We start from the raw sequence: 1,153,433 nt of genomic DNA on the forward strand, positions 1-1,153,433 counted from the left end.
CAGACTCGGTAAGTTTGGAGTGAGATCTAAGCATTTGTTTTTCTGACAAGTTCCCAAAAGATGAAGGTAATATCGTTGGTCCAGAGACCCCACTTTCAGAACCAAGGTCCATTAGCAGTTATTCACAATCCTCACTGTGCCTCAGAAGACTTCTTTGGAGGTTTTATAAACTCCTGATACCTAGGCCCCAACCTAGATCCAGTGAAACAAAATCTCTGGGGTTGATCTTGTCAAAGACTTCTCAAATCTGGATCCTAGTTAAAGCAATAAGGGTAGATTTTATTTAGCAATAACTATTGAGATAGAGAAGAAGGTCCAGCATGAACTGAAACCAAATTGTCAAAACAAGCATCTAGATGTGTTAAGCCATCTGGGTTTGATAACTGGCACTTATTCAGAGGAGAAACAAACTTTTCCTATCTTTTTTGTTTGTTTTTAAGATATTCTTTTTAAGTAATCTCTACACCCAACACGGGTATTGAACTTACAACCCCATGATCGAGAGTCACATGTTCCACCCACTGAGCCAGCCAGGTGATTCAAACTTCTCCTATCTTTAAAGCAAGAGGCAGAAGAACAAGTTAGAGCATCCTGCAGCCACCAAAGTTAGGCCCCTACCCCCCTGTAGGGGACTGGGAGGTAGGGCAAGAGTTAGCTTTTTGAAAGTTTGCATCTCAAAAAAAGATTCTTGAGAAGACTATTCTAGGTGGTAGAGATTTACATCTCAAAGGGACAGAAAAGATTTATAGTTGCAAGCTTTCTAAAGTAACTGCTCTAAGAGAGGGTTAAGGGGCCCTATCTGCCTGTCACCAGGTTTTGGCTAAAATAAACAGTAAAATCTCCTGACAGCATTGAGCTTTCTCCAGCAGGAATTTAAGGGGGCTGCTGTTATGATCCCAGAGATGCCGTCTTGAGCTGTTAGAAACTATGCTAGTGTTTCTTCAAGTCTCTTAGTGTGTGTGGAGGATGAGGTGAGGGAGCAGAAGCATGGATGAAATAATTTAGGCAGAGTCTGTAGGTTTTACAGACCAAGGTTGAGGCCTGATTGAGAAGAGGACTTAGAGGAGCCTGAGTAGAATTTGGTCAAGAAAAGAGTTTGGCATCTGTATGCTGAAGCTTGTCCATAGATGATTCTAGTGACCACGGTTAAATAATAATAATTCCTACAGTAAGGAGATTTACAATACTTGAAGAAAGGCAGTTTGCTTAAATGTATTTCTAAGTTATTCCTAATACACAACTGCAGAAGTGATTGGCAAACAGGAAAGATTTCTGCACTGCTCTATGGTGTGGACATACAGCATTTCAGAGCAGCTGCAATTACCTTGTATTTCGTAAAGTAGCATTTCATTCAAGTTCCAAATCAAGGAAGATAAGGGACTGAGCAGTAACTGCAACAAACACCCCAAATTCTTTTTTCCTTTTTTTCTTCAATATTGAAAAAAAGGGACATCTGATTATTGGCTGTGAGAGACCTAGTACAAGCCTTTACCTCTCCGTGTCCAGAGTTACCCCCACACCAAGGGAGAATCATATCAAATGGCATCTCCTGGCTGCAGCACTTTTGTTCATGGGAAGTTATGCTAAAATACATACCAGATGCATCATTGAATGGGATAAGGATTAAAAAGAAAATGCAGTCTAACGGCAATTTCTTTAATAAAAATAAACTAATTGTGAAATCTGCTATGGACTGAATTATACCCCACCACACACAAATTCATATGTTGAAATCCCAACCCTAAACATGACCATTTGGAGATATAGTTTTTAGGGTTAAATGAGGTCATAAGGGTGGGATCCTAATTTGATAGGATTGGTGGCCTTATAAGAAGTGGAGAGTGGAGATCTCACATGCATGCACTAAGGAAGGTCATGCAAAGACACAGTGAGAAGGCATCCATCTGCAAGCCAAGAAGAGGGTCCTCACCAGGAACCAAACTGGACAGGACCTTGATCTTGGACTTCCAGCTTCCAGAACTGAGAGCAATAGATTTCTGTTGTTTAAGCCATTTAGTCTATGGTATTTTGTTATGGCACCCGAAGAAGACTTAAGACCAGACCAATTGTTGGTTCTTTTTTCATTCATTCATTCATTCATTCATTCATTCACTCACTCACTCACTCACTCATTCATTCATTCAACAACTATCTCTCTTTTAGGCACTGGAGATTTAGCAATAGTTCAAGTTCTAACCTTTGAGAAGGTTCTATTCTAGAGAGGAAAAAAATCAAAACAATAAGTAGGTATGTGAGAAAGGGTGGTCCATGCTATGGGAAAAAATAAAGCAGAGTAAGAGAGATGGAGGAATGTGGTCAGGGAAGGCCTCAATTATCAGATGACTCTTGAGCAGAGAACTGATGGAAATGAACCATGGATTATCTGAAAGAAAAGGATCCTAGGAAGAGGGAATAAGTGCAAAGATCTGGAAGTAGAAAACACTTGACAAATTCAGGAGATAGCAAGGAGATCAATGTGGCTGGAGCTGAGTAAGCCAAGGAGAGCATAGTTGAGTGACTTGGGGGTAGGTGCATTGCACAGACTCTTGTAGGTTTGTGTTAGGACTCTAACTCCTACTCTGAGTAAAATGGGAAGCCATTGAAAAGTATTTGCATGTAGAAGTGATATGAATTTACTTCTAGTTCAGATGACTCCCTCTTACTATTGGCTAAATGGTGGTGGGATGGGGAGAAGGCCAGAAGCAAGTTTTGATAAAACTGAATAGAGGCTTATCAAAAGTTTTAGTGTATTTTGGTTTGGCTTTTAAAACAGCTAATGGATGCATCTTTTGGAGGGGCTCATGATGATTCTGTTCATATCCTTTGGGTAGTAACAGATGAAATAGAAAATAAATTGCATTTTTATTTACACCCAGGAGCTAGGATTTATTTCCCTTTTGACCTTAAGTTTAGGCTCTTTCTTTTTTTTCCCAAATCTTTATTTAAATTCTAGTTAATATTGCTTTCAGGAGTAGAATTTAGTGATTCATCACAGTTCTAGGATCTAAGATTCTTTTTGGTTCTTCAGCAAACTTCACTGCAGCCTGTTCGGTGACCTTTCTCTCTGTACCCTGATAGACCATTGATTTGCCTAGACCATTGATCCTAGGGCTATTGGCACTGTCTCTATCCAACTCCACCCTGCTGTTTGAAGTAGTACTTCTCCCACTAGAAGTGCACATAAGTCCTCTGGGAGGATTTTGTTAAAGTGCTGATTCTGATTTGGTAGGTCTAGAGTAGGGCACAAGGATTCTGCATTTCTAGCCAGTTCCCTGAACCATACAATAGTATGGTCCTTGGACGATACTTTGAATAGCAAGGTATTAGAGTATTCAAAGGATCCTACGCATTTCAGATTTGTGTGAGGAAAATAAAAACTGCATCAAACATGTACAATGAGAAATCTGTTCTTCAGTGCATTTCTATTGAGTGAGACTACGGGGGCCCAAAAAGGAAACTAAATTATTATTTCTTCTTTTTTCTAAGCATTAACTTTTAAATACATAGATACTCTGTTTTGAAGGGAAGGGGAATGATTTTTATTTTAACTGATTTTTGTAATAGGTAATGCATTCACAGGACTCAAAATATACAAGATAAAGAGTGGTCACAGGTAATACCTCCCAATTCTCACTTTGAGCACCTAATTCCCCACTTCTGTATTCTTCTAAAAAATATTTACTTAGTCTAAGTAACTACATGTGTATGTTTGCATATAAACTTGGCCCCATTTTCTCAAATAACCTGCCTGCTATTCTGAAGTTTACTTTTTAAATTCCTAATAGGGATAATTTCATATCAGTACATTATTCCTTATTATGGCTGTAACATGCCATCAAATGGATATGCCATAATTTGTTTAACTATTCTCAAAAATAATTTTAAATTAATATAATTGGAACTGACAACTCTAAAAACTGCAAATGAAAAAAATTATAACCCCATTTTCTAGCCATAGAGGAAACATATTTATACACACGATTAAGACTAAATTGTTATTATTCCTATAATAAATTCAAATTTTTATTAAATATTTCAGAAAATTAAAAGAGTTACATTTCAGTGGTGATAGTTAAAAAAAAACAATGTTGGTGTCTTCAGGTATGGAAGGGATTCTCTTGGAATTATGAATGGTGTGTTAGGAAGTTATAGTAACTTGTTAAAACAGTGGTGAATCACTAAAAAATCTTTGACAGTATATAAGTGTTTATGGAGAATTCCAAAAAATGTAACTTGTTGCCGTGGAATTATTTATGCACTTTAGAGTCTTGCATGCTTAAATGTGAGCAGAATCATGTATAATGGTTCAGAAAATTCCATTCATCGCCTATCTATATGATTTAGCCTCTTCACTAAGTAGATCTTCTCTCTCCCCTCCCCCATACCACTTACATTTTTCTACTGCTTGATATAGCAAAACTATGTTTCTTTCAATTACCTAAATTCTATTTACCTAATTCTCCAGAATTAGTTATCTCTATCTTATATCCAGTGAGATCTAATTCAGTCTCATAGAAGTAAAGTTGATATTTGATGGTGTTAGAAGTAGAGGGTTTTTAAAATTATAGAGTAAAATTGACTTTTTTTAAGAATTATATGAATTTAAACACACGTATGTATAGATTCATGTAACTACAACCATAATTAGGATACAAAACATTTCTTCCACTTTCTCTAAAAATTCTCCCTCATGCTATCCTTTTATAGACATATCCTACCTCCCTATACAATAGCTGATAGCCACAGTTTTTTTGTCCTTATAATTTTGCCTTTTTGAGAATGTCATAGAAATGCATAATACAGCATGAAACTTTTTGAAACTGCCTTCCTTTACTTAGCATAATGTCTTTGAGATTCATTGAAGTTCTTGCATGTGTTAATAATTTGGTCTTCTGTAATGCTGAGGACTATTTCATTGTATAGATGTACCACTGTTTATCCATTTACTCAATGAAAGGCCAGGAGTTGGTTATAATTTTTAGAGACTATGAATATAATTTCCATAAGCATGGTAGAGACTTTTGTGTGAACATAACTTTTAATTTCTGTAGTCTAAATATCCAGGAGTAGGATTGCTGAGTCACATGCTAAGTGTTTAACTTTATAAGAAACTACCAAACCGTTTCTCAAGAATTTCTGCACCATTTTGTGTTTCTGCCAGCATGTGGCATTAGGTTATCGTACATCCTCTCTGGCACTTGATATTATCAGCTTTTTAAATTTTAATCATTCTAATATATATGTAACGATACCTCATTGTAGTTTTAATTTGCATTTCCTTAATCGTTAATAATATAAACATCTTTCCCCATTCTTATTTGCCATTTTATATACTCTTTGGTGAAATGTCAAAAAAAATGTCATTTTTTAAAATTAGGTGTTTTTTTTAATGAGTTTTAAGAATTTTTAAAATTTGTATTCTGAATGTAAGTTATTTGTCAGACATGTGATTTCAAATATTTCTTATTTTGTAGCTTATCTTTTTATTCTCCTAACAGTGTCTTTCATAAAATTCAAATCTTGTGCAGTCTAATTTATTAATTCTTTTCTCTTATGAATTGTGTTTTTGGTGTCATGTGTAAGAACTTTTGCCTAACCCCAACTCATGAAGATTTTATACTAAAATTCTTTAGGATTTTATCCTATCCTATGAAAGTTTTATAGTTTACATTTTACATTTAGATCTGTGCTATATTTTGAGTACATCGGTGCGCAAAGTATGACTTTTAAGCTAAGGCTTTTTTTTTCCACAAATGAATGTTTAATTGTTTCAACATCATTTCTTGAAGACTATCCTTCACTGAATTGCCTTTGAACCTTTGTAAAAAAAATCTATTTTTATGAGTATATATCTGGACTTTCATTCTGTTCTGTTATCTATATGTCTATCCTTTTGTTAATACCAGTGTCTTCATTATCACAACTTTATACTAAGACTTAATAGTGGGTATTGTGATTTATCCAATTTTTTTTTTAAGATTTTGTTTATTCATTCTTGAAAGACACACAGGGAGAGGCAGAGACATAGGCAGAGGAAGCAGCAGGCTTCCTGCAGGGAGCCTGATACAGTACTCTATCCCAGGACCCCAGGATCATGCCCTGAGCCAAAGACAGATGCTCAGCCACTGAGCCACCCAGGTGCCCCTGGGGTTGGCTTTTTATGTGTCCAAAATGTCATAGGCATCCACATCTGTGTCAATCCATGAGTAAAATGAGCATGTAAATGAGCCACCCAAGTGCCCCCAATTTTATTCTTCTTTTTAAAAATTGTTGGGGGAGGGATCAGTCCAATATGACACTATAGGAAGATCCTGACCTCCCTTTCCTCCCATGGCCACACTAAATCTACAGGTACAGATGAAACAATTCCCTCAGAAAAAGACCTGAAAACTAGCTGAACAGCTCCTTCACAGCAAACAGTAAAAGGGCAACATCTAGGTTGGTAGGAGAGGCAGAGATGCCTTCCCAAGAAAAACTCAACCCCAGCTTGGTGACCCACAACTGGAAGGGATCTCACAAATCCAGAGCTTTTCCATGAGGAATGTAGGATTTGTGCTTTATATCAGACACTCCAACCCTTGTAACCTGCAATGCAGTGACCAACTCCCATAATGTCTGGCTTTGAAAACGATCAGGGCTCATATCCAGAAGACCCAACGGGCTGTAGGAACCCGAGATACTTCTTTAAAGGGACTCACATAGGACTCATTGCCCCAGGACTAACACAAAGACAGTCGTTTGAAAAGCACCTACACTATACATGAAGGATACTATTTTCTCATCTTAAAACATCTGCCAAAGGGGCAGGACCTCATTCAGAATCTCTCTGGGAATGGAGGCTCTGGCACATACCATTTTCATGCTCTCTATCTCCCTCAATAATGCAGGCTCTCCTGCTTTCTTGCTAAAGCCACAGACATGCCTTTGCCTTGTGCTCTCCTATGGCCCTATGAAAGCTGGTGGGTGCAACAGAAGCACACCACAGACTTGTGCTCTCTTTCAGCTATGCAAAAGTCACCATGTGCACACAGTACACACAGAGGATGTTCCTTGATTGCCTGGCTTTGGTGGCCAAAGGGGCTTGTGATCTTGAGTCCTATATGACAGTAATAATCAGACAAAGTTCTTAGAAGTCTACCAAACCCGGGGATGGCTCAGTGGTGTAGCGCCCGCCATTGGCTCAGGGCGTGATCCTGGAGTCCCAGGATCAAGTCCCGCATCAGGCTTCCTGCATGGAGCCTGCTTCTCCTCTGCCTGTGTCTCTGCCTCTCTCTCTCTGTGTCTCTGTGTCTCTCATGAATAAATAAATAAATAAAATCTTAAAAAAAAAAAAAGAAGAAGTTTACCAAACCCAAAGCACTAGCTTGACAGTAGACTGAAATACCTGGTCTTTCTGTGAAAAGAGCTCCTATCAGAGAATGTAGGCTATCTTTGCACTCTCCCTTGGCTTCAATTCAGCTTGCTGGTATCTCCCAGAAAGGACCTTATACACTTATTTGAAGCCCTGATTTTTCTGTCACTCAGGAGATACTACCAGATTGCCTGGCCTAGAGACCAGCAGGTTTTATGATTGCCCATGGATTATATATATTTGTATACTGTAAAAGCTACTGCCTGAAGGTCTAGCTTCCAATCAGCCTAGAACTAGCTGGTGACTAAAATCTTTCTCTTTGGAACACTGACAAATCTTGGCACACCCTCAACAACTGGGAACAATCAAATAGGTCAGACTGCTTAGAAAAATCACAAAGATATAGAAGGAAAAGGTTAGGGCAAAGTTGAAAGATATCTCCTATACTAGGTCCCTCCTTCAAGAATGGGAGACATAGCTGTTTCACCTCATAAAGAGAAACGAAGTCAAGCAAAAGGAGGACACAGAGAAATATGTTCCAAACATACAACAAGATAAAGCCTCAGGAAAAAAACCTTTTTGAAATGGAGGTAAGTAATTTACCTGATAGAGTTCAAAGTAATGGAAGTGAGAGGAATTACAAAACAGAAAACAATGAACAAAAAATGAGTACAGGGCATCCCTGGGTGGCTCAGTGGTTTGGCGCCTGCCTTCGGCCCAGGGCGTGGTCCTGGAGTCCCGGTATCGAGTCCTGCATCCAGCTCCCTGCATGGAGCCTGCTTCTCCCTCTGCCTGTGTCTCTGCCTCTCTCTCTCTGTCTCTCCCTATCATGAATGACTAAATAAAATCTTTAAAAAAATGAGTATATACCTACCAATAATTATTTTAAATACAAATGGACTATTTTCTAATCAGTAGACATAGAGTTGGATGGATTTTTAAAAACCAACATGATCCACCTATATGCTTCTTTTAAACAACTCACTTCAGATATAAGGACACACAAGATCGAAAGTGAAGGTATGGAAAAAGAAGTTCCACACAAATGGAAACCAAAAGAAAGCTGAGGTAGCTATACTTACACAAAATAGACTTTAAAACAAAGACCGTAAGAAAATACAAGGAAGAAGCATAACATAAAGTGGTCAATCCAATAAGAGGACATAGCATTGGTAGATATTTATGCACCCAACATAAAAGCACCTAAATATATAAAGCAAATATTAACAGACGTAAAGGGAGAAATTGACAGCACACAATAATAGGGGACATTAATATCCCACTTACATCAATGGATAGATCATCCAGATAGAAAATCAATAAGAAAAAATTGGCCCTAAATGACACATCAGACGTACATCTGGTCTAACAGATATGGAACATTCTATCAAAAAACAGCAGAATACACATTTTTTTCAAGGGAACATGGGAGATTCTCCATATAGATAATGTTAGGCTACAAAACAAATCTCAATAAATTTCACAAGACTGAAATCTTATAAGCGTCTTTTCCAATAACAGTTGTGCCAAACTAAAAATCAATTACAAGAAGAAAACTAAAAATCATACATATGTGGGGATTAAACCACATGCTACTGAATAACAAATGAAATAACCAAAAAATCAAAGGAGAAATGAAAAAATATCTTGAGCAAATGAAAATGGAAATACAACTTACCAAAATCTATGCAATGCAGAAAAAGCTAAGAGGAAAGTTGAGAGTGATACAGGTCTACCTCAAGAAACAAAAATACTGTTAAAGCAACAAATGAATTCAGTTAAGTTGCATGGTACAAAATCCACATGCAAAAATCTATTGTGTAGCAATGAAATATCAGAAAGAAAAATTAAGAAAATTCCATTTCTAATTATATTAAAAATACCTAGGAATACATTTAACAAAAGAGGCAAAAGACCTGTACATCAGAAAATATAAAACACTGATTAAAGAAACTGAAGAGGACACAAATATAAGGATATTATCTGCTCATGATTTGAAGAATTAATTTTGTAAGAATGTTCATATCACTCAATCTACAGATTCAATGCAATCCCCATGAAAATCCCAATAACATCTTTCACAGAATCAGAAAATTTAATCCTAAAATTTGTATGGAATCACGAAAGACCTCAAATAGCCAGAGTAATCTTGAGAAAGAACAAAACTGGAGGCATCATGTTCCTTGATTTCAAACTGTATTACAAAGCTAATGTGATCAAACAGTATTAACACAAAAACAGACACCCAAATCAATGGAACAGAATAGAAAGCCCAGAAATAAAACCTGGTGTATTTGGTCAATTAGTTTACAACAAAGGAACAAGAATAAACAGTGGGAAATGGACATTCTCTTTAGTATTTGGTATTGGGAAAACTGGATAGCCACATGCAAAAGATTATGACTAGACTATAATTTTAGACCATACACAAAAATTAACTCAAAGGCTTAAATATAAGACCTGAAAACCTAAAGCTTCTAGAAGAAAACATAAGCAGTAAGCTCCTTGACCTTTGTCTTGATGATGACTTTATAGAACAGACTCTAAAAGCAAAGGCAATCAAAGCAAAAAATAGGGACACCTGGATGGCTCAGCGGTTGAACATCTGCCTTTGGCTCAGGGTGTGATCCCAGGATCCAGGATCGAATCCCACATCGGTCTCCCTGCATGGAGTCTGCTTCTCCCTCTGCCTGTGTCTCTGCCTCTCTCTTGTGTCTCTCATGAATAAATAAATAAATAACCCTAAAAAATAAAGTAAAAAATAAACAAGTGGGACTACATAAACAAAACCATCAACAAAATGAAAAGGCAACCTACTTAATGGGAGGAAATATTTGCAAACCATATATCCAATAAGACATTAATTACTATTTAAAATATATAAGGAATTATATAACTCGATAGCAAAAAAATTGATTTAAAAAATGGGTAGAGGATCTGAATAGATATTTATCCAGAGAAGACTTACAGATGGCCAACAGGCACATGAAAAGATGTGCAACGTCACTAAAAGTCAGGGAAATGCAAATCAAAACCACAGAGAGACACAACCTCAGACCTGTTAGAAGGGCTATTATTAAAAAAAAGAGAACAAATAACAGGTGTTAGCAAGGATGTGGAGAAAGGGAACCCTCTGCACTGTTGGTGGGGATATAAATTGGGGTAGCCACTATGGAAAAACAGTATGAAGGCTCCTCAAAAAATTAAAGATAGAACTACCATACAATCCAGAAACTCCATTCCTGATATTTATCCAAAGAAAACAAAAAAACTAATTTGAAAAGATATATGCATCACTATATTCATTGCAGCATTATTTACAATAGCCAAGATGTGAAAACAACACACATGCCCATTGATGGATGAATGGATAAAGAAGATACGGTGTGTACACACATGCACATGCACATGCACACACACAGAGTGTAGAACTACTCAGCCATGCAAAAGAATGAAATCTTGTCATATTTGACAACAGGAATGGTCCTTGAAAGTATTATGCTAAGTGAAATAAGAAAAACCAAAATATCGTATGATCTCATTTATATGTGAAATCTAAAAAACAAACCCCAAAAAAACCCTCATAGATAGAGAACTGGTTCCTGAGGTAGAGGAGGTTGAGGTATGGGTAAAACAGGTAAAGGGGGTCAAGAGGTACAAACTTCCAGTCATAGATAAGTCACAGAAATGTAAGGTACAGCGCAGTGAGTATAGTTAATAATATTACAGCATATATTTGAAAATTACCAAGAGAATAAATCTTAAAAGTTTTCATCATAGAAAAAAGCAAAAATTTTTTAAGACAAAGCAAGAAACTCTTAATTAGAGAGACCAACCTGATGGTTGCCAGAGGGGAGGTTGGGTGGGGAGGATGGGTTTAATGGGTGATGAGGATTAAGGAGTGCACTTGTCATTATGAGCACTGGGTGATGTATGGAACGGTTGAATTACTATATTTCTATACCTGAAATTAATATAACACTGTATGTTACCTGGAATTAAAATAAAAAAATTTAAAAAAGAAAACAAAAAATTTTGTAACTTTGTATGGCTCACCTTTTCATACATATTTTATAAATAAGCTTCTCTATAACTACAGAATTAGAATTGTGCTAAACTACAGAATAGTTGACATTTTTACAATCTTTTACAATCCATGAACATATATCTTTTCATTTATTTAGGTCTTTTTTGAGTTCTTCATCAGCATCTTACTGTTTTCAGTGTAGGACCCCGTATGTGTTTTGTTAGATCTGTAGTCAAACGTTTCATTTTTTGACTCTATTATAAATAATATTTTTAAAATTTTGGTTTCTAATTGTACATTAATAATTTATAAAAATACGATAGGTTTTTATGCATTGACTCTGTATCCTGACCTTGTTAAACTTAATTATCATGAGTTCTAGGAGTTTGGGTAGATCCTTTGGATTTTCTACATAGACATTTATGTTGACTGTTGGTAAAAATAGTTAGTTTTTTTCCATTCCAATCTGTCTGCCTTTTCTTTCCCTTGCTTTATTATACTGTCAAAGCCCTCCAGTATGATATTGAATAGGAGTAGTGAGAATGGACATCCTTGTCTTGTTTCTGATCTTACCGTCCTATGTTTCACCATTGAATTTTGTCACAATTGAGTATTATGTTGTCTATCTTTGTTTTTTCTTTTTAAATGTCCTTAACTGGGCTCCTGGGTGGCTCAGTCGGTTAAGCATCTGCCTTAGGCTCGGGTCATGATCCCAGATCCTGGGATAGAGCCCCACATAAGGCTCCTTGCTCAGCAGGGAGTCTGCTCCTCCCTCTCCCTTGGCCCCTCCCCTGGCTTGTGCTCTCCTCTCTTTCACTCACTCTCTCAAATAAATAAATGCTGAGAGCTTTTTATCAAGAATAAATGTTGAATGTTGTCAAATGCTTTTTCCTATCAATTGATATGATCATATAGTTACTTTTAGTTTGCCAGTGTGGTCAATTACATTGCTTGATTTTCTAATATTGAAAGCCTGCATTCCCAAGATGAACCGCTACCTTCCCTCCATTGATTATGGTATATTATTCTTTTACATATTGTTGAATTTTATTTGTCAATATTCTTCATTTTTACATTTATGTTCTTAGGAGATCTTGGTCTATAGTTCTTTTTTTGTACTGCTTATCAAGTTTTGATTTCAGGGTTTGTGCTGGCCTCATAAAATAGGTTGAGAATTATCCCATCCTCTTCTGTTTTCTGAAAGAGATGGAGTTGGTGTTATTCTTTAAATGTTTGATAGAACTCACTAGTAAAATTAACTAGGCTTACAGATTTCTTTTTCTAGAAAATTTCAAACTCATTTCAATTTCTTTACAATGTAGGCTTTTACTAAAAATTCCCATTTCTAGTTTTTTTTTTAAACCTTGACCTCCAGAAAATTAATGCCCACCTAGTCATTAATGTTTAACACACAATTCAGCGTACTAGTTGGTGAGAGTAGTTTCAAAGGAAGGAAAAGATGTGGTCCTACTTTAAAATAATTATGGCACAATGTTGGTGAAAAAGTATTTTCAAATGGATATATACAAATATGTGACTAAGAAGAAAGACATAGGGTAGAACAAAGGTTAAGAGCATGCATTAACTTTGGCAAGTGACAAATATATTTGGTTCTGTAACCTCGGGCAATTAACTTCTCTAACGTTTTTTTCCCCTCCTTTGTAAAAGAGGAGTAATACCATACACATGGTTGAGTTATTGTAGGGATTAAATGAGTTAATGCAAAGGATTCATACAAAGTAAATACCTAGTAGCTATCATTAGTGTGATTTTACTGGAAAAATTATAACTGTGTATACAGAAAAGAGAAGAGAATAGTACCATGGATTATCAGTAAGTACTTTCCATCCCTCTAGAGAATTACATAACTTAAAGATTTTTAAGGAAATTTAAGTGCTTATGCTTTCAGTTTTATTACTCTGTAAAACGTTAGCACTTAATGATTTAAAATTCATAAAAACTCTACTACTTCCAACTTCTGCTCTAGATTTGTAACTTTTTTCTGCCACATTCTAATTTTTTAAAACTTCATGTGATTATCAAATATCATAATGTAGTCTCTTATTTAATAAAAGTTTGCTTGCTCCTCTTATCTTTTCTTTCTAAATCAAATTCTTCAATCTACCATGCTCTCCCTCTGTCTGCCCTGTCCAGTATATTGATACTTTTCCTGCAGAACAATTAGCAGGACCTCTGAGTTTGAAGACACTATCCACTTATTTCTGTAATAAACAAGATTAAAACAAGCTGACTGATAAAAGAGGAATATCAAATTAGCTTATAAGTCTGTTCACATGAGAAGCAAGAAAGCAGACTTGACTTAACTTTAGATATGGTCTTTTAGTCATATTAGTCATTATGGCCTCAGCAGAACTGATATGATTCTGTTTAATCAGTGTTTCCCATCTTTTACTAAGTTGCTTGCTTTATCTTTCCTTATATCTTTGGTCTTCAAAAATGTGCAGTCTCATTAAACCCTACTGTGGATATAGAATTAGGTATAAAGTGTGAGGTAGATGATGCTATAAAAGGAGAGGAGGAAGAGATTGGTGCTGTTGGAGACATAAGTAGAAAATTTAGAAGGCGATGGATTTTAATGAAGTTTTGAAGCTTGGGAAGCCTCTGCGGAAAGCAAACAAAAGAAAGTTGGTAGTGGGTGCTCTGGATTGCTGGAAGATGAACAAAGGCATGCAGATGCAGGAGAGCTTGGTGTTTGTACAGACACATGGTATCGGGATGCAACGGTGAAGGGTGGATTTGCAGGAAGAAAAGGGATGGAACTTCAGTGCCTAACGTGTATTTCAGGCAAAGAGAGAGTAGGCAGGGAAGGCTATAAGAACAGACTGTTTAGAGAAGCGGTATAGCTTATAGGTCCTGGAGCCAAAGTTTCCAAACTAATCCTGGCGCCACCACTTATTAATTGTATGGCTGGACAAATTGTCTAAATTCTCTCTGTTTCTTCATCTATAAATCAGGGATAATAATGGAAACTTCTTCGTTTGGGTTACTGGGCCTGGCTCATAATAAGCTCATATAAATGTTAATTATTATTACCATTTCTATAGAGAAATTAGTTGGAGAGTCAGGGAAGGGTCAGATGATGGAATGTTTTGAAAGCTAATAGAATTTAGAGATCATGTGAAAGACTACTTTTTTTTTTAGTCAACTGAAAATGATGCTATTTTTGATGTTAACGAATATTGGCTTTTAACATCAATCAGATATGTTCAGCCTTAATTAAAATTTTATTCAGATTTTATTTAATTTTCATGTTACACTGAACTTCTATCTATATTTAAAAGGATGATGGGGAGCCTGGGTGGCTTAGTTGGTTAAGTTTCCAACTTGATTTTGGCTCAGGTCATGATCTTGAGTCATGAGATAGAGCCCTACGACAGTCTCCGGGCTCAATGGAGAGTCTGCTTTAGATTCTCTCTCTCCCCCAGCCCCTCCCTACCCATGCATGCCCCCCCCCTCTCTAAAATAAACCTTTTTAACAATTTAGAAATAAATAAATAGCAATATGATGATAAACCAAGATGCTAAAACCCAGGTCAAAATCTTATTGTTTGATATTCTTTGACTTTTTGGACTCAAAGGAGGAATATTATCCAAAGAGAAAGGGTCGCTAATATACAGCAAAGATATAGATGAAACAGAAAATTCTGAAGGGGAATTAAATGATAGGAAGGTGAAATTGTAGACTGAGGGGTAAAAATGGATTTGGGAAAAACAATCATGTATAAGAAAACTACAGTCTAAAATTTAGAGGATGATAGGTATTTCAGAAAAATTTGAAAGTTTTAAAAACAGCAACAAATCAGGGGGACCCCTGGGTGGCGCAGCGGTTTGGCACCTGCCTTTGGCCCAGGGCGCGATCCTGGAGACCCGGGATCAAATCCCACATCGGGCTCCCGGTGCATGGAGCCTGCTTCTCCCTCTGCCTATGTCTCTGCCTCTCTCTCTCTCTCTCTCTGTGACTATCATAAATAAATAAAAATTAAAAAAAAAACAGCAACAAATCAAATGCAAGTTAATACTGAGATTGAATTTATTTAAATAGGATAAGCACCAAGCAACAATAATAATACGGAAAAGGGAACATGTACATGGAAACACACTCAATATTTTATATAAAACTTGCCTGAGCTGGATACCCCTCCAACTCTTTCCCCTTCCCCATGTTCTCCAATCTTGTAAATGACAGACTAAAAATATTATCTCTTCTTTTTTCTTCCAAGGATGTCTTTATTTTAGAGTCTTAACTTTTTTTTTTTTTTGCTTCAGGCAGGTCAAAGTTATATTGAATTTCAAGTTGGGTGAGAATCCCCACTCCCAAGGCTACACACCTTCTGCTCCCAACACTACCACCTTTGGGGAGAAGTCCTAGGCTCAACAAAGGAAGAGGATGGATTGTCCTCTGGGAGAAAGGATGGAGGCCAGTTCTTCTGAGAGGGTTAGGTTGTATCTCAGAGCAGATGATTCTTCTAAAACAGAAAATTGTGCCCTTACCCTCAAAACTGCTCCTGTCCCAGTCTAGGCCATTTCAACAGTTTTTCTACTCACTCTCTGGCTCTGGTCAGAAACATGACATTCATTTGTGACTTCTTCCTTCCTCTTATATTCACTCCAATTCGTTACTAAGTCTTGTCCATTCTGCCACCAAAATATATTTTAAATCTGCCTACTTTGCTCCATCTCCATGGCCATCACTCAGACACCACTAGCCTAATGTTTATGCAAATTAGAAAAAAGATTCCCTTCCCAGGGCAGATGCTGGGGCTAGATTTCAACTTCATTTGCCATCTTTGTGCAGGACATGATCTCTAAGACCTGCATGGTGGTCCTGAGCCCCAGTCCATGACATGCTGCTCTGTTGTAATCACCTTCTTACTTTTCTGCCCACATCCACTCTTGTCTCCTTCCAACCTATTCTCCACACAACAGAGGGACTACTTTTAAATCCCCACTTTTACTTCACACCCTCTTTAACCCTTCAATAGGTTTCTGCTGCTATTAGAATAAGATCCTGAACCCTTACCACAGCCTACTAGGTTCTGTATGGTCTGGTGCCTGGTTCCTTCTTTATCTTTATTGGCACGGGTTCACCTTGATAACTTGCAACCACACTGCCTTTTTTGGTTCCTGAAATTTGCCAAGCTTCCCCCTTAGCTCAAAAGACTGCCTGACTTAGCTTGGTTAATTTTTACTCTTCCTTCAGGTCTCAGTGTAAATGTCACTTCTTTATGATAGCCATCCCTGAACCCCAAATCTAAAGATCTCCTCATAGCACTCTATTCTTTAGTGATACTTAACACATTGGTAATTATATATTCACTAGTTATTTACTTGTTAAATATTCTTTTCCTACTATATATGCTAAACTCCTTAGGGCCAAGGATCATGTCTAACTTAGTCCAGTATCTTTCATTCACCCAAGTTTCTATTCAAGTTCATCCTAAAGGTCTTCTCTATGCCAGTGACTATACTAGATGCTAGGCATAGAGAAGTGAATAGACAGATGAAGTCCTTGCTCCTTTGAGGGAAACATAACCAATCAATAAACACGTAAGCAGACAGGATGATTACAGATTGTGATATGTGGTACGCAGGAGATTGGGCTCTTTCAGCTCAGAAATATGTCTGTATGAATGCCAAATGTTTTGTTTAGGACAGAGCTAGCTGCTAAACATAACTGAAGAATTTACTTTGCTCATGTAAAGCCCAAAACAAATATTCCTGATGGATGGATGGCTCTCCTCCAAGTGGTAATTCAGGGACTCAGGCTCCTTCTAATTTGTGTTCTGCCATCTTCAGCATGTGGCCACAGAAGGGAAACAGCATGGAAGATTGATTGTGAAATTATTATTATTTTTTTTAATGAGCTAAATCTAGATGGTTATACATAATTGCAAGGGAGGCTGGAGAACATAATGTATCTCTGCACTGAGGAAGAAGAGTAAATAGATTTGGGGATTAGCACCTTCAACAGTACATGGCACAATACTGGCATAATGGAGAAGCAAAGATAAATTAGAAATGGAGCTTGTTTTAAAAAATTTTATAATCTTTGGGTGTACCTAGAAATCAGTATTATGTCTGATTTTAGTATATTGAATCTCCAACCCCCAGGAATCTAGAAATAGTCTTTAAGATGGAATCAATGAATTTGTGTATCTATTTCTCAGAACAACAGTTTTATTATTATTATTATTATTTTAAAACACCACAGTTTTAAAAAAATAACCTTTTTGTCCATTTTAATTCAGGGTCCCCTTCAAGGTTTCCCTTTTTATTTCCCATGGTTTTTAGCCTGTCTCAAATCTTGCCACTTCACAGCCTCTCCATTCGTAGGTTTGGATGATTGCATTAGGACAAGTCCCTAGTCAAGGCAATGGAACGGGTCAGAAGTGAGAGATACTCTAATGTAGCTTTGAACTTGTAGACGTGCACCTAAATCACCATGTAAATCCTTCGCATATATTTTATGGTATTCTTTATAACTGCATGCTCCGAATTAAACACTGTAGAAGTTTTAATTATTCTTTGGTACCAAAGCACACACATGGTCACATGTCTGTGGTAATCTGTATTTAAAGCTCTTCTATTCTTAACCTGGTTTTCATGTCCTGACTGCATCTTAGTATGAAAAGCACAGACACACGGAGCTCTGAGGCACTCCGTCAAATCAGAAACGTTTACCTGTTGGCTTAACTTTAGACTCCATTCAGGAGGGATCTGAAATCTATAGAGTTTAACCGAGGACTCTGACAGAGATTTTTTTTTTTTTTTTTTAAGTGAAACATGCCTGAATCCATGGCAAATTGGTTCTAGTTTACTCTTGCTAAGAGAGACTCCTCCTTGAGGTGGTCGGAGGTCGGAGGGCACGAGCCTGGACAGCAGTTTCGCACATCGGGTAAGGAAATTTAGCGCGGCAGGTGGAAACCCTGAGCTGCTGAGAATGGGCGATGCGGCTGCCTCCGTGACCCCCGGAGCAGAAAGGACTGCACTTCCACTCATGGGATCTTCAGGAAGTCGGAGAAGTGGAGGCAGCGTAGCCTGGAGTCCTTGCCACCTCGCGGAAGTCAGGGTGCCCGGGGTCCTCCGCCCTGAGGTGCGCGGAGCCGCCGGGAGGTGCCCGGCGCCGCAGGACGCCCGCCACGCCCCACGCCGCCCTGCAGGCGAACGCAGGAGGCGGCGAGGCCCCGCCGGGCCACCGTAGCGCTGCGGCTCGGGCCTCTCCTCCCGCACCGCCCTCCGCCCCCAGCCTCCCCGCGCCGCGGCAGCTCTGGGCAGGCAGCGCCGCCGCCGCCGCCGCTTCCTCCTCTGCAGCCGTTCGGCCGCTGCGTGACGCGTCGTTTCCTCCCAACATGGCGGCCGGGGCAGGTCGGCGGTGATGGAGGCCAGTCAGCGGCCGCGGCGGGTGCTAATCCCCACAGTAGCCAGGGCAGCCGTGCTCTCTCCGGGCTTCTGAGCCGCCGCCGCCGCCGCCGCCGCGTCCCTCGGCTCCCGGCAGACGGCCGCCCGGGCTGGGCTCCCTCGCCGCCCCTGGGCCGGAGGGGCGAGTGAGGGGGGGTTGGCCGGGAAGCGACCCCAGACCGGGACGAGCGGAGGTCCGACGGGCGCGGCCCTCTAGGGGCGGCCTCTCAGGGCTGGGGAAGACCCCGGGCCCCTCGCCCGCACCGCGGCTGCTCCCACCTGCCGTCCCTTCCTGATCCTGCCGCTGCCCTCCACGCCTCCTCTCCCCCACTTCCACCCCCTCTCTTTTCTCTCTCCTCTTCCTCCCGCTCCTCCTCCCCTCCAGCCGCTGGGAGCCGCGGGTCGGACGAGCCGCCGCCTCCTTCTCTGCGTCCATGTATGAGGGGAAGAAGACGAAGAACATGTTCCTGACCCGGGCCCTGGAGAAGATTTTGGCCGACAAGGAAGTGAAGAAGGCGCATCACTCCCAGCTGCGCAAAGCGTGTGAGGTGGCGTTAGGTGAGCTGGGAGGAGGCCCGGGGAAGTGGTGGGGGGGCGGGGAGGGGGGGGCGCGGCACCCGCCCCGGGAGGTGGGGTCGTCTGGGGCTGCGGTAGGCCGGCGCCGCCGACCTCAGGGAGCCCGCGTGAAGCGCTTTGCTCGGCGGCCGGAGTTGACAGTAACTCGGCTGGATGCGGGGCAGAGACCGGGTGGAGGCGGAAAGGGCAGTTAGCTAGGCTTGGAACCGACTTGAGAGTAGGAGAGGATTTTGCTGGTGGACCGTGCGGTGCGGACAGGCTATCCCCCCTTTGTGATGAGCGGAAGAGGAGCTGTTGTTTATTAGCTTGGAAATTGAGGTGGAGCTGATTTGTTAAGATGGGGCGTGGGAAGGGTTCCGTATCGTAATTTCGATAACTTTGTGGTTCCGGCGTGGTACTTTGGGAAGATAGGCCGAAGTTGTTCCCTTGTTGACAGTCTTGAGGAGGAGTCTGCAAGAGGTGTACAGTCCATCCTGACATCTCTCTGCCTCCGCCACAGGAAAAACAGTGATGTTGTATGTGACTGGGCTGACCTGGAAGAAGACGACCAGAGAGAGGTTAAGGGGTGGGGGTGGCGATATAAAAGCGAGGAAGGAAGGGAAGCACCTTTAAATATGCTGGCTCTAGTGACAAGGAAGGGAGGGGTTTGAAATGGGGAAAATGAAAAAGACAATGACACCCACCAGCCACATGTCTGGACAGTGGCAGCTGCTCTCAAGCTTGAATTCTGATTTATAGTTCAGAGAGGAGATGTAGCGTACCGAAGCCTATAGCAGAGTAAATCCAAACAATACCTGTAGTGAGAACAGGCAGATGAGGAATTGTTAAAGGGGGAACACTGATCTATTGCATCCGTCAAAGATGAAATCTTTTAAGGAAAGACCAGGACATTTAACACAAAGAGGAATTCCTAATGCTTCTGTTTTAATTTTATAGCACTGGAAATAGACTATATCAAATTAACAAGAAAATGAAGCTTGTTAAACGGGCTTTGGGGAAAAAGTGTTCTTGAATGGAGTAAAATCCAAAATAGCTTAAATGCGTGCTGAAGTAAAAGGTGAAGACAGGAAAGGCCTTTTAATTATTAAAGTAGACTACTTTTTAATCTGCTACAATAAGCTGTACTGTTTTTCTTTCTTTTTTTTTTTTTTTAGGTATTTTAAGGTAATGATTTGAAAGATACTACTGAAAAAATTTCATTAAAATATTTTTGAATCTTTGGTGTAGTGGGTTTAAGTTTAGTTATTTGGCCCTTCATGGATCAGCAGTTCATCTTTTTTATTCTTGTAGTTAATGGAAGACTGTTCTAGGTGGATGAGAAGACATTGTATAGTGATAAAAATTGAGTTTATATCTAGATACTAAAGGAGTAATTGTTACATTGGGGTGGGATGAGGGAAGAAATGATTTTTAGAGTTTTTAAAAGAATTATGTCTAGGTTTATAATAACTTGCAGGCTAAGGAACTTAAGAGATTCAGACTAAAGTTTTAGTTTGAGACCAGATTTTCCATGCTAATTACATTTTTAATATATTATAGATATTAGACTGACAAGATAGTGTTTTGTATACATATTTTTTTTCCTCTCCAAAATGCCAGTATAAGTTGAGTGTGTTTTAATAGAGAGTTCAGTGGAAGGAAAATCTGGGATCCTGGGATTAAATCCCAGTTCTGTTACAGTGCAGTATAGTCAAGGCTTTGGGCCTTCGTTTCTTCCTTCCTTGTAAAATTAGGATAGTGAACTTTATTATTGTACCGTTACATCCTCTCTAATGTTGTATGAACGTGAACGCACCGTTGTGTTAACTTGTGCACTGAGTATTCCTCCCCCTTTTGATTGCCGTCTTCAGAGATTGAGGGCTTATGGCTTGATCCTTGCTGTATCTAGATGTAGGAGCTACTGGGTAGTGTGTGTGCTAGCTATATGAGGAATCGTCTATTGCAGATTTTGCTGGTTTTACCTTTTTGCATGCCTTTTCCATTTAGTTAGGAGAAGCTTATTATAAGGGATGTGACTACCCAGGCAGGGGCTAGGCAATGCAATACTTTATAAAAGATGTATAAGGTTTTTTCTCACATTTTATAAAAATTGCATCTAGTTTTCATGCAAAATCTCATTGAGCAATTTCAAGGTAGTTAATCCCTGATGAACTTTGTCTCTTCTTCTAGTCATCTATCTAAATTATTGCCACTCATAAATTGATAGGGATAACCCCTTTCATTTTTAAAGAAAGTAATGTTTTTGTTTTGTTTTTTTGTTTTTTGTTTAGAAAGTAATGTTTTACAGTGAGTTGGTGTCTTCAAATATATATTGTCCCTGGAAACTATTATAAATCTCCTCTCTGCTCTTGGTTATTGAGAATCCAGACCCACTTTGGTCTCTTGATAATCTCTGTGGCCATCAAGCAGGATGGGAAGGTAAACTGGAATGGACTGGTTTGGTCATCTCAGATCTAGATTAGGTTATGAGTGGGTAGGACTTGTATGATGGAAGTATAGAAGCTAGTGCTATAATCCTTATAAATATACTTTCTAAATAACCTTTCTGACTACACCTGCCAGCATTCTTCCTCCTTCCCACCCCCAGATATTTATGGAGCACTACAGAGGAGCTGGAGGAAGATGGACAATTAACAGGAAAGTATATAGTATGTCAGACTTTCAATCCTTTTGTGTTTTAAAGTTACTGGCAGATGAGATTTCAGAAAACTGGTATTCAAAATTCAGTTACCTTTTAACAGTGGCCAGTTACAGTTTTTCTGTAAATAAATCATAGTTCACCACATATTCTTAATAAAATGTTTTTTGTTTTTGTTTTTTTGTTAAAGCTTTTAGCAAACCTTATCAAGATTAGGGGAGATTTTACTTTATTAAAACAAAATACGTTCCCAAAGATCGTACAAAAAGGAAATTACATTTTATTTTCACAAAAAGAAAAGTAAGGAAAACTTTAAAGGGTATGCAGATTATTTAAAATTTTTGTCAAATTATCTTACATTTCAGACTTTATTTTAAATAATGATTTAAAAAAAATATTCTCATCTGTATTGTTATAATCAGTGTGAAGTCCACAGGCCCAAGAACAGCTCCAGGTTGCCCTCTCTTGGTACCTGCCCGGCTACAGCTCTCTGCAGCTAAGAGTAAACTCTTCCAGGCTGCCCTAGCTTAGCTTGATCCATTCCTGCTCTCTAGAATCCTGAATTAAAAATAGTCTGGCCATCTGCTGGCAGATGAGACAACAGCTGAGCTATTTTTAGTTTCAAAGCATTTAGGATTGTTGCAGGATCGGACTTGAAGGTAGCATTGTTTGTCTCACGGGAGGGTACATTTGGGCCATATTCCAATGTGGCCTCTAAGTTTCAGGAGTTTCTTTGATTTTAGAGCAGTGACTAGTTAAGCTTCCGCTTCTAACAGATATCAATGAAGATACTCTACAAATGTTAGGATGAACTAGTTCAAGGTTAGAAGCTGGCACTGTTATGGAATAGAAGTGAAAAAGGTTACCACAAGAAGGTTTTAGAGGCAAGGGAGGCATGCAGGGGCCATCATAAGGGTGAGATCCCTTGAGATATGGGAGAATGATGGAGAAAAAGAGGACTTGTGAGGGAAGTAATTTTTATATTAGACAACATATGAATTTGTGTTGTTTATCATATCCTAAAGTGATCCTACTGATTTAGTTCTTTTAATAGTCTGTTACCCAAAATTATAGTTATCCCCAGAAATACAAATATAATATTTAGTCTAAAAATTTACAGCACTTCTTTCTGTACCTCCAATCCTGCCCTTATTTTGGTTAGCAGTGTTGCAAAAAGGGATATATAGGTGGAGAGGAATTACTTGCGTGCTGTTTACCCTAATTTTATGCTACTTTTGGTAATATCAATTTTTGTTACTCTTCACCTTTTAAGGAAAAAAGTGATTCATTCCCAAGTTATATCCTGCAGTGTCCCTTTTAATTGTAATTTAAATCAATTAGCAAGTCTCCTTTTAAACCTTTTAAACCTTCCTTGATATTTAAGGTATAAGGTGTTTTCAGTAAGTCAGGCTGACAGAATTTTTGCTATAGCTAGGATAAAAGAGTAATGAATCAAATGATTGATGAAAAGATTCTATTAAATTTGAGTGAAAAAATACATTTGGGTTTCAGTGTATATTCTTTCCATTGTGGAGATTTACAATGCACATTAACATAGTTGAGATTCTGAAAAGTCCTCTAAGAAAGATATCTGCTCTATTTGCTTATTGAAGTTTTTCTTATTTGACCCTTTTCAGTGTCTTTTAACACTTCTGTGAAACATTGTTCCTTGGAATTTATTTTGGGACCCTATTCAAGGGAAAGAAAAGCCCTAATTACTGATAACATAGAGATACAATAGACACAGTAGCCCTAAGTATAGATGAGACTATTCTTCAGAATAGTCATTGTGTTTTGGGAAGCAGCTCTGTTGACAGGTAGGAAGAAGAAAGTCAGAAATAAGGAGCAGTTGGGAAGAGTGGTATCCCATCATAGGACTGTTTGCTTACTAGCTCTCTCTGTTTCCCATCCCATCCTATGGAAAGCAACTAGTTGTCTCTCCTGATAATATTTAACTTGTAGAGAAACGTCTGTGTGGTAATTGTTTTTTCAAAGCAGAATAAAAATATATTGTGAATAGGAAATAATCTGGGGGAATATTTGTCATATTCCTTACAAAGTGGAGGAGGAGATATTTGAAAAGGGAAAAAATACATGAAAAGATTGTCACCATTCAAATTTAGGTGTGTTCTTCATCTAGATATTGATTGAGCTAGCCAGATAATTGTGTGCCAGATACTGTTCCAGTGCTGGGCATACAGTGCTGAACCAAACATGCTTTCATGGAACTTACTTGCTAGTTCATGGAGGCTAACAGTAAAAAACAAATAAACATGGATTGTTGGATTGTTATTTGCTGAAGCAGTGGTTTAGAAGGGTAAAGGGAGAATGACCCAGGAGTGCAGTTTTAGATAGGGTTGTCAGTAAAGGCCTTTCTATGAGGTGACATTTCAGCAGAGAAGTGGAAGAAGACAGAGATTTAGCCTTTCAAATACCTGGATGAAACAAAAAGAGGTAACAATAAGACAAGTGTATGCGTGGTACTTTCCAGGAAGAAAGGAGGTTTATGCGGCTGGGGAAGAGTGAGAAGATAGCGGTAGGAGGGGAGAGTGACTTTGGATTTTATTGTATCTATGATAGAAGCCACCCGGAGAGTTTTGTGTGAGAGAATGATGTAGCAGATTTACATCTTAAAAGGCTCACTTTGGCCTGAGATGGTAGTGATTTAGGCTAGGCTGATGGGGGCAGTGAGAATTGGTTGCTTTTTGGAATATATTTTAAAGGAGTCCATGGGATTTGCTGACGGGTTGCTTGTATGACAACAGTCTTGTACAGAGCTACAGGATTCTTGGAGAGGGCATTCAAAATGATGAGGGAATACCAGGAGAGAAATAGCCTTTGGGAAATAAGTTCTAATAAACATTTTCTTCTAATCCTTTATATGTATATGTAATTTTTTAATGATAGAATTTCCTGATGATAAAATAGGCTACTTTCTAATTAGAAAAGGACACAATTAAAATGATAGGATATTTCCAACTGAGAATGCACAAAACAATTTCAAATTTGAGTTGTTAGGTTTTTTTCAGTGAAGTTTTTTCCTAAGAGAACAAACTTTCACATAGTTAATAAACAACTGGCCTAATCCCATTTTAGAATAGAATCTTTGCATATTTATTTGTTTATTATTATTATTTCTTAGATTTATTTATTTATGTATTCATGATAGACATAGAGAGAGAGAGAGAGAGAGGCAGAGACACAGGCAGAGGGAGAAGCAGGCTCCATGCCAGGAGCCTGACGCGGGACTCGATCCCGGGACTCCAGGATCGTGCCCTGGACCAAAGGCAGATTTAAATTAGTTGAGGATCTCCAGATGAAATCATTTTGGATTTAGGGTGTGTCTAAATCCAGTGACTGGTGTTCTTATAAGTGGAGGAAGGGACGGGGAGATACATGAAGAAGGCCATGTGAAAATGAAGGTAGAAATTGGAGTTATACTGCCATAAATAAGCCAAGGAACGCCTGTAGTCACCAGAAGCTAGGAAGAGGCAAGAAAGATTCTTCCTTGGAGCCTTCAGAGATACTGTAGTTCAAATATCTGAGCTCCAGAACTGTGAGTGCAAATTTCTCTTGCTTTAAGCCACCAAGTTTGTTAATGCAGCCCTAGAAAACGAGTGGAAGTTCCCTTTCCTAACTTTTCAGACCCAGTTTGATTTGAGTTGCATTTATAGAGTATACCATATATGTGTTTAAAACAGTCAAATGCAGTCTTTGGCTGATTTCTGTTTCAAAAATCTAGAAGACAATTATTCTGAGGCTTCAGTGTGTGTGTCTCTTGAAAAAGTTCTTTATAAAAGGGTCCTGGGACCAAGTATTTAAAAGGTTAGTATTCTTTTAGTATTTCTGTTTTGCTTAAATTTAGACTTGATATAACTACATTGGCCTATATATAGTCTTGTTATTTTCTCATCCAGGAAAGATTGTGAAAAAAATCTATAAAATATTTCATATCACATTATTACCTCTGGCAGTATCTTTAGAAAAATTCACATGGGGCAGTTGATATTTTTCTCACAAGTTTGAATCACTTAATCAGCTGTTAAATAACTTTATCTATCTAGAACCTTGCTAAGAAATGAAATAATAAAAATATAAGCTGACAGTAAGTATCATGTCTTCACTTCCAGGTATTCAGAGGAGAGTCCAAATGTCTTTACGCTGCCTGTTTATTTTTAATTATATATAAGTCCAATGAATTTGGCAGTTTATCCTTCTTTATTTGTTGTAAATAAAACCTTTTCTTCAAACCACTTTCAAAAGTAAAACTGGGGAAAGATCATTTGTGACACTGCTAAGTGAAGATAGCCATTGCTAACCTTAAAAAAGAAATTTGTTGATGTATAATGTACATAATATAAAATCTGCCCTTTTTTGAAAAAATTTATTTCATCTTGACACCCTGTATGAGGCTCAAACTCACCCAAGATCAAGAGTCAAATGCTCTTCTGACTGAGCCAACTGCATGCCCAAAGTCTGCCCAATTTAATTGTAATGATTTTTATTAAATTCATTGAGTTGTACAGCCATACCATAATCTAGTTTCAGAACACTTCCTTTACCTCAGTAAGATCCCAGTGCCAGTTTATAGCTAATCCCTGGTGTCACCCCCAGTTCTAGGTATTCACAAATATATTTTCTGTGTCTAGATTTGCCTTTTTTGTATATTTCTTGTAAGTATCATCATACATATATAGTCTTTTGTGTCTGGCTTCTTTCACTCAGCATGTTTTTGAGGTTCATTCATGTTGTAGCATGTATCACTGTTTCATTTCTTTTTATTAATGAATCGTATTCCAGAGTGTAGATGCACCACATTTTGTTTATTCACCAGTTGATGGACATTTGGGTTGAATGAATAATGCTCCTGTGAATATTTGTGTGTAGGTCTTTATGTGGACCTAAATTTTTCTTTTGTATAGTTACTACCTAGGAGAGGAATTGCTGTGTCATATGATAAACCTTTGTTTAACTTTTTAAGAAACTAAGCTTTTTTCCAAAGTGGCTGTACCCTTTTATATCCTCATCAGCAGTGTAGGAGGGTTTTTCATACATCCTTGCCAGCCAAAAATTATTACTGTCTTTTTTTTTATTTTAGCTGTCTTAGTTGACATGAAATTATTTCTTTGAAACACTAGTAACTTTTTGAAGTGTTTTTTCTAGACCTTATTCTGACAACACATACCACAAACACACATACGTACACATACACTCACAGATGTATTCTTCAAAAATTGAGCTCATTAATTTTGTAAGGCAATAGTAAGAAGGAAAAGAAATAGCTTATATTTATTGTTTACTGTATGCCAAGTTCTGTGCCTATTACTTTATTGTCTTTATCTCAGTTCGTCCTCCAAACAACCCTATGTGTTTAGGTGCTATGATTATCTGCAGTTTGCAAAAGAAGAAACTGAGGTTTAGAGCCTATGTTTGCAGAATTAGAATATGAATGAGTCTTTTTGGCCCTAATGCGGTGCACCCCTCCTGCACCCTTACTCATAAAACTTTTTTTTTACAATTAACACATTACAAATAAGGAAAGAAGGACTTCTATGAAAACAAAGCTACTCTTAAGAAAGAGAAGGGGTGGAGATGCCTGGGTGGCTTAGCAGTTTAGCTCCTGCCTTCGGCCCAGGACATGATCCTGGAGTCCCAGGATCGAGTCCCACATCGGGCTCCCTGCATGGGGCCTGTTTCTAACTCTGCCTCTCTCTCTCTGTGTCTCTCATGAATAAATTAATAAAATCTTAAAAAAAAAGAAGGGGCAAAATACGTAACAACTATCTCACAACAGTACAGAGAAATAACTGCTTTCTATATTTCAGTGACTCTCAAGGCTCTTTACACACTATATGTTAATAATAGCATCGTTGAGTCTGTCATACAAAAAATCATTTTATTTGGTGTTTTGCTTAAGTCAGCCAGATTTATATGTATTTCTGTATATATAATATTTTAAACAAAATTTTAAACTAAGATTTTAATACTTTAAGCCATTTGGAAAACTCACCTGTTCTGTGACACTCTTAAAGATTCTGGTGGGGATCCCTGGGTGGCGCAGCGGTTTGGCGCCTGCCTTTGGCCCGGGGCGCGATCCTGGAGACCCGGGATCGAATCCCACGTCAGGCTCCCGGTGCATGGAGCCTGCTTCTCCCTTTGCCTGTGTCTCTGCCTCTCTGTCTCTCTCTCTGTGTGACTATCATGAATAAATAAATAAAATCTTTAAAAAAAAAAAAAGGATTCTGGTGATCTTTTATGGTACCTGAGTTCCTCATCTTTTAAAAATATTCTTACTTATCTTAATATTTTGTAGCATTTTCAAATCATTTTAAAAATTGAAATAAAAACAAAATCTTATTAAAATGTTATAGGAAGTAAGACTTTATTACCTAAAAATAACTGGTTGTATATATCTCATTGTCTTCATAAGCATAAAATTATTGTGGGGTACCTGGATAGCTCAGTTGGTTAAGTGTCCACCTCTTGATTTTGGCTCAGGTCGTGATGTCAGGGATCTTGTCAAATCCAGCTCTGTGAGGTTCTGCGTTCAGCAGGAGTCTGTTTGAGATTCTCCCTCTCCCTGCCCCCCCCCCCCCCCGCCGTGTGCGCATGCTTTCTCTCTAAAATAAGTAAATAAAACTTAAGTAAATATAGTTATTGTGTAATTGTCATAATTTTCAGTTGTATGATCTCATCATTTCATATGCATTTTCTATATATGTATTTTGTCTTCCTACCAAGAATTTTAATAATGTTTTAAAGTATGTTTTTAGTTTAGGAACATTCACTTTTAAATTTTGCTGTACAAATGTTTCTTATATATATATTTGTGTGTATATATATTTATTAATCCCTGCAAAATTTATTGTTATGTATGCAGAATTATTTACATTAAACACTAAGGTTGAGTTCGCTGGGTGAGAGTATGGTCATTTATGGCTCTTGTTCCTCAGGTAGAATTGTCATAAATGTACTCTTACTTGTACTGGGTGCAAGTATATAGCTGACTACTGAGGAAAATAAGACCGGAATATTCATTCTCTTTAGGTTGATTGATTTTTGACTTATTTTTATGTAACCATTGCTTTTCATATTTCTTTTGCAATTTTTTTTCCTGTTCTAAAAGTAGAAAATAAAGACCTAAAACTCCCCTTTATAAATCAGGATATGTATACTTTTGTTTTCTATAGATTTTTACTTTTTTGGTGCTTATTTTCTTGAATTTATTAGGATATAGTTGGAGGTATTTAATAGGTTCATTTTCTCCCTGTGAATTGATAGGTGGTAAAAAAGTTACAAAGTTAGAAAGCATTTTATTACTTCCTATGCTATTGATCATTCTCATTTTTATTAGCATAGTACCTAACACGGTATCTGATGGGGTTGATTAGTCCTCGTTGCCTCCTATTTATTTTTTTTATAATGTTGCTTGAATTTTCCCCCAAATTTTACTTTTTGTTCTTTAATGTTTACTTTTAGCATTTTATTAATGTAATGGTAAAGTCAGCCTTTCTTTCATTTTATTTTTATATGTAAGATAAAAAGTGTTATAGTTGGAAAGAAGTTGATTATTTTATGTATTTTGTTGGGTTTCTGCTTTATTCCGAGTTTTAATTCTTACATAGTAATTGAGAGTGTGTTCAATGAATTCACAAGCCAAAGGTTATTTGTAATTTCTAATGTGCTTGTATGTTTAGAAATGAAAATGGAACCACAGTTTAATAGTGAATAGAAATAAAATGTAGTATGTGTTGATACCAGTTAATAATTAAATTAACAATACTTAACAATTAAACTTTTAAAATATGTATCAGTGCCCAAAGTAGGTATTTTATTATGATTAGAGAACAGAGGTTTTAGAGTGGATACTTTACAACTATTTTGCTACAAGACACACGGACAGAAATTAAACTTAACAGAAGGTATTTGTTTTTATAAAGCAGTGATGAATCTCTATGTTTGTATATATGACGCGAAAGCTATTCTCTCTGTTCTCACCCCAACCCCATTTCTGTGGCTGTTGGAGAGGACTCTTGAATGGCAAATTAGGAAGAAAGGTACTTTTTTTGGTTAATATACACACTTCTTCACTTAAAAAGTCAACAAATAGGCCAAAGTATGGTATCTTAAACTTATTTATGTGATTATGTGTTTATATATTTGTTGAGTTATATTCCATTGGAAATAGTTAAAACAAGTATTTCTTCAGTTTAGTTAAAACAAGTATTTCTTCAGTTTATAGTTTTCTTTTACATTTCAAAAAGCATATTGGATTAATATTCCAAAATCTGATTTCCCTATAAAAAAAGGCATTCAAATTATCCTTACAATTATTTTTGTTTGGTTGGTTTCTCTTGGTTTGAATGAAAAATGTCTTTAGGTGGATGCCAGGGTGGCTCAGTGGTTGAGTGTCTGCCTTTGGCTCAGGGCGTGATCCCAGTCCTTGGATAAAGTCCTGCATCTGGCTCCCTGTGAGGAGCCTGCTTCTCCCTCTGCCTATGTCTGTCTCTGCCTCTCTTTGTGTCTCTCATGAATAAATAAAATCTTTAAAAAAATGTTTTTAGGAAAGATTAGCCTTTTTCTGGTTTATTACAAAACTAAAATAATATGAATATTTACTGAGCAATTTTAAATTATATTTAAAATTGAGTATCCCTTGAATTTTCTTTTTTTAAAGTTTCCCTAAATGGTTTCTACAAATTTGGTCTCATCAAATACCACTTATAAAAAATATAAACAAATAAATGACAGTGAGGACTGATTCATCAATCAGATAACCATTTCAGGCACTATGCTAATTTAAATTGAGAATTGACTGACGAAATAAGATGTGGTAAAATGTCTTTGAAAATGCTCATTGAAGTTTTCTGTCTTTAACATTTATTAAAATTATGTGGTCTTTGCCTAATAGCAAATAAGGAGCTTTGATTGCCACTCATGCATGCCTAATGCTATTCTGTGTAATTAAGATCTCTTATTAGTTTGCATGACTAAAATTTCTTAATGTAAACTTTTTGTTGATCCATTAATGTCCCCAAATATTTTGTCTAGGATAGTCACTGTTAATAATTTGGCTTTCTGGGAGATGTATAAGAAAATAAAAATATCTTTGAGTTTGGAAATTAAATGTCAAGCCTGTTTGCTTTTCCTCAGTTTTCCATGTTTGTTTTTTAAACTTTTATCCTGAAGTTTTCACTTAAAAAAGTTATCACAATATTTCAGTTCCTTTTTTTGCAACCACTCCTTTTATGTTTATTTCCTACCTGATCCTTCTTATCTCTCTTCCTCTTTTCAAACCTCAGAACCTGTGAGCATCGACATATTAATCCACTCTTGATTAATAAAGACATATTTTATTTTTTATTTATTTATTTTTAAAGATTGTATTTATTTATTCATTAGAGACACAGAGAGAGAGGCAGAGACACAGGCAGAGGGAGAAGCAGGCTCCATGCAGGGAGCCTGATGTGGGACTCGATCCCAGGACTCCAGGATCACACCTCGAGCCAAAGGCAGATGCTCAACCGCTGAGCCACCCAGGCGTCCCAATAAAGACATATTTTAAAGCAATTGAGACAATTTAAAAATCATCAGAAAGTAACCACGCACCTGGTAGTATCTCTTGATATGATCTCCCAAATGACCACTAATTTGTGGAAATGAAAGAAGGTTCCATTCCATTGTGGAAAACCAGATTAATGGCAGTCCGTTACTAGGTCTGGGAGGAATGAGAAGAAGGTAAGATAGTGAGAGATATCCTAGGTATCTAACAAAGCTGTCTAACATAGGGATAATTCTTTTTTCCTAAATGAAAAAATGATTAATTTGAAATTGCAAACAAAGTAATAACCAGAAATGTATTGAAATGGTTGCCCTAAAGAAACACCTGTGCATACGAACTGCCATATTCTAGGAAGAAAAAAACACAATGTAAAGAGATTCTTATAAGTCTCAATCTACAGATATTATTTAAAATTAGGGGTAAAAAAAATCCCATAAATATCTAGGCAGAGAAAATAAACTTCCAACGAAGGAATTGTAAGTTTAAGATTGCAAGGGAGAATTTTACCCTAGGTAAACTTAAGTAATAGGAATTTGCTGAAAATCATAGAACAGCAACAGCAACTCTGCTAATAAAGTCAAATATACTGTTTCATTATTTTTTTAAATCTATGCCTTAACGTGCTTCTCTGTCTTTTTTTTCCTTGTTCCTTAATTTCCTCTCCTTTTCCTGTCTCTTTCATCTATATCCACTCTTTTCTCTCATTCCCTGTATTTCAAATAGTATTTTTCTTCTTTTTATTTCAATAACTTCTAAAAATTGTTAGAAAATAATCAGACATGTTGTGAAGATATCTGTACAAATTTATCCATCATTGTGCTCTCTATAATTATTAAAAGTTCAAACTAAGTTGTCAGCAATATGGGATTGTTTAAATAAATAATGGTATTTGGAATACTACAAAGCACTGAATAGTGACATGCTGGAAATATATTCATTTATATGGGAAGATCAGGCTTCATCACTCATTAGTTTATGGTAAGAAAGTTTTGTTTTTCAGTTAATGCCATCATGCTCTTTCTTGTTTTGATTACTCAAAATGGAGAAGGAATAACTGATCTCAAACAGACTTTTGGCTAGGAACTACTTATAATTTATGTCTCTGGTAATCTAGTGAATATCATATAAGAATTAAAAAGTCTTTCTTAGAAAAGTCCATTGGTTACTGTATCTTTGAAAACACAAAGGAAGCCTTAGTTTTCACCTCAGATAAACCCTAAGCTACGAAAAATTTACAGGTTTTAGAAGATCTCCTTTCCATGTAGGGTATCCATTGTAGCCTTCTAATAAATACATTTAGTAAAGGTATGAAAATTGATTGAATAGAGGTTTCTTGATATTTATAAAGGTCTATTAGTGGTATAAACTTCGTCTTGCAAATTCTTAGGTCTACATCTATGTCTACTAGAGTATTGGAAGGAAAAGGGCTCCCAGAGCAGTGCCCACCTTGCCCTCTAGGTGTGTTCTGCTTCAGCACGGCCTCCGGCCTGCTAGTCTTGGATGCTTGACCCAGCTCAGCACTCAGGGCAACTTACAACTCTGCCTGGTCCTGGGCCATGAGGTCAGGGAGGGGCTGCTCATGGTCTAGGCAGACCTCCCTTTAGTTCTTAGAGGACAGAAGGTGTGACCTGTGTGCCAATTACCTTCCATTCAGTCCTGTGGATGACTGGGGTGGGAAGTTGTAAATAAATGCCCTGTGGCATTTGTTGTCAGTTCTCAACAAAACAAAATAAAACCAGTACAAGTGGGCCTGGGCAGCTTAAACCACTGTTGTTCAAGAATTAACTATACAGGGATGCCTGGGTGGCTCAGCAGTTGAGCATCTGCCTTTAGCTCAGGGAGTGAACCAGCAGTTCCAGGATCTAGTCCCACATCGGGCTCCCTGCATGGAGCCTGCTTCTCCCTCTGCCTATGTCTCTGCCTCGCTCTCTCTGTCTCTCATGAATAAATAAATAAAACCTTTTTCAAAAAAGAACTATACAGGGGTCCCTGGGCGGCTCAGTTGGTTGGGTGTCTGCCTTCAGCTCACGTTGTGATCTCAGGGTCCTGGGATCAAGCCCCTTGTCCCGCTCCCTGCTGAGCAGGGAGCCTGCTTCTTCCTCTCCTTCTGCTGTCTCCCCTCTTGTGCTCTCACTATCTGTCAAATAAAATCTTAAAAAAAAAAAATCCACTATACATAGAATCTGTCATTTATGAAGTATTTTCCTGCATATTCCAGTTGAGTCACAAAATAATACTTTGCATTGCTGATGTTTTTAGTCTCTTTCAGTGAGCCAAAATTTGTGTTCGTTCTATTGTGTAATGTGATTACAGCTTGTTTAGTTTTGAGATGATGAACTTCTGTGTTCCTTCCCTTCCTTACCATTGGTAAATTTCTCCTCAGTCTTACTCTCATATTATAGCAACTCAGTATTTATTTGCATGTATAATTATCTCTTTTAAAATGCAGGTAATCTTTGGGAATATTAAACATATTAGTTACTCATTTGTTGGTGCTGTCCTTAGATTTCTGGAGAATGCTTTCTTGGCTTCACCATCAACCTGAGTTTTGCCCATTGAGAGAATGAGAGATTTGACTGAAAAAGGAGAGAGAAAATGGATTAATTTTGGGACATGAGACATTACAGAACTGGAACAGGCCTGAAACAAGCTCCTTTACAGAACCTAAGGATAGCAAGATGTGGATAAGAAAGAATAGATGGAAAGGTGCAGAATGGTGAAGTGAGAAAGTATTAAAAACAAGCTTTACTTTACAGCACATAGGAACAGTGTATACTATTTGAAATATGTCAGTACTTTTAAAATTTTGATGGTGATAGTTTCTTTTGTATGTTTGGGGGATAATGCCAATTATTAGCTATTTTCTGTTAAAGAGACAGGTGGATTTTGCCTCTGTGGTTATTTGGGACAACCTAATGTTTTGTATTTTAAATTTTGTCACTGTGAACTGTTGATTTTGCCACATGGTTAAAAGCCAGGTGCATTAATAAACATTTATTGAACACCTTCAGTGTGTCTTATAATTTTATTAGATACTGTAGATGCTGGAGATCATGTATGCTCTTGCCTTCAAGTGGCTTTTAGTGTTCTTGGGGGAAATAGATTGCAATAAACAGATGTTATAGGTGATACACAGGTGCTATTGTAGACGTATATAAAATTGATGGAAATCTAAAGAAAGAATTGATCAGTTCTTTCCAAGAGCAGTGGTTGTGTGGGAGCATGGATCAGGTATAGCTTTATAGTAGAATCTGTCTTAGACCCCACGCTTGCAAGATCACCAGATGACTGTACTGTGGAAGAACGTTATAGACAGAATGAGTTGCTTGAGTATAGATGTGTGAACTAGTATGGCTATCCCTTGGCAGATGCAAGAAGTTCAGTGTGACTGACTAGGGTGTAGTTTGATAGAGTGGATAAAGAGAGAAAGGAGTCTGGGTAGACAACAGGGGCCATGCTAAGGAGTTTAGACCTTTTCTTATATAGATGGTAGAGTGCCAAACAAAGGAGTGAAATGATGGTGTTGCAGTTCAAAAAGATCACTGTTGGCATTTTGAAAACTAAATTGCTAGGGTTCAGAATTGTAGGCAGTAAGACCATTATATATATATTTTTTAAATTTTATTTTATTTAAATTCAATTAACATATAATGCATTATTAGTTTCAGAGGTAGATTTCCAGTGATTCATCAATGTGTGTAATACCCAGTGCTCATGACATCATGTCCTCCTCAATGCCCATCACCCAGTTACCCCATCCCCCCCCACCCCCAGCAACCCTTACTTTGTTTCCTATAGTTAAGAGTTTATCTCTTATGGTTTATCTCCTTCTCTGATTTTGTCTTATTTTATTTTTCCCTCCTTTCCCCGATAATTCTCTTTTGTTTCTTAAATTTCACATATGAGTGAAATCATACGATTGTCTTTCTTTAACTTATTTTGCTCAGCATAATACCCTTTAGTTTCATTCGCATGATTGCAAATGGTAAGATTTCATTTTTTGATGGCTGAATGATATTCCATTGTGTGTGTGTGTGTGTGTGTGTGTGTGTGTATACACACACACACACACACACCACATCTTCTTTATCCATTCATCTGTTGATGGATATCTGACCTCTTTCCATAGTTTGGCTCTTGTGGACATTGCTGCTATAAATATTGAGGTGCTGATGCCCCTTCAACTCACTATGTTTGTATCCTTTGGATAAATACCTAGTAGTACAGTTTCTGGGTCATCGGGTAGCTCTGTTTTTAACTTTTTGAGGAAACGCCATCATATTTTTTTCAGAGTGGCCGTGTTAGCTTGTATTCCCACCAACAGTATAAGAGGGTTCCCCTTTCTCTGCTTCCTCACCAAATTTGTTATTTTCTGACTTGTTAATTTTCGCCTCTGGTGAGGTGGTAATCTCATAGTGGTTTTGATTTGTATTTGCCTGATGCCAAGTGACGTTGAACATGTTTTCATATGTCTGTTGGCCATTTGTATGTCTTCTTTGGAGAAATGTCTGTTCATGTCTTTTCCCCATTTAGCAAGACCATTATATTAATAACTGTTGGCATAGCCCAGATTTGAAGAATCAGGGGCATCGACTTGAGGCCCCTATGGAGAGCTTAGATCTCAGTAAATCAGCAGGACTTCCTAACTGGGTTTGAGAAATGCGGGAAAGGAAGGCATTTAGGATGATTGAGGTGTCTCTAATGTGATTTTGGGCTCTTGGATCCATTTACCAAGAAAATGACCACATTTAAAAGAAGGAATTGAGGAACAATATGGATTCAGTTATGGTTAAATTGATTTCAAGGCACATGTGGGACATCTAAGTAAAGATGCTTAGTTGACAGTTTATAACATTACAAAAGCTGAGGAGAGAGTTGAGCTATAGATGGAAGTTTAGGTATTAGATCCTTTTGGAGAAAAGGAAACGTATGTTAAATTGCCCAGTAAATTTACTCTCATTTATTTTTTCAAGAAACATTTGTTAAGAACCTGTTTGTTCTAGATTTTATGCTAAGCCTGATAATATAAAGATCTAAAGGATGGCTTTTGCTGTTAAGAAGCAAATTGTGGGAGATGGATACAGAAAATAATTTCAATATAATAAGGTAGGCTGTGGAAATAGAGGACTGTAAAGATCTTTTTTTAAAAAATATTTTATTTATTTATTCACAAGAAACACAGAGAGAAAGAGAGGCAGAGACACAAGCAGGCTCCATGCAGGGAGCCCGATGCAGGACTCAATCCCGGGTCTCCAGGATCACACCCTAGGCCGAAGGCAGCGCCAGACCGCTGAGCCACCTGGGCTGCCTGAGGAGTGTAAATATCTTAGCCTGGAATTGCAGGGGGAGACTTCTTAGAGAAGACAGCTGTTTATTCTAGAAGGATGAATGTGTGTTAGGAAAAAGTGGGTGGGCGAACTATACTTGGGAAGGAAGAGTATCATTAGGTAAGGGATAAGTAGCTGAAAAAACATGAAGTTTGGGAGAGAGTTACCCAGAAGATTGGCATTTTAAGAGTCTTAAGTGTGAGGCAGGAATGGTAGGAGATGAGGCTTGTGGGCAGTATTATAGGTGATGGTGAGCATGGACAGAAAACTAAAAAATAAAGATTTTTATTTGGGAGTGACATAAAACATGTAGCTGAACCAGTCTTAAAAGGTACTTGCCAGGCAAATTTGTGGTGGGGGTAGATTTCCAGGCATAGGATATAGTTTGAGCAAAAAGCCTAGAAGTGTGAAATGGTAGGTCACTTTGGGGGATTTAGAGTGTTTTTTTAATATTGGAGTGTGGAATGCAAGGAACAATATGCAGAGAGATGGGAGTGGTTGAGAGGGGCCAAATCTTGGATGACCTCGTGCTGAAATTTGTTCTGTCAAAGATCACTCTGGCACTGATGTAGTAGGGCTCAAGAAGAGAGATGAGGAATCAATAGACCTGATGAGAGATAAGAGCCTGACTTAAAGATGTAACAGAAGGAATAGAGAAGCCATGTTCAAGGAATTCCAAATGTTCTCATCCTTGGCTATACACCAAGAGCACCAGTGGAGTGTTTTTAAAACTGTAATCAGCTGTATCACAATACTGGAGATCCTGTTTCACTAAGTCTGGGCATGGGCCTGAGCATCTAATTTTGCTTTTTAATTTTATATTTTATGTTAACATAAGTAAAATTGAGTTTCTGTTCTATGTGTGTGTACAGTTACATGAATTTTAACATGTGAAGGTTTCCACGATTAAGACATCAAATACTTAAAGCACCCCAAAAAACTCTCTTGCTATTTCTTTGTAGTCACAAACTTCTCCCCATTTCTAATCCCTGGCAATTCACTGCTCTGTTCTGTGTCACTATAGTTTTGTCTTTTTGAGAATGTCACATATATCAAATCATGTATTATGTAAGCTATGAGTTTGGCTTTTTTCATTCAGCATGCCTTGGAGATCATCCAAGTTGCTGTATGTATTAATAGTCTGTTCCTTTTTATCGCTGGGTGATAGGCCATCATACACATGTACTACAGTTTATCTGTCACCCATTAAAAAAGGACATTTGAGTTGTTTCCAGTTCTTGTTAGTATGACTAGAGCTGCTGTAAACATTCATGTATAGACTTTTATTTGAACATAAGTTTTCATTTCTCCAGGATAGGTACCCAGGAGTGGGACTGCTGGGTCATATGGTAAGTATATGTTTAACTTTATAAGAAACTTCCAAACTGTTTTCCAAAGTGGTTGTACCATTTCACATTTTCATCATCACTGTTGGAGAGTTCCAGTTCCTCCATTTCCTCACCAGCTCTTGTTGGTGTGTATATTTTAACTGTATTTAAACTATTTTAATAGGTGTGTAGTGGTATCTCATTGTGGTTCTCATTTCATTTTCTTAATGGCTAATGATGTTGAACATCTTTTCATGTATTTATTTGCCATGTTACATCCTTTTGGTGAGGTGTCTTAAGTCTTTTGCTCATTTTTTAGTTTGGTTATTTGGTTATATGTATAGATTCCATTTATTTAAAACTACATATATATACACACTCACAAGTCCATTGTCAGATATGTGACTTTCAAATAACTTCTGTAGCCTACCTTTTCATTTACTAAACAATGCCTTTCACAAAACAGAAGGTTTTAACAAAACACAATTTGTTAATTTTTTTGAATTTCTCATTGTTCCAACATGGTTTGTAGAAAAACTATCCTTCCTTCATTGCATTGTCTTTGTACCAGTGTCAAAAATCAATTGGCTGTATTTCTTTGGCTCTGTGTCTGGACTCTCTAATCTGTTTATTGGTCTCTGTGTCTGTCCCTTCTTTGTTTTGATTTGTAACTTTAAAGTCTTAAAGTTGGAGATTGTATTTCTTCCCACTTTATTTTTTTTATCAGAATTATTTTATCTATTCTAGTTATATTGATTTTCCTTGTAAATTTCAGAATCTTTATTTACAGCAAGTTCTGCTGGCGTTGTGATTGGCAGTAAGTTAAATCCATAGATCATTTTGGGGAGAATTGACATCTTTATTATTTTGAGACTTCCAATCCATGAACATGTGTCTCTCCTACTCTTCAGTTCTTTGATTTCTTTCATGTTTTGCTAGGTTTACACTTAAGAATTTCATTTTAGGAGAAGCTATTATAAATAGTATTGTTTTTTAAGTTTTGGTTTCCAGTCATTTGTTGTTAGTATATAGAAATTTGATTTTTGTGTGTTAAAAGTTTGCTAACTACATTTATATGTTCTAAGAGTTTTTCTTTGGATTTCTTGGGATTATTTTTATTTTTATTTATTTATTTGTTTTTACCTGCATAATCATGTCATCTGTGAATAGGAATAATTTTATTCCTTTTCAGTCTGCATGCCTTCTTAATTTCTTTTTCTTGCCTATTGCTCTGACTGGGACATTCACTGCACAGTTGAATGGAAGCAGTGGTGATAGACATTCTTGCCTTGTTCCATATCTTGGAGGAAAGCATTCAGTTTTTCACCATTAAGTTTGGTGGTAGCTGTAGGTTTTTTGTAGCTACTCTTTTAAAAAAAATTTTATATAATATGTATAATTGTAATCGTAGCATATATATATAATTTTATATCCAGATATTTGCATTTAATATATAATTGCCATTTTTTCCATTCCATTAAATATTCTTCCAAACCATAAATTTTTTCCTACAATAATAAGTATTTATTCTTATGCTCATGGATCTGCAATTCTGGATTAGGCTTAGTTGACCAATTCTGCTTTAGGCTGCAGGGGTACTGGGCTGACTCTATACCACATGTTCCTGATTCCTCCTTGTATTTTTTTGTTTGTTTGTTTTTTAATTCCTGTTGTAGCTAATATACAGTATTAGTTTCAGGTGTACAGTGTAGTGAGTCAGCAATTCTGTACATTACTCAGGGCTGATCATGATAAGTGTACTTTTAATTCCCTCTACTTACTTCACCCATCCCCACCCACCTCCACTCTGGTAACCATTTGGTTTGTCCTTTTTTTCTTTGTTCATTTGTTTTTTTAAAATTTCACATATGATAGAAATCATTTGGTATTTGTCTTTCTTTGAGTTCTTTCACTTAGCATTATACTCTCTGTATACATCCATATTGCTTAAAATGACAAGATTTCATTCCTTTTTATGGCCTAATAGTATTCTGTTGTGTTGATATATCTACATCTTTATCCATTCATCTATCCATGGGCAGTTGGGTTGCTTCCATAATTAGTCTATTGTAAATAGTGCTGCAGTAAATATAGAGGTGCATATGTCTTTTCCAATTGGTGTTTTTGTATTCTTTGTGTAAATATTCAGTAGTGGAATTACTGGGTAATGGATTATATGGTATTTATATTTTTAGTTTTTGAGGAACTTCCATATTGTTTTCCACAGTGGCTGTACCAGTTTGCATTCCTATCAACAGTGCATGAGGTTTCCTTTTTCTCCACATCTTTGTCTACGCTTGTTTCTTGTGTTTTTGATTTTAGCCATTCTGACAAGTGTAAGGGGGATTATCTCATTGTGGTTTTGATTTGCATTTCCCTGATGATTTGTGAAGTTGAACATCTTTTCATGTATCTCTTGACCATCTGGTATGTCTTTGGAGAAATGTCCATGTTTTCTGCCCCTTTTAACTGGATTATTTGGGGGTTTTTTGTGTGTTACATAATTTCCTTGTATTTTTTGGATACTAATAGCCCTTTATTGGATAGTCATTTGCAAATATCTTTTCCCATTCTGTAGGTTGTCTTTTTATTTTCTTAGTTCCTTTGCTGCAAAGAAATTTTTATTTTGATGTAGTCCCAGTAGTTTGTTTGCTTTTGTTTCCCTTGCCTTAGGAGATTAGTTTAGAAAAATGTTGCTACAGCCAATGTCAGCGAAATTATCATCTGTGTTCTCTTCTAGGATTTTTATGGATTTTATGTCTCGTAGGTCTTTACTCCATTTTGAGTTCATTTTTGTGTATGGTGAAAGAAACTGGTCCAGTTTTCCCCAACTCCATTTGTTGAAGTGACTGTCTTTTTGCCATTGGCTATTCTTGCCTCCCTTGCTGAACATTAATTGGCCATGTAATCATGAGTTTATTTCTGGGTTCTGTTCTGTTTCATTGATCTATGTGTCTGTCTTTGTGCCAGTACAATAATATTTTGATGACTACAGCTTTATAATACATCTTAAATTCTGGGATTGTAATACCTCCAATTATGTTCTTCTTTTTCAAGATTACTTTGGCTACTTGGAATCTTTTATGGTTCCATAAATATTAGATGATTATGTGTCTTAGTTCTGTGAAAAATGCTATTAGTATTTTGATAGAGATGGCATTAAGTGTGTAGATTGCTTTCAGTAGTATGGACATTTTTAACAATGTTCTAATCTATGAGCATGGAATATTTTTCCATTTGTGTCATCTTCAGTTTCTTTTATCAGTGTTTTATAGTTTTCAGAGTACATGTCTTTCCCTCTTTGGTTAAGCTTATTCCTAAATATTTTATTTTTGGTACAATTATAAGTGGGATTATTTTAATTTCATTTCTGCTATTTCATTATCAGTGTACAGAAATGTAACAGATTTCTGTATATTGATTTTTGTATTCTGTGACCTTACTGAATTCATTGATCAGTTGTAATAGTTTTCTGGTGGAATCTTTTGGGGTTTCTATACTTGGTACTATGTCACCTGCAAATAGTGGAAGTTTTATTTTTTCCTTACCAATTTGGATGCCTTTTATTTCTTTTTCTTGTCTGATTGCTGTGGCTAGGACTGTCAGTACTATTTTGAATAAGAGTGGTAAGAGTTTGTCTTGTTCCTGACTTTAGGAGAAAAGCTTTCAGTTTTTCACCATTAAGTATGATGTTAAATGTGGGTTTTTCATATATGGTCTTTAGTATGTTGAGGAATGTTCCCTCTAAACCTACTTGGTTGAGGGTTTTAAGCATGAATGGATTTGTATTTTGTCACATACTTTTTGTTCATCTGTCGAAAGGATCATATGGTTTTTGTCCATCCTTTTGTTGATGTGATGTATCAATAGATTTGTAAATACTGAACCACCCTTGCATCCCAGGAATAAATCTCACTTGATCGTGGTGAATGATTTTTTTTAATGTATTATTGTTGGATTTTGGTGTATAATATTTTGTTGAGAATTTTTACATTTGTGTTCATCAGCTATGACCATCTATAGGTTTTTTTTGTTTTGTTTTGTTTTTTGTACTATCTAACTGGTTTTGGTATCAGGGTAATGCTGGCTTCATCTGATGAGTTTGGATGCTTTCCTTCCTCTTCTATTTTTTGGAATAATTTGAAAAGAACAGATACTAACTCTTCTTTAAATGTTTGTTAGAACTTACCTGTGAGGGTGCCTGGGTGGCTCAGTAAGTTCAGTGTCTGCCTTTGGCTCAGGTTGTGATCTCGGGGTCGAGTTCTGCATCAGGCTCCCTGGAGGGAGCCTGCTTCTCTCTCTGCCTATGTCACTGCCTCTCTGTGTGTCTTTTATGAATGAATAAATAAAATCTAAAAAAATAAAGAACTTACCTGGAAAATGGTCTGGTCCTGGACTTTTGTTTGTTGGGAGCTTTTTGATTACTGATACAATTTCATGGCTGGTAATCAGTCTGTTCAAATTTTGTGTTTATTCTTGTTTCAAGTTTGGAGAGTTATATGTTTCTAGGAATTTATCCATTTATTTCAGGTTGTCCAGTTCGTTGGCATGTAATTTTTCATAATACTCTTTTACATTTCTTTATATTTCTGTGATGTCAGCTGTTATTTTTCCTAGTTCATTTCTGATTTTGTTAATTTGAGTCCTATATTTCTTTTTTTAATGAGTCCGTTTTATTTTCTCTTCTATTTCTTGGTTAACCCATTCATTGTTTAGTACCATGTTATTTAACCTCCATTTATTTGTGTTCCCTTCAGATTTTTTTGTTGTGGTTGATTTCTAGTTTAATAGTGTGGTTGGAAAAGATGCATAATATGACTTCAGTCTTTTGGAATTTGTTGAGACTTGTTTTGTGTCCTAACGTGATCGATTCTGGAGAATGTTCCATGTGCACTTGAAAAGAATGTGTACTCACTGTTGTTTTTGGGTGGAACCTTCTGAATATATCTACTAGATACAACTGGTCCAACATGTCTTTCAAAGCCACTCTTTCCTTGTTGAATTTCTTTTTGGGTGATCCATTGATGTAAGTGGGGTGTTAAAGTCCCCCACCCCTCAATTGCCATATTACTATCAATTACTTCTTTATGTTTGTTATTAGCTGCTTTATGTGTATTTAGGTGCTCCCATATTGGGTGTGTAAATACTTAAAATAGTTATACTCCTTTCTTGTTAGATTGTTACATTTGTGATTATATAGTGTCCTATTTTGTCTCCTGTTAAAGTTTTTGTTTTAAAGTCTATTTTGTCTGATATAAATATTAGTACCTTGGCTTTCTTTTTACTGATATAATATTAATACTTTGCCTTTCTTTTTACTTTCATTTATTGATAAATGCTATTCCATCCCTTCACTTTCAGTCTGCATGTATCTTTAGATCTGAAATGAGTCTTGTGGGCCTCATATAGATGGGTCCTGCCCCCTTTTTTTTTTTTTTTTTTTAAGATTTATAATTTATTTATTAGACACACAGAACGCAAGCAGGGGGAGTGGCAGGCAGAAGGAGAGGGAGAAGCAGACTCCCTGCTCAGCAGGGAGCCTAATGCAGGTCATGACCTGAGCCGAAGGCAGACATTTAATCAAATGAGCACCCAGGCACCCGAAGTCTGCTTTTTTACCCAGTGTGTTAGCCTATATCTTTTGATTGAAGCATTTAATAATTATATTCAAAGTAATTATTGATAGATATGTCCTTACTGCTATTTTGTTACTTGTTTTATGGTTGTTTTTGTAGTTCTTTGTTCCTTCTCTTGTTCTCTCACAGTTTGCTGGCTTTCTTTAGTGATATACTTGGATTACTGTCTTTTTTTTTGCATATGTGTTACTGGTTTTTGATTTGTGGTTGTGTTAAGTTTGTATATAACATCTTATGCATATAGCAGTCTATTTTAAGTTTATGGTTGCTTAAGTTTGAATACATTCTAAAAGCACTAGATTCTAATTTTTTCCCCTACCTCATGTTCTAGGTGTATGGTATCATCATACTTTAAATCTTTTAATTTTGTGAAGCCCTTTAATGCTTTTTATAGATAAACTTAATTTTACTGCTTTTGTGTTTTCTTTTTTCTTTTCTTTTCTTTCCTTTTTTTTTTTTTTTTTTACTCCTACTTATGGTCTTTCCACTTAGAGTCTCCTTTAACATTTCTTGTAGGGCTGGTTTAGTGGTTTAACTTTTGTTTTTCTGGGACACTGTCTCTTCTATTCTAAATAATAGCTTTGCTGAGTAGAATATTTTTGGCTGCACATTTTTTTTTCTTTTAGCACGTTGAGTATATCATGACACTCCCTTTTGGCCTACAAGTTTCTGCTGAAAAATCAGCTGAAAGCCTATAGGATTCTCTTTGTATGTAACTTTTCTTTTCTCTTGCTGCTTTTAAGATTTTCTCTTTATCGCCATTTTTTGCCATCTTAGTAACTATGTATCTTCATATGGACCTCCTTGGGTTGATTTTGTTGAGGGCTCTCTATGCCTTCTTGTTCTGGATTTCTGTTTTCCTTCCCCAGATTTTCAGCTGTTGTTTCTTCAAATAAATTTTCTGCCTTGCTTTCTCTCTCTTTTTCTTCTGAGATCCCTATAATGTGAAAGTCATTATGCTTATGCTTGATAGTGTCAGAGTTCCCTAAGTATGTATTTATTTTTTATTATTTATTTTCTCTTCTGTTCAGCTTGTTTGCCTTCCTTTACATTGTCCTCCAGGTCACCAGTCCTTTCTTCTCTTTCTTTAGTCTACTATTTATTCCATCTAGTGTATTTTTCATTTCAGTTATTGAGTTCTTCACCTCTTATTGGTACCTTTTTATGTTTTCTTTCTTTTTTAAAGGTCTCATTGAGATCCTCCGCTTTTTTTCTCACATCCAGTATCTTTATACCATTACTTTAAATGCTTTATCAGGCATATTACTTACCTCCATTTCGTTTAGCTCTCTTGCTGTGATTTTGTCCTCTTTCATTTGGGACATGTCCCTCTGTCTCCTCCTTTTGTCCAACTCTGTTTCTGTGTCTTAGGCAAGTCATCTATGTTTCCTGCTCTTCAAAGTAGTGGCCTTATGAAAAAGAGGTCCTGTAGTGCTGTGCAAGTGCATGTCTCTGCTTACCAGAACCTGGCACTTCTGGGTGTCTCCTTATATGTATTGCATGGACCATGCCGTTGTGGCTGAGCCCTTTTGGTCCATTTATCTGCAGTGGCTCTCTTTTGCCTGTTGTAGGAAGAATTTGTTCCCTCTGTTTTTAGTGGGCCAGTATGTGACCACCTTGGGTGTAAATTGCATCAAACCAGACATTTGCTAGAGATTCAGTATCACCAGACTTCAGGAAAATGTGGGGGTGAGGCACTCTGTGCCAGTAAATAAGGATGGGTTTGCTGTGGGAGGGGATTTGGACTCCAGGCCTCCTGTGTTTGCAGGAGAACTCAGGGGCCCGGTGCCCTGTTAGCAAGCTAGATAGTGAATGTTGGCACCATGCTGGTTCCTTGAGGTATCATTGGTCCATATATTTATGTGAGGGTGGGGTGGAGTGGGGTAGGGAAATGGTGCCTGCCAGCTACATTGTTCCTAGAGAAATTTCCGAGGATCCTTGCCCCCTTCTATCCGTGCTCTGCTATTGATAAACACATCTCTCCTCTGTGTTCCCCAGGCAGTTTTACAAACTGCTGCTTCTATGTTGTGTCTCCAAGGAGCTCCTTTTTGTGTTGTCTTTCTAAGGGCAGAGACCCTCCCTCCCCTGCTAATTTTTAAAGTTCCAGGTGTTAAGCCTCATTGTTTATAAAATTGGGGAAATACAGCCCCTCTGGTTTACAGAACTAAATGTTACGGGCATTTGTCTTCTTTATGCAGGATCCCTTGTGTCCGTCTGTCTCCCCCCTTTTCACTCCCATAGTGTCCTTCCCTTCCAAGACAGTCCTGTGGTCTGTTTAGTTCTTTACCATGTTTCCACCTATCTCCTATCCTTTTAGGTGTTACCTCTCCTTTACATTTAGCTGTGGAGAGACTGTTCTGCTAGGCTTTGGGTCATTTGCTGTTTTTTTGTTTTGTTTTGTTTTGTTTTGTTTTGTTTTGTTTTGTTTTGTTTTACATTGATATGGCTGTTACCTAGTATCTGTGGGATGAGATGAGCTTTGGGTCCTCCCACTCCCCAATATTCCCCAGAAGTCTTTTATAACTACTATTAAAAGTTGAAGAAATGCCTTTCTATTGCTAGATTACAGAGAGTTTTTTTTTATTATGTTGAGTTTTGTCAGATGCTTTTTTTCTGCATTAGTTGATATGGCCATATGATTTTTCTTCTTTAGCTTATTCACATGGTGGACTACATGGTTGATTTTTTTGAACGTCAAATTAGCTTTAGCTCCTTGGAATAAATTCCATCTGGTCATGGTATATAATTTTTTTGCTAAGTTACTGGATTCTATTTCCTAATTTTTTTTAAAAGATTTTATTTACTTATTCATGAGAGACACAGAGAGACAGGCAGAGACAGAGGCAGAGGGCAAAGCAGGCTCCATGCAAGGAGCCTGATATGGGACTCGATCCAGGACCACGGGATCATGCCCTGAGCTGAAGGCCGATGCTCAATTGCTGAGCCACCCAGGCGCCCCTATTTCCTAATGTTTTTGTTGAGGATATTTACTTGCGTATTCATAAGTGGTAGGGATCTGTATTTTCTTTTCCTGGGCTACTGTCTGTGTTTGTGCAGTGCAGTTTTGATAAAACCCAGGGTGAGGTCACATTTGACAAGTTAAGTTCTCAGTCCTGCACAGAGCTATCCTCACTCAGACACCAGCCCTAAGCTCCAGAGGAATTTCTAGGCCCAGACCTGTACTTCTAACCAACTGGCTGCACATTTGAAGTTCCCATTCCCCACCCCCACCTCCCAGTTTGCTAGAACAATTCACAGAACTCAGGAAAGTGCTCTGCTTAGCATTACAATTGTATTGTAAGGAATACAAATCAGAAGCATCTATGAGACCATAGGGTAATGTCTGGGAGAGCCCTAAATGCAAAGCTTCAAGTCCTCAGGATTTACCGCCTTACTGCCATGTCAATATATATCACCAGCTTTTTTCTCTTTTGATAATAGACATCCTGACAGGTATGACCTGGTATCTTCTTGTTTTTATTTGCATTTCCCTAAGGATTAGTGGTTTTGAGCACCTTTTCATGTACCTCTAGGCCATTAGTGTGTCTTCTTTGGAAAAATGACTTTTGAGGCCTTTTGCCCATTTATTAACCAGATTGTCATTTTGCTTTTGAGTTGTAGGAGTTCCTTGTACATTTTGAATGTTAACCCCTTATTTGATACATGGTTTGTAATATTTTCTTCCATTCTATACATTGCCTTTTCATTTTGTTGATGGCTTCCTTTGCTCTACAGAAGCTTCTTAGTGTGATATAGTCCGACTTGTTTATTATTGCTTTTGTTGCCTTTGCTTTTGATGTCAAGTCCAAAAAATCACTGACAATGCCGTGTGGAGAGGCTGACCCCCTATGTTCTCTTCTACGAGTTTGTCTGTTTCAGGTCTGTTAATCTTTAATTCATTTTGAGTTGATTTTTTTTGTGTGTATGGTGTAAGATGGGGTCCAGTTTCATTCTTTTACATGTGAATATCCAGTTTACCTGCACGAATTATTGAAGAGACCATACTTTCCCCATTGTATATTCTTGGATCCTTTGTGGAAGATTAACTGACCATGCATGCATGAGTTTATTTTTGGATTTTCAATTCTGTTTCATTGATCTGTATGTATCTTTTTATGTCAGTACCATACCGTTTTGACTACTGTAGCTTTATAGTTTGAAATCAGGAAGTGAGATGACTTCAGCTTCATTCTTTCTTAAGATTGCTCCGGTTATTTGGATTTTTTTGTGATTCAATACAACTTTCAGGATTTCTTTTTCTATTTTTGTGGAAAAAAATGTGACATTTTGACTAGGATTGCCTTGTATCTGTGGATCACTTTGGATGGTATGGACATGTTAACAATATTAATTCTTCCAATCCATGAACATAAAATATTTTTTGTTGATTGTGTCACTTTCAGTTTCTTTCATTAATGTGTTATAGTTTTCAGTGTATAGGTTTCACCTCCTTAAATTTGTTGCTAAGTATTGGGTTTACATAGAAATTTTCTAATAGTTTGGTGTCAATGTATAAAAACTAATTTTTGTGTATTTTGTATCCTGCAATTTTACTGAATTCATTTATTAGTTTTAACAGTTCTTGGGTGAACTCTATAGGGTTTTCTACATATAAAATCATGTCATCTGTAAACAGTTTTACTTCTTTCTTTCCAATTTGAATGCCTTTTATTTCTTGTCTAATACCTGTAGCTAGGACTTCTCGTACATTATTGAATGGAAGTGGTGAGGATGGGCATCTTTCTCCTCTTGATCCTAAAAGAAAATTTTTCAGCTTTTCACTGTTGAGTGTGATGTCAGGTATGGGCTTGTTATATATGGACCTTATAGTCTTTATTATGTGCATTCCTTCTGTACCCAATTTTTGGAGAGTTTTTTTTTTTATCATGAAAGGATGTTAAATTTTATCAGGTGCTTTTACTTCATCTGTTGAGGTGATTTATATGCCTTATCTTTCATTTCATTCATGTAGGGTATCATACTGATTGATTTGTGTATTTTGAACTCTCCTTACATTTCAAGAATAAATCCCACTTTGATATCTTTTCTCATAGAAGTAATTAGTGCTACAGATTTCTCTTTCAGCACAGGTTAGCTGTGTCCCATAAAACTTGTTTGTTGTAGTTTTATTATTATTTATACCATGTATTTTTAAGTTTTACCTGGGATTCCCTTTTGACCCATGAATTGTTCAGAAATATGTTATTTAATTTCCAAGTGTTTAGAAATTTTACTGTTCCTTGATTCCTTAGTTTTATTCCATTGTGGGCAGAAAATATACTCTTTATGATTTTAGTTCTTTTAAATTTGTTGAAGTTTATTTTGTGGTCTATGATATGGACTATGTTGGTGAATATTCATGGATATTTGATAAGGATGTGCATTCTTTGTTGAGTAGAGTATTGCCTGCTAGCACCACCTTGCGCCATTTTATTCTTCCTCTGTGCTGCCTTGTGGGTTTGGAAGTACAACTGCCCATTCAGCCTCACTGACATCACTTTTGTCGGAAAAGCTTAAGGTCACTTGTTCTGTCCCACTGCCACCACGTGGGAGTGTAAGTCCAGCTACCCCCTTTAGCACCATTGACACTGCAGAAGCAGTTTTTGCTTCAGTCTCTGGTAACAGTTGGACAGATAATATTTAAAAGTTTTCTATTTTGCTGGCTGCTCTTTTACTTGTCTGTTGGGCTAGAGGGAGTTGGGTTTTCTTGAGGCTTTTTTTGTCTTTTTGGTCTGTGCCTGTTAGTAGTTTCTTCAGCATGCTATCCAGGGTATATAGGAGGCAGAAAGAAAACCTGGGGAATTCACCACTGTATTCTTCCTCAAGTCTCAAGGTCCCAAGGCATTTTTGCCTTCTCTCCCATTCAGTGTTCTTTCAGTGTATTACATGCCCTAGGATTTCTTAGTTATAAGAGGTTAGACTTTTGAGGAATGGGGCTTACTACATCTTGGCCAAAACAAAATTAGGTCTTTTTCTTTTTAAATTGTGAAATATACATACCATAAAATTTATGGTCTTAACCATTTTTAAGTGTGCAGGTCACTAGCGCTGAGTACGTTCACATTGTTCTGTAACTGATCTCCAGAGTTCTTTTCAAATTGTAGAACTAAAACTCATTACCCACTAAACAATTCTTTCTTCTCCCCTCCCCCAACCCCTTGCAGCTATTCTTCATTCTACTTTTTGTCTCTATGAATTTGATTACTCCAAGTAATTCATAGAAATGGAATTCATACAGTATTTGCCTTTTTGTGACTGGTTTATTCCACTTAGCATAATGTCTTTAAGGTTCATCCATGTTGTAGCATCTGTCAGAATTTCCTTCCCTTGTATGGCTGAATGTATGCATACATTGTATTTATATACCACATTTTGTTTATTCATTTATCTGTCAAGGAAATGTGTTGCTTCTATCCTTGACTGTTAGACATAATGCTGCTATGAGAACATGGATGTACAAATACCTCTTCATGACCCTACTTTTCATTTTTTTGGGTATACTCAGAAGTGGAATTATTAAATCATGTCATATTTTAATTTTTTCAGGGATTGCCATACTGTTATCAGTAGCTGCTGCACCATTTTACATTCCCAGAGACAGTGCACAAGTATTCTGATTTCTTCATATCCTCACCAACACTTGTTCCTTTGGTTGTTTTTTTGTGTTTGTTTGTTTGTTTGTTTGACAGTAAGCCATTTTAATGATGATAAAATGATATCTCATTGTGGTTCAGATTTATATTTCCCTAATTATTAGTGATGTTGAGCATCTTTTCAAATGCTTGTTGGCCATTAGTCTACCTTCTTTGGAGAAATGTGTATTTAAGTTCTTTGCTCATTCTTAAATCAGGTTGTCTGTTTCATTGTTGGGTAGTCATATTTTTTTAATATAATTCTGAGTGTTAACCACTTACGAGATCTATGATTTGCAAATACTTTCTCCCATTCCTTAGATTGACTTTTCACTCTGTTGATTACATCCCTTTATGTACAGTTTTTAATTTTGATGTAGTCTAATTTTACTTTTGTTTCTTATGCTTTTGCTGTCCTATCCAAGAAATCATTGCCAAATCCAATGTTAGAAAGCCTTTTCTCTATATTTTCTTGTAAGGATAAAAGTTTTAGCTCTATATTTAGGTTTTTGATCAATTTTGAATTAGTTTTTGTATATGGTGTAAGGTAAAGGTCCATATATGTACATCTTTTAGCATAACCCTTAGTTTTAGAAAGATAAAACTTTTAATATTAGAAGTTGCTACTAAACACAGAATTCTAAAGAAATTTGAGTTGGTTAAGAATTTTCTTTTTTTACTTTGGTGACCTCCTAAGGCTTTCTGCAGTATTGCACATCTTATTTAAGCTGCTCTTTTATAGAAGTTACATTACTGTTTAGGTTGTCTATGGTGATTATGAATGTTGTATAAAAAGCAGAAAGAACTAGTAAGAGAAAAGAACTAGCATTCTCTTTTTGGTTTTTTTTTTTTTTCATACTGTTCATTCAGATAGATGCCATGATATGGTGAACAAAAGCTGTGTAACTGTCTTTTTAAATTCTATTTCTGATTCTACCATTTATTAGATCTGAGACAAGAAAATAATCAAGTCTTTTTGGGTCTCCTTTCCTCATAGGTTATTACAGGAGGAAATGAGACAATATATGTAGTAAGTAAATGCTCTTATCCCCTACATAGTGGTTGGCAAAGAGATGTATAGACAATTTATGTACAAAACCATAAGTATCTACATAATATTAAGACAGTTTTGCTTAAATCATTTGGTTTTTCAAAGTAAAGTGGCAGTTAATGCAAGCATATTCCCAGAGGAAAATCTATTGAGCTGAACACATATAACTCATACCCCTTCCATAATATATGTTATACTTTAATAAATTTACATTAAAAATAATGTGCATAGGGAAAACATTATACATTATAAGGTTAACAAGCATTTTCTACATAGTGGTATTATGGTTGGTATTTTTTTTCTCCTTTATACGTTTCTGTAGTTTCCAGGTTTTTGAAAGTGATTGTGGGTTTCTTTTATAATTATTTTTTAAAAGAAACTTAAAGGGTAATTTAGTACTGAAATATTTGTAAATGGTATACCTGTATTTTGCTTTAATTGAATTCATTGAAGAAGAGGAACAGGAAGTAGTCGGGGGTGTTTAGGTGAAACAAGGTAATTGTTTAAAATGGAAAATGGGACGTGGGATTGTTTATTTATTTATTTATTTATTTATTTATTTATTTAGAACGTGTCTGGTATTTTCCATAAAAAAAGTTTATAAAAACTGTTAGAAGAGTGCACAGTGAAATAGACTTAATAAGCACTCTAGTATAAGATGACTTTTTTTTTTGGAGGGGAATAATTTTTGGACAATAATTTGTCTCTGGATGCTGAAGCATGCATAGTATTTCACAATTATGAGAAGCTTTTGTTTTCTGGGCTTACAGGTTCCTACATTTTAGCTGAATCATTTTAACTGGGCTGAAATTCACTTATAGAATGCACATGAAATGTCATTTGCTCTCTACTTTGTTACAGATCCTTCATCCCAGTCATGCATGTTTGTTTGTTTTTTAGATATATTTTACATATCATAGAATTCCCTTATTTCTAATCTACTTATGGTTTTTTGTTGCTATTTTTAGTAAATTTACTGAGCTGTGCAGCCATCACTGCAAATCAATTTTAGAACATTTTCATCACTTTTATAAAATCTCTCCTGTCTGTTAATGGCATACTTTCTCTATAGATTTGACCCTTCAGGACATTTCATGTAAATTGAATCATATAGTATATAGTCTTCCGTGTATTACTTTTTTCTTAGCATAATGTTTTTGAGTTTTATCCTTGTCCTAGCGTGTATCCGTATTTAGTCCCTTTTTATTGCTGAATAGCATTCCACTGTATGGAGTTGATGTGTTTATTGGTTCACCCATTGGTGGACACTTAGATTGTTACCAATTTTGGGCAATTATGAATGATGCCACTTTCGGCATTCACATGCAAGTCTTTGTTGTGGATTTATGTTTTTATTTTTTTGGCTAGGTACCTAAGAGTGCAATTGCTGGGTTATATGGCAGTTTTATGTTTAATTTTCTAATGTTTTCCAAAGTGGCTACAGCATTTTACTTCCCTCCAGCAGTGGATGAGGGTTTCTGTTTCTCCCTGTCCTCCCCAACATTTGTTTATTGTATATCTTTAGAATGTAGAATAGCCATTGTAAGGGCTGTAAAATAGCATCTCATGGATTTGATTTGCATTTCCCTAGACTAATGATGTTAAGCATCTTTTCATGTGCCTATTAGCTGTTCATGTGTCTTGCTTATATGATGTATATAAAGTCTGTTCAAATCTTTTTGCCCATTTTTTAAATTGTCTTATTGACGGTTATATATCTTTACCAATTGAACAACACCCTATGCACATTCATATCTTCTCTTCTCTTGCTCTTTGTCATTCCTTTCTTTTTCAGTACTTTGTACCTTCCTAAATTCTTTTTACTCCTCAAGGTTTAGTTCAGATACCACCTTCTTTTCGAGGGCTTTCCTGCTTAGCTATTACTTCTACTTCTCACTTTCCTGGTCTCTTATACTAATTATTATTTGTTCCTTGAAAATTAGTACCTAATTATTTTAAAGAGTGGAAAAATGTTAGCATTGGTGAACTTAAAATTTGCACTTTGAAATACTGAGTTTCTGCTCTGGATTTGGTAATTTATAATTTTTCTGAAGCGTGAATTTGAATCGGTTGTGCATTACTTTTCAAGGCTGGCCTGAGGAAGTGAGTCACTTAGCTAATAATTAAGGTTAGCCACTGCCTAGGAACATGGCAGCTATGGTTTCTCCTTACAAGGCAAATTATTTGCCATAGACTTATTTACAAATTTTAGGATTTTTTTTTAAGGTCTGCAGACTATCCTTTCTCAATTTCTATGGCCTGAAATTATCTTGAATTTTAAAAATTACTTTTATGTATAAGTTATATCTTCTACTGGATTTTATGATCATTTATTTATTCATTCAACAATCATTTACTGAATGTCCACTTTGTTAACATTGGCCCTGTCACTGAGTGTGTGATCCTAGGTGTGTCACTTAGGTTATCTCTCTCTGTTTTCTCTTGTATACAATCAGAACAACAATAGCATCTATCTCAAAGTTGCTGGAGAATCTAGTAATAAATTTTAAAAGCACTTGTAGTAGTACCCAGCACTTGGTAACTACTCAGTAGACACTAGGTGGTTATTATGTGCAACTTGTGATAAGAACCAAAGATGCATTGGTGCATGAGACTGACAGGGTCCCTTTTTCTGCATAGTTTATAACCTGGTGAGAAATCGAAACACAGAACAAGTACTTCACTACTAAGGAGAACTAAAATGTCTCATAACCTGAGCCAAAGGCAGATGCTTAATTGACTGAGCCACCCAGGCTCCCTTCCTTGTACTTTTTAATATAAATATGTGTAAAATTTTGCTGGTCTATGCTGAGATACTTTTGAGATTTGTTTCTTTGAAAAATAATTTTATTTGTGTGTCTACTACTTGTAGAACCTTCTGATAAAATCATAAATGTATGATTACATGAGATGTTTGCTACTATGACTACAATGAGCATAATTTTTTTAGAGACTAGATACATTATTGGAAAATTTTGTGTAGTGTGAATATTTAGAGGTTAAGTAATTTTCCCTTCATTTTCATTTTAAGATTAGAGCTGCTTTTATGGGGAAAAATAGTCTCCAAGATAAAAAAATCTCAGAATAATGCAAAAACCTTTTCAGTAAGGGAACATTGAAATTGGAAATTAATATTTATAGATTTAAAAGTAAATGGGTGCCAGCCTTTAATATTGGGCCAAGTGAAAAAATATTTACCAAAATCTTTATTGTCTTCTTTGCTTAATTTTTTAGTTTAATTTCTCAAAAAAGTTAAAATATACACATAGTGTGAAGTTTAAAAAGTACAAAGAGAAAGATAAAAAATGTTTTCTCCTGTTATCTAGTCACTTGATTTTTTTCCCTTTAGACAAACACTATTAGTATTTCTAGCAAATTCATTCAGTAAGGGTTCACACACTTATATATAGCATATGTGTTACTTTAAAAATTTTCCCTATTGTCTATTTTAAGTGGAACCTTTGTACCTTTATCCCAAACTTAAATACTTTATCTTTTAATATCCCTAACTTTGGGCTATTTGTTTTTTGTTTTTTTTTTTTTAAGATTTTATTTATTTATTCATGAGAGACACAGAGAGAGGCAGAGACATAGGCAGAAAGAGAAGCGGGCTTCATGCAGGGAGCCTGCTGTGGGATTCGATCCTGGGACTCCAGGATCACGCCCTGGGATGAAGGCAGACACCCAACTTCTGAGCCATCCAGGCATCCCTGGACTATTTGTTTTTAAAAAGCTCTTATAATTGGAGAGAGTTGAACATCTATGAAATGCTTTCAATAAATTTTTCAGGAGGGGAACGCCTAGGTGGCTCAGCGGTTGAGCATCTGCCTTTGGCTAGGGGTGATCCTCTACGAGGAGCCTGCTTCTCCCTCTGCCTGTGTCTCTGCCTCTCTCTCTCTCTCTCTCTCTCTTTGTCTCTCATGAATGAATAAATGAAATCCTTTTTAAAAAAAATTGCCCAGGGAATCCCTGAGTAGCTCAGTGGTTTAGTGCCTGCCTTCGGCCCAGGGTGTGGTCCTGGAGTCTCGGGATCCAGTCCCACATCAGGCATGGAGCCTGCTTCTCCCTCTGCCTGTGTCTCCACCTCTCTCTGTGTCTCTTGTGAATAAAAAAAAAATTTTAAAACTAAAAAATTAAAATTGTTCAGGTTGTTGTTACTCAGTATTTATCACATTGTTTTTATCACATTTTTTAAAAAGATTTTATTTTTTTGAAGGAGTGCATGTGAGAGAGAGCTCAAGCAAAGGGAGTAGCAGAGGGAGAGGGAGAAGCAGGCTCCCTCCTGAGCTGGGTGTTCCGCATAGGGCTTCATCCCAGGACCCTGAGATTGTGACCTGAACCAAAGGCAGGTGCTTAAATAACCAAGTGAGCTACCCAGTGTATCTGTTGTTTGTACCTTTTCATATTTAAAACTTGGCAAAAAAAAAGACTAAACCCAGCTAAAACAAAGCACTTTCATACCTACCTCTTTGATAAACCTCGTATTCTTATGGGATAAACAACTAGATATTATCATCCCCATTTGAAAACTCTATATACTAAGGTTTAAAAAGTTTATACAGTGACAGACCTGGGGTTTGACTCTTGTCTTTTGGGGCCTTCAACCCATTTCTTTCTAATGTATTTCATTTCTCTGACCAAGCTTGAAATAGAACCCAGGGCCCTGACTTACAAAGCAGTATTCTTTCCATGACCCCCAAAGCTGCTGCTTCTGCACATCTTATATTGAGCAGAATCTATGAAATGTCTGATTGTTTATTTACCACTAAGGTTGTTAACAATTAGTACAATAACTCTGTTCTTTTTGATTTTCACTGTAGTCACTGAAAGTTGTTGACAGTGAACAGCCACTGTGTTCTTTTCTATCTAAATATTAAGTTCCATTAAAGGATAATTTTCATAATTCATGGTTTCTTTGAATGCTTATTTTCATTTACTGAATTTTCTTATATTTATCTATATTTAATACTTTAGTGTTATTAGGCAGGCACTTGATCTGAATTTTGTTGAGATTTTCATTTTTTATTTTAATTAAAATTTCTTAGACATAAAGTCTGGAGTGGAAGAAAAAGTTAGTGACTTGGAATATTTATCACTCAAGTCACATTCCTAGTTTTGGTTTTCATAACAGCGGGACTCCTACTTCTGAATTAATAAGCAGCATATGGTTTTATTTGTTAGAAAACTAGTTGTGATAACATTGTGAAATTAATATTCTTTTTCATTAACAAGTTATTGAAACTCAGCCATTTGCTTTGGGCTTCTTATAAAAACCACACTTAAGTCATTTTGCACCTCCCTTGAAGTGTAAGTCTCTTCAGATTTTTTAATCTGTAAAATGGGCATGCTGCTAAGATTGTGTGCTATTCTAAGAATAAGATGTATGTAAAACAGCTCTGTAAATTGTAAAATACACAAATATGAGGTACTTTTTGTTTATTAGACTTGTTCCTATTCATGTGATTTTGGTGGGCTCATTATAGTTTCATCATCTTAGAAAATATTTCTCAAGGATCTCAGTATCGTTTATATGCCAGGCATTCAAAAATCAGTTTCTGTCTATTAGGATTTATAATCCTAGTTTTAAGTTATTTATTTTGGAAAAATTATTTAAATGCACTTGAGAACTTAAATTACACATTATTTTTGGCCAGAGATCAAAGCCTAAATTTTAAAAGTTTTACAATTGTACAGTGCCTTTCTGTTAGAGATAATTAAAAAATTTAAAGATGTAAAGTTAAATACGGAAATTCTAATTTAAAGTTATTTGTAAGCTATCCTTTAGGTGGCTTTTGTTGTTTTATGATGGAAACTTCACTTTTCACCTTTACTTGAGAGTTTCACTGATATTCAGACAATTGAGGTCAATAATAATAACATTTTATTTTATTATGCTCACAGATTCTCTGTGTGTTGGGATTTCAGTTAGGGTGTGCTGCTGTTCAACAGTTTCTGGGGCCTAAGCTGAGAAGACCCAAATGTCTGGGTGAGATGTGAATGGGTGGGAACCAGAATTCTCTAGAGACTCCTTTACTTATCCTGGGCTCAGCTGGGATTGCTGACTGAACTTCCATGTGGCTTATGCTTGTCATATCAGGGCTGCTGGGTTCCAAGAGTTAATAGCATTACAAGAGAATCAGTACTAGAGTAAGTAGCCACTTACCCTTCTTTGACCTAATCTTGTAGTAGTTCTCTGTTGCTTTCCCTGCATTCTGCTGGTTGTAAATGAATCTCCTCGGGGAGGATCTATATCTTGGAGGGATTCTGGCAAGGTCACTTTGCAGATGGGCAGATTCATGGGAGATAATATAGTGACCATCTTAGAAAAAATACAATCTGCTACATAGTGTCCTGATTTTCAAATTTATAGGTCTTAATACCTACTGGATAGTGCCACTGAAACATTTCAGTGACTTAAAATAAAACACTACCAACATGTACCTCTTCTTCACTCCTGCTCTTTTACCTCTACTTTCTCACATAGTGAGAAAACTGCATTTTATGTATAAGTTAATGGTACCTCTGCTATGTAGTTACGCAAGCCAGATCTCTTCTTGCTAACACTGTTTCTCTAGATAAGTGAGATTGTTTCATTGGTTTTCTTTCCAGGTGTTCATCCCTATTGTCACAACTTTAATTCAAGCCATTGCCTCCTCTTTAGGTTATTGTAGCATTCTATTTAACTTGTATATTTTAATTTAATCTTTAACTGTATGAAATGTGGTTCTAAAGTCACACAATTGGCTTTGAAAAGATAAACCTGGTATATTATATACATCCAAAAGAATGTTATTTCTCAAAGTAATTCCTACATTTGTACTTTTTAATGTTTTTGTTTAAAGTTGCTTTCATACATAGATATTGTCATAGTTGATCAAATCCCTGTTCTTAATTGATCCTATATCATCTTTATAGTTTGAGTTACAGGATTCTGGAGACTAATGAAAGTTACGTACTCTTTTTCTAGAATAATGCTTGCACACACACACAATTTGAAATGGTTCAAAGAAGTACTAAAGTTAAGAACTTTTGTTTTGTGGTCACATACCATTCTTCATACTTGGCTCCAAGCCAGCTATGATTAATTGGTAGTTAGAATATGATTCCTTTTCTAGAGAATTTTCCTTCTGTGAGGTAATTCATTTAAAAGAAAGAAGCAGGCAGGAAAGAACTGCAAACAGTGAATTCCACAAATATTTTTGAATACTAGCATTATTATGATAATGGATGCATATCCTCCCACACTTACTTCTTTGAAGGAGACAGCAGTTTGGGTGTATAAGTTCTAATGTGTTTATTAAAAACTATTAATTTAACTTATAAGATGTTTGCTTAGATTACCAGTTTAGTTTGCATTGAGTAAATACTGTTCTACCAACTAAAGATGAAATGATGTCATGAGAAGTAGCTATAAATCATTTATAGTGTATAGGTAATAGAATTTATTGAATTGTGTTGGTCTTATTTTGAAGTTTATTTGTATCTTCAGGGGTTGAAAAGAAAGCTGCTAAGCAAGTTGTTAGTAAACATTATGAGAGGGAATACTTAATACACTTAGGAAATCAGTCATAAAACTTGTATATAATTAGTTATTTTTCAGTAAATCATTCCTTCCCGAAGTCCTGTGCCTTATCAACTGTGTTCACTTGGTTCCAGTTATTTAATATACCTAAAGGAATAAAATTCACATTTCTTCCAAAGTACTTCAAGTCTAAATTTTTATTTATTTATTATTATTATTTTTTTAAACATTTTTTTAAAGATTTTATTTATTTATTCATAGACACACAGAGAGAGAGGCAGAGACATAGGCAGAGGGAGAAGCAGGCTCCATGCAGGGAGCCCGATGTGGATTGCAGGGAGCCCGATGTGGGACTCTATCCCGGGTCTCCAGGATCACACCCCAGCCTGCAGGCGGCGCCAAACCGCTGCGCCACCAGAGCTGCCCTCAAGTCTAAATTTTTAATGCTAATTTACAATGACCCATTTCCTCCAGTTTTAATCTTTCTATATATATAATGCTGTGGTTGTGTTTCATGGTTTTCAAAATTTTTATAAAACTAGTTCAAAGGAATAGGGAGAGTAAATGGCTAGAGAGAAACTAATTCCTAAAAGAATTTCAGTAATACAGTTTTTTTAAAGGGTTAAAACTGCATAGTTTAAAACCCTAAATATCACTAAACAAATTGATCATCTGATTTTTAACTTCTTTCAGCTCAGAAGTGATGACTTTTCTTAAGACATCCAATATTATCTATTTGTGTTGTCTAGTGTTTCCAAAGCAGTATGAAAAGATATTTTGCTGACTGCGGTCATCCTTGTCATGATTCTGACTTTAACAGCAAAATACTTCACAATGAAGCACTATGTGGTTTTTAGTTTGAGTACACTAATACTTCTTAATTTGGTGCTTTAATATTTTTTTCTCCCGGTGTGTTTTCTTTAATAATTGATAATTAATTAGTTTACTTCTTGATTCTACTGTTGATGCCAACATGAAGCAAACTGTAACCAAGCCTTAATTTATTAAAATAGGTAGTTGCCTCAAGAACTGTATTACTGGATATTCATTATAAGAAAACTGAAAAGGAATTCCTTTTTAGCATTCACTGAAACACTAGTCCAAGAATTCTTATAAGTACAAAAAATGGATGGATAAAGCCAAAGCCATGGTAGGTGAAACCTGTTTTCCACTCGTTTCTTTTAACTGCTTTATAGCAGTGATTCTTAAATTTGTTTGTCAGAATCCCCTTGAAGCTATCTAAAAACACACTCTACACTTACAGTACTGATTCAATATTTACTGATTCAGTAAGTCTTTGGGTCCTGGTGGTAGTGATGCTGCTGATCCTGAGAGCATACTTTGGGAAGCACTGCTTTATAATGTTTGTCCTGATAATCGTAGAATGAATTTCTCAGTACAGTTGCATTAGTTAATAGTAGGTTGCTTAAATATAGGATAGTGTGTCCTGTATGATACCCTAAGACAAGCGAAACTAGTTTCTGGATCACTGCTTACTAGCTGTTTGACCTTAAAGTTATTATTTAACTAAACTGATCCATAGTTTCCTTCTTGATAAAATAAAGAGTTGTCCTTTGAGGATGAAATTAGATAATGTGTGGAAAAATGTTTTAAACTCTACATTGTTGTGCAAATAAAAACTAGTATTGCATATTCTTTAAAAATTTCAACTTGTTTTAAAATATTGTGGCTTATTATATTGTTACTTTTAGTATTATGACAAATACTTATTTTCTGCCTCTTCCTTATTGCCCCTTGTCCTTTTTTCTTTTTTTTTTTTCCCCTTGTCCTTTTAATCTTGATTACTTTTTAGTGACAGTGTATTTCAGCTTAAGTGGCCTCAAATGGCTTTGAAAAGAAACATATTAAAATGAATACATAGTCTTTTTTTTTTTTTTTTTATAATTCACGTATTGTACCTTTATTTTTGAAAATGAATACATAGTCTTAATGGGACTCTAAAAATACAAACATTTTGCAGGACCAGAAAGATAACCCATGTAAACTATGTTGATAATCAGCGGGAAGAATTGTATTTCTTCTGCAACCTTTAAAGATTTTATCAAAACATTTAAAACTTTTTTACTGTGGGTTATAAATGTATAGGGAAAGGAAAGAGGAAAACTCATATTTAGTACAAGATAATTTAAAACATTAGAAATAGTGAGTTAAATTGTTTTCTTCATTAAAAAAAGCTTTTCTAGATCAGTTTGAACAGTGTTTGCTTTGTATAACTTACAATATAAAGATAGAAAAATATATAGTACTATCTGATTTAGAGAAACATCACATTCAATGTAGCTTATGTTGGGTATGTTTTATTTATGTTTAATAGTTTTAGACTATTTAAATACGGACATTTAGGGGCGCCTGGATGGCTCAAGTCAGTGAGTGTGCAACTGCCGATTTTGGCTCAGGTCATGATCTTGGGGTCCTGAGATTGAGTGCACATCAGGCTGTGTGCTCAGTAGGGAGTCTGCTTGAGATTTTCTCCCTCTGCCCTCCTCATCTAAAATAGATAGATAGATAGATAGATAGATAGATAGATAGATAGATAGATAGATAGATAGATAGATATGGACATTTAAAAATAATGGAATTACAGAATAAAATGGTTCATAGAGTCTTATAAGTTTCTTTGAACCATAATGTTTTAGAACTGAGTTCAGCAAACCATTTTTATAAAGGGCTTTTCAGGCCAAGAAGAAAAATCAAGGATATTATATAAGTACTTACATACTAAGAGGAAACAAATTTACATAGATTTTTTGTTGATGAGATTCCAAATAATCATAATTGAGTATAAATTTTGTAATCCTGGTCTAATGAGAATTCTTTTAGGTGGAGTAACATCACTCTTCACTAGATTTGAAAGTTAGTGTACCCTATTATCAAAATGATTGCAGATACTCAGCTGTAAAAACTATTCTTAAACTCAGGAAAACAGGTGGTGCGTGGCTTTGGCACATGAGCCATAGTTGTTGACTGATGTTTTAGAATATAAGGGACTTTTGCAGTCATCTAGTAGTGAAGTGAGGGTTGTTTCCTAAGATCATACAGTTATTTAGTAATAGGCGGTGTCAAACCATAGTGCTTTATAAAATGAACTACTTCTGATGTTCTTAACGAATATATTATTAACCAGAATACCCTATTTCCTGCTTATTTTATAAATGGAAATTCACCTTCTACAAAAATTGCCACCTTACCCCTTTCCCTACTTTATATCTTTTTTTTCCTTACTTGAATTTTGCAATACCTCAGCTTCTTAAATAATAATGATAATATTTTAAATGAAAAATACGGTTTTAAAATTTTTAATGAAGACTTGGGACAGTTTATCTTCCATTCGTCTGTACTGTATTTTTTAAGATGATTTAAATTATTTTCAATTATATGTATTGGTGAACTGTACAGTTTTTTTTTAACTGTACAGTTTTAATAGCCATATACAGATCTTTGGTATGAGACATTGTGAACTTTTATTGAGTAGTAGTTTAAATACCTATGGATACTATTTTCATATTGTCCCCCTTCCACTTCTACCACTGGTAAAAAAATTTTAATACTCTATTTAACACATTTGATCAATATTCATAGATATACCTATGTAATAGAGTGGTTAAGAAACCAGCATCTGGAATTAGATTATCTAGTTGTGAAACCTGATTAGACATACACCCAAGCTATGTAGCCCTTGAGCAAATTATTTAACCTCTTTGTGCCTCACTTTCCTGATCTTTAAAATGAAAATGCTAGTACAGACCTCATAGGGTTACTGTGACAGTTAATTATGCTGGTACATGTAAAATGTAATAGTGCTTGGCACATGGTCTGTTCTCAACAACTGTTGTTTACAATAATAGTAACTGTAAATGTTTGAATGTTTTTCTTCCACATTTCAAACAGGTTTAATCAATTAAGCAGACACCCTAGCCTATTAATTAAGTCTAAGTGTCTTTTATTAACAGGTAGGATTTACCTAATTTACCTCATAAGTTATATACCACAGAAGGGAAAATTTCCCATTGAACTGGGTATGTGTATTTTACAGTGCTGTATATAGTCCTAAGTAGAAAAATTGGTTAAGTATCAACACATGTACATGGTCAAGAGGTTATAGTCCTGGTTTAATAATCTTGAGATAATCACAAGAATGATATGTTGAGTCGCCCCCCACCCTTCACTGAACATGTGCCCTGTATTTTAGAACTTGAATACAATATATATAATACTCCATTCTGAATGCTTCTGGTTGGCATAGTTACTTGACCAAAAAACATTCTACTTTGAGAAAAGAAATGCTTTGGGAATTAGTAATTTACAGTTGTACCTATCCTTCTGGTTATTAACATATATTCTTTGTATAGCTTCATAAGATGATTTGTGTAATTAATACATTTAATAGCAAGAGAATTTTAGTACTGAATTTTCTTTTGAATTTGCATTCTTTCCAACTTCTAATAGACGTTACACATTAGTTTGCAAAAACCTGTAATCAAATTACTTGATGATCTTTCTGTTGTTAAGTTTTCTAACATATGCCTCTTTTTTCCCCCGCAGAGGAAATAAAAGCGGAAACTGAAAAACAAAGGTTCGTGGGGTTTCTTTTCTAGTAAAAATAATTTGCAGGCATATCAGTCTTGGCTAAAATACTTAAGTGGCAAATTTTCTGTATATCATCTTTATAATAAAATTAATAAAAATTATTTTTAAGAAATAGAAGCCAAAAAAGTTCTCATTAAAAAGTATATAAAGGTATTCCTGAAATACCATAGATACTTTGTAAAGTCGTTGCATAAAGACTTTGATTCATATTTAGAAAGTTTACTAAACATTTAATTACTTGTAATTTAAATACGTTTTAAGTAATAACTATTTTTTTTTCTTGCATTTAGTTACAGCTCTGGCTACTAGCTTTTGAACTGTAGCAAGTTATAATTTCTCTAGGGTTTGCTTACCCTTATGAAATATGGGAAGATGACAGTTGGTTTAGCAAAATTCCTTTTAGAACTGAAATTCTGTGTTTTTGTGTGAGTTCATCCTCAATATGAAAAGTGTGATACTCTAATCAAACCCTTCTTTTTCCTTTAGTCCTCCTCCTGGAGAAGCAAAAGGTGGATCAAGTACCCTTCCACCAGTGAAATCGAAGACAAATTTTATTGAAGCAGACAAGTACTTCTTACCCTTTGAATTGGCATGCCAGTCCAAATGTCCCCGTATAGTTAGTACATCTCTTGATTGTTTACAGGTATGTATAAAATGGCATTATCTAAAAACTATTTAATTTGAATGTGTTTCTAATTAAACATTACTCACAATTGGGATTCATTTTCCATTAAAGCCTTGAATATTCTCTTTGTGATAAGAAACCAAATGGTTGCTTAATAATTGCAAATAGGATATTCCTAGTTTAAGGGTAACAAAAATCATTAGTTAGCTTAGTGAGATACATTATCTTTACTTAGTGTTGATTTGGTCTCATTTTCTATTAGTGAAATGCAAAAGCTATAATACGTTTAACTTGCTGATGACTTTACATACATCATTATTTGCGATGATTGTACTAAATGCCTGCTGTTTTATTTAAAGCAGGAGGTTAATATGGACAAGTTAGTGTTTATATTCACTGCTGGACTGTAGCTCTGATTTTTATTTATGTCAGAAAAATTCCTTAAATCTTTCATCCTATTTTATTTACACACACACAGAGACACACAGTATTCTTTTAAGATATATGTAAAACTTCCAGATGGGAGGGGTCTTTCTCTTTTCAGGTGTTTTCACTGTTTGGGAAATTATACCTATTGAACTGACAATTCAGTGGCTAGGAAAAGACTATATTCATATGATTTTTTTGGGAAGAGAGATGAAATTCATTTGATTTGTGACTTGTCTTTGAAAAATTAAAATTATGGTATCTATGGCTTTCAGGGCTATAATGGCTGATGAATGAATAAATCTATGATCTATGATTTATTATAGCCAGTGCATGGAAATTGGATTTTCTGCATTTTCACAGATCTGATGTGGAAAGAGATTTTGAGTCATTTATTTATTTTTTATTATTTTTTAATCTTCTAGAAGTTTATTTATTTATTCTTTTATATATTTTTTTATTGGAGTTCGATTTGCCAGCATATAGCATAACACCTAGTGCTCATCCCGTCCATTGCCCCCCCTCAGTGCCTGTCACCCAGTTATCCCATCCCCGCACCCACCTCCCTTTCCACTATGCTGTATTCGTTTCCCAGACTTAGGAGTCTCTCATGTTTTGTCACTCTCTGATTTTTCCCACTCATTTTCTCTCCTTTCTCCTATTATCTCTTTCACTATTTTTTATGTTCTCCATATGAGTGAAACCATGTAATGATTGTCCTTCTTCGATTGAATTACTTCACTCAGCATAATGCCCTCCAGTTCCATCCACGTCAAAGCAAATGGTGGGTATTCGTCGTTTCTCATGGCTGAATAATATTCCATTATTCCATTGTATACATATACCACATCTTCTTTATTCATCTTTCGATGCACACTGAGGCTCCTTCCACAGTTTGGCTATTGTGGACATTGCTGCTATAAACATTGGGGTGCAGGTGTCTTGGCTTTTCACTGCATCTGTATCTTTGGGGTAAAACCCCAGTAGTGCAATTTCTGGGTCGTAGGGTAGCTGTATTTTTAACTCTTTGAGGAACCTCCACACAGTTTTTCAGATTGACTGTACCTGTTCACATTCCCACCAATAGTGCAAGAGGGTTCCCCTTTCTCCACATCCTCTCCAACAATTGTTATTTCCTGTCTTGTTAATTTTCCCCATTCTCACTGGTGTGAGGTGGTATCTCATTGTGGTTTTGATTTGTATTTCCCTGATGACAAGTAATGCGGAGCATCTTCTCATGTGCTTGTTGACCATGTGTATGTCTTCTTTGGAGAAATTTCTGTTCATGTATTTTGCCCATTTCATGATTGGATTGTTTGTTTCTTTGCTGTTGAGTTTAATAAGTTCTTTATAGATCTTGGATACTAGCCCTCTATCTGATAGGTCATTTGCAAATATCTTCTCCCATTCTGTAGGTTGTCTTTTTAGTTTTGTTGACTGTTTCTTTTGCTGTGCAGAAGCTTTTTATCTTGATGAAGTCCAGTAGTTCATTTTTGCTTTTGTTTCATTTGCCTTCATAGATGTATCTTGCAAGAAGTTGCTGTGGCCAAGTTCAAAAAGGGTGTTGCCTGTGTTCTCCTCTAGGATTTTGATGGATTCTTGTCTCACGTTTAGATCTTTCATCCATTTTGAGTTTATCTTTGTGTATGGTGTAAGAGAATGGGTCTAGTTTCATTCTTCTGCACATAGCTGTCCAATTTTCCCCAGCACCATTTATTGAAGAGACTTTCCTTTTTCCAGTGGATACTCTTTCCTGCTTTGTCAAATATTAGTTGACCATCGAGTTGAGCACCCATTTCTGGGTTCTCTATTCTGTTCCACTGATCTATGTGTCTGTTTTTGTGCCAGTACCACACTGTCTTGATGATCACAGCTTTGTACTACAACTTGAAATCCAGCATTGTGATGCCCCCGGCTCTGGGTTTTCTTTTTTCAGTATTCCCCTGGCTATTTGGAGTCTTTTCTGATTCCACACAAATCTTAAGATGATTTGTTCCAACTCTCTGAAGAAAGTCCATGGTATTTTGATAGGGATTGCATTAAACGTGTAAATTGCCCTGGGTAGCACTGACATTTTCACAATATTAATTCTTCCAATCCATGAGCATGGAATATTTTTCCATCTCTTTGTGTCTTCCTCAGTTTCTTTCAGAAGTGTTCTGTAGTTTCTAGGGTATAGAGTCTTTACCTCTTTGGTTAGGTTTATTTCTAACCAAAGAATCTTATGCTTTTGGGTGCAATTGTAAATGGGATTGACTCCTTAATTTCTTTTTTCTTCTGTCTCATTGTTAGTGTATAGAAATGCCAATGATTTCTGGGCATTGATTTTATATCCTGCCACATTGCCCAATTGCTGTATGAGTTCTAGCAATCTTGGGGTGCAGTCTTTTGAGTTTTCCCATGTAACAGTATCGTGTCATCTGCGAAGAGGGAGAGTTTGACTTCTTCTTTGACAATGAATGCCTTTTATTTCTTTTTGTGGTCTGATTGCTGAGGCTAGGACTTCTAGTACTATGTTAAATAACAGTGGTTATTCAGAGTGAACATCCTTGTCGTGTTCCTGATCTTAGGGGAAAGGCTCTCCGTTTTTCCCGATTGAGAATGATATTTGCAGTGGGCTTTTCATAGATGGCTTTTAAGATGCTGAGGAATATTCCCTCTATCTCTATACTCTGAAGAGATTTGATCAGGAATGAATGCTGCATTTTGTCAAATGCATTCTCTGCATCTATTGAGAGGATCGTATGGTTCTTGTTTTTTCTCTTGTTGATGTGATCTATCACGATGATTATTTTACGAGTGTTGAACCAGCCTTGCATCTCGGGGAATAAATCCCACTTGGCTGTGATGAATAATCTTCTTAATGTACTGTTGGATCCTATTGGCTCATATCTTGTTGAGATTTTTTGCATCTGTGTTCATCAGAGATATTGGTCTATAATTCTCCTTTTTGGTGGGGTCTTTGTCTGGTTTTGGAATTAAGGTGGTGCTGGCCTCATAAAACGAGTTTGGAAGTATTTCGTCCCTTTCTATCCTTTGGAACAGCTTTAGTAGAATAGGTATTATTTCTTCTTTAAACGTTTGATAGAATTCCCCTGGGAAGCCATCTGGCCCTGGACTTTTGTGTCTTGGGAGGTTTTTGATGACTGCTTCAATTTCCTCCCTGGTTATTGGCCTCTTCGGGTTTTTTATTTCTTCCTGTTCTAGTTTTGGTAATTTTTGGTTTTCCAGAAATGCATCCATTTCTTCTAGATTGCCTAATTTATTGGCATATAGCTGCTCGTAATACGTTTTAAAAATTGTTTGTATTTCCTTGGTATTGGTTGTGATCTCTCCTCTTTCATTCATGCTTTTATTAATTTGAGTCTTTTTTCTTTTTATAAGGCTGGCTAATGATTTATCCATCTTACTAATTCTTTCAAAGAACCAACTCCTGGTTTTGTTGATCTTGCCTACAGTTCTTCTGGTCTCTAGTTCATTGAGTTCTGCTCGAATCTTTATTCTCTCTCTTCTTCTGCTTGGTGTAGGTTTTATTTGCTGTTCTTTCTCCAGTTCCTTTAGGTGCAAGGTTAGCTTGTGTATTTGAGTTTTTTCCAGTTTTTTGAGGGATGCTTGTATTGCAATGTAAGATGTTCCCTCTTAGGATTGCTTTTGCTGTATCCCAAAGATTTTGAACTGTTGTATCTTCATTTTCATTAGTTTGCCTGAATCTTTTTAAATCTTCTCTAATTTCCTGGTTGACCCATTCATCTTTTAGCAGGATGGTCTTTAACCTCCACGTGTTTGAAATCCTTTTAAATTTCTTCTTGTGATTGAGTTCTAGTTTCAAAGCATTGTGGTCTGAAAATATGCAGGAGATAATTCCAATCTTTTGGTATCAGTTGAGACCTGATTTGTGACTCAGTATGTGGTTTATTCTGGAGAAAGTTCCATTGTGCACTTGAGAAGAATGTGTATTCAGTTGTGTTCAGATATAAAGTTCTGTAAATATCTGTGAAATCCCTCTGGTCCAGTGTATCATTTAAAGCCCTTGTTTCTCTGGTGATGTTGTGCTTAGAATATCTGTCATTTGCAGAAAGTGCCATGTCAAAGTCTCCTACTATTACTGTATTATCTAAGTATGTTTTTACTTTGGTTATTAATTGATTGATATACTTGGCATCTCCCACATTAGGGGCATAAATATTCATGATTGTTAGGTTTACTTGTTGGATAGATCCTTTAAGTATGATATAGTGTCCCTCTTCATTCTAACGAACAGTCTTTTGGATAAACTTTATCTCATATGAGGATTGCTACCCCAGCTTTCTTTTGAGGACCATTTGAATGTTAAATGGTTCTCCACCCTTTCATTTTCAGGCTGAAGGTGTCCTTAGGTCTAAAATGAGACTCTTATAGGCAGCAAATAGATGGGTCTTGCTTTTTTATCCAGTCTGAAACCCTGCATCTTTTGATGGGATCATTTAGCCCATTCACGTTCAGAGTAACTATTGAAAGATACGAATTTAGTGTCATCGTAATACCTATTCAGTCCCTGTTCTTTTTTTTTTTTTAAGATATTATTTATTTATTCATGAAAGACACAGAGAGAAAGGCAGAGACATAGGCAGAGGGAGAAGCAGGCTCCAGGCAAGGAGCCTGATGTGGGACTCCATCCTGAGACCACGAGATCACACCCTGAGCCAGGGGCAGGTGCCCAACTGCTGAGCCACGCAGGCATCCCTCAGTCCCTGTTCTTGTGGATTATTTCTTTGGGCTTCCTCTTTCTTTTTCAGTGTCCCCCTTAATATTTCTTACAGAGCTGGTTTGGTGGTCACATATTCTTTCAGTTTCTGCCTATCTTGGAAGCTCTTTATCTCTCCTTCTATTCTGAATGAGAGCCTTATTGAATAAAGCATTCTTGGCTGCATGTTCTTCTCATTTAGTACCCTGAATATATTATGCCAGCCCTTTCTGGCCTGCCAGGTCTCTGTGGAGAAGTCTGCTATTTATCTGTTATTTCTCCCTATATAAGTTAAGAATCTCTGGTCTCTTGCTGCTTTAAGGATTTTCTCTTTATCTTTGGAATTTGCAAGCTTCACTATTAAATGTCGAGGTGTTGAACGGTTTTTGTTTTTTTTGGGGGGAGGAACATCTAGATCTCCTGGATCTGAATGCCTGTTTCCCTCCCCAAGTTAGGGAAGTTCTCAGCTATGATTTGTTCAAATATGCTTTCTGGCCCTTGTCTCTTTCAGTGTTTTCTGGAACCCCAATTATATCTAGATTCTTCCTTCTGAGGCTATCATTTATTTCCCTTAACCTTTCCTCATGGTCTCTTAATTGTTTTTCTCTTTTTTCCTCACCTTCCTTCCTTGTATCAAGTTGTCTTCTATGTCGCTCACACTTTCTTCCACCTCATTAACCCTGTCGTTAGGACATCCAATTTGGATTGTATCTCATTTAATTGATTTTAAATTTTGGCCTGATTAGATCTAAATTCTGCAGTCATGAAGTCTCTTGAATCTTTTATGCATTTTCCAAGAGCCACCAGTAGCTTTATAGTTGTGCCCTGAATTGGCTTTCTGACATCGAATTGTAATCCATATTCTGTAACTCTGTGGCAGGGAGTACTGTTTCTGCTTCTTTCTTTTGTGGTGAATTCTTCCTTCTAGTCACTTTACTCCGTGCAGAGTGGCTGTATGAGCCGGCTGAGTCAAGAATATCAACCACGACCTAAGTAAATTTCACCCTAGATTGATTCTGACAAGGTCAGAGATCAGAAAATGAAAACAAAGATTAGAACAAAATAAAACAAAAGGACTACAAGTGAAAAACAAATTTTAAAACAAAGTAGTGAAAAATAAAAGGCCAAGAATCCCAAAGAAGAAGAAAAAAAAGAAAGAGAAAAGGAAAAAAAAAAAGGGAGAGGAACTAGGAGATGGTGGTGGTGAGGAAGTTGTAGTGGCGAGAGCGGTCCTAGAGGGTGATCCTCTTGGTTCTGAGTGTATTAAGTTCTGTATGTTAGAAGATGCTCAGTCCCAAATTTATATAAACTAGCAATACTTGTAGAAAGCCCCAACATTGACCACCAAAACATAAACAAGATAAAAGAGGGGGGCAGAATGGGAATGAAGAGAGAATATCTCACAGAATAAACCAGCACGGTATTCCACTTGGTTCAGGGTGCATGCTGATCATGTTTTAGAAGGTGAGGCAGTGAACACAACACAAAACAAAAAAAATATGCTGTATATCTCCCAAAATTAAATTGAGTATGTTGCAGGGAATCTAGAAGTGGAAAATATATCTAAGACAAGTAATTGTAGAAATATGAAAGTCAAAAAGGAAACTTAAAAATGAAGAAGTTGTAAAATAATGTAGTTAAGGTGGGAAAAGAGGAAAAAAATATTGGAAATTTTTAGCCTGATATAAAAATGAGTTGTACTGGAAAAAGGGGGGGAAAAAAAAAGGAGAGGTACCCTCTAGTTCTATATATTATAAATTGCTCAACTTCCCCTGGAGCTTTCCAGTTATCTTTGGTCAAGAACTTGCTCTTCCCTGGTTCTTCAAGCTGGTCTTCTGGGTTCTGGGGGAGCAGTCTGCTGTACTGAATCTCAGGTGTGTGTGCTTGGGTGGAGATGCCTCACCCCTGCCAGGTGCAAGGCTCAGTGGGAGCTGTTTGCCGGGTGAAGCCTTTGTTCCCTGGCAGCCCGCCTTTCCCCAAGCACAAGGTGAAACGAGGAAAAACAACAATGGTGGCAGCCAGAATTCCAGCTCTGGAGTCGTCTCCCCACTAGTAACTAATGTAGTCTTTCAGTCCGCACTGGCCTAAATGTTCCCAGCCTGGCATGGGTACATGGGTGCACTGATTTGCACAGCTTGCAGGGCGCCCAGTGGCAGAGTTCTCGCTGTCCTGTGCCCTCCCCGCTTCCGCCTGTCCCAGGGGGAACACAGGATTGTGGACTTTGCTCAGCACCCTGGGATCCAGGGCCCTATGCTGTTGAAATTGTGTTCCCAGTGGCCGCGGCTTCCGAAGGCAGCAGGGCACAGACATCTCTCTTTGGAGCCGGCCCACCTAACCGACTGGCTTCTCCCAAATGCCCTGCCAGCTTCTTGCTCCAGCCCTTTACTGAGATTGGTCCACAGTTTGTGGATTTTTAAAGTTCCCGCTTCTCCAGGCCTGGGCTTTCCTGTCCTGGACGCTTTTGTCACCTGGCTTTAGCCTAGTTTCTCTTGGTGCCGCTCCCCTGCTTGATTTTTTTTTTTATTTTATTTTTTCTGCCTTCCTACCCTGCTAGCAGCCAAAACCCTTCCCTCCGTAGCGTTCCGGCTGTTCTCTTTAAATCTCAGGTCAAAAAAAATAAAAAAATAAATCTTAGGTCGAATTCGTAGGTGTTCAGGATGTTTTGAAAGTTATATAGGTAAGTTGGTGGGACCAGGTGAGTTGAGGACCCTTACTCTTCTGCCATCTTGCCCATTTAAATGTGATAATACAACTTTCACAAAAGCAGTATCAATAGTGATTAAATAGAAAGCAGTAAGCTACTCTCATTCATCAGAGACAAGGTCTAAGGCTTGGCTTTCTCAAAATGTTGCCTGATTGTTTTATTGTGGTTATTATGTTTCTGTGGTTATTATGAATGTAAATAATTTTATGTGTTTGTAGCTAATAAAGTTTTTTTCATGAAAGTTTGGTATAGCCTTGGCTTTGATTTTACTTTAATGTTTTTATATGAAAGGTTTCATGTATATTCAATTATACACTATAGTTTTAATGTATATTTAATTAGCATATATGTATTAGTTTAATTAGGATCTTTGTTTTTCAATTTCAGAAACTTATTGCTTATGGTCACTTGACTGGTAATGCTCCAGATAGTACAACACCAGGCAAAAAATTAATTGATAGAATTATTGAAACAATTTGTGGCTGTTTCCAGGGTCCTCAAACAGATGAAGGCGTTCAATTGCAAATAATAAAGGTAATTGATTATATAGTGAATTTGTCATTCACAATCTCTATTTTTTAAAATCTGAAGCTATTTATCTTAGAAATATTTAGAAAGGTCATTTTATGTGCTTTCCAGCTGTAGTTGAGGTCTTTTAGTTGCTTTTTAGATACCATTTGAGGAGATTTTGTTGATTATCATCTAGAAGATTATATGTCCAGTGGGCCCTCAGAGTCTCCCAGAGTTTTTCAGTTTCTGAAATGTTTGCTGTATATATTCCATCTTTTGAGTTTTAGGGCCCATGTGATGGTCCCTGTGACCCCTATACTTTCTTTTGTACTTTTCTAGACCCCTTATAGTCTGCCCTCTATTTGTGCACCGGCTTTCCAGATTCCCTTGTACCTATTCATCTGCTGTACCTACTCAGCCAATCTTTGTGCTGTAACTTACCTGGATGATTAAACTCCTTAAAAGAAAAGTCACTCAGTTGTTTTTTCAGTCTCTTATATGTTTTGAATTCTTAAGGTGACTGCTAAATGGTTTTGGTGATATATTTGTAAATCAGTAAAATTTTCCTATGCTTTTAGTACTTTCGAAATCATTTACATGTATAAAGTATTTTTCGTATGTGAATATAGCCCTTCTGAGCCTTTCCGTTTCATAGCTGTATTTACTTCACAAGTCATATCTTTATTCTAAAAAAAGCTGCCTAATCAATTGGCCTATCATTTGCAATTTCTTATCACTCATGGTTTATTTAGCATATACTTAGTGCTGACTCTGCATAGCTTTTGTTATACAACATAAAAGGAAAGAAAAAGGAGTTCTTGCTCTTGAGAAATTGCAAGTTACCCTAATGTATGAACATTCACGTAAGTTAAAGCTATTGACTTTATTGAAAGATTCACTTAGGATGATTTTAAATGCTTTACTCCAATTTAATCTGATATTTTAAAACTTTATTCTATTTGTAAACCTCTTCAACAACAACAGCAGTACATTTATTGAGCTGTAAGAAATATCTCAGAAAAATTTGGGAGTGAATAAGAAAATGTATCTTCCAAAGTTGACAGTCTCATTCAACAGATATGTCATATGAAGCATATCTGTGTTCTGCTGCAACAGAGTTAGTGCTGTGCATTTTAAGAAACTAAGTAATCTTTTTATTAAGATGAAACTTGGGCTGAAACAATTTAATTGAATAGTTTTCTATAGTTGGGTTTGGATTATTTGGAAATTACTGCCAGGTGATGATATGTATTCAAGGCTGGTAGAAATTCTTTTGGTGTATACTGAAAATTGTGTACTGGTGTCTGAAAGCTTAAATTATAAAAATATTCATATTTTTGTGCTAAAACTCTGGATGTAGAAAATTGCTTCAACTGTGTCTTTCTTTTTAAAGGCTTTACTTACTGCAGTAACATCTCAACACATAGAAATTCATGAAGGAACTGTACTGCAAGCTGTGAGAACATGTTACAATATCTATCTAGCAAGCAAAAATCTCATCAATCAGACAACAGCCAAAGCTACTCTTACTCAGATGCTAAATGTTATCTTTGCACGCATGGAAAACCAAGCGGTAAGTATTAAGAAAGAGAGATTGTAAAGAATACCACAGGCATCAAATACAGAAACGAGTTTATAGGGATGCCCAGGTGGCTCAGCGGTTAAGCGTCTGCCTTCGGCTCAGGGTGTGATCCCGGAGTTCCAGGATTGAGTTCCACATCAGGCTCCCTGCATGGAGCCTGCTTCTCCCTCTGTGTCTCTACCTCTCTCTCTGTATCTGTCGTGAATAAATAAATAAAATATTTTTTAAAACGAGAGAAAAGAGTTTATAGGGAAATTACAGTGAAATCTTTTGGCTTACAGAGAAGAATGTTTTCCCTTACAGTTCTGCTTGAGATCTGTGGCATTATTTTGCTTTGTTTTGAGGTTTACTGACTTGTTTGACTTTGGAATTAATTTCTTTCTTTCTTCTTTCTTCCTTTCCTTTCCTTCCTTTCTTTCGATTTTCCTTTCTTTCGATCTTCCTTTCTTTTGATCTATTTATTCATGAGAGAGGCAGAGACATAGGAAGAGGGAGAAGCAGGCTCCCTATGGGGAACCTGATGTGTGGAACTCAATTCCAAGACCCCGGGATCATGACATGAGCCAAAAACAGACGCCCAACCACTGAGCCACCCAGGTGCCCCTGACTTTGGAATTTCAAACATATTTTTAGTTGTTCACAAGTAGAATTTGAAAGACATTTATTGTCATCATCCTCATGGAAGTGTTTATGAATTGATAATATTTTTATTGTACTCAAACTTAGATGAGTTTAATGTAGATATAAAACTACCTAATTTGATCTCTTCTGCTATAAAATTATTTAGTCATTAAGTCCTCAAAAAATTATGTATCTATATTGTGGAAATACATTTGAGGGAGTAAGAGATCAGCTAAAGAATCATTTATACATATTTTTAAATTGTTCAGGTCTTCATAATTACAAATCAACCTCTAACTTTTTTTGGAACTGATTTTAAACTTCAGAATTACAGAGAGCTCTCCTTTACCCCTCTTTTCCTTAAATATCAGCATTTTTTATAACCATATTATAATAATCAGAAGGAGGAATTGACACACATTAGTGTTAAATAAACTACAGAACCTACTTGAATTTCACCAATTTTCCTACACATGTCCTTTATTTTGTTTCAAGATTCAATCCAGGATCTGACATTGTACTTAATATAAGTTTAGTAGATGATAGGGATGTTGCTGAATACCCTGCAGTACACAGGACAGCCCCTCTCCACAATAAAGAATTATCTGATCTAAAATGTCAGTAGCACTGATACTGAGAAACCCTGGCCTAGAAAGTATAGAAGTATATAGAAAATGCTTAAAGGTTTGTTTTCATGCAATAACTATTTATTTATTTATTTATTTATTTATTTATTTATTTATTTATTATTTTATTATTTTATTTATTATAAGAGACACAGAGAGAGAGAGAGAGAGAGGCAGAGACACAGGCAGAGGAGAAGCAGGCTCCATGCAGGGAGCCTGACGTGGGACTCAATCTCGGGTCTTCAAGATCATGCCCTGGGCTGAAATCTGCGCTAAACTGCTGAGCCACCGGGGCTGCCCACATTTCTTTTTTTAAAGGATATTTTTAGAGTTTCTATGACACTGGATTAAATAAAACTAGAATTCAACACCATGCTTGTCTGTGATTCCAAAGCATGTGTTTCCTCTACTAAACCATAGTGCCAACCTGTTGAAAGTTTAGACTGAGGGTGGGAGTGGATTATAAGTCATAGGTTCTTCACTGCTAGTTTGGAAATTGACTTTCTCATGAATGTGCTAAAGTATTGGTCTGAAAATTCTGTTCCAATTCCAACTGTGCATCTAACTATGCCCGTCAGTTTCCTTATCTATAAAATACAGAAGTTAGATCATGTGTATTATAAGGTTATTCCTACACTTTAAGTATTAAAATATTTCAATTTAGATTGATTTTATAAACTCATATTTTCACATAAACTGGAATATTACTAAGAAATATGAAATGTTCATATTTGGCACAGTAAAGTGTTTACCTTTATGGAAATTAATTCTGAGAATCATTCTTATTAGGCCATGAGGACCAAAAGAGATGTGTCTAAAAGCAATAAAGTGCTAAAAAAAAATGTGAAACCCTGTGATCTTGATCATTACTGTTTTAGCATCTTGTAAGTAAGCTAGTTTTATAGGTGGTATTGTATGACAAGTATCCTAAAATAAAACACAGATATTTGTCAATAAAGGTTTTTCATCCTTATTAAGATGACTGAGCAGAGACATAGAAGTACTCATTGCTGTTTTATTTATTAAATGCAGTTTTATTATTTTTAATTAAAAAGACATTTGACAACATGACATAATAATATGTTACACTGACAGTTTCCTCCCTCTTGTTTCTAATTTGGTCATTTCTGACTCCCTACCCCCTATAGGTAACTATTATTATTAACTGCTTTCTTGTGTATCTAGATTTTGTTTCTGTATATATTAGTAAAAATGAATCTGTTTTATTTCCCCGTCTACTTTTTCCCTTCCTTAGTGAAACTTTGATTTTAGGAAAATCCACTATTGGCAATAATCCAATTATTAGTCTGAAGCTATTAAAATTTATTTTGGTTTTTAAATTTTGTTTAGGTTATACATTCACATGATTGAAACACCAAAAATAGTGAAGAGAAGATATATACTGAAAGACTTCTATCTCTATCCTTATGTGCCAATTTCCATTGCTCTAAGAAGTAACCACTATTACTTGTTTTTGTGTGTTTTTAGTATATTTTATATTTTTTCTTCTGATGGACAAAGTGGTACCTTATATATAAAGGGTTTATAGTTGAATATGATACCTCCAAATTTTAAACAACTTATTTTACTATTATTAGAAATTATTCTATTTCTTTGCAGTTGCAGGAAGCCAAACAAATGGAAAAAGAAAGGCATCGGCAGCATCATCATCTTTTACAGTCTCCAGTAAGCCATCATGAGCCCGAATCACCTCAACTTAGATATTTGCCACCTCAAACTGTTGATCACATGTCCCAAGAACATGAAGGGGACCTTGATTCCCATACAAATGATGTGGATAAAAGCCTTCAGGATGACACAGAACCTGAAAATGGATCTGATATTTCCAGTGCAGAAAATGAACAGACTGAAGCTGATCAGGCAACTGCAGCTGAAAGTAATCTTTTTGAGAAGGGGTTGTGGGGCGTGTGTTAAGGGAAGAGTGTAGGCATGGATATTTGGGAAAGAAATGTGGAAAGGGTAATATGACTTAATGAATATCAGACACATTATGTTAATGTGAATTTTTCCATCCTACATGGCGAAGTTAATTGACTACAACACATAAGACATTTATTAATAATAGTGTGCATTCATTAGCATCTCATGAGTAGTATGATTTACAGACTTGTCTTGGAGGAGATAAATATATTACTAGAGGGGGTCATAAATGTCTGCTAGCATGTGATACAGGAACTTCAGTTTTCTTCTTAAAATTAGCTTCATAGTGACCAACGACCTATTTTTTTAGTAAGGTTTTCTGGAATATGAAAGTTTGAGGGCATCAAAATGTTACTGGTTTGGGAAAATATTATAGTCTATAAAGTACTAAAATTAAATATGAAAAGAAATCTTTTGAGTAACCACCTGACATGCGAAAGTATTTTTACATCCTGATGTGTAGCAGTCACTGAAATTGAGATGTTCTCTGATAGTATTTTTCTAAGTAAATTTATTTATAAGAAAAGAGTGGGACACCTGAGTGGCTCAGTCCATTAAGCCACCGATTCTTGGTTTTGACTCTGGTCATGATCTCAAGTTCCTGAGAAGAAACCCTGAATTAACTCCATGCTCAGCATGGAGTCTGCTTGAGATCTTTCCCCTTTTTTCTCCCCCCACCTTCCACTCTTCCATCTTCAAGCACTCTCTGTTTTCTCAAATAAATAAAATCTTTTTTAAAAGTGGGTTACGAGATAACAAAAAATTAAATTACATTTATTTATTGTACTAATTTATTTCTCTAAAAATAATCACATGAAGTCATCTTTCACCCCAAACATTATTTTGAGCTTTAGCTGTTCTATAAAACCTCCAGGGAGTTGGGTTGTTCCCTTTGTTCCTTCTTAGATTGGTGTCAAAAAATGACGGAAATTCTCTTGCCTATTCACTCTGTTTGCGTAGAGGTAGGATGGTTAGGGCTTAGTAACAGTTTATCTGAATTCTGTATTTTTCTTTGAGAAGAGACTTCTGTAATATATTTTCAGCTCTGGATTTTTTTTTTTTTAACCACACATCTTTTTTTATATAACAATACTGACATGAACATCAGCAGTGGCATGATTGGATGCCTTTTCACTATTTTTCATAGTGCTTTATTCTTTATTTTAAAAGGGATAATTTCCATAAATCCAAGCTAATACTCAAGTACACACAGTACTCAGGCTAATAGTAAATCTGTATTGTTATGTGATTTACATTTTTCTAGTCTGCCCTTGCCAGAATTTTACCTGCTTTTACTGCGAGTTTATAAAAGGGCTGATTGAAAGAGCTAATCCCTAATAGAGCTGACAACCTCCTTCTGCAACCCTTTGTTTGCTTCCTAGAGTTAGGAGTCTCTCATTGTTTGTCTTCGTCTCTAATTTTTCTCCCCTGAGTTTACCTCCTTTCTAGTTAGGAAATTTTTTGTCAGAAGAAACAACGTGGGCTGAGACCCATAGAATGGAAGCATCTACTGTGTATGAGTCACTTTATAGGATACAGAGTTATAAATAAAACATAATTCACTGTGTCGTAGTAATGATTATTTTGGCAGTATAGGTGTTTGCTCCCAGCAGCTGATAAGGAAAATTCTGCCTGAGAAGCATTGGTTAAGAGTGCTCCGGAGTTAGATTACCTGCTTTGAATTACATCTCTGTCACTTATTAATTATGTGACTTTTTGGACATAATAGTTAGCTTCTCTAGTGATTTCCTATATGTAGTAAATATTACTGTTATTCTAATCTATTTCTGTTAGATAATTTGTGTGAGAATTGACTCTTGATTTCACTAGTTATTTTATACACATATTAGTGACTGTGTATATTTAAGTTTTGTTGAACTAACTTTCAGACTTTAGATCATTTTAGCCAATAAGAGCACAAAAATACAAAGCTTAGGGGCACCTGGCTGGCTCAGTCAGTGGAATCTGTGACTCTTGAGACTGTAAGTTTAAGCCTCATGTTGGGTATAGAAATGACTTAAAAAATAAAATCTTAAAAAATATATAAAAGCCTAAGAATGATGGAAAAAATATTTTGTCAAACATTTATATTTTTACTCCACTGAAGAATCTAAGTGTTACTGTATTTGAATTTTTTATAAAATAAGTTTACTGATTTGGTCTCCTTATTTATCAAATTCCCCTTGTGGCATTCAGTATTTTATAGAATATAGCAAACATAGGAGCAGTGAACAATAGGGAGGACAGGCTTCTGGAAGCCAGAATCATAGGTAGTAATGGGTGTGGGGATGGGTATTTTAGCACTATAAACTTCTTTTATAGTATAACTATACTTCTTTTAAAGTATAACTACCTTTTATAGTAATGGGAGTGTGTTTTATAGTAATGGGGGATGGGTGTGTTAGCACTATAAACTCATTTGCAGTCTGATGCCATTTGGAGTAGTAGAACAGAACAGGGTCCTGGATCTCAAAGCATCTCAAAGTGCTAGTTGAACCTTCCTTAGATATTTGCAGCATTTCAAAAAACCCAATGGAAATCCTATTTTTATCTGTAAGCTAACTCTGGAAAGTCAAATTTTATCAGTTTTCTCTTATGCTGTTCAGAAATTCTCATGGGCTTTTCAATCATTTTGATTGTTAAATTGGGGACCAAATTCTTTTTTACTTATTAAATAGAGTTTTACAATGGATATGTAGATTCTTTTGGGGAAGAAAAATAGTAAGGAAGGGCTGGAAAGTACTGGTGGATACCCAGATAGCCCTGTCTCTCTTCTTCAAGGATCTCACAAATATTAAGGCACAATGACGAGCTTGTTATTATTGATGAACTGGGCTAATCAGTGTAGGCTTTAATTACACTTAATGTATACTTATAAGAGTTTCAGATATGTTAGAAATGTTTCATTCAAAATACTTTAAAATGTTTGGCTCCTAAAGGAATAGTCTAGAAAATCCACTTAAGTTGAATGATCATTTAGTAGTTTGTCAAGTGAATCATTTTTTAAATTGACTTGAATTTATAAAATATTTTAAATTTGATTTAGTTATGAATTTTGAAGGTTTAACTTATAATAGCTCCTAGTTTCATGTATCAGATTTTCTTTTATTCTTAATTTTTAAGAAAGTTTTTAATTTTAAATGTTTGGTAAAGTTTTCCGAAAAAGCCAAAATAATGTTTCCTTGGATTTTTCTTTTTTAAAGCATTATCTAAAAATGACATATTATATGATGGAGAAAACCATGACTGTGAGGAAAAGCCACAAGACATCGTACAGAGCATTGTAGAAGAAATGGTGAACATTGTTGTTGGAGGTAGTGTATTTCACTCAAAATTGATTTCTTCTGTCTTTGATGCTTCATCTCACTTGGAGGCTATTTATGTAATGTATGGAGCAAAAATATAAGCTCTTTCTCAAATTAGAGTGTGTGTATAGAAAAAATATTTAGATATCTTTCATTATAGAAGAGTTACTCTCTTTTTTCTCTAGGTTCAGTTACAATCTTTTATAAAAATCCATTATTCCCCTACCCCATTAAAAGTTGATGCCATTTCATTTTTTTGTTTTTGTGTTTCGTGGTAGAGGTATATTCTTTATCCTCCTAAATGTGCTAAACTTGATAAACTAGAAAATATTGAATTTGATTTGGTTTTAAGTATTCATGTCTTTTTAAGAAAAATCGTGCTTTTTTATACCTTTATTATCACAACCAAGGTATAGTTGTTATAGAGCCAAGTCCTATCTTATGGATTATATTATAAAGATGTCTTAAAGTTTGTTAGGAATTAAACTCACATTTTCCATAAATAGTATTATTTATAGATAGGATTAGGTTTGAGACTAATCCACTGAAGCTTATTTAGTTCATAGCATCTTGCCCAGAACTAAGCATAATACCTTGCTACATATACTTTTAGATGTACGATTAAATGTACTATATGGCTCCTGAATGAGAATAATACTGTTTCCACCATACCTAACTCCCACTTATAACATCATTTCTAAGAATATATTTTCTCCTTTAATGCAGCACTAGAACCAGGCATTCATCTGATTGCCTTCTCTTTTTTTTTTATCTTCTCATTCAGCAAATACTAAGGAAGTGCTTACAGTTGTGTGGCACTGTAGGAGGATACAAAAGTTAATCCAAGATAGACCCTACTCTGGAAGAAGGGGGTTCTGGAATATATGTATGTAAGACTAATATAAGGTATAGAGTAATAAGTGCCATTACATAGAAATAGCTAACATCCTAATAAAATTCAGAGAAAAAGTGATTATTTCTAGTTAAAATGAACCAGAAGAGTTTCATGTAGGAGATGATACTTGAAATTAGACTGGATTCACACAGGTCTAGGGATGGTATTTGATGTATTGAAAACTTTTGGTTCAAGTGTAGAGGAGAGGGTGGTTTGGGAAATGACATGTGGTTTGGCTGACGTATTAAGTATGTGATGTCATAGAATAGTAAGGTTAAAGAAATCTTGAACAAACTTACTAATTAAAGATTTAAGATTTTAGACTTCATTCCATCACAAAATGAATTAGCATTAAGGATTTTTAAACTAAGAGGTGGAATGATTAGAATTATGTTTTAAGGGATCCCTGGGTGGCGCAGCGGTTTGGCGCCTGCCTTTGGCCCAGGGCACGATCCTGGAGACCCGGGATCGAATCCCACATCGGGCTCCCAGTGCATGGAGCCTGCTTCTCCCTCTGCCTGTGTCTCTGCCTCTCTCTCTCTCTCTCTCTGTGACTATCATAAATAAATAAAAATTAAAAAAAAAAAAAGAATTATGTTTTAAGAAACTAGGTGGGGAAGTAGAAAGTACAGTAGGAAATCAGTACAGTAATGGAATCCTCAGTACGACAGAAACAGTGGAAATGGAGACGAAAACGTGAATGAGAAGTGAGATAATGCATGTTAAATCAAGAAGACTTTACAGCTGGGATCCCTGGGTGGCTCAGCGGTTTAGTGCCTGCCTTTGGCCCGGGGCGCGATCCTGGAGTCCCGGGATCGAGTCCCATGTCAGGCTCCCGGCATGGAGCCTGCTTCTCCCTCTGCCTGTGTCTCTGCCTCTCTTTCTCTCTCTATGTCTATCATGAATAAATGAATAAAACCTTTTTTTTTTTAATAGAAGATTTTGCAACTGATTAAATATCTAGATGACAAAGAGAAATTATAAGGTATCTCAAAGATCCCCAAGATACCTCAGGGTTTTGTTACTCACTAGAAGGACTCAGGACTCCTCATATAGTTAGACTTACCACTAGAATTTTTACTGTGTGAAGGTACAGTACAAAATCATCAGGAAGAGGGCAGCCCGGGTGGCTCAGCAGTTTGGCACCGCCTTCAGCCCTGGGCATGATCCTAGAGTCCCGGGATCGAGTCCCACGTCAGGCTCCCTGAATGGAGCCTGCTTCTCCCTCTGCTTGTGTCTTTGCCTCTCTGTGTGTCTCTCATGAATAAATAAATAAAATCTTTAAAAAAAAAATCATCAGAGAGAAAAGGTATATGGGGCAATGCCTGAAAGGAAATCAGATGCATACTTCAAGGAGTCCTCTCCCAGTGAAGTCACACAGGAGGCTTTTAATTTTTCCACATCAGGGCAGCTCATTAGACCCGTATCCAGAGTTATGTAGGCTCCTTCTGCCCAAATTTCAGATTTCCACAAGGAAAGCTGCTTTTCAGCATAAACCATATTTTTTGTACAAATAGTTTAGGTATGGTGAACCACTCTTAATAGTTCTGGGAATAGTGGGAACCCTTCCAAAATAAAATAAATTACGGGGTGCTAGCGAAGGCCCAAAAGCCCTATAAACTTAACATGAGGGAAGAAAGAGCATTATGTACCCATACATTCTTTAAAAGTTTAATAATATATCCAAGGGGATGGCAAATTACATTCCATGAACCAGATTTGGCCCATTGCCCGTTTTTGTAAATGTTTTCTTGGAACACATGCTCATTTGTTTACGTATTGCCTATACTGGCTGTCTTTGCACTACAAAAGTAGAACTGAGTAGTTGCAACAGACCATATGCCTTCAAAGCCTAAAATGTTTACTAACTGGCCCTTTGCAAAAAACTTTACCAGTCTCAAATACATATTAATTCAGAGTGTGAAGTGAAATTTCTCTCATTTTTATGCAACTTTTTACTTAGAGCATTTTCAAACCTAGAGAAAAGTCCAAAGAACAGTACAGTGAACCCCTGTGTATGCCCTTTCTCTAGATTCACTGGTTGTTAAGAATTTTGGAACATTTATTTTATGTGTCTTTAAATGGACCTACATACATTCGTATATGTAAATATGTGAGTTTTCCCCATCTTTGCTGAACCTTTTAAAAATTGGTTATGTATATCTTGATACTTCTAAATACTTCAGCATATATCTTCTAAGAATAAAGGCATTCTCATACATAACCATAATTCATTTTCACACCTAAGAAAATTAACACTATTTCAAGAATATCTAATATAAATACTACATTTTAAAATGTTCCCAAATTCCCAAAATGTCTCTCTTACATCTTTTTTTTCCTTTTCTTTTTTAAGTGCGGGACCTGATCTGAGTACACTTTCGCTGCATTTGGTTTTGTCTCTTTGGTCTCCTTAGTTTAGAACAAGTCTTCTTGCCCCTTCATAACATTTACCTTTTTTTAAAAGAGTATGAAATTATCTTGTAGAATATTACACATTTTGAGTTGATATGACAGTTTCCTGAATTAGTTTAAATGTATTTGACAGGAATACTGCATAGGTAATGTTGGTACTTCTTAATACATCATGTTATGTTAATTGGTGCATAACAACAAGTTACTCCTATTAGTGATGTTTGATCACTTGGTTAAGATGATGATGACCAGCTCTCTTCATTGTAAAGGAGCATTTTTCCCTTTATAACTGTAGTTGACATTTCAACGAATGACATGCATTGGAACTGCATGGATCTACTATATGTGGATTTTTTTCCCCATAAATATAGTCCTGTGAATGTAGTTTCTCATTGATTTTCTTAATTTTTCTCTAGTCTACTTGATTATAAGAATTATAGTATATAATACATGCAACATGAAAAATATGTGTTAATCAACTATATGTTATCAGTAAGGTTTCTGAGCTTCAGTAGGCTCTTAGTTAAGTTTTGGGGAGTCAAAAAATTACACAGCTTTTCAACTACACCACAGGTTGGTGCCCCTAACCCCTGTGTTGTTCAAGGATCAACTGAAATATAAAATAATTGGAGAATAATACTTTGAGATCATAGAAGGATCCATTCATTTAGTGGTTTTAGCATCCATTGATGATCCTTGATTTACTTAGATGCTGCATTGGTTAAAAATAGTGATTTCATAATTTCAACATTAATTGACAACTTTTTTTTTTTTTAATTGACAACTTTTCTATGGACAAGACCGCCTCTCCTTTAAAAAAAAAATAACACTGTGAGCTCATGAAGTCTTTTGTTATTCAGTGTATTCTAATCATTTGCCATTATTCTTTGTTCCTGATCTAGGCAATAGGAATCGAGCTCCTTTGTCTTTCTGATGTAATCTATTATCTTATGAGCATTTCCTTCTTTTCTGGAACAGCAGGATGTTTTAAGTTAAATGTTCAACTTTCCCTTTCCTCTGACCTTGAATCAGTTACTTCTTTAAGGAGTTTTTGTTCTTAGTGGACAGTTGTATTTAGAGACTAGGTGTACTACTCATTGCTACTGAGGTGTCATTACTTCTTAGCCTTTCCAGTGTACAGAAATAAGGTGATCTACAGTCACAAGTTCATATTGATAGTTCCAGTTCACATTCAGTGCCACTAGATTTCTCTTCATCCTTCTGATATTTCATATTTGTATCTCTCTCTTCCCCAGTTAAAAACCCAAGTTCTCAGCAACAATGTACCATTACCAGCAACGACTTACTAATTTAAAGTTCAAAATTCTTTTGTATGTGTGTATTTAGAGTATGTCCTACTAAGAGTAAATAATAGCTATGCTATATGCAATAACACAGTTTACAATAGCAAACTGTATTAACTTTTATTGATTTAATTTTATTTATTTGAAGATCACTTGCATGAATCAAAGTAAAAATTATATAAAACATTAATTCAGAATTCTTCCATCCATTCCTTCCTTTGCTGACCTAGTTTCCATAGGTAGCCACTTTCATTAGCTTTTAGTTTATCCTTTGTTTTGTGTTTGTGTGTGTGTGAATTTCCCCCAGACTAACAAGCAGGTACTTAACATTATTTCTCTTTCTTTTTGGCAAAACACTATGTCTACTCCCTTTTTTCGTCTTCCTTTTTTTCACCTAATATTTACTAGAAATCCTTTTATTTTAGGTGATGGTTGATAGAGATTTTCCTTATTTTTTCTCTTGGCTCACTCTCTGCATAATACTCTATCATGTGGACATGTCATAGTTGACTCAACCAGTCCCTTACTAACAGGAACTTTGTTTGTTTCCAATGTTTTGCTATTACTAGTAATGCTGCAGTGAATAACCCCTTACATCTGTATTGTTTCTTACTTGTGGGGGTTTATCTTGGTGAAAGATTCATAGAAGTGAGATTACTGGGTCAAGTGGTAAATGAATGTGAAGATTAATTAGCTATTGCTGAATTTCCCTTCATAGATATTGTACCATTTTGCGGTCTTATTTTTTATTTGTACCATTTTGCATTCTTACCAGCAATGTACCTGTTTCTCTGTAATTGCCAGTGGAATTTAAACTTTTGAAATTTTGCCAGCCTGTTAGGTGAGAAATCTATCTTACTCTATTTTTTTTAATTCTAGTATATTTAATGTTCAGTGTTACATTAGTTTCAGGTGTACAGTATAGTGATTCAGCAATTCAATACATTATTCAGGGCTCATCCTGTAGTGTACTCTTAATCCCTTTTACCAATTTCACCATCTGTTAACCATTAGTTCTCCATATTTAAATAAGAGTCTGGTTTTATGTTTGTCTCTTTTTTCTTTGTCCATTTGTTTTATTTCTTAAATTCCACATATGAGTGAAATCATATATTTGTCTTTTTCTCACTTATTTCACTTAACGTAATATCCTCTAGATCTATCCATGTTGTTGCAATGGCAAGATTTCATTCTTTTTTAGGGCTAAGTAATACTCCATTGTGTATATATACTACATCTTCTTCATTTCTTAGTTTGGTTTTAATTTGAATTTCTATGGCAGTGAGATTAAATATTATATCAGATATTTGGGCCATTGTATTTCTTTTTTTTAGTGAATCATCTTTGCATATCTTTTGTTCATTCTATCAGATTTTAATTTTTCTGTTATCTTTGATTTTTTTTCCCTTAGTTTTTAAGAATTCTTTTTATATTAGGATTCTGAGATATATTTTACAAATAATTTCTCTCATTTTATTGTTTGTCAAGTCTTTTGACTTTGATATGGTGTTTTTTGCTCTGCAGGAGTTGTGTTCTTTTTTCTTAAATATTGTTCATGCATGTCTGCATACATGTTTTAAAATCTAAATGGGAACACACTGTACTTACTGTTTTATAATCTGCTCTTTCAAATTCTGTAGTTTCCATTTTATGTCAGTTTGTATTTTATTACTCTGATGGTCCATAATTTATTTAAATAATCTCCTATTAATACTAACATTTAGATTATTTCCAAGTTTTTGCTCTTTTATGTACACTACTCTGAGGAGCATTCTTGTTATAGATATCTTTTAGCGCTTTAGGATCAATTTATTAAAAGAATACTTTTGAAAAAGGAATACTTCGATCAAAATGTATGATCATTTAAAATTTATACACAGTGCTTTGTTTAATATTGCTTTACTGGATGGATTATTTCTTACTGTTGTATTTTGTGTTTCTTTGATCACTGGCAGGGTCAAAACACAGGCAGCAGTCATTATTTTTGTAGGTTAAATATTGGTAGTTTCATGGTCCAACTGAATAACCAGGGGCTATTTATACTTTTCTAAATTGCCTATTCATGACTTTTGCCTGTTTTTCCTTTTAGTTTTTTTATTTGTTTGTTCTTATTTCAAGGATTGTTCACATCAAGAAACTAGCCCTTATTCAGTGTAATGTAAATATTATTTTCTAGTCCGTTTTTGTTTTGTTTTCATTTTGTTCAGCATTTGCTTATGTTATTCCAAGCAGATATTTGACCACACATAAAAAATTTAACAAATATTGTCTTTTTCTGTTATTTTTTTTTTTCTTAAAGATTTTATTTATTTATTCATGAGAGACAGAGAGGCAGAGACATAGGCAAAGGGAGAAGCAGGCTCCTCACAAGAAGCCCAATGCAGGACTTGATCCTGGGACTCCAGGATCATGCCCTGGGCCAAAGGCAGATGCTCAACCGCTGAGCCACCCAGGCGTCCCAAATACTGTCTTTTTCTTTGTGAATTCTGTTTTTGTCTTGCTAAGAATGGGTTTTACCACCTCAAGATTACAGAAATATTCTGCCAATAAATTTTTCTAATATTTTTATTTTTATTTTTATTTTTTTAAAGATTTTATTTATTCATCAGAGACACAGAGAGAGAGGCAGAGACACAGGCAGAGGGAGAAGCAGGTTCCATGCAGGGAGCCCGATGCAGGACTCAATCCCGGGACTCCAGGATCACGCCCCTGGGCTGAAGGCGGTGCACTAAACCACTGAGCCACCCAGGCATCCCATATTTTTGTTTTTATTTTCTGAATTTAGATCTTTAATTCATCTGAAATTGATTTTTCTGTATAGTATGTGATTGCATAGCTAACCAACAGAATCCTTTCTTACCCAATTAATTTGAAATTCCAGTTTTATCCTACATGATTCTGCTTGAGTTTCCTTTACAGTAACATTGAGCTATTTATTTATTATCTAGTGTTGAATTGTTTAAAATATTTTAATTTTATAGTACACTTTGATTTCTGTAGTGCAAGTCCCCAACCCCTGCCAGTCAATTTTTTGAGACATTTTCTTATTGTATCTCTACATGACTTTAGAACCCATTGATTAAATTAAAAAAAAAAAAAAGTTTATTTGGTGATTGGCATTGTGTTGTGTGTGTTAATTTACAAAGTTAACTTGGGGAGATATATCTTCTTTGTAGTACTGAAACTTCTTATCCAGAAACATAAGTTCAGTCAGTCAGATCTTCTGTGTCACTCAGTAAAATTTCATCCTTTGGCTCTTACACACTTCCTGTTAAATTATTTCTATATTCTTTGTTTTAGTTTTTTTTTTTTTTTTTAATTATTCATGAGAGGCAGAGATATAGGCAAAGGGAGAGGCAGGCTTCCTGTGGGGATCCTGATGCAGGACTCGATTCCAGGACTCCAAGGTCACACACCCTTAGCTGAAGGCAGACGCTCAACAGCCGAACCACCTGGGCGTCCCTAGTTTTAGGGTTGTTGTTTGTTTTTTTTTTTTTAAGATTTTATTTATTTATTCATGAGACACACACACACACACAGAGGCAGAGACACAGGCAGAGGGAGAAGCAGGCTCTATGCAGGGAGCCCGATGTGGGACTTGATCCTGCGTCTCCAGGATCAGGCCCTGGGCTGAAGGCAGCACTAAACTGCTGAGCCACCCGGACTGCCCCTTAGTTTTAGTTTTGATATTATTTTGGATAAATCATTTTTCCCCCCACTTTCTACTTTTTTTTTTTTTTTTCACTTTAACAGTTTTTATTTGAAGTCATATATAAGATTATTTTATTCCTGCATCTTCTCAGTTGTTTCTTCCTTATATTTGCCCTTTTCCTAATTGGTGAGATTTGGCTTTACATCAAGGATGTTTTTGCCATCTTTGTCCGGTTTTAGTCTAGTGTTAACCAGACTTTTTATGCTGGAGTGAAAGCCCATATGGACAGTTATACCACTGACTTTCTCTGGCTGTATTCGTTCAGTGTAGATGCTCCGTTTCTCCTGTAAACCTGGACTACTTTGCCAATTTGCTGACTTTTGTGGTGTCCTCACAAAAATTGTACTTCATCATTCTTTTGAATGGACATGGATTGAACGTTGTACTTCTGTTGTCTCAGCTTTTGTTGTTGTTGTTGTTGTTGTTGTTTTGGGGGGGGGTTTGTCTCAGCTTTTTGGAAAGAAGGGAAGACATAATCTTCCTGTGAATGTGGGAAGGTGCTTTGAAATACCTTTACCGTTCTTGGTCCAGACAGAAGTCACAAAGGAACTGAACTTCATTTTTTGGCTGCTGGCACTGGCCACAAAAGGCTCCCACTTCCTAATTTAATTGGAATATAGAAAAACCCTTATTTTTCTATGTTTGTCTTCTACTTATTCACCTTTGAACTCTCATTGTTTCTAAAGGTTTTTTATTTGATTATCTTGGGTTTTCTAGGTGAATAATATATTTTGTCTTAATTTCTTCTTTTTACAGTATATTTATTCCTCATTTTTGTTCTTTTGTTTCTATTATAGAACATTGGTTTGAACTTCTAGAAAATATTGAATAGTGTGAATGATGACAAGGAACCTCATTTTGTTTTTAACATTACTGCTGTATTTCACCAGTAAGTTTGATCATTGCTATTGTCTTTTGGAAGATACTCTATCAAATTAAGTGTGGATGTGCGTGGGTATAATTTTACTTTTTTTAAAGTCAAGATTAACTTGAATTTTATCATGGCAGTGAAAAATACCAGACTAACAATTATCAAACTTACTGGTGAAATAAAGCAATAATGTTAAAAACAATACATTTGTCTCTTTTTTATATTTTTCATAGAAATTTCAGTGGAATTCATCAAAGGAGAAGTTAATTTTTAGTGGACTCAGTTTACTCCCTTGAAAACAGAAGTCTGCACTTACTTTTAGGGGACAATTGGAGGGAGAATTAGAGGAGAAGACATAGAGAATAGTAATATCTAACTCTCAAGTATTTTCTTTTTTTTTTTTTCCTCCAGTATTTTCTGTGTATCTATGTATCCCATATGATTTTATGTGCTTTACTTACGTTTATTCATTTAATCCTTCCCAAACACTGGGATATTTAGGTGTTGTTACTATTCCCTTTTTTACAGTGAGAAAATTGAGAGATTTTAAGTTAACTTGTAGAAAGCAGTAAAGTGAAGAATATTTTCAATTCTTTGAGAAATTTCCTAGGAAAGGGGGAAAGAAAGTATCAATGAATATTGATTATTCCTCTCAGAAGTGTGAAAGAAAGGAGAAAAATGGACAGTAGTGGAGGTATAGCAAGAGTTGAAGGAAGATTTTTTTTTTCCAGTGGAAAGATTTGAGTATGTTTTGAGTATTGGAGAAGATTCAGTCATATACATGAGATTGAAAATATAATGTTAGAAGAAAATATTTGAGGGGGGAAGATACTAATGAATGTAAGAAGAGATGGATTTGAGGGTGAATAAATAGTTAACTTGAGAAATACAAAGGAATATTTGAAAGAAAAAGATTGTTGATTTTTTTGGGAAGAACTTTATGGTGGGACAAGGGAAACTGAAATAGCCTATGTTAAATTACCTACTTCTTAGCTAAGTAGAAGGTGAAAGTCCTTTGGTAAGGGAAAGTGGAGGAGGGGCAGTGGGAGGAGATGTAATTAGGTGTTGCGAGAAAGTGAAATAAGTGCTTTGAGGGATGATTATCAATTTCTGATAATCGTTGTTAAATTTTTTATGACTTCTTCCAGAGAATACATTGCATATTAAACATTTTTATATATGTAAGATATCTATAATAAATAATATATATATTTTAAAAGTTCTAGCAGTATCTAGCACATAAATACATATATAGTATGCATATAATATATATATGTTAAAAGTTACAATAGTATTTAGCATATCTAATATTAGCATGTTAAAGTCTCAAAAGGTCCATGGGAAAACTACTGTTTTGTGTAATGCAGAGTTCCCCAAATATATTTTATTACTAAGTATCTTTTTCATGTACCAGTTTTTAATTGTAAAACATACTTTTAAATCATCCAGTTTAATGTATCCAAGGTATTCTAATTTGGAGAGAAGAAAGCATCTTCAGAGTTGAGACACCAGATATATATACTCCTTTCATCACTGAATCAGTTAAAAATTGGGCTCATGTTATCATATATTGACAAAATAATAGCTACCATTTATTGAGAACCAGTTGTGTTTTTCAGTATTATATGTATGTAGGGTGTGTGTGTTTCAACGATTCCTCACATTTATTATCTTTGTTGCTGATGAAGAAACTGAGACAAAGAAAGATGAAATAAGTTATCCAGTTAAATGGGGAAACATGATTGAAACACAGAATTTTCATATTCCAAAATTTGCTCCTTATAGTATATTTCCATTGCTTATAGTTCTCCATTCTTTTTTCTTTTTTCTTTTTTTTTTTATATAGTTCTCTTTTAATTGGTAGTGTGAAATGAGCAATTTCCTGCCAGATGGCTGAGTTATGGCCACAAACATGTATGTATTTCTTTTTTGAAATAACATACATTACATGTAGAGGAGTTATAAGACCTGATATTATTTGCATTATCTGTTCTACTGGAAGTCATTTATTTCTGTTTATATTAATTAAAAGTGTAATTACTCAGAGTGACATGCTGAAAAATATTCAAGGAGTGTAGGCCAATTTTTCTATACCTATGTTCTAAAGAATATATTATTAGAGTTATTAATAGGTATTCTAAAAAGAGGAAGAGGAGCTCATGGTAAAACAGATTTTGGAAACACTGCATATTATATAGCCTCTTCAGAGAGCAAATTAAAGGCTATAATAAAGCTATTTCCCAGCATTTCTCTAACTTACTTGATAATGAGATTTTTTTGGGAGGAAATCTCTCTTATCTTCTTAAGGCATTAGCATTCATTAGAACCAAGTTTAGTACATGATAATATAGACTGAAAGTAAGCTTCTGTTTTGGCACATCCCAGTTAGCCTTTCATCAGCTGAGTGTGTTTCCTAGCTAGAGCTACTTAAGGATTATATTTGGATATATTCCAAATGCATACTTACTACTAAGTATGCTAACCTTTAAATGGTGCCAGTACATACTATTTCACATTGCTTTTTTGCTACTGTTGCATTTTAAATACTCTTTATCCTTTTTCAGTACACTTCAGTTAAGTCAGATATATTTGCATGCTTTTTTCTTCATACCATTTTAGATATGGGAGAAAGGACTACTATAAATGCGAGTGCAGATGGCAACGTTGGAACTATAGAAGATGGTAGCGACAGTGAAAATATTCAAGCAAATGGAATTCCAGGAACACCAATTTCTGTTGCATATACACCGTCTTTACCTGATGACAGATTATCTGTCTCTTCCAATGATACTCAGGTATAAATGGGGGGGGGGTAGAGGGTATCTTGTTAATCTTATAAATTTATAGGCTACCAGTACCCTGTGGTGAATATGTCCAATTGATAATGCTGGCTGATTATAGTTAGGGAAAATAAAAACTTGGGTTTTTCTTATTGATATAAATTAAAGCAGTTTATTCCCTAAATATATTGATAACTAAATTCTCAACTCTAAGTTATTTCGTATGTGTTCACACTTCTCTATGCCCCCCCCCATTGAAATTGCATTTAAAAAGACCATTTTTATCATGTATTCATAGGACAATTCTAGTATCATTGGATGAGAATTTTAGAAATCTAGGGAACTTTATCTTACTTTCATTCAGGGCTACAGTGGAATCTATACAATGGTAATGTTAGGTTTTCCTCATCTTCCCTACCCTATACCCTATATGTTTCCCTACCCTTTAGTGTGTTCTTATTTTAGGTAAGGGAGTCCTACCCTAAATCATTGCCCTATGTATACGATTCAGATTTCTTGGCTTTGTTGCCTTGACAGTTTCTGTTGTTTTATAAGTATCTGCACAGAGTAGATAAAACATAAAATAGGACAAAAACATAAAACACCCAGTGATAGGGAGTGGAAAGTATGGTTTAGGCCATGGGTGGGCTATCTTGTCAGGGTATGATGTGCCAGATTTTGTTAAATATTGGTATGAACTGGATAAATTCCAAATTTTGGTGGCAAAGAGAGAATATTTTTAAAGAGTATATTTTTGAGGGTGCCTGGGTGACTCAGTTGGTTGAGCATCTGTCTTTGGTGCAGGTCATGACCCTGGGGTCCTGGGATCAAGCTTGGAGTCCGGTTCCCTGCTCACTGGGGAGTCTATTTCTCCCTCTCCTTTTGCCACTCCTTCTACCCATGTGCATGCTCTCTCTCTCTCTCTCATATAAAAATCCTTATTTAAAAAAGAATTTATTTTTAAGGTATTAATTTATTGCAGGGGAGGAGGGTGGTATGTCAAACTAAAGAGAAATGGTTTAGCAAATTCCTCATCTCGTTTCTCCTCCAACAGAACCCCCTCCATAGAAGGCTGAAATGATTTTATACTGGCAAATGTCTTTATTTACATGGTATGTTAATTTGTTTAGGAATCTGGAAATTCTTCAGGACCTTCACCTGGTGCTAAGTTTTCCCACATTTTACAAAAGGATGCCTTTCTAGTATTCAGGTCATTGTGTAAACTGTCCATGAAACCACTATCAGATGGACCACCAGATCCAAAGTAAGTTATTAGCTAGTCTTGAAAAATACAGTTTTTTAAACTTGAAACTTAACTTACTATAAGATAGATAGTCTTTGGATTTTCTTTTGTTCTTCTTGTCCTGTAGAAACATCAAAAATATAAACTGGGATTATTTTGCTTTTTAAGAAATGTATTTGAAAAACAATTCCAAAATTGCTAGATACCTTATACTGTTTCCCAAAGCATACCAACAGCATTAGAGAATTGTACCTGGTTGAACAATTGAAAGAATTCTTATTTCGGTATTATAAGAAACTTTGGAGTTAATGTAGCCGTGTTACATGCAGATTCATGCTAGGTTTCTGAAAGCTACCAGTTGAAAGGTAATAAAACCTAAGAGAAATTTTAAAATTCATGGTGAAAGATACTACATATTCATTAAGGTCTGAAAAATGTCCTAATGTGATACCTTTCTCTGTGGGAAGCAGGAAGCACTTTGAGATAGAAGTCACTTATCTGATTCCTGTCAAATATATTAGTTTAAACTGTAGGAAAGTGCCATTTTTGTAAGCCATGAATCATCAAATATCTTTCATTTCATATGAGTCAAATGTAACTAATTTTTGCTTGAGACCGAGTTTGGGCACTGTTAGCCATACCTGCCTAATGTTGCAACATGATGTAATACAGCATGACAATTCTAGGAGAACTTTTTGGAGAAAGAAGTTTTAAAGAAGGGCTGAGTAGCTTTGAGAAAAGGATATTGAAATGGGAGATGTAAGCAATACTACTTCATTTTTTAAGACCTTAGAGCATTTCAGTTTCTAAATGTCACCTAAGAAGAAAGATTAGACACAGTTATAATAAAAACTTTATAAGTTTTGGGAAACCACATTTGTTCTATTTTTTATTTTGTCACACTATACTGATTCAGTGAGAAACATTTTTAGGCCCTAAAGCCTAAAATTCTAAAATCTTTAGGCTCAAATCCTGAGAGTCAGAAATAGAACATTGATTTTTTTTATATTTTGGAAATATAAACTGTACAGAAAAAGGATTAGGGTTGTTAGATTGCAGTATAAACTTGATTATACCCTGTGTATAAGAATACAAATTTTTAAAATTTCTTATTCTGTGAAGGGAAAAATAACCATGTCATTGCAAATTGCTGAAGACTTACTTTAAGGGGGAAATAACTTAAGAATTTTGTATTATTGCTGAAGGTCATCTTTGCCATGATTCAAAAATGCTATTAACCTTAAAAGTTTCAGATGTTTAGTTTTCCAAATCAATTTTTTTAAAAATGTGATTTGAAAAACTGTAAGCAGAAAAGGGAGAGTTCTTTAAAGTGTCCACAACAAAAAGAAATTACATGATTTTAAGGAGTATTCTTTTGGGGGTGGGACTTCCTTTAGCACCTTATAAAGAATAATCTAGTTTTGGAGAGCAGCAATCTTTAATATTACAAAGGATTCTTATGAGGAATAATGTAAATTAGTTCTCCTCCTACTCAGTGGATGTAAACCAAATATTTAGGAAATTTTGTTTGAACATAAGAAAAAGATCTTTTTGGTCATCAGGGACATTAAACATTGCAATTGAATATGGAAGAAATCAAATTTTCCATCCCTAGAAATTGTTCATTTTCCAAAGGGAATATATGGTTTCTTACCTTGAATGATTTCTTTCTCCAAAATTAATGACTTATAGTTATATCATTTTCTCTTTTGCCTTGTTTCTCTTAATATTTTGTGATCTTGCTGACATGTTTTGGGAAATGTTAAGTTTGAATTATAATTTGAAACTACCCTGTGAAAAACTGCAGACCTGAAATTTCTAGCTGCTTTTGCCTGTAAAAATGTACATAAGACAATCCTTTGATCATTTTTTCATAATATAATGCCTTATAGATAGTAGGTACTTAATAAATGTTTAAATGGTGCATGAATAAATCCACGAGTTGTATTGAGCACATACTACGTACAAGGCAGTTTGTTAGAGCTGAGGATACAAAAATAAAACATAACAAAAACTTATGTGCAGGTTTTAATAACTATTGGAATTGAGAAAAAGATGATACAATAGCTAGGCTAGAAAGTAGTAGTAATACAAAAGCCTTGGAAGGCTTCAACATGAAGGGAAAATATTTCACCCATGTCATATTTTCCTGTAGCTATTCATAATCTTTCTTCTCACTGTTTCTAACTTGATTTATTTAAACATTTTTTTTGGCAGGGGGTGTATATTTGTTGCACATAGTCATAGATTCAGAGGTATAGCCATCTTGGAAAGTGGATATGTAATAAATAGCAAGTGATGATATTATTGGTTTCACTTTTATTTCAAAGATGGCAATATATTTGTGATTCCCATTTACATGAAATTAAATATTTCTTGTTAGAGTTTCTTAATCTTTGAAATACTCAGCCCTTAAAGCCATAACATTTTTAAGACAGAAATCAGGAACAATTAAGTTTACTATCCGTGGTGTGAATGTGATTGATACAGCATTTGAAAAAAATAGAAGAATTAGCTGCTAAAGCATTTAAGCGTGTTCTATATTTGAAAAGTTGCCTGGGATCCAGTCTTGGTCTGTTGGCCTTAAGAAACTTGTTTTAATGGGAGAAAAATTATATGTGTGAAATCTGATAATTATAATGCTCTAGATACTGATCAGAATATGGCTTAGTATATTGATCAGAAAAAAAGTGAAAATTTAAGCTGAAAAGGTGGATTTTTGCATTTCATTATTATGTTTAGAATAAATGGTAAACTGTTAAGAGATAGAAATGTTCTAAAAGCCTTTATTTTTCAAAAAAGAAAATACCTTTAAATGGTTATTGAAAAAATAAGCTTGAAGTAGTCCTATATAACTTATTCATGCAACTGGAACTTTTTATTTTGTTTAAGGCTTTTGAGTAACATACCTAGGAAAAAAGTACATTATATACTAAACTGTTAAATGTTATATACTGTGGAACTATTATATACTAAATAACGGCACATAATCTGGGAAGTTCATGATGATTTCTAAAAGGTAAAATACACTGTGAAAGAAAGGAACAAGGAATAATCTTTATTTTTCTTGTCAAAAGGAACAATAAGTTGATTTTAAATATATGTGAATGATTGTTTTTCCATATAAAAAGCTTGTGAAATTATGTAGTACTTGAGAACATAAGTGGAACTACTCATTATTAGTGGCAAAGCATATTTGTGTACTGTACTTTTTTTATGTGGTAGAGTTTTCTGTTCTTCTCCATTTAAAAGTGTATGAAATTATGTGGTACCAGGAAATATCTTTGAACAGTCTTTTATTACCTTAATGCTAAATATGTCCATATACTGTGCCTTCTTTTTTACATTTTAGGTCTCATGAGTTACGATCCAAGATTCTTTCATTGCAGTTACTTCTATCCATTCTGCAGAATGCAGGACCTGTTTTCAGGACAAATGAGATGTTTATTAATGCTATTAAACAGTATCTGTGTGTTGCACTCTCAAAAAATGGAGTCTCGTCTGTTCCAGAAGTTTTTGAGCTTTCTCTTTCCATATTTCTCACTTTGTTGTCAAACTTCAAGACACATCTGAAGATGCAAATTGAGGTATGTTCTGCATTTAGATATTGTTGGGTATTTCATTTGTTTCGTGTTTTAAATCAGATTATTGATCCCTTAGAAACTTTTTCAGAATGTAAAATAATAATATTTGTGTATTGTCAGGTACAGTTGACCATTGAACAATACTGCTTTGAGCTGGGTAGGCTCACTTATATGTAGATTTTTTCAATAAGGTACAGTACTGTAAATGTATTTTCCTCCTCCTTAGAATTTTTTTTCTTAATGATTTTCTTAGTAACATTTTCTTTTCTCTAGTTGATTGTAAGAATATGGCATATAATACATGTAATGTGGGATCCCTGGGTGGCGCAGCGGTTTGGCGCCTGCCTTTGGCCCGGGGCGCGATCCTGGAGACCCGGGATCGAATCCCACGTCAGGCTCCCGGTGCATGGAGCCTGCTTCTCCCTCTGCCTGTGTCTCTGCCTCTCTCTCTCTCTCTGTGTGTGTGTGACTATCATAAATAAATTAATTAAATAAATCTTAAAAAAAAAATACATGTAATGTACAAAATATGTGTTGAATGTTTATGTTGTCAGTAGACTTGTGGTCAGTAGTAGGCTAGGCTATTAGAACTTAAGTTTTTTGGAGAGCCAGAGTTATATGTGGATTTTCAATTGCAGGGATCAGTAACCCTAACCCTCACATTGTTCAAGGGTCAGCTCTGCTGTTTTTATTTTCATTTACTCATTCGACTAACATGTGCTTATGAAGTACTAAGCACTGGGTAAGTGCTAAGAATACAAAATCAAATTAAAACACAGCCTCTGCCTTCATGGAATTTATAGTGGTTGAATGAATGATTCTCTGGATGTTTTGAGGTAATTTGGTCCTTGCAATAATTTTGCCATTGTTTATATGGTATGTAATAGTGAATTTGGTTATCTTAAAAGAAAGCTCTAAACATATACTATATCTACATGGTTTTAAGCCATCTAAGTTTTGGGCACTTTAGAGAGGCTGTTGAGATGGTTTATATTTTTAGTGTTATATTTTAGGAATTTGAAATTTTAATTTTTGCTTTGTATTATTTTTCTAATGTGCAAGTGATAAATTATCATTTTCCTAGAGATTTGAGGTGGGTAGAACAATCCTATTATACTTTATTATTAATGCTCTACAGTATCTATTATAATTTGCATAGAATATTATGGAAATAAGACAGAATAAGGCCTTGGTATTTTAACTGAAAAGTTTTTAAACTGGGGCCAAATTTTGAACAGGAAACATTTCTGGTGCATGTATATTGTCAATTTTAGTTTGTCTTATGTCTATTAAAATAATGGAAGGCATTTAACTAGGAACAGTTGCTATTTTTTGATAGTTTTCCCATTATCTTCAGGAATTACAATTAAAAGAGATTTAAAAAAAAGACTTTTGGAACTTTTACTTCCATACTAACCCAAAAGTCTTTTCATGTGATAATAAAGCATTTAAATTGCCATTACGTCATTTTAGAAGACTGTGCATTTATTTACTTAGAGATTTCTGAACACTGGGACTTAATTTCTTTAAGTAGTTTAGTAGACTGAAATATAAATTCTTAGGGAACAGCTATCACAAAGATCATTTAAATTGAGATTACTATTTTTGTAGATTAAATTTGATATACAAAACTTGGAATATTTTAAATTTGGAAGCACAAATTTAAAAGAAAATACTGGTAAGAAGTTTCCTTTCTCCTCAGATGGTAGATTCTCATTACAAAATTGTTGTAATACTGATTTGTATTTTTAAAGAGATCAGGTTTATTTCACGGATCAAACAAGACAAGTGTAGATACGCTTTTGAAAACACTAAACACATTCAAATGCGGGATAAGCTCTGTTCTAGTTGGAGAAAACAAAGCCAAAAAACCTAAATTTGCAAAGCAACATTAAAATTGTTATTACTTGGGGCACCTCGGTGGCTCAGTGGTTGAGCCCCTCTGCCTTTGGCTCAGGTCATGATCCCCGGGGTCTTGGGATTGAGTCCTGCATAGGGCTCCTGCAGGGAGCTTGCTTCTCCCTCTGCCTCTGCCTTTCTTTCTGTGTCTCTCATGAATAAATAAATAAAATCTTGTAAAAAAAATAAAAAAAGAAAGCAAGCATAGATCAGTTTATTCACAAGACAAAAAAAAAAAATCACACCTTGAAAAAAAAAAGATTGCTATTACATAAATGTTCATATTTTGAGAATATTCATTTCAGAGTTTCTATAATGTGATTTTTTCCACAGACATTAACTTACATGTCTACATCAGAAAATAGTTAATACACAACTTTCCAAGAAAATATTTGCAGACAAAGTGTTTATGATATTGCTGTTACACTACATGTATTATATTTTAGGTGCTCTATAAACCTTTAAAAATTTGGGTTTTTTTAGAGCCCCTGTTGATGGGCATGTTGTCTTAAGTTACAGTTATAGGCTATTGCTTGTTAGTACGATTTGATAACTCAAAGAGAGTAAAGTTTTTATTTTCCTCTTTTTCCAAATGTAGGGGTTTTATTTATTCCACAATTTGGAGAGTTCTAAACGTTCTTTTTATTTGTTTGTTTAGTATAATTGATGTTAACTATATTATACTAGTGTCAGTTGTACAACACAGGGATTTAACATTTGTGTACATTATAGGATGGTCACTGCAATAAATCTAATTACTACCTGTTACCTTACAAAGTTAATACAAAATTATTAACTATATTCCCCATGTTGTGTATTACATCCCCATCACTTGTTTTTCCAAGTGGCAGTTTTTCCTCTTACTCCCCTACACCCATTTTGTACTTCCACATCCTCACCCCTCTGACACCTACCAGCTTGTTCTCTGTATCTGAGTCAGAGCTTTGTTTTCTTTTGTTTTTGGTTTTTGGACTCCAAATGTAAGTGAAATCATGGTAGTATTTGTCTTTCTCTGCCTTATTTCACTTAGCATAGTACCTGCAAGATAAATCCATAATGTTGCAGATGACAAGATTTAAATTCTTTTCTGTGGCTGAATAGTATTCCGTTGTATGTATATATTATGTCTTCTTTACCCATTCATGGACAGTGAGATTGTTTCCCAATATTCTCTGTTCTTAAATAATGCTGCAATAAACATAGGCATCCTGTATATTTTCTAATTAGTATTTTCATTTCTTTGTTTAGATACCCATTAGTGGAATTGCTGGGTTATATAGTCACTCTAGTTTTAATTTTTTGAGGAACTGCCATACTGTTTTCCATAGTGGCTATACTAGTTTACATTCCCACCAATAGTGCACAGGAGTTCCCTTTTCTCCACATCCTCACTAGCACTTATTTCTTATCTTTTTGATAATAGCCATTCTCACAAGTGTAGGGATATCTCATTGTGGTTTTGATGTGCATTTTCCTCATGGCTAATGATGGTGAGCATCTTTTCATGTGTTTGTTGGCCATCTATATTTGTCTCCTTTGGAAAAATGTCTATTCATATCCTCTGCCTATTTTTTAATTGTTTTTTGCTATTAAGCTGTATAAATTCTTTATATATTTTAGTTATTACCCCTTGTTAAATATATTATTTGTAAATGTTTTCTTCTATTTAGTCGGTTGCCTTTTTGTTTCATTAGTGGTTTCCTTAGCTGTGCAGGAGCTGTTTAGTTTATACAGTCCTATTTATTTATGCTTTTGTTTCCCTTGCCTCTGGAATTAGATCCAAAAAGACATTACTAAGGCTGATGTCAAAAGCTTACCACCTATATTGTTTCTAGGAGTTTTATGATTAAAGGGCTTACATTAAAGTCTTTAATCCATTTTGAGTTAATTTTTGTAGGTGGTGTAAGATAGTGGTTAAGTTTCATCATTTCACATGTAGCTGTCCTGTTTGTCCAACACCAGCAATTAAAGACACTGATTACTGATTTAATCTCCTTACTAGTAATTGGTCTATTCAGATTTTCTATTTCTTCCTGATTCAGTCTTGGAAGAATTTATCCATTTCTTCTAGGTTGTCCAATTTGTTGATATATAATTGTTCATAGCAGTCTTTCGTGATCCTTTGTATATCGGTGGAATCCACTGTAACCTCCTATTTCATTTCTGATTTGATTTGAGCCCTGTCGTTTTTTTTTCTTGGGTTGTTCACCTGAGGATTTGTGAATATATGTTATCTTTTCAGAGGATTAACTCTTTATTGATAATTTCTATTGTCTTTTTAGTTTTTCTTTCATTTATTTCCACTGTGATCTTTATTATTTACTTCCTTCTACAAAGTTTAGGTTCCATGTGTTCTTTTTAAAAAATTCCTTTAGATGTAAAGTTGTTCATTTGATATTTCTCTTGTTTATTGAAGTAGGCTTCTATTGCAGTGATTCCCATCTTAGGACTGCTTTTGCCGCTACATCTTATAGATTTTGGTATGTTATATTGGCTTTCATTTGACTCAAGGTAGTTTTTGATTTCTCCTATGACTCAGTTGTTCAATAACGTGTTGTTTAATCTCCACTTACTTGTAGTTTTTCGATTTTTCTTTTTGTAATTTCTAATTTTAAGCCTTGTTGGTTAAAGTATTATTGGTTGGAAGTTTTTTTTTCTCTCAGCACTTTGAAAATCTCATGTCATTCCCTCTGGCCACACAGTTTCTGCTCAGATACCTTTTGAGAGCCACTGGGTTTTTCCTTATACACAACTAGTTCTTTTTCTCTTGATGCTTTTAAGATTTTCTCTGTATCTTTAACTTTTGACATTTTAATTATAATGTGTCTTGGTGTGGACCTTTCTGAGTTTGTCTCATTTATAATTCTTTGGGCTTCCTGACCTGGATGTCTGTCTGTTTCCTTCCCTCAGGGAAGTTTCTAGCCATGAATTCTTCAGATAATAACTCTTGTGCCCCTTTCTCTTGCTCTTCTCCTTTTGGGACCACTATAATGATAATGTTCTTCCACTTGATGTTGTTGTCCCTTAAGTGATCTTCATTTTTTTAAAACTCTTTTTTCTTTTTGCTGCTCTATTTGGGGAGTTCGGCTGCCCTGATTTATAGGTCCCTGGTCCTTACCTCTTTGTTTCAGTCTGCTGTTGAACCCCATTAGTGTACTTTTCAGCTCACTTAACTGTGTTCCTCAGCTCTGTGACTTGTTTGTTATTTCGTTTTCTGTCTTTTTTAAAATTCTCACTATTCCTGTACCACGTTCTGTGAGCATCTTTATAACCATTACTTGGAATTCTTTATCACGTAGGTCACTTATCTCCATATCATTAAGGTCTTTTTCTGAGGTTTTTGTCTTGTTATTTTGTTTGTTTGAAATCTGTTTCTCTCTTTCCTCATTTTGCTTGACTCTGTTTGTTTCTATGTACTGGTGAAACAGCTACCTCTCTGTCTTGAGGGAGTAGCCTTATTCAGGTGATGATCCTTCTCATTCAACCTTGCCCTAGCTCTTGATTGTCCCTGGAACCTTTGTGATTACCTAAACCACTTCATTTATTCTTGATATGCACCTATTGAGGATGTGCCACATCCTGTCAGTGATCCATGGGGAAGAATCTCATTTAACACCTAGTTTCAGGCTGTTTGCAAGCCACTCCTCCCCCAGGCAGCAACTTTTAAATATGCAAATATATACAGTCCTGTTCTCCAGACTAGGAGATCTGAAGATGTCCCCTGAGTGACAGTTGCAAAAATCCTTACTCCAATGCAGTGCATAAGCTCCTTTCTGGGAAACCTTGTCAAGTTGTAGCAAGGCCAAGGGGAGGTGCAAAGCACGGCTTCTCAATGCTTATGCTCCCAGGGAGGAGCTTTTTAGCCTCTAAATGTGAGGGAGGCCTGAAGCCTGTTCCTCATGCTGAAGCTTCCAGGCTAAGTAAATACAGGAAGACACATTGTGTTTCAGTCCATTGTCTGTGCAGTGCCCTCTGGAAGGTGACATGCCAAGAATAGTCTTTCTGATTGTTACAGTCCCATATTGTTCTGAATGCCAGCTCTCTTGGCCACCAGAGCCAGGCAGTCAACTGGTATCTACTCTGTAGATTGTGTACACCCACTGGCTGTAGCAAAGCAGTTGGAGAGGATAGGGGGAGGGGCACCCTTGCTGTCTTCAGACTTCAGAAAGGCAGTGGGAAAATGTCTTGATTACATGTGCCCATGGGTTTCAGCAGTGCTATGACAGAGTGCCTTGTCTGTGTGTCCTCTGGCTTTAGGCTGAGTGCAGGAGAATGCCACAGCCACTTGTGCTCACCAGCCTCAACCAGGGGCAAGGGAGCACTGTAACTACCCATGCTTTCTGGCCTCAGCAAGTGTCATGTCCACTGCTGCTTGCTTGTCCCAGTGATGGCCTACTTCTTCATTCATGGTACCTTTAGAGTGTCTAATCTTTTCACAGTGTACTTGTCCTAAAAGAAATACCTTACAGTTCCATTTTAAAAGTTAGGTCCAAACAGCTTAACAAGTATTTGTCTTAACAATATAGTCTCCATTTGAAGAAAAATAAGATAAATTTTTTTAAATGATGTTTTTATTTTTAAGTAGTCACAATTACTTGACTACCAAATTGTATGTACCTGTTGGACACTGCCCAACTCCTCAGACTGTGGAATCCACTTGGACACTGCCACTCTTATTTCCTGTTCTTCATTGACTTTCATGCAGTGCCTGCTCTTTATTATAGCATTCACTAAAACCCAGGTTTGCAAAAATAATGATGTCACTGAAAGGAATGTAGTGTGATGTAATTGATCAAATGTTGAAACTGAGCAGTCTTGTGAGGTATTCAACAAATGTAATTCTTCTGAATTTTCCCTCAGAAATTGTCATAGCATTCCTCTTTGTTGGCTGCAGGGGTGCTTTGGGGCAATGTTTAGGAGTGTGATCATAAATATTTACTGAATGCTTGCTCTATGCCATGCGATGTAGATACAGTGCTTAGCAAGAAAGACCTGGTCCGTACCCTTTTCACAAGTTAAGCTCTTGTAGGAAATTCTGCTGACATTAAGGAAGTAATAGAAATATGTTGGATTTTGTGAAAGAAAAGTGCATTTTAAGGGTACCACACCCAGTTAAGAGGGAGAAGATGTTACCTCATGTTATCAGTATGAGTTTCTGGACCACTTAAGCAAGCTCTATAAATGTTAACGTGTGACTTTTGGTTTTCTTTTTCAGTCATCCTTTCTTAAATTAGCCACTTTTCCAAAAGAAATTTAAATCTAAAAATTCCTTCTTGCTCTTAAATTGTAATTTATTTAATTAAGTTGATTAACTCCTTTTGACATTATATGATGTAAAGAATAGTGAGAAATAGTTTGTTGTTTTCAGACAAAGATTTCCAGTATATGAGTAATTATAAAAATATCATAATGTAAGAAATTATTTTTATTGTGTGGATTAGAGCATTAGGTACATTTAAACCTAGGAAAATTAGATACCTGTTATAACGTCTGAAAAACATAACTGATGAATAAATTTATTCTTTTGGGGGGATTGAAAAATGAAGTATGAGTTATATTGGTTTTGTAAATATGTTCACAAAATTCTTACTCAGAGGAGTTCCACATCTTTGCAGATTTCCTTTGTGGTGGCTGTGTGATAGCAAACAAAACAATGTGAAGTACAATACTCCTACCATAGGGCTAGTTTAAGTCACACACCCAAGTTACTTAGTCCTACGTTTCAGAGATGGAACTCAAAAGGAGTTGAACTCCAGAGGAGCCTGGGTCCTAATAATCTCTGCTCTACAGCTTTGGAATATTTAAAAAGTGATCACATATGAATTATAAATAATATTTGAAACAGAAGTTTTCCCCCTCATCACAGGTGTTCTTTAAAGAAATTTTCCTCTACATTTTGGAAACTTCTACCAGCTCATTTGATCACAAATGGATGGTTATTCAGACATTGACAAGAATCTGTGCAGGTATTTGAAATTATCCTTATTATTTCTTTTTATTAACAGATACTTAAGAGGCCAAAATATGCTCATATACTGATGCCTTTTGTTAAAAGTAATCTATTATATTATTACAGATGCTCAGAGTGTAGTGGATATTTATGTAAACTATGACTGTGATTTAAATGCAGCAAATATATTTGAAAGACTAGTAAATGATCTATCAAAAATTGCTCAAGGACGGGGCAGTCAAGAACTTGGTATGAGTAATGTTCAGGTAAGACCTTTAAAAGCATTTTCAAATTTAAACTTGGTCAAGGAAGAGCTATGTGTTTTCTTAAAAGATCTTTTTGTTTTTATTCTTTTTATGAATTTGTAGGAATTGAGCCTGAGGAAAAAAGGTTTAGAATGTTTAGTGTCAATTTTGAAGTGTATGGTTGAGTGGAGTAAGGATCAGTATGTGAATCCCAACTCTCAGACAACTCTTGGTAAGGTGACATCTTGAGTTACAAATTCTTTGTCATTTCAAGTACATGGTATTTTGAAAAGGATAGTTCCAGTTGCCATTAGGCCATTTTTGTGACCTCCTCTAGCTGATAAAGAAACAATCTGTGTGAGTTAATATGGCTTTAAACTTACAAATTTCTGACTTAGTTATCCAAACTTTTTTGTTTCTAAATCTTCCTAGAAATATTTAAATATCATGTTAAAGTGAAGCTTTAACATATTTATGCAGCTTTGTGAAAAGGTAATTATAGAAGAAATCTACACAAGCAAATATGTTTTAAGAAGATTGACTTGTTCACCTGTGTTTGACATTTACCCTTACTAGGAGAAAAACTCATAGCTACAAGGCTACCATATAGTATTCTGTCAGTCAAGAATTTTTTGAGGGAAAGTTATTTCTCATGAGGCATGAGCTGAGAGCAGAAACCCAGTGGATACTTAGCACTGCAACTGCAAAAAGAACTTTTAATGGTGCAAATTATACACATTTTAATTTCAGTATGTTTTAATATCAAAGTATATGGTTTGTGATGGTACTCAGTATTTTGCTTGTATTGCATACTCATCTAAGAAACATGGAAATGTCTTGACAATTGTTTGGAGTTTTTGTTTTCTTTGTTTTTTACCTTTTACATTTTTTTATTTGAAAGATTAATTTACTGTATCAGTCTTTCTACTTACAGGTCAGGAAAAACCCTTAGAGCAAGAGACAAGTGAGATCAAACACCCTGAGACAATAAACAGATATGGAAGTTTAAATTCCCTGGAGTCAACATCATCATCAGGAATAGGCAGCTACAGTACACAGATGTCTGGCACTGATAATCCAGAACAATTTGAAGTCCTAAAGCAACAAAAAGAAATAATAGAACAAGGAATAGATTTGTGAGTGTCCAATTTTAAGGAGAAATGTTATTGAATATCCTCCTACTAGTACTGTATTACCCTTGCCCTGCATTTCTTTACATCTTCAGGTTATTTCTGTTCCTTTCTCATACCACCTTTCATTGAGTAAAACTGGGTGCAGTTCTCCTGCATTGAAGACTTCTTAGTAGTTCCTTATTCAGCTCTCCTTGTTTATTGCAATCTAGCCAAATAGACCCTTATAATGTACATTAAATTAATTTTGCAGCATATCTTAAATACTGTTGATGAATATCATCTCTGTAGTTTTGTATTGTTTATTTAGTAGCTCAATTATAAAATCCCCCATTATATTTCCTAAGCAGATTACAAGTCAAAAATTTACAGTATGAAACTTCTAATAGCTAGCTAACATTGTTGCTTTATAGGTTTTATATTTTCCAGTTGGGTTACAAATGTGCGACTCTTGTTATTAATCTATTGTTATGAATTTCATTTTTATGTGTTAATAAGGTACTAACCTCCTTTTCCAACTTGGCTACTCTGCCATTCCCAGATCTTGTGAAGTCAGTTTTCCCACTAAGTTGTATGGCATCAGCCTGCTCCTGGATTATTTCCTATCTAAATAGAACGTGCTGCTTTTATTTCTCTAATTGCCCATCTCTTTCAAAGAGAAGCTAGGGAAAAATGAAGTTGCTGACATTTCTCTGTGGATCTAGCTACTATAAACTTAAAAACTCCCTTGTATATTTACTTGGTTTGCTACTTGTACTGTAAAGCATTTCTTCCTGACTTTTAAGCAGTGCCTTTTGGTGAATGATCAAGTTCCATTTTTTTATTGTTAATGTAAAAACAAAACAAAAAAAAACAACAAAAATGTATGTACGTTTATTGTCATAAAGTTATAAAATCTCACAAAATTGCCTCAGGAAATAGCCATTAATAGTTCATTCATTCCAGTTTTTTAGTCAATATTTATCAAAGTCCCATCTGATACTGACATTATGCAAGGTCCTTGGGATACTTGATGAATGAAACAGCATGGCTTCTGAGGGACTCGAGGATCTAATATGTGTAATCAGACTTTTATATTGAAATTCTCTGCAAGTGTTACTCAGCAAACATCTATTTGGGTTGGGACTATGTGGCAAGAACCATGAAAGCATTGCTTCTTATATTTAAGATTACAGTGTAAATATGGGCAAAAAATATTTTTCTAAAATAGTACTATGTATATTTAGTCCATAATCATATACAAAGTGGTGCCAGGGTATGATAACTCTATTTGAAGTACTTGGGAGTAAGATGGAGTGGTCATAGGACTTCAAAGTGGAGGTTTCCTTAGTCTGTAGTCCTCCTTTCAGCCCCTGGACTTGTTCTCCGCTTCATACTTTCATGAGAATTCTTTCACATTGCTGTATTCTCATTACACTCTTTTATGACTTTGGCACCACTCTGTCTTATTTCTCCTACCATTCTGACCATGCCGTCTCAGTCTTGTTATGGACTATTTATCTCCTGCATATAGCTTAGCATTTCCAGAGTTTTGTCCTTCAACTCTTTTCTTACTTTGTAATTTCTTCTGAGTGATTGTGGTCTTTTTTATGACTTCAGCTACTACCACTCCCCAAGTGTTATTTTAACATAAATACCTCTACTGAAGTTCAGGCTCATGTCAGTAATTGCCCGTTGGACATCTCTGTTGTCTGTGGCTTAGCTTCTCACACTCAGTATGTCCATAGCCAAATTTATCAGTCTCTATTCTCTCCATAATCAGCCTCCCCAATACTCCTACCCAAGAAAGAAATGACAAACAGAAAACTACTGTTTCTGTATTTCTTATTTAGGCTAGTAACCCCAGCATGCTACCAAATTTATAAGCTAGAATCCTGAGAGTTACCTAGATTTTCCCCCTTGAAAAATCACTAAAAAGTCACTAAATCTTGATTGTACTTGCTAAACATCAATGCTATTTATCTTTTCTCTCCTCCCACAGGTAAGTCAAACTATCACCATTTCTTGCCTTGACTCATATAATCTTTTAATTGGCCTGTCTTTCTTTGGTCTTAATTATTCTATAGTCTTTTCTCACACTTAGCTAAAGTGAGCTCTCTTGAATGAAAGTCAGCTTCTGTTTCTCTCCCTTTTTGCTTTTAAAGAATAAAGTCACACTTTTTTATAATGGGATACAGTACCCTTCATGACATAGATATGCTGGACTCTAAGCTACATCACCTGCCACTTCTTTAGCTTACTTCATCCTTCCAACAATGCAAAGCTGTTTGTTATAATGTCATGCTGTTTTATGCTGCCATGTGTTAGTATGACCCGTTGCTCTCTGAGATGTTTTTTCTTTTTATGAAATACGTAGTCATTCCTCAAAGCTCAATTTCACAGTCACCTTCCCCAGGAAATATATCACAACCATCTGTGTTAGTTACTTCCTCTTCTATGCCATCTCACCTTGTCAATACATTCATTAGTTACTGTATTTTACTATTAGAATTTTTTTAAAAATCAAGTTTATTTTATTAGGGAGAAAGCCTTCAGAAAGCAGAGATTGTGCTTATCTCAGTGAAAAATGTTTGATTTTAATTTATGGTATGAATTAGGACTTGACAGGAATCATTCAGACAGGACAAGTAAGGACATTGCAGACAACAAGAATGACCTGTGCAGTAGCACAGGAGGGAGGAATGTCTGAGGACTGTTGGGCAGCATGGCAGAGGCAGGTACTCGAAGGAGATGAAACAAGAGCATTGAATTGGATCCAGATTCCAGATTCTCCTTGTAAATAAGTTTTTGTCTTGTCTTCTTCACTTTGGCCTGCTATGTATTGAAAGATTTTAGTCAGAGAAGCAGCAGCAGCAGCAGTAGCAGATTTTTGTTTTGGAACAATGACTTGACCAGTAACCTGAAGGATGGATTAGAATGTCAGCAAAACAAAAGATAGCAAGACCATTTAAGTACTGTTACCCAGGTGGCAGGTGATGAGGGACCAGAATAATTTGTGGTAAAATAAAAGTAGAAACTAAATGATGTGGAAACAAGGAGGTGACCTTTGAACTGAATCTGTAAGCATGAAGGAGTTTCACAATGAATGGAGCAGGTAAAGGACATGCAGACTACAGAAATGCACTCTGCTTAGGGAATGAGAATAGGATGAGGGGATAAACTGGAGCTGTATTGAGAAAGACTTTGTGTATCAGTCTAGTCAGTTTTGACTTGACTTTGAAATCTTTACTTTAAAAGCAGGAAATTTAGAGTTAATCCATGGGTATACATGGAATGAACCAAGATTACTTGAGCATTAAGGAGAATATAAATATTAAAGGCATGAGATAGATAGTATTTATATCCTTACTCAAAACTTATCCATTATATGACATTATCTCAAAAGTCTGTGAAATAATCCATATCATTGATAGAGATAGCCTTTTGCTTCAGACTTCTGAGAAAAGAAAAATAAAACTTTGCATAATGTAATAAGTTTTGTATATTCATGCACTGATTATGTTAAATAAACTTATTTTCTAAGTGGTACTAGAAAATTAATTTATTATAGCTTAAGATCTTCTTTTCAAATAGTTTTCTGTTTCTAATGTTTCTATTAACTTTAATATCATCTAGGTTTAATAAAAAACCAAAGAGAGGAATACAGTACCTCCAAGAACAAGGGATGCTTGGCACTACACCTGAAGATATTGCCCAATTCTTACATCAAGAGGAAAGATTAGACTCTGTAAGAATACTAATTTTTTCATTATAACCTTCTCTATAAAATTCCTTTTTAAGTTAATAATACATACTGTTTCCCCTTTAAGATGCCCTTCTAAGTATGTAAAACTTAAAGAATAACCTAATTTTTCTTAATTTTGCCTTTTAATTTTTCTAAACTCAAAAAGACTTTTTTTTTATAAATAGATTTAGTATGTTTAACTTTCAGCTTCACGTTTGATATAGTTAACCCTGTAGTCAAAACCTGTGAATCTTATACATTTTTCTGCTGCTTAAATGTCTCTGTGGCAAGTGTAACATTTCATTAGGATATCAGTTTTTTTTTTAATCTTTTGTCCTTTAGACTCAAGTGGGTGAGTTCCTGGGAGATAATGATAAATTTAACAAAGAAGTCATGTATGCATATGTGGATCAACATGACTTTTCAGGAAAAGACTTTGTTTCAGCCCTTCGTATGTTTCTGGAAGGATTCCGTCTTCCAGGGGAAGCTCAGAAAATTGATCGATTGATGGAAAAATTTGCTGCAAGATACCTTGAATGCAACCAAGGGTAAGCAAGATTCACATTCAAGTATTTATGATTGCCAGCTATATCCAAGAAGCTATGTTTGGGAGCATCAGAAGATTCATCATTTCCTGCCGCCAGAGAACTTATATTGTCTATGATCTAGAAGTGATAAGACAATTCCATTAAAAAAACAAAACAAAACTGTAGTATAAGCTAATACATAAATCCTGAAAGAGAAAATTATGGAGCTTCAAGATGTTTCATTCAAATGCAGCTGTGAAACAATAAAAGTTTATAACATGATACATTTATTTTTCCAGACAAACCCTTTTTGCTAGTGCAGATACTGCTTATGTTTTGGCTTATTCAATTATCATGCTGACCACAGATCTTCACAGTCCACAGGTATGTACTATGTATAACAGATAGTACAGATTAAATAAGTTATTTGAATTCAGTAAGCAGTCATTAAAATTTTAATCTTATTTAGTGAAACCAGTCACCAAATTGAGATATTTAATTTGGTGTAGTATTCATTTTACAAATGTGGTTTCTGGGGCCACTTGAGGTGGCTCAGTTGATTGAGTGTCTGACTCAGGGTCAACCCTGATCTCAGGGTTGGGGGATGGAGCCTTGTGTTAGGCTCCACACTCAGCAGGGAGCCTGCTGAGATTCTTTCTCTTTCTCTGCCCTTCCCCCAGCTCAGTCTCTCTCTTTTCTCTCTCTCGCTCTGTCAAAATAAATCTTTTTTTTTTTTTTTTTTTTTTTTTTAATTTTGAGAGAGCAAGAGAGAGTGCATGAGAGCATAAACAGGGGGAGGGGCAGAGCGAGAAGCAGACTCCCCACTGAGCAGGGAGCCCGCAGTGGGGCTGGATCCCAGAACCCTAGGATCATGACCTGAGCCGAAGGCAGAGGCTTAACTGACTAAGACACACAGGTACCCCTAAATAAATAAATAATTTAAAAAATGCAATTTCTGGTAATAATTCTAATTAGACTTTCAGATATCTATAAAATAAGTCTGTATTTGTTTCATGATTGATAGCTGGATAAAGCTTAAGATAAATTTTAAGAATATGTATATAGTTCTTCTGCCTATACTTATTACAACATGGAAAAATGCTATATATGAACTTTATTTTTTCTTTTAAACATTTGAAACTTAAACAATAGGGTGGTTAGTGTGGGAATCCTTTCTGTGCCCATGACCCAACTTCTACAGTTACCCACTATGGCCAGCTCACTTTGCAGATAATTGTTTTTTTTAAAATTGAAGGTCTATGGCAACTCTGCATCAAGCAAGTCTGTCATCACCATTTTTCCAACAGCATTTGCTCATTTCAGGTCTCTGTCACATTTTGGTGATTCTCACAATATATCAAACTTCTTCATTACTATTGCATCTGTTAGGGTGATCTGTGATCAGTGATTAGGACTCGTTGAAAACTCAGATGATGATTAGTATTTTTTATCAGTAAAATATTTTTGAATTAAGGTATGCACATTGGGTTTTTTTTTTTTTTTTTTTAGACGTAATGCTATTGCATGCTTAATGGGCTATAGTATAGTATAAATATAACTTTTATATGCACTAGGAAACAAAATTCATTTGACTCACTGCATTGCAATACTCACTTTATTGTGGTAGTCTGGACCCAAACAGTTTCTCCGAGGTATGCCTGTATCTTCAGAGATGTCATAAGATCTCCTGGATTTTGTCCATCTGGGTTTTTGGAGATAAAAATATTTTGGCTGTGCTAGTTCTCAAGTTTGGTGACAGGGCTACATCCTATAAACTACAAACTTATACTCTACAGATTGATCAAGGTATGCTATAGGACATTCCTGTTCAGGGTGCTCTTAACAAGACAATATTCAAAGGATACTTCACCTGGACCACCTAACCTTCATTTGCCATGATGAGTCAGTCAGAAAGATTGTTACCTGATTTTAAATGAATTCAGCTGTTACTGTGCAGCCAGTGTTAATATAAAATTAGCTTTTAAGTCAGTATAACATATTTATGTTTTCCCAAACTAAGATTTGAATCTTTTTGATACCATCTGTTTTTAATACTTGTCATGGTCCTTTTTAAAGACTCTAGCTAGAGCTCTGAAACCTTGGGCAAAAACAAATAATTTCATTATTTGATTTCCCGGTTTCTTACTATAAATTACTTATGTGCCCATCAGAGAAGATGAATTAGCATATGCCAGGATAGGTCTTTTCTATATTGCCTTTTTTTCTGTGACTGTTTTCATTTTAATACATATTTTGTTAAATATTTTCCCTTTCCTGTCCTCAAAGTATTTATAAATTCCCTTTTTTAAAAGAGTATTCATAAAATAGTATTTTTAAAGTAAGTTTTAGGAATTATAATGGTTTTTCATTTTTAGGTTAAAAATAAAATGACAAAGGAGCAGTACATTAAGATGAATAGAGGTATCAATGACAGTAAAGACCTTCCTGAAGAGTATTTATCAGCCATCTATAATGAAATAGCTGGAAAAAAGATATCACTGAAAGAAACAAAAGAACTCACAATCCCTACAAAATCAAGTAAGCAAAGTAAGTATCCAAATCAATTGAATTCTGATTGTTCAGGAGGAAAATTATGGTTTCCTAAGAGTTTTTTACTTGATTTAAAGAAAATCAGTTATTATTTTAATGAGAAGTATTATACAGTTTGCTGATCTGATTATATTTTTTTCCACATTCTGAGTAAAAATAGCACTGACCAGTGATCAACGGAAAATGCTACATAACATGCATGGATTAGTGTGCATTTAATATATACTTGTCAGTTTTTCAGCAAATCTCAGCATGGATTTGGAGGTTAGCAAGACTGCTTATGCAGCCTCAGTAGACTTTAATTCTGTCTTTTTCTGCCACCTCATTATCTATACAAGTAACACAATTCTATCCATCTATTGTTACACATAAACACAAGCTGGAAGTCGGAATGATTCAGGGAGATGGGGAAGTTTAGAACTGTGAGGGAGCTTGTGGAGTTGGAAATCACTCCTTCAGATGTGCCACACATTATATTGTTACAGAGGTCCTAGATCTAATCAGCATGAGAAGCCAACTGTAGGTGGCTTCATTCTAGACATTCTGTGCATGTGGACAGTGGCAATTAAATCAGAGCTAAAATCTGACTATAAAAAATAAGATGAGGGTAGTGGCTCAGGAGTATAGCAGTAATACGGAAAGAACACTCTTGCGTTTCTGAGCACTCCACTTGGGAATGAAATCTCAAGCTTTATCTCACAGAACACATTGCAGTAGCACAATTCTGTCGACAGGAGAGGAACAAAAACCCATGTGATATGTGTATTTCCAGAAGTTGATGAAGAATTATGAGAGTCAAGGGCTAGGTAGGTGTTAGAAGAAATAGTAAAGCATAAATGGCCTTATCTTATGGAATAATGTAGAGGATGATTCTAAGGAATTTTAGTGCTCCCCTCATTTTATCAGTGAGGAAACTGAAGTCCAAAGAGGTTAGGAAACTTAGAATCTATAAGCTGAGTATAATGTAAAAAACTTCTGTTAAATCTCTATCTAAAACCCAAAGAGTGGCAAAGCCAAATCTTGACTAGGCATCCTTGGCTCATCATATTGCAGTCCAGTAGCAATCCGCAACTTACTCGATCGTATTATTTTTATCTCTTCTCCTAATAATATTGTTAAATATGCTGCTCAAGACTTCACACCGAAGGAGATGCCAATTCTCTGGTTCAGTTTTCTTCTTCAAACCTGTAATAAAACGTCTTCTATCCTTCTTTCTCCGGCCTATTTTATACATGATGGTAGAGTATCAATGAGAAGCAGCGGGCAGCCTGGGTGACTCAGCGATTTAGTGCCGCCTTTCAGTCCAGGGCATGATCCTGGAGACCTGGGATCGAGTCCCACGTCAGGCTCCCTGCATGGAGCCTGCTTCTCCCTCTGCCTGTGTCTCTGCCTCTCTCTCTCTCTCTCTCTCTCTCTTTGTCTCTGTCTCTGTCTCTATGAATAAATAAATAAAATCTTTAAAAAAAATGAGAAGCAGGATATGGAAAGGATGTGGGTGTACTGAAATACTAATTTCATTCTGGAATGTTAGGGCCACTCTTTTCTTTTTAACTCAGAAATTGTCATTTCAAGCCTGTGTCATCCAAGGATGCCCTTGCCTTTTATCTTTCTCTCCCTATTCTCCTATCCCATGTTTGGGTTGTTTCCCTAGTAGTTTCACTGTGGCAGATTTATACCCACTCTCTTCCCTTCTTATAGGTTTTCCACTTATCCCTTAGTTCAGGATTTTTTTCTCCCATTTTTGAGGTATAATTCATATAACATAAAATTAAACATTTTGAACAGTTGAGTAGTATTTAGTACATTCACATTGTTGTGCAACCACCACCTTTGTAGTTCCAAAACATTTTCATCACCCAAAATAAAACCTTGTACCATTAAATCTAACATTCCCTCCCTCTTCGCAGCCTCTGGCTAACACCAGTCTGCTCTTTTAATGGATTTACCTACTCTGGATATTTTATATAAATGGAGTCATACCTTGTGTGATCTTTTGTGTCTGACTTTTTAAGACTATATCTAATTAGTATTAATTGATGGTATTTATTTTATAGTAAAAAAGCACTTAACATGCTTTATATTTTAAATACTGATAGTGTTTGTTATTTCAGATGTAGCCAGTGAAAAACAAAGAAGGCTTCTCTATAACTTAGAAATGGAACAAATGGCCAAGACAGCAAAAGCTCTCATGGAGGCTGTGAGCCATGTTCAGGCACCTTTTACAAGTGCAACACATTTGGAGCATGTGAGACCCATGTTTAAGGTAAGAATTCCTGATAACTTTTGGTTATGGTATACGTTTATATATAATTTTCTTCAGCATGTTTTTAGGTTAAGGAAATACAGTGATTACAGCCCATTAATATAGACCTGTACGCAAAAGCAATGTTATTTAGAATATAGCAGATATAAATGTTTTCTTTAAGAGAATGTGAAAACTTATACATATTGGCGATAAGTATATGATCTTAAGAAAAGGATGGAAAGATTTCAGAGAATGATCATTAATTCTTGGCCTGGTTTTCTCCACATGAGTTCTGTTCAAACCTTTGGAGTTACCTCAAATTTCAAAGTGATCTTGAACTTCTGGCCTAGGAACTCACATGAGGGTTCTGAATATACCTGGTACCCAGAGAGGAGAGCAAAGAACAAAAAAAGCAAGCAGTGTTTATGTTTATAGGTTCATCTAGTAAGAATGCTATTTACTGGTTCTTTAAAATTTGAGTGCTTGTTCCTTCGTTGCTCCTGTTCTTTTTTCCTATCCTTTCTCAAAAATTTGAGAGTAAGTAAGCAGTGAATTGATCAGAATTACAGGGAAATAGAGGAGAGTCTGGTCAAGTGTGAAAAGGGAAAAGGAGTAAAGTACATTCCAGTTTGTGAGACAGTGTGGTAAGATGGTCTATGGGGCTAAAGATTGTAATTAGAGTTTTCATTCATATATTAAGTACACCTATGCATGGGCAGTAAAAGATGACTACAACATACCTGTTTTCTTTTAGCTCTAAATTTTTATAGTTCTACGTCTAATGTCTGTGAGGGGTAACATTATTTCTAAAAGTGGAAGAATTGTAGGATGAGGGAGAGAGGTGTAGGGGAGGAGTAGAACCAGCCTTATCTTTGAAATAATAAAGTGATATAAAAATACAAGAAACACTTTCTCTATTACAAAACATTTTATAAAGCAGCTTTTTGGTTTATTTTGAATAGTCTTACACTCTTGATTTTCTTCTCAAATGTTTTTGGTTGGAGGAGGTAGAGAATGAAAAAAAAAAAAAACAGAAGAAGGGGTTCTCCTGGGTGGCTCAATCGTTTAAGCGTTTGACTTCAGCTCAGTCATGATCCCTGGGTCCTGGGATCAAGCTCGCATTAGGCTCCCTGCTCAGTGGAATCTGCTTCTCCCTCTACCTCACACTCCCTCCTCTCTCTACCTCACACTCCCTCCTCTCTCTCTCTGTCAAATACATAAAATCTTTAAAAAAAACAAAAACAGAAGAGGGAGCCAATCATAATTCTATCACTCAGAAAAAACTTCTGTTAATGTTTATATTATATACTACTTTTTAAGTCTTAATTGAATAATTGTGACTGTACTATACATAGAATTTTGTATCTTGGTATTTATTATATAAGTATTTTCTTGTATCATTAAATTCTTCATAAATATTTTTGATTATTCTCTAGATCTAGTTTACTTAAACATCTTCTAAGCTAGAATTAAGAATCTCTCCTCTTATCACGGTTTCTACTTCCATTAGCCTCTCCACACATCCTCATTTCTCATCCTTATTATTATAGTGTCCCAACTGGTATCTGTAGGTCTATTTTTGTGCTCCTCTTATCCATTTACAGAAGCTAGACTGATCATTTTAAAATACAAAATGAAATGTTGCCTTCTTCCTAAACTAACACACCTGCAACATCTACAGCCTTGCATGATCTGGCTCCACCTGCCTTTCCAGCCTCATTGCTAGGTTTCTTCTAACTTTACTGGAGTCACACGCTAGCAATTCAGTTTCTAGAATGTCCTAAATTATTTTCTCTTCAGAGTATTCTTATAAGCTGTGTCTTTTGTCTAGAATGCTCTTTGCTTCTTTGCCCAAATAGTTTTCACCTTAAATGTTACCTTCTCAGACAGTTCTGCCCTACCCCCACCATCCATCTTTGGTCCCTTTTCATAATGTGCTATGCTTATCCTTCATTGTATTTATAACAGTTTGTGTTTATACATTTACTTATTTTAAAATTTAATGTCTGTCTCTTTACTAGACTTTAAGTTCCATGAGGCAAGGGACTGTGTCTGCTCTGTTCATTTTTTCCCAATGTCTAGCACCATTCATTCTTGGCTTTGTAGTAAGTGCTCAATAAACAAGCATTGACTAGCAGAATGAGAGATTTCTAGGATGTGATATAATATTAAGGTATACAAATATTATTAAGAATCTTTTTAAATATTGCTAAATTGTATTTTACATTATACATTTATGAACAGATAATTTCACTGACCCCTGGATATTATTTAGGTATAGTTTGATAGGAAAAATCATTGTCTTTTAATTCCTAATGGAGTTAAACATATTTTTCACTGGCTTAAGGACCATTTATACTTAGTCTTATATAAAATATTGCACAGGTTTTTGAATAGTTGTATTGTTTCCTTACTTACAATAGAACATGTGATTTATTACTTCCATGTGGTACTTCATATTTTAAAAGTACTCCACTTCGTATGCTTCCCAGAGCATCTGTCTATAGTGGCAGTCCATGTTTTAAGGAGGAAGAAAATGAGGTTCAGAGAGATTAAATAAGCAGCAAACCTAGGACTAGAAATTAGGTACTGTGGCTTATGTTCCTTCGTTTAGAAATTATATACTTTAACTTCTAAACTTTCTGATGTTACAAACAAAACTTTGGGTAATCCTTTGGGTAATGTTTTTCTAATAATCTTAAAAGCTTTTTAGATCTTTTTAAAATTCCAGGTGTCATTTTTACAGCACACAGGTATAAATCTTTTTCATCTCTGTAGTTATCTAGGTACAGAGTTTTGCTTCATTAGAACTTAATTAAAAGCAACAAATACTCGCATTAGTCAATTCAAAGTCACACAGGCACACAACAATGTACGCACATGTTTTGATGTTAAAATTTTCAGTAGTCCAAGAGTAGCCCTTTTTGTTTAACTTTACTAGGTATTCACTGCTGCCTACTGGTAAATATAGTATTTGTTGGTTTTTGCAGCTTGTAACAAAGAAATATTTTATCGAACTGTATTTTTAAGTATTGGCCAACTAGAAACCAGAGATATGTTTCAGTGTAAAATATTTGACTATAAAAAAATGTAAGGCTAAATGGTGTCCAGGGAACAAGTGTAAAGAAAAAGAATAATGTAATTATTGCAAGTAGAAAATGACTAAAAGAATTTTCTTAGAAATAAAGTGTGAAATACTGCAAGGGACAAAGCTTACAGAGAGAAATGAGATCTGAAACTAGGGGTAAGACTAATATCAACAGTTCCCATTTCTTATTGACGTTAATAATTTATAGATGCTGTGCTCAAAATATACTTCATGTCCTCTACTGAATTTGTAGTTTTGCTGTCCCACTTATTTAAGCCCAGGCAACATTATGTAATTTTTCCCCAGAAAAACTCATTGCTTTTCTTTAAGAACTTCCTCAAATCATTTATTATCTGAAGCTTTTGATAAATATTAATATATTGCTATCATAAAATTAAATATCACTTGATGTTCACTATATAGTTTAAATTTTTAATTTTTCTAGTTGGCTTGGACACCTTTTCTGGCTGCATTTAGTGTGGGCCTGCAAGATTGTGATGATACTGAAGTAGCCTCTCTTTGCCTGGAAGGTATAAGATGTGCAATCAGAATTGCATGCATTTTCAGCATTCAGGTAACAAAGAATTTTGCCTTTGTAGCCAGTCTGGAAAACGTAAATTACTTAGGTCATTACTATAATTAAAAATATTTTTTGTGTTTGACTTACTAAAAACCTAATCTCAAGTTTATAATGGAATTTAAATGAATCTAATGTTTAAATTTCCTGAAGCTGTGACAGAAGGGGTAGCTCTATATTGATACATCTGGAATTCATCATAATAATTTGGTTTGCAATTTTTTTCTCTATAAAATATTAGCTATATCCAGAGTTTCTAAGACTCTGAATTTCTATGTTAATTTGAATATCTTACTTAAATATGTTGCATGTTCATACTTACTGGATCATATTTTTCCTACTTATGTGCTTATATAGATTACTTTATAACTTCACTTAAACCTAGGGAAAGTCATCTTGAAGAGAACTAAGTATCTAGTACTTACTTTTCATGAAGACAAAGCCCTTCTAGTAACTTAAATATTTTGATAATAAATTTTAGCAAAAGCTTGCTTTAAAAAGAAAAACCCATTTCACATTTGTTTATGAATGTTATGGCTTAAAAAGCACAGCCTAGCTGTAGAGAAAAAAATGAACAAATTTACAAATCAGGTTTCTGCTGGTCTACACAGTACTTGAAACATAAGCACTCCAGAAATGTTTTTTATTATATGAGTTCATTTGTTGTCACTAAAATCTCATCTTGATTTGACATCTCCATTGCCTTAAATTTTAGAAATTCATCCTTTTCTACTTCGTTTATAATCTTAAAATAAATAAAAACACTCTAGTTTGAGGTATGTAATTTGTCAGTCAAAAACTTACTTAACAAGTAAAAAGTTTGTTAGGGAATTAGAGATCACTCTATTGTGTTTATAACAATGTAAGTGTACTTTTCTCTTTTTTATAGCTGGAAAGAGATGCGTATGTCCAGGCACTAGCAAGATTTACCTTACTTACAGTGAGTTCTGGTATTACTGAAATGAAACAAAAGAACATTGACACAATAAAAACACTTATCACAGTGGCTCATACAGATGGAAATTATTTAGGAAATTCATGGCATGAGGTATAAGCTCTTTATTTACAACTCTGTAATTTGGTTTATAAAATGATTTAATGCTAAATATTCTACCACTGACATGCTTAAGTGTTTGGAGAAAAATTAACTTCGTACATTCAGGATACATTTATTTAGCTTTTTATAATGTATAATGTAGCCTGTATTTAAATCCTGGCTGCATACACTAAAGTATTGTTGTAAACATTTTTAACATGGAATTTAATTTTTTTTTTGTTGTTTTTTTAATAATGAAGATTCTGAAGTGCATCAGTCAGTTGGAGCTTGCACAACTTATAGGAACTGGAGTGAAACCTCGATACATTTCTGGAACAGTACGAGGCAGAGAAGGATCTCTTACTGGAACAAAAGATCAGGCTCCTGATGAATTTGTGGGTCTGGGGCTAGGTGAGAAATTTTTTAATTATTTTTATGAACTATCAAAGATTATTAATTTGTTCAATATATGTAAGTTTATTGTAGCTGTGAAACACAATTGGAGGGACATGATAAAATGCCCTTTGACTAACCTTATGGAAAAGCAGGAAGACCATGGAGAGAATTAGACCATTTTTGCCCGATCTAGTTTGCAAAATTAAATTACCCTTAATCTAAATCTCATAGTTGGTGGTAGGAGAAAGGTACAATTTAAAATGATTTGTTTTTAATGCTGAACAGGTAACTTAAATGAGTGAAGACTTGTATAAGATGACAAATAGTTGGGGCAACTGGAGAAAGCATTCACATTCAGATTTTCTAAAGGCACTATGCAGTTCTTACCAATTCTTACACTTGTATAGAAACTTTCCCATGGTTTGTCTGATTGGTGTGGCCAGGAACTTGCAGATTTAACACAGTAGAATAAAGGAAAATATTAGTGAGAATGGCTACAGAAGAACTAAAGACAATACATTTTTAGTCCTAATGGAAAGCATACCACCAGGGAAGAAGCAGTATTTAGACTGTCTTTGGGGTTTGAATTCTTTTGTACATCTTCCTTACTGTGTACAAGTTACTTTAACTTTCTGAGCTTTGGTTTCCACTTCTGCAAACCAATAGAAGTACCTACCTATAGAGGTCTTAGGATTAAATAAAAATGTGTAAAATGGACTTAGTACAGTGGCTGGTGTATTAATGGTTTGTGGATTGTTCTCTCTCCATTTTCCCCACTCCACTTCCGTCCAAGAAATCTAGAGGCATGATTTAAGGAGAGCAGGAGCGGGGGAAAGAGCAGAAAAAAAAAAAAAAACACATATCTGAAATGAAATCTAAGAATATTTACCTTTTAAGGTTTTTCTTTTACTTTAGTACTATATTTCTAGATATAGTCTTTTTGTCTTTTAGTGATTTCTCTGTTGTTCCTCGCAGTAAAAATTCATAAGAAATACAAAAAAACTTTGTGTTTGAAAAATGATCCATAGGGAAAGAAGAAACACCACGACCATGTTGTGCCTTCAAGTCGAACTAGGGACAGTTATTTGCTAGTGATATTTCAGCTGTGGCAGCCAGCAGTGGAGTTCTTACCCCAGCTGTATCTTAGATGCTCTGGTTCTGGGAGGTGAAGGTACAGACCTAATAACTTGGTTACCCAGCAGGTTTTAGAACTGGTGAGCACCTTCATGGTGACTTACATAACCTGAAAGTGTGATATACAGTTGAAAAGTATTTACCAACAAGTGAAATGAATGTGCCTTGATTCAGTAACTTTTGAAAGGCTTTTTTTAATTTGTTTTTTGAAAAGGGCTTGGGAGTATAGGAATGCTAAAATAATAACAGGTGCAAATTGCCAGGGCTTAATTTTGGCAAGCAGTAAAAGTAGGTTACACTAAAAATAAAATACCAGGGGAGTATTTTATCTTCTAAAAGTTTTAGTCAAAGAGAAATAATGATACTTGCTGATATTGCTTCCTAGTATACTAGAAAGTAAATTAAAATTAATTTGATCATTACTGTTGAGCTACTTAAGTTGTTAGGGATGAGATAACCTACCTTCTCACTTCAGGAAAAGGGAATTTACGTAAAAATAAACACTTTCTGGAACTGGAAATGAAATACAAAATTCAGACTTCCAAGCCACTCAAGCAAGCAGCCATATTCTTCATCTGTCTATCATACTTTATCTAGATTTCATCTCATGTCATCTACTTCCCTTTCTCACCTGCTCCATTCTCCATTCATTCCTAATTGATTAGGTCTCTCATTTTTGAGTCTATAACCTAGAGGGATTCATTCTGTTGATTTGGCCCCTGTTGGGCAGAGTATTACCTTTAGGCCATTTCATTGGTTATCGGCTAGCCCAGTGTAGCCCAGTGTCCACCTCTGTCCATCTGTGCCCTGTCACTTACTCAGGCAACAGAGTTTTTCTTCAGCAGGATGCTGTAGTCAGAATTCAAGCTAGAAGAATATGTAGTCCAGACGTTGGAGGAGATGTAATCTCTGTGTGTGTGTATGTGTGTGTGTGTGTGTGTGTGTGTGTATACCTACATATATATATATATGGTTTTTAAAAATAATATCCTCCTTTATTGACAACATCCATCTCCAGGTAGTCCATGTAACCACATTAATAGGGCTGACTGGAGGTTTATTGGACATTCTGACTGATATGATACAAGTCTGTATTTCTACTTTTTGGAAACATGAAACTTTTAGTTATTAAGAATACATAGCATATGATTATTAGAATTATATGCATACTATTCTTTTAAGGTGTATATCAAAGTTTAAAAATTCAGTGGTTTGGGGACACCTGAGTGGCTCAGCATTTGAGCGTCTGCCTTCGGCTCAGGCCATGATCTGAATCTAGGGATCGAGTCCCACATCAGGCTCCCTGCAAGGAGCCTGCTTCTCTCTCTGCCTATGTCTCCGCCTCTCTCTGTGTGTCTCTCATGAATAAATAAATAAAAATCTTAAAAATAAATAAATAAATAAATAAATAAATTCATTGGTTTTGTCATATAAATCTTAAGTGAATATTCACACCTACCTCTTTGTTCTTTATCTGAATATTTGTGGTTTTGAGTAATTTGGTAAAGCTGAAACTATTAGCCTATCATGTTCCAGTGTTATACAGAATTTTGAAAGATTTCATGTGCTTTTAAATTAGGTTCTTTGGATTGCTAAACATTTTATATATTTTTTTGATTCTTCTAAATATATTTATTAATGATTACAGATTATTCAAGTATAATAAAAGCTCTTAAATATAAAAATAAAAGCTTTCTTGGAAAGACATTCAGATAATATGCAAAGGGACTTTTGTGGTGATGGGCATTACTTTTTCTCATATATTTTTCTTCGTTAAATTCCTGTAGTGTGCTAATGTGCTTCAAGTCAAGTGTTGCTTGACCCTATTTCCCTAGGTACCCCCATTCTCTGTCGCTTATTTTAGGCTTTCATCCTTGTTCACTTGTATTAAATAGACTCTTTTAATTTGTCTTTCTAGCTCTTGTATCTCTTCCTATTTCACTGTGTTTTACAGATATTACCAGAATAACTTTTTAGAAAATAGGTTGCATCATATCGGTCTTCTAAAAGGTCTGTTGTTCCCTGTTTATAATCTTTTTTAAAAGATTATTTATTTGAGAGGGAAATAAAGCAAGGGGGGGGTGAGGGACAGAGGGAGAGGAGCAGACTCCCCATCAGGCAGTATACTCCCCTAGGGTATACCCCAGGACCAAGATCATAAACTGAGCTGAAATCAGGAGTCTGTCACTTAACTGACTGAGCCACAATACAGGTGCCCTGTATTGTTCTGTTTTCAAAAGCAATACATTAAACATAACAGTCAAGGTTCTTCACATTTTAATTTTAGCCCGTCTTTCCAGCTTCATCTCCTTACTACTATTCACTCCCTTCTCTCTCATCCCCAGCCAGATCCTCCATTATGGCTATAACCAAGTGTGTTAAAACGTGTTTGCTTTCATCCTTCTGTTAGTTTACATATGCTGCTCCTTCTACGTAAATTTTCCTTTTGCCTCCTTTTCTACATGATCATCCTTCTAGGTCCAACTTGAATTAATATGTCATCATATATGAAACCCTTCCATAAGCTAACAATCCTATTCTCTCTTGCCTACCAGAATTAGTTGTATTTAACAAAACTTTTATTATATGTCATTAGTTTTATCTTAGTGATGAAGTAATTACTACGTTTTACTAAAGTTGGTTGTAAGTCTGTCTCAGTCTGTCTCTCCTCATAAATTATAAACTCTGCAGTCAACAATCACATCTTTTTCACATTGTTTAGTTCCTGGAAGAGAATTTAAATTCAGCTGCTTTAAATAATATCATCTATTGTGGCTGCATATGTAAAGGCATTTAGTGAGTGTCTGATCAGTTTAGTCAACAAATATTTGTTAACATCTGCTTTAGACTTAATATTGAGTGAGGTCGATTAATAACAACAAAAAATGTGTATGACTTGGTTCCTTGCCTTAGGGAGCTTTTTGTGCTGAGAAGGCAACATCAACACACCTGTAGTAATTTATGAGAAACTATATGGAAGAAATCCTGATTTGACTGTTATTTAAACAAATGCTTAGTTCAGAGGAACAATGGGAGGAATCCTTCTTGAGAACTCAAATTGGGTTTTAGATAATTGAGGGATAGACTGAACAGACATAATGGCTAGAATGTTGCAGGGTACTGCCTTAAATGCTAGGCTTAAAAACTTTATGCTTTATCCTGAAAGTAATAGTAAGCAAAATGAATGTGATGATATAGAAAAATTAACCTGACAGGAGACTGAAAAGAGAGATTGAAGAAGGGAAAAATTAGTAGCAGGGAAAACAGTCAGGAAACTGTCCATAAATCTGGCCCTGAAATTATAAGACTCTAACCTAAGTAGGAATGAGAATGAAGGAGTGATACTGAAACAGGTCAAAAGAAAGATTTAATGACTGGTGGGGGTTAATTGGAAGATTAAGAGTTTGAAAACTGGGAAAATTGTTTTTGCTGTCTGGCATAGGGAACCAGTTTTTGAGGGAAAGAGAAATGGTTCCTTTGAATGAGAAAATATTAGAAAATTCAGGTAAAATTTCCAGTAAGTGTTTGTAAATAGAGGACTAGAGATTAAATGACAGGGAGATCTAATGGAATTGAGAATCATCCTAAGGAAGGTAGCATTGGAACTACAGTTAGTGCTGTTTCTTAAACATTAAGTGAAATTATGCCTACTGTCATTAATTTTGTGATCTGAATTCCCAATGCCCCTAATTTGTTGATCTCTGAGCCCAATTTGTCTTTATAACCATTCATGTCTATATGCCACTTAGTATAGCTAATTAAGCACATTTGGCCTTGATATAGGTCACTGATGCTAAAAACAATTATTTACCAAAAGCTTGCTTTCTCTCATTAGGAAAATAACTGATTTTGGAAGTATGTTTTAGAAATGTAAGTGTATTCTTCCACTGAATATTTTCAGACTGAAATGACTCTCTTTTATGTGTGGTAGTTGGAGGAAATGTGGACTGGAAGCAGATAGCAAGTATTCAGGAATCCATCGGAGAAACCAGTTCTCAAAGTGTTGTTGTTGCTGTAGATAGGTAAGGTATTTATTTTATTCCCTTTTCAAATGACCATTGGTTTAATTCTGTAGCATTTAGATACATTTTGCTCAGTAGTGGTAAAAAAAAAAAAAGGAAAGAAAGAAAAATCATTGCCAAAATAACTTTCCTAAAGTTACCTAAGACTGTATTGTGATATATGGTGATTTAGGTGATGAAGTACCTATAATTTTGCTCTTTAGATCATGAAATATAGGAAGGAGATAAACAGTATGAAAATTTAACTTAAAATAGATATTAGTGAACATTAAGAAAATGGTAATCTTGATGAAAAAGAACACATTTTATTTCCTTTATAGAAAGCTAATTGCTCTTATTATCCCTATATGAAAATGGAATGTAATCTTTCAAGTCCTATTTGATATAAGACTGCATTCTGGGTAAATGAAGGATTTGCTGGCAATTCTTATAGTAAGCTTCTTTGGAAAGGACTTTGGAATTTGTATATTATATACATTATCATATTTAGTTTGTTTTCTAAAAGTAAGCCCATACTAAGTATTCCTTTGAGATTAGCTTTTTCTGGATGAATGCCCATATATTTGAAAGTTAACATTTTACAACACTGACATTTAAATGTATTTATTACTTCTGATGAAACTTTCAGAAATATATGCATTTTTTTCTTGGTGCTTGGAGACTTCTGCTAATCCAGAATTATTTCAGATAAAACTTAATGCTCTAAGTACAGACTGAACAAGAGTATTCAGTGGCTGGTCACCATGGAAATATTCCCTGCAACTTTTTCCTTGAAAAGAACTCTTAATCTCCACTTGCTGACCTTTTTTTTTTTTTTTTTTTTTTTTTTGTGAGGGAAGGAGGTCATTTGCCTTTTCCTTGTGAAGGCTGAAGAAAGATTGCATATCCTTTTATACCCACTATATAACTTGAAGGCTTACCATGTGCTTGGCACTTTTCAAAGTGCTTTCCATGTATTACTTCATTTAATACTTCTAGTAACTTCATGAAATGAGTATTATTATCGTCTTTAATTTACAAATGAAGAAACTGAGACAGAGGGGGCCTAAATAACTTGATTATCCCCACAACTAATTTTGACCTGATTATTGTTGCAATAACTGTTTCACCCACAGAGAATTAGGAGGAGTGATGTCAGGACATACACTCAGGCAGCATATCTATCTCTTGAGTGTATACGCTTAGCCTCTCCACCACTCTGCTTGCATGTACAACTGGAGAGGAGTGTAATAATCTGCTCTTCTGACAGGGTAGCTTGTTTCCAAATGATTTTCTTGCCTTGCAAAAAATCCTCTTAACTATCATAATGAGAATCTCTTCAGGCAAGAGTTAACATTTTACCTACTATTTATTTCCATAGTTTATTTTGTATGACCATACCCAATTCTGATTTATCTATCCATCCACTTTTTGTTGCAGGGAGACATAGAATTCATTTGAATAAATGATATGCCTCTCCATTTTAAGAATTTAAGATATTTTAGAGAAGTCTGAAACAAATTGTTAGTACTTTGTTGTCTCAAATTTGCCATCACCAGATAGCTTCTGCAGTCCTAAATCCAATATCCAATTTGATATAAAACCTCAACATTTAAATTTTAGCTTATAGTAAAAGCATTAAAAGTTATATCTTTGATTTACTATAAGATACTCTTGTGTGATGCATTTTACTTTCTCATTAAATTTCTTCCTGAATTTCTTTCTCAGTATCTGAGTATATTTTTTTATGCAATATTCTGACTCTAATTCATAAGCTAAGTCAGTTAGATAACCTGGGTAATTCAAGTCAGTGGTGCACGTAGTCTTAGGCATCATCCTGGAAAGTTCTATACCTGTCCTGCAAAAAAATCATTTTCTTGTCCTTAGGTTTGTTCTGAATAATCTGTTATGACAAGTATAGAAAATAAACATGAAAAATCATAGTAATTCTTTTTGCTTAATTATTTATAGCTTCTGTTTCTTAAGAGAAAAAACATGATTCAATTAAAAGTTATTTTGTGCAGGAATAGATTTTATCCAGGAATGACTTACTGCTAAAAGTTTAAAAAATAAAAAAAAGTACCATAGTTTTTGTTTTTATTAATTTTAAGCACACAGATCTAGCTTTATATTGGCCTATCTCACACTTTGGAACATTCCATCACCTATCAGAAAATACATGTAGCACATCCCCAGTTGTGTTTGATCATAAATACCCTCCAATTAGGTCTAAAAAACCAGTGTTACCTCATATTTTCACTGTGAAAACTTTTTACATGTAGTTTGCCTTTGCATTGCATACAGTTTAAAGTTTATTGAGGTCCAGAATCGTCAGGTTTTGTCAACTTTTTTTGGGAGGGGTGGGTATTGCTGCTTTGCTTTCATTTTGTGGCTGGAACAGTAATCTATCATTTTGTTTTCCTGTTCATGCTTTTAAGGATATATCTTTTAATAATAACACACAGGATTCTCGTGCTTCAGTCCTTTGCTTTTTGTACAGGGAATGCAGAATCCATTTCATAGACTGATTTTATGAAATATAGCCCTGTTCTATTGCCTTAGTTTATGAAGGCTTAACTTTACATGCCTCCACAGACTGCTTTGCTCTACCATGTGGTTTATCTGTAGTGGAGCATGACAAGAAATAAAGTGACCCCTCAGAGGCTACTTGAATGCCTTTTTTCAGGATGTATGCTCCTGAAATAAATTCTGTCACCCTGAGTCTATAAACTTGTCTGCGACTGGTATTTCTTTGTCCTTATTCTCCATGATTTCAGGGCCTTCAATTTGTTGCTTCTTTCCCACGTAGTTGCATATAATCTCCATCTCTGCCACTACTCTTTGTCATTAACTTCCTTCTCAGTTTAAAGAAAATTTTTTCCTTCTTCCTTTTCTTGCTGTTTCTCCTGTATACTATTTAGTTTTACCTCCGTGGTATTTTTTTTTTTTATAGCCATTGCCTATGAGAATATATATGGTTTGAGAAATCACCTAATGACATTTATAATGTGTACCTAGCTATTTTCATTTTTGTTTATGCAAGAAGTTGTAGGCTTTTTATATTTTTAATTTCTGGATCCAGTCTAACCACTGGATTAAATGGGGTCTTATTATTCTATTCCCTCCCCGACCCCCATGGTATTCGCAGCTAGGTCTTTGAATTATTTTGTTGTACTGACAAGAACAATAGAGGAAAACTTAAAATATTCCTTTAGCAGATCAGATTCTGAGTCATCATGTTGTTGGTTTTTAGGCTATTTTTCCTGTCTTATATTTGTTACTCATTGCCAGGATACATGGACAGACATTCAAGGGCAGTGAGGTTAAAAAAATCATGATATACTCACAGCATGGATATAGTAGACATTGTAGGAAAAAAACAATATACTCTAAATGTTTATGTTTTGTTATGTTTATGTTTTCAGGTAAGTGTGAGGCAGTGTATCAGAGTAGTAAAGAGGGTGGAGTATATCCATCCTGATTTGAATCTTGGCTGTAGCACTTACTAGTTCTGTGACTTTAAGGAAGTTATTAAATATCTTTATGCCTCAGTTTCTATGTTTATAAAATTAGAAGTATACCAGTTCCTACTTCACAGGGTATTTGTGATTACTAAGTGAGTGGATATATATTATAAAACACTGAGCACCCACTTTGTGATTGTTGGTAGCTATTACTGTTACTATGATTACATACATACATACATACATACATACATACATTTATTTATTTATTTATTTAAATTTATTTTAGAGAGAGAGCAAGCAGGGGGGAGAGGCAGAGGGAGAGAGCATCCCAAGCTGACTCCACACTAAGCACAGAGCCCGACACGGGGCTCAATCTCATGGCCCTGAGATCATAATTTAAGGTGAAACCAAGAGTTAGTTCCTTAACTGATGGAACCACCCAGGCGCTCCCAGTTCCTTTATTTCTAAGCTTAATATTTGACCTGCTCCTGCCTTTACCTTTTTGCCATGCAAATCCTATAGTACACAATGTAAATTGAGGAGTATCAGTTCACTCTGGAAGGTACATTATACCTTTGGTTACAAAACCAGGGCATGGTTAAGAATATAGACCTTGAAAGAAGACTAATAGGTTTATGCTGAAGTCTTTTCTGAAACTTCAAAACAATGAAAAAGCTCAGTGAAGAAATCTGGGCAAAGCTAGACAGGACAGCTTAACTATAAACATTTGAATTTTCCAAAAAAAGTTATTTAGCCATTTCTTGGTTAAACTATTGGAGACTGTTTGCAATTGCTTGTAATTTAACATAAATGAGTTTTCTAATCAAACATGTTACCTGAAAAACAAAGAATTTTTCATCTTAGGACATGTTTATTGCTAGTAGATAATCAGGAAGAATTGAAAAAAATCCTCTGTTTTGCACTGTGCCAATTATCATTTAGTTTTACAATTGATATTTTTCTTATCCTTAGAGTCTCATAAGCTATTGATCTAGTGTTTGTAAACTTACTAATAAAATTACAACAATATATTCTCAATTATATGCAAAGGAGGGAGGGAGGAACATCCAAACTATACTTGTTATTAAATGATATGATAAAATACTAATTTGACTGCCTTATTCTTTGTTACCTTAAACCAGATTTAAAGTAGCAAGTACCAAAAAAAAAAAAAAAAAATTTAAAAAAAAATTTAAAAAAAAAATAAAAAAAATAAAAAAAAAAGTAGCAAGTACCTCAGGCTACTTACTTTTTTGAATTGATGAAACAGACATAGGACTTTATAAATTTTTGAATTATGTTTCTTTCCTTTAGAATATTTACAGGGTCTACAAGGCTAGATGGAAACGCTATTGGTAAGTATATATATTTATTTCATTTATAAATTGTTTTTTTGGCTAAAAGTCTTGAAACTTAAGCTAAACAATGTAAATCTATTTATATTATAGTGGATTTTGTCCGTTGGCTCTGTGCCGTGTCTATGGATGAATTACTTTCCACTACACATCCAAGAATGTTTAGTCTACAAAAAATAGTAGAAATATCATATTATAACATGGGAAGAATAAGATTGCAGTGGTCTCGAATTTGGGAAGTTATTGGCGATCATTTTAATAAGGTATTTAAATAGTTATAAGATTTGCTTACATTTATAATTTTAAACAATTCCTTATAATCTAATTGAGACTTTTTCCTTTTCTAGCTTTTTTAAATTACATTTTTGTAATTGAAATTAGAAAACCCTTTGAATCCTTTCTTTTTAGAAGTGATTGCTGCAGGTTTTAAGAGTTTAGTTAAAATATGTTTCTCTTGTTGAGAAATTTTGTTAGTACACCTAGTGCCTTTGTGGAGAATCTTAGGATTTACCTATCTACGCTAGTCATTAGTCATATATTTTTTCTGAAAAATGAAGAAATAGATTTTCACTGCTGACATTAGCACCCTATATTTCTGTTGCCATTACAGGTTGGCTGTAATCCTAATGAAGATGTAGCTATTTTTGCAGTAGACTCCTTGAGGCAATTGTCAATGAAGTTTTTAGAGAAAGGGGAGCTTGCTAATTTCAGATTCCAGAAGGATTTCTTAAGACCATTTGAACATATAATGAAACGGAACAGGTATTATATTTGTTGAATTGCTTAATATCAGAAAAATACCATATTATTTCCCACAGCAGGGGGAAAATCAGAAGAAAGGAAAAAAAAAGCTGATGGGTTTTTATCTATATGCATATCCAAGCAATGATATTAATATTTTAGGTCTCCAACAATTCGAGATATGGTTGTACGGTGTATAGCACAAATGGTTAATTCTCAAGCTGCTAACATTCGGTCTGGATGGAAGAACATTTTCTCTGTGTTTCATCTAGCTGCATCTGATCAAGATGAAAGCATAGTGGAACTTGCATTCCAAACAACAGGGCACATTGTCAGTGAGTATTCTTCCGGCTATGTTCAAGTTAAAAAAATAATACAAATGTAAAATCAGGGGTCTATTCTAGGTTTTAAGTTTACCAAGTTTTGCCTATAGAAACAGAGTAAGAATAATGACATTGTTACTACGTTATTATAATTAACATTCATTGAATGTTTACTGTATGGCAAGTATAGTATAGTAAGCACTTTGAATGTGTTTCCTTTGGTCTTTACAGCTCTATGAGATAAGTAGCTTCATTATCCCTTTTTAAATAGATCAGGAAACTGAAGCCCAATGAGGTTAAGTGACTTGTATAAAGTGCATCATGGGGTTAGGATTCAAAGCCAGGGAGAGGTTTTTGACTGCTACATTATAATATTATGCCACTACATTACACTAGCCTCCTTTGACTTTAAAAGAGAATGAAATCCTGAGGATATAGGTTAAGCTGTCTGAAAGATAATAATGATGACCATTGTCATTTTTCATAGATTAAGAAACTGAAATACAGATAGATTGAACATAATTTTGTATATTCACTCAACAACTGTTGATTCAGTACCAGCTGTATACCATCACTGTAGTATGTGCTGGCTTTATAGTGTAAAGAAAACACAGACCTGTGTCCCTCTCCCCACTACTCAAGACAGTCAAATAAGTGGTAATGAGAGACACGAAGCCTTGTCTGTTAGACATCAAAACCCTTCACCTTTAAGCATGCTTTACATCTAGGGATTGGTGTTTTTTGGTACAGTTAGGAATAATTGAAAAATTATAATTATTTTGATATATTTCCCACCCTTTTAGCTCTTGTGTTTGAAAAACACTTTCCAGCGACCATTGATTCTTTCCAGGATGCAGTGAAGTGTTTGTCTGAATTTGCGTGCAATGCAGCTTTCCCAGACACAAGTATGGAAGCAATTCGACTTATTCGCCATTGTGCAAAATATGTGTCTGATAGACCTCAGGTATAGCATCATTTAGTAAACAAAATTTTGCTGAGTATTTATTTCCAGTCTGAGATTGAAGTTTATTGGTGAATTGAGGGGATATGAAGCATTATTATTTGAGCTTGATTCTGACTTAAGTAGTTAGTAATGATAGCTATCATTTATTAAAAGTATCAGATGTTTTCCTAAGTGTAATGATAGCTGTCTTTTACTAAAGATGTCAGGTGTTTTTCTGAGTGTTTGATGCGTATTAACTCATTTAATGTTAACTTTATGGGATATAGGTAGTGTTATAGCCCAATACAGGTAAGGAATCTGAGGCACAAAGGAGTTAAAAATTGTGTCCATGATTGCAGGGCTAGTAAAGGAGACCTAGGGTTTGAACCCAATCCTATGTTTTTAGCCATGAACCCATACTATTGCTTGCATGTTGTACTGTGCAGCACTGAGGTTGACTGTGGATGAGTGTGGGCTTAAGCACTGAAGTAAAAAGTTGAATTGGCAACCTGGCTGCCAACCTTAACTTGCATATCTGAATGTATCTCTGTAATTGTCATCAAGAGAAGTGATTCATTACAGATTTGATAGTAAGATTTTCTTTACTACATACAAATGTGTATGTATGGGGTGCTTAGTACTTTTTTTACATACATTGACTCATTTGACCTTTCACACTTCCCAGGGTGGCTTGTATGACTGCATGTGTCATAACCAGGGAAATAATAAAAATGGAAGCCTAATGTAACCTGGTGAATAGAGTAATACAGAAAAGCTGATCACAGAGTTGAAACTAAAACCAACTTCAGCTTTAGTGCAGTCCTCTTCATAGGCAGTTATAGTCTTAAATTGCTCACTTTTGATTTGTAAAGAATTCAAAAAGATTTTTGGAGAAATAATATACAGGTTTTATGTTTTGCCTTAAATATATCTACCTTTCTTCTTGAAGGCTTTCAAGGAGTACACAAGTGATGATATGAATGTGGCACCTGAAGACCGGGTGTGGGTCAGAGGATGGTTCCCAATTCTCTTTGAGTTATCCTGTATCATCAATAGATGCAAATTAGATGTAAGAACCAGGTAACAGTCATTGCTTGTAACTATAATTTTGAAAGGCTCATTTTGACTTAACTTTTCTTATGTGAACATAAGTTTAGTAGTTGAAGGCCATAAGTCCATAAGTCATGTGTTTTATCACATATAGTAATTATTTGATAGGCAGATTTAAAAATGTTAATGGAGCAACAGTAAAAATAGAAATATTACTTTTCCTTCAGATTATAGTCTAGCATACTACTTTGAGTTTTAGCTTTTTTGTAATAGTTTACACATTCTGTCTTTTCATACATTTGTTTCTAATTAGAAATTGAAGTTAGTGGGAATATTTATTTCCTGATGAATGCTAGAAGAATTTCCAAATCACATCCATGGTGGACTTTAGATAAAGAACCATTTCTCTTTGAAGACTGGTCAGTAACACAGTTTTGAATAATGTAGGTCTATTAAAAAAAGAGATGAGCTCTTTCAAAAGTATATTCTTAAGAAAAGATCTATATGAATGTGCAGAATTTGGTTTTTTTTTTTTTTCATTTTTTTCATTTTTTTTTTTTTTTAAGTCCATTTGTAAAGAAACTATTATGCTTATAGTATAACTGGATAAGCATTCAATGCACACTTCTTATGTTACAGCTCCTATCAATCCCATATAAAATTTTTATCCTACATATTTTACTGCCAAATTGAAATGACTGATTTGTATATCCTGTTACCTGTCAACAGGTGCTTGAGACATCATGAGTTCAATTATATGTTTTTAAAAATCTGTCTTTTAGGGGAGAATCAGTCATTTGGGCAGTTAACTTTATTGGATTTTCTAAAGTTGGAAAGAGTAAATACAGACTTGTAACATATCAATGATAGAACTATAATGAAAGAATGAATCTTTCCTTCTTCCCCTTATGCCACAACCCCCCTCATCCCCATCCAAGGTGGAGTTTGATACATATCCTAAGAAACTTCATTTTTATTTGTCATAACAGAAATTTTTATGAAATTAGGTAAGTAATCCAAAATAGGACTCAAACCTTGGGAATTTGTCATAGAATTTAGAAATCACAAGACATTGAGAATTGTTTGGCAGTGGACCTGTTAGGAACTTGATAAAATTCACGATAGCCCCTGACTCATGTAAACTAAATTATTGAGATTTACAATGTAAATGTAAATGTCATACCAGGGCAGCCCCTATGGCGCAGCGGTTTAGCACTGCCTGCAGCCCTGGGTGGTGTGATCCTGGAGACCCGGGATCGAGTCCCACGTTGGGCTCCCTGCATGGAGCCTGCTTCTCCCTCTGCCTGTGTCTCTGCACCCCCCCCCCCGAATAAATAAATAAATAAATAAATAAATAAATAAATAAACCTTTAAAAAAATAAAATGTAATACCACAATTTGTATAACAGGTTAATTACATAGTACTTTCACATGTGTTCCCATTTGATTGCCTTAAAATTCTATAAATTTAGGGTTGGTTAATTAACCTAAGGTGTCGAATACTCTTTTTCCCTGTACCAGCAACTTAAGTATTGCTTTCAAAAAGATTTCTGGAATAGTGAAAATCCTTGGAAACCTCTGTAGGTCTGTGTTTGATTTGTGGGCCATGAAGAAACAGGATTCCCACATCTCCTTACCCCTAGCTCTGGGAGTTAGCATCCAGTTACTAAGAGTGGGAGGAAATGGATTTCAGGCTCAGGAAAAGGAGGAAGAGGGAGCCTTGTTTCATTGTAGGGGGAATCATGAATTTCAACAGGCTTTTCCCAAAGCAGAGAATGTATTTCTTCCACGGGAATTTTCTTATTATGGCTCCTTTACTTTTTCATTATATACATTAGATATCTTACAGATCATATAAACTGCTGTGAACTCGCTGTACCAGACTGTTATAATATGCTTTACACGTTTATTTAACAAATGTTTATTTAGAGCCTGCTATGTGCCAGACGTGTATTAGGCCCAGAGGTAACATAGTAAATGAGTTGGACTGTGAACCAATCCTTATGGAGTCTTTCAAACATTTTGTTCTGGCTTACCATCAGACCTTTTCAGAAATACAAACCTTTTCTAAATGGAAGGATACCAATTTTGCTAGAAAAAAGTAGCATATAGAAAGATTACGTTTTTTAATGCATTGTTATAAGAAGGGATTATTATTTAGAAGAAGATATTAAGGAATTAGGAAGGCAATGTTGAGTTTTAACTTTAACACTTAAAAGACAGTGAATGTGATACTGAGCAGTTTATTTGTTCAGTAAACACTCTGTGCCTCCTGAGTGAGAAGCACTCCTCTATGCCTAGGATATAGAGTAGGAAATAAACTGCCCACATGAATATCTTAGTGGATCAGCTTTATAAATCCTTTTCTTTAGAGATCCTATATGAATAATTACAGGGTTAGCGAAAAAGTCCTATAACTCTTTGTAAAAGATTTCCCAGAAACTAATTTTATGGTGATCATTCACAATCTTTAATTTTATTTACAATCTTAAATTGCTGGAATGATGAGTGGGAATGGAAGAAAAATGAAATAAAATATTTTAAGGCTAAGGCCTTTGGAATTTTTTCCTACATGACGCATTCCAAAGAAACCTGTTCTACAGCGGAAATTTCTTAAAACTGAATATCTCGTGTTAGTTTAAAACCATTTCAGTAGCTTTATGACCTCTAAAATCTATTTTAAGAGAATCTGATATGGTATACTTTTTTGTATTATATTTTTCCACTTGTGTTTTTATCATTTTAGGGGTTTAACAGTAATGTTCGAAATAATGAAAACTTATGGCCACACTTATGAAAAACACTGGTGGCAGGATTTATTTAGAATTGTTTTCAGAATCTTTGACAACATGAAATTGCCAGAACAACAGACAGAGGTAAGAGAAAAAAATTTTCATTTGACACAGTCAAGTTAAAAGCGTTCTTAATATTTTCTCTAATAGTTTAGTAGATCACATCTTAAAATCTTAAATCTTTCAAAAGAGAAAAAATTCCTAGCAAGTTTTTCATTGTAATAAAAAGTATATCTTTATCAAGAAAGAACACTATTTGTGCATAGAACTGAGTTATAATGAATCGGTTGTTTTTTATTTTTGTTGAACTTCCAGTTTCTTCATTTTAATATTGCTACAACTATAGACACCAATAACGTTTTTTAGCATTCATAGCAACTTCTTATTCTGAAGTGAGTAAAGAATACATAGTATTCTTTTGTTTCTTGTATTTCAATGTCTTTTACTAAAAACCAATTATAGTGTGCATTTCATTCAATGTAGGGAGAGAGCTTCAAGTTTTCTTGTTTTGTCCCATACAGCTATATTAAATGCAAACATTAGAGACTTTCTGACCTGCAAGAAGTTTTACTTTAGATCTGTGATTTTTAAATCTACAGGTTGACTCTTACAGAAAACATTAATAAGTAGACATGTATATGCACTGACACAAAACTGTATATGAAAATTTTATCAGCGAGTCCAGATTAGTCCTTTCTGTATTTGAGAAAAATAAATTATTTAAACTTATTTTGTATGGCCTTATTTACCATTTGTAGTATTTTCAAGTAACCCTACTTCATGAAAGTTTTATTTTAAATTTATGCTAAACCCACTTGGTTAAATTCTTATTTCTCTTTTATGTTCGGTCATATTGTGGAGCAAGGCCAGCTGTTGATATTCATGCATATTGTTTGAGAAGTCATAATGTTAGTAGCAAGACAATTCAGTAGTAATTTTTTTTTAGTAGTAATTTTTTATAATCAAAAATAATGCAGAAATAGTTATTTTATACATAATTTGTTACAAAATAACAGAAAAATCTCAGATACTGAGTTGAGGTGAGTGTAATATTCTAGAGGGAAGTAAGCGCTCTGAGAGGAACATGGACAGGCTTAGCTATTAATTATGCAAACATATTTCTTTTTTAATACTGGTGGTTGACAAATGGTCTAACCTTTTAATGACATTTTTTCCCTTAGAAAGCGGAATGGATGACTACAACTTGTAATCATGCACTTTATGCGATCTGTGATGTATTCACCCAGTATTTAGAAGTACTCAGTGATGTACTTTTGGATGATATTTTTGCTCAACTATACTGGTGTGTGCAGCAAGGTAGGTATATAGCAAATAGTGACACAAAGTGTTAAATATATGACCCTGGTGATATATAAATGAATTGCTCTTTTCTTTTCCAGACAATGAGCAGTTAGCACGATCTGGTACAAACTGCTTAGAGAATGTTGTTATTCTGAATGGTGAGAAATTTACCCTAGAAATCTGGGATAAAACTTGTAACTGCACACTGGATATCTTCAAAACCACAATCCCACATGCGTAAGATTTTATACAACTTTATTTGTATCTTGAATGATAGACATAAAAAGCTTGATAGTAACTAGTGATTTTTTTTGACAGATTCTTTTAAAAATACCTCAGTGTTCCATGAATTTTTATTTATTGCAAATTGGACTCCTGTAAACCATAACAAATATTTGTACTAAATTCTTTATAAACCAAACACTTTTGTCTCATATGGTCATTGGTCATGTTGAAGTGATTCTACTGTAATAGGGTTTTATTTATCCAGATTAAAGCAAGCAGTGGTTTTGAATTTAAACAACAACAACATATATTTCATTACTACGATTTAATAATTTAAGGAAAATTTATTTGCAAATATATTTTATAGTTGTCATCTTCTAATGATTTAGTTCAAAATTGAATTGTAGTGAAGGAGTAGTTATCAATGGGGAAACTAAGACATAGTCTCGCTAAATGACTAATAGCACCTGGATTATTTGTAGGACATACTTCAGTTTACTTCCCAGCTCAACCTTTGGGGCTATCTTACCTACACAAAGTTTTACTTTAGATCTGTTTAATGGGATGTTTTAAATCTGAGTTAAAACATCATAAGTAGAGACATACGTATGTACTGGCATAAAACTATATGAAAACTGAGTTCAGATTTTTAAGCATCATAAACTTTTTCATGACCTGAGTTAAATATGTGTGCATTAGTATGATCCCCTTGTAAGTATCCTAATAAGACATTGTAAGTCAAACGCACCTCTAGGAAAGTAACCTCTAGGTGAGTCTACACAAAACGGACAAATACTGGTCAGTTTTTCTTATTTTTTGGTGCACATTTTGTTGGAACAATGTACTTGACAAATAATCCATTTTTGTCAGAGTTTATTTGTCCTTTATGTCAAAGACAGTCCGAATTCTTGCCTAGCTATTGTCCCTGTGAAATCTTAACAAAAACCAGCCAGGCTGAACATTCTTTGTTTTGTTTTTAGGAACTGCTTCTGTTTTAATTTATTGAATTACAAATTCAAATGAAGATGCATGATCTTAAAGATCATCTAATAAACATTTCTTAATAGAAAATAACTGCACCAGAGTTCTTTCCATATTGAATTGAAATGATGTATCTACCATCTGTCTACTCCATTCCCCAGGAGCTCCTGCTTCTCAGAAGCAAGAACTTGGGCCTTAATCATCTTTCTATTCCAAGTACCCAATCCAGGGATGGCAAGTTAGTTTCTTCTTTTGGGCCAAATTTCGTTTCATTTATTATTATACATTTTAAAAATATAATCTAAAGAGTTCTATCAATTTTTGAAAATTTTTCTCCAACTTTTCTCAGTCTCACTTAGAAAATATTTAATGACAATACTTAGAAAAAGTGAGTTTAAAGCTTTTGAAACTTTTCAGAAGTGTGTTGTTGTTTTTTTAACTGATGACCACAGTACAGTTTTAATTATATGCTAGTTAATTGTTTTCTGGAAATACGTATTTTAAATTTTTTACTAGATTTTTTCAGCAAATAGTTTTTAGCAGTAGTCAGAGGAGGATTATATTGTTTTTGGCATATTCTTACGACGTTTTTATGCTGTTTCAAAACATATTGGATGTGTCATGTTTCACATTCTCAGTGATTGGTGTGATTTTGATATTTTAAAGGCTTTTAACCTGGCGTCCCTCTTCTGGAGAAACTGTTCCCCCACCTCCATCTCCTGTGAGTGAGAAACAGCTGGTAAGTTTTCATATATAAAGCATTTAAAATTGCTGGTGAGTAGTAATTTTACCTGGGCCAATTCTTTTATGTGAGTCCAGGTCTTTTAAAAAAGATGGTGTAAATCTACTGTCCAGAACTCTTAGGTTAAGCTTCATTTCATGATGGTAAATTTCCCAGGTGGCTAAAATTTATCTTTGTTAAGTGCAATGAAAGAGGTATTTTAAATTATTTTATAATATAGATGCTCTGAGACATACAGCAAAATGATGTCAAGAGTATTAAAAGGCAGATTTGAGATTATGTAAGGATTTCCATGCCAAGAGGCACCTGGGGACTCAGTTAAGCATCCAGCTCTGATCTCAGCTCAGGTCTTGATCTCAGGGTCGTGAGTTTAAGCTCCACATTGGGCTCCATGATGGGCATGGAGCCTACTTAAAAAAAATAAAAAGAATTATAAAGGATTTCCATGGCAAGCTAAAGATATTATTGGAAATTCACTTTAAAATTTGAATTTGGATACAATTTAACCTATAAGAAATATTACAATAACAGTACAAAGAATCCTAATATACCCTTCACCCAGTATATTTGTTTCCTAGGTCTGCCACAAGATTACCACAAACTTAGTGACTTAAAACAACAGAAATGTATTGTTTCTCAGTTGAGGAGGACAAAGGCCCAAAATTAAGGCATCAGCAGGGCCACATTTTCTCCAAAAGCTTTAGGGAGGGATCCCTGGGTGGCGCGGCGGTTTGGCGCCTGCCTTTGGCCCAGGGCGCGATCCTGGAGACCCGGGATCGAGTCCCACGTCGGGCTCCTGGTGCATGGAGCCTGCTTCTCCCTCTGCCTGTGTCTCTGCCTCTCTCTATCTGTGTGTGACTACCATAAATAAATAAAAAAAAAATTTAAAAAAAAAAAAAAAAAAAAAAAAAAAAAACAAAAGCTTTAGGGAGACTCCTTCTTTGCTTTTTTCAGTTTCTAGCTAGTGGCTGTTGGCAGTGATTGGCCTTCCTTGACTTGTACACACATCATTCCAATCTCTGCCTCCGTTTTCACATGTCTGTGTAAAGTCAAATCTGTATATGTCATATCTGCCTTTCCTTTCTCTTAAGGACAGTAGCCATCTCTTATGTCTATAAGATAAAATATAAGCCATCTCATCTCAAAATCTTTTATTTAATTACATCTTTAAAGACGCTATTTCCAAGTAACCTTCATAAGTGCCAGAGGTTATAGCTTGGATATACCTTTTTGGGGCCGCTGTTCAACCTCTTGCAGTTTACCCTCTTGCACCAAAAATTCAGGTTCATCTTTCAGGCATAATATATTCATCCCATCCCAATATTCCATAAAGTTTCAACTCATTATAGCATCAACAAGTCCAGAATCTGACCTAAACATCATATCAAAAGCCCCAAATCTCATCATCACAGTCATCTAGATCAGGTTTGTGGTTTCTTTGGGGGGCACCATCCCTCCCCATGTGTGGACCTGTAAACCTAGAAAACAAATTACCTGCTTGTGAATTACAGTGATGGAACAAGCATAGGATAAACATTCTCATTCCAAAAGGGAGAAATTGGAAGGAATAAAAGGGTCCTATTCCTAAACAAGTCAAAACCCAGCAGGGCAAATTGAATTCATAATGTTCAAGGCCTGAGGATAATTCTCTGTACTTTGATACTCTGCCCTCAGGGCCCACAGCTTTTCCTATGCACCTGCAGCTCTGCTCTCTAAATCATTTCTTCATAAAGGTTAACTTGTGTTTGCAGCCATGTAGCCCATTTTCCTACCTGTAGAATCCCAGAGATCTGATTACCTTCCTTCATTTTATCCTATGTCTGTCCCTTGCAGTCTTAGCTGGCTGTGTTTCTGCTGGTGTATCATTCTTAAAATCCCTGTGGGTCGGGTCTCCTGTGTATGTCAAGAGGGTTATTCATGGGTCCTTTCTGGATAACTTTATCTCTCTTTCTGGTTTCTGCTGAAATGTTTGAATGGATCCATTGGATCCATACACCTAATCTCTTCCAACAAAAAGTTGTTTAAATCCGAAGAAATGCTTTCATAACAATGAATTTTCCAATTTTAGCATCCTTCAAAATCTGGATAGGCCACAATCCTCCCAAATTTTCAAGTGCTAGTTCTTTTTTGCTTATTAGTTCCTCAGTGTATCTCCTAGCCTCACATTTTTGTGTAAACACCAAGGAGAAACCAGGCCGCACCTTTAACCTTTTGGTTGGAAATATCCTCAGCTAAATATTCAAGTTCATCACTTACAAGTCCTACTTTCCACCCAGTAATACAACACAATTCAGCCAAGTTTTCTGCTACTTTATAACAAATATCGCCTTTCTTCCATTATCCAGTAACATGTTCTGGAATTTCTTCTGAGACCTCACCTGAAGCACTTTTAACATATTTCTGTCCACATTCTATTCAGTGACCATAGGTACATTCTTTTGGGTGACATGTTCTGGATTTTCTTCTGAGACCTCACCAGAAGTACTTTTAACATATTTCTGTTCACATTCTATTCAGTGACCATAGGTACATTCTTTTGGGTGACAGAAGAAAAGATTTCTCTATTATGCATTTCACCACCTTCTGCATTCTTACCAGAATCTCATTTAATGTCTGTGTTGCTACTAACAGTCTCTTTAAGACAGTCTAGGCTTTTTCTGTCATATGCCTCAGTACTCTTCTGGCTTCTACCATTACCCAATTCCAAAGCTACTTTGATATTTTTAGGTATTAGTTACAGCAGCATGGTACCAAAATCTGCATCAGTCAGTGTTCTGCCAGAGAAATGGAACCAACAGAAAATACCTATCTATTTGTGTGTGAGTGTGCACGTGTATATATATATATATATATATATGTTTTTGTGGGTATAATATATGTATGTGCATAAAGCTACCTCTTTTTTTAATTTAAATTTCACAGAATTGGCTATGCAGTTATAGGCGCCAATAATTTTAAATCTATAGGGCAGGCTGGAAACTCATGGATAGGAGCTACAGCTACAGAGTCCCCAGGCAGAACTACTCAGGAAGACCTGAGGCCTTCCAGCTGATCCCATGAGGCTTCGGCCATTTATTGAGGATAATCTTTACTTAAAGTCTACTGACTGTAGATGTTCACCACATCTACAGAGTACCTTCATGGCAACACTTGCATTAGTGTTGAACTGAGTAACTGGATCCTGGAGCCTAACCAGGTAGACACATAAAACTGCATGACCCCATGTTTCTCCAGATGTTATCATTTCACTATGTTTGCTTTATCATTTCCTCCCTCCTTCTTTCCTTTTTCTCTTGTTGTCTCACCCCACACACACAAACTTTTCAGAATTCTTTGAAAGTAAATTGAAAATAAGATGTCCTTTTACCCTAAATTCTTTAGTGTTTTTCTTTAAAAACAATAACAACACATAACCACAGTGCCATTAACAAAATCAGGAAATTACCATTGGAACAGTACTATTATTTAATCTGGCTTTACTTAATTTTAAACCCTGGAGCACAGAGGTAGCATATTAGTGTCCATTGATGGGTTTGTGCCCCAACAACTTTTAAATTTCTTAACTAATTATCAATGGCTAAAATACAGATTTCACAGAAAAGTACTGCTCTGAATTTATCTTGAGAGAACTGTCACACTAGTACATTGGGGCCACATTGCTCCATGACGCTGATCTGCAGGGGTTGTCTGTTCATTATAGATACACCACTTACGAAGTCCTGTTTCAAAGCCTAGAATGAGCTTGCTCCCATTTTTGTTTTTCTTAAATTTGGCCCACCGCCTGCTTGCTTTGTTTTTGCTACCTCTGCTGTATAGTATAGTAGTTTGCAGTGTGGGCTTTGATGCCAGACCCAAAATAAAATCCTGGCTCTGCAGTAGCTAGCTCTGTGGTCTCAGCAAGTTTAACTAACCTCTGTTGGAGTGAGTCTTTGATGAGAATTAAGTCAGGTAACGCACATAAAGTTGTTGGAACTGCATGTGCTGGGGTAAGTGCTCAGTGCCTGGGCTGCTGCCAGGTTCCACAGGGGAAGCCAGCAATGCTCTTTAGGACCAGCTCATAGTCTCCTATGTGGCTCCTTTTCAGAGCTGCTGCTACTACTACTACCACTTCTTTCACCCTGCTTTCCTTTGCTTTCTCTTCTCTGTACAACTTACAGTTTACCAATAAATTGCAGTACTTTTCTCACTACCATTGTCAGCTGAATATTTCTGCTGTGCGCTAAAGGACTGCTTCGTATTTATTTTTATTTGTTTTTCTCATTAAACTTTTGTTTTAATGATTCTCAAAATTCTGCGACAGATTTTTGGTCAAGTTGTTCCCATTAAAAAGTACTGACTTTAAAAACTAAGGACTTAAAATTGCCACACACACAGGTCCACAAAACATTCTCCTTTCCTTTTGAAGGTTTTACAGTGCATTGTTATCATTAGCCAGTCTTTCACTATTAAACATAAATGGCCAATTGATTCAAACGTTTCTGATTCTGTTCTTCAACCACTAAGACTGAGGTGCCAAATATTAGAGATGATACTCATTTCGCCTTCTGAGCAAACTCGACTTTACCAGTTCCACCTGCCTTCTCATCCACTGTTTGATGACACCACAGCAGCCATTGGTCTCATTTCATGAAGAGCAAAATGGCCACAAGGATAGTCAGAGAAGCTCTCAACACACACAGGCTTGTCAGGAGCCATATCAATGATTCTCCTTCATTTCAGCAAATGTGCAAACAGTATGACCTGTGACAATCCAGCACAGGTGCCTATCCACCACGGATTTGGTGAAGGGGACTACTTGTTAAAAATAGAAAAATACCTAGTCATTGTAAAAAAAAAAAAAAAATTTTTGTAGAGTACAGAAGAAAATACGGTAAAAAATGCAAGTCCCTTTTTATACTGCCCCCTTCAACTGCAATTCCAGTATTAATACAGTGATATATGTCCTTCCAGCAATTGTCAGTACATTTCTATATGTAGTTTTTCAAAAAATGAAATCTTATTTGGAGATTGGGGACTAACATTTTGTATTTGGAATATCTAGAGATGTGTCCACTTAAGTACATAGAGTTTTCTTTCATAGGAGCTCCTCCTTTTCCACTAAACGGTCCTTTTTTAACAAGGAGTTCTGGCCATACTCTGTACATAGCTGTTCTAAAAAAAATGCACAGATTACCTAAAAATCATCCTTATTTACATTGGCTAATTAGAGAAACTGAGAAAACAATATACCTTTTTTTTTTTTTTAAGATTTTAAGATTTTTCTTTCATAAGACACAGAGAGAGAGAGGTGGAGACATAGGCAGAGAGGGAGAAGCAGGCTCCCCGTGGGTAGCCTGATGTGGGACTGATCCCAGGACCCTGGCATCACAACCTGAGCCCAAAGGTAGACACTCAACCACTGAGCCACCCAGGTGCCCCCAATATGCCTAACATAAAAAAAAATTCCCTCTGATATAAAGGAGAATTTTTAAATCCCCAATACTGTGACCTAGTTTTTGTGTCCATTTAGTTTTCTGGGGAGAAGCATCTTAGAAATCATTAGAATGTTCAAAAGAGCATTGACTAAAAAATGACCAGTGTCTAAAAAAATTTAAAAACCAGTGCTTTCAATTAAAACAACTTTCAATTATATTCAGTAAGACAATGTATTTTTTATTTTATTTTTATTATTTATTTTTTATTTTATTTATTATAGTTTAGTTTATTAATTTCCCCCTTAAAATATACTTCTTAAAATATATAAGTTAAAAGGAGACATTTGTTTTTTTATAGTTAATTTTAAACAAACATTCCCTTAAAGGGTTTATAAATTTAGAAGTGTTGTTATATGCATTCTTCCATTTAAGTTTTTATCTAAAAGTATTATAGGGCATCTGGGTGGTTCAGTCAGTTGACCATCTGCCTTAGGCTCAGGTTATGATCCCAGGGTCCTGGGACTGAGCCCTGGAGTCGGGCTCCCTGCTCAGTGAGGAGTTTGCTTCCATTCTCTTTGTCCCTCCCCCAAGTTGATACACACTCTCACCCCTTTTCTCTCTCTCTCTCAATTAATAAGATCTTTTTTAAAAAATAAAAATAAAAGCATATTACAGGCCATCATGGCCAGAGAAATTACCTAACTACTCAATTGGTTCTATATAATTATTATGAAAGGCCTCTTGTATATTAAACACTTATAAAGAATACAAAGATGAGTAAGAACAATTATAACTATAATAATATGGCTTTAGATTTGTGTAGCACTTCACTGTTTAAAAAATGTTTTCACATTTGATGCTTTCAGCAACTTTTTAGCTGTTTGGTACATTATCCCCATTTTGTATGGAACAGCAAATTAAAAATTATAAACTGTGATATTTTAAATCTAAGTTAAAATACTGTTTTGATTAGCACTGTTTCTTGGGAACGCAAGCCCCTGTTGCTTTTCAGAAAGCCAGGTGAGGTCTCTTCCAGCTAAGACTGCTAGGTCAGAATTCTCAGTTCCTTTGAAAATCATGTTTTGGATTCTGTCTGGAGTGTGTTGTATTGCTATCACAAAATAAAGCTAATAGTAATGCCAGCTATCCTATATTGTCTGACACTGTGCTAGTGCTTTCCATTTTTTATCTTATCCTTAATCGCTTACAAGGAAAGTGACCTCTCCATTTTCACATCAGAAAACCTTTGTTCAAGTGTTCATTGGTTTTCCAAGGTTCCCCTACTGCTGGAGTCAAAGGCTGATTTAGTTCTTTTGGACATAAACGTCAGCTTTTCTTCACTACCACACTTGTAGTTAGTCACCTTCTCACTGACCTTTCTGGTTGCCAGTTCCTTTGGGTGACAGAACATGTTTTCTTTAAACTCACCCCTACAAAGCTTTCCCGAGCTCCATCTACACAGGGCTTGCAGAAACCTTCCCCACCTGTGCCATACGTGTATTCTGCTTAAACAGATTTAATGACATTTCATGGGTATCACTGACTAGGTTTTCCATACAGTGAAGCTTAGCGTTTTTACCTATTGCTTTTGGGTGGTCCCAGACCGAGACAAATAAGGGTCAGAAAGGAAACTTTTCTCTTAAAGGTTGTCAGCTCTTATTGATGCATAGGTTAACTTTAAATAATTTTCTCATTGTGTATATAATCACACTCTGTGTAGAATGTCCTCTTCATAGTGACATACGTAATTTTTTTTCAAAACTGTTTTCATCTGTAAAGCTTTATTCTTTGTACTTACAATGAATTTTTTGTTTTGTTAGGATACAATATCACAGAAATCTGTAGATATTCATGATTCTGTTCAGCCAAGATCTGCAGATAATAGACAGCAAGCACCTTTGGCTTCTGTCTCTACTGTGAACGAAGAAGTCAGCAAAATTAAACATACAGCAAGTGAGTTATTTCTCCTAATAAAAATAGTGTGTTTTGTCTTACATAGGAAAAGGATGAAATGTTTGCTTTTACTTTGTTATTAATAAATATGTGCTGTAATTGATGGCATGGTCACTTTGTTACTGTGTTTGTTCCAACTTGGACATCCACTAACTGTAGTGTACCCGCTTTTTCCACAGATGCTTGTAGCTAATGTTTGTGTTAGACACAAGTCTTTTCTCGAGCTCATGAGTCTTCTCTCCAGTCCCTTCTGCATGTCAGCCCCATATTCTTTCTGCAACAGTGGGGCCTGACAGGCCTTTCTCTAGAGTGCTTTCTAAGCAGGAGCACTCAGCTTTCTGTGGAGCTAGCTAGCCTTCTTTACATTCAGCTGCTCTACACCATGTCTCCTCTGTTCACCTTCTTAGTTCTTTTCACAAAGCAGGGGAACCTCTTCTGTTTTTTACAAAACTGATCCAACTTTGTTTACTGAAGGAAAATTCTAACACCAAGGAAAAGCCATCTCCTTTCTAGAGGAAAACAGGACGACATTAATTGCTTTTATAAAATGAGGTGAAATGCACATAAGAAAAGTAACCATTTTCTGGGCACCTGGGTGCTCAGTGAATTGAGGGACCAGCTCTTGGTTTTTGCTAAGGTCATGATCTCTGGGTCCTGGGATCGAACTCTGCACTCACCTGTGGGTCTGTTTGATATGCCCTCTCTTCCTGTGCCCTTCCCCCTGTGTGTGCATGCTATCTCTAAAATAAATCTATCTTTTCAAAACAATATTTTCAGTACATTCACAGTGTTGTATAATCATCTTGATGATTAATGATGCTTAGCATCTTTTCATGTGCTTATTGCCATTTGTATGTCTCTTTGGAGAAATATCTATTCATGTAATTTGCTTATTTTTATTTTAATTGGGTTATTTCTTTTTGTTGAATTGTAAGTTTGTTACACACTCTGGATACTGTACCTATATGACATAGATGATTTGCAGATACTTATATTCTCCTGTTGTGTAGGTCTTATCATTTCTTTGATAACGTCTTCTTATGCAGAAAGTTTTTTATTCTGATGAAATCCAGATTATCTGGGTTTTTTTTGTTGTTGTTGTCATCGTCGTTCTTTTAGCATCATAGCTAAGAATCCATTGCCAGATCTAAGGTCATGAAGGTTTTTCCTGATGTTTCCTTTTAAGAGTTTTATTCTTTTAACTGCTACATTTAGGTCCTTGATCCATTTTGTGTTAATTTTCTTTCAAGGAATTTTTTATTAATCCTAGGTGCTTATACTTGAGAGAAGACAGATTTGGTGTCGTACTTGCAAGGAGTTTCTAGCTTTAATCACTGTGTTTTGCTAACTTTCTAAAAGGAAGATAGGTAGTGGTCAGTGGCTTATTTTCTGTTTTTATTCTTGTTCTCTGGAGAGTGGCATGGCTTGTGCCGGAATCCATAACAGCTTTAGTCTGCCCTGGAGCATGTGATGAGGACAGAATAGTGCATGGCTTTTCTCTTAGCCAAGACTGAATTTAAATATACTTGGCTTTGTAAAGGAAGGACATGATTATGACACATGAGAAAGTTTTCACATGACTAATCTAGGAACATACCTTTTACTGAAGCAGAGTGCTTGCTCCCCTACCATCCTGAGCTGAGGACCCATGCTCCTTTCCTTCTCTCAGACATCCTGGCTCTCTTTCCCCTTGAAGTTCTTTAGGAGAAGTTCACCATGGGCTTGTTGACTCAGAGTAGGTAGAGCTGGGGGAAGAACAAGTGGCCACCATTTTCCAATTAACCCTTCCACTTAGTGGACGCATGATGCTGACTTTATCCTACTCAGAGAAAAGAATCATAACAAGGCCCTGAGTACTTCACCCTATCTGCAGGGCAGCTAGCTAGCTCATTCTCTCTGTATACTTTCAGAAGACACCACTGCCCCATCTAGCCTCTGCTCAATACCTGCTGTCCCACTAGTTAATCTTTGTCTGGTTTGGGTGAACCAGTGAAATGGTCACCTAATATAACACTAACAGTGTCAGCCAACCTTTGTAAAATTTGTCCAAATACATATTGTCCACAAACACGCTGCTGGCTATTGCCAGTGAGTCTGAAGTTAAGATCCTTATCCTCCAAGGACACCAGAAAGCAGGGAGAGGCCCAGCTTCACCTGTTCCATCAGAGTGAAGCCTCATCAGCTCATCAGGAGTACTCTCAGTTCACCTTGCTGAAAGCCCTTCCTGCCCTTAAGCAGCTGATGTTGGAACTGATGAGAAGACATCTTGTCAGACATCAGCCTACTCCCAAGTCTCTTTGGGAGTTCCAGCTGTGCGGCCAGGAGCCTTCTGCTCTAGGCTCTGAGTTTTATGACTTGAATGGGGGAAGTGAAGGAACAACTGGCACTTGTCAGCTCTATGTGTCACTGCTATGAAAAAGACACTGAAGAGGAGGAGACAGTTATGGGACTTGAGGCTGCTTTTTCTTTCTTTCTTTCTTTCTCTTTTTCTTTCTTTCTTTCTTTCTTTCTTTCTTTCTTTCTTTCTTTCTTTCTTTCTCTTTCTTCTTTCTTTCTTTCTTTCTTTTTTTCTTTCCTTTATTTTTTTGACATATGATACAGTAATAAGTATTAAATACAACAGCATTTCTGAAAACTACCTGGTAGGGAGCCTTTATTAATGATCTCAATAAGAATAAATTTATGCATGTTGTTTTGCTACTCCTAAAGTCCCTAAAACATGAATTTAAGTTCTACAAATTGGTGCCACAAAAGGGAGTTTGTAATTAAAAGCAAAAGTAGAGACTGAAGGATTATAAGTCATCTAGTGCTGAGCAATTGCCCTAGTGGTTAACAGGCTGCTTCTCTTAGGCAGTCATCTGCCTCCTGGAAAGCTCACTGGGAAAGCTGGCTCTGACATCCCAGGATTCAGGTATGACTTTGGGCCTCCCTTTGAGCCACATGTCAGCATTGCTGAGCTAAGCTCTTGCAGCATCTCAGTAGTTGAGTCCTCTTTTCTGACCTTGTGCTTCTGCATTTGCTTAACTGGTATGGTCAGTGAAATGGAAAGTTCTTCTGTAAACACGTCCTTATAGGCTGGTGGATTGTCAGAAATTGTTGAGCAGATTTGTTCAGGCTAGAGGAATTAGCTGTGTTTCATCTCACCTGTGCAGTGTGGAGAGCATTTTGTTACTTTGGAATTTGGTTAGTTTTGTGACCATGTACTTAGCATAACTTTTTATAGACTTCTTTGCTTATGGGTGCATTTGAAAATACAGTTAGCTGTAACTTCTAACCTGGATCGAAATAAAGCATTCTCTGGTTAACCCGCAGTATTACCCCATTTGTCCTTCACTGTCCTTCACTTCCTTTCTCACAATTCTGTTTCCTGTTGTTTTCTCTTGGTATAGGTTTTTATATTACCTATATTCCAAGGTCAGAATTGAGTTCTGGTAAATGCTTATTAGCTTTTAATCCGTTTGTTAGGTTTTATCAGAGAATAACCTAAATCTTATTATAAAAATTGTAGTGGGACCTTTTTGAACATTATTTACTCTTCTAAGTCATTCGGAATATTTTTGTTTACTTAAAAAATTAATTTTCTAAGTCTTATCTAAAAGTTAAAGTTTTATTGAGTAGTGCCTATATGCAAAGGCAGTATGTCCTCAGTGTGATATGTGCAAATAACCTTCATACATATGAATGTTTCCTTAGCATTGTAATGTCATAGAAATTATAAAGAATTCAAAATAATTTTTGTTTGCATGTGCATTGGGGTGGGTTTCCTCACAGAATTTCCAGAACAAAAATTGTTTGCCGCCCTGTTGATTAAATGTGTTGTGCAGCTGGAACTCATCCAGACTATCGACAACATTGTGTTCTTCCCAGCCACAAGTAAGAAGGAAGATGCTGAAAACCTAGCTGCTGCACAGGTATGGATGGACATGGGAGGACAGCTGATTTTACATTGAGTATAAAGTTGGATTTCAGTCTGGGCTTCCGAGCAGAGATCACACTAGAGATTTGTTTGGGGGGCTCTTCATCATAGAAATGCCATTTTAAACCATGGGACTGAACGACATGCCTGAGGCAGTAAGTGTGGACAGAGTTTGAGAGGAGGGTGGGGGACTGAGCCATGAGGCTTCTGTGCTTAGAGCTGGTGTTAAAGAATTGGTAAAGAGCCTGAGAGTAAGAATCCTTGAGGCAAGGGGAGAGCAAGAGACCGAGACCGAGGTGTTCTGGAAACCGAACAAAGAAAATGTTTTAAGGAAGAGAATGTGATCATCTCTGTGAAATGCTCAATGGGACAAGTTATATTTCATCTGAAAATCACCCTCTAGCAATTTGGTAGACTTCGGTGACCTTGACATTGTGTTTAATTGTAATGTTGAAGACAAAAGCATTATGGAAATGGGTACAAGAGAAGAACGGAATTGCAGACAGCAAATATTGATAACTCTGTCAAGGGGAGTTTTACTCTAAAGGGGAAGAGAGAAATAGAAATAGGATAATTGCTCGAAGAGGATAAAGGGTTTGCTTTGTTTTGTCTTTAAGATTGGCAGTATTGCAGTATTTTCCCTGATGAGTGTTCTCCAGGGAGGAGAGAGAACTGAATGCAGAATGCGGATAGCATCTAGTGCCAGTCCCTGAGGGGGTTGGCCACGCATGCATCATAACAGGAAAGCAATAAAGTGTGTGGGTTATTAACACAGGAAGGTTGGTCCGTTCACTGGTGGGAGGTCTCTTCTGATAGAGATGAGAAGAAAAATCATCCACCAAATAAGGTTGGGAAGAGACTTGTCGTAGGTACTTGAAAGAAGAGGAAACAGGAGCTAGTCATCCAGGAAAGCAGACAAGGGCAGTGCAGGATTGCGGGGTAGCACCCAGGGCCTGCTGGGATTAAAACTGTTTTCTCCAGTCATGTTTGTTGTGTGGGTGTAGATTGGAGTAAGTGTTTTGCCAGCCAACTAATCTAAAAAGAGTGAGGGATTATGCAAGAGAATATTATAACCGGATCCCATGGAGTCTAAACTGAGAAGAGGGGTGAGGAATGGTGAAGGGCTGTGGGCTCTGCAGGGGCAGGACTCCTGAGGTCAGGAAGTAGGAGGGGGGAATTGGAAAGGTACTTGATGACTAGGATGCATGGAAGGAAGATTCTGGAAATTTAAGTAACAAAAGAAGGACCTTTTCCTATTTTATGTTGAAATAAAAGAGGTTAAGTCTGTGACTTGCTCGTAAAACTGATCTTTGAGGGAGCCTTGAGTTCTAAATGTACTAAAATTTGTGACTGTGTGTGTGTGTGTGCGCGCGCGCACGTGCGTGTGCTGTGGTGATTTGTTTTCCAAAGAGAGATGCTGTGGACTTTGATGTTCGAGTTGATACTCAAGATCAAGGAATGTACCGCTTTTTAACATCACAACAACTTTTTAAGCTACTGGACTGCTTATTAGAGTCACATAGATTTGCAAAAGCATTTAATTCCAACAATGAACAGAGGACCGCTCTGTGGAAAGCAGGTAAGCTGCACAAGTACCACATTTTGATGTTCACCTTTTTTTTTTTTTTAATTTTTTTTAATTTTTTATTTATTTATGATAGTCACAGAGAGAGAGAGAGGCAGAGACACAGGCAGAGGGAGAAGCAGGCTCCATGCACCGGGAGCCCGATGTGGGATTCGATCCCGGGTCTCCAGGATCGCGCCCTGGGCCAAAGGCAGGCGCCAAACCACTGCGCCACCCAGGGATCCCTGATGTTCACCTTTAATGGTTGTGCACCAGGGGTGTACTCTTACCAGAATTCATTGATTTTATAATCCAGGCAAATGCATTTCAGTCTTAGAACTTTTTACCTTTAATAGTAGGAAGGCAGTCTACTAGGCAGGCCTTTCTCTGATCTGTAATAAACTTAATATACTAAAATACATATTACATATGATACATTATAATATGTAATATAATAAGCTGACTGTTAGAGGAGATGTGTTTTCCCCTTGTTTGTTAACAATAACAATCTGTTATTTGCCTGATTTGACTGTTTATTTTTTCATCTTGTTCACCCAGCCTGGGTCTCCTTGTTGATATTGTTAACATACTAAAAGCTGCCCTTTTAAGAAAAAGTGTGTTAAGTCCCGAACATGAAATCTTGCACATGTATTCATTTTTTTTGAAGATCTTATTTATTTATTCTTGAGAGAGACAGGCAGAGGGAGAAGTAGGCTCCATGCAGGGAGCCTGATGTGGGACTCCATCTCGAGTCTCCAGGATCACACCCTGGGCTGCATGCAGGCAGCGCTAAACTACGCCACCGGGGCTGCCCTTGCACATGTATTCAAATGATCTCTCCATGCTTATCTGGGAGTGGCCACACTCAGAATGGAAGTGAATGTTTTGAGGGAGGGAGGCCTATATTTGAACAAGTTGGAAAATGCAAATATGATTAAATGTAATGATTATACTGACATCTAATTTTTTATTTAAGAAATAGTTATTTGGTGCCTATTAGGTAACAAATAGTACTGGAAGAGAGAGAGGCAGTAGAATATGAAGAAAACAAGAAGGGAGCTAATGTTTATTAAACATCAAACTCTGTAAAATAGTGTCAGATACTTTATATTTGCATATTTTTTAGATCTAAAATTGTTTAATTCCCAAATAAGTCCATGGCTTTCTTCATCCTCTTCCCTTTACAACCTAACCTCTAGGAAGAGTAGTCTGTATTTTTTTTTTTTTTTTTTTTACCCTTTATTCAACCCACGTTGTTTCTGCCATTCAGCTGGGACTGCTCCTACTACAGTCCCCAGGCTCCAGGTTTCCGTGTGCTCTGGGCCCTTCATGGTGCCCATAGCCTTTTGAAACATTCTCCCTGCTGAAGTGGTCTGGCCCTGCTCATCCAGGAGCCCTCCTATAAGCTGTAATAAGCTTTCAAGTGCAGTTTCACTGGAAGAGTTTCACTTTCCCAGGCCCCCACATGGTTTTGCATCCCATCTCCCCCAGCTTGAAAGGACAGGAAATTTTAAACATAAAAATCGCCTTCCATTTGGGCCTCCAGCCTGACTTGATTTCCCCCACATCCTCAAGGTGTGCCTCCTCTGTGCAGCTCTGTCCCTGTGGGCCACCTCAGGGGTGCTGAGGCCCAGAGCTCAGGGCAGCTGTGCTTTGTAAGCAGCAGATGCCAGAGCTGAGCGTACATAAAATATCCCTTCACACAAGGCGGTTTTGTCTTTCTGTAAGATGTCTTCACAAATTAATCCTGGAAACTTCCCTTTTCTGCAGGCTTCAAAGGCAAATCCAAACCTAACCTTCTAAAGCAGGAGACAAGCAGCCTGGCGTGTGGGCTGCGCATTCTCTTCCGGATGTACATGGATGAGAGCCGGGTTAGTGCCTGGGAGGAGGTCCAGCAGAGGCTTTTAAAGTAAGACTCTTGGCTGAGTTTCTGCCTTTGACCCATGTGTCTGCGGCTGCATGGTACAGAATAGGAAAGGGCTACTAGATTTGCACTTGGGGTGGAGTCCATGCCTCAGCCCCACTGCAGGACTGTGCAGACAGCTTGGGGCCCAAGGAAGAATTCGTGCAAATTAAATACAGTCTTAGAGATGGATGCACTTTTGCACATGAGCAATTGGGGGGAGACATGAGCAATTCATGTCTGTTGCTGCTGTGGGACAGGGAGAAAGTTTTCTCTCTTAAAATTTAAAACTTCAGAGTTTTTAGGCCTTTTCATGTCGCAGATAACTATTTTTAGAAATAGATCACATGTGAAAGTGAAAACCTGCTGGCCTGCATTTAGTTTGAAAACATATTTGGAGTCTTGTTAGTGTTATTTTTCTTGCATTCTATTTTTACTTCATGACAACTTAAGATTCCGTCCTTCAAATTTTAAACTCCTGCTAAGAATGAAACATGCCATTCAGGAAGAATGCTGTCTTCTGCATTGTATTTTTTTATATTCTCAGGAAATATGTTCTCAGAGACCAAGTAAGTACATTTTAAAACTTTGAGAGATGACTTAGTCCCTGTTTCCCATTTTACAGATGAGACTTTTAAGACCCAGAAGCATCTACACCTTCACAGTGCATAACCTGCAAAGCCACCCCAGATTTCAGCCTCGGTTTCTTGACACCAGGCTTTAAATGTGCTACTGCATAGGGGCTCTGAAATTCAGTGAAACTTTTAGAAAAATAAGTTTCCTGATAAATTGCAGCAGCTTCTTTTAAGGTCTGGTTTTCTTCTTAATTTGAAAAGGATACGTTTATGTTGGCACTAGTTGGTGTAAGCAGACAGACTCTAACCAGTTCTGATACAAATAGTCCCACCCGCCTCGTCCCAGCTGTTGTCTCTGTGAACATCCAGAGCAGCGGGTATGGAGCGCTTGTTAAAAATGAGTCTTTTCTGTTAACAGTGTCTGCAGCGAGGCCCTGAGTTACTTCCTCACTCTAACATCAGAAAGTCACCGGGAAGCCTGGACTAACTTACTGCTCTTGTTTCTCACTAAAGTTCTAAAGATAAGCGACAATAGGGTAAGTATGAGGTGTATTCTCCAGCCCAGCAGGTCTAGCCTGACCAGCATTGTGCCCAAGCCAGAGGCAGGGGCGCCAGCTTGCAGGCCCGCTGCCCCGGGGGGGGGGGGGGGGGGGCATTGAGCAAAGCCCAGGCCATGTTGCTGCTTGTCCTGGAGCACAGGGGCCTGTCTCATTGGCCCTGCAGTCTTCGCCCTTCTCACTGTGCTTTGTTCTCTGATCAGTGATTTTGTAGGGGATCAGTAACGAAGGAATCAATCCTCCCCCACACTTTGCAGTTTCCATCCTGACCACTGAAGTCTCTCCTGCCCCATTTTGAAAACTGCCATCCTGCCCAACCTCTAGCTTTATCCTCTGCCCCTACACCTGAGGCTGTTTCTGGGTCCCAGGCCCAGCCCTTCCTTTGGCATATTTATTGGTTCCTTATAACAGAGCCTCTAGCAAATGGGCCATAAACTCATTTAACAATTTGAAGCCAATAGAAAAGATAAATTAAAATATTTATATTTTATATATTAAATATAAATTCTATTTTATAAATCTTTATAAATTAAAATATATAACTAAATATAAATACATATTTCAGACTTTCAAAAAATACATGTTTCACTCTTAAAAAAAATACAGCAACTTACAGCTCGCATAAATGGAAACGGGTTGCCATGATCCCTGAATTGGTTTAAAAATGCAGTGAGGTAGCCTGAGATTTGGGACATGGTGGTTAATAGCACCCCAGAGGGGCTGTGCAGTGCGACTTGGTGCCACGGGGATGTTTATCCCAAGTCATGTGCTCTAGTCCACATGCATTTCCTTCCGACTCCTGGGCTGGATAAAGCTTGGAGAAGTGACCTAAGGCATCGGCAGCCATGTGGCCGGGAAGGACTCCGAACCCCAGCATGTCTGGTTCCACTGCAGGCTTCCTTGTCCCTCCTGGGGTGTGGAGAGCAAAAAAGGGGATAGGCAGGCAATTTGTATTCAGAGATTGAGGAACTCCAGCAAAGACGGTCATTTCAGTTAAACTATAAACGTGGGATGTATATTTGCCTGGACATTGCAATTTTAATATGGCAGTATTTTTCCCTAAAAATTAAAATTTTCTTTAACAAATAAGATTGTTTCAATTAGTCATAGCTTATAAAAACTCAACTCTGGTTCTTGCTTGTCTTCTTACTTTCGCTTTTTATCCAGCAAAAGCAAGAAGTACTAAAAGTTTGTCATAAGTTTGTCAAGGAAATATAATGGAAAATATTTTTCAAAGTAAGAATAGATAAGTGAATAATGTTTGTGATAAGTGAGTCTTTTGACTACTGCTCTTTCAGTTCCATAATCAGTATAGTCATTGCTTTATGCAGATGCCTTTCCTCTGTCCTCACTGATCAGTGCGGGGGCCCCAAAGTGGTTTGACTGTAAAGGCATTTTGAGCTTCTGTGGTTTGGAATGCAAGCAGTACTAATGGAGAAATTTATCCCCCCTCCCCCCCAGTTTAAAGCTCACGCGTCATTCTACTACCCTCTCTTATGTGAAATTATGCAATTTGACTTGATTCCTGAACTTCGTGCCGTTCTTAGAAGATTTTTTCTGCGAATTGGAGTAGTTTTTCAGATATCACAACCACCCGAACAGGAACTTGGAATAAACAAGCAATGATGGCAACTTGGTATTTTTCTGTTGGCGTTTACATCCCTCTGCTCTTGAAAAGGACCCTGGAGCTGAGGTTTCCTACCTGAAAAATGGTTTCTCTGAATTGCAGTGTTTGAGGGTTACTGGTAAAGATGCTTAGAACTGTAACTCAAACTTGCAACGCTCCAGTCCCTGTTTAGTCATCTGGTGGATTCTGTTTGTCATATTGGGCTCATGTTGAGCAGAAAGCCTGTTTCCACAGTGTCAGCTCGTGTTCGTGTGTCCTTCCCTGTCCTTGGCGGTAGGGAGAGCCCCACATATTTTTGGCAGGTGTGGAAGTAAAACTTTACCCAAAGAACTACAGATGTAAAGATTTGAACTTCTGCAAGAAGTACAACTCAGGAGAGCTGTATTTTGAAGGATAAAATGTTTATAATTGGGGGGTGGGGGGGGAGAAGAAGAAATTATTGTTCATGGTAAAAGATATTTAGCAACTATGGTATTCTTATTCTGAAGATTTTTGCACACTCAGGCTATCTGAGATACTGGTAATCATCCTTCTGTGAAAAATGTACAGAGATGCAGGTCTGTAATATAAAAATCTTAAACATTATATAGTTCTTCCTGCACTGTTTTATTTTAATTTCTTTATTTTCTTAATCATTTGCTAAATACCTATAATATTTTGTCAAATGCACTAAACATTTGGGTTGAACTTTTTGTCTTTTTTATTTTGTGGGGGTTTTGGTTTTGCCCTTGGGGGGGTGGAATTTTGAGGGTTTAACATGCCCAGAAAGCTGTTGTGGCTGACACTTGTCATGATCAACAACAAAGGTAGAAAATCCTCCCACTGACCTAACTACCTGTAATATACTTCTCTTAGGGCTTCTAAAGATGAGCCATTAAAATAGAGTTGATCCTTCATGGACCGAAACTTGAATCACTGCAAAATGAATCTAGGTTGCTGTCACTTTTTTCTTTTGGGTGGCGGGGCTTGTTGTAGATTTTACTCTATGTACAGAATTTAATGTTGAATATGTTAAAATAACAAACCTGGCATGGTTGGGGGAGTTAGATTTACTGGAAATGTATTCATACTGTGAATTGTGCTCTGATGGTTAAAAAAAAAAAAAAAAAGATTGTCAAGCATTCCGTATTAACAGTGGATGTAGAAAATTTTTTCAGATGGATAAAATGTATATGGTACAGATGTAAAGTTTTCTATGTAAAAAAATTCTGTACAACTTTCTGTACAATATTGATTCTCATCTGGCATATTCTAATCAGGTTATAGGTCAATAAAGTTTTTGGATTATTTCATCAGTGCAATCAAAACCTGTGTAATCTACAAGCCCCATGTTTCATTAATTCTGTGTTAAAAGCCGAACAACTCGGCCAGAGAAAGAACCAGAAATTCGGTGTTCTTCAGTCTGGTATTTTCTTTCCAGTTTTTGGCATTAGGATCATGCATCTTTCAACCATAGGATATTCATAGTTAAAATTTTGTGTATTAATAACCCAAGCAAGATAAGGCTATACCGTTTGTGAAGAAGAGCAGACGTCCCATTTGGGGTACTGTGTGTCCTAGGAGTTAGTTCAATTGTGTGGTACAGTGGCATCTGAAGAAAAATGGAACATGACAAGATAATGATTGTGTTTCAAGTATTCAGGCTGCTCTCATACCTCTCTTACATGATGTTATTGAACAGTGCATTTAGAGGTATTACCATATATTCTTCCCCCAAGACAGCCCTGTGCAAGCCCAGCTGGATGCTAGAGCTGGGAGTCGCCCACCCTGGTAGCTGGGAACCACCATGACTTCCAGTCTGTCTGAAGGGTAAGTGTTTCAAATGACCTGGTGGTTATTTTATGGTATGGTATCAGGACCCTGTCTTAAGACAGAGGCTTTCATGATACCTTCAAATGAAGATGTAAGAGGAAAAACCTTCACAGTATTAAATATAAAATCTATATGCAGCTAAAATTCAGAATGGAGAAATTTCACACTGCAGTAGACCTGTCTGATCCTGTCCACCATTAGTGGCAGTGTGCAAGAAGTAGGGCCTGGGGGCGTTCTCAGCTGTCCTAGTACTGAAACCAAAGCATTACTTCCCAGAATTTGTATTAATCTTTACTTTTTAAAAAATACCACTTACGAAGGGACAGAAGACTGACTCACTCACTTATCCAAGGGTCTGTGGTGGGCACAGCAAGGATTCCAGTGTCTGTCCTTGACCCCTGGGGGTTCCTATCTCTCTCGTAACTTCTAAAACACTTTGTCAAAAAAAAAAAAAAACACTTTGTCTAGAAACCTCAATTCCAGTTAAAATAAGAAACTGAGACTGGTAATAAGTAATTTATTTCTATCAAGTGGTTAAGTCATATAAATTAAATTAGTAAATGTAATGTCCTCATTTGCATAAAAATAGAGGCAGAAAGATGTGATTGATATTTAGTATATGGCTCATGGGTGGGAATAAAATCAGTTATGATTCCCAATACTTGGAAATAACTAGCACATTTGATTCATTACCTAGCAACTGAAATAGTCACAGCTGTAACCAATGTATTTATTAAATGAATTATTTTGAATAGGAGGAACAATGGCAAATGTACATACAAGCATATTCTGGTTTTACAGTATTAAGACACTTGTTTTATTCACCTTACCTTACAGGCAGAATTTAAAATAATGCACATATGGTAGTTGATTCCAAGAGTTCATTACCACCCCAATATATGGCAAAATTGTGCAAAAATAATTTTATATAATTCTACATTCTATAAATTAATCATTGCCTTTTATTTATATACATAATATACATCATTATGTATCATCATGGGAAAAAATAGACCTTTATATACAGATGGTTGTGTAAGAGACTTCTAGGTAGGGGCCCAAAGTAGCACAAATATTAAGTTTCAGATGTGACATTCCTTTCACCTTAAAAAGGCACTGCTGAGTCCAACACCGATTTATTTTAACCGTGGGCAGTAGACAGGCCCTGCCAATTGTAAGTGCCTGGTTTTCCAGGAACCTGCCGCTGCTCCCGGTTCAGCTGCTCTGCCATAAACCGTTTCAGGGTCTCAGAGGTACCTGGGCGCAGCCAGGGCTCGGCTGCTGCAGAGTCTGAGCCATCGTCCCCCATGTGCTTCATGTCATCAGGGTCGACCAGTGAGCTCTCATCATCTGAAAGAGGCAAGAGGCACACTGGTGGCAAGGAGGTGAAGCAAACACACATCTCCCTTAATTTAACCCATTCCAGCCCTGCAGTTCTCCATAGTATTTCATTCTACACAGTACTGTTTTGTCCAGGCCCCTTATCTTAGATGTAGGAAGAAAATGGTCAAGTGAATAAGGTACAAACCCCACAGGGATTCCAAAGATAGCAAAGGAGACTGTAGAAGTGTATGCAGTCTTAAAAACTTAAATTTAGCAAAGTTTTAGAAGTCAGTCAAACCTGTTAATGCTTTAAGGAAATGAAGTCCTTTTAGGAAAGCACTAGACAGGCAGACAAGAGACAAAATTACTTCCATTCTTTACCTAATCTAGGAGGCTGGTGTCTAACTCCGTTAAAAGGTAGATCCTTAATTTTTCATTCTTCAATTGCATGTACTCAACTTCTAGATCTGTATTTTACTTATTAGATAGAATAGGAAAATCTGTCTTCCTACCCTGTGATGTCATTTTTTTTTTTTTAAATTACATCTCCCGGTCTGTGAAGGATTAGCCCAGCAAAGGGCTATGTGCAGTCAATTTAATGAGCAATCAATCCACATCGTACCAAAAAGCTCCTGTTTGAAAGGACAATGTTAAAAAGAAGTTTAGAAGTTGAAAACCTGTAAGAGATTCTTCAAATGTTCTATTTTCTCTCAATTTAAACAAACATATTCCTGTTCAATATTAATTACCTCTACTGGTTCTAAAAGAAATTGAAGAATAGGTCATCCTCGGTACAGATATGCTCCATCAGTTTACCGTATGTGCTGGCATCTGGTGTGGTATCACCACCAGTACATCTGATACCCTGACTGCTGGAGATTGTAGGAGTATTAGTTTTAAATTAATAAAGTGTTAAAGATAGGAAAATCACTATTAGAAAATTACTGTATATAGCTCAACAGACTAAAGGGAATTTTCCCAAAAGATCACTCTTTCAAGGGGCTCACTAGCTGCCTAAGGAACCATCCTGCCTGCCTGTGCTCCGTGAGCACACTTCAACCTGCTGCTCACCCAAACAAGGGGAGACCATGAAGCCCTAATGAAAATACCACACCCGGGATCCCTGGGTGGCGCAGCGGTTTAGCGCCGGCCTTTGGCCCAGGGCGCAATTCTGGAGACCCGGGATCGAATCCCACATCGGGTTCCCGGTGCATGGAGCCTGCTTCTCCCTCTGCCTATGTCTCTGCCTCTCTCTCTCTCTGTGTGTGTGTGTGACTATCATAAATAAATAAAAATTAAAAAAAAAAAAAATACCACACCCTTGGCTTCTATTCTAAAAAGAAACCACCTGAGGCTATTTTGCTTTGTGGTATTGAAAGCCAAGCAAAAAAGTAAAAAAAAAAAAAAATCTTCAAAGTACTATAAATTTATAATAGATGTGTTATCTAAAGAACACCAAGTTTTCAAGTTAATTTCGGATAATCCCCCACTTCAGTAAGGGAAGTGAGGTGCTGATACTAACCAGCATCTTTCCTGCTGAAAGCAAAGAAAGCTTGGATATATTTAATAAAAATTCCATCTGTTTAGAACCCACTCGAAAAAGCATACCCTCCGGTAGAATCGGATGCAAAGCTGATCCAAAGTCCAGGTTTTCCTGGATAGCGTCTATGGTTCTAGGCCTTATAACCCAAAGGGATTTCAAAATTCATCCCATCTCTTCTCCCCAGCCCCAGCCATTAGTGAGAACTTCCCTGTAAACAGGTTTGAGTTCTTACAGAAATATGCTGTAGTCCACCAAGACTGGCTATTTACCTGTATTAACTGGTTTATTCTGAATTTCATTCAGTCTTCGCATCCGTTCCTCATTTTTCATTCTAAGCTGATCAATATTTATGCTGGACACCGATTTTAAAGAGAGACCATCTGGTGGCACATTAGGATGACTGTTATCCTACAATTAAAAACAGAATTTCAGAAACAGTCATTACTAAAACGTTAATCAGTGAGCCTAAAAATATTCTTGCCCCTGATAAATGTACAGTGTGCAGAATAAAAACAAATGGAAATCTGTAGCATTTATATTCTAACCCCTGGTGTTTATTTATGCAGGCTCAGATGAAGATCCAGCACTTGTGATGATATTTGAATGCAGCCAGGCTGGGTACAAGTGGGGAATTAGAGTACCCAAAAGGTAAAAACTGAAACAACGGGTCTAGAATCAATGAAGCTAGAGTAATCAAGACAGGGTGGTAATGGCACAAAGACCCACAGATCAAGGGAACAGAGTCCACGAATAAGCCCATAAAGTTTACAGACAACAGAGCCAACCTAATTCACTAGGGGAAAGAAGAGCCTTTTCAACAAATGGTACTGGAAGAAGTGGATTGTCCACATGCAAAGGAATGAATTTGGACCCCTACACCTCATATTAGTTATAAAAATTAACTGAGTGTATCACTGACCTAAATTCAAGAGCAAACCCCTTAGAAGAAAACACAATTCATGGTGCTGGGTTAGGTAACGGTTTCGTAGTGAGGTGGACCTCATCAAGATTAAAAGCTGCTGTAGTTTAGTGGACACCCTCAAGAAAGTAAAAAAATAAAAAAAATAAAAATTAAAATAAAAATTAAAAAAAACACACACATACACAAAATGAGATTAAACTATGCAAATCATCCATCTAATAAGGGTTGCGTCTCAAATTTTATGTATTTGAACTTACAAATCAACAACAGACAACCTGATTAGAAAATGGGCAAAGGATTTGCACAGACCTATCTTGAAGGTACTAAACATCATTAGGGAAATGTACATCAAACCCACAATGAGACACTACTTCACACTCCCTAGGATGCCTATAACAAAAGAGACAGTAACAAGTGTAGCCATGATGAAGAACCTGGACCTGCTGCAGTGCAAGTGTAAAATGGTGCAGCCACTTTGGAAAACAGTCTGGCAATTCCTCAAAACGTTGACCATAGTTACTCTACACCCCAACAGTTCTCTTCCTAGGTGTACATGCCTACTCATATAGAGTAGTCTAAGAGGATAAAGCAGACTTTCCAATAAATGTTTATTAGTTGCTTCTTGTACCTTCTCTGAAATCCAAATAGCCTGCAACTGGGAAGGAGGAAGATTAGGGGGTGGAATGAACATTCCTGAACATTCTGTACCAGGTACTACTAGACCTATAACCACTTTAGGAGATAAAAAAAAATACTACCTCAAAGAAGCCAACAACCAGAGTTCAATGACCTGCTTAAGCCCAGGGAGCTATTTGGTGGTAGAGCCTACATTTAGACCTGTGGCCACCTCTTTCCAGAGCAAGTGCTCTTTCTTTACTGGACCACGCCAATTTAGCATGGGCCAGAACCCAGAACTTTCAACTCCTAAACTGAAAAAAGAAAAAAAGAAAAAGATACTTCATACGTACAAAGTCCAGTCCTTTCAGTTTGTTCCTCCTGCGCTCCCTTGCAGAGGGAGCTCCCTGGGGAGGGAGGATGTCATCTTCAATGGCAGGATATGTCTCGCCATAAGCACCTAGGAGGACCACACAAAAGAGGTCTTAAACATCCACTATTTCAAATCTTTTTGCTCCAGGCTAAACCAAGACTCTTTCTCAATAGCTTTAAGGTATTATTTACATATAATAAAACTCAGATACTACAAATGTTCACAGTTCAGTAACTTTTATAGAATTGAACAGTCATCATTACACTCTAGTTTTAGAACATGCTTGTCACCTCAGTTCCCTTGTGCTCACAGGAAACACAACTCCTACCTGCCAAGCCCCAGGTAAACACTGAGCTGCTTTCAAGCTCAGGAGATTTACCTTTCCTGAGATTCCATATAAATGAAGTTATGCAGTGTTATATTTTGTGTCTTCCAGGTAGCATACAAATAGGAAAGCAACTGACTTATATATTAACCCAGTATCCTATAACCATGCTGTATTATTAAACCAGGGTTTCTTTTATTGATCAGATTTCCTATAATCATGTCATCTGTGCACAAAGACATTAATTATTTCCCCCTCCCAATCTAACTCCTTTTCTTAGCACATTAGCCAGGACTTACACAATGATGTTTAGGAGTGGTGAGAAGTAAACACCAGCAGTCGATTAACGCATAAGATTGTATGTTAAATATATATCATATATATCCTTACAATAAAGGAAGAGAAAATGTTACTGAGAAAATACATTTACTGTACTGTATTTACTGGGAAAAAATCCACATGTAAGTGGATCCACACAGTTCAAACCCATGTTGTTCAAGGGTCAATTACATATTGCAAAATGTTTTGTTTTTTTAAAGATTTTAATTATTTATTCATGAAAGACACAAAGAGAGGCAGAGGCAGAAGCAGGCTCCATGCAGGGAGCCCAATGTGGGACTCGATCCCAGGTCTCCAGGATCACGCCCTGAACCGAAGGCGGCGCTAAACCGCTGAGCCCCCCAGGAATTTCTGCAAAATGTTTTTGACAATAAGGCTAACAACCTTTGTGTATATAGTATGGTTAACTATAGTCAACATGCTATACACTTAGATCCTCAGAACTTTCATCTAGGTTCTCTCTCTCTCTCTCTCTCTCTCTCTCTCTCTCTCACACACACACACACACACACACACACACGCTTTACCCACATTCATTAGAACCGTGGTAACGGTCAAGACTGTGGGATATTTGTGGAATAGCAAAGACAGATTGCTGTACCTTTGGTCTAGTATAATGAAACAGTCCAAGACATCATTCTGAGTGTTCCAACCTCTCTCTTTATTGTTAACACGAACAGGTCACATTTCCCTAATGCCTCCAGAGATCCTCCCCATCCCTGTTTCCTTCTGATTTCTCTACCTTTACTCACTCTCCACAATATGACATCATGGAAAGGAAAAACTCATTAAAAAATAATTATAGGGTAGTTTGTAATTTTAGTCTCATGAAATACCACTAATATGTAGGAGCTATAATTCCCAGATGGCCCTATAACAGCATAAATGCTTATGATCAGGTACATAATTTTAAGTGTATATTACAGTACTTAAGAAGAAAGGTAAAGGTACCATGAGATTTTTTTAAGACTAAAAATATTCTTATGACCTTTTAAAATTTAAAGATTCACATGCATTTTTAAGAAATAATAGAGATCCTTTGCATACTTTGCCCAGTGGTAACATTTTGCAAAAGAAGAGCTGTAGTCTCATTCATACCCAAGATACTGATACTGATAAAATATCCTTGATCCTGATCCACTGGTCTCTTAGCACTATTCCATGGTATGGATGTACTACATAACCGTTCACCTACTGAAGGACATCTGGGCTGATTCCAGTTTATGGCCATTAGAAGTAAAGCTGTTATGAAATTTCATGTACAGATTTTTGTATGAACCACTCCTATGACTTCTAAATTTCATTTTGGCTATAAAATTCTCAAAATCAGAATAAGTCATTTTGATGATTATTAAATTAGAATATTCCCTTTGTACCACTTTGCAAAACAGAGAGTAAAGTACTGATTTTTGTCAAGTACAGAGAAAAATACTTAAGTAATATTTAACCTTTAAAGAACTAGATTGGTAAAATAAATATAACTCACCAATAAAAGCACTGTCAGATTCCAATAATGAAGTTTTCAAGAAATCATCAGAGTCTTCTCTGGACTAAAAGAAAGATCATATGTTAATGATTTTTATTAGTCCTAGATGGAAAAACAGCAAATTAGCACCAAGAGACACAAGTCTCCACGCTGTCCCCCAAATTAGCAAAAAAGGATGGGGAGAGGTAGGACTGGCTACTTGCCTCCTATACCACATTCCAATGCCCCCAAATTACAGAAAATAACTATTTTATTAAGGGTCACAATACTGCTGACAAAAAAGTACAAAGCAATGAACCCAATTAAACATTAAAAGTCTTTAAACCATTGCCCAGATTCATTCATTCAATAAATCTGTATAGCAGACTTACTATGTCCTCCATGCAAGGAACAAAGATAAGAGTTTTTGCTGTTGAGTGGATCGTAATACCATGGGGGAGAGGAGGAGGCAAGTCCTCAGATAATGATAGCCCTATGTGACAGCAGCTATCACAAAAAATATAGCACAGATAGGGAAAGAGTGGAGGAAAAAATAACACTAGGATTGCACTTGTGATGAGCTCTCAAGAGGTTAACAGACTTACATATAGGAGAATAATATCACCTTATATGCTGGAAGGAGCCTAAAGTCACCTACAACCACTTCCCCAACAGATTGCTAGGATAGGCTAGAACACTCCACTGAAGAGCTATTCATTAATTTCTAAATCTATTCCACTGATACACAACACTGATTATCAGAAAGCTCTTTTCTTTTACTGAATTCTTCTATATATTGCATTTAACTTTCCTTTTTAACTTAACATCTACTGAATCTACTTTTGCTTTTTAAGCGTGAACAGCATCTAATAGAGCACGGCATACACACTGTGCCACCTCTCTTCCTCATCAGAGTCCTTCACATAACTGAAGAGTGATCCAAGTCCATGCAAGCTCTATCTTCTCCATGACAACCTGCACCACTTTCATTTGTGTTTTCCACACAATCCAGTTTCTGGGAAGATGAAGAGCCCAAATTTATTAGCTTTTTGTGCCGAGTTTCAAACTCAGCAAAATATGGTGTTACTAATCCAGGATTTGAACCAAAATCCCAGCTGTTACATTTCAGTATCTTTTCCCTGAGAAATGTGGCTGCCATATACAGAGAAACCCATGACCTACAGAGCCTTCAGGAATAGGTGTGGTATGGGGACGAGGAGGAGATCTCAAGACTAGCCTAGTTTCAAATCTAGGCTTTGCAGCTTATTGACTATGTGACCAGGGGCTAGCCGTTTCCTCTTATGTCAAATAGGGATAAGGATGCCTTATGGTGAACTTCAGAGAAATGTCAAGAATCTGGCACAGAGTGGTCTCTCTGTAAATGGTAGCTGTTAGCAATGTCATATTCAGTTCAAACTGAAGTACCAAGAGCTATCAACTGGTTACCCTGGGCTACTAAAACAGCCAAGCCAAGCCTTACCTTTATAATCTGAAAATGCTGTAATGCTGTTTGTTATTTTAACTGGAAAATTAAATTTATTTCCAGTGTCAACTTTTCTCCTGAACTCTTATCTGTCTGCTACTTGCCAGTCCAATTGTTTGTCTAAAAGGCATTTCAAAACTTACCATGTTACTTTGTTTTTTTTAAGGTTTTATTTATTGGGCAGCCCTGGTGGCACAGCGGTTTGGCACTGCCTGCAGCCTGGGGTGTGATCCTGGAGACCCGGGATCGGGTCCCACATCGGGCTGCCTGCACGGAGCCTGCTTCTCCCTCTGTGTCTCTGCCTCTCTCTCTCTGTGTGTGTCTATGAATAAATAAATAAATCTTAAAAAAAAAAAAGGTTTGACTTTCATGAGACACACACAGAGAGGCAGACACAGGCAGAGGGAGAAGCAGGCTCCCCGCAGGGAACCTGATGCAGGACTCGATCCCAGGATGCCGAGATCACGACCCAAGCCAAAGCAGACGCCCAACCACTGAGCCACCCAAGTGCCCCAAAACTTACCATATTTAAAATCAACTTCCTAATCTTATCCACTCGCAAATCTGTTTCTCCTGCTTTGCCACTGCTATAAACTGCAAATCCCAACCCAAAGGCTTGAAGTCCACCTTTGACTTCTCATACTTCACAGTCAATGTCAAAATTCTATCCGGTCTCCTTTCAAAATGAATCTAACCACTCTGAGCACTTCCACTGCTCCCACCTGGGGCTAAATCACCTTATGTCTTGACTAGACTATAGCAGTAGCCTTGCCACTATTCTGCTTCAAAATTCTAGAAGCTTCTCAACACATTCAGTGTAAAAAGCAAAATCCTGTGATAGGCTCAGAGGTTCCATAGTCCAGCCCGTCACCCCTCTACCCCATCTGCTCCCACCCCCTACTCATGGCTCTCCAGCCTCCCCAGCCTGTTTACTGCTCCCTGTGTGCACCAAGCCTATTCCTGCCCAGGGCTACTGCCTAGAAACCTCTTCCTCCAGATGTGTCCTCAGGGAATTCACATGGCCACCTCCCTGATGCCCTTGCTTAAATGTTACTTAACTCTGTGAGGCCCTTCATCCCCATTTTATTTCACATTATAAATCCTGTCACCCAAGGATACCCTGTACCCCCTTTTCCAGGCTATCATTTTCTCCAGAACCCCACAACTTAACATAACATTTTATTTGTTTATTGTCTCTCCCTCTCACCAGAAAGCAAGCTCTCTGAGGGCAGAGATTTTTGTCCCTTTTGCTCACGCCAGTACCCCCAGCACCTTAGCATCATACCTGGCCCACAGTAAGTATTTAATACAGATCTGTTGTATGAAAGCAGCTCATCCCTTCCCTTCATTCAGTCTTTGCACGGATGTCACCTCCTCAGGATAAGAGTGATGCCCTTACCTTGCTTACTTTCTTAACAGGCCTCACCACTGGTTAACATTATTAACTCCTCCTTCCGCTGCCACTAATGATGTTGACAGCAAACACACTGCACTCATGGGCCAGGCCCCATGCTAATATATTATTTCACTTAATCCCAGCAACAACCTGAGCTATTTTTTATTTATGTAATAAACACTTATAGAGAAATTACTTGCTAGGCCTATCCCTCGGTGCCTTGCAAATAATAATTTAATTCTTACAGCCACTCTCAGAGGTAAGTAATATTATCCCATTTTACAGATCAGGAAGCTAAGGCACAGAAAGAATAAATATCTTGCCTGAAGCCACACAGCTAAAAACAGACCAACGTGAACAGCCTAGCTCTAATGTCTTACAATCACAATATACTTCATATGACAATATGCTTTCTCTCTGCATGTTCTACTAATATATCCCTACCTATGCACTACGCAGATGAGACAAGATTTTTTTTCTTAATTCAATATTCAAAAGTGGTTTACTTACTTACCATATTCCTAAATATTTTATCCCCCAAACATTAGCTTGAAAAACTATAACTGGCTTCTTACCATTCTGTGGTCCCGTACTTTAGCACTTGGGATGGCATCCAAGTCAACTGTCATTGATGGGGGAGAAAAACAAAACTTTAAAAATAAAAATTTTTAGAATATCTTTTGTGACCAGCTCTCTACCGTAAATTCTTTTTCAACTATCACATTTTAGAATGTTAAGATATTACTTATTAACAAATATAACTCAGCATCCATTCTAGTTGAATAAAATTTTCTTCAATTCACATTAATGAACAGAATGAGTAGAATCATTGTGAACTTAAAACTGATGCCTATAAAGAAGATAAGGTAGGACTTCACCATCTTCTCTCATATTTCCACAATCTAGGTAGAAAGTTGCTTGAGTGGAGTTACACACGAGCCCCTCACATGGAACTAGTTCAGCCCCAGGCACTGGGTTCCACAAAGACTCTGGATCAGATATCCCAAAGGCCCGTATTGGATTTGACCAGTGTTCCTGTGTGTTCCCCTGAATAGTACATTTTGTCCTTCAGAGACTGCTTTTGAGAATGAATAGGCTACCAATGAATGAGATAGCCTGTATTCCTTAGAATATTTTATACAATGTTTGTGATTTTTTAAGATTTTATTTATTTATTCATGAGAGACACAGAGAGAGAGAGAGAGAGAGACAGAGAGACAGAGAGGCAGAGACACAGGCAGAGGGAGAAGCAGGCTCCATGCAGGGAGCCGGACGTGGGACTCAGTCCCGGGTCTCCAGGATCACTCCCCGGGCTAAAGGCAGCGCTAAACCACTGAGCCACCTGGGCTGCCCTGTTTGTGACTTTTTATAGTTAAACCATATTCTTATGAGTTCAACCATCACAGAGTTTAATGGCAGTGGGCAGGTGGCTGCTGTGGAAGATGGATACCTTCGGTGCTAAGATGCACCCGGTGTCCCGCCGGCGACCACCTAATGATACTATGCTGTCAGACAGTGACCTAGGAGACCACTGTGAGAAACTCGGTATACGATGAAGGACTTTCCCTACATCAGTCTTTACCAAAGTCCTGACCTGGCCTAAAACGGTACACAACTTACTCCTGTGTACTGTCTTATGGTCAAAAAAGGTTCTTCAGATTCTGCAGGCCTAAGAATGAGAATGTCTTCTCATTTTTATTACTGGGTTGTTGTGATTTTAGGACTCCTTTTCCATGGCCGCCCTCTGTGGCCTGCAGGCTGGCAAAGCTGGTGAAATATGTGGGAGGGTCGTGTAGGACACTGAGCCAAAAGAGCCCACAGATGCTACCTCCACTCTGCCACCAGGTGCTCCCCCACCCAAACTTCCACACTCCCAAGGGACCCCAGATCTCTCCTTTGCAGCACTCAGCACACTTATGCTTATTTGGCATCTAACTTATCCAACATCTAACTTGCTCCTTGACAGCAGTAGCATATTTCACCACCACATCCCCCAGATATGGGTCAGTACTTGTGTTCACTGTAGGCACTCAGTAAGTATCTGCTGATTGGCTGGTTATTCAAAAACATATTCATAGCCCAGTCTCACTGAACAGATTTTATGTCCTATCAAAACCTGTCAGACACATAGGGCAAAGAAATGCCCCATAGGGCACTGGTGTGTTTGCCCAGCACTCCTTCCCTGAGCTCCTTCTTCCTGCTGCAGATGTCACCTGGCCTATCTGAGGTACTTCATCCTCCTCGCTATAGTGAATGGCTGGGCCCAAAAGGCCATGTGAGCATGGAGCTGCCAGTGGAGGGAAGTTGCCTGGGACTGTATCAATACCAGAGAGGAAAAAAAGCCAACAACAAAAAAAACCCACTGATACTATTTGAGATAGGAATGATTATTTCTTACCTTCAGCACCTTCCTGCATCTTTATTTTATTCAGTTTCTTCTGCTGCTCTCTTAGTAGGGCTTGCTGCTGAATCTCCAAGGTGTGGTGATCTCTTGGAGGATCCGGGTACATGAATTTCAGATCAACTCGTGTTTCTGAATCTAGTACAAAACATATATTGCCAAGTTCAATCTTTGTTTCCAAACGATATTTTATAGAACTTCACTGCAAGTAACCTATGAGTAACCTAATTTCAAAATCAAGGAACAATTAAAATAATAAACTATCAAAGTCAAAAAGTATTAAAATTATCATTAAAACTCAAAAACAGGAAATTAATATTCTTTAAACAATTGCCCTTTCACAAACTTATCAACATTAAAAGGAAACCTCCCCTCGCCCCAGAACAAGCAGTAGCTTACTATGCATTCTCTGTCCACACCTTCCCACTCCCCAAGATGCTCCCAGAGCACACAGCTGGGCAACTATGTACAGGGATAGCCAAGCAGTTAGTGACATGGCTACAACTCAGGCAGCCATTAGGCGCTGTAATCACAGCCAATCTCAGAATATACTGAAAAAATCAAAATATAATGTTATTGGCCAATTAATACTTTAGCCTTTGCAAATATCATGCAAAAAGCAAAATAAATGCAGACTGGCTGGAACTTTAGGAGAGGTATCATTGTTGGAAGAAACAATCTAAGAATTCATCTATGCCACAAGTTCAAGAATATCAAGTTATCAGAATGAAAACGTTAAACCTTTATTTTTAAATCTTAAGAATAAAAATATAGTTCATACATTTAAAAAGCCTTGAAATTATTCCCTTTGTTCTACTAATTATACTGCTGGAATATAATTTAAAGAAAGAATCCTAAAAAAAATAATAAAGAAAGAAAGAAATGACTCTAAATATGTAAAAAGCTTTATGATCAGAAATTATAAAAATTATTAAAATAAAGTAATAGTGTAATATAACAAAAACATGAGAACCATGTTGAATATCTAAGAATTAGAAAATGGCTAAGAGCAAAGTTAACAGAAGATATTCTGGACACATGAACTTGGATTGAATGGACCCTGACTTGGCTATTTCCAGACTCAGTTTCCTCTCTGTAAAAAGAAGAGATATCAACAACTGAATCACATAATGAACAAGGACTTAATGTGGAAATAATACAAGGAAATGAATGGCTCAATTTTATGGTGTAAAACTTTTTTTGTTCTCACAATCTCTTTATACTCTTTGAGGACCCCAAGAAGCTTTTATCTATGTCTCTCTCTCACACTCACAAGCCTTATTAGAAATTAAAACTAAAAAAAAAAAAAAAAAAAAAAAAAGAAATTAAAACTAAAATTTTTAAAATGCAAGAATACATAAATGTGTTATGAGCGTTAGAGCAATGAAGTTGTCACATGTTGTGTAACCTCCAGAAAACCTGTACACATGTGTGAGAATAAACATGAAAAAGACAAATAATGTCTTAGTTTATAATAAAAACAGGGTTCTTTTTTTTTTTTAGATTTTACTGATTTCACAGAGAGGGAGAATGCACAAGCAGGGGGAACAGCAGGCAGAGGGAGGGAGAAGCAGGCTCCTCACCGAGCAGAGAGCCCAACATGGGGCTCCATCCCAGGACCCTGGGATCATGACCCAAACCCAAGATAGATGCTTAACCAACTGAACCACCCAGGCACCCCAATAAAAACAGTTTTAATTGCACAGGTCCCATGACCAAACTCTGAGACCCACTGGGTTAATACAACGTCTGGCATATAGTAAATTATCAATAAATGATAGCGTTAAAAAACAACAGTAAATGTAATTGGTGACATTTATAAATCTAAATGAAAAACAAAAGAGAAAAGTAATGGTTATATCTTGTTTTTGTTTTAATTAGGCTCAGAAAGAAGATTAGAAATATGAATGGTGTTTATATTTAGGTGGTTTGAGTAAGGAGATTTTTCTATCTTATCTGTGTTTTCAAAACTTTCTGTAATAGATACTACTTTTAAAAACAAAAAGAAGAAAAATCAAAATCTGGTTCATCCAGTATAGGTCATATGACCACATATCCAGCAACTTGTCACCTCAACTCCAACACTTGTTCTATTAAAGGTACAAAAGAATAATCACATGTAATACACATTTTTTGTTCCTCTACTCATTTTCGGTCTCCCAGGCCCCTGTATATCCCTGGCAATCCTATTTCTCTACTAAGCTTTCTCTCCTCCTTCTAAGTGCTACATCAAATCTACTCTCTTCCTTCAGAAATCCTCCATTTGTTCCTGCCTACTCAGGGACCCTGCTCTCATCACTCCCTCTCTCTACTGTACCCTACCCCACATTAGCCATCCTAATAAGATCCCCCAGCTCTAGACCCTTCACTCCTCCCTTTCTCAGCCAAGCTTCCTCCAGGGCTTGTCTTATGCTTTACTGCCTCCAACACTCTGCCTCCTAGTCAATCCTCATTCCAAAGTTAATTGGCTTCTGAAGCCCTAATTTCACCAGAAGAGATCTAAGTGAGGTCACCAATGACCTCTCATCCAGCTGACACTTTGCAATATTCATCTTACATGATCCTTTCTCCCTAACACAATCTCTTCCCTCAGCTCTCAAGATACCACATTCTCCAGTCACTGTGGCTGTTCCTCCTCAGGCTCCTTCCTAAGCTCGTCTTGCCCTGTCCCCCATCCATTAATGACAAAGGCCACTCATCTCATTATTCTAACTCCTCTAATCCACTCCCAAGAGGCTGTAACAGCTGTACACTCTCCAAAAGAAAAGAGCTAGACCCACTAAAGCTTCATCTACCAGACTGGTAAGCTGAAAACTCAAGCATATAGATAGAAATTTTACTCATCATTTAAAATAGGTATTCTAAATGAAACTTTACTTTTAAAAAAGGATACAAATAAATACTTGAATAAGGGCAGAACACAGGTTGTATCTAAAAGAGTAGCATTCTACTCACCTCTATCTTTCAGCTCATTGAAGTCATGAATATTCTGAAAAGTAGTAGCATCTAAGCCCTTAGGTGACTGTCTTCTGACAGGAGCTTGCAGCCGATGCCTAGCCATGTCAAATATATCCATGGGATTCCTTTCTCTTTTCCTACAGGTAGATGACAAATTTTGGATATGCATTTTAATAGGAAGAGAATCAGAGTTCACCTTTAACTCCCTGAGCAAGAAATCTGGCATCTTACATCACAGTATATTACAGAACTTTAACATCTGTTATTACAACCTCTTATATTAAAAAATATGGTAAAATTCACTGTAATCTTTCATGATCTTCCGATGCAAAGTATCCTATTAGAAGAATATAATGAGTTAGCTTTACCTTAAAATGTTCACATAGTAGAGAGATTAAATATTGGTTTTTCTGACCTCAAAGATTATAAAGACCAGCTCTGCTATTTACTGGCAAGTTTGACCTCGATTTCATCATCTATATGATGCAGATGATGTCTAGTCCTTCTACTTAAGTGAAGTTATATACTGTAAAGTACCCAGCACTGTACCTGACTTCTGTTAGGTAATCAGTAAGTGTAGTCTTCCCCTCAGCCTAAAATAAAAATTATACAGAGAAAAATGTACACACCCAATACAATGGGTATGAGCCACAGTCTCCAACACTAATTTTACAATGGGCTTTCAGGGAACTCAATACCTAATTGGTTAATTTTATACTCTATTCCTCTCGTACCTAGAAAGTTAACCTACTAGGCAGGTGGCTTAGTAAGCGAGTTTTCTGTTAAGGCTTTGGGGGAGTGACTGACTATAAGAGGAAAGGGATGGGAGACAGTGTCTCTAGCACTACAAAGAAAGACCTATCTCTGTGCTTCCACAGCACTAGAGAGGGCCCCCTCTATTTCTTCTATAAATGAAGCTTTAAGATATAGCTGTCAGAGACTTGGCCCAACTCCTTTCATTTCTTTGTTCACTAAATCTTCCCTAAGTACCTAGATGGAGTAGCTTGGATCCCAAAAGGCAATAAATACCACCTCTCTCCTGGAGTCTCTTTTCAGGGGAGAATAAAGAGTCACAAAAATGGCCCTCTTGTCAAGGCTGACACAGACCTCTAAATAGAGAACCACCTAGGATGATAGGAACTGCAACAAAGATTCATTACATTGCAAAACAAATACCAAAGCCTTCTAGGAGGCCATTAAACTGGACTCCTGCCTAGTTCCCATTACTGCTAAAAGTGAAATAGGCTGCTAAGAATTAGATTATCAGATCTTTCTTGGATATGAGATGACTAATGCTTGTTTTGTGTCTAACACAAATAAGAGTTCAATAATGTGAGCTTAATTAATGAATAAGATTCTTTCTGTGAAACAATTTATAAAATTGGAATGAAGAATCAACTGAGATATCTGATTATAATACATATTAAAAATTATACCAAAGTACATGTATTTAACCAATTCTTGCTAAATGATGGCAATTCTAACATATATTCTCTAACTTAAGTTAGCATGTAGAATTTACAAGGTACTTTCAAACACATATGTATATTTTTTCTTTACTAAAATCTCATGGTTATCATTTGCAAATAAGAAAACTAAAAAGCTGCCTGGTCTGTCTTATATTGGTTTGCCAAAAGAGTACAGTGTTCAATTTATGAATGAAGCAATGAAAATACATGTCAATAATCCACTATACTGAAGTAAATATGCATGTCTGAATATGCAAAGCTGCAATAGTTAACTAGACATTTATAAGATCATAAAATAAAAACAATACTGACCTCTCAATTACTTAGAAGTAGTTGATAAGTAAAACAGAATTATTCACTGAAAATTACCACCTTGGGTTAACATTTCATTATCTAGCCATTCTGTATTCTCGAAATTTTCTCACTGTGTTTACTTAGCAGAACATGCTTGGAGGTTAAGCTGCTATATTAAAATCTTACCATATACTAGACCAGAGTCTTAAATATCAGTATAAAGTTAATAAACATACAAATTGATAGACCAGGAACAAAGACAGATATGTTTATGATGTAGTACACATACATATATTAAATTATCTAGCTCTGTAAACTAACAGAGCCCAGAGGCAAAGACATCCAATAGCAGCAAGCACATCTAACATCCAGACCTTGTTTCTAAATATCATTCTCCAAGAAGAACCATGGCTTCCTAGAGAAATGACTGATGTCAGGGAGGTGGTAGGGGAAATACAAGAAGATCCTGGAGTATCTCTTGTAATACTAGAAAATACAGAAGTGCCCAAAATGGACAATAGATTATATTCCAAAGTACAAAATAAATATACACAAAACACAAGAGAGATAAATAAATGATTAAATAAATAAAGGGAAGAGAAGGGACAAATTTTTTTTAACGATTTATTTATTTTAAATAGAGAAAGAGATTGAGTGCGAGTGGGCGAGCAGGAGGAGGGGCTGAAGGAGAAAGAGAGAGGCAGACTCCCCATGAGCTCAGAGCATGACCTGAGCTGAAATCAAGTCGGACGCTCCACCAACTGAGCTACCCAGGCATCCCAAGAAGGGACAAATCTTTCTTATGAAAAAATTCTAAATAATATGCATAGATAACCAACCTCCCCACCGAAGATGCAGCTTAATCTCACCTCCTACCCCTTCTTGTGAGTGTGCCAAATTTATTGATTTGTGTCCTGGAGCAGAGAAACCTGACAAAATTCTACTTTAACCACATGATGAAGGTTCCCATCCCCAGGAATGTCCCGTAGATGCCAGGTATCCCCACGATATGATGATGTGATGAGAAGGCCATCCACTTTGTGCTATTTTTTTCCAAAAACCCTTAGCACCAGTCTAATCATGAGTAAACTTCAGACAAATGCAGACTGGGGGACATTCTAGCCAGCCAATACCCCCCCTCTAGACTGTCACAGGCATGAAGATAAGGAGAGACTAAGAAACTGTCCCAGACCAGAGGAGACCAGGATACATGACAATTAAATGCAATGTGGTACCCTATATTGTTTAGATTCTGGACAAGTAAGAGAGCATTAAAAGAAAAACTTCAGAAATCCGAAAAGTATGGAACTTAGTAGTAATGTTCCAGTATCAGCTTTTAGTGATAGTCATACTCTAGTAACACAAGATGTTAATAATTGAGAAAACGGAGTGAGGAGGCATATGGAAACTCTGTACTATGTTTGCAACTTTTCTTTAAAACTATGCCAAAATAAATCACGTTTTTTAAAATAAACCCTCTTTAAAAAAGTGTGGTAGTTACGCACTATATTGACTTTACAACCTACAAAAAGACTGCAACTGCAATTTGAAGAACACTATTTTAAAAAATTTGAGTCATCTTGGCAAAAATGATCATAAATGTCTGATAGTGAGTTATTTTGCTAGAAAGTATTTTAGAAAACAGATTGTTGAATGAAAATGTAAAAGATAACTTTAAAATATAATTGTTTATAATTATTCTAACTCTGAAGTTTTCCATTCCTATATCATTCCCCACCCCAGGACTAAATTTCTATGCCTGATTTTGTTGAAGACTAAGATGGGAAAGTAAGAGACCGATTTCATAATTTTTTAGTCGTTTCAACTATCTCTTTCCCAGCATGCACTTCCCTACCACTTAGATTAGCTTACAAAGCAACATCTGCACCTATTTGCCTTGCGCACATATGGACTGAAATCAGTCAATTATCTTCATTCACTGATTTCTGTGGTGAAACAAACTGTCCATTCTAAGATAGAGCTGGAAGAATGACGTGCCCCCTCGGAACTCATTTTTTACTAAGTCGAATCCTGTTACACATTTCATAGTTAGAGCTACTATTTCTGGTATTCCTTTAAGAAAGTGCTACTTCTTTCTTCCTCCCGGATTCTAACATCTCACACTACCACCATCTATATAAATATATTAGTGGCAGAGGAAGGACAGCTAAAACACTCAATTTATATGTTTTATATTAGGTTAAATAAAATTCATTAAATATCCCATATTTTTGCACTGAATATAGATTCAACAGGTATGGATAAATGTTTTATGAAGGCAACCTAATCTACATAAAACTCAAGAATATGGGGATCCCTGGGTGGCGCAGCGGTTTAGCGCCTGCCTTTGGCCCAGGGCGCGATCCTGGAGACCCAGGATCGAATCCCACGTCGGGCTCCCGGTGCATGGAGCCTGCTTCTCCCTCTGCCTGTGTCTCTGCCTCTCTCTCTCTCTCTCTCTCTCTGTGTGACTATCATAAATAAATAAAAATTAAAAAAAAAAAAAAACTCAAGAATGTGAATCTAAAAGCATATTGGTTAAAGAAAAAGCTCCTTTACCAAAAAAGAGAAGAAAGAAGAAAAGAGAAAGAAAACCTACCACATTACTACAAACACAAACAGACTTAATAAATCATATGCTTTTTTTGGATTAGTTGCATTGAGTCCCTCCCCTAGGATATAATTATTAAGCTACATTTCTTTTAAGGGAAAGGCTATTTCAGTCATTACAATTTTACCAACAATCTGTTAAAATCTTTCTCAAGCATGCAAACTAACCATTCTAATAAACGTGATTTTAAAATAAAGACTGATTAATCCTGTTCCAAAACTGTAGAATGATTGAATGGATTCTGGTTAGCATGTAATTCCTTTTCCTGAATATAAGAACAACAAAACACAGAACAAAAAACACAAGTTGTAACTTGCCTTATGTGAATTTCATCATCACTGTCCATGTGTAGCAACCGGCCTTGCAGACGCCGCTCTTCGCTACGAAGCTGTTTTCTCATTTCTGATAACTCCATAATTACATTTTTTTTCTCCTCTGTAAATTCACATTAATAAGTAAAAAAATAAGACAGGTATAAAAAGAGAAGATTAAACATTAAACATAAACTGACTTATAAAACTAAAATGCTCAGAAAGACATCTTTATTAAAGTTATTTTTAGTGTTTTATATATACAGATCATATTTATGAATACCAGTAAGATATACACACCTATTTCTGAAATACAAAAATTTCCAAAGTTAAGAATTATTCTTAATGGGGGGGGAAGAGTACACCTACAACGGGAAGCACAAGAGAGTTCCTTTGTGGTAGTGCCACAGTTCTTGTTTTGTTTTGGTTTTTAAGACTTTATTGTCGTGAGAGAAAGAGTGATAGAGCACAAGCAAGAGGGAGAGGCAGAAGGCGAGGGAGAAGCAGGCTTTCCATTGAGCAGGGAACCCGATGTGGGTCTCAATCCAGGGACTCTGAGATCATGACCTGAGTCAAAGGCAGATTCTTAGCCACTGAGCCCCACAGGCGCTCCTGATGTCACAGTTCTACAGCTTGATTGTGTGGTAGTCACACAAATTATCCATAATACAAATGTACAGAACCACACACAAACACAAATACATATCAATTACTTTGTGTTAAAACTGTGAGACTGGATGGAAGTCTGTACAGCATACCAAATGTCAATTTCCTGGTTAGTGTTCTATGTAAGATATTACCACTGAGAAAAGCTGCAGGAAAGGGTACACAGGGACTTCACTGTGCTCTATTGTAACATTCCGTGAGTTTATAATTATCTCAAAATAAAAAGCTTAAAAGAGAAGTAGTCTAGATTACAGACTGAATATTAATAGTTAACTCTACCTTCTGCACGTAGCTGGTTTCTCCTGGCAGGTACCGGAGGAGACTGTGCCCTGGACATGGAACTTTCCTGTTTAATAATCATAACAAAGATATACTCAGTATGCCTTCTCTACAAAGAAGCTTGAAAACAATTCTTTTTTGAAGTAACTATATGTGAAAGAAACCAGACTTCCCACTATCCTACCTATACACTTACCTACATGTATTTTTCCTTCCCATCACAATGGAAGGGTCCTCCTTGGTCCATCCAAAAACAATCCCTTCACCTATTCTCTGTATCTGGTAAATTGACTCTGACCTCCTCCAATCACTCTCTTTTCTCAGTTTATGCTTAAAAAAAGAATCTCCTCCTTCATCACTATCTACTGTCCCTTCTCAGCTATCCCCTCAAGAACAGATGCCAGTACAATGTCTACTTCCTCATGCCCATTCACTCCTCACCACATGGCTACTGCCTTTGCTTCTACACCCTATCACTCCGCTAACACAGCTCTCACCAGTCACCAGGTGACCCCAAGTGACACAACCAATGGGCATTTTACACCCTTCTACTTGGCCAGTAGCAACTGATATTGCCATTCTCTGTCACTTTCTCTATTTCCTTTCTCTGCTTCTTAAATATTTAACTCCCAGTGTTCCATCCTCAGCCCTCTTTACTTCCCCCAAATTCATCCTAGATGGCTGTACTCATCTGACAAGGAACAATGTTAATGGCTCTCAAAACTACAAAACCAGTCCAGAGTTCCTTACTTAGCCACAACCTATATTTTCAACCACCCACTTTATATAAATCTCACAAGAAACTTGAAAGTCGTCACTAATGCCTACCCCCCACTACAGTCTGTAAATGCCATTATCTGTGTTTCCTAAGGATATCTTGGATTTGTTATCCATTCTCGGTTCTTAATGTCACTGCCTTTGTTTAAGTCCTCAAAGTCTCACAAATGGACTTCTGCAAAACCACTATAACTCGTTTCCATGTTTATGGTCTTACTCGACCTCTAAAATACATCTCCATAACACTGTCTTCTCCAACTGATGACACGTGTCATTCTCCTACTTAAAGTATTACAATGCATCCCTATTCATTATCTACCACAGACCTACTAATCAGAACCTCAGAGGGTGGGATTCAGGACAATGTTCAAACATTTGCTTTGTCTATTCTGGTAATTAGCCCCTTTGGTATCCACTCATCAATGGAAATAAAATCAAACCCCTCAGCACTCTATACAACATCCTGCTTATGTTCTGACCTCTACCTCTCTTGTCACCCTGGTCAGGCACTGAGGCCAGACCAAACCACGGTGTATTCTTCTCCATGTGTGCCACATGGCTTACACTTTCTTCCACAATTTTGCACATGCTCAAAGTCCCTCTTCCTCCTCTTTATGGCAAATTGCTACTCATTCTTCAAGAGTCAACTCAAGGAACAATCCCTCTAGAACATTTTCCCAGCTCTCTTTTGATAACAGCTCAGTCTAAAGTATAAGGGATTTCATTAGCATAACTACAGCTAGCCAGTTGATATATTATCAAAGAAAACGCCTCCTTGAGGGGCCTGGACAAGAACCATTTGCTAAATTATAATCTGTCAAAAGAATTTAACTTAAGGGTACCAAGTATTATCAATTACAGCTGATGCAACAAATAAATACAAACATCATCTATATTTCAGATCTGAAAAAATGTGATCTAAATATGATGAATAAAAAAAATTCATTCAATTCCCCTAATCTAAAATAACTTAGCTAAGATGAACAAATCAAAAGAAAAAGCATATACCTGAATAAAGGAACTTATAATGCTGTCAACTGAAGGAGGTCTTTGAAGTTTGCTTGCTATTTTGTTCTGAAGAGCAGGAACTACAGGAGAAGGCTGTCTCAAGCGCTGGGGGAGAAAAATTATATATATACACACACACACACATATATATATACACAATATACATGTATACATACACACATATACCAACATATGTATGTATATAAACATACACACATATATGTATACATATATATGTGCCTGTGTGCACAAGCACCCCTAACAGTTAACAAGACCATTTAGGAAGTTCAGAATGCTACTGCCTTTTTTTTTTTTTTTAAGATTTTATTTCTTGGGGGGAGGGGGGCTGTTCAACCCCCTACACTTAGAATTACGTGTGAGGGAAGCTATATCATCTCTAAATTTCATTTCTGGACAATAAAGGGTCTCTTAACAATATCCGTTAGGGAAAAAAAAAAGATTGTATTTCTTTATTTGACAGAGAGAGAAAGAGAGAGAGAGTGCACAAGCAAGGGAAGCAGCAGAGAGAGAGGGAAAAGCAGGCTCCCCACAGAGCAGAGAGCCTGACGCAGGGCTCGATCCCATGACCCTAGCCTGAGCTGAAGGCATATGCCTAACCAAGTAAGCCACCCAGGCGCACCTGGAATGCTATTTCTTTTATTTAATAAAGTACTTTAAAAAAAAAAAAAAAGCCAGAACTCAATTGTGTAAGATCAAAAACATCAGGTATGATAAACATAAATTGATTTAGATACTTTTATTAAAAGAACAAGACTCTCAGAACAAAAATATTCAACAAACTTAAGTAAAGCAACATCATGCCAAGTATCAGGAAAATAACAAAAACAAATAGAACTAAGGTAAACATCTGTCTAAATAATAAAAGAAATAGGACAACACGAAAAACAAAAACTTCTGGAAAAGCTCTAAAATCTAGATCCCTTGTCACCAAGAGTATGATGAGGAAATTTTCCAGATCACAATAATATTCTACATCTCCAGAAGAAGTAAATCAGGGTTTCTAGTCTACAGAGTAATGAAGCTAACAGTTTCCAACTTCTCATGAAAATCAAAATGCAAAAGGACCCATAAAAACTCTCAACAAAATGCAATAATTATCTGGTTAAAAAAACAAAACACCCAGACCAGAGTATATGTATGGATGTTAAACTGTTCATTTTGCATGGTACAAAATCAAATATTACTTTCACTGGTGACTTTGCTAAAATTAGAAATATAGGAGAAAATCTTTTCTTTTAAAAACACTAGATGACCACAAGCAGAATTGTAAAGACAATATAAACCTAAAGGACTGCAGAGGATAAAGCTAACATAGCATACTCCACATAGTAAGAAAACAAATAACTATCAAGGAAGCATAAACAAAAAAAATTAGGATAAAAATAGATGGATTTGGGTATCACCTTTCAAAAGATTACAATTCTCTAATTAGGATAAAAAAAAACAATTTAAAAACATAAAACTAAATTCAACAAAATATACAAGCTAAGTAAAAAATAAATGGTGACACAAAAGTAAAAACTAAGAAAACAGACAACGTATATATCAGGCATACATAAATAAAGGAAAAATTATAGCTAGCTTCATCAGTGAGAGCAAAATACAGGGACACCCGAGTAGCTCAGCCATTGAGCATCTGCCTTAGGCTCAGGGCGTTATCACAGAGTCCCACATCGTGTTTCCCTCAAGGAGCCTGCTTCTTCTCCCTCTGTCTATGTCTCTGCCTCTCTCTGTGTCTCTCATGAATAAATAAAATCTTTTAAAAAAAATGAGAATAAAATTCATTAAATGTAACAAAGCTGGCTTAAAACTATGCTGCTTCACAATTGAACTATAGCAGTCATAAAACTGTGTATTCCTAAGGAAAGTATTTTCTTTTAAACGTAATAAAAAATGGGCAGAAACACAATTGTGGAAAATTAACAATTATCTTTCATTTTTAATCAATTTTACAAGAAAATATTTTGTGTTTTCCACTCAATTTTGCTACAAGCCTAACATGACTCTAAAAGGAATAAATGCTATTAATTTTAAAAATGAACAAATGACATTTGAATAATATTTTAAAAGGCAGAATAAGTATATATATCCAACTTTAAGAATGAAGGTATTGTCTAACATTACTAGAGCAATGAAAATAATACAAAAAACATAGGTGTTACTTATAAATTCTCTTTTAAACAATGTTTCAGCAGATTCTAATTGCAAACACTTATTTCTATTACCATAAAAGCCTGGGGTGAGAAATCAAATAGTGTATCTGAACCAATCAGAAATGGCTCATGTTGTCTGTAGTAGGTTACACATTAAATAGTGTACCAAACCACATGATAAATACACTAGGAGAACCCATTGGTTAAAAAGTGATCTTTTTTGTGAATGCTACTTAGAAGAAATAAGGTCTTGTATAAATCTGTATTTGTGAAAACCATTTTCTTAAATTAAATTGGGCTAAACCTACAGCACATACAGTTTTTCAAGGTATGGTCCACAGGCCAACTATATCTGAACCACTAAGAATGCTTGTAAAATGCAGATTCCTGGATTACCCTCAGACTTCTTAAAATCAGACACTTTTGTAGATGAGACCTGAAGACGATTTTTTTAAATATTTTATTTATTTATTCATGAGAGACAGAGAGAGAGGCTGAGACACAGGCAGAGGGAGAAGCAGGCTCCACGTAGGGAGCCCGATGTGGGACTTGATTCTGGGACTCCATGATCACACCCTGAGTCGAAAGAAGACACTCAACCGCTGAGCTACACAGGCATCCCTGAAGATAAATTTTTAACAACCCCCCAGTGATACTTATGCACATCAAATTTTAAATATAGCTTTGTACTATGAGCAAGGGTGTAAACTGGAGCTTCTTAGGAGCAAAGTGGCATCCCAGAGAGAAAACCTGTCTGATAACTTTGATCCACCACACACATGACCATGAATATCAACCAATCTCAGATATGGACTTCAAACCAGTCCATTGTGAGCCACTGGTGGTTTTTTTTTTTTAAGATTTTATTTTATTTATTCATGAGAGACAGAGACAGACAGAGATAGAGATAGAGAGAGAGAGAGAGAGAGAGAGACAGAGACACAGGCAGAGACAGAAGCAGGCTCCATGCAAGGAGCCCGACGTGGGACTCAGTCTCCCGGGTCTCCAGGATCAGGCCCTGGGCTGAAGGCAGTGCTAAACCGCTGAGCCACGCGGGCTGCCTGAGCCACTGGTTTCTTTTTTCACTTCCAATCATCAAGGATAAAAGTATAAACCAGAGGAAACATAAATTACTAAATACACGAAAAAATTTTTAAAGACATTACATAATTCAAGTCCAACTTTTTTTTAATCAGACCCAACAGACATATAATTACTTTGACAAATTGCTACTAAAGTTTCCAGACATTTAAACCCCTTATACTCACTGGGGTGCAAAGTGCAGCAAATTGCAATGACATGACCTATACAGGAAGTTCAGTGTGCTGAACCCAGAAGAACCAAAGCATCTCCTCCACTCTTTCCCTGTTGCTAACAATGCCACAGTGAAAGTGGTTTAAAATACAGGTTTAATTGACATTTTTGCTGAAAACTTACCTTTGTTTCTTCCCCAATTATATTTTCTCTTGCATAGTAGTGCTGAAGCTGCAGATTATGTTTTTCTTCCTCTTCTTTTTTCTTTCTTTCTGCTTCTTTTCGTCTTTCTTCAGCTAACCGAATAAGCTCTTCATTTTTTAGCCTTTGCTTTAAAATAAAGAGAAAAATACACACTCCATATATACATTCTATAGTCCATTCATATATCTGCTGTCTTATTTGTCTGAAATAAAGAGATAAAATTGAAGATACAGATGACACAGTATTCTTTAACAAAAAGAAGTTATTTAACAATAAAGTACTAGGCATCTTTTATAGTATCCTAGAATCAGCCCAATTTTTGACTTAAAAAAGTCATTTATTTCTTAATCTTTCACATTAATAAAATAGTGTCCAATAAATGGATATTGACCCATTATTTTCTAAATGTACTCTAGGTCTGTTCTCTGTAATACCTTTTCAAGTCAAAATAAAGACTGTACTTTCAGGGTAAATAGAAAAAGAAAGGGAAAAAATGCACCTCCTCCTCTTTCTCCCTTTTCTTTTCCTGTTCCTCTTCATACTCTTGTTGAATTCGTGCTCTCTGTTCTGCAAGTCGTTTTTCTTCTTTTTCTTCTGCAATTCTCAGTCTCTCTCGCTCTGCTTCCTCTCTTTGTTTCTTTTCCTCAATCTAAAGAATTAAACCTAGTTATTACTTTGTAAAGCTACTGAAAGTTAAAATATCATGCAATATTTTCTGGTATCCTGTGAATTCAACATCCATACCCTCTTTTTAAGTTACTAAGTGTTTCGGTTTCCTTTGCTTTATTAGGGAGGCTACATGATGTAATGCTGGGTTATGAGTAAAGTTCCAGCTCCATCAGATACTTACACACCAAATAACCTTAAGAAGACAATCTTATTCAGTTTTGTCGCCTGGTAAAAGGTGATGATTTCCAAGGAGTGGTAAAAGAATTGAAGTGAAACAATGTATATAAAAAAATTTAATTTCCCTGTTTACACATATTCAGGAAATAATTCATGATTATATCACTTTATAATGATCGTTACTATTATGTTTCAAAGTTCCTTGGCTTGATTAGTATCCTTAAACAACAGTGTAATATTTTAGCATTTAATCATCCCTTATGCAAGAATCCCTTCCCCAAAACATCCTTTCTTCTTTCCTATCTACTGGCAAGTGGTGAGGTAAACAAAGATCTTAGCCACAAAGATTCATAATTTTCATCTGGAATGCCACCTGGCACCTATAGTGCCGCGTACTCTGGATAACTATTCTAAGGCAAAGTCTAAGATCTGAAAGGAAGAGGACCCTGATATATAGCCTATATCCTCTACGAATGAGGTAGGGAAGAATGACAGCAAAAGTACTGGGTATTCGTGATACCAATTTTAAGGTTATCAATAAATTTTAGTTACTTTTAAATATGAAATGGTTATGACTAGTCACATTTTCATTGTTCTTGTCTACATTTCCTCTAGCTTCAGGGTTGTTATATCTAGTGCTATCAATCTTTTCAGTTGTAAGAACTTTACTCTTCTTACATGTCCCACTTCACATGCTAGGTCTTCTTCCAACACTTCTTTCAAACAACACTATTAAATATGCACAATCCTAATATTTAAAGTTCTAATAAGGCACACTTTTTTAAGATTTTATTTATTTATTCATGAGAGACACACAGAGAGAGAGAGAGAGAGAGAGAGAAAGAGAGAGAGAGGCAGAGGCAGAGGCAGAGGAAGAAGCAGGCTCCATGCAGGGAGCCTGATGTGGGACTTGATCCCGGGACTCCAGGATCACGCCCTGGGCTGAAGGCAGGCGCTAAACCATTAAGCCACCCAGGCATCCCCATAATTGTTTTTCCAAGTACACTATACCTAGACAAAAGGTTCATGATGCACTATACAACAAAACTTCACATTTAACACTGTTTCCCCTACTTCCTATTCCACGAGAAAAAAAAATCACAGTCATAAGGTCACTTCTCCATTAAAGGTCACATCATAAATGGATCACACACCTAAGAAATACACAGAAATGCCACTCCAACAAAAATGCTACATGGCAGTTCAACAGAAAGAGGAAAGCTATCATCTAGGTCAGTTGTTTCCAAACTGTGTAATATCAAGGTGCTTCGAGGGTCCTACAAATATTTTATCAAATTTTATCTTACAGCTGAAAAGATTATTTCTAAAGCTTTAATTAAAAATGACACGTAGGGACGCCTGGGTGGCTCAGCAGTGAAGTGTGTGCCTTCGGCTCAGGGCATGATCCTGGGGTCCTGGGATTGAGTTCCACATCAGGCTTCCTGCATGGAGCCTGCTTCTCCCTCTGCCTCTCTCTCTCTGTGTGTGTTTCTCATGATTAATAAATAAAATTTAAAATAAAAATAAAAATGACATGTAAACACTCATATTCATTACTTATCAAATTTTAACCACATGAAGACTTCTGCATTAACTTCAACAGTATAGCTTTTTTATGCATACATGGAGATAAAGCATATCTTGCCATCTTTGTATATAGATTTTGTACATTTTTGTACATTTTATAACATTTCTTTTAACATTTAAGTTTGGGGTACTTCTTAACTGATACTTTAGTGATGACAGTAATAATAAATACCACTTAGATATTTTAAATTTTCTTAGGGTTTTGTGTTACATTTTGCTTATGAGGGGAAAAGCCCCTTGCAGGGCTGCTTAAAAAAAAAAAATGTAAGCAAGCCACCCTTCAAGAGCAATTTATTCACAGATACACCAAGGATTTACAGGCTGGGAGAACTAAAAGCTAAACTTACTCTAAAACTGATATAGTCAAAGCTTCCCCTATTACTAGTTTTTCCAGAGGAAAAGACTCTTAGAAGCCCTCTAGATATAGAAGTGTGTACTGCAGATATGATACTTCAAGTCAGGAGATGCGGGTCCCAGCACTGGCCTCACGATTTGCTGGCTCTGCCACCAGGGGTGAGCCTCTTAGCCTGGATGTTAGTTGTATGTCATAAAACAGAAATAATACCTTCCTCAGAGAGTCTGAAGATTAATGAGATTAATTATGCAAAAGTACTTAATAAATAATAAAAGACTACATAATTTCAAGATTGTTTTTTCCCCCTGAATTCTACCCTAAACCATGCTAACAACACTTGCTAACTATAAAAGGAGTTATATAATTTTGACTTGCTGTCATCTTGGTAGCATACCACAGGGTACTTCAAGTTCTATAGGTGACTCTGTGACCTTTAATCAGCTGCTACCTGAGTGTTCAACACCATAGAGATTTCTGATGCCACTTGTCTTACATTCAATATCTCTATTCATTCTGTCAATCCCTACAAAGGTCTTTCCATCCATTTCCATTGTTCCTACTCTAGTAAAATACCCCTGCTTCCAATCTTTTAAATCCTCCAAAAATACATCTTAAACACTAATGCCAGATCAATCACCCTCAAAAGTATATCCATTACGTCAATGCCTTACTGAAGATTAGGATTATAATTAGGATTAGAATAATTAGGATTAGAAAGAGGACATGTTTGAGTAGAACCTTATTAAGAGTTGGGATTAGACTGGATAGCCTTAGATGTCAGACTAAGGAATTTGGATATTTTCTGTAGGAAAGAAAAGCTAATACCAGATTTTGAGTAGCAAAGTATAACATGAGAAGTCATATCAAAGGAAGACTAACCAGACCACAGGATTAATCTGATACAGGGATATAAGTGTGGGTGGGAAGGGGTGTGGAGGTAAGGAGAGAAGAAATTGTGAGTCCTTCTCATTCACCTCAGGCTCCACCCCTAGTATTCGGCACAGTGGTAGACACACTATGGATGTTCAATAATTCTGTTTGCTTAACAAACACTGGATACTGAAGTATCTTCCTCTGGGCATTTCTACTATTTTAAATGCTATTGGCTTACATACATAAATGAGGCAAATAATTGCAAAATGTAATTATATCTGATTTTTAATAATTTACAAACTACACTGAGTCAAGGGTATATCAGTTGGAAAAAAACTATTTTCTACTAATACATAAGCATCTAGAAATATTCATTCTATGCCTAATAAGTGAATATTTTATTAAGTCATTCAGTTTAGAAATGTCAGCATTCTTTAACATTTAACGATTTAATACAGTTTAGAAAACATTAAGACAACTGGAATGCCTAATATGTCTGTTTTCCTTTTTCAGATATAAATCAAATAATATCATTTTAATACTACCTACATCTGATGTATATTAGATATCTTAAATAACTGTGAGGTATTTCAGAATTTATTCCCTACCCTGTGAATAAAATCTTTGCAAGTTTAGTTTATTACAATTCTAACAAAACTCTGAAAAAATGATAAAATAAGCACTTCACCTGAAAACGAAGAAAATTCTTGTATAATTCTTGCTGTTTAATCTGAAGTTCAGTTGGAGGCTCACAAAATATATTTCCCCGAGCAAAAGGAGAGCTCTGTGTTTGCATGTAACCTTGAAAGAGAAATTTTACAAAAACATACTGTTACTCAATGGTTAGAAAACATAAAGGTTAAAAAATAAAGTTTGCTAGTAAGTCCGTATTTTGAATAAATGTGCTAATTATGGAAGTCCAGAGGTCAAAAATCAGAAGGAGGCTGAGATTAGAATCTGAAGACCAGATGAAAAGTAACAAGAGAAAGAAAAGTGAAACGAAAGTAAGATAGTTGAAAAATCTACAAAGTTTATACCTGAAAGACACCGAGGAAACAAAAGGTAATAGCGTAAACAACTTTCAATGCAGCAAAGACTTTAAAGTAAAATTTATAGAAAGAAAAAAAGTACATGTTTACATTTTTATGTAAATACCCTTTTCTTAAGAATATACTTAATTATATATTAAAATCTAATATGCATAGATGTATTAAAAATTTGTTTTAGAAAATCAGTAATTCCAAAAGTCTTTCCATCTATGGTTCACAATAGATTAGAAAGCCAGCTCTGCAAACATTTTTTTACAAATTAGAATGATTCTTTTAATTGCTGCAATATTTGTATTTAAAAATTCTATCAAAGTAATGGGATATAAACATAAACAATAAAAATATGCTATATGTTCCTATAAATAGAATTACACATTCTGGGGAAGGATTAAATGATTTCATAAGACAACCTGAAAAACAATATATTTAAATTTGTCTCACATAACTTTTTATATTATTTTTTAGTTACAGACTCATTCTTATACCATCAATCTAAAGCATTTAGTTCCTCTCACTCATGCTTTGCAATTTAGCTGCTATTTAGGCCTATTTTGCCTTTGTCTTTAAATTTACTAATGCCTATTTGAATGGATCAGCAGAGGGGATCCCTGGGTGGCGCAGTGGTTTGGCGCCTGCCTTTGGCCCAGGGCGCGATCCTGGAGACCCGGGATCGAGTCCCACGTCGGGCTCCCGGTGCATGGAGCCTGCTTCTCCCTCTGCCTGTGTCTCTGACTCTCTCTCTCTCTCTCTCTCTGTGACTATCATAAATAAATAAAAAAATAAAAAAAAAATAAAAAAAAATTTGAATGGATCAGCAGAAAAATCAATACTTAAACATTAAAATGTTATAATGAAGAGGTTGATTAGCAAAACAAAATCAAGTTTTTAAAAAAAAGGCTTTTATAAAATAAAAAACATCACAAAAATAAAAACATAGGGAAGCACATGCTCTAACCCATGGAAATGTATCTAGGCATAATGATTACCTAAACACTAAGTTTAAGTCAAATTAGTATGGACTTCATAAATATGATTCTTCATCCTAGAACCATAAAGTAAAAGAAAAACAATGAATTTTAGGAAAGGCCTCAAACAGGCCTAATGAAGAGAAAATGTGAGAAGCTAATGAACTTTTAAGCACACATTATAACATTCAATTTTCAGATATAGTCAAGTTCCCTAAGGCCTTTAAAATACTAAATGCCACATATACATGTGTATGTGTACACACAAATATACATATACAAACATACACACTCTCATATGCTAGCACAGCAACAAACTACATGACTGGATAGTTTCTTACATTCAGAAAGTCTATTTTAGGTTATATGGGAACTTCAATACACAAAAAAAGGGAAATGCCAGCATTTTATGATATCGTACCCTTTCTTAAATGAAAGCATCTTGCCTATAATATTAATACCCAAACCCTGGCAGTATACAAAAAGGAAATGGGCAGTAAATTCTGCTGTGCATTTTCAATCACCAACCCTGTGTGTTTTCTTAGGAAAGAGTCACAGAAACTTGACTTTGTTTTTGCTTGATAAGCAGAGCTACATGCCTAAATTGTTATTACTATGATAGAGATAGTTCTAGGTGAAGACAAAACTACAAATAATACCAAGTGTGGAAGAAAAGGGTAGAGAAGGAGTATGTAGAACTGAAATTTCAATACAGACTAGCAGAAGAAACAAATGAAAAGAAAAATAATATCAAAAAGAAGTCAAAATTTTTATTAAAATTATTTAAAAATAAAAAAATTAAAGATTATATAATAAGTCAGGGATATCTTAGAAGGACTTTTTTTTTTTTAGAAGGACTTTCTAATGTAAAGTTCTCTTCTAGTCTAAAAATCAAAACTTTAGTGGAAATACAAAGGCCAAATTTGTAGTAAATAAATGGTTACTTTTATAGGCATTAAAATACAGTACAAGGTCATATATTCTTTAAATTTCCTTTGCTTTTAAAATATGTAACACCTGATAAACAGAGATGATGACAACTTTTCCTCCCAAGTCATAATAATTTTCTATTTATAGAACCTTTAATTAAAGTATGTTGTCTGATAGCATATCAAAGAAGAAAGAGAGATGTGACTATATAGTGAATTAAACCTTTTAAAAAATTAAGCTCCATTTCTTTGTCTTCTGTGGTTTTACAAGGGAGGGCAAATGATCACAAAATAAGCAAACAATGAAAATAAGAATTAAAATAAAATATAACAAAAATAAGCAATTTCTTTGTACAATATATCATTTCACATCTGTGTTGTGTAAAGAGACTATTTGATTTTAAGAAAGTCCTCCCACCAGCAAAATAAAAATTAGAGCAGCAGCTAAAGTATACACAAGTAAGTTATAAAGCTGAGAAGAAACACATAGTATTAGGAAGCAAACTATATTTCCCTATTTACCTTTTTCAAAATACTTAAGAAAAGGTATTGTAAACAACATAAATAACATGTGATGCTTTCTGGCCCAGTCTAATAACCAAATTCTCAGAATCACAATATGAACTTTGTCAGACAAGAGAAGAGAAATGTTACTGAACTTTAGAAATGTAAACAAACAAACAGAAATAAATAAAATGTGCTTAAAAACCTGAGTTTTTATTTGTAGAATCTTCTAGGTTCTCAGCATTTGAGGTGGCTAAATTTTGGTCTAGAGATACAACAGCCCTTTTATCTTCATATGTTCTTGCATCTGGGTTATGGTAGGCATCTATATTTTGTCTGTGCATCCTATTCAAATCAGCTGAGAGGGAAAAATAAGCCATTTATTTCAACAAATACATTTTTATAATTAGTATGCTTAATACATCTTCTTAAAGTAGAGAATCAGAGAGAAAACAATAGGACAGAGTTGGAATTATTTGATGGTATCTTGGTGCCCTGAAAACAGAAACAGAATTATTAAAACTTGTAAGATTTTCAAAAAAAAATTCTGTAAAATAAATTCAAAATCCATAGCAACCTTAATAATATGCAGAGCTTTGACAACCCATAAAAAGTATATTCATATCTATGTTACTTAAGAACTTGCAATCTCTTTAATACAGAACAAACAGCAACAATTCAAAACAAGTCATAGCAAAATTTACCCTTCATTAGCATTCCTAATGAAAAAATATAATCACGTAGTGCAGAGTTTCACAACAGATCTGTAAACTCTTAGCCAGTCCTCTCTTAAAAGATGGAGTTCAATTCCCTTCCCTTTAAAAGCACAGTTAGTAGTTCACTTCTTATGAATAGAATATTATAGGCATACGACTTCCAAGGCTACTTCATAAGAGACATTATAGTTTTTACCTTGCTTGATCTACTGGATCATTTACTCTGAAGAAAGCCAGCTATTATATCGTAAGGGCACTGTTGGAATCCTATGGAAAGGCCCACATGGCAAGGAACTGAGGTTTCCTGAGCCATGTGAGGGAGCCATTTTGAAAATGGATTCTCGGGATCCCTGGGTGGCTCAGCGGTTTGGCGCCTGCCTTTGGCCCAGGGCGCGATCCTAGAGTCCCGGGATCGAGTCCCGCGTCAGGCTCCCGGCATGGAGCCTGCTTCTCCCTCTTCCTGTATCTCTGCCTCTCTTTCTCTCTCTGTCTATCATAAATAAATAAATAAATATTTAAAAAAAAAAAAAAAAAAAAGAAAGAAAGAAAGAAAATGGATTCTCCAGTCCCAGTCAAACCTTCATATGTCTATAGCCCTGGCTGACATTTTGGATTCCAAACTCATGTAAGATCTGAGACAGAACCACCCAGCTAACCCATTAAAAATTACTGAATCACAGAACTACAAGATAATCAATATTTGTCATATTAAAACATTACATGTTGGGTAATTTGTCACACAGTTGATAGCTCACATCACAAAAATCTGAGCACGCAAGACCAGATCAGATAACAAATCAACTTAAAAACAGACTGAATGACCACACAACTTCAAAGCTTAACAAATAAATAGTTCTTCTCCACAAAACAACTGCAATAATATGGCAGCAGTGAAGGAGAAAAACCTGTACACAAGAAGTGTTCACCAGGAAGCCTGTTATATTCAAGAATGTATTTTGGAAATGAATTGCAATTAGAATACCAGACAGAACATGGCTAATAACACATAAATGTTACCAAAGAGAATAGTGTTCAGAACCAGGGATGTTAACATCCTGTTGCATCATTTGAACAGGCTGGACTTGCAAACTGGATAGGAGCTTCAGAGATGAAGATGTGTGAGAAAGCATAATAAAGAAATAGGAAAATGTGAGAAACAGGTGCAGGTGGATAAAACATGAAGAGTGTAGGGACACCTGGGTGGCTCAGTGGTTGGGTGTCTGCCTTCAGCCCAGGGAGTGATCCTGGAGACCCAGGATTGAGTCCCATATTGGACTCCCGCGCGGAGCCTGCTTCTCTCTCTGCCTGTGTCTCTGCCTCGGTCTCTCATGAATAAATAAAATCTTTAAAAACAAAACAAAAAAACATGAAGAGTGTTCTGGTAATATTAAAGTAGTCCAGCCTGACTAGATCACAAAACACATGTAACAGAGCAATGAGAGATAGAGAGGAAAATGTAGATTACATGCCTGTTCTGGAATATTCTAAAACACAAGCTGATGGTTCTCTATTTTGTTTTATAGATGGTAGTGAAGACAGTCTTGGTAGTAACAGAAGTAGTACTAGTAATAATGGCAGCTAGAGAAAGAGAATAGATGAAAGGAAGACTGTATCTAATTCAAGGAATATACAATGTCAGAAGACAGTCCTAGAACAAAGCTCATGTTCACAGACCAAGATGAGTTTAATCTGGTTCATAATACACATCTCAATAAATGTCAGTTAAAGAGAAGACAGCATCTCACAGAATGCACATGACTTAGAAGGAATTATCAACCTAGTTCAAAGAAAATAAGGACTGAGTAAAATTCACCGAATTGGAAATCAGGACATCAGTTATTCCTGAAAATATAGCACCAGTAGAGCAGTAGGAGCTAGAAGCATTACGGAATATGGAACAATAAGAGGGAGTAAGAAGTGGAAGCAACAAGTACAAACTATTCTTCAAATGTGTTTTATGTAAGTATAGCAAGGTCAAGGTTGAATTTTTGTGTTTAAAAATACACAAACTTAAAAAAAATAAAAAAATAAAAATACAAGAACCTAAGTATGTTCATAGGTAGAAGGGAAAAAATAAGTAGAAAAACTGAAAACGCAAAAGAGAAGGGACTAGCTGAAATCAGATACTGACTGCAAAATAACTGCCAACCAACAAGATTTGGTAAGGACAAATTAGCTAGGTGCTCCTGCAATCATTCCCAAATCCTGGGATCTATCTGGATATGGGAGGTAAATGAAAACAGAAAGATGATGAAATTGAGGTCATGAACAGCTGTGGTCCCTAAAAGTCACCAAATTAAACCAAAAACAAATGGAAAATCACTATCTCATCATCCAAAATTCACTAGAACAGCTAATATTACTCTATATAAATGAGAAGTCATTATGAGTAACAATACATACAGTATTCTTCCATTTTCTATTACAAAAGTATGGTATATCAAACTCATTCCTTCCAAGTTGATAACCAGAACTCTATTACCAAAATAATTAGTGGTTAAGGAATGCAATCTCATTTTGATATTCACTTACACAAACCATAAATTAAGAGATAAATGTCCTATAAGTATAATAAACTTCAAAATGAGTAATGTTTTACTTTACTGGTGTGATTATACACAATACAGTCCTCTCATTTAGAGAAGTCAGTATATTTATATAAAAAACTGATATCATCAGAGTACATAATTATTTGAGACTATCAGATTAAGCAATCAAGACAAATACATATTGCTATTTATCAGAAAAAACTATCAATCAAGCAGTCACTCTTTGCTTATCTTTCTGTGAGGTGGTAAAATAAAAGGTTTTGAAATCAGCTAAAAATCAAAATTAAAAAAGGCACTTTGGTGAAAAGTATAATTTGCCAACTGCAAAGATGTCACCAAAAACTGGCTTTTACATCAAATGTGTACCATGATGTCATTTAATATAAAATTGCTAGCATTATAGAATAATTCTACACAGAATAGCATAGCAAAAGAAAATATTACAGATTCATGAATGGGAAAACAGTTCTACTCTCTGAACAATTTATCAGATCAGGACTAAATTATATGATAGCTACAGGTAAATAATACAGGTACTTAAATTTTTCTACCCCTTATTTTATTATTTTTTTACAAACCTAAATATTTTGAAATTAAAATTAACTTTTTTTTTTTGAAGACTTATTTATTTTAGAGAGAAGGAGACCATACACATGCACGATCAGGGAAAGAAGGAGAGTGAGAAGCAGATTCCCAGCTGAGCACAGAACCCACTTGATTCCACAACCCTGAGATCATGACCTGAGCAGAAATCAAGAGTCAGATGCTCAAGTGACTGGCCAATCAGGTGCCTCATAAAATTAATTTTGTAAGTTAGCTGTTCTTTAATGGAAAATATCAAAACATTATAAGAAAATGACTAAAAAGATTTCTATGGGCCTAGGATTATTCAGCAATCATGACTGATAATACAAACTTTTTATAACTCAGAGAACTAAAGAAAATTTCCAACCTAATTTGACTATTAACACATATTTCAAAATAAAATACACGGGCTTATTTAAAAAGATCAGTCTTCAAGACAAATAAAAATCTAACTGGTGGGCAATAAATCTCATGAACTTAAAAATATTAAAATAACAAAAAGATATTCTCTGAACAAAGAGAATATATACTAATAGTGAAAGAAAGTTACCTGGAAAATACCCAGATATATGGAAACTTTAAAAACTCATGTCTAAATAATTAATGAGTAAAGGAAAATCACTAAAATTAGGAAAGTATATTAAATGAAAATGAAAATACCACTTATCAAAATTTGTGATACATTTAAAGCAGTACTCAAAAGGAAATGTATAGCATTTTTAAATGCATATATTAGAAAAGAAATCAAATCATAATCTAAGCTTACACGTTAAGGAAACAGAGAAAATTAAGTACAAAGCAAACTAACAGAAGAAAATAATAAAGATGAGAGCAAAAATAAAGGAAACATGAAAAGAAAATAACAGAGAAAAATCAATGAAAACCAAAGCTAGATCTATGAAGAGATAAAAAAAAAAATGAATAAACCTCCAGCAAGAATGGTTCAAAGAAAAAGAACAAATTACAAATATCAGGAATAAAAGAAAAATAAACTATCACTATAGATCCTACAGACATTAAAGAATAATAAAATACTGTGAACAGTTTTATGCTAATAAATTCAGATACTTAAATAAAAGATTAAATTCCTTTAATGATTCAAGCAAAAGTTCACACAAGAAGAAAGAGATAAATTGAATGTCTTTTATCTACTAAAGAAGTTGAATTCATGGTTTAAAAACTTCCTCTAAAGAAAATTCGCAGCCCATATGTCTTCACTGGTAAATTCTACCAACAGAAAAGGAAACTTTTCCCAACTCTTATCTGTGAAGCTAGCATCATCCTGATACCAAAACCAGACAACAACACGAAAAGAAAAACAAATATCCCTTATGAGCCTAGCTACAAAGATCCCTAACTATTAGTAAATCAAATTCTCTAATACAGAATTTTTTAAAAACACAATCAAACATGGACTAGCTATGGTTTTTGCCAGGATGAAAGAGCAGTTCAACATTTAAAAAGTCAGCCAGTGTAATTCACTATATAGCAAGCAACTGAATAAGAAAGATGAAGTTATCATTTCAAAAGATGGAGAAAAAGCACTTGACAAAATTCAATACACACTAATGTGAAAAGTATGAGCAAGAATAGAAGACAATGCCCTAGACCCGATTTAAAAAAAAAAAAATCTGGGACAGCCCGGTGGCTCAGTGGTTTAACGCCACCTTCAGCCCAGGGCCTGATCCTGGAGACCCGGGATTGAGTCCCGCATCCAGCTCCCTGCATGGAGCCTGCTTCTCTCTCTGCTCATGTCTCTGCCTCTCCCTCTCTCTGTCTCTCTCATTAATAGATAAATAAAATCTTTAAAAAAAAATCTATGAAAAATCTACAGCCAATATTACATTAAATGGTGAAAAGACTGAATGCTTTCTACCTTAAATCAGACAAGACAAGGATATCTGTTCTCATGATTTCTAAGTATTGTGCTAGAGTTCCTAACAGGTGCAAAACACAACCAAAATAACTAAAAGGCAATCAGATTGGAAATGAAGTAAAACTTTGCAGATAACATGACTGTCTACATTTTAAAAATCCCAAAGAACTTACACATACACTAAAACTAATGAGTTAAAAGAACATACAAAAATTAACTATATTTTTATACACTAGCAATGAACAAATGGATACTGAAACTATTTAATGTGTCATTTAATATTTAAAATAGCATTAAAACACATGAAATACATATGAATACAATTAACAAAATGTCACAATATCTGAAAATTGTAAAATATTGCTAAAAGATATTAACTAAGAGTAATAAGTACAGAAATATTCCACATTCATGGATCAAAAGAAATATAGTTAAGATTGCTGGCTGTCCCAAATTGATCTTTTTGTCAGTGTAATCCTAATGAAAATCCCACCACATTTTTTTTTTGAGGTTGATAAATTGATAGTAAAATTTATATGAAAAGGCAAGGGAAGTAGACAAAACAATCTTGAAAAAGAAGAATGAAGTTGGAAGACACACTTCTCAATTTTAAAACTTACTACAAAGCTACATTAATCAAGAGAGTATGATATGAGCAGAATAATAGACATCTATCTAGATCAATGGAACAGAACATAAGAGTTTATAAATAATTTTATGGTCAACTGATCTTCAACAAAAGTATCAGGGCAATTCAATGTACAAAATGTTATAAAATGGACTGTAATTGTAACACAACTCTGAATATAACTAAAAACTCCTGAATTGTATATTTTAAAGGGATGAATTGGATGGCATGGGAAATGAGATCTCATTAAAAGCTATTATATATATAAAAACAAATAAGACAGAAAGAAGAACTATCAGCTTGAAAGTCTCAATAAAGAGACATGACGACTACATGTAATATGGGATCCTATACTACAGCCTGGAACAGAATAACAAAGTTAGGGGAAAATTCAAATAAGGTCTATAGTTTATTTAATAGTACTGTACCCATCTTAATTTCTGGTTTGGGACACTGTACTAGATTATGTAAGATGTTAATATTATGGGACACTAGGTGAAGGGTACATTTTATATCTTTTTCCAACTCTTCTCTAAGTCTTGAATTATTTCAAACAACAAAGTTAAAAAAAAAAAAAAAAAAACGAGTTATCCCACCTACTTCATAGGAAGGCTAAAATTTTAAAGACTAACAAATACAAGGACTGATGAGGATGCAATGCAACCAGAAACTTTGTGCTTTGCTGGTTAAGAATGCAAAATGATATAACCACTTTGGAAAATGGTCTAGCAATTTCTTAGAAAATTAAATATAAAATAAATAAAAATTTAAAAAAAAAAAAAAGGGATCCCTGGGTGGCGCAGCGGTTTGGCGCCTGCCTTTGGCCCAGGGCGCGATCCTGGAGACCCGGGATCGAATCCCACATCGGGCTTCCAGTGCATGGAGCCTGCTTCTCCCTCTGCCTATGTCTCTGCCTCTCTCTCTTTCTCTCTCTGTGACTATCATAAATAAATAAAAATTAAAAAAAAAAAAAAAAAAAAGAAAATTAAATATACCCTTACTTACTATACATCCCAGGAAATTTCATTCCTGTGTGTTTTCCAAGGAAAATGAATATTTATGTGCACATAAAGACCTGAAGGTAAATGTTTATAAAAGCTTTATTTATAACAGCCTGAAATTGTAAACAACCCAAATATCCATAAAAGGAAAAACAATTATGGCACCTCCACATAGTGGAATCCTATTTAGTAATAAAAAAAAGTAGAGAACAAACATATACAACAACATGAATAAATCACTAAAACTAAGTGAAAAAAGACACAAAAAGCAGATCAGAGATTGGCAAGTATAGGGTTGGATAAATTGGAAATGTTCTATATCTTGATTTTGGCAATGGCTGCTGGAATCAGTTGTCAAAACTCACCAGATAATACAGTTAAAAAGGGTGAATTTTGTCATATGCAAACTATGTCTCAATAATCAACATAAAAACAAAAATCTAATGGGGGCAAATACATACACAAAAGAAATACAATCAAATATACATAAAGAAACCTTTAATCTTACTATTAATCAGAACTATGAGATACTTTTGCTGTTTTTCAAATTGGTTAAGTATTTTTTTATTTTATTGATTTTTTGGGAGTAGCTTTAAAAAATTTTAACATATGACAGATTCATGTAACATCACCATAATCAAGATACAGAACAGTTTCATCACCTCAAAAAACTCCATCATGCTATCTCTCTTTATAGTTATTCCCTATCCCCAGCCATAATAATCCCTGCAACCTCTGATTTGTTCTCCATTCTAGGTATATAACCATTAGAGAGGGGCTTCTTTGACTTAGCATAATTTGCTTGAAAAGTCAAGTTATTATGCACATCAATAGTTCATTCTTTTGTTGGGTAGCAACCAATGGTATGAATGTACCAAAGGCTGTTTATTCATTCACTCACTGAAAGTCATTAGAACACAGTTGTTTTTTGTAATGAGAACTTGAAAAACAAGTTTAATGAATAAAAAGTTAAAAGAGGAAACAGATTTTTAAGTGTACAAATAATAAAAATGAAAAATATTTATTTTAAAAGGATTGATGCAAAAAAAAAAAGTTGATGCTATTCCAGTTATATGGGAAATAGATTTTAGTATTTATTAATAACTACTTCCCCTTATAAAGAGATCTTCCCTAGAAGCTAAGGATGAACTTTAAATTTCCTTAATTTCTTTGTAATAAAAAATAAAACAGGAGTAACTAGAAAAGCCAGCAGCCAAATTAAAGTTAGCCAACAGAAAGTACAAAGGTTATATGATTTTGGTCATTACATGAAGTAAAGTAGAATGAATATAGATCTTTACTACATATTTCAATATAATAGAAAAATTACCTGCCTTCCCTCCCCTCTCTAAAATATATCAGTCACAAACAAATTGATACTCTTTAAAGGATGAATTTAACTTACTTTGAAAATATCATTTAAAAAATAGTTTCACTGTATTTGATAAAACAGTATACCTTTTCTATCTCATGGCATGACTATAGCATTAAACAAGCAAAGCAAACATTACTGATAAGAATCAAAACCTCAGAAAAGTCTGCTTCATTATTGTTAGGCCAAACAATTCTAAAACAGTATTTTATAATTCAATAACCCACACTTATCCTACTCGCTTCCACCAACTAAACACATACACAAACAACATAATTGTATTGTGTGAACTGGAAATAAGCTTAGAAATAAGCTTGAAAGTCCTGAGCAAATTATTCTATTCCTGTGTTTACCAAAATTTCAGTCATTTACGTACCTTCTTCCTTAAATCCTATGTTTCTATCAATTCACAATCTAAATTAACTGCAGCAAGACTGACTAGATACTTATCAATCTCATATCCTCCTCGTGGTTGCCTTATAATTAGGTCTGAATATTGGAGCAAAGACAAAGCGATACTCCTCCACTTCTAGGCCAGAACCCCCACAAAACTCAACTCATCCTCCTACCACTGAATTCTGTTTGGATGCTAGAAGTGAAGGATTTCAAAATGGAGAAATGACACAAAGAAGAGTCCTGGATTCCAGAGTCACTCTTGGAGGAGAACCACCCAAACAGCATCAGAATGTGACGTGAGAAGTAACTTTTACTGCATTAAACCTTAAGCCTCAAGCGTATGATAATTAGGGGTTATTTGTTACAGCACTTTTTGTTAAATGTCTGAACTAATGCCTGTACTTTAAAAGAAAATGTTAGAGCACTATCCTTAAATGAAAAACCAGTGTTTTTGTAATATATATTCAAATAAATATTTAACTTCTAAAATAAGAAATGTTTATCTATGTATCACCTAAAATCACCTCATCTACAAAAGAGTAAGCTCTAGTCTTCAAAACCGTGAGCAAAACATGAGGTGAAGATAGAAAAGGAACAAATCCTTTGGGAAGAAAAGAGTTATCTTAGTAATTTAAGTGGGCCTCACATTCATCTTTTTAAAAAGTCATCTTTAACAAAGAAACAAAATCATAATATTTAAGAACTCTTAATAATTCAATACCCGAAAAATATTCTTACATCCCTCAACTATCCCTACAGTAAAGTGTAATATCTAAAGAACATGAAATCTACATTTGTACCATTTAATAGGTTCCTTTAATTTAATGGGTTCCTATTATTCATTTCTTATTTCTAATAAAACCATTTTCAAAAACTCATCTTTGTCTATTTTTATTCTTTAAAAGCTAATCAGAGATCATCCTAATATATATAACAAGTCATAAGACCTCTTTTTTTTCCAAAGTGCAGGTTGTTGTAGTTTCTACACCAAACATTTTTTTAAAGAGAGGGAGGTAGAGAAAGGGAGGAAGAGAAAGAACATGAGAGAGTGCGCACATGTGAGAACAAGGTGGAGGTGGGGGGGGGGGGGGGGAGGAGAAAAAATCTTAAGCAGGCTCCACACCCAGCATGGAGCCTGACATGGGGCTGGATCTTACAACCCTGAGATTATGACCTGAGCTGAAATCAAGAGTCAGATGCTTAATTGACTGAGAGACCCAGGGACTCTTCTAGATCAAACATTTTTGAGAGTTCATAATTTAAAGACAAATCACTATGATTCTGCAACCTACCAGAAAGTTTCTGAGATTAGGTCTTTATTTTTCAATGGAGTCCTTGCACTGTGCAGGTATATGGCATATATGAAATACCACATTTCACAACTATTCCAGATAACTTATTTTAAATATGTCTTATTAGCTTAAAAAAATTTAATAAGAGTTTTCTTATTTTTACCAGGATATTTTTTAAAAATCTAACTACTAGCTTGGGTAAAAAGCTTGACAACATGAGCTTTCCTCTGAAATTAAATTATTATCATTAAAGGATGAAAAACATGTAACAAAATTAAATGAATATTACCTCAAAAAAAAAAAAAAAAAAAGACCTCTTAACCTGTCATTATGCTTATTACCAAATATCTCTTTTGCATTAAGCTACACAAAAAGAGACCTTGTCTTCCAGGCATGATTCTCATTTTTTCTATCACCTCATTCTTTTAAAAATTTAAAAACAGTTCAGTTTCTTTTGAAAACAACAAATCAATGGAATTAGCATACTTATCAGATTTCCTTTTGCATCTCTCAGAGGAGCACCACCTCCACCTTTTCCCCAGGGGTTGTAACTTTTCATTTCAGCTTCTAATTTAGCTTCATATTCTTCTTTTTCTTCACGTTCTCTCTTTCTTCTTTCTTCTCTTTCCCGAATCTTGGTAATATTAAGAAACATTTACATAAGTGCTGACACATATTCTATTACAAAAAGTTTCGTTTTAATATCAGTTTTTATTTTTCTTATTAGAGAAAAAAACTGGATTTTTTTTTTTTTACAGTCGGTCTCACTATAAAATTTAAAATCACAAATCTATGGAATACCCAATTTAAAAACACTTCCTTGATTAGAATAAATAGCTGTTGGTCCCTCATATCTTGCTACTAGAATCTTTGCAGCCACTAAGGCCAATGATTCCTCCTTTCCACCTCCAATTTCTCCCTGAGCCACTCCCTCCCCTAATCTCCATCAGTTGCATGAGGACCAATAGGATTTCCCAACTTTCCTTTTCCACCTATCCTTTCATGGGACCAGGCCAGCCACAAACTTACTCTCCACATCTGACCAAACCTACTCTACCCTGGGCAAACTTCATTCCCAGAACTCAAGAGGTTGAAGGTTCAAAGCTATTTAGACTTCTGAGCTACATTAAGTACAATTTTATCAAAGTATACAAAACAGTCTTCTCATCATCAAGTATAAACACAGGGTTGGTCTCTAGGAACATATAGATAGGCAATGAACAAGTATCTACATCTTGGAAAGTTACTTTAAAAATTATGACCACACACACACACACACACAGAGAGAGAGAGAGAGAGAGAGAGAGAGAAATCATAACCACATGCATGGAAAATTTAAGCACCCACTCCAGCAAGGCTAAGAAGTTATCACACACATGAAATAAAATTCTAAAGTTAGGAAATGTAGTTTTGTCAGCAGTGTTTGCTCATTTGAAAATAGATATATAAATTTAGTCATTTATTTGTAGAAAACTACCACCCAAAAAATAGTTGTAATTCCACAATTTTAAAAAAAAATCCATTTTTAAGGATGTTGTCCATGTAAAAACTGAACAAAAGGAGCTTTAGAAGAAATCAAACAGGAACTTTATAGAAGAGTACTTCAGATGGACATACACCCACATATACTCAGCATCCTCTCAGAGATATATCCTCCAAAAACCCGTATACATTTGATATAATTACTTTTAAGTAAACTCTCTTTAAATATTACAAACTACAATAGAACTCGTTCTCCTCCTCCCTACAAGTGTTGTTCTTTTTTCTCTTAGTTCATATTCATAGCCTCATTTTTCATGTAGACTACAGCATTCAGAATCATTTTCATGTCCTCTGTTCTTTCTCATTCCCTGTATCTATGTCTTATCAATAGATCCCAGAGTTGTCTTTTGGATGTCCTCCCATCTTCCCCATCTAGTCAGGGCCTCATTACCTCCTGTCTGGATTCCTTCAATAGTCTACTAAAATCTGCCACATCTCTTTCCTAATCATACACATTCCAAATAGCTATCCTCCTAAAACTTAAAAGTGTCCATATCAACTATTCGTTTCACTTTCTAGCTTAAACTTTCCTCCCATAGGCTGAAAATTCCTTATTAGTTAATCCTTCACAATCCAGCACAATCTTAACACTTCAGCCCCTTCTCCCACATTAATTTCCATTGTCTGAATATACCTAGAATTTAAAATCTATTCATTGTATAACATGCAGTTCAAGTATCAACAACATATGAAGCCCTCCTATCAATTATTCTTTTATCCTATGCTTCCAACAGTATTCTAATCCATCAGCATCAAAATTTATCACATTGAACTATAAATGACTAATATTGTTTTCTCCTCTGCCAAACTGAGTTCTAAGAGAACATTGTGCTAACACATAAGATGTTCAACACTTAAATAAACGAATAAAGAATGAATGAATACCTGTTGCTGCAAAGCTTCTTGGTAAGACTGAAGTGACTGTTTTGAAGGCTTTGGTTTATCTTCAAAAAACAATCCTGAATTTATTGCTCGATCACTTGTAATTTTCAGTTCATTCTGTCCAACCATATTCCTACATCAAGTACACAATAATTTTAATCCATTTATGACAGAGTAAGAAGACAACACTCCTTTGAAATGGCATAGCATTTAAGTAGATTTGAAAACAGGGAAAAATATTTCTCTGTAGGTCAAAGAGATCCTTAAGTAAATGTCCCTTACCAATAAGCTCTCAACTGTCTCTGTTTTCCGAATTAATGGAACTTTTAAATTTATTAGATCTATTTCTTGACCTATGTGGCAGTTACAAGGGGGTAAAAACTTTGTGATAATTCATTAAGTAGTATATACATGACTCATGCAATTTTCTGAATGTAGAGAAGTAACAATATGGTGGAAGTCTCCCAATATCATAATTAATAATTTACTTAATAAATGTACTCTAACATAAAGTAATAACTTCTTAGCCATTTCAAAAATAAGATAAAATTACAGTAAAAAATCTAACTGTCTCAAATAAAACTCAAATTTTTGAGAAACTTGCAAGGAATCAAGAAAGGAAAAATTTAAGACATAATATGGTTACATAAATCTCAAGCAATAAAGTGCTATTTGTCTTAAATACAGGAATGCAGCCACTTTGAAGAAAGCAATATATTTAAAAATCTGAATTATTGAAGATAAACTCAAATATTAGTTTAATAATTAAACTGTAATTATTAAAGAGACTACAAAGGCTTCTCATCTCCAAAAACATTATCATTTCAAAATAATGAGTTCCTTTTGTATAACTAACTTAACCAGTATATTTACAACCTTTTATTAGAATAAACAGAAATATCTATATATACTGTCACACTGGATCATGAGAGGATAAAAGGAAAGATGAGGATGGGGCCCTGGGTGCAGGTGGTTATTAAGCATCCAACTCTTGATTTTGACTCAGATCAAAATCTCAGGGTCATGAGATCCAGCCCCAAACTAGGTGTGGAGCTTGCTTACGATTCTCTCTCTCCCCCTCTCTCTCGGTTTCCCCTCACCTCCAAGAAAAAATTTTTTAAAGAAAAGGAAAGATGATGAGAGCCAGAGCAAATGGTTCCTAAAAGACCGTATACTTTTTAAGAGCTAGGGAGCTCTGCATCTGCAAATGGATAAAGTTGAAAGGGCTTATTTGAATAAGACTAATCTCTTAAAACAAACTGGCTATAAATTATATAATCTAAAAGAACTTCTCAAACTCAACACCAAAAAAAATTAAAAATCCAGTTAAGAAATGGGTAGAAAACATGAACAGACATTTCTCCAAAGAAGACATATGCATGCCCAACAGGTACATGAAAAAATGCTCAACACCACTTGGCATCAGGGAAATACAAATCAAAACCACAATGAGATACCACCTCATACCAGTCAGAAGAGTGAAAATTAACAACTCAGGAAACAAGAGATGTTGGCAAGCATATAGAGAAAGAGGAACCCTCCTTATAGCGTTGGTGGGAAAGCAAGCTGGTGCAGCTACTCTAGAAAACAGTAGGGAGACTCCTCAAAAAGTTAAAAATAGAACTACCCTATAAGCCAGCAATTGCACTAGTAGGTATTTACCAAAGGACACAAACATAGCGATCGAAGGGGAACCTGTGCCCCAATATCCCAGTGTTTATAGCAGCAATGTCCAAAAGAGCCAAACTATGGAAAAGAGCCCAGATATCTATTGACAGATGAATGGATAAAGAAGATGTGATATATATACACAATGGAATATGACTCAGCCATCAAAAAGAATGAAATCTTGGGATGCCTGGGTGGCTCAGGGGTTTAGTGCTGCCTTCCGCCCAGGGCCTGATCCTGGACGACCCGGGATCAGGTCCCACGTCAGACTCCCTGCATGGAGCCTGCTTTTCCCTCTCCCTGTGTCTCTGCCTCTCTCTCTCTCTCTCTCTCTCTGTGGGTGTCTTTCATGAATAAATAAATAAAATCTTAAAAAAAATGATATCTTGCCATTTGCAATGATGTGGATGGAACTAAAGGGTATTACGCTAAGTAAAATAAGTCAGAGAAAGACACATACCATATGCTTTCATTCATATGTGGAATTTAAGGAACAAAATAGTTGAAGATAAGAGAAGGGAAGGAAAAATAAGACAAAATCAGAGAGGGAGGCAGACCATTAAGAACCACTTAACTATAGGAAACAAACTGAAGGTTGCTGAAGGGGAGTAAGTAGGGAGACAGGATATATAGGTATTGGACATTAAGGAGGGCACTTGATGTAATGAACATGGGGTGTTATATGCAATTGATGAATCACTAAATTCTACCCCTGAAACTAGTAAGACACTATGTGTTAACTAAACTGAATTTAAGTAAAAAAAAAAAAAAAAAAAAAAAAGTTCCTTTTTATGGCTCAACAGTATTTCATTTATGTGGATATAACACATTTTGTTTATCCATTTACCAGCTGATAGACATTTGAACTGTTTATACTTATAAGTATTTATTACAAATACTGTTATGAACATTCATATACTAGTCTTTGTGTGTATATACATTTATATTTCTCTTAAGTATAGACCTAGGAGGACAATTCAAGTGATGATAAGCATGCTTAACTTTTTAAGAAACTGCCATTTCCTGCAACTGCTTTTTATATATTGATTTTGTATTCAGCAATGCTGCTAAAAACTATTAATTCTAATATTTTTACCAGTATTCAAAACATAAAGAAATAAAAAAAATAAGTGAATTTACAGACACTTTTTTTTTCTCTTTTCACTGAGTCATTATACATATTACTGATGATATTAATGGCTTAAAATTAGTAGAATCTCTAGAACCCTGCCCTGCTTTATGAGACTTGGGATGAAAATTGTGCCAAAGATGGTTCTTAGTGTTGGGTAAAGCTGGATTCATGATTCCTCAGCAAATGAAGGCTCTTCTTCCTCCCTCCTTTCCTTCCTTTTTTTTTCCCCCATCTTTCTCTGGTGATCCAGAGTTCTTACTACTTAGAAATCATCCAGACCATGAAGTATACCATATAGATGATATAGTCAGATTTATTGACATGCAAGAAATGAGCATGACAAAGTGGTTATTAAGGACAATGCCAATATCAAAACTGGAGAAGTGGATGACACTCTCAACATCACAGGAGATAATTTGTTCTTCAGTGTAGCCACAGATGCCCATCAATGATATCTCCTAATTTTGGGGAGGGGAGTCTCTGACATTTCCCTTGAAAATATGATTAAAGATTATCTTTCATTGCAGAAATACACACACACACACACACAAATTATGCATACAATATTTCAATGGACTTCTATAGCCTCTCTGAAACTTACACACCTCAAGTTAAATCCTAAACATTTTTTTCAGCTCTAAAGTTCTTTAATTTGGTCCTGAATAGACCTTGCCCACCAAAGAGATACTTGTATAGGTGTAAACATCAGTTAAACAAAATAATTATACCTCTTCTGTTATCACAAATCATTACAGTGTAAATGTGATAAGTTTCCTAAAGTGTGGCAAAGAGTTAAGGCTTTGAAACCAGACAAAACTCCTTTAGATTTCTATCTTAACTGCTTATTAACTGAGGACTTAGGGAAGTCCCTTTTTATAGCTGAGTTTCAATTACCTCAGTTGCAAATATTGACAGAAATAATATATATAATGACAAGACAGTAGCATACACTAGTTATTCAGTAATTTGAAATTACTACTATTATCACTATTATTGTTTTAGTAAATGTATACCCAATTTGGACAATTAAAATTCTAAGTACAGGGATCCCTGGGTGGCGCAGCGGTTTGGCGCCTGCCTTTGGCCCAGGGCGCAATCCTGGAGACCCGGGATCGAATCCCACATCGGGCTCCCGGTGCATGGAGCCTGCTTCTCCCTCTGCCTGTGTATCTGCCTCCCTCTCTCTCTCTCTCTCTGTGACTATCATAAATAAATAAAAATTTAAAAAATAAAAAATAAAAAATAAAATTCTAAGTACATATCATCCATTAGTGAATACAATTTTGGGGATATGAATGGCAGACTTACAAACCCATTTTTTACACCATTTTTATCTATGAAGTAAGCCGTGTTAAAGAAATAAAATACTGGAATAAAGACAGATCACGTGCACACCAAAATAGTTAACTGAATCACAGATTCCTTCCACCTCTAATTAGGCTAAAATGCTTGAAAATAAATACATTAGAAAATGGTTTGTAAGAAATTAAAGAGGTAATTCTACTACTTGACTGTTATTATATCACAATTTTATACTTTGTAATGTGGCATTCAGAAAAACAAAATAGAAGAATGACAACTTAAAAACAACTACACTAGAACCCGGTTCATGACTAACAATAAATGGACATGAAGGATCTTACAGAAATGAGTATTCTAAAACTGGGAAACAGGGATCCCTGGGTGGCGCAGCGGTTTGCCGCCTGCCTTTGGCCCAGGGCGCGATCCTGGAGATCCGGGATCGAATCCTACATCGGGCTCCCGGTGCATGGAGCCTGCTTCTCCCTCTGCCTGTGTCTCTGCGCCTCTCTCTCTCTGTGACTATCATAAATAAATTTAAAAAAATTAAAAAATAAGAGAAGTATTAATTTATTAAAAAAATAAAAAATAAATAAAACTGGGAAACCCTTCCATGATGGCAAAGTAGGAACCTTTAAAAATCTGCTACCCCATTAAAATATTGAAAACATTGTTAAAAATTGTCAAGATCAACTTTTTTATAATTCTGAAAATTAATGAAAGGCTTGCAACAATCCAAGAAGAATTATAAAAAATTAAAAAATAAAAACTTTCATTAAGAACAATAATATTTATGGCATCTGAACCTGCCCCTTCCCATTCAACTTCTGCCTAGCTTACTGAAGCCATAAAATACAACAGCCTGTCACAGAAGGCAGCTATAAAAATCAGCAGCCCACAGCCAATGGAAATGTAAAACAGGTTTGGAGCTCCCCAAACAGCCAATCTCTAAAAAATGTGACCTTTGACCTATCTGGAAGCTCCCTGGAAGAGCACCATTCTTAAGGCCTGCCTTTATTTAATGCGTACTTAGAGCTTGCTCAGTATAAATGTTCTTATCATGAAGTATTTCTAGAAAACAATCAGCAGCAATTGTTCCACATTACAGTTACTGTGGCAGCAAAACCTGTGGAGCAAGCAAAAGGCTAACCACCACCGACAAAAATTTTTATTTTTTTAATTAGGGAAAAACATATCCATAGTGGCTTGGAAAACTAACATATTCTTATGAACCTAGAAAGCCACATGCATATGCAGAGCTTCACAGATACCCAGAAAATCTGTGAGAACATTCTAATCTTTCCTTCTGGCTGGTATTGAGAAGGAAGTAAAGGCTAAAACTGAGATGAAAACTGCTGGAGTATTGTACTGAACATGCCCCAATACAAAATCAGAACACTTAGGGATCCCTGGGTGGCGCAGCGGTTTAGCGCCTGCCTTTGGCCCGGGGCGTGATCCTGGAGACCCAGGATCGAATCCCACGTCGGGCTCCCGGTGCATGGAGCCTGCTTCTCCCTCTGCCTATGTCTCTGCTTCTCTCTCTCTCTGTGTGACTATCATAAATAAATAAAAATTTATTTAAAAAAAAAATACAGAACACTTAACAACGATTATTAGACATTTATTTTAAGTCATTTAAGGAAATTTAAGCCCTTTAAGGCAATCTCTGTCCAGTCATAACCGATTAAGCTAACTCAGCAGAGGCATCAATAGTCACACATGACAAATAATATAAACTTTACAGAATTAGTTCACAACAGTACTTTAAAAAGAACCACAATGACAAATAGCAACAACAATAAGCCTTAGGGAAATGAGAAAATCTGATTCCACAGTTGCCACATTTTATCTTTTTAAATGCCCAGTTTACAATTAACAAAAAAATTTTATATGAGACTAACAAAAGAATAGGGAAGTATGGACCATATACAGGAAAAAGAAATCAGTCAATACAAACTGTCCTTGGGGAACCCTACATGTTGGACTTATTGGACAAAGACTCTGAATGAGGTATTACAAGTATCTTGGAAAAACTAAAGAAAACCATATCTAAAGAATTAAAGGAAAGTATAAGAACAGTGTTATACCAAATAAAGAATATCAACAAATTATTTTTTTAAAAAATGATATTACAGAGTTGGAAAGTACAAAAACTGAAAAGAAAATTTCAGTAGAGGGTCTCAACATCAGATTTTAGCAGGCAGAATAAATCATTGAATTTGAAGTTAAGTCACTTTAGATTACCCAGTCTGAAAAACACAAAGAAAAAGGTTAAAGAAAAATTAACAGAACTTCAGAGACCCTGTGGGACACCATCAAGTATATCAACATATACATAATAGGCATCTCAGAAAGAAAGGAGACAAAGAAAGGAACATAAAGAATGTCTGAATAACAGCTGAAAATTTCCAAAACTTGATGAAAAATATTAACACATCTAATAACTCATCAAATTCTAAGCAAGAAAACTCAGAGATCCATACATATATACATTATAGTCAATCTGCCTAAAGACAATGAGAGAACCTTGAAAATAGCAAGAAAATAACAAATCATCATGTACAAGGTATCTTTAATAAGATTAACAGGTCATCAGACACCATGAAGACCAGAAGGCAATGAGACGACATATTCAAAATGCTGACAGAAAATGAATTTTAACCAAGAATTCTACACCCAGGAAAACTATCCTTCAAAAATAAAAGCAAAATTAGAACATTAAAGCTAATCAGGCCTTTAATAAAAACTCAGAAAAGTTATCACTAACAGATACATCCTATAATAATGAATGTAGCACACTACATATTGTGATGAGGATACACCTGACAATAACTGCAGTAAACACAAAGAAATAAAGAACACCACTAACAGTAACTACAGGAAGACAAAGATAAAAGATATCACAAATATATTCTTTTTTAAAGATTTTATTTATTTATTCATGAGAGACAGAGAGAGAGAGAGAGAGAGAGAGAGAGGCAGAGACACAGGCAGAGGGAGAAGCAGGTTCCATGCAGGAAGCCCAATGCGAAACTCGATCCCGGGACTTCAGGATCACACCCTGAGCCAAAAGCAGACCCTCAACCACTGAGCCACCCAGGCGTCCCTACAAATATGTTTTTATTTGCAACTCTATTCTTTCTAACTTAAAAGGTAAATACACAAAGAAACAAACAAGAAAGGAAAAGAAAGAATTATAAAACTGTGCTGATGAGTTTAAATGTATAAAGATGTAATTTGTATGACAACAATGGCATAAAGGAAAAGGGAAGTAATGGCATTACAATGTAGAAAAAAATTTTTTTACTATTTTTAATATTGACCTTAAACTCAGTTCTTTTAAATTAACACAGTAATTTTAATCTGTAACAAAATACACACACACACACACAAAAAAAAGAAAAAAAAAAAAAAAACACAAAAATCATACTAAAAGGAATTAAAAAGGAATCCTATAAAATATTTAACATAAGGGGCTCCTGGGTGGCTCAGTCAGTTAACCATCTAACTCTTGATTTCACTTAAGTCAATATTCAGAGTCCTGAGATCAAGCACCAAATCAGGCTCTGTGCTCAGCAGGGAGTCTGTTTCTCTCTCTTCCTCTCCTTCTGACCCTCCCCCAGCTAGTGGGGACACACTCTCTCAAATAAATAATATCTTTAAAAAATATTTAATATAAAAGAAGGCATTAATAGAGGAACAGAGAAACAAGAAAGATTTTTTAAAAATAGCCGACAAAAATTCTACCTTAGTAAGAATTGTACTATATGTAAATTTAAGCAGAAGATAGCAGAAAAGGGTGGACTGAGGTTGTGGGGGTATACTTAGACTAGGATGCAGAAGTATGCTGTCTGCAGAGACACACTTTAAATTCAAATACACAAATAAACTGATGGTAAGACATGGAAAACTATATACCATGCAAGCTAACCCAAAAAAAAGAACAAGAGTAGCAACATTTATAACAGACAAAATACACTTCAGTTCAAAAACTGTTACTGGACACAAAAAGGAATCTTTTATACTGATAAAAGTTCAACTTATCATTAAGAGATAATAATGAAGGGGATCCCTGGGTGGCTCAGCGGTTTAGCATCTGCCTTTGGTCCAGGGAATGATCCTGGAGTTCCGGGATCAAGTCTCATGTCAGGCTCCCGGCATGGAGCCTGCTTCTCCCTCCTCCTGTGTCTCTGCCTCTCTCTCTCTCTCTCTATGTCTATCATAAATAAATAAATCTTTAAAAAAAAAAGAGAGAGAGATAATAATGATAAACATATATGTAACATAACTACAGAGACCTACATATAAAAAGCAAAAACAGAACTGACGAGAGAAAAAGACAAATCAAAAATAGTCAGAGACTTCAGTACTTCACTTCAAATAATAGGACAATTGAACATCTGCATGGAAGGTCAACAAGGAAATACAGAAAATAAACAATACTACAAGCCAACTAGATCTAAGACACAATGATAGAATGATCCACTCCACAACAGAGTACATTCTTCTTAAGTCTATACAGAATTCTCCAGGACAGACCATATGTTAGGTTATAAAACAAGCCTCACTAAATTTAAAAGGATTGAAATTAAAAAAAAAAAAAAAAAAAAAAAGGATTGAAATCATACAGAGTATATTCTCCAACTGCAACAGAATTACATCAAAAATGAGTTAAAAAAGGAAATTTATAATTCTGTTGGGAATAAAACAATACACTCTAAAGTAACCAATACATCAATGAAGAAATCAAGAGAAATTGGAAAATACTTTGAGATGAATGAAAATGAAAAGACAACACGCAAAATGTCAGAGATGCTATGAACAACACTATACCAACAAATTAGATCAAATTAGATACCTAGATCAACATCATAGATATCATTGACACAGGTCAATCTTAGATACAAACTACCAAAACAAACACAAGAAAAAAATCTTAAATAAACTGATGACAAGTAAAGACACTGAATTAGTAATAAAACAAAAAACTACCCACAAAGAAAAGACGAGAGCCAACTAGTTTCCTAATCAATTCTCCCACATTGAAAGAATTAACAACAATCTTTCCCAAACTCCAAAGTAAAATGGAAAATGGAAAAACACTTCCAACTAATTCTACTAGGCTAGTACTATCCTAATACCAAAATGAGACATGAAGAGGCACCTGAGTGGCTCAGTTGGTGGAGCATCCACCTCTTGATTTCAGCTCAGGTCATGATCTCAGAGTTGTGATCAGCACCCTGCCCTCCCTGGCCACCGGATGCCATGCTCAGCTCGGAGTCTACTTGAAATTCTTTCTTCTTCCTCTTTTTCCCTCCCCCCACCCACACTTTCACACTTGCATGCTCTCTCTCAAATAAAAACTTTAAAAACAACAATACTAAAAACAAAATCAGACATGAAAACAAAACTAAAGACTAATATCACTCATAAACATAGAGGCAACAATCCTTAAAAAAAATAAGCAAACTGAATAATCCAGCAACACATCATAAAAATTATACTTCATAACCAAGTGGGATTTGTCACAAGAATTCCAGGTTGAGGGCAGCCCGGGTGGCTCAGCAGTTTAGCACCGCCTTCAGCCCAGGGCGTGACCCTGGAGACCTGGGATGGAGTCCCGCATCGGGCTCCGCATCAGGCTCCGTGGGAGGAGCCTGCTTCTCCCTCTGCCTGTGTCTCTGCCTCTCTTTCTCTCTGTGTCTCTCATGAATAAATAAATAAAATCTTAAAAAAAAAAAAAAGAATTCCAGGTTGATTTAATATATGAAATGAATCAATATAATACACCCTATTAGTAGAATAAAGAACAAAACCACTGAAGCATCTCAATAGATGCAGAAAAAGCATCTGGCAAAATTCAACTTCTAATTTAGAAATATGCTGAAATATGTATGCTAAATACATTTATAATGGAAACAAACAACAAAAAATAGAAGAAAACTTCCTCAAGCTGATAAAGGCAATTACAAAAAACCCATAACTAACATCACAATTAATGGTTAAAGACTAAACAAATGCCTATAAGATAAAGGAAGAAGTAAAATTATCTTCATTACTGATGATGTAATCATGCATGCAGAAAATGCCAAGAAATCCACTAAAAACTGTTAGAACTAAGAGTTTAGCAAAGTTGCAGGATATAAGATCAATATACAAAGTTCAACTGTACTTCTACAAACTAGCATGAATAATAGGGAAATGAAATTAAGAGAACAATTCCATTCACAACACCTAAGAGTGTTAAATACTTTGAAATAGGGATGCCTGGGTGACTCAGTGGTTGAGCATCTGCCCTCAACTTAGGGCATGATCCCAGGGTCCTTGAGATAGAGTCTCACATCGAGTTCCCCACAGGGAACCTACTTCTCCCTCTGTGTGTCTCATGAATAAATAAAAACCTTTTTAAAATTAATAAATAAATAAATAAATACTTTGAAATCAATTAAGCAGAAGTTAAGCAGTGTAAAAGTTACAAAATATCACTGGAAGAAATTTTAAAACCCCAAATAATTTTATAAAGACATCCCACATTATGGATTAGAGACTTAATAATGTTAAGATATAAAAGTAAACCATAAAGAAATAGAAAGCCTGAAAAGACCTATAACTAGTAAGGAAACTGAATCACTAATCAAAAATTACCCTGATATCCAAAACGAAAAGGACGCTATAAGAAAACTACAGGTCAATATTGCCTGTGGCCACTGATGTAAAAATCCTCAATAAAATACTAGCAAGCCAAATTCAAAAGCCTATTAAAAGAATCAAGCACCATGATTAAAGGGGGATTTATTCCTGGAATACAAGAATGATTAACATACAAAAATCAATATGCCACATTAATAGAATGAAGTGAGGAAAAAAAATGACCATCTCAATTGACGCAGAAAAATGATTAAAAAGTTAACAATCTTTCATGATAAAAGCACTCAACAAGCTAGCAATAAACTACCTCAACATAATAAATGCCATATTTAAAAGACTGAAAGCTTTTCCTCTAAGATCAGGAACAAGGCAAAAGTACCCACTTTCTACTTTTTTTGAACATAGTACAGGAAGTTCTAACCAGAGCACTTAGGATAGAAAAACAAGTAAAAGGCACCCAAATTGGAATGTAAGAAATAAATCTCTGTTCATTGATGATGTATGTTACATATAGAAAACCCTAACGATTCCACACACAAAAAATACCAGTTAGTAAAACAAATTCAGCAATGGTAGGATACAAAGTTAACACACAAAAACCCGTTGCATTCAATACACAATGAATAATCTGAAAAGGAAATTACAAAAACAATTCCATTTATAATAACATCAAACAGAATAGAATACTTAGGAATTAAGTAAACCACAGTGTGAAAGACTTGTACAAACACTGAAAACTACAAAACGCTACTGAAACAAATTAAATAAGATATTAATAAATGGAAAAGTACCCCATTCATGGATTAGAAGGTTTAATATTACTAAGATGTCAATACTACCCAAAGTGATGTGCAGATTTGATGCAAATCTTATCTAAATCTCAATGATATTTTTGCAGAAATAGAAAAACTCTTACTAAGATTTTATTCTCTCAAGTAATTCCAAATAGTCAAAAAAATTTTTGAAAAAGAACAAGCTACAGAACTCATACCTCCTGATTTTAAAACTTACCACAAAGCTACAGTAATCAAAACAGCATGGTACTGGCATATAGAAAGACATAGAGAACAAATGAATAGAGAGCTCAGAACTAAATACATTCATGTAAAGTAAAATAATTTTTGCAAGGGTGCCATGACCATACACAATAGGAAAAGGACAGTCTTTTCAACAAATGATGCTAAGAAAATGATATTCACAAGCAAAGAATGAAGCTGGACTCTTAACACTTAATACCAAAGTTAATTCAAAATGGATTAAAATCCTCAAAGTAAGACCCAAAAACTATAAAACTCTTAGAAGAAAATATAGAGCCAAAGCTTCAAAATATTGGATTTGGCAATAATTTCTTGGATAAAAAAAGAAAAAATAGGCAAATTAAACTTCATGAAGATTAAAAATGTGTATGCATCTATAGTGTTGCTAGACACTACCAACAGAGTAAAAAGGCAACACAATGAGTAGGGGAAAATATTTGCAAATCATATATCTGATAAGGAATTAATATCCACAATATATAGAGAACTCTTAAAATTCATCAACAGAAAAAACAAATCACCCAATTAAAAAATGAACTATTAAGTACTTAAATAGACATTTCTTCAAAGAAGACAGACAAATGGTCAATAAGCACATAAAACTTCAGTCAACATTAGTAATTGTAAGGAAATGCAAATCAAAAGTACAGTAAGATAACACTTCATTAGGATGGCTATTATCAAATAAAACAAAAATAACAAGTGTCGGTGAAGAGGTGGAGAAACTGGAACCCTAATGTAGAGCTGATGGAAATGAAAAATAGTACTGCTGCAGTAGAATACAATACGGTGGTTACCCAACAGATAATTACCATATGATCCAGCAATTTCACTTCTGGGTATATACTCAAAAAAACAGAAAGCAGAGTCTAGAAAAGACACTTGTAAAAAAAATAAAAAATAAATAAATAAAAATAAAAATAAAAAATAAAAAAATAAAAAAAATAAAAAAGACACTTGTACACCCACATTCACAACTGCATATTCGCAACAGAAAAACATAGAAGCAACCCAAGTGCCCACTGATGGATGAACTGGATAAACAAAATGTGGTATCTACATACAATTAAGTATTACTCTCAGCCTTTTGAAGAAAGTCTGACTTGTATCACAACATGGATTAACCTTGATACATTATAGTAAGTAAAATCACCAGACACAAAAGGAGGAGTAACATGATTTGACTTCTATGAGGTATCTAAAGTAGTTGCAATCATAGAGACAGAAAGGGGCAGAAGGGGGAATAGAGAAATGTTTAATAGGTACAGTTAGTTTTACAAAATGAAAAGAGTTCCAGGTGGTGGTGATGGTTGCACAATATGAATGTACTTAATAACATTGAACTACACACTTAAAATGCTTAAAATGGTAATTTTGTTTGTGTATTTTACTACAATAAAGAAATTGAAAAAATATATTAAAGAGATCTATAGATTCCATATAATCTGTACCAAAATCTCAACTGACATTTTGCATAAATCGACAAGCTTATCCTAAAATTCACATTGAAATGCGAAGGACCAGCAACAGCAAAAGCAATCCTGGAAAAGAAAAATAAATTTGGGGAACTCATACTTCCCTAATTTCAAAACTTGCTATAGTACTACAATAATCAATATTCCTGGCATAAGGGTAGACACATAGATGATTGGAACAGAATACAGAATCCCAGAAACAGACTCACATAAATACATGTCCAGTGAATTTTGACAAAGATGCAAAAGCAATTCAATAAAGGACAAATAATCTTGCTAACAAATGGTGCTGGGCACCACTGGACACCCAAAGGAGAAAGAAAGAAAGAAAAGAAGAAAAAAAGAAAAGAAAGAAAAGAAAAGAAAAGAACAGAAAAAAAAAAGAAAAGAAAAAAAAAAGAAAAGAAAAAAGACCTTCAATCTAAGCCTCATATCTTACCTAAAAATTAACTCAGAATGGATCATGGACTTAAACAAAAAACTACAAAACTTTAAGGGGAAGAAGAAAAAAAAAAAAAAATCTTTGGGATGTAGGCCTAGAAAAAGATTAGACTTGACACTGAAAATATGACACATAAAAGAAAAAACTGATAAGTTGAGCTTGATTAAAAATTTAAAACTTTTGCTCTCTGCAACATGCTACTCAAAGGATGAAGATAAGCTGTAGGGTAAGAGAAAATATTTGCACACCATGTATCTGATAAAGCACTAGTATTTAGGATATATCAAGAATCCTCAAAAACTCAATAGTTAGAAAAACAACTACTCCAATTTAAAATGTGTTAAAAAAACAGGGCGCCTGGCTGGCTCAGTCAGTAGGGTATGTGACTCTTGATCTCAGGGTCATGAATTCAAGCCCCACATTGGGCATGGAGCCTATTTAAAAAAAAAAAAAGTAAAATAAAATGTGTAAAAAAAATCAAGAAACATTTCATTAAAGATTTATAGATAGCAAATACATGAAAAGATGTTAAGCATCATCATTATTAGAGAAATATAAATTAAACCCCCATGATCTATCATTACACACATATCAAAGTGCCATAAACAAAAGTCATGACACCAAATGCTGGTAAAGACGTAATGAAACCAAATTCTGAATACACTGCCAATACAAATGTGAATTGGTACAGTCTCTGTGAAAAGTCTGGCAGTTTCTTATAAAACTTAAGTTATAACTACCATATAACCCAAAATAATACTCCTGACCAATTTTCCTAAAGAACCAAAGACTATGTTCATGCAAAACCTATACATGAATATTTATAGCCACTCTATTCATACTAATTTAGATGTCCTTCAACAATGTACCACAAACTGTGGTATAAACATACCATGAAATGCTACTCAGCAATAAGAACAAACAATTTATACATGCAACTACTTGATGAATCCCTAGGGAATTATGATTTTAAAAAGTCAACCTCAAAAGGTTACATAAATGATTCCATATTTACATAGCATTTTTTAATGACATTAAAGACATGCAGACAGGGGATCCCTGGGTGGCGCAGCGGTTTGGCGCCTGCCTTTGGCTCAGGGCGCGATCCTGGAGACCCGGGATCGAATCCCACGTCGGGCTCCCGGTGCATGGAGCCTGCTTCTCTCTCTGCCTGTGTCTCTGCCTCTCTCTCTCTCTCTCTCTCTCTCTCTCTCTCTGACTATCGTAAATAAATAAATAAAATAAAAATAAAAAATAAAAATAAAAAAAAAAAAGACATGCAGACAGATTAGCTGTCCCTAGTGGAGGGAGGGAATAGGGGCAGGAAGGAATTAGGTATGGCTGAAAAGGGCATTATAATGGATCCTCGTGATGATGGTAGTGTTCTGTATCTTGACTGTATCCAATGTCATATATTTGGGCTGTTATTGTTCCACAGTTTTACAAGAACTTAGCATTAGAAACTAGGTTAAAGGTACACAAGATGTCTCTATATAATTTCTTATAATTCCATCATGGGAATCTATAATATCTCTAATAAAAAGTTTAATTTTGGTATCCCTGGATGGCTCAGAGGTTTAGCGCCTGCCTTCAGCCTAAGGTGTGGTCATGGAGGCCTGGGATCGAGTCCCGCATCGGGCTCCCTGCATGGAGCCTGCTTCTCCCTCTGCCTGTGTCTCTGCCTCTCTCTCTTTCTCTGTCTCTCATGAATAAATAAATAAAATCTTTAAAAAAAAAAAAAAGTTTAATTTTAAATAATACTATAAAATATACTTATTGACATGGAAAAGGGGTTTATGATATATTGTTACTTTTAAAAGAACAGTATACATAATATAACATGATTTGGTGTACAGTGTGTGTATGATTTGTGACAACATAAGAAGATTTCCTGGGGGAAGAAAAAAAGAAAGAAGACTTACTGAATGCTTAGATACACCTATCACTGAATGAATGGGATTTCAGGTGATTTCAACTTTTTGCATATGCTTCTTTGTATTATTATTTATCAGTAATATGTATGCATGACTTTTCTAAGTGAAAGTGAGATTACTCTTAATTTTTTAAATGTACTATGAAACACTGACTTAAAAGCAATACATGAACATACTGGTTATGCAATAATTGACAAATTAAGTTACACCTGTTCTGAAGGGAAAAAATAATATAGGTTCTATGAAAGACAAATTATTTTGAAAGAAATTATTTTAATAACTTACATAATAGGCTGTGCTGGCTGGTGGGTGACAGGAGCACTAACATAAGCTGCAGGCTGTACTCCCATCATTCCTGAACCATCTTAAAAGAAAACAAATTTATTTCAGAGTACCCATTTATCAACACTTTATTCCTAAAGAAAAAATCACATATTGAATACTATCTAAGGGAAAAATTTCATATTTCCTTCTCAGGAGTTAGCAAAGAACATTGCAAGAAACCACAAAATAGATATTTCTTAAAGCTAAATAAAAAAACAACTATGAAATATAGCTGAGTTTTAAACTGGGCGTTTTTAAGTCAATAAATATGTAATATTTGAATTAAGTAAAGCTGTGGCTTTAACTTATTTTTGCTAACATTAAATAATTTTCCTGACTGAACCACCAGAAAAAAAATGTTCAACCTATAGATAACTTACAATAAGCAAGACTGGGATCCAAAGTATTCCTGGCCCCATAAAAATAGTATGCATCATCATAAGGAGTACGATAGTTAGTAGCCAGAGGTGGTAGCAGGGGAGGAGGTGGCAGAGGTGCAATCCTATATCAAAAAAAAAAGGGGGGGGGGGGACTTTTCTCATATTTCATTGCATTTTTAAATCAAAACATAATTCTTTTGCACAATTTTGTTGAAAATCTAATTGCTGCTTTGAAAAGGCCACCATCTTGTTTTAATCTCTTATCAAAAATTAGGATTCAAAAGCAAAATATTCTACCAAATTTCAGAATTTAAGGTATAACATATATAAGATGAAAACTTTGAATTATAATAATCAATTAATATCTAATTAACATATATATATATATTATATGCCAGTATTGAACAAACATGGTCCCTGTCCCTCATAAATAATACAGAAATAAACAGGCAGTTACAGCACAGTATGTGAAACAATACAAACAGACACAGGGTGCCGTAGGAACATGGAACAGGGACATTTCAATCATATGGGGAAAAGAGGAAAGAAGTAGTAAGGCTTTCTAGAAAAGACAATGCTTTGGGATGCCTCGGTGGCTCAGTGGTTGAGCATCTGCCTGCGGCTCAGGGCATGATCCTGGGATCTGGGATGGAATCCTGCATCAAGTTCCCTGCGAGGAGCCTGCTTCTCCCTCTGCCTGTGTCTCTGCCTCTCTTTCTCTCTCTCTCGAATGAATGAATGAATGAATGAATGAATGACAATGCTTCAGCCATGTTGGTGGAGTCACAGAGAAGGATAGTGCAAGAAGAAAAGGCAAAGTATAAACAGGATTAAAAATAGTTCCATTTGACTGAGGGGAAAGGGCCTATTTTTTTTAACTCTAAAATAATTTATTGTTCTTTCAAAGGTAAGTCAGCCATAATGTGAAAGAGAAGCCACTTAAATATCAACAGTAAAGAATGGACATAATGCTTTGTATCTCATAAAGTTAAAGCTTCTAAAAACCTCTACTTCAGCACTTGATTGATTAGGAAAATCTCTATTTGCATCAAGGCAATATTTTCCAATAGTAAAAAATGGAAAAGGCAAATTCCTTTAGATGACCAGAAAAAGAAAAGGAGACATCTTAGAATGTCTTCCCTCTTGAGTCTATCTTCACAGGTTATCCCTTGTTGTATACTTCAAAATAATTTTGAAGAGCTAAGAAGGCATTAAAGTTCTCTCCAGTCATTGATATTTTTCACACTTTACTGGTAACTCAATGTGTCTAACCTTACTAAGTGTTGCCTGGATATGTCAACAAAGCAGTTGAGAAACCGCTATGAAAGGAAACCAACCGCCAACATCATTATATCTTAAATTTGGATAGAGATTTATATAGAATTTTTTTTTAAGATTTTATTTATTTATTCATGATAGACATAGAGAGAGAGAGAGAGGCAGAGACACAGGCAGAGGGAGAAGCAGGCTCCATGCAGGGAGCCCGATGCGGGACTCGATCCTGGAACTCCAGGATCACGCCCTGGACCAAAGGCAGGAGCCAAACCGCTGAGCCACCCAGGGATCCCTGAGATTCATATAGAATTTGACCTTCACAACAACTCTGTAAATGTAGGAAAGAAAAAAAAAAGACTACTATTTCACTTTTACAAATAAAAAAACAGAAGTTTAAAAGAGGTGTGGTATTCCCAAAATCCAGACAGTGGAGCCAACTATTTTAATCCCTAAACCAATGCAGAGACCATCATACCATGCTCTGTAATTTCAATCTTACCTAGTGCTTTAAGTCAGGGAGTCATTAGATCAAACAAACAAAACACCTAATAAACACGGTACACACAGTGCTACAATTTGTTAGTAAATAAAAGATAAGATCAAGTCCTACTGAAAGAAAGTATAGCATAGGAAATATCAATATTAAAAAGGAAAAACACCTAATTAAACACATTCCTATAATTAATACATTAATAGTAAACAAAAAATAAGCTCAAATCTTACTAAGGGAAGAAAGCGCATATCCGAAAATATCAATGTTAACAAGAGAATTTTCTTTATGTGTAGTCTAGGACAGCATGATGCCTTCTACCTATAAAAACCAAATCCCTTACCCTAATACCTAAATTACAAGTTTTATATTGTCAACACTTTTTATTTCAGGTATTTGAGTTGCATAGCCTATAAGTAATCACAGAGAAAGAGTTTAAGGAAATAGAATCTAAAATAAAGTAATATATACAAAAGAACCACATAAGAAACTTTTTTCTATTTAAACTCAAAGAAGTAATCAGTGTTTGCCAAGTGGAAATTATAAAATTGAAGAAAAAGTATAGCTTTTATATGTTAAGAGTTTTTAATAATAGATATTCTAAAATGTATCCTAAAACTAAATACTAAATTTAGTTTGTTATGCATTCTAAAACTATTAGAGCATCTTTAAACAATAAAAGAATGTTATAAGGATTTCCCTTGTTTTTATAAGAGAAAAGACTAACAATGCAAACAAATCTGAAGAGAAATTCTTTCACAGAAGCTGTTAATCATACAAAAATCTCTGAAGGACAACTTTATCTACTTCACCAAATCCTTCTGAACATAAAATATAATGATACCTTACCTAATTCCCAAACCAAAACATTTTAAACAAGCACCTGGGAGGCACCATTTCACCAAGGGTGCAGCTGGATCCATTGTGCAAATCTTCATTTTGAGATGGGATGGAGTGAATTGATGGGATGGGTGGGGCAGATGGGGCAGATAAAGGAGGGAGAGGCGTCTGGAAAGCTACTCTGGGTCTTTCAGGTGGTATCATCTCTTCAAAGTGTCTTGGTGCCACACTAAACTGCTTTAGTCTATCAGGCTAAAATAAAGAAAAAAAATCTGTTACATGTAATCATAAATTTAAAAGTAGAAATTTAAAGGTGGAAGGGAGCTCAAAAGACCCTCCAACTCAGACTGCAAACAGGCACTTAAGTTAGAGAATAAAGGCATTTTACAGCTATAATAAACTTTGAAGATCCAATCCTTAATTCTATATACAGGGTAATTAAGGATCCCTGAAAGTAAATAAGGTTTCACCATTAATAAATAATGAAGCAAAGACTAGAGCCAGATATTAATTCTAAATATAAAACTCTATTATCCTAGAAACATTGTGCTATTTCTCTATCCAACTGCCATTTCTGACATAAGTGTTCTCGAGAATGGTCAGCAAATGTTTTCTATAAAAAGCCAGAAAGTAAATATATCAGGCTTTGCAGGACATGCAGTTTCTTCAGAACTACGCAACTCAATCATACCAGTAAAGTAGCCCAAAACAATATGTAAACAATGAAGGTGTGCTGTAATAAGACTTTATTTGTAAAAATAGGAAGCAACGAGATTTGGCTATAATTTCCTAACCCCTGCTTCAGAATTCATTTATGTATCCTTTTCTAAGATTTGACATCAAAAGTAAACCCAAAAGTAATGGTCTAACTATTGTACCTAATGTTTTTTATTTATTCTCATAAAGCAACTTGAAACTCTAAGTTGTTTCATTCAAATATAAAGAATGTCCATCAAACACTAATGTAGCTGTAAAGCAAATGTTTAACTACCACATTACATTAAAAAGTTCAAGATTTTAAAAGAAAGTTTCTAACTGTGAAAACTATTTCAAAGGTATTCACTGATAGAAGAAAATATATTTAGCTTTGGAATTATCCTTTCTTCCCCACCATGTTTAATCCCTCAGAAATGATTTCTCAGATTAATCTGAAAGTTTTATTCTATGGGAAGTCAAAAGCACACTGGGGAAATAAAGGTACACTGGGAGTAATACTAGTACAATATTAAACTTCTTTAAATGGATAGGATATATAATTCAGATATATACTGCTTTAAATCAATAGGATATATACTTAGCATAAGTAAGTGTACTAAAAGTTGCCTATCATTGAATAATTTTAAGTTGCTCTATTCTTTTTAAGAATGAACTTTTTAATGAAATTAAAGTGTCTTTAGTCAAAGACAACAACTTGCCTTAGCAAATTCTACATATCTCACTACCAAAAAAAAGCACATTTTAAGAAGAGCAATAAATTATTACCTCCTCCTTACTTAACTGCAATGATGTAATTCACTCCACTTAATGATGAGAATTGCAAAATTGAAAACAAGATTATTATGTCTCTAGTTTTATAGTAAATAAAAATTACTAAATTGCTTTAACAATATAATCAATGATTTCAGTTTCCATGGAAATCATTCTAAGAAAAGTGATAAATTATTAACACCTGTTGTAAATTAAACTGAGATAACTCTCCCTCGGATAGTACATGTAAACAAAGCAGAAAGAACTAATTTAAAACAACTAAAAGGGCAGCCCGGGTGGCTCAGAGGTTTAGCACCACTTTCAGCCCAGGGCGTGATCCTGGAGATCCTGGATCAAGTCCCACTTCGGGCTCCCTGCATAGAGCCTGCTTCTCCTTCTGCATGTGTCTCTGCCTCTCTCTCTCGTAAATAAACAAATAAAATCCAAATAAATAAATAAATAAATAAATAAGATGTACATATGAAAAAGGAAAAATTATCTTAGAGGAATAAATGAGTTAGGACTCACGTTTTATGAGGACTGAATTTATTACTATTCAAATTGGTCTACTATTATATTCCTATCAATATCTTCTACCTCCACCTGCCATCACCACTGAGGCTTATTTAAATGGAAGAGTAAACGTTAAAAGATGCCAGGAATCCTTACCAATTTCTCAGGGTCTCGTACTCCAGAAGCTGCAACGCTGAGTTCCATATCTTTTTCTCTGAACAAAATTAAAATTCTATGTATTAAATAGTTGTAGTAAACACTATCAAAATCATAATCATTATTGTAACAAACTTAAACACAAAGTCCATACAATAACATCTTCGAGTACTAGTAATTCCTTTAACGGACAATAAAGCCTTAAATAATTCTGAAATACTAAATTTTTGATTTGGTGTGAAGTAAACTAGATTTCACATGTAAACTGACTTACAATAAATCTTAAAATCAGTGCCTGGAGTACTTCAAAGTCTCAGTAATTTGTACAGAATAAAGTACAGAAGACAAAATCTTTATCTTATAAAACAAAAATGCTGACGGTTCATGTATGTTTTATTGGCAAAAAAGATAAAAAAATTAAAAATTAATACCATACTTTTTAAGTACTTAACCAGAGTTTGTAAGAAAATTATGTTACAAAAAAAATTACAATGATGTTGAAAAGAACTAATATAAGGAAGTAGATACTGGCTTTCTCAAACATAGAGGCAAAAAGGTAAAACTAGAAGATAATAGTAGGTCTCGAATTCTCTAGACTAAGATATCTATTCCTAATTATAAACCATAATTACTATTTCACAGGTATTTTTACCAGAAAGATTACAAATACTGAGACTTGTATACTATATATATCTGTGGATTTATCATGATTACTTTTTATACTATATCAGTGTGCTTATCATTTTACATTGTTAATAGACAAAATAGTTACATTTTGTATTTGTTACTATGCATGAGATAGTACAGGGGGCATGTAGATAACATTGAATGCTTCTCTAATTCAAAAATTGAAGAAATTAATGAAGGTATGCAAAAGGTCTGTTATATAATATACAGTCTCATTTGTTACCTATATAACACAATAAATGAACACTCATATAGTATTTGTTTTATTGTCCTAGCTGATTTACAATGTAGAGGCTGAAAAGGAAGTGACTTACAAATATATTATCATCTTAAGAAAAATATCCCATTATTTTATTATATAATTGTTGTCACCATGTCATTTACACAAATGCATTTTTTTAAATATTTTATTTATTTATTTAAGACAGAGAGAAAGGGGGGGCAGGTGGGATGGCAGGTAGAGGAAGAAGGAGAGAGAGAATCTCAAGTGGACACCACAGGGCCAACTAAGGGCCCAAGGTGGGGCTCCAACACATGACCCAAGATCACAAATGGAGTTGAAATCAACAATCAGAAACCCAACTGACTAAGCCACCCAGGCACCCCTACACAAATGCATTTGAAGTTCAAAACACCTTTTTTAAATGCAAACCTTTCATTACCGTCTCTTGTTCTTCTGTTGTTCAGCCATTTGTTCCAACAGTTCTAGTCTATATTTCTCTTTCCTTCTCTGAATAAGTTCTCGATCTTCACCTCCTAGAAAGTGATTTTAAGAAAAAAATGTTTTTAATTCTTAAGCAACATCTCCAACTAGAAACTCAAATTTTTAAAAACCTCCATTTTTAATTACAAATAATTAATGACTACATCTGCAGAATATATAAAAAGGCAAAATTGTATATTACCTCTTCAATTAATTTCATAATTTATGAATATCCTTTACATGTCAATCACAAGACATATTACGCTTTCCCAAATCTCTAAACTTAATCAAAAACCTTAAATAAAGGAATATTCTAGTGGCTCAGTCAGTTAAGTGGTCCAACTCTTGATTTTGGCTCAGGTCACGACCTCAGGGTGGTGGGATCCAGCCCTGCATGGAGCTCTGCACTGAGGATGGAGCCTACTTTGGGATTCTCTCTCCCTCTCCTCTGCCCCTTCCCACCATCTGCATACACACTTGCTATCTCTAAAAAAATTTTTTTTTAATTTTTAAATTTTTTAAAAAGAGAATAACGCCCATCCTCATTTTTCTAATAATTGGGATAATATCACCACTAATAACTCCTATAAGCCCTTTAAATTTAACAAGTGTATCCGAAAAGAACATCTCAAGAGCAACTGATCCTTTGTTTTCTGCTAATGGCAAGAACATCAAGCTTCAAAACCTCATATTACTTTGAATGATCATTCTCACTTATTCACTTCATATACAGATCCTCGCTTTATTCTCACCATCTTTAACTTGGATAGGATCTGTCTACATTTCACCTGGATTGGAGCAATAACCTCCTAATTAGTCTCCCCATTCTTCCTCTCTCTGCCCCAATACACCCAGCAAACTTATGTAAGATTAACTGTCTTAAAATACAACACTAATTATATGGGCACCTTGCTCAAAATCTTCAATAGTTCCCTCAATACTATTTAAAAAAAAAAATCTGAGTATCATGTGAAAATCAAGTTGTGCAAACATTTTAGATTCACAGATTATTACTGCATTTTTTTTTTGTTTTACTTACAAGTGATTTAGTGATTACTGTGATTTTTTTTTTTATACTACAGCTGACAATGTTACATTAGTTCCAGGTATACAACATTGATTCAACAAGTCTTCACATTATGCTATACTCACCAGGAGTGTAGTTAATATTCACAACCATATGTTTTTGACTAGATTCCTTATGCTGTGCCTTTTATTCCCACGACATATTCATTCCATACCTGAAAGTTGGAATCTCCCACTCCCCTTAATCCATTTTGCCCATTCTCCCACCCTGCTCCCCTCTGACAACTATCACTTTGTTCTCTATATTTATAGGTCTGATTCCAAATTTTTGTTTATTCGTGTGTTTTTTAAGATTCCACATACAAATGAAATCATATGGTAGTCATCCTTCTCTAACTTATTTCACTTAAGCATAATACCATCTAGGTCCACCCATGTTGTTGCAAATGGCACAATCATACTTTTATGGCTGCATAATATTCCATTGTCTGTATGAACCACTTCTTCGTTATCCATTTGTCAACTGATGGACACTTAGGTTGCTTCCATATCTTGGCTACTGTAAATAATGTTGCAATAAACATAGGGATCCATATATATTTTCAAATTAGTGTTATCATTTTCTTAAGAGTAAATACCCACTAGTGGAATTATTGGATCATACGGTATTTCTTTATCTCATTGTGGTTTTGATTTCCCTTTCTCTGATGATAGTGATACAGAGTATCTTTTCATGTGTCTGTTGCTCATCTGTATGTCTTCTTTGGAAAAAATTTCTATTCAGGTCCTCTGCCCATTTTCAATTGATTTTTTTTTTTTTTTTTTTTTTTTGGTATCCAGTTCTAAAGGTTCTTTATATACTTTGGATATTAACCCCTTATCAGATATATCATTTGCAAATAACTTCTCCTATTTCAGTAGGTTGTCTTTTCATTTTGCTGGTGGTTTCCTTTGCTGTGCAAAAGCTTTTTTATTTTGGTGTAGTTCTAAGAGTTTATTTTTGCTTTTATTTCCCTTGTCTTAGACATTTCTAGAAAGATGTTGCTACATCTGATGTTAGAGAAATTACTGCCTGTGTTCTCTTCTAGGATTTTTATGGTTTTAGGTCTCATATGTAGGTCTTTAATCCATTTTGAGTTTATTTTTTAGTATGGTGAAAGAAAGTAGTCCAGTTCCATTCTTCTACATGTAGTTGTCCAGTTTTCCTAGCACTATAAAGAGATTCTCTTTAAAAAATAAAAATAAAAAAAAATAAAGAAACGATCTTTCCCCATTGTATGCTCTTGTCTTGTCACAGACTAACCATCTATATAAGCGTGGGTTTATTTCTGGGTTCCCTATTCTGTTCCATTAATTTATGTGTCCATTTTATGCCAGTTACCACACTGTTTTGATTACTATAGCTTTGTGGGACTATCTTGAAATTTGGAATTGTGAAACCTCCAGTGTTGTTTTTCTTTCTCAAAATTTCTTTGGCTATTCTGGGTCTTTTGTAGTTCAATATAAATTTTAGTATTATTTTTTCTGGTTTTATAAAATATTCTATTGGTATTTTGCTGGAATTGCACTGAATCTGTAGATTGCTGTGGATAGTACAGATATTTTAGTAATACTAATTCTTCTAGTAGTGCCTGGGTGGTTCAGTTCGTTGAGTGTCAGACTCTCAGTTTCAGCTTAGGTCACTAGCTGAATGTCATGGGATCTAGCCCCACATGGGCTCCATGATCATCAGAGTCTGCTTGAAATTCTGTCTTCCTCCCTCCCCTTCTAACCTTGCCTGCATGCTTGCTGTCATAGATAGATTAGATTAGATTAGATTAGATTAGATAGATAGATAGATAGATAGATAGATAGATAGATAGATGGATGATAGATAGAATCTTAAAAATACTAATTCTTCTAATTCATAAGCATGGAATATCTTTCCATTTCTTTCCTCAATGTTATTATTGCATATCTTAATGACATAAAATAACCTCCTAATCTAAATATGCATCATCTGAAACATCACACAATTGCTGGACATCAAAAATGCAACTGAGCAGCAATTTCTGTTCTACCTTAATTATTAGTCTCCCTATCATCAGTGAATATACAGCATCTAAGTGTGCCCTTAAGCTTAGATGTCAGCAAGAGTGAAGCTCCCATAAGGAATAACATGAAATACATTAAACTTAATAATAATGTTTTATATCAAAGTAAATCGATCCATTCTCCTTCTGATCATGATAGAAGTAATAAACAGAATTTAACATCCCACCATAGAAAGAAAACAATAAAGCTAGGCAAAATATGAAATGTTTTTCAGATACTGCACAACAGGTAGGATAGGACTATAATACCTGAAGGAAGGAAAATGAGGTGAGCCCTTTAACCAATGCCACTTCTGCCTGAATGCAATTTCCAGACCATAGGTACAGGGAAGGAGAACCTAAACAAAGCCAGGAAACTTAGCAAATCAGATAAAGATCAAAATTCAGGAAGCCTAAAATGTCTGGAGTTTTAGGGCGAAGATTCAAAAAGAAGCAAAAAAAAAAAAGAGCTTCAGGGGCCACCTAGGTGGCTCAGTCAGTTAAGTGTCCAAGTCCTGATCTCAGGGTCATGAGTTCAAGCCCCATGTTAGGCTCCATTCTAGGCATGGAATCTACTAAAAAAACAAAAAACAAAAAAAAACAAAAAATCTATGCAGGGGACCCTTCAGACTTTACTGTGCACTAGTCTATAAATTAATAGTATAAAATTCCATTAGGCTGGACAAAAAACTGAAAAATTCTTGGATATTCTCAAAGTAGAGAGAAATTCCAGCTCCACCTTACTATAAAGGAGTTCTCAGTGGTCCCCTAAGGTATTCAAGGAAGACTACCCCCCAAAAAAGTCATTTGGTAGTAATAGGGCTGGACTGTCCCTAGGAAGAAGCTACTCTAAGACATCCCTAGCAAAGCTTACAATAAGACCTCAAAAAGAAAAAAAAAAAAAAAAAAAAAAGACCTCAAAAAGACTGGTTTTTAAGTATCAGAAAAATGTTACTGTGGTAGGCAAAATTCTAAGAGAGATCCCATGTTCCCTGCTTTCTGATGCTGATTCCCTGTATAAACCTCTCCCCTTGAGTATAGGCAGGACTTATGACTTGCTTTCAGCCAACAAAATATGGCAAAGGCCAAAGGAATTTGCTTATGTGATTAAGGTACAAATTCTAGATCAAAATTCAAGTCTGAATCAAAAGAGAGACTGTCTTGGGCGGGCCTGATACAATCAGGTAAAAGCCCTCCCTGAGTTTAGATTTTCCTTGCTAGCATAATAAAGTGAGCAGCCATGGTAAGGAAGCCCATGTGGGAAGAAACAATGGATGGCCTCTAAGAACTGTGGGTGGTCACCACCTAACATCCAGTAAGAAACCAGGGCCCTTAGTAATACAGCCACTAGAGTAAATGAATTTTGCCAATGATGTGAATGGGCTTAGAAGCAGATTCAGATGAAAAAACAGCCTGACACTTTGATTATAGCATTGTGAGTCTTGAATAGAGTCTTGAATCTAAACTCCAGACACACAGGCACTGTGAGATAATGTGGGATGTTTTGAACCACAAAATTTGTGCTCATATGCGATGCTGAAAACAGAAAACTAATACAACGACCAATAATCATTCGAGATGTTAATCAATAGAAAAAACATGTAAACAGATGATAGAAAAACAAAGATATTAAATTAGCTATCATAACTATGTCCAAGTATTTTTTTTTAAGGAAATATATATATTTTAATTTTTATTTATTTATGATAGTCACAGAGAGAGAGAGAGAGAGAGAGAGAGAGAGAGGCAGAGACACAGGCAGAGGGAGAAGCAGGCTCCATGCACCGGGAGCCCGACGTGGGATTCGATCCCGGGTCTCCAGGATCGCGCCCTGGGCCAAAGGCAGGCCCCAAACCGCTGCGCCACCCAGGGATCCCTATGTCCAAGTATTTAAATAAAAATAAGAACACAGGGCCACCTGGCTGGCTGGCTCAATAAGTAGAACAAGCAAGTCTTGATATTGGGGTCTTGAGTTCAAGCCCCACATTTAAAAAAAAAAAATCAACTGGATTTTAAAATAAGTAAACTTATTTACTTATTTGAGAGAGAGAGAGTGCAGTTGCGAGCAGAGGGAGGGGTCAAAGGAGAGGGAGAGAGAGAAAATCCACAAGCAGACTCCCCCAGCTGAGAGTGAACCCTGACACAGGGCTTGATCCCAGAACTCTGAGATTATGACATGAACCAAAACCAAGAGTTGGCCAACTTAACTGACTGAGCCACCTCAGTGCACTACCCTCCCTTTCTGAGATTTATTTAAAAATCTACTTTCTAAAAAAAATAGGAACATAATGAGGAAGAAATAGAATGTTACCAAAAAAAAAAAAGGGGGGGGGGGGGAGTTCTGCTTCTACTTAGCAGAAAGCTTTAAGAGAACACAGCTCAAACCCTACAATGGGGGAAAAACAATCATCTATAAAACTGTAACTTTTAAAAAGCCCATCAGAGAGCTGAGGTTATAAGAAATTAGGTAAAAGTAAATTCCAAAGGGTATAAAAACCAATCCAAAGAGAGATGGGATAATCCAAATTTTTTTTACCTTTCATAGAGTATGGAGAAGTAGGCAGCTGCCTTAAAAATAGGTAGGAAGGAAATAGCTGGAATGTTAATGAATTCTTATAGGCTTTTGGTGGGCTAGAGTAACAATGTAGATTCTCTGGAAAACCCAGACACAAGAGGAATCTGCACTCACTTCTCCACCTCCACCAGATGCTTATGATAGAGACTGGAGATAGGGCAACATGAGATACATGAAAGAGATCTTTCCGAAGCCAAATAACACTCTATGCTTTCTAGATACTTCTTTCATACAAAGCAATGGCCATATGTATTGGCTGAAGAGCAGAAAACCTGCTAGACCCAGCATTCTGCACTTCTATAAAGCGAAGTTCTGTTACTATCAGGGGAAGGGCAGGAAATTCTCACACAAACCCTCCACACACACAAAGGACAGTTTGGCTACCACTCTGGGAAGCATCAGGAACACTGATAGAGACTCATTTCCAAGAACCAGATATACAGGATCAGCCTAGCAACAAATAAAAAGCAACAGCAATCACTCTGTCAGGGTCAAATAGGTCCTGCTGAAAACTGAGGAAGGTGCAGGCACACTAAGAATATCCCTCCAGCACTCCAGGCCCCACACTAAGAACAAGGTAGTGAGAGAATTTAAAACTTATTTCTAAACAAGTGGTAGAAAAAGAGCTAAAAATGATTAAATACGCACAAGACATGAACATCACTATCAACCAACTGATCTACTTGACATTTATAAACCACTACACTCAACACCCATAAAATGCATTCTTTCAACTACAAACTAAAAATTCACCAAGATAAACTATAGTCTAAGCCATTAACAATATTTTTTAAATTCAAATTTGAAAAAATTGAAATTATACAAACCTTTCCAGACCATAAGGGAATTAAACAAGCAGACAGTGATTAAAAAAAAAAAAAAAAAAAGGGGATCCCTGGGTGGCGCAGCGGTTTGGCGCCTGCCTTTGGCCCAGGGCGCGATCCTGGAGACCCGGGATCGAATCCCACGTCGGGCTCCCGGTGCATGGAGCCTGCTTCTCCCTCTGTCTATGTCTCTGCCTCTCTCTCTCTCTCTCTCTCTGTGTGACTATCATAAATAAATTAAAAAAAAAAAAAAACCAGGAGGAAAATCTCAAATAATCCATGATTCTTTTATGAACTCCACAATATATTATTATTTTTGCTCTAAGTAGTCACGGTCTTAATTTTTAAAATAAAGCAAAAGGCTTCAAATGAGGTCCCTGGAGCAAAATCATAGGAAGACAAATTTCAATTCAAATGAAATGAGAATTTTATACCAATCAGATTGTGCTATCTCTGGATTTCCCAATGGGTCCACACACATATAGGCCAGGGGGGGAAAAAAAAAAACATGAGACAAATCACTGGATTAAATAATTTTAAATGGTTTATTCCAAGCAGTAGAGTCTATTATCTTACCTAATATTCATCCATAATTCCTAGATTGCAGTAATGGCTAATTTATACCATTCAACCTTAAAATTTTAGGGTAATCTACTTATTGATAAAATTGTCAGTGGACTTTCAACAAAGAAATTCATTTCTCCAATTTTTATTATGTTTAACAAAATACATCATAAGAATGAAGCCTTTATTCTGACTTAGGTTACACTGGTAAATTCTCACTTAAAGACATTACATTAGAATAAAACTTTAGGGGCGCCTGGGTGGCTCAATCAGTTGAGTGACTGGCTCTTGATTTCAGTTCAGGTCATGATCTTGGGGTTTTGGGATCGACCCCACATCGGGCTCTGCACTCAGTGGGAAGTCTGCTCAAGGATTCTCTCTCTCCCTCTCCCTCTGCCCTTCCCTCTGCTTGTGCTCTCTAAAATAAAAAATACATCTTTAAAAAAATAAATCAATAAAAATCTAGTTGCTATGCCCTATTATCTCACAATAGCCATTTCAAGAAAAGAAAGATCTGAGAATATCATGCAATTAAATATCTCTAAGCCAAGATTTAAATTACTGACCGCTTTCACACTGAATGAATCTAAACTTTTATCCAATTTTCTCACATACTTCACTTGAAATCAAATTTCATGTTATTTTTTCTAATAGTTTTTACACAGAAAACAGACCACTTTTCTATTTTAAAGTTATACATAAGAAATAAGTAAGGCTCTCTCTTTACACTGTTTCTGAAATTATGACAAGTAGCAAATCAATATCCTTATATGAAACAATGACCTTCATTTCTGATAAAATAGAAAATTTGGATTATGATCATGATTTGTACAAAATATCTTCTCAGGAACTACATGGAAAGATCATAGGAAAGGATGTTTATCAAAGGATAAAAGGAACTAGCAAGGAAACTAAAATGTCAGGCAGTTCTATACTAACTAAAGAAGAGAAAGAATGAAGAAAAAAACTGTCACATATAAAACAGAATATAAGAAACAGCCACACTACAACAAAGCTACTGAAATTAATATTTCACTTATCATCTATAGAAAGCTCATTATTAAAGTTATTCCATTTTAAAATTATACACAGGGCAGCCCGTGTGGCTCAGCGGTTTAGCACTGCCTTTGGCCCAGGGAGTGATCCTGGGGACCCAGGATCGAGTCCTGCGTCGGGCTCCCTGCATGGAGCCTGCTTCTCCCTCTGCCTGTGTCTCTGCCTCTCTCTCTCTCTGTCTCTCATGAATAAATAAATAAAATCTAAAATAAAATAAAATAAATAAATAAATAAAATAAAATAAAGTAAGTTAAATAAAATAAAATAAAATAAAATAACATAAAATAAAATAAAATAATACACAGAGCTATATACAATATACATTAAATGTTTAGCATAGGCCCTATCATAAAGTAAGCACTAGATAAATATTTTCTATTATTAGTAGCAGTAGTATTAATGACAATACTGAGTTCTCACCAAAGAACTTTTCTACAACAGTTTGCAAAAGTTTAATCAACTGGAAGTTTTATACGTACCAAAGAGCATTCCCGCAAAAGGACTACAGATCTCTCGGTTAGTAGATTTGGATGGTTCATTGTCTCGAGCACTAAAACAAAAAACAAAAAGAATTACAACTCAAATGAAATTGTAGGAACGAGCTATAGGCCTTTCAAAGTACTATGGACACTATAATGGTCACATATTTTTAAAGTCAGGGTAAAATCAGCATGTTCTCTCTTTAAATAGTGGGACCTCAATAGATTCAGCCTCTATAAACATATAACCTTTTTCTTCAGCTTACATCACTGGCTCTATAGATTCCCAATAAAATTTTTTTCATAAGAACAGTCAAATCAGTAAGGAAAATGGATATAAATACACATAAGTCCTAAATAAAGAGGAGAAAGGAGATACCTATTCACACAGTTGAGAAAGAAGAGCAGCTCTTAAAAACTCCTTCCTTAAAATACAGAAATAAGAGGGGGAGCTGGGGAGACAACTGACTCAAAGGAAATCTAATCAGACCCAAACAACAGATTATCTTATCTCAAGCACTTCTATATATTACTTTTCTTCAGAGAAAACAGACGCTTTTCCTGACATATGACATTATTTTCTTCATTATACACTATAGATTCCGAGCCATTTATACTTATGTATAAGAAAGCCACCAAAATGATAAAAACTATCAACAGAAAGAAAACGTGAATATAAAATACATGTGATTTCTGTTCTCTTTGTCAAGACAGAATTATTATGAGCACTAATTTTACAAAGTAAGCATAAAAATTACCTAATCAATAAGCTGAAAATGAAAAAAAAAATTTTTTTTTTCAAAGGAAAATTCACATTGCAGGAACATTTTCAATTTATTTCTAGTTAATTTATATCACTCCCATAACTCTAAGATATTTTAAATTGATTTTTAGTGGGATCCCTGGGTGGCGCAGCGGTTTGGCGCCTGCCTTTGGCCTAGGGCGCGATCCTGGAGACCCAGGATCGAACCCCACGTCGGGCTCCCGGTGCATGGAGCCTGCTTCTCCCTCTGCCTGTGTCTCTGCCTCTCTCTCTCTCTCTCTGTGACTATCATAAATAAATAAAAAAATTTAAAAAAAAAATTGATTTTTAGTCCATTAAACTAGATGCTTATTTCTCCTTTCATTATTTCAAACAAATTTCTATATACTTTATAATTATAGGGAGTTCTTTGGAACACCGTGGCATACTAATAATCCAAACCTGCTGTTCAAAAGAATGTTGTAAAGTACTATAAATTTTCATTTAACACAATTCTCCCCCCCTCCTTCTTTTGTTTCCCTTTAGTTCTTTTCTTATTAAATAAGGAAAGTTATTAACATACTATACCTTTCTACTTATTCAGCAAGCCAGTTTTAGCAGGTGCTGTTTCACAGTGTAAGGACTGAATGACAGAATTTATATTATATACTATACCTTTTATTTCCAGCAGATGAAATGCGTATGTTTGACTGCTCTGTGACATCACCACCATAGTCCTTAGGAGGCACATTCCCTCGTCTGTTCCCGTACATCCTTAAAAACACATTAGCTTATAAAGCTTGCTCCACATACAGTGGACCTTCCTATAACCCTTTGGTGTTTTTACATTTGATATGGGAAATGTTAATGGGAACAAAGTGTTATAATGAAGTTTTACTGCAAACACATTCAAAAATTAATTTGAAGGAGATTTACTTCACATATGATTTCCTGGTTAATAGGAGAAACTGAGAGTTTAAATTCAATATTCTTTAAAATAAAGTTATAAATTATTTCAATATAACTTCTAACTTTTAATTTCAAATTATGCATATACTAATACTTTCCTATCATTCATTTAATTCAAAAAATTAATTAGTACCTACTACATGCCAAATACTATTTATTCTAGGCACTGGTATATGAACATGGTCCTTGTTCTCATGAAGATTATAGATCAATTTCACAATGAGATCTCTTTTTTAAACAAAATTCACAGATTTTAGAAATTACTTCACTGCATATACAAACCTTTTTGACTTAAAAATATGGCAGCTGTCTTACCATTAGATTAAATCAAATATAGCAAGGCACAACATTTGCTAACACTGTAAATCACATGAAAGAATAAATATTAGCAACAGGTGAATGGCAAACATTATAAACAAATAGTCTGATACATGGGTTAAAAATGATCACTTTACTCACAAGATCATAGACAACATAAAAGAAAGATCAGAATTTCTTTTTCCTTAAAAATCCTTTTCAGAAAATCATCTTAAAATTTTTTCATTTAATCTTTTTTCCACTTGGCAAACATTGATTTCTTTAGCTTAATTCCTCATACCAGAGAAACCAACATGACTTTTTATCAGCATCCATGAAAATCAGCATTTCACAAGTTACATTTCTTCATGTGGTTGTTAAGAAACTATTTTCTCTCAAAAAGACTACTAGAGAGAAATATAGCTGTTAAAGTATTATTCAATATTTAGGTGAATTTCATTTTCCCATTAAGAAAAATGGCAATTTTTAGAAGAAAAGGAATTTATTCTCCACAGAGCCAGCACAGAAGTCTTTCCTCGGGGGATCCCTGGGTGGCGCAGCGGTTTGGCGCCTGCCTTTGGCCCAGGGCGCGATCCTGGAGACCCGGGATCGAGTCCCACATCAGGCTTCCTGCATGGAGCCTGTTTCTCTCTGCCTCTCTCTATCTCTCATTACTAAAAAATAAATAAAAATTAAAAAAAAAAAAAAGAAGTCTTTCCTCATTTGTGTCCATCACATAAGCACTGTCAAAATTATCTAGATAATTGAAAAAACTATCCGAAATACATCTTCATCATAACTGACTTGGCATGATACATAAATAGCTCCCATTTTTTAGCCATATCTACAGAACTCTCCACAAGCCCTTTCAAAAAGCAATGTCAAATTATTTCAATTTACCAATGCATAGCTGATTTAATATCTAAAACCGATGTGCTCAAGTCTCTGTTTTAAACTGACATGTCAGTTTGGTGTCTCTCATTCCCTATTTCTACCACTTAAAGAACTAGTAAATACAAACTCTGATTCAAATTTGTAATTAATAATGCCAGGCAACCAGATTTAATTATACTTTTCTATATTAAACATGCTTGAACAAGAAAGAGTTAACAGCATAGGCCTAAAATTGTCAACCTTTAAGAAACCTATTTGGGGGCACCTGGGTTGGTTAAGCATCCACCTTCAGCTCGGGTCATGATCACAGGACCCTGGGATCAAGCCTCGCAGCAGGCTCCCTGCTCAGTGGGGAGCCTGCTTCTCCCTCTCTTCCCCCGCTCATGCTTTCTGTCACTGTTCTCTCTCCCAAATAAATAAGAAAAATCTTAGAAAGAAAGAAAAGAAAGAAAAGAAAGAAAGAAGAGAAAACAAGACCTATTTGGAAGCCTGGCCCTGATAAACTGATAAAGAGTGAGTCATGCCTAAACTATTTCTACAAACAATACAGTTTATGCTGAAGATCTGCTTTCCTTCAAGAAGCTCAGAATTTTCATATATCCTCAAAAAAGGGTGCTTATGTGACCAGACCTCAATAAAAACATTGGGTACTGAGTCTCTTATGACTTTTCCTGGTAGACAACATTTCACACATGTTGTCACAATTCAATGCTGAAGGAATTAAGCATGTCCTCTGTGACTCCACTAGGACAGAACTCTCGGAAACTTGTGCCTGCTTGCCCTCAGACTTTGTCCAAGCTCCTTTTTCCTTTGCTGATTTTATTTGGTATCCTTTCACTGTAATAAATCATACCCATAAATATAACTACATACACAGAAGTCTTGTAAATCCCCTTAGTGAATCACCAAACCTGGAGGTGGTCTCCCATGACCCAAAAGACAAAAGTAAGTAAATGTGTTGATGTGGCAAAGCGGTGCCTCAACAAATAAAAGTTTTCATATACAGAGAAACAAAGTTACAAATTTTAAAAAACATACCTTGTGATTAAACCAGAATTAAAGGCTACTTAAATATACAAAATTCTTTCTAAAATTTATCCAAGAGCCTGTGACTTCCTGCATTTTCAGTTAAGTTCTCTAAAAGCAATATTTCGACTTTGCAATTCTACCCTAACTTTATGCAGTTGTACTGAAAATATGCTACATCCAAATCATCTGTATTAAAAATGTTTCATATGGGACGCCTGCGTGGCTCAGTGGTTGAGTGTCTGCCTTCTTCTCAGGGCACGAATCCTAGGACCCCAGGATGGAGACCCACATCAACCTCCCCTTGGGGAGCCTGCTTCTCCTTCTGCCTACGTCTCTGCCTCTTACCTCTGTGTCTCTCATGAATAAATAAAATCCTTTTAAAAATAAATAAAAATAAAAAATGTTTCATAGGTTCTTCGGCATAAATAGCTTAATAAAGTAAGCATCATAAACACAAAAGGTCATTTTCAAGTCCATTCTAAATTAAAGAAATTTAAGAAATTATTTATGTATAAAGTCATGATCTCTTTGTTAAATTCTATAGTAAAATCACAAAGTTTTCTAACAAACAATAGGGAAGATAGCTTAAGGTGTATTCACAACAGGCTCTGTGCTAAGCATGAAACCTGCTGAAGATTCTCTCTCTCCTTCTGCCCTTTCCTCCTACTCTATACACACTTGCTCATTTTCTCAATCTCTTAAAAGCAAACAAACAAACCTTTACCGAGACAGTGAAGTTCTCCAGAAAGAAATTGGTGAAAGCCAATGGTGTTTTGTCATTTCTATCTCCTCTCTTCAATTCTCTCAACATTAAGGGAGACCAACAAATGGTAATAGCCACAAATAACGAACTCATTATATTTCTAAGAGCAATCTGATTCTAATTAAAGTCCAAGAGTTCAATTTGGGTCCAGTTTGTCCCTGAGAAGTCCTTTCTGTTATAGCTTCTAATACCAAATAAAAACTATCCCTAAGACTCAGAACCAATCTACCTAAATATTTTATGACTTTAAATCCATAGATTCACTATTCACACCTCAATCCACTAGATTTTGTCAGAAAGAGACCACCTCAAAAAAGAATTTGCTTTCTTAAAAAAAAAAAAAAATTTTGCTTTCTTTGACATACCAAATCAGATTTAACTGAAGTAATTTTAAAAATTATAAGCGGTTTTACCATCCTACTATCACACACACACAAAAAAAAGTTACAAGTATGTTAAATGGAAAAAGGTTTTTCTCTATTTCCTGAAAGACATGGATCAACAACTTTACTGAGGTTCAAATCTCAATGCCCAAAGAGACTAGGTATAAGCTATAGGCCAAGTTTACTCTAAAAATTAACACACGTTTACCTTTAAAAAAAAAAAAAAGTTAGTCTTACAGAAGAAAAGCAAACTTTCTAAAACCACTGGTTGTCCCAGCTAATTTAAATATGAATGACAATTCCTAAATAATGAATAACTTCTCTATTTTCCTTAACAAATCACAGAATCAAACTACTTTAGGAACAAATTTACAATGTTTGTGCTATCAAGAATAACACATCATAAAAAAATATTTACCATCTGTTAGTCCTGGATTTATAATAGCTCAGAGAGAGGGGAAAAAATCAAAAAAATTAATAAAATAAAATAAATAAAAAATAAATAAATTTTTAAAAAGAGGGAAAAAAATCAAATTTCTCCTTACTTAAAAAAAATCATCTAATTCATAAAATGGATATACCACCTTGTTTTGATATAAAGAATTTCTCAAAAAAAAAAAAAAAAAAAAAAGAATTTCTCTAACACAAATGAATTCTGCTATTAGGGGTACTCTCCTAATACTTAGCTGTTAACTATGGGTTACCATTTTTTCAGTATGTTTTTTCTATTATCAAGCCCATCTTCAAAATGGAGAAAAAAGTTATATTAAAGAGGCCATTCCAGAGATAAATGAAAATTACTATATTTTAGAGAAAAAAAATAAGTTCTAATGAGACACTTCTCCTCATTTACACCTTACATATTAAGCATGCACATTTCTTAGAATGTCTCACATTAAGCAAGCACGTACTCATCTATGTGACTAACACACAGATTCTAATTTCACATGGAATGTTATTTCAGAATTTTATTAAATGACTATTAAGATTACAAACTAACAAAAATCAAGAGTAAAATAGAATGGGAGTGCTAACTGCATTAATTACATTAAAACTTTTAAAAGCATTTTTTAAAGCTAAGTTTCTTTTACTCATTAACATTGGTTATAAGTAAACACAGTAAAGTAATATATTAACTTCTACAGGTCAAGTTAATAAATAATAAAGACCAGGATGATCATATTTAAAAAGAGCCTACAAATTTCAAAGTATAATGAAATACACCATTACCTTCAGCCTCTAAAAGTTCGTAACACATAAATTTTAGTCAAATTGTAAATATTTATAAATAAATAAGACATACACAAACACACACACATATACAAAGAATGTAAGTGTCAAGCAAAATACTAACTACCTTGTTAACTATTTTAAAACACTGGCCGGTGATTAATGATGAGTTCAGAAGTGTAACATCATTCCTAGGCTTTAGCTTTCCCATATTTAAAATGGGCACAGTAGTTCACTAATGAATACATTATGGAACATGAAATCGTTTATGGGATAATTAGAAAAAAAGTGAGACCAAAAATATAAAACTCAAAAATTGTTCAAAATTAAAAGTGAAATTTATCATATGCTGGCTTTAAGAAGGAAAGAACAAGAGAAATTTAGAAAAATGAAGGAAAATTAATTTTGTACTTCTCACAGTTATAACTATTTTTTGTCAAGAATTTCTGGTTTATAATATTACTAATAAATACTTAGACTAAAAACAAGGAACAATATTACATACATAATGTATGATAAAGGATTAATCCATTGAGAGGAAATAACAATTGTAAATATGCACCCAAAATAGGATCACCAAAGTACATAAAGTAAATATTAACAAACATAAGGAGAGAAATTGACAGTAATATAATAACAGTAGAGGTCTTTAACACCCCACTTACATCAATTGATATCATCCAGACAGAAAGTAAGAAAACAGTGGCTCTGAAGAACACATTATACCAGATGTACTTAACAGATATATAAAGAATATTCCATCCAAACATAGCAGAATACACAATCTTTTCAAGTGCACATGAAACATTCCATAGGATAGATTACATGCTAGGTCACAAAACAAGTCAGAATGAATTTAAGAAGACTGAAATCCTAATCAAACACCTTTTCCAGCCACAACAGTATGAAACTAGAGACCAATTACAAAGGGAAAAAAGAAAGAAAAAAAGAGAGGGAGAGAAAGCAAGCAAGCAAGCAAACACAAAAAATGTGGAGGCTAAACAACATTCTACCAAGCAGTGGGTCAGTGAAGAAATGAGAGGAAATCCAAAACACATGGAGAAATATGACATAGTGAAAAGTTCTAAGAGCATCTACAGTTTCACAGGCCTACCTCAAGAGACAAGAAAAAAAACTCAATCTAACCTTATACATAAAGAATCTAAAAAAAAAAATAACAAACCCATGGGGCATCCCAGGTGGCTCAGCAGTTTAGCGCCGCCTGCAGCCCAGGGCGTGATCCTGGAGACCCAGGACCAAGTCCCACGTCAGGCTCTCTGCATGGAGCCTGCTTCTCCCTCTGCCTGTATCTATGCCTCTCTCTGTGTGTCTCTCTCATGAATAAATAAAATCTTTTTTAAAAATAAATAAATAAATAAATAACCCAAAGTCTGCAGAAAGGAAAAAACAAGATCAGAGCAGAAATAAATAAAATGGAGACTAAAAAAACAATAGAAAGGATCAATAAACAAAGCTGTTCTCTGAAAACAAAATTGATAAACCTTTAGCCAGACTCATCAAGAAGATAATAAATTTATTTATTTTAAATAAATTCAGAAATGAAAGACAAGTAACAAATAACAACACAAACATACAGAGAATTTTAAGAGACTACTATGAAAAATTATATGCCAATAAATTGGGACAACCTAGAAGAAATGGAAAATTCCCAAAATCATATAATTTTCCAAAACTGAATCAGAAAGACTCAAAAAATCTGAACAGATCAATTTCTAATAACGAAACTGAACTACAGTCACAAAAGTTCCAGCAGGGGTGCCTGGGTGGCTCAGATAAGTGTCTGCCTTTGGCTCAGGTCATGATCCCAAGGTCCTGGAATCAAGCCCTGCATTAGGCTCCCCGCTGAGCCTGCTTCTCCCTCTCCCCTCCCCCCGCTCATGTGTACTCTCTCTCAAATAAATAAAATCTTAAAAAAAAAAAAAAACACAACTTCTAACAAACAAGTCCAGGACAAGATGGTTTTCCAGGGAAATTCTACCAAATAATTCAAGGATGGTTTGATATATGCAAGACAATCAACCTGACACATCACATTAACAAAATGAAGCATAAAATCCATATGATCACTTCAACAGATGCAGAAAAGGCATCTGACAAAATACAACATCCATTTATGATAAAAACTCTTGTTAAAGTAGGTTTAGAAGGAACATACTTCATCATAATAAAGGCAATACGTATAACATAAAGCTATAATACAGATATTAAAATAGACATACAAATAAAGTAAAAAATAAAAATAAATTTAAAAAAATTTTAAAGGCCATATATGAAAAACACATGATGAAAACTGAGAGCCTCTAAGATTGGGAACAAGACAACGATGACCATTCTTGGCACTTTTATTCAACACTGCACTAGAAGTACAAGTCACAACAATCAGACAAGAAAAAGAAATAAAAACCATCCAAACTGGTAATGAAGAAATAAAACTTTCACTATTTGCAGATGATGCCAAACTATATACAGGAAGTCCTAAAGACTCCACCAAAAAACTATGAGAACTAATAATCAATTCAGTAATACAGCAGAATAGGAAATTAATATAGAGAAATCTGCTGCATTTCTATAAACCAATAATGAGTTGGCAGAAAGAAAAAAAAATTTTTCATCCTATTTACAATTGTATTGCATTAAAAAAAAAAAAAAAAAAACCTAGAAATACATTTAACCAAGGAGGTCAAAGACCTACACTGTGAAAACTATAAGACTCTGATGAAAGAAACTGAAGATGACACAAATGAAAAGATACCCCATACTCATGGACTGGAAGAAATAATATTGCTAAAAATGTCCCTACTGCTCATAACAATCTACAGATTCAATGCAATTCCTATCAAAATGCCAAAAGCACTTATCACAGAATTGAAACAAATATTCCTAAAATTTGTACCAAACCACAAAAGACCCTGAATAGCCAAGAGAAACTTGAAGAAGAACAAAGCTGGAAGCATCACAATCCGAATTTCAAGATAGTACTATGAAACTACAGTAATCAAAACAGTATGGTGCTAGCACAAAAATAGACATATGGATCAATGGAGCTGAACAGAGACCCCAGAAATAAACCCACACTTACAGTCAATTAACATGACAAAAGAGGCAAGAATCTACAATGGGGGAAAAAACAGTTTCTTCAGTAAATGGTTCCAGGAAAACTGTACGACTACATGTAAAAAATTAAAACTGAATCACTTTCTTACACCATACACAAAAATATACTCAAAATATATTGAAGCCCTAAACATGAGACCTGAAGCCATTAAACTCCTAAGAGGAAACATAGGAGTCTCTGGGACATTAGCCTTAGCAACATATTTATGGATAGGTCTCCTGAGACAAGGGAAACAAAAGCAAAAATAAAGTATCAGGACTATACCAAAATAAAAGGCTTTTGTACAAAAAGGAAACCATCAATAAAAGAAAAAGCAACCCACTGGAGATATCTGCAAATGATTCATCCAATAAGGGATTAATTTCTAGAACATATAAAGAACTCCTACAATTCAAACCAAAAACCAAATAATCGGATTAGAAAACAAGCAGAAGACCCAAGTAATCGTTCTTCCAAAGAGATATACAAGTGGCCAACAGACACATTAAAAGATGCTCAACATCACTAACAATCAGGAAAATGCAAATGAAAACCAAAATGAGGTATCACCTCACACCAGTGAGAAGGACTAATATCAAAAAGACAAGAAATAATAAGTGCTAGTTAGGATGTGGAGAAAAGGGAACTCCCATGCAATGTGTTGGGAATGTAAACTGGTGCAGCCACTATGGAAAAACAGTAGGGAGATGGCTCAAAAAATTAAGAATAGGTATACCATATGATCCAGTAATTCCCCTACTGGGTACTTAACTAAAGAAAATGAAAACATTGGGACACCTGGGTGGCTTAAGCAGTTGAGTGTCTGCTCAGGTCATGATCCTGGAGTTCCAGGATCGAGTCCTTGTATTGGGCTCCCTGCATGGAGCTTGCTTCTCCCTCTGCCTGTGTCTTGCCTCTCTCTGTGTCTCTCATGAATAAATAAATAAAATCTTAAAAAAAAAAATGAAAACATTAAATTGAAAAGATACCTGCACCTCTATGTTTATTGCAACCTTACTTATAATAGCCAAGTTATGGAAGCAACTCAAGTGTCCATCTATAGATGAATGGATTAAAAAGATGTGGTATAGATACAGAATGGAATATTAGCCATAAAAAAGAATGAGATCTTGCCATTTCCAAAAATATGGATGGACCTAGAGGGTATTATGCCAAGTGAAAATAAATCAGGGAAAGAAAAATACCGTATGATTTCATTTATATGTGACATCTAAAAAACAAACGAACAAACAATAAGAAACAGACTCGTAAATACAGACAATATTGTTGCCAGAGGGTAGGGGCATGGGAGGAAAGAGCTAAATAGGTGACAGGGATTAAGAGATACAAGCCTCTAGTTATAAAATAAATAAGTCACAGAGATAAAAATACAACACAGGGAATATAGTCAGTAATATTATAATAATGTTGTATGGTGACAGATGGTAACTACATGTATTTTGGTGAGCACTGCATAACGTGCAGAACTGTTGAATCCCTATGTGTGCATCTAAAATGAATATTAACACTGCATATCAACTATACTTATTTAAAAAATTTTAATAAATGGTTAGAGCAAGAGGCCAAATGCAGTTACATACTTCTACAGTCTCAAAAATTTCACTAGTAAGTAGTCATTTTTCTTATCAACCACTCTGCCTCCTAAGTAAAAACTACTAAATGATAGATGTGAATTTTGATTTGCTACAATTAAGGTATCTACAAATCTGAAATACAGAAATTCAATTTTAACCTCATGCTAGAGACATATGTGGTAAACCTTACATCTAGAGATATAAGTTTATGCATTAACAAAATGGAAGTAATACAATGATTTAAATTTGAAGACATACTTTCAAATATTTTAAGACATGTTACAGGAATTTTTTTCTCACTCATCCTCATGTTTATCTATTCTTAAAATACTACTTGGGGAAGATTATATGAAGAGAGTTCATTTTTTCATTTATGGAATACATAAGAAAAAAAGCTCTCAAATAATTAGGCTGAAATTCATTTGTTCAAGTATAAAATTATCACAGGATATAAATACAAATATAATAGATTAAAATATATTTTAAAAGCAATCATAAGTTTCTTGAAATTCCAAACTTAAAAGGTAGCATTATATTACACTTCAAAGAAAAACAGACACCACAAAGAAAAAAAATGGTTTCATGTACAAAGGCAAAACCAAGAGTCCAAGATTACCTGCAGTTCTCTATTTGAGAGCTCTTTTAGTTTTAGGCAGCCTTTGACTATCTTTAGGTATAAACATTTTCAAATATAAAACGTTATAGGATTTGGAGTATTTTCTGAAGTACAGTTAGATTCAAATCAGATGTAAATGACAAGTAGCATTGCAAAATTCTAATCCTCCACTCATATCACTTAAATCAGGATGATTATTAAACAGATCGGGTGAGAAGGCCATCATAGCTACAGAATAAAGAGTAGAATATGACAAACTATAAAGATTTTGTGTTATTATTAATAACTAGAATACTTAATGTATAGCATTATGTCTCAAAATTTTCTAAAATATTTAAAAAGTAATCTATTTGGACTAAAGAAACAGATCCCATAAAATCTTCAAAATTTAAATTTAACCCTTTCAAGTTAACAAGTCACTGACAAATATGGACTCCTGACATATTTCTATCTCCAAAAGTTTGTGACAATACAGCAAATTTTAAGTATTAAGACAAATGACTTAATAAAACAAAACCCCCCCTATAGCAGTTAAGAAATTACAAATAGTGTCCCCAAAATAATCATCCCAAAGAACTGAAAAGCATCAGAAAATCTGATAGTAAAAACCTGGTATCGTTTCACTTAAATGTTGAATACGTGACTTAAAAACAATGAAATATATTGATAAATGTATTTAGAGCATAGGAACATTAACGGAATAAGCTGTATTTCATCTACTTTAAAATGTCTCATGTATCCATACTTTAACATCTGAATCTGGGATTGCCATCAACCTGGTTTTTAGTCAAGTTATTGCAATGTGGAGTTCTTTTTTTCTTCTGTCAGTCGTCTAGGGGCACTCTGAATCTGAGACAACCCTGAATTCTTGCCTGAAGTTTTTTAAATACTGGCAACATGAATTTCAGACTGCAAACCTGAATCAGTACTGGCTTACAGATCAAATCTCAGAGGTGTTTGTTTTTTTTTTTTAATCCTCCCATTCAGTGCAAAGGTTGAAACATGCAAGTTTCCTTTCTGTCCCCTTCTGTGAAAAAGTTTATTTCCCATTTAATTTTACACGAAGGTTGTAGTCTTTCAGTGTCCCAGTTTGATTACGGGTCCCTTTTTCCCCCATCTTGGAGGTTTTATTTGTTCCTTCAGTGGCACATAGAAAATAGTGGTACAACTTCAAACTGATAGCATCTTAGAATTAATCAAATATGTAGATAAATGAAACTGCTTCTCCCTAACATACTGATAAAAAGTAACGACATGAATACTAAGTAAATAAAGAAAATAAATATAAAATTGTAAATACCTGTCATTTGTATACACTCTCAAAAGTCTTCTATCAAAATCACTTTCATATCTAAACCTCTCGTCCATTTCTTCACTTACTTCAGGATCTTGATCTGGTTTATAATACTGTCTATCAAAAACACGATCGTCATTAAACCTGCGAAATCTTCTATCTGGAATGTCAGCTTTGTTGGCAAACCTTTGATGTTTTTTATTGGGTATGCCCACTTCTTCATTAGTTTTTTTAATGATTCTTCTATTCCTTAATTCAATGTCATCATCTAGTTGTCGATATCTGTCTTCCTCCAGTCTTCTTTGGTTTAGAAGCTCTTCATATGCCTCCGAAGGAGTTAAGACATTTCTTCCAAGACCCCCTGAATTTTCACAAGATGTCTGTATTTGTGAAGATAAATCAGGCTTACCCTGACAAATAGGTTTTTTATTTCTTTGATTCTTCTGCTGGTCAATTAAAAAAGAAAACAAGAAATAGATCTTAGTACAATGCTATTTCTTAGAAAATAATTAAACCCTCAAATGATGCTTAGTCTACTTACTATCTGAACTCCAAGGCTTAATTACCAAAAGAAATAGCTTATCTTTAGGAAAAAAAAACCTCAAGGAAATGCTATCTTCAAAACTTACTAAATATCATCTAAACAAGCAACAGCAATATGGGTAAATAGCTACAAAAAGAGAGGATAAATTAAATGCAAATTCCTATCCCAGGAGATAGTAGGCATATTTTGGCAGGTAATATAGCTTCAAAATACTTCAAATTAAATTCTTAATACAAAAAAATATAGAAAGTGGTCAATTTTTTGGCCCTATTGATATCAATCCACTACTCTTAAATTTGGAAAAAAATATATATCTAGAAATTGTCAATATTTTAAAAATCACTCAAAATAAAAACTAGGGGCTCCTGGGTGGCTCAGTCCATTAAGCATCCGACTCTTGAATTTGGTTTAGGTCATGATCTCAGGATCATGAGATCGAGCCACATGCCAGACTCCATCCATGCTGGGTATGTAGTCTGCCTAAGATCCCCTCCCTCTCCTCCTGTTCCTTCCCTGCCTCCCTCCCCTTACTGTTCACTCACTCTCTCTCCTCCCCCCCCAAAAAAAATTAAATACAAAGTAAAAACTAAACACCACTTAAAGCCAATCTCTAAAATTAAATCTCCCCCATGATGTTAAAAAGTAGGATAAGTTCTTCAATATGTGATAAAACCATTTACCAAATATTAAAATTCCCAAAAAAAATAAAATAAAATAAAATAAAATTCCCTGTATTTAGTTCCATTTGGCTTAATCTTTACAATATTCACGTAAAAACCAAGTGAAATGTTTAACATATAAAAATATTTTCAAGTAAGTACAAAATATTCAACCTCTGGTGTTAAAGATTTACTTTAAAAGCAAACCTACCTCGGTACTACTCTTTTCTACCTGTCTGAACCTGTCAGTGGATTCCTCCTTACCCCTGAGAAATTGATTGTATTCCTTGTTGCGTTCAAGTTTCAACCTTTCCTTAATATAAAAACCAAAAGGTAATGTTAAAATTCCAACTTCAGGAAAAAGTACCTTTATGTCTAATCAAACTCATACAGACTAAGAGATCTTACCCCAAATCAAGCTTTCTTAATAATTTCAAGGATACAAGTAGTTGCAAGGCACAAGAGAGACAGGAAGAGGTCTCAAACCACCAATGCAATTCCCCATATCCTTTCTCGCCACATGAAAATAAGCATTACTACATGCTTAGGTGCAGGTTAATACAGGCAGTCTTTAATAGAAGGGAGCTGCTTCCATCAAAAAGCATTCATAAATAAATCTGTCCCACTAGTAAATGCATGAATGTGCTTGCCAGGAGATGTTATTAGCATGTTTCCAAGGAGATCTGACCAGGTTACCTTCCTTCTTTCCTTCTCAAGACACCTCCTGCCTCTATTCCCCCATCTCACTCACAAAAGACCTACTACTAATCATTTCTTTCACAAGTATCAAGAAGGTTGATTACATTTTAAACATAAAAAGGTAAAATTAGGGATCCCTGGGTGGCGCAGCGGTTTGGCGCCTGCCTTTGGCCCAGGGCACGATCCTGGAGACCCAGGATCTGGTCCCACATCGGGCTCCTGGTGCATGGAGCCTGCTTCTCCCTCTGCCTGTGTCTCTGCCTCTCTCTCTCTCTCTCTCTGTACTATCATAAATAAATTTTAAAAAAATTTAAAAAAAAAAGGTAAAATTATCACAGACACTAAAATATTATAATGTAAATGTTCTGTTGAAACACATGCTACATTAGGAAATGTTTTTAAGCCTTAATATCTCCAACTATCATTGAAAAAGCACAATCTAAAAAAAAAAAATTAAAGATTTAACTAGGTCATCTTTTGAAACTTATTATGTTTGTCTTATGTACTATGTCATGATGGGTGACCTAGCTTGGAAATTGAGTCTCTACCAGAGGCATGCAGTGTTTTATCACTACCACCTCTGAAAAGTAAGTACATGTATTCATAGAGTGAATAGAAACACATTCAAAAAGCCCCAGACCTCACCCCACATCAAAGCTCAGTATACTCTCATCCACTTATGTCACTGAAAACCCTGATGCACAGCATTAACTTCACAGAAACCAATGCTGAAAAATGTAAATTCTAAATACTCGATTAATTCACGTATTAAACATATATCACATCATTATAAACATTATGTTCAAAAGTTCTGTTAAAAACAGCACAACTAGAGACCCCACAGATTTTTTTAAAAGGCATATATTCAAGAATGGGAAATGATATAATCTTCTGCTTGTATTTAAGTCAGGAGTTCATTCTTTAATTATTTTGACACCTCAAAAAACTAATACCCACAATAACTTCCTATCCACTTACCTTGGCAGATAGCCTCTCATCAATAGGAAGAGAAACTCCAAGAGTAGATGGATCTGCTTCACTTGTGGACAGAAAATTTTTCTGTAGGTATACACATTAAAAAAATATTAGTTTATTGCCTTTATAAAATGTTTCATAAATGTGTCTTTACATTCTATTTTCTAAACTATTACATTATACAGAGCAAAAGAATGAAATGGAGATGAAGACAAAGTACAAAAGCAAATAGAAAACAGAATTTTCTTCCAATCAGCAAGTCCCTTAAGAAGAGAATCACATCTTAATTTTCATTTGCAACATATATATTCTAGATGATTAAAAAGCATGGGTAAAAGTAAACTCTTACCCAATTTATATTTCTTTTCTAAGCCACATATTCCTCATTCTCAGTGCTCTACTATTCTTTGGCAAACTTAAGGCAAATTCAAACTTCCTCACCAATATTCACATACCTGCCGCAGTAATGTTTTTTACTAATTTTCCTGCAATAATTTATGAGGGGATGTCCATTCAAATGCCAAAAGATATTAACTATGAACACTGTTTCCTTATGTGTACTTCCATTCTTGTTCATTAAACACTCAGATAACAGTGTATTAAAACAGCATATGACCAGGAATCACAAGACTGGACTCCAGGACTAGCCTGGACTATTATATATATACAATATATGATAATATACTTACTTAGTAAAGTAAATTTACTTTAATAAGTAAATAAGGTATCACTGAGTCTCAATTTACAAATAAGTTGTGGTACAAAAGCTAATTTGAAAGTTGGTTGTATAGAACTCTAAACTTATTTGTCCAGAGAAAAAAATAGAATACCTGAGTAGATCCCTGAGTCAGTTTAACCCCTATATAAAAAGTACACTATAAACCTAGCCATTTTGTACAGTGATACATGTATAAAAAACATACTCAGAGTTCCAACCCTAGGAAGACAGAGATACAGCATCCCCACTCCTTCATTAGGCAATTCCCACTCCCAACAGAGGCCCAGAATGATGTTTGAAATTTTCAGGACAATGAAAAAAAAAAATAAACAATAAGGACCATATAGTGAGCTATTCAAAAAGCTGAACTTTAGACATTGTCTCATTCATTCAATAAATACTGATTGCTAACTATGTACCAAACTGTTCGATATATCTGCGATTCATCAATGAAGAAAAAGAAAGATCCCTACCTAAAGCTTATATTCAAGCAAAGAAAAACAAGAAATAATAAACATAATGAAGAGTATGGTATGTTAGAAGATGATATTGAGTGTTGTGACAATTAAAAAGAACAAACTACAGTAGTTCAGGCTTCTAGAGGATGGGAGTGAGAAGAACAGAAATCTAGTGTTCCCTTTTGGACATGCTCAATATAAGTAAGATACCCTTAGATTTCTAAGATAGGTAGTCAAATAGAAAGTGTGAGGTTCAGGAGAGAAGTCTGGTCTGGAAATATACATTACTAATTCAAATTAAAAACTGTTCTTCTGAGAATATGTTCTCTCTGTACTTTTATATTTTTTTTAAAAAAATATTTATTTATTTATTCATTCAGAGAGAGAGAGAGAGAGAGAGAGAGGCAGAGAGGGAGAAGCAGGCCGGGAGCCCAACGCGAGACTCGATCCTGGGTCTCCAGGATCACACCCTGGGCCGCAGGAGGCGCCAAACTGCTGCGCCACCAGGGCTGCCCTCTTTGCACTTTTAAATGGTCAAGTGTCTTCTAAAAACTGGAAAGAAGATGGTAGTTGTTTAATGGTTCTCGGTAAAATTTAAGCATTTAATTTTTTAATTTAAATATCCATGTAATTCAAAAGTCTAGAAGCCACAAAAAAAAAAAATCTAAAAAGAACAGGATTTGGAAACTACAGATTCTAGGGGTCAAGGAAGCCACTGAAGCCACCTACCGAAATCCTATGTAATTTTTTTTCCCCCATGCGTTCCTTTCCATGCCCAGGTACCTTCTCATACATCAACCAAAATTTGTCTCTTGCATATAAGGGACTATTGCTCCTCTATCACAAACATATTCTTGATAACACAATGTTGAAAACTCCTTTATATCAATTTGAATTTAAAGATTTGTATTTCTTGATCTTTTTCCCGTTTATAAATGCAATTTCTTCCTATGCTTCCTATCATCATTCTTTTTTAAAATCTTATATGTGACACACCTGGGTGGCTCAGCATTTTGAGCATCTGTCTTCGGCTTAGGGAGTGATCCTGGAGTCTGGAGATCAAGTCCAGGATTGGGCTCGCTGCATGGAGCCTGCCTCTCCCTCTGCTTATGTCTCTGCCTTTCTCTGTATCGCTCATGAATAAATAAATAAAATCTTTTTAAAAAATAAAATCTTATATGTTATGGAGGTACCTGGGTGGCTCAGTCGGTTAAGCATCTGCCTTCAGCTCAGGTCATAATCTCAGAGTCCTGAGATCAAGCTCCCTGCTCAGCAGGGAGTCTGCTTCTTCCTCTCCCTCTGACCCTCCTCCCCACTTGTGCTCTGTCTCAAATGAAGTTTTTTAAAAAAAAATAAAAGGAGGGCAGCCCCAGTAGTGCAGCGGTTTAGCGCCGCCTGCAGCCCGGGGTGTGATCTTGAGGACCTGGGATCGAGTCCCACGTCGGGCTCCCTGCGTGGAGCCTGTTTCTCCCTCTGCCTGTGTCTCTGTCTCTGTCTCTCTCTCTCTCTCTCTCTCTCTCTGTGTTTCTATGAATAAATAAAATATTTTTTAAAAAATAAATAAAATAAATAAAAGAATAAAATCTCCTATCTACAAAGTAATGTAAGATCCATGAGTGAAAATGGCAGATATCAGAGGAAAACCCCATCCAAAAAGGAGTGGTGAGAGAGGGGGAGAATACTGAAGTACAAGGCCAGGGAGATAGGCTAGAACATGAAAGACTTCACATGCCATGCTAAGGAATATGTATTTTTATTCTGAAGGTCAGTGAGGAGACACTGAAGTATTTGTAATGGACAGGATGATTCTAGAAAAGTAGGGTGAAGAACAGATTGAAAATTAGTGGAAGGAGAGGAGCTAAAAATCTGTAGCAGTAATTTAAAATAAACATAAGAATCTCTAATATGCAGAATAGTTTTAAAACAGTTACCAAGCTCTTCACAGGCTGCTTAAGAAGGTATGCTTCACACATACCAAATTAAAAATCTAATCTAGGGGCACCTGGCAGGCTCATTCTATAGATCATGCAACTCTTAATCTCAAGATCATGAGTTCAAGCTCCACACTGGGTGTGAACCCTACGGGGAGAGGGGGGAGAGAGAGAGAGAGAGAGAGAGAGAGAGAGAGAGAGAGAGAAAGAAAATAAATAAATAAATTTCCTTTTTAAAAAAATCTAATCAGATCCTACCCTATCTACTTACATCATTATTTTTTACTACTCTCAAAAAGAATCTACTCTAACCGACTCAGACTGGCAAATCACATGTTTCATTCATACAAAGCAAAAGCCTACCCTCCAAGTCCTTCCTTCTCTATTCCCCATCTGAAAAGCTTCTGCTCCTTGATCTGCCCTCCAGAATATCCAAATTCTATCCATTTTATATGTTTTACAAAATAACACGGTGAGGTCTTTCCAGATCAATACAGCCTTTTCAGTTACCTCAACAACCAGATTTAAGACCCTTGAAGACAGATTCTTCTTCATAAGTGCTTAAAACGTGTTGGTTAAATGAACGGATGTGTGAGATTCTTTTTATAAAGTTCTATAAAACTATAATGTTTTTGTTTTCCAATATAAATTTACAAATGCAATCCATGGATTTGGGTGCAAAAATAGTGACAACACAGTTAAAAACATCTTAGAATATCCTATTATTTTGATTGATCTTAATGTGATTAGCATAATTTGAAGAAAAAACTGGCATGCTGAAAACAAATGAGTTTATGATAGCTGTGCAATGTCTCTAAAAGATGCATAAGAAAGCAACAAAAATAAATGCAAAGCAGGAATCATAAAGAATGCTTGATTGTACTAATGAAAAATTATAATGTATAGACTGCCATCTTGGTAAAAGCAAGGATACAAAATGTTATCATTCAAAAGTCTCAAAATCACAAGTGAAGTTATTTTCATTAGTTTGAGAGCAACATCATAAATGAAAATAATTGCAAGCTAAAAATTAAAAAAAACAAAAACAAAAAACATTTTGCAGGCAACCCTACCTTCCTTTTTGCTTGTGTAATACCCTGAAGTCAAAGAAAACAAACCAATGATAAAATATATTCAAAGTTCTTTCTCTCCATGTGCAAATCAGAGTAAGTAAGAGATCACTTATACATTTGGAACAAAAATTACAAAGTATTAAAAAACTATAGAATATCTTGGGATGAGTAGCAATATCATGATTGTTTAAAATAATTTGATAACCTAAAAAGTAAATTGCATTTCAAAACTTATAAGAAATCTTTAAGTTTAGCAATTACAGAATTTAACCAAATATAGTTAAAACAAGGGTTCTGCTAAGTAAATAGATTAAACCATAAAGCAAAGACTTTGGCAGCTAAATAAATGAAGTTTTCATAAACTTAAACTGGCAGGAAAATAAGTAGCAACTAGAATTCCATGTGTCATTTTAATCCACAGTCATGGGGAATGGAGGAGTAGGGAATTATAACAGGGCTATTTTAAACCATGGTAACTCTACAGAAAACAGGAACAATCAGAACTCACAATCTCATTTAAAATAAAAAACCACTACCCTACTGTAAAGATCAAGAATCTGTTATTTCATGGCACCAGTCCTGAGCATCAGTTTTTTTCTACCACTGTCACATATAATCCCTTAACTTTCACATTAACATCCTGTTAGGTATCAATGAAAATCTAAAAATTAACACACATAACCTTAGAAAATAAATTTAGATGAATTCTGAAGCATAAGATCCAGCTAACAGAATGTATTACCTGAGTAAGATAGCGTCTGTAATCTTGCCTTAATTCTTCTTTTAGTTTATGTTTCTTCCGTTCATAATCTTCCCCAAGTGGTAAACTTAATCCATAATCAATTCCTAAAAACAAAACAACTTAAGTAACATAGCTCACTTTTAAACCAATCCCAATTTCAATACAATCTGATGTCACCAAAGCACAGTAGGAAAGAACACAGTCATGTTGATTCTGAGACTGGGCTCAGGATAAGAAATTGTTTATTTAAAATGTTTCAGCAGTTCATACATTCACACCTATGGAAAATATCCCTCCCACCCATGAAATCCAGTCACCCAGTTCTCCTGCCCAAAACAACTAACGTTACTGTTTCTTGTATTTCCTCCCAGAGACTTTACACATCTATAAACAGAGACTTTTAAATTACTCTGTGTGCATATATCTGTATATTTACTTCTTCCCACTTAGATACATGGTTCTGCATTGTTTGGCATCTGGCTTTTTCACAGAGCACAAAACTAAAGCAAAGGAAAGCTGATTAACTTTATTTCTTCACTTAATGCTACTGAAATTCTATAAAAATAAATACCTACCAAAAAACATATCTGCAACAATTTTAAGGTCTGTTTTCCAGTTTGTGAAAATTAATAATGTGATTTGTTTTACTCTAAGAATATCTTTGTTATAATATGTTTCAGAAAAAATTATCAAAACTTATGTGTGGGGAGGAAAAAAAAACTGAGTGTGGCTGAGGCTGAAATTTCCAAAAACTTTTAAAGTTAAGCCACCAAATTCTGATTTCATATAAATTGATATTAATTTTTATTGTAAAATATACATAAAATTTACCATTTTAACTGTTTTCAAGCATACAATAATTCAGTGGCATTAAGTATATTCACAATACTGTGCAACCATCATCACACACACAAAACTAAGGCCATTTCCAGTTTTTTTTCATCATCCCAAACACAAACTCCACAGAAGGATGTTAATTTTTTTAAGAAAAACTTTAATTTTGAGTCATGTTTCCTTACGTAGAGTTCAAATTCAAATTACATTTTGGGGTGATGACAATAGTGATGGCTGTACAACTTATAAATACACTAAAAACCAGAGCTGTACAATTTCAATGGGTAAACTTTATGGTATGTAAACTATATCTTGATAAATCTGATATCTTGATAAATTATATACTTCCAAAATATTTTTAATAGTAAAATACTATGTCAAGAAATACAGATCCAGATGAGTATTTAGATTTTTGAAGCTCCTCTCCTTTTTTTTAGTCCTACTATATAATACCACAGTATTAAAAATTTGACATTTCTAAATGAAATGATTTTCCTTAATGATTCAGCTACAAAGAATACAGATGAAATAATTAACCATAGTTTATAAACTGGTATGGGTATCACTATTTTTGTGTCTTATTCCCTCACAATGCAGCTAAATGATGGGACTTTTCATAAAAGTGTCATATAACTGCTTTATTACATCACTGAAATATTTCAGGGGGAAAGGTCCAAGCAATATAAATATAAATGGATGTCTGCTGATTTTATGGAATACTAAATTCCACTTTCTACCATAAACACCATGGAATTCTCTTGATAAACACTTTTAGCCTACATAATCCTGATAATAGTGAGTAAAGCAGGTATCCTTAGGGATGCCTCTCACTCGTGCTCCCAACTCTCTCCTAAAAGAATTTAAACTATCCCATAGCTTAGAATTTTAAATCATACAAGAAAGCATTCTTTCCTTTCTATGTGAGAGAACACAGAAATCTAAACCTTAAAGATACAGAATTTAAGCCTAAAGATAGAAATAGTTTTGATTCCCACATTCAGAATGGAGTATCACACATAGAGCTAAATTATAAAGTCAATGAAGGTAAGGCCGTGTTTTATTCAATTTTATTTATTTATTTTTTTTAAAGATTTTATTTATTTATTCATGATAGTCACACAGAGAGAGACAGAGAGGCAGAGACACAGGCAGAGGGAGAAGCAGGCTCCATGCTGGGAGCCCGATGTGGGATTCAATCCTGGGTCTCCAGGATCGCGCCCCGGGCCAAAGGCAGGCGCCAAACCGCTGCGCCACCCAGGGATCCCTTTATTCAATTTTATAATGCCTGGTATATATAAGAAATGTTCAATGAGTAAATGTATAAATGAATACATGAATGAATGCCTAAATAAAAGGAAATAATGAGAGGAAGAGAAAAAGCACACAATTCTAATTTATTTCTGCTTTTAGGCAGTCTGCATGGACAGGAAGTATGATCATAACTAGTAACTAAAGTTGCTTATCTCTAGTCACAATAGATACTCTATTGTGGCAAGGAGAAAAAGAAAATGCTGCAAGGATGATGCCTCCCAACATGTTAGGATTTCCAACACAGGGAAGCAATAATTTACAACTTTCTGAAAAGACATTTAAGGTAGGTTTTTAATACAGGTTTTCAATTCTGCTTGGTGGATTTATGTGGAAGAATAGAAATTAAAATGTGATTTTCACTTATAAACTACTATATATACTAAGTTCAATTTCATTATCAAGAGTATCTGGCTCTTACTATTGACACATAGTATTTGTAATAATTGTCTTAAAAGACAAGGAAGAATGCATACGGATTGCCTTCTGAACTACTTTAAATTTTAAGTTTAAGATTTAGTCAACAAAAAATACTTTTTAACTGTTATTTTTGTCATCTAGTACCAACATTTTATGGCATTAGAGGTAGGTCAGAGAAATAAAATTAAAAACTGTAGGAACACTTTAAATATTCTGTTCATTTTAAACTATGCATTAACTATGACATCTCAATTGACTTAATGAACTACAAAACATGGTCAGACTTACTTATTCAGAGCAGTTGTCTTATGATGGTTCTAGTGGCAAGTAAAGCATTAGTGTCATCTTAGGGTCATTTGAAGTGATGTCACTTCAAGTACATCAGTGACTCTAAGACAGTTAACATTATGCTTCAGAACTATATTAATCACAAGTATTAGTTTCTACAGTAGTTTTGGGCTATATAAACTATTCAAAACTAAAGTATGCAATGTTTTTATAATTAATTTACCTAACATAGCACTCATAATAAACACTTTATGTAACAAATTACTATGGAACACTTAGTTTTTTTCTTTTGTTGTACTACCATGAGAAGTTATTACATAAAAACAATCAAGACCAATTATAGGAGATAATAATTGAACTTTCCATAAGCAGGCAACTTCTCAACAGACATGATTGCTTTAACTGAGAACACTGTACTCAAACTTTAGTATAAAGAGGAGTATTATACATGACTCATTTGACTTGTACAAAACTGAACAATAGCAGAATGTCTGATATTCATTCACAATAAGAGAAATCTAAGACTACAAATGCTAAAAAGAATGACAAAAATGTAACTAAAAATTAGTCAAAACAAAAAAACAACAATTTCCTGTTGTCTATAGGACAACAGGAAAATCTTTAACATTAAATGTAATTTTTTAGCTTTATCTAAACCTCAGAGCTGCTCTGCGGTTTAGCGCTGCCTTCGGCCCAGGGCATGATCCTGGAGACCCAGGATCGAGTCCCACATCAGGTCAGGCTCCCTGCATGGAGCCTACTTCTCCCTCTGCCTGTGTCTCTACCTCTCTCTCTCTCTCTCATGAATAAATGGAAATGGAAATGGAAATGGAAATGGAAATGGAAATGGAAATGGAAAGGGAAGGAAAAGAAAGAAAAGAAAAGAAAAGAAAAGAAAAGAAAAGAAAAGAAAAGAAAAGAAAAGAAAAGAAAAAAAAGAAAAGAAAAGAAAAGAAAAAAAAGAAAAGAAAAAAAAGAAAAGAAAAGAAAAGGACGGCAGCCCCGGTGGCGCAGCGGTTTAGCGCCGCCTGCAGCCCAGGGCGTGATCTGGAGACCCTGGATCAAGTCCCACATCAGGCTCTCTGCATGGAGCCTGCTTCTCCCTCTGCCTATGTCTCTGCCCCTCTCTCTCTCTGCATCTCTATGAATAAATAAATAAAATCTTTAATAAAAAAAAAGAAGAAAAGAAAGAAAGAAAGAAAGAAAGAAAGCAAGCAAGCAGGCAGGCTGGCTGGTTGGTTTAAGAGACTGAGGCAAGAGGACCTGGAGATTATTGACAACTCTTTTGCTACAGAGTCACCTAGAAATTGACAGTAGCTGGAGGAACATAAAGGATTTATAAAATAGGAGATATTACAGCAATGCTTGTATTCTGACATAAATGATCTAATGGAAAGGAAACATAATTTATGATCCAGAATGTAGATGAAAACTGATGCAGTGATAATATTTTCAGTGAAAATGGACAGAATGCTATTTAAGTAGAAGGGGTAGTCAAAGTTGCAATGACAATCTATAGTAACAGGAGACAAGGCAAAATATACAGTACAGATGACGGTGAGCTGGCAGATACAGGGTGGGAGACAAGGGTAAGTTCTAATTGCTTCTATTTGCAGTGAGATACAAGTAAAACCATTGGCAAGGGGATGGAGAATGGAGTTTAAGGAGGGAGGAAAGAGGAAATGGCTGTCTTATAGAATAGGATAGCACTAGATTAGGGAAATGTAATAGAATCACCAACAGCAGTGAGGACACACCTTAGGTCAGCAGTCAGTACTTCAAAGAAAGAACAATTACATGGTTCTGGTTTCTCTCTACCCAAATTCAGCTACATACATACCAGCACACAACGAGTGCAGAATTGGATTTAACAAGAGTTGAGATTTTCCCAAATAGAAAGTAAGATAAAGGGAAAAAGAGGCAAGAAAGAGGAGAGTGTGCAAGGGAGTCAATATACTGGACACAGAATTTAGGCTGCATAAGGAAGGAAATAATGAGAGTAGGGCCTTTAAGGGAGAAGAATAAACAGACAGTAAGTCCTGGTAATGTCAATTATTTGGTATACTTGTTGGAGGCAGGATACAAAAGAAAATTAGCAGAAAAAACTGGAAGTAGTCATTAAAGAAAATATTTGCAACTTTATTCAGTCACTGGTAACAGAGATCCAAGATGAGACTGTTGGAGTGGGTGGCTGAGGAAGAATGGAAAATATCACAAGATGAAGAAGTCAAGAAACTAAAGAGGTAATAAATGTTTAAGGAATCAGATGAATGGCTTGAATCTGTAAATAACTGCAGTAAGAACCAAGTGAGCACAAGAGACCAATGTCACAAATTTCAAAGGTGTTGGGATTATAGCGAGGACAGGAGACATGATAGTATGGAAGTCCCAAAAAAGAACATGGCATTTACTCCAATTCCAGCTTAAACAAGGGAAGAATACATAGCACAGCTTATGGCACATACTGAGCACTCAATCTAGGATAGTTGGTAGTAGTAGTAACAACAGCAGCAATAGCAGAAAGAATAGCAGACTTTAATATTTTTATTGATCTTTCAAACATCAGGATCCTTCTTAATTATCTTTATTGGTTTCCCTTGTCAAATATATAAGGTATCAGTCAGTTAAAGTTTTCTGGCAAATCCCAAAATACTGATTTTAAGCACTTTCTACCATGGAAAGCAAAGCAATCTTTCCCACACAAGCCCAATTTTTAAAAAGTGAGGAATAATATACATAACAAAAAACACAATCTTAAGCATATTGCTCAATTTGTACAAATGTATGCTCTATTGTAACAACCCAGATTTTTTTCCACATCACAAAGCACACTTACATTCCTTCCCCATCAATACCCTCTCCAGAGCTTATAAGTGTTCAGACTTCTATCAATGTGGATGTGTTGGAGCTGTTCTTGAACCTCAAAAAAGCAGGAAGTTTGTGATCTTTTACATTTTACTTCTTTCACTCAATATTACATCTGTGAGACTCAGCCACATAGCTATATGTGGCAATGGTTCATTCTTTCCAGTTTGTGTCTTTCATTATATGAATATCTCACAACTTTTTTTAATCCATCTTACTGTTAACACATTTGAGCTGTTTCCTGCTGTTTAGGAGAGTGGGGGAAGCACTAATATGAACAAAATTCCATTGACATTCTTCTAGATGTCTTTTGGTGAACACATGTATTTCTCTTGGCTTTATTCCTGGGAGTGGAATTCTTGGGTCATTAGATAAGGTCACAGAGTTTAGCAGATATTGCCAGTTTTTCAAAGTTGCACCGTTAGCCATTCCTACAAACAATGAATGAGTTCCAGTTGATCCACATCCTTGCCCACTCTTGGTATTGTAACTTCTTTAAATATTAGACATTATACTTGTGTGCAATACTGTCTCACTATAGTTTCAATTTGTATTTTCCTAACAATTAATGATGCTGAGCACTTTTGCAATGCATTTGGATTTTCCTCTTTTGAGAACAGCTATTTAAGTCTTTTGTCCATTTTCAGAACTGCGTGGTCTTTTTATTATCTAAATTTTATACATACAGATGTATACATACATATAAACCTAAGTAGATTTTATACACATACCTATGGCTGCCTTTTCCCATTCTTATGTATTGTGATGAACAGTTCTTAATTTTAATGAAGTCCATTTTATCAAACTTCTCTTTTATGATTAATTCTCCTTGTGTCTGATTTAAAAAATCCTCACCTATCTCCAACATCTCAAAGACATTCTCATATGTTTTCTCTAAGAGCTCTATAGTGTTAAGTTTTACCTTCAGGTCAGTGATCTCTCTTGAATTAATAGTCTATGTAGTGTGAGGTACAGGTTAAAAGTTTCTTTTTTTCCTCTTCTTTAGTATGGATGTCTAACTTACCCAGCACTATTTACTAGAAAGACTATTCCTTTTCCCACTGAACTGCAGAAGCACCTATGTCATAAATCAAACATCTGTTACAAGCAGGTGTGTTTCTATCCTCTTTATTCTGTCCCAGTGGTCTGTCTAAACTCCTGCCAAAACTAAATGGTCTTAATTACTATAATTTCATACCAAGTCTTTATATATAACACTAAGTTTTCCAACTTTGTTTCCAACTTTTTCTTCAAGAATGGATTTCCAAGTTCTTTTTACTTCCTTATAAATCAGCTATCAAAAAGCCTGCTGGTATTGCACTAATCACCAAGCACACTGAAATGGTGCAGCAATCTTACAAATCAATGGGAAAATTGAGTTCTGTGATCTTCATGAACTTTTGCCAAAGAGGAAGAAAAAAAAAAAAAAACCCTCTCTGTCATTTATAAACATAGGGAAATAAGAAAAAAGAAACTAATAATTAATAAGAAAAAAGAAACTAATAATTACCTAGTACACTGAAATTTAAAACATCAGAAACACTGAGAATTAAAATATTTTAATTTGGGCAGCCCTAGGTGGCTCAGCAAAATTTAGTGCTGCCTTCAGCCTGGGGCCTGATCCTGGTGAACAACATTCTTGTAGACGTCTTTTGGTGTTGAAAGACTTCTAATCTACAACCATAATGGTCTCTCCATATACTTGCACATTCTTTCTCTGATACATTTTGTAGTTTTTCATGTGTAAGTCTTGCGCATTGTGTTAAATATACTTTTTTTAAAAAAGATTTTATTTACTCATGAGACCCAGAGAGAGGGGTAGAGATATATACAGGCAGAAGGAGAAGTAGGCTCCCTACAGGGAGCCTGATACAGGATTCAATCCCAGGACCCCAGAATCATGACCTGAGCCAAAAGCAGATGCTTAACTACTCAGCCGCAGGTGCCCTGAGAATAATTTTTTAAATGCAATTTAAAGGACTAATTTTAGTGTCCATTTGGCTGGGCCATGGTACCCAGATATTTGGTCAAATGTTATTACGGATGCTTCTGTGAGAGTGTTTTTTGGGTGAGATAAACATTTAAATTGGTAGACACTAGGTAAAGCAACCTGCCCTCCATAATGTGAGTTGGCCTCATCCAATCAATGCAAGGCCTTAACAAAGACTGATCTTTCCCAAGCACAAAGGAATTCTGGCAACAATCTCCAGACTTAGAACTGCAACATCAACTCTTCCCTAGTCACCAGCTTCACAGCTTACCTGGCAGATACTAGACTTTTCAGCCTCCATAATCACAAGCCTATTCCTTAAATACTTTTCTCTATAGATATGTATGTGTATTTATGTATTATATATATATACATATACACACATATACATAAAATATATGTAATATTAATACATTTTACTTTTACACACACACACACACACACATCCTAATGGTTCTCTGAAGAATCCTAATACAGTGACATTTTTTAATTGCTGGATTTGAAGATTTATCTAAGTTTAACCTAACATTTTTTTCATGTTAAGGAGAACATATTTGATAAATTTTAATAATTCTTTAAATCATGAAATTCTATCAAATAATTTACTGAAAATATTAATTTTTTTAGATTTATTTATTTATTCATGAGAGACAGTAAGGAGAGAGAGAGAGACAAAGAGGTAGAGACACAGGGAGAGGGAGAAGCAGGCCCCAAGCAGGGAGCCTGATGGGGACTTGATCCCGGGTCTCAAGGATCATACCCTGGGCTGAGGGTGGCACTAAACGGCTAAGCCACCCGGGCTGCCCTGAAAATACTAAATTTCTTAATGGATTTCTTCTATGAATTTAGTTTTTTAAAATAAATTTCAACATTGTCATATTTAAACGCCAACCTCTCTACCAAGAGACATACTGACTCAGTAAATCTTCACTTAATATTTATTGAGCACCACCCATATGCCAGGTATTTTGCTTTGCTAGTCTTGGGGTGATGAACAGGTATATAAATCCTTGCCCAAAGGAACAGCGTCTAGACAGTATACAAGCAAGCATATAATTTCAATATAATATGTGCTATTTGACAACTTCCATAACCCACTGCAAGTACCAATTTGGTATACAATGAATTTTCTTTTCACCCAGAGATAAAGGCTGGTTAAGACAGTTTTATGCCCAGGTCTACGTTACCTTTTCTAACTCAAATTTCAGTTTCTTTTTTGGAGTATAACAGGCTATTTACTGTTTACAAGTCATTTCTAAGTTGCAAAAATTTTCTCTTCATGTTTTATCCTTGTATTCCCCCATTCAATCATGGCTGCCACAATTAGACAGACAGAAAGGGCAAGGACACTTTTGTCTTGCATCTGTAATGAAAACCTTAGCAGCAGACAGTAACTGCTCCAGGTCTGTCAAATAGATGCATCCCATTGCTTCTTAATCTCAAAAGGTTATGGTTGTGCCCCTGTATTATAAGTCACAAAACTAGTATTTTTAAATACAGAACAGAATCCATGCTACCCAATATAGAAAATGAAGAAAGGGTTATATACAAATACGCATATGTACAGTCTAATCATGAAATTATATATAAGATAATGCTTAAGAACAGAGAATGGAAAAGGGGGTTGAAAATGTCACAAATTTTCATGTTATACTGTTCTGTACTTTTGTTTTTTTATTCATTTTATTTAGATTAAATTTTCCAACATATAGTATAACATCCAGTGCTCACCACATCACAAAACTCTCCACTGTCAAATTATTTTACATTTTTCCCCATGGTGACAAACTATATTATTTGAACTAATTTCTTTCCAGTTTTACTGAGAAATAATTGCTATCTATTAATGTGTAATCTTAAGGCATACAGCTTGACTGATTTATATATACTGTGGAATAACTATCACAATAGGTTCTGCTAACATCCATCTTCTGGTTTAGATACAATGAAAAGTCAAAAAAAGAAAAACCTTTTCCTTCTGATGAGAACTCTTAGGACTTCCTCTCAACAAATTTCCTATACATCACACAGCAATGTTAGCTATAATCATCATGCTATACATTATTTCCCTACTATATATGTATTCACTTATTTATTTTTACTTAAATTCAATTAATATATATTATTAGTTTTAGAGGTAGAGGTCAGTGATTCATCAGTCTTAGATAGTGACCAGTGCTCATTATATCACATGCCCTCCTTAATGTTCCATCCCCTCAGTTTGTTTCCTATGATTAATAGTCTCTTATGGTTTGTCTCCTCTGATTTCATCTATTTTTTCCTCTCTTCTATGATCCTCTGTTCTGTTTCTTAAATTCCACTTATGAGTGAGATCATATGATAATGGTCTTTCTCTGATTGACTTATTTCACTTAGTAAAATACCCTCTAGTTCCATCCACGTTATTGCAAATGGCAAATTTTCATTTTTTTGATGGCTGAGTAATAGTCCATTGTGTGTGTATGTGTATCTTCACTATCCATTCATCTGTCAATAGATATCTGAGCTCCTTCCATAGTTTGGCTGTTGTGGACATTGCTGCTATAAACATTGGGGTGCAGGTGCCCCTTCAGATCACTACATTTTTATCTTTGGGGTAAATACCCAGTAGTGTAATTGTTGGTTGTAGGGTAGCTCTATTTTCAATTTTCTGAAGAACCTCCATACTGTTTTCCAGAGTTGCTGCACTAGCTTGCATTCCCACCACCCATGCAGGAGGGTTCCCCTTTCTCCACATCCTTGCCAACATCTGTTATTTCCTGTTTATTTTAGCCATTCTGACTGGTGTGAGGTAATACCTCATTGTGGTTTTGATTTGTATTTCCCTAATGCCAAGTGATGCTGAGCATTTTTTCATGTATCTGTTGGCCATTTCTTTGGAGAAATGTCTGTCCATGTTTTCTGCCCATTTCTTGACTGGATTATTTGTTCTTTGGGTGTTGAGTTTGATAAGTTCTTTATAGATATTGTATACTAGCCCTTTATCTGATATGTCATTTGCAAATATCTTCTTCCATTCTGTTTATTTTTAAACCCTAGCACTTATTTATATCATAACTGGAAATTCAAACCTTTTGTTTTTTGGGGTTTTTTTTTTATTTTTTTTTAGTTTCTTTTTTTTTTATTTTTTTTTTATTTTTTTATTTATTTATGATAGTCAGAGAGAGAGAGAGGCAGAGGGAGAAGCAGGCTCCATGCACCGGGAGCCCGACGTGGGATTCGATCCCGGGTCTCCAGGATCGCGCCCTGGGCCAAAGGCAGGCGCCAAACCACTGCGCCACCCAGGGATCCCTATACTCTCTGCCCCCACTATTCACCTACCACAAGTCTGGTCCCTTTTTCTGAGTTTGGTTTTGTTTGCTTAGATTCCAAATGATCATGCAATATCTGTCTTTCTCTGACTTACTTCACTGAGCATAATGCCTTCAACTCACCAACAGTGTGCAAGAGTTCCATGTCAGCATTTGTTATCTCCGTCTTTTTTATGATGGCCACTCTAACAGACATGAGGTGATCTCTAGGTAGTTTTAATTTGCATTTTCCTGATGACTAGTGATGCTGAGCATCTTTTCATGTATCTTTGGTCTAATTTTAAGGCCACAATTATTCAAGCAAGTCAGTAACTGAATGCTGATGTTATAAAATTAATCAAGTTATATATTATTCTCTAATAAGATTCAATGTGCAAAAATAATTATTGCTTCAGTTGGCAAAAACAAACATTCTTATGAAACCTAAATTCTACATAACAAACAGAATAGTTTATTTTTGCAATGGGGACCTTCATTCATTCAAAAATCTTCTTTAAACACTAATGTGCCAAGCACTGTGCTAGGCAGCAAATATACAATGGCATACCATTGCAGTACAAGAGACAGTTGAGTAAGTTCAAAACTACATTTTAGGGATGCCTGGGTGGCTCAGTGGTAGAGCATCTGCCTTTGGCTCAAGGCATGGTCCCATGGTCCCAGGATCGAGTCTGCACTGGGCTACCCATGGGGAGCCTGCTTCTCCCTCTGCCTGTGTCTCTGCCTCCCTCTGTGTCTCTCATGAATAAATAAAAAAGATATTTTAAAAAAAACTACACTTTAAGGGGAGAACCAATGCAACAGGGCAGAAGGCATAAATAACCAGCACAATCTGGGAAAAGTAATAAAAGGATAAAATTACTATACAGGAAACAAGAATACATTGGAGTTGTGCAGGACTAACATGATCCTATTTGTTTTTTGAAAATATTATGAAGGGCAATGCAGAGACTTAGCGGGAGGGGGGCTAAACCATAAAACAAACAATACTAGAAAAAAAATCTTAGAGACAGCATAGGCCTGCATAAAATAATGTTTGTGGGATTAGAGAAAAATAAACCTATTTTTAAATTTAAGCAGTAGAATCAACTGAACTTGCGTAATTACTTGTTGTGGGAGGCAAAGGGACGATAGGAGTCAAGGATGACTAGGCAAACATCTCACCAAAATACCAAAAAGTTTGAGAAGAGTAAAGGTAATCTTGCACATGCGAATTCTGAGCCCACAACATCCAAGTATAGACATCCAATAGAAAATTAGATATAGGGCAGCCCCAGTGGCGCAGCGGTTTGGCGCTGCCTGCAGCCTGGGGTGTGATCCTGGAGACCCTGGATTGAGTCCCGCATCGGGCTCCCTGTATGGAGCCTGCTTCTCCCTCTTCCTGTGTCTCTACCTCTCTCTGTGTGTCTATGAATAAATAAATAAAATTTAAAAAAAAATAAAAAAATAATTAGATATATGGGTCAGGAATGTAATTAAAAATTGGATTGGAATATGGATTTAGGAGTCATGAATACACTGATGATATATAATGCCTATGAGTGGATGAGGTCAGCCAGAGAATGTAGGAAATGCAAAGGCAAAGGACATAGCCCAAAGGAACACCAATTAAGGAATAAGTAGAGGTCATGGTCTTTAGACTTTAAATTCTCCATCATTTGTTCATATAATAAAGAATAATTCTTCAATTCTTAATTCTCAAAAATCTATATTAAAAAATAGAAGGTCACAAAATAAATATTTATTGTGCACCAATTATGTGCCAGTCGTCTTTTCATATGTATTCAATTAACGCCACAATAACCTTTTAAGATAGATGCCGTCTTAAGAAAATAGCTTAAATAACCTGTGCCAGGTCACAAAGGCATGACAGATACAATCCAGAGCAAGCTGTAACTCAGAATTTCAGAGTCTGTCTAACCTTACTGTGTAAAATAATCTACTATTAAACTTTTGTAAAATTATCTCTTGCAACAATCAAAATTTCAATTCAGGGCAGCTGGGGTAGCTCAGCGGTTTAGCACCGCCTACAGCCCAGAGTGTGGTCCTGGAGACCCAGGATGGAGTCCCACCTCAGGCTCCCTGCATGGAGCCTGCCTCTCCCTCTGCCTGTGTCTCTGCCCCTCCCCCTCCTCTCTGTGTATTCTCATGAATAAATAAATTCTTAAAAAAAAAATTTCAATTCATAAAAATTTCAGGCTAGAAGATTACCCAAATTTTTATGTTACAGATAAGGAAACTGGGGTCCTTAGAGATAAAAGAGCTTTTCTAAATACTAAAATTTAAAAAGAGCTTGGGGGCACCTAGGTGGCTCGTTGGTTGGGCACTGGACTTTTGATTTCAGCTCAAGTCATGATCTCAGGGTCCTAGGATCAAGCCCCGCATCAAGTTCCACACTCAGCAGGAAATCTGCTTGAGATTCTATCCCTCTGCCCTCCCCCCTGCTCACACTTGCATGCATTCTCATGCTCTCTCTCAGATAAATAAATAATAAGAGCCTGAATAGTCAAAGGAATCTTGAGAAAGAACAAAGCTGAAGGTATCACAATCCCAGATTTCAAGATATACTACAAAGCTGTAGTCACCAAAGCAGTATGGTACTAGACTAAAGTAGAGACATGGAGAAATGCAACAGAATAGATAGCCTAGAACTAAACCAACACTTATAGGTTCAATTAACCTATAACAAAGGAGGCAACAAGATACATCTATAAAGCAAGGGAAACAAAAGCAAAAATGAATTATTGGGACTTCATCAAGATAAAAAGCTTCTGCACAGCAAAAGAAACAGTCAACAAAACTAAAAGACAACCTACAGAATGGGAGAAGATATTTGCAAATGACATGTCAGATAAAGCGCTAGTATCCAAGATCAATAAAGAACTTATTAAACTCAACACCCAAGAAACAAACAATCCAATCATGAAATGGGCAAAAGACACAAACAGAAATTTCACCAAAGAAGACATACACATGGCCAACAAGCACATGAGAAAATGCTCCGTATCACTTGCTATCAGGGAAATACAAATCAAAACCACAATAAGATACCACCTCACACCAGTGAGAATGGTGAAAATTAACAAGACAGGAAACCACAAATGCTGGAGAGGATGTGGAGAAAGGGGAACCCTCTTGCACTGTTGGTGGGAATGTGAACTGGTACAGCCACTCTGGAAAACTGTGTGGAAGTTCCTCAAAGAGTTAAAATAGAACTACCTTACGACCCAGCAATTGCACTGCTGGGGATCTACCCCAAAGATACAGATGCAGTAAAACGGCAGGACACCTGCACCCCAATGTTTATAACAGCAATGTCCACAGTAACCAAACTGTGGATGGAGCCTCTGTGTCCATCGAAAGATGAATGGATCAAGAAGATGTGGTCTATGTATACAATAGAATATTACTCAGCCATTAGAAACAACAAATATCCACCATTTGCTTCAACGTGGATAGAACTGGAGGGTATTATGCTGAATGAAGTAAGTCAATCGGAGAAGGACAAACATTATATGGTCTCATTCATTTGGGGAATATAAAATATAGTGAAAGGGAATAAAGGGGAAAGGAGAGAAAATGAGTGGGAAATATCAGTGAGGGTGACAACATGAGAGACTCCTAACTCTGGGAAACAAACAAGGGGTAGTGGAAGGGGAGGTGGGCAGGGGGATGGGGTGACTGGGTGACTGGCACTGAGGAGGGCACTTGACAGGATGAGCACTGGGTGTTATGCTATATGTTGGGAAATCGAACTCCAATAAAAAAATATACAAAACAAAACAAAGAAGGCAAGAATATACAATGAGGAAAAGATAATCTCTTCAATAAATAGTGTCAGGAAAACTAGACAGCTACATGCAAAAGAATGAAACTGGATGACTTTCTTACACCATACATAAAAACAAATTCAAAATGGATTGAGACCTAAATGTGAGACCCGAAACCATAAATTGCTAGAAGAAAACAAAGGCAATAATCTCTTTGACGTTGGTCTTGGCAAAATTTTTCTATATAGTTCTCCTAAAGCAAGAAAACAAAAGCAAGGGATGCCTGGGTGGCTCAGCAGTTGAGCGTCTGCCTTTGGCTCAGGGCGTGATCCCAGGATCCAGGATCGAGTCCCACATCAGGCTCCATGCAAAGAGCCTCTCTGCCTAGGTCTCTGCCTCTCTCTCTTTCTCTCTCTCTCTCTCTCTCTCACACACACACACACACACACACACACACACACACATCAGGCTCCATGCAAGGAGCCTCTCTGCCTAGGTCTCTGCCTCTCTCTCTTTCTCTCTCTCTCTCTCTCTCTCTCACACACACACACACACACACACACACACACACACACCAGGCTCCATGCAAGGAGCCCCTCTGCCTAGGTCTCTGCCTCTCTCTGTGTATCTCTCATGATAAGTAAATAAAATCTTAAAAAAAAAAAAAAAAGCAAAAATAAAATATTGGGACTACACTAAAATAAAAAGCTTTTGCACAACAAAGGAAACCATCCACAGAACAACAAGACAATCCACTGAACAGGAGAAGATATTTGCAATTGATTCATCCAGTAAAGGGTTTAATATCAGAAATATATAAAGAACTTACATAACTCAACACCAAAAAAACAAATAACAGAGTTTAAAAATGGGCTGAAGGGGCACCTTGGTAGCTCAGTGGCTGAGCATCAGCCTTTGGCTCAGGTCGTGATCCCAGGGAATTGAGTCCCACATCAGGCTCTGAGCAGGGAGCCTGCTTCTCCTTCTGCCTTTGTCTCTAACTCTCTGTCTCTCTCATGAATAAATTTAAAAATCTTAAAACAGGGGAGAGGGGACTGAAAATAGGAACAGACATTTTTCAAAGAAGACATAAAAGATGACCAAGAGACACATGAAAAGATTTTTCATCACCACTAATCAGGAAGGAAATACAAATCACAACCTTATACCTGGCAGAAAGGCTATAACCAAAAACAAGGAACAAGTGGAGAAGAGGAGAAAAAGCTTGTGGAGAAAAAGGAACCCTCATGCACTGCTGGTGGAAATGCAAACTGGTGTAGCCACCATAGAAAACAAAATGGAGATAGCTCAAAATATTAAACATATGACCCAGTAATTTCACCACTGGTTATTTAACCAAACAAAATAAAAACATTAATTTGAAAGATATATCATCCCTAAATTTATTGCATCATTATTTACAATAACAAGATATGAAAGCAACCCAGTGTCCATAAATAGCAAATATATTTTAAAAATATGGTTACATATATGAAATAGAATATTAGCCATAAAAAAGAATAATATCTTGCTACTTGAGACAACATGGATGGACCTAGCAGGTTCTGTGGTAAGTGAAATAAGTCAGAAAGAGAAAGACAAATACCATATGATTTCACTTAACATGTCGATCTAAAAAAACAAATGGAAAGAAAGATTCTTAAGTACAACAAAGTGGTAGTTGCCAAAGGTGAGGTGGATGAGGGGGACAGGTAAAATAGGTAAAAATCCAAACTTGCAATTAAAAATAAGTCACAAAGATGAAAACTACAGCATAGGAAATAGTCATACTTCAATAATGTTGTATGATAACTATATTTATCATGATGAGCAATGAGTAATGTATAGAATTATTGAACCAGCAAGTTGTACACCTGAAATTAATGACACAATATAATATATAATAACATTATATTAACAATTAATATATAATGATAACATAATATGTATTGTACTTCAAAAAAATCTCTACATATTTTCATAGCAAACCATATTCAAAAACTCAGTATAGCTGCAATATTAACTTCTGTAAAATTCTAATGTAGTAATCAATAATTAAAATGGTCATTCACCAAATAGCATTTTGTATCCTCTTAAGTATCCCTGGTTTCTAAATAAAAGTCCTCCATTTTCGGGGTGCCTATCTCTCACAGATACATAAATTTCACTCAAATTTTTCAATTAATTTTGCTTATGTTATACATGCTATTATGATTTCCATAGATTATAAGGGAATATCATTTAAAAAGGGTAAATGGGGGCAGCCCCGGTGGCACAGGGGTTTAGCGCTGCCTGCAGCCCAGGGCGTGATCTGGAGACCCTGGATCAAGTCCCACTCTGCATGGAGCCTGCTTCTCCCTCTGCCTGTGTCTCTGCCTCTCTCTCTCTCTCTCTCTCTCTGCATCTCTATGAATAAAATCTTTAAAAAAAAAAAAAAAAAGGGTAAATGGTTCTCAGTATGCATTATATTTCCTTTGCAGACAGTAGTCATACAGACAGTAAGATTCCAGAAAACAAAGAGATACTGGGATTCCAAAGAAATTTTTTCTGACAAGACAAACCTCTTTCACAAGAAAGCTAAGAATACTTTAAAATCAATTCAGTATACCTAATGACATACCTAAAGAACTCCTGGTGTGTTGACTGTTTGGTGGTATGTTTTCCTTAGCCATGGAGATTAATAGTTTACTGTTTTCAGAAAACTTCTCTGATGCCTTTCCCTGAAAGAGACATTATGTTTACAAAAGTAAAGGGAAAAATCCACAAAATACACACTCTATCTCAATACTTTAATTAAATGACTTGACAAAATTACACAATACATCATGGAAGAAATTTAAATGTGAAGTTTGAGGAATTAACCAAAAGTATTTAATACTGTAATAAATGCAATAAATTCTAATTAAATATAAGAATTCATTTACCAACAAATATTCACTAAGTTCCTATACATAGTTCCTAGGCACTAGAAACACAAATGAAAAAAACATGAGAATCTCTGCAATCATGGAGTTCAAACTACTGAAGGGACAAACAATAAACACAATATGTAATTAAACTATGGTAATACGTAGAGAGTAAGTGGTAAGATCTATGGGGAAAACACTAGAGCATGGTAAGAAGGGCCATAAATGATGCAAGAGGGACTGAAAGACTTGACTGAGCAGTGATACTTGAATTAAGACTTAAAAGATCATGATTGGGACACCTGGGTGGCAGAGCAAGTTGAGCATCTGCCTTTGGCTCAGGGTGTGATCCTGGAGTACCGGGATCAAGGCCTGCATTGGGATCCCTGCATGGTGCCTGCTTTTCCTTCTGCCTGTGTCTCTGCCTCTCTCTGTTTCTCTCATGAATAAATAAATAAAATCTTTTTTTAAAAATCTGATTTACATACTATTTAATATGAGAAATTATAATAAAATTATATTTAAGACTTTGTAATACCCTTTCCAAACACTGTAAGATTGTACTAAGTGGAGAGTTGTTAAACCCATAGACTTTGGGGCTGAACATATGATGGTTCCAATCATGAATCCACCACTGTATGCACCTAGAAGAATTACTTAACCCCTTTGAGCTTCACTTTCTTGATCTGTAAAACAAAAATATTCTACTTACTTAACAGGGATATCATGATTAAATAAAATAATACATATAAAGTCCTTGACACAACTCCTTGACCAGAGCAGCTACTAGAAAGAAGGCAATGTAATATGATGGTTAAGAGAGTAAGCACTACATACAGCAGGATATCAGGAATCAAAGCCTACTTCGACTAATTCTATAACCTCCTCAGTTTACTCATTTAGAAAATGAGCATAACAACAGTATTTATCTCATAGATTCACGTCAATCATAAATGTAGCCTCTTAAGACTAAGCCTTATCCATGAAAGGAAAACACCTGAAATAAAGAAAACTCTACCCAGTAAGGCTATCATTCAGAATAGAAGGAAAGAGAGAGTTTTCCAGACAAGCAAAATTTAAAGGAATTCATGACCACTAAACCAGCCTTATAAGAAATGTTAAAGGAGATTCTTTGAGTCGAAAAGAAAGATCAAAGCAGGAATAAGAAAAGTAGGAAAGGAACAAATTTCACAGGTACATATAAACATAGTAAGACAGAATAATAATCCTTTATAAAACCAGTACAGAGGTTAAGGCACAAAAGTAGTAAAATCAAATGATCTATAAAAATCAGTAATGGGATTCACAAAATAAAAGAATGTAAAATATGACACCATATACCTAAAACATGAGGGAGAAGGAAGTAAAAATTTAGTGCTTTTATAATGGATTCAAACTTAAGCAATCATTAACTTCATATAGACTGCTATTTGCATAAAATGTTATATATAAACCTAATGGTAACCACAAATCATAAACCACTAATAGAGGGACACCTGGATGGCTCAGTGGTTGAGCATCTGCCTTCAGCTCAGGGCGTGATCCCAGGTCTGGGGATCGAGTCCTACATCAGGCTCCCAGCAAGGAGCCCGCTTCTCCCTCTGCCTATGTCTCTGCTTCTCTGTGTCTCTCATGAATAAATAAAATCTTTAAAAAAAAAAAAAAAAAACACTAATAGATACACCAAAAAAAAAAAAAAAAAAGAGAGAAAGGAATACAAGAATATCACTAAACAAAGCCCATCAAACCACAAGACAGCAAGGGAAGGAAGGAATAAAGAATTATAAAAACAACCATAGGGCAGCCCCGGTGGCACAGCGGTTTAGCGCTGCCTGCAGCCCAGGGCATGATCCTGGAGTCCCGGGATCAAGTCCCACGTCAGGCTCTCTGCATGGAGCCTGCTTCTCCCTCTGCCTGTGTCTCTGCCTCTCTCTCTCTGTGACTATCATTCATAAATAAATAAATAAATAAATAAATAAATAAATAAATAAATAAATATTTTTATTTATTTATTTATTTATTTATTTATTTATTTATTTATAAAAAATACATGGAGACAAATGAAAATGAAAACATAACGGACCAAAATCTTTGTAACACAGTAAATGCTGTTCTAAAAAGCAATTTATAAGCAATGAACGCCTACCTCAAGAAGAAAAATCTCAAAAGAATAACTTAACCTTACATCTAAAGGGCTAAAGAACAAAATCCAAAACCAGTAGAAAGATGAAAATAAAGATTAGAGCAGAATTAAGTGAAATAGAAACTAAAAAACAACAGATCAATGAAACCAGAAGCTGGTTCTTTGTGAAAGAAAGAAAAGAAAGAAAAGAGAAGAGAAGAGAAGAGAAGAGAAGAGAAGAGAAGAGAAGAGAAGAGAAGAGAAGAGAAAAGAGAAGAGAAGAGAAGAGAAAAGAAGAGATCAACAAAATCTGATAAACCTTTAGGTAGACTCACCAAAAAAGGCTCAAACAAAATCAAAAATGAAAGAGGAGAAATAACCAATACCACAGAAATACAAAAGCTTATAAAAGAATATGAAAAATTATATACCTACATATTAGACAACCTAGAAAAAATGGATAAATTCCTAGAAACAATATGTTACAAATATGAATCGGAAAGACACAGAAAATCTGTACAGACCAATTCCCCGCAATGAAACTGAATCAGTAATCAAAAAACTGCCAAAAAACAAAAATCCAGGACCAGATGGCTTCACAGGTGAATTCTACCAAACATTTTAAAGAAGAGTTAATACCTATTCTCAAACTATTCCAAAAAAAAAAAAAAAAAAGAATTGGAGGAGGAAGGAAAGCTTCCAAATTTATTGAGGCCAGCCTTACCCTAATATCAAAATCAAATAAAGGCAATATAAAGAAAAAGAATTACAGGCCCTCTGATTAACATAGATGCAAAAATCCTTAATGAAATATGGGCACACAAATCTAACAATACATTTAAAAAAATTATTCACTATGACCAAGTGGGATTTATTTCTGGGATGCAAGGGTAGTTCAACAGTCACAAATCAATCAACATGATTGACAAAATCAGCAAGAGAAAGGATAAAACATGATCATTTCTATAGATGCAGTAAAAGCATTTGAGACAAGGTACAATATCCATTCATGATAAAAACTCTCACCAAAGAAGTTAGAGGGAACATACTTCAATATAATAAAAGCCATATGTGAAGAACCCACAGCTAACAACATTAACAGAGTAAAATTGAGAACTTTTCCCCTAATATCAGGAACAAAACAAGGATGTCCACTCTTACCAGTTTTATTTAACATAATACTGGAAGTCCTAGCCACAGCAATCACACAAGAAATAAGTCATCCAAATTGGAAAGGAAGAAGTAAAACTTTCACTATTTGCAGATGATATAATACTATGTATAGAAAACCCTAAAGTCTCCACCAAAAAAGTACTAGAACTGATAAATAAATCCTGTTAAGTCATAGGATTAAAAAAAAATCAATATACAGATACCTGTTGCATTTCTACACACTAATAATGAAGCAGAAATCAAGAAAATAATTCCATTTATAACTGCACCAAATAATAAAAGATCCAGGAATAAACTTAACCATAGGTTAAAGACCTATGTGTAAAAACTATAAAACACTGATGAAAGAAATTGAAGACAACATGAACAAATGGTTAAATATTTCATGCTCATGCACTGGAAGAATGAACATTGTTAAAATATCCATACTTCCCAAAGCAATCTACAGATTCAATGCAATTTCTATCAAAATACCAACAATGTTTTTCACAGAAATAGAATAATCCTAAAATTTGTATGGAACCACAGTGCAAATCAAAACCTCAATGAGAAAGAAAAAAAAAAAAAAACCTCAATGAGATATCACTTTACACCTGTCAGAATGGCAACAATCAAAAACACACAAAAAACAAATGTTGGCAAGCATATGGAGAAAAGAATCCTCATGCACTCTTGATGGAAGTGCAAACTGGTGCAGTGTATTCCACTGGTGGAATACAATATGGAAGTTCCTCAGAAAATTAAAAATAAAATTACTGTATGGACAGCCCAGGTGGCTCAGTTTATGGTCACCTTCAGCCCAGGGCCTGATCCTGGAGACCTGGGATCGAGTCCCACGTCAGGCTCCCTACATGGAGCCTGCTTCTCTCTCTGCCTGTGTCTCTGTCTCTCTCTGTGTGTGTCTCTCATGAATAAATAAAATCTATAAATAAATTTATTTATTTATTTATTTACTATATGATCCAGTATTTCTACTACTGGGTATTTTCCCAAAGAAAATGAAAAAAGTGAATTCAAAAGGATATGTGCAACCATATGTTTTTTGCATTATTATTTATAATAGCAAGATATGAAAGCAATCCAAGCATCTATCCATACATATATACATATACATATACACACAATGCAGTATTGCTCAGCCATAAAAAAGAATGAACTCTTGCCATTTGCAACAACATGGATGAATCTAAAGGCTACTGTACTAAGTAAGTCAATCAGAGAAAGACAAATACCATATGATTTCACTCATATATGGAATTTAAGGAAACAAAGAAAAAAGACAAAAACAGGCTCTTAAGTTTGGAAAACTGGTGATTGCCAGAGGAGAGTTAGATGAAGATGAAGGGCATTAGGAGTATACTTAGAACGATGAGCCCTGAATAATGTATACAATTGCTGAATCACTATATTGTACACCAGAAACTAATATAATATTGCATATTAATTATACTGGAATTATAAAGATAAATAGAATAAAATAAAATAAAAATAAAGACTAAGACTTTCCATAATTAGCACAAAATAAATGTTAGCTATGTAAGTAAAAGTCCCTCATAATTAGACTGTCCATATTACTTATCATGTCAACCAGATGCCTATACCTTTGCCCAAGACACATGCTAAACCAGATGAGACATAGGGCAACAGTTAAACCAGGATTATGTTATCAAGCCAATATATATGGTTACTCTGATTACAATGGACTATATGATGGGCAAGATTAATTCATATCCTATATTTTATCAATATACTGAGCTCAAGAGAGAAGGTGCCACATCTGTCTAGATTAGTGCCATAATAGAGCTTAGCATAGTACCTAGCATAGTCTTAATAAGTATTTACTAAATGGATCGATCATTCTTTCATCAAAATTAGGAAAGCTTAAGAAGTCTTTTTCAAACATTGCTTTCAGAAACACTTGAACAGGGATCCCTGGGTGGCGCAGCGGTTTAGCGCCTGCCTTTGGCCCAGGGCGCGATCCTGGAGACCCAGGATCGAATCCCACGTCGGGCTCCCGGTGCATGGAGCCTGCTTCTCCCTCTGCCTATGTCTCTGCCATTCTCTCTCTCTATCTCTGTGTGACTATCATAAATAAATAAAAATTAAAAAAAAAAACAAAAAAAAAACACTTGAACAAATTCTAATCTGAAAAGTATACCAAAATAAACTATTCCAATAAATTCACTTTTGTATATTAAAAATTTAAGAGCTGATTTATTGAAGTACTTTTCACCTAGAATACATATAGTATGAGAACTTATTTTTATATCTACATTATGAAAATTCCTTTTACTAGTAGTGAACCACTTCTAGCACAGCAATTATTAATTAAACCCTAATAGGAGAGAAAAAACTGTGACATACAAAACACAACAGAAAAACTTCATTCATAATCAATTCAATCTTGTCCAGAATTAGGCTTTCGGACTCAGAGTGACAGGACACCCAAACAAAAGTATGAAACAGAAGATTCTCACTCATTGAAAAGGATGTTTTGCACCTACACAAAACTAATCTTCAGAGACAATTTTAATGAAATATGTTGGAAAAAAAATTAACAACTTTACCTTCATTTCCATGTACGGTGGATCACTTTCCAATTCTGCTTTATCTTTGGCCAGTTTGGCTTTTCGCTCTTCAATAAATTCATCCAAATTATCAGCCATTTTGCAGATACTAAAAAAAAAAAAAAAAAAAAAAAAAAAAAAATCAATGAGCACAGCTATATCACAGTATTTTTAGGATAATTAACAACATACAGGCTTAGCCCACATTTAGTATTATTCAATTTCACTTACCAAATTGAAAAATTCAAGTAAGACTGACCAAAATACACATGCTGGCTTCTCTCCCAACTACCGTGAAAACCTAGGACATACATTAAAATATGTGAAAATAAAAAATAAGCACAACTATCATTTTCTCTCTCACACGCACGCACACTTTGACACTTTGATCCATAAGTCAAAGCACTTTTTTTTTTTTTTTTAAGTTTTGGGTTTTTTCACTTGTGTTTAACTATTTGGAGGTAATTTCAAACTTAACAAAAAAAAAGTTACAATAAGAATAGCTCGAATAGGGTGTCTGTGTGGCTCAGTCAGTTAAACATCTGCCTTCAGCCCAGGTCATGATCCCAGGGTCCAGGGATGGGAGTGCTGCATTGGGCTCCCTGCTGAGCAAAGAATCCACTGCTCCCTCTGCCTCTGTTCCCCTCACCCTGCTCATGCGCAGCACGCTCGCTCTCTCTCTCTCTCTCCCTCAAATAAAATCTTAAAATAATAACAGCACAGTGAACACCCATTTATTCTTTACATATTTTCTATTAAGATTTTGCACAACTTGCTTTGTTCTTTGGACACACAAGCATATTCTCTACATATACAATTTTCTCTAAAATTTTTCAGGGGGTGAATTACATACATGAGGACCCTTTACCCCTCAACACTCAAGTGTGTATTAAGAATTAGGTTGTTCTTTTTTTTTTAGGATTTTATTTATTTATGACAGAGAGAGGCAGAGACATAGTGAGAGGGAGAAGCAGCCTCCACACAAAGAGCGCAATGTGGGACTTGATCCTGGGAGTCTGGGGCCCTGAGTCAAAGGCAAACATTCAACCACTGAACCATCAGGCGTCAAATTAGGTTCTTACAGACCTCAACAGAATTATCGACTTCAGCAACACGGATTTTTTTAATCTAATCTACTGTCTGTGTTCCAATTTTGCCAAATGACCTAACAGTGTCCTTTACAGTTTATTTTTCTCTCTCTCCAGCTCAAGATCCAGTCTAGGTCATGTGTCATTAGCCTTTCTTAATTTGGAACATTTCCACAACCTTCCTTGGTCTTTTATAACCTTGTTTTTTTCATATGGCTCACCTAATATCCACACTTCCCCTTTCAGGGTTTGCCTAATTTTTTTTTTTAAAGATATTATTTATTTGGGACGTCTGGGTGGCTCAGCAGTTGAATGTCTGCCTTTGGCTCAGGTCATGATCCCAGGATCCTGGGATGGAGTCCCGCATTAGGCTCCTCACAGGGAGCCTGCTTCTCCCTCTGCCTATGTCTCTGCCTTTCTCTCAGTCTCTCATGAATAAATAAATCTTAAAAAAAAAAAAAAAAAGACTTTATTTATTTACCTGAGAGAGGGAGTGAAAGAATAAGAATGCACGTGCAGGAGCACACAAGCGAGGAAGCAGCAGAGGGAGAGGGAGAAGCAGATTTCCTGATGAGCAAGGAGCCTGACTCGGGGCTCAATACCAGGACCCTGGGGATCATGACCTGAGCCAAAAGCAGACACGCAACTGACTGAGCCACCCAGGTGCCCCATCTAATGTATCTTTTTAACCTAAATTTAGCTTATGCATTCTCAGGTGAAATACTACTTAGGTGGTGATGTGTCCTTTCAAAATATCAACAATATAAAGACACACATGTCCATTTGTCCTTCATTGGTGATTTTTTTTAATTTAAATTCAATTTGCTAATATAGAACACCCAGTGCTCATCCATGAAGTGCCCTCCTCAGTGCCTGTCACCCAGCTACCCCATCCCCCCACCTACCTCCCCTTCCACAACCCTTTGTTTTCCAGAGTTAGGAGTCTCTCATGGTTTGTCTAATGATATTACTTTTGATTGCCTGTTCTACATGCTGATTTCTTCACTATTCCCTTGTAATAAGCAGCCCATAGGGAGATACATTTAGACCATGCAAACACTGCTCCTAATCAAAATTTCCTGGATTTAGAATCAATTGGTGATTTTTAATTGATCCAATCTTTCAATCTAGATGGCTACAAAATTCTAATTTTTCATTTCCACCACTCCCTGCATATTTACCAATTGACACTCTATTCTATGAGCCCCTCCTTCTTCCACATGTATCTATCAGCTTATTATCAATATGGACTCATTAATTCCTTTTAAGATTTTATTTAAGAGCGAGTGTGAGCAAGAGAGAGCATGAGTGAAAGAGAGCACAAGGGGGGAAAGGGCAGAGGGAGGGGGAGAAGCAGGCTGTCTGAGAGGGAACCCATTGCAAGGCTCCAGGATCTTGACCTGAGCAAAAGGCAGATGCTTAACCGACTGAACAACCCAGGTGCCCCCTATAATTCTTCAGTAAGCCCTGAGTTGTTTTCAACTTAATAAGATGTTATTCCTATTGAGGAATAATTTATATGCTATAACATTTACTCACTTTACTGAACAGTCTCCCTAGGTTTTGGTAAATTCAGTTGTGCAATTAATACCACAATCACTTTTTCTAATGCCTTCATAAATCCAGAAAATTCCTGTGTCCTTCTGTAGTCAGTTACTCCTACAACTCTTCAGGTAACAAAACAGGTCTGTTTTGTCTTTATGTAGAAAGAATAATGGTTTGAATAATGTAGAAATTTCATGTAATTGGATCATACAATATGTAGTCTGGCTTCTTGCACTTAAAAATGTTTCTGAATTGCATCTATCAGTTAAGTAGGTGTTTTTTTAATTGCTAAGTAGTATTCCATTGTATGGAAATATCAGTTTACTGTTTACCCATTACTGGATAGTTGGATTGTTTCTAACTGGGGGCTATTTATGAATAATGCTGCTATGAATATTTGTGTACAGTTTTGCATGGACATATGCTTTGAGTTCTGTTAGATACACACCTAGAAATGGAATTACTGAGTCATATATAATATTTATGTTTAACATTTTGAGAAACTGCAAAACTATTCCTCTAAGTATAACATAGCTAGACCATTTTACATCACAACTGACAGTGCATCAGGGTTGCAATTTCTATATATCCTGTCCAACCCTGGGTATTTTCAGTCTATTTTGATCTTGGTCATTCCATTTTTGACATGTAAGTCATTGGATATGTAATAGTATCTGATTATGGTTTTTACTTGCACTTTTACTTTTTTCTACTAAGAATTTTTTTTTTTTTTTTAGAGTTTTAGGCTCACAGCACAATTGAGCAGAAGGTACAGATTTCCCACATACCCCTTGCCCTCACTCATGCATAGCCTAATTATCCCCACCAAAGTGGTACATTTGTTACTACTGATCAACATACATCAATACATCATTATGACCCAATGTTCATAATTTACATCATGGTTCAGTTTAGGTGTTATACATTCTATGGCTTAAACATAGGTATAACAACATCTATCTACCAGTACAGTTTCATACATAATAGCTTCACTGTCCCCCAAATCCTATGTTCCATCTCATTCATTCCTCCCTCTACTCTGAATCCTGGCTACCATGGATCTTTTTACTCCCTCCATAGTTTTGCCTATTCCAGAAAAACAGTTGGAATCATACAGTATGTAGCCTATTCACATTAGCTTCTTTCACTCATATGTATTCAAGGTTCCTCCATGTCTTTTCATGTCTTTGAGGTGCATTTCTTTTTAGCACTGAATAATATTGTATTGTTGGGATATATCACAGTATATTTATCCATTCATGAATTAAAAAAAAAAAATGGTTGCTTCCAGGTTTTAGCAATTACGAATAAAGCTACTGTAAACATCCATGTGATGATGTCTTCTAAAGACCAAAAGTTTTTAATTTGTATGAAGTCCAATTAATTTGTATGAAGTCCAATTAATTCATTTACTAATTCATTTTTCATCCCTTTTGTATCAATTGTGCTTTGTGTCCTATGTAGGAAATTTTTGCCTAACCCAAGAGCACAGATACTTTCTTCTACATTTTCTTTTAAAAGCTTTATAGTTTTCTCTTATAGTCAAGTCTATGACCCATTTCAAGTTAATTTTTGCAAATGGTGCAAATTAAGAGTCATCAAGATTTAATTTTTTTTTTCTGTATGGATATAAAATTATTCTAACATTTTTTTAACTGTCCTTTCCTTATTGACCTTGGGATTTTTTTTTAATTTTTTTTCAAATATCCATGAAACTTACTGATTAATTAGATGCATAGCAAGAAAGGAGTCATTGAGGACAAAACTCTTAAGTGCTGGGAACTAAATGTGGATGGAATCCTGAACAGGAATAAGCCACAAGAAGCTGGCTGGCTGATAGAGTCCAATGCTTAATGGACTGAGCCACGCAAGTGCCCCTCTTTAACACTTTAACATCCATTATAAATTCTAAAATTGTTTTGTAACCAGAGTAATATTTTTAAACAATGGTAGTATGTATTATACATGCCATAACTAAAATATCAGACTTATTAAATATAAGTATACATTTAATCATTTCTAATATTTACTATCTGATGAGACTATAATATTTTTGATATTAAACTGAAGAGTCAAAGATACTAACAAGCTTTCTCCTGGTAACGCCCTCCAAAGACCACCAGGAACACCACTGTGGTTAAACTAGTTGGGTTTATTACTCATTGCATCAAGGGATACATCCTTGATACATACCATAGGGAACTCTGGGGTAGCTCAGTATTAAGGTGTTAGAAAAGACTAATAGGGTTTGTGACTTGTTAGGTAATTTGGGAGCAGAGAGTTTTGCTCAGGATTGAAGGCTGTCAAAAAGTAAAAGTAATTCTATTATTGGACATCTCAGCAAATCTTATCTAAAGCTGTAACTGGTTAAGAAGCAGCCATCACTCATCAGCCAGGAGAAAGGATGCTTGGTCTTTTGTGGCTTGGACAACATTCATGTTTTGTCTACAATTATGAGTGGTATTGTTTTCCTCTTGATCCATCACTGACACAGAGCTTTGTCAAATGTTGATGTTCTATACAACTGTTTATCTTCAGCGGAATTACAAGCCTAAGCAGTAGTGTGGCAAGCCAGTTCATAGCAACACGAAGGCCTTAGTGATAATACAGCCCAGCTTCCAGCTGTCATGACCCGTTTTTTTCTTTTTCACTCCTTCAAGTGTATGACAACTTATATAAAACATATTACAGCTACAAACTTATTCAAGATTTAGTGGATCACATAGACTGAGTTGACTGGAACAGCCTCTGTACAAAATAGATTAAGAATATTTATAATTTAAAGATTAAGTTACAAGAAAAATCAGCCAAAAGAAATCTAAAGGGGTTTTTTTTATCTTCCTTCACACTACAGTGAAAAATCACTCACAACTTAAGATATTATTACCAAATTGTTTTTATCCCAGTAGCTATGTACATAGTATGTGGATGATAAACAGTTTTTAATAAAACAGTTTAACTTGAAAGATCTGGATTTGAAACCCAATTCCATCACTAATTGACACTGTGTGATCAACCTCAATATGTTCCTTAACTTCCCTCCTACTTTCCTCATTTGTAAAATGGAAATAGCTATTCCAGAATAAAAAATAAAATAGCACATATAAATGTGTGGCACACCTGGCACTGAGAAATCAACAAATTATAGCTGTTTTATTAACTCTGATTTTCATTGTACTCATATACATCAGTAATCACTTTTTTAAAGAAAGCCTCCAAAGTACACTGGAATTTAAATCATAATCTAAATTATGGTTATCATAATCCAAATCAACATGTCAAGGAAGGTACCTGGGTATCTAGTGTCTGCCTTCAGCTCAGGTCAGGATCCCAGGGTCCTGGGATGGAGCCCCTTGTCAGGCTCCCTGCTCAGTGGGGAGTCAGCTTATCCCTCTCCCTCTGCCCCCCCCCCTTTCATGCTCCCTTTCTCACTCTGCTCAGTCTCTCAAATAAATAAAATCTTTAAAAAACAACAAATCAATATGTCTAAATCTGAAACTTACCCACTTTATGTTTATTGTATAGATAGAAATACAAGCAAATCAGAACATGTTCTCACTGTGCTAAGCCTTGGTGAATCTAAAAAAAACAAGATTCAGGAAGAACTTAATAGGTCCAATTCCTTCTCCCAGTTTTTTCAATCACAAAGGGAGAAAATGTTCCCATCCTTTTCCCTTCAAGTGAAATGTGAATTTCCTCCCCACTATGGAACCGTAAGGAGCAGTAAATATTCCTCTCCCTTAGAAGAGCACTGTTCAGATGCAAGGGGAATGCAAAGTGTAAGATATGGACCCTGCCCTCAAATCTGGACAAGATAACGCCCCCTGTCACATGGCTACATCTGGCCAGATTTGGGGTTAGGGAGTGAGATACCCATGAAAGATCCAGCAGCAATATGAAGAAAGCAATTTGACTATGTCTGGAATTCAGAATATGGTCCAGGAGTGGAAGGGGAAGGCTTAGTAGTTTTTCAGATAATCATTACAGCTACAGGAGAAAAGGATGTTTTGAAAAAGACCCTAGAGTCAGAGAATAGGGCTGAGAACAGAATAGCAGGAAGGGAGAACATATGTCTGTGGAATGCAGGAAGGAGCCTGTGAAACAGTCTTAGAAGAAAGAGAAGGAAAAAAAAAGAAAGAGGAGAAGGGATGAGGTGAACCTGGACAATGTTGCTCATTTCCCATCCATCCAGAGATATTTCCACCAAATGAAAGGTACTTAATCATTTTCTCTTGGCAAATACATCCATGTGATCAACTTGCTTCCATAAGCACACCCAAATTTTGACAAATCTCTGTAAATGTTGCTAACAAGTAACCGGGGGGAGACGAAGGTTGAGTGTTAGGATACAGATAAGAGTTAATATATAAAAAGCACAATTAAGTTTTTTTAGCACCTTCATTAACGGTGACAAAGAACAGAAGCATAAATTAGATGGCCTTTAGGTTATGCAAAATTACCAGAATACTTACTCAACTTTGCCTTCCACTCAATAGAGCAGTGGGAATGCAAGTCAGAATGATGTTAAAAGAATAATCTGAAATCTCCAAGTTTGTAATAAGAAAGTCCCATTTATCTGAGAACTTCATTTGGAAAAAAAAACTGTGCTGAAACCATTCTGTTTCAATTTATCCTATTTAAAACCATCTGCTCCCTTTCAGAAGGTCATCTGTACGCAGGAGACCTAAAATTTCATCCCTAGGGAGTATTTTCAGCAGCTAGTTAACCACCACAAAGTCTGTGCCCTCCTAGTGAGAAGAAAAAGAAAACACCATCTTACTGGTGTCCGTGGGATTCCCTCTTGCTTGTCAACAAGACATGCCATTCTTTCATATAAAACAGAACCTCTCTGAGGGTATTTGAGTTTTTACAAACTTTTATTGGTTGCTATTAGATTCTTGGGATTTTCTGAGAAATGTCTGGAAAGAGTGTTGGTTTGCATTACCTCCCGGAAATGCAAGGTAAACTCTTCAATCCTACAATCTGAGAGCCAACTTCTCTCGAGAAAGGAGTCCCACTGCTAACTTTTACTGAAAACTGGATCCAAATCCCAGATAACAATCCTAAAATGAAGGCAACGAGGAGATGTGAGCTCAAGGACCCAGCACCGACTTCACAGGGCTGTGGTAACGGGAGTAAATTTTCCTTGCAAAGCAAAGCGCTGAGAACCGCGCCGAGCGCACAAACACTCAATAAACGTTAACCATTAATCAGCACCCGGGGGGGGGAGGGGGGGGGAGGTGCTCCGGGAAACTCAGCCCCGAAGCGGAGAGCCAGCTGCTGGGTAGGGAAGGCGCGCGGGAGCTGTGGGTGGCGGCCCAGTTAAGAAGCGTCAACCCGTCGTCAGGCAACCGGGTCTCCACAGCACCCAGAGCCGCGGCAGAGCCCAGCCCGCGCCCCCGGGACGCCGCCCCCGAGCCCCCGGGCAGCAGCGAGACCCCCGCCCGCAGGAACCAAGCACCGCCCCCGGCCGAACCGACCAGGATTCTGTACCTCCGACCCCGCCCCCCGCCCTGAAGCCCCGAAACCCCGACCTCAACCCTGCAGCTCGGGCAACGCCCCTGGCCCGGCGGCCACGAGGACTCACCCGACAGGGACCGCCGCCCTCACAGACCCCGTGAAGTCCGGCTCCGCGGCCGGCGTGGCCGCCGGGAGCCCCCGCCTCCGCCCCCGCGCCCGCGCCGCCAACCCAGCCCAGGGACACCCCGCGCCCACCCCGGCCACACCCCGCCAGGCCCGCTTCCCTTCCGCGGCTGCCTAACGCTTACTCAGGAGAGCCGGCTTGCGCTGGGGACGACGCACAGAGCCCCAGGGAAGCTCTCCGCAGGCCGAAGAGGTGGCGACGGCCGCCCCGCACCGGAGCACCGTGACAAGCCGAGCGGCCCCGGCTCCGCCTCTTAAGCCGAGCCCTCCTCCCGCCCTTCCCAACGGCGAATGCGGCCCCGCCCCCACGACGGCCGCCGGGGTACCGTCGCGCAGTCGGAGCGCCCCCTCTCGCCCCGGAGGCCGCACAGCAGGCTCGCCTACACGTAGGCTGGGTGTATCTGGCCCTTTGCCTGGTGCCTCTGGTCTGTAGTGGGAGCTGTTAAACCATGAGAAATTCTTTCCAAGCTAAATCGATTCTAGCCCCTCTAGACCTTCCTAGCCGCATTGCTAGCCGCAGCCGCCGTGGAAAAAAAAAGATAGGGGTGACAGGGAAAAAATGTTTGCACACCTCCCCTGCGTATTTCTCCTCTTCCTGGAGTCTGGTCATCAATGTTTTGTCCTGGGGGTTTTTATTTTTTTTTTTAAGATTTTATTTATTTATTCATGACAGAGACAGAGAGAGAGACAGAGACACAGGCAGAGGGAGAAGCAGGCTCCATGCAGGGAGCCCGACGTGGGACTCGATCCCGGGACTCCAGGATCACGCCCTGGGCCGAAGGCAGGCGCTAAATCACTGAGCCACCCAGGATTCCCCTTTTTATTACTAATTTCAACATGTTCGGTTCCCCCCAATACTGAACGGCCATGTGCCACACGAGAAAAGAGATCTCTAGCTTTCCAGCAGAGGGGAACTAAGAATGCTTTGTCCTAAGTTACTTTGTAAGAGGGTTTTAAAAACAAATTTTCTTCAAATGGAAGTTAATGTCGAAACTGCAGGCAGGGATGTGGATTCAATAATTCTAATGTTTTTAACTATTTGGCACGTACCGTACTAGGAGTGGAGGACACAACCCAGAGCCGCGTCCTGAACTCTTAAGCTTTTAGTGAAAAGAAAAAAATCCAAATAAATACATTATTACAATGCAACGTAACAGTTCTAGAAGCACCTACAGACGTTTAGAGACATCTAAAAGGAATCATTATTGGAGAGCGGAAAAAGTCAACATTTCATGGTAGAGATCCCTGAGCTGTTTTTGAAGATGAATTTGAGCTCCCAGGCAAAAAACAAGACAACACAACCGCCAGGGGAGAGTATTTCAAGCAAGGCTGACCACATATGCAAAGTTTCAGGATGATTAAAGATGAAGCAAGCAAGCAAATAAGTGAAATAATTAAACACTGCATTAACTGTTGGGGGGAAAAAAAAGTTGCTGAGATTAATTTGGCCTCGGGGATAGGAAGTGGTCTCACACCTTAAACGAATTGTTAAGAACTGGGTACTGATCTTTTCAAAACACTAAGAGCTCATACAGATGTTAATTTTTACAAACACGACAAAAGACCCTGTCGTAGCCTTCCACGAGTCTCCACAGCTTTCTTGAAATGCCGGAGAACTGCTCTCTTAAGAGACCCTTAGAGCCCAACCAAGGGTCCTTTGAATTTTACGCATGTGCAGTGACTCATCTGGAAGTAAACTGGGATGCCAGGTGTATCTTCGTCTCAACCAGCATCCAAAACTGCTTATGTCTCAAGTTTTTCATAGACATCCTTATTTTTGTAGGCTTTCAACAAACATTTTGTTTAAGGTACCCACACACCCACACGAAAACAGGTCTTTTTTTTTCCCCCAACACAGCCTAAAGAGCTAACCCACTTTTAATATGGCCGAGGCCGCGCCTGCGCAGTGCGAACAAAGAGGACCCGTTCGTTTCTGGCATAACGTTGCCGTGCCCTTCTTCCGGTGCGGAAGGCTATACCATTCTCACGCTCCGTCATTGTGTTTGTCCTAATGCGCGCATATAATTTTCTAAGATAATATGTTCTCGTTTCAGCCACAGGAGGATTCCTCTGTCTCTATTATGTAACCGCTGTTTGTATCGTGGCGTCCCGGAAGCGCTCCCGCCATCCCCGAATGGTCTGTACTGACTTCACCTCCGGTTCTGGGTGTCATGGCTGCCTCGAGAGATTAGTACGAGTTTGCACCTGTGGTGGGAAGGGTCCGAAGCCCACACCCAGGAACCTAGCCGAGTAAAGTTGCGTCTTGGTTGTGGAGGCGACAGCTTCTCGGATTCCACGGCGATGGCGGCGTCCGGGAGTGGTATGGCTCAGAAAACCTGGGAATTGGCCAACAACATGCAGGAAGCCCAGAGTATCGATGAAATCTACAAATACGACAAGAAACAGCAGCAAGAAATACTGGCGGCGAAGCCCTGGACTAAGGAGTGAGGAGGTCCCTGGCGAGACGCAGGGGATGGGAGGGGTGGCGGGAGTTTAGGACACCCAGGGGAGTGGGAGTTGCAGAGGGTGGGAAGCTAGTGTTTTCATGGACAGGGAGAAGAATATGCACCCGGGAAATTTGGGTCCACCTTTTTCTCCGCAAGTAGAGTCAAAGCCCTTCTCCTGGGTCTTGCTTCGATTCCCCTTCTTGTCTCTTTAACCCGTTTGCCTCCAGGGGATGTAAGGGTAAAGGACAAACGATTATAATTTCTCATTTCTCAATATCTATATTGTCATATATATGCCACACACTCTGCCTTAAGCCTTGTGTTGATATACACCTTGTTGAGACCTCTAGCTTATCTGAGACTGGAGACTGCACCCATCTTCAAAAGCCAAGTCAGCCCTGGCGTCTCTAACTATAAGCCATCTTTTAGACATTTATAAATCGATTGTTGATTGCTGATAACTATTTCAGATACAAGGAGGCTCCACCCAGGCTCCCAAAACGTTACTCCACCAGTTAACATGAACTAGAAATTTTATCAATAGAGTTTAAAGCTGTTTGCCCCTTAGCAAATGCCCTGTGTCTCTGGGAATGATGACAAGTGAAGGACTCTACCCACAGCATTTACCCTTAGTGTTAAGGGAGAGTAAAAAGAGCAGTCTTCAAATGGAGAGATAGAAAGGACAGCAGTGATCAACAACAAAACATTCTTCCATGTTTATCGAGTATTTAATATGGGCTGAGCACTGAGCTTAGGAATTTCTATAATATATTATTTAGTCTACATGACAACCCAGTACTGTATTTTCATTCCTTTTTTGGAAATAAGAAAATAAGCAAATACGAGTAACTTACTTCATGATCAGACTGAGGCAGTGAACTCTTAAGTGAGTAATAGACTAAAATTCAAACCTCACAAGTGTCCCTAGTTTGTTGACTGGCCCTAGAAAATTTATGTATCTTCATTTTTTACCTGTAAAAAGAAAATTAGACCCACCCATTGGTGATTTCATAAAGATTAGATGAGATAATGCATTAAAAAGGGTCTACAATGTATGTAATAAGAGCACAATAACTTTTTTTTTCTTTTCCCCAGTGAATAAAGACCCAAGATTAATTCATGTCTTGACTCCCAAGACCAGGTCTCCATATTTTTCAGTTGTGATTGAAATCTGTGGGCAGACATCTTAAAAAGGCTTCTCAGGAAAGAAGAAGGAAAAAAAAGTATGGGAGGGTGGCTTCTTAAACACATTGACCATATTATTAAAGACAGTTTGCTTAACTCTATAACAGGCTATGCATTTAAGGTTGCTATACTATAGACTACCAAATATTTGAAAACTATCCGTGTGCCTTATTGTCTGATTGCGGCTCTAATTATGTTCATCCCAGCGATCTTGAGCTGCATCAGTGAAACGGAAAATGTAATTTTATTCAAGAGTAGTTTAGTCACATATACATATGACAAACTTTTAAATAGTGATCAAAACAGAACTAAAGATATTAGAGCTACTTTTTTCATTTTGAGGCTGATAACACAGAAAGAAACAACACACTGTTCTTTGAGAGTAAAAGATGGGTTAAGGCTAATAACAGCTAGCACTTAATATTAAGTTTTGGTATGTGTGAGGTAGTAAGATAAGCATTTATGTAAATTATTTCACTTTATTTCTTCCTAACAACAAATCTGTGACCTATTCCTATTTACAGATGAGGAAACTAAGGCGTGGGCATGAGGTGATTGTCTCTAGGCAACAGCTAGCATGGCAGGGCAAAGACTCAAACTTAATCAGATGGATGTCAGAGCCCACATTTGGATGTCAGGCCAGAAAGTTAGGCCTGAGAATCTTTAGGCACAACCATCCAACTAGACTCAGAATCAGAGATTTGGTGATTCCAAAATTAATGGAGAAAAAGTCTATTGAATTCTATGTAATTCCTTTCTACTTGAACAGCATATTTAAAACAGCATATTTTAAAAAACTATTTCATACTTTTCCCCTAAAGAAATACTTTGCAGGACCCAACATGTTTTTCATTTCCAGCCCCCTGCAAGAACTCTACTTCCCTTTTCTTTCCCACATTTCTACACTCTTTCCCCTTTCCCATCACTGTAAGTTCCTTCAATACTTGTTTTCTTTACAAAAACTATCTTTGAAATTGTGTTTTATATAAGTTAATTGTGCTGTACTTTTGTTTTGTAGTCACCATTATTTTAAGTACTGCAAAATCTCAGCATTGGCTCTACTGAAAATGGTGATGCATGCCAGATCAGGAGGCAACCTGGAAGTGATGGGCTTAATGCTGGGAAAGGTGGACGGTGAAACCATGATCATTATGGACAGTTTTGCTTTGCCTGTAGAGGGCACTGAAACCCGAGTAAATGCTCAGGCTGCTGCATATGAGTACATGGCTGCGTATATCGAAAACGCCAAACAGGTAAAAATGTTGCTTAAAGTTCAGTAATTCTAAGAGTCTCATGGAGACTCTTGAGTTTCTAAACTTAAACTATCCTCGTTACATAAGGTTTATATTTTATTTTCAACAGTGTCTATGTAAAATGTGTAAGAGGTTAGCATGGATATTTTTAAATAAATTCCCATACTCAAGAGAATAGATCTTAAAAGTTTTCATCATAAGAGAAAAAAAGTTGTACCAAATGTGTGGTGATGGATGTTAACTACGTTTTTTATAATGATCATTTTGCAGTACATACATATAGTGATTCATGATGTACACCTGAACTAATACAATGTTATACATCAATTATATCTCAATAAAAAAAAATTTTTTTTAATTCTCACACTCAGTATCAGATATATGTTTAAAACCAAAATTTGGAAACAACCTAAATGTTCCTGAGTATAAAACTGATTAAGTAGGGATGCCTGGGTGGCTCAGTGGTTGAGCATCTGCCTTCAGCTCAGGGTGTGATCCTGGAGTCCTGGGATCAAGTCCCACATTAAGCTCCTTCTATGGAGCCTGCTTCTCCTCCCTCTGCCTATGTCTCTCTCTCTGTGTGTCTTCGTGAATAAATAAATAAATAAAATCTTAAAAAAAAAAAAGATAGTACACTTGGGACGTCTGGGTAGCTCAGCAGTTGAGCGTCTGCCTTTGGCTCAGGACGTGATCCCGGTCCCAGGATCAGGTCCCACATCAGGCTCCCTACAAGGAGCCTGCTTCTCTGTCTGTGTCTGTCTCTCTTTGTGTGTCTCTCATGAATAAATAAAATCTTAAAAAAAAAAAACTGATTAAATAGATTATGGTATATCCATACAATGAAATGCAAACCAGCCTTTAAGAAAAATAAAAATTGCAATGCCTTGGTTGCTCAGCAGTTGGGTGCATCTGCCTTCAGCTCGGGGCGTGATCCCGGAGTGCCAGGATCGAGTCCCACAACGAGCTTCCTGCATGGAGCCTGCTTCTCCCTCTGCCTGTGTCTCTGTCTCTAATGAACAAATAAATAAAATCTTCGGAAAAAAGAAAAAAAAATTAAAAAATTATCTGTATATTTTATTTACATGGAACAAACCCCACAATATTGTGTCGAGTTGAAAAAACAAAGAGCACTGTACGTGGTATGTCATTATGTGTGTTTCTATTAACTTACATATATGCAAAAATACATCTGCAAGATAGGTATGTAAGCAGCCGGCTATAGAGGTAACATGTGGGCTGAAAAACTGGCTATTGAGGGAAAAGGTGGGAAGGATACTGAATAACCTTACTGTACTAGTATCTTGTTGAAGCTTCAGGTATTATAGTTTGGGTATTATCTATTCAAAATAATCTTTTTTTTTTAACTTGAAAGCCACATTTGCTATCAACTGTTCTGCATGCTATTATTTTACCATAGTGCTATGTAAACAAATAAATGACAAGTGTCTCTAAAATTAAACAGAAACCTCAATCTTTTTTGTCCTCTTAATTTGTTAGGTTGGCCGCCTTGAAAATGCAATTGGCTGGTATCATAGCCATCCTGGCTATGGCTGCTGGCTTTCTGGAATTGATGTTAGTACTCAGATGCTCAATCAGCAGTTCCAGGAACCATTTGTAGCAGTAGTAGTAAGTATTTTTGCAACCAGTCTTATTAAGTTCTTCTTGAAGAATTATTTAAGTAAGTACACTGAGAAATAAAAACTGTAGTAAAGCACAACAGTCTGGTGTCATTATACCTAGGATTGTATCTGAATTCCACCTCTTAGAAGCTGGGACTTATGTCTGAACAAGTTAACTAACCTCTCTGCAACTCTTCCCCCACTCTGTAAGATGAAGGTGATCACAGCACCTAGGTCTCAGTTCTCTGCACATAGTAGGCATTCAGTAATATTGACTGAATTGAGTAACTCAGGAATTGATAGAGCAGCTCTTGCTATGCTTAGAGTGGTTTAGATGCAATCCAGATTACTATGAGAAAGGTAGAAATTGTTCATCTAATAAAAAAACTTTCGAAAAAGAGATGAGCAAAACTTCAAATAACATTCTTCAATAGTATAATAACTAGATATAATTTCTATTAACTATGAGAATTCTGTACTCAACCACTTTATTCAACTTCTTTGGTATTTGGTTTGGTTATTTTCTTTCCTACTCTATTCCTTTTTCATTATTTTAATCAATGTTGGTGTGTGTGTGTGTCTGTGTGTGTGTCGTATGCATGCATAGTGTTATATATATCATATGTATTTCTAAGTTTAATGTTTAAACAAATGGAAGTATATAAAAATTTTATAACCAGCAGATGATAAATATATGTTTCTTTTAGATTGACCCAACAAGAACAATATCTGCAGGGAAAGTGAATCTTGGAGCCTTTAGGACATACCCAAAGGTAATTTTTAAAATTCGAAGTCCTTTTAATTTTTTAAATGACTCCTTTTTAAGTCATGTTATGCTTAATATTCTTTTTGTCCTAAAACAATTTGATAATATTTACAAAATAGTCAACCAACACAAATTGTCTTAAGCGAAAGATAACACATTTGTGCTATATATTGCTAAGAAAGCAGTTTTTATTTGTTAATAAGTCTCTTTGTGCCCATGACATTCTGACAGGTACTTCACAAACAAGCTAATACATCTATTTCCTTCCCTGTAATCTGAAATAAATATTAACCTATGTGTACATCCTCTAAGGACAAGAAAAATGAATCTGTAAACCAAATCCAACCATCAACCACCAAATGGGGTTGAGGGAAAGTAAAAGCAATATATAAATATATAATATATATACATATATTTTATATATATATATACTTTGTACTGGAATGTTTAAGTTCAATACATGGCTCCTCAAAATTAATGTTTCTATAAATGGAAAGCTGCATAGAAAGTTTTTTTTTTTTCTGTGTGTGTGTGTGTATATGTGGCTTTTTTTTTTTTAATCTTCTATTTTCTTCATTTTTGTTGAGGGCTACAAACCCCCTGATGAAGGACCTTCTGAGTACCAGACTATCCCACTAAATAAAATAGAAGACTTTGGTGTACATTGCAAACAGTAAGTCATTTTTAAATGTATCTGATGCCACAATCATCGTAAGAAATCTTAGTCCAAGCCCCTAATTTTACAGATGAGAATAAAAGTTCAGATGAATGCATTTCATAATCCTTTTAAAATTGTAGGAAGAATATAAAACTTGATAGGATAATGTTTGAATTTTTATTAATAATTGTTTTAAGGTAACATGTTATTTACCTTTCACACAACCATAAACATATCAATGTACAAGATACTTGGCTCATTAATGAAATTAACAACTGAAAGAAGTTTTATTCAGGGCCAGCCTGATACTACCTTATCCGTAAGCCCACAGAGTGTCCCAAGTTCCATTCATTCATTTCTTTCTTTCTGAGAGAGATTGAGAAAATGCAGGAGCAGGAGGAAGGAGCAGAGGGAAAGGTAGAAGCAGACTCCCTGACTATCTGAGGACCCCGAGATCAAGGCTTCAGCTGAAGGCAGCCACTTAACCTACTGAGCCACCCAGGCACCCCTCAAGTTCCATTTAGCAAAACTTCATCGTAAACATTTTCACTCCAAAATTTAAAGAAGCCATACTGAAACCAATGAATTATATACTTTTTTTTTTAAAAAAAAAAGAATTATATACTTTTTTTAAAATAGTGAGGGCTAAGGTACATGAAATTACATCTCAGTTTTTAAAAGTGTTAAACCAATGATAATGGTTTTCTCCACTTTCTAAGTATATCTTGCCACCTCACATTGACCCACCCACTACATTCTGGAGCCTGAACCAAAGCACTAGCCTTCTAACTAGGCTTCCAACTTCTTCCATTCACCCCTTTAAAGGTCTTTTGTCAGCCAAACTGATTCTGTTAAAATGTAAGTCAGATCAAATTCCTCCTTCTCCAGAATGATTTCCTGTATCATACTCCTTACCTTGGGCTACACAGCCCTATGTGATCTGTCCATACTACCTTTCTGAGCTCATCTCCTATCACTAAACCTTTGCTCTCTCCAGTCCAGCCATAGTGGCCTCCTAACGGTTGTCAGATGTGCCAGGCAGCTTTCTGCCTCTGGGCCTTTGCACGCTATTCTCTCTGCTGGGAAAATTATTCCTTATTTCCATGAGGCTCACTAACTACTTCAGTCATGGAGTATCTGTTTAAGGATCACCTTAACAAAAAAAAAAGAAAAAAAAAGGATCACCTTAACAGAATGTTCACTGGTCACCCTGTCTAAAATAACACCATCCAATCACTCTGTGTTACAGTTTCCCTGCTTTATTTTTCTCCTTAGCACTTGTCACCACCTAAGTTTTTGCTTTCTTGCTATTGATTCCATTATGTGAACCTCATGACAGTAGACTTAGTTCACCACAGTATCCTAACATTTAAACAGGGCATGGCATATAGAAGGGTGGGCACCCCTCCAAAAAAGTTACCTAAATGATTATCTAGGGTACCCTTTTTCCATAGTTCCTATCCAACCTTTAGGAAAACCTTGACTACCCATGTGCTCTTATTTTTCTGTTCAGAAATTTTTAGAAAATTCTAGAATTTCTAAAATTGAGTTTTAAAATATATCAGTCATCCCTGACATTTTTGGGAAAAAATTCTTTTTTATTTTTCAGTTAGAGACTTGGAAATAAATCACATAATTTGCCCTACTGGAAAAAAAATTTAAACCATTCCAGTTTGAGAGAATTGCTCCTAAGCATGGAAACACCTTTGCTGTGATACTTTCTCAGAATAATAGTCAATTTTTTTTTTCATTTATATTGAGTTATAGCGGTAGAAAAAGCTTACACCATTAATACCTACACTACTTTTCTCAACTACCAACAGTAACTTTTGAAACAAGACTGAGGCAGTCTGTGCATTCTATTTTACTGAAATACAAGTCCGTTGGAGAATAGCCACTTTCTAGTTATCTACATTGCTAGAGTCTAGAATTTTGAACCTGGAATTGCTAGGATATTCCAAAATGTTCTCTTGGGATCAGTTCCTAAATAAGAGAAAATAAATTTTTTCATAGGGCAAATAAGAATTTATTTTTGTTTAAAATCTTTAATGAAACATAGTGCCAGGTCGAAAGAGCAGGGGTTTAAAGCAGACTGCTTATAGATCCATTTCCTAAATTATTTAGTGATGAGGTATTATTTGCAGTTTACATTGTTTTTTCTTTCCTACCTTAAATTCCACAAATATTGCACAAAGTCTGTTTAAAACATAGAATATAATGTAGATATTAAATATTTTTAACCTTGAAGAACCTTAATGAAAATAGGACACAAAGTGTTGGTTTTTTTTTTTTAAGTTAGCTTATATGTTGTCAGTATTCATGTAGGAACATGGTTTAAAGAGTAAAATGGTTCTATGACGCTTAATTATGAAAAACAACAATTTTGTACCATTCCCTTTCTCATTCTCCAAGGCAGCCACTGAAACTATTATAGTTATTCCTGTAAATATTTACCCCGTATCTTCAAACAACATGCTGATGGTGCTACTTGTTGATTTTCAGTCCTAGGCAGTATCTATTATTGACTTCCCCTACAGAAGATGAAGATTTAGCTCCACAAATAATTTTGAATGTTCTTCTTGTTTTCAACTCTACTACTGAGATGTGCAGCTAATCACTACATATTAGACAAAAAATTTCACTGCATCAACCTGTGGAATTAAAACAGCAATTACATTAAGGTGATGCATAAATTTTAAAACAAACTCTTACTCTAGAACCTCATTTGAGTTCTCTTATTTTCTATCCTTTATAAATCCAAATATCTGTTGCTTTATTCATCCTCTCATCTCTTTTTTCCTCAAGTATCAGAGATACAACCTCCTTCTTTCTAAGGCTGACCTTTCTACTTGAGCCCCTCATCCTGTCCCGATAGCTAATCCCCATACTCCTAGGATCTCACTTCTTAAATACTCTTTAATGTCTATAGTCTGGATGTATGATACAACTTTTCATATCCTTTCTCTATCACTTACTAGTTATATGGCTTTGAGTAGAGTCTTTGTCTCTAAATGTTTGTCTATAGACTGGGAATAATAAATGCTTTGTGTGTATGGTTATAGGACTAAATGAGAATATGTAAAGCACCCAAGAAATAATAGGTGCTCAAGAAATACACTATTCCCCTTCACATTTCATTAGCCATGTCCTATCATTCTTCAGACCTGCACAGGTATCTTAACCTTGCAAAGACCCTCACTTAATTCTGATGTCTTAAATTCTTATTCTTTATTATTTCTTCACTCCCAAATTGAATCAACAAGCATTTCTTATTGTGTCCACATGTCCTTATCTTTATCACTAACCTGAGTCTGAGCCTTTCCCTCTTCACATCTGCTGGGCTGCAATAGTATCCTTTGTGGTCTCCCTGCCTACTATTTGGTTTCTCTGCAACACATCCTATCACAAGCCAGCTTTCTTAAAAAAAAAAAAAAAAAAAGGTGTTTCTTAAAACACCTCTTTGGCCATATCATTGCTCTGCTCAAACACCTTCCGTGAGTCCTCACTACCTAGAAAATAAAGTTTAAATGTCTTTTTTTTTTTAAGTTTGTATTAAGTTCCAGTTAGTTAACATATAGCATAATATTAGTTTCAGGTGTACAATATAGTGATTTAGCGCTTACATACAACACCCAGTGCTCATCACAAGAACCTTCCTTAATCCCCATCACCTATTTCACCCATCCTCCTACCCATGCAGTTTAAATTTCATACCCTTTTATGTAATATCTACCACCAAATAGACCCCAACAAAGCTTTCTTGTTTCCCCTCACATAATTACACTACTCTTGCTTAACTGTCCAGTCATTTACTTACTATTCTTTCATGACTTTTGTATTTTTGAGTCAATTTTCCCTGCCTAATGCCCTCCTTGATGTCAACATATCTACACCATGGACTCATGTAAGGGTTACTCTCAGTCCTGCCTTCTTCCTAGGGCTTCTAGAGCAGTTCTGTCTACATTAAGAGTATTCATTATCTCTAACATTTAATTGGTAAGTGATTAATTTTATACATGACTATAACATCACTTATTGTTAGTTAGTATATACCATTACATTTAATTTTGTGGATTCATACCACATCTCTCCTATAAATAGTAGTAAGCTCCTTAAGGTAAAAAAAAAAGTCCCCTTCATATCCACTGATGTACAGAACCTAGTGAGATATTTAAATATTTATTACTTTAAAAATACATATTTTCAATACATGTAACCAAACATTTCTTGCTCTCACTGATTATAAAATAGGCACCTTTGGTAGCAGTATTTTTTTTTAAAGATTTTATTTATTCAAGGGAGACACAGAGAGGCAGAGACACTGGCAGAGGGAGAAGCAGGCTTCTCGTGGGGAGTCTGATGCAGGACTCCATTCCAGGACCCCGGGATCATGACCTGAGCCAAAGGCAGACGCTTAACCACTGAGCCACCCAGGCACCCTGGAAGCAGTATTTTTTGTTGTTGTTGTTGATGTTCTTAATTTTTTTTAGGCATCCTAATGATTCTAATTTAAGGTTTGCTTTCCCAAAAAGCAATAGGTCCTACTTAGGAGATTAGAAAAGGAGAAATTGGAAAGCCACATGTCATTTTCAGTATTTAAAAAGCCTATCAAAAATTATCATTGACTCTACAGAGGCAGTACATTAAGTTTATGTGCTATTGGCTAGAATTTATGAACTCAACATGGATAAACATATGTCATACAGAAGTGTTGACTGGTTATTGATAAGTTTTGGGGAATTTCTGGGCTCTACAGCGGGAAGAAATATAATACAAGAAAGTTCAGTTAACAGAAGATTTGAAACCACGCCTCTGAAGAGTAAGGAAACCATGGTTACCTATTGTTCTATTGGACTAAAAACTAAAACATAACTATGTGGATATAAAATGTAATTCACTTAAATTTGACCATAACTTATATGATATGGTTGAATTTTAATTAATTTTACTTACTAAATGTGTCCTTTTGTTTCATAGATATTATGCCTTAGAAGTCTCATATTTCAAATCCTCATTGGATCGCAAATTGCTTGAGCTTTTGTGGAATAAATACTGGGTGAATACACTGAGTTCCTCTAGTTTGCTTACTGTAAGTACTCTATTTCCAAGGGATGCATTTGAATTTTATCTAAGCTACATAAGTTATATAATATCTGAAACTTTTTTTCATAGAAAAGCTGTATCTGATTTGGCCAAGACACTAGGGCTGGGGTCAGATTCTGCACATGACCAGAGCTGGATTGGGATAGTAGGCCAAGCCAAGATCTGTGTCACATACCATTCAGACGAAGTCCAAATGACAAATACATGTGGCCAGATGAGGGTGAAATCTGCCCCTGCCTTAAAGATACAGAGAGAAAAATGCAAATACTGCTTTTTGTTTTGTCAGGTGACTCAGGTAGGACCCCAGTTACAAGTGACAGGAGACCAAACCAAAATGGCCTAAAAAAAGAATCTTTTAAGCAAAGTAGGACTTACTTCAGGAGTAGGACTTACTTCAGGTATAGCAAGTTTATATTCAAACAATATTTTAAGGTCTTGGTTTTTCTGTCTCAGCTTTGCTTTCATGTCAGTTGGCTTCAGTTTTGGGCTTCATGTGAAAACAATATAGCAGGGGTGCCTGGGTGGCCCCTACAGTTCAGCATCCAACTCTTGGCTTTGGCTCTGGTTCTAATCTCAAGGGCATGAGATTGAGCCACCTGCTCAGGCTCTGCACTCAGTGCAGAGTCTGCTTGGGGCTCTATCTCCCTCTGACCCTCCCATTCATGCTCTTTCTCTATAAACTAAATAAATCTTTTTTTTTTTTAAAGAAAACAAGATTAACTTCAGACCTTCCAGCCTCTCAGTTTCTCACTTTCAGGCTCAAAAGAGAAGGTCAAGATACACATACTCATGCATAACCACAGGCAAAACGTCTATTGTGTCTGAGCTTTATTTAGGTCACATGCCCATCCTTAAACCTTCTCTGGGCCAAGAGAATGAACACCATGACAGTCTGTGCCAGGGCAAGTACCTCACAGCTGGGCTAGGGTAGAAAAAACTCTTACAGGGGATCCCTGGTGGCTCAGCGGTTTAGTGCCTGCGTTCGGCCCAGGGTATAGTCGTGAAATCCCAGGATCGAGTCCCACGTCGGTCTCCCTGCATGGAGCCTGCTTCTCTCTCCACTTGTGTCACTGCCCCTCTCTCTGTGTCTCATGAATGGATAAATAAAATCTTTAAAAGAAAAAGAAAAAACTCTTACAGGAGCACATGGACTAAGAATTAGGAAGAGTTGTCCCCAGAAGGAAATCAGAATATCATTAACTAAAGTAGCAGCAGATACTAGGCAGCAAAAAATAAAATCACTATGTGATTTTTTTTCCAATATATCATTAAAACCTAACATAATATTTTACAAGCTTCTGTCTAGAGCTTAGTCATTAACAGTTGCTTTTCCTTTTTTTTTTTTTAAGAGGGCCCCCTCACATAGTATGTAGTACAGCATAATGGTTAGAACCACAGAATTTGGTATAAGATAAATTCAGTTCAAAAACAACACTGGCACTTTACTAATTGTGTGACCTTCAGAAAGTTATTTAATGAGATTGAGCCTTTTTTGGGGTTCAGTGATAATAATCCCTACATCACGAAGAATGCTGAGAATTAAATGAAATTCTTTTTCTTTTTTTTTTTTTTTAGGATTTTATTTATTCATGAGAGACACAGAGAGAGAGGCAGAGACGCAGGCAGAGGGAGAAGCAGGCTCTCCATAGTGAGCCTGCTGCAGAACTTGATCCCAGGACCCTGGGATCACAATCTGAGCCAAAGGCAGACGTTCAACCACTGAACCACCCAGGCGTCCCTGAAATTCTTTATATAAAGCAGTTAACAAAGTGCCTGGCATATAATAAAGCCTCAATAAGCTATTATTATTTTTTGTGTGGTTCATAGGAAAAGGCCTCCCTTAAGCATATTTTCTATGATTTTATTTTTTTAAAGGTTTTATTTATTTAGAGAGCATATGTGTGTGTGTGTGAGAGAGAGAGGGAGAGAGAGAGAGAGAATCCCAAGCAGACTGTAAGCATGGAGCTTAACATAGGGCTCAAGCCCACCACCCTGAGATCAAGCTGAAACCACAAGTTGACACTTAGCCTGACTGAGCCACCCAGGCAACCCTTTCTGTGATTTTAAATAGAGCTCTGACAGGCTTTCTGTTCTTATTTCATAACCTCAACAGTCAGAAGTAGCAAATTAAAAGGAAAGAAAGTAATCATTACAGCAAAGATGAATTGCTTCCTTTGTGCCATATGCTGCTAAATGCTTTGTATGAGTTGTTTCCTTAGAGGCAAGTATACTAATGAGAGCCAGAAGTGACACATGATGGCAAAGGAAGAAAACGCTAAGACCAGAGCAGTCTGAACCTTTGTGTAAAGGCAAACAGCTCTACCTACTCAGCCTGTGATTATTGAGGTCATTAATAATCAAGAAAAGGTTCTATTTTTTTCTTTTTTGTGTTTGTATATATGGTACATTGCAGCATCTTAAGAAAAAATTTATAGGACACCCAGTTTGCTCAGTCGGTTAATTAATCTGCCTTCAGCTCAGGTCAGGATCCCAGGGTCCTGGGATGGAGCCCCACATCAGGCTCCCTGCTCAGCGGGGTCTGCTTCTCTTTCACTCTCTCTGCCCCTCCCCTCTCTTATACACACACTCTTTCTCTCTTTCTCATAAACCATTAAAATCTTTCTCTCAAACCAATAAAATCTTAAAAATTAAAAAAAATTATAAATGTTCAGTGCATCTCTTTCTCTAGCTAAAGCATATAACCCAAAAGCTACCAGAAAAAAAGTTCTTTTCTGTTTTAAGAAATTAGTCCCTGTATTCATTTTCTGTTAAAATGTAATTGATGACAGTTTTTTATGAAAAAAAATGACATCTTTTCTGATTTAAGAAATTAGTTCCCTGTATTCATTTTCTGTTGTTTAAAATGTAATTGTTGTCATTTTTTTCATTAAAAAACTGTCATACTAAATGCTGAAATTTCAACAAGAACAAATAACAAAATTAGCTAACAATTATTAAGCCTTTACCAGGTGTAATGGACAGTCCTCAGAGCTTTATATACTTTATATACATTACTTAATTTAGTCTTCACAATAACCTTTATGTAGAAATTATCATTGTCCTCTTCCCATTTTCAGAAGACGATAAAAGCACAGGAAAGTAAGGGAGTTCTCCCAAGGCCTCCCAGCTAATCAGTAGCAGAGCCACAACTGAGACTCAGGCCTGTGTACTTCAAAGCCTCTCATAATAACAAATATTAGATTTAATGAGTCAAAAAGAATAATTCCAAATTTAATCTTAAAATTATAAAAGGGGGAAAACTCTACACTTGAACTGCTTGAACTCTGGAGTCAGTTTTTACAAGTAAATGTGATTTCTTCAGTGACCATCACACATTTCATGTTGGAATTCTTTGTAAATGAAACATTCTAGATAGAAAAAACTACATTAAAAAATACATATGTATATATTAACACACACACACACACTAACAAAATACCATTTCCCCTACAGAATGCAGACTATACCACTGGTCAGGTCTTTGATTTGTCTGAAAAATTAGAACAGTCAGAAGCCCAGCTGGGACGAGGAAGTTTCATGTTGGGTTTAGAAACACATGACAGAAAGTCTGAAGACAAACTTGCCAAAGCTACAAGAGACAGGTAAGAGCAAATCTATTCCTGCCCCTAAATAGTTCCTTTTGTTTCAAAATTTGCACATTATAATAGGATTCGAACTCCTTAAGTTTCAGCTTACTTACAACTTGGAATGGTACCTGAATATTAACTTCTTAGGGACCTTTAAGAGTTGTCAAATGCAAATTATAACTTAGAGAATTTAGGTAAAAACATTAAAGGCTTAAATATCTAAGTAATAGAATGAAAAACTACCAATCATGTTTTCTAGATCTAACTAGAAAGTGTAATAAAGAAAACCAATCCATCATTGGATCTTATTAAAAAAAAAATTCTACAAAAGGATGTTCAAATCTATTCTAAATCATCTCTTGAGGGATTATGTTGAGCTTTCCCAAATTCATAAAATTTCACATTTTTATGAAGTTTTAAGTCCCTAAATATCACAGAAATGATTGCATCTCTGTACTGAAATTATCCTAAATACAGTGATTTAATGTCCCAAATTTCACTACCAGGAATTTTTCAGGAACAAACTTGGAATGTGTTCTCTTGATAACTTAGGAAATAATCAGGTGGCCATTCAGGTGCAGAAGATTGGGAATTCTACCTAAATAACATTTACTTTTCACAACAGTTTGAAATTTGATATGGTAATTAGGGGGCAGAGAGTAAGGAAAAACAATGTTGACATCTATATAGACTGATACCTTGGTATCTTAAAAACTGGACTAGTCAATAGGAAAGAGAAGGTAAGGTAAAATGTGTCAGGAGCAGAAGCCAGTTTGAGTAAAATTATCTCATTATTTTCCTTGAGTTTTTAGAAGGTATAGAGCTAGTGGCCTGGATAAAAATTCTTTCTTCAATATTAGGTCTCATTTTTGGTACCTTGACTAAGTGTATGTTTTTGCTCATCTATATATTCTTTGTGATTTGTAACTTTATCTACATTTATATCTCAGTTCTTTAACAAGCAAAAATTTCACAATGGTTATATCTCCAATTACATAAAAAGAAAAGTAGGAAAGACCAAAGTAGTAGTACAAAAGTAGAAAATTTTCCTTTTTTTGGATAACTTCATAAGAACTGTATCTCTTCTGAATAGTGTGGGGTTTTATTGTTTTTTGCTTTTTATTTTTTATCTGTTCTAAAATCTCACCCACTGTAACTCTATTTGAAGGATGTTTGTGATTATTTCAGAAAAAAAGCATAGGATTCTTTATAATCTCTTTTTTAATTATTCTAAGTAATAATAAGGAATAACAAATTTCAGTATATTTTAGGAATTATTCTATAATTATGAATTACATATAATTTCAGTCACTTTCCAAGACAGAACTTTTCCCAAAAACTGTTGATAAGTAACAAAATTAACTGTTATGAATTATATCAAATTTTACACTCTTCTCTCAAGAAGGTTCTAGTAAATACAGTTGACTCTTGAACAGTGTGGGTTTGAACTACATGGGCCCACTTATACATGGGGTTTTTTCTATAAATACAGTACAGTAATATAAATGTAGATTTTAGTACTTCTCTCTAGTTTGTTGTAAAAATACAGTATATAATACATGTAATATACAAAATATGTGTTCATTAACTGTTTATGGTATTGTTAGGCTTCCCATCCACACTAGGCTATTAGTGGTTAAGTTTGGGGAGAGTCAGAAGTTATATATGAATTTCAAACTGTGTAGAGGATTTGGTATCCCCCTAATTCCCATGTTGTTCAAGGGTCAAGTGTAATGAATGAAATGGTTAAAAGACATGTAGAAGGCTAAAAATCACCAGAGTAAACTGTAAATTGTTGTGGTTTCTGGAGTATGAATAGAAATGAAAATTATTGGGGGTATAAGGATGGAAAAGGGGGGGGACTTGCATGATCAAAACAGTTTTCAGTTCTTGTGACATTATGTGATGTGTTTTTTTCTTTCCAGCTGTAAAACTACCATAGAAGCTATCCATGGATTGATGTCTCAGGTTATTAAGGATAAACTGTTTAATCAAATTAACGTCTCTTAAACAATCACTAAGTAGTACTTTTGACTCAAAGCCAGTATAAGAAAAAATACTTAAGTAACACTTTAAAACCAGTTACCAAAACTGATTAGAAGTATAAGGTGCTCTGAAGTGTCCTGAATATTAACATCGTGTAATAAAACTCTTTAAAATGAAATTGTTCTTTTGTTATTTTGTGGAAGTCGTTACATTATTTTCCAAGTATCCTTTACTGTTCTTGAATATAAAGGAAAGAAACATTTATTGGAACCTTCCTATTTTTTTAAAGAGTCTTGCCCTCCCCCCCCAAAAAAAAGAGTCATGCCCATCTAAGTTGAAGAATTTCAGCACTTCATTTGCCATACTGATTATCAGAGCCACTTTTCAATTCACCTATACCTTCTTTTGGTAGTCCATTAGTAAAAATATAATGTTAACATTTTTATGTTCTTATGAAATGTTAACCATGTCACATCATAAATTATTTTCCTAAAAATTAAATAACTTAAGACAGAACCTAACATAGGTTATCTAATCCATTCAAATATACCAAGTACCTTTACTGCATAGGCCATTTTACTCTGCAGATAATTCTGAACAAGAGAGACAAGGCCACTGTCATGTTCTCATGGAACCTACCATGGAGGCTAAAGCTAAGGGAGAAACAGTGTGCTAGGAAACTCAGGAGGAACACTTATACCAGGGAGGAGTTACCCAGGCAGACTTCCAGAAGGAAGTGACCTAACATAAAGCTGAAATTTGAAAGATGGGAGGACTAGCTAAAAAAGCATAATGGGGAGGCAAGAGAGTAAGAGAATGTAGATAGCAACCTGTAGAAGGCCAGAGGCAGAGAGCAAGAACCTAGTACCTTCAAGAACTGATACTCAAAAAACAAAAAAAAAAAAAAGAACTGATACTCAGACCTGAACATAACAAGAGATGACTTTAATCGGTAAGATGAGGGTAGATTCTGCAGAGGCGCTTTGGACTTCTATTCTAACATCAATAGGATGTTAAAGAGTTAAACAGCAGAAATGTACTAGATTGATGTTTCTAAGAGTACTCTTAAGAGATTGAGGGTGAGAGCTGGCTGAAAGCAAATGAAATGACTTGTGGAAAACAAAGAGTGAAAAGACCAGACAAATCATGGAAGCATCAATTATAAAAATAGGCTGAGAAGAAACTTTAAGAAGTAATTTACCAGTGACTTGACATGCTGCCAAGACATCAGGGAAAACAACGCCTAAAGTTTTCCATTGGATTTAGCAATTACATAGTCTTTGGTAAGATGAGGAAGCCCATTAACAGTATCCAAATACATTCTCAGACAGTTGGTGATACATTAGTATTTTGGTCTTATTTTGAAATGCCTTTTTTTTTTTTTTTCTAAGTAACCTCTATACCCAATGTGGGGCTCAAACTCCTGTTCCTGAGGTCAAGATTTATGTTCTGTTAACGAAGCCACCCAGGAACACCTCCTTTTGTATCTCTCTTAAATAGGCACCCCTGTTTTTAAATGATTCAAACCTCCCCTCCATTGTTACACCCTTTAAAAAAAAAAATGACTACTCCCAAAGAGCAGCCAAAATCTATTTACTGCCATAGCCTTTTCAGCAACACCTTTAGGAACACTGGACAAGCTTGTTGAAGTTTCATTCACAGGATTGAATGGTTAAAGTTTTTGACAGTCACCATGAAAACATACTAGCAATTTTCATTCTAAGGCTTACCTTTATCCACATTTAATTTTTTTTTTAAGGTATTTATTTATTTATTTATGATAGTCACAGAGAGAGAGAGAGAGGCAGAGACACAGGCAGAGGGAGAAGCGGGCTCCATGCACCGGGAGCCCGACGTGGGATTCGATCCCGGGTCTCCAGGATCGCGCCCTGGGCCAAAGGCAGGCGCCAAACCGCTGCGCCATCCAGGGATTCCTATCCACATTTAATTTTACATTCATTATCTAAACAAATTCATTACCTTGGTGTGATGCAAAATGCCCATGATAACAGAATTACTAGGAAAAGAAAGCATTTCAGTCCTGACTTAATTGGACTCATTTTGAGAAGTCTCCACATTTCAGTTATGATGCATTGATTGGAGATAAACACACACACACACAGTTGCTTAAAGGATAAAAACATGTTGGTTTACCTCACTCCAGGGTCCAGAATCCTGTTTGGTTTAGGCACAACTGGATTAGGCTTCCTGTTAAGGGTTCTCAGCTCTGCCCTCCACATGTTAACCTAAACCTAAAGCTGTATTCCCCTAAACTGGCTGCACACCCCACCATCCAGTTAGGGTAAAGTGTCAGATTAAGGTTCAGAGTTCACTCTGGTCTAGTGGACTATGAGCCTACCCCTGAAATTATATTTAAGGACTGGTTTAGACCAATTAAGGGCCACGCCTAGAGGAAGGAATGGGGCCAATAATCTGCAATAATTACTACACACTGAAGTTAAATAGATAATACAGAGGCAACCAACAATGTCCCCTCTACTCAGTGGTCCAGCCCAAACTAAAATGACTGAAAGGAGCATGTGTATTTTGTTTTAAATGTACTTGCTTTATTAAAAAAGCAAGATCCTTTACAAATATTTTTAAAGTACATTTTTATAATGTATCATGATCACTTTGGGCACAAGTGCTCCAATTCACATTAAGGAGCTTTTAGGAGGGAATACCTGGGTGGCTCAGCGGTTTGGCGCCTGCCTTCGGCCCAGAGCATGATCCTGGAGCCCCGGGATCGAGTCCCACGTTGGGCTGCCTGCATAGAGCCTGCTTCTCCCTCTGCCTGTGTCTCTGCCCCTCTCTCTGTGTCTTTCATGAATAAATAAATAAAATCTTTAAAAAAAAAAAAAAAGCTTTTAGGAAATCGGGGTTCAAGCGCAACCATCATGAAAACTAAGTTGTGAATTGGGATTGTCTTTTCCTGCAAAATATTATCTTACAGTCTTGAGCTATTCAGGAGCCGAAAAGAGCATTTTCTAAGTGAAGACTGTTTTTTGTTCAGAGATAGTTTCTCCAGCTCTTTGGTGATAATATACAGGAAATGTCACTCGTCATCAAAAGCTTAACCCCAGTGTCCAAATAATAAGACTGGAGCCAGAGCACCAACTGGAATAGAAAAAGAGAAGTCAGTGGATAGAGAATGGGGATTGAGACCCATGGAGGGGACATACAGCAAGATCCTAGAATCAAGGGTTTTCCAAATTGTCCAGATATTTTAAATATTTTAAGGTCTTTGTTCCAAACAATTCAACAGTACTTTCTATGGAAATTATCGAGAATTTATGCATTACTACCATTTTTTTGGCTACATTATCCAATTATGAAGTGAGTACTTAATTCTACAGGTTTTATTTATTGATTACCAAAACACCACACAAGTTGTTATTTTGAAATCAGCAGTACTACCAAGAACAAAAACCAATAGGAAGAGAAACTGCTTGTGCTCCATTTGTTTCAGAACTTGGAAAATAAGCTCTGAGACCAAACATCATGCACTCCATTTTAGGGATCAAGTCTGAAGATTGTTGTCACAAATTAGTATGACTACCTGGTATTCAGCGTTTTGAAAAATCACTGCATTGCACAATATAATAATAAACTGCCCAAAAGTGCAGCCATATTGAAAATAAACACAGAAGAGCAAGAGCAGAAGTAACTATACAATGAGTCACAGAAACTGGGAGTTGAAGTACTACATATTGCAGAGATTCAGAGTTTCCAAAAACTGTTCTATGAGTGATGAGGTACAGATGCATAAGTCATGCATGCAGAGAGGAGTTCATTTATATTGCTAAGTCTGCAGTGTATCCACATGTAGCTGAATAAACTGAACTGAACAGAAACTGTTGAATTTCCAAGGTCTTTTTATATATTTCTGGATTGTTTTAACTATAAACACCAAAGATATATATCAGTGAGCAATGTGGGGGCAGGAGATGTTTGGTTTGTTTTTTTCTTTTTTTTTTTTTAAGACAGGAAAATATACTACACAGATAATAGCTCTTATTTTTATTTATCCTTATATAAAATAAGTAAAAGATGATTATGTTCAAATTATGAAGGTTTTTTTCACTTTAATAACTGATGTATCTATGTAGTTGTGTTTGCAAAATATTAGTTAGAAAATTGAAAATCTAATTGTGTGTTTTCTTGTCCTGTTTTCAATAAAAGTTCCAACAGCAAATAAATTAACCTTCTTGGGGAAAAAATGCTAGTTTAAGGATTTCGATTAACTTCTTCTGAGATACTCCGTCTGTAAGTTTCTAAAAGTTTCTAAATCTTTTATCCAAATATTAGTGGAAGAAATACCATCTATCTTTATAAATACAAAGTTATGATCCACTTATTTTAGAAAACTAATAACACAAAGTTCAAGTCAACTATAACCAAACTGGCATATTTAAACTTTTGATCTCAGAAGTCAAAATATTACAAAAATAAAATAAGGAACTCTGTCATTTGGGGTCAAATCTGGGAGGAAATAGCTAAAATCATAGCTTGATAACTAGCACCAATGATTAATTGCTTTTTCAACATGTGGATTATCTTGGTGCCAAAAATTATGGAACAATTGCCTAACAAATTGGAGAGTCCCTGATGTCTGTACTCATATTTTCTTTGGATTATACTAAGCAATTATGCTAAACTTTCTAATGACTAAAATGGTATTGTGCCTTGGGGTACATTTTGATGAACTACAGTTGTACTTTTCATAACCTAAGAAGCATATGCATAAAGAAGTATATTGTCCAGAATAGAGCTCTATGACCTTTATGTTAGATTACAGAGAATTATAAATATCTTTCATATAACTATGAATATGTTTACTATTAATAGTCATTACTTTATTTACCTTCCTGAAAAATTAGTTGGTAAAAGCTCATCTCCAAATCAATGTTTGATTTAAATGGTTCCGTTTTGGTTCCTAGAATTTGCTACTTCATACCCTATCCTCATATTCCATTTATTATTTGTAATAAATTTATCTTTATTATTTGTACTGTATCTTATATATTAAATAAATCCTTCAAAGCCATATGTGTTTAGCTTGAATCTTGTTCTTCAACTCCTATGTAATCCATCCATCATTTCTTGCATGTGTTTCCAGACTTTTATCTTAAGATTCTGGGCTTAAATAAAGTAACACAAATTAGGCTAAATAAGAAATTAATTTATGATCTTATATTATGAGGACACAACTATGGTTGAATAATTACAACCATCTGAAGTGTTATCCCCAGGCCTAAAAATAGGTTATTAACAAGTGCTTTATCTATTTCAGTAAAAAACAAAACTGAAACAAAAGCTATATTAAATACGAGAATTTGGAACACAAGTAGAAATTATATTTTCTAATTCTCACAGGCTCTTGTTGCCAGATTTCTGAGAGCATCTTTGATAATACTATATCATTTTAATATCACATAAGAACAATTACATTTCTTTTTTTAAAGATTTGATTATGTATTTGAGAGAGCACAAGGTGGGGGTCAGTGCAGAGGGAGAAGAGGGTCAGAATCTCTAGCAGACTCGCCACTGACCGCTTACGCCCAACATGGGCTCAGGACCCTGAGATCATGACAAGAGCCAAAACCAGGAGTCAGAAGGTCGCCCAGGGAACATTACATTTTAATCAAGATCTTGAATTTCGGCTTATAATAAAGTGGCAACTGTTCTCTCTTCCAAATTCTAAATATAATAGCTTTTTCTAATAACAAAAGGAAATTTTACACTCTGCCTTATGGGTTAAATGTTGCAGTGTATCAAAATCCAAATTTCTCACTGTGGCTTAAGGGCTGATCTGGTTCCTGTTTTTCTTTCATTCCCTCCTCCTCCCTTCAGAATAGGATCCAGCCACAATGTCCTCTGGGTCCTTGTGCTCATCCAGTTATCCCCGCCCACCCCTCACCCCTCAAGCCCTCAAACTGGCTGCTTCCTGGGCCTGGAACACTTCCTCTCAGGCTCTCAGGCCTGGCTTATTAGGCTCCTCATTCTTCAAGTTTCAGCTCAAATTCTGCCTCCCTGGAGAGGCCTTGCCTTCTTATCTCCAGAAAACACTTCTCCCTTCCCTCCTCCCTCCCCACTTCTACACCCCAGTTTCACTCTATTTCCTTCACAGACTATACCACAATCTGAAATTATCTCATTCATTTATTTTTTTACTGTCTCCCCTTACTAGAATGTAAACTCCATAGGCCTGAGGACTTGGTCTAACTTCTCTATCCCCAGCTCCTTGAAGAAGGGCACATGGAGTACTTGGTGAATATTTGTTGGATGAAGAAATAAATGCAGTGGACATTTAAATTTGTTTTTAAGAAACACTAACAATATTTGTTTTTAGAATGACAAGATTAAATCTGTTCATGTCTTTGTACGGGAAACTGCCTTTTGTTGCACTGTGCGGTCATTATAAAATGATTGTCTTTTCCCAAACTTCTTAGTAGATTTGAAACAAAAGTGGAAAAAAATTTTTTTGTCAATCAACAGTTTAAGGGGCACCTGGGTGGCTCAGGTGGTTGAGTATCTGCCTTTGGCTCAGATCACGATCCCGGAATCCCAGATAGAGCCCTGAGTCGGGGTCCTGGGATAGAGCCCAGTGCTCACATCGTGGGGGAGTTTGAGGTCTCCGAACAGCCGAGGCCGAGCACCAGCAAAGGGGATGATTTTTTGGCCATAATGGATGAGTTATAGCTGTACTGGCCGGGAACCCCCACCACTCCCCCGGCTCCAGGTGGGATGGGCTGCCCCATAAGGACCCAGGGGATGCCCCAGGGAGCAAACCGAGGCTGCTAGTTCTCTGTTGAGCCAGGGGTTACCTCCCATTCCTTTTTGTGTTGTAAAGAACTGTGCAAGGCTCCTTCCAGTCTGGAAGGCACACATATACATGTTTTCAGCTTTAAAAAAAATAATTAATGGGGCTCCCTGCTCAGCAGGAGCCCCTCCACCCACTTGTGCTTGCTCTCTCTCTCAAATAAATAGAATCTTAAAAGAAAAAAAGAATTTAAGAGTCACTATTGCAGAAATATGAAAAGGGCCACACACTAGCAAAAAAGCACCTGCTATTCTCAAAAACAAGCATGAAGGAAAGGAGCGCTTTTCAAATAAGCAGACCTTCCCTCCCAAAAAAAGGCAGCCAAAAAAATGTATAAGCAACTAAATAAAGTATATACAAGATATTTTCACTGATTTTTAACAAATCACTGTGAAAGACATGAGAATAGAGTGTGTTACATTGCTGAGTTTCACTGTTAGCCTCAGTCATCACCAACTACTTAAACTTTTGCTGAACTTATTATTGGCTTGATCAACTTCAGCAAAGTCTTGGATCTATATTAGAAGTTCCCCATTCCTTATCCAAAAGACAATTTTTTAAAATTCCTAAAACATGGGGTGTTTGAGGTGGCTCAGTCAGTTAAGCCTCTGACTCTTGATTTCAGCTCAGGTCATGATCTTGGGCTCATGGGATTCAGGCTGGAATAGGGCTCCTTGGGGCATCAAATCCCTCATTGTGTGCTCTGTGCTGGGCCTAGAGGCTGCTTGGGATTCTCTTTCTCCCTCCCTCTTGCTTGCTTGCTCTCATAAATTAATTTATTAAAATAAAATTCCTAAAACATAAGCAATGAACTGTTCTGAAACCTAAACTTACTCTAAAAGTGTTAAGTCCCTTTCTTATAAATGCTTTCTAAAAGACTCAAACTAAAGTGTTAGACTCTAAAGACAGATGTTTCAGAAATATAGAACATTACATAAATTAGACTATCAGTAGCAATATTTACAAAACTACTTTTCAGAAAATATTTTAATATAAGATGTATTAACTGTACGATATATGACATTAGTGATTTTCAACTTAGATCCCTCAATTTATAGTCACATCTCATACATGTTATATTTATTACAACTTGACCCTCTAGTGGAGGATGAAAGTGATCCACTTTAGAAAAGATATTTTGTACATTAAACATACTAGAACTTGAAATATAGAACTTGAGAAAAAGTCTTTGTGTATTAAAATTAATAGAAGTTAAAAAATATAACACAACTAACATTGTAATTGTATTAATATAATACAAATAACAAAGTTATTTCACATCCACTCTTGGGTAGTGAAGGAGCAATGGAGAATCTATAGCTGGATTTGAAAGTAGTTTCTGAGATTAAGTGAACTTACCTGGGTTCAGTTTTGACAGGTTCACTTTAAACGTGTCTCTAAGACATTTCATTTCGAAGTGAAATGAATGTCTAGCAGCCACGTGGATACATAAGTCTAGAAATTAGGAGAAATGCCTTGGATTGTTTTATATGTAACCTACGAAATAATCATTTACATTTATAGATTACATTATATAATAAATGACAGGGATCCCTAGGTGGCTCAGCGGTTTAGCGCCTGCCTTTGGCCCAGGGAGCGATCCTGGAGTCCCGGGGTTGAATCCCACGTTGGGCTCCCTGCATTGGAGCCTGCTTCTCCCTCTGCCTGTTTCTTTGCCTCTCTCTCTTTCTATGTCTATCATGAATAAATAAATAAAATCTTTAAAAAAGAAAAATAATAAATGACAGAAGTCAGTTACTAAGTTTTTAAAAAATTATTTATTATTGGTGCCCATATTGTATAATCATGGTATTAGAAATCCATGAAGCTCTCAATTAAAAGATCATCTCAGGTTACAGAAATCAGGAGTGATACCTGAATGGAAATTGCCTCATCCATAAGCAAAGGGTTTCCTTTGTATTGATTCTACAACTGCAGCTTCTATAAACGGATACTTCTTAAGAACTCTTTCATTCTGGGCAAAGGGCGGGGGGCAGTTAGCGCCGCCTTCGGCTCAGGTGTGATCCTGGAGACCTGGGATCAAGTCCCATGTCGGGCTCCCTGCTTCTCCCTCTACCTCTCTCCTTCTGTCTCTCTGTCTCTCATGAATACATACATAAAATCTTTAAAAGAAAAAAACCTTTCATTCTAACCTAAAACTTCTGGTAGTCACTTTATTTCCTTTGAGCTTCCTCTCCAAATATCTTATGAAAATAGTAATCATGTCCCAAATTTCTAAGCAAATCTTCCCTCAACGGAATTTTCCATTGCTCTCTGTATTATTTATTGCTGCATTAAGAAATTACCCAAAAATTCAGTGGCTTAAAACAATATGCATTTATTATTTCACAGATTCCATGGGTCTGGAATTTAGGTCCTCTCCTTCAGGTTCTCTCATAAGGCTGCAATCAAGGTGTTGGTCAGACATGAGGTTTCATCTAAAAGTTCAACTGGGGCAGGATTGACTTCCAAGCTTAAACAATAGGTCTCAGTTCCTCACTGGCTGTTGGCTAGAGGTTATCTTCAGTTCCTTGCCACATAGGGCTCTCCTAAATGACAGTTTGCTCTATCAAAGAGTGCAAGCCAAAAATGCAATAGGGAGAGTCTGATAGCAAGACAAAAGTAACAATCTTTTGTGACCTAGTTGTAGAAATAACATTTCATCAACTTTGTTACATTGGTTAGAAAAAGTCACAAAATCCAGCCCACATCAAGGGGAAGGGGTCACACAGGGCATGGATACCAGGATGTAAGATCACTGAGACCATGTTAGAAGTCTACCTATCACACTCACGAATATTTATCAATCTATAAGGTCAAAACAAACAAACAAAAAAAGTTAACTCCAATAACTGCTAATTTTTCTGTATAAAGCTATGTGATGATATACAGGTCTAGGCTCTTTAATTTGTTGGTTTCTCAGTGACAATATCTAATCATTGAAATGTTTAGTACTTCACACAGGGCTATATAATATGTACTCTAGAAGGTCAGGAAATATATACTAATGGACAAAGATAGACCAATATATGGGGAAAAAATGTGTGTTTCTGTCTAGAGGTACTTGGAAACTCTAGTGGAGACTTAAAAATGTGCTTTGTAGGGATCCCTGGGTGGCGCAGCGGTTTGGCGCCTGCCTTTGGCCCAGGGCGCGATCCTGGAGACCCGGGATCGAATCCCACGTCGGGCTCCCGGTGCATGGAGCCTGCTTCTCCCTCTGCCTGTGTCTCTGCCTCTCTCTCTCTCTCTGTGACTATCATAAATAAATAAAAAATTAAAAAAAAAGATTTAAAAAAAAAATGTGCTTTGTAGTACTATTCTTCCAAGAGTGCCTTTTAAAATGACTCTCAAGACTTCACATTATTTTTACAATACAAATTTACCAACATCTGTCAAAGTGTAAATCCTAAGAGTACTTTATACTGAACTTACAAATGTGTCACTGAAGACAAGTATTTCTTGTAGTTAAAAAAAAAAGTATTTCTTGTAGTCTGCCAAATTTCTGCCACATTGGAAAATAGACAGATGATTGTTTAACACTGTATGCCACTAGACAGGAATTATATTTCACATCTTAAGGAGAAAATACTTTCCCTTAAGCTTAATTTGTTGCATTAAAAAAAAACCTAATTAGTAATTTGGCGATTTTAAAAAAGATTTTATTTTTAAGTAATCTATATACCCAACATGGAAATCGAATTTACAATCCTGAGATCAAGAATTGCACGCTCTACCAACTGAACCAACAAAGTACCCCAGTAATTTGACCATTTAAAAAAATTTTTTTTTTTTTTTTTAGGGAGAAGGGAGAGAGAGAGAATCTGAAGCAGGATCCATGCCCAGTGCAGAGCCCCACTCGGGGCTCAATCTCTCTCATGACCCTGAGATCATGACCTGAGCTGAAACCAAGAGTCCAATGTTCAATGAAATGAGTCACCCAGACACTCCATCCACAAAACTATTTTAAATAGGAGCAGTCACAAAGAGATCTCCAATTCCATGAAGACCAAAACCCAAAATGACCTTCCAAAATAATTTTATTTTAAAGAACTGATTACTGGGGAAAAAAAGAGAAAAAGTCATAATCCTACCATCAAGAAATAACCATTATTACATTTTTTGGTATAGAGGTACAGATCTGTATAGATCTACATCTAAATCTATACATCATAGATGTAAATATATAGCCTTTTAGATATTTAAGTGTGTATATAATTTTACCACAAATGAGATCACACTTTTTTATTTTTTTAAAGATTTCATTTATTTATTTATTCATCAGAGGCACACACAGAGAGAGGCAGAGACATAGGCAGAGAGAGAAGCAGGCTCCATGCAGGGAGCCTGACGTGGGACTCAATCCCGGGACTCCAGGATCACACCCTGGGCCCAAGGCAGGCGCTAAACTGCTGAGCCACCCAGGCATCCCCACATTCTTTTTTATAATGATATATGTGTCCTTCTAAAACTTTTTATTCTTTCGGAACCCCTCCTCTTCAAATTCTTCCGTAGTATCTGAATCTAAATTATTAATTTCTGAATCACTGAATTGTGTTCTCATAATAAATTTCACTTCTGATGACTCTGTCTCTGAAATGTTTTTTTTTTTTTAAGATTTTATTTATTTATTCATGAGAGAGACACACACAGAGAGAAGCAGAGACACAAGCAGAGGGAGAAGCAGGCTCCATGCAGGGAGCCCGATGCGGGACTCAATCCCAAGACTCCAGGATCACGCCCTGGGCCGAAGGCAGGCACTAAACCGCTGAGCCACCCAGGCGTCCCTTGTCTCTGACATATTAACCAGCTCTGCTTCTCTCGTCCATCAAAAGTAGTTGGCACAATTACTGACTTCCTATTTCTCTTTTCCCTACTTTCTCCCTCACTACCATTTATGACCGCATGGTTTCAGTGATTACTTCTATTCTGGAAACTATTAAACCTATCTCCCTTCACACTTAACATGTATAAACCAAACTCATCCACTTCCCCTCAGATTACTTGCCACCCCTCTTCTTTCTCTAGTATAATTCCTTTACTCTAGCTAACAGCCAGAAATTATCTTCAACTTCTTCCTCTTTTATCCTATCAATCTTTATTAAATCATGTTTCAAGATGCCTCCTAAATGTGTTCATTCCTTGCCCCTTCCTTTGCATTCAACCTAATCCAGGCCAATATTCTCTCACAACTGGACTTCAGCAACAATGTTCAGAATGGGGTAAGGGTTCATCTGTCTGTATTCCCCTATCTTTCCTCCCAGGCTTCTCTTACTCTAACAGTCAGTGCTGTCTAAGGAACTTGAGCTTGAAATCAGGAGCCCAAGGGTAAATTCCCTCTCTGGCACCTCAGATGTGACCTTCGGCATATTTTTTGCCTTCCTCCAGGCCTGGAACTTTTCTTATTTGCAAAACGACAAACTGGACTGTCGCGTGGGCTCTAAGTCGCCTTGCAACTCTAACAGTCTTCTACTCTGATGCTTCTTCGCTCAAGAAGGGCAAACACAGCCTCCCACCGCGGCCTACACCCACCCCTCACCCTCTCCCACCAAGATCACCGCTGTGACTGTTTTCCAGCTTGCATCGCTCACATTCAGACGGCTCAATTTACCATATCCACTGTAAATATCAGTTCCTTGTTCTACTGTGCTTCTTCATTTATAAATTATTCATTTTTCAGACATTAATGGAGTGACTGCGGATGTACAAGGCACTTTGCTAGGTCCCTGGAACAGAGAAATTAAAGACATAATCCTCGCCCCTCAAAGAATTTACCATCTTACGGGAGACACTGGGTAACACAGATATAGTAATGTGTTAAGTACTATGTTAAATCATTTAAAATATCTTCGTTGTTTGGAGGGGCAGAAAAGACTTGAGTACATAGGAAATCCTCAGAAAGGACGTGCGAACTCCAAGCTGGGTCCTTGAAATTCAAAAGCGTGTCCTGGGATCCCTGGGTGGCGCAGTGGTTTAGCGCCTGCCTTTGGCCCAGGGCGCGATCCTGGAGACCCGGGATCGAATCCCACGTCAGGCTCCCGGTGCATGGAGCCTGCTTCTCCCTCTGCCTGTGTCTCTGCCTCTCTCTCTCTCTCTCTGTGACTATCATAAATAAATAAAAAAAAATTTAAAAAAAAAATCAAAAGCGTGTCCTATTGCTACCTTGAAGGGCGATGAGAAGGGAAATTTAAAGTAGGGCATATTGGGGCAAGTGTCAGACTGGAACACTGGAGGGCAAGAAGCAAGCAGTGAAGCTGGTCAAGAACGAACTGGAACGCCACCCTAAGGACTGCAGATTTTACCTGAGGAAAGTGTGGAGGATGAGCTGTACTACGGTTCAGACGATTACCTGGTCTGTTACTGGGAAAAGGTTAGGGTTAGTTCAAAGCTGACAGAAGGACGATAATCCGGTAGGGGGGAATTGTAGCCTACCGAAAACTGCTTTGGCCACAGTTTGGTTCACGTAACCGCCAACAGGACCGATGCCTCGCGGCCTCGCCGAGCCAACCGGCTCCGCCCGGACCCCGTCCAGCGGCCCTCAGCCTCCGGCCGCTCGCGTCACAGAGCGACCGGCGCCCGCCACGGCGTTGGGCGCTTCCGGAGACATCGCGAGATTTCCCGGAAACCCTGTCCCCAGCAAGAGCGTCTGGTCGCCTGGCAACCGCACCGCGCCGCCGAGGAACCTGGCACTGAAGAAACTTGACTTCCAGACTCCGCTCCTTCAGAAAGTGGTGAGGTGCCTTCTAGGGAGAGGTGGGGGCGCTGAGGAAGCCCTAGAGCCACGTTTCTCAAACGAGCCTGCCTGCCAGTAAGACTTTGCTGGGTCAATGGTTAACATGAAAATCCCTAAGCCTTATCTCGGAGGCATCTAGAATTTCCAGAAAATCAGTCTGGAAGCTTTTGTGTTTGAAACAAATAGCTAGAATCAGGCAAGGTTGGGAAACAGCTATAGAGAAGGGAGACGCAGGTGCAGAGGTGGCCGCCGGGCTGAGGGAGCCGGATCTCTGAGTACAGATCTGAGTTTGAAAAGGTGAAAGCCTGAGAGCCAACCCGGCGATTTAGTGCATTGGGAAGTCAGTGAGCTTGGGGCTCGCTAAGGGAAATATACAAACTAAATTCGGAATCATCGGTTACCTGTAATTTGTGGGAGCCCCAAGAGATAAATTAAGCCAAAGGGTCTATTAAAATGGATTCCCAGAGCGCCTGTAAAGCAGCTCTCTGTCCCCCCTGGCAATCCGGAGAGAGAGAGATATCCTAGGCAGGAGGAACCCCGAGACAACAGGTATCTAGGAGTGAAAAATTATGAAAAAGCTGTTTCTCAAACTCTAGAAAATAATGAACCTCTTTTAAAAGAAAAGCAAGAACACCCCACTAGTGTTGACATAATTATTTTTATTATAATGTTCCAAAATGTGTCCAAATCCAAACTAGGTTCAGTTTAACTATCTGAAGCTTATAGTATCCCTAAAACAAACAAGAATACCAATAACGTTTAAATTCATGTTACATTAACAAGATGAATGGTGGTGTTTTGATGAAACTAAATCCTCTCTTGTGGATTTGACTAATACAATGCAGATTTTTTTGAGTGAAGTGTGTTATGGGTTGATTCAGTTATCTTCCTTCCCTTATTCAAGCCCCTGGACAGTTTTCCTATAGCTTGTTGATGAGGTCCATTGGCCTTCCCTTGGTTTAATAAATATTTCATTTATATACCACATTTGCCCCTTTACTTTTCTAATTATCTGAGAGAATTAAATTTATTTCTGTACAAACACCAGTTTGTGTACTGGAACCTAGAGACAAAATCCATTTATAGCTTAGTCATTCATGAGGATTCAGATGATCCAAAATTTACCTGTTTTAGCCCAGCTTAGAAAAGAGAGCCAGAAGCAAAGTCTCATATGATAACACTTTTGGGGGGACTGTAATCGCAGGGGAGCAGGAGAGAAGGAAAAAAGGAATGAGAGATGGAGGAAGAATAAATATAGCCCTGTATATAAATCAAAGGACCAGAGCTATTTTCTGTGAGAACTTTTGAAATGGCTATGTCTTCTAAAGTCTTTGGGGAGGGGGAGAAGGGAGAATAAATAATTTGTGACTCCTGTCTCCCACCCCCTTCATAGTACAGGGTTGCTCCTGTTTGGCAACCTGTTTAGCAGTTTCCTGCCTCAGCTGTAAGAAAGAAATTCTGGGGGTTTAACCACTTTAAGATGTGCATTTTCACCACAGTTATCAATGTAAAAATGATATTTGAAATTTCCAGAGTAAGTTCTAAAATTTTAAACTAGGATCTAAAGAAATCATGTTTTAAAATATTTTAAATATTTCAAATATTTTTTAAACATTGTATTTCTATACACTAGCTCCAGATAATGTGATTCCTAAAAGAATGTCACTTGCAATATCAACAAAAATATATGACCGCTAAAAATGACAAAAAAAATACACATGGCTTTGTAAGAAAATTATAAAACTATTGAAAATCATTAAAGAAGCACTCGTAAAACAGAGAGGCATACCATAGTGATGGAAAGGAGGACTCAGTATTAGAGATACTTCACAAATTGTTTACAAATTCAGTACAATACCGAGTCACCTGGGTGGCTCAGCCGTTGAGCGTCTGCCTTTGGCTCAGGGCCTGATCCTGGGATCCTGGGATGGAGTCCCGCATCAGGCTTCCCAGGTGGAACCTACTTCTCCTTCTGCCTGTGTCTCTGCTCTGTGTGTGTGTCTCGTGAATAAATAAAATCTTTAAAAAGAATTCAATGTAATTCCTAATAAAATCCTGACAGAATTTTTCATGGAACATGGCAAGTTGATTTTAAAATATATATGAGGGATCCCTGGGTGGCGCAGCGGTTTGGCGCCTGCCTTTGGCCCAGGGCGCGATCCTGGAGACCCGGGATCGAATCCCACATCGGGCTCCCGGTGCATGGAGCCTGCTTCTCCCTCTGCCTGTGTCTCTGCCTCTCTCTCTCTCTGTGACTATCGTAAATAAATAAAAATTAAAAAAAAAAAAGAAGACTTCTTCAAAAAAATAAAAAATAAAATAAAATATATATGAAAGAGTTAAGGAGGAGAGGATTCTGGGAATATGGCACAGTAGGAAGCATCTTGTTTCTCCACCTACACAACAACTGCACTGACAGACTCTGGTGTAAATATTTTGGAACCTGGAGTCTACTGAAGGCTTACAACTTCCAGGGGAAGACTTAGACAATGAATATCAACAAATTTTGGTCAATTTCAGCTGTACAGCAACTATCTATTCCCTACACCCAACCCTGTAGCAGGAAGCTATGCAGGGGTTTCTGGAGCACCTTACAAACAGCTTGCAGAAGCCAAAATGGGCAAAAAACACACTAGCCACCAAATATCAAGGATCTGTCCTCTGACCACCAACTGCTGCCTCTGATCACAGCAATGCAGACAAAACTGCAAAGCAAAACCTAAACATGTTTACAAAGAAACAAAGCATAAAACATGAACAGAAAAACCCCAATACATTTGACATTAAAAATATATAGCTTTTGTTTTTTTAGAAGATGCCATTAAACACAAATTAGAAAAAAAAAGGAGAAAAGACAAACTATAATTGGGGAATAGATATCTGGTGCATATATAATCAGCAAAATATCAGTTTCTGATAAAAATACAAGTGTATCTAAAAATTACTTATAAAAATATAACCCATAATGAAAAATCGGTAAAATATAAGAAACCACAATTAATAGAAAAGGAACTCCAATGGTGATAAACAGGAAAAAACTCTCAATCTCTAGGAATTATAGAATGCAAATTAAACACAGGGAGGAGATGAAACTACTGATCTTGCTATCTTCAAATCCCCTCTTTGTTTTATTTTCATATATATAAAGATCTGAGGAAAAACAAAAACAGTATGAGATATCACTTCACACCCATCAGATTGGCAAAAAGCCATTATCAACTGCTGACACTGGAGTAGCCTGCACTATAAAACAATAGGAATGTTCTTAGCTGCACTGGTAAAATTCCTTTAGAAAACAATTTGGCAATTGAATAAAGTTGATAATGTGCAGCCCAGAAATAGCCACTTCTAGTTTTAAACCCTAAAGAAACTTGCACATCAGCTAAAAATGACATGTATATAAGAATCCTAAAAGCAACACTGCAAAGGAAAAAAACAACAGCCAAAGATCTATCATCAGAAGAAATAAATTACCTACAATAGAATGCTACATAGCAATACAAATATTCTAGAGCTATACACATCAACTCTGATGATTCTCACAAACAAAACTTTAAGCAAAAAAGAAAGTTGGAATCAGAATAGTAACATTTATGACTGTAAAAATATATTTTAAAAAGAACTATATATTGTTTAGCTATACATACATTTGTAATAAAAGTATAAAGACATGAATAGAGACATCTAACTCTAAACTCTAAAAATAAGAGAATAAGGAGAAAGATATAGAAGTGTTCCAAATGTATTTATAATGTTTTATATTTTAAGGTGGCCTGTAGGTCCATGAGTGTGGTGTTATTCCTTACACTTTCTTTTTTTAATTTATTTTTTATTGGTGTTCAATTTGCCCACATATAGAATAACACCCAGTGCTCATCCCATCAAGTGCCCCCCTCAGTGCCCGTCACCCAGTCACCCCCACCCCCTGCCCACCTCCCTTTCTACCACCCCTTGTTCGTTTCCCAGAGTTAGGAGTCTCACATGTTCTGTCTCCATTTCTGATATATTTCCCACTCATTTTTTCTCCTTTCCCCTTTATTCCCTTTCACTATTTTTTATATTCCCCAAATGAATGAGACCACAAAATGTTTGTCCTTCTCCGATTGACTTATTTCACTCAGCATAATACCCTCCAGTTCCATCCATGTCAAAGCAAATAGTGGGTATTTGTCATTTCTAATGGCTGAGTAATATTCCATTGTATGCATATACCACATCTTCTTTATCCATTCATCTTTCGATGGATACCGAGGCTCCTTCCACAATTTGGCTATTGTGGACATTGCTGCTATAAACATCAGGGTGCAGGTGTCCCGGCTATTCCTTACACTTTCATCATGAAATTTAAGGCAATATTATTTTTACTTAATTAGAAACTTTGTTCAGAATATTATCGTCATGTTTGAAATTTGATCTGTAAACAATAATTTTACATTTTTGTTGTAAAATGAATTCTGAAAATGCCAAAAGTCTACAAAGATTTAATAATTTTATTCTATAGATTACATTTTGCACTCTGGACTATCTAAGGATACATTCCATATCTTCAAATATTTTATTGTGAGCTTTTTATATAATGTAGCTTGGGTAGTTCTATCTCAATGTATGAGAATGCAAATTGAATCTATCTTTTACTAAATTCATTTTTCCTCCTAAGCATTGAGTTCATGTCCAGAATATGACACAAATACTAAATTCATTTTTCCTCCTAAGCATTGAGTTCATGTCCAGAATATGACACAAATTTAAGTGTTTGGTGGCAAAATTACAGATACTTTAGAAAAGTAATGCTCAATTTTAAACTATACTTTAAAAATACAATAAATTTTATAAAACTGAGACATTTATCACTTAAATAGCTATACTTCCTGGATGATTGGAAAAGATTTTTTTTTAATGTATGGACCACATCTGGATCTCTTACATAAAGCAATATTTTATTAATTAATTTTATTAATAGTATGTTCCCCTTATTTAATAGTCCTAATGTATTCCATATAAAACTGTGAAGTAAACAGTATTCATCTTTCTGTGAACAAAACAGTAAAATAATAATGGTAATAGCAAACATTTATTGGCCTATGTACTAAGCACCATGTAGAATATCCTATACATGATTATCTCATGTAATCTTCACAATATCCCTTGGAAGTAGGTACCATTTTTATGCTAATTGTATAAGAAAAAGAGGGAACATAGGTTCCTGGTGCTTACCAGCTTATAAGGCTGTGTTCTTATACTGACTGATCAGAAAGAGAAAGCAGAGTAAACACACCAAATACACCTCAGCCCAGGCCCTCTGCCTGGTCTGTATTATGAATGGGGAGGATACAGGTTAAAAAAAGAAACTGATATACCATGACCAAGACTGCCTGACCAAGGGCAATGGAGCCAAAATTTGAACCAGTTTGGACTGAAAACCACTGTATTATGTTGCCTCTCCGTGGATTACAGTTGTAGTAACATGACAAAATTTCAACGCCAGTTCCATTTTCAAATATTTTTGTACCATTGTCCTACGTACATACTTAAGGTTTTCATACAATATGTTCTGATTTGAGGGTTTAGAAAATATGATCAACATGGGTACTATGGAAAAAGGAGCCAGAAGATCTGATCTCATTCTCAACTGCCACTACCTTGAGTAGTTTGATACAAATCTCCAGGCCTTAGTTTCTTCATGAAAACCTCAGATGATACTCCTCAAGAGAAAAAAATCCTTTAAAAGATGCCCACAGTAATAACTCAATATTAGTGAGAGGAAAAGATTTGTAAGTAGAAGTGAATGAACATTACATATTTAATTAATTTTGGTGTTTTAAATCTTTTTATGGTTAGACTTTTATGGTTATAGACTTAAGTTTATAAACTTAGCAAATATCTAAGTGCCTTAAAAATGTCTCTGAAATAGATTATCAAATAGTTTTATATAAGAAATCTAAAAAGTCAAAATAATTTTTCCTAAATTGCATGTACATAATACTTCTTTTTTTCTTTTCTTTTTAGAAAGTTGGGCATAAAACAATGCCTAAACCTGCTTTTGATATGGTATCAGAACAGAACTATTGCTGAGAGTTTGATTTATAGAAACCATGGTTCGACTAACCTTGGATCTAATTGCCAAAAATAGCAATCTTAAATCCCGAAAAGAAGAAACCACTTCACGATACCTGAAGAAAATAACTCACATAAATTTTTCAGACAAAAATATAGATGCAATTGTAAGGATTCTGAAATTATTTCCTATTTTTAAATAATTAGCAATATTAAGTTTAAAAATTATTCTCAGAAAATACCTTCTTATTAACTATATTTTGATCAGTCAAATTGGAAAATACTTTTAAACTATATTTTGATTAGTATATTGTGTTTTCATTTTAATTTCCTGCTTTTGGTGTTAAAATTATGAAAATTAAGTCTCTATAAAATATACCATTGTGATTATTGAATACATGTGCGAAATATATATGTTCCCCTGAAGTATTCTCTAGTGTAGCAAACTAGATTTGAAAGCATATGTTGGAAAATAATTTCAAAGATAACACTTTTGTATAATTCCAGATCCTTGGAATATGAGGGTTTTTAAAATAAGATAGTAAGAATTAACTATAGGAATACCATATTTCAAAACTTTAACAGTGAAATCTTTTTCACTCATAATTTAACTGATTATATATATGTAGGTCATTTATACAAGACAAGATTATGTTTAGTTAGATATACTCTGACACTATATTTTCTCTGTGTTAAGCAAATTCTTGGCTTTAATTTGGGAAACTTAATTTAAAAGGAGCAATATCCCTTTTAGGCTATTTGTATTAGTGTCCTTTGTCTATAATAAAATGCTAAAGACTATAAATGCAAGAAATTTCCTCAGAAACACAAGGTACATGAGGGCAGAGATGATGTCTGTTTTGTTCACATCACTCTAAATCCCCCATCCAACACAACACCTAACCCATGTTAAGTGCTTAATAAATGTTTATCAAAATGAATTAAAGAAATACCAAAGTCCGTGGCACAGTTGTCCATTAAGACTTTTTTTTTCAGAGACTCTACCAAATTCCTATTCTGTATTTCTTTACAGTTTCTTAGTGATCCTTCTCCCCATTAATCCAATTGCCCAGGAAACTATTTCATCATACCATTACAGACTTGCCCTCTACAGAGAGCCTCCATTTAATGTTCTTTTGTCTCCTAACAATCAGTGCTCCTTCGGTGTAGATGATCTTTTTTAGGCAGAAAGCAAACTAGTTAAAGTATAGTTAGCCCTAGAAAAATATGGGGGTTAGGGACACCAACACCCCCACACTCCCCAACGTCCTACCACCCAACACAATTGGCCAGAAGTCTTGATAATATAAAGTCAACACATAAATTGTACTATATAATATATTATATACTATATTATTATAATCAAGTAAGCTAAAGAAAAGAAAGTGTTATTAAGAAAATCATAAGGAGGAACACCTGGGTGGCTCAGTGATTGATGTCTGCCTTTGGCTTAGGTTGTGATCCTGGGGTCTTGGGATCAAGTCCTGCAGGGAGCCTGATTCTCCCTCTGCCTATGTCTCTGCCTCTCTCTGTGTCTCTCATGAATGAATAAATAAGATCTTTAAAAAAATCATAAGGAAAATACATTACAATACTGTACAGTATTTATCAAAAAATAATTCATGTATAAGTAGACCATGCAGTTCAAATCCATGTTGTTCAAGGGCCAACTATAATTCATACAAAGGGGATGCTTGGGTGGTTCCGTTGGTTAAGTGTCCCACTCTAGTTTCAGCTCAGGTCGTCATCTCATGGGTCATGAGATTAGGTCCTATGTCATCAGGCTCCACACTGGGCATGAAGCCTGCTTGGGATTCTCTCTCCCTCTCCTTCTGTTTCTCCCCTTACCCTATCACACATACCTGTACTCTCTAAAAAAAAATTCACACTAAGATAAGAATAGCCTGTAAACTTAAAATTCCCAAGATGTGGTTATATTTTTAAAAATCTTGTTAATAAAAACTAAGATAGTTTTTAAGATTTTATTTTTTTAAAGTAATATCTATGCCCAATGTAGGGCTTGAACTTACAACCCCAAGACCAAGAATTTCATGCTCTACCAACTGCACCAGCCAGGCACCCCAAACTGAGATATTTTTGAGCATAACTTCACTTTACCTCTTGCCTACTTAACTCTAGGCTGACTCTACCACCACATAGGAAATGGCAAACTTTAAAAAATACCTTTAATTATTTTCTTATCTCAAGAGTAACTAATGTGCATTTTTATGAAATATATATATAAAAAGAAACTGACTTATAATCCTATCATGCAGAGTGATAATGTGTATTATCACTATTAATGTGTAGATGATGTCCTTTCAATCTTTTTTCTAGGCATGTATTCATATAATTTTTCAATAGTGGGTCATATTGAATGTACTGTTTTCATTTTGAGGTCTAAAGAAACTAAAGGATAAACAGTTCAACAGTATTCCTTTAACAGCATTATCATAGTTTATTAATCTATTGCCCTTGATTATCTATATAATAGCTTCCCATTTTCAGTATTAGAAACAATAGTTTACTTCTAATCCTACAGAAAGATTAAGACCTGATTTATAGGAGTGCCTGAGTGGCTCAGTCAGTTAAGCATCTGCCTTAGGCTAACATCATGATCCCAGGGTCCTGGGATTGGCCCAAGTTGTTGGAGAGCACTTTGGGGTGGGGAGTCTGCTGCTCTCTCTCCGTCTACCCTTCCCTTCCTCCCCTCTCACCCAACCCTGGCTCCTTCTCTCACTCTCTCTCAAATAAATAAAATCTTAAAAAAAAAAAAAAAAAAAAAAAAAAAAAGACCTGATTTATAATGTTGAAGCAATAATTTGTTAAATGCTTCAACTTCTAGAGGAATCTAATTGCTTCCAAGGAAAACTGCTTGTGCTAGGAAAATCTTAACAAATACAATTTTATTGGTATAGTTACAGAATACTAAAACCTAGAACTGTTTTTATAATCATTCTAGTCTTCTTTTGACTGTGCTAAGAACAGAGAAATATTGTTCCTTTTATATTAAACTTAAGGAAATTTGCAGAATGATTAAGAGAAAAACTTTCTTAAAAATAAACTTCTGGGATGCCTGGGTGGCTCAGCGGTTGGGCGCTGCCCTTGGCTTGGGGCATGATCCTGGGGTCTAGGATGGAGTCCCCGCATCGGCTCCCTATGGGGAGCCTGCTTCTCCCTCTGTGTCTCTGCCTCTCTCTCTCTCTCTCTGTCTCTCATGAATAAATAAATCTTTAAAAATAATAATAAAAAAATAAAATAAATTTCTAAGTCTTCAGGAGAAATCAGGTATGACCTGTTTTTGTTTTCCTTTTAGGAAGACCTCTCTCCTTGCAAAAATCTTACTGTTTTATATTTGTATGATAACCGTATCAGTCAATTGACTAACTTGAATTATGCTACAAATCTGACCCACCTGTACCTACAAAACAACTGTATTTCATGCATAGAGAACCTCATGTCATTAAAGAAACTGGAAAAACTGTAAGTGCTTTTGTTTTTAAGTATCATAATTGTCATCATTACAGGAATATTTTTGCGTGTGGGCCTTTCCATTATCTGCAGCTTTATGGAACAGGCCTCAATTTTTATTCTTATAGCATTAGTACAAAATAAACTGTTACCCATGTAATACTTGGCGATTTGTTTCATTAAGCATGATATACTTTTCTTTAGCAGGAGGGTGAGTTGTCTTAATCACTTATAAGAATACCTAAAGTATTTAAAAACTCAACTGGTGAAAAAAGGTTTCCATGGAAACCAGATGAGTTCTCCTTTCAGAATTACACATCTCAAAGGGGCAGGATCCTAGAGTCGATAATGTTACTTTAGATTTGATTGTAAAAAGGCATTTACTGCCTATAATGATTTTAACTCAAAAATCAAGTCTGGTATATTCAGTTTTCCCAGATTGGAAGAATTAAGAGTGCTTCTCAAAAAGTGAGCCAAGAACCTCAGAATGGGAATAGAGTGGGATAGAAAATGCTTATTAAAAATGCAGACTGCTGGGGATCCCTGGGTGGCTCAGCGGTTTGGCGCCTGCCTTTGGCCCGGATCGAGTCCCGGATCGAGTCCCGGATCGAGTCCCGCGTCGGGCTCCCGGCATGGAGCCTGCTTCTCCCTCCTCCTGTGTGTCTGCCTCTTTCTCTCTGTGTGTGTGTCTATCATAAGTAAAAATAAATAAATCTTTAAAAAAATAAAATATAAAAATGCAGACTGCTGGGCTCTAACCTAGGTAGCCCCAAAACTTACCATATTTAAAATCAACTTCCTAATCTTACCCACTCGCAAATCTGTCTCTCCTTGCATTTTTAAACCCACCACCTGGGGGGCACCTGGGTAGCTCAGTCAGTTAAGTATCTGCCTTCAGTTTATGTGATGATTTCAGGGTCCTGGGTTTGAGCCCCATGTTGGGCTCTACGCTCAGTGGGGAGTCTGCTTCTCCCTCTCTCTTTGCCCCTCTTGCCCTCACTTGTGCTCTCTCAAATAAACAAAATCTTTAAAAAAAAAAAAAAACAAAAACCTACTACCCAGATAATTCTTCATCCTAACATATAAAAGGAGTATTGGTAGATCATTTAATAAAAACTATTCCAATTCTCTCACTTTAAAAAAAATAAACATATTTCTTAGACTAAATTGAGAGAATCATATAAATAAACTTCTCATTGATTCATTACAGTGAGAAGATTCTGCGTATTTCCACATATATAATTTTCACTTGGCTCAGTGATTGTTATGTTTTTATCATGTTTACAGACCATGATGTTCTCAGAATGTCTATTTAAAATTGCTTTATATTTTGTAGGTATCTGGGAGGCAATTACATTGCTGTTATAGAAGGTTTGGAAGGAGTAGAAGGATTAAGAGAGCTTCATGTTGAGAGTCAGAGGCTTCCCCTTGGAGAAAAGCTTCTGTTTGATCCAAGAACTCTTCATTCTCTGGCAGTAAGGTCACATTTGAGTATTCTGACAAAGAATATAGTGATTAATAGTTTAGTGGAGCAAGAAGGTAGCAAAAGTATATTTGAACATTATACATACCCTGTATGTTTATATGGCCAGGTGAGAATTTATTTGAGGATTGAAACTAGGGATGCCTGGGTGGCTCAGTGGTTGGGCGCCTGCCTTCTGCTCCGGTTGTGATCCTGGGATCAGGGATCGAGTTCCGCATCAGGCTCCCTGCGAGAAGCCTGCTTCTCCCTCTGCCTATGTCTCTGCCTCTCTCTCTTAGTCTGTGTCTCTCATGAATAAATAAATAAATATTTTTTTAAAAAACTAATTTTTCTCACATAATTTCACAGAGACTCAGCAGCTATAAAGTGGGAATAATAATGCCTGCCTCCAGGGTATCAAAAGGATCAAAAGAAGGATGTGAAAAGGTTATGTCCTTATTAAGTTCTAATCCAGATGTCAATACATTCATAATTTCCACCTTGGTGATTATCATGATTCGAAATTTAAAATTTTAGGAAAAAGCCTAAGGAAAAAATAATGCACAATAATTTGGCAAATTTTAAACAATCTAGAGAACCATGATGGTGATAAATTGTTTTCTCGCTGGATTCTGATTTGGTAGTACGTTGCACTATATATGGTCTGCCTCATCAGAAGCAGCAGCTATGTGACCTGACACCCATATACACTGTGGAGGTGTCACAATTAGTTGAGAAGCCAGAGGGCGCAATGGAAGCTTTTACTAATTCTCAAAATGGGATTTGTTAGGAAATTGCTACCTTCAATTCTGGGGCAAGAGATGTAAAGGGAACATGGTTGTTGTGTTTATAGATTTTTTTTTTTTAGATTGATTGATTGATTGATTTATGATGGACCTAGAGAGAGAGAGAGAGAGAGAGAGAGGCAGACACAGGAGGAGGGAGAAGCAGGTTCCATGCCGGGGGCCCGACGCAGGACTTGATCCCGGGACTCCAGGATCACACCCTGGGCCAAAGGCAGGCGCTAAACCGCTGAGCCACCCAGGGATCCCCATGTATTTATAGATTTCATTGGCTTTATTTTAGAGGGCCCAGAAACAGAGGGCAATATAAGGTTTGTGAACCAAATTTATAAAAATTGAAAAATAGTGCTTTAAATTGGAAAAGAAAGAAGTGATCTGGGATACCTGGGTGGCTCAGTGGTTTAGCATCTGACTTTGGCTCAGGGTGTGATCCCAGAGTGTCGGGATCAAGTCCCACTTTGGGCCTCCTGCATGGAGTCAGCTTCTCCCTCTGCCTGTGTCTGTGCTTCTCTCTGTGTCTCTCATGAATAAATAAGTAAAATATTTTTTAAAAAGAAAGAAGTGATCTGATTTCTATCCAACCCTCTCCCTATCCTCCCTATAGAATCAACTGTGTCTCAGCTCAACTCAACTGACCCAAAAAGATTGATTCCTCTTTTATTACAAATAAAGTAGTTATTTGTAGTTTTATTACAAATGCCAGAAAAAAACATTTTTGTTTGCTTAATTTTCGCACGTATTCAAGCAGATTCCAAAATTCTAAATACAAGGCATAATTTTTTAAGTTGTATTTACAGTCTTAAAAAGTATCAGGAAGTATTTTCTCTAAAGGTTGGCTATATGAATGCTTTGGTGGGTAGACTCAATCTTGGTAGAGATCACTGGGCCATAGATTTTAAGATGACTTCAGTTTAGTGCTGCTCTATGTGTATTTGTGTTCTAATAGCTGATGTTGATACTTCTGCTAATTATTATTTTAAGTGTCTTCTGAACATATGGGTTATCAAGAGAAAACTATATAGAGAGATAAAGATAAAAATTAAACCATATAATCTTTTATTCTTAGTCATGTTTCTTATTTAGGAAAACAGACAAAAACAATTTCTTCCTATTAAGTAAAATCTTAGTGATATTTAACACAAAATGATAATTTGCTTAAACTAAAATAAGCATTTTTCTACACTGTGTTATCATTTGTTGGGGCATTTTTTTCTTTCTTTGCTTCTTGAGTCCCGGCTTCTTTTTCTATTAATTTCTTTTATATTCTGGAAGAGGAAAATCAGACTTATGAAGGAACTTTAGACAAAAATAATAAGTCACGTCACAATTACTAAAGTCCTAAAAGTCATGTCTGAAAAAAGTATGGTATGGAAACAAAATCTCCATGGTTTTTAATTTTCTTGCCTAAAGAGCAAAACAGTCTGAACTGATAAATCTTAAACTTTTCACAGATTAAGATTTCTGATTCCTATATTTAGCATTTAATTTACTAATGCTAATTTATCTTTCTTACAGAAATCCCTCTCTATATTGAATATCAGCAATAATAATATTGATGACATAAGAGACCTAGAAATACTAGAGAATCTTAATCAGCTCATAGCAGTTGACAACCAACTTCTGCATGTAAAGGTAGTGTAAAGAAAAATTAATTTTAAATTATTTCTAAGAAATTGTGATTAAAAAGTATGTTTTTCTAAATATTTATAAAATTTATCACTTTAAAACTATTCTGAAAAAAAATAAAAAAAAATAAAAACTATTCTGGATTTACTCTAAAACAAGCATGTGAATCTCTACTTCTTAATGTATTTATTTGCTTAATTCTGCCCTGTTACCTGGTTTTCTCTTCCATACCTCAATGCCTCTACACCTCCCCAACAGAAAGAAGTTTCTCTGAGAAGGAAATAATGTACTTTTCCTCTCTGTATTATTTTTCCATCAAATGTTTCCCTCTAAATCTAGATTTCTTACCACTTAACTCTGATCTCCCAATGAATGAATTTCTAGTAATTGATTAGACCTGAACTCTCTCCTGATTGCTCCTCTTTGGGGAAGTACCTGGATCTTGAATTTATTCTAATTTGCACTAGCTATATTCATATCATGTTATGTCATATTATACCATATTCATTAAATTATTTACTCATTCAAATATGTACTGAGCACCTACATGTCTATCAGACACTGTACTATTTTGTGTGGATGGAGGAAGAAAGACAGTCCTGGGGCTCAAAAAACACATAGTCAACAAGTAACAGGATTACAATGTGATTCTGTTTTCATAAGTATTGGAATAGCACTAACTCAGCCTGGGGCTAAGGAAGGCTTCCTGGAAACAGTCATCTGTAAGCTGAGCCACTGCCATGACCTCACAGTTTCTGGTGTAGCAATGGGGTAGGCTATGGTATAATTTCTTTACATGGAGCCACAGGAGCAATGAAGGGCTTCTTTCCTCCATAAACAGAACTCTTGTTTCCAAACTACTCCTAGAGAGCTATCCAATGATCTTTAAAAAGTTTCCCCTGACTTGTTTCCAAATTCAGAACTATTACCTAGCTAGTCCTGTAACTACTATAAGCAGTAGATAATTGCAAAAATATTAAATGTATTATATTACAAATGAATTCCTCAAAATACCCAAAATGCCACTCACAGATGTTTAAAATAAAAAGATGAATAAGGAAGCATGGCTCAATTAATTGTTGCAACTTAGATTATGAAGGATGTAAGAAGTTCATGGGATAAATTCAGCATTCAAAAATGTTTTAAGTTTTGGACTGCTCTTCTAGATTTTTTTCCCTGCTGGACATTTTGTATTCATCAGAATTATTTAATTCTTATATGATTTTGTTGTATTTGTATCAGATATGATTTTGTGATATATCAACAGCCTTATATGAGATCCACTGTACATGTATATGATTCTAATCAAAGTGACAGAGCCTGGAGTCTAGGTTTTGGTTAAGTAGAGAAGACCTGGGTTGTGTATAACATTCTCTGTTCAAGGGATGACCGGGTTATTCAGTGGTTGAGCATCTGCCTTCGGCTCAGGGTGTGATCCTGCGATCCCAGGATCATGTCCCACTTTGGGCTCCCTGTCTGGAGCCTGCTTCTTCCTCTGCCTGTTTCTCTGCCTCTCTGTCTCTCTGTGTCCCTCATGAATAAATAAATGAAATCTTTTTTAAAATTCCTTATTCAACACATGGAAAATGAGGACAGAGCAGCCAAGCACAAAAGCTCACTTTTCCTGGAGAGAGAAAGGTGGAAAATTCTAGTCTCCCCAGTTGGCATCAATCTTAAATGCAGTGTATGTATTTTTTAAAAATGTTTTTGTAAGCCAGGTTCTACACACAATGCTTGGTAATGAGTGGTGAATATGTCTTAAAAGATCTGATTGTTAATTTTAATAACTACCAAGATTCATTTCAGTTATTGTCAGTACTCTTAAACCTTATTTGACTATGCATTTAAGATTTTATTTATTTATTGAGAGAGAGAGAGTGAGCACAGGTGAGTGGGAAGAGGGGTAGAGGGAGAGAGAGAGAAGCTCAAGCAAACACAGCACTGAGCCAATGTGGAACTCAATTTCACAACCATGAGAACATGAGCCGAGCTGAAATCAAGAGCTAGACACCTAACCAACTGAGCCACCCAAGTGCCCCTCTATTATGCTTTTAACTCTGAACAGAAAATGCAAGTTTGATAACAGGACAAATATACTAGCCTCCAAATTATCCCAAAGGAAGTTTTCCTGAATAACATTAAGATCAAGCTATTTCACCTATAGTGATTATTCTTAGTCTATGTTAATAATGCATAACAAGGAGTAAATGTGTGACCAGAATAAATACTTTCATTGATGGTGATTGTTCAGTCCAATGATACAAGTTTAAATAACCAAACCCTTATTTTTTAAGACTTAACATTACCATTTCTGGGTAGTTTTTCCTAAACACATCCCCATAAAACTAATCTATTAAAAATATGATATTATATGTGCCAGGCTCTGTTCTAGGCCTTCAGAAAACATGTTCTAGGCACTGAGGATACCATGAAAGACAGGGTCTCTCTATCTTCTAGGAGCTTACATTCAAATGAGACAGGGGAGGGAACAACAGAAAATAAATAAGCAGAGAAGACTGAGAAGTGGGCTATGAAGATATTAAATAGGATAACATAATGGAAAAGAGATTAGTAGATATTTTATTTTATTAAAGATTTTATTTATTCATGAGAGACACACAGAGAGAGAGAGAGAGAGAGAGAGAGAGAGGCAGAGACACAGGCAGAGGGAGAAGCAAGCTCCATGCAGGGATCCTGATGTGGGACTCGATCCCAAGTCTCCAGGATCAGGCCCTCGGCTGAAGGCAGACGCTAAATCGCTGAGCCACCCAGGCTGCCCATTAGTAGATATTTTAAATCAGTTTATCAAAAAAGGCCTCTGAGGAAATGACATCTATGCTGAGATCTGAAGAATGATAAAGAACAAATTTGTGCAAAGAGCTAAGGAAAGAACATGCCAAATACAGGGAACAGCAAATGTAACGATTCTGAGTATCCTAGGAACAAAAAAGAGGCCAGTTTACTGTGATGGGGACCCTAGTGCCTAGTTTAGTCTCTAACACATTGTAAGTTCTCAGTAAATAATTGTTGAATGAATGAATAAGCAACAGTTAAACATGAGATTATGCCAGGTCATAAAGATCTTTTAGGCCATAGTTATGAGTTTGACTTTATTCTAAGTGCAATAGAAAGTCAATGAAAGGATTATATATATATAATATATATATTAAATATATATATATATTTAAGATTTTATTTATTCATGAGAGACATAGAGAGAGGCAGAGACACAGGCAGAGGGAGAAGCAGGCTCCCTGCAGGGAGCCCAGTGTGGGACAGATCATGACCTGAGCCAAAGGCAGACCTCAACCACTGAGCCTGAAATACCCGGCATCTTGAAAGAATTATATTTTTACAAGATTTCACGGGATGCCTAGGTGGCTCAGTGGTTGAGCATCTGCCTTTGGCTCAGGACATAATCCCGGGGTCCCAGGATCGAGTCCTGCATCAGGCTCCTTGCAGCGAGCCTGCTTCTACTCCCTCTGCCCATGTCTCTGCCTCTCTGTGTGTGTGTGTGTGTGTGTCTCTAATGAATAAATAACATTTATTTAAAAAAAAAAGATTTCTCTATTGGCTATGTGAAGAATGGGTTGCAAGAATTACAGCAAAGAGCTCACTTGGAAAGACTACTGCAGAGGTTAAGAAAAAATGCTTCCTTGGAGATGAAAAGGAGTGGGTAGATGGAGGTATATTTTTTTATTGAACCTATGGAGCTTGATTAATAGGACGCACATGAATAAAGGAAAGTGAAGAATAAACGATGAATCCTTGTTTTTTTGTGTGAAGAACTGTGGTAGCCTTTACATGTTGGGAAATACAAGGGAAGGAATAAAAGAATTCCTTCTATTGAAATGCCTACTGGACACTGAAATTGACATATCAAGTAGGCATTTGGAGTTCAAGGGCAAGGATAGGAAACTTTAAGAGTCAACAGTATTAACAGGATATTTAAACCCATGGGACTTGGTGAAAGACAGTAAGGACAGAGAATAGACAAGGCCAGAAACACTCCAATATTTAGAGATTATTTAGATGAGAAGGCACCAGGAGAAGTCAATGTGTAGAAGAAGACAAGAGAAAAAGAAGCTTCAAGAAAGAGAGAATGTCTACTTGCATTTGATGCTGTTGAGTGGTAGACATGAGGGCAAATAATACATAAACAGAAATCCACTAAATTTGGCAATAGTGAGATTATACCTGGTCAAGTATTGTGTTTTTTGCATATTTCAGAAATGGAGTGCTTTAACAAGGCTTTGCACTTTTTCCTGTGACCAAAGCCACATGAACCTCTTAGAAATTTCTTTCCATTTTACAGCTTGAGAAACTTCAGGCTTTTCATGAAATATTTCTCCATACTTAAAATTTCAATATGTAAACTTAATGATAAGAAAAAATTAAAAGACTACTTGGATAGAATATCTTAAAAATAAAGTTAACAGGGACAGGTTTAATTTATGAAGAAGTTGAACCATACAGACTGTGGTTCAAAAATCACAGTAGAGGGATCCCTGGGTGGCGCAGTGGTTTGGCGCCTGCCTTTGGCCCAGGGCGCGATCCTGGAGATGCGGGATCGAATCCCACGTCGGGCTTCCGGTGCATGGAGCCTGCTTCTCCCTCTGCCTGTGTCTCTGCCTCTCTCTCTCTCACTGTGTGCCTATCATAAATAAATTAAAAAATTAAAAAATAAAAAATAAAAAAAATAAAAAAAATAAAACAAAAAAAAAAACAAAAATCACAGTAGAAGGTAATGCTGAAAATGGATATTTAAACTGAAAGTATACTGAAATGTTAGAGGGTATATGCTTTCTTCCCTCTTATGCATACAAACCAGGCTTTACTCCCCAAACTCCTTCCTACATGGCTTAAAAATCCTGAGCAAGAGATTGGAGGATTCCTCTCGAAATCGACCAGCCCAAAAGAAAACATTTCCCAATTCTGACATGTAAAAGTTTCACAGGGAAGGGACACCTGGGTTGTTCAGTAGCTTAGCATCTGTCTTAGACTCAGGTCGTGATCCTGGGGTCCTGGGAAAGAGTTCCATATCAGACTCCCTGCAGGGGGCCTGCTTCTCTCTCTGCCTATGTCTTTGCCTCTCTGATTGTGTCTCTCATGAATAAATAAATAAATAAAAATCTTAAAAAAAAAAAAAAGAGGGCACTAGTGATGAGCAGTGGGTATTGTATGTAAGCGATGAATTACGGAATTCTATTTCAGAAACCAACATTGCACTGTATGTTTACTAACTAAAGTTTAAATTAAAAAAGAGTAGATTAGACACTACAGAAGAAATTATCAGTGAACTTAAAGCTGTAGCATTCCAACTACTGAAACTGAGGTACAGAAAGTAAAAACACTAAAAAATGAACAAAGCCTCTGTGGTTTGTGGAACATAACAAGTATTAAAACATGTATGTAAATAGAGTCCTAGGAGGAGCAGGGGAAATACCAGGGACTAAATGTGTGTATTCCTTAAAAATTCATAAATCAAAACCTAATCCCCAGCGTGATGATGTTTGAAGGTAAGGCCTTTCGGAAATAATTACGTCTTGAGGCTGGAGACATCATGAATGGGATTAGTCTTTTTTTTTTTTTATTTTTTTTTATTTTTTTTTAATATTTTTAATTTTTTTTAAATTTTTATTTATTTATGATAGTTAGAGAGAGAGAGGCAGAGACACAGGCAGAGGGAGAAGCAGGCTCCATGCACCGGGAGCCCGACGTGGGATTCGATCCCGGGTCTTCAGGATCGCGCCCTGGGCCAAAGGCAGGCGCCAAACCGCTGCGCCACCCAGGGATCCCGGACTAGTCTTTTTAAGAAAAGAATAGACTGTGGCTTTCTCTCTAAGCTATGTGAGGACCCAATGAGAAGACAGGCATCTACAAAACAGGGAGAATGCTCTCACAAGATCACAGTATCTGCCAACACTTTGATCTTGGACTTCCCAGCCTCCAGAATTGTGAGAAATCAATGCTTGTTGTTTAAGCCATCAAGTCTATGGTATTCTGTTACAGCAGCCTAAACTAAGACAGAAGCAGAAAATAGCTCTAAAGAAATAGTGGCTTCAAGGTACCCAGAATACTCAAAATCTTCTTTAAAAAAAAGGTTGGGGGATCCCTGGGTGGCGCAGCGGTTTGGCGCCTGCCTTTGGCCCAGGGCGCGATCCTGGAGACCCGGAATAGAGTCCCACATCGGGCTCCCGGTGCATGGAGCCTGCTTCTCCCTCTGCCAGTGTCTCTGCCTCTCTCTCTGTGACTATCATAAATAAATAAAAAATTAAAAAAAATAAAAATAAAAAAAAGGTTGAAGATTCAGTTTCCTGTTTCAAAACTTACTACAAATCTGTAGTAACTAAGACAGTGTGGCACTGTCATAAGAATGAGACTGGGAATCCAGAAATAAAACTTCACATTTATGTTAACTGATTTTGACAAGGGCACCAAGACAACCCAATGGGCAAAGAATAAATAGTTTTTTCAACAAATGGGGCTCAGATATTTGGATAGCTGCATATAAAAGAATCAAGTTGGAACTCTTCTAAAACATAAACAAAATATTCAAAATCGGCCAAAGACTTAAATATAAGAGATAAAACTATAAAACCCTTAGAGGAGAACTGGGATAAATCTTTATGACCTGGTATTAGACAAAGCTTTCTTAAATACAACACCAAAAGCATAAGCAAAAAGAAAAGAAAAAAAAGATAAATTAGACTTTAACAAAATTAAAAACTTTTGTGCTTCAAAGAATAACATTAAGAAATTGAAAAAGACAAACCAGGAGACTAGGGAAAAATATCTGTAAATCCTTTTTATGATAATAGACTTGTGTCCAGAATATATTAAAAAAACACTTGCAACTCAACAACAAAAAGACAAACAATACAATTTATTATCCAAGCCATTTATAAATAGGCAGAGAACCTGAATAGAATATTCTACAAAGAAGATATACAAGTGGATAATATGCACATGAAAATATAATCAACATCATTAGTCATTAGGGAAAAGTAAATCAAAACCACAATTGTACACCACTTCACACCTGATGAAATAGCTATATTTAAAATGATAGATAATAATAAACATTGGCAATAATGTGGAGAAGTGGGGTGCCTGGGTGACTCAGTTGATTAACTGTCTGACTCTTGGTTTCAGATCACATAGTGATCTCAGGATCCTGTGATTGAACCTCATGTTGGCCTCTGCACTCAGCATGGAGTTTGTTTCAGATTCTCTCTCTCACCCCCACCCCTCCCTGCTTGTGCATTCACACGCACGTGTGCACTCTCTCTCTCAAATAAATAAAATCTTCATAGATTATCAATTTTTTAAACAAAAATAATAACCACAGATCATGGTGTTAATGACATGTAAAAGTAAAATGAACAATTACAATACCACAAATCACAGGGAGGGAGGAAATGGCAGTACACTAAGGTTATAGATGAAGTGATGTCATTATTTGAAGAAAGACTGTGCTTATTTAAGGATGATTGTTCTAAACCCTAAAGCAACCACTAAAATAACAAAGATGTTTATAACTAGTAAGTCAATAATAGAAAATGAGTTGCAAAAATAGAGGGGAGCAGGAAAAGAGGAAAAGAGAACAGATAAGACAAATAGCAAGATGGTAATGTTAAACTCAGTTATATCAGTAATTATATTAAATGTAAATAGTCTAAACAATCCAATTAAAAGGCAGAGATGGCAAGACTGAATTTTGAAAATCCAGTGATGTGCTCTCTGCAAGAAGCACACTTTAAATATATAGGGGCCCCTGGGTGGCTCAGTTGTTGAGCATCTGCGTTTGGCTAAGGTCATGATCCATCGTCCCACACTGGGCTCCCTGCAGGAAGCCTGCTTCTCCCTCTGCCTATGTCTCTGCCTTTCTATCTGTGTCTCTCATGAATAAATAAATAAATAAAATCTTTTAAAATATATATATAAATATATATACAGGTTAAAGTAAAATTATAGGGAAATATATATACTTAATACAAATAATAAAGTTAGAAAGCTGGAGTGACTATATTAACATAAAATAGAACAGACTTCAGGATAAGAAACAGATCATGAAAATTTATAATGAATAAAAAGTGCCAATTCATTAAGAAAACATAACATTCCTCAATATTTATGTACCTAATAACAGAACTTCAAAATGCAGAAAGCAAAAATTGGCAGAATTGGCAAACCCATAATTAAGATTTCAACACTCTCTCCAAGTAGCTGGTAAATCAGTAAGGATATAAAAGATTGGAATGACACAGCCAACTGAATGAATCTAATTGCCTCTCAGAACATTCCACCTAAAAACTGTAGTTGGAATAGTCACCAAAATAGTCCTTATGTGGGCCATAAAGCAAGCATCAAAAACTTTAAGGAACTAAAATTTTATAGATTATGTTATTTAACCACAATGGAATTAAATTAGAAAGGAAAATAAAAGGAGATTTAAGAACACACTTTTTTTTTTTTTAAAGATTTATTAGAGAAAGAGAGAGATTGAGGGGGAGCTGCAGAGGGAGAGGGACATGCAGACTCTGCACTGAGCACAGAGCTCAACATGGGACCCTGAGATCATGATCAGAGCTGAAACCTAGAATCAGACGCTTAACCAACTGAGCCACCCAGATGCCCCTAAAAACATTTTTCAATAACCTCTGGGACAAAGAAAAAAAAATCACAAAGGAAATTAGAAAATATTTGAACTGAGTGAAAGTAAAAGCAAAAATTTGAAATTTGTGGGATGCAACAGCATAGTGCTTAGAGGGAAATCTATCTATTTAGCTAGATAGCTAGCTTTAAATGCCTATATTACAAAAGAGGGAAAATGATCTATTTTCCATCTCAAGAAGCAAGAAAAGTGGGGAGCCTGGGTGGCTCAATTGATCAAGTGGCTACCTTTTGCTTCAGGTCATGATCCCAGAGTCCTGGGATTGAGTCCCACTTCAGGCTTCCTGCTCAGTAGGGAGTCTGCTTCTTCCTCTCCCTCTGTGCCCCCCCCCCATGCTCTCTCTTGCACTCACTCTCTCTCAAATAAATAAAATCTTTAAGAAAAAACTCAAGAAAAGTAAATGCGAATTCAGTTCAAAAGAAGGAAATAATAAAGGTAATAGCAGGAGTCAATGATAGAGAAATATAGAGTGACTACAGAAAGATCAGTAAAACCAAACGCTGACTCTGAAAATATAAGTAAAAGTAATCAATTCTAGGTGGAATGATAAGACAGAAGACATGAACAATATCAGAAATTTTAAAAATATCACTATAGTTAAAAGGATAATAAAGTAATATTATAAAGAAATTTATGCCAATAAGGTTGACAGCTTAGGTAATATAGAGTCCTTGAAATACACAAATTAGAAGAAACAAATCTTTTTTTTTTTTAAGATTTTATTTATTTATTCATGAGGGACACAGAAAGAGAGAGAGAGAGGCAAAGACATAGGCAGACGGATAAGCAGACTCCATGCAGGAAGCCAGATGTAGGACTCAATCCTGGGACTCTGGGATCACACCCTGAGTCAAAGGCAGACACTCAACTACTGAGCCACCCAGGTGTCCCAGAAGAAACAAATTCTATATAGCTCTGTATCTATTAATACTTCTATATAAAAACATTTCCCATAAAGAAAATTCCAGGGATCCCTAGGTGGCTTAGCGGTTTAGCGCCTGCCTTTGGCCCAGGGCGCGATCCTGGAGTCCCGGGACTCCCGCCATGGAGCCTGCTTCTCCCTCCTCCTGTGTCTCTGCCTCTCTCTCTCTCTCTCTCTCTCTCTATGTCTATCATAAATAAATAAATAAATCTTAAAAAAAATATTCCAAACCCAGATGGCTTTGCTGATGCAGTCTATCACACTTAAGAATCAAATATACCAATCCTACACAAACTCCTTTAGAAAACAAATAAGCAGGAAATACTCCTCAACTCATATTATCCTCCTATCCCCAACAACATTACAAGAAAAGTACAATGAATTAAATAAATGAAATAAAAACCTATGTTCATACAAATATCTGTATGCAAGTCTCTATATATCCCTCACGAACACAGAAACACAAATTCCCCAAAATATTAGCAAATAAAATCCATCAATATATAAAAAGATAATCCATAACTACCAAGTGAGATTTATCCCAAGAATGAAAGATTGGTTTGACCTTCAAAAATCAATGTAATTCACCAAACAAAATAAAGGATAAATATGATCATCTCAACATTGACACAAAGGCATTTTTAAAAATTCAACACCCATTTTTATTTTTAAAAAATTCTCAGCAAACAATAAATTGAAGGGAACTTAATCTGATAATTGGCATTCATGTAAAATCTATCATACCTAATGATGAAAGACTAAATGCTTTCCTCCTCAAGACTGGGAATAAAGCAAGGATGTTTACTCTACTTTATAATTGAAGCCCTAGCCGTGTAATAAGTCAAGAAAAGGAAACAATACTCAGTTTGGAAAGGAAGAAATAAAATTATCTTTACCTGCAGACTAACATGTTTTGATAAATATAAAATAATTTTAAAATCTACAAAAGGCTATTATTAGAATCTATAGAATAAATTTAGCAATGCCATAGGATACAAACAAGGCCAAATATGCAAAAATCAATTTTCACATCAGCAGTGAAAAACTGGAAAACTATTTTTTTAAAGATGCTATCTTCCATTCATGCCAAAAAAACATGAAATACATAAGAGTAAATTTAAGAAAATAATGTGCAAGGGCTGTACAATAAAAACTACAAAATATTGTTGGCAGAAATTAATGAATAACTAAATAAATGGTGAGAAATACAATTTTCATGGATTGGAAGACTATATTCTTAAGGTTCCTATTCTTTTTTTTTAATATTTTATTTATTCATTCATGAGAGACACACAGAGACAGAGAGAGGCACAGACACAGGCAGAGGGAGAAGCAGGCTCCATGCAGGGAGCCCGATGTGGGACTCGATCCCAGGTCTCCAGGATCACACCCTGGGCTGAAGGCAGTGCTAAAACGCTGAGCCACCTGGGCTTCCCAATTCTTTCTAAATTAATCTATGCATTCCACATAATCCCTGCAGAATTTTTAAGATAAATTGGCAAGCTGATTCTAAAATTTATATGATAATGCAAAGGACCTAAAATACTGAAACAGGGGATCCCTAGGTGGCGCAGCGGTTTAGCGCCTGTCTTTGGCCCAGGGCGCGATCCTGGAGACCCTGGATCGAATCCCACATCGGGCTCCCGGTGCATGGAGCCTGCTCCTCCCTCTGCCTGTGTCTCTGCCTCTCTCTCTCTCTCTCTCTGTGACTATCATAAATAAATAAAAAGTTTAAAAAAAAAATACTGAAACAATATTGGTAGAAAGAATGATGTTAAAGAACTCTTTCTACCTAATTTCATGACTTTATTGTTATAAGAATCATGACAGTGCATTAGTGACATAGGATGAACACAGAGATCAAGATTTATAAAGAAGTCTCATGTGTTCAACTGATTTTCTTAAACAGGTTCCAAAAATAATTCAATGAGAGGGATAGTCTTTTCAACAAGTGCGATGGAACCACTGGATATCCAAATAGAAAAACTGATCCTTCGCCCTTCATATTATTTACAAAATTTACTCAAAATGGATCACATCCAAATTTAACTGCTCAGATATAAAACCTCTAGATAAAAAACATGTATGAGACAAAGAGTTCTTTAAAGAATTCAAACACAAAGGACACAAAAAGCAAGACTCATTAAAAACTGTTAAGTTGGAATTCATTAAAATTTAAAACTTTTGTTTTTTGAAAGAAAGACATTAATGAAATGGCATACCACAGATGGAGAGAAAATATTAGCTATCATATATGTAACAAACAGCTGTTATCTCGAACATATAAAGAACTTTTGAAACTCTATAGTAAGAAGACAAGCAATACATTTAAAAATGGGCTAAAGATTTCAACAAACTTTATAAAGGAACATATGCTAATGGTAAACGAATACAAGAAAAGATGCTCAAAACATCATTTATCATGGAAAAGCAAATTAAAACCAAAATGTGATTCCACTATACACCCACTAGTATAACTGAAATGAAAGAGACTGACAATACCATTTTTTATTTATTTTTTAAAATTTTTATTTAAATTTTAGTTAACATGCAGTGCAATATTGGTTTCAGGAGTTGAATTCAATTTACCACTTACATACAACACCCCAGTGTCATCACACGTGCCCTCTTTAATACCCATCCCCCATCTAGCCCATCCTCTACATACCTCATTCCATCAACCCTCAGTTTGTTCTCTATCATTAAGAGTCTCTTATGGGAGTGATGGGTATCAAGAAGGGAATTAGAGAGGACATTTGATGTAATGAGCACTGGCTATTACATGCAACTAATGCATCACTAAATTCTACCGCTGAAACTAAAAAAAAAAAAAAAAAAAAAAAAAAATTAGTCTCTTATGGCTTGTTCCCCTCTCTCCTTTCTTCCCCCTTCCCAAATGTTCATCTGCTTTGTTTCTTAAATTCCACATGAGTGAAATCATATGGTATTTGTCTTTCTCTAATTTATTTTGTTTAGCATAATACACTCTAGTTCCATCCATGTCATTGCATATGGTAAGATTTCATTCTTTTTGATGGCTGAGTCATATTCCATTATATATATCACATCTCTTTTTATCCATTAATACCAATTCTGATGTGGATCTAGAGCAACTGGAATTCTCATTAATTGCTGAGGAATATGTAAAAGGTACATCTCTTTGGAAAATCGTTTGGCAGTCTCTTATAAAGTTAAATATGTACTTTTTGTTTGTCTTATAAATAGGACTCAGCAACCCCATCCTTAGGTATTTACTCAAGTGAAATAAAAACCTATATTTATAAAGTTAAATATGTACTTTTTATTTGTCTTATAAATAGGACTCAGCAACCCCATCCTTAGGTATTTACTCAAGTGAAATAAAAACCTATGTTCATACAAATATCTGTATGCAAGTCTCTATAGTAACTTTATTTGTAATTTGAGAAACAACCAAGTTTACCTCAAATGGGCAACAGATAAACAAACTGTATCCCATAAAGTGGAATATCACCCAACAATAAAAATGAATGAACTGCTACTAATGCACACAGCATGGACAAAATTTTTAAAAATTATACTGAGTGAAATAAGGTAGACAAAAAAGAGTACATACTATACGACTCCATTTATATGAAACTCTTGAAAAATAAAAACAGATGTATATAGAACCAAATGTATCAATGGTTGCTGAACAGGAATGGGAAGAGGTTGACTGGAAAAGGCCATGAGTGAATCTTACAGAATAATGAAAACATTCTATCTTGATTATAGTGATTGTTATATGGATGTATATGATTTAGACTTTTAATGGGTGCATACTGTCGTATGTAAATTACAAATACATAAAGTTAATTTTAAACAAATATTATAAAAACTTCCAAAATCAAAGGACATGAATTTCCAGATTGAAATTGTCTCCCAAATGCCAGCACAGTGAATGGAATGTGACCCACATCCAAGTCCATCCTTAAAAGTTTTTAGGACACCAGGAGTAAAGAGTTCCTAAAGAATCTCACAGAGAAAAAAAATGATCATAATACAAAAAATCAAAATGGAACCAGAATTATCAGATCTTTCTATTTGGAAGATAGTAGAATAATGTCTCCAAATTTTTGAGATAAAAATATTCTAAATCTAGAATTATATACTCCATCAATTTTTCAATCAACTCTATGGCACAAAATATCTCTTTTTAAAAGATTTTATTTATTTATGAGGCACAGAGAAAGAGAGAGGCAGAGACACAGGCAGAGGGAAAAGCAGGCTCCATGCAGGGAGCCCAATGTGGAACTCGATCCCGGGACTCCAGGATCATGCCCTGAGCCAAAGGTAGACGCTTAACTGCTGAGCCACCCAGGCATCCCTATAAAATATCTTTGAACATACAAGCTTTCAAAAAAACATGTCCCTTTCTCAGACAGCTCTTGAAAAATTAATTTCATCTAAACAGAACAGAAAATTAGGAAAAGAGAAGACACAGGATCTAGGAAACAGGAGAAAGGCTAAAGAAATTCCCAGAATGAATATGAAGGAAATCTCAAGTGAAGTCCTAAAACAGATACCAGCCCAGATTGCAGCCAGCTGAATTGATACATAGAAAAATGACAAATACATAGAAAAATGACAAATAATCAACTAATTTTTAATTCCAGGAAAAATAAAAAGCAATTATATAGTGTATTATGTGATTCAACTTTGAATGATATTTAAGTGAGCTGAATTATATAGTCAAAAAATACCAACCAGATTAACAACTTTAATATAACTCTATTGACAGGATTGGGGAGGGAAGTTTGGGGTTGGAGTGGTACTTATGAGAATTATATCATCATGTTCCACAGTAGGAATTCAGTAGATAAATATCTAAGATTTACAAATCAATAAACAGTGGCTGTTATTTAGTATTGTGGAGGTAAGTGAAGGAATAGCTGTAGAATAGTGTAGGAATAGCTGTAGAAATTGAAAGTTGTTTTGTTATAAGCCCCCAAGTACTCTTTTAAGTTTTGTTATATACCCTACGGTCTTATTTCTTAAAAGTGTTTATTGCATTGCTTTGATTTTAAAAATCTACTTTAAAAATGACTGAATGATTGGTAAGGAACACCTTGTTAACAGAATTGTTATCATACATCATCATATCCCCCATTAGACTGAGAGAATTTAAGAACAAGGAATTTTTTTTTTTAAAGTTCACAAGGGCCTCTTTCTTTGTTTTTTTTTTTATTATTATTCTTTTATTTATTTATGATAGTCACAGAGAGAGAGAGAGAGAGAGAGAGAGGCAGAGACACAGGCAGAGGGAGAAGCAGGCTCCATGCACCGGGAGCCCGACGTGGGACTCAATCCCGGGTCTCCAGGATCGCGCTCTGGGCCAAAGGCAGGCGCCAAACCGCTGCACCACCCAGGGATCCCCCAAGAACAAGGAATTTTTGTTGCTTTCGGAATGACCTAGAGTTCAGCCCAGTGAGTGCCTGGCATGTAACAGGCACCTACTATATGTTTACAGAATGAATGAATAAACGAACAATAAAAAATATTCAACCATCTGAAGAAGGAATTTAAGGGGATCCCTGAGTGGTTCAGCAGTTTAGCGCCGCCTTCGGCCTAGGGCGTGATCCTGGAGACCCGGGATCAAGTCCCACATCGGGCTCCCTTCATGGAGTCTGCCTGTGTCTCTGCCTCTCTCTCTCTCTGTCTCTCATGAATAAATAAATAAAATCTTAAAACAATACAAAACAAAACAGCAAGTTCCAGAGGCTGGGCTATGCAAAAATTTGCTTTTTCCTCCCATAGAGAGGGAGGAAAGGGAGTGTAGATGAAATTTCAAGTTCTTTTACTTCTGGCAAGAAGACAAGCAATTTAAAATGCCCTGCATAGCTTCTTGGAAGAGTGAATATAGACTTGCCTAGGGTTAATTTAAAATATGCTCTTGTGCTGTTGATGGAAATGCAAACTGGTGTAGCCACTCTGGAAACAGTGTGGAGGTTCCTCTCTCAAAATGTTAAAAAAAATAGAACTACCCTATGACCCAGCAATTACACTACTAGGTATTTATCCAAAGAATACAAAAATGCTGAATTGAAGGAATACATGCACCCCAATGTTTATAGCAGCACTATCAACAATAGCCCTCTTATGGAAGGAGCCCAAATGCCTATTGACTGATGAATGGATAAAGATGATGTGTGCGGGGTTATATATATTGGGATTATATTATATATATAATTTTTAATTTATATTATATTTTATTATATATAATGGAATATTACTCGGCAACCAAAAAGAATGAAGTCTTGTTATTTGCAACAACATGGATGGAACTAGAGTGTTTATGCAAAATAAGTCAGGGAAAGACAAATGTATGATTTCATTCATGTGGAATTTAAGAAACAAAACAGATGAACATAGAAGAAGGGACAGAAAAATAAAATAAGATTTAAAACAGAGAGGGAGGCAAACCATAATAGACTTAAATATAGAGAACAAACTAAGGATTGCTAGAGGGGAGGTGGGTGAGGGAATGGGCTAAATAGGTGATGGGCATTAAAGAGGGTACTTGGTGGGATGAGCACTGGGTATTATATATGTGATGAACCACTAAATTCTACTCCTGAAATCAATACTACAGTATACATTAACTAAATTGAATTTTAATTTAAAAATGATAGAAACAATAAAAAATAAAATGTACTCTTGTGGTCCATTTCAAATCATCTTCCAATGCCTTATTAAAAGGACATGTTGAAGTTTAGCAGGAAAATATTAACTTGTTTCTTGGTATATATTAATGGGGTCAGTGTCTCCATTTTTCTGGCTTTTATTTTTCCATTCTTTATGCTCACTGTTTGAAGTTGCCCCAACACTGCTGACATCAAACCCTGTGCGCCATGGGAGAGAAAGCTCAATGTGCCAAACAAGGTCGTTGACATCCATCCTAAAAGTCTTCAGCAACAGACAGCTTTGTGCCACGGGGAAAAAGAAGTGGGTATCATTAGAGACTCCTAACAAAAACCCTATAATTACCCAAGGTTTTTAGCACTTAGAGAAGCTGCTTTTATATGGACATCCATAGATTCCTTGTATACACCTACAGAAAATACATGAAATAAGAGAAAAGGAAAAATAACGGTCTTTTAGGATAGTTAAATAACTTTGAATCTTCCAAGATTCTGGTTTGAGTAGTGAGAAAGATATTTGAGAAAAATTAAAAAGGAAAAGATATAACAACAACAAAAATACTGGCAGGGCAACTGAAAATCCTGGAGCTCTGTAGAAGGAATAAGAAAAGGAAAAAGGAAAGAGAACTGGATCACTGACAGAAATAGGCATTCCCAAACAATGCCCATGCCCTAGCCTACTGGAGGTCCTAGAGCCCCAGGAGAGTGGCTACGTTAGAGGCAGAGGCACAGGATACTGACCCGGAAGAAGCTTCCTGCTATTTGAGATTTCATTCCCTTCCCTCTCACTTCTACAGACCCACAGCTGCCAAAGACTCCTTTCCCCAAGATCCTCTAATCCTGCCCTCATTTCTCTTATTCCCTAGCCCAAAATTGGTCCAGGGCAGATATCTGGGCCAAGGAAGTTACAGGGAGGGGAGGGGAAGGTGGCAGAGGACTAGAGGAGGAAATAGAAGAACAGAAGATAAATCCTGTCTTTCTTCTTTCTATATCTGTGGGCCCTCTAATGAGCAAATTTTTCAAAGTGCCTTCATACAATTTCTCCTTTTAATTCCTGTCCTCCTCCTAACATCAAATCCATTGATTTATGCATGCATTTGTTCATTTCTCCTTCTCCATTCATTCATAACAACCACCATCTGGTAGTGCTTGCTAGACAATGGAGGAAATGAGAGTGAACAAAAAACAGATATAGTTTCTAGTCTTGAAGAGCTCTCACCCTTGAGGGGAAGAGAAACATTAAGCACATAATCACCCAAAAACAAACGTAAAATTGCACCTATGGCAAATACTACAAAGAAAAAGTATATGACTCTGAGGGCCTCTACCAGCGGGATTTGCCTTAGGGCACTGAGTGGAAGCTTCCCTTAGGAAGGGATTGCTAAACCTGGCTCTGAGAGAATAGAAGGGTTTACCAGGTAGAGAATAGCATGTGCAAAGGTCCTGGAGCAGGTGAAAGCATAGCAAAGATGAGAACAGGAGGCAGAGAGAGTGAAGGTAGTGCATACTACAAATAGAGGCTGATAGGTAGATGGGCTACCTAGGTCATGATAGAGTTTTGTCTTTAACCTAAGAACAATGAGAAATCACTGAAGGTGTTTTAAGCAAGGGGTAAAATAGTAATAGAGTAGTATTTTGGAAAGACCAGCATAGCTACAGTGTGGAGAATAGAGTGGAAAAGGCTAGACTAGATAAGAGATGGTAGAAACTTGAATAGAGTTGGAGTGGAAATGAAGTGAGTAGAAGCTCTTTCTTGTTTCAGAAATAGAGTGATCAATAACTTGGTGGTGAGTTGGATATATGGAGCATCAAAGAGAGGCAGAGGTCAATAATGATTTTCTGGCTTCTACCTTGCACAACAGAAAATAGGAAACTCCAGAGCTGGGTTCAGGGGAGAGAGAGAAGATCATGACTTTGGTCATGTAGAGTTTGAGGTGCCTTTGTAGTGTTCCAGAGAAAATATTACATGGAAAATTGGATATATAAGGCCAGAGTTCAATGGACAGAAGAATGTGGGTATCTTCAGCATATTGATTATGTGATCACTTAAACTGCCATCATGAATGAGACTGCCTAGATATGGGAGTAAAGAGTATATGCTGAAATGTTCAATGTAGTTTCCCATAAAATCTGGTTCTTCCTGTCATGTACAGATGACCCTTCCTTCCTCAGTATAACAGATATTTTACTATTTTCATCAATGTAGCTATTCCTTTTCTGTAAATGGTCTGCACATAAATGGAGATCATGGTGGATTAGACAATTGCTTTTCTAGCCATTATTTTGTAGTCTGCTGTGATCCAGGGAAGGAAACAAGTTTGAAAGGAATAAATGTAGATTATAGAAAAGGAAGCAAGTGAATTGATGATACCCGAGTGTCTGCCACTACCTGCTCCTATTTTCTCTAGGAAACTATGCTCAGGAAACATGATGATGCACTTGGAGAGGTTTTATAGCACAGTCACTGCACAGATATTCCTTGGGCTTTTTCTTAACTAAATACATTGTTTCCATGGGCCAACTCAGGCAACAGTCCACCCAGTATAGCTCTTTTTCTTTTTTTTTTTTTGTTTTGTTTTGTTTTGTTTTTTGTTTTGTTTTTAGTATAGCTCTTTTTTATGAAATGTTTTCTCTAGTCTCAAAAGCAACTTTTATAAAACAGCTTGTTAATACATTGGGGATTTCTATGGTCAGAAGTGTGTTACTTGTGGGGTCAGAGATTCATTCAGGATTTGGGAGCCTGCCAAAATGTGGAATCACAAAGCCATTAGGGATGGTAAGGTAGGATGCTCCAAAGAAGTGAAACTGAAAAAGTCCGAGATTGGAAATGTATAGCTAGTGACGAGGTTAGCAGTGCCTCATTCAGTGAACAGTGCCTATTCAGAAGGTTGGGAAGCACAGTCAGTGGCCTAGACCCTTATAACTCCAAATGTGGTCGTAGGACCAGGAACATCAGCATCAGAAATGCGGAATCTCAGATTCTGCTCCAGACCAAACATATCAGAGCCCGCATTTAATAAATGAGATCCTGAGGTGATTCTTAAGCACATAAACATTTAAGAAACAGAATTTTACGGTTTTTATTTGTGTTAACCAAAATGATAGAAGTCGTAAAAGTCCTTTTACGGACTTTTACGAATACTGCTCTGTATTACTCTTTCAAGAAGTGTAGTGATAGTAGGTAAGAGATAGGATAAAAGCCATAGGAGAGGGAGAGATTGGAAATGGAAACCCAAGAGAAAGAAGATCCCAAAAAGAGAAGGGAAAAGATCAAGAGGGCTGAATAACTTGAAAAAAGAGGTGTAGCTCTTTCTTTGCTGATAAAAAATAGGAAAGAGGGCTGGAAGAAGTGTGAGACCAAAGGCAGAAAATTGAGAAAATTCTGTGGGCAATGACCCAGTTCACTCCAGTAAAACTGATAGCAAAGGCAACCACTGAGAAGGAGAAAGAGAGGTTTTACGCCAAACAATATTCCATAGTTTATTTTTTTTAAGATTTTATTTTATTTATTCATGAGAGACAGAGAGAGAGGCAGAGACACAGGCAGAGGGAGAAGCAGGCTCCATGCAGGGAGTCCGAATGGGACTTGATCCCAGGTCTCCAGGATCACACCCCGGGATGAAGGTGGCACCAAACCACTGAGCCACCGGGGCTGCCCTATTTCATAGTTTAAATGGGCTCCAGTTTAAAGGACATTTACTTTTGATTAATACTTCTTTGCATTTTTCCCCATAACTCCTTTAAATAAGTATACATCAATGTATTAAAATATTAAAACCTCACTGGCCATTTACAATAAAACTTCCATTTCGACAAGCAGGTGATGAGCCATGAACTTCACTAGGGCCAACATTATATGCCTTGATGACAGATAAAGCCATATAATATCATGGATACAAAAATGTGTAAAAACTTGAAAGAACAGTAACATTAGAAAAATCATATTTACCTATAGTTTTTATGTCTACAAAGTTTGATAAATCGATAAAATGATCTGAAAAGTTCATTTCACAGTCAAATATATTAGCGATTTACTTCATTGGTTTTCTGATGACCATTTATCATGAGTTAGAGCATCTTCAGAATGAATGGTGGAAACAAAAAATTTGATGTGCTTGCCTCTTAGATAAACTAAGTATTTGATTTATAAGACACAAACGAACAAACCACTATGGCCTGTCATGTTTTTCCAGTTTCTAATTTATTCAACCTCTGCTCAATATTGATCCTGACAAGCAGAGTAACCCAAAGATAAATTTATTCACTCTACAGTTTAGTCAGAAACAAGCCAAAAATTATAGATTTTCCCAGGCAGATGATGACAAGCAGTCAGGAGGATGACAAATGGCTGTCTTTAGATTTAGTTAGGACAGTTGGACCAGACATTTCCAATAAAAATTGGAGCACGCTGGTCAAATACAGGTTCATCAGTGACCATCATTAATTGTAGAGCAAGCACTGCCAGTTACTGCAGGCGCCTATACAGGACCTTGGGCACCAGCCCTGCATGGCAAATAGAATCAGCTCTTCAGTATTTTGCAGCACTCCTCTAAGTGATAGCATGACATGATCATTTATCAAACAGAGACTGTCCAGAAAAGTGTCTGCTCCCTATAGTAACACTGAAGGGCAGGAAAGTGAAAGCATTTTATTAAAGACAGGAAGGCAATGAACTACCAGAGCGTATCCAACGGGTAATCATATTTCAGCACAGGATTAGTTTAGTCTTAAATAAACATACACTGGAGGGAGTGTGTCGCGGGTCATTTATCAAGCGAGGAACAATTAACAAAACTCTACAGGATTCTTTTTATCTATATAAATTTAAGATTTTCTTATTATTGTTATTACTGAACTTTTGGACGATGGGCGTCACATTCAACACTACAAAATGCAATGCACAATTCCTTCCTTAAAGTTTCTTAGACTAAGAGAAATACAGTGAAATTCCGATATAAAATAATCATGGCTGTATCAAATGCTGCTGAACAAATGCTGCGGATGGGGCATAATCTAGCTCCAATACTGAAGGATGAAGTTAAAACTTTTGAAGAAAGCTTTCTTATAAGAAATCAACTACTAAGTCAGAAGCTTATTCTTTCTTACAATAATTTTTGCTCTCTATTGACCAAAATTAAGAAGTTATTAGCTGAGGGGTGGTAGGGCAGACAAAAAGAGAATTAACATATTACTTAACTTCTTTGTTCCAGGCACTTCATATGCCACAACAACTAATCCTAACTATTCACACTTTATACATGAAGACACAGACTTGCAATAATGCCAGGAAGGCTGGGATTGTATTTAAAAAAAAAAAAAAAAAACTCCAATATATTTTTCACAAATTATTTATTTGGATAGCTCAGAGTCTAGTACAGAACTGAGACCATGATAGTCACACAGAGAGAGAGAGGCAGAGACACAGGCAGAGAGAGAAGCAGGCTCCATGCACTGGGAGCCCGACGTGGGATTCGATCCCGGGTCTCCAGGATCGCGCCCTGGGCCAAAGGCAGGTGCTAAACCGCTGCACCACCCAGGGATCCCTAGAACTGAAATATTTTTACTATTTTATGTAGGAAGACATTGGTCTCAAGAAGATTAAGAGAACTACCTACCAGATGCTCTGTAGTGGGTCCTAGACAGCCACCCAGCTAATAATAAGGAGCCACCCAGCTCCTTGTGTTTAGTCCCCTAAAACACCATTCCTTCATGTAGGTAGAGGCATATATCTGGATATTCCACATTTGTTACCTCCATGATATGACAGAATTTTGCAGGAACTTTTTTCATGTAAATTCTATGCCCAACGAGGGGCTTAAACTCACTACTGTGGGGTCAAGAGTCATATACTCCACCAACTAAGCCAGCTAGGTGCCCCTTGTGGGCATTTTTAATATGTGGAAGGGAACTGTTGTCACAGCTCACAGTAAAAACAAACAAACAAACAAAAACGATTTTCCGGGGTGCCTAGGTGGCTCAATCTATTAAATGTCCAACTCTTGCTTTAGGCTCAGATCATGATCTCAGGCTTGTGACATCAAGCCCCACATTGGGCTCCACACTAGGTGTGGAGCCTGCTTAAAATTCTCTCTCTCCTTGTCCCTCCGTCCCTCCCCAACCTCTCTAAAAAAACAAAAATAAACAAGAAAATGATTTTCTAAAATCTAAAGGATAAATGCAGTTTTACCAAAAGAAATTTTCACAAAAATGGCAAAATGAAATATTTAAGTAACAATAAACATGGATTAAGCAAAGAATAAGATGGGAGATACAAATAAGATATACAAGGCTGAAAGGTATCAAGCTTTATTTTTTTTTAAGATTTTATTTCTTTATTCAGGAGAGACACACAGAGAGAGGCAGAGACAGAGGCAGAGAGAGAAGCAGGCTCCCTGTGGGGAGCCCTATGTGGGACTCGATCCCAGGACCCCGGGACCAGGACCTGAGCCAAAGACAGATGCTCAACCACTGAGCCACCCAGGTGCCCCGGTATCAAGCTTAAAGGTGTGGAAATGATACTGGGAATAAAAATACCAAGCAATGCGTTGCTAACTGCTCTCAGCTTTGCAATTAAGAACATTATTAATTAATCTATACTTTGTATTTCTTAATTGTCCCTTATATCCTATAATTTTGGTCTTGGCTTAAGGAGAACAAATGGAAGAATCATAGGTGTTTGCCTGCTGCTATTCTCCAGAATTTTCATTAACTTTGTAGTCCTCACCACCATATTCTCTCTCTTTTTAAAAGATTTTATTTATTCATGAGAGACACACAAAGAGAGGCAGAGACATCAGCAGAGGGAGAAGCAGGCTCCCTGCAGGGAACCTGATGTGGGTCTCGATTCCGGGACTCTGGGATCATGCTCTGAGCCAAAGGCAGATGCTCAACCACTGAGCCACCCAGGTGTTCCCTCATCACCTTATTCTAAAGATTAGTTTATTCCTCTAGATGTGTACAAGATCAATTAGTAGTAAAGACCATTTTATCCAAAAAAGTTTTATGGTACACCTTCTAAGTACTTAGAAAAGCAGTAATTAGAGCTAGAAAAGCAGTAATTACCTTTAAAAACAGTTTAACTCATATGAAAGAAATGCTGATGATTATGAAATATTTGTGTTTTGCTTTTTCTTCTTGATAGGACTTGGAATTTTTACTGAACAAATTGATGAAGCTGTGGAAAATGGATCTAAATGGAAATCCTGTTTGTCTCAAACCCAAATACAGAGACAGACTGATACTGGTGTCCAAGTCACTAGGTATACATTTATATTATATTAATATAATTTTCTTAGAGAAAGAGACCTGGTTAAACGTTTTAGTTAATTAACAGCAAGCCTTAAAAAATATGAATATGATGTCTGAATCTACAAACACGGTCAACTTTAAATTCAGTATTTTAAATAAAAGCAAAAGTTAAAATTGAGAAAAAAAACCATGAAAAATATCTGCTGTTCAGAAATAATTAAGGCACCACATACCCTTTCTTTAAAAATGTATAGAACTTGCTGACCTTTTGTCAAATTCTCATTGGCACAAATCCTCTGAAGATCCCAAGAGACTCTTTAGTTCTTGGATCTGTAGATAAAATTAATCAAAGTTTTCATTGCTTGACAATTGCCCTAGAAACATACAGGGTTCTTTTCATTTGAAAGGGGAATAAGGTAGGGAGGCCCTTTATGAGCTCCTTAGAAATAATAACACCCTGATTATGCACTATACTGGGGGTAATGGACCACAGCTCTTCAACACGGGCCAAGTTATAAAACATCAGAGATACAAACACTTGCTTCTCACAAAGGAGATTCATTAAAGAGTTTCCTATATCTGAAATTCTATGACATGCTATACTTCAGTATAAAAACTAATGCATGGCAAAAACATTTCAAAGCTCATAGCTGTTGTAAACCTTAATTAATCAGTATGCTAGTGCAGTGGTTCTTTGGGGAGAGGGAGAGGCTGACAAAGACTTTATCAGAAAAATCCAAGATTTCTCAAAATACATATGCAAAGGTCACACCCTGCTCGCCACCCCTGATCCCACTAGCCAAGGGAAGGAAATAGAGAATACACCAGAACAGTCATGTGTATTTTTTATAAGTTGTACAGATGAATCTGCAATGCACATTCCCCCAACTCTCCATCTCCTTCCCTTCCTGCCAACCATACAGAACAATATTAGTTCACTTTCCTTAGGCAGCAGAGTAAATATAACTAATGTTAGATGATTAAGAATCTTCCTATGTTCATGAAACCATTTCTGGGAAGTACTGTAGGTGATGTAGTAAAGGATGTGGAGCTAAGGTACTGATCTGCAAATAAATAGGATTTAGTCGATTTTTATAAAAATAAATCTTTTCTAAACATATTTTGTGATTATAAGATTAATACATACTTCTTTTTTTTTTTTTTAATTTTAAGTAGGTTCCATACCCAGCGTGGGGCTTGAACTCTCAATCCTGAGATCGAGTCACATGTTTCACCAAATGAGCCAGCCAGTCACCCCTAAAATTAATATACATTTCTTACAAAAATATAGAAAATAAAATAATATCATTCATAATTCCACCATAAATCTGTTAGCACTTTAGTATATATGTCCCTTCAATCTTTTCTCTTTGGTTCTAGCTTGTCTTATTTTCCCTTTTTTTTTAAATGTATCTTTTTAAATTTATTTTATTTTATTTTAATTTTATTTTATTATTTTATTTATTCATGACAGACTCACAGAGAGAGAGAGAGAGAGAGGCAGAGACACAGGCAGAGGGAGAAGCAGGCTGCATGCAGGGAGCCTGACGTGGGACTCTATCCTGGATCTCCAGGATCATACCCCGGGCCGAAGGCAGCGCTAAACCACTGTGCCACCAGGGCTGCCCTTTTTTTTATTTTTTAAAGATTTTTGTTTATATATTTGTAAGAGACACAGAGAGGCAGAGACACAGGCAGAGGGAGAAGCAGGATCCCTGCAGAGAGCCTGATGCGGGACTTGATCCTAGGACCTCGGGACAGACGCTCAACCACTGAGGCATCCAAGGTGTCCCATTATTTTCATGTCCTTTTTCTTAAATGCAAAAACAAAAAGTGAATTGAGGACTTCGTTTGATGTATCCCAATAAGAACTGTGGAAAGTTGTTTTGTAAGTAACCCAGGTCTCACCAAACAGAATAACAAGCCACACATTTGGTTTACTTAGCCTGAGTGGAAACAAATTTTGTGTTGAGAACAATTCATTAAAACAAATCTCAGAGGTCTCTGATCTTATGCCCATTACCTGGCTTCCCCTCCTGAGGATGAAATCAGGCTTACTGAGGCACAGTCATTTCTCAGGCTCTGTCTGAAACATAAACATGAGGGAAAAGGGATGATGGTAAAAGATTTGGATTTTTATTCCTTATCTTTATACCAGATTTTTAAAATATGTATTGATTTACACATATTACACGCAAAAATGCACTAACAAATTATACAATTACTGATAAAAACACATTTGGAAAGATACCAATAAATCCAAGTGGTTGGGAAAACTAAGCATAAAAGAATGACTTTTAATATAAAGCTTTAAGGATGAAAATGCTTGATAATAGAACAGTTAGCCAATTTCTTACATTATAATTTGGAGAGTACTAATTTCAGTTAAAAGAAATACATGAGAAAAGATGTGGACACAATTATACTTCTAGAGTTTATGGTTCTAGTTTATATTTCCAGTTTCACTTATTTTGTACTTAGGATCTTACAGTATTATGCATCATATTTATTAATAATTTCAGTAGTGCAATCAGTGTGAGGATACTGTCACCCTGTAAGAACATGATTTAAAAATTTTTACTACATTCTTTTCTTACTCTGGGATCCACTGGAAGACATTACATGGATGATGAGAGAAAATACATATTTACTTAAAAAAACCTCTATACAGCAAATTTTGTTAGAAAGAGATAGTCTTGGGATGCCTGGGTGGCTCAGCTGTTGAGTGTCTGCCTTTGGCTCAGGGCATTATTCCCAGGATCCAGGATCGGGTCCCACATCAGGCTCCCTGCGGGGAGCATGCTTCTCCCTCTGCCTGTGTCTCTGCCTCTCTCGTGAATAAATAAATAAAACCTTAAAAAAAAAAGTTCTTTTTATCAAATGAAGGCCACCTGTATTCATGTGATTACATATAGTACAAAGTGTCCTATAAGGGAATAGTTTAATATTTTATAGTATATGTAGTATATATGCAAATATAATTAAATACTATCAACCATTAAAAATTTGCGTTTAAAGAAAGATACAATAAAATCATCACAATATAGCAATAAAAATTAAGACAGAATGCTATGAAAATAGAGAACTCCAACTTTATATAATATACACACATAGAAAACAAAAAAATGTTAAAAAATATACTGTTAATGGGTTTTAGTGATTATTTTTGGTTGTAGAACACAAGCAATATTAATTTTTTTCTTTCCCCACTTTTTTGTATTTTCCAAATATCTTACAGCATATAAAAATTATTCTGTGTAATTTAAGATGCTCAGATTTCAAAACAGTTTTTAGAGACACAAAATATAAATATGGCTGAAACAAAACCAAGAGACTAGTTTTGTGGGTTGTCCCTACCATATCCTATATCCTAAGATATAATAGCAGCCCCTGGGTGGCTCAGTTGGTTAAGCCTAGAATATAACAAGCATTATTAATGTATGTACTTTTATAATACCATGCTAAATGTATAAAATTTCTTATTCACCTTAACATAAAATACATTTTGTTTTTTCCTAAGAACAACTATAATATGGAAATGAACAGATAATATCTAATTTCTGTTGAATATGACTTTTTTAAAGATTTTATTTATTTATTCATAGACACAGAGAGAAAGAGGCAGAGACACAGGCAGAGAGAGAAGCAGGCTCCATGCAGGGAGCCCGATGTGGGACTCGATCCTGGGTCCCCAGGATCACACCCCAGGCTGCAGGCAGCGCCAAACCACTGCGCCACCAGGGCTGTCCAACATTTTTGTTTTTAAAAATAAGAATATAGGGGATCCCTGGGTGGCGCAGCGGCTTGGCGCCTGCCTTTGGCCCAGGGCGCGATCCTGGAGACCCGGGATCGAGTCCCACGTTGGGCTCCCGGTGCGGTGCGTGGAGCCTGCTTCTCCCTCTGCCTCTCTCTCTCTCTCTCTCTCATTAAAAAAAAATAATAATAATAACAATATAATTTACATGTGACCCTAGAAGGAAAACCATATATCAAATCGTTTACAGTGATTATCTTTGTCAGTGATGGGAAGGAGAGTTATGGATAGTAATTATAGAGTCTTTATATGTTTTTTCTATCATGTTTCAGTTGTTTATAATAAGCACATATTCTTTTTGAAATCAGAAAAAAATAATTAAAAAGAAGTAAAAGCTCAGTAAAAACAAAGAAGCTGTGTAAATAAGATAATTTTTAAAAGGTATTTATTTCAGCCTCTGGTATAATTTAAGTTCATATGCCTTAAACCAGAAATACATATACATATATATATGACATATATATATGTATATTATCTATATATTTATATATTACATTTTTTAACATATATACTTTTCTTAGAATTTCTTGATGGAAAAGAAATTAGAAACATGGAAAGACAATTCCTAATAAATTGGAAAGCATCCAAAGATGCCAAGAAAATCAGCAAGAAAAGGAATAGTCAAACTGAAGATGCAAGTAACTCACACATAAGTAAGCAGGCTGTCATTCATTAGTTGACCACTTCTAACAGAGGAATATTCTCAACAACAACAACAACAACAACAACAACAACAAAAATGCCAAGAAATAAGAGGTATTTGTTAAGATTTTTGATTTAAGATTTTTTTAACTTATTTATAGTTCCTAGGAAATTTTACTTGTAATGTTCACATATGAAAATGGTAGCTACTATCAACAAAAGCTGTGTTTGGTTCATATTGAGTTTGCATCAGCTATGAAAACAGAGACATGAGGGTGGGAGAAAATATATAATTTTTTATCTGGCAAAGTGCATGATATTAATTATGCAAATGGTGAAACAACAAATTGTGAAACCTAAGTCACTAGTATATTTGTTTAGCAGTGCAAAAATCACATTTTCCATCAGAATACAAAATAAAAATGTATGACGACCACATCTGTGGCCTATACTCTGTGGCCTGTCCCCTTTCTTATGTACATGCCCTAACACTTGAATATTTTCATTATAATATGCTTAAGGTTACAATACAAAGGAAAGTCAACTTTCCTTGACTAACTAATCCAGCCAAGTAGAACATATAACAATTATCTCTATCATATTTGGGAGCATCCTAGAATTCCTTCTTCACAGATTCTATAATCCACAACTTTGGAATGAACCTCTTCCTCTGTTCCATGACAGTGTTTGAATGCTAACGGTCTTTCTGTTTCACAGTTAATGGGATGGGATCATAGAGAGGGGTTAGGCCAGGGAATAGGGAAAAAGAAATTGTAATAGTGTAGTGAGGCTTTATGCATGGATACCGTATCCTAGGAGCTCTGCTGCTCCAAAACAAGAAAGTTGAGGTGAGGAGAAGCAGAGGTTGAAAGGCATGGAGCTCTGATGATTTTGCCATATCACGTGCATTACATATAAACTGTGGGAAATCATTTCAAAGAGTGGGACTTTCTGAATTGACAGTATATACCCATGAATGATGACACTATGCTGGCAATGTGAATTTTCCAAGATCTGAAATCTATTAAATGAACAGGCAGCATTTCTTCTCCTCTGTTTATCCCTGGCTGGCTTTGAAGGGCAAAACCAGACACACGGTAAGGATTCCAGTATTTTACATATTTTCAGTATTATACCAAAGATACAAAAGTATCTCAGTAATACTGAAGTATTCATAGAATTCAATACCTCACCCAAAAACTGAACTTATTCTAAAAATAATGTAGTTTCCTTCATCTTAATAGATTTTCAAGATTCTTCCTACTTCAGAAAACAATTCGGTTAATTTATTTTTAACTTCTGCAACGAAATTCAACAAAACAATTATAATATGCCTTAAGGTTTATAATTTTAAAAAATTAGTCATTTTTCTCAATAAAATCCTTATTGATAAAAAAATCCTTATTGATTTCTTCATAATGTAATGTTATCAGTAACAATTAACAAAAGCAATTTTTAAAAAAATTTATTTATGATAGTCACAGAGAGAGAGAGAGGCAGAGACACAGGCAGAGGGAGAAGCAGGCCCCATGCACCGGGAGCCCGACGTGGGACTCGATCCCAGGTCTCCAGGATCACGCCCTGGGCCAAAGGCAGGCGCTAAACCGCTGCGCCACCCAGGGATCCCTAACAAAAGCAATTTTTAAAGCAGTATAAATACAGTAATAACAAACTCTCTGAAAAGTAAATTAAGAAAACAATCCCATTTACAATAGCACAAAAAAGGAAAAATACCTACAAATAAATTTAACTAGTAAGTAAGGAAAAAAAGAATTGTATACTGAAAACTACAAAACACTAATGAAAGAAAGGAACAAACAAAAGAATGGGAAAACATCCTGTATTCACGAACTAGAAAATTTAATATTGGTAAAACGTCCATAATACCCAAAGCAATCAACAGATTCAACACAGTCCATATCAAAATTCTAATGCATGTCCACAGAATTGAAAAACAATTCTAAAATTCATATGGAACCACAAAAGACCATACATAACCCAATCAACCTTGAGGGAGGTATATTACAAAATATAGTAATCAAAACAGTATAGTACTGCCATAAGACAGACATACAGATATATAGAGCAAAACAGCTCAAAAATAAATCCACACATAAATGGTCAACTAATTTAACATGGGTGCCAAGAACACACACTGGGGGAAAGAACAATCAAATGTTATTGGGAAAACTTGATATCCACATACAAACAGAGCCTTATCTTACACGATACCAAAAAATTCACTCAAAATGGATTAAAAATTTAAGCATAAGACCTGAAACTGTGAAACTCTAGAAGAAAACACAGGAGAAATCTTCATGACATTGGTCTTGGCAATGATTTCATGGACATGACATCAAAAAACACAGGCAACAAAAACAAACAAGTGTATTACATCAAACTAAAAAGTTCATGCACAGCAAAGGAAATAATCAACAGAGTAAAAAGACAACATACAGAATGGGAGAAAATATTTGCAAACTATACATCTGATATGGGGTTAAGCTCCAAAATATATATAGGACACCTACAACTCAACAGCAAAAAAACCCCCGAATAACCAGATTAAAAAATGGGCTAGGGACTTGAAAAGGAATATCTCTTAAGACCTACAAATGGCCAACAGGTATCTTTAAAAAATGCTCAATGTCATTAACTAACAAGGAAATACAAATCAAAACCACAATGAGGTATTACCACACACACCTGTCAGATGGCTATTATCAAAAAAACAAAAGATAAGAGTTGGTGAGGATGTAGAGAAACTTGAGCCCTTGTACACTGTTGGTGGGGATGCAAAATGGTGTGGCCACTATGAAAAACAGTATGGCAATGTATTAAAATTCAAAAATAAGCTACTATAAGATCTAGCAATAGAATACCCAGTTCTGTGTATTCATTCAAAAGAACTGAAATTAGTATCTTGAAGAGATATCAGCACTCCTGTGTTCACTGCAGCACTATTCACAATAGCTAAGATGTAGAGGGATCCCTGGGTGGCGCAGTGGTTTAGCGCCTGCCTTTGGCCCAGGGCGCGATCCTGGAGACCCAGGATCGAATCCCACGTCGGGCTCCTGGTGCATGGAGCCTGCTTCTCCCTCCGCCTATGTCTCTGCCTCTCTCTCTCTCTCTCTCTCTCTCTCTGTGTGACTATCATAAATAAATAAAAGTAAAAAAAAAAAAACAATAGCTAAGATGTAGAAACAAACTACATGTCCACTGACAGAAGAATCAATAAAGAAAACATGGTATATAAATACAATAAAATATTATTCAGTTTTAAAAAAGAATGAAATTCAGCAACATGTGACAACATGAATAAACCTTGAGGACAATTATGGTAAATAAAATAAGCTAGTCACAGAGAGATAAATACTGCATGATTTCACTTGTATGAGGTATCTAAAATAGTCACATTCATAGAATCAAAAAGTAGAATGGTGGCTGCTAGAGGCTAGGGGAAGGAATAAATGGGGAGTTACTAATCAATGGGAATAAAGTTTCAGTTAAGCAAGATGAGTAAGCTCTAGAGATCTACTGTACAAAGTTGTACCTATAGTAAAAAACAATGTACACTTAAGAATTTGTTTACAAAGTAGATATCATGTTCAGTGTTCTTACCACATTCATTTTTTTAAAGATTTTATTTATTTATTTATGAGAGACACAGAGAGAGAGAGGGAGAGAAGCAGAGACATAGGCAGAGAGAGAAGCAGGTTCCATGCAGGGAGCCCGATGTGGGACTCGATCCCAGGACTCCAGGATTATACCCTGGGCTGAAGGCAGATGCTTAACCACTAAGCCACCCAGGCATCCCACCACATACATTAAAAAAAATTTTCTGGGCAGCCCTGGTGGCACAGCGGTTTAGTGCCGCCTGCAGCCCAGGGTGTGATCCTGGAGACCTGGGATGGAGTCCCACGTCAGGCTCCCTGCGTGGAGCCTGCTTCTCCCTCTGCCTGTGTCTCTGTGTCTCTCATGAATAAATAAATAAAATCTTCAAAAAAGAAATCTTAAAAAAATAAATCTGTACATCAAAGTAAACTAAGAGGAGACAACCTACTGAATGGGAGAAGATATTTGCAAATGGCATATCCAATATAGGATTAGTATCCAAAATATATACAGAACACATACAAGTCAACACCACAAAAAAAATCCAATTAAAAAATGGGCAGAAGACATGAACAGACATTTCTCCAAAGAAGACATACAGATAATACACACATGAAAAGATGCTCAACAGTACTCATCATAAGGGAAATGCAAATCAAACCTACAATAAGATATCACCTTATACCCTAAGAAAGGCCAAAATTTAAAAAACAAACAAGAAACAACAAGTGTTGGCAAAGATGTGGAAAAAAAAGAATACTCATATACAACCGGTAGAAATGCAAACTGGGATAGTCACTGTGGAATACCATATTCCTCAAAAAGTTAAAAAAAAGAACTACCCTATGATCCAGTAAACACACTACTGGGTATTTACTCCCAAAATACACAAAAACTAATTCAAAGGGATACAGGAACCCTTGTGTTTATTGCAGGATATTTACAAGAGTCAAACCATGGGAGCAGCCCAAGTTTCCAATGATAGATGAGTAGATAAAGAAGATATGTTGTGGGACACCTGGGTGGCTCAGTGGTTTAGCGCCTGCTTTTGGCCCAGGGTGTGATCCTGGAGTCCAGGGATCGAGTCCCACATTAGGCTCCCTGCATAGAGCCTGCTTTTCCCTCTGTCTCGGTCTCTGTCTCTCTCTCTGTCTCTCTCATGAATAAATAAATATAATATTTTTTTAAAAAAAGAAGAAGACATGTTGTACATTTATAGTGCAATATTATTCAGCCATAAAAAGAATAAATTCTAGCCATTTGTGAATATAGAAGGAACTGGAGAGTATAATGCTAAGCAAAATAAGTCCGTCAGAGAAAGACAAATACTGTATCATTTCACTCATATGTGAAATTTAAGAAACAAAACAAATGAGCAAAGGATAAAAAAGGAGACAAACCAAAAAACAGACTCTTAAGAGAAAAAGTTGATAGTTACCAGAGGGGAGATGGGTGGAGGGATGCATGAAATAGGTGAAGAGGATTAAAAAGTGTACTTATCAGGATGAGTACTAAGTAATATATAGAATTCTTGAATCACTACATTGTACACCTAAAATTAATATAACACCATATGCTAAGTATCTGGAATTAAAATTAAGAAGTTAATAATTTTAATTGCAAAAAATACTTAATGTTCTTAGCACAGTTTTTTAAAAAAAAGCCATATAGAATGTTACATAGTACAGTTATCATTTCATACTTTGCTGTAGTTGCTATTATAATAATAATTAATAATTTAAAAAGAAAGTACTCTAGGAGGCAAAGAAGGGGGATTAGGAAAGAAAAGAAAGATAATTTTTACTCTGCTAAACATTTAAGATCTTTGTAAACATCCCTGCATTTAATCATTATAACCTATGGCGAAGATAATTATTACATTCATTTTATAGATGAGAAAGCTGAATTTTAGAAAGATGAAATAACTTGTCTAAAGTCACAAAGATAGCACAGGGTACAATGATTAATCACAATTATCTAACTTCATCAAACCAGCTTTGGCTTGTAGTTACCACTTTAGCAGTGACTGGCTGAACTGTGCTTGGATATAAGGACAATAATGTCTCCTCTACCTAGAAATTCATTTCAGATTGATGGGAATTTAGGAAAATCTTCAGTTGTGTATATATGTGATAATGTAAACAAATAATTTTTATAAATAAAAAGAAACTACAGGGGTACCTGGGTAGCTCAGTCAGTTAAGTGTCTGCCTTCAGCTCAGGTCATGATCCTAGGGTCCTGCGATAGAGCCCCAGGTTGTGCTCCCTGCTCTCCTTCACCCTCTGCCTCTCTCCCTGCTTGTGCTCAATCTTTTTCTTTCTCAAGTCTCTCTCAAGTAAATAATTTTTTTTAAAAAAGAGGACTACAGAAAAAATAGGATAATATGAAAAAAATTTATATTCTAATAGATTATATGATTTACTATTTTGAAAAATAAACTCTAAAGTCAACTAAAATAAATTGAAATTGAAAGCTGACTAGCCGCAAAAGAAAACTATCTGAGTTTTCCTCAGGAGTACTTAATTATTCTCCCTTTGCCACTTGCAGATATCCTTCTCTCTCACATCCTACACATTTGCCATCCCCATCTAAACACAATGACACAGTTCTGAGCCTTTCAGATTTAATATCAATGACATCTGTGGGTACATGTATGTAGCATACAATAACTCTGTCCTTAGGTATGTGGCCAACAACTTAACACTATTGTCTTTATACAAAGGCTCTGTTATTACTACTCAAAAGAAATGGAAAGTATGAATTAAAGTCTAGGAGATATGTATTTTTAAAATCTAAAATACACCTTCAGATCTCTAGAAGAGCTAAGATGAACCTTTTAAAGACATCTCTGTACAAACAACCAAATACATTATTAAGTGAACAAGAGTAAGTTTTGTACTTCCTGACCTATGCATTTTTGCTAGCCTTGTAAATTTGGAGCTCTAATTGGGTATTATGACAAGATTTATAGAGATTATGACTTCAGACTTCAAGAATCTTATGATAAGAAATTTTGTTCTAAATATAGCCACATAACACCATATAACCCAAATCTGGAAACAAAATCAAACACTTTGGGATGCCTGGGTGGCTCAGTCAGTTAAGCATTTGTCTTTAGCTCAGGTCATGGCCATGGGATCCTGTCCAGCATTGGACTTCCGGCTCAGCAGGGATTCTGCTTGTCCCTCTCCCTCTTCCCCTCCCCCTTCTTGTGTGAGTGTGTGCACCACTCTCCCCTCTCTCAGATAAATAAATAAAATCTTTTAAAAAATTGTAAAAAATCAAACACTTTTAACGAAGTCCAAAATATATGCATATCTTTTAGCATATGCTTCTGTAGTGCTTTCTATGGAAGCTTTCACTTATTCATTTAATAAATATTTATTGGGTACTTTGGATGTGCACAGGACTATGCTGGGCGCTGAATAAAACAGTTCCCACTTAAAGGGAAATAACTGCTGGAAAGGGAGAAGGATCTATCAATAGGAAAATGATGTGGAATGTTAAGTGCCAAAATAAAGTTATGAACATACTCCAAAAACTATATATAAGTAATCTACTCCCTAAAGGTTAAACAGTCTGAAAAACTAAAAACAGCAGAATGCAAGGGCAGTTAATATTTGTATTAATGTTGGTGTAACCATTTTGGCTATGAGAGCTGACCATAAACTTTCCTGGATAGGTTTTTATGCATGAAAGTCTGTGATATTAATTTTTAATTGGTCTTACTGTGGACCTATTTAACTTTAATTCCATTTCATAAATTGTAATTTTGAATAGTCTAATGCTGTCATAGGCCAGGTTTACAATTCAGTTATTAGTTTTAAAGCAGAACTTTTTAATTCTTTGTATGCTACAGGTAACTTTGAAACAATGCATCACATAGTTAGCTTATTACCTACAGATGGGTAAGCCAAAAGTAGTTTTTTTCTCTGATATACACAGATACCTTCCAAATGGAAATGCATCTGCAGAAAGCTCCCAAGAAGATAACCCTAAAATTATTGAAGATCTGGGGTAGGTCCTTTCAAATATTTGTGTGATTTCCCTTTTTTGGGAAGGTGGAACACACTGCCAACAACACAGAGGAAGAGAAGGTCCTTCAACTGTCTCCTTATTCTTGGGTCTCAATCCTTCATGACCAAGAACCCCCCTGTACAAAAAAAGTTCATGGTTGGTGTGCCCAAATAATTACATAGCTGTGGTGGAACAACTACTTCAAGAAGAGCTGGGAGTCACTGAGATAGGGCAAGTGACTAAGGACATTCCAAGAAGTAGCAGGCAAAGAGGTCTGAATGACTAGAGGTCATATCAAAGGAGCCTGAGGCCTAGTTGATGATGGGTAGTCTACTAGTGAATAGATGACTACGCCAAGGACATCTAGTAGCAGAAAAGGAGGGACGACCCAGAGCATTACAGAGATAGGCTACTTTCACTACTTCTCCAAATCAAAGGTTCTGAATCTGGTGTCCCTGAAGGAGAAGTTTCATTAAATTCTCAAAAGGGTTTATGATCTAAAAAATCAGTTGGAGTCACTATTCTAAACCTTGAGTATATGCATAATGTAGCTCCACATGAATCAGCTCTTAAGTTTCCTAACGAGGAGAAAATTTTGGGGATCCCTGGGTGGTACAGCGGTTTGGCGCCTGCCTTTGGCCCAGGGCGTGATCCTGGAGACCTGGGATTGAATCCCACGTCAGGCTCCCGGTGCATGGAGCCTGCTTCTCTCTCTCTGTGTGTGTGTGTGTGTGTGTGTGTGACTATCATAAATTAAAAAAAAGAAAATTGCTTTTTTAGTTTTCTTTTATTTATTTATTTTTAGATGTTTTTTTCTTTTTTTTTTTTTTATTCATGATAGTCACAGAGAGAGGAGAGAGAGGCAGAGACACAGGTAGAGGGAGAAGCGGGCTCCATGCCGGGAGCCCAATGCGTGACTTGATCACAGGACTCCAGGATTGCGCCCTGGGCCAAAGGCAGGTGCTAAACCGCTGAGCCACCCAGGGATCCCCTGCTTTTTTAGTTTTAAAAAATGATATTGGGGATCCCTAGGTGGCGCAGCGGTTTGGCGCCTGTCTTTGGCCCAGGGCGCGATCCTGGAGACCCGGGATCGAATCCCACATCGGGCTCCCGGTGCATGGAGCCTGCTCCTCCCTCTGCCTGTGTCTCTGCCTCTCTCTCTCTCTCTCTCTCTCTGTGTGTGACTATCATAAATAAATTAAAAAAAATTAAAAAAAAAATGATATTGCTTCAATGTAAAGATAAACCATCCCAGAAAATAAGTTCATTTATTTATAAAATTAATAGGTACCTGCTATATGCTGGGCTCTCAAATAAATAAATAAATAAATAAATATGAATATAAAAACTCAAATGAAATAGTCCTGATCTCAAAGATCTTACAACAAGCTAGTTAGAGACTAAAATATGACTCAATTACTGTGGACTGTGTAAGTGCTACGAGCATTATAAACCAGATCCTAATACATTCTATACATTATTCTGTCAAGTTTTTTTTTATTTATAATCAATATGATTGCTCTATTGACCTTTCCAACCATATCACAGTAGTCATTACAATACAATGAAGGGGACAATAGAATATTTCATTGAGAAAGTAATCAGAGCCAGTGTACATACTCCAGAATAGATTTCCTTTTTCCAGAACTGCTTGCTGAATGTAAAGTAGGTTTGTCATTAGATTCTCTTTGGTATATCCAGTCAAGGGATAGTGACTTAGAATTCCTTAATGGAGCTAACCTAAAGAAGACCTGTGAACAACACTGCTGCGCTATCGTACCCCCATTCCCAAGAGTGGCTTAGGCTTGCTGGGATGGAGGCATAAGGGAGAAAGGATCCTATGAGTCTGGAAAACGATTTATTCAGGGAGAGGAAAAAGGATGTAGAGTCTGAGCTCATCTCCACTCACCAAAAACAAACAAAAAAACAAAGAAGCTGTGTGAGAGTTTGCTTATGTCCATTGCTATTACCATCAAAACCATAGCCACTCTGTCCATAGCACCCTGGTAGTTTCTTAAAAGATTTTTGTAATTAGTGTCAGTTCCATGACAGTGTTCTTCAGTTTCATTTCTTTGCCAAGCATCTTGAAAGGTCTTGCTAATAGGTCATCAAGATGGAAAGAAAAACAATAAAAAATGGACAGACTCAAAACAATGTTGGTAGTAAATACATTGCCACACACACCATGTTAGATCAGTTGTGAACTGTGGCATGTATTGTGTATCCTATACCTCCAAGGAAAGCTCTAATTATTAGGACTGCAGTGGCAAAACAGCAAATAAATCATTCTATCTTCATTTTCCCAACTAGGAACACTAAATACAGAGCTAAATGCATCTTTAACTACTACTGTACTGCAAAGACAGGATGCTCTAAAAGAAGTTGGCAGAATAGAGAGGTTCCCATGAGAAGAAAATAATGTCCTGCTTCTGTCACTGTCAGTGAAGTCAATTATGCTCAATCCCAAGTCTTCAATTCTATAATGTGAAAAAAATATTATATAAATATTTTTAAAGCTTTTTATTTCTTCAGGTAACATTTTTACTGAGGGCATGCCAAAATATCATTTTGGTATTATAAACGATTTCAGTCTCACTAAATGGGAAGATCAGTTCTACCTCTTTGTAATAAAAGGTGACCAAGATGGAATTTCATTAAGCTCTTGATTTTTAGGGGGGGGGGGTGTCTACTGCTAACGTTTTACTAATTTAAAGATAACAAATAATGAGAATAAAGTAGAAGGTCACTAAAATGTTAAAGCAAAATACTCAACCCTCAGGGTGCCTGAGTGATATAGTTTGTTAGGCTTCTGAATCTTGGCTTGGGCTCAGGTCGTAATCTCAGGTTCGTAAGATCAAGTCTCTTATCAGGCTCTGCGTTGAGCACAGAGTCTACTTAAGACTCTCTCCCTCTCCATCTTCCCATCCATACAGGGGAGCCCTGTATGCGTGCTCTGTCTCTCAAATAAATAAATAAATAAATAAATAAATAAATAAATAAATCTTAAAAACACACATACAGAGAATAAATTCTAAAAATCTAAAAAGTCGATTAAAGTAACTCCTTCCCTTAATTTCTTCAAGGGGAGAATGAGCTAGTATCAGCAGGCGTGTCCCCTATAGCGTACATTTAATGCTCAGAGGTATAAAAAAGCTTAATCTTCTTCCAAAATGATAAAGTATGTACCCCATCCTCCTTTAAGGTTCTACACATTAGGAACTGTGCCCATATCCTATGTGACCACAGTGCAGCAACATCTGTCCAATGACAGGGGAATGTTTTTCACCTCTTTTATAAATGCATGCAGTCTGTGCTCATGTATATTTACACAAGTCTGCTTTCCCTACAGGGAGGAAAAAGTCAGACTCACTGACGTTGTTTTGACCCTCAAACTGAACTTGATACTGTCGATGTACACTTTAATTAAAGATTAGTTCAAAACTATTTTTTATTTAAAGGCTGATTCTAAACAAATGTCTTCACTGTTCAATTAAAAATAATTTATGGTATCAAAAAGCGTACACATGATTGCTTCTCTCTGTGTTTGTCACAGTAAATACTTCTGACAGATGTTTCCTCTCTTCAAACATGCTAGGAGGTGCTTGAGACTTAGTAATTTTAAAACAGACATTAAATGCATTTACATATTGTAAATAAGATCCACTGAGAATTCTGTAGAGCAATGTACACTGAAGAAAGCAAATTGTTACTTGATTATTTATCTTTCAAGCATAAGAAATGTCCATAGAGTCAATCCATCTCTTTTGTTACTGTAAAAATAACTGTGTAGCTGGGTTAAAATACCCTTAGTTTCAGATACTTTCAAGGAATGTGAATCTCTGGGACCCAGAATTCGCAGGGAAATGTTCACTGTACATTATTTGACTATTTATAAAATACCTACTATCTTTAGTTAGAATATGGAAGTATTAGATTTCTTTGAATTAGAAAGTGAACTTTAAAAATAGTAAAAATAACTTGCTTTCACCACTGCTAAGGTTATGTTTGAACAGTTGTAACAACAGATCTATGTGCCTCAAGAGTTTTTAAAACTTAGGTAATATTTTTAGTTACAAAACTCTGGGATGCTCTTATATAAACTCATCTGCAAAGCTCTAAATGCCTTTAATTATGCTATATTAAACCTAGCCTCAGTCTAATTTTATATGCAAAATAAACTATGTATCAGTAATGTAGGTATAACATTGAGACTTTGATTTCCAGTTAGTTCTCAAAGAGCCCTTCTGAAATTAGGACACCCCTCCTCAAAAAAAAAAAAAGCAATAGTAGAAAGCAAAAGGTGGTTTTTTGTTTTTTGTTTTTTTTTAGAACAATCTAAGCTAGGTTTTGTGATTGCTAGTCTCAACCCTATCAATGTATTACTCTATGAACAAGAGCTATGGAAGATCTAATTTTTAAGAATTATGTTATTACCCATTTTAAAATTCTACTTTGATACCTGAATATTCACTACTCAAATTTTTAAAAAACAGTAGAACCCTTTGCGATAAGAATATAACCAGACCAGACCCATTTTATAGACAGGGAAAATGAGCATTGGAGACACCCAGTCAGAGAGGGGCCCAGAGTTACACAACTGCCATGAGGCGGAGTTGGAACTTGAATTCAGGTCACTGACTCCAAAAGCCAAGCTCTCAACTATTCTGCAAGGGGGTCTCAAATATAGGCAGGTAAAGTAAGTGAGGGAAGCAGGAGAATGTGATTGAGGTCAACTGGAGAGCACATGTTCACCCAAAGGCACCTGCAGCTATTGTACCCCAAAATGGTGAGCCAGACAGAACTTTCTCAAGTTCTCAAACTTGAGAAATCAGACTAACTGACAAGCAAGATATCTAGATTAAGAAATCAACGAATTTTAAAATATTGGCTCAATAATTTTTCTTTAAAAATATTATTACTGGATAAAAAGAAAAAGAATCTGGTAATGCTAGCAAACATAAGGAGACACTGAAACTCTTGTGCACTACTGAAGGAATGCAAAAATGGTAGAGCCACTTCGTTTTTTGTTGTTGTTTTTGTTGTTGTTAAGATTTTTAAAAATTTATTTATTCATGATAGACACAGAGAGAGAGAGAGGCAGAGACACAGCAGAGGGAGAAGCAGGCTCCATGCCGGGAGCCCCACACGGGACTTGATCCCGGGACCCCAGAATCATGCCCTGGGCCAAAGGCAGGCGCCAGACTGCTGAGCCACCCAGGGATCCCATGTAGAGCCATTTTGGAAAATGGTTTGACATAACTTTTATAAAGTTAAAGCATGTACTTACAACATCTAGCAGTCCCATTGTTAGTCCAAGGTATTTTACCAAGTGAAATGAAAACCTACATCCATGCAAAAATATGTACCCAAATGTGTATAGTGGCTTAGATAATCACAAAAAACAAAACGACCCAAAGGTCTGACACTGGGAAATGAATAAACAAACTGTGGTATATCCACACAATGCAATACTACTCAGCATTAAAAAGGAATGAACTAGGGGGACCTGGGTGGCTCAGTGGTTGAGCATCTGCCTTGGCTCAGGACGTGATCCTGGGGTCCTGGGATCAAGTCTCACATTGGGCTCCCTGTGAGGAGCCTGCTTCTCCCTCTGCCTGTGTCTCTGCCTCTTCTCTGTGTCTCTCATGAATAAGTAAAATCTTTTTTAAAAAAGGAATGAACTAGTGATACACAAAACAACATGCATAGATCTCAAAGCTTTATGCTAAGCTAAAGAAGCCAACTTAAAAGGGTACACACTGTATGATTTTATGACATTCTGGCAAAGGTGAAGCTATAGAGACAGAAAACAGATCAGTAGTTGCCAAGACCTAGGGGAAGAATGCACAGGGTCACAAAGGAATGGGAGGGTGGGATGATGAAATGTTAAGTATCTATATTGTGGTAGTTTTTATCAAAACTCACTGAACTATATATACTCAAGATTGAATTTAACTATGTACATTATACCTTAACCAAACAATATGGGAAATAGCTGAAGGGTAAAAAAAACACCAATTATATAAAACCTACTTTTCATTATATATACATAATCCTTACAGCAATATATTTTTTTCACTGATGTGTGGGACTTAACATTATAAAGATGGTAACTTAAAGATGAATTTAGAGAAAGACAAATTTTTATTAGATTTTATTTATTCATGAGAGACACAGAAAGAGAGGCGGAGACACAGACTGAGGGAGAAGGAGGGTACCTGCAGGGAGCATGATGTGGGACTCATCCTGGGATCAGGATCATGCCCTGAGCCAAAGGCAGATGCTCAACTGCTGAGCCACCCAGGCATCCCCCAAAAGACATATAATTTTAAGACCACGTTCCATGAAATAAAATCTACAGCACTCTAAAGCCATCTATTTTCTGAAAGACTAGACAAGAACTCCAAAGAATATACTGTACAACGAAAATAGTGTTTGAATAGGGAGTCAAGTTAAAATATGTCCTTTATTGAAGTATTAGATACAAAAAATGTTTTGCAAATTATGAAGAACTCTACAAATATTAAATAGGATAGGTGTGGTAAAAGCACAAGTATTAGGGTTAGTCAGCCTGGCTTGAATCCTGTCTCTGCCACTTAGTAGCTGTGACCTTGACAAGTTACTTAATCCCTCTGAGCCTTATTTTCTCAACCATAAAATATAAAACCCTCAAAGAGTTTTTGTAGATTAAATGAGAAAATAAAGTGCTTTTTTTTGTAAAGAACTTAGCACATATAGTTAAATAAGGTACCTGTTACTGACATATGTAATGTTGAAAATTTGAATCTTTTATTATTCTATTTTTAACTTAATGGCAAATATTGGTTTCTTGCGGGAACTGAGACTACTCTGGAATCATGAGAGGATTTAGAAAGGCTCCTTAGAATGGCAGCAGGTAAGACAAGGTGGCCCAAAGTGGCCAGTATTGTTTCATCAGTCCTTTCTTTTGAACCTATCAAGCAACACAGTTGTCCATTTTCCAGCCTGTTATCAGTGAGGAGCTTCCCTGGTGCCCCCACCTCCATCCCACCTCCTGCACTTACAGGAGGCTTAGCAGGCCAGGCTAAGGTCAGGCAGGTGAGATGCCAAGGGTTCGAAAAATAAGGAGCCCCAGGCCACGTTCCCTACACAATTCTTATTTCCACACTTCTCCCAACATATAGATTGCCCACATTCTTCTCCACTCTGGGGGGGGAGGGGTGACTCTTTCTTTCCACTTCATCTTTTTCTTTAAGATTTTACCCATTTACTCATGATAGGCACACAGAGAGAGAGAGAGAGAGAGAGAGAGAGAGAGAGAGAGAGAGAAAGAGAGGCAGAGACACAGGCAGAGGGAGATGCAGGCTCCACGCCAGGGGCCCAACGCGAGACTCGATTCCGGGTCTCCAGGACTACGCCCTGGACCAAAGGCAGATGCTAAACCGCTGCGCCACCCAGGGATCCCTCCACTTCCTTTAAAAGCCTGTAAAGGTTCACACAGTTCGGTGACTAATAGCCTCTGCTATTGTTGTATCCTAGAGTCTATATGTTTGTTTCCATTTTGGATAACTTCCATTTTTGAAATAATATTCCTGGTTTTTTTTTCTGTATTAACATAGGAATCTCTCTTTGGTGGAATCTGAAAGCTTGCTGACAAAAAAGTGATATACTTGAACTTCACTTTCTCTGTAACTCAAGAGTAAAAGAAAATCTGTTTGTAAAAAAAAAAATGAGTAAATTCAGCCTTAAGTGATCTGACACGTTTTGTTTTTGTTTTTACCTTTATAGTACCAGGCAATATCCTCTTTCCCGGTTTGTAACTCTAGGGTATCTCGCTATATAAGAAAAACCTTTAAGCTGTTTGATTTGTTTCTTTATGGCATCTGAAACATTGCCTTTCAGTTGCTTTATGCCTCATCACGTACAATTTTTGAGAAAATAAGGATGTGCTTCCTCATTCATCAAAAGAAAGTAATCCTTTTTTTAGCCAATGGTATTTTGAGAACATCCCTTTCTAGAGTGTACATCTAATTATGGCTATTGAACGGGAATTGAAGTTATTATTCTGATCCACTAATAAAAGTGTGAAATGATATATTAAATTCCAAGTGTCACCATTACTACGTCCTACTTAACAGTTCCAATTTAAAAATCTATTGTAGGGCAGCCTGGGTGGCTCAGCGGTTTAGCGCTGCCTTTGGCCCGGGTGTGATCCTAGAGACCCGGGATCGAGTCCACGTCAGGCTTCCTGAGTGGAGCCTGCTTCTCCCTCTGCCTGTGTCTCTGCGTCTCTCTCAGTCTCTGTCTCTATGAATAAATAAATAAAATCTAAAAAAAAAAAAAATCTATCGTAAAGAAATTACGTCGCGTATGTAAGAGCAATTTCATCAATGGTATTTTAAATTTCATATTCCGTCTCGACTCCAAAGATGTTTAAACGTCCTGCTCTTCGAATTGAGGGCATTATTTCCAGGGCGTACTAACGAGGTTCTAGGAAATACCTGGCGTCCACCGAGGCTTCACCTCCGAAGGCCCCGGGTGCAGGACCCCGGGAACCCCAGGGTCTGGGGGGCGTCCCGGGCCCAGCGGCGTGGAGCCAGCGCTGGCGCTAAGGGAGCCTCGCCGCACGGCTTGCAGGGCGCCCAAGGGCAGGACCCCCGGGGAGTCCCCGCCGCGGAGGCGGAGCCAGGACGAACGCGAGGTCCAAACACCGAAACAAAGCGGGGCCCCGGCGTCTGCGACGGAGGCGGCCCGCAACGATCCGCGCCCCCGCGATCCCACGGCCGTTCACTCTGGTTTGAGGGGGAAACTGTAAATATCACAGCAGGCGCGCACTCTCCGAGCGGCTACGAACGGGTCCCGGAGTCCCGAGGTGGAGCGGCCACTGCTTTCACGAGGGCAGCAGGAAACATTTACCAGGTTAGCGCATCGCAGCCGCGCGCTCCACGTTTCCTCAGAAAATTGAACGGCACACGCTCCACAAAACGGCAGGGTTCCCGCCGCCTCCCGCGGGCGCCTGCCTGGGAGGCGCCGGCGCGCAGGCGGGACCCGGGACCGGAGGCCCGCGGCACAGCCGGGGAACCCGCGAGGCCGCCGCACCGGCCGCCGACACCGCGGACGCTCGACGTGCTTCGCCGGCAGTCACGCCGCGGGGCGGGCGGAGACGGGGCGGGGGCGGGGGCGGGGGCGGGGGCGGGGGCGGGGCCACGACGACGGCCCGCCCCTGGGGCCCCGCCCCGCCCCGCCCCGCCGGGCCGTTTGATTAATGACTCCCACCCCTGTCAGAGCCCCTCAGGTGGGTGCGGACGCCTGCGCGCGTCCTGCCGTCGCAGCCCTACAGCGAGCCTGGCCCACACCCGCCTCGCCACGGGGGCGCCCGCATAAAAGGCGCGGCCAGCAGGGGCTGGAGGCGGCTGCCGACTTCGGCGGGACGGGGATGGAGTGACCTGTGTCGCGCGGCCCTGGCCACTCAGACCCAGCTCGACGCTCCGGGCCCGCGCGTGCAGCGGAGCGGAGCCCTGCACGGCCGCTCCGGGAAAGGTGAGGACCTCGGGCCGACCCCAGCCACGCCGCTTGGTCCTCAGGTTTGTTAGAAGAGCGGGTGTCTGGTCCAAGGTGAGGTCTGGGGGTCCCCTCTACTCCCGCAGGAATTAGAACGAGCCCCGCCGTCGCCACCTCCCCGCCGCCCCCCGATGCCTGGCCTCGAGAGCGACTGGTGCGCGGGCTGCCCGCGTGGGCGCCGAGGACTTGGCGAGGCTGGCCAAGTGCGAACAAGTTCCGAACCGGAGCTGGGCTCCCGAGACCCTCCTTCCTCGCTAGCGTAGCCCTTTCGCTTCAGTCGTCCCTGAAAAGTAAAGCGGGCACCGCGCCGCTCCTGAGCCTTCTAAGCCCAGGCCCCGTCGGGCTGCGCCGCTCTCCCAACACGCCCCAGTCGGAAAGGCCTCGTCCGCGAGGACGCCCGAGCCACGTCGGTGTCCCCGCCGGCGTGCAGCCGCGCCGAGAGGCCTGCGCTTGCTCGGGGTGAGCCCGACCCGCGCCGGGCCTCACCGCGCCTTGGGTCCCTTGCAGGGCACGCCGCGCGGGAAGCCGCCATGGACCGCGACGGCCCGGCGAGCAGCCCCCTGATCGCCGGCAACGAGACCGCGCCCCCGGTCGCCGCCACCCGCGACCCGAGCCCGGGCGGGGCCGGGCCGGGACCCGCGGGCCCTGGCGGCGGCGGCGCGCGCCTCGGGGGCGGGCGGCCGGCGGCGGCGAACGCAGCGCGGGAGCGCAGCCGCGTGCAGACTCTGCGGCACGCCTTCCTGGAGCTGCAGCGCACGCTGCCGTCGGTGCCGCCGGACACCAAGCTGTCCAAGCTGGACGTGCTGCTGCTGGCCACTACCTACATTGCTCACCTCACCCGCAGCCTGCAGGACGACGCCGAGGCGCCGGCGGACCCAGCGCTGGGCGCCCTGCGCGGAGACGGCTACCTACACCCTGTCAAGGTAGGCAGGCTGGGCGCCCTGCGGAGCTGGGGTGGGGAGCCGGGCCCCTTAACCCTCCGGGTCGGCACCGCCTGGGCCGATGCCAGGAGCTCTCCCACTCCCCCCTCGGGGAGAGGCGGGGAACAGACCCGGAGAGCTACCTTGGCCGGCTAGGGCACAGGTACCGAGGTCCCCCACTGCATAAGGCTAACTCCAGAACTGTTCCCGGGCAGTGGCTTTACATCCGAGGTGGCTTGGGTAGGAGGGGTGACCCACGCCACTTACAGGATGCAGCCTGCGCGATGCCTTTCCTAGGTGAGAAGTTTCTCGGGAGTTCCTGGTTGGCAAGTTCTAGTGACTTTTAGTATCTGATTTACATTTGTGAGCTTTTGAGAGTTTTAAAAAAGTGTGCTTAATTTACATAATTACATTTCCATCGCGGTTTTTATCAGATGGTTGAAAAATTTCACGAATTAAGGGGGGTGATAGAATTATCCCTTTAAATAATCCAGGCAACCATGTTGAAAATTTTTTGTAGAACTGGTAAGAACAAAATGAAACCGTTCTGCCATCCTACGGAGTAAATTTTCAGTCCGTTTTAATAAAGGTTAATTATCATGGGTTAGACAGTTACGTAGAACGTTAGAAAAACTATAACGCATTTATGTAATTTTCACAATAGATTGGGGTATGTTAATCAAGTTGATTCAATACTGTATTAAAATTCTGTAGTGTGCAAAATTAGATCATAGAATCCATTTCGTAGGATTTTTTACATCCCATATAGATAAAATGGTCAGGGTTGTCATTTAACATTGTGTATATGGTTGTGATTTATCACCTATATTGCAGTGTTTAGACTCTGCTTTGTTTTTTTCACCTAGATTTGATTGTTTCAAAATCCAGCATTCAACTGGCTTTCTGTTGAAAATGCATTATCTTCCCTATATTTTCTAAACCTACAGGTTCAAGTTCTGGGTTCTACCATTCTGAAATATTTTGCCACACATGCAAATAGAAAATTAGGACAGCCTTAAGCATATCAGTCAGTGTTCAATTCAGTGAATAATCACTGAAATTTCAGTAGTAATGTACACTCCCTGATATTAACTGAACTTAAAATTCTGTGGTGAGGTTTAACAGTTTACTTTGCAAATATAATTAACATGATGATAGGCTCAAACTATTTTGAATATAGAAATTTGGAATATCATTTACTTACAATTATGATAGACCTCATTATATTCATGTGTTATACAATCTCTGCTAAAAAGTCATTCGTTATTAATTATGGGTTTTGCCTTACCGTCTGCATTAAATTGATACTCAAATATATCATTAATATTAGATTTCTGTTGACTCGACATTTCCCATATACTCTAAAAAAGTTTAACATTAAGTAGACTTTAATACAGAAAGCATTTGTTAAATGCCTCTGTGGGATATAGAATTCAGAGAAGAAATCAAATTGTTTCACCTTTGTTTCTTATAGTATCTTTTTGGATGAATACTGTTAATAATTTTCATGTAACAATAAGCTTAACAGGAGTTGATTCTTTTTGTACTTGATTCAGGCACCAAATGTTTTTGTAGTTTTACAACTCTTTTAAGAAAAATAAAATCTCATCTGTTCTTAAATCAATTATTTTTATTTTAAAAGACAATTCTAGGGATAATGAAACAAGGTCAAGGATTACCTCTGAAGTGAAATTAATGATGGTTGAACAAGTGACTAGTCTGTTTTAAAATCATTTACTGTGTGTCTACAGTTAGGAAAGTGAATACAATTAAGAGTAAGACTCAGCCCCTGCCCTAAATAAATATATAATAGAGACAAAGACAAAAATAAAATAATACTGTAAGGGATAATGTTCTGTGTGCCATAAGAAAGCTATAATCATGTGCTTGTGGAGGTTTGGAGGAAAAAGATTTCATACACGTAATTGAAACCACCTGTAACACATTATTTTACGGATATTACCAAATGCTTAAGTATTAAGTCTATCTTTGATTAATCTAATGCAAAAGAAATAAAAATATTCTGATTATTTGTATTTTTAGTTAACTAAGTGTGTTGTAACCCTTAGTTTAAAAGTGTTCCAAGATGACTTTTTTCTGCCTTACAACATTAAGTATTACTATGTCTTTGATGATTAAAGATCAGTTAACAGATATTTCAAGGCCAGGATTTTAAGTCATCAGTCCTTATTATCTATATCAGTCCTTATTTGGGGGAATTTACATTAAGAATATCTCATGAAACTAGAAGGTTTAAGTGACAGGGATCCTGGGGAATAGCCTAAAACAGCAGTTTCCATCCCTTTGGGATGTGAGCAATTTGATCAGCACCAGTGTACCAAAGAGCAATGATCCTCTAAGAGAACAGGGATATTTTTCAGATTCTTTTATTAGGAGAAAAGTACAGATGATTTTATTAATTGCATTATCCCTGGAGAATCACTATTGATGATATACATATAAAATAATTTTAAAAATAAATACAAATTTTTGTTATTTTGGGGTCATTTAACTCCAGAATTCAAGAGCGCATTTTTAAGGTTTTCGGGTTCAGTTCCATTAATTCTGTGAGTTTGTTAGATTGTTCTAAGCCTAATGAAATATGGTTTTAAATAAACTTTATTAGGTAAAATAATAGGTCAGGATTATGTTAATCTACACAATGTTAAAACATTCCATTGAAAAGTGAAATGTAAAACAGTCTACTGGCTTTTTTGGCATGATACTGACATGCAGCCTAACCAATATTTTATTTACATTTTATTTCTGACACTTAAACTATGTATGTACATTAAATTTAGTTGAATAAAATTATCAGAAGCCTTTTGGAAAATCAAAGTACACAGTTCTTCAAGTTTTATTAAGTTTGTGAAAAATGAGGCAAAAATTCACATATAATATATGTATTTTTTAAGATTTTATTTACTTATTCATGAGAGACACAGAGAGAGAGGCAGAAACACAGGCAGAAGGAGAAGCAGGCTCCCCATGGGAAGCCCGATGTGGAACTTGATCCCAGGACCCTGGGATCACGACCTGAGCTGGAGGCAGACACCCAACCACTGAGCCATCCAGTCGTCCCAAGCATTAGGTTTTTATGCTCATGAATATGACACAAAAATTTAAAAGTTTGAGAGGCACATGTTTATAACATGCCAAAAATTCTACACTTGAAATTGATTATTTTAGCCCTACACTATTCACTACAAGTATTACTTCTGCTTGGGCTGCAATAACAAAATATCATCGACTGAAAGTCTTCAAAAACAGAAATTTCTTCTCTCATAAGTCTGGAGTCTGGAAAGTCTAGGATCAAGGTGCTGGCCAATTGAATTGCTGTTAAGAGCTCTCTTCCTATCTTGCAGTTGGCCAACATCCCTCTTTTTCAGGAGAAAGACGCTTTCTCTTCCTCTTCTTAAAAGACCATTATACCATTATGAAGGACTCACCCTTTCAACCTCATTTAGCCTGAATTACCTCTCCAAACGCCATCATTTGGGAGTTAGAGCAAGAGCATCAATATATGAATGGGGAGGACAAGGCCGAGACACAGTCCATAACACTATGGCAGAAGGTTCTTCAGTATAATGCAGGACTTGAATCTGATCTAACATCAGCTCCTGACATATCAGAAAAATGCCAGATCAGTTTCTAAAACTCCTCAGGTTATCGACCCATGATAGCAAGAATCCCAAAGACAGGACCCGTGATACACCCAGAATGTGTAAGTGTGGGTTAAGAATCTGAAGTTCTTGGGACGCCTAAGTGGCTCAGTGGTTGAGCGTCTGTCTTTGGCTCAGGGGGTGATCCTGGGCCCAGGGGTCGAGTCCCACATAGGGCTCCCTGCAAGAACCCTGCTTCTCCCTCTGCCTATGCCTCTGCCGCTCTCTCTGTGTCTCTCATGAATAAATAAAATATTTTAAAAAATTAAAAAAGAATCCGAAGTTATTATGGTCTTTTTTTTTTAATTTTTATTTATTTATGATAGTCACACAGAGAGAGAGAGAGAGAGAGGCAGAGACACAGGCAGAGGGAGAAGCAGGCTCCATGCACCGGGAGCCCGACATGGGATTCGATCCCGGGTCTCCAGGATCGCGCCCTGGGCCAAAGGGAGGCGCCAAACCGCTGCGCCACCCAGGGATCCCGTTCTTATGGTCTTTACCTTGTTAATGATTGTATCTCTATTTGAACACTGCAGATTATCTGTCAGGCATTTAAGAATGTTTAATAGTGTTGTGTAACCAGGAGTGGGCTTGTGAATGTTTGATGATAAAAATAGCCTACTACTTACTGCAGCATTTACTCTCTGGAGAGTGTTGGATCCCGTTGCTGACCTTTGGGAGTTGCACTTTACTAATCTAAAGACTTCTCTTAGGCAGCCCGGGTAGTTCAGTGGTTTAGTGCCACCTTCGGCCCAGGGCGTGATCCTGGAGACCTGGGATCGAGTCCCATGTAGGGCTCCCTGCATGGAGCCTGCTTCATGCTCTGCCTGTATCTCTGCCTCTCTCTCTGTGTCTCTCATGAATAAATAAATAAAACCTTAAAAAAAAAAAAGACTTCCCTTTGTATAAAAGTAGTATTTCTCTGACTAGTTTTCCAAGGACCTTAGAACTGATTATCAGACACCCCTCCCCCCAAAAATATCTGAAAGTACTAGTTATGTAATATGTTTTTTTTTTATCACTGGGTCTATTTGGCAGTAAGTGATACTATTTTTTAAAGGTTGTCCAATTTTAAGGTGAATTTAGAAAAATCTCAATTAGAATACAAATGTGATCATTACTGAAACATGAATGCTGTATGATCCTGCTACATCCAGATATTTATTTTGGGCATTTTATCTACATAACACCAAATATTCTAACATTTGCAACATCTACTTTTAGCTAGATAATTTTTTCTTAAGATTTTAATTTATCTGAGAGTGAGTGAGTGCAGGGGGAGGGGCAAAGGAGAGGGACAAGCAGATTCTGCCCTGAGCGTGGAGCCCACTCACTCAGGACTCGATCCCAGGGTCCTGAGATCATGGCCTGAGCAGAAACCAAGAGTTGGACACTTAATGGACTGAGCCACCTAGATGCCCTTAGATAAATAAAATGTTTAAATAGTTGAATTGGTCACTTTTCCTTATACTTCTGTGACAAGTGAGAACATAAAATATTTACTATGTATAACTCCTTAAAATATCTTTAAAGCCAGAGATCTTGTTTTAGGCTTAATTTTATTTTAGATTTAGTTTTAAAATAAAATACTGTTGATAGATATATTTTCCTCCACTTAACTATATTCATACTCCATGACTTCTTGAAGTTCTTGTCCAAATGCACCCATATTATTTTCTACAGTTATGATCAAAGTCTTGGCATATTTTTACTTTTATTGTTAGCATTAATAAACATTTTTTCATGTTGTTCCTCAGACTTTTCACAATTACAATTGTTACTAGCTTCATGGTACTGCATTTGCCTTGAGGCAATCGGAATTTTTGATATTACTATAACAGACATTATCTGTCATAGATACTAACTTTTGGATTCTTGTTTAAATATTCTTTTTCAGAAATGGCCCATGCGATCAAGATTATACATTGGTGCTACTGGTCAGTTTCTGAAGCATTCTGTGTCTGGAGAAAAAGCAAATCATGGCAGTACTACAACAGACTCACAGCCTTAGGTTTTGCCCTGGTGGGTGCTAGTACAAAGTGGCATCTATTGTTTCTAAATAGTAGGAAATCATTCTATATTTATTACATCAGACAACAAACATCATTCCTGAAAGTTTACGTATGAATCCATAGTGGGAAGTTCAGATTTACCTGTTTAATTTAAATAAATGTGGGTTGAAATAATCAGTCTTATATAAAATACACAGCTTATCTATCCATTGTGAGAAATAGTTACTACTATATAGTGCAAGAAAAAGTATAGGAAAAAAAAGACCTCAAAATCAAAGAATTGTGAATATATCAAAGAATGCACATGTCCTCTGTAGTGTATCTATTAACACACTGAAAACCTGATATCTATCAATAATTTTTATAGTTTAAAAAAAATTAGACACCAGTATTCCATTTTTGTGAAAACCAGTTTGTGCTTAAGTTGGTCTAAGAAGTCATTTCAGTTGGAAAGTGTGAGATCATTTATTCAGTTTTAGCTGAGGATATGGAATGAAAAGATTGTTGGGGTAATATGAAGTTGCAATAACTTCTGCAACTAGTGATTTTTCTCTCAGTAAACTTGTTTGGAGTATTCGAATACTTTATTGTATAGAGCTTGGCCACCTTTCCTAGATAACTATGAAATACCATGTTTCCAAACTGTGGAAGGCTTTGGGAATCCCTGCAGCCCAGTGTGAACAGCAGGTGAGTGTCACCGGGCAGCAGGGTTTGTCACCCTCCTCCCTGTCATTCCATATCCATCTCACCCTCTTTCAGGTCCTAGACTAGATGAGCAGGTGCAGCTGCAGCCACTTAACAGAGAGTCAACCTGTCACAGTCAGGGCTTCTCCCCCTTGCCAGTTGCTGTTCACAATCTACTTGGCCATTATGAAATAGGAGAAAACCTGTCTGATTTGGGGATTCTGGCACTGATCTGCACTGTGAGGGGGTCTGAGGACACTGAGTGGCTACCCTGAGCTAACCCAGGCCCGAGTTTATCCCCCTGAACCTGCCCGCAGACTGAATCCATCCCAGGAATGTCCTCTGCGATGGGCCTCTCCCACCGCACTCCACACCAGATGCCCAGGGAGCGGCTGCACTGCCAGACTGTGCCAGTTTTAGTTTCCAACAGGAGCTCGGGGATCAGAGCCAGGAAGTAGAAATGTTGGTCGGGGAACACACTGAACCCCAAGCACGTCTGTTGTCATGTCTTGACTCTCTTCTTTTTCTCCTCAGTCTCTACTATTCCTCTTTCAACTGTAAAGTTCATTTATTTCTCAATAACCTAGTGTTAAAGTAGCTGAATTTGATCCAGGATTAGCAAACAGAAAAGTATAGTAATGGACTTGGTTGAACCGCTTAATATAGCTGTTGAACCATCATTTTATTTTTCTCCTCCCTGCAGTTTTCTTCCAGCTCTTGGCAGCAAAATGAGGTAAAAGACCATTTGAAGGCAAAAACCATCACTCAGCCGCACATGGCCATATCTTGGCTCATATCTGATAGCTTATAATTTTTATTATTTTAATGTGAATACGCCTTGTGATGTGACCAAAGCATGTCTTTACAAGAAAAGGCATATAATAAAAACTTTCTACATATTAATAGGTAGCAAAAATGTTTGTATATTTAAATATTTGTGAATATATTTACCCACTCATATAACATTGAAAGGAATAAAATGTAAAATGAGATATGAATTCAGCCATTCACTATTGTAAGTTATTGCCATAAAAAAGTGCTGAGAATAATCTTTTATCTTAAGGAATGAAATCAAAGTTCTTTAAAGTTACCGACTGAACTCTAAATGCCACATTTAATACCAAGAGTTTGAGAAAAATGGTTTTCTTGCTAATAATCTATTTGGCTACAGTTGTTAAAGCATTTAATTGGGTTAAAACTATGACTTCTGTTGAGTTGCCAGACTTCCCTAAATCATCCTGTTAAATAGTTAAGCTTTGCCTTTGGCAGTATTACTTTTTATTTCTTCTTGTCCACTTACAGAAAAGAAATGTTTTAATGCCAAAAAAGTATATTTCTGTCATAGGTTTTCATAACATTTCATTAAATTGCTAAATATGCTAACAGCTTTTGGTAGATTGGAAGATCTCAAGGGAGAAGTTGCATATTTTCACCCAAAGACTGAAAGGAGCATGTTGTTTTAATTAATGGTGCATGGTCAGGATAAAGGTATTATTAAAATAAAGCATTAATTTGAAAATTAACTTAGTCTGTTAAATTTGCATCTGTCTCTTGGGGTATTTAACAAATATTAAGGTACTTAAGGTACATCTGAAATCTTTCCAGAAGATAGATAACTATTTACCATTAACGTCTTCACCGTGCTTCCCTTAATGGAGTATCTATTAGGACCAGGGAGAGGAGGTTTATTTGGATCATAGTATTATCCTACAGTCTACAAGGGAAATCCTAAATTTCTGTCATTTCACTCAGCTCTCAGCAATATGACATACATTTAAATTCCTCTAATGAATATTTTTTTTAAACTTTTTTTTTTTAATTTTTATTTATTTTTGATAGTCACACAGAGAGAGAGAGAGAGAGAGAGGCAGAGACATAGGCAGAGGGAGAAGCAGGCTCCATGCACCAGGAGCCCGATATGGGATTCGATCCCGGGTCTCCAGGATCGCGCCCTGGGCCAAAGGCAGGCGCTAAACCGCTGCGCCACCCAGGGATCCCTCCTCTAATGAATATTTTAGAGGATATGGAAGTGCCTGTTTAGAAGTATAATCAGTTACAACAGTCTTTAAAAGTATTGTTTCCTTTTCTGATTATAAAAATGCAACGCTGTTTATTATATGTTGATTATGCATCAATAGTTATACTAAAAGTATATATATATATAGATAGATAGATATTCCCTGTTTTAAAAATTAAAACTTAATAATAAAAGGGGTAATGTGGCAAATAGAAGTCCTGCAATTGAAGAGGGTCTTTGAGATATAGAGTAAGCGTGGGGAAATCTAAACACACGTTACCTGGTAATAAAGATGGGTTTTGCATTTTTATAAGGCATATTTGGCCAAACTACTTCAACCTGCAGTTATAGATATTCTAAACAGTAGTTTTCTTATCTATTCACGGAGACTTTATTTAAACTTAGAAGAAGCTGTGCAAAAAGAAAATAAATGCTGATTGACCTTACTGAAGTACCCACTCATTATTTTATTAAAATTGTTTTTTGGTCAAATTATTCAATAATTTCTCTTTCTCTCACAGGTCCTCATTTTATATTCATGAAAGCAACTAACCAGTTATTATCAAGAAAAGAGAAAGTATTCAGACTCTAGTAAGATCTCTCTCCCTCTGTTTCTCTCTCTCTCTCTGTTTTTTAGTGGAGAGAGAATTCTATATTTTCAGCACATCATTTATTTAAGCCTTAGGGTACCATTCTGAGGAAATAAGCCAAAACAGACAAAACATTTCTGTAGTGGCCTACATGATTCCCTTAAAAATCAACACATGAATTGTATCTGATGTAATTATAAGACAAGTTGCCTGTTGGCTCCACATAAAATTGTATTCTTAGCTGGCAGGGAGAAGAAATTATAAATCAAACAGATTGCTTCTGATCCAAATTTATATATTAGATATCTTACTTTGAGAGGATGGCTTAATCCACGTGCTTTTTCACAACCATGTATAGGTTATTGCAGATTATATCATATATTTTATTTGAAAAAGTATGAACTTGGACTCTTCAAGCATTGGCAGATTCTGGGATCCCTGGGTGGTGCAGTGGTTTAGCGCCTGCCTTTGGCCCAGGGCGCGATCCTGGAGACCTGGGATTGAATCCCACGTCGGGCTCCCAGTGCATGGAGCCTGCTTCTCCATCTATGTCTCTACCTCTCCCTCTCTCTCTCTCTCTCTCTCTCTCTCTCTCTGTGACTATCATAAATAAATTTAAAAAAAAATTTTTTAAAAAAGCATTGGCAGATTCTGTTTTCATCTGGTAACATTCTTATTTTTTTTAAAGATTTATTTATTTGAGAAAGAGAGAGAGAGAGAGAATCCCAAACCTATTCTCACTGAACTCGACAAAGGGCTTAATACCAGGACTCTGAGATCATGACCTGAGGCAGACGCTTAACCCATTGAGCCACCCAAGCACCTCAAATTCTTTTCATTTTTTTTTTTAAACATTGCTGGAGGATGCGATCTCTACAGTTTCCTAAATGACTTACAACTAGTAGTGTACTATTGCTCTCTTTCTCCATGGCACACTATTTTTTTTTAAAGATTTTATTTATTTATTCATGAGATACACACAAAGAGGCAGAGACATAGAGGGAGAAGCAGGCTCCCTGCGGGGAGCCTGATGTGGGACTCCATCCCAGGACCTCAGGATCACGCCCTGAGCCAAAGGCAGACACTCAACCGCTGAGCCACACAGGCATCCCACACTTTTGATTTTTTTAGTTTTGTTTTTGTTCTTATTGTAACTTTAAAAATATCCCAAGCTAAGATTCCCAATTTTTAAAAGGAACACTAGGGAAATACAGAATTGTATATCTCAAAGAAATCAATATGTACCTCTGTTACATACTGGTAGCAGCATAAGACTGTCTTACTGGGGAAAAAAAAATACCCCTTAAATCCTATAGATTTGTTTCCTATAAACTTTGAGGACAGCACAGATGGTACTGCTGCACAGTTGGGAATGTGGGACATTAAGTATTCTTGCCTAACTATATAAACCCTGGAAGGTCTTCCCTTCCTATGTTTATACAAGTCTTAGTTTTAATTCATAAGAGAAACCAGCTCAGTGAAATATACCTCCGTCACTCAAACTCTCATTATAAATTGTACCATAGCATTCAGCTGTCAGAAGCTTTTAAATTATAAACTGAAGAATAATCTTAACTATTAGGCTTAAAGATTATGTCAATAGTCATTTCCTGTGCATATGAATGTTACTGAAGAAACTTGTGCATTCCTGCCTTCTCAGAACAAGAAGTATGTCCATGGGGAGCTCTGGAGGTAGACTTAAATCACTTGTCTCCATTTTTATGGTCAATATGAGGTCTAAATAAGAATTGATCTTAAACATTCTTATTTTCTAGTAAGTTCTGAAATGGCTCAATTTAAAAATCTTTAATGTGTGCTATTATAAAGCATCTTAATGCTTTACATAGATGCATATATAATATGGATCAGTATTTTTTTAATTAAGTTGTTTTTTTTTTTTTTAAAGCCCTGTGCCTGTGTTTCTCCTTCGTGTGCAGCACATCTGTGCCTCTTGTTGATTGTAAGCCTCTATACTGGAGTCCTCTTGAAACATAGGCTATAACCAAGTGGAAAAAGTGGTGTCCAATGGCAGAAACAGGAGAGTCAAGAGAAGAAAGAAAGTGGGAAGTGGGAGGCTATTTCCAAATCCTCCTTTTGGAGAGAGAAGGCCAGTTCTACCATGGAGCCAATCAGACTTAAGAGTGTGTTCTGGGATGTACAGGAGAGACTGCCTTCAAATATATATATATATATATATTTTTTTAAGATTTTATTTATTAGAGCACAAACGGGGGTGACTTGAGAGGGAGGGGACAAAGGGGAGAGAGAAGCAGACTCCCTACTGAGCAGAGAGCCCAACCCCAAAGGCAGGTGCTTAACCAACTGAGCCACCCAGGTGCCCCGAGAGATTATATATTTTTAAATATTAAACTGATTTAGTAGGGTACAGGCTCCCCTAGTCAGTGAATTAAGGACCTCTGGTTAAGGGGAGACTCCTAGAATGAAGTCATTGCATACCTTTGAAGTCACAAAACTGACTCAGAATCCCTAGTAAGATAATAGACCTAAAGTTCAAACTTTATTAAAAGAGAAAATAAATTCAAAATTCAAAAAGTTGCCTTCTGTGTATAACAGGCAAGATAGGAGGTCTATAAATAGAGTTTTACTCTAAGTGGTAATAGCGGGGAGAGACAGGCCAGGGGGCAGACAGGGAGAAAGGCCCCAGTGCAGACATAACTCCACGATGTCATCCACTGTGGGTAGAGTGAGGAAATGCGGGGCAGCAAAGATACGGAGATACACTTCTCTAGGCAAAGCCTGGGGGGCTGCAGACCCCTGAAGAAGCCCTGGATTCCACCTGGAGCGACATCCATGCAAAAGGCGATGAGAGGCAGCGGCTGAGCAAGGATCTGGAGAGCAGCTGGCACGCGGCAGGCAGTTGCAGAAGCCAGGAGGCCAGGAATCAGGGAGACAGCAGAATAGGGTGGGTGGGGGGCCTCAGAACTGAAGGTTGCAGGCAGGACTCAGAGCCCCAGTAGTAATACCAGCATGACACCAAGGTAGCAGGCACACCATTTCAGCTGGGTCTATACCCAAGGATATAAAGGCATGGGAGCTGCAGTTTCTCCCTCCACTTCCTTTGGATATATAACTTCTCCTTGAAGCTAACCAGGGACTGAAAGGAAAGGGCAGGTACGAAGTCCATGGAGAGGAGAAAACAGCCTCGAGAGAATCTCAGCTTTTATTTAACTGCATATTTAACTGCCTGTTTGGCGGATATTTTTCCCCTTTAAGGGTAGAGATTCCAGAACAAGATGAAGTTGGATGCAGGACATAAAACTACATTATTTTCTTCACATTCAAGTCCTGGTGTGGACATTTTAACCCACTTATGTCATTTATTGTTTTATTTTTTTAAAGAATTTATTTATTTGTTTGAGAGAGAGAGAGAGAGCACAAGCAGGTGCAGTAGCAGAGGGAGAGGGAGAAGCAGGTTCCCCACTGAGCTGGGAGCCTGACTACCGGGAATTGATCCCAGGACCCCAGGATCATGACCTGAGCCAAACGCACTTAACCAACTGAGCCACCCACGCACCCCCCACTTATGCCACTTAGATTAACTATCTGCATCGACAATTTTTTTAAAGATTTTATTTATTTATTCATGAGAGACAGAGAAAGAAGCAGAGACACAGGCAGAGGGAGAAGCAGCTCCTTGCAGGGAGCCCGATATGGGACTTGATCCTGGGTCTCCAGGATCATGCCCTGGACTGAAGGCGGTGCTAAACCGCTGAGCCACCCGGGCTGCCCTGCATTGACGATTTACAACATAATTGTTCAGTTGTGTGGTTTTTTGACCTTAGAGTTTAGAACACACCTCAGTGAATGGCTGTGATGACACTGAGGACATTCATGGGACCTCTGCAAATGGATTAGGGAATTCAGAGTGTGAGAAGCTTGCCCAGGGATGCCCAGCTAGTCAATGGCAGACCCAGAATTCAGACTTGCAGCTCTGAGAGTCTGATTCTTACCTGCTCTAGGCTGCCTGCCCTGTTACTTCCCTGGATAGTCAGACATTCCAGTGTCCTACCCCCAGTCCTGGTGGAAAAACATCCTTCTTTGCTTCAGGTCTCTCACTGTGATATGCATTTATCTTAGTGTTTGCCCTCAACAAATTTCTCTTTCCTTTTCCTCCTGTTTCCCTCAGCCCATAAAGCTAATAGAAATAATAGCTGAAAAAAAATGCATGTAGACAGCAGAAAAGTCAGGAATTCTTCTCTGGCTGCTTAGTTCAATTGGATGGAGGGTTAAAAATAGCAAGGTGAAGTGTGACACACATACAACAAAAATCCACACAAACCAAAAAGCCATAAAGGAAAAGATGGGTAACTTTGACTATATAAAAATAAATTCATAAAACGAAAGAAAAAATCAAAGAAGACAAAAAGGCTAAAAGCAAACCTGGGGTAAGGGGGAACAGGGAAGGAGGCCACAACATGTGAGATAGTCACAGTAGTAACTTCCTTTATACAAAATCAGCTCTCAGAAATTAAAAAAACCAGCAGCTCGGTAGAAAATTCTGCAAGTGGGGGGCACCTGGGTGGCTCAGCAGGTTAAGCATCTGCTTTGGCTCAGGTCATGATCCCCAGGTCCTGGAATGGAGCTTGTGTAGGGCTCCTTGCTCAGCAGGGATCCTGCTTCTCCCACTCCCTCTGCCCCTCCCCCTGGTTTGCTCTCTCTCTGTCAAATAAATAGATAATTTTTTTTTAATTCTGCAAAAGGTATAAGAAGTTCATAGAAGACAGCCAATATCTATGATGAAAAGACACAAACCCACATGATATTAAGAAATACAAATTTAAAAAGCAATAAAATAACATTTCACCTATCAGAATAATACAAACTATCCAGTTGTAAGACAAATTACTCTTACTCTACCACTTCCTATTTTACTTTCCATTATAGAACACTACACACACACACACACACACACACACACACAGCTATTCCGTGCTTCAGTGCCTTTATTTACAAATCATCAGTTGGTCCACAAATATTTTTTCATTATTTTTTATTGAAGTATAATTAACTACCGTGTTATATTAGTTTCAAGCTTACAATATAGTGATTCAACAATTCTGTACATTTCTCAGTGCTCATCATAACTGTACTCTTAATCCTCTTTATTTCACCCATTCCCCACTCTCCTCCCCTCTGGCAATCACCAGTTGTCTGAATTTAAGTCTGTTTTTTTTTGTTTGTCTCTTTTTCTTCATTTGGTCATTTGTTTTGTTTCTTAAATGCCACATATGACTGAAATCATATGGTAATTGTCATTCTGTATGATTGATTTCACTTAGCATTATACCCTGTGAGATTGCAAATGGCAAGATTTCTTTCTTTTTTATGGATGAGTAATATTCCATTGTAAATATATACTACATCTTTATTCATCTGTGGATGGACACTTTGCTTTGCTTCCATATTGTGGCTATTATAAATAATCCTGCAATAAACAGAAGGGTGCATGTTTTTGGATTAGTGTTTCCATTTTCTTTGGATAAATACAAAGTGGTGAAATTAATGGATCATATGGTACTATGTTTAATTTTTTGAGGAACCTCTATACTGTTTTCCACAGTGGCTGCACCAATTTGCATTCCCTCTAACACTGTGGGAGAGTTCCTTTTTCTCCACATCCTCACCAACACTTGTTTCTTGCATTTTAGGTTCTATCCATTCTCACCAGTGTAAGATATCTCATTGTGGTTTTGATTTGCATTTCCCTGGTGATTAGTCATGTTGAGTATTTTTTCATGTGTCTATTGACCTTTTATTTGTCTTATTTGGAAAAATGCCTCTTCACATCTTCTGCCCATTTTTTAATACTGTACTATAACAATATAATACTATGTTATTATTGTGCTTCTTTGTTTTCAATGCTACAGCACATACTGTTTATTGCTTACTGTATCAGTTAGGAATTGTATTCAGCTATTAATATAAAAGACCCAACTTTACAGACTTAAATAATTTAGGACTTTATTCTCTCATGTAAGAGAAATCCATAGGTAGGCAGTCCAAGACTGGTAAGATAGCTTCATAAAGTTATCAGAGTCCAAGGCTCCTACTTATTTCTTACTGCCCAGAACTTGGGCACAAGGTCACCCCAGGTGTAAGGAAGGTATATTAGTCTGGGTTTTGTTGAGGTGTCTGCTCCCAATAGCTTAAAAAGAAAGATGCAGAATGCCTGGGTGGCTCAGTCAGTTAAGTGTCTGACTCTTGATTTCAGCTGGGGTCCTGAGATCTAGCCCTGCATCTGGCTTCCTAATGGGGAGCTTAAGATTCTCTTGCCCTCTTCCTCTGCTCCTCCCCCCATGGAGGGGGGAGTACACTCTCTCTCTGAAAAATAAACATAAAAAGATAATGAAAGAATGGGGTCCCTGGTCAGTTAAGTGTCCAAATCTTGGTTTTGACTCAGGTCATGATCTCAGGGTCATGGGATCAAGTGCCATCTGGCTCAGTGGGGAGTCTGCTTGGGATTCTCTCTCCCTCCCTCTCTGCCTCTCCTCCTGCTTGTGTTCTCACTAGCTCTGTCTCTCAAATAAATTAAAAAATAAAATCTTTTAACGAAAATAGAAGCTTGTTATAGAGCATTAGTGACTTAGAGAATCATTGAGATGAAACAAACTCAGGCTTAATTTATAGGAAGAATTTCCAAAGTCATTCCACAGAACTGGGCTGCCAAGGCAGCTGATACTTCTGCAATGATCTGGACTCTGCCTGCCAAATGAGAAGCTACTCCACAGTGGCTGATTCTAGAAGCACACTGCCTTTGCTGCAAATATGTCAGCAAACTAGACGGCTCCTGGCCTGCTTTTCTCATTACATAACTTCATTTAGAATTCAGGTTTTGCACCAATGTATTTGATTGGCAGGACCCAATTCACATCCAGAATCCTAGCTGCAAGAGAGTCTTGGAATATGTAATGCTTAGCTTTTGGCCTCTGCAGTACAGAAACACAGATTAGGGCACCTGGGTGGCTCAGTGGTTGAGCGTCTCCCTTTGGCTCTGATCCTGGGGTCCTGGGATCGAACTCCCCACAGGAAGCCTGCTTCTCCCTCAGTCTATATCTCTGCCTCCACCTCTGTGTCTTTCATGAATAGATAAATAAAATCTTAAAAAAAAAAAAAAAAAAAAAAAAAAGAAACACAGATTAAAGGAGGCTGGAATAGCTATCGAGTGAGGCAGTCTCTAGCATCTACTACAGGAGGCAGGGGAAACAGGCAAACAGATTGGCTTAACTCTAAAACTAGGCCAAACACAAAATCAGTCTCATTATCAGAGAAGAGGGCTGGGATGGCTACAGAGGCAGCAACAAGAGTGTCTGCTGTGGATACCGGATCCAGTCTTAAGAAATCAAGAAAGACTTTCCTGAGAAGGCAAGAAAGAGGGGTGCCTGGGTGGCTCAGTCAGTTAAGAGTTTAACTCTTATACTAAAAAAAAAAAAAAAAAAAAAAAAAGTCTAACTCTTGATCTCACCTCATGTCTTGATCTCGAGTTCATGAACTCAAGCCCTACAATGGACTCCACTTAAATAAGAAAAGAAAAGAGAAGGCAAAGAGGGATAAGAAGATTATTCCAAGCACAGGGAAAAGCAAAAATATGCTGCTTTGAAAGAAGGAGCATGGTGAAGGGGGATGAATACTTTACATATATTATTTCATTTTATCCTCATAAAAATCATAGAAATGAGTCCTGTATCATTCCCAATTTTCAGATCAAGGAGGGCCTTTCAAGGCCCATTAAATAATTTGGATTTCAAGGCAGCCAGAACTTCTGCATAGGAATGCAGAGGTGTTGGGTGTCAGGGAGCTGCTGATAAGCACAGAGAAAAATTCACACTTCCAAACAGCATAAAACATCATAAATACAATGATAAAGACTGGAAAAGTTACTTGCAATGCATGTAACTGTTAATCAACAAAAGATTAGTATCTAGAATATATAAAGAAATTCCATAAATCAATTTTATTTTTTTCTTAAAGATTTTTTAAAATGTATTCATTAGAGACAGAGAGAGAGAGAGAAACAGGCAGAGGGAGAAGCAGGCTCCATGCAGGGAGCCTGACATGGGACTCGATCCTGGGTCTCCAGGATCACACCCTGGGCAGAAGGCAGCATTAAACCGCTGAGCCACCAGAGCTGCCCCCATAAATCAATTTTAAAAATTACTAATACTCCAATATACAACTGGGTGAAGGCTAGGACTTACAGAAGTGAAAAAACCCAAATGGTTAAAAACATACAAAACATTTTTAAGGAAAAAATATATATGTAAAGTTATCTTTTCAAACCTCGTGGTAAATGCAAATTAAAATAACAATAAATACCATTTGACATTTATCAGATTGGCAAAAATGTTTAAATGTCTAAATTCTGAAGCAAGTTTTGAGAGGGATGTGATACAACCACTTAGAAAACAACTTGACTATATAAGTATGAAGAGGCATTCCTCCTTCAATCTTTCAATCCAGCAGTTTAGCTTCTTGGGAATGGTGTTCTGTGAGAACCAACTGTTAGTTATTCAACTATTCAGGTCATATATAAACCAATTGATAAATGGTTAGCATCTCGAAATCAGTCATGATGAGAATATTTACCATAGAAATCTGTAACCCTAACAAATCAGGGTTTGGGTGTTTTGTTTTGTTTTTAGGTCTTGTTTATCAGAATACCACTGTACATAGAGAAACTTTCATGCAGAGATGCCTGGGTGGCTCAGCAGTTGAGCGGCTGCCTTCGGCTCAGGGTATGATCCCGGGATCCTGGGATCAAGTCCCACATCCAGCAACCTGTGAGGCGTCTGCTTTTCCCTCTGCCTGTGTCTCATAAATAAATAAATAAAATCTTTGAAAAGAAAAAAGAAAAAAAAAGAAACTTTCATGCAGATGCACAGAACACTGTGGAAGAAACATTCAGAAGATTCTGTGCCATGTTTAATTTTATGGAGTATTAATTTCAGGACATCATTTGCATTAGATCATCACTAAGGTACGAATAACAACATAATTTAGCCTTAGTTTGAGTTTTTCAATTACTTCCACATTCTCAACTCTCTGTGTAATCGTTCTTAAATAATTCTTTTAAACAGTAAGACAAGTGTATTATTTCACAAAACAAGAAGCCTGAACTGGAGTGGCTCTCTGGCTGGTTGATTTGGTGACTATCCCATGTCTTTAAGTTGCTTGCTTGCTTTCTTTGCCTGTCTACTTTGCTATTTCCAGTAAGCTCCCCTCATTTAAGAAGATGGCTACAGCGATGCCAAGAATTCTTTCACAGATGATATCTAGGGGAAGAAGAGCTATTTCTTCCCATTTGTGTCTTTTCATCAAAGAAGAAAACTTTCCCTGAAGTCTCCTAGCAGACTTCCCCTCCAGTCCCATTGGCAGGCTTGAATAATTTTAATAACATTCCATTATACTTAGAATTTGTCAAAGGATTTAAGTAGTTGTTTGCAAGGCTCACTCTTAACATAAAAGTTAAATCTTGCACCAGAAAAGGAAAGCCCTAGTGTCTCACATTGACAATTAAAGCCACTCATTATTTTAGATCCGGGCAGAAATCATAAGTAATTTAGGTAATTTTCACCAAAATTATCTCAGTAAAGTTCATGTACTTCAAGTGTTTAAGAATCAACTTTCATTCAGATCAGTGCCCTATTTTCTGACAATTTAATGTATTTTTCACAGATTTGGAACTTTAACCTTGACGAGAGGTATAAATGCTATGATTATGTTAATGTCAATATTATGTTTAAAAATAATCTTGCCTGAAGTAAAAGGATCTTATATATAAAAGTCATGCATTTATGACTAGGGTCATTTACATTTCTCTTGCATTAACTCTATTTTGACATGCTTACTACTGAGCAAAGGAGAGCACAAACATGAGGTTATTATAGCCAACTTCCTTCCAGTTCCAACCTTCATTTTCTGCTGCAAACATCTAGAGGAACTAGGAGGTTCTCCAAATCATTCACTAATATGAAAAAGGACTGAAGGGCAAATGTATTAATTTACTAATGAGATTTACATGTGTAAAGTACAGACGATAGATTCTGACAGTTTAAGAGAAAATAATATCCTACATGCCCTGAATCCACACATAGGTCCATCAGCAAAATGTAAATTTTCCAAGGTAATCCTGGTTATACTGTCAAAGAGTGGCTCTTTTTTAAAAAGTTGCTTTTGATAAACTGCTATATCAGATTTAAACCATAAAGCTTTTCCCTTGAAATGGTTTTAGTTGTAGCTGCAAACTAGCAACATTAACTTGGTTCAGCAGCTTGGCAGACCAGCGACCCCCAGGGATGTGCTCATTGCTGGAGAATGCCAAGCACCTTTTATAATTCAGGTCAAGGGTGAAGGAAGGAGTGATAATGAGCCTAAAGGACAAATTTTAGAAATGGCCTATTTTTACAGTTGTTTGAAGAAAAAAATGTTACTATTTTAATAATTATTATTAAATTTTAATTATAAAATTGCATATGCATGGTGAAAACCCAAACGGTAGAGAATGGTATACAATAAAAAATTAAAATACCACTTTCTCCACAAACCTCAAGTTTCACTCCCTAGAGGCATGCATTATTAGCAGTTGCTTTTATATACACCATTTTATTTATTCATTCATCTATCAATGGATATTTGGTAGTTTCTACCTTTTGGTTATTATGAATAATGCTGCTATGAACTTTGGTGTACAAGTATTTAAGTCTCTGTTTTCAATTTTTTTGGGTATATACCCTGAAGTGGAACTGCTGGATCACAGGGTAATTCTATGTTTACCTTTTTGAGGAACTGTCATACTGTTTTCCCCAGTGGCTGCACTATTTTACATTCTCACTGGCAATGATCCAAGGGTTCTAATTTCTCCATATCCTTACCAATATTTGTTATTTTGTTGCTGTTTTGAAAATAACCACTCTAATAGGTGTGAAGTGTATTTCATTGCAGCTTTGATTTGCATTTCCCTCATAGGTAGTTATTTGAGCAGCTTTTTCATGTGGTTATTGGCCACTCGTATATCTTCTTTGGAGAAATGTCTCCTAAGACATTTGTCCATTTTTGCAGAGTTGTTTGGCTTTTTCATTGCTGAGTTTAGTCATATCCTTTGTCCATTTTTGCAGAGTTGTTTGGCTTTTTCATTGCCGAGTTTAGTAGGAGTTCTCCATATATCTTGGATATTAATCCCTTATCAGATCTACGCTTTGCAAATATTTTCTTCCTTTCTGTGGGTATCTTTTCACTCTCTTGACAGTGCCTTTTAATCACAAATTTTTTTTTATTTCAGTCAAATCCAATTTATCTATTTTTCCTTTTGTTGCCTGTGTTTTTGGTGTCAAATCCAAGAAATTATTCCTAAATCCAAAGTGATGAAACTATTGCCCTGTTTTCTTCTAAGAGTTCTATAGTTTTAGTTCTTATATTTAGGTTTTTGCTCTAGCTTGAGTTGATTTTTGTATGTAGTGTAGGGTAAGGGGCCAACTTCATTCTTTCGCATGTAGATATCATTTTCTCAGGACCATTTGTTGAAAAGATTATTGTTTCCCCATTGGATGGTCTTAGCACCCTTGTCAAAAATCAGTTGACTATATATGCAAGTGGATAATTTTTAAGCAAAATGGGAAGTTGTTCATATTATTTGCTCATATTCATATTAATATTCATTCATGTTATTATTATTATTAGTGTGGAGCCCAACATGGAGCTTCAGTTCACAACTCTGAGATCAAAACCTCAACTAAAATCAGAAGTCAGAGGCTTAACCAGTTGCACCACCCAGGCGCCCCAAGTTATTTGCACTAATCAAGGTCATCCGGCAACCCTGAGTCTCTACATTGACTTTAAGAGCAAAGTTTAAAGGAGTAAATATTAAGTCATTTCCTATCAAGAAATGACTTAAATGAAGTTTCCATTAGAGAGAAAGAAGAAATACAAAAGCTTCAATAGAAAAAGAGAGAGAAGAAAATCAAAGATCAAAAGTAAGGTCTAGGTTCATTACCTGCCTCCACTCTCAGCGCTGGAGATGGTGAAGTAGGAAGATATATGAGTGTTAGTTTGGAGGTGAGGTCTGACTGAGGTAGAGACATGAATTTGGGCAATATCAGTATGTGCTTTTATCAAAAGAATTGGGAATGGATACTAGGCAGCCAAAAATTAATAAATAAACAGTGTAAAGAGACTGGAACATGTTTATATGCTGCTGGAATGGGCCATTGGGTAAGGGAGAGATAGATAATGCAGAAGAGAGAGGATACTTGAGGGCACGTCTTGGAGCAGGGAAGAAGGGTCAGAACCAAGAGCCTTTAACAGGAGGAATACTTTGGGCAGTAACAGGACAGAAGAAGAAAGTGGGGGGATCCCTGGGTGGCGCAGCGGTTTGGCGCCTGCCTTTGGGCCAGGGCGCGATCCTGGAGACCTGGGATCAAATCCCACATCGGGCTCCCGGTGCATGGAGCCTGCTTCTCCCTCTGCCTATGTCTCTGCCTCTCTCTCTCTCTCTCTGTGACTATCATAAATAAATAAAAATTAAAAAAAATTAAAAAAAAAAAAAAGAAAGTGGGTACTGATGCACAGAGGGGTGCAAGCTGGATGGTGGTTTCCTATCTGGTGGCTTGTCTTTGTTCGATGGAGAAAAAAAGCATATTCCAGTTATCAATTTACTGTCTTTCGTCTCTAGATCTACCCCCACATAACCTGCTCTATGATAATGAACTTGGGCCATAAAAACATTTCTCTTTTGCCAGGCACATAATGTTAAGGTTTGTCAGTAAAGGGTATTGAAGGGAGATTGCAGGAGGAGCTGCTCCTCTTGTTTCTGGTTTGCTCCTCTCAACAGGTTCCTACAGCACACTGTGGCTGGCAGCACGTAGCACCTTCCTGTGAGTGGCCTCCGTCAGCAATCCAGAGGGCAGAACTTAGCCACAAGTCTGGAGTGGCCTCCTCCAAATCTGTTCCTTACTAGGTTCTGCCTCAGGTCAGAGAGGGTGGCAGCTCTGATATGTTATTTCCATATTCTTTAAAATTTTCTTTTTCTCTTAACAGATAATCTTTTATTATGTTAATTATTTTTTTAAAAAATTATTTATTTATTTATTCATTTAGAGTGACCTCTACGCTGAACATGGGCTCAAACTCATGACCCTGAGATCAAGAGTTGCATACTCCTCCTACTGAGCCAGCCAGGCACCCCTACAGTTAAATCTTTATATTACATTTTCTTGTTTAGTATTCACCCCAAAGATACAGTTGTAGTGAAATGATGGGACACTCACACCCCAATGTTATACCAGCAATGTCCACAATAGCCAAACTGTGGAAAGAGCCAAGATGTCCTTCAACAGATGAATGGATAAAGAAGATGTGATATATATGACTCAGTCATCAGAAAGGATTAATACCTACAATCTATATCGACACAGATGGAACTGGAGGGTATTATGCTGAGTGAAAAAGGCAATCAGAGAAAGACAACCATCATATGGTTTCACTCACATGTAGAATATAAGAAATAGTGAAAAGGAGCATAAGGGAAGGAGGGGAAACTGAATGGGGAACAATTACAGAGGAAGACAAACCATAAGAGACTCCTAACTCTGGGAAACAAACTGAGAGTTACTGGAGGGGAGGTGGGTGGGGGGATGGGGTAACTGGGTAACGGGCACTTGAGGAGGGCACTTGATGGGATGAACACTTGATGGGTGTTATATGTTGGCAAATTGCATTTAAATTAAAAAAAAAACCTTTTTTTCTGTTTAAATTACTTTGTATTCTCTTAAAGCTAGTAAGTTATAAGCTATGATGTGGGGGAGACAAGAGAGGGGGTTTGGGGAGAAATGGGCTGAAATAGTCTGGAAAAGGGGGTAAATAAATTTGAGAGACAAAAATAGAATTTCCATCCTATTGTTTGGTTGTTTTGTAATTCATTTTACAAGTCTCCAGATATTTAGGTTGTTTAAAACACACACCTACACAGATACACACACAGACACAATGTGGATGTGGATGGATACTCTTCTTTGCCTATGCTTTTGGAGATTTCTTTTCTTTACTTTCTTTTCCTTTCCTTTTCTTTCTTTCTATTTATTTTTGACTGCTGAGACTGCTGACTCCTTGAAAAGACCACCCAAATAACCTGTTGGTAGAACAAAGTCAAATTCATTGCTTATCACAAAATCTTCTAAGGAGGGAAGGATAAGGGAAGTAACGGAGACTATTGCCTTGACAGTGTTGATAGCATTTTAGAAAGGGAAGAGCAGGGCAGCCCCGGTGGCTCAGTGGTTTAGCGTGGCCTTCACCCTAGGGCTGGATCCTGGAGACCCCGGATCGAGTCCCATGCATGGAGCCTGCTTCCTTCTCTGCCTCTCTCTCCCTCTCTGTCTGTCATAAATAAATAAAATATTTAAAAAAAAAAAAAGAAAGGGAAGGGCAATGGCAGGATATTTATGAGGTTTTTGAGACTCTCGATTAGGAGGAGTCTTTTCTTTCTTTTTTTCTTTTCTTTTCTTTTTTTTTAAGATTATTTGAAACAGAGAGAGCGCAACTAGCTGGAGGAGCAGAGGGAGAGAATCTCCAGCAGGCTCCCTGCGGAGCATGGTGCCTAATGCAAGGCTCAGTCTCAAAACCATGAGATCATAACCTGAGCCAAAATCAAGAGTCAGATGCTCAACCGACTGAGCCACTCAGGTGCCCCAGGATGAGTCTTTCAATGTTGAGGGGCCTTATTGGGTTTGGGCAAAATTCATGACATAATCTGTATGGACATAGCTCTGAATCTTGGATAGAAACAGTCATTTGATGAACCTGGTGGCGTGACCTGTGTCCTGAGAAGGACATATTTATTTTCAAGAGGAATAACTGAATTGGTCTATGGTTGGGGGAGGGGAAGGACTTTCCAGAAGTTTGAGTTATGTAAAGTTTCTTAAACATAACAGCTAAAGCCAAATCCATATGAGAAAAAAATTAATAAATTGTTTTTCATCAAATGGAAACTTCTATTTGAATGACACTATTAATGAAAAGACAAGTTTAGAGACTGGGAGAAAATACTTGAAAATGATATCAAATAGCAAATAAACATTTAAAAAGATACTTAATATTCTTCAGGGAAAGGCAAATTAAAAGCATGATGAAATATCAGTACACACCTATTTGAATGTCTAAAGTAAGAGGACTGATCATACCAACTGTTACGAAGAATGTGAAACAACTAGGGGGCACCCAGATGGTTCAGTGGTTGAGCACCTGCCTTCAGCTCAGGGGTGATCCTGGGGTCCCAGCATCGGGGTCCCCGCAGGGAGTCTGCTTCTCCCTCTGCCTGTGTCTCTGCCTCTCTCTGTGTGTCTCTCTAAATAAATAAATAAAATCTTAAAAAAAAAAAATTTATATAAAGAGAAATCCTTTGGTAAAGCGAGTATAACCACAATTGTTTTTGCAAGGTTTAGAGTTATACACCATGTTTCTTTGAGGCAAATATATTTTATATGAATTTCTTAGACTTTCAGTTTTTGAAGGAAGGATGTGTCTTTTACTGATTCAAGTTAATTACATGCTTTCATGTATATTCTTTCTGGCAACAGGGTCATCCACCTGTCTCGAAAGCCTATAGCTTTGCAGCCAAGACTCAGTATATAAAATGACTGAGAGAAACAAGAGAAAGAAAAAAAAAAAAACAAAAAACACGCAAAACACAAATATCAATAGCAAAGGTTAGAACAGGCTCCTGAACAGAGACCCGGGCCCCAGCGCTCAGCCCGGCTCCGCCGCTAGGGCCCCGCCCCTCGCAGAGGCGGGGCAAAGGCCCGGAAGGGGCGGGGCCCGGAGCGCCAACCGCCCGCCGGAAGGAGCTGGGCTTTCTTTTGCGCGCGGCCGGCGATGGCGGAGGGTCCTCGAGGCACCGTCGCCGAGCGGGCCCGGCGGCAGCGTCTGCGGGCCAGTCGCTGGGCTCTTCGAGGTGGGAGTCCTCGCGGTCTTAGTTCCCCCCGTTCCTGCCGGGAGCCCGACTCAGTGCCTCGGGCTTGCTGCCCTGGGGCGTCCGGGGCCTCCGCCGCGTGGCGCGAGGTGGTCTCTGGAGGCCGCGGTCTCCTTGTCCGCCGCCCTCAGTCGACGCGGCCCCACCTAACTTCCCGGTGCTTGGCTCGGCCGCATTTTCTGAGTAACCCGACGGGAGTCTTACTCCTCCCCGTAGTAGACTCCGCTTTCAGCTGTTCTAAGCTCAAAGATTCATCGGGGGCCCTCGGGTTCGGGTGGTTCCGAGGCGGCGGAGGGTGCGGCGGGTGCGCGCGGCGCTTCTGCGGAGCCCCCCGGTTTCCCAGCCAAGCCTGGTGCGGCCTGGACGGCTTAGGGTCTCCTGCGGGGGTGAGCACTTGCCCTCGCGAAGGAGCATCTTCTACAAGGGGGAAGGGACTGTCTCTGGGGTAAGACCAGCTTTGCGGAATGAACTGTGTTTTCGGATTGGCTTTAAAACCGTTGACAGCAGTAACAATTCTGGTAGGAATTAGCATTTGTGAGTCTTCTTGGTAAATACGCCCTAAAGACGTGGTGTTGAAACCGGAGAACGGAGTGTCCGGCTGCCCCGCCCCAGGCCGAAGGCCTGCCCCGCCCGTAGGTGTTTGCCTTCTCTGGATGTGTTTCGGGACATAATTGGGACATAATACAGAAGAAACTGGTCAACAGCTGGGAGACTGGAAAACCGTTGCCAATTCCACAGGTTATTAATGAATACTTCATTGATGAGACTGGGTGTAAGCCTGTGGTTTTTTTGTTGTCTCCCCCAAATATGTTACTGTCCTCTGGGCAGTTGTGATGGCCAAAAGTAGTTTATATTTGGTATTAGTCATCTTAATTTTGAGGCTTAAGGGACTTGAGTCCTATTTTTATTGGTAAAAATATTGGTAATACAGGTAATTCCTGCAGCATAATAAATAGAGCCCACCAAGCCATGTAAGAACTGTGATTTTTTTATAATATGACGGCATCTCCTTTCTTCCCTATCCCGTTGTCCTGCCTTCCATCCTGGGTGCCTGTCATCTGGGCATTTGTATCCAGTCACTTGTCTCAGGGGCTGATCCTGGAGACCCGGGATCTGAGTCCCACATCGGGCTCCTTGTGAGGAGCCTGCTTCTCCCTCTGCCTGTGTCTCATGAAGAGATGAATAAAATCTTAAACAAACAAACATGTGTCCCTAAACATTCTTGTAGGCTTTACACAAATGGGATTATGCATTGAATCTCATTACACTGAACTCTTCCCTTTGGAATTATTCATAACTAATAGTTTGTGTTCCTAATATTGATTATGTGAAATTATTTCCAGACTTGAAAATGATAAATTGTTTTGCAAGGTCCAACATTTGATGTGTCTTCATAAATCATCTCCAGTAGCTGTCTGGTTCAATGCTTTATCCTCCTGGGGTGCTGTGGGATATGATCTGTGGCCCTGGCGGTTCCCTTTGCACTACCTAAGTGTGCTTTCAGGCAACCTGGGATTTAATTCTACAAAACTGTCCAATAATGATGCCAACATAATGTATCTGCTTTAAAGCTGTATTAGATTTGCCATTGTGATGCTTTAGTTGGAAGTCTGCACACTTGTTTCTATATGTGTAACCTTTAACCTGACTCATCTCCTTGTCAAGCTCTGAGACAGAAAAGCAATGGTTAGGTACTCATTAGGACCATCATGTCTTAAAATCGATACTGCCAAGGTAAAGAACATTGTATACACCGTTTTTTCTGTCCATGCTAATAAGCCCATTTCCAGCTTGGAAGGATCATTTATGGAATTATTAGGGCCTAAACAGTCAAAAGTACTAATAGAAATTTAAATTTGGGTTTATCTGTTTTGACTACCCCAAAAAAGTAGAATTAAGCAGAAAGTACTTTGTTCCTTAAAAAATGTGTTAACAGAAAATTGTTCCAGTATATGGCCTCGGTTTTAGTAGTTTTTATTAAAAAGTTATTCTGGGAGTCAGGAAGGTCACAAATATGTTTATGGTTTCTGACAAGAAGGGGAAAACATCTTACTGGATCGTTCTTACATGTAAGATGCCAAACAAGCAGATTCAAGTACAAATGAGCACTCAAAATATTTTAATTTCCCTGTGCAACAGAGCCTGTGACGTGAAGATGAATGAAGGTTGTCCTGTTTTCCAGAAACCACTTAGAGGATGGCCGTGATAAAACACTAGGAGCGTAACTGCATGTAATGAGGTACCAAAAGTTCATGTTAATTGTGCTTTTTTAAATGTATTTGTGGTACTGTTATGAAGAGCAGTACCAAAAATGTTTAATACATTTTTTACATAGGTTAAAAACTGGCACAATGATGACTTAAATTATTTTTTGCCGTTTACCCAGCTGAGGGTTTCTTTGAAGAAATAATTTTAAGACTGAGATGCCAGTAGCCTATAATATTTATGTGAACTACTCAAGTATGATACAATTTTTTATTAAAATGAGTGGGATCCCTGGGTGGCCCAGCGGTTTAGCGCCTGCCTTTGGCCCAGGGCGCAATCCTGGAGACCGGGGATCGAATCCCACATCGGGCTCCTGGTGCATGGAGCCTGCCTCTCTCTCTCTCTGTGACTATCATAAATAAATAAATTAAAAAAAATTTTTTTTAATGAGTGAAATGTTCTTTTCAGCATATAGGTAGCTGCAGATGAATATTCTCATCCATAACTTTTGTGATTGAAATTCTTCGTTGCTTCAAGTAAGTAATTAAAATTTGTCACGCAATCACAGCTACTAATAATTCAAAAGGATCTGAACAAAGGGCTAGGGCCATTTCCTGTTAATGTTGCCTGTGTGTATCAGGAGTAAGAGTTCATTTGATTTTGACTATGGAATGATTTTCACTATTGGTTTCTGATTTTTTTTTTCCTAGAGGCATGCAATTGGAAGGAAAAATGAAGAATTGGTCAAGAAGAGATGAATCGAAACATGTTGAAAATTAATATTTTATTTAACATTGATCACCTCACAATAAGTTATAGAAAAATACATGTTTGAATACTTATAATTGCTAGGCAATAAAGTATTAATCTTTAAAATATATCAAATGTTTAAACAGTTCGATTCTTATAATTACTAGTCAGACTGTTTTTAACATACTTTAAGGATAGTATGTTCTTGTCAATAACTAGCTCATTTGTGGAATGACAACCTTTGAGGGGGCAGTCAGCTGGGGAAACAGTCCAGTACCTCCACTTCTCCTGCCTTTTCTTGCCTTAGGGGATTTCAGCAAACTAGATAACCATGGACACCTCCCCTTAAGAACCTGCTACTATACCTAAAAACGAGTATTTAGAATCTCCTAACCACCTTAATGAATTATCCCTTACAAGTAAAGATTATACCTGTGACCTACAGAGTTTAAGATTAAATCTTATTTTATTCTTTGTTTTTACCTTTGAATAAAAAAAGTAATCCTGAGGTGCCTGGGTGGTACGGTTGATTGGGTATCCAACTCTTGGTTTCTGCTTGGGTTGTGAGATCAAGCCCCGTGTCAGGCTCTGCCCTGAGTGTGGAGTCAACTTAGGTTTCTCTGCTCCCCCCTCCCTTGTTCTCTCTCTCATGAATAAATGTTAATGAAAAAAAATTAAAAACATTAATTGCTCTGGAAAAAAATAATCCTGATGCCAGTACAAGTATGTTACATTAAGGAAAATAGTGACTGGACAGTCTAGTCTGTCCAGGACTTGAGGATTTACAATAATTCTAAAACTGAATTCCTAACTGAAGACTTAGGTAAATCTTACTTTTCAACCCTATTGAGTCACAATATATAAAATTACTTGCTTTTATCCAGGTTATAATTTCAGTATTACAAGTCAAACAGTACAAAACCTGTATAGCAACAAAAAGCCACAAGATAAGGTTTTAACTAGAATTACAGAACTGTAATATATAAATTGTTTTTTAAAAACTAGCTTTACTTTCTTAAAATGGAATATAGGTTTCTGGGACTAGTGAATAATCACTACTGAATGACTTGTCAAAGGTCTGTAGAGAGACCTGTCCATCTGTATGGTTAAGTTCCCTGAGATAACAGTTTCTAAAGAATCAGGGTTATTTATTTTAGAATTTCTATTAAGCCTTTGAAAAATTAAAAGGATTTGTGGATTTTACAACTTAAGTATATTTTCCTCACCATTCAGAGTAGAACTCTTCCCTCCGAAAACAGACTGGATTTGCAAATTGGTTTCTTTGCCTTTGGTAACTTTCTTATAACCAGTTAGGTTTAAAAAGCCAATTCTTGCTCCTTGATTTGACTTAAATTATCATTTAACTTGGCTTATAAAATATGGGAAATACCAAGCTTTCCCTGACTTCATAATTAGGGCTTCCAAAACTATAATAGACGTAATGATATGTAATAAAATATGAAACATCCTTCAGTTTGAGGCTTCTGTTTATATAAATTGCTGTTATTTACTCCATTTGTCAGGTTCTCAGGTGCAAGAAAAATGGTTTAAAATAACTTAATTTGAAAAAAAATAACTTATTTGTAGGTAAATATTCTCATTTAAAGTATTATTGCCATCTTGTGACAAATAGAGGGAATTACATAAAAGTGACCCATTTTTTACATTGCTTAATTTCTAAATTCATATTGAGACTATCTTTCATACATTTAAGATAGCATTCTAATGCATTACTGTACATAGTAGTACCTGAAGCATTACTTCAAAGTCCCTTTTCACTGCTTAAATATGAAGAAAATATTGTCCTCCGATTGCTTATTCATCACTAGTGAAAATAGCTGTCCCAGGTCCATATGTGGCAATAAACTGCTGGAGCTGCTGTTGGCATTGAGTCAAATAGATATCCCTCTGCTCTAAATACTCTTCATTATACAATTCAAATGGAAATACTGCACTTGGAGCAACACAAAATACAGTGGCCCCTAAGTAAAGAAGGAAACAAGTGTAAAGAAGTCCTTGAAGTGCTAAATGTGAAACCATGTTTTCAACTAAAGTTTTAAAATTAGGTTCTGGGGATGCCTGGGTTGCTCAGCGGTTTAGCGCCTGCCTTTGGCTCAGGACATGATCCTGGAGTCCAAGGATCAAGTCCCACAGTGGGCTCCTTGCATGGACCCTGCTGCCTCTGCCTCTGCCTCTGTCTCATGAATAAATAAAATCTTTTAAAAATTAAAGAATTAAAAAAAATTTAAAGAATTAGGTTCTGGTCTATTTAGTAGAATATTTCCATAATCATTTAAAGCTGACTCGAGGGCAGCCCAGGTGGCTCAGCAGTTTAGCGCCGCCTTCAGCCCAGGGCATGATCCTGGAGACCCTGTATCGAGTCCCGCGTCAGGCTCTCTGCATGGAGCCTGCTTCTCCCTCTGCCTCTCTCTCCTCTCTGTGTATTCTCATGAATAAATAAATAAAATCTTTAATAAAAAAAATAAAGCTGACTTGATTTTGAGACTCCTGAAAGTTTCAGTACGTGCACAAGCTTAAAAGTGCCAAGAAGTATGATGATCACATTTTAAAGTTTAGGAACTAGTGGGACACCTAGGTGGTTCAGCAGTTGAGTGTATGCCTTTGGCCCAGGACGTGATCCTAGAGTCCTGAGATCAAGTCCCACATTGGGCTCCCTGCATGGAGCCTGCTTCTCCCTCTGCCTCTCTGTCTCTCATGAATAAATAAATAAAGTCTTTAAAAAAACAAAGTTTAGGAACTACAGAAATCTGTTATCTGTTGACCTAGTCATTACATTTTGAACCTGAATAATGACGTGAGGAGGTGGAAGAAGTAGGGGAGAGAAGGTATCAGAAGGTAGGGAAACTTTTGATAAAGATTAAGTGGATGATTGAGGATAAAGACATCATTGTATGTTTCTCTATTTAAAACCATTGAAATAAAGTAAGACATAAGCCTATGGACTAGAAAAAGCCTGGAAATGACCCCTCAAATACATGGTTAAATGATCTTTGATACAGGTGCCAAGACCAATGGGGAAACAAAGACCAGTTTGCAAGTGTACTGGGAAAAGAATATCCGTACGAAAAAGAATGAAGTTGTTCCCGTACCTTATAGACCTAAACATAACTAAAACAAGATTGAGGAAATACTTCATGACATTGGATGTGGCAGTGATTTCTAGAATATTACAAGCATAGGGATCCCTGCGTGGCGCAGCGGTTTAGCGCCTGCCTTTGGCCCAGGGCGCGATCCTGGAGACCCGGGATCGAATCCCGCGTCGGGCTCCCTGCATGGAGCCTGCTTCTCCCTCTGCCTGTGTCTCTGCCTCTCTCTCTCTCTCTGTGACTATCATGAATAAATAAATAAAATCTTTGAAAAAAAAAAAAGAATATTACAAGCATAGGCAACAAGAATAAACAGGTAATTTAGACCACGTCAAAATAAAAAACTGGTGCATCGAATGCTACAATTAACACAGTAAAAGGCAACCCATAGAATGGGAGAAAATAATTGGAAATCATATTTGATAGGGGGTCTACAACTCAACAAGAAAACCCAATTCAAAAATGAGCAAAAGAGAACATTCTTCCAAAGAAGATATACAAGTAGCCAATAAGCACATAAAAAGATGGTCAATATCACTAATCATTAGGAAAATGCTGTGAGATACTGCCTCACACCCATAAAGATGGCTACTACCAAAAAAAAAAAAAAGCAAATGTTGGCAAGGTTGTAAAGAAAATTGGTGTGCTTGTGTACTGTTGGCGGGAATATAAAGTGGTACAACCCCTATAGAAAACAGTATGGTGGTTTATCCAAAAAATTACTATATGACCCAGCAATTTCATTTATGGGTATATACCCAAAAGAACTGAAAGCAAGGTTTCAAAGAGCTAAGTGTATACTCATGTTAATAGCATTATTCATCATAGGCAAATGTGGAAACAACCTAAGGTCCATTGTTGGATGAATGGATAAACAAAATGTGTGTGCATGTGTGTGTGTATACATACATACACAGAATAGAACATTCAATCTTGAACAAGAAAGAAATTCTAATGCATGCTACAACATGGATAAGCCTTGAGGACATACAAAATGAAGTAAGCAGGACAAAATAGGACAAACACATGATTCTACTTATATGAAGTACAAAGGGAAGTCAATTTTATCAAAATAGAACAGTGGTTGCCAGGGCCTGGGGAAAGTCGAGATTGGGGAGTTACGGTTTAATGGGTACAGAGTTCAGTTTGGGAAAATGAAAAGGTTATAGAGATGGATGGAGGCAACAATGCAAATGGACCACTGAACTGTACACTTGAAAATGGTTAAGATAGTAAATGTTATGTGTATTTTACCACAATTTAAAAGAAAAAAAACCTTTGGCTATTACTGTGGGAGTAAACTCCTGTTTCATTGTTGATTCACTGAATGACTACTGTGACTGGCCAGGCGTACAGCTGCTAGCCAAGCAGACAGTGCCTCTCTTTTAGAGCTGTCTGTCGTCAGTAAACATTTATATAGCCTCAGACTTCTGTGACTGCACCCTTTACTACTCTCTTTAGCTTACCTGAATCTTTGCTGTCCCTTGAGAACACTGCTTTCTTCCCTTTGGCGTTCTCAAATGAAGTTGCTTTTTCTCAAAACACCCCTCATACCTTAGTATCACAAGACAGAGACAGTGCCTAACTTGCTGCCCCTTTGCTGCTACCAAACCATTCTCACCCCTGCTTTCCTCTTCATAAAAATCTTTCCCCTAGGGACGGCTGGGTGGCTCAGTGGTTGAACATCTGCCTTTGGCTCAGGGTGTGATCCTGGAGTTGGGGGATTGAGTCCCACACTGGGCTCCCTGCACGGAGCCTGCTCCTCCCTCAGCCTATGTCTCTGCCTCTCTCTCTGTGTCTGTCATGAATAAATAAAATCATTTTTAAAAAAAATGATTAAAACTCTTTAAAAAAATCTTTCCTAAATAAATAAATAAATAAATAAATAAATAAATAAATAAATAAATCTTTCCTCTAATGCCCAGTGCCACTTGGGCTTTATTACCCTTTGCCTTCCTTCCATGGTAAAGTCAACAACCAATTGTTAGCACATGGCTCACAATCTTCCTCTCTTCCCTAATACTTGCCATTCAGTGATTTCCATGTGAATTACCCATTTAATTCCAGACCTCTCTGTCTTGACCTTTTCCCTTTTACCTCCACTATGCATAGAAAGGTCATAGGAAACTGAAATCACCAAAAACTTATTTCAAAGCCATGAGTTCAAATGTCCCCCTTCCCTACACTACCTCTTATACTTCTAGTTTCTTGGACTCTCTGAAACCTCCAATTGGCTTCCTTCAATTCACTTCCCTCTTTTAACCTATTTAAGATTCTTTCCCAAGCCGGTCCCTCAACTCCCTTGTCCTTTGCCTGTCACACTCCCCTATCAAAACCTGAACTCTGCATGAACCCAACTATTTACTTTATGTCTGCACTCTGGGCTGTTAGGCAGAGAATCACCTAATTGGCATTTCTTGGTTTCACTTTAAATGAATCACAAAAACCTCAGATGGTAGGCACTTGCACTGCCAGAAGACCCTGCTGGGTTTGTCTAGCACAAGTGTTCTTCTGTCCCCTACAATGCAACTATTATATTCCATTCTTCTCAAGCGTTTTAGCTGGTGACCTCGTGTAGAGTCTATGACCAAATCTATAGACCTGATTCTATGTCCATTTGTCTTCTGTCTTATAAAATGAACTTTTTTTTTTTAAGATTTTATGTATTTATTCATGAGACATACACAGAGAGAGGCAGAGACAAAGGCAGAGCGAGAAGCAGGCTCCCTGCAAGGAGCCAGATGTGGGACTCGATCCTGGATCCTGGATCCCAGATCCCGGATCCTGGGACCACGCCCTGAGCCGAAGACAGATGCTCAACCACTGACCCACTCAGGCATCCCATGAAGTGACTTTTCTACTAGAGACCAATATCTTTCACATGTACTCTGGATTTCATCCTCTCATTTTTTTAGTATCTGTAGTATCATTAGTTTACTCTCTATTGCACATCATAAGACCTATTGTCTTTAAGAAAATCTTTTCTTGGACCACACATCCTTCTCTACCCATTGTTTTTCCTCATCTTTATAGTCAAACATCTCAAAGTTGTCTGTGTGCTATTTCCATATCCTCACTTCTTATCCCACCCAAATACCAACCCTTTGAAGTAGCACTGATGATGGCCACCTATATCCTTTAGATTGCCAAATCTAATCATTTATAACTACACTTGATTTTCTTTCCACATTTTAGCTCCTACTTCTCAGTCTTTTTTAGTTTCTCTTCCTCCTCAACTCCATTTCTAAATGTGGAAATTCTTCAAGGGCAGTCCTGAAGCGTTTTGAAAAAAAACCTTTTTTTGAAGATTTATTTATTTTCATGAGAGAGAAAAAAATGGAACACTTCATGAATTTGACTATCATCCTTGCGCAGGGACCATGCTAATCTTCTCTGTATCGTTCCAACTTTAGTATATGTGCTGCTAAAGTGAGCACCTGAAGTTCTTTGTATAAAGTCTTTCTCTAGGGGATTTCTGAGAATTTCATCCATTCCACAGTGATGAGTACCATCTCTCTGCTGATGATTCCCAAATTAAATTTCTTTTTTTAAAGATTTATTTATTTATTTTTTATTATTATTATTTTTAAATTTTATTTATTTATTCATGAGAGACAGAGAGAGAGAGAGGCAGAGACACAGGCAGAGGGAGAAGCAGGCTCCATGGACGGAGCCCAACATGGGACTCAATCCCAGGTCTCCAGGATCATGCCCTGGGCTGAAGGCGGCGCCAAACCGCTGAGCCACTGGGGCTGCCCTATTTATTTATTTATTCATGAGAGAGAGAGAGAGAGAGGCAGAGACACAGAAGGAGGGAGAAGCAGGCTCCATGCAGGGAGCCCGACGCAGGACTCAATCCCGGGACCAATTCCAGGACTCCAGGATCATGCCCCGGGCCAAAGGCAGGCACCAAACCACTGAGCCACCCAGGGATTCCGCCCCCCAAATTAAATTTCTAAATTAGAACTCTCATCTAAACTCCAGATTCTTCTCTCTATTGGTATCTCTGTAGGATCCCTCAAACTTAAATCCATAATTTGGTTTATCACCCAACCCTTTTTTTTTCCTAGTCTTGGTAAATAGTTCCATGACCCACTTAATTGCTCAAGGTAGAAACTTGGAAGTTTTCCTTAATTCTTCCCTTTGCCCTCTGTCCCAGCACAACCTATTGGTTTTTGCATCCAAGAAAAATGTACTTGAGTAGGAATCAATTTCCTGCTATTTTTTTCCCTTTTTCCTTTTTTTTTTTTTCAATTTCCTACTATGTTTAAAGTAACACTTAAGGATCTCTTAACATTGATTTTTTGCTTAAGACTTACAAATCAGGAACACATGGGTGGCTCAGTCGGTTAAGTATCTGCTTTCAGCTCAGGTCATGATCTCAGGGTTCTGGGATTGAGTCCTGCACTGGGCTACCTGCTTGGTGGGGAGTCTACTCCCTCTCCCTCTGCCTGCCCACTCCCCCCTGCCACTTGTGCTTGCTCTCTCTCTCACTCTCTGTCTCTCCCTCAAATAAATAAAAATCAAATATACCTAACAAATTCATTCTGAAAACAAAAACTAAAGGAAAAAAATCTTCACAGAGTTTTATTTTCCTCAGCAAACGTTTTCTTAAATGCTTCAAGAAAGTCTTGACAAAACAGTTACCAAAATTGCCATATTCTACTACAAGAGTCCTTAATATTATAATAACATAGTTCTTAAGTTCAAAGACACACATTTTTGTCTTATTGAAATCTAGGTGCATCTTAACAATTTTGATGGCATGCCATACTAAAATTTGCAGCAATTTTTCGTTACAGTACATAAAAAAATGTGCTAGTTTTTTTTTTTTTTTTTTTATCAAGAATGCTTTTAATTATAGAATAAGAAGAATGTAAAAGATAACACCTGGCTGACTCAGTCAGTAGAGCATGTGACTCTTGATCTTGGAATTGCTAGTTTGAGATCCATGCTGGGTGTAGAGATTACTTTAAAAAAACCAAAAAACCCCAAAACTTAAAAAAAAGTAAAAGGAGAATGTAAAAGATAAAGCAAATTAAAAACGAAAATATTTTGGGACACCTGGGTGGCTTAGCTGTTGAGTGTCTGCCTTTGGCCTGGGTGAGTAATCCCAGGGTCCTGGGATCGAGTCCCTCATCAGGTTCCCTGTGGGGAGTCTGCTTCTCCCTCTGTCTATGTATCTGCCTCTCTCTGTGTCTCTCATGAACAAATAAATAAAATCTTAAAAAATCAAAAAATAAAAAATATATTTTTATATCATTCCTCTTATTTAGCATTGCTTGGGAACCAATGTTTTTCTCCTTTGGTACATAAATTAATTCAGCATGATAATTAACTTTTTCTAGGGGTCATAAACCTATAAGACATACTTCATAAAATGTACCATTCATTTGTCTATAAAAAAGGTTTTATAAAGCACATACATATAAAAATGTTTATATATTTTAGAGATTCATGAGCCCCTAGACTTATCTCTAAGTATCCATGAATCCCAGGATAAGAATGCTTGGGTTTAGATAACTATAGAATAAAGTCCTAATGTTGTAATGAATCTCTGCAAAAAGTCATTACTATATAAATTGAATTTAAGGCAAATATAAGCACTGAACGTATATACACAGAAAAGTCAGTGTTAATACATCCTTTAAGTCCCAAGGGTGGAACCAGTTTGTTTTCGCTTTTTTTTTCTTAAGATTTAATTTATTTGTTCATGAGAGACACAGGCAGAGGGAGAAGCAGGCTCCATGCAGGGAGCCCAACATGGAATTTGATCCCAGGATTCCAGATCACTCCCTGGGCCAAAGGGAGGCCCTCAACCGCTAAGCCACCCAGATGTCCCCAAAGTTTGTTTTCAAGGATGGTAATATCTTATCAAAATTAATGTCTCATCCAATTCAACAAAGACCTTTGGGAGAATGACTCTCTTTACTCTTAAGAGTCCTTTTACATTTTTTTTTTTTTAGCAAAACCACAATAAGCTCAAATTCACTATAAATAATTAAACGCAATAGTCACAGGATTAGTATAGCTAGCAATTCAGAAAGGAGGTGACGCCAGATGATCACCTTTTCTTTGGCTATGTTCCTAACTCCATTGAGGGGGACTGCTTGACAATCAAATGTTGCATGTTATTTGACAAGGAAGATAAATTGAAAATCACTTCATGTATTAAGTACATGTTTTTTCAAAATTCTGTAAGCAATGCAAAAGTTTAAGTATCCGAGCAATCATGCACAACAAGGAACTTACAGATGATACTACCTATATACAATTAGTAAGTGTTCAAATTCAACAAGCCTTACCTGATAAAAATTTATTATTGTTTAAAATCATATTTAAAATATATGTAACATATTAAAAGACTAATAATATTTAAATTATTTATAGTGATCATTAACAAATTAAGAAATTACCATATTTCAGTGTGAGAGATGTTTCAAATAATAAGGCTGCAATTAGTGCATCTTCTTTAAGCACTTTATTCCTTAAGCTCAGTCGAGCATGGGCTTCAGCTAGGGAAACTCTGAAAAAGAAAATTGATGCTAATCAAAATATGTGGATTTTATAAAGATAATATATATTTTGGAACACGTGGGTGGCTCAGTGGCTAAGCATCTGCCTACAGCTCAGGGCATGATTCTGGAGTCTGGGATCCAGCCCCACATTGGGCTCCCTGCATGGAGCCTGCTTCTCCCTCTGCCTGTGTGTCTCTCTCTCTCAAGAATAAATAAATAAAATATTTTTTAAAAGATAATATATATTTTGGCAGGAACACATGAAGGCATATGTATACATAACCATACCTTAGAGAACAGCATATTTTCACTTAAAAAAAAAAAATTTAGGGGCAGCTCTAGTGGCGCAGTGGTTTAGCGCCGCCTGCAGCCCGGGGCGTGATCCTGGAGACCTGGGATCGAGTCCTACGTAAGGCTCCCTGCATGGAGCCTGCTTCTCCCTCTGCCTGTGTCTCTGCCTCTCTCTCTCTCTCTCTCTCTCTGTGCCTCTATGAATAAATAAATAAAATCTTTAAAAAAAAATTTAGTTTCTTTTCAAAGCATTTTTTTCCTACCAAGTTCAACAGACTGTTCCAGAGCAAGCAAATACCCTGACTTGTTATCAAACACTTGGTTTCCACCCTGGCTTATCTTTATTATTCTACACCTTCTTCCCCAAGTTCTGTTCAGATAAATATCTGAAAATTAACCAAACTAAATATCTCTTATAGATATCTTTGGTGCTTTCTTCCAGTTCTTCATCTATTTAAAGTCTTCAGAATCTTGAAATTTTAGTTTTGGAAGCGACCTTAAAGTTCAGACTCCATCAGATAACTGAATCTTCTCTACAACATTTCAGGTTACTTATTGTCCAGTCTCTTTTGAACTTTTCCTAGGGCTCACTAGGAATCCATTCCTTTACCTTATATTCTTTTAAAGATTTTATTTTATTTTTTTAATTACGTATTCATGAGAGACACAGAGAGAGAGAGAGAGAGAGGCAGAGACAAAGCAGGCTCCATGGAGCCTGATGCGGAACTTGATCCCGGGACTCCAGGATCACGCCCTGGGCCAAAGGCAGGCGCTAAACCGCTGAGCTACCCAGGGATCCCCACCTTTTATTTTTATTTTTATTTTTTTTTCACCTTTTATTTTTAAACTAAGCTTTGATTACCTAAAAAAAAAAAAAAAATCTCTCAAGCTCGCTCTTTTTAAAAAGATTTTATTTATTCATGAGAGACACAAAGAGAGAGGCAGAGGGAGAAGCGGGCTCCCCGCAGGAAGCCTGATAGGGTACTAGATCCCAGGACCTTGGCATCAGAACCTGAGCCAAAGGCAGCTGCTCAACCAATGAGGGACCCAGGTGCCCCTCCCTCAAGCTTTCATTAGGCATATTGAATGATGCTGAGCTTGGAAATCAGAAAACCTGGGCTAAGGCTTTAGAATTTACTATCTCTGTGACTTCATATAAATCATTTACTTTCTGAGGTGCTTTTTTTTTTTAAGATTTTATTTATTTATTCATGAGAGATACAGAGAGAGAGGCAGAGACATAGCAGAAGGAGAAGCAGGCTTCCTGCAGGAAGCCTGATAGGGAATTTGTTTCCAGGACGCCAGGATCACGACCTGAACCAAAGGCAGACGCTCAACCACTGAGCTACCAGGTGCCCCTTTCTGCGTTTTTTTTTTTTTTAATTTATTTATTCATAGATACAGAGAGAGAGAGAGGCAGAGACACAGTCAGAGAGAGAAGCAGGCTCCATGCAGGGACCCCGATATGGGACTTGATCCCCGGTCTCCAGGACCACACCCCAGGCTGGAGGCGGCGCCAAACCGCTGCGCCACCGGGGCTGCCCTCTGAGTTTTTTTAAAGCTCAGGTATAACATGGGGACAATAATAATTCAGTTATGATTTCAAATAAAGCATTTGAAAATTTTGGGACTCACAATGATTATATAAATTTAAGCTGAAATTGGTTTCACTTAAATTTCTTTTTTAAAAAATATTTTATTTATTTATTCATGAGAGACACAGAGAGAGAGAGAGAGAGAGAGAGACAGGCAGAGGGAGAAGCAGGCTCCACGCAGGGACTCCATCCCGGGACTCCAGGATCACGCCCTCAGCTGAGCCACCCAGGCATCCCGGTTTCACTTAAATTTCTACCCACTGGCCCCTGGTTCTGTTTTCTGAGATTATAAAACAAGCCTAATACTTCTTAAATATGACAGCTCTTCAAATACTCAACGACAACTTTCCTAGTTGCCCTATATTTTCTTTTCTCCAAAATAAAATATTCCTAGCTCTTTTAATATGTCATAAGACATAACTTTCAGGCTCTTCATCATTCTGGCTACTTTCATCAAGACCAGATTTAGTTAATATTCTTTTTCAGTACAGTACTACAGGTGTGATTTAATCAGCAATGTAGAAGTGAGGCAGAACTAGCATTTTTTTAAACTCTTGATACTATATTCTATTAACATAACCTGAATTCACAGTAATATTAATAGCCATATTACACTGTTTACCCATATTAAACATAAAAAGAATGAAATCTCAAAATTTTTTCATATTAAGCCATCAAACTTTTCTTATCCATTCATTCTTGGTTAGATCAAGATCATCATTTGAGTCTATGGAGAACTCCCCAGAGTTATTTTCAAATATGACTATCATGTTCCTGATGTCCTCATCTAAGCTCCTTTAAAAATGCTGACCACAACAGAATATAGACAAAGCCTTTCAGGGAAAGAAAAGAAAGTGCTGTTCAGCTCTACTCTAGAAAAGCAAGGATGCTATTATTAGGTACCTGACTATAGAAGCAGAAGAAAAATTTTAAGTTTTTTTTTAAGATTTTATTTATTTATTCATGAGAGACACACTGAGAGAGAGAGGCAGAGACACAGGCAGAGGTAGAAGCAGGCTCCATGCACCGGGAGCCCGATGTGGGATTCGATCCCGGGTCTCCAGGATCGTGCCCTGGGCCAAAGACAGGCGCTAAACCGCTGCGCCACCCAGGGATCCCTGGGCAAAATCATCTAAACAAAGTCAATTTTATAATGAAATGTTGACAGTCTCACATAATTTATTGAATACTGCCCTGAAAGTGAACTGTAGAATGGCTGCATGGATATAGAATGGTTGTCTGTGTACCAATTACTTACCTTTTAATCTCATGGCTGACTGGGAACTGTGGCCCACTATCCCTGCCCAATATGAGAGAGTATCCTACTATATATTGCTAGCCAGGAAAAAGATCAAAATTCAAAATTCAAAGTATGATTTCTACCAAATGTGTATCCTTTTCACACCATTATGAAGTTGAAAAATCGTACGTCAAACCATCCCAAGTTGGGGACCATCTATCTAATTAATCTATCTATATATATCCATATATATATATCCATATATATATGTTTAACATATTCATCTAAAAATATATAAAACATTGAAATAAAGTATGTATTAAATATACATGATATATTTAAATTACATATGTTTGTACATGCTAGTATTTGAATGGATAATTTTGGAAGAACACACAAAAACTGTTAACAGTGATTATCTCTCTAGAGAGTGGGACGGCAATGGGTAGTTACCTGGACACCCTATTCATTTTTTTAGACTTTTCTTTTACTGTGTCCATACTTTATAATAAAAATTAGTTTAAAGTTTATTATTATTATTTTTAATAGATCTTATTTATTTATTCACGAGAGACACAGAGAGGAAGAGACAGACAGAGGGAGAAGCAGTCTCCACACAGGGAGCCTGATGTGGGACTCCATCCCCAGTCTCCAGGATCACACCCTGGACTGAAGGGGGTGCTAAACCGCTGAGCCACCCAGGCTGCCCCAGTTTTTAAAATAACTTTTCAAGGAACAATAATAGATGAGTCTATTAAAGTATTTAAAAGTACAGGGAATGATGTACTTGAAAAGATATTTTTCTAGGTTCAACTAAAAATGCCTGGAATATAAAAAAGCCACATTTTAAAAAACAATTATTTGCATTTGAAATCATTGCACTTTACTCAGACACATCTCATACAGGGGTTCCAGTAAAAAAATAATTTCATGAAAACAAGTACTGGAGGTTCAAACGATGTAACAGTATAACAAAAGGAATTGTTAAAAAATCACCTTAAAATCTTTTGGAACAAGGTAAATTATAAACCAGCCAACTAGCAATAAAACAAAAAAAGAAACAAGTGAAACATAATAAAGTTAATTAAACACATAATTTAAAAGTCAATACTGGCTTTAAAATTTTAGACTGAATACCTACAAATATTTTAATGCAGATGCTGACAGTTTTGATCCACTTATAGAATCTGTTCTGATTCTTCGACTTGCTAGATAATAGCCATGAATCATTCTTTCTGCCTCCAAACTGAATTCTACATTCAAATTCTTTGCAAAAGCCAGTAGCTAAATTAAAAATATGAGAAATTTAAGAAATTCACACTTAAAAAAAGATATTCAAACTTTATTATAAAATCTATATGACAAAACCCCAAAGTATGCATATTTTATTTACATCAAAGTTGATTAAATATCTGGGGCCATCCCAAAGTCATTAAGCACTTGAACTCATAGTCTTATACTTGTAAATATTGTTAGAAGTTTAGCCAGAATAATCTCTTTCTTCCTCTTAGTACAGAAATGTTCTGTGCAATGTATTTGAATGACTATCAAGTCTCTGTTTCCAGTGGAATAAAGGCTCACTTAGATTTTTTCCAATGGGAAAAAGGCTTCCTTCAGCAGCTCATTTCCCTTTGAATGGCTTTAATTCTTTGACAATTTATTTCTTTTTTTCTTTTTATAAAGATTTTTATTTATTCATGAAAGAGAGAGAGAGAGAGAGAGAGAGAGAGAGGCAGACACACAGGCAGAGGGAGAAGCAGGCTCCATGCAGGGAGCCCGATGTGAGACCTGGGACTCAATCCTGGGACTTGATCCCGGGACTCGAGACTCGAGACTCGATCCCGGGACTCCAGGATCACGCCCTGGGCCGAAGGCAGGTGCTAAACCTTTGAACTACCCAGGGATCTCCCCTTCCTTCCTTTTAAAGAACACAGTTGAATACTAGCAATGTGGGAGGTATGGTGTTAATTACTATGAAGGTGGGCCTTGGAGATTGAGTTAAGACTTCCAAGAGAGAAGAAGCTTTCAACAAAATGATTAGCACTGTCTTCTCTGAGTTTTGTGCTTTTTTTCTTTCAAAGGATTCCCAGTCCCTTAAATCCTTAATCCATGGAATCATTTCTAGTTTTCATTATCCTGATTGTTTTCTGGTTTTTCAACTCAGAATCAAAAGGAAAATTTTATGATAATAAGGTTGCTATTATATTTAAATATAACCTTTTAAAGGATTTGGGTACTCCTGCATTAGAGTATATCCTGTCTTCTTTATTCTCTTTACACTCCATGGTTCACCCTCTAGACCTTCATAACTGAATAATAATATTATCAATAATAGCAGTAGCCTTCTCCAAGTTTTACCCAATGGAATCACAGTAATGTGCCACCTATCTCCCCCTTTAGGAAATGATTTGTTCCCAGCTACCAGGAATGCTGTTAGGATTGGCCTCCAGGCTCCTTCAGGGAATGCCTTAGGACAGCCCATAATCAAATCACTGACTGAAGTGGAAGTGGGGCAAGTGTTATAAAAATAAGTCCGTCTATTTATGTCCAAAGCAAAACAATTCTGGTGGGTATCTTTAACCCTAGAGCTCTTTGTGGGGCTATCTTTGGACCCGCATCACAGCTTGAGTCCTTTCACTGCTAATCCCGCTTCCTTCTCCCTTCCATAGGTTTTTGTCATTGTTTTAAGATTTTATTTATTTATTCTTGAGAGACACAGAGAAAGGCAGAGACTTAGGCAGAGGGAGAAGCAAGCTCCCTGCAAGGAGTGTGATGTGGAACTTGGTCCCAGGACCCTGGGATCACAACTTGAGCCAAAGGCAACTGCTCAACCACTGAGCCACCCAGGAGCCCCATCCCTTCCACAGGTATTAACAGAAGTGCTAAAAGAGCACTGCTGAATAAACAATGGCACACTAAACTCATCTTGGTCAGCCTCTTGGAGAGCCCAGGCTGTGATACACTCTATCTAATTTGTTTTGAGTAATGGACAGATTTATCTTCTGGAGAAATCATTTTCACTGTACAACTTTTCTCTACAGTCTGACGAATCAACTATAAATTTTTTTGCCTCAGCTTGAAGGCTTATTGTAAATTTGACAAATCCTAATCCTAATGACTCTATCATGTAATTCCTACTCCAGTCAGCTAATTCTCCTCATAGTTTTCCATGTATATTTATTTCTACTTTTGTCTTTGCTCCTACTTTCATTTCTGTTTAGAATGCCCATCCTTCCTGTCATCTAAATCTTACTTTTTCTTCAAGCTCAATTAAAATCTCACCTCCTTGAAGTCTTCCCAATTCTTGCATTCTACTTGATATCTTCCCTCCTGAATTCCTAAAATACTTGCAGTTAACACCACCCAGCTTAGCACTTAAATTGTCCCTTAATGGCTCCATATATCTTGTTTTATCTCAATTAAATGATAAAGAAGATTTATTTTTCTGTGAAAATATAAAAGAGCAGAAGTAGGCTCATATATAAAGATATCCAGTAACTACCTAAATAATAAATCCCAGGGTTTTTGTTTTTGTTTTTCAGAGAAAAACTGGGCAAAAATTTCCCTGGGTCATTAGGGTGTCTATATATTTAGTACTCTCATACCTAGAGACTAGCTACTTTTTTCTTATATATTAAAACAAACAGGGGCGCCTGGGTGGCTCAGTCAGTTAAGCACCCGACTCTTGATTTTGGTTCAGGTCATGATCTCAGGGTTGTGAGATCGAGCCCCATGTTGGGTTCTGTGCTGGTCATGGAGCCTGCTTAGGATTCTCTCTCTTCCTCTGCCCTTTTCCTCCAAGAAATATAACTAACTAAATAATAAAATAGGGACACCTGGATGGCTCAGCGGTTTAGCACTGAGGTGTGATCGGCCCAGGGTGTGATCCTAGAGTCCCAGGATCGAGTCCCACATTGGGCTCCCTGCATGGAGCCTGCTTCTTCCTCAGCCTGTGTCTCTGCCGTTCTGTGTCTCTCATGAATAAATACATAAAATTTTAAAAAATAATAATAAAATAAAACAAAAAGGCCTAATTTATCATATTCTTTTTCTGTTCTAAATTATGTCAATAAACAATGCTTATAATTCAGCTTTAAGTCCTCCTCACTTTTCAACCTTTTACCCAGCAATCTACCTGCAAGGAAGGCAGGTATGAAAAATAATTTTAACGACTCATAGATTCCCACTCCAGTAATTCCCTGCCCTTTATCTATCCTATCCAGATACTTTAACTCTACTGTTGATAGATTCTGAAGATTTAATATTAAAAGGGCATCACTTGTAAATACTTGTGTACCTTTAGTAGCTATAAACATCATTACTAATTTACATCGTCTACTCTCAGGTTCCCTGAATATGCTGCACGTGTTTTCATGGCAGGACACTGAAATGGGGGAGTCATGACAGGTATGCTCTTAGGTCAGAACTTTGAAGGCATTTATATAAAATTAATCCCTTTGAATAGTCTATAAAATGTAAATAACTGGACATCTATACAGCCTCTCATAATTTCCAGAGAAATATTCTATTGGCTTTTTTTAAATAAATTTATTTTTTATTGGTGTTCAATTTACCAACATACAGAATAACACCCAGTGCTCGTCCCATCAAGTGCCCCCCTCAGTGCCCGTCACCCATTCACCCCCACCCCCCGCCCTCCTCCCCTTCTACCATCCCTAGTTCGTTTCCCAGAGTTAGGAGTCTTTATGTTCTGTCTCCCTTTCTGATATTTCCCACACATTTCTTCTCCCTTCCCTTATATTTATTGGTTTTCTTTTTATTGAGATTTTTAAAAGTCATTTGGAGAGCTGTGCAAAGAATCAACTCAACAATTAACTCAATTAATATTTATGTCCTTATACAGTTTTTAAATTATAATCCTAAATATTTTCTATACAATGTCCTTAAAATATTTAAAAGCCGAAAGGGACTTGGAATCAAAGAGATCTAGGGACTCTTGGGTGGCTTTGCCGTTGAACATCTGCCTTGGGCTCAGGATGTTATCCTGGGATCTGGGATCAAATCCTGTATTGGGCTCCCAGCCCGCTTCTCCTTCTGCCCGTATCTCTGTCTCTCTCTTTCTCTCTCTCTGTGTCTCTCATGAATAAGTAAATAAATCTTAAAAAAAAAAATCTGGACAGCCCTGGTGGCGCAGTGGTTTAGTGATGCCTGCAGCCTGGGATATGATCCTGGAGACCCGGGATCAAGTCCCATGTCGGGCTCCCTGCATGTAGCCTGCTTCTCCCTCTGCCTGTGTCTCTGCCTCTCTCTCTCTCTCTCTCTCTCTGTGTCTCTCATGAATAAATAAATAAAATCTTAAAAAAAAATCTAAATAAAGAAAACGGAGTGCTCGAATTCTATTTCAACTGAGAAACATTAGCACAAATATGCTTGGTACTCATTCTTTCTACCTGTACCTTTTCAAAATCTTCAGTTGTGAAGTTCTTAGAAGCTACATAAAGCTGCCCTTCAGGATCAATGGCTTTCTTTAAAGTATGTTGCACAGTAGAAAGAAGTGGGTAGAAAGAAGATGATTCATTGCAATTAATCAATAATCCAAATGTCTCTAGGAGATTAGCTGGAATCAAACTGCAATCCTACATCAAATGAAAATGTAAAATGCAAACATTAAACTCTGACATTTCCAAAAACACTTCAGAAATAATTATAAATTAAGTATTGTTTATAATTATTTAAATTACTAAGATAGTTATAATATTATTTCATTACAGTAAATTATAGGACTGTTTATTTTATTTTATTTTATTATTTGTTATTATTATTATTTAAAATGATTCCTGAGTAGCAAGGGAACTCAATATGATCAATTTTTTAATGCTCTTTATTATTATTACTTTTAAATATTTTCTTTATTTATTCATCAGAGACACACAGAGAGAGGCAGAGACACAGTCAGAGGGAGAAGCAGGCTCTAGGCAGGAGGCCTGATGGGGAATTTGATCCCAGGACTCCAGGATCACACACTGAGCCAAAGGCAGACACTCAACTACTGAGCCACCCAGGTATCTCTTTATTATTTTCTTATACATTATTCATTAAAGCCTACTCTACTGCCTATTCAAATAATAATTTCTAGTAAACAGACACCTTCTTTGCCTCACTAAAAAAATGAAAAATTTCAAACAACTGCTTCATTATTTAGCTCTAGTATCCTATTAAAGATAGGAATGGGTTAATAACAAAACATTAAGAACAACAAAAATATTGAGATTAAAATCTGTGATTAGGGATCCCTGGGTGGCGCAGCGGTTTGGCGCCTGCCTTTGGCCCAGGGCGCGATCCTGGAGATCCGGGATCGAATCCCACGTCAGGCTTCCGGTGCATGGAGCCTGCTTCTCCCTCTGCCTGTGTCTCTGCCTCTCTCTCTCTCACTGTGTGCCTATCATGAATAAATAAAAATTAAAAAAAAAAATCTGTGATTAAATTCCCCAAACATTCTAGAAGTAAAATATACATATAGCTCACCATCTGACCAATTAGAGTGTTGGTTTTCTGCATATTTTTCCTTGAAGATGAATCCATATCAACAAAAGACCAAAAACTGCACTGAACTGGAAAAGTCATGTGTTGATTAACATCATTCCCAAACTTCTTTCCTGGGATGTATACTGTGATGCTTCTGCTTTCCAAAACTAGGTCAAAAGACATTACCCATTTATTATTTAGGTTCATTTTGGTCTATATTTCTACAAATTAATAACAAAATACTATTATATAGCATTTTACCGCCTAAGTGTTGGACAGTAAAGGCACAAGTAAATTGGTTGTTTGCAAGACATGGCTAAAATTAGAGGTTCTGTCAAAAAAAGAACAAGACAAGAAAAATATTTGAATGTTTATGTGTCCCATGACTTGATGAGAACAACAGTCTACAGCATGTAGCTGGAATTATGGTGAGTGTCTGGGTGGAATAGGCAGAGTGTTAAGAGACTGATCATATAGTTCATGCTTACAAGGGGGGCTGAAATTAAGCAATGTTCTTTTATGTGGAAAAAAGAAAGCAGGACATATATGTGAGAGTGAAAGAGGGTAAGTAAGATTGAGAGAGAATATAAACTACAACGACTAGGGGAAAATATATTTCAAATCCAACATGCTGAAAACCAAATTCATCATTTCTCCTCTTCAAATGGCTCTGTATACATTACTCACAATTAGGGGTATCACCATCCAACTACTTAAAACCCATGTACAAAAAAAGTAGAAGTAACATAATCTCCTTTTTATCCTTCCTTCACCCCTTACAACCATTCAATATATGGATTCAATCTGATTCCTAAGATTCTATCTTCCAAATATTTATCAAATTAGCCTTCATTCATGATAACAGAGTCTTTTGCTTATATGTATCTTTCCCTTGGGTCATAAGGTAAGTATATATTTTTGACACTATAGAAACTGCCAGAACAGTTTTCAAAAAGGTTGTACTATGTACCAACAGTATATAGGAATTCCAGTTTTTCCACAATCTTGGTAACATTTGTTGTCAATCTTTTTAGTTTTTGTCATTCTAGTAGCCAGGGCCAGCTACTTAATATGTGAGTCCAGTGTAGACTAAAAATATGGGCTCCTTAATCAAAAGCAAGGGAAAAGCTACTGTTAAGAGTACTAATATGTAAAGCTTTTTCCTTTAAAAATATTTTATCATTTATGAAATGTAATAAGACTGGTCTGGAGAAATCAGAATCCTCATCCTTTACTGGTGGGAATGTAAAATTGCATAGCCACTGTGGAAAACAGTTCGGTGGTTCCTCATTAAGTTAAACACAGAATTACCTTATGATCTAGCATTCCACTTCTAGGTATATACCCAAGAATTGAAAGTAAGGACTCAAACAGATACTTGGACTCCAATGTTCAGAGCAACATTATTCACAACAGCCAAAGATAGAAACAACCTAAGCATCTCTCAACAAATGAGTGAATTTTAAAAAATGGTATGTACATTAAATGGAATCTTATTCAGCAATGAGAAAAGAGATTCTTGAATAGACAAATTCATAAAGACAAAGTAGAGTAGAGGCTACTAGGGGCTGGAGGTAGGGGGAAGGATATGGTGTTACTGTATAAATGGGTACAGAGTTTCTGTTAGGCATTATGAAAAGTTCTGGAAATGGAGAGTAGTAATGATTACATAACATTGTGAATGTACTAAATGCCACTGAATTATATACTTTAAAATGTTAAAATGGTAAATTTTATGTTATGTGTATTTCACCATAGAGAACTCCTTCAACTTGGAAAAGAATATCTATAAAAAACCTATAACTAACATCATATTTAATGGTGACAAACTCAAAACTTTCCTGCTAAGATCAGGAATAAGACAAGGATCTCTCTTTTCACCACTGTTTCTCTTTTTCTTTTTTTTTTTTTTAAAGATTTTACTTATTTATTCATACTACACTTGATCTTAGCCAAAAGGTGGAGAAGCGATAGATTTTACTTATTTATTCATGAGAGACAGAGAGAGAAAGGTAGAGGGAGAAGCAGGCTTCCCACGAAGCAGGGAGCCAGTAGGGACTCTATCCCAGGACCCCAAGATAATGACCTGAGCTGAAGGCACAAGCTTAAATGACTGAGCTACCCAGGGAGCCCTCACCACTGTTTTTCAACATCAGAGTGAAGTCCAAGCTAAAAACAGCAGACAAGAAAAGTAATCTGGGCCAATAAAAACTTACATGTTAGCACAACTTAAGGCAAAAGCCAAAACAGAGCATTTGTATATTAAATTTCTCTTTTTATTTATAAAGGTAAAAGGAGAAATATTTAATATAATTTCTCAATTCCTAAAATGTGTACAATACAAAGCTGTTAAGTAACTCCTTGACAATAATGATACTATCAAACAGGTAAAAATTAATTAGAAAAAAATATTGTTTACCTGATTGAAGCTGTTCTAGTTTATCTTTTTTGTGTGAAGCCAAGTCTCCTATAAAGCAGATACCACCTTTAGCTAGCAAAGCACTGCCAGCTTGAATGCTAACTGCTCCAGTTCCATATTTATTCCTGGTTAGAGTAGGAAAAATTTCAGTAGAGACTGGATTACGTATACCACGGGGCACAAGGTTTATACTAAAATTCAAAAGCCTAGGAAAAAATAAATTACTCATTACTATTATTCAATGTTTGACTTTCAGAAGTGATAATGTATAACAGCTACACAATTAAATTTAATCTGAATGTTTCATGAGCAACTTTTTTTTTAAGATTTTATTTTTAAGTAATCTCTATACCCAACATGGGGCTCATACAACCCAAGTAATCTCTATACCCAACATGGGGCTCATACAACCCTGCAACCAAGAGTTGCATGGTCTACTGACTGAGCCAGCCAGACACCCCTAGTGAACACCTTTTCTAAGGATAAAAACATATATGAGACATGGTCCTTAACTTGGAAGGTTCACAGCCTAAAAAGAGAGACATAAACAAAAAACTAAAACACAATGTGTTTTCATGAGAACATCCACAGGAGAGTATTACTTCTTCCTGGAAGGAAGTCAGAGAAAGGTACAAAGAGATGACATTTGAACTGGGCCTTCCTCTTTATGGATTGCTTTCTTTTGTTTATTCAGAATTTTTGCATTTAGGCTTGCCAATAGCCCATAAAGACTATCTCTGCTGCCTATTTATCATGGTAACTCTTGATATATCTTTCTGTTTTCTAATCTCTTTGCCAATTGCCTCAGCCTCTTCATTTCTCAAATTTAGATTTTTTAAAAAAGATTTTATTTATTCATGAGAGACAGAGAGAGAGAGAGAGAGAGAGAGAGAGGCAGAGACGGAGGCAGAGGGAGAAGCAGGCTCCCCACGGGGAGCCCAGTGTAGAACTCGTTCCTGGAACTCCAGGATCACGCCCTGAGCAGAAGGCAAGACACCCAACAACTGAGCCACCCAGGTGTCCCTCAAATTTAAATTTTAAGAAAGGCTTATGATTGTCTTAGCTTCGCTTTCAAATCCTTGCCACAGAAATCATAGCTTGGGGCGCCTGGGTCTGCCTTCAGCTCAGGGCGTGATCCCTCAGTCCTGGGATTGAGTCCCACATGGGGCTCCCCACGGGGAGCCTGCTTCTCCCTCTGCCTCTGTCTCTCATGAATAAAGAAATAAAATATTAAAAAAAAAAAAAAGAAATCACAGCTTGCTGGTGCAATCAACTATAATGAGCAGACATAGACATCCAGTGTAAAAGAGGACGAAGCAGTATTTTTAAATATGGATAGGTAGATGCTATAAAATTTCTAGTGTTTATGCCATTCCAAGATATTTGGATGTTAGTTTGAAGATATATAAATGGGGGAATGAGATTTATTAAGAAACTTTTGCAAAAGTGTATAGCAGTGGTTTTCAACCCTAGCTCAGATTAAAATCACCTGGGGAGATTTTTAAAATTCCAATGGCAAGCCCCACCCCAAACCATTCTAAGGGTGGGGCAAAGTCACAAATATTTTTTTAAAAATTCTCCCAAGTGGGGCACTTAGGTGGCTCTGTCAGCTAAGCATCCAGCTTTTGATCTCAACTTGGGTCTTGACTCAGGGTCATGGGCTCAAGCTCCATGAGGTGCTCCATGCTGGGCATGGAGCCTAGTTAAAAAGGAAAAAAAAATTCTCCCAGATAATTTTAATATGCAGGAAGGCTGAGAACCTAGTTATATAGAACAAGGGGTCTCAAACTTGTCTGTCGACACATTGGAATCCAATGAGAAATTTTTTTTTTAAGATTTTATTTATTCATTCATAGAGACACACACACAGAGAGAGAGGCAGAGACACAGGCAGAGGGAGAAGCAGGCTCCATGCAGGGAACCTGATGTGGGACTCGATCCCAGTTCTCCAGGATCACACCCCAGGCTGCAGGCGGCGCTAAACCGCTGCACCACGGGGGCTGCCGGAGAAATTTTTTTTTTTGAAATTTTTTTAAAATAGTGATAAAAGGTCACATAATGTAAAGTCAAAATACAAAAATCAATTATATTTCTATATATTCGCAGCAAACGTGAAAAATGAAATTAATAAAACACTACTATTTTTAATAACATCAATATTTTCAAATATCTAGAAATCACTAGCAAAATACAGGCAAGACCTTTATAAAACATTGCTAAGAGAAATTAAGGAAGATTTAAATAAATGGAGATATACACTACATTCATGGATCAAAAGACTCAATATTGTTAAGATGTAAATTCTCCCTAAAATTGATTTATAAGTTAAATGCAGTTCCAAAAAAATCTTTAATGGCCTTTTTTTGGGGGGTGGTGAGAGATTGGTATTAATATATGGATTCTAAATTTTATAAGAAAATGAAAAGGACCTAAAATAGTGAAAAAGAATCTTGAAAATGAAGAATAAAGTTGTACCACTTGATTTAAAACTTAACATAGAACTACAATAATAAAAAATGTATGGTACTATATAATTATGGACAAATAGGTCAAAATAACAGAAAAGAGTTCAAATTGATTTAGGTATAAAAGTTCAATTTTATACCTAGTTTATATCCAGTTCAACTGATTTCCAACAATGGTGCCACAACAATTCAATGAGGAACGGAAACTCTTTTCTTTCTTTCTTTCTTTTTTTTTTTTTTTTTAAGATTTTATTTATTTATTCATGAAAGACACAGAGAGAGACACAGGCAGAGGGAGAAGCAGGCTCCATGCCAGGAGCCCAATGTGGGACTTGATCCTGGGTCTCCAGGATTACGCCCTGGACCGAAGGCATGAGCCAAACCACTGAGCCACCCAGGGATCCCCCAGAAAGTCTTTTCTTTCTTTCTTTTTTTTTTTCAGAAAGTCTTTTCAACAAAAGGTATGGAAAAACTGTATAAATGCATAGGAAAAAAACATTAATCTTGACTCCTATCTCACACCATATATAAAAATTAACTTATGATGAATAGCAGACCTAATATGAAAGCAAAAACTACAATGCTCCTAGAATAAGATATAAAAAAAAATCTTTATGACCTTAGTGTAGGAAAAGATTTTTTTTTTAGGGTTTTATTTATTTATTCATGAGAGACACTGAGAGAGGCAGAGACATAGGTAGAGGGAGAAGCAGAGTCCCTCCAGGGAGCCTGATGTGAGACTTGATCTCAGGACCCCGGGATCATGACCTGAGCCAAAGGCAGACACTCAACCACTGAGCCACCCAGATGTCCCTGGAAAAAATTTCTTAAACAGAATCCAGAAAACTCTAAGCTTAAAAAAAACCAATAAATTGAATTTCATCAAAATGAAAAAGTTTGCTCATCAAAGACATTTTTAAGGCAAAAAAAAAAAAATACTAGCTTTAGACTAAAAGAAAAATCTCATGGTACATATATGTAACAAAGGATGTATATGGAGAACAATCCCACCTAACAGCGGGCAAAGGACTTGAACAGACAGATACTTCATAAAAGAAGATATGTGAGCAGCCAATATGCCAATAAGCAAAGACCAGCAGGCATCAGTTGAAATGTAAATTACAAACATAACGTGATACCATTTCACATGCACCAGAATGGCTAAATTGAGAAAGACTGACAATACCAGATGTTGGTGATGATAGAAACAAGTGGAACCTTACATTGTTGGTAGAAATGTAAAATGGTATAACCACCTTGGAAAACCTTTTGGCAGTATCTCATAAAGTTAAATATATACACCTACCTAATAACATAGCAATTCCATTTCATATCCAAGAAAATGAAAATACAAGTCCAGAAAAAAGACCTGTATAGGAATGTTTACAGCAGATTCATTTATAATAGTGAAAACATGCAAAATCCAATGTCCATCAATGGGAGAATGGATAAACAAATTCTGGTACATTCATATAATGGACTACTACTCATCAATAAAAACAATGAACTACTGACATAGACAACTGGGTCAATCTAAAAAACATGTAGAGTGAAAGAAAGTAGGCCCAAAAGAGTATGTATACATTGTATGATTCTTTTTTTATGAAGTTCAAGAACAGGAAAATTGACCTATGGTGACAGAAATCACCTATGGAGATAGGAATTAAATGAAGGAGCTTTCTGAGGTGATGGAAATGTTCTATATCTTATTGTGATGGTGGCTATTGCAGTGCATGCACTTGTCAAAACTTACTGGATTATATACTTAAGATCTGATTATTTTACTACATATAGATTTTAACTAAAAAGCAAAAATATCTCCTATCACCCCAAATACCACAGAAGACAAACAGAAAAAGAGACAAAGGCCTTAATTTACATGAGATATCACAAATCATTTAGAAATAAACTAAATAGAAAATGGACAATAATAGTCAAAGAGGTTCAAAGAAAAATAAAAGTGTTTAACAAGCTCTAACTGATGCTAATCTAATTAAAGAAATGCAAATTAAAATAAAATACCATTTTCCACCCATCAGAAGGCTAAATTTAAAAGTCTGATAATACCCAGTGTTGGTGAGGCTGTGAGGAAACAAATACTCTTATGCTCATCCATGGAAGATTAAATTGGTGCAATCTGTAGCAGTTAGTACCACATTTACATTGCAATTTAATTTTAGCAAAACATCATCTGTCCAATTAAGTTAATTTGCATTTTTTACATTTTAAATTCATTCTATAAATTTGTTTTTGCTTTACAAATGCATCCAAGGTATTAATACAAGAAGTTTATCCCTAGCTTTTGAACACTTAAGTAACTTTAAAAATGGTACTTCCTAGTGGGGAGCCCCAAAATGTTGAGTAGATGTTTATTCCAAAGTTAGGATGATAGCCCCAAAACAGTAATTGTGGCACTTTTCACAGACTTATTTGGATACAGTGCATGAGTATTTTTTAATGGAATCTTGTAGAAAAATAAGACAATGGCTTGTTGGCTCTTAGGGGGAAGATTATTTTTAAATGAAAGCAAAGTACAAAAGCAGAACACTGATCTAGGAAATGAGGGAAAAGGAAGCCTGTTAAGGATGCATTTATTTGTAAACTAGGTCTGAGTGGGGAATTGGTTGAAATTTTGAATGGTTAGATCCTCAAAATACTGAAGCAAATATCCAATTAATCAATTCCTGTTTCTAAAGTTTTGAACTTCGTTAATAAAAGTTTGTTTTAAATATTTATACTGTCCAGATAAATTCTAAATATTTGTCTTGTAATAATGCTCATGGAAAGGATTTATGCAAATCTATGACCACTTTACAATTTGAAAACATTCATGTCACATATTTTACCTGTCTATAAGTAGAGTATCACTTGTTATAATTAAAATATCCAGGCAATCTTTCAGTTCCTTGTTACGGTCACATGTTTGTACCAGACTCATCAGTAAACAGAGCTTGAGCAAATTATAAGTCCCAGGAGGAACAATTTGTGATGCAAAGATATTGGCAAGTATTGCTGTAAATTTCCAGCATGAGTTGGACGTCAAAGAGAGAAGATCCTTGAAATTGTTGCTAATTCCTGAGGGAACTGAAAATAAATATTAACACATTTTTAAAAAGGGTTTTTAAAACAAGAAAATGACATTATAGATCTCTAATTCCATTTATCTAAAATATTATCAAATTGTAGTTCTAGTAATGCCATATGGATTCAAATTCTTATAATAATATTAAATTATTATATATAGTAAATATATGAAATTATGATTAGAGGTCACTCTAGTCTCTTAATTTTATCCCAGGAAATATAACAGAAGGAAGCAGTTACCCCATGAGTCCACACAGTGGGGGGCAAGCAAATACCTAGTTCTTTTACTTTTAAGGAAAACACAGCCAGGTCAGAGGCCTCCTGTATTGCAGTGTTTGCTTTTATATTTCTGTTTAAAACAATACCACCTTTAGTGAGAGCTAAATAGTAGAATGGGAAATATTTGAATGTTGTTGTTAAAAGGGAAGATTTACTGTCTATTACGGAAGATTTACTATTACTTTGAAAGCACTGTACTGTACTTTACTGTAACATTCTAGATCTTTTCCACTCCCCTACTCTATCCAGCTCCTGAAAGAAATGAGTGATTTAATCCAATTGATCACTGGGAGGAATAGCTGTGCATACATAACCTACTCCCTTTCTCCTTCCTCTTAAGCCACCATCATAAAGCAATTATTTCCTATATCCATTTATACCTACGGACCAAGGGAGACCTACTTTAGTGTAGCTCCTGACACATTTGGGTGGTTAAATCTGCCTAATTCTGTAGTGCAGCATGAGAAAAAATACATTTTCACCTACATATAAATCATGCTCTGCTGCCAAATCAATAAACTGGAAACACTTCAAAGAAAAAAATATTTAAAATATCATTAAAATATGTATTGTCCATTAGTGCTTCCTTTCATCAATATTTTTATTCTTTTAAGAAACTTTTCTCTTCTGGGATGCCTGGGTGGCTCAGCGGTTGAGCATCTGGCTTTAGCTCAGGGCATGATCCCAGGTCTGGGGATCAAGTCCCACATCGGAATCCCTATGAGGAGCCTGTTTCTCCCTCAATCTATGTCTCTGCCTCTCTCTGTGTGTCTCTCATGAATAAATGAAATCTTTAAAAAAAAAGAAAAAAAAAACTTTTCAAGACAGGCAGAGGTATCTAGTATCTACTTGCATTTAAATTCAACTTGGGCCTCTATTATTGCAGATGGTTAACTAATGATTCCAAAAGAAATTCTAACTCTATTCAAGATTTAACTAGTCTTTTCCTACTTTATTTGTGTGCCAAGTTAAAAGATTAGGTCTGCTCTCCACTTTTACTTAATGCTAATTTACGTTTGAGTTGTTAAAGGAAATTACCAGTATTAAGGTATATTTTAGCCCCCATCTGCCTTTCTCTTTTGTCTTATTTCTTGATTGGTTCAGAAGTCAGATGAGGAAAAGGATGCTACTGTATTGGGTTCTTTTTCTCAGGCCACGAGTTACTTTGTCTTAGTCAGAAAACAAAAGGTTGGGTAGAAAAACCTTTTGATGAATCTCTAACTCTTGGCATCTGGACACAATTTTCTCATTGCTAATTATGAAAAAATCAAAAGGTTTAGGCAAAAAACAGAGTCCTTCCTGTGGACAAGATTCTACATTATCACATTTTATTTTTTTAAAGCATTTATTGTGTGAAATCATCTTGTTGATTAGTTTACATGATTACTGATTGTCTACCACGACTTAAAAGTAGGAACCTTGATTGCCCTAATTACAACTATATACCTAGTGCTTAGAAGAGTGTCCAGCAATACTTATTTCCTGAGCAAATACTTATTTCCTGAACACATGGACTTAAATTTAAATATCTGTTAATATATGATACTAACAATTTTCTTACCTTTTGGATTGCAAAAAATGATACTGTTTGCCTCTATACAGACAGCAGTTTGTGAAGTTTTTACACATGTTGGAATTCCAATAATTTTATACTCACTTCCTATATTCATTTTACCCACTGATTCATCTAAGATTAGTAAACACAAAGAAAATATGTATTCACTAAATGAAACTTTACATGATCATATGGTTCTAAGATCTAGAACTAATAACTCAGTAGTCAAGCTGGTTGTAAAGTATCTACCTTTGTTTAGTACAGTATCTATACAGAGTAGCACTAATAGTGTAAATTGAGGCAATTTTATTGCTGATAAGTTTTTATATTTATAGGCAATGACGAGTTAACCTCAAGAAGCATGAGACATAGCAACTAGATAGTCTCCTTTAATATAACTAAAGGAAAAAAAAGATCTTTCTATTTAAGGCAAAACATCTTTTCATTAAATGACAAAAACATAGTTTAATAATTATAATTATAATTCCCTTATACATAATAATTCGAGAAAAAAATAATTTATAAGTATTGTTCACTGCCTACAATATAGACAAGGTATTTTTACACATATTATCTAATTGAAAACTATTAGATATTGTTATTCCTGCTTTGTACCTGAAGAAATTGGGAAGTTAAGTAAATGGTACAAGTCTAAACAATATGTAGCAGAACTGAAACTCACATCTAGATCTGCCTATCTCCAAAGTCTACCTTCTTGCACTATGCTAGATTTTCCTTTTCACATCTACAGACTGGGCAAAGCTTTTGCACAAATTCAAAATTGATTGATAGACTGACTGTTTTAAGTAGGCTCCACGCCCAGCATTGGAGCCCAATGCGGGGCTTGAGCACAGGATGGCAAGATCAAGACTTGACCTGAAGTTGAGTCAGACACTTAACCAACTAAGCCACCCAGGCACCCCTCAAAATTTATCTTAAAAACACATACTAAAGGGACACCTGGGTGGCTCAGCGGTTGGGCAGTTGCCTTCGGCTCAGGGTGTGATCCTGGAGTCCCGGGATCGAGTCCCAGGTCGGACTCCCTGCATGGAGCCTGCTTCTCCCTCTGCCTCTCATGAATAAAAGAATAAAATCTTAAAAAAATAAAAATAAAAACATATACTAAAAACCTTTATCCTCCAATACACAGTTAGAAGTTGGGTGGTTGTAAGGCTATAAAGAAAGGCTTAAGGGCAGCCCTGGTGGCTCAGCAGTTTAGCACTGCCTTCAGCCAAGGGTGCGATCCTGGAGACCCAGAATCTAGTCCCATGTCAGGCTCCCTGCATGGGGCCTGCTTCTCCCTCTGCCTGTGTCTCTGCCTCTCTCTCTCTCTCTATGTCTCTCATGAATAAATAAATAAAATCTTAAAAAAAAAAAAAAAAAAAAACCCAAACCAAAAAACATAGGCTTTGAGGCCAGAAAGCCTGAATTTGAATCATGACTATGCCACATATTTAGCTATGTGACTTTGGACAAGTAACTTCTCTGTGCCTGAATTTCCAAGTTGTAAAATTGAGATAACAATAGAACTTACTTGATAGGGTTGTGACTAAATGAGTTAATATATGTAAGAGTGCCTGGCACACAGTTAGTGCTATATAAAAATTACCTATTATCATCTGTGCTTACATGCTTGCCTCATCCTTGTCAGGCCATGGTGGAAAGAGTTTTTGTTTGGGTCTCTACTTCCCTAGCTCTTGATTTTCTTTCTATTTTTTTTTTTTAATTTTCTTATACATGGTTGACATCCAAGTTCTCTCTTTTTAAACAGTTTAACTCCTCCAATTTCAACCCAAGAAAAGAGGCTGAGACCCATCCTCATTTTCACAGTTCCAGCTTTTCAGTGAAGATTCACCCTTCCCTGGGTGATTGATACCGAAAATGATTTCCTCTATGGCAGACTCTGTCCACTCACAGGTTTTTACTCATGCAGTTCTCAACAGTTAATCATATGTCACAACTCAGTCATTTTTTAAACAAATATTTATTGAGGTTTTATTATGTACAGTAAAAAAAAAAAAAAAGTCCTTACTTTCATGAAATTTACATTATAAAATAACTCCAGGGCCTCTTCAACAGCTCAGTTGGTTAAGTGGCTGACTCTTGGTTTCAGCTCAGGTTATGTCTGGTCTCCCTGCTCAGTAGGGAGTCTGCTTTCCCTCTGCTCCTCCCTCTGCTTGCACATACTCTCTCTTTCAAATAAATAAATAAATCTTTAAAAAAAATAAATAAAATAACCCCAATATTTACATAATATACAACATAAAATGATGGGAGACCATTACCATAAATAATTGTATCCCTGAAATTTAGCACAGTGCTTAGAGCATAGCAGGTGCTAATACCTTTTTAAGTTAATGATATATGACTTAATAACTGATATATTAGCTAATATGACTCTTTAAAACACTCAAAAAGATACCTGTGATTCTTAAGCTATAGAAGCACCATTTATAATACATGGCTATAAACAAATCAATTACATATTTCATATATTTTAGAGCAATTGGTTTTTAGTTCATACAAAACTTACTTACCTCTTAGAAAAATTGTAAGAGATTGAAACCTAAATGGCTGGTTGTTAGAATATCCTTTAAAAGCCTGAAGTGCCTTTGCTGTGATTATTTCAACTATCTGTTTATCTTAAGGCAAACAGCAAAAAGAATAGTTATTTGAATATACATTTAATTGAATTTCCACATTAACATATCAAACACTATTTTAAAATTTGTAATTACAAAATATAAATGCATTTTTACCACCAAGTACTCTAAATTTTCTGTCTTCTTGAAGCGAAGATGAACATAGATTGCACAAAAAGTCATTTCTTACTGTTGCAGATTCTGTAGCACCAGGCACATGCACTCTTATATATTGAAATCCTGAAAGAAAACAAAGGTAAGCTAAATTTGACTTTAGATTTAGCTATCCATTTTCAGTCCTTTAAAATTAATCTAATTCAAAGTATAATTCAATTTTGCATATGGGTTCAGAGCAGTTCAATGAACATTTATTGCACGGCTATTTCTTGCCAGGCACTATGCCAAGGTACTAGTGATATGGATACTTAAACATACAGTTTCAAAAAGCAGCAATAAGAAACAGATAATTTCAATAAGTGGTATTCATTTAGAGTGGCATAGAGAGGAATGGCATCCAACCCAATGAGAAGTGGGGATGAATGGAAAAGATGTCCGAAGAGGGACTGAAGTGAAGTTAAGCCAAAGGTTTGAGAGACGACATTACAGGGAGAGGTAACAGCATGAACAGTCATGAAACAATGTGTGAGAACAAGTACTTCAACAATCCGAGATAGTAGGGAAAGAAAAGAATGCACTCTTCAAGATTACGCAAAGTGAACTTATAAACATGAAATACCAAGTTTTATTCTATTCTTTCTACTCTATGAATGTTTCATAACTAATGGTAAACATGATTTAGGATTAAACAATAAATTGCTTGATGCTTTGATTTTACATTTTTGTATCTACCTTTTGAAAGAGGGCATGCTTCATCCGAACAAAGAAATCTTGCACCTTGTGTATACTTGGTTACAGTTGTCATTGAAATTACAATTCCTTGCATCATATAAAATCTTTGAGATGCATAATCAAGTGGAAACTCACAAAGATCAAGACTATAACTTCGCAGTTGTGGTAAATGTGTTAACTTCAGCACTATATTAATCTAATAAGAATGTAAAAAATGGTATTAATAAAAATTGCAGATCCAACTGGACTTGCATTACACTATAGTAAGTATATCTGTGGAGTAAATCAAGTAAATGATTTGTTACTGTTATTAGGAAACAAAATTTAAGCATAAGAAAAAAGATTTAAATATAAAATTAAAGATGTAAACCCCTTAAATCTTACATTTTAATTGAAAATATTATTATGAATTATTTTTCTTTATTTTTTTTAATTTTTTTTTTATTATTTATTTATGATAGTCATACAGAGAAAGAGGCAGAGACATAGGCAGAGGGAGAAGCAGGCTCCATGCACCGGGAGCCTGATGTGGGATTCGATCCCGGGCCTCCAGGATCGCGCCCTGGGCCAAAGGCAGGCGCCAAACCACTGAGCCACCCAGGGATCCCTGAATTATTTTTCTTTAAAACCACTAATTCCTGGCTATAAAACAAGACCTACACTGAAAAGACCTACAAAACAATGACAATCTAATACTAATGAATACTTTTAGTGCCAGACTGTGATCTCTTAAATATAATTTTTCACCAAAAGGAACCAAGGCTGCTTAAGGTAAATGACTGACTGTAGGTCTGGGGCAGAAGATATACCAGATGGACCTCCTGCACCTCCATGTGCCAGAAACCAAGGGAGCTACAAAAAAATTAAAACATGGGATGTGCCAAAAGGACATAAAAGCAAACTCCAAGGGACTCCCAATGATCAAAAGTACAATAATATAAATATCAAAAAGAGTGACAAAGATTCATTGAAATATATTAGAAATATTTTAAAATTTATGAGTTACTCATAATAATAAAGAAAGGAAAAACAAAACCAAGAAAATTATTGGTCATTATTGGAGGCTCCTAGATTTCAATTCATTATTCTCTGAAAATTTATTTTTTTTATTTTTTTATTTTTAAAATTTTTAAAAATTCTTTAAAAATTTTTTTATGACAGTCACACACACACAGAGAGAGAGAGAGAGAGAGAGAGAGAGGCAGAGACACAGGCAGAGGGAGAAGCAGGCTCCCTGCACTGGGAGCCCGACGCACATCTCCAGGATCGTGCCCTGGGCCAAAGGCAGGCACCAAACCGCTGCGCCACCCAGGGATCCCTATTCTCTGAAAATTTATAAATGGAAAGAATCAACCATTTATTCTGCCTTTCAGGTACAAACTGTATTTCAGGGTGACCAAATAGTTGATGAGAGAAAACTTCTGCTATAGAATAACTTCAACTAATAAATTCAGAAAGGTTGCTGAAATTAGAAAAATCACAATTTTGCAACTTCTAATGAAATAATGGATTCTAAGTAATGGCCATCAGTGGCTGTAAAAACGATTAGGTGAATATTGATGGGAGAGTATATATTGAAGAGATCAGACTGACATTACCAGAACCCACTGATCAGTAATTCTGAGATTACTAAAAGTGGAAAAACAGTGTATTTCTAATGTAGTGCAATATAAAATACATGACAATAAGTATGACTTATTCTTGTCAAAATGAGTTGAATCTGAATTTTTTTTTTTATTTTATCCATAAGACAGAGAGAGAGAGACAGAGACATAGGCAGAGGGAGAAGCAGGATCCACGCGGGAAGCCTGATGTGGGACTCAATCCTGGGACTCTGGGATCACGCCCTGAGCCGAAGGCAGACACTCTACTGCTGAGCCACCCAGGTGTCCTGAGTTGAATCTGAATTTAAGCAAGTTTTTAGAGCCAATTTATATTTTCCAGAAATATGGGGTATGGAAGAATAAATACCATAAAACATAATCAGACAAATCCAGAGTATGAAACATTGTACAGAACAATTAACTAGTTTCTTCAAAAACTCAGTGGAATAAAAAAGGAAGAGGGAAGAAATTGCTCTAGGTTAAAAGAGGTTTAATGAGATACAATAACTAATTATAATGCATAGACCTTGTTTTGATCCTGATTTGGACAAATCAATTTTGAGACACTCTTGAGAGCCCAAATAGGTAATTTAAATATGACCCGGATTTTAGATGGTACCAAAAAAATTGTTATTTTGTAAGGGGTCATAATGGCACTGTGGTTATATAAGAAAAATGTCTGCAACTTTTAGAAGTTGATACTAAAGGCTGTAGGGGGTATCATTAGGATGTCTGGGATTTGCTTTAAAATATTTTGGCAAAAAATGGATGATGCAGGTATAGCAAAGTATTATAAACTATTAAATCTAAATGATAGCTATATAGAGGTTCACTGTATTATTCTCTTTGTTTTGGGGTATGTTTGAAATGTTTTATTATAAAAATTTTCAATGTTATGATAATAGAAGAAGCAAAGATGTGTATTTAAGATACTGTGTTGAACTCTGAAGAAATGTAGTCTCTTTTTTAATGAACAAAAGTATGAATATAAAAATATTTATTTACAAGTAATTATCAAGTTTTTACCTTAGGTTTCTTTGTTAAATTTAAGTAAAACTTACTTGAGTTTCAGTCTGTAATTGTCCAATTAATGAGAGAGTCTTAACAGCAGTAAAACAGACCTGTGATTTCAAACAAACAAAGTTACCAAAAATTCCACGTGGCATAAAATTATTTCTTTCTTTAACTTACTGATTGAAAAACTTGAGCAGCTTTTAAAGGCTGGTGTAAAATGTGATTTCCTAGTTCAGCATCCAATTCAGTAATATCAGAGGGATTTATTAAAATATTGAATCGATACACAGCATAACTTTGTTTTGAATCTGTAAAGATACACAAATATAAAAATGCGGATAGTTACATGTAGGGATTTATTTTAAAGTTTCTTAAATATAAAGTCCCTTTGTTGAACATACCATTGTAGGACTTGCAATCATCTATAAACTTTTGGAGGCCTCCACTTCTGTCAAGATAGATCAGGGCTGCCTCTTTCATTTTTAGATTTGACATTTTCTTCTGGTTAATGATTCTTCTCTATTACTAAGTGATTAAACTACTGGCTGGTAAAGACTACAGGTGGTGAAATGCACAGAAAAGATGAGACTACCTAGAAATAAAATAAATTAGAATTTTCAATTCATGATCTCTAATAAAACCTCGCAACTGTTCAACGTAAAACTGAGAGTGAAATGAGGTAATATTTTCAAATTTAAAAAATCCTTGCCCCCCCCCCAAAAAAAAATTCCTGCCCAAAAGGAAACAAAACTTTGTGGGTTTTTTTGCCAAATAACATTTTTTTTATCGACAGTAGGTCATACTATTCTCCACAAGATTGCAAATTTAAGAACAGGAGCCTCAACTGTCTCTTTGCAGAGTAGGTGTTCTCAAAAAATGCTTGTTGGAATAAATACTAGATGATGAGGTCCTCTTGCAGAGCTTGTTTATTAAAAAGTGAAAGTGGTAAAAGTGGTAATCAAAAATTCAATCTAAGTAAAATGTAGTTAACCTAAAAAGTCTGAGGACTTAGTTCCAGATCCAACATAACACATTAAACCTTGGTAATGAGAATGAATATGTCAAATTCATTTAAAGACAGCAAACAGTAAAAAAAAAAAAAAAAAAAGAAAAAAAAACTGCAAACAGTAATTGGAAACAATAAATACCAATTGTATCAGGTGTTAGGGATAAAATGGTTAAGATTGGATCCTGCCTTCAAGGAGTTGCCAATTAAGAGAAGTCGGAGATAATGACCATCACATTTACTCATCATCAAGTATTTATTGGGCACTTAACTATTTATTAGATACCAGACTGTCCTAGACACCGGGGATACAAAGATGAGTAAAATGATTCCTACTGTTCACAAAGAGTACAATGAGAGATGAGAGATATGTAAAAAAGTTATAACTTACTTGCTATAAAAGAAATATTAATGTACTAAAGAGCACAAAAGAAACAAGATATATCAAATAGTTCACAAAATGGCATCATCCTTGTGTTAGGGTTATAATATTTTCTATTGTTTTAGGACATTTTGACTTAATACAATGGGTCATAGAGCAAAAACAATGAATTCTACTTTAAAGGTGACATTTGATAAAGATTTCACTAATTGGGGGATCCCTGGGTGGCGCAGCGGTTTAGCGCCTGCCTTTGGCCCAGGGCGCGATCCTGGAGACCCGGGATCGAATCCCACGTCGGGCTCCTGGTGCACGGAGCCTGCTTCTCCCTCTGCCTGTGTCTCTGCCTCTCTCTCTCTGTGTGTGACTATCATAAATAAATAAAACTTAAAAAAAAAAAAAAAAAGATTTCACTAATTGGAGGAGAGGTGAAAACAGAATTTTTCCAAAGATGGGGTAATCCCTTGTTACCCCAATTTTCAGACCTACAGTATTGAATCCATGTCCTTATTACTATTTGGAATTCAGGTCACTTTCCAAAGAAACGTAATTGAGACTTGTCCTTTTTGCCATTATACGGGGGGTAAAGTTCAGAGTTCCTCAGTGGTCATAGATACAATGATCTTAAAGTGTATGTTGTGTTCAGGACATCACATCTGTGCTTCATTTGAACACAGGGTTTCTGGGTCTGAATGAAGGGAGGCTATTGGTAATGAAATTGGTGAAAATCAGATTATTAAAGCGTTTGAAGTCCGTGACGATTATATAGGCAAAAAAGAAGCCATCCAAGTCTTTAACAGGGGAAACATGGTCAGATTTTTATGTTGGTAATCAATGCCTGCTGCCAGTGCGGAAGATGGGCTGGATAGAGAGTTGAAGATAATCAGTTTCTAGCTACTGAAATAGTCCTGAGAGATAGATGTATGGTCCAATCCAGGGCATTAGGAGTGAAATGAACTAGAGGGGATGGATTCTAGATTCTTGAAGATGTCACGCTGGACCTGGTGATCAGCCTGGGGGTGTTCTCAGGGTGGGTGGATGCTGCTGCTCTAATGGAGACATGGAACCCCGAGGAGTAGGAAAATAACGTAAAGCTCATGTGAGACACTGTAAACCCTGACAGGCTCTTGGGACACCCAGATATATACAAGGATGAGGGCCACGTAAATCACAGCTTGGAGGCCAGAAGCTTAAAAAAAAAAAAAAAAAAAAGAAGCGAGTGATAAAGCCCCGGTGTCGCTTGTGTAAAGCAGGGGTCCTGGGAGTGGATTCACTTTTGAGGAGGGGAAAGTGGAAATCGACATGGAAGCCTGCGTAAACGCATTAAATAAGAGAACGGGGATAAAATTCTACAAGCGTTCCTACACTCCAAGGAACTCAAGGGCCGGTTCACCTCGAACAGGCGCGAGACTCGTCTCCTCACCCCGGCCCCTCAGCAGAAAAACACCTCACAAAGCGGATAAAAGCGAATCCGACCTCACACCCTGGGATCCAGAAGCTCTCCCACTGCCTTCCGCAGCCTCTGGAACCAGGAACCCGAGCCCAACAGCGAACACTACCCACACCGCGCCTCACCCACCGGGCCCGCCAGTCAGGCGCTCCCTCGAGACCGACTCCCAGCAAGACCTCGCGCGCATGCGCGCACCTTTCCACCGTAGGCGGCGCGGGGGCTGCCGGGACTCCGCCCCCATCGGGCGGGTACCCGGCCCGTTCCTCCGCCCTCTTTAGTCAAATTACCGTCGCTCCCTCTCTGTGAGGCGCAGAAATGGGAGAAAGCTGGATACGAGCCTTTGCTTTTGGTTGTTTTCACAGGCCAGGGGTGTCTATGGGTTTTTGTTTATTTTTATTTATTTATTTTTAAGATTTTATTTATTCATGAGAGACATAGAAAGAGACAGAGAGAGAGGCAGAGACACAGGCGGAGGGAGAAGCAGGCTCCACGCAGGAGCCCGACGCGGGACTCGATCCCGGGTCTCCAGGATCACGCCCTGGGCTGAAGGGAGCCGCTCAACTGCTGAGCCACCCGGGCGCCCGTTTCTTTTGTTTTTAATTTACTGAAAACGCTCCTGCTGGGAATGCAAAATATAAGCAATTTGGGAAATATTTTGGGACTACCTCCAACGCGGAGTTACTCTAAGATCCAACAAGACCGTGCCACACATTTCTATTATACATAGATAATGAAAGGATTTAAAACCTATGCTCCCTATGTACAAAAACTTATACAGGAACGTTCATAGCCGAAATTGTAAACAACTGATAGTTAAATAAAACGGTATATCCCTACAATGGAATGTTATTTGCTTTAGAAAGGAATGAGGTACTAATACATGATTCGACCGACATGGATGAGCCTTGAAAATACTATGCAAAGTGAAAGAAGCCAGGTATAAAAGGCCAAATACTGGGCAGCCCGGTGGCTCAGCGGTTTAGCGCTGCCTTTGGCCTGGGGTGTGATTCTGGAGACCCGGGATCGAGTCCCACGTCGGGCTCCCTGCATGGAGCCTGCTTCTCCCCCTGCCTGTGTCTGTGCCTCTCTCTCTCTCTCTGTCTCGAATGAATAAATAAAAGTCTTAAAAGATGCCAAATACTATATGATTCCATCTTAATGAAATACCTGGAATAGACAAATCTGTACAAAGTAGATCAGTGGTTTAGACTTGAGGGGAAATGAAATTGTGGTAAAATATATATGACACAAAATAAAATGAAATTCTGTACCCATTAAACAATAATTCCATTTACTCCCCATCCTTACCCCCTTCTTGATACCCCTGACAACCACCATTCCACTTTCTGTCTCCATGAATTAAACTACTCTAGGAACCTCATATAAATGGAATCCTATAGTAATTATTTCTTTCGACTAGCTTATTTCACTTAGCAAAATTTCCTTTCATGGATCATCCATATTGTAGCATAACAAAATCTCCTTCTTTTTCAAGACTAAATAATATTCCATTGTATGTATATATACCATTTTATCTAACCACATAAGATTTCTTTTTGAGGTGATGAAGATGTTCTAAAATAGATTGTGGTGATAGTTGCACCTCTCTGAATAAACTAAAAGTCAGGGAACTAGACACTTTATTTGTTTTTAAACTTTTTTAGAGAGGGAGAAAGGAGGGGAGGGGCAGAGGGAGAATCTTAAGCAGGCTACACACCCAGTGCAGAGCCTGATGCACAGCTCAATCTCACAACCCTGAGATCATGACCTGGGTTGAAATCAAGAGTCAGACACTTTACTGACTCAGCCACCCAAATGTGCACTTTAAATGGGTAGACTGTGTGGTATTTTAAAAAAATCTCAATAAAGCTGTTGCCAAAAAAACCTTAAGACTTATGCTGACATTACTTGGTGCAATTATCAGTCCCACTGTATTGTGTGATTTGGAGGGGACCCAGGGAGTGGAGTGTTGGATCACTTTCTACGGAAAAGAAATTGAAACCATTCTTTTTAACATTTACTAGGGTTGACAAAACAACTCAGTTTGTTTCTCTTGGGGAATATGATTTTTGTTAATGATGAGGTGATGAAAATGCTTTGCTGAAGTAGAAATTAACTTGTAACAGCAAAAGGATGTTAAAACTGTCTTGTGGAGCATTTCTGTAGTTATGAATACTATTTTAGATGGGAAAAACCAGGCTATGGTCTGGTGATGGGCCTTATATTTTAAAGGAGAATCAATTCACAAAAAAAGTACTCATATTTTGAAGGCTTTTTTTTTTTTTTTGAAGTCTTGAATAGTTAACCGTAACAATTCATTGCTATGACAAAGTAATAACGGAGCTTTATATCAACCAAATCCAGTAAAACCTAATAGATTTTTATGCATTGAATACATTCTTCTAAATATATTAGACATAAGGGGCACCTGGATATAAATATATTTATATAAATATATTAGACATAAGGGGCACCTGCTTATCAGTCAGTTAAGCATCCAACTCTTGATTTATATATAAAGATTATATTTATCTGAGTGAAAACATTAGCAGGGGGGAGGGCAGAGAGGGGACAGGGAAGTAGACTCCCTGCTGAGTAGGCAGCCTGATGCGGGGCTCATTCCCAGGACCCTGGGATCATGACCTGAACTGAAGGCAGATGCTTAACTGACTGAGCCACCTAGGCACCCCTAGGGACCTTAACATATTAATCATACTTGTTTTAAACTCCTGGTCTGATAATTCCAAAATCACTGCATTCTGATGCTTTCTCTTCAAATTGTGTGGGGTTTGTTTTTGCGTTCACCTTTTAGTATATCTAGTAATTTTTCTTGGTGGCCAGACATGATGTAGTGGGTGAAAGGAAGGTGCTATTAATAGATCTTTTAAAATGTGGTGATATGGTACGGTGGGAGCGGAAGTGTTCTGTAATACTATGATTAGGTCTTTTAGTGATCCTATGCTTCTGGGAGAACTTAACAACTGTACTGTATTTCTTAGTTTTTTTTCTCCCCCATTAGGTGAGACAGGGTGGCTAGAATAGACTGAGGTCGGGTATTTCCCTTCTCCCATGTGTAAGACTTGAACTGACTGGAGTTTGGTACTTTCCTTCCTGTATATTAGGCTCTGTTAGGTCCTGTTTAACTAGCTTCTCCTAAAGGCAGTAGGCCAGAATGTTATGAAGATCAGAATGCCCTGGCATTTTTGAAATATGTCCCTTTTCCCCTTCTGCTGGAAGCACAAGAGGACTTTTCTCCTATATATATATTCTCTTCTCCTATATATATATTTTTTTCCTCCAATATTTGTGAGAAGGTGCTTGAGCTCTGGGAGGTCAATTTCACAAAACTGTGGGGGATCCCTATGACTTGCTCCCCCCGGACTTTTTAACTCTCAGTTGTTTACACTTAGCCTTTGGCAATTTGCTAATCTAGTTCAGATTTTCCAACTACTGCACTGGCTCCTTCAGTAGCTGAGTCTCTGCTCCAGTAAGTTGCAGCTTCTTATATTCACCTGTCTAGTGTTGGAGGTAGCAGTTTGCCCTGTGTCCTCCCTTTCCTTCTGTATCCAAGAAGAGTTGTTAATGATTCAGTCTGTTCAGCTTTTTACTTGGCAACTTCTAAGCTCCTTACAGGTGGAACTGGTAAAGGTAAGTCGCTGTAATGCATTCCTATGGACTAACATGGCTCAGGTTGAGCTGTTTTCACCTCTTCCCTTTTAGTTTTTCTTGGGTTCCAAATCCTGAATTCTTTCATATGTAATGTGGTTAAAATGGCTCAAATACTTTAAAATGGTAGTATTATGGATTATTTAAATTTTATTTTTTATTACATATGGCTTTGTCTTTCCTTTTAATATTTTTCACTGAGGTATAATTTAAAAAAATTTTTTTTTTATTTATTCATGAGAGACAGACAGACAGAGAGAGAGAGAGAGAGGCAGAGACACAGGCAGAGGGAGAAGCAGGCTCCATGCAGGGAGCCTGATGTGGGACTCGACCCCAGGATCATGCCCTGGGCCGAAGGCAGGTGCTAAAATTTACTCTGAGCCATCCAGGGATCCCACTGAGGTATAATTTATATAGAACAAATGTACAGCTCCTAAATGTTAAAGTTATATGAATTTTGACAAATACAACACTTTGCATTTTTTTTTAAAATTGAGAGTGTGTGCACAAGTAGGTGGAGGGAGAGAATCTCAAGCAGACACCTTGCTGAGTGCAGAGCCTGATGAGGCACTTGATCGCATAACCCTGAGATCACAACATGAGCATAAATCAAGTCAGACAACTTAACCAACTGAGCCACCCAGGCACCCCCCAAAGCTTTGCTTTTGATATCTAATTGAGGCATATAGCTAGGGTTATCTTTCTGAAGTAAATAAGTATTAACGTTCAACATCAACGTAACATTAACAAAGTAGGCTGTAATTTTTGTATTATTATTCCTATTACTGAGGCATAAGAGAAAAATTCAACAAAGCAAGGCTATATTAACTACTATTTTGAAAGAACTGAAGAAGTCCAACAGACTGAGATCACATTAGACTATTTGGGTAAGTCTGTTTTACTGCATATAAGCCTTCTGGATTCCAGGAGTTAACTAATAAACTGTAAAAACAATTGTTAATAACTCATTCTAGATTTTCCCACAGAAACTCAAAATTGAAGGGTAGATATATGCTTTTTTAAAAAAATATTTTATTTATTCAGGAGAGACACAGAGAAAGAGGCAGAGGCATAGGCAGAGAGAGAAGCAGGTGCCATCCAGGAAGCCTGATGTGGGACTCGATCCTGGGACTCCAGGATCACGCCCTGGGCCAAAGGCGGCGCTAAACTGCTGAGCCACCCAGGTGTCCCTAGATCTATGCTCCTTAATGACATGAAAATACTGAAAATATATTAGAAAGAAAAAAGATAAATCTATGAGATATATTCCTGTAAAAGAGACTTTTCGGTAAAAACTTCCAAGTCACACTTGAACACAAGATTTGTAAAATCACCAAATGTAAATAAAATAAAATAAAATAACCAAAAATGTCTGGTTTTTCCAAAAAAGAGGGTTATATAGAGTGATATAATTTTTTTGTTTTATGCTATTAAGATGCATACAGTGTTCATCATTTTCAGTACAAAATGTAAAAATAACTTGTTTGTAGGATTTTTTTTTAAGATTTTATTTATTCATGAGAGACAGAGAGAGAGAGAGAGAGAGGCAGAGACATAGGCAGAGGGAGAAGCAGGCTCCATGCAGGAAGCCTGACGTGGGACTCAATCCCAGGTCTCCAGGACCAGGCCCTGGGCTGAAGGCAGATGCTAAACCGCTGAGCCAGCCAGGCTGCCTTGTGGGGTCCTTTGATTGGCTACTTCACTGCTATAAATATCACCTTGAATTTATACGTCTCTGTAGGCTTTTTTGGTGTAATATTGCTTTAAATTATTCTCTACTATCTTGACTTTGGGTAAATTATTTTAAAGGTATACTCTGAGACAGCAATGTTTCTTTCTGACTTAATTAATTCTATAAAAATGGGCATAATGTAAGGGAACAGTAAAATAAATATTTCTGCATAGGGGCCCTTTTAACTATTAAGGAATGTTTTTAAAGGAGTACAAATGGATGATTATGCAATATTGGTAAGACACCAAAAATGCTTAAAATAAAAAAACTCCCAAATGGAATGCTTTCAGGGAAGTTAGCAATTTCTCTTAGTAGGTGAGTAAAGAAGAACAAAAATGGTAGAGAGGAAACCCAATTATATTTACAGCAGTGAATCCTTTTGAGCATCTGAACAAAGCCATGTAGCATTCCCTGCCCCAAGTCGATTTCATTTACACACAAAACTTGGCCTATCATTTCAAGGCACTCCAACCACATGAAACTCATGCATGTACTTTCATAATTAATGAACAATCATTACCTTGAGATATGGAATCTGTAAAAATCAACAAAAGTAAAAACTGACTTTAAAGGCAAGTGGCAGAAAATCCCACTTTTAAAATAGACCTAACTTCCAAACTACATATATGAGGAATTAAGTTACTAATTTCAACACACTTTATTGAAAAATTCATTTTAATATCACCAAAATTTTTCCTATAATACTCCCACTTTTCATACAATATATGATGTACAAAAGAACAACTCAAAAAATATGTGTAAAGTTTTGTAATATTATGCCTGTGGATAATTAACTAGTTACAGGTATTCTAAAAGAAACTGGTAGTATGAAGTTTTTAATAGTGACAAAATTTTACAGTAGTAAAGATTTCAAACATTTAAATCACCTTTTAAATGATTACCATTGCTAAAATTATATCCAAACAGTATTTATATATGCTCTGTAAGTATCTTAAGCTCAAAAATTATTTGGGCATATACAATTTTTTTTAAAAGATTTTCTTTCTTTATTCATGAGAGACAGAGAGAAGCAGAGACACAGGCAGAGGAAGAAGCAGGCTCCATGAAGGGAGCCTGATGTGGGACTTGATCCAGGGGCCCCAGGATCATACCCTGGGCCGAAGGCAGGTGCTAACCCACTGAACCACCCAGGGATGCCTGGCATATACAAATTTTGAACAGAGAATCTGCTTCCTGTCTCTACATCATTTAGCACCTCTCCCCAGGTATACCAAAAGCTTGTAAATTTCAGTGTGTATTATGATGTAACAATGGCTGGGAAGCTCTTCACTGTACCATACGCAATAAAATAAGAGGTATGTATAACATGATCTTCACTTAGACCTTTGAATTTATTTTGGCAATAGCCATGAAATAGTTTAACCATTTAAAGGGCACACTTTTCTTTTTTTCCTAAAAGACTTAGCATGCTATGAGAGAAAAAATAAACTTGAAACTTGGAAGAGGTTTTATTCCCTGAATAACATGTCAGCCTATGATAATCTAGATGATCTAATTTTTATGTGTGCCCAAATACTTAGGTAAAGTTTTATATTTTTATCCCTCACATATACAAATAATTCATTTTTGTAAAGACTTTTATAAACCATCATCAATTTAAAATAATGACAGGAATTAGATGTTTAATAATATTTTTTGCTAGTTTTATTATACTGTAAGATTTGTACTTCTTGTGATTCAATAAACATCAGCATAATATTTTAAATTTGTTCTTAAAAATATACAATATTGCACTTTAATTTTTTTGGCAGTTTAATTAAGGAGTGGCTGAGTAAAAAAAAATCATACAAGAAACTAGTTTTTATTTTGCTTTATAATAAGCAAAGAGCTTTGTGTAAAAGCAGAACTTACAGTAGTGCCAAATAAACCACATATTTACAGTGTTGCTATTAAAGTCTTACCTCTAAAGGAAGATTCAGTGTATTGGATGCAAATATTGTTAATCTAACAAAAGCACACTCCCCTCCCCCCCCCATTCTGCAGGACATTTTTAAGCCAAAGGGTATTGGTGTGAAATGCTTTAGTAATTTCTTTCTCAGGAGAAAATACATGGAAAGAATGCTTGCTCCTGAAGCATTTAAACTTGGTCCCTAAATATTCACAATGTCTCCTTCATGATTTGAAAAATCTCTACTCTAAGAAGCAGAATTCCAAGGCAAGCATTCTTTTTTAGTTTTCCTGTAGTTATTCTCTTTTATAATGACAAGTACACAGATGGCTTTTAGTTTGATTTTAAGGTCAGTTACCTATACTTTTTCTAAGACAAAAAAGATACTGACATTGCATCTGCCTGAACTATTTTTAACCTTTGTTACATCGTAGTGAAATATATATTTATACTATTTATACTGACCAAGAATTTGCTATTCTATTTTTTAATTCCCAATTAGGTCAAAACTCTAGAAAGCTCAATATTTTTCACTCATTAACAAATTACACAGTTTTCAACAGCTGTTTGCAAAAGCAAATACTGAGATTTAGGCCTACTTAACATAAAGACCAGAAATAACATAAATAGAATGTATTTGTAATATAAATACATGACACAGAGACATTCATTTTTGGCATCACCTAAAAAAATCCAGTAGTACTTAATTACCCTTCAGATCTTTGGGAATATTTTAAACTTTCTAACTATTGAGCCTTTACTTTTCTTCCAAAGAAAAAATAATTCACAAATTTGAGTTGATATTTGAAAAACAATGGATCTCCCCTTACTTCTTAATTTGATTTGCAGAATCAACACTTATTCAAAATGTTAACTTACAGCCCATGTGTTAATAACTATGCTTTTACATTTTAATCCTACCAAGAACTGATTATGTCAAACAATGACTTATCATGGAAAGATGTGGTTTCTTCTTAAACTTGACCACATACCAATTGCATAGTTCTGATCTGAAAACAAAGGTCAAAGTAGAGGGTTACAAAGGCATTAATGTATGTTAACCAAACTGAAATAGGCTGTCGAAATATAGTCTGTCTTGGGTAGATGTTAGTGTAAACTTAGTGGGAGAAACAGTCGTCATTAGCAAAAAGTTTCTCTAAAAATAGGTTAATGCTGAGAACAACAGCTTTTAAAATTTCTGTTTAAAAATAAGCTTAATAAACAATACAAATTTTAATTCAAAACTTAGCTCTTTGAAATGCCCTATTTTCTTGCATACAGCAGAAAATACATTTTTCATAGTTTTTAACATTACATGTAAAAATGAGGCACTAGTTAAACATATTTGAATATTCACACAAATAGGAGATTCAGTCTCATCTGTAGGCTTGTATTTGCTCAATGGTTTCTGGATGGCAAATTGTTCACAAAAATAAATCTTCTGAAGGAGGTGCGTAAGAGAAGCCAACGAATGCATCATCTGCCTCCAGTACACTGGCATTCACTATAGAATAGTCAGAAGACACACACACAGAATACGGAACTGTTTCTTCTGTAAACGCTGCATCAAAGTTCCTGATATCATCTGGTCCTGCCTGAAACATCAAAAACGCATTATTAATTCACCTTAGCTTCCTCCCCCCTCCACCACTAGTTTAGTATTTCATTAAAACCTCTTCATGAATTTACCTATTTATTCCTGGCAAGTTTAGATGCCTTCCTGCTTCACCATTTCTTTGAAACAATTTCTGCTTTTCCTTTCCAGAGTTTACAAGTTAGGTGAGGTTATCTGTCCTTTTAACAAAGTTCTTGTTGGAAGTGCTGGGAGACAAGGGTGAGGAAGGCTAGCATAACAGAGTCCTCACCTATGTGAATTTGAGCCTCACGGGGCACCTGGTGGTTCATTGGTTGAGCATCTGCCTTTGGCTCAGGTCCTGATCCAAGGATCCCAGATCCGGTTCTGACTGTCCCGCATCGGGCTCCTCACAGGGATCCTGCTTCTCCCTCTGCCTGTGTCTCTGCCTCTCTCTGTCTCTCTCTCATGAATAAATAAAATCTTTAAAAAATATATTTTGAACATCAGCCCCTAAAACTGACTCCTTTTCTCTCTGCCCATCACCACTTCTAAATTTAGAAAAGAAGTCCAGGTAGGTTTTCAGGATGGCACTTTTCACTTGAGCTTCCATAAAATGCTTGCCCATCTAGTTTCTGTACTCTGGGTAGGTGAAGCCTTTTGATGAAAGAATGAAGGGGTTGTAAATGAAACTGTGAAAGGTAACTCTTGTTGCTCTACAGAGGCCATTAAGCATTTGGTAAGGATACCTTAGCTTTAGGGACCGAATGAAGCCGGGCACCTGGGAAGTAAAGCATGGCAGCTGCTTGATGGCAGCAGTTCTTAATCTCCCTTTACAAATCAAACACAAGCTAACGGACTCTCCCCTTCCAATGTATTTGCAGATAAAAACTAACGTACTAATTCAAGTGACTCACTCTTAGAGCTCATCCCTGAAATCTCTAGGTTATCTCTGCTCTAAGGGGAGGGAATCCTTAGCATGTCAAGGTCATCATGCCTGACCGAGGTGAAAAGACAAGGATCCAGGGCAGATATTCTAAGACGAGGATACAGTTAGCATGGTGGGTCTACAAAGAGCAGAGCACAGACAAGAGAACTCCAGAATGCAAGATCCCTCAATTGAGAAATTCCTCCTCCACAGAGAAGAAAGAATGCTAGAAGTTGTATTTATGTATATATAAAAAAATGTTGTCAAATTCTTATATGTAACCTTGGGAGGATGGGCTTTGGAGTAAAACTAAGGTTTGAAATTTGCTGGCTTCCTTGCTTCCTTCCTTCCTTTATTCTAGCTTTAATGTTTTTTTTTTTTTTTTTTTTTTTAATAAACTACCCTATCTCTGTGAGCTTCTTTTTACTTCTTTTTACTTTTTACTTCTTTTTACTTATTCTGTAAGTAAGAATAGTACCACCTACTGTTAAGGTTGTTGTAAAGGATCTGATGTGTTAAATACATAAAATTCTCAGAATCTGACACGAAGAAGGTACTCAGTAAATGATGGCAAATGTTCTTTTACTTGACTTTATAGATATTCATAAATGCCCTTATGGCTCATGGCTAGTACTGACAGGGACAATACTGTATTATGTTAAGAGTGAGGGAGGGCTCTCTCTTCTAAGAGCCTGGGCTCAAATTCTATTTCTTCAACTTTAAACTCTGGGCAAGTTATTTAACCTTTTCTGTACCTAAGTTAACTCATCCATATTATATGGAAAATAGTAGTACTATTTCATAGAATTGCTGTCAGGTTTAGATAAAAAGATGAAAGTACTGAGAACAGGGTATATGAGAACATCTACTTTATTATACTCTAAAGCTTTCTGATCTTTGTTAATCTCTTAAGTGAAAAATGGTAACATGTTAGTCTATCAGTGAGTTTGAACATCTTTTCATATATTTTTTCTTTTCATATATTTAAAAGCTATCTGTAATTTACTTTTCTGTAACTGAATATTTTGTGTCTTTTGTCCATGTTTTTAGCAGTCATTGGTCTTTTTTTTTTTCTCATTGACTTATAAGAATGCTTTATGTGTTAAAGAAATCTTCCTCAGTTAATTTGCAGTGCTCTTTTTTTTTCTTTCTTACCACATAGACATTTCTAAATTTAACGTGGCCAAATTTACCTATTCTTCTCCTGTGGCTTCTTGGTTGTAGATCTTGCTTTAAAAAATTAATTATTCTGGGGATCCCCGGGTGGCTCAGCAGTTTGGCACCTGCCTTTGGCCCAGGGTGTGATCCTGGGGTCCCAGGATCAAGTCCCACGTCAGGCTCCCTGCATGGGGTCTGCTTCTCCCTCTGCCTGTGTCTCTGCCTCTCTCCCTCTCTCTGTCTCTCATGAATAAATAAATAAAATCTTAAAAAAAATTAATTATTCTTAAAAGATCGGGGATCCAAATGGAGGTATCTGACTTCTGAAGTCAACATTATTTCCATTTCCAGTACTGCTTAGGAGTACCTCTCTTTAATGTGCCTGATGACATATTTATTTGGGGATAACTAAACTCAGGAAGACATTCGAGATAAAAAGAATCTGAGTAGACTAAATAATATTTTCCTGAAGTGATTTCCTTATTCTGCACTAATTTACTGAAAAAGTATGGCATGAATTCCATAACACCAAAAACTTTAAATAAAAGAAAAAAAATTCACCTATGATCCTGCAACCCCAAATCAATCTTGGTTTATATTTTTTTCAATCTTGTTTTATATTATAATCTCTCTAGTCCTTATCATTATTTTACTGCTATAATAGTATATCACAAAAATTGCCATGTTTTTTATTTGATATTCTAAGGATTATGCTTTTATTTAAACATTATAAAGATTTTCTAAAAAAAAAAAGATTTTCTAAGTGCCTACTCCTTGTTATATTTATTATTATTGCCATTCACTTAACAAGAAATGACAAACATAAAAAAGCATGGAAAGAATAGTGATTTTGGAATGTGGAACAGATTTGAATCCTTGCTCTGGTACTTTTTAATCCATCTCTGGGACATCTCTGACCTTCCATTTCTCCATTTATAAAACATGTATAATAAAGATAGTAATGGTAGTAACTTGGTAGCATGAGGAATAAATTACATCGTAACACATAAAAGTATAACATCATTACTGGCTTTTTCTGTATTTATTTCCCCAAATTTTCTTTTTCTTTTTTTTTTTTTAAAGATTTATTTATTTATGATAGACAGAGAGAGAGAGAGAGAGAGGCAGAGACACAAGAGGAGGGAGAAGCAGGCTCCATGCCGGGAGCCCGACGCGGAACTCGATCCCGGGACTCCAGGATCGCGCCCTAGGCCAAAGGCAGGTGCTAAACTGCTGAGCCACCCAGGGATCCCCCCAAATTTTCTTTAAAAAAAAAAAGATTTTATTTACTCATTCATGAGAGGGACACAGAGAGAGAAGCAGAGACACAGGCAGAGGTAGAAGCAGGCTCCATGCAGGGAGCCCGATGTGGGACTCAATCCTGGTCCCAGCCAAAGACAGACTCTCAACCACTGAGCCACCCAGATGCCCATTTTCCCCAAATTTTCAACATTGTTAATATTGTGAACAGATCTTTGATGAAGCTTTCCTCTTTAAAAAAAAAATTATCTTTACATAAAATGTTCCCATCAGTTGATTTAACAAGTTACACTAACGTGAACATTTTATTTTCCCAAAAGGGATGTAACAATTTACATTACCATTAATAATGTTTGCTTGTGTCTGGCTATATATCAATCTAGAAAAAAGGGGCACCTGGGTGACTCAGTGGTTGAGCATCTGCCTTTGGCTCAAGTCGTGATCCCGAGGTCCTGGGATCGAGTCTCACATGGAGCTCACCACAGGGAGCCTGCGTCTGCCTGTGTCTCTGCCTCTCTCTGTCTCCCATGAATAAGTAAATAAAATCTTTAAAATAAAACTAGAAAAAAATGTGCATTAATGTTAAACTGTTGATTTATAGGCATGAGACACTTCAAAGTTACTTTAATTTGCATATTTTTTAATCTAATGAGCTCATCCCTTTCTTAACCATGGGATGATTCAAAGAAACACACTTCATAATTACTATGCTAAAAAATACTTCTACCGCTATAACTAATAACTACAATTTTACTGGTCATCTTAAAGTTATCAGTGTACGAGACAACCCTGAGACACATATTTTACAAATACTTAGGTACTGATTCTATTTCATTCACATCAGGTTTTGAGATCTATTGCTAAAATTATGAGTTACAGTTCTACATTTCACTACTTTAGAAAACAAGATTTGGATATATACTTACCACATTAGGATTAAATGGTGGTGGAATCCTCTTTTGTACAAGATCAGTCCAGCTGAGTGATTCAAAAAAAGGATGATTCTGAATTTCAAGCTAGAATGTTAAAGAAATATTTTATTCATGTTGAAAAATAAAATTCAGTGCTCACTGAAGAATTAATGAAGCCAAATTATTACCCTTTGTCCCTCAATTCTTTTTTTTTTTTAAATTTTTATTTATTTATGATAGTCACACACACAGAGAGAGAGAGAGAGGCAGAGACACAGGCAGAGGGAGAAGCAGGCTCCATGCACCGGAAGCCCGACGTGGGACTCGATCCCGGGTCTCCAGGATCGCGCCCTGGGCCAAAGGCAGGTGCTAAACCACACTGCGCCACCCAGGAATCCCTGTCCCTCAATTCTTTTTAGGTACATGTTTCTGGTATTCATGAGGCAAGATGGTATAGTGGAGAGACTACCAGAGCAGACATAAAAGACGGTTATACAGAATGACAAACTCAAGTTATATCCTCTTCACAGTCATAATTCTTCATAGGTAAAACAGAGTTAACATTTCTGTCCTAGAATCTTCACACACTATTTTAAGGACTAGTGGAAAAAAACATAAATAAAAGACCTATGAAAAGAATTAAGGCATGAGGAGCCTGGGTGGCAGTCAGTTAAGCGTCCAACTCTTGGTTTCAGCTCAGGTTGTGATCTCAGGGTCATGGGACTGAGTCCTGCATTGGGCTCTGCACACAGCATGGAGTTTGCTTAAGACTCTCTCTCCTAGGACACCTGGGTGACTCAGTGGTTGAGTGTCGGCCTTCGGCCCAGGGTTTGATCCCAGGGTCCTGGGATCAAGTTCCGCATCAGGCTTCCCGCATGGAGCATGCTTCTCTCTCTGCCTATGTCTCTGTCTTTCGTGAATAAAAAACAAAACAAACAAACAAAAAAACGACTCTATCTCCTGCTCTCTCTGCCCCTCCTCTCCATGCTCTCTCTCTCAAATAAAGAAAAGAACAAGGCACTATATAGATACAAAGAATTGTAATTGTTATCTGAATGGGAGAGGTAAAAAAGAAGGTAAGTTTTTTACACAGTGGGGCAGAGGTAAAATCAAGGTGATGAGCTACTGTACCAAAAAATAAAAAAAAAATTCACTCTGGATTAGTATTATCAAAAGCTGGCACAGTATTGATTCCAGTTATTTTCCATACAAGGTGACACACAAGAGTGTATAAAGTAGAATCCAAACTAGTTGGGTGGGTTTATTTGTATTTTTTTTTTTTATTTTTATTTTTTTTTTTTTTATGATAGTCACAGAGAGAGAGAGAGAGAGAGAGAGGCAGAGACACAGGCAGAGGGAGAAGCAGGCTCCATGCACCGGGAGCCCGACGTGGGATTCGATCCCGGGTCTCCAGGATCGCGCCCTGGGCCAAAGGCAGGCGCCAAACTGCTGCGCCACCCAGGGATCCCAGTTTGGTGGGTTTAAAAAGAATTTCTGGAGGTGAAATAACATTTGATCAAAAATTAGAGAACATTCCAGGGAGAATATGAAGGCCCTTAGGTGACAGAGATTCGTTTGATCAAGAAAATGAGAGTCAAATACTGCTGAAGTACAGGGAAGGAGTGGGATAGTCACACAAGGGGAAGCTAAGAGGTAAACAGGCCGTATCATATTGGGTCTACGTTAAAAACTTAGGGTTTTATTCTAGGATTCTGAGAAGCCATCAGGGAGCTTTAGGAACGTTACAAATATGGGGGATCTTTGGTTTGTTTTTTTAAGACCACTCTAATAGTAATAAGGAAATGGACTGAAATAAGCCATGAGCAGATTAAGGAAGAAAAGTTATTGCTGTGGCCAAACACAAGTTGAAAATGGTAGGGGTTCCTGTCTGGCTCAGAGAGTGGAGCATGAGACTCTGGGTCTCCGGGTTGTGGGTTTGGGTCCCACACTGGATGCAGAGATCACCTAAAAATAAAATCCTTTTTTTTTTTTTTTTTAGATTTTATTTATTTATTCATGAGAGACACACGGGGGGCGGGGGGGACGGGCAGAGACACAGGCAGAGGGAGAAGCAGGCTCCATGCAGGGAGCCCGACGTGGGACTTGATCCCGGGTCTCCAAGATCACACCCCGGCCAAAGGCAGGCGCTAAACCGCTGAGCCACCCAGGGATCCCCTAAAAATAAAATCTTAAAAAAAAACTGAAAATGGTAGAAAAAAAGTAGTCGCAGAGGAAGCAGATAAGTGTGTGGATATGGGAAGATTTAGGAGGCAAATACAACAGGATCTGGCTGGTGGTGAATATAGAAGTAAGGTAGAAAGAGGAGTCAAAGAATGACTCGGATTTGTAACCTGAGGCACACAAAAGGAAAGTGGGAGGAGTCCAATTCTGCACATGCTATGTTTGAGGTTCTCTCCAGAAATCTGAAGGGTGGTGTTGAATAAGCAGATATCCTCTGAGTCTCAAGTTCAGAAGAGAGGTCTGGACTGGAGGTCTGGACTGGACACATTATAAATGTGTCAGATATAGACAGAGAGATAACCAAAGCCATTGGGCCAAATAAGGCTGTCTAGGAACAGAGCACAGAAGGAAAGAAGGTTTCGGACAACCACAAGGAACCAGGACACTCAACCATCAGGTTGAAGAAAGGAGCTTTATACAAGACATTATGGAAGAGGGCCCAGAAATACAGAAAGGAAAGCACAAGATGACTGTCAGCTCTTGCAGAAGCCTGTGGAAAAGAGTGTTAGAAGTTTAGATGCTGCTGAGAAGGCAAGCCAAGGAACAGAGGAATTCAGCAATTCTAAGTAGCTATTTTTGGTAAAATGAGAAAGAAATGAATACAGAAACTTTCAACAAGTTTGGCTGTGAAAGGAAAAAAGTATTACTTGGCAGGAAAGCATAGTTGAGGGGTTCTGGTTTAAGAAGAGACTTGATAATGTTTAATAATTGATTGGAAGGACCCCTAACAAAAGAGAACAGTTATCTGTGCTTTGAAAAAAAGCACACACAGGGTTTCTGCAAGGAGTCAGGATCCAGTGCAGAGGTAGAAACTGGCCTTTTCCACTATACTAGATAGAAGGAAACAATAGTGAGCAGGTGTGTGTAGGTCTACAAATCTGACAGCGAGGCTGAAGTAGTTCTGCTCTGCTGATTCTATTTTCCCTATTTAGCAGCCCAGAAGATGACAACTGGACTCACCCAGGGCTGTGATGTCTGCCAGTGTGCTCCATAAAAGGACCAAGGGGCAAGAAGGTGTGAAGTATTAACAAGACCAAGTGGAACAATGGACTATGGAATGAATCCAAGCTGGATGGAAAACTGTTGCAGAGTGATCTACTGAACTGTGGAGTGTGGAGTGTGGAGGGAAAGAGCAGTAGCAGACAAGTTTGCTATTCACAGTTCAAATTCACAACCAATAAACAGTTCCCAAGAATATGTGAGAAATGTAAAAGTTCATGTTCCTCAATAGTGCATGAATTTATGGACACGTGAACATAACGTCTGTAGCTATACAAGCAATTTAATTATCCCAATTTTTATTTTTTTTTATTTTTTTATTTTTTTATTTTTTTAATTTTTATTTATTTATGATAGTCACACACAGAGAGAGAGAGAGAGAGAGAGAGAGGCAGAGACATAGGCAGAAGGAGAAGCAGGCTCCATGCACCGGGAGCCCGACGTGGGATTCGATCCCGGGTCTCCAGGATCGCGCCCTGGGCCAAAGGCAGGCGCCAAACCGCTGCGCCACCCAGGGATCCCTATCCCAATTTTTAAAAAAAGATTTTTTAGGGACACCTGGGTGGCTCAGCAGGTTGAGCCCATCTGCTTTCTGCTCAGGGCAGGATCCTGGAGTTCTGGGATCGAGTCCCCCATCACGCTCCCTGCATGGAGCCTGCTTCTCCCTCTGCCTGTGTCTCTGCCTCTCTCTGTGTCTCTCATGAATAAATAAATTTAAAAAAATAAAGATTTTTAATTTTTAAGGAATAGCTACATCTAACTGGGGCTCAAACCCACAACCCCAAGATCAAGAGTCACATGCTCCATTGGCTTAAGGAGCCCCTAGTTACCTTGATTTTTTAAAAAACCAAATCTGTAGATTTTAGAATTACCTCAGGGAGCTATCACCAAATTCTCCGAAGAAAAAAAAGTTATTAAATATTAGTTCAAGGCAAAAGGCATTACCTCATGCAGACAGGAGGCACTTAATAAATTCTTAAGTACAATGACTTCAAAGTTTAGGCTATCAAAAAATGCATGCCACACATTTTTTAAAAAGAAGGGAGAGAAAATTCTTAGAAACAAAAATCAAATAAATAATGGGGTGTGAGAGCAGGATGGAAGAGTGAGGAGAGGCTCAAACTGTTAAGAAGATCAAATGAAAAACTGCCTGTGTAATGCTTCAAACCCTATAAAAATACTGGTGAGAACCGCTGGGACAAGCATGCTTCTTTTCCATGGTGGTATTTAAGAGCTGTATTCATCCCAGTAAATGCCACATAAAATAAGAATTTGTCTTCCAATCTAAAATAAGCTGAAATAAAGTGAGTACTGGAAGGATGTACATACAAAGTCTTCTTTGGCACCAAGTCGATTTTGCCTATTCTTTTCTAGGAGTTCTTCCAGAATGGACCAGGCTGTGAGGCTCACTCCTGGCCTCAAACTCAGAGGCTTGTGAAGAATATTGTCATACATTTCAGCAACATCTCGGCAATAAAAGGGAGGCTGGCGGGGGGAAAAAGGAAAATAAAGTTAATGTTAATTGAAGTATGCCAAAATGTGGTTAAAAGAGTTGGATTTGGCCTTGATCTACAGAGATCAGTTGGGGTCTGGACAGTTCTAGAAATGCAGAGGCCTCTGTAGATCTGCAGTGTGTGGTCTCCAATGTGAAGAGGTTTTAAAACCCAGCACCATGTAGCACCCAATATGTGTTCACTGAATGTTCAAGAACACCCACCCTGCAGACAGGTAGGTGTAAACTGTGTAAAACTTGTAATAGTTTGTTTTAGAAAAAACCACCAACTTCATCAAAAGTATAATGAAAGAATTACTGCACACAGATTCAACACAGATCAAACATTAAATAATTTCTTGAGACCTGGGAATAAGTGAATTAAAAGAGATTTCCAGTAGAGATGGGAGACCTGAAGATTGCACTCCTTACTAAGTACTTGTAATGGCAGCATTAAGGGTGCACTCTGCTGAATTACAATTCTATTGTTAAAGCCTAAAGACTTGTACAACATGAGGATTAGTCAGTTAATCATCGAGTTAACTTTTAAACTAAAAATAATTTTTAAAGTTAAGGCAAGTTATATAGCTTGTCATTTTCTTTTTTATAGGAAAGAAAAACGTTTTCACTTTTTAAAATCAAACTTTATTTTTAAATAGTTAATATAAGTGTCCTTAGTGAGGTATATGTTTCAAATGTTCCCTTTTAAATTAATTGCACTTTATATACAATAACATTATTTTCCACTTTCATAGTCCTCTAAAGAAATTTAAAGGACTCAGAAATATCAGGATAGTAAATACCCAGCACTTAAAAAAAGTAAGGTATATCAGGTATTCCAAGTCACTAGCATAACCGGAAAAAGAAATCTTTTAATAAGCAATGGCAAAGAAGAGACAATGTTGATTGTCATAGGAATCTATCATGCAAAATTAGCAACATAAGACAAATGCTCTAACATGTACCTCATGTGTTGGATTTCACCGAGAGCTCCGGTTTTCAGAGGGAAAAAAAAAACCCCACACAAAGCAAAAAGCCAAATAAGAAACCCAAACCCCAGCTCAGGTCTCAGCTGATGCTGGTATTTAGATGAGTGTGGGCAGCAGCATGGATGATGAGTTCATGGTCCCCACCATGAGGCTGCTGGACACTTATGGAATCCAAAAAGGACTCTAGAAATTAAATATCTCAAAAAAGTACAGAGAAAAAAATGTATTGTCCCTATAAGAATATGTAAACTAACAGATGTGCCAAAATTGTTTGCTTTTGGGTGGAATGATGTATTTTTTTAAGTTTATTTTTTTAGTAATCTCTACACCCAATGTGAGGCTCGAACTAAAGACCCTGAGATCAAGAGTTGCATGCCACCAAATGAGCCAGTCAGGCACCCCCCTGACTGGAATATTAATGTAGTAAAACAACTTTACACATTAATCAGAAGCACTGGTTAGTTTTATGTGTCTTCGATTAATAAAAGCTGGGGTAAATTATTTCATAGTGAACATTCCTTTTTTTTTCATTTTTAAAGATTTTATTTATTTATTCATGAGTGACACAGAGAGAGAGAGGCAGAGACATAGGCAGAGAGAGAAGCAGGCTCCATCCAGGGAGCCCAACATAGGACTTGATCCCGGGACTCCAGGATCATGCCCTGGGCCAAAGGCAGACGCTTAACCGCTGACCCACCCAGGTGTCCCGAACATTCCTTTTTTGCAAAAAAATCTTCCAGATGTGTTTACAGTAAAGGGAATGGAAGGTTCCCAATGGGGGAAAAAGTGGAGGAACAGTGTATTAATCCTATAAAAATAAAATACAAGGCAAAACCCAAAAGATAGGATCTTCTAATAAATACAAATCTTTTTCTTTCCATCTTTTTGAAATTGGGCAGAATGCCTAAGAATGATGATTGGGGTAAACTGTATGGAAGTGAATAATATTATTACAGCTAGTGTCTATTTCTAAAAAATGCAAGTGGGATGAGAATACCTGATTAGTGTAAGTAGTGATTAGTATGACAGAGAAATAATTACATTAAGAGAGCAGTAACAAAGGAGAAGTTTTTTCTTTTGTGCATATCCCTAAGGGATTTTGAATTCACTTAACCAGGTCACTACAGTCCTTGGGATTATTAAAAAAAGAGAAAACTCAAAGCAATGAAAACATACTAGAATAATGAAAAAGCAGAAATACATACCAATCCATACAGCATTTCATAGAGAACAGCACCAAGGCACCACCAATCTACAGTATTGTCATAGGGCTGTTTTCTGATTACTTCAGGAGCAAGGTACTATAGAAAACATTAAATATTTGAGCAATTCAACAAACAACTCATGATACAATTTAGAAATAATTAAGAAATTTAACAAATTTAAGATGTTACTATGATGCTAAAAACATATTATCAAGATTTTAAATTGGTTGGGTATTGTTATTCTATACCAGCGGTTCTCAGACAGTAGTACTCTTCAGAATCATGTGGCACATTTTTCAAACTACACATATTCAAGCACAAAGTGTGATGCAATTAAGACAAATGGAAGAAGACAACAAATGCAGAAATCTGTAATACTATGTAAACTGAGTACTGGGATGGGGGGCGGAGAAAGTCTTTCACAAGATTAATTTATTTTAGAAATTCCTCTAGTCATTACCCATAATTGTTTCTCTTGAAGAAAGAATTTTTAATGTGGCAATTATAATCTATTTTTTCCTTCAGTTAAAGACAAAAGAATGTGAATTTTGTATTAGAAAATTATTCTCTAACATGTTATTTAGAAAAGTCGTGTAAGTTATTAGATGGCTATGCACATTTTATTTGTAACACATTTAAACATCATCATAATTTCACACACATAAAACAGTGAATCTGAATTCGGGATTCCAAAGTATGTATTTTCTCTTACCAAATGAAATAAGAAAATAATTTCTTAAGCTTTTTAAAAAAATGTGATCCAAAGAAATGGCAAAACATATTAAAAGGGTTTAGTAATTTCTGATTACCTTTAAATTTAGAGGACCCAAAGAACTTGTGTTTCCCCTCTAAAAACTATAGGACTTAAAGATTTGGTTAACTACAAAATCAATATATGTTCACAAAAAAATTGTTTCTTTATGCACAAACCAAAATAGAATGGTCACAAATATACATATTAGAAAAAGGAAGAAAATAAAACATTTCAAAGTATTTTTACTTTTAATTTTTTTAACTTTTCTGATCTTGATTAAAAGTCTCATATGAGGCACTTTATCACACATTTCAACATGATATCTGCAATTACTCTACAATAAAGATTTAATACTACCTGGCATCTAAATCATTATAAATACATTAAAACTAGCATAGTTTAAACTAAACTAAATGTGTATATGTGCATAGTGAGAATAATAAGGCTTTAAGATAACTTTTAAGAAATAATGATTACTGTCTCAAAAAGAAGGATACATTTTCTGCTAGCTAACATGATTAGAGAATGGGATGTTCTGATTAATTCTGACTTGTGATCTTCTTTCACCCACCCACTGCTTCACTTCCTTCCGTCAAATAAATACTTAATTTTATTATAAAATATTTTCATCATATAGAAAAAGAGAAAATAGAAACCAATATAGCCACCAGTAAACATAGGCAATGTCAATATTTTGCCATATTTGCTTTAGCTTATTAAAAAAAAAAGCTTTAGATATTCATATACTATGCAATTTACTCATTTTATTTATTTATTATTATTTTTTAAAGATTTATTTATTTATTCATGAAAGAGAGAGGGAGAGACATAAGCAAATAGAGAAGCATGCTCCCTGCAGGCAGCTCGATGTGGGACTCATCCCTGGAACTGGGATCATGCCCTGGGCTGAGCCACCCAGGCATCCCAATTTACTCATTTTAAAGTGAGTAATTCAATGGCTTTGGGATATTTAAAGAGTGGTGGTATAAACATTACCACAATTTTAGGACATTTTTCACTGCTAATTTTAAAAATTTTTTTAAATGATAAGAAATATAATCAAATGCTTTAAGAAGTATAAGGTATACTTTTAACATTAAAAACAGGTAAGTAGGGCAGCCTGGGTGGCTCAGCGGTTTAGTGCTGCCTTCAGCCCAGGCATGATCTGGAGACCCGGGACTGAGTCCCACATCTGGGCTCCCTGCATGGAGCCTGCTTCTCCCTCTGCTTGTGTCTCTGCCTCTCTCTCTCTCTCTCTCTCTCTCTCTGTGTCTCTCATGAATAAATAAATAAAATCTTAAAAAAAATCCAAACAAACAGGTAAGTATATGGGGGGGATGGGATAACTGGGTGATGGGCATTAAGGAGGGCACCTGATGTAATGAGCACTGGGTGTTATATGCAACTGATAATCACTAAATTCTACCCCTGAAACTAATAAAACATTATGTGTTAACTAACTTGAATTTAAATAAAATCTTTAACAAATAAGCATAATTTATATCTTTGATGGGTTCTCTGTGGTAGCTCACAATCACAATTAAAAATACTATCAAGAAACTTTAAATGTTCTGAAGGGATGATTATCAGATATATCCAAGTGGCTAAAAGCTTCCTGAAATGAGGATTTTATTCTACTTTTCTGATTTCAAGTACTGTATATGCAATTTGTGACTCATTTTTGCATTTTACTTATTATTATTTTATAAACAACAAATGAGACATTTTCTTACCTCTGGTGTCCCACAAAATGTTGTTGTTGTGTCAGAAATAGCAATTCCTTCTTTACAAAGCCCAAAATCTGTTAAGACAACATGTCCCTGACAAATACAGGGTCAATAAGATAAAACAATGCATGGGCATAAACTGACAATTTTTAAAACCATTTGACTATGAATTATAGACCCACAAGAAATTGCAAAAATGTTACACAGAGTTTCGTGTACCCCTCATGCAGCTTCTCCCAATGCCAGTATCTTATATAACTCTACAGTTACTCTACTCTAAGGTAGTTAACCAGAGTGCCAATTTTATTGTTTTCACTATTTTTCTTACACGTATACGTGTGTGTGTGTGTGTGTGTGTGTGTGTGGTTCTATGCAATAGAGACGTGTAGATCTGTGTAACTACCACCACAATCAAGACAGAGTACTGTCCAATGCCCCAAAGGAACAAAAGAACTCACTCACTCATACTCATGTACTCCCCTATTCCCACTGTCCCTGTCACCTTGAAACCACTAATCTGTTTTCCATCTAAGTTTTGTCATTTGGAGAATCTTAAATGTACATGGAATGATGCAATGTGGAACTCTTGAGATTGCATTTTTTCCCCTAAGCATAACAATGATAAAATTAAGAATTAGTAGATTTTTAAAAGATAATACTTACTACTGAATCCAAAAGAATATTTTCTGGTTTCAAGTCTCTATTAAATTGAAAGAAAAAGAAAAGCAAAACTGAGTATTCACTAAAATAAATAAAAAGACACTTCTGCAAGAAATACATTAAAATGTACCTGTACACTATTTTGATGGAGTGCAAGTAACCCAATGCACTGGCAATTTCAGCAGCATAAAACCTAGCTCTGTGTTCGGGAAAGGATCGTTCTCTCTGTAAGTGGAAAAACAGCTATAAAATGGGAGGGAAAAAGAAAGGATATTAAGATCAGTCACACAAAAAGTGAAACAAATATATCCCATAAATACAAAAATAGGATTTGTTATTCTGAACATGAGATAAAAATGCACCAAAGGACAGAACTATGATTCTCCCTTATCTGTGTCCCCAACCTTGCAATCATTCTCTCTTACCATGCATCTTTCTTTACTCTTGCTAACTTTAACTTGCTCATCTCTTATTTACTACTCAATCTTCAATGTCCAGTGTCCTCACCACTCTGGAGAAGATTATCAACCAAGACTGATGATCTTGATATTGCCATGGAGTCAATAAGGTCTCTCACTAACCCCTTTTTTGACTGTGCTTTATTTTTTTAAAGATTTTATTTATTTATTCAGAACAGACACAGAGAGAGAGGCAGAGACATAGGCAGGGGGAGAAGCAGGCTCCTTGTGGGGAGCCTGATGTGGGTCCTGGGACCATGACCCGAGTTGAAGGCAGACCCTTAACCACTGAGCCACCCAGGTGCCCCTTTGACTGTGCTTTCATTTGGAAAAACAAAACAAAACAAAAAAACACTTCAGAGACTGGACACAAGTAGCTGGCAGATCAAATATAATCCACAGATATAATCTGTTTGAGCCAAATACTGTTTTTAGAAAAATCTAAATTAACTGGTTAACATTTAAAAATGAAGAAAAAATTTTTTCGGTAAAAATTTAGTTTTGGGGGGATCCCTGGGTGGCGCAGCAGTTTGGCGCCTGCCTTTGGCCCAGGGTGCGATCCTGGGGACCCGGGATCGAGTCCCACGTTGGGCTCCCGGTGCATGGAGCCTGCTTCTCCCTCTGCCTGTGTCTCTGCCTCCTCTCTCTCTCTCTGTGACTATCATAAAAAAAAAAAAAAAAAAAGTTTAGTTTTGGTTTCTTCTGGGAAAAAAAAAAAAAGAGGAAGCTCTGCAACATTAAGCTTAAATTCCAGTAGGGCAGCAGATGGCTGGCGCTGAGCAGCAGCTGGACACGCCAGTTCATTTCTTACCTTCTGAAATCGTATTTTATTTCTTTATTCTGCCCTTTATTCATGAGGTTACCTGCCTGGGCAAAGTTTTCCCCAGGTCCTTACTCTAAGTTCCCTCGCTTCTAGAGCAGTGATCTCACCTTAGGTCTCCTTCTTCCTTGGAGAGTTCCATCTCATGTTCCTTTCTGGCCCCTTATGCTGCAGGGATACCAAGGTATACGTCCTCGGTTTCTCCACTGTTACTCTTTCTCTGGATATCCTGCCCAAGTAACTGATCCATCCAGTGATTTTAACCACCACCTCTATGTTGACAGTCCTTCGTGTGGACATACCCCACCTAGACCTCTGCTTGGAACTTCTCTTGCAAAGACATGTTGCTTGCTGCTCTTTCTTGAATAGTTCATATGCCAACAAATTCATCTTGTCTAGAACAGAGCCCCCGTCTTCTTTTACAGATTTACTGCCACTGCTGCTATATTCTTTAATGACATCACCATCACTTTCTATCCAGTCCTCTGAGCCATGGGAGGCAACGAGGTCCAGCGAGAAGAGTCAGGTTTTACAGCTGACCAGACCTGGATTCAAATCCTAGTTCTCCTTTTGTGAGCAATTCATTTAACTTCTCTGATTTATTAAAACTGTCCCCCAATTTTTCTTAACCTCTTTTGAAAGATTATGGTGAAGATCAGTTGTAAATAATTTTGTTTAAGATTTTATTTATTCATAGAGATGCAGAGAGAGAGAGAGAGAGAGAGAGAGGCAGAGACACAGGCAGAGGGAGAAGCAGGCTCCATGCAGAAAGCCTGACGTGGGACTCGATCCCGGGACTCCAGGATCATGCCCTGGGCTGCAGGTGGCGCTAAACCGCTACACCACGGGGGCTGCCCCTGAAGATCAGTTATAATAGATCCTGATAGAGTAGGGACGTGGGAGGCTGGCCTGGGATTCATCTGGATTGCTCCTTTACTTCTGTACCTCTGCTTTGTTAGCCTCTGTATCTAACTAATGAAAAAAATCTTCTGTTTTTATCTTTTAATTATTCCTGGAATACTACTTCCTGTTTAGCCCGACTATTGCCTTTATTAGCTTATACTATTGTAATAATCTATTTATTGATCTGATCACATCAATCAAATACAATACTAACGAAAACTACCCAAAATGAAAACCTGACCATTCACCAATGGCAGCTAACAATGACAGTTTATTAAATCAAAGGCACTATGTTGAGGACCTTATATGCTTGTATTATTTAATCTACTCAAGTATCTTGAGGCAGAAAATTAATGAGGAAGCTGAGGTTCAGGAATTGTATTGTTTATACACCCAGTATTATATCAAAGTTAAGAACACATGTCAAGGTTAAAATGTTAAGTATGAAAATCAGGGGGATACTAGTAATAATTACAGGAAACCCATAATGATATTATACTCCTCCTACCTCCCTCTATCTTTTCTCATTTTTACCTGCTCTTCTGCCTACAGCCCCATTCAATTCCTCCTCCACCAACCCCAACACTCTATTTCATTCTTTTTATTTCCCCATTATCTTAGCCAAGTCTATCTTTTAGAATATAAGCCAACTCTTTCCACTTTTGTCATTCTGTTTAGAGTGATCACTATAAAAAGGGCTCAGAAGCAAGGTTCTGAAACAGGACAAAGAAACCACGGACAAAGCAGGAAGCTTCCAACAGGATCTCATCTGCAGTTAATGCCTTACAGGACATTTCAAATCTAGACTCAGGTCTAGATTAAATCCCTGGATTTAAATCCCTGACACTTACTTACTAGAGCATGGTGACATGGAGAAAGTCACTTAACTTCTCTGAGCCTTAGTTTCTTTATCTATAAAATAGTGCTTATCTCAAAGAGTTGTAATGATTAATTGAAATAATGCCGATAAGATCATTACAAAGTGCCAGGCCCTCAATAAATTCTCAGGTTAGCACTTAAGTACACACAAAATAAAATGACAACCTTTAATCTTCAACCTTCAAAGTTTTGCTTCTACACTGAGGAGGCATACGGCATTTCTGTCATATAGATGTAGGGTGTTGAATAATGATTCTATTAATGATCTTCCCCCAAAATGATCTACTTATGTCTTATTATCTTTCACGTTTGCAGAATAGACATTAGTCTTTCTTCTAATTCCTTTATTCTACAGTTAAGTATACTATATGAAGGCTGAAAGATCCCTTTGTAAAGATGGAACACTATCTATCAAAATAATTTTTGGTGGGATCCCTGGGTGGCTCAGCGGTTTGGTGCCTGCCTTCAGCCCAGGGCGTGATTCTGGAGTCCTGGGATAAAGTCCTGTGTCGGGCTCCCTGCGTGGAGCCTGCGTCTCCCTCTGCCTGTGTCTCTGCCTCTCGCTCTGTGTCTCTCATGAACAAATAAAGAAAATCTTAAAATAATAATAATAATAATTTTTGGAGACATTCACAGGTCATAGATCAAACAAGTTAGAAAGGTGTGAGGATTGAGAAACAGGAACAGGGGATGGTCTGCTGCTGCCTAAATCCTAGAATCACACTGCCTGAGTTCAATTCCTGGCTCTAATACTTACTAATAACCACATGCCTTGAGCAAGTTACCTAGCTTCTCTGTGCCTCAGTTTCTTTATTTTATATAACATTTTATAAAATATTTTATATAACATAGTTTATGTAAGTATACCTGATGCATGTTAGCTATTACTATAATTATTTTTTTTTAATTTTATTTATTATTTATGATAGTCACACCGAGAGAGAGAGAGAGAGAGAGAGAGAGAGGCAGAGACACAGGCAGAGGGAGAAGCAGGCTCCATGCACCGGGAGCCCGACGTGGGATTCGATCCCAGGTCTCCAGGATCGCACCCTGGGCCGAAGGCAGGTGCCAAACCGCTGCGCCACCCAGGGATCCCCTATTACTATAATTATTATGATGAGAGTGGCATTTTCCAAAGTGTATTTTAATATGCTTCTGATTCAGAGTTTTGAGGAATATTATTAACAGATTTGGTTCAAACAAATGGAACTGCATGCTAAGAAAATATTTTAAAAGAAATCTTGGCTTTGTTTAAGGTAGAACTCAAAGTCTTTAACATGCTGAAACAATATTGTGAATCACCAAGAAACATATTGTTAATTGTCAATGGGATAGAACATGAAACATTTTCCAAACTGACTTCACCACTGAACTCTTTATTAGAGGATCATCTCATCTGATTATAGTTTGCACGTTTTAGAAAATGACAGGCTAGGTAATCTTTATGTGCAACTGTGTAGACAATAATTATCTAACTACCAATCATGTTTTATTCTAACATTTCAGTATATTATCTTGCTATACTATCTGTGAAGTCTGTAGCTGCACACAAAGGTTTTTTTATGAATCTTCCCACCTACACACCATAAGCTGCTTAAGAGCTTTGTTTACAATTCTCTATATCTTTGTGCTTATTAATTAGCCAGCGTCATGAATCTAAGAGCTGTAAATGCTGGCCTATTCTTCCAAAAACTGATAGGCAAATAAAAAGTGTGACTTTATTCTATTTTTTCTAAACATTATCAACAATTAGAAAACTGATCATAAAACTCATAAACTTACCTCCCCTCCATTAACAAAATCCAGAACAAAATAAAGCTTTTCAGTTGTTTGGAAAGAATAATGTAATCCAACCAAAAATGGATGTTTCACATTTTTCAAAAGCACATTACGTTCAGCCATAATATGTTTTTGCTGTAAAAAAAGGTAAAGGATCAGCTTGTATTATATACCAGAAAACAATTCTGTTAATTGAGAAAATGGAGTTAGGAGAAACAATGCTCTTTCACTTTACCTCTTTTCTGTTCAGAACTACTTTTTTCTGTAACACTTTGACAGCATAAAATTTTCCATCCAGTTTCCGTTTTGCAAGAAGAACCTGTTGTAAAGATTGTGCATACTATTAGAGATCTCAATATTTTGATTGAAATTATTCACTTGCCAATAAATTCATACTTAAATTATGTACAAAGCAAGTCTACAACGGACCTAGATAATATATTTTAGTTTTGAACACTGAAAATTACTGAATTTATTTCTGTTCCACTTCTCCTTAGGTATTTTAACAAGACCGTAACAAAAAAAGAATGTTAGTCACTTGAATAGGCAGGTACCATTCCTTCGTCATTTAATATGCTGATGTTTGAGATTTTTACTAAATTTAAGTCCTAAAATCTAGACTGCTTGAGATCAAGTGTGGTGTGTGTGTGTGTGTGTGCGCGTCCGTGCGCACACACACCAGCCCTGAGTCCTCAAGAGTGTCCTTAGAAAATACTGAGGCTATCAACTTCTTGATACATAAAAAAAAGGAGAAGGCAATGGTATCTATGTGATCAAAATGCATTTTTGTTTTAACACTTAGGTTTCTCCGTAACTTTCAAATTCAAAAGCATTCAGAGGAAGAAGCACCATGTATAGCTGAGTTTCTACAATGGGCTGGGCTGCATGCACTTTCAAGGATCTGAAGAAATTTAGAGGCTCTTGCCCCAGGAAAAAAGTAGACATACTTAGGATTTTGCAAATAATTTTAAGAAATTCAAGATGCCCAACAAGTTGTGTAGCTATTAAATAATACATTCCAAAGCTTTTTGGGATTATCTGACACAGCAACTAGTGATACTTCTGGGCCTTATATTCTTGTATGTATGTTCTCTTCCTCTGTAAAACTTAAAATACCAATCTAATCATGAGAAAAATATCAAATTCCAATTGAGGGACATCTTACAATATGTACATCTTACAATAGTACATTTAACTAGTACTTTTCAAAATCATCAAGGTCCTCAAAAACAAGGAAAGTCTGAGAAACCATCACAGCTAAGAGAAGCTAAAGGAGACATGACAACTAAATGTGATGTGGTATTGTGGATGAGATTCCAGAACAAAAAAAGGACACTGGGTGAAAGGAAAGGAAATCTAAATAAACAATGGACCTTTCATCAATGTTGGCTCATTAACTGGAACAAATGTACCCTGCTAATATAAGGTATTAACAATAGGGACAGTGTGTATGGAGTAGAGGATGGTTTTGGAATTCTGTGAACTTCCTTTCTTTCTTCTTTATTAAATTTTTTCTGTAAATCAAAATTGTTCTAGAAAATAAAACCTATATAAAAAAAGAAAATAAAACCTATCAATTAAAAAAATGTTTGTTTTTAATCAAGATGGAGTCAAAACATCTGTAGGGTAAAAATGTCCCGTGCTTCACTTTTGACATTTTCCCCATTTTTCCATTCTTTTGTTTTTTTTTTCAATTTTTTATTTATTTATGATAGTCACAGAGAGAGAGAGAGAGAGAGGCAGAGACATAGGCAGAGGGAGAAGCAGGCTCCATGCACCGGGAGCCTGATGTGGGATTCGATCCCGGGTCTCCAGGATCACGCCCTGGGCCAAAGGCAGGCGCCAAACCACTGCGCCACCCAGGGATCCCCCATTCTTTTATTTGATACAATATTTTACTCTACTGAACATCTTTCCTTCTTACATTTTTCCTTTACTCAACACCTCCCACCTGCCTGACCTTTCCAGCTCTGTTTTTGTTGGTTTATCTTCCAGTACATGATGAGTAAATAATTCAAATGTGGCAATTAGGAGGTACCAATTTTCTTAAAGTAAGCATTTTTCCAATAGACTGGTAGATTTGGAGAATAGACATATGGTTAAGAAACAAACAGGCAAAAGGAAAATGGAACCAAGATCCCTTAATGGAGAAGAGTTTAGAATAATTTTTAGATCACCATTATTTATTTTAGCCTATCATATATTTATTCTATTTTTCAAACACACTGTGGATTTGCTTCATTTACTTTTCCTTTTTGTGTCTTCTGCTTTTGTTTTACTGTACTTTATTGGTTTCTAACCATTTTGTAAGGCTTTTAATTTTTATTAAACATAACACATATATAGGATAACCCACAAATCATAATAGTTTAGTAAATTACTGCAAAATGAACACACTATGTAACCACTATCTAGGTCAAAAAATAAAATATTATCATATAGTTGTGGGTTCATTTCTGGGTTTCTATTCTGTTCGATTGATCTATGTGTCTATTTTTTTATTTACCCAAGGAATACACAAAAATGAGTTCAAAGGGATACATGCAACCTGTTTATAGCAGCATTATCTATAACAGCCAAATATGGAAAAAGCCAAAATGTCCACCAAAAGATGAATGGATAAAGATGACATGATATATATAATAGAATATTACTCAGCCATAAAGAAGAATGAATTCTTGCCATTTGCAATGACATGATGGAGCTAGAGAATATTACACTAAGTGAAATAAGTCAGTCAGAGAAAGACAAATACCATACAATTTTATCCATACGTGGAATTTAAGGAACAAAACAAAAGATCATAAGGGATAAACAAAACAAAACATCATAAGGGATAAAAAGAGAGAAGCAAATCAAGAAACAAACTCTTAACTACAGAGAACAAAGTGATGGTTATCATAGGGGAAGTGGGGGGGGTGGGTTAAATGGGTGATAGGGATTAAGGAGTGCACTGTGATGAGCATTGGGTATTATATATGAGTGTTGAAACACTAAATTGTACACCTGAAACTGATATTACACTGGATGTTAGCTAACTGGAATTTAAACAAAAATATTTAAAAAATTAAAAAAACCCAACATTATCAGTAGCCTGAAGTACCCCTTCCTGTCTCCCCTATTTCAGAAACTACTTATCCCTGTCACAAAATTGTAGTAACACAGGTTTTATCTTTTTTTAAAATTTAACATAATTAGAATCATATAAAGTCTCTGACTTCTTTCACTCTAAATAACGTAATATGCATTCATGTTGTAGCACGTAGCATAATTTTGTATTTTTATTGTGCAGAACAATGCATTACATAGTTTAAAATTTAAAAAATTTAATTCCAGAATAGTTAATATACAGTGTTATATTAGTTTTAGGTGTATAATATAGTAATTCAACAATTCTATACATTACCCAATACTCACTATGGTAAGTGTACTCTTTTTAAAAAAAATTAATTAATTATTTTTTTAAAGACTTTTTTTTCTTTTTAATTCATGAGAGACACACACAGAGAGAGAGAGAGAGAGAGAGAGAGGCAGAGACACAGGCAGAGGGAGAAGCAGGCTCCATGCATGGACTCCGATGTGGGAGTGGGACTTGATCCTGGGTCTCTAGGATCACGCCCCAGGCCGAAGGCAGCACTAAACCGCTAAGCCACCGGGGCTGCCCCCCCCTTTTTTAAAATGATAAGTGTACTACTCTTAATCCTCTTCATCTAATTCTCCCATCCCCTTACCCACTTCCCCTCTGGTAACTATCAATTTGTTCTCCATGGGTTTGTCTTCTTTTTTCCTTTTTTCGTTTGTCTTGTTTCTTAAATTCACATATGAATGAAATCATACAGTATCTGTCTCTCTCTGACCAACCTATCTCACTTAGCATAATACTCTCTGGATCCACCCATTCTGTTGTAAATAGCAAGGTATCATTCTTTTTTATTAGCTTATAAACATAGTGGTGTGTGTAGCTTTCTCAATCAGTGTTTTTGTATTCTTTGGGTAAATCCCTATAGCAGAATTACTGGATCATATAGTAGTTCTGCTTTTAATTTCTTGAGGAACTTCCATACTGTTTTCTATACTGGCTACATCAGTGCATAAGGGTTCCTTCTTCTCCACATCCTTACATTAGCCATTCTAACAGTTATAAGGTGATCTGTCAATGTGGTTTCGATTTGCATTTCCCTGATGATAAGTGACGTTAAGCATCTTTTCATGTGTCTGTTGGCCATCTGTATGTCTTCTTTGGAGAAATGTCTGTTCATGTCTTCTGCCCATTTTTTATTTGGATGACTTGGTGTTTGGTGTTGAGTTGTAGAAGTTCTTTATCTATTTTGGATACTAACCCTGTATCAAATACGTCATTTGCAAAAATTCTCTCCCATTTAGTAGGTTGTATTTTTGTTTTGTTGATTAGTTCCTTTGCTGTGCAAAAACTTTTTATTTTGATGTAGATTCAAAAGTTTCTTTTTGTTTTTATTTCCATTACCTCAGGAGACACGTCTAGAAAAATGCTATTCTGGCTGATGTCAGAAATTACTGCATATATGCTCTTCTAGGAGGTTTTAAGTCTCACATTAAGTCTTAATCCATTTTAAGTTTATTTTTTGTATGGTGTAAGAATGTGGTCCAGTTTCATTCTTTTGCATGTAGCTGTCCAGTATTCCCAACACCATTTGTTGAGGAGACTTTGTCCCATTGCATATTCTTGCCTCCATTGTTGAAGATTAATTGACCATATAATTGTTGGGTTTATTTCTGGGCTTTCTATTCTGTTCCATTGATTTATGTGTCATCTTTGTGCCACTACCACACTGTTTTGATGACTATAGCTTTGTAGTATATCTTGGCATATGGATTGTGATACCTCCAGTTTTTTCTTTTTCAAGACTGCTTTTGCTATTGAGGGTCTTTTGTGGTTCCATACAAATTTTAAGATTATTTCCTCTAGAGGGAGGGGCAAGATGGCGGAAGAGTAGGGTCCCCACCTGTCCCCACCAAATTACCTAGAAAACCTTCAAATTATCCTGAAAATCTACGAATTTGGCCTGAGAATTAAAGAGAGAACACCTGGAATGCTATAGTGAGAAGAGTTCGCTCTTCTATCAAGGTAGGAAGATGGGAAAAAGAAATAAAGAAATAAAAGGCATCCAAGGGGGAGGGGCCCCACGAGGAGCCGGGCTGAGGCCGGGGCAAGTGTCCCCAGGACAGGAGAGCCCCGTCCCGGAGACGCAGGAGCTGCACCAACCTTCCCGGTTGGAAAGGCCTCGCAGGGAGTTAGAGCAGGACCCCAGGAGGGCGGGGATGCCCTCAGGCTCTCTGGGACAGTAACAGACACCTGCGCCCCGGGAGAGTGCGCCGAGCTCCCTAAGGGCTGCAGCGCGCACGGCGGGACCGGAGCAGCTCGGAGGGACTCGGGTGGCAGCTCCGCGGAGGGGGCTGCGGGGCGGGAGCAGCTCGGGGGGCTCGGGGGGCTCGGGGGCGGCTCCGCGGAGGGGGCTGCGGGGTGGGAGTGCGAATCCAACAGCGCAGACCCGGAGCACAGGGCGCCGGGACACAGCCCAGGATCCGGCCTCAGCCGGGACAGGCAGAGGCCGGGAGGGCCCAGGGCAGCGAGGACGCTCCTGCCCCGAGCTGAGCAGATCAGCGGCCCCGCCCGGAGCCTCCAGGCCCTGCAGAACCAGAGCTCTGTAGTTACTGCGGGGGCTGAATCCAGGGCTCCCGAGCTGGCCCCGCCACTGGGGTTGTTCCTCCTGGGGCCTCACGGGGTAAACAACCCCCACTGAGCCCTGCACCGGGCAGGGGGCAGAGCAGCTCCCCCAACTGCTAACATCTGAAAATCAGCACAGCAGGCCCCTCCCCCAGAAGACCAGCTAGACGGACAAGTTCCAGGAGAAGTCAAGGGACTTAAAGTATACAGAATCAGAAGATACTCCCCCGTGGTTCTTTTGTTTGTTTGTTTTTTGTTGTTTTGTTTTGCTTTTTGATTTGTTTCCTTCCCCCACCCTTTTTTTTCCTTTCTTTTTCCTTCTCTTTTTCTTTTTCTTTTTTTCTTCCCTTTTTTTTTCTTTCTCTTTTCTTTCCTTCTTTCTCTCCTCTCTTTTTCTCCTTTTCCCAATACAACTTGCTTTTGGCCACTCTGCACTGAGCAAAATGACTAGAATGAAAACCTCACCTCAAAAGAAAGAATCAGAAACAGTCCTCTCTCCCACAGAGTTACAAAATCTGGATTACAATTCAACGTCAGAAAGCCAATTCAGAAGAACTATTATACAGCTACTGGTGGCTCTAGAAAAAAGCATAAAGGACTCAAGAGACTTCATGACTGCAGAATTTAGAGCTAATCAGGCAGAAATTAAAAATCAATTGAATGAGATGCAATCCAAACTAGAAGTCCTAACGACGAGGGTTAACAAGGTGGAAGAACGAGTGAGTGACATAGAAGACAAGTTGATGGCAAAGAGGGAAACTGAGGAAAAAAGAGACAAACAATTAAAAGACCATGAAGATAGATTAAGGGAAATAAACGACAGCTTGAGGAAGAAAAACCTACGTTTAATTGGGGTTCCCGAGGGCGCCGAAAGGGACAGAGGGCCAGAATATGTATTTGAACAAATTCTAGCTGAAAACTTTCCTAATCTGGGAAGGGAAACAGGCATTCAGATCCAGGAAATAGAGAGATCCCCCCTAAAATCAATAAAAACCGTTCAACACCTCGACATTTAATAGTGAAGCTTGCAAATTCCAAAGATAAAGAGAAGATCCTTAAAGCAGCAAGAGACAAGAAATTCCTGACTTTTATGGGGAGGAGTATTAGGGTAACAGCAGACCTCTCCACAGAGACCTGGCAGGCCAGAAAGGGCTGGCAGGATATATTCAGGGTCCTAAATGAGAAGAACATGCAACCAAGAATACTTTATCCAGGCAAGGCTCTCATTCAGAACGGAAGGAGAGAAAAAGAGCTTCCAAAACAGGCAGGAACTGAAAGAATATGTGACCTCCAAACCAGCTCTGCAAGAAATTTTAAGGGGGACTCTTAAAATTCCCCTTTAAGAAGAAGTTCAGTGGAACAATCCACAAAAACAAGGACTGAATAGATATCATGATGACACTAAACTCGTATCTGTCGACAGGAACTCTGAACGTGAACGGGCTTCATGACCCCATCAAAAGGTGCAGGGTTTCAGACTGGATAAAAAAGCAGGACCCATCTATTTGCTGTCTACAAGAGACTCATTTTAGACAGAAGGACACCTACAGCCTGAAAATAAAAGGTTGGAGAACCATTTACCATTCGAATGGCCCTCAAAAGAAAGCAGGGGTAGCCATCCTTATATCAGATAAACTAAAATTTACCCCGAAGACTGTAGTGAGAGATGAAGAGGGACACTATATCATACTTAAAGGATCTATCCAACAAGAGGACTTAACAATCATCAATATATATGCCCCGAATGTGGGAGCTGCCAAATATATAAATCAATTAATAACCAAAGTGAAGAAATACTTAGATAATAATACACTTATACTTGTTGACTTCAATCTAGCTCTTTCTATACTCGATAGGTCTTCTAAGCACAACATCTCCAAAGAAACGAGAGCTTTAAATGATACCCTGGACCAGATGGATTTCACAGATATTTACAGAACTTTACATCCAAACTCAACTGAATACACATTCTTCTCAAGTGCACATGGAACTTTCTCCAGAATAGACCACATACTGGGTCACAAATCGGGTGTGAACCGATACCAAAAGATTGGGATCGTCCCCTGCATATTCTCAGACCATAATGCCTTGAAATTAGAACTAAATCACAACAAGAAGTTTGGAAGGACCTCAAACACGTGGAGGTTAAGGACCATCCTGCTAAAAGATGAAAGGGTCAACCAGGAAATTAAGGAAGAATTAAAAACATTCATGGAAACTAATGAGAATGAAGATACAACTGTTCAAACTCTTTGGGATGCAGCAAAAGCAGTCCTAAGGGGGAAATACATCGCAATACAAGCATCCATTCAAAAACTGGAAAGAACTCAAATACAAAAGCTAACCTTACACATAAAGGAGCTAGAGAAAAAACAGCAAATAGATCCTACACCCAGGACAAGAAGAGAGTTAATAAAGATTCGAGCAGAACTCAACGAAATCGAGACCAGAAGAACTGTGGAACAGATTAACAGAACCAGGAGTTGGTTCTTTGAAAGAATTAATAAGATAGATAAACCATTAGCCAGCCTTATTAAAAAGAAGAGAGAGAAGACTCAAATTAATAAAATCATGAATGAGAAAGGAGAGATCACTACCAACACCAAGGAAATACAAACGATTGTAAAAACATATTATGAACAGCTATACGCCAATAAATTAGGCAATCTAGAAGAAATGGACGCATTCCTGGAAAGCCACAAACTACCAAAACTGGAACAGGAAGAAATAGAAAATCTAAACAGGCCAATAACCAGGGAGGAAATTGAAGCAGTCATCCAAAACCTCCCAAGACACAAGAGTCCAGGGCCAGATGGCTTCCCAGGGGAATTCTATCAAAGGTTTAAAGAAGAAACCATACCTATTCTCCTAAAGCTGTTTGGAAAGATAGAAAGAGATGGAGTACTTCCAAGTTCGTTCTCTGAGGCCAGCATCACTTTAATTCCAAAACCAGACAAAGACCCAACCAAAAAAGGAGAATTACAGACCAATATCCTTGATGAACATGGATGCAAAAATTCTCAACAAGATACTGGCCAATAGGATCCAACAGTACATTAAGAAAATTATTCACCATGACCAAGTAGGATTTATCCCTGGGACACAAAGCTGGTTCAACACCCGTAAAACAATCAATGTGATTCATCATATCAGCAAGAGAAAAACCAAGAAACATATGATCCTCTCATTAGATGCAGAGAAAGCATTTGACAAAATACAGCATCTATTTCTGATCAAAACTCTTCAGAGTGTAGGGATAGAGGGAACATTCCTCAACATCTTAAAAGCCATCTACGAAAAGCCCACAGCAAATATCATTCTCAATGGGGAAGCACTGGGAGCCTTTCCCCTAAGATCAGGAACAAGACAGGGATGTCGACTCTCACCACTGCTATTCAACATAGTACTGGAAGTCCTAGCCTCAGCAATCAGACAACAAAAAGACATTAAAGGCATTCAAATTGGCAAAGAAGAAGTCAAACTCTCCCTCTTCGCCGATGACATGATACTCTACATAGAAAACCCAAAAGTTTCCACCCCAAGATTGCTAGAACTCATACAGCAATTTGGTAGCATGGCAGGATACAAAATCAATGCCCAGAAATCAGTGGCATTTCTATACACTAACAATGAGACTGAAGAAAGAGAAATTAAGGAGTCAATCCCATTTACAATTGCACCCAAAAGCATAAGATACCTAGGAATAAACCTAACCAAAGAGGTAAAGGATCTATACCCTAAAAACTATAGAACACTTCTGAAAGAAATTGAGGAAGACACAAAGAGATGGAAAAATGTTCCATGCTCATGGATTGGCAGAATTAATATTGTGAAAATGTCAATGTTACCCAGGGTAATTTACACATTTAATGCAATCCCTATCAAAATACCATGGACTTTCTTCAGAGAGTTAGAACAAATTATTTTAAGATTTGTGTGGAATCAGAAAAGACCCCGAATAGCCAGGGGAATTTTAAAAAAGAAAACCATATCTGGGGGCATCACAATGCCAGATTTCAGGTTGTACTACAAAGCTGTGGTCATCAAGACAGTGTGGTACTGGCACAAAAACAGACACATAGATCAATGGAACAGAATAGAGAACCCAGAAGTGGACCCTGAACTTTATGGTCTACTAATATTTGATAAAGGAGGAAAGACTATCCATTGGAAGAAAGACAGTCTCTTCAATAAATGGTGCTGGGAAAATTGGACATCCACATGCAGAAGAATGAAACTAGACCACTCTCTTGCACCATACACAAAGATAAACTCAAAATGGATGAAAGATCTAAATGTGAGACAAGATTCCATCAAAATCCTAGAGGAGAACACAGGCAACACCCTTTTTGAACTCAGCCACAGTAACTTCTTGCAAGATACATCCTCGAAGGCAAAAGAAACAAAAGCAAAAATGAACTATTGGGACTTCATCAAGATAAGAAGCTTTTGCACAGCAAAGGATACAGTCAACAAAACTAAAAGACAACCTACAGAATGGGAGAAGATATTTGCAAATGACATATCAGATAAAGGGCTAGTTTCCAAGATCTATAAAGAACTTATTAAACTCAACACCAAAGAAACAAACAATCCACTCATGAAATGGGCAAAAGACATGAAGAGAAATCTCACAGAGGAAGACAGAGACATGGCCAACATGCACATGAGAAAATGCTCTGCATCACTTGCCATCAGGGAAATACAAATCAAAACCACAATGAGATACCACCTCACACCAGTGAGAATGGGGAAAATTAACAAGGCAGGAAACCACAAATGTTGGAGAGGATGCGGAGAAAAGGGAACCCTCTTACACTGTTGGTGGGAATGTGAACTGGTGCAGCCACTCTGGAAAACTGTGTGGAGGTTCCTCAAAGAGTTAAAAATAGACCTGCCCTACGACCCAGCAATTGCACTGTTTGGGATTTACCCCAAAGATACAGATGCAATGAAACGCAGGGACACCTGCACCCCGATGTTTCTAGCAGCAATGACCACAATAGCCAAACTGTGGAAGGAGCCCTGGTGTCCATCGAAAGATGAGTGGATAAAGAAGATGTGGTTTATGTATACAATGGAATATTACTCAGTCATTAGAAACGACAAATACCCACCATTTGCTTCAACGTGGATGGAACTGGAGGGTATTATGCTGAGTGAAGTAAGTCAGTCGGAGAAGGACAAACATTATATGTTTTCATTCATTTGGGGAATATAAATAATAGTGAAAGGGAATATAAGGGAAGGGAGAAGAAATGTGTGGGAAATATCAGAAAGGGAGACAGAATGTAAAGACTCCTAACTCTGGGAAACGAACTAGGGGTGGTAGAAGGGGAGGAGGGCGGGGGGTGGGAGTGGATGACGGGTACTGGGGGTTATTCTGTATGTTGGTAAATTGAACACCAATAAAAAAAAAGATTATTTCCTCTAGTTCTGTGAAAAACGCATTATACAGTTTAATCCATTCCTTAATTGACAGACATTTAGATTGTTTATGAATTATTGCATATGTGCACGTATTTCTGTTGGATATATATATGGGTAGAAGTAGAACCAATGTGTCACGCACGTAATTGCATATATTTAGCTTCAATAATTATCACCAGTTTTCAACAGCATAAAAAAATGAAACACACAGGAATAAATCTAATTAAAGATGTGTAAAAACTCTATATAGGACAATAAAACAGTACTGAGAAAAATTAAAGATGAACTAAATTAAAAAAATATCCATGGTCACAGAAGACTCAGTGATATAAAAGTAACAACTCTTTCCAAATTGATCTGCAATTCAATGCAATCCCAATCAAAATCCAGCCGAGGGACACCTGGGTGGCTCAGTGGTTGAGCATCTGCCTTCAGCACAGGGCTGAAGGGGTCCTGGCATTGAGTCCTGTATGGAGCTCCCTGTGGGGAACCTGCTTCTCCCTCTGCCTATGTATCTGCCTCTCTCTGTGTATCTCATGAATAAATAAAATCTTTAAAAAAAAAATCCAGCTGAATTTTGTGGAAATTAGCATGCTAATTCTAAAACTTAAAAAGATATGCAGAGGGCTAAGACTCTTGAAGAACAAAGAGGGAGGACTTGTTTTGTTGGATATCAAGCTATTTTGCAGTCCAGTAGAACAATGGAACAAAATGTACAATCTTGAAACAGAAATATAAAACATAAAATCTAGAAGCAGATCCATGCATATATGGACAATGGATAAATGATGCAGGTCACCCTACAGATCAGTGGGAAAAGATCTGTCTTTTCAATAAATTGTGTGGGATCAGTTGGATATCAATAGGGGAAAAAATGAACTGTGACACCCTGCAACTTCATAGTAGACCCAGGAACCAATTTCTGGTAGACTCTAGATCTAAACATGAAGTTTCCAAAAGATAGTACTTTTTTTTTTTTTTTTAAGATTTTATTCATGAGGGACACAGAGAGAGAGAGAGAGAGAGAGAGAGGCAGAGACATAGGTAGAGGGACAAGCAGGCTTCCTCCAGGGAGCCTGATGTGGGACTCGATCTGAGGACCCTGGGATCATGACCTGAATCAAAGGCAGACGCTCAACTACTGAGGCACCCAGGTGCCCCCCCATAATACTTTTTGTTTTTAATGACAGATTATCTCTAACATCCCAACAAACTGAGCATTTTGAGTGCAGTATCCCTCTCTAACCTTCTGTTGCTGTACTAGTACAATGTCCAGCATGTAGTGGGTGGCCAATATATGTGTGCTGAATTAACACACGTGGATTTAAATGTATGGTCACAGTTTCTGGTATCCAGGGAACTCAGAAAACAAACTAGAGATACCCAAAGCTAGGAATGCAGCAAACTATAATTAAACACATGCATATTTATTTTCACTACAGATTGAAGTGTAATGCAAAAAATCACTTAAATCTATCTGATGATTCTGGTAACTCCATCTATGATGCTTTTGGCCTTAAAGCAGATTCTCCTTCCCTGGTTTGGCCACATGATCAAATTATAGGATTCATCTGATACTCACTGTATGAGGAACAGCAGGGTTTTCACATATCCCTTTCTTTCCCCAACTGTTATTTTCAGAGCTGCTCATTTTTTTTTTTCCAGCTTCAGCTTAAACAGCACCTCTTTAAAGAAGCCATCCTTGGACACCCATCTGAAGAGGAATTTCACCACCACTTGCCTACTGTCCTCCATCACTTCACGTTATTCTTTATTTATATCACAATCCCCATTACTGCTTTTAATTATTTAATTGATTGCATATTTTTTATTATATATTTTTTATTGGAGTTGGATTATATAATATATATATAACATATAACATATATATATAACATATATATATGGGAACATATAACATATAACACCCAGTGCTCATCCCATCAAGTGCTGACTGCATTTTTTTTAAAGATTTTATTTATTTATTCATGAAAGACACAGAGAAAGAGAGGGAGAGGCGGAGACATAGGCAGAGGGAGAAGCAGGCTCCTTGCAGGGAGCCAGATGTGGGACTCGATCCTGGGACTCCAGGATCATGCCATGCGCCAAAGGCAGGTGCTCAACCACTGAGCCACCCAGGCATCCCTGACTGCGTTTTTTGTTTTTTAAGATTTTATTTTTATTTATTCATGAGAGACAGAGACAGAGAGAGAGGCAGAGACACAAGCAGAGGGAGAAACAGGCTCCATGCAGGAAGCTCGACGCGGGACCCAATCCCGGGTCTCCAGGATCAAGCCCTGGGCTGAAGGTGGCACTAAACCACTGAGCCACCCGGGCTATCCTTGACTGCATATTTTTAATTGGCTATTTTCTCTACTAGGTTACAAGCACCACAAAGGTAGTAACTATGTCATTTTAAAAATTTTTTAAATTTTATTTTTAAGATTTATTTGTTCATGAGAGACAGAGAGAGAGAGAGGGAGAGAGAGAGGGAGAGAGGGAGAGAGAGAGAGAGAGAGAGAGAGAGAGAAGCAGAGACATAGGCAGAGGGAGAAGCAGCCCCCCACATGGAGCCTAATGCAGGACCTGATCCCGGATCCCGGGATCATGGCCTGAGCTGAAGGCAGATGCTCAACCACTGAGCCATCCAGGTGTTCCAGTAACTATATAATTTTTGTTCAATACTCTCTAACTAACCAGAACCCAGTATTCTGCTTGGCACATCGGAGGGGCTCAAGAAATACTTGAACAAATGAATTTTATGTTAAAATTGGAGTAGAGGGATCCCTGGGTGGCGCAGCGGTTTGGCGCCTGCCTTTGGCCCAGGGCGCGATCCTGGAGACCCGGGATCGAATCCCACGTCGGGCTCCCGGTGCATGGAGCCTGCTTCTCCCTCTGCCTGTGTCTCTGCCTCATTCTCTCTCTCTCTCTGTGACTATCACAAATAAATAAAAATTTAAGAAAAAAAATTAAAAAAAAAAAATTGGAGTAGATGCCTTATCTCCCTACGTATTTCAAAGATAGAGAAAACCATTGTAACTCCATACCCTGCATACCAACAAGTCCTGAAGCCTGGAATACATAAGGCATGCATTTCTTAGGTACTTATTTACTGAATGACAAATTAAAAACACTCTTACCTTGCCAAAGCTGCCTTTTCCAATAACTTTCAGGAAATCAAAGTCTGTTGGTTTAGCACTGAAATAAATGGACAATGACAAGATTTAGCTTCCTAGAAATTGGAAAGATGTCAACTTTTAAACATTACTTAGCACCTACTCTTTACTAAGTAAATGCTGAGCACAAGGCATTTCAGCATGATGACTCCAGCTTCCACACTGGTAGTAACTCATTCTGAATATAAAATAGATTAATAATGAATAGTAGTAACATCTACTTTCTGATAAGACATTTTATAAGTTTATTTAAGTCTTTTTTTTTTTTTAACTTTATTTAAGTCTTGTTAAGTTCTGCTTAAGAGGGATTTTAATAATAGTCTCTTTGGGGAAAAGGATGTATCTATGCCTGTATATTGTTTTGAACTCAAAATAGTTTCTATTTAAATCAATTTTATTAACCATAAACTCACCAATGTTGTTAATAAGGACACTGAATAATTATATAAATTAGTAATATATTTCAAGGACTGCCTCGTCTGGCAATTCTTCTGACATGTATACATCACTTACTGTACATTACAGATAAAAGACCTCTCTGCTTATTCTCATACATGGTAATGCAGAAAATCCAGTAGAGAAACCAGAGGGAACACTAGTTTTGTCCTTTTATTTATATTAACCTGTCAGGTAAAAATGACATTCGCTATAGGTAGGCAAAAGCACATTGCAGCAGAAAGCAGAGCCTAAACAGACAGAAGAGCTGTTTCCTTCAACACAGACTGAATCCTAAGTTGGACTAAGAAGAGGAGAACGACTCCATTTAGATTTTAAATTTCCTTTAATTTTTTAAAAAGGATTGATTATTTATTTGAGAGAGAGAGAAAGAGAGAGAGAGCGCGCGCACATGTGCACACACGAGAGCATGCAACAAGAGGGAGGGAGAGGCAGAGAGAGGGAGAAGCAAGACTCCCTGTTGAGCTGGAAGCCGATGTGGGGCTCAATCCCAGAACTCTGAGATCATAACCTGAGCTGACGGCAGATGCTCAACTGGACTGAGCCACCCAGGTGCCCCTAGACTTTAAATCTACTTTAATTCATTATCAAAATAAAGTCAATTCAAACATGAGAGTAACACAAGGTCTAGGTTAAATAATAACAGGTAAAGATTAGGGAGATAAATACTTAACTAAGCTCAGGTGTTTTTCTTCTTCAAGAATCTGCTCTTTGGACTAGTTATTTTGCTCCTGAATGATATGCTGAGACACTTAAATATTTTTTTTAAATAAATGTAACAGCAAAAAATCTTGCAAATTCCTCAAACATAGTAAATAGGCTAACTGAGGCAATACTCAAGGTCCCACTGTTAACTGTCAGTGATGAACTAAGTGAAAGCAAGTTTCTGTTTCTGTGCTGCCTGACCAACTTAGTGTATGACAACAGAAAATCATGCTCAAGACCAAACCTTCCCTTTCAGCTACCACCCCATTTCTGTGCTTTCCTTTGCAGCAGAACTCCTCAAGTAAGAGATTTAATTCTTTATCTATTCCTGCTGTCCTCTCCTCTAGGTCTCTCTTGAACTCTTTCTTATCAGGGTCTGTACCCACCACACCACTAAAATGGCTCACAAAGGTCAAATCCGGTGGTCAATTCTCAACAATTATCTGCTTTACCAGCAACATTAACGGAGTTAATTACTCCTCCCTTGACACACTTTCCTTCAACTAATTTTGTGACATTGCATTCCCAGTTTTTCTACCTTACTGCAATGTTGTAGTCTCCTAGGACCCAATCCCTGAGCCATTTCTCAACTGTCTACTCACTAAGTGGACCAAAGGAGTGAGGGAAACATAATGTCCTGGGATAAAAGATAGACTACTTCAGAATGAGTCCAATGAACCTGAAAAAGAATAATTATACATAAGGACAGCAACTCTATACTTCTTCTCCACGGCAGATACCACTAATCTGTCAGGGCACTCCTCAAACTGAGTCAAGAAGTGGCCTTGGAATCCTTTGTATTTGTAGTCTAGGCATTCACTTCTAATGAACTGCGGGAGTTGACACTCAAGATGGAGTCTATATTTGCCATTTCTGCTGTTCCTCAAACTGTCTTCCCTGTGCTCAAATATGGGACTGTGGGAGGAACTGGTCAGAGCAAGTTTAACAGCCTTTAAGATGCTAAGCATGTCCATCACAACTCCTCTAGAACAAGCTGGCTGACACTTAGGGTTTCACCAATAACACTGAGCACCAGAGAGAATATCTGTTAGGTCTGCATGGATACTTTTGTCAGAGTACCTCTCAGGACTTAAGATCTCCCAAGAAATATGGTCTCCTGGTTACACACACACACACACACACACACACACCATAAAAATAACAAAGGCAGAACAGTAAAACCTGATAATAAATTATGGATTTAAAAACTCCTCAGAGCTCTATCACAGTAATGCAAAGCTAGAGCAATAAAATACGCAAGCATGTGATGATAGTACTATATTCAGTGTAACTGTGGTTCTTATATTTTATAGGATTCTAGTTAAACCGGTGTAATTAAACTGGTGTATATTTGCATAGTCACAAAAAAGGTCTTCCTAGAATTCAATTAGGGGATGTCTGAAACAAACTTACTGAGGATTTCCAGATGGTCCCAGGTTGATGTTCTGTGAGGTAGAGTGTAGCTATTGGGATGGGGGAAAAAAAACAGTAACACTCTTATTGGAGCTTCAAAGGTTAACAGTCAATGAATGTTTCTGAAAATAAAATATACATAATTCTACCACAGATATTGGATGTATTTTCATATTAAAGAAACCTGAAGTCCTAATTCTTAATAAATGCAGAAAGTTATTTGGAAACATATAATCAATATAAACATACTCATTTTTATGATAAATTTCAAGAGCAGTTTTAAGGAAAAAATATGGCAGAAATGAAGCTCAAAGTTGTCAAATGAATGAAGTAAACTGGGGAAAGGTCCTTGGACAAGTGGCTGTAGAAACCACAATTTATGAAGGATCATTTCTACATTTAAAAAGCTGGTAAATGGCTGTCTTTTTTTTCAAAATTTTCAAATAATTGCTTATTAATTTTATGATATGCAAATGATACTATGATGTTGAAGACTGCAAATGCTTGACTGAATTATAGGAGACAGACTTATTTCTAAATCAAATATATGTAGACAAGAGAGCTTTTCTTTCAATTCTACCACTGTAGGTAAATAAAAATTTTATTTTGTTTTGTTTTATTTTAAAGATTTTATTTATCTGACAGAGAAAGAGAGAGAGAACACAAGCAAGGGGAGGGGGAGAAGCATGCTTCCCGCTGAATAGGGAACCCAACGTGGGGCTCGATCCCAGGACCCTGGGATCATGACTTGAGCCAAAGGCAGACACTTAATTGAGTGAGCCACCCAGGTGCCCCAAATAAAAATTTTAGATAGCCTTTTCTCTTTACAATAATTAATATGGTAAATTTGATCCCTAATACTAATTTAGAAGCAAATCTTTACTTACCTACTATGCCAAAAAGCAATTTAACCTAAAATAGATTCTAGCTCACTAATTAGCTAGAAATTTAACCCCAAGTCCCATAAGATTAATCTAGTGATCCTATTAATGTGAGCACTTTTTGCAAAGCCAAGTGTAAGTAAATTGCTTCACATAAATTCCCTTTGAAATTCTTTATGCATACAGAGAATTAAAATAGTTATAGATATCCCAAATATGCATACTTTTACTACAGCTCTATATAATTACATTTCATATAAATTATAGATATAAAATAAGCTTTAAAGAATTTTTTTCTTTAGGTTAATCAGAACCAAAAAATTTTATCTAAGCAATTTCTTCTTAGAGATATATATATATTTCCATTTAAATTCATTTGAAACTTATAGACAACCTCTAAAATACAAACTACTTTTAAAAATAAAGGGCAAAAATTCCTAAGTATAATAATACATTTCTTTTTTTTTTTTTTTTTTTTAAATTTTTATTTATTTATGATAGTCACACAAAGAGAGAGAGAGATGCAGAGACACAGGCAGAAGGAGAAGCAGGCTCCAGCACTGGGAGCCCGACGTGGGATTCGATCCCGGGTCTCCAGGATCGCGCCCTGGGCCAAAGGCAAGCGCTAAACCACTGCGCCACCCAGGGATCCCAATAATACATTTCTTATAAATAACAATACTGGCACCAGCTTCTTACTTACAAATTTCCTACCAATCAATATCTTTACACAAAAAACTTTCAAGTAATACATTTTCAGTCCCCAGAAGACAGAAATAGAGAGAACCATACAATCTACCACAAGACAAAAAAAATATGTTAAAAATCTGGTTCATGAAATTAGATTTATCTTGTTGTGCCATAATTTTAACATGGAATAATCTTTTCTGTTTATATATTATAGTGTTCCAGAGAATCTGATAAAATAAGCAAACTAAGTTACAATTCTGATACGTTTATCTTTTAATGAATGTGCAGAAAACTTACGGATTACTTTTTCTCTTTTTTTAAAGATTTATTTCAGAGAGAGAGGGAAGGGACGAGAGAGTGAGCAGAGGCAGGGGCAGAGGGACAGAATCTTCAAGCAGACTCTCCACTGAGTGGGGAGCCCCATGGAGGGCCATCCCACGACTCGAGATCATGACCTGAGCCAAAACTAAGAGCCAGTTGTTCAACTGACTAAGCCACCTAGGCCTCTCAAAACTGGATCACTTTTCCATGCAACTAACTAACTTTTTTATATAAATGAAGGAAGAGGATTCAGTAAGCATGGATTTAACAATAGGACAACTTGTGCCCTAAATCACACCATTATGTAGGAAGATTTCAATACATAGCAATGATTTTCCTAATAGAGCACATTTCTGAAATGATAATGGAAATTATTGGGAGATATAATTAGATAACCTTTTACTCTATTTTTAAAAATTACATCTAAATAGTAAACTGAGGGTGAGATATAATTTATTAACAGTGAACACTAACAAAAGCATAAGTTTCCTGATTTGTTTTGGCTGCTTTCTCTCTCTAAAAAAGTTGAAACATCTAGATGCCCTCAAAGGTATTTTCTGGCTATTAATTTAGTTATCCACTTAGAAGTCCTTAATAAATAGCTACAGCAGGGTGCCTGGGTGGCTTAGTCGGTTATGTGTCAGGTCATGATCTCATAGGTCTTTTTTTTCTTAAGATTTATTTATGATAGACATAGAGAGAGAGAGAGAGAGGCAGAGACACAGGAGGAGGGAGAAGCAGGCTCCATGCCAGGAGCGTGACATGGGACTCAATCCTGGGACTCCAGGATCGCGCCCTGGGCCAAAGGCAGGCGCTAAACCGCTGAGCCACCCAGGGATCCCCATGATCTCATAGGTCTTGAGATGGAGCCATTGGTTGGGCTCTGCACTCAGTGGGGATTCTCTCCCTCTGCCTCTCTCTCACATGCACTCTCTCTCAAATAAATAAATCTTAAAATAATTTTAAAAAATAGTTATAGCTGTAAGGCAAAACACAGCTCTTTCTCTTTTCTGAAGAGATTCTTTTCATCCATATCTTAAAACTGCAAGAGGTCCTAGTCCAAGTTTCAGGTTTTATGGATGAAAAAAGAGACAGGAAATAAAATTCAGATCTAAGGCCAAAATCAGCAGAGAACAGGAACCAGAATTCGGGAAGTTCTCATTAGTCTGGTTCTTTCTTCAAAACCAGCTGTCTCCTATGGCAAGGCAAGATATTTTTCAAATGACCTAAGCCTATATACTCTCAATATGATTAGCAAGCAAAATATGGAAAATCAGGGTTACATACATTTTATTCTTTAACATATTTTTTAATAATTTCATCTTTTTCAATGAAAAATATATTCTCATAGTTGGAAAACATGGAAAGTACCAAGAAGAAAATGCTTTTAAAAAATCTGTAACCAAAAAAAATAAATAAATAAAAATAAATAAAAAATCTGTAACCTTATTAACAGATGATTTTTGCAAATATTACAGCAATTTCATATAGTCTTTGTGTAACTTTAAAAAACTGGTATCATACTGTGAAAATATGCATATAAAATTTTATACACTAATTTCAGGTAACAGTATGTCAAAACTTAAAATATTAATATCTCAGAATACACAATATATGGGGACAAACACTATTTGATTGATGAATATTTAAACTGTTTCTAATTTTTCATATAAACTGTACTAAAATGAGTATCTTTTTTTTTTCCCCTGTGTGAAGAATTATTTCATTTGCATCAACTCCTAAATGACTTGAATATTTTCATGTTTGGTACACATTGCCAAATTGCTTTCCAAAAGAGTTGCATAAAATTACAGCAATGCCAGGAAAACCCGAGGGTGCCTACTGTGCTTTAACCCTTATCAGTCCTAAAGTATTTTATCTACTTAAATTTTTGTTAATTTGTCAGAAAAAAATCTCTTTTGTACAAATTTCACTTGCTATTGGCATTGAGGTTGAACATTCTCCCATCTGTTCACTAACAGTATTTCTTCATGCTCCTTTTCTTTAACCTACTGGGGTCTTAAATCTTCTTTTTTTTCAAAAATCCATTTGTGTGATATTTTTACACAAATGTTTTTCCTTTTTATGCCTTATTTATTATGAATTCTGTCCCAGTTTGTTTCTCTTTTGACAAGTCGCACAGATATAAAATTAAAATATTCTTTTATGGATCAATCATGTCACAAATGGAAACGATATATATATCAGTTTATATCAGTTTATATCAGTTATATATATCAGATATATCAGTTTTCTACTGAAAACCCTCTTATGATATCAGAGAAGGAAAATTACTACTTTATAGTAGCTGCAAAAAAGGAATAGGTCTATTCTCCAAATAAAGATTTTAGCTGTGGGACATAATATTCTGATTCATATTATCTTTAAATCACAAAAACAGAACCATGACAAAATAAGACATTATAAAGACAAAAATACACTTCAACCTAACACCTCTGATTTTCATGTATATATTAACCAAACATTTATATCTAGTTTTCATCACTTTTTAATTATAAAGATGTTACCCATGTTTATTTACATTTTTCATTATAATTTTAATCGCTAAATAATAATTCTCTGGGTTAAGTTATTGCAATTTATCTTTCTCACATTTAACATTTCTAAAGTAAATGCTAAAAACATCTTTATAATAAGCCACAGCTTATTATATTTATTTATGTTATTATAATTGATTTAAAAAAATAAGAATATCCTATTCTTGATTTGGAACACATACTGATTATGCGTGTATACCTATAGGAATAAAACAGTTGATGCCAACTGGCAGATGTGTATTGACTGTTCTGCACCAAAAAACCTGGCTATGTAGAGGAAGAAGTATTAAATTAACATTCTGGTTGAAAAGGCCTTTCCTGCTGGCCAAAATTCAAAATAATAGTTTAAGTATGTTAATGATTATGAAGATACATAATGACAAAAAATTAAGATGTAAAGTGAAGAGAGTAGAATATATAATTATATATGCTATACAATTAAAATCAGGTAACTTAAAAATCCTTATATATTAAGAGAAGAATAGAAAGAAAATTACTAAAATGTTAAAAATTAGTGGTCTGATTAGTGATAAGGAAGTAATATATCAATTTTCAAAACTTTCTACTAACTAAACTTTCTACTACTCTTCCTACTAAATACTAACATATCTTACTTTTTATCATAAAAGTACTCATTTATAAATTTTGAAAGAAACAGTAATTAGTAAGAGGTGTACACATTTGTCTTTATGTATTCTAGAGAGTAGAAAATTTATAATGGATGAAATTACATCATTTTAAGTAAATGTTGCCCTAAAGTTGCCAGTAATTTCATCTTTGGGGAATAGTAGTTTTTCTGTTAAAAAATATAATCCCTCCTACTACCTTCTGAGTACTTCTTTCATCCTCATCTTCAGATGGATCTGACTGATGTTTTGGACTGTCCATTTGAAGAAATGCTCTGACGTCTGGACTAAAAACAAAAATTAACTTTATTATGACTTTGAAAGCATTTCTATAGCTTTTCTCCATTTTAAAATGAAAATAACCATAGTAGCATTAACAGCATGAAAGCCAATACAATCCATCGATAATATTATATAAGGAACAAGCTGATTAGTTTTTTAAAAATAGGGAATCCAACAGACAAATGGTCAAAGATACAAACAAGGCAGTTCATAAAGAAAAACCCTAGGAAGATGTCTAGCTTAACTAATAAATACAAATTAAAACATCAATGATATACACTTTATGTTCATTAATTGGAAAAATCAGAAAGGTAATACCAGAAGTTGGTTAGGAATATAGTAAGAATGTAAAATGAGGTAACTTTTCTATGTACCCAAGAAAAATAAAAACATATTCACACAAAAACTCAAAACAAATGTTCCCAGCATTTGGTGAAACTGTGTATGTGTTTTTCCTATTCTACAAATTCCAGTCCTACGAATTCCAGTTCTACTAATAAACTACAAAAAAATTTAATAAAAGATACAGATAAAAAATTATCTGTAGGGTTCAGTGAAAGACCCATAACTAAGATACTCATTCCAACTTTCTCTATAGTACTGAATTAGAAGCAAAATAGGCATCTACCACTAGAGAAATTAGTAAGAAAGCTACAGTTGATGCCCACAAAGAATTCCACTCGAGAGTCAAAAACAAGGGACGCCTAGGTGGCTCAGCGGTTTAGCACCTGCCTTCAGCCCAGGGCATGATCCTGGAGTCCCAGGATTGGGTCCCACATCAGGCTCCCTGCATGGAACCTGTTTCTCCCTCTGCCTATGTCTCTGCCTCTCTGTCTCTCATGAATAAATAAATAAAATCTTAAAAAAAAAAAAGAACCAGAAACAAAACACTGTATAGCACAGTATCATTTTTGTATATTTATTAAATACTCACAGATGTGAAACAACACCCAAAATACAAATTCCAAGGACATATAACAAATATATTAAAATGAGTATTAACAGGAGGGATGAAGAGATGTGTATGAAGATCAAAGATGAAGTGGAAAAAAAAATGGGACTAAACTACAAGAGGAGACTTAATGCACGAATGCACTGATAGGATGGCATTAATGATGATCCTGAGGGATGATTTAATCTCTGTGTTTGAGGTACCTCTTCCTCAGATTGTTCTTAATAATTAAGTAAAATATACATTCATTGTAAAAATTTCAGAGAGATGAAAAATAATTTTTAAAAACAGTAGGGGCGGGATCTCTGGGTGGCGCAGCGGTTTGGCGCCTGCCTTTGGCTCAGGGCGTGATCCTGGAGACCCGGGATCGAATCCCACATCAGGCTCCCGGTGCATGGAGCCTGCTTCTCCCTCTGCCTGTGCCTCTGCCTCTCTCTCTCTCTCACTGTGACTATCATAAATAAATAAAAATTTTAAAAAACAAAAAAACAGTAGGGGCTGGTAAGCACATAAAATAGTGTAGTCACTGTGGGAAACAGTCTGGCAGTTCCTCAAAATGTTCAACATAGAATTTCCATATGACTAAGCAATTCGATTCCTAGGTATGTACCCAAGAAAAATAAAAACATATTCACACAAAAACTCAAAACAAATGTTCCCAGCAGCATTATTTACAATAGCCAAAAAGTAGAAACAACCCAAATGTTAACCAACTGATGAATGGACAAAGAAGATGTAGCATATTCATACAAAGGAATATTATTCAGTCTTAAAAAGGAAGTACTGACTTAAAAAGGAAGTACATGATCCTCCATGGTGACCTCAAAAACAATGTTCTAAAATAAAAAAGGTCACATATTATATGACTCCACTTTTATTTTTTAGATTGTATTTATTTATTCATGAAAGACACACAGAGAGAGGCAGAGACATAGGCAGAGGGAGAAGCAGACTCCATGCAGGAAGCCCAATGCAAGACTTGATCCCAAGACTCCAGGATCACGCCCTGAGCCAAAGGCAGACACTCAACCGCCAAGACACCCAGGCATCCCATATATGGACACTCCACTTATATGAAATGTCCAGAATAGGCAAATCCATAGTGACATAAAAGTAGATTAGTAGTTGCCAAGGGTTGGAAGAAGGGAGAAATTAAAAAATACAGTTGACTCTTAAACAACGTGGGGATTAGAGGCACCAATGCCTCATGTAGCTGAAAATCCACGTATAACTTTTGATTCCCCCCAAATTTAACTACTAACAGCCTACTGTTTGCCTGAAGCCTGACCAATAACATAAATAGTTGATTAACACATATTTTGTGTCATATTATATACTGCATTCTTACAATATAAAATGTTATTAAGAAAATCTTAAGAAAGAGAAAACACATTTACAGTACTGTATTTATCAAAAAATAAGCCATGCATAAGTGGACCTGCACAGTTCAAATCCATGTTGTTCAAGGGTCAACTGTAGTCACTTTGGAGTCATGTTAATGTTAGATTAGACTTCGGGAAATAGAATGGGATAGTTGTGATGGCTGCACAACAATGTAATTATATTAAATACCACTGAATTGAATACTTTAAAAATAGTTAAAAGGGTGAATGATATTTATATGAATTTTATCTCAATAAAAATTCTTTTTTAAAGGTGAGGGTGAGGATCTTCAATCTTACCACAGTGAGGCAACTATTACTTATCTCGGTGGTATTTTATTTCAATCTTCTTCCTCTACTGTAAGACCATCCTGTATTTAAGTTATTTTTATTTTACTGTTTTTCACCTAAAAAATTATACCATAAACATTTCCCCATGTTATTAAAAATTCCTTGTAAGCAGTTACTTATGATAAATGTATGATGTTGTATGATAAGAATGCACTAAATGTCACTCAATGACTCCCTTGCTTTAGGATATGTAGATGGCCTCCAACTTTCTACTATACAAGTTTCACTGCTACAAATAATGTTGCAATTGGTAATCCTTCTGCATACCATTAGAACTACATTTATTATTTTCACTACAGGTTTTTAAAAATAAACTTATTTGGTCTGAATTATAAACCATTTTCAAGCCTTTTTTTTTTTTTCAATCCATATGGAATTTTTTAAAATTTATGATAGTCACACAGAGAGAGAGAGAGAGAGAGAGGCAGAGACACAGGCAGAGGGAGAAGCAGGCTCCATGTACCGGGAGCCTGACGTGGGATTTGATCCCGGGTCTCCAGGATCACGCCCTGGGCCAAAGGCAGGCGCCAAACCACTGCGCCACCCAGGGATCCCCTTCAAGCTTTAAATACAGTTTGTTAATGTGATTTTTAGAGAGGTTATACTAATTCCATTATCTTCCAGCAGTACATGAACATCCTGAAGACTCTCTCCAGTTCTGATTAGCATTAAATATTAGCTCATAAAACTCTCTAATAATTTAATAAGTGAAAGGTAATAATTTAAGTAAAAGACACTCCACTTTACTAGTAATTAGTGAAATACAAATTAAAGCAACAGTAAGATACCACAATCCACTCACCAGAACGGCTGAGATGGAAGAGTCTAACAATACTACGTGTTGGTGAGGTGAGCAGTGCAATCTCAGACATGGATAGTGGAAGTATTATTTGGTACAATCACTTTGGAAAACATTAACATTATCCCGTAAGGTTAAGCATATAATACCTTACAACCTAGAAGTTCTACTCCAAATATATCAGAAATGTTATGCACGAAAAGATGTTAATGGCAACATTATAACAAAATAAAACTAACTCAAATGTGCATCAGTCACAAAATGGATAAATGAGTATATTCATACAATGGGATGCTATACAGCCATGGAAATCAACAATTTATAGCTATATGCAACAACATAAATGACTCACATGGTTGAAAACAAACCAGATAGAGAATACATATTGTATGATGCCATTTATTATAAAGTACAACAATGGGACATTAATCTTTCTTGCTAAAAATCAGGAGAATAGTTAACCTTTGAGGAGGAGGGAAGGAATACAGATGGTAAAGAGGCATGTGAGGGGTGTCAGGTGTTCTGGTAATGTTCTAGTTCCTGGCCTCAGGGAGTGGCAACTCAGGTGTGTTCATTTTCTCATAGTTCATTAAGCTGTATAATATGATTTGTGCTCTTTTCTGTATATGTTATACCTCAATAAAGCTAAAATAAGGTATTTTACTCCCATTTGCATTTCTTAAATAAAGAAATGTTAAGTTTCTCTGACAGTCACTTGTATCTCCTCTTTTATAAATCATTAATATGCTTTGTCCATTTGTTTTGGTGTCATGTGTACTATCTGCACAAGCTCCTTCTATATTATTTTATCGATTGTCCTTTACTATGGGAAGCTTTTCCTACATTCTTTTTTTACATTTTTGGTTTTTAATTTCACCTGTGATTTCTGGGGTTCAAAAGTTTTTAATAAGTCAAATTTGTCTGGGACACCTGGGTGGCTCAGTGGCTGAGCGTCTGCCTTTGGCTCAGGGCGTGATCCTGGGGTCCTGGGATTGGGTCCTGCATCGGGCTCCCTGCAGGGAACCTGCTTCTCTCTCTGCCTGTGTCTCTGCCTCTCTTCTGTGTCTCATTAATAAATAAAAAAATAAAATCTTAAAAAAAAAAAGCAAATTTGTCATTGTTTTACTTTATATCATGCACTGCCAATATGCTCAGAAAACCTTTTTTAAATCTAGAAATTAGAGAAATAAATATTAAGCCATCTTATTCTAGTTTTAAGATAATTTAAAAAATAAATTCTAATAAAGTTGTTGTAGAATAAGTAAAGGTATTTTAAGATTTTTATTTTTAAGTAATCTCTACACCCACCATGGGGCTCAAACTCCCAACCCAAGATCAAGAGCCACATGCTCCACCAACTGAGCTAGCTAGGCACCCCATTAAGTATTTTTAAAGTATATTTCCCTGACACAGAAGTAACAGGCACACAGTAGGTGTTCACGGTATACTTGATGATTGGCTTTTCTTCTTGCTCTCTTAAATTTGTACTACTTTATAATTTGATGTATAAATGAGAAGTATGAAAATTAACAAAGCTCTGTTAACATCAAGATGATGGCAGTGAAAAATTAAGTTTGAAAAAATCCCTGGGTATTTATTTTTGGAATTCTTTAAATGTCCTCTACCTTGAATGGAATGATGGCAGTTGTAGGGTATATATATGTACAAAAAAATCCATTAGGTTTTAAGAATTGTGTATTTTATAGTATAATGTTAAAGTTAAAATAACCAAATTGCTTTTAACACAAAATATAACATCTTTAAAATGTTACAGATCCAGAATAAACATTTAGAATTTAATATATAGTGGTAGAGGTTCTGACTAACACTTCAAAATGCTGGGTGAAATAATCACCACCACCACCACCACTCGTTCTATACTTATTCCATGTGAGGCTCCATCAAAGAAGACAAATTTGGCCTCCCAATGTATGAACTATATTTCAAACAAGCCACTAACCCACCAATCTTTAGTGATCTCAAGTGCAGACAGCAAAAATTAGAGGTTAGGGTGTAGATCTAAGCTGAAGACCTAGAATCTGTCCTAGGGAAAGACATAATGTTTAAAAAATAATCATACAGAGAGCCAAATCACAAAAGTCTCTTTGCTAAGGAAAAGAGCAGATGTACAAACTCTGAGTTCAAGGATCTTCCCTGATTTTGTGTGTGTTTGTTACCTGCTGAAGGCCCAGAATGGAAAGGCACCTGCTCCTCAATGCACGGGCTAATCCCAGAGCTACCACAAGTGCTGTGCTTCTTCCTGACCCTTGTCCTACTTGTGAGCATTAGGGAAAATCTAAAGCACTGGGCAGGAGACCTTGGCTAGAGGAGGTCCAGTTCTAGTATTTTACTAATTTAGTAAGTTATATTAAATTAAAAAAAGGAGGTCAGAGGACTTACTCAGAATGATAGAAGCCCTCAATAATTACACTGTGAAGAACTACACAAATTGGTAGTCACTGGTTTTAGAACTGCTAAAAATACAGTCCTCCAGTGCTGTGATTCTGAAAGGAATATTAAAGATGCATCACTGTCCATAAGGCAACCTTCATATCTACATAACTATGGAAAAGCTCCCCACATAGTTTACTCTATCCTCTTTATTTCTTCCAAGAACACTTTATATAAACAAAACAATGTTAAGTAATATAGACGTAAATTTAAAATCTACATCATAATAATGAATATCCATGAACTCATTACCAGACTAAAAAATGAAAACACATGTAAAACGATGGCTCTACCTGTACGTTCCTGTATCTGACATGCCCCAATCTTCTGGCTTATTAACATGAGATACACACAGGGCTGGGAAAGCACTTTCATGCTCAGTGGCTGCCTGCAATGCTGTGTTGAGAAAGCCTGGAGACCCCATTTGGGTCAAGAAGTGGTGGAACAAGAAGCAGTGGCATGTGTGCAAGACCCTTGCCAATTCCTTCAGCCTCATCTCCTTTCTGAAAACCTACTCTGTAGTCTAGTCACCATAAAATGTCAACACTTAAGTGTCTTGAACATGTTAGACTTTTTACAGATTGTTACATGTACTGCCCCTTTTGCCTGGACACTCTCCCTATCTTTTCCTGAACAACTGCACATCCTTTAAATACCAGGAAGCCTTGCTTGACTTTCTCCCAAGGAAAGCTGTTCACATTTTTCTCTGCTATCTTCTAGCACCTCTTTCATAAAACTTTCCTACCTTTAATTGCTTGTTTATATGCCTGTTTCTCACACTCAACTGGGAGCCTATTCTTCTGGAAGGTTCTCTTTATATTACCAATACATATAACAAGTACTTAATAAATGCTTCAAAAAAGTTTTCATTTAAATCCCAGTTATTTAACAGACAATAAAATACTAGTTTCAGGTATACAATATAGTGATTTAACAAATGCTTTTCGAATATAATTAGAAAAATGTCTTAACTGTGTACTATGCAAAGTTCTTCCAAGTTTGATCTACAAAACTAATACAGGTACAAAAGGAAGAAAATAACTAAGGCCATGAGTTGATGGAGGGAAAAGGAGATTAAGAAGATCAGAAGAAAACTGCTTGCGGATTTTACAAACATATATAGCACAGTAACATTCCACAGAACATATAAAATCTATTATCAGTAGCATATTCAATATTCTTAGATTTGGTTTCAGTACCTCTTCAAAACACAATGAAAATTACTTACTGGTTGTAAAGTTCTGGATACCTAACTAAGTTCTGAATGAATTCATTCAGTCCTGCTCTTCTTTGTTTAATAAAATCTGTTAAGAGAGACATAAACTATTAGGATTACTTATGTCAGACTATGTGTAATTATCATTAATATAGCTATGTAAGAATAGACAACCAAAAGACAGTGAAGTTTGATCGATAAGCTATTTCTTAATTCATGTTTCTTGATGTACAATAAGAAATACTTAGAAATATATTTTTAAATCTATAAGTACGATTATAGAATTAAAATCAAGCAGAAAACATTTCTCCCAAAAGAAAATTCTCCAAAGAAATGCCCATTTTAGGTTCTAAACAGACTCACTACAAAATCTGGAGAGGTGTCTTGCTTTGTCCTACTTCTCAAGTACTATCAGGTAATGAATAAAAATTAACACTATGACACTAGTGATGGAAAATTACACTAATTAAAAAAAAAAAAAAACACCAAAAATTACCAGAAATCCTTACAACTGGGGAATGGTGTTTAATGGTTAATTGAATATCACCAAAACTCGCAGCTAAAAAACTCCCTCTGCTAAATACGATGGAACAATTTTCTAAAGAACAATTGTCCAGCAGCTTCCAAGTGTTCTGACTATTAATAATTAAGGATCATGCATCAGCAGGTTAGCAATAAAGGTCAACCCAAAGGATTCCTGGAAATCAAAAACTTTGTGTCTTATTTGTGCTACCTACTAGTTATTAAAAATCTACTGCATGTCTCAATAAAAATCTATAAACAATATTCAACTCAAGAATGAGTTTTGGCTTAGGAAAATGATTTTTACTCAATAAAGGTTTTAATGTACAATGTCTGTCACCAAAATTATGTTTTTTTCCTAGTCACATTTTCTATTTCTTAAATGTAAGGTATGGCTATAAAAGAACAAATGTAAATTAGATTTGGTCTCTTGGATCCAGATCTAAGTTTTTTCTTGTTCAACTGTGAATTTCTTGAATAATTTCAGGAAGATATCTTATAAAACTCCTGCAAGGGCATTCTTAGTATTCACCACAGAGTAAAGCATATGTGAGGTTTACATTAGAAACTACACTTGAAACATAGTTATTTTTCAGGAACTGAATTCAGTAAATAACATATGAGAGAAAACTAAGATGAATGACATTTGAGATCATTTAGAGAAAATCTAATGATTATAGGAATGCAGCTTTAACCTGTTCTGTGGATATTTACTAAAGGTACATTTTACATTGGGAGATCAATTGTGAGAATAAGTTTCTTTCTTTACTGAGCTACAGCCCCATGCTGCAATAAGTACTACTAGACTTTCCATTTCATTGCTGACTTCACAGTTTTTGAAAGTCCTATGGAAAGCCTGACATAAGAAGAGAAAGAAATCAGTAATGAAAAAAGAAGTCCTAGTACTCAGAGTTTAGGGGAAATTCCAAGCTTAATTTTTAGATCAACATTAAGCATGCAAATATCTTTTTTTTTTTGTATATTTTATTATTGGAGTTCGATTTGCCAACATACAGCGTAACACCCAGTGCTCGTTCCATCAAGTGCCCCCCCTCAGTGCCCGTCACCCAGTCACCCCATTCCCCTGCCCACTCCCCCTTCCACCACCCCTTGTTCGTTTCCCAGAGTTAGGGGTCTCTCATGTGCTGTCACCCTCACTGATATTTCCCATTTTCTCTCCTTTCCCTTTTATCCCCCCCCCCTTTTTTTTAAGATTTTATTTGTTTATTCATGAGAGACACAGAGAGGCAGAGGCACGGCAGAGGGAGAAGCAGGCTCTATGCAGGGAGCCAGACGTGGGACTCGAAATCCCGGGTCTCCAGGATCACAACCTGGGCTGAAGGCGGCACTAAACCGTTGAGCCACCCAGGTTTCCCCCTTTATTCCCTTTCACTATTTTTTATATTCCCCAAATGAATGAAACCATGTAATGTTTGTCCTTCTCCGACTGACTTACTTCACTCAGCATAACACCCTCCAGTTCTATCCACGTTGAAGCAAATGGTGGGTATTTGTCGTTTCTAATGGCTGAGTAATATTCCATTGTACATATGGACATCTTCTTTATCCATTCATCTTTCAATGGACATTTAGGCTCCTTCCAGAGTTTGGCTATTGTGGACATTGCTGCTATAAACATTGGGGTGCAGGTGTTCTGCTGTTTCACTGCATCTGTATCTTTGGGGTAAATCCCCAGTAGTGCAATTGCTGGGTCATAGGGTAGTTCTATTTTTAACTCTTTGAGGAACCTCCACACAGTTTTCCAGAGTGGCTGCACCAGTTCACATTCCCACCAACAGTGCAAGAGGGTTCCCCTTTCTCCACATCCTCTCTAACATTTGTTGTTTCCTGTCTTGTTAATTTTCACCATTCTGACTGGGGTGAGAGCATGCAAATATCTTTAAAAATTCCAGGTAAGACTAAAATAGATACAAGCCCATTACTGGGTAAGTCCCAAGAATTTGTATAAAGCTGACATACTATCTTTAGGAATTATAGTTGAAGATATATTATATATAGGCTTGTGCACAGTAGTTGGGGAGGCAGAGGGAGAGGGAGAAAGAGAATCCCAAGAGGCTCTGCGCTCTGCAGGGAGATGATCTCCTGACCCTAAAGTCACAACTGGAGCTGAAATAAATAGTCCAATGTTTAACCAACTGAGCCACCCAGGAGCCCCTGGAGAGGTATATTCTTAAAAAGCTTTCCAATTAAGAACTTATGTGAATGTATCTGTTGTAATTCAAAAGAAATTTCAATTAGAGGCTGAAAAGAAATCAATGCTTAGATAAGAAAATAAAAGCTTTAGTCTCCAGAGTATGTAGGAAATTGACCCACACAGATTTATCTGTCATTTCATAGCTTCAAGAAAAATCAGGGTAGCCCAGGTGGCTCAGGAGTTTAGCGGCGCCTTGAGCCCAGGGCTTGATCCTGGAGACCCGGGATTGAGTCCTGTGTCGGGCTCCCTGCATGGAGCCTGCTTCTCCCTCTGCCTGTGTCTCTGCCTCTCTCTCTGTCTCTCATGAATAAATAAATGAAAAAGAAAGAAAGAAAGAAAGGAAGGAAGGAAGGAAGGAAGGAAGGAAGGAAGGAAGGAAGGAAGAAAGAAAGAAAGAAAGAAAGAAAGAAAGAAAGAAAGAAAGAAAGAAAGAAAGAAAGAAAGAAAGAAAAGGAAAGGAGAAAGAAAAGAAAGATCAACCAAGAGGACACAATCTCCAATACTGTGGGACAGGGGGGGAAAAATCATCAAACTCTGATGTAAGGGGACCTTGGGTTTTAACTAGGCCAACCAGTGGTGGACAAAGTGCCTGATTATATTCATTATCAAAGGGTATTTAGAGCTACTGGGGACCACAGAGATTTATTTATTTATTTTTTTTTTTTTTAGTCCTAATCCACACCTTTCTGGTTAGGAAACAAGGTTAAGATTTTTGTAATGTTCCAAACAAGTAATTTTTTTTTTAAGATTTTATTTATTTATTCATGAGAGAGAGAGAGAGAGAGAGAGAGAGGCAGAGACACAGGCAGAAGGAGAAGCAGGCTCCCTACAGGGAGCCTGATGTGGGACTGGATCCCAGGACCCAGGGATCACGCCCTGAGCCAAAGGCAGATGCTCAACCACGGAGCCACCCAGGAGCCCCCAAACAAGTAATTTTAAATTGTGTATTTTGTTTTTAAAGGTACCATGCATAAATCGGACAATAGAGTAAAGTGAAAACAGAAACCAACCAACTTGGATTAATGTAATTCTGCTATATATTAGCTGTGTGGCTGGTCTTTACTAAGTTTCTATTTTCCTCATGCATGAAACAGAGGTAAAAGAGCTACTTTATAGTTAGGAAATCAAATAATAGCACAGCTATTATCATTACTACTGCTACTATGATTATATTACTGTATTATTACTATAGATATTGTATTATTATATACTAATACTGTAACATTAACAGCATTTTAAAAAACTGCCTGCTACAGGGAAATAATACTGGAATCAGAGTCTAAGATGTAACTGAGTCTTACTTGTGCCACTGCCTACCTTGTTTTATAACCACAAACTCCTCTTTATTTTTTTTTAATACAAACTCCTCTTTAATTTGTCAAATAGGGGATAGAATTAGATGATCTATAAGCTCTCTTTCCAGTTATACCATTTCATGTCTCAAAATAGAAGTCACCCAAAAAAGAAAAAAAAAAAGAGACTAAGACTGGTTAACAAAATAATGTACATAATTCAGAATCCTTAACTATTTGAAAATTTAAGGTCTATGAGAAGTGATTTTTAAAATCTTCAGACTAATATTAAGTAGACTTTCCAAAATGAGTGACTAGTTGAAGATGGCATGCATGCATTCATTTGTTCACGAATCACCTATCAGACAGTTGCCTTGTACAAGGCACTGGAAATACAAAATGTTTAATTAAGACATGGCACCTATTCTCAAGAAGGTCCAATTCTAGAGGAAGACAAATTTAAATAAATCACTACACTCAGGCATACCAAAGGAACTGAGAGAATCCACAAACTGCTATGAGGGCAAAGAAGAGGCTCCCAACCCCACCTAGGGACTAGCACTTAAGAAAAATTTCCCAAGGCTATGGTACCTACACCAAGTCTTATGAAGAACTAGATGGGTACGACACCTAGGCCTCAAAAGAACTCAAAGATTAGAATAATGGGCAGTTGTCTTATTTTGTACAAACCTATTTCTCTTCAATTAGTAAGGGTTAAAAGTGAGAAATAAAAGTGGTTTCTGCATAAGCTGTTAATTATGCCTTTAAAAAATATTTTATCTAGAGCCTAACACAAGTGTAATGAAAGCTACTTAATTGATGTGTTTATGAATGGATAAATACTGAGCAATTATATATTCTAACATTCATAGTCTCTTAATTTTATATGTCCTCTTCTTGCACCGTATGATGCATATGCATATGATGCACCCTGATTTTGTTACTTTGTACTCTTATTTTTGAATAATTAATTTTAACTATTGTTTTTTTAACTTCAGAAAAACAGTAACATATATGTATTGATCTCAGGATCCTATTGGCAAAAGGCTTGATATTAAACCATTTATAATATAAAAATTATAGCCATCTCTGTGTACTCTACAGATTCTTAAATTCAAAATTTTAACTTTGAATTTTAACTTTGAAAGTATATTCAAAATTACTTTAACTTTTTAAAATTTTAACTTTGAAAAGTATAGGAAGAAATAACCCTTAAAATCTACCTTCAGGCATGTAAAACTTATCTTGCAGAGGTTGCTAACCACCAGAATAAAGAAATGAAAACAGGAAAATGGAGACATGCTCTTAAACTACAACATAAGAACCCAGGTATGTCCGGAAAAGCTCTGCACAATAGCTGTCAGGCATGAGATAAGTTAAAAGGGCAAATTCTTTCTTCATGCTCTAACTGTCCCATCTTTAGCCAGTGAAAGCCCCATCAATTAAGCTTGTGTGTTCTTTTGATAAAGCCTTGGTAATCCTGTATGGCTTCATCGCTTTCAGGCAAGATGTGCTAAGACCATCTTGTACATTTCTTGCCCGGGACCTGGAAGTACTGTTTTCCCATGGAACTCTGGTTGCTTTATGGGGGAACCAGTATTTGGAAAAGACAACCTGGAGGCTATGAATGTTCACTACTGCTTGTTATAGTTTTTAGGTATTTCCAAAGGACAGAGCTAGGAAATACGTGCTATTTTTAGAGAAAAATAAATCATGATTTCACACTGTAGTCCCAAATTAAGTTAAAACTTAGAGGATTTTTACTTAAAATCTCTTTGACTTTATTTTTCTATCTCTTTCCTCTTCTGCTTAAAACTTTGGTTCCCAAGACAGTAACATGAATACAAAATAACTCCATATTATAACGGTAAGACTGGCTGAATGTAGTATTGTAAGACTGTTGAATGTAGTGCAAAATTTTTTTTGTGCATGTTTTTGTCCTTAGCATATATCCCATGAGGAATATATAGTCAAAATTCCATATTCTGAAGTCATTTAAAATAATTATTATTAAAAAATAAAATAAAATAATTATTATTATTCTCCCTGTGTTTACACTATCAATCAAAATAGGGTTTTTTCCTTCAGTTTAACTGTTAGAGATTGCTTTATTACTGAATTTTACTTTTGTTTTTAAATATTTTAAAATATGCACATAGTTCCAAAGTCAAAGCTATAAACAAGACTTATCCAGGAACATCTAACTTCTTTCTCTTTTGCCTCCTCCCACTGGCCTCTCCCTCCTCAGTTCTTAGTTTTTCAGTTTATTATTCCGTTATTTAATTCTGAATCCCCATAACCTTTACTACACAAAAAAGATACACTATATACATCTGCACCTTGTTTTTTCTTTTTTTTTTTTTGCACCTTGTTTTTTCTAATGTATTTTGGAGAACACTCTACTGCAATGTACAATAAAGCCTTGCTTGTTCCTTTTTAAAGCTGCATCATATCCCAAGGTTGGAAGGTATTTCAGTTGCTTTTGCTATTAAAAACGAACAGTTTTGTTTTTTGTTTTTTGTTTTGTTTTGTTTTGTTTTAATTTTTATTTATTTATGATAGTCTCACAGAGAGAGAGAGAGGCAGAGACACAGGCAGAGGGAGAAGCAGGCTCCATGCACCGGGAGCCCAACGTGGGATTCGATCCCGGGTCTCCAGGATCGCGCCCTGGGCCAAAGGCAGGCACCAAACCGCTGCACCACCCAGGGATCCCAAAAACGAACAGTTTTGTATGCACATCATTTCATATGCAGTTTATCTATGGCACAAACTCCTTGAAATGTGATTTCTTGGTCATAGTGAGATGTACATAGAGCTTTGCTAAATATTACCCAATTCCTTTCTTTATGGCTTAGACCACTTTGCATTCCCACTAGCAAAATATGTCTGTTTCCCCAAATTCTAATCAAATAAGCACTGTCACTCTGCTTTTTTTTTTTTTTTTTTTTTTTGAGTATGGCTTAGATTTGATCTCTCAATAAAGTTTTCCAAGATCTCTGTGACATATGGTCTATTACACTGTTGCCAAATCATATACAATATGCTCAGGATGGGTTTCAAATTGTTCTTCAATAAAAATATATTTTGTTTAGTATCAAATAATTAATTTACCAAAATGTATACACCACAGGGCATTCTGTCTGGAATTTTGCCTTAAAGAAGTTGCAGGCTTTAATCTCTTTGTCTTCTTCCCGAGAAAAAAATGAAAGGATCCTGTCATTAGGGTTTAACTTAGGGCTCTCTAGAACACCAGCCTGAGTTCAAGTCTCTATTATCAGCAACACACAGTACGATTCCTCTCATGTCTTTTCTGTCACTTCACAGTAATTCATTCGGTTGTTCACTGAGGCCTGACACCTCACTTATCTCTCTCTCTTCCCTCTTCCCCCGTTTACCTAAGCAATCACCAATATTTCTTTTCTTTTCTTTTTCATTTTAAAAATTTTATTTGAGAGAGAGTACAAGAAGGGAGTAGGGCAGAGGGGGAGGAGGAAGCAGAGTCCCTGCTGAGCAGGAAACCCTATAAGGGGCTCAATCTGCTAAGGGCAGACACTTAACCAACTGAGCCACCCTGTTGCCCCAATCACCAAGATTTCTTTTTTTTTTTTTTTTTTTTTAAGATTTCTTAACAGATTTTTCCTTAAAAGAGTTTCTGTATATTGCTCCCTTTTTAGCCAATTTCCCCTTGAGTCCTCATTCTGATTATCCAATGTGAGGACTACAGAATATTCCCTTACCCAATGTCCCAGTCTCTATCCTGTCTCTTCTCTCTGTGCCTACAGTACATCATACACTGTTGGTTTCACATCATGTTTCACACTCACTTTACCTAAATAACTCTAGGACCCACATGTTGTCTATGATTATATTTTTCAACCTATGCTCCACAGATACACTTTATTGCTGTACCAACAAAGCAGCTCCATTTTTAACTGTTCTACACATGACATTTTCTGCAAAAGATTTCACTGGGAAAAAAAAGCATTCTGCAGCTAAAAACAAAATGAGAACAAAGGTGCTGGCCTACAGAATCAATTCTGCCGAACACCCAATCTGGCTTTGTTGTGGCAACTCAGTCTTCTCTTCGTCCTCTCTTTTTTTCTTTTTATTTGCTTCTCTTTATGAATGAATTTATGTATTCAAGTAGTATTTACTGAAAACCTAAGATCTACCAAGATAAATCAATAAAAAAGACAAATACCAGCATTCATAAAATCTACAGCCAGATGAGACAGACTGGCAATGACAATGAAATATGCTAAATTCTCTCAAGAGAAAAAATTCTACACATAATAAGGGAAGTGAGAACCCTCTCCAATCCTGAAGTTCACAAAGTGTAAAAGAATAAAGAGTGTCCAGTACGGAGGGCTATAGGGGATGATCCAGTAGTCTCTCAGGGAAAACACTAAGTTTAATTAAAGAAGAATGTAAAAGAAATATGAAAATGTTGGAGGATAAAGAGAATTTGTTCATTGTGGACAGAATTTCACAGGGCACAGTGAAAAGCTTTGAGAGGGAAAGAAATGATATAAGGCTAAGTTGAGGGCAGCCCCGGTGGCGCAGCGGTTTAGCACCGCCTGCAGCCCAGGGCGTGATCCTGGAGACCCGGGATCAAGTCCCACATCAGGCTCCTTGCATGGTGCCTGCTTCTCCCTCTGCCTGTGTCTCTGCCTCTCTCTCTAGCTGTGTCTCTATGAATAAATAAATAAAATCTTAAAAAAAAAAAAAAGAGGCTAAGTTGAAGGGAGAACATATAGTCAGGATAAGTGATGTGAGAAGTTCTATCTTGAGTAGAGACCCAAAAAAAGCAGACATGTAAGGAATCATAGGTTTAATGGGTTACGTAGGTTACCTCTTACAGAGATGAGACAGATGATGAGGGTGGATGGCACTCTAGCTCATCAGGATTCATCTGTGGCACAGACAGATGACTTTTCTCATCTGCATAAGGAGATTATCTGGTGGATGAGAAGACTTAAGTCTCTCTGTATGTAGCCATTTGTGACCTGAATTGATACTATAGATTCTAGTGAAAAAAGTTCCAGGCTTGAGCCTTCAGACATACAGTTCTAGACTCCTGAGAGCCTATGTGTCATTAGGCTCCCAAAGGGTGAACAATAGGACATTTTCTTAGTATGCCATTCAGAGGTCTACGGGGTGCTATGTATACAGTATAAATTTTATAAATATTCTGGAAGAAACAAATAATATCCTTCATGGTAGAAAGTATCCCAAATTATCCTTAATGACCAATTAATTTATCTGAATCCAGACTGCTTGAATTTTACATCTCAATCTGACACTAGCTGGGACCCTGGGCAAATCAATTAACCTAAATGTGCCTCAGTTTCTTTATCTATAAAACAATAATGACAAGAATACCTACTTCAAAGGGTTTTTGTGAGGACTGAATGAATTAAAACATGTCAAGTGTTTAAAACAATGCCTGGTACACAGCAAACCCCTTCTTGGGCATTATTTTCATAGAACATGAGATCATTAGATTTGTGAGGCCTTTTACTACTTACTAAACAGCACAATGCGTACATTAACTACTTCTTCAAACTTCAACCATCACTTACAGCTGGTCTATGAAGATATTGCTTACCTGGATCAAAATTATCACCAAATATTCTCTTGGCAGGGATCTTCAGGGCCATAGCAGGAAATTGTTTCTTTAACTAGAGGATTAAAAAATAACATTAAATGAACTTAATTTTCTAAGTCTTCTAGTTATATATGTACCAAAACAAATTATAATGTGATTTTCAAGAAAATCCATCATAACACATATGTTTAGGTATATATGATCAAATACATACTATATTAAATTATAGCAATAAAATCATAGCCTGACTAATCATCCTTTTTTTTTTTAAGATTTTTATTTTATTCATTCATGAGAGACACAGAGAGAGAGGCAGAGACACAGGCAGAGGGAGAAGCAGGCTCCACGCAGGGAGCCCGACACAGGACTGGATCCCGGGTCTCCAGGATCACACCCTGGGCTGAAGGTGGCACTAAACCGCTGAGCTACCAGAGCTGCCCTAATCATCTTATTTTGTCCCAATAGAACATTTAGTATCTTTGTGACCCTGCATAAGTTACTTAACATCTCTGTGCTTCAGTTTTCTTGTCTGTAAAATGGAGATTATTTTAGCACTTAGATGAGAATCTGGAGTATAAGCTTTGAATACATGTTACCACTTATTACCTCAAGAGAAGCTGTGATCTTTGTGTTCTTTCTATATGAACAGACTGATCATTGTTTTTTTTGTTTTTTTTTAAGATTTTATTTATTTATTCACGAGAGACACAGATTGAGAGAGAGGCAGAGACACAGGCAGAGGGAGAAGCAGGCTCCATGCAAGGAGCCCGATGTGGGACTGGATCCCGGGACTCCAGGATCACGCCTTGGGCCAAAGGCAGGCGCCAAACCGCTGAGCCACCCAGGGATCCCTGACCATTGTTTTCTAAGAAAGCTGACGAATTTTGCTTCCAAAACCCTCTGCTCTAGTCTACCCCTTATTAATATTTTAATACATTATTTTATCAGATTTGCTTATCCCTAGACAAAGAACTTGGCTCTGAAGACATTAAATTTGGGGCAGTAAAGTCATTAATGGGTTAATGCTTATTTTTATTATAAGCTTGATGTCAAAGAAACCACACATACACACACACACACACACACACACGCAAACTATATATCCAACTACCAACTGTCAGGAAATACAAAGAATAGAAGAATGTATTAATCACTCTACACCATGAGTATGTGGTCAGCAAAACCCAGACCAAAGAATCTGTAGAGAATTGACCCTGCTTTTTCAACAAAAAATTGTAAAGGAAAGAAAAGAAAGGGGAAGGGGGAAACTTTGCGACATAAAGTCACTTCATAGATTTATCAACCAGTCATATAAACACACAAATATTTGATATTAAAATGTTACTGTTATTTTTAGATGTGATAATAAATACTCTCTATGTGTATTTTTAAAGAACTTTTATCTTTTTAGAGATGTGTACTAAAGTATTTACAGATAAAATGATATGAAGTCTAAAATTTGCTTCAAAATTACAGTGGGCTGGCTAAGGAGGGAGCTGAAACAAGAATGGCCATGTATCTGGAATTGTGGCAGCTGGATGGTAAATTAGATTATTTTCTATGTTTGTACTATTCTGTTTCTGTATATGTGCAACAATTTCTACAATTAAAAATTTTCAAATGCAAACTATACTCATAAAAATACATTTATATGGATAATAGTGTCTACAGACTGGATATTTTTTGTTTTTTCTTTTACTCTAAAAGGAGCACAGAGGAAGAACCTATGTTTTCAAACTTAGGGAAATCCAAGCCAGGTTTAACCTCACTTCTGTGGTTTCATAGAACACAACTGATACTGTTCCCCTGGTTTTTGCTCTGTCCCTCACCACAGGAGACAGAATTAGTAGTTACAGAAAAAGAAGCAGACAGAGAAAATGAAGAAATAAGAAAAAGAGGAAAAAAGGAAGAGAAATACAGGAAAAATGAGGGGGAAGGATAATAAAAATTCAACTATATATTAAGAAAAAATTTCTGCAAAAAGCATAAGATGGAATATTTGATAGAAAAAGAAAATGAAAGTGATCATGGTGCAAGAGGGTAGGGTACCCCAAAACAAACCATTCTACTTTACCTTTATACTTAGAGATACTCAAATATTAACACCCTATCTAATTAATCTCTAGCTAGCTATTTATTTATAGATTTATTTAGTTATTTAGTTATTTGAGAGACAGAAAGAGTGAGTACATGCACAAGTGGGCAGGGGGAGGCAGGGAGAGGCAGGGGGAGAGGGAGAAGCAGGCTCCTCCCTGAGCAGGAAGCTCAATGCTGGGCTTGATTCCAGAACTCCAGGTTCATGACTTAAGCTGAAGGCAGACGCCTAACCAACTGAGACACCTAGGCACCCAGGCATCCCTAATCTCTAGCTATTTAAATCATGAAACCATCATTAACATGAGGATGGCTTTTCACTCAAGCAAGATCTCCACATTGCCAAGTTTTTAGATGACATCCCCTTCATTCCTCCTTCTTATAAACAGCTCTACAGAAGGAAATGTTTAGAAGGTAAATCTGGCTCATTTAATCTTTTTAAGCAAAATACAAAAAGAAATTTCAGCTTTTCAGTTATTAATAGTTCACTGAACAAAATTTAATCTTATTTCTCTAAGAAGTTCATATAAACTGTCTCTATGCATGTGTTATAGTACCATCATGATAACTATGATCAAACCTGTACAATTCTCAAAAAGTGCTGATCATGTATATAAATGTATCCAAGAATTTCAAATAGAGTTGGCAATTCAACCCTTACCCAGCCTCTAATATAAACTTTTTTTTTTCAATATAAACTATTTTTTAAAAATCACTCAACATTATAGGGGAGTCTGGGTCAATTAAGCATCCAACTCTTGATCTCAGCTCAGGTCTTGATCTCGGGGTCGTGAGTCTGAGCCCCATGTTGGGCTCCACACAAGGTATGGAGCCTACATAAAAATAAATAAGTAAATTTAAAAAAATCATTCAAAATTACAGAATATATTCTCATGTACAAATTCTTTTTGGCTATTATTATATTTCAAAAGTGTGACTTTACTTACAGTCAAAAAAAGACTGTCTCAATATCCTTTGATTAAGCAATTTAAAAATATGTATTAAGTTAAGTTACATATGCATTAAAGAAAAATTAAAGAACAGAAGAAAATACAGTAAAAATACTACAGTTATCCCTAAGTAGTAAAATATTATGGGTGATTTTTAAATTTAAACACTTTTATTTTCCTCCATACTCCAGATTTTCTAGAATACATATTAATTTTACATAGAAAAAATGGCCATCTAAAAAACTGCAGTATTATTTTAAAAGTTCAATTTTAAGTTGCAAAGCATTTGAATATTATTTGGAAGAAAAACAGACACAGTGAAATGCTAAATAGAAATGAATCAGAAGCCTTACTTTTGTGCATTAGCAAAACATGAAATGTTGTACAGCTACAAATCTGATTAATTCTGGCCCATTTTACGAAATAACTTATCTCTTAACTGAGGTATGCTTAACTTCCTCCATATTTAAAGTATCTTACAAATGGTGAGTCACAGACTTATATCTATTTAACCCTATTTTTAAGGTCAAGATACAGGATTAAGAAAATTGAAAAAAATTATCTTCTTAAATATGAAACAATTTTTTTCTGAGGGATGCATGGTAATCTGCCATTTATTAAATAATGACATAAGGATATTCATATTTATTCTTAGGGCAGAAAAAATTTAAATTTGGGATTTGAAGCATAATTACTTTTTTTCTTAACTGAAGTAAAGCTTGAATCCAGAGCTCTCTTAATAATCTGAGGTCTATAATGACCAACACAGATGGCGTTCTTTGTCCTCCTAGGTATATGTGACTAATACATGCACAACACTGAACAATAATACACAAACACTGGTCACTGTATAGAATTGACCCGATGTGTTTCAATAACCATGGTGCTCTTGCTTCTTACTTTAGACAGTATTTGTAATTCCAAACACTGGATTAAAATTAACATTTAATATGTGAATTTTGAATATATAAGAGTAGGTTTTACAAATTTAATTAATGACCCCTTACTTATCACCCCCCACCCTCCAGTAACTGTCAGAACTTACAAAAGTCCGTATTCATTTTAGTTGAGTTGGTTACTTAAAATCGAGAACCAAAGACTTAACTCTAACCAAAAATGAAACTATGGAAGGAAGGTAAGCTTTTAACAAACATTTAGATCTAAATCTAGTTGCTGGGCAATTTAACCAGAAATAACATGATGACTAACAATTATTAGAGAGGCAGCAGAAAGAATTTATTTCTAATATTCTGACATTAAATGTATTTTAAGTTGCACGTCTAGGGATCCCTGGGTGGCGCAGAGGTTTAGCACCTGCCTTTGGCCCAGGGCGCGATCCTGGAGACCCGGGATCGAATCCCATGTCAGGCTCCCTGCATGGAGCCTACTTCTCCCTCTGCCTGTGTCTCTGCCTCTCTCTCTCTCTCTCTCTCTCTCTCTGTGTGACTATCATGATAAATAAATAAAATCTTAAAAAACAAAATAAGTTGCACATCTAGTGTTTGTATCTTTAAGAGTTTACTTGGAAAGAGGATTGTTATCCTCTCTCTACCCTTTTTTGTAGGAATTCCAAAGTTAGGATGCTTCTGAAGACTCTGTTACTCTTTTCTGCTTATATATATAAGTAGAAATATTTAATCACTCAAAGAAATCTTTTTTGGGGTGCCTGGGTGGCTCAGTTGGTTAAGCATCTGCCTTCAGCTGAGGTCATGGTCTCAGTGTCCTGGGATTGAGCCCCGCCTCAGGTTTCCTGCTCAGTGGGGAGTCTGCTTCTCCTCCCTCTGTCCCTCCCCTGCTCAAGCATGTATGCTCTCTCTCTCCCAAATAAATAAATAAATAAAATCTTAAAAAAAAAATGAAATCTCTCTTATTTGCAAGTTTTCTCAGGTGTTTTATTCTTTTTTTTAAAGTTTTATTTATTTAAGTAGTCTCTATACCTAATATAGGTCTTGAACTTAAAATCCTAAGATCAAGAGTTGCACACTCTACCAACTGAGCCAGCCAGACACCCTCAGGTGTCTTGTTTTAAATAAAAATCCTGCAGACTGACATTTACTTACAGTATTGTAAAGCTTATCAAACTCCGCATATCTCCTGAAGACAAACCACTCACTCCTACCCACTGAGACCAGAACTTTATAAACCTGTGGAAATAAAAAACAGTATAATAAAACTTGATTGCAAAAAAAAAAATTCATTAGCGATTTAATAGGTGAATAATCTGTTTTTATTCTCATAAAATTGATACTAGACATTCATGTTTATACACGATTCTCTAAAATACATAAGGATATCAGCTGAAAGACTTCTTGAAAGGAGATTTTTATATTTTTAGGAGACATTTCATTTTTAAAATGTTAAGAAATAGTTCCATATATTTCAAGAGAATAACACAACGAACACCTGTGAACTCATTCAGATGTTCTGAATTCTAACATTTTGCCACTTATTTCATACTTTTTCCCCCAAAATTACACAATAGATTGAATTGATGCCATTCTCCTTTCTTCCTCAGCAATAACCATTATCCTGAAATTATAAAGCATTTTCAAAAGGATGCCTAGCACATAGTAAAGACTCAGTTATTAGTTCTCTTTCCAGGTCATCTTGTACACAGTATTTTTCACACTAGGAATTTATCCTCAGACTTCCTATACTACCATCTTTCATGTGATTAATATTTTCATATATACATAACTCCATATAACCATAGTCAAGAACAAGTAAGTAAGAAGAAGAAACATTACAACCCCTAGAATATACATGAGAAAATGATGGCCCAAAAAAAGCTGAAAAACTTGCCCAAATTCACAGACTTATGAGACTGAAATTTAAATCTTCTAACCCTTTATGTACTACAACCAGTATCAAATCAACAATTATAATACAGAATTCTCTTAATTCATCCCATCCCATATTCTCAGAGTATAATTCAACATAGCAATGTAGAGAAAAGAGTTTGGGACCCCAATGGTCTGTGTCATTTCTTTTTTTCTTTTTTAAAGATTTGAGAGAGAGAAAGAGAAAGAAAGAGAAGCACACAGAGTAGGGAGAGGCAGAGGGAGAGGGAGAGAGTCTTAAGCAGATGCTACACTGAGCAAGGAGCCCAATGAGGGGCTTGATCCCACAACCCTGAGATTATGACCTGAGCTGAAACCAAGAGTCAGACACTTAACCAACTGCAGGGGAAAGGGACAAATAATAACAATCCAGGTATTTGAGGAAAAACTCACTGATATATGATTTGGGTTAGGAATTATAGAGATAGGAATTGCTTTGGGGTTTACAATACAGTTGTCCACAGTCTACTAGACAACAGAGTAAACCAGGTTTATTTTTAGAAGATGGGCATACAACTATGTATAAACTATCCTTTCCCATAAAAGATTGAAAGCTACATTCACAAACTTATAGTTAGATAATATGGTGAAGCACCTCTCTGATACTGTATGTGATTATAACATACAAATTTTATAGCACTAGGTAAGATATGATCACATTAACAAATGCACATTGAGAATGTAAAGCCACAGTCCTCTGTGAGAGGAAGAATAAAGTCTCACCTGGAAGGGTCTTGGTATCAATCACCTGAGTTAAGTGATGAATTACTTACACTGAAAAAAAAGAGCACTCAGGCACTCTACATGAGCTACATGTGGTGGTGGGTGGTAATACGGCACTTCCAGTCTTAACCAAGAAGGCATCAAGTTGTCTTACAGGAAGCTATTGGATATATGATACCAGATTTGTTTGTAAGACGACACTACTCACAAGGAAAGAATGCAGAAGTAGAGGATAAAGCAGCTGGTCAAGGTGCCAATGAAGCTGTACCATCTAAGATTAGACTACAGATTTATCTCATAGAGTACTCAGGATCAGACAGGATCGGAAGCAGGACTGCTATCAAAGGATCAGAAACCTAAGTTTAGATGATTGCAAGCTTCTTCAGTTATTTATGCTGGCTTCCTAGTTGTGGTAAGGTGGCTTCCCGTGGTTACCCAAGTAGAGCCAAGACAAGAACCCACAAATGGGTTCCAGACTGAAGCAGCTCTGCTGCAAATATGTTTATAGGAACTAAGATAAAGCCACCTGAAGTTACTAATCAGCACTATGACTTATGAACAAGGGCCTATTTTTTTTAAAAGACTTTATTTATTTAGGAGAGAGAGCATGAGCAACCAGGAGGAGGGGCAGAGGAGAAGCACACTCCCTGCCAAGCAGGGAGCCCAATAAGGGGTTCGATCCCAGGACCCCAGGATCACAACCTGAGCCAAATGCAGACACTTAACCAACTAAGCCATCCAGGTGCCTCCAGCAAGGGTTTATTAAGTCAGTTCTTTTTTTTTTTTTTTTAATTTTTATTTATTCATGATAGTCACACAGATAGAGAGAGAGAGGCAGAGACACAGGCAGAGGGAGAAGCAGGCTCCATGCACCGGGAGCCCGACGTGGGACTTGATCCCAGGTCTCCAGGATCGCGCCCTGGGCCAAAGGCAGGCGGTAAACCGCTGCGCCACCCAGGGTTCCCTAAGTCAGTTCTAATAAAACACCAATAGGTAAAAACAAACTCTTCAAATTTTAAAAAACACTTTCATTTGCCAAAGAAGCACAAGAATTCACAGAAAGCAGTACAATGCTTATTACAATATAAAATTACTTGTTTTTTATTTTTTAAAAAGATTTTATTTATTTATTCATGAGAGACACAGAAAGAGAGAGAGAGGCAGAGACACAGGCAGAGGGAGAAGCAGGCTCCATGCAGGGACCCCAATATGGGACTCGATCCCAGGACTCCAGGATCACACCCTGGGCTAAAGGCAGGCGCTAAACCGCTGAGCCACTCAGGGATCCCTACTTGTTTTTTTAAAAAAGATTTTATTTATTTAAGAGAGCACGCATGCACAAGCATGAGCAGGGGAAGGAGCAAAGGAAGCAAGCTCCCTGCCAAGTAGGGAGTCAGAAGTGGGGCTCGATCCCAGGACTCCAGGATCATGATCTGAGCCTGATGCTTAACCAACTTAGCCCCCTGGGAGCCCCAAAATTATGTTGTTGTTTTTTTTTAAGTATTTCCTTATTTCCTATCTTACCCTACCAGAATCTAAGTTCCTTGAGAGGAAAGGCTGTATCATTCTTGCTACCTACCATATCCCATGTCTAGAACAGTACCTACACGACACAGAAACTCAATGACAATTTGTGGAATGGATTAATGAAAGTATAATTGAAACTTGATTTAAGACATCATAGAAGGCAATGCATCTCTCTGTTAGAAGCTTCACAGTATAGAGCTATATAAAAGATAACTAGAGTACAAAAATACTAGCAAATAGCAAATAATACAACATCTATTTATGTTCCCAAGTATGACACAGGCATCTGGGACCTGCTGAAGCTCAACACAGAGTCTGTGTTGGGTAAGGTGGAGTCTGTGTTGACTAGAACTGAGGTTCTTTTTTTTTTTTTTTTTTTTAAGATTTAATTTATTTATTCATGAGACACACACAGAGAGAGGCAGAGACCTAGGCAGAGGGAGAAGCAGGCTCCTTGCAGGGAACCCGATGTGGGACTTGATCCTGGACCCCAGGACCACGCCCTGAGCCAAAGGCAGACGCTAAACCGCTGAGCCACCCAGGCGTCCCCTAGAACTGAGGTTCTTGAGGACTTCCCTGTAGCAATCAGTAACTAACATGTGAACTTAGTATTACTTTTCATTCAACATCAATTCAACAAATACTTTTTAATATCCATCTCTGTTCTGGGTACTGATAAAGCAATAGTGAGGGAAGTTCTTATTTCAAAGGCCCTTGCATTCTAGTCTATTCTAGTAATAAATAAATACAAAATGTGTCAGGTAGTGATAATGCTATTAAAAAATTAAATAGGGTAGGGGCACTTCAGTAGCTCAGTTAAGCATCTGACTCTTGATCTCAGCTCAGGTCTTGATCTCAGAGTTGTGAGTTCAAGCCCTGCACTGGACTCCATGCTAGGTGTGGAGCCTATACTAAAAAAAAACCAGGGGGATGCCTGGGTGGCTCAGTCGGTTAAGCATCCATCCGACTTGTTTTTTTTAAAGATTTTATTTATTATTTATGCATGAGAGACACAGAGAGAGAGAGAGAAAGAAAGGCAGAGACAGGCAGAGACACAGGCAGAGGGAGAAGCAGGCTCCATGCAGGGAGCCTGACGTGGGACTCGATGGAGGGCAGCGCCGGTGGCCCAGCAGTCTAGTGCCACCTTTGGCCCAGGGCGTGATCCTGGAGACCCAGGACTGAGTCCTGTGTTGGGCCCCCTGCATGGAACCTGCTTCTCCCTCTGCCTGTGTCTCTGCCTCTCTCTCTCTCTCTCTCTCTCTCTCTCTCTCATGAATAAATAAAATATTTAAAAATTAATTAATTAATTAAAATAAGAAAAAGATTAAAAAAGGTAAGCAGGACAGAGAGTGAAAACAGTAGGATGGGGTGTTAAGATACTATTTTATAAAGTATGGTCAGAAAAAGCCTCTCTACAAAGGCAACATTTGATAATCTGAAGCAAGGAAATGAATAAGGTGATCTGGAGAGGGCCTTTGAGTATGCAGGGGACAGCTGTGGGACAGGTGAGTAAGAGTGACATTATAGGCTTCCCTGCACCTTTCACAAAAGTCAAAAAAATACCTCTACCAAGAAAAGTACATGGACAGTGAGATAACCCACTGCCTATATTTGCTATATTTGAACTGCCATTAAATTTGGCAAGAGCGGGCACCTGGGTAGTTCAGTGATTGAGCGTCTGCCTTTGGCTCAGGTCATGATCCTGAGGCCCTTGGACCAAGCCCCACATCAGGCTCCCCCCAGGAAGCCTGCTTCTCCCTCTGCCTGTGTCTCTACCATTATCTCTCTCTCATGAATAAATAAATAAAATCTTTTAAAAAAATTGATATAGGCTATGCCCTTGAAGGAGAGAATGCTCAAAGGTAAAAAAATAATTAAAAAAAAAAAAAAAGAGAGAGGGAAGGAAAAAACCTTCACACACACTCCACTATTTTACTGAGGTATATGGACCTCTTGTTTACCATCGATGTGATGTTTCTAAGACTTCCTTATAAGATTATGGAATAAATGCACAATGCTTAAGATACTGCTGCAACAGACACTGAGCAGAGGCAAATGGCCAGATACAACGCAGTCTCTACTTTGGGCTTTGGTATAGGATGTGGAGGTACATTTATTAAGAAACAGAGAACAGAGGACAGAAGAAGAGAGGTTATTTCCAGCTCCTTAACTGGGATTCTGGGAGAAAAGTGTCATTTGGGGCTCCAGCCCTACCTAGTTAAGAAGGGAGACTGGAGTGGTCAGACCAAAGGGTTCAGTTTAACTCCTCAATTTTCCATTGTGACATGAACTCTGAGTTGAAAGTCATTTGTCATGGGATGCACCTGGCAGGAGCCAGGAGATCCCCAAGTCAGAGGCTGAGGTACACCACTTGAGTCAAGAGCAGTGAAAGCAATGGCAGAGCCTCAGTAGGGTCAACAGCCATCAAGAGCTAAGGAAAGCTGAGTCAGCAGTGAGTCACCACCACTGTGGCCAAGCCAATGAAGAACAGATCACAAATCAGTTGATCGACTGTAGATGCCAGCAATGAATGCCAACAAAATGTCCAGGGCTAGATCAGGTCAACCACAGCTGGCTGTCTGCCAGACCAGTCACTCTACACCCGGGACAGCAAAGATCTAGAGGGCTAACAAAAATACAAGAGCCTTCGGCAGGCTACCATGAAGTCAGTCACTGACTCAACAAAATACCATGAAAGGGGACACCTCTCTACCCATAAACTGCAACATCAAATTGGAGAAGTGTGTGTTCAAGTGGGAGAAAGAGAGCAGAATGAAGACAGCCCAAGCATTTTAACTTAAAGGAACTGCTTAAATTTTAGCTCGAAGTAAGTGTTATACAGAATTGGCTTAATTTCTTCATAGCATTCAGCAGGTGGGAGCTTACAAGGAAGAGCAGATCAGTTACAGACAAGATAACTGATACTGTTTCAGGGGGAGGAGGGCAGGCGATCTGGGAATGTACACACAAACAGGACTACTGGAACTAAATACAGCATGCTTCATTACACTAAGTAGAGAAATGGCTACTCTCCAATAATAGTCACTGATACAATGATCCAGCAAACATTCATTGTCCTTATTCTTTATTGTTCTATAGTAGATACTACCGTGATAAAAAGTAAAATTAGAGATCGACTAATCTTGCCTTTCAGGTAAAAAAAAAACCTTTCAGGTGGAAAAAAAAGATAAAATACTGGATTAAACATTTTTTAAAAACTGAGGTATAAAATGATTAATGTCATAAGAAAGATGCTGTGGAAATTACAAGACAGTGGTTCTTAATATGGGATCAATGACTTCTGGAGTCCATTAACCTGACAATGCATGCAAAATTGCAAGCATGTTTGTAGATCATTGTGTTTGCACATTTTCTGGTGAGAGGATCTATTAGGGTTCCAAAAGCTTCTCCAAGGGTAAACAGGGAAAAGTCTGAAAAGGAGACTATATTCTGTTACAGTACAAAGGGAAGACTGTGGAGGATATATCATTTGAAAGATAAGTAAGGTCTGGATATGTGGAAACATGGGGAGGATGTTCTGGTTAAGGAAGAACAAAAGGAGAAATGGAAATATTCTCTATTCCATTGTCCTCCATATGCTTTATATTACATACTTACAGTAAACCTCTTCTTCTTCTCTCTGTGTTCATCAGAGCTGGGAATGCTTACACTTGGGCAGCTTTCTTTGTAGTCCATGGTATAATCCCTTTGGGTTTATTGCCTCAAAAGGACACCAAAAAATGAGTCCGAAGAAATAGCAGAGGACAAACACAGCTAGCTAATCCAAAATATAAAACCTCTTGAGGTAATATTCAAATTCCATCATGCAACCTTAATGAACAGGAAAAAAAAAAAGAAAAAAAACACGGATTAGCAAAAAAAATCTAAAAAAACCCAATGATTTGTCATTATTCACAGGACTCATTTTATGCTTATTCTGGGAGGAATTTACATTTGATCATATGTCTCAGCCCAGGTTAGAGATATAGTTTCTCTTATGCCACATCAATAGCTAAATCACAATCAAACATGTGCATCCCATCTACCTTCTCTCGCTACTAAGAAATTCATATGGACTAACCCAACTTTCACCTAAAAGGGTTCTATTCTGTTAGATTTCAAGCAAGGTTTTTCAAAGTATGTTTTTCAACTTTTTTTTAAAGTTTATTCATTTAAGTAATCTCTACACCCAAGGTGGAGCTTGAACTCACAACCCTGAGATTAAGAGCTACGTACTCTTCCGACTGAGGCAGCCAGGCACCCCTAAAGTGTGTTTTTCAGACTTTTTGCATCAAGATGAGGTGAAGCCTGCTTCAGATTAGGATCCTATATAGTGGTAGGTAACTATTTACTTCCATTTTACATGTGAGGCAACTGAGACATGGAGATCTTAAATAAATTTGCCTATCCAGGATTTGAACCCAGGCTGTGTGGCTCCAGTCTGGACTCTTAAGCATTGTGCTATGCTATACATTCTAACAACTTTGGATAATTCTTCTGTACTGGACCCCTGATCAGAGATATTATAGATCTTCATAGAGAACAAATATAATTATGTTAATCTTATCATTCACCCAAGGACAAAGGGCTCAAAATGTCAAACTGAGGTCACTTCTGCTACACATATCAACCCAGACTCTCCACGGATACCAAATAACACCCATTAAGGAATTAGTTTGCCAGTTTCCCTGGTGACTAATTTTAGGAAGTCATTCTGAGAGATATAATAATTATAAATAAATTATATTCAAGTAATGATTTCAAATATCTATTAGGAGGCATTGAATATTCAGGTATAGTGAGTTTTAATCGATTAAAAGGGCACTTCCTCGGTTTAGCGCCGCCTTTGGCCCAGGAGATCCGGATCAAGTCCCACATCAGGCTCCCTGAATGGAGCCTGCTTCTCCCTCTGCCTGTGTCTTTGGCTCGCGCGCGCGCTCTCTCTCTCTCTCTCTCTCTCTCTCTCTGTGTCTCTCCTGAATAAATAAATAAAATCTTAAAAAAAAAAAACAAAAAACTTCAAAATAAAAAAAAGGGTGCTTCCTTTGAGATTATTCAAAACCTACTTTTCTGGATTTGATGCTGGAAATGCAGTCAAGAAAGACTTATACATAGTTGAATTAGCTGTCAAAAAAAAACACAGAAATGTAACTGGCCTCCTCCTAAGCTCAGAGTGTCCCATAAAAGCAGCTAGCTTTTTCAGCTCCCCAGTAGACCAGCCACCTGATCAAAGTCTTGCCCTGCAGTCCCAGAGCTTTACTGCTAAAGAATCACAGCGGATGGAAATTAAGCAGATGAACTTGTCCAGGAATCCCAGCGGATGGAAATTAATGCAGATGAACTTGTCCAGGAATCCCAGACCCATATCAGCCCATTCTCCATCTGTGGCAGAAGTGACAAGAGGGTGAAAGTTACAGTGCTACACATTTCACACCTATCTCTTGAGAATGTGGGACCCAGAGGATGGTAGGCCTTATTGATACCGCATTATATATGAGCTTGACTGTCTATTTGTATCTTACTGTGCATGGTCCACAGGAACAGAACTAGAGGAGAACATCATGCCTTAGACCTTCTCTTTGGAAGGGACAATAAAATATGTCATTAAGTGGCAACAGGAATAGATGAGGAGGAAAGAGCTGGGAAGCAGGATAAGCGGTTTCATACAAGGTACCCAGGGGACATGAATAGTACACAATTAAGTATAGAGCCCAGCACTTATGGGGATGCCAATTCTTCACTGCCTATTCCCACCACCCTTCATTGCACCCTAACAGGAGTTAGCTCCCAAAGAACCCAGAAAGAAGTTCAAAGCTGACTCTAGAAAGGGACTGCCTTTATACCGAAAAATCTGCAGAATGTCAAAAATTTTTACCAGCAGGAGTCGGAGGAGCATATATGGGAGTACATTCAAAGGATGTTAGACCAAGGAGGACTAAATATGAGATTACTGTGATCCTATACATGGTGACAAGTATATCCTATCAATTTTTCTCCGGTCCTTCTCCAAGACCTACAGCCATTCATAAAGGTGACTGCCCACTGGGGAAAGAGAAATGTATAGCCTTTCCAAGGGTTATTAGACACTAGGTCTAAACTGACACTAATCCCGGGAGATCCAAAACATGGCTCACCAGTCAGAGGACCTATCTCATTCCAGAAAAGAGATGAGTGATGAAGTCAACCCTGATATCTCATGGTGGGTACAATGGGACAACAGGCCCATCCTGTGGTTATGTCCCAAGTCCTAAAATTTTTGTGCAAACGGGATATACTTAGGAATTGCCCAAGTCCCCGCAATGGTTCCCTCTCCTATGTCATAAAAGTCATACAGAACAAAGGGCCATGAAGAAGCCCTTGGAACTCTTCTCCTCTCCTTACTATGAAAGTAAACCAAAAGCTGTACCATATCCATGGGATAAGCTCAGAAATCAGTACTACTATCAAAAAACTTGAAGGATATAGCAGCACTGATTCCTGTTCTATCTCCTTTTAACTTGCCTGTTTACCTGGACCAAAGCCAGAAAGATCTTGGAACATGACAGCAGATTACTATGACTTTGATCAGATGGTGAGGCCAATCATGGCTGCACTTCTAAATGTGATCCTTCTTGCTGGAGAAAATGAGCATAACGTCTGATATCTGGTAGTAACTATTGACCTGGCAAATGTTTTCTTTTGTATCATCACCAATAAGGATAATACGATGCAATTTCCCAACTGCCTGAAATAGTAGTGCGTCTTCAATGTTTTACCTAAGGGCTATTTCTACACTGTCATAATATAGTCCGGAAAGACCTTGATCATCTCAGTATTCCAAAGATCACTACACTGGTTCATCACAGTTATGGCATTATGTTAACTGGATCTGGTGAACAAGAAGTAGCAAGCACTCCATACCTTTGTAAGATACACATACAGGCCAGAGGATGGAGGATAAAACCCATGGAAGTTAGGGATCTACCACATTGGTTGTTCCTATGGCTCCAGAGGACTGAGGCTGGATATCCCATCTAAAGTAAAACTGCTACACTTGGTACTATGTTCGCTAAGAAGGAGGTAACACAACTGGTGAGCTTCATATTTTGATATGCTGCTCTGACTTATATCCTGGGGAACCCATAAGGCTGCCAGTTTTTACTGGGGCCTGATTCAAGACAAGATTCTTCAGCAATAAAAGCTGCCCTGACTCTTGGGGCTATGCCTTAGCACACCCACTAGTACTACTAATGATACAGCAGGCAGGGATGGGGTAAGGGGCCCCTGACAAGCATCAAGAGAATAAGAGTTATGGACTCCTTAGGGTACTGTCAATAACTTTTGTCCATTTGGTTCTTGGCTTGCTACTAAGCTGAAGTAAAGATTATATACCTGCCCATGGGAAATCAAAGTCAAGAAACTGTGTATTAAAAACAGCCCATCATGAACAGTATTATCTGACCCACTGAATCATAAAACCAGACTGTACAAAAGCGTTCCACTTGATATGTTAAAAGCAAGACTAGGCCTGAGCAGTTCTGGAAGGCACAAGTAAACTACAGAACACCTGGTACTTGCAGCATCTTCCTTTTTAGCTCTCAACACATGCTCCCAGGGAGGATCCTATGACCAGTTAGCAGAGGAGAGAAAAGACATGTCCGATTATGAACAGACATGTATGGTATGTTAGTTCCAACCAGAAAGAAGACAATGTTGCCCTATTCACAGATGGTCCTGAAAGAGTGGTGAAGGGAAATCTTCCCAAAGTGGGCAGAATTCTGAGCAGTATATGTGGTGTCAGGAGAAATGCATGCCCAAGGTATATATCAATGCTGACCTGTGGCCAGTGGTTAATGGATGGCTCACTTGTAAAAGAGTTGGAAAGGACAAGATCTAATTGTTTTTTAAAGGGGAGAATATATTCCCATAAGTTGTACTTTCATCTTTTTCTTAATCAAATTTTTTAAAGTTTAAAAGAGGGAGGGGTTTGCAGATGCATGTAGATGAACTTTTCAATACAGCACAGAATGTAAAAAACATTTGTGTCCTACATAAAAGCTCACTGAAGAGAGACTCTCAATAATCAGGTAGTCAAGATGACTGCTCCTATGGATGTCAGTCAGCCTCTTTGCCAATCACCCATTGCTTGCTCAATGAACCCAAGACAAAGTAGCTAAGGCAGTATTTCTTTGTCTAACGCCTTTGACCTGACAGTTTATGGGTTACTTGGAAGGAGTGGAAGTTAGCTGTGAAAGTTAGATTATTTTAACTGGTTAGATGACTTAGCAGCAAAAAGTTGTTGAAGGTATTTACCAAACTCAGATCTAACACTTCTGGGAACTCATGAGCATCCTGAGAGAATCAGTCTATTAGACCTCAAAAAGAAGTTGGACTTATTTTCCACTGTGACTTGGCCTGAACTGCATGGGATCCAAAATTCTGAAGTACAGAAATATCTGAGAAAATGAAATCACTCTTTCAGAAGCAATTCACTCATTTTGGTGCTATGAATCACGGCTTACGCTTCTTTGCTTGCTTTTGATGCTTATGCACGGAAGATTCCTGAATGATCAAGATCTGTCATATCTATGTCACTCAGTTTCTGGAGTACTCCGTTCAATCTCTGGGCAATGTCTGTGTTTTCACCGCTCAGTGACTATACTTCATTTTGTTGACATGGAGACCCATCATCAACAACATAAACTTAGTATCAGAACTGCGATGGTCCCTGACTGAATGTACCCTCAGTTCTCAGACTGAATTGGCTGAATTGTGGTATCCTCCCTGATTTCATCAACAAGGATTAACTAAACCTTAGGCTAAAAACTATGTTTTTATGTGATGAAATTTGGCTCAATTACCTTCTTGAGTCACTTTTAAATTCTTCATAAAATTCATGGAGTGACTTTTGTCATTTGAATACAAAAATAATAACCATAAAAATTAGAAGCATACAGAAAGGCATGTAGAAAAAATCCATTATTTCAGCACACAACAGACATGTACAGTCAATATTTTTTGCATGTATTTCATTTTTCTGTCTATAAACATGTAAGGGTGTGACAATTTTTTATATATGTATATGTGTATCTGTGTACGTATGTTAAATGATGGAACATACTGTTTTACAAATTAGTACTTTAAACTTCGTATTTTAATACCAATAATGATAGTGATGATTATTATTACTGTATGCTAGGCACTGGGATGACATCTAATCTTCACAGTAACCCTAGGAGATACTATCGTCACTCTCGTTTTACATGTGAGCAAAGAGACACTTAGTGGGGCTAAGTAACTGCTTAAAGTCATTGAAGCAACTGGTTGGTGGAATCAGAACTTGAAGTGGGGTCTCATTCCAGGATCTGTGATTTATTTTTTATTTTTTTTTATAAGTTTATTTATTTATTTATGATAGTCACACAGAGAGAGAGAGGCAGAGACACAAGCAGAGGGAGAAGCAGGCTCCATGCACCAGGAGCCCAACGTGGGACTCGATCCCAGGTCTCCAGGATCGCGCCCTGGGCCAAAGGCAGACGCCAAACTGCCGCGCCACCCAGGGATCCCTGGGATCTGTGATTTAACATGACATTATACCCCTTTTCTTCTCAAGATACTACATTTTCTTCTATCATAGTTTTTATTAACACTATTTTTTTAACAGTTTAAGGTTTATACTAAAATTGAGGGGAAGTTACACAGATTCCCCATGTACCTCCTGCCCCCATACAAACAAAAGGGCATAGATGGGCAACAATATGGGCTTCCTCAGGCTATCCTGATCTAGCTTATACCAGTGCTGAGCGCCCAACTTCAACAGCAAAAACCAAAATTAAGCCCTACTATGGCACCATCCCATAAGGGGAGCAGACAGCCACTTGGAGCAACATCTGTCCTCACAGAAGCCAGATTTGCCTTCCTTCCCCGAAATGCTTCTGGCCAGAAGCACCATCCATGGTTATATCATGCCTTACTTACTGTCATAAATCCTATAAACATCACATCATGCCAAGGAACACATTTAAGGCCAGGAAGTGTGACAAAAGGCTCATAACCATAGAATGTGCTAGTCTTACGTCTCTTCACTTAGAAGAAGTTGCCTAACAGAGCAATGGAATGGCTATAGAAAGCTCAGCTCTGGCACCTGCTGGGAGATAACACTGTTTAACACTGGTACTAGACCATAAGATGTGGTATACATGCTACACCAAAAGCCAATGTATGGTGCTATTGCACACAGACTCTGTTGGGCAGGAACCAAGAATAGCTCTTCTCAGTATTATCTCTAAGCAATTTCTGCTTTCTGCTGCAACCCTGGGTTTGGTGGAGGAGCGCTTCCAGTGAGGAACAGTCTAGTCCTGTTAAACTGAAAGCTAAGCCTACTCCTTAGCCATCTGTGGTTTATAAAGCCACTCAACCTAGTAAGACAGAGGTCACTGTCCCAGTCAGGTGACTGATCTGGATTTCCAGTTGGAAACTTAGATGTCATTATACGGTGTGGGGAGGAGAATTATGTCTGAATGGAAAAGATTCAATGGGGCATGTCCAACAGTACCAGTCAATGGGAAACTGGCAACTCAATAAAGATGGACTACTACAGACTTTGATCCTGTGGGAATGAAGGTCTGGAGTCCTCCACCAGTAAACACCTTTGACCAGCTACGTCCTGGAAAACGGTAGGGGAACATAAAATAGGTACTAGTTATCAGCTTGAGGCAAAAGACTAGCTACAGATGCCAAGACAATAGCAGTTTTGTTTTATCTTAGTTTTCTTCTCTGTTCCCTTCTATGAACACAGGCAGTGGTTCCAGGTGGGAGTATGAATGAACTGGATACAGTTGGCCAACAGTGACTAATTGTGTTTTCTCTGAGTTAGAAACACGAGTTTTATGCCCAAAGTACAAGAGATAATACTAAGGGACAGGAAGGGGAGGACTCTGCTGGATATCCTCTATGTCTTTTCAGATCCATCTCCACCCTGCTCCACGCCCTGGGATGCTGACCTCTACAGCCTGCATCCTATAAGCTCCATTGCCCTCTAGCTGCTGGTTGATTTCATCCCTCTGGCATGAAATGGGGAAAAGGGGATCAGGATATGTATTTGCTCATCTTGTGCCCTCCTGAACAGGCTGCAGTTTGGTAGCTAGCTATTGTGTTCCTCCAAGGCCAAAAACTCCTGAGAGACAATCTTCTGTCTTGTGACCACAACTGTTACAGGGACAAAATGATGCAATTCTCTACCTTAGTCCTTGGACTAGATTAAATTATCTAAGCCCTCTTTTCCTAACCTAGAAAATGAGGCTAGCAACACCTATTTCATATAGTTGTTTTAAGCATTTAAGTAAAAAACCTAGCTCTGTATAAGTAGTCAATAAATTGGACCTAATACATAGCAATTTGTTTCAAATTACTTTTTATTCCTTCGTTCAACAAATACTTATTAAGGATTCATTATGCGTTAACCAATAGAAAGACAAAGATAAGAGAAAATCCTACCTGCAAAGAACTTATCTGAGAATGATAAGCAATATAAAAATTTCAAAAGTTCAGTAAGCGTGATTTTAGATGTATGCATGGTACACTGTGAAAGCACAGAGAAGGGTCGCAGATGAAGACTCTCATATTCTCAGCCTAACTAAAAATAAAGCCAGGCAGATATGGGAGTAGAAATCTGAAAAGATCACACTTGCCTGCTTCAGTTTTCTCTGGAGAAAAAGAGCTAACATCCTGTATTGGAAATGAAGATGCTGCTGTGGAGAAAACCAATGAGATTAAATCATTTACCCCTTCCCCAATAATAATAATATTATTAAAGAAAGAAAGAAATCACTTGCCCAAGCTACTATCCAGTTAATGGGCTAGGATTTAAGTCCAAATCTGTCCAACTCCAAAATCTGTATGTCCTTGTTTGCCATACCAAACTGTCTCACTTTTTTTTTTTTTTTTTTAAGATTTCATTTATTTATTCAGGAGAGATACAGAGAGAGAGGCAGAGACATAAGCAGAGGGAGAAGCAGGCTCCCTGCAGATAGCCCAATGCAGGACTTGATGCCAGGACCCTAGAATCACGACCTGAGCTAAAGGCAGACACTCAACCAGTTAGCCACCCAGTTGCCCCACACTGTCTCACTTTAAATAAGGTCTTCCTTTCCTTCAAGTTAAATCAATCCAGTAACCTAACAATATTTAATATTCAATGGCTAAGCTTATTACAAGCAAGACTGTGTGACTTTTCACAAAAGCCTTACTGACAGGAAAACTGAGGAGAAACTGAAGCATAAAAGGAGAAGTAACCGGGCTCAGCTGATGGAACCAGGATTTGAACCCATGTGGTCTGACTTCAGGACTTTTACAGATTATACTACACTGCTTCTACAACAACATATGCTCTAAAGAGTCCTCTGGAAATCAATGAAGGCTCATAAATTTATTCTTAAGTGGTCAGGAGTGAAACTATGAAAAAGCAACTCCGCTATTACTATAAATGTAATCTATGTTTATTCTGTGAAACTGAAGCAATTAAAATTCTGCAAAATCATCTTATGGCCAGGCAGGGAAATAAAGCAATCAGAAGAGGACTGATATAAAAACCTCACAACTAAAAAAGAATAGAAAAAAAAAAAGCTATGTGGTTCATATGGGAATACAACTTGGAATTTTGGGAGAGGTTCATAGATATGCTAGGGTTTTCAAAAGAAGAATGGAGTTGGGGGGAGGCCACTTAGCTGGCTCAGTTAGTAGGCCTTGGGACTCTTGATCTTGGGGTATTGAGCTTGAGCTCCACTTTGGGTATAGAGATGATGTTTAAAAAAAAAAATCATCTGCCTTCACTCTGTTGAAGAGTCACAATATAGTCTTGTAGATTGGTTCCCAGGGATACCTGGCTCACCTAATCTCGATATTCATCCAGTGAATCAACTCAGACAAGTCCAACATGACAAAAAGAAGCAGGTCAGATGAGAAGAGAACTTTCAGGGACCAGCCAGACTTTAGGAGGGACTGTGATTTGCAAAGGTAGACAAATAGCTAGTAAATATTATATTTATGTATAGTGGTTCTCATCAGGGGGACACTGGGCAATGCCTGGGGATATTTTTGGTTGTCACAACTTAATGGGTTTGCTAAGAGGCTACATGTCAAGGATGAGGCTAAACACCCTACAACGTACAGGACAGCCCCTACAACAAAGTTATCTAGCTCAAGATGTCAATACTGTTGGGATTAAGAAACTAATATTTATGAAGTACTAATTCTAGGCACTATTTTAAGCTTACCTTACATCTAACACATCACTTGCTTCTCATGGAGACTCATGAAGTACCTTTATCTGCATTTTACAGATGAACAAACTTAGGCTGCAAGATCCACATTCTCACACATTTTTGGGTGGCAGCACAGTAAGGTGATTACAGCTCTGACCTGAGAGCCCAATGTGCGCACACTGTCTCTCAATTCCCCTGCATGTATTTCCTTCTTCTAAATCCATTAGCTATCAGGTTAAAGAAAGAAAGTCATGCACAGGAAAAACAGCTTTCTGATTCTGCCACCAGGAGGGTCAGGTTTGTGTAGCACTGTATCAAGATAAAACATCATATGCCAACATCTAACCAAGAGTGTGATGCAGAAGAGGCCCTGGGTATTGGCCCCAACACAAGGACAATCAGGGCTAAATTATGAAATAAGGACACAAAAAAAGGATGCTATCACAGGATATAGTTTTTTAAAAAGGAAGAGAAAGTATAAAAAAAAAACCCACTAATAGATTTAATTTTTTTTATTTTGAGGTATAAAAAATAGAAATATGGATGAAACACCATGATAGAAAACTGTCCAAATTCATGCTATGTTAAAATTTTGACGACAAATACTTCTTCAAATAGACAGCCACTGATAAAGGCTTTTTACAAATTAAGTTTTTTTTTTTTAAAGATTCCATTTATTTATTCATGAGAGACAGAGAGAGAGAGAGAGAGAGAGAGAGAGAGAGAGAGAGAGACTGGCAGAGACACAGGCAGAGGGAGAAGCAGGCTCCACGCAGGGAGCCGGACATGGGACTCCATCCTGGGTCTCCAGGATCAGGCCCCTGGGGCCAAAGGCAGCGCTAAACCACCAAGCCACCCGGGCTGCCCCAAATTAAGCTTTTTATTTCAATTCCAGGATAGTTAACATCAGTTAAGGCTTTTTTTAAAAGCATGTTTTCCCTTCATCATTGTGCCCATCTTTTTGTCCATTATATGCAGTTACTGTCCTAGATCTTGTCCATCTTTGTTTCAGACAGCCAAAAAACTGTTTCATAAAATCCTAAGAGTCTCCAGCTTTTCACCTCTAAAATTTAAGCAGAGAAGTTCTTAACTCCATTTCTTTCACACATCACAGATACTATCTGGTACTGAACCTACCCCAAATTTCAGGACCCATACATTCTTAAGTATTACTATCCACTCTTAACTAATATGGCAGAAGGGGGTTCAGTAATTCACATTAAGGCATAAAGGGAGATTAAGAACAATACTCTTCAGAAGGCAGGAAGCAGAGCTGGAAGAGCTAAACATTTTCTTCAGCAGGGGGACAGGACTGGGTGCTGGATGTATGGAAACAAGGGTCCTGAAGGAGGGAACTGACAAAGGAAGAGACAAAAGAAAATCCATGTACAGACCAGGGGCATGGCACACGGACTGGTCTGGAACATGGGGACAGATCCAGAGAATATGAAAAGGAACTGGGCATGGGGATGTGGGCAGGAATTACTTCTGAGAAGGGAACAGGCCAAGAGAGTTGGGTTTCATTCTAAACTACAGTAAAAGTACCTTAGAAAATTCTTACTCCAAACTAACTGGTTACCTTAATGAAAGTCTACTGTAATAGTATATACTCTGTATCTGTTTATTTCCACCTTTCAAAATACTAGCTCCAAACACATCCAATTCAAACAAAGCACATCTTTGTCACATCTGCAAATGAAATTCACTGCAGAATAGATGAGAAAAATCTAACAGGATCTGCCAATGGAAGATACATAATAACTTTCACCCTACACATATTACATGATGAATCAGTCACAACTTTTCCTGTTTTCCTTTCTTACTAATATATCCTTCCTCTAATTCCCACCCCACCCCCTCTTTGATTTTTCCCTCATTCTGCAATCACAAAGCAGTCCTGGTTTTTCCAAGGTTTATTGTATCTCTAAGTTGAGGTACCTTTTATTTATCCTGATTCTTGATAAAGAAAAGCGATATATGGGCGGAGGGGGGGGAGTGACATAAGAACTAGAAATAAAATATGTGTAAGCTATTCAATGTAGGGACACAATACAGAAGAAGAGTCTGCACCCAACAATTTGACAGGAGTATCCAAAAATCTTGACAAAAATTTCATGAGTCTCTTGGTTCTCTGAAACTGGTTCCATTTAATACTGATATTTAAGGAAAGGACTGAGTGAGGAGGTAGAAGCAACAGTTGACAGTCCTGTTTTCCAAAACTAGATTCACAGCTGCCAGACTAAGGAAGAAGGTCCTAAACTGAGTCCAACTGGTAACATGTCCCTTCACCGGTTTCAGTTCTAGATGTTACCTGCAGGTGCAATGCTCTGCTATCCTTCTCAGCCTCCTACAGCCACTGTCTTGGGCTCCCTATTACCAGAATGCCTGCCCTATTCCTGGCTTCCTACCCTTTTCCACTAGAAAGCACACTCCCAGCACATGTTCCAGGAAGATGGGAACACAGAACACCTTCAAGGATGATTCCTGGAGGACTGTGATCACTGGCAGAGTGATGGGTGGATGGAAGACTATATGAGGCCTGAGAACAACGAATGTGGAATACTGCAGGTCCTAGGAAGCTTTTCTCTGGCTGGGAAGGCTGGGAAGGCTGGGAAAACTGAGAAGGAACCAAAAACAAAACACCCAACCACCAAAGAACCCCCCATAAAGACAACAATCACCATTGCATTTCAGTCTCTTTAGAGAACCTCCAATCTGGTATCTCTGCTTTCACTCTACCCCTGCAATCCGTTATCTGCGCAGGAGCCAGGTCATTTTCCTAATCACTATAAATCTGGTATTTTCACCCCATTGTTTAAACCCTTTCCATTGTTTCCCACTGCCCTTAGAATAAAATCCAAACTCTGAATTACTGCTACTAGCTTACAAGCACCCACATGGTCTAACCTCTTCCTATCTCTCCAGCTGCATCCCAGCAGTGCCTCCCACCCCTCTACTCATCAGACTCCTATGGGAACAGCTCCCTTCCTACTTCTCACACACACCGAGCACTCTCACATCTTAGCTCTTGTGCCTGTGTCCCCTCTGCCTAGAATACTCTCCCTTCAGCTCTTCATCAGCTCTTCACACGGAGGCCTTTGTTTGAATCCCAATTCCTGCAACAAGCCTTCAGGACCACCTAACTACAGCACTCTTTCCTCAAAATAATCTGTCATCATCCTGGTTTTTTTTTTTTTTTTCCATTTTAGCATTTATAATCACCTAAGATCAGATATTGTTTGAGAACCTCCCCAACTAGCTTGTAGAAATTGCGACTTACGTACTGCTGGGCACTTTGTGGTACACATTTCATTTATGTTTTCAACAAACATGTGGAAGGAGGCATGTAAAAATTCCAATTTGCCAAAGTGTGTGAGATCTTCAAAGTAAGCATGATTCATCATTCCTTAATGTCTCCTGAATCATCAACTTTTCCCTCTTAACATCAATTCCATTATTAAACTTACTAATACACTACAGTATCCTAACAAAATTCTGAAAAATATAAATTTATTTAACAGATAACTTACACAGTGTTTACCAGGTACTAGAGATATGTAATTAGTCTGTGCCCCATCTTTCATTATTTGTATGAATGATCCTATCTGATGTGCACTAAGGCTTTTGAATACAGGAGAGCTCAGGATAAACACAGATGTTTATACAGTGTGATAAAGGAAACTTTACTTCGAAGCAAATATTTGCTTTTATGATTCTTTTTCTTACAGTAAAAGTTTACTGGTTAGCACATAAGAAGAAATTCCCCAAGGACAAAACTTACAACCAATTACATATTTAAAACATACTATACTTTAAGTAATAAATTAATATACTATAATTAAGTAATAAATTGTAGTATATTAGCTTTAAGTCCTGACCTTGTATTAGCTATTTATTAGTAAAAATAACATGAAGATTTTTAAAGTTTTAACATTTAAAAAATTAGGGAGATGCCTGGGTGGCTCAGCAGTTGAGCATCCGCCTTTGGTTCAGGGAGTGATCCCAGGGTCCTGGGATCGAGCTCTGCATCAGGCTCCCGGTGAGGAACCTGGCTCTCCCTCTGCCTATGCCTCTCTCTGTGTCTCAGAGAATAAATAAATAATATTTTTAGAAATAAAAAAATAAAAACTTAAAAATTAGGACTTTTATATAGATTTTCCCTACCAACTCTTTTCTACCAATAGAAACTGCAGCTTCATCCTAGGAATGGTAAAATAAATTTCGTTGACACCTGTTAACTACTGAAAATCAAAAACAAAGACAGTAAGTCAGGCTAATGCATGCCCTAGAATAGGAAAACGCCAGTCAAGGTTTGGGAGGCAACAGGAGAGAAAATTAAATTTCAGAAATGTTCTAGAGACAGGTTTTAATTTATCAAAAAAAGTCACATGTAAAATAAAAGCATTCACTGAACTGGGGTATGTGCAAGGATATGTTGGTAATGAAATCAAAGAAAATATATTAAACTAGATGCTGATATCAAGCAATAAAACCAGAAGCTTCTCACAATAGATAAATTCAAGTATCTTCTAATTCTTTTCTCTGAAGAACTAAGAGCTTCTGACATATATCTTCTCCATATATACAGGAAAATAAGAAGTATGAACATTTTATTAGTTTAAAAATAAGGGAAAGAAGGTAAACTACTTTCTGCAGACCAGAAAGAGGAAGAGAAAGTTGCCTTACCCATTTCAGAAAACAAAGCAAAGTGACAGTATTACTTGTGCGTAGAGATGCAAAAACAAAATAAAGCTTAAGAATAATTCCCCACAAGAAAATCCAAAGCTGCAGATGTTGCTCAATAAAGTCTGTCTTGCCCTAATGGTTTTCTGAGTGAGTCTGGATCTTTTTAAATTTCTGCCTGTCCAACTATGTGGGTGCTGGGCATGTTATTCTCCTTACCTCTATGAATCCAGATCGCAATATTCTCATTTGGATCTTTTTATGTAGTACTAAATTTCCCCATGCCTTCTTCCTAATTGTCCATATTGTAGAAATGATTGTTGAAGCTCAATATTTAATGATTTAAAGACCTATAAAATAGAACTTTAAGTTCACGTTTACTTAAAAAACAAAGAAGTGGGTGCTTTATTTTTCCTTAAAAAAGTAACTGGAATTTGTGTGTGCGTGATTCTTGTCCTCCGGGAGCTCATATGTAGCAAAAAAAGAAAAGATAAATGCCCAAAGAATTACAATTCAAAACAGACTGTGATAAATTCTCTAAGAAAAGCATGAAAAGTTTCTAGAATTCAGAGGAAGAAAAAAAAACACTTCCTACTGAACTTATCTAGGTATTTGGGTAGTGACGTGTGAGGGAGGATCTGAAGGATGGGCACTCAAAACAGAAAGGGCAGCAAAAGTCCTCGGTACAGAGAAGAGCCATTCATCCAATTTGTCTGAATTCCTGCCCATTTACAGGAAAAGATCTACTCCATAAAAACAGAAAGAGAAACTGTCAAGAAGCAACACCTTGGGCTTTTACATGGCATTCTCATTAAAACTTTATTTTACTTTCATATTTATAAGCATAAAATCGAAATCACTTTTCTTACATATAGGAGACAGGCTGGAAAAGTACATTTGAGATCATGTAGAGAACTCTGAATGCCAGGCTTCTCACTCTGGATTTCATTCTGCAGATAAGGATGTAAAAGGGAACTTGAAAGGTTGTAGGTGGAGAGAATGGAATGAAATGGAGGAGGACTTGAAGAAATAGGGGTTTGGCAACAATAGAAATGGCAGGTTTGCAAAAAATTGACAGAAATAAGTAATAGCTATTTGCATGTAGAGTGCAAGGTAGAAGGAGGCATTAACATTGCCTCAAGGTTTTATTCCTGGTAACCAGAAGAAATCACTAGAAATAGGGGGAGGGGAGAGCAGGGCAAAAGGACAATGAATTGGTTTAAGTAATTAATAGCCCTAGCTGGAAATGTCTGCATCAGATGCACAAATCTGACATGTTCTGGTGCCAGGCACTGTTTCCAGGCACTTAGGATACAGCAGTGAACATAATTGGTAAGCACCGCAGCCCTCATGGAACTTACCCTCTAAAGGCAGACAAGAGATAATCAACAAGTAAATAAAGAGATAAATATATATTATAGGAAGAGTGGGGTTGTATAGAATTTTAATTAGGAGTGTCTGAAACAGTGACATCTAAACAAATACCTAGAGGTGAGGGAGTGAACCACACAAGGAGTGAGAAAAGAGTCAGCAACTAACACACCAATATCTTCAAATAGTTTCACTCTGTGATGCTTTTGAAGTCAGCAGCAATTGCAGTGTATCTCTTTTGACCCAGTCTGATTTCCTTGGGCTAGCATTCAGTGTTCCACTTCCTGACTCTATCCTACCAGATCAAGAAAACTTCACCAATAACACAGTGATAACAAACTGCCTAGTAGGTCATTTTGTTTACACTAGCTGTTGATGTTCCCTACATAGGAGAAAGGACTACACTTTAAAACAACAAAACCAAAGCACTGTTAGAACATGTTTGTACAAAGCTTAAGAAGACAATCATCTTGTTCTCAAAGCAATCATTGATGTAGCAACTTTTGGACCTGTGATTTAAATCAAAGGTGCTAAAGAATGATTATGAATCATGCAATTAAGCTACCAAGGAGGATGCTGCAGAGAGAAAAACCATTCACAGCACCATAAAACTGTCAAAAATAAAAACAGTACGATTATCAAAATCAGAAGTAATATCATTCTTTGATTTTATAATTTGTTGTTCAGCAGAGCTGAATTCTAGTCTGAGCTATGAATTTTATTGGTTCTGAATCCTGTGGCCTCATCTTTATCTGTAAAGGGTAGCTGTTGCGATTTTTCAGATTCCTTTCAATTCTGAGATTCTATGGGCTAGTTATGGTTCCTATGATGTTTAGTTTATTTATGTACTTCGATACACTGGTATACCTCCTTTTGCAGTAATAGTGCAAATAAGCACCCATCCCAAGTAGCAAAACTTGTAAGTTTTGTATAAAAGTGACATGACCTTTTATACCTACTGGAGGGTGGTGTTTACAATGAGGTTACCCCCTCTGAAAATGCTTTTTTCATCCCTCTTTTAGAACAGCCTTTAAGGCTCCGAGGCTTCTGTATCATTTGAGAGTGGATTAGATTTGAAATCAGGTGGATGATCACATCTCTAGGAGGTGAGAAAAGTAATGAAACCTTATCTGGTGGGATTCAGTCTCTGAAATTCCAAAGGAATCCCCAAGCGTTTCTAGCCACAACTGTGCAGAAAGGTTTTCCGGTGCTGACAGCTTTGAAAATTAATACACATCTAAATGTATAATAAAGAAAATAACCAAGGTTACTGTGGATTATGCACCAGGCGGAACTAAGTACCGACTGATTTAATTCTCATGACAATCCTATAAGGATGGAACTATCATTATCCTCATTTTACATATGCAGAAACGAAGTCATAGAGAAAGTGAGCAGATAGCACACATTTTCACAATTAAGAAGTAGATTCAAACCCAGACATTCTAGCTTCAAAGCCTGTGAGTCTAACCTCCACGATACACCGCCTACGTAATCCTGGTGTCCTCGCTTAAATAACAGTCCCATTACCAGTCGCGCTCTTCTTGCAAACCTAATAACACAAAGTCAAAATAAAACTGCACTGCCAAGTTCACTATGGAGTTTCTCCTCCAGTCCTGAACCACGAACTAGAAATGTATTTTAAAGAACATAAAATCTCAGTACCTGAGGTCTCTCGAGATTTAGGGAGGAGGTGTGTGGAGCCAACGCAAATGTTTTCTGTCCCGGAGGTAACGCCGAGAACAAGTGCTGCAAAACTAGAGCCAGACCCCCGTCTCCCTCCCTCTGGGGGTTCACGCCAGAGGGCCGCCCACCTGCACCACGCGCTCCTACTAAGCACGGAAGTGGTCCAGCCGGGGTCCCGCCGAGCCCCACCTGGCTCGAACGCGGCCGCGGGGGTCCCTTGCCCTGGCGCTCGCGGCGCCCAGACCCCTGCCCACACTTACCCTCGGGGACCCTCGCCCGACGCATAGCGAGCGGCAAACAAGACCACAGCTGCGCCGCGCTCCACGGGTCTCCACGCCGCGCCTCCCACCCCCAGCGGGGCCCACCACCCTCCCCGCCTTGGCCCGACCCCTGGCCCCGCCCCTGGCCCAGGCCCCGCCCACACCAATCAACGGAACCGCCTCGGCCGCTGGCCCCGCCCGAAGCTAGGGGCGTGGTTTAGGCTCTCAGCTCCGCCCCCGGCTCGCCGGAGGCGGTGGACCCTTAGCAAAGCCGCCGGCTGCGCAGCTCGGAGGCACTAAGTAAATAAGGCGGGGAGGGCAGGGGGGTGCGTGACCCGCTGGGAGGAAGAGCGGGACGCAGGCAGAAGGAACTGGCAAAGGGAGACAGACAGCCACGTGGTAAGACAGACAGCCACGTGGTACGATGAGAAAAGAGGCTTTGGGAGAGGAAAGAAGGCGCTTTCCCCAGGTTTCAACGGAGGTGTAGGACTGGGTGAGACGTCTTAAAGCAACGAGGCTCATTTATTCAGGTCATTAGCTAATCATTCTCCTCGGGCAAGGCAGGACTCATGATTTCAGGGTTCTTTGCACCAGAAGTCACAGCAACTAGGGTTTAAAGGGACAAAGAAAGGAAGCAAATCCTTTACTGATCTCTACCACATATCCTTATTCTTCATTTAAAAAATTCTGTAAAGGACTCTCAGTAGGAATTACTCCAGACTTAAATGGTAATCATTCCTTCTCCTGTCAAATAGCTCAGGCACTTTGCAAGAGAGCAGACCCATTACATCCAGGCTGAGCTCAGCATTGATGCCCATGGTGTACTACAAAGCGTGCGACTACATTTATGGATAAAGGAAAAAATCAGACTACTCAGAAGGAATTATTTTAACTATTAATTTATTTGATTTTTGAAGGTGAAAAACTATTTGAGGAATCAAGTCAAACACTAATTGAATTATGTTGGGGAAACATAAGGCTCACTTTGCCAATAAGCAATATTTGCTGGAAGAATTTCAGAAAACCGCCAAGAGGCCAGCCTTGCCCTGTGGTCCTAAGGTAAGTCACAATATTTGAAGCCCCGCACTCCCATCTGCTTATTGTGAAATAAAGAGGTTAGGCCAGGGGGATCCCTGGGTGGCTCATTGGTTTGGCGCCTGCCTTCTGCCCAGGGCGTGATCCTGGGGTCCCAGAATCAGGTCCCAGGATTGGGTCCCGCGTCGGGCTCCCTGCGTGGAGCCTGCTTCTGCCTCTGCCTATGTCTCTGCCTCTCTCTCTCTCTCTCTCTCTCTCTCTGTGTCTCTCATGAATAAATAAATAAAATCTTAAAAAAAAAAAAAAGAGATTAGGCCAGGTGACCTCATGACTTCTAAATTCCCTTACAAACTAGATTTCATCCTGCCAGGCTCAACAATTAAGGGCAAAGGACCATAGAGAAAGTGCAGTTCAGTCAGGAGCTACACAGAGAAACTAGAAATTTTTAGAAAAAGCCTTTGGCATCACTTCATTGATTTCTGGCATCACTTCATTCAAGCTCTCCTTTCTGACTTTTCTATTTGCAAAGACTCTTGTCCTAGCTCAAAACCTCTGACTTTTCCCTCTCAATCCTCACATTTGGTCACCAGTCCCTTAGCTTTTTCCGTGGCAGAGTCTCTTCAATGAACCTTCTCATTTTCACTGCCATTTCTGTATAAAGTACAAAAACCAAAGAACTCAGGATGTTAGATCTGACCCTTACCTATTTTTTCTACCTAATCTCCAACTATACTGTCTGGAGGACTGTTTCCCCACTGTACAGTATCCACAACATACAGCCAACATTCCTGCCACTGAACATTTTTGTATCCACTGCTTCCCAGTTCAGAATACTTCTCAGTCCTAGCTACCTGTTCAGATTATGATAAATAGCTCAGCTCAGGAACCTCTCTATCCAATAAAATGCTATATAACACTTAGGGGATACCACTCAATGTGGCACTTAGCAGTCCTACCTTGTTTTGTTTTTTCTGTTATTTATATTTAGTTCCAAAACTAAACTGTAAGCTCTTTTTACTGAATAACCCTAGGCCCCAGCCAGTTAAGGAAGAAAAAGCTCTTTTCAGTATCTCAAAAAGCCTAAAAGAAATTATATATTCATCTACAATTAGGCTATTCAAATTACCTATAACAGCAAAAAAATTTTATTAAAAAAATTTTTCTTTTTAGTTTTAAAGAAAACTCTATACCCAACGTGGGGCTCAAACTCACAAGCCCAAGATCAAGACTCACATGCCCCACTAACTGGGCCAGCCAGGTGCCCCAAGATTCTGTTTTTATCTGAAATTATATAACACTGAAATAACACTAATTACTTCATGTTAACCAAAGCTTTCAGTTAGATGTTACTGATTTTTAAAAGGGAAAACAACAATGCCTGGCTGCTTAGTCAGTAGAGCATGTGATTCTTCATCTTGGTTGGGGTCTTGAGTTCAAGAGTTCAAGTCCCATGTTGGGTATAGAGATTACTTAATAAAAAGAAGAAAGAAAGAAAAAGGAAAATAAATTACTATTAATAATTAATATTAATAAGACTTGTTTTGTAAACTAAATCTATGAGATTCACAAAAATACATAAAAATAAAAAGTAGCTGACCCATTCTTTTGTCACCCCATTACCAAAACAAGGGACATACCCATAATAAGTGCTTAAAAGTATATTCATTAGTCTATAATTATTTGCAGCTTTCCTTAAGCCCTCTCTCTCCTTTGCTTTAATTAAAATACTGGTCTTTTCTTTTTATGCAAATAAGATCGTAGAGTTTCCCCTTCAATTTCAAATAAATTCTTAAGAATAAGATAAACAAGAACCACACAGCACTTCTTAGAGTTGAACTAGAAAGGTTTTTAGTGTCCAAGAAATAAACCCTCAAATCACAGTAAAGTGCCTATGTTAGGGGGCCTTATATACTACTAACATCTTTAGAAAGTAAATTTTCTTTAATTGCAAACTTACCCAGATGACAAAAGTAGAAGCAGAACCAAGTTTGCAGAATGACTACCAAGTAAGAGTGAAAACTGATTTGCAATCTATCAATGGCCCCTTGTGTTTTGAAAATGTCACTGGCATGTTTAAAGGAGACCCCAGAGCTCTGAAATCTGGCCCAAACAATCTATAAATCACTACTCACAGCAAACCTTTATAATATTCTGGATGTTTAAAAAGCATTAAAAAGGGAGATTAAACAACAGTCATACTTCATTTTACAGACTGGTTGTACCAGAGGCTACTGGTTATAGACTCTTGGAATGTTTCTCTTCCTCTTCTAAAAATGTGAAATGACTATTAAGATTAGAGCCTTGGGGGAACTTCTGCATCCAGCTAAGATGTAAAAACAAGGACCATATTTATTCCCCACCTGAGCCAATAACAACAAAAATAAGCCAGACAAAATATATAAAACAACAGTTTTCAAGATACTGGGTATCAGGCAATGAACAAGATTTGCCCCAGCTTATTACCTTTAGAGAACGTAAAGGCAATGGTAGTAAAAGAGGGAACTGCCAAGAGCTGTGAGTCCAGGGAGAACAAGACAGCTAGAGTTCACAACTCAGATATGGAGACAAGCTAACAACACAGAGAATCCCAGGGATATACACAAGTTCTTTCTTGAGAAATCAACAGTGCTGATTAGTGTATGCCTGTACTCAAGGTCAAGGAAAGAACAAACCATCTTAAAGCATTAGAAGGAAAAGTACTGGGAACTCACAGAGGGCCAGGAATAGTGGCCATTCACAGCAGGCCAACTAGAAACCTCCCAATTCGATGATATAGAGTACTTAGAAGAGTCTTGCCTTAGTACTATATAGGAATTAGCCCTAGCCTAAATGCTGCTAGGGTGCTGCTGAAAAAAAAAAAATAGTTTGATCCTTTTGAATCTTACTTTTTAAGTTACTTAAATGAGTCTCAAATTGAAATTCAGGCATGTTTGTAGAAATACAAAAATATTCAGCACCCAACAAGCTAAAAGTCACAACATCTGTCTTTCAATCAGATATTATAAGGCATACAAAGAAACAAAAATATGACCCATAATAAGAAAAATCAATCACTGAAACTTACAACTGATACAGATCTTAGAATTAGCAGACAAGAACATTAAAACAGTTATTATAATGATAATATACTCAAAAAATTAAGTAGAGACAAAGAAGGTATTAAAAATTTCTAAATGTAACTTCTAGAGATGGAAACAATTTTTCTAGAGTGAAAAATACACTGGATGGGATTAACAGAAGAACAATGTTGCAGAAGAAAGGATTAGTGAACTTGAATATATACAATATAAAATTTCAAAAATAAACCCTAGAGAGAAAAAAATTAAAAAGAAAAGAGAATCAGTAAGTTATGGGAAACCTTTAAGCAGCCTAATATATTTGCAGCTGGGAGTCCATAAAGGAGAGGATACAGGTGGGGTTGGGAAAGGAGATCAGAATAGACATTTGAAGAAATATGACTGATATTTTCAAAATTTCATGAAAATTATAAACCCACAGATCTGATAAGCTTGATGCATCCAAATGCCAGAAATAAAGAAAACTACAAGAAGATACTTCATAATACAATTACTAGAAACCAACAATAAAAATCTTAACAGCAGCCACAGGAAAAAAAAGACATGCTATATATGGAGAAACAAGAGTAGAGATGACAGATTTCTTGTCAGAAACAGAGCAAGAAAAAGACAGTGGAGCAACATTTTTTGAAGTACTGAACAAAAAAGCTGTAAACCTAGAATTCTATACCCAGCAAAAATTATCTTTCAAAATTCAAGAGAATATAAAGATTTTTTTTCAGATGCAAAGAAGCTAGAAGACCATAACCAGAAGACTTGCACTACAAGAAATGTTAAAGGGAGTCCACCAGACAGACAGAAAATGACTCCAAATTTCTGGAAATACAGATGTATACTAGGAATGAAGAACAGTGGAAATAGTAACAAGAGGGGTCATTGAGGCTTTTACAATTTGAATCTTTTTAAAACAATAGTAATCATTTATTGTGGGCCTACAAGCCTACATCTCAATAAAATGTATGACAACAATAGCATAAAGGTTGAGAGGAGAGACATGGAAGTATATTATTGAAAGATATATTCTGTATTAAGTGTAAGCATCCTATAAGTGATATGGCATAGTTCATTTGAAGATAGATTATAATAAATTAAAGAAGTATACTTAAACACTAAAGTAACCATTAAAGAGAGAAAGAATTATAACTGACAATCCAACCAAGGAGAAAAAAATGGAAGCATAATGCTCAATCCAAAATAAGTTACAAAAAGAGGAAAGAACACAAAGAACAGGTAAGACAAATAGAAAACAGGTAACAAGAGGACAGACATCAATTTAACTCATATCAATAATAACATTAAAAGAAATGACCAAAACAATCCAATTAAAATCTCTTACTGGATACATAAAGCAAGACCCAACTATATTTCACCTCCAAAAAACTATACTTCAAATATGAAGACACAAATAAGTTAAAATGAAAGGATGGAAAAAAATATACCATGCTAACACTAGTCAAAAGAAAGCTGGAGCAGCTAAAATAATATCACATAAAGTAGACTTCAGAGCAAATAATATTGCCAGGGAAAGAGAAAGTCATTTCATAATTATGAAGAGGCCAATTCATCTTGAGGACATAAAAGTCCTAAACATTTATATACCTAAATGAGAAAAAACTGAAACAACTTGAAGGAAAAATAGGAATATCCTATTTTTAGAGGTTTTAAGAATTCTCATAATAATAACACAAGTAGAAAAAAATCAGCAAGGATATTGTCCTATCAGTTTGGGTTACCATAACAAAATACTACAGACTGTGTAGCTTATAAATAACTGTGATTTAATTTTCATGGGTTCTAGAAACTAGAAGTCTAAGATCCAGAAGCCAGCATGGTTGAGTGAGGGCCCTCTTCTGCTTTATGGCCAGTATCTTCTCTCTGTGTCCTAGCCTGGTAGAAGGAAATAAGGAGTTTTGTGGGATCTCTTTTGTAAGAGTACTAATCCAATTCATGAGGCTTCCACCTTCATGACCTAATTACCTCCCAAAGGCCTCACTTACTAATACCATTACCTTTGAAGGTGAAGATTTCCATATATGAATTTGAAGGTAGGCAGAAACATTCAGACCATGGCAGATATAAAAGACCTAAAAAATACTATTAATCATCTTAACGTAACTGACATTCATAGGTCACTATAAGACACAAGAATATAATTCAAGTACACATAAGATATTTACCAAGATAGACCATATGCTGGACCACAAAACAAGTTTCAGTAAATTTATAAGGATTTAAGGCATACAAAGTATGTTCTCTAACTACAATGAAATTAGATTAGAAATCAGTAACAGGGGGCAGCCCAGGTAGCTCAGCAGTTTAGCACCGCCTTCAGCCCAGGGCCTGATCCTGGAGACCCGGGATGGAATCCCACATCAGGCTCCCTGCATGGAGCCTGCTTCTCCCTCTGCCTGTGTCTCTGCCTCTCTTTTTCTCTGTCTGTCTCATGAATAAATAAATAAATAAAATCTTTTAAAAAAATCAGTAACAGAAAAACATCTGGAAAATCTCCAGATATTTGAAATCAATATACAATTCTAAGTAACCCATGGGTAAAAGAAGAAATCAAAAGGAAAACTAGAAAATATTTTGAATTGAATGAATGCTAAAGCACAACATATCAAAATTTGTGGATGGCACTAAAGCAGTACTTAGGAGGTAATAGTCATAACAGAAAAAGAAAGTTTTCAAATCAGTTTTCAGTTACTTCAGTTTCTATCTTATTTTTAAAAAAAGAAAAAATTAAACCGAAGTATTATGCAAAGAAAGAAAGTAATAAAGATCAGAGTACAACCAATGAAAGAGACAAGAAAAAAAATCAATGAGACCAAAAGCTGATTTAAAAAAAATAAAAATTAAAAAAAAAAATCAGTCAAATTGCTAAACCAGACTAATCAGCACACACACAAAAAAGACTGAGAGGAAAAAAAAAAAAAAAAAAGACTGAGAGGAGTACCTGGGTGGCCCAGTAAGTTAAGCACCCAACTCTTGATTTCTTCTCAGGTCATGATCTCAGGATCCTGGGATCAAGCCCCACTTTAGGCTCCCTGCTCAGTGTGGAGTTTGCTTGCCCCTTCCCCTACCCCTCCCCCACTCAGGCTCATGCTCTCTCTCTCTCTCTCAAATAAATAAATAAAATCTTTAAAAAAAGAGAGAGAGAATGAGAGACTTGAGAAAGAGAGTTAGGAGCCTAGCGATGCAGGCAGCCTCTAGGCGCTGGAAAAGACAAGGAAAGGCATCCTCTCCAAAAGCTTCCAGAAAGACCACAGCCCTCCTGACGCTTGATTTTAGCTGAGACCTGTGCTGGATTTCTCAACACAGAACTATAGGATAATAAAGTTGTGTTGTTTTAAGTCACTAAGTTTGTGGTAATTTGTTATGGCAGCAACAGAAAACTAATACATGTGGAAATATCAAGAAGCTAGAATAGTCCAGACATCTGGGTGGCTCAGTGGTTGAACGTCTGCCTTCTGGTTGGGGCGTGATCCTGGGATCCCGAGATTGAGTCCCACCCACATCAGGCTCCCCACAGGGAGCGTGCTTCTCCCTCTGCCAATGTCTCTGCCTCTCTCTGTGTCTCTCATGAATAAATAAATAAAATCCTTAATAAAAAAAAAAAAGAAGCTAGAATAGTCAAAACAATATTTAAAAAGAACAGTGTTGAAAGACTTAAACTACTTGATATTCAGGACTTATAAAGCCATCATAATCAAGGCAATGTGGTACTGTCATAAAGATAGACAAATAGATTGTTAGAACAAAATAGACAAATAGAGCTTTGTGACCTTAAAAAGAGAAATTGCCTGAAGTATCACTACCACTCAAGAAGAGAGAGAAGACTTAAATCCAGCTCTTCAATGTTAAGTCCTGAGCTCTTTTCACTATAATCAGCTTTTCATCCAAGCTGTGTCTTTGATTTTCATCCTCCATACCCCTGACTACAATATACTTACCTGAAGCCTGACCTGTTTCCCAAGCTGTAGTTCCAAATTTCCAAGTACCTGCTAAATATCTTCCCCCTGAAAATGATTTCACGGTTTTCCCTCCATGCCTGTTGCATTAGTAGCACCACCATCTACCCAGTTCAAAACTTTGGATTCTTCTTTGACTTCTCCCCAGATCTTCCCTCCCTTTCCCATTTAGGTTCTCAGAGCCTTTGATAATTTTGTTTTCTTAGGAAACAAGGATGCTAGGCATCCTTCCTTTTGTACACCTCTGATCTCTCACAGGCTAACTCCTCATCATTCAGGTCTTGTTTAAATAGCTGTTCTTCGAGGTGCCTGGATGGCTGGGTTGGTTAAATGTCTGACTGTTGATCTAAGGTTGTGAGTTCATGCCTACCCTGGGCTTCACACTGGGCGTGGAGCCAACTTATAAATAAACAAACAAATAATAAACGGCTGTTCTTCATTGAGGAATTTCCTATATAAAATAGGCCTTCCTCTGTTATCTCTATAATAGTAGCTTGTTCATTTTCTTCATAGCACTGTGATCACAATTTGCGCTTTATTTCACTGTTTGCTGTTCCCTAGTTCCTGCCCTATTCAAGTCCAAGGTCCATGAAAGCAAAATAACATATCCATCTTGTTTACCATAGCATCCACAGTGCCTGGGGCATAAAACAATGGGGTGCAAATCATTAAATGAATGGAGCAATTTCTTCAGTCCCTTCAAATCTGCCTCTTCAAATGCCCTTCTGGGATTTGTCCTTTCTTCTTCACTCCAATAATATAGGTCTGAGCCTTGCTGTTGTACTAATTTTTTTAATGGTCTCCCGGACTCCTTTCTTTTCCTTTTCCTATCCATATTGTAGAATACTGTCTAAGACAATTAAATTCTAATCACATCATTTTCTTTGTTCAAAATCCTGTAACAATTTTAATGAAGTCCTTATCAAAATTTTAACAGCTTGTTTTGCAGAAATGATCCTCAAATTCATATATAATGGCAAAGGGCCCTATGTAACCAACAATATTGAAAAAGAACAAGGTCTCATGCTTTTTGATTTCAAAACTTACCACAAAGTTTTAGTATTCAAAACATTATGGTACTAGCATAAGGATAGGCATGTAATACCACTGGGATAAAAATAAAATAAAATAAAATAAAATAAAATAAAATAAAATAAAATAAAATAAACCACTGGGATAGAATTGAGTCCATAAATAAATCTGTATGTTGATGGCCAACTAATTTTCAAGAAGAGTGCTAAGATCCTCCAATGGGGAAGGGATAGTCTCTTCAAATGGTGGTTAGCCAACTGGGTATCCACATGCGAAAAAATGAAGTTGGATTCCTACCTCACACTCTACATAAAAACTAATTCAAGATGGATTAATGACCTAACTATAGGAGTTAAAACTATAAAATCTTATATGAAAACATAGAGATGAATATTCATGATCTTGGATTTAACAGTGGATTCTTAGATATGACACTAAAAGTATGAGCAACAACTTAAAAAAGGTTAAAAACCTTTGTGAATCAAAGATCATTATCAAGAAAGTAAAAAGACAACCTATAGAGTGGGAGAAAATATTTGCAAATCATATATTTGATAAGTCTAGTATCTAAAATATATAAAGAACTTATACAATACAACAATAGAAAGATAAATAATGCAATTTAAAAAGTAGGCAAAGGAGGGATCCCTGGGTGGCGCAGCGGTTTGGTGCCTGCCTTTGGCCCAGGGCGCGATCCTGGAGACCCGGGATCGAATCCCACGTCGGGCTCCCGGTGCATGGAGCCTGCTTCTCTCTGCCTGTGTCTCTGCCTCTCTCTCTCTCTCTCTCTCTCTCTCTGTGACTATCATAAATAAATAAAAATTTTTTAAAAAGTAGGCAAAGGACCTGAATAGACATTTCCCCAAAGAAGATATATAAACAGTCAACAAGCCTATGAAAAGATGTTTAACATCATTAGTCATTAGGAAAATGCAAATCGAAACCATAAAGAGATACTGTGTCATACACATTAGGATGATAATAAAAAAAGCAGAAACCAAGTGTTGGTGAGGATGTGGAGAAACTGGAGCCCTTGTATATGGTTGGTATGAATGTAAAATGGTGCAGCTACTATGGAAAACAGTTTGTCAGTTCCTCAGAAAGCTAATCATAGGGACGCCTGGGTGGCTTAGCAGTTGAGCGTCTGCCTTCCACTCAGGGAGTGATCCTGGAGTCTTGGGATCAAATCCACATTGGCGTCCCTGCATAGAGCCTGCTTCTCCCTCTGCCTGTGTCTCTGCCTCTCTCTCTGTGTGTCTCATGAATAAATAAATAAAATCTTTTAAAAAAAAAAAGCTAATCATAGAACCACCATATAGCCCAGCAATTCCACACCTAGATGTATACCCAAAACAACTGAATGCATGTGCCCAAATAAATATTTACATGTACATGTTAATAGCTGCACTATTTACATTAGCCAAAAGATGGAAACAACTACATGTTAATAGCTGCACTATTTACATTAGCCAAAAGATGGAAACAACCAAATGTTCATAAACGGATGAATGGATGAACAAATTGTGTTTTATATATATTCAACAGAATATTATTCAGCCATAAAAAGTAATGAAGTAATTTTTACATACTACAATGTGGATGAACCCCCAAAAACATTATGCTAAGTGAAAGAAGTCCAACACAAGTGGGCATATCCTGAATAAATCCACTACTTGGAATAGGTAGATCCACAGAAACACTAAGCAGATTGGTAGTTGCCAGAGGCTGGGGGGATGAGGGAATGGGAAGTGGGAAATGACTGCTTAATGGACACGGGGTTTAATTTGGGGTGAAGAAAATGTTTGAAACTAGATAGAAGTAGTAGTTGCATAACTTTGTAAATATACTAAATGTCACTGAATTGTTCATTTTAAAACGATTAATTTTGTTATGTGAATGCCACCTTAATTTTGTGAAAAACACATTAATATAGGGATCCCTGGGTGGCGCAGCAGTTTGGCGCCTGCCTTTGGCCCAGGGCACGATCCTGGAGACCTGAGATTGAATCCCACATCGGGCTCCCAGTGCATGGAGCCTGCTTCTCCCTCTGCCTATGTCTCTGCCTCTCTCTCTCTCTCTGTGACTATCATAAAAAAACAAAAAACACACAAAAAAAACATTAATATACCACTGATGACTGGATAAGATTTTATCAGCCTAGCCTCCTAGATCCTTCATATCTGACCATCATATAACTCTACTTCCTCTTCATATATCCCATTCTCCAAGCAAAATAAGCCCTTTCCTTTACATGCAGCACAGAACCTCATTTCTCTACATGCATAAGTCCTGCTCTTCTTTCATGACATTATTCAAATACAAGCTCCTTCAAGAGTTTTTTTTTTTCTTAATCTTTTAGTGGAGAATACTCTTTCCTATAAGCTTCTATGAGCATTTGATCAGCACTTCTTGCTTTCTACCTCAGAGTTATTTATTTGTTTGCTTGTTTGTCCTCTATTAGTCAATAATTATTAGCAAGATCCATATGTGATTCACCCTGTTATTCCCAGGGTCCTTAGGATTATTCTTACACAGATTAGGCACATAATATTAAAAGAAACAAATCAATATAAAAAAAGTTTCTGCATACAAATCCTCTTGGCTTCCATTATAAAAATGGAGATGTGTTTTTCTGAGATTTGACTCTAGCATGTCTAATACCCTTTGAAAATCACATAAGTAGGTAATATTACAGTTTCCTGATAAAAGTAGTTAGAAACATATTTCTGAATACTAATAGGAAAAAATTAGAATTATTTACATCCCTGACAATAACTGCTAATGTTCTTTTTAAAAAATATTTATTTATTTATTTATTTATTTATTTATTTATTTGAGGTGGGGGAGGGGTAGAGAGAGGCAGAGAGAATCTTAGGCAGACTTTGCATGGAACTCAGAGCCAGATGCTGGGCTCAATCTCACCACCCTGAGATCACAACTTAAGCTGAAACCAAGAGTCAGATGTTTAACCAATTGTGCTGCCCAGGCAACTTATAATTGCTAATGTTCTAAATAGTAATAGTCAAAATAATAATAGCCAACAGTCATATAAGTATGTGTGTCTGTGTATATATATATATATATCCTCACAATAAGCTTATGAGCTACACACAACTATCATCCCCATTTTACAGGTGAAGAAACACTACAAGGCCAAATCACTTGGCTCAATGTCACTTGCTATTCACTGGGAGAGTTGGGATTGGAATCTGGCTACTTTGGTTTCAAAGTACATGCTCTCAACCACTGTGCTATGTCACCTCTCTAAAATGACAACTTAACCATGTATAATAAAGTGACTTTGAAAGGTCAGTGAATTTCCCAGAAACTCATTGCTAATATTCTAGAGCAGATTAATGTGAAACTTCCACTGTTTTCTCAGACTTTGTGCCTGGAATTCTGAGATGGCTGATAATTTATGAATAAACTTGACTCCATTGTACTAAAGAAAGTATATTGACTAAGAAACAAAGTTGAAGCAGGAACATAATAAAATGCACTATTAAAGATATAATGGCAAATCAACTATGATAAAGGAACACAATAAAAGTTTAAGTACACCAACAGGACTGTATATTTACTGAAATATAAAGGAGCCTGAAGATTTCATAAAGAAAGACTGATTAGGTATAAACTTCTGATAAAAACAATTTTTTAAATGTTATTTTCTGTATCTCAAATTCTATATAATTCTTATATATAGCAGGGTTTTTTTTTTTAAGATTTATTTATTTATTCATGAGAGGCACAGACTGAGAGAAAGGCAGAGACACAGGCAGAGAGAGAAGCAGGCTCCTCGCATGGAGCCCGATGCAGGACTTGATCCCGGATTCCGGGATCACGACCTGAGCCGAAGGTAGGCACCCAACCGCTGAGCCACCCAGGCGTCCCTGTTTTTGTTTGTTTGTTTTTTTTTTAATTCATGAGAGACACAGAGAGAGGCAGAGACATAGGCAGAGAGAAAAGCAGGCTTCTTGCAGGGAGCCCAATGTGGGACTCGATACCCACAGCCCAGGGATCACGCCCTGAGCCAAAGGCAGATGCTCAACTGCTGAGCCACCCAGGCGTCCATCAATTCTTATATAACAGTCCTTATATATCTTTTTTTTTAAAGATTTTTTATTTATTCATTTATGATAGATAGAGAGAGAGGCAGAGACACAGGCAGAGGGAGAAGCAGACTCCATGCCGGGAGCCCGACGCGGGACTCGATCCCAGGACTCCAGGATCGCGCCCTGGGCCAAAGGCTGGCGCCAAACCGCTGAGCCACCCAGGGATTCCCCTATATCTTTTGTTAAATCCATGTTGACTTACATAAATATTAGTGTTATAGTGAAGGGGATCTAACTCTATAAAAGAGAATTAGTGACCTATGATACACTTACATTGAAGCCCTATATAGCAGTGGGCCAGAGAAAATAAAATTTAATAAACAATTAGAGGTTATTCATCTTAGAGAGGAAATCTTCGACTTTGACATCCAATTTAATCCTTTTCTCAACTCCCCAAAGTCAGATATTTTCTATTAATCTTGTAGGCAGAAAATCATCTATTAATGATGTGCTGAGTAATTTTATTTGACATTGGAATTTGGAATAGGCTTTTGGGTTTAAATTTGTCTCAAATGATTTATATGATCTGGTCAGTAATTTTTAATCTATGATTAATTAGACATATTTCTTTTAAAAGACTGACTAGTTCAGATTCCATTAATGGAGGCAGAGATTACAGGAACTTTTTTATGCATTTTTTTGTATGCTAAGGGGGAAAATTGTTTTCCACTATATTTTCATGATTCAATAGACAATGTCATAAATAGAGGAGTTGTTTTTTTTTTCTAGTTTGGGTCCCGGAGCTTAGCACTAATGGTTTCATTCATATGAATATACTTTCTAAGATTTATTCTTATTAGTTTCAAAGGTAGGATTTAGTGTTTGATCAGTTGCATATAACACCTAGTGCTTATTACATCAAGTGCCCTCCATAATGCCCATCACCCAGTTATCCCTTCCTCTCCCCTCCCAATTCCCCTCCAGCAACCCTCAGTTTGTTTCCTAGAGTTCAGCATCCTTATGGTTTGCCTCTTTCTCAATTTTCATCTTATTTTATTTTTCCTTCCCTTCCCCTAAGTTCATTTGTTTTGTTTCTTTAATTTCACATGAGTGAAATCATATATTTGTCTTTCTCTGACTTATTTTACTTAACATAATATTCTCTAGTTCTATCCATGTTGTTGCAAATGGTAAGATTTCATTCTTTTTTTATAGTCAAGTTATACTGTATATATATACCACATCTTCTTTATCCCTTCATCTGTTGATGGACAATTAGGCTCTTTCCATATTTTGGCTATTGTAGACATTGCTGCTATAAATATTGGGGTGCAGGTGCTCCTCTGAATCACTATGTTTGTATCTTTGGGATAAATATCTGGTAGTGGCAATTGTTGGATCATAGGGTAGCTCTATTTTTAAGTTTTTGAGGAATTTCAAGAATGTTTTCCTGAGTGGCTATACCAGTTTGCATTTTCACCAATAGCACAAGGGCATATTTTATTCTATTTTTTAAAAAGGTTCATTTATTTGAGAGAAAGAGAGCATGAGTAGAGTGAGGGGCAGAAGGAGAAGCAGACTCCCCACTAAGCAGGGAGTCAAATGCAGGGCTCCATTCCAGGACCCTGGGACCATGACCTGAGCTGTAGGCAGGCGCTTAACTGATTGAGCCACCCAGGAACCTACAAGAGCACATTTTAAATGAAGTGAAATGAGCATCATTAGTACCTAGATAGTGGTCTCTAGATACTTTCTGCTAAAATGAACCAGGGCTTCTTGTAGGATTGGGTGATTGCAGATCGGGATCAGAAAATATACAAGATGAACCTGAAATATCTTAACTTTCTTACTTTCTGGTATGATATAAATGAGTACTACAGTCATGTTACAGGCTTTAGGACCAATGTAGAGTTAACCAAAGATGTAAAAATCAAGCATAAAAAAAAAATGACTGGGCAGCCTGGGTGGCTCAGTGGTTTAGCGCGCCTTTGGCCCAGGGTGTGATCCTGGAGACCTGGGGTCGAGTCCCACATCGGCTCCCTGCATGGAGCCTGCTTTTCCCTCTGCCTCTGTCTCTGCCTCTCTCTCTCTCTTTCTCTCTGTGTCTCTCATGAATAAATAAATAAAATCTTTTAAAAAAAGAAAAAAAAGACCATGGTGAACTAAAACACAATAAATACAGAAGTATACAAAGACATTAAAAAATATAAAAACGGGCACCTAGGTGGCATCCGACTCTTGGTTTCAATTCAGATCAAGACCTCAGGGTCCTGAGATCTAGCCCTGCATCAGGCTATGTGAGGAGTCGGCTTGAAGAGTCTCTGCCCCTCCCCCAGACGTGCATGCGCTCTCTCTTTTTCTCTCTCATAAATAAATAAATGGTTAAAAAATGCCAAACAGACCTCATGGATTATCTATGAGTGATACCAAGGAACTAATTCTTTTTTTTTAGCTGGTAAATAAATGGTAAGAATCAAGCTTTTATACTGCCTTTCCAATACAAATTACGCCCCAAAGTAACCAAATTATCAATGAGGGGAAGTTGCTTTTTATAGAAGAATGATTAAAGAAGAACAGAATTAGAATGTGACCATTTTGCAACCTCTAAGGAATTAATGCATCTAGGCAATGATGATCAATGACTGGATAGCCAACCAGACATTTTGTCTCCAGAAAGAAAAAACACACCACCACTTATAAAGAATTATTGCCAAAAAATTTGAACCCAAATCTAACTTCCAATATATAGGAAACATAGGGGTCAGAGATACATGATAAATGACATTTCAGGGATGCAATCGGCAAAATTTACTGGTAAATTCTACAGGATAAATGATCTTGTTTCTTCGTTATGTAAATTGTAAGGGAAAAAAGAAAGGCAGGAAACACTTAGATTAAAAGACTTAAAAGTGAAGTGCCTGGGTGGCTTAGTCAGTTAAGCATCTGCCTTCAGCTCAGGGCATGATCCCAGGGTCCTGGGATTGAGCCTTGAGTTGGGCTCCCTGCTCATCAGGGAGTCTGCTTCTCTCCTTTCCTCTGCCCCTCCCTCTTACCCATGCTTGCTGGCTCACTCTCTCTCAAAATAAATAAATAAAATATTTTTAAAAAATAGGCTTGAAAGAAAAAAAAATAGGCTTGAAAGATACGACAATTACCAATCGTAATATATGGATATTATTTAGATCCTCACTGGACCAAACAAACTGAAAAAATTATGAGGCAATTGGGAAATTTAAATATGATAACTGGATATCTAATAACATTAAAAAATCATTGTGGTTTTTTTTTAAAGATATGTTACTTTTATGTTTCTGAGAAGATCTATATTTTAGGGGTAATACTGAGTATTTAAGGGGGCACTTATATGGCTTACTCAGTTGAACAACTCTTAGCATCAGCTGAGGTCATGATCTCAGGGTCCTGGGATGGAGCCTAGTATTGGCTCCGCTCTTAGTGTGGAATCTGCTTGAGATTCTCTCTCTCCCTCTTCCTCTGCCCCTACCCTGCTTGAGTGTTCTCTCTCCCTCTCAAAATAATAAATACATTTTTTTAATAAATAAATTTTTAAAATAAATACATATTTTTAAAAATACTGAAATATTTAAGGATGAAATGACCTGGCGTCTCAGATTTGCCTCAAAATTGTGGAGACAGGGGAAGAGGGTGTGATTTGCTGAATAAGATTGAACTGAAAGTAGATAATTATTGAAACCAGGCAACACGTTTATGAAGGCTAATTATACTCTTCAGACTATTTTTGTAGGTGTCTGAAATTTTCTATAATAAAAAGGTAATCAGGCAGTCGGGTAGCTCAGCGGTTTAGCACCGCCTTTGGCCCAGGGCCTGATCCTGGGGACCTGGGATCGATTCCCATGTCAGGCTCCCTGCATGGAGCCTGCTTCTCCCTCTGCCTGTGTCTATGCCTCTCTCTCTCTCTCTCTCTTTCTGTGTCTCTCATGAATAAATAAAATCTTAAAAAAAAAAAAGGTATTTTTCCTCAAGACAGTGTTTGCTTCAGAGGACTGGTAACATAGGGTAGTGTTACTTTTCATTATAAGCCTTCGTGTACTATTTGTTTTTTATTTAGATACATTCATATATTTCATTTCTAAGGAAACAGTCCTATTAATAAGAAATACACGTATCTTAAAAATTTAATCAGTCTATAGTGTTTTAGTTCTAAAATGAATCGTGTACATCAGCAGTTTTCAAAGTATAATTTATAGACCCCTATGACTTTCTCAAGAGGTCTGTGAGGTCAAACTGTGTTCATAATAACAGTAAGATGTTATTTGCCTTCTTCACTGATTTACATTGATGGTACAAAAGTTATAGTACTTAGAATTGATGGTGCCCTGCATGAAAGAAGGCAGTCTCATTGCTATCCTACTCATTGCTTTTTTCACCATTACTGACTTGCAGTTTAAAAAAAAAGAAAAATGCCAAGTTCACTTAAGGATATCTGTAAAAAAAAAAAAAAAAAAAAGGTAGTAAAAATTGTATTAAATCTTGACCTTTGAGTCCATTCATTTTTAATATACTGTGTGGCAAAATCTAAGTATGCATAAAGTACTTCTGCTGCTTACCAAAGTCTAATGACTGTCTGGAGGGAAAGTCTTTTCTTGTGAGATTGTTTGAGTTAAAAGCTGAACTAGCTGCTTTATATAGAACACCATTTTTACTGAAAAGGATGACTGACAAATGACAATATTTGCCAAACTTGGGTATTTGGCAGGCATTTTCTTGAAAACGAACAAAGTAAGCCTGTCACATCAAGGAAAACAACTCGGTGTATTTGTTGGCAATGATAAAATTCAGCCTTTAAAGTGAAATTAAGAATTTTGGAAAATGTGTTTCTTCCTGCATGAGCTTGCCTGCTTCCTTCCACTGAAAGATTTTTCTAATGCATTCAGTTGGTGATATTAATAAATGTGATTTTAAAAGATATTGTTAACTGAAATATGTCAACATTTGGGAAATCTGCATAAATTAGTGAACCAATGTTTTCCAAGACTAATGTATGAAGTTACAAAACAATGCATGCGTCAAAGGTCCAATCAAAATATAAGATGACTATAGTGGGTTGCATGGTGGCCCCCCAAATGGGTCACAAGATAAGATGATTTATATATTATCTAAGTGAGCCTTAAATCCAATGACAAGTGTCCTTATAAGAGACACAAGACAAGAAGACACAGAGACACACGGAGAAGGCCACATAAAGATGAAGGCAGACAACCATCAGAAGCTATAGGAGGTAAGGAACAAATGTCCCCTAGAGTCTTTGGAGAGAATGTGGCCCTGCTGACCCCTTGATTTCAGACTTCCAGCCTCTAGAACTGTGAGAGAATAAATTTGTTGTTCTAAGCCGCACAGTTTGTGTTTAAAAAACAGCCACTTGCCAAGTCTTGGTATAGTATCAAAGAAGAATCTTCACAGTTTTCTGGAAAGGCTATTAAAATAAACCTGCTTTTTCCCACTACATGTCTTTGTGAGGCCTGATTTGTTTGTTTATTTATTTATTTATTTATTTATTTATTTATTTATTTGCATACTTCAATCAAAACAAAATATTGTAACTGTTTGAATGCAGAAGCAGGTATCTCCTCATAAGACAGACATAATTAAATGGATTTGAGGGGATCCCTGAGTGGCTCACTGGTTTAGTGCCTGCCTTTGACCCAAGCAGAGATCTGGGATTGAGTCCCGCATCAGGCTTCCTGCATGGAGCCTGCTTCTCCCTCTTGCCTGTGTGTGTCTCTGCCTCTCTCTCTCTCTCTCTCTGTCTCGGTCTCAGGAATAAATAAATCTTAAAAAAAAAAAAAAAATGAAGAGATTTGAAATATGCAAAACAGTGTTAATCTCACTAATTCTTTTTTTAAAAAATATTTTATTTATTTATTCATGACAGAGAGAGAGAGAGAGAGAGAGACAGGGAGAGGGAGAAGCAGGCTCCGTGCAGGGAGCCTGACGTGGGACTCGATCCTTGGTCTCCAGGATCAGGCCCTGGGCTGAAGGTGGCGCTAAACTGCCAGGCCACTGGGGCTGCCCTAATTCTTTTTTTTTAGTTTTGGGAAACATCATAGAAATATTTTATGTTAATGTGTAAAAGGTAAATATTTTTATTTTAAATATTTTTTTAGTTTCTCATTTTTAACTTCTTATATAGCAAATATTGATAATCCACACAGATACAAACACTTTGGGGTCCTCAATAATTTTTAAGAGTGTAAGGGGTTCTCACCAACTTATTTCCCAAAGTGGCTCTTTTGATTTACAGTCTTACAAGTAGAACAGGGGGGTATCCCTGGGTGGCGCAGCGGTTTGGCGCCTGCCTTTGGCCCGGGGCACGATCCTGGAGACCCGGGATCGAATCCCATGTCGGGCTCCTGGTGCATGGAGCCTGCTTCTCCCTCTGCCTGTGTCTCTGCCTCTCTCTCTCTCTATCATAAATAAATAAAAAATTTTTAAAAATTAAAAAAAGTAGAACAGGGGGACTCCCAATGACTCTGCATCCTTGTCAGTTCTTGCTACTGTCTGTCTATTTGATGGTAGTCATCCTTGTGGGCATGATGTGATCTAACATTGAGGCTTTGATGTGTACTTGATTTTTTTATTTCCCTGATGGATAAGGATGTTGAGCAATTTTTTATATGTGTATTGGCCCTGTGTGTATTTTCTTGGATGACCATTTATTTTTAAAATAAAGTCTTATCAAAATATATGTATAAAAAAGCATAAGGGGTTCTGAGACCAAAATGTTTGAGAACCACTAGTATACACAATTAGTAAAAAAGGACAGACAAGTAGGGGCCTGAGTAGTAAAAAGTATATGCACATAAGATTTCAGTAATTTTTAACTACACATTGGATTTTCAGGGGCAAGAAGGCAGAGAAAGACTCTTCTAGGCAAAAGACCCCATGAACATATAATGCACTTTAAAAGTAGGTCTACACGTGATAATGTCAGAAGACTAGGCCATTAATAAATACATAAACATGGGTGCCTGGTGGCTCAGTCAGTTAAACGTTCCACTCTTAATTTCGACTCAGGTCACAATCTCAGGGTTGTGAGATTGAGCCCAGAGCTGGGCTCTGTGCTGTGCTTGGAGGCTGCTTAAGATTCTCTCTCTCCCTCTGCCCCTCCCCTCCACCTGCTCCTGTGCATGTGCACTCTCTCACAATCTCTCAAAAAAAACCCACAACCCACTCCTGTTTAAAAATAAATAAATAAACAAACAGGGGATCTCTGGGTGGCTCAGCGGTTTCGGCCCAGGACCTGATCCTGGAGCCCCAGGATCGAGTCCCACATCAGGCTCCCCGCAAGGAGCCTGCTTCTCCCTCTGCCTGTGTCTCTGCCTCTCTCACCCTCTGTGTATCTCATGAATAAATAAAATCTTTAAAAAACAAACAAACAAACAAACATAATTTTACATATCCAGATTGTTATTACCTTTTAAAACACTAGACCTAACATGACTCAATTTCAGGAATCTTTGTTAGTTTTTGGTAACCCACAACTAGAAAAGAAGTTTGGTTTTGTAAATGTGAATAACATACTATTATTCTTATTCTCTTATTCCTCCAAATAGATGGAATAAGTCCCTTTAAATGGTACACTAGCCAACTACAACCTTCTTCTGAGTCTTCGTATAGTCACTCTACCTGGAACACTCATACCTCTATTTTTTGCTTGAACTGTCAGTCAGCTGGGGTTGCCATACCAAAGTGACATAGATTGGGTAGCTTAAACAACAGAAATTTATTTTCTCACAATTCCTTTGGTTAGAAGTCCAAGATCAAGGTGTCTATAGAGATGGTTTCTTCTGAGGCCTCTCTCATTGCTTGTAGATGGCCATTTTCTCCCTGCATCTTGACTTGATCCTCCCTCTGGGTGTGTCTGTGTCCTCATTTCTTCATATCAGGACACTGGTCATGTCAGGTTAGGGCCCACCCTAATGATCTTATGTAACCTTAATTACCTCTTTAAAGACTATCTTCAAATAGTCACATTCTGAGGTACTAAGGGGTCAGGACTTCAACATATGAATTTAGAGGGAGACATGATTCAGTCTTTAAGACTTAGCTAACTACTACTTACCTTTTAGGGATCAACCTGAAGAGTACTTCTTAAGGGGAACATTCCTTCACCCTGGATTTAGGTTAGGGCCCTTGTTATACTCATATAGTATCCAATACTTATCCTATATACCATTTATCACACAAATGTAATTATATACTTGGTGTAATTGTTTCATGATTGTTTTTCCTTAAGCACATGAGAGCAGAGACTATGCCTGTCATATTCACCACTGGGTCCGCAGGGTTTAGGCTAATACCTGACATACTAGGGCCACTCAATGAGACAGTGAGGGAATGCTGTGTGGTATCACATTAGAGAGTTTTGGTGAAAACTTCAGGTCTATGAGCATGCCTGGGAAGCATTCAGAATACTGAGGCAGCTGCTATCCACAAGGGATGTACCAGCAAATCAGTATCTTGGTGGTGATAAAGTCTCACTGGTTTTTAATCCCACTGGGGCAATTGGTTAAGGGGATAGAGATTTAACTCTAGTCCTGGCTCAATCATTAACTAGCAACATAAAAATGGGGCAGTGTTCCTTAACTTTGCATTATCTCTCATCATCCGTAAATGCAGAAATTACCCAAGGTCAAAACTGGTGACAATTTAAACAGAAACCCCCTAATCTGTGAATATCCAAAATATATAGTCCAACTCTTTCCCTCGTCTGCCCTTGATGGGAGGATCAACCACATCTTTAACAACTAATTCTGCTAAAGCTCTGGGAGTCCCACCTCCAGGTTTCTGAAGATTTCTTGCTTACCAGGATAGCAGATTGCTAATCAGACAAATCTTCAGACAATCATTCCCACTTCCCAAAAACTCAGGACTCAGAGGCAAATGGAGTTCAGGGGTTCATAAGGGCATTTAAAATCTACGGCCAATATTAATCACCTTACAACCTGGTTAGGAATGAAGTGTCGGGATCCCTGGGTGGCGGAGCGGTTTGGCGCCTGCCTTTGGCCCGGGGCGCGATCCTGGAGACCCGGGATCGAGTCCCACGTCGGGCTCCTGGTGCGTGGAGCCTGCTTCTCCCTCTGCCTGTGTCACTGCCTCTCTCTCTCTCTCTGTGTGTGACTATCATATAAAAAAAAAAAAAAAAAAAAAGGAATGAAGTGTCATCTGTGACTTCTAGGGAGAAGTGCATTTGAATTCAAAAAACCAAAATATAAACAAATGGCTAGAATATTTCTGGAGTATGGACATGATAGGATCACATTTGTTTATTTTAAAGCTGGGAAAGTAGGTAATGTGGGGAAAAGAAAAGTGTCAGCAATTTACAGTGTCCTTAGTTGTTCTTTCCTACACATTGCCTAGCCATATATCTTGACTGCCCATGTGACTCTGGACAAGATTCTACCTTGGTCACTGTCCCCTCATCTGGGGATAAAAATACTACAAGAGATAGTTGGGAGTGTCAGGTGAAATCACATGGCGAAATGTATTTAACATAGAGATAAAGAGGGAAGGGTTCCATAGGACCTACCGAGTCCTAGTTTCTGCCCCTCAGGACCTGCATAACATTGGGCAAGTGTTAACTTCTTTGTGCCTTTGTTTCTTCATCTGTAAAATGGAGATAATAGTAGTATCTATCTCTTGTGCTTGTTATGATAATTAAATGTGAAAATGTTCGTAAGATACCTAGGTATATGATAACTAAGTTTTAGCTATTTCTTCTAGCGCTTTGTAATGCTTGAAGCTTTTCTACCTAATATAATCACATCTGGCTATCTCAGAAACTTGTGATTTCCCCATTCTCCTTAAACTCCCTACCTCCTTTCTTCTCTCTCTCCCTCAGCAGTGCACCAGTCTCACCAAAGACCTAGAGGCCCCCAGGCTTTATTTCCCTTAACATCCCCCACATGCCCAAACCCTGAGGGATAAGAACCTGAGCTCCCTTCCCTTTTAGTGACTTCCCCTTCTCTTTCAGGAAAAAACTACTGTGTTTCTCTAAAAACCAAATGCTGCATGGTTTCTTTGCCTGAAATGTTCTGTCCCCATTTTTTGTTGGGATAATTTCTACTCTTTCTCTGGATTCATTTCATCTTCTCTTTCTGACCACCTTCTGCAAACTGGGGAGTATTCCCTTTTGTGTTTGCATAGCCCCTTACATGTATATCCTAAATTATCATTATTATGTAATAATTCTCTCTTTGCACGTCTACTTTTACAACCTCAGAACCTTGCACTGAACCTAACACATAGAATAACCAAATGCTCCTGTTTGCCTGGGATTGTCCTGAAAGTCCTGAGTCCAAGGAAAACCCTACAGTACTGGGTAGTTGGTCACTCTATTGCAAACTCACGTATTGAATGGACAGAGTCCACACTCGTTTTCTCTTCTCTACTCTTCACTCTTCAACCCAATATCATCAGCTTCCATCTCTCACCTCCCTAAACTGCTTTGACACATAGCACAACACTCTCCTCATGCCCAAATCTACTGGACACTTTATATCCCCCTTAGATTGGCCTTTCAATAAATGATATTTAGTAACCAAAGATTATTCCTGTAGTGTACCTGCTTTTTCTTTTAGTGAAGCATGCCAGTATTAAAATATCCACATTGGGTGCATGAGTATATGTGGATTCAAGGCCCCATGCCATGTGTTGTTTACATAGTTCTAAATGTCATGCCATACTTATGATTTCATTATAATAATCACAAGATGCAATCAATGACTACTATGTTTTCTGAATAAGTTTTCAGAAGTCATGACTCATAGAATTAAAAAAATATTTGAAGCAACAAGAAAAGCAGTTCTCCTTTTTCATGAAATCCAAACAAGAAAACAGAATGGTATTCTGTTAGGAAGAATCATAAAATCATAATCATTTTACATAACTCAAACAAGTATTTAAATTTATTGTAGATTTATTTTAAATCAGAGAACAGGTTTTAAAAATATCTTAATACTGGAGGCTTTCCCTCATCTGTTCTTTTTTTTTTCCCCTCACCTGTTCTGAAGACTGATTATGAACCAATCCTTATCAAAGCAAATTGCCCAGGAATCATCTGTTCATATATCCTCTCTCTCACTGAACTCTAAGTTGTTTGAGGGCAGGATTGGATCTAGTTTCTTTTTTTTTAATAAATTTATTTTTTATTGGTGTTCAATTTGCCAACATATAGAATAACACCCAGTACTCATCCCATCAAGTGCCCCCCTCAGTGCCCGTCACCCAGTCACCCCCACCCTGGATCTAGTTTCTTATTGAATCTCCAGCACTTAAACAAATAGGTGCCTGGCTCAGGCAGGGGCAAAAATAAATATCTTAAGTATAGAAGAGGGGATGAAATCTTAAAAGTGAGTAAATTTTAGATAGTTGTAAAACAAAGGTTTTTCAGAAGAGAGGGCATTTTATCAGCAATGCACATAAATTTCATTTGTAATACACTTCCAGATATATACAAAGGAAAGCACTGGCAATAAGCACTAATTATAAAGTTGACAATTATGAAAGGCATTATGGACTCATCTTACCTTGAATTTGTAGAAATTCAAGTATCATGGTGAAAAATTAATTCAGCATCTTATAGTCCATCTTACTTGCTGATGGTAGAACATGCACTGATTAAAGTAGGCTGAATGAATATAAAATTCCTCTTCTGTCCCAAAATCAAAAACTCTGAAGGCAATTTTTTCACTGCCCATATTCAAAGATTCTCACACACACACACACACACACACACAATTTCCACACAGCAGTGGCTTATATTCAACTATTCAATTGGCATGTACCAGGACAGTCATCCTGGTTCATACTCAATAAAAGTTACCCATTATTATTATTAAGATTATATCCTGATTCCTGAAATTGACCCTTTATCTCATATCTATATATCTGTATCCCTACATCCATGTACAAACATATCTAAATAATCTAAAATTCCTTACTCCCTGACTTTTCTGAATAAACCAACTATCTTTAAAAATTTGAACTATTTTTCCTAGAAAAATTGCTAAAATAGATCCAATTTATCAAACCACTGCTTTGCAATAAATTCTCTCAATGTCAAATCCTCCTTAAATTCAAAAGAAAGCAAATTGCATTTTTTCATGAAATTCAGAAATTAAGCAATTTGTTTAGCAATTCCACTTTTGCTCATGTGCAACAAGGGACATGTATAAGAAATAAATGTCTGTACCAGCCAAAAAACTAGCAAGACCCAAATGTCTATCAAGAGAAGAACAGATAGGGCAGCTCTGGTGGCTCAGCGGGTTTAGCGCTGCCTCCAGCCCAGGGCGTGATCCCGGAGACCCGGGATCCAGTCCCACATCAGGCTCCCTGCATGGAGCCTGCTTCTCCCTCTGCCTGTGTCTCTGCCTCTCTCTCTCTCTCTGTCTCTATGAATAAATAAATAAAATGTTTTTTAAAAAAAGAGAGGAACAGATAACTAAGTTGTAGGACATACAACAGAATGTTACACAGAAATGAAAATGAATAGGCACAGCTATACACATCAACATGGATGAATGTCACCAACACTACTAGTAAAAGTATCAGGAGAAATCATTCCATTTATATAAGTTTCAAAATCAAAAAATTCAACTTACTGTTTAGAGATAAATATAAATGTTGAAAAAATCATTTTACATAACTCAAGAGAATAATAAATACAAAGTTTTGCTATAGTTAACTGGTGGATAGAGGGAGGTGAACTGAATTGGGGATGAGCACATGGGGAATCTAATGTATTTCTAGCATTCTATTTCTTAAACAGAGTAGTAGCTACATGGGTATTTATCTTAGTGTTATTCTTTGTATTTTGCACATCTACTGTGAATATTCTCTTATATGTGTTTAATAATATGTTAAAAAAGTGAATAACTTATAAAAAATATTTTAAGCAATTCAAATCTAGTCCACTATATCCATGGAATGTTAAAGCTTCTACTTTTTAAATAAAAAAATATAAGTGGGGATTTTTAGTTTAATAAAAATATATCTGTAAAGCTACATAATACCTTCAAAATTTAGAACTAAGTCTTCCAGATGCAAGAAGCAGCCCATTAATAAAATGATAATTTTTGTATCAGATAATTTTGTATCATTAACAAATCAAATTTTACCCATTTTGTTAGGTGTTGACCAAAGGCAGTTAATTTCAGAAACTTATTATAGAATAATTTTCTGAATAATGCAAAATGGATCCATCCCTTACTCTATATTTTCTTTACCATTCTCTCATATAAGCATTCATACAGCTAGAATATCTAGTTAGAGTTTCACTGGAAATAATGTAATAGCAAAATTAGAAATCCCTAATGGCCAACTCTGTCATAATGGGTTTCAAATTGATGAATCCACCATTTTGCAAAGGTAACCCAGACAAAATGATGACAATAGCATGTAGGCAATTTTCAAAATTAAAATTGATGAGCCTGCTCCTTCTACATGTCAGAGTAGAGAGTTTATTGATCTCAAAATCAGCAATGTTAAAGGGAAATGCAAGTGTGGGCAGAGCTAAACTGGTCCTGTGGGTCCCTAGCACTACTCAAGTCCAGGAGGATCCTCGTATTGGTGATACGAGCAACAGCCTGGACAAAACAAGTCCCACAGGCAGGATGAGCCTAGCATATTTATAGTACATTAACATAAGAAGGAAGGATCTATCAAGGCTTGACATATTCATAAATTCCCGTAGGTAATACCCAAAGCCTGAGTAGCTTGGCAAAGAAGTTATTTCAAAAATTTGGAGTTCCCTCCGGCAACACACTGTTGTTTTCATAGGTTGCTAATTCAGCACAGACAGGATTAACTCTTTGGAAAGCCCTGAGCATAAACACCACCCTAGTAGCAGTATTTTTTTGAATTTACCAAAACTATCTCCAAATTAAAACTTCTAAGAATTAGACGAAAGGATCTGAATTATATAACTTCCTACTGGTAGTTTTGATTCAGCAGAACATCCTGAGTAAGTAGGAGGAAAGAAAGTAGGAGGAAAAGGCACTGAACTAAATGCTTTACATACCTCAATAGAAGGAACTAACTAACATTAATGGAGCCAAGCCCTGTGCTGAGGACTTCACATGCATTTTGTGGTGTAATCCCCATAAGGATATTTAAAAAAAAACAAACAACAACAACAACAACAACAAAAAAAAAACTAAATTGCTAAGTGGCTAAAACTTTAGAAGAGGCTTTTTAGCTTCATACTAAAATGGTCCTCATGTCAAAGAATTTTAAACTAATGTGTATTACCATTCTTCTACAATATGGCACAATCTCAGTCTCCTCCAGCTCTTACTTCTCTAGATCTGGACTTTCTAAAGCAGACATTCTGTACTATTTACTCAAAAAACTATATGTCTGTTTAAACTACTTAAAGATAATCTTTTATTTGTAAGCAATTGCTCTGCAAGAAATTTTACTGAAGTTACTGGGATGGAAAAACCATGGTCAAAAAGAAAAAGAATATTGAAATGAGCTTAGGGAATAAAACAGTCTGTTTTAAAAGTAAACTTCACACCCCAATATCATGAGAAATAACAACTTTCACAAAGCCACATTCAGCACACTTCATATTATGAATCGTCTCCTGATGTCATACTCCGGATATTTGAATTGGCTATGAAAAGACAACAAACACTGGCTTGCCAAAATCTAAAGTTAAAAGGGAGAATCTCTGTTTTTTTAAAATGAGAAACCATAAAAGGTAATTTCAAATCTATACAGCATTCTTTCTATGCGCTCTGAAAAACAGCAGGCCACTTAATACTTACACAAGGATTTCATCTACACAATACATTAACATCAATTAGGTCTCAACATACCTGTGTAGGAGAAATATTAGCACATTCCCTCCATTTTTAATGACATAAATGGAGAAACTTGTGAATTAAAAAGTTCAGGAAAGGATTTCCCATTTTAAAATGTTGGTATAAGGATGTTTCACCCCTTTCTCTCAGAAGTCACCTCAAACAATAGGAGAAACACAAAAGACATCAAACTCCATACTGTATGAAGACAGTCTATGGAGGAATGGGAGAGTGGCAGAAGGTGAAACTGGGTCTGCAGAAGGGACCAGACAGGAGTGAGCTTACCTAACCTGTAGATTCTGTGAAAAGGCTCAGAATTTGGAGCAACAGGAAAGAGATGAGAGGCTTCTTGTCTGGAAAAACTGAATGGTCCTTGAGAAAGCAGCTGCTGTTGATGAAATCTGTGATGGTCCCCATCAAAAAAGCTGGCTTAAGGGCGCCTGGGTGCCTCAGCCAGTTAAGTGTCTGCCTTGAGCTCAGGTCATGATCTCGGGGTCCTGGGATCAAGCCCCCAGCATCAGGCTCCCTGCTCAGTAGGGAGTCTGCTCCCTCTGTGATCTCTCTGGCTCTCACTCTCTCTCAAATAAATGAAATCTTAAAAAAGGATTAAAAAAAAAAAAAAAAGCTGGCTTACCTTTAACAAGTTCCACTCAGATACATAGAACTTTTATTCAATTTTCAATGAATTTTTAGTGTCCTACTCTTAAATGATCATCAGAGACTTAAGAAAAACTTCTAATATAAAGGACCAAAGTGAAAAAGAAAAGGAAAACTTCTAATATAAAGGACCAAAGTGAAAAAGAAAAAAACAATGAAACAAACTAGAACAAATAAAAACAAAAAATAGGATACTAAGAATACACAATAAGTTTTTAATCTAAAAAAAAGGTGAAATCAAGAGTTGTATGTTTAACCCACTGAACCACCCAGGTGCACCATCATTCTAGGTTTTAAATCCTGATCACAATCTACTAAATTGATTTCACAAGTCACTAATGGATTGCAACCCATATTTTTAAAAAAAAATACTGCAAAAGACTACAGTATGTTTTATTGAAAGGAAAAAAAAACACTTCTGGAGAATTGGAGGAGGCAAAAGGGAAAGCAAGAAAATCAGAGACTTGGTAGAAAAGTATTTGAATTGAGTTTTCAAGAAAGGATCATAATAGGCAGTAAAAGGGAAGGCAGCTATTACAAATGAAGAGAAGGTAAATAAAGGCTCAAAGGCAGGAAAACATAGGGTGTACTAAAGCTATGGCAGAGCAAAGGGTAAGTCTGGATGAAAGAGATAAGTAGGAAATACATAGAGAGAAGTAGGTTGAAGACTAACCACAAAAGGCTTAACAACTCTGCTGAGGATTCTAATGTTTTTCTGATAGCAATGTAAATCCAAGGAGTAGATCCAAGGAAAGGCTCCAAGGGAAGTCGGGGTGTCAGCAAACTACAGTGATGCTTATACCATTTCAGCGTGACTTATTAATTTTGTATGCATAATTACACAAATTAAAAGCAACATGATATGTGACTAGAAGCTAAACAGTGAAACAACAGAAGCTTATTTTATTCGTTCTGGTTTTTTTCTTTCTTAAAACTTCCATGAAAGAAAAGAATGCATTTACTTGAACAATTTAGACCCTGAGGAAAAGAGGAAGTAAGTCCCTGACTGGACAAAGAGATAGTCTTTCTTTTCTGTCATGATCTACTACAGTAATACAGATGACTCCTTGTACCTGAGATCTAGCCTTAAGAAAGTTCTCTCATTTTCTTGAGCATACCAACCTCTCTTCCCTCTAAACTTCTGCACTTGCTGTTCCTTCAACCTGTAATGCACAGCCCACTGACTGCCACCAACATAGATGTCACTGAGCCTAAGCTGATCCCATAGCTGGGTTAGATGTTCCTGCTGTGAACTTGGACTCCTGGGGCACTTTCCCTGTCCTAGCACTTTTTACCCTGAATTATAATTACTGGCCTTCACAATTGACCAGAATCTCCATGAGGTTACGTTAAGTTTGATTATCACCAAAGCCCCATCCACTGCTCCAGTGCCTCGCCCATAGTAAGCACTCAATAAATATTTAATGAACACAAATTTTTGTTTAGTGTACAAACATATAACTTTAAAGTCTCTACCCTGATACTAAAAGCCTAGATTCAAAAAGTCAAAATCTATTTCAAGTAAGAACAACCAATCCATATATCCAGCCTACTCTGCTTATTAAGTGGATCTAACTGTACAGACTGATTCTGTAGAAGTTGCTGCCCAAAATTAGGTTGAATAGGTAAGGCAGGGTGAAGAGTTGGGACTTGAACTAATAAAGAGCTATTGTAGGTTAAGAAAGGTAGGCATGCAATTAAAATAGGGCTTTAAGAAGATTAGCCTCTTTTGGTATGCAAGACAGAATGGGGGGAATTTTTTCCTCCATTTTTTTAGCCTGTTTTTTAAAGTGTGAGCAGATGGCCAGCTAACATGAGCAATTAACCACAAAGGCCCAGTCTGTATAGCTTGAGTTTAGTATTCATCAACTCAACAAACATTTCTTGAGGTTCTTGTATGTTCCATGAGCTGTACTATATTAAATCAAATAGCTTCATATACTATAACCTGACCTTTAATGAAATGGATACAAATTGTTGAGAGCTGAGCCACATTAGTGTCAGCATTCTAGTGTAGTAAAGGGGAGTCTATGGTACTTAAGTATAATTGGGAAAGTGTCTACATAAAATGACTGAACTTATTATTTTCATAAAACAAAGGCATATTAATTATTCTTACACTATTAGTATGCCAGTATTGATAAATAATTTTAATAACTGTGACTTCCACCTCTGGAAAAAAGCACTATGTTGAAGGTGTTCCCTGGGAGCTCAAGACTCCTGATGGGCTACAAGAGATAATTCCAATACAACAGTATGTTAGCATAGAAGTATCCAGAGGTTATAGTGGAAGCACAAAGGAGAGGCAAGTGGTTCTGTTTTGGGAGACAGGATAGGAAGGAAAATGAAGGTTAGGGAAGCTGTCCTAAAGAAGGTGGCTCTTGAGCTGAGTACTGATAATTGGACACGTTAGTGAACAGAAGACCAGTATTCTAAGCACACATAACATGTGTGGAAGTAATTAGTACTGAAGCTGAGAGCATGGGCCTGGAAGAGCTAGTAAATAAGCAGAGATCAGAGGATCACAATGAGCCTGATAAGTCATGCTAAGGACCTTGGACTTGATTGTATAGGAAATGATGGTGTTCATATGTAGGAATGACAATGGTCATATCTTCACTTTAAATCACTTTGAAAGCAATATGGAGAATGAATGAAGATGAGGCAAGATCAAGATGGGGTTAGAGAAATCTAGAGAAAAAGGCAAGAGATGATAAAGGCTTTAGTTGCCATAGAACTGACAAGACAGACTTGAGAAATATGTAGGAGGCAAAATCAGGAGGACTTTGTAAATGACAGGATATAGGCAATAAGGGAGACAAGTCTAGAATGCCTCTCAGGTTGATGGAGATACCATAAATTGAATAGGGACAATAAAAGGAAGACAAAATTAGTGGAAAGTGAGGGTAAGGCATCAGGAGGAGGGTAGAGAAGACATATTATGTTTTATACATGTTGCATTTGAACTACCTATAGGGTAGCACTAGGTGAGGCTGATTATGTGGTAGTAGGCAATTGGACATATTAGTTTGAATGGCAAAGGATAAAGGTCAGTGTTGGAGCCATGATTGGGGAGTCATACACAAAAGACATGTAAACCAGAGGAGTAGCTCTAATTACCCATAGACAACTTGTGTAGTCACAAGAGGCAATAGGCTGGAAGTCAGACTCTTGGGGACACAAAAGGGGGAACAGGCTTTTATCATCTTTATGCTTAGGTCAGGAATAATCTCTGAAGAATAATTTCTTTGCCATTCTCCAGATCTCTCTCCTTCCTTAAAGCTTTGTAGGACTTATAAAGGGAAAGTTGTGGTATGTGTTTTCCTTTGAAGTAATTAGCAAAAGAGAAACAAAATTAAGGCCATAAAATTTTATCCATTAAGAATACAGTAACCCCAGGCAGCCCCGGTGGCGCAGTGGTTTAGTGCCGCCTGCAGCCCGGGGGGTGATCCTTGGGGACCCTGGATTGAGTCCCGTGTCGGGCTCCCTGCATGGAGCCTGCTTCTCCCTCTGCCTGTGCCTCTGCCCCTCTCTCTCTCTGTGTCTCTATGAATACATAAATAAAATCTTAAAAAAAAAAAAAAGAATATGGTAACCCCCCACTCCCCACCCCCCGTCCATGGTTTTGCTTTCTGTGGTTCAGTTACCCATTGTCAACTGCAGTCTGGAAGTAGATGATCCTTTTTTTTTTTTTGAAGTAGATGATCCTTAAATGTATCATCAGGTCAATAGTAGCCTAACGTTACATCACATAATTCACCTCACTCCATCTCATCACATAGGCATTTGATCATCCCACATCAGTACAACAAGATATCTTCAGAGAGAGACCACATTCATATAACTTTTATTATAGTATATGTTGTAATTGTTCTATTTTATTATTTATTATTGTTAATCTCTTACTGTGCCTGATTTATAAATTGAGCTTTATCACATATATGCGTGTATAGGAAAAAACATAATATATATAAGGTTTGGTACTATCCTTGGTCTCGGGCATCCACGGGGGGTCTTGGAACATATGACCTACAGATACAGGAAGACTAGAGTATTATTAATTGCTGACATTTATTGAGCACCTACTATATCACAAACACTGTGTTAAGTGCTTTACAAGTATTATTTATTTTATTTTATTTTTAAAAGATTTTATTTATTTATTCATGAGAGATACACAGAGAGAGGCAGAGACATAGGCAGAGGGAGAAGCAGACTCCCTGCGGGAAGCCTGATGTGAGACTCAATCCCCAGACCCCAGGATCACAACCTGATGCTCAACCACTGAGCCACCCAGGCATCCCCAATTATTATTTATTTTAAACTTAATAACAACCCTATGAGATATGCCTGATTACTATGCCTATTCTACAGGTAAAAACTCATTAAGTGGTAGCTGAACCACTATTTGAACTATGGTCTGGATAAGTCCAGAAAGCCCATTCTTTTTTTTTTTTTTTTAAGATTTATTTATTTATTTATTTATTTATTTATTTATTCATTCATTCATTCATTCATTATAGACAGACGGGGCGGGGGGCAGAGACACAGGCAGAGGGAGAAGCAGGCTCCATGCAGGGAGCCCGACGTGGGACTCGATCCTGGGTCCCCAGGATCACACCCCGGGCCGCAGGAGGCGCCAAACCGCTGCACCACCGGGGCTGCCCCAGAATGCTCATTCTTAACCACTGTTAAGTATAATTTCTCAAAAATTATGAGTCACTCAAGGAAACCTGCTACTTCTATGCATAACAATGCCTGTCATTATCATTTATCCCATTTGTGACCATCTTATCTACATTTTAAAGAAGTATTCTGTTTTCACGTATGACTATATAAAAGTTTGAATAAAGGTTCTTTTAAATGCTACAGTCCAAAGATTCAGTCTGCTTAATTATGACAGAGAAACATTAAAATTGAAACCTAAGTGGTAAACTTCAATGACAGACATTAACAGAAAATAGCTTTTTTTCAGCACAAAATGTTGTCTATAGCTGACTACCCAAAATAAAATGAGAAAGTACTCCTTGCTTTCTACCTGTATAAAGTCTGAAAGTCAATACTGTCCTCCAGGTTAGGGCTAGATATGTGGATCCTAGAAAGGCTTAAGAGCAAATGCTGACCAACAAATATACAGTCTTCAACACAGTCACTTACCCAGAACCTTCTCCAAGTGACTCAAACTATAAATTCTTAATGATTAGAAAGTCCATGAGAAAAGACTTCTATTAAATATATACAGGGTCCTTTTCACCAAGGATATGATGAATTTGTCATTTTATGAGAGCTGTTCCTGATAGATCCTTCTACCTCTGTACATACTTGCATAATAAACCATAATGACTCATAACCACCATCCATTACCTTAGTGTTTCACAACTTGTTTTCCACTTTTCCCTCCTTTTAAAACTGATCTTAAGGCAATGTACAGAGAATTACAATAAACAAACTTTAATAGTAAGAGTTTAAAATTTTAAAAAAGAAAAACCCACAGTACATTTAAATAGCTTGCCTCCTGGTTTTTCCACTAAAGATTACATAGGTATTTAAAGTGTATCATCTTCTTTTAATGGAGGTGGAAAAAAATTGTTTTGGTTCTCATAATTTTAACAATTTTTTAAAGGTTTTATTTATTTATTCATGAGAGACACACAGAGAGGCAGAGGGAGAAGCAGGCTCCCTGCAGGGAACCTGATGCAAGACTGGAAACCCAGAACCCCTGGATCACAACCTGAGCCAAAGGCAGACGCTCAACCACTGAACCACCCGGATATCCCAATGAAACCATTCTTAAGAGTAAAGTTGTTTTGATATAAGAGTGAAGTAAGTTGTTTAAGAATTTCATCCTCTTATCCATTATTGTTGATGAGCATTCCATAGCTCAGCTGCTGAGGGCCTTGCTGGGAGCTTATCAATAAAACATATGAAGAGGCAACTATGGCAATGTGGATGCAAGGACTCTCGTGAGTATTCAGTCTGACAAGTCTACCCTTTGCTGATCTAAATAGCTCTCCTAAGACTTGGTGATCTGGTGGGTCCTGGTGCAGTGAAGGCAATTCTTATCCTGACAGTGGTGAAACTGCAGTGGCCCCAGAAAGAACATCTTTCCCATCAACACCAGCACCATTATTCCTCACCAACATGCTTTAGGCAACAAAGGATTAAAAAAAAAAAAAAAGATTTTTACTTTGTTCTGGCTGTTTATTGTCAGCTCTTGGTTGACTGAGCTGTCTCTCCAGAGAACCAACTATATAAAGGTATACCACAACTAAATTTGGACTTACTTTCTTTCTTTATTCTCCCCTTGCCTGGAACAATAGTGTGATTTTTAATCTACCATTGTTTTGGAGTTTGTTATTTCTTTATTGGCTTATTAAGACACATTATCCTGTATGCTATTGGCTTATGACATCCCTATAGTGAACCTGCATTAAAAAAAGTGCTGGTGTTGTTCTTAAAAATAAAATTTCTGGTTATTTTACCAGCAAAAGATGGGTTTATTTGAGAATAAAAAAGAATTGCAATCCCAGACAAGCAAGCTGCAGCAAAACCATAGGCAAGTGCAGAGAATGAGGGAGTAGTAGGTTCTTTCATAGATAAAGGGGGTAAGTTGGGAAGGCAGTTATAAACAAAGAAATCCACTGGAGTAAACTGGGAGCTGTAAGTATAGTGGTTTTTCCTTGGTTGGACTGTTGGGAATGAGAAAAGGTAAGCTTTTCTTCCTTCTGTGAGATAGTAATGTAGTACCCACTTGCAAGGTCCATCTCTTTCTGTTGGGTCTGCAGTTGACTACAAGTGGTAGGGTGTAAGCGCTCTGCCTGCTGAGTGATGTTTCCCATCATTAATATTCACACTGGTAAAGACAAACTCAGCCTTAGCACGTAATTTGCCTCCTAAAACAAACCCATATACTTCGGTGACATTGTGATTTATATTAAGAATTACATATATTTGGTCTTTGTCAGTTTTTGGCAGAGCTCCTAAAACCTTCCTAAGTGATTTAAAAACAATAAAGGTGAAACAGGTGTCTTTTGTCATTCATATAACAAGCCTTTTTCAATCACACTGGAGTTTATGTTAATGAGGTGACTTTTGGAAAACCCCAAGGTAATATCGGGATAGGCACTGGTTGCCAAGGGAACCAATCTGATTAGATCAGAGGGTTGGAACCATCAGTGACACATACCCACCCAGCCCCATCTCTGGGGAAGGGAATAGCGCTAGAATCTAAATAAATTCTATACAGATTTACTAGAACCACCAATGGCCAATGACTTAATCAATCATGCCTAAATAATAAAGCCTCCATAGAAAACCAAAAGGACAGAATTCAGAGAGTTTCCAAACTGGTGTACAAGGAGGTGTGGGGAGAGTGGTGCACCCCTGACTGGGAGCATGGAAGCTCCTTCATCCCTTCCTACGTACCTTGCTCTAGGTATCTCTTCCATCTGGCTGTTCCTGAGTTATAGGCTTTTATAATAAACTGGCAATCTAGTCAGTAAACTTTTTTTCTGAATTCTGTGAGCCACCCTAACAAATTAATCAAATCTGGGGAGGGAGTCATGGGAAATTAATTTATAGGCTGTTGGTCAGAAGAACAGGTAACAACCTGGCCTTGCAACTGTTGGCCAAAGGAGGCGGGACAACAGTTTTATAGAACTGAGTTTTTAATCTGTGGGATCTCCAGATAGGCAGTGTCAGGATTGAGTTAAATTATAGGAAACCCAGCTGGTGTCTCAGAATTGCTTGGTGTGTTGGAAAACTACCATACATTTACGACCAGAGTACAGAATTGTTCAGAGTATTGTGTGTAAAGGAAAACAAGAGTTTTGTCCTTCACAACTACATGAATGTGGTTCCATATAGGCACTGGCCTCCTTTTAAAACAAAAATATCAACCAGATTGATTCATTATCTAACAACCACACCATACATCAACAAAATGGTAAAAATGCTCCTAAAACTTATATGATCACTATTTTTTTTAACTAGAAATCACGTACATCAGAAAATACAACAAAAAGCTGCAATAGTTTCTCCAACAGCTTTTCATGATCTGAGCCACACTTCCAACCTACTTTTCGCTTTCCTACAGTGCATTCCACCAGTACATTTTAGAACTTTTGCAAATTAAGTTAGAAGTACTTGTTCACCTCAATTCATCTCTCGTGAATGGCTGTGTGGAACTCTAAATTTAAGTACAACTGAATTACTGTTCTCTGATTAGTGTAGAATAATTCTTGGATTCATGGCAATGCCAGGCTAAATGACACTGTAAAGAAACCCTTTGTTTTCAAATAAATCAGTGGTTGGCTTTAGATAATGCTATAAAGAATCTTATTCATGTAGTGTACCCTAGTTAAAATTGTAAAAATTGAGAACAACAACAAAACTTCCACCTCTTTTAAAAAATTAATCTTTATTTAGAGCTTTTTTTCCTATATAGATGTAATAGAACCATAGAATTTTGGAGGTAGAAGGAAATTTGAGTAATTTACAATCAAATAAAATCAAGTGACTTGCTAAGGATACCTTAACGAGTTAGTGGTAGATCTAACACTAAAACTTAGGCTTCTTAAATTCTCTAGCCAAGGCTATTAAGTATTATTGAATATTATGGATAGGTTAATATCAGCCGACATTTATCACATTCCTACTCTGTGCCCTTTACTATGCCAAGCATTTTTACATCTATCATCACTTTTCTAAGTCAGCTCATAAGATTTTTAAAACACTTAACAAAATAATAATCACATTCACTCCTTTAGATGTTTAGTGTTGCCAACAGAGAATACTGCCACATGATCTAAATGGAAAGATGAAATTCAATTACTGCAGTAACTACACTGCTTAAGAGGATGTGCTCCAACGACACACTTTACTCTCAGAAATTTCCTTCCCAGAAGTAGATATTGATTTAGAAAACCTAGGAATGTTACTCAGCCATTAGAAAGGATGAATACCCACCATTTGATTTGATGTGGATGGAAATGGAAGGTATTACGGTAAGTGAAGTAAGTCAATCGGAGGACAATCACTATATGGTTTCACTCATAAGGGGAATATAAGAAATAGTGGGAGGGATTATAGGAGAAAGGAGGGAAAATGGGAAAAATTAGAGAGGGTGACAAAACATGAGAGACTCCTAACTCTGAGAAACAAACAAGGGGTAGTGGAAGAGGAGGCAGGCAGGGGGATGGGGTGACTGGGTGATGGACACTGAGGAGGGCACTTGACGGGATGAGCACTGGGTGTTATACTATATGTTGGCAAATCTAAGCTCAATAAAAAAATATATGTATATAGGAACACATTTCCGTGTACTGGCCTCTTTGCCAAGGACCTATAAAGACTTCTGAAGCTACCTCCTCCTCTTTCATCTACTTTTATACTTTTTCCTTATGACATTCTTTTTGATTCTTTTGTAGCTCCTCTGTTTGTTCTCTAATCTATGCTTTCTCCTAAACTGCTGTTGCTTCTTATAATCCAAAAATCCTCTGTTTGTTCTCCAATCTATGCTTTCTCCTAAACTGCTATTGCCTCTAATAATCCAAAAATCTGGATAATATAGAAATGATGTAGAGTTTTTCCTCTACATTCTGACCCACACCTTTTTTTAAAGATTTTATTTATTTATTTATTTGTGAGAGAGAATGAACAAGGTGGTGGGGGGCAGGCAGAGGGAGAGAGAGAAGCAGACTCCTTGCTGAGCAGGGAGCCTGTTGTGCCAAGGCTTGATGTGGGGGTTGATCCCAGGACCCTGAGATCATGACCTGAGTTCAAGGCAGCCGCTTAATCAACTAAGCCACCCAAGTACCCCTGACCATGCCTTTTATCTACCTAGGCCAAATGGTCTTCCAAAATGGTTACTGTGGGATGATAGGATTCATTAAATGAGAGATCATTCTAACTACAGTTTAAAAGAAAGAAACACTAACATATGGGTATTTGCTTTTTTATAATTTCAAAACAATAGTTTATTTTTTAAATCATTATAATTTCTATATGTGCTGCAAGGCAAAGTAAAATTACAGTCTTCACAAACACATGGCACTAAAATGTCCAAGTATTTCTAGTTGAGGAAATAAATTTACTGGTATTCATATATTGGTACATTTTAAATTGCCTCTATTAACTGAATTTCTACCACTTTCTACTACTACAAATTTTGAAATGTGTATTTCATAGAATTCTTGTAGGTACAGATAAAATAATGTTACCACTGAAAATGAAAAATAAGAAAATTCAACTACTTTTGAATAGTGTGAAGATATGGTGCTGTTACATTTTTTGGAGCTGTCACCTCCACCACATGTTAGCAAGTAAACCCTTAATTCCTAACAGGTAAGTTGATCAAGTAAAACTGTTGATTTATTTGAGATGAAATGAGTGTCGATACTGTTTGAAAAAAATATTTAAGTGCGCTTTATTAGTAAATCCTATCACATAGACACAAAAGAATCATGGACCTGAGAAAATATAACTGAACTTAAGTTACATTTAAATTTTAGTATTAAAAAGTAATGAAAGTAAATAATTTTTCAATTTAATTTTTTTTAAATAGCCCAAGGTCACATTAGAGTCTTTATCTTGATAGTAAGGTTTCATATTTATATTAATATACTTATATGAAACATTAAAATAATGCCTTCAAAGTATTAAGGGTAACATCTAGCAGAAGATCACATTATTACATAACCAAGGAGTCAAAGAAGAAATCACAAGGGAAATTAGAAAATACTTTCAGATAATAAAAACGAAAACACAACAAACCAAACCTTCTAGAATTCAGCTACTATAGTGTTTGGAGGGTATTTTGTAACTGTGAATGCCTACATTAAAAAAGATCTGAAGTCAACAACAACCTAACCTTCCACCTTAACAGACTAGAAAAAGAAGAGCAAGCTAAACTCAAAGCAAAGTAAAAGGAAGGAAGTAATCATGATTAGACTAGAAATCAATGAAATAGAGAACCGAAAAACAATAGAGAAAACCAAAAGTCGGTTCTTTGAAAAAAAAAAAAATTAATGACAAACCTGTGGCCATACTGATCAAGAAGAGAGAAGACTCATTACTAAAATAAGGAATGGGGGTGCCTGGGTGGCTCAGTTGGTTGAGCGTTTGCCTTCAACCCAGGTCATGATCCCAGGGTCTTGGGATCTTGCTCCAAATTAGGCTCCCTGCAGGGAGCCTGCTTCTCCCTCTCCCCTCTGCCTGCTGCTCCCCTTGCTTGTGTTCTGTCAAATTAGTTAATTAATTAATTAATTAATTAATTTTTAAAATCTTAAGAAAATAAAAATAAAATAAGGGATGAATGGGAATATCACTATCAATCTCACAGAAGTAAAAAGAATTTTAAGAGAATACTATGAACAGCTGTCCACCAACAAATTAGATGACCTAGATGAAATGGACAAATTTGTAGAACAAAAAGCTAACAAAACAAACTAAAGAAACAGAAACTATTGAAACAGATATATAATAAGAGATTTAATTAGTAACAAAAAAAAATTTCCCACAAATAAAAGTCAAGGTCCAGATGGTTTCACTGGTGAATTCTACCAAAAGTTTAAAAAAGAATTAGCATTAATCTTCCATAAAATCTCACTCTTCTAAAGAAAAAGAAGAGGAAAGAACTCATTCAAGGAAGCCAGTATTACCCTGATACCAAAACCAAATAAAGATATCACAAGAAAATTACAGATCAATAGCAGTACAAAAATCCTCAACAAAATACCAGCAAACCAAATCCAGCAACATATAGAAAGGATTATATACTGTGACCAAATGTGATTCATCCCAGGAATGTAAAGTTCGATTAACAGCTAAAAACCAGTCAAATGTATTACTGTATTAACAAAATTAAATTGTTTAATTTTTATTACAAAATTAACAAAATAAAGGACAGAAACTACACACAATCATCTCAATAGCAGCAGAAAAGGCACTTGAAAACTCTAACACTCCTAATGATAAAATCATAGCAAACTAAGAAGAGAATTTCCTCAAGCTAATAAAGGGCATCTACAAAAACCCCACAGTTAATATCACATATAATAATGAAAGACTGGGAACCCTGAGTGTCGCAGTGGTTTAGCGCCTGCCTTTGGCCTGGAGCGCAATCCTGGAGACCCGGGATCGAATCCCACGTTGGGCTCTCGGTGCATGGAGCCTGCTTCTCCCTCTGCCTATGTCTCTGCCTCTCTCTCTCTCTCTCTGTTACTATCATAAATAAATAAAAATTAAAAAAAATAAAATAAAATAATGAAAGACTAAACACTCTTCCCCTGTTATCAGGAATAAGACAAGGATTATCAGCTTTTTGCACTTGCATTCAACATTGTACTGGAGGTTCTAGCCAGAGCAATTAGGCAAGAAAAAAATTATAAAAAGCATTTGGATTGACAAGGAAGAAGTAAAACTATCTCTATGTGCAGATAATATGATCTTGTATATAGAAAATCCTAATGAGTCCACCAAAAACCTATTTAATAAATAAATTCAGCAAGATTAAAAATACAAGGTCAATATTTAAAAATCAATTGTACTAATAAAACAGTATGTCAGTTATACCTTAATAAAAAAATCAATTTTATTTCTATACAGTAGCAATAAGCAAACAAAATGAATTAAGAAATGAAAAAAATGAATTAAGAAAATAATTCCATTGACAACAGTATCGAAAAGAATAAAATATTTAGGAATAAATTTTAACAAAAGAAGCACAAGAGAACTTACACACTGAGAACTACAAAACATTGTTGAAAAATTATAAGAGATCTTAATAAATGTAAAACAACCCACATTCATGGATCTGAATGCAAAATATCATTAAGATGGTAATACTCTCCAACTGATCTACAGATTCAATGTGATCCCTATCAAAATCCCAGTTGCCATTTTTTCATAAACTGAGAAGCAGATTCTAAAATTCAAATGCAATGGCCCTAAAATAGTCAGTGCAATCTTGAAAAAGAACAAAGTTGGAGGACTCATACTTTCTGATTTTAGAACTTAGTACAAAGGCACAGTAAGCTAAATAAGACAGTGTGGCACTGGTATTAGAATAAAAATGAGAGTATAGGGATCCCTGGGTGGCGCAGCGGTTTAGCGCCTGCCTTTGGCCCAGGGCACAATCCTGGAGACCTGGGATCGAATCCCACGTCAGGCTCCCGGTGCATGGAGCCTGCTTCTCCCTCTGCCTGTGTCTCTGCCTCTCTCTCTCTCTCTCTCTCTGTGACTATCATAAATAAATTTTTTTAAAAAATTAAAAAAAAATAAAAAATAAAAAAAAAATAAAAATGAGAGTATAGAAATATAGCAGATTTATGGTCAATTGATTTTTTACATGGATGTCAAGATAATTCAATGGGAAAAGAATATAAAGCTGTTTTAGTTTTTTTTTTTTAATATTAAGTGTAACAGACTCCTGAGTAGGTGTGGGTGGGTTTATGCTGTCCTCTTCATTCACTATCTGTGGCCTTTTACTTCTTTTTATGCTTTTCTAATCACTTGAATTTCCTCATATCTTTCTTACCATCTTTGCCCAGAACATAAATACATTAGATAATGGAGTAATATAAAATGAGACATAAAATGTTCTTTCATTCTTACTTGTTTAAACAGTTTATCACAGTAACTGCCAAGACACAGATATATCCACATTAGCTAGCATCCATCAAAGATCAGCACAGTGACAGACTGTACTTGCTGATGGCTGGCTCTATCTTCAAATTTATGTAAGCGGTGCTTATTATCATCTTTAAACGATTTTAGACAACAGCGTTTGTTAGAGTTGGCAAAGTTCGCTGGGTATTAGTTGCTAATAGTAGGAGTTTGATACCCCAGCAGATACCAATATAAGACATTCACAACCTGTAAGTGCAGAATTTAACCCATTCAGTAATTAAATTTAGACTTTTAAGCCCTTTTCTATTAAGCAAGAAATATATGATATTTAAAACATTTTCAGTCAGCTTTCTTCTTAAGGTCTGGCACCAGCAACGTAATCTCAGACTAATAAGGTAAACTGAAAATCCAGTCTTCAAACTCATTTAACCACTACCTCAACAGCAGATGGCAATCTGAGTTATCTGTAAATCAATCCTGCCTATGAGGGGTTTAAGCTGAGTCAGCCTTTACCCTCTCCTCAAAGGCACAGGAGACCTCCTGGTAAGTCCAGGTAGAAGTGTTCAGATCAGCTCTGCCCTGTGTTGCCTACGTATAGCTCCCTTCAAAACCTCACTGAGTCCCAATCTGCTCATCTGTAAAATAAAACTACTCTACTCCCCAGAGTTCTTCTGAACATTTAATAAAATAATGTCTTGGGGGATCCCTGGGTGGCTCAGCAGTTTGGCGTGATCCTGGAGTCCCGGGACGGAGTCCCATGTCGGGCTCCCGGCATGGAGCCTGCTTCTCCCTCTGCCTGTGTCTCTGCCTCTCTTTCTCTCTCTCTCTCTATCATGAATAAATAAATAAATTTTAAAAAAAGTATTTAAAATAATGTCTTGGGACACCTGGGTGGCTCAGTCGGTTAAACGTCTGACTCTTGATCTCAGCTCAGGTCATGATCTCAGGGTCCTGGGATAGGGTTACACAATGTCAGGCTCCCTGTTTAGCACAGGGTCTGCTTGTCCCCCTCTCTCTCAGCCCCTCCCCTTGCTCCTGCACATGTGTGTGCATGCTCACATACTCTCAAATCGTTAATAATAATAATAATAATAATAATAGTAATAAAAAAAATAGGGTCTTAAAGCACCTAGCACATGGTAGATACCCAACAAATATTAGTTTCTTTCTCTTTGCTCTCCACAAACTAAAGTACAAGTCACAAATGACAAAAACTACAAAAATCCTTGATGAAGAAACTGTTTGGCTTTGTGTGTACTAAAAAGGACAGAATTACCCAAATACTAAAAGTAAATGAACCTTTATTTTCCACAAGTATCAAACTCATATAATCTTAAGCAGGTAAATTATAACCATGATGATAAGATACAAGATACCATGGGGGGAAAATCAACTAACTTTGCACTAATTATGCTGGTACTGTATGACAGTTTTATTGGGAAACAACTGAGTTTCCTGTTGGCAGAATATTGCAGACAGCTTCAGTAAAATGATTCATCAAATAAGCCAGCAAGAACTTAAGGTTTGGCTGTATTTGCAGTATCAGAATTTCCTAAGAGAAAGCTTCATACTGAATCTCACTTGAGAGAGCAGAACAGGTCAAGATGCCCACAAAATACTGCTAGTCCTTTGAGACTAGACTACATAAGGATTCTTTTAAAAAGATTTAAAGCAACAACTTTTGAGAGGGAGACAAATCAAGAAACAGACTCAATTACAGAGAAGAAACTGATGGTTACCAGAGGGGAGGTGGGTGAGGGGATGGGTTAAGGAGGTGACGGAGATTAAAGAGTATTGGTATCACGATGAGCACTGGGTCATGTATAGAATTGTTGAATCACTATCTTGTACACCTGAAACTAGTAGAACACTAATGCTAACTGAAATTAAAATAAAAACATTTTAAAAACAAAATATATAAAGCTGTGTTATTGTAAAAAAAAAAAAAACCAACATTCCTTAAGATATATGGAAAAGGGAAAATAGAGTTATTTTCTATAAGTCAGGAAATTAATAGACACAATTTTAAAAATGATTTTTACAATGACTTTTAACATATTGACATGATTCAAACCAAAAGAATAAAAAAGAGACAGAGAAAAGTATGTTTCCCATTCCTGTCCCTACCCACTCAGCTCTCACCACCCAATCCCAAATAGATAAACACTGTTAATTTCTAAGTAGCCTTCTAGAGTCTTAGACAAGCACAGCAAAAATATATCCTTTTTCTTTCCTTGTTTTTCTACACCAAAGTAGCAATTTATAAATACCATTCTGCATTTCAAAAGCAAATTTTTAATCCTAAGTGTCCAATGAAAGCAACAAATAAATTCAACAGGCCGCGAACTTTCATTCACACATGAGTGGACTTTTAAGTGGTGAAACATAAATGAAGCTAATGTCAGTGGGAATCAAAAATAAAGGAAACCCCAAGGAGGAAACAAAATTCAAGGAGAAAAGGGAGCATAGTCTTATAAATCTCTTTAAAAAAATGTTCTCTGCTAAAACATGCATGAGTGTCTTATCTTTCATTAATTAAAAAGAAATCACTCCCTCACAGGTAACAAAAAACTTAACCAGATATTCAAGAGAAGAGAGGGTAGGAGGTAACAGAAGATCAATCAGAAAAGAGAGCTACTTAGGTCAGAATGGATTAAATGTGAACTGTGCACAAAAAACTACAAAATAAGAGCCATTTTAAAAAATTATAGCAAAGTCTTAATTTCTGAATGTTTACTAACCCAGTTCAAACAAGTGAATGATAACAAACTTTCATATTTAAGCCAACATCAGTTTTAAAATCATGTTTGAAAGCTGAATAAAAATGTCTTTTCAAAAGCTTTTTCATTAATATTTATGGGAAAAAAAAAAGGCCTTTCCTCTCAGTTTAGCTTAAGCAGCTATTCTCTTGGTGTGGAGCTCCTCAGAATGTCTTGCCAAAGCACCTTTAACAGGTGAGCTGAAGTCAGCTATAGCTATCAGGGCCTGACTTGAGAGAGTCTCCAGTGGCAAACTAACATTCTTGCAACCAGTATTACTTCTTCTCTGACTCCTAAGGATGAAAGTCTGATCTATGCTTCTCACCAAATGCATATCTCTGCTGATGAAAATCTGGAAAGAAAAGGGTTGGAATCTTGACATACCACTTCTCAAAGATTGCTAACCTTTTATCTAAAATAGCCTTCTTACTATTCAACTTACTTAAAACCAAAGAAATTGTTTCTAAACCAGATACCTAGAACTAGATGTATTTTCTGAAGGCAAGAGTGGTCTTATTTGGAAGAAGTTTTTATGACCAAAACATTCTTTTTTTTTTTTTTTTTTGTGCTAGTTAAAGCTTTTAATTTTTATCATGAAATTATTTTAATATACACAATTGAAAAATATTATATAAACATAAAGACTCAACAACTGAATTAAAAATCTTAGCATGTTTCAAATATCTTTCTTTAGTGACTTCTAGATTAATTCCATTCTGTTTGACCAAAACATTCTAATTCAATCCATAAGATTGTTAACATCTTCAACAGGGAAAGAGTAGCACAAAACAATGCTATTGCAATGACATGAGTTCCCCCCCAGTTGTAAACAATTTTAAATTTTATTATACATGTCAACGCTTAAGGAAAACCAGCTTATTTACAGAAGAGGAGGTGGGTGGAGACTTCTGTGGAAATTTTGAAAGGAATTACTGGGTATTCTCAAGGGCTTTGAAGGTTGAAACCACTAGTTCTTTATAATGTCTACCTTCCCTCTCAAACTAAAAGCTTTCCTTTCCCTTATTAAAGGCTTGTTCTTAACTGTATCACCATGATTAGTATCTTTTTTGCTCAAGATCAAAATGAAGAGAGTGGGATGGAGAAAGAACAAAAATTTCCTTGGAGCAAAAGCTGGAAGAAAAGGAAAAAAAGCAAAAGATCAAAAGACTTCTAAACTTTCAGAAAGGGGGGAAGGTGGCAAGAGAACATAGGAGGACCATGCGTGATAGCTATGCACATGCTCATTGGGTGGAGACATGTTAGCCTGGACAGGTGCTGTCTGGAAAGACTGGTGGAGTTAGTATGTACCTAGGGAGTTATATGCATGAAATTATACTAAGTCAGGTATTACTAACTCTGAGACAGCCTATAATAGAAGAGGATCACAAGGAACTTCAAGGTCATCTATCCTACTATTGCTGAGACTTTGTGTTAAACTAAGCACTCCAAGCCATGTGCTTATCATTAGGAGACTATTTCAAAACATCTAAAGTTCAGCTCTTCTAATTTTTAACTGAATTTAACACTTTTCCTTGGTTCAAGTCCATTACTTTGGCTTCTCCTGTAGTGATCAGAATTATATGAAAATATTCCATCACCTCTGTTCTTAAACATCTTGTATTTTAGATGTACTTAAAATACAAGTATTGACCAACCTCCATTAAAAGGATTTATGCTGATTTGGGCAGCCCAGGTGGCTCAGCGGTCTAGTGCTGCCTTTGGCCCAGGGAGACCTGGGATCGAGTCCTACGTCAGGCTCCCTGAATGGAGCCTGCTTCTCCCTCTGCCTGTGTCTCTGCCTCTCTCTCTCTCTCCCTGTATCTCTCATAAATAAATAAAATCTTTTTTTTTTAAGAGGATTTATGCTGATTTGGATGGATTTGTCAGTCCACCCACGTACCCTCACCTCATCCCCTTGATGAGCAGTAGTATAAATTTCATGAGTGTTATCCAGGTTTAGGGTATGGCAGGTGGCCAGGAAACTATAAAATAACTGGTTCAAACATGCATGGAATCTATGACGTTGTTTGGCTACATAAACATGATTCTCTAACCAACAAAGCAAGCCTGTATAAGAGAAATTTTTAAAATGGCATTGAAAATACAGATATATACACACAGAAGTTTAGGAAAATGTACTCTAAAGTACTACTAGCGACTATTAAGGGATGGTAGGTTTATTGGTGATTCTTTTCTCCTGTTCTTTAAATTTTTCTTGAAAAAAAAGATGCATTACTTTGGTGATTTAAATATTTTTTAAATATATATTAATACAAGAGAAGGAACATATAAGTAATGGAGCTAGAAAATGGATGTTATTAGCTATGAAATAGATCACTATGTAGATGTCAAAATTTATATAGATCTATAGCTGTACATGATAAGGTGTTAAATACGAAACAAAAGAACATATTGTGTAGAATGATTCCCATTTGAAAAAACCTGATGTACGTACGTATACCTATATAGATATACAAATTTATTTAAACATAGGGAAAAGTCTAGAAGGATATAAAAATGGAGGGTGAATTATCTTTGTGGGTAAGATTAGAGTGGAGAGTACTCATTTTTTATTTAATATGCTTCTCAGTTGCTTGAATTTAAGGGCATGCGTACCTTTGTAATTAAAAATAATGTTTAGGGATCCCTGGGTGGCTCAGTGGTTTAGTGCCTGCCTTTGGCCCAGGGCATGATCCTGGAGACCTGGGATCAAATCCCGCATCAGGCTCCCTGCATGGAGCCTGCTTCTCCCTCTGCCTGTGTCTCTGCCTCTCTCTCTCTCTCTGTGTCTATCATGAATAAATAAATAAAATCTTTAAAAAAAATAATAATGTTTAGAAAATATAAGAGACAACAATAAAATTAAAATGGGGGAAGAGATGATGTATAGTGTTTTCTCGGGAAATGAATGATAGAATTCTTGTATTCTGTCTTAGCTAGTCATATATATAACATACATGTGCATTAGATTATATAGTCTATACACTTAGTCCTTTGTGTGTGTTTGTATATGTGGACACTGAGATGGAAACCAGGTCATTTTAAGTAAACTTTATTTTTATTTTAAAAACAGGGAGGTAAATAACTAGAGTAATAAAGGTCCTTCTCATTTTTTAACTCAAGTGAACAATTAGTCAAGTCCTAGTGAAGCCCCACTATACTTGAGGACATTTCATCCGCTGTCTGTGGAATGGCTAGTTCATCACTGAGTCCAATTTTATATATGAATATATTATATATGAAAGCTATTTTACCTATGGAAAAAAAAAGTTTGGCATTGACTGGCATATAGCAAATACATCAGGAACCTGAATGTAAGCAATTAACCTGAATCACATTCATTACTATATACAATGTAAATACAATGTCATTTATTTTAAATCACAAAACAGTAAGAGGAAAAACATTATCTCAACACTATAGACATTCTCCAAAAAATGTCAGCCTTTAAAAAGGTACATAATCCAGGCCTTTACGCAGCCAAAAGCCTGCCAAATCATTCCTACTCTCAAGTTAAAAGCCACAGAACTGGCCCTCTACATTTTAAACTCATACCGTGGCCTGAAGAAATTGCTACCTGGAACGATATTTCCACCCTTGGTAGTACAAAGGGGCTCTGCCTGCCAATCTCACAGCAGTAGATATCTTTAATCCCGGCCAAACATTCTTTGATCCCATGTAGGTCTTCCCTATATTCATGGCCCTGTTGAGGGAGGCCAGTACTGTGCACAAAGTACAAATCCACCATGAGAGCTTACTTACTTCACTCACACATCTCCTGTCTTCCATCTTACATATTATCAATCTCTTACTCTACAACAATTCCCTTCACCCTCCTTTCACTCACCACCACCCACATCCAAGGAAAATAGATTTTAGTTTTGAGTAATAGAAGAAGTAGTGTCTACAAGGAGATGGACCAAGACAGGTATTCAGGACCTATGGGAAATAGGAGATGCCCTGGGAAACTGTACAAGGATATTGTACACTGCGCTAATTCCCTTTGAAAACCCCCTGGCTCAGCTTCAGACAGGTAATAGAATGTTACTTATTGATGCTCAGCCTTCAACATTTGATTTCCACGTTGTCTTCCTCAGCAATGACGATTCACTCAAAGTTAGTACTGAGTTAAAATTACTTTGACATGAACTACAAGATGTGGAATCAGCACCTCTTAGATTTACTTTTTCTCCATGAAATAGGGAAAAAAAGTGAAATGAGAACAAAGATGTCACCATGAGGAATGGGATAGGTAAAGAGGAAAACAGAAGCATTGAATCTCTTTAAAAAATGTGGGAGCTGTTTCTGTCAGGAATAACATGTTACATAATTTGCGTTTCATGAATCAGCAGTTTAGTCAGTAATTTACATGAATTAAAAAAAGAGAGAGAAAATATGAGGATTCGAAAAGGTAAAGTGGTTTCTGAAACAAGGCAGGTTTCAAAAGTATTTTATTCCACCCCCACACAGAAGAATGTTGACAGGCAGATGACTCAGTCTGGCTTCATTAAGGGCTTCTTACCACCTATAATATCCCTCATGGGAGAGGCCACCCCATCTCTCTTTTTTCCATATCCTTCTCAATTCCTCCCTGCTGGTAATGGCCATATTTTCCTCTCTAATTGAAGGTTAACCATCTGCAGGTCACATACTTTAGGATACAGAGATTATGCTCAAAGGATATAAATAGTTGAGGGTTTTTTGTTTTTTGTTATAAAAAGACCCGTTAGGAGCACCTGGCTGGCTCAGTTGGAAAGCATGGGGCTCTTGATCTTGAGGTTGTGAGCTCCAGCCCCCTGGTGATTATTATTTAAATAAATAAAAATTTTTAAAAAGATACTTTATGCTAAAGTACTTACAACATCTCAAAAAACACAGCAGTAGAAGTGCCAGATGCTTCAAAAAAAGACAACACCTATAATCATTGTGTTTGAACCTGATCATAAATCTAAGTAGCTTAATTGAGTTCACTGACATTGAAAACCTACAGTGATTTGTAGTCCTTAAAAATGACCTTCAGGGACACCTGGGTGGTTCAGCAGTTGAGCGCCTGCCTTTGGCTCAGGGCTGATCCGGGGATCCAGGATCAAGTCCCATATCAGTCTCCTTGCATGAAGCCTGCTTCTCCCTCTGCCTGTCTGTCTGTCTCTCTCTGTCTCTCATGAATAAATAAATAAAATATTTTTTAAAAATGACCTTCAATGAGCAGGGAGAGATAAGGAAGTTGTCAACACAAACAATGAAACCATATGTCCAATCTAAACTGTCTTCAAATCAGAGGAAAAAAGGATGTTTGAGAAGAAAACAAAACAACCAATCTTTTTGCTTTTTCCAAAACCAGAGTTGTTAAGTCCTAAGAAATGAGTCTAAAAGGCACTCTCCTCTCTTTTATAGAAAAGATGTTTGTTTTATCACATACTGTTTGAAATAACAGGGACATTGGTATAGGCCGGAAAATCTCTTAGGCATAAATCAATATGGTATTTGAGAAGCATAATGTTTGGAAAGACCAAGAAATCTGAAGTCTGGGAGTCATTCATTCCACAATGTTTATTACAGGCTGGCACATGCCAGGCACTGTCCACACACCTGCTCTCTTTTTAAGCTCTCTCCCCCACCAGCTTACAATCCTGGCTAAGGCATTTTAACATTTCTATGCCTCAGTTTCCTCATCTCTAAAGAGAGGAATAAAAAATGGCTGCCAACTTCCCACATATACTTGGAAGCACTCTGTAAACCATCAAAGTGTTGTCATTTCACTGAACTGAATTCAAGAATGCCACTATCTGTTGTACCAAAAATTGTATCAGAGGAAAAGTGAGCCTTCCTGCTTCCAGGAGACACTTCATAATCTTGTTAAATAAGGCTTATAGCTTCATTTAATCATCTTTCTGGAAATTTAAATGGGATATAGAAAAAGCTAGAAAGAGAAAGCTAGTATGACATGCAGATTTTGATAACCAGCATAATGATAAGAACCATGATTCATCATTTTGGGTCTCTACCAATCTGGCCATCAGGCCAAGAACTCATTTGAAGAAGCTACTTTATTCTGGAAAAATATTCTCTCTGTGTATCTGCAAATCATAAATTAGACATCTACCAGGTTGAGGATGGACTCAACATTACCAACAGCAAATGGCACCAAAATCACAAAGCATTATTTTGTTATGTTGATGTGTACAAACAAAAACAGTCTATTTTTTAGTACATTTCACTAAACTATGGATTCATCAACTGTCCCTCATATTAGGAACAAAGCTCCTTTTAAAAGCAAAATTAGGCTCCATGTAGTGGCCATTGAAAAAAGGGGAAGTTCTGGTCTCTCCAGAGTTACCTAAGATGGGTACTAGGGTGGATGAGAAAGACTATCTTATAAACGATGCTGGGGATCTGGTGATCTGCAAGGAAGAGATCTCATTCCTGTAGCTCCAGACTCCCTTCCCCCAGGGAGTGAAGGGGTGGCGGCTTGTCTTACAGGAGTGGTGGCCAAGTGCGCCAGAAGGCACACCCAGTCCTAAAATATGCCTGAAACTTCCTCTAATGTTTCTAGCTCTTGCAATGACATTTGGGGAACTGAAGTGTACACAACCTCTTCACTGCTAGAACCGCTATAATTTAATATTTTGAGTTAACAACTTGAGTTAATATTTACAAACACTAAGAAGGAGCCCAAGCACGTAGTAAGAGCCGCTTAAGTGTTTATTAAATAAATAAGTCACTTCCCAGATTGGCTGGGTAAGTCCTCAACCTAGAGACAAAAGAGAGAATCCAAACACACAACAGTCTAATATTTTCAATAAAGATGTGGGAATTACGGGGCCCCATGTGCTTTCCCGCATTTCAAGCGTGCCTGCATCTCAACTCTACTCGTCTTCTGCGCAGGACCAAAATCCTAACTCACAGTTCAGAAGTCACTGTGCAAAATTAAATGATGAAAGAGTTGAAGTCTCAGGGGATGAATTCTCTTTTCCATTCTCCCAGCTAACCACCACTAAAGATGACAAATCTAAAAATCTCAAACCACTCTAAAGGGTACGTGTCAATACTAAAGCTGTGGGAAGCAAGAGAGCCGGAGTCACCTCACAAGAGACGGAAAGGGTTTAAATCCCGGAGAACCTGAGGAACCTGAGGGTCCTAACGCCTTGGTCTCCTAGTCCGGCCCGCTGACAGCAGGTTAATGACCGCCGCGCGTCCACTCCCGGGGCCTCCCCGTCCCCGATCCTCCAGGTGACGCACCCGCCTCTTCCCACCTCAGCGGGTGGGGGTCGGGGGTCGCCCACCCTCCGGACGCCCCGCGACGCCGCGCAGCCGCGCACGGGTTAACTCGGTCCGTCCACCCACACGGCTCGAGCGTTTAGGAATCAAAAAAAGCAGAATCTGGATTCACCTCGAGGAAACCCAGACCGCAAACTCTAAGAGTCGGGGGGCTGGGCGGGGGCGTTGCTTCTCCCTTTCCTCGGAGCTTTTGGGGCTGAGGGGTCAGGGGAGCCGCGAAAAGACCCGGGAAAGTCACGTTTGCTGGGAGGCGAGGCGGCAGTCGAGGCCCGGGCGGCGCTCGCCCCGCTCCGCCCCGTCTCTCCCGCCCGGGGGGCTCCCCAGCGGCCCGGACGCGCGCGGCCCCTGCGGCCGGCCCACCCGCCCCGGTCGCGGCGGCCCCGCACCTACCCCGCTCGGCGGTGCTGCCTCCCGGCGCTACGGGCGCCGGGCCGAGCGCACTCGCGTTGCCTCCTTCCCCGTAGGGCCGCCGGGCGCCGCCGTTTCCTCCCTGACGCGTCACGGCGGCCCGCGGCTCCTCCCGCAGTGTGCCGGGCGGCCCGGGAGAGCCGGGCGGCGGGCGGGAGCCGGGAGGGCGCCCGCGCCCCGCTGGGGCTGCAGCTCGGGCCCGCCGCGGCCGCGCCGCCCGGAGCCGCTCGCTGTCGTCCCCGCGGAGCCCGGCCACCGCGCGCGGTCTGGCGGCCGCTTCGCCGTGTGCGCGAAGTTCAGGGGCCGCCGCTGGATCCTGCCTGGAGGCTGGGGCTCCTCGAGGTTTCCTGCCGCTCGGCTGCGAGCGATTGCTGCCCGGGAGCCGCGGAGCCGCGGAGCCGGCGCGCCCGGGGGAGCCGACCCGGGTCGGCGGCGGGCAGGACCGCCCGACCCCGCCGAGTGAGGAGCGCCCGGCGGGGGCCTGGTGGGCCTGCCGCGGGCTGTAGATCGGAAACGCAGGGAAGTAGCGAAATAAGCACCCAGATCAGGTAGTGTGAAAGCACAGTGACTGTGCTTCATTTAGCGTTATTGGAAGTTTTCTGCCTTTTTTTTTTTTTCCATCAGTAACGTTTTGGCTTTTGTGTTGATAGTTCAGAAACTGGCGGATCCTAGGGACAGGGAAATTTCCTTTCCACGCATTTTCCAGAGCTACTTTTTGTTTGTTGTTTGTTTGTTTTGCGTTCCCATTCATCTCCAAGTCAGCTGAGGTCACACTTGACAGTTTCTGATTCTTTAAATATAGAAGTTGCATTTTACTGGCCTCCTTTTTTTTTTTTCCCCAAATAAGATAAAGAGAGGTAAAGAAGGTGAGTGGAAAACTAAGATTTGCATGATTCAGTGGGCGTGGAATAAAGTAGTTAGGATTTTGAAGCAGAGTGGGGGTGTCGTTTGCTCCGCAACACTACTGGAGTTTAAGTTGTATCAGATAAACCACTTGAAGATCCACTCAAGCAACTATATAAAGATTACTATGCATATATCCTGTTTTAGATTTTGAGGCAATGATGTATACTTCAGATTATATGATTCCAGGGACTATGCCATAAATCTATGAACAAATAAACTTCCCAAGGAAATTAGAAGAGCCAGCATTTATGTGTGGCTTCTCTAAATTCAGGGGACATTTCCTTATGTTTTAAAATAATACTCACAAATTTAACCCACAGGTAAAGGTAAGCATATTCATTTGTAATGTCCATTAGCGCAGTAAGGCCTTCTCCTTCTTAAAATGAATTGTGAATCCAACATTTTTATACTTCAAAACATAATAATCCTGCAGGACTTTGTAAACAATGATTTTTCAGTAGCATACAGAAATGGATGTAAAATACAGTAGATACAAATCAACGCATTGCAAGGGTCCTCTGTGTGTTTTCACTGTGATCCACACAATGAGGCACAGAGAAGCTACAGAATTTCTTCCCTTGTAACAAAATCAACAAGTGATCAGTCTCATAATTAAAACCATATTGACAGTGCTGAAAAATTTCTCAGACAAAAGGAAGTTTTGTGTCAATAACTCCAAATGAGGGGACGCCTGGGTGGCTCAGCGGTTTAGCGCCTGCCTTCCGCCCAGGGTGTGGTCCTGGAGATGCAGGATCGAGTCCCACGTCGGGCTCCCCGCATGGAGCCTGCCTCACCCTCTGCCTATGTCTCTGTCTCTATGTCTCTGTGCCTCTCAAGAATAAATAAATAAAATCTTAAAAAAAAAAAAAAAAAACTCCAACGTAGTGACATCATTCTGGTGTTAGAGATACATACATACTTGGCTATCACATTTCAATTTCCTTCCTTCCTTCCCTCCCACCCTCCCTCCCTCATTCCTTCTTTCCTTCCTTCCTTCTTCTTAAAAAACAAACATCTGGGAGCCATTAATATCCAGAATAAATCTGTCTTCCTGCTATGAAGAACACACACGTACATACATGCATACACACCACCTCCCACAAAATTTTAAGACAAGAAGATGGGTGAGCCACATCCAACTGATAAATTGGGTATTTTGCATTTATAATCTGAGAGCTGCCATTTACTAGCTTGAGTTTCCAGAATACTAGAGGTTGTAAATAAATATACTCACCAACTTATATTAAAGGGCTTTTTCACTTAAAATTAATTTTAAAGTCACACTTTAAGGCTGATCACTTTGATTAATCATATTAACCTATAGATATAGATCATATCTCCATGTTCCATTATGTTTCCAATTTATTGTAAAATTGTAAAAGAAAAGTTGTTGAATGTTCAGCTAAATGTTTAGCTGATATTTATGCTTTTATAAAAGGTTTCATATAAATAAAATTTAAAAACAAAGTTTTTTGTTTAGACTATGGGTTCCAATATTTTGTTTGGAAATAGGACTCTATTCATGCAGATAGGACAAATATTCTGTTCAACTATTTTATCTATAATGTAGAGATTATGAGGATAAACTTTGGAATTGGACAGACTCAAATTCTGGCTCTGCAACTTTCTACTTTGGCCAAATTATTTTACCTCTCTGAGTATTGGTTTCACCAGTAACATAGGATAATAGTACTTTTCTCTCTTCAGTGAAACAGAAGTAGTAATAGTGCTTATCTCATGAAATTGCTAGGAGGATCAAATGAACTTGGTAGAATGTCTGGGACATAATATCAATTGATTGCTATTGTCATCATCATTATTATTAGCTCTAACACGAATATAAAAATGCCAGTGCTTTATATTCCTTTTCTACTAGTATAAAGAATGGTCAAATTTTAGAGTTTTGTATTGGCATTTGTTTTGTTTTTTTTGTAGAGGTCCTAAAAATAACAAGAAAAAATTATAGTAGAAATACTAAGATATAGTTATGTTCAGAACTTTAGAAAATTAGACTGGCAATACTGTAAACTGTTGGTCTAAGCATTAAAAATAAAAACAACCACCTGACAAAATACATATTTTTTTAGGTAACATATTCCAATAAGATAAGTGCCTGATTTTCACCTACTTTTCCCAATGGAAAAACTTTTCCCTTTTTATATCATAACGAAGTCCTCTATTATTTTTTTTTAAAGATTTTATTTATTTATTTGACAGAGAGAGAAAGCACAAGTAGGCAGAGTGACAGGCAGGGGGAAAGGGAGAAGCAGGTTCCCTGCTGAGCAAAGAGCCTAATGCAGGCTCCATCTGGGGGCTCAATCACGGGCTTGATTGGAAGAATCCATCCAGGGGCTCCATCGAGGGCTTGATAGAGGACTGGACTTTGGGATCCCTGGACTTTGGGATCATGACCTGAGCCCAAGGCAGACACTTAATTGATTGAGCCACCTAGTTGCCCCTCAAGTCCTCTATTATTTTTATTTCTTTCACTGTAACTTTGGAAGAGTTGAGGAGTGTTAATAATATAAGAAATCTCACTTTCCATAGGGAGATAATTTGATAAAATAACAGCTATGGGACCTGAATGGCTTCTATTTATAAGTTAGTTGGTAACAGAAGTGGAGGCCAGCATTTGTGAAAATACTTGTTTTACAGCAAATAAATCGAGAAGATCAGAGAAGTAAGAACAGTGTTACCAACCACATGATTACAAAAGCAAAGATGTTTTTAATTTGTATTATTTGTATTGATTTCATAGCACCTTTTCGTTCATTCTACTACAAACTCATCTCCTTAAGTGAGTCAGACACCAGGAGCTGTTGCTATAGTTTCCTGCTATGTTTATCCTTTGGTATACCAATTGTAGCATCCCACAACTTCAAAAAAAGAAGACTACCTTCCCTTCTTGGGAAGGTAGTTTAGGGATAGTCCAAGCCATGAATTGGCTCAGGAAATAGTTAACCTGAATAGCCTGCTGTAATATAGGTAAGAATATAAGAATTAAAGTGACCAATTTATTGAATTTTGTGAGCAAATCAATTTAGTAAAACACAAAGCCACCCAAGGTATAGTTAGAAAAACTCAGATATTCATAGGAGCTGAAATTGATACTGGTTTATACTGCCTTGGCACAGAGCCAAATTAACTTGTTTTCCTTCATCTAGAAAATGGTTCAGAGTGTACTCATTTTGTGTGTTGGGGGTGGGAATGACCCAAAGCTCAATATCTTTGTTGGGCCAAATTAGCCATGTTCAAACTCAAAACTGAGGTGCTTGAAATCCAAGTGTGTTTTGTAACAAAGAAAACTTTTTTTTTTTTAAGATTTTATTTATTTATTCATGAGAGAGAGAGAGAGAGAGAGAGAGGCAGAGACACAGGCAGAGGGAGAAGCAGGCTCCATGCAGGGAGCCTGATGTGGGACTCGGGTCTCCAGGATCATGCCCTGAGCCGAAGGCAGGCACTAAACCACTGAGCCACCCAAGGATCCCAAGAAAACTATTTTAAAGCAAGACTACATTAGGGTCATATATAAAAGACTTTTAGATCACAGGACTTTTTCACTTTCTATATTAGACTCCTGAGAAAAACCAAGGGGAAGTGTTAAGAGATCAGAACTCTTAAATTGCTGGCACAGCTTTTTGATAAAAAGTTTCTAGAAATTACTTTGAATCTTGCTAAGAACATTAATTATCTGAAGTAAAACTATTATCCTTCTCTACTAAGGAGATTAAGGAAAACTCATTTTCTTCCAATCTAGTTATTATGAGTATCAAGAACAAAATACAAATCACTCTTTTTTCTTTCTCATTTCTTTTTTTTTTTTTCCTGACTTTTGTTTGGATAGTCTGTTACATACATAAACTACGTCTGTTAATGGTTGACCATAACGTACTTACATAAGTTGTGTCAGCAGTTACTACATTCCTCAGAGAATCATATTAGGCCTTTGAGCTCAAACCTACTAGGTGGACTTTGAAGATAACAATTATTTTAGTTGCTTATCAGTAGTAAATAATAGCTTTTCTTAAACACTAGTCATTTGGTGACTCAGTTACTTACTGTTAATTATGTACAATTAATGATTGAGCCTATTTCAAATGCAAAGGCTTAATAGCCTCTGGCTTAAAAAAGTGTGTTGCTGTTATTTCTGCAACTAATTCTCAAAGGCATCTGTGTCTGGCTCAACCAGATGTGTCAAAGACTTAAATAGACTTTAAGGGATTATAACTCTTCATATACTGGAAGACCCTTAAATTCTTCAGGTTTTCTAGAATAAACAACTACAATTCTTTTAACTTTTTTTCACGCCTCTCTTGTTTTTAATGTTTTATGACTCTCATATGAATTCTTTCCAAATTCTTCACATTCTTCTTTAGATGAGATGCCCAGTATGAGACATGGAACTCTATAAAGGATCAGGTAAGTCCTTAGTACAGTGAGAGCATTCTCTCACAGCTCTTCAATTCACACTCCTATACTGTAACTTAGAATTATTCTCATATTTAAAATTACATTTCGTCATTTTCAGATTTTAAAATGTGAACTTGAAATACTCTTTTGGCCTACTTATGTTTTCTTGCATTATATTTGAGAGGTTGTTTTGATTATCCCTATACCTATTTTTATCAAAACTGTTCTTCTCCTGGATGATTTTGAATTTCATCGTATTTGTTAAGTCAAAAAACATGGAGGGCATACATCCTAAGAGTGCTCAAGACAATCTAATACAGTTCAGGAAGAAAATACTCCAAAGTCTATTTGTTTTATCTAAAAAGAAAGAAGTAAACTTTTTTTAAAAATTTTATTTATTTATTCAAGAGACACACACAGAGAGGCCGAGACACAGGCAGAGGGAGAAGCAGGCGCCCTGCGGGAAGCCTGATGCAGGAATCAATCCCAGGACCCCGGGATAACCACCTGAGCCAAAGGCAGCCACTCAACCACTGAGCCACCCAGGTGCCCCAAAACAAATCCTTTCAATAGGATCTATATAATACTTTGTACTGAGATGGAGATTAATCATAGAAACTCTTTATCTTCCACTGAAGTATTCAGGATACTTAGTTAAAAGCATTGCTTCTGCATACACACTTTTGGGTCTGACCATAATTCTACCATCACCAGCCAAGTAATCCTGGGCAAATTATTCAACATCTCTGAGGTTTAGTTTTCTCATCTGTAAATTGGAGAGCATAATGGTATCTACTGCATCAAGCTGTTTTGAGGATGATGTGGGCAAATTATTCAACATCTCTGAGGTTTAGTTTTCTCATCTGTAAATTGGAGAGCATAATGGTATCTACTGCATCAAGCTGTTTTGAGGATGATATATAAAAATCTACCACCAAAATAAGCACTACATAAGCATTAGCTATTATTACTACTTAAAAGAATAAATATCAAGATGAATGACACAATTCCTCTTAAAAATACAAAGGATCGAGATTTCCCTACCTTTTCTGTGACTAGTATTTTCCTTTTAAGGGAAAGTTTTACCATTGAATGAGGAAGTAACTCCATCCACCTTCTCTTTAAGTATACATGTGTTTTTGAAAGAAATACTATGGAGGGAATGTTTGAAAATGATGTTTAGAAATATTTCTTACCTGTGTGTAATTTCATTGTGAGAAAACGTGTGTGTGTGTCCTTTTAAAACTTTCATATATGGGCAGCCCGGGTGGCTCAGCGGTTTAGCACCGCCTTCAGCCCAGGGCCTGGTCCTGGAGACCCGGGATCGAGTCCCACGTTGGGCTCCTTGTATGGAGCCTGCTTCTCCCTCTGCCTGTGTCTCTGCCTCTCTCTCTATCTCTCTGTGTCTCTCATGAATAAATAAATAAAAATTTTAAAAAAACTTTCATATATACATACTTAAAGATTTTGGAAACACAATTTTCAATTTCTTTAAATATTTTCAAATAATTTCAGTGGGCCTTAAACTAATTAAAATGCAATGCCTTTAAATTAGTTTGCAAGAATTGCTGATTGATAGCAGAGAAAATGCAAATTTCCTAGTAAGACTTCAACAAAAACCTTTGCAGAACTGGTTGATGAGACTGAAGAAGGAACAAGAATGTATTTCTTCAATTTAAATCTAAATATTTTTGAAGTATCTTTTTCAGCTATGACAGCTATTAAATATAATATCAGAATAAGCTAAACTTCAAACCAGATCTTCAAACCAGATCTTCAAATCACTGTATCAGAAGATATTAAACCAAGATTTTACAAAAGTTCCAAGTAATAAAGCATCAAATGGAAGCAAAAAGGCTTTTATACTATTAATAAAATGTCTGAAAATTATTTAAAGTATATTATATCATGTTTTAAAATTTGGGGTTTCTGTTCTACAACGTGTGCAATATATTAGTATAGGAGATCACAATATGTAATTTATATGTGTGTCCATGCTGATTTGGTGTCATCTGAGAATTTAATGCCTTTTGTTCTCTTTATTCTTCATTCAGTAACTATTTGTTGAGTACCCAGTGTATGCCAGGTGCTGTGCTAGGCTCAGAGAGGTAGAAATTAAAAATTAAATCCCCACCCACAGAGTAGTTTAAATCACTTATGAAGCATATAATAAAGAACTGTTCCCACAGCTAATGTTCATGGAATCACCTATTTCTCAGCTTCTGCCTCGATCTCCACTCCTCGTCCCTTGGCATAGATCATGATTTGCTGTGGACTGGGATTTGAATTTGAAACTGGTCATTCGAACACCCACTTAGTTTTTATGTAGTTTAAATAAACTATTTATAGCTTATTTTCTCTTCTAGATATCTGCAAGGTGCTTTTTATGCAATCATATGTAAATATAAATATCACTGATTCAACAAACATTTCCTCTTCGAAGCACCGTGTTAAGACAGTCGGAAGGTTCAATGTACAAACAATGCATTGTGCTTTCAAGGGAATTTCATATCCTTGACAGAAAATGAAAAAAACACACTAATTTTTTCCTTATGCCATGTGGAATTCTTTCACTATTGAATGCATCCCTCAGTACAATTGTCTTTTTAACTATCTTAGCACTTTTGCCTGCTGTGTTTCTTCAAGCCTGATACCATACTGTTTGAAAGTTTTACAAGCATGCTATTTGGCCTCAACCACCTCTTTAAAATTTTATCTCATTACTTATAATTTCAACTCATGACTGAGATAAATTACTTTTAATTGCTAGTTATTTGCATTAGAGAACAATCATGAAAAACAGAAGAGAAAGCTGCTAGAAGTTAAGATTATAGAAATTAAACTCCTAACAGAGTTTAGGAGAAACTCTGAGAAATTTTATGAGAAATTAATCTCATAACATTTCCCTAAATAGAAAAAAAATTGGTGATGTGAGGTATTCAAGGCAAGAGGCTGAATCACATAAACAACGTTTAAACTATGCTAATAAGCAATCATAGTTCACAGTCTTTGGAGGAAACTATATCTGTTTGACTTTTTAAAAACAAGTGGTACTAACAATTTGGAGCATGGTAGGAAAAGTCAGTTGCAAAAGTCTGAGATAATATAAAATTCAATTTTGAAAAATATAGAGACAATATCTTTATTTGAATTTTAACTGATACATATATACTCCTTGGGCTCCTTGGGCTAACCCACTCACCCCCCCCCAAAAAAAATCCAATTTTCACTATAATAATCATTTACATAGAAAATAGAAAGAAGGGCACCTGGGTGGCTCAGTCAGTTAAATGTCTAACTGTATTTCAGCTTAGGTCATGATCTTGTGGTGGTAGGATGAGGCCCCGGGTCAGGCTCCATTTTTAGTGCAGAGTCTGCTTAAGATTCTCTCCCTTTGGCCTTCCCCTACTCAAATAAAATCTTAAATTTTTTTTAATTAAAAAAAATAGAAAAATAGCATTTGAACAAATTTCAGTATGGTATAGTGATTAAGTACATGGCTTAAGGGAAAATAGCTCTGGGTTTGAATTTCACTGCTGCTTACCAGCTCTGGACCCAAGCACATTTCCTACTAACTCTTCAGCCTCAGTTTTCTTATTCATAAAAGTAGCTCCTACTTCATAAGGTTGTTGTGAAGATTAAGGAAGATAAATTCATTGTAATGTACCTACTTACTCAGAAAGATGTACCTCAGAAAGATATCCACATCCTAGTCCCCGGAACCTGTAAATATGTTACATTATATGGCAAAGAAGTTTGAGTGGACAATATGGATGGGCTTTGAGGCCATTATGCTAAGTGAATTAAGTCAGACAAGAAATGACAAAGACTATATGATCTTACTTATATATGGAATGTAAAACAAAACAAAATGAACTCAGTTAAGAGAACAGATTTGTGGCTGTCAGAAGCAGTTGGTAGGTGTACAATGAGTAAAGGTGGTCAAAAGGTATAAGCTTCTTTTTTTTTTTTAATTTTTTTATTTATTTATGATAGTCACAGAGAGAGAGAGAGGTGCAGAGACACAGGCAGAGGGAGAAGCAGGCTCCATGCACCAGGAGCCCGATGTGGGATTCGATCCCGGGTCTCCAGGATCGTGCCCTGGGCCAAAGGCAGGCGCCAAACCGCTGCGCCACCCAGGGATCCCCAAAAGGTATAAGCTTCTAATTATAAAATAAGTCATGGGATATAATGTCCAGTATGGTGACTATAGCTAATAGTGCTGTATTGTAAAAAAAAAAAGAAAAAAAGAAAAAAAATAGTGCTGTATTGTATACTTGAAAGTTGCTAAGAGAGTATATCTTAAAATTTCTATAACAAGAAAAACATACCTATGTGTGGTGATGGGTGTTAACTAGACATATGGCAATCATTTAGCAGTATATGCATATATTGAATCATTATGCTGTATACCTGAAACTAATATAATGGCATATGTTAATTATACCTCAATTAAAAAAAATAATTTTAAAAAAGACTTAAGATTGCAGATAGAATTAAAGTTGCTAATCAGCTGACCTTAATATAAGAAGAATATCCTGGATTTTCTGAGTGGGTCCAAGGTGATCACAGGGTCTTTAAAAGTGAAGAGGAAGGGGCAGCCCTGGTGGCCCAGCGGTTTAGCGCCGCCTTCGGCCTGGGGTGTGATCCTGGAGGCCCAGGATCGAGTCCCACGTCGGGCTTCCTACATGGAGCCTGGTTCTCCCTCTGCCTGTGTCTCTGCCTCTCTCTCTCTCTGTGTCTGTCATGAATAAATAAATAAAATCTTTAAAAAAAAAAGTGAAGAGGAAGAAGGCAAAAGAAGAGAGAAAAAGATGTCACTATGGAAGGACGGTTGGAGAGATACAAGTTTGCTGGCTTTGAAGGCTTTGAAGGGACCTCAAGCCATGGAATATGAGTGGCCTCTAGCATTAGAAAAAGGCAAGAAAAAAAAAAAGAAAAAGGCAAGAAAATGGATTCACTCATAGAGCCTCCAAAAAAATAAATGCAGCCCTACTGACACACTAATTTTAGCTCAATGGCATAGATGTCAGACTTCAGACCTAGAGAGCTGTAAGACAATACATTGGGGCAGCCCCGGTGGCGTAGCGGTTTAGCGCCGCCTGCCGCCCAGGGTGTGATCCTGGGGACCTGGAATCGAGTCCCACATCGGGCTCCCTGCATGGTGCCTGCTTCTCCCTCTGCCTGTGTCTCTGCCTCTCTCTCTCTCTAGCTGTGTCTCTATGAATAAATAAATAAAATCTTAAAAAAAAAAAAAAGACAATACATTAAGTCTCTGAGTTATGGTGATTTGTTACAACAGCACCATAAAAAGCAAGTTAGATATATAGATATAGCAGGAACTCTACAAAAGTTACAGTGTGAGTAAGTGTGGCATATATAGAATTGCCACCACCCCCCAATTTTGGAAAAAGGCCAAATCACAAACTTTTTCATTTTTGTTTTCTTTATATAACTGATTCCAAGAGTTTGACTTACCATGCCATAGGATTATTCTCCAAGCAATAGAAGTACTGTTGGCTAACAGCTTAACCCATTATGTTTCCTTGATGAAGGCAGATGACAATTATAGAATATAAATTTTACCTAAGTACTATCTGGCTTCCTATGTTTTCTCTTTCTTTCTTTCTTTCTTTCTTTCTTTCTTTCTTTCTTTCTTTCTTTCTTTCTTTTCTTTCTTTCTTTCTTTCTTCTTTCTTCTTTCTTTCTTTTTTTAAATTTTATTTTTTCATGAAATTCTACCCCTCCAATATGGGGCTCAAACTCATGACCCCCAAGATCAAGAGTGACATGCTCTACCAAATGAGCCAGCCAGCTACCCCCAGTTTCTTATATTTTTATTTGTATCTAGACACTTGAGAGTATCACACAAATTAGGTATGAATTGACCATGCTAGAGACTTATGAGAATAGCCCTGTCATCTCCTGAGAGGTGAACTCAGAGGCAGGCCACACTCACTGAGTGTGCCTCTTCTTGGCTCTATCAAAATCATGTTATGTATATTATTACCTTTATTTATTTTTTTAATAAAAATTCCTGCATCTTCTTGGCTCTATCAAAATCATGTTATGTATATTATTACCTTTATTTATTTTTTTAATAAAAATTCCTGCCTCTTCTTGGCTCTATCAAAATCATGTTATGTATATTATTACCTTTATTTATTTTTTTAAGATAGATTTATTTATTTATTTATTTATTTATTTATTTATTTATTTATTTATTTTTAAAGAGAAAGACAGTGAGCACACGAAGGTGAGAGACAAAGGGAGAGGGAGAGAGAATCTCTAGCAGATTCCCCACTGAGCACAGAGCCCGACTCAGGGCTTTATCTCATGACTCAGATCATGACCTGACCTGAAATCAAGAGTTGGATGCTTAACCAACTGAGTCACCGAGGCACCCCCATTATTGCCTTTAATTCACATAACCACACCATCATTATTCCCTTTTTCACAAAGGGACAGAAAAAATAACCCCACCCAGGTCACACAGCAGGTAAGTGGCAAAGCTGAGTCCATTTGATTTGAAGCCCATGGTCTTTCTAGAGCACCACAGTGCCTCTCATGTCCACAGGTGGTGGTAGGTGAAAGGCAGCAAGGACCAGGTGTAGAAGAGTTTACAAACTAAATGCCTAAAGCACCTGGTAGGGGGGCACCTGGATGGCTCAGTGGTTGAGCATCTGCCTTTGGCTCAAGTCATGTTCCTGGGGTCTTGGGATCGAGTTCCCCACCAGGCTCCCCACAGGGAGCCTGCTTATCCCTTTGCCTAGGTCTGTACCTCTCATGAATAAGTTAAAAAAAAAAAAAAAAAAAAGGACCTGGGAGGCACCTGAGATGGTGTCAGAAGAATTGAAAGTGAAATGATAAATTGTAACTGACTCTTTATGAGTGCCTTCTCTAAAGGAATGGCTGATGGCTCCTACCAGCTGATTGTTGCTATGTGAGGATATAGGCCCATGTTGCCAGATCAAAATTTTTCAATAAAAGTTAGCAATATACACTTAATGTGAAATGTCATAAATTCAAAATGTTAGTATAAAGGATTGAATTAGATTTTGTTTGAGCTCATTGAGTGACGATATAACCCTAATCTAAGAACAAGCAAGGCTTATTCCAGGGCATTGAGGCACATTGGAGAAGGAAATATGACTCAGCTTTTCCACAGAATCTTCTTAAAGACGCCAATAATTAAAATAACTCTAAACACATCAACCCCCCTGGGTTTGCTAATGCATAAACATTTTTGGATGAATTGTCATAGATATGTTTACCTGCCATGCATGTATACATGATCATTAGAAGCCAGATTATTTTAATTGTTTTAATAGAAAACAGCTTAATTAATAACATGAATCCAATTTTATATATATCCAAAAAAGCTGACATATATTATCTGTAGAGTTGGAAGAAACAGCTTAAGACTTTGAGAATCTTTATTCATTCAAAATAGTACAATATCAGAAAAGCAAACTACACTTAAAACTTAGTGATACATATTTTAAGCAGAAAGCTCTGGTTGATGAAACAGAAATAGTTGGCAGAAAACACTAAGGGATGAGCTGATGTAGGAGAATGCAAGTTGTACAGTAGATACCATCTTCACCATTGTGGTTTTTCTGCAGCCGTGGTATAGCCATGGAGGAGAAGACAGACAGCGGGATTGAACCTAGGTTGGGAAGGTTCAAGAGAAGGACAAGGACCAGAGGAAGAGAGGCCAAGCTAAGGAAAGGAGGAGGTGATAGGAAGATGAGGCCAAGGACATGGGGGACTTGGACAGGTATGGAGAGAGATTAACAAAAACTTACTATACATGCTTCCATTATTAATAATATCTTACATTTTAAAGTACACTGTCATTTTCAAAGCATTTTTAAAAATAGACTTTATTTTTAGAGCAGTTTTAGGTTCACAGCAACACTGAGAAGAAAGTAGAGTTCTCAGATAACCCCTGCTGCCACACATGCACAACCTCCCCTACCAGAGTGGTACTTCCGTTGTAATGGATGAACTTACATTAACGCATCATTATCATTCAAAGTCTGTAGTTTGCATTAGGGTTCATTCTTGTTGTTACATAGTCTATGGGCTTGGACAAATGTATAGTAACATGTTTTCACTATAATAGTATCATGCAGAATAGTTCCACTGCCCTGAAATCCTCTGAGCTCCACCTGTTCATCAGTCCCTTCCTCCCAACTCCTGGCAACCACTGATCCTTTTACTATCTGCATAGATTTGCCTTTTCCAGATTATTATATATTTGGAATCATACAGTATTTAACCTTTTCAGATTGGCTCCTTTTACTTAGTGAATATGCATTAGCCACCCCCCCCCAATCTTTTCATGGCTTAATAGCTCATTTTTTTATAGCATTAAACAATTTTCTATTGTATGTATGTACCACAGTTTATCCATTCACCTACTGAAGGACATCTCGGTTGCTTCCGAGTTTTGGCATTTATGAATAAAGCTGTTATAAACTCCATGTTCAGATTTTTGTATGGACAGTTCATTTGAACCTTCATAGTCTGAATATAGAACAAGCGTTCTAAATTAAATCCTAAGATGTCAAGTATAGCACACTAAATCAAGGCATTTATCTAAATATGACTAGTAGAGTTTATCTTTTGAATATCCTTTGAAACAAGACAATATATTACTGTTAGGAATAAATAACTCTAAAATTATGATTTCAACAAATGTTTTGAGGAATTAACTCTCTATTTTGTCATTTTTTCCCCTATCTTCTTTCTGTTCCACCCCCAGCCCCACCCAGCCCCGAATACAATTAGCATGATATATGGGATTGATGAATGCTGAAGCCAGACTGTGTTTGTTTCTGTTTGAATAATGAGGCTCTGACACTCATGAGCAGTATGATTCGGACCACGTTCCTCAACATTTTTGGGCCTCTTCTTCCTCATTTGTAAAATAGGGATTTTTAATAGTGCCTATCTCATGGATTATATTATATCCATAAACTCTTAGAATAATTACCTGACACATAAGTGTTTGTCAAATAAAATGAATAATATGCACATGGATCTCTTGTATGAATGCTGGTCTCCCAGGCCTGTATACAATTCTGAATTGTGCTGTTGAGTCAAACTGTCAGGTCTGCAATTTGATTTTATCCTACTTCCAAGCCAACAAATTAGCCTTTACTGTTTTACAGATACTGAAAGAAGACATGAGACATTGGAGTCAGAGAAAAAATACCTTTTTACCCACAGCATAGCATAAAAAGCATGAATTGTTCTATCAATTCCTCCTGCCCCCTAGTTCCACAGGTGTGATACCAAGGGGCCCAGATAGATACCGCACATGCAGTGAGTTTGTGTTCAGTTTCTGGCAAGCAATAAGCTCAGTCAACTTCGTTGTCCCAGAGGGAGATGTTACATCATCCCCCAAGACTGCTGGCTGTAGGCGTATCTGGCTGGGTTCAATGAGTTGGGCATGCTGCTCTTGATCTTGGGGTTGTAAGTTTGTCTTCCATGTTGGATGTAAAGATTACTTTAAAAAAAAAAAAAAAGATTGCTTGCTGCAAACACAATTATGAGAAATGGCTTGAGTAGAGTGATGTGGTACAAAGCCCATGGGTTCTTGCCTCCTGGTATCCACTCCTTTGTGTCATCACCTCTAGTTGACTGTGGGCTAGATTTATGGACTCATCTCTAACTACTTTGATACAGCACAACTGACAGGATGTTGCTTCTGAGATGAGGTTATAAAAAGACTGTGTCTTCTATCTTGGGCACCCTCTTATGTTCTCACTCACTCTGAGGGCAGACAGGTATTATGTTATGAGCTGCCTTCTAGAGAGATCTGCACGGCAAGGAAAGGATGTCTTTGGCCAGTAGTGAGTAAGAACCTGAGGCCTGCCAACAGCTGTGTTGAGTGAGCTTGGAAGCAGAATGTCCCTTATTCAAGACTGGGGATGACTGCACCCTGGCCAACACCTTGACTATAGCCTTATCAGAGATCCTGGGCCAAGGGCACCTAGCTAAGCTATGCCCAGATTCCTAATCAACAGGAACTGGCAAAAGAAAAAAAAAGGTGTTTGTTGTTTTAAGTCTCTATGTTTTGGAGTAATCTGTTATGCAATAATAGATATGTAATATAATCTGTCAGGGACTTGCATTCTTGACATAATGACCAAGAGATGATGGTGTATGAGAGACCCACGGATAACCATTCCCAAACAACAGGGTAAAGGTACAAACCAGGGGTAGATAATGCCATCTTCTCAGAAGAGGGCTGACATGCTTAGTGTACTAGACAGTACATTGGGAGAGGCAGATACTGAAACTGGAAACTAGAATTTAGAAAGAAGCCCTTAAAAAAAAAAAAAAATAAATATTAAAAAAAAAAAAAAAAGAAGCCCTTAGCTGGAACTAGCCTTACCAATCTCAGAGCCTGTTTTCGAAGAATTTTGCTTGGTTGAGGACATAGTTAAAAAAAAAAAAAAAAAAAGGCTCCTGTTTCCCACCTGCAGTGGGAAGCAAAGTAGGGTGTGTCAAATTACTGAAATGCCTATTCTGCATTCAGTAAACGGGGCAGCCCCGAGGGTGGCTCGGTGGTTTGGTGCCGCCTTCAGCCCAGGGCGTGGTCCCATGTCAGGCTCCCTGCATGGAGCCTGCTTCTCCCTCTGCCTGTGCCTCCCTCCCTCTCTCTCTCTCTCTCTCTCTCTCTCTCTCTGTGTGTCTCATGAATAAATAAATAATAAATTAAAAAAAAGTAAACCAAATTATCCAGTTGTATATTACTTTCTGTACTCATTTGTCTTCTGTTCATTGGAGTCCTTTATAAACTTCGTTTAAATATTTTTCCTGGTCTTATCTGTACCTAAGGGAATTAGGAGTCAAATGCTGGAGCCACAATATTAAAGGGGGAACAGTGCCCCCTGGAGACCAGAGTGGCAATGCCGGGAGACCCCAAGAGCTAGGAGCTAAGAAGGGCAAGGGAAATGGCAAGGTTCTTTATAAATGCCAAGGAAATATTTGATGAAATTAAAAATCTCTTATTCAAAGTTTGTAAGAAATTGGTATGAAACATTTGTAACTACGTGTGGTGATGGATGTCAACTAGACTTATTCTGGTGATCATTTCACAATATTTATAAATATTGAATTATGTTGTAAACATGAAACTAATATAATGTTATATGTGAATTATATCTCAACTAAAAACCCCATTTATTTGGGGTGCCTGGGTGGCTCAGTCAGTCAGTCAGTTAAGCGTCTGCCTTCAGCTCAGGTCATGATCCCAGGGTCCTGGGATTGAGTCCTGTGTCAGGCTACCTGCTCAGCAGGGAGCCAGCTTTTCCCTCTCCCTCTGCCTTTTCCCTGCTTGTGCTCTATCTCTCTCTGTCAAATAAATAAGTAAATAAATAAATAAATAAATAAATAAATAAATCCTTTTTAAAAAATCCATTCATTCAAAATTTTAAAAAGAAATAAATTGGCACGGAAGATTTTTTCTTCTTTTTCTTTTAAAAGATTATTTATTTATTCATGAGAGATAGAGGGGTGTGTGTGGCAGAGATATAGGCAAAGGGAGAAGCAGGCTCCATGCAGGAGCCTGACGTGGGACTTGATCTGAGAACTCTGGGATCATGTCCTGAGCCAAAGGTAGATGCTCAACTGCTGAGCCACCCAGGTGTCCCAGTATGGAAGATTTCTTAACATGATAAATAGATGATGATGATGGGGTACTTGGGTGGCTCAGTGGTCGAGTATCTGCCTTTGGCTCAGCTCATGATCCCAGGGTCCTGAGATCGAGTCCCGCATCAGGCTCCTCACAGGGAGTCTGCTTCTCTTTCTGCCTCTCTGTGTCTCTCACGAATAAATAAATAAAATCTTTAAAAGAGAGATGATGATGATGATTTGCAAAGAGAATCCATTTTATTCTCTACATAATGGAGGGCCAGGAGTACTATTGTTAGGAACATGGGCTTTGTAATAGACAGGACTTTGTTTTGTTAGTGGTGTGCCCTTGGCCAAGTTGATAAATCTGAGCCTATTTCATCATCTATAAAACAAAGATAATATCTCTTGGATTATAGCAATGATTAAATGAGATTATATATACAGCATCCTTATCACTTGGTAAGCACTCAGTTTTTGAAAGCTGCTAATATTATTAACTACTAATACTACTGTATAAATGAGATATGAGTGTTTCATCTACTAATAATATTCTTCATGCTGGTAGTGGAATTTTCAGATAAGAAGAATTTACAGAAGACATAAAGTAGAATAGAGGAAAGGAAGAATCGATGGGCAATAAAACCCAAGAATATTTATAAAGGTGTGGGAAAAATATAATCTTTTAAAACTTTCTATTCATTTTGTAGAGAGTTGTTACAAATATATAATTAACATCACCAGTCTATTAGATAAGTGAGCAAAGGAGATGGAAAAGAGATTTAACAAATGTGTTACCTAATAATCTACTTGTTGATTAAGAAATGCAAAGTAAAACAACTTTCAGGTCTTATTACATGCCTTTTAAGGTATCAAATGTAAACGGAAGATAAAAAGAATGGGTTTTGGAGAAGACATAGGAAGAAGGTATTGACCTTCTTCTGACTGACTACTGACTTCTCCTTCTACCAGCTATGAATGCAGATGTTAACTTCTCTCTATGCCTCGGTTTCCTTATCTGTCCATGTGAGACAGCAATAGCATATTACAGATTCATTGTGGGTATTAAATGAAAAAAGACATGGAAAGCCTAGAGTATAACACTTGCTTTCACCAACTGGTCTGATTATCCTTGTTGTCATTATCTTCATCATTGCTACTTGATTTTGCTGATGTTATTACGGGCAGATTGCAATAAGAACCATAAAGTTCCATACACCCTTTAAATTTGTTTTTCCCATTTGTGGGAAGAAATTTGTTTGTTTGTTTATTTATTTATTTATTTATTTTAATACCTTTTTTTTTTTTTTTTTTAATTTTTTTTTTTTTTTAAATTTTTATTTATTTATGATAGTCACAGAGAGAGAGAGAGAGAGAGAGAGGCAGAGACACAGGCAGAGGGAGAAGCAGGCTCCATGCACCGGGAGCCCGATGTGGGATTCGATCCCGGGTCTCCAGGATCGCGCCCTGGGCCAAAGGCAGGCACCAAACCGCTGCGCCACCCAGGGATCCCTATTTTAATACCTTTTTAAAAAAGATTTATTTATTTATTTATCATAGACAGAGAGAGAGAGAGGCAGAGACACAGGCGGAGGGAGAAGCAGGCTCCATGCAGGGAGCCCGACGTGGGACTCAATCCCGGGTCCCCAGGATCAGGTTCTGGGCTGAAGGCAGTGCCAAGTCGCTGAGCCACCCAGGCTGCCCCTGTGGGAAGATATTTAAAGGGAGAAAATTACCTGATGAGAGGTGTTATGCTACTTATGAGCATCAGAACTTGGGAACAACCTAATGCCCAGAAATGGGGGGAGTTAAGTAAACAAAGTATAGTAATGCAAGGTATTAAGTACAAAAGGAATACACAAAAATCATAATTTTACTATGTATCAGGAAGAACTAGTTCAAAACTATAATGGGAAAATGACACATTCATAATAATTACAACTATAAAACACCTAGAAATAAAATTAATAAAGAATGTTCAAAACCCATTAAAGATTATGTTTTACTGAAGGACATATACAGTTTTTGTAAATGGAGAGTCATATATGGATAAGAAGCCTCAATATTTTTTTAAAAGATTTTATTTATTTATTCATGAGAGACACACACAGAGAGGCAGAAACATAAGCAGAGAGAAAAGCAGGCTCCTCACAGGGAGCCCGATGTGGGACTCGATCCTAGGAGTCCAGGATCACTCCCTGAGTCAAAGGCAGATGCTCAACCACTGAGCCACCCAGGTGTCCCCTGCCTCAATATTTTTTTAAAGGCAATTCTCCCCATACTGCTCTGTAAATTAAGTAAATTTTTATCAAAATCTCAATGGAAGTTTTAAAATTTATTTTTATTTTATTTTTTTTTAAATTTTATTTATTTATTGGAGTCAGAGAGATACAGACAGTGATAGAGATAGCATGAGCAGGGGGGAAGAGGCAAAGGAAGAGGGAGAAGCAGACTCCCCACAGAGCAGGGAGCCCAATATGGGGCTCTGTCCCATGACCCAGGGATCATGACCTGAGCAAAAGTCACTTAACCATCTGAGCCACCCAGGCACCCTAGAATTTTTGTTTAATTTAAAAGTTGATTCTCTAGTTTATCTGGAAGAGTAAATGTTCAAAAATAGCCAAGAAGTTTTTGAAAAACAAATGTAACAAAATAAGACTTGGCTTACCAGATACTGAAAGAACTGTAAAACTATATAGTAAATAGAGTAGTATGGTACTGATCAGAAAAAGATGACTAGATCAATAGAATGGAAAAGAGTGCAGAAAATAACCCAGGTTCATACTTAAAAGATTCCACACCTGCTCAAGGTGACATTTTCTTTTTTTAAAAAAACTTTATGTATTTTAAAAGATTTAATTATTTATTTGAGAGAGAGTGTGTGTGCACATGAGCAGGCAGGGGAAGGGGCAGAGGGAGAGAGAGAGAAACTCAAGCAGACTCCCTGCTGAACATGGACCCCTGAGGCAAGGCTCCATCTTGAGATCTCAAGACCTTGAGATCATAACCTGAGCCCCTTTAATATTTTATTTTATTTTTTAAGATTTAATTTATTTATTTGAGAGACAGAGCACAAAGTGGGGGAGGGACAGAGGGACAATCCAACTTCCCACTGAACCCACCACAGGGCTTGATCCCAGGACCCTGAGACCTGAGCCAAAGTCAGATGCTTAACTGCCTAAGCCACCCAGGTTCCCCAATATTTTATTTTAAAGTAATCTCTATATGCAACATGGGGCTTGAACTTAGAACCTGGAGACCAAGAAGAGTATGCTTTACTGACTTGAGCAAGCCAGGCACCACTCAGCATTTCAAATCAGTCGAACTTAGAATCTGGAGACCAAGAAGAGTATGCTTTACTGACTTGAGCCAGCCAGGCACCACTCAGCATTTCAAATCAGTCTAAGCAAGAATAGATAATTCAGTATAAACAGCATAAGGATAATTGGCTTAATTACCCCTAAATTATGGGTGATTTAAAAATCTAAATGTAAAAAAAAAAACAATAAAACTCTTTGTAAAAAATATATATAGAAAAATATCTTTACAAACTTTAGGGTAGGAAAGAACTGCCTTAGCCTGACACAAAACCTGGAAGCCACGATGGATTAAGCAGATTACGTGAAGAGCAAACACTTTTGTAAAGAGCTGTGCCTTTCCTTATGTCCATCTTTTTCTCCTTGGAATCCCCAGGAGACTAATAGCATGGGGTGAGAGATGGGAGTGGAGAGGCAAGTAGAGGGAGTCCAGAAGGGGCACCCAGGAGTCTTTTGCTATGCTTTGCTTTGATACTGAGCATTATTCCCTGCTCAGATAAGCACAGTAGATTTCCTACTTGGAGTTTGATAGGTTTTGAATGTATTCCTAGTTCCTAGTATTTCTAATTTAAAATGAATTTAAGTGAAATAAAAACTCCCTTGGGGCCCCTGGATGGCTCAGTCAGTTAAGTGGCCAGACTCCTGATTTCCGCTCCAGTCACCATCTCAGAGTCCTGGGATCAAGCCTCCTGGGGAACTCTGCATTCACCAAGGGGTCTACTTGAGGATTTTCTTTCTTCCTCTCCCTCTGTCCCTTCCCTTGCACTCTCTCTTTCTCTCTCTCAAATAAATAAATCTTAAAAAAAAAAGAAATAAAAATTCACTTGTATCTTCACCAAACACCAACATAACTTTCATATAGCAAAAAAGACTGTACAGTTAAAAGATAAGTGACACACAGAGAACACTTGCAAACTGGGCTATAAAGGATTTGTTATTCATTATATATAAATGTTCTTTTAAAATAAGAAAAAGAAAATAAAAAATAAGACAGACCAAAGAGGTGAATAGGCAGTTCAGTGAGAAGGCATACAAGTTGCCAATTAACAAATAAGCATGTGTTCAACCTCACTATCAGAGAAATGCAAATTAAAGCAAGGTGGCTTTTTTATTTACCAGCAGCAGTATACCAAGTGGGGGTGGGTGGTGTGAGCAATCAGCAGGAAGGAGGATAGGCAATAAGGAGGTGCACTGGCCGTAGAGAATTTTCAAAATAATAATAAAACATATCATCATGCTAATTCTAAAATATGTCATTGGTAAAATATTCTTCTCTACAGGGGCAGGCTGCTCCCACTGGGCCCTATTAGAATAGCAAAAATGTAAACGATTGATAGCATCCTATGATAATATATGCCCATGCCCATATAACGGTTGGTAGAAGCATACAGGTTTGTTTTTTAAAGATTTTATTTATTTATTCATGAGAGACACAGAGAGGCAGAGACACAGGCAGAGGGAGGAGCAGGCTCTCTGCAAGGAGCCTAATGCGGAACTCGATCTCGGACCCTGGGATCATGCCCTGAGCCAAAGGCAGACGCTCAACTGTCGAGCCACCCAGGCATCCCCATACAGCTTTTTTGGATAGCAGATTGGAAGGGCTTAATCAATATTTTAAATGTGTTTCCTTTGACCCAGTAATTCCACTTTTTGCAATCTATAATACTTAAGTATCCCTAATGTGTCTAAAGATATATGTGTAAAAAAAGATATATGTATGTACAATACACTTTGTAAAGGGGACAATTTGAGACACAACCTAAAAATTAACCACTAGGGGAATGGTAAATAGTTTATGGTACATAACAGGATTCTCTGGAATGGTTGGGAGATTGGACTAGATAACTCCTCAGATCTCTATTTACAATCTTCCAATTTTATGACCTTTGATATTAGGCTTTTGAGGGCAGTTCCCAAAAAGGAGCTTCAAAAATAATTAAAGCAATGACATCATTACTGGAATAACCACACACTTCCTTAAGATTATCATTTAAAAGAGGAAACTAATATTTTAAAATATCTTGGGGCACCTGGGTGGCTCAGTTAAGTGTCCAACTCTTGATTTCTGCTCAGGTCATGATTTTGAAGTCATGGAATCAAGCCCCATGTTGGGGCTCCACACTGGGCATAGAGTCTGCTTAGGATTCTCTCTCTGCCCCTCCCTAGCCCTCTCTCCCTCTCTAAAAAAAAAAAAAAAAGTCTTACTATGAAATAATTTTATATTTAGAGGAGTTGTAAAGATAGTACAGAGTGCCTAAATGCCCTTTATCCAGTTTTCCCTAACACAGACATTTTATATAACCATGGTATTGTCAATAATAATCATGTACTATAACCTGTTGAAACAACAAAGCCAAAAGAACTAGGGATCTAATTCTATTTACTGCAAGCAATAAGACTCTGCTCCATTGGCAACAGAGGCTAATTATAGCAAAGAAATCAAAGTCGTCCTTCTGAGATACACCAACATTGAGGTGAAGGAAACATGCATTGTTTGGTCACCGTTTTTTCTGTGCTTCCTTGAAGTGGAACCAAACTTGGCTTTTATTGATGCTACCTCCAGTTCAACTATTTTTAATTTTCTAATTTCTGAAGTGAAAAGGACTGAGGTTAGCAAACTGAAGCATTATCTTAATTACTTTTGAAAACATTTGAGAAACTGCTATTTTCAGATTCTGTTAATTTAATAACAGTAGACAAATCACAGTGAGTAAGCAGGCCAAGAACCTGAGAAGACTGAATGATAAAATTAAAACATTAAGCACAAGCATTCTTATTTAACAGCTTGCATATGCATGCCAAGTATGATGAGTGTTTATGGTTCATCAACTGTATTGTATGCCAGACACTTCAAAGAACATTCCAGAGAGATGGTCTGACTTACTGGAAGTTTAAAGGCTCAAACCCCATATTTTATTGTTTTTTTTTAAAAAAACAGTTTTTATTATGAAATATTTAGACCTTTTACAGGATTAACTAATTCAGTTTCTACAACAAGTCAATAACATAAATTTTAAAAGGGGAAAAAATGAAGAAAAAAGAAAAAGCAGTGCTGTAGATTAAGAGACTTAAGAGGTCTAATCTAACAACCAAATGCATTTGTAGATCTTATTTAGATTCTGATTTGAACAAACCACCTATTCATTTTTGAGACACTAAAGAAATTTGGTTATAAAATCGGCATTAGAAGTTAGCAATAAATTGTTCATTTTGTGAATATGGCTTTGTGGTGGTATGTAAGGAAATGTTCATATTTTGGAGGTGGATCCTTAATACAAAGGGACAAAATTATATCTTTGGGATTTGCTTCTAAATAGTTTGGCAAAGGAAGAAAAAAAGTGACAGATGAAGTAACTGTCAGCAAACTTGACAATCATTGAGTAAGTAATTCCCAAGGTAATGGGAATTAATCGTACTTTTTAAATGGAAGTTAAAAATTTCAAAATAAAAAGTTCTTACAAAATACCTACAAAATTTAAATTGCGGGGGGGGGGGGGGGAGGTGGAGTTAAGGCTATAACTTTAGACCTTCCAGACCTATAAAGAGTCTATGATGATCATCATAAATTGTCCAAACAATCCTTTACAGATGAAGTTAAAGTCTGTTTCATCTGCTTTCATTGTGATTTTAGTAAACTCTGACAAGAGGGAAACATACTCTGAGCTCACCAAAAACCTCCATTTGCCAAAGTTGCTATGAATGGTATCCCTGCTTCCACTCTTGATCTTTCTAGCTAGTGTTATATATACTTTTTAAAGATATTGGGATCCCTGGGTGGCGCAGCGGTTTGGCGCCTGCCTTTGGCCCAGGGCGCGATCCTGGAGACCGGGATCGAATCCCACATCGGGCTCCCGGTGCATGGAGCCTGCTTCTCCCTCTGCCTGTGTCTCTGCCTCTTTCTCTGTGACTTTCATAAATAAATTTAAAAAAAATTTAAAAAAAATAAAGATATTATTTATTTATTCATGAGAGATGCAGAGAGAGAGAAGCAGAGACACAGGCAGAGGAAGAAGCAGGCTCCCTCGGGGGAGCCTGATGTGGGGCTTGATCCCAGGACCCCAGGGATCACGACCTGAGTCAAAGGCAGATGCTCACCCACTGAGCTATCCAGGTGCCCCTAGCTAGAGTTATATCTAAAACCATAAATCTGCACCTCATTCTTTTTTTTTTTTTTTCAGATTATATTTATTTATTCATGAGAGACACAGAGAGAGAGAGAGAGAGAGGCAGAGGGAGAAGCAGGCTCCATGCAGGGAGCCTGACATGGGACTCGATCCTGTGTCTCCAGGATCTCGCCCTGGGATAAAGGTGGTGCTAAACCTCTGGGCCACCAAGGCTGCCCCTCTGTACCTCATTCTGTGCTTAAAACCCTTCAATGGATTCCAGTTCCAGGGATAAAATCAAAAGCTCTAACATGGCTTATACAGCCTTATGTGAACTAGCCCGTGGTTCTCCTGCCACCTCTCAGCTACTCGACTCTGATCCTGCCCGCTGGCTTTGTTCAGCCCTTGAGCTGCCAAGTTCTGTTCTGCCCTCGACCTTCCCAGAGCTGGGCACTCCTCTTGGAACATCCTTCCACAAAACATCTTCACAGGACACACCCCACCCACTATATTCTTCCTTACAGAAACAGTTTTCTCTTTTAGCAATTTTCACAATTTATTTGTGTAAAATATTGACATTTGGGAAACGGTGAGAGGTGTGTGGGAACTCTTTGTAATATTTTTTCAATTTTTCTAAAAGTCTGAAATTATAATTTCAAAGAAGTTGTAGCAATTATGGCAGTCTCAAATGGATATGGGTAAATGAGTATCACATTATCTTTTTTACCTTTTAAGTATTTAATAATTAAGAGAGAAAAAGAAAATAATTTAAATCAAGCATAGCAAATTGTCTGTTAAGAGGAGCCCCTGGTGTCAGAAGAGATGAGGCTGTGGTTCACCCACAGAAGACTGCCTTTGAGTAAACTGAAACAAGGAGCTCTCAGGGGGCTCTCCCAGCAGCGGGGGAGGAGCCCCGACCCAGTGCAGGGAAAGACCTGCCCAACTCTTCAGCCCTGACTGCACGTCTTATTTATTTCCATTTGGCAGTTTTCCTCTATGACAGGATAAATACATTAATAAACATTAAGACATATCTAAAGTTGTTTACCCATTCTTCCATTTCTGTGCATGTATGCCAATGTTAAGTCACTATTTATAGGACGCTCACTGTAAACAAAGCACTGAATGGGATATAGTAGAAAAGTATAAAAATAAATGCAAGATGTGGCCACATGCTCACTCCAAACCCTGACAGAGAAAGGAAAGGCACAAGCACCTATGTGTGTCAGAGGTTATCCTTTCATTTTTGCTGCCTCATTTCATTTCCATACCAATCCTGTGAAACTGATTTTCATTATTCCTATTTTATAGATGAGGAAGCCCAGAGAAGTTATTAACCAGTCCAAAATGACACAAGCTGAGTCCAAGTGACAAAGCTGAGGCCTGTCCAAATCCAAAGTCCATGCTCTTTCCACATCACCATGTTTATAAAAGTCACAGAAACATAAATACTGTAAAATTTCACTTACTCAACACTCTTAGGGATGAGTCATGCTAGGCAGATGAGTATGTAAAAGGCCATTCTCTAGGCAACATTGTTCAAAACCTAAGGTTAGAGCAGGGAACACTACAGAAGCCTTTGGGGGAGAGAGAATTTTCTTCCCTACATTTGAAGCCCAGGACACCTGGTGTCTGGCATGTTCTCCCTGAAAGCTCCAGGACAAGAAGCCCAAAGATTTCTTTTTCCTTTTTGTTCCCTCAAAGTACAAATGAGAGACTGGTAGTTCAGAAATAACTTTAGTATACACAGAGAGAGAACAAAACAAGAAATATTTACAGAAAATACAACCAGTATAAAAACAGTTGGATTTCCAAAGCAGTTTTCTGATGCCATATTGGGTTGGGCCCCCATTGTCCTGAATGTTAGAACACTGCCCCTTGGTCCTAATGCATGGTATGACTCTGTAGGCCTGTTTCTCATCTCATTCCTCAGCATTTTGCTATCTCCTGGGCAGATAACTTTCAGTATTTAACTTGTTCTTAGTCCTAGAAATGGGTCTAATAATTTATTCTATTCCTTCCATAGATAAATACCCTGAATTTTAGATTTATCATCTTTATAAAAAGGGAACAAAAATATCTAATTCAGAGATCAAATGGAGAGATCCTGTAGGCATAGGGCACATAGTAAATACTCAGAAATTATTTTTCTTCTCTTCCCCATCTCTGCACATGTGCATCATCATCATCATACTGACCATAACTATAGCTAATGGTTGAGCATGTACTATGTCCCAGGCACTGCTGTAAGCACTTTACATGCATCCATTAGTTTAATCCTCACCACAATCTTATGAGGTAGGTACAATGACCACCTTCACTTAATGAAGACACTAAGAAGACAAATAAGCTGTTCAAATTCAAAAGCTGAGACTCCATCTAACCAGTTGAGCTCCAGAACTAGTGCTTCTAACCACCACACTACACATGCAGGGGACTCTCCTGTGTTAAACATTGGCCATCTAGACCTTCGAAGGTTGCTCCTCTCACTTTGCCTAAAGTTAACACCAGAGCAAGAAGAGATAGAATCAAGGAAACATAAAAAAGAGCCTTCAAGTGTATCTAATCATATATATAATTTATGATTAAAGGTGCAGCTACTTTATAATCTTCAGTACTGTTTCAATTCTTAAAGCAGGCATTTAAAACTTCCAAAATCGACTTAAAAAATGTGTAAAGGTAGATTCATTTCAGGTGAAACATTACCAAATATAAGTAACTTTGGAAAGGAAGGGATTTCATGGAGGAGGAAGTTTTTTGCTTATTGTTTATTTTAATGTCAGTTAAATTACATTAAAATAATAGCTTATTGTGGGGGGCACCTGGCTGGCTCAGTCGGTAGAGTGGGCAGCTCTTGATCTTGGGGTTGTGAGTTCCAGCCCCACATTGTGTAGAGATTACTTTAAAAAATGGTACTGTTTTTATTTGGGGTGCCTGGCTGGCTCATTTGTAAGGCATGTGACTCTTGATCTCAGGATCATAAGTTCAAGCCCCACATTGGATGTGGTGCCTACTTAAAAAAAAAAAATTTGGTTGAAAAACAATAGCTTCAGTAAATAGTGAATATTTTCCCCTATCATTAGGACAGTGATTAAAATCAAGGGTTAAGAATAGACATGGGCTGAATTCCAGCAACACTACTTCACTAGCTGTTTGAACTTCTGTGTTTTCTCTTCTATGAATGGGAATGATGACATCTATCACCTAGGGATATTGTTAGGCTTAAGACAACACAATTAAGGTGACTGGTACAGTGCCAGATTCATCACAAGTACTCAATAAGCAATTTTACTTTTTATAACATCGCTGTAATGGCTAGAGTATCCCATCTCATGGCTGGGCCAGGATCCATTTAACTAGTCCTACATTGTTAAAATCTAGAACATTTTTCAATACTATCAATAATATAAACAGTTTTCCCCATACATTTCTAGTTATTTCTTTAGGGTTAAATCTTATAAGTGATTTGGTAAATCATTGTAAACCACACATTATCAAATTATCAACCAGTATATAGTTTTATCAAGTTAACCTTCTATATATTGAAGAGATTTGGTCAACTCTTGCCAACAATAGACATTTTAAAGAAATGATAATTTTATGGGTCCCCCCAAATCTCATGTTATTTAACTCATCAGATGTTTCAATTTCTTCTTTTGTTATATTATAAAGGTCTTAGACTCCATAAATAAAGTATGAGATTGGCAGAAAAATAGAAAAATAATTGGGATAAGTAAACATTTTAATGTAGCATATTACAGATAGGGCATTTCAAGCCATTTATGAGGGGAGGATAAGTTTTTCTAGTGCTTTTCAAAGTACACTTTATGGAGGTGGGAATGGGGGTAAGTGCTGCTGGCAAGTTGCAATAACTCTCATTCGTTCCCATTTCAACCATTTTGGTCTGTTTTACATATTGAACTTATTGGTAAGTTGATCTGAAGGGTTCTGGACCTGAAAACAAAACCAAAAACATATTTAATGCAAGGTTTGGGGACAACTGGTATTTTGCAATATGAAATAAATAGATAAATAAGTTGAATCTCTCCCTCACATCCTATGCAAAATACATGTCAGCTAGATGAAAACATTAAATAGAAAAAAACCTTCATAAACTACCAGAAAATAGGGGTAAACATTAACTCATTTTTAAGCACACTGATAAAAAAGTAGAGACCATGATGAGAAGCACTATTTCTCTGTATTGGTTCTTCCTAAAATATATGCCTCTGATGCAGATTCAAAATGTTTTTGTGGCTAAGGAGGTGTGGAAATGATACACATCAAAAATAGTGCCAAGGGTGGCTTAGGGTATTAACATCCCTATTATTTCTATCAGCACCCCCAGATTACCTCAAAATATACACTGTAAATAAAATAATGTACAAAATGAAAAATATAAAACATCCTGGTATGTTGTGCTGCAAGCCGACTCTTGCCACTAAGCTCTCCTCTCCACAGACATTCTGGAGGCATCACTGCTTGTCCTCTGGAGTCACAGTGTCATCAGCAGAGAAAGACTCTGAGAACTCCTCAGTAGAAAAAGAAAACTAACTTCATTTACTTACTGTTTCAAACTTACTTGACCATAGACCTCTCCTTTCAACATGATATCTATTAATATTTGTAGAATTCATGGAGCACATTTAGCAAACATATGTATTGCTATTTTATCAATGCCCAAATTGAGGCTCTCTCCAATACTGTGGTCTGCTGACACCTAGTGCTTATGCTTTAATTTAGTACAAACACACATAATTTCCAATACTTTCCTGTCCACCTTAATAAAACCTTGCAGACTGCATTTATATTCTTGTACATCGTAATTATACTGCACTTATATCTTGGAATATTATGAAAGGATTAATGTAAATGATCCAAAGGGCTAAGAAAGTATGCTGCCTTATACTTCTGTTCTTCTCTCACCTATTAAAATGTCTTAGGAGACTATACATATAAAAGAAATGTGTCAAGTAATGCTTATTCTGACTCTTTATGTCACACCCAGGAAAGGAACTGAATTAGACTGTGTTTAGGGGACAGACCTAGAAAGTTCAGATGGAGAGATCAGGCCATTCTACAAAAACTCAAGATTGTAACTGGAATGAAGATCAAGTGTTTCTTTCAGTAAACTCTGGAACCTATTTTCTTTTACCCCAAAACTACCCTTTAGGTTTTTTTTTAATTTTTTTATTTATTTATGATAGTCACACAGAGAGAGAGAGAGAGGCAGAGACATAGGCAGAGGGAGAAGCAGGCTCCATGCACCGGGAGCCTGACGTGGGATTCGATCCCGGGTCTCCAGGATCGCGCCCTGGGCCAAAGGCAGGCGCCAAACCGCTGCGCCACCCAGGGATCCCCCCTTTAGGTTTTAAATAAAAGGAAAGAAAAATATGAAAGAAGGAAAAGAAATAGAACTGCAGTGATCAGCATTCTTTTGCTCCAAGGACAGTGGTTTATTTTGGCCCAGACATTTAATGTTAATTTGAGTTGTGAACTGTTAAGCTTATGAGCATTAAGATGCACTTCTGATCTATAGTAAATGTGTCTCTGTATGTTTATTTTAATAATGTCAATGGAATGATACCTGTTTGCACAAATACACGTTGTTAACTTCTAGGTTTTCTGCTGCTAGTTTGAGATCAGATCAATATTTCAATAAAAATTCTAGTGCTGGGGCAGCCCAGGTGGCTCAGCGGTTTAGTGCCGCCTTCGGCCAGGGTGTGATCCTGAAGACCCAGGATCGAGTCCACGTGGGGCTCCCTGCATGGAGCCTCCTTCTCCCTCTGCCTGTGTCTCTGCCTCTCTCGCTCTGTGTGTCTCTCATGAATAAATAAATAAAATCTTAAAAAAATATTTCTAGTGCTACAAAATCCTAGAATACCAATTTTAATTGAGTATCACCTGGTAACTGTAGTCACTTAGTATAAGATAGGGTTAGTATTTTTGAGTATCTGATTTTTCTTTTCTAAGTAAGTTCTGCACCCACCATGGGACTTGAACCCAGAACCCTAAGATCAAGAGTCATATGCTCTACTCAATGAGCCAGCCAGGCGCCTCACCGTTTTTTAAGTATGACATCTTAATCAAATAATATCTAATCTGATTATTGCTGGAAACCACAAAATAATTCTTACAGATTTACTGGTTTGCTTACAGCTACTAAGTTTTCTGAATGAGTGTGTGTGTATGTTTGTGTGTGCACATGTACATGTGCATGCTTTGTGCAATTTCTGTTTCTAACTGGAATGTGGTATTGGCAGTTAAAGTGCTGGTTCTCTGGAGTTTGGCATGTCCAGGCTGTTGTGTGACATGTGATGACCTAACTCCATCAAAATAACTGTGCAATCTTTATACATTTTGTCACAAAGTCCTTTAGTTTTCATCTGATACAAACAAAATCCTAAACTCTACATGAACTCAGACATTCAAAACTTCATGTTCTCATTAGGGAAATAATAAATACTGTTTTATTTTAGTATCAAAATGACACCACAAGATTAAAAAAATTTTTTTAGAGAATTTGTGGATTTTCTATGAAGGTGTATGGTTGGATGTCAGGCTGAGAAACACTGCCATGGATGATAGCCATTCATTCGTTCAACAATATTTATTGAGGCTACTGTGTGCCTGGCACAGGGAATCTAACAATCAACAAACTGCCTGCCCTTATGAACAGCCTTACAGTCTAACAGGGAAGGACAATAGACAAGTAACTATATAATTTCAGATAGTGATTGGTGCTGTAAAGAAAGTGAGCAGGATAGGGACATGGAGGGTGAAAAGGACAGAGGTGCTGTTTTAGAGAAGTTGTCAGGAATGGCATCTTGCTGGAGGTAACATCTGAGCAGATACATAAATGATTACCTGGGAAAAGTTTTCCGGTCAGAAGACGGGTAAGTGCAAAGGCCTTGAGATGGGAATGTACTCAGAGTGTTTGAGGACCAACAAGAAAAGTCAGTGCGGCAGAAGCACGAGCCAAGGAAATAATGTCTGAAGTAGTCAGGGGCCAGGTCACATAGGGTCCTGTAATGTAGTAAAGACTTTGCTGGTTCTTAGGGAAAAAAATGGGATGGTAGAAGGAATGCTTTAGGTAGACTAGAGGTGGAACTCCTGTCTCTGGAATTCAACTCTTTTTTAATCTTTTACCTTTCTTTTTTAAGCATTTATTTATTTATTTGAGAGAGAGGGAGAGAGAGAGAGAGAGAGACTATGAGCCAGAGGGGTAGAGGGAGAGGAAGAGAGTATCTTAAGCAGACTCTGTGCTGAGCACGGAGCCTGATGTGGGGCTCAATCGCAGACCCTGAGACCATGACCTGAGCTGAAACCAAGAGTTGGGCGCTTAACCAACTGTACTATCCAGGCACCCTCTTTTTTCCTTTCCTTTTTAAAATCAACTTTATTGAGGCATAATTTACACACACAAATGCACCCTTTTAAAAGTTGGATGAGTTTTGGGAAATGTATGTATCCATGTCCTCATCACCATAATCAAGATAAAGAATATTTCCATCATTCTAAGAAATTCCCTTGTTCCCTTTTCCAGCCAGTCTCCATCCCTTAACCCCCACCAGAGCCAGGAACTCACTGAAATTTGGGGAATCATTATTTTTAATGTAGACTTAGCAGCAGTAAGGACTTAGATCTGTGCGGTAAAGAGAGAGCCATAGGCAGATGTGGCTACTTAAATTTAAAATTAAATAAAGTTAAAAAACCAGTTCCTAAAAAAAAAAAAAAAAAAAAATTAAAAACCAGTTCCTCAGTTGCACTATCCACATTTCAAGTACCTAATAGCCACATGTAGCCAATGGCTGCCATATTGGACAGGACAGGCATACGACTTTTCCATCACTGCAGATAGTTCTGTTGGGCAACACAGAGATGTTACCCAGGTAGAATTTGACCTTTGCCATATGAAAGGTAGGCTAAGTTAAAAAAAAAAAAAAAAAAAAAAAGGTAGGCTAAGCAGCCTGAAGACTCAGTAAACCATACAAGTCACATTACCTAGTTGTATGTTACTATCTGTATTTATTACTTAATCACCAAGTAATTTAAAAGGCCAGTGGGAGGAGTGTTCACTTGGATGGCATGATAATGGCAACAATAATTATGGAGCTATTTACTACATAGAAATTCTTTCTCCATTACTAAGTGTAAAGGATATCCTACTTTTATTAAGGGAAATGGTGATTTCTCTTATAACTCATAAGGCACAATTTTGTTTTAAGTAAAATTAAACTCAAAATTATAGTCAATAAACTACATTTTTTTCTTTTTTGAAAGAGAGGATTCTGAAGCAAATATGCTGAAATATTAATATATGTTAAACCTGGTAGTGGGTACATGAGTATTTTTATATAATTTTTCTGTATACTTTTGAATGCTTGAAATGTTTTAAAAGAAAAAAGTAGGTTTTCATTTTAAATGTTGGACAAGAACATTTAATGTTATCAAGATTGTTCATGATGTGATTGAACAATTCAGGTTAAAAACAGTATGCACAATAGTATAGCATATGGTCAATATAAGATAAGAGTCAGTATAGCATAATGGTTAAACATACAGGCTCTGGACCCAGATTGCTTGGGTCTTAATTCTAATTATGCCACTTACTAGCAATGAATCATTTAAATAATCTCTCTGTACCTCAGTGCTCATCTGTAAAATAAGAATGATTATAATAGTATTTGGCTCAAAAAGATATTATAAAGATTAAGTAAATATACATAAAGACTCTGGTGAACAATAGATGCTCAATAAGTGTTAATTTAATAGCTACTCTGATGATGATACGATTTTGGATTCTTAAAACTTTTTTAGTAAAAAGCAAATTGAACAATACATAAAAAAACACAGTTAATAACTGTTAACTCTCATTAATAAGACTGATTTTAATTTCTTCATTTTTATTTATTTTCTAAGCATTCTATGTCAATTCCTTTTATACTTAAAACAACAAAAACATAAAACCAAAGTCTGGGCTTTAAGCCCATCCCCAGAAATGCCCTACAGTCTGGTAAACATGGATTTTTCAAGGGTGATCATTGGACCGGAAACACCAAAGAACTTGCTAGAAATGCAAATTCTCAGGCTCCAACCCAAATGCATTCATTCTGAGATGGAGCCCAGCAATCTATTTTAGCCTTATATTTGATTCTGTCAATCACTCAATTTTGAGAACTTCAATGCTAAGGCATAACCTGTAACTCTAGTTGACCCCTCTTACCTTTATATAATGAAAAATACTGCTAATCATTCATCTTCATTTTTTAAAAAAGATTTTATTATTTATTCATGAGAATACACAGAGGAGACAGAGAGAGAGAGGCAGAGGCACAGGCGGAGGGAGAAGCAGGCTCCATGCAGGGAGCCCGAAGTGGGGCTCGATCCCAGGTCTCCAGGATCACGTCGTGGGCTGCAGGAGGCGCTAAACCGCTGCACCACTGGGGCTGCCCTCTGCACTCTTCTTAAAAAAAGATCGTATTTGTTTACTTTAGACCTTTATTATTGCATGAGAGATAGCAGGGAGGGGCAGAGGGAGAGGAGGATAGAGAAGCTGAGCAGGGAGCCTCCGATGTGGGGGCTCTATCTCATTAACCCAGAGATGTGGACCTGAGCTGAAATCAAGAGTTGGACACTTAACCAACTAAGCCAGCCAGGCACCCCTCTCTGCAATTCTTATTCACAAAGTCCTCTTTCTACCCTTTGAAATACCTTCTTCATGAGCCTCTGAGAATAACTCCTTCTTGTCCCCAGTTACTGCCTGATACAGAAAATGAAAATGCTTTCTGGAGTCAGGCAGGTAGTATGTCTCAAGGGGACCTGGTATATGATATTAGAGAGTAAAATGCTGGCCACTGTGCAGAGATGTTCACATTAAAAAAAAAGTTGAACTGTTGCTGGCCAAACAAAAATGCATGTAAGCCAAGTTTGGCCACTGGCCACCAGTATGCACTCACTTCTTGGCTAACTCTCTCCAATCACTAAGCAGCTGTGATGTAGTGGAAAGAGTAAGGGAACGTGGAAGGAAACCTTGATTTGAAGCCCAGCTCTGCTACTTGCTAGCTCGCTGGTAATAATGATGATAATAATGTTAACCTTCCCAAGTTAAACTTTCTCATCTGTATAATAAAAACAATACTCCCTATCTCACAGGACTGTTTTAAAGATTAAGATAATATTCTTAAGAACACCCACCCTACAACAAGCTCTTAATAAATATTTCATAGCACCTGTGATACTTATATTCTTGTGTTGTTTTGATTGATGACATGCTTTATTCTACCTCTATTTATGAACAATTTGGTTGAACCTTTTTCTTCTGTTAGACTCTGAGTTCTTTTGGGTTAGAGATAGCCTTCTGCGTCCCTTTAAGTTCCTACAATACGTATTTCAGTAACTAAGTCCTTTGTCCACTCTGACCTTTAACAAAAGCTTGTGACACAAAGTCTGATTGGGGGATGAATCTGGAGGAACACAGTCAACTCTTAGTACAGATGTGTATTTCATATAATATGTGGCTGGGGAACTTGGGTGGTTCACTTGGTTAAGTGTCATGATCCAGGGGTTTTGGGATTGAGCCCAGCATCAGGTCTCCCTGCTCAGTGAGGAGTCTGCTTCTCCCTCTTCCCCTGCCTTCCCCTTGTTTGTGCTCTAATAAATAATCTTTTTTAAAAAAAAGTATGTGGCTGACTTATAACAATCACCAAAGTGAAAAAGTTATGATTCTCTTCTTTTACCAATGTAAAAGAGAATATACAACGATGGTTGTTCTCTTAAGTGGATGCATCTTGCTTTTGCATTTACTAGGTTTGCTAACAGCAATACAGGAATTTTAGAAGCGTCATATTAGAAATTTATGGGAGAAAAAAGGGTTTCAGTTTTAACTACATTTTGACAATTCAGAGAGAAGTGATGCTGCGATAATCATGGTAGAAGAGGTATATATCAGAGCAGCTACTATTAGGGGCTCAGTTCATTTTCCCATCTGGAATACTGAGACAAGAAAAAGAACTAATAGGGATCTCATAAAGTTCCTGTGAAAGTTACTAGATAAGTCATGGAATTTGGGGAGAAGAGGAGGGAAGCATGTTATAGATCTCACGTAAGCATTACATCTCGTGTAAGCAGGTTAGAAACTTTCCACACTCCCATAGCCTTATAAGAAACTACATGTCAGGGACACCTGGGTGGCTCAGCGGTTGGGCACCTGCCTTTGGCCAGGTCGTGATCCTGGGATCTGGGATCGAGTCCCATATCGGGCTCCCTGCGATGAGCCTGCTTCTCCCTCTGCCTGTGTCTCTGCCTCTCTCTCTCTCTCTCTCTCTCTCATGAATAAATAAATAAATCTTAAAAAAAAAAAAAGCCACATGTCATATTTTGTCCTAACAAAGTTTTCTTACTTATGCCCTTACCCATGCCCTCTAAATACATGTAAAAATCTAATTCACATATTGAACTTGGCATGGTTAACATCATTGCTCCTTTGTGAACTTTCTTACTTTCTGAACTTTGCATCTACACACTTGTTAATAAGTGATTTGTAGGTTAAATGACCTAATTTAACTCTAGAATTGATTGAAAACTTAACTCCTCTCCTTCCTCCTATTAACTATGCTTTACACCAGAGTATTTTTTTTTCCTCTCCAAAGTATCATTTTTACAACTAGGGGAACTATAGTAACAGATGGGTTTAAATGTCAGATTTAGTTTGGGAAGGATGTTTCTAACTAATCAAGGTTCCACGTGGGGACAATGGATCAGTCAACTGGACTGTGCATGACAAGCTTTAGAGGCTACCCATTTCCTCAGTAGGGTAGGAAGTGGTTATTTTATCAAGTATAATTCAGAATGACACATTCAGATGCAATTTAAAAAATATATATCACTGTTCATATGTATTTTCACTAAGGAAAATTTGCCTTGGTGATGTCAAAACATAAAAGTGCATGCCAGTGTACATGCTGCTGTCATCTTTCAGGTGCTCTGAAGCTTTCATAATTAAATTCTTTGGATTTTGTATGAGGAAAATAAAATTTCACTGCAGGTGTAACTTCGCAGTAACAGTAGACAATTTCCACTTACTGGGCACAATTTCTCAACTTATAAACACTCAATTAAAAACCAGTTCTATCACGTATAGAACACGTTACCATGAAACCACGGTCAGAATATAAACAAACAACTTTTCCTGCATGCATTACGAAAACCTTTATTGAAAATTATCTCCTTCAAGATAAGTAACATTGGTCAGAATATAAACAAACAACTTTTCCTGCATGCATTACAAAAAACTTTATTGAAAATTATCTCCTTCAAGATAAGAACATTACCTATCTTGTATGAAGGTAACATCATTTTTGCATGAACCAGGAAGAATTGGGTGAGAAAATAACATTTGAAGAGTTTCTCTTTCAAACCTATCACTTCTGAAGAAAACTGTAGACAATAATCAGGGTGAAAGTCAGTTCTAATCCCTTTAGGAGTGTCTTACAGATGGTTCATTTCAAAGCATCAAATTCTATTTACTCAAAAAACCTAATAAGGTAAACAATTCCCTTGGCAGCTGCAGAAGACTCAAATGACCTCATGGACTGCTCTGATGTATCTATTTTGTGCCAAATGTTTCAGAAATTTTGAGACAGTTCACTTATCTAAGGTTTCAGAAAGCAAGAATTTCCAGAATAAGTGAAAGGGGCTGACTGTACAATAATAACTAAAACAATACTGGCTTTCTATGAACGTATCAATGTGTTTTGCATGAAGAGACAGTTTCCAAGTAAACAATAAAATAAAGCTCTGCTGCCTTAAGGATAAACATCTTTACCACTTCTTGAGTCACTATGAGACTCAGAGGCCTAACAAAAGGCCTGAGCTTAACAGCTCTTTTCTTTTGTAGAAACTAGTGTAAAAAGCACTTTCTGGTTCTGAAATACACTGATGATTTGACCTTGGACAAGACACTTAGCTCCTAGTCTGTTTCCATAACTGTAAATGCAATCAACAATATCTGGTAACATATTACCAGATGGGACTGGTGGGAGAATGAAATGACATACGCGAACTTATTATGTAAATTATAAAGCAATAGTAATGGGAAGTTATTATTTTATATAAAATTGGGCCTAACTTTTCCTGCCTATGTTCCTGTCTGTAAAATAGGTAAGGATTGATCTGAATCCTAACCGTCACTTACTGGCTGTGTGAACCTGAGGAAGTAATTTCCTTTCTGGACGTGTTTTCTAACAAGGTTATTATGAAGATCAAATGACGGCGTGTATGTAAAAGCTGAGACAGAAATATATTAATAACTTAATAACTGATAGCTGGAGAGGACCAGAAGGAGCAAACTGTATCTAGTGAAAAGGACCTGTATGTATATATGACTCTATACGTACCCAAGGTATTGTTATTTGTAAACTGTAAAGACGCACAAGGAACTAGGAAACAAATGGCGCCTCAGTGACCCTCAGCAGAGAGGGGGAAAAAAAGGCAGAAAAGGGGATTTAGGCATCTCAGTGGTTTGGGATGGAAGTAGGAATGAGAACAGAGAAGTGTGGCAGAAAAAAAGACCTTAAGAAACACTCAGAGAATCAATTCATTGTTTTCCCCGTTTCTTTTACGACCTCCAGTCTAGATTAGACCTTTCATTCAACTTCCCAGCCCGCCATATCGCTGGACATTTATTTACTGTACCTTCTTCACTGAGAGCCTTTCATTCCCCTCCCCTTCTAGGAGTCGTGAACTTCAGACCCTCCGCTTCCGACACCCATTCCCTTTAATTCTGTTTTTACCAAGCTTCCCTGTAGCCTTCTCTCCGCCTAAGGGGGAAGTGAGGCTAAACGCACCGCAGGGCATTCTAGGAAATGTGGTCTCTCGTTCTCTTTTGCTTGCGCCCCAGAATCGGGAAGACGACAAAGGAGATCCAGTTAAAACTACAACTCCCGGCAGGCAACGTGAGTGACTATCTTCCTTTCTGCCCCCCCTCCCTATTGCCTTCCTCTTCCTCCTCTCCGCGGGTGCCGAACCTCTTGGCCTCACGGTATTTGTAGTTCTTTCTGGATCCGAGATCCTAGCACTCAACGACCGGGAGAGAGTCTGCAAGACTCTAATTCCCAGAGGGCAGAGCGGCAGCTGCGCCTGCGCACTCTCAGTGAGGGCGTGTATGTCTGTGTGTCTGAGGGGAGAGAGAGAGCGAGAGTGAGTGAGTGTGAGTGCTGGGTAGGGTGGTGGCCGTTACGTTCGGGGCAACGGCTACGGCAGTGGAGAAGTAAGAAGAGAAACAACGTCCGGCGCTTCCGCCTTCGCTTAGGAGGAGGAGGAGGAGCTGGTAGGGAAAGGAAAGTGATTCGCCCGGGGCCTGGACTAGAGAGAGTCGGGCTGGTGGGGGTCTGGGCTATGAGCCTTTGAGGGTCGCTTGGGACGCGGAGCGAGACACGAGAGCCGAGAGGTATGTCTCAGCCGCCGCCGCCGCCTCCGCTGCCGCCGCCACCTCCTCCCCCTGAGGCTCCGCAGACTCCGCCGTCCCTGGCGGCGGCGGCTCCTCCGGGGGGGCTCTCGAAACGGAGAGACCGGAGAATCCTCTCCGGGAGCTGCCCGGATCCCAAGTGCCAGGCGCGTCTGTTCTTCCCGGCCTCCGGTTCTGTCAGCATCGAGTGTACCGAGTGCGGACAGCGGCACGAGCAGCAACAGCTGCTGGGGGTGGAGGAGGTGACCGACCCGGACGTAGTGCTACACAACCTGCTGCGGAACGCTCTGCTCGGGGTGACAGGGGCACCCAAGAAGAACACGGAACTGGTAAAGGTGATGGGCCTTTCTAACTACCACTGCAAATTGTTGTCGCCCATATTAGCTCGCTATGGAATGGATAAACAGACAGGCAGGGCTAAGCTTCTCCGGGACATGAACCAGGGTGAACTGTTCGATTGCGCTTTACTAGGGGACCGCGCCTTCCTCATCGAACCAGAGCATGTTAACACGGTGGGCTATGGCAAGGACCGCTCCGGAAGCCTCCTGTATTTGCATGACACTCTTGAGGACATCAAGCGGGCCAATAAAAGCCAGGAATGCCTCATTCCAGTTCACGTGGACGGGGATGGACACTGCTTGGTGCATGCTGTGTCCCGGGCTCTAGTAGGCCGGGAGCTCTTCTGGCATGCCTTGAGAGAGAATCTTAAACAACACTTTCAGCAGCACCTGGCCCAGTATCAAGCCCTGTTCCATGACTTCATTGATGCCGCTGAATGGGAGGACATCATCAACGAGTGTGACCCTTTGTTTGTACCACCTGAGGGTGTTCCTTTGGGCTTGAGGAACATCCACATATTTGGTCTTGCCAATGTATTACATCGCCCTATTATTCTGCTAGATTCTCTCAGTGGCATGAGGAGCTCTGGTGATTATTCAGCTACCTTTCTGCCTGGGCTTATCCCTGCAGAGAAGTGCACAGGGAGAGATGGCCATTTGAACAAACCAATCTGTATTGCATGGAGTAGCTCTGGTAGAAACCATTATATCCCCTTGGTAGGCATTAAAGGGGCTGCTTTGCCCAAATTGCCTATGAATTTGCTGCCTAAAGCGTGGGGTGTGCCTCAGGACCTTATTAAAAAGTACATTAAACTTGAGGAGGATGGTGGTTGTGTTATTGGAGGAGACAGAAGTTTGCAGGATAAATACTTACTTAGGCTTGTTGCTGCTATGGAAGAAGTTTTCATGGACAAACATGGTATCCATCCTAGTTTGGTTGCTGATGTCCATCAGTATTTCTACAGGAGGACTGGGGTGATAGGAGTTCAGCCTGAAGAAGTCACAGCAGCTGCTAAGAAAGCAGTAATGGATAATCGCCTTCACAAATGTTTGCTCTGTGGTGCCCTTTCTGAACTTCATGTTCCTCCAGAGTGGTTGGCTCCAGGAGGGAAACTGTATAACCTGGCAAAAAGTACTCATGGACAGCTGAGGCCTGACAAAAATTATAGCTTTCCCTTGAACAATTTAGTTTGCTCATATGATTCAGTGAAAGATGTTCTGGTACCAGACTATGGATTGAGTAACCTGACAGCTTGTAATTGGTGCCATGGCACATCAGTGCGAAGGGTCAGAGGAGATGGGTCTATTGTATATTTGGATGGGGACAGAACTAATTCTAGGTCCACTGGTGGCAAATGTGGTTGTGGATTCAAACATTTTTGGGATGGTAAAGAGTATGACAATCTACCAGAAGCTTTTCCTATAACTTTGGAATGGGGTGGAAGAGTGGTCAGAGAAACAGTATATTGGTTCCAGTATGAAAGTGATCCATCTTTGAATAGTAATGTTTATGATGTTGCAATGAAACTTGTTACCAAGCACTTTCCAGGTGAATTTGGGAGTGAAATCCTAGTTCAGAAAGTTGTCCACACTATATTGCATCAGACTGCCAAAAAGAATCCTGATGATTATACTCCTGTAAATATAGATGGTGCTCATGCCCAAAGAGTTGGAGATGTACAAGGACAAGAGTCGGAGTCTCAGCTCCCAACTAAAATTATTCTTACCGGACAGAAAACAAAAACTTTGCACAAGGAGGAGTTAAACATGAGTAAAACTGAAAGAACTATTCAACAGAATATTACAGAACAGGCTGCTGTAATGCAGAAACGGAAAACAGAGAAGTTAAAACAAGAACCAAAAGGGCAGCCCAGGACTGTTTCACCTAGTACCATTCGTGATGGTCCATCCTCTGCACCTGCTACCCCTACCAAGGCTCCCTATTCACCAACAACTTCTAAGGAGAAAAAGATCCGAATAACAACTAATGATGGACGACAGTCCATGGTTACACTTAAGTCTTCAACAACCTTTTTTGAACTTCAGGAAAGCATAGCCAGAGAATTTAACATTCCTCCATATTTACAGTGTATTCGATATGGCTTTCCTCCTAAAGAGTTAATGCCACCCCAGGCAGGAATGGAAAAGGAGCCAGTTCCTTTACAGCATGGTGACAGAATTTCAATAGAGATTCTGAAAAGTAAAGCAGAAGGTGGTCAGTCTGCTGCAGCACACTCGGCCCACACTGTGAAACAAGAAGAGATTGCTGTTACTGGTAAACTATCTAAGGAACTTCAGGAGCAAGCTGACAAAGAAATGTACTCCTTGTGTCTTTTAGCAACATTGATGGGTAAGATCATTTTAATCTAGATAGTATTTCTTAATTGTGATTATAATGGCGCTGAGTTTTTGTGTTGTCTTCGTGAAAAAGTCTGGTCATCGTAAAAACTCTTTGATTATATATGTATTTTAGGAGATTATTTTTTTCAGGTTTTTTGTTTTTGTTTTTACAGTTAATGGATATATGTTAGTATGATTCTCTATTGAGTAAATGTTTAGGACAACATAACTAAGAAAGTGAAAGTAGTCCCTTAACTGTCACCAGATTATTTAACTATAACTTACTGTAATTTTTTAATAGCCTTATGATATATATCTATTTAAAACCTTTTAAAATGTTTTCCTCCCTGGGCTCTCTATTGAGCCTGCCCACTTTGTCCCTTTTTCATTTATTTTTAAATTTTCTTTTCCTGCATGTCATGTGATTTCAGGACTTCCTGTTTGATGAATTGCAGTTTCTGGTGTTTATATTCTCACTGCACTCCCACCTAATAGTCTCTGTCCTCCATTTCCTGTTCTTCCTTTCCAGAAGTTCATCACATTTTTATTTGTAATTAGGATTTCTGTTTAAGTAATTTTCTTGCGTAGTGACTCTCTGCCATCAATTGTAACTATTATAACTCATGAGAAATACAAGAAACAGAGGTAAATGCTTAGGAAGCATTTCTTTTTAATAATTCAGCATAAATTAAAAATATCAACCAAATATATAATCTAAAGCTTTAGATGATTTTGGGATATGATCCAATGGTGCACTTTTAACATTATTTTTATTTGCTTAATCTTTGTTTTTAAAATCACTCTTAATATGCTTTACTAAGGCTTAAGGTAGAATTAAAATTTATATTACATATTAGAAGAGCCTTATTTTTGCTGAGATTAGAGGTTTTAACTGGAAAAGTGGTCTGGGTTTTGATTCTCTCTTCTAAGAGTAGTAAATATCAGTGAATTGAGCCTTGACCTACCAAAATGAAGATTATTTATTCCTGGCTTGTTAAATTTGGCTCTAAAAGACCTGTACACGTTTGTAACTTGATATTGATATTGCTGGTTTTATTTTGGCAGATATAGCCATCAAATTGGGGGAGAGTTTTTAGTTTCTTAGAGACTGCATTAAAAAGAGGAAAGATTGTGTGATCTTTGGAGTCAGAAAGGCCTAGAATTTGAATCTTGGCTCCAGTACTTATTAACATAGTGATTCAGACAAGCTGCTTAACTCCCTAATACTTTAGTAGCCTCTTCTCTATAAAATACCCTTTGTAGTTGGTACACAGGGCAACAATAAAATATGCCCAGAACTCTGGGAATTAAATAACATCAGCAGAGAATGGATAAAATTAGATATATGCAGAAGATACTTTAAAAACTGACAATCCTCCAGGTCAAAAAATAGGAAAGAGAAGGTCTTCCTCAATAGAAGATTAACTTTGGAGGATGTGGCTCATCTCTTGTCTAACCTTGGATGCTCAGTTCCTAGTATAGTGCACAGCAGATTGTAGGCACTTTGAAATGTTTTTGATTGGATTAAATAGATGACATTACATGTCTAAAGAAAGTCTGTGTCAGCAGAAATGGAATGGATGGTCAGCATTGAACATTGAAAAAGTTGAAAAGCAGAATTTGGCACTGTTTATACACTGCTGTACAAAGGGAAAAGATACATCATCCGGGGTTCATGAAAATTCTGGTAACTAGAACGGTAATCTCTAGGGGTAGGAATATTTCATTAGTCCTTACCATAGCCTGGCTGAAAGAACTGTATCCCTTTAGTGATTCTGTATTCATCTTCTGAACACTCATTTAACTTTCTGATATAAGTATTAATGTACAGCTGAGAGTGCAGATGAAGATTGCATACACCTAGAAGGTTGTGTTCTCCATTGTAGATAAATAAATTGGCAAAGGTGAGATTATGATCAGTACTCTAAGTCTGGTCAGCATAATAATATATTTTATAATGAAAATTAGTAAAATATATTCTGGTTTATAATTAGTCACTTCTTGAGTTTAGTTTGAGGTTTTTGGACCTAAATATCTGAATGCTAGACTGTGGACTGCAATGAGTTCAACAAGATGATGTCTTCCTGTTACAATCCCTTCCATCTTTGCCTCTAACATTTATGTTAACTGCCCTATAAATCCACACATATGTTTAAATCTTCTATTCCCAACACAAAATTTGAGCATAAAAAGAGTATTTTATTAATTTCATACTGTAGCAATAGAGAGATTTTCTGTTATAAAGTACTAAGAGAGTGCTAGGCCTGTAATCCCTCTATTAAACTTTTTTTTTTTACCTCCAATTTTCTTATAACTGTATTTGAATTATGTAGAAGATAATCTTTTTTTTTCTTTTTTTTTTTTTTTTTTGAGAGAGAGAAATACAAATTGGGGAGGGGGACAGAGGGAGAAAGAATCCTAAGCAGACTCCATGTCCAGCACAGACCCCAATGAAGGGCTCAATCCCATGACCTCGAGACCATGACCTGAGCCAAAATAAAGAGTGGAACACCCAACTGACTGACCCACCCAGGTGCCCCTAGAAGAGATATTCTTAATAAAAGTGATGTGTTGATAAAAATGTCAATTTGGGGAGATATTTAGATACACACAGACATGCACACACATGCATATAACAACCTATGTAAAGAGTGCTGGGGAACTATTGATATTTAGTTGGAGAGGGCTGGAAAATGGAAAATGCAGTGCTTATTTAGAAAATTGCAAATTTCAAAATGCAGAAATTACTTTGTGAATTACCAGATGTGAATTAAGCTGCTGATAGGTTAGTTTAGAAGAATTCATGAAGCCTTTTGCTCTTCGAATAGCTGGCTGCTTCTCATTTAGTTTAGGCTTAAATACCGCCTTAAAGAGGCTTTCTCCTGACCATTATCTAAGGGTTTGAGAGACCCTTGCTAACTGCTTGAAGTAGATCGCCTCTAGCATTGTACCCTGTTCATTTCTCTCATACCCTATTACAAGTTTTTGTTATCTTATTTGTTGGTAGTAATTAATTTGCTTACCCTACTGTATTATAAACTACACGAAGGCAGAGATGGTAGCCTTTTTTATTCACTGATGAATACTTTATCAGTTCGTACATGGCTTGGCACTTACTAGGTGCCAAATAAATGCTTGCTGAATGAATGAATGCAAATTTTTTTCTGCAAAATGAGTGTTTTGCTATGAGCTAGAGATTGTGCTGGAGATATGAAAATGAATGAGACACAGTCCTTGCCTTCTGTAAACTTACCTGCAGGATCTCAACTGAGGGCATTATAATTATTATTTATATCAACAGATGCATCAGTCTTTTGCTCAGTGTGAGCATTCATGGACATAGTCACTTTGAATATATGATGATAGTTTAAAATGAAATAATGTTCTACCTGTAGTAATTCACATTTTAATCTGCTTTATCCAGACTACTTGGAGGTTATTGAACAATTTTTGCAGACTATTATCTTCATTATTTATATGTGAGTGACTTTGACTCTGGCATTACAAGATATGTTATTAAATTTTGTCTTAGATCATTTTTTGGTGGATTTTCTATGTGGTAGGCATGACAGATGGTGTATCATCCATCATAAATTCTAGGCTAATTTCTTTTTTCATAGTATTGCAATAAGTTTCTAGTTAATTTTCTTTTCCAAGAGATAAGACAAATTTGCAAAAAACAGAATCTGTCAGTTCGGAGTTGCTTTAACAGAATTGAGCCACTTGTGATATTTACCTCACTTCACTACAAAGGTTAGCAGCCTTTCAGGAATTGAGAAACTTACTTGATTTTTATATATTTTTTTATTTTCCTAAAAGGTGCATATAGATACATCTTCAGATAAATGTATATTATACATGAATTTATACTATCATACTTTGTTTTTTTTTTTTTTTTGTTTTGTTTTTTTACTATCATACTTTGAAGATTAGGTTAAACATTGATTCTGTTCCTTTATGTATTCAACTACTTTGACACCTTTTATATTCCTTCATATTTTTTTAATTATAAGCTAATATTTTTAAATATTCAAGGAATATGTTAGTTGTCTTTAACATTTTTACTTCCCAGAGAAAATCAGACTGTATGTATGTGTAAACATTTACACACAGGTTTGTGTGCATATATATGATAAATACATCTTTTAATGCTAATGATGCTAAAAGTCATAGGTGCTGGATACTCTTCAGGGACTCAGTCTAAGGAGAGAAACAGACATGCCTTTCTTAGAAATGGTTTTGACTATTGATGAGGTAGCTACATTTTTAGATGGGATGATCTGTAGGAAGGTTGGAGAGATGGCAACAATTATTTCAGCTAATGAATAGCTTTAGGATTATTTCTAGTAGAAACAGTTGCATGTTCCTAGTTTAAATTTATATTTTGGTCAGTTTATTTTATGATCATAGGTACTTCAGATTTTATTTTAAGCATCTTGCAGGGACTCTTTAAAAATATATTTGTTTTTTCTAAGTGTATTTGTTTAGTAATCTCTACACCCAGTGCGGGGTTCAAACTCACGACCCCAAGATCAAGAGTCTTGTTCTCTTCCAACTGAGCCAGCCAGGTGCCCCTAAAAAGATTTCATTTCATTACTTAGCCAGAGAAGAGATCTTGCCATCTATGACAACATGACAATACACATACTATGTTGAATATATTTTATTGTTTACTGTGAAGAAAGATGAATTATAAAGTAAAATTAATTGACTAATAAAAATAAGAGTTAGTATAATATTTCCTAGATGCTTTACCAAGCTATTCCTATTCTCAAAGAGTTTGCTTTCTAATGGAATAGTAGAAAAATACTCCTTTCCTTTTTTTGTAAGATCTATTCTCTTAGTAACTTTCAAACATATAGTATTATTAACCATAGTCACCATGCTGTACATTACATCCCCATGACTTATTTGTTTGAAAACTGGAAGTTTGTAACTAAAAGTCTTTCCCTTTGTTAAAAGGAAAAACCTCGTTTATACTGTTCATTCATATGCATTCATTCAATGAATGTTGAGTGCTACTCTCTTCCCAGCACTGTGTCTGGCCCTGGGAATAGAAAGTCAGTTAGACCCTTGACCTTTTCCTGACTTTGAGAAGCTAGTCGAGAAGGGGAAGCAGAAAAGTACACTAAATTAATCCGCAGTGTGATGAGGGCTGTGGTGCTCATATGCATAGGACTAGCAAGGAGGGTACCTACCTACCTGCTACTGAAGAATCCGAGGAAGTGATGCCTAAATGGAATTTTATTTTATTTTATTTTATTATTTTTTAATTTATTTATGATAGTCACAGAGAGAGAGAGAGGCAGAGACAAGGCAGAGGGAGAAGCAGCCTCCATGCACTGGGAGCCCGACGTGGGACTCGATCCCGAGTCTCCAGGATTGCGCCCTGGGCCAAAGGCAGGCGCCAAACCGCTGCGCCACACTGCTGCGCCACCCAGGGATCCCCCTAAATGGAGTTTTAAAGAATATATAGCAATTATTGACCTTTGGGAACAAGATGAGTTTGGTGTTATTGCTTTGTAAAACTCAAGTTAGGGTACAGTGGAGATGTGAGATAAGAGAATGCAAGGATGACTCTTAGGGTGCCTTGATCTGCCATAAAAAAGAAGCCTTTTTTTTTTTTTTTTTTTTACTTTGTGATTTTGGGGAACCATTCCACGTATAACTCGGAAGGAGGAGGGATTTGAGAACAGGATTGGAGGGAAAATTAGTTAGGAGGCAGTATTGTAGGCAGGAGACAGCCTGAACCAGGGCAGTTGTAGAACTGATGGAGGCAAGTGCAGTATAAAGCCATATGATGCTGATGGGGCACTTGTGCAGAGTGTCATAATTCCTGCTTCCTGATCTCTTTTCTTGGTTCTTTTACCAACAAACATGACTTAGTGGAAGCATTTGTATACCAAAGGAAATAGTTTACCTATTTTTTCCTCCCCACCAGTTGTTGGTGCCATGGATTTCTATAAGAAAAGACTGGATAGTTTTGTCAAATTTGTTGTAACACAATTTGATCTGCGGTAGAGGTTTAACATCAGTGGAAAGGGAAGTATTAAGTTTTAGAATGATACACAGGATTTAAATCCTGGCTCTGCCACTTACAAGCTGTTTGATCTTAGGAGAATTGCTTAAACTCTCTTTGAGTTTTCTTTTCAGTAAAATAGGGCTTTCTTGTGACGAGAAAATGAAACTGTAAAATGCCTGTTCAAAGCTGGGTAGAAAATAGAGGTTTCGATTTATTTATCCTTTCCTTAAAGCAACAGAGTATACATACTCAATGGGGCCACATATTGCTCTGAAGGGAGGTGATGTTTGGTACTTTCAAGAGGGAGAGGGTAAACAAAATTTTTAATGAATAAAACTGATATACTGCAGTACATATAAACATATAAGCAGTATATCTGTAGTATTCAAATGCCATGGAGGTAGGCAGCTTAGGAAAATGTTTAAAAGGGCTTCTTAAGGGGACAGAATGAAAACAAGGTTCATAAACACTCCATTAGAGTTCTTAGAATTCTGCTTGCTTAAATAAGGAATAGTAAGGTATGTAAAACACTAAGGAATGTCATTTTTTTTACTAATATTTAATGGTGGTCAGTTCTGGAGAATTCACTATTTTGAGACCTATTCAGACTTTTACCAAAAAAAATTAAGTGCTACCATATAATTTTTATGTTTTCAAAATAAATTATATTATGAGTATTTTATAAAATACTTAGTACATTTATGGTAACATTGATAATAACTAAATGAAAGGTTATTACCATAGAAATAATTTATCCAAATGAAGTTTAATGATAAGTTCATCAATTAGAACTTTCTATAAGTGGTTAACATTTTGTATTTGGAGGCTTTTATTAATATTCAAAATTTAAAATTAAATTTGTGTGCCTGCCCTTAAATTTAGCCATATTCTGGTAATACTATATCATTAGTGAATAAAGTGTTTATGTGTAAGTAAGTGTTTTAGCTAACTGAAACTAAGTGCCAAGGCTTTTAAAATCTGTAGTCTTTAAACTGATGTACTGAGTAATTCTAGCCAAGTGCCATGCAAATTCATATTTCTGTTTATAAATGTGGGAAGGGGCTAGAGCTCTAAGAGATTGCATGCACATAATGATTAAGCCACATAACTAGTAACCTCCATTCAAAGCTCAGAGTCCATATAATATTCTAGTAGGAAAATTGAAAATTAGCCTTTCTTTGTTAAGATTTAAAAAGTCCTGATTGTAAATGTAGTACATATATATATTATTAGAAATAAAAAAATTATTTCATTATTATACTATTAGAAAATAGTGAAATATAAAGAAACAAAAACATTCCACAAACTAAAAATAACTAATTTTACTTTAAAGATTTATTTATGTTTGGGAGAGGGTAGGGGGTGGAGAGAGAGAGAGAGAATCCTAGGCAGGCTTCACACTGAGCATGGAGCCTGACGATGGAGCTTGACCCCACAATGCTGAGATCATGACGTGAGCCAAAACCCAAGAGTCAGATGCCTAACGACTACACCATCCAGGCACCCTCAAAAGTCACTAATTTTTATGTTCTATCTGTTCTTCATTAACTTTTTGAACAGTGATTATCATTCTTAACTTTTTATTTGAAACTCCTTATTGAAAGTCACTGTCAGGGATCCCTGGGTGGCGCAGCGGTTTGGCACCTGCCTTTGGCCCAGGGTGCGATCCTGGAGACCCGGGATCGAATCCCACATCGGGCTCCTGGTGCATGGAGCCTGCTTCTCCCTCTGCCTATGTCTCTGCCTCTCTCTCTCTCTGTGACTATCATAAAAAAAAAAAAAAGAAAGAAAGTCACTGTCAAAGGATGTTCTTTTTTTTTTTTTTAAAGATTTTATTTATTTATTCATGAGAGACACACAGAGAGAGGTAGAGACATAGGCAAAGGAAGAAGCAGGCTCCATGCAGGGAACCCGATGCAGGACTCAATTCCGGGGCCCCAGGATCACGCCCTGAGCCAAAGGCAGATGCTCAACCACTGAGCCACCCAGACATCCCTCTAAGGATGTTCTTAAAAAAATGTTTTTGTGAAATGGTCGTTTGCTTGTAGGCATTTTGTAGACTTCTAAAGGTTATTCTAAATTTCTTCAACAAGGCATTTCCCCCTAAATTTCTATTTTAAAAAAGTCCACTTCGGAACAACACAATACAACATTACTTATCTTCAGTCTACCTATTTACTTTTCTTCCTAGATTTTTCCATTTATTTTCATTTGGTTTTAACATAAATATAGATAGAATACACAAATCTGTATTCTACTGGTTAAACATAAATATCTTTCCATAACCTTCTCTGTTGGTCTAGTTCAAGGTTGTGAACTACTTTTCCTTTGAGTTGGATTGAGTTTTCAGAGACATTTTAATATGCACAGTATTGACTCACAGTTTTAAAGACAATTTTCAGTTAGTTCCTACATTGAAAATTTGGGAGAATTCACATGAAAAACCTAGGTTTTTGCTTCTGAAAAGCCATAGGATCTTAAAACATTGGGCCTACACTCTCCTATGATAGCACTTGGCAGTGGCTGCCACCTTTAGATGGACCATGGATTCTCTAGTTTACCAGATAGTCCCATCACTCCATATTGTCTCTTTATGTTATACTAAACTGCATCACTCATTTAAGTCATCTACCTTGCAGTCTCTGCTTGAGGTTATCATTAAGCAACCCTGGGTTGAACTCTTTTGTTTGTTGCTGATTCTATATCTGTTTTTATTTTATAGGAGAAGATGTATGGTCTTATGCAAAGGGTCTTCCTCACATGTTCCAGCAGGGCGGAGTATTCTACAATATTATGAAGAAAACCATGGGTATAGTTAATATCTGATTTTATTCTTAGATAATATCTCCACTTAGGCTATTGTAAGATTAAGAAATGTCAGTATTCTTCTAAAGCTATATCCAACATTACTTTCTGGTATGTATTTTTCTTTAGCCGTCTTCCTAGTTAAAGTGGGTTATTATCCTGATATGGTCATCTCTGTTTTCTGTCGTATTACTAAAAAGTCTCCTGTTACTTTCTTGCTCCTATTTTCTCATTAAATTATGTATATAATTCTTCATAGCTAAAGACAAATTGTGAAATTAGAAGCAGATTTGGTTATAATGCTAGTGACTGTACCAGAACCAGATAATATGGTATTTTTGTTGTTGTTGTTATGTTTTGGCTATTTTTATTTACATACCTTAGTGTTTTCAGGACTTTAAGAAATAGCTCATTTTATGTTTAATTTCTTTTCACATTGTATTTATGTTTGTAAAGATATGTGAAAGTATACAATGTGTATCTTCAGAATTTTAAGGTCTTAAGAAAATGGTTGGCAGTGTGTGTGTTTGGACGTTAAATGTTTTTTCAGAGATTTGATGTGAATGATTTTGGCGTCAGACTTTATCACTCTAGCTTTTTCATTTTTTCACCTACCTGACCTCTCTAGACATTTTTTTCTGACCTCTCTAGACATTAACTGCAAAATCACTATTTATGGTTTTTATCTCTTACGTACCTTTCTAAAAAAAAAAAACAAACCAACTTGACTGTTGTAGAAATATTCAAACATATATAAAAGTATCAGGAATAATATAATGAACCCCATTTACCCACCACTCAGCTTCAATAATTATTAGTACTCATGAATACTTAGTGTTTACTAGGTATATAGCACTTTATACCTATGATTATCTATCTACCTCTCAGTCGTCTACATAGCTATCAATCATCTACTTAGAAAGACTGAGACAGAGATGCAGAGACAAAGACATCACACCTACATGTATTTTCCAAAGATCAAAACAGCTTTCTTTTAATCACTCTAGCTAATCTAATTGAGTAAGTATTCAGAGATGAAATAAAATCATAGCTGTTCACTTACAGGTCTCTGGTGACATAGAGTGATTATTTCTTTTAATCACTCTAGCTAATCTAATGGAGTAAGTATTCAGAGATGAAATAAAATCATAGCTCTTCACTTATAGGTCACTGGTGACATAGAGTGATTATAGAATTATATGCATCTCTGAATGTTTAGTTACTCAGTCAAAGGTGCAAACATTTTAGAAAGGGCAAACCTAGTGGAACCTTGGAAAAAGAACTCAGAGAAATAAAGAATTTAATGAAACTTTAGAGAAACCATCAATTTGAGTATAGACTAAAATGAAATTCATTGACAACAAAGGGAAGATTGAGGAAAGAGATGATTAGAAATGGGAAGAGCAAAACTCAGGTGAGCCTAATCAAATAGGAGTTCCCAATGTAAGTAATCAACATGCTGTAATCAGCAATGTTGTTACATTGCATAAGAAATGTGTTACAACTGCAGGACAGCAGGGCTGGACTCTTTTCTCATGGAGCATAGATTTCACTTCATCTGATGCTAATTACCTTTCAGAGTCAATAGAAGATCATCTGTGGAAGCTGAGTCCTTTCAATAATGATCCAGAAGTAGTGGGCACAGATCCTCAGCAGAATCTGCTTACCCTTTCTGAGACCTGTATAGAGTCACATATGTTACCCTTTTAACAATTTGATATTTAGGTTCACTTTGCATTTTGCCTGAAAATGAGAATTTTCATTGTGATTACATTAAATAAATGTATAAGAATAATTACATTAAATATGTTATTAGTAAATACCAGTTGTTTAAAAAATGCTTTCCTAAAGGGATATTGTAAGCATGAACATTTAAAATCTTAACTGAGTTGCTCTTAGTGCAACTATGGAAAAGGTATAATAGCCTTGACAAATGTTGCTTAGTAACTGACCATCAGTTATTAGTTTCATCAGTGCCACAGAAAAAGATGAATTACTGTGTAGTAGGGCCAAGGAAATAAGGACCCATCTTCTTGAGGTTCAGTCTTAAGATCCTGTGACACAACAATGTCACCTGTAAGAATATATCGTAAAGAAATAGTAAAGAAAGCAAATGCATACAGATAACCAACCATTCCAATGTTGTTTGTAGTAGGAAAAAGAGTGGAAACAAAATATAGTTCCTCTAAACAAAAGAAATGTGATAAAATTTTTTAAATAAAATAAAATAATTGTACATCCACTTTATGGATGTAGTGACTAAAATGAAGCTTTTGAAAATCATTAATGACATGGGAAAATATTTACATATAAGGTTTAATGAAAAGTTATTATACAAAGTCAATAGGATATAACACTAGTTAAAAATATTCTGTATATGTAATGTAATGCATATGCGGTAAAAAAGCTTAAATTTTTTTGAAAAAAAAAATCAGTACATTTCTATTCCCCTCAACTAGACTATTTTAAAATAAATCCCAGATATAATTACATCTATAAGAACTTCAATATGTATCTCTAAAAGTAAGAACTCTTTTTTTAAAAAGTACAATATGATTATCACATATGAAAAATATGAAAAATAATGTTTAAAACATGACCAAATACCCAGTGTTTACAATTCCTTGATTTTTTATTGTCTTGAAAAAAAATTTTTTTTTTCTTTCGGTTTATTTGAATCCGGGACCAAAGAATGGCTGGCTGACTGGTTTCCTTCCCATCTTCCTAGATCCTATTTTTCTTCCTTCTTTCGTTCCTTCCTTTGACATGGTTCTTGAAGCATAATTTGCATATAGCAAAATTTACCTTTTGTAGGTATAAAGTATATGAATTATTACAAACATATATAGCCATGTAGCCACTACCACAATCAAGATATAGAATATTGCCATCATTCCAAAAAGTTGCCTTGTGTGCCTTTCTAATTAATCTCTTACTCCTATCCCCAGGCTTTGACAACCACTGATTTTGTTTGTCTCTTTATGTTTGCCATTTTCATATCAGCATATAAATGGATTAATACAACCTTTTGTGTCTGACTTCTTTGCTAAAGCACAGGTGTTGGCAAATTACTGACCATGGGCCATATCAGGCCTGCTGCCTTACTGTATATAAGGTTTTATCAGACATAGAAAAAAAAAAAAGAACAGCCACACTCATGTTTACATATTGTATACGGCTGCTTTCATACTACAGTGGCAGAATTGAATAGTTTTCGACAGAGACTATAATGGTATGAAAACCTAAAGTATTTACTGTGTTGCTCCATTACAGAAAAAATTTGCCAATTTCTGTTTAACCTAATGCTTTTGAGATTTGTCAATCTGGTTGCATGTATTAGTTTATTCTTTCTTATAGCTGAGTAGTATTCCATTGTATGGATGTATCATACTTTTAAAAATCTAAAACTGATTGAAGGACATTTGGGTGATTTTCAGTTTTGGGCTCCTATGAATAAAGTCACTATAAACATTTGTGTATAGGTCTTTGTGTGTGGAAATATGTTTCATTTCCCTTTTGTAAATACTGTGGAGTGGGATTGCTGAGTTATATGGTAAGTATATGCTTGTCTTTATAAGAAACTTCCAAACCATTTTCCAAAGTAGCTGGACCATTTTGTATTCCTTAGCACTATATTAGAGTTCCAGTTGCTCTGTTCCTTACCAGTACTTGGTAGTGTCAGTTGTTTTTAAAACTATTTTAATAGGTTTATAGTACTATCTTGTAGTGCTTTTAATTTGCATTTCCCTAATGACTAATGATGTTGAGCATCTTCTCATGTACTTTTTTGCTTCCTTCTTCTTTTGCTTATTTTTAAGTTAGTTTGAATCTTTTTTTAGTTGAATTTTGAGAGTTCTTTATATAGTCTGGGCACACATCCTTTATCAGGTGTTTTGCAAATATTTTCTCCCAGTTTATAATTTGTCTTTTCATTCTCTTAACAGTATCTTCTGAAGATCAGAGACTTCTAATTTTGATAACTAGTTTGACATTTTTTTCTTTTATACTTTTTATGCCATATTAAAAAAATCTTTGCCTAATTAAAGGTGACAAAAATTTTCTTCTATGTTTTCTTCTAGCAGTTTTGTAGTTTTAGGTTTGTATTTAGGTTTATGGTCTATTTCAGGTTTTTTTTTTAATATGTTACAAGTTATCAGTTGAGGTTCATTTTTTTTATGTATGGATACCCAATTGTTCCAGCACTGTTTGTCAAAAAAAAAGTATACCATATCTGTTAAATCAGTTGACAAAAAAAAAAAAAAAATCAGTTGACCATGGATCATATATTTATCATGCACTTGAAAAAGGTAAATTATATGCAAAATATAGTGTCTGTAAAATTATTTAAAAAATCAATTGACCATATTACGTGTGGGTCTATTTTTAGAAACTTTTATTTGTTGATCTGTCTCTCTTTTTACCAATAACTAGTCTTGATTACAGTACCATTAAAGTAATTCTTGAAATCAGTTAGTATGAGTCCTCCATCTTTATATTTTCTATTTTTTTGAAGTTTGTATTTAAATTCTAGTTAACATACAGTGTAATATTAGTTTCAGATGTACAATATAATGATTCAACACTTTCAAAGAACACTGGGTGCTCATCACAAGTGCACTTCTTCATCCCCATCACCTATTTAACCCATCCCCCCAATGCCCTCCCCTCTAGTAACCATTAGTTTGCTGTCTATAGTTACAGGTCTATTTCTTGATTTCCTCTCTCTCTTTCTCTCTCTCTCTCTCTCTCTCCACCCCCCGTCCCTTCCTCCCTCCCTCCCTCTCTCTCCCTTCCTCTTCCCCCCTTTTCCCCCTTTGCCTATTTGTTTTTTTTAAGTTTTTTAAAAAAGATTTTATTTATTTATTTATTCATGAGAGATAGAGGTAGAGGGGGCGGAGACACAGGCAGAGTGAGAAGCAGGCTCCATGCAGGGAGCCTGATGTGGGACTCAATCCTGGGACTCCAGGATCACGCCCTGGGCCAAAGGCAGGTGCTAAACTGCTGAGCCACCCAGGGATCCCCTGCTCATTTGTTTTGTTTCTTAAATCCCACGTAAGTAAAATCAAAAGGTGTTTGTCATTCTTTACCTTATTTCACTTAGCATAATACTCTCTAGCTCCATTCATGTCATTGAAAACATTTTATTCTTTCCCAAAAAAAATTTTTGGGTATTCTAGGTGCTTTGCTTATCCATATAAATTTTAGAATCAACTTGTCAGTTCCTACGAAAAAGTCTACTGGGATTTTTATTGTGAATTGTTGACTCTATATCAAATTGAGGATAAATGGTATTTTTACAACATCGAATCTTCTAATTCATGAAAACATTGTATTTCTCCACTTACTTGTTTTCTTTAATTTCTCATCAAAATTTTGTAATTTTCAGCATTCAATTCTTACATATCCTTTGTTAGATTCATACCTAAATATTTCATGTTTGGGGAATGCTACTTTATTATTATTTTTTTATGGGAATGCTATTTTAAAAGATGGTTTTTTAAAGTTCCAATTTCCTGGGGGCACCTGGGTGGCACAATTGGTTAAGTATTGGACTCTTGGTTTTGACTCAGGTCATGATCTCAGCTCAGGGTTGTAGGATCGAGCCCTGATGTTGGGCTCTGCACTCAGTGTCAAGTCTGCTTAGGATTCTCTCCCTCTCTTTCTATCTGCCCTTCCCCGTTCTCTCTTGCTCTCTCTCAAGTAAATAAATAAATGTTTTTTTTAAAAATTCCAATTTCTTTTTGTTCTTTGCTAGTGCATAGAAAATAAGCTAGGTTTTTATGCTTTGACCTTGTATCCTATAATCTTGCTAAATGCACATATTCTAGGGATGCCTGAGTGGCTCAGTGGTTGAGCACCAGGGCATGATCCCAGGGTCCTGAGATTGAGTTCTGCATCACTTCTCCCTCTGCCTGTGTCTCTGCCTCTCTCTCTCTGTCTCTCTCATGAATAAAAAAATAAAATCTTAAAAAAAAATAAATGCACATATTCTAGTAGCTTTTTAGCAGATTCTGTGGGATTGTCTAGGTAGGTCATCATGTCTTTTGCAAATAAAAGACAGCCTTATTTCTTCCTTTTCAGTCAGTATGCCTTATATTTCTTTCTCTTGCTTTATTGCACTGGCTGTAAGTTCATTGCTGAATAGATACGGTGAGAACAGATATCCTTGCCTTATTCCTGATTTTCAGGGGAAAGCATTCAGCCTGTAGTTTTTTCAGAAATGCCCTTTATCAGGTTATTCTATTGATAGTATACTGAAAGTTTGTATTTTGAATGGATGTTAAATTTTATCAGGTACTCTTTTCCTGCATCTATTGAAACGATCTTATGGTTTTTCTTAATTTATTGGTAAGGTGAATTACATTGATTGATTTTTGGATGTTGAATTTGATCAGGTGCTTTCTTCCAGGATCTTTTGAAATGATCTTATGGTTTTTCTCTTGAGTTTATTAGTAGAGGGTGAATTACATTGATTGATTTTTGGAACTGACTTTGCATGCTGGATTCAAATCACTAGTATTTTGGTGAGAGATTTGCAACTGTGTTCATGGGGTATAATGGTATATACTTTTCTTATAATGACTGTTTAATCAGGGTAATGTTGGCTTCATAAAATAGAGTTAGCAAGTGTTTATTCTTCGTTTTCTGGTAGGTTTTGTAATACTTTGATACAATTATTTCTTAACTGGTAGAATCTACTAGTGAAGGCATCTGGGCTTGGAGTTTTCTTTGTGGAACAGTTTTTAGCTATGAATTTAATTTCTTTAATAGAATCCTCTTAAGGTTATGTTTTTTTTTCTTGGGTAAGCTTTGTTAGTTTAGTCTTTCAAGAAATCTCTCCATTTCATCCAAGGTAACAATTTTGTTGGCATAAAATTGTTCAGAATATTTCTTTACTGTTCATTTAACATCTGTAGAGTCTGTGCTCTTTCATTTCTGATACGGGAAATTTGTGCCTCTCTTGTTTTGCTGACCAATCCAGCTAATGGTTTATCAGTTTTATTGATCTTTTTAAAGAACAAGCTTTTGGTTTCAGAGGTTTTCTCTATTTTTCTGATTTCAGTTTGATTGAAACTGCCCTTACGTTTATTTTTTCCTTCTTTATGCTTGCTTTGGGTTTAATTTGCCCTTTTCTTTCTAGTTTATGTTGAAGCTTAGATTATTGTTTATAAATTGTTTTGTTTTCTAATAAAAGCGTTAAAGCTATAAATGTCTCTCTTAAGCATCCTCCCCCCCTTATTTTTGAATCCTTTTCTTTTTACTTTATATTTTTACTTTATTCTTTTTTTTTTTTTTTTTTTTTTACTTTATTCTATATCCTGAATTATATTGATAACAGGTAATGGGGTTTTTAAAGGTTAGTTTTTAATTAGGATTGAGTAATGGTGTTCTGAGTAATGAGGGTAAGTATGCACGAAATGAAACTGAATGTAACTTCCCTCATGTGTTTTTTGTCGGGGGGGGGGTGGATGGTTGTGGGGATGACTCTTGATTATTTACTAAATAGCCTTGTTTCTGGTTTGAAATTACTATTTTTTAAACATTTTATTTATTTATTCATGAGAGACACAGAGAGGCAGAGACACAGGCAGAGGCAGAAGTAGGTTCCATGAAGGGAGCCCAATGTGAGACTTGATCCTGGGACTCCAGAATCACGCCCTGGGCTGAAGGCAGGCACCAAACCACTGAACCACCCAGGCATCCCGTAGTTTGAAATTATTTTTATTTTTATTTATTTTTTAAAAATTTTATTTATTTATTCATGAGAGACAGAGAGACAGACAGACAGACAGACAGAGACCCAGGCAGAGGAGAAGCAGGCTCCATGCAGGGAGCCTGACATGGGACTCGATCCCGGTCTCCAGGATCAGGCCCTGGGCTGAAGGCAGCCCTAAACCGCTGAGCCACCCAGGCTGCCCTAAAAGAACTGTTTTTAAAACAAATGGTCCTGAGACAACTGGATACTTATATACAAAAGAATGAAGTTTTGACTTCTACTTCACACCAAATAAAAAAATTAACTCAAAATGTATCCACCACCTGAATATAGGAGTTAATACTAGAAAACTTTTAGGAAAAACATGGGCATAGAACTTCTTGACTTTGGATTTGGCAAAAACTCATTAGATATGACACCAAAAGTACAAGCAACAACAGAAAAAAAATAAAAAGCAAACTTTTGTTCTGTAAAGAACACTATCAAGAAAGTGAAAAGACAGTGGCATTTGGGTAGTTCAGTGGTTAAGCATCTATCTGACTCTTTCTTTCGGCTCAGGTCATGATCTCAGGGTTGTGAGATCGAGCCCCATGTTATGCCCTATCTGAGCAAGGGGCCTGTTTAAGATTACCTCTCTCTGTGCTGTCTCTCTTTAAAAAAAAAAAAAAAGAAAAGAAAAGAAAAAGTGAAAAGACAACTCACAGAATGAGAGAAAAATTTTGCAAATTATGTATCTGATAATAGATTTGTATCTCAAATATAAAAAACTTATCAGGGGCATCCCGAGTGGCTCAGCAGTTTAGCGCCTCCTTCAGCCCAGGGCGTGATCCTGGAGACCCGGGATTGAAGTCCCACATCGGCCTCCCTGCATGGAGCCTGCTTCTCCCTCTGCCTGTGTCTCTCTCATAAATAAATAAATAAATAAATAAATAAATAAATAAATAAATAAATAAAATCTTAAAAAAAATAAAAATAAACTCATCAGTTAAAAGGCAAATAACCTGATTAAAAAATGGGCAAAGGATCTGAACAGACATTTCTCCATAGAAAATATATAAATGGTCATTGAATACATGAACCGATGTTTAGATGCTCAGCATCATTAACCATCAGAGAAATGCAAATAAAAACCACAATGACATAGTACTTCACACTCATATCTGGATATAATCAAAAAAGCAGATAATAAGAACGGTTGGCAAGGAGATACAGAGAAATTAGAATCCTCATACTGCTGGTAGGAATGTAAAATGGTGCAGCCACTTGGGAAAACAGTCTGGGAGTTCCTTAAAAGGTTTAACGTGGTTACAACCAAGCAATTCTACTCTTAGGTATGTACTTAAGAGAAATGAAACCTATCCATACAAAACTTGTACACAAATGGTCATAATAGCATTATTTATAATAGTCAAAAGTGGAAACAACCCAAAATTTCCATCAACTGATGATTGGATAAGTAAGATTTAGTATATCCGTACAATGGAGTATGTTTGGCAATAAAAAGGAATGAAGTACTAGTACATGCCATATCATGCATGAACCTTGAAAATATGCTGCATGAAATAAACTAGTCACAGTAGACCATATGTTATTCCATTTACATGAATGTCATGGAATAGGCATACCTATATATAGAGAGAAGTATTGACTAGAGCTGGGAGTTAGGGCAGGGGGAGGAAATGAGAATGACTGCTAATGGGTTTGGATTTTTGGGGGGGAGTGATGAAAATGTTCTAAAAGTGATTATGGTAATGGTTGCACAATTCTGTGAATATACTGAAAATCATTCAGTTGTATACTTACAAGTGAATTGTATGTGAATTATCTCTCAGTAGAGCCATTGTAGTTTTTAAAATATTACCTGTGTTATCCTTTTTTAGGAAGTAGTTTAGAGCTCTGAAGTAAGAACATCTGAGATCAAATTTTGGTTCTACGACCTACTGCCTGTGTGACTTCTAAGTCTCAGTTTCTTAATTAATAAAGTGGGTATTATAATTTCAGGGTAGTTAGGACCAAATGAGATCATGCACAAAAAGCAGTTACCAAAGGACCTGGTACTTAATAAATAATTAGCTAATAGTTTGTTATTATAATATCAGCTGTTATTTGCAGAATAATTAAAATTCTTTTGACTCTAACAACCATTTGAAATGGGTCATTGTCAGAAAATTATTTTACTTTTCAAAATACAGTTCCTTCAGATATTTGTGGCAAAGTTTTTTATTTTTTAAAATTTCATTTCTTTCTTTGAGTAATCTCTACACCCAACATGGGGCTCCAACTTTTGATCCTGAGATCAAGAGTTGCATGTTCCTCTGCCAGGTGCACCTCACCCCTTTTGTTTAGGACAGATGGATGTGGCAAATCATTATTATTATCTTGTAATCAGAGAATCAAAGTATATCAAGCCCTCCTCACCCCAAAAACACATATACCCATATCCTCCAAAAACTGGAATGTGTTTCTCTTACTTTTTTCAAATTCACCCTAACAAACAGATGGTTATATCAACATTAGAACAGAAATATTTCCCAAAATATCTAGACTATTAATATTTCTATTCTTTATAATTGGAAAGATATTTTAAAGTTCTTTTGCTTAAAATGTAAGTTTCCTTGCAGGTCTTTATACAGAGATAAATGCAGACATGAATGACAAATTTAGTTTTATTTTATTTTTTTATTTTGTTATTTACTTTTAAAGATTTTATTTATTTATTCATGAGAGACAGAGAGAGAGAGGCAGAGACAGAGAGGGAGAGAGAGAGAGAGGCAGAGACACAGGCAGAGGGAGAAGCAGGCTCCATGCAGGGAGCCCGATGTGGGACTCCATCCCAGGACTCCGGGATCATGCCCTGGACCAAAGGCAGGCGCCAAACCGCTGAGCCACCCAGGGATCCCCCACAAATTTGGTTTTAAAACTTGTATAGGTATCTTTCATCTTATGTTGAGTTTTGTTTGAGTTTGAACTTTATGAAAATGAAAATTATGCTTTATTTATACATTCTCTATGATTTGCTTCTTTTATGCAACACTTTTTCAGATTCATTCATGTTGATGGATTCAAGTACCATTCATTCATTTTCACTACTATATTCTGTTTTATCATTTTAATATTATTCACCCATTATGCATTTATGTGTTTTTTTTTGATGTAAGGAAGAATGTAGCTCTAAATATTAGTATACATATTTTTTGGTGTATATATGTGATGGAATTGTTATGTGATAGAGGAATTTTAATACACTTTGATTCTTAAAATTCAAAAGACTATTTAAGTTATATGAAACCTGAATGATTATGCTTAGAGGGAGCACAACCCATAACATTGATTTTTTTACATTGATTTTTTAATACATATTTTAAATGTATTTAATAATGTAAAAGGTCTAGAAACTATAGAAATGGGAAACATCACCTATAATTTTTAAATATTTGCCTTATATGTATGTGTTTTGGCTTGATTATAATTATAGTGCTTAGATTTGTTTCCTGCTATTCATGCACATTTTGCTATATATGTGAAGCATCATAGGTTTCTTATTTATATCAATTATTAATAGCTGCATATTAATAGGTAGACCATAATTTTCTTAACCATTCTCTTCTTGATGAAAGCTTAACTTAGATTGTTTTCTGTGTTTCATTGTAAATACTCTGATGAACATGTGTGGGACTAGGATTCTTTCCAGGGATGGCCAAGAGAAAGCATCACAGTAGCAGTCTGGAGACAATTACAAAACTATTTTTGATCTAATAGAGGAACCAAAACTATTGACTGCCTGATTTATATTAGGCACTTGTAGTACATGCTTTACATGTTTTCTCATTTAATCCTCAAATAATCAGTGAAGTGAATAGTATATCCATCATTATACTTACCTGATTGTATTATAATCTGTTTGGACCTGTCTCCTAAGAATTACATTTTATTTGAGTCTTCAGGGTCTATTTTAGTTAGACCAATAGTGGCACATTGTGGCACATAGTGAGACTCAATAGATGTTATCCATTGAAATGACTGTTTGAAAGTTTTGCCTAGGGTTATCCCTGGACTTAATCATTCAAAATTCTCTTCTTTGTTACCTTGTTTCTTTTTTCTTTTCTTTTCTTTTTCTTTTTCTTTTTCTTTTTTTCTTTTTCTTCTTTTTTCTTTTCTCTTTTCTTTCTTTTCTTTCTTTCTTTTTTTTTTTGTTACCTTGTTTCTTGATCCAGGTTTTACGGATCTCTGAGATAGGGGATTGGTAATAAGTGGATTCCAGGGTTGTGGCCTGAAGTGCACTATTTAGACCACATCTCTGATTTTAAGTTTTGTCTGTCTCTTTTTTATCGGTTACCTCTGCCAAAAATTTTCTGTCAAGAGGAAATCTTAGTTAGATTTGTATTAATGGATACTTATCACTGATGAATGTTTATTTAAAATTACTGTATGTTCTTTATTCATTTGGGGTTTAGTTCTTTTCTCTTGTTATTTGGAATATTCACAGTGAGATATATTAGAACCACTCTGTAGCTTCTTTCAGAGGAGGGAGGAAAAACTATTCTTGATAACCTACAAAGCTGGAGACTAACTAAATGCCCACTAAGCATTCCAGAGTTCACTCATCCTTCACCTCTGTATTTGTATAGCATTAACAGTTCCATTCATTTTTAACTAGTTTGCTTTTGCCTTTATATATTTTGCCATATATATACCCTTTTGCAGCATACGTTATTAAGAGTTCTCTATTTCATGGCTTCTACACTGGGCATGAAGCCTACTTCCAAAAAAATAAAGTAAGAGTTCTGTACTTCATCTTTCTTTTGGTGTTAACATAGAAAATCTTTGGTTTTATAAAATTTGAAAACCTCTATTTTTGCATACTTGGAGTATACTTTGATTAACAAATTTAAAATGTAAGGATATTGAGTAGTTTAAAATACAATTTTCTTATACACAAGCTGGAAAAAGTATAAAACTTTGGAATACCAGATAGTGAGACCAAGGTCCTCCACTAGAAAATAAAGAGCAGCCTGCTTTTAAGTTCTTCTATTGCATCATTAGTTGATTGTGAGAAGTAAAAATTGCAGGAGTCATTTGAGGAGCATCTGTAAGTCAGGCTTATTTTGGTGTTTGTGACTTACCAGAGAGGAATAAGAGGAGTAATAAGAAATACAACTATTTCAAAATTATTGAATTAAGATCTTTTTCATTATTGTGACCAAGTGTCACTTCTTACAGTTATACCAAAGACACAGTGCATTAATGTTTCCTAAATATGCCCTCATAATTACTACTTTAACTATGGAATTTCTTATTTTGAAAGTTTATATCTTATTTTGAAAGTTTATATCTTTTATATTTGTGAAAGATATACCTAAAGTACACTGAGAAAACTGTTTATTCTACTATTCTATAATTCAGTAGAATTCCTTATGATTTTTAATTCACACTGTACAGCACACTTTGCCCTTATAGGTATTTTTACAAAGCTTTAAAGTTTTTTTTTTTAAGATTTTATTTATTTACTCACAAAAGACACACAGAGAGAGCAGAGGGAGAAGCAGGCTCCATGCAAGGAGCCCAATGTGGTACTCGATCCCGGGACTCCGGGATCACGCCCTGGGCTGAAGGCGGCGCTAAACCGCTGAGCCACCCGGGCTGCCCCAAAGTTTTAAATTTGAATTAGCAAATGAAAGTATATTTTCTTGTCGCTTTACTGTAAGCAGTTGTTTTAATAACACTGTTGCTAGTGTTTTCTCATAGCTTAGCTGTTTGTTTCAAGCCCTTTTCCTAACTTTGTAATAGGTTAATGGTATTTGTAAAAAAAACCAAAACCTCACAGTTTCTCCTGGGGAACTACAGTAAGGTTTGTCATGATATTTCTTTTTTTAAATATTATTAAATTATATTAATAAATATAATAAATTATTTTTAAGTTAGTTTTGTTTTCAAAACTGTTCTGGATATTGTTGAAAATTCACTATTTCAACTATAATTGTGTTTACTATATAAGTACGACTTTAAAATGTTAAATACCTTTTTTCCCTTTCTTTAGGTATGGCTGATGGCAAGCATTGTACTTTTCCACATCTGCCTGGCAAAACCTTTGTCTATAATGCTTCTGAAGATAGACTGGAATTGTGTGTGGATGCTGCAGGACATTTCCCCATCGGTCCTGATGTTGAAGATTTAGTTAAAGAGGCTGTAAGTCAGGTTCGAGCAGAGGCTACTACAAGAAGTAGAGAATCAAGTCCCTCACATGGGCTATTAAAACTAGGTAGTGGTGGAGTAGTGAAAAAGAAATCAGAGCAGCTTCATAATGTAACTGCCTTTCAGGGAAAAGGGCATTCTCTAGGAACTGCATCTAGTAACCCACACCTTGATTCAAGAGCTAGGGAAGCCCCAGTTGTAAGGAAGCATAATACAGGGACAGACTTTAGTAATAGTTCCATTAAAATAGAGCCTTCTGTATTCACAGCTGCTCCTAGTAATAGTGAGCTTATTCGAATAGCTCCTGGAGTAGTTACAATGAGAGACAGCAGGCAGCTTGATCCTGATTTGGTTGAGGCCCAGCGAAAAAAATTGCAGGAAATGGTTTCTTCCATCCAAGCTTCGATGGACAAGCATTTGCGGGATCAAAGTACAGAGCAGTCACCATCTGATCTTCCTCAAAGAAAAGTAGAAGTTGTAAGTTCTTCTGTGAAGTCTGGGAGTCTTCAGACTGGCTTACCTGAATCTTTTTCTTTAACTGGTGGCACTGAAAATTTGAATACAGAAACAACTGATAGCTGTGTGGCAGAGGCCCTGGGAGCTGCATTTGCCACAAGGTCAAAAGCACAAAAGGGAAATTCAGTGGAGGAGCCTGAAGAGATGGATAGTCAAGATGCTGAGATGACAAACACAACTGAGCCAATGGATCACTCTTGATTTAATTAGAGGCTAATAAAGGCAGAATGTTTATTGTGAATATGTAACATTTGTTGGCTGGGCCACATAACTTGATTAGTCATAAAAAATCTTGTACGTATATAATTCAAAGATTATATCTTGTTATTCAGTGCATGACAGCAAGTGTGTGATTGGCAATAGCTTTTAATATACTGCTGCCCAGGCTGGCTCTGAATTCCTATAAATTAGTTATTAGATCTGCTGAATTTCTTCCATACATGTGGTTCTTTGGAAGTTTTTTGTAATTTTAATTCCATGAAAGTCTTAATGTTTCAAACATGAAAATTCTCTTGCTAATGTTTGATTTCCTGAAAAGGCTAGAACTGAGGGGGGAATGAGATTTTGCTAACATCGATGTCATCAAGGTAACCATTCCACATATTTGAGTGTCAAAAGATTTATGTAAATTTAAAGGTTATCTGAACTAAATTGTATTTTAAAATTCATAGAAGGATTTATTAGAGACAGATCCGACATTTCCGTGAACGTAAACACATTCATAGAGATACATATTCTTGATGAAAATATCTTGAGAATAGAGTGTAATGATATAACATTTTGCTGACTTGAGCAAGGCTGGGGGAAAATATCTATTCTAGAATGATAAAGTCAATGTGATTCAGTAATGTTGCTGTCTGAGCCAACACAGCCAATTGTGTGCTCTGTTGTTGATAAAATGTTACCATTATTTTTTTAATCCTGGCCTGGTCAAGTACCACTGAATTTTTTTTTTTCCTTAATCTTGAGAAAAGTTGATTGCAAAGTGTGGTAGAAAATATAAAAATAATGGTAGCAGTAGTTAATCTCTAATTTTCAGAGTTTGTCAGATTCACAGAGAATTTATATATAAGAATTTATCTTTATGAATGAGTTACATTGTTCTACAATTTTGATCAATGGTATTTAAGCTTATATATGCTAAGTGTCTTTGAGCCCCTTTGAACCAAAAAATGTTTCCTTTTTTCCTTAGCATCCATAAGATTTTCTTTATTTGTTGGCTTCACTTGGATTTGGATGCAAATTTTACTACATCAGACCCTGATCAACTGGGCATTTGCTTAAATAGTGTATTCATCAAATCTTTAGTGCCAGTTTCCTCAAAAAGCAGCTTTCATGCTTATTATCTTAAAGACAAAGAATGTTTATCCTGAGATTGGTATTGCACTATTTTATCCTGTTCTGCAAATCTGTATTCTGAAATGTACATTTCAATCCATCTTTTTCTTTTGTTCACTGAAATTAAGTTGAATTTGAATGGATGAAAGACAAAATGTATGTTAATACAATCTCTTATCTAGAGCATTAAAGCCTGGCTGTCTCTGTTTGCACATGTAACAGATGCAGAACTGTGTTTGCAGTCTAAGAAAATTTACATCAGAAAGTATATTATTAGATGTTTCAAAATTTCAACCTGTTGATTTATAATGAACATAGGCAGTATTTTGACTTGTGTTTCCAAAGAGAGGGAGGTTTTGGATTTCTTTCTATGAAAGTATCTCTGACTTAATCCATTTACTAAATGAATTACTCCATTCGAATAAGGAAAGAATGGAGAATCTAGACATTTTGCAGGTGATATCTGAGCAAGATATATATTTGGGTTAGTTTTATCACATCACATTTTAAACCATATTTTATCTCAATTCTTCTAAATTTACTACCAATTATCTTAATATGTTAAGAGCAGGAAAATTTTGGACTTCTGTATTGTGCACTCATTTTGCATAAAGAACTACAGCTACCAAATAATATTTCCCATTTAGTTATATAGGTGCTTCTGTGTATTAATCTAAAAATTACAAATACCACTAACCACTATAATTATTTTTGGCTTTTTCAGCCACTGAAACTGGCTTTTTCTTATTAATTTAAATACAGAAAAACTGTTTAACAAGCAAATGCACTGCTTCCAGGTAAACGATATAATCACCTTTTCTTTAACAAATATTTTCTTCACCTGTGGCTTGGCATGTTTAGTTAATAACTGACAAATATACTCTCATAGCATATAGTAAAAATATCAGAAATAAATTTTATCTTCCTATTAAATACTTGCATTTAGTCAAATTAGAGTGCACTTGTGAACATTAGAAGGCCTTTAATCTCTGATCACACTATTAGTTTCTTTTGCCACAGCAATGCTATTTAGAAGACAGGTAGGTATGAATAATAATAGTTTGGGTTCTCCTTTGATAAAGAATAAAAGGCTTGATTTTGAGAATGGTCGGATTTTTTGAAATTATTTTAAATCTGCTGAAATTCGTTTGGGGTAATTAGTAGTTTTTGAGAAGTGGGCCAGGTATCAACCTCACAAAGAAGTTTTAGAAACAGTTTTTCTTAATTTTCATCCTTTGTTGTTCCATATGGTTATCATAATCAAATACATGACTACAGAATTCTAATTTTTTAGTGCTGCCATTTGTGACCACCACAACTTTGAATTCAAGCTAGAGATCATAATCAATTAAAATATTTTTTTGCCCTAGAAGTAACATAACTCCATCTTATAATTTAATTTGTGATGTTTCACTTGAAGTAAAATTGTAAATTTTAGTAATCCATTTTATAGGTAATACCAAGTTTGAATTGATGACCCAAAGTCCAGGTAGAGTTGAAGGTAGTGTATGTGTAGAATATTGGTAATGAGAAATGGTTGAAATTGAAGAACACGAGACACTGCCAAATATTATGAGCTAGAATATAATGAACTACAAGGGAATGGTTACTCAGGAACTAGTTAAAGAGCAAACCCAAGGCCTGTTTTTTCCCCTTTCACTATGTTTCAAGTATTTTATTGGGACATGTTAGGATAAAGACCTGAGAAATTTAGCAAATACTACTGACTGTGAAATTTGCTTTATATCTTCTGATGATTTTTAGTTTGGTTTTTACAATCAAGCCTACTGCTTGCAATTAAGATACCAATCTGAAATGCATCTGTGAATCCCAGCCACAGGTCCTTATTGCCATTATTTTTAAGTATCTAACTTAATTTGAAATGAGCAGACTTTTGCATATGGTCTCTTACCTCAGGGAAGATCACTTGCTAGCAACTCATATATTACTAATGACAGGTTTTTGAGAATTGTACTGACATCACATGTTAGCTACTAAATGCAAATTTACAACTATTATTTTATGTAGTTGCCTACTAATACTGGCTGCTAGTGAACATTTCTTTAAAAATTTAGAGGTCACTAATAACTAATCTTTAGGTATGAAGTTAACTCATAACTTCTGTCATTAATTATGCTTTGGTCAATATAGCAACAATATACTGTGTTTATTTCAGCATATCAACACAGTTTTGTCTTCATTTTTCAATAGAAGTTTGAATTGGCCTACACTTAAAATACTGCAGAGTAGATTTTGAGTTTCATGATTCCCAAAACAAGGCTTCCATATTAAGATTTTCATAAAAACCTTTGCAAAATTGAATTAAACTCCATTCAGTATGAATTTTAAATGACCTTTTATCACGGTAGTAGTGAAATACATACTCTATGTAAGTTGGGTAGATACATTCTACAGTTCATGGTTACCATATAATTTAACAAAATTGTACATCGTCAAGACTCTTCATAGTTAACATAAGATAATTTTCAAACCAGAACTATTCATTTGAAAACATACCATAGTAGAATGTTTACTTAAGAAATAAAATAAAGAGCTATTGTAAGATTTGTAGCTAACTGTAAGTTCTGCCACTCTTAATAATTCTTTGAGATGCTAAGTGTTTCAATTCATATTTAATGATAATTAAATCGTGGAAATTTTAAAGTTTGTTCCAAAATAGCAGAAATTGTAAAAATTGTGAATTACTGGAGAAAATGCCATTACTTGTATATCTGACATTTAATTTTTTAAATTATGGAGTCTACATGCTTTTGTAGTATAATATTAATACAATGATTATTCTCTTGTAAAAGAAAAGGAAAACTAGTAAAAAAAAGTTTTAGTTGATGTTATCTGCTTGTGAGTATCAATTACTTAGTATTAAAATTTGAAGGTATTGCATACTTTTCTTGAGAATGCACAAGTCCCTTCCTGAGCCTTTATGCCTGTGGTAGGGCAATAAAAGACTGAAAAGGTTATCATTATTTTCAGGTTTATTGGACTTGAAGACTTAGTGCCAAGAGCTAGAAAGTCTACTTTTTTTGGAGGGAAATACTCTTTAGAATATGTAAAAATAAGTGATAATGTAAATATTTAGAAAAATTACATAGCAAGTGCTTTAACTGCTCAATTAAATAGTATAAATGTTCTATCATCCCTAAGGCACTGGCTGTTACCCGTTATTTTCTGATTCTGCTGTTGCTGTATATATTACATTTGAGTAATAAATAATTGGTAATAGTGTATTATAACTATATAGTGTTCTACAGCACACCTCACTGTACAGTATTTGAAGTTTTCTTTTATATTAATAAAACTATAAGTTAATACATACTGATTTTCCCCTCGACTTCTCCACATTAGCTTTTTAAAATAACTTTTTATGCTTGAGTTTCCTGGAATTATACTTTAATAATATAATGCATGAAAATATAGTTCAGTTTTGTGAAGGAATTCCTAATGTAGTACAGGTCTTTTTAAAATTTCCTTTAGTGGGACATCATCTAGGAATAGGAATTTCTCCCCTTTACTGTGATCTCAACATAAATGAAATGGATTCAGTTAGAAAAGAATAAGCAAAATTCCTTTAGACATTTTACATAAATGTAATGCGTACTGAATATTTAAACAAAACACATGTTGTAATAGAGAACTTAGTTTTGTGCTGGTTTTTCAAAAATACTGATTAGAGATAATGAGGGAAAGAAGGGAAATCTAGAAAATAGTAACAACATTTGTATGGCTTAGCAATCAAAATGACAGATTTACTTTTAAGTTTTAATGTGTGTGCTCAATATCCATTTTGTTAGAGTAGACTTGTTTAACTTAGTGAGAGCAGAGCCTCAGACCCTTGACTTTTAGAGTTGAGTCTTGGGACACTGCTTACTGTGTGATCTCTGTGCTTCAGTTTCCTCTCTAGTAGAATGATGAGGATATCTACTCCTGGGGTTGTTGTGAGGGTTAAATGAGTTAACACGTATCTGATGATTAGAACAGTGCCGACATACAGTAAACATTCACATGTTTACTATTACTGTTATTTACATATCAAAATAATTCAGTTGACATTAAAATGGATAAATCCTCATAGATATGGCACACATTATTTAAATAATTTATTAGGTAAAAACTTGCTTTGTGTCCACAGTTAATGAGCTAAAAACTGGTTTCTATGTTCAAATATTAATGCAAGAGCTTAATGACCACATGCAATACTGAAAATCTGGAGAACTGACAGTCTGTACTCTGTGACTAACTTGTTCTGTGACCTAAGGCAGGCAAGTCATGGAGCCTTTCAAGGCCTCCGTTTCTACTATAACCTTTTGGTTGTTTAGTTGTTACCCTCTTGTGCTGATCGTGTCATCATGGGGTCACTTGCTGATGGCATAGTGCTGATGGGACAAGTGACATTGGTGTGGGCTTTAAACTAAACATAATTAGCTTTGCTTTATGCTTTGGTTGGCTACACTTGTCCCAAATTTGGACTTGAGGTCTTGTACATGGGTCCTACTGGTCACATACCATATAATTTGGAGCTCTCAAAAACTTCAGTGAATAAGATAAACATCCTACTTACATACTTCAGTATGGATTTTATTTTTATTGACTGGCTTTTTGACCCCAGTAACTGCAATTATGACTGCATAGTTGATTGTTTCTAATCATTAAAAATGTATACAGAAAAATCAAAGTCTTTAATTCATTTTCTAAACTATGTATGGTATACTGAGGTGAAAAACTTACAGGCTCTTTAAACTTGCACTCTTTCCTCGTTGGAACTAAATCTGTTTTTGGTCCATTTGTCATACCACATAAATCTTTCGAAAAACAAATTGTGTGGGAATCTGGGAAGATTATTCCTGTTTGTCAGTTCCATGTATAAAGTAACATGTATAGTATGAGATCTCCCTGTAAAATAATGACTTATATTTGATATATGGAATCAACATTATATACTTGAACCACTCATTCATTTAATCCGTTTGTTAAGCACTGATCAAAAGCTGAGCTTCTGTTCTAGGAACTAGGGGAACAGTTATGAGACAAATTCCATGTAGCTTAGAGCTACATCCCAATAATGGAAACAAGCAATAAACACATTCATAATAACTATCATTTAGTGACCATTTCCCTGTATGTAGACAATAGGTGAAACACAACATGCAATAATTCCTTTAACCCTCAAAACAACTCTTTGCGGTTGGATAACATCATTGTTTTCATCTTTCAGGAAAAGGCTCAGTAGATTAGGCAGTTTACCCAAATCCTGGACTTAATAGGTGTCAGAGCTGAATTTAAACCTAAATGTTTATGACTCCATAGCCTAAGTTCTTAACCTGAGGGCTATATTTGTAATTTAGCAAAGGAGTAAAATTTGGTGGTCACATAAGTCTTAAACATCTGTTGTTAAATCTAGCTTGTTTTCAGGTACACCAATCTGGTGTGAAATGATTTCAATGTGTACTACCTGGCTTTAATTTCACTTCCTACAATTTCCCTGCCTGAACCCCAGTCCTCCACTTCAAGTTCTTCCTTCCTTGGGTTTATTTTCTTCCTCCAAGTTTGGAGGTGATTTAAAGAAGGATTTCATAATTTCTTAGATGATTGATCTGGGTAAATTTGAGATTCATTGGTTAGATAAAACTCCCAACTCTCTCATTTCAAGAACCTGGAATAATTGTCATTTACTAAGCAGGTCTGTTGCTTTAGTGGGAAGGCTCTCCAAAGGTGATGTTTCTCAAAAGACAGTGCATGGGCTACTTTTATCACATCTTGAAAGCATTTCTATGAAATCTGTCATGTGCCAGGTACTCTGGTACACATAAGGAATAATAAAATGGCAAGAAAGATTCTTCCTGACATCATTTTTAATGAAGGAGAGAGTCATTTAGGGGCACTTCGGTGACTCAGTCAAGTGTCTACCTTCGTCTCAAGTCATGATTCATGATCTTAGGGTCCTGGGATCAAGACCCGCATCAGGCTCCCTACTTGGAGAGTCTGCTTCTCCCTCTTCTCTGCCTCCTCCTCACTGCTCGTGTTCTGTCTCTCTTTCTCAAAGTCTTTTAAAAAATTTCAAAACTATATAGAAAGACACCCAGTTTCTCCATCCCGATTACTTAATCAACTATTTCTATTTAGGTGGTTACCTCCCTAACGGGTCTAATCTCTTGATTTGTCAACTTTAGACAGTATTTGATTCTTCCATTATGAAAGATGAGCGCCCTTGCTCTCTTTAGATCATCTTTCTAGCTTCATATAATATCCTAAGTCTGCTTATTGAGCTATCAACTTTAGATATTATCTCAACTTTCCAGTATGTAAAATGAAGAAATTATCATTTCTATACTTTATAATATCCCTTATCCTCCCATTCTGCTTTCTATTTTTATTAGCTATACTATTATGTAGTCTGGGTTTATAGCATTCAAAATGTGTTGTATAGCCATAATTGCTTTAAAAGTAATCTATTGTTTGAAAACAGGTGAGGTGATCCCAAATGTCAAAATGAGAAGGATTTTCTGAAACTCCAACTAGAAGTTAGAACTTTCTCAAGGCATATTATAAAAGAAACAGATTTGTGTTTTAAAAGATCCTTCATATGGCCAAGTGGAGGATACAGTGGATTGAACAAGATTAGAGGAGGAGAGATCAGTTAAAAGACTTGCTATAATTGGAGAGAGATGAGAGCCTGAACTGAACCACTGGCAGTGGCGATATCAAGATGTTGGAGAGACGGTAAAAAGGTCAATCTAGACTCTCAGGTTTTAAGTTAAGAGGCTGGAAGGTGGTGCTGCTAATTTAGAATAGGATACAGGAGTAATTACAGATTGGTGGAAAGGGAGTGAATTTCATTTGGGGACATGTTGAATGTTGGGAGTTAGATGTAGTTCAGGAGAGGGGCCGGGGTTGCATGTGAAGATCTGTGAATCCTAGGATGTGACTGAAATTATAGAAGGGGTTGAGATGGCCTAGGAAGAGACTGTACAGTGAGAAGACAGTTATATGCAATTTGGGAGTATGCCAACATTTAAGGAGCTGGCAGATGAACAGGGACAACCAAAACACTTTGAGGTATGGCAATTATGGAGCTGAGGACACAGAAATTGAGGGATACAAGTTTCAAATAAAAGGAAGTAATAAAAATGCTGTAGAGGGCAGCCCCAGTGGCGCAGCGGTTTGGCGCCGCCTGCAGCCTGGGGTGTGATCCTGGAGACCCAGGATCGAGTCCCGCATGGGGCTCCCCACAGGGAGCCTGCTTATGCCTCTGCCTGTGTCTCTGCCTCTCTCTCTCTGGGCCTATGAATGAATAAATAAAGTCTTTAAAAATAAATAAATAAAATCTTTAAAAAAAATGCTGTAGAAAGTTCAGGTAAAATGAATTTCTTTCAAGTGTCCATTGGATTTAACGGCCACAATTTCAATGGATGGTGGTAAAGTTTAGATTATAAGAGTACTGAAGACTGATGGCTAGAGAAGTCAAGACACCTTTGAAGTTTAGCTGAAAGGGAAGATAGCAGATACAGGTTTATGGGATGGATGGATCAATGGATGGATGGATATATTTAGATCAATATTTTCAAATCTACTGGAGCCAGTGTCCCCTTTTTATAACAATATATTCTGCTCCCTATGCCCTACTAAAGTGATATTCATAGACAACAAATTTCTTAATCGTTTTAATGCTCTCCCAAAATGTGGAGAAACAGAAGAGATTTATAATAAAGCTCATTAGGCACAACTAATCCAGCTGACGGATATCAGTGGGCTGTATTTCTGTCTCAAAAGCTTGAGGTGAGTTACCCTCAGTGGTAAGATTTTCTAAAATGAGAAAACAACTCTTGATCAGGTCTGAACAAAATAAAATAGAATCTTCCCCTGGTTTACATACAGTTGTATTTCTGGAAATAGTGTATTTTAAAGCTACAAAAAACAAAAACCCAACACTTGTGCACTTGTATTTAAAAGTTGATCCTGGTTTAAACAATTATGATCAATTTTTTCACTTATGTTACTGTCTGATTGAATGTTGTATGGAACTCAGGATAATTCTTCCTTGTGCAAAACTGTTTCAAACATTACAAGTCTTGTGTTCCTTAGAACTGGCACTCTAAATGCCAATAATGATCTTCAATAACCACACATTCCCCGAAAATCTTACAAATTCATTGTTCCCTTTGGGAGTGCCTGGATGTACTGGGCCAGGAGAGCAGGGGAAGCTGAAAAAAAAAAAAAAAAAAAGATATTATCTCTGATTAAGGTGGAAGGTGATAAAATTGAAAGTAAAGGTAGAAAGATTAGAATTAAAGATCATATCTTGGCCCATGTCATGTTTCCCACAGATAAGCAAGTCCTGCTTTAAGGATTTTGTGGTATCCTTATTTTTTATTTCTCTTATTTAATGCCCCGAGTTCTCGCTCTCTTTAATTTTATTATTGAGAGACACAGAGAGGCAGAGACACAGGCAGAGACAGAAGCAGGCTCCCTGTGGGGAGCCCCATGCGGGACTTGATCCTAGGATCCTGGGATCACTACCTGAGCCAAAGGCAGATGCTCAACTACTGAGCCACCTAGGTGCTCCTGAACACCCTCTCTCTTAATCTGGGGTTCCTAGCCTTCATTTTGAACCCTCAGTTAGTAGGCTCATTTTTTTTCAAATGAGTGCTAAATTTTGAACACTATGAAATATCACCTTCTGAAGAGAAAGCACTACTTTTATCATTATAGGCCAAAAATGTTGAAAGAAGGTGTAGTTTCCTATTCTGTAACAAATTACTACAAACTCGGTGGCTTAAAACAATACAAACTTAATATTCCAAAGTTCTGGAAGTCAGAATTTCAAAGAGAATCTCCTTTAGCTAAAATCTGAGAAGAGAATCATTTTCTTGATTTATTTAATAGCTTCTACAGGCTGCCCACATTCCTTGGTTCATGACCTCTTTTTCCATTTTCAAAGCTAACAGTAGAGCATTTCCAAATCTATCTCAGGCTCTCCTGCTCCTCTCTTCCATTCTTAAGGACTTTGTGATTACATTGGTCCCTTCGGAATAATCCAAACTAATATACCCATGGCAAGATCCTTAATTTAATCATAACTGCAAAGTCCCTTTTGCTATTAAGGTATTATATTCATAGATTCTGGGAACAAGGACATAGATATTTTTGAGGGGGCCACTCTATCTACTATAAGAGTAGAGCAAAGAATATTGGTTTGAAATAGGGACACTTTATTTTTGTTTATTTTTTTATTTTTAAAAAAGATTTTATTTATTCATGAGAGAGAGAGAGAGAGAGAATGACAGAGACACAGGCAGAGGGAGAAGCAGGCTCCCCTCAGGGAGCCCGATGTGGGACTCGATCCCTGAACTCCAGGATCAGGCCCTGAGCTGAAAGCAGAGCTCAACCGCTGAGCCATCCAGGCATCCCAGAACACTTTATTTAAAAACAAAACAAAACCTTTTATTTAAATTCCAGTTAACACAGTGTACTATGAGTTTCAGGTGTACAATATTATTGTACATGGTTCAACACTTCCATATGACACCTAGTGCCCATCACAAATGCACTCCTTAATCCCCATCACCTATTTAACCCATCACCCCACCTGGCTCCTGAAAGAGGAACACTATTTTTTTTTATTTTTAATTTAATTTAATTTAATTTAATTTAATTTATTCATTCATGAGAAACACAGAGGGAGGCAGAGACATAGGCAGAAGGAGAAGCAAGCTCCCTATGGGGAGCCTGATGTGGGACTCGAGTCCAGGACCCCAGATCACAACTCAGGGTATTGCTTTCCAGGTGCCCTAATAGGGACACTTAAAACATTTTTTTCTCTTATGTTTGTTTTTTCCTTGGAGATCAACCACTCTTATTTTTGCCTTTAAAAGCCAAACTAAGAATTCTATAGCACCTTATGACACTATGATTTCTATCTATAATTTCCATCAAACTTAAAATAGCATCCTAAATGTAGAGATTACCGAAATACACTGGTAATGGGAGAGGTTGGAACAGACATTTATGTATCCAAGATATAATTCTAAACCTGATTTTTGTTTTCAGACTGAGCACAAAATATATATGGTTTCATCATTTCCGCCAAAACATATTAATTTAGCATTATCAATATTGGAGCAAATTTTATATAACTTTTTTTTTTTTTTTTTATGATAGTCACAGAGAGAGAGAGAGAGAGAGAGGCAGAGACACAGGCAGAGGGAGAAGTAGGCTCCATGCACCGGGAGCCTGATGTGGGATTCGATTCCGGGTCTCCAGGATCGCGCCCTGGGCCAAAGGCAGGCGCCAAACCGCTGCGCCACCCAGGGATCCCTATATAACATACTTAAGCTTTTTCTTTGCATTGCCAGCTTTTTAAAATTTAAATTCTATTTTTTATATTTTTAAAGGTTTTATATATTTGAGAGGGAGCGAGCCAGCAAGTAAGTATGAGCGGAGCAGGGGAGAGGCAGAAGGAGAGGGAGAGGGATGCCTGGGTGGCTCAGCGGTTGAGCGTCTGCCTTTGGCTCAGAGGGTGATCCTGGGGCCCCAGGATCGAGTCCCATATCGGGCTCCCCTCATGGAGCCTGCTTCTCCTTCTGCCTGTGTCTCTGCCTCTCTCATTCTCTGTGTCTCTCATGAATGAATAAATAAAATCTTAAAAAAAAAAAAAAAAAAAAAAGGAGAGGGAGAAGCAGACGCCCCATTGAATAGGAAACCCAACATGGTTCCTTGATCCCATGACCCTGAGATCATGACCTGAGCCAAAGGCAGACACTCAACTGACTGAGCCATCCAGGCGCCCCTTCAGTTCATTTTTTAAATTAAAAAATAAAATAAACAAGAATTTATGCTTTAAAAGTCAAATAATCCAAAAATACATAGGGTAAAAAGTTAAAGCCTGCCCTGCTCCCATCTCATCCCTCTTGCCAAAATAAAACACTGCTAAACAGTTTGGTGTGCAGTCCATAGACCATTTTCTATAATGTTAGACACATACATACACCCTGAGGCCTTATATACATAAATAACATTAATCATACAGTTTTGCTATCAGCTTTTTTCTACACCATACTATAGCACATCCATACTATACTGATAGTTAGATGCTCATGGATATTAGGGTAGTAGAGTGATTGGGAACTTTGTTTCTAATTCAAATCTTGGTCCACTATATGCCCTTGAACAAATTAACCTTTTGGTGCCCTATTTTTCTCATTTATAAAGTAGATGAAAATAATAGTACCTATCTCACAGGATTAAGACGAATGCATGTGAAACACCTAGAAGGGCCCAGTAGTGTAATAACCATTTAATGGCACTATCTTAATATTACAGTATTTTTATTGCCTATATAATTGTTCTTTTCTTTTAAACTAGTCTCAAAATGTGAATACTTCCATATTAGGGTTTTAATGAAATACTATGAGCATTGAAATACATCTTTTTTGCTTGCATTGAATTATAGTATATTAAGAAACAATGTCTGTCATAGGCTATGCACATCTTTACAGCTTCTGCTTAGTACTGCTTTCCAAAAAGATACCAGTTTCAGTACTAACATCAAGGACCTATTCAAACTTTGTTTGCAGGATTTAGAAACACTTTGCTACTTTAGTAGTCATAAAATGGCATTTCAATTTTAATTTATACTTTTTATGAACATATTTATTCACATGCTTATTATTTCCCTTTGCTTATTCATTGTATACTGATTGTATTTGAGCATAATGATGTATTACTATTCTAGAGACTGGGATTCTAGCAACAAATGCAACAGACAAAAATCTATTTATGGGAATGATAGACATGGCTCTATTAAAAGTATAGTCTCGGGATCCCTGGGTGGCACAGCGGTTTGGCGCCTGCCTTTTGGCCCAGGGCGCGATCCTGGAGACCTGGGATCGAATCCCACGTCAGGCTCCCGGTGCATGGGGCCTGCTTCTCCCTCTGCCTATGTCTCTGCCTCTCTCTCTCTCTGCGTGTGACTATCATAAATAAAAAAAAAAAATTAAAAGTATAGTCTCTCAGGTACTATATTAAGCCAGCAAAAGTTTTTCAAACAACCTAAGTAAATCTTGGGAGTATTTGGCCTTTGTTGGAGAGTAAGTTGGTATAGCCATGGGAAGGATGAACATGGTGCACTTTACTGCTCATTTATTTAATAATAATGAAGCAATTTAGCAGTTTATTTAAAGATTTAGAATAAGAAAGTAAATTAGTACATATTTTTAAAATCATTTTTATAGGGGCACCTGGGTGGCTGAGTTGGAATGGCATGTAACTCTTGATCTCCGGCTTGTGAGTTTGAGCCCCACATTGGGTGTAGAGATTAAGAAAATTAATTAAAGGGGCACCTGGGTGGCTCAGTGGTTGAGTGTCTGCCTTCAGCTCAGGTCATGATCCCAGGGTCCCAGGACTGAGTCCCACATTGGGCTTACCACAGGAAGCCTGCTTCTCCCTCTGCCTATGTCTCTGCCTCTATGTCTCCCATGAATAAATAAATACAATCTTTAAAAAAATTAATTAAAAAAGAAAATATTGGGATGCCTGGGTGGCGCAGCGGTTTGGCGCCTGCCTTTGGCCCAGGGCGCGATCCTGGAGACCTGGGATCGAATCCCACATCGGGCTCCCGGTGCATGGAGCCTGCTTCTCCCTCTGCCTGTGTCTCTGCCTCTCTCTCTCTCTGTGTGTGACTATCATAAATAAATTAAAAAAAAATTTAATCAAAAAAGAAAATATTTAAAAAATCATTTTTATAACTAAAAATTGGAATATATTTGTCATGGAGTAGAAAGTTTTACATGAGTTTTTAAAAGATAAAACAGCTTTTAGAGAAATTCCCAACACTAGTCCCCAGTCTGTCTTCCCTTGGTATTTAATCCCCTATACCTCAGTGGAAAAACTTGAGAAGTTTTAACAGACTATTCAAAACCAACTCTCAGGGATTGAGAAATGTGATAATGAGAACATCCCTTTGAGTGTTTTCAGTTTTTGGTAATTACAAATAAAGCCACCATAAATATTTGTTTTCCAAAGTGTCTGTCCTATTTGCATTTCTATCACCAATGCATGAAAGTTGTATTTGTTCAGCATCTTCACCTTTACCAACACTTGTATGTTTAGCCATTTTTGTCTCCCTCATTCTAGTAGCTGTGTGGTAGTATCTCACTGTGGTTTTGATTTGCATTTCTCTAATGATTAATGATGTGGAGCATCTTTTCATGTGGCTTATTTGCCATTTGTATATCTTTTTTGGTGAAGTGTCTGCTCTTATCTTTTGCCCATTTTTTCCATTGCTCCCCTCCCCCATAATTGTTTTGAGAATTCTTTATATTCTGAATAAAAACTTTTAAAAATGTATACTTTGCTATAAAAAAAAACCCCAACTGTCAATTACATTCGAGTGTGTATTCAAATGACTGTGATCTACTTTCATTGCTCACCGTTTTTTAAATAAGTGATTTGAAAATAAATAAAAATTAAAAAAAATTAAAAAAAATTAAAAAAAAAAAAAAAGGGATCCCTGGGTGGCGCAGCAGTTTAGCGCCTGCCTTTGGCCCGGGGCGCGATCCTGGAGACCGGGATCGAATCCCACATCGGGCTCCCGGTGCATGGAGCCTGCTTCTCCCTCTGCCTGTGTCTCTGCCTCTCTCTCTCTCTCTCTGTGTGTGACTATCATAAATAAATAAAAATTTAAAAAAAAATTAAAAAAAAAGTGATTTGAGTGATTTTGGAATGCGACCTTTCTGAGGAATTACATTTTTATCTAACTTTAAAATTAGGGGTAGTTTACTGTCAAAATCTAAAATACCTGCCTTCAAGTTCTAAAAAAGCATTCTGTACAAAAAGCCTAATTTATAGCAGAAACTATTCCTGTTAGAATATAAATAAGCTGAGTAACGTATGACCCAGGAGTAAATCAGAAATCAGTTTTCAAATGACATTCCTTTCTTAATTAGGTTAAAAAAAAAGTGAACGAGCAACACAATAAGGAATGATATAAAAAGGTAAGTTTTACCGTCCCAGGACCCATACCTTGAGAAAAAGGAACTATAAAAAGGCGTTTTAAGTTTTGAAGTAGTGCTTGCAAGCTCCTCTTCAATTCACATTCGCACCTGCATCTCTGATTTGCAAAAATTGATGCGTTAACATTTCAAAATAGCAAAATGTAAGTTTGTTTTAATAACATGTGGTTTAGTGCTCTCTGCAGTAGAGCATGTTACCTTGCAAATTTGGATCCTTTACCATTTCTAGTTGTTACTGTAATCTACTTTAATGTGATCTCATCCGAACAGTTCCTAGTTTTTAGACTTGAAACCTGTGGAGCAGCTTCCACTGCTGGCAACTCCTTCCGTGCAATTCTCCCCTCCTCCTGTCTCTCGTGTGAAGGAAGGTCACCTTCTACAGTGGACTACCACACACGGACTTATCCAGGCGCAATTCCCAGTCCGCTCCTGTCTTTCTGCACTGTTCTCCCGGATCAGGGTTCCCTCATCGCGCATCAAGGATCCCCCCTGGACCGAGCAAAGGGGTTAAGCACTGCGACGACCGCACGCAGACTTGGCTTATTTCCTTTTTCTGTGTCAAGCACGACTCCAGCTAAAAACTTTTCTTCATCTGTCGCTCCTGCTCCTTCTTGATATTCGGCTTCCTGCCACAGTCTTCGCTACTCCAGGAACTATGATGTCTGGGCAAAAAACAGCTCACATTCTTTGCTTAAGCAGTAACGGCCGCGCAAATTTTATGGTTAGATTGGTCTCAAGTCCGAAGACCGCGCCTCCTAACTAACGAGGCGGGATACGCACGAGGAGTTAGGAGTGGAGGAGCTGAGGCTGAAAGAAGGCTGCGAGGACTGCCTGGCGGGGACGCCCAACCCCCAGGGACTGGGTCCGCGCACCCCGCGAAGTTTGCGCTCGCCGCAGCTTCCGGACCGTCTCCAGGCGAGCCCCGGAACTCGCTTTCCCAGCACGCCCCGCGCGGTGCGGCGCTCGGCGCGCTCCGGGTCCCGTCGAGGCGAGAGCCGCGGGCCCGCCCTGCGGCCCCACCCCCTGACTCCCAGCTCCTTCCCCGACTCCCGCGAGTTCCAGTCCCGACTTCCAGCTCCCCGGCCCCGCCCCCAGTCGCGCGCGCTCTCCCCGCCCCGCCCCCGTCCCCCCGCGTGCGGCCGCTACAGCCAATGAGGTTCGGGGCCGCGTGCGCAGATTCAAACGGCGGCTCTTGAGGGAGGCTGGGCGCGAGATTCGGCGGTGCGGACAAAACCCTGCAGGAGGCTGCGAGCCCTGCAGAGCTGCTCGCTGCGGGCTGAGGGCGGGGGTCGGCGCCCGCCGCGGAGCTGAGCTGGGACGGCTGTGTAGAGGCTGAGAGGCGGCGGGAGGGGCCGGCGGAGGGCGGGAGCGCGCCTGCTGACATGTTGGGGGCGTCCCTGACCGGGCCGGGCCGGAGCTAGGAGCGGCGCTGCGGGCCGGGGGCGGGTCACGGTCCGCCCCTCCGTCCCTCCGTCCCTGCGTCCTGCCCTGCCGGGGACGTGCGTTCCACTCTCGGTCGCCGCGGACAGGGGGCGAGGAAAGCGGCCGGAGGGTCGGGGACGAGGAGCGTTCGCTCGAGGCTGGAGGAGGCTGAGCTGCGTCCCCGCCCAGCCCGCGCCTATGCGGTACTTGAAGGATGGCGAAGAGGTCGCGCAGGTGGGTGACATCCCTTTCACTCAGGCCTGTTGGCACAGTCTCGGCTCAGATCCTTTTCCCTTTCCCAGTGCTTCCCCGTTAGGCCGTCGCCAACTGGGGCAGAGCTATTCCTTCCCGTGCCCCACAGGCGCTCCGGCCCGGCCAGCCGGATCGGAGCCGTGACGTGTGGAGAGTTGGGGACCACTGTGCTTAAGGCGCAGAAAGTGAGTAACTAATGCCCGGATTGCTCTTTTTGAGTCGATTCTCCCCACAGCGCACGTCCAGACCTCAGTCTCTCACAGCCACTTCTTGGTCGCGGTTTCTTGCCAGGTAAGTCTGTGCGCTTTCAGGGAGGACCCTCCGCGTGTCAAAGTGCTGATGTGCAGCCCGGACGGCATGAAAATGCTGTTCGGGGAGACTCCTTTCTTCTGAATTACTCCATCAGTTAAAGTAGGAACTCTGTGATAAACCTGCACTGGGACCCCTCTGCCATCTTTGCTACCTTGACAGGTATGGAAAAATCCTCTGGGCAATAGCTGAGGAGAGAGGACCTTTTTGGTGTTTTCTGTAATTAGCATTCCCATGTTCTTAGCTTTATTCATGTATTTTTAATATCTTCTGCTGGGAAGATGCCACACTGTTACTACCAGTGGCTTGATCTTAAAACAATGTTTGATTCACTGAATATTTTTCGTGCCCATGTTTGGCTCTGTCTGTAACTAAGTGTTGGCCCAGAGAGGTAGGGCATATTTTTTTTTGTTGGAGAACTTGCTAGGAGGAATTTACTCATCTAATTTTTATTTATATGTTACTATAGTAGCTACATATAAATGGTGTGTAGTAACCACTTAGATGACAAAAACAAAAAACAAAAAAAAAAAAAAAACAAAGGTGTCTTTTGTCAGTAGTATTAAATAAACCTGAGAAGATGTTTGGCAGGATTTCCAAATGTTTTTGTTTATCTAGGTCCACAGCCTTAAAGTCCTAACTAGAGATGTATTTCCTAAGTTGAAATTTAGTACTAGGATTCATTCAGTGTAGGGGTTTGTTAAAAGTTGGCAATAACTACAGATATTTGTTGCTGTATTAATTTATTACAGCATCCGCTGTACATAAGGTATTTTTGCAGAAATCAGCATAAAATAATTAAGCCCTTTTTAGGCTTATTTTGTGGCAACTACAGAGTAGGTCAGACTCTTGAGGTGGAACAAATATATATACATACACTCATAGAAACCCACCTGTCCTAGATAAAGATTTTCAGATTGTCACTAGTGATATATTGGATTAGATAATTCTTTGTAGTGAGGGGCTGCCCTATGCTTTGCAGTATGTTTGACAGCATCCCTGGCCTCTGTCCAGTAGATGCCAGTAACACCCTGTTTCTCCCAGTTGTGACGATCAAATGTCTCCATATGCCACCAAATGTGTGTCAAGGCGGGGGGGGTGGGGGGGTGGGGGTGGGGGTGGTGGTGGTGCAAAATCACCCAGGTGAGAATCACTGCTCTAATTAACTTCTTAATCTTCAGAAAAGATAGATCCCCTGTAATTATAATTACTGAGGTACTGGTTTAGGCCTTTTCTTTTGGATTTTTAAAGATATGAAATTTTTAAAATAAAATAACCTCATTAAGCAAGGTAACAAAGTGGCTCCGTCAACTCAAAAACAGAAATTTGTTTATGTTCATTGTGTGGCATCATCTGCCTATCAGTATTATTGATGTTAATCCTTTCTGAAAGAGTGTCTTAGCTAATACTATCATCATCATTTAGTTATGGTTAGACACTGATGCTTGAATGTCCTGCAGTTGATTTTGTCTGTTCATTTCATAGTTTTTGTATGCTTCATAATAATAGACTAAGAAAGGAGAAGTGATTTAATGACTAATTTGCCTGTGTAAGTTATTTTCTTTTATTGACAATATTGTGAGCTTTGAGAGCTAAACGTGACAATATTGTGAACTTTGAGAGCTAAACGTTAATTGTACTGTTCATTTTTGTTCCATGTCACCTGTATGTATTGAAATGTATTATAGAGTGATTTAAAAAGTCATAAGGCTGGAGTAATTAAATGCAGTGGGATGAAGCTATGCTTCTTATGGGGAGTTTAGAGGTAGAGGATGTGGTGAGAAATTATCTCCAAATGGTGTATATCTTAGAGTCTTCATATTTGAATGTGTTTTATGTTCTAAATTATATATTTTTTGTATATGAAAATACATTTTATCTTAAAAGATAAAAGAATGTGAGATGTTTTGAAGGCGAAATTATTGGTCTCGCCTCTTGGCTAAATATCTTAGTAATAAATAGGAACCTAATTTATAGTTGAATGAGAAAGGAAATTAAATTTAGTCAATTTAAGATCTCTACTATACAACTACTTAAGTATTTGAGTGAAAACTCTACTTTGCAGTATAAAAGTTTTACATAAGACTATGGGCATAAATCCTTTAATATGCCTTTTTCTGTATGATATGAAAAAAAGGTTAAAAAAAAAACTGTTACCTTAGGGTGAAAGAACTGGAGGATGTTGGCTCTTTTGATTTTTGTTTAAGATAGGTATAGTATCTCTGATCTAGATTTACATAAAGGAAAAGGCTCATTTTGTGTTGTGACTTTAAATAGTTTTAGATCCCATTGGGTGTTTTAATGATATAATTTACAGGCATACCAAAATTGGTATATGTTATTAGCATGTACTTGATTTTTAAGCATATTTATGTATTGAGTAATTAATTTTAGTTTTTAAAAGCCAGATCTACCCTTAAAAATAAACTATAAAAATGTCATTTAGAAGCTAGAAGACCTGTTTAAGTAATAACATTCAGGTATTTACACTTGATGACCTGTGACTGCACTAAATTGGAAAGGTAAATGCCAGCCTTTACATTGGAAAATACTCTTCAGTGGATTATCTGTGTGTGAGAAGCAATTTTACTATGTTGTTTCCAACAAAATGGGTGAAAGAATACTGAAAATGAGAACTGGTTTATTTATTTTTTTTGAGAACTGATTTTTAATCAGCTTTGTCGTTAACTAGTGCTGTTGTTTTGGGAAAGCAAGTAAACTCTATGTCCCAGTTTTTAAGTGTGTTAATCTAGGGGTTTGGACTTTATGGTCTGTAAGGTAACTTCTAGTTTTAATATATATTCTATTTTGAACCCTTTTATAATCATCTTTGCTTATTTAAAAATATACACACTAATTCAAAAAAATAGAAAAGTTCAGTCATCATTTTTGTTTATAAGTAGGTAGGTAGAATTCCCTTCAGTGTTAATTTCAGTTTTGCTATTAATAATGCTTAAATGAAGTCAAATTTGTTCTACAGTAATGATGCTAGTTTGCAGTTCAGGTTTGGAAATAAAATATTCAAGTATGCAGTACATAATATTAACCACCGGGTGGCCTGATTTCACTTTATTAAATCAACCGTAAATTTTCATACCTTGAATTCGATTGGACTTAAAAAAATGCAGAATTACCCTGTCAAGACAGTTTAAAATAAACTTGGAATTTTGGATTTTGATAAAAACTTCAGATTTGATGCAGTTTGTAACTTAAATTATGATCAAGTTGAAGTGATTTTATTAGAGCAAATTTTATAGAACTATTGATAATTCTTTAATTTTGAGCCAGTGATTCTTTTCAAATAAAAGTAAGTTTTAAATTCTCAAATTCTTCCTTTTGATACCTCAGTTTACTCCTATTTTAGGTGGAATAATTAGTATCCTTTAAAATTGAACTTCTCCCTAATGTTTTATCTTAATATTTCAAATATGAATAGTTTGTGTATTATTTCACCGGTTAAGTTATGGCTTACTCATTAGCTTACACCCAGTGTAAAGTTTCTTTTAACCATGTTCCTGGCCTAATGAGTCCTATTATTTGTCTCTGTGTACACGTGCTTCATTTTGCTGTTTCATAATCACCCTAATCATTTTGTTCATTCATAATCTAAAAGAACCCTTTTCATTTGAATGTAGTGCTTAGCTTATATATTAGACAATTAAAGAATAAATATTTTCTTTGACTTGAAAAATAAAACTGGCAGAGTAATTCTGGTAACCAAGTCCTGGATGAAGATTCAGAAACCAAATTCCTTTTCTATTTTTGCTTTGTGGCTAGCAAAATAATTTCACCTATTTTTTTGCTGTCTTTTAGATTAGTCATCCTAGGCTAAAAATGGCTTATTTGTTTATGTAGGAAGGAGTTGATTTTACTTAGTTATTATGTCTTATCATCATTGAATTGCTACAGTATAAAAATGCTAAAAGATATTAAAAGGCAGAAAATAGAACAGATTTGTTTTGATGGTGTCTAACCATTATTAAGCAATGGTCAAAGTACAGTATTGGTGAATTATCTGTGGGTTTTTTATCCCTTTTCTTTTTTTCTTTTTTTTTTTTTTTGGCAAATTGTAGATATTCTCAGGCACCTTTCTGTTATAGCTAGTGATATTGATAATTTTCTAGGATCTTACTCGGTCACATTTACTTAAAAGTTACATCATTCTTTCAATAATTGCTTAACTAATATAGAAATAATTTATGCTAAAACTGAGAAGTAGCTAGGTGGATACACTCCAGGAAAGTCCCAGTGGTAGAGATGATTCTAAGAATTCTACTTTAATCTTCCCTCGCATTCACCCACTCAAAAAACCCAGCTTCCTGAACATTGACTGGGCTGTATAACTCTCCGAAACTGATGACCATGCTGATGCAAAACAGAGAATGAAACCTCATGTAGAAATAGAAATTTCTCACAAATCAAGCATGTGGTTAAAAAATAAGGCCAAATTTTAAAGTTTAATAAGTTTTTAGGAAAATTACTCCCTGGAAATTAGTCTTTTGATCAAAGTAATATCTTTGGACTCATATCCTTAATATAAAATATTTTTATAAGAGCCTACAGTGAATTTTGTACAGATTAGATGTGATATATTTTTTGAACACTCAAGATTTATATAGGGAAGTCCCCAAATTAAACATTGTTTTGATCTAGAAATAACCTAATTTTTAAAAGTAGTCTCAGATATGCTGTTGTGAAAGCTGTTGCAATCTAAGGGGAGGGACGAAGAGGGGAACCTGTGAAAAGCACAACTGAGGGCTGTTTGGGATGGCAGGAAGTGGTAATGTCGCTGGGGACAGTTCTAGGAAAAGTTAGGCAGTATTAATAGACTCCCCAAAGAACCCCTTCTGTACTGAATATTTTGTTTGTTTCAGCAGGTTATGCTTCTTAAAATTCTACCACTTGGAGGTGCATTTGGATTTTGAAAGTCCCTTTTTAATAAATGGGAATGCCTTTCCTCTTCTCCTAGTGGTATTTTCATTCGTTAAAAAAAATTTTTTCTCTCTCATATCCACTTGAGATCAGCTGTATTGAGGGAGATGGAAGTTTTCATTGGGTTGGAAGGGAGTGAGGCAGTTTGGAATACCGAGTACTTGGAGGAGGTAAGAGAGCAAGGAAGACCGTTGATTACTCATTATTTTACAAATATTACAGGTACTGTGCTTGATGCTGAGAGGTGAATGTATCAGATATGATCTTTGCGCTCCTGAACTTGATATTTGATTGGGAAGGTTGGCATGTAAGATGAATGCTAAAAAGGAAGGGTAGATGCTATGAGTTCATACAGATTGGATAGAAAGTCTCAATATGGTGTTTTTTTTTTCTGATTTGGTAGCCTTAGAATTGTATTAAGTCATTGGATCCTGAACTGCCTTCATTTTAAGTACTTAATCTTGGCTAATCAGGTGATATTTCTGATAGCTGAAGATGGCAGCAAATAACAGGTAATGTTTACTTAAACTTGTGTCCTTATTTTCATATTACTTTAACAAAACAAGCATAAGAGTGGCAGAATATTGTTACAAATAAACAGTGGCTTTAGGGAGAGAGCATTGGAATGTTGAAATGCATTGAATTGAAGCAGATAAGTAGCTATATAGGTAGGGGAGTTGGGGATCATGGTGTCTTGCTTGGTCAGATAGGAAGAATTTTGGTCCTGGGAGCAGCAGGGGGGCGGGGAGGTGAGGGGTTTGGGGGGCTGGGTGGTGCCTGGCTGTCTCAGTTGGTAGAATATGTGACTCTTGATCTCAGGGTCACAAGTTCAATCCCCACATTGGACATGGAGCCTTCTTAAAAGAAAAGAAAAGTGGGAAGTCTGGGTGGCTCAGTGGTTGAGCATCTGCCTTTGGCTCAGGTTGTGATCCCAGCGTCCTGGGATCGAGTTCTGCATCAGGCTCCCTTCCCTGGAGCCTGCTTCTCCCTCTCCTATGTCTCTGCTTCTCTGTGTGTCTCATGAATAAATAAAATCTTAAAAAAAAAAAAAGAATTTTGGTCTTATAGAACCGACAAATCAAGGGAAATCAGAAGTTCCTGCAAAGGATCTATAGACAGTATATATATTAAATATAGGCCTTGATTTTTCAGTTTTGTAAGAATTACACTGTATGTAGATATTAGGAACTACCCACATGTTCTTAAATGTATTAAAGTTAAATCCAACTTTAGCTGTTTGAAATCAGTGAATTTTTGGAAAGAGTTGAATCTAGTAAAGTAGAAATAATCTTGAATATTGTTGGGCAGTGCAAATCCAGTGTACATAATACTAATAGTGAGCTACCTTTCTGTGTCATGTGCTATATGAGGTGTTTTATGTGTTCTTTTGTTTAATTTTATCCTTAAAGAAGGTGAGATTATCCTCATTTCACAAACAGATAAACCTAAAGCCTTAAGAGGTTAATATGTCCACAGATGCAAATTAAGTAGTTAAGTTATATCTAGAAACTTGTTCTGATTTCAAAATCTATGTCAGATTTGTCTTTGATCTCTTCCAGCTTCTTGATATCTGCTTCCCTGTTTTTCTAGTATGTGGTAGTATACTGGTTAAATAGTGAATTTTGGAGTTCAGCCATGCTACATTTAGCATGACTCTGGGTAAGAAGTCACGTTTCTATGTCAAAGTGTCCCTATTCTGTAAAGTGGGAATAATAAAATTTCCTCTTGGGGATGTTGTGGGGTTTTAAGACAGAAATTTCATAGACTACCTAATGTCTGGTACTTAGAAAGTTTAAATAAATATTAGCTTATTATTTTCAGATGTTCATGACTCTATTCAATCTTCTCAAAATCCTCTAATTTAGTTTATCATAAAGACCTGCCCTCTTTTCTGGGGCATGTCCTTCATGTCCTCATGGCTTTATTTTCTGTATGCTGGTGATTGCTAAAACTGTTTGTCTATCCTAGGCCTCATACCTGAGCAGAGGATCCATGTGCCCAGTTCCCTTCCTAGATCTGCTCTCCCCAATAGGATAGCCATTCCCCATATGTTGCTATTGAGCTCTTGAAATGTGGATAGTCTTTATAGCATTGTACTCTAACTATAAAATGCACACTAGATTTTGAAGACTTTAGTCAGAAGAAAGGAATGTAAACTAGTTCATGATTATATTGAGTAGGTGTTGAAGTGGTAATTTTTAAAATATTTTGGGTTGAATAATATAACATTATTTTGACCTGTTTCTATTTTCAAAATATGGCTACTAGGAAATTACATGTGTGGCTGTGTTATATTTCTATTTGACAGTGCTGTTCTAGATATATTCACTTGTATATTTCCCAAGTGCCTAGCCCCATTCTCTTCTCCCTCTCAAAATTCTGTTTTTCCTTCATCGCAGTGGATAGCTTTGTTTATGCTCCCAAAGTCAGAAGTTTTGGAGGCATCCTTGATTCCTTGTAAAATTCTTTTGTTTCCACCTTTTTAACATCTCTGTTTCACATGCTTTTTTCCGTTGCTGCTGTTATTGCCTTAGTTGATTTATTCTTCTGTGGTTTCTTGATTTTTGTTATATTTAAATCTCTTCTACTCAAGGATATAAAAAGATGGAATTCTGTCCTTTTTTTAAAAAAATAGTATTATTATGATTTCAGTTTTAAAAATGTGAGATACTTGCTTCACCTGAAGTTTTTTAAAGTAGAATTCAAGTTTTATTTTTAAAAATAGCTACCCTGTGTCTTACCATTATTGAAAAGTCCATCTTTACCCCTCTGATTTGATGTCTTACTGTTACAATTTACCAAATTCCCTTTTGGGTTTGTTTTTTTCCTGGATATTCTATTCTTTTTCATTGACCTGTGTATCTTTTCATGTGCCAGTACTAATCTGTTTTATTTACTGTTTCTCTACAGTGTGTTTTCATACTAGATAGTGCTAATTGTTTATTTTTCCATATGAGCTATATAGATTCAACATGTTTAAGTTCCTCTGAAAATCTAATGGTATTTTTATTCATTAAATTTATGAATTAGGGGCGCCTGGGTGGCTCAGTCAGTTAAGTATCTGACTCTTGATCTCAGCTCAAGTCTTGATCCCATGGTCATGAGTTTGAGCCCACACACCCAGTGTGGAGCCTACTTAAAAAAAAATTTAAAAATACATTTATTAATTAATTTAGGAGGATGGACATCTGTTTTCCTATCCAGGAATGGGGTCTGAATGTTTTTTCCATTTGTTCAAATCTAATATATCTCACAATAGTGTTTTGTTTTGTTTTGTTTTAAGATTTTGTTTATTCATTAGACACAGAAAGAGACAGAGGTAGAGGGAGCAGGCTCCCTGCAGGGAGCTGGATGTGGGACTTGATCCTGGGACTCCAGGATCACAACCTGAGCCAAAGGCAGATGCTCAAACCACTGAGCCACCCAGGTGCCCAACATAATAGTGTGTCATTGCTTACTATACCTTGATCAAGTTATTTTTACATATTTTAATTTTGTTGTTTTTAGTAATGCTAATGAATCATTTCTTCCATTGTTTCATTTAACTGGATGTAACTATGTTTAGTATTTTACCCTTACTATTCTTAGGCTCCAATACTTTCTTACTTGGGTTATTGTAAAAGATTAGTAATTGATCTTCCTTTCTCCATTTCTCCACATTTCTGCCAATGATTTTTCTGAAACACGAGATATTTGTCTTTCCCTTACTTAAAGTCCTTTAACTCTTTAGGATAAAGGTCAAATAAAGAATAAAAGTCAAATTCCTTAGCATGACATAGAGGTTATCACTTGACCCCTGGTGGCATCTCATTTTTCTGGTGTCAATAAGAACTATAGCAATTTTCAGTTGTAGAACTCTAAATTTTTTATATTTTGAATAATCTAATTGGATGTATGTCTGTTAGCCTGAGAGGCTTCTTCAGTCATACCTGTATACACAGATTCAAAGATTGAAATCACAAATTTACATAAAATTCTTGATTTCACAATTAAGGGGTATTTTTGTTTGTTTTTTAGTGAGGATGAGGATGATGACCTTCAGTATGCTGATCATGATTATGAAGTACCACAACAAAAAGGATTGAAGAAACTCTGGAACAGAGTAAAATGGACAAGAGATGAGGTAATTATATGATAAGGTTTACTAATTTCATACTGGTATTTACTTGTCAATAATATTTAATAAAGATATTAAAGATATTGAAAAGCAAAACAGGAGAAAAGTTATTCATCAACTAAGGTGACATATTTTTCTTCCACCAGCGATGTGAATAGCGAAGGGATGTTGAGACTGATAGAAACAGTATAGTAAATGGGAGAGCTTGTATTATAGTGGTTTGTCCTTCTACAGATGGCCATCAGATATGACATGAAAGAATTAGAGAGTTATCTATAGTTAGGGATAGAGGAATAGGTGGGGGGAAAAGGCTTTCTAATTTTCATTCCTGCTTTAATAGGATGATAAGTTAAAGAAGTTGGTTGAACAACATGGAACTGATGATTGGACTCTAATTGCTAGTCATCTTCAAGTAAGTGAACTATTATCATATTTCTAACATAGATGATATAGGTCATTGGATTAAATTTACTGTTTTTCATAAATGTGTCTTCATTATTTTAGACTTGATTTCCTTTCTGAAAACATCTTGGTGGTTCTGATCTTTCTATAGTGGCCAAAGGTCAGAAAGTCTGATTTTCTGGTGATTAGTTTATACACAAGCCTAAAAAGATTACTAATCTAAAATGAAAATGATACAAAGTTTGGGTAGGGCTTTATAAATAAATATTTACTGATAAATGTTTAAAAACATTTGAAAGAAGTTAAATACATTGAAGTCTTTTGGTAGCTGATCGATAAAATCAGAGAAAGATCTATTGAAAAGTTTGTCATCTAATGTTTGCATTTTACGGTGTTATTGATTTTTAAAAGAATTATACTTAATGGTTCATCATACTATTCACATACTGTTCATTAGTATGTAATTTTATAATTTACAAAGTATCTTCACATACAGTCCTTTTGTTTCTTACTACAATAAAGGTAGTGAGGCAAAATATTCCTATCTGAATTTCTGTTTTGACTACCGTGGGTTTCAGAAGCTAGGTTACCTATGTTCTTTCTAAGTTGTTATGATGTTTTTCAACATAACCTGAAAATTGAGACCAGATAATGGAAAAAGCATAAGTTTTGGAGTAAGTCTGAATTATATTCAAGTGTCAGGTCTACTAGCTGTTTGGTCTTAGAAAAATTACTTACCTTCTTTGATTTTCAGGTTCCTTATCTATAATATGTAAATAATGGTACTTGTTTTTGTAGTATTGTTGTGAGAATTAGAAATAACATATAGGATGTTTGGTGCATTTCCTAACATTTAGCAGGTGTTCAATAAGTGTAAGCTAAATTAGAAAAATTTATTTTAGCTTTATTAGTTTAACTTCAGTGGTACAGTAGCAAATGAAGGGAACAAAGAACTGGTACGAGGACGTACAGGAACTACCTGATTATTTTGAAGAAAATGATAGCCTTACAATGGATCAGCATTGATGTTTAGAAGCCATAAATGAAGAAACTCAGTTTAAATAAAAATAATTTGATTATTTTTAATAGCTGGCACAAAGACAGCTATTGGTAAACAACATTATCCATAATCCTGTATATGAATTCATATTTTTGTAAACTCTGAATCACTCATGAAGTTAAGTGTTTTATTATTAATATATATTATATGTAGGAGTTACTAGGCCATGAAGTGACTAAAGCTTCATTTGTTAGAGATTTTTGGAATTTGAGATATTTCTACATAAAGTTTTCCTATCCTGGTAAATTAATTTACTTTTTAAGCTTCAACACTTAAATAATTTAACTGATAAGTAATGCACATCTTTCATATAGATGTATTTAGTTTTTTCTTGATAACTTGGACATTATCATTTATGAAAATCCTTCAAATACCATGCAGTGGTCTAGTAATATCTTTAGGGGTTTTTAAATTGTATAAAGTTAGAGTTAAGTACTGATGTACTGTATGAATTCAGATTGCTATGCTCTTTGAGTTCATCTGTCTGCTTTGTTTAGTTTTGTTTACTCCCTTTTTTTCCTCAATCTTAGATTTCTTTATGGCAGTATCTATGTTATAGCTTTGCATTTTGCTATGTTATGAGGCACACTGTAGAGATACATACTTATAAATTAAAATAATATATATAGTCTAAGCCCTGCCAAAGGCTTTAATTTAAATATGAATTAAGACACAGGTGTGTAAGATAAATATTACATTTTAAAGGGTTAAAAAAATTATTTAAGAGTAAGAGCACTCAGGGTTGGGGGGAGGGCCAGAGGGAGAAGGAGAAACAGACTCCTTGCTGCGCAGGGAGCCTCAGGACATGGGCTGATCCCTGGACTCAGATCATGACCTGAGCCAAAGGCAGCCTGACTGAGCCATTCAGGCACCCCAATAAATACTACAGTTTAAAGAATGTTATTAAATGCATTATTCTTGAAGATTTTCTTTTGAGTTAGGCTGATTTGCTTTCTGGAAAACAATTGTTCAATCACAAAATCAATTCTTTCCCAGAATCGTTCAGATTTTCAGTGCCAGCATCGATGGCAGAAAGTTTTAAATCCAGAATTGATAAAGGGTCCCTGGACTAAAGAAGAAGATCAGAGGGTAACGTGTTCATATTCTTTATTCTGACTGTGTAGGTGGACTGGCTTTTTTTTCTTCCTAATGTATTGTTTTGTCACAAAGGATATGTTTAAATCACTTTGATTTTGTTCCTTTGGGTGCTGCTTATAGAAGAATTGAAAGTTGAGTGTCTTGAAGTGTAGTTTTTCTGAATTGAGTCAAGCCAAGTATAATATGTATTGCTTTTTCTTTCTGGGAATTTTTTTACAGAAGGAAAAAATGCCATCAGTTTAGTCATCTTATTTAGAGCTTAGGTTAGCAACATTTAGGGTATAGCTTCTTGTTGAAAACTGAGTTACCATTTTAAAAACCATTTAATTTTTATTTTTATTTTATCTGATTACATAATAAGTAAGAAAGTCATTCTTAACTATCCCTCTTTACCTATAATGAGCCCTAGAATAAGGTAGATACCAGAGCATTGTGTTTCTAAAGGATTGGATGATTTAAAAACTAGGGTAAATCTTTGTGTTATAAAAGTTTGAGAAGAATGGGAATATTGATGCCCTCCACAAGGAATTGCCCTTTAGTTCATGTTTTTTATGGCAGAAACATTAATGTAGTTGGGGAATTAGAGCATGTTTCCTACTACTTAAAAAAAAAAAAAAGAAATGTTCACTAGGCTCAGAACTGATCTGACTTACCTGACAGCCAAAGATAGATTTTATAGTGTGTTACCTGTAGCCTTTTAGTGTGAGAAAGGAAGAAATGAAAAGACAATAAATATGTAGATCCTTCCTGCTTCCAAACTGATTTGTCTTTGAGCTGAAGCTTCTTTTAAAAAAAAAAAAAATACAAGAGTAGATAATCTTTAAGTCTCAACACTTTTACTATTATTTTAAATTAATGTTCATTGAAAACAATTTAACTTACAATTCACTTTAATTAGCACCTTGTATTTTTGATAAGTTTTGGGGTCAACTTTTGTACTTGACAAATAAATGATGGATGAGTATTAGTAAAATTGTTGTTGTGGTTTGTATTTAATGCATTAAAAAGAGTATTCTTAAGTTATGTTTTAAAATTTTATCAAGGTGATGCTTTTTTAATTGAAGTATAACTGACATGTAACACTGTATTAATTTCAAGTGTACCACATAATGATTTGCTATTTGTATATTGCTGAATGATCACAACAATGAGTCTAGTTAGCATCTGTCACAATATACTATAAAAATTATTTTCTTGTGATGAGAATTTTTAAGATCTCTAGCAGCTTTCAGATGTGCATTATAGTATTATTAACTATAGTCACCATGCTATACATTACATCCCCATGAGTTATTTCTTTTTAAAAAGGTAATGCTTTTTTAAACTTTGTTTTTCTGTTTCTTAGGTTATTGAATTAGTTCAGAAATATGGGCCAAAACGATGGTCTTTAATTGCAAAACACTTGAAAGGAAGAATAGGCAAGCAATGTAGAGAAAGATGGCATAATCATCTGAATCCTGAAGTAAAGAAATCTTCTTGGACAGAAGAGGAGGACAGGATCATCTATGAAGCCCATAAGCGGTTGGGAAATCGTTGGGCAGAAATTGCTAAACTACTTCCTGGAAGGTGCTTATATAAACGTATATATTTTCCCATACTTAAACTTGATCTTTATTAAGTTACTATTAGGTATGTTTGCAGATAATCCCTTTGACTTTTATTTATAATGAAATTTAGACAAGCAACCCTTTGGGCCTATTTGTAATAAATTCTGTGTAAGGCATAGAATTACTTAAAAAAAATGAAATAATAGCACTAATTTGTGCAGTAAAATGATAGACCTTTAGGTTATGTGAACAGTTAATGTACTCCCCAGATTGTTTACCTATCAATGCCAGTCAGACAGATCTTCTTTGTACAAACCTGGTTGGAATGGAATCTAAATTGAAGAGATTTCTTTTTTTTTTTCTTTAAAGATTTTATTTATTGATTCATGAGAGACCTAGAGAGAGAGAGGCAGAGACATAGGCAGAGGGAGAAGTAGAAGTAGGCTCCATGTAGGGAGCCCGATGTGGAACTCCGACCCTGGAATCATGGCATAAGCCGAAGGCAGACGCTCAACCACTGAGCCACCCAGGTGTCCTGAAGAGATTTCTTTCGTATTGGATTCTATGCACAAGATCTGAGAATAGCAAAGTAAACTACAGAAGTTCATTAGAGAAAATTCAGTTCTTTTTTTTTTTTTTATTTTTTTATTTTTTATTTTTATTTATTTATGATAGTCACACAGAGAGAGAGGATGGGAGAGAGAGAGAGAGAGGCAGAGACATAGGCAGAGGGAGAAGCAGGCTCCATGCACCGGGAGCCCGACGTGGGATTCGATCCCAGGTTTCCAGGATCGCGCCCTGGGCCAAAGGCAGGCGCTAAACCGCTGCGCCACCCAGGGATCCCCGAAAATTCAGTTCTTAATTATGATATTCAAATCATGGGAGTAGTATATATATCCATGTGGCTAAAACACAGAATTTCCCTCCGGGAAAGTGATATGCCCTTCTGTGTATATGTATACTATAAGTATACTGTACATTGATTGCATTGGTTTGAATGTTTCCTGATTGTAGTACAGTAGACCAACAACCTTGGGAAAATCCGTATCTCACTCGGAAGGTATGCATGTTTTTTTTATTGCTGTAGTTTCTGTATAGTACTTCATCACTTACAAAACGCTTTTACCTGTATACTTAATTAATCTTCATATACTAATGAAATATGCCAAGCAAACAATGCTGTCTTTTAAGGAAATTAAAGCATAGTGTTTTTTTGCATGTTACTGAACCTGGTTTAGGAACTTCCAATGTTTTCAGTCTTTTATATATATATATGTATATATATTTTTACTGTCCATTGAAACTAGCTTAGTGCCTTAACATAAAGTTGGTTCTCAGTAAATGTTTGTATACTTTATGAAGGATGAAATTTATACTACAGGTAGCTGTGGGTTGAAGGTTTACATTTTTATAAAGGAAATTTTAGGTGAAAAGACAGTGAAGTCTTTCCAACATAGGTATTCTCATTAGTGAAAGAATATTGGGATTCTCTAATTTGTGGTTTGCTTTTCTTGACCATGTTTGTTCCTGGCTTTTAGGTCTTTGCCCTCTCTATACCCTTTATCTGGAATGCTCTTTTTTCCTCCTCTTGTATGGCAGGTTCATTCTTGTCATTCTATCTTAGCTTCACTGTCACCCAGAGACCTTCCTGGACCACCTACCAAATTACCCTAGTTACTCACTTTTCTTATTTCTGCTTTAATGATCTGTATTGCACTGGTGTTTTTCTTTGCTTTTTTCCAACTGAAGTGTGGACATGAAATATTATATATTCTCAGATATACAACATGGTGATTTAACATTTATATACATTTTTAAGTGATCACCAAGCTAAATCTGGCTACCATCTGTCACCATACAAAATTGTTACATATCATTAATTATATTCCCTATACTGTACATTGTATCTTCATATCCTTTTAATTTTATAGCTGGAAGTTTGTACTTTTAATCTCCTCCTCCTATTTTGCCCACCCCCCAACCTCCCTCCCCTCTGGCAACCACCACATTGTTCTTAGTATCCATGAGTCTGTTTCTGTTCTGTTTTGTTTTTTAGATTCCACAGATAAGTGATATTCTATGGTATATATCTTTATTTGACTCTTTTCACTTAGCATAATACCATATGAGTCCATCTATGTTGTTGTAAATAACAAGATTTCATTCTTTTTTATAGCTGAGGAATATTCCATTGTATGCATGTGCCGTATCTTTTTCCCTTCATCTATCAGTAACTAATTGGGTGCTTCCATAATTTGACTGTAAATAACGCTGCAGTGAACATGGGTGTGTATATATTTTTGTATTAGTGTTTTTGTTTTTTTCAGATAAATTCCCAGAAATGGAATTACTGGATCATATGATAGTTTTACTTACAATTTTTTGAGGAACCTTCATACTGTTTAACATGGTGGCTGCATCTATTTGTGTTCCCACCAACAGTTCATGAGGGTTCTTTTTTCTCCACATCTCTGCCAACACTTGTATTTCTTGTCTTTTTTGATAGCCATTTTGGCCTGTGTGAGGTGATATGTCATTGTAGTTTTGATTTGCGTTTCCCTGATGATTAGTGAGCATCTCTCTCTCTCTCTCTTTTTTTAAGATTTTATTTATTCATTCATGAGAGACACATAGAGAGAGAGAGAGGCAGAGACACAGGTCAAGGGAGAAGCAGGCTTCCCGCAAGGAGCCCAGTGAGGGACTCAATCCCAGATCCCGGGATCATGTCCTGGGCCAAAGGCAGATGCTCAACTGCTGAGCCACCCAGGTGTCCCTAGTGCTCACTAGACATCTTTTTATGTCTGTTGGTCATCTGCATGTCTTCTTTCATACAGATGAAAATCTGTTCATGTTCTCTCCTCATTTTTTGTTTTATTTTAATACTGAGTTGTATGATTCTTTATGTATTTTGGATCTTAACACCTATTGGTTATATCCTTTGCAAATATCTCCTCCCATTCAGTAGGTTGCCTTTTTGTTTTGTTGATAGTCTTCACCGTATTAAAACTTTATAGTTTGATGTAGTGCTTTTTGTTTTTTGCTCTTGCCTGACAGATTCAAGAAAGTACTGCTTAGAACAGTGTTCAAGGGCTTCTTTGAGTAGTTTTGTGGTCTCTGGTCTTATGTTTAAGTCTTCTTTTTTTTTTTTAAGATTTTATGTATTTATTCATTAGAGACACCGAGAGAGAGACAGAGACACAGACAGATGGAGAAGCAGGCTCCTCACAGGGAGCCTGATGTGGGACTCGATCCCTGGACTGGGATCATGCCCTGAGTCAAAGGCAGATGCTCAACTGCTGAGCCACTCAGGCATCCCTACATTTAAGTCTTTAAATTTTGAGGGTTTTTTTGTATATCATATAAGAAAGTGTTTCAGTTTCATTCTTTCAGGTAGTTGTCCCCTTTTCCCATCACCATTTATTGATAAGACTGTCTTTCTTTTCCCCATTGTATGTTCTTGCCTCATTTGTTGAAGATTGATTGACTGTGTAAGTGTAGGTTTAACTCTGGGCTTTCTATTCTGTTCCTTTGACCTGTTTCTATCTTGTGTCATTACCGTACTGTTTTGATTACTATCACTTTGTACTATAGTTTGAAATCTGGAAGTGTGATATTTCCAACTTTGTTCTTCTCTCTCAAGATTGCTTTGGTTATTTGGTGCCTTTTGTGGTGTGTACAAATTTTAGGATTATTTGTTCTAGCTCTATGAAAAATGCCATTGTGTATTTTGGTAGGGATTGCATTGAATCTGTAGATTGCTTTTTGTGTACATTTTAACAATTCTTCCAATCCATAAGCATACTATATCTTTCCATTTATTTGTGCCATCTTTAGTTTCTTTCACCAATGCCTTAGAGTACAGGTCTTTCAACCTCCTTGATAAATTTATTCATAGGTATTATATTTGATGTAATTGTGAATGGTATTTTTTCTTAATTTTTTCTTGGTAGTTATTATTGTATTAGAAACACAACAGAGTTTCTGTACACTGATTTTGTATCCTGCAAGTTTACTGAATTCATTTATTCTATTTTTTTTTTTTTTTTGGTGGATTCTTTAGGGTTCTCTATGTATAGTCATGTCATTAGCAAATAGTGACAGTTTTATTTCTTTTCAAATTTGGATGCCTTTTATTTCTTTTTCATGTCTGATTACTGTGACTGACTAGGACTTCCAAAGCTTTGTTGAATAAAAGTGGCGAGAATGGGCATCCTTGTCTTGTTTCTCATCTTAGAGGAAGAGCTTTCAGCTTTTTACCATAAAGTATGATGTTAGCCGTGTTTGTCATATAGGGCTTTTATTATGTTGAAATATGTTTCCTCTGTACCCACTGTGATGAGAGTTTTTTTTTTTTTTATCATAAATGGATGTTGAATTGTATCAAATACTTTTTCTGCATCTATTGATTTATCCTTTATTTTGTTAATATGATGTTGATTGATTTGGGAGATATTGAGCCATCCTTGCATCCTTAGAATAAATCCTAACTGATCATGGTATATGATTTTTTTTGTATATGATTTTTTAATGTAGTTTAGTTTGCACTGATGTTTTTCTTCTTATTTATTTTTTTCTATTCTTCCTTCCTGTGCTGCCACACTTTCAATAAGAAAGTAAGCCTCATGAGAACAGGAACTTTCTTATTCACTGTTATATTTTCACTGTTTCGAACTGTGTCTGACTGACAGCTTATCTTTGAATTGAGAAAGTACCTAGTTTCATTATTTGTAAAAAATTGTTTTAAGTACTTTGTGAACTTCATACAGTGTTAAAATTTATGGAATCCTTTTTTTCTTTTTAAATTATACACTTTCATTTCTTAGGACTGATAATTCTATCAAAAATCATTGGAATTCTACCATGCGAAGAAAAGTGGAACAGGAGGGCTACTTACAAGATGGAATAAAATCAGAACGATCTTCATCTAAACTTCAACACAAACCTTGTGCGACTATGGACCATTTGCAAACCCAGAATCAGTTTTACATACCTGTTCAGGCACATATTTTTAATACCTTTATTATTTTAAAAAATTTCTTTAGTTGTTAAATGGGAGGATGTTTGGTTTCTTAATAGGACAAATACAACATATATTAAGAAGAATAGACATTTAAATTTCCAAACAGAAAAAAAAATTGCCATAACTGCTGTTAACCATTAATGGAGGTTACTTTCTACTTGTTTTGATTGATAAATATTTTGGAAACAAGCTCATTGAAATGTTTCCTTTTATATGTAATTTTTATACTATCTTGGTAAGAAACTTAGTATATACATTTCCTAATGCTATCATTCTTTGAATCTTATTTATGATTCAAAGCTTATGGTCATTTGTGCTTTAACATCCATTATAGTTTCCTTTTAAAAAAGATTTTGTGTAATTGTAGTATTGCTTATCTCTAAGAGGTAAGTGTGTATAAAATGGTTTTAAGGAGAAAATAGTCAAAATCCATTCATCTTTGGGAGGTGTGGTAAATAATTAATTGATTCTTTGATGGCATTCAACTTTGCTTCTCTCTCCCTAGTAACCAATCAGCCATGTGATATTAGTCTTTGTTTAGACAGGTTCATTTGAATAGAGATTCCCCAAGCTCAGGATAGGGCAAGCTCTATTTTCCTTACAGTGCATTTTCTTCTCTGCAAGAAATTAGTTAGGAGTTTTCATAAGGTTTGTTTTTTATTTTTCTGTCTGCCTGTCTGTCATGCCATTTTTCATGTTGAGCAATTCTCGGTTCTTGTTACATAAAATGTAAAGATTAAGTCCTGACTTAATCTTTTGTCTGGGTGTTAAAAATCTGTGGTTAGTATGCACAGATTTTATTTGAATTTACCTCATTAAATGAACATTTTTTTGGACATAATTTTAAAAGAACCATTTTTAAAAAGTAATGACATCTTAATTTACAAATAGGAAAACGTGGAGACAGTATAGTTATCTGCTGATACTCAATACCTTAAGGTTTTTATTGTCTGTTTCTTTACATTTTCCTTTAGAGTCCTAGATTTCAGCAGCATAAACTGAAACATTCTGCTTCTGTCTTAGAAAGGTTATCATTTAAATTTATTTTTTTAACTCATAGAAACATAGTTTTAAAAGTTATTTGGGGTCAAGAGAGTATTTAACAATCTCAATCAAAATATATTGGAAAATAATATTTCTTGTAGTTTAAGAATTGTTTATTATACATTTAATAATTCTTGAAAGATATATGTATTCATAATTCAACTCATTTAAGCTACTAAAAAGATCATTCTAATTTTGACTTGAAAGAAAAAGTGGATTGGTTTGAAATATTGTCAAAGATTTAAATGAAAAGTTTGAGAAAAATAAGTTTCTAATTCATTGAAAGTTTAGTGATAACTAATACAAATAAAGTATTGTGGAAGTTCTATGTTAGAAGTTACATATGGTGATTCTGCATCAGATAGTGATTTAGGTAGGCCATAATGGAAAATAGAACAATTTCATTATTTGTATTTATTAGATTTTTAGGTTTTTAAAAATATCTTCTCCTATTTCTTTCCACCACTGCACACTAAATTTATATGCAACTTCAAAATTCTTATTACAGATGCTTTAGAAAAACAAAGTATTAAAAAACACATGAGTGATTCCTACTGTTTTTCTAAGACAAGTAATAGAAGAAGCCTCTGTTTTCATATCTTTTTACACAGAGATTGGCCTGGGGTGGTGGTAGAAGTAAGAGAGGTATGAATATTGAAAAACTTACTTTAGTCTTTTCTTTGTATTTCATATGGACCAACTCCTTCCTCTGAAAGATAAGAACACTATTACTTTATCTTCTTCAGGAGATAGAGCAGTCCTTCTAATAGCAGATTAAAAAATAATTTGTTGGATATTGTAGATAACAGAATGATTGGCTGATAAATATATGCCAAGTAATTCTCATATTTCATCCAGGAGAAAATAAGTCTTTCCTAAGAGTTATGACTTTTTATTAGAAGATTCTGAGAACAAAGATATAATTAGAAATTATTATATGAGTGAATTTTCAAAGTTAACAGATACTTCATGAGTTTTTAATGCTGATATTTTGTCAAGAGTTTTTATGCTTTGCCTCAGACTTTAAAAATTTATATAGTGCTATATATATAACTAATGTTTTCATTACTTTTTAGATCCCAGGCTATCAGTATGTTTCACCTGAAGGCAATTGTGTAGAACAAATTCAGAGTTCTTCTGCTTTTATTCAGGTAGCTTTTTATTTATAGCAAAACAAACAAACAAACAAAAACAATGAAAACACTTTCAAACATACATTTGAAAGTCTAATAGTGCCTATTTCCTCATTCATAAAACTAGGACAAAATACTACCTGTTCTATTTACTTTGAATATTGTAACTGAAGGAGAAAGTTTATAAATGGGTTTGAGAAATATAAACTGTACAGATGTAAGGTGGTTGACAACACCAGCAGTGTGGTCCTTACATTTTTCCAACTTAAACCATTCAGGTTGACAATGGACTCATTTTTGTTAAATTGGATAGAATGTGCATATATATGATTTAATAAAACAGACTCCAGACATAGATTTCTAAATTGATATAGATGATACAATATAAGTTTTTTAATGTATGTATGTATTTATTTATTTATTAGTTTTTTAATGTATTTAAATTTCCCAATTCTGGGGGTAACTAACTGGCTGGCTCAGTTGATAAAGCATGTAACTCTCAATCTCCATCCAGGACATGAGTTTGAACCCCATGTTGGAGATAGATATTATTTTAAAAAATAAAATAATAAAATGAATTTCCCAAATCTTCTCTGTTAAATTGAAAATATTTAGATACCGGGGGATTGTGATATTGAGCATTTGGGATTTAGTTGTATTAAGCTTTCTTGGAGAAAATAGATTTTATGTTGCATAGAAGATAAAAATTAAGAATAATAATAATAATAAAACATTTATTTAAGTGGCCTTTCTCTTTTATTTAACTTGTTTTAGCCACCCTTCATTGATGAAGATCCTGATAAGGAAAAAAAAATAAAGGAACTTGAGTTACTTCTTATGTCAGCTGAGAATGAAGTTAGAAGAAAGCGAGTTTCATCGGTAGGAAATAAGCTTAAGTGTTTAGATTTTGTTAGAATCCTTCATGTGCTTTTATAGTTTTCATCAGCATTGACTTTCATTTACTAACACATGGAAAGCATATTCAGTATGACTCCAGATTTTAATACAGACTAAAATAGATTTTCTAATTTGCAATGTTGAGGTTGCCTGATTTTGATATACAACTCTTTGAACATATTTTACAATGTTGTATATTAAGATGTTTTTTAGTTGTAAATGTCAAGCAGACCTAAGGTATGATCTTCAATATATATGTGTGTGTGTGTATATATATACATATTTGTGAAAATGATATGTGATTTAGATTAGGCTTTGCTTTTATTTTATTATGATTTCTGGCTTTGCTTTCATTTTAGGCCTTCCTTGTAATGATATTTTTAATAGAAAAAAATGTTTGAAAAATAAAGAATTCAATAAATTATAGAGATTTATGTGCTTCAGAATTACTTTTATTCTGTCCTTGAACGTGTTTTCCTATTTACTATATTAAGAATATGAATTCGGTAAATTGGAAAAAAACAATAACTTAAAAAATATAGGGAAAGGGAACATTGAGATTTTATGTTCTTTAAAGAAATTTTTATATGAATGTTGGGTCTTGGTTACCACATGTGAAAACTATTGTCTGGGATTTGCTTGATGGGAACAATTAGGAGTATTAAATTAGGACACATAGTAATCATTCTAGCTAAATTAGGCTATATTAGATGGATTAGGAGAAAAAAGATTTATACTTAAATGACTATTTTAAAAGTTTACTGTCTTGAGATTTTTTACATTTAGGAAGGGGCTACTCTTGGCCTGGGGCTTAATGAGGGGACTGTCCACTCAGGGTGATTGGGAGCTAATACAAAATTACTAAATAGAATAACGAGTTTTTGAAATAGTATTATGAGGCAACTGCTGATGTCTTTATATCATTCAAAAAAGCATTAGTAAAAACAACATTGTTAACTATAATAGACAAGATACATGCCATAGGAAGCATAGTTTTTGTATTAAAACTGCAAAAACCATGGTCAAATAGGAAGACCTAAAGTATACCTATTTTAAAATTAATTTTGGTTTTATTAAGAAATAGTTATTTTTAGAGAGTCCACATTGTTAGGTAATTGTATCATGTTTAAACCATTTTTTATTTTTTTATAGTAGTCTCATTTTTAATTTAACGGCAAGAAGTAACTAGCTACAAGAAATGGCATTTTACATTAAGATGAAGACAGCTTTTTTTTTTAGAACTTATTTATCTAAAATCCACTTTCATAAATATCTGGTTGGAGATTTTAGATTCTGGAGGGAAGTTGCTGCACCCAGTGGAATAGAGTCCATACACATATAAAGTATTCTTTTTTTTTTAAAGTATTCTTAAAAATTATTTGATAATTGTCATTTTATTAAGTATCCATTATGTTCAACCATTATAGATATGTTTTATGTATTCTTAGTAATCCTTATATTAACTGTGAAGTAGGTGGTTTGTTGTTAGGAATTTATATTCAGGTGTGTCTGAATGTACCTCTGGTTTTTCCACTGGGCCTACTCACCTTTTTGAATCTTTTTACCACTTTCAAATTTAATTGACGTGCAATAGTTCGGAACCTATCTCCAGGAAATGATTGCAAATTCCATAGTTGGCTATGCTAATAAAGGAAGGGTGCTTTAATTTTTTTATTTTGGAGGAACTTTAAAACAGGTGGAACTTATTTTGCAACAGTCGGAAATTTTTTTCACCTTAACTTGAAACCGAACGTTTTGTTACTGTGAATATCTAACACATTCTAGTAGTTTTTAGTTTTAAAAATATAGGTACCATTTATTGAGCACTTCCTATGGATAGGACAATGTGCTTTCTAAAATATGGTAGCTATTAGCTCCATTTAATTTAATTTTATTTTTTTTCCCCATTTAATTTTAAATGAAATTTAAAAATTCAGTTTCTCAGTTGCACTAGTCACATTTTAGTTGTTTATATGGCATGTGGCTCTCATATTGAGGAGATTCAGACATAAGAATATTTTCATCACCTCTGAGAAGTCTGTTCGAGAGAGCTATATGCTTTATGTTTAAGGTACCACGTATGATTTCCATCTATTGTGAAATGATCACCACGATAAGTTTAGTTAACATCTATCATCTGATATAGGTACAAAACAGAAAAGGAAAAGAAAAAAAGGGGAAAAAATTCTTTTTCTTGTGATGAGAACTCTTAGGATCCACTATTAAAAACTTTCAAATTACATATAGTTTCTTAACCAGGACTCCTCAAGGTCTTTTTTTCTTATTTTTTTATTATGAGATATTAGGAAGCTCAGCTCAAAAGATAAGTCCATTGCCCACTGTACTTCTTCAGAGAGATAAAAATGACACAATCCCTGACTTCAAAGGGTTTACTCTGCAATGAGGACACAAGAAATAGGATGTAGTATGTTAAAATAAGTCACAAAGTTTTGTGGGGGCACATAAGAGAGGTGTCTGAGGTATAGGTAGTCAGAGAAGGGTTCCTCAAAGAACTCTATTTTAGCCTAGTCTTGAAAGGCAATGTTTATTTTGTAGCAAAGTGGATGAACTACGGCATCATTGTAGGTGGAATAGGTAAAAGTGGATGATCAATTGGAGGACTTTCCAATATTTGAAGTGTATCTTAAATGAAGAATAAAAATTTTCCCTGACCTATATTGGAGAACATTCTAGATAAAAGGAGCCAGTAGTATGTGCAAAGGCACTCTAGGGTAAAAGACTAACTCGTGGGAATTACAACTATAGTTGGATATTCGGTATTCCCTGGAAGGAGGGTGTATGAGTGAAAGTGTTGGGATATGAGGTGTAAAAGGTAGAGAGAGACCAGATTCTGGGAGTTTGAACTCTATATTGTGTACATATGCTAGTTTGCTAGTTTTATTTCACCATGACTTTTGAGGGAAGACAGTATATTTGCTACTATATTTTTTGCGAAATGTATGTTATCCTAGAAAAAACTCTTAGTTAAAATCCAAATTTATGCTTAGGTTGAGAATGACAAATAATATTCACATTTCTTTTGTACTTTTAGCAACCTGGAAGCTTTTCTAGCTGGTCTGGTAGTTTCCTCATGGATGATAGCATGTCTAATACTCTAAATAGCCTCGAGGAGCACACTAGTGAGTTTTACAGTATGGATGAAAATCAAACTCTGTCTGCTCAGCAGAATTCACCCACAAAGTTCCTGGCCGTAGAGGCAAATGCTGTGCTGTCCTCTCTACAGACCATCCCAGAATTTGCAGAGACTCTAGAACTTATTGAATCTGTAAGTTTGAAATTGTGAGATTACCAAAAGCTCAATTTTAGTAGCATGATTTCATGTTCAGAAACTTAGTTTAAGGGACACTGACCAGTTTTGTTTTAAGCATTCTTTTGTATGTCATGCTTAGTTTTATTTTGATTTTTTGCAGTGGCTTTTGGCAAAAACAAATAAAAAATTTATATCTTTATCTTACTATGTACTTGACCTAAAATTTTTAGAAATTAAAATTTAAGAATTTGTTTTTTACTGTACAAATTGTATATTAGAGAGAGTTGGAAACTAGAGGAAACTGTAAAGAAGAAAAATCCTCCATAAGCCTAGAGTTAATTTGAAGTATTTTCTTTCAGGCTGTGTTCTATACATATAAAACATATGTACATGCATATATATATATTTACTGAAATATACACCTATGTATTATGTTTATAGATTTTTTTCTACATTATATCATGAGCATGTCTTTGTTTTCTTAACTGTTTTTTGAACTTCAATTTTAATGGCATCATACTCTTTCATATGAATGTAACAAAATTTATTTACTCAGTATACGGTTATTGAGCATTTAGGTGGTATCCAGTTTTTCAGTATTACAAATTATAGAATATATTATGTAAACCTTTGTGTAAAATCATGATTTCCATAGATTAGATTAAATTTCTGGATCAAAATGTATGACCATTTTTGAAGATGTTCCATACACATTACCAAATTATATGGAATTTGATAGTTTTTCTGATGTGGAATATAGTGTGAAGTTTATGAAGAATTGTACTCTTTGATAATAACTTAAAATAATTTGTTCTTTTTATTTAAAATACTTTGACAGTAAGCTTCCGCTGCTGAATTAGACGAAATATTGTAGGATGTTCCAAATTGGAGTTGTAGTAAAACCGTAATCTCTTCCTCTCAAATGGTCTTTCTTAAAAGAAAAAAGAGAGAGATGAATAAGAAAAGCCTATTTCTCATAATAAAAATGAGTAGTTAACTTTGTGGAAGTCATCTTTCTATGGTCAATATCATATTTAACTAGTTACATAGTTTAAAGGATTAACTTAGGTAAAGCTTTATTTTATTGCAGGATCCTGTAGCATGGAGTGATGTTACCAGTTTTGATCTTTCTGATGCTGCTACTTCTCCTGTCAAGTCCACCCCAGTCAAACTTATGAGAATTCAACACAATGAAGGAGCCATGGAATGTCAATTTAATGTCAGTCTTGTACTTGAAGGGAAAAAAAACAGTTGTAACAGTGCAGACAATGAGGCTGTTCCTGTAACATCCCCGAATGTGGCCAAGTTTAGCACTCCACCAACCATCCTCAGAAAGAAGAGAAGAATGAGAGTGGGTCAGTCCCCTGGCAGCGAACATAGCGATGGCTCCTTTAATGACGGTGGTAATACAGCACTAAAACACACACCAGTGAAAACACTACCATTTTCTCCTTCACAGGTAGAGTTTTGTTTTTGCTTATGTTCCCAAATGTTGGTGAGCTCAATTACATTAGATCCTTAATATCCTTACTAGCAGTTTGTTCCTTTGATAACACATAAAAATGGATAAAGTATTTAAATGTATACATGAGAGTGCTAAGCTCCGGTAGATCAGAAGCTGTCTCATAAAGTGTAGTAGTTGTGTTATTGTATCTTAAAATTTTTAGAGTTAAAAGGGATGTTTTAGATAAATAGTTGTGTATCTTTATAGGATTCATCAGGAAATAGGTCCAGAAAGGTAAAATGGCTTGCCCACAGTTACCTAATGGCAGAGTTGAGACTGAGATCCAGCTTCCTGATTAACTGTTCAACAGATACTGAGTATACATCCATAGACAACTACTCATTGTAAGAATTTCATGTGTGTGAAGGTTTTTTTTAGGGATGTCAGGAACTACCCACTTTCTCCTGGAGTTATGTCCCTGGGCAACAGATGTTTATAAGAGATACAAAGCAAACTGTAGCTCTTATTTTATAGTACTATCTTTCTTAACAAATACTGTGTTCCAGGCTGTATGCTAAACACTTTTCTTATAGCATATTAGTTAATTCTCTTCCAAAAACCCTTAGGAGTTGGAACAAATTCAGAAGTTAAGCAGTTTGCCCACGATCAGTTAATAAGAGAAAGGAATTGATGTTTGCTCAAAGTGTCTTGGTAGATTAAAAAGTTTTATGGAAAAAGAAGGACATTTAATGGTCAAATAAACTTGAAAGATCCTGGGATAGTGTTGGAGATGTATTTTGATGCTGGGATAGTCAGAGAATCTGGCTGTACATAAGCACTGTGTTCTCTGAAAATTATTCCCCCTGTGCTTCAGGGGATGACATTTACACAGACTACAGTTTGAATCGTTGTGTTTCCCAATACCACCCTAGCTGTCAGAGTTACCAAGATCCTGAGGAAGGTGAAACTGGGTTGGGCACACTAGCAATTTTCTATTTTTATAGAGTTTTGAACATTAGCAATTTTTGTTGAATTATAAATCCTAAGGTGGAAAGTGGCTGAGAAGGTTGAGTCATGGTAATAAAGACCTTGTATCCCATAGTAAAGAGCTTGAATTGATGGGCACTACTACAGGGTTTTGAAAGGATTGGACTGGTAATCTTAGGGTTAAGTATATTTGCAAATATTAGGAGCTGGAAGTGATAGAGCATTACAGTTAAGTAGCCTTAAAGTAATTTCCATTTCTTCCTACCACTGCTTCTATTCTCTTGGCTACAAAAATCATTCAATATTTCATGATTATATGTAAGTTAAGATTCAGTGAGTAAAATTGGATTTTATGTCCAGTGTTATTTGAAAAATGGATTCTTGATACCTATTCTGGCTGTTCCAAGGTTCTGAGCTGTATTCTAGGTAGGCAGATTTGTTAGACAGCTGTATTATCAACAAAGCATTATTATTTTCAGAATTCAAAGATTTCTTATAGAGAAGGACACTTAAATTGCTTATTAATAAAATAATAAAACTTTTTTCCAGTTATATTGTTGTATGAAACTGTTATAATAGCAGCTATTTATGGTTTCTGTAGATTTCTATTTGATATATTTGTTGTAAATTTATCAATTGTTATAAAATTGTTTTACTGTGTTCTGTAACTTTTGAATATTTGTTAAACAACTATTTCTTGAATACCTATTATGTGGTAAACACTTAGAAGAGCTGGGGAGAGAGTGATGAACAAAATAAAAATTCCTGCCCTCATGGAGCTTAATTTTCATGGAGTGGAATGTAAATGAAATATTATTGGTAATTCTTTTCTAAAAGGAATAGAGAAATATCTTATATTTGAAAATATCCTTGAAAATCCTATCAGTTTAATATTTGTGTAAGGATTTTAACATTCTAGAAATTGTCTCTATAAACTCTCTCATTTTTTAGTTTTTCAACACATGCCCTGGAAATGAACAAATTAATATAGAAAATCCTTCATTTACATCAACCCCTATTTGTGGGCAGAAAGTTCTCATTACAACTCCTCTTCACAAGGAAACTACTCCCAAAGATCAAAAGGAAAATGTAGGGTACGTATTAAATAATTGTGTTAGCACAATTTTAAGAATAAATTAATGGGGTGCCTGGCTGGCTCAGTCAATGGAACATGCAACTTTTAATCTTGGGGTCATCACTATAAGCCCCACGTTGGGCATAGAATTTACTTAAAAAAATCATCTTGTTTAAAAAAATAGTTTTTTGTCTGTTTATACGTATATCCTAATCTCTATTCATATAGGACTTAGAATTGAAAAAAATTATAAAAAAAAAAAGAAAAAGAAATTATAACCTCATGTTTCATTCCCACTGACTGAAAATCAGCTAAATGTAATGAAAAACTTTGATATGAAGCGAAATAACATTTTTAGTACTTTTTTCTACATTTGTCTTTTTCCATTTTAAGGTGATTGATTGGAGTAAGAATTAGTTTAGGCAACATACTTTAAAATAGTCCTGGAATGTTTAAATAAAGCATGTGTATATGCAAGAAAAATTTAGTGTATACTTTTGTCATGAGTGTGCCTTCCTTAACGCTTATATAATCAAATTTTGACTATAATACACATATCTAAATGATTGGCTAGGTTTAGAACACCTACTATTAGAAGATCTATATTGGGTACCACACCAAGAACTCCTACTCCTTTTAAGAATGCGCTTGCTGCTCAGGAGAAAAAATATGGACCTCTTAAAATTGTGGTATGTATGCTCTTTTTATTTTTAAGAAATATCTTGATTTTAATAAAAGTGTTTTTTATTTTTATCCTTTTTTTCACATTTTAAAAAAGATGTTCACTGAAATTGATAAAATTTTATTTCTTGATTTATAAATTTGAATTTGCTGTGTTAATCCTTTTCCTTGACTTGTAAATAAACCTTTGCTTGGCTTGTTTTGAATTCATGCCTTTTTTAATATTATGTCATCTAGAGAAAGCAAATCAAGTGTCAGTTGAACCCTTTTCTTAATACTAGAACCCACCTTTTAGTAGTTTCTGTGGTAGTTACCTGCAGTAGAATAAAGTAATTTTAATATTTTGATATACATAAGCACTTTCCTAATAATACTTAATGAGTCTGAATGATCAAGATACCTCTTTAAGGTTCAGTTTACTCTTCAATCAGTGGAGATCATAAAACACATCCCAGCGGGTTATTTCTGGAGATTAAAAAAAGATAGTAGAAATAAAGGGATTGGTGCTAAGTTTCAAGTAGTATGTACTTAGTTGCTGCTCTTGTTATTTTAATAATCGTGATAGCAATAGTAGTTCGTAAATGGAGGTGGGAAGTGTTATGTGTTTTTGCATATATAGTTAACTTTGAAGTATGTTAGATGAGCTATGGACATTCTAATTCCAGGCAGATACAGATTTCTGACAAGTTAGGTTTGTTAGAAATAAAATATTTTTAAAAATATATTGGTCTAAACTCTAGGGGAGTTTAATTATGTTCCTCTATTTTTAGTCATATTTTGGGTAGATTCATTAATTCTAGTTTGCTTGATTTAATTAGTTTTCTACCAAAAGGAATGTCACACCCTCAAATCTTCTGCTCTTTCCTCTCTTTCTAAAATATTGGTTTAGAGGGTGCATAGTAGGATTGATGAAATCTTTTTGTCCCTTAGCTCTATAGTCTGCTGTGAACAATTTTATTCTTTTTAGTTCTCTAGACTTTTATTTGCGCATACACACATAACAAAAGTGAGATCACACTTTATGTACTATCTTGTAACCTTTTAAAAATTTTTTAAGAATAAATATGTATATTTGTATCCCATAATTTTTGATGTTTGATATTCCATTGTATGGAGTTACCTAATTGATTTGACTAATCTTTCCAGTGTTTTGCTTTTCATTTTAAAATGCATCGTTCAACAAGTATTGATTGAGTGCCTACTAGGTGCCAGACACTGGGCTAGGCTTTGAGGATGTAATGTTGAACATGTCAGGTATGTTGTCTGCCTTCATAGGAGTGTGTAGCCTAATTGGGAGCTAGGCAAACAATGATTTGAAGGCATTTAAGAATTCTACAGTGCCTCAGGGTCATTTGTTCAACATATAAATTGAATACAAATTGTTATTTTAATACTAGTGTGTGGGAAATTAGGTTTTAAATTAAGTCCCTATCAGTTTGTTTTCATTTGGGAAGAATTTATCCATTGCCCAAACAGATCATTTTCATCAGCAATTTAAGATAAAAAGAAAGGAATGATTTAGTAATTACAATTTCTAAAATATCCATATGCTCATATATCTGTTTGCAGCAAGCTGACTTTTCATTCCTCCTGTTCGATCTCCAGTTATTATTTACTGAGTACCTACTATATGCTAACCATTTACTTTTCTAATGTATCTTACTTTGAGTCACATGCACTTCTTAGAAACGGCTCTGAAATTTTAATCTGGTATGCCTTAAATATCTATTGCTTTCTTAGTAACTATTGATTTTTCTAATGTTTGCTGAAAATCACTCAAAGACTAAAAACTCTGAAAGTCCTTTAAATAAAAATCTAAATTTGGGTAGTATTAAACCTGAGAAGTATTACATACAGTAGTTCTTTTCTTTGTCACATTAGGACATTTGGTAGTGAAAGAATTCATCTGTGTCTTAGGCACTTCTCCAGGACGTTTGTATTCTTATGAGGGAAAAACAAATCATAGATTTTTTTTAAGAGTACCTAATCAATATTCTTTGTGAAATATAATCCTTAAAACAAAAGCTTCTGGGACATTACATAAAAATACTGACATAATTTCTGCATGTGTCAGGCTGTAGATGAGAGCACTAAAAATTCTGTTTCCATTCTTAAAGTTTTTGTAAATGCTGTGTAATCTCATTTATAAATGAATGTTATTCTCTCTAGCTTTGTTGACTGGGAATATAAGCTGCTGGTTATTCTGTGCTGTCAATTTGTTCTTTAGTGGCACTGTGATTGTTTATTTTAAAGCAGATCTTAGCTATGGTAGGGGTTGTTTGATATAATTAAAAACATTTTTTCCAGGGGCGCTTGAGTGGCTCAGTCGGTTGAGCATCTGACTCTTGATTTTAGCTCAGGTCATGATTTCAGGATTGAGAGGCAAGTGGGGCTCTGCACTGGGTGTGGAGCCTGCTTAAGGTTCTCTCCCCCCGGCCCAGGCTCCCATGCATGCTCTCTCTTTCTAAAACAAATTGTTCTTTCCGACTTACACAGTTGACTTAGCTATTTGATAGGAAGCTAGGTAAATAATATTTTGATACTATTTCAGTATTTAGCCCACACTCAAGTTTCTTTCATATAGACACACATACACACCACTTCTTGAAAACTGTCTCATCTCTAAGCTTGAGACTAGGTGTACAGAGATATACACAAAGATGAAAAAGACGTGCTTACTGCTCTTAAGTAGCTCACACATCTAGTGGTAAGAGAAACATGTTAACTAGTAACTACATACTATATAATAAGTACAGTAAAAGAATAAGGAGAACTAGTATAGTCCCAATTTGTTATGTATTTATTATTTTTTCTATTTTTATGTAAAAATATTTGGGAAATAATCTCTTATCTGTTTAATTCTGAGGCTCCTGATTGAAGCAGGAGCTACAGCAGTTTCCCCTGAAGGAGAAAGCCTAGAGTGAACAAAGTGCACACTTCATTCAGTGTTTGTAATGCTTAGTATTATTTTTGCCATAAAACTGATTAGTTAATTCATTCAACTTTAAGTATCTATAGGGACTCAGAAAAAATTATACCAATAATAAAAAAGTATAAAAGATGAGTTTCTATATATGGGGGGGAAGGGAATTGATATAAAAGACTCTTTAACCCTTTTAAAAACAATTTAGTCACAGCCACTTGCCTTCTTGGAAGAAGATATTCGGGAAGTTTTAAAAGAAGAAACTGGAACAGATATATTCCTCAAAGAGGAAGATGAACCTGCTTACAAAAGCTGCAAGCAGGAGGTAGTCTTTTAGTATTATTGTTAATAAAAGTCTTTATTTTAAAAATAAAAGTGACTTTACCATAATGCTTCTATTGTAACTTATTCATTCTAGCATACAGCTTCTGTAAAGAAAGTCAGGAAATCACTAGTCTTAGATAATTGGGAAAAAGAAGAACCAGGTACTCAACTATTGACTGAAGACATTTCAGACATGCAGGTTTGTGAAGAATTATTGTTGTTGTTAATGTGATTGCTATTGTTGTTGTTAACGTGATTGCTTTAAGTCCTACTGGTTCTTGTTTCTTACCCATTGTGTTATGAATCTCATTAGAGATTCATAGTTACCTTTAGCATTTATTATTTTGCTTACTTCAGAAAGAAACTATTGACTATAGAGAATATTTTATTTATTTCTTTCATTTTTATATTCGTTTTGTTTTGAGAGGAGTTTACTCTTTTATGTATGATATCAAAAAATGGTAGTTCTCAAAACTTTAAATTTCAGTATTTATCTTTGGTTAATTTCTGATTTAATTTTACTACATTACTAGAAATTTCGTTGGAGCCAAAAGCTTTCTTGGAGTGAAATGACAGGGCTTCCACTACCACTTACTCAGTAGTCTCTCTATTTGTCTCCATTTTTGAATTAGTTATTTTCCTCTTCTTTTTTCTCTCTTAGTCAGAAAATATATTTACAACATCTTTATTAATGATACCATTATTGGAAATACATGACAATAGGTGCAACTTGACTCCTGAAAAACAAGATATAAATTTAACCAACAAAACATGTACACTTAATAAAAAGAAACCAAACCCTAACACTTCTAAAGTCACATTGGAAAAGAACCTTCAGGTATGAATTTGTAAGTTTCTTTCAGTGATTTTTGTTGTTGTTATCACTTTGTTCAGTTATCACTTTGTACTTACTGATCACAAGTTATACTTTTTCTTTTTAGATTCAAAATCGACTATAACAGTAACTAAACATTCACCATTATTTTGTCACTCAAACTAGATTTGGGTTTTGAGATACTGATTCATCAGGGCACATATGAACTAAACAATTGAAGTTGTGGCCAGTCTCATCTGGTGATTTCTTAAGCACAATTTCATTTTTAAATTAAAGTTATCTAAGTCTCCTTCTGGCCTCTCTTCTTCTATAACAAATATGTGTAGCCCTAATTGCTATCTTGAAAGGGTAAGTGGTTGGAAGCAGTTTCAGCTTGATTTTGTTGGTATAATTGTTTCCAGTGAACTTTTTGGCTCAGAAGTTGTAAAACAAAATTCTTTTTTCCATTGCTCTGCAGCCATTATGTTGCTGTAAATGAAGCCTGGAAAATTTTTTACTACGTTATCTTAAGAATTCAACCCAGTTAGTTTGAGAGTTCATTGAGGATGAAGTTCTCTTCTTTAGACCACAGCAACAGCAGCACTAGCATTCCTGACGTTTAAGCAGTTCTTGAAAACATCTTTGGCAATTGGATGTGGCCACTCATCTCTGTCTTTAGCTGCTGCCCTTCAAAGAGCCATGTAGCATGTTCTCTTAATCCATATTAAATGGTTTGATTTCCCAGTGTTTAACACAGAACTTTTCAGGAAAATAGATTACATAGCAGATCATACCTAAAAAAGATTCTTTAAATCTTTTGCAAAATTTTGAAGAATAAAGACTGACATTTCTTTCCATGCTAAGACTGAATTGAGGGGGTTGTGGTTAGAAAACTTATAAACTGCCTCTACAAATCTACGAACAAAGTAGCTAAAAAAAATGGATTTTAAAAAATTGATCATAAATATTTAAGTATTTTTAAAATATTGTTTAATAAAGAGAATCACAATGCCATTATCCAAACATGTTTATAGTGATTATTTATCATTATCTAGTTGGTTGAAATAATTGACTTTTAAAAGTGTCATTAATTGTAAAGTGGAATGTATAGTTATTTTAGTAGTTTTCATATCACTATTAATATTTCTTTCATAGTCAAATTGTGAATGGGAAACAGTGGTTTATGGAAAGACAGAAGACCAACTTATCATGACAGAACAAGCAAGAAGATATTTGAGTACTTACACAGCTACCAGCAGCACTTCAAGAGCTCTCATACTGTAAACGTTATTAAAATCGATGAAATTCCCTACTTTGTTACTGTATCCTATACTAAATTAGGTTGCAATGAAATTTTTGTCAATTAATTGTTTTTAAAGTTTTAATACAGCCCTAAAATGGTTTGCATCTTTTTTCATATTGGGGAAGCAGGAAGCCCAGCCACTTAAGTAAGGGGTAGGTAATTTCATGGTTAATTTTTTAAGAGATGAGATTTAAAAAATTGTTTTTAAAGAACAAGATCAGAAAACCATATTAGAATGTTATGGATATCCTAAAGGTAAATTCTCACATATTTTCTTTAGAAGATGTATGTTGCTACTCTCTTGATGCTGCAGTTTTGTTACAGATAGGTTTATGAGTATGTATGATTTTTGAAATTAGTCTATGTATGGGAAGCACACATGGTTTTATGAAGTACTTTTGCCTACGTGCTGATTTACTTAAGCTACCATTTACAAAGAAATACAGTGGAAAGAAATTAAAAGAAGGAGAGAAAGTTGCACTACTAATTTTTGGTATTTTCAAAAACAATAAAATTAACTACAGTGTTAAATGTATTTATTTGAGCATAGTACTAAAAACAAAAAGCATTGAAAAAGGTTTTTTCCCTTATTAGTAAAGAGTCAGTATTTTCTTCATAAATCTCAGAAGAGCTGAGAGTTTTGTTGAATGTATTGTACAGTATGTAGGAGCAAGACTTTGTAAATTGGAGAGAAGTCTTTTTATAATTTATTTTCATTTTTAAAGCTTAAATGTAGATATTTATACCTATACAGGGTGTCTAGAAGCCAGTGTTGTTTCCTGTTATTTACAGCTAACATAAAGAACAATTTTGATGTTTAAGTATGAAATATGAAACAGTAAGTTATAGCTGCAAAGAATACAGTCTCTATACTGTATGTCACATCTACCTAAATATTGCACTATGCCCTTTAAATCATGTTGGTTATAAAATAGTTCTAAAAATGTACTAAATAATAATTTAATATTTTCTTTTTAAATTATATGGGGGGGTCATATAAATTAATCTGGTGATTTGTATATGTGTTTGAAATTTTTGCATTTTGTTTAAACAAATAATATGGTACTTTGGTCCCTAAAAACAGTCTGCACTTAGAAGTTTATTGTATTTACTCAGTGTTTCAGAGGTAGAGAACATTATCTTTTATTTATAAAAATATTTTGTCCTTTTATAAATGTTTTGTGTTTCTCTACAGGTTACAACAGTTGCTTCAGTTGCCTGTTTTAGGTGTTTGCACTTATTTCTTTTTGAAAGAATGTCTTTATTTGCTTTTGTGTAGAGATTTTATGTACTTTTTTTTTGAGACATATAATGGTGTGCTGTCAACTTAAACACTGACAGGCAAATAGAATTGTACACTGTAGTTGTAATTATTTATAATTGACACACTCTCTCCCTCTCCACTCCTGAAGTATGCTGCTATAGAAAATAGCAGAATCGGCTTGCTGCTATGAGAGAAGGAAAGAGCCACCACCACTTGCACTGTGTGAAAAGGTAAAAAGCAAATGATGGCAAGTTCTCAAGTTAACTTAATGGAATCAACCATTACCAGGCAAATTCTTGCAAATGCCAAAATACTATGCCTTAAAACAAAGACAGCTTAAGATTTTCTGATGTTTTTATGTTAATAGAAATGGTAATACTAAATATTTTAATGCCTAGCTCTTGAACAGTAGACATAAAAGGGTTTTAAGCTATTTAAATCCACTTGCTCATTTTTGCATATTATATGTAGTGAGAAGTGAAGAAAATGTGTGGTACTAAGATTATGCCTTGTTGATAACAAATGGATGAACCAATTTGAATCTTCTTAGTGTGTTTGTTAAGTCTGTTGATTGCTTCCCAATTAGTGAACTTCTCACAGAAATAACACTTTATAAAACCAATGATTGTAGCAAAATCATACTGGATCATTTCAATTTCAGTTACTTTGAACTAATAGCACATAATGGTTTTTGTTTGTTTGTTTGTTTTAATGTAGCCCATAGCCCTTAGCTGGTTTGGATGTACATAGTTTCCAGTCACCAAAGTATATCTTGGAAGAGCTATATTTTTTTAAAGCATGATTTTTCTTGAGCATTAAATTATCCCAAGTGTAATATATTGCAGATAAGCCTGGGCTTATTGGACATAGTACATATTTGGGTTGGTATTGGTTGAATCCTTTAGTTAACTGCTTTGTTGCTTTTTGCAAGAAGATTTTTAATCTTAAACATGTCAGGCATCTTAAGTCACCTTTACACTGTTGTGTTCATTTGAATTTCTTTCAGTATGTTACAAAAATGCCAGACATACATGTAGCAGCCATACTTGCATGGAAACTGACTACACATATATAATACTGCATTTTGTTGTAAGGTTTTCACATTAATACAGCAATTACCCTGACTAAATTGAGTTTTTTGATGTATGGGAAAACTTTCCATTGTAAGAGAATCTTGCATACAATGTTGACTATTAACATCCATAATAAAGCATCTGTGTACAAGCTGACTTGGCATTCCTCATTTCACTTTGGTTTTGTGTTTTATGGTATTGATTGAACCCTTAAGGACTTAACCCAACATTCTTTTTTTTTTTTTTTAAGATTTTATTTATTTATTTATTCATGAGAGACACAGAGAGAGGCAGAGACATAGGCAGAGGGAGAAGCAGGCTCCTCAGAGGGAGCCGTATGTGGGACTTGATCCCAGACTCCAGGATCACGCCCTGAGCCAAAGGCAGACGCTCAACCACTGAGCCACCCAGGCATCCCTTAACCCAACATTCTGTTCTTAGACTTTTTTTTCTCCTTTAGAACTGTCTATACAGTTGATTTCACCTGTTAATACAACTTGACTTCCTTATCAAATTGTGGAAATAATTATACAGTCTCTTTCAGAGCCATATTTTCAACTGCTTTTAGATATTTCCATATGACTCTTATGTTAATACCTTAAATGCAACATGTTCTCTTTTTCCCAATTTGGACCTACCCTTCCTTTTCTCTCTCTTAGTGGTGTCGCCTTCCCTTCCATCACCCATTGAGAAATCTCCTGCCTCCCTCACCTCCCCAAATAGAAATCTGTTGTAAATTATCTACCTAGGGATACCTGGGTAGGTCAATGGGTTAAGCACCCTGTTCTTGATCTTGGCTCAGGTCATGATCTCAGGGTTGTGAGATCAAGTCTCATGTTGGACTCCATGCTCAATGCAGATGTCTGCTGAGATTCTCGCTCTGCCTCTCTCTCCCTGTGCTCTCTCTAAAAAGAAATACATAAAATCTTTTTAAAAAGTTCTTAGCCTGTCTAAGGCCATTGCTCTAAATCTATTCCTTCATCTCTTACTTGGATAGTTGCACTAATTACTCTAATTTCCATTCTATAGAAATATGAAGAAATTGTGCCAGTGACATCAGGGTGTCACCTGCAAGGCCAAATGGTCACCCAGTCAGGTTTGCAGTATTACATTGCCTCAGTGAATTCGTCACCATCTAGATTTTACCTTTAGCTTTTTAGGCTTAGAAATCTGATGGGTGGGATCCCTGGGTGGCGCAGCGGTTTAGCGCCTGCCTTTGGCCCAGGGCGCGATCCTGGAGACCCGGGATCGAATCCCGCGTCGGGCTCCTGGTGCATGGAGCCTGCTTCTCCTTCTGCCTGTGTCTCTGCCTCTCTCTCTCTGTGTGACTATCATAAATAAATAAAAATTAAAAAAAAAAAAAAAAGAAATCTGATGGGTTAAACCACCAAAAATGAGTTTACCCTTTAGTAGAATGCTTATCTCGAATATGCAAGACTGACACATGAAACTATTAATTTACAGTGAAATAACTACTGCAAAAGGATGAGGTACATTCTCTTATGTGAAAGCATAAGGAAACAAATATAAAAATTGTATATATCTGATCACACCTCTTCTGTTCAAAGATCTTCCATAGTTGTCTGTTGCCTAGATAAAAATAATTCTCCACTTCCTAACCTAGACCTGTTGTATCTTCCAACAACATATATGTGTATGCTTCAATCTCCATGCCTGTGTTAGTAATATTTTCTCTGCATGATTGCTTTGCTTTGTCTCAGCCTGTTAAAATTTTACTCATCCTTGATGGCACAGATCTATGAATCATTTCCTGATTATCATAGTGCTTCCATAAAACTTTCCCCCTAGACTTTGTTTTGAAGAATGGGAATTGCTATTTATAGCTCCTTGTCTAGCATGGTGCTTAGAAAAATCTCAGTAAGTGTTAAATTGAAAGAATTTTAAAAAATTAGTCATGGCTCTATCAGGGAATATTAGCCATATTTTACACAACAGATTGATTATAAATAGTTTTGGCTTCTATCTACATGAAACTAGTTTTACTTTATCGTCAATAAACTATTATTTTGTGAAAATCTTTTAGCTCACTTTATAATCACGTAATTTCTTGCTTGGTTTATGCATCTATAGAGTAATAGACTTGTCCACCAATCAGACCTTTAATTATAATGTAAAACAGATGGTATTTTTTTTTAAAGATTTTATTAATTCATGAGAGACGTAGAGAGAGAGAGGCAGAGACATAGGCAGAGGGAGAAGCAGGCTCCATGCAAGAAGCCTGATGTGGGACTCAATCCCAGGACCCCAGGATCATGCCCTGGGCCGAAGGCAGGCGCTAAACCACTAGGCCACCCAGGGATCCCCCAGATGGTATTTTTTGAAGAGGTACTTCCCACTCTGTGAAAAGTGAAAATTTATTTTTAACTAGTGGAGGTAAAATGAATCAAGTGAGTTTCCATTGGAACATTATACTTTCCCCTTCCATGGTGCTTTTTTTAAAAAAAATAATAGATATGGTCAAGAATATGAAATATGTCAGCAGAAAGCCAAGTAAAGTGTACCAGGAGAAAAATTACTCATGGCTGACATGTGTTGTCGAGAGAATGTTTCTGAAAACTTTTTAGCATCTTGGCATTAGTATGTTTTTTTTTTTTTAATTTTTTATTTATTTATGATAGTCACACACACAGAGAGAGAGAGAGAGAGGCAGAGACACAGGCAGAGGAAGAAGCAGGCTCCATGCACCGGGAGCCTGATGTGGGATTCGACCGGGTCTCCAGGATCGCGCCCTGGGCCAAAGGCAGGCGCCAAACCGCTGCGCCACCCAGGGATCCCCGGCATTAGTATGTTAAAAGCTGTTGCTTTTGAGCAAACTCAGTATTAAAAGAAGTGTACTATATATACTACCCTTATTTCTGAAGGTCTCAGATCTGATGTGCTTATGCTGTCATTTTACTACTGTAATTTTGCTAACCATACCTCAAAAGGTTGGATCAAATTCTGACACAATTTCCTAAGCCTCAATACAATTAGCACTTATTTATTCGTTCAGCTAGCAACTAATACTTAACCAAGTGTTTACAGTACCTGGTGCTTGGTATTGGGGGATACTATGGTAAACAGGACATGACCCTTCCCTTAAGGAAGCTGATATTCTAGAAGGGGATCCAAATAAGTATGTAATGGCATCTCTTAGGCTGAAAAATGAGATGGATCAAGTAGTCAAGTTTCCTCTTATATTTGTAAATACTCATTTGGAAATTTGGGCGTTGCCTAGATAGTGTGAATTTCTTTTCCCCACATACTATGGAGAATTGGTTAGCACCACCCAGGGATCTTGCACCACCCAGAAGTTCACAGCCTGAAAGTTTGAGTATGGCATAGCAGCTGGAGCCATGTGCCAGTCGCAAACATGTCACTTATTCTTCCTGACAACTCTATTAGGTAAACATTGTTATAATCCACTTTTGTGGATATGGAAACAGGCTTAGGTTAGGAGACTTGTCCAAAACATACAGTACAATGTCGAGCTGGAATTCATTCAATCATCTGAGATTTGGGTTGATTCTTTAAAATTAAGCATAAGGGTGAGGAGTACAGAGTAGATGATTTCATTTCTATAAAAGTACAAAACAGGCAAAAATTATGCTATTAGAAGGTAGTGGTTACCTTGGACGGGAGAATTATTAAAAGGAGCCTTGAGGAAGGGGTCTTCTGGAGTGCTACAATGCTCCATTTCCTGCTGTGGTTGCTAATTTTGTGGATGTGTTTTTAAGTTTGTACAAATCCAGGCTCTTCTGTATGTATGCACATTATGCTTCAATAACAAATTTTTTTAGAATTAAGCTTTGGTTGGATAGTAGAGGGAAATAAAAGTGCTCTGCCAGAGCAAAATGTAACAAATTGGCCCTTACATGGTTCCCTTCATATGCTTATAAGAGTCTGCAAGAGTTATGCACTCAGCTGAACTTCTCACTGTTCTTCTCTAGCATATATTGAGCTCATTTCTTCTGGTAAAGTAAATTTATGCAAGATTTCTACATGAAATAAGTGAATATTTCCTTGGACTGTATATGCCAAACATACCAAATTTTTATTTTAAGAGCTTACTCCACTTCATTGCATGAACTCTTTACTCAAGCCAAACTAAACAGTCACAGTTCCCCATAAATACTCCACAATTACATTTTTCAACTTCTGCTCAGCCTCTTGCTTTTACTCCCACCCCACTGAAATGTCCACATCAAGTTACTAGTAACCAAATAACCATCTATCTCATGTGGTCCACTAGGTGCTTTGCACCTTCTGAACTGCATTTCTTTATAGCACAATGTGTTACTGTCTTTTCAGTGCTTGTGTTCTCTTAACCAGCATTCACTTAATTCACTCATCTGATTAACCTGCATTCCTCATTCCTAAATTCTCAAGTTCCCTGTCACCAACGGCTAGTAGGCTAGCAGACCTTCTCTAGTTGACTAAACACTTTTTGTTGAACGAGTGCAAATATTGATAGATGAGAGAGCTTCTACATTTTTTAATATATCCAAAATATTTTAACATTTAATATACATTATTAATAAAGTATTTTACATTCTTTCCACCACTCCTCAACCCCTGCTATATTCTAAGTCTTTGAAATCCAAAGTGCATTTTACACTTAAAGCACATCTCAATTCAGACCAGCTACATTTGAAGGGCTCAATAGACATGTGTCAAGTGGCTAGTGCACTGGGCAATGGAGTTTTAAATCACTAGGAATTCACAGAGAAAACGTTCTGTAATTCAGAGGAAACACTACCTATTTCAGGCCACAACAGACCAATTTAGTAAACTACAGCCATTGGAATCCTTCCTCTCCACCTTCCTTTCACCCTGGGTCTTTTTAAGTTCATTCATTTAATCCCAATTCTCCTTGCTGACCTTGAGACATGCCTGTCACAAGCTTCAGTTTCTTCATTAGTAAGATAGAGGTCTACTACCTTCTTGACTTCCATATTACTGTCTCTTTCAGTGGATTGTAAGCTTTCTGTAGGAATGTATCCAGCATTAGCATACTACCTGGAACTATGCAAAATACAAAGGATATAGCAGTGAGCAAAAACAAGCAGCCCTGCCAGCATGCTTAAATTCTGAGAGGGGAGGTAGGACTCCAAGTGAATAAAGGAGAAAAGATGGTCCCTTGAAAGGTTATGACCAAGGAAACTGATGTGTTTTCCTCGGGAGAAAGTTATGTGTGAAGTGAGATCTAGCAGATGGATAGGCATGAGGAAACTAGGTAAGGAGAGTAAGGCCCTGTGGAGGGAGCAGGCATTCCATATTCAAAGACCCCAAAGCCGGAGTGAAATGGTGAGATTGGTAGAGGAGGACAGTGCAAAGAATGCTCCTGAAGAAGTGGACAAGCCCTGGTAGGCCATATATTCCCTGAGAAACAGTGTGATGGAGATGAGCATGCAGGATGTGTGTTGGGGAATCAACACCTGAGGAAGGGAAGGGAGCAGGATTGGGCAGAGGGAGAAGCTGGCCACAGTGCTGTCTGATGAAAACGTTGGCCAACCCCATGGGGAGCTCTGAGGCTCAGGTGGCTCTTCAAGATGTCCCAAGTTAGGTGAGGAGACCAGTTCTTTCCAACCCAGGGTCTCTTCTTGGAAGTGGGCTGCACCAGGAAGGGGGCCTGCCCTTGGGTGAGGACTCTCCTCACAGAGCAATTAATTGACTTCAGTTTCTTTTGTGGAGCAAGAGGCAGGGTCATCTGCTGAGAAAGACAGGAGGAACTGATGGTGTGGGAAGCACTGCCAGAGATCTGAGGAGAGGAAAGAATGTTTAAATGATTGTTGAGGAAAACAGGGAAGGAATTTGACTAGGGAAACAGTAGAACTGCCAAGAAACGATGAGGACTTGTTTTGGCAAGCGTGAGTTCAGGCCCTCTGCTAGGTCCATAACGATGTTTTTGTGTTAATTAAGTTCCACTTGTCCCCTCAGCTGGGGAGCATGGCCACAGGCAGGGGCCCTGAAACGATACATAGTGATACGCATCTGCCTTGCCCTTGGCATCCACTGCTGGGGCCACTTGGTCCAAGGCATCCGCAGGAGCAGCAGACAGCATTTCCATTTGCCAAACAGACACAGCAGAAGGACTGAGAGGCGAGGTTAGTGTGGAATATTATCAAGAAAGCTGGTTTATAGAATAAGCAAGATAACCTCAACTGGAGGTCACTCTGCCTCCTCTGAATTTCCATTGCACTTTATCTGTCCCCCATTTGTAGTTGTCATTACTTTTGTCCTTTGTTAGAGCTTTTTGTGTCTGCCTTGGCTCCACTTCTAAATTTGCAGCTGAGAGCTCCAGCTCCTAGTGTGCCCTCAACAAATATTTTTTCAATGTTCTGGAGAACTGTCTTCTGGTTTTGGGCTCACCTACAGTGACTTGATTTATAGCTTAGTCGAGTATTTGTTAGTGGAGGAGGAAGGGAGCCTGGATCCACGCCTGAGGTTCCTCATTCATTCATTCACTCAGCTGATATTGATCATGTCCTACTATAAACTATTAAGAATAAACCAGACCTGGTTCTAATTATGGAATTTAATGTTTAGTGGGGGGAATGTTTAGGGAAGGAAAAATTCTTCCTCTATCCTTCATGATCTTCCAGCTGGACTAAGCATTAAATTTACACAAGCTGGATTAACAGAGAAAAACCCAAAGTTTTATTATGTGTGCACAGAGTCTCAGTAATAGAATCTGAGACCTATGGGCAGCCCAGGTGGCTCAGCAGTTTAGCACTGCCTTCAGCCCAGGGCATGATCCTGGAGACCCGGGATTGAGTCCAACATCAGGCTCCTTGCATGGAGCCTGCTTCTCCCTCTGCCTGTGCCTCTGCCCCTCTCTCTGTGTGCGTCTCTCATTAATAAATAAATAAGGGATCCCTGGGTGGCGCAGCGGTTTGGTGCCTGCCTTTGGCCCAGGGCGCGATCCTGGAGACCCGGGATTGAATCCCACGTCGGGCTGCCGGTGCATGGAGCCTGCTTCTCCCTCTGCCTATGTCTCTGCCTCTCTCTCTCTCTCTGTGACTATCATAAATAAATAAAAATTTAAAAAAAATAAAAATAAAATAAATAAAATTAAAAAAAAAATCTGAGACCTAAGGAAATTATCAAAGTAGTCAGTTTTTATACATTTTAGACGAGACAATAAATCTGTGAGGAATTGACAGGATAAAGAAAACAGGTGTTTCAGAATTTTAATTAGTAGGGAATTCTAAGTAAAATTAAAGCTGAGATAGTTGATTAGAAAAAAATAAGATTTGTTTCTACAGTTTTCTTGGCTTTTAAAGTCCCTATCTCTGGTAATAAAGATGGCTTTTTACTTCTTAGGACAGGGAGGTTATTTTTCATATGGGAGATTTGTTTCCTGCTTTTAGGGGGACAGAAGAGGAGATGAGTATCTTCACATCATTTTTCTTAAGTAACTTTTATTTAAAACTATCAAGATGTAAAAGGTGCACATCTTGTGGTGTCCTGCCCTTGGCTCCTACAGTGGGGAGAGAGACACACTAAACAAATAATCACGCTAATGAGTATATAACTACAAACCAAGGTAAGCATTCTGAAGGAAAAGAATACAGCGTTTTATGGAGGTCTATCATAAAGGGCTCCAGCTATTTGGGAAAGACCTTCCCAAAAAAAAAAGGAAAATCTTTTTCTTGAGGAAAAGATTTTCCTCAAGAAATGATGCTTGAGTAGAATCCTCAGCTGCAGAATGGGTTAGAGGAAGAAAGATAAAATATAAGAATATGAACAGAATGAGGCTAGGAATATTTATTGGTTGGCATTGGCTATCCAGGCTCTATGCAATCTTTCAACAGGGCAGGGTTTCTTGGCTTCTACTGCATCTGCTAAAACAATGCATTTCAAGATCAGAGGTCACAGCTGCTGGGAATGAGGATGCATGGCTGGATTTGATCTCTGTGTCTTTCAAAGTCTCGGGAGGGCGCAAGAACTATGGCACCTGTTTGGGCAGTGTTGGAAGAAGGAATGCCAGCTCTTAGGACAAACCCTTCGATCTTCTGCTTCTCAATTAGCAACTGTAGCTACTTCTGGCAGAATCTTCCCCTACAAATGTCTACAATCTGTCAATATAGCTGTGTTGACTCTGGAAAATCAAACCCAACATATACGATGAGGGCTTTATCAGTTATTATAATTACCAAAATATTGTGTTTACTATTAAGTCCTACAGGAGTCTGGAGTTTATTGAAATAGTATTTAAAAAAAACCCTGAAATGACTTAAATGTATGTAAAGGCAGTTATTGGGGAAACTCTTTAAAAACAATGTAATGATAAATAGTCTTCTGGATTTTCCATAGGTAGTTTTTTAACTTCGAGTTTGGTTGGTTTCTTATCATCCAGTTAGCTCTTGCGCCCATAATTTTGTCATTTCTGCTCAAGAACTATCAACTCATCCTATTCAAGTCACTGTGCTCCATTATTTTGGATAATAGAAGTTTGAAAGAGAAAGATCTTAGATATCTCTGTGAAAAATGAAATTATTACACTACACTCTGCTTTATTAGTTTCCTATTGCTGCTCTAACAAATTACCACAATTTATTGGCTTACAACAGAACATCTTTATTATCTTACAGTCTGGGATTCAGAAATTTGATCTTAGTTTCATTGGATGAAAATCAAGATATGGGCCTTCATTCTTTCTGGCTTTGTGGGAGAATCCATTTCCTCGAATTATCTCACTCTTAGAGGCTGCTGTATGCCACATCTCATGGCTCTTCCTCCATCTTCAAAACCAGGAATAGTGGATGGTGTCTTCCTCATGACACATCTTCTGATGTTCCTCTTTCTAGCCAAATCTCCCTCTGTCTCCTTTGTGATTACTCTGGGCCCATGTGGAAAATCCAGGCTAATTTCCCCACATCATGACCCTGAATTTAATCACATATGACAACTCCTTTTTAGCATGTAAGATAACATGCTTAGGAGTTCTGAGAATTCACACATTGACATTTATGGAAGTCATTATTCAGCCTCCCATATTAGGTTATCACAGTAGTGTTTGGCAGAGGTGTGTCCATAGGCAGATTTTGATTAGTGGGCTCAACATAACATATTAACTACATAATGCTCAGAAATAGTAATCAATGAAAAGAAGCTGTCCAGAAGGCCCCTGATAAGGTGAACTTTATCTTAAAAGCTCCTTTTCCCCCCATTAGATTATTTTAGTTTCATTCTCATTTGTCACAATCTTTTTTTTTTAATGTTTTACTTTTTTTTTTTCTTTTTCTTTTTCTTTTTTTTTCCTTTATGATAGTCACACAGAGAGAGAGAGAGGCAGAGACACAGGCAGAGGGAGAAGCAGGCTCCATGCACCGGGAGCCTGACGTGGGATTCGATCCAAGGTCTCCAGGATCGTGCCCTGGGCCAAAGGCAGGCGCTAAACTGCTGCGCCACCCAGGGATCCCCACAATCTTTTTTTTAAGCATGGATGAAGGTTTCTCTACTGTTCATTCATGTATCCAATAAATAGACGTTCCTTATATGTGTATGTGGGAAGCATTCTCCCCAGGCACGGGGTTGGGCACACTCTTCTTATTAGGAATCACCATTCATCAAGCTATAGTGATGTTAACAGATAAAAAGCCAGATCAGCTCAGCCTAATGTTTGAAAAATATAGGAGCCAAAATTCAAGATATAGAGAAGAAAACGATATTGAAACTTTGGGAAAAGCAATAGCAGGAATTAGCACAAACTTCTCATGCCTTTGGGCTGGAGTGGAAATATGTGGGCCAAGTATCTAATGAGAGGTGGAAGCATGAAGTTTACCATAGAATCAAAGTTGATTAAGTAGATATATTTTTTCCACTTTTATATATTTAATTTAAAATCGGAGGTCAATTCTAGCTCTTAAAGAATGCACAATTATTAGACATTTACTTTCAGTATTTAGGGAAATTTCCTTAGAAATATTCAATTATCTCCAAATATATATATATATATATTATATATATATATATAATTTTTTTTTAAAGTAGGCTTCACACAGCATGGAGCCCAATGCGGAACTTGAACTCATGACCCAGAGATCAAGACCTGAGCTGAGATCAAGAGTCATATGCTTAACCAACTGAGCCACCCAGGTACCGTCTCCACGTATATTTTACTATTTATTTATTTTTAAAAGATTTTATTTATTTATTTATTTATTTATTTATTTATTTATTTATTTATTCATAGAGACACACAGAGAGAGAGAGAGAAGCAGAGACACAGGCAGAGGGAGAAGCAGACTCCATGCAGGGAGCCCGACGTGGGACTCGATTCCGTGTCTCCAGGATCACGCCCTGGGCTGAAGGTGGTGCTAAACCGCTGAGCCACCCGGCCTGCCCTCCACGTATATTTTAAACATATACTCTTTTAAATACAAAAGAGAATTTTAGTAAAAGAAATCTTGGGAAGTAACAGCTATATCTCACAGTCTATTCTTTAAAATTAGTTAACTTGTTGGGGTGCCTGGGTGGCTTAATTGGTTAAGCATCTACCTTTGGCTTAGATAGTAATCTTAGGATCCAGGGATGGAATCCTGAGTCAGGCTCCTTGCTCAGTGGGAAGTCTGCTTCTCCCTCTCCTCCCTGGCTCATGCTCTCTCTTGCTATCTCTGTCTCTCTCTCAAATAAATAAAATTTTAAAATAAAAAATAAAATAAAATAAAATTAGTTAACTGGTAATTTATTTCCTTTCTCCAGTACTGAGAGGTGGTATGCAGCCCATTTTCCTGTTCCTTTGTCCCAGATCTGCTTGTGAGATCTTTTATAGGTTTGTTTCTCCTACCCACATTGCAGTTTTTCCTGATCATCCCTTCTTCCATTATTGTATAAGAGAAGGTAGCTGAACTGAGGTTGGAGTAGCTGTAATTGTTGAAGCATTTCTTTCACAAAGGCAGGACTAATACCCAAGGTTAATTGTTTAAAATGGAATGAGACACCTGGCATCTCTTGCCTGTTTGGGTATTAGCACCTCTCCCCACATTGTGTATTATTTCACAGATACCCAATTAGTCCCTGTTTGCCAGAGCCTGTGGGATGTCGGGTAAAAAGCAGCCATATGAAAATGGTCCTTAGAGGAATCTATGTTGTAAACTGTGGAATAAATGACTTAGGGACAGCTTTCAGAGTTTTTGTAGCATTTTGGGAAAGTCAACCCCAGCAAAGGGGACCTTTCCTGGTGAGGAAGCAATAACAAGGCATAGTTAATTGAAATCTTTATGGGTTATTTACAAGATAAAAAAGATTGTGGCAGAGTCCCAGTAGTATGAAGAAAAGCTTTTCTATGTTGTCTAGTTTGGATTTCCCTTCATGATTTGTAAAAGCCAGATCGCCAAGTGTCTCTCTCTGATAATATAGGCCACCAGAGAGGCCAGCCCTGAGCAGTGTGCCCCTCCAGTGGGGCGTGAAACAGACATCTCCAGGCTTTTGTTCCATAAGCAGACCAGCTTGGGCAGGAAATTCATCTGAGACTGCTCCAAATTGGAAACTACAAAGTTATGAATGGCCCGTCTGCTCACAGGCCAGAGCCGTTGAATCTCTGGAGTCCTCTAACTTTTTGTAATTGCTTCAGCACATCCAAAAACAACCAAAAACAAACAAATAAACAAAATGAAACAAACTTCCAAAGTGAAACCCCAAATCAGATTTTCTTAGGCATTGTTTTCAGAAGAAAAAGTTAAGGAGGAACTCCAGATAATGAGTTGCTTTACCCAATCCCTATTTTTAGCCAAAAATTACTAGAGAAGGATTTGTAAAGAACTAACAAAATCTATTAGTCTAAAAATCCATTAAAACTGACACAGGAAAGGTATAGATAGTTGAAAAATGACACTAATCTAACCAAAAGTGAAATAGTCTCTGTGAAGAGCAGGAGCAGTATATGGAGCAGTAAGTAGCCTCCACCTCCAGATCATTGGCATTTGGAGAGTAATAACCAGCCTGTGTGGTGCTGCATGGATTCCAGTACTGATTTCTGTGTTATTTCATTTGGTTCTCATAGCAATCTCTGCAGGTGGCTATTATCTATTTTATTGATGAGGAAACTGAGGTCCAGAGAGGTTATGCAATCTGTCCAAGATCATAATGGCAGATATGGATTTACTGCAAAGCAAGTGAAGCTTAAGCTCTATGGCCCCCACTTGCAGGTCCCTTGTGAGTTCAGGAGTTGCATGGCATGAGGGGTAGGAGAAGAAGCCAGATTATAATCACTGAGCATTTCTGTATAAGCATTTCTGGTAAATTGCCTGAGGAGAGCTCAGAAGAAAAGATTGAAATCTCCAAATCTCCAAAAATGTGTTGTGATTTCCTTTTTCATTCCAAAGAAATATTTAATTCTGCTCTGAATTTTGTATTCTTAAAGAATCCCTTCCTCCCAATTGGAAAAGCTTTGGGTCCCGTAGGTCTATATCTGCCCCTGTGGATAAGTGATAAGAGGTAGAGCTGCATTTTGAATTTGGGTCTTCTGATTCCAAGACCTGTTCTATTTTTAGACTATGCAGAAACACAGCAAGATATAAATGGAATGTCAGGTGAAAAAATAAAAGCAGAGTATGAGAAGTATAATTGTAGTAATGTAAAATTTTTGTGTCTGGTAAGAAACTGAAAGGAAACACTTTCAAGCTAGCAGTGGATATGTTGGAATTTGTGGATTAGGAGAGGTCCCCCCCACAAAATTTTCTGAAATGCTAAATTACTTTATTTATTTATTTTATTTTGTTTTATTTTTTAAAGTTACTTTAATAGTATAGGACAAGACTGGAACTATAGAGGAATTATTTGCATTTGAATTTTTTAGTGGTTTAATGAATTGCAGGATTAGTTGTTCAAATTTTAAGTGTTGATAAAGCAAGGCCAGTTTACCAACAATTGAATTTGTGAATTCAAATTGCAACAAGTAGTTTATTTTTTCTCAAGGTATTGGTATATGATTTATATTATCTTGGTAGAAGTAATATTGAATTTGACTTCCAAACACCTCTAGGTTGGATTTCTTTCGCAGCATGTCTTGATGTTCACTGTGCTTAAATGAGTTTTCTCATTTATGAAGTAGAGCTAACATTGCTTATCCCTCTTCTACATCTGTTATTTGGAGGTGGTGAAACTGGACAGGGGGTCAGAAGGCCAGGATTCTCATCCTATACTTGACATCAGCCTTGGTCGGTTAACTTAACCTCTCCAAATTACAGTGTCCTCTTTCATAAAATGGGAACCTCTGAGATAACATAAAATGAGATAATAAATGGAAATATGCTTGTCAACTATTGAATTGCCTACAAAAACAAAGGCATTCTTGTTGGTCAAATGAGCTATTGTATTATTACATCAGGAAAACAAGTCACTATTTTTTTTTCCCTAGGCAAAGAACTTTATTAACCTTGTTTCCAACTTTATTCCCAGGCTTCTTCAGCTTAATTAGCTGCAAAGAATGAATTGTGTATAAGTAAAAACTGAAAAGAGCTGCAGTGTCCAAGGGGCCTAGGCTTAGGCTTAAAAATATTAGAGATCTAGATTTTATCAGATCCATGAACAAAATTTTAAAAAGCAGTCATAATATAAAATAGCAGCTGCCAGTAACTTCTTCCAAGTTTTATCTTCTTCAGAAGTTGACTCAGTTCAGTTTGCTTCATTCTTGGAAGCTTCATCAAAATTCTCCACAAGATCTGGAACTTCATCATCATCATCATCCTCTCTGGTAGCAAGTGGTGCTTTTCCATCCACAGATTGGGCAGAGCTTCAGCCAGTCTTCTTAAACTAGTCAGACTGTCTGCACCAAGCTGATTTAAGATACTAGGTAGCATTTCTGTCAGCTGCTTTGTCTCAGCATGGCCTGTAATGGTGAAAGCTTCGCTGCCAGTGATGCCTGAACTTTAGGGTTGTTAAAGTGGATCACTGTTCCTAGGTTTGTGAACATATTCACTTCTTCAATACCAGAGATATTGTTTATCCCTAACTTCTTTAAGGAGAACTGAAGTTTTTTATCATCTGCTGTAGCTGTTCCATGAACCACCTTCTTCTTTTGGCGAGCACTCCCTTTCCCACCAATATGCACTTGTGCTTGCAGTTTGGCGAGTTTCTCCTGGTTCATGATAGTTTCTTTCATCTCGTTGGAGTGGAAATTGGACTGCTCAAGGGGAATAGGGTTGGCGCTCAGGGGGTCTAGGGTGGACCAGATGAGATTAGATGCACACATGCAGGGATGCAAGATGGCCAAAACAAGTTATTCTAAATAGAAATCCTGTTCAAATTCTCAGAATAGGTTGTCCAACTAGCAGGGGCAAGGATAATGATGAGGGCAGGAAACCCTATCTGTCTCATGCACTACTGTAGTTTGAGTATATGGTGCAGTACTTGACATATAGTAAGTGCTCAAGTAAATTTTTGTGGACTAAATGTGCATCAGCATATATGCAAGAACAATTCAATTTTGCTCTACTCCAATGTTGGGCTCAATGCTAGAGTGTAATTTTGATCCATGATGTTGGAGGAATTGTATTTTAGAAAGAGAGAATAAGAATGAATGAAGGATAGAGAATGGAAAATTAAAGACATTCATAAGGAATGACAAGTAGCACACTTTGGTTTGAGTGTGAAGTGCAGAATAAGTAATAATACAGTGAAAATCCACATTAGGTTCAGATCCTGAAGGGTTTCTAAAATCCTGGAAAGAGGGTGAACTTTATCCTGAAGGAATTTGGGAGTTTATCCATCTCTGAGCATGATCAAAGAATTATTTTTATAAACTAGAGCCTATGTGTGAATAAGATATGGTATGTATTATTTCCATGGAAAAATGGGAAAATTTGTTCTGGCAACAGGATGAGAGAGGCCACTGAGGTGTGGTTCACTTAATGACCATTGGCTCTATGCCATAATGCAGCTAGTAATTAAAATTTATTCCCATTCAATTAACTGACAAATATTCATGAGTATGTCCTGTGTGCAAGACCCTATGGAGGCTGTGCGTAGCACTCACAGATGTGCAAGACAAAAGCAAATATTCACATTGCTTAAAGCTTCCCCAGAGAGATGAACATATACACGTGAAAAGTTTAGCAGAAAACACATGGCAGTGCTTCCTGTGTAAAGGAAGGGGTAGAAATAAAGGGCTTTAAGAAATCTGGGAAGATTGGCTGCTGGACAAGAAAAAACATTGCAATGAAGGTCATTGGTACCATTATTTTATTAGTTTGCTTGAGCTGCTATAACAAAATACCATATAGTGGGAGGCTTAAACAACAGAAGTTTATTTTCTCATAGTTTTGGAGGCTGCTTGCATAATCCGAGATTATGGTGCCTGCATATTCATTTTCTGATGCGGATCCTCTTCCTGGCTTGTGGAGGGCCACTTTCTCTTGTATCCTCACATGACCTTTCCTCTATGCTTGTGCTCAGATAAAGTGAGGGAGGGAGCTCTTTGATATTTCTTCTTAGAAGGACACCACTCTTATTGGATCAAGGCCCCAGCCTTGTGATCTCATTTAACCCTAATTGCTTCCTAGGAGGCCCCATCTCCAACATAGTCACAATTGGGGTTGAGGACAGCAACACAGGAATTTTTGGGGACATACATTCAGTCTAGAACAATTAGCAACACTTGAATACAATTCATAGATTAGATAATAACGGTATTGTACCAGTGTTAAATTTCATGATTTTGATTATTGTACTATGTTGTATAAATGAATATTTTTGTTCTAGCAGATATTCACTCAAGTATTGAGGTATAAAGAACTATTATGTCTGCACTCTCTTAGTTTAAGGAAAAATTGTGTGTGTGTGTGTGTGTGTGTGTGTATGCATACAGAGAGAGGGTAAGAGATAAAAAATAAATAAAGTAAATGTGGCTAAAATGTCAGCAATTGGTGAACTCCATTTGAAGGGCTTTATGGAGGTCCTTTATATTATTTTCGCTACTTTTCTTTCAGTGTGAGATCATTTCAAAAGGAAAAGTTGAACAGAAAATGTTTGAGGGTAGCAAAAGAAGTCTGGGATTATGGGAGAGATAGGAACAAATACTTTCCTCCCCGTTACTCCCAAACACTGTGCCCCTAGCCTACCCTCCACCTTTGGTTTTGAGGGACTGTGCTTTGTGTCCGTGTCTTATCTCCCTCCTTACAGACTACATCGGATTTTCTCTGCCCCTCATAGGACCAAGGAAGGCAGGCAGTTGATAGTAGATTGTTGATACACTTCATTTAACTGACTCAAAGCTGTAAATCTCATTTATAGTTTTATATTTGGTTTATTGCTCACTTTCTGGAAGAGAAAGTATAGGATGTCACCGGGGAGTCATAAATGAATTTGGGGACTGGGTATAATGATAACATCTAAATTTACTGTAATTACTTAGCACTTTATTTTTTTTAATTTATTTTTTAAAAAGATTTTATTTATTTATTCATGAGAGACAGAGAGAGGGAGAGGGAGAGAGAGAGAGAGAGAGAGGCAGAGACATAGGCAGAAGTAGAAGCAAGGAGCCCGATATGGGACTCAATCCCAGGACTCTAGGATCACGCTCTGAGCCAAAAGCAGATGCTCAACTGCTGAGCCACCCAAACATCCCTACTGAGCACTTTAGATCTAGTTGTGGCTCACTTGTGTGGTTTGAGTTCTTTAATTGGTTTCTCTCATTGAAATTTTTACAATGTGGTTATAAAAACGAATGTTTTCTCAGGCTTGCCACTGGAGAAAGAATGGCATAGGAAATAACTTCCCTAAGCCATAGTAACAAATCATGGGGTAGTGGGAATAGGGTAAAACATAGAATCTTTGGAATTCATTAGACCATGGCAGCACCATATTATATTGCCTGAATTCTAGCTTTCAGTTTTGGATTGCTTTACTTAATCTTTTGATCTGAGTAAAGAATTATAAAATGTCTTTCTAATTTCATTGTCTATATGAAAGATAATTCTACCTTGGATGAGGATACGCTCTTATTTGTGAAAAGTAGGTGGGCATAATACTTTTTTAAGTAAAACAAAACTTTTTATATATATATTTTTAAATTTTTATTTATTTATGATAGTCACACACAGAGAGAGAGAGAGAGAGAGGCAGAGACATAGGCAGAGGGAGAAGCAGGCTCCATGCACCGGGAGCCCGACGTGGGATTCGATCCCGGGTCTCCAGGACTGTGCCCTGGGCCAAAGGCAGGCGCTAAACCGCTGCACCACCCAGGGATCCCCAAAACTTAATTAACGTATGGAATAATCATTCTGTGAACATGTTCTTTTTATTTTGGAGCTGTGTAAATAACAATCTTTCTTTTTAAAATGATGAGGATATCTTTATTTGGCAAAATATACCAGACTCCAATATCACTTCTCCAAACCCCCAATATTTTTGAAATCTTAAATCTATGTTTGGGAACCACTCCTGCAGCTCCTGGGTCAAACACTCCATCTCCAGAGCTTTTTTTGCTGGAGGGTTCTAGAAAGATCTCTGACTTTTACTCTCTTCTAGACACTTGCTTGTATTGTCGATGTCCTCAGATGTGTTCTGTGGTCAATGAACTAGGACATCAAGCTTTATGAGAAGTTAGGATTTAGCCCTTGGTGCTAAACAAGGCTATTTTCTTGGCCCACTGATAACAGAAACTGCACTCATATTAGTTGACAGAGTAGTTGATTCTATAATATTAAATGTGAAAGAACATGGTAGCGGTAGGTTTCAGTGCACCATGCTGGCATCTTTCTAGGGTCTGTGATGAAGGGGAGGTTGGTCAGTCGTTTCCAACCCCAAATCCTCACACAAAACGTGAGTTGTGGAAATGAACAAAGGGCCCTTGGGGGAAAATGGGCCCATTGCACTCCCAGCAGCTGTATGGATTTTCTTCTTCGATAATCCAGAGAAAATGGCTTAAATGACAAATCAGAATATCTATTTAGTAACAACCACAAAAGCGAGTAACTGGTTAAGAAGATGGAATGATTGGGTGAGGCTAAGCAGAGGAATCCCAGAGGCAAAACATCTCTGGGCCATGTAATTAATCATCAGTTGTCAGCTATCATCTTCCCTTAATTGTGAGGAGAGAGAGATGTTCTCATTTGTGCTTATATTTTCCCCCTTTTTATGAAAACATAAGATGGAATGTGTCTTGGGAGAAAAATACCAAAGTGTTGTCATGCTCAAGAATGATGATTGTTGTATTATAATTCCAATTTATTATCTTAAGAGTTGAGATGAAGTCATTTCCTGAGAGAAATAAATTATTACAAAACTGAAGGAGAGAGAGAGAGTTACAGAGTATATATTTGGGGATGGAGCTGTAAGCATTAAATAATTCACGTTAATAGGAAGTTCCAGATATACATGATTTCCTGCCTACAAATAAAATTAGTCCAATTACTATAGTTTGGTTTCACAGCTATGAATTTACCAAAATTATTGAACAAGTAAAATGAGCAAAGTTTGTGGTATATAAATTATACCTCAAAAAAGCTATGAAAATTAATTCAGTTTTGTTTGGTACGTGTAATCGATAAAATATTAACAAAATTTAAAAACCCGCAAAATATTTTTTAACAGACATAGCTCAGTTTACACCCATGTGTCATCTACCGGGGTTGTAGAGGAATGGTCAAAAGTGGGAATCTGATACTGATCCATACGAAAACCGTGAAAAAGTTTTGAATTTTTAGTTTGCAGATTGTTCTGAAAACTTTCACTCAAGTGACCAGCCCCAGTCTGAATTCAGTGTCCACTGATGATTCCATTAATAATTACACCAAAAAGGACAATAAGCATAAGCAAATTGTATGCAGGGCAGGGGGGTCCCTTTAGCTCAAATCATGTGCTTGACCATATGACCACTATTAATATGTAGCTCTTGGTGGGTTTTACAAGCAGCGTTTGGAATCAGAACTTTGATTTCATCAATTCTACAATTGGAAAACTTTCTCCTCCTTGCTTTCCTCTCTCCCCTCCCTCCCTCCTCCTTCCTTCCCTTCCTTCAACACATACTTATTGAGCTCCTACTTTATAAATTCTGTACCCAGAATTCAGGATATAAAGATAACCCACTCCTAGAGTTCAAGGAACTCCTATTTTAATTTTAGAACAAAGGGCTAATTATAATTCATGTGCTAAGGGGTGCCTGGGTGGCTCAATTGGTAGGGTGTCTGCCTTCAGCTTTGGTCATGGTCCCGGGGGTCCTGGGATCGAGCCCCACATGGGGCTCCCTGCTCTACGGGGCGCCTTCTTCTCCCTCTCGCTTTGCCTGCTGCTCCCCCTGCTTGTGCTCACTCTATCAAATAAATAAATAAGATCTTAAAAAAATAAAACAAAAAAACACCAATTCATGTACTTTGTGACAGGGCCTCCCTCAGCTCTTTGAAGCCCCCTAAGTGAAGTCTTAAAGCTACTAAGCCGGCTTTAGGCAGGGGTGCCAGCAATGGGCTGAAGCACACTAGGAAGGGATGCTTGGAGGACACAGGCTCCCTGCAGGGCAGCATTCACCCACACCTGGGCCTTCCCCTACCTCACCCTGGGAAGCGCTCTTACTCACAGAGCTCTCGAGTGGGGCTAGAGGCAAACACGCGATGGTGCCAACTGACCTTCTGTAAAATGTGCACCGATGCCACAAGCCCTCGAGCAGCCCCTAAGGGCTGCTACACCATCCTACCCTGCATGCCTGGACAGGTGACTCTCCCCCATCTGAGGAGGTCGTGCTCACCTCTGTCCTTAGACTTCCCTTCACTCACAGCTTGCTCTTTTTTATCTGTTTATTTTTAAAAAGTCTAGAACAGTGTAGAAACACCTCATCTTTCTCTGGCCATGCCTCCCAAGCTGCCTGCATCATGCCCACCTGTCACTGTGCTCTTTCCTCCTTTAGAAGGACAAGCTGGGGGTCCCTTGGCCTGGGGCTGGACCCTGCTCCTCTCACTCAGCCAGCCAAGCTTGTTGCACTTGCAACCCTTCCTTCTCTTCCCAGCATCCCTCGCTACTTGACCATTCTTGTCATCCTTACAGCAATGTTGAAATTCCTCCCGCCTCAAAAAACAAAACAAAACATAAAAACCCTCCCTCAGCAGACAACACTCTCCATGTTTCCCTTTTTCAGCCTTTTCTTCACAACAAAATCCACTTCCTCAACTTCCCTCTTATTCTGATAAAATTCCATCTTGCCAACCATTGCCCAATTTGCTGTCCTAATCTTATTATCTGACCTCTTGGGGACAAGTGACTGTGCCTTTCACTTTTGCCTGAGCCACTTCTTTCACTTGGCCTCTGGGATCCTCCTGGTTTTTCTCCTTTCTTACTGGCTGCCCCTTCTTAGTTTCCTTTCCTGTCTCCGCCTCCTATGCCTAACTTTCAAATATTGGTGTTCCCGGGGCCTCTGCCCTGGAGCCCCTTCTCTATATTTTCCTTCAGATGACTTCAATTAGTTCATAGCTTTAGATAATATTTATAAGTAAATAAGAGGACTGACTCCAGCATTCATTTAAAAAAGTTCTTTATTATGGAAATTGTGGAAAATGCATAAAAAGTCAGAAAATACAGATAATCAAAAATAGGGAGAAAAATCAGCCACAAACTCAATATCCAGAAATAATCAGTTAACAGCCTGGTATATATATTTTTTTCTACATACAGATACACACACATACATGCAGATATATATAAATTTACACAAACATATTTTATAATGAAATAGGATGATATTGTACATATTATTTTGTAACTGGCTTTTTAAATTTAAGAATGTTTTTGTGGCTATTCTTCGATGCCAACATACACAGGCCTCCAGCACCACCTTTCATCACTACCCAGAATTTTATAGTGTGTACATTCCACAATTTATGCAACCCAACCCATTCTTAATTGTTAGAGTTGCTTCCAAGATTTTGCTGTTTTGCAAAAAGGCGATGCTGGGAACCTTTGGCAGCTTTGTCTTTGGGCCCTTCTGAATTGCAGTCTGGGATGTTCCTAGGAGCTAGGAATTGCTGAGTCAGAGGCGAGCACATTTTAATGCATCCTGCCAACACTTGCTGGGGTCCTAGGACTGGTCCATCCGCTTTCTCTGGCTGAGAGCCAGTCCACTGCCGTCACCTGTCAGTCTTCGGCTGACCAAACGTGTGCAGAGCCGGCCTTGAAGCCAGGCCCCCTGCGTCAGGCGCGGCCTTTGTGCTCCTCCCCGGAGCGGAGTGCGGGTCTGCGCGCCTGGGAGGCCCCTGGGCCTGGCGCCCGCCAGCAGTGCGCCCTGCCGGGCCTGGCGGGGGAGGCCAAGCGCCTGCCGCACGAACGCACAAAACGGTCAGGAGAAAGGCGGGGGGCGGAGCTGGGCCAGTGGCCTTTGTCTGTGCCAGACACCAGATGGGGCGCAATTAGGGACCTGCGGAGCAGGTCAGATGGCAGGCTCTCCACGGACCTGCTGCGGCGGCTGCTGGGACACACATTTCGGCGGGAAGAGAAGAGTCTTTTAAAAAAAACACACGCACACAAAACTTCTCTGTGACAGGCCTTTTGGACAAATGTCTTTTTGACTTTGTGTGTGCTTAGGGGCGTGGCTGCTGCTCAGAACTGGGCCCTTTCCTTCTGAGATAAAAGCCTTTTGCTCTGTCTGATGTGGGCCAACAAATGAGGGGGAGTTTCCATCTGGCCTTTTGGGGAGCAGAGAGCAGAGCCATGTTTGCACTCCGGTGAGCGCGGGCTGGCCATTGTTCAGAGAACTCTTTGAAGGCAAAAGACGTCAGTGAGGGATGAGTTCACGCTGGGTCCAGGCTGTGAGCACGTGCAGAGAGGGAGGGTGATGGGGAGGAGGGAGAAACACTGGGACCTCCCAGAGAGAATCCCAACCCCCCCCCCCCCCCCCCCCCCCGCCATTAAGATCTTAGCCCAATATTCGTGGCCAGAGCAAGACTGGGCAGGTAGGAGATGTGGCCAGCTCCTTGACCAGGTGTTGATTTGTAGAGTGTTTGTGTTTAGGGGGTGGGGGTGGGGAAGGGGAGGAGTAGGGCGGAGGTAGATAGGAGAGAAGTGGACAGAGCCTTACTCTATCTGCAGCCCCATGCCCCATGGCCCTGCCACCTGCAGTGATCCTATCTCTAGGTCTGCAGTAGAACTGATGATAGTAAACGGGACTTACCCAGGCCTGAGGCTTGGACACTCTTTAGATGAGATGGTAAATGCTTTGTTGTTTAGGTTTGAATGGAGCATTCTACCTGGACCAGTAGATGTGAAGGGAAACATATCCAAGTCCCTTTCTATCTTCTGAGCATCTGCTCCACTGATATGCCCTCTTCAGGCCTAGGTGTTCTCTCCAGAAGGCCCCTGGGAGATCTGTTGCGGTGACCCTGAGTGTAATGCATGCACACACTTTATCATTTAAACAGAGAGCAGTGCACCCAGGTAATGACACTCAGCTTAAATGTACTATGGGGATAGAGGAGCTGGAATAGGTCTGTTGTAGTGAGTGAGTCTAGGATAAGCGCCCAGAAGAGGGATGAAGGGAGAAGGTGCTCCAGGGGGACTCCAAAAGCCACTTCTAACATGTTTGCCCATGGCCAGCCAGCTTGAATCCACCTTCCCACCTAACCCTATATTTCTATTTTTTAAAAAGATTTGATTTATTTATTTGACAGAGACAGAAAGAAAGAGAGAAGGAGAGGAAGAGAGAGCACAAGCAGGGGGAGACTTCCGCTGAGCAGGGAGCTGGACTCTCAGGGATGGATTCCAGGACTTGGAGATCATGACCTGAGCCGAAGGCAGAAGCTCAACTCACTGAGCTCAGGTGCTCTGAGGCTGAGAATCTTGCCTTATTTCTATAAATCAGGAGGCGAACAAGGTTCTGCCTCAGATATGACTGACTCTGTTCTGGAAATGGAAGATCTAGCACGTGTGAGCAGCACAAAGCCCGTCAAGGGAAAATCTGCCAAGAACCTCCAGTGTTCCTTGACTTAAAAAAATTTTTTTTTTATTTTTAATCTAGCCATAGCTTTTCTCCTTTATAAGTTTAAGTCAAAGCACAAGAAAGTTAAGGCCTGAGAGGATATTTTGATACGGTGGGACCTGTGACTGCAGCTTAGAGAAGGTGTCTTTGAGCAGCGATAAGCCCTGAACCCTTCATCAGCAGGGACTTTACCCCATGTGTGGTGGTTCTCCATAAGGACTGAGAGAGAGAGAGAAAGAGAGAGAGAGAGAGAGAGAGAGAGAGAGAGAGGAATAACTCCTCCTCACCTCTGCTGGGAAGCGACTGAGCGTGTCTCACTTGGTTCCCATTGAGGAAGTGATTTCACACCAGCCTCTTTGTATTTTGGTCTAGGCCAAGCAGAATAAGTTGCCTTTTCTTAACATTAAAATCCCCTCTAAATAGTTTAAAATTCTGTCACAGTTCTGTTTTTAAGAGGAGTGAACATGGGAGGCAGGTCAGGGGTGGGGACATCCAGGCCAGGCCCCTGCTGACAGGTCACCTGCTTCTGCAGTCAGAGGTGCTGCTGACCTTTGGCACCTGGCGTCAAGGTGCTCTCCTCCTGGCCCGCAGCCCACACTGAGGCTGGAGCTGCTCTCGCCTGGGCACCCAGCAGCCTTGTGGACATGGACAATGGGGAAGCCTCCCCACTCCCGCTTCCATGTGTGTGGGTTGAGGGGTGATGCTAGGGACCCTCCTCCAGCTTTTGTATTTTATATGTTTTTAAAAGGGTCTATTCTAGCTTGGCTGATTGCAGTTGGCCAAGTCATTCTGCCTCTCCATTAAATGAGGGAATCGGCAAAATGGCTCTGCAGTTCTGTCCAGTTCCCAAGATGTGTGATATAAGAAAGAAGAAACAGTTGGCTCAGGGGAATCAGGTTAACCAAAAAAGGGACCGAATGTTCTTCTTAGAACAGCACATACCCAGAAACAAGAACAGGTGAAAGGAGATGATTGTCAAGTGGGTTTTCTTATCTGATCATCTTCTTTCTGATGATGAACATGCTCAATGATAATCATCACCACCCTAGACTTTGATAAATCGCCAGCTTTAGTAATGCTTTCTATCATAACACACCTGTGCTCTGTAGCTATCTTCCTAGGAATAGGACTTGTGCCACTTTGCAGCCTCCAGGAAAGCCTCCGTGGGTGCTGGATTCCACTCCTGCCCCTGTTAATGTTGAGCTGCTGAACATCTATTGATTGCATAGTTGTCAGGAAGCAGGGGCAGGGGAGATGGAAAGCAGGGGAGATCATGAAGGAAGGGGATAAAATGTATATCTTCAACTGGGAATCATAGGAAGCAAGTAGGACTTCCCTAAATTCTTACCCTTGCCCTCTCACTCCCTCACCTGCAAAGAATGCCCTGGTGTATAAAAACTCCAACACATAGATATGGCCATGATGTTGCTCTACTCAGAAATCTTCGGGGACTTCCTGCCACCACATTTGGGCATTTGGGACCATCTATGACTGAACTCCAGGCCTTCCTCTCCAGCTTGCTCCCTCACATTCTTCAGTCAGGTTCTCTCATCTCCTGGGGGAAACCCTTTGCCTTCATGCCCCATGCTTTTTCTGGGCTAGATGTCCTTTCTAAAATGCTCTAATTCCATGTCTGCCTCTGGAAATCCTAACCATCATTTAAGGCCCAGCCGGTTCTGCGGCCTCCTTCCCAAAACCTTCCTGGATTTCCTGAGCTAGGAATTTCTCTCCCTCATCCGGACATTCATTCTCTTTGGTTTGTATCTCTCTGTTGGTACCACTTGCTTTCTACCTATTTTTATAATTCTTTCTATATATTGTTGACCATGCCTTTATATACCTGAGAGCACTTAACTCCTGTTATGCACTTAATAGGTACTCTGCAAATGTTTCTGGATCCACGTACAAAATGAGATCAGCACAAAAATGCCTGCATTGGTGCTGATGTGGCCGCGCAGCAGGACAGCTGCCAGGCCAGGTGAAACAGAGATCTGAGAGCGAATGGCCTCAGACCATCTCAAAGCACAAAGGCTTTATTTTCTAGAACTGAATCTACTGGGAGCTTGCCAGCCCTTTCTGCCTTCCAGAGAAGATCTATTTTTTTCCTCTTCTCTTTTCTTTTTTGAGCCTCACACACCTGCATCCCTCTCAGATCGAATAAAGGAAGAATTGGGAATACGAAATGCTCTGAAGGAAAAGAAGTACTAATTTTGAAAGATTATGTTGTGGTTAGGCTAATCTCACAGGGAGTTTAGTTCTGCGTATTGTTTGCCTTCAAAAAAAAAAAAAAAAAAAAAAACCCCAAACCATATTTAAAGCAAGCTTTAGAGTGATGCTTCTCAAGCTTCTAAACCAGTGTTTTTCAAGCTTAACCCCACATACACACCACTGGAGAATTTTACTAAAATGCAGACCCTGATTTTGTGGGTCTGGGTGGAGTCTATAATTCTGCATTTCTTACAAGCTCCTGGGTGATATCAATGCCCTGGTTGTGTGGACCACCCCTCTAGAAGCAAGGATCTACACATAAATTTCAAATTGTGCAAAGTAACTAAGTTTCTCAAAACACTTTGTTCACTTTGAATCCCCCTAATATCTTCTTTGGGCTGTTCTTAAGGCACATTTAGCGTATTTCATTTTATTATAGAAATCTCCCTGAAGATAGAAGCCTCAGAAAAAACTAGTAAGTCTTCCTTGGCAGAGGGGCCCCCTGTCTCTTTGCTCCTCATCTGTTTTTCTGTTAATCCCATTGCATTATTATTTTTTTTTACATTTTTTAAATTGGAGTTCAATTTGCCAACATATATCATATCACCAATGCTCATCCCGTCAAGTGCCCCTCTCAGTGCCTGTCACCCAGTCACCCCAACCCCTCACCCACCTCCCTTTCCACCACCCCTTGTTTGTTTCCCAGAGTTAGGAGTCTCCCATTGCATTATTGACAGAGAACCACATCTGTCCCACCTGCCTTCTCCATACCCAGCAGCACTCAACTCAATGTTGTTGGAGAAATAAAGACAACAGGGAAACTAAAGCACTGCAAGTTTCTGGTCTGTAGATTTGGGGACCAGAATTTAGCCATATGCTAAAAATTGGGGCTCTAGAAGCCTAAGTCCTGTTAAGCAGGCCCTGAAAGCATGTGCCTCCTTCACAAGGCTGATTGGTTGGGCAGGGCATCCATCGGTGGCATCTGAGTCACCATTCCTGAAATAGGACTTCCGACGGCCAGTGGAATTTCCCCTCATTCTCATCCCTGGTACATTCAGATGACTCAAATGGAGGGCACAGTAAGTAGGGAGCTCACTGGCTTGGTAGGTATGACACTGAGGGTGGGGCAATATTTTTTAACCACAAGTAGCCAAATTATTTCCCCTTTCAAGAGGAGTTATTGTTGATGTTCATGTTGCCATCATTTGAAAACATTTGCAAGAGATTTTTTTCTTTTCCTACTAAATTTAAAGACAAGTGATTTCATGCTTGCTTGTCTAGTTCTTCAGATACACTACAGCTATGGGGTATTTGAGGATTGATGCAGGCACAAACACACTTAGGGTCTGTGTGACCTTGGGGGAGTTACTGAACCTCTTAGAGCCCATGCATCCTCATTTAGAAAATGAGATTGCTGGGAGGACTACCTGAGAGTGCCTATTTGTGAGAACAGGTGCTGGACCTATAGTAGCTGAATGTAGAATATCGAGTGAACCCTAATGTAAACTGTAGACTTTAATAATTTATAAATATTGGCTTATCAATTGTAAGGAATGTAGCACACCAGGGCAAGGTATTAATAATGGAGTGTGAAGGCGTGAGAGAGTTTGTGAAAATTCTCTGTATTTTCTGCCTATTTTTTTTTCTATGAAGCTAAAACTGTTATACAATAAATTTAGAGGGGCACCTGGGTGGCTCAGTTGGTTAAGCATCTGCCTTTGGCTCAGGTCATGATTCCAGAGTCTTGGGATGGAGCCCTGCATAGGGCGGGCTCCCTGTTCCCGCCTGCTTCTCCCTCTCCCTCTGTCTGCTCCTCCCCCTGCTTGTCCTCTGTCTCTCTCCCTGTCTCTCTCTCTGTCAAATAAATAAAATCTTAAAAAAATAAATTTAGAAAAAGGCTTTTTAAAAGATAAAAAAAAGATGCTTATAGTAAAAAAAAGTTATTCAGAGTTCAAAAGGATGTCTTGTGAGAAGTGAGGTTCATCCCAGCCGTTGATCCACATTGCCCTATATCCATCCCAGAGGTAATGGGTCATGGCTCTTTTACAAAATATCCCTCCAGAGATATGCCGTCCAAGTACAAGCACATATAAATATAATTGCCTACACTTTTTAATACAAATGTTGCATGTGATATATATATATATATAATTTTTCATTAAGAAGAAAACAGTTATAAGACTAATATATATCAGAAAGTAATAGAGTAAGCAAAACTCCTCCATAAATGGTGGTCACAGGGACAGAGCAAGTGTGAGGGGTGCATACTGGGTTTGTTGATAGGATGATTTTGATGAAGCTTTGTCAAATAGTTGTCTTGTCAAAATAGCTGCCTCACAAAATCTATATAAACAGTCTGCTTCTGCCTCTGATCACACGGTAATATGACGCTCATATGAAAGCTGGACATTTGAATGACGGTTGTTCTCTTCAAAACCTTGGCAAGCAGTCGTTGATTCTGGTGATGTCATCTCCCAAATATTTTTGGAACATCTTTGTAATTGCCCTTCAGAGCTTGTGGGACATTTTGTTTTCTTGTATTTTTTGTAGCGAGAAAAGGGGTAATCTGATGCCTGAACCCTGAGGGTGTGAGTCCTGGGGCACTTGATGGGCCTGTGCATCTGAATCTGCCAATGTAGTCATTCTTTTGCTTGCTTTTTTGTAAAACAGGAGAAGCAAACAAACCAGCAACCCCAGTTTATTTCTACCACCTGCACCGTGGTATTTGGTATTTGGATGCAGTGGGCTGCTTTGCATTTGAGAAAATGAATGCTAATATCACAGCTTGATTTGTTACTGACATTTTCTCCCCATGAAATGAAATGAAATCCAGGGAATTAAGGCATTAGACCTACACTGTCTAATATGATAGTTACAAGCCACCTGAAGCTGTTGAGCATTTACCACTTAACCAATATCCTGTGTACAGTTTCCTTGGTTATGAGTTTATTGCTAGTTGTCTTTCCTTGCCACCCGCATCTCCTCACCCCATCTCACTAGAATATTAGCTCCATGAAGTCAGGGATCTTTGTTTTGTCTGTTTATATATCTAAAACAGTATTTGCCTATAGTAGGCTCTCAAGAAATGTTTGTTGAATGAATGTAGGAAAGACCTCACATCTACTTGAAAAGCTTGTACTCTGGGAAGGAGCAAATGTACATACATGGAATATGTAGAGAAGAACATAGGATATATAGACTTCAGATTGTGTGGTGTGGTTTATAAATGCTGTTAGAACTCACAGAAAGAAAAAAGTGAGGTCTGGAGCTAGACTAGAAGAAAATAAGAATTGGGGTCCTGTAGGAGTTTGAGTGGGCATCAAGAAAGGGGAAGGACCTTTAGTTACATGGATTGTAGGTGATGTTCCAAGAAGGTAATTGTAAAGCAGGAGGAACAAGGGGTTGAGACCTTAGTGTGGGGGGACATCTACAGTTACAGCTTGGGGGCTAGAGGAGAAACTAGCCAGGAAACGGGAAGAGAACATAAGGAGAAGAGTAGAAGGCAGGGGAGATTGGCCAAGGAAGCCTAGGAGGCAGAGTCTGGAGAAAGGGTGTGTGTGATCATGAGGGTTCTGTGCAGAAGCAGGTATGGAATATAAACAGTTAGGGTCAGTTTGAAATCATTCACTAGATTTTGAATTGCCAGGCTGGTTTTTGGTGTTGTTATTGCAATTTGGATAGTTGCCAGTAGGTGTTGCCTTGCTTAGGTTTGATTGACTCTGAATAACCGAGAAATCAGATTACCCTACCATCCATTCTCTTAACATTTTCCTCAAAAATGTTTATCTCCTTTGTAAAGTAAGCCATTGTGAATTTATTCTTTTTTGAGGGAGAGAGAGAGAGAGAGAACATGAGTGCAAGCAAATAGGGGTGGGGAGGTGGGGGGAGAGAGAATCTTAAGCAGGCTCCATGCCCAGCATAGAGTCTGACATGGGGTTCGATCTCATGACCCTGAGATCACGGTCAAAATCAAGAGCCAGATGCTTACCTGACTGAACCACCCAGGTGCCCCATGAATTTATTCTGATACAGAAAGAGATACATAATCTAGAGTAAGTAAATACGGGTTAAATTCCATTGTCGTAACCTCGATTATTAATTATTGGCAGCTGCTTAGGTAAATCTTGGCATGCTTTTTCTTTTTTTCTAATTTAAAGGAAATGTTAACTTTTATTTCACTTGTTAGAGTAAAACCGTGGGTCCAGGTTCACTTGGAACAGCCTTTATGATACCTCACTTTCTGGCATCCTGTCTGGATTAGCATTTGTCCCAAATTTTCCTTTTAAAAAAAGGTGGTATTAATATTGCTGGCACCGAGATAAGCAGGGGAGGGGGCTGGTAGCCTCCACTGCTGGCTTCTGGTCTTGGCAAGCAGTGTGCAAGATACAGTGCGGCAGCCAGAGTTCTTCCTTTGACGCATGGTTAAATCTGGAAGACCGTGAAGCACACCAGTCGCTTCTCCTGAAGTTTTCCAGATGCAGCATCACCAGCAGCTCCTTTTCAAGGAGAGCGTGCAGGATGTTTGCTGGTAAGATGAAGTGCCCTTAGACGGCAGCAGCCAGGGATAAGGAACGCCCTCTCCTCCCAGGTGGTGGTCGCTGCTGATCACTGTTGTGACTCAGTGCACCAGTCAGTTGGGCTGTGAGCCACATTTTGGCCTGTGGGATGCCATATGCTCCAAGTGCTGGGCCGATAGTCCATGTGGCCAGTGGGAAATGTGGGAAAATGTAGGCTAATACAGCTGTGCTTGAGATATGTTCAGGAAATAGAGGCTAAGAAGTTCTACTCGGAGCTCTCGGGAGTATCTGAAATCTCCTGCTGCATTGGTGGTGTCACTGATTGTACTGTGTAAATCTGCATTTGGTTTTTACATTGCTTGGCCTGGTAGACTGAGTAATGCCCTCCTTCTGTCAAAGATATCCTAAATGCTTGAACCTGTGAATATGCTACCTCATAGGTCAAAAGGGATTTTGCAGACATTAAATAAGGATCTTGAGATGGGAAGATTAGTCCGGATTATCCAGGTGGGCCTGAGGTACTCAAAGATCCTTAGAGAGGCAGGAGCTCAGTCAGTAGCTGATGCTACTACCAAAACAAGAGATTGGAGTGATGTGAGGAAGGGATCATGAACTAAGAAAATCAAGTGGACTCCAGAAATAGAAAAATGTAACAAAAACAATTCTCCGCTCAGAGTCATCAGTTTTATTTCTTTATTTATTTATATATTTTTTAAAAGATTTATTTATTTACTTATGATAGACAGAAAGAGAGAGAGGCAGAGACATGGGCAGAGAGAAAAGCAGGCTCCATGCCAGGAGCCCGACGTGGGACTCGATCCCGGGTCTCCAGGACCACGCCCTGGACCAAAGGCAGGCGCCAAACCGCTGAGCCACCCAGGGATCCCCGAGTCATCAGTTTTTAAAAAAATAGTTTAAATTTTAATTCCAGTATAATTAATATGCAGTAATATATTAGTTTCAGGTGTATGGTATAGTGATTCAACAATTCTATATATTACTCAGTAGTCGTACATGCACTCCTTAATCCCCATCACCTGTTTCACCCATTCCCCCTCCACCTCCTCTCCCATAACCATCAGTTTGTTTTCCGTAATTACATCTGGTTTTTGGTTTATCTTCCCCCTCCTTTGTTAATTTGTTTTGTTTTTTTAAATTCCACATATGAGTGAAATCATGCTATTTGTGTTTCTCTGACGTATTTCACTTAGCATTATACTCTCTAGTTTCATTTGTATTGTTGTAAATGGCAAGATTTCATTCTTTTTTGTGGCTCAGTAATATCCCATTTTATATATAACAGCATCTTTATCCATTCACTTATTGATTGATACTTAGGCTGCTTATATAGTTTGGCTATTGTAAGTAATGCTTCTATAAATATAGGGGTGCATATGTCTTTTTGAATTAGTGTTTTCCTATTCTTTAGGTAAATACCCTGTAGTGGAATTGCTGAATCCAATGGTAATTTTATTTATAATTTTTGGGGGAAACTCCATACTGTTTTCCAGAGTGTCTGTACCAGTTTGCATTCTCACCAACAGTGCATAAGGGTTCCTTTTTCTCCACATCCTTGCCAACACTTGTTGTTACCTGTGTTTTTTTTTTTAACCATTCTGACTGGTGTGAGGGGATACCTCATTGTGGTTTTGATTTGCATTTCCCTGATGATGAGTGTGTTGAACATCTTTTCATGTATCTGTTGGCTCTTTGGATGTCTTCTTTGGAGAAATGTCTGTTCGTGTCTTCTGCCCATTTTTTAATTAGACAGAGGGAACCAGTTTAACCAATGTTTTGCCTTTGGCCCAGTGAGACTGATTTTGGGCTTCTGACCTCCAGAACTGCAAGATAACAAATTCATGTTGTTTTAAGCCACTAAGTTTGTTACATAATTTGTTGTAGCAGCTTTGGGAAACTAATACACTTAGAATACTTTTCTTGCTTTTGTAATAAATCTTTCCACCAACAATCAACTAAAAAAAATGAAAAGTTAATGTTTAATGAAAAATTAGATATTCAGATTCCTGTGTCTCAAGATAACTGATCATGAACAAAGTGTTTGTCAACATTTATTGTCCACAACGGAGGGCTGTAAGTGGCCACAGGAAAACAAGAAGACACACGTCTGCTGGGGATACATCAGCATCTACTTCAAAAGTTTGTTTTAAAATTTTTTAAAGATTTATTTATTTATTCATTTTAAGAATTTATTTATTTATTCATGAGAGACACAGAGAGAGAGGCAGAGACACAGGCAAAGGGAGAAGCAGGCTCCTCACAAGGAGCCCAGTGTGGGACTTGATCCCAGATTCCGGGATCATGCCCTGAGCCAAAGGCAGACGCTCAACCGCAAAGCCACCCAGGCATCCCTTATTTATTTATTTTAGAGAGAAAGTGTGTAAGGAGGGGGGGGGGGAAGGAAGAGGCAGAGGGAGGGAGGGAGGGGAACAGACTCCCCACTGAGCATGGACCTCCACCTATGGCTTGATCCTAGACCAGGAGATCATGAACTAGCTGAAGCCAAGAGTAGGAAGCTCAACATACTAAGCCACCCAGATGCCCCAAAAGTTTGTTTTAATTTTAATAAAACTAGACAGAAAGATGATACAGCTGCAGAAGATGCATTTATGTATCACTCAGTGAAGCATGACTTTTCATTAGATCATATACCAGTTCTTCTAGATGAACTTCGCTCACCTTTAATTCCAGGTTTTCTTGTATATATTCAAAAAGCAAAACCATTGATATTAATGTGGTGATTTCATTAATAGCAGATGAAACATTTTTTCATAACCAAGTCCTTTGATTGCATTTAGATTAAATTCAGTTTTAAATGTTTAATCAAGGTATTCAGTGAAGGACCAAAAAATTTCAGTACTGGAACTTTTAAACAAATTGCAGCTATTGAAAACAAAGTTGCAAACAGGAAGACAGTGAAATGTACCCTTACAAGGCAGAGGAGAAATTGAACAATTAAACATGTAGAGCTTAAATGTTGTAAATGTTTTAATGTAAAAAATCTATAATTGCATTTATGCTTTGGAGGATTTTGACTTGTGGGGTCTTTTGACAAACTCTACTTTTAATTGAAAGAATTTAGATCCTGAAATGGAATGGATTGGCAGGTAAGCCTATAATTTTGCAGCATTTATAAAAGTATTTGTTAAAGAAATGTACTTTGACCTTAGGATAAATGAAAATACCCATGAAAATATTTGGTCTGAATTATTTACACTTTTCAACATAGAAAAAATTAGGACTATGAATCCATATTTAGCAGAATTTGTTCTCAGTTTACCAGGTACTTTGGCACCTGTAGAGAATATTTTCCCAACTAAAAATATTGTTGTCCAAGGGCACCTGGGTGGCTCAGTGGTTGAGCATCTGCTTTCAGCCTAAGTCAGGTTGTGATCCCAGGGTCCTGGGATCTGGGTCTCTGCCTTGGGCTCCTAGCAGGGAGCCTGCTTCTCCCTCTGCCTGTGTCTCTGCCTCTCTCTCTGTGTCTCTCATGAATAAATGAATAAAATCTTAAAAAAATATTGTTGTCCATAGGGGAATCAATTGAAGATGTACACAATTTAACATTTGTTAATCATAGAATACAACTTTGCAGAAAATTGTAGGCAGCTTCATATAATAATTAAAACTTGTAAGAGTGTAATAAAAAATATACTCTTCAAAATATTTCAATAAGGAAGACATAAGTAAGTAACCGATTAAACTACACAAATACATACCAAGAATGATTTTATTTTTAATCTTTCAATAATCCATATGAATATACATGGTAATTTGGTTGAATTTTGGTTTATTTTTTATTGGTTTTTTATTTTGGTTTTGGTTGAATATACATGGTAATTGTCTACTTTTAAAGAAATAATTTTACTTTGGAGTAGAATTAACATATAGGTCCACTCATATAATAAATTCAATTTATCCATCAAAATGCATAGAGTTTATATAATTTTGATTTATTACTGTGTTTTACTTTCAGAAGTGTGTAGGTTTGGGAGATAAATCAGATAGTTAGCTAGCTATGATTTTTCTCATTGTCTGAAAGTCCTGGGTACCTCTGACCTCTTTTCAAGTCACATGGATTTTAGTCTTTGTGTTGCTTTCTTTGAGAATTGATAGTTTTCCTACCTCATGATTGCACTTTTAGTTTAGCTTCCTCTAACCCTCTAATGCTACTCTTGATAAAACTAATCTGCTCATCTCAAGGAAGCCCTTAAATTCTCTTTTCTTAGATGTAGTACTAATGCACATTTCCTTTTCTGGAGAATACACACACACACACACACACACTACACACACACACATACACACACACACACACTCACACACGAGCTGCTTCTTAACTTGGCTCTAATGATGATTTTTTTTCCCTAACCAAAAACTATTTCTTTGGAAATCATGTTTCTACTCATTTTGACATTTCTGTTTCCTCTAGGAGTTGTTTTGTATCAAATCCTTTGCAATTGCTTAAGTAACCCAGCAATTACCCAATTCCTTAAAACATGTAAGAGAAATTTTATCTTTCCTTCCTGCTGAATATTTAAAATGTATTTAACAAAGTGAAGTAATTTTAAGATAAGATTTCACATAATTCTAAAATATGGTTTTATGGAGACCTGGTCCAGTGAATTGATATGTGAGAAGCCAGTCACTGGAAAATGGTACAAATTTAAACCTTTTTAAAATAGATTTTATTTATTTATTCACAAGAGACACATACAGAGAGGCAGAGACATAGAGGGAGAAGCAGGACTCGATTCCCCAGAGCAGGATCCAGCCCTAAGCCGAAATCAGACACTCAACCACTGGCCACCCAGTGTCCCAGAAAATGGTACAAATTTAGATAAATCTTTTGGATAATGTTTGATAATAGTTGTTTGTTGACATACATTTTAGTAAATAATTTCAACATGTTTTATAAAATTTTGTGAATGTGTATTTATTTAAAAAGTACTTTAAAATATAAGACCAGGGATCCCTGGGTGGCTCAGCGGTTTAGCGCCTGCCTTTGGCCCAGGGTGCGATCCTGCAGTCCCAGGATCGGGTCCCACATCGGGCTCCCTGCATGGAGCCTGCTTCTCCCTCTGCCTGTGTCTCTGCCTCTTTCTCCCCCTATGTCTATCATGAATAAATGAATAAAATCTTAAAAAAAAATAAAATAAAATATAAGACCAAATACATGTTTATCCACTATTTGGTTTAGGCATTCTAAAGTCCTTTGTCTAGTTTTATGGTCAATATGGTTAAAATAAATCTGCTGTGAAAAGTAGTTACTAATCGAGCACTTACTGTGTGCTATGCAGTGCATTAGTGATTTTTTTAAACATGGATTATTATTTTTTTTATGATAGTCACAGAGAGAGAGAGAGAGAGAGAGAGAGAGAGGCAGAGACACAGGCAGAGGGAGAAGCAGGCTCCATGCACCGGGAGCCCGACGTGGGATTCGATCCCGGGTCTCCAGGATCGTGCCCTGGGCCAAAGGCAGGCGCCAAACCGCTGCGCCACCCAGGATCCCAAACATGGATTATTTAATTGAATCCTCAAAACAATCCTTTGAGGAAGGAAAATTAGCATCCCTATTTGTAGAGAAAGAAGTTGAGATTTAGGGAAGCCAAGCTCCTTCTTGCATTTATGTGGAAAATTGTGGAACTGAAACCTGTCTCAGGGGTGTCTGATTCAACCACATGTAACTACTACTTTATACTAAGATGGTCAGGGGAAATCCAAAGGTAGTCCTAGCCAAAACCAAACCCCAAGCCATCATCATCATCAATAATCAAACTAGGTAACTTTTATTTGTTTGTTTTTTCTCTCCATTTACACCTCCCAATTTATTTTAATTCCTTCTGCTCTTTTTTGACCTTTCTTGAGGCCTCTAAACATAGTCTTTTGCTACCTTCTTTTTAAAGTTTTAACTTTGTTCTCCACCTGAGTTTATTTTCTCTGAATAAGAAGAACAAAAGTTTCTCAAACTGGAGATCCAACAGAGGTATCAATGAGAATGGTGCTTTAAATGGTGCTTTCATTTGTGGTAATCTAATATCTCCTCAGTGACCTGGGCAATTGCCTTGTTACTGAAGTTATGACCATCCGTTCTCAGTGTCAGGGTTTGTTGATGATGCTTCTAAAAGCATCAGTGTATGGGGCAGCCCTAGTGGCTCAGTGGTTTAGCACCACCTTCAGCCGGGGACCTGATCCTGGAGACCCGAGATTGAGTCCCACATGGGGCTCCCTGCGTGGAGCCTGCTTCTCCCTCTGCCTGTGCCTGTGCCTCTGCCTCTCTCTGTCTCTCATGAATAAATAAATTAAAAAAAAAAAAAGAAGGCATTAGTGTAAGTAGGTAAGAATATCTTTAATTGCCTAATAGAAAAAGAATGGAGGATGGAATATGTAAACAGAATGTTGGAGCCAAAAGAAGGCCAGATTGGACAGTAGCTGGTACAATGGAGGCTTCGTGGCATTTTAAGTAGAAGGTAGTAGGAGCGCTGCATTCTCACATTTCTCCAGTGTGATGACTCTGCTGCTGTGATCAGCCCTGTATTCCTGTTGTGTGCAGTGAATTAACGTCAGCAAGACAGTTCAATTTGTCACATTAAAGTAATGGAGTAATTTGGATTTTATTGGCAATTATGTTTTCCATATTCAACATACATTTCTGTATTTTAAGCTTATTTTTCTACCTAATTGTATGTGTTTGTACATATTTAAGTTGCCTTAGAATAACAATAAATTGAGTCAGTATTGGGGATACAAGTGATTTTTTTTTCCTTTAAAAGGGGACTATGTATTTCTTATGTTTGAGAAACACTGTGACAAATACTGCTCAACTTCTCCCTTCTATCACAAGTTGGAATGCCTTCATCTCGATCTCTTGGGACTCTCTTTCTGCTGAGCACCAATGTGCTAATGAATTAACAAGCTGTTTCCCTTGGATCCTTCTGTAGGTGACTCTTGACACCATGGGTGGCTTCTGGCAGTAGATTTGAGGGCTTCTTGTTGGATAAAGTAAGAGATCATTTTGGCTGGAGGGTCTCTGGACCATTTGTGTTACACAATAGATGCTAAATTTACCCAAGAGTGAACTGTGGTCTGTGCAAACCTTTGACGTGTTTCTTTCTTTTTTTTTTAAGATTTTGTTTTTTTATTTATTCATGACAGAGAGAGAGAGAGACAGAGACAGAGAGAGAGGCAGAGACACAGACAGAGGGAGAAGCAGGCTACATGCAGGGAGGCCGACAAGGGACTCAATCCAGGGTCTCCAGGATCACCCCCTGGGCTGAAGGCAGGCACTAAACCACTGAGCCACCCAGGCTGCCTTTTTAAAACACGTTTCTTAGGAGACAGGGTGACCAAGCCTTATGAGGCTCCATGAATGGACACAGGCCTCATGTCCCTGGACCACCCAACATGGATGTCTAGAAATCTTGTCCATGGCTTCCAGTGCAGGTACCACCCAGGCCTTGGTGTCAAGTTCCCTGCTCCCTCTTAACCTATCTTGGATATTGGACCTTCTTTCCATACTGCAGGACTTAGGGCTAGCAGATGATTTGGGGACTTTATTCTAAGTGAAAGTCCTTGGTCTCAGGGGGTCCAAGGGAAAAGTCCCTGTGGCTCAGGTCCTCCCCAGGGTCCCTCTTTTCCTCAAGTTATGATCAGTAAGGGAATGAGGTTAAATTCTGTTGTCAGCGTCTCAGTGAACAACAGCTCTGGATACTCAAACATAACAAGCAAAGCAAAATAAAACATCATCTCTTTTATCATATTATAATGTTATGAATTTATTGTATGAGATAAAGAAAACATTGATGTAAAAGTAATAAAAATGAAATCATCCATAACCTCATATTCAGAGATTAACTCTATGAATGTTTTGGTGTATATTCTTTATCTATTTATAAATATAAAGTTAGATGACTTCTTGTTTCTCTTTTTCATTCATATATCCATCAAATACTGGTCACGAGACTCCTGTGTGCTCTGTTCACTGAGACACAGTCCTGGTTGCTCAGGAGTTACAGTTCGGTAGGGGAGATGAGATATTTCGACAAATTTCCAACCCCGATTTCAGCAACTCCCAAAGTAGCCAGCATGATGCTCTCTTCAGGGTGATTGTACACCTGCCCACATTATGAACAAATAGCGTGCTGGGGGATATTGGCTTGGAGAGAGATCATCCATGCAAGGGGGTATTAATTTGCTAGGTCTGTCATAACAAACCGCCACAGACAGGGTGGCTTAAACAACAGAAATTTGTTTTCTCACAGTTCTGTAGGCTAGAAGTTTAAAATCAAGTTGTCAATAGGTTTGGTTTCTTCTGAGGCCTCTCCCCTTATCTTGCAGATGGCCGCCTTCCCAGTGTCCTCACATGGCCTTTCCTTTGCACCTGTGCATCTCTCATGTCTCTCTTCTTATAAGTCCTATTGGATGAGGGTCCCAGCCTTATGACTTCACTTAACCTTTATTACCTATGTAAAGACCCTAACTCTAAATATGGTTACATTCTGAGGTACTAGGTGTTGGAAGTTCGACATATGAATTTTGGGGAACAGAATTCAGCCCATAATACGTGGGGTACTTTAATAATCATTTGTCTATCTACTTATTTATTCTGCTAAAACCCAGCCTGTGAATCTGCTACAAAATCGGCACTGTGTGTATGGAGGGGGACAAACACACATGGGGAGCCTGACTATGTCCACCCTAGTTTTCTCCTCTCTAACCTCTAGTCTCCTACTTGCTCAGAGCTTCAACATTTGACTACAGGCCCTGAGCTGTGGGAAGCTACCAAATTCTCTACAGGAGAACAGAGTTGTTTCCTTAGAGACATACCAGCATTAGTGCATGATCCAGGTGTCTATCTAATTCTATGAATTCTGGGACATATGGTATTTGACCACCCACCGGCACTGCTTTAGGGTGACATAGTCTTCCCAGTGTATAAATTCTTCAGGGTAGGGATGCATGTGTATCTCAGTAGCTAAGCATCTGCCTTTGGCTCGGGTCATGATCCGGGAGTCCTGGGATCAAGTACCCCATCAGTCTCCCAGGGGGAGCCTGCTTCTCCCTCTGCCTATGTCTCTGCCTCTCTCTGTGTGTCTCATGAATAAATAAATAAAATCTTAAAAAAATAAATTATTCAAGGTAGTTTTCCTCAAAGTGGAGCCATCAACATTGCCACAAGAATTTTTATTTTAAATTCTGTGATTTTTATTTCAACTGATAATTTTTTTTTTTAGTTTAAATTTTTGTTAGTGAACATACAGTGCAATACGGGTTTCTGGAATAGAATTCAGTGATTCATCACACACAACACCCTGTGCTCGTCACCATGACTGCCCTCCTTAGTACCCATAACCCTTCAAGAATATTCCCCACCCACCTGCCTCCATCAACCGTCAGTTTTTTCTCTATTGTTAAGAGTTTCTTATGGTTTGTTTCCCTCTTTCCTTTTATTCTTTCCCCCCTTCTTACATGTTCATCTGTTTTCTTCCTTAAATTCCACATATGAATGAGATCACATGGTGTTTCTCTGGCTTATTTCACTTAGCTTAATACACCCTAGTTCCATCCATGTTGTTGCAAATGGTAAGATTTCATTTTTTGATGGCTGAGTAATATTTCATTTTATATATATACCACATCCTCTTTATCCATTCATCAGTTGATGGGTATTTTGGGTGCTCTTCATAGTTTGGCTATTGTTGATAATGCTGCTATAAACATCGGGGTGCATGTACCCCTTTGAAGCTATTTTTGTATCCTTTGGGTAATACCTAGTAGTGCAATTGCTGGACTGTAGGGCAATTGTATTTCTGTCTTTTTGAGGAATCTCTTTACTGTTCTCTGGAGTGGCTGCACCAGTTTGCATTCCCACCAATAGCACAAGAGGGTTCCCCTTTCTTTTCATCCTTGCCAAACACCTGTTGTTTTGTGTGTTGTTAATTTTAGCCACTTTGACAGATGTGAGTTGGTATCTCATTGTGGTTTTGACTTGTATTTACTTGATGATGAGTGATGTTGAGCATCTTTGCATGTGTTTGTTAGCCATCGATGTCTTCTTTGGAAAAGTGTCTGTTCATGTCTTCTGCCCATTTTTTAACTGGATTGTTTGACTTTTTTAGGTGTTGAATTTGTGAAGTTCTTTGTAGATTTTGGATACTAGCCCTTTACCAGATATGTCATTTGCAAGTATCTTTTCAATGGATAATTTTGATATAGAGAACATTTGGTTTTGATTTTATAATTCTACAAGAACAAAAATATAAATGTATGATTTTATGTTTGTAACTAATTATACTACTTTAAAAATAGTTTTTAAATAATATAAATTGTCATGGGATAGGTATGGAGCAAGAGGATGTGTCTCCTTCTTTAAAAGAAATGTATGCATTATTGAAATTTGAGAAACACTGCTTGAAGGGGACCACAGTGGACCATAGTAGGGTAGTCATCTGTCTTAGTTTGCTAGGGCTGCCATAAAAAAGTGCCACAGGCTGGGTGGCTTCAACAACAGAAATTGATTGTCTCACAGTTCTGGAGACTAGAAATCTGAAATGAAAGTATCAGTAAGGTTGATTCCTTTTGAGGAGTGTGGAGGAAGGCTCTGTTCCAGGCCTCTCTCTTTGCCTTGTAGGTAGTACTCTTCCCTCTACATCTTTCCACACCATCTTCCCTTCACATTCCCTTGGGAATGTGTTCAAATTCCCCTTCTTAGAAGGACATATTGTATTGAAGTAGGGCCCACTGTAATGACCTCATTTAACTTGATTACCTTGTAAAGACCCTATTCCCAAATAAGGTCACATTCTGAGGTACTGAGAGTTGGGACTTCAACATGTGACTTTTTGGGGAAACAGTTCAGTCCCTAACAACATCATTCCCTTTAAATTTGGCTCCATATCTTTTGCCCAGAATTTCTTTTACTAAGAGGCACAACCAGCCATGGGGTCACTTTTTTGTTTTTTCCCTGGGCCAGGGTGTCACAGAGTGCCATGCTTTGGGCAAGAGCCTCCATCACTGCAGCTACAAGTGCCAAGCCTTCCAGCCACCACCACCCCATTTAGAAGATTCCTTCAGTGAAGAGAGAGCCCCAAAGTAACATAGGCCAGAAAGAAACAGAGACAATACACAGAAACAGGGACTTTACAGATAATACAATGGGACTAAATTAATATCTTTCAATAGTTACTCTGAATGTAAATAGGCTAAATGCCCCAGTCAAAAGACACAGGGTATCAGACTGTATAAAAAAACAAGACCCATGGGCACTGGGTGACTCAGTGGTTGAGCATCTGCCTTTGGCTCAGGGTCCTTTTATTGAGTTCTGCATCAGGCTCCCTATAGGGAGCTTCTCCCTCTGCCTATGTTTCTGCCTCTCTCTCTGTGTCTCTCATGAATAAAAAAATAAAATCTTAAAAAAAAGCAAGACCCAGTGATGTGATGTCTGCAAGAGACTCATTTTAAACCGGAAGACACCTCCAGATTGAAAGTGAGGGGTGGAAAACCATTTATCATGCTAATGGACATCAAACAAAAGCTGGAATAGCAATCCTTATTTCAGAAAAATTAGATTTTAAACCAAAGACTGAAGGATGAAGAAGGATATTATATTATAATATAATGTGATAATATATAATATATATAATTATATTTATAATTATAATATATAAAATATATAATATATAATATAATGTGATATAGGATATTATATCACAATTGAAGGGTCTATCCAACAAGAAGATCTGACTATTGTAAATATTTATGCCTCTAACATGGGAGCGGCCAATTATATAAACCAATTATAACAAAATTAAAGAGACACATTGATAATAATACAATAATAGTAGAAGACTTTAACACCCCACTCCCTGCAATGGGCAGATCATCTAAGCAGAAGATCAACAAGGGAAAAAGGGCTTTGAATGACACACTGGACCAGATGGACTACACAGATATATTCAGAACATTCCACCCTAAAGCAACAGAATACACATTCTTCTCGAGTGTACATGGAACATTCTCCAGAATAGATCACATACTGGGTCACAAATCAGGTCTCAACTGGTATCAAAAGGTTGGGATCATTCCCTGCATATTTTCAGACCACAATGCTTTGAAACTTGAACTCAATCACAAGAGGAAATTTGGAAAGAACTCATATAGTTAGAGGTTAAAGAGTATCCTACTAAAGAATGAATGGATCAACCAGGAAATTAAAGAAGAATTTTAAAAATTCATGGAAACAAAGGAAAAATGAAAGCACAAGTGTTCAAAACCTTTGAGATGCAGGATAGGAGGTCTTAAGAGGGAAGTATATAGCAATACAAGACTTTCTCAAGAAATAAGAAAAGTCTCAAAGACACAACCTAACCTTATACATAAAGGTGCTAGAGAAAGAACAGTAAATAAAGCCTAAACCCAGCAGGAGAAGAGAATTAATAAAGATTAGAGCAGAAATCAATGAAATAGAAACCAAAAGAACAGTAAAACAGATCAATGAAACTAGGAGCTCATTTTTTGAAAGAATTGATAAGACTGATAAGTCCTCAGCCAGACTTATCAAAAAGAAAAAAGACCCAAATAGATAAAGTCATGAATGAAAGAGGAGAGATCATGACCAACACCAAAGAAGTAGAAACAATTATAAGAACATATTATGAGCAACTGCATGCCAACAAATTACATAACCTGAAAGAAATGGATTCATTTCTAGAAACATAAACTACCAAAACTGAAACAGGAATAAATAGAAAAATGGCACAGATCTATAACCAGTAAGGAAATTGAAGCAGTAATCCAAAATCTCCCAACAAACAAGAGTCCAGGGCTGGATGGCTTCCTAGGGGAATTCTACCAAACATCTGAAGAAGAATTCATACCTATTCTTCTGAAGCTGTTTCAAAAAATAGAAATGGAAGGAAAACTTCCAAACTCTTTCTATGAGGCTAGCATTACCTTAATCCCAAAACCAGACAAAGACCCCACTGAAGAGAAGAATTACAGGCCAATATCCCTGATGAACACAGATGCAAAAATTCTCACCAAGATACTAGCCAAAAGGACCCAACAGTATATTAAAAGGATTATTCACCTTGATCAAATGGGATTTATTCCTAGGCTGCAAAGGTGGTTCAACATCCACAAATCAATCAGTGGATATACTACATTAATAAAGGAAAGGACAAGAACCATATGATCCTCTCAATAGATGCAGAAAATGCATTTGACAAAGCACAGCATCCTTTCTTGATTAAAACTTTTCACAAGTGTAGGGACAGAGGGAACATACTTCAATATCATAAAAGCTATATGTGAAAAGCCCACAGCAAATATCATTCTCAATGGAAAAATTGAGGGCTTTTTTCCTAAGGTCAGGAATACTACAAGGATACCCTCCTAGCCTCAGCAATCAGGCAGCAAAAAGAAATAAAAAACATATGAATCGGTAAAGAATATGTCAGATGACATGCATCTTTGCAGATGACACGATCCGGTATGTAGAAAACCCAAAAGACTCCACCCTAAAATTGCTAAAGCTCAGGCAGCAATTCAGCAAAGTGGCAGGATATAAATCAACGCACAGAAATCAGTTGCATTTCTATACACTGAGAGAGAAGAAAAAGAAATTGAGGAATCAATCCCATTTACAATCGCACCCAAAACCATAAGATACCTAGGAATAAACCTAGCCAGAGAAGCAAAGGATCTGTACTCAGAAACCTGTAGAACACTCATGAAAGAAATTGAGGCAAACACAAAGAAATGGGAAAAATGTTTCATGCTCATAGACTGGAAGAACAAATATTGTTAAAGTGTCTATGCTACCTAGAGCAATCTATACATTCAATGCAATCTGTGTCAAAATACCATCAACTTATTTCACAGAGCTGTAACAAATAATCCTAAAATTTGTATGGAACCAGAAAAGATCCCGAATAGCCAAAGGAATGTTGAAAAAGAAAACCAAAGCTGGTGGCATCACAATTCTGGACTCCAAGCTATATTACAAAGCTATAATCATTAAGATAGTATGGTACTGGTACAAAAAACTAACAAATAAATCAATGGAACAGTATAGAAAACCCAGAAATGGACCCTCAACTCTATGGTCAACTAATCTTCGACAAAGGAGGAGAGAATATCCAATGGAAAAAAGACAGTCTTTTAAACAAATAGGTGTTGGGAAAATTGGACAGCCACATAAAGAAGAATGAAACTGGACCATTTCCTCACACCATACACAAAAATAGACTCAAAATGGATGAAGGCCCTAAACGTGAGAAAGGAATCCATCAAAATCCTAGAGAACACAGACAGCAACTTCTGTGACCTCAGCCGCAGCAACTCTTGCTAGCCATGTCTCCAAAGGCAAAAAGGAACTACTGGAACTTCATCAAGATAAAAAGCTTTTGCACAGCAAAGGAAACAGCAAAACCAAAGACAATCGACAGAAAGGGAGAAGGTATTTGTAAATGTCTTATCAGATAAAGGGTTAGTATCCAAAATCTATAGAGAACTTCTCAGGGCAGCCCAGGTGGCTCGGTGGTTTAGCGCCGCCTTCAGCACAGGGCCTGATCCTGGAGACCCCACGTCAGGCTCCCTGCATGGAGCCTGCTTCTCCCTCTGCCTGTGTCTCTGCCTCTCTTTCTCTTTGTGTGTCTCTCATGAATAAATAAATAAAATCTTAAAAAAAAAAGAACTTATCAAACTCAACACCCAAAGAACAAATAATCCAATCAAGAATTGGGCAGAAGACATGAACAGACATTTCTTCGAAGGAGGCATACAAATAGTCAACAGACACATGAAAAAATGTTCCACATCACTCAGCATCAGGGAAATACAAATCAAAACCACAATGAGATACCCCTTCACACCAGTCAAAATGGCTAAAATTAACAAGTCAGGAAATGGCAGATGTTGGTGAGGATGCAGAATAAAGGGAACCCTCGTACATGGTTGGTGGGAATGCAACCTGGTGCAGCCACTCTGGAAAACAGTATAAAAGTTCCTCAAAAAGTTGAAAATAGAGCTACTCTACGATCCAGAAATTGCACTACTAGGGGTTTATCCTAAAGATACAAATGTAGTGATCTGAAAGGGGCACCTGCACCGCAATGTTTATAGCGACAATGTCCACAATAGCCAAACTAGGGAAAGAGCCCAGATGTCCAATGACAGATGAGTGGATAAAGAAAATGTGGTAAAGGGGCACCTGGGTGGCTCAGTTGGTTAAGTGACTGCCTTTAGCTCAGGTCATGATCTCAGGGTCATGGGATGGAGCCCCACATCAGGCTCCCTGCTCAGCGAGCATCTGCTTCTCCCTCTCCATCTGCCCCTCCTCCCTGCTTGTATTCTCTCTCTCTCTCAAATAAGTAAGTAAATAAATCCTAAAAAAAAAAAATAAATAAAATGTGGTTTATATACAATGGAATGTTACTCAGCCATCAAAAAACCCAAAATCTTGCCATTTGCAGTGACTTGGATGGAACTAGAGAGTATTTTTTTTTAAAGATTTTATTTATTTATTTATTTATTCATGAGAGACACAGGGAGAGAGGCAGAGAGACAGACAGAGGGAGAAGCAGGCTCCCTGCAGGGAGCCAGATTCGTGACTCGATCTCCGGACCACGATCATGCCCTGAGCCGAAGGCAGACACTCAACCACTGAGCCACCCAGGTGTCCCAGAACTAGAGTATTGTACTAAGCAAAAATAAGTCAGTCGGAGAAAGACAATTATCATATGATCTTACTCATATGTGGAATTTAAGAAACAAAACAGATCATAGGGGAAGGGAGGGGAAAAATAAAGATGAAATCAGAGAGAGAGACAAACCATAAGAGATTCTTTTTTTTTTTTTTTTTTTTTCCATAAGAGATTCTTAATCATAGGAAACAAATTGAGGGTCGCTGGAGTGGAGGGAGGTGGAGGGTATGGGGTAACTAGGTTATGGGCATTAAGGAGGGCACGTGATATGATGAGCACCGGGTGTTATATACAACTGATGAATCACTGACCTCTACTTCTGAAATTAATAATAAACTATATGTTAATTAACTGAATTTAAGTGAAAAAGCACAAGTATTAATTGGATTCCTACTCAAAAAAATGAGCATTTAGTGAACACTCCCCAAAAACATGTTAGATAATTGGCTATCCTTACCATATATATTATTATCCCTATTTAATAGGTAAGTAATCTGAGCCGAAAGCCTCAGATTATAGGCAAAGTATAATCATTCTCCCTCTTTTCACCTGCTCACCATCTCCTTGTGTTCAGGCTGACCTAGTGTCATTTCTAAACCCCTGACAAAGAGTCCAGACAGCTTGCCCAGAAATGCTACCTGGTCTCACACAGTAAGAGGAGTCTCCCTAAACTGGTTTCTTTGCCCTTTCCTTCAAGTTTTTTTGTAACTGACCTACCTTTGGAAGGCACTCAGGCCTTTCCTTTTCTTGGCAAAACTTGTACTCATCCTTTCAATACCCAAATTAAATGTCCCCGACTCCCCAAGTCAGATACTCACTCCTTCATCTTCCCTTAGCCTCTAAATGCCTCAACTGTTGACTTGGATCATGTGATTTTTTAAATTGGTTTATGTCTGTGTCTTCCACTAGACTGTTTCATTCTTCAAGAGCAAGGACTGTCTTTCAATTTTTGCATTCTCAGTGTGTCCAGCACAGTTTGCTGAAAGGTCAGTTTCTCCTGTCTGAAATCATCCTGCTTTCTGATTCTAAACTTTTTTACTTTTTTAAAAAATATTTTATTTTTTTTAATTTTTTATTTGAGAAAGAGAGAGAGAGAGGGAGATAGTTAGAGAGAACATAAGCAGAGAGGAGAGGGAGAAGCAGGCTCCCGTTGAGCAGGGATCATGACCTCAGCCCAAGGCAGATGCTTAACTGACTGAGCCACCCAGGTGTCCCTCTAAGTTTCTTTAAACAACTGGTCTTTTCTATTTTTCTTTCTGACTGCCATCACACATTCTCACATCTGATTCCCTGAGCTCACTTCTGCTAGCTCATATTTCCTAACATCCTCTTCCCCTTGCTTGCCCAGTAATTCCAATATAGGCACTGTTAAATTTGGTGTTTCCTTAGGATAACTTTTGCTTCTTGTTGTCTTATAGGGACGGCAAGGATTGCACTTCAAAACACAGTATTAAATTGTAAAAGGAGGATGTGCTTCATAAATCCCAGTCACAAATCCAGGTCTCATGTGAGGAAGGAGCTGTCATTCTGGAGGTCCTGTACAAATGACTGGCCCCTGGTTTTTTATTAACTGCATTTCTAGGCAAAGTCAGGGCCCTAGAAATATTCTGAGACTGGGAAATGTTCTCACATCAAGAAGCTTACCTGTTTTATTCTGTGCCCTGCCCACTCCTAGCACACATGATGCAGGAATTTTATGTGAGGGAGCCTGGGGCACTGACCTGAACACCCCTGCACTGTTTGTGCTGTTGCCCTGGACACCGGGACCATAACTACTGTCTTTCGCAATCAGCTCACCTGCTGAGTAACAGGCTGGAACATCAGGGCGCGTTTCCTGCCTCTGAAAATTAGCTGCGGTTCTGGTCAGGAACACTGGAGTTATTACCCTTCTTTTGATTCTTAAAATGAAAGACTCCCCAACAGAAAAGATAATTGGAAATGTGGAAAATATCCATGCCCTTTGCCCTGAACCCAGAGGAAAAGGTAGGTGCAGTCCTCATGGTACAGAAATTATATAGGAACAATATTCTAAGAGCCAGGACAGTCCCAGGCTGAGGACACCACCATTAGACTTGGCACTTTCTCATACCTCCCTTCATCCCACAATGTTTCTTCATCAGTAGTAATTAGTTCCAGAGAGTTCCTGCCTTCAGAGAGGAAACCCAGAGTACAGTGATCATTTCTTCTTTAGATTGATTGTCTATTGGAATTGATAAAGTGGGATAAGACCCTGAAGGCATTTTTGCCGTGGGAACAGTGGGTGGAGGCAGGAGTGTAGCGCCTGGGCAGTGGAGAACACGAAGGCCAAGGCACTGCTGCTTATGTTACCTTTTTCTGCTGGAACTCCCAAGTGAAGGCTGGAGGGCATCAAGTGACTCAGCGAGCATAGATTCACCAGGAGGGAGCCCTCCACTCCCTGTAGAGCACAGAGCATGTGGTGTTTTGGGGTCTTTTTTTTTTTTGCTTCTTGTTAATTTTTAAGACATTTTTGAAACAATCCCAAATTTACAGAGAAATTGAAAGCACAGTGCAAATAACTTTCTTCCTCTGAACCATGTAAAAGTCAATCACCTATATATTTGTCTTTTTTTTTTAAAGATTTTATTTATTATTCACGAGAGAGAAAGAGAGAGAGAGAGAGAGAGAGAGGCAGAGACACAGACAAAGGGAGGAGCAGGCTCCATCCAGGGAGCCCGACGTGGGACTCAACCCCGGGTCTCCAGGATCATGTCCTGGGCTGAAGGCGGCGCTAAACCGCTGAGCCACCCGGGCTGCCCTTTGTCTTTTTTTCAAAAGTGAAGTATATTTTATTAACCTTTTTTGGCTTAACAACCAATGCAATGAAAGTTTAACAACATTTCTTTTTTTTTTTTGTAGTGAGAATTAAAATTTTCTAATTATTTTTTCTTGGCTATTTGTTCAGTTTTATTGGGACATAATTGACCTATAACATGGTATTAATTTAAGGTGTACAACACAATGATCTGATATACATATACATTGCAAGATGATCATTGCCATAAGCTTAGTTAACATCCATCACTTCAAATAGTTGCAATTTTTTCTTGTGATGGGAACTTGAAGATCTATTCTCTCCCTTACATATTTGTATTCTGTGAAGATACCGCTTTTATAATACTGGTGGCTTTTGAAAAAAGCACTGATATTGAAAAGGAGGGAAGGATACTTTCATTTTTTTTTAAGGAATAATTTCTATATTGCTTTATGTTTTTTCACAGCAAGAACATATGCATGCATTTCTAGTTTGTTCTAAAAGTAAATGAAAAGAGGATCTCTTGGCCTTAGCACCATCTTCTTGGAAACCTCTGTGCCATGAGAGCCAGAGGAAGAAGCAAATGCACAGGATGAGGTGAAAAAGAAGATGAGGCAAGTAAAGTCCAAGTAAACCATTAGCTTGTGCCCTCATGGAAGCCACAGCAGAAATAAGGAAAGCCAGAGGTCAGGGACACTGGTGCAAATTGTTGGACTGCATGCCTACTTTCTAGAACTCGATTCAATGAATCTAGAACATTCATCCACTTTTAAGACACTCATCTTGCTTATACCAAAACAGTCCATTTTGGTTCTTTGCCCTGGACCTGCGACTTTTGGGATTAACTCTGTTTTCATCTGTGGCTGAATGTAACATGTGTACAATAAATCATCTTTTCTGCTGTCTTAGCTGAAAAAAAAGTAAATGAAAAGGTAAAACTAGTAATGAAAAACATTTTAAAAGAGTAAGTTGCTGGCATCATGTGCCCCCTACAAAGACGTTCCTCTATAAAACCCCAACAGACCCATCTAATCAGGAAATTCACATGGATACATGACTGTCATCTATCTGCATACCCCACTCAAGTTTCTCCAATTGTCCCAGTAGTGTCCTTTATCTCAAAAGGATCCAGCCTGCCTTCTCTCTGGGTTGCTGTGGCTCTGCCCTCTCACCCTGTGTGGATGCCTAGCTTGCTCTGCTAGGCCATACTACATTAGGCCTGAGATGTTTAGGAAGGGAAGGGCAAGAAGAAGAATGAATATATATATATTTTATACATAAAATTACATATTATTACATATTTCATATATTTTGTGGTTTGAGGCAACACATCCAAAGACATTTCAGGCTTTAACTGAAGTATCTGAGTGAATTTTGCCTCTTCTGGGCAGCTGCCCCTTCAAGGCAAGCCAACAGTGTTTGTGCAGGGAAAGCCCCTGTGCCAGGAAATGTGGCACTTGCCCCAAGTAAGGCCCTGTAGAGCACCATACAGATTGGACATCTACATGTGGTGGGCTGTGGAGTCAGACTGCCTGGGTTCATGTCCAGGCTGGCCACCGATGGCTGTGGGCCTCTGACCAGGTATGAACTCTGTAAGCCTCTGCAAATGGAGGGAGTAAAGGAAAGAACTCGATTATAGCACCGTTGGAGGATTGCATGAGCTGAGGCGCCCTAAGCACTTAGCACAGTGCCCAGCACATGGTAGGTACTCAAGAAGGGTTTGCTCCTATGAATACACCTGCATTTATCTTAATGTGAAGGCTTGACCACACCCTGCTGGAAGGCTGAGGAACATATGTAGTGTTAGCCTGTGGCTTCGGGTAGCGCCTGGCACACAGCCCTGGGCAACTGCAAGTGAGTGTCTCCAGTCTCTGAAGCCAGGATGGCTTTCTGCCCTTCCTCTCCTCAGGCTGGGGGAGTAGAGAATAAATAGCCAGAGCATCCAGGCATCCTTCTCCCCCTCCCCCCCCCACTTCCTACTTCTTTCCCCAACCTCCACCTCTCACCACATCCTGAGGAAGAACAAAGTAGCAGATGGGAGGAGTGAAGCAGGACCAGGCTGAATGGTCTCTACGGCACCGGCTCCCGGAGGCTGCCGAGGCAGCGTGCTGGCGGCTTGGAGCCTGGCCAGGACCCGAGAGAGAAATGACAAATAGCTTTGGCTTTGTTTTGGTTTCTTTATGTTGTGGCAAGAGGGAGGACCCTGAGATGGAAAACGCAACCCCCCCCCCCCCCCGCCCCCCAGTCTCCATCCCCGACCCCTCTCTTCTGGTTTCTCCAGACAGTTGGCAAAAAGCTACCTCCCTGCTCCCAGTCCGCTTCCAGACCGGCCACCTGCTCGTTCTACAGGGCAGGCCACTCTGGGACTTTTCATGACAGTCTCCCGGGTTGTTTGGGGATGTGGGGTTTGTGCGAGAGACTGGGGAGCCTGCTTTCCTGATGAGGTCACTGTTCCTTGAGCTATTACCTTGCTTTCGTTGGCCTGAGCAAGCAGCAGGAATGCCTGGGAGCAGCGTTTGTTTGTGAAACATCAAATCCCTGCCTAGTTACGCCCGAGCGGCTAGCCGGCCTCCAGACCCCAAGCCCTCTGTACTTCTTCAGTCTCAAGGCCTGCGGGGACAGGTGTCCGTTACCTGCCTGGGAACGAAAGGCCTGGAGCACAGCCCAGGCAGGATGGGCAGAGGGCAGCTTCCCTCCTGGGGCAGGAGGGGGACGTGGGCAGGGCCTGTGGGCTCCTGGGCCAAGGCGCTTTGTAGATTTCATCTGCAGCCTAATTTCGCTGGTAGGGAATGCGGGCAAGAGGCCAGGGCAGCGTTTGGCAGCGAGCGGACTATCTTTTAGAGAGGGAGAGCAGTTTGAATTCACGGTGAGATCACTGTGAATTCCTGCCCTCCTCTTCCTGCCTGTGAGCCCATGGCCGTTGGCCTGCACAGACCTGGCGTGTTCGCGGCCTTCTCGCCTTCTCGCCTTCTCTGGCTGCGGGCACTGACCCCACAGGCCCCACTGTGGGAGCAGGTAGCCTGGGCTCCTACCAGCCTGGAGTTCCTGCCTGCCAGCTGCTGACGGGCCTGGCCCTGCAGTCTGGCCCCAGGCTCTGAAAATGATTCTATTTTAGGTTGCTGACTAGCTCTTCAGCCCTCATTCCTGTCTCGAACTTCCTGAGTCACTTCTCCTCACTCCCAGTGCTGCTTCTTTCTGAATGGAGTGGATTAGCATAGCACCATATGTTAGAAGAGCAATTCACAATTTATAAAGCCTTTTTATGCACCAGCTCTCTTCTGATCTTTCATCAGCCTATGAGGTCCACCAGCCAGGTAATTTCATCCATGTTTCACAGATAGCAACAATGGAGGCAGTTTGACCAATGACACACACACATACACACACATACACAGGCACACTGTAAGTCATTGTGGAGTTGAGTCATAAGAAACAGGCTTCCTGTCTTGAGTCTGATGCTCATCCCTACCACCTTACATGTCTAGGTGTCCATGTGTAGGGCACTGGCAAGTGAGACCCTGCAGGACCACCTCTGGTGGCCATTTCTTTTCTTCTTGCTGGAGGACGTTTGCTTCTGGGGAACACTGCACTTTGAATCCAAGGTATTTAAAATACTGATGGGAGATAAGCAGAACTCTAGACAAAGTAGACGAGGAAGCCTGAATTTGTTCCCCCATTAGGAGCCCTTCACCCCATCCTTTCACCTTATCTTCAGGTTCCTAAGAAAACCTTTTCTCCATTCCTTCACTCTCCTACTCTAAGGCATAAAGGATTGATAAGTTTACACTGTTTAAAGGGTTACCCTCTCCAGTCCTTAGCTCACCTTACAATCATGTGGTCTATGCCTCAATTTACAAGTCAAGCACCTCCAAACGCATTGTCTTGTGAAAAAGAATTAAGGAAATCTCACAAAATGGAGTCAGGAGGTTCAGTAGGGGGAGCTCAGACACCCTTCCACTCCTCATCTATTGCAAATCCAATAAGAAAAGGTGGGTTTTGCTTGTGGATACTGCTTGACTGCCCCAGCAGAAGGAAGGAGAGGTGTGTGTTGATGCTGACAGGGAAGAGGAAACAGGGAGGGGGTGGGCAATGAGAAACTGGGAATAAGCTTGCCCTCATCACAGGCTTGCTGTGGCCAGAACTAGTGCTGAGTGAAACAAAGAAAGCATTTTCATAGTTTGCTTTGCCTCTTGTGCTATATGTGAATATTGTCACCCAGAGAATGCAATCACATTTGGAGCACTGGCTGCGGCATTTATTTATTTTATTTTATTTTATTTATTTTATTTTATTTTTATTTTGTTTTGTTTTATTTTATTTTTATTTTGTTTTGTTTTATTTTATTATTTTATTTTATTTTATTTTATTTATTTTATTTTTCGGCATTTGATTTTAGAAATAGCTGTGTCTTGTGCATTGGGGGCTGCTGATTAATTCCTGACACCTGCCCCTCACCCCCTGAAATTGCCAGGCTGGGTAGAATCCTGAGCTCTGTGGATTGTGATGTGAGCAAAAAGCCAGTTCATGTTGAAGTAGGGCCTCTCCCTAAAGAAGAGTGGGGCCCAGGTGATCAAGGAGTAGGAAACTCAATTTGCTCTTCTATGGATGGAATCTGAAATGTTAATCACCACTTGCCTAGAATTCCAGGTACCACCCTGCTGAGCAGGATCCAGATCCCCATTTTCTCCTAGAAGAACATAGACCCTCCTTAGGCCATCAGGCAAAGGCCTGGCTGCTTGAACCCCAGGAGGGGAGTTTAGCTTCATGGCTAAACTCCAACGTCCCCACCCAGAACTCAGAATTTATGAAATCTCCAGGAACGCCAGGAGCACGGAATGGCTTATGGTGTGAAGTGGTATGAGCCTCTCTACTTGGTTTACCCACAGACCCCAGCTAGGGGCTAGGAAGCAGGTTGACACAGGCCCAGCTGCCCTGTCAATGAACAAGTCACAGGTCAGGTTTCTTTTGCTGCCACTCCCTTGACAGCACATGACTTTTTCCAAACTATATGCTCCCTCCCAACAATGGATATTAATAGCTGTGAATCTCGTCCCAAGTCCAAAGTGACCAAACCCCCACCACCAAAAAAAAAAAAAAAAAAAAAAAATTTCTAAGCATGTGGCCTGTCTGCAAAATGAAATCTTTCTTCCTGTGCACTTTGACAATGCATTCACCACAAACCTTTCAAAAGAGGTTGACATTTCTTGTATTAAAAACTGAATGCAATCCCTGAGGATTAGAATCTTTAGGAGAGTTATCTTGTGTTTTTTCTTGCTTGTCCCTAGGTCTCTGCCAACTTAGAGTCAGAGACAACATGTCACACGATTCCTTTTAAAATTGGGCTCTGGCTGCTGCTGCTTTGCCTACCCACTGCCCATCTGCCTGCTCTGAAGGCAGCACAAGTATTGGGAGGGGTGGGGGGACTGCCAGAGAACACACAAGTAAGAACTGAAATATTTGACTGGACTTGGTCCTAACAGAGGCGATTTTATTACCCTAAATGTCCTGGAAACCCTGTTGCCTCTGGCGCGAGAAGACTCCAGCCTCCGTCATCCTGGACAGCAGTCTGCAGCTAGCCTTGGCGTCCTTCTGCAAGTGGCTGTAACGTGAGTCACAGGGGCAGTCTCCAGGGAGGCTGAACATGAGGTGGGCACAGAGGAGAAAGGCTCTGTCTTCCCTGGCCTCAAGAGAGAGACGCCAGTGGGCTGGGATGGCCGCTGGGCCCCCAGGGATTTGTGGTGGGGACTGAGGGGTTGGTATCAGGGAGGAGGGTGAGCCCAGAGAGGGCAGGTCATGCCAGGCCAAGCCCCATCAGAAATGGCCTTGGTGTTGACTGTTGGGCAGGGCCCATAATATCAAAACCAGACATTGCCTTAGGATGGAAAGAACATTCCAGATTCTTCCTCACAATCCTTTTCATTTAGGTAAAGGAACAGTGAGGTCCAGATTCATAATTCTTTCCCTTGGTGAAAGCCTTCTCTCATTCAATGAGGGAGACTCATACTCTTGTGGTGGTTTATTGGTGTCACAAACAAAGCATACTTTATTTTTATTTGAACCGGTCAGTTAAAACATTCTATGCAAGGCAAACACTTCATCATGAAATATTTAAATTAAAAATAAATAAGTTAGTTCCATCCTACGGAAATCTCCAGGTGCCACATACAAATAGACGACATCAGCTACAAATTAAATAAGCTGAAATAAATAGTTTTGGGATTCTCTGATTGATAGGTCTGGCATTAATCACCTACTGGCTCCCTAACTCTTTTCCAGGCCCTGTAATCTATACTGTGTAAGACTCTTAGTCCATTGAGACCAGTCCTTCATTGAAAGAGCACTCGATGCCCAAATCTCCAAATCATGTTATAACGTGAGGACTGGGGGCTGAGCATCTAAAACAATGGCTGAAGGGCAAGGATCAGCAAGATGAAAGCCCAGAGGGCCAGGCCTCTTCTTCCTCCATGCCTCCTTATGGCTCACTGGGGCCATGGAAACAGGTAACTTAGCAAAAGGCAACATGTGGCCACAGAGCGATAGCTTATGAATAACTGTTGAGTTGGACTGGTAACATGGCCACATTCTTCATTGTACTAAAACTTGGCGATTTCCAACCTAGTCTTAGACTTTCACCATGGAGTATCTGATTTTGCTAAATGGGTAAGATTAATTCAAGTTTCTGAATTAGAAAACAAGCCTTCTGGGACAGAGTCGAGGCTACAGGTGACAGATTTATGGGTTATGTGCCACTAATGCCCTCCACAGGCAGGCATTTCTAACTGACCACTGCACTCCTGGATCTCAGGCCTACCTCCACACAGCACTCCAGGCGGCCTCTGCCAATCATTTGTATCTAGCGTTTGAGATGAAAATTATTTGCTAACCTTGATCCTTCTCTATGTTCTGAACTATTCTGTGTGAATACACGGATACACAGGCAATGAAGCCTGATACCAGATGGGTCAGGCACCTTCAGGCTAATCATTTAACTGCTTTAAACTGTCATCTATTAAATAGATAAGGACATCTAACTCAAAGTTGTTGGACAGAAAGAATGAATGTAAAGTGCTCAGTGTCATGTCTGACACATGGTAGGCATTTAATAAATGGGAGGTGTCATTATCATATTATTATCATAAGCCTATTGAAGTTAACAGTGGGATTGATGACATTTCCATTAAAAGAAGGAAAGCATTGCATTAATATATTAGGTTGAATCACATGAAATTGATCAGTTGTTTCTGACTTACAGAGATGCAATTTCTTCAAGTTCAACCCAATAGTTAATATTTCATTTAAATCACTTACTTTTTCCAACTTTATCAAATTTTTCCTTTCAAACATTGCCCCTGGAGACATACTCCTACCCCTCAAAACTATCCTCAAATCAGTTGCTAAAAAAGTAAGCAAAGAAAGGAGTCTGGTGGGCTTGAGGACCTAGTATCCAGTTCCACTAACCATATCTAATCACAAAATCTCATAAGGCCTTGGCTTTCTCATCTGTAGACTGGGAATAAGTGTGTTTTCTTTAATGGGGATAACGGATGGGAAACACTTTCAAAAGTTAGAATCATTTTGCCACTGCAAGGCATTATTAATTTCACTAGACTATGCCACTTCAGAAAACATTAGCATTCAACATTTAATTTTTAATCATGTTTTTCTATAGAAAAGCTGCACGTAGAATAGAGAATTCATGCAATCATGCCAAATGATCAATACTGATCTTGACAATACTGTCAAATGGATATTAGAACTATAAGTAAATATAGAGTGCTTTGTCATTAAAAATTGTACCTTGTCAAGATGAAATAAATGTGATAAGAGGAGTAGTAAGAACCACTGTGTTTACAAGTGCCTCAAACATCAAGCTCTTATATTTATACCAGGAATCACACACATTAGAACAACTCACAAGGAAGACTGAGGAACTGCCTGCTTCCTTCCTTGGAGGTCTTTAAAATAGGTTGGGAAAATTTGATTGTGGTGTGGTTTTGCTTAAAGATAGGGATATAACCTCTATGACCTCCCGAAGCCACTTTCAGATCCATGACTTTATCGATTCTAAGAAGGCACCCTTTTCTTTTGCCTTCGAAGGCGGGTTCCTTGCCTGTACCCTAAGCCAGGGCTATCGTTAGTAAGAGATGGTGGTGTGTTTGGACCAGCTAGTAGCAGAGGTGAATGCGGCTCAGTTCCAATCTGGAAGCTTCCTCCCCCATTATGCAGTGAACTCTGGCCAACGCAGGGCACCTGGGGAAGGTCACCTTTAGTCAGCCTCAAAGGCACTGTTGGTAGCTCCCACATATTCAGACTTCTTCTTGTGCCTTGTCCACATTTTCCGGAGGATGCTAGGGACACCACAGGAAGCGCTTCCTGTCAGCGGTAGGGAGGCTTCTGCTCCCTGGGGAAGGGTTGGATACTCTTCAGTCATCTTCTTGAGATGTCTGGATCTAAAGAAGAGTCAGGGGTAAGTAGGGAGGACAGTCATTTCATAGAGCCAGACTTTCATTTTTGCCCTCAAGGAGTAGATCGAACCCTTATTTCTCTTCTGTTCATACACCGTGTGACCAGGATGGAGGGTCACTGTTGGGATGCATATGTGGATGACTTCTTTTGAGGGGTCCTTACAATGGGGTGAGGAAAGGAGGTGGCTCTTGGCACAGTGGTCCATGAATCTCAAATCCTGCTCTTGTCCCAGAGTCTCCTTTCCCACCCCTCCCACTTTTATACCAACAATCTTGCTGGAAAGGGCAAGCTTCCCAAAGCATTAGAGCTACTGAAAGAGCCTGAGCAATGGGGAGTACATCTTGCTGCTCACTGACTGACTCTGTGGCCTCAGGCGAATGACTTAATCTCAGCCAGCCTCAGTTTCCTCATGTACAAAACAGGGATAATTTCACCTAAGTCACAAGACTTGTGAGGAAGAAAATGAGATAATAAAGCATTGGGCTCATTTTTAGACCTCAGTAAATGTTTATCTCTCTCCTCACTTCCTCCCTCTAGGTGAAAGAAATGGCCTTACTTTTCAATAGCCAGACTCCAGGAACACATAGAAATGAGAATGTCTGAACTTAGAGAGAAAGGGGGACCATGGAGATCCCTCCGCATGCAGCTCTGTGGAGCAGAAAGTTTGGTCTGTGCAGCACAGTAAGTTGTTGTGGGCTTAATTCAGTTTTCAGCAACAGCCATCGCTGCTCAGGACCATTGGCCACTAGACCTTCAAACAATCCACATGGTTTTCTGGCTTTTCACCAATTAGGTCCCAATACATTGAGTGACTTAGTTTTTATAATTCTTTCTAAATGATTTTCTTTCATCTAGGAGAGCTTCATATCAGTCTCTTCCTCCTGGGACTCTAAACTTTCAAGGTGTACACCTCTTGGGTTAATATTCTAGCACATGGCCCCTCTGACACGCACACATCTAACACGCCCCCAAGGATGTGCCTTTCCAGCTGCTAGATTGTAGGTTTCTTGAAAACTAACAGCAAGAGTTTGTGCTAAATTCTTCACATATCATCTGATTCAGTTCTCACCATCATCCCTTAAGAGGGGTACTATTATCATCCCTGGTTTTGGGTTTTGTTTTGAAGTAAGTGAGGGCATGGAGGTTACAATAACTTGCCTGAAGTCATAGCAGGTTAGTGGCAGTGCTGGGCAAGCAAGCAGCTCAGAGCCTTGTATCCCTACATCACCCTCTGAATCACTTTTCTGCTATGTGCAGCATGGGGGATAGTGGCAGAGGCATCAAGATACATGTTGACTTGAATTTCAGATACTTGCTTGCCATTAGTGTGACACTGGAGGCAGTGACGGAGTTGCTGGGGGTGGGGAGGTGGGGATTATCCAGTCCTGCTGCTCTAGCTGCTGGCTCTGGATCAGTCAACAGTAACATGGGGGTTATAAATTTGGTTTGAGACTCTTGTATCTTGCATATTTACCTTGGGCACTTAACCTAATTCATGAGGCATTTCTGACATCACTGCGCCTACCGGGAGGCTCTGAATATGACCTGTGATTACATCCATCTAATTAACCAAAAAGCCTCCCAAATGACACTTCTCCAAGTCTAAAGAGTGGTGTTAATGAAGTGGAAACCATCAAAAACACTTCAGCTTAATCCTAGGGAAACAGTTGATGAGGCGCTACAGAGACCTGGGATTATTGCCCTCATTAAAAGGTAATTTAAAGCTGGCATTGATTTTGTTTGAGCATCTTGAGAGTCTGTGAACCAGGCCACCTGTTACTCTTCTGTGGCAGGACGGGGGTGGGGGTGGGGTGACGCCACACTTACCCTCTGGTCAGAACACCTCCGTTCTCCGAGCCCATGGCTGCGGCCTCCAGCACGCCGGGGGCTTTCACCGAGATCCGGGCCACCGGAGGAATCTGGGTGGTGTGGGAGGGGAAGGCAACGTGAGGATGTGGCCAGGGTCCCAACTCTGGTCCCAACTCTGGCCCAACTGGAGCTGGTTGAAAGGGAGATGGCTCCGTCGGTCCCCCACGTGGGACAAGAGTCCTCACACTTTGGCAGGCATCAGGACTCCCCTGCAGGGCTTGTTAGCACCGCGCTGGGCCTACCGCAGTTTCTGATTCAGTAGGTCTGATGTGGGCCCGAGACTCTGCATTTCTAACAAGTTCCTGGGTGCTGCCAGTCCCAGGACCCCACTTTGAGAACCACTGACCCGGGGAGCCCAAGAGAGAGCACAATCTTACCTGAGAACTCTGTCCCCGCCCCCCCCACTCCAATTGCCTATGTCCACTTTGTGGTCAAATCCTGTAGATTTGTGCTTTGAAAGACTGTCTAGATTCGTGCCATACTCCCCATTTCCTCTGTCATAGCTTCCAGATCCATGACCCAGGACCTCCTTGCTTCCAACCAGTCTCACCACTAATCCCAGCCCTGCTGGGCCAGCAGCGCCTCCCTGCTGCAGGCCAGACTGAGGTCAGCTCTGCGGCCTGTGCTTCCAGGCTCTGGAAAACTGGCTCCATCTCCTCCTGCAGCTCTATCTCTGCGATCCCCTGCAGTACGGTGACAACTTCCAGACCAGTGTGGCTGGCCCCGGATGCTCACGTTCATTCCCGTGCACAGCGAAGCCTCTCCTCAAGCACATGTACAGCTCTCCTTCCTCCCTTGGCTCCTTCGCCCCCTGCATCACCTCTGCCTGCCATGTAAGGCCACTTCTTCCTGGAAGCCTTTCCTCAGGCTAGTGGCCTAAGCTGATTTATCTCTGCCCTCATGTCCAATGTCCCCACAGCACTGAGTACCTATGTGACATTTTTTTGACATTCCACCAGTTCTTTCTGTGGTTCTCCTCTTGTTTCATATCCTTTTCTAGTCTGGTCCCTGGAAACGTGGCATGGTGTGTGTCAGGGTCTAGCACTTAATCTCTCTGGTGGCCCTCCCACAGCTCTCCTGATGGAGGTGCTAAGTGCTCAAGAAGCTTGCACTAAACGGAAAAGTAACTGATGGCCTAACTAGGGCTAAATCCAGAGTTGGGGGATCCCTGGGTGGCGCAGCGGTTTGGCGCCTGCCTTTGGCCCAGGTGCGCGATCCTGGAGACCTGGGATCGAATCCCACATCAGGCTCCCGGTGTATGGAGCCTGCTTCTCCCTCTGCCTGTGTCTCTGCCTCTCTCTCTCTCACTGTGTGCTTATCATAAATAAAATAAAATTAAAAAAAAAAAAAAAGTTTAAAAAAAAAAAATAAATCCAGAGTTGGCTTAGTCAATGGGCATCTGCTTTGCTTTGTTCCTTCACCCCAACCCCATGGAAGGCTTAAGGTCACCACATTCCTGGAATTGTTGGGAAATTCCAGGTCAAGGACATCATAATTACTGTCCCTTCTCTCCCTAGCTGGCCAAGGGTTGTGGGCAGAGTTACTGTGCCACCTTGTGGCCTCTCGGGAGTTCGCCCTCCCCATCGTGCCAACAGCCCAGCCCCAGGAACATAAGCCCATCTCTCCTCCACTCTTCTTAGTCCTCTTCCAATTCATGTCAGCACTGAATCAGTTAGCTGTGTGGGGGCTCCTGATAAAACAGCTTGTCCCATCCCTGCCTTTGTGTGGTTTTCCTAGTACAGGGATGACCTAAATGAGGTATTTGGATTCGATTTTCTGCTCAGACAGGGAGCAAAATGCTCAGTGTCCAACTAGTTCCATAAAGGATGATAGGGCCAGCCCACACAATCTCCTGGGTCTTTTTTAGACCTCACGTGGCACGATCCATCCATCTGGAGAGCTGCTGCTTGTGGAATCCAGGATGCCCAAGCTGACCTCACCTCTAGCCGTGATTCCACCCCTCCTGTGCTAACCCAGAGGGTAACCACATTCATGCCCAGAAGACGACATAGGATTTTTTTTTTTTTCAGTGTGACCCTGAGCTAGATCTAGATGTGCACCACCTGATCTCCCTTCAGAGAAGGACAAGCTGCCCAACTGCTAGGCAGCCCACGTACCATGACAGAGCGGGGAGGAAACAAAGGCTTGGCCATTTGGGCCCGACTTAGGACAAAGCAGATGGGTAGCACTTGCCTCACAGCTCCCGCCAGGAGGCACGGCAGTTCAGCCTCTGCGCCAACCCACCTCCCTTCTCTTGCAGAGGTGCTGATCCCTAATGCACATCTCTTACCCCCATCCCACATCTCAGAGTCTGCTTCCAGAGACCCTAACCTGGAGTAGATGTCCTTCAGAGGTGTCCTGACTGGAGACACCCAGTGTTTCGTGTTTTCACAATATTTGAGACCCTTATAGCTGCTGCTGGGAAATTAGGCATTTCTACCTGACACGTGCCTGCCACAGAAACCACTGCTTTCCCCCCATGTTGGAGATGTCCACTAGGTAACACCTTCTGCTTGCTTAGGACCTGAATTTCTGGCAAGAAAGAGTAACATCCAGGGGTGTGCTGTTAGCTCATAGACTTTAGGAGCAAAGAACCCTCAGTGGGCTTTTCTGATAATCCTCAGGCCTGAAACAAAGGACAGGGCAAGAAGTTTAAAGCACAACAGATAACAATGAACCAGGCTTATTTTACTTACCAAAGATTTTCCATATGCTCGATTCCCACACAGATTTGATGACTTGGTTTCTGAAATCCCCACTGCAAGGTTGAACAGAGGAGGCATTACTCAGTGGTACTCTGTGTTCTACTTCCCCCTGGTTCTCCGTCAATGATCTCATTTGCTAATCAATCCCAAGCTGAGAATTTCTAAAGGCTTTTGTGCCAAGCAGCAAAATCAGGCAGTAGGTTCAGGCAATGGGGCAATCGTCGAGTGGGGCACCTGTACCCCTGGCACTCCTCCCATCACTGGGGGGGAAAGGTGGTAGAACTAAGGCCTAACAAGATCACATGTGTGGAAACATTTAGTACTGTGTCTGTGTGCAGTAGGTGCTCAGAGAATATGCCCTTAGCTGGTCCTTCCTTCTTTCCTAAGGTGTCACATCACAAGTTATCAAGAATTGAGTCTTTACTGCTGGGATCTGTTCAGCTTGTTGATCCTGGACACCTTTCTCTGGAAATGAGCAGAGAAGCCCTGTCTGCGGTGTTATGCACAGCTCTATGATGTGGGATGGTTGGAGTTCATCAGAGTCCTGAGACATTGGCTACACGAGACTTATGTGAGAACCTTCTTGCTATGCCTTTATGCCTGAAGCCCGATCTACTTCTGATTAACCTCTACCCTGAAGTCAGCAGCTTCTGAGAATCCAGGTGTTGAGCTGAGGTAGCTGGCAATAGGTGGGGGAAAGTTGGCTTTCAATATTGTCCTCTCCTTGGGCAGACATTCCAGAACAAGCCCCATCCTATCACACTATAGCAAATAGAGATAAAACACTCCAGCCCAAGGAAGAAAACATTTAAATGCCAATAAAATGAAGCTACAAGACTACTGAGATTAAATTGTAATGTACAGTGCTCTGGCATAAATAATAGCAGCTCATAGTTTTGAGTATTTCCTGCGTTGGGCACTGTGCTGTGAAACACATAAACATTGTCTCATTTAATCCTCACCATGACCCTGTTAGGTAGATATCATGATAGTCCCCACTTTCCAGATGAGAAAGTAAAGTCTTTAGAGATGCATAACAATCAGAGGAAGCCAGATAAGGATGATCCAGGGAATGGTGAACTGCTTTGGGGGTCTTGTAGGTCTGGAGAAACTTGGCTGAGGGACACCCTAACCCAGTCTGGGAAGTGTTTCCTAGGTAGAGACAGGAAGGACAAGCTGCAGGAAGAATGGGGTCAGAGAAGGTCGGGGAAACAATATAATGGAGTAGTCACAGAATTATACTGCAGCTCAGGGCTGCTGTGTATATCGATGGGCAGGGACAGGAGTGTATCACAAGAGGTGGCCCTGGAGAGGTCAGCAGAGAATGGATTTTGGAGGGCCTTGAACATGGTCTGGAGGGCAGTCGGGATAGGAAGGAAATTGAACAGCAGGAGGATGGCAAAGGCAGATTTCTGCTTTAGACATACCCCTCTGGTAGCCTTATAGGGGAAGAGGGCCAGGGTTGGATGCTACACACCAGAGAAGAAGAGGATCTCAGCCCAGGTAGCCTGAGGTAGGTAGCAAGGGGGAAAGATGAGACATATCTAGTTGACATTGTCAGAGTTTAGTATGCGATGTGGTGGGTGGAGTGGGGGTGGAGAGAACAAAAGGGTGTTAAGGAAAACATCCCAGCTGAGAAAGGAAGACAAGATTGAAGGAGGAGAATGCATTCCATTTGAACAAGTTGATTCTGAGGAGCCTGATGACGTCTCGGTGGAGACATTCCACAGGCAGCAGATTCTCCAAGGCCTAGGATGTGGTTGTCCCCACTCTAGGCATTTGAGGCTCACCAGCTCAGGGCCTCATGGTGAGAGAGTTTCTCAGCTGGGTCTCTGCCTTCAGAGTCCCTGCAATTTCCAAGATTCCTCAGAGAATCTTTCTCCCACATGAGAAGGCTGCATCATCCAGGAGCCTTCTCCTACAGCTCAGAAAAGAAGCAAGCCTCCAGATCTGAGATCCCTGGAGACACACATCCTTCTGATGGGAGGATGGAAGATTTAGTACCCAAGGCCAGTGCCAAAGCCTTTTTCATGGAAAGCACTGGGTCTGGCTTTGACTCAGAAACCCTCCGTCTCTGTCAACCCCCTCTGGAATCTATCAGATTAGGGGAGCTGGCTGAAGGAATTGAATCAATGCCCAGCTCAATCTTTTTTTTTTTTTTAAAACCTGACTGGCACATTCCCTGCATGAGCTGACTGTCACATGTTGGGCAGATTATCTCCATTTCGTTACTTACTGTTCTTTTATAGAATAAAAGACTGACTTGGACAGTCAAGTTACTTAGGAAAGTGGCCCCTAAAGCTAGATGATTGGGAAGCTTCTTGGGGGCTGGGTGAGGGGGAATGGAGGCATTGGCTAGGAAATGAGAAGATTTAGGATTTAATCTCAGTTCTGTTGCTAATAAGCAGTGTGACTTTGGGTTAGTTTCTATGGTTTCAGTCTCCTTTTCTGTAAAAGGGCATGGGGTTCTTTACCTTCAGTATGTGTAAGAATCACCTGGGGGCGGGGCTTGCTAAATCAGAGATTGCTGGGCCCCATCCCAGGATTTGATTCAATAGGTCTCTGGTGGGACCCAAAATTTACATTTCCAGCAAATTCCCAGGTGATTCTGCTGCGCTGGGGACCCCACTGTGAGAACAACTTATTTGACCAACTAAATCCTTGCTAATCAATATATCGTGCTCAGACCAACATCTTCAACATCACCTGGAAGCCTCTTAGAAACAAAGTCTGGAGCCCTACTCAGTCTTGCTGAATTAGAATCTGCATGAAAACAAGATTCCCAGGTGATTCTTCTGCACATTAAGATTTGAGAAACATGGCTGTACATTCATTTTGATTTTGTAGCGAACATATTCTCCTTTTCTCTTTCTACACACACATGCACCCACCCACTCACCTATATATAGACACAGAGAATTTATCTCCTCTTAATTTGCAAGGCAGATTGTGGTTTTCCTAATGCTTTCACTCTACATATGTGTATATGTAATCTCTTAGCTAGAGAAGATATCTTCATTTATGCGTTATTATATGTCGGATCGTAAAAACAGGATCAGGGTGTTACTGATCAAAGAAACCTTAGAGATCCAGTGGGGCATCTACGAAGGAGAGAAATGGATGGAGATACACTTGATGAAGTATAACTTCAGTTCTTACAACATACAAAATTGTCGACACCCAAATGCCTTGAGAAGGACATCCCAGGCTTTCTATTGTACATTTTCGGAGTTAAAATATGAATTCCTTTAGGCTGTGGACATTAACAGAAATAACCTAAACCAGCCGTTAAAGGCAAAATACCATCACAGACTTGGGCGGGCTAGTCGCAGGTTCCTGTTTGACTGCTTGGGGTGGAAGGCATTCTTAAAATAGCGAAGGTAAGGCTACAATGCCTCCAGTTTTCAAAACGCATGTGTCCCTACATTCTTTTTAGAGATTGTTGCATAGCCCTAAGTCATTCACATTTAAGGTGGTGAGCTCTTAGGGTGGCAGTTTACGAAGAGCCTGTATAATCACACTCACGGCCTGTCAAGTAAATAACGTAAGCTTCTGTTTCTTCCTGAGTCCTGTCTACGCTGGTTCTCTCTCCCCCAGAACGGAATGATTCTCATCTCTTGAATCCAGCAGGGCTTCCTGGGGAGCAGGACGGTAGGTGAGAGCATCTGTGCTCGCCCAGGAGGGTTTTTCAGGTAGGCGCCTAGAGAAGCTGCTGTGGGCGGGGCCCGAGAGAGAGCAGGGGCCGCGGGCGCCGGGGAGGGGGGCGCCCCAGGCCACAGGTGCGGCGCTCACCTGGCGTGATGCGGGGCGCCGGCGAGGAGCGTGAGACCCCTGGGAGAGGCCAGCCAGGCCGCAGACGCCGCAGCGGCCGGTCCAAGCGCGTCATCCGCCCCCCCACCCCCCAGGGAGGTTCCAGGGGCTCGATCCGGGGCGCACGTACCGGGTCTGGCCGGGGCCTTGCCCAGGTGGGGGCCCTGCGGCCGCGCGCCATGGAGCCGGCCCGACCTGCGGCCCTCGGCGTCGCGGCGCTCGCTGCGGTGCGGCAGCAGCTCCAGGGGCCGCGGCGTGTAAAGGTCTGACTCGATCACCACCTGCCGGGAGGAGGAAGGACAGTCAGCTTGTTCCTCTCCCCTCTGCAGATGCACCTGGTGCCCGCAGCGATGCAGCGGCGAGAGAGCTCGACTCAACTGGCCTCCAGCAGGTCGACCGTTTTATTTAGTTTCAGCGAGCCGAATGGGGCCCTGGTGCGGGAAGGTGAGGGTTCTGGGGGTTCCTCACCAGCAGTCCCTTCACAGAGCCAGGAGCCTGGGCCATCCGGCCAAAGATGCCACCTGCCCTGGGGCCTGACATGGTCGGCTGCAGGACAGGCTATTTGAAATGGAGACAGGTCTAGAAATCAGGGTCTTACAGTCTTTGCACTAAGCAGACTCTCGTTCTCGCGGAGGGAGAGCTAGGGAGAGGACTTGGGGCCCACCTAATTCCCAGGTTTAAAAAAAAAAAAAAAAACTGATGGCAAGACAGAGCTGGCACAGCTCCACGTGCTCACATTTACCCCACCTCGCAGAATGCCTGTGGCAGGTGCAGCTGGGAGATGAACGTCCACTATGTGTGGTTCGCTAAGTGGGAATTCCAGAAAACCAGACAGAATGCTAAGAGCTAAGGTGTTTCCAGTAATGATCACCTGCTGAATGGGTATTTTGGGAAGTACATTAAGAGGAAATCTCCCTTTTGTCAAGACCCACCAAAATAGGCCTTACAGGTTAAAATATACATACTTAGATATTGAAATAGTTTAAATGCAAAAACTTGAGACAAATAATACTATATTTTATCTTAATACTGGGAGTGATGAAGGGAATCCTAGCAGGTTTTGGCTCATATTATGCATATTTTTATACATATCCAGGACATTGAGGTCATTCATTCTGAATTTCTTTACTCCTTTGAAGCTGCTTAGAATCCCCAGTAGTACACCGCAGCTTCTCTGAGGCTTGCATTTACTCATTCGCTTGCTCCTTCAACAGATGCCCTTCGAGGGCATGTTTTGTACCGGGTGCTGGGTGCATCTGTGAGTTAGGTGGACCCATCTCAGTTCTCATTCTCTGGCCTTTGGTGGATCTCCCTCACTTGTCCACATAGAACAATTGTGTGGCTTTTGGAGGATCCTGAAGCAAATAAGACTAAATTTTTTAAATATTAGGGTGACATTTCAATTTAGTGGAGAAAAATTGAATCCTTAATAACTCCTGCTAGAATAAATGGCAAGTGACTGGGAGAAATGGATCTGTGTTCACACTTCTCACACCTAAATAAATACCAGACAGATCAAAGATACATGTTAAAAACAAAAAACAAACACAAGAGTTGCATGTGGCTCAATATAACATTTGTTACACGTGATGGGGAATTATCCCTATGTACACAGAACTCTTACAAATCAGTGAAGAGAAAGAAAACAATAGAAAAATGGGAAAAACCCATGAGCTGGCAATTGACAACAGAAATGCAAATGGTAAACATGAAACCGTAAATATGAAGAGATATTGAATGGTAATTAAATGTAAATGAAAGCAAAGTTGTGTCTTTTTTTCTCCTCTCAGATTGTCAGTAATGAGGAAGGTAACTCCATTTGGGGTCACGCAGACCTGAGTTCACACCCTAGTTTTGACTTGTGATTATGCGGAAAGGAGATGTTCTTGTGTGTCCTTGCTGTCCTGGGGCATAGTAAATTTGTAGAGACTTTAGTAGCAGGGCTTGCTCTCTTTCTTTGTGCCACATATTTATCTACAGAATCAGAGAACAGTTCGTGTCTCCCAAAGAGGAAAGTAGGAGAAGCTGTCACCCTTTGCTTCAGTTTACCACAAATAGTCCTTTGCTTAGAAAATTAATATATCCCAAATCTGGTCTTATCTGGGTTAGGAGATTAACTCTTCTCAAGTCCGTTTTAGGGCCCAGACTCATTCACTGTGCCTTTGGAGAAAGCTGAAAATTCAGCAGCATATAGGATTAGTACGTTTTCTCTTCTGGGCACTAAAAAGGTGGGTTCTTCATCCCCCCAATTATTTAAAATATGTATTCCTTTTTCCTCCCCGCTAAATTGAGATACAATGGACACATATGATTTTGTAAGTTTAAAGTGTACAATGATTTGATACATTTATAAACTGTGGTATGATTAGGTGGTGTTTCCGTTGGCCTGGGGGCAGCACGGATCCACCCTGCATCAGCTCACTGGGGACTGGAAGGCACAGAGGTGGGTGGTCCAGCACTGACCCCCCTGCACTAACAGTCCCCTCTGCTTTCCTCCTTACCTTCCTTCCCCTTGGCCCTGTGCTCTGCCATGATGTTGCCCGGAACCCTGAGAATTTCCTGGATTACTGGTAGTTTGGATGTCATTCCCCTGGACACGTCATATTTGGCTAGCTAAGGACTCTCCTGGAATGAGTTGAATTGGAGAGACCTGAACCTCATCTCTGACACAGGGCTCTTGGCTGTCACAGATATTTCTGATTTGATTTTCATTCTGTCAGCATTCTCCTAAATGAGGAGGAGTGAGACTGGTATGTTTTCAGACCTGCTTTGTGCAAGGAAAAAGTAAAGCAAGGGGCAGCTCCAGTGGCGCAGCGGTTTAGTGCCACCTTCAGCCCAGGGTGTGATCCTGGAGACCCTGGGTCGAGACCCACATCGGGCTCCCTGCATGGAGCCTGCTTCTCCCTCTGCATGTGTCTCTGCCTCTCTCTCTCTGTGTGTCTATGAATAAATAAATAAAATCTTAAAAAAAAAAAGTAAAGCAGGTAATGAAAGCCTGCGGAGTCCAGGAGGGAGACCCAGCATTTCCTCCTCTGAAAGGAAAGCAAATGTTCCCTTTAGGAACAAGAAACTCCACCTCCGCAAATCCTGCTCTGCTTTGTGGGGCGGGAGAAGAGAATCAGGAGGGAGGAAGAAAGGGAGAAGTATTAGCTGCTTAGCCCTCTGCTGGATGTAGGAAGTTCCTTGGGCATAAGGATGAGGCTGATTTCTTCCCAGGTCACAACTTAGGGCCAAGTGCACCGTCAGGGTATCTTCTCTAGTTCCCAAAGCATGCCAATAGCAGGAAAGGAAACAGTGGAGGTGCCCAGTTCAGATTTCTCTTTCTTAGCTGGTACTTGGTTCTCATTTCCCACAGTAACAGAGGCTCTGAGAGGGCTCCAGGGAGTGCTTTGGACCCACACCAGGAAACAGACAGCTGAATGGATGACTGTGGCCTCCTGAAAGCCTGGGTTATTTTCTAGTCTCTAGGACACAGTTTGGTGACTTAATGCTCTGGTCTCGAAGTAGTTGAGAGCAAGCTTTTTAGCACCTTGAGTACAGGGGTAAGATAGGGGAACAGGGAGAGGGAATGGAGAAGTTGGGCTGGTGGAGAGCTGGAAAGACCCGAGACCTAGGTGATGGAGAATCATCATTATTTAGGGCTGCTGAATATTGTTCAGCAATGTTCTAGCCCAACTCCCAAATTTTACACATAGGGAAACTGAGGCCAAGAGAGATCATGTGTCTTCAGGGTCACAGAGCTATAAGGGGCAGAGTCAGGATGAGGGCTGTGGTTTTATGACTCCCAGGTGAGGGCTCTTTGTAAGACCCACAGAACTACCTACATCCAGATAAACTTCAAGTGCAATTGATTGCTCAGTGGATTTTGAAAAATCAGTAGATTTCCAGACCAATTTCTCCCCAAAGGGTTGAATCTGGGGAGAATGTGACATTTACAATCTCATTTCTCCATCTTTCCAGGGGGTGGTGCCGCTGCTCATTATGAGGGGGCTGGGAATCAGTGGTCACTGTGTGGCCTAGATGTCCACACCTTAGTGATTCTTTGGCACTAAGGGTGGCTTAGAGAGGAGAGATCTTTATAAAGGAAGGAACCTGACTTTACATGGTAGCCCAAGGAGAACAGACACAAATAAGAATTTCAGGACAAAGAAAGTCATAAATGTTGGTAGATTCAAGCAGTTACAAAATATGAATATTTTCCTTGGGAACTCAAAGGGAAGCCAAGAGCCAGATGGATGAGAAAACAAAAAATCAGAGACCGTTTTTTTTTTCAGGACTCACTTCCTTCATCTTAGGTAGACTAAGACCTTTCTTGTCTTTTCTAATTTGAATGTTCTGTACAGCTGGGGTTGAGATTTGCAAGCAAAGGATGAGTCAGGGGTTAGGGGAAATGAGAAATTTAGAGAAGAGCTCAAAGGCCAGAGGGCATAATTAAATTGTCTCACCTGGAAGAAGACTGCATAGCTGAAGACAAGACCCAGCTTCTATTTTTTTTTAAATCAAAAGCAAATTTTAATATGTATTCATATACTTGAGTCATTTTTCTTCTCTGAGTAAAAATATTTTGGGGAGGGAAAGTCATAAACCATAAGCATGACAGTCTTTCTCAAAAATTTCCACTCCCAGGGAACCTGAGAGCACGGTTCTATAGTACCTGGCTGAAGTCAAGGCTGCTTCAGGAGGCTGTGCCCTGTATTTTGGTTGCTTTGTATATCTCATGCCCATGTGGCTCCATCACCACCACGGAGGGATGTCTCCTTTATTTAGGTTCTAAATCTGAGGGATCCCTGGGTGGCGCAGCGGTTTGGCGCCTGCCTTTGGCCCAGGGCGCGATCCTGGAAACCCGGGATTGAATCCCACATCGGGCTCCCGGTGCATGGAGCCTGCTTCTCCCTCTGCCTATGTCTCTGCCTCTCTCTCTTTCTCTCTCTGTGACTATCATAAATAAATAAAATAAAAAAAAATTTAAATCTGAGAAGTTTCTTCCCTAGAACCTATTTAACTGTCAGAAAGTATGATGATTTAGTTTCCATTTTAAAAACTTTTGTAAATATTGTTGTGTCCATAAAGTCAGTGGATATCAGTGTTAGGAGTGATTCAGATAGGAACATTGTTTAAGGTTAGAAATTCAAGGCAAGAACTTGGTTGGTAACAAACTATTCCCAATTCCCAAGGGATCTTTCTGGAGTCATGAATGATTTGTGGCTCCTTCAAATCCAGAGTAATGTCAAACTCAAGCCCTTTGACCAAAAAGTCTGTTGTGAAACTTTCCTTAAACAGCAAATTACCTACAAACAACCCCTTCCCTTTCTGTTTCTAAAAAAGACTTATTCATTTGGAAAGAGAGGGTGCGTGTGAGTGTGGGGAGGCACAGAGGAGGGAGAGGGAGAGATAATCCTCAAGCCTATGGAGGGGCTCCATCCCAGGCCCCTGGGGTAATGATGTGAGCTGAAATTAAGAGTTGGCTCCTTAACCAACTGAGTCACCCAGATACCGCTCCCTTTCCATGTTAGAAAACATCCACTGTTCCTTGAAAGTTGGGAGCATTTTTCTTCTGGACTAGGGACTTAAGTTTTCAGGGACCAGGAGAAAGGTAAGAATCTCTTCCCTACCACAAAGAAATCTTCCATCTATTAAAAGTCCTTTTTTTCTTTCAGGGGCCCTCTTTTTTATATTCTTTGAGAATATAAAATATTCTCAAAAGTCATTTAAAAATATACAACAGAAAAGTGGGCAAAAGACATGAATCAAGAACCTATAGAGCAAAAATATCAAAACCCCTGAAAAGATGAAGAATGTTGTTAATAATTAAAGAAATGCAAATTAAAACAAGATATTTTTCACCTATCAGATTGTCAAAGATTAATATTGATGACCTATAGTACTGGTTTTGGTAAAGGTACTTTAAACATAATTGCTAGGAATTTTGCAATGGCTATAAATTTTTTTCAATGTTCATGTCCTTTGAGCGTTTTCTTTTTTTAAAATTGAGATATAGGGGATCCCTGGATGGCTCAGTGGTTTAGTGCCTGCCTTCAGCCTGGGTTGTGATCCTGGAGGCCCAGGATCAAGTCCTACACCAGGTTCCCTGCATGGAGACTGCTTCTCTCTCTGCCTATGTCTCTGCCTCTCTCTCTCTCTGTGCCTCTCATGAATAAATAAATAAAATCTTTAAAAAAAATGAAAAAAAATTGAGATATAATTGACATATAGCACTAAGGAGGTCAATGTATTGATTTGATGACTAACCATTTTCATATCTGTGAATTTACCCTCAAAAACATTTGTATAAGAGCATGAAAGGTATGTTCAAGGATATCGCTCGTGGCATTGTTTTAGTAGAAACAATGAAGAAACCTCATTGATTGGTAATTTGGTTAAATAATCTAGAAAACTTCAGATGTGATTTGGGTAGAAAATTATAGTACATTCATACAATGGCATGGTATGCAGCCTTTATAAAGAATGAGATATGTTTCAATTGGCACGTAAAGAAGTTCAAGATTTTTAGGTTAGTGAAAAAAGCAAATTGCAAAAACAGTATGTTATCGAGCAATGGAGCATAATGATATGTTAGTATGGGAAATTTTCACTTAAAAAGTGACAACGGGAGACACCTGGTTGGCTCAGTGGTTGAGTGTCTGCCTTTGGTTCAGGTCATGATCCCAGGGTCCTGGGGTCAAGTCCTGCATCAGGCTCCCCACAGGGAGCCTGACTCTCCCTCTGCCTGTGTCTCTGCCTCTCTCTGTGTCTCTCATGAATAAACAAAATCTTAAAAAAAAAAAGTGTCATCACTAAATGAGTGCTTGGTGTGTGTCAGATTCTGGACTAAGCACTTTACGTGTATTAAATCATTCGCTCCTTCTAATGGTTCTTGAGATATTATTCCCATTTGAACGGTGGGCAACTTGCTCAAGGTCACCTAGCTAGAAATGGATAGAACTGCAATGTAAGTCCAGGCAATGTGACTTTAAGTCTACATACCTAGCCATTATGTTCTGTAGCTTCTTAGAATTTTCTAATATTATATTTTATATGTTCATCGTATTTGAAATTTTATAATGGGCACATACTACTTTGGGAATTAAAAAAGTCATGTTTGTCAAAAATGACAATGACTAAAACCTATCTCATTCCCAGGATACTTAAAATAATTCTTTTTTAAAAGAGGAGAATAGGCTTTCAAAAGCTGAGATACTTAGAAAATCAAAATGGTGTTCTATGAAAAATTGTTATAGTAATAGAAACCCCAGCATAACCAAGAGGAAACAATTAGCAGTTAAACATTTTCAATGAAAGTACAAAGATGGATTGACAACTTTTATGTAGAGAAATATGTAAGCAAAATGAGAAATTTACAGCATCATTTGGCTCTAATGACATGTAAACTAATTTTAAGGTAATGCAAATTCTTATTAGAGTAGCAAAGGATAATATAAAAAAATGAAAGTTGATGTTAGGTTGGAGGTAAATGGAAAAGCATTGCTGGAAGCCTGGCACCTGTTCAGAATTCCTAGTAATATGTGACAAAGCCGTAAGCCAAAACCATTTTTTAAAAAAATCACTATTCTCTGCGTCTCGCAGAGTGTCTCTTACACATAGTAGGAATGCAAATATTGGATGGATGAATAGATGAATGGATGGATGGATAGATGAAACTCTTCTTATCCTTTTACTTGTTAATTTACCAAGGAATTAATCCAAAAGAACAGTATTTTGTACAAATTAATTGCAGTACTATTCATAATAGTGGAAAAAATGGAGCATCACAAATGCCAACAATAGGAGACCACTAAATCAGGAATGCTATACTCATCGTGGACTCTGTTTAAATAAGAACAAAATTTTTTCAGAGAATGAGATTTACTCTATACATCTGAGAGGTTGGGGGGAAATGACAGACTAGGGGAGTCTAATTCAGGGCTGTTTCCTGTCTGGTTGACATTTGTCAATTATTTGGGTGAAGTGGAGGACAGGAAATCAGGCAGCAGCAAATGCCATAGAGAAAAGCTTCCTGGCTATTGAGGGCAGGGGAAATGGAGAGCTAGATGCTGCTTTTGTATTAAAAACCAATAAAACGGATCAGAACTGAAGTTGTCCTTACATTCTTGGTCAAGAGATGTTGAGAGCTTTTGACTCTTCTTCTGGCTGGACTGGACACTGCAAAGAGAGAGAAAGGAATGGTTTTAGAGAACATGGGTGAGGCTGATGTAGCCTCAGAGAAGGTTTGCACGTAGAAGGGGGCAGAGCGCCAAGAAGGGACGTGGGGAGACTCCAGGGTGTGATTACAATTTTAGGTGTTACTTGGCTGAGTGCACCAAAGTTCATAGCAGTAGCGTTCACAGCAGCCAAAAGGTGGAGACAACTCAAGCGTCTACTAATAGATGAATGGATAAACAGAGTGTGGTGGTATAAGCCTACGGTGAAATATCATTCAGCCTTAAACAGAAATAAAATTCTGAATACATACAGTAACATGGACCAACTTTGAAAACATTAAGCTAAGTGAAATAAGCCAGACACAAAAGGACACATATTTTATGAGTCCACTTAGATGAGTTACCTAGAGTATTAAACTCAGAGACAGAAAGTAGAACAGAGGTTATGAAGGGGTTAGGAGGAGAAGGGAATGGGGAGTTGTTATATAGAGATTTGGTTAGGGGTGATGAAAGTTCTGGAAATGGATAGTGGTGATATCTGCACAACAGTATGAATGTACTTCATGCCACCGAGCTGTACACTTAAAAATGCTTAAATGGTGAATTTTATATCATGTATGTTTTACAACAGTAAAAAAGCTTAAAAAATCAACTGTTAAAAAATGTTATTTGGTTGGAAGAAGGTGTGTATTTTGTTGAAAATGGCGATACTCAGGCATCTCTTTTCCCTACTGCTGCCAGAATGATTTATTTGGAACTGAAATCCCACCGTGTCACTGCCCTGCCTAGAACTGAGATGACATCTGGTCACCTATCAGATAAGTGACCAGATGAGTGCTGGGAGGTATTATTTTCTTCAGAGCACCTATAGCCACGAAACCTGGTGGACAGTGTGCTAGTTAATAGCCATGGTTCCAGACTCCTTTCACTTGAGTGTGAATCAGAACTGGACCACTTGCCAGTTATGTGACTTGGGGAAATTACCCATCCTCTCCACGACTCTCCCCATCAGTAAGACGTGTAATTAATAGCACCCATTTCAGAGGGCTGTGACGAGGATTAAATGAACTAATTTTTATAAAACCCTTGGTCCAGTGCCTGGCAAAGAGTAAGTTCCCCCAAATTAGTGGTGGTTATTCTGATTTTCCTCCATTTCTGCAAGTTGAAAGCAGGTGAAAAGAATATGTAATAACTTCTAGATACTATAGCATTCCATTAGGATTTCTCTTTCTGGAGTTTTCTCCATTTCCTCCTGCTGTTCCCCGATTCCCCTCCCATTGCTGTTTATTCTCAAGAGAATTATTTTGAATGCTGTGGTGCCATTCACACTAGAATAAAACCCCCTCTGCTGTGTCTCAGGAAATAACTTCTGGTATAACTTCTTGGTAAAACCACAGCTTTTATCTTTTGTATCTACTGTGAATTTTGTCTATGAAATCTTTCCCTTAAAGGGCTCTCTTTCTCTCCAGAAAGTAAAAATCCACACTTGTCCTCAGTTATAGACTTGATATCTATGTCCTGTGCCTTTAAAATACTTCAATAATACTATAACACTTGCTGTTGCCATATTTTGTGAGACATTAAGATGGTTCGGCTGGAAAAAACAAATAAATATTAAGCTGAACCCAGTATGTGTATGCATGGGTGTGTTGGATAGAAGGACATGCTACAACAATATAAACATAATAATAGCTCACATTGAGCTTTACCAGGTGATGGCTTATTTGCCTTATCTCATTCACTCCTCATAGCAACTCTGTAAGCTAGGTACTCTGCATTATCTCTATTTTATTGGTGGGGATACTGAAGTTGGGGGTCACCCAGTTGATGGTGGTACAAGGCCCTATACTCTTAACCATTGGCCTCCCTGCTCATGCTGTTGAATCTGTGCTCAGAAAATGTCTTGGTCATTTTGGTCATGCTAAACTGTAGCACTGGGAAGAGGGAAGAGAGAACTATAACCTTGTTAGACAGAATTAAGCCACTTTCTCTTTCTATGGGTAAGGAACATGGGCATGTAATGAAGAGTTACCAATCTCTTATAAGCAATGACTTAAGAAGAGCTAGCACTGTCTTCTTTCACTGAAATCTCTCTGCTCGAGAGCTTTGGAGAAAGCAAGATGAGGCAAAAAAGAAAAAAAAAAGGAAGGAGGAAGAAGTGAACTTCTTCCATTCATGGTCTAATGTAAGACTGCAAAAACTCCTTTTTTGGAGAACAACTTCCTGAGCAGTGAAATGTCCATGAATACCAATGAATACTTGGTTTATTACCAGGAGATGGCCATGAATGAAAATGGCAAGAAAGGAACACAGGATTAAATATTTTATCTCCGACTGAACATATTCATTGCTCTAAATGTGGAATAAAGCTAGAAATCATTTTGTAAGTGATGTACTTAATGATGCTTACTACATGCTGAGTTACTGTTCTAGAAGCTTTATGTTTTATCTGTCTTTCAGTTTCCCCCCCATAATAACCCTAGGAGGTAAATTCTAGCTCTCCCTTTTACAAACGTGGACATTCAGGCCACAGAGATGAAGCCTGCCCAAGGTGACACAGTACAGAATTGGCAGTAGTCTCTTGACCACGACGCTAAGCAAATGGAGTCAAAGGCCCTGTTTTAAGTGATTTTATTCAGGTGAAGTGTGACATACTCCTGAATTGTTGAATACATTTTTAATTAAAAAGGACTATGAGAGGCTTTGGTTTTTTTTCTTCCTTTAAAACTTAAGTGGAAAAAAATTACAGAAAATAGATACATCTTAACATTTTCATATGTGCTTCCAATTTGTTTTTTTTCTCACGTAAAAGAAAGAAAATATTAGGCAAGTATAGATTCCCTTTCTACTCCCTGCTAATTCTGCTTCCATCTCTCCCCAGAGCTAGTAAGATCACTAATTTGATCTGCATCTTTCCAGCCTATGTTTTCAGACTCTCTGTGGATGTGTATCCATCAGCTGTTTTGTATTGCCAGATACAGTAATTGTTACCATACATATAAAATTTTCAGCCAGCCTCCCCCCTCCTCAACATTATATTTTTGAGATCTGTGTCCATACACATAGATCTAGTTCATCCCTGCTGACAACTGTGGAATATTCCATAGTACAATGACACCGCATTTTACCCCCTCCCCTCCTCAAGGACATTGAAGTTATTTTCAACTTTGCCCCCCTAGAATCAATGCCACTGTGAACATCCCCGAGTGAGAGCATTCAGAAGTGGAACTGCAGGGTCGGAGGGTCAGCTTTGACTTTCCAGGTACTTTTCAGAGTCTCCAGACAGAGTTCCAACTCCTACACGTGGGCAGACTCCTAGCTCTTTTTTCTCTCTATGTGGCAATAGATGTCAAAAGCTTTATTTATGTTCTGCAGGCTGTCTCTTTGTGGCCAGGCCGAGTGTCTCCCTTCCCCCCCTGAGCAGTGGCCCTGTCAGTGGCTGACACGGGAAGAAGAAAGGGATTGTTTGAACAGGGGGTCACAACACCAGCAAACATCCAGCCCCCTTCATTCAAGTCTGACAATGAGACCAGGGCTGAGCCAGAGTCCCAGGCTCTCCCAGCGAGGCAAGGGCTGCAGGGAAAGAACAGAGGGAGCAGGAGAGAGGGCTGAGCTGCGGAGGGGGTAAGGGAACTGTCCAGTAACCAGACACCTGCTGTCCGCTGAGCTCCCACACAAAGCCCTTCCTGGGACTTGACACCGTTCACCCCCAGCACAAGAGCAGAGTCACGCGTTGTGGTGGTGCTCGTTTCAGGTGAAGTTTGGGACCGTGGCCCTGGGGTCTGGTTAGAGGCCAGTCCTGGGTCAGGGCATTGGACTTTAGGCCCCTGCCGGGAGGATTTCTCCTCACTCACATTTCATAGCATAGTTAGAAATCATACTTTTGAGCCAGCCGTTCTCATTTCAGAGCCCACTTGCTCAGTGGAGAAGGAGAATCTCTCTAGCTGCCCAGGGAATTTTGTTTTCATCTCTGTTTCCTAAAACAATGGCTTGCTGTCACTTTCATTCCGCAGATTGGGTTGCCAATATTGAATTAAGTGACACTGGGAGCATTTAACTGCCCTCATCACCAACCCCCCCCACCCCCCCGCCCACCCAGCCGCCCCCACCCTTTGATGGATGATTTCTCAATGATTGATGTTCATCCCCGTACATCCTTTTCAGAAACAACAACAACAACAACAACAAATACCATCACGACAGAGAGCCCATCAAACCCTCCGAGAGACCTGAGGATAAACCCTAGTAAACTAGCACGTGATTGTCTTTAACCTCCAGCATAATAAGGTGCCTCCGTAAGGAAACCGTCAAGGGCAATTTACTCACCCTTGGAAGGGATCACCGTGGTGAAAACTTCTATATTTTCATCACTGCAGCTGTAAATCTGATGCATCGTTTCAGCCTCCTCTCCCCCAAAGTGCCGGGAACCGGAAGCCTCTCCCTGAACCCCTAGTCTCGAGCTTTCCTAATCCAGTCTGGCTCAGGGATCATTGTGCAGATCCACAAAAGACAGGCTGCTGCTGTGATCTCATCTCATTCCAGAGTCTTCACTGCAACATTTTCTAATCCCATCTGTCTTTTTTTTTTTTTTTATGAATCCTATTATTGTAAACCTTTGATTGAGCGTGGAGGCTTCAGTCCCCTCCCAGCCAGCATGTATTTAACATTTTTGTTTTGCCGTGTCTGCCGCAGTGATTTTGGAAGTCTTTTGTGAAGTAACGATGAAGTGAAATCGCCGACTTGGTTAGAGATTTGGAGCTCGGCTGAAGGAAACGTGAATTTTCGTATCAGCAATTACCCTTTTCATTTCAGAAATGAAGGGGTGCTTTTTCCCCCCCTCCTCCAGAAGAACTGGATATTCAGTAATTTGTCGTGTGTTAATTTGGCTTCCTTCTAAGTTTCTATTTTAAACAAAAGGACTGTTTCTCTAGAGCATTTTCGCCTCATGCCAGTGCATGAGAGGCTGACATTTCTAGAGAGCAGTGTACTTAGCATCTCCTTGTATAACCCTTCAGGTGCTTGCAGAGACATTGTAACACGCAGCGCCCTGACATTCAAGGTGGTACAGAAGATTAGATTTACAAGAAGATTACACTGTATTGTCCTAAATATCCTAATGTATATTATCCTATATATTCTATTACCCTGTATTTATGTAGAATAATATATACCCTATATTTTGTCTTATATATTCTAAGTATACACACAGAAATAAGGTATGTCTGAAATGTATTACGTATATTATGTCAAACCCACTGTCTTTCATTATACCAAGACAGATTTATTTCTTCGTATTGATAGCAATTATGTATTCATATTGATAATGATAGATGGCATTTATTAACTGCTTGCTAAGAAGCATGATGTGTAATGTTATTTAATGTCTAGAGCCACCCAATAAGACTAGCCACTATTTTTGCCATTTCATAGGTGAGGAAACTGAGGCATGAGGAGAATGAGTAATTTTTTTTAAGATTTTATTTATTTATTCATGAGAGTGAGAGAGAGAGTGAGAGTGAGAGAGGCAGAGACACAGGTAGAGGGAGAAGCAGGCTCCACGCAGGGAGCCCGACGTGGGACTGGATCCTGGGTCTCCAGGATCACACCCCAGGCGGAAGGTGGCGCTAAACCGCTAGACCACCGGGGCTGCCTGAGAACGAGTAATGTGTCCAAGATTAGAATACCTAGTTCATGGCAGGATTAGAATTTAATCCTTAATTTGACTCCAAAATCAATGTACTTAATTGCTAAAATTATACTCCATTCTTTACCTCCAAAACCTTGGCCTCTACCTTAAACTTGGGAGTTCAAAGCCCTTCTTAGATGTGGACATGGTGTCCACTGCTTGCTTGCTTGCTTTCTTTCTTTCTTTCTTTCTTTCTTTCTTTCTTTCTTTCTAAGAGTTTATTTATTCATGAGAGAGAGAGAGGCAGAGACATAGGCAGAGGGAGGAGTGGGCTCCCCATGCGGAGCCCGATGCAGGATGTGAGCCCAGGACCCCGGGATCACCTGAGCCGAAGGCAGACATTCAACCACTGAGCCACCCAGGCATCCCTGCTATCTTTGTAGTAGACAAATTTGGGGCATTTACTCACCAGTTAGTGTCAATATTACATTTAGGTCTCAGAATTGCACCTAGCTACAGAAGATGGCCCTGGGAAGCCATGTTTATTCTATTTGAATCTATTCCCTTGACCACATTCGATTGGACCAGGGTAGACACCTAACTCAAAACTGCTGCCTCCTGGAAGCAGAAACTGGCCCTTAGCCTGTGGCCAGAGGGAAGGTATAAATTTTCAATATCTAGGTGGTTTGCAGGTTCACTGTGGGGAGGAGGGTGTGGAATGGAGGGGAAGCCAGTGGAAATAAATGGAACTGATGATCTGGACAGGGCCTGAGGCCTAGATGCAAATCCAGGGTAAAGTGTTTTAGATGGAGGATGGGGAGCAAGTACTTCCACCCTGACCCATAGTTCGTGGGTCTGTGGTCACATATACAGTGGGTGAGAGCCAGTGGGAGGGATGAGGGGTTGGGAGTAAGTGAAGTATTGGAAGAGTGAGGAGTGGGTATGGAGAATTGGAAGAGCACAAAGAGGCAGAGGTAAGGGAGGGACAGAAAAATTTGATAGTTTCCCATTTCCTGCCTTGTCTCTCCCTCTGGCCTACTGTCATTCCTATCTTGGGGTCCAGATACCTAGACCTCCATCTGATAAGTTTCCTTTTTCTAAGTTTAAGTAGGTTTTGCTCATTTTCAGTTAAAAAGAGTACTGTCTAAAAGACACGTCTACAAATTTTATAACCTCCACAGTGATTAAATTTTTAAATCATAGAAAATTCAGAGGAATATTTAAATAGAAAGAAAGATCCAAAATTATGTTAACAGACTGAAATCATGTTAATGGACTCTAGGTAATAAAATATGCATGGAATTTAATAAAACTAAATGTAAACATTTACCTTTACATTAAAAAAATTATATAGTATGGAGTTGGGGTTTAGCAGCATTTTATTAAAAAGAAATCTGGAGCTTTGGTTAACCACATGCTTAATAAGAGGTAATAATAAGGAACAGAGCTAAAAGACACAAATGTAGTTTCAAGGACCTGACACTAAATTAAAATTAAGAACCTTCTAGGGTACCCAGAAGCCAATCAGGGTCGTCTGGATTTAATCTCAAGGAATCCAGGCTAGATTATGTTTTTTTTCTCAGAAAGCCCAAACTTAATCAATTAGAATATATTGTATTAGTCAATTGAATAAGCCTGAAACACAGAACTAAATGAGCAAAAGTAACGAAACACACCCAGAGAAAAACAATTCTTAAGAAATTATTTTTACCTGTTGCAAATATTTTTAAGTAATAAAAACAAAACATGCTTATTATATAAAAACATGCTTATTATAACACATTCAAAAATTACAGATGGGTATACAGGAAAAGTGAAATCTACTTCCCCTATTCTGGCCTCACTTCCTAAAAGCAATCATTGTTTACAGATTGGTGGTGCATTTCCAGATTTGTTTATACTTATTTATATATATATAAGTATATATATATATAATTTAAAAAATAGAAGTGGAGTCCTACTACCTATACACACATCTATGCATGCATGTGCTTATTCATGTGCGAACATTTATAGTTCCCATTTTTAAAATAAATGTGCAGAAGACTACTGCGCTGTAAGAATTTACCCACTCCTTTTTATTTATTTATTTATTTTTTAAGATTTTATTTATTTATTCATGATAGACAGAGAGAGAGAGAGAGGCAGAGACACAGGCAGAGGGAGAAGCAGGCTCCATGTCAGGAGCCTGACGCATGACTCGATCCCAGGTCTCCAGGATCGCGCCTTGGGCCAAAGGCAGGCGCCAAACCGCTGAGCCACCCAGGGATCCCCTTTTTTTAAAACATTTTATTTACTTATTTGAGAAAGAGAGAATGAGCATGGGAAGGGGCAGAGAGAGGCATAGACTCCCTGCCAAACAGGGGCTGAGCCTGCTGCGGGGCTTGATGCCAGGGTCCTGGATCTTATCCAACTGAGCCACCTGGGGACCCCATTCCTTTCTTAATTGGATTCCTATAATTTATTTCTATTTTTAGAATTAGAAACAGTACTACAAAGAACATCCTTATATATGTATCTTTATAAATGTCTTCTAACTTTTTTTGTAGGCTACATTTCTATTGTGAGAGTATGGGTCATAGCATATGGGTATTTAAAACTTTGAGGGATTTTTCCACATTGCCTTCCAAAAATTCTGCATCAGTTGACATTTCACCAATAGGATATGAGAGGCTTATTCCCCACACCTTAGGCAATACTTATTAATTTTTTTCGAAATTATACTCTTTGACTTTTGAGCCAAAAATCTTGATTGTATTAGACAGTTATGGGGCTCCTTACAATCCCTGAAGGGGTGGATGGCTAAGACTTCATTTTGGAATATCAATTCTATAATCTGTATGCAACAGTGAGTACACACCACACCTGTAAGTACTGGTAGCAACCCCTGCCAGGGCCAGCCCAAGCCTAAGTAGGACAGAGTTGGTCCTGGTCTAGGTTTCTCTTCTCTCAGGTTCTGGGATGTCAGTGATGGGGATTCTACACTGTTGGTAGGTGGATGCCCACTTATTTTCATTTAAAATTTTTATTTCTACCCTTACTCAAAGGGCAGGCAATTAATGTCAATAGAAGACTTTATTATTATTATTTTTTAAAGATTTTGTTTACTCATGAGACACACAGAGAGGGGCAGAGAGAGAGGCAGAGGGAGAAGCAGGCTCCATGCTGGGAGCCCTATGTGGGACTCCATCCCGGGACTCCAGGATCATGCCCTGGGCTGAAGGCAGACGCTCAACCACTGAGCCACCCAAACGTCCCGAAGACTTTATTTATTCATTGCATGCTGGGCTACCTATCTGCCTGGCTAATGGGGAGGGCTGCGTGGCGCTACCTGTGTTTCTCCAACCTCAGAGTCCTGGAGATCTACCCTCACAAAGGTGCTGGGAGGAGCTCTCTTAGCAAAAGTTTCATTTAGGTTGAATCCTAAGCAATGCTTCTCAGACTTTAATGTGATAGGAATTAGTGCCTTGTTAAAATGCAGATTCTGATTCCATAGATTCCGAGAGACTGAGTTTCCAAGAGGCCACCCTGCTTGGTGCCAGGGCACACTTCAGAATTAGAGCAGAAAGTTCACTTTAGGAAAGCAGACAGGCCTGATCCCAGAGGCACTAGAATTATGAGGAGCTCAGTTTCCTTACCAGACTGTTTAAATGTGATTCTCCAGGGCCAAGGCATAGGTATTTAAAAACACCCCCAATGATTATAATGTGTAGCTGGGGCTTGGATGGAGCGAAGTGGTTCTCATACTGATTTCAGACAGCAGCAGCTGGGGAACGTGGGGAACGAGTAAGACATGCAAATTCTCAGGCCTCCCCCTGCCTCCTAAATCAGAAACTTTCAGACAGAGCACGGGCCTTTTGCATTTTAACAAGCTCTCTGGGGCCTCTCACCTTCGCTAAAGTTGGAGAACCACTCTTGATGAAGCCATCCTCCAAGATTTGAACTTGTGGTTTTTTTTCTTTTTTTAAGATTTTATTTATTCATGAGAGACACACAGAGAGAGTCAGAGACACAGACAGAGGGAGAAGCAGGCTCTCTGCAGGGAGCCTGACGTGGGACTCGATCCTGGGACCCAGGATCACGACTCTAGCCAAAGGCAGACGTGCAACTGCTGAGTCACCCAGGCGTTCCCCCGCCCCCCTCCCCTTTTTTTTAAAGATTTTATTTATTCATTCATGAGCAACACAGAGAAAGAGGCAGAGACATAGGCAGAGAGAAGCAGGCTCCCCGTGGGGAGTCCGATGTGGGACTTGATCCCAGAACCGCGGGATCATGCCCTGAGCCAAAGGCTGATGCTCAACCACGGAGCCACCCAGGCGTCCCAGGACTCATGGTTCTTAACCCTGATTGTGCGTTAGACCTGCTAAGCAGCTTGATAAAGCCTAGACTACATCCCCATTTTTCCTGATACCCATTGTCTGGAGCGGTTCCTCGGAGTGTGTGGCTTTAAAAGCCCTCGGGGGATATGGGTTTTGTGGCTGAGCAGAGGAGTGGTAGCCCCTCAATCTGAATGGTGGCCTATGGCCCCTGGTCCGTGCTGTACAGCACTCATCTGTTGACTCCACATTTTCAAACCCCATCATGTACCAACACTATGTCGAAGCTATCACTGTTGAACGTCTGTTATGTACCAGGCATTTTATACATTCATCCTACACCAATCTGGCAAAGTAGACCTACTACCGCTTTACAAAAGAGAGCCCCTAACCCAGGTCAGTCATGACTCCAAAACCTGGACTCCCTGCCACCCCCCAGTGCTAATCTGTGCCAACTTCAAGGGCCTCTGTATTCAATCTTCAGTGGTTTACTTTGCAAAATTGAAGAGACATTTATAATTTTAGCAGATGTAACATTCACCTTTCAGTTCCTCTAAGGGAGAGAGAGAGAGAGAGAGTTTCAATCTTTAACTTAGGCAAATTGATGTTCTTTGTGTGTGAAAAAGATTCTCCCCATCAGAGGGCATGTGCTTGGAGGGCAGGGTGACCAGATAAAATACAGGTTACCCCATTACATTTTAAGTTAAGATAAATAAGTAGTTTTTCTAGTATAATATAAGTATTGTTTTTCTAGCATAAGAAATGTGCCCCATATATTGCACGGGCATACTTATTAAAAATTATTTATTGTCTACTGGAATTTGAATCTAACTGGGCATCCCATATTTTTATTTGCTAAAATCAGGCAAGCTTACTGCAGTGGGTTTTCTGGGCCAGGGGATGAATGCTCCATCTCCTTGTGATCATGATGCTCCTGTGTTGGAAAGCTTGCAGCTAAGGCTGGGGGAGGGGCAGAAGACAAATTCACCTGGTCTTATTAGGTTCTGCAATAATTGAGATAACCAGACATAGGCGTAGTCTAAAAATACTTTTAAAAAGTAGCACTTAGGGGCAGCCCTGGTAGATCAGTGGTTTAGTGCCGCCTTCGGCTCAGGGTGTGATCCTGGGGACCCGGGATTGAGTCCCATGTTGGGCTCCCTGCAGGGAGCCTACTTCTCCCTCTGCCTGTGTCTCTGCCTCTCTCTCTCTGTCTCTCATGAATAAATAAATAAAATCTTTAAAAATAATAATAATAATAATAGCACTTACTGTGGGCCAAGCACTATGCTCTGGGCTTTTGCTTATTTATTTATTTATAAAGATTTTATATATTTGAGAGAGAGCATAAGCAGGGAGTGGCAGAGTGAAAGGGAGAAGTAGGTTCTCCACTGAGCAGGGAGCCCAATGTGAGGCTTGATCCCAGGACCCTGGGATCATGACCTGAACTGAAGGAATACATGTAACCAACTGAGCCACCCAGGCACTCTGCTCACTTTTTATTTATTATCACAACCCTATAAATGGGCCCAGTGCTGGTATCACCCTTTAACAGAGGAGAAAACTGAGGCCAGAAACAGCTTGGTGATTGGTCTCAGTGACATTTCAAAATCTGGGACCAGGTAATTCTTTGTTATGGGGATAGTCTGTCCGTTGCACAGCAGGATGTTTAATGGCATCCCTGGCCTTTACACATTAGCTGCCAGTAGCAGTCCCTCGGTTCTAACAATCAAATTTGTCGTCAAATGTTACCAAATGTCCCAGGTGGGGTAAATTCACCCCTGGTTGAGAACTACTGAACTAAGGTTTGATAGCCGTTAAGATATTGAGCCACGATCAAAACCCAAGCAGCCTGCCACAAAGCTTGTGCTCTTAGGCATTGCAACAATTTCATCCAGAAAAAAAATTCAGGAACCAAGAGGAATCTATCATATTACATTTATATGGAAAAAAATCATTTGAAAATGACATGCAGAGCTTTTTGCATGACCTAGTATTGCAGCTTGATTTCTGCTTTGGGGTGTTATCACTGAGCTCTGTAAGATTCAGAGTGGATAATGCCCAGACCTTGTGGACATTTAATATGGTTGTTAAAATATGGCATGAATGAGATCTGGCACTTGCTATGGGTCAGGTTCTCCCTGCCTTGAAAACAGAATGGGCTTTTATTTTTTTTTTAAAGAGTATTTTATTTATTTATTCACGAGAGACACACAGAGAGAGGCAGAGACATAGAGAAACAGGCTCCATGCAGACAGCCCGATGTGAGACTCGATCCCAGGACTCTGGAATCACGCCCTGAGCCCAAAGCAGATGCTCAGCCACTGAGCCACCCAGGCATCTAGAGAGAGTAGGCTTTAACATGGGTTCTCAGGCTGTCTTCCTGGAGCCTGAGGAATGCATTAACACCCACTCCCCATTCAAAGCTGAAGACAGCAAAACCCTGACACTGTCAGACCTCACCATTCCATAACTGTTCATTCATATTTGGGTTTTTTTGCTTTTGGTATTGGGGTAAAAGTCACATGAAATTAACCATTTTAAAGCACACATTTCAGTGGTATTTGGTATATTCACAATGTTGTGCTATCATCGCTATTATGAGCACTACCTAGTTACAAAATATTTCATTACTCCAAAAGGAAAGCCTGTAACCATTAGGCAATTCCACATTCCCCCTTTCTCCAGCTTCTAGCAATGACTAATCTGCATTCTGTCTCTACAAATTTATGTGTTCTGATATTTCATACAAATGAAGTCATAAATATGTGAACTTTTTGTCTGGCTTCTTTCATTTGGCATAATATTTTTGAAGTCCATCCATATTTCATTTATTTATTTTTCCAACAGCTATTTATCGAACACCTACTATGCATTAAGCACTGGGGGATGACAAAGTATGGACTCATGAAGCTTACATCCTATTGAAAGAGACAAATGCTAACCAGTTGCTGTGATCTGAATGTTTATGCCACCAAAATTTGTATCTTAAAATCCTAACACCTAATGTGATGGTATAAGGAGGTGGGGTCTTTGAGAGGTGCTTAAGTCACAAAGGGGAGCCCTCATGAATAAAATTAACGTTCTTAGAAAAGATACTCCACAGAGCTCCTTAACCACTTCCAGCACAAAAGGACACAGTGAGAAGATACCAGCTACGGACTAGGAAGATTCACCAGAAAACAGCTGGTGCCTTTCCAGCATCCAGAACTGCAAGAAATAAATTTCTATTGTTTCTAATTTTTAGTTTTCATTTTTTAAATAAGATACTCTTTATTTATTTATTTTTTATTTTTTAATTTTTAAAATATTTTACTTATTTATTCATGACACACACAGAGAGGCAGAGACACAGGCAGAGGGAGAAGCAGGCTCCATGCAGGGAGCCCGACGTGGGACTTGATCCTGGGTCTCCAGGATCACAACCCGGGCCGAAGGCAGCGCCAAACTGCTGGGCCACCAGGGCTGCCCAAGATACTCTTAAAAAAAAAAAGATTTTATTTATTTATTTGAGAGAGAGAGTGAGAGAGAGAGAGCAAGAGCCTGTGAGTGTTAGGGGAGGGGCAGAGGGAGAGGGAGACAATCTCAAGTAGACTCTGGGCCCAGCATGGGGCTCAGTCTCACGACCCTGAGATCATGACCTGAGCCGAAACCAAAAAGTCAGCCGCTTAACCAACTGAACCATTCAGGTGCCCCTCTATTGTTTACAAGCCACCCAGGTATCTCATTACACCAACCTGAATAGACTGACACCAGAATAAGTGACTACAATATAAAATATATTAAATTATAAAAAGGTAAAAAAGGAGAAAAAATACAGTAAGGAAGAAGGAAATTGAGGGTTGATTTGCAATTTTAAAAGAAGTGGTCAGGGAAGACCTCATCCATAAAAATGATCCTGGAAAGCCTGAGGGGCATGAGGAAGTTAGCCTGTAAATAACTGAGGGAAGAACATCTTAGGCAGGGAACAGCAAGTGAAGCAGAAATTTACTTGTTTGAAGAATATTCTGGAGTCACTGGAATAGAGTGGACAAGGAGAGCATAGGAGATGAGGCCCAAGAGGCAGCAGGAAGCTACATGAAGAGCTTTATAGGTGGGGTAACTATGTAATTTATAATCCAGACGAGGCTGCTTTGTTTTTTAAAGATTGATTTATTTATTCATGAGAGACACACAGAGAGAGAGGCAGAGACACAGACAGAGGGAGAAGCAGGCTCCGTGCGGGGAACCTGATGTGGGACTTGATCCCAGGGCCCCGGGATCACGCCCTGAGCCGAAGGGAGATGCTCAACCGCTGAGCCAATTAGACGTCTCCAAATGAAGCTGCTTTTGAAGGGAGAAGCAGTTGCTACTAAATTATTCTGGGCCATCTGGTATAAACTGGGATTGTCCTGGGCATGTTGGATCCTAGCAAGGATTTAGCTTTTACTCTGAGTGAGATGGGAAGTCACTGGTGGACTTTGAGCAGAGCTGGGCCATGACCTGGCTTGAGACCTGCACTCTGGTTACTCTGTTGAGAGGGACTGAGAGCGGCAAGGGCAGAGGCAGGGTGAGGCCGTTGGGAGGCCCTTGCAGTACCACAGGTGGTGGGGTGAGAGGAGGGGCAGGCTTGTAGGTGAGAGGCGGTGGAAGAGGACGTGAGAACTGGTCACATTGTGGATATAATTGAAGGTAAAACCAGCAGGATTTCTGACCGATAGGCCGTGGGTGTGAGAGAATGAAAGGAGTTAGAGATGGCACCAGGAGAAGGTTGAAAAAGGAAGAGATTTGGGAGGTAGATCATTTTGCAGATTCAATTCCCAGGAAGCTGACACAGATGAAATTTGCAGGGAGCAGGTTTGCTGGCCAGTGCTGGCAGGATCAACACCTAGGAGCCCAGTGAAGGAAGTAGGGTCAAGCACAGGAATTTGCTGGGATGCCATGTAGTCCCAATGAAGAACTCAGCCAACCCCAGGAAGGAGCCTGGAGGTTGGGCAGCCCTCAGACTTACCCAAATTGGGTCCAGGTAGTTGGTCAGGTCTCCTAATTGAGCTACTTGACTGGCGCCAGTTGGAGGCCACCTTAGGAAAGGCATGATCTTGGGCAAGATAGTTTTCCCTAATAGAGCAAGCTCTGGCAGGAAGTCAGCTGTGAGTTGTCAGCCACCAACACTAGCAGCTGGGGGAGGAGAATCTGGGTGGCAATTAGAGCATGTACTTCAAAGCTGAAGTTTGATATTTAAGGGAGATAGTAAATGACTCTTGTCCCTTTCCTGATACCAGGGGACTGGACAGTCTCTTGGTTCCTTCAAGGTGGTACTCAACCCATGCTGTTCCCAAGCTTACACTGAACCAGTAGAGCAGCATCGTCCTATAGACATATAATTCTAGCCACATATCTAATTTAAAGCATTGTAGTAGTCATACTCAAAACGTTCAAAGAAATAAGTGAAATTAACTTTAATAATACACATTATTTAACCTAAAAGATCCAAAATATTATCATTTGAATATATAATCAATATAAAAATCCTAATGATATATTTTATTTTTTAATGCTAAGTCTTCAAAATCTGGCATATACTTTACGTTATAGCCCATTTCCACGTGCACTGGTCATGTTTCAAGGGCTTAACAGCCACGTGTGGCTTGTGGACATCGTATCAGACAGCACAGTTCTGGAGGTTCTGCAACCTGCCAAATTTTCATTGGCTTTTGGACTTTGCACTTGACATTCTCACTTTCACCATCACTTCTACTAGAAGATTCCCTAGGCAGGTCAAGGGGCCATATTCCATTGTAGTGATTGCTTGTTTATTTGTTTGCTTGCCTGAGAAAAAGTCATATGCCCTATTCATTGTGGTAACCTCAGTGCCCAGCACAATGTTGGGCACAGAGTAAGTACTCAGTGATTTTATCATGAGTAAATTATAGCAACACTCTATTTGTATATAATTTGGGAGTCAGGAGGCTAATAGAGGCACAGATTTTTCTCCCTGTCTCCTCTTCAGGCCGTCCAACAATATCAGGATTGATGGACACATACCCTGAGCTTCCTCTGGGGATCCAGCTGAACTTGAGACAGTGTGCCTTGGGGGGCATTAAGAGGCTTTACTTAACAGAAATGAACTGAAGGGTCCTTTGAACAGCACACTATCACTTTCCTTTGTTGCTTTCCTTTCCTGTTGTTTTTTCGTTGTCCGTTTCTTTGACAACAGCCGCAACATGAGAACACCCAAGACCAAACATCCATGAAAAAAAGCCACAAAATGCAAAAGTGGGTAACTCACTGCAGTGGAAAATAGAAAGGGTGAGGGGTGGGGAGACTGTTGAGACTTCCCAACACAATAATCTCCCGGCATTAGGGCTTGGGCTGCGAGTGATGTGGGTTCCTAAAAACCCTGATCTTCTCCCTCTGAAACGTGTTGCTTTTCTCTTTGGTGATGATGACTGACTTGGCTTGTTACATGCTTGAACTGTTGTGTGAGCATAGCTTTTTTCTTTTTCTTTAAGAGAGAATTTGGCAAAAAATGTTCATTCTAAACGATGGAAACTCCCTTTTTCCCATTTATCTTCAAATTAAAAAAAAAAAACCTTTTCATTATGGATAATTTTAAACAGATATAAAAGGGAAGGATATAGTATAAGGAACTCTCAAGTTGCCACCGCCAAGCTTTAACAACAATCAGCTCACAGCCAATCTTTTCTCATCTATATCTCTGCACACTCCCTCCACCCAGAAACCAAATAGGATATCATATATCTGAGATATGATCTACAAATATTTAAGCATACATCTGAAAGTTTTTTGTTTTGTTTTGTTTTTTGAATTTAGAAAAATGACTTTGGCTTCCCATGCTAACCTCTGGTTTTTTGGTGAGATCGGAATTGCAAATCAGATCTCTAGGCTCAACGTTATGGTACATTCTTAGGTATTTAAGCGGCTGGCGAGTTAATGACATGAGCAACCAGAGTTGCTATTAGCTCTTGATTTATGAAGCCACATGTTCGGCTTGTATGACGGATGTCATTAACATCGGGCGTGGCAGGCTCATTCATCTGTCTCTGCCCAGCCCTCTTCAGTCACGAACGCGCTCAACAGATGGGGAATTTCATGGCCACAAATGGAATTGTTTATCTTCTCATTGTTCCCGTGTCAGCAATCAAACTAAATCCATTACCCACCAATAAAAAGATCAGCCTGCTGCCAATTCAGCCGTGGAAGGAACCGAAGCTATGTTGAAGGGATTTAGAGTTTTAGAGGGGATAAAAAAGTAATAAGCCACATAAAAGTTAGGACCCAAGAGAAGAGTTTGAGTCTCTCATTCTAAAGCTGAAGGTTTTAAGGGATTTAAAAGGGAAGGCCTAGAAATTCAATCTTTTCTGTAACATAAAATACACTCTAGAGACCTCTAATTATAAATATTGCATAGCTTTTATTGTGTGTTGATGGCTTTATTTCACTAAAAAAAATCAAAAGCACTCAAGTTGGGCTTTGAAGAAAAAGGAAATGTCAGATTCATAATGGAAAAGCTGCTAAGATGTTAATGGTGTTACTAATGGTAGGAAGATTTTCTTTTGTGTAAATAAATAGTTGTCTATTCTTTACAAAGTTGTCCCTCATTGGCACAGCTAGGGGGTTCTCTGTGCAATGATCTGTAAGAGGGGGCTCCTGAATTCTGTGGACCCCCCAGGCTGCCCTCCCAACATTCTCAGTGGACTAGGACTTTAAAAGGCATATCCTAGAACACTTTTTACCAGGTTGTTTTTATTTTATTTTATTTTATTTTATTTTATTTTATTTTATTTTATTTTATTTTATTGTATTGTATTGTATTCTATGTATGTATGTATTTATATTTATTTTACCAGATTGTTTTTATATCAGGATATAATGGGCAAGAGATGTTTGTTCTACTGTTCATTAGTTGTAGATGAGGATCTGGGGCATGCAGACTTTGCACTTATTTAGTTGAAAAGTTTGAGACTTTGGCCAATGAAAAATCAGACCGTCTGACTAGGAAAAAATCAGACCACTTGTTTCATTCTCTCCTTCCCATTCTTTTCTGCCAAGTTATTGATAACTTACTGCTGTATATTGCCAACTGTCATGCTAGGTGATAGGGATCTAGAGATGATTAAGACAAAGTCTTTAACCCTCTGTTAACAGATTAGAGGGGGAGCTAGACAAGGCAATAAATGACTGCACAAAGAATAAGACGTATTTACACTACAGAGTGATAAGCAGAAGCACGCAGAGGGTGTCATGGGCAGAGGAGACTGCACCCAAGGTTCCTTGATGCCCCTAGGAAGGAGGGTGAGCTGCAGTGAAGGGTCTATATGGGGACAGGAGGCTAGGCAGGGAGGTTGGAGCTATGAAAAGCCACTGAAGGATTTTAATTACAGGAAAGACATGGTCAGACAATTTGGGTTTTATAAAAACCATCCTGGTGCCAGTGTGGAAAATGGATTGCCGAGGGTTAAGAAATGGAGGCAGGGAAGCTATTAAGGAGGTGACTGCAGTGACCAGGTAGGGGGAGGTGGGCCTGAACCAAGGGGGCTGTGTATGTGTTTGGGGTGAAGATGTTGGGGTATAACATTGTTGAAATGACAACTTTGGGAAATATGTAAAGTGCTTAGAATAGAACTTGTATAATCTATACTCAGTTAATGTTAACTCATATTTCTTTTTCCTCTTTGGGAATGAGTACTTCCCAGTGGTCATAACATAGTAAAGGGGAAGAACAGGGAGAGGGGTAGGAGAAGAAGGGAGAATTAGGGAATGGGAAGGGTGAAAGGATACTGTAGCGAGAAGAAAGCATTTTCCCCAGTGTCTCCTGGAGACTCTGCCCTGGAGGAAGCCTTACCTGTAGATGAGACTCTGAAGAAGGAGAGGTGAGTTTGGTGTTGGAGGTGATAGAGGTCTTGTGACATGGTGGGAGCTTGGGGAGCCCTGAGGTCAAAGTTACTTGGACAGGAAAGCCTATCCTCTGTGAGCAGCCGCTGTGGCTGAGCCTGTCTATTCCATAAAGCTATATGTGGAGAATTTGCTCTTTTTTTTTTTTTTTTTTTCTGGATGACCACCTCCTGCCATTTTTTTTTCTGTTCTGATATTCCATGATATTGCTTTCCCTTTCTTTATATTTGATAGTTTTTAGTCATTTACCAGCACAATTGTGCAAAGACCACACTGGCTGAGGCAGGTCGATGATTTGGTTTAAGGAACTCTTTTTACTTCTGGAAAGTAGAAGGTACTTTCTACTAGAAGTTTCTACATAAGATACAAACAATGTTAGATTTATCCAAGAAACCAGAATGATGACTACTTTCCTCCTTCCCTCCCTCCTTCCTTCCTTCTCTCTTTCCTTCCTTCTTTTTCCCTTCTTTCCTTCCATTTTAGCCATTCAATCAACAAATATTTTTTATTGAGCTGCTCTAACACTGATGAGATATTTTACCAACTGGTGCTTTGGCTTCTTCAGGAACCAACCTGCAAATTTGCTGATCTGTTTCCCTGCTGGATTATGAGCTCCTTTAGAGGCAGGGGACTCTCTTCTATCCATCTTTGTATCCCCAGAACCTGACACAGGATATCATAGTGAGTGGTTGTCAAGAGGAAGATTTGTGTCTAGGTTCAAATTACTTGCTAACACTTGCTAGCAGTGTGACTTTGGTCAATTATACAGCTCTCCGAGGCTAGATATTATCATCTGTAAAATGGGGATAATAGCAATAGCCACCTCATCAGGCTGTTTTGAGCAATTAAGTGACGTAACACACCTAAAGCACTTAGAGTGCCTGGCTCATAAGGGTTCAACCATGTTATCAGTATTAGATTTACACTAAATGTTTTTTTATTTTTTAAAGATTTATTATTATTTATTTGTTTATTTATTTGTTTATTTATTTATTTGTTTATTTATTTATTTATTTATTTATTTATTTATTTATGATAGACACAGAGAGAGAGAGAGAGGCAGAGACACAGAAGGAGGGAGAAGCAGGCTCCATGCCGGCAGCTCCACATGGGACTCGATCTCGGGACTCCAGGATCGCACCCTGGGCCAAACTCAGGCACCAAACCACTGAGCCACCCAGGGATCCCCTAAATGTTTTTTTTTTTTTTTTAAAGATTTTTATTTATTTGATAGAGAGAAAGTGTGTGTGTACAAACAGGGGGAGCAGGAGAAGGAGAAGCAGGGGCTTGATCCCAGAACCCTGGGATCAGGACCTGAGCGGAAGGCAGATGCTTAACCAAATGAGCCACGCAGGCACCCCATGGTTTACAGTAAATGTTATTGAACTGATTCCCTGGGACTTAGTGTAAGTCTACTGATTTGCATGTAAGTTTAAGCAAGACAATTTACCTCAGAGTATTTTTAAAAGGTTTATCTGAAAACTGGAAATGATAATACCTGCACAGATACCTTAACAGGATTATAATGGAAATGGAAGAGATTGCTTTGTCTATTAATTATGAAAATAACTCCAGTAAATTATCTAAACATAAACATCAGAGAAAAATAAAATCTTCTCTGTTATTACATTATTTTTATTTTTTTATTTTTATTTATTTATTTTTTTTACATTATTTTTAAAAGGTGACATAGATTCTTTTAGTCCATAAAGAGCACCTAGAGAACTCTACAGCTAACCTTATAGTTATAGTCTGGATGCTTTTCTCCTAAGATCAGGAACAAGGCAAGGATATCTGCTCTTATTCAGCATTGTACTGGAAGTTCTAGACAGTGCAATAAAGCAAGAAAAACATATAAAAGGAATACATATTAGATATTAAGAAATCAAACCGTCCCTATTTGCAGATGATATAATTGCCTACGTAGAAAAATCTCAGGGAATTTTGCAATGTTGCAGGATGTAAGATATATGTGCAAAAATCAGTCACAATTCTGTATACTAACAATAAATATGTGGAAACAGAAATTTTTAAAAATACCATCTATGGTTGCTGTAATGAAAATTAAATACTTAGGTATAAAACTAACAAAACATGCTTATGAACTGTGCCCTAATAATTACAAATGCTGATAAAATGAAATGCTGATCTAAATGAGTGGAGGGGTACCTGGGTGGCTCAGTTTGTTGAGTGTCTGATTCTTGATTTTGGATGAGGTCATGATTTCAGGGTCAGGAGATCAATTGCATTAGGCTCTGTGTTGGGTGTGGAGCCTACCTAAAATTCTCTCTCCCTCTCCCTCTGCCTCCCAACCCCGCTCACACAATCTCTCTCTCTCTTAAAAAACAAACACAACAAAAAACACCTAAAAATGGATTATAGACTTAAATGTAAAACTTTTAGGAATCATAGAGTTCTATGGCTAATCAGAGTTCTTAGACTTGATGCCAAAAGCATGATGCATAAAAGGAAAATAAAATTATACATTGGACTTCAGCAAATTAAAACTTTTTGGTCTGTAAAAAAGCCTCCTGTAAGAAGATGAAAAGACAAGCAACAGACTGGGAGAAAGCATTTGCAAACCACATATTTGTCAAAGGACTTATATCTGGAAAATATAAAGAATTTTCAAAACTCAATAGTAAGAAAATAATCCAATTAGAAAATAGGCAAAAGACATGTACAGACATTTTAGCAAAGAGGATATACAGATGGCAAATCAGCACTTGAAAAGATGTTCAACATCATTAGCCATTAGAGAAATGCAAATGAAAACTGCAACGAGAGCTCACTACATGCCTACCAGAATGGCTAAAATCAAAAATAGTGATAACAGCGAATGCTGGTGGGATGTGGAGAAACTCACACGTTTCTGGTGGGAATGTAAAATGGTGCAGCCCCCTGAAACAGTTTGGCAGTTTCTTACATAACTAAACAAGTGCTTACCATATGGCATTCTTAGACATTTAACCCAGAGAAATGAAAACTTATGTTCATCCAGAAACCTGTACACAATTTTTTTTGTAGCAGCTTTATTTATAGTAGCCCCAAGCTAGAATCAGTCGAAATGTCCTTTAGCGGCTGAATGGTTAACAAACTGTGGCACATCCATACCATGGAATACAACTTAATTATAAAGAAGAAGGAACTGTTGGGACACACAAACTGGATGAATCTCCAGAGAATATGCTGAGTGGAAAAAAAGGCCAATCTCAAAAAGTTTCATGCTTAAAATGTACAAAGTTATAGAATTGGGAAATAGATTAGTAGTTGCCAGGGGTTGTGGAGGGAGAGAAGTGGCTATGGCTCTAAAAAGGTAGCACAGGGCCTCCTTGTGATGGAGCCGTTCTGTATTTGGACTGCAGTGGTGGTCACCTGAATAAGGTGGAAGGAGTGTATCAATGTCAATTTTCTGGTGATATTATACTACAGTTGTGCAAGGTGTTACCATTGGGGAAACTAGGTGAAGATATATGGGATCTCTCTGAGTTATTTCTTTCAAATGCATTTGAATCTGCAATTATTTCCAAATAAAAATGAAAAAAATTACAGAGAATGATGAAAGAAATATTAACCTATTTATACATTTTTTGTTATTCTATAATTGTTATCAGTAACTACTTAATCTAACTTCTTCCCCAAGTAACTGATCTATAATACAGATCCATCTCTGGCACCCCAGCCCATCCCTGTGGTTTCTACCACCTTTCTGGATACATTCCAAGTTCCATCAAGGCACTAGGCTTGGGGCATATCTACATCTCCAGCCTCAATTTACCACCTCTTGACTTGCATGTGACACCCCAGCAACACTGAACTGTTGAAAACTCTCTGCTCACTCCATGTTTACTCCAGGTTATTCTTCCTGCTATTCATTCTACTTGGAATGTCCTAACTTCTATCTAATTCTGACTTTCCTTCATGGTTCAATACAGGAGTCACCTCCTTCATAAAGCCTTCCTGACTTTTTTTTTAAATCACTGCACTTGCTATACTATTTTAAAATTATAATCTTAACTCCTCGTTACTTGAATCACTGTGGTTTGGTGTTGCATTTAGCAAAAGCATCACAATATAAGTCTGACCTGCAGAAATAACTTTAAAACAATCTATATCATTATTGCCATCTCCAAGAAACTCCAAAGGCGTTTCCATTTGTAACACAGAGCCAGACTTTAAGAACCAAACCAAACAACTCTATCTTCCAGTGCCCTGCTCATTGGCTGTTCCTAATCTCTCCCTCTTTGCTCACCTCCTCCAAGACTACTCTCTCTACACTTAGCTTGGTGGCTTAAGTCTTTTCTGCTCTTTCTTGCCTCTGGATTTACTACTTTCTCTTCTACCAGCGGCTTTCAGCTCTTTCTGATGTAAGTGCTTCAATACTGTCATTTGCCAGCAAATCCTAGGTTATGAGGGTTACCATAATAAAATCCACAGACCAGGCAGCTTAAACAATAGCATTTTACTTCCTTGTAGTTCTGGAGGCTTGGAGTCCAAGATCAGATATCAGCAGGTTTGGTGTCTCCAGAAACCTCTCTCCTTGGTCCATCTTATCTTCACATGGTTTTTCTTCTGTGTGCATGCATCTCTGTGTTCCTTTTTTTTTTATTCGTTTATTTGAGGTGAGGGGCTGGGAGGAGCAGAGGGAGAGGGAGAGAGAGAATCTCAAGCTGACTTGCTGAGCACAGAGCCTGATGCAGGACTAGATCTCATGACCCAGAGATCATGATTTGAGCTGAAGCCAAGAGTCAGACACTTAACCAACTGAGCCACCCAGGTGCCCCCTCTGTGGTTCTTTTGTGTATGAACTTCCTCTTTTAAAGACACCATTCAGATTGTATTGAGGTCCACACATATGATCCCTTTTAACCTTATACCTTTTTACAGACCCTATCATCAAATACAATCACATGTGGAGGAAGTTAGGGCTTTAACATATGAATTTTGAGGAAACGATTCAGTCCATCATACTGGGTAACCCCAGTCCACCCAAGGAAGGTGGGAGGATCTAAGCTAACAAAGAGGATATTCCTCCTATTGGCTGGACTGGGGCATGCGTGGCAATTAATGAAAATTTGGGAACTGCTCCATCTCTCTCCCTCCACAAAGTTAGGGAATATCTTTTTCTACTCAGTTTTATTTTTATTTATTTATTTTTTAAAAAATATTTTATTTATTTATTTGAGAGAGAGAACATGAGAGAAAGTGAGAGAGCACAAGTTGGGGGGAAAGGCAGAGGAGAAGGAGAAGACTCCCTGAGGGGCAGGGAGCTTAATGTGGGCCTTGATCCCAGGACCCCAGGATCATGACCTGAGTGGAAGGCAGATACTTAACCAACTGAGCCACCCAGGCACCTCTCTACTCAATTTTAAGTCAAAATTTTTAAATCTATAGATTTTGGTGTTTCAGTAGCCTGACAAGGGAACAGCCTTCCTGGCCTGTGCTCATTTCTGGTGAGATCATCCAAAACCAGGATGTGAAAATTATCAAGGGTGTGAAAATTAATAAAAGGATATCTCATTTAGAATGGAGTTGGAGGCCAGCAGGGGGTGCTCTCCGGCCCTACCACTTGTCAATAGCAGACCCAATAAGAACAACCTGATCTTGCAGTGAGTACTTCACTATCCCCCTGGAGGAGAGAGGCTTTCCTCCTCCCTCAGCAACAGCCCAGCCAGTGAGAGACAGTCCTAACTCAGCCAGTGGAAAGCCACTATATTTTAAATTACCAGTTTACCTCAATGGGCTTTTTGTTTACAACAGCCCTTCCAGCTTCTTCCTTCCCTTTGTTCTGCAGGCTTGTCCTTGATAGCAATTCCCTGCCATTCCGAAATAAAACCACCTTTTGCTGGTAAAATAATTGGCAGTTTTATTTTTTAAAGGTAATAAGGGCATGTGGTAGGTAACTAATGCTGGATGTCAACAAGAAGAGCTGGAAGAGGGAGCCCTGTGGTGCCTCTGAGTGAGCAGCAGGACCTCTGGGTTGTCTTTTTCTAACTGGATGTAAGTGGCCATCCTTTCCTTGCCTTGGCACTTTTTTTTTTTTTTAAGATTTTATTTATTTATTCATGAGAGACACACAGAGAAAGGCAGAGAGAGAGAGAGAGTGAGCGAGCCAGAGACATAGGCAGAGGAAGAAGCAGGCTACCTGTGGGGAGCCCGATGTGGGACTAGATCCCAGGACCCCAGGACCCAGAATCATGCCCGAAACCAAAGGCAGATGCTCAACCACTGAGCCACCCAGGCGTCCCCTCTTGGCACTTTTGCCGTTGAAGCACAGTTTGATTTGTATCCATAGAGCTACTTTACCAATAATTACACACACTGCTATATCTATATATGTAGTCACTATACATCCCCTTTTCTGTTAAAATGGAAACTTTTCACAACAGAACTTTTAAAATAGGAATATAACACAGAGGGTTTTTATGTTTTTTTAAGTAGGCTCCCAATGTGGGGCTTGAACTCATGACCTGGATATCAAGACCTGACCTGAGATCAAGAGTTGGACACTTCACTAACTGAGTCATCCTGGCACCCCTGGTTTCTTTTTTAAACAGATTAGACAGGGCAGTTTTATAAGTCTGGTTACCTCATAGCTGGGAGTCTTATATTCTTTATACCAATTATACTGAAATGAAACTCAGCGTTCTGATACTTCATATACTTTTTAATGGTCTTGTCATGGTTGAAGCAAATACCACCAAGGCTAGAGTCATAAGCAAACATCCCCTTTCTGCTCAGCCTTTGATGGGTACATCCTGAAGGTCTCATCCTGAAGATACGGTGGAAGCGAGAGGCGGGAGCTACAGGGTGAGCCAGTCATGGTGGGGAAGAGGCAGGGCAGCACCCAGGGATGGATGCCCAGTCTGGTGGAGAAGTCCTAAGGTAAGTTTCAGGTGTTGTTCTGACCTTCCTCAGGGGGCTAATGGTCTTACCACACATGAGGGAGAGCTAATTCTAGCTGAAATCTGAGCCAGCTAAGTTTGATATGTGAGAAAATCACAATCCTTTCAAAGTGTGGTTCCTGGAGCAGCAGCACCTGGGAATGAATTACAGATGCACATTCTCACTCCCCACCTGGACCTTTTGAATCAGAAATGCTGCAGACCTGGCCCAGCAACCCTCCGGAAGCTTCTGATGCACACTGGAGGTTGAGACCACTGCTCTGTTTCTGTCACCACCTATGCAGAGAGGATGCCAAACAGGCCCAAGTACTATTTAACTTTCTTAAACCAAATTGATGCAATAGACCTCTGGTCTCCAAGCCTGATTGACAGGATTTGAATTTCTCGGGGGTCAGAGGAAAGGACTGATCTATATTTTTAACATCTATATTTTAGCATCCCAGGTAATTCTTTTTCTGAGGGAGGTTTGGAAGCCCTTAGTATATAACTGACGTCACTGTACTAATCTGATAGTCAGCTGCTGGGATGAAAGGCTTCCTGCAAGCTTAGCATTCAGGAAAGGGAAGAGAACTAACATTTACCGAACAAGGACTGTGGGCCAGCCACTGTTCCAGACATTTAGCATACATTACTTCCTATTGATGTTTATAACAACCCTATGAGGTAAAGCTGTGCTTAGAATATCTGAGTGTTTACCCTATGTTACTCAGTAAGAAGCAGGGCTGGGTTTCAACCCCAAGGTGGCTCCATTACCTCTAACACCCTTCTGTGTGTCCACCAGCGTGGCCAGCTCCACTTCTCTCTGATATGTCAAAGGCTTGCAGGACCTTCTTTCTCTCTTCTTTTTTCCCTTTTAATGAAATAGAATCTTCTGTTCCACAAATAGTTATGGGGTCCCTACTGTGTTCAAGGTATTTTTGTTGTACACAAGCATATACAGTGTTTAAATGCAACTCAAGAAGCTCTCAGACAACAGAAGGTACTTGAAAGGCCGTAAACTTGGTAGCTGGGAATGTAGGGTCAGGGTGACCTCGGGATTGAGTGCTAGTCCCTACCCCTTAGTAGCTGTGTGAAGTTGGCAGTTGGGTGTTATTTTTTTAACTTGAGTCTTAGTTTCTTCATTTGTGCAAAAAGGCTATAGCAATGCTTCTCTCAGAGTGGGCAAACCCTTGATAAAGGGCTTGGCACAGGTTGAGGGCCCAGTAAATGACTCAATCTGTTATTATCTTTAGTTTATTATTGTTGCCAGCTGTAGTAGATGCCCCAGTAATTACTTGATGCCCTAGTAAACTGGCTGCCACACTTCATAGAGTGTATTGATATTTGTATTTATAAAGTGACAATAGTTTGGTTAAATACTGCTAAATGTCAAGTTCCTGTAATCGTTCCCTAGCCCCCCCCAAACACCCCTACCTGCAGAACCCCAATCCTCCTCTTCCCAAACCCTTACTCTCCTTCCTCTTTTGGGAAAATTTTTTTTGCTAAGGTACTGAGTACATTAGAGGAGATGTGAAAAATGAAAGAAAATTAGCCTGTTCTTACTCATGTGACCACTCCAGCCTGGTGGTACTCTTTGGACAGCTTTCCATTTATATGTTGCCTTACAAACATCTTTTCTCATATGTAATGCTTGGTATATGGTTCACATTGGTCTCCATTTAGTAAAGGTTGCTAAAGCCCCAGGGGACCAATGTGCATAATTGCAAAGATTTGAATGGCTTTTGATTAGAGGGGCAACTTAGACCCTCAGGGAGGGATCTTGGTGGAGAAGGTTGTTGGTTACCTCTTCCCAGTGCAGCAATCCTTGCACTCACAGGCCTGGATAGTTCTAGAACAGCCTTATAGCAAAGGATAGTTATATGTTCCTGTGGGTCTTTTTTTTTGGCCAGGAAAACCAGGGACCATAAATATAATAATACAAGCCCATAGGTTTAGGGTCCCATGGAAGGTTTTAGAAGGAGAAAAAATGTAAGTGACAAAAGTAGACTTGGTCATCTATGGGTTCACTTAAGAAACAATAATGTAACACTAATGTACATTTCATAATTTTATATGAAAATTTTAAGCTGTATCTGTTCGTGTGAACTGTTAAGATAAACTGATATAATTAGAAAAAAAAAACCACAGGTGACTCTTGCAGGTCTGCACAAATAGCCTAGCCTGGTCATCCATGTGAGCTCTGTTTCATTTCTTGCTGGCTTACACTACTATTTATTTCGAAGAGAAGATTGAAGGAGAAGGGACACAAAGTTAAGGCAGTAGTGGAGTATAAACAATTTGACAGTATTAATCAAAAGCCATAAAAATGTCCATACTCTACTATAAAATTTCAATTTGAGAGTTGACCTAAGAAGTTAATTTAGAATGTGGGAAAAAAAAGCCACATACACATATTTCATTGCTTTGTCATTGGTAGGGGTCAAAATTTGGAAGCAATCTTGATGCCCTGTAATAAGGATCAATGTTTAAATTTCTATTCAACAAAACATTGTGTACCTTTAAAAATAATGATTATGAAGATTATGTGGTAACATAGAAAATACTTAAAATGTCATGCCTTGAGGGAAATGAGCTGGAAATTGCACCACCCAAATGAAAAAGATGGAAAGGAAGCATATCAAATGATAGCAGCTGTGTTTGGGTAATGGCATGATGGTAGTTATTTTCTCTTTTTTGCTCATGATTATTTTAATCAGTTTCCAATTTTATAAATTGGAAAACCAATTAAAAATATCCAAATTAAAAAGCCAACATTTAAAGCCAGAAAGAATGAAGTAGGGGGACTTTAAAGTTGGCTGTTTTGCACAGAGCTTCATGAGGGATTTCACATGGGACAAAATGGCAAACAGTTATTGCAATTTGCAGGGGATATGCATTTATTCTGAGAGTTGTTGGGCTGGTTGGAAAGACAGTGTAATAATAGCAACAAAAACTAGACCCTCCCACCCCCAGCTGCCAGTAATTCAGGCTAGGGCTTCAAGAAGCAATTTCGGCCCATTCAAAGTGCAGCCCATCCCCGGAGACTACCTCCTGCGGACCATTGTGATGGTGATGGCGGGGATGTGGGCCGGCCTCCGCACCAGCTCTCAGAGGATCAGGCGTCTGATGGGAGGGCCTGGGCAGCTGTCTGGGCTTGGGGTTGCTGGTCATCAGAGGCAAGGCAGCATGTGCAATGTTGACCTGGAGGTGAAAAGTCCCCTTTCTCAGACCCACTCCCCAGAGGCAACAGTCCCTCATTAGGCTACAGTTTCTAATCCAAACAACCATTAATCTTTCCCAGGGTTAAAAGGCCAGGAAAGCAAGTTTTGCTATTTTGATACTGTACTTGTCTGTATTTTACAAGAGCAGACTTCCCTCACTGACCAGTGGAAAATACCCTACAGCTGTGTCCACAGCTATGCAAAAATGCCAAGCCCAACATAGCCCTCCTGGTGCACAGAGAAGTGACAGGAGCACAAAACAGGCTGTTTATTGTGGCACTTGACAAAAATCATAAATGTGATGTACTTTAAACAAATTAATATTCTGGATCATAAGTTAGGGATGCATATATATTTTAAGTGAAAAAAAATTCTACTAAATATGATAGTTTTGTGAAAATGCTGTTATACAAAGTTCTGAGTACTATTTTGTTTTTTTTCTTGCCTTAGCAAGTAAATTAATCTGTATAAATGGAGCCATAACCCCTGAGAACTTTTTGGTCTTTTAAAGGTAATCAATAAAAAACAGAATTTGACTTAGAAAAATGCACTTAATTGTTATCTCAGAAACAGTGTTTACACTGTTGTTACAGAAATGGGCGGTATTTCTTATCTAACACTTTTAATAGCTGGTAAGAAACACATCTTTTCCATATTCTCAAGTTATAGGGACCAACATGATGGGTATTAAGATAAAAAACACGAAGCCTTCCTAAATCTGTTTCTTCATGCTTGACCTTTAAATCCTTCCTTTACAGAGTCATCATCAGTATGAATACCAAACACTCCTCCTGGTGAGTCACAGACATCTGCCTACTGGTAGTAAAGGCATCGAACATTTCAGAGAGATAGAGAATACATTTTTATGTCTCAAATTATTTTACATCGAATTTCCCAAACTCAAATCACACATTAAGGACTAAGTAATACATAAAATCGAGTCATAACATTATCAAAATGGAAGAGGCCTCAGTCAAATAGAGTAAAACTCAAGACTGACCAAGGGACTAGAGTGGAACCCATGGCCTTTGACCTCTAACGCTGTTCTAATGATGCTACATCACCTTGTTGAATATAAAACTTCTAGAACTTACCTGGGCTTTTTTGGGAAGGTGTGTTGATGGGGAGAACATATGTTTTTGCTGTGCCAAATGTATTTTAAGACATTAACAACTTTTACTAAAGTTTCCTGCAGGATCTCAGATTGGCAGAGAGTTAGCTGTACTCTGCCTCAATCCCACAGCTTCTGCTTTCAAGATCCATGATATTTTGAAACGCTGGAGGGAATTTTAGCTATTTATGGTCTGCAAGTTATAACTGAAATTCTTTTTAAAAATTTTTTAAAAATTAATTAATTTATTTTACATAACTGAAATTCTATTGGTACTGTCCTATGCTTACCTTTTGGGCACTTGATATAAATAATTTGAATGTTCTATAGGAATTAAAACTATATCTTAATGATATCATTTCTAAGTCAAAAATATGCATATAATATATATAATAAAAAACATAAACCAAATTTTTAATACTGCCTATCTTCTGGATGGTACAATATGATTATTTTCTTTTGTGTTTATCTTTGTATTACCAGATTTTGGTACTGAGCATATTTTATGTTGATAGAGAAACCACTATAAACATTACTTCAATGTTATTTAAAAGATCTCAAGGAAGTAAAAGACCTTTATACAGATAAAGTAGGCCTGGGCAGGTTGAAGGCAAGTAATGTACTTCTCTTCCGTTTTTAAAACCCTGATGTAATTATATATACATTACTTATTTGATTAAAACTTTAATTCAGTTTAAAACATGGATAAATCCACAAGTACACTGAGATCCAGACTGCCAAAGCTTAAGCAGGCAAAAAACCTTAGTGTGGTAACCTTTATGAGGAGAAATGAGTGGTAGAAGTTTCTGCAGCTTGGGAATAACAGATGCAAATGATCATGCTACTTAGATTCTACTTGCAAGGCTGCAAGTCTATCAACAACAACACCGCTTACTGTTTGAATTCATTTATTCTGACCACAAAATACATTTTTCCAAGGAGGGAATTATCATGTAGATGTTAGTGTTTTTCTCAAAAGAATAATTTATTTACATGAGGATCAGTCTCTAATATTTTACCTCTTTGGATCTGTTTTAGTCTTTAAATATTAGTTACTAGTATTTTTATAAATTAAGATGAATTTGACCTAAAATAAACAAAATGATATTTTTTTCTGTTCTCTGGCCCTTTCATTTTATTTTAGTGGCCCTCTTAAAATTAGAAAGAATGTGCTTGTTGTAACACATCCAAACAATACGGACGTTTATAAAATAAAAAGAGAGGTATAAAATATAAAGTGATTATTTTCTCTTGATTCTCAATGCCCCAAATTCCATTTCTCCAGTGATAACTTTTAATATTGTTATGTATCCTTCTTTTCTCTCAATAAATAGACATATATTTATAATTTAAAAAGTAAAAATCAGACCATGCAAATATACAACTGTTCTGCTTTTTTCCAAGTTAGCAGTATATCATGGGTATATTTCCAATAGATTTATTTATTTATTTATTTATTAGATTTTATTTATTTGTTCAGAGAGACACACACAGAGACAGAGACACAGGCAGAGGGAGAAGCAGGCTCCATGCAGGGAGCCCAGCGCAGGACTTGATCCCTGGACTCCAGGACCACGCCCTGGGCCAAAGGCAGGCACAAAACCACTGAGCCACCCAGGAATCCCCCAATTTGTTTTTTTTTAATTAGAAAAAGTGTTACTAGAAACATCCTTGCCATATTTCTTGACACACTTGTGCTAGTATTTCTATAGGATAAATTTCTAGACTAGGGGTTACTGGGCATAGGATATGTGCATTTATGTTTTTGATAGATACTGAATTTTTGCCCATTTGATAAATAGAGCAGTGGCAATCTGTGGGGTTTGGTGCAGGAACACGGATCCCTAAAGTCTAGCCCAAGGTCTAACATAGTGGGCATTTTCCCAATTGTATAGAAGTAGCTTGACTTTGAACATCAGGGAATCTTCTGCAGGATAAATTTATATCACATCCAAACTGGTAACATGTAAGTTATATGTGAATGAAAAGACTAAGTTCTGGCTAGCTCGGCTTTTGTTGTCAGGACTATGATGGCCAGTGGAATTCTTTCAGTGAGAATGAAAATTAATACAGTTTCATTGAAGCTTCAAACAGAGCAGATAGATCCTCTTCTGACTGAGGGCGTGGTGCAAGCTTGGTCACCCTTTCCTGAAACAGTAAACAAAAGGATTTGCCCAGGGCTCTAAAAAGCTAGTTTGTAAAAGCTACTAGGTTATGTAAATCAACTTGGCCATAAGAAACAATGACTTGATAATAATCATATCTTTAAAAATCATATTTCTTGTTTCCTTCATACCAGCTGATCCCCAACTCCGAAGTTCATCAAGTGACACCACTTTCCCACAAAGCTTTCAAGGTCCATTGGCCTTGCCTTATGTTCTGGAAATAGCCTTCTGCCTAAAGTACAGAACCAAACCCACCTTGGGCAAAACACCTTCAGTGATGACCAAACTACACTGGGCAGCAGCCTCTGCCAGGTGGGTTCTCTGTGCAGAGAGCACTGTCCCAGTGCCTGTGCCTGGGCACAGCATGTGCTGCCAAGGAAATTAGAACTGGGTTGTCCTTCACTTCAAGGACTGTATATTTTGCAATTTGGACCTAAAGTATATTCAGAAAGACTTCATTAAGTCATAAGTTGACTTCATAGTCAATTTTACAGCTATGGACTACACATGACTCCTTTTTCTTATTAACTAAGGTTTTAGTTCTACTTTCCCAAGTCAATTCAGTGACTTGCTTAATTTCTCCAACGTTATTGAGTGGAGTCAGCAAAGACAGAAAGCATATCCTATTGCTATTTATACCCCCCATCAGTGTCTCCTTAATCCCAGTGGGACAGGAGATTAAAAGATACTATAATGACTACCCTGTATCCAAATTTCTGGGCTTAAATAAGATCTATGCCAGAGTTTTGGTTCCATTTTCATAGGTCTCTCAGTTTGTTTTCTTATAAGTACTCATCTCCATGAGGGCAGGTCTGTGTTCACTCTTCCTGCCCAGGGCCTACTAGAGTGCTTGACACACAGTACATAGGTGCTCAACAGTTATTTGCTGAATTAATGAAAATGGTGTGTGTGGGGTGCGGTATTGGCATCTCAAAATTCATATACTCAAGACAGAACTCTGACTTCTCCTGCCTCTCATTTTTCTCATCTCAGCAATGACAGCCAGTCACTCAGGGAAAAGCCTAGGAGTCCTGTTGATTCCTTTTTCCTTCTCTACAAGTTTAATCCACCAATCAATGTGTCAGATCTACCTCAGAAGTAAATCCAAAATCTGACCACTTTATCACCTCCTGTTCCACCACAACCCGGCTGTCGTTCCAATTTTAGTATATGTGCTGCTGAAGCGAGCACTACACAACCCGGCTGTCATCCTGACTCCTGCCTCCAAAAGTCTGTTTCTACTTTTGCTCTACTCTCTCCCCCTAGAGGCCATTCTCCATACAGCAGCCAGAGTGATAACTTTTTCACCCCAGAATAAATTTATCTCATAACCTGCTTAATGCTCTCTGAGGACTTTCTACTGCAATGACAAGACCATGGCCACTGATGCCACTCTGTTCTGGCTCTGCTGCTCATCTCAGCTCTGACTCTTTTCCCATCAGTTCGTCTCACTTAAGCCCTACAGTCCCCTCTCTACCATGAAAATGCTCATCTTCACCCTATCTCAGAGCCTTTCCCCTTTGCCCAGAGGGCTTCTCCCAGGTCCTAATGTGGTGCCTTCACCTCTAGTCAAAACTTCTTGTGACCACCCTTGCTGGTCCCTCCCACACTGTTCCATGTGAAATCATGATTTCATCACCCAGGTTTTCCTTCACACCACTAAGCATCATCTAAAATGATTTCATTAGTATTTTATTTATATATTTGATTAGATGTCAATCATCTGTCTTCTCTCACTAGAATGTAAGCTCCATGAGGGAATGAAGAGACTTTATTTTCCTCCTCACGGCATCCCATTCAATGCATAGTATATAGTAAGACCTCAGTAAGTATTTGTAAGGTGAAAGAAAGAATGAAAATAGGAAGGGTGTATTTAAAAATTAACTCAGAATAGGCCTAAGTGTAAAGATTTAAATGTAAGAGCTAAAACCAAACTCTTAGAGAAAACAGAGGAAAATCTCATGATATTAGATTTGGCAATAATTTCTTGGATATGACACCAAAAGCACAGGCAATACAAAAAATGGGTGAATTGGGTTACATCAAAATTTAAAACTTTTATGCATCAAAGGACACTCTCAAGAGAGTTGAAAAGACAACTCAGGTAGAATGAGAAAAGTTTTTGCAAATTACAGATCTGATAAGGGATTAATAACTAGAATATATAATTACTACAACTCAACAGCAGGAAACCCCAAACAATCAACTTAAAAATAAGCAAAAGAGGGCACCTGGGTGGCTCAGTAGGTTAAGGGTCTGCCTTTGGCTCAGGTCATGATCCACAGTCCTAGGATCGAGCCCCATGCCAGCTCTCTGCTCAGCAGGGAGCCTGCTTCTCCCTATCCCTCTGCCTGCTGCTCTGCCTGCTTGTGCTGTCTGTCTGTCTGTCTCTCTCACTGTCAAGTAAATAAAATTTTAAGAAAAGTTAAGATAAAAAATAGGCAAAAGACTTGAATAGATATTTCTTAACTGAAGATATATAAATAGCCAGTAAGCACATGCAAAGATGTTCAATATCTTTAGTCATTAGCAAAATGCTATTCAAAACCACAATGAGTTCTCACTTCCCATCCATCAGGATAGCTATCAAAAAAAAAAAAAAAAGGAAAATAATAAATCTTGATGAAGATGTGGAGAAATTGTAACCCTCGTGCATTGTTGGTGGGAATGTAAAATGATGCAGCCTCTATGGAAAACAGTTTGGCGGTTCTTCAAAAAGCTAAACAGAGAATTACCCTATGATCCTACAGTTTTATTCATTGGTATATAACTAAAGGAGGTGAAAACAGAGACTAAAACGTATTTGTACAGCAATGTTCACAGTGGCATTGTCTACAATAGCTAGAAGGTGGAAAAGCCCAACTGTCCATCTGTAGATGAATGGATGAGCAACAGATGGTATATCCATGCAATGGAATATTATTTCAGCCATAAAAAGGAATTAAATTCTGACACATTAAAGATTTATGATAAGTGAAGACATTATGCAGACACAAAAGGACAAATATTGTAGAGTTCCACTTATATGAGGCACCTGAAATAGGCAAATTCATAGAAAGTAGAATAGAAGTTATTAGGGGCTGGGAAAGGGCAATTATTGTTGCCTACTAAACAGAGCTACAATTTGAAATTATTTAAAAGTTCTGGAAATGGATAGTAGTGCTGGTTGCACAACACTAAATGTACTCAGTGGCACTGAATTGTGCACTTAAAAATGGTTAAAATAATATATTTTATGTTAGGTATATTTTACCACGATTAAAAAGATAATTAAAAAACAAGGAAGGATGAATGGACAGATGGGAGAAGGATGGGGACATGCTGATGAGTATGGGTAAGACCAAAGTAAAATGTTACGCTGCAGCAGATCTTCGGAGACTCTAAACAAATTGTGAAAATCCACAGCAAGGCAGAGACCTGTTCATGGTGATGTACATATGTGTCGGTGGAAGGGTCAAGAACTGAAGTTTGGCGTTTGCTGTGGCCGATAATTACTCTCACACTATTCTGCCTATATAACAGGAGAGAATCTTATCTGATGGGTTCAGAGGCCCTTAAAACAGTCCTGTTCATCTTTGGCATAGTTCAGGAGTCTCAGAAGTACTTCAGGCCAAGCTGCTTTGAATTTCTCTTTCACATTTCTAATACACCCTGATAGGTTAAATGAGGATAGGGACATAAAGTTTGTGATATATCCCCACTGATATCATCTATGCCATATAAAAGCTAAACTCTCAGACTTAAGATGTGTTCAGCAATGCACTATTATTTATAGACGTGTAAGACCGAAGGACAACTGATTAACATGGGCACTGAAATAAATCCTGACTACTACTTTTAGCACATTCATAAAATAACAACATTTTGGCTGGCCTGCCTGCCAGGGAGTGGAAGTGCTCATTTTGGTAGACAGCTCTCCTCAGAAATGAAATGTTTTGATTTGAAATGTAAATGTTTTTTTCCAGAGGTTTCAGAAACCCCGCTTGGAAGATTGATTTATTCTTGCCTGCTCGCCTTGCAGCCTGGCTATAGCGGTTGGAAGCCTCCGTACACAGGGCTGCTGTTTGCAGCCATCAGTATGGGATGTGGTGTTTGGTCAAGAATACTGGCCTGGTTGTTCTTTTCAGTGAAAACTGATCCTTCCTTGCTGAACATAAAAGAAGCTTTATCAAATGTCGACTACATAAATAATCTTTCTGGCAATATTCTTTGCTGCAACCAGTCTATCCCTCTCACTACCTTAAATCCTGTAGATACTAATAAGTGAAGATTAGCCTGCTGCATGTGTAAAATTCTGAAGTTGCCATAGCATTCCTGTAAAATGTTCCCTGCTGCCAAAAATACCAAACAAAAAACCCATAGTAGTTCTTCATCTGCAAAACAGGCTGATTTCTAAGATTCCTCCTAAAGTCCTGTGAATCTGCCCTGTCTCCTGCCCTCTCCATATATAGGACACATTGACTCAATTACATGGACTCTAAAATGGAACTAGTGCTAGTTTATTAAAATTAACTATGTTTCTCTCAATCACAAACACATGATTTAAAAAGCAGCATTCATGTTGGGGCTGCCTTATGAGTACAACATGAGGAGATCCTGGCCTCCTACTTTACAGACATGACTTGTACTTGAAAGATTCAATTTACTTTGCATCTTTTTTTTTTTTTTAATTTTTATTTATTTATGATAGTCACAGAGAGAGAGAGAGGCAGAGACACAGGCAGAGGGAGAAGCAGGCTCCATGCACTGGGAGCCCGATGTGGGATTCGATCCCGGGTCTCCAGGATCGTGCCCTGGGCCAAAGGCAGGCGCTAAACCGCTGCGCCACCCAGGGATCCCTTACTTTGCATCTTTTATGAAACTAAAAAAAATCAGTTTTGTCTAATTAAGGTCTTGCTATCTGTGACTTCTTAGTGTGATATATGCCCTGAGGCATTTAATATGATACCTAATTAACTTGCTATTTATTTATTTAAGATTTTATTTATTTATTCATGAGACACACACACACACACACACACACACACACACACACAGGCAGAGGGAGAAGCAGGCTCCATGCAGGGAGCCCGACGTGGGACCTGATCCCGGGTCTTCAGGACTGCATCCTGGGCTGAATGCGGCGCTAAACTGCTGAGCCACCTGGGCTGCCCTAACTTGCTATTTTAGTGGGTAGTCTCAAATGTTAGTATGGATCTGTTGCTATTTGGAACAGTTTCTGAAAGTAGAAGACTGAGCACAGTAGAATTTAAACAGTACACACTTGCCACTGTGTGCTGATGACTGGAAGATGCTTGCCACTAGTAATTAAATGGCCAAGAATATCACACAGTTTCATCTGAAAATCATGGATACCATCGCTGGAGGTTGACAAACACCCATTCCTGAACAAGTAGAGCTTTTCAGAATTCCTCTTGCAGGAGTGGCACTGTCACTGGAACCATGCTATAAGAGCCAACCACCATGTCAAAACTGTAGAGACCAATTGGTCTCTGGTATCACTGGACAGGCTTTCATGGCTTCTTGTCATTAGGTGAATCCTATTTAGTGTAAGGAAACTTCTGAAAAAGTTACTACCATTCAGCCATTAAGCTCACCTGCCCTGAAGACTTAGGAGAGATGGTACAGGTATGTGTTCCTTTAACATCTCTACTAGCCTGTGCTAGGTGCAGTAGAGGAAGGATGAACAAAACAGGTCCTGTACTCATGGAACTTATGGTCTAGTAGGTTTGGATAAAATAACTGTGTTGGTTGAATTTTTTTTGGCTATTTAGTCCCTTGGGCTTGTTGATTAGCATTAAGGGTTTATGAGTTATCCTAGCTACACTTTGAGATGTTTCTTTTTCTTATTCACTTATATTTGTAGATACGACTGAGGCTACTGGGCCTGAGTCTAAGTCAGGGAAATTGCTGGCCAATTGGTCGTGTTTAGTTTGTACAGTGGGTAATCAGGGAATACAATACAAACATCCAGATTGCTTTTTTTTTTTTTTTTTTTTAAGTTGGAAGCTCTACCAATGTTGGGACCTGAACTTCTGCTTGGGAATAATAAATTGTAGCTGAAAAGACACTCACCCAATGAGATGAATTATGAGCTTTCCAGTTCATTAAAATCCCCACAACTCACTGCTGCTTTAAATGACTTTGTTTATTGCTATTACCTACCTACCTCCTGAGGACATATGAGTCCGCTAACCCAATCCATACACATATCATCTTACGTGAGAGGTGAGGTCTTCAACATTCTAAGCAGCTGCTAAGTGGGGAAGAAGCTAGTGTGAGGCCTTTGTTTAACCAGAGTGGGTTGAGGAAAAGCACTGCTACTTGTGGTAAGCAGGAATCAGTGTGGTGTGGATATTCCAGCTGTTAACTCTGTTTCAAAGTCAGTGAGACATCCATGTCTGCCTTCATTTTGGGTAGAAGTGCCTTGCCCTCGAGTCCTTATAGTGTTTAAGTAACCCACGTCTTCCCCATTTTAGACAGGGGGACTAAGTGAATACTCTGGGCATGGTGAGCATGGTATGGTCCCCAAACCAAGAGCTCATGACTCTGGCTCTGTTTTATGGTGAATTGCAGTGAACTATTAGGATCCTATTAGGATCTGATGCTATAGCACATGGGTATCTGATCCAAAATGTAAGAGTGGTCCAATGGGAGTGTAAATTCTCTTCAGGAGAAACTTGGAGGGGAAACTCTACATCACTTATGATTCCACTCAATAAAGGTTGGCAGCTCAGTTTAAATTCTTTAGCGACATTTAAATAAGACTCAAAGTGACACAGATGATATATCTACGTATATGTATAAAATATGCACTCTCCCAGATTCATTAAGAAGTGATTTTGTAATAGTACTGATTTAAAGCCATGCCCATTTTTTGCAAAGTAGTAGGAATTTATAACTCTTTATGATATAAAATAATATCAGTGGTCTTTTTGGAAGAGCTTCACATAGTTTTATAGAAGACTCTTAAAAGAGGAGAAGTGGTAAAAAGGGAAATTTTGCCATACCTCAAGAAAAATGTGGTTGCTTTCACCTTGAATTTTTATAAGAGATCCTTTCAGTTACACCATAAAAGCTCCCAAAAGCCACAGTTTTATGGAAGAATATAAAGATGAGGGAGACTGGCCCCTTCCCTCAGAGGAAGACAAGCGCTGCTGTCTGGTGTGGAGGAGACCTGAAAGCTGCTAGAGGACCCCTAGGTTTTTCTCTCCCCAAGACACCCCAAATGGACCAAGCTTTGTGCTTCTCAGAAGGGAGAGAGGACGCACTGCATCTCTTACCTGGGGCAGAGTTCCCTTCACTAATGCTGGGATATCGGCCTTGGAGTAACCAATGGCAGCTAGGCCATCATCAACATCCAGATCGAATAAGAATTTCCGGAGTGTGTCTGCCAAAATAGGCCCAGCATCTGGGATCCTGGCAGTGCGGGTGTCAGCTCCTAGAAGACACAAAGTGCTGACTGTAGAGAGAGTCTGTATAATTCAGTCACAAGATAGATGAATATATAGCCTACCGCTGGTTCCCTACCACCAAGGACAAGGCTACTGCTGTGCCACCACATGGAGGCCAGCCCAGTGATCGACTCCGCAGTTCACAGATGGGCCAGGCTGGCCTGCAGAACCCCAGGATCCTCTGCAGAGAGAAGTTGGCTGGTGGGCGGGGGGCTAACTTGGCTCTCACATTTCCAATGGGCTGCTTGCCCCTGGTGTGGTGGGAAGAAGAGGAACTAAGCCAAGAAAAGAAGCACAGGGAGGAGACCAAAAAAGAAGGCTGGTGTTTGGATGAAGAGGAAGGAGTGTTTGTAGGAGAAAACACAGCTTATATAACTTTCAAGGCTTGGAATTTGCTGACATCTAGAGGTATAGGTGTTCGATGTCTTTCCTCACAGCAACGTCTTAGGAAAAGAAGACCAACCCTCTGCAACACCTTGTGAGGCAAGGACATATAGAGGTACAAAAGTTCCAGCACTGACTGCCCAAACAGAGAAAAGTGACAAAAGTGGATTATGTGGCCAGGGAAGGAAATATTTCCTCTCTATAGCTATAAAACTTTTTATTTGGGGCTCTGTTGCCAAGGGGCAGGGTGGGTTCCTCTAAATAAACATTACAGAACCAGTCAGACAGAACTAAGAACATAAAGACTCTCAGAAAACAGTATTTCCTACGTAGGTAATAATGATGTTGGTGAAGGGGGAAGAAGATCGCCAAGGGTTGGAAATTTGTAAGGGCAAAATTTGGACATGATTAAAAATTAATCACAGAGACAGTCTGGAAGAGCTAGGGGTTCTGTCCTCAGGCAGGGTAGCAGTGACAGTTCCCAGAACCTTAGCACTCCAGCCCCACATCCATTTTAGTCAAACACATTCACTGCCAGGAAGTGAAGCACTTGACAGACAGATGTGGCATTAATTATTATTCAGAATGCTTCACGTTGAGTCTGCTTTCTCTGTATTGTTCAAAATGAGACTAGAATGTATAGTTTACCTCCATACTGAAGCACACTATTAGTCTTAACCTTTTTCTTCTACGACAGCAAGAACTGTTTTAGTAATCCAGGAAAATGTATAAATAGAACCAGATATGGGGCTAGTTGGGAGAGAGGGTGGATGGAAGGTAAACCGTGCATGACAAGACCAGTCTGTATTACATAGCGGCAGCTGAAATATGGATTAGGTGGAAAGGTGACACACGATACAAGGTTTATGAGGTTTTTATGTTCCTGGGATTGCTGCCATAAAACACACCATCAAAGCCTCTGTGTTTTCCTGTGAAGTGTTTTAGAAAAAAAGAAAGGATAGGGAAGAGAATAAATTGGTATAAAGCTAAGAAAATATAAGATTACATAGGAAATTGAAATATTTAATGGTTAAATATGGAATAACAACAACACTTCCTATGCAAGGAGGGTTCTTCTACTCTGAGTTTTGTCTATCAGAGGGGTTGCTTTCTCAGTGATGTTGTTGGTTGCCTGGAATTTTAACTTTGAGTTCTCTAAGACTTTCCCACTTACCATACATCCATCCTACTATTTGGGCTCCTTCCTACTTACATTGCATATTTACAAGGCATCTATCTGAGTCCCCAAAATGGCTGAAAAACACCCCCATCTAAAAGGCGAAAGGAACACAAGGTCCTTGGTAAGGTTCGCACCGTATTTCCAGCAGCCCAGGAAAATGAAACCCCTGCACTGCTTTTCTACCCTGCATGTCTCTCATTAGGATTCCCAGCACAGCACAGCACCTGGAACTCTGCGAAAGCACAAAATGTCAGTGTGAGAGAGAAGGGAGTCAAAGAAGTGTACGTAGAAGGAGTCTGTGGTCATGCCTACCTTCCTGGAAATAACCTCTCCAACGGCTGGAGCTAGAAGAGCATAATGAAGTTTTATTTTTTGCTTTTCCCTTCCTACCCTAAACACAAGTAGGGGAATAAAATGTTTGGAAAGTTAATCAAATACTCAAAGTCTACTTAAAAGAGTTCTCGTCATAGAAAAATTACTGAAAAATTTTACTAGCCTGAATATAATTTTATTTCTTGTGAGATTCAAAGAGCACTGTAGGTGTCTTGTTATAAGACACTCTATTCGGGATCCCTGGGTGGCGCAGCGGTTTAGCGCCTGCCTTTGGCCCAGGGCGCGATCCTGGAGACCCGGGATCGAATCCCATATCGGGCTCCTGGTGCATAGAGCCTGCTTCTCCCTCTGCCTATGTCTCTGCCTCTCTCTCTCTCTCTCTCTCTCTCTCTGTGTGACTATCAAAAATAAAAAAAAAAAAAAAAAAAAAAAGACACTCTATTCTACAGAGTAGCCAAGAAAATTCTTCTTTTGGGATCTTTTTAATAAAGTTTCTAGTTGTTTAGATTTTCTATTACTGGGAATGCACAGTTACTTCCTGAATTAGATTCATTTTATCACCTTGATAGGAAAAACCATTCGCAACATTAACACTATGTAAAGAGTTTCATGTTCTTTGGGGATGAAAAGAAGAGAAATATTATCACTACAAATTTAACATCAGCAATATTTGGTTTCATTTTATTGTTAATGGACTATTGGAAGCAAAATTACAGAATTTTAATGATAGGTAGGACTTTAGGCAGGTGACTCGCATTTTATTACTAAACTACTTCAAAGCAACTTTGTGGGTATTATTATCCTTTATGGTTTATCTTCAGAAGCAACCCTATGAAATGCTCCACACATGCGGGTCACAGATTTATGAGTATTGGTTCATACCCAATATTTCTGCCGTTTCCAGGTGCCGTTCAGGAGACATTTGTGCTGTGAAGGTGAACACCGCTGGGGAGGTGAGTACCACAGAAAGGCCATGAGGCTGAAAAGAAACAAAATATGGTGACCAATGGTGCAAAGTTAGGTCTTTAACCTGCATATTCTAGGTATTAAATTACTTTACCCTATACTCCAAGCAATCAAGAATTGACAAATATATTTGATAAATACATTTATGGCAACTGCAAAGATATGAAATTTAATTAAATAATTTATTATGATTTTACCACCAGTGGGTGATCCACATTATAATCCTTTGCTTTATATGTCTTCACTAAGCCTGAAATTGGGTAAGACATTCCATGGCTAGAAAAGAAAGAAAGTCCTTATGTTGACATATAGATATCAGAAATTCAAGTTAGCAAAACAAAGATAGTTTTATGGGAGAGTCCTTAACAGTCTTTTGAAAATATAATTATCTCACAAAGGGAGTTATACATTCTGTTTTCTTTGATACAACAATATATTATTATGCATCGGACATTTTGAGTAATCATTAACAAAACCTTTGAAATGTTCAAATTCAAATGCTTATAGGATTGTATGTCATAAAAAGTGTTGCAGAAATTGCTTCACAAACACATTGATAACCTGATGATCTTGAAGAAATCAAGAATTTACTTTGAAATTTCTTTAATAAGCTTCAGGGCATGTGTTTTCTATTTTGCTCTGCACTTGCCTTGGCAGTGTGCTCTTCCTATACAAGCTGACAATGTGGGTGTGTTATGAGCCAAGATGTGCTGCATTAGAATGCAAGCTGGACCCTCCAGTGATCTGTCCCATCAATAACTGATACATCCTTTCAAATGTTACATACTAATAGAGTTGAATCATAAATGGTATTGTAGTTTGAAAGGTTGGTAAGAAAAGGCACCATAGTTTTTGTGGGATTCTTTTAATTTGTTTTTGAAAAAAAACTTTTTTTATGTTCTCTTGAATTCTTAGTGAACAAACAGGACTATATTATAGTTTATTAGTCATACCCAGAGATATATATTGTGAGAAGCTTATATATTTATTATTAAGATCTTGAAAATGAAATGCTTTACAATAGTATAATGGTCTGTAAATCTTTTAATGTGGATTATGTGGGCTTATTCAGCAAATGACTTACATTTTATAGGAAGACAAAGTATTCTGGGGAACTGCATGATTATTTATTTAAAAAAGGTATCCCTTGCCTACCAAATTTTGTGAGATGAAGCAGAAGCTACTGGTTCTCTGAAATGCTGGATACTTAGGAAAGTGCTTTACCTTTCTTGGGTTTCACAGTATTTGGAAAATCATTGCTTAGTGTGTTTTCATGATGCGAAAGGGTTCATGTAGCTTTCAAAAGTAACTTTCTAATGATATCTAACAACTTAGTTTGATTTCTTTTAGGAGTTGTATATGTTCTTTGTAAAAATTAGAATGGTCCATAATCCTATTTCTTAAAGATAATCATTATAGGATATTTCTTCTAGTCTTTTGATGCATACCTTTAATTTATGATTGTATATACATAGTTTCAAACATTGCTTTTGCTATTTAATATTCTTTATAAATATTTTCCCATATCATTTCCTATTCTTCTAAAACATTTCTTTCAATAGCCTTATTTTATTCTCTGAGTACTGCGATTCAGTTATCCATTCCCAAACTGTTGGAAATTTAGGATGATTCCAAATTTTCAATTATACATACAACTTACGTGAATATTCTTAGAAAGAAATACTTTGATCATATGATGATGATTTCTTTAGGCTACATTGATAGAACTAAAATTAGTGGGCCCAAGGATATAAATAGTTTTCAAGCTCTGGATAGATTTTGTTCACTTGCTTTTAATTTATTTATTAATTTATTTTTTAAAGGATTTATTTATTTGAGAAAGAGAAAGAGAAAGAGAGAGAGAATATGAGTGGGATGGACAAAGGGAGAGGAAGAAAGAATCTCAAGTGGACTCCATGCTGAGACCAGAGCCCAATGCAGGGCTCAATCCCACAACCAGGAGATCACAACCTGAACTTAAACCAAAAGTTGGTGCTTAACCAGCCATGCCACCCAGGCACCCCATTCACTTGCTTTTTAGAATGGTGGTATCAATCTGTGCTCTCAGCAGCCAAGTTTGGGGGTGACTTCACTGTACTCTCCATAGCAAAAGCCTATTCTTTAATTCTCAGTGATTACGGGTATTCAATTTTAAGACATCATACCAGTAAAGTTATGATCAAACAAGTCAATTCTAGGCTACTGACAAAGATTTTGATCCCTTTCTTTTTGTGAGATTAGGATAAAAATTCTTATATTTGAGGTTTCAAAAATCTATGACACATGGGGAGGATGTGGAAAAGTCAGAACCCTTAGCCACTGTTAATGTAAATGTAAAATGGTATAGCTGCTGTGGATAACAACAGTAGTTCCTCAAAATTTAAACATAGAGTTACCATTCCACTCCTACTGAGTATTCCTCACAAAAGCTTGTACACAAATCCTGCTCCAGGGAGGAAGCCTAAGACTGCTAAGAACGACAAACCACTCCTTGCTTGCTTTTCATGATTTTGCCTGGAGTAAGGGTTCCTGTTATGAAGTAAGAGTATTGGCTACCCTAATAGCCAACAAGTGGAAACAACCCAATGTCCATCTTCTGATAAACGGGTAAATAAAATGTGGTATATCCATACAGTAGAATGTTACTTGGCAATAAAAAAGAATGACATATTGATGTGTGTATGAATGAACCATGAAAACATTATGCTAAATTAAAGGCACAAATGACCACATATTATATAATTCCATTTACATAAAATATCCACAGTAAATCTCCAGAGATAGAAAGTAGATTAGAGATTTATAAAGAACTTATTAAACTCAACAGCAAAGAAACAATTCAATCATGAAATGGGCAAAAGACACAAACAGAAATTTCACCAAAGAAGACATAGACATGGCCAACAAGCACATGAGAAAATGCTCCACGTCACTTGCCATCAGGGAAATACAAATCAAAACAATGAGATACCACCTCACACCAGTGAGAATGGGGAAAATTAACAAGACAGGGAACAACAAATGTTGGAGAGGATGTGGAGAAAAGGGAACTCTCTTGCACTGTTGGTGGGAATGTGAACTGGTACAGCCACTCTGGAAAACTGTGTGGAGGTTCCTCAAAGAGTTAAAAATAGAACTACCCCACAACCCAGCAATTGCACTGCTGGGGATTTACCCCAAAGATACAGATGCAGTGAAATGGCAGGATACCTGCAGCCCAATGTTTATTATTATTTTTTTTTCAGCCCAATGTTTATAGCAGCAATGTCCACAGTAGCCAAAGTGTGGAAGGAGCCTCGGTGTCCATTGAAAGACAAATGGATAAAGAAGATGTGGTCTATATGTACAATGGAATATTACTCAGCCATTAGAAACGACAAATACCCACCATTTGCTTCAACGTGGATAGAACTGGAGGGTATTATGCTGAGTGAAGTAAGTTAATTGGAGAAAGACAAACATTACATGGTCTCATTCATTTGGGGAATATAAAAAATAGTGAAAGGGGATAGAGGGGAAAGGAGAGAAAATGAGTGGGAAATATCAGTGAGGGTGACAGAACATGAGAGACTCCTAACTCTGGGAAACGAATAAGGGGTGGTGAAAGGGGAGGTGGGTGGAGGGATGGGGTGACTGGGTGACGGACACGGAGGGGGGCACTTGACAGGATGAGCACTGGGTGTTATGCTATGTGTTGGCAAATCGAACTCCAATAAAAAAAATATACAAAAAAATAAACTTAATCTGCTGAGGGTTTTCACCATGAAAAAAAAAAGAAAAGAAAGTAGATTAGTAGTTGCTTAAGACTGGGGGTTATAGGAGGATTGATGGGTAACAGTGAAGGGGTATGGGATTTCTTCTCAGGTCAATCAAATGTTTGAAAATTGATATGGTAATGGCTATACAAATCTATGAATATGCTAAAACCCACTGAATTATACATTTTAAATGGGTAAATTTTATAGTATGTGAATTGTATCTCAATAAGGCTGTTACCAAAAAAAATCTATGAGGGTGCCTGGCTGGCTCAGTCGGTAGAGCATGTGACTCTTGGTCTCAGGGTCATGAGTCTGAACCCCACGTTAGGGGTAGAGTTTATTTAAAAAAACAACTTAAAAACAAATCTATGACCCAATAAATTACATTTGAATTAAGAAAATATTTCAGGACCCTAAGTTAAATTTCTTCTTATGGCATATTTAGATCTTACTACTTGTCCTAAGTTATAAACATTTTAAAAATGCTAATGCTTTTCTAAATAAAAGCAATAGCTTAGGTGAAGAAATAAAATCTCAAATTGCTCACCACAGATGAACGCCAGCATTTCCAAAGCCAATGCCAGCAAAAGCACTTGCCAAGTGCATATTAGACCTTGCTTCAAGATCATCAGGATTTCTGACAGCCCTGTGGATGATATGAATACTTACATCAACGTTGGCATTTCCTACTGAATAAAAAGCTGCCTTAGGGAAAGATCTGGGAAAAAAGAAATTCTACTCGGTAGAAAGAAAAATTAGGCAACTTATTCAAATGACATCTTGTCTTCTAAACGAAAACCGAAGGGAAACATATTTTCTCATCAATGGTTTTGGGCAAAGGCATAATAAATATGCTGTCAGGCTGCTCATGTGATAAAAGTGCCAGCGGAAGCAAAGCACTGACCCTTGGATTATGAGCTACTCTAGGAAAGTGCCCTGAGACTCATTCTTCTTCTTCATTTGTCAATGATCTTGACGGCAGCTGTGAATGGACTTCAAGTAAACATATACTCAGAATGCACAGAGCCCAGACTGGTTCTCTGAAATGAGTCCTGGTCACCTGGGGCTGCCTGCAGGCTAATCGTAGCCTGCCCTGCTGTTTTTCTTTCTGTGACACTGCCCCAAACAGAACCCTCTGGAGGCCTCTTTTAATATCTGTGGAAGTTACATGTTATTTTAATATTTATCATTGTGGAAGTGGGATGTTATTGTAGGACAAGGCTTTGCCTGCTGTAGATGTCCCAATGCCACTTTGGAAAAGCAAATTCTCAAAGGCCCCTTGCAGATGCAGCTAAACCATCCTGCACACACTTGCTTAGAAATCCTGCTCCAGGGAGGAAGCCTAAGACTGCCAAGAACGACAAACCACTCCTTGCTTGCTTTTCACGATTTTGCCTGGAGTAAGGGTTCCTGTTATGAAGTAAGACTGCTACAGCCTTTTATCTCCTTTCATTTGGAATGGTTAGGCATCTGTGGCTCCTTTCCAAACCCAGTGCTAGTTTCTTATTCCTTGAATAACAAGATGAAAGAGAGCAGATGATGAGGCTTTAGCCTTCCCTGTTCTTTTTACCCACTCACCCTTCACTGTGCTTTGCCAAGCCTTCTGTCCTTGTCATGCACACTGGCTGACCATTATCTGGATCTGCATCTACCCAGTCAAACGCTACCCTGCTCCCTGATGGCTTCCAGAAACAGTTCTGTGTTCCTTTCCCCTGCTCTTACTATAAAATGTGGTCTGTGTTCCCTCTCTAGTACAGTTTCCAGCTCGGGGCCAGAGGAAACACTGCATTCACATCCAGGTCCAACCTGATGCGTTCTTTCCCTCCGTTACATGTTAAGTATAAAAGTGAGTCTGACTTTACATAGGTCTTAATGTCTCAGGGATTGGCTTTCATCTCTAAGTATAGCTCTTAGATATACTAAGTATATTTCTAAGTATATCTCTGCTCTCTTAGGAGCCAGTCATGGCTACATCATTCATAAATCTTTTGAAAGCTTTTAGAAAGCTTTTTATATCTCCTAACTCTATACATGTATCTCTTAAATTTAGTTCATGTTAGTTTGCTTACTTGGTTGACTCTGTGTGCCTTTGGACAGGGCCTGCATGAGCACAACCAACATCTGCCTCTCTGGGTCTCATTTCAGCTCTTGGGGTAGCCAAATCTCAAAGGACATCTCCCCTCACCTGAGCTCTCATTTCGAGGCTTTGATGAATAATCCTTCTATATGCAACTTTCAGAAATCAGGGGCTCATATTTTGTTCCTTTGCCTTTGCCTTTTCAGACTGAAGGATTCAGGTTTCATCTGTCCTCCTGTGCGTCCCTCCCCATCCTTTTCATCTTTCTGGAGCTTGCTGGACTCTGGTGCTCCTCTACACCCAGTGGTTGATCTTTTGATGAACAGACTTGCTCAGGATATTTCCGGATCTAGCATACTACATTTTATGTGAGGGTGGAATGTGGTTTTTCTGTTTTCTTTTTTTTTAAGATTTTATTTTTAAGTAATCTCAACACCAAATATGGGGCTTGTACTTACAACCCTGAGATCAAGATTTGCAAACTTTACTGACTGAGCCTACGAGGCGCCCCTTCTGTTCTGTTTCTGTCTCCTCTGGGCCACATACCTCTTTAGATACTTAGCGACGATCCGTAGTGCGTGGACTGCCCAAATATCGCTGATTGGGTTGCTGCCCTGATATGCTGGCCGAGTGATAGGATTTGAAGGGCAAGGGCTCCGCATGTGGTAGGGGAGGGCAGTGTAGGATTCCAGGGCATGGCTAACAGGAAATATTTGAAACACATAGATTGAAAGTACCTTTCTCTTTTTTGCCCTCCATTCAGATTACAAACTCTTTTGGACATGTTAGGTATTCATTCCATTGCAGATATGCTATGTAGCAGTGATAATCCCAGTACATCCCACCAGGTCAGACTTTGGCCTCCAACAGTCATTGCTTATTATAGAAATTAACACAGTGAAGTTTATACGAATAGCACTACAGTGTTTTTTGACCAGTATGTGTTACTGGATTACATATGACTCCTTTCTAGTGCAAATAAATCAAATAAATCTCTAGTGCAAATAAAAATTTTTACATATTTGAGTCATGAAGAAAAGCACTGAATCTAAAAAATGATTTCCTTGCTAATATATTTACCATTTTATACCTTGTACTGATCAAATATCATATTACTTAAGGAGGGTTGAAGTTACATTGTGCCTCCTATTGAGAGTATGGTGCAGGGGGTGAGAACACAGATGCTGGTGTCAGCTGTAAATCTTGCCACAAGACCTTCCTGCTGAGGGCTTGGGGTAAGTCACTACCTACCCTGTGACTCTAAAACAAGGCAAATAATAATATGTCTTCCTGGTGCTGCTGTGAAAATTAAATGAGGTGGTACATGTAAAGCACTTAAAATAATAACTTAGAATAGTCTGTTGTAAAACTTACAATTCACCATTATTATTAATTTTTACCCTGAAAAAAATTCAAATTTTTTTCTGACATGCCTTAAACTAAAGGTTGGCTATTTCAAGAACCAAGTTTCAGAGTTTCCTTCACCTGCTGGCCTGCCATCAATTCTAATAAAGAAAACACATAACCATCTAGATCAATGATGCTTTGGGAGCACACTATAACATGAACTGTTTTGGGCACGATAATTCAGTCTTAAAATGGAGAATTTCTTCTATACATGAGAAGCAGATAACAGCTTTTGAACAAACCGTTGAAAAAAATTTTAAGTAAAGTTGGTAGATGGATGCTGTGGCCTTATGGTTCTAAATCTGTGGAATCTGTGCAACAATGCAAGAATGAGGCATCCATGTCAGGAGAATGGGGTGGCAGTGAGTCCACTGAGGTGTAGTCAGACCCCTAACCTGCATGCATCTCAATTCTGAGATCAAGAGCAGATCTGTCTCTCAGGGTCAGACTCCCAGAGTTGAGCTCACAAAAACTGTATGTAGAACCTAGAAGTCTGATTATTGATTTATTGAGATTGATTGATTTATTGATATGACTGAGAAATACAAGGAAATGTACAACTGAGGGGCACAGACATCTAAGCCTTTTGATGGCATCTTTTCTCCCTAACATGAGGTCCTATGGATGCCAAGTGATGATCAGAAGGCCTATGGAGTCCGAATAGAGGGACCTGCCTATAAGCTGAATACATGGGTGTGTCCAGCTTCAGAACAGGCCACTTGGCCTCAAAGGCAGATTCCTCAGGCTAGGTGTTCTCTCCCTCAAACAGTACTCAGAAGGACAACTACCATCAATCTCCTTTCTTCTGGGACCACTCTCCCTTTGATTGACAGTGAAGTCTTTGGGCCTATGAGTCATTCACTTAAAGGTGACTGTTTTGGTTTATTATTTATTTAGTATGTAATTTCCAATCAGAGAGGGTAATCTTATTTCTATTATTTCCAAGTTATTAGGGATGACTCTTCAAAGTACTGACAATGTTAACCGGGGTGGAGTTGGATAAAATTTTCTCCGCTTTCTTGGCAAGCAACATAATGTAGTGAAAAAAGCAGACCATGGACTTGGGTAGATCTAGATGTGAATCCTGACTCTGCTACTTTCTGTTTGCATGAATTTTATTGGACAGATATCAACCAAATACCTATGATGTGAGAGTCACTGTGCCAAGGGGCAGGAATGGAGAAGTCAATAAGATGGTCCTCTCCTCATCAAACTCACAGTGCAGTGAAGGAAATAGACATGAGAAGTGGAAATGTCCTAGAAAGAATGTATAGGCCACACAATGGGGAAGAGCAAAGAGTGGATTGGCCAGTTGTACTTGAGAGGAGGAAAGGGGGAGAATCAGCAAAGAAGAAGAGTCATCAAGAAGAGAATGATCCAGTGGAACTGGAAGATGAATTCTCCAAACAGATAAAGAGCTAGCATTGGGAACATTCCAGGGCCAAAGAGACCTGGCCTTCAGGCATTAGGCATGGAAAACCACTGTAAGACTTGTCAGGTAGAGGTGTGTGTATGTGTGTGCGCATGTGTGTATATGTGTGATGATTATATTGCATTCTTAGAGCTTGTTGAGGCCAGTAGAGAGGACAGATGGAAGGATTATGGGATGGAAACAGAGAGACTGATGTGGAGACTACTGCAATTATGTAAGCAAGAGCTGGGCAGGTATGAACCAAGGTGGGAACAATGAGGGTCAAGAGGAGGGAGCAGACAGGAGAAATTCAAGCAGGACAAGTGGTAGGAAATACTGGTTATATGTGGGCATGACAAAGAAGTTCATAGTTAAGGGACTCAGGAGAAGCTGTGAGGTGGTAGGGTGGTGGTGGTGGTTAGAGAATTATCAGATTTCATCAAATTTAAGATGCCATGCATTATAAGACACACCATTAAAATAAAGGTAACACTGAGGAAGAAAACCATACTGTCATACCACAGATTTTAGGATGTGTTCTCAGTTCGGAGATGTTAGAATGTCAAAAAATGAACACATGCAAGTGGATGAAATAGGTAGTTTGGGACCTGCTCAGTGTGAAGTGTCTGTGGGTCTCTGTGAGGACACTGGAAGGAACAGCACTCAGGGATCCATCAGTACATGCAGCTGAGACCAATGGAGCATGCACTTTGACGCTGGGAAGTTACTAAACATCTCAAAGCCTGGTTTCTTTTTCATATGGCGCAGAGCTGTGGTGAAGCAGTGAGGTGTGTAATGTGCTGCCACGGTGAGCACAGTCCAACTCAGGAGATATTAGCTCCCTTTCCTGCCCTCTTCTATGCTGTGGCATCTCTGGCTATTCCCTGCTTCGTGTAGCCATAGAGGCAGGTGTTGTGGGTCTGCCCGCCAGCTCCAACTGCTCCTTTCGCTCTGTCCCTGTGGCAGCAGCTGTGGCTGGCATGGTCTATCCTGAACAGCGGGTCTGTGGCTCACCCAGGAACTCACCTAGTCATCAGCCTTTACACATTCCATGTTTTCATCTAGGAAAGTGGATAATGATGGCCAAAGCTGAGGATGTTGTGGAACACTAATCAATGAATGAAAGCAAGTGCTTTTAGCAAGAAAATACTGTCCATAGACTTAGGTACTGGAAAAGCCCCTCCAGATGACCCCAGTACCTACCAAAGCACATCGAAGCCACTGTTGGCAACCACCCGGTCAGGCATGTGCAGGGTATGCAGAGGATCGATGAGTCCCAGTGTTGGTTTGATGGCTCGCGAAGCAATGCCTAAGACAGGGATTTTCAATAGAGGCTATAGGTATGGACACCATTAAAAAAATTAAATTATTTTAGGATTTATTAACAATTATTAATAATTTATTAACAATTTATTAACAATTTATTCTTAAAAATTAAAAATATGAGATGAGATTCATTCTCATGATGGGAGGCAGCAAGAAGAGTGGAAAGAGATCTGGAGTCAGAAATCTAGGTTTTTCAGTGGATATGAAGCTCCTTCTGGTTTGAAAGAGCCAAGTGTGCACATCTCTTCCCAGCTCTGGTTTGAATGATGTCACAAGCTATGGTGGGAGTATCTATATCAAAGAAATTGGCTAGTACTACAAGTTGGGGCTTATTTACTGATTAAATTCCAGAGAGCTGGTTTACTAGCACACTACTGGTTTGGGTCCTGGTTCTGCAACTTTCTATGTATCTTTGGGCAAGTCACTTAGTCTCTCTGAGTTCTCTGTTTAGATTAGATCATAACAATATAGGGCTTCTATCTCTCATAGCTGATAAAAGGATCATATTAGAAAATATTACATAAAAGTCTCTGAAAAACTATAAGGTAGAACTCAAGTATTGGCTACTATTATCTTTAATAATGTCGAAGGATAATGTAGTTTAATTTTAAAAAGAAAAGTTACTATAAATATGCCCTCGAATATCAATTTATTATGCTACAAAGGGCTGGGACCTTTGGATATTTCTGGAATTATGGGAATGCTTAATATTTCGATTGGGGTAGTAGTTACACGGGTTTATCTATTTGTCAAAATTCATCAAACCAACACTTAAAATGTATGCATTTTAATATATAAAAATTGTATCTCAATGAAACTGATTTAAAGTGTTGAAAAAAAATGTTGAAAAGATGTCCAGGAAAGGGAATAACCATTCACTACTGACATACAGGTACTAACTTGGGCAGAGAAATGGCCAATGAAGATTATGGCATTTCAGTATGCTTTTGTAGGTAACTGTCTAATAAACTTCAAAGAGAAGTTAAATTCTCTTTGAAGTTTATTAGACAATTTCATATTTTTATATGTATTGAAAAAAAAAGTGTGTATGCATACATACCCTTTCCTTAAATCTTTAAGTCCCTGATTTTTAAATATTAGGATTAAAGAAAAGAAGGTGGGGTTGAAAGGTAGGAGAGAGAATTAAACACAATTTTTATAGGCACAGTTCTTACCAGTTTTTACTTTCAAGGGTTCATAGTCAAAGATGGCAACTCCTGTAGTTTCACTCCCAGTTCCTGAGGTAGTTGGGACTTGAAAAAAATAATATTTAAATAAAGCATCTAAATAAGGGTCAGTGGAGATATTTAATTCAGCCTTAGGAAGCAAGGACCAAAGTTAGAGAAGGAAGCTTTGATGCCCCTATTGCTCACCAGATGTGTGTATCTATATTAATACACATGTATGCTTCACATGTGTCAGAGTCGTGTTAACATGCATGCATAATGGTATGCCTGTCAGCATTAACATGCATATTTAATGTGTATATGTGACGGCACTGTCTGCATTAATACACACACGTTTCACATGCATGGTGTCCGTGTCTGCATGACATGTAGGCATGTCTAACAAATATGTGCACTTTGATGAGTATGTGTGATATCTGTACCTGCATGAACACATATGTATGATGTCAGTGCCTGTGCCAACATGTATATGGGAATGACATGTATGTATGGTGTGTATGTTTAACATGCATGTGTAATGTCTGTTTCTGGGTCAACAGCGAGGAACTCTGGGAACTCTAGCACCAGGACTTAAGCAGCTGCAGCTGGGTATTCAAACACAGGCTGCTTGGCATCTCGGTTAGAAAACTCATATTTGCCTTCTCTAAAAGACATCTTTATTCCCTCTTGGCAGCAAGCACAGTAACGTTCTGCCTTCGCTGGGCTCCGTGGTTTTGTAGTTCTGTCAAGTTTCTAAACTTTACTAATCACCCCTCTGTGTGATGCTGACACAGTTTCACCAGAGGGTTCCATTTGCCAGACATCAATTATGTTGCTCCCTGCTGATTTCTCATTCACGTCAAAGCAGTTCATCTGCCTTCAACTTACTCCTATACCATCACAAGGCCCATTCACAGTGGGGGCTTATGGGGGGAGAAGAGAGAGGACAAAACTTTAGACAGATATTGTCCAGTTACCAGTTAGTGCATTTTAACTATAAAACTTTAAACAGTACTATGCTAACAGCCATAAAATAGGAGGGAAGAAAAGACCAAAAGATTCCAAGGTCTGCGTGGACAGATAAGCTATTTTGCTTTGGATTTGCGTATCTGTCCCCAGGGCAGCCAAAGAGCAGATGTTGCCCAGAGTGATGCAGCCATGCTGGCCACATGTCCCAGAGCAGAGACAAAGCCCCAGGTCAGCTGAAGAGCCATTGTGTGGAAGAAAGGGTTGAGTCAACATCAGAAAAATAATAGCCAATGTTCCCCTTATACTCCACAGTGGTTGGCAAAATGGGACAAAGCAGAGAGGGGTTTAGAAGACAAACCTGCCATTAGAGGGATATGATAATATGCGAACGATAACCTTCCCTCCTCCTTTACAAAGTGATTTCCTAGCATAAATCTGCAAACTTTCCTACCACTGACCCAAACTGCCTCCCTCTGTGCAATAATGAAAATCAGGATTTTAAACATAAGTGAACTGCAATCTATTCTGCTCTCTCAACAATGTACTATGCTGACATGAAGAAATCAGAAAGCTTCAGAAATGTATACCCTATAATTTCTTGCTTTCATTTTTCCTAAGGTCTTTTGCCAACTGCAAAATAAGACAGACAAACAACAGTCTTTACCTGCAATCAGAGGCTTAAGAGGCACAGACACAGGCTTTCCTTTCCCAATGGGGGCATTGACATAATCTAGGAAATCAGAGTGAGGGCTGGATGCATACAGATTAGCAGCTTTACAGGTGTCCATGGTGGAGCCACCACCAACAGCAACGTAGGCATCAAAAGCTCTCTTTTTGACAAACTCAATAGCTTCCATGAAACTTGGAGAAGGGAAAATAAAACCCATTATGTCATATTTTTTCAGGAATAAATTGCCACATAATTAAACAAGGCATGGAGCAAGTTTTAGGCAACAGTGATACATGTTGGCTTCTACAGAAAGTAAATAACAACAATAAAATAATACCTTCTATCAGTTGGTTCCACCCTCACATTATTGTAAACCTTAAAATTTATGCCATTCTTCACTAAGGAATCCATAACCATTTGTACAGGAGGGAGTTGGGAGAGGTTCTTGTCTGTCATCAAACAAACATTTTTAGCACCCATGTTTTGTAGGTCCTAAACAACAAAAATAATTTCTAATTAGGTTTAATTGACTGAGAACCATAATAGACTCTCTCTGGCAGACTTAACACTGTACATTTTTAAAAACAAAGGACTCAATTGTTGTCAATTTGCACTTGTTTTAAAAGATATGTAACATTTATAGTGGAAGATTGTGGAAATTTTAAATACTTGCCATTCCTACTTCCTTTGTAACTCCGGCTCCATATCTAATATTTGAAACGGCCATCTGGAAAAAAAAAAAAAAAAAGATTTAGGTGTAGGGTGTGTTTCATTTCTAAAAACCTATCAATGAAATGAATGTTTTTTTTATTGTATAGAGAATAAAGTAGATATTTCTTTGCATGGTCTTCATTTTAATTTATGACTCCTGAATTAGGAGGACACAAGAGATTTAAACAAATTATTATATAATAACAGTGTGATAAAAATTCGTAAGAATTCATTGCTCTTTTATCCTTGGTTCAAAAGATTACTTGGACCTCTTTTGGGATTGTTTTAATTGCAAAACTAAAGAAGATGTAACATACAACACATATAAGTTGGAGAATTTGTATAACTGGGAATTTGTCCTATTTTGACGGTTGAACAAAAGTCAGTATTCTAGCCATTACTCATGTTATCAGAAGATAACCCTAACAAGGTACTTTGCTATATAGAGTGATCAAATAATAAGATTAGGGAACACCAATTAATAGATTTCAAATGAGATAATAATGCATTAGCAAAATAGTATTTTTTCAAGTCATTCATAAAAGAAAGAATGGATTGATTATATCTACCTCAAAGGCATAATCTGTTGTTTTCCCAGAAGGTGGAAATCCAGGAGCTAGGAATATAGAAATTTGTATCAGAGTAAGCCTCAAAAACAAGGGAAAAATATTATTTGGTAGTAAATTGGTATTTCAGCAGTGAACATAAGCATTTCCCTTAAAGAGCCTTACCTAAAAAGAAAAGAAAAAGCCTTACCTAAAATATATTTTCCAGTTTCATTGTTGCCTGTCAAATTTTGAAATTAAAACCTATATTTTAAGAGAATGTAGTGCTAACCTGATGCTGATTGTCTGAAAATGAAGCCATTTAAAATATTTTCTTCATTGAAATTGAAGTCTAAAAATCCTCTAGAAAAAACAAACCCTCTAGACTCTGGAGTTGGATTACTGTTGGAGAACAACCATTAGTAAATTCATTAATTAGAGTCTTGCTTACAGTTCTTATAACAACTGTGATCAGTTGTTTGCATTAAATTTTTTTCCATGGAGGAAAAAATTATCACAGTAAGATATTTATATTTTTCAAGCTAAAGCCTGCAAAAACTTAGTTTTCTTTGTGAAATTTAATAAAATTTTGTACAAACGATATTTCTTTGTAATGTATCAGGTTCTAGTTACGGCAAAAATGATTTCCTGTTGTATTGGAACAAGTAGTTCCACTTGCATCACTCCTGGTCAGTGAGATTGAAAAAAAAATCTACAGCAACAATTTCCACTACCATTTTTTTATTTTTAAAGAACAAGTGACCACAACTAGACAATAGTCTACTTTTGGCTTTCTAAGGGCAAGGGTATCCTTAATGAAAATTCAAATTTCTTTGATTCTTATCAACTTTAAAGGAATATTCTATTCTTGCTACTGAAGTTTAGGAAAAGACATAAATTGAATACTAGAAAATAGTGAGATTATCTTCCTTTAAATTATTAATTGTATTCTCCCAAACAGGAGACTACTAATTCTTTGTTGAGATCAACTAAGAATTTGAAAGAACCAGCTGAAGACAAAATTCTGCATATGTTCATGAGGACCTAAAAGGCTGAGCATGCTTTCATCTAGTAGACAGTCAGTAATGACGGGAGGTCCCTTGGCTTGTCCTAAATGGTGAGCCACACCAGTGGCAGGAAAAAGTCTTCAGTCACTCTATCTGTTCTGCTCCCCAACAGGCTTCTCTAGGGTTCTGCTTAGTTTCCTGTACGGGCAGGCCCTCTCGTTTCCATTCTCACTGTGCTGTTTAGATTTGACCTTTCCTTCTAAGGGGTGAAATCAGTTTTTGTGTCAGTAATTCATGTGACATTCTGAGGACACATTGAAGCTACAATGAGCTTCCTGCTGCTCTTCGGACAATGGAGTTGGGAAGGATTAAGACGTTTGTGGGAACTGCAAACTTGTCATTATTTTTAATTACTATGAAATAGAATGTTAGTTTTTTTAACTGATACAAGTTTTTTTCTTCTAGGAGCGTCTGGTTTGTTCTTTAGCCATTTTCTTTCCTGAGATGTATCAAAACCTCCCAAAGATTTCATCTTGATTAATTCTGTTTAACTCAGACTACCTTAAAATCATATCTGTGCCACCAATTTTAGCTTTGGCAAATAATTCTATTTGAAATAGAAAAACATAGCATTAAATATATACTTGAGCCAAGCATATAATCAGTAGCATACGTTCAGCTACCATCATATAATCAGAACTACCTATTACCAGTTGCAAGTGAAAAGGCAACCATTTCAACTTTCCTCTCACATCCCTTGATTTATCCTTTGCCCAAGTATTATGAGTGCCAATGGAGGGATTGGAAATTTTGGCCACCTTAAAAACACAAAATGTATTATTACCTTGGGAGTAAGTATGAGAATGAGTTGGGCACTGGCATCTAGGGAAAAGGAAAAAAAGTTAACCCGGAAAACCAAAAGATAGGAGGCTTTAATGTAATCACATTGCATTCTAGTCTTGAGATGCAATCAAAGCAGTAGCTGCTGGCAAACGCTACATGGGAAAACCCAGAAATCATCGTGGACAAAAATCCACTCTGAGTCTTTCCAGGGTCGCAGGGTCATTCCTCCAGGAGTCATTCAATTGTTCAGGGCTTGATAAATGCCTGCGGGAAGCTGAGAGAAGCCCTCTGGGGATACAAAGTAGTTTGAGGTGGGGTCTCAGTGCTCCTATGAGGTCCCAGCTCTTTTCCCAGGTTAGGAGCTTTGACCAAAGTGACCCAAGGTTAATTACTCAATGCACCTGCCTTCCCCTTCCCCTCCACCCAGGGAACTTGTGTTTTCCCATTTTCTTGAGCCTGACTCTGGCCCGGGCCTCTGAGAAGCCCTCGGTGGGCCTGCAGGCCTCGGTGGTGCCCACCTGGGCCCTCCATCCTTTCTCCGCCGGCCCCGCGCCCCCACCCCGGGCTCCTCCACCTGCTGCTCCCCTGCTCGCTCCCCAGGGGCCTGAAGTGCGCCCAGGCCCGTCACTCTCCCCTCCGCAATCCCTCACGCCTCCGCGGTTCCCAGTCCCTTCTCCACCCTTGGCTCCGGCCCCCGCGCAGTCCCGCTCCCTGCCGTTCGCGGGGCGCTCCAACCTCGCAGCGGGGCTTTAGGTTTCTGTTTCCTGCCAGATGACCTGGTCCCAGAGGGGTCCCCGTAGACACGTGAGGCCGTAACTGCCCCGTCCTCCATCTCCCACCCCTCCCCACCCCCCTTCAAATCTGGAGCGAGAACATCTGAGGGGCAGAGTGGAGAAGGAAGCGAAGTGTTGAACTGCAGGGTGGTCGCGACCTCCAAAACCGACGAGGCGAAGCGGACGTGAACGCTACCGCGAGTCGAGGCTGCCACCTGCTGGACACGCCTGAGGACGCCACGTGCGGAGCGTCCCGGAGCGCCCCGGCCGGCCTGAGCCAGTCTCAGGTGGCTGCAGGGCAAACAGCAGGCAAGGCCAAGTCCTTCGCAGGTGGGCTTTCTTTGGAGAATTTTCCCTGCTTTGCACCCTCCAAGGACCAGAAAGCGGAGGCAAAGGGATGAAAACATCCAGTCTCAGAACTTTCCAGTACCTCGGGCTGTGGGAACACAGGCTTTCTACACCCTTCCCCTCTTCTTTTTATTTTATATTTTTAAGGTTCTGAGGCCGCCTCAACTAATCATTTCTACTTCTTACTTGTGGTTTGAATCCCATCCTCTTTTGCCTCCTTAGTACTTCTATCTGTCCTGTGTTCCCTGGTGTTCCCCCTCACTCAATCTTTGTCGTATTTAAGAGTTTGATGCTTCAAAGCCTCAACCTCTTGTCCCCTCTGGCTTGCTCACCCTCTCTGGGTCTCCTCCCCTGGCCTAGGTCTGGTGGCTCTATTTTCTTGCCTCCCACGCATTGCTTGGTCCCCTGAAATCTGGCTGTTGTCTCAGCAAGTCCCAGCTTTCTTGCTGTATCCTTATTCTCAGACCCACCCCCCCACCAAGCACCTTATTCTCCTAGCAATGAACACTGTGGGCCACCCCCTCCTCAGGTGGGTGAAATGCTTTCCTCGTTTTCCAGGACTCCCTACTCTCCTGGGTTTCTTCTAATTATTCTTTCTCCAGCTCCTTTTCCACTCCACTCATTCCTTAAATGTTGGGTTCTATCCTGGGCTCACCCCTCACCCTTTATAGCAAACCACCTGTCAAGCCCCCCCCCCCCCCCCCCCCCCCCAGTATTTCTATACCCAAATCCATCCACTTCTCTTGGGTCCTCTGCCAATCTCTGGTTTCAGTGTCATCTCTCATCTGGATAATGACAGTGTTCCTAACAAGCTTCTCTTGGTTCTACCATTGCCACACAGTGGTCAGGGGCTTATTTCCAATGATGCTTCACTTCCCCCTCCCATGGCTCTTTGGATAAAGTTCAGATCTGGCCCTGCCTCACCAGCCCAGCTAATCTCTCTAGCCTGGTCCCTCGTCTTGCTCCATCTCTGGAGTTCTGGGAAAATTTGTTCTTTTCCTTGAATGGGCTACATATTCTCTTTTGTGCCTCCAGAACTTTATCCTTGTTATTTCCTCTGCCAGGAACATGTTTCCTCCTCTTCTTCTGCGTAATTTGTGTCCTTTCCCCCTGGGCAAGCCTGGAGGCCCCAGGCAGGCACTCTCCCTCTGTGGTCTGTACCATGCCTCCCTCCCCATTAGAACCATTATCACACTGTATTATTGGTATTGTTGTGTGTCTTTTCCTGCCAAGACACAGAACATGAGCTGTGGTAGGGAGAACAGATTGTGGGCTCCCCCACCTTCTTAGGATAGCCGGAAACCACTGATGGGGCTTTTCTACACCTCCTGAGAAGCAGAAGAAACCAGGGTTAGAGCAAGGCTCTCATCTCCCCACCCTCTGGCTCTGGCCTGATGATTCTGGCCTTCCTCCGGGTATCACTGGCCAAGATAAACTGGCCAAGCTTTCAACCAAGGTCAGCCCCTCTCCTGTCCACTAAATCTTAGCCTGCTTCATTTAGCTGACTATACCTGCTCTAATTTCTCTTTTCCAATTCTCTCTGGGACCCCATCCAACTGACCTTTGGGCTATGACTCCACTAACAGCTTACCAGGTCACTAATGCCCTTCACCTTGCTAATAAACCACTCAGTTCTCAGTTCAGTCCTCATCTTGCCCAACCTGTCAGCGGCATCCTATTCACTCCCTTCTCTCTGGAAACACTTTCTTCCCTTGCCTTCCAGGCTGCTCCTGGCCTAGTTTCTTTTCATGCTATTTACTCTGAATGCTGGAGAGTCCCAGGGTTCGGCCTGTGGATCCTTCTCTTTTCTTTCCACTCTCCCTCCCTGAGTGACCTCACCGTGTCACATGGCCTTGAAGGCCTTCCATGCTGATGGTTTCCACTGCCATCGTTCTGGTTTAGATGTCTTGCTTGAACTTCAGATTCAGTTGCTTACTTGACGTCTCCACTCAATGTCTATTAAGTATTTCATATTTTCCCTGCCGAAGACTCAGCTCCTGGTCTTCCCTTAAAGCCTCTTCCCTACCCCAGTTTAATGGCAACTTCATCCTTCCAGTTGTTTAGGACAAAAAACCTCAGGCTCATCCTTGGCCACCTACCCACCCCCTCCTGCCCGGCCCTCAACATCTCTGACCTCATGTTGCCCTCACTCACTCTGTTCCATTCACCATGTTCTGAAACCATTCTTGTGTTCTCCGCCTTCAAGTACCTCCCCAGAGAGCCACATGGCTCAGTCCTTCCTTCCACTGGTCTTCCAGTAACAGTTGCCTTCTCAGTGTGGTTGGCTGAGACCCTGAGGATATTCAGGTCTTAATACCTGGAACCTGCAAATGTTATAAAGCTAAAGGAATTCTATAGATGTGATTAAAGACTTTGAGATGGAAAGATTATCCTGGATTATTTGGGTGGACCAAAAATGTAATCAGCAGCAGCCTTATAAGAGAGACGGAAGGAGATTTGACATAAAGAAGGTCGACGTGACCACTGAAGCAAGTTGCTACATTGCTGGCTGTGACAATGCAGAAAGGAGCTATGATCCATGGTTGCAAAAAAGGGCAGCTCTAGAAGCTGGAAAGAGGAAGGTAACGGATTCTCTTCTAGAGCCTCTGAATGGAGTGTTGCCTTTTTACACCTTGATTTTGGTCCAGTAAAACGAATTTTGGGAAAAATTGGAGTTAGAGTTTCAGAACTCTAACAGAATAAATGTATGTTGCTTTAAGCTACCAAGTTCATGATAATTTGTTACAGCAGCAGTAACAAACTAATAATAGGTCTTCTCTGGCTATCTTCTCTAAAATTGCACCCTCTCCTCCAACAACCCATCCTCCTTTACTTTCTTTTTAATACCTATCAACATGTAATATGCTCTACATTTTACTAGCTTATTGTCTACCCCATCTGCCCCACCTTCACACTTAGCACCAGGGATGTTTTGTTTCTTGCTGTACCCCAGGGATGAGAACACTGCAAATCGGGATCCCTGGGTGGCGCAGCGGTTTGGCGCCTACCTTTGGCCCAGGGCGCGATCCTGGAGACCCGGGATCGAATCCCACATCAGGCTCCCGGTGCATGGAGCCTGCTTCTCCCTCTGCCTGTGTCTCTGCCTCTCTCTCTCTCTCTGTGACTATCATAAATAAATAAAAGTTAAAAAAAAAAAGAATCTTGGATTATTAGTTTAAAAAAAAAAAAAAGAACACTGCAAATCTGCAGTGAATGTGGAGTCCTTCCTTCCTGGCCATGTTCCTGTTCTTTAATACTGGCTCCTTTTCCTCCATTCAGAGTGCAAATCATTTGCAAATCCAAGTGCCTAAGGAGGCTGGTAGATAATGTAAATGAGAGATCAGAGCTGCTGGCAGTCTGTGTAGCTCTTGTGCAGAATGAGTGGTGGGCTGTATGCCAGGGTGTCTCAGGAAGCTGAAATGCTTGCCGTGTTCAAAGAAGGCAGCCACCACTTCACTTCAGCCCCGGCAGACTTTCCAGATGAAATGTGGGCCCAATGATGCCATTTCCCAATTTTCCAAGATTTTTATCTGAAATTTCCAACTTTCTAAATGCATAACCTATTAAAAAAATAAGCTCCATTTTGCCATTCCTGCTTTAACACTGCTGCTCTTGGGGACCTCATTCTCTTCTTTGCAGTTTCCAAAGACATCTGCTTCCACACCTAGTTTCAATTGTCCGCTATACACGTGACTGAGTTCCAATTCACTTCTGAGCTCTAGAAAAATATAATCAATTACCTGTTGATGGTCTTCTTCACCTGGATATACCTGAGACATGTCCAATTTGAAGTTCCTAAGGTAAGTTATCTTCCTCCTAAAGCTAACCCTCTCATAGTCCCTATCTTGGTAACTGGGCCTAATGTTTACCTGAAACCTTACCCAGAAACTCCAACCTTTCTTTCCATCTCACTAATCAGATAGAAAATCCTGATTTTAACGAACTCTTCAATATTTCTCATATCTACACCTTGTACCAGCTGCTTCTCCTTGGTACCTGAAGCCATCATCTTTTAGCTGGAGCATTACAATTACTTCTAGTCTTTCCTCTCCACTGTACACTGCCACCAGAAAGCTCTAACATAATTCTAATCATGCCACCCTCGTCATTCAACCATTCCAAAACCACGTTCTACAGGACACTGGTTCCAAGGGATATGAATGCTGTTGCTAGATAAAAAACTTTATGATAACACAGATTTAGAACAGAGTTTTTTTTTTTTTAATTTTTTTTTTTTTTTTTTTTAAATTTATGATAGTCACACAGAGAGAGAGAGGCAGAGACACAGGCAGAGGGAGAAGCAGGCTCCATGCACCGGGAGCCCGACGTGGGATTCGATCCCGGGTCTCCAGGATCGCGCCCTGGGCCAAAGGCAGGCGCCAAACCGCTGCGCCACCCAGGGATCCCTAGAACAGAGTTTTTAAAAAGGTTTTTTTTTTTTTTTTTTTTTTTTACCTTGTAGGACTTTTCAGAGCCTTTCATGTGCTAATTATCCTGACTCCACAAAAGCACTAGGCTTTTGAGCAGTTACACATTTATTTAGCCATGGACACATTTAGCTTTTTTTCCATGAGGCATCACAAAGTATTAGTGTTTCACAGTGAGAGCTATTGCTTCCATAGCTTTCCATCATCTATAGGACATAATTCAAATTCTTCAGCATAGGACTAAGAACGGGACTGTAAAGCTAGAATATCTGGGTTCAAATTATGACTGTGTCATTTGCTTAGCTGTGTGACACTGGACAAATTCCTTTTTTTCATGATTTTATTACTTTTTAAAATCTGTAATATGAAGATAATAATACAATATGGCATAGGGTTGTTGTAAGGATTACAGGACATGTAAAGTATGTAGGGCAGTACCTGGCACATAGTAAGTGCCTAAGGAGTGCTATATTCTTGTTCAGGGTCTGTCTTCTCCATCTTCACCTCCTATGAAGGTAAGTCTGGATTTAATTACTTTTAGATCCTGGAACTACATCTCTTGCCAACAGTGCTGCTCTTCCCAGTCACCAGAAATTCTTCTCTAGTCCCCCTTCTTTCACCTTATCTCTACTTGGTAGCTCAAAATTTTACATGTTTTCCCAGGCTGACTTGGGCATTCGCACATTCCACAAGTATTTACCAGGTGGCTACTATACACCTTGCATTGCTAGAGGGGGAGTCAGATATGTAATAACGTTTAATACCCTGACTCCTTGCACATGCCAGGGCGGCGAAGCTCCTGGTGATTTCTCACATCTGTCTTTCTCCTCTGCACTCCCTGTCCCCTGCGTTCCCCACAGGCCCATTTCACAAACCCTGTCCCCTCATCCAACTACCTGCTAGACTTTAAACTGCTCCAGAGTCTTTCACCTTTGTATCCCCAGCACCTAGAATAGTTTTTGGCACAAAACATACACCCAGTACAAATGTGTTGATGGGGTACGTGAATCTGTCTCGGTCACTGCCCTGCAATGGCTGTCACTACACGGGACAGGCAGGCACCGTCCTCTCCCGGCCTTATATCCTTAACGGTAAATAAGCCGGGTACCACCGCCTCGGTGCTCTGCGCGTGGTTGGGGCACGCCGCTACCACCCGACCCACCTGACCACGGCTCCGACGTGGAGCGGGCACGCGCAACGCTCTCCCCTTCCCCAAGGTAGGACACGTGGGGCCCGGGCGGGTCGCACCCAGCGGGGCTGCGCGGGCCCGGCGGCATCCTCCGGTCCCCCGCCCGCCCCCCGGCCCGCCGGCCCCGCACTCACGCTGCTCGCTGCAGTAGCCTCAGCAAGTGCGCGGCCCGGGCGCGGGCGGCCGCAGCCATGGCTGCGCAGTCTTCCTTCCAGGAGCCGCCCCTCCGCCCCCGCCGCCGGCCAATCCCGGCGCCGCCCTCCCGCCCCCGCCCACTCGGCCGAGCCTGCCCACCCCCTCTGCTGACTCTCCGGCCCCGGCGGTAGCCTTCTTTGAATCAGGACCATTTTCCCACGAGTCAAAATCTCATCCACCTCTGAAATTGCCGTAAAGGTAACTGCTCTGTAGGATCTTTGGACTTCCTTAAGTCTCTCTACTTAAACGCCTTTATTTCACATGTTGGGTATAGGGCAAAGGGAGAGAAACGAGGGCTTTTCCCACTGATTCCTTTAAAATGCTACTTTGCCTTCCTATTTTCCAAATAAGTTATTAAGACATTGCATGTAAGCTGTTTTAATAATAAATAAGGACCTTGCAAAAAGCCCAGGGATTATTTTATACAGGGCCAGGGCTGTGTGCAACTGCTAAATCAAAAGTCTAAAACAAAAAAAAAAAAAACCCAGAAAACTCCCAAAACAGTAACAACGAAACACCCTGGGCAGTTGAGAACTTAAAATGTGTTAAGTGCTCTAGAATAGCTTTTGGTGAAGTTAAGGTACCGTTAAATGGTTTCATCAGTAGTCACCAACTTTTCATGATCACACTCTACGGCTTAGCAGGGCCAAGTGTTCCACCTCACAGTGGGAGAGCTGATCAATGATGGCAAAGTTCAACTTCAACTTAATCACAAATTATCCTAACATAGTATCAATTTAACATCTGTGTTTATAGTAATATATGTAATTTGAATTAATCTTTTCTTCTATAGCAATTTCTAAAGACGACATAAAAGTGAGGCAACACTGAAAAAGGACAAAGTGAACTCCCAATTTAAATTTCCTATCAACTACAAGACGGAAAAAACAGAGTGGCTCATGAGTCTCCCCTGGATTCTAGATGTACTATGAATCCTTTTCAGTAGGTACTGATTTACTAAGATCAATTAGGGAACGAGGCCCATAAAAGCTATAAACATTTGACCTCCTAATTAAACCAGTTAAGGTCAGTTTGACAAATGAATAAAAAATAACAGTGTTCCAGTTAAAGATCTGGTGGGTTTATCTCTTCTCAAAATAGATCCTACCTGAAGTTAAAAAAAAAAAAAAAATTGGGACATAAATGTTGAAAACATTTAAGTATTTTCTGGATTAATGAGGATTATTATCATTATTTAGTGAAGCCCAAATTTATAATTTACCATAAATGTTTTCACAGTAATAAAAAGCATAAAATCCTTTTTCAAAGAGACAGCAGTTGTACAGCACTTTCAATATTACATCTGTTACTTATTAGAAAAAACTCTTACTTCTTTTGGTATCACTGAAATCACCATAAATTACCCGCTTTATATTTTTTAGAAAGCAAATTAAAATAATGTTAATAAGGTATCCCCTGGCTTTACTTAGAATTTCTACCAATAGCCAAAATGTCAAAAGCGACATTAGATACACACTTTTATTAATTAAATAACTTTCATAAGAGTTACTTGTAAGTCATTTTAAATTGTAATCTTTCTGTCCCCTCCCCCTTGCTTTGATACACTCCTTTGTTATAAAAATAATGCAGAAATCAAATGTAAGTCTGAAAAACGACCAACTTTCCCTCAGTTTCCAAAGTCAAAAAGAAAAAAAAATACGTCTTTAAAAATAGAACTCATTCCCAGTTTCCACTGAATTCTTTCCTTGATTCTTAGGTCCTCAAATACATCCTTTAATCTCCAGCCAATTCTTGGTTGTGGGAAAAACACTACCTTGTAGAGTCCAGCATTTACATACTATCCTGGGGGGCGTGAGGAGGGCAGCCTATCCCTTCAACCTCAAGCTCAGTGAAGGCAGCACATCTTTTTCAACATTCCTGGCCTCCCAACCCAGTAACTAGAACTTAACATTTTGTACAGTTCTTCGTTTACAGACGGGTCCGAGGGTGAAAATTACTTTCTTCTTTTCCCTCCTTGGTGTTGCCCTCCTTTCCTCTTGCCGCCCAAACGAGGCGGCCCAGAGTTCATCTTGCCTCCCAAGCCCCCCTTTCTCTTCCCGGCCTGGCTGGGCGGGGCACCTTTCCTCTGGCCCCCAGGGCCCTGCCGGCCGCCTTTTCTCTTGCCCTTCTGGCTCATTTTCCTCCTCTTTGCAGCCTCCTCTTGGTCCTCTTCCCTCATCTGTTTATTGGTGGCCCTCGTCACGTCCAGCTGAGGTTTTTTGCTGTTCATCACCCGCAGCATCTCCAACTGGCTCTTCTTCTCAGCTGCAAAGTCCCCGAAAAGGGGCTGAAACTTCCTCTTCTTGCCGGAGCTGCGGGGCGCCTTCTCCTTGGGCAAGCGCTCCTGGAAACGCCCCACAGAGGCGGTGGAGACCTTGGCCACCTGCATGGCGCGGCCCAATTCCTCCTTACTCTGGTGTCCGGTAGGGTGCATGCCGGCCGCACTGGGCAGCTGCATCTTGTGCGCGCGAGCCAGGTTACGCAGCCGGTTCAGCTCATTCTTAGCCACGCGTTCCTTCTTGGCTTGGATCCGCTTGGCGAACTGGTCCTCTAAGGGGTCGGCACCGCCGGGCACCTCGATCAACCATTCCTTGGTGTCATCCCGAGCGCGCTGGTAGCCCCAGCGGCGTCGCCATTGGCCACTCACCTCGTCCCACACCAGATTGGTCTTCTTCTTGGGACGGATGCCCTTGAGCCGCGCGAACTGCTGCCAGCGTGTAAGCGGCCGCGGCCGGGGCACCGGCTTCTCGCGCGGCAGGCGCGTGGTGGGCTCCGGCAGGCGTGCCACCAGCGCCTCCTCCACGCGCTCCGTGGGCAGCTGCCACAGCTGGTTGATGAGCAGTTGCGTGTTGTCCCGCGCCAGGGCCTGCAGCTCCGCCTCCGGCGAGGGTCCCGCGCGCCGCAGCCCCGCTGGGGGGTTCGGGTCAGAGGCCAGCAGGTTACCCAGGTCGAACTCCAGCTCCAGCTCCTTGTGCACCGTGATGCGCTGCAGCTTCTCTGCCTCGTCCCGCTCCGCCTTTGCCAGCAGCTCCTCCACGCTCGGGCCCTCCATGGCTCGGCCTCGGCTCCCTCGCTCCGGGAAAGCACTTCAGAGCCCCTCTTGCCAACGCCGGCTCTCGCCCCGGCAACGCAAGCACGTGCGGCCGCCGAGACGCTCGTTCCGGAAGAGAAAGCTTCGCTTCCGGGGCACCCGGAACAGGCTCCCAGTCCCGGCAAGCCGAGGAAAGGCCGGCAGAGAGCGGTGTTGGAGAGCAGATGGGATTCCCGGAGGCCCTTCGGCGGGAGCCCGGAGGTAGGCGGTGCTGGCCCAGGAGTCTGGACTACATTTTCCAGGGCTAACTGGGGCTGTGGCTCCCAGGATGCAGCGGCGTAAGGGGCGGTGCAAATTTTGGACGTCGAGTTCGAGGGCTCCGCGAGCGACTGCTAACAATTTCAGTGTAAAATCAGTTCACGAGATGTTTTCGCTTCTGGGACTAGATAAATTATATTTTACCCGAGCCCAGACCCGTTCATGGGGGGTGGGGGTGGGGGTGGGGGTGCGGGGAGTCCTAGGTGTGGGCCGAGAGACACGTCCCACAACTGCACATAAAGCTAACTGTGGAAGATTTGGTTTGTTTTCCAGGCGAACGGGCCCTGGCAATTAGATTTCATCCTCTCCAGGCTTGTGGCAAAAGAGCGCTGGGCTCTGCAGTGAGACTGCGCGAGTTCCAACCCTGCTGTTGGACCTTCGGGTATTTGGGCCTATTTTTAAAAACCTGTAAGATGTGGTGGTAATAGCACTTACCTCTTAGGGCTGTTTCAAGGATAAATGAGTTAATATGTCTCTGGGGGAGCTCGGTATGGAACATAAGAGGGCGCAACAAATGTTAACGAAATACCAATTATTACTCTTTCTAATCGCTCTGGGAGTAGGCTAAAGAGGCAGTGTTATACGGTGATCATACACCCGGTTCTTGGGTCAGATGACCTAGAATCTCGTTTTACAGTACCTGCTTTGGACAGATTGTTTAACCTAAGCCCAACTCATGAGTGGAAAATATGAAACATTAGTTCCCGGTATGTTAGCCGTTGTTAATCACGGTATTCCACTGATGGCAAAGGAAGGCTCAGAGAAGGAAAATGACTTATCTAAGGTTATACAACTGGGAAACGTGGGAGCAGGAATGGTCTTAACTCTGGCTTTAACACGATTGACATATTCTCTGCAATGTTTTCAGGCTCTTGATACATAAAATGTGTGGTCTGTTGCCCAGCAGCCTAGCATCACCTGAGAAGTTGTTGGAATTGCAGAGTCTCTGGCCTCAACCCAGGCGCAATGGTTCAGAACCTTCATTTTAACAAAATCTCTGGGTAATGAGTATGTACACCACGTTTAGGAGGCACAGTGCTGATTGTGTGGCTTACAGGTTTGGTTTTGTTTTTTTAATGGGAAGTTAGGAGTTGTAAAGAGGGGGTTATGCTGGAAAATTAGCCCATGGAAATGGACATAATAGCTCTTAGGAAATAGATTGTGTCGAGTTTCAGCTAGAGGGGGCATTAGGCGTAGTCCCATCTACCATACCTCCCCCCTGACTTTGGTTTCTGTAGCTCACTATCTTTCCTCAGCTTCCCTTTGTTCATTCACTCATCATGCATTTAGTGAGCACATTTTGTGCATCAGACAGTATGCTGCAACCTTTTTGCCTCTTTTCTAAAAGTATTTTAGGTGGCAGTTACGAATAGAGCTGCTATAAACAAACAAAAAGTGTTTTAGGATTTGCATGTTTTTTTCTACCTTTGTCTTAACACTCAGCACCAAGTCTTTAATACCATTCATGTTGTGGGGTCAAGGCCAGGCCAAAGGCCATATTAGGTAACTGCCTTGAACCTAGCCTTGACCCTTAAAAGGTTTTGTGATTTACCTAGGAGAGTGTTACAGACATTGATGTGGCTGTTCTGGACTTGGCTTAGTTTCTGATTCATTCACTCATTCTTTCAACAAACATGTGAATGATTGCCATATTCCAGACACTAGACATGAAGATTATTGAGATTGTGTGGAACAGTAGAGAAGAAGGAAAGGTTAAGAGAAATTTGCACTTGGGCTTTTAATAGGAAGGTCACGTTTGTAGGATTTTAGTTCCTCTGTCAATCTTCAGAGTTCGGGGAGAAAAAGAGCAAATGTCAACAGGTGTCCAAAGAACAAATGTTAACAGGTGTTAAATGGTAAACAGCGAGTTCTCACTGTATGAAATGCTATTTGGTTTGAATTATATATGTCAGCTCTTTTTGAACTCTAATTGTTTTATACTGAATAGTTTTTTTCAGTCCAGGTCAGTTTTAATTTCCTTATGATGGGAGACTGATTTTTACTTCCACTTTGCCAATGATAATTCTGGATACATAACAGGTATTCAATACCTGATTGAACAAATAAACCTATTAAATAGACTTTTCTAAATTCAAAAAAAGGATTAATGTTGGCTGTTAGATTCATTGTGAACAAAATTATTAAGATTGGGATTTGTGGCTTAAAAAAAAAATTGGTGAGGCAAGTAGGTGAGTGGTGGTCTCCAGCTTGTATTTGTATCATCTTTATGTTAGGCAAGATTTTGCAGTGTCAAGAACAAGCCTACCAAAGTTGTGCAAATATATGTGAATATATTTTAACAATACACGAAATGGTTGTATATCTTTTATTGTTTTTTCTCCTTTGTCTTTTCTCTTTGTTGGTTTCTCTTCCTTCTTTTGATGCATAATGCAGACAGATCCCAAGTTTGGTCATCAGACTCTGTTTTTCTCTTTATATTGGGGCCATGAGCTGGCTCCAAATAGCTCTTTATTCCATGGTATGATAGTGCTCCTTATGCTTGTTTTCTAAATATCTCTTCCCCATTCCTATTTTTCTATCTTAGTTACCTTTCTAGAGTCTTAAGAACATTCCTCAAGACAGGCAAAAATGAGGCATAGGACAGAACAGTCAACAATTATATTTTTTTAGAAACTATTGAGAAGTATTTCAATAAGAAAAGTGAACTAATAGAGATTTTTTTTTTTTTCTCCCCAGTCAGGGGCAAGAAGGTTAAAGGCGTGAAAGTAATACCTTTACGTTCCCTCAAAACATAACTACTTTGTTCAGTAAAACATTTTTGTAAGTATTTTTTCCCTTTTTTTTTTTTTTGATGCTGCATTAACTTAGATTTACTTTCTGAATGTTTCTCAATTGCCCCTTTCTGGTAGCGGAAATTGTTAGGGATGATGCAATCTTTAATCCTGCTGTGAACATAGTTATTTTGAGCATTTTTGTCTAGGAAGTTCAATGTGCTAGTAATTTGATAAAATAGCAGAAAAGGGCCCTTAAAATGCTTACGTTATTTCCACATGGTTCATTTTTACTGATTTATAATTTTAATTTGGAAGTACCTGAAGGGAAGATTTAATTTTGAAAACTTCTTAATCATAGACAAAATCTGTGCATTCATATGCTTCAGTTTTAGTCAGAAACCCATTGTTTTGTTTTACAAATGAACGTAGAAGTTATATTATTAAGATTTTGTGTAGTTAGTATAAAAGCAGATAGAATAACTACCTAACATTATACATTTGCCTAGAGGGGACTTTGTATTTGAGGATAGTAAAAATGCTGGTAGCATTTTAAAATTGACTTAAGTTGATTTGCTATCTGTAAAATACACAGTGGTTTCTGTTTTTCAAAAATGGGCATATACAGTTTGCTAAGAAAATTGCATTTCCCCAAATCTTATCACCACCTGTAAGATACGAGCACCACTGGCTGATGGTTTTCCTTCATAAGACTTCTTCAGTAAATCCCAAGGGAATGAGATTGGTGTTAGGCTTTAAATTTTACCTTTGTAAGATGTTCAATAAAAAGAATGAAAGATTGATTTAAAAAGGAAAACTGAGGGTGACGGGCACTGGGGGTTATTCTGTATGTTAGTAAATTGAACACCAATAAAAATAAATTAAAAAAAAAAAAAAGGAAAACTGAAGTTTCAGCATCTTAGGGATATTTGCACTCAAAGAATCCAGTATCAAAATTTAGATCCATTTATTTAAAAAGCCATTTTGAAAGTAAAATTCCAATGAGCAAGAAATCATTTTGTGTTTTTCTTGATTAATAGAGTGAGAACAAATTTTGTAAGACTTTAGAGTAGATTTACTCTAGATTAGGCTATTGAGCCATGAGTTCCTTTCCCCTAAGGAAAGCAATTTCATTGCCACGGAGATTTCAGTTTGTCTTTCCAATCACAGATCATGTATGAACATATACTAATCTGCCAATAAAATTTTTCTGCTAAATTTCCCACATAAACAATGTCAAGAGTACATAGTAAAGTTATTGTTATGTGAAATAAACATTAATTCTTGGTCCCTCTTAACCCAGAATTATTTCTAAACATTGTTAACCCTATTATTTTTTAGATTACATCTAAAAAATTAAAAACAATGAATAGAAACTCTAAAAATGTGACCACGTATAGGGGAAATGCTATAGTCTACACTTTTTTTGAGATATTTTTCCTTGCTACAGAAAGACAGCAGAGGAAAAAAACCTCTCTTGTGGCAAGTAGGTGTGACACTGTGTCCTTGATAGCATCCAGAAGTGCACTGCAGTCTCATCTAGGTCCCTGTGAACCACTTGGTAATGCAGAGGATCCAGTTAGTTGTGGTGTGTGTACTTTCCCCCACGGCCTAAGAAGGACTTATTATTTAGAATGTATAAATAAGGTTCCTGGCATTTTCCAGTATTTATTGTACTTGCTTCATTATCTGAGATAGTATGAATTTTCAGCTGGGCAAACTGACTTCTTATTGTGAGTCCCTGGTTCCCTTCTCTGGGAAGCCTGTGGATTTTAGAGGCGATATAGTTAGATTTCAGGCTTCAGTTATTCACCTGGAAAATGAAAGATTTTGAATGGGTGGCTGTTACCATTCATCTCTAAGATTCTTTTCTTTTGTTAAAAACCTGTGCTCTTCAAACATTCCAATATTGTTTTCCTGTGATTTCCCATAAATCCCATTTTACAAACCTCCCCCTCTTCCTGAGTCATTATCTCACTTCCTAGGTTGGCTGTATGACTCCACATAGTGAAACAGCTCTTTGCATGCGTTAGGAGATTGACTACAAGTGTGAATCGGTTTTTAATAATGTGGAGGCTGTGTTCTGTAGGTTACTTACAATGCTTTTCTTTTTTTTTTTTTTTTTTTACTTTATTATTATTATTTTTACTTACCATTAAACTTCTTTGAGAATTGGAAGGTAGGGTAGAGAATGAGCAGGATATAAGCCATTTTTCTATTTGTTAGCTGTACTGGAAAAATGTCTCATAGGGAAGAAGATAGAAGATATATTTATAAAATATTTGATTTATAAAGTCAGATCTGAGGATGAAAGATTGTGGATTGACTTTATTTGTGTCTATCTGGGCCCAAGATCTAGACCTGATGATGTTTTTTGATTGAAACAATCAACTGAAACCTTTGTAGAGAAAGTTTTTTAAAAAGCTTCAAAGTTAACTCCTTCCCATAGTAAAATTGGGGCAGTTTTGTGTTTCCTGGTTTGGTGTTGCTTCAGATAAAGCTAGTGAGAGAATTTCAACACCAGGAAGGTGAAATAGAATAAAATATAATAATGTTGCTGGTATGTTTAGTAACTATCATTATGGGAATAAGTAAGTTTTGGTAATTTCTGGCCTGATTATGTGGGGACAGATTCCCCAAGGGATCATCACTCCATCTGAAAAATGGGCTAACATATAATTTCTCAATTTTAGAGTTCTGTGAGTTGGAGATAAATTATTCAAATACACGTTTGCAAAGAAATTTAGAGAGGTAATCAGGAGACAGGTTCTGGCTCCGTCTTTGCTACTCTGTACTTACTTCTATGCGGCTTTGGTAAGTCATGTCACCCCTTTGTGTGTCTGTTATGTTATCTATGAATTGAGCTTTACTAGCTTCTCTCTAGGCTGCTTCTAGATCCACGTAGCATCCTGTGCTTTTAAGATGGTCTTAGGTAGAAAGAGTGGATGATGGTGAAACATACACTTGAAGACAGAATTCTTTTTTTTTTTTTATTAAACAAAACAGATTTTGTTTATTTATGAGAGACACCAAGAGGCAGAGACACAGAGAAGCAGACTGCACACAGGGAGCCCAATGTGGGACTCCATCCTGGGACTGTGGGATCATACAAAGGCAGACACTCAACTGCTGAGCCACGCAGGTGTCCTGAAGATAGAGTTCTTAATTGGGGTTCCATGGGTGAGCTTCAGAGGGATAGGGATCCCCTGATGTTTTATGCAAATATGTGTGCATATGCATGCGCATTTTTGTGAATAGATCATTTTTTCCCTCCATTGGATTTTCTATTTATTTATTTATTCATTCATTCATTCATTCATTCATTCATTCATTCATTCATTCATTAATGAGAGACAGAAAGAGAGAGAGAGAGAGGCAGATACAGGCAGAGGGAGAAGCAGGCTCCATGCAGGAGCCTGACGTGGGATTTGATCCTGGGTCTCCAGGATCAGGCCCTGGGCTGAAGGCGACGCTAAACTGTAGAGCCACCTGGGCTGGCCTCCATTGGATTTTCTAAGGCATATGTGACTCTCTACCCTTCCTTCACATGGTTAAGAACTACTGTATTGTATAGAAGAGGGAGATAAGTGAAGGCTAAAGAGAGTGATGATAAAAGCTTTATGAAAGAAGAGGAAATGGAGTTGGCCTTTGAGCCTGGGCAGGGTTTGAATAGATGAGAGGAAGAAGAGGGCTATTCTAGTGGATGGTAACAAGAGGAATAAAGGCATGTAGCCAGTGTTGATGGAGCAGGTACAATGTATCAGACACAGATTATCTTTATAAATTCTCACCATAGGACTAGGAGGTAGATATTAATGGTATCTTCATTTTATTTTATTTTATTTTATTTTATTTTATTTTATTTTATTTTATTTTATTTTATTTTATTTTATTTTATTTTATTTTATTTTATTTTATTTTATTTTATTTTATTTTTTAAAAGATTTTATTTATTCATGAGAGACACACAGAGAGAAGCAGAGACATAGGCAGAGGGAGTAGCAGGCTCCCCACAGGGAGCCCAATGTAGGACTTGATCCCAAGACTTTGGGATCATGACCTGAGCCAAAGGTAGACCCTCAACCACTGAGCCACGCAGGTGTCCCAGTATCTTCATTTTATTGTGGAGAAGACTGATGATCATAGGATTAAGTAACTTAACCAAGGTCTTGCAGTTAGTAAGTGGTAAACCAGGATGTGAATGTTTTTAGTCTAATCCCAACAATTATCATATAGTTTTTTTCTCTTTTAATCTGTTGGTGTGGTAAATTATATTTATATATTTCATAGATTTTGCATTCTGGAATAAACACAGTCTGATCATGATGTATTATCTTTTCTATACTACTTGGTATAGATATTGGTATACTTTGGTTTGCTAATATTTTGTTTACTTTTCTACATCTATGTTCATGGGTGAGGTAGGCCTGTATTTTTCTTCTTTGAACTATCCTTGTCTTGTTTGAATATCAATATTATATAGTAACTTCACTGACTAAATTGAAGAGTATACCTTTTTCTGATCACTGGTGGAGTTTGTATAAGATTGGAACAACAAGGGCAGCCCTGGTGGCTTAGCGGTTTAGAGCCGCCTTCAGCCCGGGGTGTGATCCTGGAGACCTGGGATCGTGTCCCACATCGGGCTCCCTGCATGGAGCCTGCTTCTCCCTCTGCCTGTTTCTCTTCCTCTCTCTCTCTCTCTCTTTCTCTCTGTATCTCTCATGAATAAATAAAATCTTAAAAAAAAAGGATTGGAACATCTGATTATTATTGGAACATCTAAATTATTTGATTATATCAAATTACCTAGGTTTGGTATTAACTTGGTGAAGAGTTTTTTAAAGTTCTGATTCCAGGGGATCCCTGGGTGGCTCAGCAGTGTGGCGCCTGCCTTCGGCCCAGGGCATGATCCTGGAGTCTCAAGATCGAGTCCCATATCGGCTCCCTGCATGGAGCTTGCTTCTCCCTCTGTGTCTCTGCCTCTCTCTCTCTGTCTCTTACGAATAAATAAATACAATCTTAAAAAAAAAAAAGAAAAAAGTTCTGATTCCATTTTAAAAGATGAAGCCATTTGACTTCTTAAAACAGTTGTAGTAGCATATATATCTAACATCTCAAATTTACTGTCATAAAATTTTTATAATCTTTAAAAGAATTCTCTTTGGGACGCCTGGGTGGCTTAGCAGTTTAGCACCTGCCTTTGGCCCAGGGTGTGGTCCTGGAGTCCCGGGATCGAGTCCCACATATCTGGCTCCCTGCATGGAGCCTGCTTCTCCCTCTGCCTGTGTCTCTGCCTCCTCTCTGTGTCTCTCACAAATAAATAAATAAAATCTTTAAAAAATTCTCTTTATTTAAAGTTATATCCATCATATCACTCCTTTTTTTTTTTTTCCATCATATCACTCCTAATATTATCTAGTCTATTCTTTTTCTTGATAATCTTACTAGAAATTTTCTATTTTATAAGTTTTTACAAATATCCATTTTTCAGCTTAATTGATACTCTCCATTTTATCTTTATTTTCTGTTATTAATTTCTGCTTTTATTATCTTCATTCAACTTAGATTTTATTCTGTTATTCTTTTCAAACTTCTACAGTTTGACTTAAGTTAATTAGTCTTCACACTTTATTCTTAATATGTGAGTATGTAAAGCTATGCCTTTCTCTTCAAGTAATGCTTTTTTACTACTTCTTACAACATTTTGATTTATGATACTTTGAATTTCATTTAGTTCTCTGTATTTTCCTGGAATATTTTTCTTCCTTTTATATTTCCCTTTTCTATATATTTATGATTTAGGTGTTTCATGGTGAGTAGATATACCTAGACTTTTAGAATCCACCTGACAGTCTTCATTTTTTAACTAATGAAATGAAGTTGTCTTCATCAAAATAAAAAGCTTCTGCACAGTGAAGGAAATAATCACCAAAACTAAAAGGCAACCTTTGGAATGGGAGGAGATACTTGTAAATGACATCTAATAAAGGATTAGTATCTAAAATACATAAAGAGCTTATAAAACTCAATACCCCGAAACAAATAATCCTGTTAAAAAATGGGGAGATATTTTTCCAGACATCCAGGTGGCAACAGACACATGAAAAAATGCTGAGTGTTGCTCATTGTCAGGAAAATGAAAATCACAACTGCAATGAGATATCACCTCACACCAGTCAGAAGGGCTAAAAATAACAACATAAGAAACAATGGATATTGGCAAGGATGAAGAGAAAGGGGAACCCTCTGACACTGTTGGTAGAAATGCAAACTGGTGAGCCCCTCTGGAAGACAGTATGGAAGAGTTGTCATTATGTTTTTATTAAAGTTCTCATTAGATTTCTTCTGCCATTAAATCTGTCTCAATAGGAGCCACCTATTCAGGTATGGTCCATAAACTTCTTGCCCTGTCATATCCGCTATGATATGGCAGGGGGCTGAATCCTATGTGGAGCAGGGTTTGAGATCTCTTTAAGCATTGTGCTTCTCAATGCTGGGGAGGTTCAGTGACTTCCAGCTCTAGTTCTCCCTTAGGCAGTCTTAGCATTGAGCTTGGTCAGAGAAGTCAAGTTTCTCTGCATAGCTCAGTCCTCCTGGAGTTGTGAACAAGGTGTGTGCTCCAGTGGCTGCTCTGCTTGATTTCCTTGGGAACTAAATATCACAGATGAGGCTAGGATTGCCTCTGTCTTTAACAGTGAGCCACCTAATGTGTGTATGCACGCATGTGCGCGCGCACGCACACGCACGTGCGCACACACACACACACACACACACCTCTCTTCCCCCATAAGCCATTTATTTTGGTTGCTAAATTATACTGGATGAAGCACGACACCTGGGTATATTCATAATCTACCCCAAACCTACCTTTCTGGTCTCTTTTTCTGCTCTTCCTCCTTACACCAAGTGTTTCATAAATGCTACATTTACTTATCCTTATGTTTCTTGAGCACATGGTCTAGTTTTTTTATTTCCAAAATCTTTTATCAAAAAGCAGGAGAAACAAGAACGGTAACATTAGAAACATAGACCCAGGCTGACATCATCCCAAAATCTGTTTCCCAATGACATTTTTAAAAACGAATAAGGAAACTGAGTCTTGCTCAGGATCATATGGCTAATTTTAGTTAAGATTATTAAATGGTGAAATAAAAATCCAGACAGGAAGGAGGCTGGTGAAACAGTGTTGACAGAGTAGTCCTGCCAGTGAGATGCAGGAGTAGAGGCAAGGTATTTCGTGAGAGTTGTTAGTCATTCATTCACTTAAATGTGTATTAGTTGGAATGTCACCACATGAATTAGGAGGTTACAATTGAGTGAGAAATATTTTATTTTTTATTTTTTTAATTGGAGTTCAATTTGCTAACATATAGCATAACACCCAGTGCTCATCCCTTCAAGTGCCCCCCTCAGTGCCTGTCACCCAGTCACCCCAACCCCCCGGCAATTCCCTTTCCACTACCCCTTGTTTGTTTCCCAGAGTTAGGTGTCTCTCATGTTCTGTTATTCTCACTGATATTTGAGTGAGAAATATTTAAAAATATTTAAATATTTTTAAATTTCTGCTCTATTAGAGACCAAAAATTTGAAAATGCATCATGTATTTGGGAAAACAGCAATTCTGAACTGCTGAAACATTTGAAGGGATAGTAGTAAGTGAGGCTGTGAAGATCACATGGGGCCAGATTGTTAAGGGGTTTGCATGTAACACTTTTTTCTATATTTATTCAACCAACATTTACTGAAAACTTACTGTATGCCAGAAGCCACACTAGCAATGGGGATATAGGAGTGAGAAAGACAGTGTTTCTGTTCCTCAGGAGCTATAGGCATTAGGGAGTTGATGGAATGAAGCAATTTAAGCCTGTAGATTGATGGAAAATTCACTCTAGTGGCAGTCAAGGGGAAAGTGATGGGAGACCGAGAGTCTAGATAGGTAGAAGGCCGCTGCCTTAGTTCAAGAGAAAAATGATAGGAGCTTAGACTATGGAGGGTGACGGCAGTTGTCAGAGTAGATGTAATAGGGGAACATTCGTGGGGGTAGGGAGAAGGTAAAGGTGGCAGGACCCAGAGATAGGGAGAGAGAGAGAGAGAGAGAGAGAGAGAGAGAGAGAGAGGGCTGGCCAATAGCTTCTAGCTGTATCCTTCCTTGTCTGGTCTGAAGGTGGTGGTGATGTTGCTGCATCTCAGCTCTTGTTTCTGCTTCTTATGGGCTCCTGGAGATAGAGAAAAAGAGTCTTAATGACCTATTTTGCGCCCCGCCCCCCCCCCCCCCCCCACCTGGTACCATTGGTTGAAGCATTGCACTGGTAAACACAGGATGTTGTTAGTTAGGTTAGGGTTCACAGTCAACTAGTTTGTAATAATTGAAAATGGTCTTGTGGAGAAATTAAATTATTTTCTAAATTTTTACTATAGCAGCTAGAGATCTCTTTGAGGTAATTCTATGACTTATCTTATATAGCTGTTGTGAAAAGAATTGCTAAGTAAGGCAATATTATATAGTTGTATGTATAAATATATAGTTTGAAATTTTTAATGACAACTAGTTTTTGTTGTCTCTGTTTTCATTTAACAGCTGTAAAATTAAAGGGGAAATGGCAATTGCCATTTTAACAAAGGATATTTTACCAAATATCCTTTTGTCTCTCTTTTCTTCCTTTGGCATCTTGTAAAAATCTGTTTTCTTACACTATGCAACAAAAGGATTTATTCCCTTGACAATATATTTAATAACAGAAAATTTAGCAAACACTATAGATACCTTCCAAGTTGTAACTCCTCAATTTATTATAAGCAAGTAAGTGCTGAGAACATTTTGTTACATTATATTTTTCTCCGGATTTATAGCTCCCAGATTAGCAGTATGTGTAAGCTACACATGACAGCTTATCTATGAAACATTCATGATAGCATTTTATGCTATTTGCCGCCTTGAAAATGGACACATGATAGGTAGGATATCTTTATTTTTTACATTTTCTAGTTTGCATCAGTTGTGAATTAACAAATAATTAGCGAATGTCCAGTGCAATGGAATACCAAGTGCCATAGAGAGACAACAAGATGCCTGTATTGCAGGGATTGTTAATCCAACTGAAAAGACAAAATGCATTATGGAAGGCATATAAAAAATGTGGCAGTACTTCCCAGATATTGTAATGTACATGTATTTGCTCTCACTTTCTTACCCCCTTACTGGTCCCAATGCTCTTCATGGACATATGCTTCCTACTTATCGTATGTAGAAAGAAGGGAAGTCACGTATCAATATTTTGGGAATAAGATCCAGTACCTCCCAGGAGGAAACAAGATCTGAATGAAGTGCCATCTAAATAAAGTGGAGGATAAAGTTTGAAAAGATACTTTAGTACTTATGAAGTTCTTTCAGATCTGTTTAGTAGTAACCAGTATGAAATTTTAAAAAAATGATAAAACTTATAAACTCACTGCCTGCCAAGAGAGTCCTAAGTTCGTAAGTTTAATTAGGAAAAGTATTTTCTTATTTGATGCTGCTGCCTCTTCTGGTTTATGCTCAGAGAAGAGGGGTGACTTCCCCAGGAAACCCTGTCTTCTGACTACTGTCTTTGGCCTGGGGCCTCCACTGTGCTCTCCTCTCACCAGCACCAGAGCCTAGGCAAGATCAGGTGCTTAAGATGGTGCCAGAGTGTCATCAGAGTCAGTACCTTCTGACTCTGTGACATTTGTCCTCTCCCCTTCTGGATTCTGTTCATTTTGGGTACAAAGGTTAGGCCTGAGCCCATTTGGGAAATGCTGTGGGCCTGCAGCCTGGGACTCATGACACATTATTGTGGATCCTTAGGATCTCTAATTTCTGTTCTGGACTTTCAGTCCTTCTATACTCTTGCTGAATCTAGATGCAACCTATCAAACTTATGTTTTGTACAATGAAATTATAAAAAATTTAATATACTATTTTAGAATTGAAACAAATGAAAGTGACAGTTATAATTTAAAATGTAAACTAATTGTCCAGTAGAACTGAAGTCATATACACAGAGTTTTGGAAAATAAAACCTAGAGATATCACAAACTTGGATTTTATCATTTAAAAATGGCCTAAGTACTTTCTAAAGATTCTTCCATAGCATACTGAGTCAGGTGTTTTGTTTTGTTTTGTTTTGTTTTGTTTTTGATATAGTGGACTGAAAATGTAGCTCCAGGTTCTTGAACCTATAAGAATAGTTGATGTCGGTTAGGAATGATCACTCTAGTACCCAAAAGGGCCAGGCAGGAAATGTACCTGACTGAAACCAACAGCTGCCACACATTCTGACAAATTATTTGCAGAGATCTTTGCTGGCTTTGCTGGTCCAGAAATTTTAAAAATATTATTTAGCTACTATAGGTTAATCTGGGCCTGAAAATGATCACTCAAGAAACCTGTTAAATGTGTTTGCAAAGTCTCCTAGAACTAGCATTTCTCTGAAACGGTACCTGGATAAGCCTTCCAAGTGTCTGCTGTGTTTGTTTCTTTGAGTAACCACTTTGAAAGGACTTTCCAGTTTATGAGACTATAGTATAGTCTCATTTACTCTTAAACTTTATCAGCAAGCAAAAGAATAGTAAAAGAAAACAAAGATAATAAAAAACTGAAAAACTGTCATGAGAGTATAGTTTTCTAAATGTTGACACCAGAAAATCAGATATGGCTGAGAAACAGCAGCATCTTTCCTGAAATATGCTCATCTGAACCAAAGTTGTTATAACTCAAAGCAAGAGGGATCCATTTTGAAGGCAAATGATCAAGGTTGCTATGGAAATGATGCAAAAAATGATTCAGAATATTACCCAGAAATACATTTCCTTGACTATTGATAAATCTCATGCAACATGTGCCAGTCTATGGCTATTATAAAATGAACTGGAGGGATCCCTGGGTGGTGCAGCGGTTTGGCGCCTGCCTTTGGCCCAGGGCATGATCCTGGAGACCCAGGATCGAATCCCACATCGGGCTCCTGGTGCATGGAGCCTGCTTCTCCCTCTGCCTGTGTCTCTGCCTCTCTCTCTCTCTCTCCCCCCGTGTGACTATCATGAATAAATAAATTAAAAAAAAAAATGAACTGGATATCAGAGATTCCTAGTGACTCTGTCTTTGGAACTGTCCATCATGTGTAACCCACACTTAGTTGCCTTTATAGGTACAAATATTTAAAAATATTAATATCTAGAATCTGATCATTTCCCCCCTACTTCTTGATACATCTTGGCCCAAGCTTTTAACTATCTCTTATCTGAATGATGACACACTATGACACAGAGTTACGTACGCAGAGTAGGAGGTTTTCAGATTTAAGTATATGTGAGAATCACTAAGAGTGTTTGTTACAAAAATTGGTTTTATTCTGATTCAGAGGATCTGCAGACCACATTTTGAGACCCATTGCTTTAAAATGAAAAATAAGGGGCAGCCTGGGTGGCTCAGTGGTTTAGTGCCACCTTCAGCCCAGGGCCTGAGCCTGGGGACCCAGGATCAAGTCCCACATTGGGCTCCCTGCATGGAGCCTGCTTCTCCCTCTCCCTGTGTCTCTGCCCACCCCCTCTCTGTGTGTTTCTCATGAATAAATACATAAAATCTTAAAAAAATAAAATGAAAATTAGGAAGCATCATATAGGTTTTGATTTGTTTTCTCAGTTAATGGTCTTGTTCACAGACTTTGGAAACCATTGCTTTAGCTGAAAAATGTTAAGATTCCTTCAAGAAAGGAAAATAAGTTTTATCATTACTCAGAGCCCATTTTTTTGCATATTCATGATGACCTCAAAGTTTATACTCCTAACTCAGAGCTTTTCTTTGAACTTTAGGTGTGTATATCCATATGTCTACTGGAACACCTACTGGAATGTCTAATAGATTTCTTCCACTTCACATAGCCACATAAAAATCCTCCCTCCAAGCCTGGTCCTCTTGCAGTTTTCCCAATTTTGGTTAATGGCAACACTATTCTTCCAGCTGTTCAGGCCAAAAAACTTGGAATCATTCAAGGAAGTATTTTAAGTATTTTTCTTCTTTTTTATATCCCGCTTCTAATAGACTAACAAATCCCTTTGCCTCTACCTTCAAAATATATCTAGAATCTGATCATTTCCCCCCTACTTCTTGATACATCTTGGCCCAAGCTTTTAACTATCTCTTATCTGAATTATTGTGGCTCTCTGTACTGTTTGTTCTCTTTACTTCCATTCTTGTTCCTTTATAATCTATTCATAGCACAGCAGCAAGAGTGTTCTAAAATTAAAACTACATCATGTCCCTCTACTGCTCCAAGCCCTGCAGTGGTTTCCCTGTGTCACTTAGAGTAACAACCTCACAACTGAGATTGACCTACAAAGTTGTGGATCTCTCTGATCTCTTCTTACATCTATCTCCCTCCTACTCACTTTCTTCTAGGCTCAGTGTCCTCCACACTATTTCTTGAAGCCATAGTGCCTTTGTACTAGCTGTTCCTTCATTGTACTAGCTGCTGGAATGCTCTTCCCTGGGATACGTGAATGGTTCCCTTCCTCACCTCCTTCGAGTCTTTGCTCAGATGTTGCTTGCTCCAAGGGCCAACTTTTATTCCTTAATTTATTTGAAATCGTGATCCCCCTTCCCTCCTGCCCATCTTTTCTACCATGAGTTCCCCAGTCCCCTTTGCCCTGCTCTGATTTTCCATAACCCCTATCCCCTAGTAAAATACTAGATTTGCTTTTCATTTTTTTCATTGATTGATTTTTCTTTCCCCCAGACTGGAACATAAGGGCCACAAGGAAGAAATTTTTATCCATTTTGTTTGTTGAAGTGTTCCTAGTGTTTAGAAAGGTGCTCAATAAATATTTCCTGAGTAAACTCAATGAAATGTTTATGGAGTAGTTACTAAAAATCAAGTGCTGTTCTAAGTTTAAGGAGTACAGCTCCAAAGAGGCTGGATAGCTCTGCCTTCGTGAAGATATTTCTCATGGGAACCAACTGCAAAGCAGCAGAACTGCAGAATGTGCAGCATTTTGTGTAGAGGCCAATGTGATAGAGCTGATGAAGTAGCCACAGCAGTCACGGATGGAGGAGAATACCTAGTAGCAGCCCTGCACAAAAGGCAGAGTGGATTGTAAAAGCTGTGGTAAGCAGGAAAGTGAAAACTTCCAGAAAACCGAGAGAGTTACAGAATACTAAAGTATAGGAATTACCGGAAAAAAAAAAAATTAAGCCCAAAGAAGAAAGAATATGTGGGGAAAATGAAAAGAAAGCTTGTGTAAATAGCATATAATAAAAACTCCCACTAACAGTGTCTTAAGCACACAGTGGTTTATTTCATTCCATGAAAGAAATCCACAGGAGGGGAGCCAGGTGTTAGATGGAAGCTTCAGGACCCCACTAGTGACCAGTTGTCCTATCTTAGCACATGCCTTCTATCCTCAAAATCACTTCCTGGAAGGAAGCAAAGGGAAGGAAAAAGGAATCTTCCAGAAAATGACATAATACATCTCACGGACTAGAACTTAATCCCCTGGCCATACCTAGCTACAAAGGAGTCTAAGGAAACTTGTCTTTTAATCCAGGGCCTTGCCATCACAAATATCTCTCCCATAGTAATAAATGGATAAGTTGCAATTTCCTAGAAGAGGATCTAAGAGTAAAACCCAGAGCATGAGAGCACCTCGGTGACTCAGTCAGTTGAGCAGCCAACTTTTGGTTTTGGCTCAGGTCATGATGTCAGGATCCTGGGATCGAGCCCTATGTCAGGTTCTGCACTCAGTATGGAATCTGTGATTCTCTCTTTTCCTCTCCCTTTGCCCCTCCCCCAACTTGTACACTCTTTCTCTCTCTCTCATAAATAAATAAATAAATAAATAAATAAATAAATAAATAAATAAATAAATATTTAAAACAAATCAAAGCCCACAGAGCATAAAAGAACCAGGCCAAGGGTTTTAATTATATCTGGTAGGAAGGATTGATAGTTAAAATTGTACTCTCTGTATAATTTGATACCCCTAGTTTTTGTGTGTTGAGGATAATTAGCAGGGAGGGAGATTTAAAAGTTACAAAACACTGATGTCCCTTGAAGAGATGGTGAGAATTTCAAATTGAAATGGTGCTTTATGCTTCTGACATGGAACATTGACTGTTTTAATGTCCTTTGAGTAAAGGAGTACAGCAACCTAAGAATTGGTGTATCTTTTGGACCACATTTAGGGAATCTTTGTAAAGAGGATTAGGAGTCATTTGTTTTAAAATTTATTTTAATGTTAGTATTTTTAAAAATAAAGGAACAGAGATACCTGGGCAGCTCTGTCAGTTAAGTGTCTGACTCTTGATTTCGGCTCAGGTCATGACCTCAAGCCCCAAACCTCAAGCTCCCAGCATGGAGCCTGTTTAAAATTCTCTCTCTCTCTCTCCGTTTCCCAACCCCCCTTTCTACCAATAAAAAAAACCAAAAAACCAAAAACAAACAACAACAACAACAAAACGACAAAAAAGGAATACATGTACAGTGAAAAGGACATCATTTCACTGCAGACCATTATATTCTTAACCTTTCAGACTTTCAGTGGCTCTGCCCAGAAGCAACTAATTTTACCAGTTTCTTGTATAAGAAAGAGTCCTATAAAACTCATGAACCTTGTGAAAATGAATGCTTAGTTCTTATTGGTAACAGTGATTTGTAGGCATTAAGTAGAAGAACAAGCTAAAATGATACCATCTCTAAGAAACCCATCCATGATTAGGCCGGGCAGATGTTACTACCTCCCAAACTCCTTCATATCTTTTTATAATTATCATTATTTTTTGTTGTGGGAAAACATATGTAACATAGAATTTGCCACTTTAACTTAAGTGTAAAGGTCAGTGGCATTGAGTAAATTCATATTGTTGTTCAGGCAACATCATTATCCATTGCTAGAACTTTATCCTCATCCCAAACAGAAACTTTGTCATTAAACACCAACTCTTCATTCCCTCCCCCAGTCCCTGGTAACCACCAATCTATTTTCTGTCGCTATGAATTTGCCTATTCTAGGTTATCTCATATCATTGGAATTGTATATCTGTCCTTTTGTGTCTGACTTCTTTTACTTGGCCTAATGCTTCAGGGCTCATTTGTAGCATGTGTCAGAATTACCTTCCTTTATAAAGGCTGAATAATATTCCATTGTATGGATATTCCATATTTTATTTACCTGTTTATCTATTAGTGAATATTTGTTTTTTTCACCTTTATGCTATTGTGAATATTATTAATATGAACATTGGTGTACTAATATATGTTTGAGTTCCTACTTTCAATTCTTTTGTATTCTTCATGTCTTTTTATAATGTACCATGATTTGTTGTAGTTAATACACAGATGCTTTAAATTCCTTATTAGATTCTAATCCCTTGGAAGCAGAGCCCATAATTTTTTTCCCACTTAAAAATTTACTTATTTGGTTATTCAACAGTTATGTATTGAGTACTTGCTGAGTACCAGGTACCAGGCTAGACTTTAGAGACACAGAGTGCAATGACAAACATGACCTCTGTCTTCTTGCAGCAACGGTCTAGTGAGGAACATTTTTTTCTTCATTTCATGTAGAAAAGTGCCTTGCACATTGTAAACATTCAACAAATATTTGTTGACTTTAACCAAGTCAATTAGTAAATAAGTAAATTAACTTACTGACTTCACATGTCCTTAGTAATTCCTGAGGACATCATATCAGTGACTGGATGTTAGTGAAAATATTTAGAACAAATATAAAAACTCTGTGAGTTTAGGAATCATGTTTTTTTGTTCATATTGTATTTCTGGCATATAGGATGGTGACTAGCACACAGTATGGGCTTAATAATTTTTAAACAAATACTAATAACATAATTTGTTCTAAAGAACTATGACAAGTTCTAATGAACTCTGCCCATATATTATGATTAGAAAAACTGAGACATTTAAGAAAAGCCAGAAAAGTAGTGACCAAGTCAGAAATAGAACCTGGGTCTCCTGACCTTCAAGATGATGCTTTATGCTCTTTATGACACTAGTATATAAAATTAGAACTGATGTTCCACCTTTCTGCGAAAGATGTGAACTTTAATTAACTATAATCACACACAGTATGGAGAAAGTTTAAGGTCTTTACGTTTCCTAAAAATGATAATGAATCAGATTCCAAAATAAGCTTGTTAAATGCTATTCTTAAAGAAAAAGGATAGTAGCATATGATGATGAATTGCTATTTCTGTTAAGGATAAGGTGTTACTGTACTGCCTGCTTGGGAAGGCCTCACCAAACTATGTCTAACTTGATATGTCATTTCTTTGCTCATTCAGCTCAACTTCTTTTTGAGGGTTTGGAAATGATATCCAGTTTTTGGCTGTCAATTAATTATTTAGGCCTTTTGGGTCTTTTTGAGCAACCTGGTTTGGAAACATTTGATCCTATGTTATACGAGTTAAAGTTTATTTCATTAGGAATTCTGGCTAAATTTTTAATGAGTGAGAAGGTTGAGGCCTTTAATTATCTAAAAGTTTTTGTATTATTTGTGGGTCTTCAAACCAAGGAGTTTTATTATAATTTTATTATTTTTAATTTTTAAAATTTATTGTTATTATTATTATTATTTATATAGAGAGAGTGCATGAGTGCACCTGGGATGGGGGGTGGGGGTAGGGTTGAGTGACAGGGAAGGATAGAGAGAAGAGAGAGAGAATCTTAAGCAGGCTCTATAACCAGCATGAGCAGATGCAGAGCTTGATCTCATGACTCTGGGATCATGACCTGAGCCAAAATCAAGAGTCGGACACTTAACCAACTGAGCCACCCAGGTACCCCAAGCCAAACTATTTTTAAATTTCAGATATTTCAGTGTTAGAGAAGGCTCCAGTATTTGAAATGTGCAAATTCATCTTATAATAAAATCCAAGAAGAGTATAGACTAATTCACACCCAACTTTAGTTGATCAAATTCTGAGACTATCATTGGCACAGGAAATAGAGGACCTTAATTCATTAGAGAAACAATTTTGTGTAAATATGTAAAGAGTTTGACATTTTAAGAAGAGTAAATTGAGCACACATTCTCCCGGAGAACTTGAAGGGAATGGAGTACTACCAGTACTGGCCCCAAAGTTAAGAAGAACTTGGATACTGTTGGAAAGAGAATAAGCCTAAATGTCAAACCTGTTGCCCTTGGTTTTATTGTGTGTTTTTAAATTTTTTTGCTTTAAAAATATTGAGATCTAGTTGACATATAACATTGTGTAGATTTAAGGTTACAGTTCGTTGATTTGATACATTTATATGTTGCAGTATGATTACTGCTATAGCATTTAATGAACACTTTCATCACGTCACACAGTTATTTCCTTTTTGCAATGAGAACAATTAAGACTAGTTTTTTAGCAACTTTAGTTTATAATACAGTATTGATTATAATCACTCCATTATGCGTTAGATCTCAGGGATTTATTGATTGACTAGTTGCAAGTTCATATTCTTAAGCAAGGTCTCCTCAATTCTGCCTGCCAAGCTTCTTTTAATCACCCATCTGGTATTTGTTTTTAGGAGCTCAGCTTTTTTAGATTACAGATTTAAGTGATACCCTGGAGTATTTGTCTTTCTCTGTCTAACTTATCTCACTTGGCATAATCATCCAAGTTGATGCAAATGGTGGGACTTCTTTCTCATGGTTGAATAATATTCCTTTGTGTATATGTATACACACATCTTCTTGATCTATTATTTGCTGATGGACACTTAGGTTTTTTCCATATCTTTGCTGTTGTGAATAGTGCTATAATTAACATGGGAGTGCAGATATCTCCTCAATATCTTGTTTTCATAACTTCTAGAAGAAAACATAATGGAGAAGCTCCTTGACATTGATCTTGGCAATGATTTTTTGACTATGACACCAAAAGCACAAGTAACAAAAGAAAAAATAGATAGGACTACATCACACTAAAAAGCTTCTGCACAGCAAAGGAAACCATTCACAAAATGAAAAGGTAGACTACGAAATGGAACAAAATATTTGCAACTATATATGGGTTATATATCTATTGCAACTATATAGTTAACAACTATATTGTTGTCCTTGTTGATGGTCAGACTTCTCAGATAATGAAATTTGTTTCTGTCTTTATGACAATAGGAAATTCTCAAAACCTTCTGACTTACTACACTTTTTATAAGAATGCAGGTATTCCACTGGTTTTGTTGTTGTTCTTGTTATTGTTTGGGACTTTCCCATAATACACTTTTCTATAGCTAGTAGGAAGATAAAATGGCCAAATGGCGGCCCATGATGTTTGGTCTTTCACTACCCTATGTGATTTGGATGAAATACATACAAGTATGTGTTGTGATAGGGAGGGCCAGAGATAAGTAGAGATCATATGGTGAAATCAAAGAACTGAAGGAAAAAAAAAGAAATCAAAGAACTGAAAATGGATTTTGATAAAAAGTTGCCTTGGTAACTTACTCAATTTTAATGTATTGGTTTCCTTGGTACTGTCCCAGTTTGTGTTCTGGAGAAGGATGAGGGAATCTTACTTCAGCAGGCCGCCTTTCTCCCTAACTATATGTAATGAAAGAGCAGGAGTTAAAGAGGAGAACCTTCTTGCTAATGAGCTCCTCTCTTGATCCTGCCAGACAACTGTCAGAGCCCTTGAGAGGAGATATCAGTAGTTCCCATTATTGTTTTATTTTATTCTTTTTAGTAGTTTCCATTCTTTTGGTCACTTTCATGTATCCTTCAGAAGAGTGTTTGATATTTTTCAATACAGCTGGGAAGAGGCAGTTAGGATAGGGAGAATTGAGGCTGGAGGTAAGAGGAAGATATGGGAAGAGAGATCTTGGGTGGAGTATTTTCACCAGTATCTAGGACAGTGAACAGTCTAGACTAATGAATAGAAAACTAATGCTTTGTCAGTCCTAGTCTCTAATATGAACAACTTGTTGAGGGCGCATGTACTAAGCTAAGTGCTTTGCAGCTAGCACCTCATTAAATTCTTACAGCATCCTATGAAGTAGGTAGGCATTGTTCTAATCTTCACTTTACAGATAAGCAAATTAAGATCCACAGAGTAACTGCTAAGATTATACAATAATAAAGAACAGAAACCAGAATTCAAATTCTAAGTTAAATTTTTTTTTAATTCATTTATTCATGAGAGGCAGAGACATCGGCAGAGGGAGAAGCAGTCTCCCCATGGGGAGCCTGATAGGGACTCGAGCCTGGGATCACGGACTTGAGCTGAAGGCAGACACTCAACCACTGAGCCACCCAGATACCCCTAGAATTCATACTCAGTTGTAGTCGGACTCTAAAACCACTCTGCTATTTTGCACCTTCCAGAATAAAATCTGTGCTTTCCTCAACCCTGCACAGCTCCACCAAAAAAGTCCACATATGGTCTGAAGACTTAGCTGGCCAGCTGGAGCCCCGGCCAATCTCGTGCCTACAAAGGAGTTGGCAGGTATGGATGACTGGGTTTGGATTCTGAATATCTGATTTTTCTTCCCATTGTGGGAATTGCTTTATAGAATATTTAGGCTCCTGTTATCTAGCAGAGATTGGTCTACTGTTAGAAGAGAGAAGTTTGCCAGACCTCTGTTTTTACAGCTCCACATATTCTTATGCAGTTGTCATCAAGTTGTTACTTTAATACCACAGCCAATCATATGTAATGTTACAGCAAAACACACCTGACATGCTCATTAAAACAAATATCACATTTGCATAATTGCTGTTGATAGAGAGATACACACACACAGGCAGCTGGAAAACTAATGAGGTTTGTTTAAGCAGCAGCCACCCTCCTCATGCACACATGTTCTAGGAACTTTTGTGGAACTTTCTAGCCTCCTCCTACCTTCCTACCTCAATTCTCTTAGAAGAGTCTGAACTAGTATCATTAGAAAATTGTAGCAGAGAATGGAGGGGAAGTAATCTGATAGAAACTGAAGCTAGTATTGAGAGAAAGTGACATTATTTGAAAAAAGGGTATTTCAGAGTGGGTGTTACTAAATAGGAGTGAGGTTAAAGCAGGGCCTTTAGATAGGGCAGTCATCTGATATGATGATATGATGGTTTTATGTGATTGAAGAAGGGGGTGGTATATTTAGTGCAGCTTCTGAGGGCAGAAAGGAGCCTGCCATACCAGGCACACCCACAGTGAAATGGGCTGGAAGATCCAGGGCCTGCTGTCTGATTACTGGGAATTGGGAGTGCAAGGAGGCCTAGAATATGCAGAATGATTTCCAAAGTGCTTTCAGTATATCATCTCTTTGGATCATCCCGACTTTACTGTGAGATAGTTATTACCTCACTTTTTGCGAGATGAGGAGGCTCCAGGCTGCAAACAACAACCTGCCCAAGATCACATAGCCAGAAAATGTCAAAATGGGGACTGGAGCTTAGGACTTCTGGGCTTAAAGGGTCCCAGGTAGCAAGTAAGCGTCCCAAGATCCCATAACCAGAAGATCCTGGGACCAAGGCAGAGAGAATGGAGAACAGGACAACTGTCAGTTTGACAAAGCACTGTGCTGGGCTTTTTAACAATCTTGTGAAGATGGATTATGATCTCCCTCTCAAAAGTAGTTGAGCATTGGGGCAGGGCTGGATCTACTTGGGTAGTAGTGAAGTGGTCTCTGCCACAGTGGGAGGCTACAGGAGTAGTTTATTGACTGGGTTCTATGTCTCTGCTTTGACCTATAATCCAAACTTTACAGTGAACTATCCAAAATACATCTCTGATGACGTCACCCCCTTGCTTAAATCTTCAGTTGATTATATCCTACTGCTCTTAGGGTAAATATCAGAATCTTTGAGGAGACCCACAAGACAAGGTCTGGCCCCTCCCTAGATGACCAAACCTCATCTTACCTTATATTTTACTTTTCTCTTTGTGTTCCAGCTATTTTGATAGGGACCACATGCTCTCTTACTGAGTTCAGTCCTCAATATTACAGATGAGGCAACAGACTAAAGGATATTAAGTGGTTTGCTTAAGGTCAAAACAGACTCTTGTTTTCCAGGTCAGTTCTACCACACAGCCTACACTGGTTTAATTCATGAGTGTTAACCTGTTCTAATGTGACCAAGAGAGCCCCACAGAAAAGGATGAAGCAAATAGTGTGTGACTGCTTATTCAACTCTAGTGAAACCATTAATTTTACTTAATTAAGTTCTTTTTAAAAATTCAGAATAGAGTCAGAGTCTGGTAAAGCTAATAATAGTGTCTTTCTTTGAATTAAAAAGTCTTTAGAACACCTTCAGTCCATCAAATCATATTTGAAAAATGCTCGTGTATTATCCTTGGCTAATGATAGGATGATAATGTGAAGTAGAGATTAAAGGTCAGTTGTCAAATGTAGCTATTAGCTAGAAAAAAGTCTTCCAGACAGTGTTTCCTGAAACCTTTTGAGCCCTGACATGGTTGATGAACAGAGTGGGTTAGAGCCATGAATCATCAGAGTCTCCTGTCCAGCAGTGTTTCCTTGGGTAGCAGCCTGGATCTGTTCAAGTCCTGAGTTATCTGATGTTCCTTTGTTAAACTGCTTCAGAGTGTACTTTGTCACCCTGTTATTGATGGAAGGCCAAAAATGACACTCCACAATTGTGAAAAGCTTTGGGGACTATTACAGGAAAGTGCTTATTTCATGAATTAATTCCCTTTGCTGCCACGGAGAACCAAGTTAATGCTTTCACTCAGTTGGGAAGATATGGGCAGTCTATAAGAATGATCTTGAGGTGAGAATGATGAAATGATCATTGTCAGAGGTGTAATGCATGTCATATTGTGAATAGCTGTGCTCCTTTCGATGAATCCTTGGTGAGGCATTGAAGAGAAAAGCGTTTTCAGCCTCTTTATCCTCTAGGACTTTTAAAAGTTCTAGAATTTTAAAAACAAGCATTGGAAATGACCTCTCCAAAGTACTTTTCAAGTTTACCAAAGATTACCATGGCAACTAAATTACTGAATGACTAAAGGAAGTATGTGTAATGATGTTTCTCAGCCCATGTACAAGTTCCTTGTTTATTAAAGAAGAAATGCCAGGGCATGAGACTATCCTGCTCTATGTAAAGGCAGAGAATGAACATTCTCTGGGGGAGGTATATTCCTTAGCAATATGAAGGAAGTGTGTCAAAAGCCTATACATTCATTTTTACAAAAGTCTGGTGACATTAAAATAATAAAATTGTTCAATGGGACATCATTGCTTCTTGCATGAGAGTCAGAAAGTCAGACTCTTAACCATAAGAATAGCTTTGAGATGATCTAGTGGTAGCTTCTTTCTTATATGCATTTTTGTGTTCACCTATGTTCAATGCATTGAATTTCATACCCTGCTGGGTGATTTTTTTCCATGATCTGAAAGTGGAAGGAGGAACCAAAATCAAGCCTTTTTTTTTTTTAAACCTTTTATTTTTTTATTTAAAATTCCAGTATGGTTAACATACAGGATTATATTAGTTTCAGGTATATTCAACACAAAGTCAAGCCTTGTTACATATTTTCAGAGGACATTATATAATTGCTGCTCTGGGATTTCACATAAACTTCCATAGACCTAGTTTTTTGTTTGTTATTTATGCATATATTCTTAGAAAAATTATTTCTTTGTAATGTACTGTGAGCATTTATTGTTAAAATACACTAACCTATTACTTAAAAAAGAATATTCTATAAAAGAGGCACCTGAACTTGATGTAATGAGCACTGGATGTTACATGCACCTGATGAATCATTAAATTCTATCCCTGAAACTAATAATAGTGTATATATTAACTAAACTGAATTAAAATAGGGAAGGAGAGGGTGCCTGACTGGCTCAGTCTATAAAGCATGTGACTCTTGATCTTCAGGTTGTGAGTGCGAGCCCATGTTGGGTATAGAACAGTATTTTAAAAAAATCTTTAAAATACACTAATCTTTGGTGAAGTAAATAGCAACAAAACTATTTGAAATGGAACTTTTTTTCTAAATTAAAGTGTTTATAGCAAGTGCAAGTGTGTATCAATAAATGAACCTCGGTTCATTTATTTTTACGCTTGGGTGGTTTTTCTTTCTTGACTCCATTTGAGATTACCACCCCATTATATAGTTAGAAGTATAGATTCTTATTGTTGGAAGAGACTTTAAAAGTAATCCAGTTTGACCCCCACACCTACCTAGTTTCAGTTCTAATACTTCTACTTACAGGACTATTGCTCTCCCCAGAGATAGGCCACCTCATACTCGACAATAATGGTTAAAAAATTATTTCTTTTATTAAAATTGGATACCAGAAAACTTTGATCTGCTGAACCTTGCTTCATTTGTGGATAAATGAAAATACAGCATGTCCAAAACATACTGGATTATTTAAGTGCCACTGGGCCAGAAATCAAAGGCTTATATGAAATGAGATAAGATTTGTCTAGAAGAAAAGTGGGCTCTCTTTGGGCTAGACATTGAAGGAGGTGATAACCTCATTTTGTGCTTGTGTCTTCCTCTTAATCTTTCCCCAAATGAGAAGCATCTTTGACTATTTCAGTTTTGTGAGAGGATAGAAGGGCAGTTGGCATAGGGAATATTGGGCAGAGGTTGAAAGCTGAGATGATTCTGGGACTTAGAGACACAGGATTTTGGTCTTTATATTTTTATAGCCTTGAAGTGACTGGTAAGTTAGTGGGACATTCAGGGAGAGATTCTACAGAATGGAGGAGCGTTAGGGGATTTTCACTGATTCACAGAATGTCAGAGTGGTTATGGAATTTCCCATCACTAAGAAATTTATCACTTTCTGTGGCAACAGCATAAAACTGTTTTGAATTGCTCATTGAGCAGCTCTACCTATGTTGAGTTAAAACCATTTATCTCCCTGTAACTTAGACTTATGGATCCTAATTCTTTCATATTTGTGACAACCTTCAAATATTTGAACATAGCAAAACCATGTTCTTTTTGAGATGGTGCTTCCCCAGCTAATCTTCACAGTTCTATTAATAATTTCTGTATGAAATGAAATCAAGAAATTCACTATCTCATGTCCTTCCTTTTACTTAAAAATATCTAAATCATTTTTTGAGAATCTCATCTTGGCTAAATATTTCATTTAGCATTTTACCTTTAGATTATAGTAAATACTGCTAGATATTTTCTGATTTATCTCAGAACAGTCCCATGAGATATACATTATTAGTATCAGCAGTTGGCTGATGAGGAAACTAAAGCCCAGAGTGGTGAACCAAGATGCCTGAGATGCTGGGGCTAATATTCCAATTCCCATCTTTTGAACTCTGAATTCCATGTGATTAATAACCACAATAGACTATTTACTAATAGAAGGCTGGTTTACTAATAAATCTATTAAAGGGCCACATTGGGTATCAAATACATGATTTTAGGTATGATCTCACTTGCATGAAGCAGAGTAGAATTCATTTTATTTTGGAGACTTTGCTTCTGATAGCATAACCAAGATCAATTACTAGTTACTTGGCAAGCACATCATCCTATTGACAAACAATCTTTGGTTCTTAAAATATGTGCTGTTTATCAGGATAATTTTCCCAGTTATACTTGTGTGGTTTGTCTTTTGGACATGAGTGTAGGAATTGGATTTATATTAACTTTCATTTTCTTATACTTGGCTTATCATTTAAGATCTAAATTTTGGCATCCAGCACCGTTAGCTTTTTTCTAGGCTTCCCATCATAGGCCAGGGTTCCACATAAGTTTTGTGGAATGTTCTTTATTGTGTCTTCATTTTGATGACAATTTAAGAAAAAGGAATAAACATTTTCTGGCAAATCCCAATGACCATCTTGTTACCAAATACAGATATGTAATATCAAAGCCTGCCTTTATGCTAATACTTTAATATAAATTGTTGGGTATAGAATAGAGGAAGCAATGGAGAAATGATGTATTTCAGTCCAGGGAAAAGTCATAGCCATCATAGTGTACTGGGCAAATGCAGTTTTCCCAGCAATTGGAATATGATGGGTAAACTGAGTCATCACACAGATAGTAGTATAGGTATGTGGGACTCAACCTGTCTAGGCTCAGTACCATATTCTTGTTGGCTATTTGGTTTCAGCAAAATATCGTGTATCACGTTATATTATCAGATATCACATTATATTAATTCAATTTGCATTTTAATTAATTTTATAATAAAAGTTACTGATTTTTTTAAAGATTTAGTTTATTTATTCATGAGAGACACACAGAGAGAGGCATAGAAATAGGCAGAGGGGCAGGCAGGCTCCCTGGGGGGAGCCTGATGCAGGACTCGATCCCAAGACACTGGGATCATGCTCTGAGCCAAAGGTGGACCTCAACTTCTGAGCCATCTAGATGCCCCTAAAAGTTACTGATTTTCATAATAACATTAATAATTCATTAATAGTTTATGTGGACTATTTAATCCTGAAGCAACATATGTAATAGGAATTACTATCTTTCTTATTTTACAGATAAGGAGACCAAAGCCTGAAGAGTTTAAATAACACTTAAAAAGACACAATTTATAAGAGGTGGAACTAGAGTTTGAACTTAGACATTCTGATTTTAAGTGCCCAGTCTCTTAGCTATTATATTTTATTTATTTCACACATTTATTTTGTTTTTATAGTTAGGAGCTAGAATATAATATAGCTAGTTTTGTGTTTATATATATTTATGTAATGTATAATTAAAACAGTTTAATTCAACTGTAAGCATTTACAAGCACTCCCCTCCCCCCCCAAAAAAAGAATCATTGTATCTATTTGATAAATTCCATCAAGGGCACATTTAATCAAAATTCTCTGACAAGACGTACTCAGGGTGTGAGACTTGGGTGAGGACTGGAAGTCAGGGCTGTGTACTGGGAAGATAGGGGATTGGTCATGGCCATAGACCAGGCTGTCCAGGGAGATGGCTTATTAGATCATAGCTGAGGTCAGGACCATGATGACAACAAAGTACTGGAATGAAGGTAGGAATTCTTTGCTGATTGAATGACCAATCAGAGTTAACAGAGAGGTTTACTCTATATAATTTATGAAGACATGAACTATACTTCATAAAGATTTAATAGAGACTAAAAAATTAAAGTTTATTAATAAAATAAAATTTGCATATGTAAAACAACTTAGTCCACCAAAATCTGTTTTCTGCTTTTTAGCATTCTTTCTTTGAAAGGAACTTTGGAGCTCTTCTAGGTGGTATGATTCTCAGATGCATAGTCTTGGATTGGTTTCAGGCTGCCTACAAAGGGGATATGTATTCTTTTTTTTTTTTAAGATTTTATTTATTTATTCATGAGAGACACACACAGAGAGAGGCATAGACACAGGCATAGGGAAAAGCAGGCCCCATTGCAGGGAGCCCGATGCGGGACTCGACCCCAGGTCTCCAGGATCACACCCTGGGCTGAGGGCGGCACTAAACCGCTGAGCCACCAGGGCTGAAGGGGGATATGTAGTCTCATCCTTCACACTGGACATTTCTATTTAGTAGATAAGGGGTGGAATCTTGGAATTTTTACTGAAACCCCAAACTCCCCAAATGATCAAGATGCATATAGCTAAGTGTGTCACTAGAAGTGACTGAGATTAGTACAATTCATCAAGTATTTTCAGTTCTCCTCCTTTCTCATCACATGATGGGGTTGCCATTTCTGACTTTTTTGTGATTCTGACCAGTAAGCTATACATAGGAATGATGTGTGCCACTTTAAACCAGGAACATTTAATTGATGATACTAGACTCTCAGGGGTCTCTCTTTGCCTCTGGATTGAAAATCAGAGGCATTCAAGATGATAACTGTCTCATCAGTCTGGGTCCCTGAGTGATCACAGTGAACAGAGAGCTACCCTGACACCTGTAGAAAATATGTAGCATGGGCAAGAAATATATCTTTATAGTGTTTAGCCATGAAGCCTTCCCTGAGGTGGGTGTCTGGGTGGCATATCTCTATGTCTGCTTCATGTGGCTCCCTTTTTAAAAGGTAATACAGTTTTGGACGTGTTACTTAAAACCTCAGTGAGGACTCAGTTTCTGTACCAGTTAAATAGGGACAATAACTACTTATCTCATTAAGTCTTTATGGGGATTTGGTTAATTATTGGAAAGCCCTTAAAACTGTGCCTGGCACATATTAAATGTTAGCTATTATTCTATTTAGGTAATCTTCCCCGCCCATTTAATGGAGAACGGTTGTCGCATTTTCAGACTTTGCAAGATATAGTTTCCACTCTGGGGAGAAGGTTATGGCAGTCCTTTTTAAAAGAAATCATAATTGGGATACTTCATGCTCTCCCCTTGTCATTTGATATTATGTGATCTATACTGCTAGCAAAATGTGCTAATGACCTCTGAGTAATAGAATATAACAACTCCTAATAAGCTGAGTATCATAGACAGCTATTTAGAAATGATTTGTAAATTATATGATTTGTTCTTAATACATGTGCATTCCCCTTATAAAATAATATTTTAGAATTGATAATTAAGGGACTTGGTCTTTAACCCTCTAATGATTCATAAATGCTCATTTTCACTGTTTTGTGATAGTCTCAATGGACATTTAAAGCCTATTGGAGTTTTTAAAGGTTCTATAGCTTTGAATTTTTCAAGTTTTCTTTGAAAAGCACTGAGTATATCAAATAAAGCCCTTTAAATTCCATTCATGATTGAATTTGAAAGGCTTATACTCTCATCTGAGAAGTGGCAAATTACCAATGATGATGATGCCATTGAATTACAACTAGGGAGAACTATTGAAGAAAATGGATGGGGATAAGGAGATGGGAAAGGAGAATCTGCTAGAAAGAAAGACCAATTACTTCTTTCCATCTATTTGTTCATTGAAAAAATATTAAACTAGCACCCATTGTGCCCGAGGCAGGATGCTGGGTGCTGAGATGAATAGAAAACAAACCTTCTTTTGAGGAGTTTATGGTCTATGAGGGATTGCAGTTGGTGGGGGTGCAGCGGGGAGATGTACACAGTGTTAGAGATACCTTCATAGAGATACAAGGTAACATTGAGGTGGGAGACCTGCCTTTAGAGGCTGGCAAAGAATGGAGTGATGTCAGAGATACTATGGATAAAAAACAAGAAGTACTTGACTGTCAGTCTGCTCAGTAAGACTGAAGCCTAACTACTGAATGAGAGTGAGACTTTCAAGGCTAGGTGGTAAGGAGCATGGGAATGTCCTTGGAAAAATAGGATATTTTGGGAAGTTGATAGATTTGGCGTCAGACATGTTAGTTTTAAGCATTGGAATATCTAGGTGGAAATACCTATCAGGCAGGTTTATAGGCTTGTGAGGGAATTGGTGGATCAGGAAATAAAGGTTGAATTGAAGAGTCAAAAACAATATATATAAAAATATATATAAAAGAGTCCTTGGAGGTAGGTGCTATTATAATCTTTATTTTGAGGTAAAGGGAACTGAGGATCAGAGAAATTAAATATGATGGCTAAAGTCACGTGGCTTGTAAGCAGTAGAGCCAGTATTTGAAGCCAGTTTGATATGGGAACTCATGCCCTTAACCACTTCCTGTTCTGCCTCTCTGTAGGAAAAAAGACCACAAATTTGCAGACTGGAGAGGCCTCTAGATTATTGTGCTTGAGTTTCAAATTTGGTTCTGATTTTCTTGGATGCCAAAAAGAAAGGGAATAGTCAGTTACATAGAACTAAAGTTAAAAGCTTCTTTTGAATCAGATTGTCATTTCCCTCTGCCTGTACCTTTCCAGTCATCTTACACTCTGCTCTAGAAAAGCTCAAAGATTCTTTATTGAACCTCATTCCCAAAGACCTGAGTTCCTGAGGGACAAGAGAGTTCAGGCCAATGTTGGCTGTACTCACTGCAACTGTCTTCAGCATCTGCTGACAGTGGCATAGTTTGTGTTCATTATTCTGATGCAATGGGGTATCTGGGCAAGGGGCACAGAGGAGAGGAACATGGCCAAGACCCAATGGCTCTCCTTGTGAATATTTAAAAGCCATTTAAATAGATTTCTTTTTATCTCCTAATTTCCTATTGATGACAGCACTGAAACTACTTGTCTCATTTTTCAAATCAAAGCTTCCTAGAGCAAAATGGCCTGGAGACTGAACAGCTCTTGAAGCTCTATTAATCATAAGGGTAAGGACAGGGAGCCCAATAAACTGTTCAGGGGGTGGAAAAGTACTTACGACCACCTCTCCCTTCAGCCAGCCTCTTCACATTGCTCCTTTGAGGCTGGTTTCTTGTGAAGGGTCTTTTTCCCCCCGCTCAGAAATGACTTTATAAGTACCTTTTTTTTTTTTTTTTTTTTTAACATACACCTATTGATTTCTCTCAAAGACTTTTACTAGAGTCAGATAGCTGTGCCCTGGGCCAATCTGATGTGTCTGCCCTCAGAACATATGACTCTCAGAAGGCATCATGAGGTCCTAAGCCATAGTCTGCATTGGGCCATTGTCTCCCTTAGGTTTAGGAACCAGAGTGATGTGGGCTGGAATCCTGCCTCAACCATTGTTACTTGGACAAGTAACTTAACTTTGGTTTCTTCATCTGCTCTGTCCCTAGTGGAATAACTGTCCCTAGTGGAATAACAATATCTGTCTCCTAGGGTTATTTTTAGGATGAGTGATAATTGTCTCTTTTCTTTTTGTCACTGGCAAATCATGTACCAGCTCTGTCTTTCATCTGTTGTGTAGCTATAGAATTTTCAGAGCAGTGCTAGTTTGGTAAAGTGTTGGGGCTTTGAGGCTACTCTCCAGAGCTCCAGACATAAGATCCTGAGAAAACACTGTTTATTAATTTCAAAGCTTGGCTTGGGGTGCTAGTAGAGATTACATGGCATGAGGGCTCTAAAGCCTCTATAGGCCCTCTTGGTTATCTACTATTTATCAACTTTAGCTCCATAAAATTAGTGCAAGTTATTTCATTCTCTCTCTAGATTTTTTTCCTGTGTATTTAGATCTTTAGTGATTTACAACATAATATAAAACAAACAAAAGAGACTGATTTCTGTGACTAGATGTTATTCATTGTGTCATCCTAGAGCAGGGGGCTGGAGGAAGAGGCTATTCTCCAAGGAAAATTGAGGTAGAGTTAGTGCTGGACTACTAAAATCATTGCCTGTTTCTCCTTCATGCAATGTGCGGGAAGTGGCCAATGATTTCCTAAGCTGATGACTGTTTCCTAGGTCATAGGGCTCTAGAACCCTGGGTATCAGAGGGATGTGGTCCAAACCAAGCCAGAAGAAACCAACTGGGGCAGGAAAGATGGTAACTGACTGGCAGAGTAGCAAACTCAGCACCCTATGGGGAAAAGAGCATTATTTGCTCCTCAGAGACATTGAAGAACTAGTATAACACTAAGAGACTTTGTTAAAAGGAGAAAAGGACAAACCTGGAAGAACCTATCAGTTGTATTCAACTTAGATTAGAGTTCAGTCTACCAGTGCAGGGGAGGAAAGCAGCTAGGCCTAAAGCAGCACTAAGTCTGGTCCTCCCACTCCTTTTCCCTGACTTCTTTGGCCTGAAGAAACCTGGGCCAGGTTTCTGTTCGACATCTGCAGACCCCAGAAGGACTAGAGAAATCTCTCTGGAGGGCCGAAGTGGGAGGGACCCTTCTAAAAATACAAATACAGTTAATATGGAAGAAGCAAGGGTAGTTCTGGAGGTTTTCACATGCCCAAATATTTCCTACTTTTCCTCCAGCTCAGCTGTTAGCAAGTACAGTTTCCCTACCTGACCTTTTATCCCCAAAAGAAAATTGGTAAGTGTGCCCCTTCCCTTTCCCCAGACATGTACTCCTTGGGGCCTCCTGTGGTAGAGGTCCCATGGCAAGGCCTAGGCAGGGCTTAGTCTCAACTGGCTCCTGCTGGGGCCTTGAGATCCTCCAAAGCATTGTCCTGGTCATTGCCTTCCTTAATGGGTTTCAGTTCAAAGCCTGTTTCCTTAAATTTGCTCAACTGAAGAGATTCTATCATATTTTCTTCTGAACACTGGTGCATTTCCAGAGCCTCTTGCACTATAAGAGGCTCAATGCCCTTCTCACATAGCTGTCCATGTGCAGAGATAGTTGAGAATCTATCCAATATTCTCTCCTTTCTTCTTCATGGCTCTCAGGACACACTCAGGTGAATAGCTCATGTTGACCACTTTCTCCATACACTTCCACTTACTGGGGGACAGTGTCTGCAGTTCAGAATAGGCCTGGGGACAATTGGGAGTGTTGGGTACTTGTGACACTGAGAAATTAGGAGGGACTCTGGGACCCATATTTGCAGATGATGATTCTTCTGTGTACACAGACAAGATAGAGAGGGAAGGCATCTGAGGAGGTTAGGGTTGGCACTTCTATGCCACTGTCTGAGTTCAAGCCCAAGAATATGATGCCTATTAAACTCCCTGGCACTGTTTTCAGTAGAAGGCTTTAGAGAATTTCAGAAGATGTCGTTGTGGGAGCAGGATGTGCTTTGTAAGGTGCTTGTCAGCTTGGCTGTCTTCTGATTGCTATCATTAGAGTCAAGTTTGGGAAAGGACTAAGATTTGATATTGCTTACTACAGGAATGGGTTGAGGAGGGACACTTTGGAAGACAGTGACATCTTTTCATAGTTGCCCAACTGTGGTAAGGTTATAAAGCCAGTGGTTTTATAAAGAGGCTTGATGTCTAGATTAGCCTGCTTCAGGATCTCATCCTGTAACACAGAGCCTCCTCTGGGCAAGTTACTGTCCAATAATGGGTCTAATGGCTCCTACTAGAATGTTTCTCAGCTCTTCCTTCTCAACAATAGTTTTTAACTCCAGGTTATCAAATGGGCTTTCTTCACATTCAAAGTCAGCAGGATTGAAATCTGCCTTTGTGTGGAGTGGGCTGAGAACTTTCTGTCATTGCTGCTGACCCAAGTTGGGATGAGGATGCTGTTGTGCTGTAAGCTGCAAGGATGGGGTTAATAGGAGATGGCTATACTGTGAGTCTTAGAGAAGCTAATTTTGCTGTCACTCTCTGGGCTACTCTTAGCATTCACTTTAACTCCTACTTCCTTAGCTTTGTGCTGATTCCCACTGGGTTTCTTAGATTCTTGGATTTTCTTAATATCTTCAGTCCACTCAATAGTTTACTTTTACAAGGAGAAGTCAGACTATATTTTTCTGACAACCTGTAAACAATCAGGTAAGGAGAAGCCAATAGATAGATTAACTTCACCTGTTGTCTTGAATTTGTCTCCCATCTTAAATGGGACATCATCAAGGTAACTGAAAATTTCATGAAGATCTGCACCCAACTTCTTAGAAGCTGTTTAGAACCTGAATGCCACTGCCATGCCAGAAGCTGGAAGGTGTGTACTCTGGCTGGCCTCCCAAGCTCAGTCCCCACCAAGCTCCTGATGTCTCCTAGGGAGAACAAATGCCTCCACCTCCAGCTCTGCCCACCCTGGGCCAGGCATCACCATAGCCATTGCCATTAATACAGCCACCAATGTTGAAATCCTTTCAATTCTTTTTTTTTCTTTTTTTTTTTTTTTTAGCTTGTAAAAAGATAGTAAAAGTCTCTACTGTATATATTTGCTGGAGGATTAATGAGAACTTCATATCCCACTTGCCTGCTTTATTTTTTCATTTAGGTACCTTTCATGATTTTACTTACTTTACATTTTCCTTGTTTATCTTCACAAAAGTCTGCCTTTTCCAAAGTAAGCTCTATGAAGTCAGAGATTTTGTCATGTCTGCTTACTGCTCAGTTGCCTAGCACATAGTGCCTCGTAAATAATAGATACTAAAATATTTTGTTGAGTGAATGAATATGGAATAGTGCCTGAAACATAGTAAGCACTGCAAAAATGTGAACTTCTTTAAAAATATCATTAGCTACTATCAGGGCTCTTAGGTGGCTCTGTCAGCCAAACATCCAACTTGAGTCAGGGTCATGAGTTGAAGCCCTGTGTTGGGCTCCACTCTGAACATGGAGCCTACTTAAAAAGTAAAATTATTAGCTACTGTCTATATATTGGGAGTAATAAAATATCTTCCTCATGGAGTAGGATAAGAGATAAATAATGTACCTGGCATAGTACACAGTAATCCTTCAATAAGTGGTGACTGGATTATGTATGAGTGATTGTTAGTCATTTTCAGCAAAAATATTTTGTGAAGAAAGCACTTGTAGTTAGGTTCTCTGCTACTCTGTGTTTCAGCTTTAAGTTTTTTAAAAATTTGACTTCATCCTTGGGTGAAGGATGAAAAAGGGGTACAGGAAGAGACTTGAATAGGCAGTGAATATTAGACAACTTAATTTGATTTAATTTAATCTTTAAGTCTTAATTTAAATTCCAATTAATTAGAATACAATGTAATATTAGATGCAGGTATGGAATTTAGTGATTCATCACTTGCATACAACATCCAGTGCTCATTACAACAAGTGCCCTCTTTAATACCCATCACGTATTTAACTCATCCCACCCCACCATCCACTTCCCCTCCCATAACCATCAGTTTGTTCTCTATAGTTAAGAGTCTGTTTCTTGGTTTACCTCTGTTTTTTCCCTCTGAATTCATTTGCTTTGTTTCTTAAATTCCACATATGAGTGAAATCATATGGTATTTGTCTTTCTCTGACTAACTTATTTTGCTTGGGATAAAACACTCTAGCTCTATCCATATTGTTCCAAATGGCAAGATTTCATTCTTTTTGATGACTAATACGCCATCATGTATGTGTGTATGTGTATATATATATGTATATATGTGATATACATGTGATATATATGTGATATATAGGTATGCATATATATATATGGTATGTATACATACCACATCTTTATTCAGTCATCAGTTGATGGACATTTGGGCTCTCACAATAGTTTGGCTATTATTGATAGTGCTGTTATAAACATCAGGGTGCATGTGCCTCTTCGAATAAGTATTTTTGTAGCCTTGGGTAAATACCTAGGACTGCAGTTGCTGGATTGTATGGTAGTTTTATTTTTAACTTTTTGAGGCAGCTCCAAATAGTATAAACACATAGATCAATGGAGAAGAATAGAGAACCCAGAAATGGGCCCATAACTATATGGTCAACTAATCTTCAGCCAAGGAAGAAAGACTATCCAATGGAAAAAGACAGTCTCTTCAACAAATGGTGTTGTAAAAACCAGATAGTGACATGCAGAATCATGAAACTGGACCACTTTCTTACTTCATATACAAAAATAAATTCAAAGCAGATGAAAGACTTAAATGTGAGACTGGAAACTGTCAGAATCCTAGAGGAGAACACAAGCAGAAACCTCCCTTGACCTTGACTGTTGCAACTTCTTATTAGACACTTCTTTGGAGGCAAGGGATACAAAAACAAAAATGAACTGTTGGGATTTCATCAAGACAAAAGGCTTCCACACAGTAAAAGAAATAATCAATAGGGAACCCCGGGTGGCGCAGCGGTTTAGTGCTTGCCTTTGGCCCAGGGCGCGATCCTGGAGACCCGGGATCGAATCCCACATCGGGCTCCCGGTGCATGGAGCCTGCTTCTCCCTCTGCCTATGTCTCTGCCTCTCTCTCTCTCTCTCTCTCTCTCTCTCTCTCTGTGTGACTATCATAAATAAATAAAAATTAAAAAAAAGAAAGAATCAATAAAACTAAAAGGCAGCCTATAACTGGGAGAAGATATTTATGAATGACATATCTGATAAAGGGTTAGTATCTAGAATCTATAAAGAACTTACCAAACTCAACACCCCCAAAAAACCAAATAATCCAGTTAAGAAGGGGGCAGAAGAGATGAATAGACACATTTCCAAAGAAGACATCCAGATGACTAACAGACACATGAAAAGATGCTCAACATGACTCATTATCAAGGAAATACATATCAAAACCAGGGTGAGATACCACCTCACACCTGTCAGAATGGTTAAAGTTAATGACACAGAAACAACAGGTGTTGGCGAGGGTGTGGAGAAAGGGGGGGCCCTCTTGCACTGTTGGTGGAAATGCAGGCTGATGCAGCCACTCTGGAGAACAGTTTGGAGATTATTCAAAAAGTTGAAAATAGAACCATCCTATCTATGATCCAGTAATTACACTACTAGATATTTAGCCAAAGGATACAAAAATACATATTTGAAGGCGTCCACACACCTTGATGTTTATAGCAGCATTATCAGCAATAGCCAGACTATGGAAAGAGCCCAAATGTTCATCAACTAACTAATGAATAGAGATGAGCTGTGTGCGCACACACACACACACACACAGGCATGTTACTCAACTATCAAAAAGAGTGATGTCTTGCTATTTACAATGACATGGATGGAGCTAGACTGTATTATGCTAAGCAAAATATGTCAGAGAAAGACAGATACTGTATGAATTTCATTCATATGTGGAATTTAAGGGAAAAAACAGATAAACATAGGGGAAGGGAGAAAAAAAGAGGGAGGCAAACCATAAGAGACTTAACTGTAGAGAACAAACAGGGTTGCTGAAGGGGAGGTGGGTGAGGTATGAGCTAAATGGGTGATGGGTATTAAGGAAGACCCTTGTGGTGATGAGCAATGAGTGTTATATATAAGTGATTAATCACTAAATTCTGCTCCTGAAATAAATATATGTTAGTAAACTATAATTTAAATAAAAACTTGAAACAAAAAAGAAAGAAAAGGAATAATGTCTGAACAGAATGAGGAGTTGTACTCCTGTTGAACTGGAACATAAGGTATATGTAATGGACCTACTCAAGTTAGAGCTAGAAAGGTAATTCTGGATCTGATCGTGTGGGATCTTGAATGCCAAGTTAAAGTGTTTAGTTCATCTGACAAAGGAGACATACCCATACCTTCCAGGGAGCAAACTGATTAGAGTCATAGGAAGATAAATTGGTCCATGGTCAACAGTGGAGATGAATGAAAAAAGGACAGATGTGAGAAATATCCTCAAGAAACTCTTGTCAGGAATTGGTAATAATTGAATATGAGATGAGGAACTGGCGTAGATTTGAACTTGGGTGATTTTCTATTTCTATTAGTAGTAGTAGTAATAGAAATAATAGTAGAAATAGAAATAATAAAAAGAGAAATCATAAAATAATAGAAAAAGAAAATCATAAAAAAGAGGATATTTTTTGAGGGGGAAGAAAATGAGTTTGTAACCTGTTGAGTTTAAGATATTAATGGAACATGCAGTTTGTGATGGAATTTGAGACTCAAGGCAGGATGAGAGATGTAATTTTCATTCATTCATTTGTCCAGTGAATATCATTGAGCACCTAGCACATACCAGACACTGTATCAGTCATTGGGAATACAAAGATGAAAAGCATAAACCCTGACTGCAATTTCCTTTTTGCCATACCCAGCTTTTTAACTGAAGTGTAAGAGGAAGACACTCCTCTATTGATAACTTTAAATTATCAAGATCAACAATATAACAATTGTAATATGTATGATTCTTAATATGTTTCATTACTTTTATGGTTATAGACTTATATTAGAAGGGGTTTCGGGATCCCTGGGTGGCGCAGGGGTTTGGCGCCTGCCTTTGGCCCAGGGCGCGATCCCGGAGACCCGGGATCGAATCCCACATCGGGTTCCTGGTGCATGGAGCCTGCCTCTCCCTCTGCCTGTGTCTCTGCCTCTCTCTCTCTCTCTCTGTGTGACTATCATAAATAAATAAAAATTAAAAAAAAATTAAAAAAAAAAAGAAGGGGTTTCATCATGAAAACATAACTGCTTATAATTTATAACCTAGGGTTCAAGGAAATCCTGATGTAATGATCTTAAACAGTTTGAGGATATAGCTGTGTCTGACTTTGACCAATGATTAGGTTATCATTTCATCAGCGTATCTAACATAGTGAGCATAGGAAAAAGAGTAAAAAATACTTCTGTTTTTGAGAAAGCCTTCTGTTTCTTAAAAGCTTAAATTCGGTGGATAGATCTGAATCATCTTTATTTCCTCACAGTACTTAGCACAATGCCTCATAGGCATTTAATAAATATATATTGAATGAGCGGATGAGTGAATCTATGAGTCTTCAGGTCTCCTGAAGCAAGTGAATCAGCTGGATAACTGCCAGGAATTCCTTTGCCACCCCAACTGGGGGCAGGACTGATGTCTCCTGGGTTTTACGGAGGGGGATAGGTGAAAAAAAGAAGGCAAGGTTTGTTTTACTTTATGCAGGTAAAAATTGGAAGATATAGAATAGTGAATGGATAAGCTTATAACTGAAATGCCATCTGTATGATTGTCTAAAGATTTTAGGAAGAAACTTTCAATCCCTTAGCTCATGTAAACTGGAATAATTGGCACTCTGGGCTATGTAGTTGTGTTACTTGGCACAAAGAGAACAAAAATGTATTAAGTGTGTTATAGGGAGATCAAAAAAGACTAAGAATAAATTGAGATCATAACCTTTCCCAGTCATTTTTACTTTGGGCTGATGTCTGAATTATCCATTTTGGAGTCACATGATTCTGTCTACTGCTAGACTGCCTGGTATGCTTGGAGCAGCGGCAATTAATTCAGCGGCTCCATGGCTCACTACTGACAGACTGTACTGAAGAAGTTCAGCATATCAGTGAGAGAAGACTGAAGATTAAGGATGAAGAAGCAAATGGAACTACTGCTACATCCCTGGATAAAATCATCCCAAGGCCAAAAAGGATATTAATCACTCTCTCAGCCTTCAAGGGGAGAAGCCCAGGAAAGCAACTCAACTTTAGACTCTGCTATAATTGCTTCAAAGAAGAATTAAAGGATACTCAACTTCAAAGCATGGGACCAAGAAATGTGGGTTTAAAGTATGAGAACATGGTAACCATGCTTTTAAGGAATCGAAACATATGTTATGAGATACTTACTCTGATATTCTCTTTCACTGACAATTTCCTGAAGAATTAATAATTAGTTCTCTTATTGCAATGAATGCAAAAAGTAGGAATCAGGAAACTCACACTAATGTGCATTAATTACTACTTTGACCAGATAAATTAAAATCAACAGGTCTTTAGAACTTAAAAAGCTAACCATATGAAGGCAGTTGTTTTTTACAGTAAAGCATTCTTGAAAATGGCACTGTAGACAGATTGTTATAAACCAGATAATGTTTCCTAAAAGGAACAATATTGTACCTAGAGGTTTTTTTTTTTTTTTTAATTTATTTATGATAGTCACACACACACACACAGAGAGAGAGAGAGAGAGAGAGGCAGAGACACAGGCAGAGGGAGAAGCAGGCTCCATGCACCGGGAGCCCAATGTGGGATTCGATCCCAGGTCTCCAGGATCGCACCCTGGGCCAAAGGCAGGCGCTAAACCGCTGCGCCACCCAGGGATCCCTGTACCTAGAGGTTTTTAAAATAATATCGTAAAAGCAATGGTAAAACTAAATTTGTATCCTCTATAATAACTGAAAAATTGTGGTCCAGGTTAGAGTATGCAGAATGGTCAAATAGGGTTCTATATTTTATTTTATTATTTTATTTTATTTTTTGGGTTCTACATTTTAAAATACTTTATAAGATTTAAAATATTATACAAATTCTATTATTAAACATGGAAATAAGGGTATATTAATTCAAGAGAGTTGTTCCATGAAGCCTACACAAAGCAGGGATTTATTGTGTTAAACAGTTGAACTACAGTTAATATGCTACTTAGAATAAACAGTATTAAATATCTAATTAGTGACAGTTTTTCTTGTTTTTTTAAATTCAAAGCTTGCTTTGCTATTTTTTCTTTTCTTTAAAAAGAGAGGTAGTTTGAATGATTCATTTCCAAGAATTAGAATTATTTCTTTTTTTCTTAATTTCTGGTGGTAAAGTTAATAGCAAAATAATTTGGTTAGGGTTATAGTTGAGGTAGTGTGTGCTTAGTTTATATGGCTACTTCTAATAATGCTTCCTTCCATTTTCTGAAGTAAAAGTACTTTCACTTCCTAATACCTGCAGTCTTTTCAAATGTACAGGTGTTATCCAGGCTAGTATATTGGGAGGACATTCATTCATTAATTCATTCAGCAAGTATTTTATTGAACATCTACTATATGCCAGACACTGTAGGTAATGGGATATAAGAGTGAACAAGAGGGACAAGGTGCCAGCCTTAAAAGGGCTTATGTGTCAAGAAGGGAAAAATAAGATGATGAGTTAGAGAGTGGGTTAGGGAGAGATATGTGTGTTGGGAGTCATGTAGATGGGGTGATCAGAGAATGATTTTCTGAGGAGGTGATATTTGCTCTGTCATTTAAAAAAATATATTTTATTTATTTCATTTCATTATTTTATTGTTTTATTTTATTTATTAATTAGAATGCAGGAGCACAAGCAAGGGGAGCAACAGAGAGAGGGGGAGGAAGCAGGCTTCCTGCAGAGCAGGGAGCCTGATGCAGGGCTCAGTCCCTGGACCCTGGGATCATGACCTGAGCCAAAGAAGGCAGACATGCTCTACTGACTGAGCCACTCAGTTGCCTCTGCTCTGTGATTTGAATGACAAAGAAAGGTCAGTCATATGACAGTGATCTGAGAGTAAAGGGCTTCAGAAAAGGGAACAGCAGCAAATACCAAGGCCTAGAACAAGGATACACCAGGTAAAATATAGGCTGCCTAGTTAAGTTTGAATTTGAATTTAAATTTGATAAACAATGAGTATATACTGTCCCAAATATTGTATGGGTCATACTTATACAAAAAATAATTCATTTTTATCTGAAATTCAAATTTTATCAGGCATCCTGTATTTTTATTTGCTAAATCTGACAACTCTGTAGTCTAGGGTGTTCAAGGAACAGAAAGAAGTCTGCTTTTGCCAGAACACAGTAAGTGAGGGGGGTTGTGGTAGACTGTAAATTTGGAGATATTGGTAGGGGCTGGATTATTTAGAATTTGGATTTATCCTAAGTGGAATGAGAAGCCACTGGAGTATTTTAAGCAGGGGAATAAGGCAGTCTGTTAAATACATGGGTAGACAAGAAAAAGATGGTTACATGTTAATTATATCTTGTGTTCTCTTCTTGATATAGGTGTGTGTGTGTGTGTGTGGAATACCTTTACAAATGGAAATTTCTTTAATGAAAGGGAAATGTTTGCCCTGCTCTTAGAAGGGCAGAGAGCTCCTCCAGGGTCTACTGCTTCTCAGTTACCTTCAGCTCAAGATAATCCTTATGCCCAAGTGGCATATTTTGAGATGACATATTCTGATTCCCTTCAATACATTTTACATTTACGTTCCTATTCATCTTATAGGTGCAAAAGCTCTTTGAGATTTTAGATCCTGGCCCTTTTTAAGTTCAAGGCAATCTGCTGCTTGACAATGTGTAGTCCCTCTCTGCCCTCCCCATCCATACCAGTTCTCCTAAAAAGTCTGTATTAAAAGCAAAAGAATAAAGTTATCAGGAGGGATTTCAGTAGTTGAGGGAACCTAATTGTATAAAATCAGTCTGTCTTTTTGGAAAGTTACTGAGTTATCTCAAATAACATAGATCTCACTTCCTAAATCAAAGTCACATTCACTGCCCATTATTACACTTTCCCCTCTGCAGTGCTTCCTTACTTGATTAGATTCCATCATTTGCACTGAGTTCAGATAATGTTCCTATGATCTTAGCTCCTATTGAACCCCTGCGCTTGATTCATAGCACAGGAAAAGCCATGGTTCTGACACTTTGAGTCCCTGAACTCTTGCATCAACTAAGTGTCAGCAAAGGACCCGAGGACGGAAACATAGTTCATTGGTTCCTTAACTCGCACCCCATAGACCTGTGGGCCAGATGGGGAAGACTCTTAACTAAAGCCTGGGGACTTAGGAATGCTTCCCTTTCAGTCATGACCTGGAACAGCAATTGTGATGGGGAGCAAGACTGATGCCACGTGCCTGAACTGAGGCTTTCTCCTTAATGAGGAAGAGGCTCCCTGGCCTCCCACAGTTCAGGAAGGAGGCAGAACCCAGCAGCACTACATCCTCACTTTCTTTCCGTCCTTAAAACTTGGTTCAGTGTTTCTTTGTGATATACATCACTTCTACCAGCTGTGAGGGCAGGAGGAAAAGCAATTAAGGGCATTATTAATCACCAAGTTCCCACAGAGAAGGGTCAAACTGCAGCAGGATTAGACAAAGCAACAACAATTCTATCACCAACAAAGTTATAAAAGTAGATAGCTCAACATTTTAGAGCTATATTTGGGCTTATTCTTTCTTAGCCCTAAAAAATATTATTGAAAGTGAACATCCCAGAGGTGATTAAAAACTTGCCTTCCTCTGAGTTTTGGAATTGAGTTCTAGCAATATTTGAGTTTGGCAATTTTTGAGTCTCCTTCGGGAGGCTGTGGCAAAGTGAATTGGAAAATGTATCTGTGGTTTTGTAGATGAGAAAGGGTTTCTGCTTCTTATTGTACGTGTACTAGAATTTCTTCACTAAAATCCATGGAAAGTGGGACACCTGGGTGACTCAGCAGTTGGGCATCTGCCTTCGGCTCAGCTCAGGGTGTGATCCTGATCCAGGATCAAGTCCTGCATTGGGCTCCCTGCGGGGAGCCTGCTTCTCCTCTGCCTATGTCTCTGCCTCTCTCTCTCTCTCTCTCTCTCTCTCTCTCTCTCTCTGTGTGTCTCATGAATAAATGAATAAATCTTTTTAAAAAATCCATGGAAAATGAGAAAAACTTTTTATGGAATTCGTTTTGTAAATGCATTTAAAATATCTGTTGAAATTGTTAATTTTATAACATTAGTACTATCCAAATTTTTTGAAGCAGGGTGTTTCTTTTGGTGACAACCCATCACCCAAAAGGAACATTCACAGAGGGGCCTGCTGATTACTGCCTCTGAATGATCAGACTGCTCTTAATGCTGCCTTTTGTGTGATTCTTTCATATTAATTTTCTCATTTAATCAGTCAAGAAATATTTATTGAAGATCTGTTGTGGGTCAGGGTTATAGTAGAGAATAAAACAGGCACATCCTCCTTCCTCATAAAATTTATAATCTAGCAAAGAAGACAAATGCTAAATAGACCTAAACATAAATTATAGATATCACATTATTTTATCTTTAAAACCATGAGTATGAAAAAAAAAAAACCATGAGTATGTACATCTAAGAAATCTCACATTTTCTTAACACCTGCTAATTATATTATTCATGATGGCAACATCTAAGGCAACAGGTGGTTGGCTTAGATGCAAAAGATCAATCACTTTTCAATTATATTACTGACTCTGATATGCTTGCCTCAACTGGGGAAGAAGCTTTAGCAGCAAGTTTTGCTATGTGAGAACACTTTGTAAGGTTTTTTAAGAGTGTTTTGGGGAATTGAGTCAGTTGAGATGGTGGAGTGGGGAAGAAGGAAGAAAGTATAAAGTATAAGGAACTTTAATTTTATAGCTTTAACCCAAATACCCTGAAAGCAGATGGGCTCAAGGAAACACAAGAAGGATAAGAAGGGAAATCCCAGGCAGAGCCAAACAAATGTTCATTGGATCAGCAACTACAGTCCCAGGTGGGGAGGAGGAGGCTCAAATTTCCTCATTCCCAGGACTTTTTCTTTCCTTTATACTCTAAATAACTTCTCTGGTCTCAGAGGGGACTTCACAGGGGACTATGAGAAGTAATTAGTGTTTAAATAGCCCCTTTGAGATCTAGGGAAAGTTACAAGGTAGAATATAATGGTTTAGGGTTGAGATCAACCAACAGTTTAGCTGGGGTCACTGGGGCAGCCACTGAAAAGCAAAAAAACGTTACCTAGCAAGAAGTATTAGCAGAATGCCTAGGGATAAATTGAAAAGAAAGGGATAAATGGATATTGTCAAGTCCTAGGTATAGTCTGGATTAATACTTCCTTTCCATGGTGTCCCAAACCACCTCCTTCTTTGTTCAGTGCCCTGGCTGTATAGGGTGTTATAAAGAAAACCACGGGCTCAAATGGAGTCACATATGCTAGGCAAGGTCCCCAAACCAGGGCTTAATACTTAACCTAACTGCAGTTGCAGTCTCCCCTAGAAATATATTAACCAATTGCTCAGGGATTTTCTGGTCAGCTGCAGTGAGGTAATCTGCCACCTTATATATGAGGTCATCTACCTTATAAGACCTCCTGGTGTTCCACCTAAGGAAAGTGACCTTGCCGGAAACAATCTCTTTCTTTTCTTTTACTAGTAACTTCCTTGCACCATCCTTCTTCCCATAAAAACTGTCCATTGTACAACTCCTTGGAACATCTCTCCACTTGCTAGATAGGTTGCTGTCGGATTCATGAATCGTTGGATAAAGCCAATTAGATCTTTAAATTTACTCAGTTGCATTCTTGTTCTTTAAAAAGGACAAAGGGGAACAACTCATCCAAAAAGAACTTCTCATGTTCTTCCTAAAATAATAGTAATTTTGCCAAAAATTTTAAATGCTACACAACACACAACGGAAGTAGTTAAGATCAGTTAAGACTGTCCCAAACCCCGGTATTTAAAACCATTGGCCCTTTGAGAAGATTAGCTCCTGTTAAGTTGTTAGTAACCAATCAGTATTTGCCTATTTCTTGGTGAGGGGAAGGGCCAATATTTTTTGATTTATTGGTTTATATTTCTATTATGACTTTATTCAAAGACTTATATTATGATGTAGTGATTAAAGGCATGGAACTCAGAGCACACTGTCCAGGCCTCACTATTTCTCAGCTGTGTGATCTATCTATCTTTCTTTCTTTCTTTCTTTCTTTCTTTCTTTCTTTCTTTCTTTCTTTCTTTCTTTCTTTCTTTCTTTCTTTCTTTCTTTTTTTCTTCTTTCTTTCTTTCTTTCTTTCTTTCTTTCTTTCTTTCTTTCTTTCTCTTTCTCTTTCTTTCTTTCTTTCTTTCTTTCTTTCTTTCTTTCTTTCTTCTTTTTTTTAAAGATTTTATTTATTTATTCATGAGAGACACAGAGAGAGAGGCAGAGACACAGGCAGAGGGAGAAGCAGGCTCCATGCAGGGAGCCCGATGCGGGACTTGATTCCTGGACCCCAGGACCATGCCCTAGGCCGAAGGCAGGGGCCGTACTGCTGAGCCACCCAGAGATCCCCCTCAGCTGTGTGATCTTGGGAAAATTACTTAACCTTTCTGTTCCTTGATTCCCTTATCTGTAAGAAGGCGGTAGTTATAGTACTATGGTATAAGTTTATTTTGAAGACTGAATGAATGTGTGTATGTGCTTTAGAATAGCACTTGGCACATGGTCAATCCCCAAAAGGGTTAAATATTATTATTTGAATTATTTAGGATAACTTTCCTGCTCTTGAGAACAGACATGAGCCAAATTTAATTTGGCTGGTAGCTGTGACTTTTGTCAGTTGCATTGATGGGACAGGCATGCACAAGTGGATGAATCTTTCCTTAAGGATCATTTGTCTGGTTTGTAATGAAGTAAATGTAACCCTTGGGTCCCTTGAAGGACCCACCCAGGCTAGATCATAATAACACTTATGTGTCAGGTACTTTCTATGTATCATTTAATTAAATCTTCACAGAGAACTCCAAGAGGAAGTACTACGATTATTCCCCATTTTATAGCTGAGAGAAATGAGGCATAGGGAAGTTAATGAAGAAAGTGCACAAAGTCAAACAGCTGGAAAATGGTAGAAAGTGAGTTTTCAAGCCCACTTATCTGACTCCAAAGACAGCTCTTAACAATGCTGCTGTGCTATCTTGACCTCTTTTAAGCAAGCACTTGCCCAACAAATATGAGAGAATACCTTCTCGGAGCCCTCCAGGAAGCCAATAGCAAGGCCTCCACTTACAAACAAAATGCACACAATGTCCCAAAAGGAACTTGTGCCATTTGATGGAGGAGAATCACACATGAGGAAATGAAGGGACTAGAGATGATTCCTAAGGTAACTTTTAAAATTAAGTCCTGAGATGGTATGCAAAAGATTTCAATAATATACTCCCAGTCCTTCATGTAGTCATCAAGATCATTTGCTCCTGGACCTGGAGGTGACCTACCACAGGACTCTTCGAGTTTCTTGCCGCTTGGGATCCCCATTTGAGCTTCTCCAGAGGTGTTCATTCACTCTGTGCTCAGCTGGTCCCTTCCAGCTATTGCCACACAATCCTCAAGCTAGTGTCTTATGAGTTTAGGAATTCTCTTTGAGCAAGGCACTGATTAGTGATTGTTTTTGGTGCTCTGTTTAAATTTTCACAAACCCAATAGCTTAAATGACATAAATTTATTATCTACAGTTATGGAAGTTAGAAGTTCCAACTTGGGCCTCCTTTGGACTAAATTCAGGGTAGAACTACATTTGATTCTGAAGGCCCTAGGGGAAAATATGTGTCCTTTTTTTTAAAAAAATTATTTATTTATTGGAGCGCAAGCAGGGGGAGCAGTAGAGGGAGAGGGAGAAGCGGACTCCCCACTGAGCAGGGAGTCTGATGCAGGGCTCCATCCCAGGACCCTGGTATCATGACCTGAGCTGAAGGCAGATGCTTAACTGAGCCACCGAGGTGCTCCCATTTCCTTATCTTTTTCAGTGTCCTTGGCCAGTGGCCCCCTTCCTCTGTCTTCAAAGCAGGCAATGGCCTACGGAGCCTTTCTCATATAGCCTGTTGTCCCATCTGCACCTGTTGTCTCATCTGTCTCTGACCGTAGCAGGAAAGATTCTCTGCTTTGAGGATTCATGTGATTAGATTTGATCTGCCTGGATAATCCAGGATGATTTTCAGAGTTTAAGGTCCTTAACTTTAATCACATCTGCAAAGTCCCTTTGCCATGTAAGGTACTGTATTCACAGTTTCTAGGGATTAGGACATGGATATCTTTGGGAGGTCATTATTCTGCATACCACAGGAATGAAACTGAAACTGTGTTTAGTGCCATCAGTTTAGAGTGCAAAAAATGTTACCCTGTAGCGGTTTTCCAATTGCTACCCCTGGACCCCTACCTGCCTTTTTAGCCAGAGGTCCTGGATGAGGTGAGGCTGGGAGGGGGCCCTCCAGCGATCAATTCGTGAACACCAGGAACTTAATCTGGGAGGTCAACCTGAGTTAATATTGCCTTGCAGGGAGGAAAGTGCTCAGTACTACAAGAGCACTTGTTCTAACCTGCTGCCGCTGCTCCTACCCACTGGTGTCACTGCCCCAACCTGGGCATCCAGTCCACTTTCAAGGGCTATGCTACAGAAAGTGTGGTGGTACTGAAGTTGCCAAGTACAAAGCTTACTGCCATTGCCATTGCTGCACTGACCAGAACTTACTGGGGAAGCAATTCTTCCCTTACCCATGGCACCCCATGCCCAAGCAGCCCCAGGTTCTCAATAACTTCCTTTAGTGAAATGGTCTTTTCCATTGACACTTCTGTGGGGTCAGCTGTCATTAAGGCCTAGTAAGAATCCTTCCCCTGATCCATGACCTTAGGGTGACCCTGAGAAGTACTGTTGAGTTTCCCTGCCTCTCAACACAGGTGACAATTACGGTAACTTTGAAGGAGGAGGCAAAGGAGGTGGGGTTCTTACTTCCTTCCTGTTGGTCCCTACCTGCAGCCTCTGGGCTTCTTATGCAAATTCACCCACTCCATCTTGGTCAGCCTTTGAGCTTAGTCTCTCAGTGGGGTGAGGGAGTTGGACCTTGATGCCAGTACAGTGTCTGTTAGTAATTGAAGGGCATTTTGGTGACTTGTCTAGGAAAAGTGAAAAAATGAAGTCTTCAAGGCAACTCCATGGGGCTACTATCAGAAACTAAGGAATAATTAGCAATTTCCAAAAGGCAAATTTCTTTTTTTTTTTTTTTAAGATTTTTATTTATTTATTCATGAGAGAGAGAAAGAGAGAGAGAGAGGCAGAGACACAGGTAGAGGGAGAAGCAGGCTCCATGCAGGGAGCCCGACGTGGGACTTGATCCTGGGTCTCCAGGATTATACCCTGGGCCAAAGGCAGCGCTAAACCACTGAGCCACCCGGGCTGCCCCAAAAGGCAGATTTCTTTAGTAAAAAATATTTAAAATACCATCTCACTGGGCATCACACCAGCACTTCAAACATTTTTGTTTCAGGACTCCATTACACTCTTAAAATTAATTGATTGATTCTTCCAGTTTTGGTTGATGTGTGTTGGAGCTATTGGTAGTTTCCATATTAGAAATTAAATCAAGTATATATTAATTCATTAAAAACCTGCATTAGATATTTGTATAATTAACACATTTTTATGAAGACTATATTTTCTAAGACAAAATTTGAGAGAAGAGTCACCTTGTTTTACATTTTTGCTAATTTCTTATATTTGGCTTAATAGAAAACAGTTGAGTTTTTCATATCTGCTTCTGCCTTCAGTCCGTTGTGAGATCACAGTTGACCAGCTATCCTGGGGTAATTTCAAATTGTGTGCAAGAATGCTTTGGAGATGGTAAAGCAACATTAAAATGCTAGTTTGCTGTTTCTATATAGGGCTGCTAAAACAGGAAGTAACAAGAAATTCCTCCTTTGAGGCTCATCACACCTTTCTGATTAAACACAAGAGAACTCAGCCCACCCAGACATGAGGTGTTTGTTTCTTCTTACAGAGTTTCAGAAATAACATTCTCACAGAAACTTAGATGAAAAAAGTCCATCAATTACCAAAGTAAATCTGACTCCATGCTAGACAAATTATAATTCCAAGAGATTTGATTGGGAAGACTGGATGGCTCTATATTACGTTAAAAGAGAGTTTTGACATACTACCCCCTCTTCAAATCTATATACCTTTGAGAGGTAGGTATTCTGAGGCTTAGAGAGATTCATGGAAAAATTACCTACTAAAATGTCACACAGTTCTGATAAATGGTAAAACTGGGAATCCAGCCAATTGATTGCAAGTTCAGTAGCTTTTTTCCATTGCATTACAATGCTTTTGAGTGGTTTATCTCCTGCTCATGGGACTCTGAAAAAGAGGCAAGTAGAAAAAGCATGTCTAATTTGGAGGGAAGAATATAGGAAAAAAAATTTAACCATGGCTGCAGCACATACACCTGTGGGAACTATTGCATTCAGGGATTATGGTGTCTTGGGAAATGGAATGGGAAAACGTAGGACACTAGATCATCAGCAGCAGGTAGGCTAAGGATCCTTGAGTCAGATTTTCTCCTTCACAATTATATCCAACTCTGTCTCTGATTATAATGTGTTGACAAAGAAAGAGCCTGAAGGTAGATAATTAGCTCATTAGGTACTATTATGTGAATGCTCCTAAAGTTGAAGACGCTTTTCTTTTTTTTTTTTTTTAAGATTTTATTTATTTATTCATAGAGACAGAGAGAGAGAGAGAGAGAGAGAGAGGGAGAAGCAGGCACCATACGGAGAGCCTGACGTGGGACTCCATCCGGGGTCTCCAGGATCACGCCCTGGGCTGCAGGCGGCGCTAAACCGCAGCACCACCAGGGCTGCCCATGAAGATGCTTTTCTTTTGCTGCAAGTGGCACCCCGAAGATCTTGAGTGATTTACCCATCCAGCTACCTACTAGGCCTAGAGTAGTGAGGGACAAGAAATGATTGCTTGTTGAGTGTTCTATTTCTCTTTAGAGGGCTCTCCATTATCTTCCTAAACAACCCTCAGAAACAAGCATTTTGCTTTTCTAAAATGGCATAATCAGATGGATACTTCCCAGTTGTCTTAATTGACTTGTCTACAGCACAAAATCATTTGAAAAGACTTCTGTTAGTTTCCCTTGAGTTCTCTGATACCTATGTACCTCAGCTCCTTACTACTTCTGATAGTATGATGATGATGATGATAATGATCCAAATTAGTCTGTTCTGGAGGCTTCTCTTGTTGGCTATCATTTAAATGATGATGTTACATGAAACTCTGTTCTCTTTTCCTTGTACTTTTCCTAGTCAATGCATTTATTCTTTTGGGTTCAACATCCAATTATTTACTGATAATTTAGAAAGTTTTATCTCATGTCCAGATTTCTCTCAGTCTTTTGGAGGTTCTACATTCTCTTGAAACCAAACATGTCCAAAATGGAACTCATTTTTACTTCTGTCTTTCAACTTACTTTTCCTCTGATGTTCTCTACCCAGAAAATGGCACCACCAATTATTTAATTGTATAAATCAGTGGCTTAGGAGTTACACAGGATGCTTCTCTCTCTTTTGTCCTGTAATGGGAAACTATTTTTCTCCTCGGTTCTCAATTACTTCTGACACTAGATGTGTGAGAACTTTTTTCATACCACACAGTCCTGCGATTCTCAATGATACTGACAGGGTATCCTCCAAATTTGACTCAATTCTGACACTATCTATCTGAAGATAGATTAAAGACTCAGTTTTACAAGGCTTTCCATATTTCAGATGCCAATCTCAAGTCTAGACTGTTACTTATATTTTTGACTGACTGGCTATAAATCAGGGTTCCTATTGGTGCCACTCTTCCGCACCTTCTAGGTCTGTTAACCTAGAAACTCATCAAATCTTGTTTAAGAGTTTTCATAGTGTTTAATCTATAGTTCTTCCTTTCCCCTGCCCAGACATTAGTGGGTGGGGCTGAAAGTTTCAATCCTGTAATTACTTGGTCTTTCTGGTGACCCATCCTGAGGCTATCTAAAGGCTCCAGCCTAAATCACTCATAAACATAAATCAGGGGTGCTCAAAAGGGGCTCCTTACGAATAACAAAATACACTCCTGTCATGGGGGAAATTTCAAGCATTCTAACAGTTCTGCCAGAAACTAGGCACAAAGACCAAATACATTTTTTATTATACCACACATCCCATATAGTCAATCACTAAGCTTAATTCTGGCATGATATTAAATTGGATTTATTTTTGCAGTGACTCCCAGCAGGGAGAGAGACAACTCTGACTTAGGTCTTCCTCCCACCAATCCATGCTCTACAGCCTTGTCTTTCTGAATGTAGACCTGATGATACCACTCTACCTCCTAAACCTGGGTGGGTCCTCATTGTTCCTAGGGCATATGTTATTTTCCCACTTAATTTCTTGCCATTCCATTTCCTTGCACTCTACACATCAAACCATACTAATTTTCTTTTAACTCCTAGAACAAACTGTGCCCTTTGTCTTGCTTCCTGATTTTACTCTCTTGGAATAGTTCCCCCTCTTTTCTTTACCTCTGTGCCTAACTTAATCTTCAAGTTTAAGCCAAAATATCAGTCCTCAGGAAGTCTTTTCAGGGAAGGCTAACTATTCCGTGTGCTCGCATAGTACACAGAACTTTACCCTGGCTCTTACCGCAGTGTGTAACAGTTGCCTATTTACTTGTCTGTGTTCTTAACTGTGGTGTAAGTTCAGTTAAGGCAGGAACCATGGCTACTTTGTTCAAGGTTATACCTCCAGCATCTAGCATTATTTTTGAGATATATTTTAAGTGCTCTTGGGCAAATTATTTAACCTCTTTTTGTCTTTCAATTTACCAGACTGAAAGATGGGAATAGAAATAGTACCTATTTTATAGGATTGCTCTGAGCAATGTCTATATATTTAGAACTTAGAGTGGGGATTCTCTTAATATTCATGTTTGAACAAATTCTGTCATGTAACTTTGGAAACGTCGCATCTTGGCTCACAGAGCCAATGTAGAGACAGCAGAGCCCAATGAATAAAACATGGATCCTGGGGGTGCCTGGGTGGCTCAGTTGGTTAAGTGTTTGCCTGCGGTTCAGGTCATGATCTCAGGGTCCTGGGATCAAGTCCTGTGTCAAAATCTCTGCCCAGTGAGGAGAATGCTTCTCTCTCTCACTTTCCCTCTGTGCTTCCCTCCCTCCTCCTCAAATGAATAAAACCTTTAAAAACAACAACAACAACAATAACAAAACATGGATTCTGAAGCCAGGTTGCTTGGTTCAAAGGTGGATTCTTAGACTTGCAAGTTGTGTGCCCTTGGGTAAATTATGCCTTCAGTGCCTTCTGATTTACCCATCTATAAAATGGGAATAGTAGTTGTATCTATCTCATAGGGTTGTTGTGTCTCTAGCATGTATGTAGTAAGGATATTGTAAATATTTTTAAATGAAATAATACAGAGAGGAGGAATGATTGTTATGCAGACATTTGGCACCATATGATTATCAGTGGCAGTTGATGTAGAATGCCTTCTCCGTGGGTTATGGTTCCTGCTCAAACACCAAAGCAGGTCATCGATGGCCCATATATTGGCTATCCACACCTGCTGTTGGATAGTTTCCAGGACCCAAACTTCGTAATGGAATGCAGCCAGTTCTCTACGGGAGTACAATGTCTGTGAGGCAGGTGCCTGAGCACTGATGACTTTCAGGTCAAGATCCACATAACTGCTACAATTTGCAATGCCATTTAATGTAAATAAATGGCAGCAGGTGTAGGAGGTAGGCTAGATTTGAATGAGCTGCCGCAGGTGGGCTCTCCACAGATAAGAGCTCTGTGTCTGAGGTTTGACAGACTTTATGATTATTTCTGACAGTGGGAAGAACAACTGCCCTTTGCCTAAACTCTTGTCACACTTTGTCTGAAGGTAAATGCTGACATGTTTGTGATAGCTCAGTTCATTTACCTTGGAAAGCACAAATAGCCCCCAATTATTCAACATGAGGCCTCTCTTCTGTTCTCCCTCCTACTGTCTAGCTTTTCACAGTTTCTGTATGAAGTAGCTCATGCATAAGAAGGCATTAAATTAAATATGTCCCTTTTACTGTTCACTAATAGCTTTGGTGAAAGGATTTTAGGCCAAAAAACTAGAACCATTGGCCAGAACATAGAGTATGAACTAGCCATGTGTTATGGGTTGAATTGTGTCCTCCCAAAAAATATATGTTGGAGTCCTAACCCCCATTACTTCCGAATCTTCCATGTAAGAAGATACACGGAGGAAACAGCTATGTATAAGCCAAGTAGAGAAGCCCACATTAGATCCTTTCCTCAAGTCCTTAGAAAGAACCAACCTTGCCACAACCTGACCTTAAGCCTGTAGTTTCCAAAACTGTGAGACAGTACATTTTTGTTTTGTAAGCCACCAGGTTTTGGTACTTTATAATGGTAGTCTCAAGAAACCAATACTGGATTTAAATTCTTACTTAGGTGTTTCCTTCTCTTTGTACCACTATTGCTTGTGTATCCATCACTTTCCCTAGCGAGTTGCCTAGGGGAAGATAATCAGTGGGTGTGAGAGAGCCTTCTAGCCTCTGTCAGTGAAATTGCTAGACTCCAGTCTCCTTGTCTACCTCTTTGCTTCTTCAGTAGTCATTAAAGAGCTCTTGCTATTGTTTTTGGTGCTCATTTCTACTCTAGCCTATGGTCTTAGCCATTGCTATTGATCTAGCCAGTTCCAAGAATAAGAGGAACCTATATATCTCTGTCTGACCAACATTTATGAAACTTGTTTGACCACAGAACGATTTTGTCATATGACACATGGAGCATCTTTTGGGAATTACTACCCATAGTGCTTTTGATGTTCTGGGAAAAGATCAAGCTGACTTTTCAAGGAGGAATCAGTATTAGACACTGGAGTGGGAGACAGAGTTCTTGGAATTCCCTTAGGATGGACATTATAGTCATTAATCTAAAGCAGATAACATCAGACTAGATAAGTCTCTGTTGTGAGGGACTATCCTGTCCATTATAGGATATTTAGCAGTATCCTTAGCCTCTGCTCATTAGATGAGAGTAGCAGCTACTTCCCACTCATAACAACCTAAATGTGTCCAGGCATTGCCAGATGTGCCATTTGGGAGCAAAATTGCTCCTGGTTGAGAACCAGTAATCTAAGGTTACTTTAAAAAGTTCACAAATTGACACTTATTTTCCATATTAAAAATACCAAGATGAGGCACTTGGGTAGCTCAGTTGGTTAAGTGTCTGCCTTCGGCTCAGGTCATGATCTCAGAGTCCTGGGATCAAGCCCTGAGTTTTTGGGCTCCCTTCCTAGGGGGAGTTGCTTCTCCCTCTCCTTCTTCCCTTCCCCCCTGCTTGTGCTCTCTCTCAAGTAAATAAAATCTTTTTAAAAAAAGTACCAAGTTAAAGAAGTAAATACTGAATTGTGTGTAGGATAAGGTAGAAAGGATAAGGTAGAGGGATAAGGGATAAAGTAGAAAAGAAGGGAGGGATAAGGTAGAAAGGTAGGAACCTCCATGGAATCATTTGCAAAGAGATGGGGAAAAGGGACACAAATCCAGACACCATTTATTCTGAGATCTCTGTGAGTTTACTGGTATCCTAATAACTTTCCCATTTTTGCTGATTTTGTTATTGATTGGATATTTCTCCTTATGGCACGTATCAGTAAAACTCTTAAGGCACAAAGAATCTGTGTGTTTTATTTTTATTTATTTATTTATTTTTAATTAGAGAATGTTCAAAAGTGTGAACTTTTTAAAAAATATTTTATTTATTCATGACAGAGAAAGAGAGAGAGAGAGAGAGAGAGAATGAATGAATGAATGAATGAATGAATGAATCCGGCTCCGAGCTGGGAGCCTGACACGGGACTCCATCCCCGGTCTCCAGGAGCACACCCCAGGCTGAAGGTGGCGCTAAACCGCAAGGCCACGGGGGCTGCCCGAATCTGTGTGTTTTAGGCAACAAAAACAATTAGAGAAGGTACACATATAAATAATCTATTTGGTAGAAGACTCTTGAACCAAAGCAAAGCTCTGTTCTGCCTTAGGATCTTTATATAGGGTACTTATCTACCTGGAATGCATTTATCTTAAGATCTCAAACATTGCTTTCAAGGAAAGACATTTCCTGACCCTTCTCTCTAAAGTATTGCTCCCTGAGGCATAAATTTTTTTTTAATTGAAGTAGTTAATTTTATTCCAATCAAGGGACAAAGATTTTTTTGAATTTTATCTTATGGGTACTTTGTTGAAAATGTTCTTTATTGTGTGTATGGTAATTTGACCCACATTACTAAAAAAGTATCATAAAGTCATGTATGAGGTGAAGAAAATCCTTTTAAACACATCTCAGGAGATCCCTGGGTGGCGCAGCGGTTTGGTGCCTGCCTTTGGCCCAGGACGTGATCCTGGAGACCTGGGATCGAATCCCATGTCGGGCTCCTGGTGACTGGAGCCTGCTTCTCCCTCTGCCTCTGTCTCTGCCTCTTTCTCTCTGTGTGACTATCATAAATAAAAATTAAAAAAAAAACATTCCTTTATAAAAAAAAACACATCTCAGGGGAAAATGTCAAGTGGGTGATTTAGTAATTTATATATTGTTAACAGACTATAATACAATTTCTGGTTTGAGTCAAACCTATAAACATTTCACCATTAGTATATTTTTCATAAATTAAGAATCAGGCATTAGATATAAAGCATTGTGTTTCTTAGAACCAGGCTCAGTGGTTTGTAAAAGTGATACACTTGTCAATTTATGGTGTTTTTGTGTGTATCATTTTGCAACATTTTCATAGTAGTCGCACTGACTGTTCAGTATAGGTATGTGACTTATCACAGTTGAATGGTAGCAGCATTTACCACTGGCTGCGAAGTGTTAAAACCTTACTTCCTTTCAGGTCCTTTTACCTTTTCCACTTTTAAATATCATTGTATTGAGTATCATTATTATCATTTTTATTTTAAATACCAAATATAATTTAGAAAACTTGTGAGAAGGGTAATCTATTCTTTTGCTCATATTTCTGCACATTCTGTTGTTCCTTCTTCCTTCCCGATGCTACGAGTCTCCTTTTATCATTTCCTTTCTGTTTTAAGAACCTGCTCTAGCCATTCTTTAAGGGTGGGTCTTCCAGCAACAATTTTTTTTTTTAGTTTTTTTTTTTTTTTCATCTAAGAACGCCCTTATTTCCCTTTTATTCTTGAAGGATAGTTTTTTGAGATATCAATTCATGGTTGACTGTTCTTTTCCTTTTCAGCCCTTGAAAAATGAAAAAAGCTTCCTTCTTGCCTCTGTGGTTTTCGATGAGAAATCTGAGAGTTCTGTTGCCATTTGAATAGATGTCCTCTATGGGTAATATTTCCTTTTCTGCTGCTTTTGATTTTGTCTCAGTTTTCAAAGGTTTAATTATGATGTGTCTTGGTATAGATTTCTTTGTGCTTATCTTATTTAAGATTCACTCAGCTTTTTGAATCTGTGGCTTTATTATACCAAATTTGGGAAGTTTTTAGCCATTGTTCTTGGGATACTCTTTTAGCCACTTTCTGTATCCTCTCTGGTGATGCCAATATTGGGTCTTTCGTTGTTGTCCCACAGATTCCTGAAACTGTTTTTGTTTTTGTTTTGTTTTGTTTTGCTTTTTACTTTCTTCTCCGTTGTTCATATTGGGTAATTTCTCTTAGGTATTCTTAAGTTCAATGATTCTGTCCTGTTTTCTCTACTTTGCTAACTGAATCCATCCAGTCAGATTTAAAAATGTTGTTTTTTTATGTTTATTAGTTTTATAATTGCCATTTGGTTCTTTCCTATAACTTCTAGTTCCTTGCTGAGATTTTATATTTTTTCATTGTTTAAAGAGCTTTTTTAATTGCTTGCTGAAGCATATTTATGATGGCTTCTTTAAAATCCTTTAAAGTCAGATAATTCCAACATCTGATTCATCTAGGTGTTGGTGTCAGTTGAGTGTCAGTTGATTGGTTTTTTTTCTTTTAAGTTGTGATTTTCTTGTTTCTTGGTGTGTTGGGTTGTGTCCTGAATATCTTGGTTATCACATCAGGAGACTCTGGATTTTATTTGATTTTGGTAGGTGCTCACCCTTTTTAGGTTTAGTATTCAAGTCCTGGGCTACTTTTGTAGGCTGTGGTTTCAATGACAATTTGATTTTCAGAGCCTTTGTTGTACTATTTTGGTCTGCTTGGTGCCCTTGCAGTTTTAACAGATTCCTGCTGATGCTGCCTTGGTGGGTAGAAGGAGCTTCCCCAGACTGTCTGGATTCCTGTTAACTAAGGATGAAGAGCACTTGTGTCAGAATCCTGCCTCCTAACTGCCTGTCTAGTATCCTTCAGAGAGAGTTGTCTTAGGCCCACAGGGAAGAAGGAAAGTCCTGGCCACTTAATGGCAGCATCGTTCCATATAGATTCTTCTTGTTGGTTCTATAGGCTTGCTCAACCCAGAAATTTTGTATTGTAACATCCTGATTATTTCCTTCATAGCACTTGTTATCTGAAATTATATTTATTTATTATTTTGCTTTTTCAATGTTTGTTTCAAGAGTAGAAAAGACGATGGTGACAGCTATATGGAAGAGGGAGAGCATACTGAATTCTTAGAATATATCATCTATCTGGAAAATAGGGCTGAGAGTTTTAAAAATATTTATTCTTAATATATTTTATTTATTTTTTTGAGTTGGGAGTTGAATTTTTATTCTATTTGTTGATAAGTTCAACAATTTTTTTGTCTGTATATCATTCATTTTTTAAAATATTTTGTTTAAATTCAATTTGCTAACATACATTATAACATCCAGTGTTCATCTCATCACATTCCCTCCTTAATAAGCCCATCACCCAGTTACCCCACTTCCCCCAACTTCCCCTTCTGCAATCCTTTGCTTTAGTTCAACAAATATTTATTGAGTCTATTAGGTACAAAGCTGGGGATTTAAAGGTAAGAAAACAGATCTGTGCCCTGCTGGGCACCACAGTCTGTGGAAGACAGGATCTGAACAAGAAATGCCAATGTAATATAGGTTATAAAGGAGAAGTGCAAGTTATGGGGCAGCAGGTCTCATCAGGCTCCTGGAGGGTGGAGAGGGGGCTCCAGCCTTTCACATATGCATAGCTCTGTGTAAATGTTTGCCAAGAGAGTGAATGTTTGGGCCCCAAACTGGAATACTGGAAACTCCATATTCTTAGAATCTTCACTAATTCTGTTTGAACACTTTGTAGGTGTCATTGTTTTCCAAGCCCTGGCTTCTTTAATCCTCACAGCAGCCCTTCATCAGGAGTTTTCTTATTGTCATTTTCCTATTTTACAAACAAGGAAACTGGGGCTCAGACTGCAGATCACTTAACTGGTAAGAAGTGGAGCCCAGATGGCTGCCTCCAGGCTCATGCTCTTAAGCCACACCACCTCCCCTGGGAGGAGAGCCCATCTCCACCTCTCCTCAGCACTTAGCTCAGCTTACCCCTGCCTTGCTGGTGCTCTGGTTGCTTTTGTTGCCTTTCTGTAGGTTCATTTGTACAGAGATAGTGACATGAACAGGTTCTCCTGACCCAGGATGATTTTGGTAGATAACCAAATGCTGTTTAGTCAATGCTAGGATCAAGGAAGATCCCCTTCTTTGGGAACTGAGCCCTGGCTCATGGTCCGTATGAACTGTCTGATGGTCTTTACCCCACCAATGTCCATGGGCATAGAGTTAGTATTGGATGTTCACAATCTGGTGAGCTATTCATTTCACTGATGGCTGCTCTCTTCCTTCCTCAGGTTCTCAGGTTCATCAACAAGATAAATGTTCCAAAAGAGAGATTTCTTGATACAGAGATTAAGAGGGCAGACTTGGGAGCCAGATAGCTTGGGCTCAAATCCTGGCTCTGCCACTTACTGGTGATGTGACTCTCTTGGTCTCTCTGACTATATAGTTCATCTGTAGGTGAGTCTATGTGGTTCTGTGGCACAGGTGGAAGGTGAAAGGGCCATTTCAACACTAAAAAACCACCTATAGCTGTTGTTTACAGAGCACTTACCATGTGCCAGGCACAAGCTAAGTACTTTATGTCATTGTCTCATTTTATCTGCATAATCATCCTAGGTATGTGACATACTGCATTTTTCAAAGATAATTACCCAATATTTTCCATTCCTTATGCTGTTTTTGAAATGTGGAATTGATAGTCTTTCCATAGAGTGATGAGGCTTATATCCCTTCTCCTTGAAATTGGGTGAACCTTTGAGACTGCCTTGACCAGTAGAGTACAGCAAAAAGTGATACTTTGTGACATCCAGAATTTAGGTCATAAAAATGCCATGTGTTTTTTAAAAAAGCCGTATACTTACTTTGCTCTCTTGGGTCACTCGTTCTTGAAACCTGGCCACTTCATTGTGAGGAAGCCCAAGCCACATGCTAAGGCCATGTGTAAGATATTCCAGCTGACATCCCAGATTATACCCCATGAAAACACCAGCACTGATAGCCAGATCTGTGGGTGACTATTTTATTTCTATACATTTATTGGGTTCCTCTTCTAATCTAGATACCACGTTATATATGGCCTGTGAATTCAAATGAATAAACTGTAGCTTTTGTTCCCAGGAGGCCTTTGATCTAGGTGAAGGGGTAGACTATTGATCTCTATATTCCTGTGTGTTCTCCGACACTGGCAAAGACTTAGAGGTTGCTATATGAGACATTGAGAAGATTTTCTGGCCTCAGGCAGTCTGTCCTACCTCCTTAACTTTGAATTTATCCAAAGATAATCAAAGTAAAATAGGAGTAGCTGGCTATTTTCATATTTAAGCAGGGGTTCCTCCTGTATGACTACTCTGAAAAGGAGTTCTAAAGACCTTAAGACTTTTTACTTGAATGGAAGAAATGTAGTTGATTAGTATATCCAGTATCTATTAGGGAAGAAGAAGATGGGTAGATTCTTTACTCTCTGCTGTATTTTCACAAATATTTGTTGGGGAGCAATCATATATATTAGACTAGAGATACAGAAGTAAGACAAGATCCTCACTCAGAGTCTATCGTGGCAGGAGAGGTGAAAAGTCTTATAAGATCGTAAGATGGTAAAAAAAAAAAAAAAAAAAAGATAGTAAGATGGTCACTCCAGTGGTGGTAGGGATAGGTGTTGGGGAAAGACAGAGGAAGAAGCTCCTCCATCTGTAGTGGAGTCAGGAAAGGCTTTCCAGGGGAGCTAGGCTTTGAGCTGGCCATGAAGACTGACAACTTCTCAGATGTCCAATGAGGAGGAGGGTAGCCTCTGAGAGGCTGGAGGAAGGGGGAGCCTGTGTAAATAGTTGAGGAGGCATGATATGTTTGAAGATCTACAAGAAATTTAGTATTGTTGGCTAAAAAAAAAGGAAGAGAGCCAAGAGGTGGAAAAATAAGTGAAATGTGAAATCTAGGACCAGAATGTGAAGGGTCTGCTGTGTAGGTGCAGGCATTTGTCTTTTATGGTTTGGTGTGCTGTTTCTAGCTGCAGTTAGAATGATCTGGGAGCCTTTTAGAAAAGACCAATGTCTGGTCTCAGTTCCAGAGATTCTTATTCAATAGGTATGGAGTGAGGCCTAAATATCAGTGTTATTTTCAAACTTTTTATTGTAATGAATTATACATGTGTGTCTCCATTATGGTGTTTTCCTCACCCCCCCATATATCTCTTTTGTGCATTATTCTCCTAAGTGTCTTTATTTTGACCCTGTTTCCCTAACTCTTGCTTGGGTTTCATGACTCAAATTTAGTATCACTTATTTCAGAAAGTCTCCCCTAATCTTTCCTGGCTGAGTTATGAATCCTTTTCTGTAATTCGATAGCACCTCATATATAATTTTCAATGAGATTGGTATCCAGTTGGCTTAGTTTGGTCTTGGACATAATACCATAACTGAATTATTACATCCACACTGAATCCAATGGGGGAGGCAAAATTGGGTGCTAATATCAGAAGCGTGGTAGGTACTGGGCATCAAAATAGCAAGTATTCTTTTCAGTACTATATAAACCTGTATTATTCCTGAAAATATTTAAAGTGGTTGTCTCTACTGGACTGAGAGTTCCTGAAGGGTAGTTACTATGTGGTATTGATCTTTGAATACTTAGCTCCGAGTCAGTTTCCTGGCTCACTAATGTTCCATGAATGGCTCCTGTTTTCAAATGTAAAAATATAATTTATTCTGAAGTCTGCTGTGAATATCATTCATCCTTTCTAAAGTGTTTCCACTTTATTCTGTCAAGCCCCCAGGTCTTCAAGGATGGGGGAAAAGTTTGCACAATGGCTTTTGAAATTATCATCAACAAGAAGACATCTTTGAGAATTTTATTAGCTCCTTTCCCTTCGGCCTCCTGAGGAATGTAAGGGTCAGTGATAGGAGAGAGGCAGGCAGGCTGAGCAGCTGGGATCCAAACCCACTAATTCCATGGACAAGTGCCCTCTGTCTCTGCCAAAATTCAGGTTGATGATAAAGGAGGGAAGTAGACGTTCCTGGACTCAGATTGAGAGTTGCTCAACTCATATTGCATTGATTGGGTTGACAGGCACTATGGAAGTAGAAAATGTTGTTTTGCTTCAGCCTTATCTGTTGAACATTCTCTAAGGATCTCTTTTAACTTACACTTAAAAATTGGAGAAAGAAGCTGATAGGCAAGGAAGTTTACATTTAATTGCTAGTTTGTAAGCAATTTTCCTAAGTGCTACTTCATTTCAAAGTTGTCATCTAATGGGTATCACAGTGTTTCTCTGGAAAAAGGAATGTGTTTCATTGAACTCACTACTCCTTCAGGAGCAGACTTGGATTTAGTTTTATGAACAGTAATGATTTTTTCATCAGGTGTACTTTGTTTCCACACCGGGTAGTGTGATTCATAAAATCAAAGTTCTTACGCTCTCATTATCCTTTCCAGGAATAAACTCTATTTCCTACAGCTATAATTCCCATTGTAAACCAGCTAGGTCCTTGTGTAATTGATTGTTATCTTGTGTAGCCACATGAAATGTCACAACATGCTTTAGATGAGAGATGAAAGAGAAGAAGGAAGAGGAGGAGGAGAGAATAGATGTCAGACTAGCACCTGGTGGGGCTGAATCTCTTCCTGCTTCTCAAAGAGAATGTCTCCAATACCCAGATATGGTGAAGAAGATCAAACAGATGATTGAACTTTTTTACTAAACTGACCATCTCCACAGAAGTTTGCTCTGAGTGATCAAAGCAGTCTTTCCAGTGCTGAAGAATGAAGGGTTTATCTCAGAACTGTTCTCTCCATTCCTTCTCCCTCCCTCATTGGTCAAAACTTATCTGGGCAGATTGAATTGCTGGAATACTTATTTAACCCATTAGAAATGATGCTGTAGGGGCCTACCTGACATTCACTCTTCATGCACCCTCTTGCCCATGGTGCATGAAGCTTATACCTTTATTTTCCCTTGGAGTAATGGTTGGGGGAGCAGGTGACCAAGAATCCAGCTTACCTACATTTCTCTCATTTGAGACCTCACAGCTGGCTTACTGGAAAGAGTCCAAATCCTTTGGCATGGGATACAAATAGGCAGCATAATAAAAAGATATTTTGGGAATAATAATTTGGCAGCAGAAACCAAAGGCAGGGAGTAAATTAGCAGTCAATTAGAACAGTTTGGCAGGATATGGGCCTCAACCAGGAAGACATTGTGCCAGAACTATTATTTATTATTTAGAGAGATTTGTCCAAAGAATATACATATACTGAGAGCCTAATAGGAGTTCGGCCCTGTGCTAAGTGCTTCACATATATTATCTCATTTATGGCAAAAGTAATTCCCTCTCTAACGGAACCCATACTTTTTTGCTGTGGCACTTTTTACAGTTGGAAACTATATATTTATTTGTGTGTTTAGTTGTTTTAATGTTGGATTCCACTCACTAAGTTTCCATCTATATGCGTGTCATATAGGATATGCTTGAAAGTTTATTAAATGAGTAAATGACTGTATCTTGGTTACCACTCATGCAACCTAGATTCAGGAAAAGAAACCTCATAGAAATCTAGGAAAACTGGATAAGCAGTATGCAGGAAGGGGCTAAGTTCCCAGAGGTAGCTCTAGGAACCCCTACAACTTGACTACTAGAGAACTTGGCCATTAACATGACAGCTCCTAATACTTCTGTACTAGAGCTTTCAGTTTAAATTCTTGAGGGATTCTGATGGGCCTGGCTTGGGTCAGGTGTCCACTCATGATCCAGTCAGCTATGATCAAAAAGGCAAAGTAATATAGTAGGTACATGTTTATAGGATTCTTCCAGGGTGCGGGTGTGTAGGCAGTTCTCAGAGGAAGAGAGTTACTGAGGGCTGTGAAGGTAACTTAAGTGGTATTTACTATCATATAGGACTGGAAGGAAGAATATGACAGCAATGTATAGAGATATTTTAAAAAAATACGTATTGTGGCACTATGTCTGGATTCCACAATTCCAGTCCTAGACTCAATACTTATTGAGTGATCCTGGGCAAATTACTTAATCTGTCAGTCCTTCATTGTCCTTATCCGCAAAAGAGGATTGTGATAGTTTTAGCCACTTATACTCGTTATGAGTTTTAAAAGAGATAGTGCATGTAAAACATCTAATAGTGCCTGGCATTGTGGGCACTCAGTACATGTTAGCTAGCATCATTCTTACAATGGAAACTGGAAGTTCTATTTAGAATATTTTTATTTCTCTTAGTGAAATAAAGAATTCCATCAAGACTCTTCTAGGATAGTTAATTTCTGGGAGAAAATATGGCTTAATGTGATGAAGAATTTCAAATTTGGAGAAAGATGATTTTAACAAGCCCAAAATGTTCATCAGTTTATTAAAACACCAAAGTAGATTTAACATCAGTCTCCACACAGGTCCTTAAAAAATCAGTTTTTCCTTACTTGCTAGTTGTACTGGCAGTGGAGGACAGAGATTGCAATTCAAAAACATTACCTCTTCACCCAGACCCAATATTGAAGGGCAGGACCCATAGGCCTATGCTAGTAGGGAAGTGATGAGTTACCTATTTGACTATTCAGATCTCTTGATCTAATCGTAGACTAATGCTTTATAAGTTCAAGGTGAAAATCGAGTCATCTGTAGCTGTTGTAGCAAGCAGAACAGACATTTGGATATGCTTATGGATCTATTTGAATTAAAGATCACTGATTTTATTTCTTCACATTTAACAACATATTATAACCTGAAACACAGATCACAAATGTCAACTGGCACTTCTCAAAGCCTAATGAGTTCTTTTGTGAAACATCACAGGAGCAGTAAGGAACAGCTTGGAGAAAGGCCCTTTGAAAACTGTGAAATGATTGTACTATCAAATATGTGGTTTTCTTTCAATTTAATCATGTTCCCCCTGGGGTTCCTTAAGGTCTGTGTTCTTGCTTTATATGCTGGGGAATTTATTGATAACAAAGTCCATTTTAGGTCAATTTAAGGAAGGAAGATTATAACTATAATAATTTATTTGGGATTCTGATTGTCTTTTGATTCTATTATTTCCTTTGGTTGTCAGGCCATTTATCACTTAAATGCAGATAAATTGTAGGTTGAGCATTAAGGTGAAGGGTTCTCTTTTAAAAACAGTTCCCTTAGTAGGGGATGAGCTACAATTGGTGATGGGAATTAAAGAGAGCCCTTGTTGTGATGATCCCTGGGTGTTGTGTGTAAGTCACGAATCACTGAATTCTACTCCAGAAACCAATATTGCACTGTATGTTCATAATTAAATTTAAATAAATAAATACATACCTATGTACATACATACATACATTTCACTTGGTTTCGAGAATCTTAGCACTGGAAAGCAAATTTAGAGATGGCTGGCCTACACCCTATGTATTATAGAGAGAAAACTAGAGGCCTGAGAAGTTACATGATTAATTCAAATTACTCATCTGTACAGGGTAGGTGATGGACTCTGGATTAAGAGATGAAAAGTGATCAAAAAAGAAGTGATACATCCTACAGAAAAATTGGTTTACTGTGAGGATTATTTTGTTTCACACTTTGTGGCTTTAATATTGTTCAGACAGTTCAACTTTTTGTATTTGTTTTCCAAAGTGCTTAGAGCTGTCACTAATACACTTCAGATAGGAGGTTCTAGATACTTCTGCCAGGTGCAATTTCATGTATTAACTTTTGTGGCTCAGATAAGGCTTTGGCTAACTTAATGATTCCCATATGCTGGTTTAAACCAAAAGACTCAGGATAAGTTATTGGATTGACCAATATAATTATATTTGGTTACTTCCATTTAATGGATGAGAGTAAATACACTGTATTTATTCATTACATGTTTTGCTTATTTAACTACAAGATAAATAAAGACCTCCAACTCAAATATAATATTATTAAAAGGCAAGTGAATTGATGTATGCCCTTATTTTCTTTTTAAAATAAATTTATTTTTTATTGGAGTTTAATTTACCAACATATAGAATAACACCCAGTGCTCATCTCATCAAGTGCACCCCTCAGTGCCTGTCACCCATTCACCCCCACCCCCTGCCCTCCTCCCCTTCCACCACCCCTAGTTCGTTTCCCAGAGTTAGGAGTCTTTATGTTCTGTCTCCCTTTCTGATATTTCCCACACATTTCTTCTCCCTTCCCTTATATTCCTTTTCACTATTATTTATATTCCCCAAATGAATGAGAACATACAATGTTTGTCCTTCTCCGATTGACTTACTTCACTCAGCATAATACCTTCCAGTTCTATCCACGTTGAAGATGTATGCCCTTATTAAGGTGGTAATCTTTTAAACATTAGGAAAAGCTAAAAAGCAACTTTGCCAATAGGTCTTGCTTGCCTCACTTCCCCATTTCATATAAGAATTTTACTTGTGGAATATTCTGACCCTATAAAAAATATTTAGTTTTTCTTTTTATTGTAAAATATACTATATACACAGAAAAGTGTATGCAAGGCGATGTAGGAAATGTTGGGGTTCAGAGCTAATAGCTAAGAAAGAATTCTTGAGATGTCTTCAGTACAAAAAAGATGTTTTTAAGAAATATTTTATTTATTTATTCATGAGAGAGAGAGAAAGAGAGAGAGAGAGGGGCAGAAGCAGACTCCCCAAGGGGGAGCCCAATGTAGGACTTGATCCCAGATCCCCAGGATCAAGCCTGAGCAAAGGCAAGATGATCAACCACTGAGCCACCCAGAAGTCCCAAAAAAGATGGTTTTATTAAGGCATGGGACAGAATCTGTGGGCAAAAAGAGCTACACTGGGGTCATGAGGAGTGACCAATCATATAATTTCAAGTTGGGAGGGTGTTAAGGATAGAGTTAGTCTCTAAGGATTTTCAGAAGCAAGGTTTCCAGGTTCTTGAGGGAGTTAGCTGTTGTTACGTAAAGGTCATTTATAACTGTCTAATAAAACCCTAGTCATGAAACTCTTCACATGTATATTGGTGGGCCATATGCTTAGGGATGATGCTTGAGGGGCAGTGTATATATAGATAAAGGAAGTTTCCAAAGGAAATTTTATATGTGAAAGTAGACGGGGGTGGGGGCTAAGATTACCTTTTGCCCTCAGTAAAGTATTAACATCGAGGCAGCTGAGTTCCTAGAGGATGTCACTCTGCCTATTTCAGGGACTAGTCAATGGGCTGTGAGCAGTAAGGAAATGTAAATTTTTCTTTTGCCTTTGTTTCCCACATCACAAACCTATATGCATATTTTAAATATTTGTTGTAATAAATATTTTTGGCTTTTCCTTATAATATCACCACCTGTTTGTATTTCTCAACAAAAAAAGAAGTATTAAAAACTTTATGTTTTATAAAATGGGATCATGCAGTGAATATTCTTTCATTTAATACTACATTATGGATGTCATCTTTCTACACTATTAGTGGAATTCACTCACATTGTTGCAGGAAATTGTAGTTTAAAAATGTTTGTTGTTCTATATGTGGGCTAATTGAATTTAAAGAAAAAAATTTAAAAAATGTTTGTTGCTATATAGTATTGCAGTTGTGTAACTCTTCTACAATATATTTACCCATTTTACTGAGAATGGGTATTTAGGTTGCTTCCAGTTTGGGGCCATTATGAATGATATATTAAAATTAAACCTGTATATATCTTCTGTTGAACATGTACAAGAATTTCTAAGGGTTTATGCCAAGGAGAAAATAGCTGGGTTATGGTGGATGCTCAGCATTGTACTGATATATAATAATGACTATAAATGCTCTATCTAAAGTACAGTCTATCTTCATTATTTGCAGATTCTGCATTTATGAGTTCTCCTTGATAGAATTTATTTGTAACTCCAACATCAATACTTATGCTGCTTTCATGGTCAACTACAGACAGGTGCAGAGTGACAAAATATTTGACTTGCCAATGTGCACATTCCCAGCAGAAGTTGAATCAGGTGACACTCTGCCTTCTTTTTTCAGCTTACTGTGAACAAGTGTCCTTTACATGTCTATTAGTGCCACGTCTTTTATATTTTTGTGTTTTTTTTGTTGTTGTTGTTGTTGATTTCACTGTTTAAAATGAGCCCCAGGTGTAGTAATGAAGTGCTGTCTAGTGTTCCTAAGCACAAGAAAACTATGATTTGCCTTGTGGAGAATATATGTATTTTAAATGTTTCCTTTAGGTGTAAGTTATAGTGCTATCAGCCCTGAATTCAATGTTGATAAATCCACAACATATATTAAATAAGGTGTCTTTAAACAGAAGCACACATAAAACAAGTTTATGGCTATTGACTGGCTGATGAAAACATTGTGACTAGAAACTTGGAGGAAACTAACCCTTTCTTTCTCCCAAGAGGAGTGGTTCAATATTTGCTAATTCAGTGTTTGTGGCAACTTTATAAATAGAACATAACTACTCCCGATAATGAGAATCAACTGTATGTAGCTGGATATATTTCCACTTCTAGCAGCAATGGATGAAAGTTCCCAATGAGCCACATTCTTGAAAACATTTCTTAATGTCAGATTTTTAAAAATTTTGCCAATCCAGTACACGTGCAATAATATTCCATATATATGTTGTGATAATTTTTCCCAATCTGTGACTTGCCTGTTCATTTTATTAATTGTGTGTGTGATTCTCTTCCTTTTCCTTCTCCTTCTTTAGAAAATAGAGAGTATAGAAATCAGAGGCCATGCATGATGCACTTCCTGTAGGTTTCTGTACTCCTTCAAAGTAAAGTTTTTTTCTTATAAGTCATAAATTCACTATATAGGCAGTAAATTCAGATGTTAAAATTATACTCATCTATAGCCTCAGAGGTTTTTGTTTTTGTTTTAATATGAGGTAGTCATGGACCATTTTTGGATTCCTCTCTCTCCATGAATTTGATCACTTTATTCATAGATGATGTTTCAAACTTGTCAATACCACCTGTGCTTTCAGTTATTTCTATGACCAATCAACTAGGTAGTAATTGAAATCCTTCTGTGTATCCTGTGCTAGGTGACATGGGGGCAGGCAAAAGATATACAGGATATGGATTCTGTCTGCCATAATCTTACAGCATACTTGGGCAGACAGGACCTAGATGCCTGCAACATAGCATAGAATATCAAAGCGCATAGTACTGCCACTTAGAGGAGAATTTAGATTTAAAAATATGTCAACTGTGTTACACAGTAAGTATACAATAAGTTAAAAAAGGAAGATTCTCTTTAGGTATATCTCAGTCCAGTTTTTCTGAGAAATGTCTTTAGGGTACATTTTTATACGTAGCCATGATTATAATTTATAAGCAGGTTTGTTTCTTTCATTTTCCTTAACATAAACATTTTCCATTTCCCCCCCCAAAAAGGAGATTCCTCATTCCTTATTTGGAGGTTGCATTATCCCTTTTTTTTTTCTCCAGCTTTTATTTGAAAGTATATATTTATGTATTTATTTGCTCTCTTACTGATATTTTGTCTGTCTACCCATTAGGGATGTAAGTTTCCTGAGCTGCTCAGGTTTATTATGAGGAGAATACTTTGTAAAGGAATAGGTACACACTGTAGGATAAATGATAAATGAGAGGGGTGCTCTGTGTGTTACTCGAACACAGGAGAGCCTGTGGCCTGGCCTCAGAGTGTAGAACTTCCTAGAAGAGCTCACATTGGTCTTATGTGAGAAAACCTCAAGAATACATTTCCAAAAGTGGGTAGATGGATCAAAAGGAGTGTACATTTAACATTTTGTTAAGTATTGCTAAATTGCTACATTGTGTTTTGAAGAGTGAGTGGGAGTTTATCTGGCAGAGAAGGGTACAAGAAGGATGCTATTTTAGGCACAGGAACAGCAGGAGCAAAGACATGGCATGTACAAATGATTGTGGAGTTTGGTGGAATGCATGGTGGAAGGGCCAGACACATAACTGTAAAAGAATTTAGGGCCAAGTTAAGAATTAGGTAGGCTAAAGGGAGCAGAGGGAGATCTCTCAGTGCAAGTAATCCTCATCAAACTTTAAAATGTAGATAAGATGTAGGGTAAAGATGATAGGGTCATAAATTCATCCCTGTGGACTGTATCTTCCCTCCCTCCTTTCCTTTCCTTTCCTTTCCTTATTTCCTGCATGCCTGCCTTACTTCCTATACCATTTACTCATTACTCTATACCTATTCCACACTAGTCACTGATCTAGACATTGAAGACAACAAGGCAAAGTTCTGCTCTCATGGAGCTTGCATTCTAGTGGAGGAGATACATAATGAACAAGTGAAAGAAGTAGAAGAAAGAAGGAAAGAAATCCAGATGATGCAAGGAGGGAAATTGTTAAGTGAAGGAAAAGTGCTTGGTGAGAGGGAGGTGGTTCAGACAACTGGAGCACAGTTGCTTCATTTACCTCCTGCCACAGCCCTGCATTGCTCTGCCCAAGTTGGTTGCAGCCTCTCTGATACCCCAGCATGTGATTTCTCTCCTCTCTGAACTCACCTTCTGATTTTGTGATACTCATCTCTTGCTGCCTTCTACTTTAAGTTTTCATCTCTCCTGTTCCTTGTAAACTCCTTGAGGGCAACTGATCTTTTTCCATATTCAGCTCTCACACTAAAGCACAGTGCCCTGAAGCACAGAACCCTTATTTTTAAAATAGATACCATTGTTGAAAAACTTAGAAAATTACATTTTGTTTTTTTTTCCCCTTCTCTTGATTTTCAGGTCATTTGCATGAAACATGATCACTGCTACCGAGGCATCCTTTTGCTCCTGCTGAGTAGCGTCCACCTGCATCTTCAATCTTTGTGTTGACAGCCACATTGTTCCACTCTCCAGAAGATGAAGGACCTCTCGGATTGTGCTCCTTACCTCATAGTGAGAATTATCAGCAGGGCTGGATGGATTCCTAAGCAATGTGAGCCTGCTCTCCTGCAAATGTCTTTAATAATAAATGTTGAGAAAGGCGGAAGGTGCAACATATTCATTTCTTTATTATTGAATGTTCCTGTGGGTTTTCAGTGCCTAAGTTTAAACTAAAAAAGAAAGCTGTAATTTTTGGGACTTTGTTTGCATATCATGAAACAATTTCAGTTTGGAGTGCAATGCTGACTCTGGGGATCAGAGGTGTTTCCAGAGTTTATGGAGGCATCTTGGTTTTTCGTTTAATTGGAGACAGTTTTAATAAGGGTGGTGTTAGATTATTTGTAACTAGTTTGTTTAAGCATGAAAAGGATTATAATTAGAAATACAGGTTAGATCCCCTTTGAAAACCTTCAGAAAATTATGACTCCAGGCGTTTGAAGGAAAAGTTATTCTTTTCCAGTATGGCAATAAAGACTCAGTAGTGCTAGCTTCTAGGAATGTGGAGTATTAGAACTGGAAAAAGCCTTAGTCATTCTGTAGATGTGAAAATGAGATCCAGAGACATAAAAGGACTTACTGAGGAATACTCATCCCGGGCAGTGATTGAGGCATGCTCATAACTTTTGGCTTGTTCATGTTTACCTCCATTATTGATATATGGCAATGAAAGAGTGTGATGGGCTATAAGATGTTATACATATGTGAACTATCATCCCATCATCTCGGTGTATTGCCTCTTATCCTGATTTGACCTCCATAGGCTTGAGCTTACCTGTCTATAAAATAGATGGCTGTAGTTGATATCCAAGTTCTCTTCTGTTCCTAAAATTCTATTCTTTCATGGCTCTTTTGTTTTAAAGATATTATTTATTTATTTGAGAGAGAGAGCAAACACAAGCAAGGGGGAGCAGCAGGCAGAAAGAGAGAGGGAGGCAGGCTCCCTATGGTACAGGGCGCCCAATGTGGGGCTCGATCCCAGGACCCTGAGATCATGACCTGAGCTGAAGGGAGATACTTAACCAACTGAGCCACCCAAGTGCCCCTTAATAGCTCTTTTTTTAAAAAGAAAATAGTGATTGGAAGAACCTTGGAATTCACCAAGAACCTCTAGATTTTTGCCTCCTTTGACTCTCTTTCTTCAGTCTCGTCTCTTGCTACTTCATGCCTTTCTTGTCTCCTGACCTACCAGCTGAACTAAAGTACAGCTCCCAAATGTCCCAGATTCTCTCATTGTCTCAGATCATCTGCACATGATGTGCCCTTGGATGTCTCTGCCCTACTGATTCCTGTTTGTTTGTTAAGGCTTAGTTTGAGCATCATTCTCTCAGGAAGCCTTTCCTGATGTTCTCTTACAAGTTTCCCTAGCACCCAGTGCTTCCTGCTATCACAGTGTTTATCATACTGTATAATAACTGTCCGCTTAGATATCTCACTCTCTTCCCACCTATGAACTCCTTAACTCTGAATACCAGTGCCTACACTGTGTCTAGAACATAGAGAGGCTTAAGAATTGTTTGTTTTTAATGATAATGTAGATAGATTGCTGATTGGTTTTCTTCAGATGACCAGTGGTTCCATACTGACTGATGCCCATGTCTTATTTTTCATCAGACCTTGACCTCTGGGCATTGGATGGTGGGCATGGCCAATTTGTGTCTTGAATGGAATAATGAGGGTATTAATATTCATGATATTCATGATAACATGATATTAACATATTCATGTTAATTTCCATGAACCACCTCTGAACATCACCCCTGTGAAGTCCTTTGGTGTCATTTTGCTGTCAGAAGAAACTCAAAGTGAATGACTTCCGACTCCTTCACTGAGGGATAACATGAAGCTAGTCACTTGCCATCTGGCTACACCTGAGCATGCCAAACCGTGTTTCATGGAGGGAGTTCCAGAAAGATACGTTGCAGACCTAAAGAAGGAATGGCTTCTTGTGAGTTTACAGGATCTAATGTACATTAGCAGTCTCTTTAGAGTTCTGGGGAGATAGGTGTAAGGCTTTTCTCTTCAGCTGGAGGAAGAGAAGAGATCATACATTGTCCAAAATTCTCAGAGATTTCTCCCTCTGAGTTTGCTGAGTTGCTTCTAATTTGTGTTTACTTGGGCTGCTGCTAATTGCTGCTGATTACTGGTAAATTGCTGGCAGTAGCAAATGGCTATCCGGGGAGCAGTAAAGGCATATCTTAAGATAGCAGGAATAGGGATAGAATGGTATGAGTGGCCCGGAGGTGCCAGAAAACCCAGAAGCCTAGCTCTAGGCAGTGCAACAGTTGGCTTAGCCGGGAAGCCCAGAAGGAAAAGCTCAAGGCCACTAAGATTATGGAAACCATATGATTCTGGCAGGACTTGGGGTTTTGTTGTGTTAATTTTCAGGCTAAACAATGAATGGAAGCTGGCCACTAAGCATGAGGAAAGCTGCTTCTCAAAATAAGAGAAATTATATCAGATGGAAATAAGGAAATTCAAGATTTTGATAGCCTGATCAAAATTAATGGAAGATATGTGCACAATATGCACCATATAAGTAATTCCAGACTGTTGAGATCATTGAATAATTGTTGGCCTCCTCCTCCCTCCAGCCTAGTTGTGCGAGAAGCTTTTCCCCTTCATCTCTGCTCTTCCTTCTTTCCTAGGCTGGAGTGGGGATATGGACATGGGGAGTCCTTTCTATGATTCATTTATTGAGCTCACTGACAGCACTACAGTAGGCTTTAGGGATATAACATGAAACTGGATGGAGTTTAAAGCATTTTAGTCCTTTCTGCTTTTTCTTCATTCCATAAAAGTCAAATCCAGCTATTGACCCTGCCTAGATGCTATTTCCTTTTCTTTGGTTGGGGTGGGATGGGTGTGTGTGTGTGTGTGTGTGTCCATTCCTGAGACAGGTGGGAGACCAGGGTCCCCAGGGAAGGGAAGGAAGGCTTGGCTCTGGAGTCTTTGAATTGAAGGGTGCCTCTGAGGTCTAGTTGGACTGGTTACTCTTGATCCAAGTGCAGTCACCTCAGACATGCATATTTCATCAGTGGTTGCATCAGTTGGGGCTCTAGCAGAAAGTAAATAGCACATTGAAATGGTCAAATTGAGAGAGTTTGATAAATGGACTTTATTCAGAGATATGGGCAGAACAAGGGATTTGGATGCACCCAGAGACTAGCAATGGTGTCAAGTGCCTTCTGATTAAAATCTGGTAATGCCGTGAAGGTGCCAGCTGGAAATAATATAACAGCTGAGGATTCAAGTGTCTGACCATTCTGGTGCATCATTCTCTTCTCATCGGAACATCTACAGATACTATTAAACCCATTTACAGTTGAGGCATGTTAAAGAATTTGCCCAGCACTGCACCTCCAGTTGTGGAAAAACAGATTTGAATTCAGATCTATTAAAGTATAAGTGCCATGTCCTTTCTGGTCATAGCCATTACGTTTCTCATTCAGGTAGGAAGAGATGGGGGAGGAGTGCCCCCTTTGTTATAAAAGCAAAACCTCCTGTAGACATCCCCAGCAGACTTCCAGTATTTCTCATTTGTCGGAATTGGGTTATGTGATCCCATTGCATGGTTCCTTTACATACTTGCCTCCTATCCCTCCAGCTGCAAAGAAGCTGGAAAAGCAAGTAGTTGGCTTTTTCATCCTATATAGTGGAAAGTGACAAGAGAGTTGGAGTTGGAATGATTCTTGGGGTGACCAACTAGTGACTGACTTTTTCTACAATTTTTATGGCACATTCTTTCTTTAGAAAACTTTATGCATTCTATCTGGTTTTGGTCAATTAATGCAAGACTCTTCACTTTCTAGGTATTTAAGGTGACAACATATTTCTGATCTACTGTGTATTGATTTTACAGTTTAATTTCGAATGCATTTTAATTTTTCCTATCTCTGGGTTTAAAAGAGATACTTTACAGGAAATCTTGTGGGTGCTGACTGTAATGCTTATGGTATTAGGATTAGGGATTGAGTGGGAAGCCATGAACACATGTCCTGGTACATAGCACCTATTGGAGAAAGGGTGACTATTATTCTTCATCATTTCTATCTTCAGATGGGACTCAGATGATTGAGGAAGATCTTGGAGGGAAAGGGCAGATAGTGTTGACAACTAGGGTTTGGATGTGTGAATCCTGGTATAAGGCAGCAAGATGATGCATTCTTGGTCAAGTGGAGAATGGATGGAGAGGCAGCATGCATTTGTTCATAATCTAGCTAACAGACGTAGAGTACTTTAAGCTGAACAGGGCAGGAGAAGGAGAAAAAAACCATAGCCAGATAATATACAGTCAAATCAGTTCTACAGAGAATAGGAATTCTGGGTTAAAAGGAGGGTAACATGATTGGAAACAGTGCAATTCACATGAGAGATGTGATTGGGGAGTGAACTGGAGATGGTAATACTCTCTGCATTGTTCTCTCACTGGATTGATCACGTTGTGTTACAGTCATGTCATGTTTACATTTACTTTGCTTTGTCACATAATCTGAGATAAGACAGGTACCCCTATAATTTCCCCAAAGGGAACAAAGGTAGATTCCAGACCTAGAAATGGCATTAAGTTTAGATGATAGCTTAAATGAAAAAGAGATGTTTTGGGGGTACCTGTGTGAAGGGGTCTATGGTAAATTTTATTACAAAATTATCACTTATATCACATATTCTATTTACCAGGCACTATTCTGAGTTCTTAGATTATTTCATCTAATCTACAGAATGGCTATATATAGTAAATTCCATTATTCTTCCAGTTGAAGACACTGAAGGATGAGGAGAGTAAGTGAGTTGCCTGGAGCCACATAGCTCAGAGTGGTTAAAACCAGCTGGTCTGCTCTGGAGCCTAGGCTAGGTTCCCATATAATGTAGATAAATTATGTTGACTTAAATAATTTCCTTCTTTGATACGGTTACTAGTCTGGCAGTTAGGGGCAATGTGGTTGCAATATACACTTGCTTTTGAAATATTTAGTTCTATTATAGAAGTTGAATGATTTTTTAAAAACGTAAGTGAAACATTTAAAGTATGTTACATATAAACAAGCAGTTAGTAATTAGAACATTCCTGAGTCAGACATAGGTGAAAAGGAATAAAAGGATCAAAAGATATCTAGTATTTATGAGGTCCTGGGTACTAAATATTCATTATACACTAAATGTATATGGGATCTATGAGATGCTAAGTATAAAAAAGACACAAAGTAGTCAGGTTTCTGAATGAACACCTAATATTCATGAGGCCCTAATTGATAGTGCCATTCTGACCCCATGTGTCCTCTGACCAAGAAATACAAATTAACCGAGGGCTGTTGATCAGCTCACTGATGAGTTATAGCTATGGCCAGAGGTAATTGTCCCTACATCTCTCTAAGAGAGTTAAAGTATGTGCCCAAGGCACCTTCCATCTTTGGGCCCCCTTGTTCAAATCTCAGTTCTGGTCACTGTAAGATAGGTATTTGTGTGGGGGCAGGGAAAAGAGAGAGAGAGAGAGAGAGATTGACTAAGAGAAAGAGAGAGATTGAGGACAAATGAACACTGCTAATCCAGAATTCGAGCAGTGCGGTCCTTCCACACTGAACCTTGTTTAAATGTATTAACTTATCCTGGCCTCCTTTCCTTTCTTTCTCCCTATGTGTTCTAAATGGATTTTTAGCAAACCATTTCATGACTTCCTGGTAGTATTTTTGGCATTTTGATAGCCTGAAAAGGCATCAAGATAATTTCCAAAAAAAAAAAAAAAAAAAAAAAAGATAATTTCCCACAGGAGGGTGGTAGAAATTGGCTCTCAGGACCTTAGCGTGACCCCTGATGATTGTGCATGAGATCGCTTGTGGGCAAATATAAGTTGGGAGGTACTATAAACAGAGAGACTCCTGTTTGCTATTGGGCAATATTCTGGGGCTAGGGCCTCAGGAAGGAGGTTTCTGATGATAATCCATCTCTCTGGTCTGCTCCGGTAATGAGGTAAAGACACACAAGATAAGCTAATCTATCTATCTATCTATCTATCTATCTATCTATCTATCTATCTATCTATTTAATATTTAAAGATTGTATTTATTTATTCATAGAGACAGAGAAAGAGAGAGAGAGGCAGAGACACAGGCAGAGGGAGAAGCAGGCATCATACAGAGAGCCTGATGTGGGACTCGATCCAGGGTCTCCAGGATCACGCCCTGGGCTGCAGGTGGCGCTAAACCTCTGCGCCACTGGGGCTGCCCAAGCTAATCAATTTAAAGACATGGTAAGTATTGAAAGGTTTTTATGTTGGAGAGAGATTTCATCTGTTCTGATTCTATGAGTGGAGCTGTGGGAAATCAATTCCATTTGGAGCCCAATATGGGATGTGAGGGCGAGGAGCAGTGTGGGGACTGGCCGTGGAATGGAACAAGGTGCCATAGGGTCCATAGAACTCTGAGTGAGATGAGGTGGGGAAGAATGAGAACAAGGCTCAGCCCCAAGAGGTATGTATGGCAGCATAGGTATTTGTTTATTCTGCATATATTTGGCTTTATGTAGCACACTTCTTCCAAACCCCCCCTTTCTGTTCTCTGATTGGAATGCTACCCATGTCCCCTTGGTGACTGATGTTAGCTGATGGTGCTGATCAATTAAATTATTGGTGTCAACTTCAGAAAGAACACAGTCATTAATTGAAATTCATCGACTAATAGATTTCTCTTTAAATGTCACGTTTCCATAGCAAGGTGTTTCAATAAGATATAAAATGTTTCAACAAGTTACTATTTTAAAAGAAGTTTATTTCATAAAAGGAATTTGAAAGAAAATCCTCCTATCTTTACCTACACTATATTATCATTTGCCTCATACCTCAATGAAGCAGAAACAATAGGAGGTCATCTTGACTTGAGTTTGGTCTTTGGTACGTGGACGCTCCTGCTCTGGACCCCAGGACCACCTGTGGTGGCTACCCTTTAATTATTCACTGTGACTGAAGATTTTGGTGGTTCTATTTCCACTTAATGTTCCCCATAGAGATCTGATTTTCTCTCTGCATATGCTAACTAGTAAACTAACTTGTAGCACAATGATTTTCAAATTATGTTCCACCAAGCACAAAGGCAGCGATCTCCCAAGTTACCGCAAGGTTGTTAAATATGCTGGTTCTGGACCTTAATTTTAGAGATTCTGACTCAGTAAGTCTGGTGTGGGGTCCACATTTTCAGAACCACCCTCCTGGGGAGGGGACTGGGTAATAGTAGACAGATAGGTGGCCTTTAGCAACCCTTCCCTATTTTCTACCGGAGTACAAGTTTTTTAAAAAGTCTAAAAACAACTTTTGTAAAGAATACTATGTTTATCGCATCCTAATATGACTTTCAGAAACTTAGAGACTTTCAGAAGCTTACAAGAAGTGACTCTGTAACACAGGGTGTTACTAGCTGTTCCACTTCCGGAAAAACAGTAAAATGCTTAGTCTACTACTTCTTCCTTCACCCTGTCCTTTACTTCCGAGCAATTGAATTCTCTGTGATGTGTAGGGGATGCTAGTGGATATTTTCATGAAAAGATTGATTGAAATATTTCAGAGATGCTCTCCCACTCTTGCATGAAAGATTATAAGAAACTAGGAAGCCTTCCTACCTTCCCTCACATATAGGGTTGGTGTCTGAGACTTAAATACAGTAAAGTCTTGTGTTCCTACAATTTAGAAGATTCTGGTCACTTGAGGCTGATTGAGAGATTAACTGGATTTTGCTTCTAGAATTCATGCTTTTCTTGAAAAAAATATAAGGTATGTTTAGAGCATTTAAGAAGATAGAGAATGGGACTTCATCTAGTTGAGAAAACAGGTTGCTTTCTTGGTATCTGCTAATATATTGATGGTAATATTTGTGGCAGAATTTAATCTGAAGACTGCTCTATCTGTAACCTGCTACAAATTAAAGCATTTATTAACAAGTTGATACAAATATACTTTCATATAAGAACATTTAGAATATCTGGGCGCTTGGGTGGCTCAGTCAGTTGAATGATTCGTGATTTCCTTTCAGGTCATGATCTCAGGGTTGTGGGATTGGGCCCAGCATCAAGCTCCGTGCTCAGCAGGGGGTCTGCTTGAAGATTCTTTCTCTCCCTCCGCCCCTCTCCCTCCCCCTCTTGCGCACGTGCTCTCTCTCTCTCTCTCTCTCTAAAATAAATAAATCTTAAAAGAACATTTATAATATCAAGTTGACAATTGAACAATCTTTTGAATTATTAAAATGAATCATTTCACATTACAAGAAAACTTCTCTTTGCCTTAAAGAAAAACCAAATTTCCTGAGAATGAGAATCAGAATAAATACTGGTTTAGTTTAAATTTTATGATAACTAACATATGTTTATTTAACAATAAACATATTTATCTGATAATGAATATATTTATATGAACAATGTAATGGCTAGCTAGTGCTTTCTTCTCAAAACAACTGTGCCAATAGCCCTTCAGTTCTTTTAAGTGTTCTTTATTAAATAGCCAAGGAAGAAACACATTGCTGGGAAGATGGAATTAGACATACTTTTTCCTATTTCTTTGGTTAAGTACAACCCAAACCCTGGACAGCATATATAAAACACACATAAGAAGATTATGAAAGGTGGAGAGAAGAAGGCAGAACAGCTAGGAACCTTAAGATTCAAGGAACACTATAATGGTAAATTCCCTGGGTTTTCTTTTTGTCTTGTAAATAAAGACTTGGAGCTTGATAAGCCAGTAACCTGGAAGCATCAAGTGTAAAGAAAGCTCCAACATAAGCCTGCTGTCTGTAGCCAAAGGACTAAGAGTCAATTTAGGAAGACAGAAAACTATTATTTATTTGTTTATTTAATTTTTAAAGACAGAAAACTTTTTTTTTATACCTCCCCCACTCTGGCCCAATCTAAGACAGAAAACGTTTAGATAGTAAGTGCTCTACTCCAGTCAAACATCACAGGAAAACCATGGTCCTACCTTAACCCACATTGGAAAAGACTCCTTCACATTGTAACAAGGAAACCTCTATGCTGGAGAGAAGTGGGAGGGGACCTAGTAGAGAGTTAGGATTTTCATCACTTCTCAGTGGTAATGAGACCACTTCTCTGTCCTCATGGTATTAGTAGAGGTATGTTATCTATATATAATGTAGTACCCTGAGCAACCACTAAAAAACTACAAAGAGGCATTCAAAAATAATATAGATAAATCTAAATAGATTTTTAAAAAATTTTATGTAACATTAGGAAATGTTTAAGACAGGCCAAAGAAAACAGAAACGGAAAACTGGAAGAACAAAGAGAAACAAGAAATACAATGACATCCTTAAGCCACAATGTATCAATAATTACATTAAATGTCAATGGTTCAAATATACAAACTATAAGACAGAGATTGACAGAGTATATTAAAAAACATGGCCCAACTAACTATATGATGTCTATAAGAAACTCACCTCAAATATAACAATAAAAATTGAGAGTAAAAAGATGGAAAAAGATGAAAATTGTAAACATTAACCAAAATAAATCAAGAGTGGCTTTATTAATATCATAGAAAATATAAATAAAATAATCAAAGGTCTAAATAAATAGACATATATTCATGGTTTTGAAGACTCAGCATAGCAAGATGTCAATTCTCTCCAAATAGAATGTGCATGTTTAATACAATTCTTATCAAAATCTAAGCAAGATTTTTATAGATGAAGACAGGATTATTTTAAAATTTATATGTAAATGCAAAGGAACTAGAATAAACAGTTTTGAAACAGAGGAATAGCGTAGGAAGAATCACTCTGTCCAATTTCAAAACTAATTATAAAGCAACACTAATCAATATTGTTTGGTATGCATAGAGAGTTAGACACATAGATCAATGAAATGAAGTAGAGAACTCAGAAATAGACCTATACAGATTTGCCCAACCAATTTTGACTAAAGTATAAAAGGAATTAAATACAGGAAAGATAACTTTTATAACAAATGGTACTGGAGAAGTTGGACAAGCAGAGGAAAATAAATCTTGCCTAAACCTTATGTCTTATACAAAATTGTGGGTGACCACGGACTAGCTGAAGTAACTGAACCAAACCAGGCCTGGACTTGCATCCCTCATTCACTCAAAAGGCTTGGGAGCCTAAAGGGTGAATAGTTGGTTGATGCTTGAGAAAGGGCTAGAGCAATGGTTCTCAGGGCTCACTTGTACGTGATTGCCCACATAACACAATAGATACAACTTATTCTGACCTGGTCATAAATGTAAATAAGGGTCTGTGCTGTCCTTGCTGGTCTGTTTACCATATCTAATATTCCTTTGAAGTATGCACATCTGGAGCAACAAGCTTATCTATTTACCAAGGTCTTCTGGCACCCATGAGTCTGTCTTACATGCTGAAAAAGGGGAACTTTGGAGGGTTTCACAAACATGCTAAAAATAGATACCTTCTTAGCTTTGTTTTGCTCATGCTATAAAATGTTGTAGAACCTTGAATAAAGCTGGCACTGCTTCGACATCATCCACTGTGTCCCTCCTGTCCCCATCTCTTTAATTTTCTTTTATTTTCCTCATCCTCTTATCCTTGGGACCCTGATCGTGTTGCCGCAGCACGCACAACACAAAATTTAACTCAAAATTGATCTTGGACTTAAATGTAAAGTGCAGAATTATAAAACTTTTAGAAAAAAATATATGGGAAAATCAATTTGAGATCTGGGGCTAGGCAAAGAGTTCTTAGGGTGGACGCCAAAACCACAATTCATAAAGGGAAACTTGATGAATTGGACTTGATTTGAGTTTAAAACATTTGCTCTTTGAAAGACCTCATTGAGAGTATAAAAGAAGAGCTACAGACTAGGAGGACATACTTGCAAACCACATCATCTGACAATGAACTAGTATCTAGTTCTAAAGAACTCTCAAACTTCAGTAAAAGAATAATCCAATTATTAAATAGTCAAAACACATGAAGAGACATTCCACCAAAGTGGATGTATACAGGGCAAACGAACACACAAAAAGATGTACAAGATTATTATCCATTAAGGAAATGCAAATTAGAACTACAATGAGATATTACTATACACCTACCAGAATGACTGAAAAAAATGTGATAATACTAAATGCTGACAAGGATACAGAGAAGCTGGATCACTAATACATTGCTGTTGAGAATGTAAAACAGCACAGCCCTTTCTGGAAAACAGTTTGACAGTTTCTACCTATGCAACCATTAAGTTGTATTTTTGTAGTATCAATAGCTAGGCTTCCGTAGTGACTATTGTTCATCTGATTGACTCAGACTATTTAAAAATAGCAGTTGCTTTCAATGAAGTTATGATAAAACTGTAAGCCTGGGAACCATCTTGCCTTGGATGCCTTTGGGTATCTTTCATTCTTTTGTATTAATTTTAAGCCTTGCTATTACCATTATTTCTAGGTTCTTAGATGAACATCATTATAACTGAAATTTTGACAACTTTTTAAAAAGAGCTGTAATCATTATTTCTTCTAGGACATTGACTTTGAACCCATTTGGGACTCTAGTAAAGTCTCCCATAGCTGGCCCAGCAAAATACTGGGAAAAGGACAAAGTTATTCTGTTTCTCACTTGCTACCTCCAGCTGTGCTCTAGTCATGAAGCCAAAGGGAATGCATTGCTAGGCATGATGTACCTGTAACATGAAGTACCTCTGGAAGCCCTCCTGAATTTTTAGCCGCAGACCTAGTGAAGGGACTTAAGTGACCCTCATGTCTCTTTGCTATTAGATAAATGGACTGTGGCACGGAGAGAACTAAAATTCCTCTGGGGGTATATTAGAGTGTCTGGGTCCAGAGGGTCCATCAGGTTCGGCCTGGTTGGTTGGCCTCCAGATCCAACTGTGGGCTCCAGGGATTTCTTTGCAGTTAAGTGACTACCCAGAGTGATCCCTCTTCCACGGAACCCGCACCTTCATGGGGCGCATACTTCCTTGGGATTTAACTATACATTGGTCCAAATCGAACCTGTAGCGTCCAAAGTCCCAAATGATGCTGCCCTTTCACTAACAGTGCTTTGCTTTTCTTTTCTTTTCTTTTCTTTTCTTTTCTTTTCTTTTCTTTTCTTTTCTTTTCTTTTCTTTTCTTTTCTTTTCCTTTTCTTTTCTTTTCTTTTCTTTTCTTTCTTTTTTTCTTTTCTTTCCTTTCTTTTTTCCTTTTCTTTTCTTTAGAGAAAGCTTGCGCAATTGGTGGGAGAAGGGCAGAGAGGGCAAGAGAATCTCAAGCAGGTTCCATGCAGGGCTAGATGTCACAGCTCTGTGATCATGACTGGAGCCGAAACCAAGAGATGCCCAGCCAACTGAGCTGCCCAAGCACCCCAACAGTGCATTTCTAATTGGAAAAGGATGGTGGTTTTGAGGCCAGGGAGGGTATTTAATGCATGCTCTTTGCCTGATTATTTTTGAACCCTGGGGGTCTGGGCTCTTGGTATTTGTCTGGCTGTCCTAGTGTCTTAAGCTCTGGGAATGACAAGTACTATGTACTGGCTTGGAAAGGTCAGCCTTGCCAGAAAGAGGTTCTGTCCTTGTTAACATCTCAGCTTGATTAATGTCTGCTGCTTCTATTTTTCCCTGCATGTTTTGTTCCCTGGATCTTTGGTTTACCAATTCTTTTATTTACTGAAATTTGGAAGGTGGAGACAGAAGAAGAAAAGATTTTTAAACTTTGAATTCTCACTGGAGTCCAGCACATGATTTTTTGGGTTCAGGTTGGAAATATTTGGATAAGACTAAATTTTAATTTTTCTCTTTAGTAGATTATCCTTGATTTTTACTTTATTCTATCATCATCAAAATTCACTGTAAGTTTGTATGTATCTGGATTGTTTTGTGTTGCAGAATCCTTCAGGCATGAGTGATGCTTATTTAGGCAATTGTATTCAACATCCATAATCCACATATAGATATTCAGTCATATTGGTGGTAAAAGCTTCTTAGGATGTGGAGTGGCATAGCTGTTCATAATGGGAAATTCTGGTTAGTGAAAAATAATTTTTGTGACAATAAAATACTGAAGAAAAGAACCACTTACCATGGTTATTTATAAACTACAATCCCTTGTAGGATCTCAAACAATAATGAAAAGAAAAACAAGAATGAGAACTTATCCCTCCTGAGAGTTTACTTTTTTCACTCTACATTCCCTAGCCGGAAGCCTCAATTTTTTAATCATGAGTTTTTAAGAAGAGCATCATTTTGCATTTCCTGGACAATATATCATGCAGTGACTCACAGTGCTGGGGTGTGCAGGGCAGGCACATCAGGTTGCTCTGAGAACAAGATGACATGATGTCACAGAATCAGCTCTGTGTAATGCGTCATCCACACAATATTACCAAGAAGCTCTTGGCTTGATTCTGAATCTCAGAAGATGCTGCAAAATGCTGGAGGGAAAAAAATCTGTCTAATGGGACTGTCTACTACACTCATAAAATAAAAATCAATTTGATCCTTTGGAGGTACCTTTACTCCCAAAGGATCCCAGTGTACTCAGCTCCTGCCCCAGGAGTATTAGTCATACATCTCTGAAACATCATCTCCTCTGTGCTAGAAAAGGCAGGCCCCTCTGAGGCAGCCGTCTCTGCAACAGGTTTTATTTTGAGAGGGATATTAAATAGTATTTCTGAATAAATGACAGGGGAAATTATAGGGAGGCAAAATGTAATTTCCTATGTGGGAATTTGAACAAGACCCTGTGGTTAATAATTCTCCTTTTTAATTTTTTAAAAGATTTTATTTATTTATTCATGAGAGACAGAGACATCGGCAGAGGGATAAGCAGGCTCCATGCAGGGAGCCTGATGCAGGACTTGATCCCAGGATCCCAGGATCATGCCCTGGGCCAAAGGCAGGCACTAAACCACTGAGCCACCCAGGGATCCCCAACAATTCTCCTTTTTTAGACAACTGCATGGTTTAAGAGGAAAGCTCCCTGTATATTGCAGAAAACATAGTGTGAGTTCACAGGGTCTTGGATAGGATGAAAAGGTCAGAGGAAACAGGTGAGAACAGTTGGAGGAAAAGTAGACTGTACCTAATAATGAGAAGAAATCAACCAATAAGTTTAAATGGATGAGAAAGGTATTAGGTTATCACCTGTATGAAAATGTGTCAGGTGTTTTGAGCTCTTGAATGTCCAGCATTTTGAATATGGAGAGTTTTTTAAAAGACCATCTGTTCCATCTTCTGCATTCAGGTTAAATTGTTTAAAAGCAACTTGGCAAGATAAGAAGGTACCCTGCTTTAAAAAAAGTCCTGGGAAAGAATACCAGAGAACAAAAGATAACATATTACCTAAGTTAAATTCCTCAAGTTTCAACTAAAGCCAGGCTCTCCTTGTTCTTTGTTAAATGAAAAATAGCTTCTTGTTATGTGAAAGCCATTCCCACAGTTGAAAGATACTATTGTGTGGCTCTTTTTGTTAAATTCTAATTCCATTTCCTTAAAAGTTTTTCTAAATTTCATTTCTTATTTTTGACTCTATGAAGATATTAAATAGAAGAACACTTAAAACCTGCCAGAACTTCACTTATTTAAAGCACTGTTGTTATTATGACTATTACGATTATTATAATTTTATTATTTCATACTCCTTTTGAAGAATCCATAGAACCCTTCATGGAGAATATGTCTAAGAGCTAAAGAACTGCCAGGATCGGAAGAAGCCAGTGAAATCTTTGAATTTGTGTCTTTGTGTCTGTGTAGCACAACGAGAGACTTGCTGTAAACTAATTAGTGGAAGTGTAGCGCAAAACCAACTTTGATTGAATTGGACTTTCAGGTGGCACCTGTCAAAGTGCATCAGACACAGCATCATTGGAGATTCTTGGCAGTACCAGTTATTTTGGTCCAGTCACCGGCTGTGAGGTTTCAACATGGCTGGTCCTGTTTTCCTTCCAGAGCTGGTATCAAATGGCTGTCCCTCAGGTATACTTCCTGGGAATGGTTAGGATCAGCTCCTCATGAACAATCACCATCATTCCATAGGTTCAGATTTGCAAGGGTAATGTTCCAGAGACTGTTGATTTCTTCCTTTGTAGTCTGTCAGTGATCCACATAAGTTGCACTGGGTGGTTGGTGGTGTCTGGCTTCAGCTTCTTTATCTCATGTGTAAATAACTATGTGAAGGTGATGCCACGTGTTAATTTGGCCAATTGTAAAACTCATTAAAACAGTAGAGTTATTTGTCCAAATAACATATAGTCATAGCAGATAAAAAACCAAATACTTAAATATGATAAAGTATATTTTTTTACTCACTTAAACTCACTTCAGTTTCTACTAAGGCTAATCTTGATTCTAAGAAAATATTTTAAAAACATTCAGCAAATATATGAGGCATCCTTTGGTACCATGCACTGTGCTAGGCATTGGATTTGCAATAATGAATAAGACAAAGTTGAAATTTGTGCAGAGAGATGACAGTATGCAGGAATGCAGTCTTCTTAGGGTTTGAAAACCTGCTCTGGAATTACAGTTCTTTTAGGATATGTATGGTACCTGGGATCTAACTTTAGTTTCTCAGAGTTTCAGAGCAGGAAGTATGCTCAAACCCTTGTAAGTAGCAGAGGAGTAAAAATTAAAATGTACCAGGTGAAAGCATGCTTTCAGTGGCCTGCTTCTAGTTCTCAGAAGAAAAGTGTTACTTGATCTTTGTTTCCCTGTGGTAAAGCAAAAGAGAAAAAGGAAAAATGTGGGGTCATGTCCACAGCATTAAGTCTCATGATGTTTTTTTTTTTTCTAGAGGGCAGTTGCCCTGGTAGCTTCAAAATCACTTCAGCTTTCCCTCATCTTTCATCAGATGAACAGGTAGGTTAGTTTCATATTGTGATTTTCTTACCTACTTTTTTCTGATTCCCTCTGGTTTTTATAGTGTGGCCTCTGAGACAGTTTTCTTATGTTTTAAAATAAGTGTCTATTATAGAATATGTTCACTAAAAATTGTCCATGCTCATTAGGTTTGGAAAACAAACGTATATAGAAAAAAAGAGAAAAAAGGCTATAACCCCATCATCTAAGCATATCTACAGTTTATATTTTGGTGCACTATCTGCCCCACTATATTTTTCTTTGCATGAGTTTTATTTTAAAATGTGAAATCATAACATATGTATACTTTTGTTCCCTTTGTCATTTGATTTATCATTAGTTAAGTATTTTCCATAGTATAACACTCTTCAGAATCCATGTTTTAATTATGTCATAATATTCCATTGAGTGAAGTCACTTATTTTAACTATGTTCTCTCATATATAGACTTCCAGTTTTTCAGCATAAACCATGCTAAAATGAATATTGCTGTGCAGATTATGTTAATGTAAACCTAAGAAGATACTAGTTTATATCAAAACTAATTCATCAAATAGTCTTGAATAAAACATTGGGCTTTAAAACAGAACTCTAAACTTTTTTTTTTTAAGATTTTATTTATTTATTTATTCATGAGAGACACACAGAGGCAGAGGGAGAAGCAGGCTCATGCAAGGAGTCCAATGTGGGACTCAATCCTGGGACTCCAGAATCACACCCTTAGCCGAAGGCAGATGCTTAACTGCTGAGCCACCCAGGGATCCCAATTCTAAACTTTTCAAACACCTACTGTAAGCCTCTCTCTGGTCCCCTCTCTTCCCATGAGGAGGAGAATCTTGCTGCCTCTGTATATTTCTCCCCCATCAACTATGTCATTTCCCCAATCCAAACATGCCTGAATTGATCCCTTGACTGTCAGATTTTTGAATGACCGAGCCATTTTTTTGGAATGGTTCAATCAGCCCATATGTAGCTACCCCTAATTGAAGCATAGACTTTAGCAACTATCTGATAAATTTACCTCAAGCTTCCTAGAATCAATTTAGGTCTGAAATATCTAGTTTGGTCAGTGTCAGGGACATTGTAATTTAGTGATAATTGCTGCATTTTTTTAGGGGAGGGATCCAGGATCTCTCCTTGACAGAGTATGGAAGAATGGAGTGAGGCAACTGGCAGGATAGTGGGCATGGAAAGTCTAAGAGATGTGACTTGGAAGTAGGAGGACAGTCTGGGAGGTGGTCAGTGAGAGAAGGCTCAGTAATTTTTCATCTGAAGTCAGCTTCAGACATTGTTCATGGCCATGAACATTGAATTTAGATATGCTCACATGCTTGGTTGAATGTCTTGGTGAGGACCTGAATTGGAAAAGGAATCTCATGCAGCATATTGTATCTATTTTGATTGATATTTCCTAAGATGGACAATTGGAACGTTAAAGATTTTATGAGCCAATCGCATGCTTTAGAGCTATACAATGGCACATAATTCATATGATATAATATTTAAATGGAAAGTAAGATGTACATGATGACTTCGGATAATTTTATCATTTGATTATAAGTTTTGAGCCTGACAGTTTAAGCAACAACCAAGACCAATGAGTAAGAGGATGTAAAACATCACTGTTATCCCACCTAACTGTGACCATCCAGGACTTTTTTGTACTATATGCAGGAGCTGCTTCAGGTAGGCAGGAGGCAAGGACTGTGTGTGTGTGTGTGTGTGTGTGTGTGTGTGCGCGCGCGCGCGCGCGTAGTGGTACATGTTACTCTGTTATGAGTACCTTATGGCCAGACCCTCCTGGGCTGATTCTTAGAATCAGTCATTACTACTGTTCTGTGCACCCAACATGCCAGTGGGTGTGACTCTGCAGAAATGTATGTGTACCTACTTATTATTGGAGCTTCCTTGGAGGTATCTGGATTTGGTCAAGGGTATTGCTTGGCTGTATGCAAATTGTCACTTTTACCATAGCCTCCTATGTCTTCTTTTACCCATCTGCATGATTCTCCTTGCTTAGGAAGCAGTGAGCAGCAGTTGGGCACCAAGGAATCTGATTTTTCAGTGCCAAACAATTCAACTCTGTTTTTTTGAGTTTCATTAGGGTCCTGAGAAAGCATGTGAAATTATACCTTGCCTGCTAGGTTGGACATATGGCTTTTACCCCCACAGCTTCTGTGTCAGGCTGGGAATCACACTAGTGATGTGCTCTCTGATTATGTAGGAAGAAGCTCTCTGGTCCTAATTGTTTTCTACATAGCTCTCGTGTTACACAGAGACCAAGAAATAAAAGGGGTTTGAAGTGTGGTGCAGGCAGCTACACATGTGTATAATTGCAATTTTCTTTTCAGTACTTTTCCCCATTAGGATTTAATTGCTCAGAGATAATTGAACCACATACAGGTCATGAGGACCTTATAAAGGGAAACTGCATCATCTTGCCAACCGCTATGGTCATTCCTGGGACATCTTCCTTATCCTGGCTCTGTACAATGTAGAACAAATGAATGGTGTTTTAGGTCTTGGTGCTGATGAAATGTAAAGAATCTAGGGTATTATTCATTGTGCCAAAGAAATTGTCTTAGAGAAATACCAAAAGCTGTAATGTCCACTCAGTTCAGTTTTAGTGAGGAGCTCTACCAGGTCAAAGCACTTATTGTCGAGGGAGATGAGCTTTTTCTCAAAGCCAACTTATGTAGTTTAGCTGCTTGCATGAGCGGAACTGACCAGAATTGACTGAACTGTCCTCTTTATCTAGCATATGTAGTCTCAACCATGTAGCTACCCTGAGACATACCAGTTCTCACCAGGCCATTCCCAAGTGTTACCCCAAAATGGACTGTGTGTAACACGGAGAAGCAAACTTGTTTGAAGAATGCAGTTGAGCTGGGTGGATGACTGTGATGTCATAAGCCTCAGAGAAGAATAGCTGTTGTTGGCTTTTCGGTGTTTTGTTTTTGTTTTTAAGGGAGGAGGAGTGGTGTCTAGAAGCAGCAGGAGGAAGCAGGAAGAATGTCCACCTGTCTTCGTAGTGTGTGGGAAGCAAGTGGATGAGCTTTCTCCACTGAGAGGCCTTCAAGGACAGTGATATCATTAGTCATCCAATAAATATGTGTTGAGTACACCCTGAGTGCCAGGGAAGCAATGTGTATGTGCATTTATGACCTGGGGAGATAAACATGATGCAGCACTGAAATTGATGCTCTTCCAATCCAGCTTTCAGTCAAGTTGAGGAGGATCAGTCAGATGGAAGCAGAGGTCTAAGAGTGTGAGGTTGTCCAGGAATTCATTTACAGTGGACAGGAGTCCAGGCCAGAAGGGATGGTGTTGGAGGAAGGGAGCGGAGGGGGTCTGGGTGAAGGAATCCAGAAAGTCCCTCTCTTATCCCTGCAGCTGCTTCCTGCTGCTTTTTTCCACACACTCTCATACTCTTTCTCCTGTCCACTTGGTAGAGAACGTTGCTGTCTGCAACGACCCTGTGCTTTCCCTGCTTACGGGACCAGCCCAGATTGAAACTGGACATTCTTAGCCCCAATTCCAAATTTCTAACTCTGGTCCAACATAGGTCACCATAGCCAGGAGGGTAGGTCGCAGAGTATAAATATGCCTGGAATGTCTAGTTTGGCAAGGGGCATTTTCCAGAGAAAGGAGGTTGTTGAGAACTGGGTGAAAAGCCTGAAAGGTGTCTTCTCTGGACCACTTTTCAGAGTTGGGGAGGATGTTGGGTGTAAGTCCTCTCGTGTTGAATTTTTATAGGGGCAGCTGCTGTATTTGGGTTCACTGGAAATTGTTGCTTTTCCTCTGAAGCCTCCTTCAAACAACTCCAAAGGCAGAAAAATGCCAAAAAACTCTCCAATCTAATCAGATTAACCTTAATAATAAAGAGACAGTTTTACTCTCCTGCTCTAGTGTTAAAAGGAATTTACATTGGGTTTCCTTCTCCTGCATAGGTCATTGTTCATTGGCAGCATGTTTTTATTCATATAGAAAATGTAGTATATGCTTAATTCAGATGAGAAATGAATATACATCTAAATGACAGAGTAACCTTTTACTAATTTTTCTCAACCAGCTAAGCTTCCTATGTGTGCAGTTCTCATCTTGCTGTATAGGAGGCCTCTTTGCTTCTTAGACACGCTCTTTGTGCATGCAAGGTCATCTGTCAGAGCTGGTACAGCTGCCGGCGTCCCTGAGCTGCTGGGCCTGAATCACTCTTCATCTCCTGGTGCTGACGGCAAGATCAGCCCTGTTATTGATGATGTCAGGCTTGGCCTTTGGTGTCTGATGGATGGAGCCTTGGTCCGGGTTTATGGATCATATTTTTAATGGAAGACAGTCAAAACTCAAAGAATTTGAGTGAATCCTTGGCTTGGCATTCCCTGCTTGGACAGACCTGCCGACAAGACTAGAGAAGTCTATTTTTAGAGCAGATGGAAAAGACCTATCAGGGGCAGAGAGAATAAATCAGGCTTTATCTCTGAATTCATTTGCTCCATTCATTTGTGGTTTATGTTTCCAGTACAATATTGCTTACTCGATGTGCAGTAACAGGGCAGTGATCTGGATCCTACCCTCAGGGGGATTTCTGTCTAGTAACAAGCAGTTTCCATCAGCATGAGTGCTTTGATAGAGAATAGAAGTATTAGGAGGGAGCTTAGAAGTGTCTGACCTACACATGGGGGGAGCCAAGAGGGGTCTAGGAGGAGGTAGTTAATGGAGATCTGAATGATGAGTAGCTGTCAGCTGGTGAGGAGGGCATGGAGATAATGATGTGGGTACGGGTACAGCTACTTTGGAGATAGGAGAGCAAGGTGTGTTAGGGCATCTATGGAAGCTCAAGAGCACAGGCATGGGGTGGCCTAGGGCTAGGGTAAGAGCCACATTGTACAGGCCAAGATGCTGAGACTTTCTTCCAAATAGAATATAAACTACTGAAAGGCTTTAAGCAAGGGGGTTGCAGGCTCTTCTCCTTTAGCACCTCCAGCGTCTCCTGCGGAGTCAACAATGCTTTAATGAGATGTCATGATTTCAGTTTGGTAAATGTTCCCAGGCGCATCGTCATTTTACCAATGTGCATGAATTAGAAGTGATTTTTTTTAAAAAAAATATGTACTTGATCCTGTCTGTTGGGGTCAGCTGAGGCCCTTTCTTGGCTTCCTCTCTTTATATATTCAATTCCTGCCAACCTTTGAGACTCAAGCCCTGGATTCCTGTCCAGTCTGGCCTCTTGCCTTGATGGAAGGATTGACATCTGTAGGAGCCCATGACATATGTTTGTCTCTGCTTGCCTGGTGGGAGGTGAGTTATTTTCCCTGTGAGGCATACAGGAGCCTGTGTCATTTCTGCATAGTCTGTAGAAAGTGTGGGGACAGGAACTTAAGTCACAGCTGTTACATCGAGGCTCTGCAAGGATCCCCACAGGGCCCAATATGCTGGAGGTTTACTTGGGTACAGAGAGGTTATTTTCATCACTTTGGAGCTGTTTCATTCTGCGCTTCCACTCGGGTGGCCTTCTTGCTTCATCCCACCATTTGCATCAACAACTGGGGGTGGCAGGGGGTGGAGGACACAATTGAGGAAGATTCCAGTTGTCAGTAAGATTGGTTTATGTGCTCTGTGCTGGAAATGCAGGAGGACAAAGTTCAGTTTTATCCCATTCCGAGTTTTATTTCTGACTGTGATTTCTGGAGACCTGAAGGTGTTAAAAATGATTTAGCCAAGAATATGGGCCAGGAGTGAACACACTGGGCTGGCCTGCTAGCTTTGCCACCTACTGACCATGTGAACATTTGGCAAATAAGCCATAAATTTCTTCTCTAACAGAGTGGGAACAAGGATTCAGAGAGTTACTGTGAAGGCTTTTCTTTTCCAGTGTTCTTGAGATATAATTGACATATAATATTGTGTGAGATAAAGGTATACAATATAATGATTTGATACACATCTGTATTACAAAGTGATTACTACATTACTATAATAAGGTTAATTAACATATGCATCACCTCACGTAATTACAGTATTTTTGTGCATGATGAGGACATTTGAGATCTCTCTTACCAACTTTAAAGTATTTAATACAGATATTGTTAATTATAGTCACCATGCTATATATTATTTTCTTACAATTAGAAGTTTTTAACCAGCATCTTTCCCAATTCTTCCAACTCCCAGACCCTGGCAGACACCTTTCTAATCTCTTTGCTATGAGCTTGGCTTTTCTTAGACCCCACATATAGGTAAGATCATAGAGTATTTGTCTATCTGACCTATTTCATTTAGCATAATGCCCTCAAGGTCCATCCATGTTGTTGTAAACGGCAAGATTTGTTTCCTTTTTTATGGCTATAAAATTTTCCTCAGGGTGTGTGTGTGTGTACATGTACGTGTGTGTGTGTGTACATGTACATGTGTACCACATCTTCTTTATCCATTTATACATCAGTGGACACTCTGGTTGTTTCTGTGTCTTGGCTATTGTAAATAATGCTGCAATGAACATGGTGGTGGGGGAAGCAGATATCTCTTTGAGATAGTGGTTTTATTTTCTTAAGGTACTTATCCAGAAGTAGGATTGCTGGATCATATGGTAGCTCTATTTTTAGCTTTTTGGAGGAAACTTATGCTGTTTTCCATAGTGGCTGCACTAATTTACATTTCCACCAACAGTGCAAAAAGGTTTCCTTTTCTCCATATCCATGCCAGCACTTATTATCTCTCGTCTTTTTGATAATAGCCATTCTGAAAGTGTGAGATGATATCTCATTTATCTCATTGTCATTTTGATTTGTCCTTCCCTGATGATCAATGACGTTGAATATCTTTTCATGTACCATTGGCCATTTGTATGTCTTTTGGAAAAATGTCTACTCAGATTCTCTGCCCATTTCTTAATCAGATTATTGTTATTTTGCTATTGAATTGTATGAGTTCTTTATATGTTTTGGATATTAACCCCTTATCTGATATATGATTTTTTGTTTTGGTTTTTTTTTTGATATATGATTTGCTTGTATTTTCTCCCATTCCACAGGTTGCCTCTTCATTCTGTTGATTGTTTCTTTCACTGTGCAGAAGATTTTTAGTTTGATGTAGTACCACTTGTTTAGTTTTATTTTTGTTGCTTGTACTTTTTGTGTCGTAGCCAAAAATTGTTGCCAAGACCAATGTCAAGAAGCTTTTTTCCCATATTTTCTTCTAGGGGTTTTACAGTTTCTTGTATTTTAGTCTTTAATCCATTTCAAGTTAATTTTTGTGAGTGGTGTAAGATAGCGGTCTGGTATCATTCTTTTGCATGTGAATACCCAATTTTATTGAACTGACACTATTTATTGAAATGACTATCTTTTACCCATTTAGTATTCTTGGTTCCCTTGTCAGGTATTAGTTGAGCCTATATGCCAGGTCTTGATTCTGTTCCACTGATCTACATGTCTGTTTTTATGCCAGGGCTATACTGTTTTGATTACTATAGCTTTGTAATGTAGGTTAAAATTAGTATAATACCTCCAGTTTTGTTCTCCTGTCTTAAAATTGCTTGGAGTATTTAAGGCCTTTTGTGTATGCATATGAATTTTAGGATTATTTTCTGTATATCTGTGAAAAATGCCATTGGAATTTTGATAGGGATTGCATTGAATCTATAGATGGTTTTAGATAGTGTGGACATTTTAATAGTATTAATTCTTCTGATCCATAGACATGAGATTATCTTTCCATTTATTTGTGTCTTCTTCAGTTTCTTTCATCAATATCTGATAACTTTCAGTATAGCAGATCTTTTATCTTCTTGGTTAAATATATTCCTAAGTATTTTATTGTTTTTGATGCTGTTGTAAACAGGATTATCTTCTTTATTTCTCTTTCAGATATCTCAGTGTTAATATATAGAAATGCAATTGATTTTTGTATGTTAACTTTGTATCCTGAATAATACTGAATTTGTGTATTAGTTGTAACAGTTTTCTGGTGACTCTTTGGGTTTTCTATATATATGATCATATCATCTACAAACAGACAATTTTAGTTCTTTCCTGTTTGGAAGCATTTTATTTCATTGTCTTGCCTAAGTGCTTCAGCTAGGATTGCTGTGAAGGCTTAATTGTACTTAGCAGATGCTCAATAAATGGCCACAATCATTAATGAAGTGATATACAGTAAAAAGCTAGCCATTATTAGTATAATGACAAGTGGTGGAAAGCAGGGGCTCTAATGATGTGGAGCTCATGTTCTCCAGAACATTATAGAATCTGTGCAGCAAGGAATTGGCAGGATTCTTCCTGCATGAGTACGTTCCCACCTGTGTTGCCTTGCTCGTCTCAACCTAATCACATATTTTGCCATCACCGTGAAGGATCTTAGCACATTAAAAGGATGTGTGTAAGACAAATTGGACTTATGCTGCCACAAACCCACCAGAGCACATTGAGAACAAAAGAGTGAATCTAAACATACACTTATTGATTAGACTCCCTTGGGTGAGTAGCCCTGTACAGAGATGATGGCCCTGTTTCACAGTTCATTAGTTGGAGATTAAAAGCTGGACATAGGCACAGTCTTAGGCATGGCAATTATTGAAGGACAGCTGTGACCCATACTTCCAAATGAATCGTCAGTGTTATTACTATAGTTGAGGTGGAAGATAGTGGTTTTAATTTTAAAACTTGCTTTGAGAAGGCCAGGTGCTGCAGACAGAAGTAAAGGGCCTGGCACCAAGCAGTGCTCTTGATTGCTCCAGCCACAGCAGGGACCGGGACTAGCTCCAAGTAGCCTTTGGCATTCAGGGGGCATGAAGGTGAAGAAGCAGTGACATCTGCAACCTCCTGACTTCTCCAGATGCTGGAGGAGAAGTGAACTGCACATTGTAGCTCTAAGTCTACAGTTGCTATTCTACCTTAAGGGTCTTCATCTAGAAGAATGGGTTCACAAGCCTCAGGGAAATGTCAGTAACAAACATTCAGAAAAAAAAAAAAAAACTTTCTTAATTTTGGCAACAATTCATGAATAGAGCTTGAAAGATGACCTTCAAGGCAAGGGTTTGGAGATTCTGAAGTTTCACCCCATGGGTCCCTGTCTTTGCTGAAGTTCCCAGCTGTCAGGACCAGGCTGGTAAAAGATCGACTAAATTTGCTAGCTCACTTAGTTGTCCTTGAGGCTGGAGTCTGGACAGAGGTCACTTAAGCCTGCTGACCATGTGTTCCCTTGTAGTCCTGGGGTGAAGGGAGGCAATGGGGCCAGCGGCACATCTTGTAAAATCCACCACCATCTGTGTTCATTCGTCAACAAATGTTTGATGCCCATGATGTACCCAGTACTGGGCTGAGGAGGATCTGGGACTACAGAGAAGAAAGTCTTGTTTCCTGTTCTCAGAGTCATTGTAGGATGGGGCAAGCACAGATAAGTGGAGTGTAAGTACGATGTCACAGGGACTAGTAGGCAGGATATCAGGGAAGTGCAGGGGAAAGGGCCCCCAACCCAGCTCAGCCTGGAGGTGATGCTTAACCTGTGGCTTTAAGGACTGTTATGAGTTGAATAGTGTCCCTTCCTGCAAAAGATATGTAAGAATCTTAAATCCTTAGTACCTCAGAATGTGACCTCATTTGGAGTTAGAATTTTTTTTTTTTAATTTGAGAGAGAGAGATAGCGAGAGAGACACAGAGAGAGCATGAGCAGGGGAGAAGGGGGAGAAGGAGAATCAGGCTCTCCGCTGAGCCAGGAGTCAAATGCAGGACTCAATCTCAGGACCTTGGTCCCAGGACCCTGGGATCATGACTTGAAGGGTGCATTGTGTAAATCATAAAGATCTTGGCCTGGTACCATGCTAAGAGGTTTGGGTTTAATTCTGAAAGTGATGGGGAACTACAAAAGAACTCCATCACAGTCAACTTGGTAGCATTATAGAAATGTAGTTTTGAGGGGTGGTGCTTGGGGAGGGAGGTTGCTGTGGCAGGCCTGGCAGGGAGTGACAAGATCTAGAATCAAAGCAGTCACTAAGAGAAGAGGGGCCAAGAGGAGGTGCTACTAAGGAGATGGTGACTGGCTGTCTGTGGAACAGAATGGTGGGATGGGGGAACAATGACTGATGATGCTGGTGGTTTCATTGAAACGGGGACAGAAGAGGAGCAGTTGCCTGCTGGAGAAGATTGGTGTCATTCTAGACCTGTTAAGTTTGAGGATCCAGGGAAACATCTTAGTAGAGAAATCCTGCAGGGCCCTGGGTAAATGTGAGGAACTTAGGGGATGTTGTCCAGGCTCTTACCCTATGTGGAAAAAGTCACCTGTGAGTTAGCTATGCTGCAGGTGGCCTATAGGTCCCACCAGAATGCTCCCCACTCTCTACTGTGCTCAGAGGGGCTGAGTTGCAACCTGAAAAGGCCCCATTCCTCCCTTCTTTCTCTATGGCTGGGACACTAACTGGGGTCCCCAGTTCATACCAGACAGACCATATGTGGCTACTCAATTTTGCTGGCCCAGGGCTGGCCTAAGAGGTGGATGTGTTTGGTCGTGGGTCAGCCTTTGGGAAACCCATCTTAGAGATCTGATCTAGTCTCCCAGTCTGAGCCTAACAACTCCTAATCCAGATACCTTGTTCTCATTCTTCTGATCTTTCTGATCTATACTCTACTACATTGCTGTAATTTGAGCTGTGGGCTGATGTCAGTGGGCACAATCCTGGGCTTTACATCTGGAGAGCCCCTCATGTGGGGTTTGACTTTGACTTTGCCCCCCCCCCCCCCCCCCCCCGTGGATTGTGCAGGCAGCTTCATTTTGCTTAGTTTCCACATGCCTCAGTTTCCTCACCTCAGTCCCAGCCATGGTCATCATCCTTATTGTAGAGGGAAACGTGCTCTCTAAAGGAAAGGTACTTCACAGCTGTACATTTAAAAAAGTCTTCTCAGTGTTATTAATAATATCTTGCCTGCTGGAAAGACCACTGTATTGTTTTAGGCTCTCTGCTGGGAGCTCATGCTTGGTATTTGATTTCTTTCCATTGATACCTTATCTTTTCCTAAACTAACTCTCTTTTAAGATTTACTTTTAGATTACCTTAAGACGGCTTTCCATTGGTGTTTCTCTGTCACCTTTTCAAGTGACTCTTGCAGCACTTTATAAGCTTCTATTGAAGCATGCACTCACTTTTCTCCCAGCCTGAGCTAAGGGCCTGGACTCTCTCTCAACACCTGCTGGCTACATTCAGGAACGTTATACTCATTTTCCAGCCTCATAACTAGATGAATTATATTATACTCAGCTCAAGACCTGTAAGCCAGTCATTCACAGTGAGATGACAGAACTGGATTCCTCATTAGAAGATGCTCAGAAGGATTAAGGGAAAGGCTTCATTACTATTAAAATCAACTAACATCTGTCGGATGCCCACACGGTAAAAGCTCCATACAGCACAGAGAAAGGCACAGCTTTGTCATTATCCAGAAATTCTGGGCCATTGACCAAATAAAGGAGAAAATCCTCGTATGGGTTCCTGTCATCAATAAACCCTTAATATTGGATCCCGTGACTCCCCAGCCTGGCTGTATATCAGCTCCCCAGCCTAGAAGTACAGAATCTGGAGGGTGAGATTTAGGAATCAGTGTTTTTAAGAATACTTAAATTTGAGGCCTGCCATAATGCTCTCACAGGCACCTTGATGGACAGTGCCATCAGGGATGGGAGCAACTTGATTGCCTTTACCCATCTTCCTTTATGCTCACTCTCACTTACTCAGTCAACATGTATTTTATTGAGGGCTGGCTCTAGGTCAGATGCCTCATGGTCAGTGCTTCAGCTAACATACCAGTGAGTAGGAAGGACACTTCCATGCTCCCAGGAACCCAGCATCTTCTGCTGTGACCTTTAGGCTTGCCTGGATGAGAGAAGGCCTAGAGTTCTGCAAAAGGGAAGTCAGAGTCTTTGTGGCTGGGAGCATGAGGAACTGTATAAATAGGGAAAGACCCATACAACTTCTCTCTTTCTTGCTTTTGCCTTTTTGCCACAAATATTTATGGAGGCAACACTTTATGATTTGGATCTAGGTTACTTTGGCTCCAAATGCCATCCACAGATAGTGTGGTGCCAGGCCAGTTCCTTCTGTGACATGGGACCTCCTAGTGCAGAAAGGATAGCTTGAGGGTGTGGTTCTGTGGTGTGAAATCAAGGCTTGGACACAGACCTTGGCTACTGGGTCTCAACTGAGCCAGCACCTCCTCAGTGGGGTCACCGCTAATACCCCAAACACCCAAAGAGTCACTGTCCATCTTAGTACTTGGTTTTATTTTTTTCATGGAAGTATCACCATCTGAACTTATTTTGTCCTCACTGCTTTCTTGTTTTATGTTGCTTCTTTCTGCCAGAATGTGAACTCCATGAAGGGGGACATCTCAGGCTAAGAGAAAGAGCAGGGTGAACTCAGCCCTTTAGATCGTGAGAGGGCTCTGGTGACTGAAGTACAGTGAGGAAGGGGAGAGGGTTAGGAGGTCACTCAGAGAGGCAGGCAGGGGCCATTCCCTTGTAGGTTCAGTGAGGACTTGGAATTTTATTTTAAGGGAAATAGGAAACCATTGGAGGGTTTTAGGCAAGGGAGATGTATGACTTAATTTATGTTTTAAAAAATACCCACCTTCCTTTGTGCAACTAAAACATTACCAGCACCTGTCTAGAGCTGAAGCTGGTTTGGTTTTTGACAAAATTTTGGGTATCACCATGCACTGATGACAGACACTAGCCTTGAAAAGGCAGCAAGATTTAAGGTAGACTACATCTCTGAAAACAATGCCTAAATCTTGTTCCCTGTTGTTCCTTGAGATGGGGCACCAGGTGCAAGATTTCCCTGCTGCACTCTGCTTCTGCTTTGACAGTTGCTGGTGGCACTGGCCTTGTAAGAAAGCCCTGGACCTTCTTTCAAGCCTGCCTTGTCCTGTGGTCACTGGTTCTGTCTTCCTGCCCACCTTGTACTAGGTTAGGCTTCTAAGCCTCTGTGTCTTTGCTGTCTCTGGTTTGCCTGGAGACCTGTGTCCAGGACTACCATGAGTCCATGTACAGCTTCTTGGAGCTCAACAAAGGCAATTTGGTGCAGCTTGGTTGTGAAGCTGTGTGGTTTTCTTGTGTGACTCACCTGGCACTCAGCAGGGAGTTGGACTGGGATGCAGGGCTTCTGTCTCCTATTACAGTACTTCTGTTATAAAGTGTTGTTTCTAGATTTTCCTAGGGCATTCAAGTGAATCCTCTGTGGAGTATGTTTGCTGGCTTTTTATGATACTCCTCCCTTAAACCAATATGCTTTAAGATATCTAACAAACATACATTAAGTACAGATTAGAAAAAGTTGAGAAAGGGGAAAAAAGCAGAGAGAAAATGGTATAAAATGAGGCCAATTTAAAATGCAGACTGGAAATTCTTTACACTTGCTTATGGGTGGATGACAAATTTGCTCCTCTACAAGCAATGTAAAGGACAGCCCTGCCCCTGCCTGCTGTGGACAGTCTCTGTGGCTGACAGATTCATGAGGGGTGGAGGTGTGCTGGTTCTCAGCCTTGTCATGAAGGGTAAGGTTCCTTTTCAAACACATGGCCCTCTTGGGGACAATGCAGACAGTGTAGGCAGGTGTTCATGGGGCCAGGCTTGCAAAAGTAACAGGACTAAAAGAGATCATGTGCTGTGGGGCGAGGAACATCTCAGTTTTAATCCTACTGCTATGCTTATTAGCTGTGTGATGTCAAGCAAGTTTCTTAATCCTTAAGTGTGTCAGTTTCTACATCATAAAATCAGGCTAATAATGCTTATCTTGTGAAGACTGAATGATCTATGTAGACTCATAGGATGTATGCCCCCAAGTGCAGCCATTAGCGTTGTCATCACCAAGATGAGCAAGTTGATTGACAACTGGCTAATATTTATTGAAATCCAACTATATGAGTATCTATACTACCTTACTTACCCCACAACAACCCTGGAAGGAAGGCATTATTATTCATGTTTAAAAGTAAAGAGCTATATAGACTCAGAGAAGTTAACGAATTTGCCTAAAATAGCCAACTTTCATCTACCTTGCCTCTTTAAGGGATTAAAAAAAAAGTGCTCCAAGGAAAAACTTCAGTCTTGCCCAGGGAGTACTAATAGTAATATTAATTATAAATATAATCCTTATTGGACACTTTTTAAAAATTTATTTATTTATTTATTTATTTATTTATTTATTTTTGGACACTTTTTTGTGTTAGGCATTGTGTCATGTATCTTACATGAGCTATCTTAATCTTTATTTATTTATTTATTTTTATTTATTTATTTATGATAGGCACACAGTGAGAGAGAGAGAGAGGCAGAGACACAGGCAGAGGGAGAAGCAGGCTCCATGCACCGGGAGCCCGACTTGGGTTTCGATCCCTGGTCTCCAGGATCGCGCCCTGGGCCAAAGGCAGGCACTAAACCACTGCGCCACCCAGGGATCCCTATCTTAATCTTTAAAACAACTCTTTGGTATAGTTATTGTCTGTATACTTTTTTTATCTTTAAAATACTGCAGCTTACAAAAGTTACTTTAGCAAGTTGAGAATCCGGAATTCCTTAGACAAGCACAGGAGACTTTGTTCATTGGTTTGTCCAACAGCTAGTCATTGAATAGCTGCCATGTCCCAGTCTCTCCACTAGGCCCTGAGAATTCCATGATGTACAAAACAGAAAGAGTCACTACTTTCATGCAGCCTGGGACTCTTGTGGGGGAGACAGTCACATCTAGCAAAATAGGCTCGGATATTAGTCTCTTGTCTTTAATTTTGGATTTCTTGCTCCTACACTACATTGGGAGCTATAGTTTACCTTCCAGCCTGCTGGGCTGGTCTTAGCCATTCATATTTTTATAAAACTAGGTCAAATTTCATCAGAGCAAATGGGCTCACTTAATGAGGTGTTTTGGTTCTTTTTTATTTTTTTAGCTATAGATCTTTTCCTTCAAACAGATTCTTCCATAAGAGCCCTCTGTAGGTGTGAGCGGTTGTCCATCTGACCACTATCTATATATCTATATAGTCACATAAATACATATGCACACATACAGATTAGTGTGTGTATAAGGGAGGAAAAACTGCCTCTACCCTCTTAGGTTTAGTGTTTGGAGGCCTTCAAATTAAACTAACAAAAGACTGATTAGTGGGAGAAAAGACATTTTTAATTATGTGAGTATGTACGTGGGAGTTCACAGAAAAATGTGACTCAAAGAGGTGGTTAGAATTTGGGGCTTATTTACCATCTTAATAGGGAAAAATAAGAGGGAGAAGGGCATTTATGGAAAACAAATGATTTCTTAATAGGGGAAAGGGTGGGGATTAAAGGGCATTTAAGGGAAAACAAGTGACTTTTTGGAAAGATAAATGGGCTTTTAGGAAAAGAGTTGGGAGAGAGGTTTTTTGATAATGTCTGGGTGGAAGAGTGAATCTTCTGTGGTTGCTTCTAAGGAGGGGATTTGTGACATTTGAGTTCTTTTGAGGTGTTTTTTGGAAGTTCTGCTTTTAATCAGAAAAGGCATTTCAGGAATTCAAGTACTTTCAGCTCAAAATAATTTTTGTGCCCTAGTGTATTCTGGATCCCTTCATGTCATAAATACTTCCATGATCCATGCCCATATAGCATCAGGCACAGAGATGAGGATTGGTGAGAGGGCATCTAGAAATGGTATCATTTCTAGTTTTTTTTTTTCTGGATCAGGGTTTTAGGCCCACTTTACGCAGAGGTTACCGATCTCCATAGTGTGGGATTCACATGCTTCTAGGTATGTGGGAGAGCTGGAAAATCCATACTTACCACATTTGTATCACCTTCTGTTCATTCCATAAACATTTCTTGATTACTTGCCAGATGCCAGGCATGGTACTGCAGGTGGAAATATAAGAATGAAAAATATCCTCACTTTTAAGAAGCTCATAGCCTAGTGGGGAGACAGTAATGAAATTCATAATTAAATATAATGTGATAAAATCTAGTAGAGAAGGGTCCCATGATACTATCAGAGAGAATTCTCAACTCTGCCCAGGATGGGGGAGAGCAGTGAGAGAGACCTCACAGAGGATATGGCTTTTGAACTGACTATAGAAGGATGGATAGAAGATCACCAGGGGGACAAGGACATAGCAGGCAGAGGGAATGTATACAAAGGCACAGGAGTAGGGACGCCTGGCTGGCTTAGCGGTTGAGCGTCTGCCTTTGGCTCAGGGTGTGGTCCTGGAGTCCCGGGATCGAGTTCCACATCTGGATCCTTGCATGGAGTCTGTTTCTCCCTCTGCCTGTGTCTCTGCCTCTCTCTCTGTCTCTCATGAATAAATAAATAAAATCTTAAAAAAAAACACACACACACACAAAAGCCCTCAAAGACGCAGGTGTACACAACCCATAGTATGTTTGGGAATTGCTAGTGATGCCATGATTAGAGCATAGGTATGTTACTGGGGTTGGGTATTAATGGGATGCAGATGATGAACCTAGAGGGCTGTCTGAGGCAGGCCAAGAAAGGACCATTGAATACCCTAGCAAGAGAATGGAGAAGTTGAAGGTAGAGGGTGCTGTGGTCAAGAGGCCCAACAGCAGAAGTGGAAATTGAGTTGTGAGGGTGGATTAAAATTAATCCTCCGAACGGGCTGCATTTTCATGCAGGTACTTTCATTATCGACCTACCTGGGCCAAGGGAAAGACTGAAAGTTAAATGTTGGAAAAATGCTCTGGAATATCTTCTTTGGCATCTAGCTTTGGTTATTGTTACAGCACATGAATAACCAGGAAGGAATTATACATATGTATTTCCCAGTGACTACTGCTAAGCCAAAGGGAAAAGAACATTTGCATTTCTTAAAGAATTGATTGAGATTCTAAAGCTACACTGGAAAGTTAATAGTAAAATGCACAGCTTGAAAGACTGCTTTTTGGCATGTGCAGACCAGATTGACTCTAACTGTGACATAGTTTTTAATTAAGTGTTTTTAACTAGAGACATTTATAGCCACTCAAGAGGCCTTTTTTTTTTTTTTTTTGGCCCTTTGGGGAGGAGACATGAAGGAGATGTTTATGATTTTAGCAGAAATTCATATATAAACAGACCTTAATGTGCATTTAAGAAGAAACAAATAGGAGGAAGCACTTTGTGAGGTGAAACTTGTCACACAAATTAAAACTCAATACAATGGGGAGAAAACTTGGGAAGCACATTGGTTAAGTGTTTCACTCCAAAGTGTTTGCTATTGGAAACCAGCATTAATACTGATTAGAAAATTAGATAACACTTTCATGTTAATTAATTCACATTGATTTTGACTTAATAAGCATTGTTAAGTAAATACCAAATGTTTTCTTAAAGCAATAGAACTGGAAATTAACTGCTTGAAGTAGATGCATCCCTATTTCTACAGTCATTGCTCCAGCAGTGGCTTGAATCTACAATGACTGGACAGGCTAGTTAGCAGGGATTTGGCTAAAACTAGACTCAGTTATGTTCTTAATAGTAGGAATGAACTATAAAATAGTAGCTAAATTTCCTCCTCCTTACTTCATACCTCCAAGCAAACAGTTCTAAGCTCTGCTACTACTCTGATTTCTAGATATGTCTCTCCTAAGCTGGGCTGTGTCTGTGGAAGGAGGGATCATTGTCCAGTATTTATGCTTTCTTTTGTAATTGGCTTTTATGTCTAACTGGGAATCATAGTGTTGGCTCAACTCTTTCCAACTAATATTTGGCTGCCTTTATGAAGACCTGAGGTTAAAAACAAAAAGAAGGACATTATTAAGGAAAGATGTTTGAACTGGCTAGACCAACTAATATTTGTAGTTATCATACTGGTGCCCGCCCATCTTGAACACAGCAAGAAAAATAGACTGTCTTCTAGAAAATATCATAGCGAGTTCCCATTTGTGTGACCACACAGTGTTAATATTCTGGGAAATTAGTAAATATCCATTCCCTTCAAAATTGTGCACTCTGGCTGTGGTCCATTGTCCTCTTTTCTTTCCAGAAGTGACTAACCTGCTTTTGGAGGGCTTTCAAGGACTTGGAACATTCTTATTTGCCATAAGTTGCCCTTTCTCTGCCTCAGTATAGGGAATGGTTAAGACCTGAGAGCCATTGGGAAATAAACACTATTGTTTGTTTTTTTTTTTAGTTTTTAACCTCTTAGAAACAAAATTTTTGAGAGTGCACCAGTGTCCTTCCATACCAGGTAACTGACCAGAGCTCCGGAAAGAGTTCATCTCCTACCTCAAGCATGCAACATTGAAGAGTACACAGAATGAGATAACCAGTTTGAAGAAGCCACAGTTTCTGTCTCTCTTCTTTCCATTGTCCTCCTGGTTAATATATGCCATTAGAAAAAAAAAATGCCATTAGACAGCAGGCACTGCACTGAGCTCAGGGAGAACAGCTTAGGGAAGTGCTCACTGGATCTTTAGAGAAAGCTCTTTTCTATTGGAATTGCACTAAGAAAGCTCTCCTGTGGATATACTGACCTCCTTACACTTGCAAGGCCTTACAGCCTGGTATGTTCTTTCCTTTAAGAAATTGGAACATGCCTTCCAGTCTTTGCTTTACTGAGATCTTATCACTCAGTATAAAATTGCATCTTCCCAGTGCTCCTATGCTCCTTTAGCCTACTGGGCTTTTTTCTTTCCTACAATATTGTCACTCTCTGACATATCATAAAATTTCTTATTATACTTTTTCCTCATTATCTGTCTCTTTCTCCTGATTCCACCTCCTTTTTTCTCCTTCTTCATTTCTTCTTCTTCTTCTGGTGCTGCTTTTTTTCATATATTGTTATAGCTCAAATACCAAGAATAGACGGGTAGGTATGCAAATACTTTTCTTGGAGAATCATATTCCTGTGAAATTATCATTCAGTCAGAATATAGAACTTTTACTTTGCCCCAGAAAGCTTCCTTATGTACCTTTCCAGTCAACCAATACCACATATCTTGATTTTATTATAGCTTTATAAGAAATTGAAATCAACTAGTATTGATTTCATTGTTTTTCAATGTTGGATTTACCATTCTACATCATTTATATTTTCATAGACTCAGGTTGTTGATTTCTACAGAAAAGCCTGTGCAGATTTTGTTTGGGATTGCATTAAATCCATAGACCAGTTTGGGGAGAATTGACATCTTAGCAATATCAGGTCTTCTAATCCATGTACATGGTATATATTTCTGTTGATTTAAAACTTCTTTAATATCTTTCAGCAGTATTTTGTAGTTTCAGTGTGAGGCCTCTAGCCTCTGTTAAATTTATTCCTAATTATTTTATGGTTTTGATGCTATCATAAATAACTGATTAATTTCTAATTGTTTGTAGCTGCTATATACAAATTATATTTTAGAGGCACCTGGGTGGCTCAGTCAGTTAAGCCTTCAGCTCAGATCATAATCTTGGGGTCCTGGGATTGAGTCCTGCATCAGGCTCTCTGCTCCGGGGGTGGTCTGCTTTGCCCTCTGCCCTTCACCATTGCTCATGCTCCCTATCTCTCTCTCTTGCACACATATATTCTCTCTCTCAAATAAAAAATTCTTTTAAAATTACCTTCAAACCTTACTTCAAACTTTACTTCAGACTTTTTTATACCTTTAAGCTTATTCTAGTAATTTTTATAGTTTCTTTAGGATTTTCTATGTATACAGTCATGACATCTGTGAATGAAAATAGTTCTACTTCTTGCTTCCAGTATTTGCCTTTTGTTTTTCTTGCCTTTTTGTTTTACTGTCCTTACTGTGATGTTTTTTTCCCCTCAGGTTCATTGAGGTGTAATTGACATATAACATTATATAAGTTTAAGGTGTACAACTATGATGATTTAATAGATGTATATATTATGAAATGATGATCACAAATAAGGTTAAGCAACACATGTATGACCTCATATAATTACAATTTTTTTGTGTAGTGAGAACATTTAAGGTGTATTTTCTTAGTAACTTTCAAGTATATAGTACAGTATTGTTAACTGTAGTCACTATGTTGAATGTTAGATCCCCAGAATATATACATACATCTTACAACTGGAAGTTTGTACCCTTTGACCAACATCCCCCCAACTCCCCCACATTTCAGCCCTTGGCAACCACCATTCTACTCTGTGTTTTTATGAGTTTAGCTTTTTTAAAAAGATTCCAAAGATAAGTAAGATCATACAGTATTTGTCTTTGACCTATTTCACTTAGCATAATGTTTTCAAGGTCCATCCATGTTGTCATAAATGGTAGGATTTCCTTCTCTTTTATGGCTGAATAGTATATGCCATTATGTACAATATATATAAATACTTATTATATCACATTTTTATATATGTGTTTTACATATATGTATATCACATTTTCTTTATCCATTCATATGTCGCTGGACACTTAGATTGTTTCTATGTCCTAGTTGTTGTACATGCTGCAGTGGACATGGTAGGAGGATGTAGATTTTTCTTTTTTTTTTAAAGATTCTTATTTATTTATTCATGAAAGACAGAGAGAGAGAGAGGCAGAGACCCAGGCAGAGAGAGAAGCAGGCTCCATGCAGAGAGCCCAACGTGGGACTTGATCCTGGGACTCCAGGATCAGGCCCCAGGCCGAAGGCAGGCGCCAAACCGCTGAGCTACCCAGGGATCCCCTAGATTTTTCATTGAGAGAATAATATCATTTGCTTTGAATATGTACCCAGAAGTAGGATTGCTGGGTCATATGGTGGCTCTATTTAAAATTTTTGAAAAACCTCTATACTGTTTTTACATAGTAGCTGCATTGGACCCTTCCAAAATATCTGGGAACCCTGATGGGAGTGTCTCTTGCTTGGACTCTGGACCCTCAGGACTGCTGGCAGTTCAGCAAACTGTGGCTGTGAGGAAGGTGGAGCCATATAGAGGGGCCTCTCTGAATCTCCGGAAGTGCAGATAGGAGCATCTCCTGTGAAGTCCTTGTACCAGTTAGAATGTTAGTGGACCTATAGCTGGGTTGAGATTGAGAGCCAGTTACAGGGCCTTTTCAGAATCTATAGTCTAATAGAATCTGGCAGGCTTAACCTCCAGGGGCTTTGGGCTCATGGCTTAGAGGAACTAGGGCTGGTTCACAGGCCATGCCAGGGTCTATAGTGAGGACTGAGGTCTATATGTCTATTAACCTGCACATGGGTCAGCATGACTCCTTTTCAATCCCTTGGCACATGGTACTGGTGACAGAACCGAAGTCAAATGGAACCATAGCTACATTTTTAGGCGTACAGCAGTGTCTGGATCTGTAGCCAGAATCATGGTTGGTGAGTTAGCCACCTATGTGTGAGCAAAGCCTGCTCTTCTAAGTCTTGGACTGCACTGGGGTTTTACAATCTCCTTCCTGGATCTCAAAGCTCCAACAAAGGCACTTTTATCTATGGATAGATGCCAAATTGTTGTTGTTGAGGAGGATACATGCAAGGGATGTCTTTTTTTTTTTCTTTAATATATTTTTAAAAATTGGAGTATAAATGACATATAACATTGTATTAGTTTAGGTGTATAACATAATGATTTAGGATTTGCTTTTTTTAATATTGTATTTATTTATTTTTTTTAATTTATTTTTTTATTGGTGTTCAATTTACCAACATACAGAATAACCCCCAGTGCCCGTCACCCATTCAACTCCCATGCCGCCCTCCTCCCCTTCTACCACCCCTAGTTCGTTTCCCAGAGTTAGGAATCTTTACGTTCTGTCTCCCTTTCTGATATTTCCCACACATTTCTTCTCCCTTCCCTTATATTCCCTTTCACTATTATTTATATTCCCCAAATGAATGAGACCATATAATGTTTGTCCTTCTCCGGTTGACTTACTTCACTCAGCATAATACCCTCCAGTTCCATCCACGTTGAAGCAAATGGTGGGTATTTGTCATTTCTAATGGCTGAGTAATATTCCATTGTATACATAGACCACATCTTCTTTATCCATTCATCTTTCGATGGACACCGAGGCTCCTTCCACAGTTTGGCTATTGTGGCCATTGCTGCTATAGACATTGGGGTGCAGGTGTCCCGGTGTTTCATTGCATCTGTATCTTTGGGGTAAATCCCCAACAGTGCAATTGCTGGGTCGTAGGGCAGGTCTATTTTTAACTCTTTGAGGAACCTCCACACAGTTTTCCAGAGTGGCTGCACCAGTTCACATTCCCACCAACAGTGCAAGAGGGTTCCCTTTTCTCCGCATTTGTGGAGAAAGCATTTGTGGTTTCCTGCCTTGTTAATTTTTCCCATTCTCACTGGTGTGAGGTGTTATCTCATTGTGGTTTTGATTTGTATTTCCCTGATGGCAAGTGATGTAGAGCATCTTCTCATGTGCTTGTTGGCCATGTGTATGTCTTCTTTGGAGAAATTTCTGTTCATGTCTTCTGCCCATTTCATGATTGGATTGTTTATTTCTTGGGTGTTGAGTTTGATAAGTTCTTTATAGATCTTGTATACTAGCCCTCTATCTGATATGTCATCTGTAAATATCTTCTCCCATTCTGTAGGTTGTCTTTTAGTTTTGTTGACTGTTTCCTTTGCTGTACAGAAGCTTCTTATCTTGATGAAACCCCAATAGTTCATTTTTGCTTTTGTTTCCTTTGCCTTCATAGGTGTATCTTGCAAGAAGTTACTGTGGACGAGTTCAAAAAGGGTGTTGCCTGTGTTCTTCTCTAGGATTTTGATGGAATCTTGTCTCACATTTAGATCTTTCATCCATTTTGAGTTTATCTTTGTGTATGGTGCAAGAGAGTGGTCTAGTTTCATTCTTCTGCATGTGGATGTCCAATTTTCCCATCACCATTTATTGAAGAGACTGTCTTTCTTCCAATGGATAGTCTTTCCTCCTTTATCGAATATTAGTTGACCATAAAGTTGAGGGTCCACTTCTGGGTTCTCTATTCTGTTCCATTGATCTATGTGTCTGTTTTTGTGCCAGTACCACACTGTCTTGATGACCACAGCTTTGTAGTACAACCTGAAATCTGGCATTGTGATGCCTCCAGATATGTTTTTTGTTTTTTTTTTAAATTCCCCTGGCTATTCGGGGTCTTTTCTGATTCCATACAAATCTTAAAATAATTTGTTCTAACTCTCTGAAGAAAGTCCATGGTATTTTGATAGGGATTGCTTTAAACGTGTATATTGCCCTTGGTAACACTGACATTTTCACAATATTAATTCTGCCAATCCATGAGCATGGAATATTTTTCCATCTCTTTGTGTCTTCCTTAATTTCTTTCAGAAGTGTTCTATAGTTTTTAGGGTATAGATCCTTTACCTCCTTGGTTAGGTTTATTCCTAGGTATCTTATGCTTTTGGGTGCAATTGTAAAAGGGATTGACTCCTTAATTTCTCTTTCTTCAGTCTCATTGTTAGTGTATAGAAATGCCACTGATTTCTGGGCATTGATTTTGTATCCTGCCACGCTACCAAATTGCTGTATGAGTTCTAGCAATCTTGGGGTGGAGGCTTTTGGGTTTTCTATGTAGAGTATCATGTCATCGGCGAAGAGGGAGAGTTTGACTTCTTCTTTGCCAATTTGAATGCCTTTAATGTCTTTTTGTTGTCTGATTGCTGAGGCTAGGACTTCCCAGTACTATGTTGAATAGCAGTGGTGAGAGTGGACATCCCTGTCTTGTTCCTGATCTTAAGGGAAAGGTTCCCAGTGCTTCCCCATTGAGAATGATATTTGCTGTGGGCTTTTCGTAGATGGCTTTTAAGATGTTGAGGAATGTTCCCTCTATCCCTACACTCTGAAGAGTTTTGATCAGGAATGGATGCTGTATTTTGTCAAATGCTTTCTCTGCATCTAATGAGAGGATCATATGGTTCTTGGTTTTTCTCTTGCTGATATGATGAATCACATTGATTGTTTTATGGGTGTTGAACCAGCCTTGTGTCCCAGGGATAAATCCTACTTGGCCATGGTGAATAATTTTCTTAATGTACCGTTGGATCCTATTGGCCAGTATCTTGTTGAGAATTTTTGCATCCATGTTCATCAGAGATATTGGTCTGTAATTCTCCTTTTTGGTGGGGTCTTTGTCTGGTTTTGGAATTAAGGTGATGCTGGCCTCATAGAACGAATTTGGAAGTACTCCATCTCTTTCTATCTTTCCAAATAGCTTTAGGAGAATAGGTATGGTTTCTTCTTTAAACGTTTGATAGAATTCCCCTGGGAAGCCATCTGGCTCTGGACTTTTGTGTCTTGGGAGGTTTTTGATGACTGCTTCAATTTCCTCCCTGGTTATTGGCCTGTTCAGGTTTTCTATTTCTTCCTGTTCCAGTTTTGGTAGTTTGTGGCTTTCCAGGAATGCGTCCATTTCTTCTAGATTGCCTAATTTATTGGCATATAGCTGTTCATAATATGTTTTTAAAATTGTTTGTATTTCCTTGGTGTTGGTAGTGATCTCTCCTTTCTCATTCATGATTTTATTAATTTGAGTCTTCTCTCTCTTCTTTTTAATAAGGCTGGCTAATGGTTTATCAATCTCATTAATTCTTTCAAAGAACCAACTCCTGGTTCTGTTGATCTGTTCCACAGTTCTTCTGGTCTCGATTTCGTTGAGTTCTGCTCGAATCTTTATTAACTCTCTTCTTCTCCTGGGTGTAGGATCTATTTGCTGTTTTTTCTCTAGCTCCTTTATGTGTAAGGTTAGCTTTTGTATTTGAGTTCTTTCCAGTTTTTGAATGGATGCTTGTATTGTGATGTATTTCCCCCTTAGGACTGCTTTTGCTGCATCCCAAAGATTTTGAATGGTTGTATCTTCATTCTCATTAGTTTCCATGAATCTTTTTAATTCTCCTTTAATTTCCTGGTTGACCCTTTCATCTTTTAGCAGGATGGTCCTTAACCTCCACGTGTTTGAGGTCCTTCCAAACTTCTTGTTGTGATTTAGTTCTAATTTCAAGGCATTATGGTCTGAGAATATGCAGGGGACGATCCCAATCTTTTGGTATCGGTTCAGACCCAGTTTGTGACCCAGTATGTGGTCTATTCTGGAGAAAGTTCCATGTGCACTTGAGAAGAATGTGTATTCAGTTGAGTTTGGATGTAAAGTTCTGTAGATATCTGTGAAATCCATCTGGTCCAGTGTATCATTTAAAGCTCTCGTTTCTTTGGAGATGTTGTGCTTAGAAGACCTATCGAGTATAGAAAGAGCTACATTGAAGTCACCAAGTGTATTATTATCTAAGTATTTCTTCACTTTGGTTATTAATTGATTTATATATTTGGCAGCTCCCACATTCGGGACATATATATTGAGGATTGTTAAGTCCTCTTGTTGGATAGATCCTTTAAGTATGATATAGTGTCCCTCTTCATCTCTCACTACAGTCTTTGGGGTAAATTTTAGTTTATCTGATATAAGGATGGCTACCCCTGCTTTCTTTTGAGGACCATTCGAATGGTAAATGGTTCTCCAACCTTTTATTTTCAGGCTGTAGGTGTCCTTCTGTCTAAAATGAGTCTCTTGTAGACAGCAAATAGATGGGTCCTGCTTTTTTATCCAGTCTGAAACCCTGCGCCTTTTGATGGGGTCATTAAGCCCGTTCACATTCAGAGTTACTATTGAGAGATATGAGTTTAGTGTCATCATGATATCTATTCAGTCCTTGTTTTTGTGGATTGTTCCACTGAACTTCTTCTTAAAGGGGAATTTTAAGAGTCCCCCTTAAAATTTCTTGCAGAGCTGGTTTGGAGGTCACATATTCTTTCAGTTGCTGCCTGTCTTGGAAGCTCTTTATCTCTCCTTCCATTTTGAATGAGAGCCTTGCTGGATAAAGTATTCTTGGTTGCATGTTCTTCTCATTTAGGACCCTGAATATATCCTGCCAGCCCTTTCTGGCCTGCCAGGTCTCTGTGGAGAGGTCTGCTGTTACCCTAATACTCCTCCCCATAAAAGTCAGGGATTTCTTGTCTCTTGCTGCTTTAAGGATCTTCTCTTTATCTTTGGAATTTGCAAGCTTCACTATTAAATGTCGAGGTGTTGAACGGTTTTTATTGATTTTAGGGGGGATCTCTCTATTTCCTGGATCTGAATGCCTGTTTCCTTTCCCAGATTAGGAAAGTTTTCAGCTAGGATTTGTTCAAATACATATTCTGGCCCTCTGTCCCTTTTGGCGCCCTCGGGAACCCCAATTAAACGTAGGTTTTTCTTCCTCAGGCTGTCGTTTATTTCCCTTAATCTGTCTTCATGGTCTTTTAATTGTTTGTCTCTTTTTTCCTCAGTTTCCCTCTTTGCCATCAACTTGTCTTCTATGTCACTCACTCATTCTTCCACCTCGTTAACCCTCGTCGTTAGGACTTCTAGTTTGGATTGCATCTCATTCAATTGATTTTTAATTTCTGCCTGATTAGCTCTAAATTCTGTAGTCATGAAGTCTCTTGAGTCCTTTATGCTTTTTTCTAGAGCCAGCAGTAGCTGTATAATAGTGCTTCTGAATTGGCTTTCTGACATTGAATTGTAATCCAGATTTTGTAACTCTGTGGGAGAGACGACTGTTTCTGATTCTTTCTTTTGAGGTGAGGTTTTCCTTCTAGTCATTTTGCTCAGTGCAGAGTGGCCAAAAGCAAGTTGTATTGGGAAAAGGAGAAAAAGAGAGGAGAGAAAGAAGGAAAGAAGAGAGAAAAAGAAAAAAGAGAAAAGGAAGAAAAAAAGAAAAAGAGAAAGAAAGAAAGAAAGGAAAAAAAGGGTGGGAGAAGGAAACAAATCAAAAAGCAAAAAAACAAAACAAAACAACAACAACAACAAAAAAAAAACCACGGGGGAGTATCTTCTGAATCTGTATACTTTAAGTCCCTTGACTTCCCCTGGAACTTGTCCGTCCAGCTGGTCTTCTGGGGGAGGGGCCTGTTGTGCTGATTTTCAGGTGTTAGCACTTGGGGGAGCTGCTCTGCCCCTGCCTGGTGCAGGGCTCAGTGGGGGTTGTTTACCCCGTGAGGCCCCAGGAGGAACAACCGCAGTGGCGGGGCCAGCTCTGGAGCCCTGGATTCAGCCCCCGCAGTAACTACATAACTACAGAGCTCTGGTTCTGCAGGGCCTGGAGGCTCCGGGCGGGGCCGCTGATCTGCTCAGCTGGGGCAGGAGCGTCCTCGCTGTCCTGGGCCCTCCCGGCCTCTGCCTGCCCCGGGGGGAGGCCGGATCCTGGGCTGTGTCCCAGCGCCCTGTGCTCCGGAGCCTGCACTGTTGGATTCGCGCTCCCGCCCCGCAGCCCCCTCCGCGGAGCCGCCCCCGAGCCCCTCAGAGCTGCTCCGGGTCCCGCCATGCGCGCTGCAGCCCTTAGGGAGCTCGGCGCACTCTAGCGGGGCGCAGGTGTCTGTTAGTGTCCCCGGGAGCCCGAGGGCATCCCAGCCCTCCTGGGTCCTGCTCCAACTCCCTGCGAGGCCTTTCCGCCAGGGAAGGTTGGTGCAGCTCCCGCTTCTCCCGGACCGAGCTCTCCTGCCCTGGGGACACTCGCGCCGGCCTTAGCCCAGCTCCTCGCGGGGCCCCTCCCCCTTGGATGCTTTTTTATTTTTATTTTTTTCCATCTTCCTGCCTTGATAGAAGCACAAACTCTTGTCACTGTCGCATTCCAGCTGTTCTCTATTTTTTTTATTTATTTATTTATTTATTTATTTATTTATTTATTTATTTATTTATTTATTGTTCTCTCTTTAAATCTCAGGCCGAATTTATAGATTTTCAGGATAATTTGAAGGTTTTCTAGGTAATTTGGTGGGGACAGGTGATTTGGGGACCCTCCTCTCCCGCCATCTTGCCCCTCCTCCAGCTAGGATTTGTATATATTATGAAATGATCATCACAATAAGTCCATCCATCATCCATACATAGTTATAATTTTTTTCTTGTGATAAGGAGTTTTAAGATTTATTTTCTTAACAACTTCCAAATATGCAAAATTATGCAATACGGTATTATTAACTATAGTAACCATGCTGTACATTGTATCCCTGTGACTTATTTATTTTATAACTGGAGTTGTACCCTTTGACCACTTTGTGCTCCCCCAACCCCCACTCCAAGCCTGGTTCTGGGAACCACCGGTCTGTTCTCTGTATCTGAGTTCAGTTTGTTTAGATCCCACATGTAAGTGAGATCGTGCAGTGTTTGTCTTTCTGTCTGACTTATTTCACTTAGCATAATGCCCCAAGGTCATCTATGTTGTCACAAAAGGCAAAATTTCATTCTTTTTTATGGCTAGATAATACTTCATTGTGTATGTATAAATGTACACATACCATATCTTCTTTATTCATTTTTCAGTGGGCACTTGGGTTGTTTTCATATCTTGGCTATTATAAATAATGCTGCAGTCATTGAGGTACATATATCTTTTTTTGAATTAGTGTTATCATTTTCTTTGGATAAGCATTCAGAAGTGGGATTGCTGGATCATATAGTAGTTCTATTTTTAATTTTTGGAGGAACCTCCATCCTATTTTTGATAGCAGCTATACCAATTTACATTCCCACCAATAGTGTGTGAGCGTTCCCTTCTCTCCATATCTTTGCCAACACTTGTTAACTCTTATCTTTTTGATGACAGCCATTTTAACGTGTATTTTCACTCATTTGGTAGTTTGTCTTTTCATTTTGTTGATAGTTTCCTTTGCTGTGCAAAAACTTTTTAGTTTGATGTGCTCCCAGCTGTTTATTTCTGCTTTTATTGCCTTTGATTTTGGTGTCAAATGAGAAACATCTGATTTGGCCATTTTTCTCTGCAATGTTGAAAAACAGTGAGAGGAGTGGATATTCTTGCTTTGTTCTTGAGCTTGTGAACTCTTTCCATTTCCCAACTGTGTGTACCCCAGAAGACACTTCTTCCTACCTTTGGGTTGGTACTTTCAGCAATGCTCTTGGTGGCTGATACTCCTACATCAGATGTATTAGAAATTCTAATGCTTAATTCTGGAATTTCTACCAGTAATGCAAAACTGAGCTCAACTATTCATAAAGCCTTCCCTGATTTCTCAAAACATAGTTTAGAGGCTCTCTTCTGTATGTCCCCTCATTGTTCTTCACATACCTGTGCTTTATCAGTAATCATATTGCATTGTAATTATTTGTCTGTCTCTCTCATTAGATTGTGTCTGTATTCATCTTTGTGTTCCCAGAACCATGCTTTGTGCTCCCCAAGTGCCCATTGATGAATATATGAAGAGATGGAAGTCAAAGTCTAATAACTGAGTATATTTTCACCTTTCCATTTGCAGTGGAAATTGTTCCTTCTCTCTCTGATGATGCTTGTGTGCGAGTGCCTGCACAACTCAACCCCTGGGGATATTTCCTTCTGAATCTTCCCCTCTTACCTTTATGTTAGTATCTTGCAGTTTCTGAATTTCTTGAAAGAAAAGATTCTGTGTAGAAGAGAGTGTAAATTTCTTTTAGGTGGTGACAATGTAAAGGGCCCAAATTTGCTGTCTAACTGAAATTAAAGAAGAGTTATTCGTCCAAGATTTAATTTGCTTCCTTAGATGTGGGATGTCATGTGATACTACTGTTTACTTTAAAATGAAATGTGCTGAAGAAGGTCCTCCTGCACCAGGATACAAATTGTATTTGGATTCTAAGTGAATGGGTGGCTTATGAAGGTAAAACTCTTCACTGATGAACCTACAATTTTTATTTCTTTCCTCTAGTATTCACTATCAGGGTAGTGATGATCTGGAGAAAGTTCTAAGTGAATTATTCAGGCACTTTTGCATGAAAATACCTTTTCTTCTCAAATAATGTCCTTTTGCTTTTGAAGATTTAAGAACATATATATTTTTAAAGATTTTATTTATTTATTCATGGGAAACACAGAGAGAATGGCAGAGACACAGGCAGAGGGAGAGGAAGAAGCAGGCTCCATGCAGGGAACCCAATGCAGGACCTGATTCTGGGCCTCCAGGATCACACCCTGGGTGGCAGGCGGTGCTAAACTGTTGGGCCACCAGGGCTGCTTGAGAACATATTTTCTTAAAGATTTCAAATGAAAGGGCATTTTTTTCCTAGCTTAAACTCTTTACTTCTTCTGGAGAGGAGCCTAGTCTTCTTTTATGGAAATTTTACATTATGTCATTTTCTTTTCTCAGATTTAAAGAACAGAACTGAGAGAAAGAGTCTAGGAAAGTCAAATTAACCATGTTTCTTCCCACAAAGAATTGTGTGATTTGCATCCTGTATTTCATTATAATATCTGTTGACCATGTAGCAAGTCTCGTATGATAAAGAACTAAACCAAACTCTATCATTTTAAAGTATAGAAGTAGGTAACCATATTTGTGGCAGGCAAATTTACTTATGCAAAAATCTAAGTATTTATTACATTTGTAGTATACCTATAAAACTGATGTATTGTTAAATGTAAATTAAAAATAAAGTGTAAAAAAGTGACAAAATTTAATAATATTTTATAGGCTTATAGAAATGTAAAGCTTATTAGGGAAATGAGATAATCTAGTCAAAATCCTCATTTTATAGATAAGGAAATGATAATCCAGATAATTAAAGAGGCAGAACTAATAAGTTTATGTTTTTCCCCTAAAAGGAGATAACATTTTTATTGTTTGAATATTGTTTACGAAATTGTATATTATTATATAAGCAGTACATAACTACATTTTTATAAGAGATTAAAACAAATAAGGATGTAGAATAAAATAGTAGAATAAAATAAAATGCTCTTTTAGAGCATATCAGCTGTACACACCCACACACATACATTACCTTATTTCAGTTAATAACATAATTTTCTAGTCGTTTCACCACTCTTTTATATACATATATTTACATATACACATGTCAATATAGTGGTTGTTTTGTTTTGTTTTGAAAGGGTCTGCCCCTTATTCTTTTCCAGTTGATGTATTTTAGAGATCTTTTATTCCTGTACAGTTGGTTTACTTTATTCTTTTTATTCTTTTTATTTTTTAAAGATTTTTTTATTTATTAACTCATGAGAGATACACACAGAGAGAGGCAGAGACACAGGCAGAGGGAGAAACAGGCTCTGTGCAGGGAGCCCTACGTGGAACTCGATCCCGGGACTCCAGGATCACGCACTGGGCTGAAGGCGGCGCTAAACCGCTAAGCCACCTGGGCTGCCCTACTTTATTTTATTTTTTTTTAAGATTTTTATTTATTTATGATAGACACAGAGAGAGAGAGGCAGAGGGAGGGAGAAGCAGGCTCCATGCCAGGAGCCCGACGTGGGACTCGATCCCGGGGCTCCAGGATCAGCCCTGGGCCAAAGGCAGGCGCCAAACCACCCAGCGGTTGACCCAGGGATCCCCTACTTTATTCTTTTTAATAACTATATGGTATTCCATAGTATGGATTACTGTAATTTATTTAACCATCCTCCTATTGATGCTTAGATTCAGGGCAACTCCTTTAAGTTCTATTATTGACAGTGTTGAAATAAATACTCTTTTACATATGACAGGGTTTAGGACATGTCACCCCTAAATATGATGCCTTGGCATTTTGAACGCTTTAAGTTGAAAGAATCTGAGAAATAGCAGGTACAGGAAGAACTTTCTGATCAGCCCCTTCTATTTTGAAGGAAGTCATAAGACCTTCATGTGAGCAGTGCTTTCCTTATATCTGGAAGCAAGGAACATCCTTATCTCAGAAGATAGGGGGTTACCAAGAGAAATACAACAAATTTCTCCTAGTTTACTACCCTAGCTCATACCCTTTTATCCTATCATATTTTCTTGCAACTTTCTACTCTTCATCAAACCTAGAATAAAAAGGCTCAGATTTAACCACTTCTTTAGGTCTTCATTTCCTATGAAGACTTCTGTGTAATATAAAATTTATATTAAATACATCTAAGCTTTACTCTTCTTAATCTCTCCTTTGTCGGTTCAATTTACAGGGCCCCAAGCAGAGGACCGAAGATGGGTAGAAGAAAATATATTTTCTCCCCTACACTCCCAATTCCTTAAACAATTTTTCTGTTTCACTCCCCTCTTCCTGATATGAAATGTCACATCTAATATTAACCAAATCCCAGAATGTGCTCATGTGCATGTGTATGTGTGTGTGGCAAGGGAAGGAAAGGAGTGAGAGAGACCACTATTTCTGGATTCTTTATTATCTTTCATTTATTAATCTGTTTCTTAACCATACTACTTTAACACTAAAAGAGCCTATTAGTATGTTTGGAGATCTTACAGGAAACACTGTTGTTTTTCTGTTTCAAAAATGTGTTGATTGGGATCCCTAGGTGGCGCAGCGGTTTAGCGCCTGTCTTTGGCCCAGGGCGTGATCCTGGAGACCCGGGATCGAATCCCACATCGGGCTCCCGGTGCATGGAGCCTGCTCCTCCCTCTGCCTGTGTCTCTGCCTCTCTCTCTCTCTCTCTCTGTGACTATCATAAATAAATAAAAAAGTTTAAAAAAAAAAAACAAAACAAAACAAAAATGTGTTGATTATTTTTATATTTTTCTCTTTCATCGGAATTTTTGAACCATTTTGTCAAGTTCCCTTAAAAATATTCTGTTTAGGATTTGTATTGGGATCACATTGAATTGATTTTGGGGAAAATGGACAACTTTAAAATAATGGTTTTTCTCCTTATTTATTCTAATCTGTTATGTTGTTCAGTTAATTTTTATAGATCCTATGTTACATATACTAGTAGGTTGATTTGTTTATTGGTTGCTAGTTTGAATAGAATCCTTTTTTTTTTTTTTTTTTTTTTTTTAAGATTTTATCTATTCATTCATGAGAGACACAGAGGGAGAGAGAGGCAGAGACACAGGCAAAGGGAGAAGCAGGCTCCATGCAGGGAGCCGGATGTGGGACCCAATCCCGGGACTCCAGGATCATGCCCCAGGCCGAAGGCAGGCGCTAAACCGCTGAGCCACCCAGGAATCCCCAAATAGAATCCTTTTTAAATGACCTTATAAAATTGAACATTGCTAATATGGAGAATTTGGGGGGTTTATATCCTGCAACTTTGCTGGTTTCTTGTCAATTCTAACAGTTTTCAGTTGATTCTGTTGTATTATACAACATTATTTTGTACAAATAATGACAATTTTCTCTCATTCTTTTTGCCATCTTAATGCATTGGGTAAGTGCTCCACTACGATGTTGCCTAGCTCCCTGAATCCTTATCTTCTGATAATAAAAATTATTTTAATGTCAACTCTAAGTATAATACTTGCTGTGTGTTTCTAGGAGATATATTTTACCTTGAGAAAGTCCTCCCTCCCATTGCTGGTGTATTCTATTTAATTCAGAAAATGTTTTTACTTTTATCAAAAGTTTTTAGAGTAATTTGAAATGATTTAATTTTTCCATGTAATCTGTTAATCTTGTGAATTTCATGAATAGACTTCCTTATAAAGAAATCTTGCAATCTTGGGATAAAGTCTGCCTGACTATTATGCATATTCAATAACTATCTTGCTGATTCTGTTTTCCAATCAATTTACATAGGAATGTTTATAATCTGTATTTTTCATTCTATTACTTTCCCTGCTTAATCCTTTCTACTTATGTTGGTATTTATTTTGTTGTTCTGTTTACAGTTTGTGAATTTGATGCTTTGTTGATTTATTTTCTAATATATAGGAGTTTTGGAAGTATATTTATATTCCCTTTGTGGTATATAAAGTGATATTTTATTAGAGTTAGCTTATAAATTGTGTTATTCAAGTGCTTTCCAGTCTTATATTTGTCTGTCTGACTTGTCAACCTCTGAGAGAAATAGAATCCTCCCACTATGATTACAGTTTTTATTTTCTCAAGTATATATATGTAGATCTTTTAGTGAACAGTTGGCAGAAGTTGTGATAAGATCTGTTAGCCATGTGCTATTAAAAACTCTGTTTGACGAGGTATTTCTTAGCAACTCCACAAATGCTATTATTTTACCTAGGAGTAGTTTCTACTAAATCATGCCAATTCTTTAGCTTAAATAAATCATGATAGTGTCATATTGCTTAATAACCCTATCGCTACCTTGGCATTCCACCCTATCATTATAAATAATTTCTGGTTTTTGTTTTTTCACCCTACCTAGATTGTATATTCTTAGAGCAACTTTTAAATACTTAAAAATATTAGTTGGATCTAAAGACCCAGAACACATACACATATATAAATTATAATTATAAATAGAAGCATATATAAGTCTTTTAATTGTTTTCTTTGTTCTCTAACTAGTTCTTTTTAAAAATTTTTTTCTTAAAGAGTTGATGAAAGATGATTTTCTCTACCTCTCCTCCTTTGTTCCCTTTCTATTATTATTATTATTATTATTATTATTATTATTATTAGTTTGGAAAAAAAAACAATTGATAGAGAATTTGATAAAAGATACAGATGAACAGGCTGATGAAGAGGTGCCTAGGCAAGATCTGGGAAGGTCCCAGACACAGAAGCTTGTCATCATGGAGTTTGAGTGTGTTTCCCTCTTGGTATGTGGATGTATTCACCAAGCCAGAAGCTCTCTAACCTCCATACTATTGGGATTTTATGGAAGCTTCTTTCTATAAGCATGAGCAATTATTAACTCCATTTCTAGCCCTTTTCCCCTCTCTGGAGGGTGGTGAATTGGACTGAAAATTCCAAGCTTCTAAGCGTGACTTGGTCTTTCTGGTGACCAGCCTCCATCTATGAGGGCTGATCACCAGATCAGGACCCCACCCAAAGTCACCTCATTAGAACAAAAGATATTTCTAGTGCTCTTAGAACTTAGGAATTTACAAGGGTTTAAGAAGCCCTGAGTCAGGAACCAGGGTCAAAGACCAAATATAAAAACAAAAGATATCCTTAGTGCTCTTACCACTTTTGAATTTGTAAGGGTTTAAGAGCTCTGTGCCAGGAATAGGGACAAAGACCAAATATATTTCTTATTATAAATCACAAGTATATAATATGATAATATGATAGTTTTTTTTAGTTCAAGTTATCATTGACTTGGGTGCTGTATTTTCAGTCTTTGTTTTCATTTTGCTACTTGTTATATTCTATTATCTTCCACTTAAGAATTAATAATGCAATCATATTAGCTCAAATAAAATTCATGTTCTCATTATTATTTATATAAGATGGGGAACTGGAATGTGCCTTCACATTTATTATAAACATTTCCCGAATTAATATTTAATGACTATTTTATTGAAGTTACTGTGTGACAGATACCTCATTTTTTAGCAATTCTCATATAAAGATTTCTTGTGTTTCTCAAATTAAGGCAAATTTATATTCTTATGGGAATAAAAAGAATAATCACTATGAAACAAAAATGTGGATAGGATTTATTTTTTTTAATAATAAATTTATTTTTTATTGGTGTTCAATTTGCCAACATACAGAATAACACCCAGTGTTTATCCCGTCAAGTGTCCCCCTCAGTGCCCGTCACCCATTCACCCCCAACCCCCGCCCTCCTCCCCTTCCACCACCCCTAGTTCGTTTCCCAGAGTTAGGAGTCTTTATGTTCTGTCTCACTTTCTGATATTTCCTTTTCTTCTCCCTTCCCTTCTATTCCCTTTCACTATTATTTATATTCTCCAAATGAATGAGAACACATAATGTTTGTCCTTCTCCAATTGACTCATTTCACTCAGCATAATACCCTCCAGTTCCATCCACATTGAAGCAAATGGTGGGTATTTGTCATTTCTAATGGCTGAGTAATATTCCATTGTATACATAGACCACATCTTCTTTAATGGATAGGATTTAAACCTGAATTTCTTGTTTGCCTTCTTAAGTCACTATTTTTATCACATTCTCTCCTACTGGAGAATCTGCAATCAGGGTAGAATTCAGTTTTGAAGGGCCTAAAGCTAATATAATTTTGTTAATTCTCATTAAGAAAAATAATATAAAAACTAGAAATACAAAATTAGATACAGAATTATTTATATCAAGAAATCACAGCAAAGTACAAATTATAAAGAGCTGGTAAAAACAAATGTCAGAAAATTAAATGCCTAACACATTGCTATAGAATTTTCACCTACATTTTTGGCTATAAATTCTTTGGTATTTCTTCTGATGACAACAATTTTGTAGTATTTTCTATAGCAAGAATGGAAAGACAGTTTGGTCTTTTTTTTTTATCATGGTTGGTTATAATGTATTATTACTGAGTTTAGGAAAGTTTCTTTCAGCTTCACAATTTGCTATTGTGATATCATGTGAATTCTTAGAAGTGTTGACAAATGAGAAGCCTCTATCAATTTTCTTTCTGTGATCTGTCCCAGATGTGCTTGCTGTGTGTAGTACAACTTTATGCTCTGCACCATAAACCCAGGGACTTCATGTATTGTTTTGAGAATGCTGGATATGCATGAACTAGGGGAACTATGCTGAGCATGGGCATTGATGTTGACACTGTGTTTGAATCCAGCAGTACCATTTACCTGGGTATTCTCAGCTTGGGGTTATTAAACTGTGTTCAGATAAATATTAGACTACTAAAAGGCTTTCAAGCCAGTTTCTTTTTATTTAAATAAGATTTTTATTTTAGAATAGTTTGATTTACAGTTTTAAGCCACTTTTCACATTGTTACTTCATTTAATCCTCTTAAAATTGTGAGATGAGCATTTTGAGGTTTAAGGGATATGAGGATTTTACCTAAAGTGACAGCACATGTCAATTATGGACTCCATGCTGAAGAGACAACATCTGTGTTAAGAGCTTTTATACAATGAACCTCACTAAGGCACAGTAGCAATACTTAGAAGATCATTTTGTGACTAATAAAAGTGAATATCTTTTTTAAAAAAAATCCTTTCTTTTTGTCAACCCATTATAATTGGGTCAACTTCTTTTCCTTAGTTTTGTGAGTTTCCTTGACAGTTCATTTCTCTATCTAGATTTTAAAGTGCTTAATATAGTCCTCAGAGGACAACAAACCCCAGTTCTCTCAGAATGACTGTTTTTGGGCACAGAAGAGCACTCAGGAGCTGATCTGACCTCTTGCAGGTGCCATTAAGTGACCACTCCAGGATAAGGAGGTACCTTTGCAGCGGACCATTAGCACATCTATGTTTTAATGCAGTAACTTTCTCTTGATGGATGTACCATAACTAACTAGTGAAGGAAAGTCAGTTTGAAAGGAGAAAGATATATTATTAGAACTAATCACCATGTATAGGGGATGGTGAATATCTGTTCTCTCTCTGTCACCTAAAATGGCATTAAATACTCATGCAATGAAGAGTGAGAGGGAAGAAAAGGATAGAAAAGTTAGTGGAGCCATTTTTCCCAGCTTTAAAAAACTTTTAACCTCTTTTTAAATTTAATCACAATGCTAAGATGTCTTTGCCATCAGCAGTGTGATAGCAGAATAAGCTGTAAGACAGAACTTCATTAAAATTAAAATTCTGATTCTCTTGCGACTTACTATATGATACTGGGGAGGTATTACAACTGTTAGATGCCTTAGTGTTCTCATTAGTAGAAGAGAGATCATTGTAAGCTTGCAGGACTGGTGGGTGTTATCATGTTATCATGGTGAATGTGTACAAAATGCCTAGTATACTATCTGGTATATTGCACTCATGTAACAATATTCACTATGTTCACTATGTTATTATTAACACTAAGTTGGAGGGCTTTTCCTTTTTTTTTTTAAAAAGTAAATGAATGAAAGAGATCTATCAGGTTTTTTTTAATTGAAGTTTGATTTGCCAACATATAGTGTAGCACCCAGTGCTCATCCCATCAAGTGCCCTCCTCAGGGCCTATCACCCAGTTACCCCATGCCCCCTCCTGCCACCCCTTCCACTACTCTTTGTTCGTTTCCCAGAGCTAGGAGTCTCTCATGGTTTGTCTCCCTCTCTAACTTTTCCCACTCATTTTCCCTCCTTTCCCTTATAATCCCTTTCACTATTTCAGTGAAACCATATGATGATTGTCCTTCTCTGACTTATTTCACTCAGCATAATACCCTCCAGTTCCATCCATGTCGAAGCAAATGGTGGGTATTCGTCCTTTCTAATACCTGAGTAATATTCCATTGTGTATATATGTATATACATATATACCACATCTTCTTTATCCATTCATCTGTTGAAGGACATCGTGGCTCCTTCCACAGTTTGGCTATTGTGGACATTGCTGCTATGAACATTGGAGTGCAGGTGTCCCTGTCCCGGTGTTTCACTATATCAGTATCTTTGGGGTAAACACCCAGTAGTGCAATTGCTGGGTCGTAGGGTAGCTCTATTTTTAACTTCTTGAGGAACCTCCACACAGTTTTCCAGAGTGGCTGTACCAGTTTGCATTCCCACCAGCAGTGCAAGAGGGTTCCCCTTTCTCCATATCCTCTCCAACATTTGTTGTTTCCTGTCTTGTTAACTTTCACCATTCTCACTGGCGTGAGGTGGTATCCCATTATGGTTTTGATTTGTATTTCCCTGATGGCAAATGATGTAGAGCATCTTCTCATGTGCTTGTTGGCCATGTGTATGTCTTCTTTGGAGAAATTTCTGTTCATGTCTTCTGCCCATTTCATGATTGGATTGTTTATTTCTTGGGTGTTGAGTTTGATAAGTTCTTTATAGATCTTGTATACTAGCCCTCTATCTGATATGTCATCTGTAAATATCTTCTCCCATTCTGTAGGTTGTCTTTTAGTTTTGTTGACTGTTTCCTTTGCTGTACAGAAGCTTCTTATCTTGATGAAACCCCAATAGTTCATTTTTGCTTTTGTTTCCTTTGTCTTCATAGATGTATCTTGCAAGAAGTTACTGTGGCCAAGTTCAAAAAGGTTGTTCCCTGTGTTCTCCTCTAGGATTTTGATGGATTCTTGTCTCACATTTAGATCTTTCATCCATTTTGAGTTTATCTTTGTGTATGGTGTAAGAGAATGGTCCAGTTTCATTCTTCTGCATGTGGCTGTCCAATTTTCCCAGCACCATTTATTGAATAGACTGTCCTTTTTCCAGAGGATATTCTTTCCTACTTTGTCAAATATTAGTTGACAATAGAGTTGAGAGCCCATTTCTGGATTCTCTATTCTGTTCCATTGATTTATGTGTCTGTTTTTGTGCCAATACCACAGTGTCTTAATGATCACAGCTTTGGTAGTACAACTTGAAATCCGGCATTGTAATGCCCCCAGCTTTGGTTTTCTTTTTCAGTATTCCCTTGGCTATTCAGGGTCTTTTCTGATTCTACACATGAATGATAGAGGAGAGATCACAACTAATACCAAGGAAATACAAACGATTTTAAAAACATATTATGAGCAGCTATATGCCAACAAATTAGGCAATCTAGAAGAAATGGATGCATTTCTGGAAAACCACAAATTACCAAAACTGGAACAGGAAGAAATAGAAAACCTGAACAGGCCAATAACCAGCAAGGAAATTGAAGCAGTCATCAAAATCCTCCCAAAACACAAAAGTCCAGGGCCAGATGGCTTTGTTTAAAGAAGAAATAATACCTATTCTACTAAAGCTGTTCTGCAGGATACAAAGGGACAGAATACTTCCAATAATTATGAGGCCAGCATCACCTTGATTCCAAAACCAGACAAAGACCCCACCAAAAAGGAGAATTATAGACTAATATCCCTGATGACATGGACACAAAAATTCTCAACAAGTTAAGAGCCAGTAGGATCCAACAGTACATTAAGAAGATTATTCACCATGACCCAAGTGGGATTTATCCCTGGGATGCAAGGCTGGTTCAACACTTGTAAAAAAAAAATCAACGTGATAGATCACATCAACAAGAGAAAAAACAAGAACCATATGATCCTCTCATTAGATGCAGATAAAGCATTTGACAAAATACAGCATCCATTCCTGATCAAAAGTCTTCAGAGTGTAGGGATAGAGAGAACATTCCTCAATATCTTAAAAGCCATCTACTATGAAAAGCCCACAGCAAATATTCTCAATGGGGAAAAACCGAGAGCCTTTCCCCTAAGATCAGGAACACAACAGGGATGTCCACTCTCACCACTGTTATTCAACATAGTACTAGAAGTCCTAGCCTCAGCAATCAAACAACAAAAAGAAATAAAAAGCAAATTGGCAGAGAAGTCAAACTCTCTCCCTCTTTGCAGATGACATGATACGGTATATAGAAAACCCAAAAGACTCCACCCCAAGATTGCTAGAACTCATACAGCAATTCAGCAATGTGACAGGATATAAAACCAATGCACAGAAACCAGTGGCATTTCTATATACTAACAATAAGACTGAAAACTAAGGAATCAGTCCCATTTACAGTTGTGCCCCAAACTGTAAGGTACCTAGGAATAAACCTAACCAAAGAGGTAAAGGATCTATACCCTAAAAACTACAGAACACTTCTGAAAGAAATTGAGGAGGACACAAACAGATGGAAAAATATTCCATGCTCATGGATTGGAAGATTTAATATTGTGAAAATGTCAGTGCTACCCAGGGCAATTTATACGTTTAGTGCAATCCCTATCAAATTACCATGAACTTTCTTCACAGAGTTGGAACAAATAAGATTTGTATGGAATCAGAGATCTATCAGTTTCTTATTGTGGTTGCAGTGGACAAGCAGAACAAAGCAACCGTTGTTTTTTTCTGATGGAATAAGTGGTATACAGGGCTGGAAGACAAGATATAATAAAAATTATATTAAGCTGGTATTTACCTGTAACATAGTGTGATATTTAATTTTATTTATCAACTTGGATCGGCTATAGTACCCAGATATTTGGTCAAATACCAGTTGGGCTATCTCTATGAAAGTATTTTTTAGATGTGATTAACATTCAAATTAGTAGATTTTGAGTAAAGCAGATTACCTCTATAAAGTGGGTAGGCCTCATCCAGTCAGTTTGAAAGCCTTAAGAGAAAAAGCCTGAGTTATTCCTAGAAGTAGAGGAATTTCTGCCTGCAGACGGTCTTTGGACTCAGGCTGCAATATCAGTTCTTCTCTGCCAGTTTTCCCTGCAGATTTTGGACTTGCCGGCCTCCACAATCCTATGAGCCGTTTCCTTAAAATAAATCTCAATCTCTCTCTCTCTCTCTCTCTCTCTCTCTCTCTCTCTCTCTCTCTCCCTTCCTCCCTCCCATTGGTTCTGTTTCTCTGTAGAGTGCTGATTTACACATATAGATTAATATTGATTTGTGGTGACACTGCAAGTTTGTGTATGGGCAACAGATTTGATTGGAGCCCTGATTTTCTGGCTTATTTTTCTTCTTTTTCATTTTGGCATGCCTTTATTCGGTATTTGTTCTTATGCATCTATGTTGCGGATGATAAATAAAAGTCAGAAAATAGCAAATGTTGGATAATTTGTAACCATTTACAAAGTATGTTCATACACATATTTAATACTTATACCAATGCTGTGGGGTAATTAAAACTATCCCTATTCTAGATATGAAAGGATAACAATAAAAACAATATTGAGTATTTATTGAACTCTTCCAGGCTCAGCATGCCACAGAAATAATCTCATGTAAGAATCATGGTGACCCACAGCATGGGTGTTCTTACCACTCGTAATTTACAGATGAGCACACTGGTTAGAATTTGAACTCTAATCTACTGATCCCAAAGGAGCCTGTGCTTTTTTCTCATATGGAGAGATGCCTGATTAAAACCCCTTCCACCAGGTAGACGGGACACATCTCAGAGCCCTTTCATGCCATGGGTCTCTGAGCTAGTGTCATTTCTGGAACTCAGCTAAGAATCTGGTATTCAATTAGGACAGAGATCAAATGACTCTAGACTGCAAATGCAGAGCCTTGCCACTCCTGAGTTAAAGATTCTCATTTATGGCTATTAATATTGAAAGGGATGAGGTATATCTTTGTATCTGTCATCAATTTTCCCCTGCCTTTATGTTGGAAGTGCAGGACAATTCTGGGACAATTCAAGGCAACTGGAGAAGTAAGAAGAAGCAGAGAATTAGAGGACTTAGGGGCTGTAGGGCTTTTCGCTTTTCATCCTTCTCCCTCTGATAGGTGAGGACACTGAGGCAGAGGGGCTGAATTACCTGCTCAGGGTACATAGACTGGAGCAGCTAAAATTCAACATGCACATGGAATCACTTGCAGTCTTGTTAAAGTGAAGATTCTATTCTGTAAGAGAGATGAGGCCTGGGAGTCTGCATTTTCTAACAAGTTCCCAGGTGAAGCTGACACTTCTATCAAGGGGTTCTGCTGTGAATAGGAGGGGAGACTGGAGCACTTAAGGTAGAGAGGATACTAGAATTGGAAGGAGGAAATGAGCTTAGTAGGTTCTATAGTAGGTGATAACAGGATAGGCTGGTTTCTACAGTATTTATTAATACTCGGATGCTCTTTCAGAAACACCATAGGTGGCCACAGGATTTCAAATGCTACCACAAGAGTTAAGAATTTTAACAGACTGGAGGGATCCCTGGGTGGCGCAGCGGTTTGGCGCCTGCCTTTGGCCCAGGGCGCGATCCTGGAGACCCAGGATCGAATCCCACGTCGGGCTCCCGGTGCATGGAGCCTGCTTCTCCCTCTGCCTGTGTCTCTGCCTCTCTCTCTCTCTCTCTGTGACTATCATAAATAAATAAAAATTAAAAAAAAAAAAATTTAAAAAAAAAAAAAAGAATTTTAACAGACTGGAGCAATAGACTAAATTTTAATATGCTTAAAGTTAAACACAATGAATATGATAAAAAAGAAACCCAAACTTTTACCAATACAGAATATGTGAAATACAATTTAATAACAGACTTAGAAGCTTAAGTTGTCCATAAGTTATTGAGTCAGTATCATGATGTTGTATTAACAGAAGTATGGTGTGTGGGGAATGGGAGGTGATGGTTTTCTTCCACATTGCACAAGTCATTGTGGAAGATGTGCTCAGTGTAGGGTGTGCCGCATTAAGAAGAGACCTGAAATGTGTCTGGGGGAGCATATATAGGGATATCTGAGGCTGATGCCTTTGAAGAATAGTTGAAGAAATTGGCGTTTAACCTGGATATTAAAATGTCATAGAATAATGTAAGCTCTCATCTAAATATCTGAAGGGACATTGTGTGTTAAATGATATTAAGTTTGTTCTGTGTGAACTCTAATCAGTAAAAGTGGAAACTAGAGACTGATTCCAACATAATCTAAGGCCTTTGTGGGGAGACAGAGGAATAGAACTGGGTTTAGAGTTGAATTCCAGCTGTGTTACATTGGGTACATCACTTGACCACTGTATCTCAGGCTCCCCGTTAAAAATGGGGAAAAAATGGGATCCCTGGGTGGCGCAGCGGTTTAGTACCTGCCTTTGGCCCAGGGCGCGATCCTGGAGACCCCGGGATCGAATCCCATGTCGGGCTCCCGGTGCATGGAGCCTGCTTCTCCCTCTGCCTATGTCTCTGCCTCTCTCTCTCTCTGACTATCATAAATAAATAAAAATTTTTAAAAAATGGGGAAAAAATAATCCTTCCTCGTCATATGGAGTCAGTGAGATAATTTGTGAAAAACATGGCCATGTTTGGCAAAGAGTGCTGACTCAATCACTTTTTAAAACATCGTAGAACTAAACCAGTCTAGCCACAAAATGACCACCTCAGAAAGCAGAATTCCCTGTCACTGGAGGTACGCAGACCAACGATGATTAACCTTGTGGGAGTTTGGGATGAGAACCTGGCATACAGATTTGCTGCCAGGCAGCAGATTGATGTACAATGGAGATAATTTATGGGATCCTTTCCAGTTTTAAGAGTCTGCATAGACTGACATCACCACTCTTTCCCTGGCTATTAAACATGCAGGTAGAAAAATTGCTTCATTCATTTGTAATGCTACTCACCTCTCAGCCTAAGATAGGGAGGCAGAAATGGACTTTATTTTGAACATTTCTTTCCCTACTCCCAAACTTAATCTCTTGAGTTCTAAAGTTATACTATTTCCATTTTATGAGACTATCAAGAGCATTTGTACCATATAGAATAGCTTCTTATATGGTATCATTTGAGGAGAATAAAGACTCAACTCCACCAAATTATTTTTTCTATTGGTCCTGTTATATATCTTAAAATTACTCTATTATTGTCGTTTCTTTGTATAGAGCTATCAAAATGTGAACGTTATTTAGAGTGACTAATGCCTCAAGCCAATATCAGTCATTAACATCTTGGCCAGACTTAGTTTGGTCATTAGTGTGGTTATTTGGTGCTCATGAAAATGCACTGCTCAGATCTCTTGCTGTAGGGAGCATTGTTAACTGGCAGCCCTAGCTGCCAGCTTGCTGGAGCCTCTACATGTTTGTACCAGGTCATGTTTCCTATGAGCCACTTGCAACAAATGACTGACCACAGCAAGGGGGGTAATGCAGGTCTGTTCCTGAGAGATGTGGGCCTCTAGTAACTTTGACTCAAGGACTCTCCTTCAGCCCAACTGAACCCTTCTAAGAACTGTGCTATAGTCCCAGATTCTTCCTACCCTGTCCGCTCCAATTCATTTTCCTTCATGGGTGTCAGACCTGCACTGGGGTCTGAAGGCCTTCCCTGCCTTCTCCTGCTTCCTCCCCTTTACCCTTCACAGGCATTTCCCTCAACAAATCTAACTCTTATGATCCCTGAGTGGCTCAGCAGTTTAGAGCCTGCCTTTGGGCCAAGGCACGATCCTGGAGTCCTGGGATCGAGTCCCACATCGGGCTTCCTGTATGGAGCCCGCTTCTCCCTCTGCCTTTGTCTCTGCCTCTTTCTCTCTCTCTCTGTCTCATGAATAAATGAATAAAATCTTAAAAAAAAAAAAAACAAATCTAACTCTTGAAGGATTCAAACTAACATAAGTGGTGCCAGAAGTGATCTGAGAAAGCAGATGGTAAGATGGGTTTGTGAAACAGGCTTCCTCACACCTCAGAAAGCAAAGAGTTTACCATCCTGAGTGATATGTAATGCAGGGTAATCCCCAGCACAGAGTGAAGGCTTAGATGCTCGACTTTTAACCGGTGGTGACCTGAGAGAATGCCCTAGTAAGGCAATCTGAAAATTATGGGTGAAGAGCCAGAGGTCTGCAAAAGCTGATTACTATTTAGTACTGATGCCTTGCAGAGAATGAGATGGGGGCCTCTCTATGAGATACTGAGGGCCTTTGACAAGCAGTTAAAGGCTAACTGTGAGAGCCAGAGGCTGTCTTTGATAGCTCACAAAGAGCCAGCTGAGCAATGTCTCTAGACAGAATTGCAGAACTCAGAGGCAGTCAGATGTTCAGCTGAGGCAGGTCTGTCATGCCAACATCAGGGCCCTGGTTGAGAAAACCTGGGACCCTGCAACATGGCAGGGATCTGGATGGCTGTTTTTGTAGCCTTTCCCAAATCCTCAGAGTTTCTCTTGTACATGGTAGCATTTTCCCTGCCCTGGGAGATGCTGTGGAGAACTCACCTCCACAAGACAGTAGGAACTATTCCACTTCCTCACCTGGCTGCCAGGTGGATAACAGGCTAAATCCCAGCATAACCTGACTGAGAACATCCTGAGCCTGATGAAGGAGGAAGGAAATTGGGCAGTAGTTTCAAGAATTAGCTAGAATGTATCTGCCATCAAGGAAGTACCCTTGAAACTAGATTTTGAGGATATTTGATTAAGTGGGCTGGAATGTCTGGCTAGATTTTAACAGGAATTCATTTTCTTGGAGACACTTTCTTAGAACATGGGATTTAACACCTGGCAAGGACCTAGTTACTATAGACTGAATGTTTGTGTCCCCCCAAATTCATATGTTGAAACTCTAATCCCCAAAGTGATGATATTTGGAGAAGAGGGTTTTAGGAGATGATTAAGGTTAGATGAGGTCACAAAGATGTGTGCTTTATGATGGAATTAATGCCCTCATAAGAGGAAGAGACATGCACATAGGAATGCTGTGCACTGGAAGGCCTGGTGAGGACATAACCTGGATGGCCTTCACCAAGAACTCAACCATGCTGGCATCCTGATCTTGGAGTTCCAGCCTCCAGAACTTTGAAAAACAAATGTTTATGTTTTAGCCACTTAGTCTATGGTATTCTGTTATAGCATCCCAGGCTGACTGAGACATTGGTGAGTGAGGCAAACTCATTGCTAAGATGGCTCATAGAGATGTGGAAAAAGCTATGGCAAGTGAAAATGCATGCATTTCCTTGGCAGACAATAGAGGAAGGAATAAAAAAGCATAGGCAGTGGGGCATGTTGGAGTGGATATGTTCTGTGAGGCCAAAAAACCAACCAGAGGATTATATTCCATGGTAGGCCCCAAGGACATAGCATTCATCAAGGGCATCAGGAAAGAGAGAGAGGCAGCAGCATCACTAAGATGTTCACTGGTGACCCTACTCTGCAGGGCAAGCTCATGGTAGAAGAGATAATCACTGAACTAGCTTTGGTAACATCATGAAGATGTGACACCAGAGTAATAGAGTACAGGTGGCAGTGCTTACTGTAATGACTCCCAAGTCAGAGGGAGGGGCAGCCAAGGGGTGGTGGCCCCCAGGGAGTGTGTGATGGTTAATAGAAAATGGCCATTCTCAGGGTGAAGCATCTGGGCAGCCTACAAGAGTGCTAATTAATCTACAAACAGGATAAGGCAATAATTGGGGAACAGGAGGCTGAAGGCAGCATCAGTTTTCAGTTTTCAGACCTAAGCTCATTACAGATCTAGAAGCCTATTGACTGAAGTTTGAAATTGTCAGTGGTGGCAAAAGATCCAGTATGGAGCTTATGGCAAGCCCCAGTGGAAGAATCACAGTGCAGGTTCCTAAGATTCTAGGATTTTGCTGTAAAGAATTGAAATACCTTTTTTGAAAGGCTATATTGAGGCATAAGTGATACTAAAAAAAATATTCTAATGTATATAGCTGGATGACTTTGGACATAGGCATACACCAATAAAACTATCACTACAGTGTAATCTGTCACTTCTGAAAGTTTCCTCTTGCTTCATCTCCCCTTTTTTTAATGGTGGTAAGAACAGTTGCCATGAGATCTATCCCTTTTAATTTTTTGTGCTATATAGTATTTTTAACTTAATATCTTTTGTGAAGCAGTTCCTGGTTTGTTTTTGGGCCCTAGTAAAGATGGAGTGCTTGACCCTGTGGCACCAAGTGCCTGGGAACAAGCATCTGGAGCTGCTTGTTAGGACCTGGGGCCTGTGCACTCCCAAATCATAAAGTCAATTGGGCCCACTGGCATTTCTTTGAGAGATGGAAATCGTGCATCTAGAATCAAAGCAAATGGCACTGAGAGGCACAAGTGATCTCCATGAGCAGGTAGCCCAGACTTCTGTATAACCCAGCATGATTGCTCTGGCACACCTTTTCCCTACCTGAATCAGTGACCCTGTAGGGTGTCCTGTATTATCAGCTGAAGGAGGAAGAAGAGGCCCCATCTTGGTTTAGGAATGGGTCAACTTGGTGTGTCGGTATAGCTGAAATTGACAGTGGCTGCATTATAGCAATATTCAGAGATGGCCCTAAAAGATATGAAAAGAAAAAGTCTTCCCAGTGGTGAAGTTACAGGCAGTGTCTCTGGTCATTTATTTTGTGAGGAAGAAATGGCTCAAGTTGAGAATATATATGGATTCCTGAGTAATGGCCAATGGCCTGGACATTTGGTAGGGCTTTGAAGAAAAAGGATGAGATCACTAGAGACAGGGAGATCTGGGCTAGAGGCTTATGAATGGATGTACAGATTATGCTGAAATGAGAAGCGTTTTGTATCACCCATTAACACCCACCAGAAAGCATCCACTATGGAAGAGGCCCTGAATAACCAAGTAGACAAAATGGTTTGGCCAGTTAAGATTAGCAGCCTTTATCCTTAGCCACCAGAATTGGCACAATGGTCATATGAATAGAAGGGCCATGTGGCAGAGATAGAAACTTAGTCTGGGCCCAATAGCATGTATTCCCATTTACTAAGGGAGTTATTGCTGCCTCTCAGCAATAGAGATCAGCACTGAGCCCTCATATGTGGGTAGAAACCAAGAGGTGGAAGCAGGAATGGTCCCACTTTCCATCACTCCCAATGATCCACTAGGGGATGTGTGCTTCCTGTTCTTGAGATTGAACATGTTGGTCTCCAGTGGGTATATACTGTTGCCAGAGGGCACAAGGGTCACATTGAGTATAAGCTGAGACTACCTCCAAAGCCCTTGGGACTCATCTGCCAGCAATCAGGGGTCACAGTTCTGGTAGGGGTAATTGCCACTGATCAGCAGGAGGAGGTAAGGCTGCTGTTACACTCAGAGGCAGGTGGAACCATGGGCAGAGCCCAGGCAATCCACTTGGATATCTCTTGATACATTTCTCTCCCATTTTGACTGTGAGTGATTACATGTCACCATCCCATCCTAAGAAGAATGTGTTGCCAAGGTCTCAGACCCCTTGGAATGAAGGTTTGCATGAATGTTTCAGGTAAGCCACCAAGCCCTGCTGAGGTTATGCCTGAGGATGAGGGGACCTTTGAATGCGTAGTGAAGGATGGAGTGGAGGAGACCTAGACATGAGCCCAAGACCAACTGTAGCAATGGTACTGTTGTTCATGTACCTAACTTCTTTTGTCCTAATTTCTCCTAAGGAAGAGAGAGGCCTCTGGGATGCATGGAGAAGCTGCTTCTACTTCCTGTGTAGAAAAGTAGATCAGGCCATGCTGTGGGGTGACTATGGTAGTCATGAAAATACATAATGATCTGACAGCACCAGCTGCTTCCTCTCCAGATTCCCCCTCACGTTCACACTGAGGCTAACTTCCCCATGCTGCTCCTAGCCAATGGCTGAGCATGATGCAGCACTAGCACAGGTCATTTCCTGAGAGATGTAGGCCTCCCCACTGGAGTTGCAGTCCAGGGCTCTTCCTACCCAATTCCCTTCTTTCCCCCTCTCCATCCCAGGAGTCAGATCTGTCTCTCCATCTGGAGGTCCTTCCAGCCTGCTCCTGCTGCCTCCTCTCTCCTTAAGAAGGATTCCCCCAGGGCACCTGGGTGGCTCAGTCTGGCAAGTGTCTCCCTTGCTCATGATCTAGGGGTCCTGGGATCAAGCCCCAAGTTGGGCTCCCCACTCAGTGGGAAGTTAGTTTGTCCATCTCACTCTCCCCCAACTCATACTCTCTCTCTCTCTGTCTCCTCTCAGATAAATAAAATCTTAAGAAGAAATAAAAAAGGACTCTCTCTATAAACTCTTACATGTTTAATCTTGTCACCATGTCTGCTTCTCAGAGGACCCAAACTAGCATATATACATTGAAAAATGGGTGGATTTTGACACAGATCTGGATTAGAATCTTATTCTGCGCCCTATTAACAATCTGACTGTCATTCAACCTTTTCTTACTTTCCTCATCAATAAAAATACTTCTTATTTTATAACTAAAGCTGTAGTGAGGATTAAGTGAGTTAACATTTGAGGAGTACCTACCATGTGCCTTCTATGTCTAGTACATAATTGGTTCCTTTCTCACATTGTGATTCTCAGGGCAATGAGAGAATGGAGTACTACCCTGTTAAGTTTTGATAAGAGATTGCAAAGAAATGAGAGAGGAAGAAATTCCAGCAGTTCCATGCAATGAGCCTAATTCAGCCTCCATAGAAAGCTTTAAGTGCTTGAGAGCATGAAGATGCTGGGTACCTAAGGTTGACCATTTTATTTTAAAGCCAATCCTCAATTCTAGGTAAACTCTAGGGTAAAGTTTTTCAGAAGAACGTTAAAGACAGCCATGAAAAAACGAAGCAGTTCTGCCTGTCTACACAGTGCTGTCTATGCCTGACCCCCACGAGGAGCATATACTTTTCTCTTAGGATCCTCTAGGGCCTCACACAATGGGCCTCACATAGGATCCATGCCCTGATGAGAGTAAGTTCATGGTGCAGAACCATGTAACTGAGGGCGGTGGACCTTTCTGAAGAGCCCTGAACATTTAATTATCATCAACAATTTAGCCCATTTCATGTTTTTAAGATTTTTATTTATATATTTAACATTTTTAAATTTAAATTCAAGTTGCCAATGTATAGTATAATAACACCCAGTGCTCATCCCATCAAGTGCCCTCCTCAGGGCCCATCACCCAGTTACCCCATGTCCCCACCCGCCTCCCCTTCCACTACTCTTTGTTCGTTTCCCAGAGCTAGGAGTCTCTCATGGTTTGTCTCCCTCTCTAACTTTTCCCACTCATTTTCCCTCCTTTCCCTTATAATCCCTTTCACTATTTCAGTGAAACCATATGATGATTGTCCTTCTCTGACTTATTTCACTCAGCATAATACCCTCCAGTTCCATCCATGTCGAAGCAAATGGTGGGTATTCGTCCTTTCTAATACCTGAGTAATATTCCATTGTGTATATATGTATATACATATATACCACATCTTCTTTATCCATTCATCTGTTGAAGGACATCACAGCTCCTTCCACAGTTTGGCTATTGTGGACATTGCTGCTATGAACATTGGAGTGCAGGTGTCCCTGTCCCGGTGTTTCACTATATCAGTATCTTTGGGGTAAACACCCAGTAGTGCAATTGCTGGGTCGTAGGGTAGCTCTATTTTTAACTTCTTGAGGATCCTCCACACAGTTTTCCAGAGTGGCTGTACCAGTTTGCATTCCCACCAACAGTGCAAGAGGGTTCCCCTTTCTCCACATCCTCTCCAACATTTGTTGTTTCCTGTCTTGTTAACTTTCGCCATTCTCACTGGCGTGAGGTGGTATCCCATTATGGTTTTGATTTGTATTTCCCTGATGGCAAGTGATGCAGAGCATCTTCTCATGTGCTTGTTGGCCATGTGTATGTCTTCTTTGGAGAAATTTCTGTTCATGTCTTCTGCCCATTTCATGATTGGATTGTTTATTTCTTGGGTGTTGAGTTTGATAAGTTCTTTATAGATCTTGTATACTAGCCCTCTATCTGATATGTCATCTGTAAATATCTTCTCCCATTCTGTAGGTTGTCTTTTAGTTTTGTTGACTGTTTCCTTTGCTGTACAGAAGCTTCTTATCTTGATGAAACCCCAATAGTTCATTTTTGCTTTTGTTTCCTTTGCCTTCATAGGTGTATCTTGCAAGAAGTTACTGTGGCCAAGTTCAAAAAGGTTGTTCCCTGTGTTCTCCTCTAGGATTTTGATGGATTCTTGTCTCACATTTAGATCTTTCATCCATTTTGAGTTTATCCTTGGGTATGGTGTAAAAGAATGGTCCAGTTTCATTCTTCTGCATGTGGCTGTCCAATTTTCCCAGCACCATTTATTGAATAGACTGTCCTTTTTCCAGTGGATATTCTTTCCTACTTTGTAGCCTATTTAAAACAAGCTACCCCAAGCCCACATACCTCAGAACTTGTTTGAGAACATGAAATAAAGTTTTCTGTGGTATTTGTAATGTGGTTGGGCCCCCACTTAAGCTGAGCATCATTATGAGCACTACCTGGGTTTGCCTATAGACAATGAACTCTGAATTTTGTCTCTGAGGTACGGTTGGGAACGAGGGGAGGGAAGGAATTGAAATTGGGAGATGTCAGGACTTTACTTACTCTCTATGGCCTTTAAAGTTAAGTCAAAGTGGCATTTTGAGCCTCTTCTGTCCCTGGGCTGATGTGAGGCTTAGACTGATGTGAGAACACAATGAGAGCACAAAGAAAGTGTCTGACATGTAAGGGTTCAGTAAATACTTACTGATAATAACAGCACCATCATCTTTTTCATGTTACCCTTCCTTCTTCTTCTAATATAGTCCCTTTTTCTTCTCACTGACCTAATCTCACCTGTCCTCCTGCTTCTTTCTTGATGTCTTCCTGACTTGGTCCAGATCACACTAAAAAGTTCTTTGCTTAATACCGTCTCTACCTTCATTGGGCACAGATGACATTTTGCTGGAATTATGTTCCAGGCATGTATCTTCTCTCTCTTGAGGAGAAAAGTAAGACAGTGGAGGTAGTGTTTAGAGCATGGGATGAGGGGCTAGAATTACTGGGACTCCCATTATTTATTAGCTATGTGAGCAAGTGACCCAGCCTTTCTGAGTCCTGGCTTCCTTATCTGTCAAATGGAATCTACAACTTATATTTGTCATGAGGATTTAGAGATGAATATGCAAAACTCATGATACAGAGAAAGGAAAATTTTTAATTATTTATTTATTATTTTATTTCTCTTTGTATCTGCCAGAGAATTTGGCAGGAAGGACTCAGTATTCACTTTATAAATATTAGAAATAAAATTGAATTGTTTTTGGAATCAGTTTTTAGATAAAGATTTTTATGAAACTGGTATTTCCCATACCTCCCTGAGCATATGAATCCCTTGGAAAATCTAATTTGATAGATCTAGAAGAGAGTATTTTCACATTGCTTCTCACGGCATTCTCATGTTCACACCACTTGGGAAAACTGCTGTAAACTCAAAGCATGCTTCAAATCCTCAACTATTATGTAATATTATCTGTTTCATAAAGAGAGTGGACTTATACCAGACTCTTAATAATTGACTCACATTGCTGCCCAACTGATTTGGGCAAAGTGACCACCATGAAGATATGGGTATGTGTGGTAAGTTGCATTGCTGTCTAGCTACCATTGGGCCAGAGCCATTAGCTGCTTTAGTGAGTACTGTGTCTCCAAGTGGGATCTAGATATATTTTCTCAATTGAATGAAATCCAAAATTCATTTCATTTCAAAGCTGCATAATGTGTGATTAGAAACCTAGTTACTAGGTTACTAATGCCCTGCATGGAGATCCTGGGGTTGTCTCCCAACAGTGAAGAGGCTTGAGCAGATAATTACAAGCACTTCACTTGATAACTGCCAACCTCCGAGAACTCTAAGGAGAGAATGCCCATGGAACCAATGGCTTTGAAAAGGTGAAGCACTATTCCAGTATAGATATTGTTATCAATAAAGAGATTTTATCCTTTATGAAGCTGGGGTTGTTAGGAAAGAGGTTCTTTTACATGTCATTGGTTTCCTTTTCATTCAGCAATCCACAATGAAATGCTTTTAATGAGACATAGGCTGGGCTGAAACCAAGATGAAAGTAGAGCAAGAGCCAACAGAGAAGAAAAAAAAACATTCAGCCCAGGAGCATCTTCCTTTGTGCAAGGACAGTCTTGGAGGAGATTTCCTAGTGGAAGCATTTTTGGTTAAATAGCCGACTTGAAATTTAAGTTCATTCTATTTCCAAGCAGCAAAAGAAGTATCTTTAGAGATACTCAGCATATCTTAAGATTCAGATAGGTTTAAAATGAATAGACAACAACTCCTGTAATATTTCATAGGGTATAACCCAAGCAAAATAATTCCAGACAAGTAAGCAGTACTCTATCTGCTCGAGCCTCAAAGCGCTTGAATTCTTGGACTAGAAACTGAAAGACCAGCCCACAAAGCAAGGAAGTACTACTCATAGCATACACTACTTGGCATCCCTCTTACCAACATATTTCTTCATTTCTAAGTCTTAGATGAATGGTGTTATCTCCAATAGGAACTATATTAATGGAAAAATATGAAGGGCTCCTCCAACTCATTGAACAAATGCTAAAGAGCAAAACCCCCCAAATTTGCTCACTGTCTTATTTTATAGAAAGTATTTTGAAATATTGGTGATACTGATGTCACATTTTTCAGCTGGTTGGTACATAGATTTGGTTGTTACTGATGGGGCTTTTTTTTTTTTTAATGAGGGAAATCATATAGTGTGAGTGGAGGTGGCCTGAAAGCTGAGATATTACATCATAGGAATTTAAGTTGGGAGCAAATTCTGTGTGTCATATTTTTAGACTAGTATATGAGATCAATACCCATAGGTAGTGAGTTCACCTAGCTGACCATCCAGACCTCTGCATCTTTTGTGGTGGTCATAAAATAAAAGAATTAGGATTCTCTGTGTTTTTTTAGAAAAAAGTTTGAAAGAAAGAGAAGCCAGTGTTGCTGATGGAAGTAAAGAGAAAGTTGAGGTCGAAAACAGTTATAGTTTTAGAAAACTGAAGTTTTGGGTAAATCAAGCAGTGGAATGTGAAATTCAACAGTGACCCTGTTCTATGAATATAAACAATTCACTATATATTCTCCACAGAAAGAAGAAAAAAGTACTTTGTGAAACTATTTCAGCTGGTGTCTCAGCTAGTACAAAAATTGCTCATCAAGTGAGAGATAAAATTTTAGTGGAGATTGAAAAGACAATTTGTGGTATAATGATATGCACAGAAAGCCTATGTCTGTACAGAAAACTGATTTGGGTGAAATCCAGAAATTTCCATAATTAAGATCTTGGGGATTTGTGAAAAAGCTAGATACTTGTCTTTCAAATGGATTAGGTATCTGAAGAAATTTACATCCATCCATCCATCCATCCATCCATCCATCCATCCATCCAGTCATTCTGTTTTGAAAATCCAAGAATGCTGTGTACGAGGCATTGCACTAGGATGAGGGATACTGAGCTTAAGGCACAGTGACTCCTAAAGGAGAAGTCCTAAGTCATATTGTCAGAGAAGACCACTTACGGAACAAGGACCAATCTAGGTATAGGACTGGAAAGAAGGTAATCCTTATGGTTTACCTCTTATTATCCATTGTCTACTCACTCTACTTGTGGGCATTAAGCAATTTGACACTCTACTTGTGTGCATTAGGCAAATCCACTCAGCCTTAACCACTCTTGATTTTTTTCCTGAATGTTTTTCAAATAATCCTTATTTGTCCCTACAAATTATATATCACAGGGAAGCTTGTCAGCAAGATATAATAGAACTTATACAGTAATAAAAGCAGGAGATCTCACTCTGGTTATACGTGACTTCCTGTGGGTTTCTGGTAACTTGAAAATAATTAAGGACTTTTTTTTCTTCTTGCTGAATGTGCTTTCCACATCGATGGGGAGAACCATCGTGGATGTTGATGGCTAAAGTGGTTTCAGAAAGAGGACACAGAATCTGGGACTGGCTTTCTATCTTTCAGGGTCTCAATCATCTCATTTTAGTCCACTCTTTTGCTCCCTTTTACTACACTAATAACAAATAATAGAAAACACATCATGGCATAGTTATTAATATAACTAGTTTATATTAACCTCCCAACTAACTAGGGCCTTTTTAATATCAACTCATTTGTTGGTTACAACTATCCTAAAAGGTAGATGCTGTTATTGTCTCCATTTTACAGATGAGGGAAAGGGGCCCAGAGAGATTGTTTGAAATTGCACAATGAGTAAACTATAGAGCTTTGATTCAAACTCATAAGGTTCGGCCCAGAAGACTCTTAAGTAAGTATACTGCCTCTCATACTAAAGTTAACCTGATGGCAGAAATGTCCCTCATTCATCATATCTTCAGTCACTATTGCATGTTACAAGAGACTCCAAGAGGTCTTCCCAGTGGATCTTCTCTTGACTGTTCATCCACATCTCATTTGATTAACTCCTATGGAGAAAGGGCAAATATTAAGAGCTTTAAAGCATATCTCAATTGGAGAATTTTGAAACTATTTCCAACTATGCTCCAGTTGTGATCCTGGCTTCATGGCCTTTGGACCTAATAAAGATAATAAAGATATTGAGTTAATAAAAGGTTCTTGATAGCAGACACTATGTTCTATTACAAATATGTCTCCCTTGTTCTACAACTGGCAGGTAATGAGTTGCTGTCTGGTGAGCAGAAACAAAGAATACTGTTTGGCTTTTTAGGGGTTTCAGTCTTTCCCATTCCTCAAAGATGCCTAATGGGTGCCAGATAGGCTAGTGGGGCTGCGGAAGTCCTGGACTGAATTCTTTCCCTGACTGAACATTCCCAGATGCCTGTCACTCTCTCCTTTAAAGCAGTAATAAAATATATCAGAAATAAAAATCAAAGTACTCCTCTTAGCTCACAAAATGGGTGAGCCAGCTCCATGTAACCTTCGCTTTTTCTCTTTCCTGTGAGACATTTTTGGAAACTGTTTTAAGTTGTTGAGGGAACATTCCACTTGAAGTAAAGGTTAAAGCAGTCGTGACTGGGCTGAGGGGACAAAAAGCCAGGAGAGTGAGCTAAGGTTCCAGGAGCTTCACTGACCTATTTCTGCCAGTTTTGCAAAAACAGTACAACACTGTCACCCTTCAGGTGGTTGAACGGCAGTTGGGCCATCCATCACAGGCAGACTCCTTGGGTCTGGAAATGTTCCTCTGCCTTTCTGCCCAGGTGACCACTCTAAGGGACCACTGTGGCCAGCTGCCCTGAGCATTGGGAGATCAGGAAAATGCCTTCTTCCGCCAAACTATTCTCCCTGCCTTTTCCTCCTTTTCCCTTTCCTTTGGGACCTGAAAGAGGGTATATTTTGATTGAAGGGAAATGTGTAAAAGTGAACCCATCTAGATGTAGTCATGAGTATTTTTGTCCCAGCCATGCTAGATCTGATCTCATTGGATGCCTTGGGCCAATGAGAGAATGTGGGGCTTTGCTTGGATTCATAGGACTCAATCACAGCTGAATTTCACATTCCATTGCTTGATTTACCCCAAACTTGCTTTCTAGTTTGGAACTTTAGCTATCATTGACCTCACCTTTCTCTCTGCTTCTGCCAGCAAGGAAACCCCATTGTTTTCCTTTTCCTTGTTTTTTCTATTTTCTCTCATTTTCCTAATCAAGACAGTTTCTTTGGTATAATCCAACTTTGGACCAAACTAAAAAGATGTTTGTTTTACATGTCTGAATCTTTAAGGTGCTAAGATTGTGCCTTCCTAAAGTGACAGTTACACAGAATAGAACTCAAGAAATGTTCATTAAGTAAGCAAATAAACATTTCTAGAAACCAGCTACATCACACACATTTTTTTCAGTGACTGTAGTAAACTTCTTGGTTCTTGATGCCATTACCTTAACTTTGAAGCCTATGCTTTACCATTATGAACTGTGTGACTCAGGGCAGGTTTCTTAACATTGTAGTGCCTCAGTGTCCTCATTTATAAATGTGGCCCTAAAGTAGGACCTACTTCCTTGGGCTGTTGGAAGGATTAAATGAGATAATCCACGTGAAATCCTTTTGCATGGCCTAGCTTATAGTACCTGTTGTTCCAGATTCAAACTGTATTTCCTGCAGAATACCCAAGGATTGAGTTTCTTTTTTCTGTTGATGGACACTCTGATGCTGAGCACATTTTTAGAGCAGAGATGATTGGTCTGTCTTTTGTGTAGTGTAGACTGAGGTGTCTGGCCTCAGGCTGCCATGTCTGAAACTTATGGCTCCTGCCCCACTTACTAGTAGCATGCGACAAAATACTGCAAACTTAGAAGCAAAGACAACCCCACTTTAACGCATTCTGTGGGACAGGAATTCAGAAATGGTGCAGTGGGGATGGCTTGTTTTTTCTACAGTGCCTAGGCCCTCAGCTGAGAAGACTTGATTGGCTAAGGGCTGGCTTCACTGAGGGCTTTGTCACTTGCATGTTTTGGCACCTGGGCTGGTGTGTTAATTTCCTAGGGCTGCTGCAAGAAAATACTACAAATTGTGTTGCTTAAAACAACAAAACTGTATTTTCTGACAGTTCTGGAGGTTAGCAGTCTAAGTCAAGGTGTTGGCAGGGCCATGTTCTCTCCAAAAGCTCTGAGAGTGGATCCTTCCTTGTATCTTCCAGCTCCTGGTAGCCCCAGGTATTCTTTGGCTTGTGACAGCATGATTTCACTCTCCACCTCCATCTGCACATGGCCAGCTTTCCTGTGTGTCTGTGTCTTCACATGGTGCTCTCCTCTCTCTGATAAGGACGTGTAAGGGCCCACACTACTCCAAATGGCCTAATCTTAACTAATTACATTTGTAACGACTCTGTTTCCAAATAAGGTCACATGCTGAGGTGCTGAAGGTTAGACTTTAGTATATCTTTTGGGGGGAACACAATTCAACCCCATAACAGCTGGGATGAACTCAAAGGCTGGGCTGAACTGTCATTATCGATCAAAGTACCTACCTATATGGCCACTCCAGGTGGCGTGGGTACCTTACAGAATGGTGGCTAGATTCTGAGAGGGAACACCCTGAAAATGAACATTCCAAGAGAACCAGGTAGGAGCTGCATGACCACTTATGCCCCAGCCATGAAATCATACAGCATCACTTTTGCTTTACTCAACTGGTCAAAACCAGTCACAGTCTCCCCAGATTCTTCCTTTTGAGTGGAGGGATGTCAGAGAATTTGGAGACCGCGTTTTAATCACTTACCTTCTGCCCCCACCACACCCACAGCCTGGGAATAGTTTTTCTGAATTTGCTCATTACGTTTCCATATTAAAATACAGAATACAGGATCCCCTCTGAGGAAATAGAAAGGTTATTCTCTCCCACATTCCCACAAAACATTTTTCAGTGTCATTTTGAAGATAGGATACTAGGCTGAACTGGTCTATCTTTATATTTTAATTTAAAAATCAAGGAATTTTAAAGAAGAAAAATTAGACTGGGAAAAAGTATTTTTTTAAAAAAAGAATTTTATATGAGCTGAAAATAGACGACATAACTGGGGTGATTATGAGCCGTTGCCAGGAGGCGGGAAGAGTCTGTCAAGTGAGAATGCTGTGATCCCACAGTAATAAGAATTAAGGATGCAGTTTCAGCTTAGTTGTCGCTGCTTGATTTTAGAGAATAAACTGCCAAAATATTGTGGAGAGATGATGTGAATGTCAGATCACTCTGTTTTTTTTTTTTTTCCTAATAGATTTCTAAATACACCAAGCACATACTTTCTTACTGGACTTTTTAAAATGGGGTCTGGAAAAGCAGGTAAATATGTGACCATCTACTGTAAGGCTAGCTAGATATTATGTTTATGTTTACCAAAAACAGGTATCAAGATGTTCATAGCACTATTTGAAATATGCCCCAATTGGAAGCTACCATAGTGTCCATCACAACAGAATGGCACAGTGTGGTGTGTTTATGGCAGGATACTATACTGCGAATAATCTATAGCTACACCCAACCATATAGGTGACTCCTACCAACAGCAGTGAGGGCAATAAAACAGGTACAAAAAAGAACATGACATATGGTTTCAGTTTTATAAAGTACAAACCCAGCAGAACCAATTTATCCTGATGTAAGCCCAGATGATAGTTGCTCTTAAAGGGAAGAGTGGCTGAAAGGAGTGAAAGAGAGAGTTTCTGGTGATTTTTGGTTTCTTGATCTGAGTGCTGGTTGCATGGTTGTGTTCAGTTTGTAAAGCTATGCACTTCTAATATGTACACTTTCTGGATGTATATTTTGCCACAGTAAAAAAAGAAAAAATAGAGTACTTACACTCAGATAACTACCAAGCTTTGACAGAAGAGTAAGTATTCCTGAAGAAAACAGAAGAACTCATGTGGAGACTTTCAGTGCTCATATCCATTTGATTGACTGACTTTCTTGGCTTTTTTGCTTATGTGTTTTAATTCAGCAAGATATTTTCATTTTAATTATGGTAAAATGGGTATTGTCACTTAAATCTCCAAAGAGATTTCTGGTCAGAGAATCAAGGAATATAGGGGCCTTTTGAGGCAGAAAATTGCTCATTTGTCCCTTTGAAAGTACCTAAGACTGAAGAATAGAACCATTGACTCCATCAGCTCTGGGGAGGAGCGAGACTAAGGAAGATGAATAAATGCCCACAGAAGATATGGGCTTTGCTGGATTCTGAATTTACTTCCACTTCCTTCAGATCCAGGCCTCTCTGTTAACTGAGATCTTCCAGGATGCCAGTTTTCATTCCACCTTGCCTCCCTCACTTCCATTACCCATGTCCTACTTCCTGTGATATTTACATGGAACCCAGGAAAACTCTTTCTCCCTTGAATGTCCTCTTTGTTTTATTTTCCTCCACTGGGATTAATGGCCACCTGTCTTTGGGGTCTTACTGTTTTGTGACAAACCACCCTCAGCAGTTTTCCTTGAAACCCATTTGCTCAAGGGCCTTAGAGTCTTTTGGGGGTGCAGACCAAGCTTCTAGACTACCTCGCTGTGCAATAAACTATTACAGGTTAGGTCACAGATGGTACACGGCATGTTTCCCGTGCATTGGCAGGAAAGGAATGGGGTTCAGTGGTTATTTTGTCAAGCTGGAAGCAGCTCCCCTGGAGAAGTCTATGTCACTTGTGCTGATTCAAAAGAATGCCTGATGAAGGGAAAAAGCAATCATGGGCCAAGGCATGAGCTGAGCACTTCCTTGAATGCAGCCATAGAGAATGTTTTCCTAGGCACCACGTACACATCACTAGCTGGAGCTGCACTCTGCTTTCCTGTCTCGATAGGTGAGCAGCACATTTAATTTCAGCTCCTGCGGCCTTCTGTAAACTACCCCAGCTCTACTCAACTCCTCAGCTGTGTTTGCTCCTCTGTTCTTGGAGAACAGCATTTTCACTTGGTATAAACTGTGAGGCACCGGCTGAGCAAGCAGATTGGTTACTAATAAGGAAATGCACTGACAGCTTTTTAGGCTCTGATGAGAGAAAAGAGATGTCTTTACATCAGAATGGTTTAACTCTCAATGTAGCATATCCACTAGTTAAAATTTAGAGAGAAATTTAATGGTCAGGCTATGGTGCATAGTTTCAGAGTTACTTAGATTATGAGAAATATGACTTTTAAGCAGCTTATAGGCCATAGCTCATCTTTTATTCTGGTATGGGTAGCTTTGACAAGGATCCAGAAGCCCCACCCTGTAACTCAGCTCCATCAGACACTCAACAGAGGAAACAAGAAATATTTGACTATAGTGTTAGCTATGGAATGTTCCCTGCTAGTCATATGATTTTTATTAGCTCAGCTCATTCCTGTCAGATTAATAGATATATCAGAGATATTCAGAATTAGAAGGAGCCAGAGAGATAATCTAGTCCCATGTTCTCATTAAAATTTGTTTTTAATTAACAAACAACAAACCTAGATTCAGAGAGATTAAATAACTTGAAAAGTTCTGTCAGTGACAGAGCTGGGACTGGAGTTCAGTCTTGTAGTTCCTGGCCCACTAAGGACCTGTTCGCTTTTTATAGACATCTTGGAGAGTTAGAATGATTTCTTGCTTGAGAGGTACATATCTCTAGGATAGGACCGTTTGAGGGATAATCAGGAAATATATGAGACAAATATCTTTTGTCCCATGTCCTCCTTTCTCCATGAATCCAGAACATCAAGCCATTTTCAGCATCCATTGTGGTGCTGGGACTGAACACAAAGATTTCTAAGGAGCCTGGATGCAGTCTGAAATAACTCCACAGGAGTTGGCTGTGCCCTTTATATACTCCTGATATATAGGGCCCTACTGGACATTGTGTAGAAACATCTGCACATAGTGGCTGCTCTGATTTAAGCCTGAGTGCTCAGTTCTTTGTGGGGTTCTCAGTGTCACCTCCAGTCTGAGCCATGATTCTTAAGCACCCCAAGACAGTAAAAATATCCCCTTTTCTCTCTGAAGTCTTTCTGCTGTTGGAAGACCTAGGACAGAAGCAAATCTTTCAAAGACTTTTCAAAGGGGTTTAAATTTATGTCTAGCAGACTTTGGACATTAGAAGATGGTGGTGTTTCCCTTTTTGAACTTGGCCACAGTAACTTCTTGCAAGATACATCCACCAGGGCAAAAGAAACAAAAGCAAAAATGAACTATTGGGACTTCATCAAGATAAGAAGCTTTTGCACAGCAAAGGATACAGTCAACAAAACTAAAAGACAACCTACAGAATGGGAGAAGATATTTGCAAATGACGTATCAGATAAAGGGCTAGTTTCCAAGATCTATAAAGAACTTCTTAAACTCAACACCAAAAAAACAAACAATCCAATCATGAAATGGGCAAAAGACATGAAGAGAAATCTCACAGAGGAAGACATAGACATGGCCAACATGCACATGAGAAAATGCTCCGCATCACTTGCCATCAGGGAAATACAAATCAAAACCACAATGAGATACCAACTCACACCAGTGAGAATGGGGAAAATTAACAAGGCAGGAAACCACAAATGTTGGAGAGTTTGCAGAGAAAAGGGAACCCTCTTACACCGTTGGTGGGAATGTGAACTGGTGCAGCCACTCTGGAAAACTGTGTGGAGGTTCCTCAAACAGTTAAAAATAGACCTGCCCTACGACCCAGCAATTGCACTGTTGGGGATTTACCCCAATGATTCAGATGCAATGAAACGCCGGGACACCTGCACCCCGATGTTTCTAGCAGCAATGGCCACAATAGCCAAACTGTGGAAGGAGCCTCGGTGTCCATCGAAAGATGAATGGATAAAGAAGATGTGGTCTATGTATACAATAGAATATTACTCAGCCATTAGAAACGACAAATACCCACCATTTGCTTCAACATGGATGGAACTGGAGGGTATTATGCTGAGTGAAATAAGTCAATCAGAGAAGGACAAACAGTGTATGTTCTCATTCATTTGGGGAATATAAATAATAGTGAAAGGGAATATAAGGGAAGGGAGAAGAAATGTGTGGGAAATATCAGAAAGGGAGACAGAACATAAAGACTCCTAACTCTGGGAAACGAACTAGGGGTGGTGGAAGGGGAGGAGGGCGAGGGGTGGGGGTGAGTGGGTGACGGGCACTGAGGGGGATACTTGACGGGATGAGCACTGGGTGTTATTCTGTATGTTGGTAAATTGAACACCAATAAAAATTATTTTATTAAAAAAAAAAGAAGATGGTGGTGTTTACCTAGATAAATTGTCTTTCCTGTGGTATTGTTTATCTTTGGAATATATCCATAGCAATTCCAAGAGAAGATTCTACTCTCTTCTGCACTCAGATAAACTCACTGCTGAGATTTGCTGGGCAGGGTTAATAGCTAACAATGGTAGAGGTAAAACAAGTCACAGGTAATACTGTACCACACATGGCAGATCCCTGCATAGTTAAATGAGCCAACACCTCCAAGTTACTGCCCTCTCTATGACCAGTATAGCAGGTACAATTAGAGGGGCCATCCCTGGGAACCTTGGGGATGCTTTAGAGAAATAAGAGATTTCAGACATCCATCCTCTTCTATTTGCTTGTACATATCCTTCTAGTCCCTAATTTATTCAACAGGTAGATCTTCAACACTTGCTAGAGGCTCCTGGAACAAGCTGATAAATGAGCTTTTCTTAAGCTCCTGCTTTCTGCCAAGCACTTACACGTACATTGTCTCAGTGGTGCTCAAAATACTGCTGTGTATTAAGTTCTCTTTCTTATATATCCTGAAACTAGGGTTCAGAGAAATTAGATGGATTGTTCGAAACACAGCAATGCAGAGCTGTGACTCAACCCTGGGTCTTCAATCAGAAGGGGTTTTGGGTGGTTTCTACTACCTCTGCCTCTTATAATAGTGTACCCTCAACCATTGAAATTGTTGGAAATAAAACTGTGTGGTTAATTTTTAACAAAAAGAAAACACCAAACTTAGAACCCTTGGCTTAGTCAACATTCTAATTTAATTCTCAATATATAAGCAATAGTGATTTTATATAATGGATTTGATAGATATATCTATCTACCTAGAAATTATTAGAATGTCTTTTTTACACAACAGATCTACCTTTATCGTTTGACCTAAACTAATTTAAAAATTATTTTTGTTTCCTAATTTAAAAGAAAAGTAATCTGAATAGCAGACAAAAGTCAACAACCTGGGACCACTGTGGGTCATAACTCTAAAGACCCAAATGTAGACAACAGTAAATAAGGACAACATTATTAATGACTAAAACTGCAAGTGGAAAAAAGCAGAAAGCACACACCAGACACCCTGCAGAAACAATTAAGTTATTTAAGAGTTTTAGAGTCTTAAATCTGGAACCATCACAGCTAAGAGGATAAGCTTTGGAATCTGAGAAAGCAGCCTCAAAACTAGGCTCTGCCTGTCGTGTACAAGCTATATGCAATCAGGAAGAGAGTTAAACCTGTGCTAAACCCTAGATTCCTTCTCTGCAAGATGTTGGGGGGCAGTAGGAGCAGTGGACCATACTTCCCGCATAGGATTGTGGGGAGGCATGAATGCCCCTTAGCACAGGGTGGGGCACATGGAAAGTATATCATAAGTGGCAGCTATTGTTAGTATTATTAAGTATGATACATAATGATATGCAAAATCATAACCTAGCTTTACGCATTTTTACTCAATAAATTTGTATCAGGCAAGCTAAGGAGTTTCTTAGATTAAACATCTGATGAGAGCTCAGACAGGTTGACCTTTACAGTTCATTCCAACCTGAGGGTCTTGATTTTATAAGCTCTTTTAGGGGTCTAGTGCTAATTATAAGCAAGGTCCTGTGTCATGTTATTTTCAAGTAAACAGAATGTTAACAAGTAGATAAATAAAATATACTGAGAAAGAAAACCACAGATTACACATGCGTTCATCTCCAGGCCTGTGCAAAACCTCACAGTAAAGGAATTTAAAATGCATGAACCTACAAGAAAAAGAAAGGAGAGATGGTGAGAGAGAAAAACTCGATTTTGGAAGCTGGAAAGCAAATGGAAAGGCAGTAACATGCTGAGTAGACCAGGGAGAGTTGAAAGCTGCTTGTCTACAGGAAAGAGAAGCCAACAGGAAGCAATGAGGAAAAAAAGCAAGCCAATTTTGAGGCAGAACCTTGAAAAGGCTTAGAGCTGGAAACACAGGGAATCCCTGAAGGCAAGGGTGCTGAGCAGGACTGAAAGCAGGAGGCTTTGTTGAGAGTTTGTAAAGGGAACACTTGGGATCCCAGGTCTCTCTCTTGCTACTCAGTTGGGTGCCACCCAAGTCCCACCTTTCTCCTGGTTTTGCCCCCTTTACCTCTGGCCATCTCATAAGAATTTTTCTGATGTTGTTACAGCCTGCTTTAGTTCACTCTACTGCAAACCATGCTTATAGAGCCTTCTTTTTATCCACCAGTACTTATTAATAAAACAACATGGGGTAATGATATTTGACAAATTTTACTATAGAGAAAAGGAAAACCTAACACACCATCTGTCACTATTTTTAGATTCCACTGTCATGTCTCTATGAAGACAGTCCTTTACTGGCTCTCACTCTCCTCTGGCCCTGGCCTTCTGCCACTGGAACAAGGGGCCTACTCTTGTCCATCCTTGGAAGTGTCTTTTATCTTGTCCTTCCCAGACCTACAGCCAAAGTATGGGAAGACCTGTTGACAACATAATAGACAATACAATAGTTGACAACATATTGAAGTATCTTGCCAAATCTGAAGATATAATTTGTCATCATTTGAGTAAGGAGTCCTCTCCATGTGAGGCATTTTACAATTGGAACACTTCTTCATTCATGGCTCTGCAAGAGCAATGATTAGGTAATCAAGTTGTGCATGAGGAACCAAGACACCAAAATGAACCCCTAAGAATAATTGGGGGAGGACTTTTTTCCCAGTTCCAGATATATAAAGATTGGGACAGAATCTCTGAACAGGAAGAGATTTTTTGGGATCTATCTCTAATACATCATTTGGCTTCCCATTTCCTTTCTGATTTCCCTAGGCAGTATTTGTTGCTCTCTTACTGTTGTTTTTATTCTTGTAGGCTTACACAAACAACAATAAAATTATAGCTCTTAGCATAGCATATTGTTGTTATTTGTTAGTGGGACTGTCTACGCTGGTAACTTGTGAGCTATTTGAGGAGTATTTTATTCATTTTTATATTCCTGGCACATAGTAGGCACTCAGTAATGATGCTGCTGAATTGAATTGACTGTGGTAAAAGAACAAAATGCTTCTCCTCAGTCAGCATTTGTTTTCTAGGATCCATTCCAATATACTTCCAACTCAAAAATGTGATTTAAGAGATAGGCAGAGAGTGAATTGAGCTGAATGCTTTGCTAAAACACCTTGTCTTTAAAAGTGGGGGAAAAATCAGCCACCTTCCCAAGATAGCTATTCTGTCCCACATCCTGAAGCAATGAAATGATGAGTGCTGTGATCAGAGAGTACCCTCAGAAAATAAATAAAAACCCAGCTCTAGTAATGCAGCCATTATCTAGGAGGGAAATGACGAAGGATATCATTATCATCCTGATATTTTTAGAAGTTCTTTGGTGACAGGTCAGATTTTTGAGAATCGGAAAATGATAAAAATAATCTTGTTATTCCACAAAGGAGGCTCTATATATATCAGGCCGATTTTGAGCACTGCTTGAGAATGTTGAGAAAATATTTTTAAGTGTTAGTGAAATGATAGGCTTTGGGGGCAGACCCAGCCTTGCTTTATAAAAGGTTTCTCTTGTGGGGGGAGGTGGTGTTGAGAGGTTTTAGGGATGTTGGCATCATAAAATATCAGCAGTCAATGCAGGTTTTTATTCCTAAATTTTCAAGAGAAGGGTCCACATGGTAGAATTTCATGAGGTATATAGAAAATTGAAAATTGCTCTTGAAATTATTAGAGATGTCTGGGGAGTCCTTCTGGCCCCCACCAGATGACTATGCTAGTCAGATCTTAAGGCGCCTTTGTTTTTCCTTATTTTCAAACTGTAGGATTCTGTAGGATTCTTTTTGCAGCTTTCTTTTGTAGCTACTGGTGAGTGGCTCCATAGTCATGTATCTAAAGGGGCTTGGGGCTCCGGATTTTAGTTAGAAATGACTGTTTGGGATGTTTGCTTCTTTAAATACTTGGCCATCTGACTCTCTAATTGTTTAGGATTAGTCATAAGTTAAGTAGGACAGAGAAAATGTTATAAATAGTATATTGCATATCCATTCAAGAAATTTAGACTAAGTTTACATATCCTAGCCACTAAAAGACAGAGCCTATATGTTTATTTAATACATTGTTTGATTCCTGTTTCATTTATAATATACAAGTCTAATATGAAAAATGATTCTGTTAGATTTATATGTAACTTACTCTTTTCTTCATACTTATTTCACTACCTTTTTATTTCTTGTTTTTCTTAAGTCTGAATTTGAGCCTTTGAATGTATTACCTTTATGTCTTTTTTGAATACTTTTAAGAACATAAAAATATAAGTCCACATGTCAAGAAAATTGTACACTTATTTCTTTGGAGGAGATCACTATCAATACTCTGAGTTTATTTTACTAAATAGTGTAATTTTGGTGAATTGGGTCTTAGTGGGGCCAAAGAGACTTGACTATGAAACTGAAATAATATTAAATGTAAAGAAACATGTAGAGGCCAAAGAACAATATTCTATATTACTACAGTGAAGCATAGTTGACAATGGAGCTTTTAAGTGGTCCATGTCATTCATAGTGTGCCTCAGGATGACTCTGGCACTCTGTATTGGTGACATCAGGTGTTGCCTCTTAGAGGTGATTTGAAGAGTTCAGAATTATTTGCTTCAAAATAGCCACTACATCTTTAGAACTGCCATGGCCCACATATCCCTGCATCTGTCAAGCACTTAGACTTAGGGACTGAAGGCCTCCTACAGATTTCAAATGTGTTACTGGGAGGGACAATACATCAATATATAGCATATAGTACCATTAGTTATCAAGTTAAGTGTCCTGTCTCTTAAATGTGGCTCAGAAGGAAGAGGGAAGGAGGAGGAAATCTGGAGAGGCAGTGTTGTTCTGACTCAAATTGAGGGTGCATTTTGGAGTCCATCTCTGGGAAGCCAGTCTTTGGGGCAATGATAGGGGAACACTCAGAGAAGGAAGGAAAAGGAATCCAGTGCATACCAGGGGACTACAATGACTTCACAAAGTTGCTATGAGACTGCAGTTTCCAATTTTGCAGAGTCACTTGAAATGAAAAATACTTTCAGTGGAAATTTATATAAGCTGTCTCCAGTTTCTCATGGAGTTTCCATAGGTCAGGGACTCTGTTGTTACATTAACATGAAACATACCATCTTTAGATACTCCGTAGCCCTGCGGCACCAAGCAGGAATCTGACGCAGGTAACTTGAGTGGTCCAGCACTCCCTGGAAAGACAGGTATTGTGAAGTTCTCTCTGGCAGGCATGCTCTCTATCCCACCCAGAACCATCTTGGGGTCCCCCACTCCTGACAGCCACCTGTCCTGGAAACATTCTCATTGCAGCTTGAGAAAGAAACGTACGAGTATATCACCATGACTTGGGACTTAACAAAAGATGTCAAGAATGAGGGTGGTTCCAAAGGAAAGTGCTTAAGGAGTCCAAATGGTTGTAGCCAGGTCCCTCTGGATGCTGTATGGTATGTTGTGCCAGTTGCTTAGATGAGCCTTTCCAAATTTTTTGATGAGTTCCCCAAAGCTTTGGTGAAGTGTGCTGACAGATCGCCAATGTTCATGAGCCCAAGTAGAGAAGAAGGCTAGTTTTTGCCAGGCTTCATCAGATTCCCAGAAGAGCTAACCTATAATCACAGGGCAAGTGCAGTTATATAAACTCCTCACTGGGGAATTGGCTCCTGGGCAGAGAATTTTTCTTACTTTTCTCTTTCTGCCTAGCAAGAGGCATAATATGGTGGGGAAAAAAGAGAACTTAGAGTGACAAGGAAGCCATACATTCAACTGCATTCTAGCAATTTAAAAGCTCATGTAACTCAGGAAAATTAATTTAGTTTCATTGAACCACATCTCTAAAACCCAGATGATTATAATAATTTATTTGTAGAGCTACTAAGAAGATAAAATAAGGTCAGGAGTGGAAATTTGACATATATAAAAAAGAATGTTTGTGAGATTCCCAGTGGCATAGACTAGCTTCTGTTCAGATAGTCATTCTGAAGGGAAATATTCCAGGGTTCCTCCTGAGTGGACTTCAAGCTTTGGAAGCACTTCCCTTGGAAGCACTTCCCTTGGATATGAAAAGAATCTTAAAATCATCTTGTCCAGTCATCATACTTTAGTTTACTTTGTACTTAAAATTTATTCTTTTAAAGAAAATGTGGTATATGTTACAATGGAATATTACTCAGCCATTAGAAATGACAAATACCCACTATTTGCTTAGACGTGGAGGGACCTGGAGGGTATTATGCTGAGTGGAATAAGTCAATCAGAAAAGGACAAACATTATATGGTCTCATTCATTTGGGGAATATAAAAATTAGTGAAAGGGAATAAAGGGAAAGGAGAGAAAATGAGTGAAAATATCAGTGAGGGTGACAAAACATGAGAGACACCTAACTCTGGGAAATGAACAAGGGGTAGTGGAAGGGGAAGTGGGCAGGGGGGTGGGGTGACTGGGTGATGGGCAATGAGGGAGGCACTTGGCGGGATGAGCACTAGGTGTTATGCTGTATGTTGGCAAATTGAACTCCAATAAAAAAATTACATTTAAAAAAAACTTATTTTTTTAAAGATTTATTTATTTATTCATGAGAGACAGAGACAGAGAAAGAGAGAGAGAGAGAGAGAGAGAGAGAGAGGAGTAGGCTCCATGCAGGGAGCCCAACGTGGGACTCGATCCCGGGTCTCCAGGATCATGCCCTGGACTGAACACGGCGCTGAACCACTGAGCCACTGGGGCTGCCCTTAAAACTTATTTTTTAACAAAGAAATGCTTTATATAGTTTTAAAATATTTGTATTGAAAAGTAAGTTTCTTACCCTTATTGCATCTCAGATCCCACTCGGTAGAAGATAATCTCTTGCTGAATTCAATTTTAGACATTATCTTGTATCTAGTGTTCTAATATATGCAAATTTAGTTCATTAGACTTATCATCTCCCTAAACAGCCTCCCGATATAGCCTTACCATTATTGTTAGTTTCTTCATGGGATAACTTTGTGACTGCAGAAAGTATACCATTTTATTTCTAAATTTATCATGACACTATAATCCTTGGCTTCACCCTTTAAAAGATGAAGCCATTGGCACCCCACTCTTTGCTTTACCCCTCTTCCCACTTCCCAGTTTCCATCATTTGAGTTTTTATGTCTGTGTTGCTAAAGTTGGTAAAATTTACATTCTGTTTTATAAAAGGTTATAGTCAATGGCTTACATTTACCTAAGTGTGATTAAGTAAATGTGGTTTAGTATAGAGCCAAGTATAAGACAATGATTACATTTCCTCTTATCACCATTTTGATTTTTGGGTTAGTTTTCTTTAAGATTTATGTATTTATTTGAAGGAGAGCATGAGTGGGAGTGGCAGAGGGAGACGGAGAGGGAGAGGGAGAGGGAGAGAGAATCCCAAGAAGAATCCTCATGGAGTGTAAAGCCCAACATGGGGCTTGATTCTACAAGTCTGAGATCATGACCTGAGCCAAAACCAAGAGTCAGATGCCCAATAGGCTGCACCATCCAGGTGCCCCAACATTTTGTTTTTCCATGAGGGGGAGGGGCAAAGGGAGGAGGACAGAGAGAGAATCATAAGGAGACTCCATGCTCCACGACCCTGAGATCATGACCTGAGCTGAAATCAAGAGTCAGATGCTTAACCGACTGAGCCACCCAGGTTCCCCTGACCTTTTTGTTGTTTATATCACAATTTTGTTCTTGTCATTTTCTCATTTCAAAATTTTAAAGTTACATTAGTTGTTTTTCAAGTGCTCTTTTGTCTCCCAGAAACACCTCATTCTCTTCAGATCTACATTTGTGTTCATATTTGTATTTTGAGACTTGGCTTGTCTTTCTGGGTTGAATCTCCTATATCCTGGATCTCTGGACTTTGGTTTTTTATTTTTTGTTTTTAAATTTACTTGATGGGCTAAATCAGATCCTCAAATAATTTCCTCTAGGAATAAAAATAGGGCTACCTCTAGGTATATAGGGCTTCAAGCAAATAATTTTTGTGAGGCTTCTTTCTACATAAATAATTTTATTTAAAAAGTATTATAAAATTCATGGGTACATGTCAAATATAGTGTTTTGTTGGATCTTTTTTTTTTGTGTTTTGTTGGATCTAATTTAGAATACTAGACAAAAGTCTTATATAATTAATATTCAATCAGTATATGTGAAGATTCTTCTTTATTCTTTATCGTCAAGTGCATTATTCCTGTCTCCAACCATGAGAAAACAATAACAATACTACTATTACTCAAGATACCAATGAGTTCATGTGGGAAACTGTATGCATTGAAATAATACAGATCTGTATTTCTGCAATACCATTATTGAATGCTGGTTATTATTAATTATGATGCTATTTCATCCATCAAGCCACATGACTTCTAATGACTCCCTCAAAGGTTGTTGCTGTATTTCATTGATGATGACCACAAATGCAGTTCTTATCCAGGATATTCAGGAAAATGTGAAAAATAATTTGTGTTCTGGTTATGATGAGTTTACCCCTTGGAATTTTATAACATAAATATAGAATAATACATCTTTCAAATTTTTCTTCTCTTGAATTCTTTATGTAGAACCACTACATCCTAGAAAGTGGTAATGTTAATGTTCACTGCACCCCACCTTCCATTCATTGTCACCACCAGAGAAGACTATAGGAGGAATAAGGAAAAAAGCCTCACTCACACAAGGAAGATCTGTCTCTCATCAGGCATAGATTTAGCTGACCTGGGAAAGCATGATGTCCTCACATCAATGGAGGCAGGAGAGAACATCAGTCAGGGCCACATAGAATAAGGGATACCTGCTGCCACCATGAGTTGCCCTTGGGTGCATCATAAAAAAAAGCCAGACAAGAGTTGATGCATGGGCTCACACATGCAGCTTAAGCCAGGGGTCTGTTGGTGTTGAATGTTGAACTTGTCCTGTATCCAGTATTTGAGAGTCACCAAAAATCACCATGTCACTGCCATTCTGGCAGCCCAATCTCACATGATTCTGTGAAAGAATTTATGAACTATACAGCTTGAGCATTATACTTGCCAGAATGTCTTCTGGGAACCAGGGTCAGCCTTTGGCCTCAAGAAACCTTTTGTCATTTGGGTAGGGTAGATGATAAGAGTGTACCAGAAAGGGAATGAGAGAAGACCACAGCCCATATGGATCCTGGTCTGGTCTAGGGTGCCTCCCAGGAGGGTTCTGCTAACTCTGGCTGGTTCTAGGCACTGGAGGAGGCCTTAGGAAATTTCAAAGAAGATACTTCTGAAGACCAGAGCCCATGCAAAATCAGATCTGAACTCGGTTCTCCCCATCTGGCTCTTTTAAGTCCCAGGCCCAGGAGGAAACTTTGATCTTCAAGGAACTGTGCTCCCATGGGGCAGGGATCTTAGGGTGGTATTGCTTACAAGTGTGAAATGTGGTATTTTTCATTTTACACATTTGTGGACATGGCTTTTTCCATGCTAGTCCTTGATTGTTAGTTTAGTATGGAATTCAAGGTTACAATCATTTTAACTCAGAACCTTGAAGACCTTTGCTCCACTGTCTTCTCAGATTCGGTGTAGCTGATGAGAGGTCTGATGGTAGTTTGAGTTTTTATTTTTTTATAACTATCTTTTAAAATTCTCTTTTTCCTGCTGAATCTTCTCTTTATTATTAAAATACTGAACTTCTATAATGCTGAGCCTAGATGTGTATATGCATGTATGTGACTCAGGTAGCTCATTGCCTTGGACACTTGATTGGCATCTTAATTTGTACACTCATGTCCTGTGACTTTTGGGAAATCCTTTGTGGTAACTCCTTGATGATTCTTCCTCTTTGTTTTCTTTCTCTGTCACTCCATTGATTTGATGTGAGGTTCCTGAACTGATCCTCTATCTACTTTTTCCCTTAGTTTTTCTTTGTTCTACTACCTGGTGATTTTATTAGATTTTATCCACAATTTATTTGAATTTCAGAGTCATACTTTCACTTTACAATAGTTCTTCTGCATTAGCTACTTGTGTTTTGTTGATGCAGTAATATTTTACTCTTTTTAGGAATATTAATTAAAGATTTTTTAGAAGTTAAACTGTGTTTTTCTAAAGTACACCTGCTTTACATTACATATTACATATGTAATTACATTACATATTTCATTACATATTTTCATTACATATGAAATATGTTTCATATGTAATATGAAACTTTCATTACATATTTTGCTTGTTTATCTTGGTCTCTTTCTTAGGTTGTAGAATTTCTTCAAAAATCCAATGATATTTGGTTGTTCTATCATATTTAAAAAACAATAAGCTGATCTCAAGCAGTGTGTGTGTGTGTGTATGTGTGTGTGTGTGTGTGTGTAAGGGGTAGGGGAGTGGCCAATGCTTACAGATTGGCAGTTCCCTTTAATTAATGTAGAAAAGTAGGCAATAATCCTGGGGACCCATAATATCAGGTTGAAGGTCTTTTCTCTGTGGGTATGCCATTGCTTTGGAAAAGAATCCTCTTGTTACTTGGGTCATGGGTGTATTAGTTTGCTAGGGTTGTCATAACAAGATACCATGGACCATGTGGCTTAAACAACAGAAATGTATTTCTTCCAGTTCTGGAGGCAAGTCCAAGATCAAGAGCCAAGATCCAAGATCACAGTGGCAGGTTTGGTTTCTCCTGAGGCCTCTCTCTTTGGCCAGACTATGGTCATCTTCTCACTGTGTCAACCATATGGCCTTTCTTCTGAGTATGTGTATTCCTGGTGTCCCTTCCTCTTCTTATAAATGCAGCAGGCTTATTGGATTAGGACTCACCCTAGTAGAATCATTTTAAATTAATTACCTCTTCTTTAGGGCCCTATCTCTAAATATACTCACAGTCTGAGGCACTGGGGGTTGGGACTTCAACCTAAGAATTATGGGAGAATACTTTTTTTTATTATGTTTATCTACCCATACATTGGGTAGATAGATATCTGTCAGTCTACCAATAAGGAGAGGGTTTAAAAGTACGAGATACTGTTTGCTCAAGAGCAAGATTTCTTAACCTTGGCACTTTTGACATTTTGGGCCGCATAAGTCTTTGTTGTGAGACCTGTCCTGTGCATGGAAGGATGGTTAGCAGCATCCCTGTCTTCTACCCACCTGATGCCAGTCAGGACAACCAAAGATGTCTTCAAACATTGACAAATATCTCTGGGGAGTAGGGCAAAATTTCCACCCAGTTGAGAATCAATCAGCAGCTTTCTCTATTTTAGGAAGTCTTAGGACAGGATATAGATGAGTATGGCTGGTCAATGCACTATATATAAGTAAAGACTCTCCTACCTCACCATCCAATTATAAATGAGAAAACTAAGAATCTGAGAGTAGAGGTAATTTACATACAGTTGTATTTAACAATAGTAAAAAGACAGGATTGGAAACCAGTTCAATTGGCTCTCAGTCCAGTGCCCTTTCCATGAACTCAACTCTACTGCTTCAGCATGGTTTATTAGTAAACACACTGCCATTCTCTTCAGAGATATTTCCTCTTTTTAAAGGAAAAATTCCCCAATTATCAGATCCTTTAAAATAATAAGCTCTAGTAATAGGAAAAGCTTTTGGGAAAAGCTTTACCTCAGACTTTTGCATATTTTAAAAAGGAACTTAAACTCTGATTTCAGTAATAAACTGCTTTAAACTGGGAGGATTGACAGTAGACATTGACTGTATTTTATCCTCTGTTAAGTGATTACAGATAAGACATTAATTTCATCCATTCATTCATTTATTCTTTTAGTTGTTTCTCCAAACTCTCTGGCAGAAGACAAGCTTTGCAATATGTGTGTGTCTACATGCACACATTCAGTCTCTGCCTATGTTTGTGTATTGTGGGTGTGTGTGATGTCTCTGCATTTCTGCATGGCATGTGCATGTGTGCATACACATTGGGTTTGCTCAAAACAGAATAAGTAGAATTTTAAGGAAATGGTCCAGAGCACTTCACTATTACCCAGTGCTTCCTTTAAGAACAGCACACGCTCATTTGGTGTTGCTGATTTTCATCCTTTGCATCTATGAAGCACTCTGAGATCTCTTCTAACACCTTGACAGTCAGTGATTTGACCCCCAACCCCCCATCACCCAATTTTGGCTGACAGTACTGGCAGCCCGCTGCCTAGAGGGCTCCTGCTGCCCATCAAAGTCAGCTCTGATGAGGCTTTCAAAACACACACGTGTCAGGTGTGAGAAAGCTGCACCAGTGGTCCCAGACCCTCCAATCTCACTCCCAGGAGGGGCCAAGACCTTGACTGGAGCTGTCCACTGGAGCTCATGACCTTGACTGATTGAAGGCACTGAACCCTACCTGGGCTGGGGAGCGGAAAGGATGCTGTTGACTGTGACTCTCCAGGGATTCAAGAAAGGGAGAGATGGATGGTTGGTGACCAGTCTGAAGGGGAAAGTACAGTTTGGGAAGAAGGAAGACAGGGATGAGTCATTCTTTTTGTTTCCATATGGGCTAATTTGTTTCATTTCTTCAAATATTATAAATTCTGTGATTGAAGAGACTCCTCCATATTCTTTTCTTATGTCCCCTCAAAGGCCCAGCAGAAAGTGTCTAAATACTAGTTGATTAATATATGTATCCTATTCTCTGTTTCAGAAGTACTTACATGAGGATTTTATTCATTCATATACTCAGCAAATATTTATTGAGTGCCTACTGTGTACCAAGCATTGTCTTAACCCTGGGTTACAACAATGAACAAAACAGACAAAAATCCCTGCCTTTTGGAGATAAGTAAGATTGATAATTAATTAAGGAAGACAAATAGAAAGAGGGTTTTCAGGTATGTTGGGAAGGACGGGTTAAAATTTTAGATAGGATGGTCAAAGAAAGCCTCTGTGATCTGTGTGAAGCCCTGACAGACCTCCTTGGTGAAAAGAGGAGAGATGTTTTCTGTTTGAATCATTTGATAGTAGACTCAGCACATCACTTACAAAGTGGGTGTTTTATTTTTTCGGTGTTTGTGCAACATCTTCACCTCTTAGAGGAATTGGTGTTCTCTTACTTGTGTCTTGGCCAATCCCTGCAACTGTGCACTGGGTTCTGTCTTTCCCATCTCCTTGAGAATGCTTTTACTCATCAGTCTGGAACTCACCTTGCTTTGGGCTCAGGTTGAAACTTGCTTTGGGTTTTCCTTTTTAGTAAACAAATAAACTAAAACAAATAAATGATTAAATTATCTTCCCGAACATTATATCTACCTCTACCTACCACTTTATCCTCCTCTCTTTTATAGCAAAACTTTTTGGAAAAATGGTCTTGATTTACTGTCTTGATTTCTGCTTCTCAACCGATTGTTAGATGACTTTCCTCCAAACCATTAAAATTCTGCTCATGAAGATTACTATGCAGATATAAAGCCTCAAACCACCTTTCTAGACTCTGCTTTAGAATCCTGGGACCAGGAGTCTGCAAACTCCATTTCTCCTTTGTCATCTAATTTCTTCTGGTCTTGCTGAGAGGGGACACTATAGGGAGACTGGCAGGCAGGGGGAGGTGGAAAAGATTTGTTTTTCCCCATTTTTGTGCTGTTTTGGTCAGCCTCTCCCCAACAATGGCCCTACACTCCCCATGAAGTAGTTGATTTTATCTCCTGCTTCTGCCAGCATTCCCAAAGCCATCTTCATGCCTTTCTCCTTAGATGTTCCAGTGTCTTCTCTGCTGGGTCCATATTTCAAGATTCTAAGGCATCAGCTCTAGCTCTCCTGCATCCCAGCTCCCTGAGGTGCTTCACTGAGTTCCAGAGGTATCAGCCACAGCTGTGCAGCATGCCCTTCTTAGAGGCCAGAGCCCAGCTCCATGGGGCCTCTCCTCCAAAGGCCTGGATTCCAGTGGCTCCCACCTTTGCATTTTGTTTCCCTGGCCCTAGAGGAGGTGGTTGCTTCCTGCAGTTAAAGTCTCTGTGCTTTCTCAGTGTTACCTTTTACTTTTTGAGCTCTTTGACCCCTGGATTGAGCTGCCAAACCAAATGCATCTCTCTTGATCTTTTTATCATGGCACTTCTTTGTAGCATTTTACTTTTCTGACTGCTCTCTTCTTCAAGAGCTCTCTTGCTTTCTGCCTCATGAAACCATTCTTTCTTGGTTCTCCTTCTTACTCTTGAACTGCCTCTTCTCAGTCTCCCCCATGTTCTCTGGCTACCTTTTAAATCTTGACTATCCTCAGCTCCCTCCCTGGCTTCTCTTCTCATCCTGTTCCTCCTAGACCATTCTGAGCCATGGTTTCAACCTCTTGTTAAGGATTTCAGTTCTCCAGCCCTGCTCAGACTTCTATCCAGAGTTCCCACTCCTATTTACAACTGCTGGTTAGGTATTTCTATCTGAATATTCCCTAGGCTCTTTAGTCTCAGTATTTTCCAATTAAATCTTGTCATCTTCTTATCCTAAACTGCTTTCTTACTATGTTCACCATCTGCCCCATCACCCACAACAAAATGATGAGATCAATTTGGATTTCCCCCTCTGCCCAACATCCTGCCTTTACTTGCACTTAACATTTCTTGAGGCTATGATTTCCCTCTCCAGCTCCTGCCATAGTTCAAATAATGATATAAGTGATGTGTTCCAGTACCCATCCTAAGGTGTTTGTATATGACTCATTTAATCCTCACAGCAATAACTCTATGAGGTAAGTCCTATTATTATCCCCATTTTACAGATGAAGAAACTGAGATACAGAAAGTTTATATGACCTACCAAATCACACAGAAGGTGGGCTCTTAACCATGATGTTTGGCAGTCTCTCGAGCACCTTGGATGAATCCCCAGCTTGCCTGAATTGGTTTCTTCTGTAACCTTCCCAAACCTTCCCAAACCTTCCTTCTCCCACCTGTCAGAGTAGGCTCCCTTCTTTGTAATCACAGAGTGCTTACCATAAATGTTGTTAACGTGTCTTCCTCCATGGGTCATCAATACTTCAAGGGCAGCCAGGATTGTCCTTGTTCATTTTTATCTTCAGTATCTAGCATGGGAGCTAGGGCATAGTAGAAGCTCAGTAAATGTTTTGGGGGCTAGTAAGAATTTCAGGAGTCTCTGGCCAGTTGATTTCAGTAGTTAGAGCCTGAACTGGGGTCTTCCTCTGGGTATATGTATATCAGCTGAGGGACACAACCCCAGGGCAGTCACAGAAACAGAAGTCACCTGTGTCAGGTTGAATTTGGCAAGGTGATCTTGGCTGCCTGACAGTCCCTCAGATACTATAAGAAAACTTTGACAAAACAGTATGACCGCTCTTGGCTTTGAGAATCCCACCAAATGTGGGGAAATAAGAAACAAAACTCACGGCAAAGACAGCATGCTAATCAGGTCCGTGTGTCTTGTTTCATGTTGTAAGAAAAAAGAATCATGCAAATGTTGTATAATTGTTTGTCTTCATTATGTGAGCTTGTTCTTCACTTCATTATGCACAAAATTTGCAAGTTGCTTTCTGCCTTTCTCTCATTTCAAATAGCTGATATGAAATTTCAGGAAAGGTACATATTAATTAGCAGGACTCTATATAGCAAATATTAATTTAGAAACTGGTATAAAGCATAAACATCAATGTAACATCCGTTATAGAATGAGCAGCCATATAAATGTTTCCAAGGCCTAGAGGTTCAGGGAGGTTGGAATCTATTTTGAGGATCTAGATGAGCACATTTTTTAGTAGATTGTCCTCATTGCCCCTGGTAATGACAGGAAAGGATGGATGGAATGGGATATTCAGCATAGTTTATATAGAAGAGGTGTGAGTATTAAAATTAAAGAAGAAAAGCCAAGAGCAAACAGCAAATAACTATGGATAATACCTAGGTAAGTTTTCGGGTATGTTTCCACTGAGCCTAGATGTTTTAGTTAGTATTCTTTTGAATGATATGAACACAAGCAGTGTGATATTCCTCATAATCACACCTTGTATTTAGTACTAGGAAAGAGACAAACCAGGAGCATAGTGGTAATATGGGGCTTGTTCTTTCAAAACCATATGAGCCCATACAGCCCTCCCCAGAGCTCCTGGGAGGCCTGAGTGAAAAAGAGGAGAAGGAGAGAACAGAGGAGGCCTTTGGGGATCCCAGCACCCCTCCACATATCAGTTGGGAGAAATCAGCCTAGTTACTTGCCCATTTTGAGCCTCTGGTTCTTTATCTAGGGATTGTAGATAATAACATCTGCTTCTTAGCAGGGTCCCAGTAAGATTAGAAATATGGAAAGTAAAGGCTTCTAGAAGAAGCATAAACAAGGGAAGTCATTATTACACTTTTCTTGACCTAAAGGGAAGTTGCTGCAGTATCCCAAAGGTCCCAGAGGAGAGAAGTCTCAGTGGCTGGTTGCTGAGAACCTGCTCAGTCACTTTCACCACGCCCCCACCACCTCTCAGCAGCCCCCACCACCAAAGATTTCTGATAAAATCCCAGCAGATACAAACATGGGTTGATATTTTTGTATTCACTTAAGACCTCCACGGCCCAATTTTCAGTCACTTCTTATGTTCATTCTCATGTTTATTCTTGGCCCAAAGAAGATGCTTAGTGTCGGAGATAGTTGACATGGTTTCAGGGATCCTGCCATTACTTTGGGAATGCAATTGAGACTTAAGTACACACAAGACCCCTGCTTTGAGCCATCCCCCTCCTGGTGCTCTGAACCCCATCCTGACTAGTCTCATCACTCTGGCCCTGTACCAGGAAGGTGAACTGTGTATGTGGGAATGGCGGTATCAGTGGCACCATGCTCCAAGATCGGGAGATCACCCCTGGTGATTAGACATAGAAATAGAAGCAGGAGGAAAATGACAGCTCTTTTTGTTTTCTTTTTAAAATTTTTTATTGGAGTTCAGTTTGCCAACATTTAGCATAACACCAAGTGCTCATCCTGCCAAGTGCCCCCCCTCAGTGCCCATCACACAGTCACCCCAACCCCCCGCCCACCTCCCTTTCCACTACCCCTTGTTTGTTTCCCAGAGTTAGGTGTCTCTCTTGTTTTGAATGACAGTCCTTTTATAGAAATCTAAATGACCCAGCTTCAGGAGGCCTAGTGAAAAACCTACTCTTTCCCATCTCCCCTCACAAAAAGCCATAAGAAAAGTTCAAGTGCCCAGAAAAGCCACTGAAGGAGTCAAAGAAATATATTTATGCATTTTCTAAATTTAGAGCAGTGGAGAGACATACTGTTTATAAGTGCTTGAAAGGTGTAAACATTAAGAAAGTAAGAAGATACTGAAGGACTGCACAAGAAACTACATCTCAGAATATTCGATGGAACAGGCTGAACATGAAATTATTAAGGAAATGAAATTTGGAAGAGGCCTGGTCGTATAAGGTATCCGTGTGAAGGTATCCATACCTGTCCTGTCCCCGCCTTTTCCCTCTAACTGAATAAAGGATTGTGGGAGGTCATGTGGGGATTGATTCAGGGAAACAGATGAGTAAAAGGGATTTTAAAAAATTATGGTGAATGATTATTTTCTATTGCCTGGCCTTAGAGCAGAGACTAAGAATGAACAATAGTAAGGTCATCTGAGAACATTTAGGGTATGGAGAAAATAAATGAACTCTCAGCCAGTTTAATGTAAATGGTCCTCCAGGTCAAATTTAGACAAACTGAGAAGTCTATAGCAGCCTGCAGGGCCATGAAGGCTCCCATTAGGAAATGAGGGGCTTACTGATTTGGAAGAGAAAGAGATGTATTTATTCTTGTATTTTATTTTTTATTATGAATATTTATTGTTATTTTTAACCCCTCCTTATAATGTAAAATTCCCCTTTGAATACACCTACTTTCAGTTAAGTGGATAAATGATGAGGGTAAGAATAGAAGTTTCAACACAGGAAATAATCCTTCAGTGAGCAGACATCTACCAAGTAGAGTGACACCAGCCAAACATATTTCCCAACTCAGAATTATGAGTAAAGTAAAAATGTATAAGTAAAAATGTATCTTTGTTTGAGAAGACAAGGAGAAATCTGAAATACGTATCACTAAGTGAAAGAAGTCAGTTTGAAAAAGCTACACTGTATGATTTCAACTGTATGTCATTCTGGAAAAGGCAAAACTGTAAGGACAGGAAAAATATCAGGGATTGGAGGAAGGGAGGGAGGGACGGGGGATGAATAGGTGGAGCAAGGGGATGTTCAGGGCTGTGAAATGATTCTCTGTGATATTCTCATGGTGGATCCATGGCATTATGCATTTCCCAAAACTCCCCTAATGTACAACACAAAGAGTGAACCCTAATTAATGTAAATTATGGACTTGTTAGGAATAGTGATCAACAGTGGTTCATCAGTTGTAACAAATGTAGCATACCAGTACAAGATATAAATAATAGTGACAACAAAAGGTGAAAACTAAGGTGGAGGGAGAAAATGCATATGGGAATTCCTTGTGCTTTCTGCTCAGTTTTTCTGTAAACCTAAAACTGCTCTTAAAAAAATAAAATATATTAATTATTTTTTTTCTTAAGTCATCTGAGTGGCTGAAAAACCTCTGGTATTAGAATATCATAGTGATCACATTTATTTTATTTCCTTAATAAACATTAAGCCTAATAACTGAGCTAAATCTAGGTTCCAAGGAACTGAGATTAAATAGAATCCCTGCCTTCAGCAGTAACAACAACTACATCATTAGCCCACAACAACAATACCTAATATTTATTGACTGCTTCTTCTATTCTAGGCCATGAATTTACTATCTCATTTAATCCCATAACCCTAAGGAGAACAAATAAAGAAAGCAACATTTTATATTGGCTTGACCAATAAGGAAATAATTTTGGAAATTTAAATAACTAGTCAAAGGTCACCCACCTAGGAAAGAATAGAGTTAATAAACACTGTATTGAGGTAATCTGACAACTGCTGAATCAGAAGTCTAGTGTGTCTCCACGAACAGGGAGCCAGGTAACATTTTAAATTCTATTTGTAAGGCTGCTTTGAAGAGTTTTGTTCTTAGTGAAATCTTCAAGTAAGATATTAGAACAAATTCCATTATAAACAGGAATCGGATATAGTTCTGCTTCAAAAAGCTGAGTAACTCTTTTTATAGAAGAAATCTATCAGATTATATAATCATATTTCTCCACGCAAATTTGAAAAATCCCTTTATTGCAATTATTGTTGTTGCTATGAAGAGTACAGTAGCACAAGATAGAACTCTACAGCGATCATGACTTAAACTACAAGGAAAACAAGTTGGAAAATGAGGTGAAGCTCAAATGTGTATCTATATTTAACTTTATATGAATAGGAAAATTCAACTTCACTGCTGCTTGAGGCCATTAAGATCTTTTTTCATTATCTCAGGAACACTGTTGCTCAGATAACTTCTAAAATTCATTCAAAAGAGAACAGTGAGTGTCACAAATGAGACAGATCCTTTCTTTCCCACACTAGATTTCATATAACCATCCTTTCAAGGGCTCGTTGACTCACAATTGTGAGACCACCTTGAATTAACATAGTCCTCTTAAGTAGGACAAACTCAATCTAACCACAGCAAACACCACATGTAAGTGGTATACCAGGTTTTACGGGCTACAGAATGGTTAGTAACCTCACAAAGAGCCAGAAAACAGACAAATAAGCACACACACAAGAGAAAATAACTGTAAATCTCATAATGAAGCCAACATCACATTTTGCACAGTTGGATGACAGGAGCCTTGGAGATGAAAAGAGCTTGCAGCAAGCTTCCAAAAAGGTCTATACCCACAACTAGGAAGAACATCTTTGAAATCCACAACTCCTAAATGTTGACTGCTTATCATCTTTGTCTACCCTTACAGCCCTCACTGCCTCCTGCATCTTGAGTAACTGATATTTTTTTAGTGAAAAACCCATTATCACTCATCCCAATTAGTTTTGTCTAGGACATTTCCGCCTTTTCATACCCAAAGAAGGTTCTCCTTTGCAAGATAGGCCCACAGATTTTGACTGGAGAAGGAGACCAACTCCTCCTCACTAGGAGGTGTACAAACAGCTCTTTCTCAGGTGACCCTTCCCAGGGCAGATAATCCTGAGAAGCATTGGAAATAGACATCTTCCCATACCTTGAAACCCTCCCTTTAGGGGTAAAAAGTGTCAACTGTAACATTTCCCCAGGAGTGGTAGAAAATGACTCAGTGGCTCTAGTCATGGACTTTAATATGGATGCCAAAGAAAGTGTAGCTGGACTCTGCATAAAATGCCTTGAATTATTGTATCTCCCAACCAGTCCCACAATATACTTGCTTTGTGGTCAAGTAAGTCTGGGAAATGATGAAGACTTGAATATTTATAGTGCAGGAAAAATATTTTAAAATACTAGAAATTTCTACAGTAAAAAATGTGTTCAGCCTTTCTTTACATCCCCCCTCCTCTGTTTTTTTCCCTTCATAACACCAGTAACATTCCAAGGAGAGCTCTTTAAGAAATCTTTCTTTAGAGTCAAGAAATGTTCATGAATATAAATACTTATGCAGGATGCTCAGTTGATGGATTTCTTTCTTATGACCAACTATCGTAAGATGATTAGTTCCTGCAAATTGCCCTTCATGACAGAAAGTTCACACACCTCTTCTCATTGCCCTCCATCCATTATCTGGAGCCTAAAACAGAAAATTCAATGTATTATGATGTAAATAGAAAGGTCAGGCATGTCTATCAAGGCAAGGGCTTGTTAGAGAAGCAGAACGTGCCCCTTTTCTGTTGCTCTGAGTCATTTCCCAGAGTTAGTTACTTCCTAACTTTTGGAAAAAATAAACGGACAGATAACACAATCTTTGCTGTTTTCTGATCAAAGGAGATGAGGCACCCAGTGATTTCTGGATGCTGGGAGGATTATTGACTGATGGGCAACTGAAAGGAAGCCCTGCCCCTACAAATCTCTAAACAGGAGTGTGGCTACCCACAGGTAGTGTCCCAGGCTCCTGGAGCAATCATAGGAGACCCTGCCATTGTCTTATACAGCTCCTGGCATCACTGGCATGTGATGTTCATGCTACGGGCCCAGTGGTAATGACCTGAAGACCAAAAATTGTTTATCTGCCTCCTTGCCCCTCCAGTCTACTCTCTAACAATCATATCTCTACTTCTTTATTCAGAGAAGTTGTTCCAAAATGCATCATGTTTACCTCCTCTCACTCTGAGATCCCATTAAAATGATAGTATAAGCCCAAAATGATAAAGAGAATAGGATGAGGACCAGAAGCAGGTAAGAGGATTTAATAAACCTCTGAAGTAAGGAGAGCAGAGAAGGTGACGTGGTATCTAAGGAAACAAGGCAGAGGAAACAGCTATAAAGGGCCTGCAAAGGGTTAGCTGAGGAAGGAGAACAGAGAACATGACTTATATCAGAGGTGTAAGAGGTAAGGAAGCCATTGCAGAAGGCACACAAAGGAGCAGGCAGTTGAGGAAGGAGGGAACCCAGGAGGGACTTAGGACTTAGAAACTCCAAATATTGCCAAAGGCAGGAGGGAGAAAGGGATCAAAAAAAGGAGGATACTTGAAAGTCTATATATGGAAGAGTTAACCCCTCTACCAACCTTTCTCATCCTTATGGAGAATGTTGAACATTCAAATATCTACCTGTTAGGCAAAAAGCAAAGAAATAAACATTTGTAAGGTATATTGTTATTTATTTATTTATTTATTTATTTATTTATTTATTTATTTATTTATTTATTTATTTTTATTTATGATAGTCACACAGAGAGAGAGAGAGAGAGGCAGAGACATAGGCAGAAGGAGAAGCAGGCTCCATGCACCGGGAGCCCGACGTGGGATTCGATCCCGGGTCTCCAGGATCGTGCCCTGGGCCAAAGGCAGGCACCAAACCGCTGCACCACCCAGGGATCCCAGGTATGTTGTTGTTGGCAGAGTTGCATCCCCCCAACATTCATATGTTGAAGTTATTTACCCATAGTACCTCAGAATGTGATTGTATTTGGAGATAGGGCCTTTTAAGAAGTAATTAAAGTAAAATGAGGTTGTCTGGATGGGTCTTAATCCAATATGACTAGTGTCCTTATAAGAAGATGAGATTAAGAAAAACATACGCAGAGGAAAGACCATGTGAGGGCACAAGGAGAAGATGGCCATCTGCAAGACAAGGAAATAGGCCTCAGAAGAAATCAGCCCTGCTGACCCTTAATCTTGGACTTTTAGCCTCTGGAGACATGAGAACATAAATTTCTATTTAAACCATCCAGTCTATGACAATTTGTGTTGGCAACTTTAACAAACTAATACATATATTTTCCTCAACTGAAATTGAATAGTGTCACAGAAAAGTTCTCTGTAATTTGACATTGATGGGTCCCCACAGTAGTCTCACTACTGTGATCTGATCACCCCAAAGAGAAGGCTGCTTGGTGACAAGGTCCTTGTTCATTACAGATAATTCCCAGCCAGCTTTGTATCACCTAATTCTTAACTATGAGAGTGCCACCATTTATACATAGGTCACCTTAAGAAATTTAAGGGAAGTCTTCAACGTAAAATAGAGAAACCATACATAACTTTTTAATGACCATGGATGGAATAGATAATTCAGAGAAAGGAGGCTAATGTTTCCTAGTTAATGTTCTTAAAGAAATTTGAGAAAAAGTTACACTATAAATTTTATACATTATAAAATTTTATTTTATAAAAAAATAAGAGCTAAGAAGAAAGGATGGAGGAATAATAAAAAGCCTGGAAATTGAATATATGGTTGTAAAATAAAACTAACTGAGGAGCTGAAGGATATTTAGGAGCCCTCCCAGAAGGTAGAACACAAAAGAAAGAGTCCTAAAAAATGAAAGAATATAATAAACATAGAAGGTCAACAGGAAAGGAACATCTTACAGTAAAAGTCTCAGAAAGAAAGAAAAGAAAAGGGAGGAAATTATTATAAAAATAATGCAAGACATTTTCATACACTTGAAGAGCAAGAATCCCCAATTCAAAAGGATAAACAAAAAAAGATGCAATAATATTGTGAAATTTCATAACATCGACAACAAAGAGAAAATACCAAAATCTTCAAGTGAGAATGAGAGAGAGGAAAAAGGACTCTATAAAGAAATGAGAATCAGAATGACTGGATTTCTCATCAGCAGCATTGAATAATAAAACACATGGAACAATACTTTCAAAGTTCTAGAGGAAGATTGTGTTCAACCTGGAATTGTGTACCTTGCTAAAGTATCATTCAAAACAATTATATGGGTAAAATAAAATCATTTTCAGAAATGCAAGAATTCAGAAAATCTATTTACCATAAATCCTTTCTTAGAAAGTTAACTGCAGAGGTATTCCAGCAAAATATATGTAGGGGATCTCTGGGTGGCTCAGTGGTTTAGCATCTGCCTTCAGCCCAGGGCATGATCCTGGAGTCCTGGGATGGAGTCCCACATCGGGCTCCCCACATGGAGCCTGCTTCTCCCTCTGCCTGTGTCTCTGCCTCTGTGTGTGTGTGTGTGTGTGTGTGTGTGTGTGTGTGCGTGTGTCTCTCTCATGAATAAATAAAATTTAAAAAAATATATGTAGAAATAATAAAGAAGTAAATAATGTGATTCTAGATAGTGAATTCAGTTGAGAATTCAATTCTGTGCATTAGATTTAGAAAGTGATCAGTCTAAAACCAGCACGTTACAGTGCTCAAGGAAAGAGGTCTTAAAAAGAGGGGAAGCTGATAGATTGTGTCTCATGATTGAAAATCAGGGAAAAAAAGGAACAAAATTAAGATAATAATTGTAGGAAAAACCAAACTATTGAATATAAAAAAGATGATTTGGTAAAACAAAAACAAGAAAGGAAATGTAATGAGAGTCTATGACTTTACAGAAAATGTATAATAAATTATTATAGTCAATAATAAAAAACTATATTGCTTTTTAACTTTTAAATTAGCCCATCATCAAAACACAGAAGACTTAATTAACTATGATTATAAAAAGATTAACACTGAGGGGTGCCCAGGTGTCCCAGTAACCAGTCCCAATGTCAGGCTTCCTGCTCAGTGAGGAGCCTGCTTTCCCTCTCTCCTCCTCACTTGTGCTCTCTGCCACTATCTCTCTCTCTCTCTCTCTCTCTCTCTTTTAAAATCTTAAAACAAAAAAGATTAACATTGACAGTCTGGAAGGAAAAGTACAGAGGAGAGAGCCTGAGAGATCAAGGTGCAGGAGGCTGTTTGAAAGCTGATGTGACACTAATATTCTCATTTACCGTCCAGAAGTTAGGAGATATTGTTTATATTTGAAAGATCAGGAAATGATTCTCTAGATGTATAACTTAAAGGTACAAGGGTAAGATGTAGAACAAAAATTACAAAGCAGGACATTAGTATGGTGATCTATAATGAGGAATGTACAGAAATTGTAGTACATCTCCTTTCAGTCAATAAAATGGATGTCATTTAGATATAGGAAGTGTTTGAGATACTTAAAATGAAAAAAAAAAGCAGGCCATAAAATTTTAGTTATAAAATGTTCATTTAGTTATTTCTTGATGGTGGGTCATTTTCTATACTTCATTCAACACATTTTCTGTGGTTCATCCATTTAGAAGGTGTATTGGTTATCTATTATGTTTTGGCACTATACTAAGGGCTGTGAGTATTGAATACGAAAGTTTATGAAGACTCAAGTCACTGCCACACAGCTTACAGTTCAGAAAGGAAGATACATATTGTACTAGTAACTATATAAATTTGTGAACTTTATGATGGAGGACATTCAGGATGTCAGGAGAGCATTGAGCACAGATCCTAAACCTGATCTAGGAATCTAGAAAAGATTCCTTTAACCAGCTACTTTTAAGTTTTAAGTAAGAGAGATTTGTTTTATTTATTTTTTATTTTTTTAAAGCAGAGATTCAAAATTAGGAACATACTGTTATCTCAATTTATTTTTTTTTATTTTTATTTTTTTTGTTATCTCAATTTAGTAAATGTATGTGCTCAGGAAAAATTCTCAAGGGAAACAAAATCTGACAGAAATTATCTTTCAGTTTTGGAATCTGAGGGATTTTGTATTCTTCTTTATACTTTTCTGATTTTTCCAAGTTTTCTACAAGGAGGTTGAATGGCTTTGACAATAAAAGGTATTGTTATTATTGAAGAAGCAGTTAGATATTTGTGCTGTTTGAGATCCTTTCCCTAGTCCTACCTATGGAACCTGAAGGCAGTTACTAATCTATCTGAAGCACAATTACAAACAGTTAACAAAAACATCTATCTACCCTAGGCATTTTTAAAGACTGTCATTGGAAATGGTAGATTCATTTCAAAAAAACGTTTCAGTTAGCAAACTTGGAGACTCTCTTTGTTTGCCATGAATTTTGCTAATAGAAGCACATGTTGGGATACTTCACAAAAGTGCAAGGAGATACAGATGATAGGAATAAGCTCAGTAATTACCTATTATTTCTGATACTTCTTTATTTATTGGGCTACTATGCCATGTCTTTTAGAGTTTCACTATATCCTATATAGTATGTTTTTATTGAAAAAAGTGGTTTAAAATGTAAAGTGATCCCCATTTTCATGCCCATATTCCTTGGGTTGTGTTTCTAGGTTCTAAAATCATTTAAATTGGTCCTCCAATGACTAGTTATTCCTACAGGTAAGATCAAATGTATTGGTGGTGATTTTTATGGACCTGGACATTTAGTTTACTGTGCATAAAAGTCCTCTGCGTTATATTATTTTTCCCATCACACATTTATATCATTATCTTGAGAACCACATAACTGTATCTTATCCAAAGATTTTTTTTCTCCAACATGAACTAAGGTGGAAGATCAAATTAATGCATTTTAAATTGCCAATACACTTAAAAACCTCATGTTATTACTACAAGATTTAGCTAAAAGGTAAATTGCAGTGTGTGCACCCAGAGATTTAGGATCAGCTGCTGGGGCATCAGCATGCACAGAAAATCTGTGTTCTGGTGCCTTAGGAGATTTATTAATATAAGGAAAGTCTAGGGCTGGGTGTGTGAATGTGTTGCTCTAACTTCATCTTCTCACTTCTATTTGTGTGTCTCTGCTAGGAAAGGGGGGAAGTTCAAAGGGCATTGTTATATTATAGAAATAATGCAGGCTGCTAGTCAAAAGCACTGGATTCTAATTTTGACTTTACCATTAACTAGGTAAGTCACTTTTCCTCTCTGGTTGTCATTCAAACCAAATGATCCATTTAAGACTTTCCTAATGTAAATGCTCAGTGATTTGAAGAGATCTTACTTTTAGATAAATCGTGGTAAGGGCTGCTGTACACTGTTCTTCTTCCTCTGGGACCCAGGCCTTTTGTCCTCACCCCTATTCAGAGCCACTTTTTCTAACTAACTACATACTCCAGGAAAATCTCACAGCAAAAATTCAACAGTGATGAGGGAGGTAGACTAAAACAATACTCCACATGGCCCACAGGAGAGAGACCTGAAAGGGTGTAGGGTTAGAGTCCAAAATATTCATCTTCTCTGGAGAAACTCTTATGCCTTCCCAGCTAAACTTACAGTCTTATCCCTTTCCTAGTTGTTCTTCTGTATCCAGTTTCCTGAATGTCTTCCAAATCTCCTTCCACCTCCAGATTGACATCTAACTGGATTCTGCCAGTTGGGACAGTGAAGGGGCGATAAAGGAAAGTAAGCAGAGGAAGTTAAGATCCATTCAAAGGGGAAAAAAAGCTCACAAAAACCTCCAAGTTTCTCTGTGTCCCCTATCAACATAAAACACTGCTTTCCTGTAGAAGCTTAACCATTTTCTATAATTTTGATCTTCTATTAACAACCTACATGTTTCCCAGAAGACACATTTCTTTGTTCTCTTATGTACATTTCATCTCAAAGTATATTCCATAGCACAATGATCCAACTATGGGGTGGATTCTCTGGAAACTGCCAGCATTTCTCTTTCTACCTTCCTTTTGTTTCTAAAAGCAGTTTTGGATTAGTATAGATCCAAAATAGGAGTAGAAATGTGTGTTGTATCATTTATCATATAGCTACAAAGGAAGCAGCAGAGCTAACCAGAAATGAGCAATAGGAGATTTCTGATAAACAGCTTTGATGGTTATCTAGAAGCTGAATTAAATCACAGACACCAGAGTTTGGAATTGCATTTAGAAACGCAAAATTAGAGGTAACTACCTCCTACTTATATGATAGTGTCAATTTAATTTGAAATTTGAGTATTGGTTTACAAGCTTAGCATTCCATTTTGTGGTAATGCAGAGAGCATTTATGTATTTATCAGGTTTCCTGATAAGAAACAATAAAAAAAAAAAAAAAACTCTGGGTGTCCCTGATGTGGATACTATAATGGATGTTGATAGTATTTAGGAGTAAAATGAATGAGATTATCTTTTTATTTTTTTTTTAAATGTTTATTTATTTATGATAGTCACAGAGAGAGAGAGAGAGAGAGAGGCAGAGACACAGGCAGAGGGAGAAGCAGGCTCCATGCACCGGGAGCCCGACGTGGGATTCGATCCCGGGTTCTCCAGGATCGTGCCCTGGGCCAAAGGCAGGCGCCAAACCGCTGCGCCACCCAGGGATCCCGAGATTATCTTTTTATGGGCTTGATATTCATCAATGAAAATATGCAACTGATGAATTTGGCGCTGTTATCAGGCAGTTTAAGCCTTTCCCAATATAGAATAAGTTAGAATAGATGCTTCTCTCACTGTGTTTCCATCAAGTAGACCATGAAGATGTATAGCTCATGCACCTCTCACTTATCCTTTCTCTCTCTAATTTGGGAATAGAAAAATCCACAATTAATTTTGGATTCTGACAGGAGAGACCAAGGAAGGGCAGTGAAGTTTAGGGGGGAATTTAAAATCTTCCTGCATTCCCAACTGACCCTGGTTTGGGCCATTTCATCATGGAAGCAGGCTCCTGCCAACCATTTAAAAAACTTGAGCCTCATTTCAAGAGACTTATTGGTCTTGCTTCTGTAGACTAATAATTCTTTTATTTGTTCTTGGGAAGAAAAAGCAGGTAGAAGCTTAAAAACTAGATATCCCTGCACTTCTATCTCCTTGTTCATCATTCTTAACCAGGCAGAAAGGTGATGGGACACTTGTCTCTAGAAAAGGGATATTTTCAGACACTGAGGTGTTGCCAGAGACAACTGGTCAGAGAAGTTAGAAGGGAGAGGAAAGAGGAGAATCCAGATCCAGCCCTTAGAATTGGTTGCTGCTTTCCTCATAGGACTGTGGATTAATTGACCTCCTGTCCCTTACACTTTCTTTCCCCCTCCCCTCTCATTTGATGCTCTTTCTGACTCCAAATTTGACCTTTCCTAGTAAGAGGTCAGTATGTTTTTACATTTGGGAAATCTCATTCAAGAATTTTTGTCAATGGACAAGTCATAAGAAGCCCTTCCATTTTAGGGCTCGTTGACGTCACCAAGGAGGCGATAAATATCTGTTGATATAATTGGATGTGAGATTCAGTGTTGAGATAGCAAAACTCTGCCCCTCGTTCTCTGGCAGGGCCCTATGATTTATGCAGGAGCAGAGGCAGCACGCAATCGAGCTGTCAAGAGAGCGTCAGCTTATTAGGCAAATGCTGCGTGGTTTCTGAAGAGGGTCGACGCTATAAAATCCCACTCCAGGCTCTGGTGTGGAGAAACTCAGAGCCCAAGTCCGTTGAGAGACTGAAGAGAAAGATAAGAGGGGAAGAAAAAAAGTGAGGACAGAAAGGAGAAGGGAAGAAAGCCCCTGAAAAAGCCCCGGAGACGTTCCTCTGCTGAGAGGCGGCAGCGCCCCACTCACCTGCAGAAGCACCTCAGAAGGTAGGGAGCGCCTAGACGGAACCGCGCCTCCAACTTTGCGTTGCCTGAGCTGCCATGGTGTGCGCGGCAGAGCCGGGTGTCCCTGTGAGGGCATATGTGTGAGTGTGAGTGTGTGTGCATGTGTGTGTTTGCTGACTGTGCCTCAGGATGCCGGTAGTAGCCGGGATGTGTCAAAAGCAAACTTAGACGGCTGCTAATCGTTATTGGAACTGTCAGTTACTCCTCGCTGGCTTTGTAGATGAGTCCCCGCCATCGATCCCGACCCCTGAGAGAAGGACACAAAGGGCTGGGATGGAGAAAGGGGAGGAGGAGGCAGCAGTTCTCAATTTGGAGGACAACGCCGAAACACCCGGAAAGAGGGGCGGTTATTACAGTGGGTGAGATCTAAAATGTGTAGATCTTCTCTAGAGCTCGGGGAATCCGTTTTGGGGATCGTTAGAAAGGGGACCCAGAGACCCTTCGAGGATTCGGAAGAAGGGTCACTCCAGCCTAGCGAGGGGCTGAGCTTTGGTGCTAAGCTGTAGGCGTCCCCTTGCCTGCCCCCCCCCCCCCGCCCCCACGGCAACTCCAACTCTAGACGTCCTGGTTCGAGAGCTTCAGCACCGCGGACAGTGCCTGCCCGAACCCCGAGGCGCGTCCACCCGCGTCCTGTAGGAAGACCCCGAGCGCGCCTCCCTTTTGAGCTGAACTCTGACCAACTCTTTCTTTCTCTCTTCCCTTCTCTCATTCCGCTCTCCGCCCACCTCTGTGCCGCAGCGAGTGCCCTTAACATGCGGCTGCCCCTGCTCCTGTCCGCGGGCGTCCTGCTGGTGGCTCTCCTGCCCTGCCCACCATGCAGGGCCCTGCTCAGCCGGGGGCCCATTCCGGGCGCCCGGCAGGCTGCGCAGCACCCCCAGCCCCTGGATTTCTTCCAGCTGCCGCCGCAGCCCCAGCAGCCCCAACAGCCGCAGGCTCGGCCCGTCCTGCTCCGCATGGGGGAGGAGTATTTCCTCCGCCTGGGTAACCTCAACAAGAGCCCCGCTGCTCCCCTCCTGCCCGCCTCTTCACCTGTCGCTGGCGGCAGCGGCAGCCGCCTTTCGCCGGACGAGGCGGCCGCCAACTTTTTCCGCGCGTTGCTGCAGCAGCTGCCGCTGCCCCGCCGCCAGCTCGACAGCCCCGCTGGTCCCGCCGAGCGCGGGGAGGAGAACGCCCTCGGCAGCCGCCAAGAGACCCCGGAGAGGGAGAGACGATCCGAGGAACCTCCCATCTCGCTGGATCTCACCTTCCACCTCCTCCGAGAAGTCTTGGAAATGGCCAGGGCCGAGCAGTTAGCGCAGCAAGCTCACAGCAACAGGAAACTGATGGAGATTATTGGGAAATAAAACGGTGCGTTTGGCCAAAAAGATGCAGCATTTAGCACAAAAAAAAAAAAAAAATTAAAATAATACAGTATTCTGTACCATATCGTTGCTCTGATACCATTTGTTTATTTTTTTAAAGCTTGAAGCCTAGACGATGTACAGCAAGAGAGCCTATACTCCTTAATTAGCATGCACAAAGTGTATCCACGTGCAGTAACAGCAACAAAATGTTATTTCTATTGTCTACTTTCAGTTTCCATTTCCAGGTGTCTTTAATGGTGTTTGAAAAGTATAGACCCAGAAGGAAATGTTTTGAAGCAGACAAAAGTTACCCGATTTATTTTGTTGTGGTCTGAGCCAAAGAGAATGTCATTCTCTTGGGTGGGTGAAACAAAATCTGTAAGCTCTTTGAATCAACCTTCCTGTAAAAGTTCCAGTAATAAAACATCTTTCCAATCCTTGGTCAATTTGGTTGTGTAAGACAATGTTGAATATTTATATTTTTAATAAAAGCTGCAAAGGTAATCATGACTTTATTTTTCCTTTTTAATGTTCATAGGAGTAAAACTCTCAGCTCCTGGCTTCCTACATGCTGACTTCAGCACAAGAGAAAACAAAACTCCTTGCATTAATTTCCTACTAAAAATACAAACATATGCAAGTGGCTTACACAGATACTTCAATTGCCTTGGACTCATCTTTGTACCTCAGTTACTCCTCTGAGGTTAAGTTAAATAGTTTGGGAAGTTTCTTCCCGCTTTAAGACTTGGTAATTCTATGAATGGAAGATAAATTCATAATGGAAATAACACTTAACCCTGATTATTATAAGAGGGTAAATAACTGGAGAGGGCGGGGACAGAGGAAAGGCAAAGAGAGGGGTTCGCAGAGCATTCCTCTAAACTGTAGGGCCAACATACTGTTTGTTTTTGTTTTAGGTTTGAGAAAGACTCACTTTATCAAGCTACTACTTTGGTACTGTAAAATATACTTTTTCTGTGCTATTTTCCAGTGCCTACTTCTTAATAGGAGAAACTTGATAGCTTCCCACTTCAAGCAACAAATTTAATTGCTATGAAATGGCACTTGGGAAAATGTTAAACATAAAAAATATTTGACTTTAATAACTTTGCAAATGGTCTTCTCATTTATTTCTATATGAATCCTAATCACTGTTATTCTTAAGAATATTAACTATCTCCATGCATTTCTAAAATGGAACAGGCACATCCAATGAGTTTTACCATGCATTTATCTTTGATAGTTGGGTTAACTTACAAAAATTCAATTGAATGTTTAATACCCCCAAATTAATTTGGGTGTATGGAGATGTTTTTCCCTTGGGACCCTTTAAATACACTTGACTATTAATAAGATCACATGAAACACTGAATAAGTCATTATAAGACTAAGTTGTTAAAAACAGCATTTATTTAAGAGTTCATACAGAATAAAGTAACACTTATTTGTTACTATTTTGAAAGAGGCATTATGGTGGGACAAAAAAGCACGATTTAAATATATATGTATTTTAAATGTGTATTGTGTGTATATATATATTTAAATACATGCAGTTATTCTGCAGTTCACCAGGTTGGTGCCTCAGTAGATACATAAGCAAGTATACAGTTCCTGCTGGAAATTCTGTTTCAGTTTAAGTGCTTGATATCTGCATATCTAACTAAGATTAGAAAAATATCACCGGAAATGTCCTAGGCCTTCAGCCTTCTGGACTATGAAAGTGTCACCAGAGTTAAGGAACATTTCTGGATATGCTTCCAGTGACATCTGTTATGGAAAAGAGGAAACCTTTGTAAAATATTTCATATCTTTGGTCAATGATTTACCTTTTGTCCATATATTGATAAATCAGTCACTTCTGAATTAACACTGAATTTCACTGACCAACTGCATTGTTAAAGAAGAGAGTAACAGCTACTATGATATCATAACAAAAGCCAGTGCCTATTAGAGACAAGAGTGTAATGCACACTTTTTCAACACTTGCCACTCGTTATGGACGCACACACACATATCACACCTACGTATCTTCATAATGTTTCCCACACAGAAAAATATTTGCGTAAGATCAAGTTTTTTTCTTCCAATACTTTCGGCAACTGTTTTCTCAAAATTATTTTCCCTCTGGAAAGTCATCTGGAATTAAAGGGTTTTGTGGGGGTGGGGGTTTGTTTGTTTTTTTGCAGAAATCCTGTTCAAAGGTCCCTTTCATCACCTGCATCATATTAATCTCATCTAGGTTCCCTGCTGCTGGTGTGCATCTCAGCCAGGCAGACAGAGGGCCGCAGTTGGAATGAACATCATTCATTCAGGGAGTTCAACCAGGAAAAGGAGAAGACATGGCGAGCTGGCTCAGAGTCAGCTCCATTCCCACTCCCTGAAGCTGCAGCCTGTACCTGGAGGGGAGGGTCTTCAAATCCAATCTGCAATAGAAGAGAATCTGAATCAGAGGAAGAAGAGCCTAATCCTTTTGGGTTGGTCCAGTCACTTTTCTACTCAGGAGAAATGATAATAATAATTATTATTATAAAGGACATAATTATTATTAGGGATGGAAAGCAAGCTCAGGCTTTCTTGGCTATGGCCAAGAGCCATGAATATAATTCACACTCATGATTCAAAAAGGGGCAGCAGTGATGCATGCAATGGAGGAAAGTTCTTGGGAAAGAGTCCAGGCTATTGTTTTTAAGTCCACTTGTATATGATTTACTGAGATGAAAATGGCATTGAACTCTAATAGGAATTTGCGGTTAGAAAAGTCTGCAATGTACAACATGATGACTATAGTTAACATTGCTGTATGACATATTTGAAAATTGTTAAGAGAGTAGACTCTTAGGGTTTTCATCACAAGGGAAAAAGCCACAAGTGAAAAACCATTTTTTTCTTTTTGGCATCTATAAGAGATGATGGATGTTAACTAAATTTATTGTGATAATCATTTCATAATATATGTAAGTCATATCATTTATAACAAACTTATAGTATATTTTTTGCAAAGCTGCAGCTTAGTTTTGAGCAAATCATGAATGAAAGAACTTTTCTTTCTCTAGGCAATAACATCTAATAACATCAAAATTTCTAAAGAGATATCTTTTATATAGATGTCTCTATAAAAGGTATCTATCTTTTATAGACCCCAGAGAGATACAGTTGTGATTTTGAAGTAATTGATCAATCCGATCTCATAAGTGAAATTTATTTCTGTTGTCTTGAATTTAAAAAATAATAATGAAATGGGGGACAATCATAAAAAAGTCTTTCTGAAATGCAATTAGATGTATAAACTCAGACACTACATTTAAAGGTACTCTGACATGGGCATTAAGGAAGGCATGTGATGTGATGAGCAGGGTGTTATATGCAACTGGTGAATTATTGAACTCTACATCTGAAACTAACATTCTATATGTTGGCTAATTGAATTTAAATTAAAAAAAAAAAAGAAATGCTCAGTCTCAAAAAAAAAAAAAAGGTACTCTGACAAACACAGTTCTTCCTAGAACTACTGAAGATGGGCTAACATATTCTGATGACTTCACTGGTAAGATTATCCCACTGGATTAGAATGGCACTGATTTCAAAGCAATGAGGTAGGCACATGCATTCAATGCTGAAGCCCTGAGTAATTTTATGAAGCTGCTGTATGAATGGACGATAGCTGGCATGACGAAGCAGAACTTTGGTAAGTGCACTGTTGTTGTTGACACTTAAAATAGTTTCGAGTGAAAAATGAGTGCTTTTCCTGCATCTTACAGATTTTACCCTAAATATATGTTTTGGGGTAATGTTTCAAGTTCAGTAAAATTGTCCCAAGTCTTCATGGTCTTGGGATTATCCTTCCCACTTTGACGGAAAGTTGAGAAGCGTCATGAAATCATACTTGTTTACAGTAGAATAAAACTGAAGCAAGTAGTTTTCCATGAAGGAATAGTTGAGACATCAAGTGAAAATGGGCTTTTAAAAAAAGGCTGCCATTATGCTATTAGATTTGGTTTGGTAATGGGTTAGATTCCTCAGTGTCCTTGAAGTTGATGTGGGAAAAACAATATCTGGACAGAATCCTAAGCCTGTTTATGCACATCAAACTTTTCTCTTCCCCACTGTGGTCACATTACTCTAACTAATCCTAAAAATAAAAAACCAAAATAAAACAAAAAGCAAACAAAAAAAATCCAAACCCAAGTGATCTGGACATATCAGTGATCTGTAGAGACCTTTTCCTGATCATTTTATAGGACTAAATCTGAATTCTGCCTAAACAAACAAACAGACCACCAGTGTTCATTCTGTAGCCTCTTTTCCTTAAAAGCAACCCCTAATCTAGAGGAATCTTCCATGACAGCTGTTCTGAAATACCTAAAAGTGCAAAACTAGTTGGGTAAGGTATATTCTGTAGAGAGACACTGCTGGTGGCTAAGGAACCATTTGATACTGCTTTTGGGACTAATATATACTTTTGCGCTTTTCTGCACTTGAGATTAAAATCTATCTTCTATTGAAAGCATTCTATCTATTAGTACCTGACAGCCTTCAAAACTTGGTATCAAGTAGTCTGGGTTTGCTCCTTCTACATCCCCATGTTTTTGTGCAGTCATTAGATTTCCTTCTAAATTTTATGGACAGGTGCTGTCTTTTAGAGAAGAGAGGCCAATGCCAGAATGGGTGCCAAGACCAAAGATTTATCCTGAGTATTTTCAGGTGATTACACTATCTCCTTGGTCAAGTATATGTAAACTTGGGGACCCACCAACCATCTCAGCAAAGATGTTCTATGTGAAGAGGCTGATCCTGGTTTTGAATCCTTATTTACTAGCTGTATGTCTTGGATAAGTCAGTTAACCTCTCTGAGCCTTAGTTTTTTCTTTTTGTAAAATAGAGATGAGACCCTATCTCACAAGGCTGTTTTAAGTACTGAGTAAATAAAGTAATACACCTAAAACATTTTGCACATGCCTTACTTATATTACATGTTTTAAAAATGTGTATTTCCTCCTTCCCTCCCTCCCTTCCTTCCCTCTTTTCTTTCTTTCTTCTTAGTGAAGAGGCTTTCCTACCATGCAGAATCACCTGGGGACTGGGGACTGCTTATGAGGAAACATATACAGCAGCAGTGACCCCCAGTAAGGAAAGACAATTATATTTTCAATGCTCATCTTGTCAGAATTGGATATTATAGGATTTAATTCCTGTGGCATATTGTAATTATGATTATCCGTGACCTGTCCAGTGTCTCTCCATGTGGCCCAACTTTATATATGGCTCTTTCCTAAAGGAAGAATAAGTTAAACATTTAGAAACTTCCTTTCTATAAGTATAGCCCATTAAATCATAGTTTTTCCTATAGCCTTCCTCAAATAGAATTGTATAAAAAAAAATAAAAAGAATTAGATATACACAGTTCTTTAAAAAGTTTTCCAAATGCTGGTTCTCCATCACAGGAAATGATATTTCTTGGGAATACAGATGTTCCATGAAGCTGAACAAAAGACAGAAAATGACAAGCATTGAACTTCCCTACCTGCTTTTGAGTTTGTCCTGCGTTTCAGCTTACTTTGAGATGTATAAAAAGATGAAGAAAGGATTATTATTTCCTTATTACTTCTAAATTTTACACATTTTTCTCAAGAGACCAAACAAACTTCCAACCATCACCTAACACTATATTGTATCATCATGGGGCTTCAGATAATTTGAGAAATGAATTTTAGTCATAAAATAAAAGCAGGAAATGGATGAGGGAGGCGGCATTTTCCCTGTCCCAGCTGTGAGAAGCAATTCAGTCAAGATCCACAAAAGACCATAGAAGGGAGTGACACATTTGCTTAGGAGAAAGACTCTTTTTCTTAGATGAACTTGACCAGGAATGCTGGATATTCATGAACCAGACCTACTCAGAAAATCTTTTTCTTGGATTTTTTCCCTGTTACTACCAAATGTTTTTTGAGAGGGAAAAAATTAATGTCAGATTATGGTGTGAGGGTTTTACTCCATAGAAGAGCAACGTGATGAGAGGTTCTTCTACCCAGAGCTGCATGATGTGCTCACATCATCTAGAATCATTTCTTGTTGATGGGGACTAAAAAGCATGCATTCTTCCAGAGGCTTGTGGACATCTGTCTGTGTGTACAGGACAGTTCCAGGTTATGGACAGTGTTTACTTGCTCTGAACTGTGTGGCTGAGTGGTATTTTGACAAAAGTTTGAATTAGTTGCAAACATTAAAAAGTCAGGAGCAAGAATGTGGAGAAATAGAAGCCCTTGCGCACTGTTGGTAGGAACATAAAATGGCACAGTTGCTGTGGGAAACAATGTGGCAGTTCCTCAAAATACTAAACATAGAATGTGACCCAGCAAGTTCACTTTTGGGCATATACCCAAAAGAGATGAAAGCAGAGACCCAAACAGATATTTGCACACCTATGTTCATAGAAGCACTATTCACAGGATCCAAGGGGTGGAAGCAACCCAAGTGTTCATCAATGGATGAATGGATAAGTAAAATGTGGCATATACATAGAATACTATTTTTTTATTTTTATTTTTTTTACATAGAATATTATTGAGCTTCATAAAGGAAGAAAATTTTGACATGTGCTACAACATGGATGAACCTTGAGGACATGCTAGGTGAAATAAGCCAGTCATAAAACAACAAATACTCTGTTATTCCACTTCTAGAATACAAAAAGTTTCTAGAGTAGTCAGGTTCATAGAAACAGAAAGTAGGATGGAGGTTGCCATGGGCTGGGGGAAGGGGGAAAATGGGAAGTTGTTTTTTAATGGGTATGGAATTTCAGTTTTGAGAGATGAAAAATTCTGGAGATTGGTTGCACAACAATGTGAATATATTAAGATTACTGCACTGTATGCTTAGAAATGGTTAAGATGGTAATTTTTATGTTACGTGGGTTTTAACACAATTAAAATTTAAGAAAAAAAAATGGAGACTTCACATTAAAATCTGGATTTGCAGGTTCTCTTGGCAAAGCAGAAATGTGGCAATCCAGAACCTGCATAGAGAGCCTTAGCTCTCTCCTTGGACTGGATATGTTCTCTCTCTCTCTCCTTCTCTCTCTCATCTCCTGATTTCCATCTTGCCTACTACTCCCTTTTGCCGCCTCTGCTGCAAGGCTGATTTTAGGGGCCATTTGTACTGTGCTTGTATAGTTGCTATACTCAGAGTAAAGAGGAAAGCAAACTGTATCTTGTATTTATGCTTTGATTAACATTGCTTTTTTTACCTGGCTTGCTTTTTCATTAATGTTACCTTTGTGGTCTCTAAGGCTAGTTTTTTGTAGGAAAGTCTCAAAGAAAAGAACATGAAATGCTCAATGGAATCTTTGGCTTGATTTTTATGCTAAATGTGATGTTTTTTTAAAGCCAACATGCTTCTTTTGGCAAGATTCTTGACAATCAAAGCATGAAGCTGCCTTCAATGCTTAATTGAAGCCAGATGTGTCCCTGCACACTTAACATGGGGGCGATAACTGGGTGCAGTTTAGTGAACATGCTCTTTTTTTAGCCTGGGGGCAATAGCAGCAACCCCTTTACCTAAATGCATCCTGTACCACATAATTCACTGACTGAACAAAACCAGATGCTTTCCTGATAGTCACTCTGGCACAAGTCTGGATAGTCACATTTAAGAGGGAAAATATTTTTTTAGCTGGCCCAAAGTAGAAGAGTAAGCTCTCTGATCAATCGCTGGTGCCCTCAGGCTTCCTGTAGGCTTCCCAGGGGCTTCAAGAGATGCCAGCATCTGCTTTTCTCCAAATCATCATTCTCTCTACCACCAATGATCCTGGTCCATTATCATTTACCTGCCTGTGTTCCATTTCCTCAGCTCATCCAGGTGATAGTAATTTATCTGACAAACTGAATTACAACCAAGACATTAATGGATGATGATGGTTTAATGCACACCGCTGCCATATAGCATGAAATGTCCATGTCTTATCCTGAGGGACAACTGTGGTAGACATGGGAGCCACTATTACAGGCCATTGAAGGGATACTGGGGCAGTGAGGAAATTTGTGTCTAAGTCTCCATGCTTGGGCCTCTATCTCTTCTCTGCTACAGGGAATGCCAGTCACAAATTCAACCTGACAGAAGGATCTGGTTAATACTACCTATTAAATTCCAGTCTTCCCTGGCCAATCCAGAAGTTCCCTTGCCCATCTATAATGAAATCCATTTTCCTTGAAGGAATGTGGATAGAAGGGATAAAGCTAGACTTGAGGCTTCTGAGTGGGCAACCACTCTGTTCCCACCCTGACCTACTAGGCTGGTTCAGAGAAGCAAAGCCAGATACTAGGAACAGGTGTGAGTAGGATTGCTGAGGTCATGCTTATAATGCTTATTCAGAAAGCCTAAACCTCAAGCACTGGCCTGCTCCCTACTTAGCATTCCTGAACCACAGGCCCTTGGATAGCTTAAGCATTATGGATTCAAGACTGGAAAAGAGAGTATGGCCAAGAGCCTGAAACATGCATCAGTATCTGAGGAATAATTGAGGTGTGGTCTGTAATTCACAGCCAAGAGTCTAAGCCCTGGAAATTCTGCTGGGCTGGTCTTTAACCATGTCATTTCTTTCACAGGAATATAGACATTTCTGCTTGGTGGCAGAGCAACTGAGATGCATTTAGAAAACACAGAGCTGTGTAAATATAGCACACTCTCCATGAATGCTAGAGGAAGAAGAAAAGAGGTATTCTCCAAAGGATCTACAGAAGGAAAACACCCACTAAAAAGCATTTTTTTCTTGGGAGGATCCACAGCTGTACACACTAAGTAAAAAAAGGAGTGAAGGGAGGGGGTGCCTGAGTGACTCAGCTGGTTAAGTGTCCAACTCAATTTTGGCTCAGTCATGATCTTGGGGCCCTGGAATTCAGCCCTGCATCCTCAAGCTTTGCACTCAGTGGGGAGTCTGCTTAAGATTATCTCTCTTCCTCTGCTCCTCCCTATGGCTGCTCACATGAGCTCGCTCTTTCTCCCTCTCTTTCTTTGTCTCTCTCTCTAAAATAAATAAATAAACCTTTAAAAAATGGGCAAAGGGATTTGATTTGGGGGCTTTGTTGTTACTAACTGCTTCTTTTTGCTAAGTGGAGACCAGAAACCAGAATCATTTCCTCAGATCTATGAAACAAGAAGAAATCAAACCCATCTACTTTTTCTTAACCCAGAGTAAGATTTATGGTGTATAGTGTTTGGTTTGTTTTAAACATGGTATTTAGGCATTGATGGGGTCAGTATGGGGAGCAGGAAGAAGCTAAAACGGTATCATCGACTGGCAAAAACTTAAAGCCAGCCTTCTTCTCAGATATGGACGTGATGATGGTGTATTCAGCGTAGAGTGTGTGTTCTCACCCCTCTGAAAGAAGTACTGAATTACAAAGAACTGCTAGTTGGATTATTAATTCCTCACACACAGGAGTTTCTGGGTCTTGTGAAGGTTCTCTCTAGAGCCATGGGAGGTTGACAGTATTATTATGCCCAATTTATGGCTGAGAAATCTCAGGCTCAGGAAGGCTGAAGACCTTGCTCAAAATAACTCTAATGAGAGTGCTGAGAGTTAGTGACCACAAATCCAAAGACAAAAGCTGGTTCTATTGAGCATGTGAGACTTGCGGGAGAGGCACATTCCACCTCTGAAAGTCAGAAAGAGGCATGTTGGTCAGCAGCATGCAGTGCAACTAACTAAAGGATTGGAGTGCTGTCATTGCAAAGGTCAGCTACGTGCCTGCAAGCACTGGAGGCCTAGAAACTGTCCTGTGAGGCTGTGCCAATGTGTCAAGAGTGGTGAATCAAAGAAGGGGAGCCCTTGCTCACACTATTTCTGCTTCAGTCATCACCCCAGGTAAAGTAAGGGTTCACTCACTTTTCCTAGATGTAAGCTTGGTGTATAGTATATTGCATATGCACACTCCACAGTGGAGGGCAAGGGATCACTGAACTCTTAGCTCCCACTGCTCTGTAACCTTGAGCAAGTCACACATCCTCTATGATCCTCCACCATAAAATGTGTAAGTTTAATGATTCCTATTGTACAGAGGTGTGAGGTTTAAATGAGAGAACCTCTGCAAAAGACTTTCTAAATGATAAAGCAATGTACACATATTAGTTACAGCATTGCCACACGGCATTGATTTTTCAGATGCATTAACATGGTGGTAGATTAATTCTTTGCTTTGTGCGTTGTAGTAGGAGAAAAGGTATCGCATGGAATTCACTGAGATAGGTAAACAATGACAGAAAACATCCACAGTATGTACAATACTAACAAAGGTCTTAGGTTAAATCAGAATAATAAACAGTTTTAAGACACAGGAAGCAAAACTCGACTAGCTATGTCTAACAACTCCCCGAGAGAGCTCTCCCTGGTGCCTGCGTTACTGTTTTCATGGAATTGTAGGGCTGTAGGCACGGGTTGCCAGGGGAAATGAATTCATTATACTGCTCGCACACAATTTATATTATATTTCCCTCTTTGAGATGGATACATCCATTTTAGCTTTCTATTAAAGTAACCTTTACCAAGGATGCTATTTGATCCTGAGAAATATAGCCTACAGTTTTAGTATAGATATTTTTTATCCTAGAAAAGCCCCCAAATTGACAGTTATTAGGATGTCACTTTCCCAACAGGAAAAAAAAGGCCAGAAAAAGAATTGCAGTTGAAAAATACAAATGAAAAAGCATTAATAATGTTAATGCAATGGTCTCATTAAAACTTACTTAAGAAAAACCTTACTCTCTCCTACAGCTTTTTCTATCTGAAATAACTGCATTTTATTATCATAATTTCTTGTAATTGCCAGAGTTATTAAGTCCTGGATAGTGCTACATAGTAAATGTAGGCCAGTCCTGAGCCCTGATCAATTTTCTCTCTATTTTTACCAAGCTTGAATTCCAGCACAGTCAGGGCGCTGGCAAATCAGTGATTTGTAAGCTTGAATATCCTAATTTGTAAAACACAAGCAGTTGCTCTCAGTAGGGATTTCTGTTTGAAAATAATTGACACCCTGGATCCCTCAATTAAATTTAGAGAACATAGTTAAATTTTCATTCATTTCAGTTTGTTTTGGAAAATTGAATAGATCATTTCAAAGAATACGGGACCTACAGTCACACTCATGGGAAATCATGTTCTTAGTCTCCTGCTTTGTTTTTTTAAATCTTCTGTAATACTTCGTGAGTGAATCTCACTCAGAAAAGCAACTTTCCAGCCCTCTGGCCTCCAACATCTCTCACCTCTCAGTCTCAAGTGGAACTAGAATTGATATTTGACCTTGAAAGCAGGATGAATGGTTTGGTCTCAAAGATCATTTGCATGAAAATAATTTTATCTTTTTGTGTGTGACACCTATGAAGACCCAGGGTTCCACATGCTGCTTTTCCTTGGAACTTCTAATATTCATCCTGTTTTAGGAAAATATGAATATTTTCTAGGAGACTGAATCTTGGGATGATGAGAAATTTGATGAGGTCTCAGATCTGGGGACACATGTATTGGTTTCTGAGAATCTAGGAAATAAACCCTTCAAGAAGGGAAAAGACTGCTAGCGCCTGCCTGTTAAATCATAGACTGGTTTCCTTTCTTCTTTCCTTCTTCCTTCCTCTTTCTTTTTTTTTTTTCTTCCTTCTTTCCCCTCCCCCATTCTCTCTCTCTCTCTGATGAAATGCTTTTAATTTTTCTCTGGGAGCACCTTTGTAACCTCACAGGGTAACATTTATAGTGCCTGGATTGGGAAATAAGATGGTATGGGCTGGTTTTCCTTGGTGACACTTGCTGACTGGCCTTACTTCCACACATTCCTTTTACTATTTCAGAGTAAAGAGATTTGCAAATGACCTATCAGAAAAAAAGGCTAGTATCCAAAATCTATAAAGAACCTATCAAATTCTGTACCTATAGAACAAATAATCCAGTCAAGAAATGGGCAGAAGATATGAACAGACATTTCTCCAAAGAAGACATACAAATGGCCAACAGACACAGGAAAAAATGCTCAACATCACTTGGCATCAGGGAAATACAAATCAAAACCACAGAGAGATACCACCTCACACTGGTCAGAATGGCTAAAATGAAAAAGTCAGGAAACGATAGATATTGGTGAGGATGTGGAGAAAGGAAAACTCTCTTACACTGTCGGTGGGAATGCAATCTGGTGCAGCCACTCTGGAAAACAGTATGAAGTTTCCTCAAAAAGTTGAAAATAGAGAGCTATTCTATGATCCAGCAATTACAACTACTGGGTATTTATCCCAAGATACAAATGCAGTGATCTGAAGGGGCACCTGCACCCTAATGTTTATAGCAGCAATGTCCACAATAGCTAAACTGTGTCAGGAGCCCAGATATCCATCAACAGATGAATGGATAACGAAAATGTGGTATATACACACAATGGAATACGACTCAGCTGTCAAAAGATGAAATCTTGCCATTTGCAATGATGTGGTTGGAACTAGAAGATATGATACTGAATGAAATAAGTTAGAGAGGGATCCCTGGGTGGCGCAGGGGTTTGGCGCCTGCCTTTGGCCCAGGGCGCGATCCTGGAGACCCGGGATCGAATCCCACGTCAGGCTCCCGGTGCATGGAGCCTGCTTCTCCCTCTGCCTGTGTCTCTGCCCCTCTCTCTCTCTCTCTCTGTGACTATCATAAATAAATAAAAATTAAAAAAAAAAAGAGTTTAAAAAAAAAAAGAAATAAGTTAGAGAAAGACTGTTATATGATCTCACTCATGTGGAATGTAAGAAAGAAAACAGGATTGTAGGGGAAGAGAGGGAAAAATAAAACAAGATGAAATCAGAGAGGAAGACAAAACCATAAGAGACTCTTAACCAAAGGAAACAAACTGAGGGTCACTGGAGGGGAGGGGGTAAGGGAAAGCAGTAACTGGGTGATGAACATTAAGGAGGGCACATGATGTAATGAGCACTGGGTGTTATATAAGACTGATGAATCACTGACCTCTACCTCTAAAACCAGTAATACATTATATGTTAATTAATTGAATTTAAATAAAATTTAAAGAATAAATTGAAAAAAAGTATAAAAAGAAAGAAAGAAAAGAAAAAGAAAAAAATAGAAAGAAAGCAAGCAAACAAGCAAGCTAGCTTGGTGCTGGAAATCCCTGGCCCATGATAAGGTGGCCTCTGGTTTAGATAAGACAAGGAGTGAATTAGGGCATAAGTGTGTCATGAAAATATACAGAGACATTAGCTTATAAAGCAATTTACATCAGAACTAAAAATAGGGCACCACAGGCCAGTGACAACTAGTCATTGAATCATAAAGTTCAGCCTAGTCACTTAAAAGCATTAGATATGTCAGCTATCTCAGTCTTCATATACTTGGCCCTGTACATTGCTGGAGGAGAAAGGGGAGACAGGGTCATTGGATTTGGGCTATCAGGCCTTCCCCATTGCCAGACACTTGGAACGCCTTAAGGATTGTTAGCACCTTTCTTCTCCAGGCTCTCCCCACCTGCCTTCTAACTTTGTTAAGCTACCTTAAAAGATAGTATATGTGTATGAGGACCTTCCTTACACCCAGTAAAGCAGGCAGCCATACACAAAAGAGAAAAGAATTTTGTTTTGTTTACCACTTATCTTGGGATAAATTCTTCAAGACAATAAAATAACGCTAAATATGAATGCACCTAAACAGAGTTTCAAATGCATGAGGCAAAAGTGATAGAATTACAAGGATAGATACACCAACTCACAGTTATAATCAGAGATCTCAAACTTCCTCTCTCAGCAATTGATAAAACAAGTCAACAGAAAATCAATAAGAATATTATAGATTTGAACAACACTATCAATTAACTGACCTAATTAACATTTATAGAACACTCACCCAACAACAACAGAAAGTACAATGTTTTCAAATGCACATGAATCTTCAGCAAAGTTGAACATATTCTGGGCCATAAAACAAATTTTAAATTTAAAGGGATTGAGATTCCTATAAAGAGTATTCTCTCTACACAATAGAATCAAACCAGATATCAAACAGAAGGATATCTGGAAAATCTACAAATATCTAGAAAATAAACACTACTTATCTAAATAACTCCTGAATCAAAGAACAAATCCTGAGGTCAATTAGAAAATATTCTGAATTAAATGAAAATGAAAATACAACATATCAAATCTTGTGGGATGTAGCTGAAGCAATGATTAGAAGAAAATTTATAGCATTAAATGCTTACATTAGAAAATGAAATATTTCAAATCAATAATTTGTTTCCACCCTAAGAAACTAGAAAGCAGAGACAAAATTAAACCCAAAGTAAGCATAAGGGTGAAAATAATAAAGAGCAAAGATGAATAAAATATAAAATAGAGAGAAAAAAACAATAAAGACAAATAAAACAAATAAAGTGGAGGGCTTACATTACCTAATATAGGGACTTTTATAAAGCTATAATAATCAAGACAGTGTGGTATTGGCAGAGGGACAAACACAGATCAATGGTTCAAAGTAGAGCCTTCAAGTAGACCTGAACATGTATGGTTATTTGAATTTCTACAAAGTCATCAAGGACTGAGGGAAAGGATAGCCTTTTTCACAAGTAGTGTTGAAACAAATACCTATATAGAAAATAGACAGGGATGCCTGGATGGCTCAGCGGTTGAGCATCTGTCTTTGGCTCAGGGCATGATTCCAGAGTCCCTGGGATCAAGTCCCACATCGGGCTGCCCACCAGGAGCCTGCTTCTCCTTCTGCCTATGTCTCTGCCTCTCTCTGTGTGTCTCTCACGAATAAATAAATAAAATATTTTTAAAAAGAAAATAAACAGTCAAGAAACATCCTCGATCTTTATCTCACAATACAAAAATTAACCTAAAATGATCTTAGAGCTAATTTAAGAGCTGAAACTACAAAAATTCTAGAAGAAAATGAGAGAAAATCCTTGTGGTTTTTGAGTTGAGCAAAGATTTCTTAAGACACAAAGAACACAAAGCATAAAGGAAAAAATGACAAATCGAACTTCATGAAAACTAAAAATGCTCTTCAAAATACACTTAAGAACATGTAAAAGCAAGCCACAAACTGGGAGAAAATATTTGCAAAACATGTCTGATAAGGGAGTTTTATCCAAAATAACGTTAAGAACTTTCACAACTTTCTAATAAGATAACCCAAAGAAAGTGGGCAAATGTGAACAGATACTTCATCAAAGAAAATATGAAAATGACGTAGAGGCACATGAAAAGATGCTAAACATCATTAGTCATTGGGGAAATGCAAATTAAATGACATAGCATACACTTCCATTAGAATGGCTAACCTGTGAAAGATTGAGGCAATACCCACTGGGATGCAGGGAGGGAATTAACTGCAAAGGTACATGAGGACACTTTGTAGAATGATGGAAATATTCTACATCTTAATTGTGGTAGTGGCTACATATTTGGCTATTTGCCAAAACTGAACTATAACACTTAAAACAGGTAGATTTTCAAGCCACATATCGTTCATCTCTTCATCTAGTATTCTGTGATTACCTCTACTATGTACATTCTAAGAATTTGCTCTACTGGGCAGTGATGTCTCTAAGTGTCTTTAGGTAGACTTTAGAGTTGAGCCATCATGGATTTTTTGGAGTTCATGGCATCAAAAGTGGCCATCACATCTGTGTAAATATTCAGCTGAAGGAAGAGATTTGGAAGAATTTGGGAAATGGACATTTATGGAAGAGCTTCAAGGCAAGACATATATTTTGAGAAATGCGTTGGACTATTTCACTGCGAACCTGTTACTACTGTCCCTAAGTGTGGCTTATGTCAGGCCTGAGTCTGTAACCCTCCCAATGAAAACATCCTGAAACAATTATAAAATTCTTAGTATAAAGTTTTTCACTCTCCACTGTGTCAATAGATAGACCTTTTCTTTGAGTAGTTGCTTCATTATCCCAGTGAGAAAATGGAGGCTCAAAGAAAATAAATGCCCAGAGTCGGTGTAGAGAAGCAACAGGACAGGAACCTAAGTCCTTTTTACTGATTTCATGGATCCTTCCAGCGCCTAAAACTTAGTAGGATTTCTACCCAACTTATCTATTTTCAGGCTTGAAGAAAGGAATGTGAAAAGGAGCTATCCTATTCTTTAAAAAAAAAAAAAATAGCTATGATATAGTAAAACTTTTTAGGTTCTCTTATAACCACAACTTCATACTCTGGTGACCACAACTTCATACTCTGGTGAAATCTATGAATTCTGGTTCTTTATAGAGGCAGAAATTGCAGAGATTTTAATGTCAAAGTCCCTATCTCCAAAGCAACTGACTCTCATTAGGATGTGGAGCCGGGGATGGAAGGTCCTCTGACCTTGAGGCAGCTGCCATAGTCCAGCTCAAGTATCAGCCAGAGCAGCTGCCAACTTAATCCACCATATAGGAAGACATTTCTCTGGAAATCTCTGTTCCCTGAGCAGCTCTCATTAAACAAATTGGATAAATTCTTCCACATCAGGCCAGTAAACTTCATTAGGAAGGGAGGAAGGGGAATAGGGAAGGTCTTTCATTGTTGCTGCTCCCACCTCTGGAAAATCTGCCACATGTATTTCAATAAAATACTCAATTGTCCATAGGTGTGGGTGGTGGGAGTGGTCCTTGTCTCAACACCCAGGTATGGTTTGCATGTAAGTTGTATAGGAAGAGAAAGGGCAAAGGAGGGAAGCAGACTGGGCCCAGAAACGGCCTCAAGAAGACATGCCCAGGAGATGAGGCTCACAGAGACTGCTGTCCAAGGGCAGCTGATCTGCCCTCTTCCCACTTTATTATTGCCCTGTCCTCTAATATTGACTATGTCACTTTTTCAAATTAATTTAAAAGTTAACGTATGAAGTAGATCAAATGCTATTTTCCCCAAATTCTCTTTGCATTGACTGAGCATCCAGCAGGTATGGCCTAGAAAGGTGGAAACTTAGAGGGCAATTTTGCAGCTAAAGACCAGTTCATGTCCAGGGGTTTTCTGGGAGAAATAGGATATTACAGGATTCAAAGTGCATCCTGCAGAAGAGTCTCTTGTCTATGGGATTCAGTTTTGCCACAAGGCTGAGGACAAAACTTGTTGAGAAATTTATTTATTTATTTTTTTCAAGAATGAAGGTGGGGAAGGCAACAAAGCTTCTCAGATCTAACAAAAAGCAGAATCCCAGTTCACCACTGGTGGAGACTGCTGATGTCTGGTTTTTGCCGTGACCGGTTTCTAACTCATAATCTGCCTATGTAATTAGGTGAAGAGAGAAGGTACAGGAGAAAGTGGAGATTGTATGGAATCAGAAATCACAGGCAGCAAAGGCAAGGGCAGGTATTACTGTATAAATAGCTGTGAAGAAAGCACCTGGAAACAGAACATTTGCCTTCTTAAAAGTTTGAAGGTGACTTTAGTGAGTTCACAGATCAGTATATGAGCCTGAGATGCTTGAGATTCTAAGGCAACCTTATTCCCTAACATGTAGTAAGGAGAGGTAAGACCACCTGGAAATAAAGGAGAACTTCTGTATCACATCCTAAATGTCCACGGAAAGACTAATGATAAAGTATGAAATTCCAATAAGCTAACTTTGCACTAGACAAATATTAATCTAGTGAGTTGGGTTCTGAGGTGGTAAAAGTAAAGCAGGCCTGCAAAAAATTTACAGAGGCCAGGAATCTGATACTATGGTGAGGTCTCTATTGATCTGTCCATATTCTTTGCAATAGTGAATGCCAATCACCGTACTCCAATGCACTCCCATAGGCCTCACCCTTATCTTAGCAGACAGGCGTGTGAATGTCAGGGTAGGTGACATGGACTCAGTGGATGGCAGACAAGAAGCATGACTCTCCCCCTGCAGCCTCAGAGAAGCATTACAAGAATATCTGGCAACAAACCCCAAAACCTGAATTCTCAGAATGTAAACTGAACTCTTCAGACAATTATTCAGATCCACGGTTACTCAGGATATTCCCATAAAATATGGAGTTCTCTCTCTCTCTCCCATTTGCCCCACTGAGCCCATGGCCAATACTTCTGCCCACTGCTCTTCACCACAAATAATAAGCAGACTATAAGGACACTAGGAACATTCTAGGGTACACAGGTTTCTGGCTATTAGACATTGGGGGAGAATCCTACTCACACATAGTTACAGACATGACAGGGACCCATGGAGATCCTACTGTCATTGCTGAACATACAGCTAATGAGGCAGAAAGGAACTATGATGGGAGCTTCCAGAAGAGTCAATGTCAACTCACGAAAAAGTCAATGAGCCAGAAATAGCTGAGGCCTTTCAGCACCAGTCACCCTGAATTGCTTCTGAGCTACAGGCATAGGGAGCTGGGCCTCAGGTTCAGCAGGGTCATTTACTCAAAAGGACATGAGGTTTAAATCTTTAGATATTATTAAACTGATAATCTTCAAAGGGCTATTTAAGGACTAAGATGCCAGTTCCTAAACAAATCTTGTAACAGTATTTAAGAAAAGGCTTGGCTATGTGAAAGGTGTCTCAAAAATAAAGGCTGTTGCCTTTATGACTTTTCTTTGGTTCTTATTCATTATGTCTGGTTAGATGAACATTGATCTTCCTGCTTTTTATTTATTCAGATCTCACCTGGCTACAATCTCCTTGATGTTGCTGCATCCGGGATACCTTTCTCTCAGAGATCTTCTCTCTCAGGAAAGACTGTAGAGTCTGATGGACTCAAAGAGAACTGAGAAGTCACCTGGCCCACCTGCCCACCAGTGCAAGAATTGCCTGGGTATCTTTCACAGGAGTCATCTGGCCACATCCTGGGTTCCTCTGGCGTAAGCAAATGAAATGTACCTACTTAATCTAGGAAAACCCTATATATTCCTGAAACTGGCCTCCCCTAATGGTCGTTTTGGAGGGTCCACTCTTCCTGGATTACTGAATAATTGCCCACTGAGTTACTGTTCTGAGTCAGGATTCCCCTCCATGCAGGATTAGATAATGGAGCAATTCTCCTCAGGAAGGCACCTTGAGGTGATTGCATCATAGGGAGCTTGAAGCCATGAATATTATCTAGAACTCGGTTCTTTTTAAATGGCTGAACCTCAAAGTTGAGTAGAAATTTATCTCTGAGCCTACAGAGTAGGAACATTATGGAAGAAACTACATGAGATGTTAGTTAAGGGAAAAGAAAATATTTCCTACCCATTAAAGTAAAAATCAAGCACTGAATCTGACGCCAGATGTAGTGAAGTATAAGAAAAGCCAAAAGTGCTAGGCAGATTGCTAACTCCTGTGAGAAAACAAGAAGAAAGCTTCACTGATATTATCACAAATAATATTTTTCAACATCATTTAGATGGATTTTGCGTTTTGGTTTGGAGCCCTGTGAAATGCTCCTATTATGGGGTATTTATTGCACCACTGTTTTCACAAAACAGCTCCTCCAGACTCAACTTCCACTAAATATGTAAGAAATCCAGTGAACTTTCCAGAAATAAAAGTTCCTTTAAATTTTCTAGAAAACTTTACACTATATTTTTAACCTAAAAACTACCTCAAAATGTTTCCTCACATTATTTTTGTCATTTTTCACTTGTGAAAATAAGTATATGACACAAAAGCATGTTACTTTCAGTTTTCCAAAAATAACTTCCTTTTATTACCTCATGAAATTAAGGTTCGCTTAAGCAGATACAGTCAAGACAATAAGTAAATATTCTGATTTTTGAAAAATGTATTTGTTGTTCGTAATCACCTGGTGACCCAGGAGCACGGAACCAGGGAATATTTCTTTGACATTCCTTGTCTGGACAACACTCGTATCCACACATCATTTAAGAATGTTCATAGGTATGGAGCAACCATGAGCATTCTTCCTTGTGAAGAAATGATAGAATATTTCTTCTATGGAATCTTTGAGCCATGCAAACATCTAACCCATAGTGGGAAAAAGATATGGCCTTCAAAGTACATTATAAAAAGGAAAAAAAGTATTAAGTGGCCCTTAAAAAAAAATCCCAGTGTAGGAAAACCTGTGTTTTTCTGCTCCCAGCAGCACATGTTTAGGAAGAGCTGGTTTAATCAAGCCAAGACTATCTTTTTCTAGCCATAGCCAGCACACTCCCAGAATCCATGAATCAATCAAAGGTTATTTTCCAGAGCAGACTTAGAACTCAATTCAAATGTGTTCCTTCAGGGTTGCTGGGAATGACACAGAAGCAGGTGATTAGTCTTTGGAAGCCCAAGGAGGACACAAAAACGGCTAAGCAAGGGCAAGTGGCCTTTGCAAAGGGGAGCCTGGGGCAGCAGCCAGTCACCGCAGACAAAGCAGCTTTCAACTGCATGCTTCAGGGCCAGGCTTGCTGGTACCCCTCCCCTGGGAAGCCAGGTGTGAGGTCACCACATATGGGTAGCGTGAAGTCCGTGTGTTTCCTTTTTTTGTTTTCCCAGCCTTAAAAAGAATAAAAAAAAAAAAAAAAAAAAACCCAGCCCAAATTGTGGGATGAGTGGTTTTCTGTTTTTTTTTTTCCCCAAGCCATGGTTCCTTTCTGCCCCTTCGGCAGCCCTTCTTTGTTGCTGTGGTCCCAGCAAGACGCTAGGTGGCACGGGGGAGCATTCAGACACAAGAGCATCAACACTAACCTGAGAAGTAGCTGCAGGTGAACTAGTTTCCTTACCACTCACTGCTGCCCTCTCACTGGCTGCAGCTTCCGGCACTTCTGCCTTCTGCACATTCGAATCCTCAGAACCAGGAGGCCCTATGTGTCCCAGACCTTCGCTCCCTGGGGTGGAAGGTGGGTTGGTGGTGGTTTTCCGGGTTTGGCCTTTATACCAACTAGGGTAAAACAAGGGATCCGCAGTGTCCGTTGCTGCAGGGACTGGAGTTTCAGACTCTGTGGTCTGCTGAGAGCCAGTGGGCACCACCTCCCCCTTAATCGGGACAGATACATTCAAAAGTAAAAAAAAGAAGAAGAAGAAGAGGAAGAAGAAGAAGAAGAAAAAGCAGTTGGTTTTAGTTCCCTTTGGGTTTGAAAACTGAGCTCTCTGTGCACTGCCTGATTTAGCATGTGGTTTAGCGCATCCCACCCCTCTGCAGGCAGTAAAGGAGGGTCAGCGCTGCCAGCGCCCCTCCATCTGGGAACCTACACGTGCCCCCTCTTCTCTGCTGGGCTTGTCCCTCACTAGATGGTAGCCTGGGCAGACAGACAGCAGATGCCTAAAATGAAGTTTGCTTCTAAAACATCTGATAGAGCAAAAAGGTCAAACTCTTGGCCACAATTACTTTTTTTGACATTCTAAATGGGCTCCCCAAACCTCTTTTCTAAAATCCCAAATTGATCTTATTGATCAAATCCAATTCTCATTTGGTTAGCACAGCTCGAACCCAGCACAATCGGTACACCCAGAATGTCAAGATTCTAGGAACCATAAATAGTATTTCAGCCTGGTTTCCTATGGAGACCGAGCATAGAATATAATTCTCTAATTCAGGGTTTCCCCTCTGAGGTTTTGTTTCTACAGGTAATTGCATCCACTTTGAGAGCAGGTGCCAAACCAGGGCTGGTTTTTGGTGAAGCTACATTGCCCACAAAGTCCACAGGTGGAGACCTCTGCCAAAGTTGTCATGAAATCAGCACAAAGGCATGAAAACTGGGCGGTGACATCTCAAAAACTAAGAACCAGCCAGTCAGATACAGGATTTGGGATGGGTTACCTCCTAAGAAATTTGTATAATCATTAAACATAATCTCATCAAATGACAGATACACAGAAAACTAGATGCTATTTGTTCACTCCACGAAAGATACAGTTACATGTCAGGGTCAATGACAGGGACATAAACTAGCATGACTTTTATATTTACTTTCTTTATCATCTACAGAAAATTAGGATTCTGAAGGTGTGATCATTTTTATTTCTCACCTTAGATTATTTCCTACCCTCTACCCCATAGCTGTATTCAGAGAAGACCCAATCTTCATGACATTGGCAATCTAAGAACTAACATGTTACACACATACCCCTCTCCCCTACATGCAGTTTTTCCAAAGATTGCCTCAGGGTTGAGGGTGCTCTTGGTGGGAAAATTGTGTGAAACTCGGTCTCATCAACTGGTTATAACAACTCTAAACCCATTGAATAACCTAGAGGACTTTTCCCTCTGACATTGTGACTGCTCTGAATTCTTTTTGTCTTCCACATACAAACTTCTGGGCTACAGCTACCTTTTTCTTAAGGTAGAATAAATTGTTTAGGCTATTCAGCAAGGAGACACACCTGTGTGTCCTGTAGGACAGAATCGGTGAATAGTTACCTGTGTCACAGGGGCCTCTGCAACAGGTGGCAGGGCTGGAGGTGGTTCTGGAGAGGCAACCAGAAGTGCCCCTGGGGCAGCCTGGAGCTCTGAGGCCAGCTGAGAGGGCTCCAAGGCTTTCTCCGGACTTTCGTCTTCTCCTGATGACTCTGTTCGAACATTTTCTACCTCTTCCACTTCTCCCTCCTCCCCTTCTCCTTCTCCTCCTCCTCCTTCTCCTTCTCCTTCTTCCCCTTCTCCTTCTTCATCTTCATCTTCTGGTAAGATAATATGTTTTTTAAATCATTATAATTACCACTGCAGCTATGAAATCAATTAATAGCCAGTACTTACAGCCCAGATTAAGGTCAGGGCTAGGAAAATCTTCTCCATCAGACACTGGACTATGGCCCAAGTATGCCATGCTGGGGCTTGTGCTTCTAGTTAAATGTGGACAGAAGAAATGTGAAGATGGGCCCAATCACCATCATCTTCCTTGTTCCCTCCCCAATACAAAGTGCAGTCCTTACTATTACCATGCACCATGCACCTGACCACTGCCATCATCCCCCCACCCTCCGCCCCCATAGCCCGGCCACATTTACACCATACCCTGTCACATCTGCAAGCTCCTGGAAGGTTGGGACTGGGACTGTCACTTACTTATGTCTGTCGAATTAAGTGGAAATGCAACTTTCTTCCCTATCTCAGAAAACATACAAAACCCTTGACTTGTTTTAATATCTTACCTCCTCTATCCAGTGAATGCTGACTTTTGCCACAGTTAATACTATCACTCTTTTCCTAACACATTGATCTTAATAGTCCCTCAGGCAATATTAAGGAGAAACAATATTAAGGAATTTTTAAATAAGATTCATCCTGAAGGTTTGCTTCTAAACTTACTTCTGTACACACTGATACAACTTCATAGCATTATTAATGGTGTAGCCAAAGAGCCTTGTCATCTAGATGGGCTAGGATGAATCAAGACAATCAAAGTTTTGGTCAGCTCCAAGGTTATTTTTCTCTTTTCAATTATTTCATGAGGACAGATTTCCAGGAGGGTGATCTCTGGACCAAATGGTAGGGATACATTTATAACTCATGAAATACAGCTGGTCACATAGAGCCAGTTTTGTTTCCAGGTGTGACTTATTCTGTGACTCATTACTTTTCTTGCCCTCTAAAGTCTGATTAAGTGGATGTGCTACAATGTCTATCCAAATGTCTTCCACGTTTTATTTTTATCTCATCTTTAACCTTGCACTTGACACTTCACATCATTATGGTTAACACCCTGTGTAGGGTTGATGTTGAGACATCACCATCACCATCAATTATTAAGTATTTCACTACTCAGAGTCAAATGCCCAATAATGGCATTATAATAATAGGTGTTTTGCTGTGCAAAGCTAAATAAATACTGTCAATCAACTATACGAATTTGTAATGAAATAGAGTTTCACATTGGATTATGATCCTTGTATAATTGTCGGCATCCATTCTGGAGATGATTCTGAATCCCCCTTTCTTCTGCTGAACCCATCTGCAGCTTTCACACACCTGCAATTTTGGCCAAATGGTCACAAGAAAAACAAACCTCTGTAAAAATCAATTTCGCGTATTACTTTTTCTTCTCTATTGAGGTTGACTGTGAAGTGGTTCATGTTCTCATAACCATGTTCTATTTTCTCCATCTGAAATGCCTTCGATGCTTCAGAAATTCTGCAACAAAGACAAGTCACCACTTTCTGTCACTGTTTAATGTTTGATAGCCTTGGGTAAAAATGAAAAGTATGCATTTTTCCATAAAATGAAAATTACTTACTTTTGTAACAGGGTTTTGGCATTCTGTGAAAGCAAACAAAAGACAGGCCTACTTAAATTCTTTTCATCAAAGACTTAATTCTTTCCTCTGCTGACTCGGAAAATCTCAGAGCTTAGTTTCTAAATGCCGTGAATAACTGCTGTTTTATACCAAAACCCTCTTATATTTAAGTGATGTCATGGTCCCTTGAATATATGCTTATGAAGTTGTTTAAGCAGATGGAGATATGAACACAAAATAACCTTATGTTTTACTTGGTAAAATAAATCAAAATGAGATGTACATAAAATTACAAAAATATGATGACAACTACTTTTCCAGCACCCACCTTCTTGGTTAGTTCTATTAGGTACCAAAAGGATACTTACCTGCAGAAACACTGCCATTTCTGGCTCATCCATGAACTGGATTCCTGATTCAACCAACTTTGACACGTTTTCCAAATGATCAGAATACTTTTTGATCAAAGCACGGACATGTTCCAGTTTCTCCTCTTGGGTTCGGGTAATGACTTGGGTCATCTCATTTTTCCTCTCCTCCAGGATGCCATACAGGTAATCAAACTTCTCACAAAGTTCCTGCTTCTGTTTTCTGCAGCATTCCTGTTAGTTGGGTTAGCTCATGTTAGAAAGTGTTTGAAAGAGTGTCTATTTGGAGAAATCGCCTGGACGTTTTAGGAGATAAGAAAATTTACTTATATAGGGTATTTTTTTTCCTTGAAGCTGTCCCTTAGATATAGATTCCTATTGTGTTGATGCTTTGAAGACCTTATTTTAATATTTTTTTAAAAATGTTTTATTTATTTATTCATGAGAGACACAGAGAGAGAGGCAGAGACACAGACAGAGGGAGAGGCAGGCTCTTCGCACAGAGCACGATGTGGGATTCGGTCCCGATGTGAGATCATGCCCTGAGCCAAAGGCAGAAGCTCAACCGCTGAGCCACCCAGGTATCCTGAAGATCTCATTTTTATCAAATGTGATACTCATACAATCCAAAGTCAGCTGAATTTGCTAAATGGATCAATGATTTCTCACTATGTTCTTTATAAAATGGAGAATTTCATAGAAATTAGGAACAAGTTTTTAAAAAATTTTGTGTTGGTTAGACAGCTTATGGGTTAATATTTTGCCTTAGTGTGAGTGTGAGTATATGTGTGTGAGTGTAAGTATGTGTGTATGTGTAAGGAAAACACCATGATACTTCCTGGTTTGTATCCTTCAGTCTCTCTCTACTCCACCTGCACTGATCCTTGTCCCAGTTTCAGTCCTCCCATGGAAATTCTAAGGCTTCCCATTGGTCTCTGCATCTGGAATTTACTTCAAGCAAACTCATACACTACAGCTGAATTCATTTTCCTGGAGTACATTTCCCTGGGGTACAGTACTTTCTCTCTGACTACTCATTGCCCAAAGAATAATATTTAAGCTTCATAACTGACTTTACAGCTTCTCCATAATCTGGTACCAGCCTTCCTTCATAATATTGTACTATTCTTCATCACATACCCCATGTCCAGCAAAAACAAATCATTCACTTTCTTTGCTCATCATTTCCCCTCTGTTTAGGATGTTCCTTCCTTATTCACAGTTGCAAACTCTAAGTAATCTTAAATACATTGTTGGAACACCACCTTCTCTCATAAGATGTTTTTTGATCTCTATGACTGAATGCCATTTTTTCATTCTTCTGAAATCCCATAATAGTTATCACCAATGACATGCACCTGTATCCGCCTGGTCCTCTATTCATCCAATATCGTCTAAGATGGGGAAATACTGAATCTAGTCTTTGATTCCCCGAGAGAAAGCCTGCATGGAAAGTCAGCCTTGTGATTTGCATTGTGTGGCTGAAGCATCTCCAGCATCATCTAGCTCCCTTCTCTGAGTCCATGTTTAAATCATAATTAGCTTTTGGTTTGCCTGGCTATTGGCCTTTTGGTATCTCAAGCTCCAGTAAGCTTGATATATCTCCTTGGACCTGACCATCTCTGGGTCCGTGACCTTTACAGCTGAGAACAGACTTCGAGACACAATGATGCAATGTAGCTTTCCTGCCTGGTGGGGGCTTCTTAGGAATCCAGCCAATTTATCTGACATCTCCAACCTTTGTGACCCTTCTTACATGTTCTTTCATTTAGTAAACACTGGTCTCTTAGATGTCAAGTATCTCTTTCATCCTTTACATGAGTTCCTTAAATATCTAAAGTATAGTCTCTTTAAGGATAGAATCTGGGTCTGCCTAGGACATACATCACTTTGGACAACAGATGTTCAGTGTACATATTTGAACATGTTTTTTAAAACTGCGTTTCATTTTCCTCCAATTTCTCTACTATTTTTAGAGTAAGGGGGAAATAGGGTAACCTAAACCAAATTGTTGGTTATGAAGATACTCCACAAATGTGCAGGAAATACACACACCTTACTTCACTGCCTCCTTTGGAACACAGTCAATCCTTATCATATTTTCTGATCAATAACAATGCATGAAGGACATCCAATGATTTAACCATTTTAGTAATAATTACTAGTTAATGCTGTCATGTAGCCATCCATTCATTCATTTAGCAATCAACTCCTAAATGTGTCATTTGTGTCAAGCACTATGCAAGGCTCTGGGGACCCAACAATGAACTAAAACATAATTCTTGTTCTCAAGGAGCTCAGGTTCACCAAGAGAGAAGGACTATGGATCAATAACATAACAGCAACCTGGTAAGCTGAATAATTCAAATATGTTAGAGATTTATACCAGGTTTTATAGAAGCATGCCAGCAGGGGACATTCAAGGGGAACAGGGAGGGGTGGATGGCTCAGGAAAAGCTTCTTATGAAGTGGTGCCCAACTCTGGCCATAAAGGAAGAGCAGGAGCAGAGGAGGTATGAGGATGGGATTAAAATCCATGGAGCCTTGACAGTTGTCAGAGTAATAGGACAAGGGCCCACAAAGCATGTCCAGATGTGGAAATCACTGGGCTCGCCAAATTTGCATCCATTTCCAGCCCTTTACCTTGAGATTTGGACTATTATGAGACCTCAGAACTGGTGAAGCCTGTTAGTAGCTTCCCAATCAAACTTTCTTTCACTTTAATGCTTTCTGTTCTAAGCTCAAAGGCAACCTTGTGCCCAATGCATTCCTGAAATATGCCTCTTTGATGTTCAGAAGCTCTACTGTTTATTGCAAACATAAGGATTTGTAGCTTATTTTTCTAAAAGGAATTGTGCACTTGAAACATATATAATGAATATTGATATATGATACTGGTAGAATATTTTTGTTTCTCAAAAGTTTTCTTCTATATGATTTAGTATGTGTGAGAATATTCAAGTTCACAAAACCCAAATTATTTATAATGAGACTGATGTAAAGTCATGTGTAATGGCTAGTGTTTTATTTAGTGGTTTAAATGAAATAACCATTTTATTTTTACATTATTTTTCAATTCCAAGTATTATTTTATTTTCATTCTGGTTTTTAATGATTTGTACTATATTAATTTTAATGAAATTACTATCATTTTAATAGCAACTATTAATTACTTATTTACAGTGTAGGAAATGCTACCCCATGCAGAGTATATGTTAGATTATTATTATTATATGACTACATACTGAATAAAGCACTTATAACATCACCTGACACATTATAGGTACTACATCAGTGCTATTAAATTTAGATCCAATTTTCCTTAATTTGAATTATTTAGTTGTGGAATTTTGAAGTTGCATGAATATCAGAAGTAATCTGCTGCAAATCGATCATTTCACTCATGTGGAAACTTAAGCCCAGCAGAGTTAAATCACTTTCTCAGGCCATTCTGCCATTTATTGTTGGTGCCTGGCCTAGAGCCAAGGGCTTTGTACTCCTGGGTCAAAACTATTCCTACTATATACCCTACTATGAAATACTTGAAAGTAACTTGAAAAAAATTTTATGTGAACTACTGTAAACTGAACTTATGTCTTTAACAAATCAACTCTGCAGCAAGTAGATTTTTAAAGAAACCTCAAATTGTTTCAGAATTATATTCATTAGTTCATTCTTCAGCAAAATTCACTAATTACTATGTATTAGGCATTACAAGATCTAAAAACCTGCCAGAATTTTTCAGTGTTCATGAGAAGGGTAGAAAAATTATTGTATTTTCTAATTTCTAATACAAAAACCCTTCACTTCTTTTTTCTCTTCCTAATGTGCCTTTAGTATAATCCTATGTAAAGTATGGTAAGAGTCAGACAAATCTGTTTCTAAAATAGGAAAAATATGCTTCTTTCTTGAAATTATGAAACTAGTACTTACAGACTTTTAGAAATGAACTTAAGATGTTCAGGTTAACCTAATGTCAGATTCAAATGAGAAATACTCATTTGAAGAAATTAAATTTCTTCTATTTTTTTCATGCCCTCTGAGGTAGAAGCAATACCTGAGAGACTAAGGTGGGCACCCTTCTGTCCTTCTGGACTGCAAGACCTTCAAAGTGCTATGAAAGTCAGTTAACAATAAACACCTCAGCTTATCGACTCACCCTCTGAGGTAATTAGGGAACAGGTATATGCCATGAAAGAAAAATATGCTGTTAGAGGCCAGCTCACTAGTGATAGTGATTACTCTGAATTTCAGTACCTACTGTGCCTTTGTAAATGTGGACCTGAAATGCTTTCAACAGTGACTTTCTAGTAACCTGAAAAATGGAATGGGAAAAATGTGGACTACCACATTATCAAAATGTCTGCAGGTAGCACACTTTAAAGGATGAATGTTACCTGCAAAAGCATGATAGCAACCATCTTTATCTCTTCTCTGCAAAAACTTCCTCACCTCAAAGATTTCTTTTTGCTTTTAAGATTCTTTTTCACTTATTTCAGTTAAAAGCTTGGTAAAAAAAAAAGAAAGAAAGAAAGAAAAAGAAAAGGCTTCAGTAAAAGTTCTTGGCTGTGTACCTTCCCCCTACCCCACTTCTCTGAATACTAATTGAATCGAGATATATACCTCTTGACCTTCAAAGTTTATCTTTTAAAAATATTCTCCATTTTCTTTCTTTTGATATCTCCAGTCCCTGTGTCCTGTGTGTAGACACATGTGCACCTGTGTGAGTGCATTTAGCAACTGAATAACTTCCATCATAAATGCACTAGGTATGTGCCTCTAAGCATATTCTGATGCATAGCCTCCACTGCAAGGTGACCTACCTCCTGGGTCTGCCAGGACAGTTATATATATTGGCTTCTTAGAAGAACCAAATAAAAGTTGTCTGTAGTCCTTGAATAAAAATAAGATTCATCCCATCTCTGAGGTGAGCCCAGTATGGATGCAATATACCAAAAATGGGTGATTTTATAAAGGGAAAATTATGCTGTTCATATTCAAATGGTAAAATGATGACAGGTGGAATATCTGTTTCTAACCAATCTCATAGTATCTGGCTAAAAAGAAAAAAATCAAGTAATCATTTGGTCATTTCCTTAGAAGTGAGTAGGTAGCCTTTAATATTTCTCTAAAACCCATTGTTTAGCTGTTGCTTTCGTAGGAATGTTAAAACTGACACACTTTAATTTTTAACCTCATTTATATTCCAGTGGCGCTAAGATACAATTTATGCAGCTGCAAAGAGAAGCATTCCATGGGAAAAAAAAATCAACAATAGACAATCTTTTACTAAAGAGTATATAGCCCACCACTCAAAGTACCATCATTCCATTGTTTCTAATGACTGGATTTTCAGTGGCTTACCTTTTCCCCAGAGACTTATTATTCTCTGAAATGATCTTGTCATTTATTGGTTTTATTGTCTAACTTCCCTACCAGAACAAAACCTTTCTGAGAACAGGAACCTTTTCTATTTAGTTCATCACCACTTCCCAGCATTATGTGTGCAGAGTATGGCATGGAGTGTACACACAAGAAAGATAGTCTGAATGATTGAGTGAATGAATGAAATATGACTTGTATCTAAGAATATTCAGTCCTCAAAAGTTTCTATGTTCCCATAAAATAGATATGTCAGTAGATACTCCAAGCCTCTGCTTCATTCAGTACTCAAAAGAGAACAGCAAAGAACAACTATGCAACTGTAGGGAAGCCACTTAGCCTCAGGACATTTTTCTTATCTGTACAATAAGGGATGGGATTGGGTGATTGCCAGAGTCCCTTTTGACTGTACAGTTCCAAGACTCTACATCTTGAGGTAAATGTAGAGATATTGCAGTCTTCAGTCTATAAGATGTCTCTTTCCACTCCTGGTGAGTTTCAGAGTGGTCATCTACAGCATGAAGACATAAATTATATGTCCTGGCCTTGCAATGTCAATCCTAGCTTGGGAATGTGCCAGGGCTATGACAGGAAAACCTAAGATAATTGGAACCTCTGCTCTTACCATGTAAGGAACTTGCCTCTGTGCCCAAAATAGAGCTGAAGATAAGCTCTTAGCCCACCACTTGTCACTGAGCAACTGTGGCTCTACCCAGCTCATTCACATACCCTACCACATTCCTCCACCACTCATCGACACACAGGCTTGTTTGGTGCTATGGCTCTGCGTCTGGAAGTCCACACTCAGCTTCATTTGAAATACAGTACCTCAGAATTCTCTGCATTAAGCCAAATAGGGTTTTCTCCCCCAACCACCCCCAAAAGAAGGGGAAAAAAGCAGACAGCAGATTAATAATATAAATAAAGAACTATATTAAAGTAGGAAGATACTCCTGAGGAAATCAGCCAAACCTTTGCTCATAAAGCCCCAATTCCTAGCAGTTGGGAGAAGTCCCATGAGGGCAGACTCAGGTGAGAAGCTGGGTCTCCGCCAGGCTACACTAAAAAAGACAAAGGAGAATAACATGTTCTTTCCAGGTACCGGAGCTGGAGTTTGGCCCCTTTCCTGTCAGTGGGGTGCCCTTGTGCAGTGCTCAGCCAAGCAACTCTACCCCATGGCCGTGGGACTGGGGAATCCCAAATTCATGCTGTTTTCTATCATACCATGTTGCCACCCGCTTCATGTTAGCACAATTATTTTCTAATTTATGGGATCTCTAAAGCTTACTCCTGGAGTGTTTGTCCAGATCATTTAGAAGCTCCATGAGTAAACTCTAAGTCAGAGAGCCCTGCAAGCCTATCCTGACCTGAGCTCTTGGATTCAGTGAAAGCCACAAGACCATGGCGAGTTGAGCAGTTGTTTATTTTGCTCCTGTTCATGTTGGAGAGTCAACGCATTTCCCAGAAGAGTCTTCATCTACTTTTGCCAATATTTTAAGTTACCTCCAAGCTTCTTCTATAAATATATATTATCTATTTATATTAATTATAAATATAGTAAATATTTACCTATTAGATAAATAATAGGACTAATATCTTCTACCATTCATGTTCAGTTTTTCCATCTGAAGGAGGTTGCTTACCCCCACATCATAATCCACCAAGACCCTGATAGTCTTATTCTGACACCACTTAAAAGATGCTCCAGATGCTCCAGTGGTTCAAACAACTATTAGCATCATTACAGTGTGTTCTTTTCAAGCTGGCTGTGAGAATAATATGAGGTAACACACTTATCAAGCCTCTGGCATGTGCCTCTTATCCCAACTTAGTCATCACAATAACACTGTGAAGAATATATTATTAACCCCACTGTACCAGTGAGGAAGTTGAGGGACAAAGAGCTTAAGTAACTTCCCCAGGTCATATAATTAAATAACAGCTAAAATTCAAACTCTGAAACCTATTCTTTTAAAATGTTGCCTTAAAAATTCCAGCATGCTTATTAACATGGTTCTTACTATTTTTATACTTCATATTTGTAACTGCACTGACAATATCCCAAAAGCTGTTTGGATAGAATTATTGTTTTGGAAATACAATAGATTTGTTTTCAACTGCAGAATCATCGGAGGGTCTTATTAAAGTTGTCATTTTTCAGATAATGGAAAGGCTCAAGATCAAATATTTATTATTCAACTTGTAACTGTTCCCTTTAGATGTATACCCATAAAAAACAGGATTATTTCTAGGCCTACCCACCAGCCTGCCTCAGGAGGGCCAGTATTAATAGCCTACTCTCTTGGGTATCCAGTGACATAGGATAATCGCCCTCCATAAAGACTGTAAAACAGAGGTTTTGATTTCTAGGGATGAGGAAGGAAAGCGAAGCACATTTTTCTGGAAGCAGAGAGCTCCTGAGGCAGTGGACTGGTCCACTCCAACCAGCACCCCTCTTTCTGAGTCCCAGCCTGTCCCAGAACATTTCCCAGCTTGGAAAGGCAAGTAGTTCCAGACCATGCGGGGCTTGTCTAAAACAGCCTAGAAGGCCCTCCAACAACCTGCAGTCCAGAGCTCTTGGAACATCTTAGTCTGAGCCACATTCAGCCAGCAATGCTGAAAAGACTTTAGGCTTCTTTACCCACTGTCAGCCCACAGCAATGAGAAAAAAAAAAATGCCACTTCCCCTTTTGACACAGTTCAGACTCCCCTTTCATGACTGTTGTCCTCTCAAAGCCACTCAGAATCATTGGAAACTCACATCAACAGTATACGTTATTTTTTAAAAGATAAGAAGGAGTCCACAGGGTGATTTAGCAGAAGCTCAGCAGCTCTGCAGGGCTGGTCCTGGGCCAAGTGCCTGTCCAGCCCAGCCCTGCAAGACATTACATGATCGAGGACAAAATTAGACATGTACAAGGGATGGACACTCCTACCAAAGGGCAGGTGTCAGGGCCCCAAGTGGGAAGAGGTGAGGTAATTAGGGAAGGATAGTGCCCAACCAGGGACTACTCCATTTCCCATCCCTAAGGAGTTCTTCACCAATCAGAAGAGGGAATTCTTTAACAACAGCTCCCCACCCCCTGGCCAGGAGCCACCGGTGGCTTCCCAGAAAATGTTTCCAGGCAGGTGGTGAGCAAAGTCAGGAAGGAAAACAACCACCTCAGGGAGAAGGGGAGACACAGGAGCTCTGTGACCTAAACTCTGGTGCAGAATTCACCTGCTCTGCAAGGTAGGACCATTTCACTCTAAGCCAAGAACTTGCTGTGCTTCACTGCATGCTGCCTCGCAGGCTGGCATGCACAAAGTGAGCCTCTGATGTTTTGCCCACTGGTATGGCCCTGGCTCTATGGGGATCACCTTGGTGATTACAGGGGCACCGTATGGCCATTTGTGGCAGTGTCTCTGGTTTCTGGCCTCTTCAAAGGGAGGTTATTTGCATCAAGTAGGGATCATAAGATCAGGGACCACCTCCATGAGGCTCTGAGCCAATACATTTCCAGATGAGCCACCTAAGCTGATCTGAAAGAACTGTGCTTATCTGGGCCACATTCATTCATTTTTTATTTTACTGGTTATTAAAAATGCCAGGCTCACTTTAGAAAAATGCGAAATACAGGAATATATAAGGAATATGTAAGGAGTATATAGTCCCACTATTCACACTGCTCCTGACCTTTTGGTTCCTGGGGTTTTCTCCCCCTCTAAATGTCTGTGAAGGGTTATTTATGAATATATACACTCTATATTGTTTTGTCTCCTTAAAGTAAAATCTCAAGTGAAATAAATAAGTAAAAGGGATGGACATTTTTACGACCCCTGCCAATTTACAGCTTCATCGGAAAGCCCTGCAGGGAACAATTACACTTTTCTGGTAACCTGTGAAAGCACTTACAAAAGTGTGCATGTTTGATGAATGTTTTTATCAGGAATAATAGAGGTAGTAATCCTGACATGCACTGCTCGGAAGTTCCTCCTGATATCTGCACTAAATCTCTTCTGCCGACTTAATGTCAAAGCTGTTCCTTCTTGTCTTGTTCTCGGTGAAAGAGAAAACAGCTGCTCCCTATTGTGTGTCTGACCCGCCTCCAGGAAGAAAACCAGTTGTCAAATCTCTCCTCGTCCTTTCAATGTCCTCTGATGCTGGCTACATGAGCCTGAGTTGTTTGCTCAAGGCCCAATGTGACCCACAGAGCTTTTCTCCTGCTTGTGTTTTGCAGCCTCTCCGTCCTCGAGAGAGGACTCTGATGAAGGCTTGACCAGAGAGGAGTACAGAGATGACCTCACTTGCCCACAAGTAACATACTCCTATTTATATGCTCAAGACTCAACATGGTACCACACTGGAGTGCTGATTCATGGCTTACTGATTAAGTTGTACTTGGCCTTTCCTGTAAATAAGCAAAAAGAAAAGAGTTTCTATTGTCCATTTTGTAACCTCTTTGGGCTCTTCACCCAGAGAAAGCTTTCCTTCTATAAATGGGTCCCAGATGTATTGTGATCTTTTCAGGAAGGTAAGTATGGAGAAGAGAGGACATTGATTTTAATGATGTGTAAATCTAAAATGAGATGATTATGGCCAATGTCTTGAAATTATTATCTAGGAACCAGCCTTTGGCTTTTAATAGAATTTGCCTTTCTAATGATAAAATAATGAAAACAGGGTACTTGGCAGGCACTCACCATATGGTAGGCACTGTGTGAAGCATTTTGTTTATGCTTATTTAATTTCTCACAGTGACGCTATATAGTGGGCACTATGCCCCATTTTTACAGAGGAGAAATTAAGGGATTGAATGTACATGAAAATGGATCTTAAAACCTAATGATTAGTTTAAAAAAAGAAGCATAATGAGAAATACGGCATAATACCATTTATAAAAGTAGAAGATGTGAATATAAAACAACAAAGATTTTATAGGAGTATAGGTAAATGGAACACCAAAGATATTAGAGTGGTTATTTACAGAGAAGAGAGTGGGAAATGGGGATAACAGGAAATAAATAGCTAACAAGAGGTGTCTTGCCCATAGCAATAAGGACAATATGCCACAGAGTAAGCAGTATAATGCTTCAGCATTGCATCTGAGGTCCAAATGAAAAAAACAAGTAACCCTAAAATTTAAAGCAGGGAGATGGTAATAAATGGCTCCAGGTTACAGTTCCAGAGACCTGCACTCACCCAGCTGTCTTGCACCCGCCCTCTATGAGGGCCTGGCTTTACTAGTCTGTGAATCTTCAGTTCTTAAAAAGATATCTGCCACATAGCTAAATTTCTTTAGACTTCAAGCATTTTGCCTTCAGCAATTACACAGTTTATATTTGATCTTGAGGAAGGGTGGATTAACAGTATTTCTTATATGCCAAACTTAAGTGTGAGCAAAACAGCCAGCCATTCATGCGTTTGTTCATTGAGTTTGTACTGAATGTTTATTATGTGCCGGGCACTGGGCCAGGCAGAGGGCAGGGATGAATGAGCCAGTACTCAGGTCTGAGTGAGCTCCCAGCTACTGAATCATTCTCTAACTACCATCATACACATCTTTCTCCTCCTGCTATCCACTTTGCATACCCACAGAACTCAGATAGGCAGCTGGAACCTGCACAGGATTTTCTAAAGCATTAACAAACATTTCTTAAGACCGTTTGGATTTCCACAAAGAAATAGTGCTACCATGGTGGACCACACTCATTTTTGTTACTGGGGATTGATTTTTGTTGTAGTCAATCTTATAAAACGGATTGACTGAAAAAGAACAACAAATATCGCAACCACCCTACTAAATGTGGCAAAATCTGCCTTGTTGACTAATGTGGTACCTTCTCTTCCTGAGGCCAGGAGAATGTTTTAGAGTTATATGAGGAAGGAGGTCATTCTGTAAGAAAAGATTCTGTGGCAGTGGGCAGTCACAACCCCCCAGGAGTTCAGGCTTTGTTTATACTTGGTTGGAATTGCCTGACTTACCTCAATAGTTTTACAGGTGTCCTCCAGCTGGCTGATCACTCCCTGGACACGATCATTGCTTCCCACAAGGACTGCAATGCCATCACTTAGCTCAGACTAATGAAGGGAAAAGAGAGATGCAAGATTTTAGGAGTTTTCTTATCATCACTGATTTTGGATAAATCACAGTATTGTCCTCATGGATTTCTAATCCAGGGTCCATTGAAACCCTTGGTAATAACAATAAGGCTTAGAAGGTCTGTCTACCACCTACCCTTGTAAATCAAATTTTGTATAGATGTGTATATAAAGGTGCATCTGTCTGGGAAGAGATTTTATAGTTTTCACCAAATTCTTAAGAGACTGTGACCCTGCTAAAAAAATTTTAAACACTGAATTATAGACTATAGATACAGAATAGCATATTCAGGCTAAGAAATTATGAATATTATTTATAAATTCAGGGACTGAAAATGAATTATTTTCTTAGCGTAACTCAGGATCCATTTTATTAGGGAAATGTAGTTTTTAATTCACATTTATTCACTTACCCAACATACTGTGTACCTTCTATGTGCTAGTTGCACAAAGACATACATACTAGACTAAATCATTGCAAATGTGAAACTGTCATTGGTTCTAAGGGAGAATTTTCTTTCTTTTTTTTTTTCTTAGTATCATTATTGTTTTTTTATTAAACATTTTTTTATTAAACATTAAACATTTTTTTCTTTTTTATTTTTTTATAAATTTACTTTTTATTGGTGTTCAATTTGCCAACATATAGAATAACACCCAGTGCTCATCCCATCAAGTGCCCCCCTCAGTGCCCATCACCCAGTTACCCCCACCCCCCCGCCCACCTCCCCTTCCACCACCCCTAGTTCTTTTCCCAGAGTTAGGAGTCTCTCATGTTTTGTCTTCCTCCCTGGTATTTCCCACCCATTTTTTCTCCTTTCCACTTTATTCCCTTTCACTATTTTTTATATTCTAGGGGAGAATTTCCAACTTGAAATTCCTCTCCTCAGGATCCCTGGGTGGCGCAGCAGTTTAGTGCCTGCCTTTGGCCCAGGGCGTGATCCTGGAGACCCGGGATCAAATCCCACGTCGGGCTCCCGGTGCACGGAGCCTGCTTCTCCCTCTATGTCTCTGCGCGCTCCCCCCCCCTCTCTCTCTGTGTGGCTATCATAAATTAAAAAATAAAGAATTAAAAAAAAAAAAAAGAAATCCTCTTTTGACACAAAGAGACTCCATTGTTTGTATTTACCCTTTTCCAAGACTGGCTATGGAACACCAGGCAGTGGGGACTTAGGAGACCTACCTGCTTGGTCCAAGTTTGCTTTTAACTTCGTTATGATGTTGGGCAAACATGTAATCAATTTAGACTCTAATTTTCTTGGATATAAAATGAGAAGATTGGACCAGAACAGTGGTTGTAAAATATTTTAAAGCTCCAGAACCCTTTCTTCAAAAGGAAGGTAATATGAAATTCCAGTAGGTAAAAGTGAAGCCGCTTTGCCCAAACAGGAACAGGGTGGAAGAAGTCCTGCCAGTCTGTCCTATGTTCATCCCATAGGAGTCTCTAGGGCTCTTAGGGAAATAGGATGAAACAAATGCCACTCAGTTCTAACACACCATGATATGAGCTGGGTGGGTGAGTGTAGGAGGAAGAGGGGGAAATAAATCATAAGTGGACTGAAAAATAAATAAATGTTATAGATTACTTGCTAAACCCTGCTTCTTTAGCAGCTACTGGTTATGGTTATGGCTGGTGTTGCCCAAAAGTTTGGCTTTCAAATTTGATTCCCACTTTGATCCTCATAGTAAGACACTGACCAAATCTGGAATCTATGATTCTTCACAGAAAGAAGCTGAGCTATGGAGCTGCTCACACTCTAGATGACAGGAGCTGCTGCATCTATCTGAGCATGCAACCGCATATTTATTTGCACGAAATCGGCAAGTTGCTACTTGAACCAGGTTGGCAGGTGAGCAATAAGCCAGGGGAAAAACTATAGTTGGTCACAATGAGAGCATTGAGGCTGAAGCTGAGGCCCTGGGATGGGGGCATATGCCAAATTCAAGGAGGCCTTTTTGCAACTGGCCTAGGTGGAAAGGCTAGGAGGCCAGTCAAACCCAGTCTTAAAGCCTAATGCGATAGGAATTGGGGATAAAAGGCCTAGGAGGGCTGTGGCAAACAACCTTTTGTTAGTGAATGAAGAAAAATTTCTGTGACTGGAGTGAAAAGTTATCCTTTTCGTATCTATCACCTGAACTTCAAATGCTCAGACCAGGTGCCAACACACTACTTGCCTTCAGCAACTTCAGCACAAAAAACAGTGACCTTTGCCATCTGTGCACCTTCCTGGCCCTTGGTACCCCTTCCCTCTCTAGCAGTCCCCTTACTCTCCAGGAGATCTCTTGACTGGCCATGTGCTCACCAGTAGTGCACCCCTTCCCACTCCACCCTTCACACCACCTAGCCTCAGGGCTGCCTGGCTTGGGCGGTCCTCTTCAGTGAAGGGAGCCACTCACATAAGCACTTAGAAGGGGCTGCAAAGGAGGAGCCGCAGGGGGTGGAGAGGCTCCGTTACCTTCTGCCTCTGGAACACATGAGTTAGGGGTGCCACCTGGCAATCCTTGTGTGCCCCAAAGACCTTGCACAGAGAGCAGGTGGGCACTTCACAGTTCAGACAGTAGATGTTGATGCGTTCTTCTTCATGCTCCTCACACATGGGCTGGTCAGACTTCTTTTCTGGTCTGGGAGGAGGTAAGCAGATAAATGTGTCAGCTCCCATGGGGCCAAAGCAGGGAGGGGTGATTAGCATTGCTATTCCAGAAAACTCCCACAGTACCTTTCTTGTGCTCAGAGCCCTCAAAATTTAGTTGCCCTGAGGGCTTAGCAGTGGTGTGCTGATAGATGTCCAGCAACCAGCCTGGCATAGGGGGTAGGACTTGGACACTCTGATCTGTAGTATTTGACAATTTCTGTGGTGAGTGTTCCCATCATGGCTGATTTCAAGTTATTGAGGGTTCCACACATGGCTAGTGAAATTCCTGAAAGTTGACCACTGGATTTTTGTGTTAGGAGGGTGATCCAGGACTCTCTCCATACACTCAAGTCTCTTGAGATACTTTCCAATTATGGCAAAAGAGGGAGAAGTTGTTGGTAAATGAAATCCCAAGTTTCCTCCAGCTTGGCAGAAGCGCTAGATCCCAACTCTCCAACCTCAGGCAAACACCTTTCCCACCGAAAGGAGAAGGGAGAGGAGCCCAGATCTCCGGTTATTAGTTTAGGCACTAGTGGGAAGTACCTTTGTGTAAGAAGGAAAATATCAGCATGCATGTCATTAATTTGTTTGAGTCTCTTTCTGCCATTCAGAAAATTAAATGTAAATAATTTCCTGAGTGAGGACTTGGCACGGACTGAGAGTGGGTAGTTTGTACTCAGTGAAGGGGCACAATGCTTTAAGCAATAAGAAAAATGCAAAATGCTGTTCTGGGAGGTGGTGGTAACCTTGGAAATAAGGATTTTACAGATAATCCTCAAGTTTCAGTTTTTCCGACAGCTCAGCATCAGCCAAAACTTTCTGAAACTGCAACAGGTAATAATGGAGCGTTGGATTTGTGTATGTTAGTGAGATGATAACCAAGGGATGAGGAATTGAAAACACGAAATGGGAGTGACAAGTCATTGCTATTTAAGAATAACCTATTAGCTGTAGAATCACCTGAAGTGGCCGAAGGTACAGCACATGGTAGGACCCTGTCTATTTCCCTGATGATCAGCATGGCTTATGTATTATGATCAAGATCAAAATTACACCAAATCAGGGCAGCCCTGGTGGCTCAGTGGTTTAGTGCTGCCTTTAGCTCAGGGCCTGATCCTGGAGACTCAGGATCGAGTCCCATGTCAGGCTTCCTGCATAGAGCCTGCTTCCCCCTCTGCCTGTGTCTCTGCCTCTCTGTGTGTGTGTGTCTCTCATGAATAAATAAAATCTTTAAAAAAAAAAAGAAAAGAAAGAAATCTTTAAAAAATTATGCCAAATCGTGGTGCTCTAGGCCTCATCTGGAAAATATGGTGAGAGGTATGGGTGTGGCCTACTTCTGCAAAAACCTGAAATTCTTACATATCCTATCTAAAGATCGATGTTGTTAATAGTTTTCAGAGGTACCTGAAAAATGTAAATACAAATCCATAACCTTTCCTCACATTCCCAAACACATAGTTATTTAAAATCATGGTTATTTTAAAGATTTGGGACTGAATTTTTTCTATTGTTACCAAGATCCACTTTTTAAAAACTGCAGTTTTAATGGCCATGAAATGGATTATTATGGGCCACTGAAGTCAGTTTAGGAGTCATGACCAGCATTGTTAAAATAAAAATAAAATAGTAAGTACTGTGAGCTACATAAGTAAGAAGACGGTAATGATATGTGAAACTTTTGTTTCTAGTGTAGATAGATGTGTATGTATATACATATGTGTGTGTACATTGTATGTAAGTACACTGGAAACAAAAGTATATATTTCATATCTATCTATCTCTATATCCATCCTGTACAGAAAGGAAGCTGGATTACAATGTAAAATGTACTTCTACTGTAAGACATGAATAAAATAGTTTGAAATCCATTGATATTGGTGTGTGGTACCATGTAGCTACAGCCCCAGAACTCAGAGAAGGGCAGAGAATATACTAATTTATATCTATGAATCACTAGGTAGGAGTCAAGTCAAGAGATTGGGCTGTTGGGAGAAGTCCTGGGTCTGGTAAGGAAATTGTATGGGCTTCCAGCTTCAAGGTTTCAGAATCTGGCTTTTGTAAAAGGAATTTTTCCCTGGTCTTGTAGCAATATGTTTTCCATGAAGTCTGTGACCTCCTGACTTGAATTTCTGCTATATTTTTGGAAGTCAACCGAGAAAAGTAAATTCTGCCCAGGTCTATCTGTTTCCTCCACCAAAATGTGAGTTCTACAAGGGCAGGCTTGTTTTCTTTTTTGCTGGGTCTCCAGTGCCTAGAACAATGCCTTGCATAGAGTGCATACTCAGTAAGTATTTGTCGAATGAGAAATGAAAGAGAATTTGTGAGACTAATGGGCAGCATTTCTTGTGCTCTAACATAAAGCCACTCATCTGGGGAAGGCATGTGAAATATGGAGAAAAGCCAGGGTCACTTGGCACTCATGAGCACAGAGGAAGAAGCCAGACAACATCCTGAAGACTCCATTTATAAATGACATAGCCCTTTGGGGGTAATCTAGAGACTAGGAGTGGTGGTTTGGTCTTTGCTTGATCAAAGGCTTCTCCACCTCCAATACCTTCCCTCTCATGTATCTGTCTCATAATAATAAACGTCAAGCAAGTGTCTAGAGCACATTTACTGAAAAATGGCACAGGTGATACTTATGTGGGTCATCTCCCTGCAGCATTTCCTGAGGGCAGCCTTTGTCTCAAGTGCTATTCTGATGTCAACAGCTATGACCAGAGCTCAGGTATGTGAGTATATATCCTGAAAATGTGGCAGTAGCCATAGGCTATACGTTTAGTTTCAATTGTTATTATTTTTCCATAATTCGATAGAGGCTGATAGAACTTTTCCATATTCCTTATTAAGGAATAGATAAATAGAACTTTCCATATTCCTTATTAAGTTTCTCTTGTTTAGGTGGAAACAGAAGTCCAGGGGCATCCCCCACTTATAAATGGGTGAATAATAGAAACCTCTAGACAATTTAAAACCTGTAAGAGACTTGGATCAAACATGGTGTGTAGAATAAAGATGGAAATTCACTTTCATGAGGTGAGGGTATCTGGACTTTGGGCTCAGCTCCAGATGTGGGCAGTGGCCCCTAGCCATTCAGTGCCAGCTAGCCTCAAGGAATCTGTAGCCTGCTGTTTCTGGTCTCAAGTTTCTAGGACCATCCTGGAGTTTCCTAAAGGGTGGACATCTGATCTTGATGAGGTATTGCAGGCACTGCCTTTAGAGTCAAACTGATCTCAAAGTTTAACTCCAGCTCAGCTTCTCCTGTGTGGCCTCAGGCAAGTTATTTAACCTCTTTCAATCTCCACTTTTATTCATATCTGAAGATTGGCCTAAGGGTCTTCTAATTAAATATGGCAGAATGAACATATGCCTTTTTTATTTGTGATTCCTGTGGAAATCCCACTAAAATTAGATTAAGGAAATTTTAAAAATCACATTCTAGTATAAGTCAGTAAGGACAAAAAATGAGGAAGCTGGAAGCAGATGAGAGATGTCAACCAACTGTTGGAAATTGAGAACATCTGGATGAAAGGAAGTGACCTACTTGAGTTGCATCTTATTTCTGCTAAGGGCCTGCAGGGGAGAAGCTTGCAAGGAGCAAGCTGTCTTGGGCTGTGCAACCCAAGAAAGACTCTGGAATTGCAGAAGCCAGGTACTCTGAAGGCAGGAATGTGTGGGAGGCTGAAAGTGGAGCACTTCTTGCATATTTGGGAGATTACTTGAGGATATGCTCCACAAACAACAACAACAACAACAGCAAAAAAAAAAAAAAAAAAAAAAAAAAAAAACCGCAGTAGAATAAGCCAACAAAGAAAGACATTGGTTCTAGGAAACAGGGATTCAACCCAGGAAAAGTAAAAGTAAGGTGAAGCCCAGCCACAGGAGGGCACTGTCCTGATCACCTGCAGTGAAAAGTTGATAGAGAAGGTCTAACCTGAAAAATCAAGAAATGGGAGTATAGGAGTAGTGTGTAGATGTCACTGGGTGATAGCAGAAAAACAGCTAAAACAATGAAAAGTGGTTGCCTCTGGGGAGTGGAGAGAGAGTTGGGGAGGCCTCATTAGAGGTCTTGTAGTACTATCTGAATTTTTTTTTTAATTTTCATTTATTTATGATAGTCACACAGAGAGAGAGAGGCAGAGGGAGAAGCAGGCTCCATGCACCGGGAGCCCGATGTGGGATTCAATCCCGGGTCTCCAGGATCGTGCCCTGGGCCAAAGGCAGGCACCAAACCGCTGTGCCACCCAGGGATCCCCTATTTGAATGTTTAAATGATGTATAGGAGTTAGCTTCAGTGAAATACTCAGAATTTTTAATCAGGTAATAATAATCACAATCATGAGATTTTTGTGAGAATTAAAGAATCATACATGAGGGGCACCTAGGTGGCTCCGTGGTTGAGCGTCTGCATTTGGCTCAGGTCATGACTGATCCCGGGGTCTTAGGATCGAGTCCCACATCGGGCTCCTTCTGGGGAGTCCGCTTCTCCCTCTGCCTATGTCTCTGCCTCTCTCTGTGTTTCTTATGAATAAATAAAGTATTTTTTTTGAAAAAGAATTATACATGATTCATATGTAAAGCACCCTGAACAGTTGACACAGACGGTACATCTTATTTTTACTTATTATAAAGTTAATTATTATAGCTTTTATGATTAATAATAGCAAAATAAATTCCTTCTCTTGTCAACTCCCCAAACTGGGCTAGTTCAGCACCATGCAGAATTCCAGGTAAGAAGGCCAGGTGTTTTTGAGATGTACAATCTCTAGTCTTTCTGTGGGAGGTCAGAGTTGACCAGGCCCTCTCCTCTGTCCCCGATGATGGTGAGCCAGAGATAGATTCATCTCACTCTGTATAGCCAAGGTTATTCTAAGGAAGCCCAGGGTTCTGGGCTGGCGAAGCTGCCCTTGGGTTTATGCCCAAGTATCAATGCCTGCTTTTGCCATCAAGTAAAAGATGTCCCAAAGGCAGGTCTCGGGTTCAAGAAATAACAGCATAAGAACCTGATAATCTGAAAAACACCACTAGGGCATGGAGTTATGAGCTTCATTGTTGGAAATTTGGTTCATTTCTTCTATATGGTTTCTTCACCTTTGTGGTTTTGCTTATGCTGCAAGTTTTAACATCTCTTCTTATCTGGATTTCATAACATTATTGCTATTATTTCCCATGTTTCAAGCTCTCACTGTAGCAAGTAGTAAAACGAAATTATTGCAATAAGTAGAACATGTAAGAAGCTTGGGGTGTTGCTTCATCAGCTGGCACTTACAGAGTAACAATTCTATGCAAGACACTGTACTAGACATTGGATTGGTTGTTATATAAGCACTCTTAATAATTGTCTGGGTTATTAATTGACTGTTTTTTTTAAGAGACAATATGTGTATTTGCATAACATAATACAATCAGATCAGATCTGTGAAGTAACAGCAGCAACAATAGCACTTTCCTTCTTCTCCGGAGATTCTGGAAGCCAGGGAAATAGCTGACTCTGTGCTCTGCAATATGTCATTGGAAATTACTCTTCTTCCCCAAATCCATCTAGATCCTGGCACTATCTAATTTAGTTTGAATCTTAAGCAGGAACTAATAGCCATAATGATTATAATAATTATATGTTAGATTTATAGAACAGCTTTCCTTCTAAGACTGCAAGGCTCTTAGAGCCCTGCAGATGTTCCATAAATACATGTCTCCTAATAAGAATCACAATGAGCTCATTTCCAGATGGTCTCAATATTGCTATCAAGCTCTGTGGATTGGACCGACCTGTGTATAATTGAGAAAGGGCTCTTCACACCACGCCTTCTAGGAATGAACTCCTGCAGTGTTTGTTGTCTCTAGGAAAGGAACTCTATAGCCAATGTGATATAATGAGGAAGAAGCCTTTTTTTTTCTTTTTTTTAGTGAATGGATGCACGTATTGAGTATCAATCAATCAACAGGTGAGTGCTAAGAGTGTGAGGCAAATACAATCTAGAGACTAGAAAAACCTGAGTGCCATCTCTCCCCACCCCCCGGCCCCCAGGTCTCTAAACTTTAACTTGCTAAAGGACAGGACTCTGCATTGCTTTGCAACTTCCATACCATGACTAACTATATTTTGTTTTTAATAGGATCATCTAGACAATTTTCAGGTGAGATTGTCCAAACTAGGAACTGGACTTTTTTTGGAAAATGCCATTTTTATTAGTTTTCTTTAAAGTTTTGTACTGTAAGTTTTCTACTGCATAGAATCTGGAGCTACAAAGGACCTGTGGAAAAGTGAAGAGATGTCTAAAACATACATTATTACAAGGCTTAGAGGGGTGGAATGCATCATGCCTCTTTCAGTATTACTGAATGGATTAGTGTTAATGAATTACTTCATTATTGAGTTGATATAAAGTCTTGGGCACCAGCTCCCTTCCCCTTCTGTAAGCAATTCTCTCATTGGGAAGGCCTCACTTAGAAAACATTTTCCTATAAAACAATGTCTGTGATTGGCAAACAAGCATTTGGCATATTAATCCATTAGAACAAACAAACAAATAGGCAAAAGCAAGCTTCAAATGGGTTTGCCACATGGAGGAACAGTACCTGGTGGATTCCTGCTTGTAGATGTCAATGATATTTTCCACCAGCAGGTTCCTCTGAAGGCCATATATCCCATGTCTGTCCAGGACCACTTCGTGTCTACAGGATGGGCAGCGAAATCGGCCCCCTGATGCCACAGTGGTGCCTCCTCTTGTGGGCAAATACGGGTTAGAAGCCTGTTCTTGCCAAGCAAGGAAAGAGGAATTGAGTAATGCCACAGATAGCTTTTTCTGAGACTTCTTCTCACTCTTGGTTACTACAAACAACATCAACTTCTACTTTAAGCTGGCCATAAGAGAATCCCTTAGGGCCTTATCAGCAAGAGGTCCTAAAATACAGGACTTACCCACAGTCAAATGTACCATTTTCAGCACGAGGCAGTTTTCCATCCAATGTTTTCACAACCAAAAGTTCCAGCCAGAAACTCCAACATGAATGTCTTGGGCAGCAATTCATTTACAATTTGAAGCAGATTCAATGAACTGAGTTTTGTTTGTTTTTTTAAACAAATATGATTCTTAGTATTTAAGTAAAACTAGATTTGGGAGTAAGGAGGAGGCAGGCAACAAAGCACAAAGCAAATCATTTTAAAAAAAAAAGTTTTTCTTGAAAATGAATGTAGCCTTATGAAGTTTTCTAGAAGAATTCACCTAAAAGTTTAGCACTTGATTCAGAGAAAAGAGACTCTGTTTTTACCCCTTAAATTCCAAACAAACCTACCTGGAAAATATCACTGGCACATTTCCTACACAGGTTATGCTGACAGGGGAGAATAACCACAGGTTTCGTGAACATCTCTAAGCAGATAGGACAGATGAGTTGCTTCTCCAAGTTATCCATGGTCTGCTGCTCTTTAGAAAAAGACTTATAATTCAAAGATGCGCTCATCTCCCGGCCGTCCCCTTGTGCGCTGCCAGGGAAAGGGTGCTCCGGATGGTTCTGCAAGCGTTTCCTGGAAATAATTCCAAGGATTGGGTGATCAAGTGTCCTTTATGGTTTTTTCGGTGGAAGACATTGTTTCAGGCCCAGGTTCACAGGGGGAGCCGGAGCTGTTTTTAGCAGTGGTGGTGGTGGTGGTGGGGGGGGGGGGGTCACGTGACAGCGGGCTGACTTGTCCATATAAGCCAGTGACAGGAGGACGGATTCTGACAGGTGACAGGGAACAGGAGCCAACATTCCTGCCCCAGGGAGTGAAGAGAGTGGGTGGGAAGAAGGATTACAAACCCCATTTAGACAGGGTTGTGAGGAGAGGGAGTTTGAAGCTGACAGTTGTCACAACAAATGCAAATGTGCATGCCTAGTCACTGAGCCATGCCCTCTGTGAGCGCTCAGTAAGAACGCGGTGACGGATTTCTCCAGGACTGGAGAGAACATAGCCCAAGAATCTAACTGGATGATGAATGCCATTTCTGTCCTGAGAGTTTAGGCAGCAAGGGACCCAAAGTAGCATGATCGTACTGTCTTAAGTGAAAACCAACAAAATTTGTCCTGAAAATCATTCTCCTGGCTTTACAAAGGCAATCATCTAAAAAGACTTGCTTGACATTGATTTTTTCATCTTTGCTAAGAGTTATGGTCTAAGAAAAATTCCAGTTTAACCACTGATTTCAACCCCTTTCACCATAAGAGTATCTATGAAAAAAAATCCAAACACTGGTTGATGATCCCATTAAAAAAAAAAAAAAAGTTGTGAATAAAATTCTAGTACTTTTTTCTTCTGCATCATTCTCCCTCCTCCTTAACCCCCTCTTTCATCCTGTACACCTACAACCCCCTCCTCACACCAAAAACACAAAGAAAACTTGGCAATCTTTTAAAGTTTAAATTTAGTTTGCAGCAATAATCAATAATGAAGTAATAACTGGCATGTGGGGTAGCAGACCCATTATTTCATTTTTCCATAAAGTGGGAACAGATGTCAGTGCTATTGCCAACTGAAGTGAAAATGCTTCCATACCTGGGTTTTAACTGGTCTGAAATACTACTACACCTCTTTTCATTTGCCTCCTTCTCCAAGTGGATTTTTCAAATGATAGTTTCCCTGGTCATTTCTAATATTCTTGGTCTGCTCTTGAGTCATAAATAGAAATCCTGATATTTGCCAGGATTTTGTGAAAGAACTGTTTCATCAATATATAGTTATTTAAAAATTAAAAATAAGATAAAAAATGAAAAAGAGATACATATACGTTTATATGAGATGAATGTGAAGGTCTGTTTATCCTTGATCTAAAAATATTCAAAGAGTGAACACATTTTGTCAATATATCACCAGTGTGTACTTAGTCACCAGTAAAGAGTAGGCCAGTGTGACTGGTTATCTATGGTCTCATTGCTGTGTGCAGTGAGAGCTTATTGAGAATCTAATAAGCTCTATTAACTAATAATAAGTTACATGTATTCATAAACATTTCAGGCATCTTAGGAGAGAATCTTGTTATTCCTTTCAATATCTATTTAGCAACTCCAATAAAAAAGGGAATTGGTGACACTTTTTTTTTTACTGAGTTAATACAGTTCACCTAGTATAGGCAGGTGAATGCAGGATGTGAGTTATTTTCTAGGAAAGATAAAGATTCTACAGTAAAAGACTCTTCAATCTAAGGAAAAGCACTTTAATAATGTACAATGTAGCTGAGCCTATGCTTATTAAAGGAATTCATTCTTTCAAAAAATACTCATTGACTGTTCATTATGTGTCCCCACTGTGATTAGCCCTGTAGATTGAAAGACAAGCGTAGTTCTGTGGATTGAGCTCAAGGAGCTCAGTTTAACAGCAGAAACAAGACATTTATATACAGAACCATAGCACAAAACAAAATGTGATAAAGAGCTACAGAATTTCAGAGTTGGGATACTCAGGAGGGGTTCATGGGTGGGTGGTATTTGTACTGATCCACTGAGAATTTAGATGAATGGATGTAGAGTTAGGTGGGGGGCATAGTTGGGGTTTTCCAAGGGAAGGTACCAAGCAAAGACAGTAAGGCACAGGAGTGTGGAGTGCGGGGAATGCTCAGAGCATGTGATGCTTTGGGCTGGAGTGCAGAGCATGCTGCTGGCACATTGGCAGGACACAAATATTGGGCTACAGAGTTTTTAACACTTAATAAATTAGGCAACAGGAAGTTGTTGAAAGTTTCTCACAGAAATGTTTCCATGAGAGCTGTGCATTAGTTAGATTAGTCTCACAGTGGTGGTTGGGATAAATTAGAGTGCAGGTGACCTAGATAAAGACCAGATGGGAGGTTGTTGCCAATAGTCTAGGTTAGGGGTCATGATGCCCTGGCACTGGGCAATGGCAGTGGGGAAGGAAAGGAGGAAAGGGACTCTGAGGCTGTGAATTAGAATCCACAGGGGTGACTCAGATGCTCTGAGTCTGAGCAACCATCAATGATGCAGTGAGAGCTGCACAGTGAGTCAGGAGACAGTCCTTCTAATCCACCTTCTATGTCTATCTCGCTTTGTGGTCTTGGGAAACTGACCTCAACCTAGCTGAATTTCAATTTTTTTTAATCTGTGAGTCAGTGGTATTCATAACCTAGCTTAACAATATTTGTAGGGAAAAAAGAAAAACCTTTGAAATATTAATTTTGACATTGATAGTCTTCAATTCAATTATTTGATGTAAAGTTGATCCCTATCCTGTCCTCTGTTTTTCTTTCTTGCTTTATACTTTTTCTTAGAACTGCCGCTAGGAGGTGACCCAGCAAACTAGCAAGAAATTCACAGGACTAAAAGTCAAGTTGATGGGTTATTATCACTTTCCCCCTCTATACTCTTTTCTCCATTCTCTGCTCCTCCCCACTCTCAGAGACCAGCAGTCCATGGGGTGAGCATGTGAACGGAGAGTGAGACATGGAAGTAGCACTCTGCTCTAGGGAAAAACAAGAAAATTTTAGTCTGCTCCCAAATCATTCACAGAGTCTGAAAGATAGGGAAAGTCTGAAACTGCATCAGATTTGCAATCAACGTGAAGACTCTGGGATTTGGAGTGGATTTGCACCTCCACAGAGACATAAAAACCAGATTAGTCTCCTGAAGGTATCCTGGACTGTACAGGAGTGATGCACAACTTTCTCCCCTTCTCAAACTCCCACCCCACAATTAGAACAGGAGATTGAAACCAATTGGGGACAATTACATGGGGAGTTGGTTTAGTTGGAAGCCCCAATTGTCCCCCATTCCTAAGTCCTACCAAACTAGGGCAACGGTATGTTTACACACATTGAGAAGCTGAAACAAAACCAAATCTGCTCTTACTTCCTGAAGGACCAGCAGTTTCCAAATCCCCCAGATAAGTCAGGGGAAGCAAGATAGGTCCTTAAGAACCTGACTATATGCCCAACAGCAGACTTGGAATTAAGGCATGATAGCAGAAAGAAAAGACTTTTGACCTCTTTCAACATCTAGCTACCAGGCCAAATGGACCCAGACTTCAGGAGACAGAGAATAAGAGTGAAATGTGGATTTCAGTGTGTTCTCCCCGGTAAGGAAAAAAAGGGGTTCTAAAATCTGTTCTTTTTAGTACTATAGTTGACCCTTGAACAATAACATATATGGATTTATTTTGTAGCACAGTACTATAAGTGTACTTTCTCTTCTTTATAATTTTCTTAATAACATTTTCTTTAATCTAGCTTACTTCATTGTAAGAATATAGTATATAATACATACAACAGAAAATATGTTTATTTATTATTTATGTTATCAGTAAGGCTTCTGGGCAACAGTAGGATATTAGTAGTTAAATTTTGGAGGAGTCAAAAATTATATACAGATTTTCAACTTGCATGGGGATTAGCATCCCTAACCTCCACATTGTTCAAGGACCAACTGTGTACTGCCACAACAAATATAATAAATACGTATAGAGTACTAATCACTTCTTACAATAGGCATTATCATTTCCATTGAGCCAACTGTAGCTCAGCAAAGTAGTTGCTCAGTAATATGGCTGCTAGTTATGAAGCAGATTCAGAGACACATCTTTTGCCTACAGAGCAGATGACCTCACCCACTAAGCTATACCACACCCATGCTCTACAGCACACTACCCATTAGAATTTTCTGCAATGATGTAAATGTTCTATATCTGTACTAACTTCTAGCCACAGGTGGCTATTGAGTACTTGGAAAGTGTATAATGCAACTTGAAATCTGAGTTTTTAATTTTCTGTAATTTATACTTATGTCTAAACAACCATATATGACTAGTGGTTACCATGAGACATAAATGAATATGTGATATAAAAAAATCTTGGGGGATCCCTGGGTGGCGCAGCGGTTTGGCGCCTGCCTTTGGCCCAGGGCGCGATCCTGGAGACCCGGGATCGAATCCCACATCGGGCTCCCGGTGCATGGAGCCTGCTTCTCCCTCTGCCTGTGTCTCTGCGCCTCTCTCTCTCTCTGTGACTATCATAAATAAATAAAAATTAAAAAAAAAATTAAAAAAATCTTGGGGGGAAACTGGAGTGTATTTAAAAGAGTTATTTAAAAGATTCTCCAGTAGGAACAGGATCCCCTTCTTTCAGTGAGTTTTATACTTCCTGGTCAGAATAATATGAATTTCTCACCCCAGAATAATTACAAGAGCAACATCAACTCTTCATTCCAACTTGCAAAACAAAAGAGACAATTCCGGGAGTATGAGGCATCAGAAGAGTTCTAGGGACTCAGCATCAGTAGGGCCAACTTTCCTGAGGATTCCAGAGTGTTCTCAGCATTTATTTTATTTATTTATTTATGTATGTATGTATGTATGTATTTATTTAGTTAGTTATTTTTGTTCTCGGCATTTAATTTACCCATGTTCTCTTTGTCTCTTTAGCATAGGTAATTGCAAATCCAGGTACTTGGAAAATAACCAAGGCTTAGCTCAAGGAGCTAGTCATTCATCAAATAGAGCAGTGGACTTATGGTCAAATGGAAGGTGAAGCTAAAAAGAAGTAAAAATTGATAAAGTTTAAAGCAAAGCAGTTAGAGAGTGAAACCCTGCTGGAAAAAGCAAAAGTAACTAGAATGCTGATCTTTCTTCTAGGTCAGCATCTAAGGTAGAGAGGAAGGAGAATTCTTCCTTCTTGTACCAATCAGAAGTGAGAAAGTTAGTGGCTGACTAAATCACTAAGCCGGGGAAAGGACGCCAGGGGGTGTGATTGTGGAAGCAGAGAATTAGGGACTGCTTAACAAGGAGGTTTAGTTAGCCTGGAGCACCAGGGCATGAGTGAACCAGGACTTTCAGCTCAGCTCCAGCACCAGTTATATCTCTTGAATATCACTATAATTCCATGCCAAAACAAAGGCCATTGCTTAATATTGTACAGACCAGTTCCTCTTAAACTAAGACAGTGAGATTATTAATTCTTCCCTGCAATATCCATCTGTTATCCATCTATATCTATCCATCCATCTCTCTTTCCCTCCCTCCTTCCCTCTATTAGTGAGAACTTAAATACATGAACAGTGGGGATAAGGCAGCATTTCATTTAAGATTTAGATGAGCTGGTGTTCCAAGAGCCAGGCTCTGTTGATTAGTCCTGCTAGGTATAACTCATCTGACCACATATGTATAGTATGTTATTTCCTCTGGTATTCTGGGGCTCAAGGTATGATCTAGAAAAGCATTTTCTAACCAACTTTACAAGTTACCTGAAAAAATATAACCCAGAAGTCTCTTTCCAGTAAAAGGACTTTTGCAATCTTCTTACACCAAGGACTCAACTCATGACATCTACAAAATAAAGATAAAATAATTACTCCTCCAAATCTGTTTTTTATACATTTATACGTTTTAATTCATCGTGAATAATCTCTGAAGCTATGTTAGAAAATTAACATATTTTACTTTTCTCTGAACATTTCTTGGCATAATTCACATGCCAGAAATGAATAGTGACAGTCCCAACAAGTAGCAAATACTTTAGCCTAAGGCCTTCCCAATGGTCATGCCTGAACTCTAGGCCCTCTTCACCCTACCCTTCAGTTACACAACCCTCTTCATCTTCCCTCCACCTACAGCCTCCTGATTGATTTTTTGGAATTTATTACTGCTTTCTGCTATCTGTTCCTCATATGTCACTCCCTATTTAAATCCCACCTTAAAAAAAAAGAAAAAAAAAATCCCACCTTGATCCTGTTACCTGTGGTATAAAAACATTAATCTTCACTGTGGTCTCTAAGGCCTGATATGATCTGGCCCCTACCTACCTCTCTAACTGTCCAATATAAATAAGATGTGAGTGACAAATATGAGACATATATATAGTTCTAAATTTCTAGTAGCCACATTAAAAAACAGAAACAGATGATAATAATGTTATTAATATATTTTATTTAACACTCCCCAAATATAAACTATTATTTCAACATGTAATCAATATTTTAAAAAATGATATTTCTGTGAATAGAGATAGTTTTACTTCCTCCTTTCCAATCTGGAGGTCTTCTACTTCATTTTTCTTGCCTTATTGTACTGGCTAAAAAAACCTAAGAATGGAGATCTTTGCTTTGTTCCTGATTTTGGGAGAAAAGCATTCATACTAAGTATAATGCTAACTGTGTGTTTTTCATGGAAGCCCTTTGTCAGGTTGAAGAAGTTCCCTTCCAAGTTTGCTGATAATTTCAAAATCAGGAGTGGATATTGAATTTTGTCAAATGCTTTTTCTACATCTGCTGAAATGATCATGTGGTTACTCTTCCTTAGCCTGTTTACAATGATGAATTATGTTGATTTTTGAATGTTGAACCAGTCTTGTATTTTTGGAATAAATCCCATTTGGTCATGATGCACTTTCTTTTTTATGTGTTGTTGGATTTAACTGGCTAAAATTTCGTTTAAAATTTTTGCCTTTATGTTTATGAAGGATACTGGTTTATAGTTTTCTTTTTTAAATAATGTCTTTGCCTGGTTTGGGGATCAGGATAAGGTTGGCTTCATAGATTAAGTTGGACAGCATTCCCTCTCAATTTTCTGAACGTCTGAGTATAATTGGTATTATTTTTTCCTTTACTGTTCGATAGAATTCACCACGGAAACCATCTGGGCCTAGTGTTTCCTTTATGAGAAATGTATATGAGTTAATACATGTAAAGTAACTAGAACTGTGGTTGGCTTATAGGAAGTGTTGTTAGCTGTTAATTTTTTAAAATGTGCCTATATTTTCAATTAAAACTTATAAATGTTTACTGAAGAAATTATACAATATTTTTAAAGTTTAAAGAAGAAAAAGATCACAGTAATGCTACTATCAAAAGGTCACTGCTATTATTATTTTAATGTGTTCTTAAGCCTTTTCTTCAGATAATTAATGCTTGTTTGTATTGGTATTGTTTACATTGCCCTGTACCAAATTAATTAGCTTAACATTTGGTTAACATTTCCTGCATCAATAGTTCTTAAGTATAATTTCAATGGTTATATATACTCCATTATATGGTCATACCATAATTTATTTAACTATCATTTTGTATTTTTAGGATTGTTCTATTTTCCCTCCACAGTAGATCCAAGCATCTTTTTCCTGCACTTCCACATATATTTGTATGAACACACATGCAAACCCTCAGAATATTCCCTCCAGGCCTTCCCTTTATAGTACTGATCACGTACACTGGTAACAGTTAATGTTTTTATATACACATATATACGTAAAGCCTGTAATAAGGGCTTTACATGTTACTTCTCAATTATAAGTAGGTACCATTATTATTTGACCCCTATTTGACAAACAAGGAAACTGAAGTACCAACATGTCAAGCAACTTGTCCAATGTCACCCAGCTAGGAAATGTGAAAGCTAAGAAAGGCCATCAGATTTCACAGTCCACATGATTAAGTGCTATGCAACAGTGCCCCTCAGCTTATAACTTTGGACTTTTGGCATGAATTCCATTCCACACCTGAGGTGCTGATCCTGAGATGTTGTTTAAGTTCTTGCCCAGCTCACTTGCCCCAAATATGTGATCTCTACCTGGATCTTGGGAGCATTCCTTCCACTCATTATCCATTTCTTGATCTTATAGTCATTTGTAATTTTACTGGCCAGCTCCTCCAGGCAGCCAGTGACAGCACTCATAATCTTAACTGGAAATTGGGACATATTATCTGATAAAAGGATTCCTTTTTCTACTCCGTAAATTTGTTTTCATGAAAATAATGATATATTTTAAATGAATCACTATACATTCAATTAAAGACTTTACTGAAAAGAGTAAAATGAGATAAAAATGGAGACTGCCATAGAAAATGAAAAGCATACCAATAAAATGCAGCAGGTCATACACAGTGGCAACAAAAATGTACAGGTTGCCTAGAACACTAAAAGGAACACGAGATAAAAGAATTGTCATTTGTTAATTGTAAGCCTCAAAAACGATAATATTTTCCCCTTTGTCTTTGAAAATGTATGTTTTGTGTTGGGGACTGCAGTGTGGTTTCAACAATGGCTATCTTCTAGTAAATTAGAATAGGGAGAATTTATTACCAGAAAAGCCTTTGTGTATGTTCTGTTCAATTTCTGAATCTTTCGGTGATTATGTGTGTATTTATTTTGCTCGTTTTTGTCTTGTCTTTGTTTAACAAAATAGATTAGCTCAGAATCAGCCCTAAATAGATCTTTTTTTTTTTTTTTTTTCTCCAATAATTCCTTTTCAGTGCTGGTCTCCAATTCTCCGAAGTTGCTTCCCAGGAGGAAAATGGCATTAGAACCCTGCCCTTCACTTCCTCACCTCTCTTCAGGTACCCCTTGCTCTGTCCTATCCTGGTGGATCTGCCCACAGCTGGGCACCCCACTGAACTCAGTTGAGACGTAGCCCAATAGTTCTCGCTTCCTCGCCTCAACGCAAGAGTCAGGGAGTCAGCATCCTTATCCAAGTTCCGTGTCTTTTGTGTTGTTTTGCTTTTCTGTCGGCCCCCCTACATATGGGCTGTTCAGTACCAGGTGGGGCCCTGGAAGCGCAGCGATCGATCACAAATCACAAAGACAGGGGCAACACACATAACCGCCGTCTGCAGCCATTTTTGTACAGAAAAAGAACCAATTTCGTGAACTTCCCCAACTAAATGGGTTTAAAATTTTTAAGTTGTCAGAATAAACTCTGTCGGCACCCGTTATCCCTTGTCTGGGAAGTTTTAGGGAGCGCTGACCTCAAGCTCGCCCTCCCAATGGCGGACTTCAAGTTCTACCTCGAGTTGAAGGAGAATCGAAAGGAAAATTACAAGAGAGAAAAAAAAAAAAAAAGAAAAAGGAGAGCAATTGGAGGATGCGGGCATCGATCCCGCTACCTCTCGCATGCTAAGCGAGCGCTCTACCATTTGAGCTAATCCCCCACCGCTGGGCACGGCCGGTTATCTCTTCCTCTAGAGAGAGGTCAGAGCATTTAGAAAAAAAAGAAAATAATATATATATAAATATATATTTTTCGGATGTTCTTGATCTTGCTTTACAGCTAAGGCCAAAGGAACAAAAGCAACCACCCCTCTCCTTCGAGCCGGAATCGAACCAGCGACCTAAGGATGGCCACGGGCACGGCGCCTACAGTCCTCCGCTCTACCAGCTGAGCTATCGAAGGGAGCGGGGTGGCGCCGGGCTGGCTGCTCTTCATAATTGTTACTTTCTAAGCTTTGCGTGCTTCCGACCGCGTTTCTTTCGTGGATGGTTGATCCCCAGCTACTCTTCCAGCGAACGCCCCCCACGGCAGCCGGAGCGAGCTCGCGCGCTGGCCGCGCTCCGCAGAGCTCTGAGAGGCGCCGGCGGCTGGCTCGGGGGCCTTCTCCGCGCGCTCGGGGACTCGCAAACGCCGGAGACGACGTAGAGACCAGCAGGAGGCGGTGACCCGCGGCCGCCCCGCCGAGCGCAGACTCCCCGCGCCGATTGTTACGAGGACGATGGGTCCCCGCTTGGGGGATTCACAAAAGACTCCGCACGGGGCCTACTGCCGTAGGCCAAACCGGGAGCGAAAGGGCAAGCATTTCCAACTGTTCGTTGGAATGGTATGTGTATTAGGGAAGGGGAACTCGTGGCATGGGCCATAAATTATAAAAAGTCGGCTAAAAACAAACAAACAAAAAAAAAACCAGCGTCTCCTTCGAGCCGGAATCGAACCAGCGACCTAAGGATGCCTCTTGCCAGGAAGTCAGCTACAGTCCTCCGCTCTACCAGCTGAGCTATCGAAGGGACAGGCGAACCGCCTCTGCCCCTTGAGATTCAAACTCAAGAACCCGAGCAGGCACAGCCACTGGTTGGAGGTCGAATAGCGCATGCGTATTCGGGGACCGGGGGAGGGGAAGGGAGTGACTGTGTATTGTTTCGCGCGTGCGCAGAAAGACAACGCGGCTACCCTCCGCGGGATTCTGACGGACGGGGGAAGGGTCCCCCCTGCTCGCGTGTCCCGGGCTGGTGGTCCCGGGACTCAGAGTCCGACGCCATCTTCCGTTACTACCCTATTTCGGGGGCAGCTGTCGAGAGTGGCCTTGCCGCTCTGTGATCTGTACGTCCCCTCGGCCCCTCTCCCCGTGGAGGGCCAGTGGCGCAATGGATAACGCGTCTGACTACGGATCAGAAGATTGTAGGTTCGACTCCTGCCTGGCTCGGATTTTTGTCACAATAGATTTTAAAAAAACCAAAGATGACTTCTTCAAGGTCCCTCAGATCACAAACGCCCAGAGTATTTTACCACACTCTGAGCTCAGAAAGCTGTTGCGCGTCGTTCCCGGGACCACCCAGGCGAACTCCCGAGCCTGAGGAGACGCCCCCGGGAGCGCCCGCGGCCCAGGGAGGAGGCGGCGCCGGGGCCGGCAGCGCGAGCGAGCCCCGCCCCCGCCCCCGCCCCGCCCCCGCCCCGCCCCCGCCCCGCCCCCGCCCCCGCCCCCGCCCCCGCCCCCGCCCCCGGGGCTCCGCGTACGAAGCCGCGTGAGGTAGCCGGGAGGTGAAGCCTGCAGTGCCCCTGACGAAGCTGCTGGAAACCCCAAGGCTGCTTTTGCTGCAGCTTCCTGCTTCGGGTCTTGTCAAACAGTTGAAGACTTCAGTCGTAGGTCGCTAGAGAAACTGCCCACGCACGCTCCCGACGGTGCAGGGGAAAGAGTTACGGTTACTTACAAGGTCTCTTTCATCCGGTTCCTGTTTCACGTTTCCTCGTAACCAGGGTCCTGAGCCCCTCCCCGGTTGTAAGCACAGGGTAAAAAACCATCTGCTTAATGGCTTGGGTTCTGCCCTCAAGGGTTTTTTGGTTTTTTTTGTTTTGTTTTTGTTTTTGTTTTTCACCAAAAGGGTGTAATGTGGGTTTGAAGAAACTGAGTTTTTATTTTGAAGTTCTTGATCTTATCTGTGGGGAGTAGTTTAGAATTATCTCTTAAATCTCTCCAAGTAAGGAAGGCAGCAATTCCCCCAAAGTAAAAGCTTTAATAAAATGTAAAATTGGAGAAGAGATAAATTAGGGAGGAGAAAATGTGGAGTTACAGGAAAGAACTAGTTTTTAAGTGGGAAAGCTGCTTTCTAAAGGCTACACAAAACGGCCAAAGGAAGTTAAAAATCTGGGAGTGAGGGGACACCAGTACGTACCATTTGAACAAAATGATGGTGGGTTTTATTTTTGTTTCCTAGTGAACATTTTACCATTTTTGAACGTAACAAAGCTGATACATGTTTAAAGTTACATAGTGTTTCTTTTTGAGAGTTAGAAAGAAATGACCTCTATGGGAAGTTGGGAACATATGTTGCACCCCTCCCCCTAAGTTTGTTGACAGAACCTTGAAAATTAAGCCACGAGGAAAGAGCCTCCATCTTACTCCTACTTTCTCCTCGTTTTACAAGGGAGGGCTTTATTATTTGCAGAGGTCAAGGGCATGGCCATCACTGCACTGTGGGTGAAACTCGGGCCTCCTGGTCTAACCCTTCTTGCACTTTTCCCCCAGCAGCCAACCAGAGTAACACCCTCCAAGAGGGCCAAGGTAGTGCATGATTTCTGGCTCCCTTACTATGATAGAAATTCACACAGGGCTAATGTAAATCAGACATTTGTTATAGCCTACAGGGGTGTCCCAAGACACCTTGTTTCCTTTCTTGGGAAACCGAGAAGGAAATGTAGCTGGGCTTCCTTCAGGTTTGTCTCTCAGTGTCTTACTCTCTTTCTCTAGTGCTCACAGTTGGCAACATGGTGCTTCTCCCCGCCTCCAGGTCCCCAAATTCCTGATGGTTTCCCCTCACAATCTATTGCTGTAGATCAAATGTTTGTATCTCACACACACACACACACACACACACACCCAAATTCATGTGGAAAACCTAATGCCCAAGGTAATGGTTTTAGGAGGTGGAGGTCTGTGAGGGATAATTAGGACCTGAAGGTGGAGTCATTATGAATGGGATTAGTGCCCTCATAAAAGAGGCCCCTGAGAGATTTCCCCTCCCCGCCACTGTGTTTTGGCAGAGTGAGAAAGAAGTTCAGCAGTCTGCAACCTTGGAAGAGGGTCCTCACCAGAACCTGATCATGCTGGCACCCTGGTCTTGGATTTCCAGCCTCCAAAACTGTGAGAAACAAAATATCTATTGTTTATAAACTACTAGGTCTGTGTTGTGTTGTTACAACAGCCTAAATAAACTAAGATATCTATCAACCAGAGACCCACTTCCCTTTCTCAATTCTGACTGCAAAACTCTTCATTGTTCTGGCTTCAGTTAAATGCTCACCCTTAATCCCCAAACAGGGGTCAGGATTACATGCAGCCATCAGGGCTGGCTCACTTATAGTCATATAGTCGGGCACGTATGTTTGCACTCTTCAGTGAAGAGCTAATAAAGATAAAAAGAAAAAAATCTTTGCAGCATGAAAGATAAAAGTAGTTGCAATCAGCAAACTTGAGATTTTAAATAATTTCTGGGATGTGGAATGCAAATGAGGTTACGTAGACACATAACCTAGAATGGAGAAAAACACAGCTCAGAATACACATTCCAGAAGCTAGCAGAGACAGGACTATTCTCCCCATGGAGCTCACAAGAGGATCCAGGCACAGAGGCAACAGCACAAAGGTCAGAGGGCCCTAACATTTTGCAGCAGCTGCTGCATTTGTCCCAGGTAGAGCTGCTCAGAGAACTACTTAAGCAGAGTAGATTTGCCTGGGAAGAGCCCATAGGGTGAATATAGGGCTGGGGAGAGGGGCAGAGTAGAGCCTAATAATAGAGGTGGAGAGAAAGAAAGGCCATCCCACCCTACTCTCAGAGTATGACTCTCCTTGTGTTAGTAGTTTAGGGGATTTGAGGGCAGCATGGCTATTTCCTCCCATGCACTATTAATGTAAAAGCCTGTGTCCACAGGACCAGCTATTTTACAGATACAAATCAGTGTAGTCCTTTATTCATGAATATGAACAAATATCTACCAGACATTTGAGAGGAAACAAAAGAGAAAGTCCAAGGTAAACACTCAACAACTGATTCAAGAGGAAACAGATTATACAAGGAATAGTACAGAACTGTTTTTTGAATTGCTAATTGGTATCCTTAGGGACATCTAAGAGGCTATTGCAGTAATAAAAACCAGAACAAATATCCTGATATTTAAAAAGGAGCAATGAGAAAATAGTTGCATTCTTGAAAACTAAAAATGTTTGCCAAGGTGAAAAATAACGTATTGGTCATGGCTAAAGATCAAATTTGGAGATATAGAAGGTAGAATGGAAAATATCTTCCAGGAAACAAAAACAGCAGAAAATATAAGAGCATGGGGATAGGCCTGGAAGACATAGACTTTAGAGTTTCAGAAAGAGAAAGTAGAGAAAATGCATGGGAAGGAGCAGAAGACATTAGTAATAAATCAAAAGTGACCTCCAAATACAATGAATGAAAAACAACCAGGCCCGGACAGCCTAGTGAAATGTAAAAGCATTGAGGATAAAGATGAAACCCTAAAGGCTTTCAGAGATGGGGACAACAACAAACAAAAATAGGCTAGCTACAAAGGAACGAGAATCAGATTATGATCAGGCTTCTCAGCAAAACTGGATGCTAGAACACCATAGAGCAAGACCCTTGAAGTTCTGTGGGGACATAACTTTGAACCCAGATTGTATAATCAATATAAGCAGCAATCACCTATGAGAACAAATAGTTCACACTTGTGTTATAAAATTTAAATCCTAGGGTTCTTTTCTCAAATAAAAAATAAACATTACTTGAAGATGTTATACTGATGGGATTCTCTGGGAGCAGAAGCTGACACAGAACTGGAGTACAAAATTATAGTGGTGAATAACATCTGTGAATGGAAAAGGGGAGAGCACAGTATTAGATAGTCACTTTTCTCAAAAAGCAAGCCAAAGATAATTAGAAGTTTCTGGGAAAAAAAACTCTATAAAGAATTCATGGTCCAAATATAAAGCAAACTAAAATTTGGCACAATTTTGAGAGATTGATGGCATATATTATGGACTAATTTTCCCCTCCCCTCTCCAAATTCTAATACTAAAGCCCTAACCCTCAGTACTTCATAATGTGAGTGTATTTGGAGATAGGGACCTTTAAAAAGGTCCTTTTGACCTTTAATGAGGTCATTAGGGTAGGCCCTTATCCTTTATAACTAACATTCTCATAAGAAGGGACTAGGATGCATGGAGAGACAAGCATATGAACACACAGCAAGAAGGTGGCCATCTGCAAGCTAAGGAGAGAGCTCTCAGAAGAAATCAAACCTACTGAAACCTTTATCTTAGACCTAGTCTCCACAACTGTGAGAAAATAAATTTCTGTTGTTTAAGTCACCCAGTCTATGGTTTTTTTTGTTTTTGTTTTTGTTTTGTTTTTAGTCTATGGTATTTTTTAAGGCAACCCTAGGAAACTAATATAAGATTGATGAGGGAAAAGGAATATGCTTTCTTTTCTGTATTTGTTGGTATTGTTTGCATTTGTGTTTAACTATATGCAAGTTATTTTATATAATATGCGGGGCAGTTTCATAATTGTCATCTAATAAGAATTGCTTAGAAGTGAAGGAACTGATGACCAAAGATATGAAATGACTTACGTTCAGGGACAGAATTGAGTAATGGCATATGAGATCTCAGATCTATTGAGTCACCAGCTAGGATTCTCCTTAGTACTAGTTGGTCTTCCTGTTCTCAACTGGACACTTGAGTTAGAGAGACTGGACTGTGGGACTGCTTCCTAGGAGGAAGGAAGTTGAAAGGCAGTTTCTGATGTTAGGCAAGGTTATACAATGACAGGACATTCTGGGAGTAGCAGTGTTCCATTTATTAAAGAGAAGTCTCTTCTTACCTCTGGAACTCAAAGATAAAATCCCTAAGATTTGTTAACAGTGGTGTTCCACAAAATTTATTTAAGATACCCTGAGATCTGAAGGAAAAAGAAAACATTGTTCAACTTGAAAAATACCTCACATATAGGCACATGAAACAACTTTGAAGTTCTTCCTTTCAGGTGAGGAAAACATTCCATAGATCAGGAAGCTCTATCAGGAAATGTTAAATAATTTCTTCAGTATGATTCTCCAGATTGGGGGAGCAGGGCTGAACTCAGAAATACTGATTGCTCATACATGGCTTTCTATAAATGTATACTGTCTCCAAGAAAGATTCCACAAGACTGGAATGAGAACATGTGCTTATTGTGAGAAACCCAGAGATAACATTTCCAAGGTCAGAAAGGGAACCATTCTGGAGAACTCCGGGGGAGATATAGTGGATTTGTGTTATTTGCATTAGTTAGGTTCTACATAGTTACCAGAAACAGTGGTTTGGTGAATACTGAACCATCACTCCTAGGGGAAATAAAAGTTTAAGTTCCTGTTCACATTTTTGTTAAGTGATCAGTATGTGTTTGGTGTGTTAGCATTTAGATACCGTATTTGATATATATTATTGTGAATGACCATGAAATAAATTTCCCTAACAAGTAGGGAAATTTGCAAGTATGGAATCTGCGAATAATGGGGATTAATTTCATTATCAGGCAAAACTAAATCTTGAATTATATGACAAATCACTATGTCAAAAGATCTTAATGAGACTAACCCCCAGCCCCCTACCTCCATTAAGGAGGTTAACAGGAACCATTTGTACTACAGGGAGATTGCAAGACCAATCCATCCAATTCCCAGGGCTCCATAAGACTTCGAGTTCATATGCAGTCTTTCACACTCAGAAAGAATAGAACTGTCACTTTGTTCATACAGTATCTTTCCCAAAGGTATGATTTCGGGGGCTGGGACTGGGAAAAGATGTTGCAGAGATTTTTTTCAGAGATTGATATTTATTCCTTTACTAAACATTTATTCAATCTCTACTATGTGCCAGGTACATATGTTCTAGTGCTGAGGATGCAGCAGTAAGCAAAACAGCCACAAATTTCTACTCTGATGGAACATAGATTTTGAAGGACAGACAACAAATTGATAATAAATGATATATAGAGTAGGTTCAACAGTGGTGAGTGCCAAAGGAAAAAATAAAGCACAGGTAAATCCAGAGTGTGGAGGGTACTGTGCTCTTCACAATGGCAAATTGACATAGTCTACCAGAAACAAAATAAATTACTGCAACACACACACACACACACTTATTTTAAATGGTGGGAGATAAAGTTCCAGTTCCTATAGGAAAAATTTGTTTGCCAAATTGTATTTCCAATGAAGAAATAATAAAGGATTGCTAATTTAGACATCTGACATAAATAATGGTATATGTTTACTAATAGAAACTTCACAATATGTACTTTATTTTGTACAATGGAGAGATTCAGTATAATTTCACTTTTATTTATTTTTATTTATTTTTTTTATTATTTATGATAGTCACAGAGAGAAAGAGAGAGGCAGAGACATAGGCAGAGGGAGAAGCAGGCTCCATGCACCAAGAGCCTGATGTGGGATTCGATCCCGGGTCTCCAGGATCACGCCCTGGGCCAAAGGCAGGCGCTTAACCGCTGTGCCACCCAGGGATCCCTAATTTCACTTTTATTATGAATAGATAAAGTCAAGAAAAGATTATACATCTATTGTATGAGTGAAATTGAAATGCCTTATTTTTATATATAATAGCAAATGTTCTCATCACAATCTTGTGTAATCAGAATAATGGAATAGAATGAATCAACTTGGATTTATAGACTTATGGTATTCACTTTTAGTGCAGGAGGGACAAATTCAAATGTAAACACTGTTTTTATATTAAATATGTAGTTGTATCTAACTTTACAGTATTCAAATGCCTTAGGGTGGCATAGTAATTAAGTAGACAGGCCTTAGAGCTAGACAACTTGAGTCCAAATGCTGGTTCTCTTGTTTTTTTTTAAAGTTGTAGGCTAATTAATAGCTCCAATGTTTCCATCTGTGAAATGAGGAACAATAGTACCAAATTCATAGGTTTGCTGTGAGGCTTAAATGAATTAATCTATATTAAGCACTTAGAATACTATCTGGCACATAGTAAGTGCCGTATATATGTTTGCTATTCAAAAACATATTAAAAGTTTTCTTCTCACTGTCTACCATCCTGGAAAATTTTGGCAGGAACTTTACCAGAATTTTTAGTCAGGATTGCTAACTGATATCAACTACTCTAGAATCACTTTCCACCCACTTGATTAATATTGCAGTTATTCACTGGTCAGACAAGAGAAAGTGGCAGCCAGCTACCAAGTCCACTCAGGCTTCCCAAGTAAAGAAATGCTGCTGGGAGGAGGAGGAGGGAAGTGGAAGAAGAAGAAGAGACAGAAATATTTGGGAATTTGCTCTTACATATTTTGAGGATTTTGAGGATTTGCTTTTGAAGAAGACACTGAAAATTAAGAAAGGGAGGGATCCCCCAGAGGAATCTTAAGCTAAAAAGGGCAGTTAAAGAGAAAGGTACATAATAAATGGAGTGTGTATTTTTTTTTTTTTTAAATAAGAGAACTCTGGGAAGGATTTGGGAGAGGGTTAGTTTTCAGGAAGGACAAATGTAGTTAGAAATAAAGATCACCATGAAGAGGCAATATAGTGCATTTGAAGACCAGCCTGCTCTACCTCTTAGGGGCTAGGTGATCCTGGCAGAGTTACTTAAACTTTCTGTGGTTTAGTTTGTTAGTCTGGAGATGAGGACTGATAATACTTGTCCCATAGATAGTGTATTAACAATATAAAAAAACAAAACAAAACAAAAAAAAAAACAAAAAACAATATATAAATATATAAAGCTAATAAGTTCTTAGGGCAGCCCTGTGACTATTGGTTATTATTGTTCATTTGATAGATTTATTTTTAATTCGTGAAAGAATCAATCATCTTGTTCAAATACAAATACTCCTGTGATCCTAAAAGCCATCACTTCCCACCTCCTTTCAAATCCTTCAGTTTGGGGAATGGGATATGCTAAGACAAGAGATAAGAGAAAACAAAGAAAATCAGAAGACAAGCAGGGAAATTAATCATTATTAATTTTCTATTAAAACTTTGCCCTCTTCCTCAGAATAACCTGTATCTTTCAGGTTTTGGTACCTAAAATTTTACTTTCTAAGTATACTATATATTGAATCTAAAAAATAAATCCCAGGGGTGCCTAGGTGGCTCAGTCAGTTAAGTGTCTGCTTTGGGCCCAAGTCATGATTGGGGATCCTGGGAACAAGCCCCATGTAGGGTACCCTACTCAGTGGGGAGTCTGCTTCTCCTCCCTCTGACCCTCCCCCTTGCAAGTGTGCACTCTCTCTCCCTCAAATGAGCAAATAAAAAATCTTATAAAAATAAATTCCATGCTAAATATATTTTTAAAACTTTTGAAATGAAGGCATTTTGTATAAAACTGTTAATGTTAATAAGTTAATATGTAAACTTAATATTTTTCAGTTCCTAATGGCTTTCACCTGTTCCTTTTAAATCTAGGTTAGTTTTGAAATATTGCTTTCTGCAATTATAATAAATAATCCTGAAAAATGCCAGTTTAGTAAATAGCTAATGTATACCTGCCTGAATAGATCATTCTTAAATTAAGAAAATGTTGGAATTTCATTCTCAAAGTGAAAATCTACACTAAAAATTTTCCCCTCAATCATTTTTCACCAGAAAAGAAAGTGCATTATAGATCTCTGAGAAGAGATGAATCTGGACAACATTTCAGTAGTGGAGATTATTTGGGCACCAGAGCAGCTTATTCAGAAAGATAAAACCTTCACCAGGTAAGATCCCCTTTTCCTGGGCCTGGGAGTAAGGATGTGCCTGGGGTGCTCTGAGACATTGAAGATGATGATAAGATTTTCAGCTATTAGAAAGCTGAGTTGGCAGCCCTAGCAATGTGCAGAATGTGTTAACAGCTGTCCTATTACTGTTGATTTGATTCTGGGAATTTAGTTTTGCTTCTTGGGTATAGCCCTGAACAGCATGAAAATTCCAGAAAGTTGTATCACACCGATTCATTTGACACTGAGCATGTTTAGGTCTCTTTTTGAAGAAAAGCTTTTTTTTTCTTCCAGAAATGGCATATGTTGTTAAGAATTAATCAGTCAACAGGAATTTATTAGTTTCTACTTCATTTTTAGCAGTGCACAAAATACAGATATAAATTCTGACCCTATGATGTTCTGGAAATCACTGCACATTTGAGCCTTCTACAATTTGGAAATGGCTTCATTATACAGAAACTGGTTATACATGATTTAATCTAAATTTCTAGTCCTTTTGAGTTTAGAACTTCTCAGAAATAATATACAGATAAATGTTACTTTGGTGCTTAGGAGGAGTACTGGCTGGAAAAAGAGGGGTTTTGGAGAGGAGGACTTTGTTTCTTGAATAAAGGTTTTTCTTTGTTGGAGGAGGACTAGTGATCTGGAGGTAGGTTTGCCTTCATATCAATGAGGAATAAGAGAGGGGAAGAGCTGAAATTTTTTAAAAAGATAATTCTGTAATTGGGTCAGACTTGATTGGGTGCCAAGCTACCATGAATTTTATATTAATTAAATTGTTTTGTTAATATACTAAGCCTCCCTGAAAACAAGATTCTAGCAACTTTTGCATTTCTAGCAGCTAGGAATTTCTCCATTCTATGACACAGGTTAAACATTTATCCATTTAACAAATATTCCCAGGCTGTCTACCATGAATCAGGTACCATGAATCATTATCTTAAGCACTGGGGATTCAGCAGAACACAAAAACAGCCAAAATCTTTGCCTTCATGGCAAGCAGAGACAGACAATAAGCAAGATTTAAAATATGTTAGTGAAAGGTACTAAGGAAAAAAGTATAGGATAGGAAGCGTGAGGTAGGGTACAGTTCTAGGTTTGGGAAAGCCTATGAAGAAGTGACATCTGAGAAAAGATATTGGAAAAGTCTCTTCATGGTCTAAATACATTATATGTTCTAAATTAATTCTGACTCAGGCCTGCAGTTTGACAAAATAGTGAGAAATTTCACCTCAGCCAGGTTTTGAGAGTCCCCAGCCCAGTTCCTAGGGATGTATGGGGTCCTCGCAGTTTCTGTCTTCCTCCTCCAAGTGCATTTCCAGTCCCTCATCTTGCTCCAGCCTGGGTACTCCTGAGGTCTCTGTGTCCAACCCTGCACGGTTCCTTTGAGGGGCCAGGTGTGTGTACAGGAATCTTTTGTTATGGCTAAAAAGCTATGACTTAATTTTGTCTCTCAGGCATCAAAATGCTGTCTCATTGGAGGGGCTCTCCCCTGTGGGCATGTTGCCAGTGAACTGGGGAGACCCTGGGGCCTTGGCCCAGCCCATCATAAAGATATTGCTGAAGGTTATTGATCTCCTCATGGGAAAGAATTCAAGGACAGACACAACGCAGTGGATAAGTAACACAAGTGGGAAAGTTCATTAAAGCTAAAGTATATTCACCAGATGTTAGAGAAGGTGACCCAAAGAGAGAGCTGCACACCCTGGAGTTTGGGTTTCTATCTTCTATTGACTGTTGCAAACTAGGGAGTGGAATATTCCTTACTTGGGGCAGGGATTTTTTGGAAGCAGTTTTGGACTTTTCTTCCTTATTTGGACGGGGGTTTCCTGACATGGTGTCCACCATCTTGGGCCTCACTGGTTTGATCTGGCTTCTTGTGGAGTGCTGCCAGGACAGGCCTCTGACTTTCCTGATAGCTGGCCATGACTTCCTCATTGCTGGGCTCCAGGTGTCCTGTTGGAATTTAACTAACTGCCTACTCTGAGACACAAGTCTGGGGCACTCTGGGAACTCCCCTCAAAACTCCCAAACCCATCTTTAACCTACTTCTCCTCCTCAAGTTTCAGCATTTATCTTTCTAACAGCCCTTCAATTAGCCCAAGCACCCAAACAAAAGCCTGGGTGGTGGTTTTTCAGGTGTCTCTCTACCTTTGTTTTTAACCTCCAAGGTTATCCTAGGCTATCCTAGCAAAGAATTGACCTTTCTAAGATGAATCCCAGAAGGAGAGCCCTCATTCCTTTGAGTCTTACTAAGGACAAAACAAAATTAATGTCTCAAATTACCTTGCCATGCATTCCAATAATGAAATGTGGTCACTATGAATTATTTCTATTTGTTAATACACTCAGAATTATTTGAAATATACTCTGTTCCCCTTTGGCCTATTAGCATTTTGATGATTTGTGCTTGAATTTGGCATGGAGGAAGGAAGACATTCCTTTAAGAATATTGTTACCAAGACTGCTATTATCTGCTATCTCTCCCTGCCCCACCAGTTGAGGGTAGATTTACAATACTTCAGGTTAGGTAAAAAAACAAGTAAATGTAGAGATGGAGTTGATAGTTGCCAGCAGAGAGATTAGGAGATTAAAACAGAGGAGTGGGGGTCAAATGGAAGAAAGGTAGGAGTGCAAGAAGGGAGAAGAACCAGAGAGATGGAGTACTTAGAAACAGGGAACAGAAGGGTCAGAGGAGAAAATGAAGCTAGATGCTCAGGATGAAGGAATTAAAAAAAGAAATCTAGAATAAGGAGTGAGGTTAATAAAGAAACAAGTGAGGAGCATTGACTCTATTAAACTCATACAATCTGAAGGTCAGAGTTTGACATGGATGTCACTGGGCAAAAATCACGGTGGTGGTAGGGCTGAATTTCTTTTTTTGGGGGGAGGCTCTAGAGCAGAATCCACTTCTTTAAGTTTTCCAGCTTTTAGAGTTTGCCTGCATACTCTGGTTTATGGACCCTTTCCTCCTCCAACTTTAAAGCATATCTCTGATCATTCTTCTATAGTCACATCTCTTATAGCTGGGAAAGATTCTCCATTTCTGATGAGTCATGTGATTAGATTGTGCTCACTTGGATAATCAAAATGCCTTTTTCCATTAAAGGTGACATATTTGCTGGTTCTGGGAGTTAGAATAAGTACATCTTGGAGGGGGCATCATTGTGCCAAACATAAAGATTTTGTAGCCCCAATTGGAACCCCCTCTGTAGATCAAAATATCAGGCAGTGCACTGTCAGGTGTGTGTATTTCCAGGCTAGGAAACATCAAATATGTTTTAGCATCCATACATTTAAAATGTAGAAATAAAATCAAAGAATTAAGATATGTCTATTTTGGTAAAGAAAAATGCATATATATTTTTATTATGTTCAAAATAAATAGATGAACTTTGAACCCTTATACAAAATCCCTTACTCTGATAACCCAAGACTAGCCAGTAAGCCATTGAAGTGCTGGTTCATGGTGGGCATGTTTTTCTTGGTGCTTCTCTGCTAAGATGTGTATAGATTCAAAATAACAGCAGGTGACTCTGAATGGCAGCTTCTGTTGATCCCTAAGTGGCCTCTCCTCAGATGAAGAGTTGCTCCTTGTTTCTATGTAGCTTAGGGGCATTCTGCAGATTCATTTCCTCATTCATACACATTCATGTCCTTAACATTTACCACATATCATTGTAACTAGTAATTAGCTATTTGTGGGGAACATTAACAAGAACCCCTTTATGAATTTAATTCCACCATCTGATTCTGATTCTGATTCTGATTCATCCCCTGTTCTCATCTTTCTACTCTTGTACCAGCTCTCTGGACAAGCTGGTAGAAGTAAAAAATTCCATGTAAGAAAAATGAGGTTTGGGAGAGAAAAAGGAACTTTGTGATTTAGGCTGCTATTCAAAAATAGGCCTGACCTTTTTGCTTAGAATGCTCCAGGAAGGAAATGTAGTAGCTCAAATTATCCACAGACAGGGCTATTTATCTTATGTTCCCTTCAAATGGAAAGTAGTACTTGTTTGTTGAATACAGAGTTCCAAGCACTTGCTGGTTATTGTTAGTACTAGGTATCTTCAAGGGTTTTGTTGGGTAAGAGTTTATCTACATAAGAAGTCACATTATGTTTGTCTGTGTGTATGAACATATGCAAATTCATGTAAAACTACCTTGTATTTGTCAAATACTTGACTTTGTAGAGTACTTTCACCTCAGCCTTTTGATCTCGTCTTACAGCAACTTGGAAGGTGGTCAGGTAGGAAAACGGAGTCATAGAATAATTAGTCATATAATTCTCATCTCAATTGGTGACAGGGCTATATAGTAAGAGTTTAGATTAAAACCAGCTTTCCTAACTTTCCAACCAAGACTTTTCCTACTTGATTGTGTCGATTAAAAAAAAGTCCAGTAACTCAAGGGTTAAAGCAGAGTTTTAATGACTTCAGAACTGTCAGAGCTATAACACCAATTTTCACTCAATGTATATTTTAGGCTCATTTGACTGCAGTTTGGTGATGGTGGGAATAAGAAACAAAAAACAGAATGGCATTTCATGCAATATTATATAAAAACATAACAAGATCTTGAAAACAACAATATTATATAAAGAACTAAGAAAAAAACAAACACTTTCTGTACTATTTTAGAACATGATTTTAGGACATGGCTTTGACCACATAATGAATATAAGGATCAAACAGTTAATGCAGAAATGACCTTTGAGTTTAATTGTTCAACATGCATAGAGCTGAGCATTTTCTGGTCAATGTAATTATTCCCACCAAAAGTGGGTAAATGATATGCCTTTAAATCTAAAGTTAGGCTGTAGAGTTTAGAATTCTACCTTTTACCCTATATGTTTCTTTTCCTCACTCTGTCTAATATAGGTCAGTTGTACAAAAACTGTTTTTACTTAGAAATGATCAACATATTTTTAGGGGCTGGTTTGGGCTTAGTATGATTTTCTAGATCATTTATAACATTTAGCCAGGTTGAAATTTTGTTTTTGTTTTTATGCCAGTCTAAAAGTACACAAAACCTGTTTCTTCCTGGTTTTACTCATCAGTTTTCAGTAAATGACAATTTTTAATCTTTCAAAGAATATACTTTAAAATTAAATGATAGTTGTCTTTTTTACGTAATAATTTCTTCCTGCCTCTTGAAATATTTCTGTAGCCATATTAAACATTGACAGGGAAAAATCTACACACACACACACAATTCCTCTTAAATTTCCATGTATATTTTGCTAAAGATATTTGTGGCAGAGAGGAATATTGCATTCAGTTAAACAGATGAGAAGTGGCTTCTGTTTGGAGTGCTACTTTAGTCTGTAAGGAATTAGATCTAGGTCACATAAGGACAGGCTCATAAAGCCTGTCCAGTGCCACCATCTTACCTCATGTGAGGAGCATAAAACAACTCTTCAGGCTTTTATTCATCAAAATGGAATGTGTTTCATTAGGAATTCTACTCAAGGAATGAGAATGCATACTGAGAAAATTATGTAGCAATCATCTTTCCCTAACCTAAAAAATAAAATATGAATGTGGAAAAGTTCACAGCATTTCATGCCCCTTACCCTGTCCCACCCATGACCACCTGGAGACATGGCTGAACCAAGAGGGGATATTGTGGGCCCTCAATGGTCTCAATATTAAGAGTCTGTGCAATAACTTCGAGGTCCTTCTCTGATTAGCTGTGTTTTCTCATTTGCATTTGTAGGCTGGAGAACAACTGGAAAGTCCACATCTAAAAATAAACAAAGCAAAGCAATAAACACCCTCTGATCATGTTACATTTCCTTTAATGGGGCAAGTGGTAGATATTTTTGTTGAAATGATGATTGGCAAGCCAATTCATTTCATAAGATATTGAGGATGCCTGCCCTTTAAAGGACTTCAAAAAGGGGGAAACCCTGTCTTTAATCTTTATTTAAGTTTTATAAGTTATAGAGTTATAAAACTAAAGCACTGAACCCAGCTTTCACCTTGAGGCAGTTGCTGAACCTGGTGAACTTGAATTTTAGTTTTCACCATCTTGTGGGGAGGAAAACAGGTCCATATATGTTATTTAGACCCTAGTGTATATCTGTATGATAAATGGCCCCTAAAGTTGTTCAGCGTACAATTTCATATACAGCCCTTGGTTGGGAGAGAGGTCAAAGCCCAGAGCTTGCTTAGATGAGAGTCTAATAGGAAGCTCCCCACATAAAGCTAGTATCCAAAATGGTTATGCACTCTCTAAATCACCATACCCCTAAATCTACAAGAAAATTTGTTGGTCTTGAGTTTTGGTGTTAAGAGGAAAGAACCCCTCTACAAATACTTAATAGCAAGCCAATGAGCACACATATTGGCAGACCAAATTTAAGTATCTTTATGTTCTAAGAAACCTCATGCTGATAGTTTAATTTAAAATGGTGCAGTATAAAATGTGTTCCCAAGCACCTAGCCGAATAGAATAGCCCCATCTTCAACCCAGACCTTAAAGAATCACTAAAATATTACTAAAATATATGAACTCAAGATAAAAATGAACAGAGATAGAGGGGAGATAAATAGAGATCCTCATAAAATAACTAAAAACTTGTAAGAAACATGAATTCAGAAAAAAAGAAAGAAGGAGAGAGTGAATGATTACATATAGAAACAATGCACATTGAGAGCTAATAGAAACAATAGAAGGCCAAATCAGACCCAGAAAGACTTCCAAGCCTGCACTTTTAAGATGCAGAATTTTTAAAAAATTAGATGTTTTTTTTAAGTGATCAAGTGGGTTTTGAAACTAATAATAAAAAAGAACTTGAGATCAAAACATCTGAAAATTTTAAAACCTGATGAATGGGTTTAACAGCTAAAGAGAGAATTAATGAAGTGGAAGACAGATCTGAGGAGGTTAATCAGAATGTAACACAGAGGAACAGAAATAAAATATGAAAGAGGTTAAAAGACATGAAGAATAGAATTATAAAATCTAACATATTCTGGTAAGACTTTCATAAAGAGTAAAAGAAAAGATTAAAGGCAATATTTGAAGATTTAATGGCTAAGAATTTTCTAGAAAGAACCAGGTAGGATAAATTAAAGAAAAACTCATATTTAAAACATCTTAGTGACTTTGAAAAACACCAAAAACAATTTGTTTTAGAGAGAGAGGCACATATGGCAGGGTGGGAGAGGAGCAGAGGGAGAGAGAGAAGAGTAAGCAGGCTCCATGCTCAGCACAGAGCCTGAAGCTGAGCTCACCACAGAGCTTCATGGGGGCCGGGAGGGGGGTGCTCTATCTTTCAACTCTGACACCATAACCTGAGCTTAAATCAACAGTTGGACATTTAACTGACTGAGCCACCCAGGTGCCCCTCAAAGACAATGGTTTTAATAGCAATCTTATTTCTCAATAGCAAATATGGAAGCCCCAAAACTATGGAATTATAATTTTTATTTGCCAAAGAAGATATCAACCTAAGTTTGTTTACAAACTGTCTTGTTACTTTAAAAGAAAACATAGTATAAAGGTATTTTTAGATAATAATAGATATTTATTAAATAATAAATATCTAATATAATTAATAATATTAGATAAAAAATAATAGATATTTTTAGATAATAATAGATATTTAGATAATATTTAATATTATAATATAATAATATTATTTAGATAATAAAAGTGGAAATTTCCACCAACAGACTCAATTTAAAGATGTAATTCAGGCACAAAAAAAGTGTTACTAGATGGAAAATTTGTGCTGTAAAAAGGAATGGTGAGTAAAGAAAATGGTAGATATGTAAACAAAAATAAGCAATACAGCAATAATAATAATTATATACAGCAATAATAATTTAGGAGACTTAAAATTAAGACAAAAGTAGAATACAAGAATAGTGTATAATCAGAAAGAAAATGACCAGAATTAAAATGTTACAAAGTTCTTGTATTGTTCAGGAAGGGGTAAAGATAATAATTAATTTTAAACTTTGATAACTTAAGTATGCTTGATAAATGTTTAGGATAACCTAAAAGAACCCTTCTAAACTGGAGGAAGGAAAGAAATGAAATATGAAAAATATTCTATCATTATAAAAGAAAAAAAGGAAAAAGAAACAAAAAATATGTCAATTTAAAGTGATAATTAAATATAACTAATTATAAGTATCTAGCCCTAGTAAATAATAGAACTGGTATTCAAACCTAGGCAGTATTTCTTGAGTCTGTTCTCTAAAAGAATAAAAGAGTAAGTTGGTAGAAAAAAATAAAAATATATCATCATTTCTAATAATATAATAATACAATAAATGGACTTAATAGTCTATTCAAAAGAAAAAATGTTCTCAAACTGAATAAATTCCATTCCCCACCATATGTTGTTTACAAAATACACATCAAAAAAAATAAGGACAAAAAAAGTTGAGAGTAAAAAGATGTAAACATCTTTACCACACAAACACTAATAAAAAGAAAGCTAATATAACTATATTTTAACAGACAAAATAAAATACAAAAAGCATTGATAGAGCTAAAGAGTAACTATATAATATAATTTTCAATTCACCAAAGAGATATACAAATTCTAAACTTATATACACTAATAGCCTCAAAATACATGAAGCGAAATTGATAGAATTTTACAGAAAAACAGAGAAATCCATCATCACAGTGGAAGATTTCAGTGCTTCTTTTAGTAACTGACTGATGAAGCAAACAAAAAAATCTTTAAGGATATAAAAAATTTGAAAAATACAATATTGTGGACTAAATTGTCTCACACACAGACTGCCCCCTCTCTAGTTCATATCTTGAAATTTTAACATCCTGTACCTTGAATGTGAACCATATTTGGAAAGAGGGTCTTTGAAGAGGTAATTAAGGTAAAATGAGGTCCTCAGGCTAGGCATTCATTAAATATAACTGATGTCATTATAAGAGGATATTAGAATACAGATACACAGAGGAAAGACCATGTAAGACATGAGGAGAAAATGGCCATCTACATGCCAAGAGAGGCCTCAGAGGGAGTCAACCCTGTGACACCATAAACTTTGACTTCTAACCTCCAGATTGCAAGAGAATAAATTTCTATTGTTCAATCCCCCTTCGCTGTGGTACTTTGTTAGCAGTAGCCCTAGGAAACTAGTACATATAATAAATTTGGTTTATTTAATAGTCCTATATGGAACAATGAACCGAAAAAAGTGCAGAATGTTTTATTTTGAAGCAATTCAGGATATAAATTTCTAGGATGTAAAGCAAGCCTCAAGATATTTTGTACTATTTTATCATGCTTCCCATAATTTCTGATCACAGTGCAGTGAAGTTAGACATAAACAACATAAAGAACCTGAAAAATCCCCCACAGGTTTACAAATTAAGATACACAAAGGCCTAACTTATAGATCAAAGAAAAAATTATAATGGAAATTAGAAAATATTTAAGAACTCAGATTTTAAGAACAATATAAAATGTGTGTATGACACTAAAATGGTACTTATAGGAAACTTTATAGCCTTAAATAAAAGAAGAAAAAAATTAAGTCTAAAAATTAAGAAGTCAGAAAATTAACAATAAATTAAGAGAAATAATAAAGCATAAAAATTTAAAAGAAACAAATATACAAGAGAATCAAAACCAAAAGTTATTTATTTGAGAAGACCAATTAAATTTTCCAATATCTTGTAGAATGGCTAAAAAACAGAAATAACCAATATAAGGAATGACAACTGGAACAGTAATGCAGATCATAGAGATGCATAAAAGGTGATAAAAGGAAATCTTGAAGAATTAATTTTTTAAAAAGATAGCAAATCTAAATGCCCTATAAACATTAAATACATTAAATCAGTAATTCAGAATTTGCACAATCACACATTAGCCCAGAAAGTCCTATAAATCCTGTAGAAAGAGAAAAATCCAATAATACACAAACTCTTTAAAAGTATAAAAAGAAGGAATGGTTTCTAATTTATTTCATGAGGCATAATCTTGGTATAGAACTCTATAAGGAAAGTTCGAGAAAGGAAAATTATAGACCAATCTCAATCATTAACGTAGATATAAACATCTAAGACAAAATATTTGCAAACCCATTTAATAAAAAAATATTTAATACATTATGACTGCATTGGGTTTATCTCAAGAATACAAGATTGCTTTAACATTGGAAAAACAATTTATTTATTTATTTTTTTATTTATGATAGGCACACAGTGAGAGAGAGAGAGGCAGAGACACAGGCAGAGGGAGGAGCCCGATGTGGGATTCGATCCTGGGTCTCCAGGATCGCGCCCAGGGCCAAAGGCAGGCGCCAAACCGCTGCGCCACCCAGGGATCCCCGGAAAAACAATTTATATAGTTCCTCACATTAATAGATTTAAGGAGAAAAATCACAACCATCTCAACTGATGAAGAAAAAATATTTGATAAAATTTCAGACTCATGATAAAGGTTTAACAAAAAAGGAATAGAAGACAATTTTCTTAACCTGATCAAAAACCTACAGCAAGCCTTATAATTGGGATGCAATCTTGAAAGTACTTTCTCTTCAACATTTTACTGGTAGTTTCAGAAAATACAGAAAGGCAAGAAAGGGAAAAAAAATCACAAGGGATGGGAAGGAAGAATCAAAACTATCACTATTCACAAATGATATAAGCAGTTATGTAGAAACCCTGAAGAATTTACAGATAAATAATTGGAAATAGAGAATTTAGCTAGTTTCTTTAGTTTAATTTAAAATCATGTTTTAAAAAGTACATTTCTGTATGCTGAAAAATAAGTAGAAACTAATATTATTTATTCATAACTGTATAAAAATGGAAAAAGTATTCAGGAATAAATGTAACCAAAGACATATATATAAGATCTATCTTTAGCAAAGCCAGTAAGGAAGACCTAAATAAATAAAGGGATATACCATGTCACATGTTAGAAGACTCACATTTTTTAAAATGTCAATATTATGGAATTGATCTACAGAATTCTACTGCAGAATTGATCTACTGCATTTCTAAGTAAGATTTCAAAGGTTTTATTTAAATACCTTTTGTTTTAAAACTTGTCAAAACTTATTCTAAAATTTATATGGAAAAACAAAAGTCCAAGAATATGTAAGACTCCTCTGGAAAACAGGGCAGGAAGACTTGCCTAAACAGTACTGGGAATTTTTATAAGTGGGCCTGGTTGCATACAGATAAACAAAATCAGCAGTGAACCAGAACAGAAAGTCCAGAAGCTCCTCCATACATCTATTGAATCTCAAGGTATGTTAAAATCAAGACTAGAAATCACTGTGCTGTGACAATTTTCATTCTATATGGAAAATAAATGAAATTTATTTGTATACATTTAATAAATGTAACCATACATCATATCACATGATGATTAAACATGTAAATATGAAAGGTGTGTAAATGTTAAGAGCTCCTGCTCTTAACAAACTGTCCAGGATTCTAGATGTTTTTCCTCTATCACATTTCATTTCGATGGTATGAGACCTTGTCTGAACATACCCCATTTTGAGGTTCTTTGCAAGTATGATCTCTGCACGACTTCTGCTTCTTTCAATTCCTTGATAAAACTATTCATTATAACAGTCCAATATGACTGTAACTGGTTTGCCTGGCATGAAGAACATCATTTGCCATCTTACCATAGGTTATCATATGCCATCTCCATAGGGAGACATTGTGTCAAAGGCTTTGCTGGTATCAAGATTCATCCCTTTTAGGGTTCTTCATCCCCATAATCTCCTACCCCTTAACTCCTCGTTCTTTTTTTTTTTTTAATTTTTATTTACTTCTGATAGTCACAGAGAGAGAGAGAGAGAGAGGCAGAGACCTAGGCAGAGACCTAGGCAGAGGGAGAAGCAGGCTCCATGCACCGGGAGCCCGACGTGGGATTCGATCCCGGGTCTCCAGGATCGCGCCCTGGGCCAAAGGCAGGCGCCAAACCGCTGCGCCACCCAGGGATCCCCACTCCTCGTTCTTAATGTCATCAGCTTTATTTTTTTTAATGGTTTCTTTTTTTAAAAAAAAGATTTTATTTATTTATTCATGAGAGACACAGAAAGAGGCAGAGACATAGGCAAAGGGAGAAGCAGGCTCCCTTTGGGGAGCGTGATGTGGGACTTGATCTCAGGACCCCAGGATAATGAGTCAAAGACAGACTCTCAACCACTGAGCCACCCAGGCGACCCATGTCATCAGTTTTAAATGTCACTTTCTCAGGGAAGCTGTCTTTACCTCATCTGTTGGTTTGCTTTGCTGGGGTGTTCACAGATAACTGGTTCCTATTTATTATCTTGCTTCTGTTACTTGTTACACTGTATCACAAATCAAGCCCTCTAGTGTTTATTATCACAGCCCCCATGCTTCTTCTTTAGTGTGCTTATTTGTAAATTAACTAGCTCTTTGTGTCATTATTTGACATATGTCTCCCCATGTCCTTTGTTTGTTGTAAAATCCAAGATAACAGGGACCATGTATTTCTTTTTTCTAGCTCCTACTGCAGTGTCTACAAATATTAAGTGCTCAATAAATGTTTGCTGTGGAAAAATTATCTTGATAAACCTGCCTAGTAAATTTGTTCACTGAACCTTTGTAGTGAAAAATTGAAGAAACTTTGGATCCACTTTGAGCTGCTTTTGGGGTAGCATTCTGAGCTGACTCACTGCTTGCTTGATATATTCATATGAAGAAGAAACAAAGGACTTTGTATTAATTGGTTCTAAGAGTTTTTTCCCATGAATTATTTTTAGAAATGGGTTCCTTTTGGTTGGGGGTAAGGGGGTAGGAAGGAAATTGAGTGGGGTTGGTGAAAAGAGGGAAGGTGAATTTAATCTCTTCCTTGTGCCCTTTTCCTGGGCAGCAATGTGTGTTGAATGCTAAAGAGCAAATGTAATAAATGTCTCAATATCTTGGCTGAGAGCAAGAGTCTAATTACAAGCCATATGGCCTCTTCAATCAATGGCTGTGAATTTATTTGGGTTATATCCAGGTAAGTAGCAAGAACATTTAACCAATCAATAGATTTTTCTATCACTGAATCTCATATTTTTAGATCCAAGGTCAACACTATATATTCTTCTCTTTAGATATCTTCTTCCCTCTCCTTCCAAAAAAAAAAAAAAAAAGAGGAAATCATGATTGCACAAAAAATCTTCAGGGTTTAACTGGAGTTTTCACTCCATTGCCTTCATTCAGTTTGGAAAAAAAACCAACCAACCAACCCTGAATTTAGCTGTTGTATTCTTGGTTTGTTTTACCAAGGTGTTTAGAGACAACTGGTTCTCATTTATGCTCTTGTTTCTGTATCTTGTTACTCTCTCTCTCTCTCTCTCTCTCTCACACACACACAGACACACATAGACACACATGTAGACACAGAGTCCCATGAAGCAGAGTACCTCAAGATGGTCTACAAAGTTCTCTTGTCTAGTATTCTGATTTCATTGGGTCTTCAGCTAACAGAGGATGATAGGGTCTAAATGAGATAGTTTTAAATATACAAAATTTCACAAAGTGGAACAACAATTAGAAGTTCCACTTCTAATTTGTGAACATGTAAAAGCAAGATAAATCACCTGATATCCATTACCTTTATCTTTCAAGTTTCAAATTTTCCAGGATAAAAGAAAGAGGGGCAATGGTCTCCCCTTAGACACTTTCTTTCTTTTATTTGATCCTGTTTGATTCACAAGAATAATAGCATTTCCCTGTGTTCCTAGGATCCCACTGGGAGTATATTTTTTTAGAAAGAGATAGATATCAGTTTATAAGTTCTATAGGTTCTAGCTAATATTGAAGAAGCCACTGGACTTATCCCTTTTATTTCCTAAGGGTAGACGCTGGATTATATCCATGCAGATAGTTGAAAGAGATACAATAACTAAAGCCAATCTTTCCTCCTTACTACCAGTCCTACCCTGTATCACTATTATCAAACAGAAACTGGTACCATTTTATAGCATCAAAAGGTATCTTAGGCTTTAGCCAGTGTGAAGGAATAGGCATGTTTGAAATATGCACTTACTAAAAAAATCCAAGAAAAGTATAGACTTTAGACATAAAACTAGAATTATTAAGCTATCTCAAGGCAGGTGAAAAACATTTTTAATGTTCTTTTTAAATAAGTTAGTTGGTTTAAAGAAGAGTTTGGTATTCTAAACTTGGATTTTCATAAGTTAAGAAATATCTATAATATTATATACAATGTGATATATTGTATCACACATAATATTATATATTAAATATATATAATATTATATATATAACTTAAAAGTGAAGTTTGAGTGTTTAGTCACAGAATTCAAATCAGAAATATATTCCTCTAGTTAGCTCCTGTTCTTTCTTCTTTGTTAGTCTAGTTAGGCATAAGGAAGCAACAAGTATTAAGCAGCTATAATTTGTATTAAGCAGCTATAATTTGTATTCTGGAGAGAGGATAATCTCATATTAGTTTTACTATACTTTTTATCTTGGCATTTCTGGAAATTATATTCAGAATAATATAAGAAGTGCTAACCATGCTTTTTTGAAAATTAGTATTCAAATATGAAAAATAAACTTTTCAGTTATAATCTTCATATATTGGCCAAATCTCTAAGCACAGTATAATCTATAGCATAGCATTTTGATTGATAATTAATAAAAAACCCTTGTTCCACCTACTTCTCCCCCCACCCCCAACCATCTTATCATCCTTTCAGTTCTCCATAAAGGCAGGTATTATGCTCTGGAGGCAGTTTGTTCTATTCCTTACCAGTGAGTATCAAGCTTGAAATAAGGATTTGTAGTCCATACAGAGAAATATTTTAGCAATACTGGCTACATAAGTATCAAACCCAATGCAAAATGAAAATGTGGTGCACCTGATTCAAAAGCTAAGAATTTGAAGATCATGACAGCAGAGCAATAAACCAAGTGTTGTAAATCCTAGTCAGTGCAATAGAGCAAGAAAAATAAATAAAAGGCATACAGATCGGAATAGAAGAAATAAGACCATTTCTATTTGCAGATGACATAATTGTCATCATAGAAAATCCAGAGGAATTCACACACAACAATACAAATTAGTAAGTGAGCTTAACAGGAACACAGGATACCAAGTTAATATACAAAAATAATTGTAAATATTTGTGATGAACAATTGGAAACCCAAATTAAATACCAATGCCATTTACAGTAGCTCTCCCCTAAATGAAATACTTGGGTACCCATTTAACAAAATATACACCATCTCTGTATGCTGAAAACTACATTACACTCATAAAAGAAATCAAATGAGATGTGAGTAAGTAGAGACACATGCTGTGTTGGTGGATTGGATGATTCAACATAGTAAAGATCTCAATTTTTCCCAAATTAATGCAAATTTAATGCCATTCCAATTTTTCAAATTGGTATTTTTTTGTAGATTTTAGACAACCTGATACTAAAATTTATATGGAAAGGCAAAGAAACTAGGAACACCAAAACAATTTTGAAAAAGAACAAAGTTGGAGGAATCACACTAGCTGATTTTAAGACTTACTTTAAAGTTGCAGAAAGCAAGGTGGTCTGTTATTGGTAAAGGGATAGACACATAGATCAATGGAACAGGATAGAATCCATAAATAGGTCCATAGAAATATGGCCATTGTTTTTTGACATGGGCAAAGACAATTCAATGGAGAAAGGATAATCTTTTCAGCAAATGGTGTTGGAATAATTAAATTCCATTTGCAAAAAAAAAAAAAAAAAAAAAAAAGAACACAAGAAAGCAACCTCTGTTCACCACAGCAACTTCTTGCAAGACACATTTCCAAGGGCAAGGGATACAAAGGAGAAAAAAAAAAACTATTGGGACTTCACCAAGATAAAAAGCTTCTACACTGCAAAGGAAACAGTCAACAAAACTAAAAAGCAACCTACGGAATGGGAGAAGATCTTTGCAAATGACATATCAGATAATGGGCTAGTACCCAACATCTATAAAGAACCATCAAACTCAACACCCAAAGAACAAATAATCCAATCAGAAAATGGACAGAAGACATGAACAGACATTTCTTCAAAGAAGACATACAAATGGCCAACAGACACACGAAAAAATGTTCACTATCACTCGGCATCAGGGAAATACAAATCAAAACCACAATGAGAACCTCACACCAGTCAGAATGTCAGGAGACAACAGATGTTGGTAAGGATGCAGAGAAAGGGGAACCCTCTTACCCTGTTGGTGGGAATGCAAGCTGGCATAGCCACTCTGGAAAACAGTATGGAGGTTCCTCAGAAAGTTGAAAATAGAACAACCCAGCAATTGCACTACTAAGTATTTACCCCAAAGATACAAATGTAGTGATCCAAAGGGGCACCTGCACCCCAGTGTTTATAGCAGCAATGTTCACAATAGTCAAACTATAGAAAGAACCCAGGTGTCCATCGACAGATGAATGGATACACACACACATGCATATACACACAGGAATATTACTCAGCTATCAAAAACAAAGAAATTTTGCCATTGGCAAGGATGTGGATGGAACTAGAGGGTATTATGCTAAGTGATATGTCAATCAAAGAAAGACAGTTATCATATGATCTCACTCATGTGGAACTTAAGAAACAAAACAGAGGATCATGGGGGAAGGTAGGGAAAAATAAACAATGATGAAATAAGAGAGGGAGCCAAACCATAAGAGATGCTTAATCATAGGAAACAAGCTGAGGATTGCTGGAGGGGAGGCAGGTCAGGGGTTGGGGTAACTGGGTGATGGACATTAAGGAGGGCATGTGATATAATGAGCACTGAGTATTATATAAGACTGATGACTCACTGAACTCTACCCCTGAAACTATAATACACTATTTGTTAATTAATTGAATTTATTTATTTAAAATTTTCAAAAAAAATTAAGAGGAAATGCTTAAAAATGGGTTATAGATCTAAATATTAGACATAAAACTATAACACTTTTTGAAAACATTGGAGAAAATTTTCATGACTTAGGGTTAGGCTAAAAGTTCTTAGACATGATGTTAAAAGCATAAGCCACTGAAAAATTTGACACCTTTGTAATCAAAATTTTTGCTCTGTAAAGAAGCAGCAAAAAATATATGTAGAAATGATAATAGTTTTATAAAACAAAACCCCATAAATATTTACACAAAAAAATTTAAAACTGTTATCATCCTTGGAGAGCTGGTACCAGGAGGTTGATGTAAACTTGCTTTTGACTCTGTATCCTTCTGTGGTTGTTAAATTTTTATTAATATCTCTTACTTGCATACAAGGTCTCAAAACTCCCCACCATTGGCAGCTTTCAAATGAGGTTAGGCAGCAGTCAGCTAGAAAAGTTGTGGGAAGGTGAGGGTTAACGACTTAGATTTTGTCCAACTCTGAAATCCTAGGATTTTGTAATTATATACAATGTAAGATTGTTAAAAACTCCCTATGTGAGAAAATGTTTGCCATATTTTAATTTCAGAATCATTGAAAAAAAAAAAACCTTAAAGCACCAGGGCTCACCAATACCTTCTAATGGACTCAAATCTTGATATATGCGGTTTATCATTTGTCATGAGTAACTTGATATCTTAATGATTAGTAGCTTCTTTCAAGTATATTTTCTGTTTTCTTAAAATTTATTTGAGAGAGAGGGAGAGAGAGATCGATCATGCACAAGCAGGAGGAGGGGCAGAGGGAGAGGGAGAGAATCTCAAGCAGACTCCCCCATGAGTCCCAACTTGAGGCTTCATCTCATGACCCTGAGATCATGACCTGAGCTGAAACCAAGTTGGAAACTCAACTGACTGAAGCACCCAGGCACACCTCAAGTGTATTTTCTTAAACAACTTTAAGTGGGTCTCCTTCTTTTGCAGAACAGGAGAATCCACATTCCATTTATTGATCACAATCTAGAAAGCATGGTCTTCACATGGAATCTGTTTTTTCATCTTTACAAGCCCTAACTTAACATTAATTTTTATCTATAAACTATATTAACTCTCTGAATTAGTGAAGTAAAAATCTGAAACTCGTTCACCTAGGTGCAAATAAGGCATAAATTTTCATAATGAAATGTTAGACTGAAAAGCATGGTGAATTTACTTGCTTCATTACTCCATCGTTAATGACATTTTAGCTTCAGGGACCTATATCTGTGTAGATCTTTCTGAAGGCTTTTTGGGGCCCTACCAATGTGCTTATATTTTTGTATATTTGCAAAAGTAAGATATTTTTATCATAATCAGCAGAAACAGTGTCTCTTTCTACTTTGATTTCCCTCTGTCATGCTTTTCTTCTTGATGAGTGGCAACAGAGGGGCTATGGATATTTTGGGGATTCAGTTAAGGAGAAATAGAGTTAAGGGATAAGTTTTATTTGAATTTAGTGTCCTATGTTTTTGTGGTTTGCAGTGTATAGTTAATTATTGGTAGCCATATTGGCATAGGAGTAGCTTAAAGAATCCTCTTAGAGCTCCCTATGGCAGTTCACTTGCTGAGGAAACATGAAAATCCACACCAGAGGTCAGGTCACCCTGTATGAATGTGCCCAGGAGGCTCTGATACTGAAAATATTGAGTGATGTAGGGGCAAAAAGTTGGAAATGTAGAGACTTAAAAAGTGATCTGTGAAAAAATTCTTCTAAATCTTACATCTTATATGTAAAAGACTAGTCTTCTCAAATTTAATAGCTATCCCTAAAAATGTAGACATTATCAATAATGAGCTGTAACACCAAAAGAAACTTTTCTGTTCTACCAATGTGAGAAAACAAATTTTGATCAAATACACTAGAGAAAAAAAAACAATTATTTTTCTATTCTTCCTACAGAAAATGATATTCCAAAATTACTGTCAAATGAAGAGACAAAGAATAGTACATCCAGAAGGCATAGAGGGAAAGTATTATAGAGGTGTACCAGGCTGTTAAACTATTGCTATTTTGTTTTAGACTTTCTCATATTTGTAGTATTTTTAGTTTTTAAGCTTTGCAATTTATTGTGATTTCCCTTTCTCATTACAAATAAATATTTGCTTTCAGAGCTACTTTTATGTTTATAATTTTGTGCTTTATTTTTGGTAAAGAACACTGCCCAAGTTGTGTAAGTATCAGGCCCTACAAAATTTGGATCAATTCTGCATAGAGCTTTTAAATATTTGGGCATAGAATAAAGCTTTTCCTTTGGCTTAAGGATTCTTAGTAACACAATCAAGTGAGATCATGCTTTACTTAGTCTAGAATATGACCTCTGCAATGGAATTGGTAACTCTGAGGTGTCAGAACTGAGAACAGTGAGAGGCACACAGATTTATCACCAGTCATCCTGCAGGAAAGAAACCTGGGTGGAATTTGGCACTGAGTATACATTTCTGTTCCAGAAAAGAAAACTGCAAAGGAGGTCTGATGAAATGACCTGGTAGAGCTTTTATCTAATTTAAAAGAGGAAAGACTTTGAGGCTTTTCAGAGAAGTGTGAAACAGTGGAGTTTGGGTATCTATGTTCAATTTACCTAGTTTTGGTTTCTGCACTATACAGGAAAAGTTAAGGTTGACATTGTGGATGATGATGAAAATACTCTCATATCTCACCTGCCCCTTCCTATTTAGTAATTGAATAGTGTACTGGATTGATGGATGTTATGGGAGATCCTGTAGACAACAGAGCTAGTTAATGTGATCTTACAATAGTTTATCTCCCTTGCAAAGGCAGAAGGGATTAATGTACTGGGGATCATCATTCTTAAGGAAATTATGCAAGGTCACTGGCCCTTCCATGGAGAATTTATACATATATATGTAAATATATATTTATAAACATATGTTTATAAATATATATAAATTTAACCCATTTTTAAATATAATATATTTAACCCATTTTTAAACATATATATATTTAACCCATTTTTAAGTAGTACTGCTTGCTTGTTCTTTTTGGCATGTATGTCCTCATTAAAAGATTGATTGTCCTTTTTACATCCCAAATAAGGTAAAAGGCAATTATAATTATATTTCATCATGGGCCCACAATTTGTTTCCAGGAGTAGTAATAAAAATTATTAGAGTAACCCCCTGTTTGCTAGACTGGCCATCCAGTGGTCTCCATAGAAAGGGGTCACAGGTTGCAGGAAAACCCCTTAGTCTTCTCTGACTCCCAGTCCTAAAATGATCTGGACTAAGTACAATTTACAAAATTGAAGACTCCTTCCTTCAAGCTAGAGTTAGGGTGCATCACATTTGATAGGGAATAAAAGGTATATGGAAGGTTTTAGATAGTCTCTGCTGCTTGATGTCATAGAAATTCTGTTTCATTGTGATCAAAAGAATCAGAGTCCAGTTCAGTCCAGAGAAATGTACCATTCCTAATTTCAGCAATTCTGACAACAATGGGCCACTGTCTGAATTATCAAGTGATTCTTTTATTTGGCTGTCCAGGGTTCTTTGTGATTTAACGATAAAGTCTATAATGCAGAATAATTATACATTCTATAGGAGAAATTTATAGTGGGATTATGGCTGCAAGACAGAGAGGACAATGGCAGATTTGACTCCAGCTTGTTTACACAAAGGCATTTCCTGGAACATATGAAGTATTCCTAGTGTTGTGAATTCTGTGAGGTTTTATCTTTCCTTATATTTTTTCTTTATCATTTCTGGGAGGAACGAACTTGAAGAATCAAGTAATATTTATGATCATGTATACACATAGACAAACATGTAGAGGTAGTTTAGCAAAGCAAATAGTCCCATTTACGAAGACAGTAATCTTGATGCTGGTTGAGGCTAGCTCTGAATGTGTGGGTTTGAAAGAAAACTATGTTTCCAGGGAAGAAAGATCACCCTTACCCTAGTTCTATTCAAAACCCATTATCAAGTACTCAGAAAGAAGAAAAGTCAAGGGTTGTTGACTTTTTGTGATGTCCATTCCCTTCTATATGAATAGAGATCCTAAAGTAACAGGCTTGGTTCTTGTATCTCTGAGCATTCCCACTCAAACCTCCCTGAACCTAGAGCTCATACTCTCATAACGAGATCATGAATTGTACTAGCTTTGCTTTGTGATCAGCATATTTCGTGATTTTTTTTTTTCTCATGGTGTCAGGTTCTGCTTTTCTTTGTGGCTAGGAAAGGGAACTGTCCTTTCATCCTCTCCAAAAGTGGTACCAAAGATGACAGTCATTGGGATTCCTCTCATTGGGTTGTTGGATCTCTCTCACTTTAGTGATAACCATCATCAGAGACCTCACACGTGATCAAGCCTGTGAAGGGAAACCCACTAACTCTCTCCTCATTTTACTCTACCTTTTTCCATATCGGTCTTGATCTGCTCCTCAAGATCCTCTGGGGACACATAAAAGTCCTCTTCTGGCACCGATGATTTGGGCCGGCAGCGTCCACAGCAGCAGTTGCAGCAGCAGCATAGGCAGCAGCAAAAATAACAGCCAGTCAAGAGTCCAATGATGACAAACAGGGTCTAAGGGAAACAGAAGCAAAGCAAAATAGAGGGGAGTGGTGGTAGGGTGTGGGAGAACCCCAGAAATTAAGTGTGCTTCCATGTTATCTTCAGAAACCTAAAGATTTTGCAGTTCACCCTGCAGACCACATATTCACCCTCATCCTTATTGTAGCTTTTTAGTTACCTTGGAAACAAATTCCTTATGAAGTTTTGCCTAACAAGTTCACAGGAAGTGACTTGTAGCCTAAGTAATGAAGTGTTTATTCATAAGCTATAGTGGTCATTATTAACAGTAGAGCAAACAAAACAACAAACAAACAACCTCTACAGGTCAAATGAGCTAACCAAGGAAATTGACTCATTCTCGCTGAAGAACTGCTGTTGATAGCTCTCCCTCCCACCTCCACATTTCTCTTAGTCACCAAGTCCTGCCAAAATCTCCTGCACACTCCCCCCGCTTGTCTCAATCCTGACTGGTAGGACTTTAGAAAGGTCCTGTTATCTCTGTCTTTAATACTTCAGTAGCCTCCTAACTAGCCTCCCTGCCAACACTCTTGCCTCCTGTTCTACTCTGCATATTGTTGTGGAAGCTTTCTGAAATACATGTACTTTTGAACCTATGCGGCAACTTTCCTGCCTCTCAGGAAAGGCTTGAACTCCTTATTAATGGTCGTATGGCTTCCAACCCTTCTGTGGATTAGCACAGCCCCCTTCCTGCCATGCTTGCCATAGCTTTGCTATCCCTGTGGATTCATCTGCCCAGGGGGCCCCTCCCCTTTCCCCAGCTACCTAAAAAATGTCTTCCCTGTGTTTTGGATTCATGTCAAAGATCCTCTCACTGACATCTTTCCTGAATAGTTTCTCCCTCCATCTTTCCTGAATAGTTTCTCCCTCCTTTGTGCCCCAGCTGTACTCCATATACATTTCTACCATGTTTTTTTTAATTGTTATTGACATTTTAGGACATTGATCAGTTTATAGGTCTGTCTCACTTTAGGCTGAGCTTCTTGAAGGCTAGAACTATATGTTAATCATCTTCCAGTCCCTCCTAACCTAAGAATTTAGTACCTGGTGTGTGGAAGACAATAAATACCTACTGAATTAATGAATGTGTGAAGTAATTAATAGATAAATGATTTGTTCCTCCTAGTGAACGGCCAGCACCAGGATTTCCCCACAAGCATATAAAAGGTTTGCTTATTAAGTCTGCCGTAGCTAAAGATGAAAAGAAACTTTCCCAACCTCCAGTTTTAGTTAAAATAAATCAAATTTTGTTAGTGGAGCAAAATAAATTTGATTTTTTAAAAAACATGTTATTTGAGATAGGAAATGTTTTATACATATTTGAATCAGAATGCAGATTTTATCTAAAAAGAGCAAAGAGAATAAAGATTACCTTGTGTATACAGTTCTTCAGTAACTTAAGGCAGAAATCTTTAACGTTAATGAACTTCATTCACCTGGTTCATCGTGGCTCATCCCTGCTACCTAACCCACTATCCCCTCTCTCTGACTTTGGTTCCTGTTGTGGGATGGAGCTTAAAGTGGCTTGGAGCAAGGAAGCTTTAATTACACTCTCATATCTATAATCTTTTTGCTTAGTATACTCTACATTTTCATAGACTTAAGTAAATTACCCTGAAAAACAGAACTGTGATACCCTTCTCCTCACCAACTGCCACCAAAACCCTCCTGTGCAGTATTCTTGAGTTACAGCCCCAAGCAGCACCTCCTTTCTTTGACTACTTTTGTCCTTGTCTTTATGATGCAATTCCTACATTTTTCTCTTCTCTGAAAATTTCATTTAATTCATGTACTTTTTTGTTCTTTATCACAACTAGATTGTTTGCCTGTTGGAAAATAACCTTGTCTTATATACTTACAATGCTTAGTACACTACTGGGCATAAGTAAGAGTCCAATATTTTTGAAGTACATATTTTAAATGGTACAATAAATCATTCTTGCAATGCATACTTAATACATGATCACTATGTGCCAGCTATTCTTTTTTTTTTAGATTTAAAAAAATTTTATTTATTCATGATAGACATAGAGAGAGAGAGAGAGGCAGAGACACAGGCAGAGGGAGAAGCAGGCTCCCTGCCGGGAGCCCAACACGGGACTTGATCTCGGGACTCACAGGATCGCGCCCTGGACCAAAGGCAGGCGCTAAACCACTGAGCCACCCAGGGATCCCCTGTGCCAGTTATTCTAATGGGAACAGTGCAGTTAGACTTTGGACATAACCAGAAGAAGGAGGCAGAGTTTTTTGTAATCTTATTTTTAAAGACCCACATCAGGAATCATTTCGTATATTTCTTATACCGCTGGACATTGCTGCTTTTCTATATGAATTTTGATCAATTTTGTCAACTTCCTCAGCAAGCAAATCTATTCTCATTCTTATGTAGGCCAGCCTCAATATGCAACCAGGTGCTAGTGTGTAAATTATCTACAATGCCAGATTTATCTTCCCATGGAGAGAATGTCAGCTCTGAAGGTTAGGTTCCCAGGCAAGCCCATTAAAACCCACATTGTTATATGAACACTCAATCTATCATACATGACATTGTCAGTGTGTACACTCTCATGCTAAGGTTCACATCCACTCAGAGGGAACTTGTCTCCCTCCCAGGTCTTCAACAATAGAAAAAGGAGGATTCAGTGGGAATGTCACTTATCTTGAGGAAAAGAAATTTTGAAGACTGCAGAAGACAAGGGAGGCATCAGGTTGCAGATTCTCCATGCTTATGTACAAAAATATATTTTCTCTCCTTCTGCATACATAAAAGTTTCCAATTTAACAATATTTATTTTATTGGAAGAAAATAATCAGAATCCTACTGAACATACAATCCCTATCTTTGGAGATCTGTAGTTTTTTAAATTATTAATTAATAATTTGAATATGAATGTGAGTTCATGATTTCATAAAATGTATGAATTATCAAAAAATATGCTGATGGTCTATATGTATAGTTTATGTGTAAATACGCTTTTATCAGAAGATAAGGATATTAAAACTCATAAACAAATACATAACCACCACCAAACATCCATATACTAGGTATTCCTAGGAAACCACAAAAATTTACTGTCAAAAGTCAATTCTGATTGCACTAAGTCCTTAAAAACATTGCCTTCTTCTTGACTAGATATTCTTTTTTAAAAATTTCTCCCTCTGGGGCAGCTGGGTGGCTCAGTGGTTTTGCACCGCCTTTGGCCCAGGTCCTGGAGACCCGGGCCGGAGTCCCACGTCAGGCCTGCTTCTCCCTCTGCCTGTGTCTCTGTCTCTCTGTCTCTCTGTGTCTCTCTCATGAATAAATAAATAAAATCTTTAAAAAAATTTTCTCCCTCTGTGTCTCTTCACCCTGTCCAGCTCTACTTAATTTTCACTCCATTCCCCCTGCCCCGCATTTCCTTCTCTACTACTTGAGGTCATGTTCCACGTGAGCCTATCACATAACTAACATGCATTCTCCCAAGTTCTATATTTGCTCATGTAGCTTATGTTATTGATAATAAAGTACATGGCTAAATTTGTCCTATAATAATTTACCAACTACTTGTCACACTATTAAATTATTTTTGTTTTTGAGCAATGAGTCAGTTCTTAATTAGTCATTATGGGGAGAGGGAGGGCAGTCAGAATTAACCCGAAGCCTCAAATTCAATTATAATTAAAGTCTAGAAGTATTTTAAGTCATGCTGTATTTTAGAATTGTTTGGTGAGTTAAAGCAAAAAAAAATTCTCAAATAACAGCTTTCAGTTGAAGTGATATCTTTATTTACAAGAGTTATAGTAACTCTTATTATATAGTAACTTATTACTATAGTAAGTAATATAGTAACGTTAGGTTTTCTCAGAGATGGAGTCTAAAAGAGTGAATAATACCATGATTTTTCTAGGAAATTGTTTTTAAAGAAAAAAAATTGGTTTACCTTTGCCCACCAGCTTGACAGCATGAAGTAGGTGTTAACATTTTCATCTCCGAATTGTTCGGCCACATAGAGTCCCAGAGATCCATACTTGTCATATATGTTTCTCTTTGACATGTCGGTAAGTATCGTGTGGGCGTTGTTGATTTCTTTAAACTTATCAGCAGCAGCTGGATCATCTGGATTCTTGTCTGGATGGTGTTTCAGGGCCAATTTTCTTTTAAGATTAAAACAAAAGTGAGGAAAAGTGTTATTTGACAAGAACCGCAATGACACTTTAGGAGGGGCAGTGTTCATTTGTACATCGTTTTTACATGCAATTACTTTGAAATGATAAGTTTCACAAAAATGTTGATGTAACTAAGCAAGTTTTCATCAGATGCTGTCTCTTGTTTCATTTTTTTTAAAGATTTTATTTATTTATTCATGAGAGACACAGAGAGAGAGAGAGAGAAGAGAAGAGACACAGGCAGAGGGAGAAGCAGGCTCCATGCAGGGAGCCTGATGTGGGACTCGAATCCAGGACTCCAGGATCACGGCCTGAGCTGAAGGCAGGCACTAAACCACCGAGCCACCCAGGGATCCCTCTCTTGTTTCTAATATGCTGGCACAGTAGTATTATTTCTCTCCTCACACCCTCAAAGGAATTCTTAGTTGCTGCATACTTGTGGAGTCTATGGCAAATATATGAAGTTTATTTTTACCAAGAGCTGATCCATGGCCCACCTCAATATGCAGAGGCCTTTAAGAGTTTGTACAATAGGGTCGGTTTACAATAAAATTCCATTTAGAACTGGAACAAGTTTCTAGAATAAACAAAACTTCACATGACATATTCGAAAAGTTAAACTCAACTTCAAAAAAAATCTGATTCATACGCCCTTGGATAAACAGTATGACTCTTTTCACAAATCTTGCACAAATCCTCACTCCCTTTTGTTTTTATGAGCAGCTACTATGACTCCCCTTGTTTTCAAATATATATTTGACTTCTTTTCAAATAGGTCTTTCCACTTCAAATAATCTGTAGAGGTTTACTTGTGAGTAAAAGGTCCTCTCTTCTCTGTGGATCATATATCAATTCTGGAAGGATATGTATATATGTGTTGTGTTGCAGGTGTGTGTGTGTGTGTGTGTGTGTGTGAAAGAGAGAAGAGGGGGAAGAAAGAGAGAGAGATATTTGGGAGTTATTTAGTCTTTAGTTATACTCAAGTATTCAAAAAAAACCTGTAAAATAAACATAAGAACTGAGCTATATGATAGTCAGGGGTCTGGCTGGTAACCATTTCCTTCACTTCCCTCTATACATAGATTTAAATATTAGTTAAAGCCATTTTCAAAAACTGAGTCTGTAGCAGTTTTTCTACTGCAAAGTCAGTAAATTTTACGACTCTGTACCGGAAATTTTATGTGACTTGTTTTTCCTACTGTGCCCAACATAGCTATGTGATGTAGGAATGTAGGAATGTGGGATGTAGTATGTAGGAATATACTTTCAGCTTTTGTTTTGGTTTAGATTAAATTGTTTCATTTTAATGCAATAATAAAAGGCCATGAGTAGAGCAGAAAAATCAAGATTACATTATAAGTCAATCTACACAATAAACTGGAAAAAAAATCACATCTATTTTAGGAATTAAAGTATTGCTGATTAGGATGTAGGTGATTAAGCAGCTCAGCACCAGCATGCTTTAAAAGTACCAAGGGGATCCCTGGGTGGCGCAGCGATTTGGTGCCTGCCTTTGGCCCAGGGCACGATCCTGGAGACCTGGGATCGAATCCCACGTCAGGCTCTCGGTGCATGGAGCCTGCTTCTCCCTCTGCCTATGTCTCTGCCTCTCTCTCTCTTTCTCTCTCTCTCTCTCTGTATGACTATCATAAATAAATAGTAAAAAAAATAAAAATAAAAATAATAAAAGTACCAAAATACTTAAAAGTAAAAATGATGGTGTAAAATCCATTTCAACTCTGAACTCAGAATAAATAAAAAGGATAAAGCAAAGATAGTTCATTTTAATTAATTAATTAATTAATTAATTAGAGAGAGAGGGAGAAGAGAACACAAGTAAGGGGAGTGGCAGGCAGAGGGAGAGGGAGAAGCAGGCTCCCAAATGAACAGAGAGCCCCTCATTGGGGCTCAATCCCAGGACCCTGGGATCATGACCTGAGCCCAAAAGTCAGATGCTTAACTGATGATTGAGCCATCCAGGCACCCCTGATAGTTCACTTTAAATTTGTTTAACCAAACGTTTCATGCTTTTTGAGGGACAGTTGGGATATCTATAAATTCTTAGAGAGGAGACCATTGGAGATGTTTTTTATGTGCAGAATTCATGATGAAATTTTGCTAGTAGCACAAAATGCCTATTTTGTCATTTAAAATTATTTTATAATGTTTACTATAAGCCAGTACTATTATAAACACATTGTAAATATTTATTTATTAATATTCACCACAATTCTATGAAATAGGTATTATAATGATTCCATTTTACAGATGAGGAAATTTAGCTACCAGAAAGTTAAGTGAGTTGTCCATTATCACACAGCTAATAATTAGATCTAGACTTTGAATACAGGCAATCTGACCCTGAGCACTTGCTCTTAGATACCACTATGCTACCTTGTTAAATATTTTTAAATTTAAAAAGTAAGGCATTCAGAATGTTAGTAGGCCATTGTAAGGACTTTGACTTTTGGCCTATATGACCTGGGAAGCTATTGGGGTACTTTAGTTTTAGAAGGATTGCTAACCTTTGGAGAGGACAAAGGCCAAACCAGGGACACTCTTAGGAAAAGTTCATGGTGGTTCTGATCAGTGTGGTAGTGGAAGATATAATGAGAAGTGGTTGGATTCCAGATATATTTTGAGGGCTAGCTGATGGATTGGGTGTGGGATACGAAAGAAAGAGAAATAAGAGATGGTACCAGAGTTTTGGGCTGAACAAATTTGTAGAGAAGTTTGTAGTTACTATTTAATGAGTTGGCAAGAGGTTTCTTTTCTTTCTCTCTTTCTCTTTCTTTCTTTCTTTCTTTCTTTCTTTCTTTCTTTCTTTTTCTTTCTTTCTTTTCTTTCTTTCTTTCTTTCTTTCTTTCTTTCTTTCTTTCTTTCTTTCTTTCTTTTTTTTTGCAATAGGGAATGGTTTGCTAGGATTTAGAGTTGTATTTAGACATCTTTGAGATGCCTATTGGACTTCCAAGTAGTGATGGAGAGATATATGAACCTGGAGTCTAGGCAAGAGTTACTGTGGGAGGGATGCCTGGGTGACTCAGTGGTTTAGTGCTTGCCTTCGGCCCAGGGTGTGATCCTGGAGACTCAGGATTGAGTCCCATATCGGGCTCCCTGCATGAAGCCTGCTTCTGTCTCTGCCTCTCTCTGTGTCTCCTGAATAAATAAATAAAATCTTTCTTAAAAAAGAAAAAGAGTTACTGTGGGAGATGTATGTCTGAGAGTTCTCAGCAGGTAGATCAGCTATGGAGCTGGAAAAGATTTCCAAGGGAATGGGTCCAAGAGAAGTCCAAAAACTGGGCTTTGGAAAGGAAGGACAAGCAGAGGAGATGACAAAGGAGAGGCCAATGATGCAGAAGGGAAAATCTGGAGAATATGGGGTTTTGAGATCTAAATGAACAAAGCATTTCAAGGAAGAGAGTGGTATTTGTGTCAAATACCATTAATAGGTCATATATGATGAGGATTAAGAATTGATCACTAGGTTTAATGATCTAGAAATCTTTGGTGACCCTGACACACACACATACACACACACACAATATATATGTCTTTATATAAGGAAAATAAATCCGAAAAATAAGTAGAAAAGAAAGAACTTGGAAGGTTATAACCACAATTAATGGTGCTTATAGCTGCACATTAGGATTATAGGTATTTTGTTTTTGCTTGTTACAAAAAATATACAGATTACTTGCGTAGTTTCCTCCTATAAGCATTTTTAAGCTCATTAAAAATATTCTCTTTTAATAGCTGAAGGTTTAGTTTGTTCTCTTAAATGACCTACTACCAAATTAGAAGGGAAAGGAAGAAAGAAAGGAGTTCTCTAACTTCAGTGATACAATGATCATCATCAAAAACTGTCAAGTGAATTCTTTAAACACATTAATTTTAATGGCATGATATTCCTGGAATTCTCACACTGTGCTCTAGGATACAATTGCAGCATTTTCTCCTACTAGCTCCAGAAATCATTTCCAGATCAATCAAATACAAGAGCTATTACTTCTGCCTTGAAAAAAGAAACCCCTGGAAAGTGCCTCTTTGCATACATTGCCTTGTTTCTTGTTTTCAGTTGTAGACTGATACATACCGCCCAACACTTAGCCAGAAAAGCCTAACTTCCTGTCATATTTTAAGCTGCTTGGATCTTAATCAGCTCACAAGGGCAGATGCACTCAACCATTTATCACACTCCTCTAACAATAGCATTGGCAAATTCAGAGGGCTGGACCATCTCCATTTGTAACAAATCCAATTCCTAGTCGTCAGCAGCATTTTGACTCCTCTTGGCAGACACTCTTGGCTCTGAGGAATCCTTGGGAAATATGGCTAGCAGAAGCAGCTGCCAAAATTATACAACTGCTCAGGAAGTACTTGGTCAATGACCCATCCTTGGGAATTGCCTATAGAACAAGGAAGCATGTATGGAATTTAGGATAAAAAGAAGTGCTTAGAGTCATTTGAATATAAATTTCACCTAGTTCATTTTAAAGATCTTTCTTATAATTTCTCATTTTATATTTAAAAGTGACATAATGTGTGCCTTTTATTCTAAATCTCTCTATACTTAGTCATCTATTAATCTGGTATGACTATAAACTAATGTTAGAAATAGCATTAATGCCTCTAACTTCCATTTAAAAATCCAATGACAACTGTCAACTGCAGTGCATAGTGAATTCAATGAGTGGCAGATAAAATAAACATGGGGTTTATGGTTATATTACTTAAGGCCCCTATTCTGAAGCAGTAGCATAATTCTAAGAATTATAGTGCTCTGGTCAGTTCTCTTCCTCTTAACATCAATCCTCTTACCATCAGATCTACCTGCTACTCTCTACTGGTTTCTTTTTTTTTTTATTTTTTTTATTTATGATAGTCACAGAGAGAGAGAGAGAGAGAGGCAGAGACATAGGCAGAGGGAGAAGCAGGCTCCATGCACCGGGAGCCCGATGTGGGATTCGATCCTGGGTCTTCAGGATCGCGCCCTGGGCCAAGGGCAGGCGCTAAACCGCTGCGCCACCCAGGGATCCCTCTCTACTGGTTTCTAAGTCATCTAAGACCAGATTCTGACCATGTTGCCTCACAGTTAGGCCAGATCCGTCTCCATGAGGTTGAAATGTTATTGGAAACCTTGTTTGGGAAAGGTGGCATCTAAGATTCAGGGAACTAAGTTTCATCCTGGCATGGCTCTGTCTATAAACTGCCTTTCCCTACTCAACACATTTTCAGCTGCTTTATCCAATTATCACCTATTGTTTCCTATTTCAAAATTTTGCCTGGGTGCCTGGGTGGCTCAGTTGATTAACTGAGCCAATCCAACTCTTGACTTAGGTTCAGGTCATGATCTCAGGGTTGTGAGATGGAGCCCCATGAGCCCACTTAAGATTTTCTCTTTTCCTCCGCCCCTCCCACCACTCTCTCCTTCTCTTAAAAAAAATTCTCCATTGCAGTGTGACTTTCTGCTAAACTCTCTCAGCCACAAAGTTTATTGCCTCCTCAATGTCCCAGAAGAAGCCACCTGCTGCATAAGATGAAACAGTAGAAGAGTAAGAGTGATTTCTTCCCATATCCTAGAACCCTTAAAATACCCTTGTGACAGAAACACACACACATGCAGAGCAAAATCTGAGTTTGAAAAAGCTCAGGTAGCAAAAGAAAGCAAAATCTGAGCTCAGACATAGACTATTTTCTCTAGAAAACATTAGTATAATGGGAAGGAGACTAGAGGTAAATAGGAAAATGAGCTGCTATAAACCAAGTTTGAAGGTAAAAACAAACCCTAGATTAGTAACTCTAGGTGATGGCAAGTATTGCAATAATGGAACTTGATAGTTGTCATAATATTGGAAGTTCAGTGGAATTCCTCTGCCCTCTTGGACTAAGTCAACACCCAAGTGAAAACATAATAAACCAATACAGGAGCCCCAGTGCATATGTCCCTGCTGATATAGATATAGATATAGATACATAGATATATAGATACCCCTTTGTGGTTTAATACATTTTCCTAATTACTAATGAGGCTGACATATATATACCTATATATGCCATTTGGATATCATCTATTTAAGTGCATAGTCTTTTGCCAGTTTTTAGTTTGATATTTAAATTGTAGCATTTTAAAAAATACCTGTTCTCTATATGAATCCTTAGTCATTTATATGTATTGCATATATATTCTCTCTTTCTGGGAACTTATTGTTAGTTTCTTTCTGGAATCTTTTGGTGAACAGAAATTCTTAATTTTAATTTAGTTGAATTGATCAATTTTATCCTGAATTCAGAAAGATATTGTCCTATAAATTCTATAACTCTAAAATCTTTATAGATTTGCCTTTCACATGGAAGTCAAGGATTGATTTGTAGCTGCTTTTTCAATGTGGTGGAAGGTAGGTGTCCAATCTCATCTTTAAAATATGGTTATCTGGGATCCCTGGGTGGTGCAGCGGTTTGGTGCCTGCCTTTGGCCCAGGGCGCGATCCTGGAGACCTGGGATCGAATCCCACATCGGGCTCCCGGTGCATGGAGCCTGCTTCTCCCTCTGCCTGTGTCTCTGCCTCTCTCTCCCTCTCTCTGTGTGACTATCATAAATAAATAAAAATTTATAAAATAAAATAAATAAAATAAAATGAAATAAAATATGGTTATCTAACTGTCCTAGCACTATTTATTTAAAAAATAAAATCCGTTCCCTGTATTTCTAGGCTGTCTTCTGCTGCCATTGGTCTGTTTGGCTATTTCTGGGCCAATCATAGTTTGAAATATGGTACTTTAAAGTATGTATTAGTATCTTCAAGAGCAAGTTTCTCCCGGGGTGCCTGAATGGGTCAGTGGATTGAGGGTCCAACTCTTGATTTCAGCTCAGGTCATGATCTCAGGGTCATGGGATCAAAGCTTGTGTTAGGTTGCATGCTCAGCACAGTCTGCTTGGGATTCTGTCTCTCCCTTTCCCTCTGCTCCTCACCCCGCTCATGATCTTGCTGAAATAAACAAACAAATAAATAAGTAAGTAAATAAATAAATAAATAAAAGCTTTCTAAAAAAGTGAGTTCTCTTTTACTAATTGACTAACAGTGAATGGATGTTCAATTTTTTTTCAAATGCTTTTTCTGAATATGTTGAGAAAACACATTTTTTTTCTCTTTCAGTCTGTTAACATGATTGATTTTCTAATATTAAATGAAGTTTGTTCTTGGATAAACTCAACTTGGTCATTATGTATTATTTTTTATTTATTGCTGGACTATTTTCTAATTTGTACACTAATTCTATAAATTTTCCTCTAAGTACTACTTCAACTGCATTCCACAAGTTTTAATATGTCATGTTCACTTCTAGATATATTCTGATTTTGTTTTTTTTAAGATTTTATTTATTTATTCATGATAGAGAGAGAGAATCAGAGACAGAGGCAGAGGGAGAAGCAGGCTCCACGCCGGGAGCCCGATGCGGGGCTCCAACCCCTGGACTCCAGGATCACACCCTTGGCCAAAGGCAGGAGCCAAAGCGCTGAGCCACCCAGGGATCCCCGATATATTCTGATTTTAATTGTGGTTTATTTTAGCCATGAGTTCATTTAAAATGTGCCTCCAAATTTTTCAAACAAATAGGAATTTTCTAGTTATCTTTTTATTTTTGCCCTCTAGCTTGATTGCACTGCAGTGGGAAAACATGTTTTACTTGATTTAAATCCTTCAAAATTTGAGAATTGCTTTTTGTCTTATTACTTGTTCAATTTTTATAAATCTTTTGTATCTGTTTTAAAGAATACGTAGTCCATACCTGTTAAGTGCTCCATTCTTATATAAGAGCATTAGACTTTGTTAATTATTTTGTTCAAATCTTCTATACTCTTAGCCATTTTACTGATCTATCAAACAGGTTATGTTAAATCTAGTCTCTCACTATCACTGTAGGTTTGCATATTTCTCTTTATAGTTGTCACTTTTTGCTAGTTGTGTATTTTAGACCATGGTTTTTGAAGCATACAAATTAACAGCTGTTATACATTCCTGATGAATTGAACTTTTATCATTTGAAATATGCCTCTTTATCCTTAGTAACATTTTTTGTCATTACTTTAATATTAATAAAGCAACACTAGCTTTCTTTGAGTAGGCATCTACATAGAATATATTTTTCTCTACTTTTATTTTCAAATTTTAGTATGCTTATATAGTAGATGTGTATTTTGTGAACACCATATTGTTTTGGGTTTTTTATTCACAATGACGATCTTTTTCTTTTAATTGAAGCATTTAGTTTATGCTTATTTTTAATATATCTCAGGCTAAATCCACCACTTCTTTGTTTCATTTTTGTCCCATCTAAAATAAATTTTCTTTCCTCTCCTTTCTTGCCTTCCTTTAGATTGGTTCTTTAATTTTTCTACTTTTTTCCCTCTGTTGCCTTGGAAATTATGCATTTTTAAAATTCCTCTTGGGATTTTCCTAGAGATTACAAAATCCTTATCAAAGTCCAATGTCAAGGTACTTTTGTACTTTTGTCTTTAAGACAAAATAAAAATCTTAGAACATGACCACTATTACTTTTGTCCCAACTTAAGTGTTGTTGGTAGCTAGCCTGTTACTTTAATTCTCTCTATCTCTTAGTCCCTCAAGAATTGTTATTTAATACAATTATTTAATTATATTTTTCACAATTAGTATTTGTGTGCATTTACTCACATATTTTTCAATTTTGTTGCTATTGGTTATTATGTTGCATCTCTGACCATCTATCAGAGATTATTTTCCTTCTATGAACACCCTTTAGTATATCTGTTAGTGCAGATCTGCTGATAATTAATTCTTACAGTTTTGTTTAATTTAAAAATGTCTTTATTTCACCTTCATTTTTGAAGGGTGTTTTCTATGGATGTATAATTGTAGGTTATCAATTATTTTCTTTTTTACACTAAAGATCTCAGTCCATTGTCTTCTGAATTCAATTATTTCTGTTGAGAAATCTGTTGTAAGTCTAGTTGTTATTCTTTGAAGATAGTTTCCATTTTTTTTTTCTAAAGGCTCTTCATCATTGATTTTCAGCAGTTTTCCTGTGATGTGCTTGAAATATATTATTTTATACTTGTTCTGCTTGGCTTTAATTGGGCTTCTGGTATATGGATTGATATTGTTCATGAACCTAGAAGATTCAGACATTATTTACAAATAGTTTTCATCTCATTCTCTTTCTACTCTCCTTTTCAGACTCCAGTTGCATTTTTCTAAGACCTTCTTAATGGATCTTTTATTTATTGTATATTCTTGCACTGTTTCCTGTCCTTTTGTGATTTTTTTCTTGCTATTTTATTCTGGCCTATCTTCCAATTAGCTCTTTAACCTGTACATACTACCTTTGAATTCTTTAGTTTGATTGCTGTATTTTTTAGTTGTAAAATTTATGTGTTCATTTAAAAAATTGAAATGTCCCTTTTCATAATTTTCAGTTTTCTGTGAAAATTCTTAATCTTGTATTTTGTTTCTTGATCATAGATATTTTAACATTTGTGTCTGATAATTCTAATATATGAGGTTGTCCATGATTCTGTGTCTATTGTCAAACTTTTACTGATTCTTAGTTCATATTGTCTTGACTTATATGCTTATTGCTGTAGCCAGATCTTGTATTTTAAAAAGTTTAAAAGAATATATTTGGGAAAGTTGTGAAAGAGTAAATCCTAAAAGTTTTTAACATAAGCAGAAATTGTTTCTCTTTTCTTCTTTTGTATCTGTAGGACATGATAAATGTTAGCGGAGCCTATTGCGACAATCAAGTATGTATGCATATCAAATCATCATGCTATACATCTTAAATTTACACACTGATGTATGTCAGTTATTTCCCAACAAAACTGAAAAAAAATTAAAAAAATAATTGGACTACTAAGAAAATGTTGTCTTATGCCAGAGAGCATTTTTATTTCCTACTTTCAGATGTTTGGAGGCACTTACAAAACTGGGATCATTGCAATCCAGTATTAGGTATTGAGATTTCTTTTCAGTTACCCTGATGGCTCAAAGTTCAGTTATAATTCATACAAGGCTGGTGTTTTCCATGATCTGTGTAATAAACTTTGGTGAAATTAAATAGCTTAAAACAACAAACATTTTATTAGTTTGCTTATAATGTTGTAGTTAGGCAGAACTTGGTGGGGACAGTTTTTCTGTGCTCTGTTTGGCTTTGGCTAGGACTGCTCAATTGGAGTTGAAGGATTTGCTTCCAAGATGACCTCACTGACCTTAAGTTGGTGATGGCTCTGACTGAGCTAGGAACTGTTGGCTAGGAACTCTGTTTTCCACATGACTTCTCCATGTGACTAGGTGAGGATCCCCAATGTATGATAATCTCAGAATAGTCCTGTTTCTTAAGAGGTGGCCAGCTTAGACAAGGCTGCAAAAGCAGAAGCTGCTGAGCCTTTTTAGGATTTAGATACACCATCACTTCTGCCGCAATCTGTTGGTTAAATTAGGTCAGAGAGCCAGCCCAGATTCAAGAGGGCTATTTGAGGACATGAAACCAGGAAATATGGTTTATGGAGGACCACAAAATAGTGAGCCACAGATTATTTACTTCCATTTTGCCCTTTGTCCTGGGGTACAGCACTTCAGAGTCTAAATAGAATTGCAAGACTCCCATACTTGTTAGGTAGGGCTCCAGATTTTTCTCCTTTCTCTGTAGAGTCCTGCTTAGCCTCTCAGCTTCTCTTGTTTCTTATTGTGATCTAGTCAGCAGTAATTCTTTAATCTCAATGCTTTTAAAATGTATATACAAAAATTTTTTTTCTAATTTTTCTAGTTCCTCTCAACAGAAGGGAGAAGATATGATCAAAATTACCTTGTCAATGATAACCAGAAACTCCTGGTTATCTTTTACATCTCAATCTCTTCTTTCAAGTTTAGTTGACACTTTGAATAATGCAGGGTTTAGGGGTGCCGATCTCCCACACAGCCAGACATCCATGTATAACTTTGATTCCCCCAAAACTTAACTACCAATAACCTACTGTTGACTAGAAGCCTTACTGATAACATAAACAATTAACTTATATACTGTATTTTTACAATAAAGTAAGCTAGAGAAAGAAAATGTTATTAAGAAAATCATAAGGAAGAGAAGATATATTTACAGTACTGGACTGTATTTACCAAAAATATCCACATAAAGGTGGACCCACACAGTACAAACCTGTGATGTTCAAGGTTCAACTGTATATATTAATTGCATAAAGGGCTTTATACCACTGTTATATAAATGTCCCAAAGATGGCCTCTGTATATTATTTATTTCTTTACTGCAAGCTGAGACCCATTCATTCAAAAGGTCATCACAGTGTGACACTCAAATTTTAAGACATTTAATAATTTTTAAAATAGCCCAAAGAAGCATACAATCAGCCATTTAGAGCCTATTCACTTAGCATTCCTGCAAGACCTCACCCTACGTGATGGCTATTGATAAGATAGAGCCTTGCAGTTCTAGGACTCCAAGCTCCAAGTCTTCTGGAGCTGACTCAGAGACTTCCCGCTTTGCTCCTGAGTGATATCACGTGAACATGTAAGCCTCCTTTCCAACACTCTTGCCTCCCCTCTTCTGAGTTCCCTTGCCAAACTTCCCTTCTAAGGGTAGGTCCCAAACTTTGAACCTCTGGATGGTCTCATGCTGTGAGGGTCTTCCCCTTTCAAGCAAGCCTGTTTGAGCCCCACCCAATAAAGATTGTTGTATGTTACTGCCTTTCATAGTCATATCTTTCTCCTTGATCAGCACCCAAATCCCTTGAACCCTTTAATAAACACTTCATGCATTTGTACCCAATACATATTCCTTTCACACAAGAAACTTAATACAGTCTGCTGCTGAAAGAAAGCTAGAACAAGAGTATTAGTAGGGCTCAAGGAAGAGAGGCCACTGGGTGAGGATTAGTACAGAGTCCTGCAAAAAGGACAGAATAGCAAATTCAGGGCACCATTTAGCTTCAAACTGCAAATAATGATGCCAATACCACCCTGCCATGTAATTATTTCTGAAACACCTGCTACATAATATATAATTCAAGTATTTTGACCACCAAGGCACCCAAGCCCTCTGAAGGCCACATTACACAGTCCTGTGATTTCCTCACATTTGCAGATGGAATATCAGAACAGCTCATCCCAGTAATTGTTAGGGTGTTCTCTAGTTCTCTGTGATCCACAGTCACATTCGTGATTCAAGACAGATGGCATGAGATAACAATAGGAACCATAAATGATGATCTGTTTTAGAGAATTGATCTTTCCCCCCCACCCCATATAAAACCAGATGGAGAGTCAAGTGCTGACCTCTAGTGGCACTTGAGGCAGTGATACCACTTTATAGCAAATAATCTTTCCAAGTTTTTACTAGACTATATAATAACTTGACTTTATAAGGCAATATGCTTGAGTATTTTTTAAATATTAAAGTTAAAAATACTTAAGCTTTTGAAAAGTTTAAGTGCCAATTGATAAATCTTTATCTTAGCTTTATGTTAGCCTTATTTTCTAAGGCTCATTTTAATAGCCAGCACTTTACCCTGCCTAATAAGGTAGAATAGAATATTTGAGCAAACACAACAGGTAAAATGTGTCCAATATTAGAAGTATTTGTCTTTACCAATCATAAAAGTATTCCTTTAAGGAATGAGGACCTGATGTTCTGACACCAGTAGGCCACTGCAGATCTTTAAGCCTTCAACAGGCCACTAAGATCTCTGTGTGTTACATTTTTGTAAATGTTGGGTTTTTGTTGTTGTTGTTGTTGTTGTTGTTGTTTTACCAGCCTATAACTTACCCAGAATTTGAGGGCTGCATACAACTTAAGATTTCTGTATTTGCCTCAGATTTCCAACAAAAGTTTCTGGACCTCTAACCTTATTACATTTCTTGGGAAAATTTTTTCATTCTTGGTTTTTCTTTTTTAAGCTAGAAATCTTTACTGAACTCTGACATCAAGGGAGAAGACTGAGATGTAGAAGAAATGGCCATACACACTTTGTCTCCTACTTCCAACAGCAGCGCCCACCACTGGTTCTATTCCAAGTCCTTAGCCCTTAGCCCTTCCACTTGCTTTTTGTAGGCCTTTCTCCTGCTGTTTGAACAGCTCAAGTGCCTGTGATAGTGAGTTCTGTCAAGGCTACCAGCAGTTCCTGGCAATTTCTAATGGTGGACCAAGCTGGTAGTTCTTGTAGGGTCCCCAGTGCCTTTATCTTCTAGGTTTCTCAGTGCAAAAATATATAGCATAACTCCCTGATACATTTTTATGTTAAGCACCCGCTTTCTTGTTCTCCATAAACCCATTTTTTAAACATACCAGGATCTATTCTTCCAGTCTGCCAGCCTCACTGACTTAATTTCCTCAACTAACGGTATGAACCTTGTGGTCATGCACTTGAGTGCCACTCAAATCAAGTTATCCATTTCTTTAAATATTTTTATTTCCTGTCACACCCCAAGGAAATTAGTCTTTCACTGCTTCCACTCTGATTTCTGGGATGATTAACATTGCTAAGAAGATCGCACAACCATGCAAACTTAGGGCCAGTAAAGACTTATAATTTTCTACCTCAGCTGGTCTTCTATGCTTTTTGCCAATCCTTTTGCTTCGCCTCAATAAGTTCCCTCTCAAGTCTCCTGTAGCAATTATTCCAGCTTTTTTAACTTCTCTTTGATTCCTCTTCCTCATTCCCTTACCCATCTCAACAAGAAACCTCCTTTCCTACTTCAAAAGGGGTAAAAAGTTCATTAGAAGGAAATAATACTGTGTGATTGTGCCATCTTTCCCTCCTTTTATTTGGAGGAAAGAAGAACCTCTTCTCTTTAAGATTAACCTTGCCAGTGTTTTCTAGGACCTACCTGTGCATCCACCCAAATCCTGGTCTATCAGTCACCAATCCCTCCTCCCAACTCCAGTATCTTCAATAATGCCTCTTTGTCTTCAGCAAGCAAATGTGTCTCACCATTTTTTTTAAAGAAAAACTATATTTATGTCTTCACCTGTCCTTCAAACTACTGTCCTTTATCTTATTTCACATAGGATATTGCCTTCAAGTTTCATCCATATTGTTCTACATGATAGGATTTCCTTCCTTTTTATGGCTCAATAAAATTCAATTGTATATATGCCACATTTTCAGTGTCCATTCACTCTTCAACCCACAGTAATCTGATTTCTAGTTTTCTACTTGCTCTCCATTTCATCAGCCTAACTGAAAAAAAATCAATGGCCTATTCTCAGCCCTCATTCTATTTGACCTTTCTACAAGTTTTGTTGACCATGCCTTCTTTTCCCTTGGTTTTCAGGATGTCTTCCTGATTTTTGCTCTGTCCTGGCTGGGAGACTAGGCAAGGCAGTGCAGACATATGTGGGTCCTTGGGTCCAAGGTTGGCAGAAGGAGTATGTCATATCCAAAGGCACTAATGCATCAAAAGCAAACAAGTACTCAAAAACCGATTAAAGATAGGACAAAGAACTGGGAAGCCAGGAGTGGGAACTTGAGAGTAAAGTGTGCATGTCAGATGCAGGATTTTATTCACTCTCTATAAACCAAAGGAGGACCACATCATAAAAAAGACCAGGAACAGAGTAGACAATCCTGTGACCACCAGTTAAATTAGTAGTTTTCAACATCTGATGCTCAGAATCATTTGTGAATGGGATGTTGTTTTTAAAAACTCATGTGTCAGGCTCTACTATTAGAGGTTCTAATTCTGTAGGTCTGGGACATCTGTATGCTTGCAAAAGCTCCACAGTTGATTTGGCTGTGCACTGAAGTCTGGTTTTGAAGTTTTACTATTATTCTATTTAACACTTGATTATTTTCTTTCTTTCTCCTCCCTCCTTCCTTCCCTCCCTCCCCCTTTCCTTTCCCTTCCTTCTTAATTGTTGTAAAAAAAACAAACCTATAACATAAAATTACTATCTTGATCATTTTTAAATGTACAGATCAGTAGCATTAGCTATATTCACATACTTGTGTAAGATCTCTAGAACTTTTCTTTTAGATTTTAAAAATTTATTTATTTATGAGAGACACACAGAGAGAGAGAGAGAGAGGGACAGAAACACAGGCAGAGGGAGAAGTAGGCTCCACGCAGGGAGCCTGACATGAGATTCAATCCCGGGTCTCCAGGATCACATCCTGGGCTGAAGGCAGCACTAAACCACTGAGCCACCCAGGCTGCCCTTTCTAGAATTATTTTACCTTGTAAAGCTGAGGCTGAAACTCTGTGTCTGTTGAACAACTTCCCATTTCTTCCTCCCCCTCTACCAACTCCTGGAAACCACAATTCTAATTTCGTTTCTAGGAATTTGACTACTTTAGATAGAACTTTGTTTTTGTTTTGTTTTGTTTATTTTTTAAAATATGCTACTGAATCTCCAGCTTCAAAGCTATTTAACACTTTCTTAACTTTTTTGGAATACTATTAGTTAATTTTTTTATTCTTTTTTCCCCAAAGGTAGTTTAACGTATTGTGCAATATTTATGGCAAAGCATTGTATACACATATCATCATGTTATGGCAATTTGATCTTTATTAAAACATGTATAGACTGCTCCTTTGGTTTTATATTTTTTACACAGGAGTTATTTATTTTATAACTGGAATTTTGTACCTTTTGACTCCCCTTCATCCATTTCACCCCCACCCTTCACCAGTAATTTACCAATCTGTTCTCTGTATCTATGAGTTTTTCTTTCTTTCTTTCTTTCTTTCTTTCTTTCTTTCTTTCTTTCTTTCTTTCTTTCTTTCTTTCTTTCTTCTTTCTTTCTTTCTTTTCTTTCTTTCTTTCTTTTCTTTCTTTCTTTCTTTATATTCCCCATATAAGTGAGACCATAAGTTGTCTTTCTTTATGTGACTTATTTCACTTAGGATAATGCCCTCAAGTTTCATCCATATTGTTGTACATGATAGGATTTCTTTTTTTTTTTTTTTTTATGGCTCAGTAAAATTCCATATGCCACATTTTCTTTATCCTTTCATCCATCTACAGAAACTTAGTTTGTTTACATGTCTTGGCTGTTGCAAATAATGCAATGAACACAGAGGTACACATATCTTTTCCAGATGGTTTTTTCATTTCCTTCAGATAAATACCCAGAAGTGGAGTTTCTGGATTGTATAGTAGTTATAGTAGTTTTATTATTTATTTATTTAAGATTTAATTTATTTATTTGAGAGAGAAACGGCACAAGTTGGTGGGGGGGCATAGGGGCAGAGGGAGAGGGAGAAGCAAACTCCTTGCTGAGCAGGGAGCCTAGAGGATAAGAGTCCCTGAGATCATGACCTGAGCCAAAGGCCGATGCTTATTTTTTATTTTTTGAGGACCCTCTATAATGTATTCCATAATGACTGCAGTAATTTACATTCCCACCAACAGTACATAAGGGTTCCCTTTTCTCCACATCATCACCAACACTTTTGTCTTTTTGATACTAGCCATTATGACAGGCATGAAGTGATATCTCATTGTGGTTTAAAAGTATTTTATTGAGGTGTATTTGACACAATATTATATTAGTTTCAGATGTACAACATAATGATTTGACAACTTGATATGTTACACTATGCTCACCACAAGTGAGCTATCACCTCTTATACAATGCTATTTACAATACCGTGGACTACTTCCCTACAGTATACCTTTAATCTCTATGATTTATTCATTCCATACCTGGATGCCTGTACTTTCCTTTTCACCCATTTTGCCCATTCTGCCTCTCTAACCACCAGTCATAATCTGTTTTCTGTATTTATGAATCTGTTTCTGCTTTTGGTTTTTTTGTTTGGTCTTGTTTTTTAGATTCCACATATAAGTGAAATCACAGTATTTATCTTTCTGTACCTTATTTCACTAAGTATAATACCCTCTAGGTCCATCCATGTTGTTGCAAATGACAAGATCTCATTCTTTCTTATGGCTGAGTAATATTCCATTATATATATATGTATATATATATATATGTATTATATATACTTGTGTATATACTATAATATATATATACATATACACCACATCTTCTTTATCCTTATTTCACTAAGCGTAATACCCTCTAGGTCCATCCATGTTGTTGCAAATGACAAGATCTCATTCTTTCTTATGGCTGAGTAATATTCCATTATATATATATATATATATATATATGTATTATATATACTTGTGTATATACTATAATATATATATATATATACATATACACCACATCTTCTTTATCCATTAATCTATTGACAAACACTTTGGTTGCTTCCATATCTTGCCTGTTGTAAATAACTATAATAAACAATGGTGCATATCTTTTCAAATTATTTTTTCATTTGCTTTGAATAAATACCCAGTAGTGGAATTGCTGGATCATATTGGGTATTTCCACTTTTAATTTCTTGAGGAACCTCCATACTGTTTTCTACACTAGTTGTACAAGTTTACATTCCCACCGATAGTGTGCAAGTGTTTTCTTTCTTCCACAACCTCACCAATACTTGCTATTTATTGTCTTTTGTGTTCTAGCCATTCTGACAGGTGTTAGGTGATATCTCATTGTAGTTTTGATTTACATTTCCCTGATTAATAGTGATGCTGAGTACCTTTACATGTATCTGTTAGCCATTTGTATGTCTTCTTTGGAAAAATGTCTATTCAGGTCCTCTGCCTATTTTTAAATTGGATTGTCTTTTGGTATTGTGTTATATAAATATTTATATATTTGGGATATTAACCCCTATCTACTATGTCATTTGGGAGTATTTTCTCCCATTCCATAGGTTACCCTTTCATTCTGTTGATAGTTTCCTTCCCTATGCAAAAACTTCTATTTTGATTACTACAGCTTTGTGGTATATCTTGAAATCTGGGATTATGATATCTCTAGCTCTATTCTTCTTTCTCGAGATTACTTTGGCTATTTGAGGGTCTTCTGTAGTTCATACAAAGTTTAGTATTATTTGTTCTGGTTCTGTAGAAAATTCTGCTAGTATTTTGATAGGAATTGTACTCAATCTGTAGATTGCTTTGGGTGGTATGGACATTTTAATATTAATTCCTCCAATCCATGAACATGGTATATAGTTGTTTGTTTTTGTTTTGTTTTGTTTTTAGGTAGGCTCCACACCCAGCCCAGAGCATAAAATGGGGCTTGATCTCATGATCCTGAGATCAAGACCGAGCTGAAATCAAGAGTTGGACACTACTAATTGAGCCACCCAGGTGCCCCCATGAACATGGTATATCTTTCCATTTGTTTGGTTACTTTTAATTTTTTTCATCAGTGTTTTATCATTTTCAAAGTACATGTCTTTCATCTCCTTTGGTTAGGTTTATTCCTAGATTTTTGGGTGCTTTTTGATACAATTTTAAATGGGATTTTTTTCTTAATTTCTCTTTCTGTTACTTTGTTATTAGTGTACCACTATGGTTTTGATTTGCATTTTCTCCATGATGAGTGATGAGCGTCTTTTCCTATACCTGTTTGGCCATCTATATGTCATCTTTGGAAAATTGTCTAATCAAGTCCTCTGCCCAATTTTAAATTAGATTTTTTTTTTGCTATTGAATTTTATGTTTAATTTAGATATTTTGGATACTAATCCCTTAGTGGATATTTGCAAATATTTTCTCTCATTAGGTAAGTTGCCTTTTCATTTTGTTGATGATTTCCTTTGCTATACAAAACTTTTTAGTTAGATATATAATGCCACTTGTTTATTTTTGCTCTAGTTGCCTTTGCTTTTGTTGACAAATTTAGAAAGCATCACCAAGATCCATGTCCAAGAGGTTTACCACCTAAGTTTTCTTCTAGGCATTTTATGATTTTAAGTCTTACATTCAAATCTTTAATCCATTTTGAGGTAATTTTTGTGTATGGTATAAGATAGTGGTCAAGTTTCAATATTTTGCATGTGGCTGTGTTGTTTCCCCAGCACAATTTAGCATTTATTGAAGGGACTGTCCTTTCTCCATTCTTGCTTCTTTTGTCATAAGTTACAAGTTAGCCATATATGCCTGGTTCAATTGATTGATTGATTGATTTTAGAGAGGGGGCATGAATGATAGGGGTGGGCAGCAGAGAGAGATGGAGAGAGAGAATCTCAAGCAGGCTGCACTCCCAGCACAGAGCCTGACATGGAGCCAATCTCACAACCCTGATATCATGACCTGAGCCAAAATCAAGAGTTGGACACTTAACTGACTGAACCATCAGGTACCCCTGCCTGGTTTTATTTCTGAGCTCTCCATTGTGTCCCATTAATCTGTGTATTTATGCCACTACTATACTGTTTTAATTACTGTAGCTTTGTAATATGATTTGAAATCAGGAAGCATGGATGTCCAGCTTTGTTCTTTGTCAGGATTGCTCTGGCTATTCTGTGTCTCTTGTGGTTCTGTTACAAATCTGAGGATGCTTTGTTCTATTTATGTGAAAAACGTTATTAGAATTTTGACAAGTATTGCATTGAATCTGTAGATTGTGTTGGATAGTATGGACATTTTAGTAGTATTAAATCTTCCAATCTATAAAAGCATGGAATATCTTTCCATTTACTTCTATCTTCTTTAATTTCTTTCATTGGTGTCTTACAATTTTCAGTGTATAGGTCTTTCACCTCATTGGTTCAATTTATTCCTATGTATTTTCATCTTTTTGATGAAGTTGTAAATAGAATTATTTTCTTATTTTTCTCTTACTATTTGTTTATTAGTGTGTAGGAAAATGATTAATTTTTCTATATTGATTTTGTTTCTTGCAACTTACTGAATTTGTTTATTAGTTCTAACAGTCTTTTGGTGGAGTCTGTAGGGTTTTTCCTATGTAATATGTCATCTGCAAGTGGTAATTTTTTTTAATTTCTTCCTTTCCAATTGGATGCTTTCCCCACCCCCACCCCTAAATTGCCCTGGCTAGGACCTTCAATACAATATTGAGTTAAAAGTGGTGAGAGTGGGCATCCTTGTCTTATTCCTGATCTTAGAGGAAAAGCTTTTAACTTTTCACCATTAAGTATCATGTTACCTCTGGGCTTGTCTTATGTGGTCTTCATTATGTTGTAGTACATCCCCTCTACGCCTATTTTGTTGAGAGTTTTAATCATAAATGGATTAATTTTGTCAAATGCTTTTTCTGCATCTATTGAGGTGATCATAAGATTTTGTTAAATCTGGTTTATGTTTGCACTCAGTTTATCTTCAAATTTGGATTTGTAACATAAAGTTATTTTAACATAATATATATTTTTTTAATTTTTATTTATTTATTCATGATAGTCACAGAGAGAGAGAGAGAGAGGCAGAGACAGAAGCAGGCTCCATGCACCGGGGGCCCGATGTGGGATTCGATCCCGGGTCTCCAGGATCGCGCCCTGGGCCAAAGGCAGGCGCCAAACCGCTGCGCCACCCAGGGATCCCTATTTTAACATAATATTGAGAGTTCATAAGACTTATTTTCTCTTGTAGAGTCTAATGGCATGTTATTTAAACGCATTGACCTGCCGCCCTATGTAAGTCCTATGCTGTTCTATGCTTTTCCACATGGTTATAAAACTCCCACAATCATATCCTGGGTTACCTTTTGTCTCGTGTCCTCCACACACAGCTTGTATATTATGCACTGACATGGCCACATTACCAGTAGTTTTTCAAACATACTCTATTGCTTTTGTTCTCCATCTTTGCTTAGTCTGTCATCTCTGCCTTGCATGCCTATCCTTGCTAACCTTACATTCTTTCCCCAACTTCTATACTTTTATGTCCCAGCTATTCATCATTACTCATGCTTGAATTGTCAACTCAAAGCATTAACTCCTATGGTAAGTCCTACCCTGAACCTCTTGTCTCTTTTCATTGCATTTTCTTCTATTTTTCTATCTTGATTGTACTGTATTATCTGTTTTATACCTTCCTATATGAAGGCATATAGTTTTATTCTTTTGTGGCTCTAAGCTTAGCATAAGCCTGTCACAAAGTAAGTACTTATAAAATATTTATATAATAAATGAGTAAATAAATGAATTAGAAAAATGACTTAGCATCATGTTACTATAATACCCTCAGTTTCCTTTCAAGATATGCTGAAGAGGGAGAAAAATCATGTCTTTTTCTTCAGGGAAGATTTCATATTTTCTAATTCCTGGAATTATCTGAACTAAACCAGCAAAACCTCCAATAAGATTCCATTGTTTCCTCATCCCAAACAGAGTTAATAAGAGTATCTATTTAGGCCTATCATTAGACATCTTATAGTTTTCCATGCTATGGAATGCTAATTCTTATTCTGGCTGACAATTGACAATTCTTTGAGTTGTGTGCCTTACTCAGGAATAAAAAGATAAATGATGCTCATTGAACAGCATTGTTATATGCATGGCTTTAAAAAAAAGATTTTATTTATTTATTTGCGAGATAAAGCATAAGCAGGGGGAAGAGGAGGAGGAGAGGCAGAGGGAGAGGCACAAGCAGACTCCCTGTGGAGCTTGGAGCTGCAGGCAGGGCCCTGAGATCATAACCTGAGTTGAAGTCGGACACTAACCAACTGAGCTACCTAGATGCCCCATGGATGGCTTTTTACATTGAATAAATATTCTAATCAAGGAAATACACTTAATTTGTCTTAAAATCATGATCAGAAACAAACATTCATCCAAGAAACTACCAAATTTTTAAAATTGAGATAAAATTCACATAACACAAACAACTACATCATGAAAATTTTAAGTATTCTGACCACTTTAAAAAGTATAATCAGTGATTTTAGTACATTAGTACATTCACAATGGTGTGGGAACATCACAATCTAATTCCAGATTATTTTCATCACCCTAAGGAGAAACTCTATGCCTCCTAATTCCTTCATATCCCTATTCCCTAGCAGTCAATAATCTATCTCTATGGACTTGCTCTATGGATATTTCATATGAATCATACAATATGTGGCTTTTTATATGTGGTTTCTTTTATTTAATATGTTTCCACAGTTCATCCATTTCATAACAAGTGTCAGTACTTCATTTCGTCATGTGACTGAATAATATTCTATTATGTATATGTGCCACGTTTTGTTTATTCATCTATCAGTTAATGGATATTTGGATTGTTTTCACTTTTGCTATTATAAATAAAGCTATTCATGTACAAAGTTTTATACTTAGACACACAATTGTTGGGTCACATGATAACTCTAACTTTTTGAGAAATTGTAGATTATTTTTCACAGTAGATGTAGCATTTTACATTCCTACCAGAAATGTACGAGGGGTCCAATTTCTCTGTATCCTTCCCAACATTTTCTTAATGGTAGCTAACCTGCTAAAAGTGAAACAGTGTCTAATTGGGGTTTTGATATGCATTTTCCTGATGAGTATAGTCAATTTGTATCAAGCGATTATTAGCCATTTGTCTATCTCCTTTGGAAAATGTCTATTCAAACCCTTTGCCCATTTTTAAATTTAGTTATATTTTTATTGTTAAGTTGTAAGTATTATTTATATATTCTGGGTATTATACACTTATTAGATGTCAGATTTGAATATTTTCTACAGTTCTATAAGTTGTCTTTCTATTTTCCTGATAGTGTTGTTGGTGTACAACAGTTTTTAATTTTGATGAAGTCCAATTTATCTATTTTTCTTTTATATCGTATTTAAAAAATAGTTGCTCAATCCAAGGTCTTAAAGATTTGTACCTATGTTTTCTAATTTTTGTAGTTTTAGGTCTGTGATGCAGTTTGAGTAAATTTTGTATAAGGTGTGAGGTAGAAGACCAAATTCATTCTTTTGCATGTGAATATCCATCCGGTTGTCCCAGTACTATTTGTTGAAAAGATTTTTTTTTCTCTCATTAAATGGTTTTGGCATCCTTATTGAGATTCTCTTGACTATAGATGTATGGGTTAATTTCTGAACTATTAATTCTGTTCTGCTGATTTATATATCTGTCTTTATGCCAATACACACTGTTTTGATTAGTGCAGTTTTATAAGTTTTGAAATCAAGAAGTGTTGAGTCCTGCAACTTTATCCATCTTTTTCAAGATTCTATTTTGTTATTCTGAGTTCTTTGTATTTCATTTCCATATGAATTTTAGGATCAGTTTACCCAATCTTGCTAAAAAGGTAGTTGGAATTTTGATAAAATTGTATCAAATATGTAGATTCATCTTAATATTTAGTCTTACAATCTCTGAACATGGGATGCCTTTCCATTTATTTAGGCCTTTAATTTCTTTCAACAATGTTTTGTAGTTTTCTGTCTAAGTCTTTTACTCCCTTAGTTAAATTTTTTCCTAAGTATTTTGTTGTTTTAGATATTATTGTGAGTGGAATTCTTTTTCTAAGTTTATCTTCGAATTGTGTTAGTGTAGATTTTTGTATATTGAACTTATGTCCTGAAACTTTACTGAACTCATTTGTTAGCTCTAATTGTATGTGGATGTGCACAATGGTAGGTATTCAGTATGTTTTTCTATATATAAGATCATGTCATCTGTGAATATAGTTTTCTTTCTTTTCTATCTAGATTCCTTTTTATTTCTTATTCTTGCTGAATAGCCTTAATATAAATTCTACTACACCGCTGAAGGAAGTAGTGAGAAAAGACATTTCTATTTTGTTACAGATCTTAGGAAGAAATTTTTCAGTCTTTAACTCTTAAATATGATGATAGCTATGGATTTTTTATAGATGCCCTTTATTAAGTTTATAGATGCCCTTCTATTGTTAATTTGTTGGGTATTTTTGTCATGAAAAGGTATTGGGTTTTGTCAAATGCCTTTTCTGTATCTATCAAGATGAATGTGCTGTTTTCTTCTCTATTCTTTTTTTAAAATTTATTTAATTTAAGGAGATATAGAATGAGCAGGGGGTGGGGCAGAGAGAGAGGAAGAGAGAGAGAATGTCCAGTAGACTCCCTGATGATCATGTAGCCAGACTCCAGGCTGAATCCCAGGACCCTGAAATCAAGACCTGGGCTGAAATCAAGAGTCTGATGCGTAGCCAACTGAGCCCCCAAGGTGCCCCATTCTCTATTATATTAATATGGAAAATACATTGACTTACGTATATTGACCCAATTTTGTATTCCTAGAATAAATGATACTTGTCATGGTGTATCATCTTTTTAATATGTTGTTCTATTCAGTTTGCTAGTATCTTGTTGAGGATTTTTACATCTATATTCATAAGATTTATTGTCCTTTAGTTTTCTGGTGATGTCTTTAATATTAGGGTAACCCTGGCCTTACAGAAGAAGATAGTTTGTGTCTGCACTCCTACTTTTTTGGAAGAACTTGAAAAAGGATTACTGTTATTTTTCCTCCTTCTCCTTCTCCTTGGTAGAATTAATTCACCAGTGAAGCTACCTAAATTGGAACTCTTCATTGTTGGATTTTTTTTAAATATGGACTTGAGCTCCACATTTTATAGATCCACTTAGATTTTTTATTTCTTTTTGAATTTGTTAGTTTGTGAATTTGTTAGTTTGTGTGTTTCTAAGAATTTGTTCATTTTATATAGGTTAATTTTATTGGTAAGCAATTGTTCACAGTATTATTTTGTGATTTTTTTTAAATATGGACTTGAGCTCCACATTTTATAGATCCACTTAGATTTTTTATTTCTTTTGAATTTGTTAGTTTGTGAATTTGTTAGTTTGTGTGTTTCTAAGAATTTGTTCATTTTATATAGGTTAATTTTATTGGTAAGCAATTGTTCACAGTATTATTTTGTGATTTTTTTCTTGTAAGATCAATTGTAATGTCCCTCTGCTTTTATTCCTTATTTTAGTAATTTAAGTTTTATCTTTTTCTTGGTCAGTTTAGGTAAAAATTTGTCAATCTTTTTTGTGTTTTCAAATCTCCAGCTTTTGGTTTTGAGGATTTGCTCATTCTTCTATTCTCTATTTCATTTATTTTCACTCTAGTCTTCACTATTCTTTTTCCCTTTGTGCTTTTGGTCTAGTTTGTGATTCTTTTGCTAGTTTCTTAAAGTGGAAGTTTAGGTTATTTGAGATCTTTATTCCTCTTTAATGTAGTTATTTACCATTCTAAGAATTACATTCACTGGGGATCCCTGGGTGGCGCAGCGGTTTAGCGCCTGCCTTTGGCCCGGGATCGAATCCCACATCAGGCTATTGGTGCATGGAGCCTGCTTCTGTCTCTGCCTCTCTCTCTCTCTCGCTCTCTCTCTGTGTGACTATCATAAATAAATAAAAGAAAACAAACAAAAAAAACACTTAAGAATTACATTCACTGCATCCCACAAGTTTTGGTATGGTTTGTGTATTTTCCAATTTCCCTTGTGATTTCTCCTAGACATTAGTTATTTAGGAGTTTATTGTTTAATTTCTACATGTTTCTTAACTTTCCAAATTTCCTTCTGTTATTGATTTCAAATTTCATTCCATTGTAGCCAGAGAACACACTTTGCTTTTGCTTTATCTAAATATTTCTGAATTTGAATTTATTGGTACTTGTTTTGTGGCCAAACATGGTTTAAATGGAGAATGTTCCATATGCACTTGTGTTGTTGGGTAGAGTGTTCTACAGAAGTCCAGTAATTCTAGTTGGTTTATGGTATTGTACAGTCTTCTGTTTTCTTGCTGTTCTTCTGTCTAGCTGTTCTGTTCACTATTGAAAGAGGTATTCAAGTCTCTAATTACTACTGTAATTACTACTCTTCCTTCAATTCCATCAGTTTTTTTCTGCATGTATTTTGGAGCTCTGTTTCAGGCACATATATGTTTTGAATTGCTATATATGCCTGAAAGATTGACTTTTGAAAAAAATAATTGTCCTTCTTTGTTTCTGATAACTTTATCTTAAAGTTTATTTTGTCTGATACTAGTATAGTCACTCCAGCTCTCTTTGGATTACTACTTCCATATAATATATTTTTCCATACTTTCAGTTTTATCTTATTTGTCTTTGAATCTAAGGGGAGTGTTTTTAGAGGCAGCAAAAGCTGGATCATTTTTTTAAAATCCACTTGCCAATCTCTGTCTATAAAATCCACTTATATTTAAAGTAATTCCTGTTAATGAAGGACTTTTTTTTAATGAAGGACTTTTGCCATTTTTCTATTTGTATTTTTTTTTTCAAGTAGTCTCTATTCCCAGCATGGATCCCAGTGCAAGGCTTTAACTCACAACTGAGATTAAGACCTGAGCTGAAATCAAGAGCTGAATGCTTAACCAACTGAGCCACCCAGGCACCCTCTATGTGTATTCTTATATCTCTTTTGTTCAATTCTCCTGTTACTAGCTTCTTTTGTATTATAATTCCTGTATTTCTTTTATATATTTTTAAGACTTTTTGTGTGTATGTGGTTATCCTGGGGATTACAATTAACATCTTA

At 37.8% G+C, this 1,153,433-nt stretch overlaps 16 protein-coding genes, 9 long non-coding RNA genes, 8 other non-coding genes and 3 pseudogenes across 147 annotated transcripts in view; 16 read left to right on the forward strand and 20 right to left on the reverse strand.

The window, feature by feature from the left end:
- The first annotated feature begins 18,648 nt into the window (after positions 1-18,648).
- Positions 18,649-158,768, forward strand: ARFGEF1 (ARF guanine nucleotide exchange factor 1). 6 transcript variants are annotated; one of them, XM_072804349.1, is made up of 41 exons: positions 19,227-19,355; positions 60,083-60,219; positions 63,633-63,663; positions 64,164-64,320; positions 72,543-72,689; positions 74,059-74,238; positions 77,115-77,391; positions 80,639-80,749; positions 81,525-81,626; positions 92,557-92,732; positions 93,848-93,981; positions 97,313-97,547; positions 105,310-105,409; positions 105,520-105,659; positions 105,762-105,870; positions 106,558-106,774; positions 110,384-110,495; positions 110,835-111,040; positions 111,319-111,403; positions 113,395-113,566; positions 115,681-115,832; positions 119,348-119,476; positions 120,369-120,527; positions 120,776-120,926; positions 125,977-126,067; positions 130,828-130,868; positions 130,962-131,131; positions 131,479-131,630; positions 131,772-131,944; positions 132,736-132,896; positions 133,825-133,955; positions 136,672-136,801; positions 137,899-138,034; positions 138,118-138,256; positions 139,892-139,964; positions 147,202-147,334; positions 151,106-151,245; positions 152,661-152,829; positions 154,585-154,723; positions 155,711-155,828; positions 157,311-158,768. In XM_072804349.1, exons 6-41 carry the CDS (start codon positions 74,200-74,202, stop codon positions 157,473-157,475), a joined length of 5,067 nt encoding a protein of 1,688 aa, XP_072660450.1. In that variant the 5' UTR covers positions 19,227-19,355; positions 60,083-60,219; positions 63,633-63,663; positions 64,164-64,320; positions 72,543-72,689; positions 74,059-74,199; the 3' UTR covers positions 157,476-158,768. The 6 variants fall into 6 exon arrangements, with proteins under 6 accessions (XP_072660446.1, XP_072660447.1, XP_072660448.1 ...); XM_072804345.1 differs by lacking the exon at positions 60,083-60,219 and having other exon boundaries at positions 18,649-19,355; XM_072804346.1 differs by lacking the exon at positions 60,083-60,219 and having other exon boundaries at positions 18,649-19,355; positions 106,573-106,774.
- Positions 89,138-89,626, reverse strand: LOC140620306 (large ribosomal subunit protein uL24-like; annotated as a pseudogene).
- On the reverse strand, positions 108,528-289,339 carry CSPP1 (centrosome and spindle pole associated protein 1). Of its 34 annotated transcripts, none has more exons than XR_012020083.1 (36): positions 289,170-289,339; positions 280,769-280,877; positions 274,621-274,720; positions 257,218-257,321; positions 256,476-256,499; positions 252,299-252,379; positions 250,833-250,934; positions 249,425-249,864; positions 237,909-238,007; positions 236,492-236,562; positions 227,855-227,948; positions 226,506-226,563; positions 224,413-224,621; positions 221,765-221,886; positions 221,346-221,424; positions 205,429-205,558; positions 203,488-203,635; positions 192,792-192,944; positions 189,828-189,940; positions 185,978-186,127; positions 185,458-185,604; positions 181,847-181,951; positions 180,062-180,128; positions 179,123-179,240; positions 174,429-174,568; positions 171,471-171,611; positions 169,648-169,694; positions 166,215-166,278; positions 164,045-164,151; positions 162,424-162,562; positions 160,546-160,638; positions 158,988-159,067; positions 148,932-149,079; positions 133,811-133,916; positions 112,634-112,721; positions 109,353-109,667 (listed from the first exon to the last, which is right to left on the reverse strand). XR_012020083.1 is itself a non-coding variant. In XM_072804354.1 (33 exons), the coding sequence occupies exons 4-33, from the start codon at positions 280,865-280,867 to the stop codon at positions 160,430-160,432; spliced, it is 3,660 nt and encodes a 1,219-aa protein (XP_072660455.1). In that variant the 5' UTR covers positions 280,868-280,877; positions 281,000-281,069; positions 286,905-286,980; positions 289,170-289,302; the 3' UTR covers positions 160,005-160,429. The 34 variants fall into 34 exon arrangements, 26 of the variants coding, with proteins under 26 accessions (XP_072660455.1, XP_072660456.1, XP_072660476.1 ...); XR_012020086.1 differs by lacking the exon at positions 148,932-149,079 and adding an exon at positions 159,628-159,722 and having other exon boundaries at positions 109,354-109,667; XR_012020084.1 differs by lacking the exons at positions 109,353-109,667; positions 148,932-149,079 and adding an exon at positions 108,528-108,544.
- On the forward strand, positions 159,751-174,965 carry LOC140620308 (uncharacterized). Its single transcript, XR_012020091.1, has 3 exons — positions 159,751-162,802; positions 168,887-168,971; positions 174,575-174,965. It is a non-coding gene; the product is annotated as an uncharacterized lncRNA (long non-coding RNA).
- Positions 266,211-266,344, reverse strand: LOC140620477 (small nucleolar RNA SNORA31). The gene has a single exon (XR_012020259.1). It is a non-coding gene; the product is annotated as a small nucleolar RNA SNORA31 (small nucleolar RNA).
- A 1,621-nt stretch (positions 289,340-290,960) lies between the features above and the next one.
- COPS5 (COP9 signalosome subunit 5) lies at positions 290,961-307,826 on the forward strand. 3 transcript variants are annotated; one of them, XM_072804381.1, is made up of 9 exons: positions 290,961-291,007; positions 291,099-291,488; positions 293,695-293,929; positions 295,427-295,555; positions 296,256-296,321; positions 296,902-296,987; positions 301,950-302,061; positions 305,529-305,677; positions 307,588-307,826. In XM_072804381.1, the coding sequence occupies exons 2-9, from the start codon at positions 291,346-291,348 to the stop codon at positions 307,670-307,672; spliced, it is 1,005 nt and encodes a 334-aa protein (XP_072660482.1). In that variant the 5' UTR covers positions 290,961-291,007; positions 291,099-291,345; the 3' UTR covers positions 307,673-307,826. The 3 variants fall into 3 exon arrangements, with proteins under 3 accessions (XP_072660482.1, XP_072660481.1, XP_072660483.1); XM_072804380.1 differs by having other exon boundaries at positions 291,007-291,488; XM_072804382.1 differs by lacking the exon at positions 290,961-291,007 and having other exon boundaries at positions 291,014-291,496.
- A 10,415-nt stretch (positions 307,827-318,241) lies between these two features.
- On the reverse strand, positions 318,242-321,041 carry LOC140620318 (uncharacterized). Its single transcript, XR_012020102.1, has 2 exons — positions 320,901-321,041; positions 318,242-320,194 (listed from the first exon to the last, which is right to left on the reverse strand). It is a non-coding gene; the product is annotated as an uncharacterized lncRNA (long non-coding RNA).
- On the forward strand, positions 320,936-386,519 carry PPP1R42 (protein phosphatase 1 regulatory subunit 42). Of its 6 annotated transcripts, XR_012020100.1 has the most exons (8): positions 320,936-321,199; positions 330,572-330,738; positions 332,063-332,201; positions 334,507-334,623; positions 358,017-358,134; positions 362,459-362,693; positions 370,140-370,211; positions 373,561-374,495. XR_012020100.1 is itself a non-coding variant. In XM_072804406.1 (7 exons), exons 2-7 carry the CDS (start codon positions 327,294-327,296, stop codon positions 362,611-362,613), a joined length of 825 nt encoding a protein of 274 aa, XP_072660507.1. In that variant the 5' UTR covers positions 321,061-321,199; positions 327,208-327,293; the 3' UTR covers positions 362,614-363,035. The 6 variants fall into 6 exon arrangements, 3 of the variants coding, with proteins under 3 accessions (XP_072660506.1, XP_072660507.1, XP_072660508.1); XR_012020098.1 differs by lacking the exons at positions 370,140-370,211; positions 373,561-374,495 and adding an exon at positions 386,231-386,519; XR_012020099.1 differs by lacking the exons at positions 370,140-370,211; positions 373,561-374,495 and adding an exon at positions 377,810-378,032.
- Positions 326,399-326,535, forward strand: LOC140620478 (small nucleolar RNA SNORA51). Its single transcript, XR_012020260.1, has one exon. It is a non-coding gene; the product is annotated as a small nucleolar RNA SNORA51 (small nucleolar RNA).
- Positions 331,957-379,099, reverse strand: LOC140620319 (uncharacterized). The gene is made up of 4 exons (XR_012020103.1): positions 378,692-379,099; positions 360,147-360,209; positions 358,389-358,453; positions 331,957-332,222 (listed from the first exon to the last, which is right to left on the reverse strand). It is a non-coding gene; the product is annotated as an uncharacterized lncRNA (long non-coding RNA).
- Positions 380,282-388,552, forward strand: TCF24 (transcription factor 24). Of its 4 annotated transcripts, XR_012020101.1 has the most exons (4): positions 380,282-380,674; positions 386,231-386,355; positions 386,961-387,032; positions 387,733-388,552. XR_012020101.1 is itself a non-coding variant. In XM_072804409.1 (3 exons), exons 1-2 carry the CDS (start codon positions 380,282-380,284, stop codon positions 386,342-386,344), a joined length of 507 nt encoding a protein of 168 aa, XP_072660510.1. In that variant the 3' UTR covers positions 386,345-386,355; positions 386,961-388,552. The 4 variants fall into 4 exon arrangements, 3 of the variants coding, with proteins under 3 accessions (XP_072660510.1, XP_072660511.1, XP_072660509.1); XM_072804409.1 differs by having other exon boundaries at positions 386,961-388,552; XM_072804410.1 differs by lacking the exon at positions 386,961-387,032.
- Positions 388,553-405,454: 16,902 nt separating this feature from the next.
- On the forward strand, positions 405,455-408,702 carry LOC140620310 (uncharacterized). Its single transcript, XR_012020093.1, has 4 exons — positions 405,455-405,594; positions 407,752-407,851; positions 408,286-408,353; positions 408,528-408,702. It is a non-coding gene; the product is annotated as an uncharacterized lncRNA (long non-coding RNA).
- LOC140620479 (small nucleolar RNA SNORD87) lies at positions 407,955-408,043 on the forward strand. The gene has a single exon (XR_012020262.1). It is a non-coding gene; the product is annotated as a small nucleolar RNA SNORD87 (small nucleolar RNA).
- On the reverse strand, positions 408,587-446,737 carry MCMDC2 (minichromosome maintenance domain containing 2). 8 transcript variants are annotated; one of them, XM_072804384.1, is made up of 15 exons: positions 446,680-446,737; positions 444,117-444,307; positions 443,893-444,023; positions 443,763-443,822; positions 441,098-441,293; positions 440,366-440,488; positions 440,144-440,248; positions 437,613-437,738; positions 435,535-435,772; positions 430,224-430,429; positions 427,805-427,971; positions 426,736-426,915; positions 422,460-422,602; positions 418,091-418,200; positions 408,587-410,549 (listed from the first exon to the last, which is right to left on the reverse strand). In XM_072804384.1, exons 2-15 carry the CDS (start codon positions 444,208-444,210, stop codon positions 410,383-410,385), a joined length of 2,046 nt encoding a protein of 681 aa, XP_072660485.1. In that variant the 5' UTR covers positions 444,211-444,307; positions 446,680-446,737; the 3' UTR covers positions 408,587-410,382. The 8 variants fall into 8 exon arrangements, 7 of the variants coding, with proteins under 7 accessions (XP_072660485.1, XP_072660490.1, XP_072660484.1 ...); XM_072804389.1 differs by having other exon boundaries at positions 430,224-430,348; positions 446,577-446,734; XM_072804383.1 differs by having other exon boundaries at positions 446,577-446,733.
- LOC140620454 (U6 spliceosomal RNA) lies at positions 415,005-415,111 on the reverse strand. The gene has a single exon (XR_012020239.1). It is a non-coding gene; the product is annotated as a U6 spliceosomal RNA (small nuclear RNA).
- A 6,853-nt stretch (positions 446,738-453,590) lies between the features above and the next one.
- On the reverse strand, positions 453,591-633,964 carry SGK3 (serum/glucocorticoid regulated kinase family member 3). 8 transcript variants are annotated; one of them, XM_072804396.1, is made up of 18 exons: positions 595,722-595,846; positions 565,147-565,321; positions 525,376-525,588; positions 518,728-518,811; positions 513,624-513,696; positions 503,999-504,074; positions 496,753-496,840; positions 491,478-491,527; positions 488,868-488,925; positions 474,829-474,912; positions 474,597-474,728; positions 469,885-469,997; positions 469,758-469,794; positions 469,101-469,187; positions 466,614-466,709; positions 464,257-464,412; positions 459,703-459,792; positions 453,591-455,452 (listed from the first exon to the last, which is right to left on the reverse strand). In XM_072804396.1, exons 3-18 carry the CDS (start codon positions 525,451-525,453, stop codon positions 455,282-455,284), a joined length of 1,473 nt encoding a protein of 490 aa, XP_072660497.1. In that variant the 5' UTR covers positions 525,454-525,588; positions 565,147-565,321; positions 595,722-595,846; the 3' UTR covers positions 453,591-455,281. The 8 variants fall into 8 exon arrangements, with proteins under 8 accessions (XP_072660497.1, XP_072660498.1, XP_072660499.1 ...); XM_072804397.1 differs by having other exon boundaries at positions 565,139-565,321; XM_072804398.1 differs by lacking the exons at positions 565,147-565,321; positions 595,722-595,846 and adding an exon at positions 633,820-633,964.
- Positions 542,982-578,189, forward strand: LOC140620314 (uncharacterized). Of its 2 annotated transcripts, none has more exons than XR_012020097.1 (3): positions 542,982-543,528; positions 543,916-544,057; positions 577,674-578,189. It is a non-coding gene; the product is annotated as an uncharacterized lncRNA (long non-coding RNA). The 2 variants fall into 2 exon arrangements; XR_012020096.1 differs by lacking the exon at positions 577,674-578,189 and adding an exon at positions 555,245-555,701 and having other exon boundaries at positions 542,987-543,528.
- A 303-nt stretch (positions 633,965-634,267) lies between the features above and the next one.
- Positions 634,268-664,711, forward strand: VCPIP1 (valosin containing protein interacting protein 1). 2 transcript variants are annotated; one of them, XM_072804391.1, is made up of 3 exons: positions 634,268-637,279; positions 646,014-646,100; positions 659,851-664,711. In XM_072804391.1, exons 1-3 carry the CDS (start codon positions 634,576-634,578, stop codon positions 660,720-660,722), a joined length of 3,663 nt encoding a protein of 1,220 aa, XP_072660492.1. In that variant the 5' UTR covers positions 634,268-634,575; the 3' UTR covers positions 660,723-664,711. The 2 variants fall into 2 exon arrangements, with proteins under 2 accessions (XP_072660492.1, XP_072660493.1); XM_072804392.1 differs by lacking the exon at positions 646,014-646,100.
- On the reverse strand, positions 661,396-676,918 carry LOC140620313 (uncharacterized). Of its 2 annotated transcripts, XR_012020095.1 has the most exons (3): positions 676,082-676,830; positions 675,894-675,981; positions 661,396-670,075 (listed from the first exon to the last, which is right to left on the reverse strand). It is a non-coding gene; the product is annotated as an uncharacterized lncRNA (long non-coding RNA). The 2 variants fall into 2 exon arrangements; XR_012020094.1 differs by having other exon boundaries at positions 675,894-676,918.
- A 145-nt stretch (positions 676,919-677,063) lies between these two features.
- Positions 677,064-712,076, forward strand: MYBL1 (MYB proto-oncogene like 1). Of its 2 annotated transcripts, XM_072804403.1 has the most exons (16): positions 677,064-677,539; positions 686,816-686,921; positions 687,256-687,327; positions 689,374-689,466; positions 690,821-691,041; positions 695,846-696,020; positions 698,163-698,237; positions 698,994-699,098; positions 702,169-702,402; positions 703,478-703,846; positions 705,770-705,912; positions 706,468-706,582; positions 709,706-709,822; positions 709,916-710,020; positions 710,483-710,659; positions 711,791-712,076. In XM_072804403.1, the coding sequence occupies exons 1-16, from the start codon at positions 677,520-677,522 to the stop codon at positions 711,917-711,919; spliced, it is 2,256 nt and encodes a 751-aa protein (XP_072660504.1). In that variant the 5' UTR covers positions 677,064-677,519; the 3' UTR covers positions 711,920-712,076. The 2 variants fall into 2 exon arrangements, with proteins under 2 accessions (XP_072660504.1, XP_072660505.1); XM_072804404.1 differs by lacking the exon at positions 710,483-710,659 and having other exon boundaries at positions 711,791-712,059.
- A 3,142-nt stretch (positions 712,077-715,218) lies between these two features.
- Positions 715,219-724,877, forward strand: LOC140619988 (uncharacterized). Its single transcript, XR_012019745.1, has 3 exons — positions 715,219-715,371; positions 724,275-724,379; positions 724,477-724,877. It is a non-coding gene; the product is annotated as an uncharacterized lncRNA (long non-coding RNA).
- A 2,907-nt stretch (positions 724,878-727,784) lies between these two features.
- On the reverse strand, positions 727,785-728,385 carry LOC140619989 (transcription factor BTF3 pseudogene; annotated as a pseudogene).
- A 40,025-nt stretch (positions 728,386-768,410) lies between these two features.
- VXN (vexin) lies at positions 768,411-794,423 on the reverse strand. Its single transcript, XM_072804412.1, has 6 exons — positions 791,734-794,423; positions 787,353-787,408; positions 779,379-779,529; positions 775,430-775,491; positions 772,692-772,783; positions 768,411-770,848 (listed from the first exon to the last, which is right to left on the reverse strand). The coding sequence occupies exons 1-6, from the start codon at positions 791,798-791,800 to the stop codon at positions 770,665-770,667; spliced, it is 612 nt and encodes a 203-aa protein (XP_072660513.1). The 5' UTR covers positions 791,801-794,423; the 3' UTR covers positions 768,411-770,664.
- Positions 768,600-781,008, forward strand: LOC140620321 (uncharacterized). Its single transcript, XR_012020104.1, has 3 exons — positions 768,600-771,545; positions 775,826-779,093; positions 779,578-781,008. It is a non-coding gene; the product is annotated as an uncharacterized lncRNA (long non-coding RNA).
- A 14,838-nt stretch (positions 794,424-809,261) lies between the features above and the next one.
- ADHFE1 (alcohol dehydrogenase iron containing 1) lies at positions 809,262-852,817 on the reverse strand. 12 transcript variants are annotated; one of them, XM_072804425.1, is made up of 14 exons: positions 852,274-852,492; positions 845,831-845,868; positions 844,004-844,050; positions 843,397-843,450; positions 843,061-843,215; positions 842,718-842,914; positions 841,094-841,171; positions 839,796-839,901; positions 836,321-836,473; positions 834,245-834,343; positions 830,137-830,215; positions 829,856-829,952; positions 826,906-827,063; positions 809,262-810,871 (listed from the first exon to the last, which is right to left on the reverse strand). In XM_072804425.1, exons 1-14 carry the CDS (start codon positions 852,348-852,350, stop codon positions 810,704-810,706), a joined length of 1,506 nt encoding a protein of 501 aa, XP_072660526.1. In that variant the 5' UTR covers positions 852,351-852,492; the 3' UTR covers positions 809,262-810,703. The 12 variants fall into 12 exon arrangements, 8 of the variants coding, with proteins under 8 accessions (XP_072660526.1, XP_072660525.1, XP_072660524.1 ...); XM_072804424.1 differs by lacking the exons at positions 809,262-810,871; positions 852,274-852,492 and adding exons at positions 816,108-816,326; positions 852,701-852,817; XM_072804423.1 differs by lacking the exon at positions 809,262-810,871 and adding an exon at positions 816,108-816,326 and having other exon boundaries at positions 852,274-852,493.
- Positions 852,818-854,226: 1,409 nt separating this feature from the next.
- On the reverse strand, positions 854,227-855,939 carry RRS1 (ribosome biogenesis regulator 1 homolog). Its single transcript, XM_072804435.1, has one exon. It carries the CDS (start codon positions 855,811-855,813, stop codon positions 854,716-854,718), a length of 1,098 nt encoding a protein of 365 aa, XP_072660536.1. The 5' UTR covers positions 855,814-855,939; the 3' UTR covers positions 854,227-854,715.
- Positions 854,660-1,056,632, forward strand: CRH (corticotropin releasing hormone). Of its 5 annotated transcripts, none has more exons than XM_072804452.1 (11): positions 854,660-856,053; positions 924,616-924,764; positions 927,509-927,701; positions 929,415-929,594; positions 933,721-933,893; positions 942,441-942,586; positions 943,404-943,468; positions 1,023,194-1,023,362; positions 1,027,726-1,027,882; positions 1,035,563-1,040,868; positions 1,041,208-1,056,632. In XM_072804452.1, the coding sequence occupies exons 9-10, from the start codon at positions 1,027,783-1,027,785 to the stop codon at positions 1,036,165-1,036,167; spliced, it is 705 nt and encodes a 234-aa protein (XP_072660553.1). In that variant the 5' UTR covers positions 854,660-856,053; positions 924,616-924,764; positions 927,509-927,701; positions 929,415-929,594; positions 933,721-933,893; positions 942,441-942,586; positions 943,404-943,468; positions 1,023,194-1,023,362; positions 1,027,726-1,027,782; the 3' UTR covers positions 1,036,168-1,040,868; positions 1,041,208-1,056,632. The 5 variants fall into 5 exon arrangements, with proteins under 5 accessions (XP_072660553.1, XP_072660556.1, XP_072660552.1 ...); XM_072804455.1 differs by lacking the exon at positions 1,023,194-1,023,362 and adding an exon at positions 1,034,505-1,034,806; XM_072804451.1 differs by lacking the exon at positions 1,023,194-1,023,362.
- Positions 889,669-905,139, reverse strand: LOC140620041 (ubiquitin-associated protein 1-like; annotated as a pseudogene).
- Positions 1,022,992-1,032,849, reverse strand: LOC140620335 (uncharacterized). The gene is made up of 3 exons (XR_012020126.1): positions 1,032,523-1,032,849; positions 1,027,567-1,027,609; positions 1,022,992-1,026,630 (listed from the first exon to the last, which is right to left on the reverse strand). It is a non-coding gene; the product is annotated as an uncharacterized lncRNA (long non-coding RNA).
- Positions 1,037,560-1,082,402, reverse strand: TRIM55 (tripartite motif containing 55). 9 transcript variants are annotated; one of them, XM_072804414.1, is made up of 11 exons: positions 1,082,034-1,082,402; positions 1,081,317-1,081,489; positions 1,074,561-1,074,726; positions 1,071,988-1,072,083; positions 1,060,641-1,060,874; positions 1,060,273-1,060,295; positions 1,060,045-1,060,169; positions 1,058,463-1,058,716; positions 1,056,826-1,057,078; positions 1,055,351-1,055,438; positions 1,037,560-1,038,590 (listed from the first exon to the last, which is right to left on the reverse strand). In XM_072804414.1, exons 1-11 carry the CDS (start codon positions 1,082,199-1,082,201, stop codon positions 1,038,485-1,038,487), a joined length of 1,686 nt encoding a protein of 561 aa, XP_072660515.1. In that variant the 5' UTR covers positions 1,082,202-1,082,402; the 3' UTR covers positions 1,037,560-1,038,484. The 9 variants fall into 9 exon arrangements, with proteins under 9 accessions (XP_072660515.1, XP_072660520.1, XP_072660514.1 ...); XM_072804419.1 differs by having other exon boundaries at positions 1,056,791-1,057,078; XM_072804413.1 differs by having other exon boundaries at positions 1,058,463-1,058,719.
- Positions 1,082,403-1,091,563: 9,161 nt separating this feature from the next.
- On the reverse strand, positions 1,091,564-1,091,636 carry TRNAA-AGC (transfer RNA alanine (anticodon AGC)). The gene has a single exon. It is a non-coding gene; the product is annotated as a tRNA-Ala (tRNA).
- A 9-nt stretch (positions 1,091,637-1,091,645) lies between these two features.
- The window catches only part of LOC140620331 (uncharacterized), a 228,710-nt gene continuing 166,922 nt past the window's right edge, over positions 1,091,646-1,153,433 (forward strand). For 16 of the 23 annotated variants that reach the window (XR_012020111.1, XR_012020110.1, XR_012020117.1 and 13 more), the window contains exons 1-3: positions 1,093,182-1,093,483; positions 1,094,735-1,094,834; positions 1,101,356-1,101,468. Coding sequence is in view for 7 of the 23 variants with exons in the window: in XM_072804477.1 (XP_072660578.1) it covers positions 1,101,389-1,101,468 (80 nt within the window). In the remaining 16 variants the exon portion in view is untranslated. The other 7 variants (XM_072804469.1, XM_072804472.1, XR_012020116.1 and 4 more) reach the window with 6 other exon arrangements.
- TRNAY-GUA (transfer RNA tyrosine (anticodon GUA)) lies at positions 1,091,789-1,091,878 on the reverse strand. The gene is given in 2 exon segments: positions 1,091,789-1,091,824; positions 1,091,842-1,091,878. It is a non-coding gene; the product is annotated as a tRNA-Tyr (tRNA).
- Positions 1,092,391-1,092,483, reverse strand: TRNAY-GUA (transfer RNA tyrosine (anticodon GUA)). Its single transcript has 2 exons — positions 1,092,447-1,092,483; positions 1,092,391-1,092,426 (listed from the first exon to the last, which is right to left on the reverse strand). It is a non-coding gene; the product is annotated as a tRNA-Tyr (tRNA).
- On the forward strand, positions 1,092,827-1,092,899 carry TRNAR-ACG (transfer RNA arginine (anticodon ACG)). Its single transcript has one exon. It is a non-coding gene; the product is annotated as a tRNA-Arg (tRNA).
- DNAJC5B (DnaJ heat shock protein family (Hsp40) member C5 beta) overlaps positions 1,105,878-1,153,433 on the reverse strand; it is an 82,704-nt gene continuing 35,148 nt past the window's right edge. For 3 of the 4 annotated variants that reach the window (XM_072804447.1, XM_072804449.1, XM_072804448.1), the window contains exons 4-6: positions 1,126,846-1,127,059; positions 1,122,748-1,122,919; positions 1,118,507-1,118,790 (exon numbers count right to left, since the gene is read on the reverse strand). In XM_072804447.1, the coding sequence (XP_072660548.1) occupies positions 1,118,522-1,118,790; positions 1,122,748-1,122,919; positions 1,126,846-1,127,059 (655 nt within the window). In that variant the 3' untranslated portion in view covers positions 1,118,507-1,118,521. Of the gene's footprint in view, positions 1,107,217-1,118,506; positions 1,118,791-1,122,747; positions 1,122,920-1,126,845; positions 1,127,060-1,153,433 lie in introns of those variants that run through there. The other variant, XM_072804450.1, reaches the window with a different exon arrangement.

Source organism: Canis lupus, chromosome 28, assembly GCF_048164855.1.
Source record: "Canis lupus baileyi chromosome 28, mCanLup2.hap1, whole genome shotgun sequence".
Lineage (NCBI taxonomy): Eukaryota > Metazoa > Chordata > Mammalia > Carnivora > Canidae > Canis > Canis lupus.

Coding starts and splice junctions, on each gene's coding strand:
- RRS1 (XM_072804435.1), bottom strand. CDS start 855,813: ATGGAGGGCCCGAGCGTGGAGGAGCTGCTGGCAAAGGCGGAGCGGGAC.
- VCPIP1 (XM_072804391.1), top strand. CDS start 634,576: ATGTCTCAGCCGCCGCCGCCGCCTCCGCTGCCGCCGCCACCTCCTCCC. Junction 637,280..646,013: donor TCTTTTAGCAACATTGATGG/GTAAGATCATTT, acceptor TTTATTTTATAG/GAGAAGATGTATGGTCTTAT. Junction 646,101..659,850: donor TATTATGAAGAAAACCATGG/GTATAGTTAATA, acceptor CCCTTTCTTTAG/GTATGGCTGATGGCAAGCAT.
- PPP1R42 (XM_072804405.1), top strand. CDS start 320,951: ATGCCTCGCGGCCTCGCCGAGCCAACCGGCTCCGCCCGGACCCCGTCC. Junction 330,739..332,062: donor TTAAAGAAACTGGAAAAACT/GTAAGTGCTTTT, acceptor TATATTTTGTAG/GTATCTGGGAGGCAATTACA. Junction 332,202..334,506: donor GAACTCTTCATTCTCTGGCA/GTAAGGTCACAT, acceptor TCTTTCTTACAG/AAATCCCTCTCTATATTGAA.
- CRH (XM_072804452.1), top strand. CDS start 1,027,783: ATGCACCGGGAGCCCGACGTGGGATTCGATCCCGGGTCTCCAGGATCG. Junction 1,027,883..1,035,562: donor GCACCACCCAGGGATCCCAG/GTATGTTGTTGT, acceptor TCTGTGCCGCAG/CGAGTGCCCTTAACATGCGG.
- MYBL1 (XM_072804403.1), top strand. CDS start 677,520: ATGGCGAAGAGGTCGCGCAG. Junction 687,328..689,373: donor TAATTGCTAGTCATCTTCAA/GTAAGTGAACTA, acceptor ATTCTTTCCCAG/AATCGTTCAGATTTTCAGTG. Junction 699,099..702,168: donor GAAGAAAGCGAGTTTCATCG/GTAGGAAATAAG, acceptor TTGTACTTTTAG/CAACCTGGAAGCTTTTCTAG.
- CSPP1 (XM_072804352.1), bottom strand. CDS start 280,867: ATGGCTGATAATTTGGATGAATTTATTGAAGAGCGAAAAGCCAAACTG. Junction 238,008..249,424: donor AGAGTGTATACAAATGACAG/GTATTTACAATT, acceptor TGTGTTTTTAAG/GATGTACGGGAACAGACGAG. Junction 221,425..221,764: donor GGATCCCAGTCTTGCTTATT/GTAAGTTATCTA, acceptor TTTTCTTTTAAG/ATGGTTCAGGAATGATGGGA.
- SGK3 (XM_072804398.1), bottom strand. CDS start 525,453: ATGGACTACAAAGAAAGCTGCCCAAGTGTAAGCATTCCCAGCTCTGAT. Junction 513,697..518,727: donor TTGATAAGCTTTACAATACT/GTAAGTAAATGT, acceptor TTAATCCTCTAG/TTAAAGAAACAATTTCCTGC. Junction 488,926..491,477: donor GGACCATCTGGAAATCCTCA/GTAAGTTTGTTT, acceptor CATTTATTTCAG/TGCTAAACCAACAGACTTTG.
- VXN (XM_072804412.1), bottom strand. CDS start 791,800: ATGCATCAGATTTACAGCTGCAGTGATGAAAATATAGAAGTTTTCACC. Junction 775,492..779,378: donor CAAGGCCCCGGCCAGACCCG/GTACGTGCGCCC, acceptor TCAACCTTGCAG/TGGGGATTTCAGAAACCAAG. Junction 770,849..772,691: donor GGAGGTGTTCTGACCAGAGG/GTAAGTGTGGCG, acceptor ACTCTTCTTTAG/ATCCAGACATCTCAAGAAGA.
- MCMDC2 (XM_072804384.1), bottom strand. CDS start 444,210: ATGTCAAATCTAAAAATGAAAGAGGCAGCCCTGATCTATCTTGACAGA. Junction 435,773..437,612: donor CATTTTTTGCAATCCAAAAG/GTAAGAAAATTG, acceptor ATTTATTTTCAG/TTCCCTCAGGAATTAGCAAC. Junction 418,201..422,459: donor GCATCTGCATTAAAATATTT/GTAGGTATTCAG, acceptor TTTCTTTTTCAG/AGTTTCCCTAGCTGAAGCCC.
- ARFGEF1 (XM_072804345.1), top strand. CDS start 19,232: ATGTATGAGGGGAAGAAGACGAAGAACATGTTCCTGACCCGGGCCCTG. Junction 63,664..64,163: donor GCGGAAACTGAAAAACAAAG/GTTCGTGGGGTT, acceptor TTTTTCCTTTAG/TCCTCCTCCTGGAGAAGCAA. Junction 131,945..132,735: donor AACAACAGGGCACATTGTCA/GTGAGTATTCTT, acceptor CCACCCTTTTAG/CTCTTGTGTTTGAAAAACAC.
- TRIM55 (XM_072804413.1), bottom strand. CDS start 1,082,201: ATGAGCGCATCTTTGAATTATAAGTCTTTTTCTAAAGAGCAGCAGACC. Junction 1,057,079..1,058,462: donor CAGAGGCCCCTGTGACACAG/GTAACTATTCAC, acceptor GTCCCGATTAAG/GGGGAGGTGGTGCCCACTGG. Junction 1,055,439..1,056,825: donor TGAGAGGGCAGCAGTGAGTG/GTAAGGAAACTA, acceptor GTTTTCTCACAG/GAGTTAGCAATCTGCCTAGC.
- TCF24 (XM_072804409.1), top strand. CDS start 380,282: ATGGACCGCGACGGCCCGGCGAGCAGCCCCCTGATCGCCGGCAACGAG. Junction 380,675..386,230: donor GCTACCTACACCCTGTCAAG/GTAGGCAGGCTG, acceptor ATTCTTTTTCAG/AAATGGCCCATGCGATCAAG.
- ADHFE1 (XM_072804423.1), bottom strand. CDS start 852,350: ATGTTTTGTGCCAAAAACTATTCTAGGTGCTGGGGATACAAAGGTGAA. Junction 836,474..839,795: donor AGTGGCTTCGATGTGCTTTG/GTAGGTACTGGG, acceptor ATTTCCTGTTAG/CCATGCCCTGGAATCCTACA. Junction 829,953..830,136: donor ATGTGGATCACCCACTGGTG/GTAAAATCATAA, acceptor GTTTCTTTTCAG/CCTCATGGCCTTTCTGTGGT.
- COPS5 (XM_072804381.1), top strand. CDS start 291,346: ATGGCGGCGTCCGGGAGTGGTATGGCTCAGAAAACCTGGGAATTGGCC. Junction 291,489..293,694: donor GCGAAGCCCTGGACTAAGGA/GTGAGGAGGTCC, acceptor TTTGTTTTGTAG/TCACCATTATTTTAAGTACT. Junction 296,988..301,949: donor TTTGGTGTACATTGCAAACA/GTAAGTCATTTT, acceptor TTTGTTTCATAG/ATATTATGCCTTAGAAGTCT.